General features: G+C 36.9%; 19 protein-coding genes across 33 annotated transcripts in view; 9 read left to right on the top strand and 10 right to left on the bottom strand.

The window, feature by feature from the left end:
* The first annotated feature begins 4,894 nt into the window (after positions 1-4,894).
* Positions 4,895-96,137, top strand: LOC122399562. Its single transcript, XM_043400327.1, has 13 exons — positions 4,895-5,716; positions 6,277-6,502; positions 26,064-26,179; positions 41,819-42,055; positions 52,734-52,885; positions 72,074-72,290; positions 78,622-78,783; positions 80,416-80,613; positions 81,810-81,919; positions 86,380-86,726; positions 87,841-88,089; positions 88,651-88,951; positions 95,923-96,137. The coding sequence occupies exons 1-13, from the start codon at positions 4,895-4,897 to the stop codon at positions 96,098-96,100; spliced, it is 3,315 nt and encodes a 1,104-aa protein (XP_043256262.1). The 3' UTR covers positions 96,101-96,137.
* Positions 96,138-111,556: 15,419 nt separating this feature from the next.
* Positions 111,557-132,688, top strand: LOC122399614 (venom allergen 3 homolog). Its single transcript, XM_043400408.1, has 3 exons — positions 111,557-111,703; positions 127,705-127,875; positions 132,596-132,688. Exons 1-3 carry the CDS (start codon positions 111,557-111,559, stop codon positions 132,686-132,688), a joined length of 411 nt encoding a protein of 136 aa, XP_043256343.1.
* A 3,597-nt stretch (positions 132,689-136,285) lies between these two features.
* On the top strand, positions 136,286-175,317 carry LOC122399662. Its single transcript, XM_043400501.1, has 3 exons — positions 136,286-136,476; positions 147,319-147,617; positions 175,079-175,317. The coding sequence occupies exons 1-3, from the start codon at positions 136,286-136,288 to the stop codon at positions 175,315-175,317; spliced, it is 729 nt and encodes a 242-aa protein (XP_043256436.1).
* Positions 175,318-176,933: 1,616 nt separating this feature from the next.
* On the bottom strand, positions 176,934-203,553 carry LOC122399661 (arginine kinase-like). The gene is made up of 4 exons (XM_043400500.1): positions 203,038-203,553; positions 199,453-199,618; positions 188,411-188,712; positions 176,934-177,098 (listed from the first exon to the last, which is right to left on the bottom strand). Exons 1-4 carry the CDS (start codon positions 203,551-203,553, stop codon positions 176,934-176,936), a joined length of 1,149 nt encoding a protein of 382 aa, XP_043256435.1.
* Positions 203,554-217,529: 13,976 nt separating this feature from the next.
* LOC122399660 lies at positions 217,530-230,034 on the top strand. Its single transcript, XM_043400499.1, has 7 exons — positions 217,530-217,586; positions 217,664-217,786; positions 219,661-219,723; positions 222,466-222,528; positions 222,676-222,717; positions 222,793-222,867; positions 229,966-230,034. The coding sequence occupies exons 1-7, from the start codon at positions 217,530-217,532 to the stop codon at positions 230,032-230,034; spliced, it is 492 nt and encodes a 163-aa protein (XP_043256434.1).
* A 118,698-nt stretch (positions 230,035-348,732) lies between these two features.
* Positions 348,733-350,733, bottom strand: LOC122399591 (leucine-rich repeat-containing protein 24-like). Its single transcript, XM_043400380.1, has one exon. It carries the CDS (start codon positions 350,731-350,733, stop codon positions 348,733-348,735), a length of 2,001 nt encoding a protein of 666 aa, XP_043256315.1.
* A 10,896-nt stretch (positions 350,734-361,629) lies between these two features.
* Positions 361,630-369,482, bottom strand: LOC122399593 (ATP-dependent RNA helicase me31b-like). The gene is made up of 8 exons (XM_043400381.1): positions 369,169-369,482; positions 367,943-368,111; positions 367,613-367,819; positions 367,351-367,522; positions 367,117-367,267; positions 366,836-367,031; positions 366,578-366,748; positions 361,630-366,100 (listed from the first exon to the last, which is right to left on the bottom strand). Exons 2-8 carry the CDS (start codon positions 368,081-368,083, stop codon positions 365,804-365,806), a joined length of 1,335 nt encoding a protein of 444 aa, XP_043256316.1. The 5' UTR covers positions 368,084-368,111; positions 369,169-369,482; the 3' UTR covers positions 361,630-365,803.
* Positions 369,483-370,096: 614 nt separating this feature from the next.
* On the bottom strand, positions 370,097-371,450 carry LOC122399610 (zinc finger protein 28 homolog). Its single transcript, XM_043400406.1, has 3 exons — positions 371,390-371,450; positions 370,383-371,037; positions 370,097-370,262 (listed from the first exon to the last, which is right to left on the bottom strand). Exons 1-3 carry the CDS (start codon positions 371,448-371,450, stop codon positions 370,097-370,099), a joined length of 882 nt encoding a protein of 293 aa, XP_043256341.1.
* A 2,078-nt stretch (positions 371,451-373,528) lies between these two features.
* Positions 373,529-389,777, top strand: LOC122399677 (vitellogenin receptor). Of its 3 annotated transcripts, none has more exons than XM_043400531.1 (32): positions 373,529-373,656; positions 374,092-374,158; positions 374,237-374,367; positions 375,442-375,579; positions 376,147-376,252; positions 376,331-376,480; positions 377,174-377,290; positions 377,431-377,553; positions 378,051-378,266; positions 378,365-378,536; positions 379,172-379,373; positions 379,452-379,643; positions 379,723-379,843; positions 379,920-380,060; positions 380,281-380,536; positions 380,654-380,856; positions 381,023-381,175; positions 382,379-382,506; positions 382,617-382,741; positions 382,831-383,033; positions 383,697-383,872; positions 385,570-385,814; positions 386,162-386,469; positions 386,765-387,004; positions 387,062-387,214; positions 387,778-387,923; positions 388,001-388,092; positions 388,210-388,447; positions 388,630-388,807; positions 389,086-389,377; positions 389,457-389,568; positions 389,642-389,777. In XM_043400531.1, the coding sequence occupies exons 2-32, from the start codon at positions 374,095-374,097 to the stop codon at positions 389,753-389,755; spliced, it is 5,235 nt and encodes a 1,744-aa protein (XP_043256466.1). In that variant the 5' UTR covers positions 373,529-373,656; positions 374,092-374,094; the 3' UTR covers positions 389,756-389,777. The 3 variants fall into 3 exon arrangements, with proteins under 3 accessions (XP_043256466.1, XP_043256465.1, XP_043256464.1); XM_043400530.1 differs by having other exon boundaries at positions 389,639-389,774; XM_043400529.1 differs by having other exon boundaries at positions 389,636-389,774.
* A 3,503-nt stretch (positions 389,778-393,280) lies between these two features.
* Positions 393,281-396,138, bottom strand: LOC122399565 (glutathione synthetase-like). The gene is made up of 11 exons (XM_043400331.1): positions 395,818-396,138; positions 395,557-395,740; positions 395,414-395,489; positions 395,035-395,159; positions 394,928-394,970; positions 394,783-394,856; positions 394,544-394,708; positions 394,239-394,392; positions 394,073-394,177; positions 393,690-393,979; positions 393,281-393,616 (listed from the first exon to the last, which is right to left on the bottom strand). The coding sequence occupies exons 1-11, from the start codon at positions 395,915-395,917 to the stop codon at positions 393,490-393,492; spliced, it is 1,443 nt and encodes a 480-aa protein (XP_043256266.1). The 5' UTR covers positions 395,918-396,138; the 3' UTR covers positions 393,281-393,489.
* A 510-nt stretch (positions 396,139-396,648) lies between these two features.
* Positions 396,649-404,344, top strand: LOC122399585 (far upstream element-binding protein 3). Of its 4 annotated transcripts, none has more exons than XM_043400371.1 (14): positions 396,649-396,933; positions 397,400-397,478; positions 397,685-397,897; positions 398,699-398,828; positions 399,986-400,240; positions 400,350-400,521; positions 400,647-400,853; positions 400,942-401,125; positions 401,197-401,354; positions 401,432-401,546; positions 401,616-401,777; positions 401,862-402,067; positions 402,157-402,430; positions 403,463-404,344. In XM_043400371.1, exons 1-13 carry the CDS (start codon positions 396,850-396,852, stop codon positions 402,403-402,405), a joined length of 2,214 nt encoding a protein of 737 aa, XP_043256306.1. In that variant the 5' UTR covers positions 396,649-396,849; the 3' UTR covers positions 402,406-402,430; positions 403,463-404,344. The 4 variants fall into 4 exon arrangements, with proteins under 4 accessions (XP_043256306.1, XP_043256305.1, XP_043256307.1 ...); XM_043400370.1 differs by having other exon boundaries at positions 397,697-397,897; positions 402,145-402,430; positions 403,463-404,343; XM_043400372.1 differs by having other exon boundaries at positions 397,685-397,849; positions 402,145-402,430; positions 403,463-404,343.
* Positions 404,345-405,922: 1,578 nt separating this feature from the next.
* LOC122399586 (GMP reductase 1-like) lies at positions 405,923-409,326 on the bottom strand. The gene is made up of 7 exons (XM_043400374.1): positions 409,181-409,326; positions 408,666-408,860; positions 408,144-408,263; positions 407,803-408,060; positions 407,545-407,733; positions 407,122-407,324; positions 405,923-407,019 (listed from the first exon to the last, which is right to left on the bottom strand). Exons 2-7 carry the CDS (start codon positions 408,750-408,752, stop codon positions 406,824-406,826), a joined length of 1,053 nt encoding a protein of 350 aa, XP_043256309.1. The 5' UTR covers positions 408,753-408,860; positions 409,181-409,326; the 3' UTR covers positions 405,923-406,823.
* Positions 409,327-426,782: 17,456 nt separating this feature from the next.
* On the bottom strand, positions 426,783-929,001 carry LOC122399634 (CUGBP Elav-like family member 2). 5 transcript variants are annotated; one of them, XM_043400456.1, is made up of 15 exons: positions 928,576-929,001; positions 855,347-855,598; positions 635,802-635,971; positions 553,458-553,540; positions 524,242-524,290; positions 445,213-445,418; positions 443,507-443,635; positions 442,583-442,859; positions 440,904-440,996; positions 440,127-440,168; positions 437,715-437,744; positions 434,955-435,077; positions 432,419-432,649; positions 431,820-431,970; positions 426,783-428,218 (listed from the first exon to the last, which is right to left on the bottom strand). In XM_043400456.1, the coding sequence occupies exons 1-14, from the start codon at positions 928,584-928,586 to the stop codon at positions 431,843-431,845; spliced, it is 1,824 nt and encodes a 607-aa protein (XP_043256391.1). In that variant the 5' UTR covers positions 928,587-929,001; the 3' UTR covers positions 426,783-428,218; positions 431,820-431,842. The 5 variants fall into 5 exon arrangements, with proteins under 5 accessions (XP_043256391.1, XP_043256392.1, XP_043256393.1 ...); XM_043400457.1 differs by having other exon boundaries at positions 442,592-442,859; XM_043400458.1 differs by lacking the exon at positions 437,715-437,744.
* Positions 929,002-1,117,637: 188,636 nt separating this feature from the next.
* On the bottom strand, positions 1,117,638-1,120,987 carry LOC122399659 (radial spoke head 1 homolog). Its single transcript, XM_043400498.1, has 6 exons — positions 1,120,928-1,120,987; positions 1,120,010-1,120,229; positions 1,119,232-1,119,458; positions 1,118,722-1,118,838; positions 1,118,360-1,118,506; positions 1,117,638-1,117,793 (listed from the first exon to the last, which is right to left on the bottom strand). Exons 1-6 carry the CDS (start codon positions 1,120,985-1,120,987, stop codon positions 1,117,638-1,117,640), a joined length of 927 nt encoding a protein of 308 aa, XP_043256433.1.
* A 1,251-nt stretch (positions 1,120,988-1,122,238) lies between these two features.
* On the bottom strand, positions 1,122,239-1,139,547 carry LOC122399551 (RNA-binding protein 42). The gene is made up of 5 exons (XM_043400309.1): positions 1,139,415-1,139,547; positions 1,138,982-1,139,226; positions 1,138,526-1,138,903; positions 1,138,253-1,138,447; positions 1,122,239-1,122,843 (listed from the first exon to the last, which is right to left on the bottom strand). The coding sequence occupies exons 1-5, from the start codon at positions 1,139,453-1,139,455 to the stop codon at positions 1,122,719-1,122,721; spliced, it is 984 nt and encodes a 327-aa protein (XP_043256244.1). The 5' UTR covers positions 1,139,456-1,139,547; the 3' UTR covers positions 1,122,239-1,122,718.
* On the top strand, positions 1,131,547-1,138,220 carry LOC122399552. 2 transcript variants are annotated; one of them, XM_043400311.1, is made up of 4 exons: positions 1,131,547-1,131,735; positions 1,137,057-1,137,390; positions 1,137,458-1,137,690; positions 1,137,750-1,138,220. In XM_043400311.1, exons 2-4 carry the CDS (start codon positions 1,137,164-1,137,166, stop codon positions 1,137,923-1,137,925), a joined length of 636 nt encoding a protein of 211 aa, XP_043256246.1. In that variant the 5' UTR covers positions 1,131,547-1,131,735; positions 1,137,057-1,137,163; the 3' UTR covers positions 1,137,926-1,138,220. The 2 variants fall into 2 exon arrangements, with proteins under 2 accessions (XP_043256246.1, XP_043256245.1); XM_043400310.1 differs by having other exon boundaries at positions 1,131,561-1,131,735; positions 1,137,458-1,137,678.
* Positions 1,139,548-1,139,841: 294 nt separating the features above from the next.
* Positions 1,139,842-1,141,302, top strand: LOC122399588 (ER membrane protein complex subunit 7). The gene is made up of 4 exons (XM_043400377.1): positions 1,139,842-1,140,088; positions 1,140,436-1,140,694; positions 1,140,777-1,140,851; positions 1,140,937-1,141,302. Exons 1-4 carry the CDS (start codon positions 1,139,880-1,139,882, stop codon positions 1,141,063-1,141,065), a joined length of 672 nt encoding a protein of 223 aa, XP_043256312.1. The 5' UTR covers positions 1,139,842-1,139,879; the 3' UTR covers positions 1,141,066-1,141,302.
* Positions 1,141,303-1,143,178: 1,876 nt separating this feature from the next.
* On the top strand, positions 1,143,179-1,149,953 carry LOC122399619 (protein rhomboid-like). Its single transcript, XM_043400419.1, has 5 exons — positions 1,143,179-1,143,465; positions 1,147,241-1,147,319; positions 1,147,396-1,147,584; positions 1,147,668-1,147,987; positions 1,148,078-1,149,953. The coding sequence occupies exons 1-5, from the start codon at positions 1,143,413-1,143,415 to the stop codon at positions 1,148,586-1,148,588; spliced, it is 1,152 nt and encodes a 383-aa protein (XP_043256354.1). The 5' UTR covers positions 1,143,179-1,143,412; the 3' UTR covers positions 1,148,589-1,149,953.
* Positions 1,149,954-1,150,642: 689 nt separating this feature from the next.
* The window catches only part of LOC122399617, a 75,879-nt gene continuing 73,088 nt past the window's right edge, over positions 1,150,643-1,153,433 (bottom strand). For 4 of the 5 annotated variants that reach the window (XM_043400417.1, XM_043400416.1, XM_043400412.1 and 1 more), the window contains one exon: positions 1,150,643-1,151,850. The gene's annotated coding sequence lies outside the window, so the exon portion shown is untranslated. The remainder of the gene's footprint in view (positions 1,151,851-1,153,433) is intronic. The other variant, XM_043400414.1, reaches the window with a different exon arrangement.

Genomic DNA, 1,153,433 nt, shown 5'->3' with positions numbered 1-1,153,433 from the left:
CATATGGCGTCGTAGCAAGACTGATTTGCACTCCAAGAATTTATTTCGATAGAAGCGACTAGGCTCTGTGGATGCACCTTTCTGACGCCATTTTGGGGAATTAAAATTGTCTCTTTTCCCCAGAGAAATTTATTAATTTATGAATGCTTGTGGTTTCAAATTATTTCACTCGTTTCGTTAATTGATGTTGAGTTATATATCAAGTTGTGGTGGATATTACATATGGCGTCGTAGCAAGACTGATTTGCACTCCAAGAATTTATTTCGATAGAAGCGACTAGGCTCTGTGGATGCACTTTTCTGACGCCATTTTGGGGAATTAAAATTGTCTCTTTTCCCGAGAGAAATTTATTAATTTATGAATGCTTGTGGTTTAAAATTATTTCACTCGTTTCGTTAATTGATGTTGAGTTATATATCAAGTTGTGGTGGATATTACATATGGCGTCGTAGCAAGACTGATTTGCACTCCAAGAATTTATTTCGATAGAAGCGACTAGGCTCTGTGGATGCACTTTTCTGACGCCATTTTGGGGAATTAAAATTGTCTCTTTTCCCCATAGAAATTTATTAATTTATAAATGCTTGTGGCTTAAAATTATTTCTTATTTCGTTAATTGAAGTCGAGTTATCGTACGTAAGTTGTGGTGGATATTACAGATGGCGTCGTAGCAGACCGATTTGAGGTTAGTTTGAAATACGATCCCATTTTAGCGCGAAAAAACACTGCAACCGCGCAGAAATTAGGCCTGAGAATTTTATTTAGAGCTCGTAGCATATTTTTGACAACAACATTGCTTAACTCGAGCTCTTATAATACTTCAAAACATGAAGTGTTTAAATAATACTTATTGTTGCACTATGAAATTTAAGGTTAAAGTTTCTTGGAATTTTTCATTTAACTCCTGATAGTTATAAAAGTATTCGATAATATTTAATAATATAATACAAAATTATATAATAATAAAAACCGAATTTCTGTCAACATTCTAAACACGTTCATGATTGATTTATTAAGTCTTTTTTACAATTTTCAAACGTTATATAGAGTCAAATGAAAATTATTACAGACATTAGGAAATCTAAATAATTCAGAGCCAAAAATTAACAAAAATTTTCTAAACACATATAAAGGGTGTTCATCCTAATGGTCGCCACGATAATTGGGGTATTCATGCCAATCTGACAAAAAAATGTATCGAATAAAAGTTATTCAATATTATGATGGGAATAAATTGTAATAACAAACATTTTAAATAAGTTTTTTGTTCAATAAATTGTATTTAAATAGCACTATGCATTTTTGACTTTATGTTGTTATGGCTGATGAAAAAAACGAATTCAGCGGCCTTTGGATGACCTCTAGCTCTGAAATTCACAGTAATTAAAAAAATAACTGAATGTAAACAATAAACACACAACTTAATGTTTCTAGGAAATGGACATGATTCATGGACGTTCATGATTGATTTATTAAGTCAAACAACTCAAACAATTTTCAAACTTTATATAGAGTCAAATGAAAATTATTACAGACATCAGGAAATCCTCTAAAAAATTCAGAGCCAAAAATTAACAAAAATTTTCTAAACACATATAAAGGGTGTTCATCTTAAGGCATTTATGTCAAACTGACAAAAAAATGTTTCCAATAAAAGTTATTCAATATTACGATGGGAATAAAATGTATTAATAAAAATTTTGAAAAAATTCTTTGTTCAATAAAAAACCGAGAGCACCTTGATTTTGTTTAAATAGCCCTATGCATTATTGACTTTATGTTGTTATGGTTGATGAAAAATTCAGCGACCTTTGGATGACCTTTAGCTCAGAAATTCACAGTAATTAAAAAAATAACTGACACTTTCCAACTGAATGTAAACAATAATGCGATCTTTTATTTACAGTACATATTAATTTATTATAATTAGACCGCGGATGTTTACGTAAATACATACGTTTCTAGAAAATGGACATTTTTTTACCACATTGGCGTAAATACCTCAAAACTCGCGACGACCGTTAAGATGAACACCCTATATAGTAAAGTAGCTTTTGTCAGTTTCCCCTAACACGGTTCAAAATATCCGCCAGTAGAGAATAAATTATTAAACGAAAGAACCGAATTGCTTTATAACCTGCGCCAAAGGGGAACCGATCTAAGCTGTTTCAGAAAAAGTTTGCATTCGTGATTATTAAACAAACAAATAGCAGGGTTGCTCCTAGGCATCGGCGTGCAGAAATTTCCCAAGGTACCGGCGGTAATTCGAAATTAAGTTACGCGGTTCGTTTTCCACGCATAACGAGCGGATCTCGTACCCGCGGAATTTTTTCGGCGGGCCAACTTTTTCGACAGATGGTGCGTCGAATTGTTCGAAAAGTTGAAAGTCTGGAAATTCAAACGGCCCCCGGTAATTGCTTTAATTTTATGCGCATACATTACGGTTTTATCTTTACGTAAAACCCGCGCAGCTGGCGGGGGCCACGAGATAAACACGTTCTTTAATAATATTCTAACGTTAAACTAGTGTTTCTTTATCGCGGTACGTGTCGCAGAACTTGGAAGGTACGAAACGTCGAAGGTACCTGGAACTGACGATAATAACGATAACGTGAGTAGCGTCGACTGGCTATCAAGATGGTAACCATATGTTTCTTGGTTGACGCGTTCGTCGTTCTTTTCATTGTCGGTTGTAATCCGCCAATGACGGTTAAATATGTTTTACCGGGACTGGTACCGACTTGATTGTGCGACGCAAACGTTGAGTCATCGCGACTGGAAATCTAGTAATTATCTCACCTATATGCACATACATTTCTTCCCTTGGACGTATACGGCCTACCTCCAAATACTGACGTGTCCACGAGATACGAGCTCGAACTGCGTAATTGGTTCGCGGAAAAAATGAAACAATGTACTGCCACGGTGGTTTTTCATATTTTTTTTTTTGCCACACACCTTTTTTAGAGTCTAATGAAACTGGTGCATGCTTTCATCAAAATGAAGTTTCGAAATATTAATGAAATAAATGTACCGAGAAAAGGTCATGAACGGAATGATGACTGGCCCCTTTTGGTGTATGTGAAATATTACGTGTAAATACCTGTTCCACAGTGAAATTGTATTCTATATGAATGGTGATGTGATTTATAGTACTTTTAGATGTTTCGAAGTTTTCAAAAGAAATTGATGGAAAATTTTTTGAATTTCACCTATATTTTGGTAGAACAGTTTTATTACACTCTAACAGCTATCGTTTTAACCCTTTAACGCACAAACTCGTATGTGACACGATTGAAAGTGTCCTGTTTTCGCTTCCACGCAACTCGAGTGCTCTGTTATACGATATTTGAAGAAAGTTGATCCTTTTCTTATGTTCTAGTAAATTTCACTTTGCACGAAACTGTCAGCGACTCGAGAAAAGAGTCTCTGTGCTGAATGTGTTATTTAAATAGGAGAGACGATAAAGGAAAACGACAACAAAACCCAAAATCTCCAAAAATATAGACGTGGTCAACTTGGATATGAAATTTACATTTTTAAGCTTTTATAATTGCTTAAAATTCCGTTTAACATCCATCATTCAGAAGAAATTTTCAAAAAAGAGTGTTCATAATTTTTTTTATAATTTTCTATTCTATACCACGAAAGAAATAATGCTTAAACTTTGAATTATGTTTTGTCTTGTTACGACGAATCGAACGATCTGTAATAACCACAAGAAAACCCAAAATCTGCAAAAATATAGACGTGGCCAACATCGATATGAAATTGTCATTTTTAAGCTTTTATAATTGTTTAAAATTCCGTTTAACATCCATCATACAGAAGAAATTTTCAAAAAAGAGTGTTCATAATTTTTTTTATAATTTTTTATTCTATACCACGAAAGAAATAATGCTTAAACTTTGAATTATGTTTTGTCTTGTAACTACCCTAATAGTAGGAGCAGCGAGTTAACAATCGACAGAAAAAGTCTTCTATGAAGAGCCTATCCATTAATAATTTCAAAGTTGAATTTGATTGCTATAAAAAATAATGCTTAAACTTTAAATTATGTTTTGTTTAGTAACTACCCTAATAGTAGGAGCAGCGAGCTAACAATCGACAGAATATGTTTTCTATGGAGAGCCTATCCATTAATACTTTCAAAGTTGAATTTGATTGCTATAAAAAATCAAACAAATTTTGTAGCATCGATAGAACATATGGAACGGCCTAATACTACAGGTATGAATATTAAATAAAGCATAAACATGTAATTGCAATGCTATATTGGTCAAATTTCATTGCTACCCTTTCCCATCATCTGTCCACTTGCTTTTGTCCCTGACTCCATAAACAAACCTTGTAAATTTTACTGCAAAAGGTATTATAATTTCCCGAAGAAAGTGAAAAAAGGACGCAGTTTAGAGTAGAATACCCCCTTAAGAACTGGTTCAAGGTATAGCAGCGGCGAAATCAATTTCGACAGTCGAAAGGCAAAGCCGTCACCCAGTGACCCCGCCGTGTCTGCCGGAGCCAGGCACAGTTTATAGATTGCCTGGCGTGCTGCTCTGCGCGGTTGCTATAGTCGTGGGGAACGATTTTCCACCTGTCCGCCACCTTTCGTCCGCCCGGGGGAATCTCGAGGGTTGTATCAACGGAGTCGAGACCACGGTTGGCCAGACGGCGGAGGTGCTCCTGCGTCCACTCGGCTATCGTTGGAAAAATGGGACGGCCCTCGTCGCTCTCGAGGATACCTGAAAACACTCGAGGAAAATCCCACTCGGGCGCCGGTTGATAACCGGTGGACAGTATCAGCACGCGGGAGGAGAGTAGTCGAGAGTCGTGGAAACCGAGAGAGGGAAGACGGCTCGAGGACGCGGAAAGTGGCCAAAGGGGGATGTCTGAATGGGTGGCGCCTGCTCCTGTCGAGGTCGCGATAGCCAGGTCAACGCTGGCTCGATCCTTGACCGTGTGATCAGCCAAGCGAGCGACGAGGACCAATGTCTGCTGTACCGGCTGGCCAATTACAAGAAGGGCGGCGAGCTGATAGAGTCGTACAATCTGGGTGGCCAGGCGGAAGTCGAAAAGTTGATCAGAGAACAGTTCGGCATCCTGATGTACGCCGACGGCAAGGGCCAGGCGATCAACCGTGCCGAGTACCTGCGTTGGAAATTCCGGGATCTTGAGCAGGTTGTGCTCCCTATAGAGGCTTCCTTGTCACGGTTCGACCCTTTGGCTCAATGGAACGATCACGAGGCATGTTGGCAGATGCAATATAGAGGTTCGCTCGGAGAGACTCTCCTACATGTTCTGATTATATGCGATACCAGGGTGCACACACGAGTAGCGCGTATCCTGCTCAAGTGCTTTCCACGATTGGCTATTGATGTTGTCGAGGGCGAGGAATACCTTGGTGCCAGTGCTCTCCACCTAGCGATCGCGTACAACAATAACGAACTCGTGCAAGACCTAGTCGAGGCGGGCGCGATCATTTCTCAGCGTGCCATCGGCAGTTTTTTCCTACCGCGGGACCAGCAGAGAATGAACCCGGCCAGGAACACGGACTACGAAGGATTGGCCTATTTGGGGGAGTATCCGCTCGCTTGGGCCGCGTGCTGCGCCAACGAGAGCGTTTATAACTTATTGCTCGACTCGGGCGCCGATCCGGACGAGCAGGACTCTTTCGGGAACATGATCCTACACATGGTGGTGGTTTGCGACAAATTGGTACGTATTTGCAATTCTTTCTCAAAGAGGACTCGCGTCAGGGTACTGTGCGTCCGCGAGAAGTTGGCTAGTGGGACAGAACAAACTACAAGGGAGTACTGCGCTTGTTGCGCCATCTAGCCGTGAGATAGAGTGGGGATCCAGCCACCAATCAGACCCACGTTCCTTTCACTAGCCAACTTCTCGCGGACGCACAGTAGAACCTCGTTTTTCTGAACGAAATACTACTGAACCTCAGATATACATACTCATAACTGAACCTTTATTATTCGAATGGCGGTCGAGTGAATTCTCATACATTTTTTTATACATTTTTGCTAAACTCTGACTTATACTGTCATTTTAACTCATTGCAGAGATCGCCAATTTACTTATAGTTAATGCATCTTCTTCAAATACGTATATTTGTTAATACACGGGTATCTAGTATCTAATTCCTTGGTGGAATTTAGAGTAATGATTCATAAGCTTAAATTTTGACCCCTGTAGCTAAGGACCACCCTAGTCAACCCCGAAGCGATGTTTTAAGTTGAGATTTGTGTAAAAACGTGGGTTCGTAGGACATGTTCGGCTATGCCCTTCGTCATCCGAAGCTTCCTGCTCGGAATGGGATCGTGAACGCTGCTGGCCTGACCCCGTTGACGCTTGCTTGCCAGCTGGGTCGCGCTGAGGTCTTTCGGGAGATGTTGGAACTGTCTGCACGTGAATTCTGGCGCTACAGTAATATCACCTGCTCGGCGTACCCCCTCAATGCACTCGACACGCTGTTACCCGACGGCAGAACAAGTACGTCGTAATGCTAATCGAATTACACGGTTTTGAGAATCGTCGTCAGGGGTTCGTCGTTCAGGAGCACGCTGAAGTGGCCACTCACTTTGTGCCTTCGTATAATTGTCAAGACTCAAGGCCGAATCGTCTTTAAGTAGCTGCGAAGCGATCTCGCCGATGCAATATAATCCTCCATTTTTTTTTTACTTTTTTTTGCTTCAAATCTAGAACGACGTCGATTCCCCGCGTTCTTGGAAAGTGTTATCCTCTCGACTATTTTTTTTACAGCTTTTACAGCTCGAACAAAAATGCGAGTACCGTTTGTTCGTTAACTATTAAATGTTAAATAATGCTCTTTGAGATTTCTCGCGGTTTCTTTCAGGAATTGCGTTGTTTTATTGCGAAACTTTCGTCCTATTCAAACCTGAGTGTAACGTTCGCGCGTGGAAAACACTTCGGTACAAAATGGCCGCTACCAGAGTGCGCTCTCGGCGTTCTGTAATAAAGTCGCTGGATGTACAAAGCACCGTTAATTAGCCACTTTTGTCGTGAAATAGTCCCGCGTTATTCAGGCGTTAGAGTTTCGAGAGCAAACGCATTTCGTCGTTAACTTGCTGCATGGACAATGTTTTGCCAAATCACAGTATATCTGAAGAAAAGTAAATGTTTCTTTGTAGCCTCTACTTTTTCGTAGGTATTCATAAGCTCTACTTCCATGCTAAATTACATTGAGATATGTTCATTATTGTCGAAGTTATGGACGTTTGAATATTGGGCCATTTTTATGGAGGTTTTCTCATTTTGCGGTGTTAAGGAACAACTTTTCGAATATTTTTGGAACTTCTACGTATTCTTCACTAAAATACAAGTCGTTTGCCTTTTGAAACATTAAAATCCTCCAATCCGTTCAGAAATTATGACGTTTTAAAGATATGCGTGAAATTTTGGACATTTCTGGCTTTTCGGTAAGGAATTTTTTTCTCGAAAATGGTTAGGATTTCGAGGGTATGCCTATTCACCAAAAATGATTGTAATTGACCCCTGAAACTAAAACTAATTTTTTTAGAGTGATTTGAAATTTTTTAATTTCGCCGAAAAATTTCACCACCTACTCGAATTTTTTCCTCGAAAGTGAGTAGGATTTCGGGGGTATGTCTATTCACCAAAAATTACTATAATTGACCCCTGCAATCGAAAATATTTTTTTTAAAACGATTTGAAATTTTTCAATTTTGCCAAAAATTTCAGCAGCTCTCGAATTTTTTTCCTAGCAGTGCGTAGGATTACGGGGGTAAGTCTATTCACCAAAAATGATCGTAATTGACTCCTGCAACCGAAAATATTTTTTTGAAAACGATTTGAGATTTTTTAATTTTGCCAAAAATTTCAGCACCTTCTCGAATTTTTTCCTCGAAAGTGAGTAGGATTTCGGGGATATGTCTATTCACCCAAAATGATTGAAATTGACCTCCGCAAACGAAAATAATTTTTCCATTATGATTTCAAACTTTTTAATTTCGCCCAAAAAATTAAGCACTTCTACTCTGTCGATTTTTCTTAAAACTTCGTTTTTGATTTTTAATAAATTTAATTGGCGTTGTATGGAAAAGTTGTTTAGTACTTTTTTGTAAGTATCCATGAGCTCTACTTCCATACTATATTTCATTGAGATATGTTCACTATTGTAGAAGTTATGGACGTTTGAATATTGTGCCATTTTTAGGGGATTTTTCTCATTTTACGGGGTCAAGGATCAACTTTTCGAATATTTTTACAATTTCTACATATTCTTCGTCAAAATACGCGTAGTTTGCTTTTTTAAAAATTAAAATCGGCCGATCCGTTCAGAAGTTATGACGTTTTAAAAATTTGCTTGAAATTTCAGTGAAACATCTCAACGGTATGGTCAGACCTGAAATTTTCGGTAATGAATTTTTTCCTCGAAACTGCGTAGGAATTCGAGGATATGTCTATTCACCAAAAATGATTGTAATTGACCCCCGCAACCGAAAATAATTTTTTCAAAACGTTTGGAAATTTTTTTTTTCGTCGAAAAATTTCAGTATATACTTGAATTTTTTCCTCGAAAGTGCGTAGGAATTCGAGGGTGCGTGTAATACAGAAAAATGATTGTAATTGACCCCTGAAACTAAAAATAATTTTTTCAGAACGTTTGGAAATTTTTTTTTTTCACTCTTTGTCGATTTTTTTTTTAAATTCGTTTTTCATTTTTGAGATATTTGCCACTTTTGTCGTGAAATAGCCCCGCGTTATTCAGGCGTTATAGTTTCGAGAGCAAACGCATTTCGTCGTTAACTTGCTACATGGACAATGGTTTGCCAAATCACAGTATATCTGAAGAAAAGTAAATCTTTCTTTGCAGCTTCTAGATCTTTGATCTCAAACGTTATTGGTTGGTCTTGCTTTATTGGAAAGGTCGAAAATCCCGTTTCGAAATTTGAAAATGTTGATACTTTTATGCACATCAAATAGATTTTTAACGGTATCATAAACGATCTTTCTCAATTCTTAACTTTGCTCACTAATAATACTATGGATGAATTTTCACCCCCACATTATAATATTTTCAGTTACAATATTGGAAATAAAATGAGACATTCTCTTAAAAATACAAGTTTTTTATACAGAAAAATTAAATACAGTAAAATTTAATGAAACGACACATCAAAATTGAGTTTTTGAGAATGTCAAAATTAAATTTCATCGATGTTCATTCTTTTAATCTTTTTCTAAAATGGAAAATGTCGCTCCAAATGCTTCGAATGCAAGTTTCAGACTGGTCAAAACATAGGGAGAAATTTCTTTCTTTATTTCTTACTTTAATTATTCATATCTCAAGAAGTGTTGAGTATCTACACTTAATACCTCACATACACCAAAAGGGATTCTGTATTTCCTTTATTGGCACCCGTGGAACGTTCCTTTGATGAAGTTTGGGACAAGAAATCTCCATTTTTCAGACGACCAAGTTTCAGGCTGATGAAAGCACAAAGAGAAATTTCTGTAATACGATAAGAAACGGCACAATTTGTGGGATTATATAAAAGACACTGTTAAATGTCTTTGTTTCTTTGCAACGATACTAAATGTGTGCAGAACTTGGTTCCAAACGATTTAAAGCCTGACTTCGACTTGAGTGACGAGCCACGTTGTGGTCTTGGAAAGCGGATGACGAAGATTTGCAGGCACTGCTCGATGAAGATCCGTCGCCGACGCTGAGGCAGCTCGAAGGTTAGTTGGAAGTGCACTTTGTAACCGTGTCGAAACAATCGTATACGACGAGGAAAATACAAAAAGGGAAGTTCCACAGAATTATCGGAATATAATTTTTGTTCCTGGAATATTGTTACCAACGGCAGACGAGTCCTGCGCAGAAATACGAAACTCCAACGTGGCTCTGACCGAACGACTTTAAAACGTTCGCAAAAAATCATGCTCGCCATTTGGTGTTATTTGGTTGGGAAGGTCGTATTGTTTTACGATCCTCCGAGCCAAACCGTTGCAAACTGTTCTACTGCTACGGAACGTGTTACGTCTGTGATACATTGGAAGAAAGGTAACCGTTTATTGAACAAAGAAAATCGAATGACATTCCTCGATCGAAGAAACGACCATAAAGAGTTCTGCTAGCTGGAGTTCTGACTCACCGGCGGCTCAATTATCATATTTGTTCTTTCCTGGATGACAATTGACTGGGTTGATGGGCACGTGTTATGCAAGAATCGTTCGCGATCTCAATTAAAGCATAATAACAGTTTGTCTACCGAATGATGTACTCGATATAAGAAATTGCAATCTATTGTGGTACCTTTTGGCGATACGATGCACCAATTTTGGATGTAACATCGATTAAAAGATATATAATAACAGTAATAATAATTTTTATGTGTAGAAGATATGATAAATACAAGTAGAAAATGTTACTATGTCTTATAATAATTAATATTAATTTTGTTGAAATTTGTGGCCAAACTTCAATCTTTCAACTTTCATATTTATAACTTTTTCCCCCAATTAAGTGGTAAATTTTTAAAATTTCGAAATCCAAAATATTAGATCTTTCAAAGAAGTTTATGATCACTGGTAGATTGAAATTAAATTATATTAATTTTTTTGTTATATGGTATTAAAAGGTGGATTATGTTTGCAGATATATGAGTACCTATATTTCAGTTATTTAATGATTTTATAAGCATTTCTGAAGTCGTATACAAGCAGCATTAAGTGTACGAGTATTTGAACTTTGAGATTTCTAAAAAAAATGTTTAAAAGTGATAGAAATTGGGTTTGTTTCATAAGAAAGTGTAAATATTACTCAAAATAATGTATGAAGTTCAAATCAGGTTACAACACTACGCAGTCCACTCGATATTCAGCTTCTTTGATGTTTCAAAATGAGCCTTTTTTTAGGGGTTATCCAAGCATCGTTCTATTCATTTTTGTTAACAACAAAAGAACCGACAAGCAAACCTATCACTTATCCGGGCGAAAATGACCCACAGTTATCCGAGCATTGCTGTATCAATTTTCTTCAACAACAAAATTACAGACAAGCAAACTTATAAACATTGATACACGGGTGACTATCGTTCACTTATCCGGGCGAAAATGACTCGCAGTTATCCGAGCCTTATTGTCTCAATTTTTCGTAACAACAAAAGTATTGACAGACAACCTATAAACACTGATACACGGATGACTACTGTTCACTTATCCGAGTGAACATGACTCATAGTTATCCGAGCCTTATTGTCTCAATTTTTCGTAACAACAAAAGTATTGACAGACAACCTATAAACACTGATACACGTGTGATTACCGTTCACTTATCCGAGCGAAAATGACTCGCAGTTATCCGAGCCTTATTGTATCAATTTTTCGAAACAACAAAAGTACCGACAGGCAAACCTATGAACACTGATACACGGATGACGACTGTTCACTTATCCGGGCGAAAATGACTCGCAGTTATCCGAGCATCGCTGTATCAATTTTCTTTAACAACAAAAATACCGACAGGTCAACCTATAAACACTGATACACGGGTGACTATCGTTCACTTATCCGGGCAAAACTGACCCACAGTTATCCGAGCATCGCAGTATTAATTTTCTTTAACAACAAAAACAGGCCAACCTATAAACACTGATGCAGGAGCAACTATCGTTCACTTATCCGGGCGAAAATGACTCGCAGTTATCCGAGCCTTATTGTGTCAATTTTTCGTAACAACAAAAATACCGACAGGTCAACCTATAAACACTGATACACGGGTGACTATCGTTCACTTATCCGAGCAAAAATGACCCACAGTTATCCGAGGATCGCTGTATCAATTTTCTTTAACTACAAAAATACCGACAAGCCAACCTGTAAACACTGGAGAAGAAAAATTTTCTCTTATCTCTTATACCATTTCTGACAATTTCAATGAGACGATATTACGATATCTCTAGCATGCGTGGACCGATTTTTTCGGAATTGGTCTTATTCGAAAGCTTATATGCGGTTTACATAAGAAAAATGCCTTTAAATTTAAAAAATATTGCAGGGGTGATGAGATATTACTGAAATAAGTTTCAGAATAGCCTGGCGACGAGTAAAGGATAGCGGTAGCGACAGTCGATACATATATCTTGTATACAGGGTGTCTTTCATGTACTTGGCGTCGAGACGCTACCGCGTCTCTGGATACACGGGTGACTATCGTTCACTTATCCGAGCAAAAATGACTCGCAGTTATCCGAGCACCGCTGTATCAATTTTCTTTAACAACAAAAGTACCGACTGACAAGCTATAAACACTGCCCAACGCGATCATTCGTTTATCCGGGTAGGGGGTCAGTCTCACAGAGGGCCACTTAAGCGGGAGACTGTACACTTCGACATTTCCGCGGTACCTACGCAATACACGAGAAATATTTCACCGTTTCCGTGAACAAAATCATATCTTGCGGGTTATTGAACGCGAATTCAATAATCCGGCCGTCTAATTTCCGTGAAATTCGTTTCCCCGCGGGGACGCTCCGCAGCCCTCCGCGATCTGCATTTAAAGAGCGTGGCAATCGGACTCCTGCCAAATTGTATCGAAGTTTCGCGGCAACCTCGAGAATCCTTGCAACGTGGATGTATGCATGTGCCATCGACGAGTTTTCTAGACGTCGAGTGATTCATAGGGCCGACGTTGGCTGGAAGATTGTGCAGGAGGAGCCGTCGTCGGCGGGGTTTGGGAGTAAGAAGGAAGACAAGGGAAAACGGGTCGTTGCAGGATGCAATTACGGCCATTTAACGAAGTTTCGAGATTAGCCGCGGACGCGGAGTTGGGTGCTCGCGTTTCATTTAGTTTCGGAATCCATTATCCCTTCACCCACCTCTCTACGTGCAATCCTACCCCACTTCTCTTCGTCCGCCCTCTATATAGGCGTCTTTGCCGCGGCGTGAATGTCATCCGATGGGTTCAGCTACGGTTCAGACGAGACGAACGAACCGACGGCGCGGAGCCAAGGGGGGTAACTTCCAGTATATCAGAGGGGGTGAACTTTCGGCTTACTCCTTCCAACGGGTACGCTTAATTACTCTAAGCCAAGGACAGCCACCGAGGGTCCGTCAGTTGGTTAGCCAACCGGTTCGCCGGCGAGTAGACAAGACAGTACGTTCAGACAGGCTGGGGATACAGATTTTTACGACACCGGGTATTTGCGTAGCTCGATCTGGACGAGTAAGAAGGTTCTCGATCGAAACGACTGGGCACACGGGCGCAGGGATAGCAACTAGCGGTTGTTCCGGTATTTTAAGTTGATTTTCACGTTTATCAACCCCTTGGCTCACGATTTAATTCCAAATCATTTTTCAAACGTATACTACTTAATTCTGTTTAAATTTCTTTGCACATTTGTTTTATAAGACTTTATGACGACTGAGTAGCCTTGTGATTGTGAAACTTGATATCAAGAATTTGAATTGAAGAAGTCATTGTATAATAAAGGGTTAAAAAAGTACCTTTGGGAAAACGTTTTGGACCAAACGTGGAGACACTTTAAAATTTTGTAATTTTTTAAACGTAAAATGTTTCTCTTATATGTATACAGATTCGAGTCGATGGAAATGAAATTTTTGGCAAGTGGACTATTTGTAATTTGTAATTATTTGAAAATGAACTTTTTTTATAATAACAATCTTTTTGTGAATTTTTTTACTTTCACTTGCTGAAAAGACTAACTCCTTTGGTTATGTGAGAAACGTATATAAATATTATTTTACGAATTTCATACATTGTTAGATAAAAGCCACAAAGTTCGAATCTAAATTTTAAGAAGAGTTTCAAAAGGGAATGTATAATATTTGATAAATTTCTTTACTTTATGTTATTATCAAATTTGAATTTTAAATGGATTAATAAAGTAATGTAATTTGAATTCTAAATATTTTTAAATTCATGTGAAAAAGACCATTTTGAATTCTCAGAAGCAGCTTCGAATATCATCTTTTGTTTTGCTATATTTTTGCTCGGAAATACGCGCTATAAAGGTGTTATGTTAGATTCCGTGCACTTTTGAGGAATCCATGGCGCCATTTCCTCGACGACCGAGAAAACACTATAGCGGAGTAAAAGCGGGAAAAGAGAGCCAAGGTGGACGATTCGGTTTCGAGGAAAAGGGTAATTCCTTTCTTAAAATGTTTCGACGTTCCACGCGTCCCTTTCTCCGCGTTTTATATTCCGGATCCCGCGACCGAACGAAATTCTGATACTTTTTCCATTTCAAAGCAACATTATCCCTGCCGTGACGAAGGGAAAACGAAATTTCTGAAGGAATCTCGCGGCGAGAAAGATAAAAGGGCCGGCACGAGTTGCTTGGGAAAACAATATTTTACGGTTTAGATATTATTGGTTGCGAAAGGACCAGAGGGGAGTGAAACGAAGTCTGGAACGTAGCGACGGGATTGGTCAATAAAATTTCTGACGCCCCTTTGTACCCGGGGTTTTCCGGATGAAACTTCATCGAGTGTGTGCGTTTATAGGGAATAGAGGTTTCTGATATAATCTGCCGCTCTATTAGATCAACGGCCGATCGACTTTTGATGTTCCCTGATGGAATTAAGCTCGGAAAGATAGCTTAAATCGATTACGGGAACACGGATGGTCGCCTCTGCTAAAACGTTAATAATTATCTGAGCACTGCACTTAGGGATGATTATCAGCGATAACGGGTAACGAACCGGGCAAAGGCAAATCGTTATTCAACTTTGGCACGACGTCCGTTTTTGCGGACTGGCCGCGCGCCGCGTCGATCCAGAATGGCCAGGAGCGGAGCACGAGATCGTCAGGGAAAACTTCTACCGGGGTCTGGTACGGAGTTAGATATAATTACGAGTTGCGGTAACGACCGTGTACCGGTAAGTTCGTCGCATGTGCGAACTTCGGGCTTCCCCGTCGGACCAGCGCGGTAGATTATCGGCGCAAAATTGAAGATCAGACCCTCGAACGCAACCCGTTATTTTTTCTGAGCAATTGGGTGTGTTTGTTACAGTGAAACACCGAAATCTGGAGAATGTCGACTTTCACCGGTGAATGTCAACATTCACATAGTCGCTTCGTGTATGTCCGAAATATTTGCTAAACACCCTTATTTCTGACTTACACCGGTAAATGTTGACATTCACCATGCACTAATGGTGAGTGTTGAACATGTTGGAGATTTATATTTTCTTCCCCGTAATTCAGTCGCTATAAAACGTCACAAGGGTGACGTAACTTTTTCGCCTCTCTTTCTGAAAGGATCTAACCCAGACCTAACCCAGACCTAACCCAGACCTAACCCAGACCTAACCCAGACCTAACTCAGATTTAATCCAGACCTAACCCAGACCTAACTCAGATCTAATCCAGACCTAACCTAGACCTAACCGAGACATAACCCAGACCTAACCCAGACCTAACCCAGATCTAATCCAGACCTAACCCAGACCTAACCGAAATCTAATCCAGACCTAACCCAGACCTAACCGAAATCTAATCCAGACCTAACCCAGACCTGACCCAGACCCTAGATTTGGGTTAGGTCTGGGTTAGGTCTGGATTAGATCTGAGTTAGGTCTGGGTTAAGTCTGGGTTAGGTCTGGATTAGATCTGAGTTAGGTCTGGGTTAGGTCTGGGTTAGGTCTGGATTAGATTTGAGTTAGGTCTGGGTTAGGTCTGGATTAGATCTGAGTTAGGTCTGGGTTAGGTTTGGGTTAGGTCTGGGTTAGGTCTGGGTTAGGTCTGGATTAGATCTGAGTTAGGTCTGGGTTAGGTTTGGGTTAGGTCTAGGTTAGGTCTGGAATAAGTCTGAATTAAGTCTGGGTTAGGTCTGGGTTAGGTCTGGGTTAGGTCTGGGTTAGAAAAAGATCACGATTTACTGCAGTATCCATTTAGTATAAATTGGGGTATCGGAAAAAAAATTAAGAAAACGTTGCTCGCGTTATCAAAGCTTGCATAAGACTGACAAAGCTGATTGACTCCGAGCAGAACAAAGGATTTGGCGGGAGAGAGCCAGTCGCTTGTTTTTTGACTCTTCTGTTTTGGACCTCCACCAGAGCATATCTGTGATTGTCGACACACACCGGAGAGGGTCCGAATGTACAACAATGTAATGAAATATTCGATCTTTCACCGACGTATTTGGTATCTGATGACATTCACCGGTGAAAGTTGACATTCTCCAATTTCGGTCATTCACGGTAACATGTTCACACGACGATGCACGGACATTTTAAGAACGCGTCCTTCCGCCGCCTACTTGTACCCGTATAGGCATTAGCGTTGTAGCGGCCATTGTATAGCCACTACGCCCTTGCCAGAGTATGAATGGGAATGGAATGTAAGGATAGTTTTAAGCTTTCTATTTTTCCATTTTCCCAGGGTCTCGTGCGAGCCTGGTCGTCCTGTTAAACACTTGGCGACCAGAGCCGTGCGAGGCGTCTGTTTTCCTTCAAGGTTTCGCCTGGGCCTCGGACCACCCCGATCCGGGCCCGGCGAGCCTCTTGACTTTTACGACTCTCTTTCGCTAAACTTTTCCTACGCTGAGTATTTTCCAGTTTCGTTTTTCCGTCTTTCTGTCCTGTCTCTTTTTCTCTACCTTTGCTATCAGGGTAAGAAATTGTATATGTATATTCATGGGACGTGAAAAGAAAGACCCCAGTCTATTTTAGACACCCAGTCTGGTAAAGACGTCGTCGCGTTGCGAAACGAGTTTTGGGCAACAACATTAACCTACGTGTGGCTACACCCCCGACATCCGCGAAATAAACAGTTTAATATTTGTTGAGGTAGATCGTGGGTTTGTCATTTGAACCCCCAGCCCCCTCAGCCTCATCTGTTCTTGTTACTGTTGGTAACAACTGTTTTAAGGTATGATTCCACTGAGGCAACACTATGCGACTTGTAACATGCCACATGTCGTTCGGTAACACTATGCGACCTGTAGCATGCTACTTGTCATTAACTGACGACATTACTCGGCATGTTCAATCTTGTCGATTCGACAAAACAATATGAAATAATCCCGCGTTTCTTTATTTCGGAAAGGAAACAAATGAATGTGTAGCAAATACACATGTCAAGTGTCTACATAACGTCGATTTCATGTTGCATGCGTCGTAATCGCATGCGACATGTTGCCTAAATGTTGCCTTAATAAAATAATGTTTCGTCGTATGCGTCATTGCCGCATGCTACATGTTGCCTCAGTGGAATCACGCCTTTATTCAACCGTTTCTGTTACATGTCGCATCTCCGACGAGCTGTTCTGTATTTATGGCGTATATTATATCGAGCTTTTAATAAATATTAACTGCGTTTAATAACCAACATTTTTCTATTCCGCGATCCGGTCCAGCAATCGCGAAAAAAATCGTTTGGGAAAAGTATTTCAGGTGTTTAGAAATATGTAAATCGAAGGTAAAGACTATCTCTATGAGTCATCACGGTACATTGTGAAATCCCGCATACTAGAGATTGGGACAATGGCGGATAGTTGGACTATACCTACATATGGGGTGATAAAAACGAGAAATTGGACCACTTTTATGTTATGAGATTTTTCTCATTTTATGGGAATATTATTTCGTAAAATTTCCAATTATTCCTCGTCAAAATACTCGTTGTTTGTATTCCGAAACATTAAAATCCTCCAATTGGTTCAGAAATTATGACATTTTAAAGATATGCGTGAAATTTTGGACATTTCTGGCTTCTCGGTAAGGAATTTTTTTCTCGAAAATGGTTAGGATTTCGGAGGTGTGTCTATTCACCAAAAATTACTATAATTGACCTCCGGAACCAAATATATTTTTTTTTAAACGATTTGAAATTTTTTAATTTTGCTATTTTCAGCACCTACTCGAATTTTTTTCCCAACAATGCATAGGATTTTGGGGGTATGTCAATTCACCAAAAATTACTATAATTGACCTCCGGAACCAAATATATTTTTTTTAAAACGATTTGAAATTTTTTAATTTTGCCAAAAATTTCAGCACATTCTCGAATTTTTTTCTCGAAAGTGAGTAGGATTTCGAGCGTATACCTATTCACCCAAAATGATTGAAATTGACCCCCGCAAACGAAAATAATTTTTCCATTATGATTTCAAACTTTTTAATTTCGCCCAAAAATTTAGGCACGTACTTCTGTCGATTTTCCTTAAAACTTCGTTTTTGATTTTTAATAAATTTGATTGGCGTTGTATGGAAAAGTTGTTTAGTACTTTTTTGTAGGTATCCATGAACTCTACTCCCATACTAAATTTCATTGAGATATGTTCACTATTGTAGAAGTTATGGACGTTTGAATATTGTGCCATTTTTATGGAGGTTTTCTCATTTTGCGGTGTTAAGGAACAACTTTTCGAATATTTTTGGAAATTCTACGTATTCTTCACTAAAATACGCGTCGTTTGCCTTTTGAAACATTAAAATCCTCCAATCCGTTCAGAAATTATGACGTTTTAAAGATACGCGTGAAATTTTCGAGGGACGTTTCTGGCTTTTCGGAAAGGAATTTTTTTCTCAAAAATTGTTAGGATTTCGAGGGTATGTCTGTTCACCAAAAATGATTGTAGTTGACCCCTGAAACTAAAAATAATTTTTTTAGAATAATTGAAAGTTTTTAATTTCGTCGAGAAATTTATCCACTTACTGAATTTTTTTCTCGAAAGTGTGTAGAATTTCGGGGGTATATGTATTCACCAAAAATAATTTTAATTGACCCCCACAAACGAAAAGAATTTTTTCAGAACGATTTGACATTTTTTTTTCTTTAGGCACCTACCCCCTGTCGATTTTACTTAAAAATTTTTGATAATTTTGTTTCACTCTGTACGGAAATGTTGTCTAATACTTTTTTGTAGGTATTCATGAACTCCACATCCTCCCAAAATTTCATTGAAATATATTCACTATTGTAAAAGTTATGTTCGTTTGAAAATTGGACGATTTTTAGGGGGTTTTTCTCATTTTACGGGGTCAAGGATCAACTTTTCGAATATTTTTACAATTTCTACATATTCTTCGTCAAAATACGCGTAGTTTGCTTTTTTAAAAATTAAAATCGGCCAATCCGTTCAGAAGTTATGACGTTTTAAAAATTTGCTTGAAATTTCAGTGAAACATCTCAACGGTATGGTCAGACATGAAATTTTCGGTAATGAATTTTTTTCTCGAAACCGCGTAGGAATTCGAGGATATGTGGATTCACCAAAAATGATTGTAATTGACCTCCACAACGGAAAATAATTTTTTCAGAACGTTTGCAAATTTTTTTTTCACTCTTTGTCGATTTTTTTTTTAAAATTCGTTTTTCATTTTTGACATATTTGTTTGACGCTGTAGGGAAATGTTGTGTAATACTTTTTTGCAGGTACCCATGAGCTCTAGTTCAGAAAAAAATTTCAATGAAATGTATTCACTATTGTAAGAATTATGGTTGTTTAAAAATTGCACACCTTTTATGTGGGTTATTAAAAATGATTTATATATTTGTCAAATAATTGGATAATCATTTGAGAAATTGGCTTAGCATCAGATTAAGCGCAACAACGTTAATAAAAAATAATAATATAAACATATAACATGTGTTTGATATTTAAAAAATTAGTGATTTTCGTCAAAAACGATTCCAAATAACAAATAATTTATTTTGTGAAATGACAAAATAAATCATTCAATTGCAAAAATTATTTTCCAAATAGCTCTGAAAAATAATCTCCATATATTTTGAGAATTTTTCGAACCACCCAGGTTTGCTCGTCATATACGATTATTTCACAAAGCACAAGTAATTTAATATGCAAGAGCCAGTTATCTGATAATTTTCTGGAGAATGATCTCGGGGGATGAATTAAGTGGTCATGCAGACAATCAACGAGAGTTTTATCCCCATTTTACGGGCATTCGTTCTTAAACACACATACTGTAACTCGACAGCTATCGAAACTGCAGTGGGTATTCCTGTATTCCACAGAGAATTTACTTCAACCACGAAAATGTTTAATATCGTAAAAATAATTGTTGGTACAGAACATTTCTGAAAAGTCTAATAATGGAAAAATGTAACGAGTCTTCAAAACGGGCCAAAATTACTCGAAAGGAAGCTGCAATTCTAAAACAGAAACTGCAGGAGAAACCAAATTAAATAAACAAATAATTCCTTCTAAAACATGGACGCACTTTTCACGAAACCACATTTTTCAAATTGCACTTAAACTATTAAAAATATTTTGATAAAATTTACATAGTTTTCGGTGTATTTTTCACGTAGAATCATGTCCTTTAAGCTTCTTTTACTAGCAACCAACGAAGGTATCAACTTTATTTTTTATTTTAAATTACATGTTCCAGGAAAACTAATTTTATCATTTGCAACAAATTCTTTTAGAACAACTGAAGTCTCTTAATTTTTTTTATCGTGAAAAATGGAATCAATTCTACAAATACATATATTAAATATTCGAAGCTGTATGGATTCCTTTTTATGTACTTTTAGCTTTAAATTTTTACCGTAATTATGCACAATAAAAAACAAACGATTCAAGTAAAAATGTTATTTAGTTTGGTAATAGTTATTTAAATAAGAAATTTCAAGTCACCTCAAATTAGCTTTCTGGACCATTTAATTATTAAAAAAAAATATTGATATTTTCGTTGGTTTCATTGGAAAAAGACTATTGGTAATACTTTTTCTAGATTACATGGTATACTGGGAAGCTAATTTCTTGAAAGATATTGAGTGATTTAACTCGAACGCCCGAGAGTTCTTTGTGCGATTCCATTCACTGTACAATGACACATTTCTCGCGAATCGGTCTGTCAATATCTATTGTGTGCGCATAGGGTACACTTAAACGAATATATCTTGCTTGTTCTGTACTTCTTTTGTTTACACATTATCCGGTATTTGCGGCTCTACCTTCTTTATTGTCAGTTCATTTATCCGACAATGAGTAATCGCGGTGTTTGCACCTGATCTCGTTCCTTCAGATTTTTCCTCTATCGTTGCATGAAAAGGTTCTTTGTAATCATTGAAAGTGGCTGTTAAGTAATACAAAGAACTACGATAGCCTGACCATATAAACATCTCTTTTAAACAGCTACTTTCATAAATTACTACTCAGCCGTTAGAAATGTTGTTCAACTCAAAAAGGATTAGCCTACAGGCCTCTGTTCCTTAGTTTCTTTGTCCCTAGGAGTGCCAATAATGAATTAATTTTATGTTCAAAGTACACTGTCTATAGCTTAAACGCGCTTATGCATATTAACGAAATGCTCGATTTTATAACAACGGTATTATTCTTCACTGACATTTACAGGTTTACACCTTTTAATATATTTAATTGTGGTTATAAATTTCAATTTTAAAATTAATTTTTTTTCTTATTATTCAATCATTTTTTTCTATACCACAAGAAAATTAATTATAATTTCAATTTTTTTTTCTTATTATTCAATAATTTTTTTCTATGCCACAAGAAAATTAATTATAATTTCAATTTTAAGAGTAATGTTTTTTTCTTATTATTCAATAATTTTTTTTTATACTTGTATATGAATGCACGTGATATGATTGATAAAGAATCGATTATTTAGGCGAGGCGTAATCGAGTTAGAGAAAGATCCACAGTTTTAAGTGTAAATGTTAGGCAAAGTACTTTAGCTGTAACAAAGCATTTTCGATTTTCAATTCAATTTCAATTCAATTCAATTCAATTCAATTCAATTCAATTCAATTCAATTTCAATTCAATTCAATTCAATTTCAATTTTTCGATTTCATGCAAAGTATACTCAAGTGTCCAAGTATTAAAGTAATATAAAAATTAGATGTTTTTTCTGTTCAATTTCAATTCAATTCAATTCAATTCAATTTCAATTCAATTTCAATTCAATTCAATTCAATTCAATTCAATTTCAATTCAATTCAATTCAATTTTAATTCAATTCAATTCAATTCAATTCAATTTCAATTCAATTCAATTCAATTCAATTCAATTTCAATTTTTCGATTTCATGCAAAGTATACTCAAGTGTCCAAGTATTAAAGTAATATAAAAATTAGATGTTTTTTCTGTTCAATTTCAATTCAATTCAATTCAATTCAATTTCAATTCAATTCAATTCAATTTCAATTCAATTCAATTCAATTTCAATTTTTCGATTTCATGCAAAGTATACTCAAGTGTCCAAGTATTAAAGTAATATAAAAATTAGATGTTTTTTCTGTTCAATTTCAATTCAATTCAATTCAATTCAATTTCAATTCAATTTCAATTCAATTCAATTCAATTCAATTCAATTCAATTCAATTCAATTCAATTTCAATTCAATTCAATTCAATTTTAATTCAATTCAATTCAATTCAATTTCAATTCAATTTCAATTTTTCGATTTCATGCAAAGTATACTCAAGTGTCCAAGTATTAAAGTAATATAAAAATTAGATGTTTTTTCTGTTTAAGATTTACTTACTAAGAAACATTGTAAATTAAATAAATATTATACTTCGTGTATGATGTAATATACATATACAGTTACTCGTATTCATACACTAATGATGATTCACTATAAATGAAAAAAGACTAGTTTCTTATGAATTGTATTTTTCAAACTGGAATGACTCCATTTTTCCGTACATTGAGGTATTTAAGGGTTTATATACAAATAAATTTTTTTTAAATGAAATAAAATGAAAACAATTTGATAAAAATAAATGACAAGAATTCATAAAAAAACAAATTTCTTTCCATTTATAATGAATCACCATTATACTGTACAAATACAAGGGAAACTGTGTACCTCGATAATTATATAAAGCGACAAAGAATTTTGCAAAGTGAACGTTACTGTACATACACGGTGTGCACATTGTTCACGTCCACGGAGAATCGTACGTGGTGCAAATAATCATAAAATCGAATAAGCGGGGCCACCATTGTCGAATTGATTGGATTCGTAGCTTTTAAGCTTCCGTGGAACATCAAAGTGGTTATCAAATTATACCGCGTATTGCTCGCAGACATTATTCTATTCATTAAACGCGATAATTGGCGATCGACGTCTGGCTAAATGATCGGGAATACCATAGGCGTCGTTGCCTCCGATGAAAACCGGTTCGACGGGGTTTCGAATCGTTCAAGAAAGCTGAGAATCGAATGGAGGTTCGAACGCGCGGATATTCGTTGCAATTTTGCCCGCGCATCTGAAATTCAATTTCCCCGGGCAGAAGCTCTGGCGGGGGATGTTCCCATCGATGCGGTCCGCGAGCCTGGAAAGAGAAGAATGGAGATTGACAACAGACGCACGGACCGTTAAAACGTTTCCTTGAAAATATCCCAATGGAACCGCGAACTTTCGTGACGCTTTAAGCCACCGTGAAAGCAGCTTTGCTTAGGTCGACGAGTGATTAAAGAGTCTGAGGGGTACGATCGAACCGGGTGTGGGGGGGGGGAGACCGCGAGGCCAAGAGAATTTGACGCGACAGAGGCTGCGTCTGCACCGACCGCTGTAAAAATCAATCGACGGGGATGCATAAACTTTACCAAACCCCGAAATGAATCCTTAATATTTCAATGCGATGTCGAGCCGAAGAAACCTCGATAATCAATACGGACGGGCACGGTTAAAAGTTCATTGGCCGTTGTACGATATTTGTCAGCCGTCCAAATTTTCTACCCTGCGCCTTCTATGCCCGCGATTGCTGCTTCTATTCATCCACCAACGAACGTTGTACACCCTGGATACAAGTATACGGTTTTCCAATAAAAGAGTTCCAACTTTGGATTGTCAGCCATCTTGTTCCAGCACCTGACATTTGCATTCGCAACACGTTGCAAATTATTCAAATTTGGAACGATATTTTGGTTCCTACGAACTGTTTCTAACAAATATCGTTTATAATGCGACTTGGAAAACAAGTAGTCAAGGCTACTTTTCTGATAGTTCGCAAATTTTCTTTACCGTAAAGCATCACAAAAGAATAGGTATTTCATTAGGAATTGCATTTGATGAGTTTCCAACAACGACAAAACAAAAATGAACCTAATCTAACCCAGACGTAACCCAGGATACGAGTATACGGCTTTCCCAATAAGAGAGTTTCAACTTTGGATTGTCAACCATCTTGTTCAAGTCACCTGACATTTGCATTCGCAACACATTGCAAATTATTCGAATTTGTAACGATATTTTGTTTCTTACTATTTTTAACAAATATCGTATATAACGTGACTTGGAAAACAAGTAGTCAGGCCTCTTTTTCTAATAGTTCACAAATTTTCGTTACTGTTTCTGTGGATCCTTTCTAAAGCTCGTAAAGCAACACAGAAGAATAGGTATTTCATTAGGAATTGCATTTGATGAGTTTCCAACAACGACAAAACAAAAATGAGCCTAATCTAACCCAGACGTAACCCAGGATACGAGTATACGGCTTTCCCAATAAGAGAGTTTTAACTTTGGATTGTCAGTCATCTTGTTCCAGTCACCTGACATTTGCATTCGCAACACATTGCAAATTATTCGAATTTGTAACGATATTTTGTTTCTTACTATTTTTAACAAATATCGTTTATAACGCGACTGGGGAAAACAAGTAGTCAGGCCTATTTTTCTAATAGTTCACAAATTTTCGTTACTGTTTCTGTGGATCCTTTCTAAAGCTCGTAAAGCAACACAGAAAAATAGGTATTTCATTAGGAATTGCATTTGATGAGTTTCCAACAACGACAAAACAAAAATGAACCTAATCTAACCCAGACCTAACCCAGAGCTAACCCAGACTTAATTCAGACTTATTCCAGACCTAACCCAGACCTAACCCAGACCTAACCCAGACCTAACCCAGACTTAATTCAGACTTATTCCAGACCTAACCCAGACCTAACCCAGACCTAACCCCCATTATCAGCGATGAATTGGTCTGGGTTAGGTCTGGAATAAGTCTGAATTAAGTCTGGGTTAGGTCTGGGTTAGGTCTGAATTAAGTCTGGGTTAGGTCTGGGTTAGGTCTGGGTTAGGTCTGGGTTAGGTCTGGGTTAGGTCTGGGTTAGATCCTTTCAGAAAGAGAGGCGAAAAAGTTACGTCACCCTTGTGACGTTTTATAGCGACTGAATTACGGGGAAGAAAATATAAATCTCCAACAAGTTCAACACTCACCATTAGTGCATGGTGAATGTCAACATTTACCGGTGTAAGTCAGAAATAAGGGTGTTTAGCAAATATTTCGGACATACACTAAGCGACTATGTGAATGTTGACATTCACCGGTAAAAGTCGACATTCTCCAGATTTCGGTGTTTCACTGTAACATATGCATTTAATGCATTTTTTAATGCATCAATCGATGTAATTCCGCATTCCCAACAGAAATATACCGTATCATTTATCACAAAAAGTGATTAGTTTAAAAAATCAATAATTCAAAAGTTTCAATATTCATGTTGAAATATCTTCCAAACTTATTTTTCACCATAATAATAATCAACGCCACCGAATGCAGAAGAACAACTGCGAACAAACGATGCCACGAGTGCATTTTCGCGGAGGACAAACGCGCGGCGGTTTCGGGTCTCTTCAACTCGTGTAAATTGTCGTCACCGATGGGTCGGAAGCCCCGGGGTCCGAAGTTCATACCGTTTTCCATTAATAACACTTTCCAAAAGCCTTTAGAGTACTCGCATTTATGTGTCCGGCGAAATTTAAACGCCGCATCGAACTAGCATTAGAGCTGACTTCCCGGAAGCGCGAGGGCAAGTTTCGCCCAGGCAGATTAACGATTCCGTGGAATTCTTCGAGCGCGGAAGTAGCATAAACTTTTATCTTCACACGCAAGAAAGTTTAGCACCGCACGTGGCCCGGTTACAGAAAAACCAACCCCCTCCCCCTCTTCACACACACGTATGGGGGTTGGAACTCGTGCATCTAATATATATACCGGGCCGCTAATGCAAAACCCATAATTATCGCGACGAGGGAACCCTAAAGTGATGTTCCATTAACCGCAAATGGTCCTCTCCGAATTTCTATTTCAGACTGGAACTCCGCGCTATTTATCATTCTGAACGGCACGAAGGAGGAGCACTTGGACATGCTGGACGGTGGTATTATTCAGCGATTACTTGAGGAAAAATGGAAGACCTTCGCGCGGGTAAGTGCGTCCACGTGACAATATTCACCGCCGGGTTTCCTCGCGGGCATTTTTCACAACTTTAGCCCCCTCCCCCCCCCCGAACCACGCTTTTTTACCGCCTGAAAACATAAGAGCGCCTATTCTCATTAAACATTCAACCCTAGGGGGGGAACTCCCTGGCGACCAGGGGGGTGAGCGTGGAAAGTCGAATTTTCGTTACGTTTTCGCAAAACTGTGTAACCTCGATGGCGAGCTGTTTAAATATTGAATCGAAATGCAAAAGAAACGACGATGGCGCCTTTTCGAAGGGAACGGCGCGGCCCCAGGTCGATACATTATTAAGGGCTCGTTCTTCCGCGACGGCTTCAAAAACACTATTTCTTTTTTTTCAAAACTGTCGACGGTACTGAAAAATATTTCATACGAAAATTAAGTAGCTTCGAGGGAAACATAATAGATTGTTAGTTTTGACAATTAGATTGTTTATAGACATGTGGTGGTCAGTAATATTTTTTTTGATAGAATCATAGATTTTTTCATCCATTATTCGTTATTTTTTGTAGAAAAGTATTTAGTCACTTGAGACGAGAAACCATTAGTTTAGAAGATATTTAAATGTAAATATTTCTACTATATGACATTCAGTATATGCATTTAATGCATTAATCGATGTAATTCCACATTTCCAACAGAAATATACTGTTTTATTTATCACCAAAAAGTGATTAGTTTAAAAAATTAATAATTTGAAAGCTTCAATATTTATGTTTAAATATCTTCGAAACTAAATATTTTTCACCAGAAATGGCTAGTTTCCATTTAATGATTCCATTTAAAAAACATATTAATAATCTACAGATGCCCTCTACATGCTTATTTACGAAAGAAAAAGTTACAGTAGATTATGCATCATTTTCAAACATTTTTCGATATCATCAACGCTTTTGAAGATATTTGAATGCTTTATTTATATTAATTACATTTGGCTTTTGAAATAAATAATTTACTATTCTATTTTCAAAAATATATCATTTAAAGGCCTCAAATTTAATTATTAACACTAGATTGCCCAAGGAAGTCATTTTGACTGCTTTTTAATTTCAATTAGAAAAACAATTATGTATATAATCACACAATTTCTTAGAATTTTGTGACTTTTTGTACAACATATAAATGCGTTTATTAATAATTGTAGTTACCTCTCCCCTCCTTCATTTCCGGTATATACAGGGTTTTCGGCCACCTCTAGCAAAAATTTTAATGAGCGATAGTAGAGGCCAAAATAAGACAAAAATCAAGAATACTAATTTGTTGGTGGAAGCTTCGTTAAAAAGTTATTAACGTTTAAAGTGCCGCCCTTACTGAATTTTTTTCTCGAAAATGCGCAAGATTTCGGGGGTATGTCTATTCACCAAAAATGACTGTAATTGAACCCTACAACCGAAAATAATTTTTCCACAACGATTTGCAATTTTTTTTCTCCGTCGAAAAATTTAGGCACCTAATTGGATTTTCAGTAAGGAATTTTTTTCTCGAAAGTGCGTACGATTTCGGAGGTATGTGTAATGATAAAAAATGATTGTAATTGATCTCCGCAACCGAAAATAATTTTTTTAAAACGATTTGAAAAATTTTTTTTCGCCGAAAAATTTCAGCACCTACTCGATTTTTTTTCTCGAAAGTAGATAGGATTTCGGAGGTATGTGTACTCACCAAAAATGATTGTAGTTGACCCCCGCAACCGAAAATAATTTTTCCAGAACGATTTGAAATTTTTGAATTTAATTGTTAATAACTTTTTAACGAAGCTTCCATCAACAAATTAGTATTCTTGATTTTCGTCTTATTTTGGCCTCTTCTATCGCTCATTAAAATTTTTGCTAGAGGTGGCCGAACACCCTGTATATATGTGTTATACCTATATTGCCCAAAAAAGCAGTAATTTTGACTACTTGGGAAATTTTAAATAATCAAATGACTCTTATTATTGAATTGAGTAAATTTCTTATATGACCAGATCGACTCTGTATTGAAATAACAGTTTTCATTTTTTTTCGATTACCAACACATGATAACATACAAGTACATGATAAATTGTCGATTTGGGCTTACCTAACCCAGACCTAACCCAGACCCTAGATCTGGGTTAGGTCTGGGTTAGGTCTGGATTAGATCTGAGTTAGATCTGAGTTAGGTCTGGGTTAGGTCTGGATTAGATCTGAGTCAGCTCTGGGTTAGGTCTGGATTAGATCTGAATTAGATCTGGGTTAGGTCTGGTTTAAGTCTGTGTTAGGTCTGGAGTAGTTAATAATCCAAATTATCTTAACCCTTTGCACTCCTATGTCGAGTGTGATTCGACATCAATTTTGATCTCAGGAGCACCTTCGTCAAGTCTCACTCGACATTCTTTCAAGTCCAAACCAAACAGATATCATACACTTGGAAATTACAAAATACAACAACAGTGTAAATAAAACACTTATTTTAACAGGTAAATTTCAAATAAAACACTTTAAAAGCATTGTTCGTCAAATCCCATTCGACATTTTTTCGAGTCCAAACCAAATCATACACTTGGAAATTACAAAATACAACAACAATGTAAATGAGACCTAACCCAGACCTAACCCAGACCTAACCCAGATCTAATCCAGACCTAACCCAGATCTAATCCAGATCTAATCCAGACCTAACCCAGATCTAATCCAGATCTAATCCAGACCTAACCCAGATCTAATCCAGATCTAATTCAGACCTAACCCAGACCTAACTCAGATCTAATCCAGACCTAACCCAGACCTAACCCAGACCTAACCCAGACCTAACCCAGACCTAACTCAGATCTAATCCAGACCTAACCCAGACCTAACTCAGATCTAACTCAGATCTAATCCAGACCTAACCCAGACCTAACCCAGACCTAACCCAGACCTATTGATAAATTACAGTTTCTCAATAAGCTAAAGTAGTACTTGTTATTCGAATCTTTATGCAGTGATACTTGTTCTAACAAGTTGTTTATTTTATTTCTGCGCCCTAAATTCATAATATTAAAAATTAATTTTAAACAAATTTCTTTACACATTATTTATTCTTTCACGATGCAGTCATTTTGACTGCTTTTGGGCAATATAGGTATATACTAAGTTTCAGTCTTTCTAGTGTTAAGAAAGTTTATTTTAAATATAAAAAATTTAACGTCGATCAAAAAATTTTTTAATGTAAAAAGAAAAAATTGAAAAAGTGAAATTAATTAATTTAGCCTGTGAACAATACATAAATGAGAAAATGAGAATGACGAACGTGTTCGATACCACGTCAATTATTATTTGAATATTATTTATTATATCGAGAAATAAATAATTTGTTTGATAAGGATTATTTTTTACCCAAAGATCTGATGTGTATAGTCGTGTAATAGACTGTTCCAGGGTTGAGTGGATCGAATAAATTTTAAAACACTTTAAAAAAAAAATTTTTTTAAAGGATTATATGTGTTTGAAAAATTGTAATTAAATCGTACATCGAGGGGTTGAACTTCTTTCGAGTTGTACGAACGTTTGGAAAAATATGAAATATATATTTTGCACTAATTTGAATCGTTAGAATATTTTATTTGCTCATAAAATTCACAAATCACAAATTAAATTTGACTCTATATATTCTATAAAATTAGCGATTGCAACTAACATCATCTTGTTAGAAAGTGTAACGAGTGAAAAAGTTTCGGTTATGTTACCGGAGAACATGGAATCATCGTATAAAAATTTCAAATTATTTTTTACACAAATCGAATGTCCAAACTTGAATTAACTGAGCATGTTGGACAAATTTTTTTCACGATCCAAAAGCACGTTGGAAAAATTGCAATATAAATTGCTGCATTTCATCAAAGCGTTGAAATTTCCTCTATTTTAGAATTCCGTAATTTGTTCAACTTACAACGAAAATTACATTTATGGAGAATAATAATTTCTGGTTTTCGTTTATTAAATGCAATCTGTTACGTATGAATCGCGTGAAAATATTCGTGTGATGTCTTTATATGTGTATCGATAGATATAAAATGTTTCGACTGGATATGTTGCATTCTATTGTTTTTTAAAAATCTTAAAAGTCTGTTTTTTGATTCGAAACAAAAGGAATCGCGAACACACGAACGCATTGTCATGTGTTTGGACAGTGACGCTTCACTGTGTCGCGTGGATCATCGGTAACCCACGAAGGAATTTTCTTTTCTACCTATTAAACAGGATGTTATCACGAAACGCTCTGTAATAATATTATCTCATGCATAATTGTCGCACGCAATACGCTTAGCATATCGTGGATAAAGTCTGGGTTAGCTGATAAATCACGTAGCGTAACCACCCCTTCTCCGTCGTTAGAAAATGGTGTTATTAGGGGTTTTGTTCCACATTCCACGCGATTCATCACTTACAATTACAGAAAGGCAGAAGAACCGTTACGAAATGAAAGAAAGACAAATTATCGATTGCTAGAAAAATGTTGAACAGCTTACGACACCGCAGGAAATTATTACGTCTCGTGAGAATCGATTTAACGCGAAATACTATCGTAAATAAATTAAATTGTACAACAGATTGCTAAAATAGAAATATTAACTGACCAAATGGGAACAAAATACATGAATTTCCGACGAAAGGTTTAATATAGCTTGCATAGAGAATTTCAGACTTTTAATGTAATACTAATACTGTTTGCATATGTGCAAACATTAAATATGCATTCAAAATATTGTTGGTTATTATTAACATAAAATAATAGCAGGATGTTCGGCCAACCATGGGAAAAATTTTAATGAGAGATTCTAGAGGCCAAAATATGACGAAAAACAAGAATACCAATTTGTTGATAGAGGATTTGTTAAAAAGTTATTAACAAAATTATTAATAAAATTTGTCCACCTAGACAAATTTTTTTCTAGAAAGTGAGTAGGATTTCGAGGGTATATATATTGATAAAAAATGATTGTAATTGATCCCTGCAACCAAAAATAATTTTTTTAGTATAATTTGAAATTTTTTAATTTCGTCTAAAAATTTCAGTACCTACTCGAATTTTTATCTCGAAAATGGGTAGGATTTCGAGGGTACATGTATCGACCAAAAATGATTGTAATTGATCCCTGCAACCAAAAATAATTTTTTCAAAACGATTTGAAATTTTTTAATTTCGTCTAAAAATTTCAGTACATACTCGAATTTTTTCCTCGAAAGTGAGTAGGATTTCGGGGGTATGTCTATTCACCAAAAATTACTATAATTGACCCCTGCAATCGAAAATATTTTTTTTAAAACGATTTGAAATTTTTCAATTTTGCCAAAAATTTCAGCAGCTCTCGAATTTTTTTCCTAGCAGTGCGTAGGATTACGGGGGTAAGTCTATTCACCAAAAATGATCGTAATTGACCCCTGCAACCGAAAATATTTTTTTTTAAACGATTTGAGATTTTTTAATTTTGCCAAAAATTTCAGCACCTTCTCGAATTTTTTTCTCGAAAGTGATTAGGATTTCGGGGGTATGTCTATTCACCAAAAATTACTATAATTGACTCCTGCAACCGAAAATATTTTTTTTAAAACGATTTGAAATTTTTCAATTTTGCCAAAAATTTCAGCAGCTCTCGAATTTTTTTCCTAGCAGTGCGTAGGATTACGGGGGTAAGTCTATTCACCAAAAATGATCGTAATTGACCCCTGCAACCGAAAATATTTTTTTTAAAGCGATTTGAGATTTTTTAATTTTGCCAAAAATTTCAGCACCTTCTCGAATTTTTTCCTCGAAAGTGCGTAGGATTTCGGGGATATGTCTATTCACCCAAAATGATTGAAATTGACCTCCGCAAACGAAAATAATTTTTCCATTATGATTTCAAACTTTTTAATTTCGCCCAAAAAATTAAGCACTTCTACTCTGTCGATTTTTCTTAAAACTTCGTTTTTGATTTTTAATAAATTTAATTGGCGTTGTATGGAAAAGTTGTTTAGTACTTTTTTGTAGGTATTCATGAACTCTACATCCTCCCAAAATTTCATTGAAATAGATTCACTATTGTAAAAGTTATGTTCGTTTGAAAATTGGACCATTCTTAGGGGGTTTTTCTCATTTTACGGGGTCAAGGATCAACTTTTCGAATATTTTCATAATTTCTACATATTCTTCGTCAAAATACGCGTAGTTTGCTTTTTTAAAAATTAAAATCGGCCAATCCGTTCAGAAGTTATGACGTTTTAAAAATTTGCTTGAAATTTCAGTGAAACATCTCAACGGTATGGTCAGACATGAAATATTCGGTAAGGAATTTTTTTCTCGAAAATGCGTGGGATTTCGAGGGTATCTGTAATGATGAAAAATGATTATAATTGACCTTTGAAATCAAAAATAATTTTTTCTGAACTATTTGCAATTTTTCAATTTCGCCTAAAAATTTTCCAGTCAATATGTCAATATCAACAAATTGTTATTCTTGATTTTCGTCTTATTTGGTCTCTAGAATCCCAGAGGTTAACATGGACAGATAGATGTGCAAAAAAGTATTTTATATTTATAGAATAATCGAAATTAAATTAATTGGTAATGTATAATTAGCTTGTCGATTTCAGTAATATTCTATCAATTAAGTTAATTATATTTTAAGTATATTTCGTGCATTTTGACGAGTTTTTCAAATTAATTTTCTGAGAAATGAAGCCTCGTTTGGGACAACAGAAATATTCAGGTCGATAACGTTAATTTTTGTTAATCATTTTTCTATTAATTTTTTGGCGCTGTAATTCAATACTAACGTAAAAAAAATCCCTAGAAATTCGTTTGAAGCGTCAAGATTCGTCCGCGGACTATTTTTATTGCGCGTGGAGCGCCGGAGTGGTGACGCGAACGCTTAATCATATTATAATTGGCAGATGTCAGCTGTCCCAATTGTTCAGATAAGCGAGCCGCGAACAAAGGACCGACCAAAATTTTTCGTGACGCTTGTTTGTCAATGCGCGCGTGCATTCCAAATTATCCGCGGGTGATTATTGAGTGACGTCGAGTAGACTTCGAGGGACGTCGAACGATTGTCATCGCGCGCCACGCTTAAGCGCTCGAGTACCGATCACGGGAACATCCAGCGACGCCGAATAAATGCGCGATTTATTTCGGATTTCGGTTTGACTAAGCGTGCTCGACGGTATCGATAATCTCTAAATGATCTCCGCGAACGATATGGTCGTCGATGTCCGTACGCTCGAATCGATCTCTAAATCTTACGTCCATGTCAATTAAATTAAATACACACTGGAATATATCGATATTTTATATAATATTTATTGCACAATTATGGGGTTTTAGTCAGGATAATCAACGACCTCTATTTAACATAGACAATTGTATTTGAAAGAAATATGCAATTGATATAATTATATAAACAAATTTAAAACACAATCAAGCAGTCTTTCTACATAAATTAATAATTAACAACACAAAGTAATATTACTCACATTAATATCATAATATTAATCACATCTGTCCTTCAGAACCACTCGTTTTGTTCTCAAAATCAGTAATATTATAATATTAATCACATCTGTTCTTCACAACCATTCATTTTGTTCTCTGTGTTGTCTCGTTGCACCTGGTTACCCGTTCCTTCACGAACAAAACTATATTCAATCAAAATCTCCTACAAATATATCTGTAAAATCATTCCTTTGATTCTTCGGAGTCTGGTGACCGTACAATGTAGTTGAGAATCTTTGGTTCCAAGTTTCTAAGTTTCTAGTATATTTTTATATCTCTCAATCACACACCTTAACGTTTAATACTGATATGGTGCAACGTGTTAACACAGACGAATATAGTATACGTCACGGTACACTTATTAATTCGATGCTTCGCCTTTTTAATTACCCTTCGAGTCTGGTGACCGTACAATGTAGTTGAGAATCTTTGGTTCCAAGTTTCTGAGTTTCTAGTATATTTTTATATCTCTCAATCACACACCTTAACGTTTAATACTGATATAGTGCAACATGTTAACACAGATAAATATAGTACACGTCACGGTGCACTTACTATTCCGGATTCTTCGCCTTTTTAATTACCTTTCGAATACGGTGACCGTACAATGTTGATCTGAGAAACTTTCGCTCTTGATTTCCAAGTTTTTAGTATATTTTTGTAATATTCGTGAATGAAACTTTAATGTTCGATATTATGGTACCTTTATATCACAATTTTTCTGACATAACTTCTGTGGCGGGCCTGCTATTGATGAATGAAGCGAGCTTGCAGGAGGAAAGGAATGGTAAGAAGAGGGGAGTGCTGGGGATAAGTGGTCGATCGAGTGCTTGTGAGAGAGACAAGAGCGTAGCCCTCTGGTGGCAAACTTTAATGTTCAATATTATGGTACCTTTATATCACAATTTTTTTGACATAACTTCTGTGGTGGGCCTGCTATTGATGAATGAAGCGAGCTTGCAGGAGGAAAGGAATGGTAAGAAGAGGGGAGTGCTGGGGATAAGTGGTCGATCGAGTGCTTGTGAGAGAGACAAGAGCGTAGCCCTCTGGTGGCAAACTTTAATGTTCAATATTATGGTACCTTTATATCACAATTTTTTTGACATAACTTCTGTGGTGGGCTTGCTATTGATGAACGAAGTGAGCTTGCAGGAGGAAAGGAATGGTAAGAAGAGGAGAGTGCTGGGGATAAGTACTTGTAATCGAGTGCTTGTGAGAGAGACAAGAGCGTAGCCCTCTGGTGGCAAGCCTAGAATGCAACAGATCTATCGTCCCATCGAATTTTGTTACATTCCTTGGAGCAATATCTGAGACTTTTGTAAGATTCTTGAACTTTCAAGGGTTACAGCTTCACATAAAAATAGATAAAGAACATTTGAGAAATCATATAAATAAAAACAACAGTTACTAAATAATATTGTAGAAGGAGCCCCCCCGGAGACATATTCTAAATACTTTAATCGAATTTACTCTGTGAGATGGTTGTCTCTATGGATTTTGTGGTGCTTGAGTGTTTTCGGGAATGGTTCTTACGAGGTCCCAAGAGTTTCACGTTTTATCAAAGGGATCTCGTGATTTTTCTGATCGAGTCCAACGCGTCTGAAGTAATTTCCATGAAGTTCTACGTATTCGGTGCACCCTTAATCGTGTCTCACTAGTTTGGGGATTGCCAATATCAGGCTCCGCGACTCTGGTCGTTGTCCCTGTCAGTTCTAACGTATCTGCGGTCCGTACTTATCGGGTCATATATTTTGGGTAATTGTGCTTATCGAGACCCACCGATATTCGAGAAACTGGCATGGGAAAGTGCTGAGTGGAATATATTGTTTGCCACTGAACCGAATTGATACTTTCATATCGGTTTGAAATAAGGACATTTTAATAGTCTCCTGCATCACATTGTGGCTATAAATTGAACAATTTTCCTTAATCGATTCCTAACAGCATCCAAAATTTCGTTCTTTGCCACTCGATTATTTATTCAGTAATTTTAGAAGACTTTCGTTAGCCATTTGAATAGAAATAAACGATTAAACTTGTGACTGCGGCGCGTTCTAGGAAGAATCCATCAACATAGATGGCGCGATCGTCGCATGACGCTCCGACTAGTGACCAAAAAAGTCCCCGGAGATTTGAGAGACCATTCTTACGGTTTAAAAAGATAATAAATGCAAATAAATTGAAATATGCAATTTTTATCCAATTCAATGTCGAATCAATTGGTAAAACAGTAAAAAAAAATGCAGAGGGCGTAAATTTACGCTTTTCGTATATATTGATAGGCTTGTGAAAGCGTATATACACGCCTTTAGCAGTCAAAGGGTTAAGAACAATATTCTAGAGGCAGTTAAAAGTATTTTACCAACATTTGTCTAACTATTCGAGGCTCTAAAGCCTCTAAACTCGTTCGTGTAGTTCGAGAGAATAAAAAAATGTGTCGTTATCGCGAAACTTCGAGTTCCATTTCAATCAGTTTTCCCCTTTCTCGAATTTTTGTCGAAGTTACACTCGCCTCTGAAATTGTTATTACTTTCAATAGTTTCTGCTCGGAACGCGTCAGAAGTTATCAGCGTATCTAGAGCTAATTGACGGAGAAGAGTGACACGACCTGCTGTCAAGCTCTATCCAATCAAAACGAAAAAAAACTATATCTCTTCGCAACGATCGATGCATCTACTATTCGTGACATTTTCCCACGCAAAAAAGCAAAGTTATTAGGATCGAGAAACGCGTGGAAACTATTTTCCAACGGCTCGATCGTTGATTCTTAACCCCTCGCACTATTTTCACGAGTCTGACTCGCGATGAAAATTTTAGAACTTTCACGTCAAACGTGAGTAACACGAGTCTGAATTGTAGTCGATATTTTGTCAAAACATGAATATCGCGAGTCGAACTCGTACATATCGACATATCGCGTTTCAAGTTCCGATATTAGACCTAGTTTTTTCTTTTTTTTTCGAATTTCAGAGCAGTGCAAGGGGTTAATTCGTTCGTTATTTTTATTTGAAGAGTCTACGCTAATTTTTTAGCCATTCTAGCGTAGTTCGAACTGTAACAACGCTGCAAACCGATACGAGAACCACTGTGCACGTAAAAATCGGTAACAGGGTTAATAGAACGTCCCGTTCGTACATAAACACACCGGAACATTATAATAGCATAGAATGCATGACATATTCCGCTTATAGCGCTAATTACGACCGCGTTTAAACCGCATACAAGCGTCAAATAACCAATTACGGTGTGATATTGCACACAGAGATTAGCATGGTTTTAGTATAATTAATCACAAAGACCATATGACGGTACCACATCGTTAGAACAATTCCACGGACAGTTCAGACTTTGAAATACTCGTATTTTTCATAGTTTTTTTTTTTATATTCCTTTTTTGTTTTTGACGAAATAACAATTCACCGGTAAATAGAATAATCGTTTTGGAACATTTATATGCAAAATTATCCCTTCGGCGGGGTGCATGCATTATTTACCATAATTTAAAGTTGATAGCTTTATGCAGTGTGCGAAAAGCATTGATGAATACAGTGGCGTGGCGAAAACGGGGAAAAACTAGGTATGAAAGTTAATTCTGTCCAGGTAAAATGGCGACTTTTTTGTCCCACTAATGCAATTGAATTACTTTCCACTGTTCGTCGTGTGCCGGGCAAAAAAGGATCACCTGATTTATAGACTTTTTCTTGCAAGGATATTGAAAAAGTCTAATGTATTCATGATTTAGCAGACTTACAACAGCAAGCGCATAATACGAACGGAGGAGCTTTCGAAAGAATATGAAACTCGTCCATGCGAGCACGTGAGAGCTACGCTCGCATGGGAAAATACAATACCATGGTCTGAGCAATACGCAGCTATTTTAAATAGAGATTCGATACCGGGCATCTAAGTCATCGATTCTTTCTTTCGTACAACGTGGAAACAATAAAACCAACTGAATCTCGATATCTGGAGAAAAACGACTATATTTTGATTAAAATGTCTGAAACTGTCATTACAGAATATTTTTCATTTGTTGAGAATTGTTAAAGAATTATTAAAATCTTTGTTTTTAATATCCCACAGTATCACACAAATTTGCAATATATTCCATCAGTTTGTGCATCGATTCTAATAGATTTGCAACAATTATATCGTGAAAATTAAACATATCAGAATACTCAGGAATATACTTCCTATAAAATACACAAAAATTATACAAATCGACGAAATAATGCAAATAAATTGTAAATAAGTATCTAGTTTGTTTGGGAATTGTATACAAAAAATAGTGAGAATGTTTTATGATTGATTTTTCACTTGTTTGTATGACAAAGAATTATCAAAATCTTTGTTTTTAATATCTTGCAGTATCACACGAATTTGCAATATATTCCATCAGTTTGTGCATCGATTCTAATAGATTTGCAACAATTATATCATGAAAATTAAACATATCAGAATACTCAGGAATATGCTTCCTATAAAATACACAAAAATTAGACAAATCGACGAAATAATGCAAATAAATTGTAAATAAATGTCTAGTTTATAGATTAGAATATTTTATGATTGAACCTAATAACAATTGAAGAAAATTAATATATCAAAATTGTTCCATGCTTCTTCGATTCATCAAAGCAGAATTCCGCTTTCGACAACATCGTTAATGTTACGTAACTTATTAGAATTTTAAATGAGAAAATAAATTACACACGTTACGGTTGTTCGATTTGTATGCTGTGTAATTTCGTTTCGCTGTATTCGAACGCGAGTTTAGTTTGCAAGTTATCAGTTCGAAAGCAGAAGTTCTATAATATAAAATATTCAGTGTTCCCAACGCTTTCAAACTTTAATTATAACAGAAAAATGGAAAATTAATTTGCACCATATTCGATTATTACGACTGAAAAATTGGTCAAAGTGATTAATAATTTACGATAATCAGTGGACTAGTCCCATACTTATCTTGATAATGTAATTTTATTCTTCTTGATTTTATACGAAGAAACCTAAAAATTTTTGAAAATGAGAATATAAATGAGAGATATTTTTAATTTTAAAGAAAACTAATCAACGAAATTTGTGAAACATTACGTATCAAATTTGTGCAAAGTATTTGTGACCAAATAATTGCTGAAGTTCCCAACATTTTCTATTTGAAATATTAAAAATATTATTACGAAGTCGGTGTCCCTCGAATTTGGAATCACACGTGCCATGCATACGCTGCACACCCTTAGTTACGCTACTGAATGTGTAATTATTATGCCAGGCGTGTAGAGACGGGCAGAATTCTTATCTAAATAACAATTTCAAATAACGAACAAAAAAGAAATAATTTTTGTGCACTAATTCTTAAATAAAATTAGAACTTGAGTTGCAGAACAAGGTTGTATCTCGTGTCAAACAAAGAAAAACTTATGCAAATAATATTTTTTTACACCACCAAGTAACATCCAAGTAACAAGAAAACTTTTATTTTTAATTTCTCAACGAAAAAGATTGAACTATTTGCTAGGAATTTAAAAAAAATTAATTTTGAAGATGATATGTCAATTAAAATGAGTCTGGAAAGACGATGCATGATAGCTAAAAAAATTTTGGTTCAAATTGCCCAAAAATCAATTTTAGTCCCATAAAAATGATAAACATTTTATATCAATAATAGATGAATGATTTCTCAATTTATAGATTAGCTTTCATTTTTCCTTTTTTCCTTTTTAACGTGCAAAATAAATTTTCATTTTTTAGTAGATATATTGTACGGATCTACACTTAAAATATCGTGTACATTTAACCTGATAAACATTTCTTTGACAGCATCCGCCTCCATTTTACTTGCAGATTCTGCACAGTTTACTGAACTTGGTTCTCCTGACTTTCTTTCCATTGTTGATATTCCTCTTCGACATCAGCAACTTTCTCCCCCGCTACACAAGTTTTTCAGTAACTTGATTTTAAAACCAAATCAAACTGTAAATTTATTTTTTTACTAGATAAAATAACTAATTAGGAGTAAAGTTTGGACTGTACTGACAATGAATTTGGCTTTCAATGATCTCTGTTTCTTATGGAATATTTTGAAGGATATTAACAATTATGATTTAATATTCAAAAAGACTCAATCTCATTTTTTAATTTCCTTCCAGAATTTTAGAGCTCTGCTCCAACTGGGCATCGCCTAAATGGACCGTGAAACAAAATTAGCTCGACGTTTAATGCGTCAAAAGAAATAATGCACCCGTTAATCCCTCGCTAGATTACCATTTATATTTTCATTAAGTGTAACAAAAATTCAATTCTTTTTCCCCCCCGAAAGTTACAGTCTTCGACTCTATTGATCGTCTTGTTGTTTTATCTGGTGACATGGGGCCCAGAAAAAAAAATTTTCGGTGTTTAATTCATTGAAAGAAATGAAGGACTCGTTAATCTCTTAGTTGAGTTACCATTTATGTAATTATTAAGTGTAGCAAAAATTGGGACGTTTCACATGAGTATATGAGGCCCAAAATGGAATTAATCTATCATTTAACGCATCAAAAGAAATAATGCATCGGTTTGTTTATTCGCTAGATTATGTCATTGCTAAGTGTAACAAAAATCCTGTCGTTTCACCTGACTATATGAGGCCCAAAACGGAATTAATCTATCATTTAATGCATTAAAAGAAATAATGCATCGGTTAGTCTCTTAGCTAGATTATGTCATTACTAAGTGTAAAAATTATTCTGACGTTTCACCTGGGTAAATGAGGCCCAAAACAGAATTAACCTGACATTTAATGCACCAAAAGTAATAATATATCGGTTGGTCTCTTAGCTAGATTATGTCATAGCTAAGTGTAACAAAAATCCTGACGTTTCACCTGAGTAAATGAGGCCCAAAACAGAATTAACTTGTCATTTAACGCATCAAAAGACATAATATATTGGTTAGTCTCTTAGCTAGATTATATAATTATTAAGTATTGCAAAAATTCTTCCATTTCACTTGAATACATGGGGCCCAAAACAGAATTAACTTGTCATTTATAGCACCAAAAGACATAATGCATTGATAGTCTCTTAGCTAGATTATGTAATTGCTGAGTGTAACAAAAATTCTGACATTTGATCTGAGTATATGGGGCCCAAAAAAATAGAATTAGCCTGTCATTTAATGCACCAAAAGAAATAATACATCGGTTAGTCTCTTAGCTAGATTATGTAATTATTAAGTGCTGCAAAAATTCTTACATTTCACCTAATTATATGAGGCCCAAAATGGAATTGATCTATCATTTAATGCACCAAAAGAAATAATACATCGGTTAGTCTCTTAGCTAGATTATGTAATTATTAAGTGCTGCAAAAATTCTTACATTTCACCTAATTATATGAGGCCCAAAATGGAATTAATCTATCATTTAATGCATCAAAAGAAATGATGCATCGGTTAATTTTTTCGCTTGATTATGTAATTGCTAAGTACGATAAAAATTCTGACCTTTCACCTGGGCAAATGAGGCCCAAAACAGAATTAGGTTGAAATTTAACCTATCGAAGGAAATAATGCACTCGTCAATTTCTTAGCTAGAGTATCATATATGTAATTATGAAGTGTAACAAAAATTCGAATGTTTCACCTGAGTATATGAGGCCCAAAACAGAATTAGCTTAACCCAACAAAGAAAATAATGTCCCCGTTAATTTCTTAGCTAGAATACCATATATGTAATTTTGAAGTGTAACAAAAATTCGAATGTTTCACCTGAGTATATGAGGCCCAAAACAGAATTAGCTTAACCCAACAAAGAAAATAATGTCCCCGTTAATTTCTTAGCTAGAGCACCATATATGTAATTTTGAAGTGTAACAAAAATTCAGATATTTCACTTGAGTCTATGAAGCCCAAAACAGAATTAGCTTAACCCAACAAAGAAAATAATGTCCCCGTTAATTTCTTAGCTAGAATACCATATATGTAATTATGAAGTGTAACAAAAATTCGGACGTTTCACCCGAGTCTATGAGGCCCAAAACAGAATTAGCTTAACCCAACAAAGAAAATAATGTCCCCGTTAATTTCTTAGCTAGAGTAGCATATATGTAATAATGAAGTGTGACAAGAATTAAATCCTTTGTTTTACGAAAGTTACAGTTTTTGAAGCGATTGATAATATTGGCGTTTCACCTGACTTCGTTATCCCTGGCCGTGTACATGAGGCCCGCCAACATGAGCACGTTAGTCCTAAAATGGCCGGAGGAAATAACGGAAGCGGTTCGTACGGTAACGGAGTGCATCACCGTGATAGGCGTGCTGGGCTATATTCTGGTGCAACTAGGCGGCGAAATCATCAACATCGGTCTACTGTCGTTCCTGAAACAGTTGGTACGCGCGGATCTTGTTTCCCTCGGCGTCTCTATTCCATCGACCCGCCCGTGAAAGTTGCGATCACGAAATGCCCCCGTTGTTCCGTGGTTTGCGATGCCGATATCACGTTGCACCGAGAGGAGCAATTTCGAATCTTTCGAATCGCGGCACAACTTACCGGAGGTTCAGCGGGCAGGTAGCTAGTGAACTGTAACGGAGGATCGCGGAGAAACGAGGTCTTTCTGCACGAAAACAGCATACCTTCAGATACGACGGATTTCCTTCTCTTGTACCGTTGCACGAGACTGTGATTACGCTTCCAAAGTAAACAACTCGATAGTTTCAGGTTTGTTGTTTGCCAAAATTTCTCCTTTTAATATCTATTACGCTCATATACCCTGTAGCGAAAGTATGTAAATGTTCATGTTCGCGCTGTAATTTCGAAGCTCTCTTAATTTAAATATTTACCAATATTCAGCTTGTCTAACCACGGAAACGCGGTTAGCGTACAATTTAAATAGGAGCCATTTTTTAAACGATACTTAATTTTGACGATACGTGCTCACGGAAAAGATTTGTTTTAAGAGCAACTAACAAACATGAGTATTATTTTAATACTAGATTTACAAAACACGTATGTATGTATGTATATTTGATAGGTTTCAGACGCCATATTGAAATTACAAAACTCCGGCTAAATATTCTCTGTTAGCAATTTATACTTGATTTGGTCAATGTAACAAATAATGTTTAATCTTGTTGATATGTGCAATGCTCACGAAAAAGATTTCTTTTAAGATTAACTAGCAAACATGAAAATTATTTTAATACTAGATTTACGGAACGCGTCCATTTCTCAGGTTTCGGACGCCATATTGAAATTAGAGAACTCTGATTAAATATTATTCGTTAGGGCATTTTCCTAAAGGTATTTCATCCGCAAAAGCTGAAAAAGCCCTCGAAGAAGGTGCGTTCATTACGTTCGGGGGGCAATATTTTATTGGAAGATAAAATTTTCTATCGAAAGTTTCCCTTCTGAAACAATAACTTGGCCCGATAAGTTAGATAAACTGCAGAATTTAGTTTTCCAGATAGGATAACGATTTTCCCTACTCCGTACGACGAAATGCATCCTCGGGCCATAATACTCTACCGACTTTAACGTCGGTTTGACACACTTATACGACAAATACTTGCCTTCCCTGCAGACGTGCATTCCGGCCGCGACAATACTTTATTGCGAATCAGTGATTTCTCGGACCAAAGAACTTTTCGAATGGAAGAATAGTTTTATCATTCATCGGTTGCAAGAGAAAATATTTATTCCAACGACATTTCAAAATATAAACAATGTAGTGGAGTTGGTAATTTTTAATTATACAGGGTGTTCAGGCACCTGTGGGGGAAATTTTAATGGATGATTCTAGAGGCCAAAATAAGACGAAAATGATGAATACCAATTTGTTGATGGAGGCTTTGTTAAAAAGTTATTAATATTTAAAGTGGAGCCTGTACTGAATTTTTTTTCTCGAAAATGGGTAGGAATTCGGGGGTATGTCTATTCACCAAAAATGATTGTAATTAACCCCTGCAACGGAAAATAATTTTTTTAGAACGATTTGAAATTTCTATTTTCCATCGAAAAATTTCACATCTTCTCGAATTTTTTTCTAGAAAATGCGCAAGATTTCGGGGGTATGTCTATTTACCAAAAATGATTGTAATTGACCCCCGCAACAGAAAATAATTTTTTTAGAACGATTTGAAATTTCTATTTTCCATCGAAAAATTTCACATATTCTCGATTTTTTTTCTCGAAAGTGGATAGGAATTCGGAGGTATGTCTATTGACCAAAAATGATTGTAATTGACCCTCGCAACCGAATATAATTTTTCCAGAACGATTTGAAAAATTTTTTTTCCATCGAAAAATTTCACACCTTCTCGATTTTTTTTCTCGAAAATGGATGGGATTTCGGAGGTATGTGTAATGACCAAAAATGATTGTAATTGACCACCGCAACAGAAAATAATTTTTCCAAAACGATTTGAAATTTCTTTTTTCCATCGAAAAATTTCACATCTTCTCGAATTTTTTTCTAGAAAATGCGCAAGATTTCGGGGGTATGTCTATTTACCAAAAATGATTGTAATTGACCCCCGCAACAGAAAATAATTTTTTTAGGACGATTTGAAATTTCTTTTTTCCATCGAAAAATTTCACACTTTCTCGATTCTTTTTCTCGAAAGTGGATAGGATTTCGGAGGTATGTGTAATGACCAAAAATTATAGCAATTGACCCCCGCAACCGAAAATAATTTTTCCAGAATGATTTGAAATTTTCGAATTTAATTGTTAATAACTTTTTAACGAAGCCTCAATTAAGAAATGAATATTCTTGATTTTCGTCTTATTTTGGCCTCTAGAATCTCCCATTAAAATTTTTCCCTGTATATTACACTCAATGGATCTTCATATAATATAAAGTTACAAAAATAGATAAAATAAAGCCAAAATTCGTAAGCATCGATGAACTGAGAAATCTGAAATCTGAAAAGAATTGAACATTGTGAGTATATTAAAAACTAAACGAATTTTCAAGATAATAGTGATAAATTATTGGACAATTTTATCTGAAGAAAAACATGGAATATAAGTGAGAGTATGATTCCTCGAATAATTTCATAAAATATACAAATACACGATGATAACAGTGGTATGAAATATTACAGAATAATAATAAACGAAACCGACTGTAAACGTCGTGGAAAGTGTAGTGGGTTAAAGGATTTGGCAGCACGTTTAAACGAGGTATGGGTTAGGGAGTTGCGTATATTGGATCAACCCATTTATGCCGAATGATTTACACCAGAGCGTTCATACGTTTGGGTACACGTGTTAACGAGGAAGGAATTCGTAAATTTTAGCTGTCATACGAAGAAATTAACACAATGGAAAGATATAGGTGGCATAAAATTTGTGTGGAAGAGAGTGGTCTTTCGGTGACCATGTTTTCATCTGACTTTTGTCGTCCATCGTAGATCAATCCATGAATGTTTTTTTTTAAATTGAATCGAACTATCAATAATATTAATTCCAAAAAATTTCATGAGCTCTTCAAGTGTTTTGTTAATAACTTCAATAATAATAATATTCATTTTCAGCATTTGTTTCCCTTTTTCCATAAAATTATTATTGAATTTAATATGTTCTGTTCAAGGTCAATTATGTTTGCAGAATTTACTACTTTAAAAAAAAATTAAATAATTGATCTGTACTTTCATAATGAATTTTAGTATTTTCATGAATTGAAATTTATGATTCTTCTCATTATTGTCTTCTTTTCACAATAAGACTATTATTGAATTTGATACATTCTGTTCAAAGTTAATTAACTATGCTGAATTCATAATTTTTTTTTTAAATAACTTGTCTGTACTTTCATGATGAGTTCTCGAATTTTCATTGTTGCAAAGAAGAATAAATAATAGAAACACGAGTCATTTTTTAAGGAGAATACATATCGTCGAATAAAGAAACCGGAATCGATTTATCTCCAACAATTTTTACTTATTTTCAAAAAAATAGTGACTTTCATCGGTTGTAATATTTTTTTAAAAAATAGACTTGTGATTTACTTGAAAATGAATTTATTGGAGTTTACTCTAAGACGATTGTTCGATAGATATTCAAAGTCAATTTATTCCGCCAAATTTTCACACTGTAGGTCTTTTCTGTTTCGATGCCAAAACACACCTGTACACAGAAGGCGAGGTTCAAATTCAGCATACAAGAGCCACGAAGGACCTAGTACCATGCAAATTAATTTATTGCCAGCAACATCATAAACTGGGATACTTAGACAGTTATATACCACATTCGCCTAACTAAGGACCTCATAATCCTCAATTCTTCACCTACAGACTTCCAAAAACGGCTGGATAATTAATTAACTCTGCTTCGAACTCTTTAATATGAAACTAAAAAAATAGAATTCATGAATTCTAACGAAGTTACACAAATAAGTAAAAAAATAAATTCTAAGCTATCTAATTCACAATTGTTCAAACTCACAGTTTGGGTCTAATGAAAACGTGTTAACAGTGTCCAAAATAAATACGAAGTAACAAAAGAAATATCATCAAACAACAAATGACATTAAATCGTGCAAAAAAATATTAGAATTAAAACAAGTACAAAGATAAATTCTAAGTTATCTAATTCACAATTCTTTAAACTCACAGTTTGGGTCCAATGAAAACGTGTTAACAGTGTCCAAAATAAAAACGAAGAAATAAGAGAAATACTATTAAACAACAAATGACGTTGAATAGTGCAACAAAAATATTAGAATTATAAAAATAAGAACTGCGAACCTTAAAATTATATGATCGATCGATTCAATGAATCAATGTAAATCTGATAGAATAAAATAAATAAAAGAAAACAGATTCTACTGTGTTGATCTAGCAGTTAACGCGTTAAAGTAGAAAATTTTTGCTATTATGGAAAACTTGAAAGAGAAATACTATCAAATGACGTTGAATCGTGCAACAAAAATATTAGAATTATAAAAATAAGAACTGTGAACCTTAAAATTATATGATCGATCGATTCAATGAATCAATATAAATCTGATAGAATAAAATAAATAAAAGAAAACAGATTCTACTGTGTTGATCTAGCAGTTAACGCGTTAAAGTAGAAAATTTTTGCTATTATGGAAAACTTGAAAGAGAAATACTATCAAATGACGTTGAATCGTGCAACAAAAATATTAGAATTATAAAAATAAGAACTGCGAACCTTAAAATTATATGATCGATCGATTCAATGATTCAATATAAATCTAATAGAATAAAATAAATAAAATAAAACAGATTCTACTGTGTTGATCTAGCAGTTAACGCGTTAAAGTAGAAAATTTTTGCTACTATGGAAAACTTGAAAGAGAAATACTATCAAATGACGTTGAATCGTGCAACAAAAATATTAGAATTATAAAAATAAGAACTGCGAACCTTAAAATTATATGATCGATCGATTCAATGATTCAATATAAATCTGATAGAATAAAATAAATAAAATACAACAGATTCTACTGCGTTGATCTAGCAGTTAACGCGTTAAAGTAGAAAATTGTTGCTATTATGGAAAACTTGAAAGAGAAATACTATCAAATGACGTTGAATCGTGCAACAAAAATATTAGAATTATAAAAATAAGAACTGTGAACCTTAAAATTATATGATCGATCGATTCAATGAATCAATGTAAATCTGATAGAATAAAATAGATAAAAGAAAACAGATTCTACTGCGTTGATCTAGCAGTTAACGCGTTAAAGTAGAAAATTGTTGCTATTATGGAAAACTTGAAAGAGAAATACTATCAAATGACGTTGAATCGTGCAACAAAAATATTAGAATTATAAAAATAAGAACTGTGAACCTTAAAATTATATGATCGATCGATTCAATGAATCAATGTAAATCTGATAGAATAAAATAGATAAAAGAAAACAGATTCTACTGCGTTGATCTAGCAGTTAACGCGTTAAAGTAGAAAATTGTTGCTATTATGGATGCTATTATATCCAAAATGAAATACCAAAAAGATTCTCTTATTGAGATTAAGGACACGTTCATTCCAGCGACAGTTAAGCAGTCTACAACACTGGGATGCCGCGTTTATAGCATAGGACACGTTCGATCTACAAATCACACGATTCTACTGCATCGCCTGCAATCGTTTTATAGCGCGTTCGTACAACGCATTAAGTTTATCGTTACATCGTGTAACCGTTTCTGCCAGCATTCGCGATATTAATTTAGTACGCGATACGCGACGAAAAATGCTCGACCAACGTCCATCCGTGACTTAACGTACCGATGAGGCTCATTATTAACCATTCGAAGAAAAAACTGGAGTGGATGCCTATTTGCGCCGTTTCACGCTAAATGCAACCTCTCCGGGAAAGTTGCTTGTATGCATGCAACGTCTGACCTGCTTGTAATAAACGGGAAAAACCTTTAATCGCTGAGTTTGGCCTGGTTTATCGAGCACAGCCAATGGGTTATGCTCGGTTACGGCGAAAAAATTCCAAATTCTCTTTTTTTTATGCGTCGGTTCATTGTCGAGAACAATTTTTTATCTCGAAGAACTGACCATATTTTTTTAAAAAAATTAATTGATCTCGATACTAAATGTCATGACAATTTCAACTGTTCATAAATATCCAAATGTCTTGTAAATGATTGAAGTTAGACAAAAATTTGTAAGACTTGATTATTTTCTTTCTATCCAACTTAGTAGATTCAGTTTTAATTTCTTTGTTAATTTATGTACAGAATATTTTTTACATATTTAGTTGATACAAGTAATTTTCGATCAAAGTTATATCTTGTTAAAAATTGCTATTATGATTTAGTAGACAGTATAATATTAGTTTGGGGAAAAAGAAATCCATTATTTTTCACCTAGATGGCTCTAGTGACGTACAGGGAGATTTTAGAAGCTAAAATAAGACGAAAATCAAGAGTACCAATTTGTTGATGGAGGCTTCGTTAAAAAGTTATTAACAATTAAATTCGAAAATTTCAAATCGTTCTGGAAAAATTATTTCCGGTTACAGAGATCAATTACAATCATTTTTGGTCATTACACATACCTCCGAAATCCTATCCACTTTCGAGAAAAAAATTCGACAAGGTGTGAAATTTTTCCATGGAAAAAAGAAATTTCAAATCTCACTAAAAAAAATTATTTTCGGTTGCAGGGGTCAATTACAATCATTTTTGGTGAATAGACATACCCCCGAAATCCTATCCACTTTCGAGAAAAAAATTCGAGAATGTGTGAAATTGTTCGATGGAAGAAAAATTTTTCAAATCGTTCTGGAAAAATTATATTCCGTTGCGAGGGTGAATTACAATCATTTTTGGTGAATAGACATACCCTCGAAATCCTATCCACTTTCGAGAAAAAAATTCGAGATTATGTGAAATTTTTCGATGGAAAAAAGAAATTTCAAATCGTTTTAAAAAAATTATTTTCGGTTGCAGGGGTCAATTACAATCATTTTTGGTGAATACACATATCCCCGAAATCTTGCGCATTTTCGAGAAAAAAAATCGAGAAGATGTGAAATTTTTTGATGGAAAAAAGAAATTTCAAATCGTTCTAAAAAAATCAACAAATTGGTATTCTTGATTTTCGACTTATTAATCGAACGGCAACAAATTATAAATCGAAACGGTACATATTTGAACATGAAAATAATGGATTTCTTTTTCCCCAACCTAATATTAGTAATATATTATCCTGTTCGCTATTTATTTTTTGAACATTTTTAACTACGTTTTTTAGAATAGAAATCTATATTTCTACAGGGGGAATAAACATCCTTTTAAAGTAAACTCTGATAAAAAATTGTTTTGCATAAAAGTCTAAAATGAGAATCTCCAAATAAAATAATATGTTTCTGTAGGAAAAAGGTAATTTTCAAAAACCTTAAACACGTCCAAGAAATAAAAAATATAATTGTACTTCCCCCCCCCTCCCAAAAAAAATTGGAAAAGTTTTGTGCATTAAAAGAGACATTTATTTTGTTTAATGAGTGATTAGTATTATTTTATACAAAGAGCAATATTACTGCATTTCGTTCGTGATATGCTACTATAGTTGAGCTCATCAATAGCGTTTGTACAGCAGATCCTGGCTTAGACGTGACCCTATTAATCTTTTGTTGAACAGTTTCGAACTACTCGATAGTTATACGGTATATAATTAGTTTGAATAGATTAATGTTATGAATCTCTCACGGTAAATTAATGTATGTTTAAACGTTTAATAGCGTCATGTCTAATGCAGGACTCCTTTACTAATGCTCATAAGCCTTATTGGTGTGTCCAACTGGAAAAGATCCACGAGGAAACGAAGCAATTCACAACTTTCAAATTTCCACGTATTCCCATTGAAATTTTTTATACTATTTATCTCATAATTCACTACTATTTTCTACGGATCTAAAAATTATTAATTTTCACTGAAATTGCAAACGAAAAATTCCTTTGCAACACCATTATATTCATCGCGATTAATAAAAACTATAACGATCATTTTTTTTTAAGATAATGAAAAGTACTGAAAAACTTAGTTAAGTATATGATTAGGATTATGATTCAGGTATTATTTTTTCGGAATATTGGGAAAATAACAATTTGAAAATTCCTACGAAAAATAATGGTACGTTAATATTGAATAAAAACAAAAATCACAAATATTAAAACAGTAATAACTAAATATATATTGAGTTATGTGTGTAAGTGGAGTTATTCAAAACTCCAACAAAGGGTTATGTTTCCTTACTTACGCTGCCTGGGCCCATAACCCTTTGTTGGGGTTTCGAATAACTCAACTTACACACATAACTCAATATATTTAGTTATTACACATAATGCAGATACATAATACAGATATATATATATAAGTAATAAGCATAAACAGAACAAACTCAAATAGGCATACGCCTAAGCGCGACTACATGGCGCATACTAAGGTGGCGCTGCGGTGGGACGAGCAAACCTCCTTCAAAAACTGATTATTTTTTTCTAGACAGAGAGATGGGTACAGGTTATAAATCACAACGAAAAATTCATTAATAAGCAACGATATTTCCTGTAAATAAAAAAATTATTTTCTAACCACACTTCTCGACCAATCTAATAAAATTGACCATTTTAAACACATTTTAAATAGCGATCGAAAAATGATTCTAAGTCTATCAGGCAAGGGTTAAATGAATCATAAATACCAGTAACTGGATATATCGTTGTTAGAAATGTAAAAGTTTTTTGCTCTTCTGTCAGCTCGGGGATTTTACGAATTTTCTGCAACGATCCTGTGAGTTCGGTGTGTGTGTGGTAAAAGAAAAAGAATTACACCTGTTTACGAATCGAAATTATGCACACTACGCACACAGCAAATAATATAATACATATAAATTGAGAAAAAAAACACTAGAGAATCTATTCACACACAACACACCGGACATAACCTTCTGTCCACTCATTTTTTAATCTTCTACTCGCGCCTCCAAATGTCGCTCTATCTGTTTTCTCTCTCTCTCTTTCTCACTCATTCTCACTTTGGTGATTATCGAGGTGGGATTGTCGAACGTGATTGGCCGTTGGAATTTCGGGAGAAGGAAGAGCGTACACGGAATATTTTCGCTAACTAAAAGGGGGCCAATTTCGGCGCTGAATCGCCAAGGGTGATGTTTTATACAATAATTCTATTGTCCCGAGAGTCAAAGGGCACTACGGTGCGTCGAAAATGCCGTTCACACTCGAGTGGTACTTTACGAACGCCTTAAACGCGGAACAATACAAAAGGGTTCTCCCAGTAGGAACGACCGTCTGCCGGTTTGGCTCGTCATTTGCTAGGAACAAAGCAATCCTTAATAAAGTTATGAAGTACAATACAGAGATCATGAATCTGTTTTAAAACCGGCCCCAAAATAAGACGAATAACAGACACTGTAATCAAAGTCGTCCATTAATTAGAGTTGACTTTGGCCATTGTACAGTTCCTCGTGAGAATTCTTTCTTTTGTACTTTTAATCATCAGCTACTAAATTGGAAAGAAAAATATACATTCAGGATTATCAAGAAATTAGAATTCTTTCAGTTATACTAACATTTGAGTAATAAAAAAATATCAAAAATATTTCTTATTAATATGTGTATATCTATAATCGAAAATATGGATGACAAAAGCATAGATAGAAAACTTGGAGAAATGTCAATGATTAACACTTTGCTCTGATTTCGACAACCTTGAAATTAAAAATAGAATTTTTCGAATAGGCGTACGATTAGTTTTCGAATGACCAATTGTTCTTTTTCTCTTTTACGAGGCAATATATTTCCAATTTTGAATTTTAAAAACTACCCCTTCATTTAAATTACGATATCATCAACACGAAAAGTCAGATCGACTAAAAACCATTTTACTCGTTGTTAGACTGTTTTAAGTCAGTGGAGGAAAAATATAGACTATACATTCTTCTCAAAAAAACAAACAATAAGAATATAAGTGACTACTGAAAAATGCATTGTATGTACAAGTAAGAAAAACAAGTTTCTTTCCATTTATAGTAAATCACAATTATATTACACGAATACGAGTGTGTATTAATAACTGTATTCTAGAGCAGGGAAAATCTTCCTATCTGAACGGTGTGTGGTGTTTGCAGAAAACCGATTTCTCCCCGTTCCTCCGTCTTTGTCTTTAATAATTTTATTATTCGCGAATTTGCCGGTAAGCAGCGAATTTCTCGTAAATGATGGTACAGGTCTGGTAAGGGAGAGAAAATACATAATTCGTGATAATATTATAGGGATAGCGCAGACATCGGGTGCACGACACACAAGTAATTAGGACACTGGTAATTTACGCGTATCACGGCGTTATTGAGCGCGAGTTCGGATCGTATATACGTGGCGCGAAATCAAAGCAATTAAAAACGATTCCTCCGTTGGAAGATTGCGACGATTCGATCGAATCGTCAACGCGTTTTCCACGGTGTGCCCGAAATTAAACGGCGTTGTATCGATTCCTATGCGGGCGGTCGTAAAACGTGCAAGAATACCACGCTGCCTTTGACGTTTCACCTACACATTTACCTTTCAGAGCCACGAGCCTGCCAAGCTCATATTCTTGATCAGTAACCTGCTCATTCTCGCGTGCATTCCGTGCCGTTTTGCTGGCAACAGACACATGGAGGACGCCATTTTGGTGGTTGCTGTCCCCTGTTCCTGGTTCCTGCTCATGTTCTTCGCCGGGTAAGCGATACCTAATATTATGCACCTTAAATTATTATTACCACGGTACTATTGTTCAGTAAAACAGTATTTGAAAACGTCAGTATATTTATTTATATTTGTTGGCAATTATTTCGATTTTCTTTTCGATATTCTTTTTAACTCTCAGGCTGATCCTTTTATTACACGTTGGCGGTCTTGACAAAAATTATATAAATGTACAAGGTGTTCTACAAGTAAAAATAAGACTAAAGTATTATATAACAAAAGCTTCATAAATGCTTTGTTAAGAAGTTACGACAAAAATATGAAATGTTTTTCTTTTTACTAAAGAAATAAATTTAGTAAAATTTTGTTTAAAGAGAGCAACTGCTAGTTGAGGCACGAAACAATATTTTTAACGTAGAATTATGTGGATAACTTAAACATTTCTTTATCAAGGTTTAGTTGGGTGCTGAAGTATTTCTTCTTCGATGATAATTTTTTGTTATAAAATTTCGAACTATTGTTTAAGTTTATAGAATGCTTGCAAAAGATACAGTTTATTTTATTATAAATTTTTTTTCTTATTTTAATTTCATATTTTTGTTATAATTTCTCGACAAAGCATTTATGGATTTTTTGTTGTATAACATTTTAGGGTTAGTTTAGTTGTAAAACACACTGCTGAAGTGTGTATACACCCTGTATAAATATAACAAATATACTGATATAAATTTCGTTACAGTTTCGTACATAATTACATCAGTTTATAAATAAATATGATGTCATATCACTATCTCAATATACTGGTACATTTATCTATATTTACCAGCAATTTTTCTCGATTGTTTTATTTCACATTATAATTTTCAAAATTGTTTTTTCAAGCAGAGGTAAAGACAAGAATTGTTTTCTTATATTATATAGGATGAGCAAGCAAAAATAAACAATTTATCAGAATTACACGCCTTGACTTAAATAACTTTGGGAATGCCAGCAATGTAGGTCAGTCTTGAGAGGCTATTTAAAATAGACCGTATCACCTCCAAGGTATAATTTAACGGATAATATAATAAATGACATTTTAATACGCAGAAGTGATACACAAATAAACATATAATAAATATATTATAAATAAATTTTTTGTGCATATAAACTGTCTCTGATAATAGAAGAAATTAAATAAATTAAAAACACGTATCATCACTTTTAAGATATAATTTAACAGATAACATAATAAATTACATTTTAACACTCAAAAATAGTAAAAACACAGGCAATGATAGTAACAATAACTGAACCTAAATATATCTATAAAAATATTCTCAAATGTACTTAAACATCGTTAAATATATTTCCATTTCTATGTGATCTCTTTAATTGGAGAGGAAATAAAATAATTTTGAAGGATACATCGAAAAGCAACCCTTTTACTCATATGTAATAAAGTCGTTTAATAATTAACCTTGGAATAGTATAGTTCGACACAGAATTCCTCACTAATTTTCATCATTGATTCATTTCCAATTTCCCCAGAGCGTATCGATTAAATTATTCGTATTATTCCCCCAATTGATTAATAATAATTTCAACTTATCAAAGTGATTTTCTTTCCAACAGTTTATATTTATTTTCGTATGAGTGTAGTACCGCTGGATTAATATTAATATTTATCGAGAAAATTTTGGCCGTAGAAAGGGTACGCATATCGTTTAATTCGATACGAAAAGTAAACAAAGGAAAAGCTAGAATTGTAAGTCAGCGATCGAACGATGCAACAATGTTTTATTTGAGTTCAACGTTTCGTAGAGGACCGCAAATTTCTGGTAATGCTAGGCACATTAACGTTTATCTTAATTAATTATTGCGCGAACATTGTGTGATGGGTACAGAGTTCAATGAGTGTGTGTAATCGTTTCATTAGTCGCGTAGCGTTCGTAAACAGAAATTTATCTATACCTTTGTGCGACGTTTCCATTAATAGAATATGAATTATTAGTAGCATCAGATTCTGCTAATAACACCGGGGTTAACAACAGAATTTAATGGCCGAATGGTAATTAAAATTCCGCGCCTGGCTCGTTAACTCACCACAGAAATATTCATGAAGAATGATAAAAGAATGCATGGTAAGTGTTATGTGACTCAGGCATGCAACATTGATTAAAAATATAATCCAAAACACCTGCTATTTTACTATTTATTTACATTTCAATGAGTGACAAGAAAAATCGTGGTCATTTGTTAACGAATTCTTCCACGCAATAATCTTTTAGAAATCTAGAGAATTGCATTCAGAAAGTGTATTTTTGTAGTGTAGAATAAATTGATGCTATATATTATAAATCGAATATTCCACGAAAATAAAATAATAATACATAATTACATTATGGATGTCTAAGAAAAAAAATATTGCAATTATTAATATTGAGAAGAGTCGCTGTAGGTGCATTATAAATTGAATATTTTAAGGAAACAAAATTTTTAGAGCAAAAAATACTGCAATTATTAATATCAATAAGAGTCACTATATAGAGGTGCACTACAAATCGAATAATTTACTGAAATGAAATTTACATATCTAGTAAGTAGCATACTCGTTTCAATTTGTCATGAATGGAAAATTAACTAAATTATAATAGAACGTGTAAGGAAAAAAAATACTGCAATTATTAATATTAACAAGGGTCACTATAGGTACACTATAAATTGAATATTTTAAGGAAATAAAATTTGCATTTCTATTAAGTAGAATACTCGTTTTAATCTAACATACAACGAAGAATTAACTACATTCTAATCGAAGGTGTCAAGCAAAAAATACTGCAATTATTAATATCAATAAGAGTCATATGTAGGTGCACTATAAATTGAATTTTTAAGGAAACAAAATTGACATATCTATTAAGTAGAATACTCGTTTTAATCTAACATACAACGAAGAATTCACTACATTCAAATGGGGTGTGTAAAGCAAAAAATATTGCAATTATTACTATCAATAAGAGTCACTATATAGAGGTGCACTACAAATCGAATATTTTACTGAAATGAAATTTACATATCTAGTAAGTAGCATACTCGTTTCAATTTGTCATGAATGGAAAATTAACTAAATTATAATAGAACGTGTAAGGAAAAAAAATACTGCAATTATTAATATTAACAAGGGTCACTATAGGTACACTATAAATTGAATATTTTAAGGAAATAAAATTTGCATTTCTATTAAGTAGAATACTCGTTTTAATCTAACATACAACGAAGAATTAACTACATTCCAATCGAAGGTGTCAAGCAAAAAATACTGCAATTATTAATATCAATAAGAGTCATATGTAGGTGCACTATAAATTGAATTTTTAAGGAAACAAAATTGACATATCTATTAAGTAGAATACTCGTTTTAATCTAACATACTACGAAGAATTAACTACATTGAAATTGTGTATATAAAGCAAAAAATACTGCATCAATGAGAGTCACTATAATCGAGATTCGACTCCTGTTCGAAAATAGTAATTTACTATTTAATTATATAATCATAATTTATAATCGCGATTCTCAAAAGCATTGCAGTCACCGAAACAATTCAGATCGTCCCAAAGCGTACGATTGTTTATGTTAACGCAAAACGGCGCAAAAATGTTGGTAAGCCGTAATTTTTACGGGAAGCGTTTCGGGGGCGGTTTGGTGAACGGAACAACCAGAAGAAAGACATTTATAATCGGGGCGGAAGGCAGTGCTTCCAGATTTCAAACCTCTTTTTAGGTGATTTACGGCGAGATAATGCCCGGCTATTTCGCATTACCATATACGCCTCTCTTGGCAATCGTTTTTCTCGTCGCCGCGTCCTTTTCGCGGGGCACTTTCCTGCAGGTATTGCCGCAGAACTTTTCAGCTCCTCTCTTCCGCGTTTCTGTCCCCGGCGACGACTTCTTTTTCCGCCGGTGCCCGCGATTTCATGGTAACGCGACGAACCGCTCTTTGACTCGTACGGCTTTAACGTCCCTTTGACGAACATCTCCGCCTTCGGTCGAGGACGTACTCGGAAAGGACACAGCACGACGCCCGGCTCCTCTGATTTTTTTCGTTCAGCTTACAAGAAACCCAACCTCCCCAATTTCTCTCTTTTTTTTTTCATTTTACGGCCACTCTTCAGCGACCGAAAACTACCATGGTATTTCCTCCAAGACCTCTAAACTCTCTGACGGTCTCGCGCGAATCCATCAGCGCTGGCACAGAATTATACGACACATTATACGGTTTTTCTTATAACGTTTCAAATCGTAAAAATACAGACATCTAATTGCTATCTACTTTAACGAACATTGGAACTGGTTATCAAAGAAAAATTCAAATAATGCTACATGTATATATTTACATTTTATTTATTATATATTTTTATGGTATACAGATTATTTAGAGACGAAGCTGGTTACGAATTTATTTCACGAATTTTTATTTGAGAATTCGAAGAAACTCTAAAAAATAAGTAGAAATAGCGAATAATGGTCAGACGTAAAGACGTGTCAGATGTAAACTATGAAAATAGTGACAAAGTTTAGTGAATAGATACGAGAAATAGTTATCAACTAATTAATGAAAAGAATACTGCCATTGAGAAATCGTAGAAATTCTCGAAAATAAGTAGAAATGACAAATAATGATCGGACTCGTTAGACCTGCAGTAGTAAATCGTATGCATAATCCGACAAAATTACAAATTTAATTATCTCGAGAACGAAGCAATTTATTTCTACGTTTCTAACTTATTCTTTCGCGTAAAATTACCCTCCTTCCGGTTGCACAACAAATTACAAACACAAAACCGCCACATAAATATTGGGCCACCTGATGATACAAAAACAGTTGTCTAAATATTTTGGCGCGTTTAAAATAATTTTTACGAAATTCCGTGGATAAATTAAATCTCAATCTTCTCTTAACAGATTTTCTGTTCGAGAAACACGCTGAAAACGTCGAATAATTCCTCGAAAATACCACTAAAGACTCATTTCATGTTGCATCATTTCATTGCATCTTTCGACGTATTTCATCGTTGTGTATTGTCAGAAGGGGCACGATACCAGAAGTGTAGATTTAATTCAGTGGGATGCAGCTCGAAAGAAGTCGAGACATTATCCTCCCGTGTACCAGGACGAGAACGTACTTCCTTTATTGGATCAATGTAACGCAAATAGCTTTGCACTCCGACGCGTAATTACTGTCCATCAGGACGCCCTTTTGTCTCCCCAGCTTTCCGTTTAAGTACACGTACAGAGGGCCTGATTCCTCAAAGGCTTTCGAACACTCGGTACCAGATTTCTTGTCCTCCATAACTGCTGCCGTTGACTTGGCAATAAGCCACCGTTGCGCCCCGAGATTAATTTCGCACGAAATTTAACTGGGAGAGATCGATGCAGCAGACGCTTTTAATCGTTTTATTCCCCCCCCTCCTATTTCCGTATACGATTCTCTCCTTTTTATTGCCTGCACAAATCCAGATCGTCCCTAGGACATTCTGCGACTACCACACTCGCCGAGTGTTTCAAATAAAACGTAATTAACGTTACGTCTCTTCGAAAGATGTATTTAACTCCGATCCACCGCAATTCCGAACCCATGTACCGATTAATTATGGTTTACAAATGCCATTTTATCCTTCCATCCATGTGTATTAATTAATTATGTCGTTAGGTAACAGTTTTCTCATTCAACACTAGGTTAACGCGTCAAGTTGACGAGTTTCAGATAAATATTATTTGGTAGAGCAATTTATGTCGAATTTTATTTATGTAATTATATGAATTGTGCTTGGCTATTGTAGGAAAGAAACAGGAACACTCCGAACATTAAATGGTCAGTCATATATCTATATACGAATAGGTCGATCGAGCACTTGTGAGAAAGAGGAAAGTTGCGCGTGGCCCTCTGTTGGCGAATGCAAATATGGCCACAATTTATTCCAGTGAAAACTTAACATGGAAAATAATTTTTCCAGACAATTTGAAATTTTTTTTTGCCATTCTTTTTTAAATTCGTTTTTGATTTTTGTTAATTTTATTTGACGCCCTACAGAAAAATTGTCTAATACTTTTTTGTAGGTACCTATAAGCTCTACTTCAGAAAAAAGTTTCATTGAGATATATTCACTATTATAGGAATTATGGCTGTTTGCACTCCAAAAAATATTCTTTTTCGCACAAAAATGTATAAATAAGTATAACTTAAATTTTGCTCGTATATTTCCTAAATTCAGTTTGTGTTATCATAAATGAGACTTGAATCTAGTGCAAAGGATTGAAAGAAAAACTATATTTTGATGTACCAAAAGAATGCATTTTCTCAGCAGCTATCCATCCGAATTAAAAAACCCAAAAGAACTAAAATTGCTGAAATACCTGCGTCTCAAAGTAGTTCATATCCCTATCTCAAAGTAGTCCGATGCATCATCGTTAACTAATGATTGTGGAGACAGGAAGGAGCACACGTACACTCGGATAAATAATAATCCAAAACGGATAATTGTTTCGTTAAATTTCGTAGATAGTTAATGAGCAGACATTCCACATTCATCGGAACGACAGCATCGCGTCTGGAGTTCTAATTATAGGTACATGAAGCGAACATAATTGTGGCTCATCTGCCTTCGAGATGCTAACCCACATAGTTCAGATTCACAATCCTAACGAGGTATAATCCGTAGAGAGCCGAGTCAAGTATGAATCGAATGTCCGCCATCCAAGGGCTTAATTCAGATTTGTAAACTATACCAGGTCTGACGTAAGCTTTGTCCGGCAATTGGTGAAACTAAACTGATTTTCGCGGACCCCGATCCGACTGAGGGCGAATCTTAAATACAATGGCCGCTGAACGATTCGGTCATACGGGCGCGGCGGCTTAATTTGCGGCGATTCGAAATGTAATTGAATACGGAATTAATTGAAATTCAATGTATCTGGTCATCTCGTAACTCCTCGCGAATTTCAGTTCAAGCAAACTCGAGAAAAATATTCGTCGTCCGCGCGGTGGCCATCTTCTTGCACGATTTTGACGCGTTGTGCTCGATTTATTTACGAAAAGTCTCCAAAAATTCGTGTGAATGGTACTCTTTCATTTGAAGCGATAGAAATATCAAAATTCAACGTCCTGTATTGTTTAAACAACTTTCAAACCATACAAATATTCGTCGTTCGCGCGGTGGTCATCTTCTTGCACGATTTCGACGCGTTGCTTAATTTAACAATATCTGCTAGATTTATTCACGAAAAGTATTTTCAAAAATTCGAGTGAACGGTCCTCTTTCATACAAAGCGATAGAATGATCAAAATTCAACGTCCCGGATTGTTTAAACAACTTTCAAACCGTACAAATATTCGTCGTTCGCGCGATGGTCATCTTCTTGCACGATTTCGACGCTTTGCTTAATTTAACAATATCTGCTAGATTTAATAACGAAAAGTCTTTTCAAAAATTCGTGTGAATGGTACTCTTTCATTTGAAGCGATAGAAACATCAAAATTCAACGTCCTGTATTGTTTAAACAACTTTCAAACCATACAAATATTCTTTGTTGACGCGGTGGTCATCTTCTTGCACGATTTTAACGAGTCGCTTGATTTAACAATATGCGTTCAGTTTATTCACGAAAAGTCTTTCTAAAAATTCGTTTGCATGGCCCGTTTTCACCCGAAGCGGTAGAAATAGTAAAATTCAACGTCCTGCATTTTTTAAACAAATTTCGAGCCATAAAACGGTAGCCATCTTCTTGCACGACTTTGACGCGTCGCTTAATTTAACGATACGGCGCCAGGTTAATTTTTTAAACAAATTTCAAACCAGCAAAATGATGAGTTAAAGCCCCTAATTTTACGCAGACTACGTCATATTTCAATTTTAGCAAAATTTCTAACCCAGGCCACAAAAAGTGATGGATTTGGCGTGAAATGACCCGCAGATTAAAAGTGAACCGAGCACGTCTGCAATGTGCCCGGCAGGTTTATGTATAAACTTTTTCACCGTGTTTTGTGGTTAAAAATAAACCGAAACCATTGTGTAAACGTGCTTTGAAAAATACATTATTGAATAATTTTAACAAAAACGCGAGTATAGAATGAAAGGAACGCCCAGCGTTGATACCAATGCCACATTTGAATGGAAATATACATTAATGTTTTAATTAGTCTTTCTATTCTGGGTCGTTGATTTGAAAATTTCTTTTCATATTCGTAACGAACGAATTGCATGCATTATTGTTCGTTCGCTAAAATGGTCGAACACAATTTGTCTAAGGGTGTTAATGTTTCAGAAGAAATTATAAAACGAACAATTTTTAAAAATAATGAAGCTTCTATTGAACTTCTATCGACATTCGTTGTAAAAAAAACAAAAAATACATATATGTACTGTTTTTGAGAGTTGTGTTTCTGCATTATGTTTGATTGTTGTATTTTATTTTACTCTCGAATTTCTACCATATTTTACGCAAGTTTTGAGAAGAAAATGAGTTTCAGCATTTGCCAAAGCGAAAAGGAACGAGTCGCATTGGAAATTGCGATTATCTTTCTCTGTAGTTCGGAAACAAGGTAAACAAAGCATTTCTCTTCGAGGAATTGTTATAATAATTTTGATCAATTTCAGAGTTATTACGTAAATAGCAAAGAATACCGTTAATCACCCAAGGAGCATTGTTTCTTGCACGAAATTACATTTTCCTCGGAAGTATATTCGGTTGGTTGATCCAGGGAGTTTACTTAGCGCAGTAATGTTTTTCAGATTGAAACAAAGTTATTGTCTCGCGTCCGTTTGAGAGTTTCATTCGTGAGAGTGGGTATCGAGAGTAAAAGCTCTTCCACACAAGCACACGAAGAAGCTTTCTTGCTGGAAGTTGCCTCGTTACTCGTGGGGAGCAGTCGAACAGAATTTTAATAAATAAAGACTCTGTATTGCAATTTTTCTTAAGCTTTTTTTCATTCAAAAAATAATTCTATAAAAATTTTTTATAGCAGTACTCCATCTCAGGAATAATTTGAAATTTGCCACGATGATTCATAAGCATAAAACAACGTTCCAACGTTGCCAAGCTTTCTGGATACAGAGCATGCTTGCTAAGTTTGGACAAGTGCCCGGCAGCCACTCTGTGTATAAGAAATTACAAATTCAAATGTTAAAAAACGATCTGGGCCTGGAAGTTTAACGCGTAATTTCGAACCAGCGCGGTATTATTCCTGACGGATCTGCATCGTGTTCCAGAAATAGTAAGCCTATCAAATGCTTTGGAATCAATGGGAATTATCCGATACCTGTAAGTCCTATAACTAAACCAAGCCAGATTTGCGTAAATCCTGTCTTACGTTGCGAAAAGATATTAATTAAGATAAGGTATTAGCTGCAAGCGCTCCAACGACTGAATATTCGATAACGTACGATCGAAACGCGAAATGTAAATAAATCACACAACGTGAGTGTAAAATAAAACCTCCAAAGGAATACGAGTAAATATTTGTCAAATATCTTTCCGTAATTTCCCTGATTTGTGGAATTCCGTTTATCGAACCTTTATTTCTTTCCATAGGTATTTGCAAAAGATTGTAGTTTGGCGACACCTCCTGCGCCCGCCAGCAGAGGGCTACGTTTCTCTCTTTCTCACAAGCACTCGATCCGACCACTTATTTGTATATAAACACTCCTGACCATTGAATGTCTCAGAATTTAAGGCATAAATTCATTTTTCAGGAGAAAAGAATGTTAATTAACACTTTGACTTCCACAACCATATATGGGTAACAGAATTTTTCACTATGGAATTTGGAAAAATTCTCAAGTTGAGAAATATTATAAATATAAATATAAAACAGTTCTCTTTTTAAGAGCTGAATTTTATGAAGACTTAAAATTCTGTGTATCCTTGTTTGTGGCTTCATTAATGATTAATTAATGAAAAAATATTTTTCGTATGTTTATCGAACGAATAAAATGTTTCTGTTACGCGTACGCTTAATTTTACTATATTTTTTCCTGTGTTCCCGGTCTGGATTCGTTTCGTAAAGTATCGAGGCGCAATTAAGTATCCCCCTGATCAGCGATTCGGACAAATTGCGCTCGCCTATCCAACGAATCTTCCCAAGTATTTCCACTTTATTACTTCCCGGCGCGACTGTACCTTCCCTTGAACTTACGGCAGGAAAAACCCGAAGATTTATGACTGTCGGTAACCCTTGACAAGATAAGGTCACCGATCGATTAACGGAAGCTAGGAGGGGCCGAGCTGTCGTTCCGCTTAATGGCAGCTCGATCGATGCTTCTTTCACTATGTCATTTCTCGATTGGTTTTAGACGATTCCCTCTTGCCGTGCCGCTTTTCAATCTCGTTCCCTGGAACTGACAAGCGTGCTGGAAAGAAAACAAAACGTAAGAAACAAAAAAAAAGAACGAAAGGGGGAACAGAGTCGCAGCGACGCGCGCGATTAAAAACGTTCCGCGAGCGAACGAGCAACGTGAATCGATTTTAATCGGCGCGTTCATTGTTCATTCGCGATCGTCCGCGATTTTGGCTCGAATTCAGCGCCGCTTCAATTTCATTGAACGACGAACCTGTCGGTAAATCGAATAATCAACGAGAACTGGTAACGACGACGGGAACGATGGACAATACGATACCGCTGATAATAGGAGTAGCTCTATCTCTCTTCGGGGCGTTTTGTTTCGAACTTGTTTGACCGTCCTGATGACCTGTAAACTGATAACAGAGAAGATACAATGACCTCTTATATTACGTAATACGCGCGCATTACTAGTTCGCGCGACTCGTTTCGTAATTAATCGCCTATTAAATCGTAATTCAATTTTCTCACCGCGGCCACTAGAATCTGGTAAAAATATATCGCGCGGCGTTTCTTAAACTTTACCCTCCCAAGGGCACCCTGATAAAATGAAACTTCTGACGAACCTCCCCCCTCACATGCGAGAAAACTTTCGAGATCCACTTTAGTACAATTTAATTATTATTTTCTTAACGCTGGATTTATTGATGCAGTTTTTATTTTTTAAATTGGGACACATTCATGTCGTTAGATATATCAAATTCAACGTAAATCAGTAACAAATAATATTTATACGTTTTGGAACTTTATATTTGCATTGTATACTTCACATGATCGATAGTCGATCGATATCGTCGGGTCCTACTAGTCCTGAGTACAACACTGTCGGTGTGCGCATGCGCGTGTTCTTGCTCAGTTGAATATGGCCGCATTGCGTGCGGATGTGTTTTTATCCGTGTTGTGCTTTGTTACATGTTTAATATGTATCGTTTGATAGACTTCACTTTACAATTGTGTATCAATAATTAACTCGATCTAACCTCGTTCCTCGCTAAAAACTTGACACTTTATAACGTGCTACGTTGTCTATTTTGAAAGATATCGTCGGGTCCTACTAGTCCTGAGAACAACACTGACGGTGTGCGCATGCGCGTGTTCTTGCTCAGTTGAATATGGCCGCATTGCGTGCGGATGTGTTTTTATCCGTGTTGTGCTTCGTTACATGTTTAATATGTATCGTTTGATAGACTTCACTTTACAATTGTGTATCAATAATTAACTCGATCTAACCTCGTTCCTCGCTAAAAACTTGACACTTTATAACGTGCTACGTTGTCTATTTTGAAAGATATCGTCGGGTCCTACTAGTCCTGAGTACAACATTATCGGTGTGCGCATGCGCGTGTTCTTGCTCAGTTGAATATGGCCGCGTTGCGTGCGGTTGCGTTTTTATCCGTGTTGTGCTTTATTACCTGTTTAATATGTAACGTTTGATAGACTTCACTTTACAATTGTGCATCAATAATTAACTCGATCTAACCTCGTTCCTCGCTAAAAACTTGACACTTTATAACGTGCTACTTTGTCTATTTTGAAAGTTTGTGGTTATGGTTTGAGAAGCACTGGAAAAGGACATCAGAATGTCGCTGCGGGACAAACAACTGTTAAAAGTAATCAGAGGATCATCCGTTCGAATGAGTTTATCGTTTAGTAAGTTGGCCAATATTTGAAAAGCCTGACACGCTATGCATATAAACTAGATACGTATAGACTAGATACAAAAATGTTATTCTCTCCAACAGATATTTCGTCCCTGTTGCGTAGTATATTTTCCGGAATTGATCACAAACTTTTTTAATCACTTTGCGCGGTTAGCCACTAAATAACGTTCTCGTTTTTAAAAGTTACTTATTTTTTTGAATCTCGTGTCTCGTAACACACAGTTATTTTTCTTCTAACATAATTTCGGAACAAAAAAATTCAACGAAAGAGTCTAACAGTAACAGTAACACCGTGTTTAGAAATAAATATACGTTTAGGATTATTATTAACCTAACCTGCGTTCTAACGACGAGACACTGCCTTAAAATTTTCACACGGTAAATGTACGTAAATTTATGAATGTCCTGATTCCATCGCGAAGGGACTCTAGCAAACATAACCTCTATATTCGCACGGCATACTATTATCATTCGATTTCAAAGTGAATTTCCCGAGTCGTGGTGGAATCGCGGATTTAAAAGTATGTATGTACATTTTAAAAAGGGAATATTTAGGTGTAAGTCGTTTCAAAGTCATTGAATTTTCCTTTGCGTCGTCTGTATGGTTATATCGTACAAGGAAAGCTGTATTTTTGCAACGAATGCATTTAATCGACTTTAACCTGTTGGATTAAACATTTAAATTTAGTGTTAATAGAAATAATTCGTCATTGAACAGTGTAAAAAGAAATAGTTTGCTCTAGATAACCTTTTTGTAAGGAAACTGTATTTCGATATACCCTCTCTCTCGCGTGTCACGAGACGTACTAACCAATCAAGGTGGCGCATCAGGCGCATCTGCTTTCCTTACGGTGGCGCCCTCATTTATTTGATTTCTAATTCCATTTTCTTGATACCGTAAACTTTTTAACACTTTCTCGTAAGAATTGACCATTTTATTCGGATAAATTTGCCTCGATATTGGAAGAGTGGAACGCATTTATTGAAAATTACTAAAATTGTTACGAGGTAACAACGTAACTATTCGTGAACAGCTATTTTCAAATTTAGCTGGATATAGATCTATCCAATACAAGGCGTTGAAGGTAAATTCATTATAAATGGATAGCTACGGTCGGGGAAAGATGTGACGCGACAGCCGTCAATATCACTTAGTCGACTTGTTGTTTTCGAACACATTAAATTATTTACCACCCGCGGAAGAAATTTAATCACGGATAATATTTTTACGAGCTAATTGCCAACAACGTAATTCTCGACGAAAAGGACTACTTTCGTTGTCGAACGAAAGTCGTCTATAATAATCGGTTGACAAAAATATTCTTCAATTTAAACAATTTTTAATACGTTTTATTTTTATTTTTATTTTTAATATAAAATTATAGCAAACACATTTCTGGGAATAGATTGCATTTCACGTGTATATCTAGCAGAAATGTAATTTTTACATTCGATACAAACAGTGTTTACATGTTCGCGAAACCTGCTTGGAAGGTTTTTTCCATTTAATAGAATTCTCTTTGAGTCGTAAACATTCGGTGCAAGTATTGAGAATTATATTACTTCCAATGGTTTACAATTGTATATATTTTATTTGGTCGAATGATAAAATATATTCTTGTGTTTGAATTAATTTACCATTTCGTGGAAGACAAACTACATTTGTATCGAACAAAAAACATGGTAACATAGTCGAAGTTGATGTTAAAAGTAAACGGATTTATTGGACAACAGTTTGAGCACAGTTGTGACGCAACTGTCTCCATTTGTGTCAAATTCGACACCTTGTTCGAAATCAACAGACGTCTCTCTAAAATTCGATCAATGTCTTCGTAATCGTCCCGAAAATTCAGAGGCCTGACGCTAAGTCATTAGCTCGCTGTCTGCAAACTGTAGCTAATCGTGTCCATAATATGCCTGCATCCACTGACAGTAAACACGACGGGGTCGATATCTGTTGCTCGATGAGCAGATACCACTGAAAGGAACATGATACTTCATCGACATCACACTGACAGTGACGGTTCCCTATTATTTACACTACCCACCAAAGAGCGGACGTCTTCGTGACATACGATATGCAGAAAGAAAGAACATGCACTTATATCGTGTATCATTCTCCCTTTAATACTAGATCTAACGACGATTTAGTAATTGTTCGAAAAAGGGGCCCTTTTTTAGATGGTCTATTTTTTTTATTATTGTATTTCATGAATTTACATATCGTATTAGAAATTTTATTAGAGATTTTAATAGATAACACTGATAGAGATGGTTTTACTATTGCTTATTATACTTGGTTCATTTTTGCTTTTCAATATTTGTTCTAAATTTTTGTTTCCTTTTTTCATATAATTAATTCGATTTTTGGTCGATTTCCATGAATTCAAAAATAAATTCACAAATATTTATTAGTTAGAAAAAGATATTCGACGCGAAACATAACCAACTCTGAGATATGGATGAAATATAGTCACGTGTCTCTAAAACAATATGGCTGCCCCTTCCAAATGATGGCCATGATGTACTGCTCCATTTGGCATTATCTTTATTAATAAATTAGCGTATATAGTGTCGACTGAGCCCAAATTACTAAAATATTAAATTGACAATATTTGTATTTAGATTCAAGAAAGAAAAATTCTATGATAAACGCAAATTTCTTAGTTTCGATACAAGTGAATTAAAAAGAAGACTATTTCCTTCGAATCAATTAATTTTCCAGTTATGTCGCAACAAAATATCTACATACATAATTTTAAGCTTCCTTCATATTTTGCAAGGAAATATTATCTGCTGTTCATTAATATTTCATTTATCTCATTAGCTCATTATACAGGGTGTTTGGCCACCCCTGGGAGAAATTTGAATGGGAGATTCTGGAGGTCAAAATAAGACGAAAATCAAGAATATCAATTTGTTGATTGAGGCTTCGTTAAAAAGTTATTAACAATTAAATTCGAAAATTTCAAATCGTTCTGGAAAAATTATTCTTAGTTTCAGGGGTCAATTATAATCATTTTTGGTCAATAGATATACCTCCGAAATTCTACTCACTTTCGAGAAAAAAATTCGAGAAGGTGTGATATTCTTCGACGGGAAAAAAAATTTCAAATCTTTGTGGAAAAATTATTTTTAGTTTCAGGGGTCAATTACAATCATTTTTGGTGAATAAACATACCCCCGAAATCGTACTCACTTTCGAGTAAAAAATTCGAGGTGTTGACATTTTTCGGCGAAATTAAAAAATTTCAAGTCGTTCTGAAAAAATTATATTTAGTTTCAGGGGTCGATTTCAATCATTATTGATGAATACACATACCCCCAAAATCCTGACCATTTTCGAGAAAAAAATTCGAGTATGTGCTGAAATTTTTCGGCGAAAAAAAATTATTCAAATCGTTTAAAAAAAATATTTTTAGTTTCAGGGGTCAATTACAATCAATTTAGGTGAATAGACATACCCTCCAAATCCTAACCATTTTCGAGAAAAAAAATTCCTTACTGAAAATATACTGTGTTGCCAGAAATGTTTGTTTAACTTTTTAACGAAGCCCCAATTAACAAATTAGTATCCTTAATTTTCATCTTATTTTGGCCTCCAGAGTCTCTCCCATTAAAATTTTTTCTCAGAAACGGTCGAACACCCTGTATAATGAGCTCCAAGTTACGTAGTATATTTTACAAGCCAAATTGATATTTGCCGAATAATTACTGCGGCCCTATTTGTTCTATAAACCGTAACAGAGTATAGTATGGAGGTTTAGGACATAGTGTTTCGTCGCATAAATTAGAATTCGGTGATGCACGGGTTAGGATGACACGCAGAATTCAGATGACAGGATTTCACGACCCGGAGATGGGTTAATTTGCAGTGAAAACATTTCGTTCGAGGGGTTGGCAGGGCTTGAAAATTGTTATAATATAGGTTTGGGTCTTTGAAACAACTGTGAAGAACCTAAATTCCATACTGTATTTAAGTTAAAGTTCCTCCACCAGCTCTCATAGAGCTTTTGAAACAATTTTGAAGCTACATGTATAATATAAATATGTTTTCAACGACCAAATCAGATATTGGTTGTCTTCTCGAGATATTTACACTTGGGACAGATTTAGGATCTATTTAGAATCTAAAAAATAACAGTCGTAGATACAGCTTAACTTTTAAGTTCTTCAAAAACCCTTTCAAGACTTGGCACATTGTCAGAGTGATCTCCAGCGTGAATTTCGAAAATTAGAGATTGAATCGGGAAGAAGGCACGGATTTTTAGGAGATTCTAGACGGATGGTAGCAGAGTCAATAGACATTGAAATGGAGAACTGTTTATCAAGTAAATGGGGCGAACCGCCGACGAGGAGTTACGAATGAAATGGATTTTAACTTTGATTGATGAGATGCACACTTTTATCTCGAATAATAGGTCGATTCCAAATGGCAACCAATTGACACGAAGTTGCAACAATTAGAAGCAAACATTTTGTTACATTAACGAGTGTACTTGCAGAAATCAATTCAAACCGAGCATACGAAAACAACCGAAGAAAACTCTTTTTTTACGATTTCCCAGAAACCAAACAATTTCATTTAATTATTTTTTAACGAGAAATATTAAATCCTGCGAGAATATACCACGATAAACGAGCTTGGAGATACAGAACCTCAAAGGTTGAATTAATAAGTACAAAAATTAGGTGAAAATGCATCATTTTTAGACACTTTTTAAGTCCAACTTTCAAATTTAGCAAATAGAAAAAGAAACAACACTTATTTGCAACAATTCATTGCAATAATTCATTAACAATTCGAATATTTAAACATAAAACTTGAATTCGTACAGGTTCTTGAAAATCTAAATCTAATCCTTCAAATCCTGAATTCTGAGCTCGTTTTGTTCGGTCGTTGTTTGATACAAAAATTCTATTATGGGAGCTGTTCGACAATAACAATGTTTGGATGTGTAAATAGCTATATTGTCAGTTTTACTTCCATTTTTCCTTTCCAATGTGATGGAATAAAATTATTCTAGTTCCTCTGCAAAATTGAAATTTGTTTTATGTAGTGAAAAAACTGAATAACATTTTTAAATTTTTGTTTCGTTCAAATAAAGTCATTAATAATAAGGTTATCCACTTTTAATTATAGCATTTTTTAAATGGTTGAGTACCGAAAAACTTGGATAATATTGATTATTTCATTTAATATTTGCTGTATCCATAAATAAACTCTATTTAATTATTTCTACATACATTTAACAAAACATTTTTTTCCGTGTTTCTTACAATTATTTAGTTCGTGACACCCAAGTACTGTTTTTCTAATAAAATATTAAAACGAAAACTCTCACAGTGAAGTCCCAAAACTACCTTAAACCAGAGATAGATTAATAAAATTTCTCTTGTAAAAGGTATAATTATGATTTTTAATTACACGCGCCAGTCCTGTCATTAAACAAGTGAAGTCTTAATACACGTTACTGTTCGCGCCATGGTAAATTAATTAAAACGTTGACAATTATTATTTTCTATTTTAATTATTCTACTGCAAGTATGTACTCCGCTCTCGTATTTTATTATAATGACAAATTTTAATTCGAAATATAAACTTAAAATTATTCATTGTTAAAATTTCGTTCGCTTAATTTCGAAAAATTTCTATAAAGAATGGATTTATCATAAAATTGAACTAATAAAAACAGTGAACGGTTACGTTCGAGACCTTCGAGAAACAGATATCCAAGATGGCGTCGACTAGTCGGGACGTCGGTTGGAAAAAATAAAAGCAATTTAAAACTGAATTTAGTGAATTTTTAAACGGTATCTCGACGGATCAACAATTTTCAAGAGAGAAGACAGTCACTGAGGATGGAAGAAGACACGGAGGAAGTAATCAGTTACTCCTGAAACCTTCGAGAAACAGATATCCAAGATGGCGTCGACTAGTCGGAAACGTCGGTTGGAAAAAATAAAAGCAATTTAAAACTGAATTTAGTGAATTTTTAAACGGTATCTCGACGGATCAACAATTTTCAAGAGAGAAGACAGTCACTGAGGATGGAAGAAGACACGGAGGAAGTAATCAGTTACTCCTGAAACCTTCGAGAAACAGATATCCAAGATGGCGTCGACTAGTCGGAAACGTCGGTTGGAAAAATAAAAGCAATTTAAAACTGAATTTAGTGAATTTTTAAACGGTATCTCGACGGATCAACAATTTTCAAGAGAGAAGACAGTCACTGAGGATGGAAGAAGACACGGAGGAAGTAATCAGTTACTCCTGAAACCTTCGAGAAACAGATATCCAAGATGGCGTCGACTAGTCGGAACGTCGGTTGGAAAAAATAAAAGCAATTTAAAACTGAATTTAGTGAATTTTTAAACGGTATCTCGACGGATCAACAAACTTCAAGAGAGAAGATAGTCACCGAGGATGGAAGAAGACACGGAGGAAGTATACAGTTACTTCTGAAACCTTCGAGAAACAGATATCCAAGATGGCGTCGACTAGTCGGAAACGTCGGTTGGAAAAAATAAAAGCAATTTAAAACTGAATTTAGTGAATTTTTAAACGGTATCTCGACGGATCAACAAACTTCAAGAGAGAAGATAGTCACTGACGATGAAAGAAGAGACGGAGGAAGTAAACAGTTACTTCTGAAACCTTCGAGAAACAGATATCCAAGATGGCGTCGACTAGTCGGAAACGTCGGTTGGAAAAAATAAAAGCAATTTAAAACTGAATTTAGTGAATTTTTAAACGGTATCTCGACGGATCAACAAACTTCAAGAGAGAAGATAGTCACCGAGGATGGAAGAAGACACGGAGGAAGTAAGGTCGATGACATGCATGGAGTAAGAGTGGTTCGAAGATGTATTCCAGCGATTAAAAGCGAAAATTAACGTCTTTCAGTCTGGCGAACACCAGACTCGGTATTATTTTAATATCTGCCCGCTTTCCGCGACGATACCGCAGTGAATCGATCGTGGCATTATTTCAAAACGCTGCGAGCAACTCAAGCCCCCCTCCCTCTCCTCTTCATCCTCCACCAACCCTCGTACTGCACGCGTTGTATATAGACGCGATGCAAACGGTGCACACGAACGACGCTGCGGTATCCGATCGTTGACGCGTTTTAATGCATCATTATCGCGCGACCATTGTATCGTTTAATTGTTTTAACAGCGCTATCCGGCTGACCGGTCCATTCGTAACCATGGTCTACAGCATGATAACCGGGGACATGTTGACTTTCGGGATAATCTACATGGTGGTGCTGTTCGGTTTTTGCCAGTCGTTCTACTTTTTGTACAAAGGCTTCCCGGGAGTGAAATCATCCCTCTATAATTCCTATCACTCGACCTGGATGGCACTGTTTCAGATAACCCTCGGCGATTATAACGTAAGCTACGTCGTAAATCACCGTTTTATTGTCGCAACGCAGCCCATTTCTATCACCCACGCTTATACACGCTTCCCCTCTACGCGGGGGTAAACCTTACCTCGGTTTAATTTTTTTTTTTTTTAATATCGTTCGCACTTACACTATTTGGCGGGAATATAATTCCTGTAAAAGGGTTACTAAAACGATTGGTTTACAAAAAAAATACGTAAATAAGATTCGAAAATGAAAACACAGGGTGAGTTTGGTATTTAAGTCTGGGGGGTTGGGTCTGTGTTAGGTCTTGGCTTAATTTTTTTTTTTTAATTTCGTTCGTATCAATTTACACTATTTGACGAGAATATAATTACTGCAAAAGGGCTAATGAAATTAGTGGTTTGTAAAAAAAATACGTAAATAAGATTCGAAAATGAAAATACAGGGTGAGTTTAATATTTATATTGAACTTCTAGATATTATAAATATAATATTATATATTATATCTATATTACATTAAATTATAGATCTATAATTTTTCCCTCATGGAAGATGAAAAGAAAAGATTGTTAAGAGAAATATAAAAGCTGATGTTCGTTTCAATCTGTCAAGTCAAATGCTTTTGTACGTTTATACCCTGGGAAATATTTTATTTTTAATATTACTTCGCTCTTCAGAAATTTTTCAAACTACACTCTCCCACAACATTAAACTATCAACAAATACAAAAAGGACCTTTAATTTTAATTTAATTTTTGATTTTATGTCCCGGTACTTTAACATAGCAAGGATATGCAATTATAGGCAAATTTTAAAATTTGAAGAATTTCTGAAATTGTAAAAGAAAATTGACTATCTTTTAAAGCATTGAATTTTCGATTACCTTATTTAATTTGTATATCTAACGATTATTTCATTAATTTTGATTATACATATTTTATTTACAAATCGTTGCAAATGCAAAATGATTGCAAAATTTAAAAATAAAATTAGAAACATTAAATTATCTTCTTGATATTAGGTGCCAAGTGGTGGTCTTTTTTAATAAAATAATAACTGTTTTGTGATTTAAATATAATTGATAACTAACAAGCAGAATTTACCAAAGTTATATAAAATGATCGATAACAATTTAAAACCATAGAAGATATGAAATATTTGTGCTATATATAAATCCTTGTTAAAATATTTAATAATGGTGGTTCAGGAAATATTAAATTGAATGAAGAGAAATTGTCAATAAATTTTGAGGCTTCCAACGTTATTATTAATAAAACTTTTAGCTCATAGTAGAACCAGCTATAGATTTCACGTTACGTTAACAAAATTAATATAAGTCGTTAATTTAACTCGAAAATCAAAATTAATTTTGAGAATATAATACTATATTTTTGTCGCGGACTGTATGAGCGTGATATCATACATTTTATAGTTGACTCCCTCGACGAGCCTGCCTCCTGGCATAAATTTTACGATGTTGTACAGCTGATATTTTAAATTGGTCTACTTTAGCGATACCTTTTAAATTTCATCGCGATCCCTTCACTCGTTTCCCCCCGCATACAGTAGTAAACAAACAAATACAACTGAGTTTTATCTAAACCTGTTTAATACTTTACCCACTGTGAGTCAATCCGGTCAATCCTGATGCAAACGGAAGAAAGTGGTGTCGATTCGAACGAAATTCCGTAGACTCTAACCTGGAACAAACAAACAAACCGTCAGATGGAGAAAAATTCTTTAGTTTTAACAGGAAAACTAGACCATTTCAATCACTGTCGAGAAAAATGTTTCATAGAATGGGTAGTTAACAAGTAAGTTTTATTCGTAGTAAAAATATTATATATTCGAGAGTAAGGAGATCGGTGAAATATTAAGTATCACGTTGCTAACCTTAAAACTGCTTTGTTTCGAGCTGCGACACGGGAGACGACCTAACTGCGTGTCGCCTGGCGTCCGCTCGCAGCGCCCTCACCTCGATCTACCGAACTTACGCTTCCGCTACTACGCTAGTCATACACTACAGTTCAAGTTTTCTTATTATTAAAGGATAGAGGAAACTTTAATATTTATAATTTTTCGAAGAACTGGGAGCAGAGTCGTATCGGTGGTGAACCTAATTAGGAAATACCTAAAGGCTACTTGAATCGATAGCAGTTTCAAGTATACATATGTATATATAGTATAGTTTTACTCTTCCATCATGTAGCCATTAGGTAGCATAGTATGTTTTCCAAGGAGGGACTGATTCTGTTCAAGACCACTCACTGGCAATATCGAATCGATCACTGTTGTCCACAATATCAGGGATCTTATTCAAAGTGAAGTATGTCTCATTCTATACGAAGCAAAACAGCACAAGTTATCATTTTGCTGTTCTCAAAAATATTAACAAAATATAAACCCCTCAAAGTTGACACTTTCCACTAATTTTCACGAAAAGTACCTCTCCAAAAGTATTTTTTATTCTATAAATAACTAATATAGAAATTTTATTTAACTAATTTTATATTTTATTCGAATAGTCGTAAATGATACCCTTTCAAGTGAAAGTGAGTTTATTAAAATTTCAGATTTTCTTGTCAACCGATTGATTTCGCCTTTCGAATTATTTTCTCATCAAATATAGGGGGTGGCGCGGTTGAATTTGTTTGTCGAAAAATAAGGTTCACCCCGACACGTACAACGCACGGTTTTTTCAATTTTGCTTTATTTATTCACTTTGGCTGTGCACCGCAACAGATTTATCGGTGGCCATCGAAGGAGTGCATCAACCCGATTGCATCAACCGGCGAATTCGTCGTCGCGGACGGGTTGTTTTGGTCGCTCGAGGCACACGGAGAATCACGTTTCTGGAAAACGTGCCACGGATAAAACGAGCAAAGACACTGGCTGCGCCCGGCGAAAGAAGTTGAATGACGAGAAGTTCGGTCAATTTTATAAATTGTGCAGCACGTAAATAGAACTTGAACTCGCCCAACGGGCGTTCCCAGCGCGGTTCTTGCCTCCGAGTAACAGTGGAATAACGAAAGATGTGAAACGCCGCTCGTAAATCAATGGGAAATCAGAATACTTGCCCATTCCCTTCTTTTTGTTTCCGTTTTCTAGCTGAACGCGGTTTCTTGCGATTCGCGGAAACCTGCCGGGACGTTGTTGAAAACGAGAAATCAGTTTGTTATTTATCTTAACCTGAAAAGAGAGCTCGATCTTAAAAATATACGGTTTCTTCAAATTTGTTGTGTTTAAGAAAATGTTATTCTGTGGGTCTGCTTATCTGAATGTTGGTATTATAAATTTGTTAATAGATACTGACTTAGAAATGAGTTTATTTGACATTTCCAACAATTAAATTCCACAAGATACTATTTAAAATCAGAAAACTACCAGACAGAAATCATTTTACATTATGGTGAGACAGTATGACGCCATTTTCTATTTTTAAGTGGAGGAGTCGAGAGCTCAACAACTTTTCTCAAAATGGAATGATATATTCTAAGACTAAATAACTGAATAATATACCATTTTAATTAGAAAAAACAGTAAATAAATATTTTATCTCAGATTCTGTACTTTTGAAAATGAAGTATTATATTTGTTAAAAAGATTCTTCAACACAGTATTTGAAGGTAATTGAAAATATTTGTGCCACACTATAAATTGTATTAATCTCATAAAAGAAAAAGGAAAAATTCTGATATTCATAAATAGTAAACAAATATTTTATCTTAGAAAGTGTACTTTTTAAAATAAGGTATTATAGTTATTGACAAAATTTTTCAACACTAAAAAATTCTTCTTATCAAAATAAAGTATTATATTTCTTGAAAATCTTATTATGCCTTTTGACCAAATTTTTCAGCACAGTAAATAATTCTTCAACAAGATAAAGTATTCTATTTGTTGAAAAGATACTTCAACACAGTATTTGAAGGTAATTGAAAATATTTGTGCCACACTATAAAATGTATTAATCTCATAAAAGAAACAGGAAAAATTCTGACATTCATAAATAGTAAACAAATATTTTATCTTAGAAAGTGTACTTTTTAAAATAAGGTATTATAGTTATTGGCAAAATTTTTGAATACAGTAAAAAATTCTTCAACAAAATAAAGTATTATATTGTTTGAAAATCTTATCATATCTTTTGACAAAATTTTTCAACACAGTAAAAACTTATTCAACAAAATAAAGTATCATATTTGTTGAAAAAACTTTTCAACACACTATTTGAAGTCACCTGAAAATTTTTGTGGTAGAATATAAGATAATCTAAGATCTTCTTCTGATATAAGACGTATTAAAAAATCCTCCAGACAAAGCTTCATAAAAAGTGTCATCAACATAGTAAAAAATTCTTCAACCAAATAAAGTATTATATTTGTTGAAAATCGTATCATCCTTCTTGACAAAATTTTTCAGCACAGTAAATATTTCTTCGACAAAATAAAGTATATTATTTGTTGAAACGACTTTTCAACACAGTATTTGAAGCTATCTGAAAATATTTGTGCTAGGATATAAGTTCTTCTTCTGATAGATGACGTATTAAAAAATCCTCGAGACAATGATTCATAAAAAGTGTCTTAGAATCTTATCATACTTTTTGACAAAATTTTTCAACACAGTAAAAAATTCTTCAACAAAATAAAGTCTTATATTTATTGAAAATCTTATCATGCCTTTTGTCAAAATTTTTCAGCAAAAAAAAATAATTCTACAACAAAATAAAGTATTTCATTTGTTGAAAAGACTTTTCAACACACTATTTGATATTACCTGAAAATATTTGTGCTAGAATATATGCTCTTCTTCTAATAGATGACGTATTAAAAAATTCTCGAAACAAAGCTTCATAAAAAATGTCTTGAACACAGTAAAAAATTCTTCAACAAAATAAAGTATTCTATTTGTTGAAAAAACTTTTCAACACACTATTTGAAGTCACCTAAAAATATTTGTGGTAGAATATAAGATAATCTAAGATCTTCTTCTGATATAAGACGTATTAAAAAATCCTCTAGACAAAGCTTCATAAAAAGTGTCATCAACATAGTAAAAAATTCTTCAAACAAATAAAGTATTATATTTGTTGAAAATCTTATCATCCTATTTGACAAAATTTTTCAGCGCAGTAAAAAATTCTTCAACGAAATAAAGTTGAAAAGATTTTTCAACACACTATTTGATATTACCTGAAAATATTTGTGCTAGAATATAAGATCTTCTTCTAATAGATAACGTATTAAAGAATCCTTGAGACAAAACTTCATAAACAGTGTCTTCAACACAGTAAAAAATTCTTCAACAAAATAAAGTTGAAAAGATTTTTCAACACACTATTTGAAGTTACCTGAAAATATTTGTGCTAGAATATAAGCTCTTCTTCTGATAGATAACGTATTAAAAAATCCTCGAGACAAAGCTTCCTAAAAAGTGTCTTCAACCCAATAAAAAATTCTTCAACAAAATGAAGTATTTCATTTGTTGAAAATATTTTTCAACACACTATTTGAAGTTACCTAAAAATATTTGTGCTAGGATATAAGCTCTTCTTCTAATAGAAGACGTATTAAAAAATCCTCTTGGCAAAGCTTGGTAAAACCGATCAAAAATAAAAGCAACCCGGATCGAGTGACCGTCATAAATAATTAAAGTAATCGAATAACGTGGCTCGTTCTGTACACGCTCCCGTGATCCGCGTTCCGGCGTACAGCCGTGTATCTTCCACGTAATTATCAAATCGATTACGGTCGCGCAAAAGTTTATTCGATTAAAAATAGCGCCGGGGAACGCGACGATCAACGTTTCCATCGCGCCGCGCGTAAATATCATCAGCACGGTAAACTTCCAGCCGCGTTATAATTGTTAAATTCTCGCAACGGCAAGTGTAAATTTTCCCCAGCGAAAACCGCCTATTTTTCTCCAGCCCAGCGTCGATCGAACTGGACGTCCACGCATGGAGTCTTGAATTTCAATCACGGATAATCTATCCCGTTTCGCGCCAACTGCATTACGTTCCCTATTTTTCCTTCCCGTTTACCGGCGATTTATTTCCCCAGCGTCGAAATTAGAGACACGGCTTGCACCTACACCGATATCAGTTTCATAAAACACTCGACGTTCGGTAGAAATCATTGTGCTCGGTTTTTACAGTTTGTATCGCAATTCGCTCCGATGCGTCGAATTAAAAAGTGGAACGCATCGGGAGGAATACGGATCCCGGGTCGAAAATCCGCCCGTTGGTTCCAGCGTTTCGCGCACTTGCTCGTGACATGATTATTTTTACCGATCTGTTGCACCGTGTGCAGTTTATTTTTTTCCCGACTGCTTCTTTTCTCTCGTTTTGTTCCAGTACACGGACCTCAGCTACACGACCTACCCAAACCTGGCCAAGACGGTGTTCGCCATTTTCATGGTGCTGGTCCCCATACTGTTGCTGAACATGCTGATCGCTATGATGGGCAACACTTATGCTCACGTCATCGAGCAGAGCGAAAAGGAATGGGTCAAGCAAGTAAATACAATATTAATTGTTATCCTACAAATTTCATATAAAAAAAAAATCCCATGGAAAATTGTTACTTGACTCGAGAATAATAATCGTGAAATCTGAATCAAATTATATGATAAATTATTGTTTTTTTTTTTGTAATTTTGTAACAGCACCGACTGCATGGTCTTTGGCTGATTATTATGTTTGTGAGCGAAACTTTTCTTCTATTTTTAGTAATAATTATGGAAGATGATGAATGGTTTTTGAATTTCATTACCCCTTTTATGATTGATAAGATAATTACAATCACTTTAAGAAATTTTTCATCTTATAATAGCTGTTAATTAGCAATCGATTAACGAAAGAATAGCACAAGTGTAATAGGACAGAATTGGTGGTAAAATGAAAATGTTTTTTTTTAAATTTTGTTATTTAACGTCGCATCAACCACTTTGTGGATTATTAGCGTCTCAGGTAGACCATAGTCTGTTGTATAGTCTTGTCAGTTTGAGATATTGTAGGAGGTTCTTTTGGTTGTGTTGTTATTTATCAGGTTGTTTTTCAAGATGGGTTTTATGCTACATAATTATTCGAGTGTCATAAGCACATTCATATCTTTTATAAAACATGAATATGTCTATAGTAAATGAATAATTGTCCAAAGCAAAGAAAATGAAAATAGAATACAGTTACTTCCACTCGTATTCGTACACTATAATGGTGATTCACTATAGATGCAAGAAAGTTGTTTCTTATGAATTGAGTCTTCGTTTTTGGAACTGGTATAAATTCATTTTTTCATAAATTGAGATATTTAAAGTTTTGTATTTCAATAAATTACAAACAAAATTTGACAATAGTTATGATTTGTTGGAAACACAGCTTCTTGTCCAATCTTGTCCAAAAAATCTTGTCAAATGACCGGTTGAATGATTTATGTTTGTTTGCAGAATACCTGGCGAAATTTGGTATCAAATTCTGGTTAGCTTCCGATGTAAATAGAAAATAAATAGCAAAGATGAAAGGAGTAAAGTTTAGACGCGTGCAGTTCCGAAACTACTAGTGTTTTGTCCATTATTTAACCACCCGTTAGAAGCGGCAAAGCTTCCTCTTTGCAATGCTTTTTGGTTTTTGTCGATCTGATGTTCCGTTTTGGAGATATCGTAATTTACATGAACTCTACTGTTTACTACTCACGCGCGCGGTCATTGACCTCGCGTCGATGTCAACAATGGAAAGTAAACAAACGTTTTGAACCCTCATATCTCCGGATCTAACCACGCGATCGACTCGAAACAAGTCTCATTTTAAAGGAGTTTTCATCCTCTATCCGATGACAATATCAACTCTTATTATTTATGCTGTCTTCTATGTTTATTTTGAAGTCTGCTTTGACTCTATGCGACCCAAGTTTCAGCAATTTCCATTGATTACACGACTGGTAAAACTGGATATGATAAAACTGGATTACAAATTGTATGTTTAATAGAAAATGAATTTAAATTTGTATACAAGTTTCTTTTCACTTAAAGGGTATCACTATAATAGTGTCCCTCGTGGGAGTAACTGCTTAATCTGAGTTTGGGTTCAGAATAATGAAAAAATATTATTGCAGACTGTATGTTCAGAGTTAAAGGGTTTGATGACTTTCAGTGGGCGAAAATCGTGGTCTCCTTGGAGCGCGCGGTATCGCAAAAAGACGCCCAGAACTATTTGCAAGAATACAGTATTAAATTGGGTCCAGGAGACGACCCGAACAACCCAGCGTCCGAACAACGCGGGGTTCTGGTTATTAAAAGTAAATCGAAAACCAAGGCGAAGCAACGCAAGGGCGCCATGGCGAATTGGAAGGTGACGCACTCGTTCCTACGATTCGTTCATTATTATTTAAAAGCACGCGTCATTGATAAATGCACTTTTATAGAAGAAACACAAACAAAATTTTGTCACCGAAGCATTGCAAAAATCCTTTCCAAAATGTCTCGATAAAACTGGTAGCGTTACGATCGTTATACAGGATGTGACATCGGTGGTACAAGCTGATGATTGCCATCTAGATCATTCTAGATCATCATCAGATGATTCTAGATGACAAAACAAATCGAAAATGAAAGTTAAAGGTTTTTCATTTTGGGTTTCGTTGTCGAAAAAATCAATTGTGAATTGATCTCGATAGAAATAGCACCAATGGCGTTAGTGTCAACATGATATACTGTGTTACCTTTGTTTATGGATTTAAAGTAGATTTAATTGAAAATAAGGCATGTAATTTATTTATTAACCCCTTAGCTTACAATGACGTCTCAGTTGGATACTAAATCGTAAGGTAAGGGGTTAAACTAACTTAAGTCATATGTGGCGACGCTTTCCATGCTCGCCACCAGAGGGGTCGCGCTCTCACAAGCGCTCGACCGAATGCAGCGCCACACATACATAAAATTGTTAAAAATTGCCCATTGTGCTACATATATAACTCTCTAATTTAGATATTTATATGAACTAATCGATTCCAATGTATTCTGTATCTGTAATTGTTCAAATGCCAAATAATTCTCACTTTTAATTGAGGAATTCTTACACTCGTTTGTTCTAACATGACTCCATAGGTACAAATCAAGGAGTGTTAAATGTTGGGGGCCATGATTAGTCAAAATTGAAGATACTAACATACTAAGACACCAAATAAAATTATTATAAGTGTTCAGGAAATCATGTCAACATGAACGGAAGTACAAAAAACAATAAAAGCCTGTATCTAAGCCACTAGTTAAATGCTCACGCGCTCCGTGAATATTCGCAGTGGATTTTCTGGACAACGAAACCCCAAATGAAATAATTTTATTCTTCATTTTCAATTTGTTTTTTCACGTAGAATCACCTCCTCTCTTTTTTTTTGCCAATAGTAAAAACACTTAGAATGTTGTTTCCAGGGCTACGAATTTAATTTGTTTTAATTTCGTTGGAGTAGTAGTGGCAGTAGCTTCGTTTGAATTTTCGATTACGTGGGAGTGATCTACTTTTCTGGACCATGTGATTTATACTTACAGCGCGTCGGGAAGGTCACAATAAATGAATTGAGGAAACGTGGCATGACCGGCGAGGAGCTGCGCCGAATAATGTGGGGACGAGCGTCTTTCTCCACACCGGTTAGAGTAAGGTAATATCGTCCACGTTATGATAAAACGTCGATTATGCGAATTAATAGGAAGACAAGCCCCGATAATCGATCCCTCGATTAATCGGACTTGGAGAACCGAAATTGCAACTATGCAACGGAATAACAGCAAACAAAATAACTCTGAAAAATATAAAAGAATAAATGGTAAAGGGTATAGCCGAATAAGGGGGTCAAATGTGCCCTTGAACCAAATGTGACATAAGATGAATCCATCGATAGAGCATCAAGAAAAAACGTTCTGTGCCAAATCTTAACCCGCTATCTTGTTTGGAAGGGTAGTTATTGAGAAAATTCGGATCAACGAATTTCAACCTATTTTCCCTATTTAATCGAGTACAAAAATTATGAAAAAAATCTGGAGCATTGTGGTTATTGAGATACGTGTTTGAGAATTTTGTCCGATTTTTCGATTCCAAATCCTAGGTGTGAAAAATTGAAAACGCAAAAAAACACAGAAAAATACGGATTGCGTATTGAAGATTTCGAGACACTAGATTTCTATAATTACTGTAAATGCGTATTGTCATTGGTTATCTCCCTGAATTTTTTCAGATTTTTTGGTAGGGTGCGCCGTAGTAGCAAAAATCAAAAACCGATTTTTTCGACGTTTTTCGCGAGAAAAAGCATCTTATACTTTGAATTTTTATATTCTCTTTAATAGATAACTATATTGTATGGTTTTAAACATTTCTATGTTGAGCAGAACAGTGTATACAAGAAGAAAATCAAAAATAAGTCACGAAAAAAAAAGCGCTATGCGCGATATATTTATTTGAATTTTTTTTCGAAACTGTGTAGGATTTCGGGGTTATGTCTATTCACCAAAAATAATTGTAATTGACCCCCTTAGCTAGAAATAATTTTTTCAGAACGATTTGAAATTTTTTTTTCGTCGAAAAATTTAGACACCACCACCTGGTTGATTTTTCTTAAAAAATTGTTTTTCATTTTTAATAAATTTGTTTCACGCTCTACAGAAAAAATGTCTAATACTTTTTTATAGGCACCGATGAGCTCTACTTTAGACAAAATTTTCATTGAAATATGTTCACTATTGTAGGAGTTATGGCCGTTTGAAAATTGGACCATTTTTATGGGGTTTTTCTAACTTTACGGGATTAAGGAACAACTTTTTCACTATTGTTATAATGCCTACATATTCTTCACCAAAATACGCGTTATTTGCCGCTTCAAACATTAAAATCCTTCAATACGTTCAGAAGTTATGACATTTCGAAGATTCGCATGAATTGTAGAAAATGTATTAATAATTCTTGAATTTAATTTTCTTATTCTTTCTATAACGAATATTTGAAAGATTTAAATTCCATAAATTTATTGTAAAAAATGTATTAATAATTCTTGAATTTAATTAAGTTTCTTTTTCTTAAATTCTAATAATTTCGATCACCTTTCCTAATTTTAGCAATAGAGTGAACTTTCCAATATTATAAATATTCCACGAGTAAACTAGAAATTATCTCCAAAATTTATTTCCCAATTTCCCGACATCGCTCCTCTTTTCGTATTATTCGTAGTGCAAATGGAACGAGAAATTTTGACTATGTGTTTGTATCTAATATTTGGGAGGCAAATACAAATTTCAAGGTGCAAACAGCATTGATAATTAATTGGATAGCCAACATTCGGATAATCGACGCACCACTGTATGTAAAACAGAGTGATTACGAAAAACGCCATGTACTTCCGTCGTCATCGCTTAATCGGGGAGTATCGACAATATGGTTACTGTCTAATACCGACGACACCAGCTTGTGAAGTTACTACATAGTCGATCTCGAGCTCATGAAACTAGATATTATCTACAGGGTCATGAGACATAATATCGTCGACCCCGGAATCGTATAACCAGAATCCGGTGGCGTTTGGGGTCGTGTAACATGATATCGAACACGTTAGGGTCGTGATTATGATTAGGGGTGCCAGTTTAAAAACATAGACGTTATTCACACCCCTGAACAAAATTTTGATCGCGTCATTTTGCTATCCTCGCGTTTGGGACAAATTATCTACGAAAAGACAAACTTTGGAAAATCTTTTCAAAAGTAAACAACATTTTTATGGTATTTTTGTATCGAGAATTATATCTTTCGCGAAAATATACACAGTTACAAGAGTGAGAATGGAAGTAGATATCGACAGATGTGTGTTTATAGTTGTTGACATATGGAGAAGTATGGTTTCGCGGGAATTTTTTATTTCATTTATTTCGAATTATTTTAAATTCAACTATTCCCCGCTGTATCCGTGACACGAGATAAAATGAAAACAGCGTTTCACCTTTGTGTCTATCATTCATATTCATACGAGGCGACCTAAATTTCGATCCTCATAATAAATCGCGTATTGTTCGAAAATACTATATTCTACAGATGTTTGCTTTCACTTGTAGTATACGCTCGTTCGAATATTCATTCTTCAATTTTCCAAAAATAAAGCAACCCTCATCCATATTAATATATCCGTGTTCTTCGTTTCAAAACTGTTTGAAGCTTTCAAACAGATATTGTTGCACGCTTCACGGTTATCGTTTATTTAATTTAACCGCGAGGCGTTCGTTAAGTCAGCCCGATACAAATTGAAAAGTAAATTTCAAGAAACTGTATTCACTCTAGCTTGAGACATTGGAAAATAATTGACGAATACTGTTTGTGTGTTGGCCACAATATTGCTTTAAATTACCGTTTTTAAAATTCCGTTCAGAATTTCACACGATATTATTTTAACGGTATCTAACTTCTAAAAAAAATTATTTCTAGGTTCTGGAGTCAAATGCAACCATTTTTGGTGAATAGACATACCCCCGAAATCCTGCGTAATTTCGAGACAAAAATTCAGAAAGGTGGACAAATTTTTCGGCGAAAAAAATATTTCAAACCGTTTTGGAAAAATTATTTTCGATTGCGGGGGTCGATAACGATCATTTTTGGTGAATATATATATCACCGAAATCCTGCGCATTTCCGAGAAAAAAATTCAGGAATGTGGACACATTTTTCGGGGAAATTGAAAAGTTTCGAATCATTCTGGAAAAAATATTTTTTGTTGCGGGGGCCAATTACAATCATTTTTGGTGATTAGACACACCCCCGAAATCCTACCCATTTTCTAGAAAAAAATTCGAGAATGGGTGAAATTTCAAGTTATTAAAAAATAAAATTGAAAAATTTCAAAGCGTTCTGGAAAAATTATTTTCGATTACAGGGGTCTATTAAGATCGTTTTTGGTGAATAGACATACCCCAGAAATCCTGCGCATTTTCGAGAAAAAAATTCAGGAAGGTGGACAAATTTTTCGTGGAAATTGAAAAGTTTCGAATCATTCTGGAAAAAATATTATTAGTTGCGGGGGTCAATTACAATCATTTTTGGTGATTAGACACACCCTCGAAATCTTAACCAGTTTCGAGAAAAAAAATTCCTCACCGAAAATACAATGTCTGACCATATATTGGCACGTTTCACTGAAATTTCATGCGTATGTTTAAAACGTCATAACTCCTGAACGGATTGGACGATTTTAATGTTTAAAACGGCAAACAACGCGTATTTTAGTGGGGAATATGTAGAAATTCCAAAAATATTCGAAAAATTGTTCCTTAATCCCGTAAAATGAGAAAAGCCCCATAAAAATGGTCCAATATTCAAACGTCCATAACTTCTACAATAGTGAACATATCTCAATGAAATTGAGTATGGAAGTAGAGCTCATGGATACCTACGAAAAAGTACTAAACAATTTTTCCGTACGGTGTCAACCAAATTTATTAAAAATCAAAAACGAATTTCTTTTCTAGGAAAAATCGATAGGTTGGATAGGTGCCTAAATTTTTCAGGGAAATTAAAAAGTTTGAAATCATAATGGAAAAATTATTTTCGTTTGCGGAGGTCAATTTCAATCATTTTTGGTGAATAGACATACCCCTGAAATCCTGCGCATTTTCGAGAAAAAAATTCAATAGGGACGGAACTTTAAACATTAATAACTTTTGAACGAAGCCTCCATCAACAAAGTAGTATTCTTGATTTTCGTCTTATTTTGGCCTCTAGAATCTCCCACTACAATAAGTGATTCACAATAAATGAGAAAAACTTATTTTTTATAAATTGTATTATTATTTTGAAACTAGTTTTATGTTTAAATAAATTAACAAGAAAATTCAATGTTTTTAAAGGTTTTGTAATTGAACATTGCTTGCCAGTTAATATTTAAAAAAAAACACTGAAGAAAATAATAAAGTAAATAACACGGTGTAATAAATAAATTTGGGGAAAATAAAAATTCATAAAAAACAAATTTCATTTCATTTATAGCGAATCACCGTTATAGCGTAACTGTATTTAAATGGAACATTACGACTATAATCGAAATCGAGTGAAATTTCGAAGATATAACGATCACTGTTATTGTTTGCATAGTAGGAACGTAGACGAACCGGAAATTTCAGCGGTGACCGCTGGTTTCGGGGATGCACTGACTACAGCTCTGGATATGATGGCTTTTACCCATGATCTGGACTTGACCGCAGCCACGGAAGGGATTCCGACCAATATCGATGCGAAACAACAATCGAAATCGAAGACTCCGAATAACGATCAAACGAAACCGACTCCGAGTAATCAAGAGAAAGTGTCGACGACGGTCGAACCACCGGCGAAACTATCGAACGAGATCGCGAACAAGCTACAGAACGACCGAACCGATCTGAATCTGAAGTCGAACGAGACTGCAAGCGTACAGAAAACAAACCTGAAAATCGCGAGCCGTAAGTAAAAAAGTAACAATGGAAACGCAGAGAAGAACCACAATGGGGGATTTAAACATATTTTTATAGCATCGATATATTTAAGCTTCAAGTCGAGTCTTGTGTCGAGATACCATCGACGTATTTAGGATCCTCAAATGATTTCAAACATGTTCAAACATACATACGTCTACAGTATCAATACCTATCAATTATATCGAGTTTAATACCCGTTTAATTAAACTCACCACTCGTAAGTTACGAGAACTATAAAGGATGGTCGACGAACAGTATGAATGCTAAATATATAATTAACTGACTTTTTAATTTGATTTGGTGAATCGCTTAAACTTTAGAAAAAATAAACAATTTATTTCAACACCCTTTCGATTCTTATCGTTATCGAATTTCAAATTATATGAATCTTATAAATTAATAAATTTAAAATAATTTAAACTCGACTTCTGTCTTAAAATCACCCATATTTTCTTTTTGTCCATTTGTAATTAAAAAAATTCATTTATTTGTAATTCATTAAAAAAAAAAAAAAAACAGCTTGTATTAGACGATGTGTCACCGTCGAGAAACATTGTTTTAAACAATTATTATCGTGAGAATCGAGAACGCGAGTCACCTTCTATTTGGCGTATAATTTTACATGGCTAATTACAAATTATTGGTACAGTTAGGAATAATTAACACGACCGCCGCCACTAAACAATTCGAAATCCGCGCGCCACAGACCACGCTACATTTGTAATTATTTTACTTAACGTGGAGCATGCTTTTAATTATGTACAAATAACATGCATTAAATAGGCCAACTGAATGCTCCGAATCTATTGTCACGCGTAATATAACTTCATTTGTTTACTCGAATATAATATAAACAATCATTGAAACGTTCATTTCAATGTTTCAGCTTTTATTTGATAAAAAAAAAATATTTCTTATCGCGTGATTTTTCATAATTTTATATTTTTATTTCTTTATCCAAGCTTCAGAATCAAACCAAAGTGAAATGCGTTACAAGTTTCACAAAGAGAGCTTTTTTAATTCTACTATTGCATAATGCAATCCTCGTTTAAACAGACCTTATAAAAACAATATTTTCAAATATCCATATTTGTCCTAGATTCGACCACGGCCGAGGATTTCCAGGATCCTCTTTTGAATCTTGTGATTGCCTCCGAAAGTACGACTGATCCCGAAACGTTACTGGAAATAGCGCAACGTGCCGTGGCGAGCGTCGAAGCTCCAGCTAGCTCGAAAATAAACCTGGAAATTTTGGAGCAATTCACTATGACCAAGATAACCGCCGACGAGCAACCAATCGTCGCCAAGAAACAATATTTCGTCGAATCCAGCGACAACGATTTTGGCGGTAAAATTCCTTAATTTCGATAAATTTCATTTTAAATTCTTAAATCGATCGACCAAATCAAATTTACTCAAACAAGAATTTTTAGGGTAATTCAAACGTTACACCTTTTTCTTTATAATAGTAATAATTTTTACAGTCTTATAAATGTCATTAAAAATTCAAAGCACGTGATAAAGATAATAATCTTAGGTATCTTACTTTAAGTATTTCTTATATTTTTGCATATTAAATGCATTCTGTAGTTTTCTGAGGATTAAAATTTCCCATAAATGCATAAACATCCGCAGTCTACTAATAACAAATTAAGTTGAGCCACGTAAATGTTCGCAAGATTTCGTTCTTGATTTTGTATCGTTTTCGCTGTAAAAATTTGTTTTGTGATAGAAAATGTTTGGAACGTTAGAGGAGAGACTACGATGGTATTTTTCAACCAAATTAATGTGTCGTCGCGTGAACGGGAGTCACTGAAATTCGATCCGAATGATAAATAGTAAAGACGACCGTAGTTTTTGACGCATACCCTGGTTATCCCCGTTAAGAAAACTGATCGTCTTACCGTAGGGGACAACTTGCTCGGAACCGAGGCACGTCTCCGCAGAATAAGATCAGCGAACAACAGATTTATCACGACGCGGAGGCGTTCACGGCACGGCGACGACGACCTGTCATCTACGTCTTCCACATCCGCCGACGGAAATCCTCGATACCAGCCGTTGCTCAACGATCCCGAAGGGAATCCGTCGAACCGTCAAATTGAAGATCGTGATGCTACGGACGAAACAATTAAATCGCAAGTAAAGCAGAATGGAACGTCGTCTGGGAGCAAGATCCAAAAGCGTCGTCCGAAAACTGCTAAAAACAGGTACGGGACATGTTCGATTAATCCTATTTCGATCGTTTCCATCGTAGACATTTGAGGACCAAAAATAATTCCACTTCTAAACTAATAGTGGAACGGTGGAACTAAATTTCTCGTCGAGTGTCAGAATTGGACTCGGTTCGTTGTATTGTACAGTAATGATTTCTAAAATGGACCCCAGTGATTCGTAAATTGAACCCCAATGATTCGTAAATTGAACCCCAATGATTCGTAAAATGAACCCCAATGATTCGTAAAATGAACGTCAGTGATTCGTAAATTGAACCCCAATGATTCGTAAATTGAACGTTCCTATGTCTCCTAATAACTTGAGGGAGCCTTCGATCCCCGATTCTGGAATATTTTATTAAAAAGATGATCAACATGATACACTGATACGATAATAAGGTGTCCAATCCTAAAAAATGGATCCAAACATTACTATATATGGTTTAGGGGCGTAAAATTCAAGTGTTTTAAGGACCTTATCATTTCCAATTATCTTGCATTACTGTCTCAAGTAACTCCAGGTCTTCCTTGTCCCTAATACAATAATGATTCTTAAAATGAACCTTCTAATTCGTAAATTGAACATTTCTATCCTTCCCAATTGGGGTCCAGTGAAACATAAAACAGTGGCCATTTGAAAACCACAGATTATTAATTCTACAAAGATGTTCTTTAAAATATCTTATTATAATAATTATTAAATAATTAAATAATTTAATACTGTATGATTAATGTGTACCATCAAATGCATTAAGTTTTCACTGAATTAATGTAAATAATTACAGTAAAGTTGTACCGAAAAATGAACTTACCAATCCTGGTTTGATGTTCATTTTACGAATCATTAGTGTCGTTGCATGGCATAGCTATTTGCACCACAGAGTAATGGGATGTAGCCGCGTTGACAAGTGAATCTCGTTAACCAGGATGAAATTTATTCTTGTCGATAGGATTATTGATGGGCAATAAGGTCGGTACAAATAATTTTACACTAATTTCCGTATTTCGAACGATGCAAATAACGTGTCAACTCGAGCTAAACTAGAAATATTCTCACAAAAAACCCCCAATTATTACAAATTAAAAAAAAAATTTCACCACAGTCGACACAGTTTTTGGCTACTTCGGTACCATTTTCCAATTTCTCGATCATTTCAGATTTATTTCTTAATGATAATATAAGTATTGTCTACACTTCAACACAGACAGCACAATTGTTGATGACAAAATTTTTCCTGGTGATTTTGGAACAAAAATGATTAAATTATATTTAAAATTTAGTTTGTCACCAATGGCCCTGAGATCACTTGGGTATCAATTTCTCCTAATTTTGGTCAGTTTGTTCGGGATTTTAACAATCCTAAAAAAGGTTAACAATTTCAGATTTATTTCTTAATGATAACATAAATATTGTTGTACACTTCAACACAGACAGCACAATTGTTGATAACAAAATTTTTCTTGGTGATTTTAGAGCAAAAATGAGCAGACAATTATATTTAAAATTTAGATTGTCACCAATGGCCCTGAGATCACTTGGGTACCAATTTCTCCTAATTTTGGTCAGTTTGTTCGGGATTTGAACAATCCTAAAAAAGTTTAACGATCCTAAAAAACAATCCTAAAAGTAGAATCCACTAAATTGCCGGGCAACACTAACGGTAATATGGTTGATGATGCGCTGAACCCAAAGGACCGTAGAGCTACCGGTTGGCAATCGACCAAAATTAAAGCGATGGCTCTGTCAGACACATACGCAACTAACGGAGGATTAAATGTACATAAATGACGATTGAAGAGCTGGCCAGTGGGTGGACAATGAAATCAGAACTGTTTGTTGGTTGTCAGTTATACTGTTGGTTTTCAAGAGTAGTTCGGAGTTTGCATGGAGTTGTTTAATGAAATTGTAGAGTTATCTTCTATATCTGTACTATTACAGTAAGTTACACTCGTAACAACTTACACGACCTTTCTTTGTACGACTTTTGTTAATTAATTCTAATTTGATAAAAAAGGTAGTTACAGAGAAAACTCGTTTATCGAGGTTTGAGTACAATTCTATCAATCGACTGAATTGCACGATGAATTCTTAAATCTTCAATTCCTGTCTTTATATACCTAAATCAACTTTAATACTAATTTGATAAAAGAAGTAGTTTAATGAGGTTTGAATGGAATTCTATCAAAACATTAGATATTCTTTCGATCAACAAAGTTGCACGATGAATTTTAAAGTGTTCGATTTCCAGGGAAAAGATCCAATTAGTTATAATGCAATACGTGCCACGCAGTTTCTGGTAAAATTCAGTTCTTCTATAATTTATGGAAAGGGAAGCTATTCCGAGAGTTTTCTCAACTCGTCGGTGACTTCTACTTCATCGATTATACAGAGTGATTCCGCGAATCGAAGAAAGGTATAGTTTTCTTTGAAGCGAAAATGGAATAAATTTGACAGATAAAGGTGTTGTATCGTTTAATGACATCCGGTCCTCCTTTGATCGTATTCTTTTATAAACGCGGCCATCTACCCGCAAAATGGGAATTGTAATGTTTCCAATCAAACCGTATAGGTTTTTAAATATAAACCGATTCATACCGCCACTCCACGTATAAAGGAAATAAAGTAATTACGTCGAACATTGAACACTTTGGTAGACATTTCAAACGTTCTAGCGTTCAATGGAAACTGTCGATATTGTATTTCCGATATACCATCCTGTTTTCGCATATTGTTTACATTTCATGACAATTGAATGTACGTTTCAATTAGTAACTGAACTCGATCTCGAGGGGAGTCTGAGATAATTATCAGGCGTAGTGTCTGTTTCAACTTCGAGGACATCTTGCAATCAATTCATGGTACTAACTTGCTGGTTTCGAGACCCGAAATGCCTTGCCAAACATTTGTCTTTTACGATCTATGAGATTTGGTTATTAAACAAATTTATTCGTTATTCGGATATAAAAACCAAATTTCATGATTATATCGTAAAATACAGGAGACCTTAACCCTAATTATTTCTCAAAAAAAATTAATTCTACGCCACGATGAAGGTATTTTTCAAACAATTTTCACGCGATCTTGTAAACATAAAAGAAACGTGTGAACTTTGTGAAAACTTTTTTCAAATATTCTTCAAACGAAGATATTTAACAAAAAAGACACTTAAGGGTTGATTTCACCCTCTAAAAGTAAATTATGGCACGAACGAGAAAAGGTACGTGTCATGATTTACTGTACTTGTGCACAAAGTTTCGTAATTTTTTCAAATTTACGAGTTCCTTTTCCCATCAACACAAATATTTATTATAAATTTTATTCTACACTCTCGACTCATATTTTCGCGAGGAATCACGGAATAATGGATACACCCTGTATAAAATAAACACGATATTCCTGGAACGAAAACAAATGAAACATTTCATCAGTTTTTCTTGAGTTTGAAAATACTCATTTTATGACAGCAATAAAAATACAAAAATAAATGTTTGTTTCCCCGAAAATAGTGACCTGGTCCAATAGTGTGCAATTGTTTAAATTTCACTGCAATCCTGTTCATCAAAATGAACGTGTTCCTGGATATACATGAAAAATTGTGAAAAGAAAAACCGGAAATCATGTTCAGTTTGTCAGTAACTTTTATTTCGAACAAATATTGATTTGTACACGCGCCATTGAGCATTTATGCAATACGTTATACGCGGAAAATTGATGAAAAATCAACAAATATGAACCGCCATCCACGTACGAATCGATATATGCCGCGTAACTTGACCACTCGCGCCGTTTTTTGTTGTTAATCGGCGAATCAATATTTGTTACCGCGAATAGCAACTTTTAATCAATTCTACAACGCAATAACATTAGGTTTTTGGATGCCTCAAGTTATAAAAATCAATTTCTATTTTTCATTCCTGTTATTTAACATTTAAGCAAATATTCACGAATAACGAATAAAAATTTCAGATCGATTCCCAAAGAAACTTTCTTTGATTTTGCACGAAATGTAAACGAAAGTTTGCGAATTATTCTAAAATTTTTATTCGTTATTCGCGAGTAAAATTTGCCCAACTCATACGTTATATTTATCTTCAGATGATCTATAAGACTCTTAATAAACATTTTGAACTTCACATTCTAGTAACTCAAGGGGAAAATTAAATTATCAACATGTTTGTTTCGAAAAAGTGATAATGTTGAGATACAAATAAAATTTGCCCAACTCATACGTTATATCTATCTTCGAATGATCTATAAGACTCTTAATAAACATTTTGAACTTCACATTCTAGTAACTCAAGGGGAAAATTAAATTATCAACATGTTTGTTTCGAAAAAGTGATAATGTTGAGATACAAATAAAATTTGCCCAACTCATACGTTATATCTATCTTCGAATGATCTATAAGACTCTTAATAAACATTTTGAACTTCACATTCTAGTAACTCAAGGGGAAAATTAAATTATCAACATGTTTGTTTCGAAAAAGTGATAATGTTGAGATACAAATAAAATTTGCCCAACTCATACGTTATATCTGTCTTCGAATGATCTATGAGACTCTTGATAAACATTTTGAGAGTCACATTTTAGTGACTCAAGGGGAAAATTAAATTATCAACATGTTTGTTTCGAAAAAGTGATAATGTTGAGATACAAATAAAATTTGCCCAACTCATACGTTATATCTATCTTCGAATGATCTATAAGACTCTTAATAAACATTTTGAACTTCACATTCTAGTAACTCAAGGGGAAAATTAAATTATCAACATGTTTGTTTCGAAAAAGTGATAATGTTGAGATACAAATAAAATTTGCCCAACTCATACGTTATATCTATCTTCGAATGATCTATGAGACTCTTGATAAACATTTTGAACGTCACATTTTAGTGACTCAAGGGGAAAATTAAATTATCAACATGTTTGTTTCGAAAAAGTGATAATGTTAGGATACAAATAAAATTTGCCCAACTCATACGTTATATCTATCTTCGAATGATCTATGAGACTCTTGATAAACATTTTGAGTGTCACATTTTAGTGACTCAAGGGGGAAATTAAATTATCAACATGTTTGTGATAATGTTAGGATACTGTTATGAACATGACAGAAATTGTTCGATAAAAATCGATGGAATGCTGCCTGAGAACCCGTTTATTGCATAATGCGCCCGATTGATCACCGAATAAAGCAATCTCTGTTAAATGAATCGTGGAAATTCCGCAGAATTTCCACATGACGTTTTCATATGGGGATATCTATTCCACGGAGAATGGAAGTCCTTTCTCGAGGATGTGGCATCTAAGCGTACTTGGCTCGCTAGTTGCGTTTTAGGGGAGTCAAAGCAGATGCATACTGCGTCTCGTGAGCTACGAGACAATACTGCACATAGGCCAATGGCTGATATTATTTAGTATAATAGTGACTGGAACACAGTTTCGCCCACCCAAGGAAGACCTTTCATACTCTGTATATTAATAGCCCTATCGTTGTAGTTAATTATCCTTTAACTCGAGAATTAATTAATACAAAAATATTCAAGAAATGGGGCAACCACTAATCAAACGGTCAAGGAAAAATTACACATGCTCCCACCCATAAATATCAACTAAAAGTAATCTTTTGTATCGTTCAATTTTTTCAAATTTATTTCCTGAAATGGAATTCTATATTATTTAATGCATTATTTGGCGCAACGCGTCGTCTTCTAAATAGTTTGCAAGATATTTTAATTATAATATCGTGGATGGTGGCATTGCAAGTACATTATTAAAATATTAAATAAAAATATCTCCTAAACAAATGATTTTTCACCATGATTCAATACTTTTGTATATAAAATTATGATTCCCTGAAATTATTCAACTCTTAGATGATTTTGGTATTATTAACAGTTTTGTTTATGAAAAAGGGCTGAGGTACAACAATGTCGTTAAAGTCTTTTATTATTATCTTGTGTATTTGTTTGATATTATCTATTAGTGCCTCCCACTCATATTCGTGCACTATAATGGTGATTCACATTCAGCATGAGAAACTCTACTTACCGACGCATCGACAGATTTACAGTTTTGTGAATGAGAACCACTATCATGCGCGCGCAGCTGTCCGCAGATCGCCGTTCTACAGGCGGACCTTTAAACATTAATAACTTTTTAACGAAGCCTCGATCAACAAATTGGTATTCTTCATTTTCGTCTTATTTTGGCTTCTAGAATCTCCCTTTAAATTTTCCCCAGATTTGGTATCAAATTTTATACGAATATTAAACATAGGAACTAGAATTCTATAAAAATGTTCATTTTGCTTACTTTTTACGGTCCAACAGCCTAAAGAAAACATGTGAAATTATCAATAACTATTCAGGGAATCTCAATTTTTTTTAAATCTTCTCTACTCGAAATGTCAGATGTGCACTATACAAAATTATAAAATATTATTAACAAATCGATACATAGTCAAATCTGATGTTCCCTTTTCGCAAAAAATTTGTAATTTCAAGGTCGACGGAACGAAATGTTGAAATCATTGTCAGAAACGAATATTCAGGGTCTCGTTGGGGAGATTTTAATATTCACTTCAGGGAATCTTAATTTTTTTTAAATCTTCCTACTCGAAATGTCAAAATTATAAAATATTATTAACAAATCGATACATAGTCAAATCTAACGTTCCCTTTTCGCAAAAAATTTGTAATTTCAAGGTTGACGGATCGAAAGGTTGAAATCATTGTCAGAAACGAGTGTTGAAGGTCTCGGTGCGAGAGATTTTAATATTCACCGGTTTTCTTGAACGAAGGAAGAGAAAAACGAAATGTCTTCGTTCCAGTGAATCGCCAGATCCGAAAATCCGTTTACTTATTCTCGATTGAAATTTATGTTTATGCCCAGTCCCAAGAGCGTCGTCGGATTGACCGTTCGTTTAATAGTTCTTGTTCTGCACGATGCATGCACACAGGGTATCGCCGAAGGAAATCGAGGAGCCTGCACGGAGGAGAAGAGAATCGATCGAGCGGAATAAGGCGGTTTCGCCACCGACGTCGCCCACGGATCCGCTCGAGCCATGGAGCACACGTGACATTAAGGACATGAACACGATATTGGCTTGGGAGGAAAATGTGTCGGACAGTCCTTAACGAAACTTTACGATATTATACGCAGCTCTGGTTGCCTTCCTGACCGATCGTCCGGCAAAAAGGAAGTCGAACCCGTTCTTGCGGAATCTGGAACCCCGAAACGCATCCGAGTAGCTTTAGAAGGCGTTGTCGAGGAATTTGGCAAGAATTAGCCAGGGAAACTGCACTATTTCAACCCCTCAGGTACGACGAATCTTTCGGTCTCAAACGATACCATAAAGCTTCTCATTTAAATTTTTAACGATTTTTTAAACAGTCAAAAATGTTGGAATTTTATTGAAGAATTACAAATAACTATTGTAAATTGTCAGTGATCTTTAAAGGGCTCAAAGATATTAAAAAGATTTCATTTATGAGTGTCGAATAAGTATTATAAATTTTCAGTGATTTTTTAAAGGGCCAAAGATATTGGAAAGTTTTTATTTGCGAATAATAAATAACTATCATAAATTTTCAATGATTTTTTAAACAGTTCGAAAGAACGTTGGATAGATTTTATTTTTGCGAATAACAAATAGGTAGTGTCAATTTTCAATGATTTTTTAAACAGTCAAAAATGTTGGATTTTTATTCAAGAATTATAAATAATTATTGTAAATTGTCAGTAATTTTTGAAAGGGTCAAAGATATTAAAAAGACTCTATTTGTGAATATCGTATAAGTATTATAAATTTTCAGTGATTTTTTAAACAGTTAAAAATGTTGGATTTTTATTCAAGAATTACAGATATAATTATTGAAAATTGTCTGTGATTTTTGAAATGGTCAAAGATATTATAAAGACTATTTGTGAGTTTTGAATAAGTATTATAAATTTTCAGTGATTTTTGAAACAGTCAAAAATGTTGAACTTTCATTCAAGAATTACAAATAATTATTGTAAATTTTCAGTGATTTTTTAAAGGGTCAAAGATATTAAAATATTTTATTTGTGGGTATCGAATAAGTATTATAAATTTTCAGTGATTTTTTAAAGGGCCAAAGATATTGGAAAGATTTTATTTTCGATAACAAATAACTATTATAAATTTTCAGTGATTTTTCTGGTGATTTTAGAACAAAAATGAGCAGACAATTATATTTAAAATTTAGTTTGTTACCAATGGCCCTCAGATCACTTGGGTATCAATTCAATTTTCACATAAATATAAAGACTCCTAATTTTGGTAAGTATTATAAATTTTTAATGATTTTTTGAAGAGTCAAAGATATGAAAAAGATTATATTTTTGAGTATCAAGTAAGTATTATAAATTATCAGTGATTTTTGAAAGGGTCAAAGATATTAAAAAGACTCTATTTGTGAGTATCGTATAAGTATTATAAATTTTCAGTGATTTTTTAAACAGTTAAAAATGTTGGATTTTTATTCAAGAATTACAAATATAATTATTGAAAATTGTCAGTGATTTTTGAAATGGTCAAAGATATTAAAAAGACTATTTGTGAGTATCGAATAAGTATTATAAATTTTCAGTGATTTTTCTGATGATTTTAGAACAAAAATGAGCAGACAATTATATCTAAAATTTAGTTTGTTACCAATGGCCCTGAAATCACTTGGGTATCAATTTTCACATAAATATAAAGACTCCTAATTTTGGTCAGTATTATAAATTTTCAATAATATTTTAAAGATTCAAAAATGTTGTGAAAATTTTATTTTGCGAATAACAAATAACTATTGTAAATTTTCAGTGATTAAAAGGGTCAAGGATTTTGGAAAAATTTTATTTGCAAATAACGAATGAGTATTTTAGATTCATTCGTAAACCCACTCTTGCCCCCAGCAATCTGTTAATATATTTTAATTCATGAAACATAAACAGAAATTAGTTTAGAAATGAATCTAAAAATTCTGTTCGTTATTTTGAGGTGATAAAATTTGATTCTTAAATAAAAAAGTAAATGGTTGTCGACAACCAACGAAGGTTTTTGGATCGTCGTACTTGAAGGGTTGAATCATAACTCTTTCACACTCGTGAACGAGATAGAAATACGAATTTAGGGGATGATAACTATCCCTCAACGTTAGAAGCCGAAAGAATATTCGAATAATTCGAAAACAAATAGAGATAGGAGATAACATTAAGAACGAAACTTCCTCGATTTTCTACTAGGAGTAAGAAGCGCGAGATCTCTGCGTAATTATAAAATGTTCGACTTGTAGTCAGGGAATTCACATTTTTAATAAATATTTCTTGTACAACCTTACTTTGTTGGATATTATTCGACGCTGTCCATAATCCACTTCTCATGGCACCGCATTCCCGTTTACCCGGTGCACTGTACGCCAAGCAATTCGTCATTTGTCACGAACTGTGGTTTCTGCATACAGGGTGTCCCGAAATCGCACGATAACTCGAAGCAATCGAAATCGTAAAGTTTCTTCGGCATTTTCTCGTTTGGTGATATCTTTAATACCTTCACCGCGAGCTATTGAACTATAAAATTTTGTTACCGTGCAAATTAAACGTGCTCAGCAGTTCTAACATCGCTTTATTGCCAGGGAAACCATAAACTGGGAATCCTTGGCCGACCTTGCATCACATTTGTCTCTGACCAAGCGTTGATCCGTTGAAACGATTCTTAAGGAGAGAAAACTGTTCCTTTCTTACAAATTTTTGAATTATTATCGATATTTAACAAATTTTTATAATCAGAACAGAGTTGAATTTCAACGCAAATAACACTTCAATTCATTTTTGTAGCATCAATCTTAGCAGGCTACTTTCAGCTGTATTATTTCACTAAATTCACGATTTTATAATTTGTAATATATATAATATATTTTCAATGTAAGAAATTAGAAAGGAAAGTGTATTATTTAAAAATATTTTAAAATACACATACTTTAATTTCTCATAGCTTGGATTAAATAAATCCAGCATTATAATTGTCAAACCAGGGTCAAATAATTATTTTTTGCAAATAGAAAATAATAGGAATTATTCTGTTAATTATACTTGTGAAACCAAAACCGAATAATTATTTTTTACAAATAGGAAATAATTCCTACAAAATTCTTATTATTTCCTATTTGCAAAAAATAATTATTTGACCCTGGTTTGACAAGTATAATTAACAAAATAATTCCTATTATTTTCTATTTCTAAAAAGTAATTATTTCTCTCTAGTTTGACAAATATAATGCTAAATTTATTTAATCGTATAAATAAATAAAAAATTAGAAATAAATGGAAAGACAGGTTGATCATAAAGTACACAAACAGCTGTTTAGAATTAGTCGATCAGTGTAATTGGTTGGTTTTGAAAACGAGTAATTGCAGGAACGTTAAAATAATAATTGCATATTTGATGTCCCGCCATCATCTTATTCAGGTACGCAGCTCGTAAGTACGTGTCGAGTGTTAATCATCAGTCTCGTTTGGAACAACTTTCGTCGCCGACGAACGCATCAGCGATTAAAGGAAGGAGCTTTCCTCGGAGGCATCAGCTTGTTACGTAAACTTTATCAGGGACCAAATGATCTTCCCCTAGCGTGTACGTGCCGTTCACGCGGGCAGACACAAGAAGGGAATTAATTCGTTTTACGATCAACAACGACAGTTCCCGCAATTAACGCAGCTCGCGCGAAAGATATTTCAACGCGTTAAAGAAAGTCCGTCAATTAAGCTCTCAGAAACGGTGCAAAGCGGTAACGTTAGCGCGAGCAAAGGGTCGCAATAGCATGCAACAGCAATTAGTCCTCTTATCGGGGGCAATTTCATTAATAAACTGTGTTGCTGCTCCATTTTTACCGTGCTCGAAGCAACGAAGGGCGCGACCGGTTATCCCTAATGCGTTGCTCGGATTTATTGCAAAAATTGAAATAATCTCCTATTGGCTGTGCTCCATTTCTTTCAAGGAAGCCATTTGTAAAAGAACAGAATGGTAACGATAAGAAAAATAAACTATTTTTAAGCCACTGTGCATTATTAAATGTTTGGAAAAACTTACTACTTAAAAGGAAATACTTACTTCAGTCTTAGTATTTTATTATTTTTGTGATTGCAATATTTAGGCATAGGGGAATTTATTGAATTGGTAATTATTCACTTTATAGCGATTCCTCACCAATTTCGATTGACCTTGAAATATGTTTTCAAGGTAAAACGAGATAAAATATTAAACTTCATTCTTTATTATTATTATCATCAAAAAATGCAGGTATTCTTGCATTAAAATCATGACAATTAACGACAAATAATGTATACCACCAGGAATCACCAAGGACCTTCAGTCAAGTGACCCTAATTTCTAAAATAATTAATATTTTTCTACATAAATAATTGTGGATATTCCTTGAACATAGATTTAAATATATCTACTTAAAGTTAATGCAAAAATCTTTTTTCCTCGAAAAAATTCGTGAGAGGCTTTAGAAAATTGCGTTCTGGAATAAAATGCCCCCTTAAGAAATCCCGGGTCCCTGAGAACAATGTTGCTAGCAAACTTCGTTAATAACTGCACCCCCCCTTTCTCCCGTAGGACTTTTCTTCGCGAAAGGTATATATTTACGATCGTTTAGGCGGCCAATTATCCTCCGTTTAATTTTTATTCGGGCGCGGATCGAAGTTTCTTCCCGGCGTATCGCTCCCCCGACGGAAACCCTATAACGCGTAAACGGGACCGACAACTCTGGCAAGTTGGACGATTCTTGGGATGTTCAGCAGCACGTGTTTTCATTTCGTTATCCCGGCCGCTCCTTCCCATATCATTACTGTTTCAATACGCGCGGGAGGCGGAAAGTTTCCGAGGCGGTGAACCACGCTGAGCGTATCTCGTTCCTTTCCTTTTCTCTGTTCTCACGGTTGCGTCGGAATGGAAATCGGGCGAGTACAAAAGAACACTACGGCCGGGAACGAATAACCGAAATTTTACGTTCCGTCCGACACCTCTTGATTCCAATTTTTACGAACGGAATGAAAGGAACGACGACAAGTTACAACCTGTGAAGCCATTAAGCTTTCAAAAATTATCTAATTACCTAAGTTGTGTTTGAAAAATTACCTAAAATACTTTATTAGTGTCATATCTTTAAATGTCTTAAGGTATCAACGCATTAAATTTTGTATTTCAAAAGGGCAATGATTCTCAAAATGGAGCAAAGTTGCAATCAAATATTTTCTAGAAAATAAAATTTCAGGGTCTGGACCTGAATTCTATTAGAAATTGTAGGAAAATTGAAAAGGAATTGTGTTTAGTTAATAGATTAGATGTTTTTAAATATCATAAGGTATCAGCGAATTAAATTTTATATTTCAACAGGGCAATGATTCTCAAAATCTAGCAAAATTACAATGAAATATTTTCAAGAAAGTAAAAGTTCAAAGTCGAGACCTGAATCCTATTGAAAATTTGTAGGAAATTTGAAAAAGAATTGTGTTTAGTTAATAGATTAGATTTTTTTTTAATATCATAAAGTATCAACGCATTAGATTTTATATTTCAAAAGGGCAATGATTCTCAAAATGGAGCAAAGTTGCAATCAAATATTTTCTAGAAAATAAAATTTCAGGGTCTGGACCTGAATTCTATTAGAAATTGTAGGAAAATTGAAAAGGAATTGTGTTTAGTTAATAGATTAGATGTTTTTAAATATCATAAGGTATCAGCGAATTAAATTTTATATTTCAACAGGGCAATGATTCTCAAAATCTAGCAAAATTACAATGAAATATTTTCAAGAAAGTAAAAGTTCAAAGTCGAGACCTGAATCCTATTGAAAATTTGTAGGAAAATTGAAAAAAATTGTGTCTAGTTATTAGATTAAATTTCATTAAATATCATAAGATATGAACTCATTAAATTTTAAATTTCAACAAGGCAATAATTCTCAAAATCTAGCAAAATTACAATGAAATATTTTCAAGAAAGTAAAAGTTCAAAGTCGAGACCTGAATCCTATTGAAAATTTGTAGGAAAACTGAAAAAGAATTGTGTCTAGTTATTAGATTGAATTTCATTAAATATCATAAGATATGAACTCATTAAATTTTAAATTTCAACAGGCCCATAATTCTCAAAATGGAGCAAAATTACAATGAAATATTTCCAAGAAAGTAAAAGTTCAAAGTCGAGACCTGAATCCTATTGAAAATTTGTAGGAAAATTGAAAAAAATTGTGTCTAGTTATTAGATTAAATTTCATTAAATATCATAAGATATTAACTCATTAAATCTTACATTTCAACAGGGCAATAATTCTCAAAATAGAACAAAATTACAATGAAATATTTAAAAAAAAAAATAAAAATTTCCTTGACCCGAATTCTACTCAAAATTAGTAGAAAAATTTAACAATAATTGTGTCTAGAAGTGAAAGAAACAACAAAAATATTTTTCTCAACACACTGAAATCTAAATGGAATAGTACAGGCATAGATATCATAAAAAAAGTAATCTGAAACATGCAAAATCGTTTTTAAAACTAACATGGAAGCAAAAAGATACTTTTCGATGCACTCGAAACGAGGAAAAATGTGCATTTCACGCTTCTAATATCGTACGACTTTAAACAAGTTTATTATGTAATAAATTTCTAATTTTCCAATCATAAAAAATGGTATCCCAAAATGTCATGTTAACTGAGAAATTAATTCTCAATTTGACAAACGAATAAAAATCTAAATGGAGTTACAAAAGTAAACACTAGGAGAAATTTTGCACATTTTCTAATTGAAAACAGAATTTTGTTCTGTCAGTGAACATGTTGATAGACTTGTTCCCACGTATCGGTGAACTGTGATATTTCAACAGAATACGCACGGAATTGTCACGCGTATCCTTGTATTATAGAATTAAATGCACAGACGATAATAATTTATTCGATTTATTTAGCAGGTACTTACCGGATTTTCGCTCGATTAACACAACACTTTGATCCGAATGTAATTTGTTTCACTGAACCGTCGCCCGGCTTTCGATTTAAATTTCGTTGTAACGGCAACAAATTACGGAAATCATCCGGGCACGAGAGTTGTTTTCGTTCCGGCTGTCGAAATAATACTGTTCGTCCTCGAGAACGTTTAATGAATTCGAGCTAGAAATGACAGTACAGTATTCTCTCTGTTAAGAAAAAGGACGAGATTATTTCTCAGGCACTGGATACATGTACTTTCATTGCCCGCTGAGAATGTTTGAGTTACAAATTTTTGTTTTTGTCTCGAATGTTTCGTTGCGACGATACATACGATATTTTCATGACCATCGGAACGTTTGTATACAGCCATAGTTTTTGCTCTTATATAAATTCATATTTTGTTCGTTTGTGTCTAAGTTTGTTATTTTATATCCTGACCTCATCAACACTCTCTATACAAGCTCAGAACTCGTCCACGATATAAGCAAATGTATCCCCACTGCGTATCGTTAGAATACTAAGGCAACACTAGTGCAATAATACAAATTTTCTATTTTTCATTTCCCTATTTTGAAACATTCAACATGCCTGTGACAGTTTTCTTATTTAACTAAGATCAAATACAACATAATTTTTATTATCGTTTTCCATAAATTATAATATACATTTGTCCTTTCTTTAAAGTGTCTGCCTCATCTGAAAAAAGGAATTGTAATTTATTTGCCAAAATCGTGAGACAACTCAGAGTAAAATAAGTTGCTTAAACAGTCCAAATTCGCAAGTTGTATCTTTTCGAGTCATATCACTACTGCAGTAAACATGCGATACATACATACATGTACTGAAGTTATGACACGATTTAACCGTTACATATACAATATTAAATCAACATCGAAATTCATCTTTATTTTTGTTCTTCCTTTTTTCAAACTTCATCGACACATTCGTGACACTTTTCTGATTAAAATTACACCGAATACGATGTACAATTTAGATCGTATTTACTAACGCAATGAGCGATCAAAGGCATGCATTACTCAGGTGATTCCATCTCGCCTGTATCGAAACACAGGCGATGTTTACGAGAGCCTATTCAGAATCAGTATTGTAGGATTAAAATTGTAATTTAATCACTTAATCAGAACTCGCGAATTAACAAAACATGGAACAAGGAACTTTATCAACACCAGAACAAACACCAAACAAATAATATTCACCAAATCGTTATAATCGTAATCACAAAATCGTTATAATCGTAATCACCGTCACGTACAATCGTTTCGTCGTCGAATCGACCGGCAAAAGACCCTGATGCCTCCTCAACGCGTCCTTTTAAACCTTTTTGTATCAAACATCCGCCGATTCCATATCCGGAGAAGTTTCCAGAACATTCCCGTCGTTTCGCAGCAACGTTTCGTTTCCATACTTCATACAGTGGCTCACGAAAGTATTCGAACGCTTACATATGCAAACTTGAATGGCCGAAATAATGTACATTAAAGCAATTTGCTGAAACAAGTAGATGCCAATAGGAAGATGGAAGTCTTAAGATTATGCCAGTAAAATTTGAAAAAGATTCAACAACGTAAGTAGGAGTTATGATACATTTATTAGAAACACGCATGGTAAGCGACTCACAAAAGTATTCGAACGCTGTAACACTGTTGATAGTTTTTCATTTTCCTTTGCACCGAATGTGAACATCAATGCTAAATGAAAATATTGGTACGTTCACTTGATGTTAGGATATCGTTTCAGTAACAGTAACGTAAAAATGTGCACAATAGTATTTAAAATGAGCACCAAAAAGTGTGAAAGAGAAATAATATTACGATTGCACGAGGACGGCAAATTGTATAACGAGATTGCCAGGATTGTGAACAGAAGTAAGTCTATAATACATTATATCATAAAAAAGTCAAAGAATGAGGGAACACTTGTAAACAAAGCTCGATCAGGTGGACTAAAAAAATTGACTGGGAGAGAGGAGAAAGTTATCATTCGCGAATTAAAAAAGAATTCTACTATATCCGCTCCTCAACTCGCAAATATGGTAGCTGATATGTTTCGTAAAGAAGTTCACCCGGAATTATGTCGACGAATCTTACGAAACAATGATTTTCATGGCAGAGTACCGCGAAAGAAGCCATATATTAATGCAGTAAATCGTAACAAAAGATTGACTTTCGCGAAAACCTACATTAATAAAGATAATACTTTCTGGGATAAAGTCATCTTTTCGGACGAGTCAAAGTTTAATATTTTTGGCTCAGATGGTCAAAATTATCTGTGGAGGAAACCAAATACAGAATTGGAAATTCAACGTTTACATCAAACAATGAAACACGGAGGTGGGTCGGTCATAGTATGGGGGTGTATGGCTGCCAATGGCACCGTAAATTTAATATTTATTGACGGAGAATACTTGATAAATATAAGTAGTTAAATATTTTAAAGAATAATTTTACAGAAAGTGCCAGTAAACTAGGATTATTGGAAGATTTTCAACAAGATAATGATCCGAAGCATACTGCTAGAATTGTAAAAGAATGGATCGTATATAACACACCACACATGTTAATTACTCCACCGCAAAGTCCAGACGTAAAATTTATGGGCTAAAATAGAAAAAAGATTAAATAAATTTCAAATAACATCAAAGCAAACACTGAAAAATAAAATTATAGAAATATGGAACTCCATTGAGTGTAGTTTTACAAAATCATTGGTTTATAGTATGGAACGTCGGCTAAGAGACATTATAGCTGCTAAAGGTGGTCCAACAAAATATTAATATTAAATAATTTATTAATACATGTAGCGTTCGAATACTTTTGTGAGTCGCTTACCATGCTTGTTTCTAATAAATGTATCATAACTTCTACTTACGTTGTTGAATCCTTTTCAAATTTTACTGGCATAATCTTAAGACTTCCATCTTCCTATTGACATCTACTTGTTTCAGCAAATTGCTTTAATGTACATTATTTCGGCCATTCAAGTTTGCATATGTAAGCGTTCGAATACTTTCGTGAGCCACTGTACATTCATACATCCAATCATGCGATCGTTCAGGGTCGACACATTCACGCGATTCAATCCTTGCCAGTTCCACATCCGGTAATCTTTCCCGAATGTTCTTAACATTTCCAAACATTCCATCTCTATGGCCAACGCACTCATACATTCAATCATTCAATTAGAGTCGACACATTCGGATCACTCAGCCGTTCTTCACGATCGATGCGAAACGACGGAAAACACTCGTCTACTACAGTATTTCATTCTGCAACCTCTAACAACAGAAGCAGAGGTCGGAATTAGAACACCGATTTCGTAGAGGCTCGCGTAAACATCGCCTGTGTTGCGTTACAGGCGACTCGAAACGAAGGACGCGCAAATTTGACAATACTCGATCGCTCAGTCCATCTTTGTCATATTTTCGCTGTTCTTTTCTACACTCGTCGCCTTCAGTAGATGTCAACAAACTATCAAGAATCGTTTATCGTCCACGCTACAGCCAAACATTGAGCTCCGAGAGCGTCGTTTCTATAGAGACAATACAGTAATAGAATATCATTCGGTCGAACAAGTAACAACAACCAACGCTGTCGGTTCTAGAAACTGGTCCTTTTAAATTAGTGGCATTGCTTCGTGTTGTTCCGAAGGAAACGTCGGTCTTCTTCGTCTAGAAATTTTGGGGACCAATCACATTAGCGAAATCCCCAGATAGTTGCCACCGTGGTTCGTGCGTCGCGGAGCAAAGTAGTGTCGCGTTAGTTGGGAAAGTCTCCCGCGGTAGTAGCTCGTCGCTGCGTCCGCCATTTTGGAACCGGCTTTAAGTTGCAGAAAATTTAAAGAAAAATATTTCAAATAAAATAGTTGTTGCGGCGCGTAATAAATTAGTAATTCCGGATGGAGGATCGAAGAGGTTAAGAGTTATTTGGTTTAATTAGTTTATTATATTATTTATTCCTAGAGAGTGGTGTGAAGTGTTGTAAGCGAGTCGTAGTACGAAGGATTCTAGTTTAGATTGAATTCTAAAGCGATTTCGAGTGAGTTCCAGCACCAAGTGACTTTTTCTCGTCAGCGATGTACTAAGAAAACTCCATGCATGCATGTAATACTTTCTCTCGGTTCGAAATTTTGAGGTTTGCGCTGACACGTAGATGTATAAATCCCTGGCCTTGCCTACTGTTGACGAATTTTTGCCCCACCACAAACCTCGCGTAACAGCGAATCTACGCGGTGTGCTGCTACAGCTTTCAACAATTACAGGTGTCGTACAGTTCAAATAAAATAATATTTTAAATCGCAAATGAAATTTCAGCAAACCCAAATATCTTCAGTTTGATAATCCGAAGTATAACATGAAATATTCTAAGTTTGCATTTCAAATATGTATTTGAAATTTTTATTGACGATGAAAATAAACGGGGACTAGACTCAAGATTGTTAGAATCGCTGGAGCTCTCTTCGTTCGATATAACCCTTGAACTTTTAGAACTTCCAGGACCCTTAGAATTGTTACAACTCTTACAACTCGTAGGATTCTTATCGTGGGTAACCTGTTGTCTCCACCTTCAAAGTACCGACCAAGTGATCCTACTTTCCCCGGAAGTTCTCAACCCACAACCAGGGGCGAATCCAGAGGGTGTGCTTCAGAGGGGGGTGAAAAATATATTTTTCAACTGTCTTTTGTACGATGTAAAATTGATTTAAAATCTATCTATTCGTATTTTAATCATTTAAATGTTCGTACAAGTTTACACTGAAAAATATTTACAAAATTAGTGTAAAATGAATAATAAATATAGTCTTTTAAGTACAGAATAAATACATTTTAAATATATTTTATGTCATTCGAAAGACGATTCAAAGATATAGAATTATAAAAATACAAAATGAATTTAAAATGAATTATGAATATATTTATTATTTAGTTTACAATACTTATATTACAAGATATTAATTATCCATACAAATGCATACTGAAAAGCATTTAGAAAATAAATTTAAAATGAATTATAAATATACATAACAAAGTATATTTATTATACACTTAATAAAGATTCATTTTGTAAATGTTTTTCCGTACAAATTTACACTGAAAAATATTTATAGAATGAGTGTAAAATGAATAATAAATATAGTCTTTTAAGTAGAGAATAAATAAATTTTAAATATATTTTATGTCATTCGAAAGACGATTCAAAGATATAGAATTATAAAAATACAAAATGAATTTAAAATGAATTATGAATATATTTATTATTTAGTTTACATTACTTATATTACAAGATATTAATTATCCATACAAATGCATACTGAAAAGCATTTAGAAAATAAATTTAAAATGAATTATAAATATACATAACAAAGTATATTTATTATACACTTAATAAAGATTCATTTTGTAAATGTTTTTCCGTACAAATTTACACTGAAAAATATTTACAGAATGAGTGTAAAATGAATAATAAATATAGTCTTTTAAGTAGAGAATAAATAAATTTTAAATATATTTTATGTCATTCAAAGATATAGAATTATAAAAATACAAAATGAATTTAAAATGAATTATGAATATATTTATTATTTAGTTTACAATACTTATATTACAAGATATTAATTATCCATACAAATGCATACTGAAAAGCATTTAGAAAATAAATTTAAAATGAATTATAAATATACATAACAAAGTATATTTATTATACACTTAATAAAGATTCATTTTGTAAATGTTTTTCCGTACAAATTTACACTGAAAAATATTTACAGAATGAGTGTAAAATGAATAATAAATATAGTCTTTTAGGTACAAAATAAATACATTTTAAATATATTTTATGTCATTCAAAAGAAGGTTCAAAAATATAGAATGGTAAAAATACAAAATGAATTATAAATATACTTAGTAAAATATATTTATTATTTAGTTCACATTACTTATATTACAAGATATTAATTATCCATACAAATGCATACTGAAAAGCATTTACAAAATAAATTTAAAATGAATTATAAATATACATAAGAAACTATATATTTATCATTAATTTTACATTCTTATAAAAATTTCTTAGTGTTCATTGGCATCGTTGGAACGACCGTTAAAAAATGAATAATAAATATACATAAGAAACTATATATTTATCATTAATTATACATTCTTATAAAAATTCCTTAGTGTTCATTGGCATCGTTGGAACGACCGTTAAAAAATGAATAATAAATATACATAAGAAACTATATATTTATCATTAATTTTACATTCTTATAAAGATTTTTTATTGTCCATTGGCAGATCTAGAAACGCACACACACCCCCCTTTTCTGCCCCTTCTCGCGTCTCTTTTCTAGTTTCACCGTACCATTTCTCAAAATCCATAAATCTGTAAGAATCACAAAACCTCTGGAATATTCGTCTAAGACCCGCCTCTGGAACTTTCGAGCACCTTCAGGACTCTCGGAACTTCTGGCACCCTCGGGACGCTTGAAACTCAGCGTCCTCTGAATTCTCCAAGAGTCTGGGAATTCCCTTTTCGCCGTTTCGGAGTCGCGCGTATTGTGTTTCGCGGATTCGATCTTGCATACGCCGTATCTTACGAATCTGGTGTCATCGTTATTGGCTCGATAGAATTCGAGAACGTTTCTATTACGACCTACCAACTAAAATCGTTAATTTTCTTCAAAATCAGCTCTTTTAGCCAGTTCTTAGATATCCTATACAGAATGTTCGGCCACCCCTGGGAAAAATTATAACGGGTGATTCTAGAGGCCAAAATAAGACGAAAATCAAGAATACCAATTTGTTGATGGAGGCTTTGTTAAACAGTTATTAACGTTTAAAGTTCCGCCCTTACTGAATTTTTTTCTCGAAAGTGAGTAGGATTTCAGGGTTATCTTTATTGACAAAAAATGCTTGTAATTGACCCCTGCAACTAAATATAATTTTTTTAGTATAATTTGACATTTTTTAGTTTCGTCTAAAAATTTCAGTATATTCTCGAATTTTTTTCTCGAAATTGCGTAGGATTTCGGGGGTATGTGTAATGACCAAAAATGATTGTAATTAACCCCCGTAACCGAAAATAATTTTTCCAGAACGATTTGAAATTTTTGAATTTAATTGTTAATAACTTTTTAACGAAGCCTCCATCGACAAATTGGTATTTTTAATTTTCGTCTTATTTTGGCTTCTGGAGTCCCCCATTAAAATTTTTCCCATGGGTGGCCGAACACCCTGTATATAGTCAGAAAATGAGTTCAGGATTTGGAGAACAAAGTTCTGATAAACATGCCTCGAAGAATTAATTAATATTCCAGGAATTACAAACAATTTTTTGCTTATAACAGTTATTTTTTCTTTGTCATTCCTGGAGTACTAATATTCTAACCAATGTTTACCCAGCCTTTTTCTTCCCTTCAGGAAGTCCTGAAACCTCTTTCTCAACATCCCCTACAATTGTTTCCCTAATTCCTCGAAACTTGGCCCACGTTTTCGATACTTTTTACATACAAACTGGACTTCGTTCGAACAATAACAGTTGACAAGAGCCTTTCGAGGCCAAAAGGTCAAGGGGGGGATTGACTGTGAACGCTACACCCACTCGAGAGTCCACGTAGATGATATCGACACCTTGGGCAAAGCTGCGTGTAGCGTTACCTCGTCGTAGAAGACGGATAGAGGCAAAAAGAAGGTCTGGAATCTAGCTATATCGCATACAAAGATTCCAAAGACATCTGTATCGGGTCTCAGGAGTAGAATGTCCGCATCCAATCACTCTTAACGTATCGAGTCTCCAGAGCCTCCAGCTCCTGTCAAGAGTCCGACATTTCCAATATCAGAATTTACGAGCCACGGTATACATATACAGCAAACGAAATTAATATTCGGACACTACAGAATTCACATTTTATTACCCTACAATTTTCTTACTATTTTCTTAAAAGTACAGATATTTTATTACACATTATTTATTTATTTATTATACGAGTAAAATGTACAAGAGAAAATATAATTCTATCTAATTGTAAATTGATAAATCTGATTGTAGATGTGTGATTTTTACAGACAAAGACTGTAATTTTTTCAGAATAATTTGAAATACTTTAATTAAATTTCTTAATAACTTTTTAACGCAGTCTCAATCAAGAAATTTTTTGTCTTATTTTGGAATCTAGAATCTTCCATGAAAATGTTTCCCTGGGTATAGTATCAAATTTTCTCGACAGAAATATTGATTTCGTAGAAAATTCCGACGCGTTGATAGCACATGTAACGAAACGTATGCATATTTTAAACAACAAGAATATAGAGCAGGGGAATCGCGAAATGGTTACAGGAAGAAATGGCCCAAGTTTATTCTCTTCCTTCCTCCGCCTTCTTAACGAACGAGCTCTATTTCTAGTAGAGAAATATTATCCTTGGGCGCGCGAGATTGTCACTGTTTCATTGGAAAATCGATTTCGAAAACATTGCCCCGGGGTGAAGGTAGCGGCGAGATTACCCGACAGCAGTGAAACGCAAAAGATAAAATGTCGCTACAGATTTTCGGTCGTTGAAAGTCCGCGGGAACCGGCGAAATGACAGGTCATATCTCGTTCTGCCTCTTATTGTTCTTAACGGGCCGCTGTGATTGCACGCTACGAGGGACAATATCACCGGCACTCCATCGCGATGCTACTCGTTACTGCCACATTTGCGCCAATCACACGATGTGCCGATTCCCCGTATGTATATCCACGCTGAAATCCAAGAATTATTAACGTAGGGACGTTTCGACGAGCTCTGGATTTTAATATTTCACTTTCCCCCCGCGTCAATGTTACGCGAGATACACGTGGGGAAATTTGTGCACCCTCGTATACACACAGAGTTGATCAATAATCGAATTGTTCGCAATATACCTCGGATTATTTTTCGAATGAGTTCTGTTTTTTAACGAATATATTTTACCTGGCGAATAATTATTCGTTATCCATATCAAATTTTCGCATTCCAATAGCGTATGTTTATTTTTAACGATTTTCTATATTATTAGTTGGCTTAACATATTGAATTTTCACATTCCATAAGATAATCTAATAATTGGACAATCATAAAAATTATAAACATTTATACAACGTTGTTTTTGTTCTAAGTGGTATAAAGTTGGATTAACATATGAAATTATTACATTTTATTATAGAAGTTGACTTAACATAAGAAATTTTCCACATTCCAATCGCGTATATTTGTATTCAACGATTTTCTATGTTATAAGTTGACTTAACATATCAAATTTTCCACATTCCAATCGGGTATGTCTATCATCAACGTTTTTCAATGTTATGATTATGGTTAACATGTAAAATTTTCACGTTTTATATTAGAATTTGTATTATCATATTGAATTTTCACATTTTATATTAGAAGTTGTATTATCATATTGAATTTTCACATTTTATATTAGAAGTTGTATTATCATATTGAATTTTCACACTTTATATTAGAAGTTGTATTATCATACTGAATTTTCACATTCCAATCGAGTATATTTATATTCAACGATTTTCTATATTATAAGTTGACTTAATATATCAAATTTTCCACATTCCAATCGAGTATATTTATATTCAACGATTTTCTATATTATAAATTGACTTAACATATCAAATTTTCCAAATTCCAATCAGGTATGTTTATCATTAACGATTTTCTATGTCATGATTACGGTTAACATGTCAAATTTTCACGTTTTATATTAGAAGTTGTATTATCATATTGAATTTTCACATTCCAATCGAGTATATTTATATTCAACGATTTTCTATATTATAAGATGACTTATCATATCAAATTTTCCACCTTCCAATCGAGTATGATTATCATCAACGTTTTTCTATGTTATGAGTATGGTTAACATGTCAAACTTTTCCATTTTATATTAGAAGTTGTATTATCATATTGAATTTTCACATTTTATATTAGTAGTTGTATTATCATATTGAATTTTCACATTTTATATTAGTAGATGCATTATCATATTGAATTTTCACATTTTTTATTAGAAGTTGTATTATCATATTGAATTTTCCACATTCCAATCGAGTATATTTATATTCAACGATTTTCTATATTACAAGTTGACTTAACATATCAAATTTTCCTCATTCTAATCGGGTATGATTATCACCAACGTTTTTCTATATTATAAGTTTGTTTAACATGTCAAATTTTACGTTTTATATTAGAAGTTGACTTAGCATATCAAATTTTCCACATTCCAATCGAGTATATTTATATTCAACGATTTTCTATATTATAAATTGACTTAACATATCAAATTTTCCAAATTCCAATCAGGTATGTTTATCATTAACGATTTTCTATGTCATGATTACGGTTAACATGTCAAATTTTCACGTTTTATATTAGAAGTTGTATTATCATATTGAATTTTCACATTCCAATCGAGTATATTTATATTCAACGATTTTCTATATTATAAGATGACTTATCATATCAAATTTTCCACCTTCCAATCGAGTATGATTATCATCAACGTTTTTCTATGTTATGAGTATGGTTAACATGTCAAACTTTTCCATTTTATATTAGAAGTTGTATTATCATATTGAATTTTCACATTTTATATTAGTAGTTGTATTATCATATTGAATTTTCACATTTTATATTAGTAGTTGCATTATCATATTGAATTTTCACATTTTTTATTAGAAGTTGTATTATCATATTGAATTTTCCACATTCCAATCGAGTATATTTATATTCAACGATTTTCTATATTACAAGTTGACTTAACGTATCAAATTTTCCTCATTCTAATCGGGTATGATTATCACCAACGTTTTTCTATATTATAAGTTTGTTTAACATGTCAAATTTTACGTTTTATATTAGAAGTTGACTTAGCATATCAAATTTTCCACATTCCAATCGTTTATATTTATATTCAACGATTTTCTATATTATAAGTTGACTTAACATATCAAATTTTCCACATTCCAATCGGGTATGATTATCATCAACGTTTTTCTATGTTATGATTATGGTTAACATGTCTAATTTTCACATTTTATATTAGAAGTTGCATTATCATATTGAATTTTCACATTTTATATTAGAAGTTGTATTATCATATTGAATTTTCACATTTTATATTAGAAGTTGTATTATCATATTGAATTTTCACATTCCAATCCAGTATATTTATATTCAACGATTTTCGATATTATAAGTTGACTTAACATATCGAATTTTCCACATTCCAATCGAGTATGTTTATCATCAACGTTTTTCTATGTTATGATTATGGTTAACATGTCAAATTTTCACGTTTTATATTAGGAGTTGAATTAACATATTGAATTTTCACATTCCATAAGATAATCTAATATTAGACTGTCACAATAATTATAAACATTTATACAACGTTGTTTTTGTTCAAAGTTGTTACACAATTTAAACAAAGTGTGTTTCTTAATTGCTGTCACAAAACATATATTTGTTTTTTTTTTTTTTTACTTAATATTAATTGTAGACTTTATACAAATGTATTCCAAACAAAGTTTATTGTTCACTGATGTATGATACAGATATTTATTTTATTTTTCAACTTATTTGTCAATATTTCAAATAATAAACAGGTTGAATTCTTTTACTCCAGTTTGTATTTAAAACGCATATCAAAAAGTAAATTTTATTAACTATATCAAGTATTTAATGTTGAGGATTTGCAATTCAATATTTATTAACAACAATGTAACTATCGTGTTACATTATATCTGAAATATTTTTCCATATTCCCAAGAATATAATTATTCCATCTGCTACCAGTGGTTATAATGATTTATCATTAATTTCACTGAACAAATGTTTCTATTCGTACAAATAAAATATAATTTAATTTTACAATTAAAATTCTAATGTTTATTAAACGTATAAAGTTAAAATGTTATCCAGAAACTTGAATAATTTAGTCGTGGTTAAATTTACATCCTACTATTAAAATTTTATCAACAAATTGCAACACAAGGAGCCAATAATTTCTTGTTCAAAATTCACTATCGCAATGACGATGAGTATCATCTTCTAATCTCGATCAAAAATTTATTTTTCATTCACTAATGGCTCAAGGCTCGATGTAATCTTCTTAAGCGATGTGAATCAAGTATAGCTAATACTATTAGTGCCAGTTAGTAAGATTAAGCAATCATACCAGCACAGTGTAATTAATCATTATCCTTGATTGATCTATCTCTAACGCAGTTTCCCAAAGTAGCAGGTGTTTTATAGAAACATCCATTTATAACAATACATCGATCGTCAGGGTTTAACAATTGTAAGAATATATTTTTTTTGTATTTTATTCTATTTTTAGATAAATTGAAATTTTCATTGACTTTGGTGTTATGTAATTCAGAAATTTAATTACAAATATCTATTCACAATCATATGGACTATATTTAAAATAATCATCAGCAATATCAGTATCCTTAAATATTACATTCGATTTATCTAATTTAATGAACATTTGAATTTTAATTCAAGAAAATTCTACAAATATTTCGCCAAGATTCTCGTCATTATTTCGCTCTTATTTGCAATATACAGTAAATGTAATTTATTACGTGGTACATGTATTTAATTTTTCTAGAAGCTTTGTTTAAATATTTTATATTCGATGAAGTTGAATTCTAAATCAATTAAATTAAAATTTTCATTGACTTTGGTGTTATGTAATACCAGAAATTTAATTAGAAATATCTATTCACAATCATATGGACTATATTTAAAATAGTCATCAGCAATATCAGTATCCTTAAATATTACATTCCATTTATCTAATTTAATGAACATTTGAATTTTAATTCAAGAAAATTCTAGAAATATTTCGCCAAGATTCTCGTCATTATTTCGCTCTTATTTGCAATATACAGTAAATGTAATTTATTACGTGGTACATGTATTTAATTTTTCTAGAAGCTTTCTTTAAATAATATTTTATATTCAATGAATGTAAAATTTAATTAGATTAAAGGAAAGTAAAATTTTAGAAACGCTTCATGAAACGTTTGGAACCGACTAATCTGAAATAATAAAATTCCAATGGCCACTGTGTTACACATATTTCTAAAAGATATCGAGTATCGTTCATATTTCCAGTACGAATTGATAAAACCGATACGTTCCTTGTACATTTTGCTTAAAGTTATTTCGTTCGAAATATCGACGAATGATATGGAGAGCACCGTGTCGATAATAAATGCGAACGGAAAGGGTCAGTGAATCGAAAATATAAAAATCTATCGCAGGTGTGAATTTGCGCGACGGAAATTCGAAATGACGACACCGCTTGTTATTGTCGTCCCGGTGTCGTGCACACAACGCGTATATTCACGATGTACGAGGTGGCTACGAAGTACTGTCACAAAATTTCTAAACGCACACCGCGTCACGAAATTCATAAAAATATTCTAAACACACGATTTCAAACCATTCATTTCCTTTGGCGTACGAGATCTATTTCAAAGCATTAACGAGCAAAAAAAAAGAAAAAACATCATTTGTTTATTGTTAAAGATTCTTGAAATTTATATCAAAATTTTGTCTTGTTACTTTGTGTGACAAACAATTGAATTTTTTTTATTAATGTTTCGAAAAGTTTAGTTTGTTTATTATTAAAGATTCTAGAAACTTATATCAAAAGCTTGTCTTGTTACTTTGTGTGACAAACAATTGAATTTTTTTTATTAATGTTTCGAAAAGTTTAGTTTGTTTATTATTAAAGATTCTAGAAACTTATATCGAAAGCTTGTCTTGTTACTTTGCGTGACAAACAATTGAATTTTTTTTATTAATGTTTCGAAAAGTTTAGTTTGTTTATTATTAAAGATTCTAGAAACTTATATCAAAAGCTTGTCTTGTTACTTTGTGTGAAAAATAATTGAATTTTTTTTATTAAATAAATAAATTCACGAAACCAAAAATTTGACGTTTGACGTTTACCACCCCCTCTTCACGACTTTTCTAAATTTCGTTTTAATTAGATTGGAAAAATTTCAAATTTCATTCGAAATGAGAGTCAGCGTGATTTTTGAATTATAATAGGTAAAAAGGCCCAATTTAATCGCGATTACATGTATTCTTTGATATAATCGCGTATTTATAGAATGCATATTGGCAGAAGGCGGCAAGAATGTTTTCGTTTATCGAAATTTTAACGAAAATAACGATGTCGGGATGTGTATATTGGATACACATGTATATAGCTGCAAAGGGCGGATACTGCATTAACGATGACTATCGCTGTGTGAGCCACCAGCTACGAAACTCGTGAATATGATGACGCTCGTTAGCGGCATTTGTACCAATCGCGTCAACCATCTATTTTGATACCATTTGTTGAACTTCTTTCCCGCCAATTATGGTCACCAACACCTGATCTATTCGTAACTCTGTTATTTGTCATCCTCTTTCCGCCATTTCTACAAAATAGTATCATAGTTCGAGTTTACTAAATTCTCAATCTCAAGAAACGCGTAAAATTTCGAATTATCAGTAAAGTATTATTTTCAATTATTCTTCTTTCTCTGAACAATTTCAATTACTATTACTTTCTCGTGTCATCGACACAAAAATGTGGAAATATTGAACATTTACTTGCATACAAAATTCTCAATTCTCAATTCTATTCTGTCGATTTACATTTTGACGCTATCAAATGTATATTTTGAATTTATTCAGTACCAATTGAAAGCTGTGTAATGTAAAAGGTCTTCGTAAAATATTATTACGATTTATGTAATTAAAGTCATCGTTCTATTTGGTAACAACCAGTTCCAATTCTTGCACTCGATATTATAATTTATGTACTTTCTGCTCTATATGAACCATTTTAATACCAAATTGCATTAGGCGTTTCCGTTTACTTTAAAGAGTATTCCAAAGTTATTTACCATGCGGTGTATTGACGTTACGATACGTTACACGTAAAATATTATTACGATCCATTTTAAATGATCCTTCGACCGACTCGCGTAAATATCCATTGTTCCTCGATATTTCAATTAGCACGTTCATTGGATCGTGTGCAAGCAACAATATATCTCCATATCGTCGTTATGAAAATTTCGGTATATTGACATTTTAAAATCGAGCTACGGCTCCGCGTGTTTATTTGTTTACGTGAACGTTCTCGAATCGCGTAAACGTTTACAAAATATTACATATTCGCAATACTGTTGTTTCAAAAATATTTCTTTACACGTTTCTGCACAGCAATATTTTTCAGACTCTGATTTTTCCACTTAACCGATAACTGATCGTTGCAACACTGTATTCTGAGGCTAAATAATAGCGAAACAAGGAAAATAATTCAACGTACAATGTTTTTCGTTGATTATTATATGTGTGATATTAATTTTTTTAAGTCAATCAATGTATGGAATAGGTTTGTTTCATCAACTATAAGCGATAATAATATTATGGTCAATGGTTAAATGGTTAAATGGCCAAATGGTCAAATGGACAAATGGTCAAATGGTCAATGTTCAAATGATCAAATGGTCAAATGGTCAAATTTTCAAATGATCAAATGGTCAAATGGCCAATTATCAAATGGTCAATGTTCAAATGATCAAATGGTCAAATATTCAATTGTTCATATGATCAAATGATCAAAAGTTTAAATGAACAAATGGTCAAATGGTCAATTAACAAATGGTCAATGTTTAAATGATCAAATGGTCAATGATCAAATGGTCAATGTTCAAATGATCAATGTTCTAATGCTCAAATTGTCAAATGGTCAATGTTCAAATGATCAAATGATCAAATGGTCAAATTTTCAAATGATCAAATGGTCAAAGGAACAGATGGTCAAATGGTCAATGATCAAATGGTCATTGATCAAATGGCCAATGACCAAATCGTCAATTGGTCAAATGATCAAATGGTGAAATGGTCAAATTTTCAAATGATCAAATGGTCAAATGAACAAATGATCAAATGGTCAAATGATCAAATGGTCAAATGAACAAATGGTTAAATGGTCAAATGGCCAATTATCAAATGGTCAATGTTCAAATGATCAAATGGTCAAATGAACAAATGGTCAAATGGTGAAATGATCAAATGGTCAAATGAACAAATGATCAAATGGTCAAAGGAACAGATGGTCAAATGGTCAATGATCAAATGGTCATTGATCAAATGGCCAATGACCAAATCGTCAATTGGTCAAATGATCAAATGGTGAAATGGTCAAATTTTCAAATGATCAAATGGTCAAATGAACAAATGATCAAATGGTCAAATGATCAAATGGTCAAATGAACAAATGGTTAAATGGTCAAATGGCCAATTATCAAATGGTCAATGTTCAAATGATCAAATGGTCAAATGAACAAATGGTCAAATGGTGAAATGATCAAATGGTCAAATGAACAAATGTCAAATGGCCAATTATCAAATGGTCAATTATCAAATGGTCGATGTTCAAATGATCAAATGGTCAAATATTCAATTGTTCAAATGATCAAATGATCAAATGGTGAAATGGTCAAATGGTCAAATGGTTTCAACGTTATATTTTCCAAATAACAAGAGAGAGTAACCTTCTATTTTGCGCCAATCTACGCATAGAATCGTTTCGTTCAATCAACTATGGACGTTACTATTATTAATTTTTCAGTAACATTATAATAAGTTGATTTTGTCAACTTTATATTTTACAAATAACAAGCGAGAATGACCTTTTATCCCTTCGATTATCTTTCATATTTCTATCGCAGTAACTTGCAACGTAATAACAATGCCGCGAAACATAACATGGAGACAATGTAAACAAGATATGGTAACATGCGTTTTGATAGCAATTCCCGATTCTGTTCGACGGTACGCGTGCATTGCAGTTCATGATTATAGTACGGCTCGTAATTATTGCACGGTTCGTGATAATTGTTTCGTTCTTTAAATATTGGAAAGTACAATTCATCATCAGTTCCGTAAAATTTGTTTAGAATTTATTTTTAGCCCTGCAAACATCAGCAAACTTGTATTTTTAGTATTATTAACAGAAATATACAACAAATGAACGTTACAGATATATTGTACACAATGTAGACTATATCAAACGATTTTTAAAAATTGTCAATAGTCAAATGGTCACTGTTCAAATGATCAAATGGTCAAATGATCAAATGGTGAAATGGTCAATGTTCAAATGATCAAATGATCAAATGGTCAAATGATGAAATGGTCAAATGATCACATGATCAAATGTTCAAATGGTCAATGTTCAAATGTTCAAATGATCAAATGGTCAAATGGCCAAATGGTCAATGTTCAAATGATCAAATGGTCAAATGGTCAATGGTCAAATGATCAATGTTCAAATGATCAAATGGTCAAATTATCAAATGATCAAATGATCAAATGGTCAAATGATCAATGTTCAAATGATCAAATGGTCAAATGGTCAGTGTTCAAATGATCAAATGGTCAAATGGTCAATGTTGAAATGATCAAATGGCCAAATGATCAAATGATCAAATGGTCAATGTTCAACGAAAAGTATTTACCAAATTTTTATCATTATTAATACTTCGTCCATAATCTGAAAGCTTTAAAACTTGTTCGAATTGATGCAATGTGCTCGATAATTCGAACGAATTTATCACCATCGTTCTGTAATATTTTTATGAATAACAATTTCCAGTAAATACCAAGAAATTGATTTTACTAATTTCCCTAACGAAGAAGATAATTTCGAAGTATAAGCAGCTTTGATATAAATGTAAGCACTGTGACTCCTGATTATCGTGATAATCGATTCCTCTGCGTTCGTGGGGCGATAAAATTGATTTATTCGATCGATTCAAAGTTTAATTACCACAATCGAAACTTTAACGCGAAGTGAGAGAGCGATACGGGCTCCGCGTTTGAAATGATTTTAAAGCACAGCAAAATGAAAGAATACTAAATGAATGTTCAGTGCCGGAAGTGAAGCACATCGCGTGATTGGTGCCCGCCGCGCTCTTTTATTTGTATTCGCTCGATCAACGTTAATGTAGGAGGCAAGTGAGAAGAAACCTTTCGATTAAATGCCATTAGGTCAATTGTTCTCCGCTGTTATCGCTAATTTCCCTTTAATCCGAGCTTTCGTATGGGTTTTCCAGCTACTCTGTGATTTTCAGGGGCCAATCATTTCTTTTTTTCAATTCCGCGTACCCGAAACGGTCAACGTATTTTCAGAGATTTATTTTCGATTCTGGATTCAGAAAGGAAACTGTTCACAATATCGAACATGACCCTCGACAGTTCTAAAGAAAATAAAGAAAAATTATTTAAAATTTAATTTTTCAACTGAAATTATAAGTGACCAAAATTTGTTTTTGCAATTAAATTTAATTACACTCATTGATCACTGCATACATTTGTTTGTAAATATGGTCGAACGAATCTAGGAATTTTCCTGTTTTCCTGAAAAGTCGGAATTAAATATTTTGTATTTAAACTTCTATAAGAATTTATGTTTCTAATACCTGTACTTTTGAGCATCATGTTTTCTCAAATATTAAGTTATATCGCGACTATATTAATTCCTCGAATCCCATAGTTATGTAAATTCTGCGAAATAAGGAGAGGCTTTAATTACTTTTGACTCCCACTGATTGAGTAAACTTTAATTACGTCGAATAAATAGTTGTGATCGCGCGGGAAAGGAGATATCTTTTCAAAGATCTCGCCGTTTCATAAAACGAACACGAAGGAACAGTTCACACGTTTAAATAACCTAAAAAATTCTAAATCTGAATGAAATTTTACATTAATAAAACAGGGAAAATTATAAGCAACAAGGTTTTCTATCAAACTTTCTTTATCGAAGAATTCACACGTTTCTACAACTGATCTTGTGGAGCGTAAATTTCTAATACGTTTGGGACGTGGAAAATATAAAGGAACAAATTACTATGCAGCAGTTCTCGTGGCAGTGACCTATAAACAGAAAATTGAAATTTCCAAAGAATGCAATGCTTTACGAGTCTACTAAAATGACACGCTTCTTGGAGCCACTGTGGAAGGAATCTTTAAAAGAATGAAAGACATTCTTTCCATTTCTTTGCGTCGAAACAACGTTTAAAAGGATTTCCGTAGCACGCGTATGGAATGTTGCTGTAACGTAACAATATCAAGCCAGATACCACACGTACCGCCGCAAGAACCATCGCGAAGTTGAATTTCACCCGTCCGCCATTTCGTTCCGATTGGACGTCATGCGACTTTAAATTGAAAGAATGCTTCCACGGGGTGTAAAAAGTATTTCTACAGCGATGAATTTTAGTAACTGCTCCATACATAACGTGTACATAGCTTTTAATGCAAAATTATTAAAATTGTGTTTAGAAAAATAAAACGAAGTATTGGAGCAAGATGTTATCGAGATGGATTAACACTAGATTTTTCTTTTAATCATACCAATGCATCAATCAAATTCGACACAAGTTGTTAAAAAATAATATTTATTCTGCAATTTTAAATATGGAATCAGACACCTGTAAATCTAGTGTTAATATTGCTTATAAATTACTTTTCAATGAAAAGAAAAGAGAAGGATGAGGGATAAGAAAAGACGAAGAAAAAGGAAATAAATTCAAAGAAACGAGAAACTATTTCTGAACGATTATTGTAAAAAGAAAGAATTTAAATTACAAAGTTAGAAAATTGTAGTTTTTCAGGTTATGTCTTGGGATTTATTCTTTGTTATGTGTGTTATATTATATTGAGATACAAAAAGACGAAGAAAAAGGAAATAAATTCAAAGAAACGAGAAACTATTTCTGAACGATTATTGTTAAAAAAACAATGTAAATTACAAAGTTGGAATATTGTAGTTTTTCAGGTTATGTCTTTATTCTTTGTTATGTGTGTCATATTGTATCGAACACTTCAGTTTAACATATAGTAATAAATAGACTGCGGATCTTTATGCAAATTCATATTTTTATTCTCTAAAATTAATGAAATTGGAGTTTTGTAGAGGGTTAGTAGAGGTACCTTACTTTAAGTATTTCTTATATTCTTGCATATTAAGTAAATTCTGTAGTTTTTTGAAAATTAAAATTTCCCATAAATGCATAAACATCTTGCAGTCTAGTAATAAATTACAAATAAAATTAGTCAACGATTGTGTCACGTTGGGTGGACCAGCGTCCAATCACCGAGGTGAAGCTGCGTTCGCCGCGACCAAGTAAGATGGGTGACCGCCTTTTTAAAATAAAATTGAAATACAATAAAATAAATTAAATTAAATAAAAAACAAAACAAAAATACTTCGTAAATAGAGAAGTAACTGCAGTTGTATCGCCTTTTTAAAATAAAATTGAAATAAAATAAATTAAATTAAATAAAAAACAAAACAAAATAAAATACTTCGTAAATAGAGAAGTAACTGCAGTTGTATCGCCTTTTTAAAATAAAATTGAAATAAAATAAATTAAATAAAATAAAAAACAAAACAAAACAAAATACTTCGTAAATAGAGAAGTATAACTGCAGTTGTATCGCCTTTATAAAATAAAATTGAAATACAATAAAATAAATTAAATTAAATAAAAAACAAAACAAAAATACTTCGTAAATAGAGAAGTAACTGCAGTTGTATCGCCTTTATAAAATAAAATTGAAATACAATAAAATAAATTAAATTAAATAAAAAACAAAACAAAAATACTCCGTAAATAGAGAAGTAACTGCAGTTATGGTAAAACAACATTTGGTAAAAATAAATAGACAATGAATCACAATTATATTGTACGAATATGAGTAACTGGTATATTAAATGTTGTAAATGTTGGAATATATCGTCTGAACCCATTTTCCCCTAGCATTCGATTTTAAAGAACGAGGGTCTGACCTCTCCCTTCGACCCAAAATCGCTAGCCTCTCGAAGGGTGTCCCCCATCGAGCCCCATAAAAAACCGTCAAAGTATTTCATCGTTAGCTTTAACAGTATCGGAGAAGGCAGCTTGTTGTAGCGCTTTAGGTAGAAACGCCCTATATAAAACGCGAGAAACACGGTCGAATATAAAGCACTATAGTTCGGGGGTACACAAGAATACCCTACTTTCTGTCCGGGCAAAACAATCGAACAAAGCACGCGGCGGGGACGATTCCTCAAAGTCCGATCGAGAAGAATATTTTCTCGCCGTGGTTCCAAACTATATAGCCCTTGATGGACTTGAAAAAAAAAAAAAAGTGGCCACTTCCTCTGGGCGCACGTCAAAGCGAATTCGATGAAGCAGCATATCAAAGCTACGTCTGAAGAAAGTGCCCGCTTCGAGCACCTTTCCACTAAATCCGAAAGCACTTCGCGCGAAAGGCTTAAAGGCGGTATTTTAATTGGATTTGAAACTCGCAGACCGATGACAGAAGTTTCGAGAACCGCGGATACGGCATTTGGAAGACAAGTATCGATTCTAAACGCTTTGTGGAAAACCTTTCGTCAATGGAACGTTTAGACAATATTTACCGCATTTTCCTTGAACTTTAACTTCTTTTCACTTCGATGAAACTGAGTATCCCGAATCAGAATTCCAGTTTTTATTTTTTTTTGAATTGTGTTTCTCTAGCTACTGTTTTCGATAAATCAATCGTATCGAATATGAAGCTTGGAGAAAATTTTTATTGGAATTAGAGAATCAATGCACAAATATTCTATGTTTTATGCCTGCACAAAGCAAGATTCTAGATTCGTGTAAATGCAAAGACTGAAAAGAAAGAAACGATTTTAAATTTAAGACTAATCCCCGACATGTAAAACAACAATCTCATTTAAACACATAATAGAAGACTGTCCAGCCCACAATAGACTGATGAACAGATTAGAAATGAAAAGGTCACTACACCAATTACTAAACAATGATATAAACAACATAAGAAAAATACTGACATTTTGCAGAATAACGAATAAAGAAAAATAATACAAGGATTATATAATACATGTAAACAACAGCCAAAGACCATGCAGTCTGTTACAAAGTTACAAAAAAAGAAAAAGACTAATGGCGACAGAAATGTCAGTCGTTGTTTGTTTAAAACGAAGCACGTGGGAAATGAAAAGGTAACCGTAAGTGCTCGAATAAAACGTCATCGTGCACTAAACCGAAACGAAACTCGAGCGAGCCAACAATGATCGGCGTTTCGTATTCGTCGCTCATCGAAGGAGTAAATTGTATTCGATAAATTGAACAAACGACGCGGGGCTGGATCGACGAGGGTTCAAATTACCGGGCGTTTTATCAGGCACCCATTTCCATTCCGACGATTTCAAAGCGTCACCGATAAGTCGAATTATCCCGACGCTCGTGGCATTTTCGATTTCTCGATTTTGTAATACGAGCGCCATTCCGTTCCTACGAAATACGCGATATTTCAATATTATGTATTTGTGTACGAAAACCACCATTGTAATTGGTTAAAGATATATTATACGTTATCGTTCGAAGTTTAAAGCGAAATTTCTCGAAACCAAAAGTCCACTTTAACCCTTTGCACTCGGAATTATATTTCAATTTTGTTATTAGCAGCTCTCAACGCTTTTAAGTGTTTTATTTGAGGTTTATGTTAACTAAAAAATAGGACAATTTAAACAAATAGAGGAACAGGCAAATTCAATTAAATATCTGTTTCATTTACACTATTGTTGTATTTTCTAATTTTCAAGTGTATGATATCTCTTTGGTTTGGTCTTGAAAGAATGGGCATAGGAGTGCAAAGGGTTAACGAGTGTTAGCTATATGTATACTAAACCATAATTCCAAATTTTATCCTAAAATCGATTTGGATACTATTTGTAAGTTAAAACTGAAAGGAGATAGTCAAATTTATGAAGTAACAAGAATATGAACAGTGAAAATGTTGAAGAATTAAAGAAAATATTATTGGAAAGTGATACAACAATGTGAAAAATAACATAGAAATAAATATCTTATTCTAAATAGTATATCATCAGAATTCGTAAAATACTATGGAAACAAAAATGGTATACAAATTAAGATTTCATTATGTATCAAAGCAGACATAGCAATTCAGAAAATAATGCAAATGTAGACATAGAGAAAGAAGACATGTAATGGTAATTAAATAACACCAGATAGACAGTTAGATAAAGTTGAACCAGGACAAAACAATCAAGCATAATGAACAAAAATTTTGTGTTAATAATATAGATGAGTAGAGTGGACTACTTGTTGTCAGCAAATTGAAGAGGAAAGAAGAGTTTTAGATAGTTCTCACTGGTCACCATTGGCCCAAGAATGGTCAGTAGTGATCAGCTGTGGTCACCATTTGTCCACAAAGGTCAATATAGTGGCCAACAGTCCACGAATGGCTACAAGCTCTCGAAACTCGATCCCCCTGAAGGTTCCAAAAGTATTGAAGCATTTCTGCATTGGCAGTTCTACTTAGAATCCTTTGTGGGAAGACGTGAGTGTGGGAAGATACAAGTTGGTCAATCAAAGTTGGTCCTATTTCTTGGCCATTCCTGAACCTTCACGCTGACACCTTCCTGTAAATCTAATTATTGACCATTGATGTCCATAAGCTGACAACTTTTGACCATTCAATAATCAATGGCCAATTTATGCCATCACGAATTTAATGATAAAAGCTTCCTTTTTATAACATAAAAATCATCTGAAAGAGGAGTTAATCTTTGACTTTCTGATGGCTTTTATTGGTCACTGGTTATTCAATGGCCAACAATGATCATCAATGGTCAACAATGGCCAGCAATGGCCTGTAATGGTCAACGATAATGGGTAATGGTCAGTAATGATCAATCATAATTGACAATGCTCTGTAATGGTCAATCGTAATTGACAATGGTCTGTAATGGTCAATCATAATTGGCCATAGTCAGTAATGGTAAATCATAATTGACCATAGTCAGTATAATGGTCAGTCATAATTGACAATGGCCAGTAATGGTCAACGATAATGGATAATGGTTAGTAATGGTCAATCATAAATGACAATGGTCAGTAATGGCCAATCATAATTGACCATGGTCAGTATAATGGTCAGTCATAATTGACAATGGCCAGTAATGGTCAACAATGTTGAACAGTGATAACAGTGGTCATTAATGGTCAACATTCGTGTGGCCACTAAAGTGTCAGTTCTCCAGATCCAACTTGTTCAAGATCAAAGAATCACAAAGAATCAATTCTGAAATTTTTGAAAAATGATGTATCGCAGTTAACACCTAACTAATGGTCGTGAATTTAGAAATGTTGTCTAAGATATAAAAGAAAATTGTACTCTGTAAATTGTTGTAAATTTTAAGAATACATAGAACTCTTGTACTTATTACATTTAATTGTAAACTTCGATCGTAAAGATTCTAGAAAAGAAATGGTTTATTTTGATAGTGAGAGCTTCTTTACACAATTTTAATGCAATATAATTCACTGTAAATTTTTCTTCCAAACAATAAAATAATATCTGCTGTTTGGAAATGTGTTTTGCACAATTCCCTGAATGTGTCGCGATTTAAAAAAAGATTGGAGAGCTCTAACGGACTAATTGAAACGAAACTAGAGTTTTACGTCGCGTTGGTGAAACCAATTCGCAAATGCAGCGATGTTCAAGGAAAGGATCGCGATTCATAAAAGTAAGCCGAATTATCTCCTCGAGAGCAATTTTAATTTCTCGTTTTTCGCAGCTCGATGTTCCCGGTATCGGATGCGTCAAACTCGAGCGCGCCGATCTGGGCGAAAAGGACATCGAGACGATCGTCCACTGGCATAATTTCTATCGCAACACCATAGCAAACGGAGACGAGCATCGAGGAAAGCCTGGTCCACAACCACCTGCGAAATACATGATGGAAATGGTACCACCTTCCCAAAATCTCCCAGAATTCTGTTTTGTAATATCCACTTTACCTGTTTCTTTTTATCATTCTTTTCCCCCAAAGAATTATTGAATTTAATTTATTGAAAAGTGGTGACAGGTGTCTTGTACAGTGAATCTTTAAACTGTTGCAATAATTGGTAGCACGAATTAAAAATTCAACAGAAATCACTGTTGGAAAATACCAACTTTATTGAAAACATGCAAAAATTAAAATTTAAGTAGGTTCTATGTTATTAAGCGTGGTTATTTGTATGCACACTGTGAATTACAATATTTTTGCAGCTCGATGAACTTAAAATTGAAAATATGCAAGAAATAAAAATTGTACTAGGTCCTAGGTTATTTGGTATGGTTATTTGTTTATACAGAGTGCATTTCAACACTATTGGACCTCGCTGAGCATAAAATATAGATAATCTAAGTATGACTTAAGAGTTCTACCGAGTTTCACTGGATATTTCGTTCGTCCGCTTTGAAAAATGCAAATTAAAATAGACACAATTTTCTGAAGCGATTTTATTGATAATATACACTGAAATTTTCATCAATGAATGCTTCGTTTTCAAGAAAATTGAGAAAATTAATCACTATCAAGAACTTGGCGATCATGTCTGACCATTATTGGGTATTTCTACTTGAAATATTATTTTTTATTGATTTTCCCGTTTTATAGTTGACAATAAACTATATCGTAGCAACATTGGTGCTTACAAATACCAAAACAATTTTCTGAAGCCATCTTATCGAAAATATACACTGAAATTTTCATCATTGAATGCTTCGTTTTCAAGAAAATTGAGAAAATTGATCACTATCTAGGACTTCGGGACCATGCCTGCCTATTATTGGGTATTTCTACTTAAAATGTTATTTTTTATTGATTTTCTCGTTTTATAGTTGACAATAAACTATATCGTAGCAACATTGGTGCTTACAAATACCAAAACAATTTTCTGAAGCCATCTTATTGAAAATATACAGTGAAATTTTCATCATTGAATGCTTCGTTTTCAAGAAAATTGAGAAAATTGATCACTATCGAGGACTTCGGGACCATGTCTGACCATTATTGGGTATTTCTACTTGAAATATTGTTTTTTTATTGATTTTCTCGTTTTATAGTTGACAATAAACTATATCGTAGCAACATTGGTGCTTACAAATACCAAAACAATTTTCTGAAGCCATCTTATTGAAAATATACAGTGAAATTTTCATCATTGAATGCTTCTTTTTCAAGAAAATTGAGAAAATTGATGACTATTGAGGACTTCGGGACCATGTCTGACTATTATTGAGTATTTCTACTTAAAATATTATTTTTTATTGATTTTCCCGTTTTATAGTTGACAATAAACTATATCGTAGCAACATTGGTGCTTACAAATACCAAAACAATTTTCTGAAGCCATCTTATTGAAAATATACAGTGAAATTTACATCATTGAATGCTTCGTTTTCAAGAAAATTGAGAAAATTGATCACTACCTAGGACTTCGGGACCATTTCTGACTATTATTGGGTATTTCTACTTAAAATATTATTTTTTATTGATTTTCTCGTTTTATAGTTGATATAAACTATATCGTAGCAACATTGGTGCTTACAAATACCAAAACAATTTTCTGAAGCCATCTTATTGAAAATATACAGTGAAATTTTCATCATTGAATGCTTCCTTTTCAAGAAAATTGAGAAAATTGATCACTATCGAGGACTTCGGGACCATGCCTGCCTATTATTGGGTATTTCTACTTAAAATATTATTTTTTATTGATTTTCTCGTTTTATAGTTGACAATAAACTATATCGTAGCAACATTGGTGCTTACAAATACTAAAACAATTTTCTGAAGCCATCTTATCGAAAATATACACTGAAATTTTCATCATTGAATGCTTCGTTTTCAAGAAAATTGAGAAAATTGATTACTATCGAGGACTTCGGGACCATGCCCGACCATTATTGGGTATTTCTACTTAAAATATTATTTTTTATTGATTTTCTCGTTTTATAGTTGACTATAAACTATATCGTAGCAACATTGGTGCTTACAAATACCAAAACAATTTTCTGAAGCCATCTTATTGAAAATATACAGTGAAATTTTCATCATTGAATGCTTCCTTTTCAAAAAAATTTAGAAAATTCATCACTATCTAGGACTTCGGGACCATTTCTGACCAATATTGGGTATTTCTACTTGAAATATTGTTTTTTTATTGATTTTCTCGTTTTATAGTTGATATAAACTATATCGTAGCAACATTGGTGCTTACAAATTCCAAAACAATTTTCTGAAGCCATCTTATTGAAAATATACAGTGAAATTTTCATCATTGAATGCTTCGTTTTCAAGAAAATTGAGAAAATTGATCACTATCGAGGACTTCGGGACCATGCCTGCCTATTATTGGGTATTTCTACTTAAAATATTATTTTTTATTGATTTTCTCGTTTTATAGTTGATATAAACTATATCGTAGCAACATTGGTGCTTACAAATACCAAAACAATTTTCTGAAGCCATCTTATTGAAAATATACAGTGAAATTTTCATCATTGAATGCTTCCTTTTCAAGAAAATTGAGAAAATTGATCACTATCGAGGACTTCGGGACCATGCCTGCCTATTATTGGGTATTTCTACTTAAAATATTATTTTTTATTGATTTTCTCGTTTTATAGTTGACAATAAACTATATCGTAGCAACATTGGTGCTTACAAATACCAAAACAATTTTCTGAAGCCATCTTATTGAAAATATACAGTGAAATTTTCATCATTGAATGCTTTGTTTTCAAGAAAATTGAGAAAATTGATCACTATCGAGGACTTCGGGACCATTTCTGACCAATATTGGGTATTTCTACTTGAAATATTGTTTTTTTATTGATTTTCTCGTTTTATAGTTGAAATAAACTATATCGTAGCAACATTGGTGCTTACAAATACCAAAACAATTTTCTGAAGCCATCTTATTGAAAATATACAGTGAAATTTTCATCATTGAATGCTTCGTTTTCAAGAAAATTGAGAAAATTGATCACTATCGAGGACTTCGGAACCATGCCTGCCTATTATTGGGTATTTCTACTTAAAATATTATTTTTTATTGATTTTCTCGTTTTATAGTTGACAATAAACTATATCGTAGCAACATTGGTGCTTACAAATACCAAAACAATTTTCTGAAGCCATCTTATTGAAAATATACAGTGAAATTTTCATCATTGAATGCTTTGTTTTCAAGAAAATTGAGAAAATTGATCACTATCGAGGACTTCGGGACCATTTCTGACCAATATTGGGTATTTCTACTTGAAATATTGTTTTTTTATTGATTTTCTCGTTTTATAGTTGAAATAAACTATATCGTAGCAACATTGGTGCTTACAAATACCAAAACAATTTTCTGAAGCCATCTTATTGAAAATATACAGTGAAATTTACATCATTGAATGCTTCGTTTTCAAGAAAATTGAGAAAATTGATCACTATCTAGGACTTCGGGACCATGTCTGACCATTATTGGGTATTTCTACTTGAAATATTGTTTTTTTATTGATTTTCTCGTTTTATAGTTGATATAAACTATATCGTAGCAACATTGGTGCTTACAAATACCAAAACAATTTTCTGAAGCCATCTTATTGAAAATATACAGTGAAATTTTCATCATTGAATGCTTCGTTTTCAAGAAAATTGAGAAAATTGATCACTATCGAGGACTTCGGAACCATGCCTGCCTATTATTGGGTATTTCTACTTAAAATATTATTTTTTATTGATTTTCTCGTTTTATAGTCGACAATAAACTATATCGTAGCAACATTGGTGCTCACAAATACCAAAACAATAGTAAACAAGTGTAAAGAGATTGACATGAACTCCAAATACAAACTCCGCTTTGAAAAATGCAAATTTAAATAGACTCAATTTTCTGAAGCGATCTTATCGAAAATATACAGTGAAATTTTCATCATTGAATGCTTAGTTTTCAAGAAAATTGAGAAAATTGATCACTATCGAGGACTTCGGGACCATGTCTGACCAATATTGGGTATTTCTACTTGAAATATTGTTTTTTTATTGATTTTCTCGTTTCATAGTTGAAATAAACTATATCGTAGCAACATTGTTCCTCACAAACACCAAAACAATACCAAACAAGTGAATAAATTGCAATGAACCCCGAATGCAAGTAGAAATAACGAGTATTGGTTCGACGCGATCAATTTTCAACATCGCATAAAAAATTTTTTCAACTTTATTCTATATTTTCGATTTAATTTTCATTCTGAACGATCACATTCCTATTTTCACGTTCATTAAAAACTTTGTAAAAATTTATTTTCACGATATGTCAAAATTCTCACCCAAAGTTCATTCGTCTCCTCGATAAATCGTCGATGATATAAACAATCTACGAACAAGGAATAGAATACGAAGATTAACCCACTTTCGTTCGGATTTAAATTCTGCAAATATTTTTTAGAATAAAAACATATTCTTTCTCGACGGGTGAAGATTATATTGCAACTCTGTTTCCGGATTCGTGCCCGGGACAAGATACTCTACGAGCATCACACCCCGGTGGATATTGCGAAACAGACAAAAGCTTTTTATTTGTTGGACAGCGTATTTAATCATTCGTATCCGGGCCCGAATCTGACAGCGATATTTGTTTCGACAGATCTGGGATGACGAACTCGCTCACATCGCGGACCGATGGGCGTTGCAGTGCAACCTCTTCGAGAAAGATCAGTGCCGAGACGTTGGCAAGTAACTCCCCCGGATATATCCCATTTTTCACTACCCCTTACTCGTCCCTATCATTTTTCAATATCCACTATATACGTTCGAACGTGAGATTGTTCCACCCGGCAACGGTGCACGTCGGAACGGCCCATGTCTGCGCTCTTCTCTTTTTGTTTATCGTTCCGTTATCCTTTTCGGCCACCACGTCTCGTCTCGGTTTGCAATTGCAAACTCCGCGACATCCCCTCCTCTAATTCGCGTTAAATTTAATGCCTCGCGCGCTGCACATTTTCGATTTTCAATTACCGTTTGCACGAGGTGGCGATTCTTTTCGGTCGATGCACCAGTGGACAGTGAATTACTATGAAAGTGGCTTGGGGCCGCGAAACATAAAAATTGAGATTTTCGTTCAGTATTACGTCATTACGTATTAATTGCATTTCATTATTGTGAATTTTTAGGTCTCACGTGAGGGTTGAGATGCCTCGAAATGGGGAATACAGGGTGTTCTACAAGTAAAAATAAGACTAAAGTGATATATGACAAGACGTTCATAAATACTTTGTTAAGAAGTTGTAACAAACATATAAAATGTGATGTGTAGACTGCGGATCTGTATGCAAATTCACATTTTTATTAATAGAATTAATGAAACGGAAGCTTCGCAGAGGGCTGTCTCAACCCCTAAATATAATAATTCGTATCTTATATTTTTGCATATTAAATGCATTCTGTAGTTTTTTGTGGATTAAAATTTTCCATAAATGCATAAACATCCGCAGTCTAGTGATGTGTTTTTCATTATTAAACAAACAAATTTACTAAAATTTTGTTTAAAGAGGGCAACTGCTGATTGAGGCACGAAAAAATATTTTTAACGTAGAATAATGTGGATAACTGAAAGATTCCTTTATCAGAGTTTGTTTTTTCTATCATTTATCTTGGGTGCTGATGTATTCTTCGATGATAACTTTTTGTAGCCAAAATTTTGAACTATTGTACAAGTTTATGCTCAGTTTGCAACGAAACTGACGATATCTAATGCTTGCAAAAGATTGATTTCATTTTATTGTAAATATTTTTGTTATGGCTCCTTAACAAAGCAATTATGGATTTTTTGTTATACAGGGTGTTCGATCACCCCTGGGAAAAATTGTAATGGGAGATCCTAGAGGCCAAAATAGGACGAAAATCAAGAATATCAATTTGTTGACTGAGGCTTCGTTAAAAAGTTATTAACAATTAAATTCAAAAATTTCAAATCGTTCTGGAAAAATTATATTTAGTTACAGGGGTAAATTACAAGCATTTTTGGTGAATACACATATCCCTGAAATCCTATCCACTTTTGAGAAAAAAATTTGAGCAGGTACTGAAATATTTAGAGGAAATTAAAAAATTTCAAACCGTACTAAAAAAATTATATTTAGTTACAGGGGTAAATTACAAGCATTTTTGGTGAATAGACATAAATTTCAAAAGTTTTTCTTTCGCCGAAAAATAAAGCCACCTACCCCCTTGGTGATTTTTCTTAAAAATTCGTTCTTGATTTTTAGTAATTTTGTTTGACACCCTGTAGAAAAGTTGTCTAATACTTTTTTGTAGGTATCTATGAGCTTTACTTTAGAAAAAAGTTTCATCGAAATATATTCACTATTGTAGGAGGTATGACTGTTTGCAAATTGGACTATTGTTATGAGGTTTTTCTCATTTTGCAGGTTCAAGGATCAAGTTTTTGAATATTTTTGGAATTTCTACATATTCTTCATCAAAATACGCGTTGTTTGCATTTTGAAACATTAAAATCGTCCAATCCGTTCAGAAGTTATGACGTTCTAAACATACGCATGAAATTTCAGTGAAACGTGTCAAATATATGGTCAGACATTGTATTTTCGGTGAGGAATTTTTTTCTCGAAACTGAGTAGGATTTCGGGGGTATGTCTATTGACCAAAAATGCTTGTAATTGACCTCTGCAATTAAAAATAATTTTTCCAATACGATTCGAAATTCTTTTTTTTCACCCAAAACTTTCAGCACTTACTCGAATTTTTTTCTCGAAACTGAGTAGAATTTCGGGGGTATGTCTATTCACCACAAATACTTATAGTTGACCCCCACAATCGAAAATAATTTTTTCAGAATGATCTAAACATTTTTTAATTTCGACGAAGAAGTCCACTTACCGAATTTTTTTCCTCAAAACTGGATAGGATTTCGAGGTAATGTCTATTCACCAAAAATGATTATAATTGACCCCTGTATCTAAAAATAATTTTTCCAAAAGGATTTCAAAAGCTTTTCTTTTGCTGAAAAATTTCACCAGCTACCCCTGTCGATTTTAATTAAAAATTCATTTTTCATTTTTAATAATTTGGTTTGACGCCCTATGGTAAAGTTGTTTAATACTTTTTTGTAGGTATCTATAAGCTCTACTTCAGAAAAAAGTTTCATTGAAATATATTCACTATTGTAGGAGTTATGGCTGTTTACAAATTGTACCATTTTTATGGGGGTTTTCTCATTTTGCGGGGTCGAGGATCAAGTTTTTGAATATTTTTGGAATTTCTACATATTCTTCATCAAAATACGCGTTGTTTGCATTTTGAAACATTAAAATCGTCCAATCCGTTCAGGAGTTATGACATTTTAAAGATTCGCATGAAATTACAGGGAAGCCATTTCTGTCCTCACATTAGATTTTCGGTAAGGAATTTTTTTCTCGTAAATGCGTAGGATTTTGGGGGTATGTGTAATGACCAAAAATGATTGTAATCGACTCCTGCAACCTCAGTAATTTTTTCAGAATGATTCGAAATTTTTTAATTTAACTTTTTAATAACATCAGTCAAGAAATTAATATTCTTGATTTTCGTCTTATTTTGGCCTCTAGAATCTCACCCTGTATAACATTTTAGTCTTACTTTGTTAGTTTTACCTGTAGAACACACTGCTGAAATGTGCACACAAAAATATGAAACACCCTATCTATAATTTAACCCACTTTCACCCTAAACGTATTACATAATTAAAAATATACACCAAATTTCACCTTATATTCAATCCTATGTAGCTTGCCCAAGATAGAAATTCTACCACAGGCCAATACAATACCATCAAACCCATCTTCCTTTAAAAATATCATACTCTTGCCCACCTCTCGTATCCGCCACATTCGAAACGTTTCCGTAAACTGTTTCAACAGTTCCTCCCTTTAATTAAAATAAAAGTAATTCCAGTAAGTCAGGGAATAACAAAGTTTCAAAAGCGCGGCGTTTGTAGAAACTATTCGTCGCGTTACGGTTCGTACCCGAGATAATAAAAGTACAGACAACTTGCGGGCAACCTTTCTATTTTTTTCCCCTCCCGACCCCGTTAAACAGCAGACTTTGTCAGTTAACCGGGGTGGGGGGGGGAACGCCGCCGAAATTTAAACGTTCTCGTGCCCTTTGAGCACTCCCGGAAGCGTCCCCGGTAAAATAAGCGTCCTCGTCTTTGGCCCCGCGTTACGCTCACGGGATTCAAAGCGGATCGATAGCCTCGCAGAAAAATCGCGGCCGGAACGTTTCAGCCGCCCGGTCTAGTTTCGCCCACGGTGCATGAAACGAACGATCGATCTCACCGATGAATTTGGCCCGTGTCCGTGCGACTGGCCACCGTAGATACTGTTCATTTGCAGAACGATTCGGCGTATGGCAGAACGTGCACGTGCTCGATGGGAACGGCATGGTGAGCAGCGTGTCCGTCGCGAGGCTTCGCGTTCATATTCAATCGTGGTACGACGAAGTGGAGGTCTTCGATTCCGCGGAATTCGGGTAAGCTCACTGTACACACTTTCGCGCGAGCTTTAAAGCTGCGACGCTTTCCCGGGGGCTCGTTGTTTTTCCGCCGGCCGTGGGGCCGGATTAATTTAATACCGGGATTTGCTAGACCTTTCACAGTCAAAATATAAAGTCCCCTCCCCCAGGGGTGCAAACGGATGACCAGTTTAACTCTCTAAATATTTGTCCATCGAGAAATGAAAATGAATATGTATGCGATGTTTAAGCAAGCAACGAAGGAAACGATTTTCGAGCGATTCTCGCGAGCTTTTCGCTTTTGTTCCATTCGACGATTTTATTGCGACGATGAAGCAGTGTCGATGCTTGTGTGAATTCATTTTTTTGGAGAACAGCGACCGTTTAGACCTCGATTTATATTTAATATTGAAATTCATTAATATTGAAAAATGAAATAACACGAATAGAAACTGTATGAAAGGGAAAAGAAATATTATTTGTCAATTTTTCTTTTTTTTTTATGAAATCAAAGAAATCATTTTAGTCGAACACAATTCAGATAACAGTTCATATAATGGAGGATTTGCTATACTAAATTATGAACTGAATTTCAGCACTGTTTTCAATAGCTTCAATAGAAAAAAGAAACACTGTTTGTCAATCTTTCATTTTTTTTAATGAAATCAAAGAAACCACTTTCGTCGATTACAAATTCAATAGCAGCCATATCACATAATAGAAAATTCAGATAACAATAGTTCATATAATGGAGGTTTTGCTATACTAAATTATGAACTAAATTTCAGCACTGCTTTCAATAGCTTTAATAGAAAAAAGAAACACTGTTTGTCAATCTTTCATTTTTTTTAATGAAATCAAAGAAACCACTTTCGTCGATTACAAATTCTATAGCAGCCGTAGCACATAATAGAAAATTCAGATAACAATAGTTCATATAATGGAGGATTTGCTATACTAAATTATGAACTAAATTTCAGCACTGCTTTCAATAGCTTTAGTAGAAAAAAGAAACACTGTTTGTCAATCTTTCATTTTTTTTAATGAAATCAAAGAAACCACTTTCGTCGATTACAAATTCAATAGCAGCCATATCACATAATAGAAAATTCAGATAACAACAGTTCATATAATGGAGGTTTTGCTGTATTAAATTATGAACTAAATTTCAGCACTGTTTTCAATAGCTTTAATAGAAAAAAGAAACACTGTTTGTCAATCTTTCATTTTTTTTAATGAAATCAAAGAAACCACTTTCGTCGATTACAAATTCAATAGCAGCCATATCACATAATAGAAAATTCAGATAACAATAGTTCATATAATGGAGGATTTGCTGTATTAAATTATGAACTAAATTTCAGCACTGTTTTCAATAACTTTAATAGAAAAAAGAAATACTGTTTGTCAATCTTACATTATTTTTAATGAAATCAAAGAAACCACTTTCGTCGATTACAAATTCAATAGCAGCCATATCACATAATAGAAAATTCAGATAACAATAGTTCATATAATGGAGGATTTGCTATACTAAATTATGAACTAAATTTCAGCACTGTTTTCAATAGCTTTAATAGAAAAAAGAAACACTGTTTGTCAATCTTTCATTTTTTTTAATGAAATCAAAGAAACCACTTTCGTCGATTACAAATTCAATAGCAGCCATTTCACATAATAGAAAATTCAGATAACAATAGTTCATATAATGGAGGATTTGCTATACTAAATTATGAACTAAATTTCAGCACTGTTTTCAATAGCTTCAATAGAAAAAAGAAACACTGTTTGTCAATCTTTCATTTTTTTTAATGAAATCAAAGAAACCACTTTCGTCGATTACAAATTCAATAGCAGCCATATCACATAATAGAAAATTCAGATAACAACAGTTCATATAATGGAGGATTTGCTATACTAAATTATGAACTAAATTTCAGCACTGTTTTCAATAGCTTTAATAGAAAAAAGAAACACTGTTTGTCAATCTTTCATTTTTTTTAATGAAATCAAAGAAACCACTTTCGTCGATTACAAATTCAATAGCAGCCATATCACATAATAGAAAATTCAGATAACAATAGTTCATATAATGGAGGATTTGCTATACTAAATTATGAACTAAATTTCAGCACTGCTTTCAATAGCTTTAATAGAAAAAAGAAACACTGTTTGTCAATCTTTCATTTTTTTTAATGAAATCAAAGAAACCACTTTCGTCGATTACAAATTCAATAGCAGCCATTTCACATAATAGAAAATTCAGATAACAATAGTTCATATAATGGAGGATTTGCTATACTAAATTATGAACTAAATTTCAGCACTGCTTTCAATAGCTTTGATAGAAAAAAGAAACACTGTTTGTCAATCTTTCATTTTTTTTAATGAAATCAAAGAAACCACTTTCGTCGATTACAAATTCAATAGCAGCCATATCACATAATAGAAAATTCAGATAACAATAGTTCATATAATGGAGGATTTGCTATACTAAATTATGAACTAAATTTCAGCACTGTTTTCAATAGCTTCAATAGAAAAAAGAAACACTGTTTGTCAATCTTTCATTTTTTTTAATGAAATCAAAGAAACCACTTTCGTCGATTACAAATTCTATAGCAGCCGTAGCACATAATAGAAAATTCAGATAACAATAGTTCATATAATGGAGGATTTGCTATACTAAATTATGAACTAAATTTCAGCACTGCTTTCAATAGCTTTAGTAGAAAAAAGAAACACTGTTTGTCAATCTTTCATTTTTTTTAATGAAATCAAAGAAACCACTTTCGTCGATTACAAATTCAATAGCAGCCATTTCACATAATAGAAAATTCAGATAACAATAGTTCATATAATGGAGGATTTGCTATACTAAATTATGAACTAAATTTCAGCACTGCTTTCAATAGCTTTAATAGAAAAAAAAAACACTGTTTGTCAATCTTTCATTTTTTTTAATGAAATCAAAGAAACCACTTTCGTCGATTACAAATTCAATAGCAGCCATTTCACATAATAGAAAATTCAGATAACAATAGTTCATATAATGGAGGATTTGCTATACTAAATTATGAACTAAATTTCAGCACTGCTTTCAATAGCTTTAGTAGAAAAAAGAAACACTGTTTGTCAAACTTTCTTTTTTTTTAATGAAATCAATGAAATCATTGCATCAAAACTCAAAATATTAGCTGAAAAAACGAAATTTTCTTTATCGTATGATAGCATGAATATTTTTATTTCCATTTAATAAAACTCGTCTTAAAATATTTAATAACTTAAAACATTTAATCAGAAAAGAATTTTATTCAATTCTCACTCTTTGGTGGGTAAACAATTTATAAATGTTAATATACTCAAGAACAGCATTGAAGAATATTAAAAAAAAAATTTGTAAAGAAATTTTATAATGACAATATGTATAATGGAGAGAAATGGTTATTATTTTTCATAAAATTCTATATTTGCCATGATTGCCTATAACTGAAATTCTGTTCAGTTTCTGAAAAAGAATTTATGAAATAATGCAATGATAATGACATATAAATCGAAAGGTTTGTGCAAATGATCGAATTGCATGCAGACTGGAGTGAATGATCAGAAAAGCGAAATGTGATCTGATTACTTATTTATGAATATGATTTCAAAGTAATCCCATGACAATTACACTGTAACGTTGGGTAATAATCGTAAATCATCGAGTCGTGTAACTGCCACGTAATACAGTGTAATTAGCGTGCAATTACCGTGTAATTACGGGTGGCTACTTCGAAATCATAATCGTAATCAGGTGACATTTTACCCAACTCTGACTGGAACTAATAGCTCTTTAATCTGTGTGATCTATAGCTGTGACCATTTTGACCATTTCGATCGACAGAAACTATTCATTTTATGATAGTTAAAAGTTTTGGTTTTTAACTAAAAATAAACGAAGAAGTTACAAATGGAATAAAAAAATATTAAATTGTTACGAGGAAAAGTACGTTGTTACCATTTGTTGAAACCAATGTTAATTGGTTAAAATCACATCATTTTGTATTCTAACATATTTCTGATATTTTAGAATATTTATTTAGTCTGTTGGCAATTTATCTACTAAAGTAAATGTTGAAAATTTTGAGAATTTTCTGAAGTTGTTAATTGGTTAAAATCACATCATTTTGTATTCTAACATATTTCTGATATTTTAGAATATTCTTTCAGTCTGTTGACAATTTATCTACTAAAATAAATGTTGAAAATTGCAATATTAATAATAAACAGTTGAAGTTACGTTTACTAACTGGTTTAGGGTTTGTTTTGATAATAAAGAAGTATAATAGGAGTGAAATGCAAACTTAAATTTGAATTTATAATTTATTGATTTATTCTGTGTAAAATGGCACAAGAAAGAATAGAATTTTCTTTAACGAAACATCGAAGACCTTAAAATCGTATAAAATTAAATTTTATTATATAATTGTGATTTGCTTTCTGTTCAAAATCGTCTTATACGTGTTATAAATTTGCAAAGAACACGAATAGTATTTGTGTACAGGTAATTTACAGGAATTTAACAGCCAAACGTTGGAGAGGAAATCAATTGTACTTAGATTCGAAGTTGTACGTAGTATAACTTATGCATCAATTTCCAAACTTAGGGATTCTTAGCTTTCCGCGAACTGAATAGTCCCTCGGGGACCATTCTATATCAATAATTCCGTGCCATGTACTATATTGCCGCTTTGATTTCGCGGAGAGGAAGGAACATTCAATAAATTCTATCTTTGGTTCCATCGACTTGTCAGTGCCTTTTGCGTGTACAAAATTCAATAGGCATAAGTAATTTTTTTTTTTTATTTTTCAAATGAAAATTTCTCTTAAAATTACAGTAACTATGAAGGCAACAAAGATATTAGAATTACACATAAAATAAATAAAGATACAAAATGAAACGGTGGAGTTTTAAAAATGTATTTCTAATCAGAACTGCAAAGAAAAATTGAGGCTTTCAAGAATTAGAATATAAAATGATGTGATTTTAACCAATTAACAACTTCAGAAAATTCTAATAAAATTTAAATAGAGATTAAATAGTACAAATGGAAACAACGTGTGATTTAACATAAAAAAAAGTATCAGCCTCAAAATCTTGAAACAAATATCCTCCATTTTTTCCCCCCATCATTTTCACGAACTTGCATATTAATTCTGTAAAAATGATTTCGAAAAACACGTTCGACGCTCTTCCTTCGTTGCAACCTATACAACGTTAACATTCTCTGTCCCGGTATTTACGTTTTCATAAAATTGTAAAATATGCACAAGTGACAAATTAACGAGCACGAATGATACGTCAGGCAAAAAGAGCATGTTTTTCTACAACGAGCCCCGGTGGACGAAACGAAACAGTTAATGAATATAAACAGTTTCATTGTGTCGTAAATCTATGTTTGCAATTAGCAATATTTTACAATAGAGAGGAGCGGATATAAAATACGCGTCGTTTTGCGATATCGTTGTCGTTTGCGCGTGGTATTTAGTTCCGGGATTGTCGAACGCGACGAAGTATTGAAAACCACAAAAGCGCGGGAAATAAAAGCACGCTGAACGAAGACTATAATATTCTGTTCGTTTTTTCTTCGGTAATTTTTAGTATCGTGGTAAATCTCATTACGCTGTATTCTATATAACAAAGAGAAACCGACGTTGTTACTCTCAAACGACTGTGCAAAGTTTCACTCTGGCGACGTCGTGCGCGGAGATTCATTTACTTATGAAAATAATATCGTGGCGTTGCAACTTACGTTTGTCGATGATGGAATGTTAATTTATTTAATAAAATTTAAAACACGAAATTTACTCTTGAACGTGTAAAAAAGAAATTTTTTTAATTTGTAATTTTGTAACAAATTTTATATAATATTTTTTTTCTTTTGGCCTGTAGGAGACAGATATAGGTATTTGACACATATTAATAACAAAAAAATGACTGAAATATTAAGTTTGTAATGATTAGTGAAAAGGGAATTTGGATCATATTTTACGAGTTGAGAGTGGATTTCCCAATTCCATTTGATTATAAAGGACCATCAATAAACAGAAACAGTTCGAAGGTAGTTGAAAGGTACAAGATCTTCAGTCGAACGCGTATTGTAATTCCGTGCAGCATGCAATACCCTAAGTTGAATTGATCGAAACGACTCTTATGTGGGAAGGCTTTCACTTTGTGAATAGGACTGTTCGATCTGTCGTGTGTAGACACTGCTAACTCACCTCAGAATTTAGGGTGAGGTTTGCCACTATCCCTTTCCCTTTCCCTTTCCACCCGCGTCTCTTTTCTTTAACTTTTCTCTCTGTCTCGGGCGATCCATCCGCGCGACAGACACGTGTCAACAAAGCGATCCGACTGCTTCGGGAAATAACAAAAGAGCGATTGTGCCGAAGTTCCGTGACAACGAAAATCCTATATTCTCTTAGTGGATTGAAAATTTCGACTGCCATTGTACGTAAACGCTTTGTAGATTGCTTTGCTCCGGAAGCTCGTCTACTCGCGTAATATAATCCAATAAACCCCCTTTGATTGTCGCGACTCGATCGACGACCGTCCAATTCTTCCTTTTTACAATATTTCAATTAACTCTTTCGTTGTTGATCTTCTCTCTATCAAACGTCAACCATTATATACCAGTCACTCCCACTCTCGTATTCCTACACTACAATGGTGTATTATAAACGAAATGAAACTACTGGGTGCTTCTTATGATACTTTTCCATTCGTTTTTACCAAATATTTTTATCACTGTTGCATACTTCTATTCACAAAGTACTTTATTTCTTTATTTTTGGTATTAACGAGCTTTAATATTAAGTAATTTCCAATTACAAAACCGTTAGAGTTTCTATCAAATATTTTTATTACTGTTATATACTTCTATTTGTAAAGTACTTTATTTCTTTATTTTTGGTATTAACGAGCTTTAATATTAAGTAATTTCCAATTACAAAACCGTTAGAGTTTCTATCAAATATTTTTATTACTGTTATATACTTCTATTTGTAAAGTACTTTATTTCTTTATTTTTGGTATTGACGAGCTTCAATATTAAGTATTATCCAATTACAAAACCGATAATCTTTGGTATTTATATTGTTTTAGAAGTATAGTGCATGACTAGCGTAGTAGCGGAAGCGTAGGTTCGGTAGATCGAGGTGAGGGCGCTGCGAGCGGACGCCATTGGTAAGTTTGGTCGTCTCCCGTGTAGCAGCCCGTAATAAAGCAGTTTTTCAAGGTTTACCACGTGGTACTTGATATTACATAAGAACATACTACATAAGAAACAATTTTGTTTGTTTAATTTGTAGTTCACTACCATTGTAATGTACGAATACCAGTGAAAATAATTGGTATATATTTCTACAGTTTACACGACTCTTTTTGGAAATAGTCTGCTATAAAAATGACACATGTAGTACAGTAACTTTTTATTTAATCAACATGCAATATAAATCTGATATTAAATTGTTTAATTAAAGTGTAATTGGTAATATAAGTCTCTCGAAACCTACGTCATATATATTATTTAATATAATTTTTCGTTAATATTTATAATTTTAATTTTTTTATTTTTCTTTTTCTTTTATGAAGAAACTAATGTATACCAAAAATCAGAAACTCATTTATTTAAATAAATATTCCCCTAATTCTCTGTACACGATTTTTCCTGGTGTCAACAGGAACAGATTTATAGCGTTTTTCCGATTGCTGAGAGCAGATTAGTATTCGTGAAGAATAGATGACGAATATTATTGTGCCAAATATACATTGTTTTGGCCAAGACTCTTTATGTGTCCAAGGATCGCTCTATCAATTGGTCTGCACGACAGATTCTTCTCCTCTAAGCCTAATATTTGAAAATGGCGTCTGTGACAACACGTCCTCGAGAGACGTTAAGTGTGGGAATCGATTCATCAAGCTTTATGCGTATTGCTATCGTAACACTCGAAACGGTTATTGTTTCTGAGCGTCACTTATCGTCCAACGTCCACTGAGACCCTATTTTCTCTGAAAACAGGTAACCAATTGTGTCGAAAAAATATAAGGTCGGTTTAACGTCCCCCATTTAGGCTACAACGTACTATGAATCAATATTCAGGAGTGTTGTTCCAAGCACTGCTTTGAAATCATTTTATTTAAATGTTACGTTTGTAGCCTACTAGAAGAACGGAATAAAAATGATTTAAAACATTTTTGTTAATAGTGGGTAATTTTACTGTTGATGAACGAAAAGAAAAACATTCGAAACATGTTTAAATATTTTTAAATTGTTTAAAATAAAATTTGTGTAAATGAACCAGTGTGTATGCTGATTTGAGGCCCCCCCAAAATAATTGAAATCATTATAAATAAGTAGACTCGAGTCGAAACATTCTCGATATCTCTTTTCAAGATTTTTGAATAGCTCCAAACATTGTACAATATCTCTCTATCTTACAAGAAGACGCAATCTGGACGAAAGCTTTCAGAAGAGAACTGGGCTAAAGTTGTAGGCTCCACTTTCTAACAAATCTATTGATCCTAAAACGATAGCACTCGAAGAGTTTCCGTACGTTTTCTCGTTCAATGCCTATAACGAAAATGTTACTAGTTGTCGATTACAAATAATCAAAAATTAGTTTTTAGGTTAAAATATTTTTCAAATTTTTTCATAAATGTTCATCTTTGGGGAACTATTCTCAACGTTAAAGAATCCCTAGATCAAATATATTAATTCTTATAACTGGCAGTATGCATCAATCATATGAAAATTACAAATAAAAATCATAATTTTAAAATTTATTAATTTTTTATCTGAGAATTCTAATACTTTTGTGAAGAGAATACAAAGATTCATCAATCTTTAAAAATACTATTTTCTTTTCATTAAAAAAATTCAAGTGACCTTGATATTTTATCGAATGAAAAATGTTTTGCTAATTTTTACTGTTGCAGTTTCTTGTCAACTGATTACTGACTGAATTTATTCTTTTTGATTTAGCGTAATAATGAAATATCGTAGTGATAATTTGAGTAGAAAACTTAACATTCCATAATCTACGTAACATTTTTTCTTAAATTTAAAAAATAAAATATAATAATCCAGACCTAACCCAGAATCATCTCTTGAATATATTAAAAAAAACATTCTTCGTTATATCAATTTCTACGTCTTAATAAGCAAATTCGAGTAGCTAAAATTTGCCTTAAATTGAAGGGTAAATATACCCTAAATTAATATTCAGAAAATCACGGAGGTATTTTTATTTAATTTAAGTTATTATTTTAATATAATAACTCAGACCTAACCCAGAACCATCTCTTGAATATATTTATGAAAACATTGTTCGTTATATCAATTTTTACGTCTCAATAAGCAAATTTGAGTAGCTAAAATTTGATTTAAATTGAAGGGTGAATATACCCTAAATTAATATTCAGAAAATCACGGAGGTATTTTTATTTAATTTAAGTTATTATTTTAATATAATAACTCAGACCTAACCCAGACCTAACCCAGACCTAACCTAGATCTAATCTAGACCTAACCCAGACCTAACCCAGACATAGGAACACGCAGACCTAACCCAGACCTAACCTAGACCTAACCCAGACCTAACCCAGACCTAACCTAAACCTAATCTAGACCTAATCCAGACCTAACCTAGACCTAATCTAGACCTAACCCAGACCTAATCCAGACATAGGAACACGCAGACCTAACCCAGACCTAACCCAGACCTAACCTAGACCTAATCCAGACCTAACCTAGACCTAATCTAGACCTAATCTAGACCTAACCTAGACCTACTCTAGACCTAACCCAGACCTAATCCAGACATAGGAACACGCAGACCTAACCCAGACCTAACCCAGACCTAATCCAGACCTAACCCAGACCTAACCCAGACCTAATCCAGACCTAATTCAGACCTAACCTAGATCTAATCTAGACCTAACCCAGACCTAACCCAGACATAGGAACACGCAGATCTAACCCAGACCTAACCTAGACCTAACCCAGACCTAACCCAGACCTAACCCAGAACCATCTCTTGAATATATTAAAAAAAAAACATTGTTCGTTATATCAATTTTTACGTCTTAATAAGCAAATTCGAGTAGCTAAAATTTGCCTTAAATTAAACGGTAAACATTCCCCAAATTAATATTCAGAAAATCACGAAGGTATTTCTATCTAAACTCAATTCAAAACTGATAAACATTTAACATGAAAAAAAAATTGATAGAAATTATAAATATTATAAAAAAATTATTTTGCTCTCTAAAAGATACTATAGTGCTAAACATAACATTACAAAATGAAATATTGAAATGGAAAGTGCACAAAAAAATGCACCGAAAATTGCAATAAATCTCTGGAATTCTGGCAAATTCAGTAAAAATGATCGTTGATAAAATTTATGTTTCTTTTTTATATACAGGGTGGTAACTATTAGTACTTTAGATATCTTCGAAACTATAAGTCTCACAGAAATATTTGCCAAAGTAAATTGCACAGTACGAAGGGCGCTATTCGGTGGCGATAATAATTTTCTTGCAGATGGAGGTACTACAGACATTTGAAGGTCACGTCAATTTTTTTAAATGGATCGGTATGTTTTTAGATGAAGATTTGAGGATCTTAAAACGAGTTCAACGACCTATTACACAAGGTGATTGAATGTCATAGAAAGTAGAGAAAGGCGATAACACACGAGGATTTATAAAACATATACTTCCATTTTTTTTCTTTCAGTCAGTTCCCAAACGCAGTAACGCGAGAAGGGAAAATCTGAAATGGACACTCACGTGTCCACGATTGTCTGTTTCAGATTGGTGAACTTCACAGCTCGGGGCAACCTGTCGTACATAGCGTTCGCCTCGGCGACAATTAGCCAAGTCGGCTGCGGCCGTGCAATTTACACGGCCAGGCTAGACGAACCGACGAATCGGGGCGAGTTCCCGACGATCGTGCATACAATACCCGGCGGGATCGAGGATCGAGTCGAGACCCTCGTGTGCAATTACGGGCCTCTCGATCGGAAGACACCGAGGGAACTCTACGAAGACGGTGTGCCAGCTCTTTGTCCGCCAGGGACCAACCGTAGCTCGCGGTACAGAGCTCTGTGTCGTAAGTGTTTCCACACCCCCCTCACCGCCCTTCCTTTCCTCGTTCATCTGTGTGTCCAGTTGCGCGTGATTGTTGTCACTTCCTCGCCACGGTCGTTACCGCTTCCTTGGCTACGCGGCCGAGTTACGAGCGACGAATTTTCGGTTACGAGCGACGGGAGAATCGTTGCTGCATGAGCATTCGAATTCCTCGTCTCGCGAGAGGCCACACTGTTCTCGTAATACAGTGTCACCCGGATAACTGCCAGTCGCTTTCGATAGGATAGCTCCACTCATCGATTTTAATGATTAGACTGCGGATGTCTATGCATTTATGAGACATTTTAACTCTCAAACAACTACAGAATGCACTTGGTATGCAAAAATATTAGAAATGTTTCAAGTAAGATACGAATTATTATATTTAGGGGTTGAGAAAGCTCTAGAAATTTGCATAAAGATCCGCAGTCTATTAATGATATTTTACTGGCTTGGGGGTCGTTCGATAGGTCCTCGGAAAAAGGGAGAAATACTAATTATTTTGGGTAGATTTCTTTTTTATTTTTTAACATAATCTCCATTTAGCTCTGTAAACTCTTCTAAGCATTTCTCCAACTTTTTTAAGCCATCTGAACAGTAAGATTTCGGTGGTTCTTCAGAATAGGCATCTGTTAGGTAGATGACCTCCTCGTTCGACGTGAATCGTTGTCCACCGAGCCATTTTTTAAAATTTGGAAATAAAAAGAAGTCACTTGGAGGCCAAATCTGGTGAATATGGTGGATGTTGTAATAATTCGAACTTTAATTCCATGATTTTGGCCATCGAAACCATGTGGTGGATATAACTGACACTTTGACAGTTGTCTAGTGAGTCATGATCCTTATTAAAAAGACCATTTTTGATGCTACAAGGATCTTGGTTGGTCTTGGATCTTCCAAGGACTTATTGAACGACTCTTGTATGATAATTTGTATGATAGCTGTTTTTGACCAGTTAATTTCAAGGAAAACTAAGTGTCAAATTTGGAAAAATCACTTAACTATATTTTCATAATAGATCACTCCATTCTAGAATAGTCTTAGTGGCAAATGTAGAAGTTTTGTGACGATTAAAATTCTTTGCATCGAGGCCAAAATAAAACGAAAATCGAGAGTACCAATTTGATGATCGAGGCTTCATTAAAAAGTTGTACACATTCAATGTATTTTTTGTTAATTCATTCAAATTAATTACATTCTTTAAATTTTGAATCATTGAAATCCTACAATCGGTTCAAGAGTTACGATTTTTTCTCGAAAGTCCGTAGGATTTCGGGGTTACGTCATTTGACCAAAAATGCTTGTAATTGACCCCTACAACTGAAAATATTTTTTCCAGAACGATATGAAATTTTTTTTTTTTCGTCGAAAAATTTAGGCACCTTCTTGAATTTTTTTCTCGAAAGTGCGTAAGATTTCGGGGGTATATGTATTCACCAAAAATGATTGTATCTGACCCCAGAACCTAGAAATAATTTTTTTAGAACGATTCGAAATTTTTCTTTTCGCCGAGAAATTTAGGCATTAACTCCTTGTCGATTTTTCTTAAAAATTCGTTTTTCATTTTTAATAAGTTTGTTTGACGCTGTACAGAAAAGTTGTTTAATACTTTTTTGTAGCTATTTATGAGCTCTACTTCAGAAAAAAGTTTCATCGAAATATATTCACTATTGTAGGAGTTATGGCTGTTTGAAAATTAGACCATTTTTATGGGGGTTTTCTCTCTATACGGGATGATGGAACAACTTTTTGAATATTTTTGGAATTTCTACATATTCTCCACTAAAATACGCGTTGTTTGCCGTTTTAAACATTAAAATCGGCCAATCCGTTCAGAAGTTATGACGTTTTAAAGATTCGCATGAAATTTCAGTGAAACGTATCAATATATGGTCAGACATTGTATTTTCGGTGAGGAATTTTTTTCTCGAAACTGGTTAAGATTTCGATGATATGTCTATTCACCAAAAATTATTGTAATTGACCCTCCTAACCGAAAATAATTTTTTTACAATGATTTGAAACTTTTTAATTTCGACGAAAAATTTGTCTATCTATTCGAATTTTTTTCTCGAAAGTGGATAGGATTTCGAGGGAATGTCTATTTATAAAAAATGATTATAATTGACCCCTGAAACTAAAAATAATTTTTTCAGAATGATTAGAAATTCTGTAATTTAATTTTCGATAACTTTCTAACGAAGCCTCAATCAAGAAATTGATATTCTTGATTTTCGACTTATTTTGGCCCCCAGAATCTGTCCAAAACACCGTATATATTATCAACAAAATTCTTGATTTATCATACACGAATGCTACAATTATTGCCTGAAGAAAAATTTAAACCCAAATGCATTTTTATGCACATAATTATTTTAATGTCATTATTTTATTGAAATATAGTGTTTTCCTAAATTGTGAAGCACCATTATGCACAGAAATCACAATTAGTGAAGTTTATTTATTGAAGAATAATCGGAACTCGCGAAGTACAGTAGTGTCTCGCTTAAAGCGTCAATCTGTGACCCGGATACTTGCAACGAAATCATCCCCACCACTGCTTACGTTTAGCTCAATCGTCCATTCGAGTAACCGTGTACAGTAGAACGATTCTTCTTCTTTTTAATCTCAAAATATCTCTCTGCTCACCTATCACTACGATTCTAACAAATAAAATAGCAATCCCTGTAAAATTTTAACTCTTAAAGTTCAATGACTTTCGAAGTATTATAATTCGAAAGCACTGTCCTGGTTTTTATTTTTAAATCAGTGTTTGATGAGATGTATCGTTAATTAATCGTGTAAGAACGATGACGAACGAGGACGACGAAAAATGAATTCTTAAGTTAAGAAGTTGAGAAAAATAAATTTGGATAGAAATTATGAATTTTAAGAAAGTTACAAAAGTTACTACTGAAATAAATTTTAGAAGTTATGAATTTTAAGAAAGTTACAAAAGTTAGTACTGAAATAAATTTTAGAAGTTATGAATTTTAAGAAAGTTACAAAAGTTAGTACTGAAATAAATTTTAGAAGTTATGAATTTTAAGAAAGTTACAAAAGTTAGAAATGAAACAAATTTTAGGTTATGTAGCTAACAATGGTCCAGAATAAAAATGTTACTTTTGCAGAATATTACACGGTTTTAATCTGGCAGTGAACGTGTTAAAGAGGATTTGACATGTTAAATAATTCTCAAATGAAACAATATAAATATTTATTTTTTGAATTTTTTTAAATCTCTCCCATTCTATGTGAGATGTATGTATTCGATTCGTCGAAAGTGTTCAGTTCGATAAGAATAAAGTGGCCCCGTTTGGTGGTTCACCGTGAAGTGCATAACCGATTATGGTGCAGATTACGCTAACTAGGACGAAAGTTTCGTATGTTCGTTTGAAATGATACGGCTGGCTGCGAAGTCACGATACACACGGATCCGAAGAAACGTGCACGTAAGGTTAGAAAATTGGTGTCCAATGCGCCACCTTCATGGCACAGAGCTATAAACGAGAATTCTAATTTCTAAAACATGAACAGCTATATCCGTTCGCTTTATGACTTTACTGTTGCGATGCAACAGGTTAAACCTTAATTGGTAGACCGAGGCCAGAATGAATCATATTACTCCTTTGACGTTCTAACCGATTTCTTGCATTTAACATAGTCTCCATAAAGTAAACAGTACAATAATTTTTTAATTACATTCATACGAATGCCAAAAAGACTTCCTATTCCCACTGCTCTAATAGATCAATTTACAAAAGTATATCTGTGGATTTGTAACTTTCCACTTCAAAATCTACTTTAAGATGAGGATTTGCTCAAGAAGTTCTTGCAAGCTGAATCAACGAAGTTTTAAAAATGAGATAGTTAAAAAAAATTTGGTCTTAACCAACACTGATATTTCTCATGCACACTGAGGTCTTCCATGGCCTCCATTGATCACAAATTTATATTCTTGATCTAGCTTATATCACGTTATTACATTTACTTAAGTTATTTCATATGAGTACCAAGTATTTTTAAAAACAGAATTATAAAATAAACCACTTTTTATTCGTTCATAAAAGAAGAAGAATTAAATTAATTTTTTTACAAAGCTTAAAAGTGTGATGCTACTTTAAAGAACACGAGATGAGTGTTGCTCTTTTTTATGAAATATACTTTTGATACCAATGAATTCTTGACTAAAAATATTGATTTCCAAGCATCAAAATTAGTTGAAATATACTTTTATACTTTATGAAATATACTTTTGATACCAATGAATTCTTGACTAAAAATATTGATTTCTAAGCATCGGAGTTAGCTGAAATATTTTGGGGTGCCCCCCATGTAACCTCAAACATAAACTGACTGGATACTGGTTCAACTCTACCCCTAAAACTTAGCTTTAAATTTTCTCTCCGCGCTCTAAACCCCGCTGAACTCTCGCAACGCACAGACCGCCCTTAAGAACTTATTCAACCCCTCCCACACACCTACGAACACGCACATCCCCTAACATTATTATCCTACTCTAAACCAGCCAGCTATCACGCATACATTTGAATTACATTCGAAGAACTTCCCCGCACTTACAGCTGTAATAACTTTGTTTATTATTTATCGGCGCCACCGTGCGTTGATTTTCCAACGTTGAAAGACAGAAACCGGATGCAAGGGTCAAAATTAATTCTTTCAGGTTCATTGGTTCATTATTATAATTTGTAATTATAAGAAAATTCATCTAATAGTAAAATAGGAAAATTCATCATCGAATATCAAAATTAAATGAAATGAAATGTTAAAAAAATCTTTATCTTTTTTTATTGATTTAAAGATTTCTATTGTATTGATTTTTGTTGTTTTTTTTTTTATTGTTTTGTATTGAAGCTTGCTTGTTAATAACCTCGATAGTTAATTGCAAGTGTCAAAAGCCATGAATTTCTGGGTGACAAACTGTCTGATGAAAATTCTTAAATTTTATAATTTAATTCTTATTAAATTTCTATTATTTTTATTCTATAATTCGTTAAATTAGTAGACTGAAATGAATGTTCGAAAGCCCATATAAGCATTAATTTTGTCAAAAGAAATGCAATAAACATATATGACATAGGTTTTTATGAAAAATATATTTTTAAGGGCCTCCAGTGATGAAACAAACTTTTATTTAGGTTTCACTCTTTTATCTGTTTCCTAGAAACATATGCATTTGCATAAACATCCGCAATTTAATGATCATATATCACTTGAACACGCATTCAATTCAATAGCCTTCATTACTATTTTCTTGGACCAGAAAAGTATCAAAAAAGATTCTAAACTAATTCTAAAGATTCTAAACATCCGCAATTTAATGATCATATATTACTTGAACACGCATTCAATTCAATATCCTTCATTACTATTTTCTTGGACCAGAAAAGTATCAAAAAAGATTCTAAACACATATTTTTCGAATTAAAGATTGATTTAATTTGTTGACTTGTCGAAAGACAGTAAAAAGAGACGTAAAATAGAAAAAGATATTGAATTTGTTTCTTTGGACGACCGCCATTATGATTTCGTCGTTTTACGGAACACTGACGACGGGTTTTCTGATCTGTAATCCTCAAAGTCAAAATGGGAAACGGATATTTCGATCGAATAATCCGACGTTCATCCGATCCCGCGAAACTAACGTTCAAAGTTTAATTAATAACGGGATATATTGATTCATTGGCGTGGAAACGCGAATAGATCTTATCAAATCACCATTTGCGCGGTTAACATAATTCTTTGCCTGTCAAGCGACGCAAACTGTTTTTGAACGGTAAGAAACCAACCGGGGATGACGAATGGATTAATTTTCTGCGCAAGAAACTTAGCAGTCGTTCCGCGGGGGAGTTTCGGTGCTTCTTTTTCAGGAATACGCAATTAACCGGGGAAACGACCGTCTAATTTCGAGAAATAGTCGATCGTTAACGCGTTCGCGATTATTCTGCGAACTTGTCGATATTAATCCTGTTAGATTGTTGGATACATATATATATAACGGTTTAATGATAATGAACAATACAGAAGTGATACATGTTGGTGCACGCAACAACGCGCGACGACCACGCAACAATCTCGGTGGAAAGCGACGCAACACGCATGCGCGCGTTCTCATTCGCGCACACTCCTCTGCGCATACTCACAGCGCACGCTACCGGGATGTGTGACAAACTTCCATCAAATCCGTTATATTATCTCCTTGAATATGAAACTAACTTACTAACTGACAAAGTGACTAACTAACTGCAAACTAACTAACTATCTGCAAACTAACTAACTAACTGACAAACTAACTAACTATCTGCAAACTAACTAATTAACTGCAAACTAACTAACTGCAAACTAACGAATTAACTGCAATCTAACTAACTAAGTGACAAACTAACTAATTTAATGCAAACTAACTAAATAACTGTCAAACTAACTAACCAACTGCAAACAAACTAATTAACTGACAAACTAACTAATTTACTGCAAACTATCTAACTAACTGACAAACTAACAAACTAACTAACTAACTGCAAACTATTTTTTTTATAAAATATTTACACCGTATAGATCGAATCTCGTAATACGATCGTAATAAAAAAAAAAAATGGCGAATATCGAAAAATTGAATATGGTTTTTTTCCCAACATTTCTAAATTCCTATTAAAGCACACTGTTTTGAAGTTCCACAATTTGATAAGGTGCTGTACTATTCTTTAATTTCAAGTAAAATTTTCGTTGTACAGTTTTGTTTTTGCACAAAGTTTAATTTTCGAGTTAGTGTCTCTGTAATCGTGAATTAATCACAGAGTTTTATCGCGTTTTTTTAACTATGCGTTCGTCAGAATTAATATCATTATTTGAAATTAGCAATGGCGTAAAACTGTTGTTGGAAGTTCCCAATTTTTATTCAGATATTCTTCCTGAATGTTCGAAATTCTTGAAGTATTAGATAAACGATTATTTTTTAAACGACAACTACTGCAAATGTACTTAAATAACTCAAAGTTCGCGCCATTTTATCTCTTCGCGGGCGACATCTGTGTACAGCAAGATTCTGTCGCCATTGTACCAAATTAGCCAAAAATCATTTTCCTGGAAACCTGTGCAACGTTTCGTTAAATTAAAACAGAATTTAATCGAAGTAGAATTTAAAATCGAACTTAAAATGGCCGCAGTTACCAAAATGGCTGCAATTATAACACTAATAAGTATTAGGTCCTCCCATAAGTTCGTACCAAATTTTGTACTAGAATTTAAAGCATTGTTTCAAGCATTAAATGAAATTTTACAGAAATTAGTAAATCTTTGCTCCCTAAAACATTCCAAATTTTCAAACTATTTACTATAAGATTCAAAAAAGATAAAATCCAGTTATTAAGCGGTTTTCAGAAAAAAATGAAGAAATCTTTAGATTTCAACGGATTTTGTTCTTCTTATTTAACTTATGGAACGACTTAATAGAAAACAACGAATGAAATATCCGTAATATATCGTCGATGTTTAATACGTTGACTGCCGCTCGTATTTTACGTGGTTTTCCCATGGCGATAATAAAAATTATTTATTACGCGATGCATATTATGTTGAAATATTATTTACAGCAGGCAAAGTGAGTTGTTTAATTATATTTAATGCTTTTTTCGTGGTGGGGGTCACCGGTGACCTCCGCGACGCTGTAGACCGTTTTTTGAGATTATCAACTTTTTCAAACTGTTATTCTCCAGTTAATAAGCAGCTACTCTGATTATTTAGTCTTCTTGAAATGTTCTGACGATGAAGTTTGCATCTCTTCAAGCAATTGTGTATAGAAAAAATCTCGTCACGAATTTTAAAAAATACTGGAAAATGCATGAAATTCAAAGCAGCTAGGAAGAATAAAAGTAAAGAATTGTACTAGAAAATTGGTGACATATTGTGCTGATTGTATTGATTCATTTTTTCTTTGTATTTCAATGTAACTCATCGCAATATGCACAGATAATATATATATTTTTTATTAATAAAATTATTTTTAATACGTTATAGTAACAATGATATCATCGAAGAATTTATCAGTATCAATATTTACTCCAATTATGTATTTTTTACTGTTGATCGCGTCGTCGGTCACCGGTGACCCCCATGGCGCTGAAGTGAAGTCGAGTGCCGGTCACCGGTGACCCCCACGGTAGTCAACGTGTTAAACAAGAAAGAAAATTTCCTGTGCTTCCCTAAAACTCATTGCTTGCAGCTGTTGAAGAGAGCAAATGGTTTCTATATCAACCTAAAGCCATACCTAGAGGAACATGGCTCTGGAAGATTAAACAGACGCTGTCCAATCGACCTCGGATGAGGTTTCGGAGGTTTCTCTCACTGGAGGAAGCCTAATCGAGGACTCTACCAACCCCTTACGCTCGAATATTTTTCAAACTTACGATCCTAAATGTACAAAGTTCTATTTTGCTACCATAACCATGTTGGAAAGCCTCTTTTTGTGATCGAGGTTGTAAAACCATTCTAAAGTGAATTTTGCAATTCGAATGTGAGTGGAAGGTTGTCGAACTTGTCCATAAACCTAACTAAAATGGCTGCCAATTTGAGGACGTGTTGTTTACCCAAATAGTCAGCTCCTCCGGAGGAAATAGTTAGCCTCGAGCAACCTAACATTATTGGCAGTCGATCTAAAGCTAGACGTACGAGCCAGCCAGCTGTTCTCAACTTTTCCAACGCACGAAGAGCTCGCTGGGGCCAAGTAACTGCTAAACAATATTCTAATCTCGATCGTTTGTAGATTGCAAGAGCCAGGTTCCTCGAGGTACAATGTTTAGCAATTTATCTGACGACTAGAGCACTCGCTGCGTGCACTCGCACACGGATCACGCATTCACAGACTTCGTCACACTGTGATACGCGTCTGTGGCTGTGCAGTCGTACTTGCGTTTCGCATTCACGGATTCTATCGCGCCACAAAATGCTCGCGCAGCCGTTGCTCGATCGAAGCTATTTGCCCGGGCGCCTTATAAGCTCCCCAGTTGAAATACACCTACAGATACACGGGTTTTCGATAAGGGCTATGCAACTTTCAATTGTCATAATCGACACGCTTGTTATTCACCTGTCTTTCCTAATCAAATTATTTTAATTATCTAAATTCTAGCTAGATTCTAGATTCGAACCAATGTTTCCTAGGTACAATTGGTAGTCGATGGAATCATCACAAAACAGAACTCATCGTTCATGGCAAATTACTTTGCTGGGATTATGAGAATTATTTTGAATTTTTACTAGTTTAGTCTGAGATGTTCGTGTTTGTTAACTTGGTAACCGGAGGTTATTTACCATCATGATTTAGTATCAGCATGGAAGGCTTCACAGTAATTCAAAAGAATAAACTTACGAACTTGTGGATACTTTGCTAATGGACGAACAGTGGTGGGGATAGGTGTGTTTCAGTTATCCGGGTCAGAGTTGTTTCAGTTATCCGGGTCAGAGTTATTTCAGTTATCCGGGTCAGAGTTCTTTCAGTTATCCGAACAGTACACTAAGAATGACATTTAAAATAATTTTAAGAAAAAATCCTTCACCACTTTGGAACTATAAAAATTAATTCTCAAATTGAAATGTTAGAGGAAATAAATCTCAAAAAGTACTAATTTTAAGTTGTATAGTTTACCATTGTCTAAAATCAGAGTTTTGGTCTGACAAAGTGTTGAAAAAGAATAACGATGGTTAAACGTGTTTCTCAATAGCAACAAAAATTTATTTATTTTATTTTTACTTTTATCAAAATTCCACCGAGGAGCGTTGTGGCGTCGCGATAGTGTTTGGTTGAGCCATCGGAGAAGTCACGAAACCGCGCATGGATCTCTGTTATTTTTCCAATTTATGTCGACGGAGTTCGCGGTCGAGATTTTAACGAGATTAAGCCAGACGCTCTTTAAAGTTTTCCACGAGATAAAAGAAAAAGCAAAAAAAAAATGGCGATTGTATTAGAAAAGTTGGAGGAGTGGTCGTCGAGAAGGGTGCACCGAGGGACTCAACAAACCGGAGAGAAAAACGCCTGGCAGACGATGACCAGCGGCACATTCCCGAGTAAGCGAGCAGTTTATCTTGTTCAGCTGGCGTTATTATTACTGGCACGCTTGTCGACATGATCGCCCGTTATCGTGCATCGCCCGTTAAATGTCGCCTGCTATAGCGCTATCAATAAAACTCGTTTCCCCCCCCCACCTTCCAGGTAAATGCTTTTTATTGTTTCCGCCCGTAGAGGTTCGATATATTAAAAATTTATTTAGTATCGTCGGAACGATTCGTCTCGCGGCGTAAAAAAAAAGATAATTGAATTTAACCGTTAAATTGCCCGACTCTGTTCGGTCGTCTTGTTTCGGTGAATAATTATGCTAGCCAGCACGTGTTATTTTGCGCCTACCTTCGACCGCGATATATTATCTGACGCAATAATCGTTAGCGCCGCGCGATTTGTTAACGAACGCATCGAACGAAACGTTTCCAGAGTTCAGAAACCCACGGACAGATAATATTTTTCGTTACTTCGTAGAAATATTCGCAGTACTTTAAACATGCTTCGCTGAAATATTTATTATTAAACGGTGAGAATTGTTTTGTGGCTTTGAGCGGTTACGCGGAATGTTTTGTTGATACGTCTGAAGAACGTTCTAGGATACAAACGTTTAAACACGGTTTTATGAAAATATAGAATATTACCGTGCATTGAATTAAATATTCTTTTATCTTATACTTTATTGATGATGTTATCGAACTTAATACTCGTTTATCCCATGTCTGCGATTGATATGTAAAATAGAAATTTGTGATTTTTTTATAGCTTTTTATTTTTATCCAATTTGAAGGAAATTTTGTTTAGTTTTTTTTTAAGCTTCGTTGGAAGATACAGACTATGATCTAATATGAAATTGTAATATTTTTTGTATCGGAATAGTTATATCTTATATTTTTTTAGTCATTTTAGCTCTGTAGACCGCCATTTTTTGAACGTCTTTGCATCGATTCAAAATTTGTATTGAGAAATAATGATTTCAGTATTAATAATAGAGAAGAATTTTTATTTATCCTTTTAACCCTCCAAATTTTCATTTTTTAAATGTCTTTGCATCGATTTGAAATTTATATTGAGAAATAATGATACCACTATTACTATCAGAAAAGAATTTTATTTTTCCCACTTTAAACCTCCAAATCTTCATTTTCTAAACATCTTTGCATCGATTTGAAATGTGTATTAAAAATAATAATTACATTTTTACTATTAGAGAAGAGTTTTTTAACCCAGATTACCATTTCTTGAAACGTCTTTGCATCGATTCAAAATTTGTATTGAAAAATAATGATTCCACTATTACTATCAGAAAAGAATTTTTATTTACCCTTTTAATCCTCCAAATTTTCATTTTTAAAACGTCTTTGCATCGATTTGAAATTTATATTGAGAAATAATGATTCCACTATTACTATCAGAAAAGAATTTTATTTTTCCCACTTTAAACCACCAAATCTTCATTTTTTAAACATCTTTGCATCGATTTGAAATTTGTATCATAAATAATATTTACATTTTTACTATTAGAGAAGAGTTTTTTAACCCAGATTACCATTTTTTGAAACGTCTTTGCATCGATTCAAAATTTGTATTGAGAAATAATGATTCCACTATTACTATTAGAAAAGAATTTTATTTTTCCCCCTTTAAACCTCCAAATTATCATTTTTTAAACGTCTTTGCATCGGTTTGAAATTTATATTGAGAAATAATGATTCCACTGTTACTATCAGAAAAGAATTTTATTTTTTACCCTTAAAATTTTCATTTTCTAAACATCTTTGCATGTATCAAAAATAATAATTACACTTTTACTATTAGAAAAGAGTTTTTTTTTAACTCAAATACCATTTTTTTAGAACGTTTTTGCATCGATTTGCGTTCTATTTTGCCTAGTGCAATTAAGTGTTTCGACAAAGGGGTTAAAAATTGATCCGTCAGATCGTTCGATAATCGAAACAATCGAGCCAGAAAAGAGAATCGAACGCGACCATTGATAAATCGATATTCATTGGGGCGAAGATTCGCGAAGAATTACAAGGTGGAAAAGAGGGAGTCGGGGGGTTGGCGGTTGCCGCGAAAGGTGAGAAGCGTGAAGAACGTGTCGCGGTCGTGGTTGTCGCCTTGCCCGAGGAAATCGACGTTTTGTAGAGCAAACAGTCAACCTGACGTTATTTTCTTGTTTGCTCGACGTCAAAACGTTCGTAACGCGTTTCCTCGCGCGTTCCGGAGGCACTGTGTCAATTGGTCGTCGAGCATCAATAGTTCCCAACTTTCTCCGACGAAAATACACGACCGGCGATTTACGCTTGCACGTGAGAGGATTAGCGATGACACTGACACGATGTTGCTCCGAATTTCTATCAAAAGTACTCGAAACATTACGGAATTAAGATAAAACGTTAAGTAAGACGTCCATCGGCCATTTTGTTTTAGCCCCTCGCTGGTAATTTGAGGTTATTTCAATCTCCATTGGAATTATTTTGCATTATAACCTGAATATAAATCAGCTAGTGAAAAATTTAATCAAATATTGTGGTCGAAAATATTTAATTTTGAATAAATTTTCTATCTTAAGTGAATTTAAAGCCAGCTTTTTAGTTTCTTTGACTTTGTTAATATATACAGTCTTTTTAACATGAAAAATTACAGCACAAGATGGGGAAAAAAATAAAAATATATAATATCTTAGAGAAGACCAATAAACAGTTATATTTAAAATATTTAGTAATAATGAAAAATGAAAAGTATCTGAAAATAACGATTTTGTTAAAATATACATTTTAGTTTCTTTAAGTCTGACAATAATATAGTGTTTTTGAGATAAAAAATTACAACACAAAATATGAAATAAATAAAGCTATATAACATCATAAGAAGACCAAATAAATTTTTATATTTGAAATTAGTGACAATAATGAAAAATGAAAAGTATCCGTTAAAATCGTTAATGAAATAGAAATTAAATAAATAAGTAGATAACAAAATGTTTTTGGACAGTATAGCAAATAAGGTTAGTAAACACACATGAAAATGAACAAAAACGAGGAAAACTCAAACGTAATTCAATATTTACAATCAGTAGGCGGGTGACACGATTCTCGTGCGTGTCACGGATGTCCCGCTGATTATGAAATTGGCCTAAGTCAATATTTGTTAACATTTCTTCTCCTATAGTATTATAATGTTGACCGATGTAACACAAAACGAGTGATAAATTCCATTTCCATAGATCTTTCTCCTAGCATACTTTTGTAATTTCTGTCACAAGAACAATGAAAAATAAAAAAAGGGACCATTAATTTTTTTTAAATACAAGTATAATTAAGAAAAATCGATGGAAAAATAATTTTTCTCTCTTTCAAAAAATATTTACATTCACTCGAAATGAGTGAAATGTAATAAACAATTAATAATGTAACCCCATGGAAATTTATGAAAATTACCCAAAAATGAAAATTGTCAAACGTGTAAAAATCTGGAATATTTGTAATATATTTTTAATAGGTACTTTTAATATAAAAATATTGCAAATGTGTCAAAACGTGATAAAAATAATGATCTGTGACGATGAACTGGCTGTTCCAGAAATCGTTTAATCCGTGTAAATTTTGCAATTTGAAAGTTTCCTAATAAATATAAATCCCGGAACCTTCGAAACTGCAATTAATATCGCGATAATATCAATAACACACAATGTCTCTTGTAATTAATACCTATTGTTTCTTTTGTGCGGATATTAAATAGACCCTTGCTTTAATACTCACATAATTAAAACGGTTTTGATATAGAGTGATACTTTATTCACCGGGTATCGTTATTATTAATTCGATATTGTGCAAGAATACACGAGGCATTACGTATAATTATGAAGCTGTTCAAATTGATTTAAAAATAATTGAATGCTTTGTTATTCATTAACGATGTTACGCGCGCGAGTGTTGTTTAAACAAATTTTCTGAAGCAGCTCCACGCTCCTTTTTGTAATTTAATTCGTTTCAATATGAGCACAGGTAAGAGATTTTGTTTATAATATTTTCGAATCATTTTACACTATATGTTCTATAATAAAATTAGAATACGTGAGAAAATAAACATTTATAACCACGACAGTATTTTATTTATTTTGTAACAGACAACTACTTTCATAAATTTAAAAATTAAAATTAAAAATAAATAAAAATTAAAAAAATAAGCGAAAAAATAAAAAAAAATAAATTGCACTAATTCCAGGGACACGAACCCGAGAACCATGACTGTTGAAAACATCATCAAACTACACATTATATATCTATCTAGTTACAAAAAACTCAAATCTTTGAAATTTAATAAAAAAAAAACGAATTCGATCCGATAACTTCGAAATTTTAAACTTTAAAGTCATTTTTTCTCCAAAATGGCTGGCCATAAACGTCTAGTATTTTATAGATTTCATTTGGACATCAGTCCCTCTACAAATCTGCCAAATTTGGTTCAAATCCTAGGTTGACAGGTCATGACGAAATGGTTGATAAATTACTCCTTTTACTTTAGCCTTGTAATTACGAAATTCATTAACCTTTTGACTGTGGCGCGCCCTAGGAAGAATTCATCAACATAGATGGCGCGATCGTCGCATGGCTGACGCTGCGACTGGTGACCAAACCAGTTATAAAAGAATAATAAATTAAAATATTCAATTTTTATCCAATTCCATGTCGAATCGATTGTTAAAACAGTAACAAAAATGCAGAGGGCGTAAATTTAGGCTTTTCGTATATATTGATGGTTACGTGAGGGCGTAAAGGGTATAGCCGAATAAGGGGGTCAAATGTGCCCCCAAACCGAATGGAACGAGCCACTGGTCATTTGATAGCAAAAAAAAAAAAACCCTGTGTGCAAATTTTCAACTTGAAATCTCGACCGTGGGGGTAGTAATGGGGTGAAAACGAAAATCATGTTTTTGTACAATTTCTCTTGACCTATTGAGTAAAAAAATGTAAAAAAATTCAGAGACATTTCGGGTACCGGGGCACATACTTTGGGAGATTTTCAGATTTTTTGATCGAAGAACCAGGTAGTGAAAAATAAAAAACAGCAAAAAATGCCGAAAAATGCCGATTACGTATTGAAGGAGGCCCGGAACTACTTTTATACTTTTACAGTAAACAGGTATTATTATTACTATTATTCTCAATTTTTTTCAGATTTTTCATTTTGGTGCGCCGCAGTGAAAAAAAATAAAAACCGAGTTTTTCCTCATTTGCTGCGTATTAGAGTAACTTACACGTTGAATTTTTATGCATCCTTCAATATATAAGTGTTTTGTAGACTGTTTAATGTTTCTACACTAAGCAGAATAACATAACAATTGAAACAAATAATCTTTCGTATATATTGATGGACTTGTGAAAGCGTATATATACGCCTTTGGCAGTAAAAGGGTTAAAGAAGGTTCGAGGAATTCGGGGACACACGAGAAATCATATTTTCTGCCACCAAATTACGAACAAAGAAATTGTCGAGTAATTCGAGTAATTTGCTTGCCACGACATATCGTGAAGTTACAAATGCAGTTCCAGCAGTTCCCTTATTCTTTGGTCAAACGTTAGGCGACATTGAGATCGGACTTTCGGTGAAAAATGGTCGGAACGAGATGGCCCCAGACAGTATGGCCTCTTTGCTCTCTTAACCCAGATCCTTTGAACTTTTCTTTATGGGGGATGCTTAAAGAGCCCCCGTGTACCTTTCTTTCGCAAATGATTTAGTGAACTTAACCGCGCAGAATAACTGTCGACCGAATGGAGCCAGAAAATGTTGGAAGTGCGCTTAATTCAATGTCGGTATTGCGTGAATGGGGCACGCAGGCGTTGAAGGGATGAAATAACACGTAAAGCATGCTTTGCAGATGCACGGGTTAACGAACATTAACACTTTAATATTACACCACGTCGCAATGCGTATTCTGAGTCGTTTCGAAACCGGGGAGACGAATAATGAAAAGTTTCATAACTTCCAGGTCTTTATTACATTATATATCAGGAATGTAAATCTTATTCTGGGCCAGGTGTCAATTTTTTACGCGCTTCTTGGGATTTTCAACGAGAAAAGGACACTTTTGTATCGAATTTTGACCTGTAAGAATGCTTTTTTCATATAAAAAGATTTTCAGTTGGAGATTCAATTTTTGTTTATTTAAAATTGTACAAAATTATTGAGAAATACAATTTTGACAGCACAAAATGATATATTGTTTGCGTTATAATTATATGATTTTGACCTACATTTAAGAATGCTTTTTTCGTGTAAAAAGATTTTCAGTTGGAGGTACGATTTTTGCTTATTTAAAATTGCAAAATAAAATTGTAGAAAATTATTGAGAAATACAATTTTGACAGCACAAAATGATATATTGTTTGTGTTATAATTATATGATTTTTACCTATATTTGAGAATGCTTTTTTCGTTTAAAAAGATTTTCACTTGGAGATACGATTTTTGCTTATTTAAAATTGCAAACTAAAATTGTAGAAAATTATTGAGAAATACAATTTTGGCAGCACAAAATAATACATCGTTTTTATTGTCAATTTTGTGTGTTTCTTGGAATTTAAAATAAAAAAAAAAAATTGCAACACATTTGACGTATATTTAAGAAGTGTATACATCCTTTTTCATATAAAAACATTTTAAATGAACAAATTGGAAACCAGAATTGTGCAAAAATAGTAGAAAATTATTGAAAAATACAAATTTTGACAGCAAAAAATAATACATCGTTTGTATTGTCAATTTTTTGTGTTTCTTGGAAATTAAAATAAAAAAAAAAAACTGCAACACATTTGACGTATATTTAAGAAGTGTATACATCCTTTTTCATATAAAAACATTTGAAATGAACAAATTGGAGACCAGAATTGTGCAAAAATATTAAAAAATAAAATTTTGACAAAATGTAAAGAAATTTAGAAATTAGAAATGTAAAGAAATACTGGCTGTTTAGAGATTAAAGCAACGAGTCCACGAATTCCACTATATTTATCGTAAATTATAATAATTTGAATACCTTCTGAATTTTCAAAGTTTGTTTAAACTATGTTGAATATATTTTTGGAAGAAAATTAGGGTCGAAAGGTTGGTGTCGTCAGTGGAGAATGATTTAACACGTTGACAATCGGCCACCGTCTTATGGTCGACTTCCAATTTAGCATGAACACAGTGAACTAGAAGGCATCTCATTTTGCGAAAGAATGGCCTCGAGTCTCATTAAATTATTCCACGACATTTCCAGTGATAAGTAATATTAGTCTGATATTCGTTTCTCGTGACATTAAACAATTTTTCGGGTCGATCTTTAGCAACCTCCAAAGTCCAGCAAAATGGCTACCGTTCTTCTTACCTTCCCCTTTTTTTACCTGATTTTCTTTGCTCGTTATATGGGATTTAACAAAACGAAATATTACCTTTCATAACACACATGTGAAAATAGATGAATGTTCTAATTATAACCCCATTTTTGGACAATAGTCTTTCTGAAATTTCCATTACCTTTTTCTATAATACATTATAAGAAGATATATCTTTTAATTTTTTAATAAACGTTCTAGTTAATTCTATATTAAAATTTTTAAGAAACGTGTCACAAATGTCCCAGTATTCGATTATGTCCATTTTAACATTTTTGTAAAATTAAAGAAGAATTAAAATAATAATATCTTTTGTTCACATGTGCACAGAGTTGGGCATATTTTACTCACGAATAACGAATACAAATTTTATATCGACTCATAAATTTCTACGTGCATTACATTAATAAATTTATGGATCTGTCAACGAATTTTTTAGATCATTTAAATGAAGAATAGAATGAAAATAAATATTGTACAATTCAAAGATTCAATTTTGATTTTAATCCATGTTAATTCAACAGAAACCAATATCATATCTTGTAAATTTTTTTTTTTGCCTTTTCTTTGGTAATACCGTATTTATTTCAACTATATTTTACAAATTTTTTCCTTAACACTAAACCTACCACGAACCGGTCAAATGACCGTTTTTAAAATTTCTTTTAGAATTTCTAACGCATAATGTTATTTTAGCGCACATTTAACGTCACGATTTTTCATATAGCATACGTACAATGAATTTTTCAATATTCACTTTTATTCTTATTGTTTGTTTTCTAAGAAAAATATGTAGTCTCTTTTGCCTATAACGATCGGGCGTCTTATTTTGGCCTCTAGAATCTCCCATTAAAATTTGTCCCAGGAGTGGCCGAACACCCTGTACTATAGTCCAGTAATCAGTTTCCATTGTCTTAGAACAGTCTAATAACGCGTATTAAAAATACTAAAACTTTAGACGCGTGCAGTTCCGAAACTACTAGGGATGTATTAATTATTACGGTATTGTTAGAAGCGGCAAGGCCTCCCCTTTAAAACGGTTTTTGGTTTTTGACGATCGGACTTTCCGTTTTCAAGATATCGTAATTTATGTAAAACATGATTTTTTAAATTCCGCTGTCTCTCGCTTCCCCATGTTAGACAAGGCTATTAACGCGTATTAAAAATAGTAATACTTTGGACGCGTGCAGTTCCGAAACTACTAGGGTTTTATTAATTATTGAACCACTGTTGGCAGCGGTGAACCTTCCCCTTTAAAACGATTTTTGGTTTTTGTCGATCGGACTTTCCGTTCTCGAGATATCGTAATTTATGTAAAGGGGTATTTTTCTTAATTTGACTATCTCTGTCTCCGTCTGACGCGTCGCGCCGGACCTCCTTGTCGCACGTGAGTCGTGACTCTCGTGACCTACTTCCGCGTAGTATTTCCAAGAATTTACTACGCACTGTTTACTATTTTCATGCGCGCGAGTTCATTGATAATCAATGAACGTAAACAAAGGCTTCGGACCGTCGTATCTCCGAAACTAGCCACCGCATCGACTTGAAATTAAAATCGCTATATCTCCGGAACTAATAAAGCTATCGACTCGCACAAACGCTCGTTTTAAAGGGCATTTCATCCTCTATCCGATGACTATAAAAACTATTACAATTTATTTTATCTTCTATGTTTATTTTGCAATTTACTTTGACACGATCGACTTGAAACTAAAATTGCTATATCTCCGGAACTAATAAAGCTATCGACTCGTACAAACGCTCGTTTTAAAGGGCATTTCATCCTCTATCCGATGACTATAACAACTATTATAATTTATGCTATCTTCTATGTTTATTTTCACATTTACTTTGACGCTACATACCTAAAGAAGTTCCAACAATTCCTATTGTTCGTACGACTGTATATTATACGATATAATGCAAAAATTAGGCGATTAGAAATCATTTGACCGGTCATGGTAGGAATAGGTATACACGAAGTGTCGGTAGGCTTAGTGTTAATATTAAGAGAACAGGTTGTGCTTGACGTTATCCGTGAACTTTATGGGACAATATAACATTATTAATTTCACACGTGACCACCACTTTCGAGCATTTTCAACGCTGATAGCGTAACTGCCTCGGTGTAAAACGCGTTATCGCAAGTGAGGAATAATTGCTTGCTACGTTTAGCAATAAAGTTAGCAACAACTTTTACAGTTTCGTAGCTTTAATTCAATTTTTATCTAAACGAGTCACCCAAAACCATACGTTCCCTTTACACATGCAGGGGCTGTTCTATGGTATATTATTCGAGACACATTTTGTCCATCGATTCTTAATTCTTTGTTGAAATTAAATGTTATTCGTGATTAAATCTACGTTTCTACTTTTCACATTTCTCTATGTCAATCATAATATAAATTAATTTATAATTAAAAAATTCATATATTTAATTTAATATATTCATCAATAAATAAATATACAGATTTGACAACTCCAAATTAACTATAGACGGTAGAAATCACTTCTGATAGCTGTGACTTAATCTGCAATATTTATTTCCTTAAGAAATTTTCTCGTTCGATTTTTGTAATCGTTACAGAAGAGACACATGGAAACAATTTTCTTGGATTTCGATGATCACTGCTAATTAACTTAACGGATCGTTTAATGTCTCGAAACACGAACGTCAAACGTTCCTTATTCTGCGCGAATAGCTAATGCAGTGTACATTAAACGCTTCCTGGTTACAAAGTACCTGGCGACCACGTGCAATTACGTTGCTTTAATTGGAAGTGTCAAGTGTTTGCGCATCCTTAAGGAATTATCGTTTATCCGATGAATTAGTTCCCCTGTGTTTCTTACGAATCTAGAACAGGCTCGGATGAAATCAAGAGACACACGCGAACGATATCGTTCGATTCGTCCATTCATTTCCTAGTCATGATGATGATCATTATGATTTATTTGTATGAGGTATTTTTCGATGGACTGTCAAATTCATTTACGTTTCTCACGATTTTTCAATCAAATTTGCCATATATAATTGTACTTTTACGATTATTCTAGGACTTGTAGAAAGATCAATAAAATGTTAGGTACTCGAAGTTGCAAATTTTATTTTTTGTGAAGCTCAAAATACTAAGCTTATTGTTATTTCACACTCAAAACAGATTCTATATCATTGATTCATAATATTCTTGGGCAAACGTGATTGTTACACAAACGAACACATACACACATCAAATTCTTCAACATCGATTCATATAATCTCAAGAAATCGTGTGATCGTCACAGTTATTCTCTTGTAAAGTCCAAAAGACGGCTATTGCAATGAAGTACGTTATTATTATTACTCACACACCAGACTCTTCAACATCGATTCATAATATTCTCAAGAAATCGTGTGATTGTCACAGTTGCTCTCTTGTGAAGTTCAAAACATGGTTATTACACAAACAAACACATAAACACACATCAAATTCTTCAACATCGATTCATATAATCTCAAGAAATCGTGTGATCGTCACAGTTGCTCTCTTGTGAAGTCCAAAACACGGCTATTGCAATGAATTATGTTATTATTATTACTCACACACCAGATTCCTCAACATCGATTCATAATATTCTCAAGAAATCGTGTGATTGCCACAGTTATTCTCTTGTGAACTTCAAAACATGGTTATTACACAAACAAACACATATACACACATCAAATTCTTCAACATCGATTCATAATATTCTCAAGAAATCGTGTGATCGTCACAGTTGCTCTCTTGTGAAGTCCAAAACACGGCTATTGCAATGAATTATGTTATTATTATTACTCACACACCAGATTCTTCAACATCGATTCATAATATTCTCAAGAAATCGTGTGATCGCCACAGTTATTCTCTTGTGAACTTCAAAACATGGTTATTACACAAACAAACACATATACACACATCAAATTCTTCAACATCGATTCATAATATTCTCAAGAAATCGTGTGATCGTCACAGTTGCTCTCTTGTGAAGTCCAAAAGACGGCTATTGCAATGAAGTACGTTATTATTATTACTCACACACCAGACTCTTCAACATCGATTCATAATATTCTCAAGAAATCGTGTGATTGTCACAGTTGCTCTCTTGTGAAGTTCAAAACATGGCTATTACACAAACAAACACATATACACACATCAAATTCTTCAACATCGATTCATAATATTCTCAAGAAATCGTGTGATCGTCACAGTTGCTCTCTTGTGAAGTCCAAAACACGGCTATTGCAATGAATTATGTTATTATTATTACTCACACACCAGATTCCTCAACATCGATTCATAATATTCTCAAGAAATCGTGTGATCGTCACAGTTGCTCTCTTGTGAAGTCCAAAACACGGCTATTGCAATGAATTATGTTATTATTATTACTCACACACCAGATTCCTCAACATCGATTCATAATATTCTCAAGAAATCGTGTGATCGTCACAGTTATTCTCTTGTGAAGTTCAAATCATGGTTATTACACAAACAAACACATAAACATACATCAAATTCTTCAACATCGATTCATAATATTCTCAAGAAATCGTGTGATCGTCACAGTTGCTCTCTTGTGAAGTCCAAAACACGGCTATTGCAATGAATTATGTTATTATTATTACTCACACACCAGATTCCTCAACATCGATTCATAATATTCTCAAGAAATCGTGTGATCGTCACAGTTGCTCTCTTGTGAAGTCCAAAATACGGCTATTGCAATGAATTACGTTATTATTATTACTCACACACCAGATTCTTCAACATCGATTCATAATATTCTCAAGAAATGGTGTGATTGTCACAGTTATTCTCTTGTGAAGTTCAAAACATGGTTATTACACAAACAAACACATAAACATACATCAAATTCTTCAACATCGATTCATAATATTCTCAAGAAATCGTGTGATCGTCACAGTTGCTCTCATGTGAAGTCCAAAACACGGCTATTGCAATGAATTATGTTATTATTATTACTCACACACCAGATTCCTCAACATCGATTCATAATATTCTCAAGAAATGGTGTGATTGTCACAGTTATTCTCTTGTGAAGTTCAAAACATGGTTATTACACAAACAAACACATAAACATACATCAAATTCTTCAACATCGATTCATAATATTCTCAAGAAATCGTGTGATCGTCACAGTTGCTCTCTTGTGAAGTCCAAAATACGGCTATTGCAATGAATTACGTTATTATTATTACTCACACACCAGATTCTTCAACATCGATTCATAATATTCTCAAGAAATCGTGTGATCGTCACAGTTGCTCTCTTGTGAAGTCCAAAATACGGCTATTGCAATGAATTACGTTATTATTATTACTCACACACCAGATTCTTCAACATCGATTCATAATATTCTCAAGAAATGGTGTGATTGTCACAGTAATTCTCTTGTGAAGTTCAAAACATGGTTATTACACAAACAAACACATAAACATACATCAAATTCTTCAACATCGATTCATAATATTCTCAAGAAATCGTGTGATCGTCACAGTTGCTCTCTTGTGAAGTCCAAAACACGGCTATTGCAATGAATTATGTTATTATTATTACTCACACACCAGATTCCTCAACATCGATTCATAATATTCTCAAGAAATCGTTTGATCGTCACAGTTATTCTCTTGTGAAGTTCAAAACATGGTTATTACACAAACAAACACATAAACATACATCAAATTCTTCAACATCGATTCATAATATTCTCAAGAAATCGTGTGATCGTCACAGTTGCTCTCTTGTGAAGTTCAAAACATGGTTATTGCAATGAATTATTTTATTATTATTACACACACACCAGATTCTTCAACATCGATTCATAATATTCTCGAGAAATCGTGTGATTGCCACAGTTATTCTCTTGTGAACTTCAAAACATGGTTATTACACAAACAAACACATAAACATACATCAAATTCTTCAACATCGATTCATAATATTCTCAAGAAATCGTGTGATCGTCACAGTTGCTCTCTTGTGAAGTCCAAAACACGGCTATTGCAATGAATTATGTTATTATTATTACTCACACACCAGATTCTTCAACATCGATTCATAATATTCTCAAGAAATCGTGTGATTGTCACAGTTGCTCTCTTGTGAAGTTCAAAACATGGTTATTACACAAACAAACACATAAACATACATCAAATTCTTCAACATCGATTCATAATATTCTCAAGAAATCGTGTGATTGCCACAGTTATTCTCTCGTGAAGTTCAATAATGATGTTCAAAGTAACGAAGTATGATATTGCTATTATAAACACACGTACACACGCGTCTTTAAACAAGTTCTCAGCATTCCTTCGATGTCGGGAGTAACAACTTCTCGGAGTTAAATAACAGGAAAGTTGTCGACCAACTCAAGGTCCGAGGGTGTATCGGGAATAGAAAGAAGTTAAAAGAAAGGGATCGTGGTCTGGGGGGTTTCTTCTCTTTCAAACTGCGGATAAAAGAAAAGAAGAATACACCATGGAGGTTACAGCGGTTAAAGGAAACTTCCGAATGGAACGCAAGCGGCAATCAACCGTTCTATATAATATAACTGGAATTGCTACTCTTACGATCCGTATTCTGCTTCGAATATAACTATGAAGTCGATATTAAAAGAATGATCAGGATTCACATGGTAATTAATATCGTTGAAAAATATTTTGCGGCAGTGAAACGATTGCTTCTGTTTCTTAAAGCAGAAAACGTATTTTGCATTTAGTTTTGTAAGATTCTGCTTTTTTTTAAACAAGGCAAATTATATTTTTCTATTTAATTTTGCAAGATACTGGTTTTTTAAACAGTAAAACTACCACGATCGGTCAAATTACTGTTTCCAAAATTTCGTTTAGAATTTGTAATGTACAATGTTATTTTATTTTAGCGCCATTTAACTTCATGACTTTTCTTGTAATATACGTACAATGAATTTTTCATCATTCACTTTAGAGAAAAATATTTCTGACGACACATTTTAATGAGAAAAATCTGGAGAAAACTACGAAGAATAAAATTTTGTATGTCGTGTAATTATTTTTTTTTACCATAGCGGCACTTTTCAATTCTATAAAAAGTAGGCTACTCTGGACATGTAATTTGCACTATTGGATCTCGAATCTTACCAAAGTTAAACGTGCATTAGTGTAAAATTGTAGTGTTTAATGTTTTGATTCCAAGATAATTGAATTTGGAAATTTTTCATTTTCTGACGCGTCTGACCATTGCTCGATATTTCTACTTGCTGTGTTTGGCTCTATTTCGTTCGTACTACTGCACCTAGCATTCGAAGTCAACTTTTAAACAGACAGCCATTTTCCTACAAGTTCCAAGTGACTCAGAATCAGTCGTTCGAAAATTCATGAGATTTCACGCGTTATTAAGTTGTTAAATATTATACAAAAACTCTCATTAATGGATTTATAATACTTACAAGCTCTACAAAAGCTTCGTTACCCAAAGTTACGACCTGGTTGGATTAGGGTCAAGAACGTCGACAAATATGAAACTCTTTATCATGATCAATGTCAATAAATCTTGTTTCTGGACTATATGCGACATACTACACTGCTGGTCGGATCACTCGTGTAACTTGATACTGAAAATCCCAATTTCATGAGAGTGCTGACTCATCAGGCTCCAATACCGAAAATCGTGGAATAGTCAGATTCGTTACAGTCATCCACAAACTCCGTAGAACATGATATGGAATCGTGAGACTCTTTGGACGCGATATCGATCACCCCTAATTCGCAAAATTGAGCACAGACCGCCTTAGACTAGACGCTGCTATCGATAATATTGAAACATTATCGATAATTCGATACGACGACGAATATAGAAAATGTATATTAAACCTGACTTCGAACGAAGTTAACGTAAACATACATAATAATGACACTAAATCTAAACTATTTGTAATTATTCATATATATTCACGTCTTAAGTAAGACTTAAGGAATAAATAAAAGTAGTTAAATTTTGCGTGGACTTATTGAAACGAAGTATTAGAAGTGTTTCAAGCTACAAAGGGTTAACAATTACGATCGCGAACAGGACTCGATACGGATAATTCTAAACCACTAAATGGCTAGAAATCGAGGTCAGTGCAAGTAAAGATTCCAACTCTAGGACATGACACGACAAGTACCAGGAACAAACGCTACGACACCAAGTGCAATTCTCTAAGTCCCTGAACCTTCTAGGACCCTCTTGGAATGTCTAAATCCGCTGGAAGCTCCCGAGTTTCCTCGTGCACTCGAGTCCATTGAAACCAGCAATGACCCTAAAATCGTCGAAATTATCGAAACCTCTTAATACTCCAGGAACCCCCAAAATCACTAGAATCCTCCAAGATCCGGGATAGTTTCGAACCCATCGAAGGTGTCAAGATCCCCAAAAACGGCTGAAACTCTCTACAATCTTGGGAATTTCTTCTGAACCTCCCAAACTAGGAAAAGACATTTGCATTTTGGGAGCCTTCGAAACCTCTTAATACTCCCGGAACCCCCAAAATCACTAGAATCCCCCAAGATCCGGGAAACTCCCGAACCCATCGAAGGTGTCGAGTTCCCCAAAAACTGATGAAACTCTCTACAATCTTGGGAATTTTCTGAGATACACTGGATCTCCCAAACTAGGAGAAGACACTTGCATTTTGGGAGCCTTCGAAACCTCTGAATACTCCCGGATTCCCCAAAATCACTAGAATCCCCCAAGATCCGGGAAACTCCCGAACCCATCGAAGGTGTCGAGTTCCCCAAAAACTGATGAAACTCTCTACAATCTTGGGAATTTTCTGAGATACACTGGATCTCCCAAACTAGGAAAAGACACTTGCATTTTGGGAGCCTTCGAAACCTCTTAATACTCCCGGAACCCCCAAAATCACTAGAATCCCCCAAGATCCGGGAAACTCCCGAACCCATCGAAGGTGTCGAGTTCCCCAAAAACTGATGAAACTCTCTACAATCTTGGGAATTTTCTGAGATACACTGGATCTCCCAAACTAGGAGAAGACACTTGCATTTTGGGAGCCTTCGAAACCTCTTAATACTCCCGGAACCCCCAAAATCACTAGGATCCCCCAAGATCCGAGAAACTCCCGACCCCATCGAAGATGTCAAGATCCCCAAAAACTGCTGAAACTCTCTACAATCTTGGGAATTTTCTGAGATACACTGGATCTCCCAAACTAGGAGAAGACACTTGCATTTTGGGAGCCAACGAAACCTCTTAATACTCCCGGAACCCCCAAAATTACTAGAATTCCCCAAGATCAGGGTAACTCCCGAACCCATCGAAGGTGTCAAGATCCCCAAAAATGGATGAAACTCTCTACAATCTTGGGAATTTTTCGAGTTACCTGAATCTCCCAAACTAGGAGAAGACATTTGCATTTTGGGAGCCAACGAAACCTCTTAATACTCCTGGAACCCCTCAAAATCACTAGAATCCCCCTAGATCCGGGAAACTCCCGAACCCATCGAAGGTGTTAAGATCCCCTAAAACGGCTGAAACTCTTTACAATCTCGGGAATTTTTTCTGAATCTCCCAAACTACGAAAAGACATTTGCATTTTGGGAGCCTTCGAAACCCATAGAATCATGTCATCCACAATCAAACACAAACGTATCATTCTTCCACGAGAAGAAGGCACAGCGTGTTTACATCCCCACTCCAGTTGCAGTCTGCTGACTCACAGGTATTGGTCGAAAACTGTGACGAAGATCAGTGACAGCCAATCAGCGGACTGCAGCAAAAGTGGGGATGTAAACACGCTGTGCCTTCTTCTCGTGGGCACATAGTACCTGAACACGACTATTGGGCGCTGTTAGTCTCACTCAACCACAGTCAAACGCGACTACCGCCATTTATAATCATGCACAGACTTACGAAAACATCATTATCGCCACGGATAATCACAAACAAACATTTAAACGCGATTATTCTCACTCAGAATTGCATTCAAACGCATGTAATCGTTTACAGACACACACGAGCGCAATTACAGTCGCTTGTAATCCCATACAAACCCAGCCAAACGCGATTATTGCCACTTATAATCATGCACAGCATACGCAAACGTCATTATCGTCGCTGATAAATACGGAACAAACCGCAAATGCGATTGTTGTCATTTACGATCAAACGCAGATGTACATGAACACGATCATTGCCGCTGATAATCGCATTTAAACGCAGACAGGCTTGCACAAGCGCGTAGATAACACGCGTCTCGGATCGTTCGCGTCAAATCAACCTGACACGTATCAAATCTCACTGTTTCGTGTCGTCTATATCGAATTAGTATCAGAATCGGTAATTACCGATATAGACTATCGTTTATTCGAACCTCGCTATATCAAATCACCTGGAACGCTCAACGTCACTTGTTTTTTCTATTTCGGTGCTTCCATTTTGTCGAACGATTTTATTTACCGAATAAAAATGAAAAATGCAGAATGTACATAGAGTATGCGTACCGAACGGGGCCAAAAGGTTCAGGGAAACAAAGTTGTTTTACAACCTAACCCAAGTTATTGGATCCTACCCAGTTTCGAGTACTCTAGTTTAGTATTACTGTCAGATCACGCGAATCCGCTATTATCTGCGTCGCGTATCACAAGTTTGCTGTTGTTTGCATCGCATGTCGTCTCGATTTAGTTCCTGTTGCGCGGAAATAATCCCTCAAGTCGCCTCTAAGAGAACAAGTCCCGCGTATTTGGCGTCATCTGTGCCAGTTGTTACGGTTCCGGTGTCGTCTGACGAGCTCTGGATCGCGTTGTCTCTGCCGTGTCATCCACATCCGATGTACTCTGCATCGAGTTACGCTAGCGACTTACCTGGGCGGAGAAAACATCGCTCATACGCGACCCTACGGGTTTCAAAATCGTCTCTGTCTCATTTGCGGCGTTTCGTTTGAAGCCAAGACTGCGTCCAAGCTCTTTGAAGACGCGAAATTAGACCTTCGTTCGGAGTAAAACACAGAAAGAATGTTTATATAAAAAAATTTAATAATTATAACATTAGACACAGTGTTTGACGATTTTCTACCTAAATATATTTACTTTTTATTTATATCAAAGTGAATAAATGAAAATAGAAAGAAAATATTTTTGAGACATTTACCACCCCTAACTCTCATTCCTATTAAAATGTGACTTTATTATCGAAAAATGTTGGGCAATCACCAGTACTTCGATATTCCTATTTATAATAATTTTTAAAAGTGGAATTTTCGAATATTTTATTCTTTTTATCAGCTCCCCTATACATAAAATAAACAAAATGATATTTCTGTGTAAATTTACCCCACAGTAACTTAAAGAGGGTTATTTGGGTACAAAGAATAACAATAAAGCTTCCGAAAATCAAAATTGCCTGTTTACTTTAATAATTATAACGAGTATATTTATTCGTTGAATAATTTCGTACACGTAACAATGGCCGCGAAATTCATATTACAACAAACATTGAAACACCGTTAAACTCCGTAACAACAATATCCATGGAACGATAACAAATTGATATTTCTTTGGTCCGAGTTCGAGGGAGAAAATGTGGTGGATGTTTCGAGCATCGGAATGAATGAGCATCGGTTTAACTTGTCGATAACTGCGCTTCGAAACAACCCGCGTTCTCTCTGGCCTCGTAACGGCAACATGTTGACGGCGCACAGAAACATTAATCGATAAACTTTCAGACGTTTCGATTCGCAAGAATTACAAGAACAATGGCATTGAATCTGATATAATCGATGAAACGTTTTGCCCCGCGGACGTTACGAACACTTCGCCCCCGACACCCGGGCATTACGACTCGCTTTCTTCCAGTTGTTTCTCCTGTTTGATCAACTCGAGCACGCCGTTTCTCATCTCGAATACCACTTCTCGTTCGGTCAGACCCAGCCGTCGTTTGTTGCTGATATCGTACACCCCTCCTTCGCTCTCGGTGTGCTCGCCCCTGGTGCCTCGAATCTGAATATTTTATGCACGGTGAATTTTACCGCGGTTGTTTTTAACGATCCTACCGCATACACGGTGGATTAATAGTGAAAAGAGTTCACACGCTCGAAATGCAGCGGTCGACAGCAAATACGAACGTCAGAGTTACTGGAATCAGTTTCCTGGCGTGCAGGGGTTAACTACCCTAAATCGTGACAACCCTTCAATTGTTAACACCGATTTAAGGCAGCTAAAATGGAAGAGTACCTACTTGCAGATGTAAAGTTAAAATTGTGATCAATGTTTTTGTAACTCACAAATTTCTATATTGTTTTTGTTCAAACAAACAACCAGAATTATAATGAATGTTTTCTAATTTACAAATTTTTATATTGATTATTATTGATTGTTATTTTTATATTGGACTACCCTAAATCGTGACAACCCTTCAATTCTTCAATTATTAACATCAATTTAAGAATTACTAAAATGTAAGAGTACTTGCAGATATAAAGCTGAAATTGTGATCAATGTTTTTGTAACTTGCTGATTTTTATATTGATTTTGTTGAAACATTCATCACAATTATGATGAATGTTTTCTAATTTGCAAATTTTTATATTGATTATTATTGATTGTTATTTTTATATTGAACTACCCTAAATCGTGACAACTCTTCAATTATTAACACCGATTGAAGAATTAGTAAAATGTAACGGTGCTTCCAGATCTAAAGATGAAATTGTGATCATTGTTTTCGTAACTTACAGACTTGTATATTGTTTTTGTTCAAACAAACAACCAAAATTATGATGAATGTTTTTTTAACTTGCAGATTTGTATATAGATTTTGTTGAAATATTCATCACAATTATGATGCATGTTTTCTAATTTGCACAATTTTTATATTGATTTTGTCATCACAATTATGATGAATATTTTCTAATTTGAAAATTTTATACTGATTTTGTTCAATCTTAACCATACAAGACCAATTGTGATGAGTGTTTTTGTAACTTACTGATTTTTATATTGATTTTGTTCAAACAAACAACCGGAATTATAATGAATGTTTTTTTAACTTGCCGATTTTTATATTGATTATTAATTGTATATTGAACTACCCCAAATTGTGACAACCCTTCAATTATTATCACCGATTTAAGAATTCCAAAAATGTAGGAGTACTTCCAGATCTAAAGCTGCAATTGTGATCAATGTTTTTGTAACTTGCTGATTTTTATATTGATTTTGTTCAAACATTCGTCACAATTATGATGAATGTTTTCTAATTTGCAAATTTTTATATTAATTTTGTTCAATTTTGAACATTCAAGACCAATTGTGATTAATTTTTGTGACTTACAAATTTGTATATTGATTTTGTTGAAACATTCATCACAATTATGATGAAGGTTTTCTAATTTGCACAATTTTTATATTGATTTTGTTCACAATTATGATGAATGTTTTCTAATTCGCAAAATTTTTATATTGATTTTATTCAAGTCACAATTATGATGAATGTTTTCTAATTTGCAAAATTTTTATATTGATTTTGTTCACATCCATCACAATTATGATGAATGTTTTCTAATTTCACAAATATTTATACTAATTTTGTTCAATCTTGAACATTCAAGACCAATTGTGACAAATTTTTGTAACTTGCTGATTTCTATATTGATTTTGTTCAAACATTCATCACAATTATGAAGAATGTTTTCTAATTTGCAAATTTTTATATTAATTTTGTTCAATTTTGAACATACCAGACCAATTGTGATCAATGTTGTCGTAACTTGCTGATTTTTATATTGATTTTCTTCAAACATTCATCACAATTATGATGAGTGTTTTCTAATTTGCAAATTTTTATACTGCTTTGTTCAATCTTGAACATACAAGACCAATTGTGATCAATCTTGTCGTAACTTGCTGATTTTTATATTGATTTTGCTGAAACATTTATCACAATTATGATGAATGTTTTCTAATTTGAAAATTTTTATATTAATTTTGTTCAATCTTGAACATTCAAGACCAATTGTGATCAATTTTTGTAATTTACAAATTTTTATATTGATTCTGATTCAAAGAAACAAGAACAATTATAATGAATGTTTTTTTAACTTGCAGATTTTTTTGATAACTTTGCTCAAACTTGAACAAACAAAAACAATTGTAATGATTGTTTCTATAATTTATAGATTGTTATATTAATTTTGTTCAAACTTGTGTTAAAAATTCTTGTAATTCTTACTGATAAAACTGACGATTGTTAAATAATTCAAATACAAGACATATAAAAATAATTTATGTGACAATAATTGCAACAAAATTAGTAAAATGAATGTCAATAATGAACAATCAGTTGTATTCATAAAAATCAATTTGAAACTACAAAATGACACAATGTTACAATGTTTAATTGTTAGAATTTTAATAGGTGGATAATATAAAATTTAAAAAATTGAAAACTCGATTCTGATCACTTCTTTTATGCAACTTTTAGTTATGATGATACACTAAAGAGTTAGTTAAGTGTTTATTTACAATTGAGAAGCTCATTGAGAAAGTGGTACAATTATATTTTTCCCAAAAACAAGCTAAATACAAAAAATGATATATTTAATGCTATTTTACACTAATTTTATTCTTTGCATTTTATACTTCCTTTAAGTATTTCATTTTTAGTAATATAATCTGCATTATATTATTACTTATTCCTTCAATTTATTAATTAAAATTATTACAAGTATTCCCATTTATCTAGACAAAAAAAAAGTGCAAATGTTTATAATAACAGTGGAATTAACTGAGCCAACTGTATCAATCAGAAAATCCACTATTATTTGAAAATTACACAACATGAGAAAAAATGATTATTTTCTATCTTTTACATTAATTAAAAACAAACAAAATTACCTTCATAATAGAGGTAAATTTTCATAATTTTACTGGCAAAGAAAATCAATTTTAATAAAAAAAATTCACAGTAATGATTCATCCAGATCAAGCAATTTTTTCAATAAAAAATCTATGAAAAATTTTTGTTCCACATTAAAAATAGAGACGTTATATGCATGTATAGAAATTTTAAATGATTTGGCATAATTTTTGTGGAAAGAAAAATGCAACAGTATATTAATCATTAAAGCAAGATGCCGAGAATCGAATTCACCACTTGCGTTCATTAAACAGCAGAGTTTTCGCGGTGATCTGATAATGTTGGTTTAATGTATTTGTTATCGTGACCGTGGCGCGTCGAAAATTTACACAAATTAAATACAGGGAAATTATTATCGAGGGAACGCGAGAAATTCCGCGTTTCGCCGTGCGTTTAACGCACAATTGACTAATTATATATTCCCTTCGGACCTTCGGGACTTTATTCTTCGAAACGAGAATGAAAATTTTGTAATCGACAGCTCGATTATTATTTGAAAATCAGTTAAAAGTCTGGGGAGGAGGAGGGGGGGCGATTTCAATCTAATTACACGTCCGAATACCGGAATATTTCATTCGGAATATGATTTTCGTTACGTTCGTAAACGATGAAAACAATTGAACGGATTTCTATTGGTATTCACGCGTTCGATCGATACTGGCGATTTGGTAAGAAAGTTTTCTTTTAATTCGTTCGAAAAATATTCGTTCCACGAGCAAACCTTCCAACGGGGAATCGAAATACAGTGGCTCACGAAAGTATTCGAACGCTTACATATGCAAACTTCAATGGCCGAAATAATGTACATTAAAGTAATTTACTGAAACAAGTAGATGCCAATAGGAAGATGGAAGTCTTAAGATTATGCCAGTAAAATTTGAAAAGGATTCAACAACGCAAGTAGAAGTTATGATACATTTATTAGAAACACGCATGGTAAGCGACTCACAAAAGTATTCGAACGCTGTAACACTGTTGATAGTTTTTCATTTTCCTTTGCACCGAATGTGAACATCAATGCTAAATGAAAATATTGGTACGTTCACTTGATGTTAGGATATCGTTTCAGTAACAGTAACGTAAAAATGTGCACAATAGTATTTAAAATGAGCACCAAAAAGTGTGAAAGAGAAATAATATTACGATTGCACGAGGACGGCAAATTGTATAACGAGATTGCCGGGATTGTGAACAGAAGTAAGTCTATAATACATTATATCATAAAAAAGTTAAAGAATGAGGGAACACTTGTAAACAAAGCTCGATCAGGTGGACTAAAAAAATTGACTGGGAACGAGGAGAAAGTTATCATTCGCGAATTAAAAAAGAATTCTACTATATCCGCTCCTCAACACGCAAATATGGTAGCTGATATGTTTCGTAAAGAAGTTCACCCGGAATTATGTCGACGAATCTTACGAAACAATGATTTTCATGGCAGAGTACCGTGAAAGAAGCCATATATTAATGCAGTAAATCGTAACAAAAGATTGACTTTCGCGAAAACCTACATTAATAAAGATAATACTTTCTGGGATAAAGTCATCTTTTCGGACGAGTCAAAGTTTAATATTTTTGGCTCAGATGGTCAAAATTATCTGTGGAGGAAACCAAATACAGAATTGGAAATTCAACGTTTACATCAAACAATGAAACACGGAGGTGGGTCGGTCATAGTATGGGGGTGTATGGCTGCCAATGGCACCGTAAATTTAATATTTATTGACGGAGAATACTTGATAAATATAAGTAGTTAAATATTTTAAAGAATAATTTTACAGAAAGTGCCAGTAAACTAGGATTATTGGAAGATTTTCAACAAGATAATGATCCGAAGCATACTGCTAGAATTGTAAAAGAATGGATCGTATATAACACACCACACATGTTAATTACTCCACCGCAAAGTCCAGACGTAAAATTTATGGGCTAAAATAGAAAAAAGATTAAATAAATTTCAAATAACATCAAAGCAAACACTGAAAAATAAAATTACAGAAATATGGAACTCCATTGAGTGTAGTTTTACAAAATCATTGGTTTATAGTATGGAACGTCGGCTAAGAGACATTATAGCTGCTAAAGGTGGTCCAACAAAATTTTAATATTAAATAATTTATTAATACATGTAGCGTTCGAATACTTTTGTGAGTCGCTTACCATGCGTGTTTCTATTAAATGTATCATAACTCCTCTTTGCGTTGTTGAATCCTTTTCAAATTTTACTGGCATAATCTTAAGACTTCCATCTTCCTATTGACATCTACTTGTTTCAGCAAATTGCTTTAATGTACATTATTTCGGCCATTCAAGTTTGCATATGTAAGCGTTCGAATACTTTCGTGAGCCACTCTAGATTCGATGGAAAGTCGGTGCAAAGGTAGATGAGAAACTATCAACAGTGTTACAGAGTTCGAATACTTTTGTGAGTGGCTTACCATTCCTGTTTCTAGTAAATGCATCATAACTCCTCTTTGCGTTGTTGAATCCTTTTCAAATTTTACTGGCATAATCTTAAGACTTCCATCTTCCTATTGGCATCTACTTGTTTCAGCAAATTGCTTTAATGTACATTATTTCGGCCATTCAAATTTGCATATGTAAGCGTTCGAATACTTTCGTGATCCACTGTAGATGCGATCAAGCAAATAATTCTGATCTCGACGCTTTCGAGAGTTCATACTTTATTCAATACTAGCTATTACCTGCGGCTTCGTTCGCGTTCAGATCGTTTCTGCCAACAGTTCAACCCCCCTCTCCACCCCTCCAATTGTGTTTGTCTATCGAAAATTTGTATACAACGAAAAAACTTTTTAAATTTAATTGCCAACAAGTCATGTCGTCAGTGCTTTCGCTACGTAAGCAAATCTAAACAGGATATCGTGCATTTTATAGTTGGTATTTTAAGTTGGTCCACTTTGGGATGTTTCCCCGTAACTTTATAACAAACAGACGCAACTAACTTTTATTTATAATTCAGTATTTATTCGGGGCGAAGCTCTATCAAGAGATATTTAAATTTTGAACTTTTCTTTATTTACGAACCTGGGGATGAAAATCTCATGCAATCGATACTACACATTTTTAATGTAAATATTAAATTACAGAACGGATTTTGGATGTCGAAATAACCTATTCAGCGCTCTGATATATCCAGAATGGGACAGCTAATCAAGATATTGACATAATTGTTTATACAAAATTGGATCTCTTACTCCAAAACATGTATATTTAGGTCTTTTGAACGTATGAAATTACTTTAAAATTGTTAAAAAATATAGAAAAAATAAAAAAAAATTTCCAAAACCTGAATAAATTATTTTTTTTAATAATAAAATCGCAACAAGAATGTTACAATCACAGTATTTTGTTTACCCCAGATTGAAATCACAATTTTAATATTTATTTCTTTCCTTCGACGAGTTAAACAAATTTTAAACGATTCGGCAATTCCGACACGAATGGCGGAACATTTCGAAACGAATTATCTCATCATCATTGATACTTTCTGACGTTAAAAACTTGAATATCCAATTAAATCGAATCAACGTCATCAACCGTGCCCGGGAATAATTTTGATTTTCGAAACTTGATCGATGCGAATCGAATACGATTTTAATTCGAGATCAAAGCGGCGAGACTATGGGAACACGCGTATTTTAAGGGCTGGTTACGCGCATGCGCGCCCGTATCGCGCAGAGAAATTCGTCGAAGCGCGACACTTTTTTCACTTTTTTATTTCACGAGTATTTAGCGTACAGTGTCAACTATATTTTCGTCGCTCGAAATCCCATTATAATTCTGCGCAGAGTGACGATCAAATTCGATAAAAACGCGCCGCGGCCGGCCGTGGAAAACGGTTCACGCACGCGCCGAAAAATAAAATTGTATATTTTAGTTTTATGTGTTTTGTCCACAAGCAACGGAGATCCAGTACAAATATTTCCCTTGCAAGCAAAATATTCATTGTTTGGCGATTCGTAACGATAGTTTATGACGTGTACGCTCGGGATTTGTAAACGCATTAACGACGCGCTCGGGTCAATAATACGAAGATATAGACGTTTAATGCAGCCAGTTAATATTAATTTCGTTTTCGAACTTGTTGCGCCCGATGCGTTAAGTTTTCAGCGGCCGGACAGTGTTTCGACGTCGACGACACCGAAAATAACGATTTATTAATATTTCGATGTTGAAATTAACATTTCGAATCGTTTAAATTTCGTTCGAACTTTTTAATCGTTCCAAATTTCCGTTTCACGATGATTCGGTAAAACGAATTTCGGGGAATTTTTGATTTCTTAAATTGAACGAATTTCGTGATACTAAATGTTACTAATTAACGGGATTCGAACGGATCGATGCGGTATCATTTTACATTCGACATGCACGCTTTAATTTGAGATAATGTGTGTGCATAATCAATTTAGAATTGATGTATGCAGTTTTAAACGGTGTATAATAAATGTTAATTATTGGTAATGTAAACAATAGCCATCGATATGCCTAATTATACGCTCTAACTTTGAATTGCTCTAAATGAACAGAGTATCCTATTTGTTAAAACGAACACACTATGTTGCGAAAAATCTGATTTCGTTGAGCAATAAATTCTACGGATTTAAATAAAATTGAAAATGTAAGAAAAATGTGGAAGCCGTTTCACGTTTTTAATTTAGACATTCATGAGAATTAAATTGTAGAATCCTGAAGAATTTTTTAAATTTATGACGATATATTATTAACCGAAATTGAAAGTATTTTACTTAAAAAAAAAAATTATTTTGTGTAAACAATATCTTCGATTAATACAGTTGTAAAAATGGTTTCGCGAAAAGTATTGCGACGTATTCGGTATTCGTCTCTGTTAATTTTCCTTTGTTCGATGAAATCCACAAACCACAGAATGTTTTCGCTATTATCATACATTCGCTGCACAAGAATGGACGAACAAAGACACGACACACGTTTTAATAGTACCCCAAATGATTGTTTTCGTACAAAAAGGACTAAAACGACGACACGTTAATTGAAAAGACGTATCATATTTCGCTAGTGTGATCCCCAAATTTTACATTAATTCGTGTACCCTTTTCTGAAATTTCATTTCACATTTCTCGTCATTTGTAATTAGCGTGTAGCGAAATATTTGTGAAGTGAACGCTGTTTGCGTGATTCAGCGTAGTCGAACGACGACGGTCGCGGGGGCGATGTGGATTCTAAAGGTTGAAGAGCACCGTGAAAGCACAATTTTATGGACAATAGAGAGCTGAACGACTATGGAGTAGAAAGTTTCAGAAGCAACGTTTAGGGACAAGTAAAATGATCTCGTGGACAGCGTACGTGAACACGAACGTAAGAAAATGGTACCCGTGCACTTTGTCATCGATGCATTATTTCTAATAATGTTATACTAAACTCTTAGAAGTGGAGGGTGTAGTCAGTTTTTATTATTGATGCATCTACCATGCGTGTCCATTTTTATTTTTTTGATATTTAACGCATTGAAACCCCTCGAATCCTCCACGAAAATAAAATTTCGTTTCTAGACAATTGGAGACTAGCATAACCATAATTTGTCATCAAACTTAGTTTCAAAGTCTCGTTAAAATTCAAGAGTCATATTTAGATTTATTTTCTTTAACATTTAATCATAATTTGTCATAAAACTTATTATCAAAGTCTCGTTAAAATTCAAGAGTCATATTTAGATTTATTTTCTTTAACATTTAATCATAATTTGTCATAAAACTTATTATCAAAGTCTCGTTAAAATTCAAGAGTCATATTTAGATTTATTTTCTTTAACATTTAATCATAATTTGTCATAAAACTTATTTTCAAAGTCTCGTTAAAATTCAAGAGTCATATTTAGATTTATTTTCTTTAACATTTAATCATAATTTGTCATAAAACTTATTATCAAAGTCTCGTTAAAATTCAAGAGTCATATTTAGATTTATTTTCTTTAACATTTAATCATAATTTGTCATAAAACTTATTATCAAAGTCTCGTTAAAATTCAAGAGTCATATTTAGATTTATTTTCTTTAACATTTAATCTTGAGAATGAATCTTTTTTAGCTCCTTGGTGAAAAACAATGTCACATATGTGGGTGACGTGGCAGTCAATTTGTTAATGTCTCTGGTGCAGGAGAAAAAATAATAAAGATACACATGTCGCAAACAAATAAATATCTTAACACGTTGACTGCCAGTCTAGAATCCTAAAATTGTTTAAAATTGTTTAAAATCTCAAAATCTTTATTTCTGTTTGTATAATTGTAATAATTTGTATGAAGTTGTAATAAAGTTGTATAATTAAGGAAAAACAGAGTGGAAGATGTTACTGTGTCATCCCTGATCCAATTACCACCATTCGAATAATCAATTATGACTTCATCTGATTGTTTTTGTTACTTTAACACTTTGGCTGCCACGTGACCCATATATGGGTGACAGAACTTTCAACAGTGGAACTAAAACAATGAATTCTCAAGTTGAAATGTTAAAGAAAATCAATTTTAATAGGCTTCGTAAATTTTAATGAGGTTAGAAAAGTAACTGTTACGATAACTTTTGAGTTGTGTAGTTTACAATTGCCTAAAATCAGAGTTTTGGTCTGGTAAACAATTTTAGGATTTTAGACTGGCAGTCAACGTGTTGAGACATTTATTTGTTTGCAACATGTGTGTCTTTTTTATTTTTTTGATATCTAATGTCTCTGGTGCAGAGAAAATAAAATAATAAGACTCTCAAAATCTCCATTTTTGTTTACAAATTGTATAATTAAGGAAAAACAGAGCAAAAGATGTTACTGTCATCCCTAATTCAATTACTGCCTTTCGAGTTATCAATTATGATTTCGTCCCGTTGTTTTTATTATTTTAAGACATTTATTTGTTCGAAACATTTGTATCGTTTTTATTTTGTGGATATTTAATGTCTCTGTTGCAGGAGAAAAAATAATAAGACTCTCAAAATCTTTATTCTTCTTTACAAATTGTATAATTAACCTTTTGACTGTGGCGCGCCCTAGGAAGAGTCCATCAACATAGATGGCGCGATCGTCGCATGCCTGTCGCTGCGACTGGTGACCAAACCAGTTATAAAAACATAATAAATGCAAATAAATTAAAATATCCAATTCCATGTCGAATCAATTGGTAAAACAGTAAAAGGTGTTATAGTAACGAAATGCAGAGGCCGTAAATTTACACTTTTCACGATGGATAAGTGAGGGCGTATATTTACGTCTTTAGCAGTCAAAGAGTTAAGAAGAAACAGAGTGGAAGATGTTACTGTCATCCCTAATCCAATTACTACCATTCGAACAATCAATTACGACTTCATTTCATTGTTTTTATTATTTTAAGACATTTATTTGTTTGCAATATTTGTATTTTTTTTTATTTTGTTGATATTTAATGTCTCTGGTGCAGGAGAAAAAATAATAAGACTCTCAAAATCTTTATTCTTCTTTACAAATTGTATAATTAACCTTTTGACTGTGGCGCGCCCTAGGAAGAGTCCATCAACATAGATGGCGCGATCGTCGCATGCCTGTCGTTGCGACTGGTGACCAAACCAGTTATACAAACATAATAAATGCAAATAAATTAAAATATCCAATTTTTATCCAATTCCATGTCGAATAAATTGGTAAAACAGTAAAAATAATGCAGATGGCGTAAATTTACGCTTTTCGTACATAGTGATGGACACGTGAGGGCGTATATTTACGTCTTTCGTATATATTGATAGACTTGTGAATGCCTTTAGCAGTCAAAGGGTTAAGAAAACACCGAGTGGAAGATGTTATTGATATTTATTGATATTTAATGTCTCTGGTGCAGAGAAAAAAGGGTAACACGACTCTCAAAATCTCCATTTTTGGTTACAAATTGTATTATTAAGAAGAAACGGAGTGGAAGATGTTACTGTCATCCCTAATCCAATTACTGTCATTCGAACAATCAATTAAGACTTCGTCCACATTGTTTCTATTACTTTAAAACAATTGTTTCTATTACTTTATCTTTTTCATTTGTTGATATTTAATATCTCTGTTCCAATATTGTAGCTCACATTTCCATTTATAAATTAAGAAAAAACAGAGTGAGAGACACTATTATAACCCCTAATTCAATCACTGACACCTGTCGTCTGATAAAATACTGTCAGAATAAAATCCCCCTTCGAATTCCAGTATCAACAATATTTGGCGATACTTTCTGCTCACGAAGAATCACAAATAAAAGCAGAGTTGTAAATTATAAATTACATAATAAATATTTACCGCGAGGGGGTTGTTTTGGAGCCACCAGAGTGTACGTCGAATACGTTTATCTCGCGAAGGAATAAAAAAGAAAGATTCGCCAATTTCGTTTCTCACCTGGAGGTTGTACATGGCGGCGATTTCTTCGAATTTCGGATAATCCGCGCTCAATTTCGGCAGACGGGCGTGAACGGAGGCTCTGATGGTCGTTCCCAGGTTGGTCGGGCAGAAGGTGAGGTAGCCGAGCCTTTGGTGCCGCGAGAATTCCAGTTTCTTCCCGACTTCGGTAACCGCTTTAACAAGTCTCGCGTACACGGACGACAGGTCCCCGCCCTTCTCCATCGATATCAGACGCATGTGATCCTCCTCGTTGCACCAGACGAGAAAAGTTTTCGCCTCGTTAAAATATATTCCTCTGCCTGGAAAATCGATACAGTGACGGGGGAAGAGAGAAAAGGGACGGCAGTGCGCGGGAAGTTATTTCTTTTCGTTAAACTTTCAGAAAACGGGACGCAACCCGCCGCTCTGGAACGCGAACGTTCGTTACATATTCAATATGTCGTCGCGTTCAGCGTTTCGAACCGATTCTTGCCCCACCCCTCCCAGACGTCAGAAAATCAGAATTTACTTAATACGCGGCCATGTTTTCCTCGTCGAACTTACATTCCATTCGTGCCCAAAGAAAAATTATTTGTTTGCAAGCATTCGATGAACTATTACTTGGAATTAATAATCGAATTAATGAATATACTGGGAACCTTGGGTTTCGTAAAAGACAACAATACCTTTCTCCTACTTTCTATTCCTAAATCAAACCTCTATTTATCTTTGATTCTAAAATCTCCCTCTAAATATACAGGGGTGTTCAGGCACCCTTGGAAGAAATTTTAATGGGAGATTCTGGGGACCAAAATAAGACGAAAATCAAGAATATCAATTTCTTGACTGAGGCTTCGTTAAAAAGTTATTAACTTTTAAAGTTCTGCATGTAGAACCCATGCGCGGGATAATAGTTCTCACCGCAGACGAGGTACACGAGTACACCACACACCCAATGTATTTTTCCATTGTTTGAATTTTCAATCGTTAAAATACTACAATCCGTCCAGATGTTATGATTTTTTAAACATACGCATGAAATTTCGGGGAAACATTCCTGGCCTCACAGAATATTCTCGGTAAAGAATTTTTTTATCGAAAGTGCGTAGGATTTCGGAGGTATGTGTATTCACCAAAAATGATTGTAATTGATCGCTGCAACTAAAAATAATTTTTTCAGAATGATATGAATTTTTTTAATTTCGCCGAAAAATTTCAGTATATACTTGAATTTTTTTCTTGAAAGTGCGTAGGAATTCGAGGGTATGTGTAATGTCGAAAAATGATTGTAATTGATCCCCTCAACCAAAAATAATTTTTTCAGAATGATATGAATTTTTTTAATTTCGCCGAAAAATTTCAGTATATTCATGAATTTTTTTCTTGAAAGTGCGTAGGAATTCGAGGGTATGTGTAATGTCGAAAAATGATTGTAATTGATCCCCTCAACCAAAAATAATTTTTTCAGAATGATATTAATTTTTTTAATTTCGCCAAATAATTTAAGCACCTACCCTTCTTAAAAATTTGTTTCTGATTTTTAATTATTTTGTTTGACGCTCTACAGAAAAGTTGTCTAATACTCTTTTGTAGGTATCCATGAGCTCTACTTGCAGACTAAATTTCAATGCGATACGCCTACTATTATAGGAGTTATGGTCGTTTGAAAATTGGACCATTTTTATGGGGTTTTTCTCGCTTATAGGGTTAAGGAACAACCCTGTATAAGTGTATGTTACGTTGTTACGGACTTTTTACTCGTTTCGATAAAAAAATCTTGCCAAACTCCGATGCATACGACGGTTCGCGTTAGAGAAAACTTCAAGGTCTCCGTAGTGTTTCTTCATTTCCGGTAAACATGCTCGCGAGTGTCTCGCTGCATCCGTACGTACGTTACAGCCAGAATGGAGCATTAATAATTCAATTTCGCGTTGCTCGAGGCGAACGGAAACGCAGTCGGTGTACCGCCTTTCGATTACGTTTGTATCGGTATGGGATTTACTTATGCAATTTGTTACATAACGTGTATATCAAGAAACCAAAGAGGGGGGAATAACTGTATCGTCGTACGCCTTTGCCACTTGCAATGGCTGAAAAGGAAAATTGAATCCTACGATCTGTGGCGTCGCCTCCCGTGCTCGCCGCCAGAGGGCTACGCTCTAGTCTCTCTCACAAGCGCTCGATCGACCCCTCGATTGCTATATATACATTCCTCGAACGTTTACTGATTATTCTCGTAAACATTTTCTACAGTTTAGTTCTAAATCTATTTCAAGTTAAATTGATACTAGTTCCTGCAGACTGAATTTGAATATACATAAAGGTTATGAATATGTATTGACTGAAACAATTAGCGGACGTTTCCAGGCAGTTCGAACCAATGAACCCAGATATGTAATAAGAATGACAGAGATACGATGGATTTGATATATTAATATTTAACGTCGAAATCAATTAATAATTGAAATCACCGCAACGAACGGGTCTTCTAATTGCATCAAACAGTATGTATAATATAATATGCATACACCAGCTATTTTTGAAATCAGTGGCCAAACAATATAACAAATATATACCAACAAACAAAATTTCATATAAACTTATATTAAAAAACAGATATTTCAATGCCATTTATTGATCGTGTCTTTCGTTAAAAAAGAATCATCAAGATATTAAATTTTTTTGTCAAATGTTATTTAAATATCGTGAGTTAATTTACAATTAAAATGTAATGAATTTATGTTACAAAGGAGCAAATAATTGTTTCTAATAGTGCATTATTTAGCGAGTAATTATCTTATTTTTCTACAAAAATTTTCTCTTCAAATTGCAGATTTGAAAAATATATTTTTTATAAAATACGATGTGGATAACACAGGTTAATTATATATTTAAAAAATGTAGAAACAATTTATCTAACAATAAAAAAATTACGTTATTCTACAACGACGTTAAAATTATTGTTACATTTAAAGACACGGGATTTTTTTATTTCGAGTTGTTGCCGAGGTTACATATCTTTTAAAATCCTCAAGGAATAAAATTATCCTCCGATAACGAAAGCAAAGTAACAGTGGAATCGTTTAAAGAAAACGTCAGCTTCAGAAGTTCTTCGTATCGTTGCGCAAAGAATAAGCAGAAAAGTCGGAAGATTTAAATAGAGAAGATTCAAAGAACGGGGAATACAAAGTTAGTAACCATTGGAAAAAGAATAGAATATTGAACAAAAATGTTCCTCGCTTTTCAATATCGAGAAATATCTAAGGAGAAAAAAGAATCTTAGAAAATGTACAAACAAGGTAAAGTTTCAATTATTCGCATCAACGAAGAGACAAGTTGATTCGATAATAGCATTTTCGATCATTTGAATTGTCAAAACATTCTATTATACGGGGTGTTTTACATTTTTCTATGTACACTTCAGCAGTGTGTTTGTGGCGTTGTCTTTCATGCTCGCCGCCAGAGGGCTAGCGCTCTCACAAGCGCTCGACAGCAGCGCCACATGTTCCATAAGCAACAATAAGATTAAAGTGTTATATATATATCAAAAAATTCATAAATGCTTTGTTAAGAATTACTATGTTTTTTTATTCACTAAACAAACAAATTTACTAAAGTTTTGTTCAAAGAGAGCAACTGCTAGGGCACGAAAAAATATTTTTAACGTAGAATTATGTGGATAATTTAAACATTTCTTTATCAGAGTTTAGTTTCTATCATTTATCTTGGGTACTGAAATATTCTTCCTTCGATGATAACTTTTTATAGTCACAAAATTTTTAACTATTGTTCAAGTTTATGTCCAGTAAATTGCAAAGAAACTCACGATATAGAATGCTCGCAAAAGACTAATTTTATAAATTTCTTCTCTGATTTTAACGTCCTGAATCTCAACCGAGTTTCACAGTTTATATATTTGTTATAATTTCTTAACAAAGCATTCATGGATTTTTTGTTATATAACATTTTAGTCTTAGTTTTAGTCCTGCTTCTAATTGGCGATGATCACATTAAATAGCCTGTTTGAGTGATATATTTATTACAACTATTTTTCGTGTAAATTAGTGTACGTCTTTGAATTTTCAAATTACCAAGCTTAAGTTTCATATTCTCTTAAGTTCACGCTCGTGAACTCAAACAAAGGTCGCAGAAACATTAATTCATGGTTAGCCCAAATTCCAGACGTCAACAGTTTATATTTAAACACAGACAGTTCCGTTTAGATGTGCATATCCCGTAAACGACCTTTCCAAGAATCTTCATTGTTCAATATTTAAGTTAATTACTCCATTTAAACGTTCAACTTTTTAACGAAACCCTACCATCCAAATATTAAGTTCTGTTCTTTTCTGTGAACATTAAATTGAAATAAATACGCCAAGGAGTTAAATTGTCATAATTTAGTTGAAAATGAATTAAAGTGGATTGCTCTCGAAAATAAAATTAAAAAAACTATTCGAGACAGACAACTTTCCCTTCGTTGTTGGTACATTATAGCAACAAAATAAACTAATTTTAAATTAGAAATTAAATAAGAGACCTCGTGCACTCAAATCTGTATTTTCTGAGAAAAAGGAGTCGCCATTTTTGAACAATTAACACAAAGTCTAACAGCTACCATTTTTACCTTTATAACAAAAGTTTGAGTTTCTGGAACTATTGAATCTGTCAAATATATTTTTAAATACTTTGTCTCCATTTGTAAATTTCTGGCAAAAATGTGAGTTTCTGAAACTATTGAATTTTTAAATACTTTGTCTTTGCTATAATAAAGTATCTGAGACGTTTGAAGAAGAAGAGGGAACCAAAGTTATTTCAAGTTAAAAGTTCAAATTAAAATCGTGTTAATGATTTAAAAAAGTGCAATTAAATATACATTAGTACACCTTAGGTAACGTTTGAGGACTCTGCAAAAGATGATAATGTCACAGGTTTATGCGGAACGCCAAAGCTCATTTAGCAGCTCACAAAAGCAGAAATCACTAAAGAATTATCTCATACCGTCTCTTCACAGAATGTTTTCTTTATTAAAAAACTGTTGAGGATTTAATCGATTGGTGACGGTTCTAAGTTGAAGAAAAAGCTCCTTTGTTAAGCGAAAGAAAATATATGAATGCTTCGGTTCGATGTGTACGTTTCGTTAATACGTGGGGAACCCATTTATCTAATTGTTTCACTTTCCTAATGGATTCTAGATGCTGAGAAACTGTTGAAAAATGCACGCCCGGTTTCCCTTGGAATGTCTCATACAATTTCTCGTGTTCCACTCTCAGACGAAGCTTTAATTCATCGTAATATACGACCACTTTCAATGTAACCCTACAAATGTGCCTAAGCCTCTAATAACCACATATGTTCAAACAATAAATCCTAAAACTTCCATTATATAACAGAAATTATTTTTAAATGATTTTCTTTTTAATCTCCAAATTAATCCACGTCCTGGTAAAATTGGGTTGGTCGAGATATTAAAATAATTATTTCTCCTGCTCCAAAACGGTCAAAAAATATAATAAATCTTTTGAAGGTATCAAATCAAAATTGGTCAAAAAATAAAGGTACTAAATCGTAATTTTTAAAAATATTTTATATACAAAAGAATCGTTAAATGAATATTTTGAGCAGTCTGATGTAACAGCAATGGCGGATGGCACAATGTACATATCCCAGTTCCATTACCCGAATAAATTATTCTCTTTAATAATAATAAATAAATGGTACAGCTCCGGTGGAAGGCTCATTCGTCTAACATCTCTAAATCAACGTTCCGTTGTCCGTCCATTTGCTTTCTCCAACTACTACGTGAATGTTAGTATTATAATACAATCTAATACATTAACGTATCCCCGCTGTAATATTTCCAAGTTTAAATTTAAACAAGGAAATTGCTCGAATTGTACACCGGCCCGTTAGTACGTTTTGATACATTTTTGACGAGATTAAACCAATTTCATTAACAAAACAAATGATGACGTAAAAACAATAAACCGCGCGAGTTAATTTAACGCACAACTGGCGACATTTCCTGACGATCTTCGTTTATAAAATCACACGCGGAACACGTCAGTCGGTGAAATTCACCGCTTCGTGTTCAGCAACCTAATATCAAAATTTTGAATATTACATAATTACATGTCGACTGATTTCGGTGAAATGTGAATTTACGTCATAAATTTGTTGGCCATACAGTGTCTTAATGGCGTCTATTAGTCGTTATCATTGAAAAATATAATTTTATAATAATTTAATAGTGGATCCCAAAAATGTAATAAATGGTCTTGAAAATTTTTTTCGAAGAAGAAATATATTTTATCGTTCTCGTTTGCAAATATTCTATAATTCTTAACGAAGTAATTATAGTAATTTTATCAGCGTCTTCTACAGTTTTAATAATAGTAATTTTTTCAGTGTCTTCTACAGTTTTAATAATAGTAATTTTTTCAGTGTCTTCTACAGTTTGCTAAGAATGAAATAAAAACCAAAACTAATTTCTCCAGCAAAATAAAGCTGTTCAAATTGCACATTTTGAAGGCGAAAAATGAATACTTGATTGATTTAGTTTCCAAAAAAAATAAAAACAGATGCATAGAGTTGTTGAGAATATTTCGAAAGTGTCTGAAAATAAAAAAATATAGCACCGCGGTGTTTTTTATTGTTGAAAAAGCCTTCGACGAGGCGCTGCATGAAGGTTTGTCGGGCAAACTAGCAAGAAACTTCCCTTCGAGCCGTTATTTGCTTAAGTCCTGCGTTTACTGATGGAACTTTTGCAGTAAAAATTCCACACGTAATCTCTGACACTTTTGTAATAAAAGCTGAAGCTACAAAAATACCCAATAATTGAATTTTAAATGCTAAATTTTCTGTAACAAAAACTGTGGACTAGTTATAATTCGAACGCGTGAAGAAAACACTAGAAAACGCGTGTTATTGAGTCCCACCGCTAGGCGGCGCCCTCATCGTCTCAGCTTATAATGATAATACTTTAATGTTATTAATATTGATTATTACCAACACATTGTTCCTACCATATGTTTATACTAAATAAACTATCTCTTTTTAATCCTGGTGTGCTTGTTTTTACTCACTGCACCAATAAAAACAAACATTTTCTGACACTGTATAGTATGCTCGTTCAACAGAGATTGTTTTATAGTTTTTATGAGAGCAGAAGAAATTCTGATAATTAAAATGATTATAAGTGGTATAAAACAATTTGTCTAAATTAGGGGAGCGTGCAACCCCTCGCGGAGGATCTTAGCGAGAATTCTGTTGAAACGTTTAATGGAATGAAAAGTTCGATTGAAATCAATCTGGCTAAGTAAAGAAAGATTAACGAGACAAAGCAACAACGAACGAAACGAAGTCTGTGCCTTCGTAATTCGATTATCTGAAAACGGTGAAAAATAATTTCGCCTAAGAGTACCGATCGTACGTAAATATTAGGTTGATTTAACCTTCATTTTAAATCAATTATCAAATTTTATTAAAAATAATTCACTCGTCCTGGAGCTTTAAATTCCAGATCATCTCCAAATTTATTTTCTCAAGATATACCAGTTTAAATTTGGCAGTGACTTATTAGGAGCTGTCATATACGTCATTCGATGGAGGAAACTAATTTTGAACGTGCTATTTAGAAATGGTATGATATTTCCAAATGAATTATCATTCGAAAAGTTCGAAGAAGTGGATTTTTGATATCTGAAAGACGTGTTTCGAAATGGAAAAATATATGGAAGCCACCTAGTGGTTGTTTCGACTAATCAAAATAATTTTGAGCCCCGTGCAGTTCGGTTTCCACTTTTATTTGACAAATACGAAAAACCTTTCGCAGCAACCTAATAACAAGCAACGCCAGCCAGTAACGAAAGCCAACTGTTATTAGAGCAGATCAAAGAAACAAAATGGATAGTTTCCCGTGGATAGCAATCGGAACCAGAGAACAAAATGTTCGATTACGATATATCTGTTTGACACGGTACGGAAAAACCAGCACGTAACTATTGTTCCTACAAAGTTTTTGGGGGATTTGCAAAAGAATTCGAAATACCTCTATTGAAGCCTTAAACAATAAATATAGGTTAAACTTAAACTCTGAGAGTAATTCTGTAACTATTATACTTGAACAACAAAGATATAGTTAAAGAAAAAGACGTATTAAAAATGTTCCATGAGTCTTAAATTTTATCCTTATTAGTAACTCTTTTTTGAAAAGTTTTACTTTAATTATGTCTTTGTTATGTATTGAATGTATCTTTGAATGTATCAAAGAAACGAATCAGAAGGTGCTAATAAATAATATAAATTAAAATCTTGATGAAAGCTTGAAGCACCAAGAAGCGATAGAAGCCACAACTACAACTGATGGCTAATATGGAGAAAATAACAATGGAGTACACCCACGCACCGAAAGCGTGTATTAACATCGTAAACAAAGTCTGGGTAAGAGATTAAAATACTATATTTCGGGACGAGGGACAAGGACAATGAGTTTAGGTTGCTATCGAAAATTCTCTTTGAATCGCTTTCTCTTGGATATGTGTCTTAAGCCGTTTAATATACTTAACCCTTTCGAGCAGTTTCAGCAAAGAGATTTCCCAAGGCCATCGTGATGAAAATCGCTAATGCAAATTCACTTAATCACGTGACCCTTGGCTGGGGGATTTCTGGCATATTACGAAACCACAAGCCAGTCATTGGTCGCGACATTTTCGAGTTTGCATTTCGGTTGGGGTTTGAAGGAACCGTACGCTTTTAGCGCAAGTAAGAAATCCGATCATTCTGAAAATGCTAAACGCGTACACTGTAAACGTGAATTCTTTTTCCATTAATACTATAATAGTGTATAAGTAGACTACAATTCACTATACGTGGAAAGAAACTTTCTTATGAATTCTTCCTATTTATTTTTACCAAATGTTGTTTAACTACAACTATGGTTACTTTAAAACGTGAAAAATTTGAAACAAAATGACTTTATTAACACGTGTTCTTTCATGACGTTTCTCCCATAAAATGGCGTTCCGTGAGAGTGATCGGCTATCGTCGCGCCATTTTGATCAAGATTTAGTTACCGATTTGTCCGCTAGGCTACTACATCAAGGAACCTTAACACTAGTGTTAACCTTTCTTTATTTACAAAGTAGTTTTGTTGTGTTTTTTATTTAATATACAATCTTTACAACGTAACACTACTGTTCATAAGTATTATTTTTATTTTGTACCAATTTAAAAAATAACTCAATTCATTAGGAAACAATTTTCTTTTCTTTTCATTTATAGTGAATCAACATTGTACGAATACGAGTTGGAAGTGTATATTTCTAGCTTTGAAAATGTCCCTTGAACAACTAAATTTTGTAAATTTTATTATTCTCTATATCAGACGTCCAGAACTTCCAAATTTGAAAGTAACTTTAGAAGTAAAAGTGTTATTAGAAACGTACATTATAATAACGACATGGAACTATTTATTTCTGTTTTTCAGGAACATAATTTAAAGATGAATGAATTACTTGATCATTAGCAACGAAAGTAAACTAATTTTTACACTTGGTTGATCTCAAATATTAATCCAACAATGAGAAAGTAATTTAATAAATTAGCTACAGGTCTCAAAATTTATTAAATTATATCCCACTAATAAAAACTATTACAGAAAATGTAAAACACTATAGTTAGTAAAAATACCATTGAAAATCACTTTTTATGATCAAAGTATTGAGTTTGTTCGATAAATGATTTGGAATTTTTGTTGATTTATAGAGATAATTGCATTGTTCTTTAATTTTGAGAACAAAATGGCCACTTTTCTCGTTGACTTCGAAATGCAGTGGCGCAAAAATCGCTGTTAGAATCGCAGCGTTCGTCAACTCGCCATTTCATTAACCTGTCCTCCGCCGAATGTGCCTTAATCCTATAAACTTTCGGCTTAATCTTCGTTTAAACTTGAACCCCCAATTTCGACCGTTTAGCTTACCGGGGATTAATGTTTTCAAACGAGCTGAAGGAACTTCAAGCATTGTAATTGAATGTTTTACGCGAACTCTCGTCGAATAAAACAAGTTTCACCTGTTAGCTGTTGTACGACCAGTGCACGACTACGTATGACGAAAAACCTAATTGACATTTGACATTTAAATCGAAATTGTACCGTAAACAAGGTCACATTTTAGAATATTTTCAGACAAGAACGAAACAAATAAAATCAAAAAGATTACGCTTGACGAATATTCCGAGAATATTTTTGCATATTTCAGGCATTGTTTAAACTCCTTTTTGGAACTTGAAAGTAAAAAAAATGAAGTCTGAAATTCGAGACATTTTATATCTTGACAAAATTTCAATTTTCCATAAATTTTTTAAATCTTTAGATTTTTATAAGGTATATTCATTATTTTAAGATCTTCCAAGCTGCTCGTGAACTTTTTTACAATATTGACAATCTGTCTCACCGATTTGAAACGATTTAAAAATGGCAGGAGGTTTTTTAAAAAATATTCATATATATAACATCTTAGCTGCTAATCAGACCTTAAATAAAAGGTCATCGATTTTGTCGAGAAAAATCATGCGTTAAGGAATTAAGCAAAATGTCCGCCATTGCAAACCCGTCCATTCGTCTCCGTGAAATCCCTAACAAATACTTTTCCCTTATCCCTTACGAACGCGTCGGTTCTGCTGAAAAGAGTGGCAAATAATCCCGTTAAAGTTTCACGGATTTCCTGTTAATAATACATGGTTCGTAAAAGCAGGAGCAAAGAGGTCGAAGAAGATAACTACAGTCGGTTTAAAGTAATTTCAAGTTTAAAGCTGACTTTTAAGTACAGATCAAGGTACCCGTACGAACAGTTTATAGTTATTTCGGTGTCACGGTTGACTATAATCCGCAGTTTATGAAACGCACACCGCGCGGGAACGTTGCGATTGAAATCACTTTCAATTCGCCCCGGGAAAGTCCGTCGAATGATAAATTTCGAATAGTTTTAACGCCGTCGCCGGGCGATCGAACGAAGTTCCCGGGAAAGTCAGCGACGAAAGAGAGGTTGATCATTACTCACCAGCTGGCCAGAACCTATTGGAGTTGGCCGCCTCCAGGAATCGATCGCCCTCTTTGAACAGAAAATGATCGTCTATGAGCTGCTGTTGTGTCTCTTTATCCATCGCCGCTAGCGTGTAATAACTTCCTTTCAGCTCGCCTTCTAACGAATTTAAAGCCTCTCGCACCTAGAAGTACGAATTCAACGGCGTAAACAGATTAGAGACGCCATTTCAGCAGTTTGTCGACGATTTATACACTTCTGTTCGTTGTCACCGGGATAAAACGCGATTTAAAGAAGCAATTATCTTTCCTAACGAAACGGGGACCTCCTGAACTGACAGAAATCAATCAGACACCTACGAACACGCGAATAATTACACTTTCGTCATAATTTGCATTGTTTCTTATGCATTGGACTGTTGGAAATGTGGCGGTCCTTTTTACACAATTCAAATTTCCCGCTCTTAATGTACGTGAAATGATTTACTTCTATTTCTAACAATGCTAGACCTTTTAGTTGATTAATTATTGCCAATGAAGTTAGTACAAGACCAAATATACGAATATTCGAAACACATTTCTAATAAAACCGTATACATGTGGCGTCACTTCCCATACTCGCCACCAGAGGCGTCGCGCTCTCACAAGCGCTCGATCGACCCCTCCATTGCTATATGTATATATAGATATACATTCTTCGACATACTATTTAACATTTTACCGATGAAGGTGGGTCAATTTTGACCCATATTCTATCCTCATAATCATACAATTCATAATTGTTTGTAGTATCGATGATTTACCAAAGTATGAAGTTGTATAAAAATACAATAAATTTGTATGATTCACCAGAGTATGAAGTTGGATAAAAATACAATAAATTTGGATGATTTACCAGAGTATGAAGTTGGATAAAAATACAATAAATTTGAATGATTCACTAGAGTATGAAATTGGATAAAAATACAATAAATTTGGATGATTAACCAGAGTATGAAGTTGGATAAAAATACAATAAATTTGGATGATTTACCAGAGTATGAAGTTGGATAAAAATACAATAAATTTGTATGATTCACCAGAGTATGAAGTTGGATAAAAATACAATAAATTTGGATGATTTACCAGAGTATGAAGTTGGATAAAAATACAATAAATTTGAATGATTCACTAGAGTATGAAATTGGATAAAAATACAATAAATTTGGATGATTAACCAGAGTATGAAGTTGGATAAAAATACAATAAATTTGGATGATTTACCAGAGTATGAAGTTGGATAAAAATACAATAAATTTGTATGATTCACCAGAGTATGAAGTTGGATAAAAATACAATAAATTTGGATGATTTACCAAAGTATGAAGTTGTATAAAAATACAATAAATTTGGATGATTTACCAAAGTATGAAGTTGTATAAAAATACAATAAATTTGGATGATTTACCAGAGTATGAAATTGGATAAAAATACAATAAATTTGGATGATTTACCAGAGTATGAAGTTGGATAAAAATACAATAAATTTGAATGATTCACTAGAGTATGAAATTGGATAAAAATACAATAAATTTGGATGATTAACCAGAGTATGAAGTTGGATAAAAATACAATAAATGTGGATGATTTACCAAACTATGAAGTTGGATAAAAATACAATAAATTTGGATGATTTACCAGAGTATGAAGTTGGATAAAAATACAATAAATTTGGATGATTCACCAGAGTATGAAGTTGGATAAAAATACAATAAATTTGGATGATTTACCAGAGTATGAAGTTGGATAAAAATACCATAAATGTGGATGATTTACCAAACTATGAAGTTGGATAAAAATACAATAAATGTGGATGATTTACCAAACTATGAAATTGGATAAAAATACAATAAATTTGGATGATTTACCAGAGTATGAAGTTGGATAAAAATACAATAAATTTGGATGATTCACCAGAGTATGAAGTTGGATAAAAATACAATAAATTTGGATGAATTTGAAAGTGGCCCAATTTTTATCTGTATTTCGTCTTCATCGTCAAACAATTCATAAATTATTTATATTATTTATACTATTTGCCACAGTATTACATAGAAATTCAGTGAAAATGAATTTCGAAGAATCTAAACCTTTTCCTTTTATATTTAATAATGTAAAATGTGAACCAATAAAAGTTGTGTGTTTTCTCTTCCTTTAACGGAAATAACTTCCCGGCACCACAGGCTTCATTCAATTTACAATCGATCGTTCAATGTCCACCAATTTTCTCCCCCGCAGTAATTTTTCTCTCAATTTCTTCATTAATTTGTTTTATTAGTTTCGCTGTCGACGCTTCCCGTTCGTTCCATTATCGAAGAAATTAAATAAACAAAATGTTAACAAGATTCTTCGACCACTTTTCCTCGACGTTTATCCATCAAATCGACATTCTAATCGAATGAACCAACCATTGCAAATATCAGTGTACGAAATATGATTCTCAGAAAGCATCTCTTTTGGCAGCGGACGATATAACGTGAGAATTCAGTCTTTCACGTTTCGTGCTCATCTACAAATTCCCACCCTTTTTCCCCCACACCTTTTCCACATCTTTTACAATTCTGAAAAGCGCCAAAACTGAAAGGTCATCGTCTAAAGCTTGTAAGTAGAATGCCAATAGGACGTTCAAAAAGCTCTTTCAACGTTGCAACTTCTAAACGAGACCTCGCAACGACGAACTCCGCTGCACAAATATGCATTCAAAACAAATATAATTGGGTCCTCAACGTTGCCATCCAACGTTCTCAAACTTTTTAAACTGTTCGATCAGGTATTACCAGCGTTGCTAATTATATTTAGAAAATGGCGAAAAAAGTGCAGAAGAGTGAAAAATGTTCGTTTGTTGAAAGTGTTTTGTCCTCGAAAATATTAGTAAAATGCAGACATAGTCAAATAAATGAGAGAAATACTGAGTAAGCAAAAAATAATGTTTACTTTTGTATTTTACTTTTAAACGATTTTCTGGAATTTTTGTTAATGGAAAAACATAAAATAAATTATTAAAATTGAATTGAAATAGAAGAAAAAAGTAATTCTGAAGCTGAAATTGTTCATTCAAACAAGTTCAAACAAGTTCAAATGATTTCATTCAAGCTATGAACATAAGGTATAAAATTGATTTACTGATTATTTTTTTTTGTCAATCATTATTTGTATTCATAACTAATTTTTAGTTTTCATTGCTTCGATTTGCTGACTCAACGTATATCTAGCATTCTTTCATTCAATTATAATTATAATAACTATTATTGACCCTTTAACTATGAACAGTCTGGATCAATTGTCAGTGCTCGAGTGAGAGGGTGGACTGGTGATATTTTAGGTATAAATTTCTATCATTAATAATCCTGTGGGATCTCAGACAGCATAATAAATAAACCCCAGAACAGAGGGATTGATGAAACACGGTGTTGAGTTTGGACCAAAAGGAAGGCCCCCCCCCCAGCCAGAAAAGATCGAGCGATCTTTTTTACGACAACCGTACAAGCGTTAAAATCGAATTCTATCCCGGTGGCATCGAATGCCCCCCGTTCATATTACAATCGGCTTTTCAATCTTTATATACCTTTCTCTCCAGTTCTATATAGTGAGCCTTAGTCATGGTGGGATTTAACGGATATCCTTCGACCGACCTGGCGCAACGGATCCTCGTCGAGATCACGTACTTCCCGTCGGGATCAACATCGCCGAGCTCCTCGGGCGTTCCCCAGTCTAGATCAGGATGAACGTCGTCGGACGCGAAGTTAACGTGATACTCCTCGATCACGGGATTAAACAAATCGCCGAAAACGTCGTAGGCCTGTTGATCCGGGGCGTAAATGCCAACGTGGGAGTCCGGGTTCTTCAAACCGGACTGAATCACGTCCATCAGGGTGGATCCGTTGCTGGTCACGCGTGCCTTCAGGTTATCGAAAATCGCCTGGCTCAAGTGTTTCTTCAACAAAGACCCGCTATCGATCTTCGCGTACTCCGAGTAGGCATCCTCGAGGGCCTTCACTCTCTCGTCGTCTAGAGCCATGAAGCCGGGTATCGTCCGCGCCTTCTGCTTCTTTTCACAAGCGCACAGACGCTTGTCGCACATTTTGCTTACCACTCTTCTTTACTGGCGTCTGGCTACAACCCCAGCTACTGGAAAAGCACAAAATAACGATCCTCCGTGAGGAAGTAATTTTCACGCATGGTTGCTTTGCACGAGCATAAAAAATTGGAAATTTATAAGTGCAGCAATACACGGAACTGTAATTTGTCACCTTCTATTCTCGGAGGTGGGCTAAATGATATTAATGAAAGACATTTTTTCTCATCTCCATTTGATGTTTGGGGGCTCAAGAATTGCTTTAAAATATTAAATTAAAATTTGCAAAAATGAAAAAGTTACAGATGTGGTACAAAGGGAAGTCGTAACTCCTGCGCTCGCCACCAGAGGGCCACACTCTTGTCTCTCTCGCAAGTACTCGACCGACCATCCAATGTTCTAGCGTCTAAGGCAGGATCTGCTAGAATCGCCTTACTAATGAGTCCCCTAGTATAAGTTCAGACTTAAAAACCCAGAAATCATTTTCATGCACGGTTGCATTGCAAGAGCATAGAAAATTGGAAATTTATAAATGCAGCAATAAACAGAACTATAATTTGTCACCTTCTATTTTCTGAGGTGAAAATTTAAGAAGAAATAAAGTGACATTTTTTTCTCATCTCCATTTGATGTTTGGGGTTTCAAGAATTGCTTTAGAATATTAAATTAAAATTTGTAAAAATGAGAAAGTTACAGAAGTTGTGGTACAAAGGGAAGTCGTGACTCCTGCGCTCGCCACCAGAGGGTCACACTCTTGTCTCTCTCGCAAGTGCTCGATCGACCATCCAATATTCTAGCATCTAAGGCAGGGCCTGCTAGAATTGCTTTACTAATGAGTAGACTTGCGAATCTTTATGCAAATTCATATTTTTATTAATAGAATTAATAAAATGGGAGCTTTGTAGATGATTGTCTCAACCCTTAAATATAATAATTCGTATCTTACTTTAAGTATTTCTTATATTTTTGAATATTAAGTGCATTCTGTAGTTTCTTGAGAATTAAAATTCCCCATAAATGCATAAACATCCGCAGTCTACTAATGAGTCACCTAGTATAAGCCCAGACTTAAAAACCTGGGAATCATTTTCACGCATGGTTGCATTGCATAAACATAGAAAATTGGAAATTTATAAGTGCAGCAATAAACCTAACTGTAATTTGTCACCTTCTATTCTCTGAGGTGGGCTAAATGGCCCAGGAATCCGGAAATTTAAGAAATAAAGTGACATTTTTTCTGATCTTCATTTGATGTTTGGGGTTTCAAGAATTGCTTTAAAATATTGAATTAAAATTTGCAAAAATGAAAAAGTTACAGAGGTTGTGGTACAAAGGGAAGTCGTAACTCCTGCGCTCGCCACCAGAGGGCTACACTCCTGTCTCTCTCGCAAGTGCTCGATCGACCATCGAATATTCTAGCATCTAAGGCAAAGCCTGCTAGAATTGCCTTACTAATGAGTCTTCTAGTATAAGCCCAGACTTAGAAACCCGGAAATCATTTTCATTTAAATTGGAAATTTATAAATACAGCTTCGATGGAGACTATAGGAAATAAAATAAAGAAAAGAAGCAATGAAATAAAATATGGAACACCTCTGGATGAAATTGAAATTCTGGACGTAATTTAAAAATAATCTTTGCAAATAATAATAATTGATAACTCGTGAATAATGGATTTTCATTGTTGTTCGGTTCTTTGTTTAGTCAACTGAGATTCTGAGATTACAAATAAATTTTATTTTTATTTTGTAACCAAATAGGGAAAGAAAAATGGAGATGCATCGTTTCGTGTGTGAAATGTGAAGTTGCACTTTTATTAAATAAACAAACTTATTACCGCAAGTAAATTTTAAGTCTTGGATAAAATTTGCATTTATCTAAGATGATTTTTGTGATTTTTGTAACAAACATTTCCTCGATATAATACTTAGAGTTTCCAATTTTTCCAAACATTTTATATTGTTGTGACTGTATATTCTAAGAATTATAATCTTTTGGCAATTTGGTACGACGACGTTCCCATTTGCGAAATTTCCCTCAAAACCGCTCGTTTAACTTTAGCAGATAACTTCGATGGCTTAACGGATCGTTTATTCTGTCCATAATTTTCAATTCCTTTCCATGGAAACTTCCTCTCGACATTTTGAGACCTCCTCAAAGAGTCCATAATTTGTCTTTGAGCATTTCCATCGCGTCTTAAATTCGGAATTCGTGTTTCCCTCGATTCGAGAGAGTTTCTATTAATGTTAATAGCCCTTGTGACGAAAAAAACGATAATTAAAAAATTATTACACAGAATATTGTAAACTCATTCTACAGTCAGTCGAGAAAATTTACTTAACTTCATGTTATTCTAATAAAAAACGCAAAAAAATACATTTTTACGGCACTATATTCGATAATATAAAATTTATTATTATTCGATAATATAAAATTTATTATTATTCGATGATATAAAATTTATTATTATCGAATAAATTATTTATGCAAATTAAGAAATATTCTTATGTTAGTAGATTCGATAACAGAAAATTTGTTGCATAAATCCTTCGGAATAATTTTCGAATAAGGACTGCGAATGAAAGGAAGTTATTCGAATAAATCTACGAGTAAGAGTGCCATGTATCAACGTCGTAGACAGCAGTATCGATATATCGACATCGACACTCGATACGAACATACGCGTGGCGAATGTGCTTTTGTAAATACATAATTGATCGATCACTGGATGGTTTTTTTACGAAAAGAAAAGTTATGGAAGACCATCGATTCTATAAAAAACACGATATTTTTGTGTAGTCTTGATTAACAACGTGGAAAGTTGTCTCCGGAAGATGCCAGTGATGGCGTTTCAAGCGTTCGTATGAACTATAGTCGCGTGGAAATACTGGTTTCAACTATAAATGTAATCGAAAATTCGTCGACAATTGGAGAATGAAAATGTAATAATTTGGGTCGGAATCAGGAATCAGGAATCTCTGTAAAATCGAAAATTATTTATCCATGGTAAGATGAATAACAGAAATTAATTAAATTTTGATACAGAAACGAATTAATAAACACGCGGAACGCATCTCCGGAAGTGGATCCATTTTCCATCAAAATAAAGCATCTATTCATGCGAGAATTGTCCAGGCTTACTCCAGAAATGATAATATATTCGTTTCACCGTAACCTGCATGCAATGAAATTGTTGAGAATAATTTGCTCGATCAATATACGAAAACATTAACAAATTAAAACGATCTATCTTAACGAAATGTTAATAACACATTTAAAAAATGCAAATTCAAACGAATACAGTGGTATATTGGGACGACACTTGCCATGCTCGCCGCTAGAGGGCTACGCTCATGGTACCTTTCTCACAAGTACTCGATCGACCACTGAAACTTTTTAAATTCTTTTTAAATAATAATATAACACTACGTATTCTCCAGAAAAAAGGAAGAAGGAAATTTGTCACGTCGAGAATCGCTGATACTATTGTTAAAATTTTGTAAAAAATATGAGAATGGAACGATAGAGAAGGGAAAGGGTTAAGTCTGTGGGCGAGACTGTTTCGAGACTTAACATCGTTATTACCGGAGATCTCGACTGCTGATTATTCCGCCTCTAACCTTTCGCCGGTCCCGTCGTCGTCTGGATGCCTCTATCGCTTCTTAGCCGTCTCGCTTTCGCCCCTTTTCGTTTTCCCTTTCCTCCGCGTTTCCACCGGGAGCATCCCCCGGAGCGTCGAGTTTTAATTACACATATTTTTTGTACGAGCCGCTCTCAAGACTCGCGGTATGCGCCGGAAGGGCTCTCACACGACGGCGACGTGAATATTCTGAATTTTTGACGGACGCTCGACACTTCTGGCATAGCCATCTCGACGCCGCGCGGCCACGAAATCTCGTATCCCCGCTTGTCGCGAGAGAAAAAAAAAAGCATTCGGGGTGCCTAGCTTCAAGTCCCCCGAAGTTTGTTTCGGTAAGCACGGGAGTTTCCGTCGCGATGGCTGCGAACGACGAGTTTCAAGTGCTGCCCCCGGACCAGCGATGGGACCAATAGCAGACTCATTACCACTGTATCCTCGCTTCAAACGTCTTCCTCCGTCTGACTTTCACGATTTAATGTACCCTCCTCCAATTAACGTTTATTAAATCATCGACATTCTCGTTGTCCATATAACCACTACAGTCGATGATTCGCTATAAGCGAAAAGAAACTTATTCCTTATGAATTCTTTCTCCATTTATTTTTATCAAATGTTGTTTAATATAACTATATTACTAGACTAGTGGTTTTCTTTTTAATTTAATTTATTTTGTTTTATTTCTATTTAAATTTATTTAAGAAAAGTGGTGATCACACGAAAACTGGGGTTTCTTAATTTATTCAAATTGAATTTAATAAATTTTTTATTCAAAATCAATTAATTTATTCAAATATAAACCGTTCAATATATCTCAATGTATGAAGAAATGCTTCCATACCACTTTTTCTGATTTATAGTGAATCACTCAATGGTGATTATAGTGTACGAATCCGGATAAAAGTAACTTTGCTTTTTCCTTTTCCCTTTTCACTTTTATTTCCATAAAGAATAAATGTTATTTATTAAATGTTGTTTCTCCAATTAAGGTTTATTAAATCATCGACATTCTCGTTGTCCATATAACCACTACAGTCGATGATTCGCTATAAGCGAAAAGAAACTTGTTTCTTATGAACTACAGTGGATGATTCGCTATAAGCGAAAAGAAACTTCTTTCTTATGAATTCTTTCTCCATTTATTTTTATCAAATGTTGTTTGATATAACTATATTACTAGACTAGTTGTTCTTTTTAAATTTAATTTATTTTATTTCAATTTTATTTTGTTTTATTTCTATTTAATTTTATTTAAGAAAAGAGATGATCACACGAAAACTGAGATTTCCAACGTGTCACGACCATTGACAAGTTATATATTCAATTTATTCAAATATAAACCCTTAAATAACTCAATGTATAAAAAAATGGACCACTTTTTCTAATTTATAGTGAATCACTTAATAGTGATTATAGTGTACGAATCCCAGTAAGAGTAACTTTGTTTTTTCCTGTTCCCTTTTCACTTTTATTTCCATAAAGAATAAATGTTATTTATTAAATGTTGTTTCTCCAATTAAGGTTTATTAAATCATCGACATTCTCGTTGTCCATATAACCTCTACAGTCGATGATTCGCTATAAGCGAAAAGTTGTTTCTTATGAATTCTTTCTCCATTTATTTTTATCAAATGTTGTTTGATATAACTGTATTACTAGACTAGTTGTTTTTTTGTTAATTTAATTTATTTTATTTCAATTTTATTTTGTTTTATTTCTATCCAATTTTAATTAGGAAAAGTGATGTATCACACGAAAACTGGGGTTTCTTAATTTATTCAAATTGAATTTAATAAATTTTGTATTCAAAATCAATTAATTTATTCCCATAAATTTAATAAATTTTTTATTCAAAATCAATTAATTTATTCAAATATAAACTCTTAAATAACTCAATGTATAAAAAAATGGATCTGTGGATTTCTAAACAAAAATTAAACTGTCTGTATGTTATAATATTTGAACCAAAAATAACATAAAATTAAGTTAATTAAACTCTAAAAGTATCAATTGGTAATTCTTTGTCTGTTAAATACAAATAAAATCACAGAAAACGACAAAATGTATTGCTTCACTTTTAAGTCACCCAAAAAAATGATTGCAAAACTTGGAGTTTCTATTTTAAAATGATTTTAAACAATAAACTTGATTTTAAAATTATTTAAAACTTGATTTGCAATAAAGTAAATACAATTTGCAGAAGGGTTAATTTTTAATGCAATGATTTGTAGGATCAATTTACCACAAAATGATTCTCAACCTTGATTTTTTCATTTTAAAATGATTTTGAACAACAAATTTGATTTTAAAATAATTTTGAACAAGAAATTTGATTTTTAAATGATTTTTAACAACAAATTTGATTTAAAAATGATTTTGAACAACAAATTTGATTTTAAAATGATTCTGAACAACAAATTTGATTTTAAAATGATTTTAAAACTTGACTTGCAATAAAGTAAATACAATTTGCAGAAGGGTTAATTTTTAGTGCAATAATTTGTAGGATCAATTTACCACCAAAATGATTCTGAAACTTGACTTTTTCATTTTAAAATGATTTTGAACAACAAATTTGATTTTAAAGTAATTTTAAAACTTGACTTGCAATAAAGCAAATACAATTTGCAGAAGGGTTAATTTTTAATGCAAAAAGGTAAATATGCTTTGTGAAAGGATTAATTTACACTGAATAAATGTCAATATGATCTGTGAAAGGGTTAATTTGCAAAACTTAATAAGAAATTTAATATTGCAAAACCAAAATCTACTCCATTTATGTTTCATTAACTGCGTAATCCGAGTTAATTGGAACACCATACAAGTTTTCGTTGCAATTGAAAGTTTGAACAAAACACGTTCAAAAAAATTGTGAGAATTCCACAAAAAAAAATAGAAAATCCAAAACTCAATGTCTTCGACGTATTTGCAAGGATATAATAATTTAACCTATATTCCTCCATTATCTGAAATGAATTTGATGATATTTCAACACGTGTACGAAACAATGGAGTAATTTAATACATTCTTAAAGGTAACAGCGACAACAATATTCGACATATTTAATTGCACGGGAAATAATTAAAATCAAACAAGTCTATCGAAAGAAACAAATTGAAATTCGCTTCTTCCATAATTAACAGACACACGGATTATTAAATTCAACCACGTCTCGAACATTTTTATAATTGACTCCAGCTATACTATAACAATATCCCCGCGCAGAATTGTCTGTAGAAATAAAATAAAATCGTGTACAACGAAACCTTATCTCGAGTACAATTGTTTACCATTTTACGGGACACCATATTTTACGCAAACCGTATTTCACAAAAAGGACATAGATAGTCTTATTACGTAAGATCCACGATTAACGGTAATCTTCGTGGCTGCAATAATTTTTCAAGAGTGCTACTTAACTTTCGTAATTAAAGTATACACGTAAACTGCGCATGCAATATAAATGAAAAAGTTATCTCCTGCTGTTTATTCGCCGCTCAGGTGGTACACACTGTACGTTACGAGATTACTATCGTAAGTAATGCTGTAAGTCTCTGCACTCCATAGTAATAAAGCAACGTACGGGGGCGTAACGCATTCGTGCATTTCGAAACGCGTTTCACACGCCAAACAATAACGAATAAGTATCAACCTACAACCAAAATGGAACGTCGTGCATTTATTCGAGATTTTACCGCGTATCTCGAAAAGGATTTGCTTCTACGCGCCATTCAAGATAATTCGAGGCTTCGATGTACTTGAATTTAGACTCTACGCCATTGGATACAGCGCTGACGTCTCCAGAATGTGTGTAATTTTGGAAAATCTCGAAAATTTTCTACGTCTGCCACGTTTCAAACGGATCCAATCAAAATTTTATTCCATTATTCATACGGTGACGATAATGGACGTAAGTGGTATTGTAATCTACTTGAGTTTAGTCGAATTTTAGTTGGATTTTGTAACAGTTTCGCTGAAGAAATTAATAAGGATAAAAAGATATGTGCATTTTGTGATAAACCAATTTGTAAAAAAGGTTTTAAACTGTGAAATTTAGACGTGTTCAACCTTGTGACTGTGGCGCGCCCTAGGAAGAATCCATCGACATAGATGGCGCGATCGTCGCGTGCCTGTCGCTACGACTGGTGACCAAAAAAGTACCCAGAGATTTAAGAGACCATTCTTACGCTTTAAAAAAATAATAAATGCAAATATATTAAAATATCCATTATTTATCCAATTCCATGTCGAATCAATTGGTAAAACAGTATTATATAGATATATTGAGCAGTCAAAGGGTTAAAATATTTAATTTAGAAAGAAGTGACCCTTTAAACAAATCTATTTAGTGATATTTGCCTAAATCGAACCAATTCTAAGCTTTGAATAAAAATAGAAAAAATGGGAAACCGATGAATGAAAAATAATTATAATCGAAGTTTGCCAGCGTAAATAATTTGTTGACGAATCCGATAGAATAAATTCTGTGACTGTAACGGTTCGAAAATTTTATACATTTTCGGTAATCCGTCCATGCATTTATAAAATATTTTTCGAAATTAGAAGAGCAACGTGACAGAATTTATGCGACTCGTTCGAACGCATTGTTTAAAATTCGAAATCGGTGGTTATCGGGGAAAAAGCAAAACAATAACTGGGCCAAGTATCCATTCTTCAACGATTTTTGTTATCTATCGCTGGCCCCCGCTGGAGGGGCGCTTTTATTTATGGCGTTTCGAATTTGTTTTAATTTTATCCGACGAACCGGACTTCCGACATCGCCATTCCGACACCGACCGACCATGAAATCCCGTTTCCGGCGCTAACTGTGTGTCGCGAAAATATTTACCTGCTGCCCGTTGGTCAAGATTTTTCGAAAGAGAATAAATGTCACACGGTCGAACAAGTGTACTTCGAAACGTATTTTTTTAACGCCTTTGTTTAACATATCAATCCACGAAAAGCACTTTTGTTTCTGTAAAAAAATAAATGTCATTTAAACGGTCATATACAGGGTGTTCTGTCATACTCAAGAAAAATTTTAATTGAATTTGTTGATGGAGGCTTCGTTGAGAAGTTATTAATTGAAATTAATTTTTTTCTCGAAAATGCGTAGGATTTCGGGGGTACAACATTGGACCAAAAATGCTTGTAATTAACCCCTACAACTGAAAATATTTTTTCCAGAACAATTTGAAATTTTTCAATTTCGCCGAAAAATTTAGGCACCTACCCCCTATCTATCTTAATTAGAAATTTGTTTTTCATTTTTAATAATCTTGTTTAATACCCTACAGAAAAGTTGTTTAATACTTTTTTGTAGCTATCTGTGAGCTCTACTTCAGAAAAAAGTTTCATCGAAATATATTCACTATTGCAGGAATTATGGCTGTTCGAAAATTGGACCATTTTTATGTAGTTCTTCTCATTTTATGGGGTCAAGGAACAACTTTTTCATTATTGTTAGAATTTCTACATATTCTACACCAACATACGCGTTGTTTACCATTTGAAACATTAAAATCCTCCAATCCGTTCAGAAGTTATGCCATTTTAAAGATTCGCATGAAATTTCGGGGAACCATTTTCGGTAAGGAATTTTTTCTAGAAAATGCGTAGGATTTCGGGGGTATGTCTATTCACCAAAAATGCTTGTAATTGACCCCTGTAACTGAAAATATTTTTTCCAGAACGATATGAAATTTTTTTTTTTCGTCGAAAAATTTAGGCACCTTCTTGAATTTTTTTCTCGAAAGTACGTAGGATTTCGGGGGTATATGTATTCACCAAAAATGATTGTATCTGACCCCAGAACCTAGAAATAATTTTTTTAGAACGATTCGAAATTTTTCTTTTCGCCGAGAAATTTAGGCATCTATACCTCCCTGATTTTTCTTAAAAATTCGTTTTTCATTTTTAATAAGTTTGTTTGACGCTGTAGAGAAAAGTTGTTTAATACTTTTTTGTAGCTATCTATAAGCTCTACATCAGAAAAAAGTTTCATCGAAATATATTCACTATTGCAGGAGTTATGGCTGTTTGAAAATTGGACCATTTTTATGGGGTTTTTCTCTCTATACGGGATGATGGAACAACTTTTTGAATATTTTTGGAATTTCTACATATTCTCCACTAAAATACGCGTTGTTTGCCGTTTTAAACATTAAAATCGTCCAATCCGTTCAGAAGTTATGACGTTTTAAAGATTCGCATGAAATTTCAGTGATACATATCAACGCTGTGGTCAGACATGTCATTTTCGGTAATGAATTTTTTTCTCGAAAATGGTTAGGATTTTGAGGGTATGTCTATTCACCAAAAATTAATGTAATTAACCCACGCAACCGAAAATAATTTTTTTAGAACGATTTGAAATTTTTCAATTTCACCAAAAAATTTCAGCACTTACTCGAATTTTTTTCTCGAAACTGGTTAAGAATTCGATGGCATCTCTATTCACCAAAAATGATTGTAATTGACCCCTGCAATTGAAAATAATTTTTCCAGAATGATTTGAAATTGTTTAATTTAATTTTTTAATAACTTCTTAACGAAGCCTCAGTCAAGAAATTAATATTCTTGATTTTCGTCTTATTTCGAGTCACCAAAGAAGAATCAGTATTTTAAATAGTAGTAGACTGGATATTCTTCGTATTATACGAGGACATCTCGAGCTATTTTAACTATCATTCGAAATTGAACGAATAATTATTATAAAATTACTAACAAATTGTACTGATTAAACCTCTAAATTCGACAAACTAATTAAGCTTCTCCAAACCCTTTGATTCATCTAAATTTTAATAATTTTGAAACCGATAGTGATATTCGATGAAACTCGAACCCCAGAGAATTGGCATAAATGATTGCTATTATTAATTGACGTTTAATATTAGTAATTATGAATTCTAGAATAAACAGTAGTAATAATATATTGCTAACAATATATATTCTCAAAGTACTTTCACCACAGCCACCATTCAGAAGTGTAATCAAATAATGAATGCTCACAAGAACACAGATAAGGGTACAAAATTAAAAATAAACAAATACATATATATATATATATATATATATATATAACAGTAAATTATATTATATTCATTCAATTTTTTACCACGAATCGTTCAAAATTATATTCGAGTTCCATAAACAAAAAATTAAAAATGTCGAATAAGCATGGAACCAAAACTATACATTTTATATCCAAACACGGGAACAGGGGATAGCCTGGTTATTAAAGAAGCGTGAAAATTTCAGTTCTGGACAAAAGGATTGTTAGAAAAAAATGAACAGTTTTCCCCTTCTTCTAAAAACTTATCTTTACGTTCACTCCACTAAGCAGAGCCCATTTTCCCTCGTTCTAATATCCAAAACGAAACAGTCATTTAAATTGCTAAGCTATACTCGACCTGTACAATGATCAGAAAATAAAAGACCAAGCGAAACTTCGCAGAAATTCGATGAAACGTTCGCTGAAAAGCAAATACCAGCTTCGTACCCTCAAAACATTTTCAATTTACGCCACAATTTACAGGGACGTCTTTTATACAGCTGCACTGTGTTCCCTTGGAATGTTCAAACGTTGCCAACAAATAGTCATGAAATTCTATTTCCAACGCGAAACGGTAGGACGTTTCAGCGTAGGCGGGATTCGAAAGAACGTGATAAGCATCTGTTTACAGTTGCGTCGATGATCGCGCGCCTCGTCGGTTCGATTTTCTGCCGCTAGAGCGCCACTGTCGAGTCATTAAATATTTTCATCGTCATTGACGGTGCACGGGAGACGTGGCTCCACTGGAAATCCCCGATGTGTCGATTTCTGTTTCCACTTGGACAATCGACCGGTCCATTCACTTTGGCATCGTCAACAATTCCGGGGGAATCTCGAATGAAAAATCATAGTAGCTTGCTGAATCAATGCCAAAAGTGTACAGTAACGGGCAAAAAGTTTGAGACCACCTTCTCGATTGAGAGTCTTTTAGATCCAAGAGGAAATTCCAATTTAGAATCTCATTTTTTTTTGTTAGAAAAAGAGTATTCTTAATTTTGACACTTTGTGTACGTATTTGTTTATGTTTTAGGAACGTTCACAATTTTTTTTCAAGTGAAATAATTAAAATTGAATGTAATTTCAAATTTTTTATAGGTATTTACCTCTTTTTACATTTATTTACTTTCTGTTTATAGTTCTTTTTATATATATTGTTTATTCATGAATATTCTGAAGATGTAATCGAAATTTTATGTTTTTTGTTTTCCGTATATTTTATATTGATTTAATTAATTGTAATTTGTTTTGTCCCTTTTATATTGTTTTTGGAGAATCGTCTCCTAGAAATAAACTGTTTCGTGACAATTTAATCTCGCGATGGACAAACTTTTTCACGAGTGGAGCAATATAATTGATTATAAAAAGCAATAAAATCTTCTTTCTATTCTCTTTTTTTCAAATTTTAAATGTAAAAAGAAATAAGTATATTTTAATAATTTTATGCACGTTTATTATGGCGAGCTCCATTTTTCGCACATGTAAAAGCTTTTAGAATCAACTTCTACATAAATTCTCACTACTATATTTTACATACGTAAAAATGTATTTTCTCTATGGAAATTTTCGGAAATGTAAAAAATGGAAAACGACCTTAAATCGGTTGGATAAAAATTTTAAGCAGACAGCAGTTTGTCCATCATTGACTGAGTCAATTTTAATTACATATTTATGATATTTACTAACTATCGATAAAAATTACGTTTTTTAGTATTATTAAATATTTCAACTACAAATGACTAGATTATTAAAAGAACTATAACATGTTTCAAAAATGCAAATTCAAACGTGTTCAGAAAATAATATATCGTGGCGACACTTCCCACACTCGCCACCAGAGGGCTACGCTCCACTTGTACCTTTCTCACAAGTACTTGATCATCCACTGAAACAATCATTTTCCACGTTGATCTTTTTAAATTCTTTTCTGCAACGTTAATAATAATATAACGTCAACACTTAAGGTAAGCAAACTAGCCCAAGAATCCGAAAATTTAAAGAAAAATAAAATGAATTATTCGTTCATCTCTTTCTAATGTTAGCGATCTTAAGAATGACTCAAATATGACATAGTTATAGAAGTTCTGGTACACAAAAGAATCCTTATATACGTGATGACACCTGCTGATACTCGCCACCAGAGGGCTACACTCCCACCTATGCCTTTCTCACAAGTACTTGATCGACGAAACAATCATTTTCCTCATTGATCTTATTAAATTCTCTTCTGCAACGTTAATTAAACTAAATAAAAACAATAACAATATAACGTCAACACTCAAGGTAGGCAAACTAGTCAAAAAATCCGAAAATTTAAAGAAAAACAAAATGAAATATTCGTTCATCTCATTCTAATGTTTGCGATTTTAAAAATGACTCAAAGATAGCATAGTTACAGAAGATTTGGTACACGAAAGAATCCTTATATACGTGACGACACCTCCTGATGCTCGCCACCAGAGGGCTACGCTCCCACCTGTACCTTTCTCACAAGTACTTGATCGACAAAACAATCATTTTCCTCATTGATCTTTTCAAATTCTCTTCTGCGACATTAATTAAACTAAATAAAACTAATAACAATACAACGTCAACACTCAAGGTAGGCAAACTAGCCCAAGAATCCGAAAATTTAAAGAAAAACAAAATGAAATATTTGTCCATCTCTTTCTAATGTTTGCGATCTTAAGCATGACTCAAAGATGACATAGTTACAGAAATTTTGGCACACATACGCGATGACACCTCCTGATGCTCGCCACCAGAGGGCCACGCACTAATCTCTCTCACAAGTGCTCGACCAACACGATTATAACGAAAGAAAGTGCAAATATCAAAGTGAAAAGGGGCCATAGAACGTTGGGGGAAGATTGATAAAATGGAGCTCGTGGATTCCATCGAGCAAGTGTTGTGTTAGCCACGTGGGATCGTTGGAAAAGATAATGTCGTTACGAGGGTGTCCGTTCTTGGACCCAGTCCCCGGATTATCGTCATCGTCACCGGCGTTGTTTGAATATGCCGCATCAATTTGTACCGTCGATGTTTACTGTTATCGCAGTCCGTGATCGATCACTGCGTGGGTGGTGACCGCCGTCGCAGGGACGACGAGCACCCCCCCTTGCGCGTCGAATTCGCCATTTTCTGTCCAACGGTCCGTCAAAGCTGTCAGTTCTCTTTTTTTTTTGTTCGTTTTTTTTTCTCTTTTCGTCCGGTTCAATTCACGCGGAACGAAATTTACGCGATGCCCCGCGACAATCGCGACAAATTGTCAAGTTTACGACGCTGAGACGCGCCATGGACGCCGCGAAATTCTACAGACACCATCCACCGAGTTTCGGGCCCAGTTGGCTGGTCAATGTTCTATTATTTCTTTTTAATCCTCCAACGACTTTGCTCCGCGACGATTAAAAACAATTCTCTGCTTTCAGATCTATCGATTGTTGCTGGCTGACGCGAAACTGAGACGCGCGATCAATTTGGGCACGCACTGCTGGTTCGTCACGTGTCTCACCTGGGTTATGATCCTGATCGTCCTCGTCTTCTTGCTCGCGGTGAGTCGGAAATTCGCTATTTTCCGCTCTGATCGAACTTTCTCTTCCGGTAATTCTCTAGATCTCTCGTTTCACAGCTATTTCGATCGTTTCGTTAGTTTTTTCGAATTTATTTGTCCCCGGGAACGACGGTGAATGGAGAACCACCGATACCATTTAGGTTAAATGCACATTGAACGCAGGATGATGCGGCGCAACGTGATCTTTGCCGCACGTTGCGACGCAATTTCTATTTCATTCGTCGTTTCATACATATTTCATTGTGTTTATCAGTGCCGTTCAACTTCAATTAAAATAATAAGTCGGGGAAACGAGGTTGCTCTTGCAGCACCTATAAATACACCGGCGTCGAAATTTTTCAATGTTTTTTTTAGACCTTTCAGCGGAAATGTAAAAAATCGAATTTTTGCGTACGAAATGTAGCGTTAATTAAACCGCCGCTACTCTGAATCAAAAACTTCCACAGCAGGGAAATAATAGAAACAATTATATTCTAGTAGAATGCAAGTGAACTTTCATTGATGCAAAGTCAGTAGAAAACGAAAGAAATTGGTGATCTGGATTTACTCCATCGTTGTCCATATAGTTACTTATATGTACAAAATTAAGCTAAATATATGCAATAATGTCTGTATTTTTAGTTAAAGAATATTTTGTTATAGCTTTGTTTCGTTTTCCATTTAATATAAATATAGAAAACGTGTGTATTATCGAAACACAATCAACAGACCCCCTATTTTTGTTTAATATATTCAATAAAATACCAAAAACATATTTTTTGAAAAATATTTAAAAATTTCGATTCTCAGGGACTGTCATCGTGTCATCGAGTAGGTTAATACAGCGTCGAATATCCTTGGGAGACAAAACTTTTTTATTTCTTATTATTTTCTCGTGAAAAACTTTTTAAACAGACTCGTCACATTTTTCTGATTAAAACGAGACCAAACGCGACATAATTTGGATAATATTTACATATTTGTTCAACAACCAGCACCTCAAATTGGTGGGGATAGGTTGTAGTCGTATAAGCGAATAAATTCGTTGTCATATATCGAGACACTTTTTGTCAGGAGTATTTAGAAAGAAATCCAACGAAGAAAAATGATCATTCTTGGTGCAACAAAGCTTTTATTATTTTTTATTATTTTCTCGTTTTTATTTTTTATTATTTTCTCGTAACAAATTTGTTCAACAGATTCGTCACATTTTTCTGATTAAAACGAGACCAAACGCGACATAATTTGGATAATATTTACATATTTATTCAACATCAGCACCTCAAAATGGTGGGGGGTAGGTCGTAATCATATAAGCGAATAAATTCGTTGTCATATATCGAGACACTGTTTGTCAGGAGTATTTAGAAAGAAGTCCAATGGAGAAAACTGATCATTGTTGGTGCAACCCGAAAAGTATGAGCGTCAAGGGGTTAAGTCGCGAGAGAATACGCGGTGTCCAATTATTTCTCGTCGTTAGGAAAATATCGCGTCACCCTTGTGCTCGACGCGCGTCTAGCCTCGAGAGTGTCGGTTTAAAGTGCCCCTGCCAGGATCGTTCGCGCTCGCCGTGCCCTGTGTTTCCCCGGTGTTTCCTGAACTCTGGTCAACGACAGGATCGAAAGTTTCGCCCGACGTCTAACGAGCGTAAAGGTTAATTCGATTGGACGCGAAGTTATCGGCGCGTCGAGTGTTCCGCTTTGCTCTACTCGCGATTGACCGAATTCGTCAAAGTGTCCTTTATTTTTAAACGCGAGGCCAGCCTTGGGCGGGCGCGACCGTGTTAAGGCCGACGGAGGCAAAGAACCGTGTACCCATTCATTCTATTTACGAAACCCGTTTATTAATTCACCTACCGTTCGACATCGATCTCAGGGCACCAGGGCGACCGCCACGATCGAAAAGGATTTTCTGACGCTGAGAAAGGAAACGGAGAAGGTATAAACGGCTCGACTGCCCAAAGATTGCCTCTGAATGGGTTCAAACCGAGCGTTCGCTATTTTTAAAAATAGTTATTCCTCTTAAAGGCTGATCGAAATTAAAATATATGTAAATCGACGATTAATTTTAGAACAGTGTCTTTCAAAGGGGGGTAGTCTCCCTTAGAATTCCAATTGAAGGAACAATGTACAATTTTTAATGCAGAAAAATGTGTTTAAAGACATTTTAAACGCGTAAACAATTCTGTGAAAATTTAATAAAACACTGACGTAAATTAACAAATTAATCCTAGAATAGTGTCATCTAAGAGGGGGTAGTCCCCCCCAGAATTTAAGGAAAAATGTGGATAATGACATTTTGAAGCAATTCTGTGAAAATTTACTAAAACACCAACGTAAATTAGCGATTAATCCAAGAACAGTGTCTTCCAAAGGGGGGCAGTCCCCCTTAGAATTACAATTTAAGGAAAAATGTGGATATTGACATTTTGAACGCGTAAACAATTCTGTGAAGATTTACTAGAACACCAACGTAAATTAGCGATTAATCCTAGAACAGTGTTTTCCAAAGGGTAGTCACCCCTAGGATCATAATTTAAGGAAGAGTAAACAATTTTTAACGTAGAAAAATATAGATGGGGACATGTTGAATGCATAAAAAATTCTGTAGAAATTGACTGAAATACATTTACGTGCATAGTTTAAATTGATAAAAACCGAATATTTAAAATAAGTTTAGGGAATCTTTTTATTTGCAATTATCTTAGACTGGCAAACATCACTAATCTACAGAAAAAATTGTACTTAATGACATACATGACTTATAATAAAAAATGGTTCCACTGATTTATACAGAAAAGTTAAATTTAATATATAAAATTGGTAACAATAAATTAAATCTTTTCATTGTATTAGAAAAGTTTTAATTGAACTAAAATTCTATATGCATATAAAATTTTTATATCAACCATTTTATTTAAATTTAATTTATTTGTATATGACTTGAAATGGCTAAAACTAAAATTATATTGATTTTGACGACCTTGCTAACTAGAACAATGATTATTTTTTTATCAAAGTACTTTTTAACATTGCAGTGTCTACAGCTTGCATTACTGCGTAAAAAATTAAATTTTTCAGCAGTAATATGTATGTCCAATGTACCTTTCTATTTGCACAATAGTTAATGCTGTATAATTGACACTAATTTATTTGACCTCTTATAACTTTGGTTCTCTATTTCGGTATTTTCATTATATCCGCTTCCGACCCACATCATAATGCATCCACCGTATTTGTCCAGCGAGAATTCAATAATTTTTCCAATTATTCTACGTCACGTTGCTAATAATACTAATCTGACCTGTACTTCAATTTTTTTATACAATTTCTTCAACATACATTAAACAATTTGAATACTGATCCTTATATCAAACTTAAACAAATTGCACTCATGACTGGCGAATATATACTGTGGCGTTGCTTTCCATTCTCGCCACCAGAGGGCTCGCGCTCTCACAAGCGCTCAAAAATTCATTCGTAAATTAGAATCCATTAATGGATTCTTAAACTGACATTCTTCCAGTTTTCAAAACTAGTTATAAACTTCATATTCATTAGACATTGATAACATTTACACGATTCTGTCTGATACTATCTGATTCCATAGTTTGCTTCTCTATTGCAATTATTGAAATTGATGTTTTAACTTTTTCGTAATCGTGACAATCAACTATTCGGTTCCCAGTGAATTCGGTTTTGTCGGTAAACAATACAACGAATAAAAAATGTTTATCCACGTCAGACATCCACCGCGACGAAGTACAAAAGTTAACTCTCGGAGGAAAATCATCTTCGTTAAGTGCCTGTACTCCCGGAACGTGGTAAGGATAAAGCAGTTGGTCTCTCAAAACTTTCCACACTGTCACGTGCCCGACATTCTTCATTGCTGCTATTCTTCGTGTAACGACGCCATCATTTCCTCCAACGTGATTCAGGATTCTCTCTTCGAGATTAACAGTTCCGAAACACAACTCAGAGCACATTTTTTCAAACGACTGGGGCCTTCTACCCTATCGACAACTGCACCAAATCGTAAAATGGCGATCTTAATACTAAAAATTAATTTTCATATATAGATACCCAATAAAAGAGTATCTATGAAAATTGATAATTTGCATAGGATTTTAAAGAGACTATTTATTTACATTAACCTGAAATTATGATTTAGCAAATATTTAATAATTGTGACTAAATTTTCTACTTTTATTAATTTTTTTAAATTTATTATTTTTTGATAAGAGTGTCAAATATATGATAAAATAATTTGCATAGGATTTTGATAAGACTATTTATTCACATTAACCTGAAATTATGATTTAGTAAATATTTAATTATTTTGACCAAATTTTCTACTTTTATTAATTTTTTTAAATTTGTTATTTTTTGATAAGAGTGTCAAATATATGATAAAATATGTGCAAGATTGATTAGAACGAAACCAGATTTCCAATTAAAAATGGCTCCCAAACTCGACCTACCTTCGTTGGAAAATTGTTAAAATTCTTAATCTTTCTAGGATTAATCGCACTACTGTAGCAAATATACACATTTTGGACGAAAATACATGTTTCTATCGTTCAGTGAACACCATTCGTGGGCAATCTTTATAGGAACTCGGGCGTAGATTCGGCGAGATCGGGATAAAGCCGCGGTAATAACAATTAACGTTAATTTGCAGAAAATCCCGCGAAAGAAAAGCGTGACGGACATCAGACCAGCTTACAACTGCATTCAAAAGCACGTAAGTTTGTTGCGGACAGGGCCGGGCAAACCTTTCGCGCGAACCGAAAGTGCATTTCGTTGTTTTGCTCTTAGTTTCGCCTCGACTGCCGGAGTCCTTTGCAACAATATGGTTAAAGTAAATGGTAAATTGCTTTCTGATTTCCAGCTGCAGCAGACCGACGTGTTCCAGGAGAAGACGAAGAAAATGGTGAGTCCCGTTCACCGTTCGGAATAAATTTCCCGCCCGGCGACAAACTTAAAGAGAGATTCTTTATTTCGACAGATCCGCAAGGAACGCTTGGAGCTGGAAATCTTGGGCAGCAGAATCAACTGTATCAACAAATTGTTAAAACCAGAGGTACGTAAACAAAACTCGCCATCTTTTAATCTCATTGTCTACTGAATTCTACAGAATTCTCATGTCTACCTTGATTTACGGGAGTTTTAAAGATTTTCTGATCACGAATTTTCAATCGAAAGTGAATAAAAATAAATTACACACAAATATTCGAAATTAACATTCTCAAACTCGAGATAATTCGTTCGAAAACACATTATTCCTCGTTTTAAATACCTTCAGTTACAATTGTATGTGATAAATGTAAGAATCTTGTGATTAACAATTTTCCTAATCTTCTTCGAAAATTTTGGTTTTACTAAAACACATGAGACGTTGTCAATCTTCAAACTGTTGCAATTCCGTAAAAATAAGTTGCATAATAATCTACCTTGATATACTGGGGGTTTTAAAGATTTTCTAATCACGAATTTTCAATCGAAATTGAATAAAAATAAATTACACACGAATATTCAAAATTAATGTTCTCAAACTCGAGATAATTCGTTCGAGAACACATTATTCCTCGTTTTAAATACCTTCAGTTACAATTGTATGTGATAAATGTAAGAATCTTGTGATTAACAATTTTCCTAATCTTCTTCGAAAATTTTGGTTTTACTAAAACACATGAGACGTTGTCAATCTTCGAACTGTTGCAGTTTCGTAAAAATAAGTTGCATAATAATCGTTATGGGATTATTTGAGAGGTCGAACCCTCCATTTTCAAATCTTTAAATTGAATTTCCTCAAAATGAAAACGATTTTAATGTAAAACATTCCTAAAGTTCACTCTTTCCAAGTACTTTTATAAAAATTGATATTATAATTTTTCACGAGGCGTTAAAGTATCGCGAAACAGAGGTTGAGAGCCACTGGCGTCGAGCATGATTCTCTGCTTTGGTGGTAGAGCACTATTGTCGCCTATAAATGGAAGTAATTGTCTACGTATAAGTTCCTATTGTGTGTCTCGTTCTGTTTTGAATTATGTTTCCATATAATTTGATTGTTTAACCGGAGTCCTGGATACTTTGTGTCTATCGAGTGGTTTCGAATAAGAATTTCGTTAATTTTTCTTGACGAAATGTATTCTGATTTACTGTCATTTGTCATTTAATTTGAATTTTTAATTGGGGAAGTTCTCTGGGACTAGTTTGAATGAGTTTGAATGTGTTTAACTGCTCGTTTAATTCCCCGCGAGATGGAGAATAAGGCTGCGACGCCTGTATATAGAGGAAGACGAGAATTAGGACTTCTTGGAATGTCATTAACGTATGTATCGAGAACAGAATTAGGCCAAGTATTGTCACCCGTAACGAGCATTGTTCTAGAAATTGAGGTACTGTTTTTAATGCAAACTTCGAGCTCTCCATGTATTTATTAATCATTTTGCTTATACAACTCGATGTATCGATCTTCTATTAACTCAAATATTAACCAAACTTTGTCAGAAGTCTTCTTTCGTATTTAATTCTTATTATTTTATAAGTTCTAAGACAGTGTAAACTCTGACTTAGAACGATCGTTTCTAATATTCTACATGATATGTTTTTTCATTTTGAAAAATAAAATTTTCCTATTCTTCATGTCATTTCTGTCAGATCATCTATTGCAGTTTCAGGTGACACATTTTTAACACTAAACCTACTATGACGATATTTTTCACTGTCTCAGAATAGTGTAACAACGCATATTAAAAATAGTTAAACTTTAGACGCGTGCAGTTCCGAAACTATCACTGTTTTATTAATTATCAAGGCACTGTTAGAAGCGGGGAAGCTTCCTCTTTGAAATGGTTTTTGGTTTTTGACGATCCAACATTCCGTTTTCGAGATATCGTAATTTATGTGAAAGGTAATTTTCTTAATTCGTCTGACGCGCGGTCAATGACCTCGGGACGTAAACAACGAAACGTAAACAAACGCTTCAAAGCCTCAGATCTCCGGAACTAACCACACTATCGACTTGAAACAAGTTTCATTTTAAAGGGGGTTTCATCCTCGACTCAACAAATATATAAACTATTATTATTTATGTTGTTTTCTATGTTTATTTTGAAATCTGCTTTGACTCTATTCGCTCAAAAAACTTTCGGTAATTCCTATTGATTATACAACATATGTGCGATAAAACTGGATTATAAATTATTTATTTAATTGAAAATTAATTTAAATTTGTATACAGGGTGTTTACCAGCCAACATTTTTTTCGTAAATAATTGTTATCCCTAGAACCAACTACATAAATTCGTATGAAAAATGTGAAATAATAGTTATTATCACTTGTACGATAATTTGACATCTTTTCGTTCGCGTTTATGTTAATATTATTCCACGTGGCGTGTATTAAAGTTCCCACCCATAATAAAGTTTCCTACAAAGTTAGCGATTGTATCTAAATTTTCTGTTGTGGTTCTGTTCCCTGAGACTGGAATAGGCTGCTTCAATTATTAGTTTACGTTCATTGTTAAACCTTGCAAATATTAATCCAATGTTTCACGAGTCGGGTTGCTGAATAATCTCATAATTATAACTTTATGTACGAGGATTGTTATAGTGTTTTTACGACTATTGGATCTATTCCTTTCCATTATACTACAGTTATTGATTCCATGGCAAACGTTAGGCTGCAGCCATTTTCCTGAGATTATTTTTGTATTATGCTATAGTTATTGATTCTGTGGCAGACGTTACATTGTAGTCATGTTTCTAAAACAATATTCACGTGTCTATTTGAAGGGTTTCTAGACAAAGTTGTAATTCTGAGAGTTCAAGTATAATAATTAACGTTCGATTTTCCCGATTAACGTTTCATTCCTGCAATATTTTTATTTGTTAAAATGTAAATATTTTGCGAATTTAACATGAAATAAAATTGTTATTATTGTTCGTTCGAAGAAATATTATTGAAAAAAATTTGTGGAATTCTGGAAACTGGAATCTTTCAAAATTCTTGGAACACTATAGATAATCAATAACAGTAATTTGTGGGATACATGATCCATTTTAATCTGTCTAGATTTTTTTCAGAATTTATTTTTATTATCGTGAAGATGAGTTAGTTTGATACGATAGAAAATAGTATGAAATAAAATATAATCTAATTAGTGGAAATGGTATTAACGTCAAATTGACCTAATAAACGTTCGATACAAAATGCTAGAGAATTTATCACGTTACTGATATATTGTAAAATATCACGACACGTAACATGGCAGTTGATCGATCTGCGCAAGAATAATAAGTCAACTATGATTCTGCATTTTGTCGGGAGATATTAATCGTAGCTGGAGAAGTGGGAGATTATGGTTGTGACATATTACTGACGTAGGACCACCCAGTACATGGGATATAAATCTAAGAAATTTGTACCTAATACGATTAATTAGAACAATGATGATGTCAAAGCAACGACATCGCATAATCGATTTCATAGTGCGAACTAGAGTGTCGTAGAAAAATTCTACTGTGTGTGTGTTTCTAAAGTGACGAGAAACGCGGATAATAAGACCAAAAACTTTAAGAACTTCCCTCATTATATCGTAGTAACGCTCGTTAAATGAGAAAGATGAGGCAAATAATATGCCCTGGCCTCTTATACTATTTACACTGGTTGAGGATACAGAGTACGAAATATAATTATGATGTACGATCTTCTTAATTTGGAAAAGTGTATTATATTATGTTTCAAGAGGCTAAAAGAATATTCCCATTCGAAGCCATCGTTTTTAGAGCGATCTTTGGTTCGAAATATTTTTCATATCCATGGAATAATAATCTCAAAACTTTGCACACGTGTTTGGACATATTTCGAAAAAGTGCTGTTAAATTTTCACGATGTTATCTTTCCCAATTTCTGTAAAACTCAAAACTATACGAAATGAACCCGAAATATAAGTTTTTAGAGCGATCTTTGGTTCGAAATATTTTTCATATCCATGGAATAATAATCTCAAAACTTTGCACACGTGTTTGGACATATTTCGAAAAGGTGCTTTTAAATTTTCAAAATGATATCTTTCCTAATTTCTGTAAAACTCAAAACTATACGAAATGAACCCGAAGTATAAGTTTTTAGAGCGATCTTTGCTTCGAAATATTTTTCATATCCATGGAATAATAATCTCAAAACTTTGCACACGTGTTTGGACATATTTCGAAAAGGTGCTTTTAAATTTTCAAAATGATATCTTTCCTAATTTCTGTAAAACTCAAAACTATACGAAATGAACCCGAAGTATAAGTTTTTAGAGCGATCTTTGGTTCGAAATATTTTTCATATCCATGGAATAATTATCTTAAAACTTTGCATATATATTTGGACATATTTCGAAAAGATGCTGTTAAATTTTTACGATGTTATCTTTCCTAATTTCTGTAAAACTCAAAACTATACGAAATGAACCCGAAATATAAGTTTTTAGAGCGATCTTTGCTTCGAAATATTTTTCATATCCATGGAATAATAATCTCAAAACTTTGCACAATTGTTTGGATGTATTTCGAAAAAGTGCTGTTAAATTTTCACAATCGTATCTTTTCTAATTTCTGTAAAAATCAAAACTATACAAAGTGACCTCAAATTATACAAGGTGGATCGTTAAAATCGTTTAAATATCTCTGTTACTTATGGACACTGGTAAGAACTGTCCAAAGGAGCAAAGTTGAAGATAAAAAAAGAATTGGCATTAAAGTCTACTTTTTCAAGATTTAAAGGTCATCGATGTTTTATAAATGGAACTATATTCTGAAAGGTGTCACTAAATGTCACATAGAATTACTCTACAGACGAATACGTTTTACACGATCGATTGATTCGTTGATATTAATCTTATCATCTCTATCGTGTCATGCGAACTTGTTATGGTGTCCTTCGAATGGCATTTATTATTCATCAACCTGTACATCAAGTGTCCTACTAGTTAACAGAATGTTTCAATATTTTTTCCAATTGTCAGTACAGTGATTCCCATTGGGCCACCTTTATGTGTTGCAAAAATACTGCATCTTTGGAAATTAATTTTTTTCCACCAATAAAAACACATTTTTCGACAAAAGATCTAACTATGTATGTAGAAGGACCTGGTTCCTTTATATTATATACATTATATAAATTATATAACTAAAAAAATTACATTATATAAATTCTCTTGTATTCCTCTTGATCACTATTGTATTTAAAATATATTATATTTTTTTTTGTTCATAATATGATAGCAAATTCAACGACCTACTACATGATATCATTACGTGTCATATTATTAAAACGCTATTATTCAAACTCTATCGTTAATTATTAACAAAAAGATATATGGTTCCATTTAAAAAAATTAGCTTGCTAGCCCACCACTTGCTCCACCTATATAAAAATTATTTATACCACATGAGTTGCCCCTTTAAATAGAACAACTTGTGGCGTTGCTTCCTATGCTCGCCACCAGAGGGCTCGCGCTCTCACAAGCGCTCGATCGACTTCCCAATATCGACGCTGTCTAACATAATGGCGTCCTTCTTAAACTCCAACAAATCAACCTCACACCTGATCAAAATAGTTTACAGCTACCTAACTTGACAGATACATTACAGTCTCACACAACGTATTTGGGCTCCTACTCTTCTCCCAAACTGCTTCATACTGCATGTATTCAAACTTGATACAAAAATATTAAACCTTCCCCGTAAAAAAATTCCCAAAAAATTGGGTTTCCAGAGTAGAACGCCTCAAGTCTCCCTCCGAGACGTTCTGCTGGTACTATGCTCCGTGATCTCAACAATAGATCCCCCCACAATTACAGCAGCGTCCGTGGAGTCGTTCATCATATTTTTAACAAAAGCATGGCGCCGCTAATAGACATAATATATCATATAGATAGGACGTATGATGCTCATTCAGGGCAGAGGTGGCGCCGAAACGTTGCGTGACAACTTAACTCGCTATTCACCCGGGGCGGCCCGTTAAACGGAATTCATTGCGAGAAACGAACCGCCGGAGGAAAAATAGAGATTTTTACAACGCGATAATCACGAAGTCTGAGGCACGGGTACCCGGCCGTGGCCCCGAAATTGGATTAAAACAATTAAAAGTGGTCGCGCCGAACGGGACGCGATTCCCATCTTGTTAATTCGGGGGAACTTGCGGGAATTCGCGGCCCTCGCGGGTGGTGTATATCGCGGGACGAAGTATATCCTGCCGACGGGGTTTAAAACAGTCTGAAAAGTTTTCTGCGCCGACGACGGTGCGCGGGGTCTCGCTGAGATACAATGTTACATCTCTAATTACGTTCTGTCGTGCCCGGGGTTCGCCGTGGCGCTGATGAGAACGTGCAATTTATCAATTTTCTTCGTTCGACCGGCTGCAATAAGGAAAACATCCCCGGCGGAGTATTGAATTTTCAATTACCCGGATGACTGTGTTCGTCGAAATCGTCCCATTAAAATGTAATTGCGACAGCATTGCCGCCGCCGTGCTCGATTACGCTTGCAAATAAGCCACGATAACGGGACCAAACGGCCGAGATCTATAATCCGTGAAACAAAGAGGAAAGGGAAACACGAATGTCGATAAGTGACACGCGATTTTTTCCTCGAAACCTAAAATTCCGTTCAACACTTCGACGAATACTTCTTTCAAAATTACGAGTGAAAACCAAGCTTTGTTTTCTTAAAAAAATTCAAATGGGAAGCAAGCTTTGTTTGACAGTGTTTGAGAGTGTCTGTTGCATGTTTATGATCGATTGCACGCTTTGATAGTTATTCCAGCGACTAACGCTATACATGACTTATTGTCCCTTCATATCTCGATGAATTTGTAAATTTTTTACACTATTATTTAAAAAATTAATAAGAACAGTAGAATACACGGATACTATATTAGTCTGAAAGATAATCTAATATAGATAAATAAAATTTGTATTATTTGTATTATCTTTTAGGTTGTTCTTTCATACAGCAGTAAAAAATAAGAAATTCTCAACATTTTTTTTTCAAAAAACTGTGCTTGCGAGTGCTACTTTATTATTATATGTTGTATGATATAATTTATAAATATTCTGTTCTTATTTTCAGAGACACGTATACGTATGTGTATTTTCATCCCTAATTATGCACGCACATGTTTCAGGCGCAGTCTGAATGGCGACGAAGCAAGTTACCGAAAGTGTATTATCGTTTCATTAACTCATCGAAGTAATGGCCAGCAGCGTAACATCGTGATCAACCAAACGCCGAATGCGTCCGGTAAATAATTGCATCGACTTATAACGCGCAGACGCGTCATCGTTTCGCCAATGTCCGCGCCAACGTTGCTATCGAACCATCGAATGTATTCGTTGGCTACAAAAAAATTTTTAAACAATCGATAACCACAATAAATATTTGCCCTTTATCACATATTTAATTCACGTGTCTATCGACGATCAATTGTTCAATCGGGAATTACAGACCTCGTATTTGGTATCAAATGATCTGACCACAATTTAAAGAGAATATCTTCGATATCAATATTGAAATAATAAATCACTTTTTTGTCAATATTGTTTCGTTATCTGACTCCTTATTAATCAAATAAACACCCTTCCACTTTCTGGCAATTCTCTGTTTTATAAAAAGTCCCCAGTTCTTGGATATTAATTTTTATTTAAGTTTCTATCGTGATCAACTGTATTAACAAATCGAAAACCTGAAGGTAAGGTTGAATTTAATATGTTCAGTGTCGATAATTACTTGTAACTTTTGCAACTGTTAGCCTAATAGTTTTACGATCTGAATGACAGCTATCATGCTTGTTAACCACCGACTTCAACGCCTGTATCGATTATTCCATCCTTGTCTTCCCGTTCATTCAATTAACTTACTTTTCCACAATTTAATTCCAACTCTAATCTCCGACCAATATACTCCAGACGTTCGTTATATTCGTCCAACTATCCTGCAATAACTCCCGCAAATATTGTTTTGATCTTGAACAATACTATCTGATTGTCCTGGTTTCGTCGGTCTCAGATCCAAAGTCCCCCCGATGGAGCATCGGGAACTGATAATTGCGTCGACTCGTTCATTATTTCCACAAATCTTTATCTTCCCTCCTATGATTCACGACCGAAACTGTTCCACGCCCCATTTATCATTTTCCCAAGCAACGTGTAGACAAAAGTAAATTGGAAATGCAAAATCAAATCTCCTCGTACGAACCTTTGTTTTCGGGCAAACGCAATTCTACTTCAAACTTCATAATATTTCTACACAAATTGTTCAGAGCAAATGATGAGGATTGATCAGGAAGGGAGTTGATCGATGCTAACGAGTCATTTAAAATGTTTGTGAGGAATTAAACTACTTCAAACCATTTATAACTCATCCAAAAGACGATTCGACGACTATAAAGTAGAATAGATTGACTGGGAATCGAGTTAATCATTGCAATGGTCATGTTCCAACTGTTTGAGAGGTATCAAACTACTTCAAACCATGTACAACTCGAGACGTGATATTCTCAATGCCTAAACTGACAATAGAAAATTCGACGAGTATAGAATAGATTAACTAGGAATCGAGTTGATTATTGCAATGGTCATGTTCCAACTGTTTGGGAGGTATCAAACTACTCCAAACCATCTACAACTCGAGACGTGATACTCTCAATGCCTAAACTGACAATAAGTCAAATAATCATGAAAGATCCTTCAATAGAAAATTCGACGAGTATGGAATAGATTGACTAGGAATCAAGTTGATCATTGCAATGGTCATGTTCCAACTGTTCGGGAGGAATCAAACTACTTCAAACCATGCATAACTCGAGACGTGATATTCTCAATGCCTAAACTGACAATAAGTCAAATAATCATGAAAGATTATCCAAAAGAAAATTCGACGAGTATAGAATAGATTGACTAGGATACAAGTTGATCATTGCAAAAGTCATGTTCCAGCTGTTGGTGAGGAATCAAACTACTCCAAATCATGTAGAACTCGAGACGTGATATTCTCAATGCCTAAACTGACAATAGAAAATTCGACGAGTATAGAATAGATTGACTAGGAATCGAGTTGATCATTGCAAAGGTCATGTTCCAACTGTTTGGGAGGTATCAAACTACTTCAAACCACGTACAATTCGGGACGTGATATTCTCAATGCCTAAACTTACAATAAGTCAAATAATCATGAAAAATCGTCCAAAAGAAAATTCGACAAGTCCAGAATAAAGAATAATATATTTATCTCCGAAAATTTGACCGTGTTCTGTAATTTTGAGGATGTTCGATCACGTTTGCGTCAGAGTACGAACGTTCACGAAACGCAAACGTTGCGCCCGAATCTTTGATCGGCACTGTATGTCGTTAGCCTCGCGAATCAACTTCTGCGTTTACCGAGTGCGCATAATTCATTCGCGCGTTTGACGTATGTAATAATAGAAACAATGGAACAACAGGCCACGGTAACGCGACAGCAATAACTCATGGTTGTCCCTGCGTGCATAACTCCTCGGGCCAGCTATCTTTTGAGACACCGGGCGCGTTGTGTGTTGATTAATCAAACCGAATAATCTGGTCGAACTGAATTCAAATAATACGATACAAACCGCCGCCGTTCCCCCTCCCGGCAAACGACAATTTCGGTCACCGCATCGTAAACATTAATAACAACTGACAACGGAGACGATGGAACAATTCCGGCGGAACGATCGATTAGAAAAACTCACCCGAGCTGGTTAAAATATAAACGACGCCCGTTCTCCAAATTTATCGCGTAAATTTCCGAAGAATAATTTCAATAAATTTATCGCCACCGTTGTTATCGGCGATAATTATGCATTACAGCAGTCGCGTCAAACACGCGGCCCGGATTCGCGACAGGTTTGTACAAACATTATTCACCACGTATCGCGTTTTCCATCTCCGCTATCACTTGTTTTTCAAGTTACTTTTTTACCTAACGTTTCGGTTAATCTTCACGTTGGTGTCTCATTTTTCTTTTTATGTTAATGGATATTGCACGCATTTTCGAACGAACGAGAATTACAAATATTCGATTCGTTACAAAATTTGTCTGTTTTATTAACAAATATTTCCCTCTTCTATTTAGTTTGCAATTTATACACGTCATTTTTAAATTACTACGAAATTTAATTAATATCTTTTTCCTGTCAATATTGCCAAAATTTAAACAAAAATATAATTGTAAATACTTGCTCGGATAAAGAATTTTTACACCTAATTTTTAAATTATTTGGAATATAATTAATATTGTTTTATTATCAAAAATTATTGCACAAATGTAGGAAGGAATATTATTGTAAATACTTTGGTCCCTCAAAGAACTTTTATCGAGCAATGAACTTATTTCTTGCGTCTAGACTTTGAATTGTCGTAACACTGTTGAAACTTAATTAAGTGTTACCTATTATCGTTAAATTTGCCGTTCGATAAATTATGCATCCCCCATACTGTCGATTTATCATTTAACTCTATGTCTGAATATCCGTTTTCGTTGTCACGGATCTATTTTCGTCAAGTTTCGAGTGTTCCTTATTCAACTTGTCTGCCCAATGACAGCTGTCTATCGATGACGCTTGAATGGAACATGCGATTTCCTACACTTCCATCATTCATCGAAACGCCATCTAATTTAATTCGTCGGGTCTGTAATTTAATTTCATGCTTAAATTTGAATCATTTTACCCGTCTGGGGAAGATATCTCACAAAAAAATGAGTCAAAAAGAAAGAATAAAATGTTATTACAGAAAACCTCATTTTTGAGAAAATCGAGTATGAAAACTTATCATATATGTATCATGTACCAAATTTAGATTTCGAATTATTTCTTTTTAATATTATTTTTAGTATTCTTGATTTTCGTCCTATTTTGGCCTCTAGAATTTTTCTCACGAGTGCTTTCAGCTATCATGATTAAATAAAATTGATAATTATATATTAATTTCATAATAAAATTATGTTCGAGCTAATAATGAAATATTTATAAAATGTTCATTATTAAATTATCGTGAAAATCGCCAAGACAAAAAATATACGGCCATTAAAGTGTCAATAAAAAGAGAAGAAAATAAAATGAAATCGATATCCTCCGTTTTTTTAGAAAATAATTTACAACAGTTTATTTCGATTTCACGGTGCAATACAAACGCATATTACGCGAACAATTTTCTCTCTCGACTACTACTAAAATTGCTCGTCCTTTTCAAAACCAGATTTTATTAAAACGGAACGCTTTTGCAAGAAAATTCTATTTCAGATTTTCTATTAATTTTTATACGCGGATTCGGCCATTGTCCGATTACACTGAGAGCTCAGAAGTATCTTGCATATTCTTTTAGAGAAACGAACGACCGTAGCTATTGGATTCGCCGGCACAAAGGACGATCGCCTCGTCAAAATTAAAAGCCCGATTTACCTTGCCCGACACGAATGTTTGCGACTCTAATAAAAAAATCGCGTTTGCTCAGCCCCGTAGAATTGTTCTTTGAATGTTTATCGGGCATTATTATTTATTATTCCCGACGAAGTTATCGTATCCGCGGATAGTACGAAATTACTTGTTTGCGCGATTCATCTCGCCCGCCGCGCTTTGTTTACCAGACCGGGACGAAAATATTTCACATAAGCCGGGTCGGGGCTTAAAAAAGCATAGCGAAATGTGATTGAATAGAGACGCGAACAATGTGGTAACCGAACGAATATTTCTAGACAGCCTCCAATTTTTGACCATTTTAATGCAATCTTTCTAAACTGTTTGTTTATATCCTTTGTTATATATAAACTTCGCACAAGTAATCGCTAAACGAAAGCAAATCGTCGTGAACACTGCACAACGATGTGTAGGGATTGTTGGAAATTATTATAAATATTCTTTTTTTCAAACAATTTTGAAAACGATATTTTTCAGACTCTGAAAAGTATGCTTTATTAGAGGCTTTATTATTATATGTGGCGCTGCATTGCTGGTGGTTAGGATCTCGTGAGAATCGTAGAAGAATCGAGCGCTTGTGAGAAGCGCGAGCCCCCTGGCGGCGAGCATGGGAAGCAACGCCACAATTATTATCCTCGATTTAACAAACAATTTTCTTTTCAATGATATGTAGCGACCAGGGATTTAACCAATCAGGGTTGTTTAACAATTTTGCCACTGCAAACGAGGGTGACATGAAAACGAAGAAGACAGAACTTACTTAGCTTCCAGACATCACGAGAAATATTAATAAACACCTTTGTCACCTACTCAGTGTCATTCATTAAACACTGCACAACGATGTATACGAATTATTGAAAATTATTATAAATATTCTATTTTCCAACAAAATTTTGAAATGATATTTTTCAGACTCTGAAAAGTATGCTTTATTAGAGGCTTTATTATTATATGTGGCGCTGCATTGCTGGTGGTTAGGATCTCGTGAGAATCGTAGAAGAATCGAGCGCTTGTGAGAAGCGCGAGCCCCCTGGCGGCGAGCATGGGAAGCAACGCCACAATTATTATCCTCGATTTAACAAACAATTTTCTTTTCAATGATATGTAGCGACCAGGGATTTAACCAATCAGGGTTGTTTAACAATTTTGCCAGTGCAAACGAGGATGAAATATTAATAAACACATTTGTCACAGATATTTTCTAGAGTAACCTTTATCTTTGGACTGAAATTGAGTCTTTGTCGTTTATAAATATATTTCCACCATCTCGCCGGTCCATTGGAGGTACAATATCGTATGAACGATACATTTGGCAAAAAGAATTCATAACGAAAAAATGTTGGAACGGACAAGTAATAAAATTTTGTCAGATCAAAGGCGGATTAAAGTTATCTTTCATTTTAATATCAACGATAAATTGCTTTCTCAATGCTTTTAAAAATGGCACATTGTGAATAACACATCTACGGATAGCAAGGTCCGAAAATGATATTAATAAAAAAGGGGGTAAATTTTTTTAAACGAATGATTATACGAATTTTGTATTATTTGGATAGCTCTTATCACACTGAATTTTTCTTATATTACTTAAAAAATTGAAGAATATAACATTCAGATTTGGAACTGTCGTTCTTTCAAATTGTGAATAAATCACAAAAACGAGAATATTTTTCGTTTTGTTAATATATAAGAGCTGTTGGAAAATATTGCATAATGTTTTACCTTTTACCTCTTTTTCTTGGAACAAGTACACGCAGTAGTAAAGAAAAAGTATGGATTTTGTATGGTTATTAGACATTACGAAGCGAAAAATAAAGCGTGAAAATATGCATAAAGTATGAAATAGAAAAATAAGGATAGAGAATAAAAAATGTAAAGAAATTTTAGAACAGTAAAATGTAAGATGAGAATTGAGAAAATGATTTTAATTTAATTTAATTTGTTCGTTTTTGGAAAACGATATATTGGCATCGCAGAGTCTTATTTTTATATACGACCGAAGCATTAAGCTATAATGTATCACTATGTTCTTGGTTACGATACTTTCTTCAACCTAAAGTCATAATTCACGGGATAATAACATTACGTAATATCGGTTTTTCGTGATCCTGCGATTAAATTTGATTAAAGATTATTATTACAGCAAGCAGATATCTCCTTCTACCGCTATAAATAATATTGGCTGTTAAGAAAACTGTGCAACATTTTTCATCTTTCTTCGCAGAACGGAATGTCGGAATAACAGTTTATATTACTGCATAGAAGATAGCATAAATAATAATAGTAAGTATATTCATCGAATAGAGGATGAAAAGCTCTTTAAAATGAAACTTGTTTCAAGACAATGGTATAATTAGTTCCAGAGGCGTAAGGCTTCGAAGAGTTTGTTTACTTTTCACTGTTTACGTCGCGAGGTCATTGACCGTGCGTGTAAATAGTAAACAGTAAATAGTAAATTCTTGGAAATTCTTGGAAAAAAAGAGATAATTGAATTTTAAAAATGACAAACTCTTTTAAACACCCAGTAGATTGTATTTGTTACTATAGTATACTAGAGATTTAGTAACGTCAAAGATCACTATGCAAATTTAAGTTTTCTTGATCCCAGAAATTTTTATAATTTTTTTCAGAAATGTTCACCGTTTCATTAGAAATGCTTAGTCAAAAACTCGTTAAATTTTGTCCAAACTTTCCTTTTCCTAAGTTTCGTTAATAGGAGTACACGAAAACTTTGCTTCTAAACGGCGAAATTTTAATAAAAGTTTAATCGAAGACTATATGGGAACTGGCGAAAGGTAATGAAATTAGCGAGTCGAATAAGTTTGGAAAATTTAGAAATTAACGCAGACACACAATGTACAAAATTTTGTATTTTTTAAATGCAATTATAATCTGCCATCTTTAATACGGAGTTTTTCTATTTTAACAAGTATTCATGTTATTTGGTAATAAGCTTAATTTATTTGTTTTCCCGTACAATGTGAATGGAAATTTGTCTAAAATTACAATTACAAAATTATTATATTGACACTTTACTCTGTTATTTTGATACAAAGAAAAGTGTTTCATCGAGTAATGTTCATTTCATCGAAAGAAATCTCCACTTTTTCCAAGACTTAGTCCCCCGAGCTTTCGAACGAATTTACAAAATGGAGTCCTGCCCGTGCAACTCTTTCATTCTCCATCAACGGTGCATCCAACATTTTTAGTGTTTCCAAGTATGCAAACTACATTCGATAAACATCGTAATTCCGGCAGAATCGAACGATGTTCATAGAAACCAGCCTTTTATGCGTTGTACTTACAGAGTACAATGAAACCTTTATTATTCGAAGTTCTGTTACCCGAATATTATACCGTCCATGCATTATTCGAACATCCATTCAATCTTCTACAACATTCTAAGCTCTCTAAGGACCCAAACTTATCCCAGGCATACAAATATAAGACTCAGGTGTCTGTCATCACCTTTAATAACGAAGATCTATTAAGATTTATTATAATTTTATTATTATTATTGTACAATTTATTATTTAAAGGATCCAGACAATTTTATTGCTTATAACCCAATAATTACAGCTGAATGATATCTTTTAGTTGCTTATTCTATTCTTTGAATAATCCCAAATAAATTGGGGGGTGTATTTAATATTATTTATATATACTTTAATTTTGTATTAAACATACCCCCAACTAATATAAGTTTAGTTGATTATTCTATTCTTTGAATAATCCCAAATAAATTAGGGGGTGTATTAATATTATTTATATATACTTTAATTTTGTATTAAACATGCCCCCAACTAATATAAGTTTAATTCATTATTCTATTCTTTGAATAATCCCAAATAAATTGGGGGGGTGTATTTAATATTATTTATATATACTTTAATTTTGTATTAAACATACCCCCAACTAATATAAGTTTAGTTGATTATTCTATTCTTTGAATAATCCCAAATAAATTAGGGGGTGTATTAATATTATTTATATATACTTTAATTTTGTATTAAACATGCCCCCAACTAATATAAGTTTAATTCATTATTCTATTCTTTGAATAATCCCAAATAAATCAGGGGGTGTATTAACATTATTTATATATATTTTAATTTTGTATTAAACATGCCCAATTAATATAAGTTTCCAGTGTGGAATCATTAATTTTCCTCCCGGAAAGAATGTCACTGTATTATAGCTATCTATTCCTTAAAATTACTCTCTTTTTATTATTACAACAGACTCACATATATGAGAGTCTATCAGTAATTCTGATACACCTGTTAGAGCACTATATATTATAGTTACTCCCACTTGTAGTATTCGTACACTATAATAGATGATTCACTATAAATGAACAGAAACTTTCTTACGAATGCTTCTTTCCATTTATTTATTATACTGTGTGTTACTTCTAGTTACGAAGTTCCTTTTTTTTTGTTTTTTGCTTAATATTAGTGTATTATAGCTATCTATTCCTTAAAATTACTCTCTTTTTATTATTACAACAGGACTCACATGAGTCTATCAGTAATTCTGATACACCTGTTATATTATAGTTACTCCCACTTGTATTCGTACACTATAATGGATGATTCACTATAAATGAAAAGAAACTTTCTTACGAATTGCTTTTTTCCATTTATTTATTATACTACTGTATTATACTTCTAGTTACGAAGTTCCTTTTTTTTTTTGTTTATTGTTTAATATTAAATGGACAAGTGATATGTCCAGTTGCAACAACACGTATAGAGGAATACAATATAAACACTATATAACAGTTGTATAATAGATAATAATATCAACCAATAATATAATGGCGGTGTTCCCACAAGCGGTCACCCATCTTACTAGTGGTCGCAACCAACGCAGCTTAACTTCGCTGATCGAACGAGAATCAACGTTGTTCACTACCCTATGTTGTTACTACTATTTAGAAAGTAGTATTTTTTCCTTTGTTTTTTTTAGTAATACTCAATTTCAAAATCAATAAAGGGTTACAATACAAATAATATATAATAATGTCAACAATACGCGGTGTCACCCATCCCAAGTACCAACCGCACCCAACTTGACTTCGTCGATCAAACGAGAGAACCAGATTTTCGAACGTGTCACGACCCGTTCATAACTTTTGCTCTCAATTCGTTCAAATAATGTACCAAAAAAATGGACTAGTACCTATTTGAAAAACTTCCCTTTCATTTACCGCGAATCACCATTACAGGGGAGCAACCGTGAATTCACAATTTCAGTAAAAATACCGTTTAACCGAACCTCTCGTATAAGGTTTCCGTCGAAATTAATCGGTGTATGGGTTTTTTACATCTTCCGTGGTAGGGGTCCACTCGCGCTGGTAACCCGGGAACGTTCTCGATCACCGAAACGTGCGGTTAACGGTCGGCGAAATATTTCAAGAGCAGCCCCCGCGTTATTGATTAATAAGCCGGCCGCTTTTCATTCGTTGATGCATTAAAGTTACACGCGGTACCGATAGAAGAAGCCCCGTGGGCAGCATCCTTCGGGCGGGAGGTGCAAAACGCTCGAAAGTTTCGCCCGTCTAGGGCGAACACGGAACCGTGATTTCCACGCGCATGCGCGCGACATTCAGGAGTGGGGGGACGCTCCTTTCTTTTTGCACGTTTGCAGCTGGTCGCGGAATGTAGATGTCGCTACTAGTGCCATCGAAATCCTAACCCTCGCCACCGCCCCCTGTCCCCGTGTCGTCGTCTATTTTCATTCAGCCACCCACTCGCCCGCTGCCACCCTCATGCACACCCCACCCCCCCCCCCCCTAGCTACCCCCCGACACACACCGGTCGCTGTGTTCGACCGCCTCTGGCGCAGAAATTGAACCACGGCTACGTGGTGCACGAGAACAGGGTCTTTGCTCCCGTTTAATATTTCAACCAGTACATTGGCTGCCTTGAGCATCGACATGCGCCTTGCCTTCAGCTCGCCTCCGTTCTCGTTACGTCAAAGCCCGATGCTCGAAATCCCAATGATAATCCACTTAGAGGGGCGGCGAGGAGGATGGCACCCGGCGTATCGATACACGGAAATACGAAAAATCGATTGGCCCAACGCCGGTGGTCACCCCCTTGCACGCGTATCCTATGGGGGAGCCGATAGTTGGCCTAGGATGTACGTACAGGGTGCCAAAAAAGGCTAGGTCCGACCTCGTATAGAGCTTTCCAATCGGAACGATTCTACTTTCGATCGTCGTCGCCGCCATGTTTCTTATTCGATTGTTCGAGTCGTAGCGACAGTTTACCATAGAAAAAGTCAAAATTTTCATGCGCTATTCGATTGGTAATCAATTTTTTCTGTTATAAAACCATTTAATAATGATTGTTGCTCGACGAAATTATTGAATATTATCAAAACTGTTGTGTTCGAGGTTCGTGGTCGCCAGAACTCAGAATTCGTGGTATAAATTTGTAGTTAGTTCGGTTGTTGATCGACACGTACCAACATGTTAAGATAATATTGCTACTATGAGAGAAACTGGTATATCTAAAATGATCAAATAAGGAATAATATGAAAATCCTAATCGTTACAGAGGAAATTATTCCACACATGACGGAAAACCACTCTAGAGATAATAGAAACTGTTGAAAAATTTTCGAATTTTATCAAAATTAAATATTCAACAATATTTTATCTGAAGAAATAAATTTTTTTAGGTACAACAAATTTTTTTAATTGTACAATATACAGGGTGTTCAACCATCCCTTTAAATTTGTTGACTGAGGCTTTGTTGAAAAGTTATTACCAAAATTATTGTTAAAAATTATTAATAAAATTTCTTCAATTACAGAATTTTTTTCTCGAAACTCCATAATATTTCGGGGGTACGTCTATTCACCAAAAATGATTGAAATTGACCCCCGCAACTAAAAATAATTTTTCCAAAATGATTTGAAACTTTTGAAATATCAGCACCTACTCGAATTTTTTTCTCGAAAGTGAGTAGGATTTCGAGGGAATGTCTATTCACCAAAAATGATTATAATTGACCCCTGTAGCTAAAAATAATTTTTCCAGAATGATTAGAAATTTTTCAATTTCGCTGAAAAATTGAGGCACCCCCTGTCGATTTTTCTTAAAAATTCGTTTTTCTATTTTTAATCAATTTGTTTGACACTGTACGGAAATGTTGTCTAATACTTTTCTGTAGGTACCCATAAGCACTACTTCAGAAAAAAATTTCATTGAAATATATTCACTATTGTAGGAGTTATGGGCGTTTGAAAATTGGGCCAGTTTTATGGGGTTTTTCTTATTATTGGGGGTCAAGGATCAACTTTTCGAATATTTTTACGATTCCCACATATTCTTCGCTAAAATACGCGTCGTTTGCCGCTTGAAACATTAAAATCGTCCAATCCGTTCAGAAGTTATGACGTTTTAAAGATTCGCATGAAATTTCAGTGAAACATATGAACGCTATGGTCAGACATGTAATTTTCGGTAATGAATTTTTTTCTCGAAAATGGTTAGGATTTTGAGGGTATGTCTATTCACCAATAATGAATGTAATTAACCCACGCAACCGAAAATAATTTTTTTAGAACGATGTAAAATTTTTCTTTTCCGTCGAAAAATTTCACACCTTCTCGAATTTTTTTCTTGAAAATGCGCAGGATTTTTGGAGTATGTCTATTCACCGAAAATGATTGTAATTGACCTCCGCATCCAAAGATAATTTTTCTAGAACGATTTGAAATTTTTCAATTTTGTCATAATTTTGGTTCATTTTCGGTTAATAACTTTTTATCGAAGCCTCAATCAAAAAATTGGTATTTTTGATGTTCTACACTATACTGTGTGTTATAAAGAAGAAATCTTCATAACAATGACCTTGACAACACATTTCAAGGTCATTGAAATTGGTGAAGAATCACTAAAGTAAATAATTACCTTTTCTACTAATTGCATACATTTATATACAATTATATTGTTTCGATAAAGGCAACTATTCGTAAGTAACAATAAATTTTCGTTTTATTCAATCCAGGATAATTTTTAGAAGCAGCAAAATAACAAAAGTATTTATATCTATTCTTTCTCGACTGTTTTATGATCGCTGGGACACCCGGTATACGAAACGTCTCCACAGGTCTCAGTAGTAAATTTGACAAGTGTTCTCGGCGACTTAACATAAAACGAAAGTATCGTAAACATTGGCCAATAAGTGCTTTATTAAAAAGTTATAACAAAGTGTGAAGGAAACGATAACAGTCTTACTGTATGATGCAGTAAAACTGTCCTATTAGGAACCCTTTACCGACACTCTTTTACGGCAGGTCGGCCACTTCTAGCGCGAAAACCATAAACGGAATGCGTGGACCAGTATTCCTCGTTCGAAAATACATTTATAAGATCGTAAACTATAACTTCGCGAATCCGTTAAAAGTAAATTGCTGAAAAATGGAAAAGTATGTCGTCTGTAATCGTACCGAGCCATTTCGAAACAGTAAATTCAGCTGGCGATAATAAATAACGTAAACATTGTTTCTATTCTTATCGCTATACTTATACGAGTAAGATAGGCACAAAATATATGACATGTTTGCACTAAAAATATGCTAAATAGTCTATATTGTCAACATATGTGAGAGACACGTTAAATAAAATTTTTTAAAATTAGAAACATTGACCAATTTCTAATTTTCGTTAAATCTAAGCACACAGGAGAAACACTAAAAAATATGCTAAATAGTTTATAGAATATTGTTAAAATATGTGACAGGCTCGTTAAATAAAATTTTAAAAAATAAGAGACTGACCAATTTCTAATTTTTGTTAAATCTAAACACACAGGGGAAACATTAAAAAATATGCTAAATAGTCTATAGAATATTGTCAACATATGAGACAGACTGGTTAAATAAAATTTGAAAAAATAAGAGACTGACCAGTTTCTAATTTTTGTTAAATCTAAGCACACAGGGGAAACATTAAAAAATATGCTAAATAGTCTATAGAATATTGTCAATATATGTGACAGACCCGTTAAATAAAATTTAAAAAAATAAGAGACATTGACCAATTTCTAATTTTTGTTAAATCTAAGCACACAGGGGAAACATTAAAAAATATGCTAAATAGTCTATAGAATATTGTCAAAATATGTGACAGACTGGTTAAATAAAATTTTTAAATATAAGAGACTTTGACCAATTTCTAATTTTTGTTAAATCTAAGCACACAGGGGAAACATTAAAAAATATGCTAAATAGTCTATAGAATATTGTCAATATATGTGACAAACTGGTTAAATAAAATTTAAAAAAATAAGAGACATTGACCAATTTCTAATTTTTGTTAAATCTAAACACACAGGAAAAACATTAAAAAATATGCTAAATAGTCTATAGAATATTGTCAAAATATGTGACAGACTGGTTAAATAAAATTTTTAAATATAAGAGACTTTGACCAATTTCTAATTTTTGTTAAATCTAAGCACACAGGAGAAACATTAAAAAATATGCTAAATAGTCTTATAGAATATTGTCAATATATGTGACAAACTGGTTAAATAAAATTTAAAAAAATAAGAGACATTGACCAATTTCTAATTTTTGTTAAATCTAAACACACAGGAAAAACATTAAAAAATATGCTAAATAGTCTATAGAATATTGTCAATATATGTGACAAACTGGTTAAATAAAATTTAAAAAAATAAGAGACATTGACCAATTTCTAATTTTTGTTAAATCTAAGAACACAGGAGAAAAATTAAAAAATATTAGACTCGTATTTAATCTGTAGATATTCCTGCCCAAAAGGTATAAACTACCCCGAATTTCGCGGATGAAATTTCTCTATAAATTAAACATTTCGAAACATGGAGCTGGGGAAAGCTGTTGCAATATGCAAAAAGTTTGGTTTTTCACGAGCAATCACAGGATGCGAATCAAAATTTCATCAAATCATAGCTGGCGCCACGCGACCAATCAGATCGCCTTTTTGTAAATATCTGATTGATTACGGCAATGTCAACTACGATTCGGTGCAATTTTTATTCACATATCATTTTTTCAGCCTCTATTATTATTTCACTTGGTCTAATTTTACAGTCTGCTTTAAATTACACTATGAACTGAGTCAATACTTGTTGAAATTAAAAAGGAGTTAATTTGTAAGATAGAAAATGGCGAAAGTGTGACGAAATTGGCAAAAAATATATAACACTGGCAGATCTGGGATTCGAAGATTTAACGAACAGAAATAAACAATGCAAAATCATTTAGATGCTACGACAAGTAAAATTGTAAAACACAACAAAATTGAGATCTGGACTTAGCTATATAAAATACTCATATTTTCACTAAAAGAATAAATCAGCTCTTAATCAGAAACTTTTCTGTTTTTTTATTATGTGATTCCTTTTTCTTCAATTAAAATTCTTTTCCTCGCTCTAATAATTAATATTATATTTCTAAATAACGTAAAAATTATTGATTTCCAACCTTTTCCATTTGAATTACGTCGAGTAAACTGTAACGCGACGTACAGAGACATTTTTATTCTCTCCCACCATTTGACACAACGAATGCAGGCTCTCATTACAATTTCCTTTAACGATACAATGCCGTGGCTTATTTATCTTGATAGTAAACAAGTCATTGCTGCTTATTACGTAGAAAAAAATCGTATAATAGCGGTCTATGACGAGATCAGCAACATCAAGTTGCAGTCAAGTGCACACGTACTCGATTAAGGTTGCAAAACAGCAATTCGTCGAACCTAGCTTTCCACCTCGCTTTCTCCACCGTTGTGTCGTGTTTTTATATACTTGAACTTGTTATGGTGGACAAAATCGACGCAAAAGTTAATTTTCACTGCAACTTTTCAAAGTCTAAATAAATATTTTGTTCGCTTCTGGTAATTTTTTAATTTTGGGGTTGAAATATCAAATTTTCCGGGAGTCAACTTGACGAACGCGTTGGATCAATTGTTTTTCGATCATTTTCCCACACATTGTACTATTTGTTTTATGATAAATAAAGTTAATATTACTTTAAGCATGAAAATAGTATTGCAATCCATCAGGACCATCTAAATCAAAAGAGTATTATATTTTAGCTTCAAAAATCAATTTTTTAAACTAGTGTCTTTTTTTTTGTTTCATTAGGTTTATTTAACGAATGATTTAAAAAAAAAAATCCACTTCTATCTGAACAAAATTATTTTTATTAACAAAATTATGATTGACTCTGTTCAAATATATTATAAATTAGTATTGATATATTAATTGAAATATTTTGTACCAAAAGTCTATAAAATACTTAAACTTTCAGCATAGAGTGATCATATATTACTTTTATTTACATAAATAATAACACTTTTCAGATTTGAATTTTTAAAAATTGTGGAATAAATATTAATTCTTTTCTCTGAAATTACCACATGTCGAGAAATCGATTTCTGGTTTTGAAAATGATTTTTAGTAGAATGTATATTTTATTGCAAGATTTAAAAAAATTCTTCGAATTTTAAAGCTAACAATTATAAGAAGAATTACTGTAAAAAATCATCGATAAAGGAAATCAGGAAATTGCAAGTTTTAAACAAGTAAGGGATGAAATTATTGATAAGTTGACAATGTATTTTGGGTCTGATTATATATTACTTTTATTTACATATGTAATAATTAGACATTTATGCATTTATGGGAAATTTAGATTGTCAAAAAACTATAGAATGCATTTAATATGCAAAAATATAACAAAAACTCAAGTAAGATAAGAATTATTGTATTTGGGGGTTGAAAGAACCCTCTACGAAGCTCTTATTTTATTAATTTTATTAATAAATATATGAATTTGCATAAAAATCCGCAGTCTAGTAATAATAATTTTCAGACTCGAATCTTTTTAAGAATGTGGAATAAATATTAACTCTTTCCTCTGAAATTACCACATGTCAAGAAATTGATTTCTTTTTGCGTTTTGCATTCTCTTAAGACAGATTTGAAAATGTTTTTTAATAAAAAATTCTTCTAATGCTAAAGCTAACAATTATAAGAAGAATTACTGAAAAAAATGATCGATAAAGAAAATCAGGAAATTGCAAGTTTTAACACTAGATTTACGGAAGCCGTCAATTTGACGGATGTCAGATTCCATATTTAAAATTGCAGAACGCGTAAATATTATTTTTTAACAACTTATGTTGAATTTGTTTGATGCAATGGCATGAATACATATTCTAATTAAAAGAAAAATCGTATTTTAAGGTAATTGTCAACGTGAAAGATATCAATAAATATGCGTGCGATCAGTGCCCGTAAATCTAGTGTTAAACAAGTAAGGGATGAAATTATTAATAAGTTGGCAGTGTATTTTGGGTCAGCAAACAGAGAGAGTCGAAGTAAATGCGACGAGCAAGTTCCAGATATCCCGGAAACCAGCTATACCGCGGCTGAAAATGGGCAAGATAATAATACTTGCATGGATTCCATCGCATATGGACATTACCAGGAATGAAATAGCGGACAAAGCTACAAAAGAAGCTTTCACTCCACCACTAAAAGACCAATCGTCAAAAGTATCTTCCAGCAACCTCCAACGATACTGTAAGTACAAACTTCTGAATCTATGGAACGATGAATGGAAAAATTCTGCGCCCTCGTTTGCTTCAGAAGTAAACGAAACATTTCCCAGCGTGAATAAAATCATGGTTTAATTTCACTCGGAACCGTGAAATTCAAACAAACTGACAAAAGAATATTCAAAAAATATTTACGATTCATTCGTGTATTTCGTAAATTCAATTTTCAAACTTGAATCGAGCATTAATTAAAACTTTAGCGATATTTTGTCATACGAATTCCTTTAGAATTCAAAAATACGGTTTGCAGGGGGTGGAGGGGCCCACAGTAACGTGATCAAAGGCAATACGAAATTTTTTCAAAACTGATCATCGAATTTTTATCAGAGCTGATCTTTCTTATCCACACGTTCGAATTCCGTTTTCAAGTCAGATTTCCACCCTCGACTTCTTTGTTTTCCCCCTTTCCTTCGTCGCTCGCGTTATTGTTCCCGACTCGCGCAACGCGTGCGCCATTTTTTCGCCGCGGAAAATATGGAACGATATCGGGGTAAGTAGATTATTTCACTCGGCCGAGAACCGAGTCCGACTTCGGTGGAAATTTCGCCTTGTCGCGGGTCTACCGTAGTCCGTTGGAAGTTCGAAACGCGAGGCTCGCCGGGGGATTACTATATTAACCGACATGAATTTTTCTCGGCGCGCCGTACCCGCGTAAAAAGGAAATCTTTTCTCTCGCCGGGGGACTCCCCCGGAAGTCGCGGACCTTCCTTTAACGCGGAATCCCGGCCGCCATCGTCGATGACAAAATCGACGAGCGTCCCTGCGTTGTCGTCTGTTATTCACTCGACGTTAGGGATTTCTCGCTGCATAAAATCTTTCACTTATTCATATTGCTACACGATACGCTTCGACTTATCGGAACAGCGAACAATCCGTCCCTGAAAATCATTCCCTCCGTGTACCCTCCTTTCCTACATTTCCTCCATCTTGTTTCGTCTCTTTACATCGTTGCAAACAAAATTTAAAAATTTAAAAATCTTATACTAATTGTAAGTATTATTTTGGATAATCTTTGAGAAGGAAAATTAATTCTATTAATATTGTTTCACTGCATCGATTTGAACGTTAATTAACTTTATACCGAACGAACAAATTTCTGAAATAAAATAAAACTTTGTTAGAATTTTCCAAAGAAGACTCAACTGGTAATATTAAATTAGTTTGCAAGAGGCTATTACATAATAAATAAAATAAAATAAATTTTGCTACAATCTTTAACACTATTTTCCAACGAGAACGATAATATTTAATTAACTTGTAAAAAGCTACTAAATTATATATGTATATTCCATCACGTGAAAGTTTAATAAACCATTAAGCTGATTAAAAATAAATATTATTCTGTTGCAATATTTTAGAGCACAGATTAGTGTTGAATAATTTGTTTCATACTTTGGACACATGATTGTTATAAAAAATCCTTCTTTGGTTCCGTCACGATTCCCAACTGCGCCCCCTACAGTTATTTACTCTCAGTTTAGGCTGCGATTCAACCCAAGGGGGACGTAATGCCGCTTTTAACAAAAATCAAGGGCGACCTTTGATGCCCTTTCGACGGGGAAAAAATAAAATTGCGTGATAAAAGAAATTGCGTCGTGCTCGTTTTATAGGCTCGGACGAAATCGTAGCCACATGCGAAACGTTTCACTTTCTGATACAAATGAGAGGAATATTTCAGGCGGAGTTTCGACCCTTGCCACGGGACACCCCCCCCCAAAACGCGTCCCACGAACCCAAAGAAAATTCTTCGTCCCGGGGAGAAATAATATTAATCCAGTTTATTCCGTAATTTATTGCATTCGTTCCAAAACATAATTCTCGAAAATGTAAATCTCGAAAGAAATATTATTTTTTTTATTGGTTAGATACAGCTTAATTTCTGTGCCAAAATATTCCACTAAATGCAATCATGGTAATCGTTATTATTGTCAGATTAAGGAGAAGAAACTTTATGTTTTAAATACGAACTAAATTTGTTTATTAAACTTAAAAAAGGGGCACACACAAACGTATAACAATGTGTATATTTAGTTAAAAGACTCTATTTTAATTTATATCTATTTTAATATATATTTAGCGCCATCTTGTGATACATTGGGCCCATATCTAGCGCCATCTGTTGACGCTCAAAGCGTAGCGACAACATGGCGGCTGTAGACTGGAGAATCGCTATTGCAATTCCAACAATTATTCATTTATCAACGAGAAAGCCCTTTTAACACAATCAGAAGTAATATGTACGACAAAATAAAGATTATACAGAGAAAATTGCAATTCCAACAATTATTATCGTTCATTTATTAACGAGAAAGCCCTTTTAACACAACCAGAAGTAATATGTACGACAAAATAATGATTATACACAGAAAATATTGCCAATATTGTCAAAATAACCAATGCATAATATGCAGTAAGGGTCATTTAAGGCTTCCCAAAGATTCTTCGATTATATCTATTTGCATGTGTTATATTTCACGTATAATTGAACGTACATCGAAATAAAACAACGAATACCGGATTATCTTTCGCAGTTTTTCTACGTAAATTGTTGTTCTTATTAGAAAACAGAAATCAGGCTTGAATTTCGCGTACTTGGAGCCACCCCGTGGATACGGTTTGGGTAAGTGTATTGCTCCGTAACCGCCGTTAGGCTATTACCGACACACACAAACGTATAACAATATGTATATTTAATTTAAAGGCTCTATTTTAATTTATATCTATTTTAATATATATTTAGCGCCATCTTGTGATACATTGGGCCCATATCTAGCGCCATCTGTTGACGCTCAAAGCGTAGCGACAACATGGCGGCTGTAGACTGGAGAATCGCGATTTGCAATTCCAACAATTATTCATTTATCAACGAGAAAGCCCTTTTAACACAATCAGAAGTAATATGTACGACAAAATAAAGATTATACAGAGAAAATTGCAATTCCAACAATTATTATCGTTCATTTATTAACGAGAAAGCCCTTTTAACACAAACAGAAGTAATATGTACGACAAAATAAAGATTATACAGAGAAAATTGCAATTCCAACTGTGATACATTGGGCCCATATCTAGCGCCATCTGTTGACGCTCAAAGCGTAGCGACAACATGGCGGCTGTAGACTGGAGAATCGCTATTGCAATTCCAACAATTATTCATTTATCAACGAGAAAGCCCTTTTAACACAATCAGAAGTAATATGTACGACAAAATAAAGATTATACAGAGAAAATTGCAATTCCAACAATTATTATCGTTCATTTATTAACGAGAAAGCCCTTTTAACACAACCAGAAGTAATATGTACGACAAAATAAAGATTATACAGAGAAAATATTGTCAATATTGTCAAAATAACCAATGCAGAATATGCAGTAAGGGTCATTTAAGGCTTCCCAAAGATTCTTCGATTATATCTATTTGCATGTGTTATATTTCACGTATAATTGAACGTACATCGAAATAAAACAACGAATACCGGATTATCTTTCGCAGTTTTTCTACGTAAATTGTTGTTCTTATTAGAAAACAGAAATCAGGCTTGAATTTCGCGTACTTGGAGCCACCCCGTGGATACGGTTTGGGTAAGTGTATTGCTCCGTAACCGCCGTTAGGCTATTACCGACGAAGTTCATTGCCCGAGAGGAGGAACAGGCGCGAAGGACGTAATATCCATAATTCACTTTGGAATTAAAAGTGAGTAGAAACGGAAGGTTTAGTGGCTCCTTTAAAATTCCATCGCCGTCTCCCGGGGGCTGGAGAAACGTCGATTTATGGTAAATTAAGGGGGCGCGAGGCCGTGTCACGCGTGAGTTTCGGGGTCGATTTCGGGAAACGGATGAACGATACCCCCGGAAACGTAACACGTGATTTCGCCAGTTGGAAACAGAGAGAACCTTACGGTGATTACGATTACGCGCCACCCCCGCGCGGCCTGATAAGCTTCCACCGCCCCCCCCCCCACAATCGATTGTACCTCGGAGGGGGATAGCTTGTTGTTTATGCAAGTGTCGGTTACGTTACCACGCCAATAGCCTGGTTTTCAAACTGTCTCGCGCTACTCCGCCACATGGCAATAACGTATGATTACTTTGTCATGTGACTTAGCCCCGAGGAACGAAGCCAGAAAAGCGGCGTGACGGCGAAATGACGCTCTTTACACGTGGCGAACTTTTCACCGTGCTTTCTCTCTACGACACCTAAATATATCGCGCGTCTCTGGCATGCTTCTATGAAAGCTTCATCCCCCCCCAACCCCTCGTCGCACGACGCGGAATATTCCACGCAACGAAGTCGAGCGCAATCACTATAGGAGGTGTCTGACAATTTTCCCGCCCAAACTTTGGCAGCACGTACCCGTGGCCAAAACCGAGAAACTAATGTTCTACCAAATGTGTTTCGCGAACTGCTTTGTTAGAAAATTACAACGAAAGCACGTCGGGGAAAAACTGGAGAACAGCGCCATTGTTTCGCGTCCTTATTGATGATGTGTATATTAAACGGTATTGGGTGTTATGGTTTCTCTTGTTAAATGAATTGAGATTTTCTATATATTTGCAACGGAGAATACAGGAAAACACGCCATCTGACGGGAGAAAAAGAAAATAGAACGAAAATAAAAAAAACTTTGTGTTCGAAACAAAAAATGTATATATAACATAATATAGAGATAAAATTTGCTTTTTAACAAACGGGATTTGGAACGATGATATACATAGATATAGCACCACAGATATTTTCAAAATTCTTTTAATATTGTTACGACTTTGTTGTGAACGAGATAAGGAAAGAAAAGGAATGGGAAATCGATTTTTCTTGTCCTGTTTGGATATTCCGGATAATCGGAACTCTACTATAATATAGGTGGCAAAATATATTAATTCGATTCTTCGTAACAGATTGCAAATGTACTTCGAATTTAGTATTTAAAAAAGAACACATATAATGGTCGATCGAAGAGTGCATATATAGAAGTAGATCGTCGAGTACTTGTGAGAAAGATAAAAGTTGAGCGTAGCCCTCTATTGGCAAGTGCAAGAAGTATCGATACAAAATAAATGTAAAAATTCAATAGAACGTTTCAATAACTATGCTTTAAAATAACATACACAATATAAAAAGTAAATTGATAACCCTCCAATTGAAATAAAATTCTTATTTTTTGTAAAACTTATTATGAATTTCCCTTTATAAATTTGATAAATTTCTTTAGTTTTTGTATGTTTTTTTTCGAATTTTCAGGGCCAGTTTGCCTTTAAAATGGAATGAAATTTGTTGTGAACGAGATAGCATAAGGAAAGAAAAGGAATGGGAAATCGATTTTTCTTGTCCTGTTTGGATATTCCGGATAATCGGAACTCTACTATAATATAGGTGGCAAAATATATTAATTCGATTCTTCGTAACAGATTGCAAATGTACTTCGAATTTAGTTTTTTAAAAAGAACACATATAATGGTCGATCGAAGAGTGCATATATAGAAGTGGATCGTCGAGTACTTGTGAGAAAGATAAAAGTTGAGCGTAGCCCTCTATTGGCAAGTGCAAGAAGTATCGATACAAAATAAATGTAAAAATTCAATAGAACGTTTCAATAACTATGCTTTAAAATAACATACACAATATAAAAAGTAAATTGATAACCCTCCAATTGAAATAAAATTCTTATTTTTTGTAAAACTTTTTATGAATTTCCCTTTATAAATTTGATAAATTTCTTTAGTTTTTGTATGTTTTTTTTCGAATTTTCGGGGCCAGTTTGCCTTTAAAATGGAATGAAATTTGTTGTGAACGAGATAGCATAAGGAAAGAAAAGGAATGGGAAATCGATTTTTCTTGTCCTGTTTGGATATTCCGGATAATCGGAACTCTACTATAATATAGGTGGCAAAATATATTAATTCGATTCTTCGTAACAGATTGCAAATGTACTTCGAATTTAGTTTTTTAAAAAGAACACATATAATGGTCGATCGAAGAGTGCATATATAGAAGTGGATCGTCGAGTACTTGTGAGAAAGATAAAAGTTGAGCGTAGCCCTCTATTGGCAAGTGCAAGAAGTATCGATACAAAATAAATGTAAAAATTCAATAGAACGTTTCAATAACTATGCTTTAAAATAACATACACAATATAAAAAGTAAATTGATAACCCTCCAATTGAAATAAAATTCTTATTTTTTGTAAAACTTTTTATGAATTTCCCTTTATAAATTTGATAAATTTCTTTAGTTTTTGTATGTTTTTTTTCGAATTTTCGGGGCCAGTTTGCCTTTAAAATGGAATGAAATTTGTTGTGAACGAGATAGCATAAGGAAAGAAAAGGAATGGGAAATCGATTTTTCTTGTCCTGTTTGGATATTCCGGATAATCGGAACTCTACTATAATATAGGTGGCAAAATATATTAATTCGATTCTTCGTAACAGATTGCAAATGTACTTCGAATTTAGTTTTTTAAAAAGAACACATATAATGGTCGATCGAAGAGTGCATATATAGAAGTGGATCGTCGAGTACTTGTGAGAAAGATAAAAGTTGAGCGTAGCCCTCTATTGGCAAGTGCAAGAAGTATCGATACAAAATAAATGTAAAAATTCAATAGAACGTTTCAATAACTATGCTTTAAAATAACATACACAATATAAAAAGTAAATTGATAACCCTCCAATTGAAATAAAATTCTTATTTTTTGTAAAACTTTTTATGAATTTCCCTTTATAAATTTGATAAATTTCTTTAGTTTTTGTATGTTTTTTTTCGAATTTTCGGGGCCAGTTTGCCTTTAAAATGGAATGAAATTTGTTGTGAACGAGATAGCATAAGGAAAGAAAAGGAATGGGAAATCGATTTTTCTTGTCCTGTTTGGATATTCCGGATAATCGGAACTCTACTATAATATAGGTGGCAAAATATATTAATTCGATTCTTCGTAACAGATTGCAAATGTACTTCGAATTTAGTTTTTAAAAAAGAACACATATAATGGTCGGTCGAAGAGTGTGTATATAAAAGTAGATCGTCGAGTACTTGTGAGAAAGATAAAAGTTGAGCGTAGCCCTCTATTGGCAAGCACAAGAAGTATCGATACAAAATAAATGTAAAAATTCAATAGAACGTTTCAATAACTATGCTTTAAAATAACATACACAATATAAAAAGTAAATTGATAACCCTCCAATTGAAATAAAATTCTTATTTTTTGTAAAACTTTTTATGAATTTCCCTTTATAAATTTGATAAATTTCTTTAGTTTTTGTATGTTTTTTTTCGAATTTTCGGGGCCAGTTTGCCTTTAAAATGGAATGAAATTTGTTGTGAACGAGATAGCATAAGGAAAGAAAAGGAATGGGAAATCGATTTTTCTTGTCCTGTTTGGATATTCCGGATAATCGGAACTCTACTATAATATAGGTGGCAAAATATATTAATTCGATTCTTCGTAACAGATTGCAAATGTACTTCGAATTTAGTTTTTAAAAAAGAACACATATAATGGTCGGTCGAAGAGTGTGTATATAAAAGTAGATCGTCGAGTACTTGTGAGAAAGATAAAAGTTGAGCGTAGCCCTCTATTGGCAAGCACAAGAAGTATCGATACAAAATAAATGTAAAAATTCAATAGAACGTTTCAATAACTATGCTTTAAAATAACATACACAATATAAAAAGTAAATTGATAACCCTCCAATTGAAATAAAATTCTTATTTTTTGTAAAACTTATTATGAATTTCTCTTCATAAATTTCTTATTTTTTGAATGAAATTTAAAAAATTAATGATTCAGAACTCTAACCTGATGTGTTTGAAGAGATTGTGCGCTTCAACCACATTATTCAATTAAGGTGAGACAACACCTAAATGAAAGCTTCAGAGAGAAGTGGATAGGACGAGGAAGTCTAGTAGAATGGCCTCTTCGATCACCTGACCCTAATCCTTTAGATTTCTTTTTGCGGGATCGCTTAAAGACTGGTCTGCTTATCGTCGATAAATAATGACTGTAATTAAAACGAACAGAAAATGCACGGAATATTTGAAAACAAACGTCGATCCACGATCCGCGGATGCGAGATTTGCATCGAAACGAAAGAATTATTATCAATATCGGTAATAATGTTTCTTCGACAACCTTTTGTCCCCTTCTTGACTCTCCCCAGGTGTTTATAATCGTGTTTCGTATCGATTCCGATGTTGTTCGAACGACTGGCAGGCGATAAGCAATCGTGACACTTTTCCAATCTGAAATGAAGCCAGTTGAAATCGCAAATTGATTCAATTCGCGGAGAATGACGGTCCTTGTTGCTGGTAATCCACTGAAACCGTTTGATGGTACGGTACACTGTCATTTTCGAAGAAAACGAGTCGATTCGCGATTTTAGTCGGCTTCGTTCCAGATTAGAGAAGCGTCGGAATAGATCCTCGATTCCCAGCCATCCTGACAATAACGAGAGTTAGAATCATTATGGAACATGACTGTACCAATGAACGAAATTCTAAGACACCCTATAAATTACTGAAACAAACAATGTTATATGTAAAACAAGATTTTCAAATAATATCTTCATAAACTAAACGAACTTTCAATTTAAACCAGAATGATACAGTATTTTATCATTCCAAAGCATGAATGTTTCTAATCAATTTTTTATCATTGTGTCTGATTGAAAATTATTTTTATAACAAGTGAGTATTGTAAGTATTTATTCTACACTAATCCTCCCTTATTTTTCCATCGATATTAACTATACTATGCTTTACTCTTTTAATAAATGCATTATTATGTCTCTATATAGGAATACTGAGCTACTTATTACAAAAAATGTGAAAAACATAATCTGTAGATAAAATGCGAAATATTCCGTGTAAAATTATAAAAAAAAATCATTTTATATTTATATAAATATCTTTAAATCTTTAAAATAGAAACACATTCTTGTGATACTTTTCTTCTCATTCTCGACCAATGGAATTCAATGCTGAGGCATTTCCAGGCATCCCGAACAATCCGTCACACTTAGCTTTATCGCCCCCAACATATCTTTTCTGTGCTCAGAATTACAAAAAATTGTTTCCTACGAAAGTTGTATAATTTTCTGCGCGGCGGAATGGCGGACTTGACTTCACGCTGCGAAAAGGATTTTATTTACGATGACTAGACACGGAACGGGAGGAAAGTGGCCGAGAAAAGTAGCTGCAAAGACACATGGAAAAACGTGATAACATTACAGAAATTAACGAGAAATTCACGAAGAGTATTTAGCGATTTGGCGACTGAATTTATGGCAGTAAACGTATATTGCCAAAAAAGTCTTTTAAAGTTTTTTAAAGCATCGTCAAAGTCTTCTTCAACCAATAAAGAATAATTCATATTGCTTCGAATTTTTCTTTGTTCCAAAGAAAATGATTATTCCCCAAAGAGGTTAAATAGGGACTTAATTATGTTCCTAGCTTATAAATAAGGAAATACATTTAATACTAAATTATTGATAGGTTATATTAAACGCGTTGAATTATATTTAACGACTCTGAACATAGGAAAGGTTAAAAATGGAAGGATGGAGATAAATTATCGAAGAAAATGTCGAAGAACGGGACCGCGTCCTCGCGAAAACGTTTCTATAAATATATAAAACCGGTTAATCTCAATAATTCAGCATAGTTCCCTATGGAATATAACCTGGTCAAGGAGAATGGAGAATATTTCAGATTTTACATTCAGATTCGGAAGTGTCGTAGAAGCTCCGTTAACTGAATACCCCACTGTTCGAACATTCTGTTACTTGAATAGAGTATTTCCTAGCAGAATATTCATTCACCTATTGAGACACTCTTCAACAAAGGTCAAAACCAAGTCTCGATATAACGATTTAACCTCTTCATCCCTTCTATGCATTGCAACGATGACTTTGAAATTATTTCTCAATAGAAAACAACTAATTTCTCGAAGCAACAATCGTCAAATACCCTCAAAATCTTCCTTCGAACGTCTTTTCTTAAAAACTGTCGACAAGTGCAAAAAAATTAAAATAATATTTTCATTGCAAAGTGTATCATACTTTCTGTTTACTTTTCATGCAAAATAACTAATTTCTTAACGCAATAAACCACGCAAATATCCACCGATCGAACGTCTTTTTTTCAAAACAATTGACACGTATGAAAAAATTACACAAAAAGTGCAAAGTTTGAAATAATAATAAATAATATTGTTTGCTGCTTACTCTTTACAGAAAAGTTTTGTACATGGAAATTTATTGTGCTAGAAATATATATATAATTATTAAAATTCCTGTGTATGTTCTATTTTCTTAATTTTTAATGAAAAAAATGAAACGAATAGGTGAATACGGAGAAGTGGCGTTTTAACACTAGATTGCCCAAGGAAGTCACTTTGACTGCTTTTTAATTTCAATTAGAAAAACAATTATGTATATAATGACACAATTTCTTAGAATTTTGTGACTTTTTGCACAACATATAAATGCGTTTATTAATAATTGTAGTTACCTCCCCCCTCCTTCATTTCCGGTATATATATATATATATGTGTGTTATACCTATATCGCCCAAAAGCAGTCATTTTGACTGCTTGGGAAATTTTAAATAATCAAATGACTCTTATTATTGAATTGAGTAAATTTCTTTTATAACCAGTTCGACTCTGTATTGAAATAACAGTTTTCATTTTTTTTTCGATTACCAACACATGATAACATACAAGTACATGATAAATTGTCGATTTGGGCGTACCTAACCCAGACCTAACCCAGATCTAATCCAGACCTAACCCAGACCTAACCGAGACATAACCCAGACCTAACTCAGACCTAACCCAGACCCTAGATCTGGGTTAGGTCTGGATTAGATCTGAGTTAGATCTGAGTTAGGTCTGGGTTAGGCCTGGATTAGATCTGGGTTAAGTCTGGGTTAGGTCTGGGTTATGTTTGGGTTAGGTCTGGGTTATGTCTGGGTTATGTCTGGGTTAGGTCTGGGTTAGGTCTGGGTTAGGTCTGGGTTAAGTCTGGATTAGATCTGAGTTAGATCTGAGTTAGGTCTGGCTTAGGTCTGGATTAGATCTGAGTTAGCTCTGGGTTAGGTCTGGATTAGAACTGAATTAGATCTAGGTTAGGTCTGGTTTAGGTCTGGGTTAGGTCTGGATTAGTTAATAATCCAAATTATCTTAACCCTTTGCACTCCTATGTCGAGTGTGATTCGACATCAATTTTGATCTCAGGAGCACCTTCGTCAAGTCTCACTCGACATTCTTTCAAGTCCAAACCAAACAGATATCATACACTTGGAAATTACAAAATACAACAACAGTGTAAATAAAACACTTATTTTAACAGGTAAATTTCAAATAAAACACTTAAAAGCATTGTTCGTCAAGTCCCATTCGACATTTTTTCGAGTCCAAACCAAATCATACACTTGGAAATTACAAAATACAACAACAGTGTAAATGAGACCTAACCCAGACCTAACCCAGACCTAACCCAGATCTAATCCAGACCTAACCCAGATCTAATCCAGATCTAATCCAGACCTAACCCAGATCTAAGCCAGGTCTAATCCAGACCTAACCCAGACCTAACTCAGACCTAACCCAGACCTAACCCAGATCTAATCCTGATCTAATCCAGACCTAACCCAGATCTAATCCAGATCTAATCCAGACCTAACCCAGACCTAACTCAGATCTAATCCAGACCTAACCCAGACCTATTGATAAATTGCAGTTTCTCAATAAGCTAAAGTAGTACTTGTTATTCGAATCTTTATGCAGTGATACTTGTTCTAACAAGTTGTTTATTTTATTTCTGCGCCCTAAATTCATAATATTATAACATAATATTAAAAATTAATTTTAAACAAATTTCTTTACACATTAGTTAATCTTTCACAATGCAGTCATTTTGACTGCTTTTGAGCAATATAGGTATATACTAAGTTTCAGTCTTTCTAGTGTTAATACTGTTTCAACTGCCCTAGAAGACTTATAGATGCTATTGGTCAGAATAGTTGCCTCCCACTCTGTTCTAATTCGCGGAGGTTTGAAAGAGTGACATCTACCGGTCGACGCGACGTTGAGTTTCGACTCCTTTTTGACGTACGATTACCAAGCCAGGCATAAGAAAACGCAATCACAGAGAAACATTCTGCTTAGTTCGTGCCATCCCTCAGGACGGTCCCTTTCAGTTCCCTAACAGCAATTCGTGTTTTATGCGACAAAGGCAAGTTATTCTACCGTGTATTTGGCAGTCGCCTATTGGGAAAACGATCCACGTACAAACAGTTTGCTTCGACTGTGATTCGGGGACCAAACGATAGAATACAACGTTAAAGAACAAAATTATTTACCACAGAATTAATTTACGTATCTTTAGCCACCAAAAATATAAAAAAATTTCGTTTTTAATTTTCCTTTGCCTCGAGAGTAGCTAATTTGGAAGAAATTTATATTTTACTAAATATCAAATACAAAAGTTTCTGCCTTTTGATACGAACGTAGATTTCTGTTGAAAGGAGCAAAGTTGACCTTTGAGTAACCTTGAAAATGCTTTTACAATTTTGTGTTTAATATTTTTCTTAAAATTGTCGAATGTCTTTGATAAATAACGATGATTATTGTTGCTCGAGAAAATTAAAAATAGTATGTTAAAAATAGGCAAAATTCGAGGCTCGAAACGACAAGATAAGAGTACAGTGACCAAAACATCATGGCTGAACATCGATACTGAAACGAATAGGTGAAAATACAGGTGGAATAACGACTTGGAGTTTGAATATCACTTCGATGGGAGTTGGATAGGTTTCCCAAAGGTTTTCGAGAAGAGTAAATCGTGTTCTTGAGCATGAATCAAGTTCGAATGACGCAGAATTTTTGATGATCTGTGGAAAGGTTGAACATTATGCTAGAATGTACCTGGAAGAGTCAGTAGGTTACATAATGTGCTAGTAACTTCGTGGCTCTCGACTATTAGATTTCAGCGGCAGTAGCATCTCATTGTTTAATTTCGGTCTTGTGCAAACCTACATCAGTATTTTCGTAAGTGTAATTATGGTTCTGCTAAGTTTTCACTTTAATAACTGGGAACGAGAATTTCGCGGATGTTATTCCGCGAAGTGACCTCCGATAGATACAGCAAGTAGCATAAATGAAACGATGTTGGGAGTATTTTATGTGAATCATTATTTATTGCTGCAAATATTAGCACTAGAAATACTATAAGTACTATACATTATTAAAAGGTGAAAAAAAACTATTTCTAATTAGATATGAAGATCATAATAGTGAAAGAGAAGACAATTGCACTAAAAAATTCAATTCTCTAGTAACAAAATTGGAGAGTATAAAATAGATCCGTAGGAAATTAAAAAAAAATGCTCTAAAATGTCCAGATAAATTTTCAGCATGAAACATATTAAATTTGAATGCAATGATTTTCATTATAGTAGAGGAAAATGCAAAATTGAAAATGATACTATGAGCTGGGTAATGAATTCAATTGAAAACATAGTTATTACACTTAGTTTTTTTAAACAATATTAATGTATACAGGGTGTTCGGGCAACCCTGGGAAAAATTTTAATGGGGGATTCTAGAGGCCAAAATAAGACAAAAATCAAGAATACCAATTTGTTGATGAAGGCTTCGTTAAAAAGTTATTAACATTTAAAGTTCAGCCAGTACTGAATTTTTTTCTCGAAAATGCGCAGGATTTCGGTGGTGTGTCTATTCACCAAAAATCATTGTAATTGACCCCCGCAACCGAAAATAATTTTTCCAAAACGATTTGAAATTTTTTTTTTCCGTCGAAAAATTTCACATCTTCTCGAATTTTTTTCTAGAAAGTGGGTAGGATTTCGGGGGTGTGTCTGTTCACCAAAAATCATTGTAATTGACCCCCACAACCGAAAATAATTTTTTCAGAATGATCTAAACATTTTTTAATTTCGACGAAACAGTTCACTTACTGAATTTTTTTCTCACAAGTGGATAGGATTTCGAGGTAATGTCTATTCACCAAAAATGATTATAATTGACCCCTGTAACTAAAAATAATTTTCCCAAAAGAATTTCAAAAGTTTTTCTTTTGCTGAAAAATTTCACCAGCTATCCCTATCGATTTTAATTAAAAATTCATTTTTCATTTTTAGTAATTTCGTTTGACGCCCTATGGTAAAGTTGTTTAATACTTTTTTGTAGGTATCCATGAGCTCTACTTCAGGAAAAAGTTTCATTGAAAGATATTCACTATTGTAGGAGTTATGGCCGTTTGAAAATTGGGCCATTTTTATGAGGTTATTCTAACTTTACGAGGTCAAGAAACAAGTTTTTCAATACTGTTAGAATCTCTACATATTCTCCACTAAAATACGCGTTATTTGCCTTTTTAAACATTAAAATCCTTCAATCCGTTCAGAAGTTATGACGTTCTAAAGATACTATTATTTTCGTTGAAAAATTTAGGCACCTGATTTTTCTTAGAAACTAGTTTTTCATTTTTAATAAATTTCGTTGATGTCCTATGGAAATATTGTTTAATACTTTTTTGTAGGTATCCATGAGCTCTACTTCAGGAAAAAGTTTCATTGAAAGATATTCACTATTGTAGGAGTTATGGCCGTTTGAAAATTGGGCCATTTTTATGAGGTTATTCTAACTTTACGAGGTCAAGGAACAACTTTTTCAATATTATTAGAATTTCTGCATATTCTCCACTAAAATACGCGTTATTTGCCTTTTGAAACATTAAAATCCTTCAATCCGTTCAGAAGTTATGACGTTTTATAGATACGCATGAAATTTCAGTGAAACATATCGATATATGGTCAGACGTTGTATTTTCGATGAGGAATTTTTTTCTCGAAAATGGTTAGGATTTTGAGGGTATGTCTATTCACCAATAATGAATGTAATTAACCCACGCATCCGAAAATAATTTTTCCAGAACGATTTGAATTTGTTGAATTTAATTGTTAATAACTTTTTAACTAAGCCCCCATTAACAAATTGTTATTCTTAATTTTCGCCTTATTTTAGTCTCTGGTATCCCCCATTAAAATTTTTCCCAGACTGAACACCCTGTATAACATGATCTAAAATAAGAGTAAGTTATTGTCGTCCATAACTTTAGTTGTTAATAAATTAAATTAATAATACAGAAAATAAATTTTCTATACATATAGGGTGTCCCAGTATCGTTTTTACAACCGAGAGGGGGGTGATTTTACGTGAAAAAGCAAATCGAAAATAAATAAAACATTTTCATTTGAGAACTGGTTTCCCAGGAAAAATTGACTTTCAAAATTTTAACATAAGGCCAAATTGGGTTTCTATGTTTGTTCTGGTATCGTAATTAAATTAACGTAAATACCGACTATATCAAGAAAAAACAAGGAAAAACATAGCTCCTGGGCATCTGGCTTTAATAGATCGATAACAATTAACGAACATCGAGAAAATGTATGAATTGGAAATGTTATATACTCCAAATACAGTGCTCCTCGCGTCAAATTAATTCCATGCTTATTGTTCCGCTAAAGTGCAATTACATTCGTGTCTTTTTTGACACAAAGCTGTCGTGGAAACCTAGAATCGCGTCATGGAACGTTAGAAATGAAACTTTCGAGCACTTAGAATTTAGTCAACATCTTGATTCGCTGGGGACTCCAGTCTTGTTACGGGCGCGCATAAATTTCTCTGCTTAATAGGCAAACAGCAGTCGACTCGTGAAATTGTTATTTGTCTTCGTCGCACATCGTCGAAGAATAACGATGTTTAACTGTAATCGGCACCAACAATCGTGTTTATACTATTCTTAATAAAAATTGTTTCGTTAATTTATATATTTTATGTACCATTTCGATAACAAGTGAAAATTTGTTGGTTTCTCTTTAGTTTTCCATCTACCATTAGTATTAACTATAATGGTATTAATTAATTACAATGGTATACTATATGGTATTAACTATGGATAAGAATATTTTTCTGTTTTAAAACCTGAATGCTTTCAGGAAAACTTCATATTATTTTGTACGATTGGAAACTTATTCTGAGTAAAAATTGCTCTGCAACCGATCGTAATATTGCATATTTATAATAAAATATATTTTAAATATCGCATAAATTGGTAGAACGACGGAGAAGACATTTCAAACAGTGTTCGTAAGTCAATGAAGAAACCAAAATTTTAAAAGTTTGATGTTTGGAATAAATTTCGTCAAAAAGGAAGCCTCGAACGAGAAAGCATCGTACCAAATTATTTGTGTATTTTTCAATTAAGCCTCGTTTTCGGTCATACCGCGAATAAATATCGAATACCGAAGAAATACTTGGGCAAGAGCGATGTCGTAAACACAGACGGAAAATCAATTTCTTCGTACGTGCGGGTGAAACAGCGGGAGAAGTTTGATTCGATAAATATCTCGGCCGGAAGACGAAAGCAAAACAGGGCGCGGGAAGTCGGTTGTATAGCGACGGCGCGTACGAATTCCACAGCGGGGAGAAGTCTTGCGGTTACACAAAAAGGGACAAGGTAAAAGAAACAAAGCAAACAAAAAAAAATGAACAAAAAGAGAGAGAGAAAGAGGAAAGTAGAAATAAAATAAAAAGCTCCTGCAGCGCATGTAAACGCGTTTAAGCGCGCCTGCACGAACTGCGAAATATTTCCCCGGGGGGAATGATATCGGCCAGTCCAGGAATGCAGAACCTGCAACCCAAAGACTGCACGGTGCCTTTCGAGGTGCCTGGTTTTCTAAATTCTGTCGATTATGCGCAGAACCTTCGATTAGAAACACTTTACGTGCGATAAATAGCATATTTTTAAGAATTTCTGGTCCCCCTTTGGTTTTTTTGAGGTTGAAAATTAAAAATAAAAATTGTTATATCACAATGGATTGTTTTTGTAAATTGTGTCAATTGTATAGACACGTTACTCGATTATAATATATTAGACATGGCAAATACCACGTTTTTGAAATTTTCTAACCCCCCCTTGGTATTCTCAGAATTGATAATTAAAAATTAAAAGGTTAAATCTATTACGATGGCTCGTTTTTGTAAATTGTGTCAATTGTATACACACTTTACTCGATTATAATATTTTAGACATGGCAAATACCATATTTTTAAGAATTTCTGACCCCCCTTTGGTTTTATCAAGGTTAAAAATTAAAAATAAAAGAAGTTATATCTATCACAGTGGCTTGTTTTTGTAAATTACACCTTACCAGATTATAATATTTTTCGTGTCACGAATACCACGTTTTTGAAATTTTCTAACCCCCCTTGGTATTCTCAGAATTAATAATTCAAAATTAAAAGAGTAAATCTATTACGATGGTTCATTTTGTAAATTGTGTCAATTATATACACACTTTACTCGATTATAATATTTTACACATGGCAAATACCATATTTTTAAGAATTTCTGACCCCCCTTTGGTTTTATCAAGGTTAAAAATTAAAAATAAAGAAAATTATATGTATTAAAATGGCTTGTTTTTGTAAATTACACTTTACTAGATTGTAATATTTTACGTGTGACGAATACCACATTTTTAAGAATTTCAGACCCCCCTTTGATTTTATCAAGGTTAAAAATTAAAAATAAAAATTGTTATATCACAATGGCTTGTTTTTGTAAATTGTGTCAATTGTATAGACACCTTACTCGATTATAATATTTTAGACATGGCAAATACCATATTTTTAAGAATTTCTGACCCCCCTTTGGTTTTATCAAGGTTAAAAATTAAAAATAAAAGAAGTTATATCTATCACAGTGGCTTGTTTTTGTAAATTACACCTTACCAGATTATAATATTTTTCGTGTCACGAATACCACGTTTTTGAAATTTTCTAACCCCCCTTAGTATTCGCAGAATTGATAATTAAAAATTAAAAGGTTAAATCTATTACGATGGCTCGTTTTTGTAAATTGTGTCAATTGTATACACACTTTACTCGATTATAATATTTTAGACATGGCAAATACCATATTTTTAAGAATTTCTGACCCCCCTTTGGTTTTATCAAGGTTAAAAATTAAAAATAAAGAAACTTTTATCCATCACAATGGCTTGTTTTTGTAAATTACACTTTACTATATTATAATATTTTATGTGTGACAAATACCACGTTTTTGAAATTTTCTAACCCCCCTTAGTATTCGCAGAATTGATAATTAAAAATTAAAAGGTTAAATCTATTACGATGGCTCGTTTTTGTAAATTGTGTCAATTATATACACACTTTACTCGATTATAATATTTTACACATGGCAAATACCATATTTTTAAGAATTTTTGACCCCCCTTTGGTTTTATCAAGGTTAAAAATTAAAAATAAAGAAACTTATATCCATCACAATGGCTTGTTTTTGTAAATTACACTTTACTATATTATAATATTTTACGTGTGACGAATACCACGTTTTTGAAATTTTCTAACCCCCTCTTGGTATTCTCAGAATTAATAATTAAAAATTAAAAGGTTAAATCTATTACGATGGCTCGTTTTTGTAAATTGTGTCAATTGTATACACACTTTACTCGATTATAATATTTTAAACATGGCAAATACCATATTTTTAAGAATTTCTGACCCCCCTTTGGTTTTATCAAGGTTAAAAATTAAAAATAAAGAAATTCAACACACTTCACTGCATTATAATATTTTCCATATGACAGATGCCACATTTTTTAATGTTTAAAAAAATATTATTATTATTAACATGAATTAAAAAAAGAAAGATTAAATCTATTACTATTCTGCGATCCTCCAATATTGTCGAATATTCTAATAATAATTATAAGTATATTTCCTTGCAATGCAAATCTTATTTCACCTCTTTCTTAGCGTCTTTAACAGTAGAAATTTATAAAATATCATTTGGCAATTAAACGTGAATATTTTTCCTAATATTATTCCAATATTTAAATAATTCCCTGAAAAAGGGGGTATATATCCTAAGTTTCACCAAGAAGTAAATAAAAATCCACTACAGAGAATTTACAAGTCGCATCAAAGTGACAATTTCCCAATAAAAATGAAATTCGAACGCCAATTTTCAAATAGGAAAAAATGGCGTCGTTTTGCGTGTGTGTGTGGTGCCGTTGTTTCGCGTTTCTTTGAAGCTGGCGATGGAAATTCATTAAAGGTCGCTGGTGCCCGTTATCGATATACTGTAAAATTTCTTTATCGCGTGAAATGGACGAACTGGTGCCTCGAAAATATGTAGTTTCAATAGAAAGTGTGAAAGACACATTTCCAGGCCGTTCGACACCCAAAAATGGCGTCTCAATCAGCCCCCCCCCTATTCTCTACAATTTTGGGGTTTCTTAAAGAGCAACGTCCACGTTAATAAATCAATGTTCAACGACTTGAACGGAATATTTCCTGCGGAAAGTTTCGGGAACGTGATGCAAAATGCACGCCAAGTAATCCGAAATTGTGTCGCGTGCAGATCTGACTAAATGTCCGATATCGTGTTCCGCGTTCAATACTTAATACGCTCGTGGACCGAGAATCCGCGAGGTAAATTCTACGGTTCGAAGTCGAAACGATAGGGGCAACTTTTTGTCCCTCGAAGTTTCGAGTTTCCAGAATAATAAATTTGAAAATCAATCGAGCACGCGTGCGTCAGAATAATGCCCGGCGTAACAGATTTCGCTCTAAACCGCCACTATGACTGCTTCTGCACACGATACACACGATACACACTGTCAAAGCATGTTTACTATCAGGATTATCTCGAGTATTACTGGTATTAACTATCAGTTATTACCGAACGATACGGCGGAGAAAAAAAGAGTTTCGATAAAGGTACCCTCCACGTATGGGTGGGAATTATTAATGAAAATATGGTGGGTTCTCATTTTTTGTTAAATGATTTACCAGCTGAATCGTGTTTACTCGTTCTACATGGCAAACTAAGCTTTTAGAAAATTATAAAAAACTGTAAATTAAGGAATATTATAGAACAGATACAGTTACTCACGATACTGTTTAATGGATGTTTGTAGTTTTAATAATTCATTGAAGTAAATTCAAAATGTACGTAAACACAATGAATTTTAGTAGGAGAAATACATTTATTGTGCCCTCATGATGCCAACGTAACAAAAATTTTGATTTTACAACGAAAAATTATAATAATCTCATGAAATTTTTTTTTCCATCGAAAAATTTCACACCTTCTCGAATTTTTTTCTCGAAAATGCGCAGAATTTCGAGGGTGTGTCTGTTCACCAAAAATTATTGTAATTGGCCCCCACAACCGAAAATAATTTTTTCAGAATGATCTAAACATTTTTTAATTTCGACGAAAAAGTTCACTCACTGAATTTTTTTCTCAAAAGTGGATAGGATTTCGAGGTAGTGTCTAGTCACCAAAAATGATTATAATTGACCCCTGCAACCAAAAATAATTTTTCCAGAATGATTTGAATTTTTTAATTTTGTCGAAAAATTTCACATGTTCTCGAATTTTTTTCTAGAAAGTGCGTAGGATTTCGGTGGTATGTCTATTGACCAAAAGTTATTGTACTTGACCCATGCAACTAAATATAATTTTTCCAGAATGATTTAAAAAAATTTGTTTTCGACGAAAAATGTCAGTAAACTCGAATTTTTTTCTCAAAAGTGGATAGGATTTCGAGGTAATGTCTATTCACCAAAAATGATTATAATTGACCCCTGTAACTAAAAATAATTTTTTCAAAAGGATTTCAAAAGTTTTTCTTTTGCTGAAAAATTTCACCAGCTACCCCTGTCGATTTTAATTAAAAATTCATTTTTCATTTTTAGTAATTTGGTTTGACGCCCTATGGTAAAGTTGTTTAATACTTTTTTGTAGGTATCTATAAGCTCTACTTCAGAAAAAAATTTCATTGAAATATATTCACTATTGTAGGAGTTATGGCCGTTTGAAAATTGGGAAATTTGTATGGGGTTATTGTAACTTTACGAGGTCAAGGAACAACTTTTTCAATATTATTAGAATTTCTACATATTCTACACTAAAATACGCGTAGTTTGCTTTTTTGAACATTAAAATCGTCCAATCCGTTCAGAAGTTATGACGTTTTAAAGATACGCATGAAATTTCAGTGAAACATATAGATATATGGTCAGCCGTTATATTTTCGGTGAGGAATATTTTTCTCGAAAATGGTTAGGATTTTGAGGGTATGTCTATTCACCAATAATGAATGTAATTAACCCACGCATCCGAAAATAATTTTTCCAGAACGATTTGAAATTTTTGAATTTAATTGTTAATAACTTTTTAACGAAGCCTCCATTAACAAATTGATATTCTTAATTTTCGTCTTATTTTGGTCTCTGGAATCCCCCATTAAAAATTTTGATTTTGCAACGAAAAATTATAATAATCTCATGAAATGTTGGAAGTGATATGAGTCAAGATTTGAATTTCGATCAAACGAGAAAAGAAAAGACATATTATGAAAAAAGAATAAAGTGATGAAACAAATATTTGTAATACCTGCTGTCAAACACGAAAATTTATAATTTATAACACTATAATTTCGTGCCAGCTAATATTCTCAGGAAAGAAAAACAATATTTGTCGGTTCAGGGGACGTCTGGTCGCCCAATATTTTCAAAAAAACCGAAATATCTCGTCCACGCCCGTGACAGTATCCCTTGATAACTTCAGGAATATTGATTGTCCATAAAGTGCACGTCCTTATGAGGAATCCGTCAAGTGATATATTGCCTTTCCAATGTCGAAAGGTTCTCCACCCTTAGGATGGCCTTTACGACGCACGATAACCGCTGGCGATCGGTAAATACAGCCAACGCGAGGATCAAGGGGAGGTTTCCGGTCAAGAACTTCCAATCTTCCCTTTTTTTTTACATTTTTTTCTTCTCCAATATTCTAAAATTCTAAAGATTAACAAAGTCAGGATTCAATAAATTTTCATTGAATTTTTCATCATTCGTTTTCCTCGAAATATAATTTTCCAAATTGCTGGGACAAATATCGTAAAAACTAATAACAGATTACACCTCTAATATCTCGAGCTTTTTCAAATTTTCTAACTTTTGCAGAATGAAAAATTTGAGAAGAAAATTGTAGGAAAATTGTTAACTGCAAAGTGGCAGAAAATACTGAAATAAAATTACTTTTTTACACTTTGAAATTTATATGTATGTTTTAATAATTTGAATTTATTAAAATGAACTTATTTGCTTTTATATCGAAGGATGTCTGGTTTAATTGGAATCGCGTACGAGAGTGGGAGATTGGGAGCGAAACATCAGTTGCGGAGGCATTAAAATGAGGGAGAGATTGGCATTTTTGTTTTCATTAATGTTCGCGGCGTGTTTGCGAACGGCCGGGAAAAATTTTAATGGGAGATTCTAGAGACCAAAAGAAGACGAAAATGAAGAATAGCAATTTGTTGATTGAGGCTTCGTTGAAAAGTTATTAACGTTTAAAGTTCCGCCTGTAGAACGGCAATTTGCGTACAGCTGCGTACACGCAGAAGATTACAGCAGGCCAGTGGTTCTCACGCAGCATGAAAAGTTCTACTTACGAACGCTATTGACAGCCTCAGATCTTTGAGTCCACTCATGAGATTCAAACTGTCTTATAAGAATTCAAAAGAACATAACAAAACTAGCTCGACAAGATTCTCACAAAGAGAGAGTGAATGACACTTCCAATACACAATGTTGTGCACAAAAATCACCTAAACAGGAGCATACACATTCCACAATTGTCCCAGTGTCCGCGAGTATCCACAAATAATCCTTTCAGGCGCTAACCACTATGTAATTGAATAAATATGGCCGCCAAGCGACGAATTGGCGGTCGTAGAATTGTTCATGCTGTGTGAGAACCACTGGCGCTGCATTAACGCACAGCTGTTCTACAGACGGAACTTTAAACGTTAATAACTTTTTAACGAAGCCTAGATCAACAAATTGGTATTCTTGATTTTCGTTTTACTTTGCCATCTAGAATCTCCCATTAAAATTTTTCCCAGAGGTAGACACTCTCTGCATACTAATAGGTGATCGAATGCTTGTGAGAGAAAGAAGAGCGTAGCCCTCTGGCGGCAAGTATCGGAACTGTCGCCATATATTCTCATTTGCAACAGTGGGTCTTCTAGTATGAACTAGGCTTTTTTAGGAAACTTTTTGTGAGTAAACGATGAGACCTTTTGCAATAAAATTTACAAGAATTATTCATACATATTTCAGTGACATTTAAAAAAATTTTGGGCGAAAGAAAATTAAAATTGACGTCACTGCGTACTCTCAAACATAGTCGCTTTTAAGAAAAGGTCATTTCACAGTGTCCATGGTTTCCATCATTCTGTTTGTTTAAAAACCTAAAAGATTCTTAATTGGTATGAGTTTGAGGTATAGTCGGTAGCGAAAGAAGAGAAAAAAAGTCGATAATTGGAACAAATGGCAACACTTTAAAGATGGAGTAACGAATTCGTCGTGTTTTCTTTCAATTTCGAGGGCCTAGAGTTGATTAAACTGAATTCTCACCTAACATTTTCAGCCAATTGGTCGAGTAGAGTTTGTTGTATCAGGGGCACCACTTTTTGGAAAATAGAGTTTCGAGAAAAACGCTTTTGAAATTACCAATGACGTTGGCCATCACGTTCTTTCAACAACCACAACTTCGTCAACTTTAGTAGTTCAAGCATAAGGATTTGCAGACATATTTTCCAAGTTATATTCTTTAAAAAGATGCAAAAAGAAGATTCGCACAAGAAGACCCCTTTAAAGGAAGCAGAATAAGACACCAAACCCACAGATTGTTGTCTTCCATAAAAATAACCATTCTCAAGCCTCCCAGACCGAAATCAGATCTCGAGGAAGGGTGTCTTTTAGCCACAGATCATTTACGAACATCGTTGCTTGGCGGCCTCCCCCTCCCCCTCCCCCTCCCCCCCCCAAAAAAAAATGCAAAAAGAAGATTCACACAAGAAGACCCCTTTAAAGGAAGCAGAATAAGACACCAAACCCACAGATTGTTGTCTTCCATAAAAATAACCATTCTCAAGCCTCCCAGACCGAAATCAGATCTCGAGGAAGGGTGTCTTTTAGCCACAGATCATTTACGAACATCGTTGCTTGGCGGCCTGCCCCCTCCCCCCGATTGATACCGAATAAATTCCTAGGTTCGATCGATCTGGTAACAAATAGCCAGCGCATGATCGCAAAATCTCTCGACAGCGTAAGGTAAAAGTGGACATCGATTTCGCGTCCGGGGGCCCTCGAAGCCCGCGATTGTATCGGGCGCTTTCTGCCAGCGACCGATCTGCCCCCGTGTCCGTGACAAATGTCCCGTTTAAAACAAAGAGCAGAAAAATCCCGGTGTAATATCGACGGATAGGACGCGGAAGCGTCGCAGCGGGGCAAAACGGAGACCCAAAGGAATCTAAAAAATCGATCCGCGTTAGAGGGACTGGGCGTCGCGCGACACTCGCCGTCTAGGCAGCTATCGAGCTTACGGGGAGGTAGACGTCTGGATGGGACGAACGGGGGGGGGGACGAGGAGACGAAAGGGATGCTGGGACACGCTGGTCGACAAGCGGCTCCTGAAAAATGCCCCTAAAGCGTGACTACCCTCCGTGGCAACGTTTCTTTTTTCCTCGTTCCCGGTGCTGGTCCCGTCGGCAGAGGGGGAGCATTCGAAACGAATGGGCCACACGTGTGCCGCGCGTTCTCTTTTTTTCCACCCCCCAAACCCTTCCATTTCTCTCTTTTCTTCCTTCCTTCCTTCCTCGACCAACACCCCCACCCCCCTGGCTTCGTGTTCGCGTACACACCGCCCCATCCCCCTGATCGCAACCCCCCCTCCTGCTCCACTGCCGCTAGCGACCCCTGCGTTCTCCTCGTTCCTGGCGTTCCCTCTATATCGGCGATTTCGGGCTCGCAAGACAGTTCGGAGAACTTGCGAAACTCCCAATGGCGGCGTGATTTACGCGTGTCACGGAGCATCGTACGCCACGTGCGGTGGACGTTCGCTGTTTCACTTTCTCATCGGTCGGAAGAAGTTTCGGAATCGCTACCCCCGTTTCGGAAGAGTAACGCCCGCCGAGCCGCCACCCCTCCGCGAGCCCCGAACCAACCCCCGCCCCTACCGATCGCTCGTAAACTAACAATGATTCCGTGGAAACGAAACCCCAGAGAACGGGGCTCCTACGCGATCGAACAGACGCGATTCCACCGCGGCCACGAAATCCATCGGTACGCTGCCGATACTTTGCGGTTGTTCCGCTCCCGTTATAGGTCGATTTTGATCCATCGTCCCGGCGGAAACCATGGCTCGCGTGGGACAAGTCCATTCAAATCTGGGATCGAAAATAACGGTCACTAAAGGGGGTATTCTGGTATGGAAGGAAACTTTTTTTTATGTTTTTTGGGAGAATTTTTTTGGAAGACTGCTGTAATACTTTGAGCAATCTAATTTATGAAGTTTGTGTACTTATGTTTGAATGACATTGTAAAATTGTTTGGAAAGAAAATAATTAAAATTGATGGTTCTGCATCCTCTCAAACACAGTCCAAAATAAGGGTGTCTTCTAATATGAAAATAATAGGATTTTTCCTATATTTCTTTGGGAAATTTTTTTGGAAAGACTGCTGTAACACCTTTTGCAATCTAATTTATAAGGTTTGTATGAATAACATTCTAAACCTGTTTCTAAAACCTCCCAAACACAGTCCAAAATGGTCATCTAATATGAAATGGATTTTTCCTATGTTTCTTTGGGAAATTTTTAATACCTTTTGCAATCTAATTTATAAGGTTTGTATATTTATGTTTGAATAATATTGTAAAATTGTTTGGACTAAAAATAATTTAAATTTATGGTTCTGGATCCTCTCAAACACAGTCCAAAATGAAGGTGCCTTGTAATATGAAAATATTAGGATTTTTCCTATGTTTCTTTCGGAAATTTTTAATACCTTTTGCAATCTAATTTATGAGGTTTGTGTATCTATGTTTGAATAAGATTGTACAATTGTTTGGAATGAAAATAATTGAAATTGATGGTACTGGATTCTCTCAAACACAGTCCAAAATGGTCTTCTAATATGAAATGGATTTTTCCTATGTTTCTTTGGGAAATTTGTTAAAAAGACTGCTATAATACCTTTTGCAATCTAATTTATAAGTGTATTTATGTTTGAATAACATTCTAAAATTGTTTGGACTAAAAATAATTAAAATTGATGGTTCTGGATACTCTCAAACACAGTCAAAAATGGTCTTCTAATATGAAATGGATTTTTCCTATGTTTCATTGGGAAATTTTTAATACCTTTTGCAATCTAATTTATAAGGTTTGTGTATTTATATTTGAATAACATTGTGAAATTGTTTGGACTAAAAATAATTAAAATTGATGGTTCTGGATACTCTCAAACACAGTCCAAAATGGTCTTCTAATATGAAATGGATTTTTCCTATGTTTCTTTGGGAAATTTTTAATACCTTTTGTAATCTAATTTATAAGGTTTGTGTATTTATATTTGAATAACATTGTGAAATTGTTTGGACTAAAAATAATTAAAATTGATGGTACTGGATAATCTCAAACACAGTCCACAATGGCCTTCTAATATGAAATGGATTTTTCCTATGTTTCATTGGGAAATTTTTAATACCTTTTGCAATCTAATTTATAAAGTTTGTGTATTTATGTTTGAATAACATACTAAAATTGTTTGGACCAAAAATAATTAAAATTGATGGTACTAGATCCTCTCAAACACAGTCCAAAATGGTCTCCTAATATGACATGAATTTTTCCTATGTTTCTTTGGGAAATTTTTAATACCTTTTGCAATCTAATTTATAATGTTTGTGTATTTATGTTTGAAGAACATTGTAAAATTGTTTGGACTAAAAATAATTAAAATTGATGGTTCTGGATCCTCTCAAACACAGTCCAAGATGAGGGTGTCTGCTAATATGAAAATAATAGAATTTTTCCTATGTTTCTTTGGGAAATTTTTTGAAAAGACTGCTGTAATACCTTGAGCAATCTAATTTATAAGGTTTGTTTGAATAACATTCTAAAATTGTTTGTCCTAAAAAAAATTAAAATTGGTCATCCTACCATTTAGGTAATTTGAAATGAGAAAACATACAAAAGATTCTTATTTAATATGAAATTGATTATAACAATTTCCAAAACATAAGGAAAAAGTCAATAATTAGAAAAATGGCGACATTTTGAAGTTTAATTATCAATTTCTCATGTTTATTTCTCAATTATAAGAACCTAAAAAAAAATAAAATATTGAAATATTCTACCTAATAAAATAATAACCTCCTTAATAGTAATAATAATAATAAATGTGCTAATAATCAAATTTTCATATTGTTTACTAATGGAGATGCTATATCTGATGATTCAATAATTGAAGGAACTATAACAAAGATTATAATAAATAAATAAACACTAACCATCGAATTCTAAATATGATCTTAGTTCTCCTGTAATGATTATTCCTAAAGATGATACAAATATTCCTATTCACATTATAAAAAGAAAATATACCAATATTTTCTAATTAATTTCATAAAATAATTTTTTATAAACTAGTGATATATATATATAAACTAATAATATTAAACTTTGGAAGTTAAAAGTTTTGTTAAGTCTGCTTCCTCATGTAATTATTAAATTCTATAATGAGATCCTAGTACCCTCAACAGTGTCGAGATATCAATTTTGACAAATATAAGAATACCAAAAGGGTAATTTAATATGAACGCTAATCCGAATAATCGACGATAAATAGATTATAATCTCGTTGCATTCAATCTTATATTTCCTCGCACGATTAAACGTAATGGACTACTTTACGTAATGAAGTTGAGTGAAATACCTTGTACACGCTCTAGTACAATTATTACTCTCTCGTTAATAGCTCAACTGGAAGAATTATCGGCTCTGACGGGATCATTATTCCCGACTTAGAAGTGTGATTCACGCGAAGAACCGTGTCTCCAGTTTCAAACTTCCTGCGCAAAAATTTAATCGCGAAACTTCTCCCCCGCTTGGCGTGGGGGGGGGGAAAAGAACCTGAAAGACGATTTAAAAAAAAAAATTATTTACTGCACAGCTTCTATGAATTATCGCCAATAGGGAGCTCGTTTAATTTGTTTGTGACAAATTTCTTTCGTACTATACGTAATATTTATTTTTACGTCGCCATGAATTATCAATTGTCAACTAGAAATTAGTTCGTTTATGCATTTTGGGAAGTTGTAGTTAAAAAAATATTATTATAAAATATAGAGTTATTTAACACTCTGTTTATTCCTCTCAATTTTTCTTTTCTATAAAAACTAATCAGTCCGTATTATTTTAATACTCTATTCTGTTTCCTGGAAAATGGAGGTAAGCTTCTCATTCGTCTAACACGAGTACACGAACATAACCTCTTCACCCGACTTAAATATTGCATTTACGATTAACCCATGTAATATTTGTTCGACCTCGTCAAAAAGATGCATTTTTAATCTCACGTTAAGAATTAATTGTTAACTAAATATAATATTGAATTCTACAACCCAGAAGTTTAAAGTTAGGTTATACATGATATTGTCATAAAATGTACTTTATATACTATATCATACATTATATTTATACTAATACCAGTTTAAATTTCAAAAATTTCAAATACTCTGAAGTTTACATAGAAAATCCTAAAAACATACGACGTTACATAATAATGTAACGTTATTTATTCACGTTTCCGTTTAAAACTTTAATACATAGAGTGCACCAAGAAATTAGGTCAGATCGTAACTCTTGTTTCGTTGAAATTAGAGAAAAATGGTGCAGGAAAAAGTAACAATCGTACTTTTTTTTTTCTAGTAGAAGTGTCTGGAGTTTTCACATAGATCGATGTTCCTCTACGAACGAAAGCATTAGAAGAAAGCGTTTGAAAAATGAATCACGAGATGTTTCATATTTCATAATAAAACACGAAATTTTAACATAAATAATATTTTATTTTATTTTATATTGGTCTGGCTCCTTTTTTTATCGCTAGAAAGATATTATAAACATAAAAAATCAACGCGAAATTTTAACATAAGTAATATTTTAGTAAATGTTTGAAAATAGAACGTAAAAACATAGAAAATCGACATCGTTGTAATATTGATTATAAAAGTGAAACAGTAGAACCTTTTACACGAATAAAACAATTGTTCGAACATTTATTAAGCGTTGTTTCTTGCAATATAGACCTATTAAAATTAACGCAGCCATCGCTGAGGCACGATTTGATTATATAAACAATTCGGTGGAACGCAAACACGCTAATTGCAGGGAAGAAAGTCTGGTCGTGTAATAACGGCTAGGTCAGTCGCAGACTTTTCTCTTAAAACGCGGTACAACTCGCGGAAAGAGTTGAAAGTTGTTTTATGCGGAATCTTGCACAAAAACTTGTCTCCCGTTCCCGTCGACAAAATGAAAATGAACCGCGAGTTATTCCTATTGCCAAATTTAATCGCACAGTCGTACTCCCGAGCAACACGATGTACCAGCTTTTAACGGTATTAGTTTCAACGGAAATTGCTTGATTAATGCTCGCAAATTAGGACGAGACACGCGCGCAAGGACGCGTGAAAGAAACTTAAAACCTCCTGTCGCAGAGAAGCTTAGGCGAATTTCCCGTTTCGCCGTTTCCGGTGTTCCCCGTGAAACGGTTCCGAAGATACATAGACCGAAACCCCTTTTTGGAAAGCTTTTTTAACCTTGGAACAAGCTATTTTCTGGTACAATCTTCTGTATAAATAACAGTTTATTTTATGAGGTCGCCATTTTGTAAAAAAAGCTTAATAGTGATTTGAATATTTAAATGGCTCGAAGAGTGATATATTGAGTAGAAAGAAGGTTTATTAGATACATCAGTTCAGAGTTATCGAAGTATTGATTACTAATATCAACGAAACTTGTTTGTCACATTCGATATGTCTTCCCTTCATTTCGACGTAACTTTTCGTATCTATGGACCCCTCTATATCACTTCTGTGGTGTGTTTACTATTAATGAATATTAATAATTGGAATATTGACACTTTTAAGCTAGTATAGATACTTCTAAATTTATTGGAAATGGGGGACACGTGACGACACTTCTCACAGTCGCCACCAGAGGGCTACGCTCTTGTCTTTCTCACAAACGCTCGACATAATTAACATAATTCGCGACTCCTGTATTAGTGATCACAGAAACTTATTATCCTATTCTATATATACGAACTGCCTCAATATAGAGTATATATATATATACAAACATACAATACCTGAATAATAGAATAGTAGTTACAGAATAATATACAGTAGAATAATAAAGTTCTCAAGATCATCAACATACGAATTATTGATAATGTCTGAATATTAACAATATTAACATAAATTAATGGCCGTTCTTAATGTTCATACAAGACTGTCTGTGAGAATAAAACATCGATACATGGACAATGCATATTTACATATATACACATATATAAACACAAATATTACTGATACAATGTGTTACACATATACTATATTTGAACTCTGTTCTAAAATTATTCAATATAGGTTATCTCGATCAGTAAAATAATTAAATTTTTTTAAACAATTTAATACAATAATAATCTAAAACTTCTATAAGAATTTCAATAAGGATTACGGATGAAAGAACCGAAAAAATGCCTGGTATTTTCTATTCCGTAACAAATATGGCTGCCCTTGAATCGTCGCCGTCAGCGTTCCCCCTTTGATAATAAGAAATCCGCAAGAATCGCTACAACGGCGTACGGGGATAAAAAAGAAACAACGAGAACCGGCGGGAAGATAAAGAGAGAGGAAGGGAAACATTCCTCTGAAATTTATTTAATCCAGCGCGGGAGGTGAGACACGTACGAATTACCGGGGCCAGCTAATCCCGCCCAAAGGCTGATAAATATTCGTTCCCCTCCCTGCGATGTGGTTTTTTCGTTTAACAAGATCGCGGCGGAGAGGATCGGAACGTCAAACAACCGATAATTCAGGTTCCCCGGGATTCCCCGAGTCCTTCTGACGCGAATAAATCGTCTTCGACGGCTAAACGGCGAAACAAAAAGAATACACCGCGGGGGCCATCGCGAGGTTACGTAGAGCCGACGAAGGTGGAAACGTCGCGTATGAGGGAGCAAGGTGTTCCCGCGACCCGGGGATTCAGGTATGCATGCACGTTTGAAAGTTTTCCCGTGATAAGTGCCGGATGATTTATTCATCTCACGGCGCTGCAGGCAGCGGTACAAATTACGCATCCCGTTCAGAAAACCTTCCCGCTACGTGACAGTAATTCATACGTCTGCATTAACCTACGCGGCCTCCCTTCTGCTGCCAGAGACACGGAGGGTCGGTCTAAGCGCGACCCTTCGTCGGGTAATTCTAATTCTTTCGCTACACTCCTTTCTTCGACGAGGACTGGCACAGCTGGAAGCAGGAAATCGCGAGCCGGGGGCTCTGAAACCGCTCGAGTAATTTAATATACAGCGGCGAATCGCGTTACTCGAACAGCTTTATTTATTCTGTTACTGGTGGTCGAAGTGTTTTATTGGCTATAGTATGTTATAGGTGGTTTAATAATGTAGTTATGTGTGGTTGCAGTATTTAAGAATGTGCGATTCAGTGGTCGATCGAGTACTTGTGAGAGAGGTGCAGGTTGAGCGTGGCCCTCTGGTGGCGAGTGTGGGAAATGTTGTCGTCATGTATTATTTTTTAAGCGTTTTTTGTACCATTGAATTCGTTTGAGTTTGCATTTTTCAAATATGGTATAGTCAGTTGTAGTTGAAATATTTAAAAATAGGCAAAAATTCTATTTTTACTAGTAATCAGCTACTATAAATATCATGAATATATAGGTAATTAAAATTGGCTAAATCAATGATTTAAAAATAATAAAAATATAAAAATATTGAATTTCAATGCTTTAAAAAAATTCAAATTAAGGACATATTCCAGTTTTTGCATATGCCAATTACAAAAAAAAAAAAGAAAATAGAAAGAAGAATTTTTGTTGCTTTTTACAGTAAGTTTGGTCTAACAAAATTTTGTCTTGTTTTTTTGACTCATTCCTAAAAAAATCCCATCCACTGGTTTGTCGAAAGCTTTAGATGACTACTTACGTATAAGTGTCATTAATATACCACAAAAGACAACAAAATGGTTACTTATTTCTTTGACTTCTGTTGATTCTGTGTTGTAACGAATTCTGGCACGTATGTTATAGGTGGTTTAATAATGTAGTTATGTGTGGTTGCAGTATTTAAGAATGTGCGATTCAGTGGTCGATCGAGTACTTGTGAGAGAGGTGCAGGTTGAGCGTGGCCCTCTGGCGGCGAGTGTGGGAAGTGTCTAAGCGTTTTTTGTATCATTGAATTCGTTTGAGTTTGCATTTTTCAAATATGTTATTGTCAGTTGTAGTTGAAATATTTAAAAATATGCAAAAATTCTATTTTTACTAGTAATCAGCTACTATGAATATCATAAATATATTAAAATTGGCTAAATCAATGATTTAAAACGATAAAATTTAAAAATAATAAAAATAATGAATTTCAATGTTTTAAAAAAATTCAAATTAAGGACATGTTCCAGTTTTTGCATATGCCAAAATTTCCATAGAGATTTTAAATATTTTTTGCATATGTAAAATATAGTTGTGAGAATTTATATAGAAATTGATTTAAAAAATAAAACTCACCCTAATATACACGTATAAAATATTCAAAATATACATATTTGATTTTATATTTAAATTACAAAAAAAAAGAAAATAGAAAGAATTTTTATTTTACAGTAAGTTTGGTCTAACAAAATTTTGTCTTGTTTTTTTGGCTCATTCCTGAAAAAATCCCATCCACTGGTTTGTCGAAAACTTTAGATGAGTACTTACATATAAGTGTCATTAATATACCACAAAAGACAACAAAATGGTTACTAATTTCCTTGACTTCTGTTGATTCTGTGTTGTAACGAATTCTGGCACAATATGCAAAAGAAATTCATGAACAATACGTGAAAAACAATGGGAATCTCTGCCCCTCGCGTTTGCAGTTATTGTCACTAGACTACACAATGCTCGATTTCAGAACAATCTATTTCCAAGTTAGAAACATTTTTGCATACATGTGTTGCAAACTGTTATAACAGTGATTGTCAGAAAATTTAGAAAAAGAAAAAGAGACTTTTTCAAAGATTCACAGTAGGATAATAACTCCTCAAAAATACCTTAAAAAAAATGTTCTTATGGCACTCAATCTGCCCCCCTCTGACTTAAAATTGCTTCTGAAAGATGGTTCTGGATCCCTGTTGCTGTCTGTAAAATATCGAGTGCAATAACTCGACAATTCCAGAGATATAACTAATTAAAATTATATAGCTCGCAATATATACTGGGAATATCAATCACTGTCATCGAAGTGGCTGTGGCGCAGATGGTGTAAGCGAGCAATTCATCTATTCGAGGTCACGGGTCGAATCTTGATCCACAAAATACACTTTTTTACTAAATTTCCATTACAACGGCTTATCAGAATATTTAACATATGCATTGAAAGCATTGTTTTCGAATTTTATATCGAAACCACTATAAACATTTCCTGTTAACGCGAGCAGATACAACTCAAAAATAAAATCACATAGAACCCCCTGTATAACAAAGCACAGAATTGATCAGCTCCCCAAAAAAAGAAGAAAAAAGAAGAAATTGATAATATACATTCCTTCTTAAAATTCCTTTTTATAAATTTTGAGGTTTGAAAATAATTATCAAAAAAATTTGTTTTAAATGTAAGAAATTATGTACCAATACAACTCAAAAATAAAATCACATAGAACCCCCTGTATAACAAAGCACAGAATTGATCAGCTCCCAAAAAAATTAGAAAAAAGAAGAAATTGATAGTATACATTCCTTCTTAAAATTCCTTTTTATAAATTTTGAGGTTTGAAAATAATTATCAAAAAAATTTGTTTTAAATGTAAGAAATTATGTACCAATACAACTCAAAAATAAAATCACATAGAACCCCCTGTATAACAAAGCACAGAATTGATCAGCTCCCAAAAAAATTAGAAAAAAGAAGAAATTGATAATATACATTCCTTCTTAAAATTCCTTTTTATAAATTTTGAGGTTTGAAAATAATTATGAAAAAAATTTATTTTAAATGTAAAAAATTATGTACCAATTGATGTACCAATACAACTCAAAAATAAAATCACATAGAACCCCCTGTATAACAAAACACAGAATTGATCAGCTCCCAAAAAAATTAGAAAAAAGAAGAAATTGATAATATACATTCTTTCTTAAAATTCCTTTTCATAAATTTTGAGGTTTGAAAATAATTATCAAAAAAATTTGTTTTAAATGTAAAAAATGATGTATTAATTGAGTGCTTTCGTGCTGAAATTTTGAAAAGTACAAAATGGAGTTGGTACATATTAGAACGTTTGTATAATGGGTATTTCTGCTACTAAACTAGTATTTGTTTTCTATTCGCTTAATGTACAAGCCACGGAAGCATTAGAATATTTGAGGAGAGAAAAAATTGGACAAGATCCCCGGGTACTACTTTCAGCGACCGACCTGTCGCTCCCGACTGAGCAAAAATAATTGGACGATTCTTATATAAAGTGTGCAAGCTTCGAAAAAGTCGACGGCTTTCGGACGGAAGCGGCTGTTTCGTAATTTATTTTAGGGAGACGGGGCAAATCCTCGCCGATGGAGAAAAATGCCACGCTACTTCGTCCGTGCTTCTTTTCTGTTTGAGAACTGTACTCTTCGAGGCGATTTAGGGAATCGCGTTTCCGGCTAGTTCCGAAGAATCTACCAAAAACTATGACTTTCGGCAGAAGAATCTGTTTAAATATTTAATTTTTGCAACATAATCATCATAAAAACTGATATACAATATATTTTTATACTAATACTACTCTGTAAACGAAAATTGAAAGGTACAAAAATAATATTTCATATTTTTGTGCTCGAACTTAACACTTTACCGACCGATAGCCTATTAATCGACTGTTTTACCGGCTAACGCTTACCGACTGATAGCCTATTAATCAACTTTTTTACCGACCAACACTTACCGACCGATAGCCGATTAATCAACCGCTACCGGTCGGTAAAGTGTTAAAGAATTGAATTTTCTTGATTAAATTTTCTTCGTCGTTCTAAACTCTTTTTTGTCGATTCAAGATCGATTCGAATCTTCGATATTCTTGCTAATGATGAAACAAGTTGATATGGGTCTAATTAGATACAACAAAAAGATGTCACAAAATCAACATTGCAAATGTTGAAAAAGAGATTTCAATTTACAAATTCAACGTAATTTCAGTGAATGAAAAAGGTCCCTTAAAACACAAGAACTACCTTCGAACTCAGAGATATTTAGATTCGTTGCTGTTTGAACGCCAAGAGGAGTAAAAAATTGGAATCTGGTTTTAATGTTTATCGAACAAAGTAAATACGAAAATATTAACAAACCGATGGGAACCAAATACGTATTGAAATTAAAGATACACACTCGATAATAGAATTAATCTGAAGAAGATCAAATAAACGCTTGGAAACACCAAAACGTGAATCTGTATATTTAAATATGAAAAAGTAAAACACTAAAAATATCAATGAAATTATAAGAGGAGAAAGTTTCTGGTTGAAATAATTTTTTAAAGTACAAGTATATTAATTCTGTTTATTTTGGCTAAATTGAAAGTGGAAAATGGACGTTGCAGAAATGAATTTAATAAAATTATTAACAATTCACTTGATTGAGAAAAGGCGAAGAATCTATCATGAAAAACATGTCACTGTTCTCCTTTTTCAATATTAAATAGTAATTTGATCTGGTAGATTAATGATTAATAATTAAATGGATGTTGCAGAAATGAATTTAATAAAATTATTAACAATTCACTTGATTGAGAAAAGGCGAAGAATCTATCATGAAAAACATGTCACTGTTCTCCTTTTTCAATATTAAATAGTAATTTGATCTGGTAGATTAATGATTAATAATTAAATGGATGTTGCAGAAATGAATTTAATAAAATTATTAACAATTCACTTGATTGAGAAAAGGCGAAGAATCTATCATGAAAAACATGTCACTGTTCTCCTTTTTCAATATTAAATAGTAATTTGATGTGGTAGATTAATGATTAATAATTTAATCGTGTCTGGATACTAGATTTACGTGGATTAGTCCTGGCCACCCATTAATTATGGTAACTTAGTAATCAAGTATTAATTGCTAATTGCTTATTCGATATCCATAATATCATCAATCGTTAACTTCGATCGCAATTGACCAAATTCTGTTACTCTTAGCAGTTCTGTGTCCAAAATTTGTGGCAACTAAATAACTATATAATTTCAGCATATAATATCAACTTAATTGTTAATTAAAGTTGTACGAACTTCGTCAGAATATTAAAAGAAAGGGAAAAGAATGTCTTGTTATTAAAAATCAACAGGTGGCCTATTTTGAAGAGCAGACGTTTATCGATCGAATCCACTGCAGTATGTACGTAAACAATCGAGGACTTTTCAATTAGTATTATTACATATTACCCAAGGCTTCTGAAGTGCATCGAACAGTATTCGATATCGAAGTACGTGGCAGATAATGCAAATCAAGTGCCTCGTCCGCAAACGCTTTAAGGGATCTCTCGTTCCAGTGTTTACGAGAAACGTTGCCTCTTTGACAATTTATTCTGACGGGGAAATACGAGGGCCACGTGCATCCAACAATTTTAACAGAAACTTTCGTTGATCGTTTAACGAGGTTCCACCACTTTTTCAACCGAAAAATCTCCCTTTGACGAGCAACGCGATAAGAAATATTTCAGCGGGATGAAATTTTTATTTCTTCATTTTCAACGGCGTGCTTCGCCCCGAGTTACGAGATTTTAGCGTACGCGTTTCTTTCTTCGCCAAGCTTCGAAATACCTTCGTAAAATGGGGCGAAATTCGCAGGGTGAAATTCTGTTTTAAGATGTAGCATTTGGTTTTCACAATATTGAAAATGGTAATCATTGTTTTTTGTATTTTCTGTTTTCATGTAAACTGAATTTCATATTCGATGTGTTTCTAATTTTTTCTAATCGTCTATCTATCGAGAAATAAATTCAGTAAGTGGACTTTTTCGTCGAAATTAAAAAATTTCAAATCGTTATGAAAAAATTATTTTCGGTTGCGGGGGTCAATTACAATCATTTTTGGTAAATAGATATTCTTCTGAAATCCTACGGACTTTCGAGAAAAAAATTCCCATGGACCCAAGGTGACCGTAGTTCGACACTTGAGAATCTCTCTAGAATCTCTCATTAAAATTGTTCCCAGGGGTGGCCGAACACCCTGTATATTAAAATCAACACATTTATACATTCACGAGATATTCCTTGACCCCGTAAAGTTACAAAACCCCCATAAAGATGGCCCAATTTTCAAACAGCCATAACTCCTGCAATAGCGAGTATATTTTAATGAAATTTTTGATAGAAGTAGAGTTCATGGATACCTACAAAAAAGTATTAGACAACTTTTCTGTAGAGCGTCAAACAAAATTACTAAAAATCAAAAACGAAGTTTTAAGAAAAATCGACATGGGATAGCCTAAAGTTTTTCGGCGAAAAAAAATTTTTTCCAATCGTACTAAAAAAATTATTCTCGGTTGCGTGGGTTAATAACATTCATTTTTGATGAATAGATATACCCTCAAAATACAAACCATTTTCGAGAAAAAAATTCCTCACCGAAGATAGAATGTCTGATCATTTATTGACACGTTTCACTGAAATTCCATGCGTATATTTAAAACGTCATAACTTCTGATCGGATTGAAGGATTTCAATGTTTCAAAAGGCAAATAACGCGTATTTTAGTGGAGAATGTGTAAAGATTCTAACAATATTGAAAAAGTTGTTCCTTGACCCCGTAAAGTTAGAAAACCCCCATAAAGATGATCCAATTTTCAAAAGACCATAACTACTACAATAGTGAATCTATTTCAATGAAATTTTGGGAAGATGTAGAGCTCATGGATACCTACAAAACAGACAACCACGATACGCAAACCTACGCGACATCACATTGGTATTCCACCCCTAAACAAAATTATTGGTCGATCTTGATTTATCGAAAAGTTCCAAAAATACCATTTCAAAATGTGGAAGACTTTCGACGGTTCCTGACGTCTCAAAAATATTCTCCCCGCACTTTACAAATATTTTTAACCGTGTCTTTGACTGTATTCCCTTTATATTTTCTTTTTAATAAGAAATATCGCTCTAAATTCGACTACACGTTTCAGACGAATGACCGCGACTAACGTAATATTTGCACCGCCTGGACGATGTTTTTCGCAAATCGTGACGCGTTTTCCTCGACAGAATTTTCCAAAATCGTTGGATATTCGTTTGGTTAATTAATAAGTGACCTGCAGTGTTCGAACCGCGGTTGCTCGTATTCGATCCCGATTTTCGGGGGCGCGATTTCACATATTTCTTCTATTCCCGCCAGACACCCCGACAGAACCGTAGACGGGATTTCAGCCGGCTAATCGAGCATAGCGAAATTCAGTCACTTAGAAATTGACGAGCGAGATTGACTGCAGTGTTCAACGCGGCATGATTCAATTTTGAACGCTAAAGGACTGGCGTGACACGCGCGAGTGACAACGCCCGGGCTATTCAGGGTGCAGAAGGTTCGCCAGAATCGGGCCACAATATGCCGGTTGGAATTATTAATAAAATACGAATGGAACGAGAGGAGCGCGCGGGAAGAATCGCGAAAATAAACGCCACCCGGTAAATCGAGGGGAACGGAATTCTTTTTGTTCAAACTTTTCGGATGATTCGCATTGGTTCCCCGTGTCTTCGGGACCGTGTATATTAAAAGGGAAATATTTTCCGCGGAAGTATGTCCGCGAGGCTGACGTAACCGCTCCGACGCGACCATGCGCTGAAATTAAAACCGCTCTTAAATCCGTGCGCCGCAAACAGCGGAATTTTTTAATACGTTTATATGCTTGAGCAATCCCCCGTAAACGTTACTCGCGTAACACTACGTCCATTTTTTAATCTTAGATTATTTTTAAATCGATTCGAAAGGTACAGACGAATCTAGTAATATTGGGATAGTTATAGGGAAAAACGTAATTTTCAGTTTGAGTCACGTTTCTTTCGTTGTATCGAATCAAAAATTCTGAAAAAGATCGTGAACATTCTACACACGAAAACGTACACACTTCTGAATTTTTTCAGAATTTTTTACCACAAAACGAAATTTCAATTTAATATTGAAGTTATCGGGTGACTATGTTTATATTTTTATAGTTTCTAGGCCTTATTATGGCTATTATGTAATTTTTTCAAATTTTTGAAGTGTTTGAGCATTGTTAAAAAAATAAAAATCCGATACTTGTTTAGATTATTGTCTAGAATATCTGTCAGACCATATTTATATTATTGCAGTTTTAGTGAATTGTTGTGATTGGTAATTCTTTTGTTGTATCGAATAAAAAAATTGTGAAAAAGTCATGGATATTCTGTTCAAAGTGTTCGAGAATTGACTCATTCTCTGGCCACCACGATGCTCACTTTACGAGTAGGATAGCTGGCCCAGCTTTAAAATGTTTTTCTAACTTTACAAGGTCAAGAAACAACTTTTTCAATATTATTAGAATTTCTACATATTCTTCATCAAAATACGCGCTGTTTGCTTTTTTAAACATTAAAATCGTCCAATCCGTTCAGAAGTTATGATGTTTCAGAAATTCACATGGAATTTCAGTGAAACATGTCAATATATGGTCAGACATTGTATTTTCGGTGAGGAATTTTTTTCTCGAAAATGGTTAGGATTTTGAGGGTATGTCTATTCACCAATAATGAATGTAATTAACCCACGCAACCGAAAATAATTTTTTTAGAACGATTTGAAATTTTTTGTTTTCCGTCGAAAAATTTCACACCTTCTCGAATTTTTTTCTCGAAAGTGGGTAGGATTTCAAGTGTATATCTAATGACCAAAAATGATTGCAATTGATCCCTGTAGCTAAATATAATTTTTTTAGTATGATTTGAAATTTTTTAATTTTGTCGAAAAATTTCATACATTCTCGAATTTTTTTCTAGAAAGTGAGTAGGAATTCGGGGGTATGTCTATTGATAAAAAATGATTATAGTTAACCCCTGCAACCGAAAATAATTTTTTTAGAACGATTTGAAATTTTTTGTTTTCCGTCGAAAAATTTCACACATTCTCGAATTTTTTTCTCGAAAGTGGGTAGGATTTCAAGTGTATATCTAATGACCAAAAATGATTGCAATTGATCCCTGTAACTAAATATAATTTTTTTAGTATGATTTGAAATTTTTTAATTTTGTCGAAAAATTTCATACATTCTCGAATTTTTTTCTAGAAAGTGGGTGGGAATTCAAGTGTATGTCTAATGACCAAAAATGATTGCAATTAATCCCTGTAGCTAAATATAATTTTTTTAGTATGTTTTGAAATTTTTTAATTTTGTCAAAAAATTTCATACCTTCTCGAATTTTTTTCTAGAAAGTGGGTAGGAATTCAAGTGTATGTCTAGTGACCAAAAGCCTCGACGCGAAAACAACAGTGTTCCACATTTTCGACTTTGCTAGAAAAATCCCCCTTTCTGGATTATACCGAATTACGCTCCCACGAACTAAGTCGTTTCCGGTCAATTAGAGTCGGAAGAGGCAAGCAAGAGTTAACCCTTATCCCAGAGCTTTCCAACCTTTCTTAGAATAAGTTAATATTTATGCAAGCACGCTTTTCCAAACAACAGATATCGCGTTAACATTAATAAATAAATTTGTATTACATTATAAACAAATTTTTTTTATTAAAATAAACTTCTTCCTTTAGAAGGTTTACAACGTTGTAATATAAAAAAGTATACTTGAATCGGTGAGTTGAGGAGTAGTATAAGTCTGAAAACCACGTTTCAAGGCACTTCAAAAAATAGTTTTAATATTGATGTGTAGTTTTAAAAGATGAAAGATTCAAAATGAAATTATTAAACTTGTTAAATTTTCTAGTATTTAACGTTGTCGGTATTCTTTTCTAAAATTGTTATCAACAAGAACAGAAGTTTTCCCCCAAAAATACCAAGGAATACGTCTCCTCGATCTTTCGTCGCCAGCGTTAATGAATAGTTTTAAAAGATAAAAGATTTAAAATAAAATTATTAAACTTGTTGAATTTTCTAGTATTTAATGTTGTCGGTATTCTTTTCCAAAAATGTTATCACCAATAACAGAAGTTTTTCCCCAAAAATCCCAAGGAAGTCTAAAAATATTGAAACGTTCCCGGCGAATTGTCAGTAATTCGTAAAAATCCCCAGGATTAGCAGCAGATATAAATCAGGAGATGAATCACGCGTTCCCATCTACACCGGATTCTTTTTTTTTCTAACCAGATGAGAATTTAATGCAATCGTATTTCCTTCCGTGGAGATTTAACATCTCGCGAAGTTAATTTTCGTCCGCTAATACGCCATTGTTTCAGCGATGAACGAACGAAGCAGAAGAACCGAATCGAAACCACGGTTCCCGCGCTGTCCTCGTCCCCGTTCGAACGTTCCTGCCGTTTGAAAATCGTCGAATTTCGCGCGTAAACTGCGCCAGTGATAAAACCACGGGACTGAAAGTGGTGTTCGTCGATCTGAAATATTGATAACGCTTCCCGTCCGCGGCAAACGCCCGGCGGAGATTACAAATGCGGGGAATCCGTGACACTTGCAGACGTCATCCTCCCCCTCACCCCCCCTCTCCCTCGTCGCGTAGTCCGGCAAGAGGATGATAAGTGGGCGCGCGGGAGAGAGAGGTTGACTGGCTGGGAAGGATGAAAAATTTCATTTTAAAGTGCGCCAGAACGAAGCCATTCCTGTAAATTAAACTTTAATCAAAAATTCCCTTGAGTGAAGGCTGGCTTGAGCGGGTTACGCTCTTGCGGTGAACCGTGGTTCCTCTGAATTTGCCGCGCCGGAACAAGATATCCTATTTTCGCGGAGCTTTGTTTCGAAACAATGTTATTAAATGAAATTTTAGTTATTCACGAGCGACGTGTGCCACGTGATTGATCCATCCGTGCCCCGGAGTTAATCCAGATTCGCCGTCGTGGTCTGATGTGTGCATGAAGGAGGAGCTTATTAATTTAAACCCTAAGAGATACGCTCCGGGAACGAAAAGATACGTTTTATGCAGCGTGTCTCGCCATTAATACGGAGCGATTCCTTGGAGGTGAAATAAGTTGGAAATGTTGGTGTAAAAGTTTCTCTTATGATGCTTCGTTTTCGAGATATTTCCAAAGAATTTTTATTGTAGTTGGATTTTGGTTGGTTTAGGCTTGGAAATTAAGAATTTTCGCGATCAGAACTGTTTTCGTAAAACTCGACCTTCTGGGCAGTTGTGTATCACGTGCAAATCACCTGGATAACCTCAAAATGTCTAAATAACTGAAGACCATCTCAGATCTACCCTCGTAACACAACTAACCAATTAGAATTCATAGATTTCACCTTTCCACAAAATGGCATCAACCAGCCACAATTTTAACTGAATCAAAATGTCTAAAAAACTGAAGATCATCTCAGATCTACCCTAATAATACAACCAACCAATCAGAGTTCATAGATTTCACCTTTCCACAAAATAACATCATCCACAAATTTAACTGAATCAATAAGAGCCAACACACATCCATCAGACAAAACTAACTCAACCAGCACACGAAAGTCGCTTAATAGCGTACAGTAAAAACCATTAGCGAATCCAACCTTTATAACAAAGTGTTTAAGAACTGTGAAATCGTGTCAAAAACCATCATCCTTCAAGTCACATCCCAAAACACACACGATCCGTTAAGCAACTGATAGATCGCCATCTTGCGTCGCAACAAACTTCCCCGAAAAAGTGAAAAACAAAGTTCAAAGATAATGAAGAAGAAACACAGATACCTGATATAAAACACAGTAAAAGAATGCTATGCAAAAGACTGATATCGCTGGTGAATATGTTTTAAGGCGTAACATCATCAACGAATCAGCTTTCGTTTCAGAGTTGGGGCTACCATATCATGCAATTTGCAGAAGAAACTGCACACGAAAATCACTTAACAACATACAGTAAAAACCATTAGCGAATCCAACCTTTATAACAAAGTGTTTAAGAACTGTGAAATCGTGTCAAAAACCATCATCCTTCAAGTCACATCCCAAAACACACACGATCCGTTAAGCAACTGATAGATCGCCATCTTGCGTCGCAACAAACTTCCCCGAAAAAGTGAAAAACAAAGTTCAAAGATAATGAAGAAGAAACACAGATACCTGATATAAAACACAGTAAAAGAATGCCATGCAAAAGACTGATATCGCTGGTGAATGTGTTTTAAGGCGTAACATCATCAACGAATCAGCTTTCGTTTCAGAGTTGGGGCTACCATATCATGCAATTTGCAGAAGAAACTGCACACGAAAATCACTTAACTACATACAGTAAAAACCATTAGCGAATCCAACCTTTGTACAGTTTGTTATTTTCATTCAAGTTTAAATAGTGTTTAAGAACTGTGAAACCGTGTCAAAAACCATCATCCTTCAAATCACATCCCGAAACACAAACGTCATCTTGCGTTGCAACAAATGTCCATACACAGGACTGATCAAACTTCCTCGAAAAAGTGAAGAACAAAGTTCAAAAATAATGAAGAAGAAACACACATACCTGATATAAAACGCAGTAAAAGACTGATATCGCTGGTGAATGTGTTTTAAGGCGTAACGTCATCAACAAATCAGCTTTCGTTTCAGAGTTGGGGCTACCATATCATGCAATTTGCAGAAGACACTACACATGTACTTTAATTTCTGAACGATTTTAGAATTTGCAGAATATACAAACGTTCAACCCCCTATTTCAAGCACCCTCAGCAACCCTAATAGGGAGAATTCCTGGAATTGTACACCTCCCTCGACAACATTCCTAATACCTAATAACGAGGATGCTTTAAGACTTGGAATTGATACTTTTATGGAATAATAATTTTATTTTTTTAAATAGGACCACTGTTTACTTTAGCTAAATCGTTACTTTCTGTTATTTTTCAGATCAAAATTTCAGGAGAATTAATAATACAAAAGTGTTTCTACGATATTATGCAATCTTATATGTACCCATCTTTCCAGTTAATTTTCTTCTCTCATGCTTCCGATTAGGTTATAATCAATAATAATTTAATTTTTTTAAATAGGCCTACTGTTTACTTTAGCTAAATCCGTTACTTTCTGCTATTTTTCAGATCAAAATTTTAGATATTTTGTTAGAAACCAATATTTGAGGAAAGGCAGAATAACAGGCAGATAATCGAAAGACTGCAATATTAGAATGATATATGAATAATTTATTATATCTACGGTTTGGTGCAAGACGTGACACACAACTCTCTCAGACAGAGCATAACCAAGTGAAGCAAGCAATGATCATCATCGTAAAAACGCACGATACAGTGGTGCTCATTTATGCAACATTCACATGTCTCACACATACATTTACTTTTCTCAACATATTTTTTAGTATTTTATTGTCCCAGAAGTATTTCTACGATATTATGCAATTTTATATGTACCCCATCTTTCCAGTTAATTTTCATCTCTATTTGAACAAACTATTCCAAATAAGCTGTACCCTCTCTGCTCAACGTTTCTCGTTGACGGCGTTAATAATCTCGTGGGTGGTTAATATCGCAATAAATAAAGAAATTGAAAGAGAGGGGGGGGGGGGATGTCACAACGATGGCGAACATCGGTGTCTCGCGAACTCGGTCAGCCCCGGACTTCTTTCCGAAACGTTGAAAGGGCCCCGTGAAATGCCTGAAAGAGCCATTCAACGGACACAACCTTTAACGCTTTAATCACGCCGGCCTGTAATGAATTCTCGAATAACGCGTCAGCAGGCGACCTCGTCGCTCTTAAATTTCTAAAGGTGGAAACTTCGCCCTTCCCTTATCGCGCATGCTTCCGCGGCTCGAATGCCTGGGCCTCCTCCCTACCCTTTATACGACAGTTAGTCGCAATATCCTATTCGTATCTACGGCGAACTTTCCTACGGAACCAATTTAAGACGCGAAATTTATACAGACCCCTCCAAACCGCCCCTCCGACCACCCCCACCTTCTTCCGCCGCCGTTCGGAAACTCGTTCAAGTGCGTCGAGCTCTCCCCCCGTCTTTTCGACGGCGACGCAACCAACGACTGCGCGAAATGGCTTCCTCTCCGCCCGTAGACGGAACGAGTTTTTATAAGTTTCATATGCGCCCGTTACGCGCGATTTCCTTTACGCCCGTTACCATGTTACCTTCGTACATTCTATTTACGGAGTTCCACGGGACGTTTAAAAGTTCCCGCTTCCGGCGAGGGGACAGCGCCATTTCGTTTCGGTGCAATTAAACAATGGATTCTTCACCCAATCTCTATCTGACAAGTTCCATCACAGTTATTTTAATTCCCCTTTTAAGTCGATTTTTCTTTAGACGTTCCATCATATTTTCTTAACAGACCTAACCCAGACCTAACCCAGACCTAACCCAGACCTAACCCAGACCTAACCCCATCTCTATCTGACAAGTTTTATCACATTCATATTAGTTCCCCTTTTAAATTGATTTTTCTTTAGACGTTCCATCATATTTTCTTAACACTTTACCGACCGGTACCGATTGACCCTAGATTATCTACTTTTTTTTGTACTTATAGGAATGTTAAATGAAACTTTGCGACAGTGGTTACTATATTGTTCTCTTTCTGTTATTATAGGGTAGTTAAATCTAGTGATATTTTTTATTTTCATGACAACCGATTAATAAGCTACCGGTCGGTAAAGCGTTGATCGGTAAAAAGTCGATTAATAGGCTACCGGTCGGTAAAGTGTTAACAGACCTAACCCAGACCTAACCCAATCTCTATCTGACAAATTTTATCACAATCATTTTAGTTCCCTTTTTAAATCAATTTTTCTTTAGACATTCCAATCATATTTTCTGGAATTTTTCTTAACAATTTTCTCGCCATCTTGTTAAGGCTAAACTTCCACCAAATTTTTTATTCGTATAATCGATGGAGCACTTTTGGTGCGGTTTTTGATATTTATTGCACTGTATTACTTCTATTTATGAAATAGTTTTTTTTTTGGTTTCCTTTTTGTTTAATATTAACAATAATAAACAGATAGAGAAGTATAATGTAAACAGTATACAATAATAGTAATACCAGCAATATACTGAGTGCTCAGAAGCTATCACCCATTTCAAAGTACTGTACTTGATCATTTTTCAAATTTCGTTTAGTATTTCTGACATACAATGTTATTTTGGCTCCAATTTAACTTCACGATTTTTCTCATAGTATACATAATTACAATGAATTTTCTCGATATTCATTTTTGTTCTTATTGTTTGTTTTTTAAGAAAAGTATATAATCTGTCTTGCCTACCAGGACCAATTTATATTTTTTTTTATAAAAAAACCGGACAAAGGGTATCAAATTCTGTCTAACAACGAACACATGCAATTGAGAAACTAATCGCGTTTTCTCAAAAATTGCGTGACTATTAGAAGTGGCAAGATCTCTCCTTTGAAGTGGTTTATTGTTTATGTGGATTTGGCTTTCCCTTTTTGGAGATATCGTAATTCAAATGAAGGGGTAATTTCCTAATTTTTACTGTCTCTGTCTCTGTCTATCGCGTCGAACCTCTCTCTCAAACGAGAGTGACGTAACATCTACGAGAAGGTCAATGACCTCGCGACGTCAACAATGAAAAGTAAACAAACACTTCGAAGTCTTATAAAGTTCAAGTTTCAAGGGTGTTTTTATTAGTTATAAATAATAAAAATTATTATAAGGCCTTTATTTTCTGTAATAGTTATATTATATAATATAACTTTATATAATATCTCTCCAAATTATCCATTTTAGCTCCTTAATACTAGAACTGCCGACAATTATGGTGTTTTTATTCGTACCAAAGAAAATAAAATTGAAAATAATAGAAAATAATTTTTATATTAAAGAAAATAAAGCTTATAACTTTATATATTATATAAAAATATATATTATATATATTATATATATTATTACTTAAAAATTGAATTTGCTCTATTATTAAATAGGATTTTTGAACCATATAAAATTATTTCATAAGAATTTTATTGTATACCATTTCAAAATATAGCTATAGTCAATTTATAATATCCACTTAAAAATTGAATTTACTCTATTATTAAATAGGATTTTTGTACCATATAAAATTATTTCATAAGAATTTTATTGTAAAATAATATATATTTTTATATAATATATAAAGTTATAAGCTTTATTTTCTTTAATGTAAAAATTATTTTCTATTATTTTCTATTATTTTCTATAAATTTATTTTCTTTGGTACAAATAGAAACACCATAATTGTCGACAGTTCTAATATGAAGGAGCTATAATGGACAATTTTTGAGAGATTGCAATTAAAATAAATTAAATTAGTCTAAGTTAATGGTTGTATCCGAAAGTTACCCTAAAAAACCAAAAAACAATAATAATAATAAATTTTGAGTTCAATGGCCTTGACTATTGTATCTTACAAAAAATTATAAGTTTCCTCAGCTAATGAAGCACAGACTAAACATTCAAAAAACCAATTCTAAAAGGCAGCTTTCGCAAAAAGGAAACAATTTCTAAGAGAACTCATACTTTCACCCAAAATTAAAGCAATCTGGTCGTTAATAACAAAGCCATCGAACCGACTTCAGAATGGAATGAGAAAAAAAAGGGTTGAATTTGATTTGAAGGACGAAGTGAATTTTTCGTCGCGAAGAAATGATTCTTCTACGTGCCGAACGAGTAACGTTCGCTCTTCCGGTCGCGAGAACTTGAATTAATTGAAGTGAACCGTGGCGGACAATGAATTCTTTATAGGCTTTCCACGCCGTGCTTGATCCCGGCTCGATCGCTAGCTCAATTAAATGCTGCTGTTTTAAGGGCGTCCCGTTGGAATTCATCTGCACGCTCGCGAGCACGAATTTTCATTTGCGCCATTTTGAGCGCCGAAAAGACGCGCGCGACGACATCGAAAACAAATATACGCTTCGATCAAATTAAACACGTTGCAATGAAAAATTTGCTCGAAATGACTGACGAAGTCGTCTCGAGTTACTCGAACGTTTAAAATTGATCTAAACCTATCACACTATCAAGAGTTTGCCATAAAATTAAGCTCGAATATAGTTTAAAACTACCTTTTATTTGTAAGTTTCGTTTATTTTTTATATTGAGTGTTTTTATGTTTTAAAGTGATTCATTTAATTAAGAGTATAATTTCTATTAGTTTCTATCAATTTTTGTAAAATTTGTAATTGAACTCTTAATCTGATTATAACATTTGGATCACTTGCTAAAACGAATGTTTGATACTTTGAAAGTTTTACTGTTTTAATAACAAAAAAATCTCCGTTTTATGTCGCGTTTCTTTTACTTTTTTGTGTTACGAGGGGATGTGTTTTCATAATCGTATCGAGGATCGATCGAGAGTTCTACAGTTTATGGTTTCGGATGGGCCGAGAATTCGATATTCAGCGATTAGAATTTCATTAGCGGCCGTTTGTTCCTTGTTTCGTCGTGAAATATTTATTTGCCGACTTTCGATTTTCTCCGTCCGGCGAGCGGGAAGAAAAATTCACCGGAAGTTAGTAGAAAAGTTTGTAATTACCTTGTTCCGTTTATTTCGGTGTATCCGGAAAGGCGGAATCGCTTGAGCGCGCCGTTAACAGCTGCAATAAAATAGAATGGTACAATCTTCTCTCGTGCATAGGAAATATGAAAATGAATTGACCGTGCGCCACGGAAGTGGGGGTGAAAACTCGAACGTGTTAAAGAAAGTACAGTGATTATTGCGTGAGAAACGTTTCCAACAAATTTAACATCATGTTTCTAATAATTATTACGAAAGTAGGAATATTCTAATTCCAACGTCTGTCACGTTTCTATGGATAAAGTAAAAATTAATTATTCAATAATTATTTTCTACAAATGTATTAATTATGGTCTTTGGGGATGTTTATGCATTTATGGGTAATTTTAATTCTCAAAAAAACTACAAAATGCACTTAAGGTGCAGAAATATAAGAAATATTTAAAGTAAGATACGAATTATAATATTTAGGGGTTGAAACGACCATCTACAAAGCTCCCATTTCATTAATTCTAATAATAAATACAGAAAAATTGTAATGAGAGTTTCTAGAGGCCAAAATAAGGCGAAAATCAAGGATACAAATTTGTTGATGGAGGCTTCGTTGAAAAGTTATTAACATTTAAAGTTCCGCAGCTACTGAATTTTTTTCTCGAAAATGCGCAGGTTTTCGAGGGTATGTCTATTGACCAAAAATGATTGTAATTGACCCCCACAAACGAAAATAATTTTTTTATAATAATCTGAATTTTTTAATTTTGTCGAAAAATTCCAAGTGTTCTCGAATTTTTTCCTACATAGTGCGTAGGATTTCGGGGGTATATCTATTGACCAAAAATGATTGTAATTGACCCCCACAACCGAAAATAATTTTTCCAAAATGATTTGAATTTTTTAATTTTGTCGAAAAATTTCACATGTTCTCGAATTTTTTCCTAGATAGTGGGTAAGATTTAGGGGGTATGTTTATTGACCAAAAATAATTATAATTGACCCCCACAACCGAAAATAATTTTTCCAGAAAGATTTGAAATTTTTTTTGTTCGTCAACAAATACCCCCTGTCGATTTTTCTTAGAAACTAGTTTTTCATTTTTAATCAATTTCGTTGATGTCCTACGGAAATATTGTTTAATACTTTTTTGTAGGTATCCATAAACTCCAGTTTCCCCAAAAATTTCAATGAAATATATTCACTATTGCAGGAGTTATTATATATTTGAAAATTGGACCATCTTTATGGGGGTTTTCTAACTTTACGGGGTCAAGGAACAACTTTTTCAATATTGTTAGAATCTCTACATATTCTCCACTAAAATGCGCGTTATTCGCCTTTTGAAACATTAAAATCCTTCAATCGGTTCAGGAGTTATGACGTTTTAAACATAGGCATGAAATTTCAGTGAAACGTATCAATATATAGTCAGACATTGTATTTTCGTTTAGGAATTTTTTTCTCGAAAATGCGTAGGATTTCGAGGGTGTGTCTATTGACCAAAAATAATTATAATTGATCCCTGCAACCAAAAACAATTTTTCCAGAAAGATTTGAATTTTTTTAATTTAATTTTTTAATAACTTTTTAACGAAGCCTCAGTCAAGAATATATGAATTTGCATAAAGATCCGCAGTCTAATTACCATTGTATTAGTTTGTACTGTTATACTATTTTCGAAGAGACGTAGAAAATAATTGTCGAAGAATAATTTCGATGTAGCTCGATAAAAGTAATAAATTTTAAGATGATATTTTGTAGATATCGCCGTTTAATTAATATTTGGCTGTAAGTATTGAGAATGATGGCGTTAGGGTTACTATTGCAGGGCACTAGCATCCACCAGAAATGAGATAAACGGACTATGGAGAAAACCGTCCAGGGGCACCGCCCACCAGTGCAAGAAAACAAATCACAAAAAAGGACTTCTAAATGTCCTCGTGTCTAAGGCAGAGTCTGTTAAGTAAACCTTACTGATGACTCCAACTAATAGACCACGGACGAAACTCAAAAAAACTTTACTTTTTCTTCTTCTGTCCCTAATTACACTGCCCAAAATAGAGGATCTACCGCTTAAATTACGTCATCCTTCAGCTAAGTATCTGATACTTTAAAGTCTCGAATGCGCCACGCAAATGAAACATTGTCAAACTCTCGACAGAGTTTAATAGAAGATTCTTGGATTAATGGAAAAATAAGCCTGACGACGAAAAATAGATTTCAAATAATTACTGTAGCAAGAATTCGGTAATTCCTTTCGAAGCATAAATTTCACGAGGAAAATATTCACTCCAAAACAAGCATTAATTTAAATAGCAATTATTTTTTAATATCAATTTCTATAGAAATTAATTGCTTTCATTTTTTTTTTTTTTGTAAAAAATGTTATATTAATAGTTGAAGTCTCTATCATTAGCGATTATTGTTTGATGATACACACTTTCAACCAATTTTTGGGAATATGTGAAAAATAAAGACATTATTTTCCAGACACGTCGAGCAAGTGTTTCCAGAGTTAAAATACGTTTTCCCCGGAGCTTATGCTTCATAACAGACCACACACTTTCGATTGGGTTTGTATCAAGGGATCGAGATGGCCAGGCACCCTAATATCGTCTCTTGCTTTCCAACTCGGTGAAAAGTTTGACGTTTCGATGTTTCGGATCGTCCTCCCCGAAAACTCCATTGGGAGTTTTCGATATTGTTAAATCAATAATCCATAGATACCCAGAGACCACTTTCGTGCAATTCGATGACTTTCTAGGCGTTCAAATTGTCTAAATAAGAAATTGCTGCTAGATCCATGTTTGCCAAAGATCACATCAAAGAAAATAATCATATAAATAGATCGTCTGTAATAATATTACACTAAGCTTTCAATTTTATAAAATTCTGTTTCCCAAATTTCTATGAATTAAAATGAAATAATTACGATTAAATTTCATGGAATCAATGTAGCGGTTCGTGGAAAAATTGTGGCGTTGCTTACCATGCTCGCCGCGAGAGGGATCCGCGCTCTCACAAGCGCTCGACCAACCCCTCGGTTACTATACACTCCTTGAAGCCTTACTAATGGTGCAAACGAAGAAAATAATTCCCTACAAAATTCTTTTTAAATTGACAAGAATTCCCATACCGAAAATCATCCACAGAAATTTATATTTTTCGTATCAGAAATTGACAAACTATCGAATAAACAGAAGAAGGTTAAAAAAAAACAATAATCTATCGCGTACGATAATTTATAAAAAGAGTCTGCGTCGAATAAAAATGGCCGGTGCAATAAAAATTGTGGGAGTAAATTAATTAGGAACTCGTTTGAGCAGTTCGAGAGAAAGCTTCCGCCGGATTCGATCCTCGCGAAATCTGTCGCGATTTGATTGCCAGCACTATGGATCGAGTTCCCGATGAAAAATTACGTACTTGAGCCTCTTTTCATCCCGACACCTGAAAAAAAACGAGAAACCGCGGTGAATCCCGGCCGGTGTCAGGCATGAAATCGCGAAACGACCGCAGACCGGCGGAGTCACGGCGTCGGGACGACATGCAAAAGTAACGAAGCCGTCCGTCGGGTCCCGCGGAATCGAAAATAATACGGTTCCCGAAGGATTAATTTTTTCGTGGAGCCGACACCGCGCGTCTCACAAAGGCGCTGCCACCCTTTCTCGGCGAACGTCGACGAAATTAAAACGGAAAGGTTGCCACGGCCGAGGGGGGGGGGGCAGCACACCCACGGGTAATTGAGCGAAACAAATTCGACGCAACGCCGTCGAGTTACCGCAGCCGCGGGAAACAGTGTTTGCTTCCTTCTGGAAACAATGATCGCCTGTTACGAGCCTCGAATGAGCTACCTTTGTCCGCAATCCGCGAAGGGGACTGGAGAAATATTCTGTTTTTTTTTTTTTTTGTTTTAACTCCTTCGTTACGGTGAAAAGGAAAACTAGCGGATAAACCAGAAGCAATAAAAATATCCTGGTTTTTATATGGCTAGAAGACTAAAATTTTGGGCTACATTCTTCGTAAATTGTACTGTATCATAGACACTGAATAGTCAATGGTATTTAATGGTGTGAAACACTCTGGAGCTTTTATTTAAACTTTTTCTTGTTATTGCAATGGCTCGACAATTTTATACTGTGCAAATGCGGTGCAAATCGGTGAATTTTTGTCGTTCGTTTGAAATTTGAAATTTTGCTCAAATCGACATTGCTATTTTTCATTTTTACCCAAAAACTGTTCTAGGGGTGTTTTGAACTCTTCAAAGGAATTTTCATGTTGATGTTGAAAAAAGTTAAATATAAAATGTTATATACACAGACTCTAGTGTTCTACATGACTGTGATTAAAGATTCTTTTCCCCCATTTTCCGGAACATTGATGATTTTGGTATTAATATCAGCAAACATGAAAAATCAGAATTTTTTTGAGGGGAGCAAAAACGTCCCCAAAACCGTTTTTGGGCCAAATAAAATAAATTCCAATAATACACATTGTATATTTATAATTTCTTCTTATTCATTTTCATATTGCTTCTAGGTACAGAGTAGGAAATATTGTAATAAATTATAATGACCCATGTTGGCAAAGTTTGTTGAGCATTATGAACGTTAAAGTTTTAATTCTTTGGTGTACAAGTGTCTGTCCAGGCAGCACTGTACTTGGAGTCAAAAAGGTGTAATTTAAGTGGCTTTCCCCGATGATACGAAGCGTTGAGAGTACTTCGGGTCTCAACCCCTTAATAGCGAGGCGGCTAAAGGATGGGTGGCTCCTTCACGATCATCGGATCAATTAATTCCAGACTTGAATAGCCCGAATACACGTGTTGACACATTGAATAAAATATTATTTCCTCCGAGCAGAGCTCTTTTAGGCTTGCTTTATAGCGCATCGAAATCCCGTCACGGATGGTGGCTCGATAATTTCGTCGCGTCGCAACAAAGGCACGGAGAACACTCGACGAGGCACCACTCTAATTACAACGATCAGGACCAATTTCAGGCGTCAATTATTAAATAGCCCGCGCCTAAGGCGATACAAGGTGCAAAAGATAGAGCTAGTTAGTGTTTTGTACTTGAAACAGTATTTCAAATGAATCATTTTATGAAAAACAATAAACCCCTTCTCGTTTGGCAACTCTTTTCCTTGGAGGTTTATAAAAGGTTTGATTTTATTATATAGTAACAAAAATAACATAAATATAACGTTAAAATTTCGATCTTTGACTCAATATTTATTTGTTTCAAATTGTTACTCCTGCAATAGCCACTAGAGGGCTATGCTCAACCTTTGTCTTTCTCGCAAGTGCTCGACGATCTATTCTTATATACAGGGTATTCGTCCACAACTGGTAAAAATTTTAATGAGAGATTCTGGAGGCCAAAATAACACGAAAATCAAGAATATCAATTTGTTGATTGAGGCTTCGTTAAAAAGTTATGAAAAAATTTCAAATCATTCACGGAAAAATTATTCTCGATTGTGGGGGTCAATTACAATCATTTTGGGTGAATAAACATACCCTCGAAATCCTATCCACTTTCAAGAAAAAAATTCGAGTTTACTGACATTTTTCGGCGAAAACAAATTTTTTTAAATCATTCCGAAAAAATTATATTTAGTTGCAGGGGTCAAGTACAATCATTTTTGGTCAACAGACATACCACCGAAATCTTAACCATTTTCGAGAAAAAAATTCCTCACCGAAAATACAATGTCTGACCATATATTGACATGTTTCACTGAAATTTCATGCGTATGTTTAAAACGTTATAACTTCTGAATGGATCGAAGGATTTTAATGTTTCAAATGGCAAATAACGCGTATTTTAGTGGAGAATATGTAGAGATTCTAATAGTATTGAAAAAGTTGTTCCTTGACCCCGTAAAGTTAGAAAATCCCCATAAAGATGGTCCAATTTTCAAATATATAATAACTCCTGCAATAGTGAATAAATTTCAATGAAATTTTGGGGAAAACTGGAGTTCATGGATACCTACAAAAAAGTATTAAACAATATTTCCGTAGGACATCAACGAAATTGATTAAAAATGAAAAACTAGTTTCTAAGAAAAATCAGGTGCCTAAATTTTTCAACGAAAATAAACAGTTTCAAATCGTTCTAAAAAAATTATTTTCGGTTGCAGGGGTCGATTACAATCATTTTTGGTCAATAGGCATACCCTCAAAATCCTACCCACTATCTAGGAAAAAATTCGAGAACATGTGAAATTTGTCGACAAAATTAAAAAATTCAAATCATTCTGGAAAAATTATTTTTAGTTTCAGGGGTCGGTTACAATCATGTTTGGTCAATAGACATACCCCCGAAATCCTAACCATTTTCGAGAAAAAAATTCCTCACCGAAAATACAATGTCTGACCAAATATTGATATGTTTCACTGAAATTTCATGCGTATCTTTAGAACGTCATAACTTCTGAACGGATCGAAGGATTTTAATGTTTAAAAAGGCAAATAACGCGTATTTTAGTGGAGAATATGTACAGATTCTAACAATGTTGAAAAAGTTGTTCCTTGACCCCGTAAAGTGAGAAAACCCCCATAAAGATGGTCCAATATTCAAACAGCCATAACTCCTGCAATAGCGAATATATTTCAATGAAATTTTTTTCTGAAGTAGTGCTTATGGATACCCACAGAAAAGTATTAGACAACTTTTCTGTAGAGCGTGAAACAAAATTACTAAAAATCAAAAACGAATGTCTAAGAAAAATCGACAGGGGGTGGCCTAAAGTTTTCGACGAAAACAAATTTTTTTATACGCTTCCCGTATTCTCCACCAGAGGGCTACGCTTTCGTTTCTCTCACAAGTCCTCAACCGACCACCTATTAGTCTATATATTCCTCGATAAACGTCCCAACATCCGAGGCAGTCGAATGCTCCTATCTAACTTAAAAATTCCCAGGAAACCCCCGAATTGTGACCAAATTACAACCGTTATCCCCGTCAATTACAGAATCGTCGAACTTATGGTTGACGACCAAATAGAAAAAGGAGGATAACGAGAGACGAATGGGGGGGGGAAAACAATGGAGAACGCAAGACACGAGAACGAAGAGGGAGAAACAGGGGAGAGAAATCGAGATAGTTGTCAGCTCGTCGGTGATAGCAGTCCGGATGCATTATGAGGCCTCGATGTGAATTTTCAGGCCGCGGCTGAATTCGCATTTTCCAGCTGAAAAATGATGCGTCGCATTCGCGGATGCAGTCAGCCAAGCCCCCAACCACCCTCCCCTCCCTCCCCCGCCTCTCTATATCTGTTTGTTCTGTTCCCTGTTCGCGCGTGTGTGTGCATCGAGGTATTTACAGGGCTCGAGAATGTGCATCCGTAGGCGCACACAGGTGTGTTTACCAGCATCTCCAGGGCCCCGTGTGTACGCGTGACCGTGCCCAGAAAGGAGAGAAGAGGAGAGGAGAGAGAGAGAGTGCGTGCGCGTGAACGCTGATGACTTCTTGTTCGAGCACGAACACGCTCAAGAGTCCATCGGCGCCATATGAGACAGGAATTACTACGGCCGAGCGTCGATTGCAACCCCTGCGGGAGAAGGGGAGGGGAGGGGGGGGGGTGAGGCGCCCAGCGGGAGGAATGAAGAACGAGAGACGCGATCGAAGCGAGCCCGAGAGAAAATACGAGACGCGCGGCGCTACGGTTAGAACGGGTAAAGAAAGAGCAGCGAACGGACGAAGAGGAACACGGAACGTCGGGACAAGGGGGGCAGGGAGAAGAGAACAAGTAGGAAGTCCATTCGCGCCTGCTTCATTAACGGGGGGAGGCAAGGGCATCGTGGTTGAAAGAGATTGGAAGGTCGGCTGGCGGAGAGAAAAAAAAAGGACAGGCCTTGAGGGTAGGGAAAAAAAAAAAGGGACAACGAAGTCGTGACGGTCAAGTCGTGTTTCAGCTTAGGTAGCTCAGGATTGGATCGGAGATATAACCGCGAGGACGTGGGCGGAGAAGCTGGCCGAGGCTTTGTGGAGGCTTTCAGCGACCCCCATTTTTTCCCTCGAGATTTTTCGAGGGCGGATAGAGCCTCCAGATTTTCTTTACCGAAAAAAAAATAATGGTGGATGAGTGGGGCACGTATTCGTAGGGTGGTGCCATGATCGTTACGATTTCGGGGCCTGTCTTAGGGTATAGGAACGCACGCAAACGCCGTGTTACGTTTTATCGACGTTTCCGCGGGGAACGACTCCGATGTGACACCGGTGAGAAATTTACGCGATAGTTTATCCTGACGCGAGCGATGTGTATAATTTAAGGGAATGGCGTTACGTAGAATGTTGCAAAAACCGAATTACGGCGGGACCTAGATTTTCGGAACCCCTTATTAATGGGCTCGAAATACGATCGTCGATTAGGGGAGTATTCCAAGTTCGACGCTTTTCATTTCTCACTTCCTTGTTGCTTACAATTCTAAAAGTAAGCTGCTGTAATTTTGTAACGTAACTCCCCTTTTTAATACACTAAATTTAGACACGAAAAGAACACGTATTTTCCCTAACCTGTCTGAAATATTCCACCAATAAACTGTAATATAAGAAATCTAATTACTACACTGGAATTGTTATTCCCCTTTTTAATACATTAAATTTAAACACGAAAAGGGCACGTATTTCCCTGAACTGTCTGAAATATTCCACCAATAAACTGTAATATACGAAATCTAATTACTATACTGTAATCGTTATTAACACTAGAAAGACTGAAACTTAGTATATACCTATATTGCCCAAAAGCAGTCAAAATGACTGCATTGTGAAAGACTAACTAATGTGTAAAGAAATTTGTTTAAAATTAATTTTTAATATTATGAATTTAGGGCGCAGAAATAAAATAAACAACTTGTTAGAACAAGTATCACTGCATAAAGATTCGAATAACAAGTACTACTTTAGCTTATTGAGAAACTGCAATTTATCAATAGGTCTGGGTTAGGTCTGGGTTAGGTCTGGATTAGGTCTGGATTAGATCTGGGTTAGGTCTGGGTTAAGTCTGGGTTATGTCTGGGTTAGGTCTGAGTTAGGTCTGGGTTAGGTCTGGATTAGATCTGGATTAGATCTGGGTTAGGTCTGGATTAGATCTGGATTAGATCTGGGTTAGGTCTGGATTAGATCTGGGTTAGGTCTGGGTTAGGTCTGGGTTAGGTCTGGGTTAAGTCTGGGTTAAGTCTGGGTTAGGTCTGGGTTAGGTCTGGATTAGATCTGGATTAGATCTGGGTTAGGTCTGGATTAGATCTGGATTAGATCTGGGTTAGGTCTGGATTAGATCTGGGTTAGGTCTGGGTTAGGTCTCATTTACACTGTTGTATTTTGTAATTTCCAAGTGTATGATTTGGTTTGGACTCGAAAAAATGTCGAATGGGACTTGACGAACAATGCTTTTAAGTGTTTTATTTGAAATTTACCTGTTAAAATAAGTGTTTTATTTACACTGTTGTTGTATTTTGTAATTTCCAAGTGTATGATATCTGTTTGGTTTGGACTAAGAAAGAATGTCGAGTGAGACTTGACGAAGGTGCTCCTGAGATCAAAATTGATGTCGAATCACACTCGACATAGGAGTGCAAAGGGTTAAGATAATTTGGATTATTAACTAACCCAGACCTAACCCAGACCTAAACCAGACCTAACCCAGATCTAATTCAGATCTAATCCAGACCTAACCCAGAGCTAACTCAGATCTAATCCAGACCTAACCCAGTCCTAACTCAGATCTAACTCAGATCTAATCCAGACCTAACCCAGATCTAGGGTCTGGGTTAGGTCTGAGTTAGGTCTGGGTTATGTCTGGGTTAGGTCTGGGTTAGGTACGCCCAAATCGACAATTTATCATGTACTTGTATGTTATCATGTGTTGGTAATCGAAAAAAAATGAAAACTTTTATTTCAATACAGAGTCGAACTGGTCATATAAGAAATTTACTCAATTCAATAATAAGAGTCATTTGATTATTTAAAATTTCCCAAGCAGTCAAAATGACTGCTTTTGGGCGATATAGGTATAACACATATATATATACCGGAAATGAAGGAGGGGGGAGGTACCTACAATTATTAATAAACGCATTTATATGTTGTGCAAAAAGTCACAAAATTCTAAGAAATTGTGTCATTATATACATAATTGTTTTTCTAATTGAAATTAAAAAGCAGTCAAAATGACTTCCTTGGGCAATCTAGTGTTAATTATTCTTTATATATGAACTATTATTCATTAATCTTTCAATGTATAGCCTCGATGGAGGTTCGTTCTGGAGAAATTCGAGAACGTCGACGCTTTGTTCTCCTCCCACCACTATATTGTATTACTTTACTGGTAATAAAAATGTACGAAACGCTAATATTTGCCATGTCCAGTGACTTTTGATTTAACATAGCGCGACTGCCAGACCCATAGCTGACTGTACAAATCCACCGTGGGCCATTCTTTCTCTAAATATTTAATTAAGCCCGGGCGCCTTGAAATTTGAATTTTTCGCGATTTACAGTTCATATATTCCCATAAATGTTCTATTAAAGTAACATCAAGAAAGTGGGGCAACGTTTTCAGGCATTTTCGCGCGTTACTTCCACCGCCCCGACCAACTCGTCTTACATTTTAAATCGCTGTCCCAGGCGGAATATAAAATTATCCTCAAAGTCAAGTTTAAACTGCTGCGTTTGAAATACCATCAAAACAAATACCATATAAATAAATTAATTGCAATCCCTCCTCCAACTTTGCTAGCTCCAGTTCAATTACATTATACTTTAATTGCATTTCAATTGGATTGCATTTCAATTACACTAATCGTTGGTATAATCAGCAATTGAGTAAGCTGAAAAGTTCGAATTACGACCGTAATTGAAACACAATGTAATTAAATTGCGTAATTGAAACGGGATATAATTGTATTAGCACAATCTGTTCGGAATAGCTAATTCTGAAGAGACATTATCTCGAACATAACACGCTTCTGTAGATATGATTTCTATTCTTCGTTGATCTAAATTTGAAATTTGACGAATCAAGATTCTGTTCTCGACGAATCAAAGAATACTAAAATGGCGACAATTTCAAGGTTCGTATTTTTTACAATATTTTATTAAGGTTATCGTTTATGGTGTTTCTGGAGCAGTGGTTTTTACTGAAACGCGATTAAAGTTTTGGAAATTGTCATTTCGATAATAAAATTGGAAATTTATGTTGTACCTTTACTCCGCCATTCCGACACTATAATACTCTTCCTCCTTAGCAGCAAGAAGTTTACTGCTGGCCAAGTTCTTCCGTCGTTTGGCTAGAGTAGCCTCTTTTATAGCACCTCGCTATAAAAGAATTCGGACCTCCACGATAGAAATTCACGTTAGTATCGTTAAAATTTTTTAGCAATATTAGCAAAATTACAAACGATAATTGTACTGTCCATTTTGAGAACTAGACAGAAATCTTTCATATTTTTTTCTTATTCTAGGTGAGATACGTCCAACAAATGGAGCTTAAAATTCCAATTTTCTGGCATTAAATTTTCACAATAAATTGGAAAATTCAATAAAAATTATAAATACCTGGTGTTAAAGTTCCATTATTGGTGTTTTTAGATATGAGAATTTGTAAAACTGAGTCTAATTAATATTTCTTTTTTTATTCCAGGTGAGATGGCATTTGACAAATCACACTAAAAATTACAATAATTTTCAGGCATTAATTTTCACAATAAATTTGGAAAATTCAATTGGAAATTCAAGAATTATAGATACCTTGTATTAAACGTTTCAGTATTGATATTTTGAGATATGAGAATTTGTAAAACTGCCTCTAATTAATATTTTTTTTATTTATTCCAGGTTTGACAAATGACACTTAAATTGCAATAAATTTCTGACTCCAATTTTCACAATAAATTGGAGAATTCAATAAAAATTATAAGATTATTCGATAAGAATTTGTAAAACTGAACCTAATTAATATTCTTTTATTATTCCAGGTGATTTTATTTCAGGCATTTGACAAATGACACTTAAAATTACAATAATTTTCACAATAAATTGGAAAATTCAATAAAAATTATAAGATTATTCAATAAAAATTTGTAAAACTGAGTCTAATTAATATTCTTTTATTATTCCAGGTGATTTTATTCTAGGCTTTTGACAAATGACACTTAAAATTACTATAATTTTCTGGCATTTATTTTCACAATAGATTGAAAAATTCTATTGGAAATTCAAAAATTACAGATACCTGGTATTAAAATCTACGTTTCATTATTGATATTTTGAGATATAAAAATTTGTAAAATTGAGTCTAATTAATATTATGTTTTTTTTTATGCAAGGGAAGATGGCATATGACAAATGACACTCAAAATTACAATAATTTTCTGACTCCAATTTTCACAATAAATTGGAGAATTCAATAAAAATTATAGATTCTTGCCATTAAAATCTACCATTAATTATTAATATTTTGAGATATAAGAATTTTTTAAATTAAGTCGAATTAATATTATTTATTTTTTATTCCAGGGAAGATGGCATTTGACAAATGACACTTAAAATTACAATAATTTTCTGGTATTAAATTTCACAATAAATTGGAGTATTCAATAAAAATTATAGATTCTTGCCATTAAAATCTACCATTAATTATTGATATTTTGAGATATAAAAATTTGTAAAATTGAGTCTAATTAATATTATGTTTTTTTTTATTCAAGGGAAGATGGCATATGACAAATGACACTCAAAATTACAATAATTTTCTGACTCCAATTTTCACAATAAATTGGAGAATTCAATAAAAATTATAGATTCTTGCCATTAAAATCTACGTTTCGTTATTGATATTTTGAGATATAAGAATTTAAAAAAACGTAGTCCAATTATTCTACTTTTGTCGACTGCTGGACATTCTTTATGATGATCGACCGTGTTCGATGACGATTATCGAGGGTTTAGTCGGCCGTGATTGATCCTTGGATTTCCAAGAGGAGGAAGACCAATGTATTCTCAAGGACAAAGCGTATTCGGAACGTAGTCGCTAATTAAAAGGGCTGCTATCTAGAACAAGGGCTGATTGTCAGGGCTGACTCGCCGGGGTGACGTTTTACAATTGTATTGTTCCGCGAACGTCATGACTGCGAAACAATACACGGATTTTTCCTAGCGCCAACGAGTCGGTCTGCTGTTTTGATTCGTCACCTTGCAAGAGACAGACACCCCACCGAATATAATATCTTACGGCGTTGTTTCTCCAACAAATGGTCCACAAATTTTAAATTATTTTTACACGACCTAATACAACAAACAATCTTCTACAAAAACGAGAAATAAATATATCGAAATTTCTTCTGATGTTATTAATATTATCCAATGCAAACATTCTGATTAGTGAGAATAGATACTTAAAACTTTCTTTTCTCCATTTGTTTCAAGCAAAGAGTGTTCGTTTCTTTCCACGAATTCTGTTGAAGATTGAAAATAGTCCAAATAGTCCTTATCACACGAGGAAAGTGTTCACCATTTCGAAAAGTTTTTCGAATTGTTCCAACGCTCGGTTCGAGTCTTTGATGTTGCATTAGCCGTCGCATTTATATAAGAATTTTCTTTTACCACGCGTACAACAGCTTTTTCTTCGCGAGTATGAACAATGAGTACTGCATACGTTCATTTTATTCGTTTTTTTTTCTCCCTAAGTATGTAACCTACAGTTGAACAACCTTTTTCAACGAAACAATAGACTTACCCGTATAGGGTACACATTCCATGCTTCCATTGTTTCATTTGATATTAACATTGCATTCCCTTGATACCATATTCCCTTTACATCCAACCTCCATACTCCATACTCCGGATATTTGTGATACTCCAAAACAGGAATGAACGATAAGAAACTTTAATAAAACGAAATTCTACCTACGATCTCTTCTAACAATTCTTCTCTCAGTTTATGGATGTTCTAGTTACACAAAGAATTTAACAAATACATCACAAATTAGAAGGTTGGACATTATGAACTTAGAAATTAGAGATATTAGAGTCACTTTAACTGACAAATATGCGTAATTTTTTCGATCGAAAGTTTCCGAAATTTGACATTTTTTTATAACGAGTGTAAAATTGCAATAAATCTCAAAATTTTTCGCAACAATTGCGTACCATGAATTTAAAATACGTGGAAATTGTAAATATACTATAATATTGTTGTCTACGATAAAAAAAGAATTTTTAATACACAAGTAACTGCTATGAAACATTATTGATAATCCAGTAGGTATATACACATGTGAAAAATGTAGATTTATCCAAATTTCAAATATTGCACGATTAAATGAAAAATCATTCGTCCAGATTTTAATTTCAATATTGCAATATTTTGCTGACTGCGTTGATATTAATATTAAGGTTATTGCAACAATATTTAACAGAGCATCAACAATATACAGTTTATTTAAAAAAACTGGAAATAATTATTTTCATGACGATGTTAATGAATATATTGAATGTGTTCTTAAAAAGTTACTTTTTGATATTATTAGCGAGATTGTTAACGAAACAAAAGGTCTGCAAAGAGTACAAAGAAAAGGCAAATTCGATGGCAGAGACGCCATTTTCTAGTTCGATGATCTGCTACAGAAACCAGAAATCCAGTAAGAATCAAAGAAAATATAGCAATTTATTTCTTGGAAGAAAAGTTTTTCTCGTAATATTGTTTCGTGGAATTTTTATTAAATTAATATCTACATATCACACAATGTGCCATACTCTTCGGAATTACTGTAGAAGTATAACACAAAAATGAATATCAAACAGTTGCAATCTTGCGGATTTAAAAGACTCGAAAGACTCAAAAGAAAATAATTTACAGATTCAAATTAATGTTTCTAATAAAAAAATTCTCATTAATCCCTTAACGCTCATGCCCGAGTCTGACTGCTTTGAAAGATGATATTTCTTTGATCTAATTGTTTAAGGGATGACAATATTTGTTTTTCTTCAAATTATACGTCGGATACAACATTGCAATTAACAAAAACCGCATTTTTATACAACTTGGAAACAAATCCAATAAAGAGCACTGATCATTCTTGGTTAACCTGACAAATTTGAGCGTTAAGGGGTTAAAGAGACTGGATTAGTGGATTTTTGAAAATTTAGTGTATTAAAATTTTTGTAATTGCTCGATTATTATTATTATTATTATTATGCAGTTTCATGGAATTCAGACGAAATTATGTTCCTTCGTTTCTACACTTGAACTTTATCCTTGTTTTAAATTCAAAACCACCGCGTACGATGGCTTTATCCTCTGCATGGAGTAGGATTTCTTAGTTTTTCTCTTTTATTACGGGGAACTCGATTTAATTTTCTAATTAGTGGACGCAGTGCAAAACTACGGGAAGTAATATATTTTTTTGGCATTAATATATTTGTATTTTTGTAATTCTATTTATATTATATTTTTATATTTGTATTTTTGTAATTCTATTTATATTTTATATTTATATTTATATTTTTGTAATTCTATTTATATTTATATTTTGTAATTCTATTTCTATTTTATATTTATATTTATATTTTTGTAATTCTATTTATATTTGTATTTTGTAATTCTATTTATATTTCATATTTATATTTATATTTTTGTAATTCTATTTATATTTTATATTTTGTAATTCTATTTATATTTTATATTTATATTTATATTTTTGTAATTCTATTTATATTTATATTTTGTAATTCTATTTCTATTTTATATTTATATTTATATTTTTGTAATTCTATTTATATTTGTATTTTGTAATTCTATTTATATTTCATATTTATATTTATATTTTTGTAATTCTATTTATATTTTATATTTTGTAATTCTATTTATATTTTATATTTATATTTATATTTTTGTAATTCTATTTATATTTATATTTTGTAATTCTATTTCTATTTTATATTTATATTTATATTTTTGTAATTCTATTTATATTTATATTTTGTAATTCTATTTCTATTTTATATTTATATTTATATTTTTGTAATTCTATTTCTATTTTATATTTCTATTTATATTTTTGTAATTCTATTTATATTTGTATTTTGTAATTCTATTTCTATTTTATATTTATATTTATATTTTTGTAATTCTATTTATATTTGTATTTTGTAATTCTATTTCTATTTTATATTTATATTTATATTTTCTAATTCTATTTCTATTTTATATTTATATTTATATTTTGTAATTTTATTTATATTTTATATTTATATTTATATTTTGTAATTCTATATTATTCCAAATTTGTCTTTGTTTTCCTTCTCTAAAACTAAGCTGGAAAGTCAAACTATCTGGAAAATTTGTTCACCACACTGCATTCAATTTTTAAATAATAATACTAATTTTTAAATCCAGGTTTGTTTAAATTTTACAACTTTTCAGATAATATGATTATGTTGTTCAACAAAATATTATATACCATCGTAAGCAATACAAAAATATATTTTTATGTTACGAAATACAATAGACAACAATTATGTTATTTTTAAGAATAAATGTAAAAAAATAAAGAAGATTATTTTCTACTATTTTAAAAACAAAAGTTCAAAATTTAATTTTAAATTGAGAATAGTAGAAGAAAAAGATGTTGATATTGGAAAACAAGCTTCAGAGGCAAAATTAAACATTGTAAAACTATTAGAATTCAGAAACAAAATGAGTGATCAACCTTGGAAGAGTGTAGATCTAGTGAAGAATGATCGATTAGGCCAGACAATGGAGAAATATATTGCAGAAGCGTTGGATTAATAGGGTTAGGTCTGGGTTAGGTCTGGGTTAGATCTGGGTTAGGTCTGGGAGGGCAAAAATTAAAAAAAAATATATTATATGGAAAATTATTTTATTATGCAATTGCAACCATAATGATCCTGGATTTATTATTCCACTCTACTACAATATATTTACAAGCCAGTATCAACCACCAATATCAACATTTACAATAAAATGACTATTTTTATTAAATTTTTATTTTAATTAAACATTGCAAATCGACACTATTAAAATTCAGAAAGAAAATGAGTGATCAACCTTGGAAGAGTGTAGAACTAGTGAAGAACGAACGATTAGGCCAGATAATGGGGAAACATATTGCAGAAGTGTTGGATTAATATCCATTATGGAGGACAAAAATTAAAAAAAAATAAATTATATGGAAAATTATTTTATTATGCAATTGCAACTTTAATGGTCCTGGATTGATTATTCTACTCCTCTACAATATATTCACAAGCCACTATCAACCACCAATATTAAGATTTACAATAAAATGATTATTTTTATCAAATTTTTATTTTAATTAAACATTGTAAATCGACACTATTAGAATTCAGAAACAAAATGAGTGATCAACCTTGGAATTAGGCCAGACAATGGGGAATTGTATTGCTGAAACATTGGATTAATATCCACTATGGAGGGCAAAAATTAAAAAAAAAAAATAAATGATATCATGTGCAAAATTATATGGAAAATTAATGTTCCTGGATTATATCAACCACCAACATTAACATTCACAATAAAATGATTATTTTTAGAAAATTTAAATTGTCAATTTTCATATTAATAAGTTTCTTAAGTTTCATTTACTCATTATATGTATTTAGATATATTCAACATGGTTGTATTCAATTTTCAATAGATTTTTCTATTATGGATTCATTTTTAATGAATTTCAATTGCACAAAATTTATTTGTGCAATTTTAAAATACGCTCGAAAATTGTTGCAAGGGGAAGAAGGATATCGAAAAGAAACCGATGCCGTGCAGATTCGAATTCACGTCCCTGATTAATAATGCACAACCGTACAGCTGTTACAGTTTCTTGTATCTGCACGCGTGTATCTAAACGACCCGATGTCATGTCACGAGCGACAGAATACGAGAATCTCGCCAATTTCTTCAATGAAAACAGTCGATATCGTGCGCACACTTTCCAACGACGGTGTACACATTACGAGACACGTGTGTTGCAGTAAATACGACTCTTCGAATCGTGATAGGAAATTCCCTGGAATTGAAAGCAACATTGCCCGGATATAAATTTCTTTTCTTTTTCACCCTCTTCTTTTTTTACCCGAAAATAGAATCACAACAGGGAGTGGACTCGCGACTAGAATGATACCAATCACGGTATTGTTGCGATAACGCGATTGTCCGTTATGAAGTTTTCGAGCTCACCCGTTACCCCCTCACCCCCCCCCACTCCCCCTTCGCGATTTCGATCCCGTAGACTCTACGATCGTTTCTATCCTGTTCGGCACACAACCTCCGGTCGCCTGATGACCTTTCTACCGGAAACGCGAATTTCGCGCCAATTACGGAAATATCGATTCCAACGAGATACTCGAAATCGTTCGCAGACACTCCAAAATAGTATTTTAACGTTCACTTTGTTATTCGTTTGGTGTTTCGTCGTTTGGAAATGTTCGTAATTTATCGCCAGAAAACAATATAATTCATATTAAAAAAAATTTATATTTTTATATTCCAAATATTTAAAATTAATTTTTTATGCATTCTATCAGCCTCGACGATTGATTCTACTCGTCTTTGAATTGATTTTGTAAATTGTTTTGTGGCATTTTGATGAAATGTTGGACCATTCGTTTTGTCAGCCATTTTTATTTTTCTGATTTAAGTAATTCTAAAATATACCACACAGATTCCCTGAACGATGCTGTTTAGACAAGTTCTAAAAACCCCACTATTCTGTTTTTCTTTCAAAGTATGTTTGGAATCATTATATATTCCCTTCGAGATCTAATATTATATATTGAATTTGCTTTCGTTGCTTTTATGCGATAAGTACTATGGTACGAGGAAGCATATTTTGAGGATAAACGCGTTTAAAAGTCAAAGTTCTCGTGGAGAATGTTAGAATAAAATTAATGGAAATATATCAAAGTACAATTTAAAACGAAAAATTAATAAAATTTCGATGAAATCCATTGTATAATACGAGTCACGTTTTCTTTACAGTTTAATCGGTAAATAAGTGCTAATTCGTGTTTATCCGGAAGTACAAGACGCGTGGCACTCAAAGTATCAAACAGTTGGAGAGAAAAGCGACTGTTCAGAGAAATTCTGGCAAAGTGTTTGCAGACAACGCTCGATAATTCCTTGTCCCTCGACGTTGTTGACTTATTCCGTTTCGCGAGCCAGTCTAGACTCTAATTCGTTCTTTTAAGAAGAGCACTCGATCGTTAATTTGTTGCGCCCTGAATGGAATAACGAAGAAGTATTGAGATCAGGAAATGGTAGACATACATTTGGCGCATTGGGCTCGGTGAATGCGATTCAACCGAAGCACCAGTCTGTATGCGAATCGTTTCCCCAATAGACGTCTGCCAAACAAGGGAACGTTTCAGAGAATACGCAAATGCTTTTCAGACGGAGTCTCGTTTAAAAAAGCTGGTCGGAAGACGGGTAAACCAATCAGTGTCGAAACTGGTAATCTCGAAAACGAGAATCCCAAGACCCATAAAAGTGCAAAATTACAAAAAAAAAATAACACATATTTTTAAAAAAATCTTCTAGTTTTCTTTCTTTAATATTAGATTTATCGATGGAGGTGAAAATAACTGGTTTTGTCATTTTTAATTGTGATTATTTAGTGGGTCCCATTTTCTGGGTTAGATCCTTTTTTTCTACTATTTTGAGAATAAAATTCATGTGTAGTGTATCTATATATATCGAGTAGGGTCATTTTGTTGCGTTGCAGAATTATGAACGAGTGTAGTATGAAAAGATGATAGTAATTTTATAGAGTTATTTATATAATAATTGTGACAATTTGAGGGGTGTAAACATTGCATTTAATTACAATCTACCTAATGTTTATGATTTGAAGGGTTTCCTATGTACACAATTTGATTTTTGAAAATTCTTCGATGGTAGAATATGGAGCATGCATTGTCTGACCAAAGAGATACACTTCTACTTAAAAAGAAAAAGATGGATTTTATTTGAAAAAGCAGCAAATTAAATTTACTGAAGCATGAATTTAATTTAGAATAAATTTGAATTTCTTGGATAGTAGAAATTATAATATGCATTGTCTGACCAACAAGATCAATTTCTACTTAAAAACAACAAATTTAATTTGCAAAAGAGTGAACTATATTTGCAAAAGTGTGAATTTGATTGACAAAAAATTGAATTTCTTGAATGGTAAAAATTAAAATATGCATTGTCTGACTAGCAAGGAGCAATTTCTACTTAAAAACAACAAATTTAATTTGCAAAAGAGTGAACTATATATTTCCAAAGGTGTGAATTTGATTTACAAAAAATTAAGTTTATCGTATGCTTCGATGTATCATACGCATTATTATTGGTCGAATGTTACGAACATGAACGTTTGAATAGTTTCGTGTGGGAGTGTAAGTCGAGGGTAGATCCAGAATGAAAAAAAAGGAAAGGTTAAATCGAACGAGTCTGTTTGCTCTCTGTCGTTCAGCAATTTCGATACGCGAAACAGAATAAAGGTGTGTATCCCGCATGTTACTAATACGAGACGCCTCGACAGACACTTGGGAATTGAATTTTTATTCAGCTGTCTGGCGCCAGGCATTTGAGATTCATCGTAATTTCTCACTTAGAACCAATGTGACTGATCGATCTGACGTCGACCAACCCTCCTGGTACTGATAAAACGCCGCTTACAGTAATGACGGATGGGGGGGATTTCCCTTCGCTGGCAGTGTCACGAGTGTGCGTTTGTCCGCCCGTGCCTTTAAAACGCGTCATCTTCCACTGTCTCGCTCGTCAAACGTTCGCCGGTTTCAGCATCCCATCGATTATCACTTTAGCGGGATATTAAATCTCTTCGTCAAACGTTTCCCTCAAACAATTCAATTCCTACGTTACGAAACCATTTCCATAGGATTTAAAGTGTACAGAATCCCAAGTTTTCGCAAAGGTGATCGATAACTCCATGTACATCAAAATTGTCAGCCATCTTGAAATTCTCTTACTAGACGAGCATCCCGGATGTCGTATCAATTTTTAAAAATTTTAATGGGAGATTCTAGACGCCAAAATAAGACGAAAATCAAGAGTATCAATTTTTTGATCGAGGCTTCGTTAAAAAGTTATTAAAAAATTAAATTAACAAATTTCGAATCATTCTGGAAAAATTATTTTTAGTTTCAGGGGTTGGTTATAATCATTTTTGGTCAATAGACATACCCCCGAAATCCTAACCATTTTCGAGAAAAAAATTCCTCACCGAAATGCCTGACCATTTATTGATATGTTTCACTGAAATTCCATGCGTATCTTTGAAACGTCATAACTTCTGAACGAATCGAAGGATTTTAATGTTTCAATAGGCAAATAACGCGTATTTTAGTGGAGAATATGTAGAGATTCTAACAATATTGAAAAAGTTGTTCCTTGACCACCGTAATGTTAGAAAACCCCCATAAAGATGGTCCAATTTTCAAACGGCCATAACTCCTGCAATAGTGAATATATTTCATTGAAACTTTTTCGTGGAGTAGAGCTCATGGATACCTACAAAAAAGTATTAGACCACTTTTCTGTAGAGCGTCAAAGAAAATTACTAAAAATCAAAAAGAAAAGTCGACAGGGGATAGCCTAAAAAGGTTTTCGGCGAAAAAAAAATTTTTTCAAATCGTTCTGAAAAAATTATTTTCGGTTGCGTGGGTTAATTACATTCATTTTTGGTCAATAGACATACCCTCAAAATCCTAACCATTTTCGAGAAAAAAATTCCTCACTGAAAATACAATGTCTGACCATTTTCTGATATGTTTCACTGAAATTCCATGCGTATCTTTAAAACGTCATAACTTCTGAACGGATCGAAGGATTTTAATGTTTCAACAGGCAAATAACGGGTATTTTAGTGGAGAATATGTAGAGATTCTAACAATATAGAAAAAGTTGTTCCTTGACCCCATAAAGTTAGAAAAACCCTATAAAAATGATCCAATTCCTTGTTTTTGTTGATAATTGGAATTTTACTGTAATTGTGCAAATATGGACCATAAATCTAATATAATTCTCCGTAAAGACATAATTATGCACCAATTAGTCGAATTTATTTATTTGTTATTGATTTAATTCGTGTATTGTACTTGTTTTTGTGATTCAATTTTTATCGTTTCTTCTTTCATTTATTATATAATAAATTCCTTTATTTAATCCTGGTTGCAGTAAAAGACCAGTAAAAAAAACTTGTCCAGACCACATCAAGGTTATAATTAATAATAATTTATAATTTTCCCAGCCCTAGATTTTGTATTTCTTTAAATCGTTGAATAATTCATCGAGCGAAATATTAAATCTTTTCTCCTATTTTGTTTTCAATATCAATAAAGGGTTTCTTTATTCCTAATCTCGTTTTGATACATCTAAAGAGTTTCTTGGATTGAACGAATTTAATTCTGGCCTCGGCAAACGTCGATAAGTGGTGTTCGCGGGAACAAAAACCCTTTGGAATTACATAATTACTTTTGGAAATATAAAAGAGTATAAAGAGCTTAAAGTAGAACAATTTACGTGGCCTACTTTATTTAGACCAAAAGCAACGTTGCTCAATGCGTATTTCAGAGGCTTTGCGAAACTCGCGTAAAAGAAATTAATTAAATTTCTTGAAAAATTATTACCAGAAGCTTCAATAAAAAAAACTTACTTCCGATAACTTCGTCAAAGTTTAAAACTTTTTATCCGATAAACACTAACAAACATAACACGATGGAATTAAAATATCTCTCAAAGGTAAGTTTTTCTACCAAAGAGAAGGTTTATAAACGTCCTTTATAATCAGTGAAAAATAAAAAATTTCGATCTTAACTATATTTCCCAAGTTTCTCCAGATTTCGAAAATTATTTTACCCGAAGTTTCTCGTCTTTCGTCTCGAAAATCTGTTTTCCTAAATTATTCTAAACATCAAGGGACGAAATTCGCGCGACTGAAAATCTCTTTGGAAGGCACGCGAGGACCGGAAGGTCGGAACGATTTTTAAACGCAAGTCCTTCCTTACTTGTTAGTCCAAAGTACGCTTAATTTAACGCGCTTTAGTTAATTTCGAGTTAAATTAGAGAATTTATTCCGGCCCCTAGAAAAACCTTGCGCAACTCTAAGCTAAAGCCTTTTTGGCGGAGATACCGTGCACAATGTCTTCAGTTTACTGTACATTCTTAACTACATGCAGTTAAAGTGTCTGTTTAGTTGCATAGGAGAATGCGTGTGCTCAAGTAGGACGAACAAAGAAGATAGTTTTGCCAGGGAAAGGCTCGTCGGTGAGGCCAGTCATTAAATAGAAAACATGAATTTTAATAACACGTTAAACTGCTGATCATGATCGTTATTAACGTTAAAATACAGTTTATAATTGGACGTAAAAATGTTTACTATAACATCCAGTCGTAACAATTATAATAATAACAGTGATGATTTAATATGTTCAATTTGTTAACCCCTTAATCATATTTTTCAGGTTAACCAAGAATGATCAGTTTTCTATATTGGATTCGTTTCCAAGCTGTATAAAAATACGGTTTTTGTTATAATTTGAAGAAAAGCAAATATTGTCATCCCTTAATCAATTGGATCAAAGAAATATCGTTTTTCAAAACAGTCAGACTCGAGAATGAGCGTTAAAGAGTTAATTATGAGTTTGATGGAATCCAGTGTCCATTTTGTTTACATTTTAAAGGACCAAGTTTCATCTTAAAACGAAAAATAAAATTAGCTAGAAAATTTAACAAATTATTAATATTGCAACTTATTCGACTGATATTTTAATTTTTTTGAGAAGATCGAAACCATTTTTGCAAGGTCGAATCATTTCTTCGGGGAGAATAGTAAGTTTTTGACGAAACCAAATTTTTTTATTCCCGTTTATCAGGCATTTTAATGTATAAAAATGAAAAGAACAAAGCATGGACAATTTCTCGTTTTTGACGCGCGAAAGTGGCCATTTTTCACGAGGTACGAAGAAGTCGGGGGTACGTTGAATGAAACACAGACACGTGGAGGATTTGATCGAAAAAAATTTTATTTCGACAACTGTCGTCATAGCACATGATTAAACGTACGTTCCGAGTGTGCGGTAGGTCGAGCCTCCGCCATCATCGCGCTCACTTTTCCTCGCTGGTGGTACGTAATCTGTTCTATATCATGTATACGTTCAAAAAATGTGTAATCATGGAAATATAGGTACGCCTAGGTTCTCTAAAGGTTCACCTGTATGCGCGTTCTTCTCGCTCGTAAAATAAAAGTAAATATTTTTTTTTTTTTTCTGTTTAGTATCTCCACCCGCTGTCGTGTCAACCGCGCCGTAGACGGATTTCTCTCGCGACACTAAATTACACATTTGTACATCGTTAACATCCCTTAAAAGTGGTTTTCCCTTGTATCTTTTTTTTTCTGTTTTTTTTTTACTCTCGTTCACTCTCCGACTCTTTTATTCGGTGCACAATTCTCTTCTCCGAGTTCACCTTAAACATTTACAAACTAGGATACTCCGATTCACTGTTTTTAAAGGTTATCCGCATACACGCACGCACATACTTTTTTCACCCCATATTTATTCACGCTTTTCTCTTTCTCTCTTTCTCTTTCTCTTCGTCGCCAGTTTTATTAATTGGGGCTCTCGCAGTTTTCGTTTTAATCTACCACAAAAACATCGTACTTCGATATGCATCTCACCGTTTGATATGCACAAGTGTATATGTATACTTTGGGAACTTTCAGAAAGGATCGAGGATGAGCCGGATCCTAGAAACGGAATACAAGGTGTCGCTCGATCGTCGGATCTCGCGAACCGTGATTTTTAACGGGGTCAACACGGACGCTTGAAATACAACGCTCTTTTCTCTCTCTTTCTCTCTCTCGTGCCTGACCTCCCCAGGTTTCGACGATATTGTAACAGGAACAACCTCTCACGGCAGCACGACGGATGATTTTTTACAAATCGCGCGTTCAAGATGCTCGCTGAAACGCTCGTTAGGCAGTTAATCGTCACGATTATTAACGGGGTAGCTTTTCGAAGAAAATTGTTTCTAGAAAACGGAAAAGAAAAGAAAGAAGCGTCAACGTTATGCATGTATAGTCTACAGAGTGTTATAGAGCTTATGCAGCGCCATTCATTTCTCCAGAGGGCGCCACGACCGTCACGCAACATGGCGGTCGAATACAGCGCACAGAGTGACATAAAACGCAATAAAAAATGTTATATAAACGTGTTTCGAGAATTATTAGCATTCTGATAGCATCGTTTCGATATAATAGGATATAAAAATGGCGACAGCCCTCTTGTAACACGACTTAATTATTAAACTTTGAAATGAATTTCTTCATTTTAATTTTTATCTGTGGGGAACTCTGAAAATCATTTTTTTATGTTTATATCGCGATACAATATAGAAATATATCAACGAATCGAGACTGAACGGAGATTCGAACCATCCAGCGCCATTCTTTTTCTCCAGAGGGCGCCACGACCGTCACGCAATATGGCGGTCGAATACAACGCACAGGGTGCCATATTCGTTGTATTTAAACTCAATGAAAAATGTTATATAAACGTGTCTCGAGAATTATTAGTATTCTGATAGCATCGTTTCGATATAATAGGATATAAAAATGGCGACAGCCCTCTTGTAACACGACTTAATTGTTAAACTTTGAAATGATATTCTTCATTTTAATTTTTTTCTGTGGGGAACTCTGAAAATCATTTTTTTATGCTGACTATATCGCGATACAATATAGAAATATATCAACAGTTTGGATGATAATAATCGATCCTGAAAAATTGCCAAAAATAACACTTTTGGCAACCTCGGATTATAATTTAGACGAATTTAGACTAAGTGTACATATTGTTGATATATTCTCACATTGTATAGCAAAAGTACTATATCATATTTGTATCATAAAAGCTATAGAAATATATCAACAGTTTGGATGATAATAATCAATCCCGAAAAATTGCCCAAAATAACAATTTTTGCAACCACGAATCATAATTTAGACGAATTTAGACCAAATGTACATATTGTTGATATATTCTCACATTGTATAGCAACCATATCATATTTGTATCATAAAAACTGTAGAATTCAATGAAAGTAAAGTCCCTAAATGTACTGTTAGACCCAAATATATGTGACAAAATTTGGCCCTTAAAATCTTGGCCAAAATCCCTGTAGATATACATACATACATGTAAACTACCGTTCGAAAGTTTGGATATAATAGTTTTTATTGAAACCTCTAAAAAAAACAAAAATTCTGCATTTTTTCGAATCATCTTACCATTTTATCCATATCTCTGTCATTTCATAGTGCATTTCAAAGCATTTAAGATCAACTTCTCCATACATGCAAAATATCTTAATTAATAAATTATTTGGAAGTTTGACCAAAGTCTTCTCTTTGCTTTTAAGCTTCCCAGCTGGTATCAGACGCGTAAATTGCAACGAACAATCCTAAATCCTAGGATTTATCCAAACTTTCAACCCGTAGCGTTCGTCGCGATGCTTCTTTCTCTTCTTTAAAACAACTAACAGGTAAACGTTCGTTTCGCGCTAAAAATAACATCACTTATCCGAATACGCGTATTGCTCGTTTGCACAAAGCTCGACTCTCCTCGGTTTAACAGAGTATCCCTGTTTGACGCTCCATCGCAACGAAACGGAACAACACTGATGCTCGATTATCGTCGATCACACACTCATCTCTTCTAACAACTAAAAATTAAATCCTCTTTCAAATCGTTGCCAACATACGTAAATACATTTCTCCGCGTTTAACATGACCCGGTCAGTAAAAAATTGGCGTAGAACATCGTTCTTTCGTGAACACACTCAGGGAGAACATGACGTGCGAGTGTTTGACGATTCGCATGAAACCAAACAAGAAGACGCAGACCCCCGGCGGGGTTAATTCAACACGCTTTATCGGACGTGTTCAACAAACAGCTTCGAAACGCATTAAGAACACCTATATACAATCGGCGAGTGTGCGTGATAGTGTTTATCGTACGGTTACGGTCATACGTTACTTTCATCGTGACAACGTTCTCAGCGTTCTTTATCGTTCGCGTTCATCTTCGGGTTCCCCCGCCACGGAACCATCCGTTATTCGCATTAATTCGTACAATATAATACACACACGCGTACGCGCACACACATATATATATATTATATGCAAAAGCTACGGAACACCAAAAAATACCATTTGTTATTCGCGTTCACGCTCGTACGACAACAAACACACGCAGACATCCTCGGGTTTTTTTTGCAAACTTTGCTTCCGAACGACGAATACAAATCTAAAATTCGTTCGTAAATTTGATTCTCGAGCATAACCGTCGTCGAACGAAGTTTTGGACGATCGATTCGAAGCTAAAATGCATAAAATGACCTACGAACAAGCTGTTTACGACTATTCTCGTGGTAGCGGAGTATTGAAAGTTTGCTTTCGATTTGTGGGAAGCCCAAAATTAATTTCGAGGGGTACTGATTCACGAACGAATGGAAAATATGTGTTTGTTATTTGGAAAGAAAATTCAGCCAGGTTTCGTGCACGTTCTGCTCCGACGTATTGTTTCGTGACATCCTGAGGGGGGCAGATGTAAGAAATTATTGCTGGCAATCGTTACGAAAGCTGGTCGACGCGTCTCACGGTCGCGTGATGTCGGCGGTGGAACGCCAATAGGAAATACCGCGTACCCTTCTGTATAATTAACACTTTGCCGACCGAACGAGTTACGCCTGATGCCGCGCCGTGCGCCAGCGGAGTTCCGTGATACGTCTATAATTGCACGCTTTAACTTAAACTGTCCTAAGTTCTGTAATATTTGGTTTAATAAACTGGAATTTCTAAATTGCCCGCGTCGACGCTTACGGGAACTCTCCAAGAACAAATTTGCTCGAAATTTTAGATTATGTGTACAGCTTTGGACGAAACTACTTAACAGAACACAGTTTTCAGGGCGCGAATTAAAGAAATCGTTGTTTGAAAAGTTATCATTTTGTACGGGGGTCGTTCAGTGAGCGAGGAGGCAGACGATTGTGTGTTAAAAAATATCTAAATTAAATGTACAGGGTGTTAAGCCACCCCTGGGGAAAATAGGGGGTGATTCTAGAGGCCAAAATAAGACGAAAATCAATAATACCAATTTTTTGACTGAGGCTTCGTTGAAAAGTTATTGAAAAATTGCAAAGCATTCTGAAAAAATTATTTTTGGTTGCAGAGGTCAATTGCAATCATTTTTGGTGAAGACATATACCCCTAAAATCCTACCCTTTTTCGAGAAAAAAATTCGGGTAGGTGTTGAAATTTTTCGACGAAAAAAAATTTTTTCAAATCGCTCTGGAAAAAATATTTTCAGTTGCAGGGGTCAATTGCAATCATTTATGGTGAATAGACATACCCTCGAAATGTTAACCAGTTTCGAGAAAAAAATTCCCCACCGAAAATACAATGTCTGACCATATATTGATATGTTTCACTGAAATTTAAAATGTCATAACTTCTGAACGGATCGAAGTATTTTAATGTTTCAACAGGCAAATAACGCGTATTTTAGTGGAGAATATGTAGAGATTCTAACAATATTGAAAAAGTTGTTCCTTGACACCGTAAAGTTAGAAAACCCCCATAAAGATGGTCCAATTTTCAAACGCCCATAACTCCTGCAATAGGGAATATATTTCAATGAAACTTTTTCCTGGGGTAGAGCTCATGGATACCTACAGAAAAGTATTAGACAACTTTTCTGTAGACCGCCGAACAAAATTACTAAAAATCAAAAACGAATTTTTAAGAAAAATCGACAGGGGATAGCCTAAAGTTTTCGACGAAAAAAAAATTTTGTCAAATCGTTCTAAAAAAATTATTTTCGGTTGCGTGGGTTAATTACATTCATTATTGGTGAATAGACATACCCTCAAAATCCTAACGATTTTCGAGAAAAAAATTCCTCACTGAAAATACAATGTCTGACCATTTATTGATATGTTTCACTGAAATTCCATGCGTATCTTTGAAACGTCATAACTTCTGAACGGATCGAAGGATTTTAATGTTTCAACAGGCAAATAACGCGTATTTTAGTGGAGAATATGTAGAGATTCTAACAATATTAAAAAAGTTATTCCTTGACCCCGTAAAGTGAGAAAAACCCTATAAAAATGGTCCAATTCCTTGTTTTTGTTGATAATTGGAATTTTACTGTATATAATTGTGCAAGTATGGACCATAAATTACCTGCATGAATTTAATTTAGTAAATATAAATGTATACTACTGTATACTACTTTCAGAATATTTATATATATTTGATAATTATTTCATTGCGACAAATTTGCTCAAAATTTTAATTTTAGTTTTGGACGAAACTATTTAACAGAACACAGCTTTTAGAGCACAATCTAAAGAATAGAAATTACTATTTGAAAAGTCGTTTTGTACGAGGGTCGTTCAGTGAGCAAAGAGGCAGACGATTATGGTTTGAAAAGAGTATACTACTTCCAAAATTGTAAGTTGTCAATATGAACCATATATTTGATAATTATTTGAAAATTACCCTGCAATTTTCAGAAACTTTTCAAAAACAGATTTGTTTGAAATTTGAAAAGAGTTGAACCAACCAAAGAATAGGAATCTCTTTTTCAGAAAAATATTCCTAGTTTAAAAATCAATAACATAAACAGGACGATACTAGTCATTTTAACTATTCATATAATTAGGAAAATTTGTTCACAAAAATTGTATAATTTCTTTTTGCTAGAAAAAAAGAGATCCAAAATTAATGCATGTAACTTGCAATTAACCCGTATTAATCGACGACATAATTATTAAATTCACCATCATTGTTACTATAATTATTACTAGTATTATCATTATTATTATTAGTGATATTAGTTACTGTTAAACGTCTTCATAGTGCACATAGGTGTACAAATATTGTCTCACAAGAATAATTAGCACAATGGTGAAAAACACAAACAATTCAGGCCAAAAATACAACTTGAGATATCATATAAAGTGAGATGATAATTACGAAAAAAAAGAGTGAGCAAAACAGACATTAAACGTTTTAATTACATTAGTTAATGAACGAACGAATAAAGAAACATGCAGAAACTTGATTTTCCAATAATGGAGGCATTAAAGTGAACGAATGCTTCGAACAGCGACGTATCAAGATTTTAGAACAGCAGAATACAAGAGAATATATGCTGAAGAAATTGGAAACTCATTAGAACCTACACCATCACAAGTACGTAGATGTTTCAACATTCAAAGATGGAGGAAGACGTAATTTATGAGAAAAAGCCCCGATAATAAAAGCACACTAAAATGTAACAGATGTACAAAATTCAAACAAGGCTATTTTTCTCACTAAGTAATAAAACAAGTTACAAATAAATAATTTAGCATAATATATTATTTTTCTATTAGTTAAACACAATAAAACATAATGAAATTGAAAATACTGATTTCGTAAGGGTGGGTCATTTTTCACCCAAAATGCACGTTAAAGTCAGTTTGAACGTGCTTGGAGCGTTTGTGAGGGGGCACAATGATAAAAAAAAGTTTTCCCTTGGCAATGAGTTAATCGTAATTGAACGCCATATGATCGTCGAGCGTTCCGTGATTCCGGAATGCTCATAAATTTCGAGACACACGAGGCTCGTGACTAGACAACAGGGGGGCGGTTTCCCTGGCGAAGTTCTTTAATTAAAAAAAAAAAAAATGTAGGAAAGTAAGAAAGTGGAACCGAAAAAAGAAACTTAGGAAAACAACGAAACACCCGCTATTCCGTGTAGCGATGTTTGCAGTCCCCCCCTTTGTAATCGTTTTGGCAACGTTTCAAGTATACGTGTACATGTATATACAACGGATATATATCCATGTACGTGTGCACCGTATATATGAAACCCTCGTCACGAAGATATACAGCACGAACGAGGAACCATTGTCTGCTTCTTCCCTTTCTGTACGTCGTAAGACGTTGTTTGTACGTGTACGGAGTACCAGCGTGAGTCTGAGTAAACGCCACAATATGAAAGGTTGCATAGACGTAAAAGGAAAAAAGTTGCTTTTTTTTTCACGGGGAGCGTTCGTAACGAAGATCGAGCCCCCGAGCCAGACTATTACTTATTCTCCCGTTGGGAGAAACAAAAGTACGAGCATCAAGTTCTTTAATAAAACGAAAAAAAGAAGAAAAAAAAACAGCAAAACGGCTGATGAACAAAGAGGAACGCAACCTCGCGGACCGGTTGAATTTCACCGCGAGCTGTTAACTTCTCAATGGCTCCGAAAGCATTAAATCGCGCGAACGTGGTGCTCGTGATTCGACTTCGATATTCCCACGAAGGTTGGGACACTTCGAACATCCACGAAAAATACAACGTTAGATAGAAACGAGACTTTTAACACTTTCACGTTACAGAATTTACTAGTATGGTACTGGAACACTTAATTCTCAAGTTGAGACGTTCAGAAAAGTAAATTTGGAAGAGGAATTTTAGGTTATGTAGGTTCACAATGGTCTGAAATCAAAATTTTAATTTTGTAGAATATTATAGAGTTTTTATCTGGCATTGAACGTGTTAAATTGGATATAGAGGGTGGAGATTTGAAGAGAATTTATGAATTTCAACAAGGTTACAAAAATAAGTAAGAGAAATTGTAGGTTATGTAGCTCACGATGGTCTGAAATCAAAATTTTACTTTTGCAGAGTATCATAGAGCTTTGATCTGGCAGTAAACGTGTTAAATTGGATATAGAGGGTGGAGATTTGAAGAGAATTGATGAATTTCAACAAGGTTACAAAAATAAGTAAGAGAAATTGTAGGTTATGTAGCTCACGATGGTCTGAAATCAAAATTTTAATTTTGCAGAGTATCATAGAGCTTTGATCTGGCAGTAAACGTGTTAAATTGGATATAGAGGGTGGAGATTTGAAGAGAATTGATGAATTTCAACAAGGTTACAAAAATAAGTAAGAGAAATTGTAGGTTATGTAGCTCACGATGGTCTGAAATCAAAATTTTACTTTTGCAGAGTATCATAGAGCTTTGATCTGGCAGTAAACGTGTTAAATTGGATATAGAGGGTGGAGATTTGAAGAGAATTGATGAATTTCAACAAGGTTACAAAAATAAGTAAGAGAAATTGTAGGTTATGTAGCTCACGATGGTCTGAAATCAAAATTTTAATTTTGCAGAGTATCATAGAGCTTTGATCTGGCAGTAAACGTGTTAAATTGGATATAGAGGGTGGAGATTTGAAGAGAATTGATGAATTTCAACAAGGTTACAAAAATAAGTAAGAGAAATTGTAGGTTATGTAGCTCACGATGGTCTGAAATCAAAATTTTACTTTTGCAGAGTATCATAGAGCTTTGATCTGGCAGTAAACGTGTTAAATTGGATATAGAGGGTGGAGATTTGAAGAGAATTGATGAATTTCAACAAGGTTACAAAAATAAGTAAGAGAAATTGTAGGTTATGTAGCTCACGATGGTCTGAAATCAAAATTTTACTTTTGCAGAGTATCATAGAGCTTTGATCTGGCAGTAAACGTGTTAAATTGGATATAGAGTGTGGAGATTTGAAGAGAATTTATGAATTTCAACAAGGTTACAAAAATAAGTAAGAGAAATTTTAGGTTATGTAGCTCACGATGGTCTGAAATCAGAATTTTACTTTTGCTGAGTATCATAGAGCTTTGATTTGTCAGTGATCGTGTTAAATTAAATATACATGGTGAAGATGGGACAAAATTGTAAAATTCTGATGGAAGGTAATTCTATGTGTAAAAATAAGTAAAAAGAAACGAGTGACATTTTTTCGTCAGAGCCTTCGTTGTCGAGATAATTGAAGACCACTGATTCTGTCATGTCTGACTATTAATCTGTTTTTCTACTTGCACTGAAATCCAATATTCCGTTGCATGAATGACCCATATTAGTTTTATATTCTAAATTAACTCTTTTGCAAATTATATTCACGTTCTTATTATAGTTATGAGTTCTAAAATTCCATAAAAATGGATCAATTTTTACTCATATCATTCTATGACAGTATCACGACAGCTATAATACCATTTATGATTGACTACTGTCTAATTCATTTTATCTGTTATTTTGTTTCACGATAAAATTGTTTATATATTCTAATTAATTGAAAACTCTAAATTTCAAGCAGATAACTATGTTATTTTGAAAGCTACTGAAGTTATCGAAATTTACTGTTTCTTTACCGAAGGAATATAGTCAACTTTTGTCCGCCATTGTTGTTTTGTACAAAATAGCTGTTTATATTTTCTATTAAATTAAAAACTCTAAATTTCAGGCAGATAACTCTGTTATTTTGAAAGCTACTGAAGTTATCGAAATTTACTGTTTTTTTACCGAGGGAATGTAGTCAACTTTTGTCCGCCATTGTTGTTTTGTACAAAATAGCTGTTTATATATTCTATTAAATTAAAAACTCTAAATTTCAACCAGATAACTCTGTTATTTTGAAAGCTACTGAAGTTTTCGAAATTTACTGTTCCTTTACCGAGGGAATATAGTCAACTTTTGTCCGCCATTGTTGTTTTGTACAAAATTAATCTTGTGACGCAGAAATGTCGTTGAGATTCGACCGGGGCGAGGAACGTGTGCTAATTAAATTTGTTGCATTTACGACCGAAGCAGTGATCGAAGAATGGCGCAAATAAAGCACGAAAAGGGACGACAAGCAATTGCCGTAGTCGCGATTGCAAACTACTCGATATACACAGGATTTGCTTAATTACTTCGCCTAATTGATTTGTATTGCTGTTTAAAGGCTGCCTCGATCTGTTTGCTCGGAAGTTCACTCGTAAGTACGGAGTGTTGCAGAAATCTGCCTCGATGATTCGCAGACAGTCTCACGTAATTTCAAGAAATTGTTTTCCCCGGTTTGCTTCAATCAACGCATAAATATTTCCAAAGAAATTTAAACAAAATTATATAGGACGCATACACAGTGTTATTTAATTGCAAACTCTATTTTCATCCTCATTAAATGAATTTTCACTGCAACTAATGTCACTTATGTTTCAAGAAGTATTATTCATACATTTTTTCTACGAACGTTCAAAAAATTCGAATGAAAAATCAAATAGTCGATCTGAAGATACGATCCAACCTCCATTCACAGACAGCGAATCAAAAGATGTTAGATTTATTTATCAGTGAGTTCTATATGAAAGAACGAAATTACAAATTTAAGGAATAAATCTAAAATTATTATTCGTTGCATGAAAATGAAATTTGCCTGACTCCGAGCTGCTTTCGCCGTAAACTACTATCTCATATGGGCGTAAATTTGTTCTTTGAAATTAACGAAGTAACTTATACCGCTATAGCAAAGTTGCTTTAGAAAGGTGGATTATGTCTTAATATCTTACCGTCAACAACAAAGATGCTTCTACAAACTTTGTGTTTTTGTCCCGACCACTTTCGCATAAAACATCTGCTCGAAAATTACGTGCATGCAAGCGGCTTAAAAGTAGGTTCCGTTAAAGTGTAGAAGTAACTTGAAAGCAGATAGAAGGCAGTTCTTTGACATAACTCGCTGAATCTTCTTTTGGGGAACACGCGATTTTTTAAAAATTTGTGTACCAAAGGATAAAGAATTCTACATCGTTACGGCTTCTACCATTATTTATATCTCAAATAAGAAACACCTAACAACGTTATAATATTCAAAGTTCTGCAGAATTTTACATAATGGAATTTTGCTTGCCTCGAATAAGAATTTATTCGAATGAGAAATTATTCGAATAACTTGTTCGAAGATAAATTTATATTGCATTTATATAAATTATATCGCGATTGATATAATTAATATTATATTAATTTATACAATTAAATAATTGTTATATATATAAATTAATTTATATTTATAACAATTTTTTAAATAATGGAATGTTATTAAACCATCCAAACATAAAACACAGAAAGAAAGAAAGATCGAAAATAAATTGAAGATGTTACAATTTTCTCGAGTCTTCGATGGGACATTCATAATAATGAATTTTAAACTAAACTGTGCATAATTCTTTGGTTAAAGTATATTAATTGAACTTTGTATTAAAGTGAATTAGAACTAGAAATTGTAACTTTGAAATTTATCAAAAATTTTACGCATTTTATTTGCATATAATGATAATGATGTATGGTCGTTGGACACTTGGAAATTCTTTGTAAAATTAAACTAAAATAAATTGCTGAAGGATTATGAAATTGTTAATAAATATATTTCCCGCGGTTCATGAAACTTTTCCGCTTGATAGTAAATATATTGGCTAATAAGTTCATCGTAATTTACAACTCGAACTTTTTTTTAAATTGGACCGCGTATATGAACCTTGTCGATGAAAAAAACGCTTTATTTATGGGATTAACTTTGGCATTAACGAAGAAAAAATATTCTAAATATTCTAAGTGCACATGAAAATAAAAAATTTCATATAAAATACGCTTGTAAATTATAAAATTATTTGAAAATCGGAAGAACCCCTGAAATTGTTTCGTTGAGAAAAAACACAGGAAATTGTTTCATCGTTAATTAATAGTTTTGAATAAAAGCGTGATAAAGAATTGAAAAACAGTCTGTATTATATTGTCTGGTATTTCCTGACATTTAACCATTCGTGCGCCATTATCTGGGGAAATTCTATATAGTAACGCCCGCCATTATTTAACTGACAGAAAGACATGGCGTTTCATATAAGAGAATAACAGAGCACTAAATATCAATATCAGAAGACGGTACATACATATTTAAACGCTCAGATTTTATTAGGAATTTATTTGGATTTTATAAACCTTTGCAAATTGCAAATTCATTTCGTGTCTCTAAAAAACTGAACGTTTATGGACTGTCCAGAACGTTCGGATAATTCAGCGTTTGAATAATGAAGATTCGATCGGATTAATATTTCTAGGATAATCCTTTCAACGTAATTACTCGATGAAAAACGCGGGCAATACTCGTGATATAACTAAAAACGTGGCCAAATTAATGCGATCACATTCATTATATTGATTTAATTGATACTTTACGTGTCTGCTTTTAGGCTTAATTGAACATTCTATCTTGACTGGCACACTTTTTTCACACGTTTATGTATATTATTAATGCAATATACTAGGCCACTTTACACAAAAAGTTACAAAAAGTAGCACTCGATTTTTGTAGAAATCAAAATAGACAGCTCGACCAATTGGGACAGTTCTAGACCATAACTGAAATTTGACTATCTTTGAGCATATTCTTTACAATGTTTTCTTGGCTTTTTGATTATAATTTACAAATTATGCACCTTCCTCCATAAATTTATCAACACCTTCTGTTACAAGAAAGAAAAATGTCTACTAGCATTCTCAAAGATGGAAATAACTTAATCTTTATGAATAAATAAAGGTAAAATTGACAATCCTTGGAGATTCAGAGACAAAAATTAAAATATGGCAAAAGTTGTGACTTGTCAATGTTTAATCAGTTTTTTTAGCCTTTTGATCATAATTTAAAAATTATGTCCTCCATAAAATTTACAATATTTAATTATCAACACCTTCTGTTGCAAGAAAGGAAAATGTCTGCCACTAGCATTCTCAAAGATGGAAATAAATTAATCTTTATGAATAAATAAAGGTAAAATTTACAATCCTTGGAGATTTAGAGACAAAAGTTATGACTTTTCAATGTTCAATCAGTTTTTTTAGCCTTCTGATTATAATTTAAAAATTATGAATCTTCCTCCATAAATTTATCAACACCTTCTGTTACAAGAAAGAAAAATGTCTACTAGCATTCTCAAAGATGGAAATAACTTAATCTTTATGAATAAATAAAGGTAAAATTGACAATCCTTGGAGATTCAGAGACAAAAATTAAAATATGGCAAAAGTTGTGACTTGTCAATGTTTAATCAGTTTTTTTAGCCTTTTGATCATAATTTAAAAATTATGTCCTCCATAAAATTTACAATATTTAATTATCAACACCTTCTGTTACAAGAAAGGAAAATGTCTGCCACTAGCATTCTCAAAGATGGAAATAAATTAATCTTTATGAATAAATAAAGGTAAAATTTGCAATCCTTGGAGATTTAGAGACAAAAGTTATGACTTTTCAATGTTCAATCAGTTTTTTTAGCCTTCTGATTATAATTTAAAAATTATGAATCTTCCTCCATAAATTTATCAACACCTTCTGTTACAAGAAAGAAAAATGTCTACTAGCATTCTCAAAGATGGAAATAACTTAATCTTTATGAATAAATAAAGGTAAAATTTACAATCCTTGGAGATTTAAAGACAAAAATTAAAATATGACAAAAGTTGTGACTTTTCAATGTTTAATCAGTTTTTTTAGCCTTTTGATCATAATTTAAAAATTATGTCCTCCATAAAATTTACAATATTTAATTATCAACACCTTCTGTTACAAGAAAGGAAAATGTCTGCCACTAGCATTCTCAAAGATGGAAATAACTTAATCTTTATGAATAAATAAAGGTAAAATTTACAATCCTTGGAGATTTAGAGACAAAAGTTATGACTTTTCAATGTTCAATCAGTTTTTTTAGCCTTCTGATTATAATTTAAATATTATGCACCCTCCTCCATGAAATTTACAATATTTAATTATTAACACCTTTTGTTACAAGAAAGGAAAATGTCTGCCACTAGCATTCTCAAAGATGGAAATAACTTGAACAATCTTTATGAATAAATAGAGGTAAAATCCTTGGAGATTTAGAGAGAAATACTAAAATATGACAAAAGTTATAACTTTTCCACGATTGGATACGCATTTTGATGCACTGTGCGGTATCACGCTCTGGAGAAACCGATCGCGAAATCAAAATGGCCGTCGAACTCCTCGGAGGCAATACTTCTCTTGACCTCCGGACTGTGTTAGGATTCCGTGTAATTGTTCGCGATATCTTTCCGGTTACGGCTCATTGTCAGACATGCCAGCTTGTCGGCTTTTGTGCCGTTAAAATGATATGGATCGCAATATTGTAGGCAGTAGCATCGGGGGAGAGTCGTATTGTGGATGTTCATTAGCCACCGCTGTGACCGCGCGCCATTGTGTCTGAGATTCGTAACGATACAAAACTCCCCCTTCCCCTCGACATAAAAAACACAAAAAACAAAGAATTATACCGAACGTATTCTTCCCGACAAAAAGTCTCTTTAAACGTTGAATCTCTTGTCTCTTGGTACCCCATTTTGTTCCTTTCTCCCGTGTTCGACCTTTCAATCGGATCACACGGAGGCATAATTCCGTTCTGAAAAATCTCGTCGAACGGTGAGCGACACGCGGAAAAAAAAATCCTTTTCCCCCCCCTTCACCCTTGCCCCCCCCCCTGTCATCCTGGCATAGAATATACGCGTCGTTTGGTTTCCCCAACTTTGCGAAACGCGACGTCATTCCGGTCGCTGAGAAATTGGCGAACCGCGCAACGTTTGCGCAACCAAATATTGCCCAGCGAACCTTCGCTAATCAGCCTATCCCGGATTAAATCCGATTCGGCCATTCAGTATATTCATTAAGCGACGCGCGCATCGTTATTTTACAATTAATTAGCCTCCGCGGTTTCGTCCGCGCGAATCGTTATCGTCGCTCGCGACGAAAGAAACGTTAACCGACCAACGGGGGTTTAAAAATGGGAATTTCGGTCGGATTTCCGGTCGATCGTCCTTGTAACGAGGGAACCAATGTGTTTGGACATGGCGGAATCTTCTGTAGTCTGAATTTATTCGCGAATAACGAACACAAATTTTAGATTTACGGAAATTCATTTATAAATTAGAATCTTTTAATTTTATAAACCTATTAATTGTATTAGAAGCTAATTTATTAATGAATCTAAAAATTATATTCGATGTACGTGAATAAAATTGATGAGAAGAATGGTACCGGAAACCTCCAATTGAATTGTGTTTTTTAGGATAATTCATCGTTATTAGACAAGAAAGATATGTATTTTTAAACTAAAATGTGTGTTTTTGGTCAAAGTTTCTGACAAGTCCGATAAAAAATTATCGTAAGATCAGGAAAAAGTCGAGAAAATTGAAATACAAACACCGAATAATGGATATTTGCTATAGAAAGTATTGTTGAAAAATATTATTCCATCGTGTCAATATACTTGCAATCTCGATCAAAAATAATTACACTAATTATTTAAAATGAAACTATAAATCGTATTCATGCTAAAACAAGTGAAATACCACAAATACCAATTAATTTGTCGATTGTGTTTTTGGTAAAAGTTTCTGATAAATCCCATAAAAAACTATCATAAAATAATTGGAAACGCTATTATCAGGAAAGAGTCGAGAAAATTGAAATACAAATACTGAATAATGAATAATGGATATTTGCTATAGAAAGTATTGTTGAAAAATGTTATTCCATCGTGTCAAATAAACACTATAAACCTTCATCGTGTATCGTTCTTCTGCAAAAATATACTTGCAATCTCGATAAAAAATAATTACACTAATTATTTAAAATGAAACTATAAATCGTATTCATGCTAAAACAAATGAAATACCACAAATACCAATTAATTTGTCGATCGTTATTTGTCAATGCAATAAATATTTTTCAGTATTCAGATGAGGGAATTTTCGGATCAAACAAATGCTCTTGTGACGCTGAACTGTGTACATTTTCGACAAAGTGAAACAAATTGTAACAGGCGCATGAAAGCCTACGAGTGCCGTATCTCTTTCACGGTAAGGTCGCATGAATTTTTTAATACGTTCACTGTATTTGCATTCCTTTTGTGCATAGGGCCGTCTTGTTCCTTTTTTTAGAACAATGGTTCTTAACCTGTTTAAACTCGCGACACAGTTTAGAACAGAACGATGAGAAGCGAATGGCACGTTGAAAATTTTCGGATAAATTTTTTTCTTAAAAAATTTTCGTTTTCATACCAAAACACTCTCGCGATTGTATTTTCCAGCGAATTGAGGAACGAAGCCGCCATTGTTTCAATATGTAGTGTATTCTTCGCGTGCACCGTATTGAGAAATAAATATAATACTGTTACGTTTAGAATACCAGCTCGTATAAAAGAAATATAATGCTAATCAGTCAAATTTGTAACATTGAGGATTAGAAATAAACGTGAATATTGATTTCTTGCATAGAAAGATTCTTCAATTTCCGAGAAATGAATCTGATATAGTTTTTGATCAAAGACGTCGAATTTTGAAGAATATTTTTATCAAATCAGACAGAAAAGAGAATACTGACGAGATACAAGAGAACAGCAACCCTCCACCTTGCTACAAATATCTATTTTTAACCAATAAAATTGTTGCACGCGTAACAAGGCGGGAATAACCACCGGACAAGAGCAGTAAGATTTTCAATTGAAATTCTGTGTTTCGTTTACGACACGCCTCGTTTACGGGCACGTCCATCTAAATGGAAGATGATACATTTATTTTCTTCCGCGAAAATTACGTCGTTCCATCACTCGTTCCTTTCACAAATAGAATTCCCCGCAAAAAATCGAACGAAATACAGAATTGTGCCCGGGCACTGGAAAACGACTATTATCAATGACATTACGAACAAAAACAAATATTCAAACGTAGTACAAAGTGGTGAAATAATTAAGTTGTAAAATTGAAAAATAAAGCTGATAGGAATTGGAAACTGAAAATATATTATTGCCTATGTTTCGTTTCGAATAAACACTATTCAATTCTGCGACCTATATCCATTGTTTACATATCAATATGTAATTTAATTTTTCTGCGTGACTCATTTTCAGAGAAAATTAGACTTACATTTGGCAAGAAAGCAATTTGAAGCAGAAAATTGTGAGAGATTATAAAGCAGGGTGACGAATTTCTTTTCTACCGGAAGCCACGGGAGCCCCACTACGATACAACCACTTCTCCCACCATCAGGTTTCGCACTACTGAGGCGCCTAGCGAGCTCACGGCTCAACTCTGCAGAGTGGGCATAGTGGGGACAGTTCTGCGCTTGCGCGGTACAGAGAACTAGGGACAAGGCCCACAACGGGCTCGCGAGCCGCCATTTTGTCACCCCTGCTATAGAGAATATACCAATTCAAGGGTGTAACATCTTCCAACGGAATAGGGGCCCCAAATATATGAAAAAACGTGTGCAAAATTAGTTAGTCCCAGTTTAATCATTGTAAAATTACGTAAAAGATCACAGTATACCAAACAAAAATTGCAACGTGGTTGGTAAAAGCTGATAGGCGAAATATTATATTCCAGATTGTACAAAATTGAAACGCAAATAAAATCTTGTAATTAATTAATTGGCATAAAATAAAGTTGTTACGCATTATTTAAAGGAGAATGCGAGTAAAATAATTTATGTAATCCGTTTTTGTAAAATCTTACATGATTATGCATATGCATTGTCATTTTCTAGAAAATTGTTATTTAATTTTGTACTTCACTGTATTTCGACACCTTTGTATTTGGATGCAAATAATAGTAAACGTGAATTATATTACTTTTAACATTATGGTTATCGAGTAGAAACGATTAAACTTAGAAAATAATTTCAAGTTAAAATTTTAAAACGTGTTTGTCGAAATAGCATTAATATTATGTCGACGCCATATTTCACGTAATATTATAAAATAAACGCATCGAAAAGTATTTTGTAATTTTTAATTGTATCCCCGTCACTTTTCTAATAAAACATTCGTGTGACTGAAAGTTCGAATAATGGATGGGGGGGGGGCTGCTATAAATCACGACGAATCACGCGCACAGATATTAATATTTATTAATGTTTCTTGTCACGGATATTACTAATTCGTGTCGTAGAATTTTGGGAAAAATCGGACGCTGAACATATCCGATTAAATTCGTTATAATTGACGGTGTCGGCGATTTCATTGGCGCAAAAGATTCTGCGCCATTTTAGAGTTTAATTTTTTTATCTTATTCTCGATAAAACACGAGCAGACCGTGCCCTCGTACGCCATTTATCTTTGGTATCGCTCGACCTCTTGCTGCTTCGTTGAAATTAACGAAAATGGGATTTTTTAGTCGCACGACCACTCGATACTTCTGGTCGAACCCGATCGAGATCTCGAAATTTTCCTACCGCGCACGATTACCAACGAAACGAAGAAAAACCAACCAAATAGTTCGCTGGTTTGAAAACAAAAAATAAACACTCTGCTTTGGGAAATATATGATGAAAAGTTCTGAATTTATGATAATGTAAAGGGAATGTTAGATTCTCCACATTTCTCCTTGTTTCCATTGCAAATTGAAATTTCGTGTCACGTTTTGTATTACCAAAATTCTCAAAAATAAACACGAGATCATAGAATCTATGCAAATGGATTAAATAATTTGCTCGAAAGCTTTACCACGTATTGCAACGACTGAATGGAAATATCAAAATTAAGATTGTTCTACAAATTTCATTGATAACTCGTCCAATTATTCGCGGTGTTACCAGTTAAATAACGTTAATAGTTTTCCACTGTAAGTAGAAACACTTGATAATGGCCAGACGCGTCAGTCAAATCGTATTAAATCTCTTAAAGAACGAAGCATTATGAGACAAAATCTTGCTCTACGTTCTGAACCTATTTTTCTTCGACAAATAAGTGGATTATCAACAAACGAAGATCGTTAGTAACGCAACGAATGTTTCGAGCCACTATTACCAAGGAACCCGAAGAAGAGGAAGAACGCCAGGTCGAGAAAAGAGGAAAAATGGCAAAAATACGACTTCATGGACCATCGATAGGAACAAAAGACTTGTTAGCAACACCTTTTCCTCCCTCTCTCTACAGACTGCCACGTCAACGCGTAAATTCGAGGAATACGAAAATTTCAACGATAAAACACGCACACGTCGTTCCTCTCGCGCTTTAGAAGATGATGTACGCGGGCATAAATTTCTTCCACGGCCGGCATTAACGGCGCATTTCCAAGGGAAGAAGACGGCAAATCGACCATTCTGTATCTGCACCTCGCGCCAGGTAATCTAGTTTTCGCGATGAAAAGAGCGGGACGAAAAAATCTCTAGTTTCTTCGGATTCGCTCGAGTATAGTTTATAGGTCACACGGAACCGGGCCAGAGGTATCGTCGACGAACAAAGAGTATAATTACCGATGCTCGCGAATCGCGCGAGAGGAAAAGTTCAAGACAACCATGGCGAAGACTTTCGTCGACGACCATAACGGAAAACGAGATTTTATTTAACACGTTCACTGCCGGATGAAAACTGTATCATTTTGATTTTAGACCAATGTAAACTATACAAACTAAAATTTGTTTCGGTACTTATTTTCGTAATCTTGTTAAAATTCACTAATTCCATCCAAATTTATTTTCCTCGGCGTCTTAACTTGGGAATTAATTTTTCTAGTATCATAGTGGCAGTCAAAGTGTTAAAGGAGAATTCTGAATTCTAGAAGTTTCACAAAAATCGATGCTTTCTTTAATTAGGTTTGAAAACCTCACGATTTGTTTGAATTCGTAAAATTGACGACCTTACAAGTATTCGAAATCTCATTCTTTTATGTATTTTTTTTTTTTACGAAATGAAACCCTTTGATACGTAAAATAGCATTAGAAAACGGACAGAAGTGACTTAACTCAGAGTGTAAACAAAGAAAAGAAAACATAATCGATACAAAAAAAGAATAAAGTTAGAAATCACGTTTGCAGATACATTGTACAATCGATGATAATAAATTTTTCTTGAAAATTATATTTAACTGAAAATAGAGATTCGTCATATTACAGAATATATATATTATTTATCATATCAAATCTAATTTGGACCTATAGTCTATTTACCTATCTACTGTTGTATAGTCTATCTATTGTCTTCCTAGCTCTTCCTCATTGGCTAATAACTTTCATTATGTGTTTGCCTAACTGCAATTCAGAGCCAAACATGGATTCAAGGGAAAATTCGACCAATTTACTTTTGAGAATTTGAATTTGGATATTGTGCAGTGGAAGCAACACCGAAACATTAACAAAGTGTTTAATATAAACACAACAATTTGGAACGGAAGAAACAAACTTGTAAAATGAACTCTATAGTCGATCACAAAATAAAGTAAAATTATTCAAAAAAATTAAGAAGCTGATTAAATGCAAAACATGTGAGAAGTATAATTTACGTAAAATTTATGTTTGAATTTCTCTCGTTCAACGAAAAATAGATGATGCATAATAATCTTAAATTTTTGATTAAATTTTTTAAATTTAATTAAAAATTAGAGATTAAATTTTGACAAAGCCCGGAAATATACAGAACAACAAAATCCTCGTAATAAGAAATTATAGCGACAATTTGATGATAGAGATCTCTCTCTAATCTTAAAACAGGCGGAAATTTTATTTCTGAATATTTGTGCACAATTTTGGTACCGACCATAGTCACGTTTTAAATAAGCAGAACGGTAGGAATTGTGGCAACCGTAGAGCCATGTTCAACAAAAGAAGCTCCACTGAAGCAACCGTACCCCTTAACAATTCTAAATATTTTTACGTGAAAAAAAATTGTGTACATTTTCTCGAATATAGGTCAAAACCATGCAACGAGATCAGATACAAAAGTGTCATAGTTTCTTTTTTCTTTTTTTGGAATTCCAAAAAGTACGTAAAAAATTGACCATTGATACGAAGCTTTAAATCCCGAAAGTTTGGAAGCAATCATACTTTTAAATAGAACATGATGTATTTGTTAACAGATTAAAAGCAACCCTCTGTAAAAAGACTTTATTGCATATTTTAACGATGATGTAGATAAAATTTCTTTTATTAAGCTTATTCCTAAAAAGTGATATTATATTCTGTGTTCTTCTTTTTGAAATACTGAATATCATTTTAATTTTTCCATTTTCGAGGAAACTTTTTTTTTTGGAGGAGCTTTGCTTTAATAAAGGATATCACTCACAATTTTAATGAGACTTGATGTATTAATAGAGTATCGACAAATATTAGTTACGTATTTCTCTTCACCCCCAAGTTTGGGGATGAAAAACATGATTCCTTAAATATCTCGAAAACTAATGAAGCTAGAAAAAAATATCAAACGTAAAACATGTATGGTTTTTTATGAATAAGATTGTGTGAATGAAAATGTCGCTAAAACAGATTTTTCTTTGTTGACTTTTTGATTTTGTGTAACAATCACACACATCTATTCCACACCCCCAACTATGGGGGTGAAAAACATGAAATCATGAATATCAATACCAATATTTTTCAATGCTCTACCAGTATATTAAATTTCATCAAAATCGAAGTATGTCACACATAAGGGATGATGTGTCTCTTGTAAGATAACTCCTAAAATATTCGATATTTTCGTACGAAAAATTTTGTGAACATTCTTGAAACATAGACCTAAATATTTGTATTGAGACATGATACAAAAAAATTTCACCATTTCCCCCCAAAAAATTCAGAAAGATCGAAGTATGTCACTCATAAGGGATGATGTGTTGCTTGTAAGATAACTCCTAAAATATTCGATATTTTCGTACGAAAAATTTTGTGAACATTCTTGAAACATAGACCTAAATATTTGTATTGAGACTTGATACAAAAAAATTTCACCATTTCCCCCCCAAAAATTCAGAAAGATCGAAGTATGTCACTCATAAGGGATGATGTGCCCTTTGTAAGATAACTTCTAAAATATTCGATATTTTCGTACGAAAAATTTTGTGAACATTCTTGAAACATAGACCTAAATATTTGTGTTGAAACTTCATATAAAAAAAATTCACCGTTTCCCCCAAAAAAATTCAGAAAGATCGAAGTATGTCACTCATAAGGGATGATGTGTTGCTTGTAAGATAACTCCTAAAATATTCGATATTTTCGTACGAAAAATTTTGTGAACATTCTTGAAACATAGACCTAAATATTTGTATTGAGACTTGATACAAAAAATTTCACCATTTCCCCCCCAAAAATTCAGAAAGATCGAAGTATGTCACTCATAAGGGATGATGTGCCCTTTGTAAGATAACTTCTAAAATATTCGATATTTTCGTACGAAAAATTTTGTGAACATTCTTGAAACATAGACCTAAATATTTGTGTTGAAACTTCATATAAAAAAAATTCACCGTTTCCCCCCAAAAAAATTCAGAAAGATCGAAGTATGTCACTCATAAGGGATGATGTGTTGCTTGTAAGATAACTCCTAAAATATTCGATATTTTCGTACGAAAAATTTTGTGAACATTCTTGAAACATAGACCTAAATATTTGTATTGAGACTTGATACAAAAAAATTTCACCATTTCCCCCCCAAAAATTCAGAAAGATCGAAGTATGTCACTCATAAGGGATGATGTGCCCTTTGTAAGATAACTTCTAAAATATTCGATATTTTCGTACGAAAAATTTTGTGAACATTCTTGAAACATAGACCTAAATATTTGTATTGAGACTTGATACAAAAAAATTTCACCATTTCCCCCCAAAAAATTCAGAAAGATCGAAGTATGTCACTCATAAGGGATGATGTGTCCCTTGTAAGATAACTCCTAAAATATTCGATATTTTCGTACGAAAAAATTTGTGAACATTCTTGAAACATAGACCTAAATATTTGTGTTGAAACTTCATATAAAAAAAATTCACCGTTTCCCCCAAAAAAATTCAGAAAGATCGAAGTATGTCACTCATAAGGGATGATGTGTTGCTTGTAAGATAACTCCTAAAATATTCGATATTTTCGTACGAAAAATTTTGTGAACATTCTTGAAACATAGACCTAAATATTTGTATTTAGACTTGACACAAAAAAATTCGCCGTTTCCCCCCGAAAAAATTCCGAAAGATCGCTGAAAGATTGTAGAGTAGAACGCTCCCTTAAGAGCGTGGAGAGGAACGAAACGGAAAAGAATCTGCGTGAATTTCATCGATCTGCCTCCCGGTGTCCCACTGTCACGTGCTCTCGGGTACGATTACCGTGATTCGTTCAAAATACTGCTCGCGAAACAACCAATAAACCCGTGGGCTCGTTCGCTGGCGAATAAAATGACCGCTAGAAACGTGTCCTGTCGTGTTCACCACCCTATCCCACGTATTATCGACCCGAGTAAAATATATATGATTCGATAGGACTGGTCGGTGTATCTGGCTGTATTTTTTCTTTTGCTTTCTGCCTCATCACGGATACGTCGAACGGGTTCTGGGGATCATTGAGCAGAGAAAAGCAGTCGGCCTGAACGATAGGCGATAAACCAATCGGTAGCAATTGCAAGCACTGCGCTGCATAAGCTATCTCACCCTAAATCTCACCCTCGTGTGCGCGCTCTCCCTCACTTTTTCACGACCGCCCACATACACGAACTGAGACACGTCACACTTTCAATCATACCGCGTACACGTTCATGCACGTAAATACGCGAATATATGTGTACAGGGTGTCCCGTAGCGCGTATAAACTGCCTCAGCGATTGATTCTGCGCATTAAAACGATAAAAAGTGGTCTTGCGAACGCGTGTCCTGGTCGACCCTGTTTTCGAGTCGCAGCTAAGCTTTACGTTTGGAATAATTTGTCCAACGGGACGTCAACGATAGATTTACGGAACATGTCACGACTTAACGAGCATCAAACTCTATAATTAAAGATAGAGATTTTGTAGATATTATTTCTTAGCGATTTATGTTGATTTTTATTGATTTAATGATATTAAAAACTAAACTAAAGATATGTCTAATCGGTGGCCGTAAATCTACTGTTGATAGTCTGCTGCCTCATCCAGTTGGACGAGATTGGACTATTTGAAACTCAAACGACGAATGCAATGGACAAATGCAGAGTCATAATGTAACCCATAATGAAATTTCTAGATTCTAATTCAGATTTTCATGCAGAATTATACACAAATTTTGATGTGTACTTTCGACTGTATATATTATATTTACATGTAACAACGTATGTACGAAGGCTGTCGCTGAATGAAACCTGAGTAGTGGAACACCTAAAGAATCCCACGCGTTTGTCGATAACTGACAAGATTTTACCTGTTTCGAGTAAACACTGAACGAAGAATACGGGAACAGCTTTGCCTGGGTCAAAATGACCCTGCATTCCCAGCTGCTCGAAAACAGAATTCGATAACCGACGAGTCCAAAGTGACGCGTTATTGAGAGGTGTCATGCGTGAAAACGGGGTTCCAATAACTTGGAAATAACATTTGGAAATTACTTTGACTCAGAAACAATGGACACGCGATGGACTTGTTCAGTTTGATCAAACTGAGACGATGATACAACGTTTGCAAGCCTGTCAGATGCTGCTTCGCTATAAGCAAATAGGACATACACGCTTATGTGAACCTTTTTTATTATTGTTCCCACGCGCTATGGGATACCCTGTATATGTATATACTCTCGTCAATAAGTCACCAAACACTTAATAAATGCAGTACAAAGATTGCTATTATAGAATAAAACTGACTCTTATCGATTCTTCATCAATCTACAGTGATTGAAAATTTATTGAACGATCTTAAATATCCTCTCGAACTAATCATGGCATTCTATCGATTTCTATATGTATATTTCAGTCTTCCTGAAACATTCTCTGGTATCTGATATGTTTCTTTTGAAAATTCAGTTACGCGTACAATTTTTATTTGTTGCATGTTTTTCAACATCGTGTTCGTTCTCAAAGAAAAGAAACGGATTATAAAACATTTGTACACGTTTATAAATAATTTCGAATGCCAACTGATTCCCTAAGTGCAATAATACACCTTTCAGTTGCTTAACGTGAAATAAAAATTCTTTTCATTGTAGTAAACTGAAACCACCAAACTGAGCTATTAACTGTAGCACTTAATCATTTGCTCGATAGATGGGTCATTAATTTGAAAACTAACTTAACTTCCACAATTAGAAATATATCATTAAGTGCTTTGGTAATATCTGATTGTTTTTGTGTTGTTTTGTGGTTTCGTGCACCATGTACGTCTAAATGACTGTCACGAACATCGATATCACGAAACAATTTTAAATTGCGCGCGAAAATTACGAAATAGCAATTCTCGAAATATAGATATAATTTATAAAGAAAAGTAAAGAGAAAAACTGTACTAGATTTTACATCTATTTTACCAGAGATGTAACTGCTACATTTCTTTACCTGTGTGCTGTTAAACGAACAAAAATGGCAGTATTTGGCTAGAAAGTCAGTGCATATAGCAATCTTGTTCAATATTGTTTACCAAATGGTATAACAAAATCTGTCACGATTTAAGTTTAATTTATTAAAATTTGATGATGTTTGCAAGTGTTTGACGACGTATGAACCACGTATGACGTATGTATATTTGGACACGCTCGCGAGGCACTCAAAACACGTATGTGTGTACGAACAGCGCACGAATAATCGCACGCACACGCATGCACGCAGAAAATACACACACGCACAGACACGGACAAAGGGTGATAACCGACCGATATTCGCAATTGGCGTTTTGGCTTACCGCTTACCGCCAAGTGTCCAGATCAACACACACAGACTCACTTACGTAAGACACTAACGCGAGGCATGAGCCGGCGAACCAATCGCAAGCTCCTCGTTTTCAGTGTTTGAGCAATAGTTTATATTTGCTTGCAATTGGGTTACAGGCTTCCCGTGCTTACTACACAGTCTTATGTAATTGATTCTATTGGCTTCCGGGTGATACGGAAAAGAAAAAGGTAAACAAAGACGGAGATCACGAGCGACGACGGATACATTCTGGCATCGCGAATCTCTCGTTGAGCATCGTTCCGACTAACGTATTACGGAATTACCGTGGACGAATATTTCTATTAAAACACCACGATTCACTGAAAATCTAACGAACTTGCGTGTTGTCACTTTAAAAACAGAAATATTAAAATGGCGATCGAGGTAAGAGATTCGTATAAGAACAGTATGTTTTCTTTAAAAAAACATTAAGGGGAAGATTTTATAATATACTAAAAAACTTATAATATCAGAATACAAAGAAATAAAAATAAACGGTGCAGGATTCGAGAAATAGCAAAGATTAATAGATCCAGAGCTTCCAAACAATAATTTCTACAATTTTCAAATATTACTGAGATCTTCATACAGAAAGAGCAAGATAAAATTCACGATAATCAGTCACATATATTAAAGAAATAACGAATACGAATAAAACTGCTAGCAAAGTAACGAAAGTCACACAATTGCGTCTATTTACACAGCGTGAACAATAAATATTGTACGAGGGAACGCGGTTAAAATGGATGAAAAATGCAACAAAGCTGCGTCTTGCTCGGGAGCACAAAATTGCAAGAATTCGCGAAAAATCACAGAACCTAAGACGAAGAATGGAAAACTGTAATATTCCCCGACGAGAAAAAAATTTAATCTAGACGGTCTTGACGAATTCAAACACTTCTCGCATGATTTACGCAATGGTGGTACCGCAAACGCGAGTAGAAATTGCGGAAGTTTAACGCGTTCGCGGCCGACAGATAAAATTTCTACGAAACCGAACGAATATATCAATTTTTTCGAAGACATTTTAACTTAAACACAAACAATTTCGCGGTCTAATCTAAATTCAATAGAAAATTTCTCGCGTGCAATATACAAAAATAGAAAACAATATAACGTCATTGAAGACTTAAAAAATTCAGTAAAATATATGTGACAACAAATGGAGGAATCAACAATATAAAAAAAACATAATATTTAAAGTAATTAAACATAACTGTGGCAGTATCAGTTAGACACATTGTAAGTTCAGTTTTTTACGAAATAAAATAAAATTTTCTGTTTTTTGTTATTGTTTAGTTACTTTTTAGCATTTTTTAAATATTATCATCGAAATTCCTACCATTTTTATTCAAAATGGTGGTGTTCTTATAGAAACAAAAACCCTTTGCACTGCACTGGCGCCGCCATGACGGTAAAAACAATACATCGATTCGAGTTTCGTTAATGGTAACATAAATTGAATTCACAAAAATACATGAATGCAATTTGAATTATATACATTTTCGTGAAAAGAGAATGTTGTTTCATTGTTAGAAATCACGTTACAAAATTGCGTTGCTAGTTATTCGTATTAATAAAAATTCTCCGAGTGTAGAGGGTTGAAAGACTTCTTGTACGTTAAATAACAGAAACGGAACAGTTTTCTCAAGATTCTATACACTGGGCATTTTTTTAATTTCATTTTTCTTGAAAACAGTTATAGAAATGTCGTCCACAGTAGATACACCGATGGCGAACCGCGTTTCCGTGTTTTTCCTTGTCTTGGAATTGAAAACAACCAAGACACAGGAACGCCGGTCTTGTTTGTGCTCGTTGTTTTAATTGCAGAACAAAGGAAAGCATGGAAACGTAATGGCGCCGCTCGTGTGACCGTAGCCTAAAGGGCTGAAGTTTTCTCGATGACGTTACGGAATCGATATCGAAAAAGGCAGTGTGTCGTTACGCGGATATATTCTGAACAGTGTCTAATGCACGGCAAAGTAAATCAATTTACCGTCAAGAGAATTGCGACGGCGGAACCAGAGGTGTACCCGACGTCATATTTCACGCTCTATCGTTTCCGTGAATTTTCGTCTGGAACACGAACGTCAATAACTATCCGAGGTGACAATATCGGTTCGTGCGTCGCGCTCGTTCGTTATCGCGTATCCACCGATAGATCGATCCTCGCTCGACCTTACTCCCCCAGCGTCGGATCTGCCGTCAGTGATTTGTAATTAAAATTAATAAAAAAAAAAAGAAAAAAAAAAAACGAAAAACATCGACCACGTTCGGTAGTCGCGTGCATCGAACCGGAATTACATTCTTTGCGCCGATACTGAACGGTATCGCGTGGTCGCACCCGTATCCAATTCTAATCGTCTAATTACATCCTCGAATTGACTAGAAAATCCACGTCTAGTATAATACGGCAGCCAACAACGGCAGTAGAAATTATTCTCCCGCAATCTGTCTATCTACACATCCTTCGGAACATGCACTGCAGTCTTCGTGTTCGTTATCTTAAGAAACATGTGTCTTTATTATTATTATTATTATTCATTATTATTATTTTAACGGTAATCTTTAACATTATCGACGTTCGTTCTCGCGTACGAACAAGTTCACCCGTTCTCGTATATGTGTGTGTATGTGTGAGTGTTTAGTTTTTCATTATTTCTTTTTTTTCTCATTATTCTCTTGGTGTCCGCCCTTAGCCGTTATAGAAAGTATTACCCGTCAATATTGTGCTGCGAGACCACCGAACGACGACCGTAGGCCCCCGTCTACACCATGGCGCGTCGTCGCTTCCGGTCGTTAGAACGTCGGGATCCCTCGTACGTCGTGCACACGGAACAGCCTCGAATAAACGCGTCGAGGCATTATTCCTCGAGCAGGCGGATGGCAATTCGGTTTCATCGATCGGTCCCCGACAGATTCTTCGTTTTATGTGTTCCGTGCATTAGTCACGAGGACACGTCCAACTATTTCATCGACCACTGTACGGTAAATCTCGCGACAAGTGGACGTTCGTTTCCACCGTTTGTCGGCGCCGACGACTTCGTACGTATATATACACACGTACCGTGGAACATCTCGAATCGTTTCATCGATCACACTTCCCCCCCCCCTCCCTCTCTCTCTCTATATATATATGTACGACTGTTATATATATGTATATATATAATTATATGTTTATGTATACGCAATCCACGTGTCAACGCGACGAATTCCTCGCGGTCAAGTATAATCGTAATCGTTTCACTACCGCCCGTCCGGCATACGACAGGACGTCTGTTAACAGTCAGTGTCCTCCTGGTGGCGTCTACGGAGCTCCAGGTAACGGTGCCGGGCGTCGCAGTAATGAAGCAGCGGTACCTAGACGTCGGTCCCTGTCCCTTCCTGGTAGCCCTCGTCGGGGGAACTGCGCGTCGAGCCGAGGACACGCTTCAACGCGGACACCGGTGGCAGGACCGGCAGACCCTTCTGCCAAACTCTTATCTGCTTGGCGCCGGGCGGGAATTGCTCGGCCATCGGCGCCACCACGGCCAACGCCTCCTTCGAGGGGTACGTGCTAACCGACACCGACGTCCTGCACGCGTCCCTCGTCTCCCACATGCAACTCGAGTAAAGGATCTTCGCGTCGTCCACCATCTCCATCCGGCTGTAATCGGCGCCGCCGTACGGCGTGATGTCCTCCGCGGAACCGCGTCTCGTGTCCCTGATCAGATCGGGATTGTCGATCGGCATCAGCGTCGCGGTCGAGGAGAAACAGGCGCCCGGCGCCACCATCACCGACGGCTGTTGCTGGCTCTGATCGTCGAAACGGCCGATCGACGAACCGTACTCGTGCTCCATCTGCAGCGACGCCGGCTGCGGCCTCTGAACGTAACTCAGGCTCAAGGACACCGGCGGTTTCGATTCCGCCCCGAACGACGTCGTCTCGATCTCCTCGTGCTTCTTCCGACCGGTCGACGCCGCGGACGTCGGGTTCTCGTTGTTGGCGGCGTTGTTCCCGTCACCCGATACGCCCTCGGCGGGCACCGTTGATTTCACGTCCTTTAACGGCATCCTTCTCAAACGTATGAACAGCACGAGGATGATCAGGAGTATGAAGAGTATCAGGACGACCAGCGCCGCGGATATCCCCGCGATCTGACCGGAACCGAGCGTCGACATGCCGGCGGTCCTCAGCGACACGTGAAGGGTGAAGTTTGCCTCGACGCTGCCCGCGCGGTTCTCCGCCACGCAATAGAACTCGCTCGAGTCCGCCTCCTGGGCGTTAGTCAGCACCAGGGTGCTCCGTTTACGGAACTGACCCTCCTCGTAGATCAGGATCTTCTGGTAGCTACTGAACGCCGAGTGATTGGTCAGCAAACGTCCGTTCCAATACCACTGCACCTTAGCTGGCGGTATCGCGGTCACTCGACACACGATACTGGCGTTCTCGCCTATCGTCGCCTCGGCGTATCGGCTGGCTATCTGGAGGATCGGACGACAGGCGAAGTCGTCGACAGCCAGGTCGGTGAACGTTCGATTCAGCAACTGCTTCGGCCCGTGACACTGGGGCGCTTGTAGGGTAGGCAGATTGTGCTTCACCAGCCACATCTTCATCTCGCGCAGATGACAGTCGCAGATCCACGGATTCTCGTGCAGCTCTATGTTGGTGAGTTTGTTCAGGGGTTCGAAGGTGCCCGGATGCAGCGTCGACAGCTGATTGTTGTTCAGCTTCAAGCTCTCCAGAAGATCCAAGCCGCGGAAACCTTTCGTCTCGATCTCCACCAGCTGCGTGTACGAGAGATCGAGCTTCACCAGGTTCGGCGTATTCTTGAAGGCGAACGAGTGAATCCTCCTGACCGGATTGTTCGAAAGCACGAGGTCTCTGAGGAACACGGTGTCCGAGAAACTGCCGACCGGGACTATGGTTAATAGGTTGTGACTTAAATCGAGCTCCACCAGGTTCGTAAGGCCCGCCAGTGCCTCGCTATCGATTCGGTCGATACGGCACTCGCGTAGGTAAAGACGTTGTAGATTCGTCAAGCGTACGCGTACGAAGATGTTGCTCGGCAGGGTCCGTATGTCGTTACCACTTGCGTCCAACACTTGCGTCTCGGGATCGACCCACTCCGGTATGCTGGTCAGGGCACGATTTACACACTCGACCGTACGCTTCCCGCTCTTCCACTTGCAGGAACACTTGTCGGCGCACTTGTCGCTGGTTACGATACCGAGCAACGTCGTCGCGTAAAGTAAGAGCACTGAGATATCCATGACGATCCTGTTTATTATTGTCGAACGGCGGTGTCGGTGTCGGTGTCGGTGAACGTTATCCTCCTCGAATCTACGACGGTTCGAGGACGCGGACTCTGTAAGACGCATCAACGAACGATAGAATCTTTCGTAAACAAAACTCGATCCCTGTACCCCTCTCTTCTTTTCCTACCCCCGTTCACTTTCCGAATTTCATCTTCGGTCGCCCTCTTTCGGTCTTTTCTTCCCCGAAACTTCACGCGAACAGTTCTTGCAGCATACCGCGTCTAATTATGCAAACGAGAGGGTCGGGATTAAGCGGTCTCGGCTCGTCCATTCGTGAATCCTGCCTCGACTCCGATGACTGCGCGACTTCTCTCTTCGCTTACCCCCCCACCCACCCACCCCCCCTCGAAACGGCTCGTCGCCGCTGGCCGTGCGACTATTTTCGTAGCGAACTCGCGAATCGACGAAAACTACCACAGTCTTCTTTCCCGTCTGGCTTTTCCGTATTTGTCGGTACTCGTCACACACGCGCGCGCGCACATTGGAATACGTCGTACGTACGAGCAGGTCATACACCACGAGCGTCCGTTCTTACGTAAACGAGTTGATCAACGTGCGCCACTATCCGCGCTGGCTGGGCTCCTTCGGAGATACGCCGTCGAAAGTAACACCCCCGTTATCGTCGTTTAGCGTCGCACCACGAACAACAGACACCGTGTAACACCCGAATTTCACGCGATAAACTCTCTCCGTGTGGTACGTGTGCGTGCGTGTACGTGTGTGTACGTGTGTACGTGAGTGTACGTGTGTGTACGTGTGTAGCGCGCGCGTTCTCACAGCTATTGCCCGAGGCGTTGTCCGTGCTAGGTGATCTCGGCTTTTTTTTCCCCCGATTTTATTTCCGACGAACGTGCGAAACACTCGAACCGATGGCGCGGACGCTCGTCGTGAAATGAGAGACTATGAAAAGCCCGGCACTGAACCGGAGAGATACCCTCTCCCGCCTTCTCTGTCTTTCTTTCGGAACGTCGTTGCACACTGCCAGGAGGGAAAACGCCGACGCGAAGTAGGGCGCACCCTTCTTCCACTCTGGCCAGACTATATACAGGGTGTACACACCACCACCGTGATTCCGTGCGCCCCTTACGGCGCCTTTCCTCTCCTCCAGCGTCATCCGCCAGCATCCTTCACCCCCTTCGCAAGCCTGCTGTTCCCTGCAAACCCTCCCCGCCGCTCCCAGCCAGACAGCTCGTGCGCTTTCCACAGCGACCGGGGTAGGGATCGTTTCCACCCCTACCATCGCGGACAAGCAACCCCACCTACGTCCCTACGCTTTCCAACCCCCTCTAAATGGATACACGACGGGGCGCGCGCACAACATTACCAATGCCCGCTCTCTCTGGCGCTCCTCTTTCTCCAACCTGCGCCACGTTTTCTCTACGAAGCTTCCTGACCTCGCCCCGCGCCCCGCCGCCACCGTCCCCGCGCGCCATCCCTTCCGCCGCGCCACCTTCGACCCTCCAACCTCCCGTTTTTCGACGTATCGAATGCTACGTCACAGCGGCTAGATATACGGCTATTTCACAAAGTGGTTAAATGCACTGCCAGATTACGGATTGAAGGAAAGAGGGGGTGGCAGGCAGGCAAGGCAGACCAGCCAGGGGGCGGGGGAGAGTTGGATGAGAAAGAGAAAAGGCCGTCAACGACGGGGCTAACGGTGCCGGCTACGATATCGTCTATCGGCCACCGTCAACTGCCAGAGGACACTCGTCGTTCCTGGCTCTTACAATCGGACCTGGAGAAGTCATTTTACCCTTATTTTTCCTCCTTCTCTCTCGTTCTTTCTTTTTCAACGGTGGCCCCCCTTTCTTGCACGTCGTCTTCGCTCGAGCGTTTACGCTCTCGAGAAGTCTGCGCCTGCTTCCACGACCCTCTCTGCCCCCTACTCAAGACACGGAGGAAGGGCATCCCTCCCCCTACCCTTTCTGTCTGTCATCTCTCGTGGAAATTATACGGAAAATGAGGGTATTCCTTCGCGGAGGAAAGTTAGATTCGGTCGAAGAAGTTGGCGCCGGGGAAAAGGAACGGGAGGGTTGGCCGGAGCCAGAAGTAAATGTGACACTGACGACGGAAGACGACGGGGAACGCGCAGCCCGGCCAGACTGTGCGCGAAATTTTCCCTAAAGGACCTTTTAGAGGTAATTGATCGTCCGAAACCGATACACGTGTCCCACGCTCGCCACGTGTAATGGCACCGTTAATGGGCGCGGAACCTTTCCCTCGCCGCCCGATCAAAGAAGCCGTTAACCGTTTGAATGCCAAGCAACGCGATCGCGTCTGCTGTCATTTCGTGTTCAGAAGCGACGACGCACCAGAGGACTTCGACCGAACTATACCGAGAAATGTAATATCGAAACACTGATGCCTTTCTAATACCGAACGCCAAAATAAATACAGGTATCGTTTCGATATCCCTATTGTGGAAGTTGCCAAACTCGAGGACCAATCATCGTCTGTTTGTATTCCACATCTTTATTACCTGGTCTGGTATCTAGTATACTGTCGAAAGGTGGCACCAATTGGTGGTAGTTATTTTGGTATATCTGGGATAAGAAAATGGTACTGATATTAGGTCTCTGCTTGAAATAAATCTTGAGAATAATGAAACAGAGAAACAGAGAAAATTGTCGGTAAGTATTAAAACCATCCTTTACCAACGTTGCAAGCCTGGTCATTAAATATTCATACATGAGACTGATCATGCTTCATCGAAAACGTGAAAAACGAAGTTTGAAATTAAGGAAGAAACAATACATGAAAAGCAGATTTTGACCCGATGGATGTGTTAAATGGCGTGACGTTATTAACAAATCCTGCGCTATTTTTAAGTTGAGCTACTAGTTGACCTACTGTACTTTGATTTTGAAACGATTTTAGAATCCGTAGAATAAGCAAACGTTAAACATTGCTCTGTAATTCATTCGCGTTCAATGCCTTTCACTTTTGCCTGCAGTATAATCAAGCTTAAGGGAGATAACCATCGACAATTTCCAAGTACCTCCCACGATAACATCCCCGAGCTAGCGAACATTAACGAGGGCTCACTGTTTTTCGATATTTCGGTTTTTATAAATGTTACGACAGCACAACCGATATTCACCATCGAAGTTATACCAAAACCGATATAACATCGAAATAAATACGGGTATTATTATATTTTATCACGTAAAAACTGTGCACTGGTGTCGTATCCTATGTTTTTAATATCTTTTCTGTGACGTTATTACTTGAAAAATCACTCGAATTTAAATGACAAGCTTTATTGCATTCCTTGACGTTGAATTCAAAACTTTCTCAAATCTAGTGAAATAATTAAATATTTCAACGAAGGTAAGTTGAAAAGTATTACTGTTACATGATTTATTATCAAGTATAATTGTTTTTGTTCAAAAATAATTATTTTTTTAACAGAAGTATTGACACAATGAGTTCGATGCTTAGGAAAAATTTTAATAGGAGATTCTAGAGGCGAAAATAAGGGGAAAATCAAGAATACCAATTTGTTGATGGAGGCTTCGTTAAAAAGTTATTAATATTTCAAGTTCCGCTCAAACTGAATTTTTTTCTCGAAAATGCGTAGGATTTCGGGGGTATGTCTAATCACCAAAAATAATTGCAATTGACCCTCGCAACAGAAAATAATTTTTTCAAAATGATTTGAAAATTTTTAATTTTGTCGAAAAATTTCACATTTCCGAATTTTTTCTTGAAAATGCGCAGGATTTCGGGGGTATGTCTATTCACCAAAAATTATTGTAATTGACCCTCGCAACAGAAAATAATTTTTTCGAAATGATTTGAAATTTTTTAATTTTGTCGAAAAATTTCAGATCTTCCCAAATTTTTTTCTTGAAAATGCGCAGTATTTCGAGGATATGTCTATTCACAAAAAATGACTATAATTGAATTACGCATCCCAAAATAATTTTTCCAGAACGATTTGAAATTTTTTAATTTTGTCGAAAAATTTCACACCTCCGAATTTTTTTCTTGAAAATGCGCTGGATTTCGAGGGTATGTCTAATCACCAAAAATGATTGCAATTGACCCTCGCAACAGAAAATAATTTTTTCAAAATGATTTGAAATTTTTTAATCTTGTCGAAAAATTTCACACTTCCCGAATTTTTTTCTCGAAAATGCGCAGGATTTCGGTGGTACGTCTAACCACCAAAAATGATTATAATTGATCCCCTCAGCCGAAAATAATTTTTCCAGAGCGATTTGAAATTTTTTTTGTTCGTAGAAAAATTTAGGTACCTACCCCCTGTCGATTTCTCTTAAAAATTCGTTTCTGATTTTTAATTAATTTGTTTGATGCCCTATAGAAATTTTGTGTAATACTTTTTTGTAGGTATCCATGAGCTCTACTCCAGGAAAATGTTTCATTGAAATATATTCACTATTACAGGAGTTATGGCTGTTTTTAAATTGAACCATTTTTATGGGGGTTTTCTAACTTTACGGGGTCAAGAAGCAACTTTTTCAATATTGTTAGAATCTCTACATATTCTCCACTAAAATACGCGTTATTTGCCGTTTGAAACATTAAAATCCTTCGATCCGTTCAGAAGTTATGACGTTCTAAAGATACGCATGAAATTTCAGTGAAACATATCAATATATGGTCAGACATTGTATTTTCAGTGAGGAATTTTTTTCTCGAAAATGGTTAAGATTTTGAGGGTATGTCTATTCGCCAAAAATGAATGTAATCAACTCACGCAACCGAAAATAATTTTTTTAGAACGATTGGAAAAAAATTTTTTTCGCCGGAAAACTTTGGGCACTTTATTTTTTTTCTCGAAAGTCCGTAGGATTTCAGAAGAATATCTATTTACAAAAAATGATTGTAATTGACCCCCGCAACCGAAAATAATTTTTTTATAATGATTTGAAGTTTTTTAATTTCGTCGAAAAAGTTCACTTACTGAAAAATTTCACACCTTCTCGAATTTTTTTCTGGAAAATGGGTGGGAATTCGGGGGTATGTCTATTCACCAATAATGAATGTAATTAACCCACGCAACTGAAAATAATTTTTTTAGAACGATTTGAAAAAATTTTTTTTTCGCTCAAAACTTTAGGCTATCCCCTGTCGATTTTTCTTAATAATTCGTAATTTGCCAAGTAAAAATATCTCGAAGACCTAATCCTCAAGAATAGCGATGTCACGTCCGTATCACAAACCCCGCGACGTGAAGGTTCCTCAAGAATCCTCAACACAAGGCATTCAAGACCTTCCATGTTCCCAATCGACTCGAATTTTTCGCCATTGTATATAAATTCGAACCGATTGAAGAGCTACGGTACGCAAGAACGCAAACCCCATAAACCTCGCGCGTTTCCATTTTCCCGCGCTTGCGATCCCGCTTTCGAGCATTTATCGATTTACTATACGGAAGAAATTACGCGACTGGCGGGACGAAGAAGGAAAGGGGGGGGCCTGAGCGCGAGAAAGAGAAATGTCGTAAAGAAAGTTGAAAGGGCAGAGGGCAGGCAAAGTAACGGGAAGACGGGACGTGGTGAGAACCGCGTCGGTTTCTACGGCTTAAAGTTCTCAGCCGCCCCGTCGAGAGTTTCGCGCGTCTCTGTCGGTTGCACTCGATGGCACCGTTGCACAGGCCACTGACGCTATTTAAGCGATTACTTAAAATCAATAGCGGTCGTCCATGCCGCGCCAACAGAGCCACGATAGTATAATTCTTATCCGAAACTCCGCTTCCGCCTATTTTTCCTTTTTTTCCCCCCGACCATCGTCCCCTGTATCTGTTCTCCCGCGGAATACCCCCCGATCAAAGCTTGGAAGGGTGAAAAAAGGGACAACCACGACGGGGGAAGATACACTCCTCAACAAAAGGAACGTTGCTATTAGTTTCTCGGAGATTCAAGCATCGCTGGGGGTCTTTTTAGACCCAAATCTCTCTTGCAATGCTTGTGTACATTTAGATCACCCATAATAACCCATAATAATGTAGAATATTCGTTTTACCCAGTTTTTAGAAGACATAATGATTTTAATTTTGTCCCAAATATTTTATTTTTGAGTTTTATTAAAAGAATGCACATTTTATTAGGCCCTTTTGAAACGAAAATGAAATATAAATTGTCAAAGATAATGATATTCAAGAATGCTATTAACCATGTTGTTAAGTGTTGAAAAAAAGAATATTTATTCAAAAATATTACAAAATGGAGCCACCCTCGCGAGACTTGTGAGTTTCTGTGGCGCACAGTATAACTGACTTTGTATTTGGAAAAAAATAAAGAATTTTCTCTTAATCTACATGAGTATAGCTAGAGAAATACGTAGGGGATTTTTGAAACATTAATTTTTGTATGATTGACGAGCATTTGAAGTGGAAAGTTCGATTTTACACAAAAAAAGGGGCAATAATTTGTCAATAAATAATGTTAAAATTAACTCATATTTAGATCCCCTACGTATTTCTCTAGCTATACTCATGTAGATCAAGAGAAAATTCATTATTTTTTTCCCAGTTTACATCAGTTACACCGCGTGCCTCAGAGCGCCTCAAGTTCAAAGAAGAGAGAATGGCTCCAGCGTCGTAATTTTGCACTATTTTCGAACAAATATTCTTTTTATTAACACTTACCGACATGGTTAATAAACCATCAAAAAAAAAAATCGAAAAAAAACGCTTTATTTGGGGTTTTCACAGTGGTCTTATCTCTTAACCCCTTAACGTTCATGCCTGACTGCTTTGGAAAAGAATATTTGTTTAATCCAACGGTTCAAGGGATTGTAATTAACAGAAACCGTATTTTTAGAAAGAAATCCAATAGAGAAACCTGATCATCGTTGGTTGACCCGAGAAATATGAGCGTTAGGGTGTTAACAGTGTTACGCGATGTCTTTTTGTCCATGAGTGTACATAGTCGCCTCCAGCTGGATTTTTGCCGAGGGGTTTATCGAATCGCCGTGGTCTCTATCAGGATTTGGCTTGGCTTACTACATTTTTCAAGCACGCCCCATCGTACCCGATGTAACGCGGCCCGACACGCGCGCATTACGGCCCCGCTAATGCGATTGTTTTGTAGATTTACGGGTGGCCGGCGTAGACAAGTATGATCGAGGAGCGAGAACTTATCACCGCCAGGACGTTAATTGCCCGTTACACGTGCGACGTGTCGTGATGTTTGTCACGATATAGCAACCCCCTGCTTGATAGTACCCTCCTTAAAAGTAACGGAGTCATCCCACCCCCCCCACGCCACTGTTATTGTTTATTCAGCGCGAACGAGTCGTGGTACCCAATCTCATCCCTTAACGAAAACTTTTATACATTAACACTAGATTTACGGAAGACGTCAATTTGATGGGTGTCTGATTCCATATTTTAAATTGCAGAACGCGTAAATATTATTTTTTAACAACTTATGGTGAATTCGATTGATGCACTAGGGCATTAATATTCTAATTACAAGAAAAATCGTATTGTAAGGTAATCGTCAACATGAAAGGTGTTAATAATTTTATTTATTATTATGAGCGGACCTGTGATATTTTCCCTGATGAAAATGAGTTTAAACGCAACCCCGATGTCGCAACAATGGCGGCCAGAAGGACAGTTCAACCGTTCCGCGATTCGAAACAATTTTGATACTTCGTTTCGTTATGATATAGAAAACGTAACATTTCTCGACGAATATTAATACCGTAGACAATAAATCTATGTTGGCCTTATTGGTTATCTATTATTCGAATAAAAGTCGATTACTTGAAGCATCTGGGCGTTCAGCCGGCAACAGATTGCAAGAATACAAATTGCCTGATCACTTTTTGCCCAATGTAGAATCCAGGCTCGATTCAAACGGAATTTTACAGATCGTTTATGCTAACTATAGAAAATACTGTTATAACAGCAAGGATGTATTGTTAACAACTTTTACAATTTTTGTTATTTTCTATCAAAAAAATTTGTGAGTATTCTCGAAAGATGAGTCTAAAAAGTGGGCAAAATCCCCGTCGAGAAAGTTTTTTGATTTTTGTGGGGAAAAAAAATACAATGGAAGCTTATTTTTTCAGCTGATTTTGTTGGAAACCCCCTTAACACGTTGACTGCCAATCTAAAATCCTGAAACTGTTTACGAGACCAATACTTCGATTTTAGGCAATTAGAACACATTAAAATTCACGAAGCTTATTAAAATTTATTTTCCTTAACATTTCAACTTGAGAATTGTTTTAGTTCCACTGTTAAAAGTTCTGTGACCCATATATGGGTCACGTGGCAGTCAAAGTGTTAAAGACCTTGATAATCCAAACGTCTTTTTACTCCAAATATTTGTAATAATATTTACTACTACCAAGGACATAGCTAGCTAGCTAGCAAGGTGTGAGCTAGGTAGCTAGCAAGGAGTGAGCTAGCTAGCAGGGAGTGAGCTAGCTAGCTAGTAGATAGCAAGGAATGAGCTAGCTAGCAATAAGTGAGCTAGGTAGCTAGATAGCAAGGAGTGAGCTAGGTAGCTAGAGCTAGCAAAGACTGAACAAGTTAGCTACCTAGCAAGGAGTGAGCTAGGTAGTTAGCTAGCAAGGAGTGAGCTAGGTAGCTAGAGCTAGCAAAGACTGAACAAGTTAGCTACCTAGCAAGGAGTGAACTAGCTAGCTAGCAAGGAGTGAGCTAGGTAGCTAAAGCTAGCAAAGACTGAACAAGTTAGCTACCTAGCAAGGAGTGAGCTATGTAGCTAGATAGCAAAGATTGAACAAGTTAGCTACCTAGCAAGGAGTGAACTAGCTAGCTAGCAAGGAATGAACTAGGTAGCTAGAGCTAGCAAAGACTGAACAAGTTAGCTACCTAGCAAGGAGTGAGCTAGGTAGCTAGAGCTAGCAAAGACTGAACAAGTTAACTACCTAGCAAGGAGTGAACTAGCTAGCTAGCAAGGAGTGAACTAGGTAGCTAGAGCTAGCAAAGACTGAACAAGTTAGCTACCTAGCAAGGAGTGAGCTAGGTAGCTAGAGCTAGCAAAGACTGAACAAGTTAGCTACCTAGCAAGGATTGAGCTAGCCAGCTACATCTTTTGCTCCAAATATTTTTAATAATAACAGAGTTTAAGTATTGCTCGTAACACTTCTACTCGCATTCAAGATATGCACGTCGTGATTACGATTCTCTTTGTTGATATTTGCTTCCTTTTTTACTCCGCTTTGCCCGGGGCTTTCTGAAAGATAAAGTACGGCTCGTAAAAGTATGAAGGATAGAATTCAACAAGCTTATGCTGTTATCACGCTACAAACGCCTGCAAAAATATGACGTACCGCTTTCTTATCGCGCGAATAATTATTCAGAAGTTTGGCAGATTAAATAACGCTGCTTCAAATAATACTTCGATTCTCTGTAGCTTTCCACGGTCGTTTTATCATCAAAAATCTTTATCGTTATAAAAATTCTTGAAATATGAAATTTTGTACTCGTCCTCCATCGCCGTATACAGCGGAACAGAATTAATTAGAATTAAAACCAATTTCAATGATGTGCAACTATTCTAATTAATTTCATCTTTGTTGCTCAAACTGTCAGAAATATAATTTCTGCAATATTAAAATTAATATGACATTTTTATATTATAGTAGTTCCTGAAGGTTACCAAAATATTCAGTATATTTCAATGATGTGCAACTATTCTAATTAATTTCATCTATGTTGCTCAAACTGTCAGAAATATAATTCCTGCAATATTAAAGTTAATGTAACATTTTTATATTATAGTAGTTCCTGAAGGTTACCAAAATATTCAGTATATTTCAATGATGTGCAACTATTCTAATTAATTTCATCTATGTTGCTCAAACTGTCAGAAATATAATTCCTGCAATATTAAAATTAATGACATTTTTCTATTATAGTAGTTCCTGAAGATTACCAAAATATTCAGCAATATTTCTCGAAATTAAAAAAAATTTTTCCCTAACAATTTACAAATAATTGTTTTTCTTAAATACAAGTAGAGAACCTTACAAACTATATTTGATAGAAGTACGAAAAGGTCGATTGAAAATTAGGAATATTGATTATTAAATTAGATTTATGTTAACAGAATTTCTTTTCAAATGTTCGATATAACGGGGGTGCCAGGAAGAAAAATACATGCGTCGTATACTGAACCGGAAATTTTATTAAGGACCAAATTTGCTTTGCTATTTTGTTCCTTTTGAAAACAAATCTATTGACATGCGTTTTCAATCAGATCGGGTCTGTGCTCGGAAAAATCAAAAACAAATAAAAAAGGTTCTTTTTCTCGTGATCTGGGCACAAACCTATCTTCACAATTGACAAATAAACATATTTATATTCCTGAAGAAGTAAACAGATATCGTAATTTTCCAATTTTCTTCTCGCACGCGTGAGACTGACAATTTTTTTTCTTTTTTTTTTTGAACATGTAACAAATATATAGGGGTTACACAAATGCTTAAAACTCTGAGGTACAAAAAATGTTTGATCAAGACGCACACGATCCGCGCGGATGGGGGATCGTGCGTTCCTTTTGTTCCTTTTTTCTTGTTTCTTTTTTTTTTCTTCTGTGAATTGTCATGCAAGTCGGTCAGTACCACGTAAGTGTTTCATAATGCAGAATACTTTGTTTTTTTTTATTGCTTTATGAATCACAAGATCTTAAAGTGTACATAATCGTATATAAAACATTAAAAACAAGTGCACAGTAGTGTGCGACTTGCATTTACAAGAATTCATAATACAATTTTGTTTGTCCAGAAAGTGAACCAATTGGTATGAGCGTGTCGTAAAGAATTCCTCGCAACATTCGTAGGGTAGAAAATGGTGTACGATTTTGTAAATACGATTTCCAATTTACCGTCTCTGTGGAGCGTTCGAGTATTGCACGAAAAACAAAATGGAACTTTGAAAATAAATTACAATGATCATTATACATTTGTTGTGACGGTACTTCTTGTACTCGAATTCTAGTTTTTTTGTCGTTTTTTTCTTGCGTCTTTTTTTTTACTTTTTTTTTTTTTGTTGATTTTATTTTTTTTAATAGATTCTTTATAGATCATCGGGGATCGTGTTCCAATAATCTCGATCGAGCTGCTCGAGAGGAGCTTCAAAATGTTTTTAGGATGTTGATTCGAAACCAATATTTTCTTTCATACAGTGTGAAAATTGTAGTATTATTGTATATATATATGCAGCTCGTTGCAAACGGTGTGAACCGGATGCAAAATTACGGTGAAGGATACGAAACCGTTGGACGTGACGTCCTCAATTTCGCTAAGCTGTTCCCTCCATTCACCCTATACGAATTAAATCGTATATATTTCAAGTGTTAATACAACCCTTTTAAGATGACTGTCAAAGGGTTTATCGTAGATACATCCCCAATCCAGATGTTAACACGGCACTTTCCAACATTGCACTTTTATATTATAAAAGGTGCCACTCACAAATTGTTTTCCGCATCATGGTTATTCTCTTCTCCAAGATGAGGTGCAGGAACTTCACTTGGAAATGAACATCTATGCGACAGACATGAGGGAGAACTTACAAAATTTTTCAAGAACAAACTCATCTTGAACATTTCCATAAGCAACCTTCCGACACATGTATGTATGTGTATATGTACCCTAAGATTTTACAAAAAATCAAATTCCATGTACAACATGGAGAATGACGTAATTTTGATGTTAAAATTACTCATCAGTTTCAACTGTAGAACGAAACAAACACATGTATATATATATATACATATATATACATATATACATACATACGAATTATATATATATATATATATATATATATATACACGTATATATATTCCTTCAGTCTATGCGCATAGCATTGCATTCAACAACTTTTTATCACCCAACTTCTACTAGAAATTTATATTTTCATCTCACATGAATACCAATCTTTCAAAAGAGTCAAGATAAATATGATAACCATTTTCTATGATTACAGAAATTTAATAGTCGTAAAACTGATAAATAAACTAATACCTAATCATGTAACACGAAAGAAACGTTGAATCGTCAGCGATTTTATGCAATGCGCGAAAATTTATTCAAATTTTACGAACTTTCCCTCCGTTGGCACGTTCTTGACTCTTTTAAAGACTGATTAAAATATACCTCACAAAATAGATTCCATATCGGATCTAATGGTGTTTCAAATTATAACTCGGTAACACCGACGGTATTACTTTCCTAGTCTGTACAACTTCGCCAAAAGAATCATCAGATAACTTTCACAAACATACAACACAAAAGCGAAATTTTGTGGTGAATATGCAGGAGAGTATTTGTTTGTTTTTTTTTTTTTAGAACTGACACATCCGAAATACTGTTTGACTTATTGAAATTCTATGTCCCTGCATCGAGGAAATAAAATATGAGAGAGAAAAAAAAAGAAGAATGATTATAATATTACATTAGAACTGAATCATATGCGATTTTACTTTATCAAAATAAGCATCCGGTTGTTGGTAAATTTTGGCTGACAAGTAACAACGCATACGAAAAGAACATAATAATCGGTAAGATAGAGCCACGTAAAAAAACACCGGACAGTGTTTTCGTTTCTAAACTGTTATAAATACAACGCTTACGTAATTATTTCGATAAATCACTGCCAATTTCTTTTTTTTTTTTTTGCAACTATTTCGTTTTCTCACAAAATGTTTCACGCACTGTTTCTCTATTATCAATTGGCCTCCTCCTATCGCTAAGCATCATAATGTCTGATTCTCGCAACAACACGATGCATACTTTTTGTTACGATCAATTGGCTCTACATCAACGTATTCTCAGATCACATTCATCTCAAACTGGCAAAAAAGTGTAAATCGATTGATAATGCCTTGCACGCTTGGTAACGCACGTCACAGACACATTTTCCAATACTGAAACATTGTATGTATCAAATTATAATTTGCGTTAGCACAAAAAACGGTTTCGAATGCGTTCGACGCCATAATACTAAATCACAGCATTCGTGCCCGAATGGCGACACACAAGAGAGACATTTCCGTACGTCAGTGATTAATAATTTTACAGCACATCAGTAGTAAAATAGAATCGAACGATGTTTGCGTAAAACGTATTACCCGATTATCAACCAACGCATTCACAATTTCAAGTAACGGGTAATAAAAGGAAAACAATCTCTCGCGTTATCCCTGACACACATGCCAGTACATAGAATACTCGTATCAAATATTTTTTATTTCACCATTACATGGTGCGCGATATCATACCCTTGTGATCGTATTCAATGTCATCAATACCAAATACTAAATCAAAAGTCAAACATTTTTAAACAAACAAGTGAATTTTATACGTGACTTTACGTGGAACTACATATTAATTCGAAAGCTCAATATTTTGCTTCGCGGGTGTGCACGTGTAAAAACGTCCAGTTTTATTCGACATTTAAAATCATCGTTAGTTTTTCGTGCCCACTTTGTAGGAAAATTTCAAATGTTCACGCTTTCTGTTCCAGCAGTCAATCTTTCTCGTCACAAAACATCTCCCCTGTTGACGGCCATCGACAAAGCAAAATATCCCGTCAGAACTGATATTATTAGCCCAAAGGCATTCCAAACCGTTTTTTATCACTTTCATTAATATCTCTTATTGAAATTTTTACTTCAAATATGAAATATTCTATTGCCTATTAATGTATACGCGTTTCGTTCCATAAACCTAGGTCGTCTTGGCTGGTGGTGCACTTTTAGTTCACAAGAATATCAACAGTACAATAGAAATTTTATACGAAATCATTTCTTACGTGCTCTTGTGTTGTTTTGTTATTTATACGGTTAACATGTACACAGATATCAAAGAGAAGAACCAAAAATAAAAAGGGATTCCACGATGATGTTCTATTACATTTTGGCAGTTATTTTTATCTGTCACAGAAAACGGTATATTATGCTATTTTATGTACATTTTTTCTTTATTTTTGTAAATTTACCTAATATGTGTCTTAAAGAGTAATAAAAAATCTTTACTGGATAATTTCATTACTCATACATTAGTCGATGTATCAATTTTGTAGCAGACACATAAATATTTTAATAGAAATCACGCATCGAATCCCTAATGTTGACAGAAATGCCACCAGCCAGTTTATTTATAAAAAATAATTATATAAAACTAGTCAATTTTACAATCTCTGATGCTCAATCACAATTTCGTGGAAAAAAATTCGGATGAAGTTAAAAAAAGTTTCTATTATCGGTTTTACAGAGAGAGAAGAAAAAAAAAAAATAAAACTTGCCTTTGTTTTTTTTTTTTTTTTTGTTGTTGAAAAGTGATTTGAATTTCAGAGTTGTATGACAGCATTGACGGGTAGCAAAATCAAGCCATGATCAAATTTTAAGATCAATATAATTATTTAGAATTTGTGATTGTATATTTAAGAAGAATTTATATGTAAGTATGATGATGCAAAAGTAATGGACACATAGATTAACGTACAATTTTCGAATACTCGTGAACAGCACTTGAAGCATGAATTTTTCATTCTTGCTGTTTTCCTTTAAATCGCGCATGCTATCACGTTTTTTCTTAAACAAAAAAAAAAAAAAGAAAAAAAAACAATCTTGGAAGTATGAAGCCATTGTATAAAAATTTACTATTAAAACGATGGGTACTCTTCATGTAATATTTACAGTTGTGGTAAAATGCAATGATTATTATGTTTACTCATGTACTCGTTTACATATTGTGCTCTTGATAATGGCTTGACTCTGACGCACTTTAGATTATGTACATTTATATGTATTTATGTACAAAGAATGACTCGCACCGGCATTCGCATCACTTCATTGAGTTCATTGTTTCATACTCGGTATGCCTTATTTACAAGTAATTCATGTATCCACTGCTTATTATGATGTTAATTGAAATTTTCAATTTTTTTTTTTTCTATATAGACCACTTTTTTATCTAAATGTTTCATAGCACTGTTTTTTTTTCCTTTATACACCGTTAAATCACACCAGACAATTCATTAGAGACTGAAGCAACATTTCACTCTACGAGTTCAAAGCACAGCAATGTATGCCTTATATGTACGAGTCACAATCACTATATTACACTTTAAACTCTTTGAGCGGATGTAAAACTTCATCTTGACGATGTATCGAAACTACTTGGACACATTAACCTCTTCCATACTATTATTGTCTTCTGGTCTCGCTACATACAAACTTGGATCTATTACTTTTGGAATAGGTTTTATTTCTGTTCCAAGCTCTTGTTCGATACGATGTAAGTTAAAACGATCCTCATATGTGATTAGGTTAATTGCTATACCTAAGTGGCCGAATCGTCCTGATCGACCAATACGATGCAAGTATGTCTCTGCCATTTTTGGAAAGTCAAAGTTGATCACGACATTGACCGCTTGTACGTCTATGCCACGAGTAAATAGATCACTGCTCACCTGTAGATGTAAGCAAGTCATATATTTTGACTTTCGCGTCTAAATTTAGGTTTTCCTTCAAATGCTTAATTACTGCGTAATGTGAGACAATCGTAAGGAACACAAACGGATAATATTAACCCCCTGCACTATTTTCACGAGTCTGACTCCTAATCGACATTTCGTCCAAACATGAATATAAATCAAACTCGTAAATATCGATACTTCGTCGATCGACATATCGTGTTTCGAGTGAATGGGTTAGGCACGGCTTCTTCCGAATTTCAGCGTAATGCAAAGGGTTAAAATTTCTTATACGAAATGTTTAAAAACACAGAACATGTATATTTCCAAACGTGACTATTAATAATGCTTAATAACGTATCAATTATTTCAACGACTGATTTAAGATATAAAAATTTCTTCTTAGCGAAAATTAGAAAACATTCTTATAATGAATATGTGTATACTATGTATAAAATGTTTGTTTTCACTTACCAAGTTCCTACATAACCCTGCTCTGAAATCATGAAACACGCGATTTCGGTGTGCCTGCGCCATTTTCGCGTGTATGTAATAACAGCAGTAACCGAGATCTGTTATCTTCTTTGCCAGTAATTCAACGCGTTGCGTTGAATTGCAGAATATTATACTTTGTGTTATTTGCAACTTAAAAAAAGAAAAAAGAAGAAAATATATTAGACGAATAAACGAAAGTAATATAAAAAAAAGAAGTATGTAAGTATATATTCTCACCTTGGAGAACAGTGTATTAAGACAATGGACTTTTTGTCGTTCTTGTACAAAGGCATAATATTGCGTTACGCCTTTCAATGTGAGTTCTTCCATTAAATTAATCTCATATGGATCTCTTAAATGTTTTTCCATGAATTGCTTCACTGTCAGAGGAAATGTAGCTGAATACAGCAGTATCTGACGTTCATGCGGTAATCTAAATTTAAACGTAACAAATGAAAAAGTAAATTATTTTTTAAATTCAAGATATAATACACGGTAAAGAGATGTGCTCAATATACCTAGAAATTACATGATCCAACATTCCTTTAAAATCTTGCGACAAAAGCTTATCCGCTTCGTCCAAAACTAGAATTTTACAATGCTCCATATTTGCAACATTCTTATCCATGAGATCTAGAATTCTTCCTGGCGTTGCAATTATTACTTGCACTGGAAACAAATATACGATAAATGAGAAAATATTTTCATGCGATCGACCACCGCGATTAGATCTAAACAGATGTGCTTAGTACCTTTCTGATAAATCCTTAGAATGTCATCCCGTAAGTTTGTTCCTCCAGTAGTTACCATAACTTTTATGTCCATATGTTTGGCCAGTTCAATACAAATTTGTGATGTCTGAAGAGCTAACTCCCTAGTGGGTACAATCACCAATGCCTGGATCACATCTTTTCGTGGATCAACCTGTAACAATAAATTAAGACTTGCTGTAATGCAAATAGGATTCAAATTAAAGACGCCTTAAATTTGGAACAATGATCAAAAAATATATACCTGTTCTAGCACTGGAATTGAATAGGCACCAGTTTTTCCAGTCCCATTTTTTGCACGAGCCAAGATATCTTTACCGGACAATGCAATAGGAATACTGGCTTCTTGAATCGGGGAAGGTTTTTCCCAACCTTTTTCAAAGATTCCCATCAATAATTCTCGTTTTAGGCAAAACTCCTCAAATTCATTGCCACGAGTATCGGTAACATCCTACAAGTTAAAGAATTTTCTTTAAACAAACATTCCAAGTTGGAATTATAACAAAGAAGATTAACAATGTAGAACAATACTATGAATACACGATTAGCAATAAGAAAGCATTATAGAACTTACACTAGTTTTAATTCGTTTGTCCTTTGGTGGAATTTTTAATTTGGCTTTCCAACCTACGTCGTCCATTTTGTCTATCTCTGATTTGGTAGTCAAAGCAGAACTTAGGACATGATTGGAATTTATGTGTGTTTCTGTCATCATTTTGGAAATGATAAAATATACCTATTTCCTAAAAGTAAATTTTTGTTCATAAATAAACTGTAACCGTTAAGAAAATTAATTAAATTTAGATATTATAACTTCGCCTGTATATATCAGGATATAAAGAGAATTATTTTATTTAAAATTCTTTTACAGGAACAACGAATTTAAATTAAAAGAAGGGAAAAATTTAGAAATTTAAATTCATGATAATCAGATACAAGTTGAACAGTTATAGCATCAAAGGTAGGCAACTAATATTAATGACCTACTGGAAAGCGTACAGTTGAAGGTAAACATTACACGTACTCTCATTGGAACAATAACTCGTTTTTATACACTTGCCTTACAAGGAATTATAAGAATTCTTGTTATTGGTTACTGACATTGCCCGTAAAAAATTTGAATTCTTCCCCAATACGTATATTAAAGTAAAACACATTGTAAAATATATTATCAAACGAGATATCTGAAATTAATTTTGAAACGAGAAACGAATATTGCAGAAACCGTTATTTGAACAATATATAGTATTTAAATCAATAAAATAATTACTCCATATTGTAACAGTTACAATATATTTCGTAATCTTTACGTAATTTCAAAACGAAATAACCAATCGTGATAATAAATTAATTTTATAACGAACGAAACTTCCAAACGAAAATCAGACGTACCACATTCGTGATAAGAAGATACATAATTTGCTTATTTGGAAAGTTGGCCCGAGATATTGGCAACATTTTCGAATAACTTGTACACGTACAAGCAACCCGTGAAATTTTTCGATTTCAAATCAATATTAATCATACGGAAATTGTAGTGGTGCCATTTTAACGCGCTAATAAGACCCTTTTGGTAAGAGATAAGTTTCAAAACACCGCGATATTACCATCGGACATACTCGGGGCAAGATGAAAAACAGAGCAGCGGAGTAAAACCATCTGCGCAAAGTCGATCTTTCTCCCGTGATAGTGGGATAGAAATTTTTCAAAGTAAATATGCACAAAAGAACGTAAAGCATAAATATCATGGGCGCGTGATCGCTTGTTTACCAAAATGTCCACAGCTACAAAGCCACTTACCTTGAAATGGATGGATATCGATGCTAAGCTGAGCACTCGATTAGGAAACAACACGCCAAAATGGCCGTCCAATGTCAAGTTTTCTTTGTAGTGCTTAACCGCCGCGTTTTTTTTTTTTTTATGAAGCACTAACACGAATTACTTGCTCGAAAAATCTATCGCGTAATACGCGGCACTATATTACGTTCTTTTCCGTTTGTAATATCAGACTAACGCACTGCGTCAAATGCGAGCGATAATTATTCCTCGTTGAACGTACACGACATGCGCCATGAAAGAGTAGAAACACTCAAACCAGAAACCGTTACATCGTCGTGCGCACTCTATGGACAGCGGCGACCAATTGCGTGCGAAACTTTAAGACGCATTTTCAAATCCCCCTTCCGTCATCGCCCGAATCAAGGCTCACTTATTCACCGTTGCATCGAAATTTATAAATCGAAATTATAACAATACAGAAATGCAAACGGATACGAAGAATTAATATTTTTCTGTTTATACGTTTTCTTTGTCATCTAAACGCAGCTTGAAAATAATTTATCTCGTGTAAAAGAAAACGTGCCGACAAAGTTTTATGAAAATCAACTGATCGATATCTCATCTTGGTGCTTCTACTTTCCCCGTGGTTTACACGTTTTGTCTTTCGACGATGAATTGGATTTATTTACTCGCAAGAATAAGAATATCGATTTTATGGTTCTGTTAATTAAAAATTTTATATGGGACGTATTATAATAAAAATAAAAAATTGTACATACAATATTTCATAATACTATATCACGTATGTATGTAATTATATTAAAATTGTAACGTAACGACACTTTGAATTCAAATTTCATAATACTGAGAAACAAAATACATATAATATGCTACAAGCTCGTACAGATGAAAAATTGTATATATGTATTAGAGAAACAAAATTTGTCTTCTAACTACAGTTTTGTTCTCTCCTTTGTGATATTCTGTATTTCCTACAAGCTTCGGGACAGTGTCGTTCTAGATATCGTCTTTGAGAAAACGCTTTGAAACACTCCCCGCACCGCCATTGCCATTGATGATGATTTCGTGTCCTTTGGTGTGCACGTAAATTCGATCTACAAAATACGTACGTTACGCCATAGCATTGAATCTTAAAGTAGAGGTTGGCCAGTAATTAAATATGATCTTTGCAGTTATTAGAAAAATGAAATATGAAACCATAAAAGAATATATACCGATCGGCGAAGGATTTATGGCACACTGGGCACTCGAAAGGTCGTTCGCCAGTGTGAAGGCGTAGATGACCCTTTAGCACCCACGGACGATCGAAACTTTTGCGACAATAAGGGCAGTAATGCATGGTTTTATTTCGTTTCCAATTCTGAGTATTTTCCACCCCAGATGTTTTTATGTTATTGCTGAAATATTGATTCTGAGAATCGATAGGTTTCTTGCTGGGGGGAGTCAAATACAATGCTTGGCTTTCAGCTTCGTCGAACGTTCTGTTCAAATCCACTGCTACTTTGATTTCATTATTCGTTACATTTATCGGGTCGTTTAATTTTTTCGTGTTCAAAGGCACCGATAGTTGCCCTTTCTGCGGTTTCATCTCATCTTTCGTGTTTAGAATTATTTGGTCGGTATTGATCGAAACGTTACCAGACGACGATAATGTGTTTTCGATTTCCGAAAAGTACGTGACGCCTAAGTCTACGCCCCCGGTCAATTCCTTGTTCCATAACATGCAATTCTCTTTGTTGAAGCTGTACCGTGTTACGATCGGTAGCTTCGAGGACGTCCAAATGTTGTTGCATTTCGACGAATTGTCTTTCACCTGGTGCTTTCGTTTGGCGTCGTTCGACGACGGTGGAATCCATGGTGTTTCGGTCTCTACGTATACATTCGCAGTCAAGAACATTATCTGGTTTCATAGATAGTAATTCTATGAAATATGAAATTATAATATGTGAAGTATTTTTTTTTTTCTTGCATTCACCGATTTAATTCAAATTTGTACGCTGGTAGATAAAATATACCATTGTAGGGACAAAAATATGAAAAAAGAAGTTTAGGAATGATTTCTAGAAAGAATATTCAATATTCACTCCAACAATAACGTAATGGAAATGCACATCGTGCGATAGTTTTCCATAACCACGTAAAAATTTCACTGTCGTTAGATTGGCGCACTGTACCTTATATTCGAGTGGAAACAAAGAGAATAAAATGATGGGTGTATTACCTTCGGAGGAATTGTTGGTCTTCCTGTACCTTGTCATCGATTTGATCAGGCAACGCGGCATATTTTCCGGGGAAAATATGAACACAGAACTTTGCAGAAGAAAAACGAAATAGAATTAAGTGTGCTATTCGTTGTAACAGCGACGAAGCAAAACCACTGTCACGCGGTGGGCTAGCATTTGTTTTTTTCAGTGCCCAGTACCGTAATATCGAAGGGCCGGCCATGACGGATGCAACAAAATACAGCGCTGTTAATAATCATAAACTCAATCATATTTTAAACAACATTGAAAACAAAATTTTTTATAACTTCGAAACAAAAGTCGAAGAAACCGTTTGTACATTTCTATATTGCGGTATGAAACAAAAATATGGAAAATAACCATCTTAACTATTCACATTAATGATAATAATATTAAGAATAGAAAATTATTCATTATTCTCACGAAATCGTTTCTTTTCTCAAATAATCTTGTTCTTAAGCGAACTTTGAATGTAGACTCTATAATTCCTCAGCAATTGGTTTAATTCATTTAATTAATACAAATTTTTTAAGGGATGAATTTCTGTTAACATTCAAATTATTTATTGAATCAAATAATACGGAATGTAATCATTTTCCAATTGCTGTATAACAAGTTATGATATTAAATTGAGATATGGTTACATAACATTAATAATACAATTTAAATTATATAAATATATTAAGTTTTAAATTGTATTTATCTGATTCTTGACAGATCTTATAATTTGTTTTATTCATGTATACATATATGTATTAAACGTTCATTTAATTGAATGATCATTGAGATAAGTAGTTTTCTTTGTTCGACGAATAATAAATTCATTTATTAGTTTTCGACTAATTTTGAAAAGGATAAGTAAATTCAAATTTAACGTGCAAGAGAATTTATGGCCGAATATATTTCTATTTATGTTTGTATACATTTCTTATGGCACACTTGTACACGACTTCTTATACTGTGCGGAATTTACGACAATGAATAAATTGTAGCTAAATGGACAACGTATCATTTTTCGCTGTACGCTATAGAAGGAATTTTTCAAAATTTTTAGTCTTTCAAACCGTTGCAAATAAGAAAACAAATATTCGATACTTAAAATTCAAAATTCATGCATTAAACGTATTCTTTCTCAAACTATGTATAGAAGAAACCTAAAAAGAAATCTATTTATCGATCTGCAATTAATATATACTATAAATATTTTTTAAATAGTAATAATAATGTTTAAATATACGTAAATAGAAGATGTAATTTTGATTGCAATTATTAAGTAATCAATGATATATAAATCAATAATTAAATTTAATGGATTTAACGATTCATTAATTATAAAATAAAGGATCATTTGTTTTTAATATTACTTTCGTTGCATAATTAATTTGATTTCGGTCTCTTCACCATCGTTTCGTAAATGGCCGATCGTTCAACGAAAGCTGTAAAAAATAGTTAAAATATTGTTTTAAAGAGATTATTGCAAATACATAATGATATATAAAAAGTAATCTGAAGCAGTTTCCTCAAATGGGCCATTTACGATATTAAATTATCACAAGAATAGCAGACTTATTTTTACAAGAGTTTGCATCTGCAAATATACATATATGTATATATTATTACGTTTTATTGGTTCTAGTAAAAATTAGAGTAATTTATCATTTTATGATTGCAACTTGTTGGTTAAAAAAAATAACAAAGAAACAATCAATTATCAAAGAAAGCTGAATTTGGTAAGAAAGATGAATTCACTTATGCATGATTTTTTATCAAAACAGCCCTCCACATTATTGGAAAATATTGTTAGTCGATTTTGTAAATTGCAATTTGAAGATAAATAAAGCAAATTTTTCAAAATGAATTGAATTTGGGAAATTAATTTTTCACATTTTGCTTTTCCCCGCAAATATCGATATAATTAAAATTGAGATTCCAGAATAATTTTAATAATAATAATAAATCGAAAATAATTTTATTAGTATTTGTAATAATTTATTTTAATATTTCAAAGAATGAGACTTCTTAAATAACGAAACCCAGGCTTCAACCCCCTCCTAGTCGCCCTTAATCGCCCGTATTTGACTACCCAACGTTGCCTGTATCAACTTTTAGTGCCTTGATAACAGTCGTAGTGGTAACAAGGAACTGGCAATTTCAATATCTCATCAATATTTCGTAAATTCAGAACACTTCTATAATAGTACACATATCCATATATCTTTCTTCACACATAGTGCGAAGAACCTCTGTAAGTATATCTAATATTTATTTCTTCGTTACTATATAAAATTCATTAAAAAATTAAATACATTTTACCGATATATTATTACTTTCACACTCCTTGTTAAATTTAATTAAATTTTTATAACATTATTCGACACCAACGATTAAATAAATGAATAGAGTTTTATAAAAATAAGGGTAGAAATCGAGGAAATAATTTGCACGATTAAAGGAGATTTTGTGAGGACCATTGAACAAAATATTATTTGCAATCTGTTCAAATTAACTAAAGTACAATAATCTAATGAAAGATAGATGAACGTAGAAAGCCATTTTATATTTTTCACGTTCCATTTTCTATAAATTATTTCGTAGAATTTTAAATTTAACCAGTGTTTCGTGTGGCTAATATTAACAATTTAGTGTTAGATGGTAATCAATTTAATGAAATTGTTACAGGATTATGTACCATAATTTATTCGCGTTCCTCGTTCTAACCATCTTCTATTCGCACGTCGATTCACGAGGTAAATTTCATTTCCAATTAAACGCAACGTGTTCGATCAAGGTGACATTTTAATTTGTTTTTGTTTTCAAATTTGAAGTTAACCGCTGCGAGCCACCGGACTGGTTCTTGTGCCATGATGAGAAACGATGTATCGCATCCTTTTTCTTATGCGATGGAGACAGCGAATGCAATGATAATTCGGACGAAATAAATTGTCTCGAATTCAACGTATGTATAATAATTTAAAAAAAAAGAAGGAAAAACATCGTACAAGATAATACAACAATCATACTGCAATCTAAAAGAAGCAATTCTTCGTGCAAAAAGAATCGAAAGTACAGAACAAAATTGTTTCGTATGATATTCGAGGGAACCAATTACTCTGATACAATTAATTTTTAATTGCAATTATCTTATTTTTATTTAGTAAACTTTTCTAATAATTATATTATAAGTTTTAATTATATTATTACATATATTATAATTAATAATATATATTATATTATTTTTAATTGCAATTATCTTATTTTTATTTACTAAACTTTTCTAATAATTATATTATAAGTTTTAATTATATTATTATATATATTTTAATTATATTATTATATATATTATAATTAATAATATATAATATACTTATAATATAATTATTAGAAAAGTTTAGTAAATAAAAATAAGATAATTGCAATTAAAAATAATATAATATATATTATTAATTGTAATATAATTAAAAATTACAATTACTCAAATCCAGGTACATTCGACGATTATAATAACGAATTTCAGTATAAACTACGTTTTATAAATAAAGATAAGACAGTTATCGTTTGAAATTAATTTTATCAAGAATAATTATCCAAAATGCTAAATATTCGAGTTAGTTTTGAACGAAGAATCATCCCCTCTCTTGGTTGGCCTGTGTTAATAATTTTCCTTCTATAAGAAAGGAATAATTGTATCGAAATGAAAATACAACTAAGTTCAACGAACTACAATTCAATTAATTGTTACTATTAATAACAAACGACAAAGTTAATTATTAGTTTATGAACAATTTATATGCTACTTTGTTCAAATTTAAATATACAGCGTAAAGATATCTTGAAGATGTGCTCGTTTACAACAAATGAAGTTTAAAAATCATTTTTAAGGCGCCATTGTTCTGTTTTCGTGTTCGTGTTATACCAGAATTCATAGAGCGCAATAAGCAGACTTATAAAATGATTAGTCGAATAATAATACATAATCAGTGATATCTAATGTATACTAAATCAAATTTTACATTTTCTTTGTGTGAATCAGTCTACCAATTCCATGGTTCGATGCGCAACGGACGAATTTCAATGCGCAGATAGATCTTGTATACCGATCGATAGATTTTGTGATGGAAAAATCGATTGCCCAGACAAAAGCGACGAAGAAGACAGTTGCGTGATAAATGTAAGATCATGTTTAAATTTTCTGGAGCACAAAGCAAGAAAGAAATATAATCACATACTTTCTGATAGCATTCATTGATATTACAATATCTCTTGCACTCTGACTGAACCAAAATTTTACATATTCTGCTGTAATCGATTGTTATTTTTTACATCCTCGTAACTAAAAAAATGAAACCAGGGCAACGTGTTCTTTCTTGTTTTATATTACATAAAGTTTTTGCCCTCCAAATTAACCATTTTGCAGATCATGCTCACCCTTTTGTAGAGCAAATTCATCTTATGGATGACTCAGAAGTGAAGTATTGAAATGTAATTTTTTCATATTTTGTGATTTTCTTTACAATTAGTGAGCTAGCATTCAAAGGGAGATTGATACTTTTAAAGTTGAATAAGTATTTTATGTTAAGTAATAATAGCATTATATAGGATTTCATTGTTATTGCAATGATTTAAGGAAACAAATTTCTAGAAAAACATTGATTTGTAAAAGAATTTGGAATGTAAAACCTGTATTCAGCCCATGTAATATTGGTATTTAATATGTTGTTAACAATTTAACGTACAGTTATCATGCGATGGTTTTCGTTGCGCCAATGGTCGTTGCATAAAAAAGGAATGGGTTTGCGATGGCGTTCCTGATTGTCTCGATAGCAGTGACGAACAAAAATGCGGTAATTCCCATAAATTTTCATAAATTTTCGTAATTATTCAATATCGGATCAATTTCACGATCAATCGATTCTTCGTAGATAATAAAACGATACCTGCCAGCGAATGTAACAGCGAAATCGATCGATATTTGTGTAAAAATGAAAGATGTATCCCTCTGAACTTAACTTGTAACGGGAAAAACGATTGTGGCGATGATTCGGACGAAAATGTCGTTGAATGTGAGAAGGGTAAGTGTGAATCGAAGGTAAACATTACTAAAAAATGCGCGTAATTATGATGCAATTTGCATATTAACCCTTTGCACTCCAAATTATATTTCAATCTTGTTACCAGCTGCCCCCCAATGCTTTTAAGTGTTTCATTTGAAATTTACGTTAATTTTTTCTGTAATTTTCAAGTGTAAAAATTAAATGATAAATATAATTTAATCTTTTATTTATAAATATTTCAATAATTAAATCTTGTTACCAGCTGCCCCCCAATGCTTTTAAGTGTTTCATTTGAAATTTACGTTAATTTTTTCTGTAATTTTCAAGTGTAAAAATTAAATGATAAATATAATTTAATCTTTTATTTATAAATATTTCAATAATTAAATCTTGTTACCAGCTGCCCCCCAATGCTTTCAAGTGTTTCATTTGAAATTTACGTTAATTATTTCGTAATTTTCAAGTGTAAAAATCAAATAATAAATATAATTTAATCTTTTATTTATAAATATTTCAATAATTAAATTTTAAAATCGAATACAATAAAATTCTTATGAAATAGTCTTATGGTACAGAAAAAAGTTATCGAATAATAAGAAAAAATCAATTATATTTAATTTTTCATATATCCAGTGAAAATTATTATCTCTTTGGTGTGATAAAGAAATGATTTTAACGTGATAATTATATTTCAACTATTTTAATTTTTAGCTGACGCTGAGTGCAAACAAACATCTCACTGCGAACACTATTGCAGAAAAACACCCCAAGGTGCTCAGTGCTCTTGTCGTTTGGGTTACGAATTATCGAACAATCGTACATGCAGAGGTAAATATGCTCGAAATGATCATTTATCAACTTAACGACGATCGAATGCATAATTTTTAGAAGTTTAAATATTCGATAATCATGCTGATAAGTGTTTAGAATCGTTGCATTTAGAATTCATTGCACGTATTGCTTTGCAGATGTGAACGAATGCGAGAATTATGGTACATGCGATCAACAATGCATAAACACTGTTGGGTCTTATAAATGCGCGTGTCAACCTGGTTACACCTTAAACGACGATAAAATCTGCAAAGCTGAAGGTATTTACAACCGCTTAATTACACGATTACAATCATAAAATTTATTTTATTATATTTTTTTATTTTATTTATTTATTATCATTAAATTATGAATTCTCCTACTCAGGATACTCGTAAAAGAGTACAGAAATATTATAACTAGACAAATTCATATTTTTATTAATAAAATTAATGAAATTGGAGCTTTGTAGAGGGTTGTCTTAACACATTACCGACCGATAGCGTATTAATCAACTTTTTTACCGACCAACGTTTACCGACCGATAGCCGATTAATCAACCGCTACCGGTCGGTAAAGTGTTAACCCCTAGATATAATAATTCGTACCTTACTTTAAGTATTTCTTATATTCTTGCATATTAACTAAATTCTGTAGTTTTTTGAAAATTAAAATTTCCCATAAATGCATAAACATCCGCAGTCTAATTATAACAGATGTGTGCCTTGTGTTTTCAATTTTTAAGTTTATTAAATTATCATGTAATGCTTAACTATAGGTGGTGAAGCTTCGTTGGTGTATTCGATAAAAACAGAGATCCATGGCATATATCTCAACTCTGAAGTATATTTCCCGATCACTAGTAATTTGCAACACGCCGTGGCCGTTTCCTTAGATGCAAATTACGTATATTGGTCCGACATCGAAAACGGAAACGAAGCGATAATTAAGAGTTTAGAGGATGGTTCCAAGAGAGAAGTCATCGTCACAACAGGTATATTACCTACATTACTATTATATCTGGTAATAACACACAATGTCGTTGTTGCGTGATATTATAGTATTAAATTTGTTATATTTTATATTTCGAAGGTCTAGGCAGTCCTGACGATATAGCTGTGGATTGGATAACGGGCAATATATATTTCACCGACAGCGATTTCGCGCATATTGGTGTTTGTAGTAATGATGGTACTTATTGTAGCGTTATAGTTAAGGAACAAAACGATAAACCAAGGGGCCTTGCTTTGTTACCATCAAGGGGGTGAGTATCTTAACACATCGACTGCCAGACTAAAATTATACGTTTTTGTGTGAGTCCAAAACTTTGATTTTAAACAATTGTAGACTACATGAATTAAAAGTCTTAATAATTATTTTCGTGACAGCAACTAACATTCATGAACTCCATTCAAAGTTATTTCGTTTAACATTTCAGCTTGAGAATTAATTGTTTAAAGCGAAAAGTCTTGTCACCCAAATATGGATGACGTGGCAGCCAACGTGTTAACACATTACCGACCGATAGCCTATTAATCGACTTTTTTACCGACCAACGCTTACCGACCGATAGCGTATTAATCAACTTTTTTACCGACCAACGCTTACCGACCGATAGCCGATTAATCAACCGCTACCGGCCGGTAAAGTTTTAAGGAGGCATTCCAGTCTAGATATCAATGTTTTATGTGTTTATTAGAATTAAAAAAAATCTTTAAATATACTTCCAGAAAATGAAACTTAAAATAATCGATTTTTTAGAAGTTTCGAAGTTCTAGACCAGAGTATCTCCTTAGTACTTTTTAATCGTTCTAAAAATTACATATCTATAAAATTGATTCTTCTCAAACGATGATGCTTCTTAATGTATCACTGAATATTAAAATTATACGTTTTTAGTTTAATGTACTGGACTCAATGGGGCTCAAATTCGCGCATATTAATGGCGAGCATGGACGGAAAAAATAGCACCGCGTTAATAACAGAGAAATTGGAATGGCCAAACAGTTTATCTATCGATTACGCGAACAACAGATTGTATTGGATAGATAGTAAAATAAGAGTAATCGAATCGATACGACTAGATGGTTCCGATCGCAGGGTACGAATCTTCCACGACAATATCTAAAGTTACGATCTTCGGAGATTACAAATTATTTTAATTTCATATTTTGTTCAGACTGTATTAAACGGTGTGGCAAAGAAACCGTTCTCGTTGGCTGTATTCGAGAATAAACTGTATTGGAGCGACGCGATATCAAACACCATACAATCGTGTGATAAATTCACTGGTAAAGATTGGAAAGCTTTCGTGCACTCGAATAACTCTATTTATGGGATGCATATATACCATTCTGTTTTAAAACCCAGGGTAAATATCATTCTTTTATGTTCCTAGTGTTCTCTAATTGAAATAAATTATTAACAATTCAAATTGTTACGATCTACAGATTTCGAATCCATGCAATTCAAACCCTTGTTCGCAATTGTGTTTGCTAAATTCAGAGAGTGGGTATTCATGTGCTTGTACGTTGGACAAAGAACTCAATTTAGATCAACACACATGCCGTGGTAGGTACCAATGTTATTGCACCTTAATGTTTCGTTAAAAAATATGTAAAATGTTATAAAATTATAAAAATTTCAGTTACCAAAAAGAGAATGCGTCTTATCATCGCGGCAGGAAGTACATTCATAAAGTACGAGCATGAATTGCTGGGGAAACCAAAAATAACAAATATTAATACATTTAAACACATCACCGCGGCTGTTTATAATCCTCTTACTGGTAAAATTTGTATAATTAATTACTGAATTTATAGACGAACATCATACTTGTTTTATCAAACGGGCAACAGTTTTTATTACAAAAATTATTGCCTCTGTATAAAAGCTTTCGAGAAGCTGAATGTTATCATCGATTTTAGTTTGCCTTAATTTTTCTGTCACAAATTTTCTGCTATACTTTCATATTTTTATAAAATTTCTCTGATATTACTCGACAATAGGTGATTTGATCGCGAACGATCAATTGTCGGACACCATTTTCAAATTCGACCGGGAATTTACCGGAGGCCTAGAAAACGTGATATCTACGAACGATACAATAGTGAGCGGAATGGACATCGATTATGTTGGGAATAATTTGTATTTATCGAATATGAAACTCAAAACTATCGACGTTTATAACTTGAAAACCTACAACAAAACGGTTTTCTATTTCCAAGACGAACCTCATGATATCGTGCTCGTACCGGAAGAAGGGTAATCATTTCCAAAGAAAAATAACTTGAATCTCTTTATAATATACAAAAAAACAAATAAGTTTCAAGCTGAACGTGCAAGCCTCGAATTTAGAATCGTTGTAAACAAATGTTTTAGTGTGATGTTCGTCGTTTTTGGCGCGAATGGAAAGTATCGCATAGATACAATGAAAATGCATGGAATTGGACCCAGAATTACGGTCGAAGGAAATAAAACCCCTTTGTTTGGACCGAAAATATCATTGTATTACGACAAAAATTTAAAACGACTGTTCTGGAGTGATCAACGCACTGGTCGTATTGGCAGCACAACGATCAATGGTTCGTAATAAAGAATCCTGGTCTAGAAGGCCAATTTTTAATCTTTTCTCGAGAATTTTTCCCCCCAAAAATACCATAGGACTAATTTTCTTCATTTTGATTTGATGTTAAATATGAAGAGACTAGAATACCCCCTTAAAGCGATTTAAAACGATCATTTTTTAAGGTTTCGAGACCAACATCTTCCGCACTGGACTGACGGAGCCTGTGAGTCTCGCAATTGTCGGCGATTATGTCTTTTGGACACAGTATAAATCAAATCAATTGTTCTGGACTAGCAAAAGCGAGACGCAACATTACCAGAAACGCATCGCGTTGGGTGAGTCGAACGAACCGAAAAATAATAAATAGACTGATGTTTATGCATTTATGGGAAATTTTAATCCTCAAGAAACTACAGAATGCATTTAATATGCAAAAATATAAGAAATAGTTAAAGTAAGATACGAATTATTATACAGGGTGTTCGGCCACCCCTGGGAAAAATTTTAATGGGGGATTCTAGAGGCCAAAATAAGACGAAAATCAAGAATACCAATTTGTTGATGGAAAGCTTCGTTAAAAAGTTATTAACAATTAAATTCAAATATTTCAAATCGTTCTGGAAAAATTATTTTCGGTTGCGGGGGTCAATTACAATCATTTTTTGTCATTAGACATACCCGCGAATTCCTGCCCACTTTCGAGAAAAAAAATAGAGAAGGTGTGAAATTATTCGACAAAATTAAAAAATTGCAAATCGTTGTGGAAAAAATTATTTTCGGTTGCAGGGGTCAACTACAGTCATTTTTGGTGAATAGACATACCCCCGAAATCCTATCTACTTTTGAGAAAAAAAATCGAGTAGGTGCTGAAATTTTTCGGCGAAAAAAGATTTGTCAAATCGTTCTAAAAAAATTATTTTCGGTTGCGAGGGTCAATTACAATCATTTTTTATCGTTACACATACCCCCGAAATCGTACGCACTTTCGAGAAAAAAATTCCTTACTGAAAATCTAATTAGGTGCCATTCAACGGAGAAAAAAAATTGCAAATCGTTGTGGAAAAATTATTTTCGGTTGCGGGGGTCATTTACAATCAGTTTTTGTCATTAGACATACCCGCGAATTCCTGCCCACTTTCGAGAAAAAAAATAGAGAAGGTGTGAAATTATTCGACAAAATTAAAAAATTGCAAATCGTTGTGGAAAAAATTATTTTCGGTTCCGGGGGTCAACTACAGTCATTTTTGGTGAATAGACATACCCCCGAAATCTTGCGTATTTTCGAGAAAAAAATTCATCAAGGGCGGCACTTTAAACGTTAATAACTTTTTAACGAAGCTTCCATCAACAAATTGGTATTCTTGATTTTTGTCTTATTTTGGCCTCTAGAATCCCCCATTAAAATTTTTCCCAGGGTTGGCTGAACACCCTGTATTTAGGGGTTGAGACAGCCCTCTTTGCATAAAGATCTGCACTCTAATAATAAAGCACGAACGAATATATTTTGAATGATTTGTGAAACAATTATTCTTCTTCAGACATACCGGAAAGTTCGAATATATTGCACTTAGTCGGGTTACGCGAAACGTATGTAAATGATCACAAATGTCGCAGAAACAATGGAAACTGTTCTCACGTGTGCCTGGTGTCTACTCCCCGTTCTGGCGTAAGTCATAAATACTGTAATTAACAGGCAGATTCTAATTTATAAACGAATCTACGAGCGAAGTTAGTTTGCAAATCGATCGAAAATTTGTAATTCTTCGAAATCCCCAGATTTGCGCGTGTCCACCCGACATGATGCTGAGTGCAGACAATCGAACGTGCATTCCTCAAACTGCCTGCAGTCGGGGTGAAATAAAATGCGGGGAACACGATATATGCATAAAATTGCATCAAAGGTACGGTATTAAAATCATTACTGTACGTTTGTAAATAAAATAAAGATATCCTTCGATTTTTTACAACATCGTTTTCGTGACAATTTCAGATGCGATGGCGTTAAAGACTGCCCTAACGGCGAAGACGAATCAGGCGTGTGCGGCGAACTGGAATTGTCGAAGTGTACAAAAGACAATCAATTTCAATGTAAAAGCGGGGAATGTATTAACAAGACGGCACGTTGCGATTCCCATTACGACTGTATAGATCGATCGGACGAGGAGGACTGTGATAAAAAAGAATGCAACTCTAGTAAATCCACTCATTTACTAAATATTATTTACAACATCTTCATTGTTTACAACAATAAGACTGTTTAAATTTAGCGAAACGTTATACTAGATATATACTGTGTATATGAACGAACAATATGATGTAGATCAAAGATAAGAACTATTCGATAGCAGTGTTCGTATATAATTATATTACGAACAGAAAACTCGATTATTACTCAATAAATTAATATTGTTTAAAACCATAGTGTAGTTGTGCTTGTGTGATTATAGCTGAATTGATCAATCGTTACTTAAGCTCAAAGAAATTATTATTGATATACTTCGCCGCGTAATAATTCACTACTTTACGAATTTTAAATCTGAATAGAATATTATTTTTAATTAATATTTAAATAGAATTTTATTCGTACTCTTCCTTATTGATTTCAAATTTTATTTAAATAATATAGAAAGGGTGGGTTTAAGCGATATGAGCACTTCGATAAAGTATTAAGATTAAGTTTGAGATCTCTTCTGTTGGATTTTTATACTGAATCTGTTCCGCGCGATAGGAAACGTTGAGTTTGCATACCTGAACGAATAAATGATATTGTCGCGATTGATATTCGATAGAAAGTTGAATAAAGCTCAGCGATGCTTCGAGAACCAACGATCACTCAACAAATTTTATGTCTTTTAGGTGAGTTTCAATGTCACGAAGGAAAATGCATATCAAAATATCTTTTATGCGACGGGCAACCCGACTGTTCTGATTTTTCCGATGAAATGGATTGCTCCAAACACGTTTGCGACACTGATAGTTTCTCATGCGACATGGGAATGTGTATTCCGAAATCGTGGAACTGTGACGGTGAGGTGAGTCCCATGATCCCTATTAATATCATAGGACGGAGTCACGGCGTGCAATGCATTCTTCTAATGCAAATTCAACTAAACGTCGCCGAACAGGAAGTTGTTTTTCATGATCGTTCCTTACGTAACGTGTTATTTCGATTTCCATCTACTTTTATACAAAGGTGTTCGGCCACCCCTAAAAAAAATTGTAACGGGAGATTCTAGAGGCCAAAATAACACGAAAATCAAGAATTGTAATTTGTTGATTGAGGCTTCGTTAAAAAGTTATTAACGTTTAAAGTTCCGCCCTTACTGAATTTTTTTCTCGAAAACGCTAAGGATTTCAGGGGTATGTCTATTGACCAAAAATTATTGCAATTGACCCCCGCAACTGAAAATAATTTTTCCAGAATGATTTGAAATTCTTCAATTTTGCCGAAAAATTTGTCTACCTATTGAATTTTTTTCTCGAAACTGCGTAGGATTTCGGGGGTATAGCTATTCACCAAAATTGATTGTAATTGATCCCTGCAACCGAAAATAATTTTTTCGGAACGTTTGGAATCTTTTCAATTTTAGGCACCGATATTTCTTAGAAATTCGTTTTTCATTTTTAGTTATTTTATTTGACGCTCTACAGAAAACATGTCTAATACTTTTTTGTAGATACCCACGAACTCTACTTTAGAAAAAAGTTTCAATGAGATACGTTCACTATTGTAGAAGTTATGGATGTTTGAAAATTGGACCATTTTTATAGGGGTTTTTCTCATTTTCCGTGATCAAGGAGCAACTTTTCGAATATTTTTGGAATTTCTACATATTCTATGCCAAAATACGCGTTGTTTGCCGTTTGAAACATTAAAATCCCCCAATTCATTCAGAAGTTATGGCATTTTTATGAAATTTCGGGGAACCATTTTTGGCCTCAAATTAGATTATTGGTAAGGAATTTTTTTTTCGAAAATGCGTAGGATTTCGAGGGTATGTCTATTCAACAAAAATGATTATAATTGTCCTCCACATCCGAAAATAATTTTTCCAGAACGATTTGACATTTTTTTTAACGTCGAAAAATTTCACACCTTCTCGCATTTTTTTCTAGAAAATGGGTGGGAATTCGAGGGTATGTCTATTCACCAAAATTGATTGCAATTGACCCTCGCAACAGAAAATAATTTTTTCAAAATGATTTGAAATTTTTTAATTTTGTCGAAAAATTTCACACTTCTCGAATTTTTTTCTTGAAAATGCGCAGGATTTCGAGGGGATATCTAATCACAAAAATTGATTCTAATTGTCCTCCACATCCGAAAATAATTTTTCCAGAACGATTTGAAACTTTTTTTTCCGTCGAAAAATTTCACACCTTCTCGAATTTTTTTTTAGAAAATGGGTGGGATTTCGGGGATATGTCTATTCACCGAAGATGATTGTAATCGACTCCTGCAACCAAAAATAATTTTTTCAGAATAATTTGAAATTTTTTAATAACTGTTTAAGGAAGCCTCAACCAAGAAATTTATATTCTTAATTTTCGTTTTATTTTGGCCTGTAGAATCTCCCATTAAAATTTTTCCCCAGGTGTAGCCGAGCACTCTGTATGTTTGAATGGACAGAATTAATTGAAACGTGAATTTTTCATTACGAACACATGCATATAGCATGTTTCGCTTAAACTCTCGATCGTAATCTTTTTATTTTGTATTTTGATTCAGGTGGACTGTCCAGACGCTTCTGACGAAAGTGAAACGTGCCATAGACAATCGTGTCCACCTGAAACGTTCACGTGCAGCAATGGCCGTTGCATAGACAAGACGTTAACGTGCGATGGAATCGATGATTGTCAGGATTACAGCGACGAGCAATACTGTACGCAAAAGGCTAAGGAGAAATTCGTCAATTGCACAGCGAACGAGTACAAATGTTATAATACGGAAATGTGTCTTCCAGAACGAGTAAGGTGCGTCATCCAAACTCACTCTCAAATATGGCCGACCACCCACCCCATAGATCGGTCCCTGAAAGGGAAAACCACTGTTGCAACCGAAAATAAGATTTTCAAGATAGTTTTCGAATAAATTTCAAATCTACTTAATAAATCTCTAATGTTTACAAAGATTATCACTAACTGTTATAGACACAATAAGAATTCTAAACTATAAGATGGTAGTTTCGATTGCACGTATGGACTTAAAAAAATATAGCGAAAACTCCAAAAAAAAATCTCGAAATCGCGTGAAAAAGTCGATATTTCTTTTAAAGTCGCGTAGAAATTAATTGATAAATCGAAAATTCTTTATTTTATAGGTGCGATGGAGTCCAGGATTGTCCAAAGAACGACGACGAGCGTAACTGTGCTCGTTGCCAGAAAGGGGAGTACACTTGCGACAATAAAAACTGCATCGACAACTCGTGGGTTTGCGATACGATCAACGACTGCCTCGATGGATCCGACGAAAGAGATTGCGACGGTAGTAAATCGAGAAATATCGTTTCAAGCACGATGTCTAATTGCAAAGAATTCAAGTGTTCTAACGGAGTTTGCCTGCCATTTGAGAAAGTGTGCGACGAGATAGCGGATTGTTCGGATCGAAGCGATGAATTTGGAGAGTGTAGTAAGTATCGTAATAATAAAGAGACCATGACTATCGACGCGTCAAATAATGCAAAATATTAACAGAGCAATTTGAATTTGCAATTTTTTAAACCTTCTTAGATTTCTACTAGAATTGGCTTCCGGGTTGGAGCCGCGTTCAGAAGACGCGAGAGTCTACAGAGAGATACTACAGTATCAGAGATTATTTATCTCTCGTCTTCTGAACGCGGCTCCAACCCGGAAGCCAATTCTAGTAGTAATCACTATGGCCGCGAAAGCCTAAAAAGTACTTCTTAGATTTATTGTTCTTCCAGCGCTCTCGTGCACGAAAAATAATCCCTGCGAAAATATATGCTACAAGACACCCCTTGGCCCAATGTGCGGCTGCCCGACCGGATATCGATTGAGCAGCGATCGAAGATCGTGCGAAGACATCAACGAATGCGAACGTAACATTTGCCCGCAATCTTGTCACAACAAGGACGGATCCTTCACTTGCTCTTGCTACGAGGGATACGTGCTTCGAAGCGACAAAATCTCTTGCAAAGTGGCTGGTAAGGGTCCAAGAACGTAATCGATTTGATCAATTCTGATACGACTTATTACAACAGGACCACCCATGGAAATAATCTCTGTCTCTGGAAAACACATCAGGAAATTGTCGCAGAGTTTAAGCTCGACTACGGTCCTGCACACTGAATTGAATTCCGAAATAAGTGGCATCGACGTAAACGCGAGAATGGAAACCATCTATTGGAGCAACGGTAAGACCGCGATAAGCTAATGCGTATATCGGTACAAAAGAAACGTGTGTCACAGCGTTTGCAAACGAATCGAAGCGTTATCAAGACCAAAGGCTTGTGGATTAAATATTAAGCCTGTTGGGAAGATGAACATCAGTTGTGATGCAAAACCAATTAAAACGTTGGCGCAAAATAATAAAAATAACACGATCATTTAATTTTCGTTGAAAAGAACATTGTACACGTCGCTGTGCATTTAACTTTATTTTTAATTTTATGCAAGCGTTGGATGAAATAACCAATTCCACGAAAAAAGTATATGTTTTGGCCAGAATAATAAAAATAACACGATCGTTTAATTTTGGTTGAAAAGAACATTGTACACGCCACTGTGTATTTAACTTTATTTTTATTTTTATGCAAGCGTTGGATGAAATAACCAATTCCACGAAAAAAGTATATGTTTTGGCCAGAATAATAAAAATAACACGATCGTTTAATTTTTGTTGAAAATTCAAAACATTGTCCAAGTCACTGTGTGTATAATTTTATTTTTATTTTTATGTAATTTTCATTGTCCTCAGATGTGTTAGGTATGATAAATAAATTACACATAAAGAGCAAGGAACGAAAGACTATCACCGGCCTTGGAAGACCGGAAGCGCTCGCCGTTGACTGGATCACAGACAATGTGTATTTTGGCGACAACGATCACGTGAGCAGTATCAAGGTACAATATTGTTGTTAATGAAATATTTACCCAATCTAGTATGTCACGAAAGTAATTGTCTACTGATAATTTTTCAGGTATGCAATCTAGAGGAACGGAAGTGCGCGAACCTGGTTACTATAGGATCACGAATCAAGCTGATGTCTGTTGCTGTCGATCCAAAACAGGGGTATATTTGAGTTTTTAAACTGCTTCGCGTTATCTTTAATTTAATGCAATGTTGAAAAGCGAACGAACTTATTGTTGGACTTATAATGTTTTACAATTATATAAAATTGTGATCCAGATTGCTATTTTGGAGTCAAACAAGTTGGATAGAGTACAACCAGCCCACCAGTGCGATACGTAGGTCCAGTACAACGGGTTCTAGCGTAACAACGATTGTTTCACGGAAAATTGGTATCGTCTACGCGATAACGATCGATCACATGAGATATAGACTATATTGGTCGGATACTCTCTTAAAAACTATCGAGTCTTCAAATTTCGACGGTTCTGATCGCGTGGAATTCTTGAAAACGGATGTGAGTACAGTCGAATCGGTATTAGCTAATTATTCAAGGCTTTCTTATGTATCGATGCATCCAAAACAATACTAACATACTCGTGCTCTAAACCTAATAATTAAAAAATTATTACAATTGAAAGTTTACTAAGTTATTTTTATATATCTGCACACTTGCTATTCTCGTGTCTAATTTCACAGGGTTATCAAGCTCTAAGCATGAACGTGTACGAAGATAATTTGTATTGGCTGATGGGCACCACCAGTACGTTAAACAAATGTAAATTATTTGGTGACCAATCTTGCTCGTCGATTTCCCTTGGTAAATCGAACATCGAAAAATATTTCACGATTTTGCATACATCGAGGCAACCTATCGGCAAGTATAATGATTAATCATGTATCACTGAGTGAAAAGTAAATAATATTAGCAAGGAATATCCAACTTAACACTTTACCGACCGGTAGCGGTTGATTAATAGGCTATCGGTCGGTAAACGTCGACCGATAAAACAGTCGATTAATAGGCTATCGGTCGGTAAAGTGTTAACAAACTTTTGCTGCTATTTTTTGAACTATAATATTTCGAAAGTAAAAGAAAATACATTTTTGTTTATTCTAATATGCTGATTTGCGTTTTGCAACTTTGTTGAATAGGAAGAAACACTTGCGAGGATCATAAATGCGATTACATGTGCGTATTGGATAGGAATAATTCTCTATGTATTTGCCACAATGGACACCCAAATGATTCCAAAGGCACTTGCGCAGAAGACATAAATACAGGAATTAAATTTCATCTGAGTACGGATAATAAAAAAATCAGTCGTCAACAAAATGGAGCGTTGATTGGAATAATCGTCGCGTTATTGGGATGCGTCAGCATTATGACTGTGTATTTGTACTATGACAAAATCAAACCCACTTTTACGAAAAGAAATACTCTGAAGTAAATCATTTTCAAATAATTCAAAATAATTATTCATTTTTTTTAAATTTCTATATGGAAATATCTTTCTCATTTGCAGTATTCATTTCCAAAATCCAAGGTACGAACGACGAAGCGAGATACCGTCACATATATCCAGTTTACCTCCGGGGGAACACGAGTACGTGAATCCAGTGATTAATATATCAAAGGTAACATAATTGCATCGCTTTTCGATCGCAAAATACGTACATTTATCAATTTGAATTTTTTATTCAGAAGCAGCAGAAAGATGAAATAGAAAAAAGTGATATACAGATAATAAATCTACATTCCGATCTGTCGGAAGACGAGACTACAGATTCAGTGTATAAACATAACACTCGATTAATTTATTAAGATACAAATAAAACTGAACGTCAAATTGAAATGGAATATTTATAAATATTTAATAAATATTATTTCAACAAATCGATCATCGGTATAAATTTTTTAAAAGTTCATTTAGCTAAGGCAAATTCTACCTTTCATCTTATCGACTTTCGTGGCTAAATGTGACTGCCATACCGACCTGAAAATTCGCAAATGATCGTCAGTTGAGAAACTATTCACTGAATTAGTATTGATAGGCAAACAGTTCTAGTGTTGCGTAAATACATGTGAGTTGACTATGAAAGAAATTAAAATTCATTCTAAATCTGTCGGTAACGTTGCGAATGACACGAAAATAGTAATGGGGTTTCGAGACGCCATAAAAATAGGCCGCAAAAATACATTGGATGAAGGATCTACTTCTATACCTCATCTGTTACAATACTCTAGAATCTTTGATGAATTAATGAGAATCAAAACTAACCTAATGAAGAAGCCCTATATTTATGATGACCTATGCAAGGCGGATCGCAGCCAATTTGCTAATAATATTTAGTTTTTAATTAATAATTGCATTACCTAGCTAAAAGTGATACGATTATTAATTAAACCCTAAATAATATTACCCAGGTCTCACCACGAGGAGGTTGCTGCGAATGGAGACCCGCCCTAACCGATTCCCAACCACCCTCCATTAGTAAAGATCTTTTATGATCAACGATCGTTGGTCGAAGAAGCAATAAACGAAAGTGCAACCAACGAAGGAAACAACCAACGAAAGAGTTTTTTGAGAAAGAATTTGCCTCTAAATTCTCATCAATAAAACAGAAAAATAGACCAAAATATTGCCTGCCTGATGTAACGATTAATATAGAGAACCAAACTCCTGCCTAACTATAAATCTAAATTCACTTACATCCTACCTATCTAATCATCTAACAAAATACATAGAAAATATATTCTTCCTTGTTGATTCTTCGACGAAAATTTCATGAAACATACTTTTATATTCTACCTAACTATAAATCTAAATTATTAAAACATAAACTAAGCAATCTGAAATAAAATACATGAAATACATTCTTCTTTCTTCTATCTTCTATTTATCCCACGATGATTTCCTGAAACACAAACCAAGCAATATCAAACAAAATTGTAACAATTCTTAATTGTTACCTCTATAGACCTAAAACTTCCATAGGAATATGCTCTGAAACAGAAACTTCTTCAATAGATTAGTAAGAGAACAACACTGAATCTGTAAAACTACAAATACTACAACTACAGGCAAGTGCAGTGAGAAAGTAAAAATAGTACATCATAATATACGAGGTTACTTTGACTCTAAAATGTATTCGTCGCGAAATATCTTCTTGCACGTGAATCTAATGATATACTTTAATAAGTAAAGAAAGACTTTGGGTATCCTCGATATCGAAGATACCCAAAGTCGTCGACTCAATTATGGAAGTGAATTTAATTATTGAAGAATGTAAAGAACAACCGGAAGCTACTAATTTGACACTCTTTCTAAAATTAATATAATTATAAGTATTATAAAAGATATTAAAATCATGACTCTACTTTCAATCGATATTACGGTATTTGTCATATTAAAAATTGCGGCGTATAAAAACATCGCACGCTTAAATAAAACGCGACCGCGACACGTGCTCATAGCGTGCAGTGAGTGTGGGTATCAGATTGATCCCCCCCGGCCTTGATTATCAGAAAAGCAAGTCGCGCCCCTGACCCACGTCTATCGGACCTCTCTACGTACAACCGCCGGGCCCTGGAGGACACACGGTCACAACAGGACCCGCTTAGTACTCGAGAACGGATATGGGTCAAGAACTCTCACCGGAGGTCATTCTCTTTTCCGTATAAAGAGGAGAATATATGCGCTCGGCGAGGCCCCACTTAAGCTGAACCAAGCTGCACCGGGGTTGAAGCGGTAAGAGCTATCACACCTAATACACAGGTGTCACATGTTTCATTCAATCAAACAGAGGTGATCGAGCAAAAAACTCTCCGGTCCTTTCGGTCGAGACATAATCTCGGAAAGCGAGAACCAGAGAACAAGCGAACGAGAGATTACAGATGTATATGTAATAGAGATATATGTACTCATTATATATTCATTTTAAAATGAGTGTCAAATTAAAAATAATTGAATCTACTATGACATTTGTCATCTTAAAAATCGCGGTGTGCAAGAAGATTATAATTTTAAGTAAAAGGTACTAACTACACTTGCCAAAGAAAGCACGTATACAACCAGTCGTTTTACCTCCTTGCTTTACGATTTAATTTCCAAGTGTGCGTCCCAAAAGCGACACCAAGGTTTGGCCCGGTAGACTTCTCACGTCTCTGAGATGTGAAACAATTAAAAATGATCTATCACCTAGCTAAAGGGAATTGAGCAGAGTATATTAGTAAAATGTTACAAAAATTTAAGCTGAAACGTAAAAATAAAAATCTTATATGAATCAGTGTCATCGAAACAAATATGGTATATGCATCGACAGCATATTAAACATATCAAAACGAACATTCGCAATTGTAATGAAAGAAACTTGGATAGAGACACCAAGTTGAATCAACACCAAACAACCAAACAAAATGGAAGAATCAAACAAAGTACCTCCGTAGAATATTACGAGAATTCGAGCAAGAATATAATATTACGTTATTATATCTTGCAATATTATACATATCAAAGCAGTCAGATAGATAAATAAAGTTGAATTCACATCAAACAAACAAATAAAAATAATAAAATATAAATAAGTGGAGTGGACTTACTACTTGTTGTCAGTACATAGGGTAGTTACCACTGGGTCATCTATAAAGTAAGAAAATATTCATATTATAGCAACTTCAGTTAGACAAGCAAGGCAAAATCAGTTCATTGAATCAAAATTAGCATCAAACGGTAGAATAGAAGAGGGGAGAAAATTTTTAAACAGTTCTTACCGTTGGTCATCACCGTCCGGCACTGGTCAGTAGTGGTCAGCAGTGGTCAGTAGTGGTAGGAGCACTAGTCAGAACTGGTCAGTACTGGTCAGTATTGGTCAGCCATGGTCAGCCATTGTCATCGCTGGCCAGTAGTGGTCAGCAGCGGCCCCCGGTACTCTTCTGGCGATTCGTACACTCCCGAATCCGCGACGAGACTGAAGAATTCTTCGCAATGACCCTGCTTATCTATCTAAGGTAAGGAAAGGGTGGGGAGACCAGTCAGAGCCAAAGTTAAAGTTAACAGTTAAGACTGTCTTGTCTACACAGAAACTATTTCGAATGGTCTCACCTCTTGACCATTTCTGGATCTTCACTGGACTACTGACCTTGATGTCAACCTCACTGTTGACCACCAGTGACCATAAGCTCGTCATTGTTGATCATCGACCCATTAAGCGTTTCTTAGTTACGTAGGTAATGTTTTATAACAGAGAGAGTAATAATCATTTCTCGGATATATTAATATAACATTTGTTTAATTTTAATCATTGGTCATATTTCTCTCATATAGTTTCGTTTTATTCGTAAGAATATCATCACTTTTTAGGCGCATACACAAATTTCAAGAACGATAAGAATCGATAGTCGAACGTAAAAGTATATTCTATAAAGTTTTTCATCGCGGGTAACATTGAGCTATTTTACGATCGATAAAATCATAGGGCAATATTAACAATAAGTTATTCAAAATATATTTCTTCATAATATTAAATTACATCACAATTATTTAAATATTTGTTATGTTAACTAACAAGGTAGGGACCATCGATAGCACCAAATCCTGCTGCTATTCCAACTTCATTTTCATTGGACAGTTTGGTTCTCAAAATATGGCCTACTTCTTCGTTATACATGATATTTTCATGATCTCTATAAGAGAGAAAATTCGTTATCATACAATATAATTTGGAATGTTAAAATGAAATAAAAACTGTTCATTTACCCTATAATAACACCGTAAATACCCAGCTCTGATACAACATCGGTAAAACACAAATTATGATTTTCAAACGGCTCCTTTTCGGCACGTACAATGTAATTCTTTTGGACTGGAGGATACAAACGATCCATAAGTATCCAAGCAGTTCTTTCATCCGAAGATTTCATAGATTCTAAACGTTTTTTCACATTTTCGTCATACACATTGTTTCCACCACCTTCTCTTTGCGGTTTGAGAACGTATTTTGTTGGATCTAACATAACTTTCTTAATTATCGTCTCTGCCTCTTCGTTCTGTTTTCCCGAAATAATAATAACCAATTGACACCAATTAAATATTAAATTAATATTTATAATATCGACACTATCGTTGTTTTTTATACTTACAAATTCTAATGAATAAAGCCCAGTAAATATTTCTTCCACTCGTTTGATATCATTTTCTTTTAAAAACGCTTTCAAAGCGTTAGGGTATGCTAAAGATTGTTGTATCTAAAACCAGAGTGTACTTTTTTAAAATATATTTCAACCAATACGTATATTTGAAGAGTACCTTTTTAGTACCAGCTAAATGATATTGTATTGATGGACATTTTATTGCACGGGAACGTTCTATCAACAATCTAACAGACCATTCATGTTCTGTAGGATAAGCTTCGATTTCATAACCAGAACGGAAGTAGACTACAGAAACTATTTGATCTCCACTAACAAAAAATACATTTAAAATGATTACTCAATAATTTTTTATTTAAATATGAACGGTGTATTTAATAATACTATGGGAAACTTCCAATTACTTAATATAACTCATTTATAATTAATATTCAAGTGTATTGTTAAATTACATATACATACATTATTAACTCTTTATTAGATCCCAGTTTTGCTTCCGATACTAAATCTTTCAAGCTCCTTCTAATTACTTTAATATCAGGATTGATTTTACGAATTTCGAATTCATGAAACCTTTGATCACATATATTATAAGTGATATTTTCACAAACAAATAATATTATAGACCTAAAATTGAAATTATTAATTACACAACAGTTAATTATGTACTTACTTTTGACTGTAAAACCAGGACTACATACTGCATATTATCATATAATTTCCATGCATACGTCAATCCCTTGCAAAGACCTGTAATGGGATTATTGTCTGGTATCTAAAAATCAATACATTATTGAGAACACATTCCTTCATAGAATGCAAACACAAAAGGATGAATATACTAACATTTTTTATTTTGTCCCCATGTCCCAATTCTGATAAAATATACCTAACAAATTTTGATACCATGAGAAAAAATTTCAAATACACAATTTTGATAATAAAAAATTTACTTATGATATTTAGTAGTAACTGTTGCTATTCCTCCAAAACTACTCGAAATAGTATTCAATTCGACTTGCTTGATTTGATTCTCATGTAACATATAATCAGATCGAAGCAAACCAACACTTATGGTCTGTGAAAAGAACATATTTCTATTATATAAAACACATCATATAATTTGGATGGTTTGTATCTTGAATTTAATAAAAAATAGAAAAAAACTATAAATGAAACAGTCGAATGGCAGTCTACTTTTTTACAACTTTGCATTAACTCAAATATAAATGCATTTAACATAATGAAAAAATACAACCTTTATTCTTTCTAATTTTTTTTCTGTCTCTCATCAAATTTGATTAAATTTCTATTAAATATATGTTAGTTTACTTGACTATATCCTTCTCTATGTACAGTTTCATAAATATCGAATAATTTTGCTGTAAATGGATCGGCATCGATTGTACTAGAAATAAGAAAATAATTAAAATAGCTGTAATAATGTAAGTAGAATCTTTTCTAATTTCGCATACCTTTTTAAGCTTTTTGTAATAAAACTATTACTATGCGCAACCTTATGAATAAGTTCGTTTAATAACACTTGAATGCATTTTGCTTTCTCAAAATCCTTTCTAGGGAAACTAGATGGCAATAAAGCAAATGGCAAAACTTGTACATGATTTTTGTTAAAGGATTCTTTCGATCTGAAACTAATACCTACGAGAAACATTTTTAATAACGGCTAAAAAATCAATGAATAAGTTGTTGATTTTTTTAAAAACGTTTGTATTTACCATGCATAAGTGCCCAATCTTTAGCCTTATCTACTATATTTTGCAATTCTTCGTTTGAAATTTGTAATTGAATGCAAGGTTGCAATCGTGAAACCTCCATAATTACAGATATTAACACGATAATACGAAATATCAAAGAAGAAATAAGCTATCGCTTGAAATGATGATTTTAGATAATAACGATAAGTTCAGACGAGTCATTACTTTATCTTGCGCTATATCTATATGTAACCATACTAGATCGTAACCCAATTTTTATAGAATTATTCGTATCACTTTTACACAATCATACGGAAATTACGGAGTTTACAACTGTCAACAACTCACTATAGCAAAACGGAGCGGCTCCTATAGTATATGGAAATACTGTCGTCCGCATTCCTGTGGGCGATCCACAACGGTAGCGCTACATGGAAATCCAACACCAGTTCATGGCGCCGCCATCATGGCGACTGATCCCCATAGAGATACCACACCAGTGCCCTGATCTTCGTCAACGCTCCAAAAGGCGATCTAGGGAAATCCTTTTCACCAAACCGACGGAATCCCGCCATATATCACATCGTAGATGGTGGTCCACACATGGAGATCAATGAAAGTCAGGCAAAATGTTCATTTTTAATATTTTTCTCGAGAATAGTCAATAACCGTAACTAAATTATTCATACAATTAATACGAATGAAGTTTTGATGACGATCACTAAATCATCTGTTTCATGCTTTTAATTTTCAATTTCACTGCTCGAGCGCTTTTAAATACGTATATATCGGGTCTTCAAAATCGTATGTTTCATGACCGACGCTTGCGCTGTTCTGTTCCTTCTGTGAAAGCACAGTTCTTTCACTCATAAACCTCTGCTTTGTACTATTGTGTACTTTTAAAGCAGAACACCGAAATATTTATATTTTGTGTGAAATACGTTCGAACCGCTGTATATTTGAGCGAATTTACATAAAAACAATCATCAATTGTAATCTACCCGAAAGAAATATTGTAATAGTCTAAATCGTATTGCTGCTTCATGTTCCATCATGAGTGACTATTCAGCGGTTGCTCCGCCTCAAAATTTTAGTCAAAGCTCCGCGTTTGCGGCGGCTTTGCAACGTGCAAAACAAGTAAGTGAGTACGTCAAACTAATTTAGCATAGGTTATGATTGTCTTAAGATCTCGTAAGTAGGCCATAAAATCTATTATACCATCGTTGATGCCATGGGTAGATTTAGATTATTAATAAACAAATAATTCGTAAGCGCGTTGGTATCATTCGTTCCCGGCAGTGAACGCACATTTTTATCATTTTCTTAATTTCATTAGAACGATTTTGAAAAAGGCAACCTTTACATTGATGTTTATTACTGCATTTATGATGTTAACAAATTTTGATTCATCGTGTTATTTACTTTATCTGTATCAGTTACATTCCCACTAAATCATTTATGTTAGCGTAAATCTATAAATTACTGTTTAATTGATATATTGTTTAATGGATAGTTATATTATTTGGATAATTCGTTACCGGTACAATAATGTTATAGGTAACGGATTATTAATAATTACTAAGTAAATGCGATTAATTTTTAGATAGCTGCTAAGATTAATCCTGCTGGTGCTCAAAATAATCAAGATGCCAAGTTAAAGCGTCCTCTTGAAGACGGCTCAGGTAAGAATATCATATATACGTAAAAGTAATATTTGACTGATTATAACAGGGAATCAATAATGCGATTTATATAAAAATCATGATATTTGAATAGCCTTAGAAATTCTTTTTATCGAAACGAACGAATCTGTTCAATTGAAACTTAACTTAGCATAACATTTCTTACAAGTAAAAGATCCATCTTTATTTATTGGATAACAATCAAGTTATCCTTCCAGAACCTGAAGCAAAGAAAATGGCATCATTAGTGGCAGATCCATTGATTGGACTTCGTGGTCCACCAGGAAGTAATTCATTAGGAGATTCGAGCAATCAAAGTGGGAGGACAGGACCAACGGGATCGTCCTCAGGACCAATTGGGAATGTAGGAGGTATTTGTAATGAAGATATCAGAGTTCCAGATAAAATGGTTGGTCTAAGTAAGTAACAGTGAAATTATAAGTATTTCTTTCTACAAAAAATTGAACGATTAAATATAATTTAATGCGTTGAATATTGTGTTAAATGTTACTAATAATTACATGCTTTCTTTGAGGAAGAATTAGTTATGCTTTCCTTTTTCATTTAGCATTATATAGTGGCATGAAAAAGTTTTCCGTCGAATGGTTTTTCACATTTTTGTTCACAAAAGCAAAACTTAAAGACGTTTGTATTAATATTGAGCATACAAGCATATTATGTTTTTACATAATATATTAGAAAAAAGAATATTAGAATTATTGGAAAGGAAAGGAGGGGGGCGCGTTTCGTTCGGGGCCTGTTTAGTGGGACTTATCGGTAAAGGCTTTCTAGCAGGCCCTACCTTAAACGAAATATTGGGAAGTCGCTTAAAGAATGTATATATAGTAACTGAGGGGTCAGTCGAGCGCTTGTGAGAGCGTGATCCCTCTGGTGGCGAGCATGGGAGGCGACGTCACAAAAACAACTATCTTTTTTGTCATATTTTCTTCAAACAATATGCCCTTGTACTCGATAATAATACAAATTTTTTTAAGTTTTACTTTTAATTGAAAATGTGAAAAAAGACTGTAAACTTGTGCACATCACTGTATATTGTATATGTAAATTACTATGTCCACACATTTTAACAATTAAGTAAATATTATGACGAAACAGTTGAATAGTATTCAAAATTATTATGTTCACTGTAGTTTTTAGAAATTTTAATACGTAATAGTATTTTCTAGTCTATGCGTTATTAATTAATGATATGTTTGCAGTAATTGGCAGAGGCGGGGAACAAATAACAAGATTACAAAGTGAAACAGGATGTAAAATACAGATGGCACCAGAAAGTGGTGGGCTACTTGAACGTGTTTGCACATTAACTGGCTCGCGAGAAGCTGTCAAGTAACTTGTTTTTCCCTTCTTATTTCGTTAATTTTAACTACTTTGTATGCAATGCAATTATCCACTTTACAAACTCTTGCCTAGACGAAAGGATTACTTTGTTGCGCTACGTCGAGTGGCACTTATTAATTACACTACATAATACAAAATATATATTTTATATTTGTATATATACTTGTGTGCAATATATGTATATACGTATACACGTGTTGTATGCATTGTACATGTATAGAGTTATTGTGCATACATATAAATATGTATTTACATATATGTGTGTACATGTTCACATATAAACACATGTACAGAAAAAAAACGAACCTGCTATCCTCCTTGTATTTGATATATAGGAAATTTTTTTAGATTCTAATTTACATAAGTAACAAATTGTCCACCTAGTCTTGCCGTTGAATCTCCTAGAAACACCTGAAAGTATCAACTATTTATTTCAACAAAATGGTTTTTGAAAATTATATTGCAGTGTTGTTATAATCTAATATTACAGTGCTTCGTACACACTAAGTGTACTTGTTAGAAAATGTGTTTCGAGCACGAAATAGTACTGGCGAAATATAGTTTGCGTGTGTCTAGTATACTTCATATGCTATCACTTCATGTTAACATGCATTTCTTAAATGTAGGTTACATGCTTTCGCATACTGAAATTGTCAAATGTTTTACAGAGTCTTTATTTAGCTCCTGGATGTGAATAGCGGGCTCATACTTGACTTTACATATGCTTCAAAATATTATTATATTGAAAATTTGTCGATATGTTGTGGCTTTTAATTTAATAATTTTGTACTTACTAATAGTTTTTTGCTTTCAATAGGATATGGAGAAAGAAGGATGGAAGGAGGATAGGATATGCATGGAGACGTGTTATTCGCAACAGGAAGAAAATTGAATTTTTATTTATTTAAATCTTGCTTATAATTAAGCCTATGACAATTTTAACATGAAATTTGATTTTATTATATACACTTATGAAATAACTCTCTGTCAAACAAAAATTAATGTGACATTCATAACTTATACTTTGGCACACGGTAGACATCACATGTGTTGCAAACAAATTATATTATTGTATATTAATAGATTATATTTCTACTAAAAATTGTTCAAAATTATATCGCACATTTGAATTACGTGTGTTTCAGTCGAGCTAAAGAATTGGTACTATCGATTGTAAATCAAAGAAGTAGAACCGAAGGGATCGGTGATATGAATATGAGTGGGAGTAACAGTGGAATGATGGGGCACCCTGGATTCGTCGAGATAATGATTCCTGGACCGAAAGTCGGCTTGATCATTGGAAAAGGAGGGGAAACGATAAAACAGCTTCAAGAGAAATCTGGAGCTAAGATGGTTGTTATTCAAGAGGGACCTTCTCAGGAACAAGAAAAACCTCTGAGGTGAGAATTTAAATTCGTTTCATTCCGTTGATCCATATACCAAATTAATTTTGAAAATCAGAACGTCTTTCGACGGCAATAAAAGTTACACGTCTCTTTCTTCGTGTAGGATAACTGGTGATCCACAAAAAGTTGAATATGCCAAACAATTAGTATATGAATTAATAGCTGAAAAAGAAATGCAAATGTTTCATAGAGGCACAAGAACTAGCGATAGGAGCGGAAGTTATTCGAATGATAGTAATTTCAATCATGGTTCTGGAACCACTGATGGAGTGGAGGTATAATATACCTTGCGCAGATAATCGACTTGTCAATGTTATCTATATGCAGGAAAATATTTAAAAAGTTAGCTTACTTTTTTTTCTATACATTAGTGTTAATGACTAATGTGTTTACTCGTTAGGTACTTGTCCCAAGAGCAGCGGTGGGTGTTGTTATTGGTAAAGGAGGAGATATGATTAAAAAAATACAGGCAGAAACTGGTGCAAGGGTTCAGTTTCAACAGGGAAGGGAGGACGGTCCCGGAGATAGGAAATGTATATTGTCTGGAAAACATCAGGCTGTAGAACAAGTTCGTCAACGTATTCAAGAACTTATTGATAGTGTAATGGTAAATAATGTACTTAACGTTAGCTTAAGTTAACGCGTTTCATTCGAGTGTAGGATAAGCTATTGTTCCTTGAAATATTTTTTCTTAGAGAAGAGACGATGGTAGAGGTAATATGGGAGCAAGAAGTGGTCCACGAGGTAACGGATTCGGCGGTAACCGCAATCCGAACGAATACGGAGGATGGGATAGACGTCAAGGAGGACCCATGCAAGATAAAATAGAAACAACATTTACCGTTCCGTCGTCAAAGTGTGGTATTATTATTGGAAAAGGTGAAATATTAATTCACAAATATAAAGATAATCTCAAGATTTACAACAGATATATTTCAATTATTTCACAGGCGGCGAAACAATTAAGCAAATAAATCAACAAACTGGAGCACACTGTGAATTAGATAGAAGAAATCAAAGTAATGAGAATGAAAAAATTTTCATAATTCGTGGCAATCCTGAACAAGTCGAACACGCAAAGAGAATATTCAGTGAAAAACTGGGCATGGTAAATATCTGATAATATAAAAATAGAGATAGCTATTAAGTGTTATTAATTTATTACATAATTATTAATTAAAACAGGCGCCAGCTAATCCGTCGTTTACTGGCGCACAAGGAGCGATTGGATATAATCCAACCTGGAATACTGGAACGGCTTATCAGGCATGGCCAAATCAACCTCAAACAACTGATACTAGTATGTTTATTTTTGATTAAAAAGGTAGAAATACTTCAAAATTAAATACACGATTATTTATCGTTACAGATGCACCTAATCAAGCACCTGTTCAAGTGAACCCACAAACTGGACAGCCAGATTATAGCGCGCAATGGGCAGAATATTATAGATCGCTTGGTATGCATCGAGAAGCAGATATGATCGAGCAACAAGCGAAGCAAGGAAAACAAGATCATAATCCACCGACAGGTAAACAATATTAAAATCTCATTAATAAAGATAAAATTTTAATACATTTCTCTTGAAATTTCGGTGGTTAATTCGCTGTTCTAGGAAATCCACCGAATCAAGCTAACCCCTCGTCAACTGGTACTGCTGGGCCAGCTCAACAACAGCAACAACAATCGCAACCACAGCAAACGGGAGCTACACAAAATGGAGGTCAAGCCGACTACAGTGCACAATGGGCAGAGTACTATAGAAGTATTGGTAAAATAAAAGAAGCTGAAGCTATAGAAGCTCAAATGAAAGCAGGAAAGGTACGTTAACGGTTACGAATAGTAAATAATAGCAAACTGAAATGTAAATACGAAGACCAATACGTTCAATATCTTAGTTGGGAATGCAGAACAATCAAATGGCTCAACAACAAATGCAACAAGGCATGCAAGGTCAGTCAGGTCCAGCGGGCGGAGCTCCCAATGTCTTTCCACAAGCTTATGGTAGTTATCCAACGATAAATCCTGGTTCGACTCCGACGGGGTATTACGCGGCTGGGGCTGGATCTACTACGCAACCGCAAGCTGGCCAACAAAATCCATCTTTTCCCACGGGCTATCAGAACTATCCCTATTCGCAAACGAATACAGAAAGTTAAACTTCCATCAAGGAAAACATAAACTGTAAGTATTAATTTTTATCCGTTATAAAAAATGCATATATACCTGATTAAAAAATTGTATGATATGATATTTCATTTAATAATGTAACATGAGCATTGGGCACTCGTGTATAGTTTTATTTCTACTCCGTGATTAATGATATAATATAAAATATTCGTGAACTATATGGTACTAACGGTTGAATATATATTAACTAATTTGTGCTTTTTTATGTCATACAATTTCGCCCAAAACCTTCACTTATATTAAGTCAATGTAAAATTGAGTGCAGCAAAACGTGCAATTTTTAAATGCTTTTAAGTATTAAAAAATTTATTGATCGTTCGAAGATGTTACACTGATGAAAGGATTGTTTTAATTTGTTGCATTATAACACGCATGAAATTCAAATGCACAGTTTCTTGGTATATAAATTAATTGGAATTATTTAAAAATTAAAAACCAATCACTTGATTTGAATGTTTATAATCATCTCTAAAGAGGAAAGTATTTGAAGTTCCTAATGATGTTCATATAAACAAAACAAATACATTTATTCATATTTCATGAATATTATATATATTATCATTATACTTCTTACACGTATGTTTATATAATTATTTCGGTGTAAAGTAAATTACAATTAAACGAAATATACTTTTCTTTACACACGACGCAATTTCTATAATATATCATGGTACACATAAAATAATTTGATATTAATATGATATACTTACATATATATTTTCAATGTTCGTTTGTTAATTATATAATTGACCATATACCATTATGTTCGGTCACTGATATTTATATTGGCTTGATATTTATTATTTATTATGAAAATCAATGGTGTAAGAAGAAGGGGAATGCCATATGCGCAATGGTAACTATTGTTGATACTTTCAGGGAGTGAAATGTCTATAAAAGTTATAAATTCGTAATATTTTAATGTTTTTATCTGGTTTTATGAAATAATATATTTTACACCTTTGAAAGTATATCGATATTTATATATGTTTCATATGTTTTATTATAATTGTTTGTTTATTTCAGATAGTTTTCAGATAGTTTCGCAACGGGATGTGGTTAATGCCTGCTGTAACTTCATACACTGTTTACGATAAATTACGATAGTTGATCGCTTCGCAAAACTCATAAACTTTGAAAAAATGCCACTAGTACCGACTATGGTCTATTTATACTATAATATTTTGTGTTTTATATACAAAGATATATATACATATTGTAGGATATTCATGGTTTTAATTTTAAGTAATGAAAAATGCCCGAAATTTATCATTATAATATAATATCGACATGATGTCTACTTTGTGTTCTACTTATACTATTGTATGTATTTTTGTTCCATAACACCTGATTGTAATATAAATTCAAACTGGCAGGTGAAGCAGCAGGTCAGAAACAGGAACGAGGAATCCACAACAAATACCCATATTATTATGCTTCCCATTTGTCATAAAAGATACTAAAAAATTATCCTTACAAATGTATTGATAAGAGATACATCTAGAACTTATTTCAATATGTCATTATTTATGTTTCACTGTCTCATTCATGAAACATTCGTCTTTAGAAAATTAGAAAAAAAAAAAAACCTTTATAGTGTAAATGGTTGTAAAAGTCAGCCAAAATTCGTTTCTATTGTCTATGAATTGTTTTATCTATTATGTATGCAAGAGAATATGATACACGTATGATGGTCTACGTACACGCATATACTATTATAACAATACTAAATACAATTTTACCTTGGTTCCTTTGCTTTTTCTTGTCAAGTACCACTACTATTTTTAGATTTTTGGAGCTGCCAATTGTAGGGACGTTTACCCGTTCTTCGATAAATTTCAAGCGGATCCACTATTTTAAATCTTTCATTCAGCATTCTGTGTGTTTACATTCAAAGGAATCAGGACCTGCAAAACTGGAGAGTTACGGATGGCATAACAAATCACTGTTTGTTACATATAACTTGTATAATCATATATATTGTTTACTAATTTAACAAATGATTATTTACATGAATGTGTTAATTATAGTAGATAATTGTCAACAGATTTTACTAGTCATATGTTAAACTTCCAAGTTATTTAAGTTTTATTGAAAATTTAATATTTACAATATTTAGTTATGTTTATTACTTTATGACGTCAAAGAACGAAAATTGAAAATAGTCTCTATCGAGTACGAGAATCGAAACTTTTAGTTTATATACAGTTTAAATATCTTTTTATATATTTAAATTGTATTGTTCGAAAGCATGTTTATAAGAGTAACAATTTTTTCTTATAATTTTATTGTTCTTTCTTTACTTATGTATATATACTGTACGCTATAGTCGAGCCAAATTTGATTTTTTATGTAACATAATTTCAAATAAGTATTGAAAGTAAAAAAGAAATGTTCTCTTCATCATTAGTAAAAATTCTTTTTTTTTTTCGATCATAAATTTTTAATATCATACATTGGATATATAGTAGATAACAATAAAAAAAAAAAACTAATTGTAATCTTGTTATCCATACTTAGAAGTATACACACTTATTACAATAAAAAGAAATGAAATTTTATTTAAAGTTAAATAATAACTACCTACATGTATGATAGCTATTATTTACCTTATATACATATGTATATATAATAGAATTATTTGTTTTACTTCAAAAATATATTCATGTACATTCAACAAACATTATTTTGTTCAGGATTGAATAGGTTTAATTTCCAGGATAAACATTTTATTTATATTATGTGATATAATTATTTATTTTCCTTATATTATTAAAATATAATTTTATATTTGAATACCTATATGTATATACATGTATGTTTTAACACAGCATAAGCCAGTATGCTCTCCTTGCAAAATTGTATGCAAGCAGTGTCTTATTAAACTACTATTTAATTTGTACTCAATGTACACGCACGATTAATAATGAAATTACAAAATTACTATTGTCTCGTCACTTTTATAAAATTGCATATAAATGATACAATTGGAAGGTATTCAAATTTTGATTTATCTTTTTTGTTTCAGTCGTGAGTTAAAACGGCAGTGGTTTGGTATAACTTTAAATAACGGGTGATTCGTTACTAGTTTATAACCAATTTTTTTTTTTTTTATTGCCCCCTGGAGTTCTTATGTATCATTTTTTAAGATTTGAATAGGTATAACTAAAAGATTAATGATGTGAATAATACTTTAAACACGACTCTGAATACTTAAATTGAAGAAAAATAGTTCCCTCTTTTTAATGTTACATTACAGCATGTACGTAAGACAATTCATATTTTCATCTATGTGTTTCAAGAGTATGTTTTTCTATGTATCAATTGCAATTTATAATTGAAGTAAGTAGAAATAAATAATATTTTGTTTTCTTTTCAATTATTGTCAAAGGTTGTTTGTAAGTAACCAAAATCATTTTATTTTATATATTGATAACAAAATTCAAATACAATTGTAAAGAACTAAATTTTTGTACAGAATGTTTTTTTAAAAATAACATACACTTTATTTTTTTGATTTATGGCAATCAATAAAGAGTAATGATAATGTTTCAGGAACAACGGTGATTTCCATTGCTTCTAACGAAGAAAGTCAATTAAGTAGTAGGTATAAAAAAGGTTTTTACTGTTGTGTATAAAAGATTATCTTCAGGATTCGTTGAAGGAACAAATGCGGGTTTGTAAAAAAAAGTTGTAAAATTATTACTTTCTGACACGAAGGTATGAATACTTATTGACAAATCATTTGATCAAGTATTTTTATTAGATGTCAAATAATGATCAATTAATTTCAAAGTTCTCGTTTTTCAATTATTTTTGGATATTTTTAACATTTTGCTTGGCATATATATTTTAGGTATGTTTAATTCCGTTTGAAATATTTTATAATACTAAATGCATTATAAATAAATTTGCTTTATACATATGTACATACAACTTACTAAAAGCTAAATATTTTATGTCAGGCTTGTATTATGTATATCGATTAGAAAATTTATTTTTATTTTATAGGATTGTTTCTCGAAGTGCATTTATGAGCATTTTATTATATGCAAGTAATGTTTGTTTGTTAAATACATATAATAATACATATGTACGTATATATGTATGTACAGTGAAGCGTACTATATGTAGAAAGAATGCAAATACAAATTACAGAATATATATTTGTGCCTTAAGCATTTATTGCTTCCTTTTAACTAACTATATATTCGAACGTAATTCAAAATTATTATCAAAATGTATATACACCTATGTTAATTAAAGCCTTGTAAATGTGTGTGTAAATATTATTTGCCAACAAATAACGTATCATTCGTTACTCTACCCAGCAGGTAAAACTTTTCTAAGTTTGTACTACAGTAAATTCAATTATTGGGGGAAAAATTTAAATTTCAGACGGTGGGCCATACATAGGATTTAACTGTTGTGTACAACGTATAAACGTAGCACGGCGCGGCAATTCGCGTAATCTTTCAGCTCCTGTATATGTGCACGCAGAACGTAAACCACCCAGTATGTCTAAAATAGTGTTTTCTACTAGACCTTTATAAGGCACCTCCACGGTTTTACCTTCTGAAGATCTAAGCAAATTAAAAATGTATTAAAATATTTTTTTTTTTTTGAAATATTTTCATACAGTCTAGGATGCGAATTACTTTTGCGTCTATTTAATATTTACAAACCTATATTCAGCAACACCTCCGGCATGCTTCTTCATCGCCGTGCTCGAAGCCATGCCGTAGAATAATTTTAATTTTCTCCCATTCTTTTCTATTATTTCTCCTCCACACTCATCATGCCCAGCAAACATACCACCCGCCATCACAAAATCTGCCCCAGCACCGAAAGCCTTCGCCAAATCGCCTGGACAAGTGCAGCCGCCGTCCTAAAATAAAAATGCGTATCCGATTATTTTGCAGCGAAGATAGTTTTTAAAATAGAAGAAACGTTAATTTTTCGGGCAATAAACAGTTAAACAATAACGACGTTTCGGCCACGAATATTTTAGCTTTCTTCGGGTCAATTTTAACTCTTTGGGGCGCGCTGGGATTAAAAGTGTCCCACCTTTTTGTTATTTCGCAAAATTGTAATATGTAAATATTTACCGAAATTATGTGCCCTTTCAAACCATGAGCGGCGTCCGCACATTCGATTACAGCACTCAATTGTGGATATCCTACACCGGTTTTCATTCTTGTTGTACATACTGATCCAGGACCGATTCCAACTTTTATCACGTCTGCGCCGGATAATATTAGTTCTTCTACCATTTCTCCAGTTACCACATTCCCTGCCTAATAAATTAACAACAATATTTCTTTTTTTTATCTTTTGGGAATAATAAAAATTACAGAATTACTTACAATTATTGTGTGATTGGGATATTCGGATCTAACTTTTCTAACGTATTCGACAAAATGTTGGGAATATCCGTTAGCAACGTCCAAACAAATAAAAGACAATTTGGGTACAGCAGCTAGAATATTCGTCAGCCGTTCAAAGTCTTCTATTCCTGTACCAGAACTGGCAGCTAGATTTTTGAGACATTCAGGGTTTTGGCTAGCAAAATCTGTCCACTCTTCGGTCGTGTAATACTTATGGACAGTTGTGAAAAGTCCATGCTAACATATAATAAAATCAATACGATATAGATTAAAATTTATAAGTAATTTAATGCATAACAAAACAAAGAATTATGATATACCTTTGATAGAGCTTTAGCCATTTCAAACGTTCCTACTGTATCCATGTTCGAAGCCATTACAGGTATTCCCTTGTAAGTTTGTTTTGAATTACGAAATGTAATTTCTCTATACAGATCAACCTAAAATTGTAAAAGGTATTCATTGTTATTTGAATATCTGTGATCAAGTTCTTTAATGATAGTCATTTAAGTAAACATATGCGATTAATCATTCTATAAATTATAAAGAAATATTATAAGTATAATAATACATTATTGAAACGCGATTATGATACGATAATATAAATTTCAAAAATAAGATAATATTTCTGTTATTAATTTTCAATAGCTGGAAAATAATTTCCAAGGACATTTTTTATTCCACTAGATTCCATAGAAAAATATTGGGTGTGTAACTTCATTAGAATTTTAGATTAACATTCACTGAACATTCCGCTTAAGAGTGGGTTTCATAAAAAAAAAAAAGTAAGGCAAAGAATGTTGACATTTGCAAATCCTTATAAATCTTGAGATTATACTTACATCGGATCTACTTTTCAGCGTGCTCCTCTTTGGACGTAATAAAACGTCTTTAAAATCTAGTTTTATATCGTTTATAATATTAGGCATTTTGATGAGCGGCTATTTATTTTTATTTATTCCACTTTTAACAGACAACTACGAGGAAACTTGAACGAAGAATAAAGATCATGAGACTCGTAGTTTCGCGGCGATCCCCTTAAAGGCGTACATACGTCATACATTAATACATACTCAACCGTCGTACAATTATATTAATAAGAACACAATAGAATGTATCATTAGTTTAACTGTGTCGAATAAGATTGCAAACAGCTTTGGTAGTTACCAAGCAATGTGAATAAGTCAATAACGAAAATATCAAGTAAATTAACTGAAACTGAATACGAAAATTATTTAACAAAATGCAGCGTATAATTTTGTACTTTACTTTTAAGGAATTCGTTTAAATAATCACATGGCATTGACAATTTCTAACTTTTCGTAAAATTTTAATTTATATACATTTATTGACTCACGATTTCTAGTTTCGAATTAGAAAATGCACTTCATTATCGAATGCTACCGACAAATCCACGGAATTCTGTTAATGACTACAATAGTTTTACCAACTGTCACGCTAATTACGCTATGCTTTGACTAAGTGCAGCCAGATCAGAGGTGCCACAAAAGCACCGACGGTGCATAACTCACACATGCCAGATCACGCGTCCGTGAGCTCGTGGAGTTTCGGAAAGTCGATAAAGGCAAACTAACGCATGCTCTCTTTCTCGATTCTCCGAAGCTGCCCGAAGTAATTTCGAATCACCTCGTGGGAGTCGAGAGAGAAAGGTTCACATTTGCCTCCTTGTCCTTGAAAATTCGGAGGTGATTTTAGCGACCTCTTCTCATGGATAGCGGTCAGTTGAGAAACTAACTGAATTAGTGTGATAGGCAGCAGCCAGTGCGTGTAAATGCATACCAGTTGAAAAGTACGAATTATTCGCGATTCCTTGACTAGTTAAAGTTGTTAATAATTTGCTAAAAATCAATCTATCCGCGGTTTCTATCCGAGGCATCCCTCGGGTTCGTATTACAAGCTTCGGGAGACATCGGAGCTCCCCCCACCGCGCCGCCTAACTCGCGAGCGTTGCCGAGCGTTGCCGAGCACGGCGGGCGGCCATCATTCGTACTTTGACGTCGAGACGTAGCGGTGCTCCGCGACCGAGGTGCGTATTTCCAACCTGTTGATCTTTCCACTCGTATTACTACTCGCGTTTTAATTACGATCTCTTGCAATACGGCTTCCATTCAATCATTACCTAATTATAATAATGGTTCGTGTACTTTAATGCATCGTTATTTCGTTTCTGTTACAGTCTCTTATTGGAAGTCGAAATCAAGGAATAATAAGACTTGTTGAAACCTGTCAAGACATGTCGGCGTTTCACAACCAACGAAGTATGCATTTCTAACCCTTTGCTATTTCCTCATAATCAATCATTGTTTAATTATGATTTAATTTGTATTTTATTTCTGTTGCAGTCTCTGATTGAAATTCGACGCCATGGGAAGTTTCATTGGCGCCTAAAGTACACCATAACAGATGGCAGGCGAGTCGACAAATTTTGAAGGGTATCTTGGTAACGTTTAAATAATTATAATAAAAATTGACATCCATATTAATATTTATCGCTTTATTAAATTATCCGTTGCAAGCATGATTTTAATTTTATAATCGGTCATTGTTAAGATAAAGTATTAAAATAGTTAACAAACTTTCTATCTACTTCGATACATATCGAAGTACACAAAAATGGCGTCGGTAGATTCAACGATAAATTGCAATAGTTTATATTAGACTGTATTCTGATCGCGATTAAATATTTCCGACTATTATTTATTCAATTGATTGTTTATATCTCTTTATGAATTGTTGTAATTGCAATTTGCATACATATTTCGATGCAAGTTTAAGAAAACGTAGTAACTGCGGAGTTGGAATATGCTATTCGAGCATAAATAACTAGCGAACTTTAATTCTTGCAAATTTCGGAATATTTATAAAACTTACGGGATATTCTAACGTTCGATAAAGTAAACACAATCATGCTTTCAACTCTAACTATGAAACTTGGTGATATAGTATTTATAAGTTGAAATCCTCATTGATTGAGAATATTTTACATGATAAACTATGTATACAGCAGTGCTAAATAAAGCAGTGTTTCCGTTGTTAAAGTCTAGTAAGAAGGAAAAAGAAAATGAATAGGCTAAGCACAGATGTGCTTGTTTTGTTTCTTGTCTCCTGTCCCTTTTCTTTCAGCTCTTTTCTTTCCAGGAAATTTTGTTGGCCGCGCGCAATGCGGCCGGTAGATTCAGTGATTGAGCGTAGCAAACAAGTTTGTTTTTCGGGGCAAAGTGACCCCAAGCACGTTATCGTTCACGGTGTTAGGCAAACGCGAGAGTAGAAGCAGTGTTTTCTACGCAGTATTAAATTACTCACAGAGCATCGTGGCTCTTTCTGTTTTCTGAATCGCGATAATAGAATCATTTGTTCGCCGATTTCAATCTTCGGTCGCGGTATTCTAATTTAATATTTTCCAAGCAAATTAATTATTCTTTCAATTTGAAATTTAAACTCCTCGTTACCGGAATTAGAGTCAGTGAATCACTGAAGAGGATTATTTGGCGATGCTCCACGAGCAAACAATGTAAGTATAAATTTATACTTTGGAATTTTTAATTAAAAATCTCTACAATTTTAACGATAGATTCTAATTGTTTTTTTACAGTTTTTTTACAGTTTCTAAACATGATCCTGGGAACGAGTAGCAGTACTCGGGGAGTATCGGGCGGTGGACCACGAGCGAACAACGTAAGTATAAATTTATACTTTGAAATTTGTTAATTAAAAATTTCTATAATTTTAACAATAGATTCTAATTGTTTTCTTGCATTTTTGTTACAGTCTCTGGACCTGAATCTAACCAGCAGGACTATGCTGACTGATGGATGACTGATGGATGACTTCAGGGGCTTCAAGTCATCATTGATAAGTTGCATGCTATTTTGTTTCCTCTGGTCCCCCAATCATGTTGTAGGATGAAAGATCCGAATCAACACGGGTGACCAGTTGTATACTTGCTATTTTTGACGAGTTAAGTGAATAGTAACATCAACTGTTATATTTTTTAGAGCAGGTTTTAGGGTCTTCTTGCACTCGCGTTTCTTAATATTACAAATGAATAGTACACATGATTATTATAAAATTTTTACAAATATACAATCTTTATAAAATATATGAAATATTTTTATTGACTTTATATGAGTTATATGATTGAATAGAAAATGAATTAATATAATGTGAAAACATTATATTTATGATGAGATCGAGTAGACTGTGAATGATAATTATTATGACATTGTAGAATAATATTTATAAGATTAATATAAATTATTAAATATTGATCGTTTACTTAATTAATACATCGTATGATGTATTTAATGTGCAAGAAGGCATTTCGCGACAGGTCGATTTTGGAGTCAAAGTAACATGCATTTTATACTAGTTTCATCTTTTAAAAAATTTACTTTGACGACAGAATCGACCAAGGATAATTGAATATTTTGATTAACAATTTAATAAATTCATTTCAATTTTTAAAGTAAATTCTTTTATCATGAAATCTCAAGTAGAGTCTTTCATTTTAAATAATTCAATTTCAATTGTAATAGTTTTATTGAATAATAGTATTTTTTGATATTAATGTATTTTATTATTGATATATTACATATTACAAGTCGAGTCATTTTAATTAAAAATTAAATACGAAATACCGTTTAGCTATTAACTAATTTTTTTAGTCAGGATTTTCAGACTAATTTTCCCGTGTTCGTTGCCTAAGCTTATGCACATGCCCAGGTGCTATTTGCATGAGCGAAGGCAACGGGGCACGATGAATTTATTTATAACAATTCAACGACATATTGACGACTGACATTGGCTAGTGAATCGTGCACGACGTACTGTCCACATGTGTGTGTGTGGTTAGGTTGTGGAAGTGCGTCGTTTCAGATATTTTTATGATTGTAATTCACATACAGAATTTTATAACATTAGATTTTTTATCAATAATACTATCAAATTTCAATTTATCATTTATTTGAAAACTGTTGATCTTAATGGATTTCAATCTTAATATTTTTCAATTTTCAATGATACATTTATGCAATAGATTTTATTAAAGACTATATTCCATATATTAAAACATTTTATATAAACGTTTATCTATATAATATAAGAACGCAAAGATCACTAGCCATTGTCAGTCTCAGAAACTAGTAAGTCCACAATTAGAGTGTGAATGTTTGCAATATTCGGGTGTCGGAGGAACCCCGGGGAGTCCTCTCTAGTTTAGGTCGCGCCCGAATATTATGCGTGAGAACCGTGGAGTGTTTGTTTGTTTGATTGAGTTTTGCAATTTTTTAAATATAGGGTTAGGTAGGTAGGTAACTTTTTCTCTGGTGTGTGTGCGCTTAATTTAAGTAGGTAGGGTCAGGGCAGGACTGTCCACATTAGTAATTCGGGTAGGCGCGTTTTCGCGTGGCAGTTCTGTTCCTGTAGTTACGATTTCGAGAGTAGAAATTTTGCTGATTCAAACGGTGTACTTGTGCTGTTTGTTTCTGCTTTATTTTCGACTTCTCGAATCGCGCGACTCTTAAAGTCGCTCTCTCGCGCTCGCGGTCGTGATCAGGTCCCTTTCGAAACGTTCGTCCCCCTCGAGATTCACCACGTATGCTCTTGCAACAATTCGTATATTGTTGGAAGACTACGTATTGCACAAAATCTCGAGCCCTGTCTTAAGTAAGTTTCAGGCATCGGCAGGACCGCCGAAGAAAGAAAAGGCTCTATATGAGCTGAAGAGGCCCTGACAAACTGTCTCAAGAGTGGGCTACAACAAATGGCTTTTCATCTTCATCCTCGGATGAGAATGGAAAGTCATTCCTGTTACTACTTTATCACTTAACTCGTCTGTAGTTGTAGTTAGTTTATTTTTCTGGCTTCACGTATGCATGTACTTCGTACATGATTGCACCATACATGCCATCTCTCCCCATAACTCGCGGTTATGATGTACATAGAGTCGCGAATATGCAATAATCGCGTTTGCTTTTAGAGTTGCGAACTCTCATTTTTCGCGTTGCCTTTTCAGGGTAGTGTTGCGCCTTGACACGATACGCGATTGGTTCTTTGCAAACTTAGGTACCGAATGTTTGCTTAAAAATAGCGTTGCGAATCATTGATAAACGTGATTGCTCGTAGAGTTACGAAATACCATTTTTCGCGTTTGCTTTTCAGGGTAGTGTCGCGAACAATCACGATTCGCGTTGCTTTTTTACTCTTTTATCTAAATAATGAACATCGACCGCGTTTGCAATTTTCATTTCATAAATTAGCGTTGCGATCTCGATCAATCGTGCGATTTTTTATTTAGCGTTGCGATATTTTCAATGCCCAAATTCTACCCCAATTGTAGTACTAGCAGTAGTTAGTTTATTTTGTGGCCAGTACATGTGCATATACATGTACTATTAACCCCTGATTAAAGTTAGAGTTGCGAATAATATACAATGTTCGCGTTTGCTCGTAGAGTTGCGAACAAAAATTTATCGCGTTGATATATCAGTGTTGCGAATAAACACGATTCGCGTTTCTTTTATGCAAACCTAGGAACCGGGAGTTTGCTTTAAAAATAGCGTTGCGAATTTTTGGTAAACGCGATTGCGAATTAGAGTTGCGAATCACTATTTTTCGCGTTTGCTTTTCAGGGTAGTGTCGCGAATAATTACCATTCGCGGTTTGCTTTTATTGTTACAAGTCGCGTTTGGAATTTTTCTATTATAAATTAGCGTTGCGATTGTCGATTTATCGCGTTGTTGCCCCGTAGTGTTGCGATATTTAAAACGACTAACTTCATCCCCACATGTGCCACTCTATTGTAGTTTGAAGTAGCTTGATGTAGTTAGTTTATTTTGTGCATGTATGTATGTTCGTAGCTACAACCGAAGACAGCACCTGATCCAGCATTTTTGGGCAACGCGATTTGCATTAGCGTTGCGAAACATAAATATATTTCCAATTAAAGACAGAGTTGCGAATATACAATAATCGCGTTTGCTCGTAGAGTTGCGAATTCCTATTTTTCGCGTTTCCTTTTCAGGGTAGCGTTGCGAATTCCACACGCGATTGCTTTTATCGTCATTTAAGAATAGCGTTGCGAATGAACTGATCGGTTTGCTCTTAGCGTCGCCAATTACTATTTTTCGCGTTTACTTTTCAGGGTAGCGTTGCGAACAATCACCATTCGCGGTTGCTTTTATCGTTACAAATCGCGTTTGGAATTTTTATATTATAAATTAGCGTTGCGATCTTGACTTGTCGCGTTTTTGATTAATTAGAGTTGCGATTCAATGCCCAAAAGCTGGCCAAAATGCTGGCCACTGCACGAGGATCATCGAAAAGCAAGATGGGGACTCTGCAAAGCCTCGAATGGCTCAACATCGTTATTAAAATTAGTGTTGCGTATTATTTAATATGGGTGCACGCGATTTGATTGATAAAAGAACTCTGTATGCTTCATTTTACGAATAACAAGCACCATTCGCGTATAGTTTTTTATTTTATAAATTAGCGTTGCGAGAGAAAGAATGGTCCACTCGCGGGTTGTTTGAATTTAAGACGAGTGGACGTTTATCTGAAATATATCTTTTCATTATATATTTTTCAAAGGAAATACTGCTTAAAAGTACTGCTGTAAATAGATCAATTGTTTTATTCTTCATAACCTGTTAAAATCTGTATATGAATGTATTTTCCATCACAGATTTTTGATGCATATAAAAATTCTATGTTATGATTAATTTTATTGTAAATTGAATTCATAATTGCAATATATATATCACTAATTATTCATTGTTAGAGTTATTTTTACGGGATATAGTAACCGTTGCAACCCAATTGTTATTTATAAATAGTGAATTTTTTTATAAATATTCCGTATTCTATGCATAAATCAAAGTTTGCTCGCGATCTTTGTTTTAATCGATGGAAAATAGAATGCTTGCATCAAAAGGGTATGCAAATTGCAATTCGATATTTCATATTGAGAGTTCATTTCCGCGTAGAATCGACATTTTCGTTCGTTATCGCTTTTTCTGTAAGAAACCTAATTTAGTTTTCAATACGGTAAAATATAATTATTGCAATCTATACGTCTTGAAAATTTTTTTATTTAAAAAAATAAAATCTACTTATCTTAACACTGATACGAATTTAACTTTTCATTCAATTTTACGTAATATTTATGTTTTTAAACTTTTTGATATCAATTTTTACTCGTGGAAGCTTTAGTTGAAATATTAATTTCATAATATTTTTCTGTGTTCATTAATACACTTTCATTTCAGCTATTAATCCGTTTAACAAGTTCTTGTTACAGAATATATAATCATTGAAGAATGGAATTAGAAATGGCACACGGATTCCATCTTGATTATTCTTAGAAAAATATTTCATACAATTCTATTTATTTTCTGAGTTTATGTTTCAGGGAAACATCGTGGGATTAATCAAGACATCAAGAAGAAATATTTTTTCATGTTTATTTGTTTTATATGAGTTATATTTATTGAATATGAGTTTTTGTTTCAGGACAACGTCGTGGGATTGTCGAAGACACCAAAAAGAAAATATCTCGTCATATCTTCGTTTTATATTGGTTATAATTTATTGTATACGAGTGTATGTTTTAGAAAAACATCGTGGGATCGATGAAGACACCAAGAAGAAAATATTTCCTCGTGTTTCTTGCGTACAGATTGCGTTAGAATATAAGTAAAAATGTATATAGATTATAAGATAAAAAAGCGTTCTCCAGCGTTTGATTAAACACTACTGAAACGAGTGCGTAAATTTAAGGTGGGAATGATTAATATTAAGGTACATATTAGTATTCTAATATGCAAGGCCCATACGTGCAGTTGCACATTTCTGGTTGGATCTTCAGTGTCTTATCAGGCACTGTCATAATAAAATCATCCATTTAAGAAGGAACGATTAATAATAAAGTACATATTGGTACTTTGATAATTAGGATTCGTACGTGCAGTTTTGCACATTCCAATTTTGTTTCCAAAAAAACATGGATTATTTCACATGTATCAACATTTCGTTAGGTTTTTCGATCTCTTCGTCAGAGTTCGTGCGTGCAGTTGCACATTCCAATTTTGTTTCCAAAAAAACATGGATTATTTCACATGTATCAACATTTCGTTAGGTTTTCGATCTCTTCGTCAGAGTTCGTAAGTGCAGTTGCACGTTTTAATTTCGTTTTTAGAAAACGTGTGTATTATCTCACATGTATTGACGTTTTGGTAGGTTCTTCGTCTCTTGATTGGGGCAGTTCTTTCAAGAACTCTCCTTTTGTAGATCATTTTTGACTTTTCGATAGCTTCTCTCTTGGATAGGTATTCGAATTCCTCGCCAAAGGAAGGGTGGTTGGGGCGAGGCTAGGGTGGGTCTCCAATCGCAGCAACCTCCTCGCGGTGAGACCTGGGTCATATTATTTACTATGCAATTAATATTATTATTAATTACATAGCAAATAATATGAGCTAATGGCTGCGTTCTTCTCATAGTTCCACATACCTTCTTCGCCCTGGTATGTTGTCTGATAACATCGATTTCGAGTCTCAAATATATTTTTGCAGAGTTAGTTTCTAATAAATGATATATTACAATTTAAAATAAAAAACAGAGGATTTTCTGTGTACTTATAAACTAGGTACATCTTTACGTATTTTAATAATCTTGATATCTTTAAATAGTCTTAATCGATTAGTTACTCCAATGAAATTAATAGATCGATGCTCAATTCTGGACTGTACAGCTTTCATTTCGTTAAAAAATACTGAAATTTCTGTAATTTCAATTTCTGTCTCGCTTCCTCTTGTGTTCATTTCTAAATCTGTCGGTAACGTCGCGAGTGACACGGAAATGGTAATGGGGTCTCGTGACTCCAGAGAAACGGGGGTTGAACGGTATATCGTGCACGTTATTAATTTTTATGGATCGATACAATTATTTTTTTATGCAAAGTTAAGCCAAATCAAACATATAATAGTTCGTCATAACAAATTGAGACAGTAATCTCAAAACATACCGAGGAAAATCATTGTTAATTATTTTCCACAACTATTAATTCTACTGTTTTGTTTATGTTATAAAAATAGGAACTCTTCTTATTGAAAAATGCCACAGCGTGCACGATACTGACAAAGAGTGGACTCTCATTTTAATTTATTAATTTTCAATCTTAACACTTTACCGACCGGTAGCGGTCGATTAATCGGCTATCGGTCGGTAAGCATTGGTCGGTAAAAAAGTCGATTAATAGGCTATCGGTCGGTAATGTGTTAAAGTATTTCGCTCCTAATTAGAATGCAGTTACATGACTCCTGCACTAGACGGTGAATAATCGGGTTTCAATTAATTCCCATTCTGGCGCCACATAGGTTATCATAAACATAAAACTTCTTTACTAGATTAGTTTTGATTCTCATAGTTGGTAGCGTTGCTGTTTTATTCTATTTCACCCTTGTAATTTCATTTTCTGTCTCACTTCCTCTTGTGTTCACTTTCGTAACCTGTAGAGCCCCATTATCATTTCCAAATCACTCTCAACGTTACCGACAGGCTACAGAAAGAGATCACAGTGCTCTCTATGGTAGGAAATGAAACTACAGAAATTCTTTTGCTTTTCAAATCGTAACTCCGGCTACATTTAGTTTCAATTCTCATCGTTGGTGGCGTTACAAACTAATTTCATTCTGAATCAATAATTGTTAATTAATTTATAAATAAAAGATAAATTTTATCGATTATTCGAAACTTGAATTAAATTTATTACAAAGGGGACTGTAAAATACGAAAGGAAATAGACAGGACGGTTTATTTCGAAAATACGATTTATTAACCTGTCGAACGTAAATTCTGTAACGCGCGCTCGCGCGCACTATCATCTGTTATATTCGTTTCTACATTCTCACGCACGCGGTATACAAAATCTATATTATTACTATACTTAAACATCGTGATGCTTAACCCATAAACGTACACTATCCTAGAGATTGTGTTATTTATTACGTCGACTCCAATAATCCAGATCGTCAAAGAGTTCGGTACCCCCTATGAATCATACACAAGTTTCCAGAGACACATGGTTAGGTACATCGAAGTTATCTCGTTCATCCTTAACTCTCCTCTTGACTTTCTCGCAAACTCCATTCGCTTATTTCAGTTTCCATTCGAAATCCATTTCCCTAGAAAACGTACGTCGATACAATTGCTGTTCGCCGCGTTTTAATAATCGTTTCTGCAAGAAATAACATCTCTGACTTGTGAAAATCCATTCGCGAATTGATAGATCGCTTTCCAACGATGCGATGATTACGAATTTTGTTGATTACAAATATACAGTGGGTATTCGAGTCACGCAAACCCGTAAATACGCGGTTATGTCCCCACTTACGTCGTTGTAAGTATTTTGCATGTGTGATGTAGTCGTATATTGTATAAAATTTGTTTTTCCTGAATTTTTTCCTCCACAAAGAAATTATTTCAAGTTGTTGGGATAGTTGGTTCCGGAAATATAAGGGCTCGAAGCATTTGTTTACTTTTCATTAATTACGTCAGCAAGCTTGTTAAAAATCATACAGCATTTGTAAGATCATCGACGTACGTGCTTGTAGTAAATAGTAAATTCTTGGAAATGTAAAATGAAACCTCGAAACCAGATGACAATTACATTGACTCGTTCTTTACGTCTCAAATGAAGCATCTTTTTAATATTTTCACTGCTTTTCGAGATATCGACTAGTACAGGCATTATAAAAGGTGCTAAATTTTCGAGGTATGTAATACCCATCAGAATAAGCAAAAAAATTAATAGTCAGTTCTAGGGAAAACAATTATTTACGAAAAACTGTTGGCTGTAAATTAATTTTCAATTAAATAATCAATTTATAATCTAGTTTTATCGCACACGAGTCGTTTAGTCAACAGGAATCAGAATAAGCAAAAAAATCCAGTAGTTAATTCCAGGGAAAACAATTATTTACGAAAAAATGTTGGCTGTAAATTAATTTTCAATTAAATAATCAATTTATAATCTAGTTTTATCGCACACGAGTCGTTTAGTCAATAGGAATCGCTGAAACTTTTTTTTGTTCGCATAGTGTCAAAGTAAATGTGAAAATAAACATAGAAGGTAGCAAAAATTATAGTAGGCGATATGGTCGTTGGGTAGAGGATGAAATCCCCTTTAAAACGAGCGTTTGTACGAGTCGATAGCTTTATTAGTTCCGGAGATATTGCGATTTTAGTTTCAAGTCGATTGCGTCAAAGTAAATTGCAAAATAAACATAGAAGATAAAATAAATTGTAATAGTTTTTATAGTCATCGGATAGAGGATGAAATGCCCTTTAAAACGAGCGTTTGTACGAGTCGATAGCTTTATTAGTTCCGGAGATATAGCGATTTTAGTTTCAAGATACGAGGGTCTGTAGCGTTTGTTTACGTTTTATTGAGGTCAATGAACTCCCACGCGCGAAACTAGGTCACTCGGTCGCGAGTCACGTGCGACAAAGAGGCACGACGCGTCAGACGAAGACAGAGATAGTCAAATAAAGAAAAACACCCTTTCACATAAATTACGATATCTCGAAAACGGAAAGTCGAAACGACAAAAACCAAAAACCATTTTAAAGGGGAAGGTTCACCGCTTCTAACGATCGGTCATTTATGCAAAAAGCACGAGTAGTTTCGAAATTACACGCGTGTAAAGTTTAACTATCTTTAATACGCGTTTTAAGACAGTGGAAACAGAAGATTCTCTCCTTTAGTGGTAAAAAACGTATACCACGTACATTTTAGAAGAATTTTGTGCAGAATGGTCTTACTTGCAAAGGTTTAATTAAAAAATAAATATTTAGAGATTGAAAACAAGTAGTTTTCGACTGTCGGTTCGACAATCTTCGATTTTTTTGCATTTAATCTTTCTCTCTAGGATTGCAATGTACACCATCGATCATTGAAGTTGTAGCGAAGTCACGATAGGGTCGAACGAAGGTTTCTGGAATATTCGCCACACCTTTGAGAGTATTTCATAAAAATTTATTATAAATAAAAATAAAAACATGGTGCCGATGTTTCGAGATTCTTATGTCTATTTAAAATAAATACATCCGAACGAAGATTACGTTTCTTCCTTGAAATCTGTTTCTCGAGTAATTTTTAATTAAGTTCTTCTTAATTTATCAAAACTTGTGACCAACAATACTATCATGTATTTAATTATTGCCCATTGTATAAAATTTTTAACGTTTACGCATTAAATTACAATCATTCAGCAAGACGAAAAGCTTCTGAAAACATAAAGTTGTTCCAAATCCGAATGCAGCGAAAAAAGTTTATTTTTTTTCACAGAATGCAACAAAAAAAATTTGCTGAAAATTTACAGACGATTCGATACACATTTCAAAATAGTTATCGACGTGTGTTTTGATTTTTTTTGGAGAGTCACGGTGAGAAGGGTCGTTTTTCATTAATACGTCAATTGATGTCTGAAAACTGCAAGTTGAAGCTTTACAAATTTTTTTATTTGTTCATTTTTCGTAATTAAAAAACATTCATATTAATTTGTACATGGTTGTACTTTCATACACCAATAGCGATACGCAGTAGAACCTCGATCATTCCATATAAGCCGTCCTCGTTGCATGGTGTTTTACAAGTGAAGTGGATGATCGCTAATGCAACAAGTGGTGGACGTGAAGATGTGTGAAGCTACTTATCCCGATTTATCGCAATAATCGAGGTTCTACTGTATCAACACAATCGCATCACGGTCGGCGTTCACGCTATTGATATAAGTCTTCTCTGGCCGTTTGAGGCTCATTGTAAGTGCGGGTTTCGGGAGATTGTCGCAACAGGGTGGGGGGGGGGGTTTGTAATTTCACGCGATTCAAAATGACTTTCAAATTCGTAGGAAAATCACATTTCACTTTTTCCGTCTGGTCGTGGATGACACGTTGAAAATGAAAATTATCAAAAATGATTCGATTCGTCGGGGAAATGATATAACGTTTTGCTTAAGTGTACGTAAAAATGTATATTTGTATTTGAAAAAGTGAGGCCCCTTGAAAGATGAGGCTAGGGGGCTGTAGCCCCCCCCTTCTAATCAATGCTCGATCCATGGGACTCCCAGCGTCGACGCTGACGCCAGTGTCCCCCTGATCTCGCAATAATTTCAATGATCGCCGGTGTACATAAAAACAGGCACCTCGATAAAGGTGGCGCGGAATTATGGTTGTACGCGTTGCACAAAGAATCGCGCTACAGCGGTTAAAAAACAGAGGGAACTGAGAGATGGGACAGAGGAACGATGGACGATGGACGGTGATAAAAAAAGCAAACAAGAAATTAAACGAACAAAATAAATACAATGTATTGTTACTTAAACATACGCCATCCACATGCTGATTGCGGCACACGTCGAAAAGGAAACGGAAAAAAAAAAAAATAAAAGATATTAGAAAATCGATCGTTTTTCTTTCATCTCGTTTCGCTGACCGTCTTTCAAAGACACTAAAAAACAGAGAACAAAGGGGGGGTCGACAAAGTATAGAAGTGAACGAAAAAGTAAAATCTTTGTTTTATGCAGCCGTCTAAACACAACAATAGTGGACGCGGGTAGTTACGTTCAACAACGATAGCGCACGTAAATTATACATTGATTATTTTGTACATGTATCTGTATACACACATACACGAAAACACACGTAATGCCCAGCGCGTGATATACGTGTGTACATATATATTTATATTATAATACACGCATTACATACACGTACACATGATACACGCGTGTGCGAATTTTCTATACGTAGTGCGCACCGGGGGTATTACTTTGCGTTTTGGTGATGGAATTTGGTTCCTCTTTGATTTTAATTCACGATCTTGTCGTACTTCGTCGATCCTTGAAAGGAAATCACTATTGCGATCGAGCCAACGCGTTGAAGACGATCGTTCCATGGCAATGTCGAATTTTCAAATTCACAATTTATTTTTTTTTACTCTGATTTCAATTGTGAAAAAATGTTTTATACAAAGTGAAGATCGAAATTACAGAACTGAGAATTTATCGAATGGTCTCTGGTGTCTGATACTTTTCGTAGAATAATGGCGAAAGAAAGAAATTGGATGAATCATGTGACCATGTGATCATGTATGCAAAATAAGCATATTAATATTTGTGACTGTACAAGTACACTTTTTGACATCGTTTAAATTGTATGTAAAAACGTTTAATAACAATTACAACTTCACCACATATCGCCTAAATGGTTATCAGAATTCATGCAAAAAATAAAGGACTTTCCAACGAAAACGTGTTCGAAAATTATTTCGAAGATACTTAATATTTTTATTTGAAATTGTAGCATTCCATAAAAATAACTGGCTGATAAATAAACTCTAACTCTGCATAATAATATAATTCTCATATCTTTGAAATAATTTCGAACACGCGCAAGCACATATTGAAACTGTTTTGTTCTGCTTTGTGAACTTCGAGCCAACATAATTTTCCATTTACTCGTAGCCAGAAAATCTACAATTTGCACTTGTCTTCCATAAGATTTACAAACATAATTTCTCCATATGCCTAAGCACGAGTAAGCGTAAATTAGTTCGGATCAATTAAAACAGTGAATTAAAGTCAGTCGTGTTATTCATAAATTCCATCATTCCTTTGCAAGCTGATCATGCGATTTTATTTTGTGTCATCGAACGATCGCCTTTCGGTTGATCCGTAACATAAACTAGCGTGTTATATCTCCGAAGATCGTACGCTTAAGAGCACCAAGGAAAACGGAACGCGTTAGACGCAGAAATCTAAAATTAATAAAAGAAAAGAAAGAAAACAAAAAAAAAAAACAAATTCTACGAGAGAAAAAACAGCAAAATAAAGTATTATAATCTGTTAACATTGCGAGGATGACATATATATATATATATATCTATATATATATCCGACGAGCATGGTGGTCATACGGATTATGTACATCTAGCATTTAAAACAAAAAAAATATAATCTAGTGGTAATGATAAATTACAACTGTATCGATAGCAATGGTAGTCACGATGATTACGTGCGAACAAGATCATTTGTTTCACTTTATTCGATCGGGAACATGCAATTTCAATGTTTGTAATTGTTCGATGGACCATCCACACGAGAACATGCGTGTTCTGTTTACACGAACAAAACTTATAATGCAAGCAAGATAAACAATGCTTCTATCGTTTAAAATCTATCTCTCTCGAGGATCGTAATTCGAATATCTTTTAGAGGTAGAACAATCGATTTAAGTACATCGATACGAGTGATCCATATCCGATCCTATTACTTCGAAGGTTTAATAAAAATTAATAAAGTTTCCAACTATCGGAATAGAAATCAATGGCGTAACGTTAGAATTATTGACTGAATCGAATAAAATAGCGTTGATAAAAGTAATTCGGACAATCGTAATCATCATTCCTATAAATTGCAAATAATAATAATAATAGTAGATACAAAAGTAATAATAATAAAATTTTACAATAACAATACCACCAAGAATTATAGCGACAATGATAATTACGTCATAATATAATATTAATAATCTATCAACAGCGATAGCAACTGCAATAATTATAATAAGGGTAACGATAATCATCGGTTAATTGGGATATAACAATAATAATAATAGTAATGGTTGTGATAATAATAGTTAAACATAGCAGCGCTAAACAACGATGTAAACGCACGTGCCAAAAAAAAAAAAAGAATGTGGTGAGAAAACTGACACGAACATAAAAAGTGATACATTAATCGTAACGTTACTTCTGACTAGGCTCCATTTGTATTTACGCGTAAGACTTAAGAACATTTAATGCGTGCTCGATTCTCGTACAATTTAATCGTTAACGGCTGAACGTGTGTGTGTGTGTGTGTGAGAATTAATCGTTAACGGTGTATAAGTACATCGATTTAATTAAAGAGATGTCTTTGGTAATTTGCACGGAGCACGACACAACCACGTCCGATTCATTTACAGGGTGGCGCCACGTAAACAATACATACAATTAACATTTAACAGTTTTGTAGAGCAAGACCATGTTTCAGAAGCGAGATTGGAATTTCTTTTTAACGAAAGTCATGATTCTTAGGATATACAGAGCCATCAATATTTTCTCAAACAAAGAACATGTTCGATCGACATTTGCTTCAAATTGGACGTGTTCACATTTATGGTCCGTTACAATTGCTTATTAAAAATATTTTGTCGCGTTTTAAATGCACAAAGAAATACGTTTCTAGTTGACCACCCTGTATATCTCACTACTAGTCCGCACAACTTGTTCGTAAAAGGTTGTCGTTTGCAGCTCCGTTCATTTGGTTTGACGCGTGTATGTAAAAATTGTGTGTCACTGTATCGAAAAAAATTTAATTCTGACTGAATCTGCGGATTTGGTGAAATTCAATGATTCGAAGCAAATTAAACTATACAACTATTAATTGAAATTTGAACCTTGGTAGTGAAGAGGAAGGGGGGGGAAGGGAAAATGACGAAAGGGACGATTCATGGAAATGGATCAGAAAGAGAGCCAGCTACGAACACTTATACGCACCAGCTGTTTTCGTTTTTAATGTTGATCTCTTTAACTGTATCATTAAGACAAATTTGTCCAGGAAATATGGTCATCTGCCTTTTGCAATCCTACGCTGGACGCCATTTTCTAGTTCCTTCGTAATTCACGTTTAGTTCACGCCGCTACATCCCTTTATGTAGAAGTCACTTGAACAACTTGATATAAAAAATAATTTGATTATATTCTCCAAAGAAATTTGTCTTGCTAATACGGTTAAGCACGATTCGTGATCGCATAAACGTAAAATAAGTGATCGTTTCGGATGCGTGACCCTCGTTCAGCTAATCAGTTATGGCTGGGCGAGGGTTAAAAGTCAATAGATTTAAAATGTAAATACAGTGTTTTTGGATCCAATGATTCGTTTTTTTTAAGTCACGAGTTGTTCGTTCGGAGGTTGCTCCTTCGAACTTGCTTTTCCTTCGTCTTATACTTTAGTCTTTTGTTCGTACTGTATGACTATCTGACACTATTGACTATTATCTTGCAATTAACGGTAAAAATCGCATCAGGTAAACCTTCGACAGACTGGTGATGACAGAAATGTAAGCAAATATGTACATTGGATTAACATTACTTTCAATTTATCAGCTATCATTTCTGGACTCTCGAAAATTCTTCTTTTCTTCTACACATGAATCGTATGTCTTTCAATTTAGGATTAGAATGAAATTAAGTACCTAGAACGACGGCGATGAATTAATCTTGCTTCAGTAACTAGAAATCATAAATCTTCGTGGAACAGTTAAAATGTTTCAGCAATACTGTCGATCCTGGTCGTTTCTATTTCATTTCTAAAAATGTAATACCAGCCGAATGAAACGAAATTAGTTCGATATACTTTCACGCATACTTCGTAGAAAACATTATATTTCTCGGATACCACAAACAAATTTGTTACCGATTCAAGATTAATTCATACAATTAAACACCCGGCGAGTAAATGTTTTCCATCGAATTCTTCCAATTTTCTTTTCTTTCCATCGTGCACTGAAAAAGTACAGGGTATCGTTTTCTCTTTTTTTTTTTATGGGCATACATCCGTCTAGGCTCGAACCTAACAAAGATCATAAAATACGAACGAACGATATGTATCTCCGTGATACCCGAGATGAGAAATAAAGAGAGATCGCGTGCGCGCTACCGAGATGTCGCTGATGAAAAATTTTCTTTTTAATCCTGAATTCTCCGTCGTTAAGTTTCATACGCCCACGCTTATCATACATACTTTAAAAAGCGACCCTAGTCCAATCCTATATACGGTACAACGTTATCACAAAGTCATTAAAAAATGCTACTTATGTATCGTTTCCCCTACTCTCCATTTTGTTTCCTTGTTCCAAGTTTTGTCTTTTTTTTTCTTTTGGTTCTTTTTTTGGTAATCTTTACACCATTTAATTTACACGTTAAATCGAACTGACCGTTCCCTCATCGCTTCGTTTACACGTCTCTGGCAATTCCCCTCCATTGTTCTATTTACTTTCCCTATTATTCGGTTAGCCGGTACGTCAGTGCGTGTATCTACATATGAACAGGCGCCTCGCGTCGCTGATAGCGATCCCAAAACTTAAATCGATACGATCGATTCTTAATCGCTAAATTAACGTATGCGCGAATAGTGTTCTCGTATGATACAAGGGTGTGCCCGGGTTCCGTTTCACGGATCGAAGCACACCTTCATCCCTTTTTCTTTTTTTTAACGGCTACTTAGTGATTGTACGTGAATATCTCTTACGCTAAAGGTCCACAAAGAATTCATTACGATCTAAAATTGATTCTTTCCGTTCTCGTTCGTTTCAATTCCTTCGGTACCGACGACAGATTGCAGCGACAGTCCCGACACACAAAAAAAAAACAAAAAAAAAAAACTATCAGCTCCTCTCTCATCAGCTTTAGATCGTACGGCTGCCGCGTACACGCACATGCTCGTACATACACACGCATAGATATATGGGTATGCATACGGTTCGCGTATGCTACGTAATATATACACACGCCACACATACAGAGAAACAAAGAGATAAGTTAGCGTCACAGTTTAGCCCCGAGGAACATAAACGCACAGTGCTCGTAGGCCGGGTGTATCCGATATCCGCTTCGCTACTTTTCTTTTTCGTCAGGCTCTCTGAACGATGACCGGTCGTTCCTTTGGTCTCCCCGTTATCACGAAACAGATCGGTTCATTATTTTTTTCCCACGACGATTCCTCGTTCCGTTTCGTGCACCTCGATTTTATTTTCGCGCCCACTTGGTCCGCTCAAGCTGGCCGACGTTCATCGGGGGAGGGGGGATTCGACAATCAGCGCCATCTAGCCCGGTAAATTGGAAGAGACCGAGCAATGGCGACCGCATACACGTGAAACAAGACCTAGAGGTAGCTCGAAGGTGGATAAGATACAGTTCGAGGAATTTATTCTGGATGGTCATGGGGGGACATGGAGAGATCCGTGTATGTGCACGTATATATATACATATATATACATACATGCATACGTAAATATGTATATGTATATACATGTAGGAGCAGAGCTAACAGCGTCTACTTCTTGCAAAAGGAGCGAAAGGGTGGGCAGAGTTGTGCATAGGCACCGACAGATACAGAATGACTGATCAAGAGGCTGACCAAGGAGTCGTGACTGATCGAGTGATCGACTGATCGACTGACCGATCGATCGAACGATTGACCGATTCGACTGACTGAGACTGACATGGCACGGCGACTCCGATCGAGAACACGGTCACAACGTCACAGGCCACCTGCTGGCACACAAACAAACACACGGACAGGTTAGTCACCACCACACACCAGATATGTAGGATTCCCCGTGCAAACGTGCGCGGTGACGGTCGTTGGAATTTTGTCTTTTCATCTCCCCCCCCTTTTCCGGAAATTTCCGAATTAGCCTGCGTTTTTCATCGATCTGTAGTGTATTCAAGCACATTGGGCACAAAAATGAACATTCACGGCGGACGAGTTTCTGAATACTTGCAGGATCTTAAACGCAACGTCACCGTACAACGTGTACGCAGGTACTTTGCCGATTCGTCGTTTATTAACGGAAGCAATCAAGGATTTCTCAAATCGATAGAAAAATATAGAGTTCCCCGTTTTTAAAATGATTTTCGTTTCGTAATCCTTGTTGCTTCGTTCCGCGCCATTGCGATTCATCGAGCTACGAAGTGGCGATCGATGAGTCGCTGGTGGCGTTGATCGTGACCCGACGATCGACGATATCCCAGAAAAAAAAAAAAAAAAAAGACACGGCGATATTAGTACTAACATCTAATGAAGCGTCATAGCGTAATTAACCATCAAACTTTTGGATATTACTGTGAACATAGAACGTTCCAAGTTGGTTCCGTCCCTTTGGCAATAAACGAGGGACCGACTCTCGCGCGATCATGATAATAAAATAAGTGGCGTAATCGGTAATTAAATATTGAGGTAGATCGTTGTGGTTTTCATTGCTACCTGCTGGTAGGACAACGTACAATACCGACGTAGTTTAAGTTACATACATGTACATGTATACGTGTGTATAAATATGTTAAACAAGAGACAAGAGAAAAAAAAAAAAGAGTTCGAAGCGAATCTTGGAAAGTTTAGTTTACGTAACGACTTACGTTGCGTGGAAAAAAAACTCAAAGCGAGGCTACTTGTACTTTGTCTGAAGGGCAGCTACGGTAAAAATGTTAGTGAAACTTCACGTACGTAATTCCACTTTTGTGTACAAAAGTTAGCACAGAAAGCTTGTTTGGCAGCCGTTGCAACGAAATGAAGTTTGATTACACCACTGGCGTGAAAGAGCGGAGGGTTCGGTATAGGGCTAAGGGCAGGCTTGCGTCTTCGAGAATCGAAGGACACAGTACTGGCAAGCGAGCGAATATTGCTCTTGCTATCGAGCAGAGACTTATTCTTATTCTGGCGAAGACCTTGGATTCTTTGTACTTGGAAAATAACAAAATGCTCGACCTGAGAGACACTGTACAAGAAAAAAATACATGCGTTTATGGCGAATCGCGTAGGATATCCCATGTAGCTATAGTCGAATTAAACTGGCTGTTCAAGTCCACTAAATGATCCAAAAAATAGAAATTAAAATTATAGTAGATTTGACCGTCGATTTTCATCCGACTATAGGTCAGATTTTATTACAAAAACGATCGAGTTTACCGAACAAGCGATGAATAAAAATTGAATGCTTTCGTATCCTTGTTCCGTGTATGCATTATGCATTTAATGCAGTTGCAAATTTACTCGTAGCTTTCTTCGTTTCTTGTATTTACATTGTTTACTCTTTCCCCATGAACTGTATCTGTTTTATTATTACTCGAATCGTTCTTATGGCACAATGCACCTCAGTTTCATGGAACATCCTACTGTCTCGTTCCAAATATTTAGTCTTTTTTCCCCAACCGTGTGCGCGAAAATCAGAATCTTTCAGATTTCTATTCGTACACGAGCTTGAAAATACTACGCATTGTGTTTCGTGTCTGTACATATTCATAAAATGCATTAAAGATACAAATTTACTATACAGGGTGTTCGGCCAACCTTGGGAAAAATTCTAATGGGAGATTTTGGAGACCAAAATAAGACGAAAATCAAGAATATCAATTTATTGACTGAGGCTTCGTTAGTAAGTTAGTAAGTTATTAAAAAATTAAATTAAACAATATCAAATCATTCTGAAAAAATTATTTTCGATTGCGGGACCAATTACAATCATTTTTGGTCAATAGACATACCCTCGAAATCCTACGCATTTTCAAGAAAAAAATTCAGGCAGTTGGTGAAATTTTTTGGCGAAAAAAAATTTTTCAAATCATTCTAAAAAAAATATTTTCGGTTACAGGGCTCGATTACAATCATTTTTGGGCAATAGACATAACCCCGAAATCCTACGCATTTTCAAGAAAAAAATTCGAGAAGATGCCTAAATTTTTCGACGAAAAAGAAAAATTTCAAATCGTTCTGGAAAAATTATGTTCGGTTGCGGGGGTCAATTACAATCATTTTTGGGCAATAGACATACCCCCGAAATCCTGCGCATTTTCGAGGAAAAAATTCAGTATGGGCGGAACTTGAAATGTTAATAACTTTTTAACGAAGCCTCCGTCAACAAATTGGTATTCTTGATTTTCGTCCTATTTTGACCTCTAGAATCTCCTATTATAATTTTTCCCAGAGGTGGCCGAACACCCTGTATAATAAGCAAAGTGTTGATGAGACTTAAGAAAAAAATTGCAGAATTTTCTTTATCGTTTCAAAGAACTCCAGTAAATTACGAGACATAAAAAAGGTATTATACTCCTTTTTTAAGGGTTTTGGAAAATTTGTAGTCCTTCTTTGTCTATACCACCCTGTATCATGTTGTATAAATAGCAATTCGTACCTGCGGTTTGGTTGAATCTGTAGTTAAAGGATAATTAATAATAATTTTCAATATCGTGCACGTGGAATAGATCGGTGCGTGATTTTTTTCGTGTACAGAATCAGTGGCGACGTTATTCGGAAACACTTGCCCGCAAAGAAAATAAATACACGTTAAAAACTATCCTTAACGATCTACGTATGTTAATTGAACACATATATTGCAAACTGTCCTCTGGTGCTCGGTCAAATTGTAATTCGAGAAGCGTTAGAACAACTCGTCTCCGTCGTGACTTGATGAAAGGGAATTGAAATGCTTTTGAGTCACCACTGCGTTCAGAAAGAGCAGAGCGTTTATTTTGACAGCGAATGATATTATTCCGTTCTCGAAGACCAGACGCGTCGATAACACGTATCACCAGGAGATACAGGCATAACGAGACACGAAGAAGAGATAGTCTCCTTTCTAGGTACAAAAATACCCGAATATATGGACGGACTGACAAGTAGAAGAAACACGTGAGCTCGAAAAAAAAAGAGATACGTATATATTCTCGCAATGCGAAAAAATAGTAACATTGAAAGGACGATGACCTTCAATTATTTGGAAAAAGTCTGACAACGTAAGTCTTCAAGATTATCACAGCCTCGTTTTCGAAGGATAATGTAGCTTTTCGAATGAAACGCGTAACACAAGTAAACCCGTTTGTCTTTGAGAGGAACACGTTTCACGAACTTCCGTTTACTCTCGACCTCCACCGAAAATACTGTTTGACTAGAGATGATTTCGTTTTTTTTTTTTTTCGTTTGGAAGCAACGCTTTCCGAGCACTCCCGTCGAATGGAAAAGATCTATGAACCAAGATCGAGGAACATCTCGACCAACGATCTATGTCGCGACTTAGAGAACGCGTAAACATAGTTTTGATTAAGGACACCAGGGTCGTTGGGTCCGAGCCGTGGTATTCGAGAAGTCCTGGGTATCTACCTACGAACGGTGGGCGACGTCGGCTAATAGGGTTTCGATGCGTCCTTGGATCGTTTCAGTTGGACCTTCAGCCGTTTCATGCCGATCTGGAAACCGTTCATCGCCTGGATCGCCGCTTGCGCGCTCGTTGCGTTGTCGTACGACACGAAGCCTGAAAATAATTCGCGATATTAGCGATATTAGTTACTTTGGTCATTTGTTCAAATCTGCTATTTACAGTTCGAGGAGATGGACGTCTGGTCATATTTTTATTTAACCCTTTGACTGCTAAAGTAAATATACGCCCTCACCTTTTACTGTTTTACCAATTGATATGGAATTGGATAAAAATTTATTTGCATTTATTATCTTTTTAAACCGTTAGAATGGTCTCTTAAATCTAGGGTAAATTTTGGTCACCAGTCGAAGCGACAGGCACGCGACGATCGCGCCATCTATGTGGATGGATTCTTCCTAGGACGCGCCGCAGTCAAAGGGTTAAAAAAGCAAAATTGAAAAGACACACGTCTTCTTGGAGTGTTTATTAAGTGTTCGAGACGTTGGTAGTTGATCAAAGAAAGGTCTAGGGGGCGTGAGTGGTTAAGAATAGATGCACTCACCGAAGCATTTGCTCAGTTGCGATTGTTTATCGATGAAGACCTTGGCAGAGATGACGTTCCCGTATGGGAGGAACGTTGAAACGAGGTCGATATCGTTAAACTCCTGCGGTAGATGGTAAATAAACAGGTTGCAGCCCTCGGGACCTTCTATCTGCTTATCGGTGGTAATGAATTTCGCCTTTTGGGCCGCCGCCGCAGCCGCGGCCGCTGCCGCCGTGAACGCGGGGAATCCTGAAAACACAACGTTCCTCATCACGAGTTCTTTGTCTCTTCCATAGAGGAGCTACTTCGTTCCTTTCTGTTCGCATTTCTCAGGTCAATTACGATCGCTAAAAATTATGGTCAAAGGAGATCTAGCTTAACTATGCAGAGTTCGTTGTTTCTTAGACTATCGAAGATACTTAATATTTATTCTAAATTCGAGTATACAATAATCGGATCCAAATTAACACATTGACTGCTACGTCATCCGTGACAGGATTTTTTACTGTGTAACTAAAACAAGTCTCAGGTTGAAATGTAAAAGGAAGTAAATTTGAACAGGACTCAATTAATTTTAGCTAGGTTAGGGAAATAAACACTGATGTCAATTTTAATTTAGGTTCTTTAAAATTGTCTAGATTCAACGTTTTGGTTTTATAAAAAATTGAACAATTTTGGTTCGGCAGTTGACGTGTTAAATGGCTGCACAAGGCCACTAGGGTGTTATTCTATCATACTACTTGGTTGTACAACCTTCTCTATTTTTCAAGTTGGTAAAAGTAAAACTAGTATCGATTTGGACTCGTCGGTAAGATTCTATTCATTTTCTGGTGGATAAATGTAGAAATTTCGAAAACACTTACTTTTCATTCAACAAAATCACCTGAATTGAATAAGTTTAAGTATTATAGAATAAATTTTCATTTGTATAGAAATATTGATGAAAACTGTGTAGTTGAAACATGTATGTGCACGTGTTTTAATTGATCGAGTTTGATCTGGGAAGCGCTGAAAGATAAATATCATAAAATAATACATGCCTTTATAAAAAGTACGATTTGAAAGTTTGTGCAACTAAATTCGAAAGCATACCAATCTGTGCATCTTCGACAGTCTAAGAAATAGCTGAGCGTATACGTTTGAATCGAATACACACTGTTTGAGAATTTAGGTTTCGTTAAATATATTCAGTTTATTCTCTGCACAATTACACACATTTCTGTTTCTACTTTATCGCAGATCTGCGTATTCGTGACTCGGGATTCGTATATGCGAGGGTTATTTCGTAAATAAAGATGCTATTTTTACTAATATTAGCTTTGAAAAGAGATTTATTTGAAAAATGAAAAAAAGCTACAAAAAGTAAGAATCAGGTCGAGAAAATCAACTTTGAAAACTCATTAAAGCATACGCTAGTAATAGAATACGATTTGGTCATCGTAGCAAGTAGAAATAGCGAGTAATGGACAGACGCGCTTGAAAACGCAAAAACTTTTATCTTTGATTGGTCCTAGTCTCTTTTTCCAGTTTAATTTGCTTTGTATGACATCTCAATGACCTGGACAGTCGGTAATTATGCAAAAACTCAACAAAATAACATGATACATGCTCGAGACACATAGGTAGTCTTCGAGACGTAACAGAATCATGTCTGAGGGACCAGAGTACGCGATCAATAGCCAATGGGTAGATCGATTAATATTAACGAAGCTCCTTTTCCATGTCCTTTGAGGACTCAAACAATCGAAAAGAAAGCAGCCATTGTCAAAGCAAGACTACCTAAAGATTAATCCGTAAAAACGTCTTCCCGGAAGGAACGTAACGCACGATTTTATGGATTTTCCAAGATCCACGAACCTAACATCCTCTCAGTACAACAGGATAGAACCACTAGATAATTAAGTAATATTCTAACAAATTTCGACATCCAGTTCCTCTTGCTTTGCAAATGAGCTTCGTGAATTGTGGCGGTTCGCAGAACATACATTTAATAAATTAACGAAAGCTGGACATTCAGATCCCGTCACACATCGTCGACAAGTCTGGCGACCATGTGTGTAAACGCTCATTTATTTCCAAGGATCTTACGGTTGCTGGCGAGTTTGCACGATGACGGTGAAGCGTGTGTCGCGAGAAAATCAAACGAACGTAACATAATCGAAGCGTGTGCAATCGAGCAGCGACCAGACGATAAGTAATGGCGGTGCAGTTAGAAGCTAGATATTTCTCTGAATCGATAGATCGTCGTTCTTTGCACGTCTTTATTTATCGAACAACCCTCGTACATCTTGATGCATTCGTAACGTGCAAACGGTAGAGCACAGTCCGTCGTTTTCGTATAGAACTAAATTCAGGCATTCCATTTTTTGTTACTCACTATGTAATTCTTTCTTTTCCATGGTCACCGTCGTCTTTCCAATGAGAGCTTTTAGGGCGCACAGTTACTCGTTAGAACAACACTTTTACGAACGATGTGCAAAAATAAAACAATAGACATTGCCATTTAGCAATTCTTCCTGGACGACAATTACCACTGACGTTTAGAGACACTTACCAGCGTATTGTTGCAAACTGGAATAGGCGTTGCTCAAGGAATCGTGCAATCCGTTCAAAGGTGTCCCCGTTAGGGAATTGAGCGCTAGAGACGTCACAGGACTAAGACTACCTCCAGTGGACCCTTCAAAATCGAAATCAAAGCAATCATTAACATTTGTTCGACGATCGGTCACCCATTTCTACAGCCGTGATCATGATTAAACAAGTTGTAGAACCCGGAATCGTGACAAGCGACAGGCGCCTTTGCAATTTAGAAAAATTAAATCAATTGCTCTAATATGATATTTTACCGCCCCTATACAGGGTATTCGACCATCCCTGGAAAAAATTTTAATGGAAGACTCTGGAGGTCAAAATAAGACGAAAATTTATTAACAATTAAAGTCAAAAATTTCAAATCGTTTTGGAAAAATTATTTTCCGTTGAAGGGGTGAATTGCAATCATTTTTTGTGAATAGACATACCCCCGAATTCCTGCGCATTTTCCAGAAAAAAATTCGAGAAGGTATGAAATTTTTCGAGGGGAAAAAAAATTTCAAATCGTTCTGAAAAAATTATTTTCGGTTGCGGGGGTGAATTGTAATCATTTTTGGTGAATTGACATACCCTCGAAATCCTATCCACTTTCGAGAAAAAAATTCGAAAAGGTGTGAAATTTTTCGACGGAAAAAAAAATTTCAAATCGTTCTGGAAAAATTATTTTCGGTTGCGGGGGTGAATTGTAATCATTTTGTATGAATAGACATACCCCCGAAATCCTGCGCATTTTCGAGAAAAAAATTCGAGAAGGTGTGAAATTTTGCGACGGAAAAAAAAATTTCAAATCGTTCTGGAAAAATTATTTTCGGTTGCGGGGGTGAATTGTAATCATTTTGTATGAATAGACATACCCCCGAAATCCTGCGCATTTTCGAGAAAAAAATTCGAGAAGGTGTGAAATTTTACGACGGGAAAAAAAATTTCAAATCGTTGTGGAAAAATTATCTTCGGTTGCGGGGGTCAATTACAATCATTTTTGGTGAATAGACACACCCCCGAAATCCTGCGCATTTTCGAGAAAAAAATTCATTACGAGTGGAACTTTAAATGTTAATAACTTTTTAACAAACCCTTCATCAACAAATTGGTATTCTTGATTTTCGTCTTATTTTGACCTCCAGAATCTCCCACTAAAATTTTTCCCAGGATTGAACACCCTGTATAAAAAAGATTTTTCTTCGGTTTCATTTTTTAAAATTTCTTAGAACAGTTTGATCGTATGTCTGGTATTTATTTTAATAAAAGAACACATTTAAGGCTTCCCACTAATTATACGTTAACTACAAAATGGAAATTTTCTGTTCTATAATGTACGTATCTATGTTTCTCAACATTCAAACAACTAAATGAATTTTTCCAGTAAAATGACACATTAATTCTTTAAAATTCTTATTCGTTTATCAAACGGACTCCAAAAAAAGCCAGGCACGGCCCTGCGTACAACTTAAGAAAAATAATTACCTGCATAGCATTCGTCATGCTACGATGCTTAAAAATAAAGGCAATAAAAATCTCTGTAACCTTTTTATGGCATTATATTTGTTAATAAGGCGAGTACATGCGCGCATGTTTATGTTGCAGCTAAAAGCGTTTTGCGTATTTTACAGAATTAATTATTAAACTAAGGATACGTTTTCTTTTTATAAATGCTCAGTTCTCCTTGCAAATCTTATGCAATAAATTATTCAACGTGTAATTTTGCATATTACAGATTTCAGAAAGCATTTGCAAAACATATTTACAAAACCTAATTATCGAATATATTTTCCTATATTTTTAGGGTTATTTCATGGTGTCGATTTTTTAAATTAAATCCTCTATTATGTATTGACTAATTTTGCTTAAATACAAAAGATTGTTGAAATTCATTTAGTCGTTCAAATATGGCTAACATACATAGATACGTACATTATAGAAAAAATCATTTTTTTTTTTTAATGGTCAACATGTGATCAAGGGTGTTCTTCCAATAAAAATGATTTGAAATTTTCTTCTTTATAAATCGAAAAATAAAAGAGTACTGTTTAAAATTTGTTCTTTTTACTTTTATTTTCAAAGAAAAATATAACAATGCACAGACATTACGAAACCCATTAGAAAATTAGAACTCTGATATCTTGAGACCAAAACGTTTTGCAATTGTATTTAACCAAAAATTAGTAATTATTAATAACGACAAGGCTGCATTTAATCGTGGTTAATAACAAAATTGTTTCACTAAATTTTTCTAAAGAGAAATAGAGATCGTTGATAATCGACTACGCATTGTTAAATCGATTTTCGTTCACCATTAAACAAAGCATTATTTTTCATCGATATAGTTTTCGATAGATATTGACGAAATTATTACTCGTTTATTATTTAAAGCGTAATTCGAAGCTCACCGAAATGAACGTTTTCAATTGCTATCGTAAAGAAGGATTTTCCTATTGCTCGTTATACCATCAATATTATGAAACGTGCGAATTAAAGCTCGATTAAAGCATGGCGGGCAAAGTTTGGGTGAGCTTCGTACTATCAATTAAACGGCCAACAGTAATTACAAATCGAATTAGTGATGAATATGTGCATGTGCGTAGGTGCATACGGTACAGGGATAAACAAGAATGGTAGCCGAATAGCGATGAAAAGAAACGAGAAAAATGAAAAAAAAATAAATGGAAATGTGTCGCAATTAAACGAACTGAATGAGTTTGCGGCTTCAATTGTTTCTTCTCACCTGTGTTTCCGGTCTTTCCAAGAAGGACAGCTACGCACGAAAAACAATGTGCACATTAAAACGCTGATGTGCGTTCGACATGAAAAAAAAAATACGTTTACGATCCCGAATGCGATTTATCAACAAGTGTACCTAAATTTTCTCAGAATCAGTACATCGATCATAATTTCATGAATTTTCGACAATTAAATTTAGCGTGTTGATCGATCATTTTTGGTATCCTTCGATCGAAGTAATTGTCTGTTATATCGTGTGTTATCGGTGTATATGACTTCGACGATATTTAAATAAAAATGTACGAAGTGATAGAGACAGACAAATGATGAAAATGAGAAGGATGTTGAATACAGATTTGCGTGTACGTATACTACTAACCATACGTTTTAAGGGTTGTGGATCCTCAAGGGGGGTGAGAAGTCGTTCTAATTTTTATAATTTTGTTTCTCGAGAAAAAAACAGCAGTTTGTTTTCGTCTGTCTTGTCCGTGTGTTTCTACTTTTCTCTAAATTGTTTGGTGGAACGATTAAAGCAGTGGCTCGTGACGCGAACTCGATGATTGGCAATTAATGAACCGATTGCACGAGCACAGACACCTTAAATAGACACAAACCGCATGACACACATCGATATCAGCGTGTCATTTGATCCCTGACGAAGCTGGCTGCAATGTTGACGAAGCGAAGGAACAATTTCCTCCAAGGACACGGTTTATACTCGGAAGTCTCGACCAGTATCGACTGTCAGAGCTATACAGTTACCTCATGTAACATGGACACCTTCGGGGATCAATTAAAAATACTCTCGACACGTAACCAAGAATGATAAACCTAAATTCCTTGAATTAAAACGAATCGAAGGGGATCCTTCAGAAGAAAATGTATTAAAAGTCCAAATTCAGAACCATTTTTTAAAATCAAGTCGCCAGCGTATCAGCACAGGTAGCACTTAACACATTACCGACCGATAGCCTATTAATCGACTTTTTTACCGGCCAACACTTACCGACCGATAGCGTATTAATCAACTTTTTTACCGACCAACGCTTACCGACCGATAGCCGATTAATCAACCGCTACCGGTCGGTAAAGTGTTAAGAAAGAGAACCATCTTCCTAAAAGCTGTCGGAAATTGGGCCATGCAAGCCATAAATTCAAATTCGGGTCTTCGATGTGCGAAGTGCGCAGGAAATGGTTCTGGAGCGTGCACATCAACACAAAATGCGGACAAAGCCTCGCCAAAGTGTACAAACTGTAACCAACATGTACGTCCAGCATTCTTCGAAGGTTGCACAATTTCAAAGTCTGAGGAAAGCATAAAAAAGCAACAGTTATCTACCCACCGGAACACGACCCAGCATTAAACAGCCAACGTCTCCAGAGTAGTCAACGAAACTAATATACGCCCAAGCAGCCCGAGTGAACACGGTCGATTATTAGTTATTAGGCCTCATCAGTATTATCTGTAACCCCCAATTATGAACGAAAAACACCTCAAGCCAGCAGCAACAGCCATCAAGCGGATCAAATCCCAAGAGCGCCCTAGTCGGGTTGGGAACCTAAAAAAGGAGTTTACAGACCTCGTGACCATTCCAAGAAGCTTTAATTTTAGCACTTGATGAGAACTAACAGCCAAAATTGGAAGAAATAATCCATCCCCTAGATACAATGAAATCCTTGGATTCATTATAATCGAGATTAAATATGTCAGCAGAAATCTACAAGAACGACAACAACAGGAAACTGTCTATTAAAATAAAACTAGATGAAGATAATTCGAGATATGGACAGAGAAATGCTAGGGGTGGTTAGTCGACCAAATATTCAAATTTAAATACTTTTAACCACTGCTATCTAGAAATATCGACGCTCCTATACGATCGCGACTGGTAATTCCTTTTTAAATAGTGGTCAAATAGTATTGACGATGCTAATCACCCACAGTGACGCATCAGATTCAATTATAGAGCAGCTAAATGGAAGTTTTTATAAAGGTTCCGAAAGCGTACAACGTTTGATGCACCCGATGACAGAAATTTATCCACGCAGGAAATAGACAAGCATCTAACAGACGCTAATGAAATTACGAACTCCGCCATCCGGAAAATAATTCCCATTATAAAATGACTTTATAATGGAAAGCTCGTGGCTACCGAGATGAACATTGAATTTATATGTTCGCTCGAGTATCATAGCGAATAAAAAATGGACCTACAACGGGGTAGTCAGCGTGTACAGATAGTAGTATACGTATTGGTACCGATACTCGTCGCCGTGTTCGCTGCATGCGTATTCCTTCTCTGTTTCCCCGCGACGAATCGAGAATACCGAGCCCGTGAATGAGATTAGAAACCGGTTGAACGGTCGGAATTAATTTAGTAATTGTTAATACTATACCAGGCAATGCGACACGTACATAGCGACATACCTGCTGTCGAATTCGCCAGTCCGCTTAACGCTGAAACACAGAACACGTTCACGATATTAACAAGCGGAGTTAGTGACGTGTTTACATATTCAGCACGTAAACTTCGTCGAAATTTGCTTAGCCGTTACTCCGCACGAGATAAGGTATTCGTCGTGCTATATTGGACATTGCTTGAAGATTACTGCGACGCGTCGCTTTAACGTCCAACGACGTCAAATCCCCGCGACCGGATTACACAGAAATATCAACGACAAACGAAATCGTGTTAATCTTCCCGTGCGTTAATGTCTCGACCCTAGAAGGCCTTCCGAAGCCTCGATCTACGTCGATTTTTAGACTGCAATTTATTTGGTCATCTTTAAATATTAACTCTTCAATTTTTCTTTTTTTAAAGAAGAAGTTCGAGATCACTGGGAGTGAAATTCGACAGAAGTCGTCCTAGGGTCGCACCAAACAGATCGATGGTCGTACAATGTACATTGAAAACGTTTCTTGCCACGAGTCACATACACATACACACACGCGTGCACGCGTGTTAAAAATTTGCGCAACGTTTACCGAGTCCCGAGATAAACGTCGATGCATGCTGTTATTTCGATTCAACTGTTTACGTTCAAGCTAGCCTCTCCGAAAGCACACCACTTTTAAGACACTTATCTACAGAATCTAATGGGGATACACCAAATGCATGAAATAATATTTTTATTGTTCTTTACACTACTTTGGCGTTCTACGTAACGCTGACGTAAAAGTTTCGTTACTCACTGTTTGGCGACACCTGAAGGTTCCCGTTTCCGCCGGTCATGGCAGCCAAGGTGACGAGGTTCTGCATACTCATCGGGGACACGCCTGCGTTCGCTGCAACGTTTCCAATTCATATACGATACGTTATAACGTTGTAAAATTTATACATTTGTTCCATATTTGAATCTCGAATATCCAAAAAGTATAAATTAAAAATTGAGGATACTTTCGTAAACATCGTCTCGATGGTTATGAATTGGATTCGTAAAGTGTCTATGAAAGAATTGTAAAAAGAAATGATGAGTTTGCCATTAACTAAGTAACGTGGCAGTTTGAGGAATAATATTTTGCACTGTGGAAAGAACAAAAGTAATTTAACGCGACTGACCTTCGTTTGCAATTGAAATGGAACAAGACTTGTCGGGTGATCTATCAAAAACAATGGGAATGATAGACGTGGGCAGATATATCGGTTTGCAAAGTAGCCCGTCGAAACGGTTGTGTAAGTTCTAGCGTGTCACCGAATAACCATACGTTTCTCGCCAATAGACCGTAAACACACGTTTTAATGTGGACTGTAATGGTAGGCATCCACATCGATCTATCATTACACTGGCGTGTTTCCCGAACCCATTAAACACAGAATTTTATTATCGTGGAGACAACCCGGGGAAAATATGCGGGATGGCTAAACACGATCGCGAACGTTACGAAACGAACGACGACACGATCAACTTAATAATTTACTATCCACGGGAAAATAAACGCGCAACTACGAGACAATGAACGATATATATTTCGTGTTAAGTATCTAGCGGCAAGCGTCAATTACGAGTATAAATTTCCGTGAATTATCGAAAAATAGTGTTTGCATGGAAGGTAGCTACAAGTGTAAAATATAGCCATTATCGAACGTTGTTTGGAACTGCTTATATCGTTGTTAATTTCTTTTGTAAATCTTTGGATCGTTGTAACTCGAAAAAAAGAATTTTCATATTACCAAGTTGAATTTCCTTGAAGATTCTTCTATTTTATTAAGAATTTAAAGATTAATATCACTTTGCATGATCGTGAATAGTAGAACATAGTTATTCTACTGGATGTTCAGTTATTTGTGGTGAAGAGGGTGATTCTTCGTGAAAGAATAAATCCGAACGAAAGTATCAAATTTTTTGACTATTTATTGTACATGAAAATATTCAACTTTCGAATTCTATCTGTCTTGTAACACAAAATACTCGATAAAGCTCTCGTTCAAAGTGGAAAACAAAATGGCGAAGAAGGTCTTGTATCAAGCTTCACAAGCAGTCGTTGTAAGGCGTAAATTTTAATCTCTGAATTCGTGGTAAACTTTTGGGACTCAGAGTTTAACACCCTCTTCTTCTAAATGGAACTTCCGGGAAATTCAATTTGTGAGACACATAGATTGACAAGGATTCAACCAAGAACGGGGTTAGGTCTGGGTTAGATCTGGGTCAGGACTGGGTTAGGTCTGGGTCAGGACTGGGTCAGGACTGGGTTAGGTCTGGGTTAGATCTGGGTCAGGACTGGGTCAGGACTGGGTCAGGACTGGGTTAGATCTGGGTTAGGCTTGAGTTAGGTCTGAGTCAGGTCTGAGTCAGGTCTAGGTCAGGACTGGGTCAGGACTGGGTTAGGTCTGGGTTAGGTCTGAAAAATAGGTGAGAAAAATTGATACGGACCATACTCACCGGCGGTGTTGCTCAACGACGCCAAGGTCGCTAAGCTCTGAAGATTCGCGGGGTTGATTTCGGGCGGACTGGGCACTGCGGGGGCGGCAGCGTGCGCCGGGGTCGTCGCGCCGAGACCGAGATGTTGCTGTAACAATAATTGATGCTGAACATTCGACAGAGCGTTCGCACCAGCGGCACCTGCTGCTACCGGAGTCGCTGCACTCGACGTTGCGTGAAGTTGTTGCAATAACTGCAACGAGGTGGGCGCCAGAGTAGGCGTATCATTCTGCAAATAAACATACAGAGACCTAGATGAGCATGATTCCATCGTTGTTCGAAGATATCGCTGAAAAAATGCAATTAAGCCTGCGTAAAATTGCAACGAAGTCACAGAATATAGACATCCACCCCTTACAGTACAATAACAAATCCAACTCGTTGTAAGTTCTTTCAAGCATGGACTTAGAGCTCTCCAAGTATTTGAAAGTCAAACCACAACAAAATTCGAGAAAATTGAGTCTGAATTGTTTATACAAAATCTGAGAACGACTATGTGATCAACGAGTGAGATTAAGGAAGAGTTCCCGAATCGATTTTACTTTGTTCGAAACATATTTCTAAAACACTAATATCTAGAAAGGGAACGTGTTCCTTATCTTTTATCTATGCAATCCCTCGATTTGGTGGCGCAGAATTCGGCTTTGTTTGCCAGACTCTAGGCGTCTAGAGGGAGAAATTCCCGTGCAGAAAGAACGGATCTTTAAAGGTGGATCCAATCTTTTCTTTTGTGCACGTGAATTTTTACCCCGGCGCGCATGCAATTCTTAAGGTACCGGGGAAATAAATTTGTGGGAAAGTATCTCATTCTCGATGCAAATGTAGCTCTTTGATATCCAGTAAAAAGGTCGGTGGTAAAATATTAAAGGTACAAACGGTCAGGTAATGCGGCGTCATGTTGACTCCCGCTATGTTCCAAAGATTCGTCTGAAGTTGGTGCATCCTCTTTTGGTCTTTTTCCTTCTGTGTATCTGCAAATTTCACAACCAGCGGCGACGAACATCCCTGGGAAAAAAATTGAGGATACGAAAGTGTATTAAATTTGTATATTTTTTAGAGATGCGTGTTACGTATGGCTCCGCGGTTGCCAAAATTTAAAAAAGGGACAGGATTTCGAATTTATCTGCTACGAGTATTACATGCTTTGTGTATTTCCATATTTTGGAAATTATAGTGCGACAAAAAAAAATTTTTTCTTTTTCAACGTGAACTTTGGATGCAATTTTAATTGCCACGTTTGTTTATTTTGCTCAAAGTTCTGTGTTATGGTTCGTAATTTAAACAAATTTTAGTCGCAGCCTAAGTATAGTGCGGAACACGATATAGCAAAATCGTAAAATCGTGTTTTGACAAATATACGACCGGATAAGATCGTTACTTGTCATCGAATTGTTAGTTTACGCTTGGACTGATTTTACGATCTCGTTATATCGTGAACAATGGTTACACTAAAAAATAATTACTTCATAATTTATGTTTGTATCTGAGTATTCAATCTTCGTATCAGTTAATGATAGAATAGCGCCTTGAGTGCTCTCACTTTCCACAGTTTGCTTATTAACGTATTAGGATCAGTTTGAAGGTAACTTTAATATTTTCAATTTCGAGAACATACAAACATATACACAAAAAGTCTAAAAATACGTAATCCAAGTCTGTGTCGAATCTGAATTCGATGTCGAGTGCTCAGAAGAGTTTAAGTCATTATCGAAGTTGAGAATTAATATACTAAGCATTAATTTTAATTATTAAAATACCTCAAGGTACATATCGAACACATTTTCAAAAATGTATAATCAGAGATTGCATTTAAACGAAGGTGACGAAGGCAATGAAGATTTTTAAAGAAAGCCATTACTCCAGTTACACCTTGCTTTACTGGTTCAAGGGGGATCCCCCTAGTGGAGGGGATAAAAATGCATCATTTACAGAACAATTCTCGAGGACATTTATCGAGTTTCCACTGTACATGTAATAATTACGATTCGAGGTGCAGAGGGAAGCCAACGAAGCGAGCGGGATGGATGAAGAAAGGGTAAAGAGTTGGATAAGGAAAAAAAGCCCCGTGGAAAGTCTCGGTGCGCGTTTCGCATGATCAAGGTGTGGGCTTTTCTTTGCACGGTTTCGGTTAGCTTGAGTTAAATTGGTATATTATCGAGTCGGGGTGACTGTATAGCCGTGGTTGTGAATACACGAACGTTTCCTCCGGTGATAGTGGCACCAAGCCAATGTCGGACGACCTCATTGAACCGCTATGAAAAGAAACGAGCCAACGTACACTTAACGAATCTCGTGCTTTTCCCTCTCTTTCGGTTTCTCTCCTTCTTGACCAACGTATCGGTTGCTTTACCTTTCGTTGCTGTACCGAGAGTTTTCTTTATTTATTTCGTCGGCCACAAAACGGGCCACTTTAAGCTTGGCGCCGTTTAAAACGTGTTTGCTGCGACGTTGTTGGATAGTAAACCGATTATTTGGAAAAGACGAATTTCGATGATTGTAAGGCGACTGCACTGTTGCAATAATTGGGAATCGCGGCAAAAAGTAAGCAGAATAAACGGGAGAATGTTTCGAACTCTACTGACCTCCATCGTTTGCGAGTGATGAAGAGCTTTGATGGCGTTGATGGCGTATTGTTTACTAGCGAAGGTAACGAAGGCACAGGCTTTACTTTTTCCCGTGCTGTCCCTTAGCACCGAGCACTCCTCGATAGCCCCATAGACACTGAACATGTTCCTAACATCGTTTTCGGTGAACTTCTTCGATAGCATGCCGACGAATAATTTCCGTTCTGAAACAAAAAGATCACGACAGCAATAGTAACTTCGCCGTGTAATTCTGGTACATTCGTAGCAAACAGAGATCTCCGTTAGGTTAATAGCAGTCAAGATTAAATTAACGATAGCATACAGTTGTGACTCGCCTTTGTACCCAAATCTGCATCTTTGTAATTCTAAAGGTCTGGAAAACATTTTATTGGGAGATTCTAGAGGCCAAAATAAGACGAAAATCAAGAATATCAATTTCTCGTCTGAGGCTTCGTTAAAAAGTTATAGAAATATTTCCGGTCACAGAGTATATTTTCGATAAAGAATATTTTTTTCTCGAAAATACGTAGGATTTCGGGGGTGTGTGTATTGACAAAAAATGATTGTAATTGCCACTTGCAACTAAAAATAATTTTTCCAGAACGATTTGAAATTTTTTAATTTTGTCGAAAAATTTCACTCCTCGAATTTTTTTTTCGAAAATAGGTAGGATTTCGAGGGTATATCTAATGATCAAAATTGATTGCAATTGACCGCTGTAACCGAAAATAATTTTTTCAGAACGATTTGAATCTTTTCAATTTCGCAGAAAAATTATAGCAACTACCACCTGTCGAATTTTCTTAAAAATTCGTTTCTGATTTTTAGTAAATTTGTTTCACGCTGTACGGAAATGTTGTCTAATACTTTTTTGTAGGCACCCATGAGCACTACTCCACAAAAAAATTTCATCGAAATATATTCACTATTGTAGAAGTTATGGTCGTTTGAAAATTGGACCATTTTTATGGGTGTTTTTTTCATTTTCCGGGGTCAAGGGGCACGTTTTCGGATATTTTTAGAATTTCTACATATTCTTCACCAAAATACGCGTCGTTTGCGTTTTGAAACATTAAAATCGGCCAATCCGTTCAGAAGTTATGACGTTTTAAAAATTTGATTGAAATTTCAGTGAAACATATCAACGGTATGGTCAGACATGAAATTTTCGGTAAGGAATTTTTTTCTCGAAAACGCGTAGGAATTCGGGGGTATGTGTAATGATAAAAAATAATTGTAATTAACCCCTGCAACTAAAAATAATTTTTTTAGAAAGATTGGAAATTTTTCAATTTTGTCGAAAAATTTATCCACTTATTGAATTATTTTCTCGAAACTGGTTAGGATTTCAAGGGTATGTTTATTCACCAAAAATGATTGTAATTGACCCACGCAACTGAAAATAATTTTTTTAGAACGATTGGAAATTTTTCAATTTTGTCGAAAAATTCCACATCTACTGGAATTTTTTCCTCGAAACTGGTTAGGATTTCAAGGGTATGTTTATTCACCAAAAATGATTGTAATTGACCCACGCAACTGAAAATAATTTTTTTAGAACGATTGGAAATTTTTCAATTTTGTCGAAAAATTCCACATCTACTGGAATTTTTTCCTCGAAACTGGTTAGGATTTCAAGGGTATGTTTATTCACTAAAAATGATTGTAATTGACCCACGCAACTGAAAATAATTTTTTTAGAACGATTGGAAATTTTTCAATTTTGTCGAAAAATTCCACATCTACTTGAATTTTTTTCTCGAAAGTGAGTAGAATTTCAGGGGTATGTCTGTTCACCAAAAATGCTTGTAATTGACCCCTGCAATTTAATATAATTTTTTCAGGACGATTTGAAATGTTTTAATTTTGTCGAAAAATTTATCCACTTATTGAATTTTTTTCTCGAAACTGGTTAGGATTTCAAGGGTATGTGTATTCACCAAAAATGATTGTAATTGACCCAGGCAACTAAAAATAATTTTTTTAGAACGATTGGAAATGTTTTAATTTTGTCGAAAAATTTATCCACTTATTGAATTTTTCCTCGAAACTGGTTAGGATTTCAAGGGTATGTTTATTCACCAAAAATGATTGTAATTGACCCACGCAACTGAAAATAATTTTTTTAGAACGATTGGAAATTTTTCAATTTTGTCGAAAAATTCCACATCTACTCGAATTTTTTTCTCGAAAGTGGGTAGAATTTCAGGGGTATGTCTGTTCACCAAAAATGCTTGTAATTGACCCCTGTAATTTAATATAATTTTTTCAGGACGATTTGAAATGTTTTAATTTTGTCGAAAAATCTATCCACTTATTGAATTTTTTCCTCGAAACTGGTTAGGATTTCAAGGGTATGTTTATTCACCAAAAATGATTGTAATTGACCCACGCAACTGAAAATTATTTTTTTGGAACGATTTAAAATTTCACACTTTCTCGAATTTTTTTCGAGAAAAACTAGACTTAAAATATATCAAATCGTTGATTTGTAAATGTTTCAGATCGTTCGAGAAATGTAATTAAATCTAAAGATAGTTTTAAAAAGCTTTGTTCTTGATGCAATATAAAATACTCTAAATTTCTTAATTAATTCTAAGCAGGACGGTAGTCTCGAGCATTGCTATTTGCCACGGTGTCTTGCCGGTTTATTGTTCGCATTATAATGTGCCTGGTCAGCTAAAGACCATTTGACGATGACAGGTGGCGAGAAGAGGCGAAGGTAGCCCGGTCAATATTTGTTTAGGACCAAGAGAAAAGCTTCGCCCGGAGAAAAGCCGCTTATGTAAATTCAGCGTCGCATAGGGTCTCTTGCAGCGACGCAAAGTAGCCGGCTGCATCTCTGAATATCTCTATCTACGCTTCTCTTGCTCTTCCAGGGCACTACCGTGCGCCTCCCTCGAAACCACTGTTCGATCTACTCTTCACACACGTTTCCATGCGCGCGCATTTTCCTCCGACGGATGCACATTTGCAACGGAACCCCCGGTTCTGCATTAATACTCTCAAGCCCGTATTCCTTTTTTGCTGGAAAAATACCTTTCGGTTAGCTCCGCGGAGAAAGTTGCCGCAAATGCAAAAAAAAAAAAAAGAAAAAAACGGGGCTGTCGGAGTGAAACTAATGGCGGTCGATGACCTTCCTGTCTCCCGTCTGGCCGCGTTTAATTGATACAATTCGAACGAATAAGAAGCCGGAGGCCTCTTTGCATATTTCTTTATTATTCATGCGTGTGCCTCTCGACGTGGAAAGCTCACGGCGAAAGACGCACGACCGTTGCACAGGATGTTTCCTTCGTTGTTAATCACTTTGCCTTCGAGAATTGTCCGGGAATAAAATCAAATAAAACGCGTATATTTACATGAACATTAGTTTTAGATTTTATTTTTTAAAACTATTCTATTCGAGACGGTGTTCTTTGAAAGTTGCGACATTAATCAACCAATTTTAACGAAATTTGACAATTATTTTATTGTAATTATTTCCTTCGTTGTTAATCACTTTGCGATCGAGAATTGTCCGGGAATAAAATCAAATAAAACGTGTATATTTACACGAACATTAGTTTTAGATATTATCTTTTTAAAACTATTCTATTCGAGATAGTATTTTTGAAAGTTGCGACATTAATCAACCGATTTTATCGAAATTTGACAATTATTTTATTGTAATTATTTATTTAATTTGATAATTTTTTGGATTCTCCAGAGTCGTCTAAATGAGAATTTTTAGACCATAGTGATTCTTCAAAGGGATGCCATTATTAAATATTCATTATGATTAAATATCCCAATTGAAATTATTTATTTAATTTGACAATTTTTTGGATTTTCCAGAGTCGTTTAAATGAGAATTTTTAGACCTTAATTAGTGATTCTTCAAAGGGATGCCATATTAAATATTCATTATGATTGAATATCCCAATTCCATTAGAGAGTTTTGAAATTCATTTTTTTAATATAAATTCCAAATGAAAGAAAAAGATTCTTAACGCGTAAAAATAGTTAATTCTCGTTTAATTTGATATGTCTTTTATACTGTTTTTGTATTCCTTTTCACATATTGCTTCGAATTTAACGAAATGCAATACATTAATTGGGATACACAGCGGGGCGACTAATTCTTTAAATTGTTAATTGGAATCTCTCGCATTAAACGATGCTTGAACTTTAATACTTTCAAAGGGTTCCAACACGAACGCCTTTTTTGGCCTTTTTCGCGTAAGATTCCCCGATACGCACACGCATCGAATTGATCAGTGTTAAATTAAATGGGCAGTGATTGGATACAAAGAATGTAGTAGTAATTGTAGTCAAAGGATTCCGAAACGAAAGAAATAAAATTGAACATCAAAGGCGGAAATCAGAAAACGAGGTGAACAAAGAGAGAGAAAGAGAGAGAGAGAGAAATATACATAGATATACGCAGTGCTCCGAGAGTAATAATATAATACGGAAAAATGTCTGCAAAGACACGAAGAAACAAATAAGACAAGAGTCATGGGATATTAAATTTCATAAATATTTCGAAACATAATTTACTATGTGTAACATGAAAAACGTGTGCAATACTTTCACTAATTCTTGTATCCTAAAGATCAATTTATTAATCATCTCTGTATCAGTATTTTTCCATTTATTCTGTAAAATTTTCCATAGCTCTGTGTTTCTGGAAAACAACCCTGAAAATTGGGGATGAAAAAGACATATTTCCCTCGATATCTCGAAAATCATTCAGTCTAGATAAAAATTATTCAAGTAAAAATTATTTTTCCATTCATCCTGTAAAATTTTCCATAGCTCTGTGTTTCTGGAAAACAACCCTCAAAATTGGGGATGAAAAAGACATATTTTCCTCGATATCTCGAAAACTATTCCAGTCTAGAAAATAATTATTCAACTAAAAATAGTGTATTACTTAATGACAATTTAGCTACCTAAAGAGTTTATTAAAAATTAGTTAAAACAGTTGAAACGTTTGAACAATTAAACAATTGAAACGTTTGAGCAAGTATCCCTCTACTGTGACGCAAACTCCGTCCCCCCGTTGATGATTTAATTAGTTTCGTAACCTAATCGGGACGATCGTCGTCTAGGTCGTATCAGATTTTTCCACGATTCACCGTGAAAATTGAACGAAAGCGTCTTTCTCTTTCTCTTTCTCTCATCCCTTCGCTTACAAATTACATTCGACGAGAAAAATTGCAAGTTATCTGGCTCGGCCCGTGGTACCTCCTCCGATTACTGCTATTTCCTTTGTCCACCGTGGTATCGGATCGCGGCAATACTGCGGGCTTCGTGGAATGTTTATTAAATACCGAAGACGCTGGGGATCGTTCCTTTCGGCGTGGACCGAAATTGTCCGAACGTAGACAGGCGAGAACCAAGTCAGCAGTCTGGGGGGCTTCATCTTCGCTCAAAGGTGAGGAGCCGGAATTTATTCAGCATTTACAGATCGATAGAAGAGGGTGAAACGTAATCACGGACACAGGGCGAAACTTCGCGAGTGAGGGAAGTCAAACGCGCCACGGAATGTATCGAATATCGTTAATTCAATTTAGAAGTGGTATTCGCGTATAACGTTAGAAATATAGTCTTCAGTGCTGAAGATGTGCTCAGAATAGTCTATAATTATGAACTGGATCCAAAGAATTTCAAAAACGTTGGATCAAAACGTTAAATAAAAAATTAAAGGACCAGCAGACTCCAGATCCTTATAGTTCAGCTCTTGGAACTGAAAATGATAGTTATTTCATGTAAAATTGAAGGGAAATTAAAAATTTGAATTGTATAATTTATTGACATCGATTTCGTGAAAATAGAGTGAAAAATATCAAAGTTAAATCTTTCCTTAGTTTTAATCTTGATAGCAATTATTGAAAAAAAATTGCTGCAAGGATATCAAGTATTAATTCACACTTGGATACGAACTATGAAGTCTAATATTTTTTCTTTTTTTAAAGTAGTTTATGACATTTTCCGATTCTATCAGTTGTTTCTCGAGAATATTGTGCTCCCCAGGTATGAATTAGAATTAAATATTTGACGAAAAGCCAACAATGTTGCTCGTCAAGGTACAAAGTAAAGGCCGCGATCGCGAGAGACGAAATATCGAGTGTCACACGTGAAAAGAAAAATGGCTGTTGGCAAGGAATTTGGTATTTAAATTAGAAGCGCTGACGTTACTTTACACACAAAAAAAAGAAAAACAATATTTTATCAGGAACATAATGACCACTGCTCAAAGCCAATCAAACAATTATTCTTCAACAAAAAACATGGAAAAAGTCACAATTAGTGTAAAAATTATGTAAAATAACTAAAAAAATATTTAGTGGCACATAAAATTTTACTAAAAGATACAAAGCATCGATTTATTAGTAAAATTCATTGGCTTCTCACAAGAGAACCAGATATTTGAGGAAACAAAAAATTAAATTACGTTTTACTGCTTCATTTGCATCGTTTAAATTGATTTAAAACGACCACGATGGGTCAGTTTACGTAAATCACTTTGCATGCCATATTACTTACAATTAGAACACTTTGCGAGTTTTAACCTGAAGGAAAATTCTAAATTTGTTTCGCGTACCCGCGTTAATGCTTGTATTCGTATCGTATAAACAACCGGTTCAGTTTTCCCTCGAGCTATTCGACGAATTTTTTAACGCTCGCTTCTCGGTTTATTTATTTTCCAATTAATTTACAATCTGGCGGCGTGGCGTGTTTGTAAACGGGACGCCTCGCCACGCATGATGTTTTCATGTTTTTCATTCGCGCTTTTCTCGCGGCGGCGAGCGTCCGTGCACGAAACCCCGCAAATGTTTGTAAATCAATTTTACGTTCCGCGTGTATACCATATTTGTTTCCCTAATCAAATCGCGATACGTTCATTAAACGGTCGTGTTTCGTTTCGAATAAATTGAAATAGAAGCCTCCCGGACGATCGAATGGACCGAACCAAAACGATTGAACCCGGGCCTCTTTGGTCTTTCTCTTCGACTTAGCTATTCCAGTTCCTTCGTGATTTTTGTGGATTGTTTTCCTCTTTTAACACGTTATTAAGCACAAGGAGGCCACAGTTATTTTCTGTCGTGCAATTAACGTTTAACGGAACGATCGAAACGACCCTTGCGTTTCAACCACCAGTTCTCAGCGAGTTTCGTTGCTCCTTGTTTCGTATTCGCAAAGACGGGAAGCGGCGTAGCGGGAATATTCTTGGTCTCCGGCTTCATGGATCCCGCGATCGTTTGCCAAAAAGAGAATTAACTTTGTTAATTCAATCCCCGGCTTGGCCACGTTCAAACTAACTGAATTTCAGCCGGTGTTAATTTGAACTACCGCCTTGCTCCCGGCTTATGCGTAATATATCTATGTACTCCGTTCCCGCCAGCTAAGCGATTATGTATGTATGCGCGAATATTGCTCTGATTGTTACTTCCACGCCACCGAAATATCAACCGAGCAAGATGGACGACCTAGAACGGGCTAAATATGAAAAATTAATGACTGGTCAGACGCGAAGTTCCAAATTTCACAACGTAATTTTAATTTCTCGATTACCTTCGAACATTTATCGTCTAAAATTTATACGAGGGATAAAATTAAAACAATTCAACGCACACATTCCTCAGAATACAATTTGTCACAAGTTCGTTATGCCAAGTTTCACTTTGAGGGAAGCTCATCATAAATAAGTCTCATACATTAAAATACATTTCCACGTTTCTGTTATTCTCTGTGAGGACTGTACTTACGAGCAAATTTAATCAAAATGAAATAGTACATTTTCGGGAAAATTACTTGCAATTAAATCATACGTCAAGAGTTTCAGGTAGCTAATTGTTAATTGTTCGTAAATTGTTGCTCCATCGTGATTTATTCTTTCGCAAACGGTTCGCTGAAATAGAGGGTGAAACCAGTCATTAATAATTACACAACAATTGAAATAATCTCTTCTTCTTAGGCTCAGTAGATTTACGACCGCTAACCCTTTCCTTCCCTTTCTTTCCTCTATATTTAATTCCAGCTCTTTCTCGTCCCCCTCCATTTTGTTCGCGTTTCTTTGAAGGATTTTTCGTGATGTAATTACGCGAAAGCTATTACCGAATCGATATTAATTCCGCCGTTTAATTATTAAAACGTTACAGCTCTTTCGGCTCGATATCAGTTTACGTGAGAGAATTATTAATTACTTGGTACAGTATTTAAAAGAATTATTCATTGTAGCTGGTGCAACTAGGTTCCAGAGAATTTAATACTTCCAACATTTTTATATTGCGAAGTACAAAAAGCCCGTGGACGAGGCTTTCAGCCATCATAAAGCATAGCTTGGATAATTTTATAATATCAATAGATAAATTAAGACGACATTAATGATGACTTTAGATCGTGGAATAGTCCATTACTGACTATTTCTACTTGCGTTGGTACCAAAGTCGAACTCCATAAATTTTTAACGATTTTCTCGAAAGCCTCGCGCTGAAAAATTTGACTTATTTTTTTCCACGCAGAATCAGTTCCTTTTCGTCTTAGGATCATTCTTGCAGAACTTTGCGTTCGACGATGTCTTGCAGGTCTCGATTTAACCCCTTAACGTTCATGCCCGAGTCTGGCTGCTTTGAAAAACAATATTTGTTTAATCCAACAGTTTAAGGGATGATAATATTTGTTTTCCTTCAAATTATACGTTAGATACAACATTGTAATTAACAAAAACCGTATTTTTAGAAACAAATCCAATAAAAAAACTGATCATTGTTGGTGAACCCAAAAAATATGAGCGTTAAGGGGTTAAAGCTACGTCTTAATTAGAGCTACCAAGGTAGTGTCTCTACCAGTCACTGGGTGTTTCGAAAGATGCTTTGACCAGTTCTCCCACTTCCACCCCCATCATTTGGAGAAGATGACATGTTCGTTGGTCCCTGTCCTCTTTAAACCAAGAACATTGCGTTCGACAATGCCTTGCAGGTCTCGATTTAAAGCTACGTCATAATTAGAGTCACCAAGGTAGTGTCTCTACCAGTCACTGGTGTTCCGAAAGATGCTTTGACCAGTTCTCCCGCTTCCACCCCCGTCATTTGGAGAAGATGACACGTTCGTTGGTCCCTGTCCTCTTTAAACCAAGAACATTGCGTTCGACGATGTCTCGATTTAAAGCTACATCCTAATTAGAGTCACCAAGGTAGTATCTCTAACAGTCATTGGGTGTTTCGAAAGATGCTTTGACCAGTTCTCCCACTTCCACCCCCATCATTTGGAGAAGATGACACGTTCGTTGGTCCCTCTGCTCTTTAAACCAAGAACTTAGCGTTCGACAATGCCTTGCAGGTCTCGATTTAAAGCTACGTCCTAATTAGAGTTACCTAATCAGTTCCTTTTCGTCTTAGGATCACTTTTTGCAGAACTTTGCGTTCAACGATGTCTTACAAGTCTCGATTTAAAGCTACGTCCTAATTAGAGTCACCAAGGTAGTGTCTCTACCAGTCATTGATGTTTCGAAAGATGCCTTGATCAGTTCTCCCACTTCCACCCCCATCATTTGGAGAAGACACGTTCGTTGGTCCCTGTCCTCTTTAAACCAAGAACTTTGCGTTCGACAATGCCTTGCAGGTCTCGATTTAAAGCTACGTCATAATTAGAGCTACCAAGGTAGTATCTCTAACAGTCATTGGGTGTTTCGAAAGATGCTTTGACCAGTTCTCCCACTTCCACCCCCATCATTTGGAGAAGACACGTTCGTTGGTCCCTGTCCTCTTTAAACCAAGAACTTTGCGTTCGACAATGCCTTGCAGGTCTCGATTTAAAGCTACGTCATAATTAGAGTCACCAAGGTAGTATCTCTACCAGTCATTGGTGTTTCGAAAGATGCTTTGACCAGTTCTCCCACCTCCCACCCCCATCATTTGGAGATGACGCGTTCGTTGGTCCCTGTCCTCTTTAAACTAAGGAGTGGTTTCGAAGGACTAGTTTGGTTATTGCAACGGTGATCAGGACTCGGTGAAACGCATCCTAGAAAGGGTGGGTGAGCATCGAGTCCTGATCGACGCGATTGGGAGGGAGTTGTCGAGCATCGTGCATGCCATACTCGGCGGCAAGGAGAAGCGGAGCCAGTGGTGGCCTTCTTCTGCAAGCACGTAACGCGGCAGAAGGAGGCCGCGAAATGGAGTGGGAGAGCAGGCGGTTGAGGAGTCTCGTAGTGGAGATGACCTTGACTTCACCTGACTCCCAGTGTAGCTAAGAGGGCTAGCGCGTGCGCGTTTCGAAACCCTCTCGCGTGGGAGTCGACCGAGGGGGCAGATCCGTCCTATCAAAAGGTCGACATTGGATTGGTGTGGGGGGTCACGTGTCCTTCGTAGTTATCAACAGGGTAAATGCACCAATACATAATCAGTCAGCTTAAGACACCCAGGGCAGTATATTGCAAATGCACCAAATTTCTGAGCTTTTTGTACATCACAAGTAGATTGTATCATTTTCTTTAAAATAACCTTTTGGTAGAGAAACGAAGATTTCAATAATTATATATAACAAAGGTATTTAACACTAGATTGCCCAAGGAAGTCTTTTTGACTGCTTTTTAATTTCAATTAGAAAAACAATTATGTATATAATTTCACTTCATTATGCATATAATTTCATTATGTATATAATTTCATGTATATAATTTCAATAATGACACAATTTCTTAGAATTTTGTGACTTTTTCTACAACATATAAATGCGTTTATTAATAATTGTAGTTACCTCCCCCCTTCTTCATTTTCAGTATATATATATGTGTTATACTTATATTGTCTAAAAGCAGTCATTTTGACTCTCATTATTGACACTCTTATTATTGAATTGAGTAAATTTCTTATATGACCAGTTCGACTCTGTATTGAAATAACAGTTTTCATTTTTTTTCGATCATCAACACATGATAACATACAAGTACATGATAAATTGTCGATTTGGGCGTGTACTTGATAAATTGCAGTTTCTCAATAAGCTAAAGTAGTACTTGATATTCGAATCTTTATGCAGTGATACTTGTTCCAACAAGTTGTTAAATTCATAATATTGAAAATTAATTTTAAACAAATTTCTTTACACATTAGTTGTTCCTTCACAATGCAGTCATTTTGACTGCTTTTGGGCAATATAGGTATATACTAAGTTTCAGTCTTTCTAGTGTTAAGAAGACATCAGAGATTTTGGGAATATGATAACATCTAGAAGTGTTTAAATCTTTAAAAAAATGATACAATCTTAGTGAGGAAGTCAGTGCCACTCGCTTTCGTCGATGTCGTCTCGCATAAATTAATACACAGAAAAGAATTGTCGGTGACACATGCACCTCCTTTGACATTGTCCCTCGAATGGCATACCTTCCCTGACATTGTCCCTCGAATGGGATATCTTGATATTGTCCCTGGAATAGTATACCTTTCTTGACACTGTGCCTCGAATGGCACAGACATTTTGCATGTAACTAAAGATGCGTGCAACGTAACAGAATAGCTATTCGATACGCTGCAATAAATATTTGTCTCGTATCAATCGTAAGCATCATACAAGTACGTTAAAGGAATTTTCAAGGGAAAAGTAACGATAAAAATAACATCGTTGCACAGTATTTGTGGTGTCAAACTGACATAAACATGACACGAGTATACGAATTACGTTTGCACGAATGCATAACGCGGAAAGTGCAGAGTCGAAGGTGAAGTTTGTCCGCGCGTGGCGAATAAAAATTGCACGGTTGTTGCTCAATGAAGAACAACGTAAATAGCGTCGGTTTGGGTACAAGGTATGCGGTTTGTCATTAGTATGTCGCCGACAGAACACGCAGGAAGTGACGTCAAGGAGAGGCAGCGATTTATAGAGAGCCACGAATTCCGATTAGTGAAACGTTTCAGCTGCACGGCGAGCGTGACTGTAAATTTTCGTTTCATAAAGCCGAACGTGAGCGGAATGTGACTTCTCGATGGACCTTGTAGCTTCCCTTTTTACACATTCAACGCGAAGGGAGTTGTATTCCTTTTCGCGATAATCGACAACGAAGATACAGAAATATGCGATTCTTTTGCACCACGGAACCGATTCGTTCATCTGCTCGACGACGACCAGATAGTCTCGAAGGAAATACAAATATTTGCCAATGCAATGTGAAATTGCATCGAATAATCTCAGACGAGGATACAACGAATTGTGTAAAAGCTTTTGTTACATTGAAAACAAGTAGTATGGATCTAGATAGAAAGCATACCCACAGAACCCATCGAAATACGTGTCCATAAAAAACGCGTGTTATTCAATTTCAGTGATTCCTTTTTGTTCCTTTATTACTTTATTCCTTCGTCCTTTCTTCAATGGTTTTGCGCGATTTTTTTATTAATTTTTTCCCGTTCCAGCGTTTCTCACACTCGAGGAACCAAAGGGAACACAGAGTACAGAGTAATCGTTGCAACGAGTTGCACTATTTTCGTAGTGCATGAACGAATCCTCTAAGCTGACGGTTTTTCGCGACAAACCAATTTCGCGTTCCGCGTATAACGATACCCAGCCACACATTTCGCGCGGTAGTTTCGTAAAATCTGTTTCAAAGGCGACACAGGTGAAGAGCGTATTTCCTCAATTCCCTATCTCGGTGGTCCCCGTATATTTCGCGAAAGCCCTTGTCGTCACCGCGATTCACCGACTATCATTCACATGACGATCGCGCTCGCGATCGTTCAAGGAATGGGAGAGACAGAGTAGTAATGGGGAGCTATAAATTTTGGGATCGCAACGGAGTTACAAGAATCGCCCAAGTAGTCTCAAACGTTATGAATGCGCGTCTCGTTTGGGGAATCCGGGCGGATGGGGGACAGCAATGGAGGAAGTGCAGTTTCGACTGTGGACTTTGTGTGCCCGTCCCCGCGGAAACACGAACACCCATAAGCACGTTTAATTGGATATTTGTATGGGATCCGGTACTTCGACTCCCCATCCGGTTGACTTTGCCAACCCGACGCTTTCTTTGTCGCTCTTTTCTTGGTATGTTCCCTTTCCTTCTCTTGTAAGAGGTCTCCCCCCGTCTGTCTCACCTTTTATAGCTTTCTTTGAGGCACGTTGATTGAATTGTTGTGGCGCTGCTTCGCTGCGGTTAGGTACTCGTGATATTCGTAGGAGGACAGAAAAGGAAAGAATTCATCAGTAAGGCTTTCTAGCAGGCCCTTAGACGATTGGGATATTAGGAAGTCAATTAAGTATTGTATATATAGCAATCGAGGTGTCGATCGAGCGCTTGTGAGAACGCGAGCCCTCTGGCGGCGACTCCACAATTGTTACAGGAATCTACGCACGTAGAACACTACATGCTCGGCTATTTGACAAACATCGAACACTTATCCGTGCATTTGTTTACTCGACGAGTGTTACACGGTGTAAATTAATTTAGGTTTCGTTTATCAATTTATTTTTTTAAATCATAATCCACCAGTGTGTTTTCAAAGGGTATTTCACAGTTATTCAAGAATCAATTTTTCCCAACTCGATTAGTATGAAAATGAGTCACGATACCAGATAACTCTTTGAAGCACGATAAAAGAATAAAAATTACAGGTGAAAGTCGATTACAAAACTGTTAAATCGAGCCTTTGGTATCGCTTTTATTTCAAAATTTGCACTTTCCTTTTTATTATCGACAATGATACTCTCGTGATTAAATTAAAAAATAGCATACAATTTTTACGAACCTGCATAAAAGTGTTAATATCAGTGTAAAAGCTATCTAAGATTAACTAATTATGATAAATACCTGTAACGAGAAATTTCTTTGTAAATTAACTGTGGATTGGTCTGTGTTAAGTCGCGACTTACCTGAAACAAAAGGAAAACATAGAAGTTAGCGACAAAAAACCAACAATTTTGGATCTAGTTATGTCAAATTTGAGGGACAAACATTCTGGCTTTGGAAGACCATTAAAAGTCAAGGTTCTGGACTTCGTGAGCAATTATATGTTCCACAATTAGGAACAGAAACTTGGTTGAATATAAAATATGTATTCCAGTAAAAAAATTCCTATTTTCTAATAAGAACAGTAACGAAAAATAGTTCCTTATATATTCATTCGTTTCGATGTACTATTTTAAATAATACTGATAAATAGACTGCGGATGTTTATGCATTTATGGGAAATTTTAATTTTGAAAAAACTACAGAATTTAGTTAATATGCAAGAATATAAGAAATACTTAAAGTAAGGTACGAATTATTATATCTAGGGGTTGAGACAACCCTCCACAAAGCTCCAATTTCATTAATTTTATTAATAAAAATATGAATTTGCATGAAGATCCGCGCAGTCTACTGATAAAATATTTATTAATTTTTCGTGTTGTGTCCAGGACATTCGTACATTTGGTTACTTTAGAGTGCAATTTCAGCGAATGTATTTCTCGAACATCCTGTGCAACGAAGAATTGAAATTAGAATCATCAACTTGCTCCAACAAATTCGTTCCTTCCGTTGCCGTTCGAAATGTTTATATTACACACTTTGTAACATTGCGTGTTCTCGGGATAATACGGATAATCGTGTGCTCGAGTCACGTGGACGGTGAGGGATTCCAATGGCGAAAAATCCGAGAGGGGAAAGCCGAGATCTCGGTTTTCATTCGGGATCTTCGGGGAATAATTCGAGATCTTGATTCGATTCGGGTCTCGTTTCGTTTCGGATCTTCGGGTCTTGTCTCGTCTCGTCTCAAATCACCACGAAAATTCACTTTTCTAATTACAATCTCGCGTTATAAATTGCAAATTGTCTTCTGACGACCGTCTTGATCGATGCTGCAACTAGCAGGGTGGATAATCGCTTTTATGCGCGTTTCGCTTCCTCTCGTGAACCGTAACGACGCGTAATATGTCCAATTATATTTGTCATTAAAGTCAGAGAAAGCTCTGAAAACTTTCAGGATGATCTGATAGAAATAATGATAAAACGCTATCGATACCAGCTTCGATGGCGCGGTGGTTCCAGTTTAGCTCGCGCGCGGCTCGTCGATAGTATAAACGGTCTTTTGCATGCAAATACTTCGGTGTCGGCCGTGAGATTAAAAAAAGAGCAATCGGAATTGTGCAACTTCCGGCAGAACGACTCTCGTGTGAATTCCGTCGACCTTCAAACAATTTTCGAACTTTCGTCGCGTCGATCGCCGTGGAATTCGAACTCGCTGACGAGAGTTGTTCCGAGTTAACCAGGAATAATATCGATAATCGCGTAATTGCTCGACATACTTACAATTAGACGTAATCGTTGCATCGTTAGCGTAATAGGCGCCGCGATATGTTCCCGGGCGCGCACGGAATACCGCAAAACTTTGAAACATGCAAGAAGCCATCGTATATCGCGAAGTTAACCGTTTATATTCGTGCTATCAGATCACGAAGAAGAATTGAAAATCGTAGAACGTTGATTCCATCTAACTTTTAAACGTAATCAGAAAATTGGAGCAAAATTGCAACTGTTTAGTTCGATCGTCTGTTGGGTGCAATACTCCCTCGCTTGTTGACAGAATTTCTGCCCCGTCAATTAGACGAAGAAACTTTCTCTTTCGCGCGAGATACGTGCATCGTGATATTCAATGCGTCGGCTTCAAATATGTAGAAACTATTGAAAAACAAACGTGACTCACGTTCCGACAAAAAACAGACCACCGATGACGCCGTCGAACGGAATTTTTTATCCATTCAAAGCTCCTACGTGCCACGATAACAAGAAAGCGTGACGAGTATGAATACGACGGTTTTAATTAAATTTTTAATTGCCACAGTTCATACTACTCGCATTGTAATTATTTCGTAGCGACTTCTTTTAATTACTATGCTTGTACCGACACCTAAGTGTAACGCTTGTTCGACGACCTTATGGAGGGACCGATAAAAATTATGGTTATTTGTTTCGAATATTTCGAGCTTCATCTATATACGTATATTATTTTTAGGAATTTAAACGTCTCAAGAATTTCACAGCAATTTCGCGTCTACAATCTAGAAGACTAACCTCGCGCATCCGTTTAGGCGAACGATGCTTTGATTGTTGCGGCAAAGTACGCGCGAGAGTACGAGTTATCGTGCGCGTACTTGCCGACAAATTAATGGCAATGAAGGATTGGATAGGAAATGAAATGATGGGGCTTCCTGTTGTCCCTTGTCGCTGGATTTTCAAGAATTCCACAGCCTGCGTGTGATCCCCCCTGATTTGGACGAGACTAGACGTTAATATCGACGTTTGCTTTTGTTTGCACCATCACGCGTTGGGCAAACTATAAGTTCAAACGAGACTTTTTCCAACCTAACGACTGCCCCATCTCGAATTGGGCTTGTCGCTGGATTTTCAAGAATTCCACAGCCTGCGTGTGATCCCCCCTGATTTGGACGAGACTAGACGTTAATATCGATGTTTGCTGTTGTTTGCACCATCACGCGTTGGGCAAACTATAAGTTCAAACGAGACTTTTTCCAACCTAACGACTGCCCCATCTCGAATTGGGCTTGTCGCTGGATTTTCAAGAATTCCACAGCCTGCGTGTGATCCCCCCTGATTTGGACGAGCCTAGACGTTAATATCGACGTTTGCTTTTGTTTGCACCATCACGCGTTGGGCAAACTATAAGTTCAAACGAGACTTTTTCCAGCCTAACGACTGCCCCATCTCGAATTGGGCTTGTCGCTGGATTTTCAAGAATTCCACAGCCTGCGTGTGATCCCCCCTGATTTGGACGAGCCTAGACGTTAATATCGACGTTTGCTTTTGTTTGCACCATCACGCGTTGGGCAATCTATAAGTTCAAACGAGACTTTTTCCAACCTAACGACTGCCCCATCTCGAATTGGGCTTGTCGCTGGATTTTCAAGAATTCCACAGCCTGCGTGTGACTGATTTGGACGAGACTAGACGTTAATATCGACGTTTGCTTTTGTTTGCACCATCACGCGTTGGGCAAACTATAAGTTCAAACGAGACTTTTTCCAACCTAACGACTGCCCCATCTCGAATTGGGCTTGTCGCTGGATTTTCAAGAATTCCACAGCCTGCGTGTGATCCCCCCTGATTTGGACGAGACTAGACGTTAATATCGATGTTTGCTGTTGTTTGCACCATCACGCGTTGGGCAAACTATAAGTTCAAACGAGACTTTTTCCAACCTAACGACTGCCCCATCTCGAATTGGGCTTGTCGCTGGATTTTCAAGAATTCCACAGCCTGCGTGTGATCCCCCCTGATTTGGACGAGCCTAGACGTTAATATCGACGTTTGCTTTTGTTTGCACCATCACGCGTTGGGCAAACTATAAGTTCAAACGAGACTTTTTCCAACCTAACGACTGCCCCATCTCGAATTGGGCTTGTCGCTGGATTTTCAAGAATTCCACAGCCTGCGTGTGATCCCCCCTGATTTGGACGAGCCTAGACGTTAATATCGACGTTTGCTTTTGTTTGCACCATCACGCGTTGGGCAAACTATAAGTTCAAACGAGACTTTTTCCAGCCTAACGACTGCCCCATCTCGAATTGGGCTTGTCGCTGGATTTTCAAGAATTCCACAGCCTGCGTGTGACCCCCCCCCTGATTTGGACGAGACTAGACGTTAATATCGACGTTTGCTTTTGTTTGCACCATCACGCGTTGGGCAAACTATAAGTTCAAACGAGACTTTTTCCAGCCTAACGACTGCCCCATCTCGAATTGGGCTCGTTTGTATTCGACGGTTCCCTGATTTCTCGTCAGGTTCGTCCGTGCATTTCACCAATCTCATGGCAGATTCCCTGATTTAGGCAGGTACATCCGACCTCCTAGCTACCCCGAGTTTGTCTGCGAATTTCATCCTAGCGACTCTCCGATTTCGCATCGGGTTCGTTTACAAAGTTACACCCTCCTGCGGCTCCCTGATTCCGCATCAGGTTCGTCCGCACGTGATTCCATTCCTAGAAGCTACCCTGGGCCTAGCACCAGGTTCGTCCTCGCTTCCAACAATCCTAGCGGTTCCCTGATTTCGTATCGGGTTCGTACGCCACTCTCCGCTAACAAATTGAAACCATATTCCTTTGGGAACACCCTATCTGGCCGACCTACCGCGTTGTTTACAGCCTCCTGGCTTCCGATAATAACAGACAGAAATATTTCGTATCGATGACTTTAACCCTTTGCACTCCTATCTCGAGTGTGATTCGTACAATTTTGATCTCAGGAGCTCCTTCGTCGAGTCCCATTCGACATTTTTTCAAGTCCAAACCAAAGAGATGTACACTTGAAAATTACAAAATACAACAACAGTGTAAATAAAATATTCTAACAGGTAAATTTCAAATAAAACACTTAAAAGCGTTGGGAGCTGCTGGTAACAAAATTGAAATATAATTCGGAGTGTAAAGGGTTAACCTCCAACCCCCTTTCCACCCTGTGGTATGCACAACCGTATCCAAACCACCATGTTTCTTCGAATGTTCGTAAATAGTCTACAATAAAATTGTATTGCTTGAAGACATTTACACTCGAGGACAAAAAGATACCTCATCTCGTAATTTCTCCCGTTTGGTATCATAAAAATGAAGATTTTAATACTTATATGTAGAATCTACTGAATATTATACGCAGTATTTACTTCATTAAAATTCCAGGAATGAAAACTGAAATATTTTGGACAAAATGGTGGCACAAGTAGCAGATTTGCGCTTCTCAGTTGTGTATACGTTATTAAATAGCGAACATTCCTTGTAAAATGTAGTTGATGATATGTGTCCTGCCATTCTTCGTGCTTATTTGATTTAAAAAAAGCCAGTAAAGTGTTAAAAATGGGTCGTGGAAAGAAGCTGAATGAATGTGAAATAGATACGATACTGATGTTAAAGAAAGAAAAATATTCAATTGCACAAACATCGAGAGTCATAAATAGAAGTCGTAATTATGAACTCATAAAAAAATCCCGAATATTATGGAAAAAAAGCGGTAAAGAAATACTTTTCTTCGCAAAACATTCGTACTTTGGATCGACCTCAACATTATTGAAAATTGTCGGGGACATCTTGCCAGAACCGTATACCAAAATGGCGGACAATTTCAAAATATCAACGATTTAAAACTGCATTTATGGTCGAGTGGGAGAATATCAGCCAAAAAAATACTAAACAATTGTATTAATAAATTACTAGATGCAAAGGAGGTTCTACAAAATATTAAACATTCATTTATTAACTGTTTTATGCTTCAAGCTTTTCATTAAGTGTGCTACCATTTTGTCTCTCTATATCTTCTCAATAATAGTATTTCTTTAAATAAAAATAGATAGATTAAGAAAGGTTCGTTTCATTTCATTCATATGCATCAATAAGAGCAGTCTGAAAATATACAGAAATCTGAATTTGTAATGTTTAATAAACAGAAATTACAATAATTTGGAACTATGCTATCTTATTGTCCAGGAGTGTAAATAATTTTTCATTAATTCAATTATTTCTCGCAGTTGAATTCTTCTTTGAAAGACTGGCATGAGCTAATTACGATTGGACGCTTAGATTGAGGTTAGGTTTGCTTCTGGACGGTAAAAAAAATTCTAGGAGGCAATTTTCGTTAGGTTTGGTCGCGAAGATACCTTATATTCGTTTGTACAACGGGATAACCGATATTATACTACTGTTATAAAATAATGAGGCGACAGTAGGTGCAGCTTACCGAGCCGGTAAGTAGGTTGCCATAGCTCACTCGTCTGTGGTATGTGCACCTATCCGCACGATTGTGCCAGACGGCTATAGTATACCAGGCACAGAGAAATATGGAATCGCATAGTACAGATATAGCGAAGTAACGATAATTACAAGCAGATCATTCTGGTTACCAAGATTTTGTGAGATTACAAGCGATTCGTGAATCTTTTTAAATCATTTAATAACCGAAAAAATTATTCTATTCGCGTAAAATCGTGTAATTTATCATTTAATATATAGTACCAGAATATTAGTAAATATTAAGTAAAATATTATATCAGTAAAACAAATATGAATTAAAAATAGTTAATGGAGGCTGATACCCGTCCAAAAATACATAATTGAAAAGCTTCAAACATCATATATATGTTTTTATTTCCATTTATAATAATTTTTTACAAGATACTCCTAAAAGAGCGAATATTCTGAAGTATCGACAAATCCCTTATCGAAAGGGCCTTCAATCTTCTTTGTACTCCTCCAAATGAAATATTAATTAGGGTCTCGTTGCTAAAAGACATACGCGCCTACTGCGACATCGTGTTTGCGATTGCTCAATTTTAAATGTCAATTAGTGTCTCCGCGTTTAAAAGGTGGACGCTGGAATTGCTGCAAGACACTCTGATACAATGTTTGCGTTCAACGTTGCATTTTCGACCATTTCTTGAAACAAAATAGGCCTTGTGTTGGGCAACGAGGTTCGAGCGGTCTAATAATGTAGTTTAAATGGTTTCACAAGTCTTCACGTAATTTTGAAATTAAAACGAGATTTGTGAGCAAGTAAATGGTGGCTATTGTATAATGTAGGGGGGATCGAAAGAAATTCCTAGTGACGTCAAAGATAGGAAGCTAGTCGATGTCGTGCGTACCTCGACAGTGGGATGGTTAACTGCCTTGGTAGTTGTGTGTTTCACGAACGAACCAAAGCAGATGCGTGACTGTGAGACAAGACTGTCATCGGCCAATAGGTCATACTGTTTATAATTGTCGCTTAACTTCGACGTAACAAAGGTGGTGTCAAATATTCAGACGCAAAGGTCGCGAACGATCCGTCCGGTTGAAACTACTGGTATTTTTCTCTGGTCTCTCTGCATTACGAATAGGATTAGCTAAAACACGTCCACGAGAATCACTAAGAATATTTCAGCATTTGTGAAAAGTGTCAGAGTAATCGTCACACTGAAATTACTATCTACCATTACAAAACTTAATTTATATTTTTAAGAAAATAAGCAACAGAGTGTAAACGAAATTTCCATGGTTTATCTTTTCTAAAGTAGTGCTCAGAGTTTCACAAATTCATCGCAGACACGAACAAGCACGAAATTGTTTAGATTCATAAATTTCGAGATTGATTCGACTTTCTATCGTTGAGCGATCAACATTTAATCGTAAATCGTTACAGGTAATTAATTACAATAATTGCCCGACATTAATCATTATGAATTCTGACGAATTTTTGATTGGATCGGGCAGTTGGAGAAAAATTGATCGATTAATGGCGGGGCTCGTGTATCCTGCACGTTTTGCATATAATCTGCACAGATTTCACGCAAACGTCAAACACACATGACGCACAACAAGTAACAAATACAACATACATGTAACACGATTGCTATATAGTAAATAGTCACTTGTTTTTTTGAAAAAAGGGCAAAATCTTAATTTTGCATGCAATAAAAGGTTCCTTTGAAAATATTTACTATTGAAACTGGTTGAGAAAAAAGATTTTTTCGTCAGAATGATAATACGAATTGTCAGTCCAAGTGGCCATTGTTGTAATTTTCTTCTATCGAGCTGTGCATTTGCATGAGCATCCGGCAGTCTGGTCGTAAGGTATCGGTATTTGTGCAACAAGAGTCGACCGAAAACGATATGCTTGTTTAATCTGGAAATAGCAAACACGAGTTGGCTGGCTAATCAAACAGTAAAAACCGCGTCATAGAAACGCGGACCGTGGTATAAAAACTCTTCAAACACCCGTTGGCGTCATCTCCGAATCGAGCATTAAGAGCCGTTAATCGTGGTTCCATTTATAAATCGAGAGTTAAATGTTCGTTTACACTGCGTGTGCATTGCACAGGGTGCCCCCGTTTAAATCGACGATGAACATGTTTCAGACAAAATGTACTATCCAGAGATTACTTGTTGGCACCTACAAACTGAATGGGATAAGGGCAAGGAGAGGTCTACGTGTCGCCTTATCACGCTACATAGTAGTGGGGTCCCCATAACCACGAGAGATACACTTTTGTTCTACACATGGCTAGCATTTTTAGCTTATGGTTACCTCAATGCCTCTCAGTCTTGCTCTATCCTACTCTTAAGCTACGACCAATCGGTGTGCCTTGCCATCAAGTCATCTCTGTATAGTACATGATTCTGAAGAAGTATTCTTCACTATACAATCCTATTTATCATTGTTTCGTCAGTATGGGATCCAGTATATTTCACAGTTTTTTGTGCAGTTTTCCACGACCTTTTGGAGAATTCACTGCAAGTTCGACTCGATATGTGCATAGCACTTTCTACATCTCTCTGTTTCTCTATTGTCTTTCATTATGAGCTTCTCGTAGCTTCTTCTGTCGATTACTCGATCCTCTATTATTCTTCTGCTTGTCATTATGTTTCTATCAAGCGAAGACGTGAATAACGTGAAGAATATTTTCGAGTATCGGGCGAAATCGGGAGAAATGGCGGTCGCCAAGAAACGTCTTCGCGTTCCGTGACTTGACGCGACACACCTGTTTGTCGAAGCATGTTGGGGCCGAGTGAAAAGCCTGCCGTATGACCGGTCTTCCTCGTGCACTCGTCCACCGTTCGTGTTTGTTGCTTTGTCGAACGGCGAACCAACTTTGGAAGAAGGATGAACACGCGTGATGCAACGGAGATTGGCAAGTGTAGCCGAGAACCGGTCGCGGACGCTGTTCCCTCGTGCTTCTCAATTTGTCTGCTTAAAATGTAAAGGCGCGTGGCGAAAATTTTTCACGTTTCCACCGCAAAACAAATTGACACGATACTTGCTACAATTCCCACCGTTTAAATCTCTGATTTCAAATCTCGATAATGCAATTTCCATATTCTCTTTTCTTAGTTACTCATCGATGAGATCCTTAACCCTTTGACAAGGCTAAAGGCGTATATTTACGCTTTCACAAGTCTATCAATATATACGAAAAGCGTAAATTTTTTTACTGTTTTACCAATTGATTCAATATGGAATTGGATATTTTAATTTATCTGCATTTATTATCTTTTTAAACCGTAAGAATTGAGACTTAAATCTCCGGGTTTTTGGTCACCAGTTACAGCGCCATCTATGTCGATGGATTCTTCCTAGGACGCGCCGCAAGTCAAAAGGTTAAAGTACAGTTAAAAAAAGATAATAAAAGTGACAGAGATACTGATACACCCTGTATGCGTGATATACAGGGTGGTCCACGCAATTGTAAGTGTAACAAGTCATAACTCCGTTATTATTGCATTTCCGGAAAAAATGTCGAAGGAAAAAGATAAATGGTTCGAAGAGCACCGCATCTGTAGGCCTTTAAATTTTGTTTAGATACAGCGGTGCATGTGCAATTAACAATTGCATCATTTCTTTAAATAGGAATGCATATTTTTTTTTACACAGATCGATTCTTCTGTTCTACGTAAAAAATGATTAGGGTACCATGGCAAAAAAATTATTAGATCTCGAGATATTTAAAAAGATGTCTTTATCGTGTATAAAATATATTAGTTTATACTGCTCAATATGTATATATACAGACTGCAAATTAATGTTTAGCTCTCTAATAATATTTCATAAATGAGATATTCAGAGAGGATAATAAATTCATACTTTTAATCAGGGCTGACTGCGCAATGCATATAGTAGCTGAATAGCATGAATATTCATTATCGATATCTGTGACATCGATAAAACGGAACACAGTTGCTTCTATTTTCATATCTAGTTATACAGTATGGGAAGAAACGATCATTGGCTATAATTTTCAAGTAAATCGATCGAGCTCACCGGATATAAAGAAGGCTTATCCTAACATTTTGCTTGAAAATATCAATTTATTACGATATATTTCCCCCGAGTTGTAATCAATTATTCCAAATCTGTAATTTCATTACGTATTAACGTCGAAGGTCAGTAAGAACACTCAAAATGGGAAACGGTATGTCCAGTACCACTCTGAAATTATACTTACATAACACGAGCATCATTACGAAGTAATTAAAGCGTGCGCGAATTGGAGGTTTAATAACTGCAATAACTTCTTTATTATCGTTCGAAATTGCTTCTGTATTTCGTGAAAATAACGTGCAACGGGTGTTCGATGCTTTCACGATCGGTGATTCGCGATCTTTAACCGAAAAACGATACTTAAAACGATATTTTTATCCGAATAAAACGTCGATGAAACTTATGAGCGACTGCCGGCTTAAACAAATAGACAATTGTTTTTCGAACCAATATTTTCACATCTGCGACAGTCAAATACGCATTCGAACGTGTAAAATTCGGTATTCACTTGTTGCGTATCATAGTATCGGTGTGAACGCAGTAAACAATGCATTTCAAATTAGATATAAAGATCAACCATTTTCTCGGTTCTTCATTTCTACTGTGCAAACTTTACCAAATTACGAGCGTGCTTCTAAAGGAAAAATTTGTTTTACTGTTCATCTGGATGTAAACGCTGACTATTTCAACGAAAAACACGAACCACGTTTGCCCCCCGTCAGATTCATACAAATTCCGCTTTATTATCATATCCACGAACCGTGAACAGATTTAAAAAACACCATAAACTGTTGGAAATGTTTTTTTTTTCGATTTTGTCCGCTCAGATCGTTTGATTTGGCCATTGTGGCGATGATACGTGAAAAAATCGTATCGATAAATGATTTGCGACGGAGATAGGATACAAAGATATGCAACAAGTGGATACTGGGCTTAATACTCGAGGGGACACGATACGAGAATACGCAACAAGTGGATACCGGTTTTAAGATAATCGATCGTCAGCTGGCCGATCTTGAGGTGTATTTTTCACTGCAACAACGCGATTCTAGTTCCGGAGAACACACGCGAGTTGTTTGTATCAGTCGATTGTTGCGTAACCGTGCACGTAGTGTTCCCTGCACGTTGAAATCGAACACCTCTTACGGATGTTCAAGGATACCTTGTGATTTTACGACCGTCAGACTACGCGAAATGCACACTCGTTAATTTTAAGCACACACCGTGAAGTAACGGTTACATAATATTGGAACAGAATGGAATTCGTACGAGCCAGGCCTGCGCAATACGAGCATATTGTTCTTTCGCGCCACGGGGCAAAATGTTGGCCCTATTTTTGCATAATTAGATATTTACAGAAGAATATTACGGTGAAACTTTCAAGCTTTATTAAAAAATTATAACGAGAATGCCTGAGTTGTTTACGAAATTCGCGATAACTTTCAAATTCAATTTTCTTCGAAGTAAATGCATTCGATGTATTGGACGATAAATATGAGAAAGGCGAATGTTGCAGAATAAACAAAATTTTTGGAGCAGATTGGGAATGGAGCAAAGTTAATTTCGAAAGAGCTTATTATCATATTAATATTGCTCTCATAAATGCACAACGATAAACACAAGCTTGAATTTGCATCAACGTCGAGATCGAATTATTAGCCACCGAACCAGGACTTGCTCCATTTTACTCGCAGTGGGTGCCATTTCGTTCACTGCTTTTGATTAGATCGCAGAACGGTCTCTTTGTTTCGTGAATACGATCGTTAAGAAAGTGTTACTTCGTGCAAAGTACAGTGTTTCATGTGTCACCGTCAGTTTTTCACCCTTTATTTCAGTCGTTCGGGCATCCTTGACACACCTTCGAACTGTTAGCACCCCCAACCATCTGCTTTATCTTCGACGTTCCTCGAAACTCGACACGCGACTCACATTTCGGATCACGAAGTATTCACAAAAATACAAAATTTTGTTATTTCGTGAGAGTGAGAGTGCTTTGGTACCAAACACGATTTTATACGAACGATTTTAAATCGAACTGGCTGCAAGAGTTTGGACTAGATCGGAATGTGCATGAAAATTAAGGGTTGCAAGTAACTTGGTTCAAAAAAAAAAAAAAAAAAAAAATAAGATTTCGTTTCGTTATACAAATCACTTTAAAAAAAATTCTCTATTTAAGAATCGAAGAAACAAAACTTTTTGGACAATCTAATTCATGAAACTTATTTGAATATTTTAAGGTAGAGTTCACGAGTTATAAATTTTTAAAACTGATCGATCGTATTTAACAACTCGAAACAGCCATAGACAAATTTCTTGTCTGGATCCAAATTTAATATACTGAATTTTAATAATGGAATTAAATTTAATTTCTATCGATCGAAAATAGTTTCTTTCTCGTCCGTTATTCCGACAAAATTGTACACGTTTCTGGAAGTGGTGTCATCGAGAAGTCTCGTGCCCGGCGGGAACGCGGGTTTTCTTAACTGAGATTTCGACTTCCGACGATCGACTAGCGAGCCAAGTTCATGAAGTTACATCACGATTGGCCAGGTCGTTATTTTGTCTCGCGAGCGCGCGGGTGACTAATGGTGGATTGTCATCGAGGCGTACACCACGAACAGAGTCGAGGAGCATGTTTCTTACGTCACGGTGCCTCCTCGCGAAGCGTTATTCACGGTTCTCTACAGTGCGTGCTTGTGCTCGTTTTTCCTGCACGGTAGGCGAGAGATATGAAACCGTCGATTGCATTACGTTATTTTTCATTGTTCCGTTTCGAGGTTGACGAGGCGTGAAGACGCGTTTGCGACATCGCCGCGGCAACGGATCACCGGTGGACTGAAGTTACGTTCGCGTAAAACGTCGCCATTCGCGTATGAACGGTCGAGAGTCTAATCCGGAGGCCAACTACCATTCACGATTAGCTGTGGGGGACTGGGTCACATGCAAATCGGGAGCCAAGGCGGTGGGACCTTCCACCTGTTACTGTCATTTCGTTCCTTTTGAAATAAATCGCGTTTCCCACGTGCTCGTAAATATGTACACTTGGCAACGCGTCTTCGTAAATCGTTACTTAGTTATACTTAACTTATCGCCATAAGCAATAATTCCTAGCCATCCGCGCCTCCGTTCCACACATTATTTCCAGAATTAAGAATGCTCCATATCGATAAGTCCACGATTACCAGAATTAAACAAAGAATAGTGCAAATAGACTTTTCAGAGTCCACGATCGCCGAAATTAAGTAAAGAATATTAAATTAGACGGATATTCCAAAAATAAAACCTCAAAATAGTCTGGAAAACATGTATCAATTTTGATTAGCTCTTTTTAAACGAGTTGTGCATAATCGTGGACCAGCCACGAACGAGATCTCTAACAGCGATTCTCTTGTGAAAAGGTATCTCTCTCGGATGCAACAGCTGCCAACGAAAAAAGTTTCGTCGACCCCCCAGGCTTGCAAATGCCATAAATCGTCGTACGACGCTGTTACGCGCCATTTGCTAACGTCTGAATTTCATCAATGGCGATCATTATTAAGAGAAACAACCGTCTAGGAACGATAGAATCGAATGAACCTTGTGGTCTTCACTCGACTTTGCTCCATTCCCAATCTACTCCAAAAATTTTGTTTATTTTTCAACATTCATCTTTTCCATATTTATCGTCCAATACATCGAATGCATTTACTTCGAAGAAAATTGAATTTGAAAGTTATCGCGAATTTCGTAAATAATTCAGGCATTCTCGTTATAATTTTTTAATGAATTTCATCAATGGCGATCATTATTAAGAGAAACAACCGTCTAGGAACGATAGAATCGAATGAACCTTGTGATCTTCACTTAACTTTGCTCCATTCCCAACCTACTCCAAAAATTTTGTTTATTCTTCAACATTCGCCTTTTTCATATTTATCGTCCAATACATCGAATGCATTTACTTCGAAGAAAATTGAATTTGAAAGTTATCGCGAATTTCGTAAATAATTCAGGCATTCTCGTTATAATTTTTTAATGAATTTCATCGATGGCGATCATTATTAAGAGAAACAACCGTCTAGGAACGATAGAATCGAATGAACCTTGTGATCTTCACTTAACTTTGCTCCATTCCCAATCTACTCCAAAAATTTTGTTTATTTTTCAACATTCATCTTTTCCATATTTATCGTCCAATACATCGAATGCATTTACTTCGAAGAAAATTGAATTTGAAAGTTATCGCGAATTTCGTAAATAATTCAGGCATTCTCGTTATAATTTTTTAATGAATTTCATCGATGGCGATCATTATTAAGAGAAACAACCGTCTAGGAACGATAGAATCGAATGAACCTTGTGATCTTCACTTAACTTTGCTCTATTCCCAATCTACTCCAAAAATTTTGTTTATTTTTCAACATTCATCTTTTCCATATTTATCGTCCAATACATCGAATGCATTTACTTCGAAGAAAATTGAATTTGAAAGTTATCGCGAATTTCGTAAATAATTCAGGCATTCTCGTTATAATTTTTTAATGAATTTCACCAATGGCGATCATTATTAAGAGAAACAACCGTCTAGGAACGATAGAATCGAATGAACCTTGTGATCTTCACTTAACTTTGCTCCATTCCCAATCTACTCCAAAAATTTTGTTTATTTTTCAACATTCATCTTTTCCATATTTATCGTCCAATACATCGAATGCATTTACTTCGAAGAAAATTGAATTTGAAAGTTATCGCGAATTTCGTAAATAATTCAGGCATTCTCGTTATAATTTTTTAATGAATTTCATCGATGGCGATCATTATTAAGAGAAACAACCGTCTAGGAACGATAGAATCGAATGAACCTTGTGATCTTCACTTAACTTTGCTCTATTCCCAATCTACTCCAAAAATTTTGTTTATTTTTCAACATTCATCTTTTCCATATTTATCGTCCAATACATCGAATGCATTTACTTCGAAGAAAATTGAATTTGAAAGTTATCGCGAATTTCGTAAATAATTCAGGCATTCTCGTTATAATTTTTTAATGAATTTCATCGATGGCGATCATTATTAAGAGAAACAACCGTCTAGGAACGATAGAACCGAATGAACCTTGTGGTCTTCACTCGATCTTGCTCCATTCCCAATCTGCTCCAAAAATTTTGTTTATTTTTCAACATTCATCTTTTCCATATTTATCGTCCAATACATCGAATGCATTTACTTCGAAGAAAATTGAATTTGAAAGTTATCGCGAATTTCGTAAATAATTCAGGCATTCTCGTTATAATTTTTTAATGAATTTCACCAATGGCGATCATTATTAAGAGAAACAACCGTCTAGGAACGATAGAACCGAATGAACCTCGTGGTCTTCACTTTAATATATTCTGGAAAGCAGATCCTATGTGTAATTCACAGAACGGTGGTCACGTTCGTTGACAACGTTCATCGATTATGTCATACGGGGGGCGCACGATAAGGAGATTTATACTTTTTTTCGATTCTGTTACTGGCTAATGGCCGTTGATCTAATGGGGATTCGATGGTTCTAGCGCCACAGGGACTTCCTTTCCTGGCCAGGGACGGTATCAATTCCCCGCGTCGTTGTTCCGTTTTTTAAACTCCCCCAGCGACGGTCGTATTAATTCATACCTTTATCACGCGCGCGCGAACCGTTCTGCTTTCTCTTCCACCATCGTCCCGCATACAGGTCGTTTCTGAAAAGTCGGGTAACTTGTTACGGTCGATGGACATCTACATGTGCCCTACAAACTGGAATCGCTGAAAAGTCGAACGATACGCTGCACCGAATATCTACACGGTATTTCGCGATAATACTGGCTAATTTCATACATCTAAATATTAATATTATCGAGACAGGCCCAAATCCTATAAATTTATTTCATACATACTGTAAAATGAATAATTTTATGAAAATCGTTTGATTGTTAGCTAAAATAACACTATTCGTTCATATTATACGGACAGTTTTGTATCCCAATTATTCAAGCCGGAAGCTATTATACATTTATCAATTATTAAATATCTTTTGTGTTCTGTGGTAACTTTTGCTATGGTTATTAGAAAAGGTAATATCTAGTTTGTTATACGTTTATTAGTTTGTGTTTATTACATCAGTACATGCTATTAGATATCTTTATCGTGCTAGAAGATTCTGTAAAATTGTTAATTTAATAATTTTCGTTTTATGTACGAATCTGGCCTAAATTTGGTTACCTCGACCTGTTCCTGTAGTTTTTCTATGTATTTTCAAGAAGAGAATTCCGACAAGAACACGAAACTGTATTCATACATTGTAAATTATTTTCATGTCGAAAATGTTGAAGAAAAAATATTGAAAATTGTTAGAAATAATATTAAATTTCTGTTATAAACTTTCTGAAAGATGGACAAGATGTAACTGCACAAAAGAGAGGCTCTTGAATAACAATACAGAATGGTTAAAAAAAGAAATACAATTTCAAAATCCTATATCATCATCATCATCGTCACCATAATAATAATATTTATATGATATTAATTATAATTATATGATACAATATTATATATAATTATAATGATGATGATGATGATGATGACGATATAATAATAATAATAATAAAAATAACAACAACAATAATAGTAATTCTTATTATTAATATCGTCATCATTATTATTATTATATTATTATGCGTTTGTATTATCGTCAAAAACCGTAAATATGTATAAAAAACCAGATAGCAACAAAAAATTCATGATCATCTTCCTTAAAAAATTTGTACATCCAGATCGTTTAAATTGGTAAAAGAAATTACTATCACTCGAATAATGAACTCTGGTAATACTGCTTCCGTTCTATCATTCGTTTGTCAAAAGTACAGAGTTTTCGAAACACTCACTGTCACTGAAATATCAAATGAAAAGCTTCATCGATCATCGGTAACACGACTGCTATTATTTTCTATAATACACTTATTTAATCTAAAAAGATCATACGTTATTAAGTGTACACCTCGACTACTATAATAATAGCCTGTCTTGTTTTCCCTTTCGCTGGTAAAATGGCCGTCGTTTTCACTCTTCCGTCGTTTCCTAGATGATTGATGCGAAGAATTAAGCTCTTTTTACTTGTAAACAAGCGAACTTGATAAGATATGATGTTATAATAAAAGAAATGACTGTTGAATCCCCCTTTCGTCAAGCACTGTGTCTAACTTTCGTTCAGGAATTTCTACGGATAATAATGTAGGATTTAACGAAAGAGAATTGTATTTGGAACAAATGTACAAATAATATAACTTAATGAACGAATTTGAAATACAACAAGCACACAATCTTTTTACACAAATCAAAATCTCGTTAATTATCCACACAAATTCAAATCACGTCTGTTTTTTCCAATCACTCGTTACTCTCTCCCCGTTGTCTCGCTGTCCCTAGCAACCCCTTCTTTTTTAACAAAACACTCTCAACCCTTTCGCACATAAGTTAACATTATTCCAAACTACAGCGTGACACAAATATTCAACACAAATATCCTACAATAATTAATAAAACAAATTAATATATTGATTATTCGTGAGTTACAAAAAGTCAGTATTTCTGAACGTATATCCCCCCAAAAAATGAGCTCTGAAATATTCGAAATAATTGTAAAACAAACGACTGTTGAACCCCCCTTTCGTCAAGCCCTGTGTTTAACTTTCGTTCAGGAATTTGTACGGATAATAATTAATAAAACAAAATTAATATATTGATTAGTCATTAGTTACAAAAGGTCAGTATTTCTGAACGTATATCCCCCAAAAATGAGCTCTAAAATATTCAAAATAATTGTAAAACAAACGACTGTTGAACCCCCCTTTCGTCAAGCACTGTGTCTAACTTTTGTTCAGGAATTTTGTACGGATAATAATTAATAAAACAAATGAATATATTGATTAGTCATTAGTTACAACAGGTCAGTATTTCTGAACGTATATCCCCAAAAAATGAGCTCTAAAATATTCAAAATAATTGTAAAACAAACGACTGTTGAACCCCCCTTTCGTCAAGCCCTGTGTTTAACTTTCGTTCAGGAATTTGTACGGATAATAATTAATAAAACAAAATTAATATATTGATTAGTCATTAGTTACAAAAGGTCAGTATTTCTGAACGTATATCCCCCAAAAATGAGCTCTAAAATATTCAAAATAATTGTAAAACAAACGACTGTTGAACCCCCCTTTCGTCAAGCACTGTGTCTAACTTTTGTTCAGGAATTTTGTACGGATAATAATTAATAAAACAAATGAATATATTGATTAGTCATTAGTTACAACAGGTCAGTATTTTTGAACGTATATCCCCAAAAAATGAGCTCTAAAATATTCGAAATAATTGTAAAACAAACGACTGTTGAACCCCCCTTTCGTCAAGCACTGTGTCTAACTTTTGTTCAGGAATTTGTACGGATAATAATTAATAAAACAAAATTAATATATTGATTAGTCATTAGTTACAAAAGGTCAGTATTTCTGAACGTATATCCCCCAAAAATGAGCTCTAAAATATTCAAAATAATTGTAAAACAAACGACTGTTGAACCCCCCTTTCGTCAAGCACTGTGTCTAACTTTTGTTCAGGAATTTGTACGGATAATAATTAATAAAACAAAATTAATATATTGATTAGTCATTAGTTACAAAAGGACAGTATTTCTGAACATATATCCCCCCAAAAATGAGCTCCAAAATATTCGAAATAATTGTAAAACAAATGACCGTTGAATCCCCCTTTCGTCAAGCACTGTGTCTAACTTTTGTTTAGGAATTTTGTACGGATAATAATTAATAAAACAAAATTAATATATTGATTAGTCATTAGTTACAACAGGTCAGTATTTTTGAACGTATATCCCCCAAAAATGAGCTCGAAAATGTTCGTCTCGCAACAGGGAAACCATAAGACCGACCGGTTGGTTGAGATCGTTTTATGCAGGAACGAACGCGGTTATAAAAATCGTTGCAACGACCCTGGCGACAGCTATTATAACGTATCGTGTCTTTATCGTTCCGTTCGTCCTTCTTTCTTCGTTAATAAAAGGAATGTTAACGACCCTGTGCGTGAGCAGGCCTCCGTCGAAACACCTGCGGACCGTTTAGAGGCCAACGTCCACTTATGATCAGCTGAGACTGGGTCAAATGCAAAGTAGGAAACACGATAGTACGCTCTCCTCGATTCATTCCGCTTCCACTCGATTCACAGGTACTTCGTGGAACGCTTTACAGAGACGAGATAAAAATTTCACGGTGAGGCAATTTTAATAGCCGGGATACCGGCGTACGTAACTCATTACCAACCGCATTTCTGCGTGACATAATTAACCGAAGCGAACGTTTCTCACGTTCGACCATAGACGATATTCAACGCGATTTAAAATCATTACGATCATCGATTGCAAGGAACTTTCAGGGGGAAAATATACACACATAAGCCTCAAATATTCCATAAAACTTTGTCCAAATAGTTAATGATACGACAGGAATGCATAATATTCCTTCGACAAACGCGAAAACTTGGAGAAATCTGTGAAGAAAGAACACCAAAAAAAAAGCAAATTTAATGAGACTTTTGCTACCGTATTCGTAAGGTACAGTGGTTCCCCCGACCAACGATTTAATTCCAAGCATATTTTAGTAATTTTGAAAGTAAATATATGTTTCGATCGTAGGAATTTAACGATCGAAGTAGGTAGGACGCGAAACGTGGCTCCTATCGTGACAACGTTCGACCATTACCGGGTATGTTTCGACGCTCGAGCCAGAACAACAACATTCTATTGTTCCGTTCGTTCTTAAATCGTGCATCGTGAATGGTAATGTCGTTCGAAACGGGTTTGGTGCAGTGAAAGGCCAATGGCCGTTCGCGATCAGCTGAGCGCGGTGTTACGTATAAATCAAGATTCGAGGAGGCGAGCTCGCCTCGACATCGCCAATTTGTTTCTCAGTCGTGTTATATCGCGGCGAGTCTGTAAAAGTCGGTCGTTGAAACCGCCGGTTGCAACATTGACCTCGGTCCTTGACATTCCGAGGCTGCACTCTCGATGTCGACGATTCCCGCGGCACGGGTCATCGTATTCGTCGGCTTTAAACTGCGCTTATTGTGGCCGCCTCTCGTAAGCGCAAACCCTCCTCTTGCAAAATCGTTTCGTAATGGCGTTAAGTCTGGAGGCGTCCGTCGTTCGAAGTCGTTCGTCGACGCGACTGTGCGTTTAGACGTTGTGCAAATCGCTGATACACGCCCGCGCGCGAATTCTTTCGACCAGGTGAAACCCCTATTGGTTTACGCAATACCTGTACTCGATGTTTTGTGCAACGCGTTTTTATTCCACGCGTGCAAGAACCGTCGATCTGTTACGCGACCACGCATTCTCGGAATCAGGTTTTCAGGCTAGGTATACAGGGTGTTTGGCCACCCCTGGGGAAAATAAGACGAAAATTGTAAATATTAATTTGTTAAAAGATATTAATATTTATAGTTGCGACCGTACTGAATTTTTTTCTCGAAAATGTGCGGGATTTCGGGGGTATGTCTATTCACCAAAAATTATTGTAATTGATCCCCGGGACCGAGAATAATTTTTTTAGAACGATTTGAAATTTTCTAATTTTGTCGAATTTCATACCTTCTCGAATTTTTTTCTCGAAAATGGGTAGGATTTCAAGTATATGTCTTATGACCAAAAATGATTCTAATTGACCCCTTCAAATGAGAATACTTTTTCCAAAACAATTTGAAAGTTTCTAATTTTGTCGAATTTCATACCTTCATGAATTTTTTTCTCGAAAATGCGCAGGATTTCGGGGGTATGTCTATTCACCAAAAATTATTGTAATTGATCCCCGTAACCGAGAATAATTTTTCCAGAATGATTTGAAATTTTTTAATTTTGTCGAATTTCATATCTTCTCGAATTTTTTTCTCGAAAGTGGGTAGGATTTCAAGTGTATGTCTAATGACCAAAAATGATTCTAATTGACCCCTTCAACCGAGAATAATTTTTCCAGAACGATTTGAAATTTTTTAATTTTGTCGAATTTCATACCTTCTCAAATTTTTTTCTCGAAAATGGGTAGAAATTCGGGGGTATGCCTATTCACCAAAAATGATTACAATTAACCACTGCAACTGAAAATAATTTTTTCAGGACGATTTGAAATTTTGTAATTTTTTCGAAAAGTGTCATACCTTCTCGAATTTTTTTCTCGAAACTGGGTAGGATTTCAAGTGTATGTCTAATGACCAAAAATGATTCTAATTGACCCCCGCAACCGAGAATAATTTTTTCCAGAATGATTTGAAATTTTTTTTTCAGCACCCTACCCCCCATCGATTTTCCTTTGAAAATTGTTTTTCATTTTTCATGAATCTGTTTGACGCTCTACAGAAAAGTTAATTAATACTTTTTTGTAGGTACCCATGGGCGCTACCTCGGAAAAAAGTTTCATTGAAATATATTCACTATTGTAGGAGTTATGGCTGTTTGAAAATTGGACCAATTTTGGGGGTTTTTTCTCACTTTACGGTGTCAAGGAACAAATTTTTCAATATTGCTAACATTTCTACATATTCTCTACTAAAATACGCATTGTTTACCTCTTGAAACATTAAAATCCCCCAATCCGTTCAAAAGTTATGCCATTTTAAAGATTCGGATGAAATTTCAGGAAAGCATTTCTGGCCTCATATTAGATTTTCGCTGAAGAATTTTTTTTCTGGAAAGTGCGTAGGATTTCGGGGTATGTCTAAGGACCGAAAATGATTGTATTTGACCCCCGCAACAGAAAATAATTTTTTCAAAATGATTTGAAATTTTTTAATTTTCACGAAAAATTTCACATCTTCTCGAATTTTTTTCTCGAAAGTGGGTAGAATTTCGGAGGTATGACTAATCACCAAAAATGATTGTAATTGGCCCTCGCAACCGAAAATAATTTTTCCAGAACGATTTGAAAAATTTTTCTTCCGTCCAAAAATTTCACATCTTCTGGAATTCTTTTCTAGAAAGTGGGTAGGTTTTCAGGGGTATGCCTAATCACCAAAAATGATTGTAATTGACCCCTGTAATTTAATATAATTTTTCCAAAACGATTTGAAAAATTTTTCTTCCGTCGAAAAATTTCACATCTTCTCGAATTTTTTTCTAGAAAGTGGGTAGGATTTCGGGGGTATGCCTAATCACCAAAAAATGATTGTAATTAACTCTCCTAGCTAAAAATAATTTTTTTAGAATGATTAGAAATTTTTTTATTTCGCTGAAAATTTCACATCTTCTCGAATTTTTTTCTAGAAAGTGGGTAGGATTCCGAGGATATGACTAATCACTAAAAAAGATTGTAATTGACCCCCGCAACCGAGAGTAATTTTTCCAGAACGATTTGAAATTTGTTAATTTAATTGTTAATAACTTTTTAACGAAGCCTCAATCGAGAAATTGATATTCTTGATTTTCGTCCTATTTTTGCCCCCAGAATCTCCCATTAAAATTTTCCCCAAGGATGGCCTGTATAAAAATGAAGTCGTTATGGTTGGTACGACCGAAATTATTCCAACGCGAACTAATATTAGTTTCACCTTAAAAGAGAACGTGGCAAGTAACCGTAACGATAAAATTTAGTAATAGTGAAAAGCGAGATACAATCCACGTCTACGGTCCGTGCAAGGAAAATTCTGTGAAAGCGAGACGTCCGCGCGCGAAAAAAATATCCGAACAGAAATCGACCATCTCATTACGCGTATCGAAAGCTTAGCGGGAAGACTCGGTAATTGGGGGCTTGGCAACTCCAACGCGGAAAGGTTTATAGGACTACCAGTGTTCCTCACAGTCCGGAATAAAAAGAAGTCGTTGAAAGGGTAAATCGAACTATAGAGAAGACGAGATGCATGCTCAATGATTCCAGTTTAACGCGTCGGCCGCCATACCAAACCTCTCCAATCGTCCACGAAAACGAAACTCTATTTTCAGACAATTGTAAACTACCCACAGTTTGTCATAGAATTTATTTTTATTTATCTAATCTTGAGAATTCATTTTGTTAGCTCCTCGCTGAAACACTTGCTTCTTTCATTGCAATTAAAAAGACATAAAAAGAAGTCGTTGAAAGGGTAAATCGAACTATAGAGAAGACGAGATGCATGCTCAATGATTCCAGTTTAACGCGTCGACCGCCATACCAAACCTCTCCAATTGTCCACGAAAACGAAACTCTATTTTCAGACAATTGTAAACTACCCACAATTCGTCATAGAATTTATTTTCATTTATCTAATCTTGAGAATTCATTTTGTTAGCTCCTCGCTGAAACACTTGCTTCTTTCATTGCAATTAAAAAGACATAAAAAGAAGTCGTTGAAAGGGTAAATCGAACTATAGAGAAGACGAGATGCATGCTCAATGATTCCAGTTTAACGCGTCGGCCGCCATACCAAACCTCTCCAATCGTCCACGAAAACGAAACTCTATTTTCAGACAATTGTAAACTACCCACAATTCGTCATAGAATTTATTTTTATTTATCTAATCTTGAGAATTCATTTTGTTAGTTCCTCGCTAAAACACTTGCTTCTTTCATTGCAATTAGATATTTCTTTGCAATTAAAAAGGCATCGTGGAAATTGCAGGTCCCCGCGGTCTGTTAACAAAGTCAATTTACAAGTATTCTGGCATCGTTTACAAATTGCGTTAGAAACATGCAATCAGCTCGGTATCAACGTGCAACCGCGGTGTTCCTTGCGCAATCCATTAACACGCGTCACCTGACGTCGCTTTGCTCTTCCTTCGCAGTCCATTGTTGTTTCGCCGGTTCGTGACTCGCGTGAATGCAACGAAGGATTGCGTGCAGCATCGTTGATGCGTCATGCATTTTCCACCATGGAATATTTTCAACGCTCCGAACGGCCACAATAATCCAACGAAAATATTTTACTGTCCGCGATACGCCGTTTCTCTGCGTTTACCACCTTCTGTGGCCCAACAAAACGAACGAAACGAAAGGGAGACGCACGCCTTCGAGTGCAAATATCCCTCGACGAAGGGAACAAACGACAATTTTGTTGTTATGCACATCTCGTGGCGTTTAATTGAAATTAGTTTCCCGAACTTTATTATCCCTTTGTGAAGTTTTAAAAGATGTACAATAGTTTTTCATTTGTATCTCGGAAACTATTAAATGGCCGTATGCTTTTCGAAAAAGTGATCTTCTATTGTTGAAGCTTTTGATTGAGTCACCTTTTATGTACATACGTCATAAAAGGTTAGAGAAGTACAGTAATGCCCCTATGGATGCAGTCCCGACGTGCGTTTGCTAATGGAGGAAGTAGGTATTCTGGGAACCGCTGGTGGTATCTCTTTTTCGCTTCGTTTGCTTTTCAGTGGGAGAAATAATAAGCTTGTTCGACTAATCGTTGACAGTGCCGTGTGACTCGTTGTCAGCGAAGGGTAACAAAAAAGCAAGGAGACTCGCTCGAGCGAAACAATTTTAAGCAGGGCCGTTCCTGGCGTGGGTGCAAAAGGGGTCCCCACAATTAACTGTTTACAACGTAACTATTGGTCTTGGAGCATTTTTTCGTGAATTTGAAAATGTTTCGTATTGTAATTTTCACTATGAATTTTGTCAAGATAAATTTAAAAATTTTTAAAAATCACATCGAAGAATCATTTGAGGTTGTAGGTTCTATTGTCATACTCTCAGAGTTATAGAGCCCGTAAATATTATTTATTAGCAATTTGAAATTGAAATCGAACCGTCCTACGCCAACTTTGGAAAACCATGTTTTTCTATAAATATGCATCGAACTGGCAGTGCGTGAACGGTGATTACGGGTGCTTAGAATTTACCATAAAATTACCGCGCGTTATTCGAGTACGTGTGCACCTGTGGAAGCTAAAACAGCGCTTAGCCAAGCTGTCTTATTATCGACAAGGTAGCAAATTGTCGATGGCTATCTTGAAAAACGTATCAATTTAACCGACGTAATCGGTCGAGTTAATGTCTTTGTATCTATGATGCTCGACGGACGCAATCGTGGGACGGATTAGTATCCCCCCAGTTCGTCGATCATCGTGTACCTGAAGCATTCTTGCTGCGCCGTATTTACCTGTCTGTCTTGCTCAGCCGCGCAGACTCAAAGATTTATTATATAACTTCCCGCGTGCCAGCTTATAAGGAAGTCAAGGATGTTTGAAAGTGTAGTCGTTACAGTATACTCTTCCCTTGGCATTCTTTGCGATTTTATCCCCGTTGTCCACTCTCTTTCATCGCCAATTGTTTTACGCTTATTCTTCTCCAAGGAGTGCCCCAAAAGCATTTTTCTTTCGCGATTTTCTATACCTGGCCGTTTTCAACAGACGACAGTTTTTGCTCGTAAAGCACCTCGAAAATGACATTGCAGATAAGACTTCACTATCGTATATTTATGATAATGGCACTCGAAGAAGAATACTATTAGTGGCGGTCGTAGAACGTGTTACAGACAATTATTAAAATATTAAAATCTACTTTGGTTCTGAAAAGTCATTTGATACATTTAACGAAAATGAGAATTTATAAATGCTGCAACTGCATTCGTTTTTCTAACACAGACCTAACCCAGAACTAAAAAAGTCATTGAAACTACAAATATATATAGTTTTTCTAACCCAGACCTAACCCAGATCTAATCCAGACCTAACAAAGTCATTGAAACTCCAAATATATATAGTTTTTCTAACCCAGACCTAATACAGACCTAACAGTCATTGGAACTACAAATATATATAGTTTTTTCTAACCCAGACCTAACCCAGATCTAATCCAAACCTAATCCCGACCTAACAAAGTCATTGAAACTCCAAATATATATAGTTTCTCTAACCCAGACCTAACCCAGACCTAACAAAGTCATTGAAACTCCAAATATATATAGTTTTTCTAACCCAGACCTAACCCAGATCTAATCCAGACCTAACAAGGTCATTGAAACTCCAAATATATATAGTTTTTCTAACCCAGACCTAACTCAGACCTAATCCAGACCTAATCCAGACCTAACAAAGTCATTGAAACTCCAAAAATATATAGTTTTTCTAACACAGACCTAACCCAGACCTAACAAAGTCATTGAAACTCCAAATATAGTTTTTCTAACCCAGACCTAACTCAGACCGAACCCAGATCTAATCCAGACCTAACAAGGTCATTGAAACTCCAAATATATATAGTTTTTCTAACACAGACCTAACCCAGACCTAACAAAGTCATTTAAACTCCAAATATATATAGTTTTTCTAACCCAGACCTAACAAAGTCATTGAAACTGCAAATATATATAGTTTTTCTAACCCAGACCTAACCCAGACTTAACCCAGACCTAACAAAGTCATTGAAACTCAAAATATATATAGTTTTTCTAACCCAGACCTAACAAAATCATTGAAACTCCAAATATATATAATTTTTCTAACCCAGACCTAACTCAGACCTAACAAAGTCATTGAAACTCCAAATATATATAGTTTTTCTAACTCAGACCTAACCCAGATCTAATCCACACCTAATCCAGACCTAACAAAGTCATTGAAACTGCAAATATATAAAGTTTTTCCAACCCAGACCTAATCCAGACCTAACAAAGTCCTTGAAACTCCAAATATATATAGTTTTTCTAACCCAGACCTAATCCAGACCTAACAAAGTCATTGAAACTGCAAATATATAAAGTTTGTCTAACCCAGACCTAATCCAGACCTAACAAAGTCATTGAAACTCCAAAAATATATAGTTTTTCTAATCCAGACCTAACCCAGACCTAACAAAGTCATTGAAACTCCAAATATATATAGTTTTTCTAACCCAGACCTAACCCAGACCTAATCCAGACCTAACAAAGTCATTGAAACTCCAAAAATATATAGTTTTTCTAACCCAGACCTAACAAAATCATTGAAACTCCAAATATATATAATTTTTCTAACCCAGACCTAACTCAGACCTAACAAAGTCATTGAAACTCCAAATATATATAGTTTTTCTAACTCAGACCTAACCCAGATCTAATCCACACCTAATCCAGACCTAACAAAGTCATTGAAACTGCAAATATATAAAGTTTTTCCAACCCAGACCTAATCCAGACCTAACAAAGTCCTTGAAACTCCAAATATATATAGTTTTTCTAACCCAGACCTAATCCAGACCTAACAAAGTCATTGAAACTGCAAATATATAAAGTTTGTCTAACCCAGACCTAATCCAGACCTAACAAAGTCATTGAAACTCCAAAAATATATAGTTTTTCTAATCCAGACCTAACCCAGACCTAACAAAGTCATTGAAACTCCAAATATATATAGTTTTTCTAACCCAGACCTAACCCAGACCTAATCCAGACCTAACAAAGTCATTGAAACTCCAAAAATATATAGTTTTTCTAACCCAGACCTAACAAAATCATTGAAACTCCAAATATATATAATTTTTCTAACCCAGACCTAACTCAGACCTAACAAAGTCATTGAAACTCCAAATATATATAGTTTTTCTAACTCAGACCTAACCCAGATCTAATCCACACCTAATCCAGACCTAACAAAGTCATTGAAACTGCAAATATATAAAGTTTTTCCAACCCAGACCTAATCCAGACCTAACAAAGTCCTTGAAACTCCAAATATATATAGTTTTTCTAACCCAGACCTAATCCAGACCTAACAAAGTCATTGAAACTGCAAATATATAAAGTTTGTCTAACCCAGACCTAATCCAGACCTAACAAAGTCATTGAAACTCCAAAAATATATAGTTTTTCTAATCCAGACCTAACCCAGACCTAACAAAGTCATTGAAACTCCAAATATATATAGTTTTTCTAACCCAGACCTAACCCAGACCTAATCCAGACCTAACAAAGTCATTGAAACTCCAAAAATATATAGTTTTTCTAACCCAGACCTAACAAAGTCATTGAAACTCCAAATATTTATAGTTTTTCTAACCCAGACCTAATCCAGACCTAACAAAGTCATTCAAACTCCAAATATATATAATTTTTCTAATCCAGACCTAACCCAGACTTAACCCAGACCTAACAAAGTCATTGAAACTCCATATATGATAAAAAATTATTTAGCATGAAATAGGGAAAATAGAATTCAACAATATCGCGTTAGATATATGCAAAACAAAAATTTTAAACGATTTTACAGAAAAAATTTATAGAAAATAGTGACATCCAAGGACATCCAAGAAAATTTTAGTCTAAACATCCTTATTGCACACACTACCACTGTACAATACCATCGTTCCTAAGTTATTATTCCATCGTCCTTAATTTCCCTGGCACATTTAATAATAATAAGCAAAGAATATTTCCACGTCAATTGCCAAGGCTTCTGCTGTTTGTTCAGTGGATTTTCTGAACGAGCCATTGTATGTAATAAGCTATAATCGGCTGTGTCCATGTTCCTAAAGAATTATCTGCGTATCGAGGCTCGTGTACCATCAATATTTCGTTTAATTACTCGCGACTGGTATTTCCTAATGATGACTCACTCGACGCGCCAAGTTCCGAGAGATTAGCTGCGATCTATCATCTCGCGTTGCGCTGAAACTTAACGCTGCTTATCCTGCGTGCACACGTGGAAGCAAGCCGTTCAGCTTTGCTCAGGATACTCGCGAACCTGGCAAAACGGATGCTGCCTGAAAAATGGATAAGTTATCCGCGATATTCGTTTTATCAGCGTCGTTCGGGAACTGCCAGACGGAAAAACAATGGCGCAAAAAAGTCTGTGACGCGAGGGAAGATCTACAAGTGGATTGCTCGTATCAGTATTAAAAGAATCGTGATTCGAGTCGTTTCGTTAACCTTTTCGTGCCACAACACACTGGAATCCTCGTTCATTTTTTGTTATTACATAATCTGTATAGAACAGGTATTCTCGACGTCATCATGGTCTTCCATTCACACTAATTTCTTGGGGGGGCCACGAGCCAAAGATGTAGAAAAATGGAAAGCAAAAACTGCTGCATGAACATGAAATTTAAAATCTAAAAATTGAGAAACACTGGTTCAGAGCGACACTAGAGTGCTTACCATCATCAAGAAAATTGTTTATAGTATGAACATTATGCCAGCCTCGATACGCTCGAGGAATTGAAATAGTGATCTCATGAAATCCTATGTGGGGATTCTTCAGACGTCATAGTGAGTGGTTCGTGTAGATATCATCTACCAGTCATTATTGTCATCATTAATACACTTTTAATGACTACTAAAAGGTCGAGCAATTAGCTGGCACGATTGGTTTCCATTTTGTACGTAATTAGGTTTGCTTTTCTTTCCGTTGAAACTCTTTGGGTAGGATTTAACAGTTCGTTTTAAATGCATCGAGAAAATTTCTATAGAGTTTCTATAAATATAAGAAAATTTAATTCATTGCGTTGCATGTTTTACAACTTTGACGGATAACTGTGTTTGAAATATGTATCTGCTTCTTCGAAGATACGTGACGCTCGCAACAATAATATGTATCTACACGACGTCTCGTTAATTCTTTGGTCGACGAGTGAAACACGTTGCACAGAAGTTTAAACAAACCGCGAAAGAATTCAAGGACTTCGTTTCTTCTGCATATTCTCCCCACGGTTTACGAACGAAACGCTAATATTGATATTAAAGTACGTGTACGAGTTGCTTAACGCGGAATTGTTGTGTGAACATGTCGTTAAGAAGAATACGTTTAAAGCTGACGACACATTTATTAATACAAGTATTACAATCGTGTATTCCGATGACAATTTCAATTTCAATGATGCTTTTATCGTCGATCGCAAAGAAGGCTAAACTTGTCAAAACGCGCTCTTAATCTACGACCGAAATAGAAATATGTAAAATATATAATTATCGCTTTGCAGTGTTACATAAGCCACTCGATTTTACTTTAGCAGCCATTTTTATATCCTCGACGTAGCTAACTCTTGTGTCTCTTCGAGGTAGTTCCATCAAAATGGCCGCCATTAATGTTACAAATGAACACAGCTGCTCGATTTAATGAAACCCAACAGCGGGGTAATGTTTTTGGCAAATATCCGAAAGCAAAACAAAGTTAATAAGCGGGGCATCGCTTTACGTCGATTCTGCTGGCTAATTTTAGTTTATTCTTGAATTTTGCAACATTCTGAACGCAACATACGTGTTTTTGAATTTGAATAATCCTGACCACTAAAAAAATTGCCAACGATGTTTCGTTACTAAAATAGAGGTGCACATAAATCATATAAAGTTTAACTCGATTACTATTAATTTTGTCCCAATACCATTAAAGGTACAATAAACCAGTTTTAGAGAAAAAAAAAATTTTCTTTGCTAAAACTTGACCCTTTGGACCGTTTTTTTTTGTTCATCGAACGCCAATGGCGGTTCGTACGACTACCTATCGAGTGCTAAACTTTTCAGAGCAACGTGTTAAAATGGTCAAGCGATTTAACCTTCGAAACGCTTAGTGGCGTTGACGCAGCGGCTCGGAAAAGTCGTGTCCTCGTTGCGGCGTCTTATTTGAACTATAAAGTTGCCTAGTAGCACATTCAGTTAGGAACTTGTGAAATGCGTTAAACGGCTTCGCCTTGCGAGTCTAAATGGACGTGCGTGAAATGAGAACTGGTTACGCATTAATTAAGTAAACTGTAATTAAAATGGTGCTTACGTGGTCGTTTTTTTTAACATCGAAGTCTGCTCGAAGGCATGTAAGATCGATTCTAGAATAAAGATAGAAAATATTGGGGGGGGAAAAGCAATACTTGACGATTATTTTTTTTTTATGAGATTTAAATGCACATTTGTCGAAGTTGCCTAGTTTTTCAAAAACAGGTTTTACGAATTAATTTTTTTTTTTATTGATTTAAGCCTTTCGAAATAAATGTCCTGTTGGGCATTAGAGTTGTTTGTGCAACGAGAGAATTATTATTTTGCAAATCTTGCTACTGGTTCTGGTTCTGGTTTCTTGAAACTTCCTCTATAACGTTCAGCGTAGACATATCATAATTAACATCTCAATTAGCTGTTAAAGGTCGCGGAATAACCTGTTTCGTGTAACTGACCCGTACGCATCAGCTGTGGTCAGCGGACCGTATCGCGTTCATGTTATGTTTGAATGAAATTTACAATCGAAATCGCCAAATCTCGTATGTTACATTTACACTAGAACTATCGATAATTATAGTGTATTTATTTGTATCAAAAAAATTGAAGCGATAGATACGCGAAGAAATGTATAATGCAATGGAAATAAGTGTTATTATAATTATGGTAAATTTTTAAAAAATTCAGTCGAGTAAATGTTTTGCAAGTCTTATTAGAAATTATAAATGAGTCATTTTGACTGCTTTGGCAGTTCCAGTGTTAATTTAACCACGATTTTCAACAATCTTTTACTACGTGATTCGTAATTTATAGGTTATGTTCGGTATTCTTTGTTTCATTGAGTAAAAAAATTAACAAAATTTTCAAAAATTCAGTCGAGTAAATGTTTTACAAGTCGAAATCGAAATCGCCAAATCTCGTATGTTACATTTACACTAGAACTATCGATAATTATAGTGTATTTATTTGTATCAAAAAAATTGAAGCGATAGATACGCGAAGAAATGTATAATGCAATGGAAATAAGTGTTATTATAATTATGGTAAATTTTTAAAAAATTCAGTCGAGTAAATGGTTTGCAAGTCTTATTAGAAATTATAAATGAGTCATTTTGACTGCTTTGGCAGTTCCAGTGTTAATTTAACCACGATTTTCAACAATCTTTTACTTGAAATGTAATTTCTCTTTTACGTGATTTGTAATTTGTAGGTTATGTTCAGTATTTTTTGTTTCATTGAATAAAAAAATTAACAAAAATTCAGGGATATTCTATCCTTTGGGATGATACGAATCTGTGAATTTTGTCCATTATACTAATCGTAGAAGCTCACCACCTCCACTCGTGATTCGTAATTTATAGGTTATGTTCAGTATTCTTTGTTTCATTGAATAAAAAAATTAACAAAAATTAACAAAAATATTTGATCCTTTGGGATGATACGTATCTGTGAATTTTGTCCATTATACTAATCGCAGAAGCTCACCACCTCCACTCGATCTTACGTCGAATTGCATTCCTTTGAGCAATGGCTAATATTTTCTAAGCGTGACCAATGAAATTATGATTTGTTTCCCACATTTTTGTTCACGGTGCAATTTCCTGCGACAGTCATCGGTAAAGATCGAAAATGATCTCATTGCCAATGACACAATCTGGAAAGCTTTCATTAGCTGGCATTGGATTCTTCCGGTTCTAAGGATTGCTACGTTGGTAACACAGTATCTTGCAAAAGGCATTTACTGTTAACTGAAAGGATTCCTGTTAACATACAGAGTGAATCCAAGACGATTCTAAATAATTCATAAATTATTTGCTATTCGAAACTACGTTTCAAACAAAAGTTGAATGATATCGAATAATTGTTTTATCATTGTTTTTTTTGTCAGGTGAAGTCACGAGAGTCGAGAATGTTAGATGACAAAGGAAACGATAAAATAGATGCAAAATGTACCCGGTGTTAAAGCGTTTTATTATTTTATTATCGTTTCAACGACGATTCCGGGAACGCCCATTGCTTGAATTAATATGGACTGCTGATTTCAATTGTAGATTAAAATAAAATATAACGCGAGCGCGGTTCGCTTTCTAAATCGTAGCGACTAAGCATGGGTCACTTACCTGAAACAACCCGCCCAGTGATCTTTAGTAGCTAATTGAGATGTTAATTATGACATATCCACGCTAGAAACGGCGTGTTTTATAGAGGAACGTTTAAGGAACTAGAACACATTTTTCCAGACATTTACACCACGGTATAAAAACAAATAAACTATAATACAATTGTAAAAAGAGCAAGACTATGTGCTCAATTAACACGTTCACTGCCAGACCAAACCCCTCGAATCCTCCGCGAAAACAAAACATTGTTTCCAGACAATTGGAAACTAGCATAACCATAATTTGGCATAAAACTTATTCTCAAAGTCTCGTTAAAATTCTAGAGTCGTATTTAGATTTATTTTCTTTAACATTTGATATTGAGAATGAATCTTTTTAGTCAAATGTGTTCAGTCAATGTGTTATAAATTTTGTTCTCCAAACAGTTGCAATTTCCATACTCTTTCCTATAAGCACCCAAAAATTCATTTTCACAACTAGTCCTGTGCAGTTACAATTTGGGAAAAAATTGATATCATTCAAATGGTTGAAAAAAACATGTCTCGATATTTTTTTAAATATCGAAGGTACGATGAATCATTATTAAAGGCTACAGTATACTCGAATTTCAGCAAAATTCGAAACATTGCTTCGAAATGTCCCTAGACACGAGTTGGGTGAATTTTATTCATCAACGGTGAATACAAATTTTCGACGCACTCGTTAAGCAGCTTTCGCACGCGACTTCGCCTAAACGTCGGTTTCAAAAATCCGCTAATGGGTTCTAATTCACGAACGAACACGGAAGTTAGTTCCGGCGAGTCTGAAATTTGTATTCGTTGGAGCAAAATGTCCCCAAACCCAAAGTCTTCGAAGCATTCGAAGTGATTCCTAAACGGGGAATCGATTTTAATTAAACACCGAGTCTCTGTGTCTGTTCTGACGATCCTCGATCCGCGGTGTACGTTACGCAATTACGTAAATACCATAAGAAGATCCCGTGTAATGCAACAATCCAGCATGGGCGTTTTTTACCCTGGATCGTTGAACGTAAACATGGTTCACCGATTGGCAGGTAAAGCGACATATAGAATTACCGCGATTGGAACACCTCTGTTATTAATAGTGATGGCTCAGACGGGTACACGCAACACTGTCATGTATATTTATGCAGATATGCATTTATTCATTCTGTTCAACGATGCTCTTCGCGCTACTTGTGGCGTCGCCTTCTATGCTCGCCGCTAGAGGGCTCGCGCTCTCACAAGCGCTCGATCCACACCTTGGTTGGTATATACACGCTGAGATTCTAACCCCTTAGCCAGCAGTGCCATAAACTCTTGCTCGTATGCACACTTTGCTACACTTTGACCAATCAATATATGAATTTCTTTATTAATCGATACGTCTTTGCAATAGTAAGGCAGAAACGAGTCGATATACCTTAAAAACGGAGAAGGAGGAATTACTCTCGACTCCTTTTAGGGTTAGGTATGCAAAATTATTCTTTAAGATTCAGACCATCTAATAAAATTAAATTTTTATGAAACTTTACACGCATGTTCGTTGTTAGATGTACCTAAGAATTTAACCGTAATTGGTTCGTGCCACTTTCTTTTTTTAAAGAAGAAATTTTACATTTAAGTGCCTGCAAATCGTGGACAAAAGATATTAAAAGATAGTCGAATTAAATTTTATTTAGTTTTTAGAGATCTATAGATTTGTTCGTAAATGTATAAATTAAATCCTCCCTTTTTTTTTAGAAATTCAATTTTATTTTGACTATTTCTTGATATTTCTGTTATTTAGACTCAATTTTGAGTAAAAATATCCAATTTTTATGAAACTTTACACTTATGTTCGTTGTTAGATGTACCTAAGAATTTAACCGTAATTGGTTCATTGGTAATTGGTTTATTAAAAGATAGTTGAATTAAATGTTATTTCGTTTTTAGAGATCTTTTATAGATTCGTAATAGATTCGTAAATATAAATTAAATCCTCCCTTTTTTTTTAGAAATTCAATTTTATTTTGACTATTTCTCGATATTTCTGTTATTTACGCTCAATTTTGAGTAAAAATATACTTCAGACGGAAATGCAGTAGAAACTATTTTTCATTTTGAAGTCGACGGCGATCATTTTCATAGTTCCAACGAGAGAAATAAGATCCTCAGGTCGCAGTTTGCATTGTATTACATCCGAGGTTAGAGACTGCAGAATACATTAGAATAACATGTAAAACGATACAACTTCTTCTTCTTACGTAAATATTACAATAAATTATGGACTTAATGGCAGCCCGTAAAATCATTACGCTTCGTTATTCAAGCGATCATAGATGCACGTAACAGATATTCCAAATGACTTGGTAAATTGAAAGTATTACATAATTCGCTACCGACGATAAAACCCGGGAATGCGCAATACCCAAATAGTAGTATAGACGAATAATTTGCATACAAAATAATTACACGTTTGTTTTGAATTTTAATCGCCTGACAGGTGAAAGAATCGATTCGAGAAGGAAAGAAATTCCCAGAAACGTCGTTACTTTCATTCAATACTGTACAAACCAATAACAGGATTTCGAACAATTTTATATATTATTAGATATATTATTTAGATAATTCTATATTGTATTATTAGTTGCTTTATTATATTTTAAAAATTAAAAAATTTCATTTGTTCATCCCAAATATCGGTTTAAAAAATTCCTTATTACATTTGTAATTTATAAATGAATTTACGAATGAACACAGAAATTAGTTTACGATACTCGTACCAATAACAGGATTTTGAATAATTTTATATATCATTCAGATAATTCTATATTGTATTATTAGTTGCTCTATCATATTTCAAAAGTAAAATTTCATTTGTTCGTTCCAAATATCGGTTTAAAAAATTCCTTATTACATTTGTAATTTATAAATGAATTTACGAATGAACACAGAAATTAGTTTACGATACTCGTACCAATAACAGGATTTTGAACAATTTTATATATCATTCAGATAATTCTATATTGTATTATTAGTTGCTCTATCATATTTCAAAAGTAAAATTTCATTTGTTCATCCCAAATATCGGTTTAAAAAATTCTATATTAAATTATAATTAATAAATGAATTTATGAATGAAATATACACAGAAATTAGTTATTTGAGAATAAAATTTGCTTAAACTTGGCTCTTTGTCTATAGTTTGGTAACCCCTGCAAATACGCAAGTTTCACTGTATGTACTTGAATTTGTATATACTCACAGGAACGTCAACCTAAGTGCGTTATGCGAGCGCTTTGAAGATACGCGCAACGTGTTTCGCGGCAGAGCTGGTCGTAAAGAAACGATTATATGCACATGTTACGTGTTCCAACTTTTTTTTTTCCAATTCCTAAAGTGCTATAATTATAACTTTTGCACAATGCACTCAGAATCGATAATAACTAAACGTATAATATTATATACTATTTATAGCACACGACTTACACAACATACGTTTCAAACGAAATAAACTTTGAACAAATTCAAAAATTCCCGAACAAATATATTTAAATAATTTCCATTGCAAACTTTATATTGCGAATATTATATATATCAAATAAACTTTGAACAAGTTGAAAAATTCCCGAACAAATATATTTAAATAATTTCCATTGCAAACTTTATATTGCGAATTTTATATATATCAAATAATCTTTGAACAAGTTGAAAAATTCCCGAACAAATATATTTAAATAATTTCCATTGCAAACTTTATATTGCGAATTTTATATATTCGTGGAGACTTCAACGACGGGGAAACGTTATTTTTCGTTCGATCGACGATGATTTTTTCTTTATTCGCAAAGGGTTATTAAATAAAATTTATGCATTTATCAATCTTCCGCGTTAATCATATTTATCTGGCAATGTTCACAGTTTGAGGTTGGCAGAAGTGAAATAATTGCCAAATTATGTTCATTAAATTTCTTCCCCCCTTGCACGGTCAACACTCTTCTTTTTCGACCAAGTATCTCCTCACTAATGGTTATTTTCAAATTCCTAGAGAAGCATAGTATATATATATATATATATATATATATATATTTAATCTAAATCAGTTGCTAATTTTCTGTAATTTATAATTTGTTATCGATGAGTGTATTCAGATAATCTCAATGTATACATAATAATCCTGTAGAGGGTTGCACAGCATTCAATATAAAAAAAAAAAAAGTCTTCCGCGTTGCGTTGATCCTCGAATTATCCGAAATGCCTTAGGTAACATTTTAATTGCGAGTGTTACGATACCTGGGATGGAATAAGGTACATTTTGCGGCTGCGGTGCCCAGTAAGCCTGACTGATTGCAGGATAATGACTCTTTGATCCGAAGCTGGGCCCGGTGTACTGTTTCCGGCTCTTCATCGCCATCGTCGCTGATACGCTACACGTGCACCCGCGCGCGCGGGAAATTCGAACCGGTTCGCGGGTGGTTCCAGTTACCGAATCGAGCGCCAAGACCCACGCGACAATAAACAACACTCCAAAAGGATCCCGCGACGATTACGAACAATCCGAACGTTTCTTCCGCATACTAATACAATAGAAACCACATAAAATTGTAATCGATCCGTGGACAACGATATTCAAAACGTTTGAAACGCACGTTCCGTGTCCGATTTAACGATTATTCCGGTGCAAAAGAACTCGATCTTACGTAATGACGGTGACGGTGGTTATGCAATGAGCGCGTAGAACAATCGCGGCAACAACAATAGCCCGGTGGCAACTGCGACGGGGTTTGTTTCTGACAGCGGCGACGTATCGACCAGCTCGGTCGTCCCAATCGGCTATGGATACAAGACGGCCTGTCTCTGCGTACCGGAACAATGTTTCTTCCATCGATCCCCGGCGACGAGTCAACGTTACGATCGATCGTGCATCGTCGCGACGTTTCAGCCGTGACTCGATCGCGCTCCGTTCGATTTAGAACGAATACACGCGCGCCGGAGCGATCGTTCGGGAACGGACCGCCGGCGCGAAGATACCGTCGTGACTCGAGCACTCGAAAATAGATGCCGTACCGCTGTTCCAGGAACTTTTGGCCACCGTGCTCGCGAACAATAATGATAAGACGCGGCGAACAACCACCGACGCACTCTTATCACAAATTCACCTCTCCTCGTGAAACTTTTTTTTTATACCACTGAACGGAATTCTATCGATCGATCGATAGATCGATCGACCGGGCGCACCGTTACGACGCACACGTATTTCACCAGCGCGGTCATGGAATACCTGGGCGCGTGCGCGCGCAGCCTCGCGTTACACGTAAACAACCGTGTGTCGTCGATGTACAGTGCGGCGGGACACGCGATCGTTGTCTACCGGTTACCACGAACGAACGGTAGGACTCGGTTCGTCGCTTGACACTCAACAAGTGAGAGAACCGGCGTTCGCCTCAAGCCTCCACCGCCTCTCGGTCACTTCGTGCTTCTTCGTGCAATTACGACTGTCCTCTTTAACGCCCCGCGCTGCCCCCGTCGCGCCCACACCGCCCCCTCTTCTGTTTTCGTTCGAACCTACTCGCTCCGACTTCTTCCTACCTTCGATTCTCCTTCTTTCCCGTTTTTCTCCTTCCATACGTTACTTCTCCACCACCCGGTGCATCAAACGTCGTTCAATTTCCGCTTGTGTGTTTTGCGTGCGCATATAAGTCTCTCGTTTCTTTCTTGGCTTCCTCCCCCGTTCCGACGATCGCTGATAACCGTTCGATACTTGGGTCTCTCGAAACATTCGAAACATTCGAGTCTGCTAATAGTCTTGAATTTTTCTTTTTTTTTTTTATTATTAACGCAATTTGAATCTCGAGAAAGAGATTATTTTGCAGTGCTGTACAAACGTTTCAATACATTAGAACACTTCACCTAATACAATAAAACATAAACGTACAATAAACATCCAATAAACATACAATACAAACATACAAACAAAACAATAAACATACGTATACTTGCTAAACAAATCTTTTCTTAAATCCTTAATCCACGGTAATTCAGAAACGAGTAGGTCAATTTACATATTTTAGACGTAGGTCTGGGGAGTAGAATGTTACATGAAAGCGGAAGATAGTTTGTTCGAGTTTCGAAGCTTTTCAATTTTTCATCCCTTGCCATATGACGACTCCGACATGTCAAATTTCAGAATTATAAAATCAACACATTTTTACAATTTACGAGATACTTAAAACAAATCTATTCTTCGTACGAACAGATTTAAACAAAATTAACCCCTTAACGTTCATTCCCGGGGTCTGTCTGCTTTGAAAAACGATATTTGTTTAATCCAATGGTTTAAGGGATGATGACATTTGTTTCCCTTCAAATTATACGTTAGATACAACATTAAACCGTATTTTAATATAGCTTAGGAACAAATCGAATAAAAAGACCTGATCATTAATTCGAAATATTCGAGTCTGCTAATAGTCTTGAATTTCGTTCGAGTTTCGAAGCTTTTCAATTTTTCATCCCTTGCCATATGACGACTCTGACATGTCAAATTTCAGAATTATAAAATCAACACATTTTTACAATTCACGAGATACTTAAAACAAATCTATTCTTCGTACGAACAAATTTGAATAAAATTAACCTCTTAACGTTCATTCCCAGGGTTTGTCTGCTTTGAAAAACGATATTTGTTTAATCCAATGGTTTAAGGGATGATATTATTTGTTTTCCTTCAAATTATACGTTGGATACAACATTGTAATTAACAAAAACCGTATTTTAATATAATTTAGGAACAAGTCCAATAAAGAGATCATTAATTCGAAAAATATGAGCGTTTAGGGGTTAAGTAGTATGCGTTTGGACAATTATTTGCAATTAAATCGTGTGACAAGGGGTTGAACAAGCTTTGGAACGTTTTGCATAAGTAATTGTTTCGTGAAACCCTCGAAATGTTCGAAACTGTAGTGCCCTATATCTATTTCATTGTATATATGAAAATTATCAATAATTAAATTTTAATTTTATATTAAAAATTGACTATAGCAATATTTTAAAATGATATAGAATAAAATTCTTATGAAATTATTTTATGGTATGAAAAAAAGTAATTTAATAATAGAATAATTTTCATATATCCAAAGAAAATTATCAATAATTAAATATAGTTTTTAATTTTATATTCAAAATTGACTATAGCAATATTTTAAAATGCTATAGAATAAAATTCTTATGAAATGATTTTATGGTGTGGAAAAAAGTTATTTAATAATAGAATAATTTTCATATGTCCAATGAAAATTACCAATAATTAAATATAATTTTTAATTTTATATATCTTGAAATGATATACAATAAAATTCTTATGAAATGATTTTATGGTATGAAAGAAGTTATTTGATAATAGAATAATTTTCATATATTCAATGAAAATTATCAATAATTAAATATAATTTTTAATTTTATATTCAAAATTGACTGTAGCAATATCTTGAAATGATATAGAATAAAATTCTTATGAAATTATTTTATGGTGTGGAAAAAAGTTATTTAATAATAGAATAATTTTCATATATCCAATGAAAATTATCAATAATTAAATATAATTTTTAATTTTATATTCAAAATTGACTGTAGCAATATCTTAAAATTATATACAATAAAATTCTTATGAAATAATTTTCAAATATCTAATGAAAATGATCAATAATTAAATATAATTTTTAATTTTATATTCAAAAGTGACTGTAGCAATATCTTGAAATGATATACAATGAAATTCTTATGAAATGATTTTATGGTATGAAAAAAAGTTATTTAATAATAGATACATGACCAACAATTGGGACCGTGATCATGTATGCTGCGTCATCGAGTAGGTTAATACGATACAGCGTCGAATATCCTTGGGAGACATAACTTTTTTATTTTTTATTATTTTCTCGTAAAAAATTTTTTAAATTCGTCACATTTTTTTGAGTAAAACGAGACCAAACGTGACATAATTTGGGTAATATTTACATATTTGTTCAACACCAGCACCTCAAATTGGTGGGGATAGATCGTAGTCATATAAACGAATAAATTAATTGCCATATATCGAGACACTTTTTGTCAGGATTGTCGAATTGTATAAAAACTGATTTTCTATCTATCTATTCCTATATAATATTTCATTGATAAGATAAAAATGGTAATTGGATATTGTTCTACGAAGTTCATTAAAAATTAGCCTTGTACAATATTTTTTTTTTTTATCTGTAACCATAGAATATACTGACAATGCAACACCTATTAAGTTGCACTAACAATCGACTAAAATGTCTAAATTTAACACTAGATTTACGAAAGTCGTCAATTTGATATAAAAAATCCGTAGCTAGTGATATAAAGAAAGAAATATTCCATTGATGGGATAAAAATGGAAGGTAATTGGATATTGTTCTACGAAGTTAATTAAAAATTAGGCTCGTACAATATTTTTTTTGATTTGTAACCACAGAATATACTGACAATGCAGTCACTTACTAAGTTGCATTAAAACATTTTTACATCATCGAATAAAATGTCTAAATTTAACACTTTTACCAATTTTACGGAAACCGTCAATTTGACGGATGTCTGACTCCATATTTAAATTTGCAGAACGCGTAAATATTATTTTTTAACTTATGTTGAATTTGATCGATGCAATGGGAAGAATACATATTCTGATTAAAAGAAAAATCGTATTTTAAGGCAATTGTCAACATGAAAGGTATCAATAAATATACGTCCAATTAATACCCGTAAATCTAGTGTTAATAGAACTCTGTATTTTGATACATTTTCGAATCGTTTCTACACATGCTTGGGACTACAGCGTGTCGTTGATAATACCAGGAACGATTAGCGTACTCTACCACGATTTTGTTTTTACCATTGGTATGACGTGCTGTCATCAAACCGCATTAAAAAACTGAAAGACTGATAATAAAGGTCGGTGAACTGATTAACTGGTTTCCTTTGCCATTTTTTATTGCGTTTTGCCTATTCTTTCGCACAATACATTCTTTACAGCCAAATGGCATTACAAATCCAAGAATTGTCCCTGATATTTATTTATATTACAATGTGAAAGATAGAAATATTTAACAACTCGAAAGAGTCTCTGTTTCTTTTCATAGCATTCCAAGTCGTAGTAACGTTATTTAAAATTTTGTGAATATCAGTGCACTTTCATTGTAGACAATTTTGAGCCAAATTGCTGTTTGAAGTGACAACCATCAGTTACTGAGAGACGTGAAAATAATTCCAGAAAGATTATTCCTTCCTTGAAATGACAATAATCCATAGACTGATAACGTTTCGACAAAGTGTCCTAATACAGTTTAACAAAATTCTTCCGATAGAGTCTCGAGATATAAAGTGGCTATAAATACACTATACTATGACGATTCATACATGTCTGTACAAAGAATTAAATGCTTAATTAATTTTATCAGATTGTTCGAAACGCGTCATTACAAAGATAGCCCGCGTTATATCAGGCGAAGATGAGTAATAGTATTTTGACAATCGTAGTTGAGTTACAACGATACGCCTCAACGTTGATAAACGATAATAGATACACGCGACGTGCGTGACACTATCTGCGCATGGTAAATATATATGTACACGCGGCTAGAAATATAATTGCACTTGTTTACGAGGAAGGCTCAGTGCCAACAGACTCTCATGAGTCATAAGCACCAATGATTATCAACTGTACACATTTATTTAGGCCACGATTCTCTGAGGTGACAATGAATGCGGCCAACAACGAGCTCAGAAATATTCTCCTTCGCTAAATTTTAGCAAGGATGTTCCAACAATTATGTACAATAAAACGTGAAACTATTCACGTTATCAAATTTCCACTTTTTCTTTTAAAAACCAAACACACATTAACATTTTTCACTTTGTCATATGTTCACTGGTTTAATTTCAGTGAGTCATGGGTATTTTATTTTCTTGAATTGATGGGTTCAGTCAGATTTCTGATGGAATCATCACTATGGAGGGATAGAGGCAAATTTTGTTTTACTTTAGTACATCGAAGACTGATTTTTAGTAAAGGTTTTCGGTGCAAGTGGACAGAGTCTTCAAAATAGACTCGTTGTTCTTTAGCAGTGCCTCTTTTAAACTTTCCCAAACATACGTTCGAACAATTATACAATACACAATAAAACGTGAAACTATTCACGTTATCAAATTTCCACTTTTTCTTTTAAATACCAAACACACATTAACATTTTTCACTTTGTCATATGTTCACTGCTTTAATTTCAGTGAGTCATGGGTATTTTATTTTCTTGAATTGATGGGTTCAGTCAGATTTCTGATGGAATCATCACTATGAAGAGATAGAGGTAAATTTTGTTTTATTTTAGTACATCGAAGACTGATTTTTAGTAAAGGTTTTCGGTGCAAGTGGACAGAGTCTTCAATATAGACTCGTTGTTCTTTAGCAGTGCCTCTTTTAAACTTTCCCAAACATACGTTCGAACAATTATACAATACACAATAAAACGTGAAACTATTCACGTTATCAAATTTCCACTTTTTCTTTTAAATACCAAACACACATTAACATTTTTCACTCTGTCATATGTTCACTGGTTTAATTTCAGTGAATCATGGGTATTTTATTTTCTTGAATTGATGGGTTCGGTTAGATTTCTGATGGAATCATCACTATGGAGGGATAGAGGCAAACTTTGTTTTATTTTAGTACATCGAAGACTGATTTTTAGTAAAGGTTTTCGGTGCAAGTGGACAGAGTCTTCAAAATAGACTCGTTGTTCGTTTAGCCTCTTCTAAACTTTCCCATACATTCTTTCAAACAAACCATCCCTCAACGCCAGATAGAAACGCGACCCCGAGTCAAAAGCCATCCACGAGCGTCTTGGGTTCCATTCATAACATTCTTTCAAGCCACGTGCAGACTGTCGTCCTGTCATAAATCATCCTACGACAAATAGCAAGGGGCTAACTACCTCCAAAACAGTCCCAAAACCCGCCAACGCTAACACATAAATTTACCACGCCAGTATCTCCACGAACCGAAATAATTTATTTCCAATGGACTAATAAAGCAACATCCTCCGACAGAATTATTCACGATCAGTTTATCCTAATATCGGTATAATGCAAGAAATGAAATTCGTCAAATATTAGCATTACATCGACACATGTAACAGTGATTTCACTGTTAATTCATTGTTGCAGTAATCAGCGAGTTCAACATTTGACGCGTTAAATATACACAAACACACTTGGCGGTTCTCCCGTGTGTCTCAGGTTTAATACGAAAACATCGATAAATCGATCACTGTTTCTCTTTTTAGTTCGCCCGGTTACTTTCCAAATGAATTCTCTTCGATGGAATATCCGCCGTTGAAGCACGATAAGCGCAGCTGTTCGGTAAATTGACGTTCATTAACAAATTATTGCGCCGTTGGTAAAAAACGAAACGTGAACATTGAAAATCTGTTTTAGCGCGAAACTGTCGCAATAAAATTAACCTTACGTTTATATCTATTTTTTAAACAAGTGAAAATCGGTTAACGAGAAGTCCAAGACTTCTTGGTCCATTTCTTCCTGGTTATTTGCACTATTTAAATCTCGTTTTCCCGTGAAGCAACGCGAAGATCGCGATTGGAGAACTCGCCACTGTCGTTCGCGTTTATACTCGGTGACCTCGCGATAGATCGTAGAATTTTCAGGAGAGTTCCACCTTTTCCAGGCAACTTTAGCTTATTGTTCCTTAGCGCGGTGTATTTACAGAGCCACCCGTTTTACATTTTAACGTCATGTAACGGGGTTAGAAGAGTCGGATTCAGGTACACGCGATGTTAACGACTACGGTCGATTCACGGAGGGCACGAGGGTCATCGTTGCCATCGGAGTTTCATGGATATTTGTGGCTTGTCCCTCTCGAACGACGCCGTCGATGCATTATTTATACACGAAAACACGTATCGCATACATCGTCATCATCGGAGCGACGGCATTATCGATGAGGTTCTACGCATCGACGCGCCTCTGCGAGTCCGAACCACCGGGTACCATCGATATAGAAATTTTTGCTTGAATTTACCACCCCTTTCTAGTATTTACGAAATCCTGGTGTCTTATAGATCGAATAAATTCGCAATAGTACGTTTCCTTGCTCCTCGGGTCATCCTCCGTCGAAGGTCGTCCATTTTTAAATCAGTCATAACGCGCGTAGGCTATAAAAGCGCGAGTTTTGAGTTACAACCAAAAAAACGGGTATAAACGTCTTCGTTCGTCGTAAAAATTGAAAGTAACGACGCACTTTGAATTACCGATGAATTCAAGTTTGGGAAACTAACGTTTCTAACCCTAAAAATTTCTAACAAAACGAGAGATTTTCTAGCGGAAGGAACATCTTAGGGTCTTATCGGATCATAAATTCGTAGGTTATTTCTTTCGCGATTTATAGATGTTTCTGAATGTTGTCATCAGACCTTGTGTCGCGTCTTACGTGCGACAATGGAGACCCGACAATGGCGGATGGTTTTGAGTGCGAGCCACCGTGCACTCACGGATAGATATTTGCAATTGACAATCGTGCTATCGGCGCATATGAAATGCATATATTCCGATACCGATTATCGACGTTCAGTCGCGGATCACCGATAAGCAACGACTCGAGCATAGATGTGCACCGAAGGGAGACAACGAGCATAGGAGCGTTACATTATTCATGGCGCATTTACTTCTTGAGGAGGATCTTTTCAGACTTCTTTCCATTGAAATAGTACGGTATTCCTCGGGCAGAAGCGGTAATAACCTTTTAGGTAGATTTTATCATAGTTTACGTCCGCCCTAATGGCGCTTAGTCATTCCCCACGCGACTACTGTCGACAAAATTCGAAAATTATAAAGAAAAGAATTTTTAATCCCCGGGTTGGAGTAAATAAAATTAAAATTTCTGAAGTGTAATTTCCAGGTTAAACAGCTACCAAGATGTACGATAGCTCGTATGTTTCGACGACAGATTCGTAACCTTGGAACGGTGTCCAACTCGACGAATTAATTTTCTGCTTTCGTCGTGTCTTTTGACTAATTGCGGTAATTAACAGGCTCGTTCGAGTGATTCGATCTTCGTGCCTGACCATTGTCACCTTAATTTTAAGCTTTGCTCGAGTTACTTGCGATTTTTCATGTTTCTAATGTTGCACGACGAAACTCGGGGATCTCGAGCCATTTTTAGCCATTTCAGAATGTTATTTAAAAGCTTAGTTAATTATCAGATTTTAGTTATATACAATTGTTTTAAATCAATGCATATTTAGAGGAATTTTTCTTTATTCTATTTTCATTCACAAAGTGCCACTGCATAGTCTGCGTTGCTATTTTTCCGATAGTGTCGGATATGAAAATCCAGCGCACGCTGTAACTGACGTTTAAAAACGAAAAATATTTAATTTTATTCCGGGGAAAGCAGAAACATGTAAAATGCCGGTTTGCTTGGCGATTATTGTAACGTGGATACATTCTGCAAATTAAATAAGGGTTACTTTTCTCTCGTGACAACTATGATCCGGGACTTAAATCCTAAAATGGAGTACGTGTGCAAAAATGTAACAATATTACAAAATTAAAGACAGCAACGGAGTTGAATGAAAATATCCATGATAACGTCGAACATGTTTTTTTAAATTCCATTAGTATACATACGTGTTAAATGAAACGTGGAAGTGTGTTGTTCGTTTTAATGAAAATGAAACGTGTGGGCAAGTTTTTAAGATAAATACGAAGAAAAATTACGCAGTTCCTACATTATATAAAATATATTTGCGTTGGTGACGCAGATTCTAAAACATTGTAAATAACTGTTTCGTTATAAAACAGTATAATCGCTAAACGAATTGACGAAGCAGCGCTAAACAGCTCCGAAGACGATGCATAGCGTGAATATTGTGGCAATAGGAGCAAATATTGCTGCAGCTGTGTTTAACGAATGTCGTCAGTGTTACGTTTGTGGATACATAAATATTGGCACAAACACGGCAACGAATCGTAATAAACAGAACGTCGAACGATTGGCCGCGTTGGAAATGAAAAAGCAAAAGCTGAGTATGCGTGGAAGGTATTTGGAAGTAAACGTTTATAAAATTATAATATAGTATAGAGTAATCGAGGGGTTGGTCGAGCGCTTGTGAGAGCGCGAGCCCTCTGGTGGCGAACTTGGGAGGTGACGCTATAATCTTATAAATAGATAATTCAAGACGAATTCTTAGCATTTTGATCGCATTTTGATTGCATTGCGTTCATATATCGCCTTTAATAGCTTCATTACAATATCAGAGTACGTTCTTTGGTAACTATAATTATATGACACTCGAAGTATCTTATGCCACGTCGGAAATAAAAAAGCAAAAGCTGAGTATGCGTGGAAGGTATTTGGAAGTAAACGTTTATAGAATTATAATATAGTATAGAGCAATTGAGAAGTTGGTTGAGTGCTTGTGAGAGCGCGAGCCCTCTGGTGGCGAACTTGGGAGGCGACGCTATAACCTTATAGATAGATAATTCAAGACGAATTCTTAGCATTTTGATCACATTTTGATTGCATTGCGTTCATATATCGCCTTTAATAGCTTCATTATAATATCAGAGTACATTCTTTGGTAACTATAATTATATGACACTCGAAGTATCTTATGCCACGTCGGAAATAAAAAAGCAAAAGCTGAGTATGCGTGGAAGGTATTTGGAAGTAAACGTTTATAAAATTATAATATAGTATAGAGTAATCGAGAGGTTGGTCGAGCGCTTGTGAGAGCGCGAGCCCTCTGGTGGCGAACTTGGGAGGTGACGCTATAATCTTATAAATAGATAATTCAAGACGAATTCTTAGCATTTTGATCGCATTTTGATCGCATTGCGTTTATATATCGCCTTTAATACGTTTATTAGAATATCAGCGTACGTTCTTTGGTAACTATAATCATATGACACTCGAAGTATCATATGCCGCGTTGGAATTAAAAAAGCAAAAGCTGAGTATGCGTGGAAGGTATTTGGAAGTAAACGTTTATAGAATTATAATATAGTATAGAGCAATCGAGAGGTTGGTCGAGTGCTTGTGAGAGCGCGAGCCCTCTGGTGGCGAACTTGGGAGGCGACGCTATAACCTTATAGATAGATAATTCAAGACGAATTCTTAGCATTTTGATCGCATTTTGATTGCATTGCGTTCATATATCGCCTTTAATACGTTTATTACAATATCAGAGTACGTTCTTTGGTAACTATAATCATATGGCACTCGAAGTATCCATATTTATATTTGAAGGGGGCGGATAGGGAGACTATTCTTGTTGCAACGAAGGAGGAAACGCGACTAAGAGCAGAGAGCCAGATCACCTCGTGCATTGAGCTTCTTTCGGGCAAGGTATGTTATAAATATATGTCTGGGTCAAGCACAGAACTGTTCGATATTCTTAGACCGACCCTGTCGTCATAAAGGGTAATAACATTTACGCGAACTATTTATAAATTTGCGTAATAAACGAAATAATTTTACGTAATATCAACGTTACTGATACTCCTAGAATGGTACCGGTGCCATTATTCTTGAAGATTACGTTTCAATTTCAGTCTCGTCTTCCTACCATCGATGCATCGAACATTATTCAGTGTCGGGTTTAAAAATAACTCATTACTGAACTTTACTCTTTTACCTTCATACTGTATGCAATTTCACGTCCTTGTACAATGTCTGTGCCCATGCTCCGAGTAATTAAAATAAGTAGAATCTTTTTTATGTACGTGTACGTGTCAATAAGTAAAAAGACACACGGTCGTGGGTAAAAAGAACATCTAAATAACAGATTATTTTCAGAATCGTAAGTTGACATCTCTGTCATCAATATAAAACACTGTTCGATAATTATTTCAGTATACATACGTGATTTTTATAAATCGTTCAACGATGACAAGTCTTTTCGAGGACTGCACTGACAAGATTTCTGTTATAGTTTCTAGTGTAATCTGAAATTTAATTCCAGGTGTTTACACAATACAGTATACGTTGTTCTAATCAGAAGTGATTGAACAAGTGTTCGACTCTGGTTTCGAAATCTCGCGTGAATTTTGTCAGGATGATCGAACATCGGGACAAACAATTTTTTGCTGTTAAAAAACTAGATCGACGAGACAAGTAATTGCAGCAAGAGATTATTTATTGATACTATAATAGTTTTTCTCTTATAAAATGTGATGCATACGATTCTCACGGAGAGACCAGTGTCACGACAGCAACGATTGTCTATTTTATATCCGGTACAAATATGGACTGTGGTCGCATTATCTGTGTTACCACATTCAAAATACCCAGTTTGCCGAATGATACATTTTATTTATACATAATTGGAAGCTCGCGTTAAATTGAACGATATTACCACAAATGCAGCGTGGTCTCTGATGGATGGTTTCCGGGCGAATGGCGGTACGTGTTAATATTATAACACGAACTTTATACTTAAAATATTGTTACACACTGTCGAAGCAATTCCGGTTAAAAATTCCAACGACGCGTGTTCTTCTTTTATAACTGGGCATTTACAAGATTTTTAAACCCCATTTTGTAACATAACGCAACATCTAGCGATACTCTAGCGAAGATACAAGGAGAAATGTAGCAGTTTTTAGTTTGTATTCTTTTGAGACTTTGTAGAGTCGAATTTGAACGCGAATATCGCGTGTCCACGATTAAATTACACAATATTGTCGAATACTAATTAAATGTAGCTCTTTATCGTAATATCAATTTACCGTATAATGATATAATTTGTTTAAATATAGTGTCAAGCGCAATCCATATTAACGCGGTTGTTGATACACGACGCGGCCGAATTATTGGATCCGTTTGAAACAAGTAAACACAATCGGAATCATTAGTACCTCGCTGCGAATAAAATTGAAACGGATTACTATGAATGAACCTCTTTAGTTCGGCCGTATTTATAATTAGCTGCCCGTCCGACACCGTTAAGCAAAATGAATTTTCCACGCACGACATAATTGATTACGCTTGAAAGGCATTCCCTGTGATCGATCGTAACGGAGAATAATGCATTCGAATTCGCGGTATTCCGTATAAATGACAAATATGCTGACAATAACGTTGCGCATCCACAGAATGGATCCGACTATACGTAACGTTACCGTCCTATATGGGGATGGACATTAATATTCGCATCATAGGGTTTGTAATCATGTTACGCGTTAAAGTGACGGCTGCATTTCCAAATACAGGTGGCCCTCCTACAACACCGCATCCTATAACACGGTTTTACTATAACACGATTCATAAATTCTATAAAAAACGATTCATAATCCTCCTACAACACGGCATCTTATAACACGATAAGAAAATTACGAAAACCATTGTACCACACTGTACTTCTACAGCACTGGATAACATGATTTTTACTTTAAAATAATGACGCAAATCAGAATAGTGAACTATAGTGTCTTCTTTTATGAAAATATACAGGATGTTCGACCAACCCTGGGAAAAATTGTAGTAGGTGATTCTAGAGGCCAAAATAAGACAAAAGTCAAGAATATCAATTTGTTGATGGAGGCTTTGTTAAAAAGTTATTAATATTTAAAGTTTCGATCGTATTGAATTTTTTTCTCGAAAATGCGCAGGATTTCGGGGGTATGTCTATTCATCAAAATTGATGGTAATTGACACCTCCAAGTAAAAATAATTTTTTCAAAACGATTTGAATCTTTTCAATTTTGCCGAAAAATTCGTCTTATTGAATTTTTTTTCTCGAAAATGCGCAGGATTTTGAGGATATGTCTATTCACCAAAAATTATTGTAATTGACCCCCGCAACCGAAAATAATTTTTTCAGAACGATTCGAAATTTTTATTTTCCTTCGAAAAATTTTACACCTTCTCGAATTTTTTTCTCGAAACTACGTAGGATTTCTGGGGTATGTCTATTCATCAAAATTGATTGTAATTGACCCCTCCAAGTAAAAATAATTTTTTCAAAACCATTTGAATCTTTTCAATTTTGCCGAAAAATTTGTCTTATTGAATTTTTTTTCTCGAAACTGCGTAGGATTTCGGAGGTATATCTATTCATTAAAATTGATTGTAATTGACCCCTTCAAATAAAAATAATTTTTTCAAAACGATTTGAATCTTTTCAATTTTGCCGAAAAATTTGTCAAACTATGGAATTTTTTTTCTCGAAACTGCGTAGGATTTCGGGGGTATACCTATTTACCAAAATTGATTGCAATTGACCCCTGTAACCGCAAATAATTTTTTCAGGACGATTTGAATCGTTTCAATTTTGCCGAAAAATTTGTCAAACTATGGAATTTTTTTTCTCGAAACTGCGTAAGATTTCGGGGGTATGTCTATTGACCAAAATTGATTGCAATTGTCCCCTGTAACCGAAAATAATTTTTTTAGAACGATTTGAAATTTTTCAATTATGTCGAGAAGGTGACCCCCTGTCGATTTTTCTTAGAAATTAGTTTTTCATTTTTAGTTATTTTATTTGACGGCCTACAGAAATCTTGTCCAATACTTTTTTATAGATACCCATGAGCTCTACTTTAGAAAAAAGTTTCAATAAGATACGTTTATTATTGTAGGAATTATGGCCGTTTGAAAATTGGACCATTTTTATGGGGTTTTCCTCATTTTCCGGGGCCAAGGAACAACTTTTCGAATATTTTTAGAATTTCTATATATTCTTCACCAAAATACGAGTTGTTTGCCGTTTGAAACATTACAATCCCCCAATCCGTTCAGAAGTTATGACATTTCAAAGATTCGCATGAAATTTCGAGGGTGCATTGCTGGCCTCACATTAGATTTTCGGTCAGGAATTTTTTTCTCAAAATTGCGAAGGATTTCGGGGGTATGTGTAATGACCAAAAATGATTGTAATCGTCCTCTGCAACCAAAAATAATTTTTTTAGAACGATTTGAAAATTTTTTTTTTTCGAAAAATTATAGCAATTACCCAAATTTTTTTCTCGACACTGCGTAGGATTTTGAGGGTCTGTCTATTCACCAAAATTAATTGTAATTGACCCTCAGAACCGAAAATAATTTTTCCAGAACGATTTGAAATTTTTTAATTTAATTTTGTAATAATTTTTTAACGAAGCCTCAGTCAAGAAATCGATATTCTTGATTTTCGTCTTATTTTGGCTTCTACACTCTGTGTTAACACCCTGTATAAACAAATCATAATTTACTAAATTAAGGTTGCTTTAAATTAAAATAATATGCTTACGTAGAATTAAAAAAAAATATTTGTTTTTAATAAGTTTTCGGAACTCCCCTTTTTATACTGGTTCTGGGTCTCATATAACACGGTTTCACACAACATTTTCTAGGAACCTATCTACCGTGTTATAAGGAGGGTTACCTCTAACACGCAATGATCGATCGAGACGAAAGCGGATATCGCAAGAAAGAACGAACTTACGAAATCTCAGCCTTGGTCATTCACACGTTACAAATATACAAAAATATACACATTTCGTAAACAATTGACGAGTCGTTGTGGAAAGAAAAAATCCCACTCCAGACTTTAATCTCATCGCTACCAAGAATTACAGAAATTTCTGTTCGTTGCATCAATAGTACATAAATTCGCGAGAAAAAGTATTCGCATCGATCTGTATCGATTCTTAAAACGAACTCCAGACGTGATTCGTAAAAACTGAACAATTTCTATTCCCCTCGACAGAAGCCCGAACGAAAAAACGAAAAATGACTACCAACCTGTTGAGGATCTATCGTTATGAAAGATTGAACTCAACCGTTTACATTGCAGAAGAAAAAATGGTTTATTGAAAAGTATAATAATGGATATTACAAGACACGGAGGCGAAAAACTAAGTAAAAGACTTTCCCCGCGGTCAGGGTTGTCGCACAACTAACTCCAAACGGAGAAAAAGTCCGGCTTTATAGGCGTCGCCAAATGATCGGCAGACCTATGGGGTTTATGACCCGACCTGGGTCGACGTCGAGCAGAGAAAAATCGCAATGCTAGACATCGAAAATATATCTATTCTCGACACAACCTTAGAGTTCGTTTTTGAGTTAGTAAGAAGACGAGAATCGAGCTTGAATTTAAAAACGATCCAACGCCTCCGTCGTGCGATGATCGAGGCGGATGACGAGCGAATCAAGAATTCAGGATCCACAAATTTTCTCGAATCTCGTTTCGGCTTCGACATAATAGAGTTTGGCAACGCGTTGCTTCTGTTACGGGGCGCGGAGTTTACGAAGAGCGGAGGAGGACGGTTTTTCGCCGACAAGCCGACAACGGACGGCGGTTGGAAATATTTAGTGGTCCGGCGAGCGATGATTTTATTATCCGGGTGGCGTTAAATACCGACTATAATATAATGCAGGTGCGCGACGGAGCAACAGAGTACGTACTATCGTACCGCGTTTGTGTATAAATATTTGGCGGCGTTCCAATCTCTGGCCCCCCGTAGTTGCAATGCCCGTGGATACATCTGCTTCTCCAACGCCAAAGCCACTTGTAAAGACCACGATGACGCGTCTCGTTTTCTGAATGCGACCGCTTCCAACGTACTGGAACAAAACGTCCAGGAAAACCGTAACAGCGAAAGAAGAACGTTTGACACACGCTCATCTCGCGATTTCTCTTGTATACATTCTCTCTACGAATCTATATAATACGCGCCAAGTATCATGAAAGTGGGTCTGGGTTATATCTGGGTCGATAATTCATTATTGTCACCGTTTAAACGACACCCGGATAACTGTTTTCAGGTTTTTAAAACTCGCGCCTTTTGTATCTTATTTCCATTACCGTAGTTTATTAGTGATATGGAGAATAGGTTATGTAAAAGACGAATTGTGGCGCTGCCACCCGGATAACTGTTTTCAGGTTTTTAAAACTCGCGCCTTTTGTATCTTATTTCCATTACCGTAGTTTATTAGTGATATGGAGAATAGGTTATGTAAAAGACGAATTGTGGCGCTGCCACCCGGATAACTGTTTTCAGGTTCTTAAAACTCGCGCCATTTATATCTTATTTCCATTACTGTGGAGCTTATTAGTGATATGGAGAATAGATTATGTAAAAGACGAATTGTGGCGCTGCGGTCGCTGTGGTGTGGGAACTTGTGAGAATCGTAAGAGGCGTAAAAAGGAAAGAACTCAATCAGTAAAAGGCTTTCTAGAAGGTCTTAGCTTGGATGACTGGAATATTGGGAAGTTTTTTTTGTTTTTTTTTTGTTATTTTTCATGATTGGTCGCTATAACCTGCATTTAGAATGAGTGTCAGTGTCAGTGTCTGGGTATATTTATGTTAGTGTAAGATTGCGGTATTTCTTGTGTTTCAAAAACCTCGTCTTCATGCATCATGCATCATGCATCATCATGGTGGTGGGGGTTGTTAGTTTAGGATGAGTCTAGGTGTTTTTATTGAAATAGTGATAGGATCATAGTTCCCTATATTGAGAAGTTAATCGAGGAATATATCCAGCGTGTCCCGTAAATAGTGCAAAAACCGGAAATGGGGGGTAGTTGAGACGATTCTGAACAACAATTTCCTCTGCAAAAATGTCGAACGGGGCTTCGGTTTTGAATTATTAACGAAAATATAGCAACCGAGGTATAACTCGAGCGCTTGTGAGAGCGCGGAGCCCTCTAGTGGCGAGCACAGGAAGCAACGCCACAGAATATTCATAGTAAAGTATAGATCGACTCTAGATTATAATAGACACTTCTTCTTGCAACTATATTTTCCGATAAAATTATTTTTATCAAGTTTTTGTAAATAAGGATGACAGTGTTTACGGAATCGTTATTACGAAGCTATCGCGTGGACGTTTGTCGAGATCAATCGGTAGCCAGCTCTCGTATTCCATCCTGTATAAGTGCCTAACAGCACAGTTTCTTGGTATTCCGTCTCGAACGAATGCCAAACGCATTCGAATAAAATCCGCGGAGCCGTGATCGCCAGATATCGTAGAAATGCGCGGCCACGCTACTGTTAATGCTACCTACAGATGCCATGCAAATCGGAAACGTATGTTACACACTTCCGTTGCACACATGTAGCCATTTATTCGCTGACATTCCCTAAGAAAATTGAATTTAGTTTGATCGAGTCCAAAGTGCTCGAATAATTAGTTGCAAAACACTTTCAGAATATCCTACCAATTTAGGGCTCTTTTAGAACAATTAAAAAATCTCTATTCCGAGGATTTAAAAGCATACTTTAAGAAGATACCGTTTTGTTAATGACAAATATTGTTTGGGAAATTAATTACGATTTTCTGACTCGTCTGAAGCAAAAAGAAAAGGAAAATTCGAATTAGCGACAAAGAACAAGCTTCTTTTTTTGCTCTATATTTTTATCTATGCATAAACGATAGCTATTAATTAATTAAGAAACCGTGGATCGAGTTTTATTTCGCGTTTCAAGGTCCGCGTTTCCTTTTAACGAAGTCATCGTTTTATTTGTCGCCCGGTTAGTCAACAATATTATTGCGGTTAAAAGCTAACAGGATACGATAATCAAGGTGTTCTCGGGCAATTTGCATATCAGGCATCTCTATTGAAATGCGTTTTATGCAAATACAATAATTATAACCGGTAATATAATATCGTTTTGGTACCGTATTCGATCGCGTACACACACACGGTGTCACGAAAATATTTTTTGGCGAACGTGATCCGGTAATATATGCGGAGACACGAATTGTTGATCTGTAACGCATCGGGGTGCTCGATACAAGCATCGACTTTAATCGGTTGGCCCAATTATGCGAATTCGACCAGTCTCTGCCTTATTATCGATCCTTTATAATTTATAGTTCAAATGGAAAATAGTATTTTTAATTTTACAATTTATATTTAATAATTTCCAAAGAAATCGAAATACGATTTTCGATCGAACGTAAAACGGAGAGGGTCGTCGTTTCGTTTAAAACGAAAATTTTAAATCGTTCCCCCCCTGTAATGTATACGAATAGGTAATGCGGATAAACCTAATTTCCAAGTCCTATATTCCGGCAGGTAAACTTTCGGTCGATGGTAACGCTGATTTCTTCATAGGAACAATTTGGAATAACGTCGAGCTTGCGAAAGTTAGTTCTATTTACCCGCTGATCCTTATGATCCACTTTTCCACAATCCGTACTTACTCGATGCATATTCAAGCAGATGGGAACTGGAATAAAGTCTCGTTAACGACAGAAACGCGGTGGTAGGGGACGTGCGTGCTGTTTTAGGTTTAGAAACTCGAATATGATTACGCGAAGCGGTCCCAGAAATTGGAACGATTTAGAAGTTTCTTCCGAATGGAGACGGAGAAAATTGTCGAGCGGTCTAACGAGGATTATCTTCCTATATTTATAGAATGGCTCGATAACTGCTTTAATATCTTTGAAACTGTGGGAAACGAAGGTTCGAGAAAAGTCGCAGCGATACGATTGGAAATGTACTGTTATGTCGTTAGCTGCAGTATCGTCCAAATTAGGGTGATTTTGATTGGGAAAGATATCAGGATATACTCTAATTGAGTCTAATTATTGGAAAACTGAACACTGATGCACTTGTTACAAAGTTAGGCGTGAAAATGAGCCTGGAGGGCCAGGAGAAGTACACTTTTGTAATCTTTGGTTTAGATATGTTACCGTGAATGACCGAAATTGGAGAATGTCAACTTTCACCGGTGAATGTCAACAGATACCAAATACGTCGGTGAAAGATCGAATATTTCATTACATTGTTGTACATTCGGACCCTCTCCGGTGTGTGTCGACAATCACAGATATGCTCTGATGGAGGTCCAAAACAGAAGAGTCAAAAAACAAGCGACTGGCTCTCTCCCGCCAAATCCTTTGTTCTGCTCGGAGTCAATCAGCTTTGTCAGTCTTATGCAAGCTTTGATAACGCGAGCAACGTTTTCTTAATTTTTTTTTCCGATACCCTAATTTATACTAAATGGATACTGCAGTAAATCGTGATCTTTTTCTAACCCAGACCTAACCCAGACCTAACCCAGACCTAACCCAGACCTAACCCAGACTTAATTCAGACTTATTCCAGACCTAACCCAGACCTAACCCAGACCTAACCCAGACCTAACCCAGACCTAACCCAGACTTAATTCAGACCTAACCCAGACCTAACCCAGACTTAATTCAGACCTAACCCAGACCTAACCCAGACTTAATTCAGACTTATTCCAGACCTAACCCAGACCTAACCCAGACCTAACCCAAACCTAACCCAGACCTAACCCAGACTTAATTCAGACTTATTCCAGACCTAACCCAGACCTAACCCAAACCTAACCCAGACCTAACCCCTGTTATCAGCGATGAATTAAGTCTGGGTTAGGTCTGGGTTAGGTCTGAATTAAGTCTGGGTTAGGTCTGGGTTAGGTCTGAATTAAGTCTGGGTTAGGTCTGGGTTAGGTCTGAATTAAGTCTGGGTTAGGTCTGGGTTAGGTCTGAATTAAGTCTGGGTTAGGTCTGGGTTAGGTCTGGGTTAGGTCTGGGTTAGGTCTGGGTTAGGTCTGGGTTAGGTCTGGGTTAGGTCTGGGTTAGGTCTGGGTTAGGTCTGGGTTAGGTCTGGGTTAGATCCTTTCAGAAAGAGAGGCGAAAAAGTTACGTCACCCTTGTGACGTTTTATAGCGACTGAATTACGGAGAAGAAAATATAAATCTCCAACATGTTCAACACTCACCATTAGTGCATGGTGAATGTCAACATTTACCGGTGTAAGTCAGAAATAAGGGTGTTTAGCATGTTGAGTGTTCGTACAATGTGTTGCACGTCCAGAGCTCTTCTTGCACGTCTGTTGATATGCAAGGCGTTGGTTGTCTAGTGGACTGTATTTCTGTTGGACGTGGACCCTCTCTCGTTCGTACGGCGGTGTATGATGTTAGACGTTTTGTAACCTTCCCTCTTTGATGTTACATTTCGCGCCTTATATCCTAATGCAAGAAGTCAGCCGCATCCAATCAGAACCTTTTTCGTTCAGGATTGGTGCGCTGGTACTTCTTGCATTTCGTGACGCGAGGGTGGACCGCGCGTCCCAGGTATTGGGAAATACCCTGGCCCAACGGTCAGGACCAGGTCGCGAGGCCGCTGGAGCGGGCCCTTTATGGCGGTTATTATGTACTTTGGTTTGCATTGACACTAAAGCCATTTAGCTAATGGCTTGTAGCATCAATACAAACGCTGAATTGCCATTATAAATGAAACGACGTGTTTCGCGACGCAACATAGCAAATATTTCGGACATACACTAAGCGACTATGCGAATGTTGACATTCACCGGTGAAAGTCGACATTCTCCAGATTTCGGTGTTTCACTGTAACAGATACACCAACATAAGGTCTTTGTTTTTACCTGTAAAGGAGTTAACAAGTTCCTCATCTACTCAGTGTATCGATTATGACTAACTCTATTGCTATGAGTAATACTTATTTCCATGGGGGCCCACGACATGACAGTATGATGATGAGAGTTACAATATTCCCTCGTTAACTGACCGAGAGGTGGGCTCGTTTCTATGCAATTACGGACGAAAAACGTATTATTGATCGTTCTTATGAACTCTTCTATCATCAGATGATCTGAGGTGTTTAGGGAGACTCTACTTTCGCGGTAAATCAAGTTTCCGAAATACAGGACGCTCGGAGACACGTTTCATCCGATCCCGAGGATCTGTTTCCTGGTCAATGTGGGTGTTGCTGGTTGAATTCGTCCAAACTGGCGGGCTGGTCCAATATAGAGAAGAGGGATTCGTGTGGCCACAACTCAATCTTCCGACACCGGATCTAATTTCGGAAACAAGACGCAAAACTTGTCTGGTAGCGACCACGTGGCTACGTTCGGGTTGGATTGTCGCGTCGCGAGGCTCGAACGAACGATCGTGTATCGTCCCTCATCGAATCGAGATCGTTTAGAGGATCCTCTGGAATGTTTCGTTAAAAAATCACACGATACGTCGACCAGGACGAGATAATGGCATTGTACCAGGTTCAGAGAGTCACAGTGATCTAAAAATGATAGAAGTCGAAGATGAAATGCTCGAATTCGTCAAGAGTCACAACAACCCAACTTTTGGAAGACGCAGACCCACACTGAGAGTCTGAAAAGAAGAAAACCAGAAGATCTGACACTGCATACGCATTACTCATATATCAAAAATATTAAGCACCAAATTTATAGAAATTACGAGTTGCCATTAAGCAGCTGATAGATCTAAAAATGCTGGATGCGTAGGAATGAAAATAAGGTAGCGAAAAATGTAATCAAACGGATGTAATCGAAGGGACATTGACCGAATATTTTCGAAAACTTTCTTCCCCGACCTCTTTCATGCCAACGCGTATCGATTTCTCGATGGTAATTCCTGTCGTTTATAGAACTCTAATTTCGTGCTTGTTGGCTCGTGAAATACCGGTTTCGGTCTTCGGTGAAATAAATTATAAGAATATCGATCCACGTACTGGAATAATATCGGAACGGACACAGTATTATAGAACGTTTCTGCCTTTGCGGATCAGGAAACGTAAAGTCGCGGTCACACTTGTGCTGGCTGTAAGCTAGATAAGCTTTATCTTATCGAAGCTCCGAAGATTTTGATGAATTTCCTTACACGGAAACCGCATGCTCGTGAGAAACAAATACAGACTTATTCGAACTTCTTGGACAGACAATCTCCCATTTAAAAATTTAAATAAGGAATTTACACATTTTTCATACTTTTAAAGCAATTAGTAGGAAATATACATGCATCTGAATTTTTCAATAAGAAGAAAAGAATATTTAAGTTACTTAAAATCATGTATCGTTAATTACGTTTCCACGCTGAATTTTCATTATTTAATATTCTCATAAAGAAACACGAATGAGCTTCTAACACCACATAATACGTTTTTGTATGGTTGAGGTTACGAGGCAGCACAGTGAAGTCATAAAATCTATTATTAAAAAACATTCTTTGAGCCTCTATGAGTCATAATATTTCTGTTTAATACCGACGTTTTAATATGAGCTCTAACAGGCAGATAAACTAGAGTTTACTTCCGTGGCCATTTTCTCGAAAAATAGCACAAGATGGCGTGTAATTCGACTCGTTGCAAATGCACTTTTCTATAAATTCATAAACAGGCGGGAATTTTTGTTAAGTATTTTTGATTTGTTATAAATATTTATGAAGTTGCCATTTTTACATTTCATTTTACATTTCATGTAAATTCACGTGATATCGTTTTGCTTCTCCCCGCGGCGACGTTCTCTAATTAACCACGTTTTCGTCTCGTGTTGTAAGATAGGTTACATTAGGAACATTTCCATAATACTTAATCTCCGCGAACTGTGAGTAATGCAATTCTTGACGTTGCACGAGAATGACGTAATTGTGATTACTTCAGGAGACGACGCAGACTGCAAATTATAGCAGTGTCTCTCTTTGTTCGAACAGTCGAAACGTTTCGCGGATACGTGTTGTGTACGTTACAATTTCAACCGTACGTCGAAAAATCTAAAAGCGAACGAACGGTTGAGAAATTCAAGGCAAATCTTCTATTAAAGCATTATTACTAAAATAAAAAAAAACCTTTGGGAAAAGCTAACGATATTGTTATTTAAATACATAAATAAATATTTAAATTATTCAAGTGAAACTTTGTTACTTGAAATATTTCTAACTGAATTAAAATTCAGATATACTCAGACCTAACCCAGACCTAACCCAGAAATAATTCAGATCTAATCCAGACCTAACTCAGACCTAACCTAGATCTAACTCAGACCTAACCCAGACCTAATCTAGATCTAACTTAGACCTAACTCAGACCTAATCTAGATCTAACTCAGACCTAACTTAGACCTAACTTAGACCTAACCCAGACCTAACTCAGACCTAATCTAGATCTAACTCAGACCTAACCCAGACCTAACTTAGACCTAACCCAGACCTAACTCAGACCTAATCTAGATCTAACCCAGACCTAACCCAGACCTAATCTAGATCTAACTCAGACCTAACTAAGACCTAATCTAGATCTAACTCAGACCTAACCCAGACCTAATCTAGATCTAACTCAGACCTAACCCAGACCTAATCCAGACCTAATCCAGACCTAACCAGTACTTACGGGACACCCAGTATATAAATTATGCAAATTGCAAAAATTAAAATTGCAACACATGATTCGTCCCTGTTATTCGCTCAATTACAAATTAAATAATTATTACTTCTTTCTATAATTGGATATTGCAAATAAGCTGCACTTCCTCCACGCTGACGTGTATTTTCGACGGATGTACGCACGGTTTAAAAGGATTATGTACCGTGCACAGCTGGAAAGACGACGAGCGGTAGAAATGCGGGTATGATTGGCCATAATGGATTAGTCACACTTCTATGAACACCCATTTTCCGTCGTCGTTCATTATTGGCCGCCAGCGGTCTCATCTATTAAACTCAGACCTACTTCTACGTCAGGGCGTTCCACTAAGGACCGAATTATGGTAACTAGAGAAACGTCAAAGCATAGAACGTCCAGAGTACCCCTCATCCTCCTGCCTCGTCTCACTAATCATCTTTCCAGCTGTGCACAGTACCATTGGTACCCAAACACACAATCCATATCATTTTACTGCATTTTTATTCGAAGCAATTTACATATAATTTGTTTCGTTTGATTGATCTTTAAACGGTGAATTTTGACTCAGGTTCGATGAAAGTACATTTTGCTCCACTGTTTTGCACAAATGAAAAAAGAAAAAGGGGAATAACATTGACCACGTTTGCTAGAGTCGTTTATAGTGTTTTCTCAATATTACAATTTTGAAATTGGACAGATTCTTGTGCATTTGCCTACAATTACATTTCTTAATGGCGGTGGCGCGCGTGCTGGCGTACGCTTTTAGCGGCAGTTTCCGACAGGAAGCTCGTCCATCAAGAGAGCTCCGTCACGACTCTGGGTATGTCAATTCGGCGAAAAAAAGAGCGAAGAGAGTCACGAAGAGAGTGAAAGCTTTATTTATATCCGTGACATTCTGTTTATTTTGGCCGACATCGCGGGGATTCGCTCTCCTCGGTTGCAAGTAACGACATACTCGCTTGTTACGCTTCGTCCACGTTCCACCCATTCTCGAGATCGCTAAGAACGGGTTACGTCATCTCAATGAACTCCAGCCTCGATAAACTTGAATTATCGATCATCCTACCTCCCAGCGCGTGATTTCCTACGCCCCTAAATATAGACAGTATCGAAAGAGAGAGCCGATATCGAGCGCTAATTTCAGGGGTTGTTCCACCTCGAACCTTTCAAAACATCCATTCTTCTTTCAGTTCACGAAAATGACAAAAAAAAAAATTTCCATCACATCTCAAACTCCTCTTGAGCTTGCTACAATAAATTGAATATCTTGTTGGATTCCAACACTTTATTGAAGAGATGAAACTCGTACAATGATTACGTCGACTGAAGACTAGACTCTTTCTGTCTGTTTTTCGGTATTGCAGGCATTTATAAGTTGTTGGTAGAGATGGGTAGGGGTAGGGACGATGATCAAGGGATAGTGTCACTCAGGAAGGGTACGAGGTTCAGGATGAGTAAGGATTAGAAATCTGGACTAGGATGTTTTGGACGAGTAATGTTTGCGAGGTGACGGAGTGGTGTTTGTTTGGTTCGTGTTGGTCATCCAACAATCTTGTTTCTGTCATATTTTTTTTTTTTGAGCGTTTTAGGTCACATGCACCTTGTTGGTTATCAGTGACCACAATTGGGTTACCTAACCCAGACCTAACCCAGACCTAGTTTATTATCATTTACTCACATGGACCACACTCAATTAATCTCTGCTCAGTTTTCGGTACCACCCTGTTAATTTGGATGGCGATGATTTTGAAATAGTTATCTATAATACCATGTCAATATAGTCACGATTATGCTACGTGAGAGCTAGAAATAATTTTCAAACCCACTTTTCTCATAAAGGAAAAATGTTATCTCTTTTGTTCGAACGTAGTCACCCTCTGCCCAATAGTACCACCCATCCAGTAACACCCTGTATATACCCCTCTAATAATATTTTTAGAAACCTAACAATTAAATTACTTCACAATGACTGAATTATTAGCTGAGTGGCTTCTAATCACTATAGAGGGGTAAACTCCACTCTCAATGTTTATAACTCAAATACTCTGTCAATAAATTCGTAAATTCAACAGAATTTTGGTAGTCAAAGATTAATTTAAAGATTCAAACTTCAGCTCGGTTATTAAAATAATTTTAAAGAAACCCTAACCCAGACCTAACCCAGATCTAACCCAAACCTAATCCATGGAACTGACCATATTTAGAGCAATTGGTATACTTCAATGTCTTTTAATAAGTTTAGAACTTTTTCGCATGAGTCTATTTCTCGTAGGATCGTTAGTGAATTTTGTAGCTTATGTTGAATCCTCTTCATATTGTATTTAGGGCAAATTGTCAAGATGTGTTCATATTGTTTGTTGGTCCATGCAAATAATCAATAATAAAACTTTTTTCCTTCCGTCACACGCGTATCGATTATACCCTTTATGATTTCTGGTCACCCAGGGGGTAAAAACAAGGGGTGTAACAAAAAAAAAAATGGCGCAGGTTCAGGTCCAGCTGGCTCGCGAGCACGTGACGGGTGTCGTTAATATTTCATTAGCATTCGTTTTTCGTTTTCACCGACGCGTCGCTTTTGTCACTCGGGAAAGTTCTCATGTTTTTCGAGGAATTTTCTTTTTACGAAGAAATGCGATCGAGTACTTTGAAACCTCTATGCTCGGATATTTTTCAGATTTGAATAAGTAAACGCTTTTACACTATAAACGTGGCTTTATTGGAGCTTCTATAGCTTTTATATATAATATGAAATTTTTTAAATAGTTCTTGCTTACAAGGGGAAATAATGGGCAAAATTTCTTGAAACATTCGATTGTAATTAGCTCCTGAGGAATGGAGAATTGGGAACGTGTGGCGCCTCCAATGCTCGCCACCAGAGGGCTCGCGCTCTCACAAGCGCTCGCTCGACCTTTCGGTTGCTATACAATCCTCCAAATGTGTTAATATTCTGAGCTTACGTCTACCTCAATGGGTTCTACTTCACTTTGTCTCGATATATTTCGTCCGTTGGAGATTGTAGAAGTCGGTTATTACGCTAGAGCTAATCAGTCCCGCCTAGTCAACAAGTTATCTCTGCACAGTGCCTGGCGTCTTGGGGGATTCTCCTTTTCTGCCCTTTCCTTACAATCCCTGTCGCGACTTCCGCGCCGTCACTCAGTCGTTGCTCCGCGACTCGATTACGTCTTCTTTGACTACACAATCACGGGAATCCCTCAATTCAGCCAATTAATTAGCACTTAATGAACACGCTTTGAACTGCATTCTCCGCCGTTGTCGCGACGCAGACAGCGAAACGCTTAGGTGGAACGGGGGGTACGACGCGAACGAGACAACCCGGGGGGGTTTGGTCTCGCTGTAACGTCTGAGACAATTTTATACCGATATCGTTGGACGAATGTGCGCAGAATTTAATTTTAAATCGCATCAAAGTCGAACAAAACTCCGCGCAATTTAGCTTGTTAGTACGAGCTAAATCAACTCCATCGTCCACGTTCCTTTGTTGATACGAAACAACGTTTAAAACAAAAAAATAATGAATTAAACGAACACGAAAATGTATGGAAAAACGACGAATGAGTGAACAATTTTTCTGCAGCCAAGTAACAACTTTTCAAGTAAATTGCCTGCACTTTAGGTAAATTGTAGCTTCGAACGACGATACTGGAAAGTACAAACACACTTCATTTCTGTATCTTTGCATGTTCAATAAAATAGTATTCCAAAGTCAAATACTGTGTATTGCTGTCGTATCTATAATGGCGGTATGAATTTATTGTGTTTGTCCATTTTTATCGAATATGTGGTACGTGATTAAAGCAAAGGTTAGTAATGAAAGGTTTCAGTTTAGTAGAATTGATTCACCAAAGCTTTTCCTTTGCATTATACATAAATTAATAATAATAATAATCCTGAGTCTCTTATCTCCACAATGCACAGCAATAAAACTTTTTCATTGCAATTAAATAAATAACTGTTGCACAGAAATATTTCAATGAGCTCTGATTGAAAGTCGCAGTTTAGTCTAAAAAAGATACATCGTTCAAATTTCGAAATTTATTTTCACAGACTCGTAGTTTACCAACGAGTGTATTTATTACTTTCATTTACATAATTATGTATTATACTAGGTGATAGTTATTTCAACTGTGTCCAGTCCCCTGGTATTACACTATATTTCCATTAGACGCGTGAAATTGGGGCGCCATGGAACACGTGAAGCACGCTTACCCAATTTAGATTTGAATGAAACGCTTACGAGGCAAACAGAAAAATGAATACTGTAAAGTTCTTCGAAACGAACCGTTGAATTTTTACTCACCGTTTCTGTTTTCGCTGTCCGCCGGTTTCATTTGAATCGGATGCCGCATCTGTAACGAAAAAAATAGAAATAAAGGGGTCGCTCAATAATTTAAATCGCGCGTTCGTAACAATTTAATTTTAACGCCGGCCCCGGGCCTGGAAATGTTTAATTTCGCGCGGGAAAGACCGGTTTATTATTAAGAGCGTACTGGAACTGCCACATTAGAGCGGTACCGGAACGAGCATGCGAAATTCGTTCGTAGCGCCATCGGGACATCTTGAAATATGCAAGGACCCCGGCTCTATTTTCCGTAGTTACTGCTCGTTTTCGCGTTACCCGTACGGAAACGACCGTGGAGCTGTTCTAGTTTTATTTTACAGATTCCTTCAGGTTCCATTCCAGTCAAAATCGTTTCCACTTCGCGTTAGTAAATTGTCTCGTTCATTATGCAACCGCGGGCTGATTAAAACAAATTTCGTACGACGTTCTGCTACGCAGCGTTTCCAAATGTATTCCATTATTCTTCATATTCATGGCATTGCAAAATACGGAAAAAAAGAAAAGGAATTCTGGCACGAAGGTTATTTGAGTTAGAAGTACAAACGCGGTTGGCTAGATTTTATAAAATATTTCTCATAAGTCTCAGTGTCTTGAAAGCTAGTCCCGTTTGGAGGAACCTCTCTTCGTGAACACAACTGCAAGTTTATCGTGGCGTTAAGATTCGTACGTAAGCGATGGAAGGGAATTCCAAAGCGCACATTCTTGCAGAGACGAACGCGTAATCGCTGTCGGGGAAGGGCGGAGGAGTGTCATTGTTTCGAATCGATTTGCTTGTGTAAAATTCCTGAGCCTCGAACAAGAAATATTCTACAGCGCCCACGAGAGAAAAGGAATGCGCGCGGAAAATTAAATTTCCGTTTGCAACGTAACGCGGTCGGAGTCAGCGTTTCTTTTTATTTCTTTTTTCTTGCAACGTGTGTCTATTTTAATTGTCTTTATCGTGTTTTCATTTCGCACATATCCGCTTTGTGTAATGAAAAGAACAAAGTAGAATTGCTACAAGGCAAAATTGTCGTGTTTTTTTAAAAAGAGACACTGCTTTTTGGTTTCTTTCGAGATTATATAGAATATTTAGCCACCACTGGGAAAAATTTTTTAAAAATTAAATTAAAAAATTTCAAATCATTCTGGAAAAATTATTGTCAGTTGCGGGGGTGAATTACAATCATTTTTGGTGATTACATATAACCGTGAAATACTACCCATTTTCGAGAAAAAAATTCGTATAGGTGCTGAAATTTTTCGTCGAAAAATAAAATTTGGAATTGTAAAAAAAAAATTATCTTTAGCTAGAGGGGTTAATTACAAGCATTTTTTGTGAATAGACATGCCCTCGAAATCCTACCCAATTTCGAGAAAAAAATTCGAATAGGTACTGAAATTTTTCGTCGAAAAACAAAATTTCGAATCGTCCAGAAAAAATTATTTTTAGCTAGGGGGGTCAATTACAATCATGTTTGGTGAATAGACATATCCACGAAATCCTACCCATTTTCGAGAAAAAAAATTCGAATAGGTACTGAAATTTTTCGTCGAAAAATAAAATTTGGAATTGTAAAAAAAAAATTATCTTTAGCTAGAGGGGTTAATTACAAGCATTTTTTGTGAATAGACATGCTCTCGAAATCCTACCCATTTTCGAGAAAAAAAATTCGAATAGGTACTGAAATTTTTCGTCGAAAAATAAAATTTCGAATCGTCAAAAAAAAATTATTTTTAGCTAGGGGGGTTAATTACAATCATTTTTGGTGAATAGACATGCCCCCAAAATCCTACCCATTTTCGAGAAAAAAATTCGAATAGATGCTGAAGTTTTTCGTCAAAAAACAAAATTTCGAATCGTCCAGAAAAAATTATTTTTAGCTAGAGGGGTTAATTACAATCATTTTTGGTGATTACATATACCCCTGAAATCCTACCCATTTTCGTGAAAAAAATTCGAATAGGTAGTGAAATTTTTCGTCGAAAAATAAAATTTCGAATTGCCAAAAAAAAATTATTTTTAGCTAGTGGGGTTAATTACAATTATTTTTGGTGAATACACATACCCCCGTAATCCTACCCATTTTCGTGAAAAAAAATCGAATAGGTACTGAAATTTTTCGTCGAAAAACAAAATTTCGAATCGTCCAAAAATAAATATTTTTAGCTAGGGGGGTTAATTACAATCATTTTTTGTGAATACACATATTCCTGAAATCCTACCCACTTTCGAGAAAAAAATTCAAATATGTATTGAAATTTTTCGTCGAAAAACAAAATTTCGAATCGTCCAAAAAAAATTATTTTTAGCTAGAGGGATTAATTGCAATCATTTTTGGTGAATACACATATTCCCAAAATCCTACTCACATTCGAGAAAAAAATTTACTTCTAGCGGAACTTTAGACGTCAACAGCTTCTTAACGAAGCCTCCATCAACAAATTGGTATTCTTGATTTTCGTCTTATTTTGGCATTAAAATTTTTCCTCGAGATGGTCGAACACCCTGTATAACCGGTTGTAATGACCGAAGTTTAAACAAAGAGCTTGGAAAGATGGTATTCGCATTGAAATAGGAAAACGCAATATCAGTCAGAGTCGATGAGGTTCCCTATTGACATAGGATGTTGTCGATCATTACTCTCGGCTGGAGATATCTTCCGATAGTCTCACGCTAACGAGGAAACGTGCTGATAGCTAAAGCAGAGGTCTCATTTGCCATTCTGGAAAATAGGTTACTCGCGACGTCTCTTCTCTGTGGACTCTTCATCGGGGACAGATATAATACAAAAGGGAGCTGGTGGGAGGGAGAGTGGATCACGCAAAGTCAGGGGTTGTTTACGACCATAGAAAAATTAATTTTTAATTACTGTACATAAAGAATCCATTTTGTAGTATTTTCAAGATGCAAGATCGTCAGATTTGGTTTGTTTTAAAATCATTTGTACCCATATCGAATAGGGGGGGAATTCTCCTTAATTCGAGTCAAATTTCGTGTCCATTGCGTGTTTTATGGATCCACTTTGATGATTAAAGATGGACTCACTGTAAACGACCAGTCGCTTATAACTCAGTCCAATATAAGAACGAAGAAGTATTCCGTCAAGAATTACACGCGGACATAAATTGAACATGAAGACACGTAAAGACTCTTTTTCAAGGTAATAAATAGCACGGCCGACTATGCTGTTTGGATAGTTGCCTAATAGCTTGAATTTGACCCAGTCCCTAAATCACCAACTTGATCCCTTCGTCGAAAATTCCCAGCGCTGTTATCCTAGAGTAAATTAATTGCAAACTATTCTATGTAATCCATAGAACTCGCGGCTCGAGAATTTATTTATTACGATTATTAAAACCCCCCCGGCTGCATCGTTTATATTTGTCCAGGCAAATTGTCGAAATTTAAATCTAACAAATACATATCTCTATTTATAAAAAATTTCATAAATAAAATCAGGTTAAACGCGACCATATTTGGACTACTTTTAATTACACGATCTTCGAATCATTTTTGAAAAATTCTTAACCGTACGTACAAATGGATAGTGTTGAGTTTGAGGTTATTATGCAATAAGAGAAACGAAAATTTTTAATTTGTATTAGCTGTTGTCATACCTAGATTCAGTTTAAAGAAAGACAATTATTCGAAATAGAATGCGCCGACACGATAGACGTCTAATTAAGAATTAATTGTTCACGCTCTCCGCGGCGTTTAAAATGTTAAACAGAAAAGAAATTTCATACGAGCAAGAAAGATGAAATCCGTTATGCGCAGTTTTAAAAATTCACAATGAAATTTTCTTCTTTTTTTTGTTTCTTATTCCCCTACGGTAAAGTAGCTCTTTAGCGTGTCGGGCGTTCGGAGGGTCCAGAGGGTTGGGGGAGGGATAGGAGCAATAGCTCGCTTAAGAGCGTACAATATTCAGGAGCGGAAGTTCAAGATATTCTATTTGCGAATCTTCTCGATCTTCCAGACGAAAAGGAATTTCTCGTATCGTGGCGTGAGCCAGTATGAAATTCATATATATGCTAAACGCGACCCTCGCGTTTGGGTTTAGTGGTTTCTGCATCGTACCTTTATATTGCGCTCGATTCCATGATTTTGTACACACTGATCTCCTCCAAGTCGAACCGCCGCGATATCGGCTCGCCTAAAAAACAAACCGATGTTTCGACACCCCCAACCGCCATTTGCAATAACTTCTCGATGACATTTAGCGTTCCATGGCAGCCATCAAGCATAATACTCGCTTGGGAACGATGATCGATAAGAATCTTGATAAATTTTCTTTTGGAATCTTTTAAAGTAGCCATTTTTATTTGAATGCTTGTAAATTGTAAATTGCAGGTATAAAAAAATATAGTTTATATAAAAATTTGACTGTTCGATTAGGGTGCGTTGAAAAGGAGAAAACATATTTTTTTCGTACGCTTCTGTGCGTTTATTTAATATTTATTTAATATTCATTTTGCGATATAAAGACATTTTTTGAAAATATCTCGAGATCTGATAATTTTTTGGCCATGGTACCCCAATCATTTTTTACGTAGAACGAACAAAAGAATCGATCTGTGTAAAAGAAAATATGCATTCCTATTTAAAGAAATGATGCAATTGTTAATTGCACATGCACTGTTGCATCTAAAAAAAATTTAAAGGCCTACAGATATAGTGCTCTTCGAACCATTTATCTTTCTCCTTTGGCATTTTTTCGAAAATGCAATAATAACGGAGTTATGATTTGTAACAATACCACCCTGTATAGCAATCGAGAGGTCGGTCGAGCGCTTGTGAGAACGCGAGCCCTCTGGTGGCGAGCACGAGAAGCGACACGCCACATACAGTTACTCCCACTCGTATTCCGTGTTATATTTAGGAAGATAGTTTTCTTTTTTTTAATATCAACCCTTAAATACCTCGAAGCGCTGAAGCTCGACACTTTCCCTTTTCTGAGACCCCTCGAACGAGCCTCGAAATTTGAAATCGACTTGGCTTGCGGATAAATATCGCGAAACTTTCCTCGTTGATTTCAATACTCCCGGAAGGTTGCACTTTCGCGCCGGGCCCTTTCTTCGTCCAAGCGGGAATCGCATTCCTTGTTCGCTCAGACGGCGTAGCCTACCCGGGGATCCCGTCGGTGGTGTAACTTTTAACTCCGCGAGCCCCCTTTCCCCAACCTGGCCGCCCTTTATCCGTCCCTTTTATTCGCGCCCTTTCGTCCCCCGAATCCACGGGGCTCGAATATCATAAAAGTGCGCGTATCTCGCGGACGGGAAGGCGAGTCGCGGAGATTAAAAGTCGCCGGAGTCGGAGTCGGAGTCAGCAGACGGTGAAAGTGAGAAGTAGCACTTTTGTAGTTCCACGGACCAGAAGGCAAGCGACAGCAGGTGGATGGGTGGGTTGGGGTTCGGGAATTGAAGAGTCTCGTGGCGAGAACGAAGAGAGAGAGAGAGAGAAGGAAGAATAACGCGGAGGAGGACAGGCAACCGTGAGGGTGGAGGGTGGTTTAAAGTGCGAGCGCGTGGCAGTCGGGGCGACTTTAAAGTCGCTTCCGCGTGACCCTGTAGACCTGGTATTCTTTCTTTTTTCCGCGAGGATTATAAAAATTACCCTCCCACCGACGTTCGAAACGGAGTCGTGATTAAAAGTCACGAGACGAGGAGGAGGCGGCCGAACCGGCGAAAACGGAATTGCTACTTTAGCAGTCCGGACGCGACCTAAGGAGAATAAAGAAGCCCGGTGGCCTTGCCGCGGAAACGACCCGGGAAAACGAGAATACGTAAGCAGCGGCCGCAACTTTAAATCGAGTTCCTCGCGCGAACTTCGGTTGGGGGCCGTTTCGCGCCTTCGAGGTAAACGGAAAGGAGTGGGGTTGCGGTGATTCCATTTCCGGTCAGCCCTGGTTCCCTCTCTGGAGAATTGCAATCTTTCGACCGCGTCCAGTTGGAAATTAGAGCCGCGTGATGAAATTGGACAAACGGGAATGCGTTTCGAGACACCTTCGCGCTGTTAGACTTAAACCAGATTAAGGATTATGTGGCTAAAAGCGTCCCGGCTAACTCGTTCCTCGTTGAAAACTGGGACCTGTTGATCGCGTCTAGGATAACAAACGGGTGCGTCTATTTTCGAAAACGGTGTTTCAACTTGGGGACTTGTTACTTTGAAAAGAGGAAACGCAATTGTTCTGTAACGAATGAAGAATCGTATTGAGTCATAGTCAAACGTGCTCAAACACTTTTAGGTCTGAGTTAAACTATACAGGGTGTTCGGCTACTCTTGGAAACAATTTTAATGGGGGTTTCTAGAGGCCAAAATAAGACGAAAATCAAGAATATCAATTTCTTAACTGAGGCTTTTTTAAAAAGTTATTAACAATTAAATTCAAAAATTTCAAGTTGTTCTAAAAAAATTATTTTCGGTTGCGGAGGTCAATTACAATCATTTTTGGTTATTACACATACCCTCGAAATCTTACGCACTTTCGAGAAAAAAATTCTTTACTGAATATCTAATCAGGTGCCTTTTTTCAACGAAAAAAAGAAATTTCAAATCGTTCTGGAAAAATTATTTTCGATTGCGGGGGTCAATTGCAATCAATTTTGGTGAATAGATATACCCCTGAAATCCTACGCAGTTTCGAGAAAAAAATTCAAAAGGTAGACAAATTTTTCGGCAAAATTGAAAAGATTCAAATCGTTCTGAAAAAATTATTTTTACTTGGAGGAGTCAATTACAATCAATTTTGATGAATAGATATACCCCCGAAATTCTACGCAGTTTCGAGAAAAAAATTCGAGAAGGTGTGAAATTTTTCGACGGTAAAAAAAAATTTCAAATCGATTTGGAAAAATTATTTTTGGTTGCGGGGGTCGATTACAATAATTTTTGGTCAATAGATATACCCCCGAAATTCTACGCAGTTACGAGAAAAAAAATTCAGTAAGACGAATTTTTCGGCAAAATTGAAAAGATTCAAATCGTTCTGAAAAAATTATTTTTACTTGGAGGGGTCAATTACAATCAATTTTGATGAATAGACATACCCCTGAAATCCTACGCAGTTTCGAGAAAAAAATTCGAGAAGGTGTGAAATTTTTCGACGGAAAATAAAAATTTCGAATCGTTTTGGAAAAATTATTTTCGGTTGCAGGGGTCAATTGCAATCATTTTTGGTGATTAGGCACACCCCCGAAATCCTGCGCATTTTCGAGAAAAAAATTCAGTAGTGGCGAAACTTTAAATAATAATAACTGTTTAACGAAGCCTTCATCAACAAATTGGTATTCTTGACTTTCGTCCTATTTTGGCCTCTAGAATCGCCCATTAAAATTTTTCCCAGTCAAAACATCATTCAACGAATAATATTCAAAATCTTTTATATTCTTGATGTTATAATTTCATCAGGAAACCTACAGATATTCTGACCAGTATCTTTGCTATTCAAACATCCTCAAACACCTTTAGGTCCTCAAGTTAAACATCACTTAATGAATAATATTCACTGTCTTTTGTATTCTCAATCTTATAACTTTATTAGGGAACTTGCAGATATTCTGATCCCTAAATAGGTAGATAGATAGGTAGGATAGATCCTTTGCTGTTCAAACATACTCAAACACCTTTAAGTCCTCAAGTTAAACATCATTCAACGAATAATATTCAAAATCTTTTATATTCTTGATGTTATAATTTCATCAGGAAACCTACAGATATTCTGACCAGTATCTTTGCTATTCAAACATCCTCAAACACCTTTAGGTCCTCAAGTTAAACATCACTTAATGAATAATATTCACTGTCTTTTGTATTCACAATCTTATAACTTTATTAGGGAACTTGCAGATATTCTGATCCCTAAATAGGTAGATAGATAGGTAGGATAGATCCTTTGCTGTTCAAACATACTCAAACACCTTTAAGTCCTCAAGTTAAACATCATTCAACGAATAATATCCAGAATCTTTTATATTCTTGATGTTATAACTTCATCAGGGAACCTGCAGATATTCTGACCAGTATCTTTGCTATTCAAACATCCTCAAACACCTTTAGGTCCTCAAGTTAAACATCACTTAATGAATAATATTCACTGTCTTTTGTATTCACAATCTTATAACTTTATTAGGGAACTTGCAGATATTCTGATCCCTAAATAGGTAGATAGATAGGTAGGATAGATCCTTTGCTGTTCAAACATACTCAAACACCTTTAAGTCCTCAAGTTAAACATCATTCAACGAATAATATCCAGAATCTTTTATATTCTTGATGTTATAACTTCATCAGGGAACCTGCAGATATTCTGACCAGTATCTTTGCTATTCAAACATCCTCAAACACCTTCAAGTCCTCAAGTTAAACATCACTCGACGAATAATATCCAGAATCTTTTATATTCTCAATCTTATAACTTCATCAATGAACCTGCAGATATTCTGAGCAATATCTTGACTGATCAAACATCCTCAAACCAATTTGTGGGTGCAACGTGGAACGACTCGAGGGATCCGGATAGATTCTCCACAATAAAAATTGCTCACGCACGAGTCGTAGCCCCCATTCACATAAATTTTTATCGCGTACTGATCACTGTCATCGTTATCGTGACCAGAGTTGCTCGCAAACGTCCTCCGCTTCCGGTGAAATCAGTAAACGCGACGACGTTATTCAATTTCCGCGGGCGCGCGGGCTCCTTCCGAAAAGAAGTTCTTTTTCAGTTATTGATGTAGCAGCGAGTTCTCGAGGGTTTTTGCCGGCTTATCCACCGTACGATCTCGTCTTCATTTCCGCCACGTCGACGGTCTTCCACCCTCGCCCGCGTATCCGAGCCTTCCCCCCTCCCTTTTGGAAACTTTGAACACTCCTACGCTTACGTTGGCGAAATACGTAAGTCCTACGCCCCGTGTACTCTCGACGCGGGTATCAACGAATCGACGTTATTGCGTCTCCGGGTATTGCGGGGCACGATTTTCATCGATGTTCGAACCGCGTACCTAACGAAATTTGCACACCATCGGGCAGGAAAGCGACAACAAAAGAACCTGTACCGCCCTTACACGTAGAATAATGGCGTTCCAGGGTGGAGGAACCCTCGAAATCGGTGGAACACGCACCTTCAAACTATCAAACGTCTAAAAGATGGTAAACTTCAAAAACAAAAGGTAAAAGGCATGTTACCACGTTACAAATTTCCAAGAATATTACAACAATCTTTGATCGTCAGAGAAAAACACAAAATATACCTTATCATACATTCGTGCGAACTTCTTCGTTAAAAACGATTGAAATTCAACGACTAAACTGGAGAAAAACGGAGCGTCGATACCACGAAAAACACCAATATCTATGCGAATAGTTATGAGTTATAATTTCCGCGTAAACGCGAGCGTTGACCGTCGTCGATCGATTAATCGCGTTCCCTCAAATGTATCGACACGCGAGGCGGAAAACCAAAAAAAAAAGAAAATAATTCCGTTGCACCGTTAACGAAATCGTTTGTCGAAGTAGCGATCGTAATATCTATCTATTTCGTGTTTTGTTTTTTAACGCGATTTCTAAAAATGCATCGTTGCTCGTCGAACGGCGGAAAAACTATGGAAAACAACGGACGCGAGGAGAACACCGATCTATGATTTTCCGCGGAAATATCGAACGACGACGCGCTCGGTTATGAGGGATAATTTAACGCGCTACGATTGGCGAATACGATCGGATCGGTTGCAGTCGATTGACTGGATTTTACGGAATACCGACGGGGGACTAAAAGTGATTAAATTACTTGGCAAGCCGGCACTCGGTAAACTACCCGTGTGATTGATACGCGTGTGCGCGCTCATCTGCCCGAATGCACGTTACGATCATTTATGCGTGACTGACATCTGTTTATTTTCTACAGACTTCCTCCTCCATCGTGCTCGATCGAACGGGGCTCGTGAAATGCATTCGCGAGTCTTGACAGTCATTTATGAATTAAACATAATAACGTTGTCTCGACACTAAACCGTTTTAACTTGTTTCGTTTAGAATTTCTAACACAATATTATTTTGGGGCCATTTAATTCATTTCATTTTACCACGATTTTTTGTAAAAAACTGGACAGACTTTGATACCAAATTCTGGTTAGCCCCCGACGTAAATAGGAAATATATGTATAGCAATAAAGAAAGTAGAGAATTTTGTGTTTCCACTGTCTTAAAACAGTCCAAAAACGCGTATTGAAAATAGTCAAACTTTACACGCGTGTAATTTCGAAACTACTCATGCTTTTTGCATAAATGAGCAATCGTTAGAAGGGGTGAACCTTCCCCTTTAGAATGGCTTTTGGTTTTTGTCGTTTCGAATTTCCGTTATCGAGATATCGTAATTTATGTGGAGGGGTGTTTTTCTTAATTTGACTATCTCTGTCTCCGTCTGACGCGTCGCACGTGAGTCGCGACTGAGTGACCTAGTCTCGCGCGTGGGAGTTCATTGACCTCAATGAAACGTAAACAAACACTCCGGACCCTTATATCTCCGCAACTAGCCATCACATCGACTCGAAACTAAAATCGCTATATCTCCGGAACTAATAGAGCTATCGACTCGTACAAACGCTCATTTTAAAGGGGATTTCATCCTCTATCCAATGACCATATCACCTACTATAATTTTTGCTATCTTCTATGTTTATTTTCACATTAACTTTGACACCATGCACACAAAAATGTTTCAGCAATTCCTATTGATTGACTTGTGTCCAGTAAAACTGGATTATAAATTGTTTATCTAATTGAAAATGAATTTAAGTTTGTGTACAGGGTGTTTGCATAATTACTATGTCATTTTTTCGTAAACAATTGTTTTCTAAAAAATTTCTCTTGTAAAAATTTGTTTTCAAGAGCGTTTTATTCAGATTACCAAGAGCTTTAATACCACGTATAAATTAATTATTAGATTTAGGATCTTACGTTACACTTTCGTTATCCTCAGACGGCAGTGTAAAATGGTAGGCAATCTCTTTTGCAATTTAAGATTGAACGAGCCTTGCATCGAGAAGAGACAAGAGCGATCAAATTTCAGTTCCTCTCGTTTATAAGCGTCGCGCGGTTAATCGAATCAATTTTTCCATATTACTTATTGTATCCTCGAAAGAGTACTATCAAAGAATTTGTGAGGTCTCCTTGACGAAGTACATATTTCCTTTTGCACGCAATTGAAAATAATCTGATTGAGATCAACGATCCATCGGTGATATTTTTACGAAAAACTATTTAATTTCTAAATAATGTCAATGACAATTTTAAAAATCGATTTTCTCAACGAAAAGTAACTTTTCCTCGTAGAATTGCCCTTTGCTAGTTTGGAACTAGCGTATTTCACTTAGCCGGGACGGATAAACGAAATTTGATCCAGCAACGAACGAGATACATTAGAATCGAGCGGAACAGCGAGCCGATCTCGAGTTACAAACGCTCGTGTACCGAGTTAGGCTTCTTTTAGAGGAGAGTGTGCGGGACTGAACTATTATTAAGCGTATAAGGAAATTACTATGGTGAAATCTCGCAACGCAACGTTGATTCGAGGTATAATCGACTCGTCGAGCACCAAGCGAGAGTTCAGAGGAAAATAAATATTGTGGATGATATTTAGGGGGTTACAGGCATACTCAAAGATTACTTTTCTTCGGTTTATAATATAAAATACGAAAAAATATAATCTCTTTGTCCAGGATCGTAGTTGCAGCAATTCGTGGTAGCATCGATCAGTCAGCCGCCATTTGGCAGCGTGGAAACGAGCCATGAAATTTCCAGCGGTCGAAATAAAACTAAACGCAAAATCCGTGATTCCTTTCCCCCCCTGTGCCCCCCGGGAAGTACGTAATTCCGTTTCATAAAGGCAATTATGTCCGATTATCCGGCGGTTTATTTTCAGGGGAAATGGTTCCCGGTCGTTTCGCAAGAATGCGTTCCCGCGATCCATTTCCATTTCGCGCTTCTATTCGACAAGGGCGGGTGGTTTCGCCGGCGTGCCACATTTCTCAATGAAATGGGAATCGATTTGAAGAATGCCGTTGCGAAACTGCAGTTGGCAACACGCCCTCTGCCTGTTCCTCTCCCGTGCGCTATCGGGTCATCCCTCTGATGTCCTACTCTCATGGGTCACCCTTATCCTTCTTCCGCTTACCCGTTTCCATCATCCCTGGGGCCCCCCGTACCCCTCTCACTCCCCTTTTTTCCACTTGTCACCGAAATATCCCCGTCAAAGCGAGCCGTGTCGTAATTTCTTTCCTGTCCACGGAAGAATCGAACGCGTCCTTATTTTCGCAGCGACGAACAGATTGGATGCCAATTCGGTACCGATTCGGTGTTTTCCTTCGTCAAATTGATATCGCGTTCAAATATAAACCACCAGCACTCTACTAGGCGATTCTTTTAACGCGTTCAGAGTATCTCAGTTTCAAACAGAACGTCAGAGGGGGAAGATCGTTTCCCTGGGTCTACCAACAGCGATCAGTTGGACGTGGTTACTTTCATATTTCGATAGGAGGGAGAGGAGTATGTTCCTAATAGTGATAATTAGTAATTAAGCAGTGTTATTTTAGTTTCATTGCCTTTTGTAATAGGTTAAGGCTAGCTTTAAGGCGAGGTTAGGGGAGAAGAAGATGATCAGGGGGAGGAGAAGGAGTTAAAAGAGTAGAAAGGAGGGGAATAACTGGAGCAAGGAACAGGAGACATGTGGAAGTAGGAAACAGAGAATTTAAAAATTAAAAAATCGAAGATAAATGGTGTTATTACCAACCTGATAGTGCCAGTATTGCACCCCCCCCCCAAAAAAAAATAGACAATAGAAAATAGTACTTTCATATTTCGTATCAGAGTAATTGATGAACCTCGAATACTGGTCAAAATTGACCCACCTTCGTGGCCAACTGGTATTTGTTTTTAATCAGATATTTAGACCAGGCAATCTAGACACTTTTTACAACCTTGAGCAGCTTTAAAGTCAACTTTTTTAAACGCGACTTTGTTCGATCTCAATCGTTACGATGTTTTTAATTTTTGCTGGACCGTTTCATGTTTTTTGTTTTATTCCCAAGATGCAATCGGGCACCCAGCAGACACACGCGAGCGTTTGCCAGCGGGATTGCGCACCGCCTTACCCATTGTCGCTCTCGTATCTCTGCGTTCGTAGTATTTATTTTTTTCCCCCGGCAAAATTTATCCGAGAAATTCCATCGTTCTTGCGACACTTCAGCGACGAGATTACGCGACGAATAGCGCAGGGCTAATGGCATTTCTCTCTTCTATTTCTGAAAAGAAATCTCCGAGGCAGCGGGCCAACGCATCTCGAGCACGCGGAAATAAAGGATGAATACCGTGTCGGAAAGAAAAGCAAATCTGTGTCGCGATCACATTTCCCGCGAATTTCAACGTTTCGAATGAAAAATGTACAGGCTGGGTCGAAAGCTGGGAAATTTACAGCGCCTTCTACGGTCGATAACCAATAAAATAAACGATGATTTAATTTTCTTGACTGGATAGGGTTGTTCGATAAGTCCCTAGAAAATGGTTTATTTTTAGTAATTTTTACTAGAGTCACTAGACAGCTGTCAAAGTCTCGGTTATATCCATCACATGGTTCATTTTTATTGTCGATTAAAGCAAGGAACTTCCTTTTGCATCAAGAAAATGGACGAGTGTACACCTGTGCAGTTTCGATGGCCAAAATCGTGAAATTTAAGTTCGAATTATCACAATATCCACCGTATTCACCAGATTTGGCCCCTAGTGACTTTTCTTTTATTTCCAAACTTAAAAAAATGGCGGTCACCACTCAAACAGATGCCTATTTTGAGGATCTTTCGAAATCTTGCTTTTTAGATGGTTTAAAACAGTTGGAAAACACCTGGAAAAGTGTTAAAAGGCAATTATGATGAAAAATAAAGGAAAATCTACTTAAAATAGTTTGTTTTTCTATCTTTTCTAAGGACTTATTGAACGACCCTGGTAGCTAGTGATATAAAGAAAGAAATATTTCATTGATGAGATAAAAATGGAAGATAGTTGGATATTGTTCTACAAAATTCATTAAAAATTAGGTTTCTGCAATATTGATTTGTAACTATAGAATATACTGACAATGCAGTCATTTATTAAGTTGCATCAACAAATTTTTGCATCATCGAATAAAATAAGTTCGAATTATCACAATATCCACCGTATTCACCAGATTTGGCCCCTAGTGACTTTTCTTTTATTTCCAAACTTAAAAAAATGGCGGTCACCACCCAAACAGATGCCTATTTTGAGGATCTTTCGAAATCTTACTTTTTAGATGGTTTAAAACAGTTGGAAAACGCCTGGAAAAGTGTTAAAAGGCAATTATGATGAAAAATAAAGGAAAATCTACTTAAAATAGTTTGTTTATCTATCTTTTCTAAGGACTTATTGAACAACCCTAGTAGCTAGTGATATAAAGAAAGAAATATTTCATTGATGAGATAAAAATGGAAGATAATTGGATATTGTTCTACAAAATTAATTAAAAATTAGGTTTGTGCAATATTGATTTGTAACTATAGAATATACTGACAATGCAGTCATTTATTAAGTTGCATCAACAAATTTTTGCATCATCGAATAAAATGTCTAAATTTAACACTTTTACAAATTTTACGAAAATCGTCAATTTCACGAATGTTTGATTCCACATTAAAAATTGCAAAAAACGTAAATATTATTTTTTAACAACTTACGTTAAATTTGATCGATGCAATGGCACGAATACATATTCTAATTTCAAAAAAAATTGTATTCTATCAACATGAAAGGTATCAGTAAATATACGTGCGTTTAATGCCCCGTAAATCTAGTGTTAAATAGACTTATAAATTTAATTTCGAATTAAACTTGAGTGACGTGGGTATTAACGAGCAAACAGGAACATGTCAATGGAAATTGCATATCGTCGCACGAATCGCGGAAAGAAACATATTTGTGTATCGATTCGCGTTGCTTAATACGTGCTTTTCGATTTAAATCCGTGAAACTAACGGTATATTCGTCCGTGGAAATCCATCGTTTATTATCAACGAAAGATGACGGCACGTCGATGTTATTTACGCGATCGAGAAATGAACTCCCGCGCGCGTAGTTTACAGCAATTATTTCGTTAATCAGGAGGAAACTTCGATTCGACGTCGATATTTGTTTAAATTTACGCGCGTCGATATTTCAATAAAACGAACAATATTTAATAAATTGCTCGCTGCAAATGAACGAGTAAACCGTCCCTTGCATTTCTCTTGCACGATATTACGAAATGAAGTCGATTTATTTCCAATTTTCGTTCAAATAAAGCACACGCAAGGAACAATTCTATATCAAAAATATTAAAATACACAATTTTGAATAATTTCAACTGAAAATTCAATAAATAGATTACACTAATTATTTTGAATGTTTGGGACAATCTAAATTTTTTTTGTAAATGAACGAGTAAACCGTCTCTTGCACGATATTACGAAATGAAGTCGATTTATTTCCAATTTTCGTTCAAATAAAGCACACGCAAGGAACAATTCTATATCAATAATATTAAAATACACAATTTTTAATGATATAAACTGGAAATTCAATAAATAGATTACACTAATTATTTTGAATATTTGGGACAATCTAAATTTTTATTTGAAGCTTAATTCTCGGTTTTATCATTCATCAAACATGATACTCGACTATTAACGTTTCCACGCTTCTAGGAGGAGTCTCCAAACAGCTAATTAGTCTTCGTCCCCCCGTCCCCCGTTTCCCAACTCTTAATTCAAGCCTGTGCAACAAAGTTAATCACCCGGGTAAGCTGCAATTCCGTTTTTGTAATCGTTAAATCGATTCTGTCCTTTGTTCTCATAATCGAGCGTCTCGCAGCGTAAAGTCTCCCGAATACCGGGAGCGTATGGTCGGGAACGCCGGCCCGTCACTCGTCGTCCTCGCCAACGGCGGGCAGCAAAAGTCATTTTGACTGGTAATTAGTTGGCCGAGTTGCGACAAATTGAAAAAGTTGGTGAGAAATGGAACGCAATTTAGTCCGCGGCCGTCGTTGCCGGGCCACGGTGCTCCGCGGCCGCAATAATCAAGACTATCGAATCGAATACCTCTTTTGCTTACCGTGTTTTCGTTATTCTCGCGGGCACCGACCAATCAAACTTCGAAACAAAGCCTGTCTTTTGTAATTTCCGCCCGATCGCCGGCAAACAATTCGTAAGAACACGAGCAACGCCACCCCTACGTGAACGCCCGGGGGCCGTGTAATTGGAAAACTTGAGCGTGTCTCTGCGTGCATTCGACTACGTTTCACAAACCGTCGTGTATATTTATGAACCTTTTTAGGGACCGTTCATAATACAAAAGCTCAAACCCAGTTTGTTATATAGAAAATTTACAAAAATACCCTTCGATCTCGGTGGACTGTCCATCCCAACTACAATGTTCGTCGTAACGGGCGTAGAATTAAAAATGGCGGCGAGACCAACGAGATCCACGTTCCACCAGAGTGCATTAGGAACATAAAAATTGTGGACCAAACAGGGTTGTTTAAATTTAACTATTACTTGGGTGACAAGTTTCGTTATTAAAAATTGATTTTCAAGTTGAGAAACAAATTTTAGCGAGGTCGCAAAAATAAGTATCGAGACAAATTTTAGGGGTTATAGTTTACAGCAATTATTTCGTTAATCAGGAGAAAACTTCGATGTCGATGTTTATTTAAATTTGCACACGTCGATTTCAATAAAATTTACAAAAATACCCTTCGATCTCGGTGGACTGTCCATCCCAACTACAATGTTCGTCGTAACGGGCGTAGAATTAAAGATGGCGGCGAGACCAACGAGATCCACGTTCCTCTAGAGTGCATTAGGAAAATAAAAATTGTGGACCAAACAGGGTTGTTTAAATTTAAATATTATTTGGGTGACAAGTTTGGTTACTAAAAATTGATCCTCAAGTTGAGAAACAAATTTTAGCGAGGTTGCAAAAATAAGTACCGAGACAAATTTTAGGGGTTATAGTTTACAGCAATTATTTCGTTAATCAGGAGAAAACTTCGATGACGATGTTTATTTAAATTTACACTCGTCGATTTCAATAAAACGAACAATATTTAATAAATTGTTCGCTGTAAATGAACGAATAAACCGTCTCTTGCAATTGCCTGAGATCAAAATTTTGGTTTCGTAGAAGATTTTTAAAACGGTTCGATTCACCGTACTGACCTAACCCTTCATGTTTCTTTGTCCGTGATCATTATCTGGACGCCGTAATGACGATCATTATTTTTTGTTAGTGCACCGTGTAGCGTAATGACAGGTCAAAGGGCGGAGGGTAAACTTCCTCAGAGTTAGGGAGAATCATTCGATGAGGAAAGAAATAATTTTAAGAATTTTCTTTCCAGTGTCTGTAGTTCATATATTTTCCAATTTTTTTTTTCTATTTTTATGCTTCGTGTTTGCGTCGTTTAATTGTTTTTAATTCTCGATTCTGAGCGAATTACGCGTCGCAAAGTGATTGTAACGATCAATCGTGTTAACTGAAAAGCAAATAGTTCGCCATTTCTAAGTTACAACGTCGCTAAAAATGATGTAGATGTCGAGTAACAACTTGTAGTGTTGCCTCCTGTGCTCGCCACCAGAGGGCTCGCGCTCTCACAAGCGCTCAGTCGACATCTCAGCCAGCAGCGCCACAAATTCGTAAAGAATAAGACAATTCGTGGAAGTGATGTCGCAACAGTGTTCATAGTTTGGACTTTACCCAAAAGAAATAGAATGCAAGTGGAATAGTCCTCAGTGTCTCTAAAAACTCAACATCATAATAACAATAACTTATAGCCAACTTTTTAAGATGGATGTTGGAGGTTAAGTAACTTTACCGTTACCAATATATGAATTCACAACTTTGTTACTGTTTTTAATAAATATAAGCCTGCTATTCTTCACCTATCGTGTCCATCTACTGCTATACCGTGCCCATACTACGAAATAAGAAACATACTATGTATACTTTGTCCAACGAGACGAGACTGCAAACAAAAGCAAACGCCAAAGCGATGAAACGGATCGAATGTCAATATTAACAGTTGATAAATAAAGACAGAACGAAAGAATAAAGAGTATAGTCATCGAGTAAAACGATGAATCTCTTTTTCTTACTGTCTGACATACGAAACTGCCATAATTAAACTTCAGATATTTATACATTCGTGGGAAATTTTAGTTTCCAAAATACTACAGAATGCACTTAATATGCAAAAATATAAGAAATAAAATGAGATATAAATTAGTATATTTAGGGGTTGAGACAGTCCCATTTCACTAATTTCATAAATAAAAAATAAATATAATCCTTTTCACCAACTTTGTAAATCCATTACTTTTAAAGAGTCTCTTAATATTATATAGGTGCGTTCAAAAACCCACCCCTTCGACAGTTTATAACGATAGAACAAACTAATAATGGCGAATTATTAAACAAAATATTACAAAATTTCGATCGGAGTCACCGAGAGGAAAATTGAAATCAGTTCAATCGGCGCCAAAGAGCGATTCTTTCGTCGCGTATCTCGACTATCTCTCTCTCTTTCGGAACAAACGATCGTGGAAAACGTAGGCGAGTATCCCCGAAGAATAAACGCGCTCCTACTCGCGTTATTTAAAACGAAAATGTGGGTCAAACGCCTCGTACCCGCGCATCGTCCCCCGCCGCCATCTCTTTCCGCGTGGCTTGAGGGAAAAACGGAGACAACGGTTCGTCTCTGTTCGCGTGCGCTTAAGAAAAGGAGACTGGCAGAATGATCCACGTCCGCGACGATGAGACGTGATTTATTTTCGGCACCACGGCTGAAAATCCACCCGTACTTAAGATGGTCTTGTAGGTGCTCGAAAGGTGAACGAGTGTCGTTGCTCCTCGGCCAGGCAAAAAGGCTGTACGACACGTGTGGTGCAAATAGTATAACAGAGCAATGATTTAGATAACACTTGTCGTTGCGTTCGCGGTTAAATACGACTCGCAAATGAGCCGTGTTTTACGTGTCGAGGTGTTACGTGGCAAGCACCAGCCGCTCGTCACCAGGGAGCTGTTTCCTACCCTGTCTGGCATCAGGTTTCTCAAATATTTCTCGTTTCTTTCAGCCATACGACAAGAAGGACTCTCGTAACATCAAATGAAAATTAAATCGACCTCAAATTAATAGATTTTATTTTTTTTATTTTAGTTTTGGGCAATTGGAAAAAACAATATTTTAATAACGAATATGCTTCGTCAATACCTCCTATGACCACCGTTTTTGCTGTAAGCAGATATCAGAGATCGTTTTCGGATGAAACACGCAATTAAAATAATTGTTTTGACGCGGTATGGCGTCCGTCGAAAGTTAAGACATTACGAAAACAAGCACTTCAATTTCCACGTAAAACGAGTCGAATAAAACAGACACACGTAAGCCTGATACTTCGACAGATATAAAGCTACTCCCCTAATTAAAAAATGGAACGGCCCCGGCACGGAGTGGCGACTGTACGCGAGTGAATACAGCAACGGGGGGGTTGCCATTGATTTCATCGAAATTCTGTTCAATAGAGAGATATTGAATCCGCTAAAACTCATAAATTTTATCATATACCCTTTCAGTCACTTCTATCGCGGGTCTGATCGAGAGGGAGAATAGGAGCTGAGGATCGTTTCGAATATTGAAACGTCAGTAATAATAAGGGTACGAGTATCGAGATATTCAATCTTCCTTCTGATTTTTGTTTAAATACGCTACCTACCTACCAATCAAATTCATACGTATTGAATCGTAACAAACGAAACGTCCATTTTTTGTTTTTTTTTTTCAATTTTGTAATTTCAAACGTCGAACAACCATTGTACTATCGAAAGTTTCAACCTGGAGGAAACAAACAAAGAAAAAATACAAAAATAATAAAATAATATTTATGATATCGTCGAGGTCATTATACCTCGTATCATAGTATTTTAAGAGCTGTTCATTGTATCCTTTCCTCTATTTTTTTTTCTTACAGAGTCCTCCGCCCCCCTCATCGCTCTGCACGCCAACGTCGTCCTTACCCCTTTTCCTTAACGCCGTAGCTTAGTATAGAAGTCGTATAATATAGGTCGTTTCGTCGAATGCCTCCGGTACGGAAGCTGAGTAATCTTCGTTGTTGCGCCGCGTTTTGTTTCGTTCAATGGCCGTGGCGAGGGGGGAGCGGCTCGAGCCTCGCGCGAATAAAATTAACGAGCCAGCCGTTCTTTTACCCTTACGGTTTATTGTCCTCCTCCGCAACTTCTGCTTCCCTCCGCCTACGGTTTTCTATAGGGCGGAGAGGGGAGACCGGGGAAAATTCTGGACGAGCAAGATCGTCGAGGTTAAGACGCCGGGGAGATGTATGGGAGCAAACGTGCAGCCTGTCGTTGCTAAATGAGAATATTAAAACGGAGGCATTCGCAACGGGGAGACAGCGATGATCTTAAGAATGATCTTTAAGCGTAAAAGGGATTTATATTTCTAAAAAAAATGGAAAATAAAGGACTCGAAGGTCGAGACATTTCTTAGAGTGACGAATGAAAATATTTTCGCTTTTGGTACCACTGGTTCTTGCAAACCTTCGAACTGATAGATTGAATCTAATGCGTGGAATTTAATGTCACATATTATTTCATAGTTCGTGTTCGATTTAGCTTCGATTGCTAGTTAGGTGCGCGTTGATACATATCGATGATCATTCCGTACCATTGGCTATTTTACGCATTCGGTCATCGCTAATCGTTGTTAACACTACACAGGCCAGTGACACCGATGATATCTTTGTTGATGAATCAAGCGTTAACAATCTCACTGACATGGCGTCATATGGTATATCAAAAATTAACAGTTTGTAGATGTCTTTGTTATTGTTCGAGGTCTTTCAAATTCTGCTTATAGTCTGTCGTTAACTGTCCTACAATTTATAAGTTTATGCTGTTGAAATTGTGGAGCTAATTAAACAACAATATTTAGTCTTTATTCTATGGTGTCGCTTCCCATAGTCGCCGCCAGAGGGCTCGCGCTCTCACAAGCGCTCCACCGACCTCTCGGTTGCTATATTTTCGTTAATAATTCAAAAACGAAGCCCCGTTCGACATTTTTGCAAAGGAAATTGTTATTCAGAATCGCCTCAGCTACCCCCCTATTTCCGGTTCTTACACTATTTACGGGACACGCTGGATATATTCCTCGATTGACTTATAAATATAGGGAACTATGATCCCCATCGCTATTTTAATAAAAACGCGAATAAAAACACCTAGACTCGTTGTAAACTAACAACCCCCACCAATATGATGATGCATGATGCATGAAGACGAGGTTTTTGAAACACAAGAAATACCGCAACCTTACACTAACATAAATATACCCAGACACTGACACTGACACTCATTCTAAATCCTAACCACCAAATTGACAAAATTGACTCTTGTTTGACGTATTTCTCATGTTTGACGTACCCATTCCTCAGCCAGCAGCGCCACAAACTCGTAAAGAATAAGACAACGGGTTATTCGTGTAGAGAATGTCGCAACAGTGTTCATAGTTTGGACTTTTTACCCAAAGGGAATAGTCTAGTGTTTCTAAAAAAACGCAGCGCCACAATTCGTATCTTAGAGATCCGTTTGGTCTGAAATCGGTTCTAAACTGTGCTCTGTTCGCCTACAGAAGGAAGGAGAGAGTTGAGGAGCAGAGTTAGCCCTAGCAGCCTAACTCTAATCTTTGTATAATAGACATCATGAGTTCGTGGAACCCATGGCCAAAGCTGAAAAGAAACTTTAGGAGATGACTTTTGTAGCATCATGAGTCGGTTAGCAAATTCAACATCTCCATTGTCTTTATATTGTTGTCGTCGCGGTGGTGGGGTGACCATTTCTGGGATATCCGTGCATTACATGCAGGTCGCGTTTGAAATCAATACCATCGTATTTACAGGTGATCGATAGTAGGAAATGATACCGGGCGAGCACAACGACACTTTATCAATCTCCAAAGCAGTCTTCCATTTCTGCTTCCCTTTGTATCGCGACAACGCATTCAACGGTCGGTCGATCGCGCCGCGTTGTACGTCATAGAACGGTTTCGTTTTCCCATTTGCATATCACTCGCGAATGTTCGAATGCCTCTTGTGTCTCAGGCGTGCTTTAATAACATCGGTGCAATGCTGACCGAACGCATTTATAAATTCGACAACGATTTCCCCACCGATTCCTCTGCACCGTGTTCTCTCTTCTCATTCTGCAAATTATACAATCTGTCTCCGCTTTCGAGATATATAATATTTTGAAACCAAATAAAAGACTTTAAGCAATGGACTTTGAACAGGCAAATTTGACCAGTTTGAGTAGTAGCCAATCTTTCTCTCTCTTCAATTCTAATTTGATCTTGTGGGGACTACAGTCGCTTGAAATTTATCAACGCAAAGTTTGGTGTAGTCTGAGGAGGCTAATTTGAATTTTTTACGAGACCAAAACTTGGATTTTAAGCAACTGTAAACTGCATAACTTAAAATCTGTCCTCGGTACTTATTTTCGTAACCACGTTAAACTTCGTCCTATATAAGTTTATTTAACATTTCAATTTCAATTTCAAAGTTGTCAAAGTGTTAATTCCAGTTTATTTTCATCAGAAAGGCTTTCCAACAGGCCCTGACTCAGACGACTGGGATATTGGGGAAGTCGTTGGAACGCTTGTGAGAGCGCGAGCCCTCTGGTGGCGAGCGCAGAGACTACATATTCACTCGAAATTTATCAACACAAAGTTTGTCGTAGATTGCTACAATACCACAAGTTTGTCCGTATCCTTTGACTCGTATAAACTGTTCAGATACCTGCAGTACCCCACAATTTCATCCCTTAACCGCATCTCGGTATAAACCTGACTTCTATCAATCTTTGTCCGCGAGAAACCGGGGAACATGTATCGATTCAGGATCCTGGACGTTCGCGTTTGCCCGTTTGAACGCAGGACAGTTACTCAGAGTGGTCTAGCTCGTATCAACGCATTCCATTGGCCGCGGTAGCAAGCATACCGAAACGAACAGCCGAATCAAAGGTCCTAGTCGCTTTCCCCGTGAAATAAATCTACTTTCGAGCACCTAGAAAAGAGGCGACGCGGGACGGGCGCCGGGGGGGGAGGGGCTCGTAGAATCACGAGGGTTGGAGGTCGAGTGTGGCAGGGGGTAACAAGGGTTCCCCGGAGTACTCGACTCATTTCTCCGAGCCAACACAGACCTCTCGACTCGACGCTACTCGTGGAAACGAAATCTGATACGAGAAAAGCTAAACTCCTTCAAATGCACAAGCCACCCCTATTTCGCCCCTCCTTGTCTCCTTATTCTCCCCCACTTCAACCTCTCCAGGCTCACTCTGTTTTTCTCGCTCTCCGGGCCGCCCCTCTCGCTCGCGCTTTCTACGTTCTATTCTCGCACTCCTTTCACGTTTCTTCCCTCCTGTTCTCGGCCCCTGCTCCTTTCAGTCAGCCATTTATACTCAGTCAACCCTTTTCATCGCGAAAACGTCGTTCTGCAATTCACTCTTTCCTTTCTTTCCCTTTTTTTTCCCCCTCCTCGAGTGTTTTAACCCTCTCTTTCTCTCTCTCGCTCTCGAACCCTCTCTTGCTCACTTTAATTCTGTCTCTCTCTCACTCTTGATCTCTGGGAAAATTCTTTTCCCGCGAGTCGCTACGCTCCTGATCGGATTCCCCCGGTACCCGACTGATGAGAGCAGGACCTCGACTTCCGACTGTTTAACTCTCTTAATTAACCTCGTGCAGTCACTTGCAGCAAGGATTTCGGCCGCTTTTTTTTTTTCTCTCCACGGCACGCGACCTCCTTCGAACCCGGGAAAGAGGGAAACCGCGGTTACTCGCTACTCCTTACGCGCTCGTGAATAAAATCAATTCCCCCGTAATTCGAGTATATCCCCGCCGATGGGGGAAACATAAATTTACCATCTCGCCATCTGCCTCGTTCCTGCCCCCTCGATCCTTGCGTAAAAAGAAAATATCAAATGGATATCATTTCAAAATGGTCATCAGTAGACTGCGGATCTTAATGCAAATTCATATTTTCATTAATAGAATCAATGAAACGAGAGCTTTATAGAGGGTTGTCTCAGCCCCTAAATATAATAATTTGTATCTTTGAGTATCTATATATATAAAAATAAGTTGTCCTATGTTCGTGATTTTATAACTCGAGAACCACTCAACCGATTTTCAAACGAGTACATGCGTTGGAAAGGTCTACTTTCACTGATGGTTTATAAAAAAAAAACATCGAAAAATTTCTACGAATATGCGTTATACGCGCACTTTTATGATGGTGTTAAATAATGGCTATTATATAAAGAGAGAGCCGATTTTTATGTTCGCGCAAAACTCAAGACCTATTGAACCGATCTTCCTCAAATTTTGACACGTTATTCGTGCATACTCTAGGACGGACATAGGCTATGTAGCGTGTCTCAGAAGCGCGTTATTAACATGTAATTTATATGCAAAGATTTCATGCGTACGACTGTTGGCAGACCACGTGACCCCTGTATACGACAGTCTACTTGCGCGCGCATGCGCGTATTCGGCCCGTGCGATACCTCGCCCGTAGCAGTACTGCGATGTTACCGCCAGGTGGCGAAGCTTCTCGAGCGCTTTCTCGCGAGAGAATTGCATTATCGCGGATATATATGTCAGGACGATCGTCTGGTCATAAATTGCTTTTGCACAAGGTCGGGCGAAGCCGAGATGGGGAATGCTAGTTTTTTATATTATTGCATATTAAGTGTGTTCTGTAGATCTTTGAGAATTCAAATTTCCCATAAATGCATAAACATACGCAGTCTAGTCATCAGACTCAAAATTGTTGCAAGTTGGAGTATCGCTGAACTTCTTCTGTTTTTGTTCCCGAAAACTTTATAAACGTCTCGCGATTCGGTTCAATTACGCTTCGTTGCATGCAATTTCATTTCGACACGGTGCGCAGATGATGTTGCAAAAGCTAGATTTCTCACGACGTCGGAAATAGTTGTTCTTTTTCGTAATTTCGTGTCCGTCCGAAGGGCGTCTCCTTGTACTCGAGTAATCAGGTTCGTTTAAGGGAGAACGAATTTCTTCCTTTTACGTTACCCTATGCAGACTTTGAGCGACTACCAGACGCCGTGTTATAAGTCAAAAGCAATTACTTTTTAAACGCTCGCGAGTCAATTATGAAATTTCTTATTACACATTTTTGTAATAAAAGGTGCACGATCCAAGCTTTCTTATTTACGTTTCAACGCGTTCAATCTAAACGGCATTAAACTTTTATAAATTCAACCGGCAGTTTTTCATAGTGTTTTAATAAAAACTTCAAAAGGTCGAGTAAAGTGTCCTGAATTGAACATTGATGGGTCGTTGATCGATGTTAATTAAGTTTGCAAGAATACAGAAAAGTATTAAATAAAATACAAATTGGTATGATGAATTGAATGCAATTTCTTGAGTAATGCGAAAAGTACATATATGCAGCCATATGCCTACTACAATATTTTCATAAATCGGTGATTTTTGAGGGAGTGAAAAGGTCCTGAATTGAACATTGACATGTCGTTGATCGAAGTTGATTAAGTTTGCAAGAATACAGAAAAGTATTAAATAAAATACAAATTGGTGTGATGAATTGAATGCAATTTCTTGAGTAATGCGAAAAGTACATATGTGCAGCCATATGCCTACTACAATATTTTCATAAATCGGTGATTTTTGAGGAAGGAGTGAAAAGGTCCTGAATTGAACATTGACATGTCGTTGATCGAAGTTGATTAAGTTTGCAAGAATACAGGAAAAGTATTAAATAAAATACAAATTGGTATTATTGCCAATATAATTGATACCTACTAGAATATTTTCATAAATCCATCGAGTGATTTTTGAGGGAAAAGGTTGGTAAGGGTGGTATTTAGTTTGTTTTCTTGGCCGAACGGGGGCGTTTGTAGCTGTCGTTGGTCGTATGTAAATGCGCCTTAACAATAAGTAGAACATGGTTGGTGTTTGCTCGGTGGAAACGGGACGAGCCTAACTATAGCTTTATTCCCACGAAACGTGATATATGTGTGTATCTGTCCTGTGTAGCCAGTCGATTGCGTGGCGTATTCAATTTACGAAGCCTAATTCTGCCAAGTTGCAGATATAGGAAAGGGGCGGATCGACGAGGGAAAACCGCACGTGTCGTTCGTCTCCAATATGGGAGCGACCCACACCATGCCCGTAAAATCCCCCCGGGTGTAATTTGTGCGGCGATAAATATCCGAGGTTTAGGCGAGCACAGTCAGTGCCGCCGCCGTACGATGATCGAGAAAAGCTCGTCGCCTCATCCTCTCTCGTCACTCGACAAATCAGCGCGCGATACGAATCGCGTGAAACTGATATTTATTTAAACATTACTTAACAAACCAATACACATTTAATTCACGAATATTTGTGTCATAAAAAAATTAAACGTGCCAAATTGCCTACTTTGTCTATGTCGCGTCAATTATATGCTTTTTACGTTGCAAACTTTACGGGCAAATAATTGTTAATAACAATGGAAACATAGCTATCATAATAACAGGTAAATATTTACTAAGAATGAGCGGAGTATATACGAATATCTATTATTATTCTGAAACGTAAATATTTGAATATAAATTTATTACATTGGAGGGGAAGATGAGTTGTTGATGAAAAGGTTAGCTCGCTGTTTGAATCGGATTTGTAATAGAATAAATTTAGAAGAATTTGTTTTTGCAGTTTTTGTGATTTTGAATTTTTATCGCGTTTGAATTTATTATATTCGCGCGATGTTTAGTCTTAATTCCAAACGCTGAGAGTGCTGAAATCGTGTTCCGGACTGAACCGATAACGTTGGAAGTGACACTGAAATGATAAAAGGGGTTTCCCCAATATATACGTATAAAATATCTAATTCTAATTTCAGCTCAAATCAGAGGTTCAGGGTTCGTCGAAAGAAAATAATTATGTCAAGAAAATATAACAGAACGCAGACAAAATAGTTACTACATACCACATTATGAAAAGAAATACGTAAAAAAGCATACAGAAATAAATAAGTCCAGCTTCATATTTATAAAATCGAAGTAATTTTAAATAAAATAAAAATCAATTTTTATTCGAAAATTGTTCCCATTTGCTACTTGTGGAAGTGTGTTAGCGTAAGCTTGAGATAAAATTCTTTGCTATGGATGATACTTTGATTTGGGGGGACGAAGCAGAGGCTGAAATTATCATTCATTCGGCGATCTAAAATTCGTTCGCTCTTTGTTTGCTTCTTTACATAAAGCTGGGAGCGGAGTTACTCTGGGTCTCGGTCGATGATAATTATTCTCGTAAATTCAAGCATAAATGCAGGTAGCTAGAGTGGAAACGGGGTGAAGGGAATTGGTAGGTTAAATGCTCGTAATGACGTCTCGTAATTGCATCGAAAGTTCGCGGGGAAACTGTAATTATCGCACGGCTGCAATTTCAACGATACCATCGGTTGCGTCGCGACAATTGACGGAATGACGACCGTGACGGGAAATACTTTAGCGAGGGGGGTTTTTTCAGACTCTATAAATGGGCTGATCTTATTGGGGGAAAGCGACAAAATATCGTACAAAAATAATCGAATTAAACTTAACGAATTATCGAATATAATTTCGAATTCACCACGGAACACTCATCCAAAAGAAAAAGAAATTAAACAAATTTTATAGCCAAAATATACGCCACAAGAGTTTCTTACTTTTATTTTATAGTTAATGATACGTGTTTCAGAGCAGTATAAACTTGTTCCAAATAAACATTTTTCAATGTACAATGTGTTATATTTCTGTTCAAATTAAATCATTAACAAAACTTGAAAATTTATCAAATTTATTAAATTGTCCCAGTCTCTACAATTTTTCTTCGTGGAGAAATGGTTTTCGTGGCGGAAGACCAAACATGCTCATATTCGTAAGAAACGATGAAATATGCTTCTTTACTTGGCGAAATGAAACGTGCTGTTTCCCGCAAGACAAATGAAACATGCTACTTTTCGTAACGCGCGTTTATACGTAAGTTTTATTTATTTTTTCTTACCCCCAACAATATTTATTTAACGTTCTTCGATATCAGTTTCGTATAACATTTACTGTAAACTCTTCTATCGTATCTGAACGAAAAAATATTTTTTCATGGTCGAAACGTAATTGTAGTTCACTCTAAAATGTGAAATAATATTTTTATTCTTGAAATACTTCATTTATAAATAATTGAAGTTTAATATTTATGGATACACGAGCGATTTAATACGTTTTGCCTGCAATGTCTGACCATTGCTTGATTTTTCTACTTGCACTGATATTTAAGTACCCTGCTCCATATGTAATCAATTTTTAATACTTCGAAAATGTGAAATAGTTCTCTAAACACGGTTTCAATAAAATATTTATAGACTTCTAGTCTTTGAGTTTAAAAATTCTTGCATCAAAGTGCAATTAATTCCAATAAAATAAAGAAATCGATTTGAATCGCGGTTTTAATAATGTGCTACGCCAATACATAAGTAATGATGAGCATTCACGTTGTATCAGACACCTCATCTCCGGCAATCGACGATTAGTCGAAGGATTGATCGACTGGTTGTGCTGATTTGAATAATTTATTCGTATGATCGACTATATTAATATTCATTATTCGGTCAATATCTCGATTACGCGAATCATCGGTACTTGGATAATTATCTAGGTAAGCATTCATTATTCGGGCACGCGAATGTAGCCGTTGATTGATTTCAATTCAACGCACGCTGATATTTTCCTGCATTTCGATAATTATAGTTTCCGAATTAACGGACACGACATGATTCTTCGATAATTAATTATTTATTTTTAATTCAAATAAGACGAAAATCTATGCAAATGAAACTGTTACATTCTATGCAATTGTAAATTTTTTTGACAATTTTATCTCAGAAGAATACTAATTTTCTTAAAATTTTATACAATTGTGTACAAAAGTTTAGTTTCCTTTGAGTGTTTATGGCAAAAATAGAGTGTAACAGGGGAGTTATTACTAAAATTACTGGAAAGTTAACTTTACATATTTAAGATTTCTTTCACTTACCCCGGTAAAAGTCTTGACATTATGCAGTGCATTCTGCGCGTCCAGGGCTGCCTTCCTCGTGTAAAATGTTACGAAGCAACATCCTGCAATAAAAGGCATAATGTTTCGTTAAACAACAATTTTATAAAGAGTATAATAGTAATAACAATAAAACACTTCCTATGGTTACAGTGCCCCTTTATTTTTATAGGGATATTACACTCTCTGCAGTTTGCATGTGCACACGCTATTTAAATAAAGTACACATACTACGAGTTACATATTCACCACATAATAGTTTCGTACTTGACCCGCAACTATTTTAATTAATTTTAACAATTCGTTGTGTTATATAATTATATTCGGTGTTAATGAATCTGGAAATGTTTGTCAAAATATAGTAGCGATTGGACGACAATTAGGAGGACGATAATGAGGCCATTAATAAGATGGCGTGGATTCTATGTACAAAAGGTTTTCGCTTCATGGGCTTGACGACCTAATTTTATTATTATTTCCAATGGAAATTTATTATTTGGAATAGAAGATTTGAACAAAATTAATTTTTTTCTATTTGAAACTAGCATAGTCTCTGGAGGACACACATTATATTTCTGGAATTTTAAGGAATTTTTTTCTCGCAAGTGTGTAGGAATTTCGGGGTATGTGTGTTCACTAAAAATGATTGTAATTAACCCCCACGGCTGAAAATAATTTTTTCAGAACGATTTGAAATTTTTTAAAAATTTAGGCACCTACCCCCTGTCGATTTTTCTTGGAAATTAGTTTTTGATTTTTAATAATTTTGTTTGACGTCCTATAGAAAAGTTTTCTAATACTTTTCTGTAGGTACACATGAGCTCTACTACAGAAAAAAGTTTCATTCAAATATATTCACTATTGTAAAAGTTATGGACGATTGAAAATTGGATCACTTTTATGGGGTTTCTCTGGCTTTACGGGGTTAAGGAACAACTTTTTGAATATTATTAAGATTTCTACATATTCCTGGCTTAAATACGCGTTGTTTGCCTTTTGAAACTTTAAAATCCTTCAATCCGTTCGGAAGTTATGACGTTTTGAACATACAGATGAATTTTCAGTAGAACATCTTAATAATGGTCAGACATGACATTTTCGGTAAGGAATTTTTTTCTCGAAAATGCGCAGGATTTCGGGGATATATCCGCCCACCAAAAATGCATGTAACTGACCCCTGCATCGGAAAATAATTTTTTCAGAACGATTTGAAATTTTTTAAAAATTTAGGCACCTACCCCCTGTCGATTTTTCTTGAAAATTCGTTTTTGATTTTTAATAATTTTCTTTGACACGGTATAGAAAAGTTTTCTAATACTTTTCTGTAGGTACACATGAGCTCTAGTTCAGAAAAAAGTTACATTCAAATATATTCATTATTGTAAAAGTTATGGACGATTAAAAATTGGATCACTTTTATAAGGTTTCTTTGAGTTTACAGGGTTAAGGAATAACTTTTTGAATATTCTTACGATTTCTACATATTCCTGGCCTAAATACGCGTTGTTTGACTCTTGAAACTTCAAAATCCTTCAATCCGTTCGGAAGTTATGACGTTTTGAACATACAGATGAATTTTCAGTAGAACGTCTAAATAATGGTCAGACATGAAGTTTTCGGTAAGGAATTTTTTTCTCGAAAATGCGCAGGATTTCGGGGATATGTCTATTCACCAAAAATGCATGTAATTGACTCCCTCAAACGATAATAATTTTTCCAGAATGATTTGAAATTTTTTTTCTTTGTCGCCAAAAAATTTCTATCCCTCGTCGATTTTTCTTAAAAATTCGTTTTTGATTTGTGATTACAAGATAGCTAAGCATCCGTGGAGCACCAGTTTGCTGTCTGATAATACTTATTTGTTATTTTCAATCTTTCAACCGTAGGGGAACCCCCAAATAAGGCTGGTCAGTCGATCGCGGGGGATTCCCGGGCTTGTGTATTACTACAGAATCCCATTACCATTTCCGTGTCACTGGCAACGTTATCAACAGATTTAGAAATGAATTTCGATCCCTAGGACGGGTCTCCATTCGCAGCAACCTCCACGTGGTGAGACCTGGGTAATATTATTTAGCGTTTAATTAATAATCGTATCACCTCTAGCTAGGTAATGCAATTATTAATTAAAAACTAAATAACATTAGCAAATTGGCTGCGATCCGCCTTGCATAGGTCATCATAAATATAGAGCTTCCTCATTAGGTTAGTTTTGATTCTCATTGATTCATCAAAGATTCCAGAGTATTGTAACAGATGAGGTACAGAAGTAGATCCTTCATCCAATGTATTTTTGCGGCCTATTTTTATGGGGTCTCGAAACCCCATTACTATTTTCGCGTCATTCGCAACGTTATATGAGTTTTAATCTCTTCCATAGTCAACTCACATGTATTTTACACACACACTACAGCTGTCTGCCCATCAACACTAATTCAGTGAGTAGTATCCCAACTGATCGCCATCCTTGAGAAGAAGACGCTAATCACCTCCGAATTTTCATGTCGGTATAGTCAAATTGGGCCACCAAAATCCATGAGGTGTGAGGTCTACATGTACACCACGTCTGTGCATACACTTCTAGACAGATTATCAAGTATATCAGCTTAGAAATCCCAGGACCAAACGTTACCCTCTCCTTTCCTTTTCTTTCCTTTTGCCATCTTGCATACGTAGAGAGTGTATAGAGTTCGATAAATGCGCTATAAAAGAATGACGAAAGTTGCTCGATGCGGCAGACAGTGAGAGTTTGTACCGATGGGTGACACGTCTGATACAGAAAAGAGTCGGTCCCGACCGGGGGTCGTTCTTGGGAAGCTCATCAAGGGGTTTCCGGGGGTATCCCTTCGCTGTCGCAGCTGGACACCGCCCAAGCCAGATTGGTCGATAGTTTCGAGTTGCCAAAAGTTCGATACGCCGTTGTATTACTACCGGTTCCCCCGTTCTCTTTGCCGATATACCATCTACAGTCGACTTGGATCGGTGTTACCTCCGCGAGGCGGCCATCCAAGTGGTCGTGAGAGGACGTAGGACGGAGGACGAGGGGGGGTGGACTTAGTCGGCGGGGTTGCTGCAACCAGCCCGCGTTTAGTTTACGGATAAGGCAGCTGGGGGATAGATAGTAGCCTCTTTCGTTCCGTTCACGTAGTCGAAGAAAGTCTACGGTTCCAGGCTGTGTGTACGCTCGCCCCGAGAACTTTCGAATTCCTGCAGGAACTTGCATTACCCCGAATGATCGAAGCCAAATTGCTTCTACTTTGCACAACGGGGGGAAAAGCTAAAGGTTTACGGGCTCTAGTCAGAGGATCGACTTCGATATTTGCAAAACGTTTGATACTCGACGACCCTGGACAAAACACAATTTTTTCGATCTAATTGATACGTGGGTGGTTCTAGAAGTACCTGGCCTGAGGTATAGATGTTGGGTACTTCTAGGACCACCCTTGTATGTTGCTTGTTTGTTACATCATCATATCGTATGTTACAAAACTGTTAATAAGGAAGAACATATTTTACTCTACTTGGATCACTGTGCACAAGTGAGCTCAATTCTGAGCGACAGAATTTTATTTATTTATTGATTTTTTCATGCACAAAATTTGAAATCCAATTCAGAATTTCTCAGCTCGCGATCGCTTATAGCGAATACATATTTCGCATATAGAGAGGCGCAAGGTACAGTGAGAACGAGCAGATGAATTGTTCAAAGTACTTGAACGTTGTTGTCAACAAGTAATGTTGGTGTCGATCTTAATGAGATATTCAAGCTCGAGTTATCCAGCTCTTCGTCCTTAGTTTCGCAACTATCGAATTGTCACGTTACTTTTTTCACGTTATAATAACTATGGTAGGAATAATTTGATTGATCAACTTGTAATCGTTTTGCAACGATGTATCGAGCGTGTAATTAAAAAACACGTAACCTAATACCGCGGTACGATATTGAACTTCTGCTGGTGCTTTCACCTTCGTCTCGTCGATAACGATCGAGAAAAGTAACAGAATTCCCGTAAGCAAGAAAATGAGAAACTTGATATTTTATCCGATAACGTCTAATGGACATACCAGACAGGTGTTTCGATGGAATCGAATTCCACTCGAGAAAGTTACTCTGAAACCGTTCTTTTCACTAACATTAATTGAGTAAAGAAATACCGAGAAATACGAACTCGTTGCGCTCGTGATATTGTCAGAAATACAAGGCACATAACGCGCGACGTATTCGCGGTCTTGGAATCAAATAGAAATATAATTGGAGATTCCAGAGGCCAAAATAAGATGAAAATCAAGAATATCAATTTTGCGACTGAGGCTTAAAAAGTTACTAAAAAATTGAATTAAAATATTTCAAATCATTCTGAAAAAATTATTTTCGGTTGCAGGGGTCCATTGCAATCATTTTTGGTGAATAGACATATCCCCGAATTCCTACGCACTTTCGAGAAAAAAATTCTTTACCGAAAATACAATGTCTGACCAATATCCGAGCATTTCCCCTGAAATTAAAAAAAAAATTTCAAATCGTTTTGAAAAAATTATTTTCCGTTGCTGGGGTTAATTGCAATCATGTTTGGTCAATAGACATACCCACGAAATCCTACCCACTTTCGAGAAAAAAATTCAGATAGGTGCATAATTTTTCGGGGGAAAAAAAAATTTCAAATCGTTCTGGAAAAATTATTTTCAGTTGCAGAGGTCAATTACAACCATTTTTAGTTATTATATATACTCCCGAAATCCTACGCATTTTCGAAAAAAAATTCCTTACCAATAATCTAATCTGAGGCCAGAAATGGTTCCTCGAAATTTCATAAAAATGGCATAACTTCTGAACGAATTGGGGGATTTTAATGTTTCAAACGGCAAACAACGCGCATTTTGGCAAAGAATATGCAGAAATTCTAAAAATATTGGAAAACTTGTTCCTTGACCGCGGAAAATGAGAAAAACTCCATAAAAATGGTTCAATTTTCAAACGGGCATAACTCCTGCAATGCTGCATATATTTCAATGAAATTTTTTTCTAAAGTAGAGCTCATGGGCATCTATAAAAAAGTATTAGACAACTTTTCTGTAGGGTATTAAACAAGATTATTAAAAATGAAAAACAAATTTCTAATAAAAATCGACAGGGCGTAGGGTGCCTAAATTTTTCGGCGGAAAAAAAATTTTAAATCCTTCTAAAAAAATTATTTTCGGCTGAGGGGGTTGATTACAACCATTTTTAGTCATTACACATACTCCCGAAATCCTACGCATTTTCGAAAAAAAAATTCCTTACCAATAATCTAATCTGAGGCCAGAAATGGTTCCCCGAAATTTCATCAAGATGCCATAACTTCTGAACGAATTGGGGGATTTTAATGTTTCAAACGGCAAACAACGCGCATTTTGGCAAAGAATATGCAGAAATTCTAAAAATATTGGAAAACTTGTTCCTTGACCGCGGAAAATGAGAAAACCCCTATAAAAATGGCCCAATTTTCAAACATCCATAACTTCTACAATAGTGACCGTATCTCATTGAAACTTTTTTCTAAAGTAAAGCTCATGGGTATCTACAAAAAAGTATTAGACAAGTTTTCTGGAGGGCGTCAAATAAAATTACTAAAAATGAAAAACGAATTTCTAATAAAAATTGACAGGGGGATGTAGGTGCCTAAATTTTTCGGCGGAAAAAAAATTTCAAATCCTTCTAAAAAAATTATTTTCGGCTAAGGAGCTTGATTATTATCACTTTTGGTGAATAGACATAATCCCGAAATCCTGCGTATTTTTGAGAAAAAAATTCAGTAAGGGCGGAACTTCAAATTTTAATAACTTTTTAACGAAGCCTCCATTAAGAAATTTTTATTCTTAATTTTCGTCCTATTTTGGCCTCTAGAATCTCCCATTAAAATTTTTTTCAGGGGTGACCGAACATTCTGTATTTGGTTTTTGTATATTCGCTTATTAAAACGTGGTTTTTATTTTCGAATAAGTATAATCGAATAAGTATAATATAATATAAATATAAGAAGAGTAATCTTTGAGATGAAATGGTAAAAGAAAGGCTCCTGTTCGACGAGCAAACTAAATATTCCGGATGCGACGCTGAGTTTCAGGACTCAGCGGGAGCTGGGGAAATTATGTTCCGGCGGATAACTAATCTCGAAGCATCATTGCTCGATAGACCTTTAAATCACATCGCGCGTACCACCCACACGCTGCCTTTAGTTGCTCGTTGGGCAGCCTGTAATGCTCCTGTCTACAAATGACCCCATTCGTCGAGGTGCCAACACAAACCCTTTCCTCGTCTTCCTATACCAACTTTCTGCTGATAGGTCATCCTATCAACGATTCCTTTCCTAAACCAACCACAACCATAGACAATCGTATTACACTATACTAAATTTCAAAATCCTTTTTTTCACATTTGCAGTTACCCTTTGATAGCTTCCGAAATATTCTTTGCATCAGGGGTGTTTTTCACCCCTTCAACGCGAACAATTGCTATTGAAGAAGTTACTATGCCTCATTTCATGGAAATCAGTGATCGACGTCCTCTTTTTGTTAGTGCAATTTCAATGTAAACGGAAACGTCGCGAACGTGATCAAAGGGTGAAGTCTTTAAATAAAGTTCAGGTTATACATATATGGTTTATCGACTATACGGTATTAAATTGACGAATGGTAGGCAAGCAGTGCTTGGAGCATTGACGAATCGCGGTGAACTGTCGTGCGAGCAGCCGAGGGTAGTAGCATGGGGTGTTAGGGTGAAAGCCAGGGTAAACCGGAACGTGAAGGGTGGCGGTCAGAGCAACTGTGATTTATTCGCAGGTTTGTCGAGTGGTAGGTCGTTCGCGTTACGTCGTAGACAGGTACAAATTTGTCGGGGAGTTTTCGGCATTTTCTTTCTTTTTTTTTTTTTTTTAAATTCTATGTCACTTATCCGAGAGGGGGGCAATAACGAAGTTTAGGGTGCCGAGAGATCGATACGGACACCGACACGTTTATTCTTCTACGTTAAAAATTCCTATCTGCTTTCCTCTGCCATTTTTATGCTTAAGGTATTCACGATGGTATGCATTTAATTTGTCGCTTCGCAAATGTTCTTACAAAATAGGAAATTCCTAAATCCGACGTCCCGGGGGATTAAGAGAAGCTGCTTGGAATTCTTTGGATACAAGTATTACGTTTCCTAGATTAATATAGAACAGAAAGATTCGAAATGTAAACAAAAGAAAATCGAAAAATAAGCAATGATTTTTCAAATTACAGGTTTTAAATGTTAGCAAAGGATTTTATTGTAAACTCGATTATTTGGAAGTTAATATTTTTTTTGTTAATAAAGATGATGCATTGGACGATCGTATAATTATTACGGTCGTACTATACGCAAATTGAAGTAAATAGCTAATGCGTAATTTATTAATCTCTAGCGTGCTGTATTCATGTATTTCCGCGTGTCGATGGGTTATAATCTATGCGAATAATAAGTAATTCAGACAACTGTGCCAGGCCATAATGACGTAAACACTCGAATTAGAAATTCCGAACCGAACGGACATCGAACGAAGAAAATTACGCGATTATGCGTTAATTTTATACGGAGAACAAACACACTGTATAAATTGGGACCAACTGTTCGCGACACCAAATTATTTTATTAACTCGTTAACGTGATATCAATGTAATTAACAATTTGGTATTGCATGATTGCTTTAATATTGAAGTAATTGTTGCATTTCCAACTTGTTTCAGAGATATTTAAATACGAAGTTTTCCAAAAGGAACTCTCTCTACGTAATAATGTAAAATACGTAAACAAAGGATCTTTTCTCGTAATTGACCATCCACGATTATAATTTTGGTTATGTTTAAATCTCATTAAAATTGACAAATGTCACACTCGAGATTTCCTTTGTGAAAACAGAATCTATAGGTTGTTGCAGTTGGTACGATAGGTCTGAATAGTCGGACTTAAACAGAATCTGGGGAATGTTTAAGCCGTATCCGCGTTATTGAGAAGCGCCAGAACTGGTTCGCGTTTACCCTGGCGCGTCGTTATAACCTAAGGAACGAGATTAATTTGCGCTTCGAATTACTCCGTCTGCAAAAATCATGGCGGGCGAGTAGAACGAACAGGCGCTGCCGGCTGCCTGCAGGGCCACGGCCGCCATTAGGAATTCCCAATTGACGTCGTAATTATCGTTAATTGGACTCCGAATTATACTCACGCAACACGCCGCGCGTGAAACACCCGTCGTTCGAGGCGCGAATTATGTATTGCCCTTTCTGTATACAGAGCCAAGCCATCGGAATGTCATTGAGCCCTGCAGGACGCCGGGGAAGAAAGCGACAGCCACCCTTCGGGGACCATATTTCATTGATGCACCGCTGTTGTTCCGCCAATCCAACATTATACAGGACGTTCAAAAAATTCGTATATAGGATACACTGTACCGAGTAAAAAAGCTTTAGTAAACGTAGGTCGAAAGGTCAAGCAAAAAGGTTTCTGAGATATGAACAGTTTCGTTTGCTAGTATCGTGATTGACTTAGTTGTGTTGATGAGGTCAGGATATAAAATAATAAACTTAGACACAAAAACGAACAAAATATGAATTTATACAAAAGCAAAAATATGGCTGTACACAAACATTCCGTTGGACATGTAACTCGAACATTTATAACTCGAACATTCTCAGCAGGCAATGAAAGTAAATTTATACAGTGCATGAGAAATAAACTCGTCCTTTTTCTTAACAAGTTGCTTATTTTAACTTTTTGGTGAATATGCTCAGTATTTGGATGATGTGGCTTTGAAAGAAAGATTGTCGATGTGGTACATGCATGATGGGGCGCCATCTTATTTTGAGAGGCCATTTAAGCATGGTGTTCGGTTAAAGGTGGACCAGATGCATGGCCTCATCGATCCCCCGATTTGAACCCTTTTTTTTGGACTTCTTATGGGGATATTTAAAAAACCTAGTGTATTCCTCTCAGATAAATGACTTGGGAAGAATTACGTAACCTAATCTACCATTCTTGTCATACAATTCGACAGAAATGTGTTGAGTGAAAATGGAAGGTGGAAAATCTTCTGTGAACATCGAAAATTCAGTAGTAAGTCAATTATGATAATAACAAACAAAAATGTTTATATCTCAGAAACCTTTTTGGTTGACCTTTCGACCTATGTTTAATAAAGCTTCTTTACCCAGTACAGTGTATCCTATATACCATATAAATATTGAATGGTTTTTTTTTAACACCCTGTAAACGCCCTAGCACACTATTTAAATTAGTAAAATTATATATAAGAATTATTCAGTTATGAGGAAAAGGAACTATACCCTTGTCCTGGAATAAAAGTTCTAACTAGCTCTCCCAAAGAGAGATTAATTTTTATAAATAAATTTCTCGTTGGACGTATGGTAAATCCAACAGGTTGGATTTAAATAATTCATTCTCACCATTTGGTGTCTGAAACCTAAATATCTAACCTCAGCGAAAAAGGATAGATATTCAGAGTGTCCCAGAGTGTCAGTAATCATAGTATAATTAGTAGACTGCGGATCTTTATGCAAATTCACATTTTTATTAATAGAATTAATGAAACCGAAGCTTCGCAGAGGGCTGAATCAACCCCTAAATATAATAATTCGTATCATACTTTAAGTATTTCTTATATTTTTGCATATTAAATGCATTCTGTAGTATTTTGAGGATTAAAATTTCCTATAAATGCATAAACATCCACAGTCTAATAATTAGGAAGGAATATATCGAGAATGTGGAACAAATTTTGTTTCACGAGACTTTGTTCCATTTGTGACGTTTACTGACTCACACGAGCCATATTGAATAACGAAAGACCACCTCAATGCGAATCTTGGTCTAACCCAGACCTAACCACGTTTATTAACCTATACAACAAATTAATTTTACTTTGTGACGAGACTATCCAATGTGAATCTATCAATCGAACGACTAGTAGAACCAAAAAATTGCATTTATTGACCGAAACGACGAATTAACCTTTTGACTGCGGCGCATAGGAAGAATCCATCAACATAGATGGCGCGATCGTCGCATGCCTGTCGCTGCGACTGGTGACCAAAAACCCGGAGATTTAAGTCTTAATTCTTACGGTTTAAAAAGATAATAAATGCAAATAAATTGAAATATCCAATTCCATGTCGAATCAATTGGTAAAACAGTAAAAAAAATGCAGAGTAAATTTACGCTTTTCGTATAATATTGATAGACTCGTGAAAGCGTACACTACCGGCCATAAGTGTTTGCCCACCCTCAAAATAACACAAAAACAAAGGAAATATTAATCAAAAATCAATTTTTTTAAATTTATTTTTTAATAGTGCAACTTATATATCTAAAAACAGTTTTTTCCCAATTTTGTTACAAAAATTATCACAATTATATCTATATTTTACTTTCGTCGATATTTCCACCGTGAGCTTTTATTATCGCTTCGCATAATTTCGGCATCCTGTTCAATAGTTTTGTAAGTGTGAGTGGTTCTATTCTGGACCATGCATCTTGTAGTTGTTGCCAGAGGGTTTGTGTAGATGTCGGGGCTGCTTTTCGTACCTGTCGGTCTAGTTCTTCCCATAAAAGCTCAATGGGATTCAGGACGGGGCTTTGAGGAGGCCAGATCATATGTACGATTCTTTTTTCTCGTTGTATACGCCTTTAGCAGTCAAAGGGTTAATTTCACTACACGAGCCATATTGAATAACGAGATATCGATAGACGAATCTTTTAATCGAGCGATTCGAGGTCGATCGACGGAGGCAGCTCGATCAAAAGTCGCCCGATGTACAAATGATTCCCGGATCGACGTGAGTGGGAACGTGGGAGGGGAATTCCTGAAGGCCTTGCGACATTCCCCGCTGGTAAACGATCGCTGATACACTCTATTGTGCCTATACGACAGTCGTAGCCGTCGATCCCAGGTATACACGGTTGCTACTTCGATGCTGATGCGTGATTAGAGTCCGCGGGGAAATCTAGCAGCGACATGCTGCGGAGGTAATGTTCGCATCTCTCGCCTGAGCCCCCGGCGTACCTTTCCGCACTTCCGGTACGCCGCCGCCTGTACAACTCGCGGCCGATACCCGCGCTATTCGTCGCTCCAGTCAGTCGACTAGACATCCCGATAATTCTGGTAACGGGGCGCTTACAACCGCACAAACGATAATGCACGGTCGACAATTCGGATGAATCTAATTAGCGATAATTTCCGATCGTGAGGTCCGCGGATCGGGCTCGAACCATCGCGCGGTTTTACGCAAATATCTCGCCGCTCCGCGATCGGTTCGTATTAATAATCGACGGCTTGATTGCTTCCCCAACGCTCGACTCCCTGGACGAACGACGGGGAGGTTCGAAAATGGGGTTGGAAGTTAGAATTCCCCATTTCTTTCCCTAGATTTGTCAATTTATCACTAGATTCACGGGCACTGATCGCACGTGTATTTATTGATACCTTTCAGGTTTACGATTACCTTAAAATTTTTCTTTTAATTAGAACATGTATTCGTGCCATTGCATCAAACAAATTCAACGTAACTTGTTAAAAAGTAATATTTACGTTTTTTGCAGTTTTAAATGTGGAATCAAACATCCATCAAATTGACGATGTAAAAATTTGTTAATGCAATTTAACAAATGACTGCATTGTCAGTATATTCTGTGGTTCCAAATAAAAAAAAAATATTGTAGAAACCTGTGTCGTTTAATTGAAAACTTGATACGAAATACGATGTATAGATAAGTTTAATTTTTAATGAACTTCGTAGAGCAATATCCAATTACCTTCCCTTTCTTTAAAAATTTATTTCGTTCGATAAGTCCTTAGAAAAAGATGGAAAAACTAACTATTTCAAGTAAATTTTCCTTTGTTTTTCAACATAATTTTCTTTTAGCTCTATAAACTTTTCTCCAACTTTTTCAAATCATCTAAAAAGTAAGATTCTCTTTTAATTTGAATATGTATTCTTGCCATTGCATCAATCAAATTCAACATAAGTTGTTGACAAATAATATTTACGCGTTCTGCGATATTAAATATGGAATCAGACATCCGTCAAATTGATGGCTTCCGTAAATGGTTTATATCGGAGGACGAGTCTTTGACACGCGTCAAGATTATAGTCTGGATCTTCGAAAACACGTTTTGGGAATTTTTGAAGTATTAAAACGCCATTTTTAGGGGGCATTTTTTTTTAGGGAGGATTTCCTTTGTTTTTGAGAATTAATCTCATTTATTCTTGTTTACGTACTGTTCTTCTCTTCGATTGTCGTACTTTCTTTCCCTAGATTTATCAATTTAATGGTTCATATCGAAGGACGAGTGTTGTCGAAGGACTGGATGTTCGAAAACACGTTTTGGGAATTTTTCAAGTACCAAAACGCCATTTTTCTCATCAATCTCATTCACTCTATTTTAAGTACTGTTCTTCTCTTTGATTGTCGTACTTTCTTTCCTTAAATTTATCAATTTAATGGTTCATATCGAAGGACGAGTGTTGTCGAAGGACTGGATGTTCGAAAACACGTTTTGGGAATTTTTCAAGTACCAAAACGCCATTTTTCTCATCAATCTCATTCACTCTATTTTAAGTACTGTTCTTCTCTTTGATTGTCGTACTTTCTTTCCCTAAATTTATCAATTTAACGGTTCATATCGAAGGACGAGTGTTGTCGAAGGACTGGATGTTCGAAAACACGTTTTGGTAATTTTTCAAGTACCAAAACGCCATTTTTCTCATCAATCTCATTCACTCTATTTTAAGTACTGTTCTTCTCTTTGATTGTCCTACTTTCTTTCCCTAGATTTATCAATTTAATGGTTCATATCGAAGGACGAGTGTTGTCGAAGGACTGGATGTTCGAAAACACGTTTTGGGAATTTTTCAAGCATCAAAACGCCATTTTTCTCATCAATCTCATTCACTCTATTTTAAGTACTGTTCTTCTCTTTGATTGTCCTACTTTCTTTCCCTAGATTTATCAATTTAATGGTTCATATCAAGGGACGAGTGTTGTCGAAGGACTGGATGTTCGAAAACACGTTTTGGTAATTTTTCAAGTACCAAAACGCCATTTTTCTCGTCAATCTCATTCACTCTATTTTAAGTACTGTTCTTCTCTTTGATTGTCCTACTTTCTTTCCCTAGATTTATCAATTTAACGGTTCATATCGAAGGACGAGTGTTGTCGAAGGACTGGATGTTCGAAAACACGTTTTGGTAATTTTTCAAGTACCAAAACGCCATTTTTCTCGTCAATCTCATTCACTCTATTTTAAGTACTGTTCTTCTCTTTGATTGTCCTACTTTCTTTCCCTAGATTTATCAATTTAACGGTTCATATCGAAGGACGAGTGTTGTCGAAGGACTGGATGTTCGAAAATACGTTTTGGGAATTTTTCAAGCATCAAAACGCCATTTTTCTCATCAATCTCATTCACTCTATTTTAAGTACTGTTCTTCTCTTTGATTGTCCTACTTTCTTTCCCTAGATTTATCAATTTAATGGTTCATATCAAGGGACGAGTGTTGTCGAAGGACTGGATGTTCGAAAACACGTTTTGGTAATTTTTCAAGTACCAAAACGCCATTTTTCTCGTCAATCTCATTCACTCTATTTTAAGTACTGTTCTTCTCTTTGATTGTCCTACTTTCTTTCCCTAGATTTATCAATTTAACGGTTCATATCGAAGGACGAGTGTTGTCGAAGGACTGGATGTTCGAAAACACGTTTTGGTAATTTTTCAAGTACCAAAACGCCATTTTTCTCATCAATCTCATTCACTCTTGTTTACGTACTGTTCTTCTCTTTGATTGTCGTACTTTCTTTTTTATTTCTTCGACCACTGACTGCCGCCATTGGCGAAATATAAAAGCGACATGGCGGCTCGACGATACCGAATGAATAAACATCGGCTCGAATCAAATTTCGTAATCTAGCACACATTGTACGATCCTGCACAAAGAATTTTTATTCTACGCGGGAAAGCTGTCGGATTGCTAGCAGGTTCGTCGAACGAAAAGCGTATTTGACCCGAATCTCTAATTGTTTTTAACCCCAAAACGAAGCCTCCGTTGCGATTTTCTCTTGTGTTGGCTCCGTAAAGGTAAACAATTTAGAATTTAAACGATTACTAGATTATTTTAACACATTACCGACCGATAGCCTATTAATCGACTTTTTTACCGACCAACGCTTACCGACCGATAGCCGATTAATCAACCGCTACCGGTCGGTAAAGTGTTAAAGTGCTCAAAACTAACCAAAAGTTTCAAAACCAATAAAGAATTTGTGCCCAATCCCTGGAATTAACTGCTTCCAGTTTGGTGGAGGGAAACGAATAATCGTTTCGAGTGCTCCGATGACTGTCAACAAGAGGATCGTAGAAGACGTTATGACCATAATTCACGTACGACCAGCGACTCCAGGAATGGACAGATTTTATAGAGCGAGTGCAACGGACGGAGATTGAGTTCTGTGCACGAATAGTTGGCGTTCGTCTCCGTGAAACGCAAGAATGCGAGTCGAGAAGAGACAACATAAAGTCGGCCCCGGATCGTAAATTGGTGTCGTTCCTCGCATATCTAGACGACCGTGTATATAAGTCCCGCCCGCGCCTTTTTCTCGTCATCTTCTCGCCCTTTCTCTTCCCGCGCGTTCCGTCCGATAAGAAAGCTCGAAAAGGATGAGCCAAAGTCCGCAGAGACATCGATAGAGATATCATCAAAGCGAGCCATCGATCGCGTTCATAAATTCGGTGTCCAACTCGTATGTGCAACCGTCTCTCGAGCGACGTAGATTCTCCGTCGTATATCCTATATTTTTCTCCGTTTTATTTCCACGTTTCTCACCACCTTATCTCTATCCCCATCCAGCCATTTCCATCCTTTATTTCTACTTGCGTTTATTTACGAATCTTTATACGAAATTACATTTTGTTTATTTATAAGATAGCCAAATATTATCTTTCCATGTAGAAAGTGGGTGTAAAATAGAAGGCTATCGTTAAAAAAAGTTATAGAAATGTATTTTAGCTTATCAAGAGTTTGACACTTAAAGTGTTGCTCTCTGAATGTTCATTTGTCGGTTCAGGTTCTGTTGCACGATAGGTGCATACTCGAACGATATTAATAGGCGATAATAAATGGAGATAAGGTCCAACGTCCATCACCGTCAGCTAGATCGGTTTTCAGCGTTTGACCTCTGTTATAGAAGCACCGTTGCTGAAAGGTGCAAACACGAGTGAAATCGGTATTCTATCGAGTTCAGGTGTTTACGTGTTTATATATAGATCCGCATGAGTGCCGTCTAGCCAGGGATACCTTTGACCGATCAAGCAACGTATATTCTCTGATTAGATCCAGAACAAAGCCAAGTCTCTAAGGAACCTGCCCTCAATCATGATCAGCTGCTTTGGAACTAGATCGATATCGGGGATTCGAGTTTCAGAGTGGATCGTCGTTTCAACGGAGCGTTCTACCCGATAACCTTGTACAGAGTTCACAAACATTCTCAAAACTTGCTTTAATCTCTTCGGGGTCGTGTATGGCAGGAAATACTCGCGTACACGATCCTCTCTATAAATCGCTCAACGTTTAATAAACGTGCAACGAATAGACACTATGGAATAACGTACATCTTAAAACGAAATTAACATATACTCCTTGCGTTATGGAAGATACGTGAATGCATCAAAAAAATTAGATTCTCGAATTAATAATAGATACGTTACTTTCGTATCATTGTTAAAGACTGTAGTCAATTTTTATTATCCACTTAAAAATTAACTTTTTCTGTTATTAAATAACTTTTTTTCATAAGGTCTAAGTTAGGTCTGGGTTAGGTCTGGGTCAGGCCTGGGTTAGGTCTGGATTAGGTTTGGGTTAGGTCTGGGTTAGATCTAAGTTAGGTCTGAGTTAGGTCTGGGTTAGATCTGAGTTAGACCTGAGTTAGGTCTGGGTTAGATCTGAGTTAGGTCTGGGTTAGGTCTGGATTAGATCTGGATTAGATCTGGGTTAGGTCTGGGTTAGCTCTCCAGCAGGGATTGTATTATTGTATTCTCTTAGGGGTTGCCATTTTAAAAAAGAATGTGGTCCAAGTCAGTGATTCTTGATCTCGAGTTTTGTCAAAATTAATTACTGCAACGTTTATCGTAAATAAGGACCATGTTCCAGGCTTCTCTAATAAACGTTTCTTACGATTCGAACGTTAGAGCGCCACGAATCGTCGACAATTAATTCGTACCTCGCGCATCTCCCGATAAACAAAGTTTCCGAGGGTCCCCGAAATTCTCAATCAGCCGCATCAGCAAGAATCAGTTTCCTCCTCATTGACCAGCAGGACTGTAAAGTAGTTTGGTCTTCGTTTCTATACCGTTCTCGGAGCTACGGACGAACGTCGCCCGGAGTTTACCGCAATCAGCCGCGGCGGCAACGGGAGGCAGAGCCTCGAGAGATCAAAAAGGTAGACACAGACGGAACAGGAAGTCGATTTGTCGATCGATCCGAACTTTCGATACGATCGTCTCGGCTGCGCCAGCGTCTATATTGACTCCTGGACCGCCCGTCCATGAAAGCTGCGGGCTAAGAAGAACCTCTTCGGGTCAAAGATCGTAGCCAGAAGCAACGCGAACAGACGACACGGACGGAGCACGGAGATTTCCGTGATAAAACCGAGATTGCGATCCCTTGCCAATCCCGGGGATACACCTCCGTGGAAATGAACGAAACTACGGGAGGAGATAGTCTTTGGAGTCGTAGACGGTGTATCGAGTGCTTTCGAAGTGTGTCGCGCTGGTACACGTATGAGCGACGCAAAACCGAACCGATCAGACTATTCCTGGCTCTCGGATCCGTCCCGTAGCTTGCACAGACGATGAAATGGAAAGAAGTGGAGGGACCAAGCCCGTGGACCGCCTTCTTCGAGGATCAGCGAAATGGCCTTACGTAAACAAATCTCGATCGATTTACCTTCAGACACACAACCGAACCTGATCGTTTCATGAACTGTGAAGGCGAATAAAAGCAACGTGAAGAGAGTTGAGACGCCATTTTGGCAAATCATTCAATTAGTCTCCGAAACTAAGCTTTGAACATCTCTACAGAGTTATTACGATGTTATTAACACTTCTATGATACTGCATTTTTGATTAGTTTCTAATTGTTTGGTCGATCGAGTACTTGCGAGAAAGGTGTCGAGGAAGCGTGTCGCTCTAGCGGCGAGCTCGAGAAGCGTCGCCACAAGTTCGATAGCTCGTCGAGATTGCAGAACGAATATGAAGATAAATATCGTTGCAATAGCAAACTTTTTAATTAAAAATTTCTGAAAGCCAGACACTTTCGAAGTATCTTCGCATACTTGTTCCAATGTTCCGTGTATGGAGATACGGCTCGTTGGTCGGAAACCAACAAAGTACACATTTATTCGTTCGAGCGTCATCATTGGTATTCCAAACGCGTAAAAGATGGTTTTCTCTCATGGGATAATATTCCTTAGGAGTTTGGGTCCTTGCATTCGCACGCCACTTCTCCTTGTTTCGCGATTATTTACCATGCTGGTGGGAACGAACCTACGAAAATGACGTTCCTATTTGTTGCCAGTTTCCCAACGACATCCCGGCGCCGCTATTTTCACGTTCGAGCAATAAATTTCACAATCCCCCGTGACGCGCTGTCCAATTAAGTTGTTGATTTTTTGAAAACGCTGTCCGTTGTTTGGAAAAAAACATTTTTAAGTTTATTGTACGGGCCCCTAGGAATGCGTTTGGCGTCTGCAAATTAGATACGTAGAACTCGTGGTAATAAATCAGGTCCGTAATCGAAATTGTAACGGGAATGAAATAAATAAAAACGTTGAACGATATAATTTTTTGAGAACAGAAGGAATTTTAATTCTCGTATTTGAAGAAGGAATGTTATTAAGAAACGTTGGGATGCATATTCGAAAAACTAATAGAAATACATGTGTATTCTTCGTGAAGATCAAAACTAAAATAATTTTTGTTCGAATACGTAATCATAGTGCAAGATTCATTTCGTCGAAACACGGTCCGTAGGAAACGCTGTTACGATAAACGTAATAAAATTAAGGTAAAATCCGGCAAATCTAGAAAATTATACTTGCGTTAAATTGCATTCGCGTGGCGACCGCATATTGCTGTACAAACCTCAAAGCATATCTCGCTGAAATATATTGAAATAATTTGCTTTTATTGCTCCCCAGGGTACGGATTTTCTCCTATATAAATTTCCCATCGTGAAAGAGGGGGGAAGAAAATTTTTCCAAACGAATCAATGTCGATCGAGGAGTCTCGTAATGAACACACACGCTAATCCGGGAGATATTAAACACGCGGTCCCGATCCCCCCTGTCGTTACGGTCGAAATTGCTTCCCAGAATCCCAGAAGATAACTCGCGTAACCACAAAAGCTTCTGGCCCCTTTAATAGCGACCGGGAGTTTCAATTTCTCCCGCTCTTAAGGAGATTAATCGAGAGTCCCTCTCTGCGCAATCCAGTGCTGTCCAGTTCCGGTAGTTCAAATTGCCAACAGGCAGTTAGTTAGTCACTGCTTCCACTAATCTCGCCGATATTAATTTGGATGCATGGAACGCGCGCGCGCATACTACGGAGGCCCGGTCGAGTGGCCGGCTTCCTACGGCTGAACGTGTGCGACTAAGTACACCAAGTAGGCCGCTAAGGCGGCCAGCTGGCTGCTGGGTCGACGATGATCAACTGTGCGGCATAATAAACGGATCTGTCGACGTCAACGCCAGAAGGGACCAGGAAACAGGTGTCCTGTCCGCGAAATCGTAGACAAGCAAACGAGCCGTCCCGTTAAGATGCTTCTGGGCTTGAGTAATCGCGCGTTAATTGTGGATTATTCACCGGAGGACCAAGAACCCATAAACTTCGCCACAGAGTTTTCCAAAGCATCGCCAACCTCTTCGAAACTAACCTTTGCTCTTGTCAATTTCCATATTTCTTAACACTAGAAAGACTGAAACTTAGTATATACCTATATTGCCCAAAAGCGGTCAAAATTACTGCATTGTGAAAGACTAACTAATGTGTAAAGAAATTTGTTTAAAATTAATTTTTAATATTATGTTATAATATTATGAATTTAGGGCGCAGAAATAAAATAAACAACTTGTTAGAACAAGTATCACTGCATAAAGATTCGAATAACAAGTATTACTTTAGCTTATTGAGAAACTGCAATTTATCAATAGGTCTGGGTTAGGACTGGGTTAGGTCTGGGTTAGGTCTGGATTAGATCTGAGTTAGATCTGAGTTAGGTCTGGGTTAGGTCTGGGTTAGGTCTGGGTTAGGTCTGGGTTAGGTCTCATTTACACTGTTGTTGTATTTTGTAATTTCCAAGTGTATGATATCTGTTTGGTTTGGACTTGAAAGAATGTCGAGTGAGACTTGACGAAGGTGCTCCTGAGATCAAAATTGATGTCGAATCACACTCGACATAGGAGTGCAAAGGGTTAAGATAATTTGGATTATTAACTAACCCAGACCTAACCCAGATCTAATTCAGATCTAATCCAGACCTAACCCAGAGCTGACTCAGATCTAACCCAGACCTAACCCAGACCTAACCCAGATCTAATTCAGATCTAATCCAGACCTAACCCAGAGCTAACTCAGATCTAATCCAGACCTAACCCAGACCTAACTCAGACCTAACCCAGACCTAACCCAAACATAACCCAGACCTAACCCAGACTTAACCCAGATCTAATCCAGACCTAACCCAGACCTAACTCAGATCTAACTCAGATCTAATCCAGACCTAACCCAGATCTAGGGTCTGGATTAGGTCTGAGTTAGGTCTGGGTTATGTCTCGATTATGTCTGGGTTAGGTCTGGGTTAGGTAAGCCTAAATCGACAATTTATCATGTACTTGTATGTTATCATGTGTTGGTAATCGAAAAAAAATGAAAACTGTTATTTCAATACAGAGTCGAACTGGTCATATAAGAAATTTACTCAATTCAATAATAAGAGTCATTTGATTATTTCAAATTTCCCAAGCAGTCAAAATGACTGCTTTTGGGCGATATAGGTATAACACATATATATATATATATACCGGAAATGAAGGAGGGGGGAGGTAACTACAATTATTAATAAACGCATTTATATGTTGTGCAAAAAGTCACAAAATTCTAAGAAATTGTGTCATTGTATACATAATTGTTTTTCTAATTGAAATTAAAAAGCAGTCAAAATGACTTCCTTGGGCAATCTAGTGTTAAATACTCATCGATGGAACGAGAATGCGAATGAGATATATTTATGCATTGTCGTGGTCATGTCAGACATCTGAGATTGCGATAACGAATGAATTTTTAGCTATATTGACGTATTAAAGTCCATTTATTCTGAGCATTTTAAAGCCAGAGTTCGAGTCTCCGACCAGCAGTCTTACAATTCTCAAGCAGAAAATGGCGAGTAACTCGTGGTTAGGGTAAGATGAGTGGAGATCCATCGAGTGATGAAACGTGACGCGATATTTCACGACGTATGGCCACCTTACGGGCCCATCTATCATTTCGATTATTGTTTAGTTAACTCATGATTGTCCGTTGCATAATAAACGGATTAATCTCCGTCAACACCAGGAGAGACTGAGAAACGCAGGAACCTATAGACACGTAGCAACGGATGCTTACTAATAACATCTGCGCAAACAGCGCCGTGTGCCCGTATACAACGACACAATTAATTACGTCACTTTCGCGACGATATGGACGCTTTGAAAGCAATAAACGATAAGGATCGTTCCGCGATCGCGGGGGCGGAAGGAAGGTTCAGACGCGCGGCGGATGTCTCCGCGCGGACATCTGTTATTCCGCTTGTCACTTCACTCGTATCGTAGTTTCTACTTGGCCGTTTATCATCAAGATACATATCTCGATTATGCTCCCGGTATATTGCGCGTGTGCGTACATGCGGGCGGGTTTATCAACGGGCGGGGATTTCAGCGCTCGATCGTCGCCCGATGGATCCATTCTGTTCCCGAAACCACACCGCCGGGGAAAAATCCCTATCGAAAAGGCGCATAATTCAAGTGGAAAATCGTTATCTGCCAGGAAATTGCAGTCCCTCCCACCGTGACGATTGAATGACTGGAATTTGCCGTCGGGGTTGAACATGGCCGGCCACGATGGTCCTAGATATATCTCTTTTTTACCCCGTATATACCCCGCAGCTTCGGAACAAAGATAGACAAAACTAGACACACATTTTAATTTTCACTCCGTGTATATTTTCTTAAGAACTACGAAAAGGAAGCTTTGCAAATATAGTTTATTTAGGAACAGCTTTTGGGGTTGTTTTTAACGATAGAAGAGAAAGCATCAAAAGTCGTGAAATTAAATCGTTTTTTATGTCGTTTGAAATTCCCGCGGAATGTTTAATATTACAGGCGCGAAACGAACTTTTCGAACGCAGTGCCGGGTGATTGACAGCGAGTATGAACGACAGGTGTTCGGAATTGTGCGAAAGAGATCGAGTGGATGTTTAGGTTCGAGTGTCAGTTGCGCGAGGAGTGCATAACCGGCGAGATTTTTGGGATGTTTTGGGCGCAAGAAGACACGTGTCATGAATATATTCGGATCATCGGGACGCGACTCGTTAAAAAAATTCACTCCATTGGCAAGAGTCCGGCGAACTCGAGAGAGTTTGGTCGACAATAGGGTTAAAGAGTTAAAGTGTTCCAGACTGACTGAAGGGAGGGAAAGATCGAACGATTTCACAAGAGTATTTTTACGGATCATAGTTTCGAACGCAGCTTCTGTTTGCTATTTTTAAAACTATTTTCTTTGACTAATGAAGAATGAATTTTTGAGGCGTCAGAAAACATCGTGACTCGAAAAGTGCTCGACGTATTAAAAGAATCCGCGTGTAACTGGGCCCATTGTTTTTGCATTCACCACTCCAAGTATCGACGTGCAATTAAGAACCTGTACATCCCTGTACATCCGGGAGGGAAAGATCGAACGATTTCACAAGAGTATTTTTATGGATCAAAGTTTCGAACGCAGCTTCTGTTTGCTATTTTTAAAACTATTTTCTTTGACTAATGAAGAATGAATTTTTGAGGCGTCAGAAAACATCGTGACTCGAAAAGTGCTCGACGTATTAAAAGAATCCGCGTGTAACTGGGCCCATTGTTTTTGCATTCACCACTCCAAGTATCGACGTGCAATTAAGAACCCGTACATCCCTGTACATCCGGGAGGGAAAGATCGAACGATTTCACAAGAGTATTTTTATGGATCATAGTTTCGAACGCAGCTTCTGTTTGCTATTTTTAAAACTATTTTCTTTGACTAATGAAGAATGAATTTTTGAGGCGTCAGAAAACATCGTGACTCGAAAAGTGCTCGACGTATTAAAAGAATCCGCGTGTAACTGGGCCCATTGTTTTGCATTCACCACTCCAAGTATCGACGTGCAATTAAGAACCTGTACATCCCTGTACATCCGGGAGGGAAAGATCGAACGATTTCACAAGAGTATTTTTACGGATCATAGTTTCGAACGCAGCTTCTGTTTGCTATTTTTAAAACTATTTTCTTTGACTAATGAAGAATGAATTTTTGAGGCGTCAGAAAACATCGTGACTCGAAAAGTGCTCGACGTATTAAAAGAATCCGCGTGTAACTGGGCCCATTGTTTTGCATTCACCACTCCAAGTATCGACGTGCAATTAAGAACCTGTACATCCCTGTACATCCGGGAGGGAAAGATCGAACGATTTCACAAGAGTATTTTTACGGATCATAGTTTCGAACGCAGCTTCTGTTTGCTATTTTTAAAACTATTTTCTTTGACTAATGAAGAATGAATTTTTGAGGCGTCAGAAAACATCGTGACTCGAAAAGTGCTCGACGTATTAAAAGAATCCGCGTGTAACTGGGCCCATTGTTTTTGCATTCACCACTCCAAGTATCGACGTGCAATTAAGAACCTGTACATCCCTGTACATCCGGGAGGGAAAGATCGAACGATTTCACAAGAGTATTTTTACGGATCATAGTTTCGAACGCAGCTTCTGTTTGCTATTTTTAAAACTATTTTCTTTGACTAATGAAGAATGAATTTTTGAGGCGTCAGAAAACATCGTGACTCGAAAAGTGCTCGACGTATTAAAAGAATCCGCGTGTAACTGGGCCCATTGTTTTTGCATTCACCACTCCAAGTATCGACGTGCAATTAAGAACCTGTACATCCCTGTACATCCGGGAGGGAAAGATCGAACGATTTCACAAGAGTATTTTTACGGATCATAGTTTCGAACGCAGCTTCTGTTTGCTATTTTTAAAACTATTTTCTTTGACTAATGAAGAATGAATTTTTGAGGCGTCAGAAAACATCGTGACTCGAAAAGTGCTCGACGTATTAAAAGAATCCGCGTGTAACTGGGCCCATTGTTTTTGCATTCACCACTCCAAGTATCGACGTGCAATTAAGAACCTGTACATCCCTGTACATCCGGGAGGGAAAGATCGAACGATTTCACAAGAGTATTTTTACGGATCATAGTTTCGAACGCAGCTTCTGTTTGCTATTTTTAAAACTATTTTCTTTGACTAATGAAGAATGAATTTTTGAGGCGTCAGAAAACATCGTGACTCGAAAAGTGCTCGACGTATTAAAAGAATCCGCGTGTAACTGGGCCCATTGTTTTGCATTCACCACTCCAAGTATCGACGTGCAATTAAGAACCTGTACATCCCTGTACATCCGGGAGGGAAAGATCGAACGATTTCACAAGAGTATTTTTACGGATCATAGTTTCGAACGCAGCTTCTGTTTGCTATTTTTAAAACTATTTTCTTTGACTAATGAAGAATGAATTTTTGAGGCGTCAGAAAACATCGTGACTCGAAAAGTGCTCGACGTATTAAAAGAATCCGCGTGTAACTGGGCCCATTGTTTTTGCATTCACCACTCCAAGTATCGACGTGCAATTAAGAACCTGTACATCCCTGTACATCCGGGAGGGAAAGATCGAACGATTTCACAAGAGTATTTTTACGGATCATAGTTTCGAACGCAGCTTCTGTTTGCTATTTTTAAAACTATTTTCTTTGACTAATGAAGAATGAATTTTTGAGGCGTCAGAAAACATCGTGACTCGAAAAGTGCTCGACGTATTAAAAGAATCCGCGTGTAACTGGGCCCATTGTTTTTGCATTCACCACTCCAAGTATCGACGTGCAATTAAGAACCTGTACATCCCTGTACATCCGGGAGGGAAAGATCGAACGATTTCACAAGAGTATTTTTACGGATCATAGTTTCGAACGCAGCTTCTGTTTGCTATTTTTAAAACTATTTTCTTTGACTAATGAAGAATGAATTTTTGAGGCGTCAGAAAACATCGTGACTCGAAAAGTGCTCGACGTATTAAAAGAATCCGCGTGTAACTGGGCCCATTGTTTTGCATTCACCACTCCAAGTATCGACGTGCAATTAAGAACCTGTACATCCCTGTACATCCGGGAGGGAAAGATCGAACGATTTCACAAGAGTATTTTTACGGATCATAGTTTCGAACGCAGCTTCTGTTTGCTATTTTTAAAACTATTTTCTTTGACTAATGAAGAATGAATTTTTGAGGCGTCAGAAAACATCGTGACTCGAAAAGTGCTCGACGTATTAAAAGAATCCGCGTGTAACTGGGCCCATTGTTTTTGCATTCACCACTCCAAGTATCGACGTGCAATTAAGAACCCGTACATCCCTGTATATCCGTGTTCGTTTCATTTTCGTTGCCAAGCTTGGCATCATCGGCGCGAAAGGAACGGCGATAGGAAATCGATTGGTCGATTGATCGGTCCTCGGGTGGCCGACTAGACGACGGATAAGTACCAATTATTAGAGTTACCGGCACGTGTATCGGTCGTTACTCGATTAAGGTAGCTGAAAAGGAATTCGATAGGAATCCGATGAGTTTCGCCGACCAGAGGAAAAGACGTTACCACTGTGGCGCTGGCAAGTTACGGCTGCACGGTATCAGAACCGCTGCACAAACGTGTGTGTGTGTGCACGGTTGCTCGACTATAATATCGCCTGGCCGCAACTATCGAGCATTCTGGACACAATGTATCTAGCCTACAACCGCGAGCACACGACTTTCGATCGTTGTTCGACGAATTTGGCGCAGAGCGTTTCGAAACTGCCAGGATTCCATCGATTCTATTTTACTTTTGAGCTTTGGGAGTGTGGGATCGGGAAGATAATGACTCCGCTCTGTTCCGTTCCGCACAATTGTATAGTTGCTGTCGTACAACGACGTGACTCGTGGTGCGGGTTACGCTCGACTCTCTGGTACGATCATCGCCACCGTACCAAGAGGCCTTCAAAAACAAAAGACGGTCAGAGACGACGACAACGGCTTTTCGGCTCACGCGGCTCTGGTCGTCTCGTGTGCAACCATCGTCTCGTGTGCAACCATCGTCTCGTGTGCAACCATACATTGTAGCGGCTTCGAACGGCTAAGGCGTATGTGGTGCCTTGGCCGCCACAGGAGTATTTAAAAAAAAAATTAATTTTCCAAAGAATATAATAAAAATTTGTTAAACTTGAAATAATGATAGGCTAAATTTAATATGTTCTAGCATGTTATATCATCATGTTTCAATTTAAACTCGAATGTATTATTCAGAAAGAATTTAGTTTGCTAAATATTTAGATTGCTAATTATATTGATAAACTTAATTATAGGGGTAACTTATTTAATGGCGAGGCAGTTGGCCCTGTGATTTTGTCCAACGACACCGTGAATTACCTCGACTAACCAGCAAACTATTGTAACTTGGTTAGATGCATATGATTCTGTAGCAGTAGCACAGCCAGAGTTCGTGCCTCCAGGGCGTTCTTTGAGTTTCATGGCCCCCACCCTCGAAACACCATACAATACACGTAAAACATTCTTAGAGAAAGAGACATAAGTAAATAAAATTAGAATGTTTCCTTCTGAAAGACTAACTGTAATATCTATCATTGTATCATTATTAGAGTGTGGATCTTCATGCAAATTTATATTTTTATTAATAAAATTGATGAAATTGGAGCCAGACACGGAACTTTATCTTCGAGGACTAACTCTCGCGTACGGTTTTGTTTTTCGTGGACCAGCTTGAATAAATTATTGATAACAACGACAATTGCCTTGAAAATATTACCATTAGATTCATGTTTGATTCGTATTGCGTACTGATTTCGGCTCAGAACTTTGCAGCCGATACTAAAACAGTCAAAACTTACGAAATTGTATGGATAAATATTACTCATTTGTTTCTGACAACTTCTAAATTTTAATTTTGTTTAGTTCGAAGATTTTTTAAAGTGTGTACCAAATTCATGGTTCTGGGTTAGGTCTGGATTAGATCTGGATTAGATCTGGGTTAGCTCTGGATTAGATCTGGATTAGGTCTGGGTTAGGTCTGGATTAGATCTGGATTAGATCTGGGTTAGGTCTGGGTTAGGTCTGGATTAGATCTGGATTAGATCTGGGTTAGGTCTGGATTAGATCTGGGTTAGATCTGGGTTAGGTCTGGATTAGATCTGGGTTAGGTCTGGGTTAGGTCTGGGTTAGATCTAGATTAAATCTGGATTAGATCTGGGTTAGGTCTGGGTTAGGTCTGAGTTAGGGTTTCTCTAAAATTATTTTAATAACCGAGCTGAAGTTTGAATATTTAAATTAATCTTTGAGTATCAAAATTCTGTTGAGTTTACGAATTTATTAACAGAGTATTTGATTCAACGAGGGGTCGATCGAGCGCGAGCCCTCTGGCGGCGAACATGGGAGACAACGCCAGAGATTAAACTCTAAATAAAAATTTGTCACTCATATACCATAGATAGTATCGAAATTGGGACAATCGACGTTTTACTGTATCCTAATTTCCTCCACCGTGATGACTGATGAGTAGACTGCGGATCTTTATGCAAATTCACATTTTTATTAACAGAATTAATGAAACGGAAGCTTCGCAGAGGGCTGTCTCAACCCCTGAATATAATAATTCGTACCTTACTTTATTTCTTATATTCTTGCATATCAACTAAATTCTATAGTTTTTTGAAAATTAAAATTAAAATTAAAATTTATAATGATTCTTTATATTTATCATATCATGTGAGATGTAACTATATATCGTCAACATTAACTACTGTATCATCATTTCATCATACATTCAACTTATTACGTTTGTTGAGGTTATATTTATAATTCCTAGCATCTTCGTGTATCTCACTTTGGTCCACAATATCAGTCATGGCGGCCATTAACACTTTGACTGCCACGCCATCCATATTTGGGTGAGAGAATTTACCACTATGATACTAGAAAAATTAATTCTCAAGTTAAGACGTCCAGGGAAATAAATTTGAACAGAGTACGTGAATTTTAACAAGGTTACGAAAATAAGTACCGAAACAAATGTTAGGTTATGTAGTTCACAATGGTCTAAAATCAAAATTTCACACGGTTGAATTTTGGAACATAGAGAACCGCAGTATCGACGTAAGAAATCCAATATCACACGTATACCCCCGCGGAGGAAATATCTCTTTTCTTGAATATTTTTCCCCCAGCCGTGAAAACCCCCACGAAAACACTCGAGATCCCATTGTTACCCGTTCTATGCAGAAACAGAACACCATTCTACTTTTAAATTAAGAACGAGCCGGGAATAAAAACAACGCCAATAGAATAAACACGAGATGCTCGAGAGGAGCGCCGTAGGCGATTTCAAATTGTATCGCTCGCCACAAAGTCCGCGGATGTAATTTCTTCCGAAACTCGCTGGCATTCGAGCAGTTTCGGTAAAACGACACTCTCCGCAACATTCTTGGGTCGAGGAAATTCCCGTTCGCTGTCCTCGTCCTTTCCCTCCCGGTTTCCCGTCACGCAATACTGTTTTCGCAACTCCCGGGATCCTTATTTCGCCTTTGAGGGCGCGGAAATGCAACGACAAGGACCAGATACATCCGGAGATAGCGATATAATTTGAAAACGCAGTCAAGAGTGATTCTTATTTATTGCGGGGGCGACGTCAGAATTCAAGACAGCGATACTCCCCCGTCGAAATACATCGGAATATTCCCGATTTCAGACGATACCTCGATGGAAACGTTCTGGAATTCACCGATCTTTATGAACTCGAATGGACCACTGTATTTAAAATTACGTCAAAATATTCCATTCGATTACTCGCTGTTCACTGAACATAATTTTTATTTCACTTGACCACCCATTACAGTTATTACTTAAATAGAAATTATTTTATACAACGATTTAAGTGGTAATTTCTCTTCGACTTAGAAACTCGAGATCAAAATTTTGTTACTGTTGTAAAATATTGGGAAGTCGTTCGAGGAATGTATATATAGCAACTGAGGTGTCGTGTCGAGCGCTTGTGAGAGCGCGAGCCCTCTGGCGGCGAGCACGATAAGCAACGCCTTGTATTTCAAAAGAGTCAAAGGAACTTCTGATGTTGAACTTCCAATAATTCCTTAAACTGACGTTATTTACAATATCTTTACATTTCGCGATCAAATACAGGTTAACTAGCGTTTAACTAGCACACAGCCTGAAAAGCACGACTCACGTAGCAATTTACTTAACATCCACTAGCAAAAACTCGTGTACTTATATGCAGGCATGACTGTGTCGAAAGTAAACGACTTTGATGCGTTTTTTGCGAACGATGATGTTACATAAACGTATTAGAATCGCCCCTAACGCACCCAATTTTCATTACATCCAAATTAAATAAAAAATACACGTCCACGTTCGTCTACAGCAGAAATTCAACGCTGCTACGTAAAAATGTATCGTCACAGGCTACGAGCGTATGTCATCGTTACAAAGCAACGAACCGAATGCTCAGCGAATCAGTAGTAAATACGAACGTTCCAACTGCATTTGCCTGCGACGTTATTCCGTAGCATTCTGCGCGTCTCTGTCGCCGGAGTTCCGCGGTATCCGGGATTCGTTTTCGACCAATGTCTTTCCGCGATGTTACGCGAGCGAATTACAGATCACGGTAGAAGGAACTCCGTGGTAGGACCAAACGGAGTAGAATGCTGAACGGAAGCTTGGAGAACGAAGAGGACAAATGCTGGGTTTTATCCCCCCCCCCCGCGAAACGGAGGAAGAGACGACGGAGACCAACGCAAGGAAAAATGGCGCTGAGAGAGACTAAGAGACGGAGAAAGGTTGTTTTATTATTTTTCTTAAACACAGAATCGACCGAGGAAACGGGGGACGGTTATAAATCGCAACTCCGCATGAATACCCGACAAGAGCACCAGTTCTTTGCACCTTTCCGCAGAACGGCTCCTTCGAAGCTTCTCTTCCCGTGGCTCTCTATTTCTCTCGATCATGCAGGGCGTCGATCCATGAATCCGTAAAGGTGTCGAAGCGATATCGCCTAAAGGAGGATCGACCAAGCTTTTTCTCTCGCACCTTTCCGGCTATCACGAATGACCTGGTTTCCGGTTCGTCTTCCCGTGCATCGGGAAAATTTCTAAACCGACCAATATTTACGCTCCGCGGGACTCGAGCCGGGCTACGATAATTTTCCGTATCCCGCGATATGTCGAGTAAGCAGAAGAATTTACCATAATTGAATGGCAAACTCGTACGAAGCTGGATTCGCCACGAATATGAACTCGCTAACGCGCGGGGGGCGTGATAAAACTTTGTTTATATTGATATGGGAAACAAATGCCGGCTAGTAATTACGCGAACATGCAGATTTAAATTCATTTTCGATTGAGTAAACAATCTATTATCGATAGGAATCGTTGAAACTTGTTTGGGCGCATAGCGTCAAAGTAAATGTGAAAATAAACATGGAAGACAGCATAAATAATAATAGTTGATATAGTCATCGAATAGGGGATGAAATGCCCTTTAAAATGAGCGTTTGTACGAGTCGATAGCGCAATTAGTTCGGGAGATATAGGGTTTCGAAATGTTTGTTTACATCGCGAGGTCAATGAACTCGCAAGACGAAGACAGTGAAAATAAACATGGAAGACAGCATAAATAATAATAGTTGATATAGTCATCGAATAGGGGATGAAATGCCCTTTAAAATGAGCGTTTGTACGAGTCGATAGTGCAATTAGTTCGGGAGATATGAGGTTTCGAAATGTTTGTTTACATCGCGAGGTCAATGAACTCGCAAGACGAAAACAGTGAAAAACACACTTCTCTTTACACGACGATATCTCGAAAACGGAAAGTCCGATCGACGTAAACGAAAAGCCATTTTAAAGGGGAAGCTTTGCCGCTTCTAACACTGGTTTAGTTTTAGAAAAAGCGTGAGCAGTTTTTGAACTGCACGCGTGCAAAGTTTCACTATTTTTGATACGCATTGTTAGAGTGCTCTAAGATAGGGAACTTTTAACAATAGATAATTTCACTACAAATAGCAACTGATAAACATACTCGGCACACAATATGTAAGAAAAAGAGGAAACAACGGGATATATTGCAACGCTAAAAAAATCTAAAAACGAAAGCGCAATTTACAGAGGCGCGTAATAAATTTGCGCCATTAAGCGTAGAGGAGAATTATTCAGCGCTATCCCATAATGGCACGGAGCCAGGAAACGAGAATGCAGAGCACCAATGTAAACGACTAACAGTTTTCTTCCATGGTATAGTAAACTACCGAGATATGATAAGCGATATATTAACAGTTATGAAAGAAGATGAGTATTATTGCAAAACCTCGATTAACAACGTAATAAAAACTGATACTATCAACACTACACATCGGACATCCTCGTCACACCATCCCAACAGAACATATATGGCCGGACAAGACTTGTGAGTTTGCAAAATCTCAAATACCAAACGCACGATTACGAAGATCCCATTATTATTATTCTTCGTGGATTTTAAACATGCAGAAAATAATAAATATTTAATAAATTATTTTTGTTGTTTGGACAATACTCCAGTGGATATCAGAAGTGGATTGAAGTTTAAACAAAGAAGCAACAGTGTACATTACAGACCAATAAAACAAATTCTGTTTTATAGCATGACTCGTTAACGTGCAAATAAGGAGATAATTGTTAATAAAATTCAGGCATAAATTACATACGATAGAGATCTCTTCGTTGCGTTCAAGTTTGCAAAAATAGTATTAATACGAGAAGTTTTCGAAAAATGATTCGTAACAGCGTTAATGGAATATCTTGCAGAAAGTTAAGTTCTACAAGTTGCCGTGAGAAACTCCCGTTTCCCGGAAACGTAATTCTGGCTGGCACATGCAAGCATACGCATTCCGGTTGATATATCCCCGGAGTTTGTAATAAGCAGTTAACTAAGGAGCAAGTTGGTCGAATATACGAATTACACGCCTGGAGCGGTTCAGGGGGCGAAAATAAAATAAGAAAGGTGAGAAACTGCAACGAAAGTAAGAGTCGAACAGCTTTTAAAATTTGTCGTAACAATATCCAAATGGCTGTGAAGCCAATAGGGAGCAACAACGGGTCGAACGATCATAAACATCGAATCGTGGACAGTTATTGGACTCTTAAGGGCAGCCATGTTTGCATTTTCATGCCATCGAATTGTTCTATCGCGTAGATATTGCATGTTAAAGGCAAAAGTGCACACAAAAATTACCAACTGAAATTTTGGTGCAAACGACTCGTTTTAAGAGGTGTTCTCTTCGTTGTAATCCTGTATACCAAAACGAAGTACTTTTAAATTATCAAATGAGTTATTTTCAAAGTGAAATTGTAAGCGTATTGAGCAGTTGTATCTCTGCGCGAAACATTGTCCCCCGAGAAATCTGAAATCTTAAATCTTCCCAATTATCCGGGACGTTCAGTTTCCACTCGGTTGACCACAACCCCGTTGTCATCTCCGTCGGGAATACTTAGACATCCGATCGAAATTCTGTTAATGGCCATTCTTCGTTATCGTCGGTTCCCATCTGATCCAAATCGAATTTTACGGGAAACAAGTTAAAAGAATGATGGAACTGATGATCCAGGGGCGATGCACGAATATCTGACGTCGATGTTTCGCTTTCTCTATGAAGCTCGGTCTTAAGAATCTGAAGATTCGTGGAAGAACTCGCGGTTTTCCCGACGTATGGGCAAAATAAACCTGGACGTGAGCTAGGAACTGCCGACACACGGTCCTCCCACGCTTGATCGACTATCAAAGAAACGCATTTCCTGTTCGTAGTAACGAGGCCCCAGAGACGATGCGGGATGGAAGACGCACGGATAATGCCACGGAGGAGGCGGTGATTTCACGGAGAAAAAGGGTAAATGAAACGTAGATTTAAAGGAAAGGGTAGATGAGAACGTCGGAGGTAAGAAAGGAACGGGCAAAAGGAGAAAACTGGGTCGACGTCTCAAAGGAAAGAGAAATCGTTTGCTGCGGTTGACGAACGTGACTTCGCTTCCCTTGCCTCCGCGAAGAAAAGAGGGTGGGATCCGTCTCTAACGAGTCACGAGTCGCAAACCTGCTACAAGGACTCCTTGATGATCCGGAAGGATGATCGTTTATACGGACGAAAAAAGAGCCCGGGCTACGGACTCTTCTCTCTTAATTTAAGTTGTTCCCCGTCCGTGAGAAGTACGCCTCGAACCGCCAGGAAAACCTAATCGAGGAGCTGTCGTCAATTTTATTACCCTCGGTTCTCCTCCCTCCTCCTCGACGTCGACGGTTCTTTCTCGTTTTTGTTACCGTTTGGCGAAATTTGCTGATCCACCGACGCGATCCCCAATCATAATCGCCCTTTCGATTTCTCTGTAATTTCGGTCCTCACCCTTCGTCGATCTAAAATTCGCGACTCATTTTCGCCCCTTTGGTCATTTGGTCGTTGAAGAAAGTAACTCGAAACGTGTTTTCCCGAAGAAAAGATTTTTAAAAATTTGTCTCGATTACACTTCCTTTTCTTAGATGTCGAAATATGATGAAATTCTCTCGAAATGGCTTCGAATGATAACTTACTACAAACTATGTCAATAATTAATCTTAAGATACGCCAAAATGGCTGAAAATTGATTAGAAATTGTCTCGTGACTCCATTAAAGTAACCATCGTTGTTTAAGCTAATAAGCTGGAATCGCTGTTCGAAAGAAGTATTCTCCACCTTATTTTGCACTACTACGAGCTATAATAAGACGACATTTGGACGAAACGCACGATCCTTCAAAATAACGAGTGTTGAATGTGTGTCGTTGCTTCCAATGCTCGCCACCAGAGGGGTCCGCGCTCTCACAAGCGCTCGAAGATCCAACCTGCAGCGAAGCCAGCGCCACGAATGAAACGTCGCGAGGAATGATCGTCTCGCGACGAAAATTAGCGAATTAATCGAGCGTATCGGGGATTGGCCCTTAACCAGGTTTCAGTTTTCTCCGCCAAGCTGACGTTTTATCCGTGTAATTTCGAACGTGGCATGCCAAACAGAAATGTAATTATTCCCGTCGAGACGGTAACTTTCAGAAACGAGCAGGAGGTACCGTCTTAGTCGATTTCGCTTCGAGCTCCGTTCCGCGTAGTTGGTTCAAGCTTTGGAAATAGTCACGGGTTTTATTCCGAAGTAGTTGTTCAATAATGAACCTGGGCTCCTCTTATCCCATTAAACAAAGGGCGTCGATCCATTATAAGAGCCCCGTAACTCGACGGAAGGCAGAAATCGTGTGTAGCTTTCAGTTCTCTCTCACTTTCTCTTTCTCTGTACCCTTCGTTTATTGCCTTTTGCAAACAATACCCATGAATCATTTGAGACTCTTGACAGGCGTTTGCTAGTCAATTTAATTACGCCCTCTCCATCTAAATGCTCTGCAACATTCTCGGGGAAGTTATTCATTTGGTGAAGCGACTAAACCTAACGCTGTACGAGCTTGTACATGATATACAACTAGTTAATTGGCGACCATGACTTGTAACATAACTTAAATTTGATTGTAAGTAAAATATGAGATACTAAAAGGAGCACAGATCTTATGGAAAATGGCCCCCCGGTTAAATTAGCTGAAATTTTGATATGATGTAGTTGATTATGTCTTGGTGAATTGTTCCAATGGGCCAAAGCTCGTAAATTGAACAGTTTTGAGGGATCAAAGGTGAATAATGGTGCATCTTATTCTAGACTATCACTGTTACACACTGTCCATTCATTTGACCCCTTAAAACTCAATTAGCTGAATTTTTGATATAATGCAGTTCATTATATCTTGGTGAATTGTTCCAATGGGTCCAAGCTCGTAAATTGAACAGTTTTGGGGGATCAAAGGTCAATAATGGTGCATCTTATTCTAGACTATCACTGTTACACACTGTCCATTCATTTGACCCCTTAAAACTCAATGATAGTACTGTGGGCCTTAAATATTACCCCTTGACCCCAAATATTTAGCTATTGACAATCCTTGACGATAATTGTTTGTTAATTTATATAGATTAATAGAAAATCTATACATTTACACTGTACACTGTCCATTCATTTGACCCCTTAAAACTCAATTAGCTGAATTTTTGATATGATGCAGTTCATTATATCTTGGTGAATAGTTCCAATGGGCCTAAGCTCGTAAATTGAACAGTTTTGGGGGATCAAAGGTCAATAATGGTGCATCTTAATCTAGACTATCACTGTTACACACTGTCCATTCATTTGACCCCTTAAAACTCAATGATAGTACTATGGGCCCTTAAATATTACCCCTTGACCCCCAATATTTAGCTATTAACATTCCTCGACGATAATTATTTCTTAATTTATATACATTAATAGAAAATCTACACATTTACAAACGTAAATGCGAATAGTTTCTCGTTAAAAGCGAAAATATTTTTTGGCGTTACAGCTTCGAAGATATTCGAGTGATTGGAATGGGTCACCGTGTGTGTGTGTGAATTTGTATTGTTGCACCGATGTATTATAAATGCAAGTGCTGTTATAAAATAATATCAAAATTAATTGGATGCTGAATTACTAAAATTAATTAATTATTATTTCTGGCCCGATATTCATATTTTACGTTAATATTACTTAAAATTAATATGGGAAATTCAGATGCTCGAAATGTTTAATGAAGAAGCTGGTAAATTCATTGTATTTGCTTTAGATATATGCATATAATTACCTTCGTGGAATTGTATTTCATTTTATTTCGCGTTTTCTCCTATTTAAAATGCATTGTTTAACCGGTCTCGATGTAATATATTCCACGTTTATGTTTGCGAACCTTTTATCCATTCTTTGCCCCCGCCATTAATCTGCTTTTTAATAAAAAAAGTTCGATGCAACGTTTTTCGATTCGAACAAGCTGAAGAATAATAAGTGTATTGCGCGATGAAAACTTTTTTAATTAAAAATTCTGGCCCATCGATACGAAAATTCAGTTGTCCTCGAACCCTTTTATATATTCTTCTTCGGCGTGACATTCAGTTTGCATTTCCAACAATATCGGGCACACTAACGACCAATTTAAAAGCAATTTTTCTATTTTAAGTTATCACGCTATTAGAGTTTTTAAAGAGTCGAGCATCGGTTCTAAACCATTGTTTTCTAGCTTAAAAATTGTTCCTTTTATTAGTTTCTGATCAAGCTTTATCATTTCCCCTTTTAAAAAAAAATACATATCTCCGTATGTTTGATGTTTTTTAAAAGTTACACTAGTGTATATACATTAATTATCGTGAATAGTTTTTATTTATACCCAAAAGCTATTTGTTGCATCATAAATTACAGAGATTTAATATTACGCGTAAAACAAAAGTTCGTTTTTTTATTCCAAGTACCGAACTAACATAAAGCTTTCGGTTTGACATTTCGTTTACATACTGACGTACTGTTTGCGGAATATTGAACAAACTAGGATACGAATTTCTCGATCGAAATTTATTTTTTGAAAAAAGAGCTGGAAAAAAAATTTGTTTCCAAATTAATTTTTATATCATTAAATTCAACGTCAACGTATGAAATGTTATCTTAACAGCTACTTGCAGTTTTTAATATTGGATGACTAATATACGAGAGTATGCGCGGTTATCATTACAATTTTTCGATGAAAATGGATATTATCAGAATGCTTTGAAATGGTTGATTTATTGGCTCTTCGTTATTCAACGCGATGGAAACGCGCATTTCTCTTAACATTCGAATATCATATTGGAATAGTCGATGGCTTAAAATGAGGACAAAGTTTTACTGAAACATAATACCACGTTTACTTGAAATCCTCGAATGTAATATATAGTATGGGAATTAATTACGAGAGCTCTCTCAGCGCGGATAAGTTTTGTCTTCGGCCATTTTGAATGTTCTTAATTTAACGCGCCACGGCGTACGGGAATTAAAATTATTATTTAAATATTAAATATTGACATTTCTGTACTATCACTTTATATTATTACATTTCAATATGGATTCTTTGCCATTTAAAAACATATTATCACATTTAAAATTAATTCTACATACATGTTCAGTTTTGGAAAGTAAAACACTTTATTCATTCGAAGAATTTAGGTCGTTTTGGTGACAAAGAAAGTAGAACACATTTTTCGTAATAATAACAGTGATAGATTGACACATAATTTGAGGGTAAAATTTTCGTGGTAACATTTAATTAGTTGGGACGGTTTAGAAATATGAAAACCGTTTTACCACCAGCGATCCCGGATATGAAAAACCACAACTATTGTATGTAGGTCATCCCACGTCAAATCAATCACCTTTTTCCCCGATGTCAGGGATTTTGTTCAAATTGAAATACGTTGCAGTTTGCGTAACGATAGCTACGAGGGGGAGATTTAAGTCATCATTTCGCTGTTTCCGAAATTGGTCTAAAAATAGAGACCCTTACAGCTGGATAGTTTTCACGAAAAATACCACTACGAAAGCATCTTTTATTTCTGCAAACGTTACAAATACCAATTTCGAATCTTCTCGTTTTAATTGTGAAGACATTTCTGCAATGCAAAAAGCGTTGTCGAAGCAAATCTTTTCCTTTCTTTGCCTCCATTTCTGACGAAACCATTTGTCCAAAAGAGTAGGTGTAATCTACTAGAAAGATGGACACTTTTGAAACGTCCATGAGAATTTTCTATAAAAATAAAAAAATTCTTTTGTAAAGGTAGTTTTCGAAAAAATTGATGGAAACTGACAACTGTGAGTGTTTTAATTTTTTTGAAATCTTTGAGACTTTAGTTTGCGACTATGGTGTACTCAGTCCAGTTAAAATGGCCTCACGCGTTCGTACACGAAACATTTCGATTTCGATTTCGATTTCGATTTCTCGGTTTCGAAATGAAGGATTTCTAAAACGCGTCGCTGAGTTCCGGAACGAACAATGATTTCAAAGCTACTCGTACGAGCAAACATCAAATTTAATATATTTTACGGTCGCAATAAGAAATATCTACGCCGTGGCACGGAAACGTTTCACGGCAAATGAGATTTGTCAGGGTATCCCGAATTTCCCGGGGACTCGAATCCCCGCGTATTTTCACAATCGCGGGCCCCTTAAACAGGTACGCAAAGTCGACTCCGTAATCGAGAGGTGTGGCGGCGCTTAATTACGTCAAACTTGCCGTCACGCTCCGCCATTTAATCTTCCGCGTCTGAGTCACCATGCAGTAACGAAAATTTTGTCGACTGCCTGTGTTTGGATAAAAAATTCGTCTCTTTTCTTGTGTCAAAAGCACATTTGAGAGGTGAACTATTAAATTTTAAAAATTTCCAATTTTAAACACGTTTTTCATTTTTCATCAAGAATTGATAAATTAAAATCACTCAAAACAAATTTTTACAGCAATAAAAGTTTATGAGAAAATCTGACATCTTGATTTGAGAATATAAACACGTTTTTCTTGAAATATATTCTTTAAATTGCCGTTCAAGATGGCGCCAGAAGAATTTATAAATTAAAATCACTCAAAATAAATTTTTAAAGCAATAAAAGTTTATAAGTAGACTGCGGATGTTTATGCATTTATGAGAAATTTTAATTTTCAAGAAACTACAGAATTCAGTTAATATGCAAGAATATAAGAAATACTTAAAGTAAGGTACGAATTATTATATTTAGGGGTAGAGACAACCCCCTGCAAAGCTCCAATTTCATTAATTTTATTAATAAAAATATGAATTTGCATGAAGATCCACAGTCTATTTATAAGCAAATTTAACATCTTGATTTGAGAATATAAACACGTTTTTCTTGAAATCACATTCTTTAAATGGCCGTTCAAGATGGCGCGAGAAGAATTTATAAATTAAAATCACTCAAAAGAAATGTTTTATACTAATAAAAGTTTATGAGCAAATTTAAGATCTTGATTTGAGAATATAAACACGATTTTCTTGAAATTCATTCTTTAAATTGCCGTTCAAGATGGCGCGAGAAGAATTTATAGGTTAAAATCACTCAAAACAAATTTTTAAAGCAATAAAAGTTTATAAGCTAATTTAACATCTTGATTTGAGAATATAAACACGATTTTCTTGAAATGCATTCTTTAAATTGTCATTCAAGATGGCGCGAGAAGAATTTATAGGTTAAAATCACTCAAAACAAATTTTTAAAGCAATAAAAGTTTATAAGCTAATTTAACATCTTGATTTTAGAATATAAACACGTTTTTCTCGAAACATGTTGTTTAAATGGCCGTTCAAGATGGCGCGAGAGGAATTTATAAATTAAAATCACCCAAAACAAGTTTCTAAACCAATAAAAGTCTATAAGCAAATCTAACATCTCGATTTGAGAATAAAATTTGACCAACTCTGTCCAATGGACTCCTATTTCAATAATATCAAATTAACAGGTATTACTGTTCAAATTTTTCGAAGATAATTTGAATAATAATTCACCTTTCTGTAAATCCATGTCATTTTTAAAAATTGAATTTTTCTGCACGCTGAAGAAATTGCCGCACAAGATGACGAGAGAAGAATTTATACATTAAAATCACTCGAAAACAAATTTTTAAACTAATAAAAGTTTCTAAGCAAATCTAACATCTTGATTTGAGAGTAAAATTTGACCAACACTATCCAATGAACTCCTATTTCAATAATATCAAATTAACAGGTATTACTATTCAAATTTTTCGAAGATAATTTGAATAATAATTCGCCATTCAATAAATCTGTGTCATTTTTAAAAACTCATGATGTCGAGAGAAGAATTTATAGATTATTAAAATCACTCAAACAAAATTTTTAAACCAATCTTATAGTTTCTAAGCAAATCTTGATTTGAGAATAAAATTTGACCAACTCTGTCCAATGAAATCTTCCTATTTTAATAATATCAACTTAACAGGTACTTCTATTCAAATTTTTCACAGGTAATTTGAATAATAATTCGCCATTCTGTAAATCTGTATCATTTTTAAAAACTCAAGATGTCGAGAGAAGAATTCATAGATTAAAATCACTCAAAACAAATTTTTACAGCAATAAAAGTTTATGAGAAAATCTGACATCTTGATTTGAGAATATAAACACGTTTTTCTTGAAATATATTCTTTAAATTGCCGTTCAAGATGGCGCCAGAAGAATTTATAAATTAAAATCACTCAAAATAAATTTTTAAAGCAATAAAAGTTTATAAGTAGACTGCGGATGTTTATGCATTTATGAGAAATTTTAATTTTCAAGAAACTACAGAATTCAGTTAATATGCAAGAATATAAGAAATACTTAAAGTAAGGTACGAATTATTATATTTAGGGGTAGAGACAACCCCCTGCAAAGCTCCAATTTCATTAATTTTATTAATAAAAATATGAATTTGCATGAAGATCCACAGTCTATTTATAAGCAAATTTAACATCTTGATTTGAGAATATAAACACGTTTTTCTTGAAACCACATTCTTTAAATGGCCGTTCAAGATGGCGCGAGAAGAATTTATAAATTAAAATCACTCAAAAGAAATGTTTTAAACTAATAAAAGTTTATGAGCAAATTTAAGATCTTGATTTGAGAATATAAACACGATTTTCTTGAAATGCATTCTTTAAATTGTCATTCAAGATGGCGCGAGAAGAATTTATAGGTTAAAATCACTCAAAACAAATTTTTAAAGCAATAAAAGTTTATAAGCTAATTTAACATCTTGATTTGAGAATATAAACACGATTTTCTTGAAATGCATTCTTTAAATTGCCGTTCAAGATGGCGCGAGAAGAATTTATAGGTTAAAATCACTCAAAACAAATTTTTAAAGCAATAAAAGTTTATAAGCTAATTTAACATCTTGATTTGAGAATATAAACACGTTTTTTTTGAAACCACATTCTTTAAATGGCCGTTCAAGATGGCGCGAGAAGAATTTATAAATTAAAATCACTCAAAACAAATTTTTAAAGCAATAAAAGTTTATAAGCTAATTTAACATCTTGATTTTAGAATATAAACACGTTTTTCTCGAAACATGTTGTTTAAATGGCCGTTCAAGATGGCGCGAGAGGAATTTATAAATTAAAATCACCCAAAACAAGTTTCTAAACCAATAAAAGTCTATAAGCAAATCTAACATCTCGATTTGAGAATAAAATTTGACCAACTCTGTCCAATGGACTCCTATTTCAATAATATCAAATTAACAGGTATTACTGTTCAAATTTTTCGAAGATAATTTGAATAATAATTCACCTTTCTGTAAATCCATGTCATTTTTAAAAATTGAATTTTTCTGCACGCTGAAGAAATTGCCGCACAAGATGACGAGAGAAGAATTTATACATTAAAATCACTCGAAAACAAATTTTTAAACTAATAAAAGTTTCTAAGCAAATCTAACATCTTGATTTGAGAGTAAAATTTGACCAACACTATCCAATGAACTCCTATTTCAATAATATCAAATTAACAGGTATTACTATTCAAATTTTTCGAAGATAATTTGAATAATAATTCGCCATTCAATAAATCTGTGTCATTTTTAAAAACTCATGATGTCGAGAGAAGAATTTATAGATTATTAAAATCACTCAAACAAAATTTTTAAACCAATCTTATAGTTTCTAAGCAAATCTTGATTTGAGAATAAAATTTGACCAACTCTGTCCAATGAAATCTTCCTATTTTAATAATATCAACTTAACAGGTACTTCTATTCAAATTTTTCACAGGTAATTTGAATAATAATTCGCCATTCTGTAAATCTGTATCATTTTTAAAAACTCAAGATGTCGAGAGAAGAATTCATAGATTAAAATCACTCGAAAACAAATTTTTAAGCCAATCTTATAGTTTCTAAGCAAATCTCGATTTGAGAATAAAATTTGACCAACTCTTGAACTCTTCCTATTTTAATAATATCATATTAACAGGTATAACCGTTCAAATTTTTCACAGGTAATTTGAATAATAATTCGCCCTTCTGTAAATCTGTGCCATTTTAAAAAATTGAATTTTTCTGCACGCTGAGGAAACTACGCAGCAAAATTCCGTTCCCGGATTTTTCCAAATCTTTTAACCCGGTAGAAAGGTATTCGAAGCGATATGGAAGGTATCGAAGAGGCAAAACTGTCCCGAAACTGTTTCGGGCATTATTCGTAAGCTCGCCACGGCCGGGTGTTTCGCCCCGACAGCGTGTTATAGAATGTCTGGTAATCCATTTTGGAATTACAGGAACTCCCTGCCTTTTGGGATTCGGCAACATTAGAGTTCCGGAGTCCCGCGCCAGCCAGGAAGCAACTTTACGGTTCGTCTGCATCGGCAATGCCCCCGTAATCTCGGGAATCGTCTGATCGTGCCTGCTCGATCGGGAATTCGTCGCAGCGCACGGAATTCCGCGCGCACGTGCATATTGGTCGGTCGACGTGAAAATTTCCCGGTCGACGGTCTTCCGCGCGCACACCAATGGCCGCGACTTACGAGGTAATTCCGCGGAACAAGTTCCACAAGTCTACAGCCACTCCACGACGGGGAGTTAAGGAACTTTCCCGCTCGAATTTCCTTCGAGCATACACGACAGAAATGCTCCATCTCCCCCTTCGTCAACTCTTTCTCTCTTAACGAAATTGTACGAATTTCGAAAAATTCTGCGAATACCATCCGACGTTCTTCTTTTCGATTACCCTGAAAACTCTCTTCAACCTTCACCAGAAAAACGAACAAACCACCCCTTACGATCACCGCAAGAATATTCGTCCAAATTCATTTAAAAAGCATTTGTTGAGTAACAAGTTTAACCATAACTATGAACAAAATATAAAAATAGTAGTTACGCCAAGAGGAACCTATAATTCGCTACGGATGGATCGAGCAAAAAAGATCTTGGTTAAATGATTTCCAGACCCAATACTAACGACATTGGCACTTTTTCCTTGGAATTGTTTCAACGTAATCAGTGCAGTTTACATGCCTTTGCGATGCAAACTTTCCCGAGGTTTCACGGTTTGACTCCCGACATTGTTGAAAGTTTGCGCCATCGCTTTCAGGGGGTGCAACTTCTTTCACGAAGTATAACCGGCTCCTCTCCTCCTCGATTCTCCCGTCCCTCTCGATTTTTCAGAGCCGAACGATGTCGTTCGAGAGAGGAGCCCGCGCCATCGCGTTTCTTCATTCCACGACTCAGCAGGACTTTTGTGTAACTTGGTTAGGTCCGTGGGGCAGGGGAACTAGGAAAGTTTAATTACGCGTCTGCGTCTTTTTTCAGGCGAACAGCTACAACTCTTCGGGAACCCGTTATTCTCCTTTTTTTTTTGGCATTCGAGGTTACGACGACAGAGCGATATTCCGTATCGATTCGTCTCCGTATCTGTCGAGAGCTGCTTGCACTATCTATCGAACATTTTATTTCATAATTAACCATCCAGCTGGGAACCAGCATCGTTTATTACGTCCAATTTGTTCCAATCGTTGCGAAAAGATACTTACAGCTTAAAAAAAATGTATCAGACCGATGTTGCTTGGTTTCAAACGAGAAAATATCATCCCTTAAGCTTGGAAATGTTGGTTGCCCGAATATTGGGGCTTGGTCTTCTTATTTTTAAGTTTTTGAACAAATGTTACCTGCGAATTTGATTCAATTTAGTGTGGACTGTGTATTCGTAAATGTGGATATGTATGTATACTGTAATTTGTCTCAAATGCTTAAATAAAAAAAAAATAATATTATCGTCTACATGTTTTTAAAATTTTAAGCAGAAAAGTTGTCATAAACAAACTGGCATTGCAAATATGCCGCACTGCGTGCGTTATTCGAACCCGAAATTGCTAGTTGGCTGACGCGTGATGTGTTGTATCAGCACACATTAATAATTCGTAATATTTCTGGAAAATAATTGGCAGCAAATATGTTACGATTAGATCGATCGAAAGTGGTTATTAATTATTCGTACACATTACCGTCGATCTTGATATCTAATCAATCCACTGAAACGCAATTATCCGCTGTCGAGTAAATAATAACATCGACTTGTAGTTTATAATGAATATACTCATTATTTAAAACGACGGAACTCGAATTATCCCAAGTTTGAGCGAATGAATTCGATTCGAGCTGCTTGGATAATCGAGTATCGAAAGAAGCGAGTTCCGTCTTGGTTTGAATTTCAAATGGCGGGTTTGTTACACGCAGGAAACACAAAACCGTGGGGAGGGGGGGGGCATCGTTCACGGTTACGGGTCCGAGAAATCGGTAGACCGTCGAAAGTTAATTTACGTAGTTATCTGGCCAGCGGAACATAATCTAATTCTAACGAAACCAGTAGCTATTGCGGCAAGATATACAGACCAATACTATCGCGGGTTTTATAGTGTGCCCTTTTGTAGTCGGCGGACAGGCCACGTCCGCGCGTACACGGAAAGGGAGAGTAAGGGACGTAGAAAGGGGTGAGGCGGAAAAGAGCAGGGCTAGGAGAATTTTCAAGCACGACATCGCAATTACATCGGATCAGAGAGGAATATTTCATCCGGCACCCTTCATTCGACGAAAACGAGAGGGAGGACGCACAACCCCCCCCCCCTCCTCCTCATACTCTCCCTCCTATCTTCCCTTCAGCATCCTCCCTGGTACGGATTATTAACGGGCAATTTGCCGCGTCTGCTGCTGACTGTATTGTCTCTCTATTCTCTGGCCCTCCGCTGGTTTGATGGTAAGCTGTCTTTCCTCTCTTTCCTCTCCTCCAGTCTGCCCGTATTCGGGATCGTTTCGTTTCCTTCTCCTTCGCAGTGTTTAACCTCCGCTTCCCTTCCAGTGTCCGCAAGGTCTGTGCGTGTTATTCCTTTTTCTTTTCCCCCCTCCGAATCCTTCGAAGTTCGTTAAGGAAAGCACAAGTGGGCGGATTACGTTACTTAAAACCTCGGGGGGACTGTCCAGAGACCTGCCCCCCCCCTCCTTGTGTCTCGTAAAACTGTCTCGAAGGGAACGCGTCTCCTACACTGACGTTCACGTAAGTCTGCTGGAGAATAAAACAGTTAAATTTACTCGTAGCCTTGGGACATTCAATGATCGAGCGCTTGCGAGAAACACACGTTGAGCGTAGCCCTCTCCCGGCGAGCGCGAGAAACAACGATCGAATTTTAGAAAATTCTCAATCTCTTTAGCCTTGTATTAACTCCATAAACAAAATACAAGAGAAGAATATTTCGTGGCCGGTTTTGCTCGGCGAATAACTCGAAATAACTGTATAAATTCCTGAGGTCCCCTCCGCCATTAATATACTCGAGTACAGCGAAGGGTTGCTTTTATTCCGCGATCGGTGCGTTAATTGTTTCCGGGGAATGGTAAAATTCCTGGAACCCCCCACAGGGTTGACACCGGCCCGCGTATTTACGAGATATTTTCCGGGGTAATATCGGACCTAGAAACCTTCAGTGATACACGTGTGTTTGGTAAGCCTGAGAAAGGCGAAGAGCCCAGCGATGCCAGTGGCACTGGTACTGGCCGTGCTTCTAGCTGCAGCCAGTAAGCCAGTTAGGCAGGGTATTTAGGAGGGAATTTGGTGGTCCTGAAGTTGTACATTATACCGTCTACCCCGAGCACGCGGTTATACAGGTTGGCTCTGGACCCCAAATCCAGCGTCTCCCCAGGGCTGGAATTTGTAGCTCGGTAAATTTAATAAGTCGACAACCACCGCTGTCCTGCAATTCCCACGAGGCCGGTATATCGCTTATAATTTTCTTCGCGAGGGAACAGCGGCCAGAAAAAACGATTTTGACAAATGTTTTTCAAGAGGCGAACATACCGTTACTTTCCAATTATAGTTCTCTCACCTTTCTTGCTCTTTCTTTTCGGTTTCCCTTCCTGGCGGTCGACACTGACCGATTAGCACGCGCCATTTACGTATTCATGAATTCGGAATTGCTTTGCAACTATATAACTATACAATTTAAAAAATACGTAATCGAGCATTGTTATTCAGTTGCTAAAACGTTATTTACAATCACAAAATCAAAAAAAAAAAATAATGATAATTAACAAAAATTGTCATCGACGTAATACAAAGCGCGGGAAAATTCAAATAAAAAGAGTTCGAAACCAGTGTAAATATTCCGCACGATCGCTGAGAAGCGCGTCAATTAAAGAAGGAACGAGTGCTCTTCATTGTACGTAGAGCAGCACCTGTGCTCGTTTCGTTTTTCGCTGGAGAATTCCGTGTTTTCAGCACTTTCCTCGTCCACGGTGACCGTTTTCCAACCTTACACACATTCTTCTACATATTTCATCGCGCCATCTGCAAGGCCAGCGGCGGAATAAAAGCAATGACGGCAGAGACGAGGGGTCAAACGTTTACAGTGTTCGCGGGAGGGTGGCCGCGTAGCCAAATACCAGCGAGCCATTCTACAAAGTAAACAAGATGAGGCCCGCCACGGCTTATCCCCGTCTGAATGCAACAAGCTATTTCCAGTCGTCTAACACTTCTCCTTTCTGTCCTCCCGGACCCGGTGTCACCCTTAGCGTTTCCCTTCTATCAGGGTACATTGCTCCAGACAGCGCAACGATGTCGTTACCTCCGGTTGTTCCCGCTTCTTCCTCGCCGCGACTCCAGAACTGACAGCAGAAAAGCAATTCCGCGAAGAAGACGCGCCCCCGATATCTCCGTCCCTCGATCCTCGGCGTTCCACCCGAATAAACGCGAAGACACCGTGTACCCTACGAATTATTTAACGCGAACCACCGAATATTTATTTATTTCCACCGGTAACGAGACCAATTCATCAAGATCACGAGACCATTCAAGATAGGAGCAACAATGTTTCTCCAAAGTCAGAATTTTATAATAATAAAACGCGATTTTGGTCTTTGGTTAAGCGTAAAACATTACATTAAATAAAGATAATGACATTTAATCAATACCACTACAATAAATATAGAAAACAGTATGAACAAACTCGTCTGTCGGTCATCGAGAATGCCTGGACTTAATAAATATAGAGGGCGCTCCACGCAACTTGTGAATCCCTATAACTTCCAAACTATGCATTGCACGAAACAATTTTCTATACAAAAATTACATGGTTTAGAAGTGTACATTATCTAGTGCATTTATTTTTTTTATACGTAGAGGCGTTTCGGAGATTTGAAAATCAACTTTGTTTTTTTAAATAGAATGTTACAGTTTTTGTGTGATAATATGGAAGAATATCGAATTCTGAGTGAAAAAGTATTGACCTTTGTTAGCCCAAAACCTAATAGTTACCAAGTAATTTCACTTTATTTCTTGACAATTTTCGTTCAGGTAATATCAAATTATTATTACAGATTTCTGTAGAACAGTGAAAATAATCAAGGAATAAAGTGAAATTACATGTTAGCTGTTAGGTTTAGGGCTAAGAAAACTACTTTTTCACTCAGAATTTGATATAAAAAAATATAGCATTCTATTAAAAAAAAATAAAATTGACTACACAATGTACCCCTTTAAACCATACAACTTTTGCATACAAACTTGTTTCGCGCAACGCATATTTTGGAGGTTATAAATCTGCACGAATTACGTGAACCACCCTGTATTACTCGATAAAAAGCTGTACTCGAGACACAAAAAGCTTTGGTAAAACAAATTCCCCGCATAGTTGTACAGAAACCGTGCTTCAAATACGAGTACAGCGAAGAAACGTAAAAACTTAGTTGAGAACTCGATATTACTGGCCTCGTTATTAGAAATATATAAACCGTACAAATTTCGGGAATTAGAGCATTCCGGTTGGAGTTACGAGCAGTAAAGTTGAACAGTTCGATAAATATTTTTCATTATTCTCGTACCGCCGAAACCAAGCAGGTGAAATACCGCGTATGCCCCGCGTTTCGAATCGTTAATATCGAATATTATCGAAAATGGCGCGCGCCTCGACTAATCGTTCGACGGTTGATTTCAATAAACGCACTTAACGCTAATGCAGGTAATATTCTTGGCCGATAGAGCCGATAGAGTACGCAGATATTAAACACAATTTTACACGAACGTGTGCACGCTTCCGTATTATTACGAAGCAGGTTGTTTTCGCGATACTCGCGTATGCATGGAATTTTCCAACGCGTTTCGACTCGTGAAATACTTTCAACCGTGTTCTCCTTGTCCAAAAACGATCTATTTCTTCATTTCCCCCGGTTATATTCGTTTCTCACTTATGCAACAGAATTCTGATTATTTCGACAAACGGGAACGAATTCGATTTCCGAGTTTTAATCAGAATCTGAAATCGTTGTTCGAGTCTCAAAACTATCAAGAAAATGATATTCGTGTGGTTAATTGGCTTTGTTATGGGAACAAATGATTCATATTCGGGTGATCTACGGTTACCATTACGATTCTAGAGGACGGTATGCAACGGGGGTTGAAATCAAAGCGGAGGTTGGTTATGGCTGTTAACGTGAATCGGAACTTCGGGTTAACGTAATACCTCGTAACGATCACTGGCTTCAAATGTACCCAAACGACGGTAAATGAAACACGAAACGATAAATCATATCGCGATACGTTCTACGGTTACGTTTTTCGATCTCCACGCGGATGCAAACGTTCCACTAATCACGACTGTACAGTTCTAACAACGCGTATGCGTTTATACTATATTTACAGAATTGGTTCATTGGTTGCATCGCGTGTAATAATTTCGAAAGCTCTCCTTTTTGCTGTACATGTCGCCATTAAAATTCTCAAACCGTTCCAAATAGATTGCTTCGGAGTTCGCCGTGAAGGTCGATTAATACGGAAGATTGAAGCTGGTTCTTTTTCTTTTTTGCAATCCGGTGTTTAATTGAGTGTGTTACTCGGAGAGAATGGGCTGCCCGCGTCTACCATAAGATCTGTCAACTTCAACCTTCTGCTTTGCGAAAGAAACCAAGGCAGACGGGAGAAGAGCTTGCGAAGAATAGATTCGAGGGTCAGTGAAAATGGGATGGAGGATGTTTGTCTGGTTTTTAAAGTGTACTCTTACCTCCTCCTGTTTGTTCTCGTTCTCAACCCACTACCCCCTTCTCCGAATGCATACATTATTCTTTCAAGAAATGTATATTCGATGTTAACATCGTGGAGGTGCTTTTTTAGTACGTGGAAACACCTTCGAAACCGATTTTCATCCTTTCGATGAGATTCCCTTCGGAACTTACATAAAACGAAACTCGAAATACGTGTAAATTATTCGAGGTTAATAATTATTAAACTCATGACTAAATATACTTGTACTTTGTCTTTGAATTGTAAGTGTATTCTTATTTTTATTCCTATATATTATTTCTTTTTTAATACGTCGTCCTATTGAATCTTTTCTGCGAATAAAATAATCACAAAATCAACAAAAGTGTTACGATTTCGGAATTTATTCTGTAACATATAGCAACGATAATCAAAATTCTTTAAATGATTATTAATCTTTCGAACAAACAGAATTAAATCGAAGAATTTTATATGTAATTCTTATAAAGTTACTTATATACCAGAACATAATAAAAAACGATTTTCTTGTCTCATATATCTTTGTGAGAGTAGCGTCAATGAATTAGATGTATTTTTTTGTTTAAAATGAGCTCAAGGTTTGTGTCTTTAGGGCAACGTTGAGTTACGTTTATTAACATTTGAGTTCTCAACACAATCGACGTCACCTGTTGCAGTGAATAAATTTCGACGATGCATCGATAGGTGGTATTTGCAGCAAACACAAAGGCATCCGTAGTCGACCCCTCGATGCTCCCGGCAAGTTCGCCTACTCTGCAGTATAGTACGCGTATCCGTGTGCCAACCATAAATGCAAAACTCTCGTATTCTTTATTATATCCCTATAAAACTGACACCATTGGATTTGCATTCTTTTTTTCGATGAAAATGGAATTAAACATCTTTTAGGCAAATCGGAGTCACATTTGAGATATCTTAATCCTTGATCATTCCATGCAAACCAGACACTTTTCACTATGTTTAAACGTTCGACTCGTGAACCAAGAATTTTAGTTGTTTTTGCAGAGCAACTTCGTAGCAAGCATCGAGCATAATTTATGTTTTGACGTGCTGCGCCAAAACGAAGAGAAGTCTCTCGAAAGGCCGTAAATTTAAATGCTTTTAAAGTATTTCAAGTCCCTGAAGAAAGATCCCGGTAGTTTTCTGAAGTATTCCGGTAATAGAATCGCGACCGTTTTCCAAGAGCGCGCTTACAAACCGCTGGAATAGTTTGAAACTTTTACAATCGTGCTATTTGCCCGGGACGTTAACGCGAATATTAAAGAGCTTTAAAAGTGTGTCATTAAAAACACTTAACGAATACTAAGATTACGTTTGCATACGTGATAACTACTTTCGGTTAGAATGTGCTGTCAACTTTCCTCCAGGAATCAGGTTATATATTTTCTTTTATTTATCACATAGAAGATAAGTCATCATCCATGCTTAAAAATATACCAGAGTCTCCTGCTTGTTACGACACGAAATAACGAATTAAATTATTAAAAATAATCGTTACATGTCGCCTCTAAACTGATTGGTCAGTATATTGGCAATTTTTGATGATCTAAGATCGATACTGTCTCTCATGCAGAGGTGCCAGGAAACGTGAGCTCGTGGAGTTACGGAAAGTCGACAAAGACAAACTGACTGCCCTCTTTCTCGATTCCCCGAAGCTGCCCGAAGTAATTTCGGGCCGCCTCGTGGGAGTCGAGAGAGAAAGGCTCATTTGCCTTCTCGCTCTTGTACAGCTGAAATTCGACCTCACGTCAATGGCATACGATTCCAAGTCTCGACTGCCCAGGAATTTTTTACTTTCCGAAATATGTATGTAATGTAATATGTATTCCAAAATATGAAATTTTGTGAAATTTTCCTTACGGAAATACACGTTTTAAGACCCCCCGATCATATTTGAATTATTGAAAAGAAATAAATTCTTTCCTATTATTCCTATGTATGAGCGTGCATATGTATGTCGAGTCCTTAGATCGGTTATGAGAGCAAGCGCGATCGAGCAGCGCTATACAGAGTCCATGAGTGGGGCGATTGGAGCACGGGAACCAAGGTGAAGAGTGGTTGGTTCTCGAGCTCAGGGGCCAGTCTCTCTTGGGAACTGTACCGCGCTAAGTTAGACGATAAGCTATACTTTGTACCAATAGTGAATTTGTTTCTGACATTATTACTGTCTCATTTCATTATCTGCCTGTTCCCCAAGCTCCCATCATGTTACATAACGAGAGTTTAACTCCGACATGTATATCATTTCAGATATCACTTCTGATACATCTGGCAACGTGTAACCATTACTGCTGGCTACTGCCAGCCTCTCGCAGCCTCTGCTGGCTCCTGCTGGCCACTGCTGACCACTGCTGACCACACTTGATGCTTCCGACAACGTATTATGATTACTACTAGTTACTGCCAGCCTCCCCCAGCCTCTGTTGGCCTCTTCTGACCTCCACTTATATTTCTGGCGACGTATAACGATTACTACTGACTTCTGCCTGCCTCTGCTGTCCTCTGCTGACCGCTGCTGACCACTCCCGATACTTCTAACAACGTACAACGATTACGACTGGCTACTGCTTGCCCCTGCTGGTCTCTGCTTGCTACTACTTGTCACTGGTGGTCTCCGCTGGACTCTGCTGGTCTCTGCTGACCACTGCTGACCACCACCGATGCTTCCGACAACGTGTGACGATTATTACATGTTACTGCTTGCCCCTGCTGGTCTCTGCTTGCTACTACTTGTCACTGGTGGTCTCCGCTGGACTCTGCTGGTCTCTGCTGACCACTGCTGACCACCACCGATGCTTCCGACAACGTGTGACGATTACTACATGTTACTGCTTGCCCCTGCTGGTCTCTGCTTGCCTCTGCAAGCCTCTGCTGTCCCCTACTGACACCTGCTGACCCCTACTGAACCCCTACTGACCACTGCTGACCAATACTGACCACCTCTGATACTTATTACAACGTATGACGATTACTGTTTGCCCCTGCTGGCTCCTGCTGACCCCTGCTGACCCCTACTGACCCCTTCCTCCATGATATATATGTATCAAAGCCTTGTATAATGTAAATCTATGCCAATAAATGTTATAATTTCAAAGAATTCTATCTGTTCTCGTCATTTTTACCTTTCTTTACCTCTCCAAAGCATTCCCATAGTTATAAGATACGTGCCACTTCTTCCCATATCATGTTCTCCTAATAACAAAGTCTAAAATGAACCTAAAACCGCCACCGCCATACCTACTCAGCTCTCTTACCTGCTGGCAAAATTAAAAATTAACTTTCAAATCTTTTTTCTGTAACCGTCACTCTCGTACCTGCTGGCAAAATCGAGAATTCATTTTTTTCGTCAAAAAATTTTTGCTCGAAAATTCCGCCGATTTCCCAATTCCGATTTAAATTTTTTTTTCTGTAACCGTCACTCTTATACCTTCTGGCAAAATCGAGAATTCATTTTTTTCGTCAAAAAATTTTTGCTCGAAAATTTCGTCGATTTTCCAGTTGTTTCAGGACTTTCCAGCTGTTTCAGGGTTTTCCAGCTGTTTCAGGACTTTCCAGCTGTTTCAGGACTTTCCAGCTGATCCCAAAATTCCAAGGAGTTGCAGGACTTTGCAGTTGTTTCAGGGCTTTCCAATTGTTTCAGGGCTTTCCAGCTGATTCCAAAATTCCAAGGAGTTTCAGGGCTTTGCAGTTGTTTCAGGACTTTCCAATTGTTTCAGGACTTTCCAGCTGTTTCAGGGCTTTTCAGCTGTTTCAGGACTTTCCAATTGTTTCAGGACTTTTTGAAAAGTTAATTTTTGATTTTGGCAGCAAGTACGAGAGCTGGACACTTTGGGAATCCAATTCTAACCGGAAAAACGGTCTCTTAAAACTAAGGCAATGATTTGGAGAGGAAAAGAAAGGTAAAAATGATGAGAACACATAGAATTCTGTTAAATTCACATTTATTGCCATAGATTTACATTGTACAAGGCTTGAATACTTATACATCATGTCAGAAGTTGATAACAAAGGTCAGCGTTGGTCAGCAGTGGTCAGCATGGCCAGCAGAGGTCAGTAAGGGACAGCAGGGGCCAGCAGGAGTCAGTAAGGGACAGCAGGGGTCAGCAGAAGTCAGCAGAGGCTTGCAGAGACAAGCACAGACCAGCAGGGGCAAGCAGTAACATGTAATAATCGTCACACGTTGTCAGAAGCATCAGAGGTCGTCAGCAGTGGTCAGCAGAGACCAGCAGAGTCCAGCGAAGACCACCAGTGACAAGTAGTAGCAAGCAGAGATCAACAGGGGCAAGCAGTAACATGTAGTAATCGTCACACATTGTCGGGAGCATCGGTGGTGGTCAGCAGTGGTCAGCAGAGTCCAGCAAAGGCATGCAGAGGCAATCGGAGACCAGCAGGAGCAAGCAGTAACCTGTAGTAATCGTTATACGTTGCCAAAAGCATCAGAAGTGGTCAGCAGTGGCCAGCAGAAGCCTTCAGAGTCCAGCGGAGACCACCAGTGACATGTAGCAGAAAGAGTCTCCTACTTTTCCAGCATTGTTCAAAATTTCACAGTTGTTTAGTCTTCCACGCATACGAGAAATGTGTTTTAATAATTATAAGCCCAATTTATGTCACGTTCGGATTCATTTTCATCGAGAGAACCTCACCTATCCATCGATACCATTATTACAAAGATACAAAGAGAAATGTAGAAATTCCAAGTGTTTCTTCGGCTCTACGTTGCTCTGCACACTATGCTATTCTATTCTCGCTCGTCTTCGCCGATACAATCAACTTTTGCTCGGTTCATCCACCGAGCAGTAGGGGCAAATTTAGGCAAGACAGCTCTATTGAAACTTAAGCGAGAACTACGGTATACGCATACGAATTGCTTAAAAGAATCTTTATCAGGCTGGTGGCAATCCGGCGCCGGCCCATCCTACGTCGGATAGCATAAATCCACCCTCCCAGCGTGCAGGTGTCGAAGTCGTTCCATGGTCGAGTTCGTTTTTCTTATCACCGGGAGGCGGGATGCAAGCCTTTTCGCTCGAATGCCCGATAAAACGGCACCGGTGATAAAAGTCCTCCGATTTCACGTATCGTTTAACGCGCTTTACTTCCATTAACGGAATATGGCGGAGGAGATCGTGCGCAATTCCCACCTGGATAAGAATGATTCAAAGCTGCCGTGAAATGACAATAGCATCGACAGGGAGGGTGAAAAGCCTCCTTGTCGGTTTAATTACAAATTCGACGTCGACTCCATTTTTCCGAAAAATTTCCCGGAGATTTGTTGTATTTTTTATCACATGTCAATTCCATTGCTATGGTTACACAGTTTAATTTGATATTATCTTGCATTTGAATTGCCACAAAAATCAGAGAAAATGTTATTCTACTCTTTATCGAGCAAACAGAATTCGTGGTCCAAAAATAGTCACGCGAAGCATCCGTTCTACGTTATTCGCCTGATATTTCGAAATGCACACACGATTGTACGCCTTCTTTTCGGTGGAACGACGACGTCAAAGCCTAGGAAGCTACGCAGGGCGTTTCGAAATGTTTTATTTTCGTCGCGACCGGGCGAATGCGACGTCACGAAACCGTACGGGTCGCGCACGATGCACGGAAGGGTAATTTGACGAGGTTTTACTGGCACGTGGGAAGTTAACGAGGGAGCAGTTGACCCGTCTGACGACATAAAGACGCGGGTACCGCGGCAAATTACAGGAAGGTATAAACCACGGAACAAAACTTGCTCGAAACTTGTCGGCATAGCGTACGTGACAAATCTTACGTCACTCTACGCAAGTGTATACACAGGTTTCGCGTCCCGGAGGATGGTAACTCGGAAACATTTCACGCAAACGAGGGAGGTTAATGAGTAGAACGAAGCCATCTTGCGGAGTAACCACTGGTGATATTAGTCCGCTAGGGGATGCGTATCTGGATATACAAGGTGTATCGTGATATCGTGCAATTCCGGTCGAAATGTTGCAAAACAGATTTTGCATCTCAGTTGGAAAAATTCTTCAAGTTCGAAGAATTTATTTAAAGTTTCTAAAGAGCATTCATGGTGTGATATACAGTGAAAAAATAAATCGATACAGAATAACATTTTCTCACTCGAAGACTCGTTAAAAAATTCATTGTGTATGGATGCATAGAATACGACTTGAATTTCAGTATAAGTAGATACAGTAAGTAGTGGGCAGACATACCAGAGCAACTCGTATTCCTAATTTTATTTAAACAGTTGAGATGTTTCAAATATGTATTTTTATCATATGTAAGAGAGGTTGATTCACAATACTATTAAATGTCATGTCAAAGGAATGACAGTATTTCACAAATTCGTAAACGCAAATACATGTGTATCGGTTAAGAATTTTTTTCTCGAAAATCCACAGGATTTCGGGAGTATGTCTATCCACCAAAAATTATTGAAATTGACCTCTTCAAACGAAAATAATTTTCTCAGACCGATTTGAAATTTTTTAATTTCATCGAAAAATTTGTCCATCTTCCTGAATTTTTTTCTCGAAAGTATGAAGGATTTCGAGGGTATGTCTGATAACCAAAAATGACTATAATTGACCCCTTCGACCGAAAGTATTTTTCTCAGATCAATTTGAAATTTTTTAATTTCGTCGAAAAATTAGTCCATCTTCCAGAATTTTTTTCTCGAAAGTGCGTAGGATTTCGAGAGTATGTATAATAACCAAAACTGACTGTAATTGCCCCCTTCAACCGAAAATAATTTTTCCAGAATGATTTGAAACTTTTCATTTACGCCGAAAAATTCAGGCACCTACCCCCTGTCAATTTTTCTTAAAAGTTCGTTTTTCATTTTTAATAACTTTGTTTGACGTCCTACGGAAATTTTGTCTAATACTTTCTTGTAGGTATTTATGATCTATACTTTAGAAAAAAATTTCATTGAAATATATTCAGTATTGTAGGAGTTATGGCCGTTTGAAAATTGGACCATTTTTATGGGGTTTTTCTCATTTTACGGGGCCAAGGAACAACTATTCGAATATTTTTAGAATTTCTACATATTCTTCACTAAAATACGCGTTGTTTGCTTTTTGAAACATTAAAATCGTCCAATCCGTTCAGAAGTTATGACGTTTTAAAGATACGCATGAAATTTCAGTGAAACATGTCAATGTATGGTCAGACATTGTATTTTCGGTGAGGAATTTTTTTCTCGACAATGGTTAGGATTTCGGGGGTATATATATTCACCAAAAATGATTAAAATTGACACCTGCAGTCGAAAATAATTTTTCCAGGACGATTAAAAAATTTTTTTTCGCCGAAAGATTTATGCACCTACTCGAATTTTTTTCTCGAAAGTGCGTAGAAATTCGGGGGTATGTCTATTCGCCAAAAATATTTGTAATTGCACTCTGCAGTCAAAAATAATTTTTCCAGAATGATTTGAAATTTTTCATTTTCGCCGAAAAATTTGTCCACTTACTGAATTTTTATCTCAAAAGTGGATAAGATTTCGAGGATACACGTATTCACCAAAAATGATTGCAATTGACTCCTGCAGCCGAAAATAATTTTTTCAGAACGATTTGAAATTTTTCATTTTCGCCGAAAAATTTAGGCACCTACCCCCTGTCGAAATACTTGAAATATCGTATAATCGTTCAGTTTTGTTCCCCACTGCATATATAGACCTCCATTTTCGATAGAACACTATCCATCGCCAGTGAAACCCTTGAAAACCGTCTCGCGTAAGGGTGGAGCTCGTTCCACGCACGTGTCGCGAGTTTAGGAACAAGGAAGGAACGTGTTTTCGGACATATCCGGCCTTCATTAGGACCGGGGAGAGGCCAACGCCAAACCTAACATCACGCGATCTTCCCAGTCCGGGTATTCGAGACGGTGGAAACGCGAAAGGATAATGCGGTAACATTTCGCGGCGACGCGGGTGGGGGGGGGTTAACGAGTGGCCTTGCGAGGAAACCTGCCGCAAGGGGTTGCAGGCGCCGCGGAAAAGAGGAGAAAGTCGGGGGGGGAACACATTGCCGGTTAGCGGCACTCTGCGCAATGATAACCCGGCGTTAACGACCGTCGAGAGTTACAAGGCTGCAAACTGGATGCAAGAGACGAGAACGAGACGAGGACGGGACTGGACGAAACGAGACCCGTAGGCCGGCCAAGCTTAATTGCTGGCCAGGGATTTACGGGAACTAGGTGCCAAGAATATAAATATTCTTGCAGGACGCTGCTAGGAATTCCTGCCAGCCTCGTCGAGCACCGTTTAGCGCTCCATTCTTTTACCCCGAGCTCTTTAATCCTTCCAGGGATTTTCTAACGTACCATAAAACCTCGCGGCGCGTCCCACAGCACGCGCGAGCCCGAACCGAAATATCAAAAGGATACCGTGCTCGTCGTTCCACCAGCGAGAACACGCCGCTGGGATAGCTGTACGCCGTGAACGAAATTTTTACAACGGCATTCTTACCTACGGACACGAAATATAATACTTCCTGAGCGTCTACGCCTCCTATCATGGCGGACAACCGATAATTTTACTTATTTTCTATTGTTACGAAAATATGTCTCTGCCTCACTGGTTGCAGAGACGGCCATTTCACTTGCCAGATTTTCGATCGAAAATAACTTATTTTTGTATGCAAGTATTACCCCCCTAAAGTACGAACAGATGTTAGATCATATTAAGAAAAATTTTTCATATTGACGATTTTATTTACAGGAATTTAAATAAAAATAACCCTACTTTTATGAAAGTACACTGATTATTAGACTACGGATTAGGGCTGGGTTAGGTCTGGGTTAGGTCTGGATTAGATCTGGGTCAGGTCTGGGTTAGGTCTGGGTTAGGTCTGGGTTAGGTCTGGATTAGATCTGGGTTAGGTCTGGGTTAGGTCTGGGTTAGGTCTGGATTAGATCTGGGTTAGGTCTGGATTAGATATAGATTAGGTCTGGGTTAGGTCTGGATTAGATCTGAATTAGATCTGGGTTAGGTCTGGGTTAGGTCTGGATTAGGTCTGGATTAAATCTGGGTTAGGTCTGGGTTAGGTCTAAGTTAGATCTAGATTAGGTCTGAGTTAGGTCTGGGTTAGATCTAGATTAGGTCTGGGTTAGGTCTGGATTAGGTCTGAGTTAGGTCTGGGTTAGGTCTGGGTTAGAGTTTCTTTAAAATTATTTTAATAACCGAGCTGAAGTTTGAATCTTTAAATTAATCTTTGTCTACCAAATTTCTGTTAAATTTACGAATTTATTGACAGAGTATTTGATTCAACGAGAGGTCTATCGAGCGCTTGTGAGAGCGCGAGCCCTCTGGCGGCGAGCACGGGAGGCACCGCCATAGATTAAACTATAACTAAAAATTTGTCGCTAATATGCCATAGATAGTATCGAAATTGGGATAATCGACGTTTTACTGTATCCTAATTTTCTCCACCGTGATGACTGATGAGTAGACTGCGGATCTCTATGCAAATTCACATTTTTATTAATACAATTAATGAAATCGGAGCTTTCTAGAGGGTTGTCTCAACCCCTAAATATAATATTATTATATTTTTGCATGTTAAATGCGTTCTGTAGTTTTCTGAGGATTAAAATTTCCCATAAATGCATAAACATCCGCAGTCTACTGATCATAAAAAGACTTTATCATTTAACTAACGCACCCAGTGTGGCGATCGGATGATCCATCGTTTCGGAACGGCGAGCTAGACAACAGGCAATTAACGTGGTCATCAAGAAAGAGGAGGCAATAACGGAGAAATGCGTGGAACGGCAGAGATTAGATCGCGTAATCGATGGCCAATAAGAGGAACGGAGTCACGATCGAACAGATATTAACGAGGACGCGGATCACTCGTTCTTCTCCGTGATGGAGACGTTCGGGCGAGTGGACCCTGCCGTCCTTCTTAATGGCTGTCGCGGTAAATCGGCTCTATGGCAAATGAGCGTGCACGAAACGAAAAGCGATACCTGTTACGCGGTGCTCGGCGAGAGAAACGCGGTTAGTTTCGTATAGAGTTCTGCAACGGGCAGGATTGATGGCCCGGTCGTTACGTCATCGATCCCGTTTGCCCGTTCTCTCGAGTAGAATCCTCGTTTTTTTTCTTTTTTTTTTTCGAACGTAACCCGGCTGTTTCGAGTTCCCGCCACATCGACCGGGATCAGCCGTCTCGATTGGATTCCGTCATTTCGAGCGGTGATCCGTTACCACTGGCGGGGGCCTGTTAGCTCAACGTCCGGTCGGAACGGCGATGTTCAACAACAACGAAAAATACACAAATCTGACGTGGAAACGAAAACAATTTTGCGTTTTCGGTACGTTCCTGTTAAACGCCGCTGTTCCAAACGCTGGACCCACGGCAATGATTCTTAAAACGAGCCTCAGGCGCGATTTATCAAGCGTTGATCGATCGTTTCCATCCAGAGGTGCGTGAAACACGATATTCTTAAAAATTTGCCATCTACCACGTTGAATTATCTACTGCGATAATTTTTAAATATTTAAATCGTTACTTTTTAAGTTAATTTTCTAGATCAAGAAAAAATTATAACTCCTCCAAAATGGCGTAGATCATTGGACGCTAACAGACTTCTAAAATTTCGGGAATCAGAGGTATTGCCTCCGTGTTTGTTGCAGTCAATAGCAAAGGTGAAAGGTAAAGTGTTTCAACGCGCATGCGCCGCCTTTTCTGTCAGTGCTAAGCGAAAATCCCTATTAGCCTCACTTGACCATAAAGCGCTTAACTTTGTGCTCGTTTCCGCCCCGACACTTCCACAAACGTTTATTCGAGACTACTTAACTTCGAATAAACATGCGATAAATACGCCAAACTTGCTAGTACATACATTCGAAGACACTCCATTGAATAGGGCTTTGTCTCTAAAAGTAATTCGTGTTGAAACAGAACTGTCCACTAACGGATGAGAATATTGTCAAAATCGATTTTTAAATTACAATCCACTCTGTCAAAATATAAGAAACATGATCACTTTTAATTAATCAGAATTTAAGAATAAAAGAAAACAGTGGCGTCAGTGAAAAGTGCTTCTGCCTGCCTACACGTTGACTCGTATCACTTAGAATAATAAAACTCGAGTTACTATTATTCCATCGAAAAGGAAATTTAATTACGTACGATGACACGACATTAGGGTGAATTTGGACGTAAATATTCGAGTATTACATGCTCCAGCAAGTGTCAGTAACATTAATATCGCACAGGGGTTTAATAAAAGTGGCAAAAGCTAGATAAGTTTTCGTTTCAATATCGATGGAAATATTCAAAAGGGAAGTCCACGTGCCCGCAAAATGGAAGATGAAAATCGAAGCGTAAAATAACGAAATCGTAATTCATTAGTTCGCCCCGATAATTGAAAGAGCTTCGCCCCCCCCGTGCAGGAAATACAAGAATTGTACTTCACCGGGAGAGGATGTATATGAGAAAGCGACGACAGGGGGTTTCTGGTATCTTTTAATTTCATCGGAATAATTTACACGGCGGCGCGGTGGCCGATTCTAATATTCTGGCATCTGAAAAGCCGAACTGCGTTAATTGAAACGTCTATTTCCAGCAGCTCCGTTTCCGCGGAAAGATAACTTTCTTTGGATACTTTATTCGACGGACACCTAACCCCGGCGACAAGATGGAAAAAGATACGAATTAATTATTTCGATGTCTTCCCAGGCCAACTAAAAGTTCAAACTCTCCCGGGACAGTAGTTTATCTTGATTACCTTTAGTCCTTTAGACCCCTAGCGTTAGATTAAGAGGGATGATCGAGTAGTCCGCAAGGGCCGCGTCTGGCTCGGGCTTCTGATATTATATGAAAACATTCTGTCATAGTGATTTGTAACGAAGTGTAGAGCAACGTTTCAGACGGACGATAGAAAAAAAAAACAGAGAAGAAAAAATGAAATCTCTCTTAGCGGTTCGCTAAGTCCTTAGAATTTCAATTTATCTCTCTCCGGCGTCTGTAATATTCGCGGATAATTCGATATTCCTTATTTTTCGTTGGAAATTTCGTTTCGACGGACGCAAAGATAGAAAATACGGTCGCTGAATTCAATCAGAAATTATTAACCCATCCGAGCATTTTATTAAATGTCTCTTTAAAAATTCGTATGAAATTGAATAACTTGAAGTATGAAATTTCATGGCACGAGTGTGAAAGTTGTACTCTGGTCGCTGAAATTAAAGGGCATACAAATTTATAGCTACTTGAATTTTGTATTGACTTATATTGTGGATCAATGATCGATGATGTTTTACGCGTAGTATGATTCCTCTTTAATTACTGATAGTTTATTTTTCGCGCAATGAGCCAGAATCAGGATCTGCCGAGCAAAACTTCGTTCGAAACTAAAACCTCGAGCGTCAGCATCTTGCTGCTTGTTTAAACTTGAGGTCAACTTCCGACCTTCTGCGGTGACAGAATCCTACGAAGTATCCTACAACTTTACGTCTTTTATAACATTATTCGTCGGCCGAACAGACACGACATTTAGCATCTTGTTGCTGTCCAACTATACGAAATATGAAAACCACTTTCCTGGCATAATGGGACAGGATCCTCTAGAATTTGCATAAGAATTGGTACGGAATGGTTTCTTGGGCCTGTCGATTTCAAAGCTGAAGAATTTCAAAATCCAAATCGATGGTCCCGATATGGTAGATTTTGTATGCTAGAAAATTTAGATTTGCATTGAAATTGATGTACAATGGCAGAAAATTTCTATAAATAAAGGCACACATATAATATTTATGACCAGATTTATGATACACATACAGGGTGGGGCATGTGGCGTCGCCTCCCATGCTCGCCACCAGAGGGGTCGCGCTCTCACAAGCGCTCGACCGACCCCTCCGTTGCTATATATACACTCCTCGAACGACTTCCCAATATCCCAGTCGTCTAAGGCAGGGCCTGCTAGAAAGCCTTACTGACGAGTCCACTGGCAGGCCCGGACGAAACGCGCCCCTTCCTTTCCTTTTCTGTCCTCCTACTATTCTCACGAGATCCTACCCGCAACGAAGCAGCGCCACAGGCATTTTAAACAGGTCACCTGAATAACTCGCTTGTTTTTGAAGATAGGAGAAAATGCATTAGACCAAACTTACTTGGTATCGGGAGGCTCGTAATTTGGTATTACAAATATTACCTGTACCTTTAAGGTGCAAAATGACAATTTCATTTGAGAAACGAGTGCAATTGCTCTGCACGATGACGGACCACATTGAACACGACACAATTTTCCTGCACAATTTTTGTTTGTCTTAACCCAGACCTAACCCAGACCTAACTCAGACCTAATCCAGACCTAACTTAGACCTAACTTAGACCTAATCCAGACCTAACCCAGACCTAATCTAGATCTAACTCAGACCTAACCCAGACCTAACCTAGACCTAAGTTAGATCTAACTCAGACCTAACCCAGACCTAATCTAGATCTACCCCAGACCTAACCCAGACCTAACTTTGACCTAATCCAGACCTAACCCAGACCTAACCCAAACCTAATCTAGATCTAACCCAGACCTAACCCAGACCTAACTTTGACCTAATCCAGACCTAACCCAGACCTAACCCAGACCTAATATAGATCTACCCCAGACCTAACCCAGACCTAACTTTGACCTAATCCAGACCTAACCCAGACCTAACCCAGCATAGGAACACGCTAGATTTTACTACAAAGTCTAACTAATTTTGTGTGCATTCAACCTGGATTCATTTCGTTTCTGACGAGTAAGGAAGTTGAATTCCGTCCTATTTTTGGGGTTTCGAGACCTCGGGGGATCGGTGAAATTTCCACCCGATTCGTTCCTTACGACCACACCTCTTTCGATCACGATTTATCACAGTGTCCCTGACGTCGGTTAGAGCTGCCGGGTAAATCCATCGAAAACGAACGATATCCAACGGATGGTAATGAAGACCAAAGGGTGGCCCACGGAAACCCCCGTCAGCCAGAATTCAAAGCCAATTGCAACCGTATAATGAGAATCTCATTGCGAAACTTCGCGACGGCGATGCGAACATTCTCATTCTCGCTTTATGCCGCGCGTACAGAATTCGTAGTTCAATTAAAAACTTTATTTCAGAGCCCCGACGATACTACAACAACCTTCGCCGAGTGAATAGACTAAAAAGAGCATTTTTATATCGTCGAGTTTATTTAACTAGAACCGCAAAGAATCGTCGACATCGCGATCGGTGTTTCCGAATTTTTCGTCGAAAGCAGACTGTTTTAAAGAGAAAACGAGCATCAGGCGAGATTTAAACAAGATCGAGTGGCCAGCAAAAAGTTTTTCAGAGTCCGCGGTGTGGCTTAATACTTGGTATTATGGCGGCTGATGGATGACGGTCGTTAATTTTATAATTTTAGCAACTAGCGTCGGTTACCTGCGAGCCAGTCGATTTTACGGCAATGCAGTCGGAGAAGTGGAAGGAACGAACGGAACCGGGGAAAGAATGGGAAGGCGCAGGTGGATGGAGGACAAGCAAGCAGAGGAAGGTGCGGAAAGTCTGCGGATGATTGGCCGCTGGAGCCACCCCTGGCGTTGGGTACTAATATAAGGCTAGGTGGGATATACTCTTACAAATTGTCTGCTGCTACTGCCGCTTCTTCGCAGGAGGGTGCACGCAGAGGGGGATTTGTCTCCATTAAAGGGATTGAGCTTTTGTCGTACTTTACTTCCGCTCTTTTCTACTATTTCCACGTCTCTTACAACCACTCTCCTTTTGCCCTTTGAAGTTTTTCCCATCGCTTGTTCATTCATTAAATCCGCCGCGGTGTAATGGCCGTCACCATTTTCGGAGGAACATGTTCGAGGACAACGCTCGAAAATCGCCACTCTTTCCCGCGTTTTTCTCGAACTGGTCGAACGTTTCGATACTCGACGCTTCGATCGTTTGGTCAACTCTGTCGTCCCTGGAGTCCGCCATTTTTCTACAGCGAAGCTCTCGTTGAAAAGAAAACGATTGCTTGTTAATTCGTTTTTTATTTGTTTCGTCGGTTGGTCAGTAAAATTATATTTTTCAAGAAGGTTAATACTTTCTATTAATCCTATTAATGCAATTTTGTTTTCGAATAAAGTTTCTGGCAAACTATTCCCTGCGCGTTTAAATTTGATTTCAAGAGCAGCAAAATTAAAATTTGTGAAAGACTCGAGCAGTTACAGTTAATACCGACGATGAAGGAACCGGTTCGAACGAGATAAGTCGAAACAACAATAAAGGTAAAGAAGTACCAGCGCTAAGAATGTCGAACAAACCAGGTTGTAGAGCTTCGATCGGGCGGTGACAAAATAGATGAAAAAGCGTTTGATAAATCGAGGCGATTCTTTACCGGGGCTGCACCGTTTCAAGTATACTTCAATAAATTCAGAAATAAATCTTATTGCCCGGAAGAGCCCGATGCACTTCATAATGAAAGATAATATTGGAACTTGTTACAAGCCTATTGTAACCGACGATTCGTCGTCGCGTATAATTCCATCGGAATATTTATTTGCGTCGTTGTGCCGTCGTTTCCGGTTCATTTTTGTCAGCGCTGGAGAACGGAACAATTCATTTTATCCCGTTGAGAGCACTTCTTTCGAGAGAACTTTACACACTCGTTAACCCCTTTTCCCCTATATTTATTCTACGTTTAGCGAGCACACGTTGTAACCGACTTTTAATTTCCTTGGGACGCAAGAAAATCGGTTATCATCGTTAGATCCTATATTTGATGATAAAACAATCATAGGCTACTTTTTGATTTAGTAACTAGATCACGAAACAAAAGACGATGCAACTTGTGATACTTTCAGCTAGTGGCCAAAGATAAGCCATGCTTTTGATGTTTGAAGCGTTTTTTCTCGGGAATTATCACAAAATTTTTAGAAAACACGAAACTCGCTTCATATGATCCACGTAATTCCAATTCCGATTTCGCTCTGTTTACATTTTTCTTGAGATTTGCTTCTTCGACTACTCCATTATTCTTCGCGTCTTTAACTTCTCCATCTCCAGCGGTGTCTTTACCACAGCTTGGAAACATTTTTCAGCGTATCCTAACACCTAATGTTACTTCCTCGAGTTTTCTTCGCCTTATCCCTGAAAACTTCTTTTCCCTTCCAAGTCCTGGAAAAGCTCTGTACCTAGCAGCTGCAAAGATTTCTTGGTTCCACGCGGGTTAATCCGGTCTTTCGATGCGGGTTTTGTACCAGCTATAGCTCCCTATCAACTTTATTACGTATCACGCGTTCCGTGGATTATTTTCTTAAACTTTGCAAAAATGAAATTACGGAATTTCGACGCTATTTCTCGCAAATAAAAATCCAACTTTGCTGCTACGGTACGGTTATTCAAAGTGTCCCATTTTTACCAGAAACGTGGCTTTAAAATTAAATTCTTCCGAGATTCAAGCATGTTCTAATAATTCTGACAATTACGCGGGAAATTTAAATATAGATGTGCACGTGTCATTTTATTTTTATGCAATTTCAACGAAGTTTTGCACATTTATAGAGCTTCGAATAATAAAGTCAGCGATATACGACTAATTTCAGACGATTAATAATCGATAGTTGTCTTGTTCGCAACTTTTCTCGTTACCCAAACTATTTTCATTGGAATTTTATCAACCTTCTGACTATGGCGCGCCCTATGAAGAATCCATCAACATAGATGGCGCTGCGACTGGTGACCAAAAACCCGGAGATTTAAGTCTTAATTCTTACGGTTTAAAAAAATAATAAATGGAAATAATTCCATGTCGAATCAATTGGTGAAACAGTAAAAGATGTTACAGTAAAAAAAATACAGAGGGCGTAAATTTACGTCTTTCCTATGTATTGATAGACTTGTGAAACAATTGTTAATTGTCGAGTTACTTGTCTTTTGTATTCCAAACGATCGCGGTATATTTTTTTAATAATCGATAGTTGTCTTGCTCGTAACTTTTCTCGTTACCCAAACTATTTTCATTGGAATTTTATCAACCTTCTGACTATGGCGCGCCCTATGAAGAATCCATCAACATAGATGGCGCTGCGACTGGTGACCAAAAACCCGGAGATTTAAGTCTTAATTCTTACGGTTTAAAAAAATAATAAATGGAAATAATTCCATGTCGAATCAATTGGTGAAACAGTAAAAGATGTTACAGTAAAAAAAATACAGAGGGCGTAAATTTACGTCTTTCCTATGTATTGATAGGTTTGTGAAACGATTGTTAATCGTCGAGTTACTTGTCTTTTGTATTCCAAACGATCGCGGTATATTTTTTTAATAATCGATAGTTGTCTTGCTCGTAACTTTTCTCGTTACCCAAACTATTTTCATTGGAATTTTATCAACCTTCTGACTATGGCGCGCCCTATGAAGAATCCATCAACATAGATGGCGCTGCGACTGGTGACCAAAAACCCGGAGATTTAAGTCTTAATTCTTACGGTTTAAAAAAATAATAAATGGAAATAATTCCATGTCGAATCAATTGGTGAAACAGTAAAAGATGTTACAGTAAAAAAAATACAGAGGGCGTAAATTTACGTCTTTCCTATGTATTGATAGGTTTGTGAAACGATTGTTAATCGTCGAGTTACTTGTCTTTTGTATTCCAAACGATCGCGGTATATTTTTTTAATAATCGATAGTTGTCTTGCTCGTAACTTTTCTCGTTACCCAAACTATTTTCATTGGAATTTTATCAACCTTCTGACTATGGCGCGCCCTATGAAGAATCCATCAACATAGATGGCGCTGCGACTGGTGACCAAAAACCCGGAGATTTAAGTCTTAATTCTTACGGTTTAAAAAAATAATAAATGGAAATAATTCCATGTCGAATCAACTGGTGAAACAGTAAAAGGTGTTATCGCGGTACATTTTTTCCAAAGCTTCGACGAAAGTTACGGATACGACTAAGCCCGCGCGTGGTTTCCACCGGCGAGCTCGCCGCTAAATGACGCGGACATTTATCAATGAAATTATGAAACTACTACAAGAAGATGTCTTCAGTTCTACGAGATTACGAGGATCAAGGCCCGTTAGTCGCAACTCCGGGACCCAGACTTTAACTGGTTTTAGTCAAAGTGCCGTAATTCCCTGCGACGAAAACGTAACGAGTTCCCGGGGAAACGGGGACAATCTATCCCTCCGCGAGCGTCTGGCTTGTCCCTCCCCGACGCGGAAACTCCCGGAAAGTAAAAGTACGAAATCCCGTACGCAACTTTAAATTAAGGCAGTTCGTTTTACTCGCGTTCCGCGTTCTTAGTTCCCCTGGCCGCTCGACGTCTTAAGCTATGGTCGAAAGTAAGAGGTTAAAGATGCGTGTGAAAAACTCTCTGCTACCTCGATCCTCTTCCTTTTATCTTCACCCGAATGAAATATACTCTCCTCTGGCCGGCTGTTAAATAAAAGAAACGTTTTCGATCACTCTCGACAAATGACACCATTCTCTTCCAGCATATTCATTCTGTCTCGAGAGATTTCACCGGCCTAAAATAATGGAATCAATTTTTCCTAAATGGTACACAGTAATTTCTATAGTTCTACTGTCTTGTAACTCGAGTGGAGTCGTTTAAAAAGAAACTAGAAATTAAATACTATAAGAAGTGGGATTGTTGGAATCCGGGTGGTCAAGTAATGCTCCTTTTGTATAGTAAGAGTTTATTCATTTACATTGAACTCACGCCGAATTCAACTATTAAGAATGACGGAATTTGCAGCGGAATTTGACTTTTTGGCAAGACGTTAACACCAGCAGACTTCTTGTGCAACTCTGAGCCCCTGGGCCCTGCGGGCCGGGTATATATATGTCTTATCAATAGTAGGGGAGGAGGACCCTTAGACCTAGTGACTAACAGACGATGACGTATCGATCTTTGACCTATTGGTCATCCAACAGGATCGTTGGCGTCCATCATGTTTAGTCTAAGAGTAGGTATCGAGTGAGGTTTACCATACGCCTCTGACCATCCTCGACAACCCTTGCAATACTATATTTTTAACCAAAACTGTGAGAACGTCGAGCGTTTAATTTCAACGTTTATAGCTTATTTTTTTTATTTATTAAACGACGTAAGTAGATTCACTCGGTTGCACGTAGCACGAAACTTGTACCTCGGTAGATATCGTCATCTCGTAACGTCGCAGCAAATTGGTAACAAGTTTCTCTCTGCGGGCCATGCGCAAAACATCTCCGCGAAACGAAGGTTTTTGCATCGACTGCGTCGAATAAGAAGTTGTTACCGATGGTAACAACTCACTCGCTATCGCCAACAACTTATCACTCGAAGTGTATTTACTATTATAACTTCGCGCATGTATCCGAAAGCTTGATTTTACTACGGTCGTCGTAGCAAGAAATATCATTTGAATACGCGCGACGCCTCGTAGCTCGCGTCCAATAAAAACGACAGGATTAACCGTTCCCTTAAGCTAAGGTAACCTGGGATAACGTATACGAGCCGTGAAGTTTTCGTTTGCACGGGAATGCAATTGCAACGACGATACATATGCGCATTTTTATAGCTCGCTGCTTCGTAATAAAACTCGCTGGTAAGAAATATTAATAGCTTCCGGGCACGTGTATCGATTATTACAGAGAGATATTGATTACGAATGGCAGACAGTAAAATCCAGCTACAAATCCACCGGACACGTTACGCGTTAATTAATTTCGATACACGAACAATTACTTTTGCAACTCGGTGCTCATCAGTAAACTGTGGATGTTTATGCATTTATGGGAAATTTTAATCCTCAAAAAACTACAGAATGCATTTAATATGCAAAAATATAAGATACGAATTGTTATATTTAGGGGTTGAGACAGCCCTCTGCGAAGCTTTCGTTTCATTAATTCTATTAATATGTAAGGATTGCCGAGGATGGTCAGAGAGGCGTGTGGACGTATTCAAATACGTGAACAACTAAACGTAACGATATAATTATATTATTTAATATTTACTAACGATTTAACATAAAGAACATAAAAGAAAGACATAAAATGTAAACGTAAAACTGTGACTGCTCTCGACTGCTGTTCGATACAGAGTGACGTTCCTGCAGTCAAAGTCGACCCTTCCTTATTTCTATGTTATAATAATGATCTAAACAAAACGCACGTTCGAGACGCAGCCCCTAAAACGTATTTCAGCTTAAACCTAAACACCTCACACGATACCTACTCTAGCTTAGACTAAACACTCCTATCGACGCCAACGATAACGGTTCTCCGAACCACACACATACACTCCTTACAAATAAAAATCTGAATTTGCATAAAGATCCGCAGTCTACTCATCAGTCATCACGGTGGAGGAAATTAGGATACAGCAAAACGTCGATTGTCCCAATTTCGATACTATCTATGGCACATGAGTGACAAATTTTTAGAGTTTAATCTCTGGTGTTGTCTTCCATGCTCGCCGCCAGAGGGCTCGCGCTCTCACAAACGCTCGACCTACCCCTCTAATAATATTTTTAGAAACCTAACTGTCGCGCAGCGAAATCATTTTTAAGAACGGGATTTTATAACAACGAATATTTGCGTCCAACGCAGGTAGCTTGGAAAAGGGTCGCCGTAAGCAGACCATAGAAGCAAGGCAATTAAGCATTTTAGCGACTAAAACCGTCCCCATAAACATAGACTCCTCGACAGCTGCACCTCACGTGCAAACACCCCCAATAAACCATACCTGCCCCAACGACAAACATTTTCCCAAAATATTTAAACATTTAAGACACGCCTCAAGAGCATTCCTGATACACCCTCCTCCCAAGCACCACCAATAAGAAGCCATCCATCTCGCCCTTTCCACTAATGAAAGCAACCAACCACAACTTCACCGAGTCGAAAAGCGCTAAAAGATACGACTGTTAGACTTCACAATGACTGAATTATTAGCTGAGTGGCTTCTAATCACTATAGAGGGGTAAACTCAACTCTCAATGTTCATAACTCAAGTACTCTGTCAATAAATTCGTAAATTCAACAGAATTTTGGTAGTCAAAGATTAATTTAAAGATTCAAACTTCAGCTCGGTTATTAAAATAATTTTAAAGAAACCCTAACCCAGACCTAACCCAGATCTACTTCAGATCTAACCCAGACCTAACCCAGACCTAACCCAGATCTAATCCAGACCTAACCCAGATCTAATCCAGATCTAATCCAGACCTAACCCAGATCTAATCCAGATCTAATCCAGACCTAACCCAGACCTAACCCAGATCTAATCCAGACCTAACCCAGACCTAACCCAGATCTAATCCAGATCTAATCCAGACCTAACCCAGATCTAATCCAGATCTAATCCAGATCTAATCCAGATCTAATCCAGACCTAACCCAGATCTAATCCAGATCTAATCCAGACCTAACCCAGATCTAACCCAGACCTAACCCAGAACCATGAATTTGGTACACACTTTAAAAAATCTTCGAAATAAACAAAACTAAAATTCAGAAGCTGTCAGAAACAAATGAGTAATATTTATTCGTACAATTTTGCAAGTTTTGACTGTTTTAGTACGCAATACGAATAAAAAATGAATCTCATGGTAATATTTTCAAGGCAATTGTCGTTGTTATCAATAATTTATTCAAGCTGGTCCACGAAAAACAAAACTGTACGCGAGAGTTAGTCCTCGAAGATAAAGTTTCCGTGTCTGGCGGCGCGAATCTATCCCAAACCGAAACTGTCGTGGATCGATAAAGATAGATGCGGCGGATGCATGTGCATCGACACCGAGTTTACGACTTAGTAACCATCAAAGTCGTCGGGGAGAGAAACCGAAAGGCGCATAAAATAAAGAGGTCTGCCAGGAATACGTTACACCGACAAACCATTTTGCTTTAAAGCAAATCGTTCCTTTCCTCTTGGCTTTTGCAAATCAGTTTCCTTTCCCATCCACGATTCGAACAACCGAGTTTCATTTGGAATTTTTCTCTTCGAAACATTAAAAGGACGGTGTACACGACACGAGGGAATTTTCTAAGCTCACAGTTATCGTTCGGGGATCAAAGATTGGAGAAATAATTAACCGGGAAAGGAGCAAATTCGTTTTCAGGGATTATGGTAGATTCGATACAGATGTGCTCAGCCAATAGCATCGCAGGAAAACAGCTTACCAATCGTTTCATGTGGCAGTTTCGTTTAAAGTTTTCCATCTAATCCGTTTGAGTGCATCGTCTGAAAAGGCTCTCGTCTTCTCTACAAATCTGGCGAACTTCGAGCAGCATCGGGCACAAACAAGTTGCAACAGTATTTTGAATAGACGACGGCAAGTTTAGAGAAGCTAACGAGAATGAAAATGTGATAAACATGAGATCGTAATATATCAGACGACGATTCTGTTAAAAAAAGAAAATGTCGACCGATACTTTCTTACATTTCAATCCGTTCCGCCAAGAAATACGAGTCTCGGAATCGACTCGTTAAAAATACACGAACCAACGAAGTAATTCGAGTTACGTACACAGAAAAGATACCCGTTAAATCGAAAGCTGCCTTTTATACAGGGTGTATTACGATTTTATCCGCCCTGTACCGTATCGATCCTTTCACGGCGAAGCGTACAGCGGGTTGCAATCCACGGCGGGCTCGGTATAGCTGGTAGAAAGCATCGATCTTTGAAACCAACTCCTAGACACGTGTCAGGCTGCAGAAGTGACAAATAACCCAAAAGCGATTTCTATGGAGCTCTATGGAAGATTTTGAGACAGCGATCGTCGAAGTTCGGGCGGGCGGAGATTTTCTTCGCGCTGAAAGGAGCAAGACTCCCACCCCCCCCCCACGTTGCACCTGGAAACGTCGTTCTACTTAAAGACGATTAATAGCGACTCGTGATTAATGACGAAGCGTACTTCCGTACAACGAGTGCTATAAGATCGATCAACACGCCGTGGAAGGGCGAACCGAAGGGATCCCGCGAGTAATTTCCATACAAGATACACGATCCAGGAAGAGCTTCGAGCGCTTTACGTACCGGCGGCGCGAGTTTCCACGAAAACCCCGTCGCCATAATGAAGACGTTACCCGTTTGATGTTTAAACAATGGCTAGTTTACCGAAAATTCTCGTCTGTTGATCTTTTCTGCTTCGCAGCCTCCGCCCGGGAGGGTCGCGATAATGTACCATCACACCGTGAAATCGAGTTGAACAACTTCTTTCTGGATCGAGAGGAGCGCGATGGAAAAAAATAATTACGCGATAGGCAGCTTTAATTACTTTGTAACTCCGTAAGCTAATCGCGTGGTTTAAGAACTGTCGAACATTGAGGTTATTCCACTCTGGAATAATCCACTTTTCGATTATTATGTTTAGTTAATGGTCAACTTCTTGAAAATGTGCTCCTCAATTGCGATTCCAGCTATGCAGTTTTTAGAGGTTTGAATGAAAATTGATTACTGAACCCGTAGTTGGTATTTTGGGTTTGTTTAAATCCACGTTGCTTGAGGATTTCTCACCCCTTTCTGGGCCCCTTTTCGAACCACTTTGCACTACGATGTTTTTCGTGTATAGGAAGGACGAAGGGAAGCAAAAGCTAGGATTTTTGAACGACTGGAGCCGAAAATGGCCAACTTCTTGACAATGTGCTCCTCAATTGCGATTACAGCTATGCAATTTTTAGAGGTTTAAATGAAAATTGATTACTGAATCCGTAGTTGGTATTTTGGGTTTGTTTAAATCCACGTTGCTTGAGGATTTCTCACCCCTTTCTGGGCCCCTTTTCGAACCACTTTGCACTACGATGTATTTCGTGTATAGGAAGGACGAAGGGAAGCAAAAGCTAGGATTTTTGAACGACTGGAGCCGAAAATGGCCAACTTCTTGACAATGTGCTCCTCAATTGCGATTACAGCTATGCAATTTTTAGAGGTTTAAATGAAAATTGATTACTGAATCCGTAGTTGGTATTTTGGGTTTGTTTAAATCCACGTTGCTTGAGGATTTCTCACCCCTTTCTGGGCCCCTTTTCGAACCACTTTGCACTACGATGTATTTCGTGTATAGGAAGGACGAAGGGAAGCGGAAGCTGGGATTTTTGAGCGACTGGAGCCGAAAATGAACGCGCGCGATCAACGCAAGAGAATTATAGGGATTTGATTGGTACGTATACAAACTATGGTCGGAGGAAAGTGACACGTCGCGGTTTAATATGATTTAGAATTCCATCGCGGACCCCATTTAAAACTGTCAAGCGTGAAATTCAGAAACGAGGGTCTGGAAAACGTCACAATTTTCGAGCAGCTGAAACGTGAAATGCGATTTAACCCCGCCGAGAGATCGAAACTTTTCGAAGCTATCTCGTGTCCACCGCTTGCATAAATAACGCGACGTGAAACACCGTTTATTTTGGGGAACGCAGGGCACTGGCGGCGGGAAGGGAGAAGGTAAACTTCCGGTCTCTCGGGTAGAGTGCTCCGGGTAGCAATAAAACCTTCGTCCGCCGCGTGCTCGCGTATTTTCCTACTAATGTCTCGTATTTATTGCCATTTTTTCCCCCCTTCGAATCCCACGAAACGTTCACCGTGTGTTTATTAATCTTAGAACGATTTTTTTCAGCCCCCCCCCGTCTCTGACTTCTGGGATCATTTCTCATCTTGGTGGAACGCAAATCAAGTAGATTTCTGATTAATTATTTTTTTTACGGGGTGTTTCAAGCTCTGATAATAATTATAAACCCAACGATGTTTTCGAAAATTTTCTTCTTTGGAGATTCGAGAAAATAAATTCCTTTTAATCCTAACGTGGGACAATGGTCTTGCAATCGACGCAAAATGGTACTTTTAAAAAAGTAAGAAGAGAGAAGCGGAATTGTATTACATGTAGAATGATTTTCTAACGCCATAATAATAAAATTAATAACGTTTATAAGATGAAAGTAATAATAATAACTACTTTGAGGAGGTATGACGGCGCCGAGACGTTTAAAGCAGCTACTCGAAAGGGATTGTAAATTAGGAAATTCTTCGGTGCTCGATCGCATCGCGGAATATTTTACTGCTCGCAAGAATAAACGAATACCAGCCAGGGAATCTGGAAGACAAGAATGTTCCCCGTTTGATCGAGATTCTTCCTCTTGTCGTTGCGTCACAAAGTAACGGAGTATCGAATTCCGGTACTTTGGGAGAACCAATCAGACAAAACAAATCACTTTTCCGGGAACACCGATAAGCCGAATGCGATCCCCGTTACAAAATTCTGTTATATTCTGGACTCCGTTAAAATTCCACCAAATTCGACGCTAGTTTTTGCGGAAACGGGATTCGAGTTAATTTCGCGGTTTCTATGGTTTTTATGGTTTTACGAAGAATCCTTGCCCCGCGACTCTTATGTCTGACCTTTGTCCACGACTACCAGATTTCTTTCTGCAGTGTATCCGCTTCTTCCCGTTTCTTCTGCCGTCGGTTAACTCGAGTACACCGGCGGAAATGCTTTCGACGCAAACAGAAACCTTAGCGTGGCTTATGGACGCGCATCGTGGAACTACAAAGGCAAGAAATTTGCGTGGTCGACGACACCGGGAGGGGGGCTTCAACCGTTGCTTTTCAACTGAAAATCACTTACACTCTGGCACAGTTGACATTCCAGCGGGAATTTTATCATTTAACGTAGGAATTAATCGTTTGTTCGTTTCACAAAAATCTAGGGAATATTTGTGCACAAGGATCGTTGGACAGTGGACGTTATCGCGTTCCAAATTTTATTAATATTCTGGGAATACAGACAGACGAGTTATTTACATAAAGTATATTATGTAAATATTGGGGTAAAACTGTTGTAAAGGGGAGATAAAATCGAAGATTAATCGTGAAATTAAGTTCATTATAATGATAGAATGTTAAGGTAGTTTGTAATACATGGAATCTACTTTAGACGAGGGGGACCATTTTTACCTTTTTGGCGTTTTTTATTTTTACTTCTGAGTCAGAGGGTTAGAGGGTCAATTTAAGGGCCCACAGTACTACTATTGACTTTTAAGGGGTCAAATAAATGGACAGTGTGCAACAGTGCTTGTTACACTCAAATATGGTCAAAATGGTAATCTAAAATAAGACACTATTATTGATTTTTCATCCCCCTTATCTCGAAATTGTTCAATTTACTAGCTTGGGACCATTGGAACTTTTCATCAAGACATAACGAACTACATCGTATCAAAGTGAGGACCATTTTTTACCTTTTGGGCGTTTTTTTATTTTTACTCCTGAATGGGAGTCAATTCAAGGGCCCACAGTACTACTATTGAGTTTTAAGGGGTCAAATAAATGGACAGTGTGCAACAGTGCTTGTTACACTCAAATATGGTCAAAATGGTAATCTAAAATAAGACACTATTATTGATTTTTCATCCCCCTTATCTCGAAATTGTTCAATTTACTAGCTTGGGACCATTGGAACTTTTCATCAAGACATAACGAACTACATCGTATCAAAGTGAGGACCATTTTTTACCTTTTGGGCGTTTTTTTATTTTTACTCCTGAATGGGAGTCAATTCAAGGGCCCACAGTACTACTATTGAGTTTTAAGGGGTCAAATAAATGGACAGTGTGCAACAGTGCTTGTTACACTCAAATATGGTCAAAATGGTAATCTAAAATAAGACACTATTATTGATTTTTCATCCCCCTTATCTCGAAACTGTTCAATTTACTAATTTGAACCCATTGGAACGTTTCCTCAAGACATAACGAACTACATCGTATCAAAGCGAGGACCATTTTTTACCTTTTGGGCGTTTTTTTATTTTTACTCCTGAAGGGGAGTCAATTTAAGGCCCCACAGTACTACTATTGACTTTTAAGGTGCCAAAAAAATGGCCAGTGTGCAACAGTGCTTCTCACACTCAAATATGCTCAAAATAGTAATCGCAAATAAGGCACACTATTATTGATTTTTCATCCCCCCTATCTCCAAACTGTTCAATTTACTAGTTTGAACCCATTGGACCTTTCGTCAAGACATCATATCAAAAGTTCAGCTAATTTAACAGGGGGCCATTTTCCTTAAGATCTGTCCTGGGCCCTTTTTTCGCGTAAATATGCGTTCTATTTGATTTTTTTCCGATTTATAGCAAGCTTTGTGTTACAAGCAAAGCTAAGCAAGCATTAAATACTTTAATCACTCGATCTTATCAAGTCGTAATTAAATAATCTGTCGAGCAAAGTTTCCTGACCGCTGGTACTTCGCAGTCGACGCAGATCTCTGATCGTTTTGTTCCATTGATTTCAATTAGATCAAAGTCAGGCCAATAACGATTAAATCAGTCGATCTAAATCTTCGCTAGTGCCAACGAATTCGACGTTTACAATTGGAATTGAGATTTGTGCTTCGTTCGGTATTAACCATCGACAGTTTAATGAACTTTGGAAACGACGCTGCAATATTGAACGACTCTGATACATTTGTTCTCGCAGAATTACAAATTTAAACGGAAAGTAATGCAAAGTGATTCAAAACGATGGGACCACGTTGTAACACACAAATTCCATAAGCAATCGTTACAGTTTTGTTAAAAAATTGCTCCCGAAATCTGTCTTTTGCTCGAAATGCTCTTCGTCACTCTGATCTGAGTTACCCTAGGTTACCCCAGGCGGCGTGACTTGATTAATTTAGAATTTATGGTGCTTTAGCTGTTTTATTCCCCGTAGGAAGCCAAGTGGGGGGCCCCATGCACTTCATGTATTACAATATTTGCCGTTTCTAACGGGTATTTGGTCAGCGTCAGCCTGCACAGTCGCGTTTCCTGCTATTTCAACGTCATACTTTACAGCTTTCACTGGCAGTAATGGCAGTTAAATGAGATCGATTTTCCATTCTCGTTCAACTCGTATGGCGCGTACGTTGCGTACGAAATGAAGTTTCTAAGTGATTGAGCTACTCACGATACACAAATCGCCCCATTTGGGGACGATCGAACGTTATTGAATATTAGTACGCGATGGGAGACGATAATAAATTCGATGAAAATTGAAACGATCCGAAAACGAGAGCTCGTTTTCTTACGAATGAAACTTGGAAAAGAAATTCGAAACTCTAAAACGAAAATTTACTTTCGAGTGTCCACACGCGACTGAGAATAACACTGTGGAAATTAATTGAAAAATGCAAATAGGTAAAACGTGTTCGCTGAAGGGACATTAATTTACCATTACGTCAAAGGTAATCAAGTTAAATTTTCACAATGGCAAATGAATTTCATCTCGACGATACTCGGGGCCACCATCAATTTTACAGCTGCGCCCGACGTTTACAATTCGTTTAGATTAATCGTTCCGAAAGTTCTCAGAATTTCAACGCGCGAATTGTACAGTTGGGCTTTTGGCGTACGTACGCGTACATCGAAACCTTTTCTATTCCCAACGGAATATATTTCGAACTAGAAGAAAGAAACCTGTCGTAGCAGTCACTATAATTATATGCACGATAGTGAAATATAACTATATCCGGTTGTATTTTCTAACATGTAACTGTTTGTGCCATAAATAACAGATATGAGATAAGATTTTGATAGACGAAAATCAAGAATTATCAATTTAAAAGCTTCATTAAAAAGTTATTAAAAATTGAAATTAAAAAATTTTAAATCCTCCTGGAAAAATTATTGTCAGTTGCAGGGATCGATTACAGTCATTTCTGGTCATTAGACATACTCCCGAAATCCTACGCAGTTTCGAGAAAAAAATTCATTACGAAAATTTCATGTCTGACCATACCGTTGAGATGTTTCACTGAAATTTCAAGCAAATCTTTAAAACGTCATAACTTCTGAACGGAGTGGCGAATTTCAATTTCTAAAAAAGCAAACTACGCGTATTTTGACGAATAATATGTATAAATTCGAAAAATATTCGAAAAGTTGCCCCTTGACCCCGGAAAATGAGAAAACCCCCCATAAAAATGGTCCAATTTTCAAACGCTCGTAACTCCTAAAATAGTGAATATATTCCAATGAAATTTTTTTCCGAAGCAGAGCCTACGGGTAGCTACAAAAAAGTATTAAACAACTTTTCCTTAGAGCGTCAAACAAATTTATTAAAAATCAAAAAGTCTTATCAAATTGAGCCCAGTTCGCTCTGTTTTTATTTTCTTTCCAGGACACTTATTCCTTGTTATCTTCCTGTTTAACAGCGTGGCTAGAGTACTGTATCCCAAAGGAGCATAGGAATGTTTGTCGATCGAGCATTGTATGGATCTCGGAGAGCCGTAGCCGCGATTGGTCGACGAGCGTTGACTTGATCTAACTCCCACGGGAACGTGGCGATCGGATTTAAGCTCATTGCTTGGAGCTGCTGCTCTGCGTATCCGGGATGATCCTTACGGCCCGGATACTAAGAACATGATCCTCTGTCCATGACCTGTGGGAATTCCACCGAACGAATACAGAATAGGTTCGAACGACCCGGGTGCCGCCAGACTCTGCGGGGGCTAATCCCCCCACTGTTCGCGGGTCTGAATCGAAGGCCCTAGCCACAGTAATGGGTGTTTGGTCGCACCTGCTAACGAACTATCTTACATACAGAGACCGTTGAACCCAGAGTTCATCGTACTGAGGCCTGCAAGATAGATTTAAATCTCTTGTTCGAGGCGAAGTCATCAGGTTTGGGTGATACAAGTATTGTGGACTAATGAAAGTTAGGTGACAAAGACGTTCTCCAGACTTCTTCCGCGATTTCTGGGGTCTTCAGGCAAATATGAACAAGATGTCAACCTACTGAGAGAACACACTCATGATATTCTGATGATTTCATGTTAGTTTAGATAGTACATGCCTAAATGTACACATAGTAGTTCCCAAAGATATATGGCTTGTCGAAGAAGGTGGTTTCAAATCAGTTGAACTTAGAAGATATTGCCAATTATGAGGGTGGGACAAGAGGTTTTTCAGAATGAAAATTTCGACCCATTAGCAACGAATATATTTGAAACTGCAAAAATACAAGATGTCAACCTACTGAGAGAACACACTGATCTATGTATCCTGGTGATTTCACCTTACTTTAGCTAGTGCATGCTTAAATGTACACATAGTATCCTCCAAAGGTATATGGCTTATCGAAGAAGGTGGTTTCAAATCAGTTGAACTTAGAAGATATTGCCAATTATGAGGGTGGGACAAGAAGTTTTTCAGAATGAAAATTTCGACCCATTAGCAACGAATATATTTGAAACTGCAAAAATACAAGATGTCAACCTACTAAGAGAACACACTGATCTATGTATCCTGGTGATTTCACCTTACTTTAGCTAGTGCATGCTTAAATGTACACATAGTATCCTCCAAAGGTATATGGCTTATCGAAGAAGGTGGTTTCAAATCAGTTGAACTTAGAAGATATTGTCAGTTAGGAGGGTGGGACAAGAAGTTTTTCAGAATGAAAATTTCGACCCATTAGCAACGAATATAATTGAAACTGCAAAAATAGATGCAAAATGGCCCCCGGTATGAAATTAGAAAAACGTTCGATCATGGTGAGAAATTGAAATGAAATGTTTAGCCTCGAACAAGGAATATTCGTCGAGCCAATAAGAAAATGACAGGCGAGAGAAACGAAACGAAAAGTTGAGTTGTAGAATCCGCGGGTACGAAATTCAATTTTCATTCCGGCGCGCATATGGAAGTTGAACGTGAATAATTAATGAGGCGTTCGGTTAATGCGGACCGGATTGTAAGCAATTTTCTGTGCCCCAAATAGTAACCAATAATTGATTTACGAGCGACCCAGCAGTTGCGTTGCGTTTTCAGAATAACGCTCTGTATCTCTGTATATATGGTCTAGCGCGGCGAGAAATAATTAAAACTATACTCCGCGCGGCGGGGGCAGAATGGTTCATTCGCTCGTTAATATTTTCTTGTTGCCGTTAGTAAATTATTATAGGCGTCGGTATTTAACCGGTTCGGGTTCGAAACTATTTTATAAACAAACATTTAAATTTACGAAATTAAACGAGTCAGAATTCACAAAGATAAATATTTGATTTCTCGCCTTCAAAGATGCAGGTTGTTCGTATGTATATTCTTCGTTTATAAATTTTGGGCAATTGTTTCAGTTATTGTTCCATTAAAAATACATGAAACGTGAGATCTGATCATAGACAATATTTTAACAATATTTAATTTTACTTTAAGGCTGACAAAATTTTAGCAAACTAAAATAATACTATTTTAAATAACCCAAATTTACGAACGAACTGTGATAAGACAAAGTACAGTTAGCTCCATCTTTATGTTTTTGATTATTGTCCAAAGATTCTTTTTAAAAGTTGGTCACTCAAAATTGAGAATAAAATTCTCACGAAATAGTTTTATAAAAAAAAATTATTGAATAATAGGAAAAAATTAATTTTAAAAAGACAGATTTATGGGGTAGATGGATCGATTTCGATTATGAAAGCAGCCCGAGTCGAGCGTGGACCGTAGAAAAGGGCGAGTGAAAGTGAAAGGAGGACTTTCTCGGTTGCGTCAGTGGTGGGGATGAACACCGGGCATTTAGGCGGTGGACCAGTTCGGTCATATATCGAGCGTTTGTCGTATATGGCCGCACAGGTGCGTGGATACGTTCAACGTGGCGGCATAAAAGGCCAAGGGACACGGGTAGTTCTCTCTTCGATCAATAGCTCGAGGAAGGACCGTGGAGGTTCGACAAGCGAACACCAGTGTCTGGGCATCGATCGTCGCGTGTGCCACTTGTACGAATATGTCCTTATTTTCTCCCTATTCCCTCAGACTGACCACTCCTTACTCCGTATTAGCTCTGTTCCCTATAGTCTTTTGTCTGAGCTAGAACCTGCTGCTAACAACCGTCCATCGATAACTTATAGATTGGTTAATTACATCCACGTTACGTAACCAACAAATGTTTCTATCTAATCCAGATTTACGCATCAAGACACATTAATCTCTTTGTTTTCCAAAGAACATATCTGGATACCAAATTAAAGCTATTTCCTTCGATAAATTACTTTCATTCGCGGGTAATGAAACAACCGTTGTTCGAAATCACCACTTTTAAACTACCGTTTGGAATTAACTTCGTCCAAGTTAACCGGGTTACTGTGTGACAACCTGTAAGAATAACCGGGCCGCGTGGATTATTCTTGCACTCTCGCGTTACTATTTCTATTTCCACGCTGTTCAACGATTTTTCAATTACCTTCCCCATCGACTGCATAGACAGTTTGTTAATTTAACGCGTTCCTTCCCTAGTTTCCTCGATCAGTCGACGCGTTCGTCATTTTTGTCATCGAGAATGTTCAAATCGAATATTTCATTTTCCGTCAGTTTTCTTACGGACTAATTCCTTTCGTGGCCCCCAAAAAAGAGTATATGACGCGTATATAGCAGAAGGCGCAAATGAAATATCCTTGTTTGACACCCACGACAACCTTGTCGCGATCCATCATCGGAAATTTCCTGAAATCGTTCAATCTTCTCCTCGAGCGCGAGAATTATTTTATTCTCGAATTATGTCCACGCGGCGCTGCCGAACAGAGCATGGTTTAATCTCGGTCTACGATCGTGTCGCTACGTTTTATCGTCCTTTCTGCCAACGTAAATGGTGTCCATTCCCTCTCTTTCTTCCTTCCTCCACGTCCATTCTCGCTGCTCGTTGCGACGCGCGCCATTTTGCTGTCAACTTCGCCGATCGCATGCAGAGGACTCGTCGCCATCTTCTTTCACTTACGAGCGCGAAAATTTTCATGTCTCGCCTTAACCAATCCACTGTTCGTTGACAATCACGTGTGTTAGAAGTAATTTTTCGTGACATTTCGATGATATTTTTAATATACAAAACAGTAAAAGTGGAATTTGATTTACGTGTCGAAAGGAAAATCTATGAAATTTTTCTTCCACGCAAGATCATCGAATATCGACGACTCGAAAGTACCGAATTAATTTTTTCGTGAATAAAGTTGCGATTAAAAATAAACGTCGCGGGAGAATTCAATTTTGCTCGATTATCGGGAGCGGTGTAGTTGATAGAATTGCCGCAAGATTAAAGTGTTTCTCGTTACGCCGGGAGACTAATGAAAAATCGGTTCGTTATCGAATATTGCGATACCAAGGATTATCAAACGCGAAAAAGATCAAATAATTTAATTAACGCGTCCTCCTCCAAGTGTTCCACGAACAGCTATATTCCTTCACAATGAATGAAGAAATCCATTTCACGAACGCCTTCATTGTATTAGTAATTATTCGTATACCATTAATGAAGAGAAGATGGTCGAAACTTTTATGCAATAACCTATAAACTCCTTGTGTACCACTGTTCTATTCACAGAACATTTAGATAGTGATAAATATTAATTTTGAAAAAAAGGAAGTTCACCAAAAATTCTTCCTAAAGGTACTTTTAGGTACTTACGTGTTATTTACTTCAATTTTGTATTATTTTAAACTTATTTGGGGTTTCCTTTAGTTTTATTTACAGAACATTTAGATAGTGATAAATATTAATCTTGAAAAAAAGAAAGTTCACCAAAAATTCTTCCTAAAGGTACTTTTAGGTACTTAGGTGTTATTTACTTCAATTTTGTATTATTTTAAATTTATTTGGGGTTTCCTTTAGTTTCATTTACAGAACATTTAGATAGTGATAAACATTAATCTTGAAAAAAAGAAAGTTCACCAAAAATTCTTTCTAAAGGTACTTCTAACTGTTGTTTACTTTAATTTTGTATTATTTTAAACTTATTTGGGATTTTGTTTAGCACCCAACTGGACAAGAAGGTGGCCAAAAATATTTGCTGGCCCACCTCAGTTACTATTGTTATTATCCTTTGAAGAATAGCCGAATCATGGATTTATAGAGTGCGGCCATTGCTGATCGAACACTTACCTCTGTGATTCCCGGTGATCTTATCCCGCAGGATGTTTATCTGATGCACTCGACCGAACTCTTCGAACAGCTTTCTCAGCTCATTTTCATCCATGTCGTGTGGCACCTGGCCAACGAACATTTTTATATTGTCGGGGTCCGGCTGCTCTACATTGTTGTTGTTCTTCATTCTGAAACAGACAGCAAACACTCCATGAAATATCTGCAAAATACGTAGAAATAATTGCAATTTTAGGCTTTTCAATTATATGAAAAGAAAGTAAAACTTGGACGAACTGGACGAAGTAAAAATGAATTAATTGGTGTTGCAAATAAATATTTTCTTCTCTGTCTTAGTTAAGAAAAACTACTATATATTAATTTTCTTTAACGATAAAAAGTTCTTGTACCTCGAATTGTGTGCTCGAAATATTGTCTTTGGTTTGGCTCCGGAATGCCAATTTGAAAATATAATCATTGGCTAGTGTAATCACCCGGTTCACGGCTTTTTCATTAAACGGTATTATCGCCATTACGCGCATTACAGCATCCTTTGGAAAGCATAATACTTATGAAATTGTCGGATTAACAAACACTTTCATTTAGCGAAGTGCACTTGAAATCGGTTTGTACGATATTCGTTTTACGATCTCTGTGCCCCCGCATACGGAGCTTATTACAGAAGCGATAAAATTACTTAAACGTTAAGCGTTTCATTCGACCTGGCGAACCTGAAATAAGAAAAACGGACAAAATTATCCGACACCTACAATGTTCGTAATAACGATTTCAAAACTCTTCGAATATTATTAATTACGAAGATTCCTATATGCGTAGCAATAATTATCGAAAACTAAGAAAACAACTACTTGAAAAACATAGACTGTTCCTATTTTCACTTGTCATCAGACAAAGAAACAACTGCACATTTTTCGAGCGATAATTTCATGTTTTTCAGCCAAAATTCTGGAAGAAAGAACGATTGTTCACAATTTTCTGAATATTCGAGATGTTCCTTTTTTTCGGAATTTGCCATGGAAATAACCGTATATTCAGCCTACTCCTGCGATCATAATCGAATTGACCCTATCGATTATGTAACAAGCATTTTACCCTACTAAAACTAAGAAACAACTACTCGAAAACATAGACTGTTCCTATTTTCACTTGTCATCAGACAAAGAAACAACTGCATATTTTTCGAGCGATAATTTCATGTTTTCCAAGCAGAATTCTGGAAGAAAGGACGATTGTACACAATTTTCTGAATATTCGAGATGTTGCCTTTTTTTGGAATTTGCCATGGAAATAACCGTATATTCAGCCTACTCCTGCGATCATAATCGAATTGACCCCACCCTATCGATTATGTAACAAGCATTTTACCCTACCCATCGAGGGTTGCCATTGAATTTTACGCACGTTGTTCCCATTCTCGTGTCGAGGACGCGGGGACACTTCGTGCTTAAATTTGGGCGTCGCCAAAGACTGCTCGCTTAATTACCCCAAGCGAACATATTTGTTCGCTGGTCCCCCCCTCTAACGCAGACACTTTTAAATCTTATGCACTACTTTCGCTGACAGGCAGCAACCTCGTACGGATTACACGCGTTTGAAATCGTCCATGTGGGGAGACGGTTTGCAGGATCCCTCAATCTCATCCAAACGGATTATCTTGTCCCCCCGTCTGTGCACGTTCCTCATAATTTTCTGCCTGGCGTAACATTGCAGTCGCTTCATTCGAGTTTACCACTACCAGCGGAACCGCCGCGTATCATCCAGAAATGAATTTTTCCCGTTTTTCAACATTCATGCATGCTTCAAGGAAAGCGCACGAAATCAAAGGGCTTTTAAAAAATAATTCTTGTAGGTTCTCGAAGAAGATACGAGCAACGTCCATTTATACGTTTAATACGGTCTTGTAAATTGACTCTATCAACACCTGAAACGTTTGTTTTAATTAACGTTCAATCCTCAGCTTTACAAGCGTACGTGAAAAGACGCACTACGCTTCTGATTTGTCAAAATGGATATTTTTTATTTTCTACCCCCCCCCCCTGGGGGCGACAAATTTTATGTAAGACCCTTGCGTCACGCTATTATTTTCTGCTTAGGTTTCGCGAAATAAGTGTAAATCGGTGCACGACCTAGAATTTATTTTTCGAAATATTTCTGCAATTTGGCCCACGTCCGTGGAACAAACTGCATTCCCGAGCGTTTCAATATTCATATATCGTGGCCATTTTGGCATCGTCATAATATCTTCAATAACAGAAATAAATCGTTCGCGAATTATCGTGAACGAGCTCGTACGAAACAATTTTCAGTAGACTTCTCACACAATTCATTTTAAAATCAGTGACTTGTAATAAAAAATTCTTTATCGTTAATTACATTTATTTTAATCGACTGAAATTTTAAAGGATTCACCGTCGTGTTAATACGAAATTCGCCGCAGTCGATTAGTCGGTCGGGTCGAGTTAAACTCTCCGTGGAGTATTATTTGTACGAACCGGAAGGCATTAGCGTTTTACGGTACAAGGATGCAACGTTTTGTTGCCCCGTAAAATCGTGGTTGCATGAAGTTCGTCGTTAAAACAGTGAGGTGGTGCGCCGATTTGACACTTGCAAACTCTTTCGGAGCTTCGTCTTGTCCCCCCCTCTGTCGTTCGGGGTTGGGGCTTTCTTGTCCCGTTACCAGCCCCGACTATAAATCTCCGAACTTTAAAAGTCATCGTCGGTAGCACGGCATGCAACGGCGGAGGCAAAAGTTCTTCGGCAACTGCGGCTGCTGTGCCATTGCGTTGCAACGTTAAGTGCATAATAATTAATGAGATAAAGTTGGGAACGGCGTTGATAATTTTGTTTCATACTTGTGTGTCCATTATCTGCCATCGTCTGGTATAATGGCCGCAATACCGCGACACCCAAGCGTCAATAATTTTATGTTTTTGGTGGTTTATCGTCGGTGTTGGTGATCGCTCCGCCAACCGTTCCGATCGATGCTCGCGTAATTAACAATTTACCCCTTAAACGGTCTGTTTAGCCATTTTAATAGAATCTATTCCACTCCTTGCACCTTTTTCCGAGAAAGAGTGTCTTTATTATTTTTTTGGAACTGCAACTAAACCTACCGCGATTGGTCAAATGATGAATTTTTTAAATTTCGTTTAGAATTTGTAACACACAATATTATTTCATTTTTCAGGGTCTGATAAGCTTCCCGTAGTAAATAGCAAAGATGAAAGGAGAGAATCTTCAGTGTTCACTGCTTTAGAACAGTCCAACAACGAGTATCAAAAATAGTCAAACTTTGCACACGTACAGTTTCGAAACTACTAGTGTTTTATTAATTATTAAGGCATTGTTAGAAGCGGTAAAGCTTCCTCTTTAAAGTGGTTTTTGGTTTTTGTCAATCGGACTTTCCGTTTGGGAGATATCGTAATTTATGTGAAGGGGCCGCAGTGAAAGTTCATTGACCTCGCGTCAAAAACAACGAAAAGTAAACAAACGCTTGGACTTGAAACTAAAATCGCCATATCTCCGAACTAATTACGCTATCGAGTTGTACGAACGCTCATTTTAAAGGGCATTTCACCCTCTAATGACCATATAAACTATTATAATTTAAGCCGTCTTTTATGTGTATTTTCACATTTACTTTGACGCTGCGTACCCAAACAGGTTTCTCACCTATTCCTGTTGATTATATACGACTGCTGTGCGGTAAAACTGGATTATTCATGAAACAGAATTCGTTTTTAAGAGCGTTTTATCTTCTATTCGATGAAAATTACTAATTTACTAACAATATTCAAAGAATAATGCATGTCTAGAGTAAAAGTGTTGAATATTTTTGTGCAGATTCTTAAAATTCAATGTTTTAAGAAAAACTATGTGACATGAAAGAGGATATCTTACGAATAAACTTCAAAACACAAGTTTCTGTACATATAATGGAAAAATTAGAACCACGTTGCCTCGTAAAAGAGAAAAAGAAGAGTTTAGAAAAAGAAAGTTTAATCAGAATTAAGAATTTACTACGTTCTAAAGAAAGCAGAAATGTTTCTCCAAACATATCTAAGAAAATGATCGCGAGTACCCATGAACGTACAGAGAATTTCATCCTACAAAAGCAAAATCTAGTAAAATACTTCCAGCTCGAAGGTGAAGGGCTCTCGATACCAAGATTCAGACCTCATTTTTCTAACATTAATAAATTACAATGCAAATTAATTGCAAAGGTGACTTGGTTCTTCGATTCAACGCTCATCCCTCTTAAAGCCTGAGCCCCCGCGGTGTGTAATTAGAAAATAAGACCGGTAACTTTTTCCCTCCCCCATTAATTGTTCGCTGCTAACAACATGAAAGCGAGAATCCGACGAGCTGCGTTTCCTAATCGAAATTAATTACAGCTAAAAACGAGAGCGCGCCAAGGGGTGGAGCATTTCATTGAAAAAGAAATTTATCAGCAATTAATCCCGGGCCCCGGTAAATCGCGAGAGGAGTATCGTTTGGTACGCGCGAAGGCCTAGCAAGAGAGATAGCTCTTCCTGCACAACCCTCCTGAGTCGATAGGTATGCGAAACGAAAAAGAATCCGGGAATTTCGCGATACGATAAGGGAAAGTTAGTATTAGCCGGGGGAGGTTTAAAGCGATTTTCCAGCTGACCGGCTCCTCTCATCTTGATCTATAGAGCATACCACGGATGATGGAGTCGGGAAGGAAAGAGCAGCCGTTACAATACCCGGATCCCTTGGGAAACTTCCCCATAGCCTTGGTTATGCTCTTTCGAAATCAAAGAGACGGGAGTAGGTTAACTAATCGGAGACTAGGTTAACTCAATGAGAAGGATAATGCAAGTGAATCGAGCAGTCAGTTAGCAATGGACACTACTGTACGATACATACTTATTACTAGACTGCGAATCTTCATGCAAATTGATATAATAATTCGTACCTTACTTTATTTCTTATATTCTTGCATGTTAACTAAATTCCATAGTTTTTTGAAAATTAAAATTTCCCATAAATGCATAAACATCCGCAGTCTACTTATTACTATTATACTCTTCTCTGGTTCACAATATTCACCAGATATAACGAGCAGGTTGGAGTTGGATTATATGAATGATATTTCAATAAAGATTTGAAACTGGAATAAAATTTTATTCCATGTTACCTCTCCAAGATGAAGAACAAATTGGATGATACTCGCAAATGAGTAACAAGTATTTTCGATAAAGATGTGGCGTTGCTTCCCATGCTCGCCGCTAGAGGGCTCGCGCTCTCACAAGCGCTCGATCGACTTCCCAATATCCCAGTCTAAGGCAGGGACTGCTAGAAAGCCTCACTGACGAGCCCACTAGACTCATCGAAATAAACATTTATTCCAATAAAGTTACCAAATAGTTAAGTAAATGTTCCCTTCAGTTGGTGCATCAACTATTTTTTATTTGTATAATCTACTTGCAAGTAGAATCTCCTAATTTTGACAACCTTCTTACACACTTACAAGCATACTATAATTTTATTTAAAACCATCGATTACAAAATAAAGAATGTTCGAAACTCCCCCAGTCTGGAATATAAGAGGGTTACAGCCAGAGATCCCAGCCTATTCGGCCCGAATAGTCGTCGCCGGTGATCGATAAACAATAACTCTGGAGCAACACGTAACGGGAACGCACTAAATCTGAAATCGTATTCAAGACGCATAGCGACAACAAATTACGACCCGCGCCGATACCGTCTCGACAATAATGGCTCGTATACGTTCCCGACGTAGCAAAACGCTCAATTATCAGGCCACAATGGAGATTACAGCCCGAGTGAATGTACATGCATCGTGATCCTTATCTTATCGGTAACAGCGAACGTTGCTGGTTCCACCTACGAGGTCGAAGGTCGAGACGCGAAAGATAGAATCCTCGAGAACACAGCGGAGGTAGGAAATAAAAAGGGAATGGCGGCTTGGTCCAATAGACGAGCCCCGTCAAAGGGGCGCATTTACGTCTCTATCCCCGGCAACTTCCTTTTCTATTTGTCGGTTACTTCTCTCTTTCATCTTTACCTGACAAGCCAGTCTCGCATCGACACTCGTTTTATGTTTGTGGGACAAACCATTCGGCACAAAGGGGAATATCCAAGCAACGAGACACAAAATCGCAATTAGACATTCACACCGAGACCACAACGATCTCCATTGATCTTTTAATACCATAGATCAGACACGTCCTTCTATTTTTTTTGTCTAATTAAATATTTAAGAGAATATTCAGCACGTTTAAATCAATTCTTGATTGAACGTGTAAACGAAGAAATCACGGTTTCTAGACGATCGATTCGGAATGGAAACGGTGGATGGTCGAATCGTGGCTCGAGCAATATGTTTGCCCTCGCTGTGCAGCGATTCCCGTAAACACGTGGCAATTTACGTTCTGCCCCGTCATCTTAAGAGTAATTGCATCAGATTCCCGATAATTAGTATCGACGCGCTGTCATCAATCACCGAAGAAAGTCGGGTCGACGTCCAATTCACCGACACATGCGACCTTTGACGACGCGACGGTCATGTATATGTATAGGTTAGTTAGGAACAAACGGCATGTCGCGTAATCTTGGCACTCGTGCGAGACAATGGTATTTCGGGTCGAGTCAGCACCAGAGAGAGCCTCCTCGGGGACGTAAGAGATAATGCGTAATTTAGGGCGATTCCGATGGGCTGACGCGACTCTAAATAATACGTTCAAAGCCGGACAATAGGGCCACGATAGGCGCAACACGCGTGATCGTTCCGAATTTATCTTCAGGATTCATCTAACGTGAAAGATTGATGCAATTTTGCTGCCAGTGTCGTACAGGACGCGGCCAATGGACGAGCGTAATTGACCATGGACAATACACATTCGGGAACGCGAAAACAACCGACACTTCACATATACCCAAATAAATTAATTTTCAATTAAATAAACAATTTATAGTCCAGTTTTATCGTACATCGATTAATCGATATAATAAGCATAGAAGACGGCATAAATTATAATAGTTTATATGGACATTGGTTAGAGGGTGAAATTCCCTTTAAAATGAGCGTTTGTACAAGTCGATAGCGTGATTAGTTCCGGAGATATGGCGATTTTAGTTTCAAGTCCAAGCGTTTGTTTACTTTTCGTTGTTTATGACGCGAGGTCAATGAACTTTCACTGCGGCGCCTTCACATAAATTGCAATATCTCCCAAACGGAAAGTCCGATTGACAAAAACCAAAAACCACTTTAAAGAGGAAGCTTTACCGCTTCTAACAGTGCCTCAATAATTAGTAAAACACCAGTAGTTTCGGAACTGTACGTGTGTAAAGTTCGACTATTTTTGATACTCGTTGATGGACTGTTCTAAGGCAGTGAACACCGAAGATTCTCTCCTTTCATCTTTGCTATTTACTACGGAAGTTAATTAGGATTCGATACCAAATTTTGCCCGATTTTTTACAAATATAAATCGTTCAAAAGGTCGTTGAAACAGAATACAATTGTTAGAGCAATATAAGCAGCTAAAAGATAGCAGAACGGCGTGAAGTTAAACGTATCCATACCATGCGCTCTGCTACTGTTTCTGGTAATATATGTGGTGATTTCGTGAAGTTACCTGTTCCAACGAACAATAGTCTCCGGGAGTTTCGTTTCATGGGTTTGGAGGTCCGCCACTTTTGAAACTTTACCAATATTTTAAAGGTCGTAGGGTGAATTGTCTCACGAGTTTCCTAGAACGGCTCTCTAATGTCCCTCGCCTGCGAACAATTCACCTGCCCCGAGGATCTAGTATATCAAGGTCTTCTCAAACATTTTACCCATGAGTCTTCTTCCACTATAGCCATTCCTGGAAATTGCTTCCCTGATTTTCACAAATCCGCCAGATATATTTCTTTCAAGCTCCACGTTTCACTTTTCAATTTTTCCAATGATTATAAAAGTGATAAAAATTAATATAATACCTTATCAATGCTTGTCAATTGGAGAACCAAAATGAATAAGCACATGGTCGATAGAAGCTTGCTATTACTCACAATAATTATTTCAGTCTTTATAAATTGCTACGATTTACATCGAAGCTAGGAAAATCTTACATGAAAATTAATTAAACCGTCAAAAATATTTTTGTATAAAAAGAGGTTTAAGGTGAGGACAGCAATAAGGGATTGCGTATTATTCCCCTAAAGTAAAATTTACGTATCTTTTTGGGAACCTCAGCACTCTCCCGCGAGACAGACCGAAGAACTATGAAAGTTTGATTAAGTTTGAGCCAACTTCAGACCAAGCAAGCATATCCGTCGCGTTAAATAAAACCTCCCCTAACCTCGTTCTTGTATCGTTCATTCTGAATTTGTATTATCAAATATAAATTAAATAATTTAAATAGCAAATATATTGCTAGAGAGAACGTAAACACGTACTGCAATAATGTCGATAGATGGCTTCGCTAAAACTGCTTTGCGTTTCCGCTTTTTACAGATCCGCGACATTTTTTGTATTTGTCAATATTACGGGCGTAAACAATTCGCGCACGTTCAATTAGTGCACGAGGCAATATTACTGATCGACGTTTACGCCCCCGGACATTAATTTGCTGATTGTTGTCACGCATACGAGGAGCAGGCTGTTAAGTCGCAGACAAACATTTCGACCAAAGAACGTATAAACGAGACTTTTTATTTCGCCAGTCGCGGCAATTTGATTGTTCGACGTTCGCAAACATATTCGACGCTAATTACGACCGATGCCATTAACGTGCGCGTCGTATTAGCGAAATAAAAGGCGACTTCTCGCTTCGCTCGCCCCTTTTGGGGACACGTGCAGCATCACGAGTTGCGTAAGTACACGGTAGGTCCTCTTGCACGGTTAATTTCCACGTTATCGAGTTGTTCTTCGATCGACGACAGAGACTCTCGACCGTAACAATGATAATATTATCAACGAAGTTTGTAAAAATTCAGCTTAATCGTTGGTTAAAGCAGTCTGCACGCGAAGGATCCGTGCTCGAATCCCGGCGCGGCAATCCAATCAGTTGATTCTCTTTCCCCACAAATTGGCTGCGTGTACGGGAAAAGTGAGAACGAGGAAAGACGGGAAAGTTAGCAACGGGTGGAAACTCGGGGGAAAAAGCGACAAGGACGAAGAAATCGAGGAATTCATCGACTAACCGTTGCAACGGCGACACGCAAAAGCCCTCTGACTCGCCGCCGCGATGTAACCTAATGCAACCGGCGACAAGGATCTTTCGAGGCCCCCCTGTGAAGACACCGACTGCACATGCAAGAATGTTTGTTCGCAAAGAGAGAAGCGTTTCGCATGCATCGTTGGGCATCACGTGGAATGGACACTGCGAGAGGATATGAGGAAAGCGGTCCGAGGAGGGCGGTCGGGAGACACCGTAATCGAGTTTATCGGGCAGACTAATTAGAGAGCGAGGATACGGGAATAGACCCCGGGGGAGACACCGAAGGACAGAGCGCCTACGCTTCAACGTTCACGTCCTTACAGCGTCCTAATTGGCACGACCGTTCTGAGTGTGCGTAATCAGTTCTCCGTCTGTTTCTCTCGCCCTCCGATGCACAATTCGTTATTAACCACCCAGGAAAATCTGTGAACCGATCTCGGACGATTCTCGCGAAATAAGTGCCGTGAATCGTCACCCTTGGATCAGTAACGAGAGGGAGGCAGGTCGAAACAAAAATTTCTGGGCATTTCGTGGTCTCAGTTGAGTTTTATATTTATCTCTATGCTTCTTCATAATTACTAATACGAAATATGCAATTGAATTTAATTTTGAATAGCTATCAAGTCCACACATTCTCTCCAATGCTGATTTTTCTCTCCCCTTCCGGTGTTTTGTATTCCTCCATATTTTTAGATACCTTCTTTATTTTAGATATCCCAGGAATAGTTTGTCGGGAAGTGGAGAAAGCTGGTACAACACTCGGTTATCCGAATAACTATAATAGAAGGTGGACAAATTTTTCGGCGAAAAAAAAATTTCAAATCATTCTGGAAAAATTATTTTCGATTGCAGGGGTCAATTACGATCATTTTTGGTGAATAGACATACCCCCGAATTCCTACGCACTTTCGAGAAAAAAATTCTTTACCGAAAATACAATGACTGACCAAACTCTGAGCAATTCCCCTGAAATTTTTAAAAATATATCAAATCGTTCTGGAAAAATTATTTTCAGTTGCGGGGGTTAATTACAGTCATTTTTGGTGAATAGACATACCCCCGAATTCCTACGCATGTTTGAGAAAAAAATTCTTTACCGAAAGTTTGACCAATGTCTGAGCAGTTCCCCTGAAATTTTTCGGCGACAAAAAAAAAATTTCGAATCGTTCTGGAAAAATTATTTTCAATTGCAGGGATCGATTACAACCATTTTTAGTCATTACACATACTCCCGTAATCCTACCCATTTACGAGAAAAAAATTCCTTACTAAAAATCTAATCCAATCTAATCTAATGGTTCCCCTAAATTTCATCCGAATCTTTAAAATGCAATAACTTCTGAACGGATTGGGCGATTTTCATGTTTCAAACGGCAAACAACGCGTATTTTAGCAAAGAATATATAGAAATTCTAAAAATATACGAAATGTTCCTCCTTGACCCCGGAAAATGAGAAAAACACTATAAAAATGGTCCAGTTTTCAAACGCTGATAATTCCTACAATAGTGAATATATTTTAATGAAATTTTTTTCTGAAGTAGTGCTCATAGGTACCTACAAAAAAGTATTAGACCACATTTCCGTACAGTGCCAAACAGACCTATTAAAAATCAAAAACTCATTTTTAAGAAAAGTAGGTGTCAAAATTTTTCGCCGAAAATGAAAAATTTCAAATCGTTCTAAAAAAATTATTGTCGACTGCAGGGGTCAATTGCAATCATTTTTGGTGAATAGTCATACCCCCGAAATCCCACGCATTTTCGAGAAAAAAATTCAGAATGAGCGGAAGTTTAAACATTAATAATTTTTTAACAAAGCCTCCATCAATAAATTAGTCTTCTTAATTTTCGTCTTATTTTGGCCTCTAGAATCTCCCATTAAAGTTTTTCCCAGGGGTTGTCGAACACTCTATATTTAATATGTTTTAATCGTAAATACAACGATCGAACAAGCGCTGGAAAAAGTTCGCAAATTTACGTTTTTCCACCCCCGTAGACCGAATCGGAAATGCCTCTATTATTTACGGCGTTGCAACGTGTAACAAAAGCGGCGCAAAAAGTTGTTCCACAATATCGAAATACAAATCGATACGCAAAACAAACGAAACTTGAAGTTTTCAGCTTTTTCGCTGGCGCCGTCCGGAGTTTCGCGATTATTTTTCAAAAGGATTAATTACGATAGAAGTTTCCCGATTGGATTAAACGCGCGTCCTAATACCGCATCCTGGAAACAACTTGGTCCAACGAACAGGTTAAGATTTAATCTGGAGAGTACCGGGTAACGCGACTTACTCGATAATTCCCAACAAAGGGATAAAGCTGAACCACCCTCGGGGTAGGTCAAAGAAGCCGTAGTAGGGTTCATAATGTCTCGGGGAGCGATTCGTCTCTTACGACTAGACGCCCTGGCGTTTCATAGTCCCGTAAGAGCCAAAGAGTGACGACCATTGCCAATTTTTCGTCTCTTTTTAATCGGGTAGCAAAACGGCGTCGATGGCCTGTGTGACGCTTTCATCGCGACTTGGAACGAACGAAACAAGTATCGATGGTGCTCGTTGCGTGGTGTCTGTCTCTCTTGGTCCACGCTGATCGATTCTCGAATAAACAAATGGAGGCAAAGAAGGCAAGCGGGCCGCCGGGACTTCAGCTTTGTTGTCTTGCCTCTGACGCGTCTTGTTTCTGACAGTGCTCGACCTACATGCTTCAAATATACGGCGACTGGGGGCTCTCGAACGCTTAAATCATGATTTTTGGCACGTCAAGACGTGTATGATATGTCTACAACAAGGAAGGAGTTCCAAGATTGGATCAGTAATGTTAGATAATAAGCTACAATATATTCTATATTCGACGTATGGAAAGAGAAGAAGATTTAAAGATGATTTAATACAGAATCAACTTGTTTAAGAAAGATATAACATATAGCGGAAATGAATCCAGAATGATTTGAAACTTTTCATTTTCACAGAAAAATTCCTGCATATACTCGAATTTTTTTCTCGAAAATGGTTAGGATTTCGGGGGTATGTCTATTCACTAAAAATGATAGGAATTAACACCAGCAACCGAAAATAATTTTTTCAAAACGATTTGAAATATTGTTTTTTGCGAAAAATTTAGACACCTACCCGAATTTTTTTCTCGAAAGTGGGTCGGATTTCGGGGGTATGTCTATTCACAAAAAATGACTGTAATTGACCTCTTCAACCGGAAATAATTTTTTCAGAACGATTTGAAATTTTTCATTTTCGGCGAAAAATTTAGGCACCTACTTTTCTTAAAAATGAGTTTTTGATTTTTAATACATCTGTTTGGCACTGTACGGAAATGTTGTCTAATACTTTTTTGTAGGTACCAATAAGCACTATATCAGAAAAAAATTTCATTGAAATATATTCACTATCGTAGGAGTTATGGCAGTTGGAAAATTGGACCATTTTTATAGTGTTTTTCTCATTTTCCGGGGTCAAGGAGCAACATTTCGTATATTTTTAGAATTTCTATATATTCTTTGCTAAAATACGCGTTGTTTGCCGTTTGAAACATGAAAATCGCCCAATCCGTTCAGAAGTTATTGCATTTTAAAGATTCGGATGGAATTTAGGGGAACCATTAGATTAGATTAGATTAGATTTTTAGTAAGGAATTTTTTTCTCGGAAATGCGTAAGAATTCGGGAGTATGTGTAATGACTAAAAATGGTTGTAATCGATCCCTGCAACTGAAAATAATTTTTCCAGAACGATTTGAAATTTTTCATTTTCGTCGAAAAATTTAGACACATACCCGAATTTTTTTCTCGAAAGTGGGTAGGATTTGGGGGGTATGTCTATTCACCAAAAATGATTGCAATGGACCCGTGCAAGTAAAAATAATTTTTCCAGAACGATTTGAAATTTTCTAATTTCGTCGAAAAATTTGTAAATTTTCCTGAATTTTTTTCTCAAAAGTGCGTAAGATTTCGAGGGTGTGTCTATTCGCCAAAAATGATTGTAATTGACCCCTCCAAGTAAAAATAATTTTTCCAGAACGATTTGAAATTTTCATTTTAATTTTTTAATAACTTTATAACGAAGCCTCAGCCAAGAAGTTGATATTCTTGATTTACGACTTATTTTGGACTCTAGAATCTCCCACTAAACGAACACCTTGTATATAGAACATTCGATCTACTCGCTTGCTCATTAATTCTACGCTTTCGCGTCAGTTTTGCGATCGTTTCGAGGTTGCAAAGCGTGATATGAAATTTGAGGCTTGTAAAATAGGGAGAAGAGACTACCACAATTAAATTTCAAGTCTCAAGATTGATATTTACGCAATAGTTTTTCAATGTATTTATCTTAAACGGTATTTCGAATATACTCTAATTCGCGGTGGTTCGATGGGCGACATTTATGTTGATTTCGTGGCACGTTTCCAGATCTCCTTATTCTTCTTTAACCCGTAGAATGTCATCGGTAAAACGGGATTGAAAAGAACGGAAGATGGCAGGAGTCAAGGAGGGACAAAATATCGTCGCTTTTGGAATTTAACGAGGGACAAAGGTATCGCTCGACCTCCAACGTCCCGATGGGAAGTACTGGAGGTTGAAGCACCCTCAAACGAGTCCGTCAATTTCCGTGCTCGTTAGGTGGGTATTTATTCTCGCTTCTCCTACCCGTCATGCACCTTATGCCATACCCTTTTTACCTTGCCTCGCCGATGGATTTTAATTATTTTTTCACCCCTGTCGCCTATGGGCTTCCATAACGCTCGCGACGCATCCAACGGCTCGATTAAATTTAAAAGCCAAAACAGCCAGACGAACATTCAAGACTCCGAGCGCTAACGGTCGGCCAGAAATCTCGTTATACCATTGTCGGATGATTGCACGTTTACCATTAGTCTGTTTACCTTTCATTATCGCGGAGGAAAACCCCGATGTTAATGTTAAGAGCCATCGATCAGACGCGATGAAACATCCACCGATCGATCAGCCAACGACTCCTAAGAAGCCAGGGTATGATGGAGGGTGCCGGATGACGCACACTTTCCACGATGGAAGACAACATTCCCTTGGAGTTTTAGCGTTTAGACATTTTTAAAATGTGGGGCCAATACAGTACCAGTCTCTTAACTTGCTTATTTCAATTAATTCTTCAAGCATTTCTCCCAGTATTGGTGCAACCAAACCTGACGAAGTCTACCAATATACCGGAATAAATCAATTTGCAAACGATTATGTAGCACACGTAGAAGTCTCCTATCATCACGATCCTACGAGATCCTGTTTCAAAGCCTCAAGAATCTCAACTGCAAACAGCGTTCTGCTCCAGGATTGTTACCCCTGCACATCGATTGGATAAATAGCAGCTGCGAAAACAAACAGACGAATGATTTTATGATGAAATTTTTCACACACGCGGCTAGACACGCAAACCGTAACACAGACGAAAACACAGGGGCGAATCTATCTATCGAGTGGTTGTTTCCACATGGTTTAGAAACAAACGAATATTTCTCTAGCGGATAGAGCTGTGATCGGTTGCGCGAACGATTCGACAACTGTTCGGCCCGCGATACGGCAGCGTATACACGATCAAGATGAATAAAGATTACCAGATACGCGATAGGGAGGGAGAGTGGATTGGACGGACCGTTTCCTAGAATTTTTTTTAACGAAATCTCTGTGCAAACCGTTTAACTCGAACGGCTATTTTTATTCGGAATATCGTACTATCTAGCATCACGCTTCTCTCGATTAAATTAACAATCAACTTTATTAATATTCATGGGTTCTTTGACATTGACAATGAGAACACGGGAGCAATGAAATTTATTTTAATACGAAAAGAAATTTTGTTATCGTCGTTTTAACGGAAATATAGGCTTTGTAACGCGTTTTAGGTGTTTGGTGAAGATATAATTCTTTTTTTGGAGTTAAAAAAATTTTCTTAGTAGACCCCTAGATAATAGGATTTGAATTGTTAAATAATATTTAATGAAAACTACTTTTTGTGTTCAGGTTCGTGCAATTTTAGGGACGAGGATAAGTTTTTGATAGTTTTTTCTTTAATGTTACGAAAGTCGACATTTTTTTTTCCCTCCCCCAGCCGTCACCAGTGTGTAACAATCGTAGAGTTGCGTCGGTCTATAAACTCGACCCAATTCTATCGCTGGTAAAACAGCAAACTTGCGAGCCCGTCGAGTTTGCCGATGGTAAACCGTTGCCTTTCCTACTTCAATCTGTTCGTTTCCCGCGGTCATCCTTCTTGTTTCTGCAACCTGCTCTGTTTGTTCCTTGTTGGTCCCCTTTCTTCCTCGCTTTACCCTACCCGGGAGTAACCGCCCTCGCTTAAACGATTAACTCGAGTTTTGAGTGTTTGGAATGCCGAATGGGTAAACTGCACGTACGCAAGTGGATGAACGATGCAAGCCTCTTTATATTCGAAAATGATTCGAACGAAAACGCTGTCAGCTTGAGGTTATCAGCCTTTAAAAACCATCAGAATTCTTCGAAAACTTCCTTACAGGGGCCCCGAGCTCAGAGTCACAGAATTCGTTAATATTATGCAGTAATAACACTAGGCTAACAAGGAACCATCGCAAATGGTCCATCTTCGATTTTGATGAAACTTTGTATGCTTATAAAGCAGCCAAAAACAGTCGACACATATTTTTTTTTAGCTATGGTAACTCGAGTTTGAGGGGTGAAACCATCCCTTGAAGTTTTGGTTCGACACGGATTCGGACGAAAACGCTGTCAGCTTGAGTTATCAGCCTCCAATAACCATCAGAATTCTTCGAAAACATTCTTACAGGGGCCCCGAGCTCAAAATCACAGAATTCGTTAATATTATGCACTAATAATACTAGGTTAATAAGGAACCCTCGTGAATGATCCGTCTTCGATTTTGATGAAACTTTGTATGCTTATAAAGCAGTCAAAAACAGTCGACACGTATTTTTTTTTAGCTATGGAAACTCGAGTTTGAGGGGTGAAACCATCCCTTGTAGTTTTGGTTCGACACGGATTCGAGCGAAAACGCTGTCAGCTTGAGTTATCAGTCTTGAAAAACCATCAGAATTCTTCGAAAACATTCTTACAGGGGCTCCGAGCTCAAAATCAGAGAATTCGTTAATATTATGCACTAATAATACTAGGTTAATAAGGAACCCTCGTGAATGATCCGTCTTCGATTTTGATGAAACTTTGTATGCTTATAAAGCAGTCAAAAACAGTGGGCACGTATTTTTTTTTAGTAGTGATAACTCGAGTTTGAGGGGTGAAACCATCCCTTGAAGTTTTTGCTCCAAACGGATTCGGACGAAAACGCTTGTCAGCTTGAGTTATCAGCCACCAATAACCATCAGAATTCTTCGAAAATATTCTTACAGGACCCCGTCGTACTCAGAGTCACAGAACTCGTTAATATTATGTACTAACAACACTAGGCTGACAAGGAACCATCGTGAACGATTCGTCTTCGATTTTGATGAAACTTTGTATGCTTATAAAGCAGCCAAAAACAGTCGACACGTATTTTTTTTTAATAGCGATAACTCGAGTTTAAGGGGTGAAACCACCCCTTGAAGTTTTAGCTCCAAACGGCTATCTCCAAAAGCGGGAAGGCATACGAAAAAATTATTATTATAGGCGAGGTTAATGGTTTTTTATATACAATAACATGGTGTTAACAAATTTAACAAAATACAATTTGTTTATGATAAAAAAAAATTTATTAACTTAATTTTTCGTTTTACTGAAATTTTCGCAATGACAAAAAATGACGAGCATTTTATTCCAAATCGTATTTTGTTAAATTTTTTGACACCATGTTGTTATTCATTATAATTTTTTCGTATGTCTTTCCATGTTCGAGATAGTCGTTTGGAGCCAACACTTCAAGGGGTGGTTTCACCCTTTAAACTCGAGTTATCGCGGCTAAAAAAAAATACGTGTCGACTATTTTTGGCTGCTTTACAAGTGTACGAAGTTTCATTAAAATCGAAGCCGGACCAAAAGTTAATTTTGAAGATCAGATGTTAATATTTCGTCACGCGATATTAATATGACACTTGTTTGTCGTGGAAACTAGACGTTACCGTAAACACGTATTTTCGTTACAAATTGTGATTTATCTAATGTCTTTCGAACGATCGAACCTTTCTTGGTTGCACATGGGTTTTTTCCCCCATTACGTCCGTTCGAATATCTGTTACTAACGAGCGAACCGAGAGACTGCTTCTTTTGAAAAACAACGACCGATAACGACTCAATAAAGAAGTTACGTATCACGACGAGGGGAAAGAAACCGAACGAATTAATGGATCCAGTTTTCAGGTGCTCGCACTCGTTGCCCCGGTTAATTTCTTCGATCCTTGTTACTCGACATCGTGCACTGAGATCTCGAAGATGAGAAAGTTCAAGTCAAAAATTAGAATACTGCAGAAGTTCAGGGGAAAATTACATCTTCGAATATCTGTTTCACTTACTTGCACCTTTCTACTTTGTACAATCGATTTCTTGGCATGAACTTACCTGCAACACAAGAAAACGTATTTATTAGAGAATTAATACAGAAATACTTAAAAATTTTGTAAGACAATATTAATACAGATAAACGAGAGAACTGTGTGTATTTAAAAACGATTTTACAGATATATTTCGAGACAAATACTGCAACTGATTCAAAGTACATGACGCCATCTTGAATCGAAGAATATTTCATCGAAATCCTCAATTAAAAATTTTGTAAGTCAACATTAATACAGATAAACGAGAGAACTGTGTGTATTTAAAAACGATTTTACAAATATATTTCGAGACAAATACTGCAACTGTTTCAAAGTACTTGACGCCATCTTGAATCGAAGAATATTTCATCGCGAGAACATTTCCTCTTGACTGTTTCTTCTGAATGAAGGAGAAATCTTCTTTTTTTATTAATCAAGTGATCCAGGGTCTAGACATTGCATTGTATATTTCCAAAACAAAATGGAAGATCGCCAAGAATAAAATGGAACTCGATGGAGAAAATTCGTAAGATTTATGGACTCAAAATAGTCGTAATGTTATAAGACGAACGTCTCAAATCCTAGAAACGATTGGTTCCCCGGTCCCCGAGTATTAAGACGTTGTTTATAGTGATTAATATCGCGAGTATGCGAAACTTTCGCGAAGAATTCGTGCACGCTTTCGCATGCTCTGCATTCACGCGGACACGTGCGCGCGTCCGCAGGAAATGCAGACGTGCCTGATCGACACAGAGAAATGCACTTGCATGCTGATCGCACTCGGAATAGTTCTAAGGAATTAGGGCAACTCCCTTACGCACATACGGTGTCTGGAATTGACGTGAACGTGTTTCTCGAGGGGGGATGCTCGAGCAGGCTTTGCTACCTATTCCCAGATTAGCGCCTTTTGGTCCTTCTCACAAGGAATTACGGTTCACGGTGAGGCTGGAATTAGTTCGTGACACTAATTCCCAAATTAACACTATCGTTTTGGAATAAAATAGGTAAACAAGGCAAAATATCGCAAGTTTCTGTATTGACAACGATGGAGAATCTGTAACGTTTGAAATTTGTTTCGCCTAAACCGATAAGGCAGCTCGTAGCCTTTCAAGTTTGATAGAACAAAGCTGATATTTCACGTGCACCGCCATAATACTTTCCTCAAGGGAGACTCGAGACAGCTATAACAGGATTTATTTTCAGACCTGCTATTACTATTATGGTACAAATCCGTACGAATACGTAGAGAAGCGCCATTTATCCAACGGAACCGACGTTACTAACGAACCATCAGCGAGCTATTTCCTTTTTTCTTCGACGAAAAATAAACTCGTTCCTCCATTACTTTCGCGATTCTTCCTCGCGATGGTCCTTAAATACAACTTCGTTTACTTTTTAACCGCTCTCCGGATGCTCCGCGCCCCCCCTATTTACGGTCGTTTGTTACACGGTTATGAACATCGGCGCGGGGGAATAAACAATTTCATGGTTAAATAAATTAAATCAACGGGGAACGTTTCCCGCGAATCTGACGTTAAAAACGCGGATCGCGGAATTTCCCTTTCGCTCGAGGCATTCGCATATAGAGGGTGTATTAACGAAATTAAATTCTTGTACCGGAAATTGCGTTATAAACGAAAAAAAAAAGAGAAAAATCTACTCAACTATACGGCGCCGTATTTCACCGTGCGTAGGCATAAACGCAGAGAAAATATTTCATATATTCTACGGGGATACAAAGTCGGGTTAATTAGGGGTGGAATTGCGCAAGTTGGTTTTAATCTTCAGGCAGACGTTTTCGCTAAATATTATATCGATTGTACAATAACGAGCATTTCAGTAACTATTTTAATAAGCACTAACTTTTCAAAATTATTTAATCCACTGGTTGAGACTAATAGTTTACGTCAAACTGGGAACGATAAGGTAAATCAGGGTATAAAAATAAAATTTGATTATACATTGATTGTTGTTCGTGTCTGGGGCTTCTAGGCAGAAAGATAAATCGTTTATTTGGTCTCCGTGACGGTTTACACCGCGAAAGGCAGCGAATTCTTTCGCGTAATAAATATGCAGGACACGCGGGCCAAAGCATGTTTCGGATGTGACATCTGCTTTTGAATCAAGTGTTCTCCGTCGCGCCGTATGGAAACGCTTTTCCCAGTTTCCGTTCCCTTTCCACCGACATTCTTCCCTGCAAGTCCCTCTCACCCTCCCATACATGATACATGAAGCACACAGCGCCGGGCATCCGATGGCATGACACTCTCCCAACCACTGTCCCGTGAAATCATGCCTCATGATCCTGTGATCCCCCTGACTACCATTCTCTTTCCTTCGTCACCCTCCTCTGTCGCCCTCTTGATTTCCGCCCGTGACGCGCGTCTTTTGCCAACCACCCGTCATTCGCGTTATTTACCGACCGCCACCCCTTATTTCGCTTTGTAAATAGACACACGGTTCACGGTATCACATGCACTCCCGTTCCGATTTTATTGCTTCTTTCGCATTCGAATTAAAAGGGAACTGTTTCGATTTTAATGGAACTTCGTTCCTCGCAAAACAGACGAATTTAACACTTTCGCTGCCACGTGACCCACATATGGGTCACAGAACTTTTAAATGTTAAAGAAAATCAATTTTAATAGGCTTCGTAAATTTCAATGAGGTTAGAAAAGTAACTGGTACGACAATTTTTAAGTTGTGCAGTTTACAATTGCCTAAAATCAGAGTTTTGGTCTAATTTTACGATTTTAGACTGGCAGTCAACGTGTTAATAGAGAAATCGATATCCAAAGTTTCACTCTCCAAATTCTGACTAAAGATTGATTGGAACTTCAACGGGAATTGTATTTATCGTAAATTTTTATCGTAGTAATAACAACTGAATTTACAGTGATACAAGTAACAACGAACAAAAATATTCCCCTTACTTTTCCCTCATATTTTTCTTACGAAAACGAGTACGTTGATTGAACCAATGGCGCGATATTTTTGGAATAGTAAATTTTGAAGAATTTCTGACCGGTGGACTCGACAGAACCACCCCCTACACGTTGACTGTGACGGTGGTCACCGGTGACCGGCACTTTACCATTCAGTGAGCCCCAAACTATTATTTTCTCGACAAAAATTTCTAAATAATTTTATTTGAAATACTTTACACGGGATATATAGTAAATTTTGAAGAATTTCTGACCGGTGGACTCGACAGAACCACCTCTAACACGTTGACTGTGATGGTGGTCACCGGTGACCGGCACTTTACCATTCAGTGAGCCCCAAACTATTATTTTCTCGACAAAAACTTCTAAATAATTTTTTTTGAAATACTTTACACGGGATAAATAGTAAATTTTGTAGAATTTCTGACCGGGGGACTCGACAGGACCACCTCTAACACGTTGATTGTGATGGTGGTCACCGGTGACCGGCACTTTACCATTCAGTGAGCCCCAAACTATTATTTTCTCGACAAAAATTTCTAAATAATTTTATTTGAAATACTTTACACGGGATATATAGTAAATTTTGAAGAATTTCTGACCGGTGGACTCGACAGAACCACATCTAACACGTTGTCTGTGATGGTGGTCACCGGTGACCGACACTTTACCATACAGTGAGCCCCAAACTATTTTTTTCTCGACAAAAATTTCTAAATAATTATTTCTGAAATACTTTACACGGGATAAATAGTAAATTTTGAAGAATTTCTGGCCGGTGGACTCGACAGAACCACCCCCAACACGTTGACTGTGATGGTGGTCACCGGTGACCAGCACTTTACCATTCAGTGACCTCCAAACTATTTTTTTGTGACCAGCAGTCAACGTGTTAATAGAGAAACCGCCATCCAAAGTTGCACTCTCCAAATTCTGACTAAAAATTGATTGGAGCTTCAACGGGAATTGTATTTAATTGTATTTTTTTTGTAAAACGGGTACAGTCGTTGATTGAACGAATGGCGCGATATTTTTGGAAAGACCAGACCTCGAAGAACCAGATTAAAAAGGATATCGAAACTATATCGAATAATGTCTGTTTTATTTCGATGAGATCCACCTCGTTGCGCGTTGTCTCGAAAACATAGTTTGCCAGTTCTCGTAGGAGATGGGAGCGCAAAAATTGAAATGCGAGGGGAAAGAGCTGTCAAGGAGATATTGAATCGTTCGTTGAAAACGACTCGAAGTTATATTCATGGCGAGTCGTAACTCGATTTCCTTTGCGGACATTCGCGACTTTTCTACGGTCGTTCGTCGAGTTTCGAAAGTCCGACCGCATAACGAGTACTATTGAATTTCGTCTTCCCTTCTTTTCACCTCTTTTCTCTCTCGTTTGTAACGCTTTGAACGGTTAACTCGCGGAAATAAATAAATCTTGTACCCAGATTCGCCCAGAGTTTAAACCAATTCGTGAACAATGGTTATCGGGTCGGTTCGCGGCAATAATAAGTTCATACGCGCTTGTATTACCGTTTTCATTTTATTTTTATCGTCTTTTGATTCGTCAGATAGTAGAGATTCTTTTAGACAATTTAAATCACAGCACTGCCTTTTGGAAAATCTGAAATATAAGGATCTTGGAGCATTGCAGTCTGTTGTCCGAGGAGAAAGGTAACGAATTCGGGATCGTACCAAAATTGAAGTGTCAGATTTGTTATACGGGAACCGTGATTCGCGAACGTTGTGCGGATAAACGAATCGTGCACTTCCCAACAGCATGGCATCTTGAAAAGTCGTGTGCAATTTTACGGATGAGCACGGAACGATAAAGGAACAGGAGCCTACCAGAGACGGAAACAGCGAAATCTGCCTGCTGACTATGAGATTCCACAGGATTACCTTGCTTGCCTATTCTCGTTGCTTCTTCTCGGTTCCATTGGCATCCGGACAAGATGATGGAAACGCAAAACGTTCGGGTTTTCGCGTTCTACGATTTCCAAAATTATTCTCGATGAATTGTTGAGTTTCTGGAGGCAACAAGGATATTGCAAATATCGTTCGCGTAACTTCAATCTTCGAATTTCATTGGAAAGTTTGAGTCAAATAATAGTGTTCTACTTTATTGCGCCAGTAAAGAAAAGCACACGATTACACGTAATATCGTCTGTGTGTGAAATTGAAAAGTCGAGGAATCTGCGAAGTCGAAGTTCTTCGGTTTAAGTTCAAAACTACTGTTTGGAAAGATTTAATTTCAGTAAATCGTTTAGCAACGAACATAGTTTCCCTGAAGTTTCGATTTTAACAACTTTAACGACTTGGAACTGAAATCCACGCAAACAAATGGCTTTGTAAGCAATATATTTTCTACAATTTGAGTCTTTTTTTTAAATTTAGAATAGTTTTTGCGTATTAAGAAGCAAATATTCTATAAGATTCGAAATATCTATCGTTATTCCATTTTATTTCATCTGTACTCGTTCCAGAAGATTCAACTGACGCGAAAAAAGGGCGATAAAAGTCTAATTTTCATAAATTAATTCCTCCTTACTTTCGCGTCGAGTTGAATATTTATCACAGTATAATTTCGAATTTTAAAAAGAAAGTAATTAACACGGAGAAATGACTTGAAAAGCTGTGCAAGTATTGCAATCATAATCCAACTTGTATTTTCGTCCAACTGATGCAATAATATTTTATAAGAATATTATATGAAAATACAATCTTCAATAGCTTTGATACGAACATTTATTTATTTTTTTATCTATACAGGGTGTTCGGCAACCCCTGGGAAAAATTTTAATGGGGGATTCTAGAGGCCAAAATAAGACGAAAATGAAGAATACCAATTTGTTGATGGAGGCTTTGTTAAAAAGTTATTAACGTTTAAAGTTCCGCCGGTACTGAATTTTTTTCTCGAAAATGCGCAGGATTTTGGAGGTATGTCTATTCACCAAAAATTATTATAATTGACCCCCGCAATCGAAAATAATTTTTCCAAAACGATTTGAAATTTTTTTTTTCCGTCGAAAAATTCACCCTTCTATTTTTCTTTAAAATTTGTTTTTGATTTTTAATAAATTTGTTTGAAGTCCTACGGAAATTTTGTCTAATACTTTCTCGTAGGTATTCATGATCTCTACTTCAGAAAAAAATTTCATTGAAATATATTCAGTATTGTAGGAGTTATGGCTGCTTGAAAATTGGACCATTTTTATGTGGTTTTTCTCATTTTGCGGGGCCAAGGAACAACTTTTCGAATATTTTTAGAATTTCTACATATTCTTCACCAAAATACGCGTCGTTTGCCTTTTGAAACATTAAAATCGTCCAATCCGTTCAGAAGTTATGACGTTTTAAAGATACGCATGAAATTTCAGTGAAAAATGTCAACGGTATGGTCAGACATGAAATTTTCGTAATGAATTTTTTTCTCGAAACTGCGTAGGAATTCGGGGGTATGTCTAATGACCAAAAATGATTGTAATTGACCCTTGTAGCTAAATATAATTTTTTTAGTATGATTTGAAATTTTTTAATTTCGTCTAAAAATTTCAATACCTTCTCGAATTTTTTTCTAGAAAGTGGGTAGGATTTCGAGGGTATGTCTATTCACCAAAAATGATTGCAATTGACCTCTGCAACCAAAAATAATTTTTCCAGAACGATTTGAAATTTTTGAATTTAATTGTTAATAACTTTTTAACGAAGCTTCCATCAAGAAATTGATATTCTTGATTTTTGTCTTATTTTGGCAGTATTGAGCATAATGTCAGTATTGAATTTCATCGCGTCAGATCGTATTTTAAATGGGCTTTGTTCAAGTTTCGATTAAATTAACACTGAACCAGCCAACGAAGTTCAATAACTTCTTGTTTTCATTACTTTCGTAAAGTTTTATTCCCTTTAATTCACTCCCGCATGAAATACGAATCGTTTTCGCTATAATTATTTTACCAGCTTGTTCTCGGATATCTAATTTAATTTATGCTTCTTGGAACACCGTAAACACAGACAAGTTCATAAAATATTCCTGATGATAATACTTTTAAATGAATAAACTTTCGTTATTTTTTCAATTCCACTTATACTTTTATTTCAACAGACCAAAGCAGTCATTATTTATTTGCCACGAGGATCTAGAGCAATCTCGAGTGATTTCACGAACTTCTAAATAAATTTTTTCCCAGCAAAAATAGATGCACTGTTTTGTTAAAGCTATTTTCTTTCGTTCGAAATTTTACCGCTCTCGTGAGCCATAAATACGAAGCTAAAGATTATTCCATCAAGGAAAATCGAAATCCTCCGAGACAGTCTCCTCGGGCAACGAATTCGTGGAAATTCGTCGAAACGGCAAAGAAGAGGATTGCACGCCTAGTCTAGACAGAAGCACGACTGGTCAGCCGTTTCCAGGTCTTTGACGATTTCTAAGGGCTCGATGATTGAGGGAAGACGTCGCGGGAATCGTGGAATACGAGAACGTCTCGAAAGATTGTCTTTGATCGGGTGTTCTTGTTGGCAAACAATGGTCGAGTCTTAATTAAAAAACTTGAAGCACGACGATACGTACGGAAGAATGGGGTCTCTCCGTTGAGTACGCACTTGATTGAAAAGTATGGACAGGGGTTAGGTCTGCTGGATAGTCGTTAACTGGGGTGAATTACGAAAGGCACAGACAGACGCGGGTGACGGTGACGTCGAACTGGCGGAAACGAGGCTGGCGGAAGATGGTAGACGGTGGTCAGCGCTTGGTTGGATAAGCGAGACACATCAAAAGCATCGGATCTCCATTCAGATCTTTGATGGCCGACGGTCCCGTATAGCGTTCCCCCGTTCATAATCAAAGATGTCACCGAGGGAGACGCCAAAGGGCACGGGACCGGAAGAGACGCGAGGAAAGAGAAAAGGAAAGACGGTAAACTTGGACGCGTGCGGAGAGAGAGAAGGGTGGAACGACCGAGGATCGGACCTACTTTAGAAGAGAAAGCGTCGGATAAGCATTCAACTGTCAGCCAAGTGGGAAAGCACGAGCACAAATGCCAGCAACAGAAGGTACCCGGGGCAAAACCTTTCGATTTCTTTACCTTCCAAAGGGAAAACATGGAGAAATTGACCACGGTCCAAGAGGAACGAAATAACGCGTCCAAGGTTTCGTTTATGCTTAAACTCATAGACATTCTGCGATCCATGATGAGCTAGAGTTGAATTTCCATGAGTTTTATGGTTTCGAGATTTTATCAAGAATGACTGCTAAAGATATTTCTAAAGAAAATGTGCTTCCTTTGGATTTCATCTTCTTTCTCGATTTAAAGAATCGATAAACAAACTGATATCAAAAGAAGGGAATTTAATTATTTTTTTCTGATTCTAGTTTAATCGATATGTGATGAATGAATTATGCTTTTAATAGCAATATTGTTCGAGACTTTGTTTGTAAGAGAAAAACGGGTAAAAGTTTGCTGGTTCGTTCTGGTTCGTCGTTAATGGTAGAAACCAGAATAATTTTAACATATTTTAATTGGAAAACAGAGCGGATGTGCGTCGAAATGTTTTGCAGCTTTATTAAAAATTACCTAACGAACATCTCAACAAAATTTGATCATTAGGGAAACGGTATTACATTGCCCTCGTTAGGTATTTTCAGTTGCATAACTTTTTAAGTCCACTTTTTATGTTTTTATATTACAAAAAAATCACTACTTGAGACTGTTCACTTGCAAGCATTTCTATTAGTATTTTTGGAAATAAACATACTTCCAACTAGTAATCCAAATAGCTTGAAACTTTCTAATCGTTGGTATGTTAAGAATTCTATTAATTTTTTGCACTATCTAGCTTCTAGCTTCTTTGTATTTAAAGATTATTGTGACATCCACCGTACAGTAAGTTATGATGCAAATTTTATTCCACCCACCTTTTAATATTATATATTATAATAAAAATATTCTCGAGGATAGCAATAGAAACTTTTGTACCTCATTTTATGAACATTGAGAGTTGGGTTTGCCCCTTTATAGTGATTAGAAGCCACTCAGCTAATAATTCAGTCATTGTGAAGTAATTAAATTGTTAGGTTTCTAAAAATATTATTAGAGGGGTCGATCGAGCGCTTGTGAGAGCGCGAGCCCTCTAGTGGCGAGCATGAGAGGCAACGCCACATTACGAATTCTTCCACGCGTTTCTATACTATTTAAATGATTAAAGATTTATTACTTCTTGATAAGGATGACTAACGACACGAACATCATTCATACAGTAATTTATGGCGTAAATTAACTTTGTATCAAGTTCTATTCCACGCAATATCCTAATATTTCTCAAGCTAACAATATAATAGGAAATTTTGCATTCCTTCTTACGAACCTTAAGGGATGATTTCACCATCTAAATATGAAAACAAAAAATAAAAAAAAATACTAAATATTTTTCGATGCTTCCAGACACATGCAAGGTTTCAAAACAATCTGGGGGTGGATCCTTGTCAGTCGATATCAAACTTATAAAATTATTAACTTTATATCAAGTTCTATTCCACGCAATATTCTAATATTTCTCAAGCTAATAATTTAAAAGGAAATTTTGTAATCCTTCTTACGAACTTTGAGGGGTGATTTCACCCTCTAAATATGAAAACAAAAAGTCAATAGAGAATCAGACTTCTAAAACTGATTATCACTTAACTTTATATGAAGGTGTATTCCACGTAATATTTTAATATTCTTGAAGCTAATAATATGTCGAATATTTTTCGATGCTTCAAAGTAATCTGGGGGTGGATACCTAGTGATCCTTCCTTATTAGTCAATAGAGAATCAGACTTCTAAAACTGACTATCACTTAACTTTATATCAAGGTGTATTCCACGTAACATTTTAATATTCTTCAAGGTAATAATATAAAAGGAAATTTTGCATTACTTCTTACGAACCTTAAGGGATGATTTCACCATCCGAAACATGAAAACAAAAAATAAAAAAAACACTTGCCAAATATTATTCCAAACGCATCTAAGGTTTCAAAGCAACATGGACTTGGATCCTCCCTTATCAGACTGATAAAATTAATCATCCCTAAATAATTAACGGTATGCAAACCGTAAGTGGCGCGATCGGGGGTTGCATTGACTTCAACTTGGAAAGAGAAAGCTTCGAACGGAAAGGTTTCCGATAGTTGGCACAGGTAAAAGCCCAGGGACGACGATAACGCTCGGAGTTGGGCGGAGACAAAGCAGCCGAAAACGTTATCGCCTCGAGAATACAGAGAAGGAGTGGAAGATCGCGGCAGACCGTTGGACGTATGCTGGATTTCCCTATCGGGCCGTACGTTTCGAATCATCCCCTGCTTTTCCCCGAGACTAGCAACCACGTTCGTATGTTCCCTTTTCCGGCTGGCTCCTCTGCCCGGAGCTTGGTCCCCTAAGGGAAACTGCATCCATTAATGTACGGGGGCGGGACGCGCGGCGCGGAATTTGTATGAATGGGTAGAACTTGCGGATTTGAATTGATGAATAGCCACCTGTACCAGGAAGCGTATTGAATATTATAGAAGTGACTACTGCCCGCAGGGACCTTCGATTCTTTCGCCTCTCTTTCTCTCTTTCGTACGCCATTCGATTATGCGCTGACAAAGTTCGGCTATCCTTTACGCGTGCGAACCTTTTACGAAGCCTTCCAAAACTTCCGCTGGAAATCGAACGAGATTCCTTTGACGATCGTTCGTTTCGAGGCCCACGTGATCATCGGGAACGTGAAAAGGAATCGTGTCGAATTTTTCGACGACGGGGGAATTTTTTAAACCATAATTACAATTTTCTCCCATTTTTCGATACGTCTCTTCTGAAACGTTGAATCATTCGCTGAGTGTGTTTCGCGTTTACAGGACGACGCAAGTAGAAACACCGAATAATGGACAGACGCGACATGGCAAATTGTATTCGATCGCGCGGAATATTCAACTTCGATTGCCTCGAAAACGAAGCGTTGTACGAGCAAACTTTATTCTACATTTTTCGCGTGTTCTATTCGATTGTGCAATTTTCAAACGATATCCGCGTTTACTCGTTACTACGCGATCGAATTGATTTTCTAACGTGCAGGTTGAACCATTGTATACTGTTGCTTCCAAAACACAGTATTCTTTACAAAAAAATAGTTTATTCTTAAGAAGTTAGCAACTGACCCAGTCAGCTTGAAGAGAGGAATTCGTTTGGTAACTTTTAATTTTGCAGATACCCAGGACAATTGATACATGCAAGGACAAGAACGCTGGTGGATTGGCGAATCTCGTGGAAGGACATTCTAATTCCGGATTTAAGTTTCCAGCTAGCAATCTCGCGATGGGTTCGACGTCTAAGGCGGAGAAGTGTCTGAGGTAAAAGCAGGACAACGTCGTTATCAACGGCGCTTTCAAATTAAGCGGGCCCCTTCTTAGCTCGCCCTCGTGGCTTTACAGCCACAACGACGCGTAATTGTTCACAGTGGAGCGCCTCGAACATTAAACTGATTGACGTTGCCATCCTAATATTCGAGAGCACGGTACCACGCATCTCGTTAAAATCGTTCGTCACGGTTAGCGTCCTTGTCATCTTCCAAATGGAACGGATTTTCGCGCTGCTGTTTTCACGAGACATCGAACACAAGAACCAAAAAATACTTCTCGAATACTCGAACCGACAAGTAAAATTTTAAAAAATCCTGTACACGGACCCAAAGTTTGGATACTCTCGAACGTTTAATTAAACGTCTTTAACAGCTCGATCGTTCGAAACGTCTATGATGCTAAATAAATGGTACCAAGAAGCGCAGCAAGACAGAAATTAAAGGAAACACTGGTCTCGCCCAACAAGATAAACTTTACTCGGGAAACTTATGTACAAGAATACAAACTTGGCACGTCTTGTTACTTCTAGTTTTACAAAGTTTAATAAGTTTAAATTTCAAGAAGTCAAATCTATATGGTAGCACGGAGAAACATGATCTCTATTTCTGAACTTCGAGCAAAACTAATATTACTCTTTCCACGATTATTCTAAACACTATTATCAAAAAAGAACAAAATTAAAATTGAACGTGCTCGTTCTTGCAAAAGAAGGTTTAAAATTAAAGTACCAATGTGAATAGCTCTCCAGGACTGTTCAATTTCGAAGCACGAAGTGTTGGTCTCGACGTGGAACGAAAATTCGTTAAAAAATTCTCTAATTGAAGGTATCGGCGGATTTCAGCGACAGACGAGGCGCAGAATTTCGTAAAGTTCTCGAGACGAAAATACGAAACGTCAACCAGAGAGTTGAGTAAGAAAATCCACAGTCCTCATCGTTGATGGGCTCGACGTGCGTCGTCGTAACAGGCCATTACAGCTGCCAACGTTATCGGCTGGGTTGCTTCTCTTGCCCCGACGGGGGGGCCCCAGCAATTTGCGATACAATTTAAAGAAGACAGGCTCCGTATCCTTCTGCCATTCCTTTCGACGTCTCCCCGTCCCACCCCGGTTTCGCGTGCTTTACATTTCGTGCTTGTAATGGTAAAACTTTTCCTTAACGATCTCGCGTCTGTTTGAATTATGCACGACGAGTACTAACAATTGTCTCTCCTTTCTGTCTCTCGCATCTACGTGGCCGTGCCTGATTAGCCAACCACTCCCATTCTGTTGTCTTCGTCGAGATAAAAAGGGAAAGCATTGAAATTTCCTCGCATGACGCGAGGGATGAAGCGTTGAAGCGCCATCTTCCCTTGAAATTTTGACGCTCGTGATTAACGAGTTCTTTGTAGGATACGAAAGCTATTTTAACTTTTAATTTGATCGTTGTTAACGACACTGAAGAGGACACTAACTGGCTGACAGGAGGATCTTAGGTCTGGGTTAGGTCTACGTGTTCCTATGTCTGGATTAGGTCTGTGTTAGGTCTGGATTAGGTCTGAATTAGGTCTGGGTTAGGTCTGCGTGTTCCTATGTCTGGGTTAGGTCTGGGTTAGGTCTGGATTAGGTCTGAGTTAGGTCTGGGTTAGGTCTGGATTAGGTCTGGGTTAGGTCTGGGTTAGGTCTGGATTAGATCTGCATTAGGTCTGGGTTAGGTCTGGATTAGGTCTGGGTTAGGTCTGGGTTAGGTCTGGGTTAGGTCTGCGTGTTCCTATGTCTGGGTTAGGTCTGGATTAGGTCTGAGTTAGATCTGGGTTAGGTCTGGATTAGGTCTGCGTGTTCCTATGTCTGGGTTAGGTCTGAGTTAGATCTGAGTTAGGTCTGGATTAGGTCTGGGTTAGTTCTGGATTAGGTCTGGGTTAGGTCTGGATTAGGTCTGCATTAGGTCTGGGTTAGGTCTGGATTAGGTCTGGATTAGGTCTGGGTTAGGTCTGGGTTAGGTCTACGTGTTCCTATGTCTGGGTTAGGTCTGGATTAGGTCTGAGTTAGATCTGGGTTAGGTCTGGATTAGATCTGCGTGTTCCTATGCCTGGGTTAGGTCTGGATTAGGTCTGAGTTAGATCTGGATAAGGTCTGGGTTAGGTCTGGGTTAGAGTTGTTCTTGTTACTCAAGAGAGAGTATGGAATATGGTATCAATTTGTTAGTTAGGTACATGGACGAACCTGATGCAAACTTAGGGAGCTTCTAGGATGGAGTCACGTAAATTACCGCATTCAGTATTCTCCGAATTGCGTTAATTAGTGGGCTGCTGTATCTCGACAAAAGTGACCCCCATTTCAAAGGTTAGGTAATTGGAAAAATTGGGGAACGAAACGTTCGCGTGTTAGATATTTTGTATGAACAACTCTCCTCAGTCCCGGTTCTGGGGTAAGTGCCAAGAGGTAAAGCTTAGTCCTCTTACCAGAAGGCACCCTTGCCTTCCCCACTCGGTGGCCAGATCCTCAAGGAACAGAGTTCCTATTCTTTAAAGCAAGACAACGTCGGGTCGCTTGCCTTTTTCTAACATACCTACATTTCCTTTCAACAAGCAATCCTATGACGTCCGATAGCTGCGTGACTTCGAGTCACCAGCCATCGTCGGGCATCTGGATTGTGTCCTTGCAACCATCCCTCTTGGGACCCACGCAGGCTAAGTCCCTATCATAAATCGTTTGAGAACGAAATATCGTCGAGCTAAATGCCCTCGACGTCCCTTAAAAATAAACCGTCGCTAACACGCGATAGGTAACATTCTAAAAATTTTAATGATCTTTCAAAGGAATCCTCCCAAATGACAATTTTATACGTTAGAAAATAGTCCCCAAAATACTTTTACGCGTCAATAAAAATCCTTACCGAGCCGACAAATTTTAATTAAATGCTGGAAGACACCGGGATCTCCTCCCACCTCGTAATAGCGATTGGCATATCGTAAACCTGCGAGAACGTCAATTTGGGACAAAATTGGATCATTGGATTGTGAACTGGAATTCTCAAATTAAGGTCGTGTGCAATGTCTCCGTCTTGCATACCTCCACGTTCTGTGTAGTAGGTACCAATACTTGTATCTCTACTCATAATCCTCCAAGACGGCTTGATAAGGGGAGGAATTAGAACTTGCGTTTAACAATAGATTAGTTTCTACAACAGAGTTACACGATCTTTCGAATTTTACTTTCGCGAACTGTTGAAATCCCCGACACTTCGACTTTATTGAAAAACTATTATTATCCAAAATTTTGAAACGTATACTCGTTAAAAAGAAACTCACGAGAATACGTTTGAAATAATGCAAGAATATTTTATATTTGCAAGTTACTATTTCGTGCGATACGCGATTAGAAGTTAAAACTGCCGTCTGACGTTTATGTAACGCTTCGGGGATGGTCGCATTATCGTATGAAACGATAAAATAGAATAAAGTCGTAATTGCTCGTTCCACTTAACTTTCCAGCAAATTCAAATGCAAATTAAATACAGCGGAGCAATATTTCGCTCATTTTATGAGAACTTCGTTCCCGTCGTTGCGGCACGGAATAAACTTGATGATTACAACTGAAACGCCGATTAAAAAAATTAATGAATCCGGCCGTTTCAGTTGAAAGTTCCAGAATTAATCAGAACCCGCCCCGTCGCCGTGGAAAGTGGATACTGAAATACGCGACGAGACGCGGCAAAAGACAGACCCGTATTAGAAAATTACAAAATTATTTCCAAGAAAATTAGATGAAAAATTTCAAGACCGAATTATTCTTACGTCGTTCGTAGCCCGAAAATTGCTTAATCCTCTTAGCTTCGTCCCCTTCCTACCTAAGCAACCGTGTCCCCGTGCACTTTGGCGAAAATTGTCCCCATTTTAATTAATTCGTGTTTGACTTCAAGAATTTAATCTAGTAAAAAAAACTTTTTATAATATTTTTTACAAACGCCTCCCAAAGGGATTACTTTTGAATCACGAAATACAATGGAATTAGTTTTAGTTTCCGTTGGCTCTCTTCAGGCGCGCTTCACGAGAAACTCATTTTAATTTCAATAGACCATCTTGCAACAGATATTCCCCGTTGTATTCACGGAATTTTCACCCCTTCGATCTTCCGTTCCGACCGTTCCTTCGAACACTTAACGCGCGAGAAATGAATTGCAAGACCTTTCCTATACGAGCGATAAATATTCTTCGCGTTTAGCAAGCTCGTAAATCCCAACGACATCGAAACGTTCCACCAATATTTACTCGGACGATTCTAGTTGCAAAATGCAGTTAATTTTGTCAAAACGTTCCCATAATTCACTCCGCGAAGTTCGCGTGCTTATCGCCACTAATTCTTGGCGAAACGGGAAAGTAAAACTTATACTTTTTACTCTGTTGTTGCAAAGCTGCTTTAATTGGATCCCGCGGTGATATTTAACCATGGAAAGACAGAAATTTTATTATGAATATAAATATCTCGAATTTCAGTTGTTTTTATCTGTTCGACGAATCCCCGCGAAATTTCAAACTCGGTGTCGGACGATTTGCTTTGTTAGGACAGCCGCGAGGAACATGAATAATTGCCACGTACGAGAAGAATGTTCCAGGCGATATATTGCAAGATTCCATGTACCCAAGATCCCGTACCGAAAATTCGCTAGAAGAAATTCTTCTCCCGTTCGAAGCAAATGCGCGAGACGACTCGCCAAGATTGGCTGCAACCAGCCGATGACAGAAATTTATTCCAGTTCCCGACGAACAGCAGCAGAAATAGAAGGGAGCCTTGTAGTTCGTGGGTCAGCCACCATGAGAAATACTCGCCGCTGACGAATAGTCCCAAAATTATGCACATAGTTTTACTTCGAGCGAGACAGTGAATAATTCACTGTGAACGATCAAAAGTTATGACACTTCCTTCCCCTACGTTACCACCGAATATTCGAACCGCTTTTAACTCTAATTCTCATGGGGTGAAACGCGGTGAGTGATGGCAATTTGAGTGGATAAACAAAATATTATTGGAATTTCAAATAAGTTCGTGGGGCACCCAAATCTTCAGCTTTGACCCCCATTTTGTTTAAGTACCTGTGAATTGTTGTTCTAAGCATTTTTAGAAGATCTGACATCTCCTGAACTGATAAACTTAGTGACTTTTCCACGAGGTCTCGAATTTTATCTTCTAATCGACCGTTCCTAGTCTTTAAAGCAAAAATTCCCAGATCTAAAATGATGAAACCTACAGGCTCGAGATGAAAGTGCATTTTCTTCGTAAACAACGAATTTATATAAAATGAAATGTCGTAAGTAAATGGATACGCATTTTGTACATGATTTGTCACTGCTAGAAGTCACTATGTTCAATATTTCAGGATTTTATACACATGAGAACCTTCTCTAGACTGATCTTTAACAGCTAAGCTCCTGAACTGATAAACTTAGTGATTTTTCCACGAGGTCTCGAATTTTATCTTCTAACTGTTCCTAGTCTTTTAAGCAAAAGTTCCCAGATCTAAAATGATGAAACCACTTCCTACAGGCTCGAGATGAAAGTGCATTTTCTTCGTAAACAACGAATTTATATAAAATGAAATGTCGTAAGTAAATGGATACGCATTTTGTACATGATTTGTCACTGCTAGAAGTCACTATGTTCGCCATTTCACGATTTTATACCCATGGAAACCTTCTCTAAGACTGATCTTCATCAGCTAAGGTTAAGTGCAATGACCTCTCATCACCGGATGTTTATAAATGAATGCGTGAAATTTATACACGAAAGTCGACACGAATTTATGGGATGACCTAATAATATTCGAGAGAATTAAATGCAAGTGATATTTATAGGTTAGTTTTCCATGGAAAGTAGTAAACATATTCAACGGTTTGGCGTAACGTGGAGCAATTACGGTGTAAGCTTTTTCCAATTTGGTGCCGTGTTGGGTCGTTTAATAACGAAGGGAATCGATTCTCTGGCGAACCATCTTGTCCACCCATTTGCCAGGCGATTTGTCTGCCTTTTGGTACGATGCATGGATTCTGTACACTCGCCTAGCAACACGAGGGAATCATATGGCCAGCACTGTATCAAACGTCGGCGGTCTGCTGTATTTCCAGGTGCTAAATGGAGAAACATAGAGTTCCCTTATGTTCGTAGCACTTAGTGGCTTCGAGCGAACGATAATATATTTCCCATCGAAGTAAACTCCTGTTACCTATTCGCAGCGTGAGTCACGCACACCTACCCTTAATTCGGGTCGCACCTAAAACAACATTGTACTATCTAATGGAGAACATGGCACTGCGGTTGTATGCTAACGTGACTCATCGTGTTCGCCGCTTCAATGGCTCGATCTGGGTGATATCCGTTGACAAACACGGAAAGGACCCCGTCCCGATAGCGCTGGATATTTGTCATGAAAATATTCTAGGACGCCGCGACAGGAATAAGCGAATCGTCGCTGTGATTTCGCACAACGGGCCAAGTTTAGACGCGGAAACGGACACGGCCGGTTGACGGATCGCCGTTACTTTTATCGTCTCGCCTACACGGAATCGGAATTAACCGCGTTATGCAAATTTACGCCACCTGGAACCAGACACTGTCGCGTTTTCGATCCTACGATGCGACCTGGTAATCCCTTTTCACCCAACTTATCGCTCGTTTCTTGTAACACTTCACCCCGATGTTCGTGAGACCTAAGAATTCTACTTTTTTACTTTTATTCTAGTCTCTTTTAAGCGTTCCTAAATCGCAGACGACAGTTGAAATGAAAGTGTGACGTTGCTTTCCATGTTCGCCACCAGAGGGCTCGCGGCTCTCACAACCGCTCGAACGACCCCTCAAAAGTTATAATTAGACTGCGAATATTTATGCATTTATGGGAAATTTAGAGTGATAAGAAACTATAGAATGCATTTAATATGCAAAAATATAACAAAAACTCAAGTAAGATATTATTGTATTTAGGGGTTGAAAAATCTTCTACGAAGCTCTTATTTTATTAATTTTATTAATAAATATATGAATAGTTATAATATAAGCTGTTTTTAAAGGTACTACAGTGCGTATCATGAATATACCAACCCATCAATATTTTAATATTTTGACAAATTAGGAACAGATTATGATGATTGGGAATTTTAAAATAATGTATAATACTATTTAAGTAAATAAAACTTTAGTGTTTATAATAGAAATGGTTATATAAAAACCTAAAATAGTAATTCATAGTGGTGGAAAGGTAATAAATTATTAAATTTCTATTTTCCTACATAAAATTTAAAATAAAATGAGTTTGCAGTTGGTATATTTAAAAAACACAAATTAAAGAGTATCTTCGTTATTTAAGTTATTAATTACAATAAACTAACGTAACTGCTTTTGAATATTCATTTTTATGGTACTGTCTAGGAATAGAAAATACTATTATAGCTTAACCCCTTAACGCTCATATTTTTCGAGTTAACCAAGAATGATCAGTTTTCTTTATTGGATTTATTTCTAAAAATGCGGTTTTTGTTAATTACAATGTTGTATCCAACGTATAATTTGAAGAAAAACAAATATTATCATCCCTTAAACCATTAGAATAAACAAATATAAATTCCTTACATTTTAAGGGGTTGGTGCATTTATCAAATTTACAGAATTCCAAAATTGCATCTTCCCTTTCCAGTTTTCGTAAACGAAAATCGTACTCCCCACTTTCGATCCGTTTTTGCGCGAGGAATCGCCTTATACCCGGCATCGCCCTAATTACCGGGACCCTTTGTGCACTTCGAATCGTCGCTAACAACGCACAAAACCATCCAGTAATTAAGAGACTCGCCATTATTTGCGTAACTAGTTTCATCGATACTTCGCCATCACAAAAGCTTGAGCAACGCCAAGGGAGGGGGGAAGGTAATACATATTAAAACTTGCAATATGGAGTAACAGTATCTTCATTACGCTCCTCCGTCTCTCCCCCCTCCACCCCCCGGGTGGTCTTTTCTTACCGCGTTCAAAAGTTGCCCAGTTATATTCTGCAACCAGGTAACACGCTGGCAGCTCTCGTGGCAAGGCCATCGATTAATTAATTTCCTGTATACGTTTATCTCGCGGCACGGTCTGCTAATTTTCCGATACACGGACCCCCCGATAAATATCACCGCGAACAACCGCGCGAGACTGAAATTTCGATTCCGCGGGGGAGGGGGTTTGAAATTTGTTCCCCGTCGAAGCGTCGCGACGACGAAGCCGACGCGTCAAGCCCCCGATGCCCGCATTTTCTACGTAATACTTTTTAAGCCATAAACATCAACATGTGTACCGGGGATGCAAAACTGGAGCTTCCTATTGTTCGTATTTACCTCTATACCGGCCGTTTTCCTAGCTACCGGCTCTCGTTTTATTTCCGTCCCCGTCCATGCGCCCGCTAAACTATCTCTAGCGCAAAAGCAGCCAGCGGATTACCCCACTGTTGTATAGTCGGTTAATTAGCTTTATGCGTTCAATCTCGCAAGAACCTCGCCTCTAGCCAACATAATAACGCGGCGCGCGCTCGCGTTCGCGCAACATACGTCGCATTACCGAATGAATGCACACATCCTTCGTTGAATTTTCCCGACGCCCGTTCACCGTGCAGCGTTTAACAAATGGCTCGGCTGCCCCCGATCGAAATCGAGCAAAGTGCCATTACGGACACAGATTTAAAAAAAAAAAAATTATATTTTTGATCGTACCTCGCGCCGGAGAAATGTATCAACCGGGGGGGACAAAAGGTTGCGTTAGAATTTAATCCGAAGAAGACTTGTTTCAATTTTACTACTCGGGACAAAAGCTCGCGAGAATTTCTGAATTCCATTGTATTCGTCGTTCTTTACCTTGTTCATCGCTGACTGCAAACGTAGTTAAGAGATAACCTGGTTATCGAGAAACGAATTTTTCTTTGAGGCGTGGATAATTTCGATGGATGAAAGGTGTATTGTAACAAACTATCTATTTGGAAACTAACTGATTGACAAACTAACTAACTAACTAACTAAATAACTAACTAACAAACTATATAACTAACTGCAAACTAACTAACTGACTAACTAACTAACTATCTAACAAACTAACTAACTAACTCATATACTAACTAAATAGCAGACAAATTAACTGACGAACTAACTAAATACCTGCAAACTAACTAACTAACAGGCTCGTGTATGTATCGAAGTAGTATATTACAGAATTAAGAGACGAAGCTTATAAATAATTGCTAATAATTTGCATAAAAATGCATGAACACCGATGAATTAATAGCTGTTTAAGAGGATGTCAAGAGGAGTATTTTTTATAAATAAATCTTGAGTTTACAACCTCGCTATACGTGACTGTCGTGACCCAGTTGCGGCGAAGTATGTCCAAGAGTCTACTGCGCACCGTTTACGCGCACGCGGGGTCAATGACCGCGCGATCACAACAACGGAAACGTAAACAAACCCTATCTTCGAAACTACCGCATCGACTTGAAATTGAAATCGCTGTATCTCCGGAACCAATAAAGCTATCGACATGTACAAACGCTCATTTTAAAGGGCATTTCATCCCCTATCCGATGAGTGTATCAACTATTACTATTTATGCTATCTTCTATGTTTATTTTAACATTTACTTTGACTCTACATACCCGAAGCAAGTTTCAGCAGTTCCTATCGACGAACACTGAATTATAGATTGTTTATCTAATCGAAAATGAGTGTAAATTTGTAAATAACGCGTGTCAATTGTAGAGAAGGTGGAGTTGCAATTTTAGGGGAAAGAGTAGGGAACATTGGCGAGTGTTGTAGTTGTTAAGCGTGGCCGGATAATTATATCGTTATATGAACCGCGTAGTAAATTTGGTACCATTATAGCCGATTGTACGTGTCTGGCGGGGTCCATGGAGCTGGTTGCAGGTGCGGGACACCGGTATGCCACGCCTCGATGCACCTTGCTGATGTAATGCGGAACAGCCGAGAACCGGCGAGCACACTCGCTGGAAGCCTTGCAAAACAAGGAAATCGCGGAAACTCGGCGGCGAAACCCTCGTGACCTGCGGGTGGCACGGCATTGTTCGCCGACCGGTTCCCGAACGGCAGTGGAACTACGGCATTGCTGGCATTGCCTCCGCTTTGAATTCAATATGCATTGTTATCGAAGACGCAGGGCTACGACTCCGCATTGTCTCCTGGGATTAGTTACAGTCGCAACATAATTAATTGTCCCCGCGTCCCTGCCTCGTTTAAGCTTCCCCAGAACTCGTTTCAGACGCTTATGTACCCGAAAGATATCGTTGCTACGACGTACGAAAGAATATCTCCGCCGATCGTTGCACGTCGGAGCTCGTCAACGCGTTGCAATCGGCTCGAACTCGAGGAAACTGACGATTTCAGATCGAACTCATATTTTCTTAAAGATTCGAGTCTTAAACACAATTTTTAACGCTTTATGTGTGGTAATATTTGATCATGTCAGAATCGACTAACACTGGGGTCTGATGGACGATGCGTACGAAAGTAGTGATTTTAATTTTAATATTCTATACTCGAGCAGTGAGTATAGGACAATTAGAAATACTTACAACCCTTCGTCTTGTACAGCTGTATCAATGTGTTTGTGTCAACTTACCTGCAACAAAAAGAGACAGATATCAGTGATAATAATATTATTGGAGCTGAAAGACTATTAACCCTTTGCACACCTATGTCGAGTGTGACATCAATTTTTATCTCAGAAGCTCCTTTGTCGAGTCACTTGAAAATTAAAAAATAAAACAGATATTTAATTGAATTTGTTTAAACTTGCCCTACTTTTCAGCTAACCGTAAATTTCAAATAATACACTTAAAAGCGTTGGAAGCTGCTGGCAACAAAATTCAAATATAATTCGGAGTGCAAAGGGTTAAAAATAAATTTTGTTTTCAATAGACAAAACCTTGAATTCTAATGTTAACGTGAATTATGATTCACGAACTTTTCCAGCGATATAGCACCGGAAGCAGCTAATCCATCCAGTTTCCACGGTCATCGTAAACACAGGATGTACGGGAGAGGCTGTCGTAAAGATAGACGAGACGTCGCCGAAAAATGACCGATCGTTGGTCGATATTTCGCGGTGGAAATAATACGCAGGGACTCGCATAAACCCCCGCGACACAAAGTTACGTCCTAATGGATCGTTTGCTGGGGAGAGGGCACCTCCAATTTCCGTCGGCCGGTATGTCAATAATCTCCAGGGAAAGTGGTTTTATAGCCGAGCCGCGAGCGAGAAAGCTCCGCCATTTGCCGGGAAGAATAGAACCGGGGTCTAATGAAAACAGAGGAAAAAGGAGGGGGGAAAAAAATGAACGGGAATCGAGATAGGAATCCTTCGGGAAGAACTTTCTTATTCCTTCGAGAAGCCCGGGTTTCGTAGTTCGTGGCTAGCGGAGCAGTCGCGGGCTTCTGAGCATCGCGAAACGGCCAGAAATAGGGGAAAAGAGAAGAGAGAACCGGGAAAAGGCGGAAGGTGGTTCGCGGAGTGGGCGAAAGAGGATCAAAGGGTAGAGAAAGGGCATCGATATCGGGGGAGAGCCAAGTAAACAGCTACAAATCGAATTAACGATTACACGCGCCACGTGATTGGAATTTATCGACGATGTATATATAGTTTTGCTCGTGGAAGGGGAAAATATATTCTTGATGCATCCGTAATCTTATATTTTAGGTTAGGTTCCATGACAAGTTCAGTATTCCAGAAATCACGTTGCGTTTACGCATGGGGGGGGCGGCCATATTGGATGAGAAGTGTAGACGAAGATACTCTTGCTTCTACAGGTCCTTTTTTAAGTATTCTACAGATGCATTTTGTATTGATCTATAGTAATGACGAAAGTGACGAGCATCTCGATGTCTATTCTGCATATTTTATTATTTATTATTTATTTTATATATTTACTATTTTATTATTGTTTAATCCTAAGCCTCGGAAAACAACAGATTTTTGTATAATATGTAGAAAAATAGGTCGAGAATGTAGAATAAAATTTATTTATTGTCCATGCAGTGCTTTGCTTTCGAGATAATTGAATTCGAGTAATTGTTGGGTACATGTGCGATTGAATACGATTTGTCTGACGCGTCTGACCATTAATCACCATTTCTACTTGTACCAATGACCAAGCCATATTCTATTGCATGCATAATTGGTAAAAAAAAAGTTATTTCTTAGATTTCTTTATGTAAAACTACTTTTTTTCGATTGAACTGGGACACTCTGTGTATCAGCAATGACAAACCCCTGTTATGATAGGAATAGAATTTTCTATACACAATGCCTGATGACTGATGGTACAAACTGGAATAAAAATTGTCTTATACGACACTCTGACTTTGATAAAAATTGATTTCCAAAATTCCTCGAGAATTGAGTACTAGTTAACCATCATGTCTGACCACTACTCGTTCTTTCTACTTATTTTGAAGAAAAATTGATTATAGTGCAGTATACTATGTATTTATCAATGATTGACTACTAGTTGAACATCGTGTCTGACTATTACTCGTTGTTTCTACTTATTTTGAAGAAACAATTATTATAGTATAGTATAGTATTTATTTATCAATGATTGAGTACTAGTTGGCCATTGTGTCTGACTATTACTCGTTGTTTCTACTTATTTTGAAGAAACCATTATTATAGTATACTATAGTATTTATTTATCAATGATTGAGTACTAGTTGGCCATTGTGTCTGACCACTACTCGTTCTTTCTACTTATTTTGAAGAAACATTGATTATAGTGCAATATAGTATTTATTTATCAATGTTTGAGTCTTAGTTGACCATCGTGTCTGACCACTACTCGTTATTTCTACTTATTTTGAAGAAAAATTGATTATAGTGCAGTATACTATGTATTTATCAATGATTGACTACTAGTTGACCATCGTGTCTGACCACTACTTGTCATTTCTACTTATTTTGAAGAAAAATTGATTATAGTACAGTATACTATTTAGTTATCAATGATTGACTACTAGTTGACCATAGTGTCTGCCCACTACTCGTTATTTCTACTTACTTTGAAGAAAAATTGATTATAGTACAGTATACTATTTATCTATCAATGATTGACTACTAGTTGACCATCGTGTCTAACTACTACTCATTATTTCTACTTATTTTGAAGAAACATTCACTATAGTACAGTATACTATTTATTTATCAATGTTTGAGTCCTAGTTGACCATCGTGTCTGACCACTACTCGTTGTTTCTACTTATTTTGAAGAAACATTAATTATAGAGCAGTATATTACTTCTTTTGTGTCCATCTTACCATGTTCTAATCAGTTAGAACCACTTAAAATAAATAAATAGCCTGCCAGCGCCAATACTTGCATTAAAAAACGTTATTACACATTATATTATAGACATATATGTAAAAAAGTATATTGTAGAGAAAATAGACTCATTTAAAATTAATATATTCTCTTTTCACATAAATATACAAGGTGGTGCGCCTAAAACTGACCTAAAAAGAGCACACTAAGGTCACTCGCGTCACAAAATAGATTTTCCTTCGCACGTTTCTCTCTGAAACACTGTATATTTGATTTTACAAAGGAATCCTTCGATTTCAACGCTAAGAAACACGAAACAAATGGAAACTTGTTAAGCAATCGATCCTGGCCGCCGATAGAAAGAAACTCCCGTCGACGCGGTGATTCTTTCGCGTTCATCTGCAATTAAAATCTCTCGATCCCAAGGAGTCCCGGGATACAACCCGGGTGCTTTTCATTTGAATAGCCTGATTACAAGTGTTCCGGGGGTGGCGTAAACTGCTGGACGGGCGGGTGGGGGTGGTGCACGGACACGCGAAACGCGAAACGCGAAAATCAGAAGGCGACGGAGAAGCCTGCGATCGCTAGGCGTCAGGGGGGAGGGTGAAGGGGCAAGCAAATAGGTAGAAATAGAATTAGCGATGGCATACGAGACGCGCTCCATCGAATGCCTGATTTCCCCACGGGGCAAAACTGCCATTTAGACACGAAACGAACGTCCGTTCTTCCACGGAACGAAGTTCAGGAGCCAAAAAGACCCACGCTGAAACACGGGGGCGCGGGGAGGTCGTAGAAAAATTCCCGTTAACCCCGAAAACCAATCACGCGCTGCAGACATCTCGTTGCTAATCCATGACCCCGTAGTCCTCTTTCGTTACAACCCAAAGCCGATTGTGGGACACCGGTTAGATTCAAATCATTCACTCGATTCGTCTGTGTAAGCAGCTTTTCGATCGGATCTTGACAATTAACGCACGCTGCTTGCTCCATGGGAGCCTCAATACGTTCCAAATGGCGTGGGAGCGATTCCTTTGATTACTCGTGGGGGACACACTGTGAGTAATTAGGGAATCGAATGGCTAATTTTTAGGGAACGATGTTTCTTCGATTATTATTTTGACGATGGATCTTATGGATATTTCGATATTTGTGAAAAACATTGGCAATTATTTATTAAAAGGGAAGAAATTCTGGTAATTTTGAATGTATTGTGGTGCTGCTAAGCTGAGGATAGGAACTTGTGATGTTCGTAGGGGGTCAGAAAAGGAAAGAAGGCCCTTTCTAGCAGGCCCTGCCTTAATATTGAGAAGTCGTTCGAGGAATGTATATACAGCAATCGAGGAGTCGATCGAGCGCTTGTGAGAGCGCGAGCCCTCTGGTGGCGATTACAGGAAGCAACGCCACAGTACATTAAAAAATAAACTGTCATTTAAGGAGTAAAAACAGACATTTCAAAAGTACAAATCACACTAAATTCTCAGAAGGAAACCCGTGTATCGTGCAGGGCAACGTTTAAACATCAAGAGTCTCAATAATCAATAGCGAAAGCAGTTCTCTTCCTAACTGAATTATTCCAGGAAATTTACTTTTCCAGCAGTCAGTTTCCAAGAAATCCAGGAACTAGTTCTTTGATCTGAAATTATACGCGATTGTGCACCGTCGCGTGTTTAATAAGAATTCCAAGAACCAGGAAACACGCAACACGGTATTGCGTTGATACAGTGGCGTTTCAACTTCGATCCGTAATTTAGTAAGATATTCCGCGTCACAGAGTTCGACAAACGTTTCGTTCTCGCTGTGTTTCCGGGAACCCCCGGTTTCTATTATCAGCGGGTCGAGGAAAAACGAGTACACGGGAGACTCGATGGTATCCTAATCGATCACGTTGCACGCCACCCGTTTGTAGATTATCGTTACATCGAGCGATTGTGCCCGGGACTGATCAGAGACGCGATAACTTCCTGGGAAATGAATCAGGCTGGAAAAGATCGATCTCAGTCGGTGATTTAGGATTTCCAAGATTCAAACAAAGAGAGAACCCGAGACCCTCGCCAGACGAAACACGTTTAAGTGAATTGCCTTCCGATTATCGGGTCTGATCGATAAAACAATAAAAGTGTCTGCAACTAGGAGGAAGCTTTCCAACAAAATAAATGATCGAGAGGAATCTCTCGCTTGTTGGGCGTGTTCGATTCGTTCAACCGTTTCAGAGCAATTATTTATTTAATTTACTTGCACTCTTTGCTTGGAAACTTTTCGAGATCCCGAGATATTGCGTCAAATACAACAAAGTTTCTTCAAAATTGGACATTATCACTTAGGATAGATGAACGATATGTCTAAGGATACATTTCTCTGAAAGTTATACTTTATACTTCATATTTCATTATAATAATGTATTTTATTCGAGATTATTGATACATGAAACTACCTTAGAAAAATTAATAATATAGTATAATAAAACGTGAATTATCATGAAGTTTCGGGTAATATGACGTTCAGAGAATACTGTCAGTCAGTTCGAAACAAACAAAATCCAGAAAACGTATTTCCTTAATAATTTTAATGTTTATGTTACAATGTCGTTAAATAAATTATATTGCGTTTGCAACCACGTTTTCCTATTTGCTAAATAAATCACCCTTACGTACGTTGTGGTAGCCGACAAACACTATGTGGTCGACGTGAACGAAACCGCCCGTATAAACCGACATAGTGTTATATATCTCATTAATAAATCGCAGAACGGTGCACAAAACGCTAAATTATCAGCCTTCCATTCGGCATTATAGGCAATTCAAATTGTTGAGATTGCACCGCACTCGTAAATCATTGAGACTGTTAAAAATATTACTACCACTGTCAATTCGTTAAATATTATCAGAAATGAGTAAACGAGTGTTTGAATTTGGCGCGTATTCCGATAGTACCAGAAACGACCACCGAGAACTCTCTGGTAACAGGTTGAGCTAATTTGGATTAAAAATTATCCAAAGAAGTGGAAGACTTGGAATAAATTGTGTGATATATGTTTCTTTTTTTAAACCACGTTTGCACGAATATATTTGCAAATAATTATCCATGTGTTAAAAATATTACTACCACTGTCAATTCGTTAAATATTATCAGAAATGAGTAAACGAGTGTTTGAATTTGGCGCGTATTCCGATAGTACCAGAAACGACCACCGAGAACTCTCTGGTAACAGGTTGAGCTAATTTGGATTAAAAATTATCCAAAGAAGTGGAAGACTTGGAATAAATTGTGTGATATATGTTTCTTTTTTTAAACCACGTTTGCACGAATATATTTGCAAATAATTATCCATGTGTTAAAAATATTACTACCACTGTCAATTCGTTAAATATTATCAGAAATGAGTAAACGAGTGTTTGAATTTGGCGCGTATTCCGATAGTACCAGAAACGACCACCGAGAACTCTCTGGTAACAGGTTGAGCTAATTTGGATTAAAAATTATCCAAAGAAGTGGAAGACTTGGAATAAATTGTGTGATATATGTTTCTTTTTTTAAACCACGTATATTTGCAAATAATTATTCATGTGAGTCGAATATTTCTCGATGGAGGGCGTCGTTTCCACGACCAATCAATGTGCCCCGTAACGTGGAAGATACGAGCAGAATTTTTGTATCGTCGGGTGCTCCTTTCGATTTGTCATTCGCAAGGCGAAACGAACAAAAGATACGCGTCACACGTTTCGAATTTATACGCTCGGCTACTCATAGGCCGTTTATTCTCCGGCAACGTCCCTGGATTCCTGTTTCACGACGCTCTTTGCATCCTGCCTCCGCGCGAGGAAAAACCATAAACATGGCACGCCACGACACTGCATAAATATCGGACGCGGAAATTCGTTTTGCCGCGGAAGAGACGACCGCTTTATGCATCCAAATTTTCGGAATATCTCCGCTCCCTTTTCGCTGCACCGATAGCCTTTCCTATGTTTCCGGCATTTCTTTATTTACCTCTGTTACCTAAGGTCTCCGAACGACCACCGAGTCGAGGATCAAATGTTTATTTTATAAAGTTTCTTAGTTTCTTCCATTCCCTGCAAATGGTCTTATATTTTCCTTTTATGTGAAAATTATTTATACTAATAAAATTACTGATGCAAAATTTGCAAATATAACGGAGGAGTTTGAATTATTAGACGCGTCAACGATTCTTCTTAATAGATATTTCAACTTTATGTGGCGTTGCTTCCCGAGCTCACCGCCAGATGGCTCGCGCTCTCACAAGCGCTCTATCGACACCTCCATTGTTATCACTTCCTAATGTCCCAATCGTCTAAGGTAGAGCCTACTAGAAAGCCTTAAATTATCCACAAATCAAAATAAAAAATTCCCTATCTCGTAACAAGATTATGTTCTGATCTATAGGAAGATTTAACCTAGTTTCCGGAGGGTTTGTCAGTGTAATCACGTTATGCATGACAAAATGTGGATTCGTGCAACATCGTTTTCTTCGTAACGAAACCTGCGAGATATTTTGATTCAAAGCAAGGTGTTTGTAACGGAGAACAAAGCGGCGAGTTCGTCCCACCGGATTACTGAATCTTTGTTGAGTACCAGAATCCGATGACACAATGGGGCCCGTTACAAACTGCGGCACGTTCAATTCACCACCTAACAAGGAACAAGAGGTACTTTACACGCTGCTGGGTAATTACCCTGTTAAAGAACTCGAACACGGTTCCGCGTGTCATTTAATCTGGACTAATCTTAAACAAAATAAGGAACATTGAGCATTCATATATTCTCTTCTCGTTTACACGTACCATACCTATTCTCTAAAAGAATTTTATTACACCTTTTTGATCCATAAAGAACCATCCCCTTCAGATTTCTCTTGAAACGGTTAGACTACCCTCCATGGCAATTGATGTAACGCAAACCCTCAGGTGTTGACCACCAGGACTTACGACAGTCACTAGGACAAAAACTTAGAAAAGAATGGGTAATAAATAAACCCATTGTGCAACGTCCTGCAGACCTTGATTTGCAGGATGAAAGAAACCAGGCTATAGACGTTGCACAATCCAAACATCGACGCCTCCAAGAATGCTTCTCGACCAAAATACACACGGAGTTCTCTGAATTCGAGTGCCAGAGTAATTCATAATGAAGGATCAAGTGTCAACGGGCCAGGAATGATGCAAGAATCCCAGTGCATCAGGTCGATTGGTCACCTGAGCGGTAGCCTCGTCATCCTCAGGAAGGAGCAACGGACGCGCGAAGAAGGGAAAAGCTTGTCCCGTGGTCTTCCTGCAACTTTTATAGAGACTGAGAAATCCCTGCTGTCTTGACTTCCTCGCGACGTTTCCGTACTTTTTCCTATCGCTTCCCTACCCCGCCCCCTCGCCCTCTCTTAAGTATAGCCGGCAGCTGTGCAGGATAGTTGAAAAGTTAAACACCGGATTGGAAATTGGCATTCCTTACTTCCTTGCGCGGAAGTTAACGTACAGCGAAAGTTTCACGATTCACCACGGCTGTCCATGGCGACGACAGTTTGCCTAGGACGTTCGTCCCAACAATCCAGTTCTTTTATCCACGCAGACGCGATTCCAGTTCGGTTAAAAGCTATCGAGGCTAATATCGCGCTAGCCATCTTTCTCGAAATTCTTTTCCAACGAGCAGTGGATACAACGAAATAATTTGTAAACGAAGGGGTTAAACATACTTCCAAATTGGCAGTCCGCGAGGATTGTTTAAACAAGACGGCGCACGACCTTCCCGCTGAACTTTAAGCAACTTTTTATCTAAAATGTAATCGCACAGAACCTGGAGCTTTCAGCTACGTATCTGAAAAATCTGTTCAAAGAGTGTAACCGGTTTTCCCCTAAGTGATTCCCCCCCAAGCGTTCATCGTCGGATATCCGATTATAAACGTCGTATCTGAGCTGGATCAGCTGTAATAATCGTTAGCGGCAAGTAATTACCGGTAGATGGAAGTGGTAATGACGGTACAGTCGTGCGATTGTATTAAACGAACTCCCGGCGAAAGCGTTTCCTATAGGGTGTGCGTCGTGATTCTCATGTGGCCATGTGCTATGGATCCCGGACGGCGGCGCAACATTTACATACAAATAAGCTTCGTCCCGCAGATATTCCGGTCGAGGATCTTTATCTATCCGGCTTCCGGCTGCCGCTAAACCGAATGGCAACGTTTAATCGGCTGCCAACGCGTCGCTGAAATCACAGTTTCCGTGCATTACCGATATTTTTCCACCCCTTTGTTATCGTCGCGCCTCTCGACCACAGCGAGACCATAATTCTCGACAGAAGTTTCGCATTTTTGGCACATGGTGTTGCACGTCACGAGTTTAAGGATTTGATGGTTCAAATTTCTGCATTAAGACTCGAAATATGATCTTTGATCGCTATAAATTCAGGCATCAGGATCGTCGAGAGATTCTGTCTCTTTAATCTGTAGATATAGGTCGTTTATCGAACGCTTGTGAGAGAGACAAGAGCGTCGTGGCCCTCTGGCGGCGAGCACAGGAACTTTAAACGAGCATTGAAACAAACGAAAAGAAAAAATGGCTACTATGTTTCTGCATGCATACTATTCGTGAAAATAGTTAAACTTCGATACTGAATAATGAAAATCCTAAAATGACGAACAAATTCCTGGTCTCGTTACTAATCTATATTTCCGTTTACCCGAATAATTGGATTAGTTTTAAAAGAGAGTATGTCGTAACTTTCAGGTAGAGGATCGAAGGTCGAAGGTGGTCAGATTCGGTAACTCAGGGTGCACCAGGGAAGTTAGGCGGTAGCCTTTTTTCATCAGGCTGCACTTCTGTCCTCCCGTCGATATCTTTCGTGGAAACTGAGAGGCGGTAAAAAGGGAACGGCGGGAGACAGAGATAGATAGGAAATTGATATCGAACAGACGCTCGACGGTTTGCAGTGCTCAGCAAGTTTGTCCGTAAATCACGATACATCCACCCGCTTCTTCGCTCGCCTCGAGGAAGATCTACTTCTCCTACTTTGTCCCTCCTTCCCTGGGCTCTTTTCACGTACCGTCTTATCCCCGAACCATCTACGGGAGGGATGGGTGTCGGTTGAAAACGCGGCGGAGTTAAGCCGCCTTGGATTCAGCCAACTTTCGTTTTACCCGTGAATTTTAATGATCGCGGACTACTCGCGCCATCCGTAAAACATGTTATCTCGTTGCCTTTTTGCGAAGTCAAGTGCGATGCTGAGAGATAGGGCGGTCTTAAGACGAGATTATCGCTCCCCTTCTGATAAGGACCCGGTCGACATGCTTGCTTGGTCATCGCGTGCTCCCTGATTGCGGCTAATTTCTCGGCTCAGTTTTTCTGCCCACGCTCGCCTCGGTTAATTGAAAATTTACCCCCTTAAAAATTATTTCCACATTCTTATACAAACTTATGACAGAAAATATTATGTTCAACATTATTTCATCACGCTGAGGGAAAAGAACTCCTTGCGTTTAACCGTTGGATCGATTAAATACATAGTTAGGTTATTGATAAATTAATGGAACTTGTTTAATCAAATGGTTCGATGTACAAATAGTAGAAAGAAAACCGAAATTCAATAGAGTCTCTACGCCATGTTGAATGATAGGTTGGAAAGTGTAAAATGGCGGGAAGCTATGGTGGCGATCGCAGCGCCATTGTGTGCTGATACATTTGGCGCGCCCCGTGGTTAGGTCTGGGTTAGGTCTAGGTTAGGTCTAGGTTAGGTCTGCGTGTTCCTATGTCTGGGTTAGGTCTGGGTTAGGTCTGGGTTAGGTCTGGATTAGGTCTGAGTTAGATCTGGATTAGGTCTGATTAGATCTGGGTTAGGTCTGCATTAGGTCTGGGTTAGGTCTGGGTTAGGTCTGGATTAGGTCTGCATTAGGTCTGGGTTAGGTCTGGATTAGGTCTGGATTAGGTCTGGGTTAGGTCTGGATTAGGTCTGCGTGTTCCTATGTCTGGGTTAGGTCTGGGTTAGGTTTGGATTAGGTCTAGGTTAGGTCTGGATTAGGTCTGGATTAGGTCTGTATTAGGTCTGGGTTAGAGTTGTTCTTGTTACTCAAGAGAGATTATGGAATATGGTATCAATCTGTTTCTTTTGAATTACAACAATTTCAACAAGAGAAAAACGACTTTTTTAATATAATTTAACCAACGAATCTCACGGTTTACTAATTTTTTGGCATATCTTCCTATATTTCCACTTATAAATTCCACCTTGTATGAACAAGTATGTTTACTGGTAGTCGATTACCTAGATACGAAGTACTCGATGGAAACGTTCTGTTTTCTTACTAGGGAGTGAACAATGACGCACTGACATTTCTAGAAACTGGGAGTGGCTGTCTCCCAACAAGGAAACGCCATTATTCAGTACTAAATGCACAGAGCAAATCTAATCAGAAGTAATCATCGTTCTAAAAAGTACAAAATAAATGTCACGAAATAAAAATTCCAAGCCAAAGAAGAAGAAAAACTCCTTTCGAAATTTTTTTCATCGACGTAAGATTACAAAGAGATCGTTCGTTCGCGAATACGTTATCGTAAGCGAGATACGTACGGGGAAAGCCATAACCGGGGTTACGAACGCGCAAAAACGATCGACTGACAAAGTTTACGAACCCCCCATCGTCGAAATAATCCTTGTATCGATTCCCCGACCACCGAGGAACAAGATAGCCATACTAGACGAGTTACTAAACCTCTTGAAAGCTCGATCACGTGGACAAGTTCCAGAGGTAATCACGAAGAGGAGTGACCAAGCAGCGTCTAGAGCAGAGGATAGCGAGCAGCGAGTGGCTCGTAAATCGACGAGAGACGGTCCCTGCTACTTCACTCCTGCGGAGCTCTTACGGATATTATAGGTCACGTACGAGCTTCCGTAGAAAGTTTCGTACATAAAAATATTGTCGATTTATGGCCAAACTTGCCGGATTCTTCTCGTTACCACGGTAATTGTCGGAGATATATCGCCCACCCGACAAGTTCTATCCGCCATTGCGGACCAAAGCATCCCACCGCCTGCTGGCCACCCCGCTATTTCATCCACAGTATCGAAATTCTCACCTCGAGTACCACGAACCATAGACATCATGGATAATGATGGTGTCAGTGTCCAAGAATGTACTGCGTGTCCGCGAGAAGATGGCTAGCGAAAGGAATGCTACTCTGATTGGTTCCTCACATGACAGTGTGAAGTGTGAACTACTCAAGAACACACAGTAGAATGCACAATATAAATGCAGTAATAAAATTAAAATTAAAAGCAAATGACCATGTGTAGTCGCAAATTATCCAGGTCTTTTACATCTCGAACAATTTAAAATTAGATCCAGGATGTAAACACCGCCGTAAGAAGTTAGCCCGAAGGAGGAAACACTCGTTAAACGGGACGGAGATAAGATTTTACAGCGGTGGAAATTCGCTAGAATCCCCACGCGAGTGCTCACGGGTTAAATTAAATTAGATGGAGCCGCGTTAGGACGTAGAAAGACGGGAAACATTTTAATTTTATTTTCGCTCGTACAGCACCGCCGCCGGAACACGAAACGGAAGGAAACGTTTGCCGGAGAATTTACGTTAGGATCGGGGATTTCAAAGATTGCAAAGTTTCGTCCCTCCGCCATGTTTTTTTTTTTCCACGGCGTGTGTAAATTTAAAAGTTTGTATCCATCGTGTCTCTGTATATCGGGCCGCGGTTATCCTCGATTCCCTGTAACAGGAAATTGTTTCGTCGCTAGGCGGCGTACGAGCGCTCGTATCAACGTGCAGCTTTTTATTCCGTACCGATCGGAGCCAGCCTCCCATCTCTGGGGTAACTAACGCTAAACTAAGGCAATTTTGCGATAATCTGAACGCAGGAGAACTTTGCCACGTCGACGAAGTTCAGGCGCCGGGGCCACGTTGCCCCAACACTCGTGATTTTAAATCGGACCGCGCTTATCTCCGTACTCGAAGATAGTGCACGGATAGTGTGGCGTAATGTAAATTGAGCATCGTTGGGGAACAGCTTTTGTTTAAAAGAAGTTGCCCGGGCGCAGTTTCATAGCCTTCGCGAAATTGGCTACGTAAGTTCGCGGAACGAGGAACGGGGGCGGCGAAGCGAGCGCTTAGAGACAGATACACGCGGATGAACGCTGTCAAGGGCAACGATCAGACTTTGTTAATTTTAATTCGTAGATTTGTCACCAGGGGGGAAACTCCAATCCCCAATTAGGAACACGATGGACTCCAACTTCATTCCTGACCCCGGTTGTGGGATTTGGAAGAGCTTCATTGAGGGGGGCAAAATAAAAAATTGGAAATTTGCAAGATCCCAGAATCTTACCCTTGGAAATTATAAATTGAAATAGAAATATATTTAGAAATTGCTTGTGAGCGATTAAAATTCAGATAATACATATTTTTGGTCGATAAATCCAACTCAATAAATAATAATAATATAATTTTATAACATAAAATCCATTGAATCGATTCTGATTAAACCATCACTATTCTATGTCAGGCACCAGTATTCATCATCCATACTCAACGAAATTAAGAATTAAGCTTGAAATATCAGCAACATTGAAAAATAAAACGTACGTTCAGATAATACATATTTGTATCTGCCATTATCTGTCTTCGGTAGTTAAATGAATATGTTTCTTGCAACTTTGTCTATCAAATGTATAGCTAGCAATAAGGTGTCTAAATCGAATTACATAATTTGGTAACACAAAATCTATCGAATCGATTTTGATTAAACCATCACTATTCTATGTCAGGCACCAGGATTCATCATCCATACTCAACGAAATTAAGAATTAAGCTTGAAATATCAGCAACATTGAAAAATAAAACGTACGTTCAGATAATACATATTTGTATCTGCCATTATCTGTCTTCGGTAGTTAAATGAATATGTTTCTTGCAACTTTGTCTATCATATGTATAGCTAGCAATAAGGTGTCTAAATCGAGTTACATAATTTGGTAACACAAAATCTATCGAATCGATTTTGATTAAACCACAACTATTCTATGTCAGGCACCAGGATTCATCATCCACACTCAACGAAATTAAGAATTAACATCGAAAAATAAAACGTGACGTAATTTGTTGAAAGGTAAATTTGAAAACTTTTTTAGTTCCATACTAATTTTCAATGCACATACACAACTAGAAGAAAACGTATAAAAAGGAGCGGAGGCAGAAGCCGCGTTCTAGCCTGGAATAAAAATGAAAAATAATATGAAAACGTTGGGAATAGGTAACCTGATAAATATAATTACAAAATGTAATGTAATTAGTTCGCGCTCCCGTACGAGCAAAATTAACCAAGATAACGGGAAATAATCTAACGGGCGAATTTATTTGCTTTGTTTAAGTATTTTTTCGAAAATAACGCGCGCGGAAAGAACGAAATACACTTAACAAGGAGTTCAAGGACTTTTCTGCATAAAATTGTAATCCCCTTGTAAGCCGTATTAACTGTATTTTCAACGTGTTGGAGAACGTACTTTGTTACAGGGATGCGCAGAACGGAACGAATTAGTGCGAAAGTATTATCCGCTTTTAGCTTTAAATACACGGCGAGAAAACCGCGACGGTTTTAGCTAATGGGAACAGCATTCGGACAAAAACGTTACATGTCATTAGCAGTCACTCGTAAACGCTGTAACGATTCGACCGTTTTTCCCGTTTTGCGTAAAATGGCTAACTTCGATGCAACAATCTTGGATAACAAGACAATTCTGATTTCACTCGTTCGAAGGGAGAAACACCGTTTCTATCTTCAATTTTCGTTTAGTGAAGCATCAGTGGACTCATCAGTAAGCGCTTGTGAGAGCGCGAGCCCTCTGGTGGCGAGCATAGGAAGTGAAAAACGTGTAAACATAGCTGAACTAATTTGAACACATCTCGTTAACAAATCTCCACTCACGTTACATGAGAATCAGTGTTGAGCAATTACGATTAATTGTTAGCTCATAATTATAATATTTTTACACGATTTTTGTAGACTCAGGAAATATATTTATTAAATTTAAAAGTATCAATTTCTGAAAGCCTCTTTGAGCTATGTTGTCTCTATTGAAAATGATACCAGGGTACCAGAGTGTTATTATTTTTTCGAAAAATTTTTATTAGTTTCGACCAAACAAGTGAAATACAACGCGCGAAGGATTAAACGGGCTTTTATTCTAAAAGCAATGGATTGGAGCCTCTTGTGGAATTTCCATCGAAATTTTATACATATAGAATATTTTTATTTCATAGGACAACGGCTGAAAATCTCGACGTGATTTATGAAAACGTTTTAAAAAATATTCGGAATTGCTAAACTTTTCGAAAAGATCGACTGGATCGTTTAAAAATTTATTAACTTGAAGTGTTCGTTGTCAATTTTTGGCTGGTGAAATTGCTAGTATAATAAATAATAACAATTTATATTGTATTCCCAAAGGATAGTTAATATCGAAAATATAATAGCGAAAATGAGTTATAGCGTTAGATGTAACATTTGCTTAAAAAAAATTTTACTTAAAATAAATTTTGCAATGTTTACAGGTGACTGCCCCCCTAATGTGATTTTTGTCTAAGTGAATATGGACGAAAATGAATTATAGCGTTAGATGTAACATTTACTTAAAAAAAATATTACTTAAAATAAATTTTGCAATGTTTACAGGTGACTGCCACCCTAATGTGATTTTTGTGTAAGTGAATATGGGTGAAAGTAAAAAGATAAAAAGGACAAGTAAAAATTCTTGGTAAATAGAGACAGTATATTAAAATTCCGATACGGGCAGTGATTCGCTATGCACACGGCGGGCGATCTATCGAATATTATCGGCGGAAGCCTCGGGTAAGGTCGGCTGGTAACTCCGGGAATGATCGAATTCGTGCACGGTATATCCGGAATTTAAAATCTTTAATAAAATATAGATCACACCAGTAATAAAATACGCAATTGGGTAGGCAGCGCATAGTAGCCGTTCAAGTCTCCTGGGGCCCGTGGAATTTCAGGGTGTTGGTAGCTAACCCTCCAGCAGCTCGGTCAATGTAAATTCCGAACACACGGGGTTTTCGGCTAATGGTAGTGGTGGTAGGTACTGTGGCCATCAATTTAACGGTGTAAGTCCGTAATATAGCACGAGTCCAGAACCGAGCCGGGCTTCCAACCGCCCCTCAATCCCCCCCAACACCCCCACCACCCCCTTTTCTAACTGCCCAACGGGGTAAGAGGATTAACTACGGCTCGCGAGGGTAGGAGAGAAGTTCCGTTTTTATATAACCTTCCAATATTTCAGCCGTTTTTGCCGGCGCTCGCGTTAATCAACTCGAGAAATGAATTTAATAACCGACCACGAGAAGAAACAGGGAGAAATCGTTTCGGCGATCATTCCGTTCGCCGTCTCATTTGTACGTAACCTCTTCCACCCCACGGTACGCGGAAAGATGGAAACAAATTTTCAGATAACCGACCCGACGATGGAGAGAAACCGACTCTCAGCGATCTGTAATTTTTACTTTTCTCGCGATAAATTTAATTTCAATAGAAAAAGCGTCCAAGTTACGAGAAAAGAGAATTTTATGGCAGCTATTTCGCGTTGAGTAACCTTACTTCACTTAGACTTGCATCAGATAAACAGATACACTATTCGATATTTTCTTTTTCGACCAGGTATCTCCTCGCTAATTTTCAAATTCCTAGAGAAGCATTGTATATATATTCAATCTAAATCAGCTGCTGATTTTCTGTAATTTATAATTTTCTATCGATAAGTGTATTCAGATAATCTTAATGTAGGTATATATCCTAATTGTATTACGCATTTATATGCGTTGCTAATAATCCTGTAGAGGGTTACACAGCATTCAATAAAAAAAAAAAAAAACTATTCGATATCACGTTGAAATAAAAAATAAATTCCACTGTTTTCAAAAATGTATTCGATTCTTCAGAAGAGCCCTTCAAATTTTAGTAAATAACAGACCTGAAGTTTTATTATAATGAATTTATATATTCTACAAAAAAAAAGTTTCTTTCGATTTTCGAGATGTTTTTACATTCACAAAGATGACCATGTGGTATTAAAATGGCATAGAAGTTCGACTTAATCAAATGGACAGCCCTGAGGAACGTATAAGATCGATCAATTAGTATGTTTGTTGCTATTAGAAGAGAAACCACTGACAAAGTATATAGAAATCCCAAGTGAATAGTTCCAGTTCGACGTTGCCCACGATTTCTCACGAGAGACAATAGAAGTCGCTCAGCCATCGCCACAAAACAGTCCCATTGATTCTCAATAGCGTCAAACTGACCTATCCAGTTGAGTTTCCGGTATGCGAGCGCCCCAATTGTCCGAAATTGATCACCGTAGCTGCATAGCCGCCTAAAATTTATTTTCGAAACACCGGTGACCTTTGATTTTACATTTCCGTATCCTCGATCGTTCTTAAGATCGTAAAATACTCTAAAAATACTGACACGAAGATCTTAAAAGTCCATTCACACTATCGACGAGCTACAAAATCACAACGAAATATTTCTCTTACAGGGGGCTGTGGTTGTCATAGATATGGAGTGAGTGATATTTTGTACTGAAAATAAGTGTGACACGAGTGAATGATCTAAATACTTTGTATACTTTATGGTTGAAGAGTAAACGAAAGAGCAATGTGTGTGAAACTGGTCACTCGTAAGCGAAAATTGTTAGTGAGAAGACGTGTGAGACAAATCATAGCTATTGTATCGATTTCTTGTTAAATAGTTTTTTACCAACGTTATACAATTATAATAAATATGTTCTAAGCAATATCGAAAAATGGTCGAAAACTTCCATTTGCCATATTTTTTTCCCCCGTTACGAAACAATCTTATCGATATCGCGGCTACAAAAATCCGAACGTTTTTGTATTTTCGCCCCCCTCTCCACCCCCCGTCAAGACGACGATTTGTTTTCAATTTCCCGAACCGTCATATATAGCGAACGGGGGGAAAAAACCGACGGCGCAACAACCACGAGCATTATTTGCGACTGCATCCGTGAACCGGGCACAACTGCATTATTCGTTCGATCACGTATAGGTCGTAACGCGGTATCGAATTTCGATTAATCGATCGGTCGACCATTAAGCGGTTCCGCGGCTAGGGCCATCAATAAGAGAGCTTAATATTGTAGAGAGCGGCGCGGATGACGATCCTGCAGCCGCGTCCCGTCGACACTTTCGAGATGGATGACGCGCGACACGGCGAATAAAGAATGGAGCTTGTGCATTTCTCGAATTTCTTCCCCCGTTTTTTCTCTCTCTCTCTCTCACCTTTCCCTTCTGCGTCGTCTAGTTTTCGCACCTACGTTCCTCGTAGTCCGTGACCTTTTATCCCTATCCCCTCCTCAGGGCTCATTCTTGCTCGTCGAGCCATTTTCGCTTTGATTCGCGGCCGTATTAGACGCCGTAGGAGCACACTCCTGCCCTGTAATTTTTTAGGGGGACCCGGAGCGCGCGCGCGATGCTCGGGCGCCCCCTTTGTCGTCGGTTTTTTCATTTGCGAACAAGTCGGTAGGGCGGCGCGCCTCGCCTTTCGCGTCCCAGGCGTCGCTAAAGAACACGTCGACGCCTCGCGGAGGTACGACGACGCGAGCAGTATTTTTTCAGGCGATTCCGAGTAATTATTTTCCTTCGAAACGTCCTTCAATTAACGCCCACGCGAAATCATTATCGCGCGCGAGCAATTAACCCTTAGCAACCATTGGCCGTTTCTAGGGAAACTAACGAATAAACACAAATTTAATCAACGGGAGGAACTGTGACGTGTTGAAAAAATCGAAATTTTTTTTATCTCTTCGATTTTCCTGGTCGCCCGTTTCTAACAAATTTTTGGAAGCCTCCCACAAGGGTTCCTATTACGGCCATAATAATTAATACTTTTGCACGAAATTTTTACAAGAACTAGTTCAAGAAGTACACTTTCGAATACACTAAACATTTATCAGAGAATATTTCATAGTTACGCCTAAAAAAATTCTTGAAAATTGCCTTCATTCTTGCCTTGAGGCATCAGAGCCAAAGAGGCCATTTTAAAAGAAATTACTTTCGACGAAAAATAACACGATAATAAACATCGAATTTTTCTGAAATATAGAATGAATATATATGAATAAATATTACTGTGCCTTCAAAAACGAAACAGATATCTCTTGAGTACCTCGACTTTTCTTTTGGAATAATCCTTTCTGCACCATTTTATAAAAAAGACACACCAAACGTTACGCCTGGAATTCTATGCTAGATTTTGAGCAATTTAGCCTAGTTCCCAGTAAAGAAACGTGTCTCAATTCCGCCGCTATTCGAATAACCGAGAAAGAAGCAGTTAACGTCTTGGTTCCTCAGTTATCAACGATTAGAAACTGTTCTTCGTGGTTTTAATCAGTTTCGAGGTAACGCGAATGTAATTGCGACCCGGGTCTAAGTACAAGGAATACGAGGTAAAAGTGAAAAGCGAAGTAATTTGCATATTTGGAATGTAATTGGGTCTAAGGACGTTGTCGTTATTGTCAGCCGGGCCATTGGCTCTGACCACTGAGTAGCAGGGAGGCTATGGAGGCCATTCTGGATTCTCGTAGCCTGAGAAACCTAGCTTGGCGGAATCCTCGATCCCTCTGACAACCCATTTACACGCAGTTTAAATGCCCGGGCCGCATGAGTTGGATACGTAATGGACTATTACCCCCGGAGGATTATTAGCCGCCTCAAGAAACTATTGAACATGGTATTTCCCTGTACACGCGCTCTACGATCCTACAATTTTATACATTCCTATCGTACGTGCAATACCGTTACAAGTTTCAACGCTAATACATGTTGAAAAATTGCAAATTTTTTTCAGCTCGAAAACAAGCATTTTCCTCGATGAAATTCGTTTCGCTGAAAAAAATTTTTCTTTTCGCGAAATAAACTCTTGCCTTTCTTTTGAAACGATTTACGTTTGCAAATAAGAATATGTAATAAAAGGTAGCTTGTCGCAATTTTCGTTTCACCATAAATCGAGTCGTTTTAAATTTATTTTAAATAATTTTCTCGTTCACGAAGCTTTAAACGTTTCTTTTTAAGAGAATTACGAGAGAATAGTTAGGTAATTTAATTTTTTAAATTAAGGACGAAAAGTAAATTCTTGATTTACGATGGTATTTATTATAATGAGTAATAGCACCGATCGCCAGAAATACTGTTCTTAATTCTTTAATAGCTCGAGAGATTTTACAAGGAACGTTCGCCATTGGCCAAGAACCAACAGAATGCTTGTCAGGATGCAAAGTGTATAATACACCGCTACTCTATTGTTTGCTTATACACCCGATCGATGCAAAGTTCGGATGACAGTTGGAATGGCTATTACAAAGTTGAAATCAAAGTTTCTGTGTAAACACGTCCAGCAGGACAGGCAACTTCCGAATACGAGCGCTAATCGAATCTTTGATTCTGATAGAAATGGCTGGAACGATCGCGGTGCCGTTTACATCAGTTGCATAATCTACGAAGGAAAAAGCAACAAACTAACTCCTGAAATCTGCGAATCTTCGATACCTTTTTCGAGACTTTTGACCAACTTTTCTATCTTATTTAAATCTGGAGAATTTGGTGCAAGGTTTCATAGAAATCGACGTATCGCAGTCAAGAGATATTCTTTGTTAATAGTAGCTTTATAGCTCTTTGGTTCTAATAATTATCGTTGACACAAGTACTTACAGCCCTTTGGTCTGTACAGCTATATCGATTTTCGCCATGAACTTACCTGCAACAGAAAGAAACGTATTCGTTAGAGATAAAAATATGAATCGATGAACGGGGAAAGAAACTCGCGGACGAGATCGACAACCGTTCGTTTTAATTAAAATGACAAACAAGAAAGAACATCTGATATTGGAGACATTAATTAGCAGCTTTCGATCGATACAGAAATGATTCTGAGAGATCAACCGATTCCAAGTAGTGTTTCAAGCCTTTAATTAAGAGTGCAGGGATCATTTCAAGGATTCTGACAGTAGCATACTATGGGGAGGGCGTGATTAGGAGAAAAGTGCCATTAGGGGGAATTAGAATACTAATACAAGTTGCGAAAGTATCAGAAAAATTTGTAAGATTAACAGAATACGCAGAATATTCAATAAATAATGATAGAAGCGTCTTTGTGCTGTGGAACACGTGATTCTCCGGCTGACCTATCGAGCATCGAGTTCATTAACCCCAACATATTCAACAACAACTGCTACAGAACGAAACGAACAATTTCTTACGCTCGACTATGATCCATCGAGTGTACTTCTGCATGGCGGACGCTTGGAGTACCCGAGGCTCGTATTTATAACCTACCGATCCGTAGATTACGGACATTGTTTCCACCCCTTGGTTCCAGTACAACCAGAGAGGGTTACTGCACTCGGGAATAACAATTCGTTTCTTCGTTATTCGAGACATTTTGAAAATCCTGTTTTCTTTTGGACCTTTCTCACTCAGAGAGCCTATCGATCGAATCGATCGACCCTTCCAGAGACGAGATCCTATCGACTACTAGGCAGACAAGATTAAAATATCATTAAACGTCATCGATCGTTTCGTGGAAATTAAAATTGAAGTCAAAAGTGGAGACTACGACCTAACCCAGACCTAACCCAGACCTATTTATCTTGAAAAAATGGTCGAAAGTTTATTCTTACAAGGGCAATTTTCTGATAAATGTTTCTAGTCTGTGAGATTTACTTGACTAACCCAGACCTAACCCAGACCTAATCCAGACCTAATCCAGACCTAACCCAGATCTAACCCAGACATAGGAACACGCAGACCTAACCCAGACCTAACCTAGACCTAACCCAGACCTAACCCAGATCTAATCCAGACCTAACCCAGACCTAACCCAGACCTAATCCAGACCTAACCCAGACCTAATGCAGACCTAATCCAGACCTAACCCAGACCTAATCCAGACCTAATCCAGACCTAACCCAGACCTAACCCAGGTCTAACTCAGACCTAATCAAGACCCAATCCAGACCTAACCCAGACCTAATGCAGACCTAATCCAGACCTAACCCAGACCTAATCCAGATCTAACCCAGACCTAACCCCAGACCTATTTATCTTGAAAAAATGGTCGAAAGATTATTCTTACAAGGGCAATTTTCTGATAAATGTTTCAAGTCCGTGAGATTTACTTGTGGAATACTTTTGTAACGTGATGGTGTATCGTAAGTATCATGGGATTCAACGAAATCTTATAGGGAATTGAATATTGCCTATTCCTTTTGAGATTTTCGTCATTCGACTATGGTCCGGAGCTTTAGCGTAGATCAAAGGATTCTTTGACCGAGGAGGATCAAAATGCTTGGATTTATGAGGTTATGCTTAGTCTCGTAATATCTTGGAAACAAGGTCAGCCAAAAGAAACCTCAAAACAAATATTCAAAGGGAAACTTGAAATTTTAGATATTCTTTCAAATTCCTATTCTATATATATACCTTCCATATATTCCAATGCATCCACAACTTTGTAATTAAAATTTAGAATTGAAAAATTTATTGTAAAATTAATTTTTCCCAATGCTACGACCCATGATTTTGATCTTCAATTTCTTTTAAACGCCCCAAGTATTTTAACGAAAGCCTGTACGTTAACTAGGGTTTCCCCTACTGTCATAAACTTACTTCCAGCGTTGAAAGAAAGGTTGACAGCGAAAGCAGGAGGGGTTTGCAGGTGCGTGTATCGTCGGGGGACACGTATGGGCTTTCATTAGCCACAGGAAATTAAGCGAGAACCGCCGGAGCCACCTTCGTCACCCCTACAAGCGTTCCCAAAACCATCGAGATAGAGGGTGCCGAATGTCGCGCACCCCTAGGGGTCAAATCCCAAAAATTTACTCGCATCAATGACAGAATGATGCTTCTGACGTGAATATTCTTGCAACTGACGCTTACATTTCTCTCTTGTACCTCCCCCTATTATTTCAGAACCCATTTTTTTCAACTTACTCCCTCAAATTATTCCTTCTGATAGGTCAAAAATCATTTGAGCTTCGTTGAAACACCTTTGACAATTCTCGAGTTAGTATTTCGGAGGTCAAAATTTGAAAATCCCTCAAAATTAATAGAAAGGAAATTAATTCAACGGGCGATAATAATATCATAAAAATTGTAATCATTACCAAAACGTATATTGATAGTTACAGAAAAAGATGAGAAAGTGAATTAAATGAAGAAAATGAAAAAAAAAAATGAAGTTAAAAGATGAAGTAAATTTAAATTTATTTTTAAAAAATTGAACAAATTTTCTATTAAAAATGAGTTGTAATCATTACCAAAACGTATATTGATAGTTACAGAAAAAGATGAGAGAGTGAATTAAATAAAGAAAATGAAAAAAAAATGAAGTTAAAAGATGAAGTAAATTTAAATTTATTTTTAAAAAATTGAACAAATTTTCTATTAAAAATGAATTTAAAAGATTTCCCCCATACATGTCATCAACTTCGAAGAACACAGAAAACTTTGGAGCATCTTTTGCAATTTTGTCGCGCTATATTCACTATTATCAGGAACGCGCAAGGAGCCATTTTCAATGAACGTTCCGCAACGAAAGAATTACAGAAGCTGGACTTAATGTTCGAGTCCCTGATTCGTTACGCGAGTCTCTAAAGCGTCTCTAACAAATCACAGAGGCGATCGGAAGCCCAGGGTTCCCAGGTACACCGGTTCTAATTCATTTTCCCCACGATCGACCCGAACCGGGGGTGATGTTTGCGCGCGAGAGAATTGCCCGCCGTAACGATTCCTCGTCCGAAGGAAATCGCAAGAAAGCGTTGGGTGTGGGCGATTGTGCACGGAGGGGCGATGAGTAATTTCGAGCAGATGCCAACGAGGAGACTAATCTTCGGTGCAAACCAGACGGGGGAGGAACTATCCGGGATTGTCAGGCAGTTCGACGTGCAAAATCGAAAATGTCCATCGATTTTGCGTCCCCGTATAGCTTGCGTACAGCTAACCCGGGGACCAGCCACGTTTTAAACCCTCGGCCGATTACGCTGGTCACGTGTAGTGTCCGGTGATACGAAAGCCGCATACAAAAGTTTTTCACCCCTTTCTCTGCGACTGCCTCTGCTGCGGACGTTTCTCGTTTCTCCGCCTCTGGCTCCCCGGTGCACGTTCCCATCATGTTCCGTGGATACTCTACATCCACCTACACACAACGCTCCTCCACTCGGACGCCACACTTACCGGTCCTCCGCCTCGCTTTCATACAACGTCGTCGTTCGCGGTGCCGTTCGTGACGATGGCAGCTGTCCCGTGTCCCCTCCCGAAAAAAACAAGAAAAACCCTGGCGAGCATTAGGACCGTCACGTATACGCGGTATCGTCTTCGCAAACAATACTTTAAAGAGAAGAAATACTTGACTCGTCCATAGCGACCCTTTCTTCCGCGCTGTCCTACCCTCCCTGTGCACGGTAAAACATCTGCCCTAGAACGTTTTCGGAAGAGACGTATTTCTTGAGCGTCGTCACGAAAATCCGCGTTTCTTTCGTTTTTCGAAAATACTGGATGTGGTACCATCCAGTCTACGATTTTTCAACCCCTTTTCCGTCGAAGTTGGGACAAGAAATTGCACTTAAATTCGAAATAAATTGATTTTCAATAGAAAATTAAACGTCACTGTTATATCTCTAACTTCGTAGTATTGTAGAAGAGTATAGTACTGTAAAATTGCACTTAAATTCGAAAACAAATTGGACTTTTTCAACAAAATTAAAAAATTTCAGATCGTTTTAGAAAAATTATGTTTGGTTGCGGAGGTAAATTACAATCATTTCTGGTTAATACACATACCCCCGAAATCCTAACCATTTTCGAGAAAAAAATTCAGGAAGGAGAACAAATTTTTCGGCGAAATTAAAAAACTTCAAATCGTTCTGGAAAAATTATTTTTGCTTGCAGGGGTTAACTACAATCGTTTTTGGTCGATAGACATACCCCCAAATTCCTACTCACTTGCTAGAAAAAAATTCGAGAAGGTACTGAAATTTTTAGACGAAATTAAAAAATTTCAAATCATACTAAAAAAATTATATTTAGCTACAGGGGTCAATTGTAATCATTTTTGGTCATTAGACATACCCCCGAATTCCTACGCAGTTTCGAGAAAAAAATTCATTACGAAAATTTCATGTCTGACCATACCGTTGACATTTTTCACTGAAATTTCATGCGTATCTTTAAAACGTCATAACTTCTGAACGGATTGGACGATTTTAATGTCTCAAAAGGCAAACGACGCGCATTTTGGCGAAGAGTATGTAGAAATTCTAAAAATATTCGAAAAGTTGTTCCTTGGCCCCGCAAAATGAGAAAAACCACATAAAAATGGTCCAATATTCAAGCAGCCATAACTCCTACAATACTGAATAGATTTCAATGAAATTTTTTTCTGAAGTAGAGATCATGAATACCTACAAGAAAGTATTAGACAAAATTTCCGTAGGACTTCAAACAAATTTATTAAAAATCAAAAACAAATTTTAAAGAAAAATAGAAGGGTGAATATTTCGACGAAAATGAAAAGTTTAAATTCGAAATAAATTGATTTTCAATAGAAAATTAAACGTCACTGTTATATTTCTAACTTCGTAGTATTGCAGAAGAGTATAGTACTGTGAAATTGCACTTAAATTCGAAATAAATTGTTTTTCAATCGAAAATTAACGTCACTGTTATATTTCTTCGTAATATTGTAGAAGAGTATAGTACTGTAAAATTGCCATGAATCGATTGCCACGATATTTGAAATTACAAGGCCTCGAATTTGGAAGTAAACAAATGAACGTAAACACCATGAATTCTTATTTATTAAACTTCAGAACTTATCACACAAAATAAAAGGAAAATTTATGCAAAATTTATTTATTAAAAAATTCTATAATTAAAGCTACTTATAAGGCTTTACTACAAAGAATAAAACTTTGTGTTAGCAGAAGGTGGAATGCAGTTCGAACTGGTCTGGTTTTGTATCAAATTTTATTTTATTTTGTGTGTTAAACCCTGAATTTGAGTAAATATTACGCTATTAATAAAGCATTCCTAACCTCACTGTTATGTATCTCCGAATAATTTAAAATAATTCTTTCAATATCGTCTGTAATAACACTATGAAGTCAAGAATACCTAGTTCCATTTAAAAATGTAACAGTCTGGTTTTGTATCAAATATTCTTTTATTTTGTGTGTTAAACCCTGAATTTGAGTAAATATTACGCTATTAATAAAGCATTCCTAACCTCAGTGTTATGTATCTCCGAATAATTTAAAATAATTCTTTCAATATCGTCTGTAATAACACTATGAAGTCAAGAATACCTAGTTCCATTTAAAAATGTAACAGTCTGGTTTTGTATCAAATTTTATTTTATTTCGTGTGTTAAACCTTGAATTTGAATAAATATTACGCTATTAATAAAGCATTCCTAACCTCAGTGTTATGTATCCCCGAATAATTTAAAATAATTCTCTCAATGTCGCCTGTAATAACACTATGAAGTCAAGAATACCTAGTTCCATTTAAAAATGTAACAGTCTGGTTTTGTATCAAATTCTATTTTATTTTGTGTGTTAAACCCTGAATTTGAGTAAATATTACGCTATTAATAAAGCATTCCTAACCTCAGTGTTATGTATCTCCGAATAATTTAAAATAATTCTCTCAATGTCGCCTGTAATAACACTATGAAGTCAAGAATACCTAGTTCCATTTAAAAATGTAACATTAACCTTAATTTCTTCTGGAAAATCAATTTTAAAATTTAAGCAACTGTAATTACTTGTCAGTTGAATATTTTTTTTTTATTTGGTGCCTCTGCTGTATATCCGGAAGTTGAAATATTTTCAAAACCGTTGATGCGTATCGAAAGAGACTCGTTTCGTGTTTTTGGACCACACAGCGGCTTAAGTCGATCGTCGATCAATTTTAGAGCGCCGCGATCGGGATTCTCTTTCGTGGGAACGATCCACGTGCAGCTTAAATAAAACTGAAAAATTGTATAGGGTGTAATTGGAACTTGATATCACATCCATTACGTGCTTCAGATGTTAAAACCTTTATTCGGGTCGTTCGGGAAATTGATTAACTGCTAAAACGTTCCACGATACCGAGCGTTTAAAATCGACGATCGAGGAAATAGAAATTGTGTATTTTTGTTAAAGAAATCTTCATTCACGAGAGTACTGGCAACGAATCGATGAGGTTCCCTTGATTATATATTAATAATAATCTTATAAAATACTGAAAATGTTAATTTATTAGCGATGTGTCGCTTCGAAGTCACGATCCCGTCTCAAAGTGAATTGTAATTGTAAACAGTAATTGATTTTCCTGAAAAGCAGAAGTGGTCGATACGTACAATTAAATGTAAACATTAATTCGTTTACGCTTGAAATTAATTTATTTAAATGTTCGACCATCGTTAGAAAATAGAAGGCAATTAGCAGTCACGTGTATCCATTTCGCTCGAGTTAACATTTGCCAGGAAAGAGCGATACTCCTCGACACGCGTGTTCGCCAAAAGATCGATTGTTCGTGGATCGAGAACATCCCCGGACGCCGGATGACGTCGTTGCTAGCGACGTCTTCTTAAATCCCCGGAAATATTCGACGGATATAACAGTTTTTTAATAGGCTTTCGGTTTCAAATGGATCGGCGCAGGAGGCAGGAAAAATGTCCCCTAATGGACTCTCGAAAGAAATTATTCGTGATCAGCGGAATACGTTCGTTACGAGGACGTGAAACGAGCGTGAACGAAGATTGGAGGAGACAGACGAAAAAACGACATCGAAAATGAAGAGAGAGTGAGGGAAAGAGGGAGGGGGGAAAAAAAAACGCTTGGAAAGCAGCACGTTCAGCAGCCGATGGTGCTACGAAATTACTGAAAATCCTCGTCGACTTCAAGCAACCTGATTTGTCCGTGTTAGTTCTACTCGTTCGTCAGCTTGCTCGTTTATTCGTGCGTTCCTCTCTCTCTCTCTCTCTCTCTCTCTGTCCCACCCACTCTTCCTTTATTCTTGCGCCCCTCGTAATTCATTATATTTCTCACGGTCCGTTATTCTGTTTCTGTCGATTCCCTCTCTAGGTCTATCAGGCTTTACTTCATTAGAATCGTTCGAAGAACGTTTTCTCCCTTTTTTCAAATAACTTCTCCGACTCCTCCATTAAACGCTGTCCGTTAATAGCTTCGTGAAGCTTACGGATAGTTGGAAACGTTAAAGACCTTCATGGTAAACTCCTGGTGGTCCGTTTGATCTCTCACTCGATGACATTTATCGCTAACCGATGCCTCGACTGACGGTAATTTTAATTAATAGAAGCCTCGATGACTTCTCTCGACCCATATGGACTCGTCGTTGGGCTCGCAAATGCAAAAATTTTGCGATTCATTTGAGGTATTGGTGAACTCGAGAGCTTATTAATTTCTGTACTCTATTATCTGCACACGATATTAAATGGATATTCTTTCTTGAATTCTTGTAACTTGTGCAAGCTATCGACAGAAATAAGAAATAATCAACCAAACTATACTTTGTCCAACAAACAGAAACAAACATCGAACGTCAATATTAACAGTAGACGAATGAAGACAGAACAAGGTATAAAGGTATCCAAGTGCAATCTGAGCTCGAAACACCTGAATATTCCAACTAAAATTAGTAATAAAAACAATGGAAATAGTTTCTCAGTTGCATCTGACTAACCAACAATTTTGTTTCACGTTTCGTTATTACCAACAATGCAAACTTTGGTTCGAATCACTGACAACTTCTAAACGTCGTCTGTAATTAACACTAGAAAGACTGAAACTTAGTACATACCTATATTGCCCAAAAGCAGTCAAAATGACTGCATTGTGAAAGACTAGCTAATGTGTAAAGAAATTTGTTTAAAATTAATTTTTAATATTATGTTATAATATTATGAATTTAGGGCGCAGAAATAAACAACTTGTTAGAACAAGTATCACTGCATAAAGATTCGAATAACAAGTACTACTTTAGCTTATTGAGAAACTGCAATTTATCAATAGGTCTGGGTTAGGTCTGGGTTATGTCTGGGTTAGGTCTGAGTTAGATCTGAGTTAGGTCTGGGTTAGGTCTGGATTAGATCTGAGTTAGGTCTGGGTTAGGTCTGGATTAGATCTCGATTAGATCTGGGTTCGGTCTGGATTAGATCTGGATTAGATCTGGGTTAGGTCTGGATTAGATCTGGATTAGATCTGGGTTAGGTCTGGATTAGATCTGGGTTAGGTCTGGGTTAGGTCTGGGTTAGGTCTCATTTACACTGTTGTTGTATTTTGTAATTTCCAAGTGTACTTGAAAGAATGTCGAGTGAGACTTGACGAAGGTGCTCCTGAGATCAAAATTGATGTCGAATCACACTCGACATAGGAGTGCAAAGGGTTAAGATAATTTGGATTATTAACTAATCCAGACCTAACCCAGACCTAACCCAGACCTAAACCAGACCTAACCCAGATCTAAACCAGACCTAACCCAGATCTAATTCAGATCTAATCCAGACCTAACCCAGAGCTAACTCAGATCTAATCCAGACCTAACCCAGACCTAACTCAGATCTAACTCAGATCTAATCCAGACCTAACCCAGATCTAGGGTCTGGGTTAGGTCTGGGTTAGGTAAGCCTAAATCGACAATTTATCATGTACTTGTATGTTATCATGTGTTGGTAATCGAAAAAAAAATGAAAACTGTTATTTCAATACAGAGTCGAACTGGTCATATAAGAAATTTACTCAATTCAATAATAAGAGTCATTTGATTATTTAAAATTTCCCAAGCAGTCAAAATTACTGCTTTTGGGCGACATAGGTATAACACATACATATATATATACCGGAAATGAAGGAGGGGGGAGGTAACTACAATTATTAATAAACGCATTTATATGTTGTGCAAAAAGTCACAAAATTCTAAGAAATTGTGTCATTATATACATAATTGTTTTTCTAATTGAAATTAAAAAGCAGTCAAAATGACTTCCTTGGGCAATCTAGTGTTAAAAACATTAAATAAAATAACTGTTATTCTATAAATTGTCTTTATTTTGATTGCAACAGAGCTCTGTAATGCAGCTTCCGTGTTCCAAAACTCAAAGGGATTTCTGCCGTTCAACTTGGCTTCCAGAAACTCACAAAATTTACATTGAAATTCGATACTGCGTTCAGAGGGGCACGCACGATTCTCGATCAGGGCACGCAGTTTACAACGCGGTCTCCTTCGATCGTTAACCCCTTAACGCTCATATTTTTCGGGTTAACCAAGAATGATCAGTTATCTTTATTGGATTTGTTTCTAAAACTGCGGTTTTTGTTAATTACAATGTTGTATCCAACGTATAATTTGAAGGAAGACAAATATTATCAACCCTTAAACCATTAGATTAAACAAATATCGTTTTTCAAAGCAGACAGACTCGGGCATGAACGTTAAGGGGTTAAAGAGACACAGGAGATCCAGACGTCCATGGACAGACAAGAACACGTCTTCTCGATGGCCCATTATCGTCAGAACGTATTATTTCTGGTCTCCGCTCATTTTTGACATTCCCGTTCTCTCTCCATCCGCGTCCATTTCTCTACCACCGAGCTACACTTGTCCTTTTTCGTCGCGATTTCTGAAGAGCGATCTTTTTCCGGCGAATCAACCCGGCAAATTGGAGCTTGCAAATGATCTGCCTTAAAGATTCCCCTAATTGTGCGGAGCCAAGGAGCAAACTGGGGAGCGTTTCAGCGAAGAAACCTTATCGCTAAACTAATTGCAACTGCTAAAGAACGGGGATCGAGAGACAGACAAAATGAAAGAGACGAGGAGCCAAGGAAGAGTTGATATTCCACGGTACGTTAGTTCGCGAGACCTTCTTGCTCCTTTTTCATTTAACAGGAACAGGAAACGATCGCTTACAACGTGTGGCTAAAAAATAATGGGGCTGTCTGCGTGTGGGGGAAATGGCGAATGACTGGTCGAAGGTCGTGTCTCTGAAATTTACACGCGTATCACTCGATCACAGAATATTTCTTGCTTAATCGGTGCTTGAACATGTTTGGTTGAATTTAATTAATTAGTTGAGTTTAACTTTGATGAAATAAAGAATAATCGTGACAATTTTTAGGTGGTTGGATGCAAGTTAGTGAAAGATAAGAAATGAAACATTTGAACAGATTGAATTTTCTCAAGTTTGATCGAATCAAGTTTGATCATTCGAACTACTTGAGTAATCGTGTATTTGACTTGATTTGACTGAATTTTGAAACTTACGATGCAAACGATACCAAACATTGTTAGATCCCTATACTTTTGAATTGTATAAGCAATATGTATGTGATTAGCGTAAAACTATGATTGTATTTGATCTATCTTGAATATAATAATTCTTCAAAGAGTACAGAGTTTTCAAATTCCATTAATACATTAATATTTTCCTAGATATTCGAGGAAACAGTTTTTGTTCCAATTGCTCCAGTTGCATCGAGAGTCGATTATCTCTTCGGGAGTGTCCCCTGTGAGATATTACGTAAGCAGTATGTAACTGTGTCCCGTTCTCTGTTTCTCACTTTCAACTACAAGTGTAGGCGGTCGCCTTTAAACCCAGCGACTCGGAAACAATCGCAGTTGGTTCGTGGAACAGAGTCGTTTCCATGTATATCCAGATAGCACTTTTCAGCCCCAAACGTGTGACGGGACTATGAACATTACCGAAATATGTTTTCTCAGCGTGTTGTAGCTACGGTAATTTCGATCTGAAATCTTTGTCCAAACAAAATTCCCTGATACCAGCCTTTTTGGACTCGTCCAACCTTTATTCACGAATAACTGATGTAAACTAGAATTCATTAACAGGTATTTCAAGCTGATATTCACGGAACCTAACTTACGAGCGGATCTACAATTTTTATTCGTCATTCGTTATTCGTTATTCGTTATTGGTGAACAGAATTTGCTGGACTCTGGCGAAAAATGGAACAAATCGCTATAATATAGCAATTAAAATAAGTTATCAAAGCAACTCGTACATACTCGAACACACCTCGCGGCAGATATTAATTTGTCCATAAAACGTAACGTGCACGGCGCAGAGCAGAATTCAAACTTTCAATCCTGCTTGTTCGTGCAAAGTATAATTAAAACCGTTCATCTTGACACGAAAAATGTTTTACAATAGAATTAATACTATTAAATCCATGAAATCCTATAATTTCGAAACTTTTACTTTTGGAAAAAACAAACTGAAATTTAATAAAGTCTGAGAGACTGATGAAACGTTAAAAATGTCCCTGATTTGTACCGCCATTTTACAGAATTCTTGTCCAACGTTTCTCGAAGGAACAGTCCAGTTTGAGTGAAAAACAATGAAATTTTTCGAATTTTATGAAACAGAAACCTGGTCGAAATAGAATTAATACTATTAAATCCATGAAATCCTATAATTTCGAAACTTTTACTTTTGGAAAAAACAAACTGAAATTTAATAAAGTCTGAGAGACTGATGAAACGTTAAAAATGTCCCTGATTTGTACCGCCATTTTACAGAATTCTTGTCCAACGTTTCTCGAAGGAACAGTATAGTTTGAGTGAAAAACAATGAAATTTTTCGAATTTTATAAAACAGAAACCTGGTCGAAATAGAATTAATACTATTAAATCCATGAAATCCTATAATTTCGAAACTTTTACTTTTGGAAAAAACAAACTGAAATTTAATAAAGTCTGAGAGACTGATGAAACGTTAAAAATGTCCCTGATTTGTACCGCCATTTTACAGAATTCTTGTCCAACGTTTCTCGAAGGAACAGTCCAGTTCGAGTGAAAAAACAATGAAATTTTTCGAATTTTATAAAACATAAACCTGGTCGAAACTCGCCACCATTATTCGTACGTATTTTCCTAAGGAATATACATTTTTTCACAGAAAAATATCGAATCGAAAAACCCAAAGAAATAAAAAATTTTATGAAATCGTTTTGAAACAGTAAACATTCGCGAATTTAGCATTTTATATAAAAAAAACATCGCAAGTAAGTAAAAAATTTAATATAAAGAAACGAATGACGACGAATTCTTTGATTTCTACAGATTCCCTTCGAATGAAATTCGCTCGGGAAATCGCTGGCAGGAATTTAGCATTTTACCTAAAAAAACATCGCAAGTAAGTAACAAATTTAATAACGAGACAAGAAATGAATGACAACGAATTCCTTGATTTCTACAGATTCCCTTCGAATGAGATTCGCTCGGGGAATCGCTGGCAGGAATTCGTCAAAATCGCAGCGATTTAAATATTTGTTTACGGACTCGCCGTTTCGCGAGCGATAATATTTACTTAATAGGAATTAATTCGACGTTACTGTTTACGAGGATCGTGTAAAACGATCCAGGGACGTCCAGAGTCGTTGGTCGGCGGTTGGTCGCGCGATAACGACAAATAACGCGCCGGGGGATATTCAATTTGCGGCGCATCGGTCAAGTACAATCTCCTAGGTGGAACCACTCGAAATTCGAGGCGAAAGTCGGTCGCGTCCGTTGTACGAAAACAAAGAGACGATCCGAACGGGCAGGAACGAAAAGGCCCAATGGACATTCGAAACGCGCCGATCGAAGATTCGATAATCGCGGGGAACTCGTTCGTGGGAGCGATACGCCTGGCGGCGTCCAATTACCGATCGGTAATTGGGGCAGAATTTCTGCTGAGCTTAAATTTGCGCGCCGCGGCGCTGTCCGGCCCCTGGGTTGCCTCGGTCACTCGCTAACACTGCCTCGCTGCTCTTCGTTAATTAAACCGATTAAGCTCGCGATTCCGAAGATGAGATCTTCCCCTTTTTACCGAGCGCGACCCTCGACCTTCTTCTCTTCCTTTAGGGACGGGGGGCGAAGTGACGCTGTTACGCTTCGGGTCGCTCCGGCGCTTCTTAATTACCGATCTGCTTACCGGAAACTCGAACGACCTTGCGCACGCAAGAGGAATTCTGATGTAAATGCGATCTAATTTTTCTTCTATCGGCCCCCCGCCCCCCACAACCCCCAGTCTTTGCAGAGGCTGGGACTATTCCGTTCGTTATGGATCGATTTCACCAGACTCTGTTAATAACAATCGACATACAATGACTCACGAAACTGGTTCAGTTACTAGGGATCGAACTATCGTAAAATGGAGTCCAGATAATTTATGTTATGACAGAGTTGGTTCGTTACAGTTGTTGGTCAATTTTTTTTTGGTTGTTGGCACGCTCGTTACGCGTAAATATAGGATATTGTTTGTAAAACTAGTACAGTTCCGATTATCCGGCACCCGGTTATCCGAATAACTATAATAGAAGGTGGATTTTTTCGGGGAAATTAAAAAACTTCAATTCGATCTGGAAAAATTGTTTTCGGTTGTGGCGGTCAATTACAATAATTTCTGGTTAATACACATACCCCCGAAATCCTAACCATATTCGAGAAAAAAATTCAGGAAGATGGACAAATTTTTCGGCGAAATTAAAAAACTTCAAATCGTTCTGGAAAAATTATTTTTGCTTGCAGGGGTTAACTACAATCGTTTTTGGTCAATAGACATACCCCCAAATTCCTACTCACTTGCTAGAAAAAAATTCGAGAAGTTACTGAAATTTTTAGACGAAATTAAAAAATTTCAAATCATACTAAAAAAATTATATTTAGCTACAGGGGCCAATTACAATCATGTTTGGTCATCAGACATACCCCTGAAATCCTACGCAGTTTCGAGAAAAAAATTCATTACGAAAATATCATGTCTGACCATACCGTTGAGATATTTCACTGAAATTTCGTGCGTATCTTTAAAACGTCATAACTTCTAAACGAATTGGTCGATTTTAGTTTTTAAAAATGCAAACGACGCGTATTTCGGTGAAGAATATGTAGAAATTCTAAAAATATTCGAAAAGTTGTTCCTTGGGCCCGCAAAATGAGAAAAGCCCCATAGAAATGGTCCAATTTTCAAACAGCCATAACTCCTACAATACTGAATATACTTCAATGAAATTTTTTCCTGAAGTAGAGATCATGAATACCTACAAGAAAGTATTAGACAAAATTTCCGTACGACGTCAAACAATGTTATTAAAAATGAAAAACGAACTTTTAAGAAAAATTGACAGGGGGTAGATGCCTGAATTTTTCGGCGAAAATGAAAAGTTTCAAATCATTCTGGAAAAATTATTTTCGTTTGAAGGGGGCCATTACAGTCATTTTTGGTTATTAGACATACCCTCGAAATCCTTCATACTTTCGAGAAAAAAATTAAGGAAGGTGGACAAATTTTCGACCGAAATTAAAAAATTTCAAATCGGTTTGGAAAAGTTATTTTCGATTGAAGGGGTCAATTACAGTCATTGTTGGTTATTAGACATACCCACGAATTCCTACGTACTTTCGAGAAAAAAATTCAAGAAGATTGACAAATTTTGCGACGAAATTAAAAAATTTCAAATCGGTTTGGAAAAATTATTTTCGATTGAAGGGGTCAATTACAGTCATTTTTGGTTATTAGACATACCCCCAAAATCCTACTCACTTTCGAGAAAAAAATTCAAAAAGATATGAAATTCTTCAACAAAATTAAAAAATTTCAAATTGTTCGAAAAAAATTATTTTTGATTTTGGGGGTCAATTGCAATCATTTATGGCCATTACACATACCCCCGAAATCCTACTCACTTTCGAGAAATAAATTCTTTACCACAAATATAATATGTAACTAGTGATCTATGATTATATTCCTCATTTTTATCACTTCATACGTAGATATAGTCCAATTATCCGGTCATATAAAATTTTAATCAAAGATTGTAGTTGCCAAAATCGCGTAAATGTGAAATTACAATAATTAACGACACCTGAAACCATCTCTAGCTGTTAGAGCGTAAAGATCGAGCTAAAAAAAAGAGTATATTTCAATTAAAACTTACGTATACCATCTAGTGGTGTAGCACGGTTTGAAATAGTTCAAGATTACTCCCGAATCAGCCGTTTAGTATCCCCCCACGGTTTTGTACAAGCGACTTGGTCGCCTAACGCCAACCATGTATGCTCGAATCGTTTCACCGCGAAATCGCAGTTTTAGGGTCCGCTGCTACGAACTTGCGAAATGTGCCACGCGAAGAATACACCGAGAACGGTTTAACCCCCAAGGTATTATCACTTGAGCTACCGGGGGTTGAAAACTTTATCTTCGAAAGATTATTTTTGCCATTGTGTCGCCCACTGTGCTCTTCCCTAGTACACGTGTGCGCCAGAAAACTAATTGCCTCCCTATTTACGCGTTTCTTACCCTCCTAATTTATTCACGATATACTCAATACCCCAGGAACACGTTCGAATAATTTTATAATCGAAAGATGCAAAATCGAAAGCGTATAATATTTTATTTAACGTTTAAGGATACAAAGAAGAACAGAAGAATTTAAATAATATTAAATTCATCGAAATCAGCTTTGTACCCCATTAGAATACTTCGAGTAATCCGTTGTCACGAAATCAGAAAAACACTATTATTTCTCGACTATATTTATCGACAAAGTTGTACGAAGTAGTTGATTAGTTAATACAGACATTTCCACAAGATCGATAGATGTCACGAAACAATAATGAGATTATTTTGAATAAAATAATTCGTTCCCGAAGAGGCTCAATAATTCAGACTGAAATTGGATCAAACCAAACGGATATTAAATTACCATTATGACAGACAGGTGTAGAGCGTGCAAATTAAGTGATTGACTATTTAAAAAAAGTTATATATTCCGGAGGAGTCAAATTCTCTTCCTCAGCGAAATCACATTACCGACGATTGTTAAATTAAAACGACTGATTCGGAAACCTCTTTCGAAATTTATTTAGAGCGAATTCGTAGCAGATCGATCGAATTGAATTTGAAATGAATTCCATGGATGAGTTCTGCAAAAAATTACATAAAAGTTGTCGATATCTCTAGGAAAATGATCGTCGCTTGACAATGGTTGTAAAACGATCTTTTAATTTTGTACAAACAACTGGAGGACGCGAATTATGATCGACTGTTTGTTATCCCGGATTAAATATGGCTCAGTGATAATAGTTAAAGGTTAAAAGTCGGCAAGCTGTCTGTAAACGAGCTTTCCTTTGTCGGCGGTAATTACTGACGGAAGAGCGCCCGGGATCAAAACAATGAAAGGTCGAGTAGGATTTATGGAATACGGTAGTGGCCTGGCATACACAGAAGGCTGGAATTTAATTTTCATCCTATATCCCGTCGATGCCGGGTGGTAGGGATCGTGCAAACGAACTAATTATTTCGTTAGAGATCGGGATGAAATGAATAAAGAACTATAAGCGAAAGTTATTTTCCGTGAGCGAGATCGCGGAAAGGCAGCCGGTGCGATAAGCGGTTATCAGAGTGTAATTCAATTACTGGATCTTCACAGTGCCCCGGAGCACCATTGTTCAATTTTGTTCCTTCCCTTCCCGGATCGTTGTCGGGATAGGAACTGATTTGTTATCACCCTTCGACCCGACCAAACACAATGGTGTTAAATAAGAGATAACCAAGCAGATATCATACCTCCACTCTTGACTTCATAGTGGCGGACGACAAGTTCGTTAATGTAGTGCGAGCCGTGCCCGCTGGCTCGTTAATTAACCAATTAAACACCGAAGTTTTGCTCCAACCCTGCGTGTCCCCGGCGTGCGATGAGCGGAGAATGTAGTTAATGCCGCTGTCCATGCATTGCGATATAATATTCTATTTTTATGCTGGGACTTAATTATTTCATGGTTAGTTAGAGCCCTGTACAAACCGAGATTTCAAAACTGGCGGTTTTTCCCTGACAATCACGTTGTCTTGTGTATTCGTTGCAGATGCAATTGGAGAGTGACCATAACTTTCTTAATATTGAAGTTACGAAGACCGCTGTCCGCCATTACTGATATTGTGGACCAAAGTGAGACACACGAAGATGCTAGGAATTATAAATATAACCTATAAAGCCCATAGAAACCACCGAGATTTCAAAACAAGCGATTTTTCGACCGTAGTTCGACACTTGAGAATCTCATTAAAATTGTTCCCAGGGGTGGCCTGTTCGAGGAATAAAAAAAATTTTAAATCGTTCTGGAAAAATTATTTTCGGTTGCGAGGGTCAATTACAATCATTTTTGGTGAATAGACATAACCCCGAAATCTTGCGCATTTTCGAGAAAAAAATTCAGTACGGACGAAACTTTGAACGTTAATAACTTTTTAACGAAGCCTCCATCAACAAATTGATATTCTTGATTTTCGTCTTATTTTGGCCTCCAAAATCTCCCATTAAAATGTTCAAGTTACAATTAACACTTTAATGGCCGCACGTATCACGTGAAGACCACTGCCCGCCATTACTGATATTGTAGACCAAAGTGAGACACACGAAGATGCTAGGAATTATAAATATAGCCTCAACAAACGTAATAAGTTGAATGTATGATGAAAATGATGACTGATACCAATAGATAATAGTCTATAAGTCAAAGTCCAATAGTCAAAGTGTTAATTATCTCTTGCACTAGTTTACCGTATCCGAATATCCTAATATCCTAATAAAAACGCCATTTGTAGGGGAATATATATAAAATGATAAAGATTCTTCGATTATCTAAAAACCTAACCCAGACCTAACCCACGAAGCCCAAAGCTTTGATTTTTTATCACCAAAGGAAACGTCTTACGTTTGCTAAATACCGATTCTTCAACTTTCTTTCTCTCCAGACCGTTTCGACATGAATTTCTGACAAAATCGGGTTCTTTGACTCGTCAACGTTTGCTTATCGAATGCAGAGAGCAGCTTCGTCGCAGGTAGCAGCCCGTGGAAAATGCAAAGCAGAAAAATCGTTAATCGCGAGAGAAGACCACTCTACGCAGGGCACTAATTGACTGCAGAGACACTGCTTCGAGAGGCAACCAATTAAAAAGAGCTGAGCACAGAGGAAAAAAAGCTGAGCGGGGAAGACGGTCGTATAATCGATTCTCAAATCGAGTCGCGACGATAAGGAAGTTCAACGGAGTCGCGATCGACGCTAATTATATACATTTTTATTTACTTTGTTTCTCTGGCTCGCTGGCGTTCTATGTTATTTGCAACGAGAAGAATACGAATTTTAAACAGAATCAAAGCGTTTGATAGACTTTGAAGGTAATTTGGCACGTTAAACCTATCTCCTTCTTTTTTACGAAATTAGCACAATCGATTATCAATAATAATAAATTCCTAACTCGTGTGCTACGAAAGAAGACGTGTCAGCCACTTTATAATACTTGAACTTTATGATAAATCAATAAATATTCAATTCGTTGAACAAAATTTCCTTTCGACAACACTGCAATAATATTAGAACGGAAGCTGTTCATCTATGGCGTCCCAGAGACGTTTATGCAACGTTCTCAGAACCAGAAACGTTCTAACGCATTTGCTGTTCATTCGTAACGTCCATTTGCAACGTTCGCGAAACAATTAACAAGCATAAATACGTAAAACGTTGCATTTATGTATAAATTCATCTTTCCATCGTTTATGCTACGATTCTAAGTATTTAGAACACGAATAATAAAAGAAACTTCTGAATATGAATGAACGCTGATGCAAAATTAGCTGTAAACTCTGTAAAAATTAATACTAATTAATAGAACTGTTGTCTGAAATGAATCACAGCAGGGGTTGAATCATCAAAAGGGAATAATCATATTATTGCATGAAAAGTGAAGTGCTCTGCGTGAGCATTTAATTTAATATTTGTTCCAACGAACTGTTTATTCGTTTATTATTCCAGAACCGCTGTAAATAAATCGTGTTTGACGTCGAAATTAATTTAGAAGCTCTTTTCACACTTACCCGATCTCCTCTTGCACACTGTTGTCATACATATCGAACCGCAGTGGCAGCATGTTGGGCAATTTATAGTTAAGTAGGAAATTCGATTTCAGCATTCTCTTCTAACGATTGCTGCAATCGATACGAAACTTCATTGCGCTTAATATTCATCGCCGCGGAACGCTTAAAGCAAAACTTCTGAGTGGCTCCGACAATTTAATAACAGCTGGTCCCGCAAGTAGCATTTGTATTTATTAAAATCAGCAGCACGATTACATATTGTAAGTCACCCGTTATGGTCACTGCTTCTATTATTTTCTTCGAAACAAATTAAAAATATTTTATTTGGTATTTAGTCAAATGTAAATACTGCTTGCAGGATCGATAACTTCGATATTTTTTAAATATTGCCAAGCAAAAATACTCAGTTTTTATTCAATAATATTTTGAAGAATAGTATCATTGGAATCGAGTTAGTTCCATTTGAATAGAGAAGTATTTTTTTCGAGACTATAGAAGAGATCAAGGGTTGTTTTCACAGCTTTACTTTAAATTTTACACTGTGTGTATTTTTCTCGTATTTTATAATTATATTTTCTGATATGTTTCTATTTCTTATAATTTAAATAGTTTGGAAATGTGTAATATATAGTCTGTCACAAGATTAAACAGCTAACAGGTGAAATCGTAAATAAAAAAAATATCATTGATTTATTATTACCTTGTAAAGTACTGAAATGGAGTTTGTTATGATTTCATATTTTTCTCAACTTTTTAACGAACTATTTTAACGTTCTATTCGACTAGATTTACAGGATTTAACCGATTGGCCATTTAATCGTGGCACGCGAAGATAATCTCAGTTTTCCAACATGAAAGAAGTTTCTAGTACGACAATAAAATCCGCCATCTTTATTTTTCATCGTAATTGCGCAATAAGAGAATCGCTTGGGAAATCTCGCGAATCAACTGGAAACCTTAAATTCTAAGAAATAGAAACACAAAGCAGTACTGGAAAGTATAATTTTAGGAGCCCTTTTGTAGCTTTTCGACTCACCGAAAGAAAGTAGATCTATTTTCCAGATTTCGTCGAACGTGAGCTATCACTTAGCGAATATAGTTATGTAAATAAAATACTAGATACGACCACGATACAGTAATGTGCGGTAAAATAGAAATACTTTCGTAGAATGAAGAGAAACGGAGCCGAACGCGAGTGCTCGGATTCGAAACGCGACCGCTTAGTTAGACGTTTACAGTGATACTAACAACGGAGCGCATGTTCCTGCGATAAACAGGTTCGTCCTTGCCGATTCGATATACAGACAGACACGTAAATATCCCTACACTAAATCTCTGTACAAGATTTTATTCTCTGCTGAAAATTTTATACATGAAATTGAAGGATGCGTCTAAAATTTTTAAATAAATCTAAAAGACTATAGATATGCAACATAAGCATCCAGACAAAATTTTAGCAAATATTTTAATTTTTTATCCACGTAATACACAATAACAATTCACAAAAGTTTTCGTACTTGATAGAGTAAATTTTGTTCTGTTGGTACCATCGTGTTATCATAACCTAGAAATTACTTCCACCAATTCCATTTTAATTTGAAACTTTATTATTATTATATTTAATTTTTAAAGTTGCATCAACTCGAACGGGTCATTAGCAACCAAATTTGAAACTTTCTTCGTGTGTTGCTGTTGAACAAGAATGTGTTGAGAAAGTATTATAAAATGGCTATTAATCCTGGAATTGGACACTGTTTTGTCAGAGTATTCGGGGACTTCCAGGTTTGATGTTTGCAGAGACTTTAAACGGATAAAAGATTCTGAGATTTTACTAAAACTTTGTCTGAACGAAGACAAAAACCTTAAACCTATCACTTTATTTCGTCAAATATTTTTCATAAGCATTGGAGTAGAAATACTTATGGGACTGATTGTACCTATCAAATATAAGCAAAACACACAGTAGCCATGAATTTCTTCTGTCGTCCTTGTACGATCCTTCGAAAATACTAGATATAAACAGTGTCTGACGCTTGAGATGGAATTTGTGCAAAAACAGCCTTCTCGACGCTTCTTAGAATCTTAAAACCTTAAACATTTATCGTGAGCTTGTTTCATAATGTTTCGAAATATCTATTTAGCGAAATTACCAAACGCTAAATTGATTAAAAATCAAAAACAAATTTTAAAGAAAAATAGAAGGGTGTATTTTTCGGCGAAAATGAAAAGTTTCAAATCATTCTGGAAAAATTATTTTTACTTGAAGGGGTCAATTGCAATCATTTTTGGTGAATAGACACACCCTTGAAAACCTTCGCACTTTCGAGAAAAAAATTCAGGAAAATGGACAAATTTTTCGACGAAATTAAAAAATTTCAAATCGGTCTGAGAAAAATACTTTCGGTCGAAGGGGTCAATTACAGTCATTTTTGGTTATTAGGCATACCTTCGAAATCCTTCATACTTTCGAGAAAAAAATTCAGGAAAATGGACAAATTTTTCGACGAAATTAAAAAATTTCAAATCGGTCTGAGAAAAATACTTTCGGTCGAAGGGGTCAATTACAGTCATTTTTGGTTATTAGGCATACCTTCGAAATCCTTCATACTTTCGAGAAAAAAATTCAGGAAGATGGACAAATTTTTCGACGAAATTCAAAAATTTCAAATCGGTCTAGAAAAATTATTTTTAGTTGCAGGGGTCAATTATAATCATTTCTGGTTAATACACATACCCCCGAAATCCTACGCACTTTTGAGAAAAAAATTCAGGAATATGGACAAATTTTTCGACGAAATTCAAAAATTTCAAATCGGTCTGAGAAAATTATTTTCGTTTGAAGGGGTCAATTATAGTCATTTTTGGTTATTAGACTTACCCTCGAAATCCTAGCCACTTTCGAGATAAAAATTCAGGAATATAGACAAATTTTTCGACGAAATTAAAAAATTTCAAATCGGTCTGAGAAAAATACTTTCGGTCGAAGGGGTCAATTACAGTTATTTTTGGTTATTAGACATACCTTCGAAATCCTTCATACTTTCGAGAAAAAAATTCAGGAAGATGGACAAATTTTTCGACGAAATTCAAAAATTTCAAATCGGTCTAGAAAAATTATTTTTAGTTGCAGGGGTCAATTATAATCATTTCTGGTTAATACACATACCCCCGAAATCCTATGCACTTTTGAGAAAAAAATTCAGGAAGATGGACAAATTTTTCGACGAAATTAAAAAATTTCGGATCGATTTAGAAAAATTATTCTTGGTTGCAGGGGTCAATTACAATCATTTTTGGTGAAGACACATACCCCCGAAATCCTAACCATTTTCGAGAAAAAAATTCATTACCGCAAATATAGCACGTGGCTAGTGATCTGTGATTATATTTTTCATTTTTATCACTTTATACGTAAATATAGTCCAATTATCCGGCATTTAAGATTTTAATCAGAGATTTTAGAGGCCAAAATACTAGATATAAACAGTGTCTGACGCGATGGAATTGAAGATGGATTTTGTGCACAAACTGCCTTCTCGACGCTTCTTGGAATCTTAAAACCTTAAACATTTATCGTGAGCTAGTTTCATAATGTTTCGAGATATCTATTTAGCGAAATTATCAAACATTAAACGATGTTTTATCGAGAAATTTGTTACTTTACTTTCCACTACTGCAACCTAGTTAACGTAAGAAAAAACGCTATTAAAGACCAGTAAAAATATATTTAAAAACTTTCAAATATCATTTGGGAATACACTTGCCTGCACAGTAAAGGGAATTTTATTTAAAATCAGATAAATATTAATAACGTTGATCATATAAACTTGTGTACGTATTTAAGTTGAGGTAATATTATCCAATCAGATATTAACTGTATAAGTGTATAATTAAACCGTTTTACTTTTCTATTAAATGCACTCTCTGTTGTATTTTACGTAGTAGCCAGAATTTAGTCTCAGCTTACCTATTACCAGTGTTACGCGAGTACTACGGCCGCCTTGTTAGTGTTTTAATTATTTTGACAGAAGAATAAGTACGCGCGAGGGGCGCACGAATCCTCCTTCGTTTCTTCGTTTTTTCTACGGGGGGAAGGAGGGGGGGAGCAAGCAGAAATTTTAATATGCAGCCAGGCAACGGACAGGGAGAATGAATTTAATACTTCATTTATTTTAGAATGACCGTGGCCGCGGTAATATTACAGCGCGTATACCCAGTTTCGTCCGCTCGGCTCTCCGACCTCCGCCAGTTTTAAAAACTGTTAACATTTCCGACCATTTCGGAGACGAAATGGAATTACCTTAACGAATGACACAGTTGTTAACGATCGTTTTACCCTCGCCGCTCCATTTCTGTTGAAACATTGCCGTTTCAGTTAACGCGTCGCGCGCTTTCTTAAAAAATCAAACGAGATGTTCGAAACCAGAAACGATGGAACTCTCGTATCATCGACATTAAATTGAAAAATTTATTTTAATCCAAAGGAAAACGATATTTACGATATCTATCAATGGTCTCTTCGAGATCCATAGATCACAGGTCGATGACCACTGTTCCATAACGTAAATTTACGACCATAGAATGGAAAATAAATTTATTACAAATTTTCTTAATCGTCTTGAGAGTTCGTATATTAAAATACAAATTCATTTGCATAGAATTTTCAAACCACTATTGTATCATGTCACGTGGTGTACAGGGTGTTCGACCACCCCTGGGGAAATTTTTAAGGGAGATTCTAGGGGCCAAAATAAGACGAAAATCAAGAATATTAATTTCTTGACTGAGGCTTCGTTAAAAAGTAATTAAAAAATTAAAATGAAAAATTTCAAATCATTCTGAAAAAATTATTTTCGGTTACAGGAGTAAATTGCAATCATTTTTGGTGAATACACATACCCCCGAAATCCTACCCACTTTCGAGAAAAAAATTCGGGTTTGAATCTAAATTTTTCGGGGGAAAAAAAAAAATTTCACATCGTTCTGGAAAAATTATTTTCAGTTGCAGGGATCGATTATAACCATTTTTAGTCATTACACATACTCCCGAATTCCTACGCATTTTCGAGAAAAAAATTCGTTACCAAAAATCTAATCTGATCTAATCAGAAATGGTTCCCCGAAATTTCATCCCAATCTTTAAAATGCCATAACTTCTGAACGGATCGGGCGATTTGAATGTTTCATACGGCAAACAACGCGTATTTTGGCAGAGAATATGTAGAAATGACAAAAATATTCAAAAAGTTGCTCCTCGACCCCGGAAAATGAGAAAAACCCCTGTAAAACTGGTCCAATTTTAAAACGGCCATAACTCTTACAATAGTAAAGGTATCTTATTGAAATTTTTTTCCGAGGCAGAGCCCATGGGTAGCTACAAAAAAGTATTAGACAAAATTTCCGTAGAACGTCAAACAAAATTACTAAAAATGAAAAACAAACTTTTAAGAAAAATCGACAAGGGGTAGTGCCTAAATTTTTCGCCGAAAATGAAAAATTTCAAATCGATCTGGAAAAATTATTTTCGGTTGGGAGGGTCAATTCCAATCATTTTTGGTCATTACAATTATCCCCGAATTCCTACGCACTTTCGGGAAAAAAATTCCCATGGACCCAAGGTGACCGTAGTTCGACACTTGAGAATTCTTTCTCTATTTCGATCAAAATATTACTCAAGTTTACTAATAAAAATGACACGATTTGTGCATTGAGGAGCTAAAAAAATGAATTCTCAAGACTAGACAGGACTAGTTTCCCCAATTTGAGGGGTTTGGTACGTGCAAAGGTGATCACTGATAAAATAAAATGGATATTGGGGTTAAAAAATGTGGCCCGTTGAAATATCCGCAGTTCCTACCAGGTCGACGTCCAGCGAACGAGCGGAAGAATTTCTGGAAGGTCACATGAGTGGGCACCTATCTTCAGGGACAAAAGAGAAGCTCCTGCCCGAAGAAAGAACGTCAAGGAGGTTTTGCGCGTAAACTGATATTCCATTTGAAGCACTGAGGCGAGGAAAGCACGGCCCGAGTTTAAGAGACGCAAAAAAGACGCCCTCGTCTCTTCCGAGTAAGCAAGTAAGCTTTTTCACCGCCCGAAGAGGGAAAGGTGAACGCGCCCAAGAACGGCGGGGCTGAATTCAAAAGTCGAAAGGCAGGAAGGAAAGCGAGAAACGGAAGACGGAGGACGAAAACGAGTTCCTGACTAGTCGAGAGGAGAAGAATCGGTTTTCCTACGGTCGCGTAACTTCTTCTTTCTTAAATCTACGTTCTTTTACCGCCGTACAGGTTTGTTCGTTTACGGGCTCCGTACACAGATTCTTGTATTCTTGGAATATTTATATTCCATCATCGAGTGAACAGCCCCATGAACGGACACTCGACGAAGATCGAATAAAAACGAAACGTTTATACATTTCGTTATAAAGAAAACTTTTTAAATTACTGTTGAATTTCGATCAATTGTTTTTTAACATCGTCCAGGAGTCTTTCTTCGATTTTGAACGCGTTCATCTCGAAAATTTGCTTCCTCGAACAATTTATTTAGCTTGTTGTATATTCATTTTAATCCCACACGTTATAAAATTTCCATTAAAATTAAAATGATTAATATAAGAATAGATTTTTCGTTCGTGTCAATAAATAACAATATTTCGTTTAAAAAATCCTGCCAGCAGGTCCGCGCCTCGTTATATTCTAAATGCTCGTTATATTTTTCCGCTAATTGCGAACGCTCGTCTCTTTTGGAAATTGATCCGTAAACAATAAACGGAAATACAGTCTCGATTTGTTATTTCCGTTAACGAAAGAGCTGTCAAAAATTTTGTAGCGTAAATCGTTGATTACTAACCAGAAAAGCTTTTATCTTCGTTCGACGGAATAAAAATTTAAGAAAAAAGAGAGAACCGATTAGGCAAACGCGAAAGAAATGGACGGGCGAGTAAGAAATAAAATTCCAGCGATCTCTAATTCCCGCCGCGATGTTTTCTTTCCCCGAACTGTTCCTTCTTTTCCGCCCCCCCCCCCTCCCCCCGTCGACGTCGTCGCATTTTTGCCCCAGCATGCGAACTTATTACAAAAGGAAACACGCCGCCAAAAGGCGAAGATTAAATTGGCTTTCGAGCGCGGCGAAAGTTTCATCCGTACCGTTCCACATTACTCGGCTTACTTCCACGCCGCGAAACGAAAAGCGAGATCCGTTATTACTCGAATGCTTCGCCAGTTTCTACGGCCAGGGTTGCATACGCCGGGAGATTTCTTTGTCTTAAGTTAGTAATAATACCGTTATTTCGCTTATATTGCGTCCATACCGGTGCAATTGCGTCGGATGACATTTCGATACCGAGTAATCGATCACCTTTTGGGTGAACAGCCTGACAACGTTGTGGCGCTGCTGTCTGCGGTTAGGATCTCGAGCGCTTGTGAGAGCGTCAGCCCTCTGGCGGCGAGCGTGAGAAGCGACGTCACAAACGTAAAAAGGTCTCTGTACTTTTTGTAATATCAAGGTAGTACAACTCTCACTTTTTCAAAGGAAACATAGAAATTCCACGAGTCTTGTTTATTGAAATTTTAGATGCTTTTGTTAAAAATCTAACATTTTCTATAAGGAAAGGTCAAGTTATTTTTTGGGGGAAAAAGACGTAAATATCAGTACAGTGAAACTGAAATTTGAAGCATCAGAGTATCGAACTATTGTCAGGAAGACGTATTGGAAATTGCTTCATTATGTAGATTAATATAAATATAGTTCTATGGATGTGTATGAATTTATGAAAGCGCACGAACAGGCTGCAGCACACTTTTACAGGGCATGTTTTTAATTAATAAAGTTGGAGTTCGATACAAGAATGAATCGGTAATGTTTCGACAAATATTGAATCAAATGATTATCTCCACAGCGAATTCATCTGCAAAATACAAATATTAAATCCTGCGACGGATGTTTATTAAATGTTGTACCATTTCATTCGCAAATAGAATTTTATTCAAAATTAGTGGCTTTTCAATAAATGCTCAGCCGAATGATTATTTTTGCGGGTGCATTTCATTAAATTACTACAAATATTGATGTACAAGCTGCGATATGGTTGATATCACGATGAATTTATTAATTTACGTCCCGTATAACAGAACTTTATTCAGCGTCTACAACTCAACAAACGTCAAAAACAATTCGTGTTCCTTCCGTGATCGATTTTCGTAAATGTCGCGGTTAATTTTATTTTTTTAATACAAAATTCGCTCGTATTTGTCATTCATAGTACACGTATTACAATTATTATGTCAGTCCATAAATTCAGTTCAAGAATCATTATTCTATTCAGTTAATTTACCTCGAGCAGCAAGCAATAAGAACGAAAGAAAGACTGATCATCTCCTAAGAGGAAATTTTTCGGTGAAAAAAAAATTTCGAATCGTTCTGAAAAAATTATTTTCGGTTGTAGGGGTCAATTTCAATCATTTTTGGTCATTAGACATACCATCGAAATCCTATCCACTTTCGAGAAAAAAAAATTCGAGGTGTGAAATTTTTCGACAAAATTAAAAAATTTCAAATCGTTCCGAAAAAATTAGTTTCCTTTGCAGGGGTCAATTGCAATAATTTTTGGTGAATAGACATACCCCCGAAATCCTGACCATTTTCGAGAAACAAATTCGAGAAGTTGTGAAATTTTTCAAGAAAATTAAGAAGTTTCAAATCATTCTGGAAAAATTATTTTCGGTTGCGTGGGTAAATTGCAATAACTTTTGGTCAATAGACACATCCCCGAAATCCTACTCACTTCCTAGAAAAAAATTCGAGAAGATGTGAAATTTTTCGGTGAAAAAAAAAATTTTGAATCGTTCTGAAAAAATTATTTTCTGTTGCAGGGGTCAATTACAATCATTTTTGGCGAATAGACACACCCCCGAAATCCTACGCACTTTCGAGAAATTTCAATCTCAATTTAATCTCCTAAATTCAATGCTAATTTTAAAAGTTGGAGTTAATAACATTATTTTAAATTAACCAAATGGTTGAAGTACACTGTTGAAGTTGAACACGATTCGAAAAATGAACGCGCCGACCCCGAACATTCATTTTACGAATCATGGCCGTTCCTTCTATTTGCTCTGGCGCATTACTGACGCCTGTTGGAGCAATCCTGATCCAACCTCGGGTCTTTTCGATAAAGGCGAGGGTTATCACGCGTGCACGCAAAACACGGAGGGAACGAGAACGATAGATTCAAGTAATAATGAACGTAACACGCAGAAATGCGGAGTTCCGCTTGCGTAAATACGAGTATCCAGCGCGCTCGTTGTTTACCAATTAATTTGTCAGGTATGTAAACGCGGTGCACATGAAACTGCTCGTCATCGGTGATCATCGATCAAGTCGCGAACACGAGAGTCCCGGAGAACGGGAAACGTTCGTACTGTTCGCCGCAGGGTGAAGCTCGGAGTCACCATTTGGGAAATTCTCCGCAAAACGAAAGCACCAACCAATAGTTGCGTTTCGATTTACGATCGTCGTTGTTCCCATCGCTCGTATTCTCCCTCTCTGTGCTCAGATTTCATTTAAAATTTTTCAACGTTCTCTGAATTACAGATATTTTAGAAAAAAATTTATTAGAAACTGTTAGAATAAGTGAGGTTTACGAAACGATGCATTTATTGCTTATAATGAGTAACTGTTTTATATAGAATACAACACTGAACATAATGTGGCTTGTATGTTAAGCAATTTAGGCTTGCCACCAGGTGGCGCACAGAACCGTACATATGGATCATTCACCAGATGTCTCCACAAGCTTTTCCTATTTTAAATTTATATTTCAACCGGAAACAATTGAAAATATGACAGTATCAGAGTTGAAGTTGTATTCTAAGATGGCTATTCTTTATATTATTTTAAGATACGCGTGAAATTGACTGCAAATTTAACTATTTCAAATCATGGAATGGTCTGCTCAAAAGCTAGGTTATAAACTCGATTGAAAATCTCTGGGCATACTTAAAAATGAAATTAGAAAATAACAAAGTGACAAAGAGTGCAAAAACAATGGTATTCTATTACACCAGAGTATATATTACTCTTTAGAAAATTTTAGATAATACTAAGTATTTTGTCTTCTTTGTATTCCACATGCAAATATCGAATAAAAAATTAATTTTGTTAAAATGTTTGTGTGTTCAGTTTTGCTACTGTATGATCCTCGTTTTCAAAATATACAATTTACAGAGAAACTATCGAGTACAAGGACCCATACGAAGGAGGCTGCAGTAAAATTTCTGGCTTAAAAGTTTAAAAAGAATTTATTTCAGGACCTTTGCTTAACGGTAAATTATTTGACGCGTCGGTGAAAGATATCTCGACACTTCATTATCGTTCGTGTTACGTTTAGTCGATCCATTTCATCGTGCATTAATCGAACGGGATTTTCCAAGCTCGAACACATCGTAGAACATTGGTGGCAAAAAAAAGGTTCCATTCTCCTCTTTCTTCGCTTTAAGTCGACCCCGTTTCGAATTCCCAAACTGCGTATTTCGTCGTCCCACTCCACCCCCCCTCAGTCTATTTCTTTTTTTCTACCTTGTATCCGTTTTCCCTCGCAGGAACTCGAGTGCCTCCTATCCGCGCGATAGAGACGATGGAAAAAGAAAGACGGGGGGAAAAAGGGGTCTTATTTGCAGAAGCTTAACGATAGATCGCCGTTTCGTGAACAGAGCAAAAGGTAATTTACATTCAATTCCGGAAATCCCAGATGTCTACTGGCTAAAGGGCCGGCTACGCGAAGAATACCCGACTACCCGTCTTTTACACCGGATATCCGACATCTGCATAATTCTGGTTTCATTCTGATTACGTATTCGCTCTATCGTCCCCTCGTTCTTTCTCCTTCGCGCATCGAATTTCATTCTTTTACCCCCCGAATTCGCGTTCGCGTTCGATACGACCGTTTAGAGAAGATCCTCACTACTAAAAAAAACGTGTACAATTACAGTTTTTCGTTGCATCTTTGCAATGTGTTTACTTTGTTCTACAACTTATAAGAAACGTCGAATTTTTCTATTCCACCTTGATACTCACGAAATAATAAATAAATGTACAACTAACGAGTCACGTAAAACGTACTACCACTAAAACGAAAGAAACGTTTTATAATTGCGTCTATAGTGGATCCAGGGTGGACCAATTGCAAGGACCTTTTCCGAGTTGTCGAGCTGCGCGTCTAGCCGATATTTTGCCCCCCCCCATTTTCCTCCTTTGTTTCTTCGATGACCCGTCTGGCGAGTCCATTGATTCGGTCTATCGACTGTGCTAAGTATTCAGTTGATTTGGCTCAGACAGACTACGAGGATAAGCAAGAAAGAAGGACTATGGCGGAGGGGGGACGTTGGAAGCCGGAAGAAACCGAGGGTCGAGGTGCATGCAATTAAACTTTCAATCCCTTCTGTCTTAATTTACTTCGAGACTGCTAGTATCGAAGTGTTCTCCGAGGATGCTAGAAAGAACGACGAAACAAACGGAGGAGACACCTCTATTCAAATATTTTCGTTCGCTCGTCACTCTCTTTCTACTCCTTTGTTTATTATTTCCTCTTTTGTTCCCCCCCCCCATTTCAATTTTATTTCTCATTTCGGTCCTTTTGCCGGGACCCGGAAAATTGATGTTATTATTGCAAATATACAGCGAATATCTTTGTTGCTTTTATGCTTTCATATTTTACATCTTGCACCATCTCCTCCGAAAGTGACCTTGAATGATTATAGTCACTGAATTCCTGATGAAAGTGACTATCTTTGTAGGTGTTTCAAAAAGGGTGATTCCACTTAAAAAGATGAAGGTGATCTTCGTTTCTTTAAAAAAAAAATGAGATAAAAACAAAAATATTTTTGGCAGTGAGCCCAATTGTACTATTTAATTTTGTCCTCAAGACATTTGACGTATCTTTAACAAGGGAAAGGGACTATCATTGCAGGTGTTTCAAAAAGGGTAATCCCATTTAAAAAGATGAAGGTGACTCGTATCATTCAATAATTTTGTCCTCAAGACATTTGACGTATCTTTAACAAGGGAAAGGGACTATCATTGCAGGTGTTTCAAAAAGGGTAATCCCATTTAAAAAGATGAAGGTGACTCGTTGTATCATTCAATTTTGTCCTCAAGACATTCGACGTATCTTTAACAAGGGAAAGGGACTATCATTGCAGGTGTTTCAAAAAGGGTAATCCCATTTAAAAAGATGAAGGTGACTCGTTGTATCATTCAATTTTGTCCTCAAGACATTTGACGTACCTTTAAAAATAACAAAGATACTTTAGGTGCAAATGTTAGGTGACCCATCTTGCATACACCATTTCTGAAGAATGATTCGATACTTTAGGACAAAGAAGCTCCTATCGTAATCGATTTTAAACTCCATTTTGGAAGAATTCCCAGGCGAAAGATTCGGTAATCGACCCACGAGTGATGTCGATGATTTGCTGAAGTATTTCTGCTTTGAAGTTACGTAGGTTCATTGGCCAAAGTTGAGGTTACAAGGAAGGAATTATCCTTTCCTCGCCTCTCTCGCCCGTCTTCCTTCCTGGTCCCTTTTTTTGAGGGGGACAAAAGCATCGCGCAGCACATCTAATTAAAGGAGCCGCTATTATACTGCTGAAGATAGGTAATGAAAGCCAACGTGTAAAATTCCCGCATGCCATTCCTCCTCCTTTGCAGTGTAAATCGTTTCCCAGCCCCCTCTTCTCACTTCGTGCAACTACTCCGCACGCGACCCACTTTCTTAATTGTTCCTCTATTAAAATACACTCTAATTACTATCCATTGTCCTCCATATTTATTGCTCCAGGACTCCGTTTCGCATTGAAACCGGTCGGCGCGCTATATTTTAAGAGCGGGCTATCTTCGCGACCGGGCAGGGCTAAAAGCGTAATGAAAAAGAAGATTTATACCGGCCGTGTGTAAATTGTACTTTCATCAAGCGGAAGATTAATATTTCGAAAGAATTGCTTTTTTTTTTATTTTTTTTTTCTGGCCTATTCTGAAGCGATCTGCGTTCGCAAACAATTATTTTATATTTTAGATGTGGATAATGAATTATCCTGCACGAATTTACGATAAATTTTAATTAAATTAAATTAGTATAATTTTTGGTACCGTCAGATATCAATGGGAGAGGTTTTTAGAAAAAATTCTAAATTTAGAGTAAAGATGGCGAACAAAAGTTGAGTTAAAAATATTTTATATATTTTTATGTATTCTGAATTAATAATAAACGTGCAATAACGGTTCCTAGTTATTCGTTACGTGTTTAGGAGAGAATTATTGCATTATTTGTAAGCCATTCCTAATTAAAGTCTATCTAAATATGATCTCAGACGGATTACTTGTAATTATACATTTGACTCACTCCTGGAAAACTTCCAACTACGTATACCTGAAAATAGTTCGAACGAGGTTATGTTTAGACTAATTTTCATCGGGAAATCCTAACAAACCTATTAATAATATTCTTGCGAGAATAAATATGGCAATTTTTATGCGTAGATAGGACGAATCGATGGACTCGTTACTTGAATCCCATGTAAACGTAGTCTACAGTGAAAACAAGGTCTGAGATCAGGGAATATTTTTACCACTATAAACATATATTTTCCATCCAAAATAAGGCGATTTTCTAACGTTGATTTTTCAAAATTTTCTCATTTTTTGTTGTAATAGATTATCCTAAAACGTAAGCGGATATTAAATTACGAAGTTGTATAAATAGGCTTGAACGCATTTGTAAATCACATTAGTGACCCGGACTTGACCGACTTGGTTACAGAGCGACTAACGATTACCAGTAAATCTTATCCAATGCAATAGTTATCGTTAATTCAAGTTTTATATTTACTATCACTATTCTAGAGATCACTCGTTCCAAAATAAATTCAATTTATTACTTGGAATAATAAAAATTATGAATAATATTGTCACTTGATATCGAGTATTTTCTATGGTACCTTAAAAGTTTAAAAATTTTCAAATACTACAGCCCTTTTTTAGAAAAACGAATACTTTTCTGGAAAGTGACTCCGAATGGGCAATATTTTCCATCGTATTACTGAAAATTACCATCGAAACACCACGTTGAAGGAACCTGTTGAGCATATCGTTTGGCTTAGCCTTTCTTAGAGTACAGTTTGCTGGCCCACCGTGATGGATCGATGAGACCGTTTCGTTTATTTTTCTTTTAAATTTCAACGACGATCCACGTGATCCAAGAAACTTCGGATAGCTAAATTTAATATTCGATTCATAATTTCATCATTTTCATACAGCTTTCTCGCGGTCCCGGTTGAGACCAGAAGAAAAGCTTTAAATCAATTTACAACATAAAATCTACTCAAAATAAAATATTTCCAGGCACAATATTTAATTAGAAATAAATTTCCTTCACTGTTTAGTAACTTTTTCCATACGAGACCACTTAATGATAATGTAAATATTTAAATACAATGGTCTATGTTTATTCAACGAGAAGAAGCGTCGTTTGAGGCGTTTGTTTCTATTTTATAACCGTGGATTCTCGACGCGATTGGAGTTAAATAGGAAGCAAGGTGTCGAGATCGCCGCGTAATAAGGAAGTGCACCGTAGATCGGAGCTTTCGATGGCAGATTACAAGATTTCGCCTAGAACGACTGAAAATCGGTTTGTAGATTCGTTGAGCTTCCACACGCTTCTGCGGCATGTGGCAGGCGGTGGTCTGAAACCTATGCAAACCCGTTCGAAACTATGTAAAGCAATGCTAATCCGTCGATAAAACCCTCACCGACGAGCGAACCACTCTCACGTTCCCGCCGTTGCCTCGTTCCTACACACACGGATCATAGATGCCTCGCGTGTGTTAGGGTGCACCGCAATGCAGCCCCGGCTCTAGCCGGTCTGACGTATTTTCCAGTAATCCTCGGACCTCGACGGTAACTCTATTAGATTCCTGCGAAAGGTTTACCCCCCTCCTAGCATCGTTCGGATCACTGCTTTCGCTAATACGTTAGCGGCTTGTAGACGCGCCAACGTAATCATTGTTTCTCCCTTTACCGAAGAATCGTCATCCTCTACCACCCCCCCTACACCCCTTAAATGAACGTCACGCGATCATTTCTCGAATCTTGGTACTTTGCATCTTGTTACATTTCAAACTTTGAAACAATTTTATCCTGAATTCTGATCTCAAAATTAGCACTGATACGTCACCCTCGTCTTTTGGAAATTAGAAGATGGAGGATCTTCTATGACTTGCCACTACATGTTTACATAATAATCTAATAGTAAATCTACATAGGCTATAATGAGAATTATTTTGGCTCCATTTTAATATATCTCTACTAATATACAGGTCCATGCAATTGTTTCAAGTCATAACTCCGTTATTATTGCATTTCCAGAAAAAATGCCAAAGGAGAAAGATAAATGGTTCGAAGAGCACTACATCTGTAGGCCTTTAAATTTTTTGTAGATGCAGCAGTGCATGTGCAATCAACAATTGCATCATTTCTTTAAACAGAAATGCATATTTTTTTTAGACAGATCGATTCTTTTGTTCATTCTACGTAAAAAATGATTAGGGTACCTAACCCAGTCCTAACCCAGATATAACCCAGACCTAACCCAGACCTAACCCAGACCTAACCCAGTCCTAACGCAGATCTAATCCAGACCTAACCCAGACCTAACCCAGACCTAATCCAGACCTAACCCAGACCTAACCCAGATCTAACCCAGTCCTAACCCAGACCTAACCCAGATCTAACCCAGTCCTAACCCAGACCTAACCCAGACCTAACCCAGTCCTAACGCAGACATAACCCAGACCTAACCCAGCCCATGGCCAAAAAATTATTAGATCTCAAGATATTTTCAAAAAATGTCTTTATCGAAGAAGATCATCTCTGAACAGAAGTGCAATTGCCTATTAATTCCAATCGTCTAAAATAGAATAACCTTAGTCGATCTAGTTTTATTTACGATCCTCCTAGCCGCACCTAGCATCGACAGTACAGGGAACTTTTTCATTTCTCGGACAATCAAAGTTTATTAGAGGCACCGCGAGAATTTCAGTGCGGTCGTCTCTTTTAATTAAACAGTTAAAAAAGTTTTTTTTTCCCCGGGGGAATTCCTCTTGGCGGAACGGCGCCGTTAAGATTTAGGGAGGCGCGTTTAACAGACGAATATTTTTGGCGACCTTATCTCGGGGAAAGGGGGGGGGGGAGGGGGGGCCAGGAATACCGCGGCCGCATAGAGAAAAGTTATGACCGTTTTGGTTGAAACATTAACGAAGCAAGCATTTAAAACTTGGGACCTTCTCTCGAAGTTCTTACGCGCAAACATTAAAGCCACCTCACCCCACCCGGCTAAGTGGCACCGTTACTTCCTCGCCGACGAAGTGGCTATCCGCGACACGAGGACGGGTCCAATTCTTGATTGCAGTATTTCTGCTAGACGTTTCGGGATGGAGGCGTCGTCCAAGAAAAATATCGCCCCGGCTGAGACTATTAACTCCCGTTTCCACCGGTGTGTTTGTTTTGGCGAACACGCGACGACCACCGAAATATTACGAGATCCCGGCCCAAAGCGTCCGCGTGGAAACGTTCCCCCCCGTCGAACGACGAAATTACTTCCCCTTTCGTTCGATACTAAACGCGTCCTGCCAATCCAATCAGAATTAATCATTTTGGGAATTAAAAATAGACGAAACCCGAGCCTCTAACCTCAAATATGTACCGAATAAAATATAATACTTTGTTATGTATTATCGAAAAGCCTTGGACATCGGAAATCTAGTTAATATCATTCTTTAAAAACCAACTAAGTCGTTTCCAAGGGGTAAACATATCTATTTTATTTATTTTGTTTTATTGCTTTATTGTTTGAAGGGTAACCAGATTCTTATTTAAAAAATTATTTTTTATCAAATTTTATCCTAGAAGGATATTCGATATAATAAAATAATTTGTTTACTTATGAAACTTCTTTATCTTTTTTTTTATATGTGAAACGTTTTAAAAGGGAACACGCGAAAACAGTTGTTAAACACGAAGCTCTGTTATGGCTTGGGGGGCGTTAGTAGGTATAGTGTGGGAAACCTGGTTATCATGGCAAATCGACAGCAGTCAAATGTATTGAAATTCTGCAAAACAATTTGTTTGTCTCCGCACAAAAAAAATGGAAGTGGAGGGGGATACGTTTTTCGACGGAACATTGGTCACAAACACAAGGGAAAAATAACAAATTTTTGAAAGACAATTATATAAAAAAGGGGAACTGATAAAATATTTGACGATATCAGGTCGTTATTGAGAAATCAATTGGAATATTAAAGTTGTACTCTGCACTTAAAATGTTTGTTAGAATCTGTAATGTTTATGAGGATGTTTCAAAAAAGTTTCAAAAACCTCGTTTACTAATCTATGAAAATAAAATTAAATAAATAAATAATAAATAATAAATATATTATATTATCTATATAAATTTATTAATTTAATATCTATAGTTATTTATAAATATATATCTAGAGTTTGATAATATATAAATATCTATGATTTCATACAATCAATATATTATTTATTAATATACAATTCATAATTAACTAATAATAAATTTAATATTTATATACTAATAAATATTTATATTAAAGTGGATGATTAGTCTGGGAGTTTGTATTCTTTAATGGTATTTATTTGGGGTCGTAATTCCCTAGTGGCGCTACTAGGGAGTTTGGATGCTGGGAACTAGTAACTTGAGCTACCAGCTTCGTGACAAGCTCGAGGATATACTCGATTTTTGCTTCCTCATGCAACGAAGCGATTGTGTGATATTTGTTTTGTACAATTTGGATTAATAGTGTGATGCTAAGGTGCACCAAACTGGGGGTATATGAGGATGGGGTGGATACAGTCCTATGTCCTAGATTTTATATTCCAAAGCAGGTGGAAACCTTGAGTATCCAATCAAACCTCTGCCTATCCCTCGTGGTCCTCAGATACTCGAAATCCCACCCACTGAGGGTGGTACAGGGGTGTCTGTGGCCCCAATGGTCCCAAACTACGGTGCTCAACATCTTGAGAGTATGGCAATTTGCTTTGCACCCCAAGGTACTATCCAGAGATGACATGTTGGCTAGGCACCAACAAACTAAACGGGGCAAGGGCAAGGAGAGGAGGTCTACGTGCTTCCTCATTCCCACCATAGAGGCCTACGTCATGCTACATAGTACTAGGGTCTCCATAACCACGAGAGATGCACTTTTGTTCTGTTCATGGCTACTATTTTGAGCTTAGAGTTGCACCAATGCCTCCCACTCTTGTTCTATCATACTCTGTTCCTTTGTTACACGATGGAATTGCAGTTGTGATTGACAGGAGTCACTATTAACCCTTTGCACTCCTATGTCGAGTTCCAGTCGACACTTTTTCAAATCCAAACCAAAGAGATATCTTGAAAACTACAAAATGCAACAACAGCGTAAATAAAACAGATATTTCAACAGGTAAATTTCAAATAAAACACTTAACTCGATCGAGCCATTTCATTTTAAAATATAAATATAGTCAATTTTTATTATCCAACTAAAAATTAACTTTTCTTATTATTAAATAACTTTTTTTTATACCATAAGGCTATTTCATAAGAATTTCATTGCGTTTCATTTTAAGATATCACTACAGTCAATTTTTATTATAAAACTAAAAATTATACATTTTTTTTTTGTTGGGAGCTACTGGTAACAAAATTGAAGTATAATTCGGAGTGCAAAGGGTTAAGCTACGACCAATCGGCGTGCCTAGCCACCAAGTATTCACTATATAGTATTTGCCCAATTGTTAATCAAGTAATTTAACTAATATTGACTAAATAAGTGTTGGAATTCCCAACACAGCCTTTATTTCGTTGACACGACGTAGGAACAATGTTAAAGAGGGAAACGAAAGTCCATTTATTATCGTTCGCGAATTACATCACGGAGGACGATTAAGTTGATCGTTCGCGTCAATAGATCGATAATGCGGGCACGTAAATTTTTCACCGTGGCGTTAGTCACGTTTACCAGACTCTCTCGCGGAACGTATAAATTCTTTTACAGTTCGAAGGGCATCCGCGCAGTCCCTTTTATTTTTATGACGCTCGCGGATCAATCATTGGGGATGCGAACGGCACAAAGCTTTTTCTCTCATTCCATGACGAGCCATCGGAATTTAATAAAACTCTCGCCGGGTGTACGTACCGGTGCGGGAGACAGAAACGTCTGTTCTAAACGCGCATCCCAACGCGCATTAAAGCGCACTACGAACGCGATTCGAACGAATGAAAGGATAGTTGAATTTCAATTCCATTAATCAACGAACCGATATACGAAATATCAGAGTAGCCCTTATTAGTTCTACAGTTTTCCATTACTCGACTGCTGTGCAATTACGTTTAATTAATCTACCTACACTTTACATCTGCCGTGCACAAACAACACTATGGATGTCAAAGATTATACAAGAAATCGTTTTATTTCATTTTTACAGCATTCAACCTAGAGATTGATCGTTGAAGACATCTTGCCAGAGTTGTATACCAAAATGGCGAACAATTTCAAAATATTAACGATTCAAAACAGTCCATTTTGGAGAATATTAGCCAAAAAATTGAAATTATTAGATTTAAAGAAGGTTCTACAAAATATTAAGCATTAATTTTCATTCACTAATTGTTTCATGTTTAAAATTTTTCGTCAAGTATGCTATCATTTTGTCAATAATTGTATTTCTTTAAATAAAAATAGATAGATTAAGGAAGGTTCATTTATATATATCAACAAGGACAGTCTGAAACTGTACATACAAAAAGCAGAATTTGTAACGTTTAATAAACAGAAGTTCCAATAATTTATACGGTATATATTTACTCAAAAGGTGTCGAAACGAAACTGTTGGACGGTTAGAATATTAAATATAATTTTTCCTATTTGATCGCGATCGTACAAACAGCATTCAACCTCCAGATCGATCGTTCGAATAATATTTAAAATGGAGTTGTATCCCACATATTTGTTTAAAAGGCGTTGAAACGGAACTGCTGGGCATTTCGAGCAACTCGTTGGCCAAATACTTTCTTACCGGCTACAAGCTAGCTATTTAGTCGAGATAATCTAGGTAGCGAACAGTATCAGAGCGAGGCTTTAAACTGTCCAAGGGCTGGGTTCAAGAAAATGAAAAATGGTCACGACATGACATCGCTGGCGCAATTCCTCACGCGAATCTCCGTTCAGCCGATGATCAGATAGCCGCAACTTTTTCCAACGGCGCTTGCACGGAAATTCGAGGGAAACTGTCCTACTAATCGTTCCTTAACCACGACTTTGGCGCGAGAGATAAGCCGGAAATCTAAACGCGCGTAAAATCGCTCGTTGAGGGAGTTAAAGACGTGCCAGTTTAATGGATGGTTAAAGCGTGTTTCAGTTTACGTCGCAAGGATACGATAACGCCGTTATGTTCACCGTTAACCTTCCAACTATTATAGCCCTCTAGGTTTAGAGCCTCCGTAGTCGTAACGCGTGCGGAAACTAAAGGGCATGTACGCGATACACACGTACCGAATGTTTCAAGAATAATCTTACAAGGTGCGAATCTAGGAACTCGTAAAAACTTTTGGGGAGCTATTAACGACTCGAGGACCAAGAAAGGGTCGATTCTAACGAATTTCTGTTTGGGATACGCGCTGGTAAAAATCGAAATCGTTATTCACGTTTGGTGAAACTTGTTAGACGATTAGATTAATCACTGAAGTATACAGAATGGAACAATCGTGCAATAGAGTGTCTAACTTTTCTGGATACCAGTTTTTTCTAGCTTAATTTTCACGAAATTTAGTACAGTGTTGCTATACTGCTATTAATACTTGATTGGTCCCAAGATATGTGACTTGACATCAATTTTTATCTCAGAGCTGGTTTGTCGAGTCCTACACGACATTTTTAAAAAATCGAAATCGTTATTCACGTTTGGTGGAGCTCGTTAGACTATTAGATTAATCACTGAAGTATACAGAATGGAATAATCGTGCAATTCAGTGTCTAACTTTTCTGGATACCAGTTTTTTCTAGCTTAATTTTCACGAAATTTAGTACAGTGTTGCTATACTGCTATTAATACTTGATTGGTCCCAAGATATGTGGCTTGACATCAATTTTTATCTCAGAGCTGGTTTGTCGAGTCCTACACGACATTTTTTCAAGTCCAAACCATGGAGATATCATGAAAATTAAAAAATAGAACAATAATGTAAATAAAACAGATATTTAATTGAATTTGTTTGTTCCTCTACTTTTTAGCTAACGTAAATTTCAAATAAGACACTTAAAAGCGTTGGAAGCAGCTGGTAACAAAATTGAAATATAATTGAGAATGCAAAGGGTTAAATCTTAGTCAAATGGAGTTTACGCGATCTTTGGATGGACCTGTACGAGTTTGACCGACGCGCAACGATGAAATCCATTTTTCAACACGGACCGAATATAACACGGGGCAAAGTGAAGCCCGTAAAATGGCCGCGCCGCGAGGGTGAACTGCATTGCTAGGTGGAACAATGGGCGTCAAGTAAAAATTCAAAATTAATGCGCCTCTTCTTTTTCAATTGGTCGTGCGTTTCGCGGCTGTCGGTCGTCCGTGAATCACCGTTCCGGCGCGGAAACTGTTCCGCGGCCGCGCGATTACAGTGGCGCCACAAAATGTCGGTCATCCCGCGAGACCAACACGGAGTATCGAGTAACAGTAATGCGAAAAATCGGAACCAGAGACTCGACAGTAACCAAAATACGAGCGTGGAGCGGTGGAAGAAGCTAGAAGCGTCTCTATTGGCCCATTATTTCTCCCACCACCCCTTCTGATTAGAGGTAGCAGTGGACCCTTACAGTAATCCCAAAAATGGGACTTATTATTCCTCAAATGAAAGTGTTTCTTTTCATTGCACATAGTGGAAAGAATCAGAAACATGTAATCGTATTTAGACTCATTTTCAAACAACAAATACAGAGAATTCTTTGTTATATGAAATTTAATATTTGTGCAACTTTCTGTGCACTTTGACGTCAGTCTTACCAATGGCTCCAGTCCAATTTAAAGACACGTTAGGACGATCCTTTCGCGCGTATTCAGGGCGAAATCTCTGCATATAATAGGGCACTACAGTGTTCTCGAGAGTCGATGCGGACAAGCACTGACATTCTACGGAAATTTGGCACTTACGGGGGTAGTTGGACCAAGTTCGAAAGCTCGTGGCTCCGGAGACGGCAAAGGTTACTTACCTGAAACAAAGGAAACCGAATGTAATCAGAATACACGCATCTCGCATTATTCGACATAATTAAAACGCTTTTGGTAATCTCGACGGGCTAATTAGGATCCACGATTGTAACTGAGAATGTACGCAAAGGTAGTAATAGTAACGATACTATAGTGTACGTATCTCTCAGAGTGATGAGATTCGTGTAAACAATACATAAACGTTTATCTACTAAAACTAGAATCTAACGTCTACATTTATTATCTATAACTTATTACATTGTAGTATAATCGCGTGGTAGCGTCTGCGTCTGCGCACGACATGCGTTTGCAGCGCCTCCTGGCGGTGCTTGCTGTAACCAACATTTGCTACGTTGTTAAATCTTAAATATAGTGTATTTGTAGCTCGTTTTTTTTGCTTCTGTTTTCTATTAATAAAACTAGAAATGGAAAAGATGATTTAATTTTAAATTGTCACATGGTTACGCAATAAATTTTCCGAATATTTTAGGGTTAGGTCTCACAGGTTCCAAGCATTCATTTTATCTTTGATGTTAGTCTTGATCCAAGATAATTCCACATCGATTTATCGTTGACACGTTAGGTTGTACTGTTAATGCAACAATCGTGGAAGTTGACATAAGCCTTTCGCGCTGGTAGCATCAGCAACCACGACTGCAACAACAACAAGATCGTCAGGAACCAGCACAAGTACAACGACGTAGTTGATCGTTAGTTGAGTTCGAATTGTACCACCTAAATCGATGTATTTGGTAGCCTCGTGTCGAGCAGAGTTTCCAAAATCACGCTTGTTTACACCAACGAACGCGTGAAAAATTAATTAAATAATTAAGATTTAAGTACGGTCGCCGTTTCTCCAAAGACTTGGACCAAATAATCGACTTTCAAAAGGCAGATATTTTTAGGAAACGCGTTCCATGCGTTGCTCTTCAATCTCGACGCTCTGACAGTGTCCTATGAATAGATTTCGAATCGTTTGAAAAATTCTAGGCGCACACAGTCCTCCCAAAGTTGCTCGTTTTTTCGAGAGGTTCGAACATCGACGTCCATAAAAATGAATAGAAAATTTGACGTTTATATCTTTATTAACTTTTAATAACACAATCCTAGTCGAATTTTACTTTACTTCTTGCACACTTGTATCATATAGATATGCACTAGTCAAGGAAAGATATTGAATATCAGTTAATGAGAGGAATAAATGTCTGAACGCAATGATATTTAGTTAATTAAGACTCCCGTACAGTGAAATAAAATTATTCGAAAGCTGTCTACCGATATGATTGTCGATCTGGCACGGGGCAAAATAGCTAGCACATTGTGCAGTTAATTATGTATATTTCCGATATCTCCGATAGGTTATCGTTTATGGATACAACAGATTGTACAGATGTATCCGTTGGCCGGATACCTTAACGTCTGTTATTGTTCGAAGACACGCAGAGAATCTGTACAGGTCATCCAAAAATGTTGGGACCAAACACTTTCTGACAAGCTTTTAAGAATATTCATGATCTATCGTGTAAGTTATGGGAAATTCTAAATATTCCATCTGTATAGGAAATAATAGTTATACAGGCTATCCAAAAATGTTGGGACCAAACACTTTGTGACAAGGTTTTAAGAATATTCGTGATCTACCGTGTCAGTTATGAGAAATTCTAAATATTCCATCTGTATAGAAAATAATAGTGAATGCACTCTGTCACGATAAATCACAAATATATTTAAAAGTTCATATCTTCTCAATAAAGCATTTTCTTTCAACTATTGTACCTAACGCGTGGAACAAGGTTGGTCCCAACATTTTTGGACGCCCTGTATAATAATCGTTTTCAATTCACAGCTAATTCCTTGACTTTCGCATAGCCAATAGCCACAGAACAAAGGCGAACAGATATTGCCTTGCAGTTTGGCAATTTCCCAACAACTGTTCCTAGAATTTCCACCATTTTGGTTCGAACCCCCCTTCGCGGGAATATAGACTTTATCTCGATGAGAAGAGATAAAAACAAATCAGGCGTTTCGATCGGTACTATCATTACACGGTAAAGCCACTACTGTTATTATTATTATCAATCACTTGCTATAGATATCAAGAGAAAAGAAATATTCGTTTCCCCACGTGGCCCAAAATTGAACTACATTTTTCAGAGATGGTTAGAGTGGAGGAAATGGTGGAAAATTATTAACGTTGCAGCCATTTTACACAGTTTTGGCAACTGGTTCGCAGTGTCGATACGTCTTTCAACGCCGTCAGCAGTCGTTCGCATGATTAAAAAGCAGCGAAGTTAAATGGTTCGATTCTTCGTTCCGGAACGATGAAAAGCGACTGTCAGGGCCAGGTATGAAAGTGTTGTCCGTTTGAATCTTAATTTACCTGTCTGTTCGGGTTTCAATCAATTCAGCGCGAGAGCAGACCTGCACGCATTTCTGCTCCCTTACACACGCGATCCACGCGTCCGCGTGCGAAGGGGTTCGCTTGTCTAGCCCGGGATACTTCGGGAACTCTTTCGTGACAGCTCGTTAATTCACAAATTGCGTCAGCGTTTGACGGCGCGCGATAATTGGAAACGTCAAACTAATCGAACGATACGTATTCAACCGGGAGTCTTACGGGACACGAATCCATTTAGATAATACGTTCGACGCGTCCAAAGAAATAATTTCTTCCATAACACACATGAAGCTCGTCAGAAAAATATTTCGAACAACTGTTAAACGACGTAAGTCATGAAAATTAATTTTATTTTTTTTGGGGTGAAATTATATATTCTTCACCGTTCCCTGCGCCAAAGTACTGTGTGACAAAGTATTAATTCGGAAAATATTTTTATTTGAATATTGAGTGTTCGGTTAATGGGCATCCAAAACAACTAGATCACGGCTTTGTGCTCGAACAGTCGTTTTCTTTTTTTTTTTTAGCTGTTGGAGTTTTTAACGAAAGTTTTTGTTCAATAATAAAAAATTTGCAAACAATGGATATCGTCGTTGGGCAGCAGCGTAAAATATTCGTCGATCATTGTATCACATGGCGGTTGCAGAGGTAAAAAACTGCTAGTTCGAACAGTATAAAAATCTCGATCGGGTCGCGGAGCGAAAAATTCTAGCTTTATTGGAATTTTCCGGGGAAAATGGAATGTTTGCTCGATGGTTTTCTACTAATTAATTGATAAAGAACGACTGTAAGCTCGTGAAAATTGATAATCATATTTACACTTTTCCAATTGACTTGCAAGATTCTTCACGTAACTTAATATTAACTCGATTAACTTGCTCAAATTGATCGACTTATCGCTGAATTGATACAGAACGACTGTAAGTTCGTGAAAATTGATAATCATATTTACACTTTTCCAATTGACTTGCAAGATTCTTCACGTAACTTAATATTAACTCGATTTATTTGCTCAAATTGAACGACTTATCGCTGAATTGATACAGAACGACTGTAAGTTTGTGAAAATTGATAATCATATTTACACTTTTCAAATTGACTTGCAAGATTCTTCACGTAACTTAATATTAACTCGATTTACTTGCTCAAATTGATCGATTTATCGCTGAATTGATACAGAACGACTGTAAGTTTGTGAAAATTGATAATCATATTTACACTTTTCAAATTGACTTGCAAGATTCTTCACGTAACTTAATATTAACTCGATTTACTTGCTCAAATTGATCGACTTATCGCTGAATTGATACAGAACGACTGTAAGTTTGTGAAAATTGATAATCATATTTACACTTTTCCAATTGACTTGCAAGATTCTTCACGTAACTTAATATTAACTCGATTTACTTGCTCAAATTGATCGACTTATCGCTGAATTGATACAGAACGACTGTAAGTTTGTGAAAATTGATAATCATATTTACACTTTTCAAATTGACTTGCAAGATTCTTCACGTAACTTAATATTAACTCGATTTACTTGCTCAAATTGATCGACTTATCGCTGAATTGATACAGAACGACTGTAAGTTTGTGAAAATTGATAATCATATTTACACTTTTCAAATTGACTTGCAAGATTCTTCACGTAACTTAATATTAACTCGATTTACTTGCTCAAATTGATCGAATTATCGCTGAATTGATACAGAACGACTGTAAGTTTGTGAAAATTGATAATCATATTTACACTTTTCCAATTGACTTGCAAGATTCTTCACGTAACTTAATATTAACTCGATTTACTTGCTCAAATTGATCGACTTATCGCTGAATTGATACAGAACGACTGTAAGTTTGTGAAAATTGATAATCATATTTACACTTTTCCAATTGACTTGCAAGATTCTTCACGTAACTTAATAGTAACTCGATTTACTTGCTCAAATTGATCGACTTATCGCTGAATTGATACAGAACGACTGTAAGTTTGTGAAAATTGATAATCATATTTACACTTTTCCAATTGACTTGCAAGATTCTTCACGTAACTTAATATTAACTCGATTTACTTGCTCAATTGATCGACTTATCGCTGAATTGATACAGAACGACTGTAAGTTTGTGAAAATTGATAATCATATTTACACTTTTCAAATTGACTTGCAAGATTCTTCACGTAACTTAATATTAACTCGATTTACTTGCTCAAATTGATCGACTTATCGCTGAATTGATACAGAACGACTGTAAGTTTGTGAAAATTGATAATCATATTTACACTTTTCCAATTGACTTGCAAGATTCTTCACGTAACTTAATATTAACTCGATTTACTTGCTCAAATTGATCGATTTATCGCTGAATTGATACAGAACGACTGTAAGTTTGTGAAAATTGATAATCATATTTACACTTTTCAAATTGACTTGCAAGATTCTTCACGTAACTTAATATTAACTCGATTTACTTGCTCAAATTGATCGACTTATCGCTGAATTGATACAGAACGACTGTAAGTTTGTGAAAATTGATAATCATATTTACACTTTTCCAATTGACTTGCAAGATTCTTCACGTAACTTAATATTAACTCGATTTACTTGCTCAAATTGATCGACTTATCGCTGAATTGACCTCGATATCTTGATATCATCATAACTATCAGTCGATTTTATTCGACTAAAATTACTCTTCGCATCAAAATTTTCCACCCCAATTTTTCGCCCTATTTAAAATTAATTTTCTTTGAGAGACGTTTCAGGATGTCACCGTTGAACAGATCCATTGGAAGAATGAACCAGAACGTATTTCTAAGGTAAGATATCGGCACGATGGCGTATTCCAATTATTTTCGATATTTCATTACACGATGTTACGATAAATCACTGGAAAATTCACGAGTGGACGTGATCGCCTTGTCAAATATCTGACGAGCGCACATGTACACAGTCGTTCGATCATCGGTCAATTTCGCGAACGCTCATTCATCGATGGAATTCGATTGGCCGCATTCGCGTGTACAAAATTTTAATTAACGAACTGCCGTCGCCCTGTGCAAAAACGGCCGAATAAAGTTACGCTTCGTGAAAGGCTATTAGCCGGGCAAAACGTTCCCCGCGGAACGTTTCGCAAAAAGCTACGGACGTGATGTCTGCCCACGTCCGCCTCCAATCCCACCTGTGCCCTTATCCCGTCCTCATCAACACTTGGTCCGTCCTCATCGAGAAATTAACATACAGTAATTATCCGGTCGAATCATATCCCGACGTGCAATAGACCCTGACAGCGTATGCAACGTAAAATTTCCCTTTTATCAGCTCGCCTATCGAACCTGGGCTGACCGAAGTTTCGCATTACAAATATTATTAGTAGAATGCGGATGTGTATGCATTTATGGGGAATTTTAATTCTCAAGAAACTACAGAATGCACTTAATATGCAAAAATATAAGAAATACTTAACACTTTACCGACCGGTAGCGGTTGATTAATCGGCTATCGGTCGGTAAGCGTTGGTCGGTAAGAAAGTTGATTAATACGCTACCGGTCGGTAATGTGTTAAAGTAAGATACAAATTATCATATTTAAGGGTTCAGACAATCATCTACAAAGCTCCCATTTTATTAATTCTATTAATAAAAATATGAATTTGCATAAAGATCCGCAGTCTAATTATTACTTAAGAGAATTAGCAATTCAAGAGAAGAGAACAAGAATTACCTAGTATTCCTAAACTCAGAAACTCAGGTTCAACGATCAGGATTTGTTAAAATTACTGGTCAAGATTCCCGACGACTACATTACAAATTAAATTAGAATTATTTATTTATACCTGGACCTGTGTTGAATTCAGCTTAATTTTGACACAGAATATTTTTCTGTGCCATAAATATACTACGAGTTTATTTAGTTTACGAAAGTTTCTCCATTAAAAGCCCAAAAAACAAAAAATATGTCACATGAAACTCTTGCTCCACGAATGATACACGGCTACACAGCTTGTTATTTATTTTAACGTTGACATGCGACAACAATTTTCTGTTATTGCAGAAATTGTTCGAAGATACGGATCGATCGTAATGCCTTTTTTAATCGCGAACGTTTCAAGATCATTCCCATTCGAGTAAAATGATATCTCGCGACGGTGAATTAGCTTCATCCTCAGACTCAGCTATGCGCGAGTCGATCCGCGAATGACAATGGGGGGAAGCTCCTTTGGCGTTTCGCGGCAACAATTGGCGAGGTCACCGAGAAAATCCGATTTAATGAAACAGAGGAGCACCCCCCACTGGAGTCAAACCTTAATTTCCTCCGTGGAAACCTATTGCCACGCGTCGGAGAAACTGGGAATCGGATGTCCAGGTGTCAAAGGAACAACCGGTCTTTTGTTCGGCTTCAATACGGCGAGGATTGCATGTAGGAATGAAAGAGACGTCTTTTTCCAACATCCATCGCCGGGGGAATTTCGATCGACGCTATTCATTCGGATGAGCCGGTGACTCCGAATGGCCTCGACCCGGCACGCAATCTTCCTGTTTTCGAAATTTTAGGATCGAAGCTCTTTCCGGTGGGAAAATCCGTACACCGAGGAATCTGATACGGCCTGCATAGACGTACACATAACACGGACAATGGAATAGGTTTGTCGGGTTGGTACCCGTTGGCCGATCGCCAGCTACATTGTCCACGGGTACGGTTAGTACAACCGAACTTCTCCAGAGTACACGTACACCCAGAACGTGCGCATATATTACATACGAGGTAATGATAGAGAGACCACTTGGCAACCAAGCGTGCCCCCCCCCACCCCCCCCCCAATGCTCGTAATGGAGAAGCGAAATTGTTTTCGCGACTTTTACCGCGACCGAATTTTCGCGGTCCAATTTCTCAGATCGAACCATTCGCGATCGTTGCAATTCGAACCTAGAGGCACATTTAACGCGCTGTTCGTAGCTTTGTAGCAATGATTCGTAAATTGAACGTTTCTATTCCCATACATTGGCTTTTAAAGACTATATTAATTTTAGAACGATGTTAAAAATATGCTATCTATTACGTTGTACTATTTAAAAACTCAGCTGTACGTAAAATGAACCGGATACGGGGGCGATGTTCATTTTAAGAATCATTACCGTATAATGCAGTCCGGGGGACAAATAACTCGGTCGCGCGAAATAAAGCATCGCTAACCGTCACAGATTTGGGAACGCGACCGACATTTAGCGAGGTAGGTGGGTGTTCGTGGAATTGAGCTATTAATCTCAAGCTCGCTAGCTGGTGGGTACCCCAAGAGCGCAAGAATGAGAACCAATGACGGTCGACAAATGAGAAGCAACGGACGCGACATTTAACGAAGCATTACCAGGTACAATCGTTACCCAATTGTTTCAATTTTATTTTTTTCACGCGAAGTGGTTTATACGACTCTCAAGTTCCATCGAGTTGTCGAGGATTTTGCTTCGTGGATGGTTATAAGTCGAAAGGAAGAAATACAATTTGTTCATTTGAAGCTTCGTTTTCGAGGAAATCGAATTTGAAGCGCTTCTCACAAGCGCTCGACCGACTTCCCAATATCTCAGTCGTCTAAGGCAGGGCCTGCTAGAAAGCCTTACTGACGAGTCCACTAGCAGGCCCCAACGAAACGTGCCCCACCTCCTTTCCTTTTTTATCCTCCTACGATTCTCACTAACCCAGACCTAACCCAGACCTAACCCAGACCTAACCCAGACCTAATCCAGACCTAATCCAGACCTAACTCAGACCTAACTCAGACCTAATCCAGACCTAACCTAGACCTAACTCAGACCTAACCCAGACCTAATCCAGACCTAACCCAGACCTAACCCAGACCTAATCCAGATCTAACCCAGACCTAACGAGTTCATACCCACAGCAGAAGCAGCAGCACCACATGTTGATAATACGTTTATTATCATTTACAGATCTTTTACGACCACCAGATTCATGGTAATAATGAAATGAACCACACTCAATTAATCTCTCCTCAGTTTTAGGTACCACCCTGTTATTTGGATGGTGACGATTTTGAAATAGTCAACCTAGTCACGATCATGCTACGTGAGAGCTAGAAATAATTTTCAAACCCACTTTTCTCATAAAGGAAAAGAGTTATTTCTTTCGTTCGAACGTAGAGTCACCAATAATCTGTCCAATAGTACCACCCATCCATTAACACACTGTATATCCTCCAGTTTCTCAGCCAAGTGGCCATTTCGAAGCACCAAGCATCCGTGAACAACCCCATTAATAAACGTAACCTTCGTGCCCAGCAAAACCAGGGCGAGTCTTTCATAATGGCCGATGCACACCTATCCGCTGTTTAGAATTCGCGTTTCATCCCCCATTTCGGACACGCTGTCTGTTTACAACTAAACAGAGGCTAATTTATGCGGTAATCAAGGACCGGGCGTCGACCCTAGTTTTCGTCCTTTGTACACGCGATGTACTGCCAAGTGTATTTCCTAGTTTATACAGCCCCACTGTTACGTTCTCTATCCCTGGGCGTGCAGCCCGCTTTGTTTTATGCCCTTTCTTGTTTCTCTTTCATTGGTTCGCTGCAACACGTCTGCTCGTCTTTGTCCCGTGGATGCTGTGCCCCTAGCGCCCCTGGTTCTCGCAATGCATTTCTACGAGCCAACACCAACCGTGAGATCGGGGACACCTGCACCTACAGCTCTTTCGCGGCTAAGTACCCCCGTTGGCTCTCTAAGCATACTTATGAATACGATTAACGTCCACGCTTATGCTAGAAATTTCTGACTACGCGGTTACCCCAGTTGTTTCATCTTTATCGACGAAAATGACGCGAGATGAGCTTCTGAACCTCATCATTCCAAGACCTTGGTACCCACGTGAGAATCTGCGTGTGAATTCTACAGAAAGAATGCTTAAAACTTGTAAATTCTATCTGTTAGGGCGTTCATATCGTGAGTTAGAAGCTTCCTTTCAGAAATGTTTGATATAAATAAAGAATCATGAGAGGGGGAAGCAATTTTTCGTGCTGAAGTAAATCGTGGCAAAGCTACGATTGTTTGTCATAATGATTCGTGCATTAATTGTTGAAAACGCTGTTGCGTGCATGACTGTTCTTTCATAGGATTGGTCTGACAGCTGACACGATAGAATGCGGATATCATCACGAAAAAGCAATTCAGTTTACGTACTCAACGATTCCTAAACCAACGCTGTGTCCGAATTTAACTAAATTTGAGACTGCTCATCGGATGATTATCGAATCGTTGCAAAAAACAAGTAAAACATGTGACTCACGATCCAAAGATGGGGTTTGAAATATTGTTTAACCTGATGGAACAGGCAACTATCGTGTTTTTTTTGCCTGATCGACGTATATCATTTTTCAAGAAGACAAGGTGCTCTTTGCAAAGCATCGTCCTGTTTTTTGCATAGTGATAGATCATTCTGAAGATCGTGCAAGCTATCAGCATACCGACGCAACACTTCGAAGACCGTTTGTGCCACCTGATCGCATACCAGTGCTCGTCAGAAGGCTCGGCTGCCGGACATACCGGAAGGTCGGTTCCCGGATCTCCAGACATCCAGACAATGTCTATCTTTCCGGCAGGCAGACCTCCAACAGACGAGCCGAAACTCACTCGATGGAATTCTGTAGCTAGTCAGCGCCCAGCACTAAGCTGCTTGACGTGAACGCGGAGTTCTAATTCGATGTCTACCATTTCTCGCAAATCGTCGTTATTAAAGAATCGAAGGACGAAGAATTATCACCAACAAAGAGACTTATTAATTAAATAACTATGAACAACACTGATCCAACTAGAACATCTGTGATAGAATTGTCCAAGTACTTGAAACAATCGAGAACTTGATATTCAAACGAAGACAAACCTCCCAAATTAACTATTTAAATAATTTACTAAACCAAATATCAGAAAATTCAACTTTCCATTGCAAAATTTTACACCCGTCTTGTGACCTGTTTTTTAAGCCAACACGAGGCATTGATGTCACTTTTTTGCAATTTAGTGTGAAACTAGAGTAATAATATAGGTCAATCGAGTGTCTGAGTAACTAACTACTGTAATTTATATCATTTCCTTTGATGAATTAAATTATTATTATAACCGTTGACTTATTTCACAACACACGTCAGTGTAATACCGTAATGCTGCTAAAGGGGTAGAATTTTGCAACATAGCATCTGTTCACGAACAGAACCAGACTATGTAGAATAATTAATGTTCCATCCAAAATTATTATTCGCAAATAACTATTATAATATACAAAGTTTGAAGCAGCTTTGGGGGAGGGATTAAGAGGGATGGTTCGCTAAGCACTCTCGTAAACCCGGCATGCCTATCGTCAGATACAGATACATTCAAATTTATAGCCTTGACCAACAAACTTTCCTCAATGGATTATATATATTTTTTGCTGGAACGCGAACTAATTACCAGCCTTGGGGAAAAAACATTTCCAGTGCTGTTAGGAACAACATTATTTTTAATTATCGTGTAAAACGAAACACTCGCTTCGAATTATGTGATTCTTTTATGTTTCCAGATACTTTTCACAGAATTTTTGTATTTCCGTTCCACGATCAGGGTTAAAAACAGCTATTTTATTGTTGAACCTTGCAATTTAATTTGTACTATTGTTTCCCTCGTAAAATTTTTGTATTTTTGTATTGTAAATCAGAGTAACAAAGGCACCTAATAAATAGTTTCTTGTATTATGGAAAATTAACATTTTCCATTGGAGGATGTGAATCTCGTCGATTCTAAATAAGATCTCTAATAAAATAATAATTATTTTTCACCCAATAAATAGTTTCTTGTATTATAGAAAATTAACATTCTCCATTGGAGGATGTGAATTTCGTCGATTCTAAATAAGATCTCTAATAAAATAATAAGTATTTTTCACCCAATGTGGTTTAGTTTATTTTAGTAATTTTAGTAATTTTTTTTTCGAAAAAACGATCTCCCAAAAATGGCAAACTAGCGAGAAAATACGAATATAATGCTTTCACAACGCAGCAGGTACGCAAATTAATTAAATTCTGAGAACCAGCGATGGAAGCATAGAATTTTTTCGCTATCACGATGTTATTTGCTTTCCTGAATCGCCGACATATTAGTGTCTTCTTTCTAACACCGACCAGGCTTCGCACCGAAATTGAAAAGCTCAAATCTCTGGATTTCGCGAAACATGGTCGAGCTGTCGCCGAATCCGTTATCAACGAATGGCACGCATTCGACTGAGCTTGACTCGTCAAAAGGGATTCTCTTCCCTGCGTCCAGTATATTCCATGATCCGAGAAAATCTATCTTGAAATATCTTAAAACGGTGTCGGTGAAGCTACTGCGAACGATTTCGAACCAAAAGTTTAATATTTAAAGCAACTAAGTTGTATTAAACATTCATCTTCAGCTACTACCACAGAACACGTAAACGTCAGAATTATTTTGAGCTCGAAGATCGTCCTGAAAAAGTCACTATAGGCATTGCTTTGGTCGAATATTTATACGACCTCATCACCCTTTTTTCAATTTTCTTTCTACTTTAGCTTTTAACAATATTTTATTACGAGAACATTAAAATCCAGTGTTCACATTGACGTGGTGAACGCAGAGTTTGCTTATTTCGGAGACGCCTTGTACGTACACAGCGTAATTTGACTCTCATTTCTATCAGTCTACCAGGTAGCCAGGTTTAATCTTGTCCTTCCTCTCTTCTCGGTTTTCGATAACGTAAGTCGCCCTCCACGTTTTAATCTGCAACGCCAGGATCAGAAATAAGGGGACCCGGAGGCAGAAAAAGGCGGATGAGGGTCGAAACGACGCGATCGTGGATGTTTTAATCTAAGGGCCGATGTATTCGCCGGGTTATTCGACAGGTTATCAACAATGACCGCCGGGGAATGGCGGTGGTTTCCGCTCGACCGAGGATTTTCGAAGTGAAACGCGCCGCTACGAGGCGAGGTTTATCGCGTGTACCGGGGAATCCGCGAAAAATGCCAAGCACATCGTAAATAATCGAGGATGCGAGATGCTTCTGACGCTGACGATCGAACATTTATTGCCAACTCTGGCATTTTCTTTTTACTCGTACCGATTATCGAATTCGTAAACAAACACGGAGGCGTCGAAACTGACGATATTCTTTCTCGTTGAAGTAGAAAGTATCGAATAAATAAAATGAAGTTTAAAAGGCCAATTTTCGTGTACCATAATTTGAATTATATGGCTAGGAATTCTCGAATAGACGAGTGTGTGCGTGGATCAGTCGTTGATCCAACGTCGTATTCGCGGTATCGAGTAAAGACCGAAGGCACGCGGTGGTTTCCGGCGATTCGCAGACCGCCGCGGTTCGGCGACAGCGCAGAAACAGAGGAGGCAAAGAAAAAGGGAAATAGGGAATTTTATCGGGCTAGGTAGATAGAAGCAAGAGCAAAAAAGCACGCGATCCACGCCGTAAATAACCGCGTGCTCCACCGTCGGTGACCCTGTATCGCGACTATCCAGGAGGGGGGGGGCTTGCAATCGAGTTTTCATTGCACGCGCACCTGTACTTTCGCCGGTGCACACATGCATGCAAAAGGCCTCGTTCAAACGCCGTATAATGACAAAATAAACCATCGCACGAAAAGGCTCGCGTACCCGTTTCCCAAGCTGATCCCTTCCAGAAATTCTCGGACGCTAAACGGTTGACGCATTTGCGTATTCGGGAGTCGAATGATAAAACACGTTTCAATTTCGATCAAACGAATTTGTTGACGCGGGAGGAAGGCTGTATTTGAGGTTAGGAATTTTCATTTACGCTTAACATGTAATTAAATCATCAAACCACGTCGCAACGAGAGTAAGCGCGGTTTATAGCTTCCTATAAAGTCATTTCACTCTCGTCCTCGATGGCGCAAGACGCGTCGTAAAGAAGGGGACTTGGATGGTCAGCAACTGCAGGGGAATTTACCAGCGTCGACAACTACCACCACAACCTCGTCAAACACCGTTACACCCCTACACACCTCCTCAACGAACGCTCTGAGAACTAGAGAAGGCGTGTTTAACGCTAACTAAATATTTAGTGAGGATCAATTGATGATTGTTGAGGGCAGAGAAGGAAAGAAGGGGGTTCGTCTCGTCTGGGGCCTTTTAGTGAACTCATCAATATTCTAGCAGGCCCTGCCTTATATGACTGAAATATTGAGAAGTCGTTCAAGTCAGTCGAGCGCTTGTGAGAGCACAGTCCCCCTAGCGGCGAGCATGGGAAGCAACGTCACAAATGTACCAAGGGGTTGATGGTCAATAGAGATGAGATATCAGCCAAGGAGACTAGTCGAAATAGTCCACCATTCAACTACTTGCATATTCAAACGATCGTACATCCTCCATTGCAATCAATACGAGTAACTCGTACATCGTAGCTTAACTATGCGAGTAGTCGAATGTAGGATCTTGCATGGCTTTTGTGAAAGGTTTAATCACAATCCTCTTTATCATAGAGACCGTTCAAACATCCATTAGCAATTTAGTCACTAGATGGCGGATCATTTTCATCATCGAGTCTAATGCAAAGGCTCCTCTGCTAAGAGACCTCGATCTGCTCGTCTAAATTAAATCATTTCGTAAAGCTTCACCGGATAGATCCTCCAGGGTATTCATGACCAAGTGCCAAAAATTGCACTCTCAATTAGGTTAGAACCGAATAAAGAGATAAACTAATTTTTCTGTACCCCGTTAAGTGCCACGCGGGCATCTATCTTACGACATGCTTCGTTATAATTTCAAAACGGGCGGAACTTTCCGGCGGAGCCAATACACTTTCGTCTCTGGTGTGGGTGGAAGGGGGTGTGGAGAACAACGAGAAACTCATTTCCGCGGTGGCAAGACTCGCCCCGCAGTATTTTCGAGAGACGAGCCAGACAGGAACAGCAAGTTATTCTCGCGGAAGCAATAGACACAGCGCGACGTCGGCGTCGCGTGCAGCTATATTAATCGCGATTCCAATTAACCGACGCTCTTGTAATACATGCCCGCGTCTAATGTAGGACGGCCATAAATCAGCGAAGGTGGCCCCCTCTCCGTGGAGCTCCGCGGAGCCGCGTCTGTGACTTGGGGGCTCGTCATCGATGCCCGGCTGGGCGTCCCGACGGAACGACGCGTCGAAGTGTTTGTAATTCGATGTACAACGGTTGAGAAATACGCGTCGAGTTCGCGCGACCTCAATTACTCGGTGAGCTTCGTAACGCGTGCCCGATTGCGAGATAAGTAATGGCGTTGCGAGAGACATAACTCGCATATGCATTCCGAATAGCGCGGCTGCAAATCATCGGCCCCCCGGCGTTGCCCCCGGAATACGCGAGCGGGGCATTTAGACGCGCGCGATATCGCGAACCCGCGGCTTTTATGCCGATCAGGTGCCGCTCCGGATTCCCGTACGCGAAAGGAACGCAAACTTGCGACCCGCGACCGCGTCGACGCCATTTTGAGGGCTACGTGCAATAACGCGCGCCACTGATACCCCAACTGTCGCGGCGCGAAACGTCAAACGACTAAAAACTTGGAATTATATTTCCCAGGCTTGAAATTATTAAAAAATAGCAAAGCGTTGAATTCTTAGTATTTATAAATATTCACTATCAAAATTCGCGTTGTTTGGAACATTAAAATCCTCCAAACGGTTCGAATGTTATGATGTTTTAAAGAAACCCATGAAATTTCAGAGGAATCATCCATTCATGGTCAGACATGAAACTTTTCGATTAGGAATTTTTTTCTCGAAAGTGCGTAGGATTTCGGGGGTATGTCTATTCACCAAAAGTTATTGTAATTAAGCCCTGCAAGCGAAGATAATTTTTCCAGAATGATTTGAAACTTTTTAATTTTGTCGAAAAATTTTATAGATTCTCGAATTTTTTTCTCGAAAGTGGGTAGGAATTCAAGTGTATGTCTAATGACCAAAAATGATTGTAATTGACCCCTGTAGCTAAATATAATTTTTTTAGTATGATTTGAAATTTTTTAATTTTGTCGAAAAATTCCATACTTTCTCCAATTTTTTTCTCGGAAGTAGGTAGGATTTCGAAGGTATGTCTATTCACCAAAAGTTATTGTAATTAAGCCCTGCAAGCGAGAATAATTTTTCCAGAGCGATTTGAAACTTTTTAATTTTGTCGAAAAATTTTATAGATTCTCGAATTTTTCTCTCGAATGTGGCTAGGATTTCAAGTGTATGTCTAATGACCAAAAATGATTGTAATTGACCCCTGTAGCTAAATATAATTTTTTTAGTATGATTTGAAATTTTTTAATTTTGTCGAAAAATTCCATACCTTCTCGAATTTTTTTCTAGAAAGTGAGTAGGAATTTGGGGGTATGCTAATAACCAAAAATGATTGTAATTGTCCCCCGCAACCTTAAATAATTTTTCCAGAATGATTTGAAACTTTTCATTTTCGCTGAAAAATTCGGGCACCTACCCCTTGTCGATTTTTCCTTAAAACTTGTTTTCATTTTTAATAAATTTGTTTGACGCTCTACAGAAAAGTTGTCTAATACTTTTTTGTAGGCACCCATGGTCTCTGGCTCAGAAAACAATTTCAGTGAGATACTCTTACGATTGTAGCAGTTATGGCTATTTGAAATTTCAGCTAGTTTTAATGGGTTTTTCCCATTTTACGGTCTTAAGGGACAAGTTTTCGAATAATTTTAGAATTTCTACATATTCTTCGTCAAAATATGCGTCGTTTGCCTTTTGAAACATTAAAATCGTCCAATCCGTTCAGAAGTTATGACGTTTTAAAGATACGCATGAAATTTCAGTGAAACATGTCAACGGTATGGTCAGACATGAAATTTTCGTAATGAATTTTTTTCTCGAAACTGCGTAGGATTTCGAGGGTATGTCTAATGACCAAAAATGATTGTAATTGACCCCTGTAGCTAAATATAATTTTTTTAGTACGATTTGAAACTTTTTAATTTTGTCGAAAAATTTCAGTACCTTCTCGAATTTTTTTCTGGAAAGTGAATAGAAATTCAAGTCTATGTCTAATGACAAAAAGTTATTGCAATTAAGCCCTGCAAGCAAAAATAATTTTTCCAGACCGATTTGAAACTTTTTAATTTCGTTGAAAAATTCCATACACTCTCGAATTTTTTTCTCGAAAGTGGGTAGGATTTCAAGTGTATGTCTAATGACCAAAAGTTATTGTAATTAACCCCTGCAATCGAATATAATTTTTTCAGAACGATGTGAAAAATTTTTTTTCGTCGAAAAATTTAGGCACCTTACTGTCGATTTTTTTTTTAAATTTGTTTTTCACTTTTAATAAACACACCCATGAGTAATAATTTATTAATAAGAAATAAAATATGTACAATTCCTACGCTTTATTCGTCAACTATTTAGTATAAATGTCACTACTGGATGCTTCTGGCTGTGACTTCTTTGTTTGTTGAGCCATTTCAGATAAATTGGAACTCTACTGTAATATAATACAATTAATAAAAGAAAAAATGAAAAAAGGAACATTCTACGTCTCATGAGATTCGAGCCTGAGACAAAATATTAGAAATCGGTGTACCTATTACTACAATTGTACCTGACTGATCCAGACTTATTACTAGAATTGTACCTGACTGAGCAACTTAACTAAATTTTGTTTTTTCTATAACCAACTGGTCATCTACGACTATAACTTTGGTTACAATTGTGAAGCATGCGAATCTACAAGCTGACATTCTTCTAAAAAACTAAAAATTGTCGTTATCGTGACCAGCGTAGTGTCATTAAGTACTCCATCGATGAATCGAGCGTGTTGGTTGCGACGAAGATACGCGAAAGATAATTTTATCGCTCGCGAAACGAACAAATATTTCTGTATCCGCGTTATTCGAATAAACTTTAATTCCCGGGGAAAGTTGCATCCGGATAAACCTTTGCTCGTTACAGTGAAACTTTGCTACGAACGCGGCCGATGTTAGCGCCAGCAGCCCCGGACAGGCTTTATACCACGATTACGGACACTTTGGTATTTCTGAAGCGGAGGATTTTAGCTCCGCAGTCGGGTGTGCGTTCGGCAGAAGTGCGGAACACCCTTACGAAAGTAATTAGAGTTTATTGTTCGGAAGTTAGAATTTTCGTGACTCCCGTCATCAATAGCAGACAGACGTGTCATAAACCGAGCAATTTCCGAGGAGCAAAACAGTAATTAATTTTAACACGTACGGGGGGTCGCTCGAGGAAATTCCACGTCGCGTTGTCCGAGTTCCAAAACCACTGCCCGAATATACTGAATGTTTCGACCATGGAATATAGTCGAATACTCCGAGCACACTTAATTCTTCTTCATACTCTTGATCAATACACCGTCAATTTCTGGATTTGTTAACGAGGCATATTTCTAATTTTTTCTTTGGTAAATTTACCTTTTCTGATGATCTCAGAAAAAATTCAATCGAAAGAGTGAAAATGATATTTCAGTTAAGTTTATCTCGATGCAATCGAGCATTCCATGGGGTGGGGGGGTTGGTTCTGATTCGTATACGCTTCGTGTGTATTTATGTTTAGAACATTACGACGTTAAACCGAGTTTAGGATACTTTTGGGCCACATCTGCGCCGCCAGCAGCGAACGACTCTTAGATAATAACGTCCGATTTAAAATTCCGAGCAGCACACGGTCTCTAATCCGAAGGAGATTTAACTTGGAGCAATATGCGAGGCAACGCCAGTCACGACACCTGCGATAACGATAATATTCCGGTCGAATCACGGAATTACGTATTTACGAGACAAATGATTGGGGTTCCGGGATAATGTCGATTAACATAAGGTATCCAATAACCTCCAAATACTGATCGGTGCTGTACCCTCCCAGACATTTAGCGGACATTTTTGGAATTTAAAACATAATCGACCCAATTCAACCGATCAATAATTCAACCCCAACGTGCACTTAAGAATTTAACGTTCCTGAGTGTTGGAACTCATCCCCTCAAAAATTAACTTTCATTGGGGGGTTAATGGTAGACTCATCGATTAATAAATCTGGCAACCGTGCATCAGAAGCGATTGCAAAAATTTGTATTAATTTAAATACGTAGGAATCCTCATTTATAATAGAAATCGCCATTTAATGATGTCAACTTGTTAACTTTTACTTCATGGTCTTATATGTTTGAAAAATTGCTATAAATATAGCAATTTAAACAAATTTTCTTTATAATAGCAAAAAAAAAAGGAACAGTTTAAGATAATCGCCATTTAATGATATCAACTTGTTAACTTTTACTCCATTTGTGCCTCGACCAAGAACCATTCGCGATACAACAATACTTCGTTCAGAAGTTACGTCGCGTACGGCTGACGCGTTACGAAACTCGTTTCTGTCATGAAAATTCACGGAAGCTTAGCAAATGCGAAGAACAAGTTTGCATAGAACCATTTTTATTGAAAAATACGAAGTGATAAAAGCACGGTGGCGCGACTCCGAAGCCAGTGACGCAATGTTATGGTTCGTTCAAAACACGAAGAGCGTTACAAGTGCGCGAAAAGCGGAACTACGTCGCGATATCGGCGCCAAATATTATTAAATTGTTTTTATTCCGCCCTTAAAAGCGGTAAATACAATTTCGAACGATTGTATCACATGCAGCGTTCTCTTGCTACCGGGGAACGCGTCGAACAGCCATTTTACTGAAAACGAGTTATACAAAATGGCGCTCGATGCGCACGAAACTTACGAAAGCTTGTAACCGAATTCTGAGTTAAATTATTTATTTACGACGTTCGAAAGAGAAATATTTCATTTCTTATGGTTCACTCCTGTTTAATATGAGTGAAAATAAATTTTTATTTAACAGAGATAATCGAGATCTATGGGAGTCTATGGGGGGGGGCAATGATGAATCCTTCCTTTCTCTAAGAAAAATTGTCCTTTTCAGTTTTCAGTATTCGTTTAGTTTTGTTTAGCAAAATGCTTTTGCGTTAGTTTCATTAAAATTGGTATTACAGTTTTCGAGATAATCAGGTGAAAAATCCAGTTAAAAACCAGCGTATGTTATGTGGACCACATGTTGTCAGTTTGTACCCGGAATCCCTGGAATTCTAACGCAACGTTGGAATTCTTTCTCGCAATTTTAACGTAAGCTTAAATTTTCGTTTCGGTGCGTTTATCATAATTATACATAGTTGTACATTTCTGCCTGGCGATTTATTTGGAATTTTATTTTCCACTCTAACGTTCGGTACGTTTCTCATAATTATGGAATACGTTTTAACTTCGTGCGTTATATTCTTCCGGAAAAAACCTAGAGAAACCAAAAACAAAGACCAAAAACGTAAAAGAGGATTGTATTTGCTCTTTACGATCAATCTCGCTTTGTACGAATCGACTGCTTGGAATTTAAGGCAACTCGAAGAAATATTTAATTTTATTAGAAGGGTACATGAATTATTAATAATATTCTGAATAATATCGTGCTCGAAAGGGGATCATAAACCATAAAAGGGGAAAATTTATTTCGAAGTTCACGATTCTCTTGTTCGGAGAAAAGAAGCAGTAATTAGAAAACAGTGAGACGAAGCTTACAAAATGGAGGCTTTTTTATTGTTGTAAACCGGTGAATGCATAACAAAGAATTCAATTTAAAGACTTGATTGCAACGTAAGTATCGTTACGCTGTTTCTAAACGCGATCGAACGCTAGTTTTCAATTTTTCCCACGGTTCGCGATAAAAGACACACGGCAGTGCGTTTTCGGGGGATGGCGACTATCGGAGAATATCGCGCCACATGTGTATAGCCACAAATCGTCGGTATCTGGGTCAGCTCGAATCAAACGGTTATTGTTATTCGCTCTTTCGGAATAATCCGGAATTTGTAGCAAAATTAATGCCGCCACAGCCACGCGTAACGACGAAGATGCTCAAAATCTCGACGATTATACGCCTGTTTACGGCCAGTCGTCGAACTACATCGTGACGCGCGAATTTCAAACACTGACAATATCGAACACCCGTTAAACGGAATTAGATCGCGTAAAATCAGGTTCTATTCGACGTCGTCGTACATATTAATTAAAAGTGACAGCACTTTGGTTGCAACATGTCATTTAATATTGTTTTTTTTTCTACTATGTTTACTATTTTCAGCAAAGTTTGTCTAGCAAAGAATATATATGTACAAATTGTATCAGAATGATAAATTTCACGATACACGAATCATTTTGTGTTCGTTGCAATGCCCCAATCTTCCGTTAGTGTGCATAGAGAAAAAGGGTGGTAATATGGAATCCTGCTGGGTAAATTGAATCCCCCTCCAACGGAATCAATATTGGACCGGTGACGTAACAGCGAAATATGTAACAGAAATAAATAAATAACACGAGCATAACAGAGGACGGGTTTCTGATTACGTATTTCCCGTAAAATCGACGACTCTATTTTCTTAGTAGCTTTTACTTCACGTTGATGTATACGTTTCATTTTTGTCATATTTTATACCAGAAAGTATACATTTTTATCATATTTTATACCAGAAAGTATACATTGTATTTTTATCATATTTTATACCAGAAAGTATACATTGTATTTTTATCATATTTTATACCAGAAAGTATACATTGTATTTTTATCATATTTTATACCAGAAAGTATACATTGTATTTTTATCATAATTTATACTAGAAAGTATACATTTTTATCATATTTTATACCAGAAAGTATACATTGTATTTTTATCATATTTTATACCAGAAAGTATACATTGTATTTTTATCATATTTTATACCAGAAAGTATACATTGTATTTTTATCATATTTTATACCAGAAAGTATATATTATATTTTTATCATATTTTATACCAGAAAGTATACATTGTATTTTTATCATATTTTATACCAGAAAGTATACATTGTATTTTTATCATATTTTATACCAGAAAGTATATATTATATTTTTATCATATTTTATACCAGAAAGTATACATTGTATTTTTATCATATTTTATATTAGAAAGTATACATTGTATTTTTATCATATTTTATACCAGAAAGTATACATTGTATTTTTATCATATTTTATACCAGAAAGTATACATTGTATTTTTATCATATTTTATACCAGAAAGTGTACATTGTATTTTTATCATATTTTATACCAGAAAGTATACATTGTATTCTTATCATATTTTATACTAGAAAGTATACATTTTTATCATATTTTATACCAGAAAGTATATATTGTATTTTTATCATATTTTATACCAGAAAGTATACATTATAATTTTATCATATTTTATACCAGAAAGTATACATTGTATTTTTATCATATTTTATACCAGAAAGTATACATTGTATTTTTATCATATTTTATATTAGAAAGTATACATTGTATTCTTATCATATTTTATACTAGAAAGTATACATTTTTATCATATTTTATACCAGAAAGTATATATTGTATTTTTATCATATTTTATACCAGAAAGTATACATTTTTATCATATTTTATACTAGAAAGTGTACATTGTATTTTTATCATATTTTATACCAGAAAGTGTACATTGTATTTTTATCATATTTTATACCAGAAAGTGTACATTGTATTTTTATCATATTTAATGAATGGAGAGTATCTACTAATTTCCTTGTACAGATCGACTGGTCGGTTTAATTTTTTGTATGTTTCAAAATAACCTGGTTTCCCCCGAAGAGGTTGAAGGAACGATACATAGTGATAAGAAGGATAAGGAAATTGGTCTTCCCTGAAATATTCAGTTCCGCGAGAGGAGGTCGAGTACAATTTCACGCGCCATCAAGAACCAAGGCAGGTTAAGTTGGCAACGCTTTATAAGCTGAAATTACGACTTAATAAAAGTCACGAAAGCGGCCCTTGCCGGGCGTTGTTTGAGATCGGTAACCGCGACACATGTTCGGCCGTGTAATTTTCCACTTGTCGTGACGAGTTCGGGAAACAACGCTACAGTAATATGCATACACAAGGGGTTAATAAATCTGATAATAAATAACCCCGTGAATTTCAAGATACGCTCTTAAAATTGATTAACTCTTGTGCGTGGTATAATCGATGGAAAAACATTCTTTCTATAAAACTGTAGACGCAGGAATGACGCGTACAATCTTTCGATCGACAGGATGCACATCGACGATCGAAAGAGTATCGTCGAAACACGCTGCAAAGGCGGAATGGTCTGAAACCGAGTGTGTTCGTGGAACGCGATGTCAGCCAGGAACGTTGGACTTCCGCGAAAAAGCTTAATCGCTTCCGCGTAAAAATTACCGATCGATCCGACAGGACGTCGGGCGACTTACGAGTGCGTGACAATAGCGTTTACCCGGTATCCCTAAGTTCGATCGTGTCTGCCTCACACTCACGCTGTCACGAAGTGCAGACAGGTCTAATGTACATTAAGCCATTCACCGAACGGTGAACGAAGGGGGGGCAAAAGGACGAAGGAGAAAGAGCAGAGCCCAGGCGTTGACGTATTAGGCGACCCCTGGAAATTATAATTCAGCGCCCTTGCCTTTCACAATTTTCTACTCTACCTATAATAAAAAAAGGCATCGTAACAGGGGGGGAGAAATTTCGAAAATTTTTAATTATCAAAGAACATATATTTCGATCGTTGCAAGTCCAACGCGTCCAATAATCTCTCTGGGATTGTTTTAAAGATCGAAGTTGTATTTCTCTGACGATTTACAGTGGAAATTTTTAGTCTAAAGCATGTGTTTAACAATTGAAGCTCTTCGAATTAAAAATGCACTGGATAGGTGTGTATATGATTATTAAATATGATTTGGCTGTCGTGTCTGTCCATTACTCACTGTTTCTACTTCTACCGTTTTCCGGGGAACTCTGTTGCTTACGATTTGGCTGACGCGTCTGTCCCATTACTCACTGTTTCTACTTCTCACTGGACGTCTACACCGAACTCTTGATACTCGATACATTTTCAAATTCAATGAGATTATTTCGACAAACGCAGCTGTCAACCAGCGACTCGATGTCATTAGTTATTCTCTCGCGTGTAGAAGTCTCTCGTTTTAACACTTTACCGACCGGTAGCGGTTGATTAATCGGCTATCGGTCGGTAAGCGTTGGTCGGTAAAAAAGTTGATTAATACGCTATCGGTCGGTAATGTGTTAAGATACAGTCAGAATCGTCGAAAATCGTGTTTATCCCCGTTTCTCAGATAATGTATACTTCATCGAACGTACTATGCGTCCACCTGGGTCTGATTGGTTCGTCCCAGTAGTCAACTTTCCAGGAATGCACAGTACATTAGAATAAAACAGTTTTCATTTAATTTCGTGGTTCAAAGTTGTATCGATCTCGAAAACACCGTTGACTTATCAATTTTTTGACCAGAGTCGACAGATTTGTTGAATAAATATTGTTTTGTGGCCGTTTTCGAGTGGGAAGGTTAACAGGAAGAGACGAAGACCAGTTGCATAAACTGAATGCGCGGAAACTAATGTCGCGCGATTAGTTCGGGATTAGTTAACAGTTTGATCTTCCTCGAGGGCGTGGCATGGCCGCCGCTGTACATTTAGGCCGCAAATTACCCGCAAAGAGCTACATCCATCTACCAGGGACCGTATGACGCAGTTCTGCGCCCATTTCCGAAACATATTCGATACGCTGAAAGCGAGAGATATCTGCAAGGAGCACGCAAATTACCGTTGAATTGCATCGTGAAACGGTAATCTCTCGGAGCAAGGATGCTACGTTTCAAGCGGATATATCGCAGTTCCACCAATAACGCAATTATTTCTTCGACATTTTCCTGGATCCTTCGAGGCATCCACGGTGCTCCACGATACTGAGAATTATGCTCATACGATCCAAAAAGAGTTTTCCGTCGTCGATCCCATGCCTAGCTCGCGTCTCTGCTCCTTGCAACGTTAATTTACGGGAGTTGTTTCTTTCTTTGCTTTGCGCGCTGAATTATGCGATCATCCATAAGGTATCTCGGTTTAATCGCGTCAGAACGACGATACGATCGTTGTGCACCGTAGAAATATTTAAGATCGTTGATATTATGGTGTTATAATTGTAATTTTCAGTCTTGAGGCGTTTTTGTTAAGAAAAAGGACGAGTTTATTTCTCAGGCACTGGATACATGTACTTTCATTGCCTGCTGAGAATGTTTGATTTTGTCTCGAATGTTTCGTTGCGACAGTCGCATTACATATTTTCATGTCCAACGGAACGTTTGTGTACAGCCATAGTTTTGCTCTTATATAAATTCATATTTTGTTCGTTTTGTGTCTAAGTTTGTTATTTTATATCCTGACCTCATCAACAGTTTTAATTGTTAAAATTTCAAAGTGTTGCAAAGGAAATACAAAATCAGCGTAAATGTAATAAAATCATCTTTGACACGTTTATTTGGCACGAAAATTTCATCCACTATTGGAGACTGGAAATTCGTATATTTGTTTCTTATATTTTCGCGAGAACATAATCAAATATTAAATACTATCTCGATTGGAGAAATTTTGATCGTCTATTGTATTATTAAAAATGAACTAAATGTGGTCTGTAACAGTCTTACGAAAGTATTATATAAAATATACGAACTTTAATTTTCATTATTAGATATAGCAGAGTCCATGTAAATATTTTTATCTTGACAATTACTTAAATAGAATTCTATTTTATTAACAAAAATTACATCACTTGGATACGAACTTTAATTAAAATTATTAGATATATTGTAAATATTTTTATCTCGACAATTATTTGAATAGAATTCTATTTTATTAATAAAAATTACATCACTTGGATACTAACTTTAATTTAAATTATTAGATATATTGTAAATATTGTAAATATTGTAAATATTTTTATCTCGACAATTATTTGAATAGAATTCTATTTTATTAACAAAAATTACATCACTCGGATACGAACTTTAATTTTCCTAAACCAGGACCTAACCCAGACCTAATCCAGATCTAATCCGTAGTCTAATAATCAGTACACTTTCATAAAAGTAGGGTTATTTTTATTTAAATTCCTGTAAATAAAATCGTCAATACTGGTTGCGTTGTTAAATGACAAAGTCTTTTTATAATCAGTAGACTGCGGATGTTTATGCATTTATGAGAAATTTGAATCCTCAGATAACTACAGAACGCATTTAATATGCAAAAATATAAGAAATATTTAAAGTAAGATACGAATTATTATATTTAGGGGTTGAGACAACCCTCTAGAAAGCTCCGATTTCATTAGTTGTATTAATAAAAATGTGAATTTGCATAAAGATCCGCAGTCTACTCATCAGTCATCACGGTGAAGGAAATTAGGATACAGTAAAACGACGATTATCCCAATTTCGATACTATCTATGGCATATTAGCGACAAATTTTTAGTTATAGTTTAATCTGTGGCGTGGCCTCCCATGCTCGCCGCCAGAGGGCTCGCGCTCTCACAAGCGCTCGACCGACATCTCGTTGAATTAAATACGCTGTCAAAAAATTCGTAAACTCAACAGAATTTTGGTACTCAAAGATTAATTTAAAGATTCAAACTTCAGCTCGGTTATTAAAATAATTTTAAAGAAACTCTAACCCAGACCTAACCCAGACCTAATCCAGACCTAATCCAGACCTAACCCAGACCTAACCCAGACTAATCCAGACCTAACCCAGACCTAACTCAGACCTAATCTAGATCTAACCCAGACCTAACTCAGACCTAATCTAGATCTAACTCAGACCTAACCCAGACCTAATCTAGATCTAACCCAGACCTAACCCATACCTTCATTGATTTTTTGCCCTTTTTTTGTTAATATTCCAATTACTTTTTTTTTTACTTGTTTGTTAGATGGTCATGGTGTACGGAGCATTGTTGTATCAAATGTTTTCCGCGCCAGCGCCGCTAGGATTCGAAGAGCACATTATTACCGTAAAGGGAAACGCACTAACGAGTTTGACTTTCTCTCAGAAAGGAAATTCATCGCCGCGAAAGAAATCTTATTTTCCCTATAAATTGAAAAACTGATGAAAAGAAACCAACGGCGGCGTGACTCGATCCCCCGGCACGGTTACGAAGCCAACGGCGAGGTTTCATTAAAATCCGAGCATAACACTTCCCGGCGGTTTCCTTGCAAGAACGAAGTAACATAAATCATTGCAAGCAATAAAAACAAAATAAGAAAGAAATTGAAGGAAAGGAACAGGATTTATTTACGGTTCGTCTGGTTCTACCAAGACCACTTGACACAAATTCCTACGATATACGGTGACGAGCAATAATCGAAACACATGACGTTAATTTCGTAATGAAATCAATATAAAAATATTAATTTTTTTTTTAATTAAATTTTTCGTGGGAAGAATTCCAGATGATTTTTTTTGGACAGGGATGATTAGATCTACGAGTATGCAAAAGACACGTTCTAATTTAATTTTACTATTCCAAATAATTCAGATTAACATTGAATTCTGTATTGCAAATGCAGAAGAATTTTAATTGTCACTAATCCACACGCCTAGTCACGTATTAAATATCATAAGTAAATGTAATTACATCTTTCAACGATTAGTTCGATATCAAAGAACAGTGGCTTCTTTTTATTTCCCAATTTTTAAAAATGTCTCTTAATTTTTAGTTGGAGAAATGCTTGGAGAAGTGTATAGAGCTAACAGGACACTATCTTCAAAAATAACAAAAAAATCTACCTAAAATAATTTGTTTTTCTATCTTTTTCTGAGGACTAATTGAACGACCCTCGTGATCAGGTGTTGGACTTATCTGTTACCGAATATCACGGCTCCACTAAGCTCGTGGGAGCCTAACAACGCTATTGCTGTATGTCTCGTAGGAGTCTGGGACTAGGAGAACGTACGAAACGTACGAGCAGCCCACGCATCGTCGCTTGCGTGGTGTTTAGAAGGCTCGAAAACATTTAGGGGAAGACGGGCAAGGGTTCGAAGAAGATCGATGTCGCCGGGGCGAAGTAATATCTTCGGGGGGTGGACCAAACAGCCTGGAACGTTGCGGCAACTCGTTAGTTAGCACTTGGATAGCGCATAGCGAATCCTCGATAAGAATGGAAGGGTCGCCAACTGGGGTTATCTCCGGGCAATAAACTTGGATGGAACAACATCGAGAGAGCGAGAGAGGTTACGCTGGGACAAAGAGAGGGCGAACCGTGGAGAGAGAGCTAAGGAAGAGTCATGGAAGATCTTTGGTGGCTCGGCGCTGGGAGCACGATTGTTTGCGGCACTAAAGTCACTGGGCCGTGTTCCTGCCCTCCGAACTGAACATCCCGCAAAATCGATTTACCGAAATCGACGCTATCAATAGTATCCGATAGTAATTTCGACGAAGACGGAAACTTCCACCCTCGTCCTCGGAATCCACCGAGGAAACTCCGCGGGCTCGAATCGTAAGGAAGCGGAGGTTACATTTTCTTATTCCGATCGAACGTACCAAGCGTTACGGGAACATGCAAAGTAATACACTTTTTTATTGTAATAGAATTTCTTATCCAGCAAGCATTCTGCTTGTTTTCAACCTCGTTTTCCCCCCGGAAATTAAGAGAAAAACGGTATTCAACGCAGACCTTCGACTCGTGCTTTTTTGTTCGATTGTTCGTAGAATTTTGGTATCTAATATTGATATTGGTAGAACTAATTCTTTGAGACCATCGTTCTTATATTTATTTTTTTATTTTTGGTAAACAGAATTTTTCTGTGACACTTGTTCTTAGTTAATTACAATGGAATTTTCTTTTTTAGTAATCTATCATCCATCGACGAGCTATTTATCTGTTGATTCAATTTTTTAATTATGACCAAATTTTCATTCACGTTGCTGTCAAGATTTACAGAATTATATTCAATCTGTCGTTGAATATTCATTATTTCCAACGAATCCTCCTGGAAGAGATCGTTTCGAACAGGTTTGCCCTCGATTTTACGATCCTGTTTGCATTTCGGAACCTTGGTCCATAAGTTTTTATCCTCCGCCATCCCTTCGCGTAACAATCACGTCTTCGCTAGTTTCACTGTTAACGAAACTTGCATCATTTTATCGTCCACGTTTGGGATATATCGCGGGGGGAACGTTCTGCCAGTTCCGGTACGAGGGGAACGTGAATTTTACTTATAATTTTATGCAGGACTAACTAAATTCTCCGACCCAATACGATTTGCAATTTCTGTCTGAGCTGAACATCACTTCTAGCCCCTGTTAGGGGGATGAAAGGGTTTCTTTTACAGTAAAAAGGGGGGTCTAACGAACACAGGAATAATAAAGTGTACGCGATTGAATCTTAATAGTTATTAAAATAGTATACCAGTTGCAATTTAAGTCTGAAAGTTTTCTGCATTTTAGTAGAATAGTTTCTTAAATTTTTAAACATAATGGACGATAATGTAGAATCGAAGGATTTGCATTGTGCAAATTAATAGCTGGCTAAGCAGCTAGGAGCTGTTCTAACATTCGATCCTTTAAATCTCGGTAAGAAGCAACCTCTGCTATTTGCATCTATAATTTAGTTAGTCTCTAACTTGGTCGCAACCCTCTGATGCAAAGTGGCATTATCGGCACGAATTTGTGTTACGCTCGGTCCAATGTCGTGTACCCGACGCTTCGAGTTAAATCTGAACCTGCGGGAAGAACCCCGCAGTTAGAACTATCAACATACATGAATATTAATGCATATCTAATAGTCAACGAAAGACCGATATGCTACGCGTATCCGATTAATTCTATAGCCGAAAACAAAACATTTCTCCACCTTTGAACAGTCATTTGATTTGATTGGGCGATTGTGAAATAGATGGAGAATGTTTCCTTTTATTTCCTACTATAGAAGTAAAAAAAAATTGCACAAAATAAATGTGCAGCTTCAAACTCTAAGTATAAAATAGTTTGAATCACTTGATGTTCGAAAGCTTAGTTCCAGGATGACAAAGAGTTAAATCGTGCTGGTCGAAAGTTCAAAACCAGGGGAATAGTTTCAGCAAATTTCGAGTAGTTTTGATATTCAAATACGGAACCGGAAATGGGCCAAATATTATTCGAATAATAGATAGCTGACAATATTAACGCACGATTCGTTCCTCAAAAGTCTCCAAATACCAACAAAGTAAGCGTGAAAAATTTTAGTGAGGGATTTTAGAGACTTCGTTAAATAGTTATTAACAATTAAATTCAAAAATTTCAAATCATTCTGGAAAAATTATTTTCAGTTGCAGGGGTCAATTACAATCATTTTAGGTGAATACGCATACATCTAAATTCCTATCCACTTTCGAGAAAAAAAATCGAGAAGGTGTGAAATTTTTCGACGGAAAAAAAAATTGCAAAGCGTTCTGGAAAAATTATTTTCGGTTGCGGGGGTCAATTACAACCATTTTTGGTCATTACACATACCTCCGAAATCCTGTCCACTTTCGAGAAAAAAAATCGAGAAGGTGTGAAATTTTTCGACAGGAAAAAAAAATTTCAAATCGTTCTGGAAAAATTATTTCCAGCTGCAGGGGTGAATTACAATCATTTTAGGTGAATACGCATACATCAAAATTCCTATCCACTTTCGAGAAAAAAAATCGAGAAGGTGTGAAATTTATCGACGGAAAAAAAAATTGCGAATCGTTCTGGAAAAATTATTTTCGGTTGTGAGGGTCAATTGCAACCATTTTTGGTGAATAGACATAACCTCGAAATCCTATCCATTTTCGAGAAAAAAAATCGAGAAGGTGTGAAATTTTTCGACGGAAAAAAAATTGCGAATCGTTCTGGAAAAATTATTTTCGGTTGCAGGGGTCAATTACAATCATTTTAGGTGAATACGCATACATCAAAATTCCTATCCACTTTCGAGAAAAAAAATCGAGAAGGTGTGAAATTTTTCGACGGGGGGAAAAATTGCAAATCTTCCTAAAAAAATTATTTTCGGTTGTGAGGGTCAATTGCAACCATTTTTGGTCATTACACATACCCCCGAAATCCTACGCAATTTTTAGAAAAAAATTGGAGAAGGTATCAAATTTTTCGAGAAGAAATAAAGTGAAATTACTCGTTAGCTATTAGGTTTAGAGCTAATAAAGGTCAATACTTTTTTACTCAGAATTCGATATTCTTCCACATTTTGATATTAAAAATTTACTATTCTATTTAAAATAACAAGGTTGACCTTCAAATCACCGAAACGTGTTCACCCATAAAAAAAATTAATATACTACATAATATATCCCTTTAAACCATGCAACTTTTGTACACAAAATTCTTTTGTGCAACGCATATTTTGGAAATTACAGAGCTGCACAAGTTTCGTGGACCACCCTGTATATGGTACTATTCACGTTGATAATTTGACGTTAAAATTGAGTGAGAAGCTCGTTAGCGATAAAAAGAAAATGTTGCAAGCGTTACATGCATTTTAAAGTAGGAAGAAAATTTTGTAAAAGTCTTTGGAGAGTTTCAAACTGAAATCGGTAAAAAGCTGGAATACTTGCGATTTAATATGTACAGTTTAGCACGTAACGACTAACTGGAACTGCAAGAAATTGAGTGCAACCTTCTAAAAGGGTGGAAGAAGTATCTGTAGGAAGATTCGTTAAATCCAGACTCGAGCCAGCGTTCTTGAACTCGTATAAAATTCAAGGTTGCTACGCGAAAGAAGACAAAAACAAAATTTCCACCACGATATGAATTTAATTTCTCACAAAAGTTCAGCGAAAAATTCTACCGTTATTTGTTAAAAATTCTAGGGAAAATGTGTCACGAAAATTTCAGTGGATCGAACTGTAATTAAAAAGCGTTAAGAATCTCGTTCCACTTTTCGTGCAGTTGTATTTATCGCTGCACTATTTTCCGCCCTCACAAAAGGCGCGTTCTGGAACGTCTCGTAAAGTTCGCGCAAAGCGGTAGAAAAAATCTTGGTCGCTTTTAAATTTCTTCTGACAGGCATAACGTAGAGCGCAATTCGAAAGAACAAGGGAAGCAACGCGACTCCACCCCTCGTTGTTTCGAACACAACGAGTCACCTGACCGGGCGAAATTCGACCGGGGAGGAGGAAAACTAGCCGGAAATTCGGAGCGCCGTGACCACGCACCAGCGAAAATAAACGTGTCGCGTCTAATCCTACTTATTTATTTACTGGCGGTGAGGTTGACCGGCACAAAACTGCGTCGGGACGCCGATATCGGGCGAACCGAGAGAAAAGGGACGCTACGAGATCGTCGATCGATACGCAAAAATGTACAATAGGGGTGGACGAATGTCTGAAGAAATATCGAGCAATAAAAATGAACAAAAGATATACATATTGAGAAAATTATCTGTTTAATTAGTCAGAGTCACATGTTCAACCCTCTAAAATATCTTGATGACACGAAAGGGGGGGAAAAATGATTGTAATTGGCAAAATCTTTTTACGAAAATTAAATTCTTTCTCCTTTGAGAAACTGTACCTTTTTCTAAGGCTATTGACACTATTAACACTGTTGATTTAACAAGGAACAGAAGAGAAAAGGGACGCTACGAGATCGTCGATCGATACGCAAAAATGTACAATAGGGGTGGACGAATGTCTGAAAAAATATCGAGCAATAAAAATGAACAAAAGATATACATATTGAGAAAATTATCTGTTTAATTAGTCAGAGTCACCTGTTCAACCCTCCAAAATATCTTGATGACACGAAAGGGGGGGAAAAATGATTGTAATTGGCAAAATCTTTTTACGAAAATTAAATTCTTTCTCCTTTGAGAAACTGTAATTTTTTCTAAGGCTATTGATGCTATTAATATTATTGATTTAACAACGAATAGACGTTTTTTTTTTCTTTTGCTTGTTTAATTGAATGTAGGGTGGAGAATATTCTGAAAGTTTCGAAATTTTGAAAAATTGACGAAGTTATAGTAAAAATTGTACCAGCACACATGGCAAACTGTCGACAATAAATTCGTCGCGTAAAACTTTAAACGCATTTTCGTCGAAACTTTGTCAATTTTCAATATTTTTTTCGGCGAATTTTGCGTCTATATAACTGACAAGTTTATCTCCGGTCTGTGAAGCAATTTCTTAGCGTTTCAAATTTTTGTTCGTCGATAAAAGAGCAAATTTTTATTGGAAACGTCAATCTCGATTTTAAAATATACGAATCATAGCAATACGATGGGATTTAATAAAATTCCATCCGTTTTGAAATCGATTTATTGGTCATTTTAACTTAAAAAAAAAATCTACAAAGTAACCCTCTTCTACCAAAAAAAAAGAAGTGAAATCAATGGAACAGTTATTTTTTGATAATTTCCTGAAACTTTTTAAACTAAAAATTCAACGCGAAACAATTATATATAAAATCTAACGATTGTATGTGCAAAGTTTTGGATAACTATGTCACAGATATATTATTTTCTCTTGATTAGGATATCAGTTTTAACCTCAAAATTACAATTCTCGGTTTCCGTGATTCTGTCGCGTGAAATTCGATCAAAAATTTATTATTAAAGCCCCATGTTATTTTCAGTCGGTCAAATCCGAGTCGTGACCCCTGGGGGGGGGGGTGGAACAATTCGATAAAGTACGACCCTTACGAACATTCTGGGGGGCTGATAGAGGGGAAATGTTTAGCGACGTACGATCGAGATCGAGCACGGACGAGGGGCGAAGAAAAAACAGCCCCGCGCGTGCAAAAAACAGAGTGGTGGTTATCGGGAGACAGTCAGATCGTGAATAATTTTTTAAGATGGTTCGCTGACGCGGAAACGCGAAACGACAATTTCGTTCGCTGGCTGCCGGCGGTTATCGAGGGACTAATGATTGCTATTAAAAGGAGTTCACGATGATATTGATAAACTGGCGTATCGCGTGATGGAGGCCGACCAGGGGGTACAGGGGGGCGGTGGCGCGGATATGGAGGCACGAGAAAGAGATTCAACATTGGAATAATGCGGACTGTCGAGGACACTCGAATCGTAAATCATTTCCAAGATCGGTCGACGAGGAGGAAGGAAGAAAATAATTTTAACGAGAACAGATAGCGCGGGGCGACTGCGGATAATTAATACCGGTGGATACCTCCGCGACGGAAACGTGTAAAAGTTATCGATATCGAGTAAATAAGAAGCGTCGCTGGGATTTGCGACACGTGCGTTTACGTGCTCGCGCGTTTTTAACGACCGGTGGAATTCTATGACGGTAATGAGAAGCTGTGTAACGTTTTAATTCGAAGGAGGGTACCGTCTTAATTGAATCGCGCGAAAGAAGTCGCGGAAAAAGTAATCGCGCCGGAAGATAGAAGTCTAATACGGGGGAAGTAGATATTCCGGATGGAGTTAATGAAGAAAGAGAATAACGCAGGTTATCGGGAACAGTTAGGTAACAGAAACTGGAATGTCTGGAGAAGGGGGGGACATGGAAATTGCTTGGGGAAGGGACGATCCAATTATCGAAAGAAATTTTTTATCGAAACTCTGACGAATAACAGAAAGAGCTAAATTAAAAAAATCCATAATGTGCACTATTGCTGACACTAAACGCGGTGTGTGTAAAGTAAGTAATTGAAAGACATGGTTTTCAGCCAGAAACCTAGATCAGTATTCTCAACTGTCATAATTCTTCTTTTAAGGCATGTAAACGGAGTTACAATTTTGTTTAGATAGATTTATGGACTGTACACGTTTTTCTGGGAAAGATCTTTGATAAACGATAAAAATTCCTCGCAGCAAAGCGTGCATTATCGTTTATAAGTTGCCAGGTCATCGCGGGTGGACACAGACAATGAAGGAATTCCTGCTCGCCTTCGATGGAGTTCGAAGGGTCGGGGAAAAGTTGCGCCCGATCGTCAGATTATGGCTCGACGAAGAGAGAATAACGGGGCCGGTTATTGGAGGCAGTTTCGGAAAAGAAGGGTGAATAAACGCTTGAAAAATTGGGGGCTACGGCTGACGAGAATCGAAACGATCTAATAATCAAAATAGATCCCACGACCACCGACACATTTTCTCTTTTATCGTACCCTGGAAACGGGGAGAAATATTTTCAACGATAAAAAGGGTGTAGTTACATCATACGAGGGGGTGGTTTAGTCTGAACACAGAAAAGCGGGAATATTTTTTAATTTTATTGGAAAAAACTACTATTTATAGGCATCTTGCTACAGACTTGCTCAAGCAGCTTCAAAAATGTTTGAAACAAAAATTAAATGATTTTTTCATACAGAACATATAGAGGTTATGTTAATGTTTCTTTTTGGAGTCATGGAATCATATATTTTCTAATTCAACAAATTTTTATGACAAAAGTACATTAATATCGACTTTGTATTCAACAATTTTTAAATAATGTTTGAAATAAAAAAAAATGTGTCTAAAGCAATTTTCACCATTACTAGAACTGAACGAATTATTCAAACAGTTTTGACTTCCAAACCTACAATAATTAAACATATTACAAGCGTTTAAATAGCCTTTCGTGCAGCCAAGAACCCTTTAATTCCGAATAAATTAAAACTACCCCAACAAACATCTTTCACGACGCTGTAACCAGCAGGGCTGTTTTATTTGCAAATGGAGGACACACTAAGCTGCTTCGTAGCCTCGATAAGGATCACCTCGCGAAATATTTAAACGCTACTAGAAGGACACCTGCGATCTTCCCCTCGTTAAGACACCTAGGGGTAAAACCGCAGCGTAAAAGAACAGTGGCGACCGAGGAGCGAGAAGGCAGGAGGAAGGGGGTGGCTGGTCGGAATCGCTCGTAAATATTACCAGCAAGATCTACGACATATCCGGTACGATTATCGGTGGATGACTGCACCCCTGAATTCGCATAGGGTGGGCCAGGAATAACCGGTAATATTTCGTGGCTGAGGCCACCCCCGACAATGCTATCGGGGGCGACCTTTTCTCCTGGGCCATTCCTACGCCCTTCTCTCTTTTCGATCCGATTCACTCTCCATTTCTTCTGCTTCGCCTTGGTCCCGTACGACCGCGATTCTTCAGTTCCTCTTTCACCCCCCTCCCACAGCGTCTCATCCTCGGTTCTTCTCGCGCAGCCTGGTCTTCTTTTCCCGCCCGGGGAAGAATAATGGTTTCTCGTTCGATCGTTCGTTGGGGGAGGCGAAGGCAGATTGAATTGGAAATATGTGATTCGGCAGTGTGTAAAGTCTTCGGGCTTTTCTTTTCTTCCCCAAGTTTTCCGCCTCCGCCTCCATCCCACCCCCGAGCCCCCTTTTCCTTTATTTTCACGGAAAAATCTGTCGTTCATGATACGCCCGTCCATAAGCCACGACTCTCGAGCGGTCTCGATCCCCGATATCAATAACGGGAACGGCTAAATGTACTTCTGTACACGCGTACTCCCAGCATGCCAAACGAGCAGCCATCAATTCTCGTTTATTCGATCCCGAACGCGGCTCGTTTCGAGGTAATCGATCGATTAGCGATCATCAGATAGTCGGTTCTATTTTGTAGCCATTTGTAATCCACATAATCGTTTCTAGAAGAATTTTCTCGGACCAGATTTTATTTAAATTGTTAATTGTAACTATTATTAATATTCCCGCAAATTATAATTACTGGAAATGGAAGGAGACTGAGTTTCTCGATAATTGCAGTACAAATATGAAAATTTTTTGAAAACGTGTTTAAACATAATTTTTTTGAAAGATTTGTAAAAAAAAGTGCCTATTTGTCCTTTTCACTGACTTTTTAAAAGTAGAGAAACGTGTATTTGATGTGTATATTTCTGTCGATATTAAATACATATAACTGTGTTCTCGTTTCTTCCTTAAAATTGTTTAATTTGTCCCCGTTATTAAAAAAATGCTTCCCTCGTTCCCTCTACTCTTATTTTCATTCCACTTTCCAATTCGCCTTTTGACGTCAAAAGAGTGCGTTTATTTGAAACAGTTGCAAAGAAAATGATAAACAGAAATAATTTTTGCTCGCTAGCTGGTTCGATGGTCAATTGCAGGAAAGTTATCAAAAATATTTTAAATCTCGATACGATATCTCTACATACTATTTATCACCCAATTTACCCCGAGTCAATTAAAAAGAGGCTTTTGTTAACCTTTACTGTATTATGCTCAGGCTCTAATGGATACCGTGCAATAAATTATTATTATTAACTAATGTCTACGATAGAAGATTAATAGACCAGGGCGCGAAACAAGGAGGACGGTGAAAGAACTTGTAAAATCGTACAGAGAGCCCGGAATTCGACCGACACCGGAACCGATGATGAGATTGGAGTGGTCCGTGAATATTTATCGAAAGCACTCGGAGCCGTCGGTGGGCGAGGATCGTCCAAGCAAGCTTCGAAGAGAACGGGGCGAGACTTCAGAAGCTGCAGGTGGAATATAATCCGAGGTAGTGGAGCAAAAGTCATCGACCATCAGAATTGAATCGCCGCGAATTCGAACAGCTCCGGGCAACTGTCACGCGCAGTTCGTCGACTTCTCCACGCTGACGCTTACACCGAATCCGCTAACGTGGAAATCTACGCACGGGATCAGGTCCCACCATCCACTCGAACAGACTAAATCGCTCTGGAGAGAGAAATTATCGATAATCAGGAATGTTATTTCGTTCACGCAACAGTGATAGACCTGGTCACCAGGTTGACAAGAGCCATTTTTGCAGAGAAAGTCTCTGGAATCCAAGAAAAGTAAAATGTTCGTTTCCATCATCGATTTTGGTCAACTCTGGTTGCTTTCGGTCATTTATGTTGCCAAGATGAAGGATCGATGATGAAGGTCTTCGAGTTTCCTGCATTTGGCAAATTTCAGAGTATAAGAAAGGAATTTTGTTAAATGAAAGAAACTCTACACTCGAGTTGATCAGCAAAGGACTATATTGTTCCATGGGTGGTATGGTCGTTGAGGCTAAATGTAAGCATCGACGACAACGACCATCGCCTTAACGTGGAACAATATAGCTATAAAACACCTGCAAACCAGATGCAACCTCTTATTGCGTTGATAATTCGGAGTTTCGTTTCTTCCTCAGTAAATTAACACGATCTTTGACTTGGGGAGGAAACCTCGACCACCCTTGTCAAGGTGGCCTGAGTCTTTCCTCCACCATCAATGTAAAAGAGGAGTTTCCTACCAAAATGGGGCAGAAAAATGGGTCCTCCTCTCCCAAATCGATGGCTAATCAATTGAATCATGATTCTACAGAGGAATCTGCAAAACACCCCGAAGTGTACCTCTTTGGAGGGGATCTAAGCTGAGGAAACGGACTCTGGACACGAAAGACACTCTTAATTTATCTTTTGGCAGAAGAACTCTCTTTCAAAAGACAAAAATCACTCAACAAACCATAGGTTGTGAAGAGTCAATTTTTAGGGAACGGAGGAACAGTTCCTCACATAGTATAATCGCGCTAATATCAAAACATTATACAGTCCACCTATCATCATTATACAATAAACCTTTCCAAAAATCACAAACAAATCCACTTCAATCCCAACTAACAAATTCGAGCGCAATTAACACATTGACTGCCAGACCAAACCCCTAAAATTAAATTTTGTTTTTAGACAATTGGAAACTAGCATACCAAGAATTTGTCATGGAATTTATTTTCACAGACTCGTTAAAATTCAAGGCCCCCACCTAGCTTTATTTTCTTTTACATCTAATCTTGGGAATTAATTTTTTTAACTCCTTGGTTAAAAGTCGTGTCACCCATATGTGAATATTGTTGCAATTATGAAATAAAACAGAGTCGACACCCTTAACCGTCTTATTCTTTCTACACTTAGCGAAAAACACGCGTCTTGACTTTTCAGACAACGCTATTAGCATGAAACGAGTGCAACCGACAAATATAAAAATTAAAATGAATTTAACTAGAAAATACCAGAGTGAAAAATCAAAGAAAAAGCTTCGTGATAATTATTTGTATAACGAGCGTACGAGTCGAGAAGAAGAATCGCCTGTTGATTTATCTAACGTCGCCTATATTTAGCGATGTCTAGCGTTATTTTCACGTTCGAATCCTCCAAGGGTTAAAAAGCTCTCCCAGTCGCCGCTGTAGGAGATAAGACGACGCGAAAAATTCTTGCGTAAAAACGTGCTAATAGGTTCTTCTGCAAGACTACGTGGAAGGGTTTAATTACGAGCGTGCACGTTGCCCGATGCGTTATCCGCGGCGCGTTTCAACTCATTTCCGCGCGGAAAGTACACCGCGCTGGTACCGTATTCAACAAATGTCGGCGGTTCTCTCTGTTACATTCCTAACACGAAATCGTCTATTCACGCTGAAAGTAACGTTACGTCGGTTCGCCGTCGGAAAGTTCTGATTTGGTAGACTCCTATATGAATACTGACGAAGGAGACAGCCGATGACGGAACTTTCATACAGATAGCGGGGAACGCGTACGCCCTCGTCGTTTTCCTGGATGCGAGCACGTCGCGTAAATTTTCTCTCCGGCCCCTAACTGAAACTCCTCCTGCTCCTTCCATCTGTGTTCTGACAAATTCACGGATAAAACATTCTCGGATCTCGTGTGTACGTTCCTTTACAACCGCTGCACGTGACATTCCGGACAATTTGATGGAAACGATAAGATTCTTACAGAGCCGCCCAGACTCGTCCTGAATTTCTATTACTGTACCTGAATAATAGTACACTCGAAACGATCGTTTCGTAGATCATTGGCATCGAAAAATTTTGGTGATCGCATTCGAGACTTCTATTACCCCAATTAGCGAGAAGACAATCGCTTCTCCGACCCTGATCGCTCTAGAATTCGCGAAAAAGTGAAATATTTTCATAGACACATAAATCGAAACGATTTTAACTTTCTGATTATTAAAGATTTTTCGTCGAAAAACTTGACTTTTTTTTTTTGTTAAATTAAAGATTAGATACACGATTGTAAAGTAATCTATCTAATCAGTCTCTGGAATTTAATGATATGTTGAATTGAAAATACGAAACTAACCGATAATTGTTTCCTGAAAGCGAGAGTTTTGATAAACCATAGTTTGACGGAGGATCAGAGCCAGGATTCCTGAGTGTCATAACAGAGCGGTACCCCAGCGATCATCTTGATCTTGCACGGATGCGATTTTACACAATAAATTTTCGTTGGCATTGCTCGCAAGCAATACCGTGTAAGACAGAGCTATTTATAACCAGCCACCGTTAAGTTCTAGCAGAGCCGAGTTTACGCGAACTCCACGGCGAAGTTTCATCCATGTCTGAGAGTCGAATGCTTAGAAACTCTCGAGTAGGAACTTTCGAAGCGTTTCGAAGGGATAAAAGAACTTTCCATTCGGGTAAACGCTTTTAATGAGAAAATATGATGCACCGCCCCTCTCGGTATTCCCCACGACGCCAATTAGAGGAGAATGGTTTGCCCCCGGCCTCCCCCACGCGCCAGCCACCACCTATCCACCCCTACTTATTTCTCTCCTCTGTCGTGTCCTCCTCTTTCCTTTCCATTATCGCGCCGAGAAGGAAGTAACCCGACTGAGTATTTTGATGAAAATCGTAATGCAATAGGCATGTAATACAAAAGGGGATGAAAGACGCCCTATCGAAGCCCTCGATAAGACGATCGACCCTTCTTATTCGTGTTCATAACTACGTACTGTGGAACTGATAGGGTACTAGGGGATTTCCAGTCTCGGGCGCCGGCCACGAGGGTCGGTCTGTCTGACGGGGCAAGTTAATCTCCAGATTTGGAAATTGATTTCTTGCCAAAGAGAGTGCCAGTCGATAGAATAAACGGGCCCGTTTCTCAATACGGGGTCGTTAAAAACGATAGCAACGCTCGAGTGGCCCCTAGAATCCCTATAGAAAATAGACCATGGGAATATACAGCTAATGCTATTTACACAATAAGCTGATGCTGATTGCAACAGCAACATGCTCATATTTACTTTGACGTTATATACCCAAAAATCGTACCACTAGTGCTCGATAAAACTGGATCATAAATTGTTCATTCAATTGAAAATTAATTTAAATTTGTGTTAAGGATATTTACGTAATTACTAGCTAGCAATTTTTTCGTAAATAATTTCTCTGGAACCAACTACCGAAACAAAATTCGTTTTCAACTGGGTTTTATTTTCCTGAAATAAAATTACAGATGATTATAGATGGAAATTATCAAATTTAGTACGAGGTTACAGAACTATGCACGTTAATTAAGGTTTGCGTTCGTATTAAGCAGGTATGAAACCGCAGATCACGTGTTCCGCTCACGTGACGACCAGAAAGAGAAGTAAACAGAGACGCGACCATTCGTCACGTAATCTCTTCACAACATGATTCATTCGTTTATTTATTAAAAAATCCAGATACACGCATATTTGCTTCGATGCTGTTTGCAAATTTTTTAATGCACGAAATGAGTGGAAATCCCATCGTTAAATGGAGTCTATTAATCGTCTGGTTAAATTTCTAACGACGCTTTGAATTAATCGAATCTTACGAAGGATATTGAATTTCTATGGAGCAATCGTTGCGAAAAGTAGAGCATATGAAGTGGCAAGAGGCGTTCGCGCGATTCTCGTAACAAATACGGTACCGTGTTGTTGGCAGGTCCCGCGATTTATCTTCATTACCTGGCGATATAAAGTTCGCAAATATTTTTACGGTACGGATGAGAACCGCTGGCCGGCAGGTTGGCAGGAACTACAACGGTATACGAGAGAAGAGGGTTGGCTCGATCGACAGCTATAAATCAGGAAGGACACGCGAAGCTCGCCGCTCTTCCTGCCTCTATCAGGACAAACTCTTTCCAGAAGCACGCTTCTACAAAGTATCGACCGAGGGATAGCGGAGAAACCCGAACTCCCAGCGGCGCATTCTTCCTCTACACGTCGAACGAGGATTCTGCTTCCTTGAACATTGAATTTACGACGAGAATGCTTAATATTTCCTGCGAGCTCCTGTTGTTATCGCGTGAGACTTTACGACGGACACGGCCATCGTAATTGGCGCGACAGGACACCCTGATCGCGCGAGGAAAGAGATCTCCGCCATTTTTTAAGCACTATTTTGAGCATAAATTAGTTCAACGAATCGTCAGAATCGTTTGTCACAAATTCTCGATCTTGTAACCTTGTTAACAGTACCAGATTCCTTATTTGCCTAATAATTCCTCTAATTGATCGAAAACAATAACAAAGATAGAGATTTCCAGGTTTAGTCCAAATGTGATCGTTTCAAAGATTGTCATGCTAATTAAAAAACTTTTCTATTTTAAATTTGAATATAAATTCTTGATCTTGGAAGACAAGCAATAGTACCTTGCTAGCAGTACCAGATTCCTTATTTGCGACCCATTTGCCTAATAATTCCTCTAATTGCTCGAAAACAATAACAAAGATAGAGATTTCCAGGTTTAGTCCAAGTGTGATCGTTTCAAAGATTGGCATGCTAATTAAAAAACTTTTCTATTTTAAATTTGAATATAAATTCTTGATCTTGGAAAACAAGCAATAGTACCTTGCTAGCAGTACCAGATTCCTTATTTGCAACCCCTTTGCCTAATAATTCCTCTAATTGCTCGAAAACAATAACAAAGATAGAGATTTTCAGGTTTAGTCCAAATGTGATCGTTTCAAAGATTGTCATGTTAATTAAAAAGCTTTACCATCTATTTTAAGTTTATCCACATTCTCCTTGAACAGTTCTATTTTCGAGTATCGATTCGTTTGAAAATACCAGCAGAGATCTCGTATATATCTGACAAAATCACAAGGAAGGTAAGATCGTGCATAATTCACGACCGGACGAGAAATCGATACGCGAGAAATGGGGAAACACAGTGCACGTAAAATTCGCTAGTTCTTTCCCCTGGACTAATTGCAGTAATTCGAACATCTCCACAGGATCCGCGAGCCGTGAACATCGTTGCTTAGGTAACAAGCTCAACCGTGCGTATTAATGGGAACGTATAGTAACGAGTTCAACGCGTGTATTTAATTAATCCGTTGAACAAAGCCGCTCGCCGGGACTACAAACAGGCTACGGTACGTCAAGAACTTTTTCACGAGTTCATTTGTATCGATTGACAAGGCCAAAACTGCAGGTATTCGAATTACGCATCGAGCCGGGCGTACCGATGCGCGTGTAATTGCCGAAACGGCGATTCGCCTTTGTTAACGGCCATTTTAGCGCAAACGGGAACGATAGCACCGCTGGAACACCATAGTGGAATCTTGAGAATCGCATCAAGAGTAGCGTAAAGCGAAACTATATGCAAAATAATTCGTTTAACCTAAAATAGACAAATTAAATAGCTAATGTATGTGTCAAAATTATCTTTTTTCTTTTATTTCCTCTAGTTTTCTCATCCACTAAGTGTTTTACCGCATTTATTTTCTTCATACTCTCTCGTTTCTAGTTTCATACTCTCTCGTCCTCGCTTAACCAATATTTGCTCCATTCTTCGAAACTCCCACTTGCTTTAGCTATCAATTTCTGGTCCCAGCAGCACGACCAAACACGAAATCATAATAATCATTCAACACCTATGCATAGGCCTTACCAACAACGTCAAATGCATAACGATTGCCTGGGTCCCACCCCACCAGGGAAATCAAGGGCAACCATGAAGCTGACATTGCAAGTAAAGAAGCAAGATTGCTCCCATCAGGTGGAACCCCAAGACAGATCCCATAACAAGACCTTGCTGTTGCAATAAATCCTCAAAACAAGAATGGAACATGTGTTCATCATGGATCTCGTCCAAAAAAAAAACAAAAATGCACGAAATAATACAAGATTTTTATCGATCATTACTCGTCAATAATGTGAAGAGGAAAGACTGAATAAACATGACAAAAGGCTACGAACAGGACACTGTAAACTCACACACGAGTACCTAATGGGGAAAAAACTGAACCACCAATCTGTAACCTATGCAACAAAATCATAACGACCATCTACATCGTCCAAAGACAAAAATACAAGAAAACATCACCTATAGCCTCGATGTCTCAGTAACGTACCCAAAAAACCCTGAAATATCTAAAAGAAACCAACATCCACCACAAAATGTAACCACACCAAAAGAAGGGAAGCACCAAGTCTCAAGCTAATGACACGAAGGTGGATGCAACATAAAACATGAATTAAAAAAAGAATTTCTGGTCCCACCATTTTGCAAATACTAACGTTTAACCCCAATAAAATGTCTATGTTTCCTGTTTTCTCTAAACCTCGTCGATCAAAATCGTGGAACGGACTTGGAGGATCGTGGTCGAGCATGAATGGAAAGTAGCTGGCGAAGGATGCGTAAATCAGATTCGTAGGATTCGCGTGTCGAGCAGTCTCGAGCAACCTTCTGGTAACAGGGTAGCGATTCAAGTCCGTGATAACCATTCGGATACTGTGGCCCGACGACAGTGACACATTACGCTCGCTTTGGCCCCGCGCAGGCCGGCCACTACGCCAGGGTCGTATACCATCGACGCATAACTGGTAATTACACGAGCTGAGCGTCATTACCGCACCCCTGGCCTTCCTTTATTACTCAACGGCGGGGCTCCGCGGAAACGACGGGCCATAGAAATGCCATTTGTACCTAGGCACCGGCGGAAAATGATCGGTGAACCGGGTGACCCGACGCAGGAACGAGCTGGCCAAACGGGGGATACCCATTCTTTCTGGCCACCTGCGTCCTACGGGACGATCCCATGTAAAACGTTCGACCTTGTATACCGGATGGATACTGCTCCATTCGCGGAAATTCTGCGTTATGGAGGAGAAAGTTGGTAGAAAGTACTCCAGTACTCTGGGAGCTCAACTGTTAGCGAGATGATGTCTTAAAACGAAGTTCAATACATTTCTGCGATTCGATCCGACTTGCTTTGTCTTCCACGAACTGGAAAAAATTCACCACGCGTTCGTTTGCAAGAAGAACACTATACAATTTCGCTGTATGAACCGTTTCATCCCTCGCCAGACGACGGAGCCAAAGCCATACTCTCTACTATCTTTCTACGCCAAATGAAATCGAGTGGTGTACTTTGGTTGCAGAGGATTGTCGTGGAAAATGATGATCAATAAATAATCGCGATCGAATGTAAATTCCGTGGAAAGGAGGATACCGAGGGCAGATAATAATCAAGCGATCAACAGTCCGCTGGGTGGGCGTCGGTGGTAATAAACGGTCGTATGATTTGAATTCTCGTGCGGCGATGGCTTGTGCCTTGCGGTTTCCAATTACAGTATGGCCACCAGGCCGGCGACGTTTCAGTGACCTCTAAGACGGACTACCCCGTAGGTTGCGCGGTGTATAGCAGCGTGAAGGAAGGACAGGAAGGGGGCGGGAAAGCCAGGGATGTAATTAACACGACCAGCTTGCAGCGAGACACTGACGTATCTATCTTCCAGGCCCCGGGTAGGGAGGGTTATCCCTTCACGGTTACGTAATACGCGCCTACGTAAGACGTACTTACGTTGGGGAGTCCTTGGTTCGCGCGCGTACGTTCACCGCGGCCATCCACCATGCTTGTGTTTCGTCGAAACCCGCAATGCAGTGTATCCCCTGCACCCGGGGAGGATCAACTTCGCGGTTCTGTAACCGACCAGCCTTCCTCCCCCCCCCCGTTTGCTCACCGACTTAAATTTCGCGCCTCGTTACGATTCACCAAAGTCCCTCGCGACTCCAACGCCAAGGGGGTGCATTAACACTTTCACCGTGTACGATCGAGGGTTGCAAATCGTCTTCTTTCACGCAAAAAGTAACCACATCAGTTACATCGCACGGTGCTCGAAAATGGCGAGAAAGTTCAATTTTTTTTTGTATTGTAAACTTGTGAACCCTTGAGGATCATTTATCCCTATAAACTTAATTTTTACTGAGAAATTCGACATTTCTAGCCTTCTTGGAAATCTGTTTTTGCAGTTCTAGGAAATGATTTATACTATATGGATCTTGGTGAAGGTACACGCTTTATTTAAAAATAAAAATGATTAAAATTCATTATAATTTTAAATACAGGCTATCAAAAAGAACCAATAATGTATTTCGAATTGTGTGATGCATAATGCCTTATAAAATCAGGGTTATATAATAACGAAAATTGACGGAAAAAATGGAACACACACGTGCACATTCTTGCCACAAATGTGACATACATTGAAGTTAGGTATTGAACAATCGATTTAGAACGGAACACGACCGCGTACTGATCGTATGTCACCGGAAGCTGAAAAGCTCAAAGCGAGACCAACAATTTTATTAAATGGAAAACCTAACAGAAATCAGATCCAATATCTCGAGCGTCTTTCCCATTGCTACTCCGCAGACTTGCCCGCGTCCAGCTCCATCAAAGTTAATTTCATAACGAAACAAATCATTCTCGCAGCCAAGCCTCCTGAATTTCATTTCCCGCCCGTTGCAACGAGCCCGACCTGTGAGATTGATTCGATTTCACCTACACTTCTGCCGCGAATATTTTTCTTCCGGAAATTACCTCGAGCAGTCCACCCTTCCGCGCTGTCGACCAAGCAACGCAGTCGCCACTCTGTGAATTGCAAACTCGAATCGTTATGCGACGCAGAATTGCATTTTTTAATGAATCAGCCAGCGCGGAATCATCGCTCGAAGGGCTTGCTAACAATTTCCTCGTACTTTTCTCTTAAAATGCAAACGTCTTCCTCCACCTAGCGTTTCCTTAACCTTTCTATTTCTTACGCCCGTCAAACGCGTCGATAACCTGCGATAATAACTGTGTGAAACTCGAATCGAAAGAGCAGTTCCCCAGAAATTTTAGTCAGACTCTTAGAAAACGTAGTTTCGAGAACGTTTAAAGTTTTTCGTTGTCGAACTCATGCTGTATGCTTTTTACATTCTCCGTGGTTGTTTCAACTTTTGTTCGAAAAAGCCTGCGAGACTTTTACCAGCCTTTTCCAATGGTTCTTGCAGTTAACTTTACTGTACGATGGCAATTATGGCAATGATGTCTCGTTAGACACGTGTGTTTCGATATAAGCGACAATTTTTGGACTATATCGAATTCACGATTAAACTTGAGATGAAACCGCCTAAATTTTTTATACAATTTTTATTCATTCGTTTAGGAGAATTTCGAGGGTTGATAGAACCTGTGCATTCCCATTTTCACCGATTAATTTATCGACGAGCGTTCCTCGCGACGGTTCGCGCAAACCAATTTCCGAGAGAATGTAAAACGTCGACATCTTTTTTAGACGATCCGTGGCGCGAGCGTGTTTGAAATGTATCCGAGGACACGCGTTCGGATCGTCTCAGATCGTAAATTCCACGTCGGTCCCGGAGTTACAAATTAGGAGAACGGAATTATATTAAGCGGAAGGTTCGTAAACTCGGGAGCAATGAATGTAAGATGTTACCGACGAATAGATAGGAACCGCAGGAACTAAAACCTGCTTCAGTGTCTGACGTAAGTTACAGCTTGCTGCTACGTCTTGGGTGATGCACGTAAGGGTCGCATTACGTCGAGTTACGATTACGAGTCGAGGCGGTCGTAGTTCGTTTGCCATTTCGGAGGCTTTGCGTTCCGCGCTTTCAGAGCTCCCGGGGGCTCGTTCTGCCTCGAATTTTCGTCGAGTTAAAAACATCGGGCCGGTTGATCTCGCCCCCCCGATGGCGGGGGGATCAGTTTCGTAGCGAGCTGGCGACGAACGATAAAGATAATGAAAATACAAATTAAGAGAAAGCGTACGGATCGAATTGGCATTTCGAATTAATTCACTCGTGACTTAATTATTTTAAATTGGGCACAAACTCTTTTCGATGCAACTGTTTAATGTGCTGACGATTAGAAACTCTTTCAAATTAGTCATTTTTAATGTAATTTCAAATGTTTATATTTTTTTAAAATTATAAGACTATAAAGGGTGTTCGGCCATTCTGGGGAAAAATTTTAATGGAGGATTCTAGAGGCCGAAATAAGACGAAAATCAAGAATACTAATTTGTTGATGGAGGCTTCGTTAAAAAGTTATTAACAATTAAATTCGAAAATTTCAAATCGTTCTGGAAAAATTATTGTCGGTTGCAGGGGTCAATTATAATCATTTTTGGTCATTACATATACCCTCGAATTCCTACGCACTTTCTAGAAAAAAATTCGAGAAGGTGTGAAATTTTTCGCCGGGAAAAAAAATTTCAAATCGTTTTGGAAAAATTATTCTCGGTTGCGTGGGTCAATTGCAAGCATTTTTGGTGAATAGACATATCCCCGAAATCCTACCCAGTTTCGAGAAAAAAAATCAAGTATGTACTGTAATTTGTAGACGAAATTAAAAAATTTCAAATCATTCTAAAAAAATTATATTTAGTTACAGGGGTCAATTGCAAGCATTTTTGGTGAATAAACATAACACCGAAATCCTACCCAGTTTCGAGAAAAAAATTCGAGAAGATGTGAAATTTTTCGACGAAATTAAAAAATTTCAAATCACACTAAAAAAATTATATTTAGTTACACGGGTCAATTGCAAGCATTTTTGGTGACTAGACATACCTCTGAAATCCTATCCACTTTCGAGAAAAAAATTCGAGAATGTGTGAAATGTTTCGAAGGGAAAAAACATTTTCAAATCGTTCTAAAAAAATTATTCTCGATTACGGGGGTCAATTACAATTATTTTTGGTGAATAGAGATATCCCCGAAATCCTGCGTATTTTCGAGTAAAAAATTCAGTAAGGGCGGAACTTTAAAAGTTAATAACTTTTTAACGAAACCTCCATTAACAAATTGATATTCTTGATTTTCGTTTTATTTTGAGTTCATCCAGTTAAGAGAACGTCAAAGCAACGTGAAACACGGTCAAACTTGGCACATCGTAATTTAGAAATTATGTTTTTTTTTATATTTGAAGCACCGTGCAAACATTTGTAAAATATTTTTCGATTCCAGGATGGATGTTATTTCCTTTGGAATATTTTATAATCTTTTTGGGGTTACTCGTGTACGAACGAAACGAAATACTTGTACCGGTATTTTTACCTTTTTTATTTCACGTGTATTTCTATGGCGGACAGAAATATCGCAAAATATTTCGAATCAATTGCACGTTTTCTCGAAAGAAACTTCTGCAAATGCAATATATCGCGTAAAGAATTTTAATATACATTAAAACATAAATTTTCCTTTCATTTGAATATATGGACAAAGTTCTGTCAAAATTCTATTAAATAATCGTGTAAATACTCGCTAAAATCAGAATATTTATTTTATTAACCAAATAAAAATATTAAGTATCAACTAAAAAAATTATTTAATAGAGATACTATGTATAAAATTAAAATTGTTATACAATGGCGATGGAATCCAAAAAACGTGACCGGGAAAAAACCGTTCCAAAGAACGTGATTTATTAACCGGATAAAAATATTAAGTATCAACTAAAAAAATTATATAATAAAGATACTACGTATAAAATTAAAATTGTTATACAATGGCGATGGAATCCAAAAAATCGTGACACGTTGGAAATAAACAGAATCAAAAGAATACGATGCATGGGCGTAGTCTGCAGTGAGACGTTGTTAGCCATGCAAATTAAAACACGTCTTTTCCCGTCGAATCGAAAGGAAGAACAGGCATCGTCGCGATTGCCAAGAGAACTCTCGAAATTCGGTGTATCGGCATTCTTGGAAACTCCGGTACCGTTAAAAATAATTCCCCGAATCGTTTTAAACTTTGAAGAAATTCCGGCCCGAGTGGTAGCTCTTCCGTAACCGTGAGAGGTAGGAGGGTCGCGAACGCAGCCAGCGTATGCAAACGTGGTCGAAGGTTTGCGAGCCGTGGCACCTGTCGTAGCCGGCTAATCTTGAACACGTGTTCCCTTGTGTTAGCTGGCCCCGCGCCAATGCACAGAGAATGATCATTGTGCAGTATCGCCGCTCTATGCGAACATTTTTCTCCAATGTCGGATGGCGAAACTATTTAGCGACGTCTATTTCGGTCCATTCCGAGGTTTCGCTACTTTAAACGCTTTGGAACAGCCACTTTTTAGGCCAACAACAGACGTACACCATTAAGAATTCTGCATATGTTATCACAATACTCCATTCGTATCGCCCAGGCATTATATTTTATAATTCACAATATTTATTAAATTTGCAAATAAAATAATTGTTTTCATTATGAAGTCGTTCGTGAATTTTCTGTTTGGTATACAAGGTGTTTCATTAATCCTGTGACAGCGTTTCAGTAATTTTTGAATATCATTGCCTCGAAAGGGGGATGCATCGTAAGAAAAAAATGGCTGCTACGTTTTGGATTCGTTCTGCCACGAGGAATCAATCCCCCCCGGCGGAGTGTTTATTTCGGAATTAATCGAAGAATTCGTCGGATTGGAAGGTGACAAAATTTGAGACCTGAGACAGCCGGAATGGCCTCGAGAATCGAGCTCAGCAGAAGACGAAACAACGAATGGAAACTCGTCAGCCAGCCGGTTTTCTCTTATTCAGAAACTGCAGATGTTTCGGGGGGATGCTGTTATACGTTTCTACGGAATATCGAGCGCGATAATCGTAAAGCTCGAAATGGGTTACCTTCCGCGTTTTACGACGCTCAAATTTCGCAGCTCGTAAAGCTTTCGATTTAAATTCCAAGGGGCGGGAGACTTTTGGAGAACCAGCCATCGGGCGCGATACACGCGCGTTATTGATGTTTTCGTGCTATATGACCGCGTAGTTAGTGTTAAATTTAACTGGCTCCGCCGGGTGTACCGTCGGCTGTTCGAACCCGGAGTGACGTATCGAACGTCGAAGCATCATGCCAGGTTGTAAATATATGGATGCGCTGTCATTCGTCAGAAATTGGTCACTAATGATGCAACCCTTCGAAATTCAACGCGACCCGACACAATTAACTCGTAAGCACGCTTTTAAACGCGCTAATGAATTCGGGGATAATTGTCAAGTTATTGCGAGCGTATTAATCACTCTTATTAAATATTAATGCACTAAAAATAACGAAAACGAAGACAACGAAAGCCTCGCGTCGAGAAACGTCAAAATATAATGGACGCAATAGCAACGATTTTTAAGTTTGATATACACGGTGTTTGATTTTGGAAAAATTTTAATGGGCGATTCTAGAGGCCAGAATAAGACGAAAATCAAGAATATTAATTTCTTGACTTAGGCTCCGTTAAAAAGTTATTAAAAAATTAAATTAAAAAATTTCAAATCATTCTGAAAAAATTATATTCAGTTACAGGGATCAATTGCGAACATTTTTGGTGAACAGACATACCTCTGAAATCCTACCCAGTTTCGAGAAAAAAATTCGAGAAGGTACTGAAATTTTTAGACGAAATTAAAAAATTTCAAATCATTCTGAAAAAATTATATTCAGTTACAGGGGTCAATTGCAAGCATTTTTGGTGAATAGACGTATCCCTGAAATCCTACCCAGTTTCGAGAAAAAAATTCGAGAAGGTACTGAAATGTTTAGACGAAATTGAAAAATTTCAAATCATACTGAAAAAATTATATTTAGTTGCAGGGGTCAATTACAAGCATTTTTTGTGAATAGACATACCCTCGAAATCCTACGCAGTTTCGAGAAAAAAATTCATTACCAAAATTTCATGTCTGACCATACCGTTTAGATGTTTCACTGAAATTTCAAGCAAATTTTTAAAACGTCATAACTTCTGAACGGAGTGGCGGATTTTAATTTTTAAAAAAGCAAACTACGCGTATTTTGACGAAGAATATGTAGAAATTCTAAAATTATTCGGAAAGTTGTCACTTAACACCGTAAAATGGGAGAAACCCCTTAAAACTAGCCCAAATTTCAAATAGCCATAATTCCTACAATAGTAAAAGTATCTCACTGAAATTTTTTTCTGAGCCAGAGCCCATAGGTACCTACAGAAAAGTATTAAACAACTTTTCTGTAGGGTGTCAAACAAATTTATTAAAAATGAAAACATATTTTAAGGAAAAATCGACAGGGTAAGTGCTGATATTTTCCGGCGAAAAAGAAAATTTCAAATCATTCTGGAAAAATTATGTTCGGGTGCGGGAGTCAATTACAATCATTTTTGGTCATTAGACATACACTTGAAATCCTACTCACTTTCGAGAAAAAAATTCGAGAAAGTTTGAAATTTTTCGACGGAAAAATAAATTGCAAATCGTTCTGGAAAAATTATTCTCGGTGGCAGGGCTTAATTACAATCATTTTTGGTGATTAGACATATACTTGTAATCCTACCCACTTTCGAGAAAAAAATTCGAGAAGATGTGAAATTTCTCGACGAAAAAAAAAATTTCAAATCGATTTGGAAAAATTATTTTCGATTGCGGGGGTCAATTACAATCATTTTTGGTCATTAGACATACCCCCGAAATCCTGCGCATTTTCTAGAAAAAAAATTCCGAATGGGCGGAAGTTTAAACGTTAATAACTTTTTAACGAAGCCTCAATCAACAAATTAGTATTCTTGATTTTTGACTTATTTTAGCCTCTAGAATCGCTGTATACCGTTTTTGTTACCAGCAGCTCCCAACGATTTTAAGTGTTTTATTTGAAATTTACATTAACTAAAAAATTGAACAATTTGAACGAATAGAGGAACAAACAAATTCGCTCAAATATCTGGCTCATTCACACCATTTTGTAATTTCGAGTGAAACTCAACAAAGTAATGCAAAGGGCTAATCGTCTCTAATGATCCAGATGAAGATCCAAAAGAAGAAGAAGTAAATTTTCGCGATTGAATCGAGCCCCATAAAATACCGTGAAAATAGTTTTTAAATAATTTGAAACGATACTCGTGGCATCAGGAACCGTAAAGGAGGGAAGTTAGCGTCGCGTTTGCGTCGCGAGGAGGAAATTAATTCCGCGAAACGCGTAACATCTTACGCAACTTGTCCCCCCCCGATTCTTCCCGGCGATGCATCGACCAAGTTCGCGCCACGGCCGCCATTAGAAATTCTGGAAATGTAATTCAACCGGGAACAAGAATACCTCTTTGTGGGCGCACGTTTTGCGCTGCATATGGAGAGTATGCAGAACTTGTCGTTCCTCGCGTTCCCGCCTCGCAAACTGTTCCGCGCGAAATTGGCGATGAATGCGCATTCAGCAGCCGCGAAAGCAACCCCCCCGTACAAAAGATGCAACCTCGCACGTACGTGTCGATACGCTTCCTGCGAGCTAAATCACGGTGAAATTTGCAGGACGTAACGCTGCTAGCTGCCAAAGCGTTAAAAAAAAAATGAATCGTTCAAAGAATATTTCATTTGCTGAAATTTCAAAAGCTGCGCGCTAAAACTGGGATTATTTTAAAGCGATACGCGTTGTACTTTTTCATACGGATATCTGGCTGCTTCCAAACCGATTTGTCCCCGGGTTACTTTCGAAATTACCAAAGGGAGAAGTAGAAACGAGAAAAATATAGACGGTCGTTGGCAATTTTTGTAAATATGCCCGAACGAGGTATACACATAGTTGGATAGTATCACGTCCAATTTCCAGGGAGTAAAATTACTCGGAGCCAGGCCACGAAGCGTAAAGCAGTAATTGCCATTTACTGGTACCGCCCAGTGGTCACCGAATATTCCATTAATGATTTAGGGCAGCACTTTCGTCGGTACAGACCCCACTCGTCGGACAAAATTTCCGGAACGATAATTCATCGAGCATTTAACGATCTTTCAATAAAGAGTGAGTCAGCGGCACCGGCGAACGAAACGTTTAATTTACGTTAATGACATAACTCTGGGAATTAATTAGAAATTGATACCGGTGACACGTGTCAACCTGAAATCTATACCGTGTTCCCTTCAAACCGATTTGCCAAAATATTGTTGCTTCCGTTTTAAACAAATTCTCGCGTCACGGTGTTCGTATTTTTGGCGCTGTCAACTTTTCAATTTACTTCGCGTTTTGAATTTTGCAAAATTACTATTATATTAATCTATAAATGAAGCAGTACAAATGAAGTGGTACAAAGAGAATATTAATTACTGATAGTAATAATAAAATAAAAGAAAAGTTAGGTTAGGTACATAAATAATGTAAAATACGTAATGCTAGAACCTTGGGATTTATGAATAGTATGCGGTAATATCTGTGAAAACGCTGAATCAACGAACTCGAAGTATATAGGGTGTTCGATCAGTAATAAGAATCCTTTTAGGTTATGTTTCTACAGGACAAAATTCATGATACATATCATGTATTAAAAATCTACAAAAGAGAGCCATTGTCATTTATCTTATGAATTCATTTTCGATCAAAGTTTAATCAGATTTTAAGATAACATGATTCTTAAAAATGAAGCTTTATTAAAACACATGATAACAAATACACAGACATTACAATATTCCCGTCCAGCACGTCTGTATCGTACTCAACAAGTCTCATTAATTTAGTTTGTGTAATTTGCACGATCAGCTTATCATTTTGCCCGATCAAATTTATAAACTGGTATAACTTTTTCGTAAATGCACGGATTCGAAATTACGCCATTACGGGTCATTAAACCCGTCGAAACAGTTTAAATCGATAATTAACGCTGTCATCTTGTCTAATTAAACTCATTAATTAGTATAATTTTACTACGAATGTACGGATCCAAGGTTGTATTATCATAGGTTATCGAATACCTCGTTAAAGCTGTTCAATTGCGAATTAACAGTATCATTGAGTCCGATAAAATTTATAAATCCATCGTAAATAACGTCTACGAATATAAAATATATCGAATATTGTTTGCAACGTGTCTCAAAATAAAATGGAACCTCGACAATTCACTGTAAAGCATAAAGAAATTTAACGATAAATTATATACGTAAAATAGGTCGTTTAATTTCTGTTAAAATGAAAAAAAAAATTCTGACTGATAGCGAATTATATTACCGGCGAGAAAACCACAATTCTTTTCTTATGTAAACATAATATTGCGTAACGTTTAGTCGTCTTGCATTGAATAATTCGCGGCTACGTAATTCACGTGTTTTATGACCGAAGAAAATTTATACTTGTCATTTTGATGCCCGCAACGATGATCAACAACACCACACCGCGTCGACTTTTATCGATGTTTGATCACTGATAACTCGAGGCTGGAAAATTCCTCTCGTACGAGTCGCAGCCGGGGCTCCTCGATAAGCAGTATCGTAATATAGCGTAATACGAGCGAGGCGTCGCGACGCCCCAGACGCCCGGGCTTTTCAGGTCACATTGTTACGAAATTGTTCGGGTCGCGGGAGTTCTTTCGCGCGTACAAAGCTGTCCTGATCGTTGATACTGCATTTCCGGCGAATAACGAGAAACCCAACGATTCCCCGTAAACTTCCCCTCCCTGGTTGGCCGTTATTAAAAAACCGGGGAGGGGATTGAAATCGAACAGAATTATATTCCAAAACGAATTTCAATTTTCCGAGAAACGTGCGCTGACAAAACATTCTTTGATCGTGGCGATGATCGCGATACTCTAAACGCGAAAAAGTATGATTAACGAAGGGGAAGTGAGGATTACGAAAACATCGTCGACGACTGATGGATACTGGAAACTACAATTTTCAACTACGATCACTTTTAATGCTAATAACGCGTTTGAGGCTTGGAATTTTATTTATTAAAATTATTTTCTATTCCACGACTTTAATAATAATATGCATTGAATTAAAAATATTATTTTCGATAATTTTACTGCATTCATAATGTTCTAGAAGCTACCCTTAGAAGATTCCCTTATTAATAATGACTAAAACACGATTTTCTTGCTGCAGATGTCTGAGAGATATTATTGTTCAACTAAAAGGGAAGCTTACTGTGTTCTGATCGTCATAACCCAAAGTGAGGATAATTATTGAAGTATAATTATCGTGTAAGATGTCTCTGTTTTATTAAAGTATCAACAGATACATAATTGTTATATATTAAACGAACTCTAGAATGATGATAATCTTGAATAGAAGTCACTATATTCATAATATTTCAGAAACTACCCTTAGAAGATTCCCTTACTAATAATGACTATAAAGTGATTTGCTTACTACAAATGTCTGACTGAAATGAGAGATATTATCATTCGACCAAAAAGGTAGCCTACTGTGTTACTGATCGCCATAACCCAAAGTGAGTTATTATTAAAGTGAGAATTATTAAAGTATAATTTCTGGACACATATTATATTTTCGGTAAAGAATTTTTTTCTTCAAAGCACGTATGATTTCGGGGTATGTTTATTCACCAAAAATGCTTGCAATTGACCCCTGTAACTAAATATAATTTTTTTAATATGATTTGAAAGTTTTTAATTTCGTCCACAAATTACAATATCTACTCGAATTTTTTTCTCCAAACTGGGTAGGAATTCAAAATTATGTTGTTTCACAAAAAATGCTTGTAATTGACCGCTGTAACTAAATATAATTTTTTTAGTATGATTTGAAATTTTTTAATTTCGTCCACAAATTACAATATCTACTCGAATTTTTTTCTCCAAACTGGGTAGGAATTCAGAGGTATATCTATTCACCAAAAATGCTTGCAATTGACTCATGTAATTAAATATAATTTTTTCAGTATGATTTGAAATTTTTTAATTTCGTCTAAAAATTTCATTACCTGCTCGAATTTTTTTCTCGAAACTGGGTAAGATTTCGGAGGTATATCTATTCACCAAAAATGCTTGCAATTGACTCATGTAATTAAATATAATTTTTTCAGTATGATTTGAAATTTTTTAATTTCGTCTAAAAATTTCATTACCTGCTCGAATTTTTTTCTCGAAACTGGGTAAGATTTCGGAGGTATATCTATTCACCAAAAATGCTTGCAATTGACTCATGTAATTAAATATAATTTTTTCAGTATGATTTGAAATTTTTTAATTTCGTCTAAAGATTTCATTACCTGCTCGAATTTTTTTCTCGAAACTGGGTAAGATTTCGGAGGTATGTCTATTCACCAAAAATGCTTACAATTGATCCCTGTAACTGAATGTAATTTTTTCAGAATGATTTGAAATATGGTGCAAACTATCGACCCAGAGAATAGGTTCTCCGATCGGTACATTGTACCTAAGGATTCGAAGGGTTAAAGGACTACGTTCTCCCGGTGAAAATGGCGTCGTCAGAGTTGGGAGTGTAATGTTGTGCGCTAAGACACGGCGGAGAATTGCCGGCGAACTGGGTGAAAATCTAGCACGTATACAAGCGAACCCGTTTACATCGGGAACAAGGGTGTTACGGTGAACTGCTTATTCGATTAAGACCTCACCGCGTTGTCAACTGCGTCGCACCTTCTCGCTCTATTCAGCGACAACAACCAAAAGTAGAAATGAACTGAGAAATTAGGATAGTCTGTTAACTATCGACGACGATTTTTAAAACGAACGCCTCTGGGGCCTCCCAAACCTAGATGTTTATTTTAACCCCTTGTCCCACAATGGCTGAGTCCAACTCGTTACATGTTCTTGTTAGAGAATCGATGATGGCCGTTATCGATACGAACATACTGTTTTGTTTTTCTGTTGTTGTGCAGTCTAAATATGTCTCCCTGAGAGTACGCATCGCCTTTGTATGCACACGTGTTTAATTTACTTCTAAATATACGTTTATATTGAACAGTTATATCGAATGTGTCAGCTCATTACAAAACCCCAACAGTTCTCCATGTCAAGTTTCACAATCATGAGGCTACTCACTCGTCATCTTGTATGTTAAAATCAACAAATTTTTACAGTTACGAGGTATTCATCAAACAAATCTACTCTGATTCGTAGCCATTCCTTGTACGAAGAAATTTAAACAAAATTGAATAGTATATGTACATTCGACAAATTATTTGAAATTAAATCGTACGTCAAATGGGGTTAAGAGACATTACTATAATACGAAATTGTATTTCTAAATCAGTGTTAATACTTTAACCCTTTGCACTCCAATGTCGAATGTGACTCGACGTCAGTTTTTATCTCATTGTCAGCAACTCCATTGTCATCCACTCGACATTTTTTCAACTCCAAACCAAAGAGATATCGTACACTTGAAAATTACAAAATACAACAACAGATATTTCATTGAATTTGTTTAAATTTGCCCCACTTTTTAGTCGAAGTAAATTTCAAAGAAAACACTTAAAAGCGTTGGAAGCTCCTGGTAACAAAATTGGAATACAATTCGGAGTGCAAAGGGTCAAACAACGTTCAATTATGCTCGCCACCCAAATTCTACCAAAACATCGAAGTCAGTGCGTTCTGGAGCGAATTTACGAACGAATCCACAAAATTTGCGTTCGTTGGCGATAACACGGAGGCAGATGAAGAAAGAAAGGGACGATTCGTGAGAACGGGGGGAATGAAAATGTATGCTAAGGAGACGTGCCCTTACAAAGGCATTAAGTATACCGTTCCGCGTTCATAAAAGCATATTTGGCTCGGTATTTCTGCAACGGTTGTATACGTGCGTGTGTATCAGCGCCCGGAACCGCTCGAATTTCTTCGCGCCGCAACATCGTTAAAGTTTCCCCCCCGAGAACCATCGAAGGAACCGGAAGCCGCGGTTCTACCGGGCGCTGTTATAACGTCTAGCTTCGGTTCTTTATTCACCGGTAATGTTATTCCCGTTCGCGACTACTCCGACGAGCCGCGGAACCGCGGGGGGCGGAGATCCCCGCAATCGTGTGAAAAATTCCGCGGCGACAATGTTATCAAGAAATATTTCTGCATCCGCATCGCCTGAAAAGATGTTGAAAGGACCGCGAGACGATTTCCACGGCTCTCGGGGTTATTATTCGGACTATACCTATCAGGTCCCGTCAGAAACGAGCAAACACCGCAAATATTTAGGCGCAATGGCGGTCTGCTTTCTTCAACCCCCGCGAAATTCAAATTTATCGTTAACGCTTTAATGGCCGCTGGTCTGCGTTGTCGGGGGAATTAATTTAGAAAAAAAAACCCCAGACCTAACCCAGATCTTATCAAAATTCACGAAATAATACAAGAAACAATAATTTAACAACAAATTTAATATTTTTCCTTTGTGTGATAGTTATTGAAACGATCACCTATGTGTAACGGTACTTGAGAGGTTTTTTCTAATTTTATTCGAATAGCAAACATGATAATCCCCATGTACACCCTCTTTTATTACTGATATTTGAACTAATTGATGTTTTATTCCTCTAATTCCGCTAATCTTTCTACTGGATCGAGACGAACCACGCGAGATGGTGCAGGATCATCATCATTTGTTTTAATTCATGCACTTTCTAATTTAAGTAAAAAATCGTAGTAATTTAATTTTCGAATCATTGTTCAAATGTTCATATACATACGAAATGAGAGGAATTCATAATTTATCACACAGAGAGTGTGATATTGGCCAATAATCTTCGATAGTAGCATCACAGGTCTGGGTTAGGTCTGGGTTAGGTCTGGATTAGGTCTGCGTGTTCCTATGTCTGGGTTAGGTCTGGGTTATGTCTGGATTAGGTCTGAGTTAGATCTGGGTTATGTCTGGATTAGGTCTGAGTTAGATCTGAGTTAGGTCTGGATTAGGTCTGGGTTAGATCTGGGTTAGGTCTGGATTAGGTCTGAGTTAGATCTGGGTTAGGTCTGGATTAGGTCTGAATTAGATCTGGGTTAGGTCTGGATTAGGTCTGGGTTAGGTCTGGGTTAGGTCTGGATTAGGTCTGAGTTAGATCTGGGTTAGGTCTGCATTAGGTCTGGGTTAGGTCTGGGTTAGGTCTGGGTTAGGTCTGGTTAGGTCTCATATCGTGTGAGCGGCCATTAAAGTGTTAAATGATATCGAAATATCGAAATGGAGGCTGGCGATATCGAAATGTTGGAGGCTGGCAAACTGTGAATATTTTAAATATAAACTGTCCATCTTGTTCTTTTTCTAGAATAAAAATAAATTAACAGTGTGAACTGATGTGAAATGATGAATTATAAAATGAAACACTTATATATTCGTTGCATTATAAAGGAAACGAATGTCACGAATTTACCAAATTGTTGGCGTATATCATTTCACATTTATGAACTAACCTAATAGTAAAAAGAGCTAGCAGAAAGAATTGTTTACTTTCATCTCAAATATCGAAAGAAACCTAATACTTTTTTATGGACTAACCTAATAATAAAAAGAGCTAGCAGAAAGAATTGTTTACTTTCATCTCAAATATCGAAAGAAACCTAATCCTTTTTCGTTGGTTACGAGTAATTATGATAAATACCTGAAACAAGACATGTTTGTTGTGACATTAGCCGTAGATTCGTCTATGATAAGTTTTCGCAACTTACCTGAAACAGAAAAGAAAAAACTGAATTAGTAACGACAAACGACAATCTTGATTCCAGTCGGAACAACGTGGAGTAAATTTATTTATTTTAGAAAGAATTATACTAATTCCACTTATGTTAATCAACGTAGAGTAAGAACGATTGTTTGAAAGTGAAATAAACCTGACACGAGCTGATCGAACAGTGACAATCGTCGAAACTGTGAGATCACGTACGCGTGACAGCGGCTGTCAAAGCGATGATTCTTTGTTGATTGATTTTTGATGATCATGTTAATTCTTTGTTTTAATTCGAGCGCCAAAGCAGCTTCGGAACAACCGGGGTTCGTCGAGCGTTTCGGTTAATCTTTTCCCGTTCAGTTACGGACGAAAATATATGTTAGCCGTTAAAGTCGCGCAGAGAAATGATTAATAGATTCGTGGAAAAGCCAAGATGTTAAATATGAAAATAGTACTGGCGACCGATGCGTCGTGCCAAAAACGTTGACGTTCGATCGATACAGCGTGCAATATTCAGAATTTCAATAAACGACGTAAAAAGATCGCCTGGGACAGAGACTTAATATAGACTTGATTTTTATACTGATATTATTCCAGGAAAAACAGTAGCAATATATTTATCGCTCAACAAATTTACATTTTTATTTACTCCAAGTATTGAGATATTTATTATTTATTATACCAGAAAGGGAGATAATATGTATTATACTGTTTCAAATAATCAATACAATTTGAGTATATTAGCTTTCTGTTTATGTAACAATTTTATAACATTTTATTTCGAATCTGAGATTCTATAATTTTCTCCAGCGTATTTTTAATGTTTAATTTAAAAAGAATTATCGTGATTGCGTCTTTTATTTTTGTGATGTTATAATACCAATATTTTATGTTTTGGTATACGCTCCTGGGCCTCGGGTATTTGCCCGTTGTCTATTTCAGCGTCTCTAAACGGTGCTGGGCCAAATACTTTAATTCGTTTGGCGGACATTGGCGTCCCCGGTCTCTTTCTTTCTCTCTTGCAATGCCTTAATTGCTATAATCATTTCACGGTTGTCGAGAAATTCTTTCTAGATAAAACCCACGTCGACGTAAGTACAATTACTCCTCCTATTCGTACACTATAATGATGATTCGCCACAAATGAAAACACAAACTTTACCTGTGAATGTTTTCCCATTTATTTTTACTAAATGTTACTCCTATTTGCAATAGTAGATGTTTAAAAATATTAACAGGATTTGTTTCCAATTTACTCGAATATAAACCCTTCGATATCTCGATGTACGAAAAAATGGATAACAATGGAGAAATAAAGTTTGTTTTCATATACAGGGAGTTCGACTACCCACGGGAAAAATTTTAACGAGGGATTCTAGAGGCCAAAATAAGACGAAAATCAAGAATACCAATTTGTTGATGGGGGCTTCGTTAAAAAGTTATTAACAATTAAATTTAAAAATTCCAAATCGTTCTGGAAAAATTATATTTAGTTACGGGGGTCAATTGCAAGCATTTTTGGTGAATAGACATACCTCTGAATTCCTACCCAGTTTCGAGAAAAAAATTCGAGAAGGTGTGAAATTTTTAGACGAAATTAAAAAATTTCAAATCGTACTAAAAAAATTATATTTAGTTACAGGGGTCAATTGCAAGCATTTTTGGTGGATAGACATACCCCTGAAATTTTATCCAGTTTCGAGAAAAAAATTCGAGAATGTGTGAAATTTTTCGACAAAATTAAAAAATTTCAAATCATACTAAAAAAATTATATTTAGTTACAGGGGTCAATTGCAAGAATTTTTGGTGAATAGACATACCCCCGAAATCCTATGCACTTTCTAGAAAAAAATTCGAGAAAGTATGTAATTTTTCAACAAAATTAAAAAATTTCAAATCATACTAAAAAAATTATATTTAGCTACAGGGGTCAATTGTAAGCATTTTTGGTAAATAGACATACCTCTGAATTCCTACCCACTTTCTAGAAAAAAATTCGAGAAGGTGTGAAATTTTTCGACAAAATTAAAAAGTTTCAAGTCGTTCTGAAAAAATTATTTTTAGGTGGAAGGGTCAATTACAAGAATTTTTGGTGAATAGACATACCCCCGAAATCCTATGCACTTTCGAGAAAAAAATTCTACAATTCTAAATATAATGTCTGACAATGTCTGTCTGATTCCCCTGAAATTTCAAGCGTATGTTTAAAAAAATCATAACTCCCCAACGGATTGAAGGATTCCAATTTTTCAATGTGCAAACAACGCGTGTTTTAGCGTAGAATATGCGAAAATTCTAAAGATTCTAGAAATTGTTCTTATTATTCGGTATATTTAATTTTCCTTACATTGTCCCAATCTCGAGTATGCCAGATAATCAGAATTTTACTGTTTAAATGCTCGTTTACTTCACTTGGATGTGTACCACCACAAATATAGAATCAAATTTCAAGTTTCTAGGGTCTCGTGGACCCCATTGCGATCGAAAATGCAGAAGATCAGGGCAACTAAACTATTTAAGCGTACATGTGGACCATCTAAATGGAAAGTAACGATCACCAGTTACTCCGACACCGGTTTCTCTGCGCGTTGGTATAGTCCTGGCTGCGTAATCATTCAAGCGTATGTGATCCCACGTCCTGCAAGACTCGAGGCTCCCGGATAGATGATTAAATTTAAATTTGTCTTGGCCGAACAAACCTCGATCTATCATGCTGGCGTATCCAGCGAGGACGAGTCTTGAAAAATGAGTTTGTCATTCGAGATAGGGCGTATTAGATTCTGTCCTGCCGGATTCCCAGTTTACCGCTGCAGCCTGGCGAGCTAACTTCCTGTTACAAGCCGGAGGATGAAGTTCAATCTTCCCCATTAGAATCGAATGAACGATCGGATCCAAGCTCTAATATTTCTCGGGAGAGCTTCATTTTTTCCACCGTAAAATGTTTATTGAGGTTCAAGACCGTCGTGAAGCTATTAAAATTTACCATCGACTCATCCAAAATGGCTGTTGCGACTGTTTGATTATAACTCAACGCGATTTGTAGTATATGTGATCTCGTAGGGAGATGAAAAGAGGCAAGGTTGTACGATAATGGTTGTAATAACCATTGTGAACTGGGGAGAATTATCTATTATAATTAGAGGGCACTGTACTTCTGCAACAAGCGTTCCACGAAATTATATTCTCTACGGAACGAAATTGTTGATTATTTTTTTGTTCAGCTTATTTACTGAACATTGCAACGATCGTAAGGAAATATAACGGGTAAACGTAACATTTAATTTAAAATGTTTACGGTAGAATTAAATATTGTAATTATTAAAATTCACGCGTGTATCGTGATTTGTTTAATTCAGTTTCAATTATCGAGTTCCAATGAACGAAGTTCAGCAACGATGAATGCTTTGTACGTAAACATAATAAGAGCTTAACGAGTTAATTATTTTGTAACGAGCTGAGACCTTTACATTGTTTGGCGAAATCATAAAATTTATTTATTTCATATATTTGCTCGCATAATGAGGAATAACTTTGATTTTCTGGTACCAAAAGCATTTCTTTTAGCATATCTGTTAAATCACCCATTGTTGTCATCTGTAAACGTAATTTTTTTAAAGAATTGTATTGTATTTTGTGTATATGAAATAAACTTTTGTTCTGGGGACGATCTCCAAGAATTTTTACGCAATGCTCACGTAAATATTCATTACAGTCTCCATAAGTTGGACGTATGTCATAATACAAAAATAAAAAAACGAGATAAAATGTTCGTATCAACGATTTTGTACGGTCATATTAATTTCGTCTATGCGACCACGCCGTGATACGTTTTCGGTTCGAGTAGCATATGGTAAACGGTCTCCGAATCGATAAGATAACAGCCGTACAGTCTTATCAGAGTTGATTACATCGAGTCGCGATAAAGAGTGGGTTTTTTCTTCAAATTTTTCTGTCATTTCCGAGTTCTGAATGTTTCCTTTGACGATTGGCTGGGGAAAATTTTACTGGGGGATTCTAGAGGCCAAAATAAGACGAAAATCAAGAACACCAATTTGTTGATGGAGGCATCGTTAAAAAGTTATTAACATTTAAATTTCCGGCCTTGCTGAATTTTTTTCTCGAAAATGCGCAGGATTTCAGGGGTAGGTCTATTCACCAAAAATGCTTGCAATTGATCCCTGTAATTAAATATAATTTTTCCAGAACGATTTGAAATTTTTTAATTTTGTCGAAAAATTCCATACCTTTTCGAATTTTTTTCTCGAGAATGGGTAGGATTTCAAGTGTATGTCCAATGACCAAAAATGATGGTAATTTACCCCCACAACCGAGAATAATTTTTCCATATCGATTTGAAATTTTTTTTTCCATCGATGAATTTCACACCTTCTCAAATTTTTTTCTCGAAAGTGGGTAGGATTTCAAGTGTGTGTCTAATGACCAAAAATGATTGTAATTGACCCCTGTAGCTAAATATAATTTTTTCAGAACGATGTAAAACTTTTTAATTTTGTCGAAAAATTCCATACATTCTCGAATTTTTTTCTCGAAAGTGGGTAGGATTTCAAGTGTATGTCTAATGACCAAAAATGATTGTAATTGACCCCCGCAACCGAAAATAATTTTTCCAGAATGATTGGAAATTTTCTTTTTCGTCGACAAATTTAGGCACCTACCACCTATCGATTTTTCTTAAAAATTTGTTTGTGATCCCATTGAAACGATAGACACTAATGCCTAGAATCAATAGAGTTCTCAATGTATTCATTTTTGTGATTGAATTTAAAAAATAACCATATAATTTGATGCAAATATTTGCAGATTCCTACAATTTTTGTATTACCAATGTTTTCATTAACTATTATAGCATTTTGTATTGCTATTATTTCCCCTTTTCCTTCGTGAGAAGTCGATAGGTGATAAAGATAATTAATATACTTCTTAACGCGCGTTTGGTTAGTTCCAGTATATTTTTAACGTACCGTCGGTTATAACGTTACTTAATCTTATAAAGTTAATCTCAGAAATTAGTAAAGTGTGCCTTTTTTAAATGAAGATAAGTGAAACTGGCGAAAGGAAAGGCCGGACGACTTAACGAGCACTATCTTTCCATTATGTAATTTCTTTTTAAGAGCAACGGCGCGAATGTAACGTGTACCTTCTTCTTTGTTTTACACAGAGTGTTCCGTTATTTGCGCATCAGACGGGATGATTCCTCGTAAAAAAGAATCACTGTTCAAACAGAAAGTAGCCCCAGAGATATAAAAATTCTAAAAATGTACTAAGAGATTTAAAATGCAGCGAGCATTTGAACACTTGTTGCAACAAAGTGGATTTGTGACGTAAAATGTACTATCTGGGTTTCAATGACCTTGTTCTAATGCTATTACGCGCCGGATAAAAAAGATAATCAATTTAGCGGGAATAACACCATTAAGAAAACCAAAGATAACAAGATTCGTTATTGAGAGCCAAACTTTCTTTCTAAGAAGGCAATAAAATTTTCCAGAGTTCTCCAGGTGTGCACTATCTCGTTATTACACTATTCGAGTAAATGTTTCGGTCAATAATTCCACTTTTCTCTGTCATTCAATCGCAATTCCCTTTCATTTTGCAACGATAAACTTTCCCAACAAAGTTTAAGCCGATACTACTGGCAGAGGGGCTGTATCAGAATGGCAGATGAAAGCTTTTAATATACTTTCGCGTGTGTATCGCGAAAGAACGCGGCAGAAACGCTAGAAAATACACGGGAAAGGGGGTGAATTTCGTGATCGTTTGTAATAAAATGTCTCTGGCAGGCGATTGCTATCTAAATGAATGCAAAAACACATGGACTGCAGTATCAGTTGCAACAGGAATGATCACCGGCGTAAAGGAAATATGCTTCAGTCACGAGGAATCGATGACTCCAGCCTGACGAGAACGTACATACGTAAAAACCTAGTGATTGCAATTTAATCGAAGAACCACTGTTCGTAATTAGAAAATCGTACTTTCATTTCATTTCTAGGCGATGCATTTCACTTTTCACGTTAGTTATTTATTTATATAAAAGCATGTAACGTTGAACATATAATAAACACTTTTTTAGAAATTGAATTCGCTACTGAACGTTAGGAAGATTGTTTGATATTTATCCACGGTAACTTAATAGCGGCGATAAAACCGAAACGATCCTTATATTGCTTTCCAACGCCATAAATTTGTCTAAAATGCCATCCTCACACATTTTCTATAATATTTAAGTTACATGAAACCACTCTTCCACTACACGCGCGTTATCGCGCTGAAAAATTCATCTTCGTCGTTTCAAAACACGTCCAATCCTTCCCAACGCATTGTCGAGAAATATTTAAACATTTCCTGGCATATTTTTCTTTTCAGAATTATTAATTAATTTTATTAAAAGTTCTAAATTTTGACATATCTGTGTTTTGTGTTTCGAAATAACGATGGTAAACATGGTGGTGCTTCCTATGCTCGCCACCAGAGGGCTCGCGCTCTCACAAGCGCTCGACTGACCCCTCGATTACTATATATACATTCCTCGAACGATTTCTATCCTCCTACGATTCTCACGAGTTCACACATTAAAAAATAAAATATAATATTTCGTTATTCGATATATTTTTCAAACAAATAGGTATATTTTTAAAACAGTTTGCACAGGTGGATTCGTTGTTGAAACCCATATAATCCTCCAATTCCCAGTTTATCCGCACACCCGATAGATTTCAGATATTAAGTCACAATATTTTTTTTTCTATTTTGGGAACGATTTTCATCCCTTTAATATGGATATGGGCGATAAAAAAATAACGAAATAATCTATAAAGCTTCTCTGTAAAGCTTCGTTGCTTTGTGAAATGCGAAAAACCATAACCCATTTATCCCAACAGTATAAATAGTTGATACGATAATCCCGAGTGTAGAATGTTGTTATATAATAACAGAGAGCACAAAACCTGTCGTTGTTCTTGACAATCGTTACGCAGAATTTGTCGGGACTTTATCGTTCCCATTCATAGTTGATATTCCGTGCCTGTGGCTACGTCAATGTCGCTATGGTTCCATCCTTACTCTGTCTCGATATGTTTTGTTCGCATCCTCACGCGATAGAATTGTAGTAACGATCGAGTCAACCAGTAATGGCAATGCACGTGAGTGGTGGCGTCGTTATTACGGTACGACCAATCAGTCTGCCTTTGCCAGCAAGTTATTTCTGCACAGTACCAACCTATCGCATGACGTCAGCCATGTCGAATCGCGAGCACCGTTCGACAATCGTTGCAACTTGACGCACGACTTATCGCACAGGTGATCGTTACGTCTATAGCTGCTGCTATTAGAATCATCCTGGATAAGGATCACTTTCGACTGGCGACTGCTGAACGTAGAATAATAATACGACTAAGCTCGCTTTACGCTACTGCTCTGTCCTTGTCGAACTACATATATATATATGTGTCTCTCAGTCTTTGCAAAGTCGACCACTCGAAAAAGACATTACTTTCTTTTTTATAAGTAGGAGTTACTCTGTTCCACCCCCAGAGACTAATATTCCATTTCTCGCATTAAAAGGGCTATTTTGAATGCTGTGTCGATCAATATTATTAAGATTTTTATGATTGCTGGGTTCGTCGAGTCTCCCCCTTAAATTATCTAAGGTAATACTCGTCGTGTTGTACGTAGTTTCTGTGCAGTTTAAAATTTCTGTCGCGTGGGTCACTGTCGACGTTCGTACACGTAATTTCGTACTCGTTAGCATTCGATTCGTACAGACACGACTGTCCCGACGTTGGTACTTTTGGCTGGCGCGTACACGTGCATGTCGGGGGTGGTTCGGGGTAGGAGGTACCCCTCGGTGGAAGTTGAACCGAAAGCACTGGGGGAATTGCCCCCTAATTTCAGAACCACCTCGCCAGGTTTCGCTTATACCACGAAGCTCTTCTAACGACTGCACCTCACGCCACGTGATTACTATGGGACTTTTAGGGGTGCACGAGATGTTGCCGGTCTTATCGATTTTCTTCAATCTGTTCAATTGCGTGGATGCGTCGACGTTCCAAGACGTAACGCAACAACACTGGATTCTCGTTGATAAAACCAGAATAACGAACCTAATCCCTTCGTCGATCATTTCTCATTCTTCCAAACATATTATTTGACATTTTTTCTTAATCTCAAGGATTTTAGTTAAGTTAAAGTACACTTTGGATCATGGAAGAAGAATTTAAGTCATCGTTTCTCAGTTTTCAAGTATAATAAAATCGACAGTTTCCAACAATTTTGCATATGTGCACGTATGAAAATATTTTTATACATAGAATGTGATCAAGTATCTATTTCAACCTAGACTTCATTGCAGCTCAATTTTTAGAAGTTTCTTTTGCAACAGCAAAAATTCTTAGTTAATTACTTTAGTTTGTTAGTTTGTTAGTTTGTTAGTTTGTTAGTTTGTTAGTTTGTTAGTTTGTTAGTTTGTTAGTTGTTAGTTTGTAGTTTGTTAGTTTGTTAGTTTGTTAGTTTGTTAGTTTGTTAGTTTGTTAGTTTGTTAGTTTGTTAGTTTGTTCGTTTGTTAGTTTGTTAGTTTGTTAGTTTGTTAGTTTGTTAGTTTGTTAGTTTGTTAGTTTGTTAGTTTGTTAGTTTGTTAGTTTGTTAGTTTGTTAGTTTGTTAGTTTGTTAGTTTGTTAGTTTGTTAGTTTGTTAGTTTGTTAGTTTGTTAGTTTGTTAGTTTGTTAGTTTGTTAGTTTGTTAGTTTGTTAGTTTGTTAGTTTGTTAGTTTGTTAGTTTGTTAGTTTGTTAGTTTGTTAGTTTGTTAGTTTGTTAGTTTGTTAGTTTGTTAGTTTGTAGGTTTGTTAGTTTGTTAGTTTCTTAGTTTGTTAGTTTCTTAATTTCATAGTTTCTAAGATCCTTAGTTTCTTTGTTTCTCAAGTGCTTAGATTTAAATATTGCTACCATCAAACGTTATATCAAACAAAGAGAATAGATTTTGGATATAGATATAACAGACTGAGCTAGTCTAATGTAATAATAAACTGGTTGCATACAATGTTCGGTAGCTCCTTGTTTTTCCTAATGGAAAATATTTTTATACATAGAATGTGACCAAGTATCTATTTCAACCTAGACTTCCTTGCAGCTAAATTTTTAGAAGTTTCTTTTGCAACTGCATTTAAATATTGCTATTATCAAACGTTATATCAAACAAAGAGAATAGATTTTGGATATAGATATAACAGACTGAGCTAGTCTAATGTAATAATAAACTGGTTGCATACAATGTTCGGTAGCTCCTTGTTTTTCCTAATGGAAAACTAACAGATTAATCTCAAGTCAATTTCATGAATAATTAATTGCAAGAATTATTGGCGCAAGTTCTATCAGATGATGTACGTCGCGTGAGATTTATGCGTGACGGCATACCGTTCCATTTCAGCCGGCCAGACAATTCTTGAGCGAACGATTTTCTAACAGATGGGTAGGTTCTGCAGGACTTATTGCCTGGCCAGCTTGTTCCCAAGATTTATATTCGCCGAATGTTTTTTCTCATAGCCACTTTGAAACGTTTGTTTATTTCAATACTGGGCTAAAGTGTCTCCTGTTCGCTGTTATCACGATAGAAAGTCACGGATGCATTTATTAAATATCGCGTGTGGTGTCTGCTGGGTACTATCGGTATACACGGTTCAGCGAGTCGAGTCTCTAAACATCAACACTTGAGTATAATTATATTGATCAGCAACTACGATAGCCATTGCATCTGCCATGCAATTTACACGCTTTCGTCTTGTCTCGATTTTCACGGTTTTCTCGACTCTTGGAAGTAAATCTGGCGTTAGATGCGACCGTCTCAGCCAATAATAAACGACAAAGGCGTGACTAATCCGCCACGACCAATCAAGCTTTCAGCTCCGCGCCCAACACTTGTAAACGTTAATTCGATCAGTGCAGAGTTTGCGTCGAATAATTCATAAATGCGATTTACTTATCCGCCGGAAGTGGTAAAATCTGACCTCAAAGTCGAATATGTAAAGCTGCAAAATGGTGGTTTGATCGACGTCGCGGTGATATATGTATTATCATTAATAAATGAAATACGCGACGTTCGGTGAAACGTGCGTGAAAATTTCCGGCGAAACAAATTACGTCAAAACAGGCGATCTGTTTTGGAAAAACGATCGAACGCGCGGAGATCGCATACCAATCGAATGGCAGAAGCACGTTGCATTCCTCTCCACCCGCCCTCCCCCCGGCCACCCACCTCGTCGCCACCCCCCCCCCAGACCAAATCTGTCGGCGTCTATCGAGCGAGGCTAACTTTAGTCGTCGTTCACGGGGTCATCCGTCACTCGAAATTGGCAGATCGCAGTCGCAGTCGCGTTCTCTACGGCCAATTACGTAACCAGGCCGACGCAGCTCAGTGGCGTCGCGACGGAAATATTTCGGCTGGTAATAACGCGGCGTGCTTTCATGCCGGCCACCGACGTTTTCTGGTCGACCGGTGAGTACAGCGATAACTTTTGCAATTACTCGAATATGCACGAAAAGGAATACCTAGCGCGCCGCGAGATCTTGATATCCATCCAACGTTCTTCATTGAACGGATTGAAAATAAAGGCGCGGAAACTGCGCTCCAGACGCGATTCACGGAATTATTTCGTTCGAATAATAAACGACAGACCATTGCACCATTTCACTTTCTCCTCGAACGAAAAAGCAACGAATATTTGGAAATAACGAAGACTCAAACGATGCAAGGAGAAGCTGTATCGACACTTTAATATTTTCTATTGGGGTTGGTTGTTGTTTTCGAATTCAGAGGTAAACAGAGGCTGTATACACAATATTGGAAACGTGCATGAAAAATAAATCGTAAAATTTCGATTTTCGTCGATGCACATTTTTAAATACTTTTGAGAATTACCTACTCTGTTATATGTTTATTATTCGTGCCAGTCTTACTACCTTTCGTCCTGCCTCCGGTCTCTCGTATCCAACATACACACTCAAAACTTGCCGCGAAACAACCACGTGACCTAATTCCATCTGCACTAATAGGAACGCACATATTGGACAACGTCTTCCCGCATTATCGGTTAACGCTTCTGCCATAACTGCACACCCCCGTTTTCTGCCTCGCCTTTTGCGCTACTTTTTCTACGCCATTTTGGTGTGACTCGCCTTGCGAGCTTTCGAAACTTAATTTCTACACTTTTACAATTTTATACATTTCCCAACGAATGTATTATAATTTATAATAACATAGAGCAAAGATACTGACTCAGACCCACATCCAAGTGATAAAACATTGAAAAAAATATTTCCTGGGACAACGATTCATTTGAATATACCAAACATTAATCGTACGGTAAAAAAAGTAAGCAAAGTTTTAGATTTCTTGATTTAACATTAAATCTAGAAATAATTAATGACGAAATGAATCGAGAGAAAGACTGGAGGATTGTGACGAGTTTTGCCTTAGAATTTAAAGTGCTTGCAGGGAAGAAAATGGTAAAAGAAATTTCATTCGCGTTCAAATAAGAGCAGCAAACAGTGCTGCCCGACCAAAGCTATTTTCACTGGCGTGTAACATCGGTAAACGCACGTACGGCTGACGATCGTTTATGCACTGAGTATATTCGAGGGATGATAATTTCTAGTAGTCTGGCAAACGATCAACATCGTACGCGCATTCGGCGTGTACTGAGCAAACTAGTCTGATTCCCGGTGGGAACGAGCGCGACAGAGACACGATGGTTTAGGTTGATACAGGTCGTCAAATAACAGTTTCATCGTCTGGCGAATTTGCGCGACAGGTCACTTAACGCCCTCGAGCGTAAAATTGCAAAAGAAGCGACACGAGGGACTCTTTTAATTCCATTAGATATATTATGACGCTGTTAACTCGCGACCCTGACGAATCAAGACTGCGTTTAAATCCCAACGTTTCGACCGGTTTAGAAAATTGAAATTAAAAACCAATAAATATTTTTAGCTCATTCAGGTAACAGAATATTAAGTTAGATTCTTGAGAGGAATTTGTAATAATTAGACCATTGTTTCGAGGGTCCAGAAAAGAATTTAGAGGATCTAGTGTGGGCCCTCGCGATCGTCGGGTCTTAATCCGATTTAGAATATGTGGTACATTTTAGATGAGCACATTCCCCTGAGTGCTTGGACTAATGAAGGAAACTTTTAGTAAGCCGTACGAGAAAAGTGGCGCGTTGCTCCGCTAAAGATTTTTAAAAATTTAGTTAGCAAGGCAGCAAAGGGTACGTTTATAACATTTATACTTCGAGTTATGTGTATTTATTTAAAATTTTTATGCTTTTATCTTGAACTCAGTTGAAAAGGTGAAAGATGGAAGATGATCAAAAATAGGAATAATAGAATTTAGTAAAAATAAAAATTCATCGAACTGAGATATAAAAATATGTTACACTTGTTTTCAAAATAACGTAAGAAGCATGTAGGATGTAATTAAACAATTCTGATGAAATTTTAACACTCTATAAATCAATGCAACTCTGAAGTCATACGTCTATTATCTGCATCTTTGAAGTTTGATTTCATGTTATTGTCAATATGTATTCAACTGTTATTTTTAACTCGTTAAAATTTACTTTTCAATTTATATCTCATTATTAGTACCTATCTCATCTTGTAGAATTGTATTCAGAAGCCAAATATAATTTGAACTACAGAGGGTTGATAAATGTATCGACAGCTACACTTTGCATTGCTTATGTACTGTGCATAGCTGGAAAGATGCTTACCAAGACGACATAGGGTAAAGAGAAGAACCATTCGCGTTTCACTCAATCTCCAAGCACTTTTAGCTCCCAATAGAGCTTAAAATTCAAACCAAAACAAAACTCGTTCCTTCAAACCGAGTCAAACATTTGATTATTTTATCAAATTCGAGAAAATTCAACCCGATCAAATGCTTGAATAACTTGGCTAAATGTAAGTTCTAAACTCATTGAAATTTTACATTTTAAATCAATTTTACACACCAGTGAATGAACACTACAGATATCAAATCATCGCAAGTTATTTCTTTTTAATTTCCAGAATTATTTAAGCTTCTCCAAATCTGAACCACTTTATTACTTAAATATAAAACTGTAATTAAATGTTTGATTTGGCCTCTTTGCTCCATCATTCGAGTTCAATGAGCGTGACAACTTCAACCCATAATAAACGATAATAAAAAATAAGCGAGTGTGACTAAATCGCCAACTTTCCAGCTTTGCACAGTACATTTTGCTGTATTTTCTTTTCTATTAAAAGTATAGGTAAGCTTGCGTGACAAAGTCGTCGAATTAAAAGGACAATAAAAATGGCAAATCCTCGTTGTATCGATCAATCATAGCTATAACCAAATGGTTGAAACGGAGAAATCAATGTGGAGGGAACGAGGAAGAGAGGGAGAGCTGTACGAAAGAAGGGAGCGTAAGGTGACTGATACGCGATTCATAAAACACGAATCACCGACGAGATGCATAAAGTTCACACGTGGTAAATGCATCGCGACATTTTCGCAGGCAGGGTGAAGTACGAGCGTGCAACTAATTGTTCTGATTTATGCGCGTCGTGCGTGTCGGCCAGGCGATAGGAGACACTGGAGTAAGCCGAGGGGAACGCGATGCTCAATTATATGGCCAGCTGGCCGCGGTCCAATCATACTTTGGTTGCTTTGATTCCGTTCGGTCGATCATCGCGACTCCTCACTCTCCACGCTGCATCGGAGGGTGACCACCCATGGAACAACTGGGAGTTCCCTCCCACCCACCCCCCCATAGCGCGACGAGCAATCCGTTTATTCTTTCGACGTAACGCGTTAAATCGCGCTCAACCAAAGGAATTTAATGCCAAGGTGAACGCGTGCCCGCGAGACCCGAGAAAATTGTTTCGAAACTGAATTATGCAAGGCGTGGCTCGCCGCTCGAGACAACCTGAGGGATCGTCAGACAATTTTGGAGAACAAATCGAATCTCGAGAATCAAAAGGACACGGCGTATTTAGTACATTAATATTTAATGCTCGAACCCTGGCCGATTCCCTTCCATGGGACTCGGAAACCACCCCAATTCTGTCACGAGATTATAAGTGAAAAAACTATGGAATTGTAATTCTTGGACCAGGATGGTTAATAAAACGACGCGCATCAAATAAAATACCAACACTTTCCTAATATCTTTATTAATCACTTATCGAATATATCCTTCTCTCCACGCGTGCACGCTTCCTTTTCAATCCTTTTTACGTTCTTCCCGAACACACACACACATGCATCCACTATTTCTTACGGAATCCATAACACTGTGATGGCTAGAATGGGAATCTAGGTACACCAAGATTGAGTTGTTCAAGATTTTAGTGTATTCTATAATAACTAAGAGATTATAAGTGAAGAAACTATGGAATCCAATAACACTGTGATGGCTAGAATGGAATCTAGGTACACAAAGATTGGGTTGTTCAAGATTTTAGTGTATTCTATAATAACTAAGAGATTATAAGTGAAGAAACTATGGAATCCAATAACACTGTGATGGCTAGAATGGAATCTAGGTACACAAAGATTGGGTTGTTCAAGATTTTTATTGTATCCTATAATAACTAAGAGATTATAAGTGAAAGAACTATGGAATCCATAACACTGTGATGGCTAGAATGGGAATCTAGGTTCATCAAGATTGGGTTGTTCAAGATTTTTATTGTATTCTATAATAACTAAGAGATTATAAGTGAAAGAACTATGGAATCCATAACACTGTGATGGCTAGAATGGGAATCTAGGTTCATCAAGATTGGGTTGTTCAAGATTTTTATTGTATTCTATAATAACTAAGAGATTATAAGTGAAAAAAATATGGAATCCATAACACTGTGATGGCTAGAATGGGAATCTAGGTACACCAAGATTGGGTTGTTCAAGATTTTTATTGTATTCTATAATAACTGAGAGATTATAAGTGAAAAAACTATGGAATCCATAACACTGTGATGGCTAGAATGGAATCTAGGTACACCAAGATTGGGTTGTTCAAGATTTTTATTGTATTCTATAATAACTAAGGTTAATAAGGAATTGCTTGCATTAATGGCCGAGTAATAACGCGCGTCAGTAATATAAAATGAATACGGTTAATAGAGCCGCTCCAACTAGGGTCGCTTCCCCTGATTTACGCGCGAACGTTATTTTTCCCCTCGTTTCTCGGGTAAATAACGCCGAAGCTCGCGATTTTCATTTGTTTCGAGAAAAGCGCAAACCGCTATCAGTCAACAAGCTTAATTTTTCCCGAGAAAATGCATTAATATCGAGATTAGATCGTCTTCTTCGATTCCCTTTCTCTTTAACACATTGACTGCCAGTCTAAAATCCTAAAATTGTTTACAAGACCAGAACTTTGATTTTAAAAGTTGTCCTACTAGGTACTTTGGTAATCTCGTTAAAATTTATTTTCTTTGACATTTCAACTTGACAATTAATTGTTTTAGTTCCACTGATGAAAGTTCTGTCGTCCACCCAGACCTAACCCAGACCTAACCCTTATGACTGACGTGGCAGTCAAAGTGTTAAAAGGCACCTTAAGGTTTAATAAGACATAATTTTCATATTTCAATTGTTTTCTAAATTTTTTTTTGACCTCCAAATTAGGTATGTTTGCTTCGCGAGGGAAACGATGGGGGTAGAGATCGTGAATAACGAAGGAAAATTGATCATGCACCGAATTTCGCGTACGGTGGCTGTACATAATCGTAAATCGATTCTGCCGGAAAATAGTTTAATGATCGTGCCATATCTTGAGAGCTTATGTCTCTGCCTTGCGGTTCGGGGTGGCAGTTCTATCATTGTCACCTAGAAACCGCTGTGGGTAGGTTTGGGATTAATGTCATTGTCCGTCTATTTATCATAGAAACCGACCCATCTTTCTCCGCGACGTCAAAACTGCGACGACACTCATCGCTGGCGCGTAGGATTCGCCGATTTCGATGAAACAATTAACGATAAATACCACCGTAGCTTTTTATTTCCGCCTGAAACGTAGAATCAACATTAGGGGATGAAAGTTAAATACAACTCCACTTCGTAACTTTAAGGATAATCGGATTAAAAGCTGAATAAAACTGCAAAATGCCTGCTTGATTTACAGGAAATTTTTTATGAATTCTCCACTTTTCGTAATCGCTATTGCACGTAACAGAATTGTTATAAATTTTTTATTCTGACAGGGCATCGACTTTAAGCGTTCGAGAAACGCCTATGCTATTTAATATTCCTTCTTTGGCTTTATTCTTTCGCGATGTAGATGAAAGAAGCGTACCTTCGCAAGAGAATGCGCATATAAATGATGACAAGGCTGATACGATGGGAGGGGAGTCAAGGAACTAATAACGTGAGAGGAGAATTGACAGGGACAAGATTGAAATTCCTCGGGTTAAAAAGTTGCTCGTGGACGATATCCATCAAAGCTGACAGAAGAATAGCTATCGAACGTGCGCGATCAAAATCATGCCCCGATGAAACGTTTCAAATATTTAATCCACGGGTTGCTCACGGAACATCCACAAAGTAGAAAATGGATTGACCGTCGCGAATCATGTTTAGAAATGACGCATAAAACACTGGAATCTTATTTTCCATTTTATCGTTAAAAGAACTGAAGATATTTCAAAATTTAGTTATTCTGTTCATTAAAATGTAGCATCGTACGCTTGTGGCGCTGCTGGCTGACGAAAGGAGAGGTCGTGAGAGCGCTTGTGAGAGCGCGAGCCCTCTGATGGCGAGCACAGGAAGCTACGCCACACGCTTTTTAATAGTTTTTGCAATATTTATGATCAAAGCTTTATTATCACCTGAAATATGGTTCTATTTGAAATGATTGTGATTATCGATTAGAAAAATGTTTCAAGGCGATAAAATTCTTCAGCGATCGTATCGAGGCGTCAACAATTTTGCATCGAAATGATCGATCGATCGAAAGGGGCAAAAATGTTCATCTCGCCGGGACCTTTCGGTGAGATTAAGCTCCAGCGTTGAGCAAACGCACGGAAGTTCGGCAGCCACTGATCCCGAGGAGGAGGGTTCCGTTGGTCGGCGAATTTAAAGGAGAAATCGTGGCCGCGGACGCTCGAGGCAAGCAGAAGAGTCGTAAAGTTCACTATTGAAAAGAAACTTTGACTATGAAGTCCCGCTTTGCGTACGCGGATGGCTACTGCGAAACGTTATCGATCGTCACGTGTCTACGCTCGGATCCTCTCTTAAGCTATTTATAACAGGATCCTCTTGTCGACATAACTGTCACTGCAAATTGACGTTATCTCCAAATGAAATGCAAAAACGAACGAAATTGGCAAATTAAACGTTTATTCCGAACGTGGATTGCATTCTGCGATCCCGAACAGTATGAAATTAATTCTCCGTCGCAATATTTCAAAATACGAATTAAATCGTAATAACGCCTGCTGAGTGGCGATTTTCAGTGGCTTACAGAATAGGCACAAAACTTGGATAACTATCTATTGCAAATGTTGACAATTTAAATAGAAAATTAGAAAATAAATTGATTTCCTAACAGAATTAAAATTAAAATATCACCTGAAGCCTCGATGTCACAAAAACATTTAGAAAATACCCTGGAAAATCTAAAAAAAAACAAAACAATTATCACAAAATATAACCACACCAAAGGAAGGGATGAAACATGAATCAAAAAAAAAAAAATTAAAATATCTCCTAAACTAATGATTCTTCAAGGTAAATAGGTTCAGACTTTTTTGTAAAGAATATCAAGATGAGAAAAAATTCATCAGAATGTGGTGAGACCCAGCTTATGTTTATATCCGTTGTTTTTCTAGTCGAAAACGTTAAGGCAGAGGCGCCAGTGCAATTTAACTAGTTTGGGGATGATCATAGGGGTGGCAAAAATCGAAAGAACACTCGAATTTGCGGGCCAAACGACAGGTGGATCAGAGAATTGCAGCGAGTTCCAGGCCATTACAACCTCTGAATATTTCAATGCTGAGATGGTTGTTGAGGGGTGACTGAGAAACGGACGACCCCGCCTCTATTATTTATTGCGTTACCCTCGCAGCGCTGGCTAAAGTTCTGCGCTCCCCCCCGCCAGCCCGTTGCAGCTCGATCTTCCATTCCCCACCCTTTTCTCGTCTACCTACCACCCAGCGCCTGCATCATTGCACATTATTCATACCACGAAATTTGAATTATACATTCAATAGAACGACGCGACGTCTGGCGCAGAACCTGCGACTGCAACCGCGACGCCGCTAAAGACGTTCACGGTCTGTACCATTTCGGACGAGCGATCATCGGAAAAATGTAAATCCACGGGGTGACGAGGATAAAATCGCGGGAACATCTGACTTGTAAATCGTTCCCGGGTTTCCGTCAACCGGTCGAAAAATACAACCCCCTTTCACCCCCGATGTTTCTCTCGCTAATGATTATTTTCAACGGAGAGTAGCTCTTTCCACCCCCTCTAGGAGGATCGTTAACACTTTGACCGAACAGCCGAGTTATTCGTGTACGGTAATTCTCCTTTTCTCCCTTTTAGGTTGCCACGACCCCCGCAACCTAACGATTTTTATCTCGAGTTAAAACGAGATAAACGGAACAATAGTTATAAGTATCGGGACATTTGAATATAAGCGAAAAGAATCTTCGTGAATTCGAAGTCGGACCGTACTTCTGCATCCCTGAAAAGTGCTTTAAATTCAACCGTTTTCAGACAGAAATTTTTTTTACCCTGAAATCTGCATGACTTTGAAGATTAAAACCTCCTCTGTGCAACAACACCCTTAAAAGTTGAGGCATAATTTTGTTTCGCTGCTTTATCCCACTTTGAACGGGGGCGCGTGTCGTCGACGTTGGAATAAAGCGGGACATTTATCACGGATAGACAATTTTTGCTTGTGTTTTCCGGTTTTAATTAAAATCTTCAAAATTTTAGAGAAGCTACAGTCTTCGTGACGTGTGACAGTTTCCTTTGGAAGTGGTTTGCTAATCGCGTGAGCTCGTGAAACGATGATGGACTCGTTTGAAGGAAATATCGAGCAAAAGTTTCCTATTGTTTAGCAAATAACCGCGCGAGCAATGAGCCCGTAAAAGGGCAATGGGGTAGGGAGAGCGGGTAATAAAGGACAAAGACATTAGCGGAAGTAAAGTCGTGCCGCGGGTACATTAAAAATTGCGCCAAACGTAATTGCTCGCTGGATAAAATAATAGAGACCTCGGAACGCTTCAGCCGCAGCGCGGAAATGTTAATCTGGCAAATATTTAGCGCTCCACGGTGACATAGGAAAGCGGGGTTCGCTTTAATTCGAAGTATTCTCATTTTTGCACACCCTCCCTCTCCCACCCACCCACCCACCCCCATCAGAGCCGTTGCACCGGCGGTCGGGTGGCTCGCGAACGCTTTAGAAAGTCGCGTTCTACCGCGCTCGTGCATTTTGATAAGGAGAGTTAATACGGCGCAATGACTTTTCCGCGTCCTGGCATTCGCGTATTCGAGCTCTTCATATTACCGCGAGTTTAAATTCGTTCCGTCTCCGCTGACAGAAAATAGAGATTTGCGGAGTTAAAGTCAGCGAGCGGTCCTGCGAAAAGGAACTATAATTAAAGTGCCATAGACGACCGCGAAACGCCGCCATTCTCATATCCGTCCGCGAAACGAAGTCCTGTCGAATTACACCCGGACCCCGGGACACCCTCGTCGCGGAAATTAGATTCGTCGATGAATTTTTAAGCATTCGTCGGACAGCAAATACAGAGTCTCGAAGAATTCAAAGATCACGAGACGATGAAAATTTGTATTGCAACCAACTTTATTTTATGTATTTTCATAATTAATAGTTCGAGGATTATTTGTAAACAATTTTGCTTGATTCTGTGTTTCATTACCGAAAAGGTGAGAATGGTGTTAGCCCTATAGAGAAAATATTCTTATCAAGTTGCCCCCAATAAAGCTGTGCTGATGATTTTTTCAGCTCTGCAATGTACTGCGCGTCCGCGAGAAGTTGGCAAGCGGGTCCGATTGGCGGAGGGAGCGTTGCACCGTCCCACTGGCCAACATCTCGCGAGTGCACAGTACGAATGCACTCCCGCGCGTGCCAAACGTCCAACGCTCGACGTTCGTTATCGTAAATATCATCGTGCGTATTTTACGGCGAGAGCGGAGTAGCTATCACAGCGTGTACGACGTCCACCCACCTGCGATCCGGAAATTGGACCAGACCGATAAACAACAGATGTACACAATTCTCGCCCCTCCCCCACCCCCCGTTTGCGTTTATTAGCTTTTCAGAAAGAGCAAACGCAAACCTCGGAAACCGGGAGGGGCCCTCGCTCCTCGGCGCGGGATTATTTATGGAGAAAGAAGCACTTGAAAAATTCATAGGGAGGGGGCGGGTCACGCGTGCACACTCGGTTCTCATATCCGTCGTAAAACGAATCCGCGTATACACGTGGTCGGCGAAAAACGCGATTCGATCGGTCGCGCAAACAACGCCCGACCGTCTACCAGTGATCCGGAAATTGGATCTGCCAATAAACTACCTGTGAAAATAATTTTTTTTTTTTTTTTTTTCCGCCTCCTCTTTTTTGTTCGCGCGAATGTCACTCAGGATTGTTTGCGATGCGCAAGCTCCGCGAGGATTGCGTCCGTGCAACCGGAATATAGTGCTTTGCGCGAAACGGTGTCCGTCCCTCTTTGTTTTGCTCCCTTCGGTTTAATTTTATTTTCCTGCGAATGGCTTCGGAGATTCTGCCCCCGCGTTGCTTCGATGGGAAAAAATCCGCAAAACATTTACGCCGTTTTCCTCCTTTTTCTTTGTAAGAATATTCCTTGATACGTTCACCGTCTTTCGAATCGTTTGAAGATTTTTTATAAAATACGGGTTACTTGTGTATTTGTATCTTTGATGTTTTTGAACTTGTCTTTGAGGCATAGCAAATATAAAAATAAGTTTCTAATCACTGTCTACCGATTTTAACCCTTTGCACTCGGCTGTCTCCTCTGAAGGGTCATCCAGCAAAGAATTTGAATGTACACGATATTATTGTTTTAAAGTGATTATATAAAAAGAAATGTGTTTACTTGGATATTTACTATATATTTCGTAAGAAAGTGAGCGTTGAGTTAGTAGTAGGTGGTCGAAGAAAAATCACCGAGTGCAAAGTCGATTTTATTTTTAAAATCGAGCAATAATTTTTGACGTTAATATATATTTAAACGAAGCTTGTTTTATTTGGATGTAATCGAGAAAATCCTCGTTATTGATCGCCAATGCGTTAATATGAGGTATAATCTTTCTTGTTATGTATTGCGTTATCTTTGATAGATATTGTATCAAGAGATTCAACGTTCGGTCTGTCAAGGACACGTTATCTCTTTTGTTTCGAAGACGAAGCAACAAGTATTGTAATAAATAACGAAAGATATTTCGTTATTGATTTATACCGTACGGCGACTGAAAAATTATCTTTATATTTGCTGTATCGTAATGCAGACATCAACTTCCTCGGTTTCGCGTGTTGTGATTTACAAGTCAATGTTTCTGTTTCGATGTGTGTTTCGCAACCCGGCGGTAAAGTCACATATTATCATTTAACGAACAGACTGAGAAAGAGTTGCGGGTATTCGCGAGGGTGGGCGAGTGGAAACATTTGAAAAGATCGCGAGGGAATTAAGCATTCCGCTTGAAGGTCGAGGGTCGTTGCGGAGGCCAAACCGTGGATCGAGCAGGAATTCAAATTTTTGCCTGCGGTCGGGTTTCACAGAGATTTTATTTCCGAAACTAAATACGGATGAAACATCGTTTAGAGCATCGATACGATACCAAGGAATCGAGTTTATCGTGGCGCCATTGGCCGCTTTCGGGTCCCCACGAAGTCGCTAAAACTCGTCGAAATTGCTCGGAAGCTTTGTCACTAAAGCTCGGAAGTTTAAAGAGATTTCACAACGGTTCGGTGGGACTCGATTATAATTTACGGCGAAACACGCTAAAGGAAATAATTATAGATGCATTAAGCACTTTGAAAGTTGTTTAAAACTCACGTCGTCGCTTGTTGCCGGATCTGGAGCACGACTCTTCGGTTTAGATATCTGATCTCCTTTCGAAACAATGGCGGGATGCTTCGAAAAATTTGGATACAATATGGTAGATGAATTCTAAGCGTACATTTTGTTTTTGATGTTTCGAATTTTTTTCCTCGAAAGTGAGTAGGATTTTGGGGGTATGTCTATTCACCAAAAATGATTGTAATTGACCCCCGCAACCGAAAATAATTTTTCCAGAACGATTTGAAATTTTTTTTCCCCCGTCGAGAAATTTCACACATTCTCGAATTTTTTTCTAGATAGTGGGTAGGATTTCGGGGGTATGTCTATTCACCAAAAATGCTTGTAATTGACCCCTGTAATTAACTATAATTTTTTTAGTGTGATTTAAAATTTTTTAATTTCGTCTAAAAATCTGCCCACTTACTGAATTTTTTTCTCGAAAGTGAGTAAGATTTCGGGGGTATGTGTATTGACCAAAAATGATTGTATTTGACCTTAGAATCTAGAAATAATTTTTTTAAAACGATTCGAAATTTTTTCTTTTCGCCGAGAAATTTAGGCACCTACCCCCTGTCGATTTTCCTTAGAATTCGTTTTTCATTTTTAATAAATTTCTTTGACATCCTACAGAAAAGTTGTTTAATACTTTTTTGTAGGTACCCATGAGCTCTACTTGAGAAAAAAGTTTCATTGAAATATATTCACTATTGTGGGAGTTATGGCTGTTTGAAAATTGAACCAATGTTAGGGGGTTTTCCTCAGTTTACGGGGTTAAGGACCAACTTCTCGAATATTTTTAGAATTTCTACATATTCTTCATCAAAATACGCGTAGTTTGCTTTTTTAAAAATTAAAATCCGCCACTCCGTTCAGAAGTTATGACGTTTTAAAAATTTACTTGAAATTTCAGTGAAACATCTCAACGGTATGGTCAGACATGAAATTTTCGTAATGAATTTTTTTCTCGAAACTGCGTAGGATTTCGGGGGTATGTCTATTCACCAAAAATGCTTGTAATTGACCGCTGTAACTAAATATAATTTTTTTAATATGATTTGAAAATTTCTAATTTCGTCTAAAAATTACAGTATATACTCGAATTGTTTTCTCGAAACTGGATAGGATTTCAAAATTATGTTGTATCACAAAAAATGTTTGTAATTGATCGCTGTAACTAAATATAATTTTTTTAGTTTGATTTGAAATTTTTTAATTTCCTCTAAAAATTTCAGTACCTTCACGATTTTTTTCCTCGAAACTGGGTAGGTTTTCGGGGGTATGTGTAATGACCAAAAATGATTGCAATAAACCCCCATAACCTAGAATAATTTTTTTAGGACGATTTAAAACATTTTTTTTTCGCCGAAAAATTTCACACTTTCTCGATTTTTTTTCTCGAAAGTGGATAAGATTTCGGGGGTATGTCTATTCACCAAAAATGACTGCAATTGATCCCGACAACCGAAAATAATTTTTCCAGAACGATTTGGAATTTTCGAATTTAATTGTTAATAACTTTTTAACGAAGCCTCGATCGACAAATTGGTATTCTTGATTTTCGTCCTATTTTGGCCTCTAGAATCTCCCAAATTTTTTCTAGAACTGTATAATCACATTTTCGTATGCTTCTCGATAAAAATGTTCCCAGAAATTTGTATTTTGACATGTATTCTATATATCTATCGACATCGGCTGCGTTTTATTACGAGAGCCGCGCGTTCGAGTCGACGGATGAATTTTAATAAAAGGAATCGATCTTTCCCGATGTGTGGGACTCGAATGCCGCCTTAATTAAATTTTGTCGCGCACGAGCGAAGGCAACAAGCCTCGGCGGATTGCACCGCGGTCGCGTAATAGCGTTTACGCGACTACAATTGGCACGCGACGTAGGAGTGAAAATAACTTTACGACCGTATGGGCATAAAGGCCGCAAAGCGCGACGAAGCGCGCAAGAGACCAAGATTGCAGCCTCCTTATTGCTTCGTCGGGGGGGGGGGGTTGGATTCGAAGGTTCCCCGAGACACGGCTGCCACGGATTACCCCTTCGTGAAGCAAACACTTCCCCATTTGTCTTTCTTTTACTTCTGGTTATTCATTCCGACGGGGGGGAGCGTTTTACCATGCCGCTTGGGTTTGGTCCTGCCAATAGGAAAGGACTGTCGCGATATAACGCCTGAAATTGCACGTCGACCCAGAAGGGGGACGCGAACAACTACGAGGAAAGGAAAAACAACGTTCCAAGGGGTCTTTTTCTTTAAACGGTCGAGAGTGGAGATTGAGCCTTTAATGTGTCACGCCTGCAACGAATTGCTTCTTATAAAGCGGCGTTATCGCTCGACGACTCGGTCTTCCTTAATTAATCATCTCCGCGGAGGAACCGTGTTCTTCTTGTTGCGCGGATTATCCTTGAGCCGCCGTACAGATTATGGAACCTGCGCAACAGAAGGCGCATGTGCCTCGATCTCACGTGTATTGCACGGTTCCAGATAGAAAAAACCTGGAGGAAACGCGTCGTTAGCGGGACTTGTCGATTTTTTTTTTTGTTCGAAGTATAGAACATTTCCTCACGCGACTGATAATTTGTAGGGGATGATAAATTTAGAGCGATGAAATCGATGTGTGAGAAGGTCCGAAATATTGTAAAAATGCTTCAAAATTCGCTTCATCGAACGTTAATCAATCATAATTGTACTAATATATTTTATCGAGTTGCTATCGATGTGAGAGGTACCATTTTTGGGGTTTTAAGCTGATAAAATCGGAATGAAAACAAAGTAATTTCTCTTGGAATTTTCAATGTTAGAAAGAGTGGTACGAGGTTGCTTAAATTGGCGAACCTTCGATAACTAAATGGATGAAGATGTAGTAATTAAACGATCGCGTGTATGTAAAAAACATCGAAAATCTGCAGGTCCGACAGAAACGTAATGGTTGAAATTTTGCCAAAAAGTACAAGGTCCGAACTACAGATCAATGGAAACGAATAATGTGGTCAGACGAAACGAAGATCAATCGAATATCGCGAAATGGCAGAGTCGGTTATCGGGGAAAAGAGAAAAAAAGTCTTTAAATAAAATGGACGTGATTATTATTAGTAGACTGCGGATGTTTATGCATTTATGGGTAAATTTTAATCCTCAAAAAACTACAGAATGCATACTTAAAGTAAGATACGAATTATTATATTTAGGGGTTGAAACAGCCCTCTGCGAAGCTTCCGTTTCATTCATTTTATTAATAAAAATGTGAATTTGCATAAAGATCCGCAGTCTAATTATTAGTCTTAAATCGATACGAAAGAATGTTTATCCTTCTAGGACCAATAATTCTATTTTTCTATTCGATATCTTAACAGAAAGATCGTCTCTTTTCGAGAGTCTTAAACTCCAACGTGTAAAGCAAACATTGAAACACGGTAAAGGTTTCATTATGATATTATCGCACTAATGGCGACGTGAATCAGTGTACCTCGCCCCCCCACAAGAAAAATGAAAGGCCTAAAAAAAGAAACATGTTAGAACTTTTCGATACCTCGATTGCGTGCTGCTTTAAAAGCTTCATTTTAATTTACAAACGCGCTATTCGGCACAAAATTCTACATTTTCCACACTTTTCCCGTTGATAATCCGACACATCTCCGATAATGGAAAATTTGTAAGTTGCGTTTCGTGGAAATACCGTATTATATGTGAAAAATTCATTTTTCAATTACGCTCGGTAGAAATGGTAGAAAGCGGACCGTGTTCCATGGATAGAGTGATTTTTGAACACAACAAACGGTCTATAAAATCCGTTAAAACCTGATTTAATTTGTGAACATTTCGATTAAGAATGTGCAAAATTCAGTTTGATAAAATTAAGTCCAATTACTGGAGAAATATTAATAACATGCACGAAATCCATACATGCATGGTATGGCTTCCGGCCAAATTATTAAATTTTGGATCAATACTCACACACAATACCGGCGTGAAATTAAGTAGAACTGATCTACAATTCGGTTAAAGATTAGAAGCGTTATTGAAATTTACACGTATGAATTATTTATCAAAAACGTGATATAATTTTGAAACGTATGAGTGGCAATTTAGAAAGTTATTGAGTTTTAACCCTTTGGTCGCATTTGAAGTTATTTCAATATTATGTAGAAGTATATATAACGAAAAATATAAAATTAATTAATTATTGCATATAATCTACTGTTCTTACTTGCCTCCAAAATGAAATATGCTCCAAATGCAAGAAAATTTTCAAACAAATGTGTACCCAAAGGGTTAAGAGAGATTATTTCAATATTATGTAGAAGTATATATAATGAATAATACGAAATAAATTAATTATTGCATAAAATTTACTGTTCTTACTTGCCTCTAAAATGAAATATGCTCCAAATGCAAGAAAATTGTAAAATAAATGTGTACCCAAAGGGTTAAGAGAGATATACCATAATAAAATTGATTTCTTTCGATACGTTTCGATGTAATATTTTTTTAGAATAGAAAGAGGGATTTTAGTATTATTTTTGTAGCTTCTTTGGTATCGTTTTAGTTCGAATAGCCGGAGTATCGTGGATTTGAGTGGAAAACAGCGTGATTAACAGACGATAAAATATCCATCGGCCGTGGAGGCTCGCGAGGTAAAAGCACGCTAATTTGTTTTGGTAGAACGAACTATTAATTCTTAATTAAGCCGGTGCACAACTCCCGCCCTTTTGGCAGCTCGTACTGGCTGGCTTCACCTCATTGAGAGGCCCCGTGATATATCGAAACTTGGCCAGGCTTCAACTACAAATGATTGGGACGAGCGAACAGCGTTATAATAGCAATGGTTGCGTCCTCTCGACCCATTTTGGATCGAAGCGCGGGTGTGCGACGGAGATGACACGCTGGGACCATTTTGCGGACGATAAAAAAGCCCCATGAAATAAAAGGGGAGAAAAAAAAACAGAATATTCTACGCGAGCGGAGGTTGAATCGCGCGCATAGAGACGGACGTACAGAGAATTCGAACGGTTCGCGAAAAAAATCGGGGTCGTCGTCGTTGCCGATTGTGTGTGTACGCCTCTCGAGGAACGTTTGTATTTTCGCGTTTTATAACGGGGGAATTTCATCCCCGAGGACGCGCCATTTTACGCCAAGATTTTTAGATTTTCGCGAAAACCCGTGAATCTATCGAGGCGTGTTAAAGCTACGCTGTTTTCGATATAATTGCATATCCTCTTAAACAACTTGTTTCTCGATTGTGTCAATTTCAGTATAACAGCCACCCACGCCTATGTCGCGACGCTCGAATTAAAAACTAAACGGTCGAGCGCTTGTGAGAGCGCGAGCCCTCTGGTGGCGAGCGTGGAAAGCAACGCCATAATCTCTATTTGTCTAGAAATAAGGTTACATGTACATTTGGTTATGTGTAATTTATAAGAAGTGTATATGTGCATGTTTAGTCGACAATCCTTACAAATTGTTCAATAAATTAAAACAATAATTCTAAAAAAATATATAAGGATAAAAAATGTTTCCAGAATACTGTTTCTAAAAAATCAATATGTATTAAAAGACTGAATATTTATTCATGAAAAAATAAAATAAGTATGGAGTCCAAAAAGCTTTTTGAAATGTTTAACGTTACTATAACCTGCATGGAATAAATTTCTGATGCATCGAGAAGCATGGAAAAGCTATTTTATTACCAAAGATAAAGTAAATTGTGATTTGTATTAAAGGAACAATGGTGTCTATGAAACTGCCATTTTGTTGTTGCTTTGTTCTCGCTAAATCGAATGATCGAACACCATTAAGGTACGAAATAAGGCTACATGTACGTCCGGTTGTGTGTAATTTCTCAGCAAATTGAAACAGTGATTGGAAAAAAGATATTTGCACATCATTTACATATTATTTAGTGCGCGACTGTTCCAGAAACTTCGGTGGCTCGTGTCTATCCTAAAATGTAGGTCGTTGGTTGACGATCGATACCTGATCGATGTTGGTTGGAAATAAAATAGAATCGAACGGAATAATTCATACGCTATTTTGGTAGCAACAATATCGAACATGTTATGTTATTAAGATGCATTAAGATGCTTGTACTGTGCATAAAAGAACGCTGGTTCGAGTAATTGTTATTTACAGATCGAATGGTAAAATTTCTAAAAATCTCGCGTTTGCAAAGGAAATTGATCGAACTGAGAACCCCTGCTCCGTCCCGCGAGACTTCTTGTCAGCCGTGTACGATATTTATTTCACGATGATATATTTTCAGAACCTTTACGACGAAACTTGTAACAGCCAATCAAAGAAAGCTCGTTCTAAAATTAAAGTCTTTAACTTAAGACCATTTTACCGCGGATTTTTTCCTGGAACGAACCATTATTTGATATTTGAAACCACGGTACGCTTTCGAACAAACATTTAAAAATGAAGCGACTAATTTCTGTGAAACAAATTGAAATTTAAAATTGAAGGACTCTAATCGATACAACGCTCTACTTTCAAATCGATTAACAACACAGAAAACATTCTAAAGCTCTGCTTTCTTTGTTCAACCCGAGATCTCATCATTAAATTTGCAATCACAGGTTCGAATGAGTCAGATTTCGACGAACACGATATATCTGACAAACTATCCGATCTGCAGATTAAATATTCCTATTTATACACTCTTAATAGCACACATTCGCATCTGGGATGGCCAACTTGTTAAGATCCTATCTGACGTACAGGGAGAATCACCATAAATTATCAGACACTCTAACTTATCCTAACATCTGTATTTTCTATTTAAAAAAAAATATTCCAGGAAAAATATTTTCTGAAGCATATTTTGTGAACGAAATTAATTGTTGAATATAGGTGCATCTAAATATTAGAATAATAAATATAATGTGATAATAATTTCATTTAGAATATTTAGATTAATTTATATTTATAATTTTTATTAATATAAATATATTTTAAGAAATTTTATTTATTTTAATTAGAAATTAGGATCTGTTTATTGAATGAAATAAATATGGATATAATTTTAGTATCATCTGTATTTTCTATTTAAAAAAAAAAAAGAAAACATTCCAGGAAAAAATATTTTGTGAACGAAATTAATTATTGAATATAGGTTCATATAAATATTAGAATAATAAATATAATGTGAGAATAATTTCATTTAGAATATTTAGATTAATTTATATTTATAATTTTTATGAAATATATTTTAAGAAATTTTATTAATTTGATTTTATTTATTTTAATTAGAAATTATGATCTATTTATTCAATGAAATTTTAGTATTTCAGAGATCGAAAATATCTAAAGGTTATATTTTTATAACCAAAATACGTTTATTAGTTTTTGGGAGGAAAGGGATGTTCGAAGAAGAATTATTGTTTACTGATCGATTCCTTTAAGAATTCGCTCCCCGTTGTCATTTCACGCAAGAAATAATAACGTATTCTAAAGAAATAATTGTATTAGATGTGTTTTTTATTATTGATAGTGGACGTTTTACCGTGCTATGGAGTTATCGTATAATACGAGTGTGCAAGTTGAGTGGAAAACACCTGCGTGGAAAACGCATTGTTGAATTTCAGCGTTAAATCAACGAAGGTCCGGTAATCTGACACTTGTCCAGGGGACAGTGCCACGCTAACTTTCGAGCGTGGGTGGTAGGGATGACACGCAAATTCCGGTATCTAAACATACCCTCCTAGAGAGCTCGACGATGGCGGGTGAGGAGAGAGAGAGAGAGAGAGAGAGAAAGTGAGAAAGTTCTTCAACGCAATAACCGTGTGTCTCGTGTTTCGAGTGACTCACGGATCTCAACTCCGAAAATAGCGTGGTCCTAACGGTTTATGAGTGCATTTTTTGCAGACACCAAAGAATTCCACGATTCCGTTGCCCCGGAGCGGCGTATCGGGCGTCGCGCGTTAAATTAATGCCACGATAATGTGTTTAGCGATCCACCGTGCGATCCCGCGGCAAATATCGCGTTTTATCGCGTGACAAATCCTCGACGGTTCAATTTATCGCGGTAATATTTTATCACTCGTCCGCGAAATATCGTCGATAATTGTTAAACCGTACGCGGAACAAGAATCGGTCTTGTTGTCACGACGGGGCTTCGAAGACAACCGCGGTCGTGTTTCTCCGATTCCAAAATATCGAAGAACGTTCCCTATCGCGACGTTATCGGCACGTAATACCGAACGTGATCCTATTCTAGCCTGGACGTAAGCAAAACGAATAAATGGAAGAATCCCGGTGGCCAGCGTCGAACTAGATTTTGTCGAAGCAATGAAAACAGGGACACGGTGACCCACCGTCCACCGAAATCGATATACGCCTATATCGTTCGATGGGAAACAAGGAAACTGCACCGACAAAAGTTGGGAATTGTTTTCTACAAACCATTTTTTCGCATCAGTTTTTCTTTGAAAGAATCTCAGAACTGTAATGGTGATTTACTCTAAGTGGAGAGAAACTTGATTTTTATGGACTCCATTATTTTTACCAAATGTTTATTAGACTGTGTCATTTCTACTCACAAAGTTTGCTTTGTAATTTTTAGTTCTGTTTACAGAGTTCTGTTTTTTTGGGAATTGTTGGATGATCAATAGGTCAAATATCGATACGTCATCGTTTGTTAATCACAAGGCTCATTAGTCAGGCAAGGTCCAGCGTCTCAGAGTTGCAGGTGAAGTCTACAGGTGTTAACACCTTATCCAAGAGTCAAATTTCATTGCAAATTCAGTTATTCTTCATACTCTTATAATACAAAAGGAGCATTACTTGATCACCTGGATTCCAACAGAATTCTTTCCATTTATTTCCACCAAATGTTGTTTATTGCAACTGTGTTTACTTCTATAAAAAAATGGTTTTCTTTTTTAAATATTTTCCATTCAATTTACTCAAACACACAAAGCTTCGAATATCCCCAATGCACGAAAAGATAGACTTATATAGCTTCGAAAAACTAACGATGCAATTCATAGGAAACAAGCTTCTTTTCACTAATAGTGAATCACCATTACAGTATACGCAGAGAGAAATTAAATTTATGCGTTCGAATCGAACAAAAAGTTCATGATAGCGAGTATAACTTTTCATTATATTAACAACCCCTTCGAGGAGATATAAGATCAACTAGGTTTAATATAGAGAAAGCTTAAAATGAAAAATAAATACGAAGATAGCTGCAAAAGATTGAAGTGCCGCGCAAAGCTTTCAGAGTACCTTTGAAGACGTTAAAAAGTCTCGAATGATAAAAAACAAAATATCGTTCCATTTTTCTGATAACTAAGACGAGTTCAATATGCCTGAAATAATTCCAAGACAACAACGATGGTTTCAAATTTGCCTGAATAATTTTAGGTCTACGCATTACTTGAGTCGTTGTTGAATTGCCTAACTGTCTCATGATGTTACAAAAATCATCTTCAGTGACGAGATATTCTATTAAATTTATTTTGAGAAAAAAAAATCCTGTTTTAGCCATGATATCATTTCAAGATATTGCTATATAGTCAATTCATAATATCCACTTAAAAATTGTGTTTTCTCTGTTATTAAATAGCTTTTGGGTTAGGTTTGGGTTAGGTCTGATCCTGTTTCAGCCATGATATCATTTCAAGATATTGCTATAGTCAATTCATAATATCCACTTAAAAATTGAGTTTTCACTGTTATTAAATAGCTTTTGGGTTAGGTTTGGGTTAGGTCTGATCCTGTTTTAGCCATGATATCATTTCAAGATATTGCTATAGTCAATTTATAATATCCACTTAAAAATTTAGTTTTCTCTATTATTAAATAGCTTTTGGGTTAGGTTTGGGTTAGGTCTGATCCTGTTTCAGCCATGATATCATTTCAAGATATTGCTATAGTCAATTCATAATATCCACTTAAAAATTGAGTTTTCACTGTTATTAAATAGCTTTTGGGTTAGGTTTGGGTTAGGTCTGATCCTGTTTTAGCCATGATATCATTTCAAGATATTGCTATAGTCAATTTATAATATCCACTTAAAAATTTAGTTTTCTCTATTATTAAATAGCTTTTGGGTTAGGTTTGGGTTAGGTCTGATCCTGTTTCAGCCATGATATCATTTCAAGATATTGCTATAGTCAATTCATAATATCCACTTAAAAATTGAGTTTTCACTGTTATTAAATAGCTTTTGGGTTAGGTTTGGGTTAGGTCTGATCCTGTTTTAGCCATGATATCATTTCAAGATATTGCTATAGTCAATTCATAATATCCATTTAAAAATTGAGTTTTCTCTATTGTTAAACAGCTTTTGGGTTAGGTTTGGGTTAGGTCTGATCCTGTTTTAGCCATGATATCATTTCAAGATATTGCTATAGTCAATTTATAATATCCACTTAAAAATTTAGTTTTCTCTATTATTAAATAGCTTTTGGGTTAGGTTTGGGTTAGGTCTGATCCTGTTTCAGCCATGATATCATTTCAAGATATTGCTATAGTCAATTCATAATATCCACTTAAAAATTGAGTTTTCACTGTTATTAAATAGCTTTTGGGTTAGGTTTGGGTTAGGTTTGGGTTAGGTCTGAATTGAAACCAATCTCAGAAAGACTAAACAGCCCAATTCCAACAATTTAAATAGTGAGCAACAATGAAACTAGAATAATTCGAGTATCTCTGTCAACAACTTCACTATTCAGTGAAACCTTAAAAGTGCTAAGTTCAAAGTGTCCCAGAGACGATATATCGCTTATTAGCGAAAATTTGTTGTGCATTTTGATGTTTCCAGTCGACAGTGTGGTGTTCGAAGCCAGGTTCAACCTATTCACGTCCGTCGGTTCTATTAGTCGTTATCAGCAGGATTTCGATTCCGGCCACTTCACCGTCCCCCTTTCCACCCGATCCTGTAACCTATAAAACCCTAGATCCATTCGACACCAGAGCACACCCTGACCCGACCGGATACTTTCTACCCGCTTTCGAGCGTATTTGTATGCACGTAAAAGTGTGTGCATTCGGTTTATACGCCCGCAAGCTGGATCCTCGAGATCCCGGGGTCTACCTGGCTCGGACCACGGTTTCGGTTTATGCGCCGCTTTTCGATTCGCTTAGTCGTTTTCAGCGTTTCAAAGACAACTCCCGCGATCCGGAAACTGGGCCACATTGACGGATCCGCGGATTTTTAATTGTGTACACGAGACCACCCCGTCCCTGCCATCCCCTACTCGCTGCCACGGTGAAACACCATTATTCGAGACCCGTTTTCTCAAACCTGCCGCGAGTTTCGTTCAATCTGCTCCCCTCTCTCTCGTTCGGTCCCGCGTTCCTTCTCTTTCGCCCTCTGTTCTCTTTAAGATACGCCCGCGGTATGAATCGCAAAACGGTTCCAGCCTGAAATTCCGTCGTAACGAGTCTTTCAATAAAGCGAGTGCTTTATCCCTTAAAACTTTTAACGACCCGGCGAACGTAAACTTTGCTTAGATTTAACTTTTACCAAACTCGAGCTACCCCCCTCCTCCGTCCCCCCGCGAGCCTCTCATCGCCCCTTCCGTGCCCGGTTTTACTTCCCTTCGCGGCTCAGATTTGCAAGACAATCACTGTGCGTAGCGGTTCGTTGATTCGACGTTTATTTCTGATTCGCATTTAGCAAGTGCTCCCCAAGTTTACCGATAAACTGCTCCAACGGCGGGGCAACTTCAAATCGCGCCTAATTTATTGATTCGACGATCAAATCCGTCGCGACTGCTCCCTTCTGTTAGTCGTGAACGAGAGTAATGTTTCATCGCGATTCAAATTGGTTAAAAAGGCGTTCGTTTCGTGATTTGCTGTTATACTTTGTACATATTTACTAACTCGCTCTGAAACGGGTGAATTTGGTGTAAAAAATTGTTACGAAAATCATCTCCAGCGACGATTGTATATGTCTGGAGCTTTAGAAATTTATTATAGAAAGATAAGAGTTAGATATACCTTCTAAATATCAAATAATCTAAGACTTATTAAGACACTATCGTATCGATGCTTGTAACTTTCATGATTTGTGAATGAAAATAATGGAAAAAATTCATAGTACGTTCACGGTTTTATTCTATTTTATTTCTAACGTCGCGATAGTTATTTGACAGGATATTTTCTGTGAGAAAAGACAGTGTGCTGTCTCTGAGTGAAGAGAAAGACTCACAATTAAGGATACAGATTGCCCCAGTTTGCTACATTAAAATGACTGTAATGCCAGTTTTGTATTTCTTACGCGTCCAAGGTTCGTTCGATTTGAAATGAAGAAGGAAGTCGAAGGAAGAGGAAACGCAGAAACCCTGTGCAAAGACGACAAAGTTCAAGTACAGTCGAAAACCGCGGTGACTCCAGGTTGTAATTACCGCGACGTCCGCGGCCACGTTCGCCCAAAGTGCTTCCGCTCGAAGCATTTCCGAACCACGAGAAAAGAGGATTTGCCCGGCTGGCCGGATTTTCAACCGCGTTTTAAACAAAGAGTTGCCCTCGACGGGAGCCTCCGGAAAAGAAGTTCACATATACGCGAATTCTCACTGCGAGGTCACGAACTGTCAACCCGGAATTCGAACCAAATTTCGCAGACTTGTACAAACCGATGTCCAAATCTAATCTGTCAAATACTAGACGTTTATAGCCAGCCATCTTTGAAAAAAAATGACTTCAAAGTTTAAAATTTCGAAATTGTCGGATTGAATTCGTTTTTTTTCTAAATTTCAGGTCTCGATGAGGGGAACACAGAAGTCCAATACATTTTTGGTGTATCATCAATAGTTTAGCCAAAGATTTGAATTTTTTGTAACGAGATAGATCCATAACGTGTAGTTTGATGGTGTTTTCAACAGCCATGGTAGCCATGGAGTTAACGTCGAAGAATTTGACCTGGAAGACTCGAGTTTGTGTCCCCAGAATTAGTGCATTTTGTTTGTTTTTCTTTTTTCGCTTATTTTTTTAATTTTAATTTTTAATATTATGAAAATAGTTGGCCATTACATTACGCGTGACTCGAGCCATTTATCGTTCAATCTCGATCCACAAATCGTTTCCTCCACCTTCGAAATTTCACTACAAACGACGAATCTAAAGTGCAGAACCATTGATCGTCTCGTTTTTTGACCGTAGTCCACTCTGAACGCTACAAATAATTCAATTCTTATCCGTTATTGATAGACCATACATTACTGGTAGAAGCGGGGCCATGAATCTTTCCGCGAAATGTAAAATCGCGGATCGCCAGCTTCGCAATTATTGATAGTTCTGAACCGGTTCCAACTAAGAATGAAATCGAAAAAAGGCTCGACCGTATTGTATCCGCGAGGAGAATTCGTTTCAATCTCGAACCCGCTGTTATATTTTACTGTCTGGCGTCTTTTAAAAGGGAACCAGGTCGCTGTGCAGATTTTCGAGTAGATTATGCTTGACCGTACACGTCGATTCGCTACGGTCATCACTTAGGATGCGTCGAGACAAGAAAGGTTGCTCGAAGAGAGCAAACACATTGTTTAAAACATTTTTAAAATCTGTTTTTAGAAGAATAAGAGAAGATTACTGTATGTTCGTTCAAACAAAAGCAAACAATGTGTTGTCATGCAGTAATAAGCATTCGATAGTCTAGAAATTAAGAGAAATAAAATTGAAAAATCATGATTCGATTTTCCACCAAGAATTTTGTTCAGACTTTTCTTGTACTAACAGAAGATCCCAGGATTGTTTCTTAGATCTCTGTATTATTTTAATATTTCAGAAAGCGTTTGCTCGTCGATCGGAAACACGTTGATGCATTATAACACTTTATTCATCTGTTAACGAATTTAGACGATGCGAAACTTCAATTGCCCAGCATTTTCTCGTTAGCTTGATGGACATTTGTGATCGAGTTGGCTATATGTACACTGGGGCTATTGTTACGCCGCTATATTCGGCGGGAGTGCGGCGCATCCGACAAAACTGACCCTACCACCGACTACGACCATTGTTTTATACATTTTTTGTTGGCTTTTTCGACGAACGGCCAGTTATCCCGATAGATAAAGCAGGAGTACGAGCAGGATGAGGCTGATAAAACTAATGATTTACGCACAACAGACTCAACCGACCCACCCTTCTATTTCCACGTTCGAATAAAACTACTGCGTTTTCCGGGGGAAAAGGCGGAGCCGAATAAGGGGGTCAAAAGTACCCCCCGAACGAAATTGAACGCCCGATCGAACGTTCGATAGCTTATCGAAAGAAAACACTTTCCACCAATTTTTAACCCGAAATCTCGACAGGGGGGGTAGTAAACGGGTGATAGAGAAAATTATGTTTCCATTGTCCTATCCAATACGATAAATGTGCAAAAATTCAGAGACATTTCGGAATTTTTTCAGATGTTTAGATCGAGAAACCAAGTTGTAACAAATAAGAAAACCACAAAAAGTATCGATTGTATATTGAAGCAGTTGCAAAACTACGTCATTTTAATTTCGTGCCCTAATCACTGCTGATTATTTAGTGTTTAGAATGGCGTGCCTTGACTTACCACTACAACACAGGTCTGAAGGTTTCGAAAATGTTTAGAGCAAGTCGATTTCGGATGACTTACCTGGAACAGAAAAATTTGATAATTCAGATTAGTATACGTAGGTATTAAACAATACAGGATGTTGCTTGGAACGTTTCGAATAATTTAGATATATTTTCTCTATAATTGGGAATATTTTATTTTACTGGAATTGTTGAACACCGCGATGAGAATCGTTTTGATTAAGAATGATCATAAAAATGTCCTTCGAATATCGTGTTGTTTTCTAGTCCGCATCAGGCGTCGAAAGAAAAGGCGAAAACAATAACGGCGAAAAAATTAAGAGGGGGAGAAGCAAGGATCGCGGCGCTTTCAACAGAATGCAAAAGGATGAACCGGCGCAGTCGTCGCGGGGGCGGCATAGAGCTGGTGACAATGAATATACGTATGTATATTTGCAGAGCGATGTCTCTGAAAGAGGAGCAGCGTCCTCCAGCGACTCGAGCTCTCTTTACGCTCCTCGCTGAGAGGCTTTGTTACGTTATTTATTCGTTTAATTAACTCTCCATCCTTCCAATAAACTTTCAGACGTAGCTGTCCTTTGGCTCTACAGATTTTAACACAAGACACTGCCACCCGGTATTAAAACTGACCACTTCGCTGATCTGCCACTGTGGCGCCAATTGTTCATCCCCCTTCATCGAATTGGGGATTTTTATCAAGACTAGTAATTAAGGAATTATTGGAGAATTTTTTTAATGGGTCGTTTGTGATAAGTATATTTGAAATATCGAAATATCTGAAACGCTACTTGCGTTATTTAATTTTTGCATCTGGGATAACCTGAGATGTTCCTATGTTTGTTGTAGAAGGAAATAATCTTATTATCTGCTTGTTCCTTTAATTTTAAAATAAATTACCGCCACTCTAAGTCACTTGTTTCAGAGTTTTTCAAATCATGTTTATTTCCAACGTTTTATTTCTCTTCGATAAAGCATTCCTTTCGATACGAAACTCATCATTTTATTTTATTAATCTTTATATTCCTTTTCGACTAAAATGCAGTGTTTAATATTATACCTACGACTATAGTCTTCGATTTGTCGTCCTCGTGCAATCGTCTTTCAGACTTTTTGTTGTCCATTTTAAATACTATTGTGCACACTTTCACGTTACTGTTACTGGAACGATGTCCTAACATCGAGTGAACATACCAATATTTTCATTTAGCAATGGTGTTTACATTCAGTGCAAAGGAAGGTGAAGAACTATCAACAGTGTTGTACAGCGTTCGAATTCTTTTGTGAGTCGCTTACTATGCGAGTTTCTAATAAATCCTCAACTTTACGTTGTTCAATCCCTTTCAAATTTTACTGGAATAATCTTAAGACTTCCTATCTTCCTATTGACATCTACTTGTTTCATCAAATTAATCTAATGTACATTATTTCGACCATTTAAGTTTGCAATATGTAATTGTTCGAATACTTTCGTGAGCCACTGTATGTGTAAACGTCTTCTATGTTTCCATAAAATGAAACAATATTAAATTTTACATTTATTAAAAGGGTATAGCCGAATAAGGGGGTCAAATGTGCCCCCAAACCGAATGGAACGAGCCACGTGTCATTCGATAGCAAAAAAAAAAAACCCCCTGTGTGCAAATTTTTAACTTGAAATCTCGACCGTGGGGGTAGTAATGGGGTGAGAACGAAAATCATGTTTTTGTACAATTTCTCTTGACCTATTGAGTAAAAAAATGTAAAAAAATTCAGAGACATTTCGGGTACCGGGGCACATACTTTGGGAGATTTTCAGATTTTTTGATGGAAGAACCAGGTAGTGAAAAATAAAAAACAGCAAAAAAATGCCGAAAAATGCCGATTACGTATTGAAGGAGGCCCGGAACTACTTTTGTACTTTTACAGTAAACAGGTATTACTGTTACTATTATTCTCAATTTTTTTCAGATTTTTTGATTGAAGAACCAGGCAGTGAAAAATAAAAAACAGCAAAAAATGCCGAAAAATGCCGATTACGTATTGAAGGAGGCCCGGAACTACTTTTATACTTTTACAGTAAACAGGTATTACTGTTACTATTATTCTCAATTTTTTTCAGATTTTTCATTTTGGTGCGCCGCGGTGAAAAAAAATAAAAACCGAGTTTTTCCTCGTTTTCTGCGTATTAGAGTAACTTACACGTTGAATTTTTATGCATCCTCTTGTGCTCGATGAGTAAGAGCAGAGTAATTTTTCACGTTGGACCGACCTGTCGGTCGGATACGCGAGAAATCTGGCGGGCAAATCGAGTTGGCAAACCCCTCCCACCGTTCTGTTCCTCGCTTGTCATCAAATCGTTTACGCCGGAGGTGATAATTAACCCGAAGTAAACAACCGCCCAATAACATGCTAATGCGAGCGGGCAGCCTGGTCAGGCGGAGGCGGCTGCGAGAGGAGCCGAACTAAAAGCGGGTGAATCGAAGATGAAATTCGATGCGGATCGCGTAAAGACGACCCCCGCTGCGATCTAATCGCATTATTGATCGAGTAAGAAACTTCTTCCTCGATTTCATCGGAAGGACGGGAAGAAAATAAGACCGAACGAGCCCCGCGATCGAGAATTAAATCGAATTCTTCTCCCTTTTTTATTTTGTTTCCCTCTTCGGTAAAGTTTCCTCTTCGAGATTATTTTATGAATGAAAAACCGTTCGTCGGGGGCGAACCGAGTTAAAATTCGATAAATTATCTAGCACAGCGCGAACCTGTAATCGACTCGGGGTCACTTTGACCCGGATAAATAGTTGCAATCTTAACGATCATGTTACAGCTCTATTAATTCTACTTTACACATTCAAAACTGGATTGTGTGCAAATAATAATTTTCAACGGTTCATCGATACATTCGAGATGATTTTAAAACAAATTTTTATTAGGTATATACTTCCTACGTTATTAATGTTAATAATTACGCCAGTGTAGATAGTTAAAAATTGAAAACTATACGCGAGATTTTATGCACAATTCTTTCTTGAAATCTGAATTAAAATGATTACTGCATTTGTCCCGAACCAACCCCCCTGCTAAGGGTTGAATGCTGATTGAAAGCCACGAAAATAACGGATCGAAATAGCATCGGGCCAACCTAGCAGTCTAATGACCCAATCATTCATGATTACAGTCGCAGAAACCATATATGTATTATTACGAGGCAATATGGCTGTAGCGTAAAACTTTCGGCGCGATACATCATGACGAAATGTGTCGACGTTATCGTTAATCATGATGCATTAGACAGTGCCACTGATGATTTCTCTTGTCATTGGCCTTCATTAAGTTTCGAACGTATCCGTTGCAAGACTATCCGCGTGGATGCCGCGTATAGATCATTTAGTATCAATTGATATTAAAATCTAATAATCATTACCGACTCACTTTGGAAACATTTATGTATAATACATTATTTGGCATTGATTAAATTATTTAATTGCAATCACGCTCCTCTTGTTTGATTATTTCATTATTTACTGTCCCCATTAAAAATTTAAAACAAATTTAGATGCAACTGTAAAATGAAGATTAAAATCTGTGAAATGGGATATTCATAAACGTTATTTTACGATACAAAGTAATAGAATTAAATTGAATATTCTAATTATTCGAAATTTAATAACATATCCTTTTAAAATCCTTTTTTATTTCTAAACAAAAAATTGAAAGATTGGGTCCACTTTGCTTTTTTTAAACAAAGTCATTCGGTTGCTAAAGTATGTACGTTTTTTCATCCCCTGAAAGTTCAAATTTTATTAACGAGGGTTGTTCTATTATAAACTGCTCGATCGTCCCATTGACAGCAAAGAGAAGTATTAAGGTCGCGCGTAAAATAATTTATAAATGGCAAGGCGAACAGATATACATACTATGATTTTAAGCGAGATCGATAAAACGAGTTAGTACGTGTTTGCAGCACGTTTGACCACGTATGTACGTTCTCCCTCTAGGTCGTGCTATATGCGCTTCTTATCATCTGTTTGTACGGTACGTATAGTTTTAATTATCGGTGCCAGCCGGAATGCCCAGCTAGCGTCATTTTTTCTCAGCGAGTCGGGGCGGTTTATAAATTATTTCGCTGAACGTTCCATCAGATTCATTTATAGACACCGCGTAAGTGTGTTGCACTCCCCGGAACGACGTACTTTATCGTTTGTTTTACTATTTATTCGATAAACGCTTCGGAGTCGTAGATTCGGAGAGAAGCCTTCGAACGTGTTGTTTGCCTCGTGAGTTTAAATTTAGATTAAGTATAATGCAAATAGCGTCTGTGTACGCCTGAATAATCGTGCATCGAGAGTAAACAAATAACAATAAAATTTGTTTTACGTTTGCGTCATCTCTTTACATTGCACTGAATCTCGACTATAGTCGTTTCAAGTATTCTAGTCGGTGAAGTACATTTTTCTTGCTATGATCGTGGCAGACCTTGACGTTATTCTGTGACAAACACGTTTAAACTGTCATATTGATGCACACGAAGTGTTGGATTTTAAGCGTTTTTATACAGTAGAAGAATCGTGATCTTTGACGATCTTCGGTTAATGAAATTTATCCGAATCGATAGTTTTTTGTTTCTTTGAGAGGCTAATTTCCTGGTTGACAGAGACGACGTGCTGCTGGCTCGTGTTCTCTCTCTTTAAAACAAACAATGGGCGGATTCAACGCTGTAGGAGTAAATACGGGGCGAGCAGCAGAAAGACCACTGACGGTGGTATATTGGGGCTACTACTCGATAACTTTGCTCAGCCAACGTAGTTGAAAACGACTATAACTTCGGGGGCGGGAATACTTTGGTATTTAGAAATGAACGCGATATTTTCAAGCAATTAATAAATAACTGTGTAAGACAACCTATTTACTGATCTCCATAATTTTTAAAATGAACGAAGAATGGCACGAACAGAAGAATAATTTAGTACAGACTAAAGTAGACGTTGGAAAGTTATACTTCTTGAGGAGTATAGAATTCTATCTATTTCGAGTCCAGGACTCACGAACCGTCCAACGAGGAAAATAAATGAGATTTTTTATATTTTTCAATATACTTTGGGGAAAATATTATCATTGGATTTGGCAAGATTTTCAAAGGCATCTGTACTCGAGGATTTCAGAAAAATCGTACTTCGTTTTACACACGGTGATAAATAATTCGAATCATTTTCCATTGGTTGATCAAATATTCACGAGAAAATAATATCGAAAATACAAATATTTAATTTTCGTCAATTCGAGGTAAATGGAATTGATCCATTCATTGTAACGCATCTTTTGCAACAATCTAACACAGACGTTCGTAATATTTTCATTTTAAATAACGCGTGCAAGCCTAAAGTTCCTTGACTTTTGATAGGATAAATTCCAGTGTTCACGATACAATCGATAAAGTGGTAATTATATAAAAAATACTTTGTATTCGAGATGATTGAATTTAAAAATTTGTGTGTTGATAATTCACTGATTCTAATCGAACTAATCGTACGAAAGAGATTTTGTTTTTTATAGAGAATCGTCCCTTTCTTAACTGCAGCACGATTAGTGAAACCACCCTGTATGGACACGAAATTGTTGCGCAATGTCGCTCTTGCGGATACCATTGTTGCATTAAGTTGGCATGCGACGGGGAAGAAACCTACTTTCTTCCATTGTGTAACCGCGCGGCAATTAAATCGATCGTTTTTCACCGGGACTCGGGCACTAAAGATACATTGCACGGTAACTACCCTCTGCATAGACAAAAGGGTCGAAGGAAAATGAAGCAAAGATAATCGCAGAGATTGACGAAATGCAATCAACGATAACAGTTGGGAATGTCATTACATTTAGCAACGTTTACAACCGTAAACGTCATCGCAACTTAGTTTTATACGATCGTGCAACCAAAATGGCGCGATCAGCCCGAAGCTATTCGAGAATTCGTAATAACTCCATGACGATAATACTTCGATTACCGATTAGGTTCACGAGCTAAGATACGTACCACAACGACCACATAACCGTTCGTGTATTTTTCTATCGTAACACAGGACAAAGATCGTCCCTTAAAACTCATTTTCTGTTTGTTATTACTAGACTGCGGATGTCTATGCATTTATGGGAAATTTTAATCCTCAAAAAACTACAGAATACTTAAAGTAAGATACGAATTATTATATTTAGGGGTTGAGACTCTAGAAAGCTCCGATGTCATTAATTCTATTAATAAAAATATGAATTTGCATAAAGATGCGCAGTCTAGTTATTACTGTCGACCGAGTTGTTTAGAGTTTGCTTGAATTAATCATATTTTCAACCTCTTTTCTGAACCAGTTGCCTCACGAAAAACAAAATACCGTTTATTTACGAAGGTTCTTACTTGTCAATCTACGAACGTGTTTCTTGGAAATATTACAGGAAGATGGCAGGAAAAGTGTTTGAGTTTATAATTATTCGCAGCACTGTGTAGGCCGATCGACGAAGAAAAACTCTGCCGTGTGAGAGAGAGAGCGACACTCGATTATAATCACCCTTTCACAAAGACCTTCCTACCTGTTTGCAAAAGGGCCTTCGCTGTAAACAACGCCCACGAACACGAGACGGGAGTCCGCGACAAAACACGATGGACGCGAGAAGTAGGTCGCCGGGGGAGAGAAACTTTTCCTTTCGTCTTCCGCCCCGCGTCACCCTTTCGTCTTGCGACGAGGGGGGTTGCGGCGTTGGTATTCGTATAACTCCTTGCGACAACGGGGACGTCTTTGAGAATGAATTTCGAAGCTAAAACATCGGCGAACGGGCGCGAACAATACCGAGCAGAGACACGGGGGATCTCTTTTGTCGGCGTAACTTTCCCATCGTTTGATAGTATATATTGTAATGTTAGGTAATTGTAAAAGTTCTGACCGTTTGGTTGGAACGATGCTTTTATTTTACTCCGCGGGGGTGTTGCTGTCATCGACCAAGTATTTCGATAAATGATCATTTATTTATACCGCGATCGGCTGGATAATAGCTCCGAACACAGATTGATCTGGACGACGGAACGGAATTATTTTGTCAAGTATATCATTATCGATCCTCTTAAGTCGTGGATTAAACATTTACGATTCTATTGGTATGGTTTATAACAGTGTTTCTCAACCTTTTTTGTACTGTACCCCCATCTAAGCCTTTCAATAATTGAGATGTTCACTGAAGAAACTTGAATGATTTTTAGGAAGAAATCATTAATTATTGAGCAAACACAGTAAGCAAATTTTCAGAACACATAATGGAGAACTGAAATTCAAGTACAAATTAATTTTATATTATTTTCTATATTATTTTAATTATTAGTAATTATTTATTATTTAAGTTTAGTCAGATCCTTGACGCTTGATTTTAGGTTCCAAATTTAGTAAACTTGAACCACGTGGTTCAAATAAGTTTTACTAAAACCTAAAAATCTATCTATGGACTCAATGTAATAATTTTTTAAAATAGAAGTTATATTTCTGATTTGTGTGAGGTATAAACGCAACGTCGAACATGAGCGGAGCAAATTCAGCAAACTAAGTATTGCAGGCCCACGTCAAATATCGATCCGTGTCTCGTTTCCGTTTAACATCATTCCGCACACACGCAGACGTAAGCATAGAGTTCATGCAGTCTCCCGTCCATTATTCGACTTTACGCTGTCACGATGACAATGGCAATGGGCGATGGCGGTGGCGGTGGAAATGCGTTACGAGTCATATTACCACGTTTCTAAGTTGAGCATCCATCAGTGGCTCTGCCTACTTCGCGGTCGCTTTATAGATCTGACAAATTGCGCCACTATTCCCACACCCCTGCCTCCTCCCCACGCGAATATCGCGCGATGTGACACAGGCGGGCTCAAAGGATTATCTTCGACAGATTACCAGGCGTTAAAAGCATTTTCATCGTTATGCTAAACGCACGCAGACTCGCGAGTTAATAGACTGCTGGCTTGAGGGTAGGAACCCGTGACATTCGTAAGAAAACAGAAAAGAAAAGGAGAGTCTGCTAGTGGACTCGTCAGAAATTCTTTCTAGCAGACAATTGAGATATTGAGAAGTCGTTCGAGGCATGTATATATAGTATAACAACCGAGGGGTCAGTCGAGCGCTTGTGAGAGCGCGAGCCCTCTGGTGGCGAGCGTAGGAAGCAACGCTAAAGTCGCATTAGACGCCCAAGCAGTCACTTTTCCCAACAAAGATTGTTTCGACCCTTGAAAATGGTGCAAAGGTCTCAATAAAAATATCATAAATACGATTAGAGCGATAGTCGAACGTTGAAACTATTTTAGGTTCGACCACCCTTAAGAAAAATTTTAATGGGAGACTCTAGAGGCCAAAACAAGACGAAAATCAACTTTTATTTATACAATTTAGCAGACTTGAAACACTTTATGAAATGACATGGTCGTTTTATAAAAAACATTTTTGAATTTATTTGGCAAGTTACGTAGATCTGTCTGTAAAAATGTTCAGACGACAATATATTTATTCATGCCTTACGTTTGGTCTCGTTACGCTGGCTGGCCATTCGATGAGTGCCGAATGTATGAAGCCGGTTTTATAAACAGATCGATACCCATTTGTACACGTTGCTTATTTATACATGACGATTAATATTGCATACGTGGCGATGCCAGAATACCGTACGCGACTAACTTCTGCGGGATTGGAAACGTTCATAATCGAATTACTTTAACGCAGATAAAAAAAGAATCGATCGAGCGTTCACTAAACTTGGATTTCATGTCGAGACTTCCGCGTAATCGAGCTATTCTCTTTCTAAACTTATTATTCTATACAGCGTGTTTCACCACTGGGAGAAATTTTAATGTGAGATTCTGGAGACCAAAATAAGACGAAAATCAAGGATACCAATTTCTTGATTGACACTTCGTTAAAAAGTTATTAACGTTTAAAGTTACGCCTGTAGAACAGCAATCTACATAGTGGTTCTCATTCATCATGAGAAACTCTACTCACAGTTTTTTTATTGAGAACCACTATCCCCTGTACGCAGCTTAAAATTCGATAACACGGAAACTATATATAAAGGGACAAGAGTGAAATCCATTTTTAAAAATTGGAACAGGAATAGAATCGTCCAGTCGGATCTCTGCGAGTGTTCGCGATTCGAACTTGGACATTTCGTTGCTCGGAATCTTTTATTTCCACTTCGAGATAATAAAATAATGATGTCAAATCGCCCGGTTTTCGCGAAATTGTCGAGAAAAAGCAATTCAAATTCTAAACTCAAGAGTTATCAAGCGGACCATGATAAATTAGAAAACAGTAAAGGCCGTGTGCTGCTTTGCAAACTCATCCATCAAGCTGTCAGCTGTATGATATGGTACACTCGCGGCGAACAGGGGGCTACTTTTCTCATTTCCCAGTAATTTCGGAAAATCGGGGAAAAATTCGTGTTTGCGTATGCCATTCGGTTTTTTATATCGACGAATATTTTAACGGAAATAATTACGACGAACATGGAACTTGATTATTTGCAAAAGCTCACGTTTCATCCAGGATTATATAAGTTAGAATCTTGAGCAATATCTTACAATTATTGTAAACTTTTTAAACACTACCTTTTGCTTGTAAATGTCTCGAATTGGTTTTAATAACAACGAATACAGATATTCCAAAACTGCATGTATCAACAATCATGAGTGGCTCAGGTTACTTAAGATTCCACTAAATCCATGGGACGCAAGTTTCTTGAAAATAATTACGAAATATTTAAAGCAGTGATTTTTCTGCTTTTAATTTCGACTCTTTTCCAATCTCTATCTAACTTTGTTCTAGCTATGAAAACTAAATATTTTTATTATTTTTTCTATATCAAAACTATTTCGTAAGAATTTCATTGCATTCCATTTTAAGTTTTTTACTATAAAACTAAAAATTGAAACGAAAACAACGCAAAAGTAGCCACAGAACAGTTTCTCATAGTTTATTTCGGAGGGCTGGCGTTCTCGAAGCCCAGATTTCAATCCACTCGATGATGATCAACTGTGGTCAGATTTGGAGAACGTGGCTTTGCAAAGTTACTTATAGAAATTTGGGTAGCCTTAAGAACGCCCTGGCAAAAGTAGCTTCTGAAATAACCTTGGAGAACGTACGTGCCGCGATAATCGATTGGCCGCGTCGTTTGCAAGCTTGCATCACTGCGCATGGTGGCCATTTTGAATAATATCATTATTTTATTACATATAGTAGCTTCTTTTAATTACAATAACCTAACATGTTTGCAACTACGCTTGGAGCATGGATTGGTTAAGTGAAGATTGTCAAAATGGACGCCATTTTCTTCAATTCTAATATTTCTAAGAAACAAATCCTTTTAATTTTAACACTGACTTAACGGAGATTTATTCGAACAAAAGTGTAATGTTCTATTAATGTGGTTTAAGTATACAATGAAAAACTTAAATCACACTAAGATTTATTTAAAACAGTTTTCTGAAAGGTTAACCATCATTATCTATGGATAAAAATGGTTGAAAATATTGAATATAAAACGTCAATGTAAACTTTCAACGTGTTAGAAGACCCAGATTTTAAAAACTGTTCTTAAGAGACAAAATGTAATGAGGGTTGTTTAAAAATGAATTCTTTCATAACAAAAAGTTCCAAAAATTTTGTTCTATTACAGTATGTCACCTTGCATCGAACAGAAGGTCTAAATTATATTTCTTATTATGAATTAAGAGACAACAATTTGTCTTTTGGAGCAAATACTCGAATGTGTGACCGTCCGGAGTGAAACAACCCCCAAACGCAATAATCGTCGAATTACCAGCAGCCCACGCGCCCAAATCGCAATAAAGAACCCACCCCCCCTGGAGATCTCCCCTCAATTTATAAATTTCGCCGCAGAATCTTCGATTATGAACTGATACCGCGTTTCTCAAGGACGTGCAGTTCTCGATAGCCAGGGTGGGAAACGGGGGGGGGTGTGTTATAGGGTGTCTGGGGTACGTAGCTGCATGGAAGCTCCGACACGGCGTCAGATGGAAAAGAAAAAGGATCGCTCGAGCGTGTCGGATATTATTGTCGTCGTCGGTATAAGTGTCGGGTCGGGTAAGAAAGTGGCAAAACACGGGGAGGATCGTCGGTGGCACATGCAGCACGCGACGACGATACAATTTGGAGCTTTGCACCAGGGACATGTGACAATATCACGGCTACGTGGTACGTGCCTCGTCCGTGACACTGTCGATGCTTGCACGCCACGAATACGCGGATCACCGACACCGACAAAGACACGGGGGATGAAAGGAACAGACGAAGCAAAGATGGTCCGCCGGCGCGCCGGATAAGCGCGTGTTTCGCTTGGATTTTTCGCATTTGGATTTGTCGGATTTGTCAGATTTCTCAGACGATACCCGCTCCGCGGTCTTTCATTTCCGGATTGTCGAATCTCAGGTTTCCCATTTGTTGTCACGCTAACCCTTTCTCCACGCTCGAACCGTAGTAAACGATACTTTGTTTCCAAACGATTGGAAACTATCCACGATTTGTCAACTGACTTTTACAGGCTCGTTAAAACTCGGTATATAGATTTATTCTCTGGGAAAATCGACAGTCGACGCGTTAAGGACTGATCACAGGTTTTTTGAGAAGCATCGGGGCGAATCGAACGGCGAGAAATCGAGGGAAAACAGTTTTATCTCGAAGGTTAAGAATGAACGGATATATAAAGGATACTAAAAGCGTGAAATCCGACAATGTAACCAAGATCCCCTCTAGGTGTCTCGATTTCACCGGATGGCTTCTCTAAATCTTTCAGAGACTTCCGATGGGATTGCATTGTTGCCGCTTCGCGCGGATTTTAACAACTTTTCGTAGCTGCTTTTGACAGCGACGACAATGGACCACGCGATTCCGTTCGAAAGTTTGGAAAAGGAAGCTCAGCTTGCTTATTCAGTCATTGTCGACGCTTTAATTTTCGTTCCGGCGGTTAAACCGCAAATCGTTTCTTGTATCCGCGATTAAATGCGTTGTAGGAAAAAAAATGTGATCTAATCTCACGTAAAACCGTTTGTTCGCTCTGTAGCTATTGGTATCTGTGTATTAAAACAACCATATCTTGTATCAAATCATACATTGCCTCGTTAACACGTCATCTACGATGTGAAAATTAAAAAAAAAATGTTATATGAAGTTGTATATGAATATCGTTAATAATTTTTATATCGTTTCAAAATGATCACATATGGCTCGATATGGAATAATCAAGAACAATGATATCTTATATTAAATCATGCATTGGCTTGTTAACACGTTTGTCTCCTACGATGTGAAAATTAAAAATAAAAAATGTTATATGAAGTTGTATATGAATATCGTTAATAATTTTTATATCGTTTTAAAATGATCACATATGACTCGATATGAAATAATCAAGAACAATGATATCTTATATTAAATCATGCATTGGCTTGTTAACACGTTTGTCTCCTACGATGTGAAAATTAAAAATAAAAAATGTTATATGAAGTTGTATATGAATATCGTTAATAATTTTTATATCGTTTTAAAATGATCACATATGGCTCGATATGGAATAATCAAGAACAACGATATCTTATATTAAATCATGCATTGTCTTGTCTCCTACGACATGAAACTTAAAAAAAAAAAATGTTACATGAAGTAACATATGAATATCGTTAATAATTTTTATATCGTTTTAAAATGATCACATATGACTCGATATGGAATAATCAAGTACAACGATATTTTATATTAAATCATGAATTGCCTTGTCTCCTACGATATGAAACTTAAAAAAAAAAATTTTATATGAAGTAACATATGAATATCGTTAATAATTTTTATAGCGTTTTAAAATGATCACATATGACTCGATATGGAATAATCAAGAAAAACGATATCTTATATTAAATCATGCATTGCTTTGTCTCCTACGATATGAAACTTAAAAAAAAAAAATTTTATATGAAGTAACATATGAATATCGTTAATAATTTTTATATCATTTCAAAATGATCACATCGATATAACAAGAACGATATCTTATATTAAATCATGAATTGCCTTGTCTCCTACGATATGAAAATTAAAAATAAAAAATGTTATATGAAGTTCTATATGAATATCGTTAATAATTTTTATATCGTTTTAAAATGATCACATATGACTCGATATGGAATAATCAAGAACAATGATATCTTATATTAAATCATGCATTGGCTTGTTAACACGTTTGTCTCCTACGATGTGAAAATTAAAAATAAAAAATGTTATATGAAGTTGTATATGAATATCGTTAATAATTTTTATATCGTTTTAAAATGATCACATATGACTCGATATGGAATAATCAAGAACAACGATATCTTATATTAAATCATGCATTGCTTTGTCTCCTACGATATGAAACTTAAAAAAAAAAAATTTTATATGAAGTAACATATGAATATCGTTAATAATTTTTATATCGTTTTAAAATGATCAAATATGACTCGATATGAAATAATCAAGAACAACGATATCTTATATTAAATCATGCATTGCTTTGTCTCCTACGATATGAAACTTAAAAAAAAAAATTTTATACGAAGTAACATATGAATATCGTTAATAATTTTTATATCGTTTCAAAATGATCATATCGATATGGAATAATCAAGAACAACGATATCTTATATTAAATCATGCATTGCTTTGTCTCCTACGATATGAAACTTAAAAAAAAAAATTTTATACGAAGTAACATATGAATATCGTTAATAATTTTTATATCATTTCAAAATGATCACATCGATATAACAAGAACGATATCTTATATTAAATCATGAATTGCTTTGTCTCCTACGATATGAAAATTAAAAAAAAAAATTTTATATGAAGTAACATATGAATATCGTTTCGAAATGATCGCATCGATTCGACATGGAATAATCAATAAGAATGATATGAAAATTAAAAAATAAAAATACGTGTGTGTAATATCTGCGTACTCTTAGATTGAAAATTGTATTTTAATTCCATTGCACGCGACAACGCGAAATCACTGACTCGCGTGACATTACTGCTGCGTCCGATAACCGGAAAGCGACTGCCGCGGCCACGATGAATCAATGGAAGACAAGAACTATCGTGAAAGTAAACACAGGCAACGTTTCGTATTATGGAACTTGGAATATTATTCGACGCACATGTTCGAACTAAATATTTGCCTATAACTTCGTGTAATAACGCATCCACGAACAAACTTCACACAACACTTTTTGCTTATTCAATAAAAATCAATAAAAATATGTGCAATCAATGTCCATGAATCTAACGTTAATAACATTAGAGTCTCAAGTATTATCGTCACGGTTAAGTTGTTTTTTGGGGAATAATCACACGTTAAGATTAGCACGAAATACAACTTATCTGCGAGGGGGCCACGATAACGATAAAGTTACACTTTTTGTGAGCGATATTTCAAGCACTATCCACTAAACCGTACAAAAATAAATAATACAAACGACATTCATTTCTTTAAATGAAACTTACAATTACATAATAGAACAGTTCGAAAGGGAGATCGATGGAAAAGAAAAATTCTAGAATCCCGCCTCCGGAGACTATAAATCGACTTATCGAAGTTTTTAAAAATGGAGAAATCGCTCGAAACGATTGAATTTTGAAGAAAGACTTATTATCGATCGGTAAGAATTGTTATCAACGGTGGATCTGGATCCGTCACGAAAACGCGACAAACTCGCCGCGTAAGGAACAATTCGTGTACGCGGCAACAAATATTTGCGTAATTCATGACGTAGGAAAGTGCTGGCGCCGTAGAACCGTTCCACGCGACACGGAGATAGAAACTCACCTTGTCGACAAGTAGAAATTAATTTCAATGTAGTTTCCCCGGCGGGTTGAAGCATTCGAATCTAGATAAGAGGACCCTCGTACGACCTTTAAGGGTCCGCTGTGACCCTTTTGTTCAGCGAATTCCTCCCCCCGGGCCGTACATATCACTTAACCCTTACACCTATCGCGCTCCCTACGCGCGTTAAGCGCCTCTTTGTAAACTTATGCGCTCGCTTCGGGAAGCAACTTGCAGACCGCGGTGTAACACTTCCCGTAATTAACTACTCATTGCGGCAGTATCTTATTATTCTATGAGCCGGCTCCACCGGCTCCACGGTATTAGGCATTAAGGAGAATTTACGCGACAACTTAATACGCCACGCTGTCGTTAATCGAACGTAAACGCGAAATTCTCTACGTTTATTAACCTATCGGAGAAGAACGGACAGACATCGCGTTCGCATTAAACGAGAAATCGCTCTATACGGCGAAAAATAACAAATTAAGAGACTAAACTAATTTGATAAATTGCTTCTCGAGTTCCAATATTGTATGATTTAAGAAAAAATCGAAATTTTAATGGAACCAAGTTGTAACATGGATTTTACTTAGAATTTCCTGAGTAGAAATGATTGCAAGAGATCTGAGTTTAATAAAAGAAACATTATCGCAGATATACTTTGAACGAAACAATTCGACACGAGAATTTCCTTTTTCGCTGTGTATATTTGATTATATCTGTAGAAGAGTATTATCTATACTTACGACCATGTTTAAAATAGTATCAATGTCCACGCATGATAAAAAGTGTTCCTAGATGTGGCGTGCTTCCCGTGCTCGCCGCCAGAGGGCTCGCGCTCTCACAAGCGCTCCACCGACCCACATAGTAAAATTGGGGAAATTTGTAATAATTTCACGTAGTTACAACGACATGAAAGAAGTAGGAAGAAGCTCGATCTCGTCTATTTATCTTATCACTCTCGACTGGGGCCGTAATTCGCGCGCGTTGACGGGTCATTTACTCTGAATAAACACAACCAGTGGTGGGGATCGTTGCGTCACTCGAATCTTATGTAAAATCCGAGAATTTGTGTACACATTTTCGCGTTGTAACTTTGTCACGATTTTGGAACTTCGAAGACGAAAAATTTCACTTAGAGACGGGGGAAAAATATTGAATAATGAATTAAAAAGATAATAAATAAAAATTGAAAATCAAATCACAGAATAATATTATATTTTACGTTCAATCGAATTTAGCGAATCAAACAATTTTATATCGTTACAAGTTAACGTTTAATGTTTGAAGAATTCTGAATTTATCTCTAAGAATCTATCAACTAGGGCACATAATCGTAATATTAATAAAACTCGACAAAAATTGTTAACAAATGATATTTACAAGTTCTGTAACCCTAAGTATGAAATCTGAAACCTGGAAAAATTGTTACCCACGAGTCGTAAAGTATTCGATTGTTGAGTAAGTGTGGAAGGAAGGTACAGAGCCACGATATGGCGGCATACCCTTCTTCATTATTTCGTTACGTCGCGTAAACGTGGCCCGTGGTATAGTCATCGGTGGAATGAGAAGGAAGTGAAAGCCTAAAATAACTTGGCGACATTCCTCGATGCGGGAGAGGGCTACATCCCTCTAGTTCTTCCATGCAACATTGCTTCTCAGTTAGATCTCCCTAGCTCTCTCTTCCTTCCTATTCTCACCTTTTCTCGACAATCTCCTTCATCTACCACCCACGGCGCGGATCTCCTCTAAAATATGCACCCGCCTAACGTAAAACGCGATATTCGAAGGGCGGAATTCCTCGCCCGTGGACCAAGAACCGAGAATTCTAGAGGCATAACGGCGTTCCGGCGTATACCTACACCCCCACACACCACTGAAAATATACGAACGCTTCCATTTGCAATTTTTAACAAACGAACTACAGTTACCACTCGTATTCACACGCTACAATAGCGCTTCGCTATAAGCGAAAAGAAACTTTCCTTCGAGCTCTTTCCACTTACTTTCACCAAATGTTGTTTGTCACTAGCCTGCAGATCTCTATCTAAATTCATATTTTTATTTATTTTATATTATCTCAACCCTAAACATAATAAATCGTATCTAACTTTAAATAATTCTTATATTTTTGCATTATTCGCTATAAGCGGAAAGAAACTTTCCTTCGAGCTCTTTCCACTTACTTTCACCAAATGTTGTTTGTCACTAGCATGCAGATCTCTATCTAAATTCATATTTTTATTTATTTGATATTGTTATCTCAACCCCTAAACATAATAAATCGTATCTAAATTTAATTTCTTATATTTTTGCATATTAAGTGCATTCTATAGTCTTTTGAGAATTAAAATTTCCCACAAATGCATAAACATCCAGTCTGTTTATTACACCGTGCTATTTCTATTCATGAAGCAGTTTTGGTGTCACTTTTTTAACAAACGAACTACAGTTACTCCCACTCGTATTCGCTATAAGCGAAAAGAAGCTTTCCTTCGAGCTCTTTCCACTTACTTTCACCAAATGTTGTTTGTCACTAGCCCCTGAGCCTCTATGTAAATTCGTATTGTTATCTCAACCCCTGAATATAATAAATCGTATCTAACTTTGAGTATTTCTCATATTTTTGCATATTAGGTGCATTCGATAGTCTTTTGAGAATTAAAATTTCCCACAAATGCATAAACATCCAGTCTGTTTATTACACCGTGCTATTTCTATTCATGAAGCAGTTTTGGTGTCACTTTTTTAACAAACGAACTACAGTTACTCCCACTCGTATTCGCTATAAGCGAAAAGAAGCTTTCCTTTCGAGTTCTTTCCACTTACTTTCACCAAATGTTGTTTGTCACTAGCCTCTGAGACTCTATGTAAATTCATATTGTTATCTCAACCCCTGAATATAATAAATCGTATCTAACTTTAAGTATTTCTCATATTTTTGCATATTAAGTGCATTCATGAAGTGGTTTCACTTCTATTTAGGTACTTTTGTTTATTATAAATTGCAGTTCTACGTGTTGCACTGTCAAAGGAATATCGAATTTACTTTCGTTGGGGAGTAATAGTTTAAGGGGACGAAATGGTGCCCGATACTTTCCGTATTCTGAAGGACAGAAGCTTGTCGCGTAACTAACGTCCCATTCTCGCGGAGTGCAGTTCTAAAGGCTATTGTCGGAAGAATGGATAACATAAATTTTACTACGAATAGTAAGTGGGATTTACGATACGATTTTTAGCTATTTTCGAGATTAACCCTTTCACCGTTATTGGCGCCCCTACACTTTCAACAAGAATCACTTACCCTATGTCAGTCGTGCTCGAGTATAGAGCAAGCCTCTACGAGATTATGTACCTAATTCTACCATAAATTCTGTTACAAGTATATCGAGCTATTCTAATAAAAACAAGAGAAATATATCATTAAAAATGACCACCTTTCACAGTGATGCAAGCTTATAAACGACATGGCCAATATTAAATTACAAATCACGCAATAAACAAATAAGATTTTTACTTTTTTATGAGCCACACATCATGAATAAATTACTTTACGTTGCTTGTGTTCGAATAAAAAAGGCTGCTTTTTTCAAGGCACTTTTTATACCATCCAAATTACTACCAGGAAGCCAATGATTATCTTTAGTGGCCAAAAAAGGACAACGGCGTTGACAAAAGCGTCAAAAGCGGGCTACAGTCTACCAAAAAGATGTGTTTGAAGGATTAGTACAACCCCGAAATACGATGCTCTTTGAAAGGCAAAGGTGGCTTTTCCAATAAAACTTTGTCCCGGATTACAAAGCAAAAATAACTCGAAAGTAGCCACGAGACCAATGTCTCGCAGATTGGGAAAACCTACATTTCGATTTAAATATAAATTGAAACCGGAGCTAAAGGGCAGTGCAACAACTTCTTATAAAAGTGTTGGTAGCCTTAAGAAATCTTATTCCATAGTCACTTGTGTTTTTTATGGTAAACAACAGTCGTTATTAGAAATAATAGTCGTGTACAGTCAGTATTACCAAAGTCGTAGACTGAAATAATCCGTAACGAATCACATCTATTCCGAGGTTATCTATTAGTTACTGATACGTTGAACTCTCGCGATATCAGTTATTTCACAGCAACTGCAATCGTACAAGAAGCTATCATTTTCCGGGCACGTATTTATTAAGATTACAGGAACGTCTCTGAATAAACTTTATCATCCCTTAAACTTTCCGCGTATAGTTCATTTACACACGGTGAATTAACAAATAATTTTAATAGACGCGAGTCTCTTTCGTAAAACTGTGTCATAAAGGTACATTTGATGATAGTTTTAAAACCATTTCTATTACAATTTACATCCTGTTTTGTTGAAGATGTTTAATTAACTTGTGAAAGGCCGTTTTAACCGGAAGACATTACATAACGCGTCGTCAGAGCTGCTATTATTTACTCGACGTTTTTCCAGAAAAAAAAAACCGCTCACTTCGTATATTCCCGAGGGACAACCTTTCAATTAAGCGAAGTGCCTTACTCTCAGATTTTACAAATAACGAGATAATGGAAAATGTAGCCGATGTAGATGGAAAGTGGTCCGTAACAGGCATTAAATTGACATTTTCATTGTTATCGCGACAGTGCTCAACGTAATTCAACTAGCAATGATGCGTGGAGTTCGGCGTCTCCTTTCTCGTTAACCAAAGAGAGCGAAACGTTCAAACATCCGACTTGCACGACCATTATTATTATCGAACGAGTAAAACTCGTCTCTGTTTTTCATTTTGCCAAGGAAACGAATGCCAATCGTGGTGAAACTTTCGACAAAAGAGAATATCAACCTATCTAATATATTTTATTTATATGCAGTTTAATGCACTATGTAATAAGTGCTGTATACAAATAAGTATAGTAGCACTTTAAATGTTATAATTTCAGTGAAGTTCAGTTAAAGAAAGGAATAGTTGAGAAGTATATTCGTCAACTTATTTTCAATTTTAAATACATTTCTTTTTTCTATATATATATACAGGGTGTTCAATAAAATAAAATACAATAAAATTCAGAAATTTCAAATCGTTCTGGAAAAATTATTTTCGGTTGCGGGGGTCAATTACAATCATTTTTGGTGAATAGACATAGCTTCGAAATTCTATCCACTTTCGAGAAAAAAAATCGAGAAGATGTACAATTTTTCGACAAAATTAAAAAATTTCGAATCGTTCTAAAATAATTATTTTTGGTTGCAGGGGTCAATTACAATCATTTTTTGTCATTACACATACCCCTGAATTCCTATGCACTTTCGAGAAAAAAATTCGAGTAGATGAAATTTTTCGGGGAAATTAAAACATTTCGAATCGTTCTAGAAAAATTATTTTCGGTTACAGGGGTTAATTACAATAATTTTTGGTGAATAGACATACCCCTGAAATTCTCCGCACATTCGAGAAAAAAATTCGAGAAGGTGTACAATTTTTCGACAAAATTTAAATATTTCGAATCGTTCTGAAAAAATTATTTTTACTTGGAGGGATCAATTACAATCATTTCGGGTGAATACACATACCCCCGAAATCCTACCCATTTTCTAGAAAAAAATTCGAGAATGTGTGAAATTTTTCGGCGGGGAAAAAAAAATTTCGAATCGTTCTGGAAAAATTATTTTCGGTTGCGGAGGTCAATTGTAATCATTTTTTGTGAATAGACATACCCCCGAAATCCTGCGCATTTTCGAGAAAAAAATTAATTACTGGCAGAATTTTAAGCGTTAATAACTTTTTAACGAAGCCTCCATCAACAAATTAGTATTCTTGATTTTCGTCTTATTTTGGCCTCTACTATCGCTCATTAAAAGTTTTATTATAGGTAGCCGAACACTCTGTATATATTTCTATACATTTTTTTTTCTATATATATATATGTCATATTTTCTTCAGTTTTTGTTCATCGAATAGAATTTCGTGAAAAAACCTAATAAAATGAACCACACCCTCATGACTTTAGCGTCTAAAAATATTCTAAGCTGAACTTACTCTGACTAGCCTACTCTAAGGCGATCCTTTGTAGGTTATGTCTAAGACCACCTGCACGACCCTGACCAACTTAGCGACACTAGAACATTTTCTTTTCTATCGCCTACAGTTTTATCCTATGGTAATACTACAACGTATGCAAGAGATAGGGAATTGTCTTTGTTATTTTTTTTAATAACGAGGTAGATCGATTGGGCAGTTTAGCGATCCAGGAAACGAATAATCCAAGATCGAATTTTGATTCAACGATCGAATCAGCCGATTCTTCTCCCTTTACAGATACAACAAATTATCGACGACAGCATCGTATATAGTGTTTGCTTAAAAAAATTAGAATTTTGAAAGAGACGAAGCAGAAAATGTGGCGGGTCGTATGATCGACGAAAAATTTAAGAATGCAGTAAATTTTCTGGACCTAATAATTACCAGAATATTAATAAAAAAAACAGTTCTTCTCTACATCCTATAATTTTTATTATATTTTTAAATTTCATAGTGTTTTTCAAATCCAAGATGTTAATACCAAAAATTTCCTCAAAATATAAACCAACGCCGTCAGAAAATATACTGCACCGTTAGATTATTAAATTCGAAACGTTTCCTTCATTTGCTGCCCCGTTTTGTCTTGCTTTACCGTCCCCGGTGGTTTCGTACACAAAGATTCCATTGCTCCGTTGCGTTCATCGCGCTCCACAATATTGCGAGATCCGTTTAAAACAACATGCATGTCGAGCATGCATGTTTAGCCGTAGATAGAAAACAGTATTGGACTTACGTGTTTTCCTTCTGATCACCGTTGCTAGACTGCGAGGATGGCGACGGTTGCTGGTTCTCCTGTTTCGAATACGGATGATGACGATGCACAACATTGTTATTGTTGTTGTGAATGTGCACCTTGTTTGCGTTGCTGTCAGTCGGGGAGCCTGGCGAGATTTTACTCGCCAGAGTGTTCAACGATTGAAGCATTTTCATAGGAATCCTCCTGGCGACCGGTTCGCGGTGCCGCCTTCCCTCAGGCTCGTTTATCCTTGAGGAAGACAGGATTATTCTTCGTTTGCGGTTTGAAGGTTTCGACCCTCAAACTCGTCCGTACGCGTGCGAATAAAATGCAACCCGGGGGATCGAAATAATACAGAATACACTTTCCCTTGCAAACGCTTCTACACTTATTTATTTATCTTTCGCGCGGGTTTTTGGGCTAGAAAATCACTGAACTCGGTCCGAATATTTCCTCGACACGCGACAAGCAAACACTATTTACGATGGCACACGCAATACGCATACATACGAACACTTGTTTTGTTTTCTAACGAGCGTTCACTGCGAAAATCGACTCCGGAGGATATTTCAAAATGGCGACAAACGTTCTCAAGGTTGTCGAATCCCAGTTACCGACGACGCAGTTTCTTGATTTGCTACAAGAAAAAGAAACAAAAGAAACGTAAGAACGTTACTTGGAAATCTTCTACAAGAAATTAGACTAGTGATCACACGTGATTTATCGATCGTATTATTCTCCTCGACTGTTCGACAAAGACATTAGTACGCTTCTAGGTAATTAAACTCCTTGGTTAGCAGAACTGAACAAATACTCGATCGAACGTTTCTACGTTTCCTTGATCTTTGTTCAATTTTGCTTCGAAGACCACAATGAAAGGTAATTATCCTTAAACAATATTACAACACAAAATAAAATAAAAATACATGTATGTAAAATTTAAGTCATTTATATTTAATAAAAATTCAAACGATTCGTGTAAGTTGTGCTCGTAAAGAAAATGGCGTACTGTCAGGGGAGTGGATAAGTTCTTTGTTTAAAAAATAACTATGACATGACATAAAGTCCTATGCTAGATGTTAATTTGTAAAGCAATTTTGAAAGGACAAACAAAAAAAGTAATATCAATTTTGAGAAGTACATTCGCCCTTTTTTTTATTTTCGACAAAATGACGAGGGATCGATCACGCGCACTAATATGTCAAAAAATTTTATCGTGAAAAGTGGTGCTACACAAGGTGACTCGGTAGTCATGGTACGATCGAAAAAATAGCAATTTTTGGAACGAGAACGAATCGAAAATAAAAAATCAAATTGTTCTGTATGGTCTTCCGTTATCGAGACAAACATTAATTGTAATTAATTGTGATTAATTGTAAGTGTTAGGCTTATACACAGTGTTCAATTTAAATCAGTCAAATATCTCGGAAAGTGTTGATACTAAAAAATGAAATAGTTTCAAGGGGCACACAATTCGATATAAGTTCTTCAACTATGTTTTTCTACGTGGTGTTACATATTTTCTAACAATTTAGAAGATATTTTAATTTTAATATTCTTGATAATAACAGTATATATTAAATACTAATTCCCCTATATTGAAATTAAAATATCGTCTAATCTAACGACCTTTTAATATATGTTTCGCGTTTAGAAAAAACAAAGTTGACCTGTACATGTCTCCAGAAATTATTTAACTTCTGTCTGAACATTACTATCGTAAATTTGGTTCTCGAATAATGAATAAATGCGTTAAATTCGTAAACTAGCTTTTCCAAGAACTGGTTAATAGATTCTAACTTAGAAACTGACAAGTTAGTTTAGGAATCGATCGAAAATTTCTATTAGTTATTCGTGAATAAAATTTGCCTAATACTGGCCATAAAGAAGGTTCCGCGGACAGTTTTGGAACGAAATGGGCGTAAGTAGCAGATAGGAAAGGTCAAACCCAGGGAAGACTGAATACTCTCGGAACAAGCGAGATCGGAGAAACGTGGATAACTGAAACGCGTACATGGAGACACACCTCTTGCGCGAAACGGCTTTCCAACGAGTCAATTAAAAGTTTAAGTTTAATTAGAAACTCGTCTCGTATACGCCAACCAGGCGAGTCACTGCTTGATCTTCCTTAATGTTACTCTTCTCGTTCGCCCTTCCTACTACCTTCGTGCATCGTATCTTTCATTCTCTCGCACGGGGGAAGCTTCCTCTTACTTCCGGTTCAGTCTGTACGCGCAGTTTCACCGGCTAGTTCCCTTTGTCCCCTCAGAAGCTCGAAGCGATCAAGCCTCGGTTATTTACCAGACGTGAAAGCACCAGAAAATGGGTCGAGGATAAGGAACGATGACATTTCGTAGCTAGAGAATTTCAACGTTTTTTCGGGTGCTCGAGTGACCATTTACTCGGAACAGCATCGAACGCGAAAGATCCTGTGGGAAGAGAGTGGCCCTGGCTATTTACAAGGACCGCACGAAGAAATTCCAACGAAATGCTTAAACGTAACGAGCAAAAGGGATGGCGAAAAGCACCACGAAACGCGGAAATCTTTTTCTGTAAAGCGTGAACGAGTCTATACCAAATAGATAATTGCCCAAATAGAGTTGTAGGGTCTATTAATTTGAGGTTGTGTTGAGGGTGATATTGAAAAGATACTGTCTTTGTTGCCCTCACGTGAAGGGTTTTTGAGGAAGTCGCAATTTTTCATGGATTACATGTAATTTCTAAAGGACTAGGTCTGGTTAGATACCAGTTTCAGACTTCTTTGAAAACGGTCCCTGATTGGGCCATCCTCGACTGCAATTGATGCAACGCAAACCCCTCACGTGTTGACCACTGAGATTAGGATTGTAAGAAGAAGAATGGGTAATAAATTAAGGAATTATGCAACGTCCTGCAGACCTTGATTTGCAGGATGAAATAGATCGAGCTGTGGGCGTTGCACAATCCAAATTTGGATTAGGCAAGATGAGACCCCGATCCAAACATCGACGCCTCCAAGGAGACACCAAGAGGGAGATTCGAAGGTTTCTTTTTTAGCTACAGAACAGAATTGCTTGGATTCTCGATTTGTTTGGATCCTCAACGAACATTAAACGAACTTGGAACAACTGAACTTGCTAAACTTGAACATCGTAAAGGAGATCACCTCACAAGCGATTAAAATAGCAAATATTGTTATCGTTTTGTTTTAAATAAATTGTGTTTGTATTATATTATTACGTTAATATAAAATTCTCCTCCACTAAATTCTTCCATTAAATGAGAGTTTATGCTGGATAATAAAGGGTTGTTCGTTTTCGAATCTCAACTACTGCTTGATAGCACTTGGATCAACATTTGAAAGTTTTCAGAGTTACAGCTAACAGCTATTGTAATTTTAAAGAATCGAAAGAGTGAGATTAATATTTATAAGTGTAATGTATATGACAAAAATAAATAATTCTGCAGATTTGGAGGAGGAAGTTTGTTATCAAAGATGCAGCTCGCGTCTAGAGGTCTGTTACGACAAGTGCTGATAAAATCAAGGCCATGATTGATAACGAGCGTCATTTAACGATTCGCAAGATTACCAATGCAATGAAGGTTATTATCGATTTACGCGTCGGGCAAAAAATATTTAGTGGAGCGAATTTCTGCGTCCAGTTCGCCATCGAAAACGCAATGAAAACGAGTACCCAGGTCCCTGTGAAACACGGTACTTCTGCAACACGATTTCGCTCTAACACGGTTACAGAATCGCGGAAATTTCCACTATAACGCGACACTCTTACAACACGGATTCGCTTTAACGCGATTAAATAATTTCGGAACTCTCTCTCGGTAGAACAGAAAACGCGTTGATTGTCTTTTGTCGCGGCATAAAGTCCACGTATTGTTTGCATCTGCTACACTTTTTGCAACCTATTTCAATTTTTCACACATAATTACATTCATTAATCGACGGAACGGATATCCTGCTCGTACAGAGGATGTTCCTTGCACGATTCGTCAAAGAAAATGGTTAGATAAGGTAAAGTAGGACGAACTGCACGATCTGTGTGCTTTTCAGGTTTCGATAGACGATTCCTTTTGTTTGAGAATATTTTAAATGACTCATCTACCGACGAACGATTATCAATTTAAAAGATTTCAATACATACATGGTCTATAATGTGCTATATTGATCATTTGAAAGATTAGAAATTACAAAAGTTCTAATTGTAATAAATAGAATATATTCTGGGGTTGTTCGAGACCTTTCAAATGAAATTTTAAATTAATTATTCTATTTGCACAATATTTGCTTCTGATTTGAAAATAAATCGTGCAGGAAATTTATAGAACATTTCTCTGTTCTTTCTACCTCTAGATTAAGTACCCACAGATTGATGGAAATGTTCGTCCTTTTCATATTAGCTAATTTCAAAGTAGCAAAGCCCCTTAACGCGTTGACTGTCAGAACTTTGATTTTCCTTACTTTTGTAACCTCGCTAAAATTCACGGATCCTATTCAAATTTATTCAACATTTCGACTCGAGATTTAATTGCTCCAGTTCTACAGTGAGGAGTCAAAGCGTTAGGAGTGTTTGTTATCATCTTTGAGGCTCCTGTCGCGCAAGTGGACAAAATTTAGGACTAAAAAAACGCTGGACAGGGCTCGAACGTTTTCCCAAGGAAGCTTGCAGCGAAAATATGCGTAACGCGACGGATAGATGTCGAAGACTTGGAGGGCCGAGTTTCGCGAGGACGCGTAAAGTCAAACTCCGTGGGGGGAGGGTCTGGAGCGCGAAGATAGAGGTACAATTACCGGAACTGCCGCCGCTGTCAAGTGTCAAAGGGGTCACGAATAATTTAGCGCGCGAGCCGCCTCCAGGAGCAAGAAGGCGAAAGAAAGCGACGGGCGGAGAACGGAAGGGAAACAGCGACGCCCGCGGGCTGGTAAAAGCGCTCAGGAAAGAGAGGCTCGCTCTCTCAGATTACCCTCTAACGCTTTTGTCCTTCGCGCCGCTTGCTTTCTTCCCTTCCTTCGTCCTTCCCTCCGTGCAACCGGGGTCGCTGGAGGCTCCCAAGGTTTCGCCGCGGCGTTTCACGAGCTCCTTTCCAGCTACTCTCTATCCTCCTCGACTTCTCTTTACCGCTGATCACTTCGCGCGTTAAAACGTCAAATTAAAATCTCGAGACGCTTTGAGAACAAGACGATTAGAGGGTACGGGCGAGGGTAGAGGGACACGAACAGTTCCCCCCCGCGACACCGATCGTTCGTTATCCTTCTTATCCTGACGGTCGTTTCTCCAACCTGTTTTCTCTACGGTGCTCCTTTCCTCCTGGCTCAAACGTGTCCCGCCACCTCCTCGAAATCCTCCGGCAGTGCCCTGGCAGCCTTTAATTCTCGTCCAGCCGGTCGAACTCGGTCAGCAGGATCGGAACGCGATGCTCGTACGTGGAAAAGACGCGAACCCGCAATATCAGCGTAAGTTAAACCGAACGGCGATCTCGTCGACGCCACCTGAACACTACGACTGACGATAAGAGCCGAGTTGGCGGCCATCGTATCTTCGGATAAGCCTTATCGGTGCCCAAAGACCCCACCCTTCGCCCATGGGCCGCATCCCTCACGATCCTACGAGCGCGTTTTCGCGCCGGAACGGCTCGATGCGGCGGCTGCACGCTTCCGTAACCACTCAAACGTATCTCCCGACAATTTACACGCTCGGTTTTCTCCTTTATTCTTTTATTATTATTATTTCTCCTCGACAGACGCTTTCACGCTTTCTGAAACTGTTCACGCGTCGCGTTCACGGAGACCCGTCGAACCGTCACCGCCATTAATTGCAACGTCTCTTGCGTCCATTCGTGGTTGTGCTCATTTTTTCGTGGACGGCTGCGTCGACCTTACGACGGCGGCATGCCGAGTGTCATCTGCAAGGAAGGATCACTCTTAAGTTTCTTGGAAATGTTTTTTTTGGGGGTTCATCGAAAGGCGGGTTGCAGTCGTTCGTGTTCCAAACTTTTCATCGAAACAATTACGAAACGGTGGATTCTTCGTGCAAAACTGAATCGAACTTTTGAAATAGAATCTTTTTATACCAGGAAATTTATTTTGGACATTCGTGTAGTTGACTCGATTCATCAAATGATAGCTAACCCTTTGCACTCCGAATTATATTTGAATTTTGTTACCAGCAGCTTCCAACGCTTTTAAGTGTTTTATTCGAAATTCACGTTAGCTAAAGAATTCAATTAAATATCTGTTTTATTTACATTATTATTGTATTTTTTAATTTTCAAGTGTATGATATCTCCTTGGTTTATCACACTCGATATAGGTGTGCAAATGGTTAAGATAATTGTTCTGTATTATTTTGCAGCTGATAAGAGTCCATAAAATACGAAATACGATCAAAAATATTAGGGAGCTCGAGCAAGTATAGCTTATTTAATTTAATTACAGTTTAAGTGTATTTCGTACAACACGAAGTCATATTTCTCATATTCGAGGAAGCTTTTAAATTGATTTTTTAATAATCGTATAATGTTCACTGTGTACATCTACGATAATGTTCGAAATGAATTAGTTATAAACATTACTGTAATAAAATATTCAGTTAGCAAAACCAAGTATCTTTATGCTCACAGTAATATTTAATAACCGTCAACGAAGGTTGTGTATTAATTTTAGTACCAAACAATTGAAAAGAGAATGCTCGTTAATTTAACATGCAATGCCATGATCGAAAATCATGTTAGTTGAATTATTAATTAAAATGCATATTACATACGTCGGTTAAAAAGCAACGGTGAAACGCGTTGGTACACGCGAACGAATGACTGAATGATAGAAGACTGTTGAGAGCAACATTGGCGGTGTACAAACATCGAATGTGTAACGGTGCTTAATTGAAATTTGTTAAAACGCACGTAAAAGAGAGAATCAATCAAATGCAAATATCAAAGAAAAACATTTTAATTAAACGTAAAGTTATTTATTTTCATGGGTTCGTAAATAAGTTTAACGCGAGTTCAATGGTATTTAGCGAAATTGAAATCTATTAAAAGACGCGTATTGATTTCTTCCTATATTTGCATTGGTAGTATTTCAAAACTGAAGTAACAAATTGCATTTGATTTTTTAGCGACTTGGAACGTAAATTTTTGGTACATTTATACGATAATTAATTATTTATATTTCTTTGCAAAAGAAGAAATAGATTTCCACTGCCTTGGAACAGTCTAACAACGCGTATTAAAAATACTAAAACTTTAGACGCGTGTAATTCCAAAACTACTCGTGCTTTATTCAAAATTCCACCGCTGTTGGAAGTGACAAACCTTCCCCTTTAAAATTGGTTTTTGGTTTTTGTCGATGCGACTTTTCGTTTTCGAGATATCGTAATTTATGTAAAAGGTAATTTTTTTTAATTCGACTACCTCACTGTCCGGCTTGCGTATAATAGCCTATTCATGCGTATTAAAAATACTGAAACTTTAGACGCGTGTAATTCCAAAACTACTCGTGCTTTATTCAAAATTCAACCGCTGTTGGAAGTGGCAAACCTTCCCCTTTAAAATTGGTTTTTGGTTTTTGTCGATCCGACTTTTCGTTTTCGAGATATCGTAATTTATGTAAAGGGGTAATTTTTTCCAATTTGACTATCTCTGTCTTTGTCTGACGCGTCCCGCTGGACCTCTCTCTCTCTCGCACGTGACTCGTGACCGAGTGGTCGCGTGACCTAGTTACTACGAGTCACGTGCGGTCAATGACCTTGGCAAGGCCGTAGTAAGAAAGTTCATTGATCCCGCGGACGTAAACAAACGCTTCGGTCTCATCCGATCGACTCGAAACTAAAATCCTCATATCTCCGGAACCAATTGAGCTATCGACTCTCACGAGCGCTCATTTTAAAGGGCATTTTATCCTCTATTCGATGACTATACCACCCACCAGAATTTATGCTTCCTTCTATGTTTATTTTCTCATTTTCTTTAACAATATACACACAAAAAAGTTTCAGCAATTCCTATCGATTACACGACTGGTATATATGCTGGTAGTGTTAAGATAATTTGAATTATTCATTTGTACACCTGATACTATTTCAGAGAATATTCCTAACATTGATATAATAATTATAACATTTAAAAATTTAATATCGAAACAGCAAACGGTTCGCAATATTGATTTTGTGAATCAAGACAAATTGAAATTAGCGTCTTCGAGAAAATGTGATATCGTAGGCAGTTGGAGATTTAGGCGCGACGAATTTGACCTAAAACCGGATGCACATGGAAGGTATGACGGGTTGCGAGTAAATATTTCTTCACTCCCAACGCCAGTCGACGAGGCAAAGACACGGGGCGACTCTCGGAGATTAGATAACAGTTGGAACGTTTTGTACCGTTGACTTGCACAACGACGTCCTCGAGACGCTGCTAGATCCACGCCGCGACGCGAACGAATCGCTATGAAACGCGTTTGACGTTCACAGCATAAGCAAATACATGCGCACAATGGATGCTAAACCAGTGCAGCAAAGTGTTAAACAGACGCTAAGACCATAAACGGTTGGGCATAAATTACACATCGTGTGTCCTCAACGTGTGCAAATTAATGGAAATCGTTCTTACTTTGTAAATGAAACCGAACTCGTGTTTCCATAACAGCCATTGTGATTCGTCCTGACGCTTCACGGTTATCGATTCAAAATATTTTTGTATATTCTATAACCGCGGGGAAAGGTACAAAAAGTTGTTTCCCGGAATAAAATTGTTACAATCAACGATTATTCGACGATTTCGACGATGTATCGCCTGCGTATTCCTGCCATGTTTTAAACGACGACACAAAATTCCACGAATGAGATTTTTCGCTTAGTTCAATGTTCTTATTCGTGTTCGTTTATATGATTTTATGAGCATCGAAAAAAGTAACAATCTGACGTAATATCCGGTCATTACGGTGGACATTCCGATTAAAATAGTGAAGTTGCAACGTTTCTTTTACACTGACGGAACAGAACTCTCCGTTGGCTAACTAAAGCCAGCTGTTTTGCAGTTCTTTCGCAGATGGCGGTGGATTCCGGGACGAGGCGAATTAAGTTTTTCATTTTCTTCAACAATAACCCCCCCCCCTATAAAATGTCCATGTACAGCTTTATTGATCTTCTGACTGGGTGCCTGGACCGAAATATTTATTTTATTAGAACTACCAATGTGGTCGAAATGACCCATTCGTAATTTCTAATAAAACTTGTAAAAAATTTACTCGACTGAATTGTAATTTTCTATAAGAGTAGTATCTAATCGTTTCAATTTCTTTGGTACAAATAAACACACTATAATTGTGGGTAGATTGTCACTGATATTGTAGACGAAAGTGAGATACATTAAAATACTAGGAATATTATTATAAATGTAACCTCAACTAACGTGATAAGTTGTATGTGTGATGAAATGGTGGCTGATACAGAAAATGGCGCACACGTGATGGATCAACGTCTGCTAGCTCTCTAAAGTCACGTACACGTGACAGCGGCCGTCAAAGTGTTAGTTATCTCTTGCACTGGTTTACAAAATCCAAATATCCTAATAAAACCGCCATTTGTAGGGGAATATATTTAAAATGATAAACGAGTTATTTGGAGAACTGATGTAGCAAGTAAAGTGTAACTTCTGAGCGGTCTATAAGCGTTTTGTTTATTTCCAGAGACCTTGTCGATCGTTCGAAACGTTACGCGTAACTGCTGGATGCTTCTCGAAATTCCAGAGCCATTACCTATGTCCTCTCTGAGCGGAGAGAGAAAGAGAGAAAGAGAGAGAGAGAGAGGGGCTCTGTATACATCACAACGACACACCAGGCACATCAAAACACAGATTTGAAACGACAGTTCAACGCTCACGCATTCTTCAAATAGAAATCTTTCTATAAAATAGAAAAAGAAAATTTGATTTTGTTCCGTTATGGGAATTACGTAACTTTTTAACGAGTAACTGTGATAAAGGTCCCTCGCGAAGCAAAAGCACGTCGGATGTAAGCAAGTGTCAAATGGAAACATTAATTTAATAAGGACGAAGAAACTGGGTTTAGTTTCCCGTAGAAATAACAATGCAGACGGTGAGTGGTATTGTTATTGCATAGCTAAGCACCAACAGTTGTTTGCCGGCACGAAACAGCCGTTTGCAACTCGACAAAGAGGTATTGTACAGACGAGGGATCCATCTAGCTCGGCTGGTGCCTCCTATTTACACGGCCTAACTCAACATTATGTCGCAAACTTCACGCAGCTTCTCCCTACGTCGAATTTCCCTCTCGAAAATTATGCCTGCGCGGTGACTTTCGGTTTTGACACGCTTTATCCTGGCGATTCTTACAGAAAATCACTAAACTCTTCCCTCCTTCTTTATCTGTCTATTAACACTAGATTTATGGAAGTCGTCAATTTTACAGAATGTCTGATTCCATATTTAATACTAGATTTACGGAAATCGTCAATTTGATGGGTGTCTGATTCCATTTTTAAAATTGCAGAACGTTTAAATATTATTTTTTAACAACTTATATTAAACTTAATTGATGCAATGACATAAATACACATTCTAATTAAAAGAAAAAAATTGTATTGTAAGGTAATCGTCAACATGAAAGGTATCAATAAATATACGTGCGATCAATGCTCGTAAATCTAGTGTTAAAATTGCAGAACGCGTAAATATTATTTTTTAACAACTTATATTGAATTCGATTCATGCAATACATATTCTAATTAAACGAAAAATCGTATTGTAAGGAAATCGTCAGCATAAAAGGTATCAATAAATATACGTGCAATCAATCTAGTGTTAAAATTGCAGAACGCGTAAATATTATTTTTTAACAACTTATATTAAATTTAATTGATGCAATGACATAAATACACATTCTAATTAAAAGAAAAAAATTGTATTGTAAGGTAAACGTCAACACGAAAGGTATCAATAAATATACGTAAGATCAATGCCCCTAAATTTAGTGTTAATTGTTCCATTTTATAGTATTTCGATTAACGTTAGCAAAAGGAATATTCTATAAATCAATATTTTATTTTTTTTTCTATAATATTACTAAAATAATTATATTTTATGTAAATATTTAAATTTCTAAATTTAAGAAAATTACTAGGAATTATTGGAATGATATCTAACGGTAGGAACGACCAATGACGTTCACTTATTGCTAGATAAGACTGAGTAAACAAAGTGCAAGTGGTTTTACGCGATATCGCGTTATCAAATACCGCAATTTTAAGGCGTGCGTGTAATTCCAGAGTAAATAATTGAAAGGGATTTATTATCTACTCTATCAACATTCCGCGTGTAAAATAATTTTACACATGACTTAGTCAGGATATAAACGTTTGGAACGTTCTATTTTCTAAACAATATTGATAAAAAAAAATTTGTAATGTGTATACAAATATCGGGGACGTGGAGGAAAATATCGAGTTTGCGTTAGAGGGTTTGTGAGAGGTGAGGATGGGGGAAGATTACAAAGAATTCATAGAATTAATGCTTATTTTTCTTGTTAGTGGAATTCCTATTCGTGGCTTTTCATTCGGAATCCCTGGGGCTTTTCACCACGCTAGATGGATGGCTCAAGCTGTATGCATAACATTTATTTTGAGAGCAATTTGAAACGAGAAAGAAAATGTAGGAATTCGAGACTAGATTAAATCGATAATAAATTCTTATCAAAACGACTGAAACATTATGTTGCCATTACTAACGATTCTAATGATTTTAACAAGCTATTCATTTCTCTTGAAAACCTAGGGTGGTGTAAATATTGCATTAGAAATCTTACAGAAGGATTTTTCTGAGCAATTTGGCATACAAAATATTATAATTCAGTTTTGAAGACCTAACCCAGACCTAACCCAGATCTAACCCAGATCTAACCCAGATCTAACCCAGATCTAACCCAGATCTAACCCAGATCTAACCCAGATCTAACCCAGATCTAACCCAGATCTAACCCACACCTAACCAATTTGGCATACAAAATATTATAATTCAGTTTTAAAGACCTAACCCAGACCTAACCCAGATCTAATCTAGACTTAACCTAGACCTAACCAATTTGGCATACACAATATTATAATTCAGTTTTAAAGACCTAAGTTTTAAAGACCTAATCCAGACCTAACCCAGATCTAATCCAGATCTAATCCAGATCTAACCCAGACCTAACCAATTTGGCATACAAAATATTATAATTCAGTTTTAAAGACCTAAGTTTTAAAGACCTAACCCAGACCTAACCCAGATCTAATCCAGATCTAACCCAGACCTAACCAATTTTAACTAACCAGTTTTAAAGACCTAAGTTTTAAAGACCTAAGTTTTAAAGACCTAACCCAGACCTAACCCAGACCTAACCTAGACCTAACCCAGACCTAACCAATTTGGCATACAAAATATTATAATTCAGTATTAAAGATTTCTCAATGTGGGCCACAGACGCCAATTTACAACATTAGATATCGCAAAGAGTATCAAAGTAGTAAATGATAGAAGTATATCGCTGAACGAGGAGTCGAATTAGTGGAAGATTAGAATGATTGCTTAACAAAAGATTAGAATGAAAAAGTAATTTATTTCAGAAGTTCTAAGCGATTGTCAAAAGCGTTATCCCACTGTTATCTTGCTACAGAGTTTCAAATAAGAAGGTTATATCGTTGTTTCCTAAATTGCACTATTTTAATATTTTTTAAAATAGAAAAACTTGAGAACAAATAAAAATTGACACACAATTAGAATTAACGAAACTTCTGCCATTGCTTTCGGGAGTTTTCTTCGCAATCCATGCAATACATATGTTTTTCAGGTATCATTTCATGGAGTGGTTTTACAGAGTGACGAAACATTTGTCAGGGTTGTTCACATCAGTATAAAATTCCATGAACAACAAAGTCTTATTTTACGGTACATTTTCCAATTAATTTCACACGCATCGATTTCGTGTTTTTATGCAGAATATCAGAATCAATTTGCAGCAGCTTTACACTCTCGTTTCGCTCTTTTAAAATGGCTCTGATCGACACAAACAAAAAATACGTCAATTTTGTTATTAAAAATATCTTCCAAAATTTATTCTTCATCCATTTATTTAAGATTCTCAACAACAACTGAAATTCTTTTTTCATATAAATGTGTTTCAAATGCTCAATTAAACAAAAATAAAACAGAAGCGTTTGAGACAAAGGGGTTGCAAATAAATTAGCGTAAAAAAATCATTTATATTCTTCTTTCAATTTTTCTAAATAAGCAAATGTTTCTTGCTTCAATGGACAATAAAAATGAAATCGCGTGGTGAACATAACTGAGAATTTGGCAGCTGTTTAGTGAGTCATAAAGCTTACTATAAAAAACAGAAGTTCTCGATGCTACGATCACCAGCTTTTGGATTTTTTAAGAACGAGAAAACCTGCATTATGTCACGATAATGAAACATGGAAGGCTATCGAAGTCTAAGAACGCGTTTAATCGCAAACATAAGCGATCGAGACGTTTACCAATCGCTTCACCAATTAAAAAATGGAGAACCGTGGACGCGTCTAGGCAAATAACCAATGATGGACGTTCCGAGTATCGTCGACGTGGCGCAAAACACCGATCAGCCTGATTAGCGTAACCGCGAAAGGCGGTAAGTTTGTCGATACAATACTAATTACGAGCCGTAGCTATAATCGAAGCGCCCACCAGGACCCACACCGTTCCTCGCTGAATGCCCCTTAACGTAGCTGCAGGTGCGCGGTGTCATTCATCAGCTCGATATTCGCGGTCGTTATTAGCAAAATTGCGTGAGCTAATTGGCTAATTAGTGATTAGCGACGGGTCCGCTGCCAATTCGTTCGGATGTGTTGATGAATTACTGTTTTCGGTTTACTAGCGGGGCACAATTATACCAGATCGCGCGTCCGCCCCCCGTTGGCCGTCATCGACCGGAAGATTCCGCATCGATACGTGTCATTTGCGGCTTAGAACGCATACAAATGATCGCCCGCACTGTAGATACAATCGACAGGACGATCCTTGTCCAGCAAAAATAAAAAAATATCGTACAAACCGAACCGTATTACCGAAACGTCGCGATCGTATAATTCCGGCGATAAATTTCATTAGCGTCGCGATTCCGTAAGTGATTACAAAACCAAATAAACGCGGTGCACGCGATCATGCAAACGCACGTTTCACGGTGGGGAGAGGGGCAGCTTTGCTAATGTATTACCACGCGTCCCGATGATACCCGGGCGATCATTGGAACGGCCACCAGAGGGTATAATGCTTGAATACATTCCGCGATATCGCGCGGCGATACACCAGCGAAACCGGCCGTGTGAGCGTTGCTAATTTTACACCGATCGGCGTATTTTTCGACAAAACGGAGAACGCGGGACGGGGGAGGATGCTTACATCGAAAAACGTTTGGCGACGAACGCACCGCCGAGCGGGGATTAATTAATTACTGATTAACGTTGAAAAGCAGGGGGTAATAGATGGATTGCTATTTCCGATCTGTTTCAACCCGGCATTATATCCGCTAGCGTTTCCAGTGGCCACATCCGTCGATTCGTGTTCGATGAAAGTGCTGTGGATACCGACGATACACGCGTTTACCGAAACTGAAAGAATCCTATAAATGCTCTTGTTATTTAATTTATCGAAATATAGAATGATAGGTTTGGGGTTAAATGAGGTGATCTGATTCCTAATTTATATAATTGTACGATCTAAAACTGGGGAAGAAACTTAAAATGTGGATCTGTATGTGTTCTGTTAACTTTTTAGGAGATTAGAAAATTGATGAATCAGAATTGATTATCAGTTTAAAATAAACTATTGATTCTTGTATTTTTAGTCATATTTCAGAGTTTCTATAATTGTACGATATAAAAAACTGGGGAAGAAACTTAAAATGTGGATCTGTATGTGTTCTGTTAGCTTTTTAGGTGATTAGAAAATTGAAGAATCAGAATTGATCGTCAGTTTTAAAAAAAACTATTGATTCCTGTGTTTTGAGTCATATTTCAGAGTTTATATAATTGTACAACCTAAAACTAGTGAAGAAACTCGAAAAAAGAATGGATTTCGTCAACTTTTTATGGGATTAGAAAATTTACGAATCAGAATTGATTATTAGTTTCAAATAAACTACTCTGATTCCTGCATTTTTAGTCATATTTCAGAGTTTCTATAATAGTACAATCTAAAACTGGGGAAGAAACTTAAAATGTGGATCTGTATGTGTTCCATTAGCTTTTTAGGGGATTAGAAAATCGATGAATCAGAATTGATTACCAGTTTCAAATAAACTACTCTGATTCCTGTATTTTGAGTCATATTTCAGAGTTTCTATGATTGTACAATTTAAAACTAGGAAAGACACTTAAAATGTGGATCTGTATGTGTTCTGTTAGCTTTTTAGGTGATTAGAAAATTGAAGAATCAGAATTGATCGTCAGTTTAAAAAAAAACTATTGATTCCTGTGTTTTGAGTCATATTTCAGAGTTTATATAATTGTACAATCTAAAACTAGTGAAGAAACTCGAAAAAAGAATGGATTTCGTCAACTTTTTATGGGATTAGAAAATTTACGAATCAGAATTGATTATTAGTTTCAAATAAACTACTCCGATCCCTGCATTTTGAGACATATTTCAGAGTTTCTATAATAGTACAATCTAAAACTAGGGAAGAAACTTAAAATGTGGATCTGTATGTGTACCATTAGCTTTTTAGGGGATTAGAAAATCGATGAATCAGAATTGATTACCAGTTTCAAATAAACTACTCTGATTCCTGTATTTTGAGTCATATTTCAGAGTTTCTATGATTGTACAATTTAAAACTAGGAAAGAAACTTAAAATGTGGATCTGTATGTGTTCTGTTAGCTTTTTAGGTGATTAGAAAATTGAAGAATCAGAATTGATCGTCAGTTTTAAAAAAACTATTGATTCCTGTGTTTTGAGTCATATTTCAGAGTTTATATAATTGTACAATCTAAAACTAGTGAAGAAACTCGAAAAGAGAATGGATTTCGTTAACTTTTTATGGGATTAGAAAATCGATGAATCAGAATTGATTATTAGTTTCAAATAAACTACTCCGATCCCTGCATTTTGAGACATATTTCAGAGTTTCTATAATAGTACAATCTAAAACTAGGGAAGAAACTTAAAATGTGGATCTGTATGTGTACCATTAGCTTTTTAGGGGATTAGAAAATCGATGAATCAGAATTGATTACCAGTTTCAAATAAACTACTCTGATTCCTGTATTTTGAGTCATATTTCAGAGTTTCTATGATTGTACAATTTAAAACTAGGAAAGAAACTTAAAATGTGGATCTGTATGTGTTCTGTTAGCTTTTTAGGTGATTAGAAAATTGAAGAATCAGAATTGATCGTCAGTTTTAAAAAAAACTATTGATTCCTGTGTTTTGAGTCATATTTCAGAGTTTATATAATTGTACAATCTAAAACTAGTGAAGAAACTCGAAAAAAGAATGGATTTCGTCAACTTTTTATGGGATTAGAAAATTTACGAATCAGAATTGATTATTAGTTTCAAATAAACTACTCTGATTCCTGCATTTTTAGTCATATTTCAGAGTTTCTATAATAGTACAATCTAAAACTGGGGAAGAAACTTAAAATGTGTATCTGTATGTGTTCCATTAGCTTTTTAGGGGATTAGAAAATCGATGAATTAGAATTGATTACCAGTTTCAAATAAACTACTCTGATTCCTGTATTTTGAGTCATATTTCAGAGTTTCTATGATTGTACAATTTAAAACTAGGAAAGACACTTAAAATGTGGATCTGTATGTGTTCTGTTAGCTTTTTAGGTGATTAGAAAATTGAAGAATCAGAATTGATCGTCAGTTTTAAAAAAAACTATTGATTCCTGTGTTTTGAGTCATATTTCAGAGTTTATATAATTGTACAATCTAAAACTAGTGAAGAAACTCGAAAAAAGAATGGATTTCGTCAACTTTTTATGGGATTAGAAAATTTACGAATCAGAATTGATTATTAGTTTCAAATAAACTACTCTGATTCCTGCATTTTTAGTCATATTTCAGAGTTTCTATAATAGTACAATCTAAAACTGGGGAAGAAACTTAAAATGTGTATCTGTATGTGTTCCATTAGCTTTTTAGGGGATTAGAAAATCGATGAATTAGAATTGATTACCAGTTTCAAATAAACTACTCTGATTCCTGTATTTTGAGTCATATTTCAGAGTTTCTATGATTGTACAATTTAAAACTAGGAAAGACACTTAAAATGTGGATCTGTATGTGTTCTGTTAGCTTTTTAGGTGATTAGAAAATTGAAGAATCAGAATTGATCGTCAGTTTTAAAAAAACTATTGATTCCTGTGTTTTGAGTCATATTTCAGAGTTTATATAATTGTACAATCTAAAACTAGTGAAGAAACTCGAAAAAAGAATGGATTTCGTCAACTTTTTATGGGATTAGAAAATTTACGAATCAGAATTGATTATTAGTTTCAAATAAACTACTCCGATCCCTGCATTTTGAGACATATTTCAGAGTTTCTATAATAGTACAATCTAAAACTAGGGAAGAAACTTAAAATGTGGATCTGTATGTGTACCATTAGCTTTTTAGGGGATTAGAAAATCGATGAATCAGAATTGATTACCAGTTTCAAATAAACTACTCTGATTCCTGTATTTTGAGTCATATTTCAGAGTTTCTATGATTGTACAATTTAAAACTAGGAAAGACACTTAAAATGTGGATCTGTATGTGTTCTGTTAGCTTTTTAGGTGATTAGAAAATTGAAGAATCAGAATTGATCGTCAGTTTTAAAAAAAACTATTGATTCCTGTGTTTTGAGTCATATTTCAGAGTTTATATAATTGTGCAATCTATAAATTATTATAGAAATAGGAAAGAATCTAGAAATCCAAGTGAATCTGTACAAATGTTGCACAGAATAATTTTCAGTGATAATTTGTACCATTCATTAACCTATTATTTAGAGAACTTAGAATGAAAAAATTGTTGAATCCATTTGTAACACCTAAAAAACCTCACCCAGAGCGTAAAAATTGTGTTGCAGACTCAAAGTAATTGGACGTCTAATTTGCGTGTATTTATCGCGGTAAAATTAATTCTATAATACTAAGAATTAACGAAGAAAGGTATTTTTAAAGGTAGACCGTAACAATGGACATTGAGGGAGCTCCGCTATGTACGAGTAATGCATTTTCTAGGTTCTTTCATAACGAACAGATTATAGTTGGAATTTCTTACAATAATGCACAACTATGGACGGTGATTTAGTGGAAACACCGAACACACAATATCAAATAGGACATCAAAGCCCTTTCACGATAAAAGTCTAGTGGAATGCCAACAAAGAGAAGTCGGGGGCATTTACGAGAGTAATAAATCTTACTGCACTTTGTTATTATGAATACCGTGGTCCGTATAACAAGATTGTTCTCTCTTTGGTAACGATGACTGGCGACTTTTTATTTGTCTAAAGCGCGAGTAATGGTACCGCGATGGTACCATGGAAAAGAGCCAATGTCGCGAGAGATGCGATCACAAGGGAACTCACTTTAAACCATGCTCGAAACGGGGTCACGGGCTTCAACGTCACGCCATTATTATTCTTTTACCGAACAACTTAACGATCAAGATCGCCAACGCTATTTGGTACACAATTCCAGGAACTACCCTTCGTAAAATCGAACTTTTTGAAATATTGTACGACCCACCGAACGATGAAGTTGTTAGAACGAGGGATTCCCAGGCACTAAGCAGGGCGTTTAAAAATGATTAAAGCGATCGTGGCCGTCCGAAAATGTGTAAAATTGCGATTTAACACGAACAACGCCGGGGCTCGGCAATCGTGAGATTAAAATCCCAGTACATACATAACCGTAAGTAATTACAACTATCAAACTGCAAGCAAAACCGCGTATTATTGAGCTACCGGCAACCGCTGTTCAAACTTTAGATCGAATTCTCCGAAATGTAAGAATTATCGTCAATAATCCGCGGTAAGTTTCGACCGCACATTCCGACCGGGCGGCTACGGTTATTACGAAATTCCACGATAAAGCGTAGTAGAATTGAGATACAGTGGCTTTTAAAGTATTATCGTGGCTACTGAATCTTCCGGACAGATTTAACCCCCGATACAATGTAAAACTGGTCTTGTTAATCAATATTGCGGTAAAGCTTCCGCAGGATCGCGTTTTCGTGGAAACGTTGGAACCGTCTGATCGTTCGCGAAATCAAGGAAGAAGCGGAATAAACAGCAGGAGCGTTGCTCCTCGGAGAATTGGACGGATTTATCTCGCAGGACAGCAACCCTAACAGAGACCTTATGCAGCCCCTCTCACGGAAGGTCTCCAATCATGAGATTGCTCAATTGTAGCTTCGTTTTTATCCCACCCCGTTCCCCAATCCCTGTTGCTTCCTTTTCACAATTCGACTTTTCCATTATCCAGCGGGACCAACGAAAGGAATCGGGATTAAAAAGCGCGACTTCCCGATTTCTAACAACCACCTTCAACCGGAAGTATCGAGTCTTCGGATCGTAAACGCGTGCAGAAATTCTGATTTTTGTAAACGGAGCAACTTAAGTTCACGAGTTTCCATATTTAATTTTTAGAGAATGTGATGTTTAGGATAAAGAAGATTTTTAATTAACTTATCGTGGCTTTTACAACAGACTCGTGAGTTCCCAACAAAATTTATCGAAGGATGAGCCAAATAATAAAGAAATTATTCAACGTTTTGACTCGTTTAAAAATTGAATCGACGCTGGATGAAAACAATCGCGAAAAAGTAACCGTTAATCACGCGCATTAAATCGCCCGATGACAAATAATCTCCCCGGCCTTCTTTACGCTCTTTAAGCTTGCAATTCTCTAGCTAGCCCCTTTAACGCTTAGTATCGAGCGAGCCAAGTGCTCGCTGACACGACAAAAGTCACTTAGCCCGAATAATGAGATAGACTTCGCTGATTTTTATTCGCGTTTCAGCTCGCGTTGCTGTGCAAACAAATACTCCCAGGCAGAGAAATATGAACGGGGCTACAGAGCCATTTAAAACAAAGTATAAGAATGTAAAATTACTTTTCGAGAGAAACAATGGCACGTTTTCTAACAATGCAATCAGTCTGTGTTTACCGTTGTTCGAAAGGAGAGCTGCAACGACGGGGGCTTTAAAATCTTTTTCCCGGCGATATTTAATTAGAAAATTATTAAACAACTCGAGGAGATAAAATAAGCCGGTGAATTATTACTCGACGCACAAAGTCGAATATTCTTCGCGATTCGACTGCGTTTTTTGCACGAATGCAAAGCAAAATTAATTCTACTGTCTTTTCTCGTTATTAACTGTGTAATTAAATGTGTTAAGTAATAATTTCTATATAAATCTTCAATGGCCTAATCAAGACGTATTTATTCTTATTAATCCTTTAAATTATCCTTATAATTATTGATCTTCGACTTCCAAAACTACCACGGTGATCACGTTGCGTATTCTTAAAAAACAATATTCCCCGTTTTGTCGCTTTCTTTTTGTCCCTGGGAAGAGGAACTCCGCAGTGTTTTCTTTTTACGTGAAGCGGACAGAATGACAGAATTAGCCAACGCTGGTTGGAAGTTGAAAGGACTCTTTTGGAAGCATCCTCGTGCCGTCGACACAAGGTGTGTCAATACGACTGCACGTGGAAAAGAAACCTTTCGCAGCCAACTGGCTATTCAACTTGTTTAACCGACCATCCAAGCCGCGTACAATAATTAACTCACGATGGGAAAGCAACTAAGAATGTTATTTGAAAGCTTAAGGGAGGATGTCTGTCCCCGCGGTCCCCACTTTTCAACCATTATACTTTGCAAACATTTTTGTCGCGAACCAGCCACTAGAAACCTTACGCGTCTCAATGTTTCTTCAATTATCTTTCGTTTTAATTTATAAAGAAGTGTTCATATGAATTTTAAAAAAAGTTCCCAAGTTACTACAACACTATTGGAAACAACGAAGCAAATGGTTTTTGGTTCATGGTATCGTTTTGTCCATTTTAAAAGTTTAACAAGAGGTATTGAAAATAGTCAAACTTCACACGCGTATAGTTCAGAAATTACTAGTGTTTTATCGGTGATTGAATGATTGTTAGAAGTGGCAAGGCTTCCCCTTTAAAATGGCGTTTGGTTTTTGTCGATACGACTTCCCGTTTTTGAGATATCGTGATTTATGTGAAGAGCGACCCAGTTTACTATTGTCACGCGCGAGAGGTCATTGACCTCAATGAAACGTAAACAAACGCTTCGAACTCTTATATCTCCGGAACTAATAAAGCTATCGACTCGTACAAACGCTCGTTTTAAAGGGCATTTCATCCTCTATCAAATGACTATACCAGCCACTATAATTTTTGCTGTCTTCTATGTTTATTTTCACATTTACTTTGGACACTATGCAAACAAAAAAAAGTTTCAGCAATTTCTATCGATTAAACGACTCGTGTGCAATAAAACTGGATTTAAATTTGTATACAGGGTGTTTACATAATTACCAGCATTTTTCCGGAACTAACTTATCAGTCCAAAGAGTTTATAACGTCAAGCGATGGTAGGAGCAGGTAGCGGCGTCATCGGTTGCATTTCGCTTGACCCGAATCGCGTCCCAAACTCTAATAAGTGCATATAACGTCGAGGAGAGCACCGGCTGCAGTATGGTGGGTAACACACTCGTGGCGCGTTCCTCGAAACTGATTCGTGCAGCGGAATATATCGAGGAGTCGTGGGAGACGTTTCGAGACGTATTCCTGCGGCGGCGGTCGCGACTCGTAGGGAGGGGGGGATGGGTGCTCTTCAAAAATTGTCTCGGCTGTCTCGGGCACGTTCCGCGTTGGACACATTCGCCGGTCGAATTTGAAAAGTTTCAAACAAATCCAATAACACGCGCTGCACAAGAACGTCGTTGCCCTTCCCCGTCCACGGCCGGGCGCAACGACGTCTCTGCATTGTGAATTCGCCCCGGGGTGCCCGTGTGTACGTACAGACACGCGCGCACTGAACCCACGGGGAAGACTATGAGTGGCACGTGAACGCTTGGACGCGAACGCAGGTGTGTACGGGATACATCCACGTCGAACGCGTATTCCGCCTTGCATCTGGCTGGGAACACGAGGCGCCTACATACTTTTCGATGTTCGAATCTGCCCCCAGCCTCCTCGGGTGTATTTCGGTCCCGCCCGCCTAGACATCCGCGTGTTCTACACCCACTACCACCGTGTAAATATTCGCGCCCCTTACGTCTGTCGTGCACCGCAAACTCGTCGCGATCGTGTTCGACAATCTTGGAACGGGGGGCTGCGATCCTGAGGAACGCAACGGGACGCGGAAGAAAGGAATTACAGGGCTGGAATATGTGCACAGTGCTGAAATTATGTACTGTCGGTCGTGGAAATGTCATCTTGCTTCTGTACTTCGTATTTTAAATAAAATATATTCGAACTTCTGGGTTTCCAATTCCGACAAACTAATGAAAACAATGTAGGTTGGTCAGCGTCGGGTGTGACAAGATTAGGTCTTCAAGACACTTTTACTTGATAAATTAGGATTCCATTAGGAATACTTGGAGCTCTTTCTTGCCTCAATAGCGATTGATGTATCGTAAACACGCGTTAGGGCACAGAGCTGTGGGACCACCAGGGTCTCAGTCGTTGGGCATTTAACAAAAGTTAATAACAATGCAGAGTTCACAAATTGTTAGGAACCGCCCTTGACCAATCCTCCCTCCGGTAGGCAATGTTGACAATGAACGTAAGACACTTCTGTGTAATAAGTTGCCACAGTTGTTAAGGAAAAACCAATGACAAAACGAGATCTATCCAAGGACCACGACAGAGTCCACCGAGGACCCACAAAACGCACACAATGGCCGCTAGATAAATTTGATCGAACAGTAGAATCGTGTCATGGTGCGTGTTTTTGGTCCTGTCGTTTGGAAAAATCGGCCCTGAGAAACGCGGAGTGAGAAAATTTGAAGCCTCGCGCGTGGTCACCTGTGCACCGTATGTGGGAAACGCGTATTCGCCAGAGTTGCTAAATCGGTGGCCGAATCGTTCCTATCTGCGTACACGCGTCGCAGAATCGGCACAATGGGGAGATTACAAGTCCACCCTGTCCGCTACATGAAGCACGAAGACGATCGAACTGCTGCGCGCACGATCGCGACACGATGAAAAACCACCACGTGGATTTTCACTCTTATAATTCCCCGCTGTTGCTCTTTACTCCCCCTCCTCGAAGGAAAACTCCAGGCGCTGTGTAATAAATCGACATTCTCGGGGCAATTTCAACAGCAAATTAAAGAAATAAAATATAGAGTTCGAAGGATTTTGAAGAGATTTTAAATATTGTTGCAAGGAACATTCCATTTCAATGTAATTTCTCGAATTTAGAGAAATTGAGGAACTGTCTGGAAAAGCTATCCACGAGATAGAATAATAAATTGAGTCAATTGCACTAATATAAATCAAAAAATCCTTTTCTTCTCAATCTTTGCTACATCATCCGGATGCAAGCAATTAATTAACGCGTTAGGACGTCACGAGCAGATGTTTCTCTTCCCAAAACCAGCTATAGATGCATTAATTTCGAATCTACGAAGTTTCGAGCAAAGGAGATTAATTCGTTGTTTTGAAAACTCGATGCAAAATAACAATCAAAGTTTGAACGTTGTCGTCCGGTGGTCAGCTTCGAAATGGACGCTGAACCGTGATCTCATTGTTGGAATTACGGCCTGCCTCGCTACTTGCATATTTCATGGTCTTTGCTATTTGTTATGCAAACATTAATCACGAAAATTGGATCAATCGTTGCGGAATACTGGGAGAAAGATCGCTGCATCACCGTGGCAAGATCATTACGAAGACGAGAAACGATTATTATCGAAGAAACTGCATCCATCGTGGAAGAATCGATCCACAAGATACTCTGTTGAAAAAATAATTCGCGTGTAATTAAATTAATAAAGTTTTGAAGAAACTTTGAAAGCAATGGATTGCAATGTATTTGTTTTTCGTTTCGCGCACTTAGCGTACATTTGCTACGCGATGAATTTGTAAATAAGTATCGGAAAATTGCATAGGAAAGTTGATCGAATTTCTATGGACTCGACGAGCATTCGGATAAATATTTTAAAACTGTGCAAAAGCGAGGCATTTAATAATTTCAGTACATTACGTTTAAAATGTATAACGAAATCGATGAACTGAAAAGCAAGGATCAAAATATCATAAATGTTATATTTGAACAAAAAATGTGGAGTACGTATCGAGAGTTGTTTTTTTAGTTAATGAAATATAACGATGAGTAACGATCGGAGCGAATTCGAGTCGCGAGCATAACTAGACGGTCATTCCACGCGAAATCGGACACTTTTCGCAGTAACGTTTCGAATTTTGTTCAAATTAGGACGCTGGGCAGTCTTTCGCGATATTACAACGTATTTCGAGCGATTTTTAACAATTTTAAAAATTAGTAAAATCGATCAAACTGAATTTTTTGGTGCTCAGAGTGAAAGACCGTGTGAAATAAAAATCACGAAAACTGATGTTTGGATTTCATGTTTAAAAGGCAACTTTTACCTACCGGTTAAAAGTCACGAATTATACGAGGAAAATCTACCCCTAGATTTCATTCCACCCCAGCGTTCGATAAGCACAATTACTGAATACCTCAGCATTTAAACCCCAACGCGAAAGGGTTAAACAACTCGCTGGCGAGCAGAAAATATTCACGGTGGCCAAGAAACCGAGGGAAAATGAAAGAACATCAAACGAGGGGGTGTCTGGATATACTTGTTACTCGTAAGTCCGGATATATAGCGACAGAGCGTATTTTACGTTGCATTTTATAGGTAAGGGTTAGGTCCTACCGTTTTTGATCAGAGTGCTCCCAAGACGCTCGTGGCAAAAAAGTTTTAACGAGACAGCCAGAGGTTTTTCGACGGCCGAAAGGGAAGACGAAAGAACCGGACAAAACTGTTTCTTCCTCAGTGCCAGAGGCTTCCACGGATGCCACCCTTCCCGTCTCTGTCTTCTCGATTGTCGACTTCGACGCGATTCTTTCACCGAGTGCATTTCGTGTGGCGCGAGAATCGTGTGGGATGAACTTGAAAGAACAGAAGCGTGGAATTAGATACGATTGTGCAGTTTATTTCGAGTGCCCTGTATCGATTTATCGGCCACAAAATGGGTTAACCTCCTACGGAGCTGCTAAAAACGCCCGAGCAGGAAGATCTGAGGGCTCGTTTGTTGCGAGAAAGAATTTTATCGTACAGTGTGCCCCGAATAACCAAAATATGGAATAAAATTTTATCGTTCAAGGCTCAGTTTTCGAGAAAATCGACTGCTCAGGCAAATGACTATTAGAAGAAGTCTGAGATCATTTTTTGTAAACACGATACGCTTTATTATACAAGATAGAAACTTAACGATTTTCTCGAAAATTAAGCTTCGAATGAAAACATTTTATTCCCTATTTTGTACTTATTTTTGCATAATTTGAACAGAGAACAGAGAATCCAAATTTTTAAATGTTACTTTGCTGCTCGATCAAGTTACAGGGGCAATTTTTTTTTTTTTTTTTTTGCTCGAATAACCCAATTTCCCGACTGATTTCGCGTTGAGGGAGGAACAACAGTTTTGTCGCGAGTGTTCGATATAGCAGGAACAATGGAACGTTCGATGTACATTGCCGTGACTGGCGTCACTCGGTAAAATTATTTGACGCGTTTTACTCGTCGCGTGGTGTATCGCACGGACAGCTGTTCGTTCGATGGACGAGACACGCACAAAGTGATTACGGAACCGACAAGCGATAACAATGAATACCGAGTTTGAGAACACTTACGTAAAACTGAGAATAGAGATTCGAAAACAATGAATGGTATTCATGAGCGAAAGATTCTACGCAGTAGTTACTAATCACGCTAGGACCTGCGCGTTATCCGATTACTCCAAACGAATCGCGTTGAAATTGATTTACGATCTTTGGTGGTATTTATTTTTTCCAGATTTAAAGACTTTAATTTTCTAATTTTTAGAATTTAATATGCTATTTTGACTGTGTAAACGCTCGCTGATCGAGTCTCAGAATTTTCAAACCAATTTGTATCCCGCGAAAATGAATTTCCTGGCCGGGGGAAAAAAATTCCTACATTGTGCACTTTGACAAACGCGAAATTCAATCAGTGTCTGGTTGTGCGCAACGTGAAACGAAACGTATTTTTCCACCGGACGAAATTGGTGTCCAGTTTCGTCAATGGCGTGAAAGCATGATTTTTGCGCGCGACATAATTCCTGCCGGATAAAAAAATTATCTTCGACGGATATTTAACCATTAACTTTGTCGATCGATGGTCCTTTTTTCGTAAAATAAATTCGACGAGTCACGCGTGCGTATACGAATCTGACAACTTTTAAAGAAATCTGCTAAAGTTAAATCCTTAATTGATATACAGGGTGTTATAAGACGAAAATCAAGAATACCAATTTGTTGATCGAGGCTTCGTTAAAAAGTTATTAATATTTAAAGTTCTGCCCATAATGAATTTTTTTCTCGAAAATCCGCAGGATTTCGGGTGTATGTCTATTCACCAAAAATGATTGTAATTTACCTCCACAATCGAAAATAATTTTTCCAAAACGATTAGAAATTTTTTTTTTCCCGTCGAAAAATTTCACACATTCTTGAATTTTTTTCTAGAAAATGGGTAGGAATTCGGGGGTATGTCTATTCACCAAAAATGACTGTAATTGACCCCTGCAATCGAAAATAATTTTTTCAGAACGATTTGAAATGTTTCATTTTCGCCGAAAAATTTCACACCTTCTCGAATTTTTGTCTAGTATATGGATAGAATTTCGGAGGTATGTGTATTCACAAAAAATGATTGTAATCGACCCCTCCAAGTAAAAATAATTTTTCCACAACGATTTGAAATTTTTCATGTTCGCTGAAATTTCCCCTGTCGATTTTTCTTAAAAATTAGTTTTTCATTTTTACTAACTTTGTTTGGCACTGTACGGAAATGTTGTCTAATACTTTTTTATATGTACCCATGAGCACTACTTCAGAAAAAAATTTCATTGAAATATATTCACTATTGTAGGAATTATGGGTGTTTGAAAATCGGACCATTTGTATAGGGTTTTTCTCATTTTCCGAGGTCAAGGAGCAACTTTTCGAATATTTTTGGAATTTCTACATATTCTTTGCCAAAATACGCGTTGTTTGCCGTTTGAAACATTAAAATCCCCCACTCCGTTCAGAAGTTATGGCAATTTAAAGATTCGCATGAAATTTTCGGGCAACATTTCTGGCCATAAATTACATTTTCGTTTAGGAATTTTTTTTCTCGAAAGTGCGTAGGATTTCGGGGGTATCTGTAATCACCAAAAATGATTGTAATTAACCCCCGCAACCGAAAATAATTTTTCCAGAACGATTTGGAACTTTTTAATTTTGTCGAAAAATTTTATACATTCTCGAATTTTTTCCTCGAAAGTGGGTAGGACTTCAGGGGTATCTGTAATCACCAAAAATGATTGTAATTAACCCCCGCAACCGAAAATAATTTTTCCAGAACGATTTGGAACATTTTAATTTTGTCGAAAAATTGTATACTTTCTCGAATTTTTTCCTCGAAAGTGGGTAGGATTTCGAGGGTATGTCTAATGACTAAAAATGATTGTAATAGACCCCACAACCTAAAATAATTTTTCCAGAAATATTTGAAAATTTTTTATTTCGCCGAACAATTTAGGCACCTACCCTCTGTCGATTTTTCTTAAAAGTTCGTTTTTCATTTTTAATAAGTTTGTTTGACGCTGTACAGAAAAGTTGTCTAATACTTTTTTGTAGCTATCCATAAGCTCTACTTCAGAAAAAAGTTTCATCGAAATATATTCACTATTGTAGGAGTTATGGCTGTTTGAAAATTGGATCATTGTTATGGGGTTTTCTCATTTTTTCGGAGTCAAGGAATAAGTTTTCGAATATTTTTAGAATTTCTACATATTCTCCATTAAAATACGCATAGTTTGCTTTTTTAAAAATCAAAATCCACCAATCCGTTCAGAAGTTATGACGTTTTAAAAATTTCCTTGAAATTTCAGTGAAACATTTCAACGGTATGGTCGGACATTAAATTTTCGTAATGAATTTTTTTCTCGAAACTGCGTAGGATTTCGGGGGAATGTCTATTCACCAAAAATGCTGGTAATTGACCCCTGTAACTAAATATAATTTTTTCAGTATGATTTGAAATTTTTTTAATTTCGTCTAAAAATTTCAGTACCTTCTCGAATTTTTTCCTCGAAACTGAGTAGGAATTCAGGGGTATGTCTATTCACTAAAAATGTTCGCAATTGATCCCTGTAACTGAATATAATTTTTTCAGTATAATTTGAAAGTTTTCAATTTTGTCAAAAAATTTGTCCACTTGCTGAATTTTTTTCTCGAAAATGCATAGGATTTCGGGGATATGTTTAACGACCAAAAATGATTGCAATCGACCCCTGCAACGGAAAATAATTTTTTTAGAATGATTTGAAATTTTTTAATTTAATTTTTTAATAACTTTTTAACGAAGCCTCAGTCAAGAAATTAATATTCTTAATTTTCGTCCTATTTTGGCCTCTATGTATTCCTAGCTAGCAGACACTCGCGACTACGAAGGCGTTCCAGCGTCTGAACCCGCTTATTAATCCGAGAGCAATCGTGAATCGCTCGAAGGTTTCCGTTAAACGAGTCGAATCCTTCAAGATGTTGAATTATTAATTGTCTCGGGTGCATCGCACATAGGGAAGGCGGTGGTATACCTCTGGTGTACCTACGAAACCCGAAGAGGGGCCGCGCGCGTGCCGTACCGACGCATTACCTTGATTGCAACGCCAGGAAACGCTAATTCACTAATGCGTCGCTTCCATACTCATATACTACCACTTTGGTTTCGTACGGTGCAAGTATAGCTCATGGCTATTGAAGATAGTTTAGGATTATACGCTAACGATTCTGCACCGGGGTCGTTTTGTGTATCTTCGATCATGCTGTTCCGAGCCAGTTGCCTGCAGAGTTTACGGCGCTCCTCGTTTTTACCCGTCTCTTGCCACCAACTTGCTACAACGAGTTAGAAATTTATACGCACGACGATCAAAATTCAGTTTCTGGTAAACTAAATTAAGGAAAATTATACTTTTAATCAAAAAGTGAAATACACATGGTGGAGCACTATTCGTACTCTGAACATTTAGTTATTTCCAGTACCAAAATACATTCAGAGTATTAAAGTCAGGTGTATCATAGATGTAATTTGTATATAAATGTATTTAATTTAATTTTCTACTTTATTATCACTCTGCTCGACCGTTATCAATTTTAAAAAGAAACATGAAATAGTTTATTATTTGTTTATCGATCGACTGGAAATACTAATTCGTCAATGTTGCAATTCCATTTGTTTACTACCATTTTGGTTGCGAATGGCGCGAGCATGGTTCGCCTATCGAGGATAGTTTAGGATCACGCGCTAACCATTCTGTGCTGCGGTTGGTCTGTGTATCTTCACCATACAACGTGAATCAGTAGCCTAGAAAATTAATCTACCACTCGTTTACATTGTTATTGTGCGTTAATATTAAGGCAACTTGTATCGCGACTCGCCAAATCGATGTTTTGCAACCTCGTGCTGCACACGTGACTTTTCCAAACCGTACAAAATTAATTAAATTGGAAAATGTTAATATTTATGGAAAATTGCTGGAGAATTTAGAATTAGAGTTCAGATTCTATTTTTTTCGTGTAATTTCACGTTTCTTTAAACCTAATGTACAAAAGCAATATTTCATCGAAGAAAATGAATTTTAAAATTCCATCGTGACAAGAAGGGAAAAATTATTTTAGGTTGTGGGGTCAATTACAATCATTATTAGTCATTAGACATACCCTCGAAATCCTACCCACTTTCGAGGAAAAAATTCGAGAAAGTATAAAATTTTTCGACAAAATTAAAAAGTTCCAAATCGTTCTGGAAAAATTATTTTCGGTTGCGGGGGTTAATTACAATCATTTTTGGTGATTACATATACCCCCGAATTCCTACGCACTTTCGAGAAAAAAATTCCTAAACGAAAATGTAATTTCTGGCCAGAAATGTTGCCCGAAAATTTCATGCGAATCTTTAAATTGCCATAACTTCTGAACGGATTGGGGGATTTTAATGTTTCAAGCGGCAAACAACGCGTATTTTGGCAAAGAATATGTAGAAATTCCAAAAATATTCGAAAAGTTGCTCCTTGACCCCGGAAAATGAGAAAAACCCTATAAAAATGGTCCAATTTTCAAACAGCCATAATTTCTACAATAGTGAATATATTTCAAAGAAATTTTTTTCTGAAGTAGTGCTCATGGGTACCTACAATAAAGTATTAGACAACATTTCCATACAGTGCCAAACAAATTCAGTAAAAATCAAAAACTAATTTTTAAGAAAAATCGACAAGCTTTGCTAAAATTTAGAAACAATTTTGAAACAAAGCAAGGGGATCAACATCGTGACAAGAAGCAGCTTTTATAATAAAAGAATTTTTTATGGAATTTTTTTATGCCTCGGCTATTTAATATTCTAAATACGTGAAAATTATGGTAGAAACGATATTGAGATGTAGTTGTATGAATTACACTGTTTCCATTGAGTATTAAAAGCAACTGGCAAATAAATCAATTAGAAACGCTCATTAATATAAAGTGACACGTAAGAACGCAATCAGGGTAGTTAGATTATAGCTGAGCAATACAGTTGCCGACAATTGCTCAGGATTATACTGTACGTCTACGTATAATTGGCTTCGCAGTCGCCTATGTTTGTACCACTATCGAGTTCCGGTAGATTTACTCTGTCTCCTTGTCTACCTCTCACTTTACCCCGTGTGTGCAATTTCAATTATTGTAACGGAGCCAAACACATAAATTAAGAAATTTTTATCAAAAAAACAGAGACGTCTACGTCGTAAGTATTATAATTTCATTTTTCCGATAATTACCCTTCGCTTTCGTAATTATTACGATCTTCCAGATTTTAAATTTAATCCACTCGTTACATATATATTCCTCGAACGTCAATAAGAATGAAATTTTATTCAATATTCATACGAAACTCAAATATCAAGAAGAGTGACTGTCATGGAACTAATTACTTCGTATCCCAAAATCTTGAACGTTGAAATTTAAATTTTTTAAGTTTAAAATTGATTAAATGATTTGGTTCGATCAATAATAATTTTAAGTGTTTCAAGTTTCAGAAATGATTGTTTCCCAGAATAAAATTTATGATCTTAATTCGAGTTTCTGTGCATGCTTCGTCGATATTTCTGAAAATTGTTTCAAAAGCCACGGTTTTCGAATTTCTGCCCGTTCCATTCAGCGAAAGCGCTACGCGTGAGTTGAATTTTTCCAAAAATATTGGATAAATGGCTCAGGTCATATCGGTCTGCAATTTCGACTTCGATTTCGCTACAGTTACATTTTCTCGATTGAACCGGTATTTTTAATACTTTTGAATTAGAATAACACAGAAAGGGTTCGTATCTAGCAAACGGGGGAGCCAGTAAGTCAATTGCAACGCGTTTTGGGTGTATACGTATGGTGTTGCTTCAAATGCTCGCCGCTAGAGGGCTAGCGCTCTCACAAGCGCTCGAACGACTTCCCAATATCTCCTTTCCTTTTCTGTCTTCCTACGAAATTCAGCCAACAGCGCCACATAGTTAAAATGTTCTATTTAATATTGTGATCTAGGTTATTTTTCTTTTAACAGTATTTTTGTTTATAACGAATCATTTCTGTTTCATATCGTGAAATCCACGAGCGAAACACGAGCCAGCAAGGTTGCCTGCCTTGGATCTATATTACCCAGATGATCTTCGCCGCAAAATTATTCCACCGAGTCTAGTCAGGTGCACAATGGTGATTACGTATCTCAGGCACGGTGCTCGCCAATAACTATACCTGCAAACCGTTGCGAGGATGCTCCGTGCAACATTGAAAACACACAGCTGTTCGCAACGTTAATTTTAACACCCACGACAAGCCCGATTTATTTACATACTCCAATTTCGAATTTCAATACAATCCGCGTATTACGTGTGCACGACCGACCCGGTGATTTATAACTTCTGACGCAGATATTGTTGGCGGGCACAATACTCGGAAAACAAAGAGAACGTGTCGTCTCGTTCCTCTAATACCTTCGTTGCTAAACACGACGATTCTTTAAATATTTCGGAATTCGAAAATAAATGGACAGAAACTCGCGATGACAAGGAATAAAATATTCATTATTTGTTTCTAAATAAAACAAACTGCAGTTTTTTTTTCACTATCGAATTGCCTGTTGTCTGCATTCTATGTCACGAAACATGTTTTTTTAAAGACTGGATGTTTGAAATCAAGAATAATTCATTTCTTATTCAAAATACTCAAATTGTCACAATCTGTTATAGAACTTATTTTTACAGCCTCGTCAAAAATTTATTTTCTTTAATATCTAATCTTGGGAATTTTGGTATCTCTTTAGTGAACATTATATAGTAGTAAATGTATTAAAAGTAACAAAGATGTCGTTTTATAACAAAGTTAGCAAGATATTCAAAATGCTCAAATTGTCCACGAAAACGATACTCTGTATCTGGACGCACGATTTGTTATAGAACTTATTTTTACAGCCTCGTCAAAAATTTATTTTCTTTAATATCTAATCTTGGGAATTTTGGTATCTCTTTAGTGAACATTATATAGTAGTAAATGTATTAAAAGTAACAAAGATGTCGTTTTATAACAAAGTTAGCAAGATATTGAAAATGCTCAAATTGTCCACGAAAACGATACTCTGTTTCTGGACGCACGATTTGTTATAGAACTTATTTTTACAGCCTCGTCAAAAATTTATTTTCTTTAATATCTTCTAATCTTGGTAACAAAGATGTCGTTTTATAACACAGTTAGCGAGGTATCCTATTATAATTTTCTTAACCTAACTCATGAAATTCGTAGGTGTTGCAAAGATACTGATAACAGAATTTCGAATTATCAGCGAGAAGAATCGCTGGACAAGTCCAAGTAACGGAACCATGTAGATGGCGCTGTCGAACTCGCAGAAGGGAACCGCAACGATGGCGGCGAGTGCATAAGTTAATCTACGTTATCCGCGTAACAGGATCCTGCAGCGTGTGTCTAACCTTGCACTCGACGAATTTGCATCGCGAAACGTCGAGGTACGAGTTATCCGCGCGCATTAAACTCGCCGCGCCTAAATCCACGCGGATCCTTTATCCCGTACAACTGTTCAGATGGAACATAAATACTGGAATATTTTAATTGACCGTCCAACAATGCATGCAAATCTGTCCGGAAACTCGACGCGGAATAGGTATTACGTTAATACGAAATATACGGATGCCCGACGACGTTAAACCGATTTACATAAATCGACCGATCGTGTCACAAACTAATTCTCTGGTTGACCACTTTATTGCCGCGCATCGCGTTACCAACGATGCGGAAAAATTTCCTCCATTATCGTTCGAATTTCCCGTCCATTGTCCGAAACCGGTGAAATAAAATCTTAATAAACCGGGGAGAATCGCGGATATATCAACTAAATAAATAAATTCTAATAGCTGCTCGATCTTAGGACCACGTTTATGTTTTTCTGTGCTCGATTTGAATTGATGATCGAAAACCTGCATTCGATAATCATGTTTAGTTTAAACGTTTCAACTTTTAATCTCCTGCGCAGCATCGTTGCATAACACTGCCGTTTATCACGAGTTTCATACCTCGGTGCTAAAGAATTCTCGAGAGAATTTTTCAGCGAACGAAATAAGTAAAAATCAGGCAAGGCAAAGTCTGGTGAATACAATTGAATAATTTTTAAAACTCCTTCTCTGAATATGAATGATGACCGTTCCTTTTGTAAAATTGTTTTTAATTTATCGTGAATTCTCTCGCATTTTATGATACAGTATTAAAGTATCGACTTCAATGGACTTATTGCACAACCTGGTATGAAGAAACTGTTCGATAGGGACTGACGTGATTAATAACGTTGATCGATGTCATCGTTATTTCAATTTTCAGAATATAGAAAAGACTTTGGTAATAATTGAAAAAGAAGTTAACGCTGACAAGGATAGCCGTTTAGAACAATATTTGGCGGCGAAACACAGCTCTGTTTGAAAGTTTGCCGACAGCTCGCGAAATATGAGAGGACGTTAAACGCTTTAATCGAAACAAAGAACCGCGCGTCGATGTCCGTAAAGTTTCGGGGTCCGCCTTAGGAAAGTTTGATAGGACATAGACACCGCCAACGCGTCACAATCCATAGTATTTACCGTCACAATGGTTACAGGGGGGAAATCAACCCCGGTGCACGAACGCACTTCATAAGACGTTCCCTTTCTACTTCAATAACGAAGCAAGTTTCGGGAGATGACAACGTTGCGTTTTCACGCCTCAGCCCCTTTAATAGATATATGCATAACGGTGAAACCGCAAATGCTTCAATTATGAAACAATGAAATAGTTAGAACCTCTGGTTCGAGGTCTCACCCCCGTCGGGTCCCCCCCCCCTCCCCCCTGTCCGTGGAGCTCCTCAGCTGCAACGGCGCTGGTGCCAACTGACGCCAACTCCTCGCGCTAACTTGCTACCGTTGTTTCATCGAGTTAACCAGCTAACTTCGTAGCAATCTACTCTGCCCTCCCTTTTCTCTCACCCCTATCCTTCCGTTGTCCTCTTCAGAAACCTCTCCTAGCATCTACATCAACTCTTACGGCCGTGGCTCCTGCGGATGAACGCCGCGGATCCACGCCTACTGTTAGACCATCGACTTTCCTAGCGACTTACAAACCCTCCTACCACGCGTAAAACCATTCACGAGGTATACAAACACCCCTTACATCCGATGTACCCTTTCGATCAATTTTTCTTCGACCATTTTCGTGTCATTCGCAATATTACCAGGTTAAATGAACACAAGGGTTGGAGTTATTATTTATGTAATTTTTTTCTCGAAAATGCGTAGGATTTCGCGAGTATGTCTATTCACAGAAAGTGATTGTAACTGACCCCTGCAACCGAAAATAATTTTTTTAGAACGATTTGAAAGTTTTCAATTTTGATGAAAAATTTCACACCTTCTCGATTTTTTCTCTCGAAAGTGGATAGGATTTTGGAGGTATGCGTATTAAACAATAATAATTGTAATTGACCCTTGCAACCAAAAATAATTTTTTTAGAACGATTTAAAATTTTTTTTTCCCTTCGAAAAATTTCACACCTTCTCGAATTTTTTTCTAGAAAATGGGTAGGATTTCGGGGGTATGTCTATTCGCCAAAAATGCTTGCAATTGATCCCTGTAACTAAATATAATTTTTTTAATATGATTTGAAAATTTTTAATTTCGTCTATAAATTACAGTATATACTCGAATTTTTTTCTCGAAACTGGATAGGAATTCAAAATTATGTTGCTTCACAAAAAATGCTTGTAATTGACCGTTGTAACTAAATATAATTTTTTTAATATGATTTGAAAATTTTTAATTTCGTCCATAAATTACAGTATATACTCGAATTTTTTTCTCGAAACTGGATAGGAATTCAAAATTATGTTGTTTCACAAAAAATGCTTGTAATTGACCGCTGTAACTAAATATAATTTTTTTAATATGATTTGAAAATTTTTAATTTCGTCCATAAATTACAGTACATACTCGAATTTTTTTCTCGAAACTGGGTAGGTTTTCGGGGGTACGTGTAATGACCAAAAATGATTGCAATTGACCCCCATAACCGAGAATAATTTTTTTAGAACGATTTAAAAAATTTTTTTCTCGCCGAAAAATTTCATCTACTCGAATTTTTTTCTCGACAGTGGATAGGATTTTGGAAATATGCGTATTAACCAAAAATGATTGTAACTGACCCCTGCAACCGAAAATAATTTTTTTATAACGATTTGAAAGTTTTCTATTTTGATGAAAAATTTCTGCATTTACCTCCTGTTTTTCTTAAAAATTAATAAATTTGTTTGACACTGTACGAAAATGTTGTTTAATACTTTTTGATAAATAGATTTCAATGAAATACATTCACTATTGTTTCATAACTATATAAAAAACCAGAATTATTATTGTAAATGTTTGGAAGATGTTTTCGAATAACGTTATTCATTGTTACAAGGTACATATAGTACTTGAGTAACTAGAATTTACCTCTCGAACGAGCTTATAATGATTTCCAAAGATTGGAAGTAGTGAAAAGCGAAGTATTTATATCGATCTTATACGTTTAGCTAAAGTGATTGAAACCATTTGGAAGTTGGATGGTTATTGATATGTTGGGTATATCTTGAATAAAAGCACGGTATCGATATCGTTTGATGCAAACCTGGTGCCATTAGCAACGGATTTCATGCGTTATCTGTTGGAAAGGGACGGCAAATAAAAAGAGAGACGACGAGAGTGAGAGAAATGTCACGCTCGAAATATGCAGTGTTGAATAGCGTGGTTCCAATGATAATCTACCAAGCACAATCCGCCCATATACTCCAGATAAGGCTCCCTCATGTGATGCATGGTACGTGGCCTGTAAACGCCCCCCTTTCAACACTAAACACCTTTCACGATTCGCTTACAGTTTATCCTCTTTTTTAACAACTAAGGAATTCGTTCTATCTAATTCTATTCCTCGCGTTTCAAGCCAAAAGTCATTCCTGGATTATGGATCACCACCATATTGTTTCTCATTTTCTCTATGGTCCTTTCGTTCAGAAAATAAAGTAGAAACGTTAGAATCATTCTTTTGCAACCGTGTCTGTTTATTCATAAGAACTAGAATAAAAATTGTTTTTTAAGTTCAAAAATAATAACAAAGATGTTTATATCTCAGAAACGATTGACCTTTCGACCTACTTTTCTTTTTTTGAACATTCCGAATAGCTCGATTGGCCTACCCAATAAATTAGACGCTAAGAATGAGAGGGTTAACAATCGCGTTAAATGTAATAGCGCGAATCCGTTCGACGAAACGTAATTTAACAGTCCTCGCTATTTGATCTGGTCATGGTAATTCGTTTTTACCATTATGAGGTCGTGGCGTGCGTAATTTGTTCGCCCCTCGCGTCGAATGATATATTTCTACAGAGGGCTCTATCCGATACCATCCGGTATATGCCACCCGATACCAGGGATTCGTCTTTCCACAGACGTTCAATTTTATGCCTGATGTAAGTCGTACGCGGCTCCCGGGTTTCCGTTTGCCCCCATCAGATATACGTTTCGTTTCAGCTTCGCCTCGAAACACCTACATAGAATTCGTTCGTGCTTGGAAATCGCAACCGAACAAATTAACGTGAAACAGTACGAAACAAACGGGGGGTAAATAATGCAACGCGACTGCTAGAATATCGCGAGCAGTCGGCATCCAGCAGGGAGGTCGTTACTCTTACAGTTTTACTTATTTTTAATTCAAACATTAATCTCGGTCCAATCGTTTATTAGAATTATTTAATTATTTATTCTCAACGTTGAATGTATTTTATCATTTGTTCTGGTGAGATTGCGATAGGGAATTTTTGACAAATATCCGTGCACTTAATTTTAATACCGTCTGCAAGCACGGCGCCGCGAACGTGCAATTTTCTCGCGAAATAGACACGACGGTTTTCGTTGCGAAAATACACCAGCACTGTACAGGACGATTCATACGACTGTAACAAGCTGTATCTTTATTTTGGTCGAAGTTGGAAAAACGATGCTAGGAAAAAAGACTCGTCCTTTTTTAGAAGCAAATAGCTTACGAGATATTTTGAAAGAATTGTGGCCATCGTGGAGGCACCTTGTTCGAAGAATCATTATTGAGATTATTTTTTAAATATTGTATACTTTAGTATGTTCATCAAATATAAATCTAAAAATTCAAAAATTCAAATGTAAAAATTCCAAAGAAATGCTAAAAAATTTCGTTCTAGTATACCCTTTAATAAAGACAGTCTTTCGAACTATCGCGTGTACTATTAATTTTTTGACTAATATTTTCCTATGTAAAATAACAGAAGGTGTCGACAAGTGTAAGAAATATTTTTCCATCAGTTTTGATTTAAAAAAATTCATGTTATGGTGAATCGAGGAAGAGGAGCATGGCCCAATTAGAGAAGTATGCCTTCCGTTTCGAGCATGCATTACACGTACGGAGCACAGAGCGACTTGCAGCGGGCGTGGAACGCGGACACCATTCATTCCGCCCTTTTCTGTCGCAGTAATAACCTTCGTCGTGTTATCGTGCTATCGGTAGGGGCAATAATTTTTCCATTCTTCCGGCGTCACGAATCGAGGGGAGCCCTCGGCGCGGCTGTACAGCAGCCTCGAATCTTAACGGAAGAACGAAGATATACGAGCGGCGGGAGGCGCGTGGCCGAATCGCGAAAATGTAAATTGAAACGATGATCTGCGTGCAGACAGCTCCGACCATAACTCTCTTTGGACATCTTCATCCGCACCGGGTGTATTCGCGGTAATTATGTCAGTCTGCCGGGGGGGGGGGGCCGGTTCGTAGCTACCGCCGGATCGATATACCAGAATAGAAATGATTTACTCAACGGACCGGTGTTTTCTAATCTTAAATTACCACTTACACGAACTTCGATGCAAACGCGCTCTCGTCGCTTGTAAATCTCCGTAACAAGATTTCGCTGTCTATCATTTAAGTTGCGGCACCGCTCGTTTTATCGCCGGGGCCAATAACCTCTACACTCTAGGATCCCACGCGTTTCTTATACAACGTTATTTCAAAATCTGACGTTGCTCGTCAGTTAGGTAAACTGGAAAATTTCTCAAGTCACATGCCTTCCTACAAATTTTACTCGTGTGTGGTTAAAGCAGATATGCAATAAGTGGTTACACGTTTTCTTTGCAACGAAATGTTTACTTTTATAATTTTACGTTGATCTACAGTGTCAATTTTTATTTTTATTCCACGTTTGGTCGAGCATTCGGTGATTTATGGGATGGTAGTGTATATGTGGCGCCTCCCATGCTCGCCACTAGAGGGCTAGCGCTCTCACAAGCGCTCGAACGACTTCTAGAAAGCCTTACTTTTTTTAAAAATAGTTCTCTCTTAAGTTTGTTTATTTACACAAGTAACAGTTATTGCAAAATATATATAACTGGATAACAAGTTTGCAATAAATTCTCGTATACAGACTTTAGTAGTGCCTACTTACAAGAAGCTTAACCCTACTCAATTACATTTCTTACTCCTACTAATGCTACACTATAACTAGCATCACAATAGAGTGTTTACACATACGTGGTATTAATACATTTTCTCTGTTGAGGTTATCAAAGATATCTGTTTTTGCTTGCAGGAAAAATATGTAATAAAAAACCTACTTTTAAGAAAGCCTCACTGATGAGTCCACTAGTAGGCCCTGCCTTAGACGACTGGTATATTGGGAAGTATTACAATATTAAATAGAACATTTTAAGTATGTGGCGCTGAGGGTTAGGATCTCGAGAGAATTTCGTAGGAAGACAGAAAAGGAAAGGAGATATTTGGAAGTCGTGAGAGCGCTTGTGAGAGCGCGAGCCCTCTAGCGGCGAGCACGAGAGGCAACGCCACGTACGTATCGTGTAACACGAAACCGTGTGTGCGTTTGGCAATGGCCAAAGCTATAAGCTCGTCGTGGACTGGAAATATTTGGCATTCGGTCGTAAAATTAGTCTTTGGATACACCATAAACGGCCGAGCGCGTTTCTTTTGTACGGCTCGTAGATTGCGGGTTTTGGTGCGCGTCGTGGAAGACCGTCGGGAACATGGCAGAGACTCCCGGTTCTGCGGTGCTTTCTCGACGGACCCCTCTCGAGGTTTTTCCAGCGATGGCTAGTAAAACTCTACGGAAATGGATTCCGGAATGGGAACGGGGGATAAATGTAAGACGAGATGCAGGAAGGAAACGAACCGGGCACCGAAATACTGAGGGAACTCTGACCGTTTCAGCATTTGTACTCGGTCCAGCGCACTACTTGTTGAGAGGCCAATTCAACAAACTGCCGCCAATATTACGTACAAGAATTTCCACTGCGAGCTACGTTCGGGGCTACCCGGGGTTCATTGTGATTTTAAGGAATACGATTTCGGTAAGACTATTCCCTTCGTCCATAACTATATTCTGGTCTGTGTTTATATATAATTTAAAGCCAGAGATAGCGTTACGTTATTAAACTGGGAATGATTACGATTGAGATCGAGATTGGGGTATTCTACTGTAAAACGTGTATTTTTCGGTCCACTTTGATCATTTTTTGGCAAAGAAATATCCTACATACGTTTAATGAGATTTGTGAATTATGTACTAATTTTGTAAAAATAAAATAGTAATAACTAACCATACTGCGTGTCATAGAACATAGTATTATAGCCACCATGGTTTTCACGCCATGTTACATGTTTGATTACATTCTTGTTCGATTAGGGGGGTCAATCGTTTTGACACCGTGGATCGTTATCTGACCCGCGGGGGTCATAGGTTGTCGATCACATCTACGGTTAATGCGCTGAGAAATCTTTACACAGCCTGCGTAATAACACGATTAAAACGGAACGTCGATAAACTGTGAATTAACATTTCCGGAACGCGAATAAATCCAGAGCGGGATAAACGGTCGTCGTCGCCGTAACTTTGCATTTTTCCGTTGCTCGATAATTCGCTCCCGCGACGTATTACGAGTTATTCGGTGAATTTAAGGGGTTCGAAACATTCAGCGCAGGCGGACACGATCCAACAAACTACTCGTTCAGACACCAATTCCACAAGCATCGCCGATATTACGTAGTACCAGTTCCCTCCTCCCCACCCGAGCGACGTTCACCATTTGCAATTCATATCGTGTCTCATGCATGCACGATGGAGTGACTACTGTGACCGTGCTATGTCATCGGTCGTGTTCCGTATAAGTGGTCACGGTATATACGCGGTACGGATCCCCTTTCGAAGAAGTATGCCGGCCTACCACCGAATCCTGGTCCGCCCCGCAGATTGAGAGTTTTGGTGCAGCCGCTACTACGGAGTTTGACCCACTTCCCTGCCCGGTGGAAACAACTGACGCGGATGACGATGACGAAAATGAGAATATAGAGGATATAGATTTTCGCGCGGACCGTCACGGATTGTACAGTTCGTTCGCGGGGGAAGCCTGTTTAGCTCTCTGTAATGGATGGAAGTTGAGTGGAACGGCGATTCGGTCGCGAGGATCCGATAATCCCACACTTTATTACGGTGCAATTAACCCTTAAACCGAGGCTTCGATGCAAACCACGCGACGCGAACAACTTATAGCTCCACATTCGATGAAATTTCATCCCCTGTTCGGACTACGACTCCTTAATATTTTATTTAAGTTGTTTTCAATATTATTCTTTAAATATCATGTAAAATACCAGGATAGTATTTCAACGTTCCTATCTCGCTGTGAATTAAAAAAATATCATTGCCATTGATACCAATATTAATTATTATCAAGCATATATCCGTGGACCAAGAATACAATTTCGATTAATTTATATTATTTAATCGTACGGCTTCATTTGATTTAAATTATATCGACGAACACTTTCATTAAAATTCATTTGCTATGTATTACTATATATGCTGAACTTTTCGTTTATTCGACATGTAACAAGTACACAAATAATTTACTAGAAAATTGTTTTAATAAAAATTGATACAATCTATGTATTATATATATAAAAAGCTTAGAATAACGTAAATTTGATGCACTATATTTTTGTATAGAAGAATTTCATTGTCTTTCATTTTGAGATATGACTATAGTTCATTTTTACTATCGAATTGAAAACGAACTATTCCCATTATTAAAAACCTCTTTTTTATACCATTTTTACACGGTTAAATCTGAGTTTCAGTAGTTCGATAAAGTATATTATTATCGTGATCGACGAAAATGGATACTCGAACTTTTGTGGCTAGAGTGACGTTCGTTTTCAGAGTGCATTCTCGGCCTAAGTGCGTCCTGAGTTTGGCCGAAATAGGGAAAGAAGGGTGGCCCAGAAAACCGGTCCCTAGCAACGAGACTTTAGTAGAACAGTCCGTTGAAAGAGTCCGTGGCGTGCGTGCGTCTTAAAATCTTTCGTAGTAAATATAAATTGTTTTTTTATCATCCGTTATTTATACCGTGTCCAACGACCGCCCTCGCACGTAACTTTTATTCTTTTTATGCAAATGCGTTCAACTGTGCTCATCGCTGTAATCGATAAAGCGCCTAAAGACGTCAACAGCGTGCGACGAGCGGTTTTGTCAAGCGCCACCGGAAGTTGAAGACTCGAGGAAGCCTTTGAACACCCTAAAAAATAATTAACTCTCGTGGAAAGAATTCTATACTTCTTGTTACATGCATATGTAAATTTACATTTGATATCTTATTTAATTCTGTGCATACAGGATAAATATTATACTTGCAACAGTGGCTTTAAAGTTCTTGTCAATTTGAACTTGTAAAGTTATTGATATTTTCATGCAAATTTAATATTTATCAAAGTCAAATGCTAAACTTTGACGCCGAGATAATCGTTTGACAATTCTTACGAGTATCCTGGTTTGTATAGAAAGTTATATTTCGATGCACGGCTGAATTAAAACTTTCTGTCGCAATCAACAATCCGAATGTTCCGCGTTAAACACACGGTAAAACAATATACGGGTGAATATATCGTGTTGATCGAGCAAACACATCGACGGTATTTTTTTGCGATGCAAACTGCCCGTACAAATTAGATTTAATTAATGATCGAACCGCTCGAAATTTCACCGTATCCCACGACTTCGTAGTTTCGACGATCGGCGATATCTTGGAACGTATCGCGCGGGAAAGAAATTAACGGAAATTCGACTGGTGTAACTCGATAGAATCGGGACTTCCTGTCGAATTTTATTCCAGCCGATTCGGCTGAGGTTCACGCGTCCCGGGTGTTACGGCTTTCTAACTCGGCTTTGTTCGGCTAGCGAAAAATCGATGGACCGATGTATTAAAAAGTCGTGCCTATCGATGGCTCGTTACAAAAGCGCCCCATTGAAACCGGATACTATGCTACAAAAGAACCTCATCCACTCCGGCATTCAAAATCACGTGAGAAATATCTTTGTGCGCCGATGATAAAGTAAATGTCGAAAAATATCGTCCCCCGGGTGCCATAGATGAAATATCATCGCTCTGGAGAGCGGAGCGCGGCAGAAAACCGGGAGAATTAATTCTGGAAATTCTGCTGGCGCGAAACGGGATCGCTCGCGTTAAATATCTTACGATCCAGTCGATAAATTTCAATCGAAGACTGAGAATTAACGCGCGAGCCCTCGCCCGTTACCATCCGTTGAATACTTCACGCGTGTTAATTCCTGCGGGCAATTTATACGACTTTACTTTACTTTGGATTTGTTATATTACGTACCTTTTATCACAAAAAATTGCGTACCTTATCGAACGCCAACAGGTAATTTTTATTCTCGACGACTTATTCTTTCTTTCGTAATTTATATTTTCCGGGAATATTTCATTATTTCAAGCGTACATTACTTTCAAAATTAGGTGAAATAATAGGAAATATGAATGGAGAGAATGTTCAGTGTTCACTGTCTCAGAACAGCCTAACAACGCCTATTGAAAATAGTTAAACTTCACACGCGTATAGTTTAGAAATTACTAGTGTTTTATCGGTGGTTGAATGATTGTTAGAAGTGGCAAGGCTTCCCCTTTAAAATGGCTTTTGGTTTTTGTCGATCCGACTTTCCGTTTTCGAGATATCGTAATTTATGTAAAAGGTAATTTTTTTTAATTCGACTACCTCACTGCCCGGCGTGTGTATAATAGCCTATTCATGCGTATTAAAAATACTGAAACTTTAGAAGCGCATAATTTCAAAACTACTCGTGCTTTATTCAAAATCCCACCACTGTTGGAAGCGGTAAACTTTCCCCTTTAAAATTGGTTTTTAGTTTTTGTCGATCCGACTTTCCGTTTTCGAGATATCGTAATTTATGTAAAGGGGTAATTTTTCCCAATTTGACTATCTCTGTCTTTGTCTGACGCGTCGCGCTGGACCTCTCTCTCTCTCTCGCACGTGACTCGTGACCGAGTGGTCGCGTGACCTAGTTACTACAAGTCACGTGCGGTCAACGACCTTGGCAAGGCCGTAGTAAGAAAGTTCATTGATCTCGCGACGTAAACAAACGCTTCGGTCTCATCCGATCGACTCGAAACTAAAATCCTCATATCTCCGGAACTAATAAAGCTATCGACTCTCACGAGCGCTCATTTTAAAGGGCATTTCATCCCCTATGCGATGGCCATACCAGCTGCTATAATTTTTGCTGTCTTCTATGTTTATTTTCATAGTTTCTTTAACACTATGCACACAAAAAAGTTTCAGCAATTCCTATCGATTACACGACTCGTGTGCGATAAAACTGGATCATAAATTGTTTATTTAATGAATTTAAATTTCTATACAGGGTGTTCACAAAATTATTAGCCAGCATTTTGTCGTAAATAATAGCTTTCCCCGGAATTAACTACAGTATCGATTTGAAACAAAATTCGTATTCAAGAACCTTTCATCTCCTATCTAGATGAAAATTAAAAAATTTCAACATAGTTTGTAAATTTTCTGTAGTAAATATAAAAGAGAAAAATATCTTACGAGTAAACCTCAAAACACAACACTCCGTACATATAATTGGAAGGTCTGGAGCACGTTGCCTGGAATTTACACACTTTTTTCGATCGTATCAGAATTCCGTACGCAACGTGTACTTTCCATTCTTATCGCGGAAGAAGCAAGCAGGTAATCACGCGACTCCGAGCCCTCGAGTGGACCGCGCCACGATAGTACGGAGTTGTTTAGCAACGGAATCACGGAGTACAAACAATTTCGTTAACGAGTTCTAGCTATTAGGCCCGATTGGAAGTCGATTCTTGGGACGGATGCCCCTTCGCAGGCGGAACCGTTCGTGCATAGGGGCGCGTCGTATATTAGGTTGCGTGTCACGTGCGGGCACCTCTGTTCGTGCGTGTCCACCTCCCACGGCGCACGCTTCGATTGAAATGCGTTTCCCGCCTTTGAATCGTGCGACGCCCGGTGCGTTTGTTTAACGAGCACCTTATTTGACGCGTGTCGGAAGGAAAGAACCTGGGTGGATATTTAAGGGTAACCGGAGCAGACGAAACCCACGTCTTTCGTTCTTTATTTATTCATTTAAAATGATCAGAAATGCTTTGAAAGTCAGACCTTCCTTATATTTCAATTCTGATATGACAACAAGAAGATGTCAATATGCACAGCTCGATGCAATTAGGGGAGGAGGTTGTTAGACAATTGCGGGAATGAATTCGTCTCTGTTTCCCCCCTAAATTCTGCACTAAAGTACAACTGGCAAAGCATTTGGATGCCTCTGCGACGAGACAGTGGTCGGGCAAATTATTTTAATGCGCGTAAACCAGCCGTATAATAATATTTACTCTTCGCGTTAATTCGAGAATCCTGTACCGGAGAAAGATAATGCTTTGGAGACGAACCAAGCTTACCTCGACGAATTCTTGGTCCTAGTTCGAATACCCCGTCGGAACAATTTGACCAAGGTACGATTATAACAGGCCCGCAGTTTGCAGGAACAGGAAGAACCCGGCAAAGAGAAAAGACAATCAATAGAAGGAAAGGGAAAGTGACAGCAGGGAAGAAATGGAGGACAAGAGAAGGTTTGAGAGGGTGCGGGTGCACACGGACGACCCTGGTCGGAGTTGTGTGGGGTCTCTATAGCTTGTTGCGGATTATGTAGACTCGCGCTGGAACATGTGTTCGTTATATCGCTCCGACGGAGTTAGCAACTCTTGGCTAAGGCTTCCCCATGCCCTCTCTTCTCTACCTGAGAGGCTGCTTACGTTCACCTATACGGCCGCGCACTTGTACACGTCCTTTTGTATTAGTAGCGTCGTAAATATTTCATGTTGATGTGACGTGAATTAAGCGGCTTAAGTGGATTAAGGGATAGGTATCCGCTATTGGTGGCTGTATTCTTAACTGGTTGGGTACGCGTGTCTTCCAGCGTCGACAGACCCGACTATTGATATCGAGGACGTATTCTTTTACGCCACGGAAATAGAAAAATATATACTTTGGCTATTCTCGTAGCACACATGCCTATCTATTCGTTTATTATTTTAAGATACTTTTTATCTTTGGAGACTACATTTTATCGGTTCGATCACACTCTTACTAATGACACTCCATTTTATAATCCATTTTTGTGATTTTTTCATTATTTTCCATATTCTTATGCGAATTGTTCCTTTTTACAATTTTCTGTTTGCACGTTTATTTATTCTCTTTTATTTTTAATAAGTGTTACGAGATTTGCTCAGTACGTGTATACGTAACTTTATTTTTATCTAGAAGTATATAAAGGAATGTATCACTTTGCAAGTCACATTTACAAAGGCAATAATTAAAATCATTTGCAGATCGAACAAAGAACTGTACTGATCTTCTAACGAGTGAAGAATCAGAACACATTAGAGCATGTTAGTCAAAAAAGACAATGGAATTGAATATATTACAAAAACTTGTATTATTTTACAAATTTAACAAAAATTGGTTTCACGATTGAATTCTACGATAATTTTAATTTTTTTTCAAACAATATCTGGACGTAAATTCTGAAGACTATAAACTCGATACCATATTCTCTAGCTATTGGCTGAGGAATAATTCTGTTTCGACCGGAAGGAGCTCGAAAATTGAATTTCAGTAATTATCGTAAGTGGATCGGAGCTAATACACTGTTTCCAGGACAGACTCCAATCGAAGTTGGACGATTGGGGCTGCGGCGAGTACGCAGTACGAATTCGTTGGACGTTTCTTTCGCGGAATTGGACCGATCCGATGTTGAACGAGGGAGAAAAGAAACGTCCGTGTATTCATTATATCGAACGTCCTCCATTTCTTCGTCCCGGTCGGAAGAGAACCGATCCCCTTTAACGAACCGCGTTGCATTTTCGTTTGTTTTCTCTGAAAACGGTAACGGGCGAAAGGCTCTCGTCGGTGTCCTAGAAATCAAGCTAGGTAGGATCGACGACCGCTAAGGTAAACTCGCTGGGGCGACGTCGGTGAAGGTTTACGAAAACGAGCCCCGGACATGGACCCTTGTACCAGTTTCCACCGTCTTGTTGGAAATCACGCCAGCTCGAGAGCTCGTCGACGTTTCGAGAAAAAGAAGGAAAAAAAATGCTTCCCGGTTTGCTTCCTTCTCCGGGGTTTGCTTTGTTTCTTCTCGCGGCATTATAAAGCCGCGCGACATTAAAAAATGCAAAGGAAAAATCCCTCGAGGTCGAAGATCGATAAGCCGTCGTCGTTCTAACAATATACTCGTATCAGCTTTTATAGACTTACGATTGGTACGCGTATCGATCGACGACGAATATACACGGTGTCCCGCCAGAAACGATCTATTTTCGACGACACGGTAGAAGATTCTAGAGGACCGCTCTTTACTCGATATTTCTAGTGCATTATTTATACCATTAAATTCGGTGTATCTTCCGGAGTGGTAGATCCCGATATACACAGGTTTCTCGTTTCCAATTCTTTTTCCTTCGAGAAACGTGCATTGATACGCCGACGTATTACCTCGGTAATCCAATGGTAAGCAGGCTTAGTATATATACGTAGCATGTTGGTAAACACGAGCGTGTACATTCACAAATTAATTCGAGGAAATCGAGTTTGATGTTTGATATGAAATTCCGGCGAGATCGATGTAAGATTCGTTCTCTGACTGAAACTAATGTGCTTCTTTAATAAGAATGAGTTGGACTGGGCTAGGCAAACCTAATTTAACTTTCGAAATTAAAATTGATCTCCTCGATATTATAATAACATCAAAACTCAACTTGTTTTGCGGGTTTCTTTTCGTTACATCCGCCTCGAATAAAGCACAGTAGCCCTGTTTTCTTTCTATGCTGAAGGGATAGTTTCATTGATGAAGTTCCATGTGGCTGGTTCTGTCCACGCATGGACAGCGTCTATGGAATGAACAGCAATAAAGGTAGGCTGTAAAGCAACCGAAAGTCAACGCGGCAAAGTCGAAGAGCGATTCGAATCGATCGGGTGTGTCACCTTCGTCGCACACGTATATATTTGTACGTCAGGTGGTACAGGGTTGGATGCAATTAACCATCGTAGCAAGGCAGCTCGGGTAAAGCGTTCGCCGGTGCGTGTGTACGACCGATAGGGCGACAGGCGAGAGTTCGTTTTGCGAAACTGTCGATAATAATTAACGTCCGTACGGAGCCTCGTCTCCTGGCCCGTATGTTGTGTGCACAGGAAGTGCCTACGGGTAGGACATGCCCGCCGTATAACGAACTTTCGCGGACGGACTTCGGCTTCGCAGACCTGTCAATAATTATAGACTGCGCCACGGGCGTCAAAGGCATGTGCTGGTGCACAAGAATCCGTTCTCGATGCATCTACAGAAGCACGTCCCCTTCGTATGCAGACGCGTCTAATCCCATTGGAATTAGAACCGTTAATGCCAAGCAAGGAGAAACCCGGGTTCTGAAATCAATCGACTCCTCAACGCCACCTACCAATCGTTTAAATACCTTGCAAGTCATTCGTTTATGGTGTAATGACTAGCAATTTTAAGGTTAACCACGTGTTTCTCATGATTTCATCGATCTCCTTCATCCCTAGCCACCTACTATTGTTGTAGAAACAAGCTAGGGAGTGTATATATAAAAGTTGAACGAGTACTTGCGAGAAAGGTATAGGTTGAGCGTAGCCCTCTAGCGGCGAGGGCGGGAAGCGACACAGTTTATTCTCAGAGTAATTAATTTTCTTTATAAATTAGAATCTATACAAGGACGAGTTTAAAAACGAATTAAAAATATTTATTCGGCATTCGGTGAATAAAGTTTGCCCCGTTTGCTGCCAAACGCAATTGTCGAATGCGGGACAAGCAGACAAGAGGCGTGTACGACCTGTGACCGGTATAGGCCACCCCTCGGCGGTCTTCAAAGGCAAATTGATTTTGTTCCGATCACGGGTATCGGTTTGCGTTTTCATATGTGCCACGCGAGGCACAGAACGCGCTTGACCGGAGATGTCTCAAGTGTGTTTTCCCATCGCTAGTCGCAAATCTAGGAAACGTAAAGTTTCCCAATTGGAGAATACTACCAAAATCATTCTGATACTTAAAAAATTGATCATCTAGGGTAAATATAGAGAAACAAAGTTTTAAAAGAACTGTTCGCGTAAACGCCTCGTCGGGAATATCCCCGCCGTGCTTGGACCGGGCAGAGTTTTTAAAAGCTCCCTGGGCTTCTCTATTACGTCTGCTCCGAAAAATTATAAACACAAACGGCGCTTCCATATTCATGCTGTCAGACATCAAATAAACAACTCGACTATTTCCGGACCGCAATTAGTTCGCGTTGCGTAAGCAAAATTCAAACAACGGGAAATTTATATATTCGAGCGGCGCTCGCGATCAAAAGAAGTTTCCACTCGCGAAACGCGAGAACGGGGAAAGTCAAAGGCAATATCAATGGATGGGAGGGGAAAAAAACGGTTTTGGAACGGCGCGAGACAAAGCCAAAATAAAAGAAGCGGCTCTCTCGTGTGGGAGTTGAACGAGTTAAGAGAGAGAGAGATATATGCAACGAGGATTACGCGAAGACTCGTGACGCACGGGTGCATACGTGTTTACATCAAATATATCCAAGGCGGGCCAACGGCGGCCCTCCGGAGAGCTGTAACACGGAATTGCACAGGCATATTCGTGTACACGCCGACGCACACGTAACACGAGTACCCGAGTACAAACGGGTTAAGGGTATTTTATTACAGCCGCCAGATAATGCTGAATGTGCTCTACTTCCAACACGCGGCCTGTGTTATTATGCGAGTGCCTACTAGATGACCACTGTGTGCGATACCGATTCTGTGCCGCTCGATATACCGTTACGAAGCCACGGATTTCTACCACGCACAAACAACAACAAACGACGCGTTGCTTTTGTCACTTTTTTCCATTTTTTTATTGACGTGGGGATATCGCGTGACTCAAACACGTGACGATCCTGGAATCTTAACGAAAGAAAATAAACGAAATCGGAGTACCAGGGGCTTGGAAAATGTATTTTACGAAAAAGGAAACGCTTCTTGCAACTTTTTGAAATTGTTGCGTTCTGTGTCTAAAGAAACGAAACAGAACATTCTGACCACAGTTCGTGACTTCCTCTTTTAAGTAAAGAGGGACCAGGGATATGGTTTCGTGTTTTCTCAGTGATGAAGACATTTATCAGGGGACATCCTTGCAAACCCCATAACGAATTACGCCCCGATGGTTCTAACGAAGCAAATTCGTACAGTTTCTATTAAATTATAGAGAAATTAAGGCACTCCAAGCGAAATGTAGATCGATCGAACAGCGGGACGAGCTTTGATTTGAAAACACTTGGCGCAAATGTTGTTTGTGCCAATCATATAGCGTGCGCAAATTTTATATTGGCTGAAACGTTAATGAACCAGGATGCGCGAGTGTCCAGCATTGCGTTGCAAAGAGCTCTCGACTTCTGTTCATTTGCGTAAACAATATGACCATGTAAAAACGAATATATGCTGCAATAAAGCGGGAATTGCGAACGATACATGCCTCGATAACTGTTGCGCGATTTTTTACGCGGAGATTCGATTCGTTGTGTACAGTTAACTACATAGGATACGTAGAACGGGGTGCAATTTACAGCACGGGTGAAAATAATATCACTGTTTGCGACAAAACTAAGTTGCACGTGAAAAATGGTCATTTTTTATACGATTATAATATTCTGTTTCAGCATTCTTCTCTAAAAACCTTTCCTAATTTCTTTGGGTTTGTTTAAAAAATAACTGAACTTTTCTAGTTGTGTGTTTGTGTATCGTCATAGCAACGAACAGTTGACAGCACTGCAATTGTCATAATCTTTCAGGTAACTGATTTTTGTACAAATTGTTTACATCTTGTTTAGTTTTCGAGTTATTGCTATTTGAGTGCAACGTGCTTCACTGTTTCAATCGAGGACATTAACCCCTTAACGCTCATATTTTTCGGGTTAACCAACAGTGATCAGTTTTGTTTCTAAAAATACGGTTTTTTTTAATTACAATGTTGTATCTAACGTATAATTTGAAGGAAAACAAATATTATCATCCCTTAAACCGTTGGATTGAACAAATATTGTTTTTCAAAGCAGTCAGACTCGAGCATGAACGTTAAGGGGTTAAGAAAAATTCGTCATAGGCATTGAAGGATGTTCCAAAAAGAAATATCGCTGGAACAAGTGTGTGAATAGAAGAGGAAAGTACTTTGAATGAGACAAAGAAGAATAAGTTCGTGGCGTCGCCACCAGAGGGCTCGGCGCTCTCACAAGCGCTCACAGACCTGGTATTGCCCCCAATTTTCGACAAACACGTCTTTAATGAGATGACGAATTAACTAAAGACTATATTCACGGAAGAAAATTCGTAGAAATTGACAAATTGTAAAGTTATTACTTGCAAAAGGTCCTCATATTTCCCATTGCATACTTAAATTACATTAATGGCATGCACTATAAAAGTAATTAATGTATTTACGAAGATAGAAAATTGCATGAGTCTGCTGCACGACTTTCGGAACAATTAAATTGAAAGAAGATATCGCACACGTCCGCATTAAAGAAACGTTTTTATTAAAATGCAAATTCGAAGATATGTTTCTAGAACACTTATGTAAGGTGTCTCTCGCATTGTTCTGTTTCGTCACTCTTTCGTTCCATTATTCTATCCCGTCTACCGAAATAACACACGTCTGAATGCATATCTTACCCAGTGGATATTTCATCTATACTGCGCCCACTTTATACAACGAATATTTCTGTTACAATTTTGTTCGTGCATTTGATATAATGGTGCGAACAGGCACTCCGTGACAAAGAAGGAATAGAAATCGAACCCTGTTCTCGAAATTTTACACAAAATTACACGCACGTAGTTTCTATATTTGTTTCGTTAAAAAATATGTTAACGTGTATCGAACAGAACGTTCCGCGTGAAATTCGTGTACAATGTGGATTTAAAAATCCATTCATTCCCTCTTTCTTTTTCTATATCTGCGCGTTACGAATTCAATTATTCATAGAAAGCTACACAAAGGCAGCGTTTTTAACAGACATTGAATGAGGACCGTGGCAAAACTACAGGAAATCCGAGAGTTAAACGAGTAAACTGTGCCAATATATTCTATATATAAAAAAGAATAGAGAAAAAAAATGTTATGCGCAGGATGTCCCATTTGAATCAATAAATATTTCGTACAGTACTTTCCAAAATAGATGCGTTCATCGGAAAAATTCTGTATTGCACGGTTGTAGCAAAAATAACTGATACTTTATACATTTGAAAATTATACACGTGACAAAGTACCTACATACCTAGAATCGAGAGGTTAATAATAAATATTTAAATTTAAATATTATTCTCTTTCGATCGATTCTTACGCAAGGAATGTTCTCTCTCGTTTCTTCTCGCGAACCGACAATTCGATCGTTTAATACCGCGAGAGCTTGTACAGGGAAATGGTCAAGTTAACAAAACATGATAATACTCGGTTACCGGTGTATGAATGAATTTTACTTCTCCACCCGTTGTTAATAGTATGTGTGAAAACGTTTGCTCCTGAAAAAGCACAGCTTGAAACGAAATGTGACCCCGTGTCGTTATCCCTTGTTAGCTATAACGAGCAGGAGTGACGCATGTTCGTTACACGCTTACAAATTAGCTGCGTTGAAGAGAAAACGAGCAAACGCGTGTACATGCACGCGGTCGCGGGTACACACACACAAACGCCAACCTGTATATTTTTGAATAGCAGGAAATTTCGGACGGGGCACCGGTAAAAGCGTAAATGAACATCAAAAGGATCGGAAAATGATGAACGAGTAATTTCTATGCGTGAAATTTGTTTTTACACCAATTTCGTTTCGCATTGTTTCGCGCAATTTTTACAAACCCGCGAACAATACTTTTCACGCGAGTCTCTACGATTTCTTTGACTCGAAACTCGGGGGAAAATCACTCAGCGTTGAAAGACAGAATTTCTGAATTTTTTTTTCATTCAGAATCGTGGAGAAAACTTTAATAAAATTTATATTTCTAGAAGAATGTTCTGAAATTTTGTACAGGCTGTTCGACAAATCACTAGCCCCCGTCAAATTTTGTAATTAAATATATTAATTGAGAATTTTTCCACGTTTATGGTTTTAGACCATCTTGAGAGCTCCAGTGATTTTTAACACTAGAAAGACTGAAACTTAGTATATACCTATATTGCCCAAAAGCAGTCAAAATGACTGCATTGTGAAAGACTAACTAATGTGTAAAGAAATTTGTTTAAAAGTAATTTTTAATATTATGTTATAATATTATGAATTTAGGGCGCAGAAATAAAATAAACAACTTGTTAGAACAAGTATCACTGCATAAAGATTCGAATAAAAAGTACTACTTTAGCTTATTGAGAAACTGCAATTTATCAATAGGTCTGGATTAGATCTGGGTTAGGTCTGGGTTAGGTCTGGATTAGATCTGAGTTAGATCTGAGTTAGATCTGAGTTAGGTCTGGATTAGATCTGAGTTAGATCTGAGTTAGGTCTGGGTTAGGTCTGGATTAGATCTGGATTAGATCTGGGTTAGGTCTGGATTAGATCTGGGTTAGATCTGGGTTAGGTCTGGGTTAGGTCTCATTTACACTGTTGTTGTATTTTGTAATTTCCAAGTGTATGATTTGGTTTGGACTCGAAAAAATGTCGAATGGGACTTGACGAACAATGCTTTTAAGTGTTTTATTTGAAATTTACCTGTTAAAAATGACTTCCTTGGGCAATCTAGTGTTAAAGAACGTAATTAAGTCGTAAATGGACGACTAAAATATAGTTGAATAAACTACGAAAGGAATAAACTGCAATGTTGAACGTAGCTTTTGGTTTAAAAAAAAATTCATGAAAATATCTTTTGCAACCACGGAGGAATGGCCCTTCAAAACCCACTGTATTATGGGATAAATGTTATTTTTATCGTTTTATTGCTTGAGTTTGAAAATATTTTTGAAGGATAGGGTAAGTTGGGATGTGTTTATGCACTCGTCGTTGATTTCTGTGGAGATCACCGCAGAAACGGGACGCAAAGGGAGAACCGATCGCAAGCTGGAGGGCGCATAAGTACATAGGTCGCGCAATACGCAGGTCTGGATAGGTTTACATAGGTCTCTCGCTTCGAATATTCCTACCGAAGTAAAAGAGCACTCGAGACTCGACCCTTCCTCCCTGTCGTCTGTTTTACTCGGTTTTGTACACCGTCTTCCCTCTTCTTTGCGATGACTTCGCTCGGTATTTATCTTATTTGCCTTGTTATAGGAAATTTTCGTTCGATCGGGGACCGAACGCGTATGTACACTCGCGGAACCTTTGATTACCAAGCAAAGAGATGGCATTTCTATTTGTACGCCCTTCCGCATTACGGATCCAAGGCATTTCACGCCAAATCGATCACTTTGCTCTTTTCGTGGCCGTAACTTTCTTCAATACTTCAAAAATAACGATAAAATTCTATGGAAAAATACAATGCAACAGTTACGGTAACTGTAATTTGCAATTTAACCCAATTCATCCAAGCTTTGCAAATTTTTTCTTTAGAACGAGTATAAATAAAATAGAAAGCGGAAGTCATTTCAGAAAGATACATTTCTGAACATTGTTGCATAACTTACTAAGACTTCATTGAAGCCAAATACTAAAAAGCTTGTATGTACAATATAACAGTCTTCGCTACTTCAACCTCGGGAAGCCAATAGAAAGCAGAATACTTTAATAAACCATGGAATATACGTTCCTTTCTCGAACAACATTATTTCGCTCCGTTGCCAGAAATTTCGTTCCCCGCATCGGATTGCAACCAGCCGCGATACGATCTCCCCGTTTTTACAATTATAACGCGCGATGAAAAATGAACCGCGCACGCATATAACAAGAAATCTCATCTTCGGTTATCTGCGGACGACCATTCGCAGGAATCATCCATCACGAGTTTTTAAAAGTGAGAAGAACTATTACTGCTAACATCCACTGCGATCGGTTGGAACGAGTTCAGGAGGGATTACGAGTTAAATAAATTATCGAGGGACGTTCCGTTCGAAAATATGATTTATGCGGAACACCGTTCACGCTCATTTTACACGTTCGGCGACCCAATTTTTAATTGAGCTTTTTTCTAAATATGTGCATGGAGGACCTGAAGTCAATAAAAAGACGTTTAACCTTTCAAATCCGCCAGATAACTATGGTCGTTTGAACAGCCTGTTTTTTAATTATAATTTTTTTTATTCGACGTAAAGTTTTAATTCCGTCCAGCTGTGCTTAAGGTGGGGTATTTCAATCCAAGCTTAAAAGGTTAAAAGTTTTCGCGGCTCAAGACGATCTCTTGGAGTGTCCTTTTGCAGAAAGGGCTTCCGCGAGGACTCTTGGAACGATCGAAGTACAAAAAGTTCTGTAACCTGGGTCACGAGGTCAAATAGAACGTTCTTTTATAGCGGGGACGCGTTAAATATGAATAGTACGCGAATTCGATAATGCTCGGATAACTGCAACGAAATCGAGATCACAGATGTTAGGGTTGTCGACCTTTAGTTTCTATTCTCGTATCACTTGGTCGTCGAAAATAAAAGGAACACACGTGTCGATACGACAGCCACTAAGGCAAACTAAAAAATTCTATCACATTGTTCGTTCTATCCGAGAAATAGTATTAATAATGGAACGGAAACTGCCTTAATCGGGAAGCAAACAAGTGGAATAAATCGAGGTTTTATTATATATTCATATCTGTTTAAATTTTACTTCGTTAAATGCTTCATCGTGCTTCGATATACGCATTAAATATTGACGAGCATAATTCTAAACTGAACCTATTTATGGCTAACAATTTCCTGTGAAATATTTATTTTATTATACTATCCCATTTGATACGATGAATGGGACAGAATGCAAACATAGAAAGGACCCATTAGCTTTTTTGTTATTTCGTCCTATTCATTCTCCCCTACGAAATTCAGTCCACGTGTTTTGATACGCCCTTATAATTCTACTTAATGGAGGATTATAGCAACGCTACCAAACTACGTGCACGATGCAAGATGCAAACAGACAGGAATAATGATATTAAGCAATTGTATGCTCATATTTAGCAACGCGACTGGTTTCTTCCATTTACTAACGTCAAGCGAGTGTTTGTGCCAAGCACATTCGTACACATTGTTCGGACTGCATTATTACCGCTTGCTTTAATTATTCTATGCACTTGTACGTCGTGCATCGTGTTTGGATTAAACATTGTACTAATTCCTCGGGAAGAGACTGCAGAGAAACGGTATCAAAAGGAGAAATTACGACGCGACTCGTAGATGAGTGGATGACTTTGTTAAAAAAAAGAAATCTTTCGTAACGTCGTTAATAATTTTTTACATTCACGGTATATTATTAAAGTTTCAAGCCATAAGCGTGCTCGAATGCCTCCGTAATGTGCAGAGAAAATGCTACTCCGGGTCTCGCTTCAATGCAACGGTTCACGAACTAAAAACGTTAGCTCGACAATTCGAACCATGGACGCGCGTCGCTGTACGAGGCGGATAAAAAATGAAAAACCTTTGAACCAAATATCCAACATCGTATGGCATTTCCAAAGTGGAATCTTGCAAGGAGACGCCTTTGCGCATACTAAATGCAACGCGTCGAATGAAAACGCAATATTCCTTTTCAAATTCGAGCCGCCGCCGCGCTGCAACGAAGAAATTTTTTCTTCTTTTTGTTCCCCCCCTCCCCTTTTTTTTCAGAACGAATGGAAATGTTATTACACTCGCCCGGCGACTTTGAGCATTTCCCGTGCACAGCATGCATTTAGAGCAGAGCCAATGGTCCGTGGAAAATGCGACGCTACACCCTAGCAGTTGCACGTGCGCCGGTGATTAGGTTAACACGAATACGACTCTCTTTCTTCAGCGACTCGGCCCCGTTTCTTGTTCTTCGCGCGCCACTCGGGTGCTTTTTCATCCCCCTTTACCCATCCGATACTTTCGACAGAAATTATAAAATGGCCGCGAATATCGCGTTTCGTCAAATGTGACAACAAGAGGTGAACATCATCCGAAGAGATGTTATTTTTGAGACAAATTAAATCGTGTATGTAATAATGTTATAGACTTGTGGAAGCAAAGTTACGAACATTTATTTATCGTTTTCAAAAATATTCATAAATTAGCTGAACTTTTGATATGATGTCCATTTTTTACCTTTTTGGCGTTTTTTGTTTTGACTCTTGAAGGGGAGTGAGAGGGTCAGGGGGTCGCGGGGTAATATTTAGGGGCCCACAGAGTCACAACAGTGCTTCTTACACTAAAATAAGGCCCACTATTATTGACTTCTGATCCCCTAAATCTCAGAATCTGTTCAATTTACGATCTTAGGCCCATTGGAACTTTTCATCAAGACACAATGAACTTCATCACATCAAAAGTTAAGCTAATTTAACTATGCTTTAGCTAATTTAAATATTTTCCATAAGATCTGTGCGGGGTCCTTTGAAAGTTAACGGGAATAAAATGTTTCAGAATAGATTTTAATAACCGGACTTTATCTTTTACGCACTTACGTGTTTCTTGTTTTATTCACTTTTATATTCGAGCACCCGCACTCGTACGTTCGTGCAATAAAAACGTAAATAAAAAAAATAATAAAAATGTGGATGATCGGGGGCGGCCATTGTTCCACCGAGCGATGTACAGTTTCAAGATTTATCTGCTCGCAACCTCGTTTATAATCCACATCCGTTGCATATTGTAACAATGATATTTTTAGAGACTACTGCTGCCGGTTAGACAGAGCGAATATACGAACGGGAGTTTAGATTCGTTTCGCTCGGCCATGATCGTCTTCCTACACGATTCGTTTTACAACCAACAAGCGGCCTCTAAGAAGCTCTGTATCACATAATACGGTACTAATTCACGACACTAAAGAACAAGATTACACGTTCGTTGCAATCGTCTTGTAAATGGCAAACTGGAATTTTTATTTTCAGAATTCCATCATCGACGTAACCAAAACTTTCCTGGATAGTATACAGAGAGTGTAAAATATTTGTATTGCAAGCTTTCGTTTTTGAGAAAACTAATTTCGAACTACTTTAATTTAGGCACCTATTCGAATTTTTTTCTCCAAAACGCGAAGGATTTTGAGGATATGCCTCTTCAACAAAAATGATTGTAATTAACCCCTGTAACCAAAAATAATTTTTTTAGAACGATTCGAACTATTTTAATTTTGTCGAAAAATTGTACAGCTTCTCGATTTTTTTTCTCGAAAGTGGATAGGATTTTGGAGGTATGTGTAATGACAAAAAATCATTGTAATTGAACCTTGCAATCAAAAATAATTTTTTTAGAACGATTTAAAATTTTTAATTCCGCCGAAAAATTTCACACCTTCTCGAATTTTTTTCTCGAAAGTGCGTAGGATTTCGAGAATATGTCTCTTCACCAAAAATGGTTGTAATTGACCCATACAACCAAAAATAATTTTTTTAGAACGATTTGAAATTTTTTAATTTTGTCGAAAAATTGTACACCTTCTCCAATTTTTTTCTCGAAAATACGTAGGATTTTGTGGGTGTGTCTCTTCACGAAAAACGATTGTAATTGGCCCTTGAAACCGAAAATAATTTTTTTAGAACGATTTAAAATTTTTTAATTTCGCCGAAAAATTTCATCTACTCGAATTTTTTTCTCAAAAACGCGAAGGATTTCGAGAATATGTCTCTTCACCAAAAATGGTTGTAATTGACCCCTACAACCAAAAATAATTTTTTTAGCACGATTTGAAATTGTTAAATTTAATTGTTAATAACTTTTTAACGAAGCCACAATCAAGAAATTTATATTTTTGATTTTCGTCTTATTTTGGCCTTTGGAATCTCCCATTGAAATTTTTTCCAGGTCAAACACCCTGTATATTAGATTATAATACTATGACAATGAAATATAAAGGTACAACTCGTCTATGAATATATATATAAACGATAAAGAGATGTAAGAAGTGATTTTGACAAAACGAAATTGCATCGTATTTCGAAGGGGAAGTAAGGTGTACTACAGTTTTTCTTTTTCTTCGTTTCGATAGACGGGAACCGTAGTCGAAGTTACCGTGAACCCTTTTGTAACAACGGGTTGCACGTGCGCGACACTCTGCGACAGGAAACGCAGAATAGAATTCGCGAGGACAGACGTTGTTTCGCGTGTCGGCGGAAGCTTCGTAAGCAGTTCCGCGTGAGAACCCGAGACGGTCGCATACGTAACGAAGTATCAAGCGCGGCTGCTACCGCGATTCGAGGCATTATTCGGAAATTTCCGCGATAGTATTACGTTTATAATCGCGTAGCGCGCGGTTGACATGCTCCCGTTTCGAAGCGAAACGAATTTCCGAGGCGAACTCCTTGGGCGCCCGGAATCTTACCGTTGCGCCCGGCACGGGCTGTATAATTACTCCCGGCGAAAATTGAAATTGAAAGAGGCGGAACGAAATTAGTAACAATAACGGTTCCGCGGGCGGCAACGGAACGTTATAACGAGCGCTTTCGCGTGGAAAACAAAGGGGCACCGAGTTTCGGTTTCGCTTGCTCGACTCGCGAGTTGAAAGGCCGAAAACCGTGGAAGCAAAAAAAGAACTGCGGAGAAGACTCAAAAACTCCGCTGCTCCCGCGTTGCTCTCCGTTCGCCCCGCCACCGCCCCCCCTCCCGGAACGTTCTCCATCGAAGCAACGTAAGCACTTTTGCGTGGGAAACCAAGTGGTTTGCCCGCGTTTGTAGTCAGACATCGGGCGACAGGATTTGCGCCCAGCCACACCGCAACCCACCCACCCTCCGGGTTTCCCACCCGCGATACACGCCCCTTCATTTTTCAGCACCTTCAGCGATTCGAGCGTGCCCGATGTGCGCTGGAAACTTCCACTTTCCCTTCCCGCGTCTCCATTCTTTTCGCCCCCCTTTCCTCGAAATCCTTTTCGTGTCGCGTTTCACTCGCGCCCAACTTCCTCAAAATACCGGCATAATAAGTTTCTTCCTGTTTGTTCACAGGAATACTAAGTACCAGTGTAACCTTTACACTCGGAAGCTTTCTTATCGCAGGTAACTGGCAACTCGATGTACTGTCCAAGGGGTGAACTTTCTCAAAATACTGGGTTAAACAATAAGTTTGTTCCTGCTTGTTTCCCTGCTAACCCTTTGCACTCGAAAGCCCTTTTATTTTAAGCAACCGGCAACTCGGTATGCTCGAACTTTCTCCAAATACTGGGTTAAATTATTTGTTCGTGTTTGTTTACGAAGAGGTCGTAAATTAAACTCTTGAGGGTTGGGACCGTTTTTAACCAAATCAATGTAAATATAACAATTAAACAAACTTATGTGCTTTGTTCTATACTGGATTTTGTATAATGCCTCAATCTTTCAGTAGAAATATTTTTTTACAGAATTAAATTTGTCGTAAACATATATTTTCAGCGCATTAAATAAATATGCCTGAGTGTACCGCCGGTGGTACACGTGGCTTGAAGGTCAAGTTTAACGTGTACCACCGGTGGTACACTGACACCTTGAGTTACTGCAGAATACTAAACGGCGAATGGGAGTCGCCTTTCGAGTGCAAAGGGTTAAACTTGCGTAATTAGTAATGTACCCCTGAATTTGTAATAAATGATAAAATATATTTTAATCGTGAAAACTTTACTTGATTCGTTTCGACGAGAAATTCGGATAGTTTTATTATATTCTGATCATATTTGCATGTTCGTCCGAAGCGACGTAAAATTTCGCTCAAAACACGGAAACGCCATTGTACCTCATATCGGCACCAGGTCGAACTTTCCGAAATACAATTTACCAGACGAAAGGTCATAAAGGATAACGACGCGCGAATAATATTCGCGTTCGATTTAAACGGTTGCAAAATATTTCATGAACATCGAACAAACGAACATTACATTATTACAGGGGGGGGGGAAACATCCAACGCGGTCCCTGGTATTTGAATATTAAATGAAATCTACGTTCTCCAAATTAATTAATAAGTTTTACATCGATTTATAACTTATAATTTGTAGCTTCGAATAGGATCGCGACGCGACGGAGGGGGCGGACGGGGAAGAGGGGGAAATTACTGTATTAATCAAACGTAATATGAAACACCAGCGGCGATCGATAAATCGTAACGCGTTTGGTACGATAATGAAATCAAGTTTGGACCACAGGATGAAACGTAATTGGTACTATATGGAAATTGTTGAAATGGTATTAATGAAAAATTTGCAAATTTCTTACTCTCTCTAAAAATTAAAATACCTATCAGACTATAAATATCTGCTTTTGACAGTGCCTCATCTTTGCAATATCTCTGTTATCATCTTAATTCACACTTTCCAAAGAATTATCGCAACGTCACGATGCAATTAAATGTTATAATGCACGCGTCTCTAAATGCGTAAAAACGAATAGAGCACGTGTTAATTTGCGACGAATAGTAATATCGTGCAGAGGTGACTTGTTGGCTAAATTGATCTAGACTCTACTCACACGCATTGTCATTATTGGCAGAGACGATCGCAGCTACAATTCTATCGCGTGACGAAGGTCGTGAACGAATCACGTCAAGACAGAATAAGATACAACCATAGTGAGCGACATTGGCATAGATGTAGGCTCGGAATATCAACTATGAATCGAACAAAAAAATTCCTCTACATTTCGCAATACGGTCTTGATTAAGTATACGTAATAAGAATTGTCAAGCACAAGTGCATACAAAATAAAATTTTCAAAAGTTGCAATGCCCTAATTTCGATAATTATACAATTGCTATTCAGAATTCTGTTGTGGAGGCAAGGTAAACGATTTGGGGGTGGTTTTTATAAGATTTCTATTTAAATTCTCAACCGGTCTTGACCTTCCTAATTATCTATTATTTTATTAGCAACTGTTTCACGCATATTCAAGACCATTATACAAGTAATTATAAATATAGAAATATCGATAATCGAACTTGAAGCTGGACAAATATAACAAACAGACTGGACGATGAAACAGTGAAATAACGTGCACGAGTTAAAAATTTATAAACGAGCTAACATTATTTATCAAATATTATCGAATTAATTGTACACCAGAAACGGAGAATTGTAGAATAGTGATCCAACGACTGATAGATTACCTTCTGTTTCCTGAAAATCGAAGCCTCGCAACTACTTTCCTATCGAATTACGTACAACCGAAGAGCCCCGTCGAAGCCATGGAATTGGAGGCGAACGATGTATTGTTCTCATCGAAATTGATGATTACATTTCGACTATATTGCGAGTCCTATTACGCTAGCTTACAACGCCGTAACCCCTGTATGGAAATGACCGCATTAAAATCCATGCCGAGACACGGACCGCCCCCATTCATCGAGCCAGGGAAAACTAATTAACTAATTTTCTGCAGTCTTCTCCCTAACCGTCGTCTCCGGCCCTTCTGGTACGCGTCGGTTCCCGCGTTGCCCTAAACAACGTTTGAACCGTGTTTTTCCCCAGTTAGCGATAACCTACGACGTCAGAAATGTACACAGGACCTCCGCGAGGCACCGTAAAACTTTACGTTATCGCGAGACGCGTGCTACGAGGGTCCAGTTTTCGACTGGTACTCGCTTTGGTAATTATGAAAATGAACCCCGAGAGAACTGCCCGATTGAATCCGTTAAGGTATGATAAACGGGGGGATTTCTTTCTATTACGCAGCGGCGAAGTAACCTTTGCATCGAGCATTTTTTACCGTTTCCTTCCGGGTTGCTGGAAGACTCCGGTCGGTAAGGCGGAATTCAGTGAACTCTGACCTCAGGCGCGACCACATGTTGGGATTAATTCATACAGGGAGGAACGCCTGGCTTATCAGAACTGTCAGAAACGGTTTAAGCGAATCACCATCCAAATGCGTTCATTAGAGGGTATTAACAGACAAATTTTAAGAGAGGATCATTTATGCAAAGATAGAATTTTACTACGATTTAAAAATAATCTGACTAATAATAACGTAATGAATTTATTTCTCTAATGAACAGATAGCTGGACATTGGTAGAACTTTGCTAGTCGCCAGTTTGTTAAGGGGGAAACCTTAAATGAATTTTTGCTCAAATTGATATTAACAATTATTCATGAAAAAAAGTCCTTTTTTCAGAACTTCGCCATTTTTGCAATTTTAATAAAAGAAGACCGTCATGCTGAGCGGTTTTCCATAAACTAAAGAATGCATTTTAATTTTTTCGTTTCAGATCATTTTCAAGTGTTATTAACAATTAAAGTATTAAAAAAATATTCATGTTACATTATAATATTAATAAATGATACCTCTAAGTTAATCTACGCATTATATTTTTTATAAAAAATTGTTGAAAAAGTGGCTATTTACATAAGGTCTCCCCCTCCCAAGGAGAACAGTATTTTTGGATATATCTACGTATCTGGGAGTTAGAAGATGAGTGATAGAGAGAGAGAGAGTATTAGGGGCTAAGAATATCACGCGATTTGCGTGACGCGAGGAAAATCCGTATGACTGATAGGTTAATTGGAGTATGAGACAGAAAGACGTGTGTGTGTACCGCCTTAAATGGAGTGTTTAAACTAGAATATAAAAATTAAAGAAACAATAGTTTCCTACTGTCTGGTTTGCAAAACGTACAACATTTTCGCGAAGTAACATTTAAACGAGACTAAGCACGACACACTTTGGATCATAAAGTATCAAAAATAATCTTTTGTTGTAATTTCATTTTATTCTGTCGGGTACGTTATTCATCTACCGAAACATCCTCGTTACGGTAGCTTGGGGTTGGTGGAACCACTTTACAAAAATTGAAATTAAATTTTTAATTAGTAACCCTTTGAAAATGCCCTGGCATTGTAATTGCCGCAAATGTCGATTGGACCCACAGGTACAATATATTACGAGCGAAAAGTGTTTGGTTAACTTTAAAGGAGGCACGTGGGTCGTCGAAATTATCACAATAAAAATAGTAATAAACGCGAATGTGGAGAAATTCTGACCAGCTGCGCGGGGTGTTTCCAACCGCCAATGTTGCAACAGAAACAATTCTGACTAAATATAGTATACATACTCGCGCTAAAATGCGATCCTAATTTTGTCAAGATATTTAGTTGTCAACAAATATAAAAAAAAAACAGTTTCAAAGAAAAATTCTTTCGTTACTAATCCGATAAAAAAAATACTTCAAATAATTCGTTCATTTATTATTGAATTTGCATGGAACTTGCACCAAACGATGGAGAGTTTTGTGAAAAATATATCACAAGTAAAAAATGGAGTCCCTCTAGAAAGTCTTCAATTCTTCAATATTTCGAATGTTTCGTGTAATCAAAAAAATTGAGTCGTTAATAAAAAACTGACCAAAGTGCAAAATGTCGGCCATTCTGTAGATTCTACTGATTCTCCACGGCGAGAAAGAATACCCAATTACTCTGCCATCGTCGCGAACTCTTCGAAACGTGATCCACGAAAGGTCGTTCCAATAAAACAGCCAATACAAAGCGTTTTCTCAATGCCGATATTTGCGACCAATTTTAGTATCGATGCAATTGCGCTCGCGCACACGCCGCGCCGATACACGTTATTGGCTCGTATTCAGAATTTGCTTTCAGATAGCGCCATTGTTTTTTCAAGTGCGCCTTCGCTGTATAAATAGAGGCCGCGCGAAACTCAAAATAATGTTACCGCGGAGCCGATACGACTTGCGTACGGATCTGCATACCGCGAGCCTAACGACTCGCCTTAACGATCTTTTTTATTCGAACCGCGGTACCGATTGGATATCAGCGTTACGCGTTTGATTATAGACCGGTCAGCGTTTCTTGTAAACCTTCGATTTGATCGCGACCCGCCTTGGAGCCGAGCCAGACGTACCTACGTGCGTTATCGTACTTTACACGCTGTTCTTTCGTCGGCTATGAATCACGGCTACTTCTCTCTACCTTTCTTACACCCGTTAGTTTCCCTCCTCTCTCTATATATCTCTCTCTCTACTGCACACACTCCACGTTTATTGATGATTTCTAGTCCATTCGTTGCGTTACATCACGAATTTGTTTTCCAACGATTGATACATTGACACGCTGTGGAAACACACCGATCCTACGCCCATGCGTTAAATCGCCAGAAAATATTTGATTTCTCGGAGTTCGCCTGTTTTATATCCACTACCATGACAGAGACCATTCACGTTATGATCAAAAAATTATCCATGATTTTCCAAATGATTCTCACGATTCTCCGTAATACTATAATTTAGAGTTAATTTAGACTTTGCGATAGAGATTCCACGATAACTGTATATTATTTGCCATTTAACAGCGAGAACAGCATCGAAATAGGTACGTCCGAGGCGCTAAAACTTTTTCATCGTCTAGTGGCGAACGTATTCATAATTCGAGACGAACGTGGGGCCACGTATGCGAGTAAATGCTCCGATCGGGCGTATGTCGAACGGCTGGCAGGCACGTGCGCGCGGAAAAGCGTTTTCATATGCCTTCGTGGCACGTACGAGAAAAAAAAACGGTGCCACGAGCAGGACGGCCGGTAGGGAAAGGGACTTCAAACGGGGGGAAAGGGACCGGGAAATACACACAGCCGCGAATAGAATCGATGGAGAAAGAGTCGGGGAGGCACATTTTAATTAATATTGACATAAACGGGACGGAGACTCGTCGCGTAACAAGCGAGACTGTTTTTCAACGTTCGAAATAGGCCGTGCCTTCCTAGTTTTCATCCATAGCATTCAAGAAACGTTTCTACGCTCGATTGTTTGCGCACGTGGTTTCAGAATGGGCGTCTATCCGATACCGATACACGCTTCGAACGAGTATTTGCACATTTGGAATTACTTCCGCAAGACGACGCTGTTTCGTTGTTGCGCGACACCGCCGTCTCCCTGCAGTAACAAACAACTCGGAACAGTATTACCGTAACCTAACCCAAAACCGTGGCAATGAATTTTATAGAACGTGCAAGCAGAAACCAATCGCGCGAAAAGATGGCCGTTATAAGCTTTTGCGAATTTGAATTGATCGAAACTATTTTTATTATTCGTAGAATAATTTAATTTAAAATATGGAAAAGGAAAGGTTTTAACATCTATGGTAGTAATGCATATGCTGTAATCTGTTGTATAAGGCTGTGTCACACAATCGAGACGAGTTATATCGTGAAAAGGATTGCAGAGAGAGAAGTTGAATGCACATTTTTCTGTGGCATCGCTTTCTTCATAAATAAAACCGCGATCATGAAAAATGCAAATGCAATTTTTTTTAGACGCAGTCGCATATTTTTGTTCTTTTTCGCCCGGATCGTTTCTTCGCGCATTCATCGAGTGCTGAATTATCGTGGAATATTTCAACGAACCTTGTTTTTTTTAATCCAATGCCACGCTAAAATATTACTAAAATTAACAGAAAATGATAAATTGGGCCGGGTTAAAAATGTGTTAAATATTGCACTAATGAGGAAACGACGCCGGACAGCCTGGCTCTGATTCGAAAGAAATCGGTCGAAAATCGTAGATATTTTACCAGCTGTGGTGGCTCAGGTTTAAAAATCTCGTGATTTACGTATCACTGTGAAAACCTTGAATTAATTATAAATTGAGAAACACGTTTTTCTAGGTGTTATGTATTACTATGACGATGACACTGACATATCATTAGAGTATAATTACATTCTTTGTGTTGCATAATTGTCGAGAGGAAAATCCTTCTCGACGACATAAGGTACGGTCTCGCGTACGAAACAGTTAGTTTGTATAAATCCTGTTTTCTTATGTCAATTATGTCTTGTGGTTCAATGAGAGTGTAATCGTCGTCATAAAAAATGGCACGTATATCACGAGCTATCTACACGTTGCAGAATATTCCTTTCTAAATTCGCCTTGATAAATATGCAGTATGAATGATAAAAACACTGATGGCCGGTGTGTTTGTTAAACACATTGTAAAGTCAAATCTGTCGATACTCCATAACGAGTGATTACGCGCTCTACAAATTATGTAAATTATCTATATATCAATCTGTATCCCCCTCGTTCGTAAATGTTGTTTCCAAACGATTCCGCTAGATTTAAATCGTATCGCCGACAATGTTTATATTTAGTCGTATCGGTGTTGAATGTTATACTTCGGTTCGGGAAATAAACAAATTCTTATTCATGAGATACGTTTCTCATATTCATCGCGGTAATGTATTTCAGATTGCTGCAATCAAATTGCAATTAAGAGCGACGAAATGTAACTTTTTGATAAGAACGACACCATCGTTTCCCGTATTTCTTCCGATCGTGAAGAAATATATTTAACACTAAGAACGTCGTAAATTTTATTGCATAATAAGTACTGCGATTTGGGTTCATGTAGTGTCTCGATACAGCCTGGGATGAGTGCCAAATTTGAACGATTTTGTACATCTCAACCTTGCTACTTTACTGTACGATGATCTTATTATCAGAACCGAAGTGTATTGACGCGAGTATAAATAAATGAAAATTGAATAACATCACGTATATGCATGCATTTGCATTTTCTTCGACGGAATACAATGATTAACGCTGTATTTCATTCGCTATCAAAATACGTTTCGTTTAATATTGTTCGTTCTTAAAATATAAATACAACTTTCCAGTTTTATTTTTAAAGAAAACCAATTGGTTTATATTTTGAATTTGATAAGTGAAAAACTCTAAAGGAGAAAGTTGAAAGGTGTATATTTTTACTGGTATCGATTCCTGAGAAGGTACAATGTTTCGCGAGATATCTCGTACGAACTCGCCGCGGCGATAAAGTGTTAGTAACCGAGCGAATCTTGTTGACAATTAGAGTTTCTGCTCTCGAGAGGTCGGCTGTTGTTGATCGCGAGTACATATTTACAGTCAATACGTAAAATATCTTCCACGGAACGTACAACTTATCTGGAGTACGAGATATCCGACGAAATATTGATTTTTTTTAAACATTGTATCTCGGCACATTTTTACGCGGAGGAAAATAAAATCGTAGAAAGATAGACGTTATCGTTCAGCTCTTTCCTGCTTGCCCCATCTTTTACCAAATACGAGACGTAACCCTTGTACCTTGGAATTTTTTTATTATCTTTTATTAAATAGCAGTTTTATACCGAAAACAAAATTTTGTTTAAAATAGATATCAATGAAAATCAGTTGATTAAGTTTAAGACTATGGTTAAATAAAAGACTTTATTACTATTTAATAGAAGGTAATAAAAAATATTTTCATATAGTTTAAGGGTCTCTTTTCGCGCCCCTAAAAGTCCAGTACAGCAGAATTTAAAATTCTTCGCGAGAAAAATTAAAAAGGTTAGACAAGAGTCTCCCCTTAAACGACGTCGAAGGATTTATATTGTTGATCGAACGTAATCTACAGACAAAGTCCGTGCAGTTTCGCTTCCACGGGTCGATTCTGGATGGAGGACGCAATCGTTATTGGCAACCGAATAACGGACGTCTGATAAGAATTATGAAACGAGACCTTGGTGACGTAGCCTGGTCTAAATAAAGTGCTCGGTCGCTGTGAAATGCTCTAATTAGGGACAAGCCGCGGGAGTGAAGTTCGGCCAGCACGCGTGCAACGAAAACAACGAGACCACGAGACCACGTTTCGGCCATTCGATGACTTAGAAGCGGGTGCTTCGCGATAACGAGCCACGGGGCGAACTCGAAAGGAAAGCTCGCACGCGAAGGGACTGGAAAGAAAGGAGGTATAGGAAATGGGGCTGCAAGAGTCAGCCCGTTCGCTTGTTTCTCGCGCTGTTTCACTAATACAGAAACCTCGTCGAGTTCGTGCCCGGCACTGTAAAGCAGGGAAAAACGGCGTGTCTTCGAGGACCGGTGGCGTCGAGAGCACGTCTTTTCTGGCCTCCCCGGGCCACCCGAACCGTGCTCGGTCAAAAGCTCCCGCGAAAGACAATTCGGTTCCACTTTGCCGTATCGTTTCTCGCCATCGGGAACAACCGGGAACTACGTCGTCCTGGCCGCGCGATAGATTCCACGATGCCGATTTCTTCGGGTCTCTCTCGTTCCCTGATTTTGGCACGAGGCTCACGTGCCCCGTCAACGGACGTGCCGATTGGGACAAAGACGAACGGAGTCGCGTTTACACCGAGTGCCTCTTCATTCAACCACATAGGCGTGATACCGTTCCAGTTTCTTCGTTCCATGCGCATCGCGTACCCCCAATCAACAAATCTTTCCTCTCGATCGTTTGTAATAGTGTTTATATTTCTCTTAAACCCCGACAAATTGTTTCTAGACGATTGCAAACTACCCACGATTTGGCATAGAACTTATTTTTAGAATCCCGTTAAAATTCAACGCCCTTAGATTTATTTTCTTCTACGTGTGATCTTTAGAATTCATTTCTTTTAGATCAGTGAAATGTCGTGTCAATCATATATTATATGTATTGTGAATGGATCTGGACACTACCTTTGTGTTTATTTCGAATCTATGGGTTATGAACTGGATGCTAAGATGTATAGTTCGGGCCACGATATAGCGAGGTCGTAAATTAAACTCTTGAGGGTTAGGATTGACTACTGCTGCCGGCATTTATGTCTTTCTGTGTCCGTCACTGCACTATCTTTTTTCATTTTCCACGTACATATATTATAAGCAGGTAAATTAAGACATTAAAGACCTTTACCTGTTACCTCTAAAAATGGCTTTCTAAAAATGGCTACACTAGATAAAACGTTTCTTCGTACGGCCCTGACTATGGCCTAAGGCCCTTATCTGCTCGAATTTCTGTTAATTCGCTTGTTTCGGGGGCTAGAACGTGTAAACTTTGACACCTACTCGAGTTTACGACCTCGCTATAGCGTGGCCCAGGCTATAACATAACTGCAACGTTATTTGGTACTTTATAGACGTAATATACGAGTATAGTGAGATTAATTAGTCGTTCACACGAAGCACAAAACAGACAGGTGAAAACAAATCGAATTCGAAAATCTGTTTAAATTCTGAAATCTTCTTTAACGTATATGTAATGTGTATTTTTCCCCTAATTTATAGAAAACCTACAGCCAAATTTAGTATGTATAGTATCTAAACTGCGGATGTCTTGTATTTATAGGAAATTCCAATTCTCGAAAAACTACAATATTCATTTAATATGCAAAAATATAGGAAATACATAAAATAAGATAGGAATTATTATATTTAGGGGTCTATGGGATGTTTAATTGCACATATCAGTAAATATCCAGTACAAAATATCTATGTAATTTTTTATAATTCACTGTTTCTGCAATTTCCGATCGAATGCATTAAATCGATTTGAATTAGACCTTCGCGAATATAGAACAATTTCTGGGTCATCTTCTCATGAATATTAAATAGCTCATATAATATTGGAACGGATAGTTGATTTGTGGAAGACAATCGTTTCACAAAGTAGAACTGCATTATTGCATTATAGTTTTATTTAAAAACTCGCTGGAAAATGTAATATTATACACGAGGAAGAGTTTGAATCGAACAAAAGTTTCATACTAAAAATATCGAAAATTGAAAAATAGTCTGTTTTTAAAAATCAAAACGCGTGGTGACGTTTATAATCGTTTAAATTACTATACGTATCGGAGAAAGTGAGAATTTTACATTTCACGACGAATGTATTTATTAATATCTACTGTTTAGCGTTTCGGCCTTGAACCAACGGATTGCAAGCAATAATACACTAATTAATAATAACTGTGGAGATATAACGAAGAAAGAAATCACTTCTCTGGCCAGAAGGAATCACCAACTCGTACGAGTTTCGAAAGTATACAGTGTCAATATTTATGACATTCAAGTTATAATTTATTATCGATCGAATATGTGTGGTCTACAGTATTATAAGCCACGATAACTATTTCTAATTATTAAATAAAATTTTTCATTTTCCTCCTTAAGTTTTTTTAAAAAAAAGTTAAAAATGAAACTCTGTAATCTTCCTACATTCGCAAATATCTCATAATTTCTTTTAAAGATATTTCCCTGTCGTCGAAGATAAGAACAACAAATAGAATTCGAACGTTTCGGTTCTTTCGGGTGACCGTAGAATACAATTTACGTAAAAACTGTTTGCACGCTGTACATTCTCGAAAACGTTCGACCAAGACGACCGAGAAGAGAACTTACAAGTGTACATAACCGTCGTACGGTCTGAACACATGTTGCATGCATACATCAGTTTTATCGTTCAACTTGGAGCTGATATTTCGCACATACCGATGACAAAGATCGCAGTCGTGACGAGGCAATTAAAGAAGAACATGAATGAAAAAATAATTTATTCCAAGGTTTCGAAAAGAAGTTTACGACTGTACGTGTCTCTCGTGTTATTTTTAAATTTATGAATTATTTTTTGTTCCGTTTCGACAGGTCATCCATCGGGGACGTACTTGGATACTATTATTAGACGCGAACACGAAATTCTGACGATCGGAATTAGTTCAAACCGCTAGAAGAACGTCTCGATGGGGTGAGCGTTGTTCCACAAGGACAAGTTATGTTCGTATAATACAACCTTCGAATAGATAATTCGCGTAACTTCGAGCGAAGAACGTACCGTCGTAGTTAAAATATCTCCGGATATTAAGGTGACCCGTTTCCCAACGGGACACCCTGTACGTCCGAAGACGATCGTTTCCTATAAATCTTGCATGAACGATATCGCGCGATCGATATGGCGCAAGAAGAACAAGGCTAACGAGACCGACATGCGTGTATGCGAAATGACACGAAACGGACGAGACAACGAAGTTCGACGCGACAGCAAAACATTGACGAACCTTAACAACGACGTCTCTGTGAGGAACGTTCGGAATCAGCGGTACCAGCGCGATCTAATAATACCGATAACTGGTCCAACATCACGCAATACGTTAAACTGCGTCGCTCGAGTCGTTTACGGACGCGGCTGGTCGATATTAAACGTTGGGGGGGAGATCGATAATTAACGTTGCACGAATTGATATCGAAAAGCTGGAGCAATAAAACTACGGCGCACATGTGACACACGACGCGGCACATTGGCGGGTTAAATTGCGAAAGCCCGTAACAACGTCAAGGTGAGGAGGCCAACGTCGATGTCAATGCAAACAGTTGCTCGGCCGATCATTATGCGTTACAGACCCGTGTCATTAATGCGTATTACACGAATGGATTGTAATATAATGGTCACAGCCATTAGACATCTTCGGGTAGCTACGGGCGCTGAGAACGTTCCCGTTCCCCTATTGTTTATTCAACGACTCGACATCGGTTCGCGTTAATTTCTGCAAACCGAAACCGTTTGTTCGAGGAACGCGTACACGCCGTGGCAAACTCGACACGGCTCTCTGCCCGAAGATATTCCGGATCCGGCTCCGTAATCGTAACGTAAGGAGAACCTTCGAACGTTCGTTGCCCGATGATCAATTTAAATTTCCACGAGATTATCTTCGAGTCGCTTCCACGACCCGGCGAACGAAAACTGTTGAAATATTGATCTCTCGAGGAATCCTTAACCGAAGATCGGTCAACGTAGCTGATCCTCGGATATCCTATCCGGTCCAATGTCAACGAAACCGTTGTTTACCCAAACGTTAATCCAAGTTATTGCTCCAGCTTCGATTTGTCACTTGGTGTATACGTACGAACGTGTTAGAACGTGAGAATCCGACCGTTCTCCTCGAATAAACGATAGTGCGCTAACACTCCGAGGCATCGCGCACTTCACGATCAACAAACCGCTCCAAACACGAACGACTTCAACCTCCCGGACTCTCGGAACGTGTAATATGTTTAGAGGTTCAATACCTACCCAACGGTCATAATCCAAAGATGTATTCGCACTGATAATCACCGAGAGACTTCCTCAGTGGCGTGTTACCACGAGGGTCACAGACTTCCTCACACTCGGATGACTTTCCTCGTAACAGACATACACCGATCGTGCACTGGTTTCAGTTAGCCGATGACGAACATATTCACTGGAACCGCGGTCACGAGGCGTGCTGTTCCCGCGGCGATATTGTCACGCGCGAACCGAATGAAAAATCGCGATCGCGCCCGGGTGGAACGGGAACGATTCACGGGGGGACCGGGGGTACCGATTGTTCGCGGTGCTCCCGGTCAACTTTCTGGAGCGAACAGGTGGCCGAACACGGACGACGAGTCACGCTGCGAGGGACACGCGAGTCTCATGAGGTTCGCGAAACCGGCGAAAGAGAATACGCACGCGTCGCGACGGCTTGACGTCGACTGAGGAGAGACGGGTTCGCCGCGACGCGTCTGTCCGCCCCCTGCTGCCACGATCCCCCACCACCCGTGCTTTGGAGGCGCCACCGACGCTCGCCACCCCCTCTGGCTTCTCGTTCGTTTCGTTTCCTCTGTCTCTTCTGCCTTGCTGAGTCGCGCCGCGACGTACCGCGTCGTTCACTTTCCACTCGCTATCGCAACGTGACACGCCGTTGGGGTTGCGCCCCCGCGCGACAACGCGCCCGTCCGATTACGATTTCTGACCCCGTCCAACACGTCGATCGCAACCGGGGACCTCCAATTCCAACCCCTTCCGATCCGATTTTTGGTAATTGCGCCTAGAAACCGAACGGAGACAACTACAATAACGATGCTCAAAGAATGTAGGAACCCTTAAAAATATTTCAAAAATATAAATTGAACATTTATAATAAACTGTCGACAGATCGATGTAAATTTTATATTTCACAATTAATTATAACCAATTCCCCATAGTATATTTATTTAAATTCAATGTCACCATATTCCTACTTTAATAAACTACCTTTACAATAGCCAGGAGCACATTTTAATTAATAAGTTCTGCGCGCGTACATACGAAGATCACGCAGACTTAAGATGGACGAGAAATTCAGTGTCACAACGTCGACGTGAATAAATCGTGACTTCCGTATATTCAGATTTGTTTTGCATACTAAACTTCCGACACTGACAATGCATGCGTTTATAATGACACGTGAAACAGTTCTTCCTCCATCGCATTAACCATCAAAATCAATATTACAAATTTAAATATACATTCCGAATTAAATATCAGTTCCATTTCATCTTTCTTACTTTCACTATTTTTGAAACTTTTGGGAAATTTCTTTGGAATTGAATATTGAGGAGTTTCAAATATGTTACTAGCGATACGCCCAAATCAATAACAACTGATTCTGAATAATTCAGCGCTGATCTTGTATTCTTTATTGATTCCAAACCACACTAAACTGGCACATCCCCTGCGCGACCGATCATATACAATTTATACAATTTCGTTCCAAATTCTATCATCAGACAGAGTTAAAAAAAAACTTTACATTACCTTTTATTCAATTAAGGAGTCTAGTGATTGTTGGAAACATTAAAAAATTCGAACAGTTTTATTATTGGAGCGTATTTATACGACATAAACTAAACTATCCCACAAATTGGACAGAATAAAAATGTTCAATTTACGAATCATTTTAATAATCATTGCTGTAGTCATAACTCAGTACCGACCGAATATTTGCAAATATCTCGGAAACTAAGGCCGAACGGGGGTTGTATGCATCAGAAAAACTTGATTAGAATATCGAGTTCTATGACACATTTGAAAATCATCGAAATTGGTGCAATGTATTCCGAGTAATTACCAAGTACTCTACCTGGCCAAGAAGGGTGAAGGTCTGCCGCGTTAGAAGGAAATTTAATCAATACGACTACAAAGTAAGCTTCTACGACTTCTGTGCAATTTGTAATAATCCACGTTCGGATTCTCGTAATATAGCCAACATTGTTAACTAGTTCGGTACATGCACGAAACCTTCCTCGTGTTAGATTAAGCGAACAATTGTCTCTCGATCGCTACAACGAGCTAGCGCCAATCCTGCTCTTTGAGTTCGCGCTTTCAAAGCAGTTAGGTTCAGCTTTTGCATGCGATAATTTACCGATGAAATATCGCAATAACTAGAAACAACGCTCCTAACGAATATATATCGGAGTTCGAACTTAAATACTGCAATACTACGAAGACATCGGATATGCGATATGAGATATTCGCGAATGTTTATGTACATGTTCATTTATCTTTTTTGTTTGCATTTTTTCGCGAGGTATTCGACGAAGACGATATTTGTAACGTGGACGGTAATATGATTTTAATAGGTGGCCGCGTACTCGGCGGTACCAACACTTTGGATTCACGATAGACCACTGAAGTATCTATCGTTCAACACGCACTCACCGCAGAAGATTAACTAGTAATGGAACTGAGACGTGATTCGATACCGTCGATACATTTACATTTGAAATTGATATTGCCGTATCAAACCGTTCCATTTAATTATAATTGTCGCGACTAGGATCACTAATTACTCGCAAATACAGTTAACACTTCGATAGTCACACATTTCATACATAGACTGCGCTGTTGGGCGGCTCCGGCGAACGTGTCAATGTAATGTGTCGTGTCTTTTGATCCCAGGTTGTTTCATTTAGTAATTTTATTAATATTGAAATATCCCCCATTGTGTGCTATAATAATTAAATTGAATTAATATCAATTGCATTCATTTACATAACATTCATTTGCATAAATCGTCGACGCCGCGATAAATGGCGCTGGGGAAATCGGCACATACCTGCTCGTTATTTCCAACAATTTTCATCGTAAAATATTTTCACATCGGGGATATGTAGGAACTGAAATTTATCGCGAGCTTATGTGTATTTGTGTCGATGAATTTTGAATTTAAGGCGCGGGATATCGAAGTCGAGCGAATAATGTATCTTTTTGGATTGACGGATTCGTTTCGACCAAAGTCAGACGCACAGCGTGTAGGAATATTGTTATAATAATGTATTATATTAAATAACAATAACTCCAGTCTCTATCAGTGTGGAACTTGACGAAAATTTTAAAAAGAAGCATTAATCATAATGCCTTTGTATTTACAGCAGAATGCACTGCTTTGAATGACATTTTAGATAGTTTCTTTGTCTCTTTAAGCAAAGTCTTCAAATAGACATAAAAATAAACTCTTGCATACTTAAGATGAAACAGAGATGTAATACATTTTTACAGAAAAATACAAATAATAGTACCACTAATTTTTTGAGAAAGAATAGTCCTAGAGCCAATGAATCAAACGCGAAAATAACGTTTAACCCAATTCCTTGGCTGGCGATCTGTTGTATAATAAGACATAATGGTTCGCGTGTCGCGGGGCAAGGTATGTGTTCCTCTGATCTGGAAAAGTGTAAATAAGGTTCGTGTTGACGTTATCAGTCACGTGTGACCTGGTTACATTCGACTATTACTAATTGTGAATTACCGAAACGTTCCGATACATTCCCGCTTCTTCCGCGGCCGAGCTGCTGCGAATCACCGCAAATAGTTCGCGATAGTTTAAGAATGATTGCGCGACGTGATGCTACAAAGAACTCTAATTATGCAGCGCGACGGTTTCGGTAGAATGAGTTTCATTATGATGTTAGTATACTCACGCGAATGGCCTCGAGAGCCATTTGTCACGACTGTCGCAAGTTCGCTAGTTTAATGCATCCGTGCTCCTGGATGCCTGGTTCCTACCGGCATCGCCTTTGGTGCAATTTTCGAGCGACAATGCCGTTACTAGGCGGCGTTGTCCGTCGGACAAAACGGACTTACACGTATCACGCCTCCAACACGTTTCCAATAGTTTTACTCTAATCCATACAGTTCGATGAAGAACGATTCCTAACCGAATGGAAAAACTGCCTCTGTCGAACATGTTCGTCGAATTCCATTTACTTGATAAAAAACGTCAGATACATCGAACTTGGACGACATAAACATTGGGTCGATCCACAAGTTTGTGCCTAACTTTGTACTACAACTCGAAGCAATATTTCAAACTCAATCAAACATCGTTACTGTAAAATTTCTTTAATTTTTTGTTAATTCAGAAAGAATGTTTTCGAAACCAATACCAATCAAAAATCGAAACGTATTAACAAAGTTTGACGATACAAAGGCGAGCGATTCGAGCAATAGTTTTTTAAAAATCACAAAATCACGAGAGCTTGCGATACGCGCTTTTTATTTAAAATTTTCGTGGCATTCGACATTCGTACGATTTTACAAAAATTTCTGGCGACCATTGAAACATGAATTTATCGCATTCACCGTATCGAGCACCGAGACCGGTACGAAGCAACGACAAAAGAAAGAATTCAACGAACGTAACGCGTACTCGCGAGTCAATGCGTTAAATGATAACGATAATTGGCCCTTGATGACTGTAATTGTATCGATCGCTCGGCACATGTCGGAAGATCCGCGTACAAAGGAACTCGCGTGCGTGAAATTCCATACCCCGAGGACGATCGATCGGACTATCCCGAATTTCGAGGTCCGTATCCGCCCAATCTTGATCGTACCAATTATTTTCCGCGTAACGACGTCTACGAAAGTAATTAGCGGACGGGGCGCGGGCGCGGAAAATTTGTTGCGATCGAGCGTCCTGGAATTGGTTGCACTCTAATTACTGGCAGTTGCACTCCATCTATGACTTATTATTACCAATCGTAAATACAATTACGAATAATAATATCGGGAGGGGAGGCAGATCGTGCTCGTAAATAACGACGCGCCGTGCCGATAATCTATTACGCCGCGGCGGGTATCGACGCTAGATTTTCACGGCGCGCTGTCGAATCGTTTCCACTCGGAAGGAAACGCGAAACCCCCGTTTACAAGAGGAACGGCTCAAAATTATTTCACCGCGGACAGGTTCGTTAAAGCGATACGGAGAACCGAGATATAAATGATATACGCGGGGGGTGGGAGGAGGGGGGAGGGGGCTGTGGACGTCGGCAGTCCATGCTCTTTGTATGCATTCACCGGGCAGCGCAACTATTAAACCGCGCCAAATGTAATACACCGACGCTTTAAATAAATGAGCGATCGGTGGTTACTGATTCCTTTACGTTCTGCAGATCCATAACGGTCAAGGAGTGTGTGTGTAGAAATGGGTGGTCGGTCGAGCGCTTGCGAGAGAGCGTAGCCCTCTACTGGCGAACGTGGGAAGTGTTTTCACAGTACTAACATCCAATCACTCAAATGTATTAAAATAAACTTGTAAAACTTAACACAAAATGCTGAAACAATACTATAAAACGAAGAATACTATAAGAACTGTGTTGGAAATTAATTTTTGCCCCGAATAAAAAAACCATATAGTTTGTTTAACCCGCACATAAGTTTATATAGTATATAGTTATTCGAAATTATAATTCAAGAGCACCAGAATGCAGTAGATAAAATCCTGAATTATAAGATGGCCATTTGCATTATTTTATACTCTAATAAATATATGTATGCATCGAATATATGTCGATATCGACGGTAAAACTTCGTACGAAAAGGGGATAATCAATCCTACTTGGACTTATGCAAGAATATTCTGTTACCCGATAAAATATTAATATATTTCCTGCGAATGTATTTAGATGTATACGCAAAATGGCTGTCGCGCGAGCGAAAGTAAAGGTCCTCGACTGACGACGCGAGAGCGATGACGCTGTGAATTATGCGTTCCTGGTACGGCCACAGCAAAATGTGACACATGTAGATACTTATTTCATATGTAAAGAAACATTGTGACACGACAATGGAGCGACTTCTTTGCTTGGAACCCACTGAAAGGAAAGATCCCTCGACACGGGGGCCATTGTAGGCCTTTATAAAAACACGCAGAGTGTCTCAAGATCAACGACACATGAATTAGTGTCCAAACTGTCGATTATGTGAGATAAAGGTGCGAGGAAAATCGTTTACATTAACTCGAGGCCATAGATTAAATACGGAGCGTAAAAAATCATTGGAAAATTGGAAAACTCATCCAAAGGCGAGACACGTAATATATTTATGCAGTCGTTAAGCTTCGATGATTGATGCGGTTAAGATGTTTGAATTATCCACATTTTTCTCATTTTCTTTTGTACCCTCCTTGGATCGTACGACACCACATCATCTCGACTTTGGAAAATACTGCATTGAAAAGTAGATATCTGTTAGTATGTTCGGAGGAGTAGATGATTCTATCAACCTGTCGCCTAAAACAGCCATGCAGGCATTCAGAGAAAATCGATGTTGATGTTCCGATACAATAATAGACATCGAGCTTTCCATTTGTCCATACAAAGGACTAATGAAAGTTCACAATGCCATCTCTGGTAAATCCAGATTTATCAGTAAATTAAATGTCAGCCACAAAGGCCAGATTTTCAGTACATTTTGCATGAACCCATTTTGCATTGACGAAACATCACTATTGTTGGGTAATCAGGAGTGATCAGGGGTTTGTATCCGTTCAAAATTATGCGTGACATCCACGTAATTTAAACCATACAAAATAAAAATGAATTTTTTGCCCGAGCAATATAGACTTAATAAATGCCAAACAATAACTAGATGTTTGTGAAAGATTTTTGGAAAAATAGAAATTTGTAGAATAGAAGCACAGTCATACATAAAATATCAACCATCTCCGTATTAGAATAGCAATTCACCATTTTAGATCACGTTTCAAGCACCATATTCGGTGAATTGATATAATTGGCTATCACATGTTTACCGACTCCTATCAACGAGTGAACCGAATAAATAGAGAAACTATTTACGGATCGAATCGATAGAATAGGATAATAATTTACATTATTGAAAGATAAAGTTGCTGGAGAAGATTGGGGAACGTTTTGATCGCTCTAAAAGATTTCAAACCCTCGAGACATTCGGATATTACCGAACGTATTAAACAATTAAAGGTGACTTCGACGCTAAATCCGATTTCGCGGGACAAGTTTTACTTTTCAAGTTTCTGCCCATAACTTTCTCCGTTCTCGTGCCGCGCAGCGAGAAAAATAATAACCGAGGCGATCGAAAGAGCGATCCTGAGTGCTTCGTCTTGTACATCGTGTCGCCTAAGAAAATACTCGATGCTCGATAGTATAAACTTGGCCCTTCGAATCTTTTAAAGGGAGTACGCTTAAATTAAGGAGTTAGCTGGGAATAAATAGAACGCGAAACGAAGAACCCGGATGAGCACGGAATGTCAATGCACGCCGCGAAGCCGGGTGAAAATAGAAGTAGGAACTTGAAACGGTGCATCGGACAAAGTAATATTTTTCCAAGTATCGATTCTACGACCGCGGCTACAAGTTTCCAGCGGAATTCTGTCGATCGCACGTCATCCCTCGCACGAGTCTTTTTAACCCCCAGGAGCGTGCCGCTGACGGGAAAGTTACCGCTTCGAGTGGAACTTTTTAGAAGTTCGCCTCGAGGAGTGGCGCGGAGATTAGCCCTGGGGAATTAGAGTTTCCGGTGTACAATGAGTAGAATTCAGAAATGTCTTACCGTGGAAAGCATCGAACGCCGTTCCATTTCTTAGATCTGTCGCGAGACCGTGTCATTAACCGATATATGGAAATTTTTGAAGCCAAAACTAACCACGATTCCCATTTCCTCGAATAGAAACAATCGAATAGAATCGAATCACATGCATCAGAAATTTCTGATGAAGGCTCTGCTTTTACGGATCAATCGAGCGCTTGTGAGAGCGCGAGCCCTCTGGTGGCGAGCATGGGAAGCAAAATCTTTTGTTTGAACATTGCAAAGTCTCGATTGACACTGCTAAAGCGAACAATAATTTTTAGTGAAGCGAAATAGCTCGCAGCAACCGTGTTTTCAACTCTAAATTTTCACCGACGTTTACAAATTCACGTTTAACGTTTGCTTTGATACCCAAAGTTGGTTGGCGTTCGTGATTTAATGACAGACATCGCGATGCTAGCCATACTATTCATAAACGAAATTGCATTTCGCTTTACAAAAGATCCTGGAAACCTGGCTGGTTTATTCGCCGTGATTTATGAAAAGTATTATAAAATTCCACACCGACGAACACACGAAGCTTGAATAATTCATCGGTGCTTTGGTGACCGACTCAATTTACGCCTGTATTGTACTACACTCGGTTCAAACGATCCCTGGCCGTATTATCCTAGCAAAAATTTTTAGTTTTGTTCTACCAATTGGAACTCGGCAGTGCACAGTGGATTCCGTGCATCCGTGGTATTTATCATTATTAAATTCGTCTCGATATAGGAATTATTTACGTCTCGTGATCGATTTATTTTAATAAATTTTATAATAATTCATTTATAAATAATTCAGTTTTTTAAAGGAACCAATTCCTAAGAGTCGCAATTAATAATAGTCTAATTTATTTTCACTCATAAATTGAAATATAAAGGGCGTGCACAAATATTGCTTCCTTTAAAACCGTTATTTCCAGAACATGTAATCTTCCTGCCACGACCCGCATGAATTTTTATGCAACATCGATGCTGTGTCAATAATTTCATCGCGTTTAAATTTTCGAAAAGGCGTAGTAACAAATTGGACATAAAGCTTATCGTATATTGGAATATGCAAAGCACGTTAGAATACGTAGATTAAAAGATACAAAATAATATCGAAACGTTGCACATTTTAATACGTTTGCATATTACGGATATTCCGAGGTCTGCCTATATTTTAAGTACAAAGTAATACTGTGCAAAAGTATACATATACCGTGATATAAATGATGCATATTGCGTTTCGTATATTTCATTTTTCGTACTTTAATGCAGTGCTTCTCAACCAGCGAGAATCTGTACCAAAAGAGGATCACGGAACTGTTTAAAAACAATTGAAATTTTGCTAACTTGCATTATGTCTGTTGATGAACCAAAAGGTGAGGCAATAGTGCTAGTATCGCAAAAAAAATATAGGAAAGAAAGAAAGACTGTTGTCTTCGCTGAACGATATCAGCTTCTCGATATCACATACGATCGTCGTTGTTTACGAACACTGCTGTGTGCCTGTGTCTCACGCGACAGTGGACGAAGGCCGTTTAATATTCATAACGTCTTCTCTCGTGGCAAACTTTGAACACATTTTAATAACATTTTTTACGGCGCTATTCCTCTACGCCTCAAAAGCTTCGCGACGGCTTTTAGAAGGCTTTTGGTCAGGTGTAAGGACGAGGGTTGGAAAAGGACAGTCGTGTTTACGAAACGGGAGCGAAAGTGAAACGAAAAAGGTGGCGTAACAAAGGAAGCAGCGAAAGAAAGAGAGAAAGAACAAATGGTAATGAAAGAGGATGGACGTTGGTGAAAAGAAAAAATAACTGCGAGAGCGAACGAAAAAAGAATAGACGAGCGAAGAAAGAGGAGAATGAAGACAACCCCCCCCCCAACCCCCTACCCCCGTACTACTCTGGTCGTCTCTTTACGACGGAATATTTTGCCGGCCTTTTCAACTCCCTCCTCTGGCTTTCAACCATCGACGAATCCTCCCCCACCATCGTCGTTCGCGAAAGTCGACCACGGAGCATCAAAGTTTTCCAAAGTCCCGCCGCGGGAAAAATCGAAAACGCTTGAAAGCTCCCGGGTGTTTTTATGCTGACACATTTTTCGATGACGACAGCGAAGAACAAACGCTCCCCCTCGCCTCTGAAACGATCAACATTAAATTTTCGCCGCCCACTTTTATTACTGTCTTCCCAAACACGCGTACGTTTGCCTCCTTTTCGTCAAACAAAACTAATAATTTCCATCTGTCGATGGGACTTATATGGGAATATTTTTTTGAAATCTTCAGAGTCAAACTCATCCTCACGATATTAATTTTGCATCAAAGTAAAAGTATGGCGACCGTTAAACGCATTCAATGGCGAATTTGTGCTGCGACAGACTTTGTGCTTGGAATCAAAATAATTTTCATTTCGTGCGCGCTCAGGGGAACACCATGTACGCGAAAGAAAAAAATAATAGGCTGCCATTATCCACGCTCGGGCGTTATAAATTTAACTTTTTGATCTTTGAAAGCGCTCATGTAAAAGCTCAATTATTGAACTCAAAGCACGAACTGGTCACAACTAAAGTTCCACGCAGCTAAAGGCAATTTCACGCTACAAACGTGGCATCGACAAGCGTTAATGTCAAGCCTACACCGTCGGGCGAAGTATGCATGAAAATCGATCCGCTATAAATTTTCATCGATCGTTTGGCCACCGAAGTGCGGAATGCGGACGGAACAAAAGCCGAAGTAGAAAAAGGATATCAGAACGTTTCTGTACCGTCGACGCGACTTGCAGATCGGCGAACAAAACCAGAACGAACCGATATCTCTCGACAGAAACGGAGAAGGAAACCTTTTGTTCCCCCGTCGTATGGTCGCGTTTGTGTTAATTAATGTCACGGAACGAAAACTACAAACTTCGTTGTTTGTCGCGACCGACGAGACAAGTCTGCGCTTAGCACGCGTTTCTTTATATTTCTGTGTGAAAGTCGCAACTACGATGTACGATGTAAAAGTAAATCAACTTTACTAATTATAGTTGAGTCGAATAAAGTTATAATTGAAAATTTAATCATTTTTGTACTTGCTATTGAAAATAGAGAACAGATTTTCTCTGGATTTAATGATTTATTGTTATGAAATAACGCAATAACACGTACCTATCGACAGAGATGATCGTTAGGAATTAATAATCAAAAAATAAAGTCCACTTAATTGTAATAGACGTATTAGTAAAAATATCTGTCGAAGTCATCGTTGTTTATTCGTCGATATACGTTGGAATCCGTTAATAGTGTGTTATACACTTTTCAGTGCAAGGTCTAACCAATTAAATCGTCCATTTCGATCGTTAAAGTAAATGAACTACTGACGACCATTGCATACAATATTATGTGTGTTCGCGCCAGACACGCACATACCCAATTTGCCAGGTCAGGATGAAAATTAAATATGGAAATTTAATCTCAAATTAATTTATACTGCACACGTTGTACTCCGATTATACTATTCTCTAGTTGGTAAAAGTGGGTTATGTGGCTCAGATTTCAACGATTGAAACTAGAATTCGGCGCAGTTTTCACAAATAAGTCGGACCGTTATACTTTTGTTTGCAAGGTAATTAAAACAGCTGAACCGATTAGCTTCAAACTTTTTCTAATTGTTAAATAAAAATAAATCGTTCCACATTGTACGATGCTGCCAGTGTCGTTCGAGTTTATATTTTTTATCTTAATCCATTATAAAAGCAAAAAAAAAAAACAAAATTATTTTTAATCGGATTTCTGCTTCTCGTCGAGTAAATAATTCGCTAAAGGTACAAATGAAACTCAAATGTGGAGACACGAGTAAAAGAAATAGAAAATTTTCTCGTGTTAATTAATATCTGTACGAAAGCTGCTATTTTTATATAACGCAAAACTGAGTGTCTATGAATATGGAAAATCCTGAACGTTACGAGGGCCAAGCGATTATTTCAAGCAGAACGATGGAAAAGATATAAACCATGCGTCAGTCTGTACGCGAATTGAGCAGCGACATTTTTGCAGACAATGTATAGAAAGGTCGCCAGGGGAAGCAAATCTGTTCCGCATCTCGACGGAATATTGGGAGAGAATAATGTAACGTCATTGGTGTCGCCACGAAGAGAGATGAGAAATTAAGTGAACCGTGGAGGATCGCATCGTCGAGGAAAACGTATACCGCAGTCGCTTAAGCCTCTCCTTGTGCATCCAACCGAGTGCATCCACGATGGAAAATAATATTTGTCCGCTGGGATACTAACGGAAAGACGTGCTTTATCGTCTTCCTTCGACCTCCCTCAATCACTGGTTCCAACGATTGTCCCTATCGGACCGACTCTGCTTCTACCAAATCATCCCCCCGCGAAACCGTCCTGCCTTTATACGACTTCTCTTTCCTAATAAAAACATCGATTGAATCTCTTTACGATCAATCAACACATCTCTGCCTTCATCTCAATAATAAACTCCTTTTACGATTCGAGAGAACTCGGTAAGAATTTATTTTCCGAGGAGAATAAATGCCAAAACAGTCGAACGAATTCGGTTCTTCTGGGTCAGTTTGTTCTTCCCATAAAATATTCTCAATTTATATTTTCTTTTTTTTCATTCAAAAGTTTCCTTGTTTTAATTACTATTTTTTAGGAGAAATATGCTCTGTAAGCATCTTCGAATGGTATGTACAGTGCATAGATTAGAAGGTGGCTAGTGCAATCTACTGGTATTAAAGTAATAAGAAAACAAGAAATTTACTTTACAATGCAAGTCGTAATTTATAGGCCTCAACATCTGTAAAAAAATTAGCTAATATGTATTAAAGTAAGGTTGATCAGACTCTCGTTGAATTCAAACTTCCTCTATTTCCATCCCTCTGGCCATTTTACATGGCACCGAAACAGTCCATAGCAAAATGCCAGTACCAATATTCGTGGCCTACGAAGAGTATTATTTATTAACTGATATTGAATAAACATAAACAATTACATCGCTAGTGGCTATGCCGATATCTCAATTAAATTATAATGTCATGGAAACGCAGTGTAAGTCGCCGATCCAACCGAACCGAAATATTGGCTCGAACACTATTTAATGCTGAAACTGTTTATTCTCTATACGAACGATTTTCGCGTAGATCCAAATCATTTTCCTACTCAGTAGAGGAGAGATTAACCTTCTATGCAATTAGATTTGCATTTTTTTTTATTCCTCCTTCGCGTTTCTTTTTACTTCGTAACTTTTACACGTTTTAATTTTGGAGTAATCCTACTTACGTAGGATCTTGAACAACAGTAATACTTGGAGGAACTTGTACTTATTTAACCGAACGAATTCTATTAATAAAATATCATGAGCGATTACATAGACGTAAGTAGTCGATTAAAGATAACCGTAGACTGTGTGTATGCTTTGGCGATTGTCGACTTTAATCGATGTTCGGCCGTAGGGGTGCACTTGGCGGCTGTCGACTATAGTCGATGCTCGTACCGAAGAGGTTAGGAAATACAGAGTGTCTCAATAATCGCGGTAGAACCAAGAAAAAGGTAATTACACGTGGAAAAATAAATCGAAAATACGCTATAAAATTCGTTCGAATATAATTTGTCTGATCATCGCTCACCGTTTCTACTCGTGCACCAAGAATTTCCAATTTCGATTTTCTCAAAAACGAAGCTTCTACACCCCATTTTCTCTTTATTTTTTCACGTAGAATTGCTCCCCAGTCGGATGTACGATTTTTCCGATCCATCTGGTACTTCCATATCTTTAAAAATTAGCGAAACTGCGTTGTGAATTTCTGAAAAGCGCGGAATCGTTTGTCAGAGCTGGAAGCCCCGATCGGGGTAGCTCGGTAAATTCGTCGGCGCGTTTCGAGGGCAGGAATTCTCAATTTCCAACCATTTAGTTGTCCCTGGCAATACCTCCTGACCGGACTAATTTTTATTGCAATCGAAATATCGATCCAAGTATACCGTGACCAATTCTCATCAAGGCGTCCGTGCCCCTGGTAAAAGGGTTGCGCCGCGCAACTCGTATTTCCCCAAATAACCCCCTTGTCGCTGCCCCCACTTTTCCTAGTCAAATAATCCCTCTGTCTAGCACACACAGCGCGGGCCGTAGGATCGATATTTATCGGCGTATTGTACGAAACCCCGATACGACGTCGGGTGGACTCTCATTCGCGACAGTCCTGTGTGCGACGAGTCGCTTTGACGGGACGACAGCATATACAGTGTGTTCCCCGTCTTTCGTAATCACGACGTGAATTACTTCGCGAGCCCCTGGGTGTGTCCTCTTTACATGAAGATCCTTTCATCGTTCTCCCCCTCGCGGACGGGTCCGTTTTTAACCATTTTATTGAAACAATTTTGAAAGGGGTCCCACCGTCATGGTCGCCCAAACTACGAGAGGACGGTGTATTTTTCATTAGGGACGTATTAAAACGTCTGCACGCGTATCACTGGCATCGGGGACACCGTTAGATCGCGTTTCGTTCACGACTAAATTAATTGAAAAGTTCTTGGTGCAACTTGCAACTTCATTTGTCCGTTATGTATCGCGTAAACTTTCGAAACTCCGTACGTAGCAGGATCAGAATTGGGTTGTTTATTAAATGGATTGCCAAGTATACTGTCGGTCTGTTAGACGTCAGGACATTTGTTGATTAGTCGAAGAGCGCGTGTATTGAAATGGGTGGTCGGTCGAGCATTTGCGAGAGAGCGTAGCCACCTGCTGGCGAACTACAGTACTAATATCCAATTATGTACTCGAATATAACTGGTAAAAGTTAATAGCAAATTTAAAATACAAAAATACAAGACATTTCGAAATTAATCTAATTTTCGTTTTACGGGGTTTACAGTTACTAAGTAGACTGAAACTTTCAAACAGATAGAAATAAATATCTGATCTCAGTGTTCGTAGAGCGATCGTTGATCCAGGTTGCGACGAAATTAGCCAAGTTACCTATTTGGATCTGTCGTCGGATCGGCAACAACGCGCGTGTAATTACCAATGACTGTACACGTATCTAATATCGATAAGATGCTCGGGGTGTATATAGAGTTAGAAATACGTAGGGCGGAATAGCGAAACCGTGAACGAACTTCCACGTCTTCCATTTTCGAACGGTAACGGAGCAATACCCAAGAGATTGCAAGCCGAATTAGTATTTAATAGTGAAAGTTTCGTTCAGCGTGGAAGCTATCTTTCCTTTCAACTTCACGAAAGGGCCGCAGCCACGGCCGTGGAACCGAGTGTAGACCGACGTTCGGTTCGCGAATATCTCTTGAAACGAATTAACTCGTAAATAAGAACGGACTCTACTTCCCGTTAAATCAGGCTGAAATTTTATCAGAACAATCCGATCTGATCGGGCTAATTAAGAAACTTTGCTTTCGTACACATCGGCTCGCGTCAATGATTTTCATCCCGATTGTAGGGTTCGCGAGAAATTGATTGGATTCCCCGTAATTGATTACGCTGGATCTCAATAATTTATCAAACTGGAATTGTTAATCAATTCGTTACATGACGGACTATGTACTAATATAGCAATCGGTGGAGAAAATAGTTTTTGAATAGTGTCCATCGAGTCATTGAACGCTTTCATCTCTTTTTGGTGTTTATTAGGATTATCAATTAGCCTTACAAGAGCCAGATTCTTCTATCGCGATAAAAAAACAGTTCACGAAAGCTTTTAAAAGTTTACCAGATGTTGGAACGACGAACTTTGCGATTTAAAGTAAACATTTCTACCTTGGAAAATTCCTGCATGTATACAAGGTATCCTAGTAATCAAGGTACAACAGTCAGAAGATTAATAAAACTTGGAATCGACCAGAAACGTTCGAAAAGGTAATCGTCATCGATGAATCATGCGTCTGTGATTATAACTCCCGGTAAAAAGCTAATCTTGGCAATAGAAGGCGCCCAAAGAGTAACGACCCGAGATAGCGCGGCAAATTCGGAGCAAAACTCGGTGTTTTCCTCGATCAGGAATGGTATGCCTGCTATGTGTACGCTCCGAAAAGTCAAGACGGTGAACAAGGAGTATTACCTGGAAGTTCTAAAGCGATTACGTGACGCAGTGAGAAGGAAATGACCCGAGTTGTGGAAAAGTGGCGACTGCGTGCTACGGCACGATAACGCACTCGCGCATTTATCGTAATTTATCCAGCAATTTCTGGCGAAACACTGCCTTCCTAACAGACCTCCTGGCCCAAATCGAAAAATCCTTAAAAAGATTCGAGAACGTGGAGCACACGACTCCGGGCTATTCCGAAAGCTGACTTTAAGGAAGCGGAAAGATCGCTGGAAGAATGTTGTGGCTCCCAAAGGAGAGTAGTTTGAAGCAGACATCATCGCTATTGACCAAGATTAACTCTTTCTCCTGCTGCAAAAATATATCATAAGATATATTAAGAAAATATCATACAAACTGTGTAAAAATTTTTAAATAAGGTGACCTCGATTTTTGGGCAGGAGCCTGAAGACACACTTTCTAATAAATGTTTTTACAGTAAAAATGGAAGTTTCCTTTCTTTGTGTCTGTTTCAATCCAAACGAACAATTATTCCTGCAGCTGAGAACAATGTATTTTCATGCACTGATCTTGAGTACAAAGGGTTACTAAATATTTGACAAAATTTCTGAAAGTTACCCTATTTACGCCAATCGATAAACGAGCTCTTGAAAATTATTTTCTAAAAACAATGCGTGTAATCTTGTAAGAGATTCAGGGAGAGGAATTTCATTGTTACTTCTGTTTCGTTGGGAAGTCCATATATTCCACTTTCCTCGACGCTTACAGGCACTATTTCCCCCCCGAAATCACCCCGGCAGTTCCCCAGGCGTTCGTCAGTTTACGCGTCCCACGGTTGACGAGGAACCGGAGGCGCAACTTTAAGGGACACCCATTTCAAGGGGAAAATAGACCGAAAGACGAAAAAATATGGTCTCATCAGTTCCGGCCGATTTCCCCACGGAGTTACCCATCGGCGAGCTCTGTCCACGATTTCATATTCGTCAGCCGGCCACCTACAGCCGCGAAGCTTGGCGTCGGTTGGGGGGTGGTAGGCTGCGACGAGAAAGGCACGTTGTTGGCGGCAAATTAAACCGACCGCGAGGAGGAGACGCCGGATTCGATCTGACGGAATTGCACAAGGGCAGTGGCTGCGGCCGTAGAGAAACGCGCGACGACGAAAAAGAAAATGAAAAAAAAAAGGGAATGGAAAAGGATGAGAGAGAATCCACAGTTGGCTCGGCCTGCTACGCTACGCACACCTGTTTCGGTCGAGTAATGGATGAAGCGTGGGTGGAGAAAACCGTCGTCGGATGCTGCCAAGATTCACGTCACGCTTATATTTACTCGAGTACACTAACGCCGGGAATTCACATCGGCTTGGCTTCCTGCTTCGCTTTCTCGCCTCCTATCGTTGTTGCCGCTTTTAGGAAAACACTTTTGGTATCGTTTGCTCGCGATCATTACCGAGGAGGATCTGTTGACTCTGAGGCGATAATTACACTGGAAACTTTTGTGAACGACGCTCGGGCTGCGACGAATTTTGAGTCGACATTCGATACCCGGAGCTTGTCGTGTTTTATCCAAGTTCCTCTACGAATTGCTTGTACGCGCTCGCTGTCTCCCGCTCGACCGATTTATTTTTATTTTTATATCGGTTGAAACGATGAATTATTATGTCATTATACGCTGGGAATTGAAAAAATTATTCTCGCGTTTAACAATTGTACTTATTATTAAATTTAATGAAAAATTATTTTTCAGTTCTACGTTATTATTATAATTGTTCTATGTATTTTGTATAATTACATTTATTATATATTTATGCTTTAAAAGAAGACGCTTACCCAGAATTATTGAAAGCAATTAATAATTTTATACTGTCACTTATCTGTGTCTGTTCAATGGAAGCGTATGAACATTAAGCAATTTTTGAAAATTAAAATTATACTTTTTTCTTGTTAATAAATTATATGCTCAACGACACATCACGCAACTAAGTTCAGCGTGCACGATAAAGAAACAACGTTGCAAGAGGTAAATCATGTTGACATTTTGGGGGCAGTGGCAGAAACGATTAGGCTTGTTAAGTGTCATTACGAATTGAATTCATTAGCTGATGAGGGCTTTAACGCCATGCTGACACACAGAGAATGCTGTCCAACTAACCATAACAGCCAATGTACTAATAAATGTTTGAGACGGTGCATATCGTCATTAATTAATGCCAGCTATGAATATTATTGTCCGCTCGTAGTGGCCATCTTATTTGAATCCTTTTAGCGACGCTATTAAATTCCATTACACTTTGAGCGAGGGAACAGGAAATTTAAATTTCAGGCATCTCTCAATATATTATAAAATCCCTCATTAATAAATAACGAAGGTAAATATAATTATCTAAAATAAAAATTCAACTCAACTGCCAGACTCTTCTATTTTTAAACGTTCACGATTTTATCAGTTAACAAGCTTGCAAATTAATCTCACCAACACCATTATGCAATTTTTTATTCGTCTATTTATTTGTCCTAGATCACTACTTGCAACCTTTAACAATAGATTTCAGTTACGAATTCGAAATAATTGTAATTCGGAAATAAATGTAATTCTTATTTCAGATTTCCAAGAAAAAATTGTTCAATTATCTACGAACGATTGAAAGAATAATTTTTTAACTAAATTCCAAAAATATGCAACAATATATTAAACCATCGGTATCAACATGTCATCTAATTCTAACAGATGGTCGACTGACATTATTAATTATTTGTGAGAAGCGACAACACGTAACATGTATCATTTTGTGTGTACAATATGCATAATAAATCTTCCTCGTTGAAAATAGATTAGTTTAATTTATAACATGTCTAGGTACATCAACTCATTGACTACCCGATCATTCACATATGAATGACATCAACGTTTCTTCGTAGGGAACGTCAATCATACTTGAATGACGTGTCTCATTAAAATATGTGTCGTTCAAAATGTAAATGAAATGAAGGATTACTAGTACCAGTGGATGCATTTGTTAAGTTAAATATTTTGTACAAATACGAAGAGATCGATGGGTTAATTGACCCCCGGAAAGACGAAGAAAACAGATTTCTTCCGGAAGAATGCCCGCGGGAAAACGATTCGCGAGATTTCTCAGAAAATTTGCTCGCGACGTTTCGACTTAATCTCGACACAGAAACGGGTCCTCCCATTTGTATACAGAACTCGTTCCGGTCTCCCGTCTCCACCTTCCGTGCCCCTAACAGCGGAAGGGCGACTGTTTGAAAAAGGGTTGGAGGCGATTGCGTTCCCATTGACACGAGTTTATAGAGTAGTCGAAGATGCACGGGTCGGAGAGGGACGGAGAACGGGGGACCGGGTAGAAACGGCTAGGGAGTTAGCACGGGACGACGAAAATACATAGAGCGGAGCAGGTGCTCGCCATTTTCGCCCCTCTCGGCGTACAATCCTTATAGATAACGCGTCGTTTGTAACTGTCACCGAGGTGGAAGAGAGACGGTCTTCTACCTACGTGAATGCATACGTATACGTATAAGCCTGCCGGAAGACAGCGTCTAGAAGGAGCCAGACTCACCGGTGACTTCCTGCACGGGAAAAAGAGGGCTGGCAAAAACTCTCACACGCGTCCGACTCTCCTCGCACACGCGGCCAGAACCATTCTAGCTACCTACGGGTCTCGTCTTCTACCCGGCGTCTAGTATCTACGATATCTAAGATCCGCTACCTCGGAGCGGCGCTCTGTGTCAGTGGAGGCGTCAGTGACTAATGTTACCTGAAGGTGGATTTGTATACCGGGTGAAATCGATAACGTCCTGTTGGAAGTGTAGGAAAGAAGGGAGGCGGGTTCATAGGAAGGAACGATCTCGCGATAGATTCGCAGGACGAAGGGGTTTGGCAAGTTTCATACTTTTCAGACTATTAAAATTTCCAATTAGGTACGACCGTACACAGTCGTGTCTTTACTTTTAACTTCCCTGTTCCGGGGAAACAATTTTTTAACCGGCGAAACTTACGTTTCGTTTACGTATTTATGCACGGATGGGGAGCTTTTATTTTTTTCCACCCCCTCCCCGGAAATGGGAAGAAGTTCCAGTTCGAACGGAAACGGGTATTCTGCTTTGACAAAGTTTACGTTCTTTCGTATAAATTTACCCGTTGAACGTTCGTGGTTGAAGCCTTTGGAATCATCCTGCGCAGATTTCTAACGATGCTCGCGTCTCTGTCGTTTATGCGTGCATTAAAAATATTCCATCGGTAAATTCCGGTAGCGAACGAAATGACTACGGCGAGCATGCGAATATTGCCGGATCGAACGAGCCTCGTCTACCACATGCAGACAGTTCGGCGTTTATTCGGTTTACGTCGCAGCGGCGGTATGTGAATAAAGTTTAAATCGGTTCGATGAAGCGTTTCTAGCGGAGAAAGCACGGGCTAGGGGATATTCGGAACCGGTACAAATGACCGCGAAGTGATAAATAATGTAACGGAGCACGGTTCTCGTGTTACGTGTCGAGGAAACGTATCGTTCCCATTATACGTACGCATGTGCATAGCTATCGCTACGGTCGAGTAAACATCATACGATGCTCGAACGACATACTCTGGACAACACCGAGAGATTCTCAGCGGTACGTACAGCTTTTTCATACCTCAAACTGATTACAACGTGTTCGATGCATCTCTCTTTTTCTCGTCGCCTCTCTCTAAAGAAACGATCTAACAAGAACTTTTTATTTTATCAAAATGTAATCGTTGAATGGAAATGTACATAATTTTAATTGTTATATAAGTCTCGAGGAACCATATCTGTTCGATCTTATCATTTAACACGTTGATTGTCATACCAAACCCCTTAAACTGTCCAGGAAACTAGCACACACATCATTTGTTGTTGAATTTATTTTTACAGACCCGTTAAAATTCAAGACTTCTATCTGGATTTATTTTCTTTAATATCTAATCTTGAGAATTAATTGTTTTAGCTCCACAGTGAGAAATCATGTCACCCATATATGGAGTGTCGCGTCTCTGTTATTCTCTTTGTGTTTCTTTTTTTTAGACAATTAAAATCTATATTTATTATTGTAGAGGGTGTGTTTCGTTACATTTTAGTTGTTCCTTTAAAATGTGATAGGATTTTATTTCGAAGAGGGTCTTCGATCGGGGCTGAAACCACAACTTGAATAAAACATTAGATCAGGGGTAGCGACTGTCGTCTAACAAGGGATATCGATTAAGTGTAACGCGCCGATTTTTATGAAATTTACATACAGAGACAGTTCATGGACAAATATTTGACACGTATAACATATTTTCTGCGATATCTCGAAATCAATTTAGTCTATAAACAAAAATTTCCTGTATCATTTTACCCAGTGATGGATGCAGAAAAACTTTGGTTACGCTTTTCTCACATTTCTCGATATTAAAACTGTAATAATTATAATATTTATTCGGTAATTTTCCGACTGAAAATGTAACATCCTCGGCAACCTTACCCTACTTACTTACCCGCTACCTTATTCCTAACTCATCGTAACTTATTTCGTACGCCGCTTGCTCGCCACGTTGGCAACGCACGCACGCGTTTAGCTCGCTCGCATTTCAACCCCCTTTCCCCTCCCTTTTCCTATATCTTGTCCTACCAAGGGATGCTGACAGAGGCGAGCAGTCTACCCTCTTCCTTCCTGCAACCCCTCTTCTTACATTTACAACCCCCCTTCGCCATTATCCCACTCCCACTTTCACTCCTTTCCCTCTCGCTTACGCTCCAACTACCCCCTCTTAATTCCGTGTTCCTTAACCCACCCCTAGCATCGTATCATTTTTCCCTTAACTCGTACCACCACCTGAACTTTCCCTCCCACCTCACGTCCCTCGAACAACTATAGTTTAAACCTTATTTATAATTATCACACAGGCATACAGGGTAGTTTATTCGAATTTTTGAATTTTGATTAAATTAAGACACTGCTCGAAAACAACCTTCGACCAAGAAGGGAGATTTATTATACGAAATATTTTAATTCCCGATGTAAATCTGTAATCCCCGGGATCGTCGAGTTATGTTGTAGTTTTAAAAGCTCGCCCCGTGTTGCTCAGCGTTGTTTACAATCGGAATAATCGCACGGGAGCCGTTTTTAATCGTCATCGATCATTTTATTGGTTATGCAACACACGATGCTCTTCCCATCGCCGCGAGCAGCATTTTAACGAAGCATCCCGTGTTTTCCTTCCCGGCGCGAACCGACGTATTCGTCATAACATGAAAGAAAATCGCTCCCCGTTTTGCATAATATCTTTTCACGTCAAGATTATGGACGTATTGACAGCTATATATCGAGCGGCAGTTCTTTTGTCGTCCGGTGACTAGTTCTCACGGCTTTAGATCATCGTAAACCTATTTCGTTGCACATGTCACTATTGGAAATCGCTTATGTGAAAAGCGTTATCGTTGTATTTACCGGTTAGAACTTCCGCGGCTATTCGTTTCGTGTCGTTGTACTTCGTTGGACGCGGAAAATAATGTGGCGTGACTACAAGAGCCTTCCTTGATTCGTTGCCAGATACGTAATTTAGGGCCACAACGCGCGTACCGTCGGGAATTTCTTCGCCGTCGTTTCGCGCGAATATTCGCCGCCGAACGACCGACAACTAAATTTTCGTGCAATTTTCAAGAGTCGATCTCCCATTGGACGCGTACCTTCGTTTCACGATCGATCGATCCCGTGCACGGTTTACAATCATAATTACAAATAGTCGATACAAGCTCAAACGGGATCGCGAGTCTTCGGAAGGTCGTCCAAGATATCGTTGATATCGTTTTGGTATAAAGCTGCTCATCTTACGTCCAATACTTCTCCCCGTTCAATTTCTGAGGCTGTATCAACGTTTGGATTTAAAAACGATACGATCGAATTGTACTTTCCGGCCTGCGATGGCACAGGATGCACACTTTGTTCGCGGGAAATTAATTTTCTGTAATGGAGAACGGAAACTCGAGAGCAGTTTCGCTAATCTTTGGCACGCGTATGTTACCTTTTTAGAAAGATAGTAGGATGTACTATTGTACCGAAAAATATATTTTAATTGAATTATCAAATTTTATTACGAATAGTTTTGGATATAATTCATAGTAGGTAAAATCTCAATTTTTAATAGCGTTTAAATCGGCTTTAAAATTTCTGAAAAGTGAAAATTAAAAATAACTTTCTAACGATTATTAACGGTTGATGCACTGGACGTTCGTGTATTTGGTTTGATAGAGACGTAAGAGTTAGGGATTTCAGACAGTCGAACTACTTGTAAGTGGAATAACGCGACGAAGGGAACTTTAGCCAAGTTATGTCTGCTCACGATAAGAAACGACATGCGATTCATTCTGACGAAGCATCCTATCTTATCTATGGTGCAGTAACGATATCATACGAGATTCGAATTACTTTTTGCTAACACCGTACTCTCGTGCGACGAGAGAAGCGTGATGCCAGTACAAACGATAACGCCAAGGCTCGTTTAAGTTGCACTCGTAGAACGAAAACAGTCGATCAATAAACTTATAATTGACACATCTGTCGAAGCTCACTGATACGGGAAAACTTTGCAATTAAAAAAGAAAATAACACTTTGCAAGATATTCACAGTATAGAATATAGAGTGTTCTTTAACGTACAATTTTTAACATATATATACAGGTTATTTTTAGAAACTGGGCCAAACTGTACCCCCTTTCTAAGCGAATGTACAGAATTAAAAATTGACAGTCTTTAAACAATTAAAAACTTTGGACGTTTAAAAAACTTGAAATAACAAACCCCGATGCAACTTCTCTTACGGAACTTAAAATATAATTTAAACTAAAGTTTTGCATTTCATTCGACAAACTCTTCCAAAATTGCTACGCTAATACCGTTTCACTAAATTTTCAACGGTAACTACACCTTGTGATATCGGATATATCGAGAAATACACTTTGACAACTTTGAAACAATATCCCCTAAGCAGGCTTGCTCTACTTGATACTCGCGCGAGCACGATTTTCAGTGGAAAGAGCAGACCCGGTGGAAGAGAAATAATCCACGCTTTTGGAAGGAGTAAAATTTTGTTTCCAAAAAACTATGAAAAATAATCCAACCTGAAATTTACTTTAACGACTAATTTTTGCATACGTGCAGTCAATGATGAGTAAAAGCTGACGAAAGAGGGATTTTATAGTCTGTAATGCGGAAGCACCGAGTCGAGGTGAAATTGTATATCTCGAGAGTCTCTGCTTTCGAATAAAAATGTTTAATTGGCACGGGTACCGGGTCTCGAAAAAGTTGTAGCACAGACGTATGTAGTTTATCGCCGCGCCGAATTCTGGAATCTCGGTGTACAATAAAATATCGCCAGCGACGTCAGTACTGTTTCTTTGGGGGGTTCATCCATGGCGCGGCCAGACGCATAAACCATAAAGACACGTGCTACCTATGAAATTCCCCGGGAAATGTACGACCCTGTAGAATTCACGAGGGAAGAAGGCGAGCCACGTTTTCTTTCGAGGAAACCCAGGGCGCGCGAGATTCTATCGGTTCCTTCCTCCTACCCTGTATGTACATCCGTTGGATCCGGATATGGGAAGGAGACGGTGACACGGTAACGATATCGGAGGGCATATGGTAATGGTGCAATTCGATTGAAAAACGACACGAATTCTCCTGTAACGTTGGTAATTTTTTCTTTTTTCTCCCTCCCTCCCCCCCCGTCGCGGATAATCGACGACGCGATTGCAAACATCAGAGGAAACGGGCGAGGAAAGATTTCTTTGTTTCTTTTCGCGCAATCAGTTGCGAAAGTCGTCTTTTCGAGTACCAATTACTTTTCCGAAGCACCGCCGCGAGCTCAAGATCTGTGATTGTACGCTGAGATCGGTTCGACGCAGTATTTCACAGTATACCCAGACACTCGTTATCAGAATTAATAGGCACGGATAGGAAAATGTTGGAACAAAAGAGACTCGAGTGATTTGATATCTCAGGAAAAATAAAATGTATGATTATATTTACAATACGAATAAACAACATTACCGGAAGTTTCATTTCCGCGAAGGAATAATTTTTTCACGCGGCATCGCGTTTTCCAATATCACTCGTCTTGTTAATTTCATGGAACGTTCACAACTTTTTAATTTATTAGTCGTCTCGTATTTTATCGCCATAGAGACTCTAATTAGAAATTATGGTTAACGCCGTACTTTTACTTTGTTGTCATTATTATAAACGCGAATGCACCGTGCTTCATATTAAATAGTTTCTACCGAAATTAGTTTGCATCGTTATTGAAGAATGTGTCGCGAGACATCGTTTTCTAATAATGGAGACCGGTTCCCCGTGCCAATAACACTCGCTACGCTTACGAGAAATTAATATCAAAAGTAATATTTTTGCAACCTGGATTCGAATAAAAAATTTATAAAATTGTTGTAAAATATTTATATAACGAATGGCAAACAGTTCGATCACTTATTGCGTTCATTTCCTTGCGACAAAACGACTTAAAAGAAGATGAAACGGAAAACTGGAAACGGAATCTCAGGATTTTTCAGTGAAATTGTTCCAATATTGTCCATAAGTACAAATAAGAAAGGAAGGTTATACAAGCAAATGCTTCTTTATCGTTATGACAAAAATATGAAATGCGAAATGTCTATTTTTTAAGAAAGCTTCCAACTTTCTTTAATATCATGAGAAGAGTTTCGAACAAAAATTATATCCATTTTCATTACGAGTACAAGTTTTTGGAGAAGATACAATTTTGCTAGAAATTATAATTCTGAATTTTATAAATCACAGGCAGCCAACATGGAATTTTCATTAAATGTAAGATTTTCTGAACAATTTCAATTCAGCAGCACATTTTGACCAGAGGGGAACAGATATGCATTGCACAATGTAGGTGAATCTGTGGCCATTGTAGCTCCTTACCAAAAAACATAGTGTAATAACCATACTAGGGTACGACCATGTTTCCGCAGCTATTATAGTTGTTTTCGTGTTGAAATTTTCGAGGGAAGAAGCATTATAATCACTGGTCGGCGCTGTGCGAGCGAGTATGCGAACGAGACTGAGCAAAGGACAGAAATTGAACCTCGTTTTGAGCCATTCCTGGGAACTGTTGTATCTCGAAATTACAGAACCGAACAAGAGTCAGAACAGTGAAAAAAGCGAACTTTCAGGAGAAAAATTTTTAAATTTTCTTGAAAGCGATCGAATTAGAATGAAATAGAAGAAATAAAAGTAGAAAAGACGCGGATTGATCAGACTCGTTTTGTTTAAGAATGACTCTACCACTAAAACAAATTAATACAGACGGACAATTTACACAAAACGATACTTTCAGAAGTATAATTAAAACATAGTTCACACGAGATTATTTATAATATAATAAAAGGGAAGGATACTCTGAAAAAATATGGTTGGTAGAGATAACAGATTGTTTGATTAGAAAAGCATTCGGATTATAGATGTTGCACCGTCACTCAGAAATTTTTATTGAATCTATCGAGCGTCCCTTTTGACATTTCGACGCGCGGACCAGTTTTTTTGATATTTCGCTAGAGTCCCTTTCTCGCATACGGGCTCATATACGGGAGATAGACGCGAACAGCACGTCGATATCGTGAAAATATTTTCGAAACAAATGAGCTCCAACAATTGCCGCGTACACGCTCCGAACCATTTCCAACAATTTCGAACTCGTTTTTCAGTACCGCGCTCCCAAAATATGTGCATTTGATGGATACATCGATCACGCGAAACGTACACTCCCGAAGAAAGTGTGAAAAATATAATTCACATGCTATTGTCGCGCGTTCCATTCCCAACACACGATATTCGGGATTCCGACCAAGGAAAAAGTAGTAATTCTCGTATTTAAATCTCGCGAAATGCAATTGCCACGATCGATTCTCGATTCGGGTTAAATACATACGTCCTTTGTTATCGTTGACTGTCGGTTCTCTCGTCGATCTCCCTTTTTCTATCGAATCTTTCCGACGGAACGGTAGGAAATATTTACCTGAAAAGCGGGAAGAATTTTAATAAGTTTATTGAAAAATTACGCGGTTCACGAAGACGATCAATCCGAGCGTGACTTTGGTTTTTAAACGGAGACGAGATTCGTCCACGTTGCAAGTTTACTGATACAGTTTATTTTTAAAGGTCATAATAATAATTACTTTTTTTGTACTGGTAACTTCGTTTATCGATCAGGTATTACAATTAATGCAATTAATGTCAAACAATCCCGGTTTCCGATACACCGTGTCGAAAGAAGTAATTGAATTCGCTGTACAGGTGTATTCAACGCGTCAATCATCGGGTAAAGCTGTAAACGCGACGTACCATCGGGACAATTGTCGAACTATAAGCCGCGACTCGCGCGCTTCGGCGTAACTTCGTCATTTGTGTGGAGAGGTCGCGTTCCCGCAGATTGAACAGTTCGGGAAACGCATTACTGATATTGAAAAAGCACGCATATTCCGTGTACGTAGCCCGCCCCGACTGGGCTCTGTTTGTTGAAATTACCTTCGCGAATTTACCAACTTTCCCAGCTGCTGTTTATTTTTTCGCGAGCTTATAAGAGAAGAACAAACAGAAGCAGGACAGAATCTCGACGGTGCCCGCTACTCTATTTAACGGAAAAGACTGCAACGATCAATCTGTCCACTCCTGTTTACTTTTTATATGTACCAAGTTCAAACGTTTCTGCTTAAGGATATAACAAACTAACAAATAGTAACAGCGTTGGTTAGTGTATCGAAAATTAATTATACTATCGATAATGCAGGTTGAAAATCTGTAATGATTAGCAAACAAAATAAAAAAATTCTTCATTTTAATTATTGAATCGTTTACAAGATCGTGCTATGGAAAGCGTAACGAAATTTGTTTTAACCGAGCAATCAGTTTGTAATTTGCAATGTTTATAATAATTTATTCGCGAGACAAATAGCAAAGGAAGCTTGTCAGAACGAGAAAACGTATTTCCCCCCAACGCCATCGTGCGTTGAGTCTCTTGGCTGCTCCATCGGAGTCAGCAGTAAATTTCTGGGCGTCAAGTGAAAAGCTCCGGGCGAAATCAACGCAAACGATCGTGATAAAAGATGACTTGATTTTTACGAGAAACGTACAAAAAGGTTCTCGACAACAGGGAGGGTACCCTCAAGATACGAACGATTTGCCCCGAAAGTTGCGTGGTCACGCGACCGATCGTCGCGAGGGATGGGAAATGATCGCAATCGTGATAAAAGCTGTCCGATTCTCTTTTCATTTGCTTTCTCTCTTCTCAGATTATATCGACAACGCGGAGAACAAACTTATTTGTAAACTTCGCGCGACAACTTGCGTTCCTTAAAATTGGAGCAACTAGCAGGGATAGATCGAAACCTAATTTTTACGTTCGCCAAACATTGCAAGATCTCGAAATTCGAAACCCATAATTGAATGTAACTATATACAATAAAAATGAAAGTGTTTACAAACAATAAAAATATAAAAGAACTTTGATATTCTCAAATACTCGGCCAAGAGGAATAAAAGCTTTACGATTTCGTTAAAATTTTGTAAATCGACTCTTGCCCGGCTGTTCGCGGCGAATACCCCACAGTGCGCCACTGTTTATATTTCGACGAACGTCTCAGTGTAATTAATACGTCGCGCGACTGCGGCAAAGTGGCGCATCCGACGAAATGAATTGTTGCGGCTCGGCAATAATTATTATAATGGAGTAGCAGGTGGTGCGCTGTTGGGTAATTCTCGCGATACGTTTTAAGCAAATGTGCTTCACATTCAATTTGTCGACTAAGCGTGGCACAATCGGTCATTAAAGATGAGTACCGTTGACGCCGGTGCATCGTGCATGCGCCAGACGCAAAAATGCCACCTACGTCGTCGCGTAGGGCTCGTTAGGTGAGCAACGTTCGCCCCGATCCCCTCGTCGCGCACCGTATCGCCGTAGACGCTCAACAAAATTAATCGACCATCCTCTTTCCATATTACATTGCTATTATGCGCCTCGTAAAAGGACGGAGTGCAGGGTTCCGTGCGCGGTTCGAACAAGAAACGGTTCCTTCAAGAAATATTCGATCGCTCTTAATACACTAATATCGTTATACAGCCTTAGCTTCTTAATTCTTAAAATGAACCGTGATTCGTAAGTTGAAGCGTTACAGATGATATGGTATCTCGACTCAGAACTTTTTCAAAACGTTCATTTTACGAATCATCGCTGTATTCGAACAGTTTTGCAGGGAAATACCCCGCGAAACGAGCGCGAGATTTTGCTGTTTGCAGATAACCGGGTTCGAATGACGCTCGCAACGCATCGTCCTTGGCCGTAACTAATGACGCGTGCATCGCGCGTATATTTCCCGATCCCGATACCCTCGACCCGCGCTCTTGTTAAGTTCGACTCGAAATAATTAGAGGTACCAGACGATACGTACGAATGCATGGGAATAGGATCGTTTCAGCGTACGTCGGTCTACTGGCTCGTGGATTCGCACGGTGAGAGGCGAATCCGTGGCACGGAAAGGGCTAGATGATGGGAGAGAGAGAGAGAGAGTGAGAGAGGAGTGGGGGGTGGAAGCAGTCTGAATTTGGGGTGCGGAGCATAACAAGCGTGGCTAACGAGGTACGGCAGATTTTATGGCCAGATGGAGATGATGCGATATCCGAGATTGATGCCATACACGGGGAGTGCTCCAAGTAGGGTTTCCTCCGCGATGAGATAGATTTGTGCGGCATTCTCATTATGACGGCCGCTCGCTACCCGCAGAGAGCACCGCAACGTGTCGGAAGAGGCTATAAAGACATTACGCTCGAATTATCGCAGCCAGCGGGACAGTAATTATTATTTTCCGAACGGGAAAATGAATCGGGACACGTATCGGGGCGGGCAGAAACGAGGCTGGATTACGATATCGGTGCCGACTAATGATAACAAGGCGGGATGTTATGAGCGCGGTAGGGCGCGATCGATCGATCCGAAAGCATCAATCGTCCGGTATCGTTACGCAGGTATTCTAATAGGTGAGTGGATTCGGAACGGGGTCGTGAGTTTACTGGAATTCCGTGGCAGCTGCTCCGCGTTTAAGTAATTTCGTAAATTATGCTTTCTCCCTGAAATACACCGGTATACAAATTTCGAAACGTCGACAATTTTTTTTTTTTTTTGCTTTAAAAAATAGTTCAAAGTCTTTTAGAATCTATATTAACGAGTGTCGCAAATTAAATAAAATCGTATTAGCAATTTTTCAGAATTAATGTAGAACAAATTTTGATTAAAATCCAAACGAATGCCAGAGCATGTGAATGATGCCAGAATGAAAGAGATACAAAGTTGAATTAACGTTAATTTTTTAAAATAGTATAAAATTACGTTACGCCGCCCTTATTCTCGACAATGCACGTGTTATGAAATTGGGAAACGAACCACGAATAACAACCATAATTCTTTTGCGGAGCCCTTTCTTGCTCGTTATGTTTCTGATTAAATATCGTTCGAACGCACACCGCGGCGCAAAGTGCATAGTCATCCGTAAAACGAAAGTTTTAATTTGCAAAAACATTAGAGTTGTACTGCAGCAAGCAAAAATTTTCAATTATTTTTCCCGAGTTAGACCAGTCTTTGCTGTGTGCATGGATGGCTTTGGGCGCGGTACACGTTCAAAGAAAAAATCGAGTTTTACGTAATTCCACGGTCAAAGAGTTTTTCAATAGCGAAATATTTGTGGAAACGTCAGACACATCTATGGGAATTGATCGAAAGAGTAGCGCAGATTTTCTGATAGTATAAAAATAATTTACATCCTTTTTAACGCGTAGGTATCACGAAGAACTTCAAGAACGTTAACGCAAATGTTAATTCAGTATATTCTTGATTTCCAGAATATATTTCTTTCTTTCATCTCGCCGCTGTGCTTTTATCAATAAAGAATCGTTCACTGTAAACGCAGAAACGTGGAACTTTGGCGCAGACCTTTGTCATATTGATTTTATCATGTAGAATTGGTCGGGAAGTATCTATATCAAAGTTCGCCATTTCTGCTAGCATTCGAATATACACAGCCGTCTACCTTTTTGAACGTTTGTATTGATTTTGTCCATACTCTCGTTAGTCTCTTATATGCCCTGGCGTCCGGTCGTTTCATCATCTTCCACATCCTCTCAACGTTCGCTAACCTTTTGTGCCATTCAAAAACTCGAGCACGCGACATGCAATCTCTCCCATATGCCTCGGTTCACATGCGAAATAATTTAGGGGTCTCTTTTAATTCCGACGAGAAACTGCGGCTCAACGCATCGAACATTGTTCGATTTCAGTGCTCGGAATATTTCAGACGTGTTTGTTACATTTTCTGTCCCAGAATCGATCGAGCAAAAGTTGGAATTCGGGTGGTCAAGTATTGCTCCTTTTGTATTGTAAGAGTTTATTCATTTAACTCAACTATGAAGAATAGCGGAATTTGCAATGGAATTTGACTCTTGTCTCTTGCAAGACTCTTGCGTCTTAGCAATAGTAAGGGAGGAGGACCCTTAGACCTAGTGACTAACGAGTCTTGTAACTAACAAACGATGACATATCGATATTTGGCCTATTGATCATCCAACAAAGGTAATTCACCCAAGGATCAATGTCATCTAAACATAGTTCCGAACTTAAATTCTTGAGACTACAAAAGTTAACTTTTGTGCTACATTTAAGTTTTCACCAGTGTTTTCTGGTCGTTTAATGTAAACAATTTGCAAACAAAACAGTCCCGAACGCATATCTAGCGCACGAAGAACGACGTCTGAGGATGCATCTTATCGATACGATTTTCTCTCGGGTTACGTACATCGATTTAGGTGTGGCGGCTTGAAAATTCGAGGTCCCGATGCGCGAAACTTTTGAGCGGAAAATGCAAGTCGGATTGACATGAAAGAGATGATAGAACGCGAAACGTCGAGCCGCGAGCGCGATCTTGCTCCTTCTTCTTTCCGTCGATGCGCGCCATCGTAACGTTCGACGTTACTGAATTTCACTGACGAGAAACGATACGTACACGACGACGACGACACGCGTGCACGGTTCTTCGACGCTGTTTGGGAAAAGTTAGACGCCTCTTACGTACTTGCAGCAACTTCTGCGCCGAATAACGAGCGATGAGTCGGGGTACTTGATCGCGCGACGGCAAAGGGAACTTGCAAATCAAATTATAGTCGAACCCCCGTACCGGTTGCTACCTGAGAAATGAATTACACGTTTATATCCGCGATACGGACTGTACGTCAGGGAACTACAGGGTCTGTTGTCTAATGCTTTGTGTGCACGTTAGCCCTTTGCAGTCGTACGCGCCGACGTCCCCTTTCGTGTCGGTCGATCATCAGTTGAGCCGAACTCAACGTAGAAATTTATAACAATTTGTAAAGTATGCGATTCTTATCATTGTTTCTCCTAACGGAACGAATTCGTGTACTGGTACACGCCATAGGATTAACAATATAGGCACAATTGTGTTTAGAGCACCGCAAAGATGTGCAATTGTCTTCTATGCTCGTAAGAAATGACGATAAGTCTTGAATGCACAAGACAAATTTGTAAAACTACCCTCGATAACCGATGTGTATTTTCATCTCGTTGTCTGGGCGAAGGTACACGAATTTCGTCGTCGACAGTATACTTACAGACGACGATTTAATTTGCAAAGTTCCATAGAGTCGTTTGGAAGTGCAATCTTGAGCACAAGTGATTCTGCTAATAGCGCGAAAACGAAATTCTTGTCCTGTACTTTCAAGAATGCGTTATACAAAGTGGGGAGACCTACACTCTGAAGATTAAATTTATGAGCCTTAAACTCTCGCTCTAACCGTCCACTCAAAAATTACAGCTTGCAACGAAAGGTTGAGCTAGGGTTCCGCCATGAGTCTCTCCCCGGGGCAGAATTATTACCGCCTAAGCGAACACTGAATAATTAACAGTCTTGTATTTTAATCACGGCGCTCCGCTATTATTTTTCGCTTTTACTCCTGTCAGCGAAAGACGACGAGCACGCGTTAAAGCGAGGCAGGAAACAAGGGATGGTAGATTGCTTTAGAGTAAATCGGTGTATCCTATCGAGAAGGGCGATTCTGCTGGCGTGCGATATGTCCATCAACCTAGCCGAATACGTGAGTCTGATGCTTTGCCGGAACTTACATATTGTTCGAAGGGAGCTCGAAACGAAAGAGATACCAGGGAATTGGGGCTGAAGCGAATGGAAGCGAAAAAAGGAGATAAAGGGGAGGATTGCGTTGTACAGTCTGGGAGGTATTTATTAAAAAACAATAGACCGTACAAGCCTGTAAACTAGCCAGTCCATTTAAATAAAATATCTTATAAATCACCACTCGATCTCCAGATTCATTCTCCCAAATATAAAAATCATTTGGGCTACAGCTGCAGAGTTTCCCTCGTAAGAGCGAGTGCGACCAAAGACACATGGGCTAGAATCGTGGTCTTCTTGTACAGTCACGTACAGACCAAAGAGGCAAACATTCCCCAACGACCATGATCACACGGTCCGGATTTACGACGATGTTATAACATCAATGTACACCAGGGAGTATTAATTCTTGCTCTCTAGAACAGTGTTTCTTCACTATTTTTAGTGCGCGAGCCCCTTCTGGGTTTTATTGTTCTCTGTGAAACTCACAGCTCGTAATTATTGATCATTCGTAAGAATAATAAAAAAAAAATACAATACACTAATAAACGTAATGCAAATTTTTGAATATATGAGTACACCATCAGTAAGATCTCTTAATAACACAATTACGAGTTTTTGGTAGTAGCTGATATTGATCCAAGTAAAAAGTGCGATATTTCTTTTTCCCAAAATTGCAGTACTTTTTCTCAGAATTAGCAATATAACCTGGAATATTTTTCTAGCATTTTCTAACCCAGCTCGAGCTTTAAGATCACTCTGCGATTCGGTCAAACGTTCATTCACCATTTTGGTAATATTTTTCGTGACCCATTCAGAAGTTATGGCTTGCCATATTTTTTATATTTTTTACTCGTGTTCCCCAAGAAATACAGCCGTAGTTTGCTAGGAGAGGGGGAGGCTTGATATATGGCTTCCGTTGAAAATCACTACTTCAACAGAAAGTCATCAGTTCCTGCACCGACCAAGACACTTGTCCGAAGAAAGAGTTCACATATAATAAAAATATTTTCTCCCTAAGTTACAGTCTTTTAATGTTGCTATTTTTAATATCATTCGACGTCCAACTGTAATTGTTTAGATTTCACTAGTCTGTTTGACCAAGACAGAATAATATTTGCATCCTCTACAATTCGATTCGTTTATTTATCTTTTTACCACTATAACGTTGCAATTGGACGTACCTTGTAATAATAGAAAAGATACGTACAATACATTTTGAAAATTCTAGAGACCGAAACAAGGGAGGAAGGGAGGAAGGGAAGAAGAAAGAAGTTACGACTTTTTTGTTCATACGAATCGCTCAATCGTGTTTTTCAAGGGGCAAACTCATTCGTTCCTTTCGTCGTCGCTATTCATTGGACCCTCTTCCCTTTGCTTCTCGAACCCGTCAGCCTCTCGAAAGGAAAAGAGAGCCAACAAGGAATCAGCCACAGGAAGGAGGAATAGCGGTTATCAGATGTACGGAAACAAAGCGCAGAGGAAGCTGGGCTGAATTCCGGGAGTGGACGGTCTCAAAGGGTAGATGGTATCCTTCAGCCCCCGTAGCCATTGCATCGCCGACCGTAGAGCTGGACACTTTTCATTACATTCCCCTTTGTCCTGTGGATATTCTTTTTGCGACTACGCCGTCACTTCGGACCGACATTCAAATCGTGCTCGCAAGGACCAACGATTTACCGCTCTTTTAGTCGTGTCTTTCCCGACTGACGGCATATCGTGTCTTTTATTTTCCAAAAGCACGCTATCGATACGATATCGTAAGTGTCGCTTGCCCGGACGAGAATAATGTGCAACGGGAAGGAAGAAACTCTGCCACGCGTTACGTTTATGGCCGTTTATCGTCGTTTCCAACTCTTTTGTCGAAGCTATCGAGAGGTAACCAATATGCCGTTGGCCTTCCAATTCTTTATCCCGCGTTTGCTCCTTGGTCGCTCAGCGTTTGAAACGGCCATTATTTGTTTTAAACAGAGAAAACGCGATATGTCGTCTCCCTCTACCGGACAGCTAACCTTTGACGAAATCGAAAAAGTATGGACGACTATCGATGCATACGTAGATTGGAAAATATCTTCGAACAAAAGAAACTTAATGAAAGCACCACCGTTAGAGAAATAATGAAATTAGTTTGATCGAACACGGTTGTATTTCTAAAACGACTGAATGCACGATGAAATGGGAAACCCGAGATTTTTCTCGCGTAAGACTTTAAATTAAAAATGTTTTTCGTACAGCCACAATTAAAGGATGTAATTAAGTGGTCTTTTCCGAGCGGTACGCTGTGTGTATCGATCGCGCGGTGAAAATAATAAAATAGAAGGGACGAAGACGAGCACATGAAAGGATTGTTAATATACTTATTTTAAAGTAATTGAAAGAGTTTGTCCGTTAAACACGTTCTACGACAATGAAAAACAAACTGCACGCCTGACGAACCACAAACAGTGACCGCGCCCGCTTTATTTGCTCGTCTCATTGTCCGAGTTTTTTAATGCATCCAATGTGTACTCGCATCCACGGCGTGGAGTGTGTGTTGATCAGTTATGTGCGCTGTACGTTCTACTTCGTTGGGGTTCTCGTTTAATCATCTCTTTTGGGAGACTGCGTTCGTGCTAAGTGAGTATGATACCGGTCGCGTGTCGGCGAAAAGAAACGAGCAATCGTGATGCGTGCAATCTAACCGCAAATCACTCCTTTATACGATTGAAATAGGTACAATAAACATAAACAAGCAATAAAACTCTATTGAGGTTTCTTAAATTAACGATTGTTAGTCTAGTGTCGTTCGTTATACTTTAATAATAAGAGAGCGTTATTAATCGATGTAGGGTGGCGCTGTTTCGTGGATTCATAGAAGGTTCGATAACGAAACTAAGTTAACAATGATTTTAAAACATATCCTTAACCGTGCAAAATTCCCTCTACGAATAAGAATTTGAAGCAAATCTATACAGAGTATGTTTTGAATAAGCTTTTCCAATATACAATCAAGCGAAACTACTCCATTTAAATGATCAAAGATATTTCACCTTCCTATCTCTAATTTCTGATGATCCTGGGTTTGTATTTTTATAATTTATATCAAACTGTTGATCGAGCAATTATTGATCAAAACCCGTTTATTTCGTACGAGTACGAAACAACAAATTTGTCAACTAGAACAATCCTCGTTTGTGGCGAGCCTCGCTGCAAAACCCACCGTAAGTATAGTTAAAGCAGTTATTAATAATTACTCGAGCAATTACACAAAACCGCCGGTAACTTGTGCGTTGCATCGTGTAATGTCCTTATCTTCGTTTTACGCTGGACGATCGTTCCCTTTCGAGCAACTTTCTAAATTGCTCCCTCGATCCGGCCGCCGCGGTGTAACAATAATAATGAATAATTCGATCAGAAGTAGCCAGAGTGTATCGGCAAACTCGATCGAGTGCGGCCACTCGTTGAGCGAACTCGCCGTTGCCGTCCATCTCCGTGAGACCGTACCAGAATGACTATTGATTCAACGAAAGGGTTCGGTCCCTAACTATTCATGGTTTTCGATGTCACGTGTCCTTTCATTCGCGTTCCGCGTGTTCGCCGTGCACGGCCCTGTGTGCGTACGTGTACGAGAGACGCGTTGCTGGGCAAAAGGGATCGCAAGAGTAACCAGTTGGTCTAATCTACACGCGGCACGTTCCGACGTTTCAATTTGTTGTTGGACGAAGGATTACTTCTTCGCGACCCGCCCTTTCGTACGAACGAATCCCACATACCGAAGGGACTCGATAATCTCGAGAAGTGAACGATGAAGCCATGTACGCTTCGTGACTTCGGGAACGTCAAACTAGCGACGGAATTACGAGCACTTACAGGGGAAAAGGAAAGATCAGCAACGGGGCTAACGGAAGCGTGGCATTGCAAGCAAGTAGAATTTAAACAGTGATTTGAACGCTTAATGATTTGACAGATCTCTATCCCTCTGTAAAATGTTACAAATTGCACGAATTTGGCTTAGAAATTGTTATGATGGGAAGATTGCAAATTTGGAAATCGAAGTACACAACATAGCCAAGGAAAATAATTTGAATAAACAATCATAGAATGGAGCTGATGTGAGGATCTTGGATCGATAGGACGTGTTCTACCTCCTCCTTGATGGATGGACACTTCGATGCGGTGAGAGGGCTTACGGGATCCCGTTGATCCCTGGTGACGATGTCGACGGGAAAAGTGATAGCGCTTGCGCTGAATCCCCTGATAGATTCTACCTTGCTTGTGAAGTATCGGGCAGAGGAAGTCAGGACCAAGGAGGAATTGGCAGCACCTTCTTAGGTGACAAGAATTCTACGATTTCTAAACAATTTCAACAACTCCTCATCTCATTACAATAATTACATTGTTATTATTTATTTCAATTTAGTCAGAATTTAACACATCTGATGAATCGATTCCTCAGCCCCGTGTGGAACTTTCTATTTCCGAATTTAAAAACGTCAGTTTAGAAGAAAGAAATTTTCGTGGAATAAGGGTGAAAAAATTGCAAACTCTCTGGTCCTAGAACATAGTTCTCAATGGAGATTGTATTGAAAAATAAAATTGATTTCCTTCAAAAAAAATGTGTTCAACCTACTTTTTCATTGAATTTTTTTGAAAACGAAGTGTATTAATCCAATTTTCTTCAGAAATGACATTTTCCACTCCCTCTGATGGTTGAAATTATTTAGTTCGATCATTAATGAATTGAAAAAATTTTGATAAATGTTTCCCAGTATTATGAATTTGGTAAATAATTTGTTTGCGTGTTCCACTGACAGTTTTTAGCATCTCCTGAAAAATGTACCCCTTTTCAGTCGCTTTTGGAGCCCGCGTGCGACACGTATACTAACACATATAGCGACAGGTGGTGTGACGCGTATAAAAATCAAAAGCCAACGAGATCAAACGTAACCGAAAGAACAATGCGCCCGGCGTCACCCTTATCTCTGGGTCGCAGAAGTGAAGAAGGATTAAATCATTCCTGCAACATGTGTCATCCATTGTGTTTGGTAGTTTGGCTGCAGAACGATAGCATATGGGGACGACGGCGTGGACTTGTGAACGCGAGCAGATCGCCTTGCTCGTTGCCCGACAAACGTTTTGGGATCGTTTTCACCCCGGGGGGTGTCTGTATATCTTCTCACCATAAACACATCGGCGAGGTTCGGGCACGGAGCACATAAATTGGGGACGTCGCTTGGCAGATCAGCCGCGGCGATAACCTCTCGGCAGTCTATCTCACGTTCACGCAGCTATTTACACGAATTTTCGAAAAAATTATGTACCACCGTTCCTACCGTGTCAACAGAATTTTGCTTTCTTTCACGCCATCGTCGTCAAATATGCACCGTGTGGCAATGGAAACACTAACGAGCACAGTAATGATTCTTAAAATGAACATACCAACCCCGTAGCGATGTTCATTTTGAGAATCATTACTCTAGCCAGGAATCTCGTGTATGTGACAACACATTTTTATTTGGGGGTCGACATTTTTTCGAATATGAGTATTCAAAGTGTGACGTTCCGTTTAATGAAACGATGTTGGCCTTCAAAGGACCCTATTTAGAAACGATCGTTCCTTCTTCGATGGATTTGTTTCAAATTTGATATATTTGTAGATTTGTGAGGGATGAAAATGTCACCCAGATAAAATGGAAATGTATTAAAAACTTTTGATTCGTTCGATTATCTAAAAATTACATCATATAGGCAATTCAATATGAATAATGCAACATCGTTGAATTAATAATCAATTTAATTGGCAATTGTTATAACTGATTTACAATTAATTTGATCGTCAACCGTTGTGAGTGATTAACGATTATCTATTTCATTCGTAATCGTGAAACGATACTCTCGATCAAAGTTTGCCTAACACTGGACGAGCGAATTAAAGGACGTCAGTATGAATAATAGATTGAACACTACGCGTTTGCTCACGCTATTTTCAGCATTGGTCATTCCACGCTAAATCCATCGGTTCCACGAATAGTCAATAACTTCGAATTTCAGGTTTGTATACTGATTAGTATACATATGTAGTTTCAAAGGAAAATTTATAGATTTTTATCTATAAAAAAATCTGCGAATGCTGTCAATTTTGAGTCCATTTTTTCTAAATTTATAAAACAGTAAAAAATGCCTTACACCTCCTTTGATTTCGCCATGGACTGTAACGTATATCGAATATAATATGCGACCCGTATATTAAATTTAAACAAATTGTTGACATCGAGTGCAAAGGGATCGATTTGACGTGGAATGCTTTTCGTTTGACGTGGCAGGTAAAAAGGAACGTCAGTCAGATCCAATGCAAATGTTTCGACGAAACATCGTCCTGCTATTGCAATTTCATTTAAACCTGTTACATTATGGCCCAAATATTGACTCGATTTACTCCAAAGTGTGTTGCACAACCAATTTTCAGCCGTATGGGTTGAAACGCGTTTATAACACATAGCTAAAACGATTTGTAGTTTTCAAGAATTTGATGTAATAATAACATGTCACAAGTTACTATTTATATTCCCCACAGAATCAATAAATTGTTATATTTCGAATTCGCAGTAATAACGAAAACCAAAAGGTACTTTACGATGCAGGTAACTCGAAATAGCAGTATTTCAATTTACTTTCATTTCATACAATTTTGAAACAGCAGGAGGATAATAAAATTATATTTGCTTGTAATAGAAAATATTTAATATTTCGTCATTGTAATTCCAAATACGCTGCAGTTGCATTATTTTAATTTTTGTTTAGAATTTATCTGTGATGTTAAAAACGAGATTCAGGGACAGGCTGCTGTAAAATCTAAGCTTGCATGTGATGCATAATCTAAATGTGACCAGACATTAGATGCGTGCTCCATTGCACTCGTCTGTACCGAGTCTAAAGAGTTACGGGTCTTTAAAGCTTTAACACGCACCCTTCCTGCTCGGACTCATGAAATTATAAAGGCTCGAAGCCCGCTCTATAGACATATTGATAAAGCCGTTTAAAGTAGCTTTTGTCAAAGTTCTGGAAGGTAGAAGTACAAAGTGCGGGTTGACGAGTTTCGAAAGCGTAGATTGTAATCCTTCGCGTCCGAGAACTTAGTGCCACGTTAATATTTCGAAGTCATTATTCCTTCACTCGTAGTAACCAACAAGTTAAAAGCATCGTTGGCTTATTAATCAAACGTTTCAACGTAATTCCCCTGCTAGCTAATGCAGCCATTTTACTCGATTCTTTATAAAATTTCTAAAATTATTTAACAAACATTCACAGTACTAAAGTACAGTTGTACAATACTATTGAAAATTATAAGATCACGTTACTTTTTATAGCAAAGATTTAACGTGGTCTTATTATCGGATTAAATGTATTTCAGGAACGAAGGGAAAATACGATTGTCGTAGACGTTAGTCGAATTTTTCAGTTACTCGTCCCCTCGTTTCGCAGATGCGTCTAGTCTGCCAGGTCGAACCAACCCCTCCGTTTTCATTACGACATTAAGAACTTTCTCGACAAACCCTCGAGTTAATCCATCCGGTAAACCGTCCCGGCGATGTGTTAAGCTGCAGTCAACGAGCTGGGTTTATGCCATTTGTGACCAATCGTCCTGTACCAAATTGACAAATGAAACTCGTTTGTATAGGATCCGGCGAAAGTCATTTTATTTTCTTTCAAAGCAGAAACGGTGGCACAAGTTCCGGGAAACTTCTACTTTCGGTCTTGTTATACGTTTATTTTAACGTCGAGAACGAGAACCTTAATTGCCTTAATACGTTGCTAATTATTATTGTATAGAATAGACAATAATATTTAACAAAGTAAATCGCATTCACGAGAAAAAATATTATAACACTCAAACCGTACGAACTAAATCCGAATCAACAATTTTGGCAACTACCTTCGTTATGATTTAAACGAGATGCTCTGGAACTTCAATAACAATTCAAACTGGCTCAGTTTTCGATTTTTAAAGCGGCGAAACTGAGTTCTAAAATTCTGTGGTGTTGTCTCCCGTGTTCGCCTCCAGAGGGGTCGCGTTCTCACAAGCGCTCGTGAAATGTTTCGGGACATGTTCGATAATTTATGAAACAGATATCTCTAGGTTTATTCTAGCACCTGACCTGAGCTTTTTCCAGGATTTCGTGAGTTACGAATACTACAACCGTGATTATCTAACGAGACAATAATTTTATTATCGTTGTTCGATATGCAAACCATCGTTCAGAGTTTAATCGTTTGTTCTTCACGTAACAAGTTGAAATAGTTTGTCGGTGTAAAAAATATTTGTTAAGGAATTTCAAAGACATATACAAACAACGATAATTATCGTAGACGATAATTGCAAAGTTTGTTCGAAAGCTATTGGTTTTATAACTCCGATGAGTTATAATGGATTCCTTCGAATACGTCTCGTTATAACTTATACCATCCCCGGCAACCCAATTATTCCGAACGGACGATAATTAACTGTCCGAGAAGAAACAGCAGTGCTTAATGAAGAATTAAATTTTCTTATCGCGTGCTCCCTGTAATTCCCTGCTTTAATCACGCCTGACGAATCTCCTCGAAGAAAGTTCATTCTTGAATTGAATCGATGTATCTCGTTAGCAAGACGAGCCAGAACTCGAATCGATGGGAACCAGGTGCTGAAAAGGGATAAAGAAGCCCGACGGAGTCAAACTGTTCGAAAAGGGTCCTTCCTTCGGAATAATAAAGTGTCCTTCGCAATGCATTGGAAAACTTCTCCGGATTGGCTAAATAGACGTCTTTCGGTTCGTTCGTTTCCTCAGTCGATTGGGATATCGCGAGAAGAATTGCACTCATGCTCTCTCCAATCTCTCTCATTAAACTGTGCCCGTTAACGTTCTCGTGTTCAAGTGGGATTTAAACTTTGATTCGGTTCTCGTTCGTAGATTTTAATGGCATACTATGATCCTCTATAACAAGCGAATACAGATAACGGGAGATTAAGATCTTTTAAAAGCAGGGCTCGCCGATAAAAATGTCTGGAATATGCAATTTTTTAGTTCCATTTCGAACGGGGATAAAGTTAAATACGATATGAAACATTGAATCGCGATGGAAATCAAATTTCTTGGAATTCACGACCAAACGGATAAGAATTTTACTTTTTGGAATGTCACGAAACTTTGTTCGAAATTAAATTTATTTCACCGGCGAGGAAAAGGGCAAACAACCATTGATAATTAAATTGGTCGAGTGTGTTACGCGTCATATGGATTCGCGCAGAAATCATAAGGGCAATTTATTTTTTTCTTTACTTTAACGTGGACCATCAATAAAATGCGCTTTATTATGATATCGAGGTAATTAAAAGTCGGACCAAAGGAGCTTTTAAGAGAAGTTTGAACAAATTCGTTCCCGTAGGAGGCTGGGGCTAATTCATTTTTAATAAACGAGCCGACGAACGGAACTTTTTAAGTACATTTTCCTCGCGGGAAGTCGACTCGTTCCTTTTGAGGAGGATAGAATGTTATTCCGAGTTTTCAAGAATGGCTGTTATTAAACCTTCATTGCGTACTCACACGTAACTTAATATAGGCTTAATATACTTAATGCTCGGTACAACAGGAAAGCTCTCCGTTAAAGGTTGGCCCAAGTGAAATACGATACAGACTGTACCGAAGTCAAAATTCAATTTTACGTTTCGTCGTTTTAGTTTACAAGCTCGATATATTGAAAACACAAATAAAATAAATTAAATAGAAGTCTTGGAAGAGCTTTACAAAAACGTAAAAAATTCTCAATCTTTTCGATCCGAAGAACGGGTAAGACCTCTTAAACTTAAACATCTCCACGCAATACGGAACAATGATTCTTTACTGGCAACTAAGTTCGTGTTAAGAAGATAAGATGGAAATTAAGTATTTAATGTGTAAACCTCGTTAATGAAGCAGAGTTTGAAATTTCCCGGAGTATAAAGTTCAGGTAACTGCTGAGTTTAAATATTATCTATTATGAACAGTTTTATAATTAATAATAATCTCTGGACTGCGATAGTACTTTGAAAGAGAAATTGGGTACACATTCCAAACGAGTTCTATTTTTATACTTTATCAGTTTCCAACTTCCTAAGAGCAAAACTTCTTCAAGAATAATGCTTATTTCTTTTATTAGTTTCTCGAAACCTTAAGAAACACGAAACCATTGTTACACCCTTAATTACACGAGTATTATAATACTAAATAAATTTGGAATTCTGGGGAACATTTCACAACATAATAAGCTATTTAATTTTCGTTTACTCAATTTTTTTTTTAATTCGTCTAAAATATAAACTGATTAAATCATAAAATAGAACTCAATATTATTAAGTAATGCAACATATTCGACGTATACAACGGGAAATTTAGATTACGAACAATTTACCATTAAACGCGAAACTTTTGGAGACAATTTTAAAGACAATCATCCAATTCGTTCAATTAACCTGACACCCCTAAATTTTCACATAAAGGGGGCTAGAGAAAAGAAGACATTCGTGAGAACTATGGCTCGGCAAACTTCTCGGATTTATTTCTCGAGGAAAAACTTTTTAACTGCTGCCATAACTATACAGTCACTTTAGAAAGTTATTCTCACAGTAAAAATGCCAGGCGTTGGTATTAAAGGTGAGAGAATTGGGTTCGAAAGCATCGTGCGCTGAAAGTAAAATTGATGCTGATATTCGCCGAGAATTCGTGCAACGCACTCCAAGCAACGAAGCAAATGTTTTAAAACATTATTAATGTTTAAAACACTATTTTGAATTATCGATATTGAAACTTCTTTTTATAGATACGTTAGCTAACCGAAGAAATATTCTTTATCTACCTAATATTCTCTTATATTTGTACACCTTTGTCAGTAGATTGCATCTGTTAGTTTCGTTTTAACAATAACAAGCTTCTTGTTTGTTGTCGAAACAACCCCGTGTCAACACGGACATCCTTGCGTTACACGACAGAGATTACCGAAGCTTGTTGAAAAACATTGTCCTGTTTCGTCGACACTTATTTTCTTTCAAATTATTGACTACCAACAAATTTTCCAGTTCTTTTGCAACTTTTAGAGATTCTTAGACATTCGCTTTAAAAGTACAGCTACTAATTGAAAAATGAAAGTGACAAGGTTAACCTTTTTTTTGCAGAGAGTCAAGAGTTATATATTTTGTTAATAATTTATCTAATGCGTTTAGATTCTTCTCCAATCATTTGGTTTGTATTAGCTAGTCAAACTGTATGTGTGATAATTTAAAAATGAAACACTTTATATAATCTGAAAGGAGAACTATCGCCCGACGACGTTCGAAGTTACGGTGCTCTTTACTTTGTTTTGATTGTTTTCGATTCGCGGCGGTCTTTTCGATAATATAGAAATGCGTGCAGCTGCCGGAGGCACAAAAGCGAAGCAGCAACTCGGTCGAATAATCCATTCGATCGAACCAGCACTCTGAAAGCCCCGAAACTTCAACTTCTTTGAGAAGAGGACCACGAGCCGAGGACGTCGACGGATTTGCTCTCGGGGAAAAAGTTTCAACTCGTGAAATCCCGGTGCGGTTATGAGGAGCGCCTTATCTGCCGGCGAAACTACCGTCACTCGGTTAGGAAAACTTATGTTGGAAGTTTGCGACTCTTAGTCTAAAAAGATGTCGTACTTCGGAAAAAAAAAAAACTTGGGGAATTTCGGATATAGAAGATTTCGAGACGAACAACCGGAGCCTCGAACTTGAGTAAAGTCAATCGATTTATAATACACGCGATATAAATTACAACGCATCTAACAGGATCGAAACTGATATTCTCAAACTAGTATTTTCTTAAATTTAACGTTTTAAAAGAAATCACGTTTTGTGTTTTGACACGTACGATCGCTCGTGATTCATTGTATACTTCTTGAACAATTGAGGCAGCATTAAAAGCCCGAGGGACACGGTACGTGACGCAATATATATGGTTATTACCAAAGAATTTCCAATTTCGATCGAGAAACTACGTCGACGATACTTCTTATTTGGTGGGGCGCGAGGGATTCAGAAAATGTAAACACGATCAAGGCAATGCATGCAGAAATACCTAATAATTACTATATTTCGATGTCAACTACAATATATAATGTTTTCCAAGGTAAAATCTACGAAATATACGTCACGTGGTTGTTTTGGGAGATCAAAATTTCCCAGAAATTTAGGTGAAGGTTTGAGGGAGCGTAGCTTTTAGAAACAATTTAATTCGAGCTTCGTTAAGAGGAACGGTACAACAATTCTTAACTCGATGTATGCACTGTACGTTTCGAACTCTCTGCGATATATATCCCTCAGCCATTGTAATATCATGCAATTACAATACGCGGCTCGCGCGCGAGTATAAATTAATTATGTACAGTAAATAGTGAGCGCGTCCCGCGGAGCGAAGCGCTAAGTTTGAAACAATTAACCTGGTCCCGTTATCTTATGAGCGGAGGTGCTGAGAAGCTGGCCGAAGGCGCTAGGCAGGGAAACGCGTCCCAATAAGCCGCCGCCGACAACGGAGTTCGCAATTAAATGATTTACGACCAAATTATCGCACTCGGGCGCGAAACTTTCCGACACACCCGTGACCTCGTTCGATTTCACGTACGCGCTGATTTTAATCGCATTGGAATCCGGATTTACGGTTCTGTTCTCGCTACTCGCATCTTTCGGAACAAGGAAATATGTTTTGCCGTCGACGGACCGTGTTAATTGAATTACTACACCCCCCCCCCCCCCCCCCCGAGCGCGGGGCCACGTTGGATTCGCGTTTTCACGAATTCCACGCGGCTAAACACAACTTTAATTACTGGGTCGAGCTTGACACGCCGGGAGAGTCAATTCCGTCTTCGTCTTACGACATTCTGTTGCTATTCTGCAACCCTTTGATTCCTGTAACCATACGGATGCCTATATTTAACGCTAGAACTACCAACAATTATAGTACATTTATTTGTACCAATGTCAGTAAGGTTTTCTAGCGGGTCCTGCCTTAGACGATTGAGATATTGAGAAGTCGATCGAGCGCTTGTGAGAGCGCGAGCCCTCTGGTGGCGAGCATAGGAGGCAACGTCACAAAATTAATACGATAGAAACTCGAAGAACTGGGATAATGAAAATCTTTCGAGGTTACATCTTGCACACTTTGATCGACAATATACGATGTACACGAAGACTATCGATTTTCGAAGTGGAGAATAAGCATCTTTTTACAGAGAACTCGAGAGGCATGCAGAAAACGTTCGAAAGTATCGAAGTTCCAGTAACCGGAAGCGAGCGTTCCTCGGACGAAGGAAAATGAAAAATATAAAATAATAAGTGGAAAACGGCGGAGTCCCTTACGGGAATGGGCGCGGTGTTTTGCCAGTTATGGGGGTCGAAGTTCGTTACCGGACGCGTCACGGAAATGGCGAAACCTTGTCAGTCAGCACTCGCAGAAATACTCCGTAGACCGAGAAAGTTAGAAAAGGGAATAAGTGAGAGAACGGGAGAGAGAGAGAGGAGACTGTGCCAATATAAACCCCAGGTAGACTGCTCTTCCGTCCGAGCGAATTAATTTAAGTCTAGCGAGGCTCTAGCAATTTCCGCAATTTTTCTAGCTCTCGTCGATGTTGTTTTTTTCGCTCCATTTCTTTCTATCTCTCTCGATTTCTTCGGTAGCTTTCGCGAGGGGTGGGATATCGCCCGATATCTTCGTCCACCATCCACCTTTTGCATTTTTCCTCTCGTCGTTGCCGCGACGTTGATCAGATTAGGCGTTTCAAGTTCGACGAGTCAAGTTCCACGCGGGATCGATACCATCGGCTCGCGCAACAGGCGTGTGTTTTTTCCATTACGATGAAATTTTTTTCTTTGAAATATTCTCTGCGAAACTTGTGTAACAATATCCTGTTAGCTCTTCGTTGCATGATAAAACACCGTGAATACACAACGCAACGTTCCCTTGTCTACAATCCGATCAGGTTTTGGCATTTGGTCCCAAAAATTATCACATAATCTAATACAATATTACACCATTCTATACATTATAAAATAATTCATGTTCACTGTAATAATCGAACTGTGATAAAATTCATTTCTAACAGTAAACATAATTAATTCGTTACTCTGTATTACCACTTGGATATTACATCCATAATTTCACAAATATTGTTATTAAGAATGATGACCAACTGAATTGAGTTTGATAATACCAACCGTGGAAAAAAAATATTTCCACGTGTGGATACGATTACCGTGCGTCGCAGCGCGAATTTAAATTGAAAACTAGATTCGTCGAGCACCGGGCGTACAAACAGTTAGGCAAAATAAATTATTTGCAGAATATATAATAAAATCCCCGTCGAAGTAGCCGCGTTTGTTTGTAAATATTTTAATGCAAATATTTCGGCGGGTGTATTGATTAAAAAGGCGCAATGAAACCGTAGCATTATACAAATATATTATCCGTTATAAATGTAATGGACAAATATTCACGCGGTACATACTCGTTCGCAGTGCGCCTTTTTAAACGTTTCAAATTAAACATTGACACAGCACGTTGACGTTTCGTGCGCGAAAACGCAACGACTCTTATCAAAAAGCGTTGACAAAGTTCTTGAAGTATTACCTTTTACATGCAGAACACGATACCACTTTATGCACACTGTCGTATTATACACGGTGAACTACAATCGTCACGCGAACCAGCCTATCGAGACCGTTTGCTTGTTTTTTCGTTTCTCTCACGTTCCGATCTCGAAATAAAAGAGACATTGGTATAGGTCTTGACAGGCCAGATTGCGTGGGTGATTATTCGAAAATCATGCGACACTTTAATGACTGTATTAAGTCGCGAATGCTTAAGGTAACGTTTTCTTTCCTTCAAATCGTAGACATTATCACGATTAAAATGATTTGCACGTGTTTAAATTGCGCAAAATAATCGAGAAAAGAAACCACGCTCGTGAACATATTTGCAGAGAGGGTGTTATTAGTTTGTAAACATTGCACATTCTAAATGAATCTAAACAAGACTCGGAGATGAACATTTTGTATAGTTTAACGACCGTTGTTGTTACTCAATGTTGGTGAAAAGTTCGATCGAGTAACGAGTAAATTACATTTTTACACCGACAACCAATTTAAGAATTTTTCGTTAACAAGAAACGATAGTGTTACCAAGATAATCGAAGATTCTTCGTGTTCCCGTAAAAAAATACGATTTAAATGTAAATTCCGTCGGTGTTGGTTCTTAAGAGCACTTTTCAACTTTCTTTCTTGACTGCAGCAAGTTTTGATCGAATCTCATAAAGCGCGTAGTATCGCTCCTGGATATTAATCGTGCCCCTTTGAATTAAGCCTCGAGATTCATGCATCTTAAATTTTTTAGCCCTCTTCCCCCACAGTACCCCTTTGTGAAAGAGTTACCAAAATTTAGCAATTAACCTTGGCTTCCTTATACAAATAAAATAAAATGAGAATATCGATAATATTGTTGTCAAAATAGGTTGATTCGATGATATTGATCGTGCACCGGGCCCCTTTAAGCCAGCAAACGAGTAACCCCGCGATTACAAACCAATTTCCGAGAAACCGCGGCGTAAACCGTCGTCTTTTGAAACATGGCGGTCAGTCTAAATTTATTTCACCACCGGTACGCTCGAAATCCACGTCAGCGCATACATCGCACCTATAAAGAAGCGGCGAGGGTATAGGTAGAATGATTGAAGATCGCGAGCAAAGTGCCAGCAATACTAATCGCGTTTCCCGCACAATTTACATTTCATCAAAGGGAAAGCCCATTGGCCACGCTTCATGCTATTTGCTTGCCATTGAAATCTCTCCCTTTCTCTCATCCCCGTTTCTTCAATCCTTCGGTCCTCCATCTCTCTTAACGCCTGTCTCTGCTTTTCCTCCTACTATTCTGCCCGGGTCGTACGTGACTTGGATAGAATACATAAAACGGTGCGTTAGTACATAGGTTCTTTCGATCGAGGGTTGAAACCTCCAACACTGAATCTCCGAGCTACTCCCAAGAATATGCTCCTGAACATATCCGGACGATCTTTCGTAACATCCGTTTAATTCTCGAGTTCTCGGATTTACACACGGAATAATTAATCTTTCCTTGTACCGTATCGTTAATCTACATCCTTCAGAGCACCCGTTTGTTTTGCATTCTGTTTTTCGCCAGATATGGTTAAATTTAGTTGCAAAAATCTTTGCAATTTCATCGTGTTCCTTTCTGTTCTCTCTTGTTTCTTTGGTTCGACGTCGTTGGAGTTAGAAGTGTCGTTTACAATAAAGAACCTCGTGGAAAATGATTTTCCAACAAGAAATAGAGGATGAAGAATGCCTGCATATTGCAAAAAAAAAAACTTGGACGAGTTTTATTGGAAACTTTGTTAGCAAACGTCGAAATAATGGCAAAAAGAAGCATGCAAAACGTTTCGATTTGCTTTCGCCGCGAGGTGAGTGTAAATTGCTTCGTGCAATTTCCAACTTTACAAAGTGTGTAGACGATCAAAAGAGCAAGTGCAATTTAAATGTATTGAAAAGTACTATCGATCAAGGTGTAACGCAGAGCCCTCATAACGTAAGATGTAAAATGAAGTCGACGACGAAATTAAAAGATGTCCATAGAGGAATGAAACTGACGTTTACAAAAGAAAAGAAGAAAACAGAGAATATGAGAAGATTAATTATTTTGGGCAGCTTTGGGCGTGCAAAAAATGAAATACAAATATAAGATCTGAAGAATATGTACTCAAATATTTCCGATAGATTTAATTTCGTGCATTGAGCACAAGAAGCAGAAGAGGAGAACAACAAAGGCAATTGCAGTGAGAAGAATGAAGTATCTATGCGTCTCTAAAAGGATATAAAATCTGTTTTGGGTGTACCGCGTAAAAGTATGGCGACGAGGTTTGGGACGATGGTGGAAGGGGACGCGAGGAGCAAAAGGGTCCGTCGACGCTTTCGGTGGCTCGGATTTTCCGTTCGTTCCATGTCCTTTCACAGGACGTTTCACGTCCTTCAGCCTGGAGCGGTGCGAATCTGTCCGATAAAACAGCGGATGGACCATTAGCTAATCCTCTGGAGGGTAAAACAGTGCCGCAAGGGAGGAAGCGGGGCCATGGAAGAGATAAAGGAAGAGTAGACGGAATGAGAGAACGAAGAGCGGCGGAGGGTGCCACTAGGGATATTTCAGGGTGTGCAATTGATTGGCGCGCTGGCGACGCCACCGCCGCTTGCCGATGCCGGCGTTGGTTGATTAGAATGGAGCAACATGGAATCCCTCTCTAACCAGCTAATGGCGCGCCGCAACCTGTGTTTACCGTGATCTCGGACTTCGCTGTATGCTACTCGCGATTTGTCATCTGCAATGCCAATGAAACAATAGCCGTGAGGAGATAGGTGCCCGCGAACACTTTGATTGCGGTTGCTCCTTCAAGTCTCGCGACGGCTACTTTTCAAGAATCAGCATTGATTGCATTCTATTCCCTTTCAATACAATTCTAGACCTCTCCTACAAACTTTCCTAACTTAACGATTTAACTTAGATGAGAATTTCACGGTGCTTGGAAATCTTAAAAAATTGTTCTACAATCGGAGTAGAGCTGTCCAACTGCTTGAAATTCAAACCAAGTCTCATTTTTTCAAACCGAATCGAGTATTTGATTGTCCAAGTTGAATGTTTGATCAAACTTAAGAAAATTCAATCGTCTCGCGACGGCTACTTTTCAAGAATCAGCATTGATTGCATTCTATTCCCTTTCAATACAATTCTAGACCTCTCCTACAAACTTTCCTAACTTAACGATTTAACTTAGATGAGAATTTCACGGTGCTTGGAAATCTTAAAAAATTGTTCTACAATCGGAGTAGAGCTGTCCAACTGCTTGAAATTCAAACCAAGTCTCATTTTTTCAAACCGAATCGAGTATTTGATTGTCCAAGTTGAATGTTTGATCAAACTTAAGAAAATTCAATCGTCTCGCGACGGCTACTTTTCAAGAATCAGCATTGATTGCATTCTATTCCCTTTCAATACAATTCTAGACCTCTCCTACAAACTTTCCTAACTTAACGATTTAACTTAGATGAGAATTTCACGGTGCTTGGAAATCTTAAAAAATTGTTCTACAATCGGAGTAGAGCTGTCCAACTGCTTGAAATTCAAACCAAGTCTCATTTTTTCAAACCGAATCGAGTATTTGATTGTCCAAGTTGAATGTTTGATCAAACTTAAGAAAATTCAATCGTCTCGCGACGGCTACTTTTCAAGAATCAGCATTGATTGCATTCTATTCCCTTTCAATACAATTCTAGACCTCTCCTACAAACTTTCCTAACTTAACGATTTAACTTAGATGAGAATTTCACGGTGCTTGGAAATTTTAAAAAATTGTTCTACAATCGGAGTAGAGCTGTCCAACTACTTGAAATTCAAACCAAGTCTCATTTATCAAACCGAATCGAGTATTTGCTTGTCCAAGTTGAATGTCTGATCAAACTTAAGAAAATTCAATCTGTTCGAATGTTTGAACACCTCGATTGTGTGTGAGAATGGCTACGATATAATTCAAAGCTCGAATATTTGATCAAACTTGAGTAAATTCAATTTCTCAATCAATAATATATACTATAATTAATTAAGAATATACAATCACGTTTGTTTGAATAATCAAGAATGCTTGGATAACCAAATTCCTTTGTATAATCAAGATTGTTCGAACAATCAAATACTTGATTCGATCTAAACAATCCAAACTTGACTTGGATTTTTGCTTAACATATTTAAACTCCCCTTTTTGTACCGAACACAACACGGTATTTTTTAAGAACCTATCTGCCGTGTTATAAGAGGGTTACCTGTACTTGAACATCCTCTAATGCAGAGATCATTATCCCTTTCATATTTTTCTGGAATTCGTACCAAATACTGTTTCAAACAATCCGGACAAAAGAATTAATTGAAATAATAATATAATTTCACTGTAAATTCAACGGTTTGTGTAATTTTCACGTACGAGTGCTGTTTTTTGGATTTCCGCGAAGATAATTATTTCTGGCCCGGAGATGAATGTAACTAGAGAACGAAACGAAGAACAGAATAATTGGACTTGTATTTTGGGCGTAATTTTTGCTTTAATAATGTGATAGGAGGTATATTATTTGATAGTACGTTATAATAATAAATTATAATTGGTCGTAACGGGCACGATAATATTAATGGACGCTTTAATGTCTAAGAAGAGACGTGACCGCCGTTGACGACAAGAACACAGCAGGCACTAAATGAAATTATCGGGGTCTATGTCTTCCCGCCATTCACCCTTCAACCATTCCTTACTCGGCTATTGGTCTCCGTTCATGGCCGAGTAGAACCGAATATCATCCTCCCAGACTCAATCTCAATAACAATTATTTCCATTATTAGAAATTTAATAAAGGGTTGCGCAAGGAAGATTCAACACTGCCCTTTGAAGACCAAATTGCTTCGATGGATCTGTCACGTTTTCCATAATACCTTGAGGACGTTATAAAGAACGCAGCCAAGGGTTTATTAATAATGGAGATCAATGAAAGGAAACGATGTCTTGAAACTTGAAAGGTGCGAGCGATGGTAGCAGATGGATGTAATAGAAATCGATTGGAACTTTCATATTCGAACGATTCGTTATTTATTATTGATCCGCGATACGCTTTTGAATTTGAAATTTTCAACGATGTGAAAATTGAATCGAATAGCAAAGGGCACGTACATTTTTGGACAATGTTAAACGAAACAATAATCAAAATGGGATATAACGTTTAAACAAAAAGGGGAAAAAATGCAATAGCTTTAAGATATTCAGAAATTCTGTTCCAAGTTGAGAAAAGTAGGAGAAATTGCACGTGAGATAGAAAGTAAGAAAATGCGCTGACAGATTCATCTGTATTCAGCAAGGTGAAAATCTCACGATTATGTGCGCGCTGCGTGCTGAGACGGAAAAACGTGACCTCCGTTCATCAAAGATTTATCTTGAATATTTCGTCGATTTACCTTTGCAAATGGTAGAAAATAAAAACTGTCTCGATCCTCCGTCCCTTTCATCATCTCACACAGTTCCATTGACGCATTCAATATTCCGTTGAAAATCTCTCCGGGTGTAATTGAAATAAATTTACAGCAGGACTGTGCCATGCATATACAGTGGATATCAAAATTACTCGCGCAACGAATGATTTTAACGAAAGTTTCGTATAATTTCCTTTCGTTGATAAATTTTTCTGAACGGAACAATTTCCGGACATTTCTATAAATCTATAGAATAAACTTCGTGCGACCGGAATTAAAGGATTGTCCACCCGTGATAATGGACACGAGAAAAGCGCTTATCAAATTCAGTTTAAAACAAAAAAATATCGTTCATTGAATTTTTCGATATTTAACGAAATTCTCTTTTGACTTTATATATTTCGTGACGCTAAATTTAACAAATTTTTCGTTATACACGGCACCTAAAATTTTATTCCGCGATTCTAAAACTGTTTTTATTAGACTTTTTCCAATGTAATATGATCGGGTCGAATTTTTTGCTTCGGATAGAACGTTTCTGGTCCCATAAATGTTTTATTAGATTTATGTCTGACGATTGTAGGGGTGTTTTTATGTGTTCCGAAACATTATGCAGGATTTACGTTCATGTATTATGAGCAGTCTGCTTCGGGTAAAGCTATCCCTCTATCTCTTTTTTTCTGCGTTAGGTGAACGGTAGTTCTATAAAATATCGATATTAGATATGGAATCAAATATATTACAAGCGGATTCGAATTTCATACTTTCGAGCCCTTAATTCATCCACGAACGAAAGCATTACTTTTAAGTCGTTTTAACCCTACGCTGTAATCGATACTAAAATGGCACAGTATTTAAAGATATTCGATAAACTTGCCTCGAACGGTTCAAAGTTTTTCTAAAAACGTTCGCTGTGGAACGCTTGTACGAAAAAATGGACATATCGGTGCGATCATGTTGCAATTACTTCGCGGTCGGTGAAGCAGTAGGAAAAGAAAACGGAAAACTTCGCGACTACTGCGAACGGCTGACCATGGGATGAATGGTCCTCTTAATTTCTCCAATAATGGTTCTAGCAGTAGCAAGCGTCGGCTGTTTATCAAGACTACGATAGCTATATAGGCCACGAGTCCTTCCACACGAGCTTTTCGCACGAATGCTCGTGCCTTGACTACCGGTCGCTGGAAAGCAGCAGAAAATACAAAAGGGGAAAAGCAACCGAAGCTAGAAAAGAAAAAATACGGAAAAGTAAAAGATTTGATATGCTTTCGGAGTCGTTTACAAGATTTCCAGAGCGTGTATCGCGTGTCAAAATAAATTTAAGGAAAAATAAATGTATAGTTTTAATTCTGTCAAAGAGGGTCGTTTTCATCGTCAAAAAATTAACAAAATTTATATCACGATTAAAGTTTGTTCAATCGACCGGAAAGATTATACGTTTCTACACTTTTTTTCACGAACTAAAAAGACTCGACGCTCTAATATTTCAAATTTTAAATAAATCTTTCTCAATGTTGTACGGGATTTATCAAGTCTAGACTTGGTAGCTTCTTTGCCAACGTGTGATAAACATTTCCACCGAGCGTGCTCTATTTTGTTATTTATTCCGCTCCGCTTCGTTTGCTTAAATCTTTGTACGCATTTATGTGCACCGCGAAACATAATAATCCTCTTACGATGGCGCGACTTCATTAAGTATTCAGTGTTCAACGGAGAATCTAAGCGCAAGATGAGGAGAATGTAAATCACGTCAACAGAATGCTACTGGGATCCATCAACGTGCCTTGTTTGTTATGAAATGTTTATCATTCACCAGTAAGGGTTCAAATGAATAACCACGATGAAATAACAATATGCCTTCGAGGTAACATTTTGCTTCGCAATAATTATTTTATTTGTGACTAATTTTATTCGCGGAAAAACAAAAAAAAAAGTATAGATTTGCCTCAATTAGTTTACGAATGAATCTATTATATAATAAAATATCTTCAACGAGAATGATTATTAACAGATTAATAGCCGTTAACTTTGTTATATTTTCAAAAATATATGGTGACAGTAAGGGTTCAAATGAATAACCACGATGAAATAACAATATGCCTTCGAGGTAACATTTTGCTTCGCAATAATTATTTTATTTGTGACTAATTTTATTCGCGGTAAAACAAAAAAAAAGTATAGATTTGCCTGTATTAGTTTACGAATGAATCTATTATATAATAAAATATCTTCAACGAGAATGATTATTAACAGATTAATAGCCGTTAACTTTGCTATATTTTCAAAAATATATGGTGACAGTAAGGGTTCAAATGAAAAACCACGATGAAATAACAATATACCTTCGAGGTAACATTTTGCTTCGCAATAATTATTTTATTTGTGACTAATTTTATTCGCGGTAAAACAAAAAAGAAAGTATAGATTTGCCTAAATTAGTTTACTAAAATAAAATAAAATATCTTCCACGAGAATGATTATTAACAGATTAATAGCCGTTAACTTTGCTATATTTTCAAAAATATATGGTGACCGTAAAGTTATGTATTTGCAAAGTGTTGTTCTAATAAAGAAGGGTGCCTCGCCGAAATTGTAGTTCCACAAACCAATTCGATTGTATGCTTATACGCGATCGGTCGGCAATCTCAATTCGAGCTATTCAAATTTACATTGACATAACGAGGGTCGCGTTTATGGCGGCGTCCTTTCTACCAGAGAGTCCTTCTCTCCACTCGTCACCTTTGAGTCCCTTTTACGTCCTCAAAAAGCACAAACGAGCTTGCGATAGTTCAAAGAGGGTCGGGACATAAAATAAAGTGACTCGTGCCACGGGTTTGTTATTTCTGCATTACCGGGAAAAGAGGAAATATGTTGCTTGCAGGTTTGTTTGCCGTGCAAGGATAGATTGGCGACTTGTGTAAATCGTGGTACACCCTTCGATCCCATTAGCAGAGAGCGCAACTTTTCTTTGTACGTCTAATATTCCGCTGTTTCTCGGACTCGTATTACGGGAGCAAATAATGACGACTGCTTGGGAAAAAGTAAAGGGAACTTCGATGCGTGGATTGTTAACTGCGAAGTCTTTCGAAACGATCACCTTCGAGATGACAAGGTGTATGAGGACAATTTAACAAAATACACTCCATTTTTTTAATAAATTTCACCTTCGAAGAGCCTATCGATCAAGTTCAAACTATACTCTTTTTCCCCAAACATCTTTATTCAACAGGTTTTTCCTAACAGCGATTGACGTAGCAATGAAAATGTTTCGTTTGCGTTTGTTTAAATATTTAAGCAGATAAGAGCTGTCCCGTGTACGGCGCGTCTCGCGTTTTCAAGCCACTCCATTTATTTGACAGAGTCCACGTCGAAGAGCGTGGTCATTTGCGTAATGCAACGCAATAATCCTGTATCAGCCGAGCTATGTCCGCGATACGTTTCCGGAATAAGCAAACGAGCGAAAACTAGCAGCAGCTTGGCGGTTTCGCTCACTAAGAATTCAATTAAATATTCAATTAAATATTGTATCAGCGGTTTTGGATTACGTTCATGTTTGCCCTGGTAATTTCATTAACGCGGTTTCCTCTCTGGCTTCCGTATAAGCGCGGCTCATTTCTGCGGGCAACCTTTCGCCGGAATGTCTTTCCGCACGGCCGAATCTTTCAACTGTTACGGCTGCCCCGCAAAACGCAGAACGTTAAAATTTTCCTGAACACGAGCTTTCATTTGAAAAATATTTATAACTTTCTGGGAACCCGAGCAGAGCACGCGGAAAAGAAAGGATAATTACAGGAAATGGTCGGTTCTGGAACTCGTCGGAAAGGTTGAATCGCGACGAAACATGTACACCGAGTCGCACAAGTATTCCTAACTACTTCGACTTCAGCGACGTTCTGATTTATTAATTTATTATTTAAGCAAACCCTGAACCGAAATCTGAGAATTATGTACGCGTGAAATTAAAATATTTTAGAACTGTATATGAATGCAATCATTAGTCTTTTACAAGCACGATTTTTTTAATGGAAAAATAATTGATCTCAAAAATTTAAAGAAATTGTGGTATTTTGTTCTTCGATTTTTCCTCGTTCGACCAAGAGTTTTTAATTTGCGGGCATCGAAACCCCGTGGCAGAAACATGGCGGTAAATTCCGCGATGTGGCCCTATTCGCGTATATTGCGTGACAAGAGGTTGAGTATTAAGCTAGACGTATATTGGAGCGCAGATGACGCGGGTTGACGCAGCACAGTATTTTGTGTAAACGATGTAAAACAATAGGCTGGGTGAGTGCACAGTAGATGGCAGTTTATACGTTGCTGCGACGCTACCTGGTAATAGAAAGCTACATGCCAGCGCGCAAAATATTTAAATTTATACGCGGCCTTCGACACATCGGTTATACGCATCAATAAAATAATACAGAAAAATTTTGGAAAAAAGGATTGAAAAGAACACAAAGTAGTTAATTAAAAAGATACTGGTACAAAACGTTTTACTACCATTTTATATGATATGTATTCTTAATTACAATATCGTCTAAAGTTTAATTAAATATTCTGGCCAAAAACCATGTTTTAGTCTTTAATTTGAAATAATGGTTATTTCAACTTAGATGCATCGTCAGTGTCGAAGGAGCCCTGACAGTTTCTATTAAAAATACTAGAAAATTTCACGGCCCGTAATCGATCTGTTTTTTTAAAGTTGCATTAACGCGAAATGTAGAAATAGGGTGACTGTCCGTTTCATTGTTAGACAGGCCAGCGCCCTGGGTACAACAATATTGTTTGCTTCGGTTCCTATGACTCACAAAGTCTTGATGGATTGACTTGTGATCGATCGTCGCTGAAAAGTGTACCTCGTGAAAAAGGCACGTTTGAAGCACTTGATTGATGCGACCATTCAGCTTGGTCCGCGTTGTTACGAGAACTTTTGAGATGCATAACGCTCGTAACAAATGCACGATAAACAGATGTATGAGGTTTCGTGGCTGCGAAACACCTTATACGCGGGACTACTTTTACACGTTTCATAAATTTAACAATTCTTTGTAACAGAAACGGGGGAACGTTCTATTTGGATCTATCGATGTAGAAGAGAGTCGAAGCGCGATTAGTAGTCGTTACTATCGAAAAAATGTAACCGTACCGAGCGGAACATTTTCGAGGGGATTATACATGCCAGTTCGTTTAAATAAAAAAGGTGAAAGCACTCAACATGCAAATCAGACTATCCGTTTTGTTAATGCAAATATGTAAATGCACGGACCGCCGTTGTTTACGGGTCTCGTTGCATTCTGCAGGCGTCCGAGAGAAAAATCGGGAGCGAACGATGATGTACCGTGGAAGGCCGGTAAAGAGATCGTGAGACCGAATAATCGAGTCCTTTCTTCTGCCTCTTACGCCTCCCTTTTGATCGGTAGTATTAACACCCCATAAATTCACCGTCCGGACGTACAGTGGCCGGAGCGTGAAATTCTTTTCGCCGGAATGGAACCTTTTGCGTCCGACTTTAAAAAGGTTTCGCCGAACGCCAGGTAGCCGCTAAAATATTCGACGTTTTGCAAACTTGTGTCTCGTCAATGAATTATCCGTCGATTCCCGTCGCGGTTGCATCGTTGGTAACGCGTTTCGCGGCGCACCGAGCACGATACAGACGTTTCCAATATTTGTCGACTCTCTAACCTGCTTTCAAAAGAAATATACGGCAACGTCGGTACGCTTGGTTGCTCCTTTTGGAAGAATACAGGAGTTATATCTAGCGAGAGTGTATCTGGTGAAATCTATTTTTCTTTCGCCATAGAGCGGAAGTTCTCTCTCCTTGTACCAACACGATGGAAGGGGAACAATAATTTCTCGATTTCCGATGGCTGAAAAGGCACGAGCACATCTTTCGAGAACATCGAAAAACCTGAGGAGTTTGAAATTACCAGTGCCCTTTCGACGAATGGATCATATCAAATTCTACGCACGTCAACATTATTCCACGAGTATACGAAGAAAAGAGGATTGGCAAATGTTTAAAATAATTATTATTTAATTTAATAATTATTTCCTTCTCTAAAAATTTTAATGAAACATTTAAATTGGTTTAACCCAACACGTGGATAAATATTAAGAAGAATCCAACGAAATTGTAAATTGAAATAGAAATGTTAATGTTTCGATAATTTTTAAAATCAGGTGACCTAAATAATAGATATATTTATCGAGAAGAAATAAAAATACCCGTGCCACGTGTACTGTTATATTACGATTCCCCAATTTGTAGAAAAGAGTGTATATTTGAATATAAAATTACATAACATAGGAAATGTATGTTACTACGATTGGAAGCTAAATCGTTTTATATTATAGGAGCGCTGGATGCCGTTCGGGTCGGTTTGGGTCGACTCGAGTAGCTAGATATTTTGCTCGATCTCGAATCGAGATTCCGAATGTATATCGTCATGTATAAATTTCGAGATCCTGAGAGTATCCTGTGTCGTTCGAATTTTCAAGATTCCGAAAATATCCGTACAAGTATATATAGAACTAACAGAATGCTCGAAAAATCTTCCACGTACGAGCTCGCTATATTCCTAATATCAATTATGTGTTATTTAGACCTCGTAGCATAAATTTTTCATTTCTCATAACCACCTTGCATCCACTATTTATGTTAGAATTACAGAATGAATACTTTATAATTTGTATATTAAGTAACTGTTATAACTATTAAATAATGTATGAAATTATTTTGTTCTAGTACGAATTCCTTAGAAAATGAAATTTGTTTACGTAACGCTTGGTTTTCAAGATAATTGACATCGAAAATTTATTGGATACGCGTTCTATACAGAGTGTTCGGCCACCTCTAGCAAAAATTTTAATGAGCGATAGTAGAGGCCAAAATAAGACAAAAATCGAGAATACCAATTTGTTGATGGAAGCTTCGTTAAAAAGTTATTAACGTTTAAAGTGCCGCCGTTACTGAATTTTTTTCTCGAAAATGCGCAAGATTTCGGGGGTATGTCTATTCACCAAAAATGACTGTAATTGAACCCTACAACCGAAAATAATTTTTCCACAACGATTTGCAATTTTTTAATTTTCTCGAATAATTTCACACCTTCTCTATTTTTTTTCTCGAAAGTGGGCAGGATTTCGTGGGTATGTCTAATGACAAAAACTGATTGTAATTGACCCCCGCAACCGAAAATAATTTTTCCACAACGATTTGCAATTTTTTAATTTTCTCGAATAATTTCACACCTTCTCTATTTTTTTTCTCGAAAGTGGGCAGGATTTCGTGGGTATGTCTAATGACAAAAACTGATTGTAATTGACCCCCGCAACCGAAAATAATTTTTCCACAACGATTTGCAATTTTTTTTCTCCGTTGAAAAATTTAGGCACCTAATTGGATTTTCAGTAAGGAATTTTTTTCTCGAAAGTGCGTACGATTTCGGAGGTATGTGTAATGATAAAAAATGATTGTAATTGATCCCCGCAACCGAAAATAATTTTTTTAGAACGATTTGAAATTTTTGAATTTAATTGTTAATAACTTTTTAACCAAGCTTCCATCAACAAATTAGTATTCTTGATTTTCATCTTATTTTGGCCTCTACTATCGCTCATTAAAATTTTTGCTAGAGGTGGCCGAACATCCTGTATAGTACGACTTGGACAACGATGCAAGTAGAAATAGTGAGTAATGGTCAGACGCGACAGCCAAATGGTATTCAATCCCAGTACAATTTTTTATTCAATTACCTCGAAAACCAAGGATTGTACGACAAAATCTGGTCCTACACTTTCAGCTTATCTTGAGATAATAGCCAGTATATCGATTATAAGTTCGAAATTCGAACATGCAATATGCAATACAAAGTGAGAACAATCTAACTTCTCGTCTACTTTATTTGTATTTTAATTAAAATTGAAGTAAATAAATATAATAGAAAGGCTCTCTAGACTTCAGATAACGTTATTTCGCGGACCTCCGCCGTATCAAATAGGTAGAATCCCGGTGTAATGGTCGTGACATGTAATTTCTTTGCATCGCGTGCATTTCAGAGTTGAATTTATGATATTACTAAAAGCCTCGAACATTCTGACCGATAAAAGACCGTTATACGTTTTCATGGAAAACGACAAAGGCGCCGAGGGTCGTGACGTTGAAATATCTTTTGAATATAATTTCGCCGGGTGTTTACAAAGAAACATTTAAATGGAATCCGCCGGCGAAACGAGAAAGACGCGAGGTAACGTCGTAAGGAGCATTTTTCATTTCCGTGGCTCGGTCCTACTCGCTCCTTTCCATCCGTCGGACTGACTTTCATCGATCTCCTCTTTTTCTCCTTATTTCCTAGCGCTCCGCTGGAAAACTAACGCCCCGGTAGTTCGCTCAAGAACCGGAAGGTGCAAGGTAAACCCGCACTTCGCGAGTTAAGCGGCCGTGAGGAGACGCAGTAACGTTTGAAATTTCGAGGACCATGAGCTTCCGCGTTCATCCCATTCCCGCCGCCCCCGTTTCGACACTCTATTCTTCTCGATTTAACCGCAACGCTCTTGTAGTTACCAGTCCCGGTTCACGTCGGGCCGAAGCCACTTCGTTTTTCCTTCGCTGACTCCCATCGGACGAAACTGATTAAGTGGCTACTCGATCGAAGGATCGTTTAGGCCCGCAACGATGATTGAATTTATAACGAAGCCTTTTGCGTTCGAGGGTTCGCGTTCCAACGGTTCGCCGTTTCTTTCTGCCGTCTTCAAAGGGCTAAATTCGATTAAAGGAATCGCCCGCGTACACTTCGATGCATTTTTCCCTGTTTTTTTTCTTTTTAACGGGGGGGACTTTACTCGCGATCTTGAAATTAAATGGGCTCGAACGGTCGAATCCATTTGAAACCAAGTACCGTGGAAACATTGAATCGCGTAATGAGTTCGTTCGGTCCACTCGACGAAATGTTTTAATGTATTATCTTGCAAATAATTTCTGAGCAATGGCGCGTGACAGAGACGACGAACCGGAGCTACGTGGGGCTGTATTTAACCCTTGGTCCCGCTTGCTTAACTCGCGGAGCTATTGAAAACCCCCTACGAAATATGTATATATTCAAATTAAATAATTTTTTAAGACAAGAGTACGATATCATTAATAATGTAATTTTAATCCCTCCAGCTTTCGTTACGATCAACTGTCCGCAAGATATTTTATCGCGTGAACTTAAACGCTGAACAGTGGAACGTATCAACGCGTGGTCAGACGGGAAGGATGAAAGTAATCGTGTTTATACTGCGCTCCGCGAGATCCGAATCGGGAAACAATTATTCTATTTGTTTGACATGATGAAGAGAAAACATGGGAAATGAGTGTAAGGAGAAAACGAGAAGAAGAAAGAAGCAGGAAAGTCCGAGCCACGCGGCGGTAGGAAAACACGAGACCCTCAAAGAAAAGTGCCGCTGGGCGATGCGCATATAGACGAGATTTAGAGATAGTCTCGACGAGGGTTTTCATTCCGAATCCAATAAAAGCTTTCGTCAGATTATGCATGTCCTCTTTCGCGTACAAAAACGCGGCTACGTGTCTCCTTCGGCAGAAGTTAAAGATAAAGTTTCGTTCCATTAACCAGAATCAATATTTTAGAACGATACCTAGTTACTATTTCACAAAGGCGAATAATACAATTTCGCTAAAAGAAATTTTCATAAAAATTCATACACGCTGAGTCCTGGTTCGACAAATTATTTTCTGTATTAGAATCAAGAACAACTAAAAAATTCTATATTAATTGAAGAACCGTAATGTAACTCGTACGATTTGATTGATAATAATTGACTTATCGTTTCCTATGACAGACCGTGTAACTTCCAAGTGGCGACCTTGGTCTTCTATTTAAATAGACAAAACGAAGCCTCCTTCGGCAGAAGTTAAAGATAAAGTTTCGTTCCATTAACCTGAATCAATATTTTAGAACGATACCTAGTTACTATTGCACAAAGGCGAATAATACAATTTCGCTAAAAGAAATTTTCATAAAAATTCATATACGCTGAGTCCTGGTTTGACCAATTATTTTCTGTATTAGAATCAAGAATAACTAAAAAATTCTATATTAATTAGAGAACCGTAATGTAACTCGTACGATTTAATTGATAATAATTGACTTATCGTTTCCTATGACAGACCGTGTAACTTCCAAGTGGCGACCTTGGTCTTCTATTTAAATAGACAAAACGAAGCGAGGGTATCAGCGACGGCAACATCGTTATTAGGATTTAAATAACATTTCGCAGCAGTTAACTGAGCAGCTGACGTTCGAATGGTCGTATATTTCAACGTAATAGGATGGAAGCGCGACCGAGAGCGGAGCCAAACAAGTTACAGCGCGGGTTACGAATTTCGTAGATGTCGGAAACCAACATGGTGTCGGGACGCGCCGCAATCGCAAAGTAGTTTAATTGGATTTTCGACGAGATTAAAGTGCACGCGTTCACGTCTCCGGCTTGATCACGATAATCACAACGCCACCTCCCAACACCGTGAACAAACTTTGCCGATTTTGTGCGCGTTTTATTTCGTTCCCCGGTCGAAAACTTGACGGGTCACCGTCAAAGTTGGAAGACGACGCGTCGAAATCGATTTGCGATACGTTCCACACGGGAAATAATTTTGTACGATCACTTTGGTTAGGAAATTATACGAAGGAATAGTTATTTCAGGTATCGATTATAAACCCTCGCAAAAAATGACCCAAATTGCATGGCAGGTATCATCGAATTTTTTAATACGAATCTACAGTTGTATTTCTGAACTTTAGATAATGGAAAAACGTCAAATTTCATTTCTATACGTGGCAGAAACATCCTTAAAAATAAGTTCCTATTTCCCACCGAGGGAGAATAATGAAATATTAATAGTGTTCGTAGTGCAATTCGCTTGAATGGTATACGACCAATGGGCACCACATTCAATTACCAGTCGATTGCTTCCTCCTCTGGTAAAAGTCATAAATAACCGCGGGAATGATACGAAGTAGGTCATTCGTGTCCTTTGGCCATAGAAAATTATACTTCACCAAATTCGTGTCACTGAATTTCGATAACTCCGTTCAGAAATAGACTTCTCGTTTTTGGTCGAGAACGTTTGTCAGGATATATCAAAGGACAGAAATCCGGGAAACTCGCTGAATTTCAGAGACATCTGCAGAGACCTGTTCGCATGTTTATTGACTAATTACGAAGGGACTAATTCTTAGAAAATTTTATTTTATACCATACATGTGCTTTTAAAAATAAAATATTTTATTCGTTCGAAAGAGTAATTGCTTCCCTTGTAATTTTACAACATTCACCCTAAATGACCGCAAGAATGAATATAAAAGCGACCTGACCTGACATAGATCCATTAAGTTAATTTACTTAATTCGATTGATTCGATGAAAAGAATTTATTCGTCAAGAATCGGTTCGGTTCGATGGCGAGTCATATACGACCCCCCATCTGCTTCCATTTGCTAAGAACGAGAGAAAGATAGAGGATCGCCAATCCACTAAGGACGAGAGAACATTGCCCCAAAAGTCAGAACCACCAGAATTTCCTACGAGCAACATAAGAAGACATAATTTCATTTGGAATTAGATTTTGAAGTTAAAATTCCGTTTCGTTGAACAGTTAGAATTGAAGAAATATAAATGCCAAACACAGATATTTATTAATTATTATCCGAATGTATTTATACGTTAAAGAGATCAATAACGAGTTCATAAACTCCAATTATATTTCTTCTGCAGATTTACTCGTTAAAACAATCGATCGGGGGAACATCGCGAAAGAAAACTATAAAACGGATTTTCAAATTCACTCCGAGCTAAAATGGGATCAATCTTCCTGAAGATGTCGTTTAAAATGCCCTTGAAAGTTATAAGAGTCTTAAGCTACTCCCTTGCTTTCTCCTTACGTCTTGCGTTCGTCCACTTCTCTTCGGGATTTCATTGACATACTCAACCTTGTTTCGAGACTTCAATAGAATTCTCGTCGATACAGACAGTAGCGCAGTCGGTCTCGCAGACGCTAATTGGAGCCAAAGGACTCATTCTGCATGTTAAGAGGCTTACGTCGAAAAACGCGATCGATTAAGTGCCCGGCGATATAAATGCACAAAAACAGGGTTTCTTTTCAGGCTCGAGCACTCCAGACGCCAAGAAGGTCGTGAAAAAATCAGACCCTCGTTTGTTAAGTAAATGCACAGAGTCCTGAACACAAAGACACGATCTAGCCAATTCCAGTTTTCAAACTTTTATGTTGAAGAATACTTGTAATTACCACGCTCTCGTGTTATTTTTTCTCGAGATTTTTTAAACGATATTTATTTATCGTACGAATTGTCAGACAAATTCAACGATCCTCTCAAAATAAAAACGGTGTCAAACAGTGCTGTACAATTTTTTGAAATTAATTCTTAAGATGTGGTATTTGAAATAAAGCAAATTCGACGCGACTTATTTCTGTTAACAAGAGCACTTTTTCTTTTAACTCTTTACTGCATAATACGAATCTAAAAGAACCAGATACGTTTACATTTATTATGCACGAGTAATAAAAATATTAAATTTATGAAATGTGCTATAAATACCAGCAATACACTATCATTGCGTTGACCTTTTCAATCTCATCGTTCGGTAAAATTAATTTTAGTTTACTGACAGATATTCTATTTTCGATTTCCGTTGCCTGAAAACCGTGAGGAATTGTCAATCGTTGATCTAGTTATACCGATCTAAATGCAATCGTTTATTTTCACACGAGTAATTCTACATTTTAACAACGTAAATACTTAATGAATAATGAAAACTGCAAAACTGAATATTTATACGACTCCTCTATTTTTAACCAAATCTTTATATTTTCACGCTGACGCGATATTATACTTTGGCCAGTGTTCAACGACGGTGCAATCATTGTTAGGAATATAGTTGGGGAACAGGCCGCTTTGGGATTGTCTCTTATGGTGGATCGATGTAACTTAAGCCACTTTAGGGTGCTAGGAAAGAGGTCGGGGTAGAATCGGTTTGTGCTACTAGCCACCGAGGTGTCGTTTATAAGGCAACTTAAAGCGACCCAAAATCCATGAAAATCCGTCCCCTATCATTTCACAAACAATAAAGTATCACCCGAGAAACACTTGCTCGAAATCCTGCGTCTACCAGGCATCCCTCGGGGATTGTTATCGACAAATAGGAAGAAACTTTCCACCGGAAGTAGTGACATATTTATACGTCCTGAACGTGGCAACAATTTAAATTAAGCTTCCTCTATCCATTTTCTATGGAATGCTATTTTGTATTTAATGTAAAATTACATCGTGAGCGTTGCAATCTAGTGAGAATTGTATTATCCACAGAAAATCCAAAGAGTTTATTTTCATAAAATATTAAAGCCAATAATTATGACGTTTAGAAAATGATCATTTCTTATTATGGCATATGCAGACCCGGTCGACTGAATTCTATTTTGCGATATGTACGAAATTTTTCTGAGTTTCAAAGCCACAAGAAATTGAAGCGTGCAATGAAACGTGCGCAGAAAACAAATGGGGGAATGTCAAAGGAAAACAATGTAAAAAAGGGGGGTGTTTCAGCCCCATCCGATAGCGTTCGACCGCTGTCACTCACGTCGAATGCCACGCAATATTTATTTTGATCTACATATGAGAAAATACGAAGTTGTGACATTATATTGAAAAATAAATTTTCGTTTCGCGAGCAAATGCTGAAACTCGACGTTCCCCCTTCTTTCCCGTGGACCCTTCAAATATTATTTATTCCCATAGCGAGGATAATAAAGAAGATGGTGGTCGGGATCACCCTATATCTCCTTATAACTGCTGCACAACTTAAGACGGTAATGAAATATGCAAAGCAGCGAGTAATAAAATGTTTAAATATTCACGGTGGAATATTTGAACACCTGCTGGAATATACGAAACGACTTGTAACATTTAGAAGCATGATGATGAGAAGAATCAATTTATGCAAAGAGTTTTAAAAAACGAAAACCACACGATCGATGAAATTTGAACAGGTGAATTGCTTTCACTGAGCGACAATGCCCCGAAAAGTTGGCAAGAAGTTTTCGATTTTATCGCGCGAAGCTTATTCTTATCGTTTCACGGGAGGCAAAACGGTAGTGTACAAATTAATCTTCTAAAAGCATCGAGAACCCTTCTGAGAGTGTACCGGCGCTGGGCGCATCCCGTACTTAAGAAACTTGTTTGGCGGAATATCTTGAAAGGGCCGTTTTCGTCTTCAAGCAGCTGCGAACCAACTTTGACGTCGCGAGATTGCCGCGAGGACGCACGAAAACGGCGGATAGGGTCGAAGAGGATGCCAGAAACGAGAGAGAAAAGACGAGACGGGGGGGGGCAAGGAAGACACGGTGCCTCGAATTATTTGCCGGAGCGTCTACGGATGTCAGCGGAATGATTTGATAACGGGAGTCTGCGGCAGATGCGCACAGTCAACCCTCGCGATTTCGTCCCTTCTGCGCTTTAAGCAACCGTGGAGAACTTCGTTACCGGCTTTCTACTCGCCACCGTCCTGGCCGTATTACGCGAAAAGTGCGTTACTTATCGCATTTGCCCGGCCCGAAATGATGCAATTATCACCGGGGGGGAGGGAGACTAAAATGTCATTGAATTGTCGATCGGTCGGCGCGTCGAGTGTCGCGGACGCGGAACGAATAGGTTTCCCGTGGAAAGAGTATTTGCACAAGAAAAGAGTTTCCCGCGCCGCGCGGCCCGGTAGTTTGAAAATTGGAATTGGGTTTGGCTCTTCTCTAGCGTGCAAGATAATTAATTCCAGACTTAACCCTCCGGGCGACTGTGTACATGCACGAAGTATAATTTACACCGTGGAAACTCATTTTACCCTTGTTACAGCGCAACGGTAAAGTCATAATGCCGGCAGATGCTGGAACTCTTTGAAATTCGAGTTTTTCCTTTGTAACTCGGTCCCGTTAAAGCTGCTATTTGGTCGGTTATTTGTTCGTTTGTTCGGTACGATTTTCAAATTCAGAGGATGCCCGTTAATTAAGGGGCGATTACGTTTCTTTAAATCATTTAGTTTCGTCCAAATAACGTATTTCTCATCGAATGATTTATTAACTGCTTCGTGAAATAAATTATTTGTTATTTTATCTTGCTATGTTTTTCTCACTACTTTTTTAGAACAGATTGAAGAATCTTACTGTTTTCGCCATAAAAAGTACTACCTTTCCTGTGATTGTTCATTACTTCCCTTTCGGAACGCGTTCAATTTAATTTTGAAAAATAATTGGAAGCCTCCGCTCGCAATTAATTGCCAAGCTTCGCCGGTGTATTTCAGTAAATGCTCGAACAGACAACTACCACTGACCGAGCTTCCGGAACGCCAGCAAACTGAATTTAACATCTCCAGAATTATATTTTAATATGTGGGAGAGTAGAGACTAGTTTACGCCGAAGGAAACTACCCGCGTAATAACAAATTCACACCGTTTCAGGGCCATTTTCATATAAAATGGTGCATTGTATACCAACGTAACGACTAATCGCGGACCTGCGTAGCGCGACGTGTAAAACGTTACTGGGAAGGTCAAAGCAACGGAATAATTTACTAACGGGACACACGAGATGTATAGTTGCTCTATAGTTGTCAATATCTAGGGTAATTGTGCCTAAATCATAACTTGACATGTATTCCAAAAATACATGTTCTAAGTTTAAAAAAATGTTTCTAAAGTTTGGAAAAATCAAAAGCTAAGGCACACAGTTTGATTAAAAATTTTGATAGTAGATTTTCAAATACTCTATTTCCAGATTTTTTTTATGCTCTCAATTGTTTCCATTTATTTTAAGATTCATATATTCTTACTACGGACAACAATGTTTCAAAGTTAATAGATTATGTATTTGGCAAAGTTAAACCTAAATGCTGAAGTGATCGCATTCGACCTACAATGTTAACACTTCGTAAATGTGCTCAAACGCGCCCGTAAAGTTTGTTGTCACTTTAACGCTCTCCTGAGAGACACCCCAGGGGGCGTTTCCTCCCGCGTTAGGAAACGCTGCTCTAGATAAACATTTATTTAAAGTTTTTCGAATGATTCGCAATTCTGACAGGAGTCTCGTTCAAGTCCCAATAATACATGTCGTTCGATTTGTGTCGATTTCGCCAGAAACTTTAACAATTTATTTTCGTACCTGTTCCGAATTGTACCAACTATCTGCATCCATTTAACGTATAAAATGAAACACGATGTATCTAACGAGAGAAAGAAATTTAATTTTACGATGCAAGGAAGAGGTATTTCCCAGAACATAAAACTACAATTGAATCGGTTTGAACAAAGTTAAATATCGTTGTATTTATGCTTGCGTTTTTCACCCGCCTCTATTTATTGTACGGTTAAAATGGCCCCCCGTTCAGCGTTGTTTCATGAAACGCACTAAGCTCTAGAACGTGTTCTGAATCCTGAGCGTTAAGCTGCGGTCTTATAGTAATACAGAAAAATTACAATCTTCAACCATCTTTTACAATCGCCGTGCGGTTTTCCCTGCAATATTCGCCTCTTCGTACACCGAGCCCTTGTGTTCATTTTCTAATACTTGTAGCTACATTTACAGTCGGTTAGGAGCAGCAGTAAACTTCGACATAACCCTCGACAAACGGTCGCGTCGATTCTTAAGTTAATATTGTTATTTTTCGTCCAACAAAAAATGATTAACGCCATTAACATTATGAACGCCCGAAAAACGCAAAAACCTGGACCAAACCGGCTACTGGTTGGTTAGGGTTACTAATTGCGCCTGCACGTTGCGGGTTTCTGATACTCCAATCGCTATTGAAGACGAAGTGTGCATCAAGTACGTTAAGACAGGTACAAGTGCATGGTGGCCTATTTAAATACGGAAAGCATGTGCTAATACATCAACCTCTGGAGCCTTGATTGTTCATTAGTTAATCCAACACGATATATTTTTATATATTTAATCACTGTGTTCTTGTCATCTCCAAAATATAAATATTGGTAGAGTAATACGTTGCTGACGTTTCTCAAACTAAATTTTGATCGATTATCGATAAAGCCTGAAATATTCTTCCATCAACGAGTTTGACGATTGCAATAAAATGACTAATTCAATCGGTGAAGCTTAATCTGGAACTCTAAATACTGCGAGAGCCATCGATAAACGGGAGAACGGGAATAGACTAACAGCGAGGCGCAACTATTTCTTCGACCGATTACAGTAAAATCCGTTCTTCCGATCGCTCGGGATCGAATCGTTAAGAACAAGAAATGGTTTGTAACTCGCGAAGGATGTCGAAGAGTCAAGTTTTTATTCTCCTTGGTTCTTTGGTAGCCGACTTGCCTGTTTTCTCACTGCCTTTGCAGATGGCTCGCAAGAATTACGACCCAGTTTCGACAGAACTTTCGCCTCCATTTCGAACGACAAAGTTCTGCTCCTGCCACGGTTCCCTTTTCTTTCTCATTTACACTCTCCCGCGCTGCTATCCGCCTCTTCTGTTCCTCTTCCCCGTTTTGACGGCCAAGGAAAATGGAATTAATCCAAACCAGTTGGTCAGTGCCACTGAAGAGCCTGAAGGATCACAATGTTTGCTGGCTACCGATGGACTTACTAATTACTATCACCGTTTTCTTTCACTCGACATACCGCGCTTCCAAGCCACAATGAGTCCTTAAATTACTTCGAGTGCTTTGAACGAAATTTCTGGGAATAATTCTTATTGTTGATCGTTGGACTTAAAGATCTACAAAACGTAGTACAATCGATCCTTGGCAAAAGCGTCAGTTCCCAATTCTCAATTTAAATCAGTCGACACATTTCTTCATTTTTGATTTGCACAATGTTGATCTATGATTCTTCCTCTTTGATTCTACTCCTTTACACAGAGTGTTAATATTCCTCGATTAGTTCATATTTGCAGGTTTCTTCATCTGATTCTCCATTACTACACCGTTGAACAAAATATCAAGATTGCTATAGCGTTGCAAACATGACTTCTTCGCTACTTCCTGAACAGTTTCCATGAACTAGTATTGTGGAACTCGTACAGTATATCTGTTCTGATAGGGAAACTCCAAATTTTAATTAGGATTTGGAAACCTTATTGCTTCTCAATAGCGTACTGTAATTCCACGGTGCAGTGCTGCGAATGGTTTCCCGAATTATCGTAACTCAGACATCGTTCGTGTATTATTCCTCTATGGAATACCAGCCCGCCATTATGCTATAAAGTGGATAGGTTATGAGTAAACTTGTACTTGTAGATCGTACAATTAAAAAACATGTCATTTTACAAATTTGGATTATGAAAGATAATCTTGGCATAAGGGAACTTGTGTTGGAAGTTCTTGAGCGGATATTTTAAAAATAACGAAGTTATAAATGTTTTATCGGGCAAATATCGTGTGTGATTTATTGTAATTATTCCAATAAATATTTGCTGGAGCACAAACTTTTATTATATGAATATTCATTAATGAATATGTAAGTTTTTATTCATTAGTAAATAACGAACGAATTTTTATTCACTATCAAGAGAAATTAATTGAAATAAAAGTTTGTATTCAAATAAGTAATTATTTGAATAAATGATGTTTAGGCTTGAGAATATAGTTTTATACAATATTCTGTATAATATGAGTTTATCGTCACATTCGAAAGCCACAGATCGAGGCAAGAGCATTTTCGTTCAAAGTAAAAGCACAGTGACGTCAAACGTCCGAGTGTTAAAAAAAAAACACAGAACAGAATAACTCGGAGTACCCTCGGCCGCGGGAAAGAACACTTTCGCCTTCGGTACAGCCATAATCATCAACTTCAAACTTTGGTACGGCTGCAATTAGCAGAAACTTTGAACTGTGACGATTACTATTTTATACACTTCGGCATTCGTGACGGTCTTGAGAGAAACTTTGGAGTTTGTGACCGCATATCACGCTCATTTGACCTTCCCGGCGATCTTATAATTAATTACCGTCCGCTTAATGGTAGACCTTAACTTAAGTTAAGATCAAATGGAAAGTTTTCCCTGTATATAAATAGTTTTCTAACAGTGGGAGTACAGTTTCGATAGAAAATTAAAAAACTCATTGGCAGGACGCCCAGAATATAAGACAAATTTTTTACTATAATTTAAACATTTACTATGAAACAAACACCACTGATTTCACTTTTCTTGCTTCGAAGACCTCACTTGTCTGCCCGACACCGTCTGAGAGTGAATGGGAAGGCACGTTTGGGCCTTAAACGGTGTCAGTGGGAGGAGTGGGGCAAACGAATGAGAAAAGAGAGGGGGCCCGAAGGATTCTAAACAGAAACTCTGGTGGGGGCCCCATATATCCTCGAGTTGGAGGAAAAGCCAGGTATGGGAGGAAACTTTCAGGATCTAACACGCCTCCAGAGCACTGGAGAGTCCATTGAGAATGTTCCCCAATTAAAAACAAGGCACTATTACACGTAAGAACGTTTTCTCTCGAGTCAATAAATTAGCAAAAACGCGACCAGGTTTCCAAACAACGAAGCTTCCGTGAATTAATAGGCTGTTGGACTATCATTACAAAAAAATGAACCGGCATGTAAACCACTATATTACGGGGCACGCCGATACACAGTACGATCTAGCTGGACGTTCCCGGGCGTCAAGGGCGATAAATTTCCAGGGCATTGATAATGCCATCGAGATTCAGTTGTATATATCACGGGGTCGAGTGGAAAAAATTAACTGGTCAAACCGCGAAACTCCGACGCGGTAAAGTATTGAGTGCTCTTTCACTTCCGTTCCCTGCTGGCTGGTTGGTGGCCAGCAACCCGGGCAAGGACGGAACGCGGAACCGTCAACGAGCCGGAGAAGGAGAAGAGGAATGGAGGAAAAGAGGATCGCCATCGGTTGCTGGAGCACAGAGGTGTCGGGCAGAGTTTGGGGTGGGCCCAATGTGTCGGCGGCAGCTGTGAAATGTTTATGAAGGCCCGACTAATTTATCACACTCACACAACACCCGTGGATCCGCGCGCGTGCTGACTTTATCACACTTGCCGGGGCTCTCTCCGCGATGCGGACAGTTCAGCGCGATGCCAATCGATACACCCGCCGAACAGAAACAATGGAGGCCGTGGAAAAACTCGACCACGGTCTGTCCGCGACCCGCGAAAGGAATATTCCCGGATACGGTGATTCCGGGAGCAATATCGTTTGTAATAAAAGATGCCTTTGGCAACCCACTTCTGGCTTATTGCGAAAAGGCTGGCCAATACGGATGAGCTTTATTGAACGCCCGGATAGTCGAGGCGGATCGTAATACGTATTAAATTATGAATCGGATGTCGGTGACCATTGTAAAACGTAACGATTGCCCGGTGATCAATGATAACTTGTATAAGCCAGCCGTAGTCCGCGGATGAAAGTATAAAGCCGGCAGATATTGCTACTTGTGTCTTGGAAATTGAGCTTGTCGTTCGTAAACTCCGGAGATGAGTCAAATTTAAAAAAACGATATCTCAAATATTATTTTAAATACGTACTATTCGCTCGAATAAATTTTTATTTTTATTGCCCAAACCGTAAAATGAAATATTTTAATTTTGTGAAACACTTTTCTATATTTATTGGCAATGAAAACATGAGTCTTTTTTAAAATAGTAACAAAGGAACGTAGATTTTAATACTATCCACTCTAACTCTCAACTCTGATTTTTGTGTAAGTTAATCCGAATAAAAGAAAATATCCATTCTCTAATAAGTTCTTGGAACGTAACATGTTTTCGTGGGTTGGAAAAATGCTAACACGGGAATTTCCGTATTTGGTCCGTCCATATTTAAATAAAGTATATTTGGAAACCACGTAAAACAGAAGTACAATAGAATGGTTCTCGACTCGTTGCGAGATTTTTTAAAAATTATTTCAATTTTCCGCAAAATCGAGAAATCGTTTGATCCAAAAAATACATCCAGCTACCAGTTAAATATAACAGAGTAAGTATCAACATCATAGTGCACCACATCTCATAGGTAATTTGAATACCTATAACTAGCAATTTTTATCTTCCGCGTAGGATCATTTGTTTCCGAGATATAGCAGCTTTTGTTTGAAAAAAGTGGCAATTTGGTCACTTTGTATTATTTATAGTTGTTATCACATTCGAGTGGATTTATGGCATGTATCGGTTTTAAGAATCTTCTTGACACCGTGCGATAAAGTTTGAGTGGGGAATATTTTCCGATTTCGAGTGTCTTCGTGCCCGAATCGATTGGACTGCATAAAAATTAAAAACAAGTCCTCCTTTTGCAGATCTATCCAGGCTGACCGTTTTATAATTCACGCGATAATTGTAGGTCACAGTGCAAACCGGTTCAAGCACGTGCATACTACGCAGAGCTAAAAAGATGTCGAGTGGAGGGAATGTGCGTACAATTGGCTATAGCGGATTAATCATCGTTTCATTGGTCGAAGCGGTTAGATCTGTTAAACCCAGGCCTACTTCTATGTCGGAACGTACCACCAGGGACCGAATGGCGGTGGCTAGAAGAGCGTCAAAGGTTGGGATTGGTTCGAGCGTGCGGAGTATCCCTCTTACCCCCTTGCGCCATTCTACTAATCATCTTTCCAGCTCTGCACAGTAATTGATTCACACGTACAGTTCCTACTATCAACGTATCGCAACACTCTCACGGTAGGTCACGTATCCACTGTCCTCGAATACTAACTGCAACGCATTAACTCTTACTGTTTTCTGCTCGTTCTGCACTCACACAACGTTCGTGGATGTGCTGTCAATGGATACGAGGCTTTACATTTCAACCCCATTAACGCGTTCCAGGCGTTTACGATATCCGTTTTTACTTTAAACTCTCTTTCGCAATGCTAAAATTAGCTCCATTTCTATGTGACGGTTACAGATTTTTTACTATATAATTATAAGCTATGCAGAATTCGAATCCAATGATTTATTCTTGACTAAATTCTTCGTTTGCAGCAGTCTATGAAATATTTTTATTTTACCGCGTTTTTAGGAATCTTTTGCATCGTGCTTGTTGTACTTCCTCAGATAGTTTGGCCAATCAGTCGTAGAGCATAGTTTATTACATCCACTTCGTGTACGAGCAATTTGTGCACAGAGACTAGCATGCAGTACCATCCATATTCCGTTATAAATTTTCTTGCGGTATCTTGAGTATATTGTTCGAATTTTTGATGGAGAAAATTACTCGCGATATAGCGTGAAACCTTTTTTGTTAATGAAACATTAATCCCCGTTATTTCAGCGGAAAGTTCTGTATTTCCGTAAAAGAAATATTGTGATGAAAATTCAAAAGAATATTTCTTACTATGGCAAACAGTTTGGATTGTCTATTTCAATCGGTTTCTCGGTAAATTCAATATCAATGATTCCGTTCAAATGAAAATAATTTTTTTCCTTTATTTCATATTAGTTGAGAATGGAATTCCTATTAATATCGCAGTTGGATATGAGAAATTTCTTTCCAACCATTCGTTATTACAAATCGGAAAAGTGGTTTCCCCGTAACGTGACGTAATTTACTTTTGTTTTAACTTATTAGCAGCAAATATTTTCAATTCCGTTTTTATACGTACAGTATATTTTATATGAAATTCCAAAAGCCTTCGTTTTATGACTAAATAATGCCGGAATAACGAAAAAGGAAAATAAATACTTTAGATTTCGCTCGTTTCTCTCGGATTAAATGAAACCTTCATTCATTGCACTATAAATGCTGTGGTTAATATATTTATGAAAATGTTTTGAGAAATATTGTAACAGCTTTATTAATTTTAATTAGAATTTCATTTCTCTGTTGATTACAATCCTGGCCCAATAAGGATGGATTGTTATTATTATTATTACCGTTATTGTTGCTATTGTTGCCAAATACATCACCCCGTGTATGTTTTCCCATAATAACGTGCAGAATATGGAAACGAATTCCACATTCTGAATTCGTTAGTATTATAGTACATTTGATATTAATACAAAATAGTATCATAAAGGAAAGATTTTATACAAATATCGTCAACGAGACATTTCCCTGTAAGCCAAAGGAAATTTCCCTGTAATAAAGACAGGAAAATTTTTTATTTCAACGAGGGTGATGTTCCTGTAGTATGTTTTGTCTGAATTGAGTTACAACGCGCGAGTTGAAAATGAGCAGTTTTGAGACCGTCCCCGGGAAATATATGGTTCAGGTTATGCCAGCCATTTTTTTCAGGCGACAGAGTGAAAGATCGTTGCGATTTACCGTAAAATGGTCGCAGCCCCCAAGGACGATAGAGTAGCCGGGCAAATATCGAGCAAACGATCGAACCGGACGAAAAACTCTGCCAACTTTCAAAACAATGTCGTTTAGTGCCTGATAATTAACGAACGGTCGATAATTAGCAATCGTAATTTCAACTACGCTCTAGCTACTATAAATTTCATTATAATATCAATTCAGAATGTGTGTTTTCTTAGAGACGAATTTTTCTTTAATAAAAATTTTGGAATAGTTCTAAATTCATTTGAATTACAAAAATTTAAGCCCGATCCACGTATAAAGAAATTGGAGGAAATAACGCTACAAGAAAAGAATGCTGTCGTTTTTATATGTACTATTGTACTTTGAAAAGAAAAACGGCTTAACGCACGGACAGGTATCGATTTTCTTACATCGAGCAACATCTGCAAAGAATCGTAAGTTAACCATAGAATGATTGATAGACATCGTTTATGTCGCCCATACGATTCGTAAAAGAACGAAGTATCCGTCGGTATAGTACATTGAGCCGTTCTTCGAGAACATTTGTTCGTTTCCCACTGGTATCAAGAGATATTCCACAGAATGACAAGGGGTCAGGACAATGGAAGCCGTATCATCCACACGCGACCAACAGTATACATCCTTCTGCCTCGTCCATAGTGCATATAAGGACGATGGTCCAGTCGAGTGGCTGCTTTTAAATCATACAAAGAGATACGATCGACCCTTTGTCAATCGGGACGAACGTGACGGAGAAACGTCTTTTCTTTGCTCGAGGTCAGAGTGTACACGACGATCTAAATCGAATCGAATTAAAGTCGAAAGAGTGCCCATGGTCGGATTTTCGACGCTTCGACGCGTTCAAAAATGTTTTCGTGACTTATTTCACGATTAATCGATGCATACTGTACGGACGATAAGAACGAGATAACGAAGAATTTGATATAAAACGAGTTTACCGCGTTACTCCAATAGTCCTGCCACGCGATTCTCTTAAAACCTGCACTCTGTTAAACGCATTTGGTCTGACACTCAATAATGCAAGTTGATTACCTTAAATAATGCACCATTACCATTCGGTCTGTCCAGTAATCATTCGATTAATCAATTATTAAATGTCGGCCAATGGTAAATGTTGCGGCCGTGTATATTCGCGAGGGATTGTTATCACATCGAACGTCGCGTAAAACGTTTACCTACTTATACAATTCGTCATCCATTATGCCATTTTGATGTATGCAACGGTTTTCGCAAAATGAGCATGATATTCCAACGAACGTTATACGTATAAATACTTCAGTGGTATTAACTCGTTTGCCCCGGAAATATATATAAAATTTTTAAATATTTGCGTGTCAACTTTTCGTTGTGTACAATACGCTCGAACGATAGGATAAATTTATACACGCGTCGATTTATCCAACACTAATTTGCAGGTGTAATATTTATATTTTACGAAACCTTACGAGTCTAAATATTTAAGTACACGTTCAGAGATTGTTCATTTTTATTTTTATTTTTACGTAACCACCGCCTGACGTATTTAGACTAAAACTTTTCCCCCCGAAGGTTGTTTACATTATAACCTGAAAAAGCTTTTCCTTAGTCTTCTGTTTGCGTGGTAATTCTATATTCTTCGCTTATCTTCACCTCAGCCTTTAACAGCCGATCGATCAATACAAATATCTGACGGTGCCACGCACGAGGAAACTGTATTCTTCGTGTAAAATTAATATTAAAGAGCCAGAGATTACCAAAGTTTTTCCGAACACAAAATATTACAAAGCGTTTTACACTCTTTGTGGTCGTGAGTCAAAGACGTTATTCGTATATGATATAGTTGTTTTTGGAATGAAAAATTCTACCTCGATTATTGTACGAACAATCGTGGTATCGTTAATTTTAGGAGGAATATAAATTTACGAATCACGACTGTTCATTTTAAGTATCATTACTATTCATTTTATTGCCTTTGCAAATAAATGAAATAACTGTTTGGTACCGTGAAATATAAAATTGTCTTCCGGTTCTTCTCGATTTTCAACACTGGTGTTTAGAATTCGTGTATTATTATGTATGGGGCTGTCGTCGCTTTTCACGGCCGGCCGTACCCTTTTTCGATATTAAGCCACTTCGTGTTATTTATAAATCGACCCGTCTCCCTTTCTATTCCACGCAATTCCCTTCGTCGGTGTCTCGGTTCCGTGGTGGAAAACAAGCGGCTGGTCCCGTATTAGATATTCGACCGTAAAGAGGCGGCGTAATACCGGTCCGTGAACGTACCGTAGCAGGTTCATGGGAACGGTCACAGGGTTTGGGGCGAAAAAGGAGGGAATAAGGGAGGTGGCAGGAGATTTGCAACGAAAATTAGCATTTTTTCCATGCGACCGGGCCGCGTAGCTAACATCGCGGATGTAAAGAGGCAAGGGAAAAAAGCAGACGGAGTTTGGAGCAAGTGAAAAGGAAATAAAACAAAGAGGCTGTATCCGTTGCGGAAAGATTAACGTGTAACAACCGCAAGCAAGCTGACGTAAACGTTTAGACAAAAACGCGCGCCGTTTTTTTTTATCGAGCTTTTCTCTATGGGTGTTGGCTGTTGAACGACAGCCCAAGACAGCTTTGACGCGCAATTCGAACGGAAAAATAGTTTTAACATCTCGCGAACGATTTATCTATAATTCTCGAGGTTGCAAAATTTTCTGTAGAAAGGCCAATCCTACAAATGTTGTAAGAGAGAGACTCGGAGAAAGGTCAGAGATATAGCGTGCAATATAAATTTTTATCCTCGACTATTGCTTTTCCACTTCGTAAATTTCGTCATAAACCGACGAACGATCTTCAACGTCCCTTTCTATTTTCACGAGAAGTTCCACGTTTTCGTTCATTTCAACAAACGCGAGCATGCCTTCTCGCATTTTACTAAACGCTTCTATCATTTCCTTTAGTGCGAATTGCTTCTTGGGTTGCTTCGTTTCCTCGACGGATTGATTCGGCTTTCTCTTCGCTCTCAACTATTTCCGCTACCATCTGGGGTAGATCTTTCTGTTGTTTGTTTACATCTTGGTTCTCCAGGACTTGGTTCTCCCTAAGTTTTCAATTTCTTTGGTAATCGAAAGCATCTTTGTTGTTCAGCTCGAAAGGTTTTACAAGCTTTCTTCGAACTCCGATAGTTTGATAGTTTGTATTGACAATTGTAGAAAAACTATAGCAAAAAATAATCACGAAGTTTACGTAAATCTTTAATTCAATCTCAGGAACGATATCATCGGGACTTAAAATTGATGAAAATTTTTGCAAAATAATACTGTCTAAATTAAAATAAACTTTCCGAATATTGTAAATATCGCCCTATTTCGTTACGACACCAAGCTATCCGTTTATATAATGGGAGGTATTTCAGACGATTTATATTTTTTCCCCAAGCAGTTTGTATTTTTGACTTTAATGCGTCATTTGCATATTCATCGACAAACTTTCCAACCATTTTTCAATTTCCGCGTCTTAAGGCCATCACGCTTTTTACCCAACGCCATTTTCCTTTCTATCGTTGAATACCTTTCGCTTTGTAGTTATCTTATATTGTCAACTATGTTTACGACATACTTTGTAGATTATTAACAACAAAATTCTAACATAGTCATATTTCTTCTCGTTCCTATTCTTCGACAATAATATTTTTAAAAAAGGGGATAATTTCCGTGAAAATATGCTATCCAGAATTTTTAATATCGCATTCTGATTACTAATTAAAAATATTGTATGAATTACAACTTTTACTCGTTTTTGATCGAGAAGAAGGATATCGAATGCAAGGAATTTGTTGAATATAATCCACAAAATCCTGGATAAAATAAATATACATTTCTGTATAAAAAATGGATGAATACCATCGTTACGCGGACTGGGGTTTATGTTTAAATTAATTAGTCAGCATCGTAAATGTTAATAATAATATTAGTCAAATTACGATCCACATTATGGCTCACTGATTTTGTAGAAAGCGACCATCAAAGGGGTTGCAATTACTTTCATTGAGAATTTCGTCACAAAGCCTTTCAGCATTTATTTCCACGTGCCATTGATATTTACTAAACGAAAGAAAGAAATACTTTTAAAATATTAAAAGCTCTCTGTGTTCAAATGGCGTAAAATTGGCTTTAACGGACACGCAGTCGCGAATTTTAAAATTAGTTGCCCAAGTGCGAGTACAACCAATGCATTTCATCGATTAAATATTAAGTTACAATTATATACTTAATGCGTTTTCTTCGATCTATATAAATGCTTTATTATAAAATTCTATTTGGCTATTGTGGAATGTTTTTTCTTGTAAAATTGAATGGTACGTTTGAGACACTACTTTTAATTTTAATATAAAATTCAGAACGAACTTTCGTGGATTTGAAAAGACTGAGAAGACTAAAATAAAAAGATACTTGTTCCAAAAAATTTGAGAACATCGTTGTAATCAGTTTCAAGGCAAACTCTCGAAGTTGAAAAGCGGTCTGAAGATTGTAATGAAACGCGACACAAAGGCGGGGGCAAAAAGACAGGCAACAGAGGGGACAGGGAATGATGTAACGTTGCATACAGGACTCGACGTAAAAATAAAGGAAGCAATATATAGGAAGGTAAACACATAAGATAAGCTGACAGCTGATCGAATTCGGCACGTGCCGAACGGGGCGTGAGAGAGAAGAAGAGAGACAGGTGTGAGAGAATGCAATTGAACGTAGACACGAACGCGAGATTGTTAAGGATAAGAAACGCCAGGATTTAAAACAAAAATGGGAAATAAAGGCACCGAAAACAAAGATTTAATAGACGAACCAAAGTTTCTATTCGTGTTTTTGTTTACATTCTGGGACGAATAAAACGAAACAAAATTTAGAGCCATAGGAGGAAATAAATGAAACTAAACTCTGTATAGTTATCGATAAATAAATTTTTACGTCGTGTAATTCGAGTGTTCGATAAATTTGGCACAAAATGGCACAATTTGAGAAGAGATCGTTTGAACAAAATGTCCAAAAAATAATTTTTGTTAAAAATAACGAAGATCGATGTTAATTTGTATTTCTTTATATACCTACGTAACGTTAGAGCAAAAAGATTTGTTAATTCTTGTTTCATATATTCGTCCTAGATTACTGGATCGATTAAACTGGACCCTGTGCGTATTGTTTGCGTAATAACTCATTGGTTAAACACAGTTTAGGCATTGAATCACGCAGAACGGGAGCAATATTTTTAGAACAAAGATAAGGCACGTTCTGAACGTATCGTTTGATGCATAATACCTCTTTGCATTCCAGTACTGTTTAAATAAATAGAGAAAATGCGTACATCGAACAGAAACTTCGAAACTGGAAGGTAATAATTGTTACATAATGTAAAGCATTCAAAAAGTCCGAATCGATGTAAATATTATCGTTGGAACAGTTAGAAACAAGCTGAATGGCAGTTTTAAAACCTACGCTTACCTTTGCAGCTGTTTCTCGTGAAAATAATTAGGGTCGTCGCGTGTCCGATGATGCGACCAAAGGTGCTTCACTTTTCTCACGAGCTTTTCGAATTTACGAAACCGAGTCCGAGCAATTTAAAAACAGAAATATTAAATAAACGCACTTTGCAATGATTTTAAACGACAAGTGACTGGAATTTGTTGGGACAAACGGGCAAATGCACGAGGTACGATAGTTACGGGTAAACTGGAACATAAAAGAGAGAGAACAAGCATGAGTTAAGATCGTTCCCAAATTTAGGGAAAAATAAAAATTTCGTTTCGTTCGATTTCAGAAATATTCAAAAATATTTTAATATTTGAAAAGATAAAATACGCGAAACTTCTCTTTCGAGGAACATTGTATAAACAAATAGAAGGGTTGGTGATTTAATGACGAGTGCAATTCGAAAGTAGCGACAATAGATATTGGAAATAAACCGCCGTAAGTCCCGCTTTATTTCGTTAGATCGGTAACATTGATCATCGCGTAAGTCTCGATACGCGCAGTAATTTTCAGCCCCATTTTATCGCAATTATCGAGGTTCTATTGTACTATATGTAATAGAATATGTGGTAGAGACTAATTCTGGGTAATGTGTTTCTGTAGTGATTATCTGACTTTACTCGCTGAATAAAAGTTTCTAACAATGGGCATCACTCCAATCCCCGCGTACAAGCTATACACTAATACTATCTTGGAGTGCAAATTAGCTTTCGGAATGCTTAATGATCGCTGCCATGGTTCAGATCAATCTTCTCTCCGTTGTAAATCCATTCTTTTATCCCCAGTCACTTGTTGCTTGAACGCAGGATTAGCTTCGTGCTGCTTTAATAAAGAATCTCTGGCTAAATATCTACCCGGTGTACTCTTTTCAGTTAATCCCTGTGGCATCAAACCATCTACTCATTTTTTGTTCCAAACATTCAATAAAAAAAAGGAAACAATTCTATCTTGCGTTCGATAAGTTCGAATGTCCAGTCGAAACGTGGAAACTTTCAGTTTTCCGAGCTTCGTTGAATAACAGCGTCATTTATCACGAGTTCAACTTCTGAGTCGCGTATCAAGCAATGGATAAGTGATAAAATTTTGAACGCTGACAAATCTGACACCATCAGACTTTTGGTTCTTCCAAAAGTTGAAGGAAACATCGAAAAGTCACCATTTGCATTTTCACGCGATAAACTGAAAGTTTCTTCGTCGACGGAATAAAAACAGATGAAGCGTTTGATAAAACATACGTGTAACTAATTTACTTTATTTTTACTATCGGTTTCATTATTCTCTCTTTTCTCAAACGTATTTCTACATCTGGCTTTACAATTCCGTAGTGCAACGTTTAAGGTTAACAAACATTCTATTGCGAATGTAACAAGGATGAAACTGACGACAGAATATATTCCCGTTCGCGCAGTCCTTGCGAAAAGAGGACAATTTGACGCTGAGCGTCATGTTTCGCCCGCAAAATGGATGCTGTTTTGACACGAAGGTTTCTCCTTGGTAAAATGATAAGGGAAAATTTAATAAAATCATCCGAAACAAAACGGCATCATGTTTTATGCCCGTGACACAGTTCGCGGAACACAGAATGCTGCAAGGACAACAGTAGAAGCTGTCTATCCACGAGGGTTTCTGCTTGCGGGTAACCAAATTTCGCGAAAATGTTGCGAACGAACGTTGCAATAAGGGATATGCTAACCGATGAATTTTTCATATCTCGGAGAAGGCACAAGCGACGATTCGCCACTGTTTTTGTAGTCGTATATTTTTTTATGACAGTTCTGTTTTTGCTTTCCGTCGACCTTATTTCTGTACCGTTCCTTTCCCGTCCCTTGCTCTTCAGCCCCCCTTCTACCCCCCACTCGTTCTGTTCTTGCTTGTCACCGTCCTTTTTCTGTCGCTCGTGAAAGTTGGACGTCAGGACCGAGGAAAATTTCATTTGGAATGTCTGGAGGAGGAAGAAATGTGGAACGGGGAAATGGTTAAGAAAATGAGAATATAAGGTTGTAGATCGAACCGAGTTCATTTAGTACCGGCAGGCCACGTTGCAAATAAATCTCAGACTCGGGAGCAAACAATCGTTTCGCGGAACCGGCGCTCTGCCTTAGAAATCGCGCAATTAAAACTCCCGGCGTTAATTGAAATACTTTCTTAAGAATTCCTGAAAAAATTTAAAATTTTTAATAGGACAAAGTGTATCAGTCACCGCGCCACTGAAACATTTTAATTCTCTTCGTGGCTGGTTTGTTAGTTTACCCGGCGAAAGACGCGAGCAACGATTCACCGGAAAATATAATTAGAAAATTAATAGAGGTCGAAAGCTTTTAAAAATTGATGGTTATTTACAAACTGAGATCAGTACGTTTTGATCCAAGATGGAACAAAAATAACGAAGAAACTGTAGCTCAATCCTGCGTTCGTATATCGATTTTCAGTAGTATGAACCACGACTGATCAGACAGTGAACCGCGGAGAGAGAATTGAAAGATTTAGTGGGTTCGAGGGGCCCAATTACGCTTCTCTGTGATAAAATTAAATAATATAATAGGTTTAGGTACTTATATAGGTATCTATAAGTTATTCGTTTATACTCATTCTAAAATTCAGTTTATTAGCCAATTTTCGGTAGGAACCACCAGTTTCTGGTAGAAGCCATTTTCGAAACTAGTCGTCATAGTGTTAAGTTACGCAACCGAATATGAGACGATGTGCAGCTAAAATTACTGTTATCAGAACCTAACTTCAATTAATGAAATATAACAGACCAAATTGTATCTCGTGGAAGTCTCGTGGAAGTTCCGCAAGTCTGTTTACATTCAATTGTATTCTGTGTATCGTTAACAAAAGAATGCTATGCATTTTATTCTCCGTCTTAATTTCTGTAAATTCGATCTATTTTTTTGCACTTTTCTAGCTTCTTCCATGCATGTATTTAAAGGTTAAGAATAGTTTACCACCTTGATAAGGGTGAGTGACGGCGAGAGCATTGTTCGTACAGCAACTTATGGCGTAAATTAACTTTGCATCAAGTTCTATTTCCACACTACTTTTCGATGCCCCAGATGCATGCAAAGTTTCAAAATAATAAGTGATGGGGCGCCCAAAAACCCTCCCTTGCAAGATACAAAATTCTTCTCGGTGTAAGAACGAATGGTACCAACTAATGGATAATCTAATATTTTGATACATGTTTACTGGCTAAAATTAGACAACAATTGAACTTTTGACGCATGGAGGATATAGAATAATTCTCGAGCACTTTTGAGACCTCTTCGTTCGCACCCTTACCGAGCAGAATGGTCTGCTTAATATCCAGACGATTTTTCGCAGCTAATTAAATCCCACGTGGAGTTTTCGTCTACACGCTCGAGAGCGGGAAAATCTCTGGGCGAGTTATTTAAAAGGAGACGGGCCGACCGTGTGAGATTGGGGGGTGGGGGGGGGGGGCGTAGGAGCGAAGAACGAACGGAACAGCGAAGGCAAAAGGATAGAATTGAAGCGAGGTGCGGCTCCTGAATATTTCAGGCATGCCAGAAGTGCAGGGATCGGAGGGAAAGGGCTAGAAGGAGGATATTTTTCGAGGCGCCTCAGTAATTGGCGAGGTGAATCATTGATTAGCCGGCAGGCAGACGGCTTATGCTCACCCCTACCATCCCTCTATCGCCCCTGTTCGCGATCCACCCACCCGCCCACCCAAGCTACAGTGGAGGGTAAAACCTAATGTAGCCTAAGATATTACTTCGCCAGATTAAAACTCGGCCGAGTGGCGGAGACGGGCTTGGCTGGTAATAATGCAGAAATTTAATTAGTCCTCAGACAATGTGTTTTCGCGCCTTCGCACCTTTCCTCTATTATTCTTTTCATTACTGTTACGAGAATCGGATCGGGAGAAAACAGTTCTTCGTCGAATGGAGAAATGTGGCGAGACTCGTCAATGAAACTTATCCGTTTGCACTGAGAGTGAACAAGGGTTGAGACTGGTCTGGTAGACGATTTTTAAGAATTCTTGGTACCAAAATAATTGGACCATTCCCCGAAAAAATATGTAAATTCTGTTCTCTGACTTATATAATACCATCTTCGATTTTGCCTCTTGACGCCGCAAAGCCTAAAATATGTATTATCCGCCCCTTCTTTGAGAATGTGTGCCAACCCCTGATGTGTAGTAAATCCGTGGTACAACACACGTACGCGATAGCGTGGGTATGTGTGCAACCCCGAACCTAACTTCCTGTCGCCTGCCTATCGCAGTCTAGCAACTCCTGCGTTCGACAAGGTGAACGGGAGTTGACTTTTTGGAAAGATTGTCCCGCGAAGGAGAACTCGGTCATCGATTTGCCAATCGTGTCAGCACCCAACTTACGATAATTCCCATTTAAAAACATTTAATATTTTCTGCCAAAGTTCTCGGTAAGACGTCTTCAACTCTTGCAGTAGACACGATTTGTATATCGAAACTGACTCTTATATGACGGCGTCATTTACTTAATAAACCTGTGGGTTCAGGTTTAAGCTAATACTGATCCAGCGATGCTACTTAGAGGCTCGAGTATAAATATCAAAGTGAAGCATACTGTTTAAAAGCAAATATCTCCCATTTCGATATACAAATTACGAGTAAGGCGAAGGTTACGAGACGAGACATATCACAGTAATTTTTTAAAAGACTGACTGAGTAATAAAATTACTAAGAAATTAGTAATTTGCTATTTCACGACAAAAAACCAGAAAGAAAGAATCTATTATGAAGAAATTCGTCAGTAACATCATTAATGGAGGAGTTCAACGGTAGAGGTCCCAAAAGAGGTTCTTGAGGAACCCTTGACCGAACAGAGAACCTAGAAGAGCCATTAGCACTTTCTTTAAAAATCGCGAGGTCACCAACTCCAAGAAATAAGTCTTGCCAAATGTTGCGTATAAAAAAAAATTGGTCGATTCGTATCGCTCATTTATAAAAATCTACGTGTTCTTAACAGTCGGTTTTGTCGATCTGAAATTCGGTGAATCTTCTTACAATCGCAAGCACGACATTTCTAATTATTTTTAATGTTACCAACAATGTGTTGAAAACTGTAATCGGGTAATGTCTGACGCGTAAATCTGGATATCTCGCGTTGCAATATTGAAACAGAAAGACACGCGTAACGACGTTACGCGGGATATGTTTTATTTTTTTCCCACCCCCGTGCCCCTACCACGCGCGATCCAGCCACGAAAATATTATGTTACACCTCGGAGGAATCGAGAAAAGTTTCTCACGAGCTGCTGCAGCGAGGAAAAATGAGGGGCAGAAGAAAGTGGAAGGGCTCGGTCGTGGTGTTCAAACGAGTTGTCGAGAACTTTTGCCGAAGAATGGAAACTCTTTCTCTCTTTTCTGTCCCGGGCGTTCTCCGTTCCCTCCCCACCTGCCACCACCCTCCCGGTCGCCCATCATCCAGTGCAACGGTCCGCAACTCCTATCGACTTGAAGTGCCGCGAAATAAAACTTGTTTTCGACGGGGTGGGAATTTCATTTGCGTCCGGCGTGCGTGTCCCCGCAAACGCACCAAGGGCACGTCCGAATTACGATTGGATCGGTTCGATCGTTCGTTTCGGGTCGTGACGGCGAAGAAAACGAAACGGGAAATTGCGCGATTCCGAATGGATTGTTTTACAATGCCGTAATGGCGGTATAGTTTATTTTCGAGACAGCACGATAATCGATTACCGAAGGAATCCGATAGACGACGGTTATTGCGGCCAATAACTGTATCGCGGACATCGCGGCGGACAGTGAAATTGTTCAACTATGTATAAATCGAAAATCGAAATGATAATAAATTTAAACGCGTCGGAAACTTCGATTATCCGAACAACGATTCGACGGTTGATTCTTCGAATATCCAAACATTCCAACTAATTTCAAATAATTTATAAACGAACATCTTATGCAGAGGGTAATTCGAATAGGATAAAATTTGACAAATTATAAGAATATATTAATTATAGCTGTTTGGAATTGAAACTGGAGATCGCTAATTTTCCATATAACTGAAATTTTAACTCGACAGTCGAATATTCTCGTATAAATGATCGTTATCATCGTGACAATTAAATCGTCAATTATCCAAACATCGCGTCCCCCAACTGGTCCGTATAATCAAGATTCTGTTATAGAGGTATTGTACAAAGTTTGGTACAATTGATTTCGACCAATTCTGTACCGGCTTTGTCGAAGCTTTCCTTGTTGGTCTTCAGCTATTTTTCATCAATCCATGTCAATCACAGGTGAGTGGGTATCGGCCACACGTTAATGCCACGATAAGATTTATACTTGAACAGAAGTAACAATTAATCATCCACAGCTATCTGACCGTTACTATTAAAATTGTTATAATATATATTGTGCTCAAAAATGAAATTTCATTAATTTTGCTAGACTCAAACTACCCGCCTTCTAAGAGTCAAAACTAAAACTTAATAATTACCATTTCACTTAGTAAAATGGCAAACGAATTTCCATTTTGTTAACTTTGTTTGCGCGGTATCCGATACAGAAAATTGGTCGAGATTTTGTTGAGATTTGACACCTGTTTAGAACGGACCAACGACGATATACATTGTGCTCAAAAATGAAACAAAAATATTCTATTTAAACGCGAGTCCAAATGAATTTCATTAATTTTGCTAGACTCAAACTACCCGCCTTCTAAGAGTTAAAACTTGAATTTAATAATTACTATATTCACTTAGTAAAATGGCAAACGAATTTCCATTTTGTTAACTTTGTTTGCGCGGTATCCGAAACAGAAAATTGGTCGAGATTTTGTTGAGATTTGACACCTGTTTAGAACGGACCAACGACGATATACATTGTGCTCAAAAATGAAACAAAAATATTCTATTTAAACGCGAGTCCAAATGAATTTCATTAATTTTGCTAGACTCAAACTACCCGCCTTCTAAGAGTTAAAACTTGAATTTAATAATTACTATATTCACTTAGTAAAATGGCAAACGAATTTCCATTTTGTTAACTTTGTTTGCGCGGTATCCGAAACAGAAAATTGGTCGAGATTTTGTTGAGATTTGACACCTGTTTAGAACAGACCAACGACGAACGAGGACGAAACACAGATGACAGAGAATATGAGAGACACATAATAGAGGAGACTAAATATCTCAGTCGTCAAGTGTCAAATTAATGGACCGTTTCTGTCAAATTGTGTAGCGTGATACTGATAGCGTAGCAATATTAGATGAATTATTCAAACGTCTGCTAATTCTCCGATACTAACTGTTCGTTCCAGTAAGTTCTGACTAGCCCTAGAATTTGGAAGGGGTGTGGGGTTGTCTCTCGAGTATCCGTGATTGCTCGTGCCTTCTCTCGAGCTTCGATATACGAGGAAGCTTTTATTGAACCCATTATCATCGACCACATACGCGAATTCTTTTGTACTACGAAAGTAATTTTGCTTTAAACCCGATTAAAGAATCTTGTTAAGTATTTCATTAAATTTGTCTCCCAGAGAAGAAAACACAAGTAAAACAACATAAATATTCTGTTTGGAGAATTTTTAACTCGATAAAATTATAAATTTCAAGCTACCTTTAAATTAAATATTTACTTTTAACCAAAGTGGGATAAATTTGTAATGCACGAGGTGCAGGTATTTGAAAGATAATTTACTTTTATTATAGCATTTCTTCTCATCGTGTCTTTGGTATTACTTGTGCCTTGCTCTAGTACGTTGTTGTCAAGAGGTGATCACGTTTACGAACGATGGCAGATTACTAGAGGTGTGCGAGATGGACATACTCCCAGGAACCTGACGCTCGGGTCGGGTTGAGAAACATCGATCGGGATCAGGTCAGGTCTCGAGAGTTTACGTATTCTCGGGTCCCGAAAGATTTCTGACAACATACGAATCTTCGAGCCCCGAATGTATCTTACTGCATGCATATAATCGGGAATGTACAACCAAAGATAGAAAACGCGTGATCTGGTTAGCCATTGCTTAATATCGCAAATGATAAGATTTTTATAAGACATAGTTTCGCGTCGAACTGAAAAAGACGTGTTTTGCTCGCGTGTCTGGGCTATCCGAATTAATCCTCGCGCCTGTAGGCCATTATGACCTGGATTCTTGAACAACTGTGCATCTTGTACACGGAAACTCTGACCGTAGGACAGTTTAATAATTATCCCGCAGGCTAAGCTCCCAAAACCCCAGAACAATACGTGCTAGTTGTTTGAAGTGAAATACAAATATTCCCTCTGCTGCGAGACACACCATTCGAGCATATCACGCCCACGGACACAAGCATTCCAATCAAACGCAAATACATCCATCGTTGTGGTTAAGCAAATATACATCAAGCGGAAAATGTAATAGTTAACGGAGAATGCAGTGTAACGACAATTTCTCTACACGCCACCAGAGATCACCGTCCGATTCATTCCTTTCCCACAAGTTCCCGATCCACTGTCGGCTCTGTCAACTTACAATGGCGGTCAGTTACTTAGCACGTTGCTTACCAATCGTGTAGATCCACCCTATCACGAACAATCGAACGGGTAAATCAACTTCCACGGATCTTACAAATACAGAGACCATGATATTTACTGATTCTATCGGTTTAACAAAACAGTGTTTCGATCGAAAGATTCATATAGAGTGAAACATTTATTGACACCTTCAAAAGACACCTTTTCCCATATGAAACTTAAGTGAGATATCGAAAATAATAACTTTGATTTTATAAATCCTAATGATGATAATACCTGTCCAAATTTTACCTGTGCATCGGATATTTTAGCGTAAAATTTGTTGCCATCTGACATTAACTGATATTCGAAATCAGTACGAGGCGTTATAGCGTTAAAAGCATGACGCGCGCATTATCGTCTGTCGCCACGAAATTCAACTTAAGCACCCTAATTAGTCCGATAAAACAGTCGAAATGTTAGGAACTAATTAGCACAATCAACGCGATAACGACGAAACATTTAGCCATTCTTAAGAATTCATGCATAAAATACCGATACTCCGATCCGTATAATATTTCTACGATCTCTATGGACCATTTAGTATGCCGTTTCCGTAATAAATTTTCAACCCGCGAAAGTCGTCTATAAATCATAAGCTGATAATTCCGAACTGTTTAATGCAATCAGGAGTGCTTTGATCTACTAACTTACTAATTAATTAAAGAACCTGACTGAAACATTCAAAATTGAAACCAAGATTTAGTAAATTGTACTCGTTTTGTCACTTAATGTCATGTTTGATCAAACATTCGTGCTACTTGGAGAATTAAGTACTTGACTTGCCTCGAGAAAATGAGTTTTGCGTTTGACTTTCAAGTATCTGGACATTTTTAAATAACACGACGCGCTATCCAAATTCACGAATTTGTTGAAGGTGCTGTTGGCTATGCATCGTTTACCGAGAACGGATGGGAAATCCTCGATGCTTGGCAAGTAACCGAGAAACCTTGATCCACATATTTGACAAAATCTATTTACCAAGTACCTTTGATACGGTGTCGTCTACCGACAACGAACTAGCCTATACCGAAATGATACCAAGTGCCGTACATCTCATTCGATATTTGTCGATAAACGATCAGGCATTTGGCAAATAGCCGGTTTTACATAACGGAAGTTATCTTCGCGACGTCTCCTAACACCCGTGATCGACACAAAACGAATTTTAATAAGACTTTGCACAAATGTTTAGCAGTTTTCAAAGAAGGAAAAGTTATTACCTTCTACCGAAATAAATCGAGACAAAATCTATATTTGAAGTTCAGACAAATGAAAATTGTGATTGTGAACTCAAAGTCAACATCTTGGTCTATGAACTATCCTAATTATAAAATTGATATTATCTATCTTAACGATATATTAATATAAACTCAATATTTTGTGTATGTATCGCTAGACCCAAAACTAAAAATGTATTTTACTAACGATGACGTTTCGGTAAATAATCACGCATTTCGATCCTCTTAGAGACCCTTAAAAACGTATCCCATAAAAATAGACTAATTTTAGTAATTTTCTGTTACAGTCCGCCGATAGATAGAAACACGTTAAATCGGGTTAAGCAAGTATTCGATGCCCTAGGTGTAAGAACGACGAGAAACATTTTTCTGGTCGGATATAAAACGTTTAACAGGAACCGTTCCGCGCCGTTGAGAGCTAGGATTCTTTTTCGATTACGAGTGACTCGCTGTTTTCCCAGGACAAAGACGAAGACGAATGATCGCGTCGAGGTTAACCAAGAATTTCAATTGGAATCACGTTTCTCGTTGAACTTACCTTGTCACGAACAGGCAGCCTCCTTTATATTTTCTATAAACGTCGCGGGATCCGGCGCGTGTCACTTCGCGAACCGACCCGGCTTGTCAACTCGTACGGAATTTTGAAATCACAAACCGAAATTAGATCCGCTAATTAAAATTGACTAAAACATACAGAAAAATAACACGAAATGTAGGAATATCACTCGAATCGATTTTGTCACATGGTAGGCCCCATTGATGTTCACGTTATTTAACGCTGTTCCATGGTAACGCGTCTGTATGTGCGAGTGTATCGAACGAAAACACATAGAGTAACCTATCTAGCGCGCGTAGATGTTCGCGAATTCCCACCATTCAGGCGGTTCTTTAATTATTAATAACTTTAAGACGAAGTCTATATTAATATATCGTCGTTCTTTATTTTTGTTTTATTTTGATTTGTAAATAACCCCTAGAATGACTAAAGAACACCCTGTAAATTCACATATGACTTTACGAAACACTGTTAAGTAATATGGTGGTTACGGAAACGGCCCAAAAAGAAACATAAGAAAATGAGAAATTGTATACAAATTGGGTTGAAGTAGAAGTGATAGAAGAAGTTAAGATAGTCTAGATGGTTTTGTTTGACTTATCAACATTGGTACAAGACTTGTTACAAAACCAGATCACTGGAAACACTGACAAATTATTGCAAGAGAAGAAGAACTATGAAAAAATTATATTGCATTTGGTAAATATTTAATTCACGACCTAGAAATACTAAAAATGAATGTTTCGTGGCGACACTTGACTGACTTGTAATTTTCTAGAGACATTTTATTTAGAAAAATTGCAAGGGAAAAATTACTTATCGAACGTTAAAACGATTACGTAAGAATGAAGGAGAAGAATCGGTAAAAAGTTGAAAACCTCGGATTACAAAGCATACTAACAAATAATCTTTAGTATCTTTTCCATTTCTAACACAATTCTCACTGTTAAATAAATACCGAAATAATTCATATTTACTGCGTAACATGTAAGTACTTGTAACGTTGCCAGGTCTCTGCAGAATCGTCTCATATCTAAAGTGCTTTGAAAATTCAGCTAAATAACGAGAAGAACCTACTCAAAATAAGGGAAACAGAATTCCCGGTCAAATTGGATGCGATTGAAAATTTAATCATCGCAAGTAAATCGTGATTACTAGACTGCGGATCTTTATGCAAATTCACATTTTTATTAATAGAATTAATGAAACGGAAGCTTCGCAGAGGGCTGTCTCAACCCCTAAATATAATAATTCGTATCTTATATTTTTGCATATTAAATGCATTCTGTAGTTTGTTGAGGATTAAAATTTCCCATAAATGCATAAACATCCGCAGCCTAGTGATTACTAACCAGGAATTACCGTGTCAGGATGCAGAAAATCGCAGCAGCCGATGCAGCTAATTTAGCTACATCGTGATCCTTGGACTCTACCCTGAAAAGCGAACGCGAAAAAATAATCGCAACGCTAAAAACAATCGCGATCAAATTGTGATTATTTGCAACTTGCAACGCGATTGATGTTCGTATTTCGCTACGCTACTGCAAACCGAGATTAACGTTTACGCGCAACGCTACTCTGAAAAGCAACCGCGAAATATCGTACGCGACTCTAAATGGAGCTGTACGGTTAATGCAAATTATTTGCAATTTTAACTAGACAAAGAAACGCGAATAATCTGTACTTCGCAACGTTAATAGCAAACCGTTGTCTGTTCTTATTCGCGACACTACTCTGAAAGAAAACGCGAAAAGTATTCATGGTTCGCAACTCTAACAGTAATCATGATACATTGATATTTGTCGCAACGCTATCCTAGAAGCAAACGCGGTTATTCGTGTTTCGCGACACTAATACAAACCGCGATTTACTAAAAAATCGTTGTATCTGAAAAACTACAAATGCTACAACTACAGGCGAACATAGTGACATTGTAGGAACATGGAATGACTTCCCATCGTCATCCAAAGATGAAGATGAGGAGCCATTTGTTGCAGCCCACTCTTGAAACAGTTTGTCAGGGCCTCTTCGACTCATCGAGCCTCTTCTTTCTTCGGCGATTTCGCCAAAAACCTGAAACTTATGTCTAGGCTCGAGATTCTGTACAATACGTAGTCTTCCAACAATATACGAATTGTTGGTCGAGCATACGTGGTGAATATCGAGCGGGACGAGCGTTTCGAGGGGGCCTAATCACGATCGCGACCGCGAAGAGCGACTTTAAGAGTCGCGTGATTTGAAGAATCGATAATAAAGCCAAGATCAAACGATTTATTCAATTTTAATTGGCAATATTTCAATTCTCCCGACCCTACCTACTTAAATTTAGCACACATACCAGAAAGGAAGTTACCTGCCTACCTAACCCTGTATTTAAAAAATAGCAAAACTCATTCTCGCAAACAAACACTCCACGGTTCTCATTCATAGTGTTCGGGCGCGGCCTAAACTAGAGGGGACTCCCCGGGGTTCCCCCGACACCCGAACATTGCAACATTCACACTCTAAGGTACGTACCAATCGCTGAAATCGGCTAACAAAAGATAATGATCATTGCGTATTTTTATTATATATATTATGTAATATAATCTTTAATAAAATATATTGTATAAATATAAGATTGAAAAGCTAATTTATTAAGCATTTTATAATACTACTGTTGTGAATGCAATGTCAACAATTATCAAATAAATGTTAAATAGAAATTTGATATTACTATTATAATTAATAAGAATCTAAAGTTGCAAAATTCTGTATGTAAATTATAATTATAATAACTTTTGAAACGACGCTCTTTTCGCAACCTAACCACACACACACACATATGTGAAAAGTGCGTCGTGCACGATACATTAGCATTGTCAGCCGCACACGTATGGATCATTATTATAAATCTAAGTCATCGTGCCCATTGCCTTTGCTCACCCAAGTAGCACCTGGGCACTTGGATGAACTTAGGCAACGAACACGGAAAATTATGCTGGAAATCCTGAGCTAGAAAGATTGATTAGTAAATAATAACAAGATGATATAATAGGTCTTTGTTTTATAGTATTTTATTCTCAATTACAATGAATGGACTTTTTATTTCTAATAAATTAAGAGCAAAAATTTGCTCGTAATAATTTATATTAATATTAAAAAATGTTAATATCAAAGAAAATTTTTATGGTCAAAATTTAATTATTTAGAAGAAAAGATTTTAATGAAAACTTTAAGACAAAATTTAAGGTAATTAACTTTGGAAATTTAAGATAATTAACTTTGGAAATAATAATGACCCAGGTCTCACCACGTGGAGGTTGCTGCGAGTGGAGACCCGAAGGGAGATAGATGGAATCAAAGTTCCATCGATCTCCCTTTTAGCTAAGCTTAGCTACCAAGTAATTATTTCGTTTAAAAAGGGATGAAGCTAAATTATGGGATACGCGACGCGACGCGATGCTGAACCGTGCAGCAGATCTTCGGATCGAATCAACACTGCCCTTGGTAGATTGATTCCTATTTCTAGCAATCGATCTATCATGGGTAGGCGACTAGATCTTTCGGACAAACTGGACGGCCGATCACATGTTTCGATCGATGAAACAGCGGTGATCGAAGCTAGGAACCAGAGAACGAGTCGAGAGAAGCTACTTGTTAAATAATTACTTGGAAATATTGGGAGACGCGTACGATAGGGACTTAAAATTAACGTCGAAGCTCAAGTCTGGTCAAGTTGAAACTAAAATTCGGACGATAGAAGGAAACAAAGTTCCTTGGATGTACCAAGCAATTATTTGGTTAAAAAGAGGGACGAAGTTAATTTGAGGGACACGCGACGCGACACGACGCGACACGACGCGACACGACGCGACGCGAAGCTGAACCGTGCAGCGGATCCGAGGATCGAACCTACTGCCCTTGCTAACTAGATCTCTACAGGATAACGGACGGCTGCGACTCCGAATCTAAGGTCTCCATTGCTCCAACGCAACCCGCCGGGAGCCCGAAGGACCCGACTCAAGTTGTCTGACAAAGAGAGAGTACCTCTGTTTCAGTGTCGACTTCCGCTGGAAGGTATGCGTTTCCGCAGGATACGGAAACTCCACACCTTCCAGCAGAGTACCATTTTCCCTGGATCGAGCTACCAAGGGAAGGCGGTTAGATCTGTCGGGCCAGCTACACGGCCGATCACATGTCTCGATCGATGAAACAGCGGTGACCGAAGCTAGGAACGAGGGAACGAGCGAGAGACACAATCTACTTATTGAATAATTGCTTGGTAGGACACGGAGACACGTATAATAAAGAAGGCTTCGACTTTAATTTTAATACTCGCGACGAAGCTTAAGACTAATCAACTCGGAATTAAAAGTCCCTCGGCGGGCGCGGCGTTCTCCCTCGGTGTCCTTGCGATCGATCCAAATTTAAACTGAAATCAAAACTAATATTTATATTAGTGAGACATGGTAGGAAATTTAATAAACACTTAAAAATAATCTATCACCTAGCTAAAGGGGCTGAACGTAAAAATAGAAATCTTATATTAATCAGTGACATCGAAACAACTATGGCATATCCATCGACACCATGTTTTACGTATCAAACCGAACATTCTTCTAATGATCGGTATCATCGAAACGAATACAGTATATACATCGACACAATGTGATACAACTCAAAACGACCATTCGTAACAACGATAGGAACTTGGATCGAGACACCAAATTGAATCAACACCAAACAATCAAACGAAATGGAAGAATCAAAGGAAGTACCTCCGCAGAATATTACGAGAATTCGAGCAAGAAGGTAAAAATAAAAATTCATGGAATCGTGTAGAAACGAATATAGTATATGATTGAAAACAATACTACATTATTATATCCTGCAATACTATACATATCAAAGCATTCACATAAATTCGACGAACAATGTAAAAGTAGAAACATAGAAAAGGAACATTCATAATAACCAAATAAAATCAGATAGATAAATACAGTTGAATTCACATCAAACAAACAAATAAAAATAATAAAATATAAATAAGTGGAGTGGACTTACTACTTGTTGTCAGTACATAGGGTAGTTACCATAAGGGCCAGCTGTAAAGTAAGAAAATATTCATATTATAGCAACATCAGTTAGATAAACAAGGCAAAATCAGTTCATTGAAGCAAAATTGGCATCAAATGATAGAATAGAAGAGGGGAGAGAATTTTTAAACAGTTCTTACCGTTGGTCATCACCGTCCGGCACTGGTCAGTAGTGGTCAGTAGCGGCAGGAACGCGAATCAGCACTGGTCAGTAGCGGTCAGTATTGGTCAGCCATGGTCAGCTGTGGTCAGCGCTGGCCAGTAGTGGTCAGCAACGGTCCCCGGTTCGCTTTTGGCTATTTGCCCACTCCCGAATTCGCGACGCGACTGAAGAAATCTTCGCAGTGACACTGCTTATATGACTAAGGTGATGAAAGGGTGGGGAGACCAATCAGAGCCAAAGTTGAAGATAACAGGTAAGACTGTCTCGTCTACAAAGAAACTATTTCGATTGGTCCCACCTCTTGACCATTTCTGGCTCTTCACTGGACCGCTGACCTTGATGTCCACCTCACTGTTGACCACCAGTGACCATAAACTAGTCATTGTTGATCATCGACCCATTAAAACCATTACGAAGATTAAAGCCTTCTTACGAGGATCCCCTTACAATTTGATGCATGATCTTTTTAACATTTTGTTCCATTTTGGAAGAGTGTATCTCGTTAATTTTTGTCTTTTTGTACGTCACTTCGAACAATTGTCATACTGAGCGAAAAATTCGGAGGTGATTTCAGCGTCCTCTTCTCATGGATGGCGGTCAGTTGAGAAATTATTCACTGAATTAGTATTGATAGGCAAACAGCTGTAGTTTTGCGTAAATCCATGTGAGTTGGCTATGAAAGGGATTAAAATTCATTTCTAAATCTGTTGATAACGTTGCGAGTGACACGAAAATGGTAATGGGGTCCCGGGACCCCAGAGAAACGGGCCGAAAAAATACATTAGGTGAAAGGTCTACTCGTATACCTCGTCTGTGATATTACGAACCCGAGGGATGCCTCAGGTAAAAACCGCGGTTAGACTGATTTTAGCAAATTATTTACAACTTTAACTAGTCAAGGAATGCCGAATAATTCGTACTTTTCAACTCGTATGCATTTACATGCAACTAGCTGCTGCCTATCACACTAATTCAGTGAGTTTCTCAACTGACCGCCATCCAAGAGAAGAGGCCGCTAAAATCACCTCCGAATTTTCAGGTCGGTATGGCAGTCAGATTAGGCCGCGAAAGTCCATAAGGTGAAAGGTCTATTCATATATCTCGTCTGTGATACAAGTACATGATAAATTGTCGATTTGGGCGTACCTAACCCAGACCTAACCCAGACATAAACCAGACCTAACCCAGACATAACCCAGACCTAACCCAGACCCTAGATCTGGGTTAGGTCTGGGTTAGGTCTGGATTAGATCTGAGTTAGATCTGAGTTAGGTCTGGGTTAGGTCTGGATTAGATCTGAGTCAGCTCTGGGTTAGGTCTGGATTAGATCTGAATTAGATCTGGGTTAGGTCTGGTTTAAGTCTGTGTTAGGTCTGGAGTAGTTAATAATCCAAATTATCTTAACCCTTTGCACTCCTATGTCGAGTGTGATTCGACATCAATTTTGATCTCAGGAGCACCTTCGTCAAGTCTCACTCGACATTCTTTCAAGTCCAAACCAAACAGATATCATACACTTGGAAATTACAAAATACAACAACAGTGTAAATGAGACCTAACCCAGACCTAACCCAGACCTAACCCAGATCTAATCCAGACCTAACCCAGATCTAATCCAGATCTAATCCAGACCTAACCCAGATCTAATCCAGATCTAATCCAGACCTAACCCAGACCTAACTCAGATCTAATCCAGACCTAACCCAGACCTAACTCAGATCTAATCCAGACATAACCCAGACCTAACCCAGACCTAACCCAGACCTATTGATAAATTGCAGTTTCTCAATAAGTTAAAGTAGTACTTGTTATTCGAATCTTTATGCAGTGATACTTGTTCTAACAAGTTGTTTATTTTATTTCTGCGCCCTAAATTCATAATATTATAACATAACATTAAAAATTAATTTTAAACAAATTTCTTTACACATTAGTTAGTCTTTCACAATGCAGTCATTTTGACTGCTTTTGAGCAATATAGGTATATACTAAGTTTCAGTCTTTCTAGTGTTAATGACGACACAGGATGGAGCAAGACAAGACGCGACAAAAATAGATATTTTATCATTCTGCAAAAATAATTACGTACAGAACGATATTGAGAATTTTAGTCGTCTTGGCCACATATGTGGACGTTTAGTTTTTTTTTTTTTATATAATTATAGTTACTGTCAATGATAAATAGACCAAACAAAACACCACATTCATATTATGAATTGACTTTCCTTCGTCGATTACATTCAGTATGCGTGGAACGTGCAATTTCCTTACAACGCGCGACGGTGACGGTTCTTCCGCGGTATTTCGTCCCAATACGAAAACATCACCGCGGGCAATCACTTTTAAAAGTCACGGGACCAGAAAGCGTATCAAATAAAACAGAAATACCCCGCGCGTTTACGGTATGCTGATAAATTTTTTATGAAAGTTATTTCGTACGCTCCACCGCGCGGAAGATGCAACAACAATGGCGCGCGTCCGCCAGTATGCAGCCAATCCCAACTTTATTTCAAAAGTCTCGTTCGACGTGCCGTGTAATGAACCCTCCCCTGGCCACGGGGCCGGAAAGGGAGAAAAAAAAGTTTTTATCCCCCCCCTCGAATTTTATTTACGCGGAGCCAGATAAGCAGGATACCACGAATCCCACTCTAAAAGTTAGACGCCGGTCCCTATGACGGCTCGATCGATGATTCCGAACGACGCGGAATCTTCGAGGTGCGATTTTCGCGTTCGAATGGATCGCGCGGCGAGGAGGCGGGTCGGAGGGTGTTGGGGGAGTTACAGATCGGCGGGTGCGAGCTGTTTCGATCTCTAAGGATTTTTGAATTTCATATTCCAACGGAGTGCGCCGCCCCGGCGTCCTTTTCTCTCGCTCGTATGCAATTCAGGATCACGGGCCGGTGCTATATTATGCGTAGTTCATACCGCGACGTAGCGTATCATTGTTCCGAGAAACAGAGGAATTCCATTACCGGTTGGCAACTGAACTCTCTGTCGAGGCTGCGTTTTAGTTGCGGTCGACGAAGCGAGTCCTCGCGCCCTCGTCCGCTCCGCTCGCGCAACCGTGCACCCTCTTAGCCCCCTTCGCTCCATTTCATCTCCGCTGTCTGTCTGTCAGTGCTGTCCTGAAGGGATGGAGAACCGGCAATCTGTGTCACATGTTTCGCTGTGTTAAATGCGACCGCCGGTGTAGCCCTGAGCGTGACAAACTATGGCCGGTGTTTTGCGCGATTCCGCCGCTGAAAATAATAGGAGCGCCCCGAAAAACTTGCGACGGGGTCGCGAATTTTTTAAAGCGACCGTCGAGAAAGATCGTAAGGGACACCGAGCACCCCGGCGAAACCCCACCGTCAACGAACGACGTTGAAGTTTCGGAAATTTAAAGTTTGCAGGTGTCGGGAACTCGAGAAAACTTGTGCTCGAAGGGTAGTTACGAACGATACTTGAAAATCGCAAGTCGTAACTTTTGAGTGGGTTACGGAAAATATTACTGAAATATTTTAACGATATTATATTGTTCAGGATGGATCCAATTGGCGTTAACATCGCGATGTAAGGGTGCTTGACTAAATCGTTATTTAAGAGCTTTAAAATGGTTGGAAGTTGTACATTTTTCAACTCCGATAATCGATGCAGCGATGCAGATTTTTATAGATTAAACATTTGTCATCCCTCGTTCTGGCAAACAGTGCATTAGATGGTGAAATTCGATCCCGTCTGCGTATTTTATAGCTTTTGTCGGAGACCAGCGACCACTCGAGTCGACGGGTCGCTCGCACTGAATCAGATGAGCAGCGAAGGGGGATAATTCCGTCCCTCGAATACGGTGTAAAAATGTTCGCTCGAAAGCAGAAATTACTGCGGAGACTGATGGCGATTTTAACACTAAACCTACCACGAACCGGTCAAATGACCGTTTTTTAAATTTTGTTTAGAATTTCTAACGCACAATGTTACTTTAGCGCACATTTAACTTCACGATTTTTCATATAGCGTACGTACAATGAATTTTTCAATATTCACTTCTATTCTTATTGTTTGTTTTCGGAAAAAAATATGTAGTCTCTTTTAGTCTATAACGATCGGGCGTTTTATTTTGGCCTCTAGAATCTTCCATTAAAATTTGTCCCAGGAGTGGCCGAACACCCCGTATTATAGTCCAGTATTCAGTTTCCATTGTCTTAGGACAGTCTAATAACGCGTATTAAAAATACTAAAACTTTAGACGCGTGCAGTTCCGAAACTACTAGGGATTTATTAATTATTAAGGTATTGTTAGAAGCGGCAAGGCCTCCCCTTTAAAACAGTTTTTGGTTTTTGTCGATCGGACTTTCCGTTTTCGAGATATCGTAATTTATGTAAAACGTGATTTTTTAAATTCCGCTGTCTCTCGTTTCCCCATGTTAGACAAGGCTATTAACGCGTATTAAAAATAGTAAAACTTTGGACGCATGCAGTTCCGAAACTACTAGGGTTTTCTTAATTATTGAACCACTGTTGGCAGCGGTGAACCTTCTCCTTTAAAACGGTATTTGGTTTTTGTCGATCGGACCTACCGTTTTCGAGATATCGTAATTTATGTAAAGGGGTATTTTTCTTAATTTGACTATCTCTGTCTCCGTCTGACGCGTCGCGCCGGACCTCCTTGTCGCACGTGAGTCGTGACTCTCGTGACCTACTTCCGCGTAGTATTTCCAAGAATTTACTACGCACTGTTTACTATTTTCACGCGCGCTAGTTCATTGATAATCAATGAACGTAAACAAAGGCTTCGGACCGTCGTATCTCCGAAACTAGCCACCGCATCGACTTGAAATTAAAATCGCTATATCTCCGGAACTAATAAAGCTATCGACTCGCACAAACGCTCATTTTAAAGGGCATTTCATCCTCTATCCGATGACTATAACAACTATTATAATTTATTTTTTCTTCCATGTTTATTTTGCAATTTACTTTGACGCGATCGACTTGAAACTAAAATCACTATATTTCCGGAACTAATAAAGCTATCGACTCGCACAGACGCTCGTTTTAAAGGGCATTTCATCTTCTATCCGATAACTATAACAACTATTATAATTTATGCTATCTTCTATGTTTATTTTCACATTTACTTTGACGCTACATACCTAAAGAAGTTTCAACAATTCCTACTGATCGTACGACTGTATATTATACGATATAATGCAAAAATTAGGCGATTAGAAATCATTTGACCGGTCATGGTAGGAATAGGTACACACGAAGTGTCGGTAGGTTTAATGTTAATTTCTTAAAACCATTTTTCGGTACAAATGAATAACTAATCTACCGTAATGTCCTTCTTCGAGCACCGAGTTTAATTCAATTAGAATTTTTTACTTTGAAAAGGATCTTCTTTCGACCGGCTTCTTTTAAAAGACACTGTTATATAATTCAGCGTGTTCTCCAAATCTCTCGATAAAACATTTCTGAGCGTATTTAAAAATGAAATTGGTAAAGGAGTGCAGTGCTTTTGGCAAACACTGACGTTAAAATTCCACGCGTTTGCTTCATCCTGTATCCAGTTATAAGAGGGTATTTTTTATATTTTTCGTTTCTAATTTCCAAACTTGTTGTGTATAAGTTTGTACTCGAGAAACGTGTATCGACGCCCGAAACTCGCGCCCTATAATATATAAATGTCGCCCTTTAGAAGAAGCAGTTCAATAATTAATGTTCCAAGTTTCTTTCTTTTCGTCTCCCCTAAATTCTTCCTCTCGTTTCTCCGCGCTTTCTCCATAATTCATCCCGGGAAAGAATTCCTTTGCCGAGTATAATTCATTTCCCGAACGATTTTTGCTCCGAAACTGCGAGAAATAGCTGGCTTTCTTCCTCGATATTTTTCTTCGTTCCTCTATATCGTCCTTTCTTTTCCCCCCGTCCCCGTGATTCGGTTCTTCCCGCCTCGAATAACATCACTCTTTTCACGTCGTCCTCGATGCGCCCGCGTCCGCCGTAGAATGCAAATGAACCGTTATCCGCGCCCTCTATATTCTACTTGTAACCACCGTAACAGCCAGCAGTCACCGAGCTTTCCCAGCACGACACGGCGAACTGCAACCCGCAACGCCACCGCGAACTTTTACCTAGACCCGGCGCTACGTTAACGTAAAATAATAGAACTTCACCTTCCCGCCAGCCTTATCCACGGTTCTACCTAACTTATGCCCCCATAGCTTACCACGCGTATAAATTTGCAAGGTCATAGTTTTGCATTACCGCGGAATTCTTACCTACTAGACTTTGGAAGACGAACGCGACCTGTTGCTCCCCGAAAGTCACGTATACCGAACCAGGTTGTCTCTGTATGGTCTGTAACTGTGGTTCCTAACCTAGGGGTCATACCTAACTGTCTGGGATCCTCATAGTTTTATCAAATGTATTCAATTTTACGCCCTCTGTACTTTAACCCCTTAGCTTACAATGACGTCTCAGAGACGTGATAGGTCTACCAGACCAAACCTTGGTGTAGCTTTTGGCACTCACTGTTGGAAATTAAATAGTAAGTCAATGACGTCTCAGAGACTTGATAAGTCTATTAGGCCAAACCTTGGTGTAGCTCTTGGCACTCACAGTTATGACGTCTCAGAGATTTGCTAAGTCTACTAGGCCAAACATGAATAAGACGTCTCAGAGACTTGCTAAGTCTACCAGACCAAACCTTGGTGTTGCTTTTGACACGCTCAGTTGGAAATTAAATCGTAAGACAAGGGGTTGAACTAACAATAGCTATCTATGGTGAATCTTTCAATGGTGTGAAGTCATTATCGTGTCATATACCGAGGGATTACACACGCTGTCTTTGAAATACCGCCCAAGATGCAGATTAAAGTCGCTCAATCCTTGAAACAGCCAAGCAAACGTTGATCATCCTCAGTGGTTATCATTAAATAACTCTAACCTGTCGAAATAATTGAAAACGACTGGAGTAATTCCGCGTGACATTTTCAGCGGGGACATATCGCGTTTGTTTCAATTACGAGGTAATTGTATCTCGTAGCGGAGATCCTAGGAGGACAGTTGCGAAACACGCACATTAATTCGTTTAACAAACTCTAACGCATTTGCAAGTTCTGGATGTTCATTCCTCCGATGTTCGTTCTCCATAGTTCTCCATGCATACGAATTTCATGGACTGGATAATAGTTTAACGAGCTCGTGACATTCTTTGAAGGAAGTTCGTGACCTGTTGCGCACAGAGAAGCGCACGTATTTTATGATTTCCGTAGAGAAGATATTTATCTCGCGAAATCTAAACCTGTAAGATGTTTTTTAAGAAAATATCGAAAACTGTATCAATAATATTGGTTTCTAATTAAATTTAAATTATGTTAAATGTAGACTTTTCAGAATCACTCGCATTTATAGAACTACATTGATTAAATTGCTTATTTGATGTGTATTTGAATCCAGAGAAACCAACAACAGAGATTCGTAGCTAGTAATGAGATCGCAATGGTCACAATTCGAATATGAATTTAGTAATTCTGGAAACATATGATAGTTTAACGACCCATCTCAATTCTTAGCACTGAATTCGCGACCTGTTGCGCGGTTAAAAGATTGCATTTATAGAGCCTTAAATTCCCCGTAATGGCAAGAAATCAGTAATTCAGCAGTGCAGATATCTTCTTTCCGCTTCGTCCTTTCTATTCGTTCGAAACGTTCTCTCCAACCAATTGCGGGCGATTAATCTCTCTGATAAAAATTTTTCTATAACGACTTAGAAAATCTAAGAGGATCCTGAGCTCTGGTACCCATAACTCTCGTTCCTGAAAGTGAAGCTAACGAGGTATCAAAGGAACTGAGAAGTTTACGTTGGTGGACCCGAACACTCACCGGAAGCCTTACCGAGTGGTATTTTGAGTTTCGAGTCCGTCAAAGAAATTGGCAATCGTCCTAAGGCGACTGAAAAGGCACTACCCCGGTCCGTGTATAACGGGGTGGAAGTGATATACAGGAAATGTAGGGACCTCCGCAAAAGGGAGGAACCTGCTTCCAGGCGTACCGGAGGCAAGCATTCAGAAACTATGAAACTACCAAAAGAGGTAACTTTCATGCAAATCAACTTGAAATACACTAAGGGAAACCGCGATCGCAATGGTGCTTTGCTCAGGACCTCCATGAACCATTGTTAGGATTTCAGTCGCTATTTTTGAGACCCTAATATTTATATTTATTCAATTTCTCGATGACAGACGAAGAGTAAAGTGTTCCGAAAGCTAAATTAATAGCAATTTTCCTAGAAACACGTGCCCTGCAGGGACTTTACTCCCACGTATGTATCTCAATAGCAATTACCATATTACAAACCAACATTGTGTTCGTCGTTGACAGTTACTCGAACGCTAAGTTTAGCCCACGAATAGTCTCTTGTATTCCATACTGTTCTCAAGTTACTATTCTGGTTTTGAATACATTATTAAGACGTATACGACACTTGCTTCCCACCCCTAATGCAGCTGCGACTATCCTGAACTCTAATTATTTTGGCAATAAAACGATCAACTCTTTTCTTTTTCAACCAAGTATCGCTAATGATTATTTCCAAGTTCTCAAGTTACTATTCTGGTTTTGAATACATTATTAAGACGTATACGACACTTGCTTCCCACCCCTAATGCAGCTGCGACTATCCTGAACTCTAATTATTTTGGCAATAAAACGATCAACTCTTTTCTTTTTCAACCAAGTATCGCTAATGATTATTTCCAAGTTCTCAAGTTACTATTCTGGTTTTGAATACATTATTAAGACGTATACGACACTTGCTTCCCACCCCTAATGCAGATGCGACTATCCTGAACTCTAATTATTTTGGCAATGAAACGATCAACTCTTTTCTTTTTCAACCAAGTATCCCTAATGATTATTTTCAAGTTTTTAAACAAGTTTATACATTTAATCCTTGATTCAATATTCCTACGTTTAAATGAATATTAATGTTCGATTTTAATTGTGTCGCGTCGCTGAACGAAAGAAGCCCCAGCCAAAGGCGTTATTTATCACGAGAATTCCACAACGTCGACTTGTCTGTTATCTTTATCAAATGCAGTAGATGCAACGCGAGCGTTCAGTCTATCGTTACACATACACAGTGGAATATATAACAACAACCACGCTTTCGTAATTGATCACTTTTTGGTATTGTGCCGACGGGTAAACAATACTGTTTCAGTTAAAATAATTACGGTCTTCATTCTGTAGCTGGAAGTTTATTGTTCAAAGTAAATCAATTGACGCGAGTTTGAGCGCGCGGTCATTTTTCGTAGTCGGAAATTCTGTATGGGTAACGAATGAATACATGAAACTAGCATTGTTCATTATACGCTTATACCGGACGCGGAAAAATTTTATCAACGGGAAAATTTGACATGCACGATACGCTTTTCGGTAATTGCCCCCCTCTGAAAAACGCGATCGTGCAAAATATCGAGGAATAATGCACGCCGCGCGGTATAGCGCGCTCATAAAATATTATAAATCGTTGCAAAGGGCCATCGAACGGTGTTCAATCGCGTTCGCGCATTTAACGAAACGCTTTATCGTAACTATCGTGTTTTCGAAAACGCTCGCAGAGTTCGGTAACAGCGTTGGCCATCAAAGAGTCGCGTGCACGCGAATCACTCGATAGAACCGTTGTTTTCGAAATGCGTGCCGCGGCAAATCCATTTTCATTTTCCGAAAGATATTGCGTCCTCGCGCGAATTACTCCAGCTTTATATTTTGTATTTTTTTTTTTTTCGTTTCGACGGGCAACAATTCTCTTAGAAAATTTCGCGCGATCGGCGCTGAAACGCGACGGCGAACGCGACGCATTGTTTAATCGGCCCCCTATTCACGGCCTCGCGAAGGAAAAACTTGCATCAACGGAATTAAAAGATGTCGCTCGACCGAGGAACGTTCGCGTGTAACGAATTTCCGGTGAATCCAGAAATTTAGCGCGACTGAGAATTAATAGAAATCATCGGGGGATGAGTAAAACACACGATAGGTCTCGAGATTTTAAGATTTTATGTGATATTAATATATGAAATATTAAAATTGAAAGAAACCATATTTTCTCTTGTCTTATTATACAGGATGTTCGGCCACCCTTGGAAAAAATGAGGGATTCTGGAGGCCAAAATAAGATGAAAATCAAGAATACCAATTTGTTGATAGAGGCTTCGTTAAAAAGTAATTAACAATTAAATTCAAAAATTTCAAATCGCTCTGGAAAAATTATTTTAGACTGCGGGGGTCAATTGCAATCATTTTTGGTGAATAGAGATACCCTCGAAATCCTACCCACTTTCGAGAAAAAAATTCACTAGATAGACAAATTTTTCGGCGAAATTGAAAACTTTCAAATCATTCTAGAAAAATTATTTTTGGTTGCAAGGGTCAATTACAATCATTTTTGGTCAATAGACATACCCTCGAAATCCTACGCACTTTCGAGAAAAAAATTCCTTACCGAAAATGTAATGTCTGACCATACGTTGATATGTTTCACTTAAATTTCTTGCGTACCTTTAAAACGTCATAACTCCTGAACGGATCGGAGGATTTTAATGTTTAAAAAAGCAATCAACGCGTATTTTAGTGAAGAATATGTAGAAATTTTAAAAATTTTGGAAAAGTTATTCTTTGATTCCACAAAATGAAAAAAAACTCCATAAGAATGGTCCAATTTTCAAACAGCCATAACTCCTACAATAGTGAATACATTTCAATGAAACTTTTTTCTGAAGTAGAGCCCATAGGCACCTACAAAAAAGTATTAGACTACTTTTCTGTATGACGTCAAACAAAATTACTAAAAATCAGAAACGAATGTTTAAGGAAAATCGACAGGGAGTAGGTGCCTAAATATTTCGGCAAAATTAAAAAGTTTCAAATCATTCTGGAAAAATTATTATCCATTGCAGGTGTCAATTGCAATCATTTTTGGTGAATAATCATACCCCCGAAATCCTACCCATTTTCTAGGAAAAAATTCGAGAAGATGTGAAATTTTTCGACGGAAAAAAATAATTTCAAATCGTTTTGGAAAAATTATTTTCGGTAACGGGGATCGATTGCAATCATTTTTGGTGAATAGACATAACCCCGAAATCCTACGCAGATTCGAGAAAAAAAATTCCATAGGTAGACAAATTTTTCGACAAAATTAAAAAGATTCAAATCGTTTTGAAAAAATTATTTTTACTTGGAGGGGTCAATTACAATCAATTTTGGTGAATACATATACCCCCGAATTCCTACGCAGTTTCGAGAAAAAAATTCAATAGGAAGACAAATTTTTCGACAAAATTAAAAAGATTCAAATCGTTTTGAAAAAATTATTTTTACTTGGAGGGGTCAATTACAATCAATTTTGGTGAATAAACATACCCCCGAAATCCTACGCAGTTTCGAGAAAAAAAATTCAGTAGGGACGAAACTTTAAACGTTAATAACTTTTTAACGAAGCCTTCATCAACAAATTGGTATTCTTGATTTTCGTCCTATTTTGGCCTCTAGAATCCCCCATTAAAATTTTCCCCAGGGGTGGCCGAACACCCTGTATATAAAAAATAGCATTGCTTCCTTTGCAATTAAATTGATTTGTTGAAAACCATTTTAACTAAAGATGGAATGATGTATTTAAACAATTAGATTTTGTATGTTTCTATATTCATACAGATGTAATTATTTATTAATTTCGTTATCGAACAGCAGAAATGCCGCGATCATTGTGTTAATTACGTGTATGAGACTGCAATTACCGCAATTACCGCATTGACTGCAATTACCGTTTCTATTATAATACGTACGCACTTTGGAGTGCATTAACCTAACTCGGGTCTAAGCCAGAAACAAAAGCAGTCTCGTTAGGAAATTGATGACGAAAATGGCTCGTTTCAATCAACAGATCATGGATTATCGTTAATATTGTCGACAACATTGTCGGTGCTTTTCGGTCTGCCGATGCTATTCAAACCGTTATTTCACTCTTTGTATATAAATGAATGTGCAGCGAGTTGGCCGGAAAACGCGGCGCGGAACAAAATTCCTGCGAACTAAAATTTTAATGGAGAAATCAGGTATACGGTCGCAGCTGGCCAGCGCTCGAACAACCCGAACAATCCCGAAAAGTATTTCGTACATTTCAATGTGGATACGTTATTGGGGAGGGGGGACGGTCAAAGATCGCACGATACAGGTATATATTCCGCACGACATGCACAAAACCCTATAATTTAGAGAATTTTTATAGCCCCGGCTCTATACCAAATGGGGCCCTATCGATTTCCCGCAAGACCAACGAAATGATTTACCGAATTGCCGTTTCGAACGCGTTCCGCGGGATAACAATGGTTTAATGCACACTGCGACCCCACGAAATCGATCACACTGTGGCATAGTTTCCAGTTTCCTTGAAATATAGTTTTCTTAGAGAGTATTTAGGTTCCTCCGATCCCTTTGAAACGTTGCATGCGTCGTTTTCATATGTAGGGGGTGAAACCACCCCTCGAAGTTGAGAAGAAGATGCACAGAAGCTCCCATTGCTAGCAGAGTCTTCGAAGTTGGTTTAAATAGAATTTTAAAAGAGAAACTAAAACAAAATTCTTTCAAACTAACTAATTTTCTTTTTTTTTGTGATTTCATTTACATACGTGACTCTGTGTTACTCGTTAATAGCGAATCGTTTGCTTTAAACATATGGGGTCGACTCGATTATTGGTCGAGAGATCCATGAGCAGTGGTAGTCTGCAGTGCACGTAGCCTCAAATAGATTATAACGTTTGTCATTCGAAAGTTGGACGCGAAGTGGGATAAAAAGCGCAGATATTGGCAGTCTCTTCGTATATTGGCTCGCGTTGGAAGGCACTCGAAAAGCAGTGGTATCGTTGGCCTGGGTATCCTTCTATTCCCCCGAGACGGCCACAAACTGCGACGTAACTCTTGTTTCGCTGCGGCAAATATTTAATTCTGCAGTCCTGGAAAAACAGGATATTGCCAATGTTGCGTGCGACCTGACTGACCCTTTTCCCGGCCATCCTTCCTCCAGGAACACCGTGGCCACATCGGCCCTCGGGGCGACCTGGATGCTGGTCGTTCCGCCGCTGGGAAATCTTATTTCGACGAAGAGCTAATTTGATGTATTTCATTGATACGCTCCAGGCTACGGAAAAACACGGACATAGCATCCTGTTTCTCTCCTGTCTCTAAATATATTTCCTTTCTCTCCCTTTTCCCCCATTTTCCAAGGTAAATGGCAAATCGATGGGTCCGGCACTCCGGAAAAATTAAGTTCCACCTTAACGAACTCGCGATTCATTATGCGACTGACGTCTCAGAAATTTAACTCTAACAACATTTAACCCTTAACTGCTATCGTGTGGTCACAAGACGCAACCATTATAGTGGTCACAAGACGTAACCATTATCTCATCGGACGTGATTCGTAAATTGAACGTTTCTACACCTCCCAACTTGGAGGATCGATTTGTCGTAGACCTTGATACAAACGTTAACAGTTAAGATTTTAAATCCCTTTTGTTTCGATTGCACCATGAATTTTACCGCGTCTTAAAGAAATGAGATACCATTTTCAGTGGATCTAAGATTGCTGTCCAACCATTCCAAAGAATCCAAGTGTCCACGACATAGATTTTCCTTAAAATGGCGTGTCTACGATAGCAGAAATCAACGATGCAAATATCGAAGCTCGACAAAGAGCCGATGGTTTGCCACATCACACGAAACACTCCCACTCCTGGCGCGTGTAACGTCCGGCCGATATTGCGCGGTTTCGGGTGTTTAGCAATAAAGAGCCACGGTGTGTCTCCTACAATCTCGATCGACGCTGTCGATACAAGTTTGCAACGACTCTAATCGATAGATGTTACACGAGAAAAGCAACCATTAATCGGTTATTCTGCCTGTTGTGCTAAACAAAGCTTCAACTTCGAAATCGACAATTTTTAAATTAATCTTTCCGTATCTGTCGATTGCACGGACGTACATAATATTTTATATCCTTTTATGATTCAATTAACACAGTATTCTCTGCTATCGCGCTGCACGTTATTTGATTTTAAAAGCGATTAACTAATAACTGTTTATTTTATAAAATTCTTGATAGCATTTGAAAATGAAATTTCAAATTTTTTAGAGGTTTTTAAAATATACTTTTCAAACGCGCTTGATTCTCCGTTATTGCTATCCAATCAAATCTGAGGACCTTTCGCTTCGTTTTCTGAATCCTCCGGGTAAGCTACTGCTGCACTCTCATTCCCGTTCCATTCATGTTGTGTACATTGTCTTTCTCGCTTTATTCGTTTACAGTTTTGTAGTACGGCAAGTGTAAAGCGATTCTAAAGCCGTAGCGATGTAGCGAGCTTTAGAGGTACAAGGGATCTCAAAAAAGTTCTACTGCACTTCACAAATGCGGAACAAAACACCGCGCTACAAATATCTGACGCACAGAGAGGATTTCAGGAATGAACCGTAACGCGAAATATAACGCAGGTACAGAAATGAATTTTAATCCCTTTCATAGTCAACTCGCATGGATTTACGCAAAACTACAGCTGTTTGCCTATCGATACTAATTCAGTGAATAGTATCTCAACTGACCGTCATCCATGAGAAGAGAACGCTAAAATCACCTCCGAATTTTTCGTCCACGTATGGCAATTGTTCGAATTGACGTACAAAAAGACAAAAATTAACGAGATACACTCTTCCAAAGTGGAATAAAATGTTAAAAAGATCATGCATCAAATTGTAAGGGGATCCTCGTAAGAAGGCTTTAACCTTCGTAATGGTTTTAATGGGTCGATGATCAACAATGACTAGCTTATGGTCACTGGTGGTCAACAGTGAGATTGACATCAAGGTCAGCGGTCCAGTGAAGATCCAGAAATGGTCAAGAGGTGAGACCATTCGAAATAGTTTCTGTGTAGACAAGACAGTCTTAACTGTTAACTTTAACTTTGGCTCTGACTGGTCTCCCCACCCTTTCCTTATCTTATCTTAGACATATCAGCAAGGTCACTGCGAGGAATTCTTCAGTCGCGTCGCGAATTCGGGAGTGTTCAAACGGCCAGAAGAGAACCGGGGACCGCTGATGACCACTACTGGCCAGCGATGACCAGGGCTGACCAATACTGACCAATACTGACCACTACTGACCAGTTCTGACTAGTGCTCCTGCCACTACTGACCACTACTGACCACTGCTGACCACTACTGACCAGTGCCGGACGGTGATGACCAACGGTAAGAACTGTTTAAAAATTCTCTCCCCTCTTCTATTCTAACGTTTGATGCCAATTTTGCTTCAATAAACTGATTTTGCCTTGCTTGTCTAACTGATTTTGCTATAATTTGAATATTTTCTTACTTTACAGATGACCCAGTGGTAACTACCCTATGTACTGACAACAAGTAGTAAGTCCACTCCACTTATTTATATTTTATTATTTTTATTTGTTTGTTTGATGCGAATTCAACTTTATTTATCTGTCTGACTGCTTTGATATGTATAATATTGCGGGATATAATAACGTAATATTATATTCTTGCTCGAATTCTCGTAATATTCTACGGAGGTACTTTGTTTGATTCTTCCATTTCGTTTGATTGTTTGGTGTTGATTAAACTTGGTGTCTCGATCCAAGTTTCTTTCATTACAATTACGAATGTTCGTTTTGATATGTAGAACATGGTGTCGATGCATATACCATATTTGTTTCGATGACACTGATGAATATAAGATTTTTATCTTTACGTTTCAGCTTAAATTCTTGTAACATTTTACTAATATACTCTGCTCAATTCCCTTTAGCTAGGTGATAGATCATTTTTAATTGTTTCACATCTCAGAGACGTGAGAAGTCTACCGGGCCAAACCTTGGTGTCGCTTTTGGGACGCACAGTTGGAAATTAAATCGTAAGGCAAAGGGGTAAAACGACTAGTTGTATACGTGCTTTCTTTGGCAAGTGTAGTTAGTACCTTCTACTTAAAATTATAATCTTCTTGCACACCGCGATTTTTAAGATGACAAATGTCATAGTAGATTCAATTATTTTTAATTTGACACTCGTTTTAAAATGAATATATAATGAGTACATGTATCTCTATTACATATACATCTGTAATCTCTCGTTCGCTTGTTCTCTGGTTCTCGCTTTCCGAGATTATGTCTCGACCGAAAGGACCGGAGAGTTTTTTGCTCGATCACCTCTGTTTGATTGAATGAAACATGTGACACCTGTGTATTAGGTGTGATAGCTCTTACCGCTTCAACCCCGGTGCAGCTTGGTTCAGCTTAAGTGGGGCCTCACCGAGCGCATATATTCTCCTCTTTATACGGAAAAGAGAATGACCTCCGGTGAGAGTTCTTGACCCATATCCGTTCTCGAGTACTAAGCGGGTCCTGTTGTGACCGTGTGTCCTCCAGGGCCCGGCGGTTGTACGTAGAGAGGTCCGATAGACGTGGGTCAGGGGCGCGACTTGCTTTTCTGATAATCAAGGCCGGGGGGGATCAATCTGATACCCACACTCACTGCACGCTATGAGCACGCGTCGCGTTCGCGTTTTATTTAAGCGTGCGATGGTTTTACACGCCGCAATTTTTAATATGACAAATATCGTAATATCAATCGAAAGTAGAGTCATGATTTTAATATCTTTTATAATACTTATAATTATATTAATTTTAGAATGAGTGTCAAATTAGTAGCTTCCGATTGTCCTTTACATTCTTCAATAATTAAATTCACTTTCATAATTGAGTCGACGACTTTGGGTATCTTCGATATCGAGGATACCCAAAGTCTTTCTTTACTTATTAGAATATATCATTAGATTCACGTGCAAGAAGATATTTCGCGATTAATACATTTTAGAGTCAAAGTAACCTCGTATATTATGATGTACTATTTTTACTTTCTCACTGCACTTGCCTGTAGTTGTAGTATTTGTAGTTTTACAGATTCAGTGTTGTTCTCTTACTAATCTATTGAAGAAGTTTCTGTTTCAGAGCATATTCCTATGGAAGTTTTCGGTTTATAGAGGTAACAATTAAGAATTGTTACAATTTTGTTTGATATTGCTTGGTTTGTGTTTCAGGAAATCATCGTGGGATAAATAGAAGATAGAAGAAAGAAGAATGTGTTTCATGTATTTTATTTCAGATTGCTTAGTTTATGTTTTAATAATTTAGATTTATAGTTAAGTAAAATGTAACAGTATGTTTCAGGAAATCTTCGTCGAAGGATCAACAAGAAAGAATATATTTTCTCTGTATTTCGTTAGATGATTAGATAGGTAGGATGTAAACGAATTTAGATTTATAGTTAGGCAGGAATTTGGTTCTCTATATTAATCATTATATCAGGCAGGCAATATTTTGGTCCATTTCTCTGTTTTGTTGATGAGAATTTAGAGAGAAATTCTTTCTGAAAAAACTCTTTCGTTGGTTGTTTCCTTCGTTGGTTGCACTTTCGTTTATTGCTTCTTCGACCAACGATCGCTGGTCACAAAAGATTTTTACTAATGGAGGGTGGTTGGGAATCGGTTAGGGCGGGTCTCCATTCGCAGCAACCTCCACGTGGTGAGACCTGGGTAATATTATTTAGCGTTTAATTAATAATCGTATCACTTTTAGCTGGGTAATGCAATTATTAATTAAAAACTAAATAATATTAGCAAATTGGCTGCGATCCGCCTTGCATAGGTCATCTCAAATATAGAGCTTCTTCACTCGATTAGTTTTGATTCTCATTGATTCATCAAAGATTCTAGAGTATTGTCACAGTTGAGGTATAGAACATACACTACAGCTGTCTGCCCATCAATGCTAATTCAATGAATAGTTTCTCAACTGACCGCCATCCATGAGAAGAGGCCGCGAAAATCACCTCCGAATGTTCAGGTCGATATGGCAGTCAGATTCGGCCGCGAAAGTCCATAAGGTGAAAGGTCTACTAGTATACCTCGTCTGTGGTAATGCTTAGTATCCACTCCAGAAGCTTAGTCTGGAGAATAAGAGCTCTTTCGTGCGAGCAAACGGAGGAGGCTTCATGCTGAAATTTGTCACGCCTCTCGTAAGATCAGTTCTATGTGTTCGTACGGAAAGACCCTTATTCTCAATGATGCACCCACTAGAGCAGCATTTCTCAATTATTTTTTTGATCGTGACCATCTTGAGTTTTGTTTAATTCTATGGCCCTTCGTACGTTGCTGTTGGTAAAAATCACGGTATACTAAGTGCTTGTTAATATTTCTGGGTTAGATGCCTACACATGATATTTCTTCACACTTCTGTCTTTAAGAAAACATGAATGAATCTATCAGGATCGATCAGCGGCGCAAGAACATTTACTTCCATTTATACAGCGCTTTTCACCTGTCGATCGTGCATTAATGCACGATAATGCGTCGATGCATAAATCTGCAAGCACGAAGTAGTGGCTAATTACGAATAAAATCGATACTGCAGCTTGGTCAGCCAGATCACCCGATGTTCATCCGATTGTAAACTTGCGGAGTTGTGCATGATGTTTATAATGACTGTCGATAATTTGACACTATCGAGCCATTGAAAACTGCAATTCGCGCATTATGAAATAGCGTAATATTGATACAATCGATGGTAAACAGAAATCAATCTTGTTATCAAGTATGGCGAAGAACCTACGAAATAATCTTTCGTAATATCGTAATATATTGAAAGAGTTGGAAACAATATTTAATCGGTGAAAACAAGTTCGAGAAAACATTTTTATACAAAATTGTGACTTGTATAAAGTTATTTGACACAGTGAAATTTTTATTTAGAACATATTTAGAACCAGTTACTTTGAAAAGTGACTTTCTCGACAGGATATTTCCATCTGCAACGAATGCAAAGTTTATGATACGACTTTGGTATAAACGGTAGCAAGGATTTAATCCCATGGTACTGCGTAATGACATTAGTTGGATTACGTGGCATCTCTCTAAGCGTAGACGGGTAAATGTTAACGTTCATCACAACTGTTATCTTCAAACCTTATACATCTAACTAAGATTACATAGTTTCATTGTTTCCATACGAAGTTATTCCTCCCATACTATCCCTTGGTTCGATATCAATTAAGTATAGTGCAAGAGCATATATGCTGAAGAGCCTAAAAATATTCGTTTTTAATCTCTCTGGTTTCAAGTTCCAAATTTAATCATTTCGTAGCTGTAATTACAATTGTAATTGCAATTCTTGATCGTTGATTACGTGGATTTGACCGCCCATCGTGGAACTGTTACATTAAACGTAGTCATCTATTTCTCTGTCCAGCAGATCGTTCAGCTGGAAATCATTAATATTTATGGGGGCGTTAAAATCCAAAGGAGACTTCTCGTTTTTGATACTATTCGTCAGCGTCAAGAAACGCACGAGGCGATACGCAAACTCGTGCCAAAAAGCACAGAATTTATCCGGGGTAAGAGCCATGAGATTAATTACAGACATAAGCTGCCCGACACGAGAATTTAATTTTTTTAAAGAGCAGAATTTGTTAGCCAAAACGTGTCCATCGAGCTATTAATTTCTAGACCCACCGGCGAACTCGGACCTTTAAACAACACGGAAAATATTTACACCGACTGTGTACAAATTTGAGTAATTATCTTTTTACCCCGACTCGTATTACATTAGCACGAACAGTGTCCAATTAACAGAGTATGCAGTTTCATCCTGTAACATTTCACCAGGTTTTGAGTTACTTGTACATTTCATTAACGTAAAAGCCTTACGTTTTCACTGTTGGGGAACTTATACAGTTAATAGACCCTTTACTGACTAACCGGACCAACTAATTTCTTGTTGAATATTCTGCTCGCATTTATTTCAAATTTATTTTTCTCAATATAAATATTCTTATTTTGTTTCATTTGTTCATCTAATTTAATGGGTGAAGATAATTGAAATTGCTAAAATAGTTACTGTTTAATCAAGCTGCACTTGTCGCAGCCAACATGAAACGCGATCAATTATTAATCAGTGTATTTAACATATCCGAGTAGTAAACAAATTATAATAATTTTGCATGTATCTACATGTATATTGAAATGTTAAAATTAGTATAATAGGACGTTATAGATTAATGATGATTAAGTGAATGATATTGTTCACTTTATATTCATAGGAAGCAAATAAGCTGTTAACACATTACCGACCAATAGCCTATTAATCGACTTTTTTACCGGCCAACACTTACCGACCGATAGCGTATTAATCAACTTTTTTACCAATCAACGCTTACCGGTCGGTAAAGTGTTAATAAGCTGTCGTTGGGCTCTAAGAGAGACACCCCAAGTTGGGAGGGATAGAAAAGTTCAATTTACGAATCACGTCTGAGGCTCATTTTAAGAATCATTACCCTACCGACTCAGAAACGACAGAAAGAGACTTGTCTGGGAGACTCGACTCGACGTAAATAAAATTTCAGAGGGTGAGCTGTGTTCACCATCTCCGACAAAATTGCTAATTATTTTAGGACGACAAACGTTAGCAAGAATGGCTCATTTTCTATTCAGAAACCGTTCCGTGTAACGTAATCCACGAATCCAAAGAGACTTCCATCCTTCGTGCGGTGTTCGCGAGTGCACAGAGACGGAGCATGCACGTAAACAGAGCATACTGAGGAGCCAATTAGGGGAATTAACTTCGAATTGTCGGCGTAGAAAGGGAAGGTAACCTAGCTGCGGAGGAGACATATTCACGTATCGCTCAGCGCAATGGAGACGTACTGTCGGCTGGCGGAGGAGCCATGGAGCTGCGAAAGGGGGCGAAACAAAGAGAGGACAAGAGGAGGATGTTACCAGCAGTATATCGTGCCACGGTGCAGTATGTTGCGTGTCTCGGGAAACACGTCGTGAATGTGACACACGGGGCTTTCAAGCCACCTAAGGCAACAAGCTCGCTTGCATACTAATAAGCTTGTGGATGGCTGAATACCCAGCTTTAGTTTGGGCATAATGGCAAGTCCATTTCGGGGGATGCCCCAAACCCTGGGAACCGTACCATGATTCCCTTTCCCGTAAACCTTCCTTTACTCTGGCTACGATCGCTTTCCCGATGTCTTTGCCCGCAAAACGTTTTAACGATACCCTACGCACGACCTATCCTCTTACATTAATTTCCACTTCGGGGGTTCGACCATATTTCGCTCATCGAACGCCAGCTAGTGCTCGATAATTAAATATTCGTGTAGATGTAACCTGCGAGCAAACTTACCTCGAAGAAGACACAGCGTCTCGTCCAGGAAGAGCTCTACTTATTCCTAGGGGGTTGAAAATAGTTGGAATTTTTATTTCGAATAACTTTTATATTCGTTTTATAATTTTTAAATCAATAGTAGAATAATTCAAAACTAAAATGACATTGGTAATTGTTATAAACAACGAGTTAATATTTTCGCTATTTTAAATAAGAACAAGTGTTGCTTGGAAAAGTTACTTGAAAATACAGTGTTTTGGAAGTCCTGAAAAATTCTAATCTTGCTTTACGTATAAAAGACTTTCAATTTGGATCTTTACATATCATTTACATTATTATATATTATTCGAAGTAGTTTATAAATAATTGCATTTCGAATCAGGATTTTACTATGACCATTGTCATTTTTAATTTTACGATACATGAAACTTTTCATTTTAAATTGTATATTCATTTCTGATACTTGGCGTAACGAAGATAATAATGCAGCCTGTTTCTACGGGAACACACTGTATATCGAAGGAGCTGTACATTGTTTCAGCAACAGGTGCCCGATTACGACTACGCAAATATGGTAATGTTTGCTAATTCCTCGCTTAGGTTGATCGAATCGTCTTGGACGTTTAATAATTAGAGCAGACGACGTAATCTTTTCAGTTTGTCCATATTAAAAAATTGATACTATTGATAAAATAGTATCTATCGTTTCGTCATATTCCAACGACATGATAAATTCATATAATATATTAAAAATATTTCGATGTAATTGTTTACACATAGTGTTACTGTAATAGAACTATAATGACTAAAAAATCTCTTTCTTTGAAAAATATTTATTGATGTTATTGTTGTAATAAATGTATAATAGTTATAAGTACAGTAGAGTTACGTAAGACAAATAGAAATCTTTTGTTCCCTCGAGTAGTTATTATTCCACTATTTTCCACCCATATCGTTAGGTCCATTCGCGACAGAATGGTGCAGAGATCAGAAATTTTTCACGCGGAATATCTCCATACGTTTTTCTTCGTTCTTGGCGATCGCAATGCAATCCTCCAACGCTTGAACTCCAAAAATCGCGACAATAAATTCCGCGAAAGCTTACGATCTTTTATTTATCGGTACTTACCAGGCCTCCGTTAACAATACCTTCTCGTTTGACTGCATCGATTCCGCAGTCCCTCGGCTATCGACGGAATTCCCTCTTATAAATTCAACCGTGGATTTTCGATAGTCCGGTATCCGGGTGGATTTTTTAAAGTAGGACGATAAGTTCTTTCGTGTCCAACTGCGAAGAAACGATCGTCCAAATAACGAGATCTATGCCACGGTTTAATAAATCCTAAAAACGATAGCGTCTAGAATCCTCGAGGTATTATAATCGTCCAAAGTATCCCCGTATATCACAATCGCTTAAAATATAATCTTAAATAATTATTAAATCATGAAACTTAGCCACCTGTGTCCTCGGTATAATAAGTAACGATTACAGCAGCTTTACTTGTACAGGAAAATTGAAATTGATATTCCTCAGTGTTTCGACCCTGTTATGGAGGCTTTCAAAATGTTTATTTTATAAGAAAGTACAGAAGAGACGATGCAATTTCAAGAATCTGTATAAACTGTTTCTTGTTAATATAAAGTACGCTTTTTTAACATTGTATCATGTGCAATATGTTCGAATCTTCTTCTCTAAATATGTAATCGTGTTGTCGACAGTTGCAATTATGCTTGCTAATTTTTTTCTATTTAATCGTTCTAAATTGCTTGGCAACGATTCGCGATATAAAGGTAACTACTTCGTTTGTACGTTTGAAGGGTGAAGGAAGGAAATAATGATTGTTGAACAAGAAGTACTTTGTAAAGTGTTGTACTCAACGAAACCGTGGTCCCCATTAACCTCAAAGCCAAAGAAATAAAGCGGAGGGCGGAATAAGCTTTGAGTGGCGCGCAAAAAGAATGGAACAAAATTATCCTGCAACGTAAATAGAAAATATAAGAAACCGTGCAGAGATGAAAAAGAAAATGGGACAAACGTTCGCTAAAAAGTATTAAACAGGACGCGCTAAGTTCCGTAATAATTGAAAAATAATCTCCCAATTTTCTTCCACTTTCAAACTTTTTTTTACTTACTTTTACTTTACGATTATTATTGTGCAAAACTACGCATGTGCAGGTCAGTGTTTTTCGTTAATAATTCAAAAACGAAGCTCCATCCGACATTTTTGCAAAGGAAATTGTTGTTCAGAATCGTCTCAGCTACCCCCCATTTCCGGTTCTTAAACTACTTACGGGACACCCTGTATATATACTCAGAAGCGTGCATTGTAAATTTCTTGAATTAGGAAAACAATACTACAGTCGCAATAACTTTGTTTTATTGGAATTAATACATTAGAATCTGTCTCGATCGCTTTCATTCGACTTATCGATATTACCAATGTTTGTATGGATCTATGCAGTGTTTCTATGGAAAATTTAGGAGGATCCAGAAGGAATACGCAAGGTAGAGTGTTAAGGTCGTTAGTGATTCGTTCTTAAAAATCAGGCCGCCGTACTAAACCTACCGACACTTCGTGTATACCTATTCCTACCATGACCGGTCAAATGATTTCTAATCGCCTAATTTTTGCATTGTATCGTATAATATACAGTCGTACGATCAGTAGGAATTGTTGAAACTTCTTTAGGTATGTAGCGTCAAAGTAAATGTGAAAATAAACATAGAAGATAGCATCAATTATAATAGTTGGTATAGTTATCGGATAGAAGATGAAATGCCCTTTAAAATGAGTGGTCGAACGAGTCGATAGCGTAATTAGTTCCGGAGATATAGTGATTTTAGTTTCAAGTCGATCGCGTCAAAGTAAATTGCAAAATAAACATAGAAGATAAAATAAATTGTAATAGTTTTTATAGTCATCAGAAAGAGGGTGAAATGCTCTTTAAAACGAGCGTTTGTACGAGTCGATAGCTTTATTATTTCCGGAAATATAGTGATTTTAGTTTCAAGTCGATCGCGTCAAAGTAAATTGCAAAATAAACATGGAAGAAAAAATAAATTATAATAGTTGTTATAGTCATCGGATAGAGGATGAAATGCCCTTTAAAACGAGTGTTTGTACGAGTCGATAGCTTTATTAGTTCCGGAGATATAGCGATTTTAATTTCAAGTCGATGCGGTGGCTAGTTTCGGAGATACGACGGTCCGAAGCCTTTGTTTACATTCATTGATTATCAATGAACTCGCGCGCGTGAAAATAGTAAACAGTGCGTAGTAAATTCTTGGAAATACTACGCGGAAGTAGGTCACGAGAGTCACGACTCACGTGCGACAAAGAGGTCCGGCGCGACGCGTCAGACGGAGACAGAGATAGTCAAATTAAGAAAAATACCCCTTTACATAAATTACGATATCTCGAAAACGGTAAGTCCGATCGACAAAAACCAAAAACCGTTTTAAAGGGGAAGGTTCACCGCTGCCAACAGTGGTTCAATAATTAATAAAACCCTAGTAGTTTCGGAACTGCACGCGTCCAAAGTTTTACTATTTTTAATACGCGTTAATAGCCTTGTCTAACATGGGGAAGCGAGAGACAGCGGAATTTAAAAAATCATGTTTTACATAAATTACGATATCTCGAAAACGGTAAGTCCGATCGACAAAAACCAAAAACCGTTTTAAAGGGGAGGCCTTGCCGCTTCCAACAATACCTTAATAATTAATAAATCCCTAGTAGTTTCGGAACTGCACGCGTCTAAAGTTTTAGTATTTTTAATACGCGTTATTAGACTGTCCTAAGACAATGGAAACTGAATACTGGACTATAATACAGGGTGTTCGGCCACTCCTGGGACAAATTTTAATGGGAGATTCTAGAGGCCAAAATAAAACGGCCGATCGTTATAGACAAAAGAGACTACATATTTTTCTCCGAAAACAAACAATAAGAATAGAAGTGAATATTGAAAAATTCATTGTACGTACGCTATATGAAAAATCGTGAAGTTAAATGTGCGCTAAAGTAACATTGTGCGTTAGAAATTCTAAACAAAATTTTAAAAACGGTCATTTGACCGGTTCGTGGTAGGTTTAGGGTTAATAGAGTTTCGAAAACAATCGAGCAGCCCCGGCCACGCGTCGTGTTTCTTTTAAACGTTGGCCTCTAAGCGCCGTTTCGATCGGCGCTCTAATAGTTTTTCGATGGGTCGGATCGTTACGTGCCCAGCGGAATATCGAGTTAGTTTGAAACGCCGGCCAATCGCCGCGTCGATCAAGTCGCGTGCGAAAGCCACCCTCCCGCCATTTTCCTCTGTCGTTTCTCCTCCTGTGTGTAAAGCATTAACGTCGGTAATCGCGGTCACGTGGCCCCGTTCGTTCAGAAGCAATTAAATGGCGCAGAGACCGCGGCCGGCGACGCACGGAGCATCGTTTTGAACGGGCACGCACTGAATACTTTATAGGATGTCGTTAGTGAAATCGAACGATCCGTAACGGACGGTTCCCCGTCCGCGTAATGAATTTGCGGCGGTGCTTGCACGTCTGTTCCTGGAACACGTGTCGGCCACGCGATAGAACGCCGCGAATATCGTCTGACGTTTTACTCCAATAAATCCGGAACACAAATTCGACGATCGCCGTGACGAGATCCATTCGTTAGGATGCAACCCCCCCGTTAACGACGGGACTTAAACGTCGAGATAGACACGCTAGAATCAATTTTAATAGCGTGTCTCTTTTCCGACTGACATCCCCGATCAGCAAAATTGTCGTAACTATCTAGCTGTCCCGCAAAAATAGTGTACGAAACACGTTTCGTCGAAGCCATTCAGTATTTTCACCGTGAAAACTCAAACGTTTCAAGTTCTAACAAAATTTTACGCAAGAAAATATGTCGTAAGGAAAACAAACTTACTGATATATGTAAATTTCATTAGAGATTCATAATCGCATTCGTTTCTAAATAGATAAGGACGTCTTGGGTAGAGAAAGATTCGAAGAGCATCTGAGGGTTAATATATTCGACTTTTTAACAAACAATACCATAAAATTACAAGGGGTAATCTGTCTATGAAGGAAATTTATTTAAAATTTAATCAGATCTTGAGAGAAAAATATAAAATTTATATAGTTTAGATCGGGATATTAAAGGGTTTTATTCGGATCCAATTGTGGTAATAATGCTTCGAATCCAGATGGTTTCAAGCATCTTGACAGGTCTCCATTGGTCTTTGAACGGTTTTAAAATATCCAAGGAATTTTAAATAGCGCGCCTAGTCGATTGGGATCGGTATGTCCGAGAGATCGAAGCTAACAAACAGAAGGTTTATACTCTGTATAGTCGAAGTGAAAATAAACTCCATAAAACGAAAATCACGTACAATTGCGAGTTATCATTTACAGTACACAACAGCTTCGAAGCTTAAATGGTTTGCTATCATTAAAATAGATATTCGATTTGATTTCGCCTGCAACTCGCATGTCACGCTATTCAATTTTTGTATTGAAAGAAAGTATATAACAGTTTATCATTGTTGCAGTACTGTAATAATTAGGAGAATTGCCTTTCTTCTAATTGCTACAGTATTGCAATATCCATGAATTATCCAAAAATACAGAAAAACTTACGAAAGGACTCTTTGTCGTGTTCTCGATTGAAATCTAACAGGTTGAGAGTTGGTTCAGCTTAAACGCACCTTTTTCTGAGTAACGTCTATTTATAAGATTCAAAAATTAGCTAGCTAGGGTCATTTAACCTACTTTGCCCCAGTTTTTGAGCCTCTGTCTCGTTCCCCAGTTCTTAGTCGATCGATTTGCGTAATTAATTGCTTTAATCCTTTCATTCCTACCGGCGCGGCGCAGTGATTATAGTTAGCAACCGTGTAATAAGCCATGAGTATTAACGCCGATTATAGTCGATGCTCGTTCAATGATTAATTGGTACTATACAACCTCTGATCGTCATGGTTGAGTATAAAATACATGAAAAATAAAATTTGAATTTTTATTTCGCTCTTAAAAAATTGTTTTTACAGATGTTGCATTCGTTATTGATAAACAAGTAAGGATTCTTAAAATGAATACAGCACGAAAGCATTGTGTTCCACTGGACTCTAAGGGGGATAGAAATGTTCAATTTTGTCAGGAGTACCAAGATAAAGCCTAATCGTAAGTCTCACTTGAATCGATAAAGCAGAGCAGGTAATCGATCGCCACCTATTGGATCTCGTATTGATCTTCAGATCAGTCTCAAATTGTACTAACTGTAACACGTGTCATACCGCTTTGCCCTTCTCGTTAGTTAATTAAATACTATATATTAGTTAATTAAAATAATATACTGTGCAATAAAGTTTCAACAAATTTACGAATCACGTTTGGGGCTCTTTTAAAGAGTCATTACTGTGGCAAGCAATCACCAGTATCTTTCATGCTACCTTTTTCTAATGTCGCTAAAATCTTTAAAGCTTTGAGGTGGGACGAAATTTAAAGCAGGTTGGGGAAACGCAACTTTGCACGATCGAACGCCGAGAAATGAACATTCCGACCCATTTGGCGTAGGTGAATATTACCCGCCCACTCTGAGTGCTGTAGGTCAATAGCGTGGAGGGTCACAGGTAAATTAAGCCCTAGTGTGGCATCTGGCGCTATCGTTGACTCGAGTCTCATGCTTCGGTTTACAGCGTCTATTGTTCTCGAAAGACAGACTCAGTAAAGTAGCATACGTTCCCCAAAAACGCACGATAATTTGAGACAATGCAAAGCCCTTAATTCTTCCTTATACCCTCTGTGAGCACGTTTAACGTTAAACCCATTTCTCGCTGAATGCATAGAACTCATCCACATTTATTCTGTAACATTGAATTATTTCCATGCATTACAAAATTTTTTAATTTTTTACAACATTACATAGCCTAACAACCGTTTAAAAAATCTGGGAAAACGTTACTTTAAGGTTCGTCTGATCTTTCGGTATACGTGTTTCCGCGCGTTACGTTTCTTAAATAGGACGTCGAACGACCCCGGAATGCAGGATAAAAATTTTCAGCGTGCATATGTACCCACGGGTCACCGTTTCTCTTCTCTGGTTTTTTTCCTTGGCCGCACTCTCCGCAGACTGCACGGTATCTCCTTATAAATTTACAGGCGGGTCACGAACGCCGAGGCGTAATAAGGGGTACGCCGGCTGCGCTGTAATTGACACGTTGGATATATCTAGGCGAGGGTTTAAACGGGAGCGCGTTTAGAGAACGTGCTCGAAGCGTGGAGACATTGATTCTCTTGTTAAAGTGCACCGCGAGACGTCGCCCGGACGGAACGAACAGCTCGCTCTCGAGGCAAGGAAACTTTTTCAGATCGGCTGGTTGAATAAATTCACGAACGTTAAACACGAGAATCCGATGTGCCTTAAAGTCCGGACACCCAAAGAGAATATCGCGTTTCCTACAATCGAGCAAAAATACATTCCTTTTTCGACGTAAACTCCCCTCTTGGACGTGAAAAGTGTAGGAAATAAAATTAAAATGTAAATAAAGAACGTTAAATTTATTTAAACATAGAACAAAACAAAGATAGTAACTACGCACTACGTCTCAACTCTCGTGTCGACTTTTCGACGACCCACTCGACTCTGCCCTTTTCTTAGGGCCAGCCATGTGACCATGTGCGTCTTCCAGACGAACGACGCTACACGCAACACTGTCGCCATTTACATCGACCCCCTTTCATAAACAATCAGTCGATTCCAAGCATTCTTTACTCACTTATACCACTCATGATTCACACACACCACAAAAGTATTAAATTTGTTTCATTCGTTTGCTGTTTTCTTGTACTAACGTGTGAATCAACATCTACTACTGTCAGAATTTAGCTTACTCGAATTCCAACTTCGCCAAATAACATAATTTTCTTTAAAAAATGTTCCGGGAACAGAGACCTAACCCAGACCTAACCCAGACCTAACCCAGACCTAACTCAGACCTAACCCAGATCTAACCCAGATCTAACCCAGACCTAACCCAGACCTAACTCAGATCTAACGCAGACCTAACCCAGACCTAACCCAGACCTAACCCAGATCTAACTCAGACCTAACCCAGATCTAACCCAGATCTAACCCAGATCTAACTCAGACCTAACCTAGATCTAACCCAGACCTAACCCAGACCTAACAGAAACAGAAAAGCGTCAAACTGACCTGAAACAGATGGTTCCTCATCAACATCACCTATGTTAACATTTTCACCTGTTCCTCGTCTCTGTATCATTAAAATGATCTCTATAAATATTACACACATGTCCAGAACGATAAGTAAAGTTTTACAATATAATATTCTTGAATAGGCCCAAGATTGCGAAGTATAATAGACACGGTCGATCATTATAAGAATTGTAAGCGGTGTTGCAGGAACGTTATCTTTGCGCGATAACGTCCGCCAAGATTGACGCGCCGATTTATCACTATGTTTTCACCTAAACTAGAACGGAATAAAGATACACGAACAGGTAGATAGCACGATCCGATGCATAATTGCTAGCTACCTGTACGTCCGAGAGGATTAGCGCGGAATCGCGAGGCCACGCGGTCAATTAGTGTAATTCCTGGTGTGTACGCCGGAAATTTTGCTCTCGAGAGTAAGTCTCCGCGGCGGATACAGCATTGGGGAAAGTTCTTTCACGGTACACGCGGGAGTCGAGCTTGCAAGTAACGAGGCAACTCCCTGCATGAAGAATCTTCCACTTGCTCGCGTGAAAGAGTTCTTTTTCTCGATACCGATTCACCCGGAGATCTTACAGGTTCAATAAAACTGTCGTTACCGCGGTTCGTTACCGCGTCGTCATTACTCCGTAATTATTTTTTCATCTTATACGCTCGTTATTAACGTCGTCAATTTACTTCGATGGCGGTCGATCTTGTTTCTATCCAAGAACGGATTGTTAAATGTTTTTAAATGTTGGTTGAAGGGATAGTAACTATTTTCACTCGATAAGAGATTATTTTGTCCTGTTTTGTGGCGTCGCCGCCAGAGGGATGGCGCTCTCACAAGCGCTCGATCGACCCCTCAGTTGGCCCGCTTTATTTGCTTAAAATTGTGTTAAAATTGCACAAACATCACTTCAATGTATACAGTATCAACATTTCATTGGTCAATCCGCAAACGTAAACAGTTTTTTCGAAAACAGTAATAAAACGGAAATATTGTGTGAAATCTCAAGAAAAAGTACTTTCTACCAACGAAAAGAACGTAGACGCGTTTATAAAGGATATTTCACTCCTAGCTTTACCAAGCAGCGTCTCACAAAGGTGTTCCCTAGGGTATTCTTCTTCAGAATTGACTCTCGACTGTCTTTTCCCCAAAAATGCAAATTCTTATACATTGACACAGTTTCGTTACAGTTACGGTGGATAAAAACTATCTCAAGATACGCGTATCCCTTTTACTCCGAAGTTATATCGACTATCAAACGCAGAATGGCAGGGTACTAACAAAAGGAATAAATTAACAAACGTTATACACTCATGGGGCTTCCATAATAATTAAAACGCAAAAGTTTCATTGGAAAAGTACGCACGCGAGATATAAAATGGGGAAAGCCATAGTGAACGTACCGTTGACACGCGATACGAGGCAGGGAGGAAAAATTAATTTAAAAGGTAATAATAACATCGATGCGAAAGATGAAAAAATTATGGGGGAAAGAAGCCAACGTTGTTGCTACGGTATCGCAAATTTAACAAAGTATATTCAGCGTAATACAATATCGAGGGAAAAATCTGAGGAGCGAAGCGAAAGGAAAGTTCGAGCGAGGAAAGTAGAAAATGTACAAAAGGTATAAAATCTGAAGGGAACGAGCGGGACTTTAATCGGACACAAACTCAAAGAAAGTAACGGGAGAAATACTGAAAACTAAACGGAGAATGTTGAGCGACAAGGTGAAGTAGACAGTACGGTTCTTGTCAAGTACGTCAAGAATGCAATTAAGGTGGAAAATGTATACAAACGGCTATAATGAAAGAAGTAACGATAACGGGAAAGGGAATTCGATGAACGCGATGAAACAGAAGCAGAAGCTAACAGGATAAGGTTGATAAAAGGTTGGTACGGCTGGGAGCAGCTGGCTGTACTCGCTGCTGGAGAGAAATTAAACAGAAAAATAGGAGAATCAATTTCTCGCCATGCTGCTGGAACAATACGCCGAGGGACGAGAAAGCCAAGAGCATCGAAATACGAAAAACTAAAGAAAGGAGAACGCGTCCAAGAAATTCGCGTCAGAGAACGAATGCAAACGATTTATCTTCCAATTTTGGAGTTACGTTATTTGCAACGGGGGGGGAACGAGAGTAACGATAGAGAGTAAACACATCGACGTCATTAAAACGCTCAAAGGGGCGTAAAATAGCGAAGAGGGCGAAATAAAGGTGAGGCTAGGGGGTGGAAAAGTCAGGAAAGAAGTCACGGGCTGCGCTAGGGGGGGTTACTTTGTATTTTATCACCGGCTGCACTATAACTGTAATACCAGCAGGCGAATAGGTATAAAGTGCTTTTAACGTAATCACTTCGTCCTGGACTAAACTGTCGGGAACTTCCGAAAGTGAGAGGTTATAGCGCGTGTCTGAGCGGGCGCAGACCCTTGCAACTAGCGAAAACCGTGTCCGACCATTTCGGCAGCATTCACACTTTTTTCTTATTCTCTTCTCCACCCCTGCGTTTTTTTCCTTTTTCGCTGTCTGTTTGCAGCCGAGCGTGTTTGCTGATGGCGCAACGCCCGGCTGAGACTGACTTATTGTTAGGGAAACCCACGCTTAGACCATTAGCGGTACCGTTTCGAGGACACCATCAGCGTTCGGTTAGCGTTCGAATTCTAACAAGACGTTTTAACCTTAGGAATATACCGAAGGGTGCAGGATTCTACGGAAATTGTACGTTCAGTTCTAATTACCTTTTCCATAAAGTAAATTTGCAAACAGTTACGAAACTGCACCTGTTTTCATATCGTTGTCAATTTATATTAAAAAATACTATTTACTACTTACCTTTAATTTCATTTTATGGGAATTTACTGGAATTATTTTTACTCTATCATTCGCGATGCAATGATATAACATCGACTTTAGTGCATTATTTCAAAACGTGTAATATCGAGTATATTCCGTAGCATTTTTTACAATTAAGTAACAATCGACCTAGTTTCAACGGAATTTGAAATTTTACAATGTCTGGTGGTTCCAATTATGATTCGATGATCTCGCAAAATTGTTGCAATTGTCATACACGTTGAAATTGGGTCATTACCTACGAACATACCTTCATTCTGTGACTCGAAATTTAATGATACTTTTTTGAGTCCATTAAAATAATGTAAACTTTAAACAGTGTATTTATTTGTTAAAATTTTTCCCAGGGGTGGTCGAACACCCTGTATACTTGTGAGAGGTAAAAGGTATGCATTTAGTAGTGGTAAATGTTTAAAAAAATAGTTCTACGAGTCAGAATAAAATAAGTGCTCTCTGCTGATCGATTCTTTCCATCTGAATACAAACGGTGACCGATTAAAATCGTCTAAACGTATGATTAGAAAATTGATTACAGGATTCGGCCAGCAAACGAATGCTATTACCGCGTCACGTAAACTGATTTTACTGTATCCTGTAAAATGTTGGAGGGTAGGAAAGGGGAACGGAGAGGATCCTCGGGAGACCCGTGGCTGACTCGATTCTGTTGCGATGCCACGTGCCGCAAGAGGCGGATAACGATGAATTTTTGACTCCCCATAGAAATCTCGAATCCTCGTCACGGCGGCCTAACAGAAGCCCGTTTCCATGGCCTTTGTCGATCGTTTGTGCTCGCCAGTCGCTGCTCGTGGAACCGAGGAAAAGGAACGCTCGAAGAAAAAGAAAAGGGAGTCGCGTTAGCGAATGGATCAAAAAGGAGAACGAAGGATAAAGGGGCAACGGGACGAGGGGAGGGCGGCACGGTTCGAGGGTGGTTCGAGTACGAATTGGACGAAGAAGGGTGGCTCGGGAGGGTGGTGGGAGTTGGCGGCAAATTGAATCTCGCGCAAGACGTGACTGCCCCGGGGAACACCGACGTGGCTGTATGGTGAAAATCACGACACGACTCCGGCCACAATACGTATTACCCACGCTTCGTGAAAGTCGTGGCATTAGCCAACGACGTATTCCTTGACGCCTCGTAGACGTCGACGTTGTCGTTGCCGTCAGCGCGACGCGGCGTCCTCCTCGACTACTTGAATTTTCATCTTCCACGAAGACCTATGGCATCCGCTGTCGCGCGCAAAATCTGCCCCCCCTTGTGATTCTGGCACGTGGCCGCGTTAGCCGATTTTGGAAACCGAACAATCCATGACTCGGCATGTTACATGCATGTTGGAAGATACGTTCCTCCATCTTGAACTTAGCATGTTCAGCATTGTCTGTCACGTCTGCGTGTCTGTCATTGCAGATTATAACGAAACTAAGTTTCTCATATTTCTTCAGAGTCTCAAAGAATGAACTATTCCCTAAGATGCGTTTCAAATGAATTCTTTGCGCCAAAATAAGCACGTGTTCGAAGCTAATTACTTTTTGATAGGTTCTTGGAAATAATCGTGTTACTGTGAACGTTCGCGCGAAAGAGGAACGCGAGAGTGTAACGTTCATGATTTTCCTCGAATTTTATTAAGCGGTCAGGCTGCCTCATGCGAACGAGTCGTGAGATTTGCACGTCAAACGTCGGCTGGCCCGCGGGGCTCTACTACATCCGCATGAATGGAAAATTAAAAGCGCCAATCAGGTGGCGGAATCCAGCCCAGGGCGCTGCCTCTGGAAATGTTATTCAAAAGGTACGAAAATAAATTTTCCCTCTTTCCGTTCTCGCCGCTTTGACGAGTGACGACAATGACGTAACTGTTACTATTGTCGGCCCGGGCTGGCTAAAGTCGCGAGAAAATTCCGGCTCTCGCGCGAATAAAAAGCCCGGCAATTTATGGGAATTTACGAACGCGGACAACGTTGCGTGTTTTGATTACTGTAAATATTTTCACTGGTTTGCATGGGGGTTTTTAACATTTATAAGTGATGAATAAACAAGTCTAAGTATTGTCTGATAGTTGTATAGCTCTGGTATAGAACATGATTTTCTATGAAACAATTTGTGAGTTCGTTCTGTTCGAGCCTGCGAATGACGCCGCCTCGATCCAAGGGTATCGTTTTAACCCGTTATCCGATGCAAGTGTATTTCGCCCCGGCGAGCCTCCTAGTACCAATTATCGCACCTTTCGTTCGGCCCCGCCCGCTTATCAAAACTTACCTAAATGCTGGGGCCACCCTTCCAATTAAAACGTGCAAGTAGCTCGTCACGCGATCAGAAAGCAACACTTTCCTCTAACCCAATTAGAAAACGGGTCGTACATGCCCCCCGCACCGATATACCCACCACAAATTATTTAATACGAAAAACCCGTCGAGGATGACGAGTTACACGGACGCTAATGAAAACTGAAATGTTTTCGCGTGAGAGTTTATTGAACCCCGGAGTGGAATACAGGTATTCAGGCCACGTGGATAATTATCGTTAGTTTAGTCATAATTAATTTGACGAGGACTGAGATATAATTAAGCCCCGAGTAGCTGGGAAGTCTGACTGATTTGGAGTTCTCTGCAATCTTCTTCTTAGATATTGATCGCTAAATTCAATTTCTTGCAATTTTCGAACATAGTGACGAACATAAGTCTTCCTAATGTTACACGATGTCGTGGCTAATCTTTCATTCTGCTTAAAGATTTGGTGTTCTGACGATATATTCCAATAGAAAACAGTTTAAAAAGGGCAACGTGGTACGTTTTATAATTGTTAAGGGGAGTCGATAAAAAATTTTCGATGGTCGCGCGTCGTAACGCCCAAGAAGCTATTTCCGAATATTGCGATTCAATATGGTTCCCATCGTGTCGGCATCCGCGCAGTAATCGTTATCGTGAATCATGATATCGTCGAGGTGGTGCATCGACCAACATCTCTAGCTTCTCGTAAGCATTGAACGCTATGACGTCGTACAAAGTAACGAGATCGTTAATCGGCTCCTTCTTTATCACGCATTTGGCCGATCGTAGAACCTTATCAGCGAACCGAACGGGCGCCAGGCGATTCGACTCGTTCAAGGGCACATGGTTGCGGAATTATTAAACGTACCCTCGTTACGCCATGATGAAAATCGACAATTGAAATCAAGTTCCATGCAGTCACTCGTGAACGAAGCGAAATGACAATTTCCTACGTTACCAATAATGTTAAGTTGTTACAAATGGACTGGACTTTCTCAGAATTCAAATTTCCCGCCTTTGTGATTTAATTTTCACCGTCAAGATGACGTCGTGTCCGTTCCATTTGAAAAGCACAGCAAAATTCAAACAGTATTTGTGTCGAGCTCGATTGCATCTTTAAAACTGCAGAGGCCAAGTCGAGCGATTGTTCCTTAATTTTTACGGGGAAGAAATAACGGTTTGGCATCAAGCGGCACGAACACATCCATAAGTTACGAGTCTCGACCGATTAGTTCGTCTCTGACAATTAGAAAAGGGGAATGAGATTCCAGACAGAGCCGGAATTCCTTGGCATCCAGTACGTGTACGTGTACGTATTGAACCCTTCTCACGTGTCTTCATGGTTCACAGGGTGTAGTGAACCAGCCACCCCCCCCCCCTCAGAATCGATTCGTATCTAGTGAATTAATTACACGTTCATTTTCTTTCTCGTATTGAAACCTTGGGTACCAACTGCTACGCCATTTCCACGTCCATCGATCCCAGGAATCAAGTGCGCGGAAATAAGGCAGACTGACGTCTTTCCCCAGTTGAAAGATTGCATGGAAACTAGAAGGGCAGGTAGCGCGTGTCGAGGAGGATCCTTGATCCGTAGTCGATATTGTCAATTTACGAAGATATTAGTCTCCCTAATGTTGAACGAAACGATGGAAATATCGGTTGTAACGAAGTGTGCGCGTTTGTATGCGGTCGACTGTCATAAACGAAATATGAAAAGTATCGTTTTAAACGCGATTTAATATCTACTTAATAACTCCTTCGAATATCGAGAAATTCATTTTCGATTCAACGATCTTAATCGCCGAACGGATATGTGGAATTGGTCGATGCCATTTTCCAGGAATAAAGGTGCAAAACAAAAGTGGAAACTAATAATTAGTTCGTTTAAAGTACTTAAAAATGCGATGCTTGATCATTCTGAAGAATGAGTAACGCACCAAAGATTATGAATCAGCTTTTTTTTTGTTTTTTATTTAATTTTTACTGTTGCATCAACCCATTAGGGTCTGGGTTAGGTCTGGGTTAGGTTACAAACGTTTGATATAGCATCAGGCTATATAAAATGAATTAGAGTCCGAGTAGATAATGAATTTGTCATTGTTATTAGCTTTCCTGATGTACTTCAGTCCCTCCAACATAGCGGAATCAGCTTTGTAAAAAATTTCTTTCCAACGAACGAAAGTTAATTTTAATCTGTTTGCTTGATATGCGTCTTTGGGATGAAACGAACAGAATCTCTTCTGCTTTGTCTTGAATACGAATGCAGAGGATCTTGCACGCACCTACATCGTCTTTGACTAGAAACTAGTTTCTATGTAACTAGTAACGCGAGTAACGGAAATAGGATGAAAGGAACTTCGGTGAAAATAACACCCACGCGAACAGGAATCCGGTACGGAGCCAGCAAAACAAGTAAAAGCTTCGTGCGTTTCATAATGCTCCGTAGCGATCCAACACATTGTCAGGAATGCGGAGACTCGAGGTGAACGGAAGAAAATGACACGAGCAATACGATATCACGCTCGAGTCGTAATAAGTTATTTACGATCGGACATAGATCGTATCGTACAGTGCACCCTATATGGGGGTTTCTGTTATTAGTTTCTAATATTCTTTTGGCAAATAATCGTTACGAGAGAAAAATAAAACGCAAAAAGGAGGTACCATTTTATCTAAAACACTTGGCATTAACATTCAGAATGTTTCTACTGTAAGATACATATAAAATGTGTACGAGTTATCAATTTCTTAATAGTTTGACCTCAATTTTTTGTGTACTGTTAAATTTTTATTCGAGTTAGATTTTACTTGGAGTTGAAATAGGATACCATTTCTATATCTTAGCTAACGGTTATGGTGCGTTATGGTCTTTGTATAAGTATGTGTACGTGTCATTAGAAGCTCGGTAATTCTATTCACGGCAGGACAAAGAGCTTAATAATAGAACGCGTGTAAGAACATTAGATGCGTCTCTTGTTCACATTTCTCCACGCCAGGCCTCGTATATATTTGTCAGAAAATTCTAAATTTTCAACGGAACCGTCTGCGTTCGAGCAACCAGGACATACATCATCGAGAAGAAAATGTATAACACCGTAATTTCCTGTTGAAATACGATAACTTGTGTAAGACGTTATTATTATACAGAGTGTTCGCGCTATTATTAACGTTTTAAGGATACAATTTTATAGTCTTCTATGGCCAACAGGATAGTTACGTTCATTTTTACTCTGATAGAATATTATGTAGTAATTATTATACTTACCATTTCCTGATGTAAGTAGATAATACTATTTTAATGTCTGCTACAATTAACTAACTTTAGTATAATATTAAACGACCGTACAATGAAGGAGTCGCTAATCTAAATAGTCTCCTAATAATGGAATCAATTCAATGTAGTGGAACAGCGTGTAATAGTTTAGATAGTACGAAACTGTCTATGAAGTAGTAAATTGTTGAAGTACTTAGAAACCCTGAGAACAGATACAATGGAAAGTACAATAAATTAGTAAATTTTGACCGCGAGATTACAGATTCATAGGCACGTGATCTCGTACAAATTGTACTAACAGCCTTAAAAGCAAATAAAGATTTTTCTTATGTCATTTGTAAACCAATTTTTATCTTTACAAGGTTGTTTCCACCATGGTTAAATGATTGTCTCCTCTTTTAACACTTTGACTGCCCATATATGGATGACAGAACTTTTAACAGTGGAACTAAAACAATTTATTCTCAAGTTGAAATGTTAAAGAAAATAAATTTTAATGAAGTTACGAACGTAACTATTAAGACAACTTTATAAGTTGTGTAGTTTACAATTGACTAAACTCAAAGTTTTGATCTTGTAAACAATTTTAGGATTTTAGACTGGCAGTCAACGTGTTAAGGTTGAAGTTGGATAATAAAACTAAAATTTCCTTCATTTTTACTAACCAAGAACACTCTCGATGGGGCTCAAATCAAGATCCACTGTCAGCAGTGGTAATAACACGATCTCGAACCCTTGGAACTACTTTTTTGCGGAGAAAGTTGTAAGGATAGGAGAATTATCCAACTGGGAAATGGTCTTGTCACCTTCAGTTCCTGTTATAAACGATAATAAATAGTTCTCCAACATCTGTCGATATCCAGTAGCATCCAATCCACCATTGAGGGAAGCTATTTCATATAGAAACATTTCTACAGCAAATCATGGTAGATTCACCTCTCTGAGCTCTTTGCAACATGATCTTTCCTTAAATTCTGCCAGTATTGAATTTCTTTTTAATATATTATAATAATAGATAGATTCTATATATAGCAACGTGGTAATCGAAGTGATTATCCAGAGATTTATGGTTGTAAGAAACGTTTAATACTTCGAAGTCAATTCGTGGTCCAGTGTCAGTACAAAGTTCGAGTCCATCCAATATCATAAAAGAAATTGTTCGCCCGTCGATGGCGAACGGTGTGTCAGAGCTTAAAGCCATTTACAAAAGTTTTCGCTCTTAGATTTAATTACTTTTTCTTATTTTGCTGGCCGTGTAAGTACCGAGGGCGCGCAACAAGTCGTAACCGTGCTGCTTTCTTATAAACTCTCAAAGCCATCGTGTTTTTATCCAGCTACAAAGAAACTTACTCCCGGACGAATAAAATAGGTGTCATTTCCGTCGCCCGCGACTTTACTACCGGCTTTGAAAAGCATCGTAAATGGATGGAACATTCTCACGGATTCATTTGCTTTCACTTTTACGACCGCATGGGAGGACCAGTTTCGTTATTTCATTCCATTCTACCGCGGGAATTAAAATAGTCCGTTAACAGTTATGAATATAATTATTACGCGTCTGTTCTAACCACAGCGACATAGTAAATTGGGCGATGCTATCCTGTTTCGTTCATTGCACCTGCTTGATTATATCGTGATGGATAATTCTTTCGTTATCCTTGTTACTGTTTCAAGTCATGTTTTTTTTAATCATTTATTACTTTTTTATATAGATTATATGGATTATTAGCACAAGTTTACATGGAGAGTGTGGCGTTGCCTCCTGTGTTCGCCACCAGAGGGCTCGCGCTCTCACAAGCGCTCGACCAACCCCTCAATTGCTATATATACATTCTTCTCAACATTTACTTTCATTAACATCTAATCTCGATAATTAATATTTTAGCTCCCTAGTGAAAAATCGTGTCAAAGATGTCAACTTAGTATTTATCAGTAAGGGGTTCCATCGTTGAATAAGTACAAAATTTTAATGTCATTTAGTTTAGTTTTATATGAATATCTGTTAGAAAATTGTACTTATTTTCGGAATCCTGTTCAGATTTATTTCGTATAAAAGTCCTGTCTCGCCCATGTATGGACGATGTGGCAGTTAAAGTTATTAATTGTGGTCGACAGTAATATACCCTCCTGGAATTAAATTTCATTTTCTGTTCTGGCCGAGCTCAATGTCAATATTTATTATCATGAAAGTCGGTGGCTATCGTTGGATTACCACTTAAGATCAGTTCCAATCACATTGCCTCAAAGCTATGCCTCGGGTTATCGATTGTTCGGTTTGCAACGGCGGGCAAGAGAAAAAGAATGGAGACGGCGGGGAAAACAGGCTGATAGAGGGAAAGGAAGTAGTATCATTGATTTCTCGGTACAACCGCGTTGGTTCGCCATGCTTTCAGAAAAGCAATAACACCTGTCACGGGGCTTTGTCGTCAACGACGGCCCTGCGACCAGAAGTATGGCAAATACGAACGAACTATTCCATAGCTCGAAACTTTATCGGATCACCTCTATTGCCATAGTACGTCCGAGGGCACAATAAAGGGGGAAACGGGAGCAAACACGCGAATTCGTACGAGATGACTATTCGCAAAAATGTTTCTTTTGTCGCTGTTCGGTACAATCGCGTTGTACAGGTTATAGTTTTCTGCCTTTGGTTTCTTTTTTCTTTCTTTATGGAGCTGTACCCGTTCGTTGAATACGTTTCTTTCGGGGAAAGTTTCTTTGTTTCGAGAGGAAACTGGATCTCAGTTGTTTTCGACCAGCGGGACGAAAGATCGCGTTTACTTTTCATAAAGCCAGTGTCAGGCTGCGACACATTCGTTAATTGCCAGCAACAGGTGACGCCGACCGTATCCGACATCGACACTTTAGTCGATCACACATGGAATATCGAATTAACGTGCATGCGCGCGCTACGCCGACGCTCGAGTTAACATTGTTAAAAACACCGTGAATCGCGGATTACGCGACACTCTCGAAAACCGACGCTCAGGCACGATTTTTTCACCGACACCTAGGTTACTACACCGTCTATTGCAAATAAATGATTAAGAAAACGAACATTGATTACACGCAAACTCGTTCGTTACGCTAAATCAACGATGACCACGCGTTGCATCGAAACGATGTTGTTTGTGCGGTGACCACGATAAATATTTCACTTTTTGTGTTTGTAGTTCCAAATTCCAAGTTGCAGTGATGATTCTTAGAATAAACGTCATCGCAAAGCACTGTGTTTCATGCTTCGTTAGGCTCCAAAAGGGGATCCCCCCAAGTTAAGAATCACTACTTTGGTTGTGTTCAGTGTGGACAATTACAATCGTAATTACAACGTTGGGTTCGCGTCTTTTCGATGTAAATTAATATTCCTGATGGAGGGTAGTGATTTTCGTGAGATTGAGTTCTCTGATTGTTTATTTGCACACGATTGAAACTAATGATATTGTTGGATTCCAAGAAGACTCGTACAACTATTACGTCGACTGAAGACTAGACTCTTTCTGTCCGTTTTTCGGTATTGCAGGCATTTATGTTATTGGTAGAGATGGGTAGAGGTAGGGACGATGGTCAAGGGATAGTGTGACTCAGGAAGGGTACGAGGTTCAGGATGAGCAAGGATTAGAAATCTGGACTAGCATGTTTTGGATGAGTAATGTTTGCGAGATGACAGAGTGGTGTTTGGTCGTGTTGGTCATCCAACAATGTGTTTGGTTGGCGATAAAAAATGTCTCTTTGGTTCGACTCTTGTATAGTTCGGGCCACGATATAGCGAGGTCCTAAACTAAACTCTGTGAGGGTTGGGACTGACTACTGCTGGGGCACTTAGGGTCGTACATGCCATCTTGCTTGTGCTTTTCTGAATGTCTTTTTGTGTCTACATGCATATATTATAAGTAAATTAAGATATTAAAGATTTGAATGAGACCTTTACCTCTTACCTCTAAAAATGGCGACACAGGATTTTGTAAGTAATTAAGAGAGGTTTATAATCAAACTACCATTAATACAAAATATTGTACATTCTCTAAATGTCAAACGATGAAAAATAGTTGATCTGAAAGTTAAACATGTCGTGTGCACCAAGAATAAATGAAATAAGTATTAGTTAGTAGTATAATAAAAATTCTAAACATTTTAAGATTCTTTTTAATAAATTTCTATTGGGTGAAGCGAAAGATGTTAGGGTTAAACTGGAAATTACCGTCCCAGAAGAGGCACCGGGCTGAAAGGGTTCTATCGATTGATGGACATCAAGTTCAATTTGGTTCGAGGGCACTTTTAGTGGGCTTATTCAGCTATACCCTTTGTATGGTCAGAACAGATTTCGTAATAACTAACTTGAATCACGCAGGTTTGATGAGCGCCACTATATAATTGCGTGCGCCTGTGCGAGGCTTTGTAATTTGTGTGATTCTGCAATTCGAGGGATCCACTCGGCGGGAAAACGACGTGGCTACTTGCGGCGATCGGGTCCCTCGCCATACTCGCGTGAAAGGAGCCCTAAATTTCGTGATAATGCCCCACCGTACGTTTGCAATCGCGGAACACAAAAAATCGAGCCCCAATTTGGCACCCACTGACTACCACCTCTCAGAATAGCCTTAATGGAAAATTGTTTTAATCAAATGAAAGTATTCAGAGACGTGCATTGACATTTTTCAATTGACCAATTGAGCACCGAGGAGCTCGTAGATCGATAGAGAAGCGTTGCATATAATACGGAACACTGTACAGGATGATTCGAAATAATAGGATAAATCGAAAGATCCTTTACCATTTTGCAATCTGAATTAAAGTTCACCAATGTAATTCTCAGATCACAAAATGATAGAGAACTACTTCAGTTTGTCCCATCGTACATTGACATTTTTCAATTGACCAATTGAGCACCGAGGAGCTCGTAGATCGATAGAGAAGTGTTGCATATAATACAGAACAGGATGATTCAAAATAATAGGATAAATCGAAAGATCCTTTACCATTTTGCAATCTGAATTAAAGTTCACCAATGTAATTCTCAGATCACAAAATGATAGAGAACTACTTCAGTTTGTCACATCGTCTTCAGGTAGCCTGTATATTAACAATTTAAAAATCGTGTTTAAATAAACCGAATGAATGTCTAAACAATTACTTAGAAAACGGCTTTATTTATGACCAAGATGCTTTCGCGAGGAGTTTAAGAATCGTTTATTCTTGCATCGTAATGGCTGTAATGAACGAGCCGAACACTATTTGAACTGCAAATGCGCAGGTTTTAGCCCGAGGCAGTGCACTCAGGAAAGTGTCTCAGGACTAAGCTCCCTTTATCCAGAATAAATTAACTTGCCAAATATATAACCTTATCTCACCCCGGTATTGTCAACCCAGCTAGTCCTAATTGGTATTATTCTCTTGTGTTACAGCGCCCCAGGAGCTGTTAACGAGATATTTTTATCTGCCTTCGTCCCCAGACTTAACCGATTATTCCCTGTCTCGTACGAAACTCGTTTTCTCGATTTATTTATTACCTTAAATCCCAGAAAACATTAACGGATCTCCGAATCCGGACGAACTAAAAGTAAAGAAACAAATGAAATGGTTTAAACTTACCATTTTTATCAAAAATGGCGACGTCAAACGCAAAGATACCGTAGTTATTTCGATAATGCTCGGGTATTTAAAGAATTTGTAACTAAAAAAGTTAGTGGGCGTTTTAAGGTTGATCACGGCATCCTTTTTATCAAATTTATATTACCACACCTTGCGGTGGAACTAAATTTAAACACGTGCAGGCTAGTACCGCGCAACTTTTCTCAGAAGGAGTTCGTTAGAGATAAGGAGTTTTCTTGCAAAAAAGTTTTTACCGTTTTGCCGCGGTGAATTTTTCTCGGGATTATGTAGATGTCACGCGAAAGAATAATATTTATGGGAAGAAGTTTCCTCTAATTATGGCGAAAATAATGTACTTGTAATTTTCTTTATAACGCCGCGGTTTCTTCGTAAATAATGCCGGACGCGAGAAGCACAAAGGAACCGGAAAAACAGCGGCAATTATTTAAATACACCAACTATGTGCACCTAGAGCAAAGAATTAAATAACAAAATTATTTCTCTTTTGGAATGCGTCATTTTGTAATACATTTCACGCGATAATTCTTTCGATACTTGTTATATTAAGAAGGGTTGTAGATTCTTCCATTTTGAAGTAATTGAATATTAAAGTTTCTTAGTTATTTAAGTTATTATGTAAACTAAACGATGAGTTACTGAATCTACATATGTATAGTACTACTACGCGTGTCTCCAATGAAAAATTAAAGAAAATTGCGTGGAAACCTAGCCAAAATTAAATGTCCTCTCAACACATTGACAATGATTTTTCACTGAGGAGCCAAACAAATTAATTCTCAAGATTACATATTAAAAAAAATAAATCTGGAATTTTAACAAGCTTGTAAAAATAATTTCTATGACAAAACGTGGGTATGGTAGTTTCCAAGTTACCTAAAAACAAAGTTTCTTTTTCATGGACTATTCGAGAGATTGGATCTGGCAATCGAGGCGTTAAAAAGAGAGTCGAACAAAGCTCCAATAAAGTATTATTCGCAAAACGTGATCTTACTGCTCAATCTTCCTTATCTCGAGTTCATTAATTCGAATACTCTCGTTGGTAAATTTTTTAATTTACCCGCGAATAACAACGAACGTTTCCATTGCATTTCGCTAACAAGGTAGAACGTAATGCGCAAAAAGCGCGCAAACATTGAAGAAGGACAGCCGCTTTAAAAGTATCGCGTTCGTGTATCACGAACGGGCAGCCAATAATAATTGTTAATCCTGTATTTTGTGCCCCCCGGTCCGATCGAGATATCCGTTGGAGCTATTTCACGGCAATAAATTTTCGGGAATGCGATAAAGCACGCCATTTCGACGGTCGGATTCCATTCGCCACCGCGAATGGATCTAATTTTTTCTCTCTTCCTCCCCCTCCCACCCTTGCAGAAATGCCCGGGGCATAACGTAATGTACAAATGCAAAATCGCGACGCGCCCCCGCGGGGGCTACCGCGATACTGTGCCGCCGGCGAATTATGTTACCGCGCTGAACTCCCGTAGAAGAGAATTGTTACACTAGATTCGTGATTTGATTACGCTCGAAATGTGTTTAAACGAGAAAGAAAAAATTATTCTGCATATTTCACGGCGAATCGGGGCGAGCAAACGCGCTGGCCGTCGAATTTTCGAGGCCAATTAATGCGTGCTATACAATTTACGTTACTGTACCCGGTATACACCGCCGGGGAACGCGGAACCTAATTTAAAATATATTTCGGGCGCAAAAATGGTCCTACGGAGGCGACGACTTTATTTCGATGTTTCTGACATCGTCGATGATCTTTTTTTATGGAAACGAGGGTTTCTTTTCTCTTGCATGCTGATGGTTTGATCAACTTAATTATTTTTGTATCCATTGAAGGGATCAAAATTGGTTTTTATCGTGAACGATACGATTGGATGCTTTTTAAATACAGTTACAACAATAGCAATAATAAAATTGGACAAATCTTCAAGTCAAAAACAACGGATAAAAAACACCAAAGGAATTAAACTTGTCCAACTCTGCTTGCAATTTCTGAATAAAATAATTGTACTTCGTTTTGTGATAGTAACATTGATAGATACTTTGAAAGGACTGTTCCTAAGTGAATGGTCTCATCGAGCGAATGTGGTTTCAATCTCTATTAAGTAAAACTGCTCGCATATGACAGGACTGTTTAATTTGAAATTATACGTACTGGTTCCATACTTTGGTAATTAGGTCCGTATTCACTATTCATGCCTTGCTGCATGAATGTCTCCTCTGTTTGCGATCATTTCATATTACCCGTATTAATAGAACGCACTTCTCACAGGAAATGATTTAACAGTAAATGAATCGGAGCTTCTATCTACCCAAATGGATCCCTTGAACCATTCAAACCCACAACTACACACCTTCTGCTGTCTATTATTTTAGATATATCTCCTTTATCTCTATGCATTCTAAATCGGTTGAATCTCCTGGAGGGAAATACTAATTACTGCGTTATGAAAGGTGTCAAGTACAACAAAATAGATAGATAAAAGAGCTCGCAATAGGATAGATCATTTTTAACACGCTTAACCCTTTGCACTCCTATGTCGAGTGTGACTCCACATCAATTTTTATCTCAGGAGCTCCTTCAAGTCCAAACCAAACAGATATCATGCACTTGAAAATTACAAAACACAACAACAGTGTAAATAAAACACTTAAAAGCATTGGGAGCCGCTGGTAACAAAATTGGAATATAATTTGGAGTGCAAAGGGTTAACATTGACTCTAAAACCTCTCAAAACTTTGCACACTCGTGCAGTTCTCGAGATACTTAAGAAAATGTGTTTTACATCCCCCAAAACTTGAAGATGGAAAATATCCCCTAAAAATGAATATCAGAAACTGAAACAAATACGTGTCCAACATTTTTCAATGCTCTATCGGTCCACCAAGTTTCGTTCTAATTGGAGTACAGCGTTTGAAGGATGTTCCTCGTCAATTGGTCCAGAAAGATTGAGAAACATTACGTGGGAGTTAATAAAATGACGATCGCGAGGGAAGCGAGGTATACGGGGTCATATTAGCCAGATTTCGCCGTACAATTTCGCATTTCATCGTTGTTGAACGACGGCGAGAGGGTTGGGGGTAGGTTGAATAATTAAAAACAAAAGGAACGCGTAATCACGGAGGATTAGAGGCGGGCGGTTGGCACGTGTGCTCGCGAATGCTCATAAAATACGACAATATCTTGAGTCGTTTAATTGCTGGAAGAACACATCCTACCGATACGACTGGTATGCCCATTCACATATGAAGACATCCATACAGGATATACGCAGAGTAATCCCTTCATCGGCGCAAAACGGAAGCGTGTACCGGCAGTAATCCGGCAGACTGGTTGCATAATCGACCATGGAATTGAATTCTCTGTCGTTCCCTTTCCCTCGGTTACTCCCGTCCTCCTCCTGCGTCGTCGTTTCTCTCACTTTTCATCGTTCTCTCTCTCCCGGTTCTCTCTTACAGGGAATACGTGTGTCCTCCCTCGCCGCTCCGCCGTACGTCCCATTACGTCAGCTGGATATGAATGCAACGAAATTGCTATTAATGCATCGGGATACACGCATTCTGCGAATTCGTTGCATAAAATTGCGCCACGGGACACCGAACAATATTTCATCGTTAAAAGAGTGATTTGTTATAACTCTTGGAGTGGGACTTTTGTGTCCGTGACTTGCGAGACGTCCCTGAAAGGAACTGAAAAATAACCGGAACCAGAAGCTGTCGATACTGACATTGCATTAGGTCACTCTTACAATAGTTTAATCAGCCTCCTTGAAACTTTTCTGCCAAAGAGTTTGGTAAAAAAGTTTAAAAATTAAAATAAATATTAGAATCTCATCATCGATAGTCACGAATACGAATATACTATATGTGAATTTCTTTTGCAATATAATAAGTTTTAATATCTTTAATTTTCCTTTTCGTTCGTAAATATACACGCACATTGCATATTCATGCTCTCAGAATCGAAATGAATATTCTATGGCTGTAAAGAAAAACACCGCGTGTCACGATTAAAAAACAAACGAGTTTATGCATTAGGCAGATCGTAAGATGTGGGGACTTACATATTTATAAACGTGAAATGAACGAAAGCAAATTTCCAATATTTGTTACGTATATTCTATCTTCCTTTCGTGAAGCTTCTTGTTTTCCATTCTTTTAATCAACTTATTCGATCATTTTTAGAGATTGACATTTTCAATATTATTTACGATTTCCTTCTAATATGATCGTTTGAACGTAATAAATATATCCTTGTTGTTACGATAGGGTGAAATAGTTCCCAAGAATGATTTACTTATTGTATCGCGGGAAACCAGCCGAAATACTTTATCCAGAATCGACCAGGCGTTGCTAACTGAACAATTGGATGCTCTATGGAGAGGAGAGTTAACGGATGTGACATCAGCAAGCACAATTTCCCGCACAAATAGCAGAAACCACTAAACCTGAAATTGTTCCAAATTGCGCGTGACTCGACTTACATGGGCTACAACACTCGCAAATCACCGTAGTTTTCATTTTTGACGAAATTCTGTATGCTGTTTGTTTCTACACAAAACGAAACAATCTTTGAAACATTCGATTTACATAGGTTTATTATATTTTCGAACAACACCACTATAATCTGAGGTTTCATAATCTTTTCTTTATATTTACTATTTACAAATGTAGTGTATATAGAGAAAATCAAATAATTAATGTGAATGAGTGTTTCAACATTCGGAACAAATGCTCCTTATGAGTAATTAGCGAAGGAGACACGCTGTCGATTTCGCAAGCAAAACGAGTAAAAAGATGTGTATCTCCGGACGAACAGGTGACTTCGATGGATAGTGTAATCCAATATTATAAATGGTTATCGCTGGAGAAAACGAGAAGAAGACGAGCAATTTATCATTCTAGTCTTCCTCCCGCGTCTTACGGTGTTAATCCCTTTCCTTATAGTACCGATTTATTTTCGTCCAGGTGATTAATTGTTTTCTAATGCATGTGACACACCTAACTCGGCTCCTTATTAGCATTACTTTATTGACTGCCGGTGAATTTTACGAACACTTTATAGTCTTTATAAATCCCCGATAGTAAGATGTCAGCTGCAACCCCGAAGATCGATATTAGAGACACGAGTCAATTAAACGCCCAATGGCGAACTAAAGCTCTCAGCTTTTCGTTTAGAAATTAATCTTTCAAAATTAACGAAGACAAAACGTTCGAGTTTCGATAAATTAATATTGATTTGTATTAATCTTTGGACCCCGGGAGGGTGTTATGGGAATCAATGGACGCGATAACTTCTTTGTGGTTCTTCCAGGCATCGAAATATGCGAGTCGAACCTAAGCAAGCAATCAATTACGTAACTTTGCACGTATAAACCGTAGAAATTCCAATACAATTAAAGAAAGGGTCCGTCCTGAGATCAAAGGAACGCAAACAATGCAGCCGATATAGTCGTGGCTCTATCGTAGGAGCGCAAGCTTTCAATTTTCGTTAATTAACGATCAACATTTACAGCTACAGCGATTGTTCGCATAAGAGGGGCTTGGATGCCAATCTGAGGTACTTCCACGCCAGTTTACTAAATTACGTAACAAGAAATTCCATTGAAATTTGTTGGCATTCACCGGTAATGAGTTTTCGCAACTAATATGTAGTGCTTTGAACTTGCGCCTTGGGTACCCACGTCATACAGTACACCATTGTTTATTTAGAACGTGCCTCGGAGCAAAGAAACTTCAAGAATCTGAATGAAAAATATGAAACCTCGTCCTGTAATAAACAATTACGCTATTTTTCGGAATTTTCCTCTCCACGGTCAGCGGAGGCTTGCTATATTACACAAAAGGTCTCATTTTCTCAGCAGAGTAATATATATTTTGTTATTTCAGTTTAAATCGAAAGGGTTTATTTCGTTTGTGGAAATGTTTATGGCGTCGCCTCCCATGCTCGCCGCCAGAGGGCTCGCGCTCTCACAAGCGCTCGACCAACCCCTCGATTGCTGTATACGGTTTTTCGTTAATAATTCAAAAACGAAGCCCCATCCGACATTTTTGCAAAGGAAATTGTTGTTCAGAATCGTCTCAGCTACCCCCCCATTTCCGGTTCTTACACTATTTACGGGACACCCTGTATGTATAGGCCTGCTAGAAAGGGCTGGAAAAGGCCTCCTTTCTTTTTTTTTCCTCCCACGAATATCACGAGTTCCTATCTTCAGCGAAGCATCGCCCACATGTTAAATAAACTCAGTGAATTTATAGTAATTATCCTATATTTTAAAAGTTTTGTTTACTATCGAATCAATAATTAAATAAATCAGCCACAGTAGAAATGATTTTTCGTGAAATTTGTAAATGAAGCTGTTCATCAAGACTGACTCAAATGCTTTTTCCATGCTCGTACACGTGTTTATCGAGGACACCAATTCATGGGTTGTCGAATGTTGGAATTCGAACCCAAATTGGTTGTCCAGGGTGATCTTGTTATCGCCGTGGGAAGAGAAAATCCTATTATTTATGATAGCTTCGTAAATTTTGTTGATGTCAAGGGTGAGGCTTATCGGACGATAACTGGCCTATGTCAAGGGTGAGGCTTATCGAACGATAACTAGCTGGTTCCTGATGGAGGCTTGGCTCTCTCAAGGATAGGGAGGACGCAACCTTTCAATGTACGAAAAAATAGCAATTGTCTACGGTGTTATTAAATATTATTCCATTGACGAACCCCTCAAATTCTCCACGAAAACGAAACATCGTTTTTGGACAATTGGAGACTAGCATATCCACAATTTGGTCCTATCTACATTTACTTTCTTCAACTTTTTGAAATGTTCGATTTACGAATCAAGTCTAGAGCTCGTTTCAAGAACCATTACTGTACACAGTAATGCATGTCACGCCATGCACAACAGACATTTACGTCTCCCAGCGGTTCATCGAAAACCAATGCTCGTTCGGACCGATTTGTTCGAAAAAAAACTCATCCGTCGGAACTTTATGAAATCCTTTCGAGGTAGAAATGGCGATCGGTAAGCCAGTAGTTGGAAAACAGGGAAGGACAGTCGATTGGTCAAAGCTGGATTACAACAGAGTCGTTGGTCGCGGCCAGTTTGTTTGAGCGGTGTACGCGTGGTCGTTAAGCCGATTAATGCAATCACGCGTCACGATGCTCACATCTGGATCGATGGTGATAATCGTTCGTTTCATATAATACCAGCATTATCAGTCATTAAGCGGCCGTGGCTGATGACGATTTTCCATTGGCCACGTCGTCCTTGTCCCGTCGTTTTATTCATTTTCGTCGGCGCGATTTTACATCTGGTGGCCAGCGTGCGGCCGAAACCCGGCCTGAAAAGTTCTCTCGTCAATGTTTAATCCATTGAGAGGTAGACCGGCGGTGGAAGCGTATTATAGAGGCGGACAAATGCTACACTTTTATGCGGTTCCAATTTTAACGGGCCGTGCAAATGGCGTGCATGTGATTTCGCTGTGACGTGCGCGCCGCGTCAAAAATAATTTCACTCTGAAAACGTGCCCAGAAACGACTTATCGTTCGTTTGGTACTTCGAACTTACGAACGTGCACCAACAATTTTATCTTAAAATTAACATGAATGCATTCCCTCGTTCCCTAGAAGATTCATAGTCTACCTTTCGTTCTTATTATTAGTATAACACATGGAGGATCTCCTACGATTTACCACTGATTTTTAACGCAGGGTAAATCGACCAATCACCAAATAGTAGAATCGATGCATTATTAATTCGAATATGTTCTATCGAAGTTAAATTTAAAACCAACGCTGTAATATTATTCGTAATGTATATCGTTCGTTTGGTACTTCGTATCTTGTTTCGAACGTGCACCAACAATTTTATCTTAAAATTAACATGAATGCATTCCCTCGTTCCCTTGAAGATTCATAGTCTACCTTTCGTTCTTATTATTAGTATAACACATGGAGGATCTCCTATGATTCACCACTGATTTTTAACACAGGGTAAATCGACCAATCACCAAATCGTTGAATCGATGCATTATTAATTCGAATATGTTCTATCGAAATTAAATTTAAAACCAACGCTGTAATATTATTCGTAATGTATATCGTTCGTTTGGTACTTCGTATCTTGTTTCGAACGTGCACCAACAATTTTATCTTAAAATTAACATGAATGCATTCCCTCGTTCCCTTGAAGATTCATAGTCTACCTTTCGTTCTTATTATTAGTATAACACATGGAGGATCTCCTATGATTTACCACTGATTTTTAACGCAGGGTAAATCGACCAATCACCAAATAGTAGAATCGATGCATTATTAATTCGAATATGTTCTATCGAAATTAAATTTAAAACCAACGCTGTAATATTATTCGTAATGTATATCGTTCGTTTGGTACTTCGTATCTTGTTTCGAACGTGCACCAACAATTTTATCTTAAAATTAACATGAATGCATTCCCTCGTTCCCTTGAAGATTCATAGTCTACCTTTCGTTCTTATTATTAGTATAACACATGGAGGATCTCCTATGATTTACCACTGATTTTTAACGCAGGGTAAATCGACCAATCACCAAATCGTTGAATCGATGCATTATTAATTCGAATATGTTCCATTGAAGTTAAATTTAAAACCAACGCTGTGATATTATTTATTCAACAATAATACTATCTGTATGGACCGCTGGAATTGACAAGCCGGTGTTTCAAGTAAAAATATCAAACTTTTTTTTGGACTCTTCGAGTAAAAATAAAAGATTACTCGAGCAGAGATAATTTATAAGCTAAAAGCAGAATAGAATTGATATAAGTATTTTTTATTTCTACATAAATACACGTGAAAAATAGTATTTTTAAACGTATGTTTCAATGGTGAATTAGTAATGGCAAAATTTTATGCAAAATCCTGCGAATAAAATCTCTCTTTTCTATGTGCCGGGTCTCACTTGAGTTTTATCAAAGAAAGGTTTATCTATCTGGAAATCCGTTGAAAATACGCAGACGGTCTTTGGTCATGCTCGAGATATAGAGGAATATGACTGAAAAGTAATATATAATAAGTCTTCCAGCGTCTAGCAAAGATTTAGGAATCGTTTTGACTCGGAATTTTCGCTGCAGTAAAGTAGCATCGAATTGATAGATTTTAATTTGTCAATTTTGAACAATTTCATATCATTTGCAATTCAAATCTGTTGCATTTAGCTTTTTAAAAACATTAAAAATGCACGATGTAAAGAAAAATGGGTGAGATGTTTAAATGTTTAGCGTTTTCTGTGGAACTCTTAGCCTGCCTCGACTAATTACAAAAAGCTTGAAGCTTACGTGTGCAGTAAATTAACTACTTTAAATTACTTCCAAATTGAACATTCTTACGCGTCAAAGAATATCGTAGCTCAGTCACTTTCTCACTTTCTTCCTTTGAAAGGAAATTCTCTTAAGGAAAATATTGCATGAAAGCAGGGCTTTCGAGATGATTAAAATACTGAATGATATTCTAAACGCTCCGATTTTACAGGGAAATTCTAAATAAAAATTTTTAAGTAAGATAAAGAATTATTTTAAGTAGTATTTCCAATATTAATTATAAACAGAATGGCAAAATTTGTCTGATAAAAATTGATCCAAAATCCAAACTCGTTTAAACTAACTTTTATTAAATATAACACATGGTATTCGCCAGTTTTATTTTTAATTTAGTTCACCACGTTCGGATGTTCATTTTTGCGATGCACGCGTGCATCGAGATTAGTCGTTAAATTTTGAATTTTCGGTATCGATGATCCGTTAAATTATCGGATATCATGAATAAATATTAAAGCATTACATTTATATCAGAACTCTCGATAAAGTGCAGTTTCATAGACAATAAACGTTGCAAGAGTGAAAATACGGTTATTGACATTGACCTATGTGGAAATTCGCCATTGGTCGGGCCACTAGTAAACCAGCATCGAATGTTTTCCGTTACTACCCATCACAAGGCAGTTTGGAACGATAAAGCTCCCGGAGCAGTGTGTTACTGTCACAGAAGTCGAGCCTCTATATCTACATTACGACTGTAGTCCTCCTAACCTGGCGAGCAGTAAAGAATACGCGAAATCATTCCGGAGAAACCATTTTCGCGAACAAAGTCCGGACGCTATTAATATCGATGCAATACTCAGATGGTGCAACGAGTGAATTATAACAGAACGTAATAAAATTCGTTTTTATTTTTTATTTTTACGTATCAACAGTATCCACAGTGTGTCAATTTCTACCGTGAACCTCTAAAAAATCGATACTTCTTTTTAGCTCCTTATTTTTCCAGTTCGAAAAATGCATAATTAAACTTCGAAGTGCTTCCATATTTTAATTATCGGCCATTCCCTTTCAAATGCATTTCAATCAGGAATCTTCTCGTTTGTCATTTCAAATATGTGAAATAGCTGGAAACCATGGAAGTCACTAAATTACTATTTTTTAGAACATGGAGTATGGACAAGTATGATTATTTTGAAAGAATTTCTACGTATTTCGTAAATGATTAATAATACTTAAGGATACTGACACAATACGTGTACGTTTTTATGTTTCTAAAACTCAAAATACATCGCGGGAATGTTGGTCATGCGCACTGGAACTTTCCCTCGTGGGATTCCTTTCTGCGCATGCGTAAACTGACTCACAGCTACCATAGATGTCTCTTCAGTGCAAACAGAAGTGCATGTTGGGAATTCCCATATTTTGTACAAAATTGAACTTCGAAATGCTCGCCAATCACACAAAAATTAACTTATCAAAGATCCCCTACGTATTTCTCTAGCTATACTCATCTAAATTAAGAGGAAATTTTTTATTTTTGTCTCTTTCCCTCTAACTTCCTTAAATTTTGTTCCTCACTGGGATCCAACGATACCCTAAATTCTAGTTAACTGGTTTACGATAGCAAAATTCCCACGAATGTCCATCACTGCTTCGAGGGTGGTTTACAACCTTGCCTCTCGTCGTGCCCTTTGTTCAAGTGGAAAGTGTCGTAATTTCCAACAATCTCGATCCAACTTATTGTCTATTCCGGCCAATATAATTTCTCATCGAAGTTAAAACCAGGAACACCATAAAAGAAAGCCGGCAGCAGGATTCGCCCATTATCGTACTCGTGATCGTCAAGTATCATTATTAGCGGCGAAGATGTTGGCGGGGAAAAGAACGAACAAGAAATAACATCGCGGAGCGCGATTTATTTCAGCTTTTGTCGCTAACCAGCTCTCCAGGGATTGTACGTAGCGATACCGAAGAATGAGAGTATTGTTTGTGCCGTTGGACCAGGGTGGTCGACTTCCATTCGAAACTTATATAGTGTACACGTTGTACATGTTGCATGCACGTAGGTGGAATCAGCGATAGTGTTAGGTCTAACGCGCTGTAGTGTGTGGGGGGTGGTGTATATTTATGTTACTAGCTTCGATACGGATTCTGTTGAAACGTCCGCGCACGTCAGCTCGCAGCACCTCTATCGAGAAAGAAACTCATGCAATGGGATTACTCGAAGCTGGGAAATGTCTTGGGTTAGACGAAAAGTGGTTGGTCGATTGGTACAAAGCATGGCTTATAAAGAAATCTCCCATGTCATTTATTTCCCTCGACATTGTTAAATCTGACGCTCATGCGTGTTGGGGGAACCAGAGTTTCACTCTTGTAAAGCTAATTTCGGCTCGATTAATGGAAGAAAATTTCCTGCGATCTTATCGTAAACTTATTAAATAAAATAATATAATTGTGATTCAATAATGAGACCAACGCATAATAAAATATTCGTTCATTCATTAAGACGTCGTTTTTGGTTTCATTGTTCTGGCTGTAACTATAATATATTAATTCTGATAGAACCGAGTTATTTTCTTCGTTTAAGAGCAATAAAATTTACAAAATGAGGAACACTGACAATACTTTTATTCTGAGATATAATTCTCCAAGATTTTTTCCTTACTCTGTTCTAAACTAGAAGACCTACTTAATGATAAATGAAAAATTTCGACGGTTGTTAGAGAACGAGAGATATTTAATAATCATTATTTTGGGGCTGGTATAGTGTTTCATTAATTTCTCAAGAACTCAGTTACGCCGTGAAGTGCGATATTCTTACCGTTTTAATTTCCCTCGTTATATTGGGTCGAAAGACAAACTGTCCTCGTTAATGATATTTCAACGGTATTTTAATCTATCTTTATCTTCGTCCGTCTGCCTGTCTGACTAGAGTAGATCATCAAACAGTCGACAAGTAATTGTGCAAGCACCGAGGACGTCCCGTCGTTCGGTAATAGATAGCAAACCGTCGTTTCGTAAGTACCTTTCGGACTGCTTCGTATTCGCCTTCTCGAGAGATCGGGTAATATCCCATTTGCATTTTATTCGGACTTTTACCTCCTTCGCGCTCCACGGTATCGCAGGAAATGTACAGTTTTTACGACAGTACAATCGCGCAGAATGACAAGCGATAAAAGTCTTCCCGCGAGCGCGGTATAATAAAAGTATTACAAAGCGAGATTAATTTTCATGCGCATCGAAATTTATCGCGGTCTCCGCTAGACGTCTGTAAACTAAGTTATGTTACCGGATTACTGGTTCACTGTTAAGTGACCAATAAACTACGCAAGAAGAGACCAATTTTACAATCGCGAATCCAAAAAAGTAACTGTTTCTAAGGCGTTCTGCATGGAAATAATCTATGAAATCAATTTTTATCAATTGCAACTACTTGCACTGTGCAAGGAGGCCTAAATAATGTGCGTTAATTTTTCTATTATACTTTATTTAGCATTAAACCTACCGACATCTTCGTATGTACCTATATGCCTAGCATGATCCCTCAAATAACAGCTTCATTTTCATTTAAAGCAACGATTTGTAATCCTGTTGTATAGGATTTGTAATCTAGCCTCTGCTGACCACTGCTGATGCTTCTGACAATGTATGACGATTACTACGAGCTCCTACCAACGTCTCCCTGCCTCTACTAGCTTCTGCTGGCTTCTACTGACCACTGCTGACCACCCCTGATACTTCTGACAACGTATAACGATTACTACGAGCTACTGCCAACGTCTCCCGGCCTCTACTGGCTTCTGCTGACCACTGCTGACCACCACTTATATTTCTGACAACGTACAACGACTACCACTGCATTCTGCCAACCTCTGCTGGCCTCTGCTGACCGCTACTGACCATTCCTCATACTTCTGACAACGTACAACGATTGCAACTTGCTATTGCTTGCCCCTGCTGGTCCCTGCTTGCCTCTGAAGACCTCTACTGTCCCCTGCTGGCCCCTGCTGGCCCCTACTGACCACTGCTGGCCTCTGCTGACCGCTGCCGACCACTTCTGATACTTCTGACAACGTATAACGATTACTACGAGCTACTACCAACGTCTCCCTGCCTCTACTAGCTTCTGCTGGCTTCTACTGACCACTGCTGACCACCCCTGATACTTCTGACAACGTATAACGATTACTACGAGCTACTGCCAACGTCTCCCGGCCTCTACTGGCTTCTGCTGGCCTCTGCTGACCACCACTTATTTTTCTGACAACGTACAACGACTACCACTGCATTCTGCCAACCTCTGCTGGCCTCTGCTGACCGCTACTGACCATTCCTCATACTTCTGACAACGTACAACGATTGCAACTTGCTATTGCTTGCCCCTGCTGGTCCCTGCTTGCCTCTGAAGACCTCTACTGTCCCCTGCTAACCCCTGCTGACCCCTACTGACCACTGCTGACCATTGTCGACAACTTCCCCCATGATATATATGTATCAAAGCCTTGTATAATGTAAATTTATGACAATAAATGATTTATTTCAATGAATTCTAAGTGTTTTATCATTTTTTACCATTCTTTTCCTCTCCAAAGCATTCCCTTAGTTATAAGATACCTGCCACCTCTTCCCATATCATGTCCTCCTAATAACAAAGTCTAAAATGAACCTAAAACCGCCACTTGCTGCCAAAATCAAAAATTAACTTTTAAATTTTTTTCCCCCGTAACCGTCACTCTCGTACCTGCTGGCGAAATCGAGAATTCGTTTTTTTCGTCAAAAAATTTTAGCTCGAAAATTTCGCCGATTTCCCAATTCTGATTTAAATTTTTTTCTCTGTAACCGTCACTCTCACACCTTCTGGCAAAATCGAGATTTCATTTTTTTCGTCAAAAATTCTTGCTCGAAAATTTCGCCGAATTTCCAGTTGTTTCAGGACTTTCCAGCTGTTTCAGGCCTTCCCCGCTGTTTCAGGACTTTCCAGCTGTTTCAGGACTTTCCAGCTGGCTCGAGATTTCCAAAATTCCAAGGAGTTTCAGGACTTTCCAGCTGTTTCAGGACTTCCCAATTGTTTCAGGGCTTCCAAGAATTTTCAGGATTTCTTAGAAATGACGTCAGAAAATTCGAAACAGCCTTCCGAGGGAGTCTTATAACTAAGGGAACGATTTGGAGAGGTAAAGGAAGGTAAAAAAATGATGAGAACACATAGAATTCTTTGAAATTGTATCATTTATTGCCGTAGATTTATATTACACAGACGTTATTACATATATATCATATCAGAAGTATCAGCAGTGGTCAGCAGTGGTCAGCAGAGGCTAGCAGAGGCCAGCAGTAGCAAGTAGTAATCGTTGTACGTTGTCAGAAGTATCAGAAGTGGTCAGCAGCGGTCAGTAGAGGCTGATAGAGGCTGGTAGAGGCTAGCTGTAGCCAGTCGTAATCGTCATACGTTGTCAGAAGTAACAGGAATGGTCAGCAGCGGTCTGCAGAGGCCAGCAGGTGTTGGCAGAAGTCAGTAGTAATCGTTGTACGTTGTCAGAAGTATCAGAAGTGGTCAGCAGCGGTCAGTAGAGGCTGGTAGAGACTGGTAGAGGCTAGCAGTAGCCAGTCGTAATCGTCATACGTTGCCAAAAGTATCAGAAGTGGTCAGCAGCAGTCAGCAGAGGCCAGTGGAGGACTATAACAAAATGCAAAAGTATATTATACTTCAGATAAAAAGGGATGTAACTGGGTGAAACAGTTTTATGACATTGCTAACTCAAGTTACTGTTCTAAAATAAAATGCTATGTTTATACTTGAGAAAATATTCCTCTATATCCTTTTACAATTAATACTCCGACCCATACTTTGTACTAAAATGGCACATAGTATTTAGTTCCGAATTTCCAACCTTAACCACAAGTTTTTAATAAGTTTCATTTGAAAGCTAAAATTGAGCAATCATTTTACGCTTTGAAACATTAACATTGACATTAATCGTCACAACGATTGTGACTAAATTGTATACGTATTCGCAGCTTCCCCGCCAGAGACCAAGAATGGTATCGTAAACTGTGCCATTTGCACCCCAATGGAACGAATTCGTGTCACCCAGTCTGCCCTAATTGTATTTACGAGTGCAGGAACCAACATTTTTTACCTGACGCCTCGCAACACGTGCGTACTCTTCCGTTCTTTCTACTTTTATTTTCTACGCTCGAAGGACCTTGCTCAAAAATTTGCAAGATCCCGTTGAAAGGGAGCTCTCAACAGATCGTTCACGAATTGTTTGCATAATCTGTTTCGTAAGCATCGTTAAATCCTGATCGAGACGTCCAAACAGCGCGGCACAAACGTATTCTGATAATTGCTAGCAGTTTACAGCGTTTCTCCGATCGTGCAACGCAATTATAAGGGATTTTGCGATAAAGCCAAAGTACTCGTGTATCCATGCTTTGCTACCGATGAGTTCGCTGCAAGATAGTCGAATTCAACGTCGTCTCTATTGAAACTTCATAGAATTCTCCTCTTAACCATATCTTGCATATACCTAACAATTTCTCATTTACGGAGACTTGTTTAGAAAGTTACTAAGCGTCGAAAACTTATAAAAATCATTTCCCTGGCAAAGTAATTGCCACGAAGTTCAAGTTCAAGATTCACAGGCGGTCGAGACCAAGAGCAGTTATTGGCACTTATCAATTTCTATATTTCAAAATCGGGCACGGTCCGCGGAAACTGGAAGCAGGTTCGGGAAATCCCTTTGATCAAAAGCTGCGCCACGCAGCATCCCAAGTTTCCCGCAATAACTGGAGTACGATTTAACTTGGTTAAGGAGCAATTAGTCAGCGGTTAACCCGAACTACTCCCCTACCCCTATTTACTGTGTACTCAAGAAATCAGTACGTAAGTTAAACTTCTACGGCTAGAAGCCGTCTACGACAGTTTATATGCACGTTAATTAATTTCCCCCAAGGTGAGAACTTTCCAAGGAACTGGACGTTGCCGAACAAAACGGACTAGGAATGAACACGGTAACGAGGGAACGCCCCGTACATTGTTCCAGCGAAAGAAAATTCTGCAAACTGATACTAGCGCGCGAACCATAGCTAACAAACGCTAACGTTCCAGCGTGAAATTTTGTTTATTGATTCCGTTCGACGACTTATAATTTCATTGTAAACCTTACTCTGTTCTTTCGTTAAACGTTGTTCGAATTCTCACATATCTTTTACCTGCTAAAAAGCGTTCATTTTTAAAGGAAGGACCATCAGGAGAATATGAATGTTGAGATTGTTATGGACACATAGAGGGAATTGTAAAAACAGCCCTATTTAGGGCCACATGGTGTGCAAAATCAGATCGAACAACCTCCTCGTGGTGCACACTGAGGAATGCTAATGTCGATGGTGTTTCATGTTTGTACAATGAAGAAAAGAACCATTTTTTAAGAGGAGTCAGAGGGTCAGGGGGTCAAGTTACACTCAAATATGATCAAAGGTGATAGTCTAGAGTAAGATGCACCAATTATTGACTTTTGATACCCCGAAACTGTTCAATTTACGAGCTTAGGCCCATCGGAACTATTCACCAAGAGACATCATGAACTAGATCATATGAAAAGTTCAGCTGTTTTAACCAGGGGGCCATTTTCTATAAGATCTGTGGGTGGTCCTTTGAAGTGCGAAGAGGGAACAGCAAAGAAACTTGGGTATTTTGGTCGCACTTAAACGATCTCGCAAGTTGGCGCATCCAAAAGTTGGTACGGCGTGCCGGGTGTACAGAATGCGCTCATCTTTATTAATACGAGGGTGCGTTGGAACGAGTTTTAAGTTCGCCTGCCCCGGGAGTACCTCGGCCAATATTTACGTTTCATTCTGTCGAAGGTTCCGTGTTCGCAGCGACTCTCATTCGAGATTTTTAATGAAAATGACCGGGAGAATCGAAAGCTACTGAAAGTTGCACCCGACGTCCGACTTTACGCTTCTCGTCGAAAGCTACGATCCTTCGTTGCACGTAATATTGAGGTTATGATCGCTTTTTTTAGCTAAAAACTATCCAAATTTATCAAGCCATCGTAATCGATCGCGATACGCATAAAATGAAGATAGAAAAGGGAGAGAATCGAGTGTATTTGACTTTGTGCATTAAATGGAATTATCCTTCTCTGGTTTATCCATATTTCTAAAACTCATCGCCTATGTATAGCCAATTCTAACGATTACCACAGCAACACGTGATTTTTTAACGCACGATACGCGTTCTGTATTTGCACAAAAAGTAAAAGTACGAACGAATCCAATTAATGTAACGAACAAAGCAAGCAATATCCGAAGTGCTCGAATATTTGCACAACGGGGGAATTAAATTAAATATCACTGGAATCGTTATTGCACGGAACTTGTATCGAATCGAAAATAGCATAGAGATTTCATACCACGGCAATTAAAACGAATACTTTAATTGAACAGGAAATAATTAATTATACGGTACAACCGTAGGTGCACGCGCAAAAACATTTAAGCATTTTCCTGGTTACAAAATATTATAATTATTCTTCTTATTGTTCCTTTACACGGGTAATATGAATTACGCTTTTTGTCGTTCATTAAAATTGATTTGACTGTGGCTTGTGGAAACGGTGAGATTCAAACAATTTTCGTCTTTTGATTTTTGCTGACAAAGACTTAAATGTTTTCGTTTGAATTGGAAGAAATATATGCAGGGTGTTCGATCACCCTTGGGAAAGACTTTAATGGGAGATTTTAGAGGCCAAAATAAGAATATCAAATTGATGATTGAGGCTACGTTAAGAAGTTATTAAAAAATTTCAAATCATTCTAGAAAAATTATTTTTGGTTGTAGAGGTCAATTACAATCATTTTTGGTGAATAGAGATACTCTCGAAATCCTACCCACTTTCGAGAAAAAAATTCCTGACTGAAAATCTAATATGTCTGACCACACGCTGATATGTTTCACTGAAATTTCTTGCGGATCTTTAAAACGTCATAACTCCTGAACGGATTGGAGGATTTCAATGTTTAAAAAAGCAATCAACTCGTATTTTAGTGAAGAATATGTAGAAATTTTAAAAATTTTGGAAAAGTTATTCTTTGACTTCACGAAATGAAACAAACTCCATAAGAATGGTCCAATTTTCAAACAGCCATAACTCCTACAATAGTGAATACATTTCAACGAAACTTTTTTCTGAAGTAGAGCCCATGGGTATCTACAAAAAAGTATTAGACTACTTTTCTGTGGGGCGTCAAACAAAATTACTAAAAATCGGAAACGAATATTTAAGGAAAATCGACAGAGGGTAGGTGCCTACATTTTTCGGCGAAATTGAAAAGATTCAAATCTCTCTAGAAAAATTATTTTCGATTGCAGGGGTCAATTACAATGATTTTTGGTCAATAGACATACCCCCGAAATCCTACGCAGTTTCGAGAAAAAAATTCGAGAAGATGTGAAATTTTTCGACGGAAAAAAATAATTTCAAATCGTTTTGGAAAAATTATTTTCGGTAATGGGGGTCGATTACAATCATTTTTGGTCAATAGACATACCCCCGAATTCCTACGCAGTTTCGAGACAAAAATTCACTAGATAGACAAATTTTTCGGCAAAATTGAAAAATTTCAAATCACTTTAGAAAAATTATTTTCGATTGCAGGGGTCAATTGCAATCATTTTTGGTCAATAGACAGACCCCCGAATTTCTACGCAGTTTCAAGAAAAAAATTCCTGACTGAAAATCCAATGTGAGGCCTCGATCAACAAAATTCTTGATTCTCGTCTAATTTAGCGTCTAAAATCTCCCATTAGAATTTTCCCCAAGGGTGGTAGAAACACCCTGTATATACCAACGAAGATAATTTGATGCTTAAACTCTAAAAGTACCGCAAAATGGCCAAAAATGAATTTTCAGACGCAACAAATTACCTTGTTCGGTAACCTTTGCTCGAACAAGACGCGTATGCTCTTTCCAGTGTTCTGAACGGGTCGAGAAATCAAAGTAATAAGAATATCTTGGTTTTTGTGTAATTGTCCGGGCGAAATAATCCGCGAAGAGATATTCGGCACGCGCTGTAACACGACTTGCGTTCCAAAGGGAGTTTTCCAATTAGTGCGTTTATATTGAATTATCCGACGAACACGGGGATAATGGGTTGTCCCGTAATGAGATTGTCCCGTCGAATTCGCTCTGGTTATATCACACGACGGATAAGACCACAGTCCCTAATGATGGGACGGTTTGACGGGTTCAAAATCCACGGAGAAGGGCGGATCTCGCACCGACGATTCTACTTCAAAATAATCGCAAGCAGTTCGGAAAGAAATTAAGTAGACCTTGAAAGCAAAAATAAAAGAAAACATCTGTGCCACGAGAACGTAGATCAGGAATTATTTATCCCAACAGAACTTACAAGAAACAAACAACTGTAAATTAAAGTACAATGCAATAAGCTCATTTTGATGGTCACCTTCTGATTACAACTTGCCTGTTTTTTCAATGGAATATCGTACGATATTAGCACACACTAACGAGAAGAAGCACCTGTAGAGTCGTCGATTTTATTCTAACCTTTTCTAGAGTGATTCTCAAGCAAAACTAAGTAATCATTATTTAAAAAGATATTTAACTCTTGGATTTTTATATGTACGTAGCATTTTTGCAGGTTTTAGCAGGTTTTGCAACAGCCAGGTGACAGTAGATTCGTAACACAAGGTTCTGGTTTGGAAGCTCACAATAAAAATATTTGTTTTTCATTTTTCTGTTTCGTTTTGAATTATTTTTATATTTTTATTACTAAATTCGTTCGTTGTTATTTGTTACAATGCCTCGAGTGATCATAGAAACGTATAAAAGCCACAGAGACTCCGATCGATCATTTTTTCATCGGTCCGATCGTGCTGGTACGAATAAGACTCAAAGCCGAATGACGGTCGCGTTAAAGATTCATCGGTGATCGACGGATGCAGAAGGAAAAGCCCAGGAAGCCAGAAATTCCTTGATTTCCTTCCCGATACGTCGATTTCCGTAACACGCCCAGCGTCTCCCACGTGAATCAGAACCATTGTTGCGGAAAGTGTAACTCGTTGTCGAACGTCCATCCGAATGATCGACAGACGCTGGTGGCAGTCTCTTTCTCCTCGTATCTCGTGGCTCAACGCACGACGTAGCGACAAAGTAAAGGAAAATGAGTTTCTCCGGATCGAATCGTACCGAGAGAAAACACATACAACTCCTGAACAACGTGACAACGAATTACAGATCATTTACCTGATCCTCTAACTTCTAAATTTCAATATTACTATACACCTATCACTCATTTATGGGACCAAAACGTTTGGTGACGATCCACCATCAGATGTCACAATTTACAAATAATTTTATAGAAATTATTAACACTTTACCGACCGGTACAGATTTACCCTAGATTATATGTATATCTACTTTTTCTTGTACTTATAGGAATGTTAAATGAAACTTTGCGACAGTGGTTACTATATTGTTCTCTTTCTGTTATTATAGGGTAATTAAATCTAGTGATATTTTTTATTTTCATGACAACCGATTGATAAACTACCGGTCGGTAATGCGTTAGTCGGTAAAAAGTCGATCAATAGGCTACCGGTCGGTAAAGCGTTAGTCGGTAAAAAGTCGATCAATAGGCTACCGGTCGGTAAAGTGTTAAGTGTCACGATTCACCTCTTGTTGCGTTAGCACGTGGTTCAAATAATTTCAGATCCCGGAATTATCTTTTAACATAAATAATACTTTATTTAAATTCAATAAACTTGATTGATACAGAAACAATTTTAAGTAACATTCTCCTTTCTTTTGAATTCTTCTAGTACTCTTTTTAACACTTTTTACGACCACGTTCCTATCTATTTTTTTACGCCTCTTTCAGCTCCTCCCTTCCACACACTTCACCATACATACATACCTCCACATCATTGCCAACTTACAGGAAGATTATTCCCTAACACCTCTGATCTTGCATACTTAGGTACTAAGAATTCTTTTTTATTATCATAGTGAAACGTTTAAATAAATCGATGAAGTAATGTTTTAACATAAATAAGAATTTTTATTTTCCCCTTTCTATTGTTCCTTAACGATTCTTTGATAATACCATCAACATTGTTGCCATTTTCCTACAGAACAGATGTAAATCCGTGGCAAAAATCTGGTTCCCGCTTCGTATTTTTCAACTCTCAAAATATACGCCGCGGTTGTTAAGCTGCATTTATATGGGACGATGATTTGATCCTCCGCCTCGCGTTCCCGGCTCGAGGTCGATTTTACTGTTTTCCCCGAACCGTCCGAAAATCTCCGTGCGAACCACGGCCGAGCCAGTCGAATGGGCGGCCATTAACATCTTTCTCGATGAGGAATCCCCTTCTCACTGTCCTTCGACAGGAAAATGTATTTTCTACCGTCGAATAATTTAGTTTTAATTGCAAATAAACAGAAACAGAAATAGAAAAATAATGAAGATGATTAGTCAGACTGTGGTCGAATTACATTTTTCCTAACGCGGTGTCATTAACAAAACAAACTTGGAAAATTGGAAGCTTAACACATTACCGACCGATAGCCTATTAATCGACTTTTTTACCGGCCAACACTTACCGACCGATAGCGTATTAATCAACTTCTTTACCGACCAACGCTTCCCGACCGGTAGCCGATTAATCAACCGCTACCGGTCGGTAAAGTGTTAAGATAATTAGTCAGACTGTGGTCGAATTACATTTTTCCTAACGATGCATCATTAACAAAAGAAACTTGGAAAATTGGAAGCTTGAAAAGACCATCTGCATCGTATCGTTCGCGAGAACGAATCTTTTATAAAATTTTTCCAACAATTCGAACACTGTTGAACAGTTTGAATCTCAAAGATGGAGTACACAAGTTTGATTCGTCCACCCAAATTTCAGCCGATTATCGTGGAATTTTCACCGCTGGGTGGAGCTAGTTTTAACGTGGGATGCATGAATTTTAAAAATTGTAGAGGGTAGGCATTTCGCGAGGGTGACGTCTAAGGTGTTCAGCTTTAAGTGGACTGCAACTTGAAGAGGGACTAGCTACCAGCATCGCATACTCGACCACGTATCTCTTCTTTTTCCCCTCTGGCCGAAAAGCTACGAGCAGGAAGACGAGAAATAAAGAGAAGAGGAAACGTACGCTCGGCTTTCTCCAGAAATTACTCGATTCCATCGCGGTGACCCCTAGCACCCGGTTCCACTATTTTTACGTTCGCCTCCGCCGTCTTTCGCCTCTTTTTACGCTCCCCCTTTTGCTTTTCTCGGAGTTCCCCGGCGCTGGCTGTCTCCCGCGATGGAACCATCCCTCGGAACATTTCTTAATTTCGCGACAAGCAAGGGCGAACAAAGCGAGCGTGCCTCGGTAGAACTAGGATCTTGGTATTGTCAATATCACTACCGTGAAATCGAAAACTCCGCGCCAGGTAGAACGGTTCTACGTCGAATTCGATATCAACTCCAATTCCTGACATATTCCCGTTCGTGTTTCATGGAAATTAATTTCATCCCCATTCATATATTTAAATCGAATTAACCGAAAGTATTGTATATTTATATTTTATTTCTCGACGATAACGATTGTCGATTATTTGTAATCGCTGCTTGTAATGGGAAACATTTTAATCGAACAAATATTAAAATATTCCCCGAGTTCCTGATTCACGTTGTAATTTTTCCAAGAGTCAAATATCACTAAATTGCATACTGCATGCATACCGGAACAAAACAACGTTGCAATTTATAAATTTTAACAACGTTTTACTCCGTGCACGTAGTATGCTTGTTGTTCGAGGAAAACAGAGGAGTGCAATATTGTTCGAGTTACGATCGACGATCCACGGGGGTCTCGTTCGTTTTTTTTTATAGATTAGCGATATATCGTAGACCATGTTTCGAACGCAAAACGAAGTATTATACATACGGCGATAAAGTGGCCCGAAGAATAGTGTATTTTTTCTACTTAGTTGAATAATTGGTTACCGCGTTTCCTCTACAGAGGAACTCTGTTTTCGCCCCCTCGCTTCCAACCCTCCTTTTGAAAGACTTTTACCTTAATACGGTTATTGTTAATGCAATTCTGTCGGGTTTTCTGTCTGATGGCTGTCTACCTCTTGTTGACAACGCCACGCCATTTACGAGGGGCGCTGCATCACCAATGCGTAGCCACGCGTTCTACCTTGTTTTTTTCGACCTTCCATCGAAAAGGAAATCGAATTTATTATGGACAACTTGGGAAAAAAAAATAATACACGAATAACTGTACTCTTGAAATTCACGTTGCAACTGCATTTTAATCATTTATTTTCGCGATTTCTAGACTAACAAAAAAGAAGAAAGGTTCATCATGTTTATTGTACATTGTTCGAACGATTGGTAATGATTTATCGCGAAGGAATGGCGAAAAAGGAGGGATCGAAGGGTCGAATATTATCGAACGTGCAACTACATTTTAATCATTTATTTTCGCGATTTCTAGACCAACGAAAAAGAAGAAAGGTTCATCATGTTTATTGTACATTGTTCGAACGATTGGTAATGATTTATCGCGAAGGAATGGCGAAAAAGGAGGGATCGAAGGGTCGAATATTATCGAACGTGCAACTACATTTTAATCATTTATTTTCGCGATTTCTAGACTAACAAAAAAGAAGAAAGGTTCATCATGTTTATTGTACATTGTTCGAACGATTGGTAATGATTTATCGCGAAGGAATGGCGAAAAAGGAGGGATCGAAGGGTCGAATATTATCGAAAGTTTCGAATAATATCTCATTCGATGCGGTATATCGCGTTTTAAAGGACGCTTCATTAAATTCAGAGCCCTTCTCGAGAGTTGACGGACAGCAGAAGGGGTTGCCAAAGGGAAGGAAGGGCGGAGTTTTCAAAGGACGCGTCCTCGTTAAGGCGACGCAGCATTATAATGCCGCGCGATTGTCACTAAGGTTGACAGACACGTGGCCACTCATCGGTATATTATATTGCATTTTCGTAATGATACGATGAACGTCATTAACAACATACCCTTTATACCTAATTATTCGCAATTGTGTACGCTCATCTATGGTACACGTACATACGTATTTACAGGCGATACGAATGCGCGACACGATTCATTAGAGGTTATATAAAATGGCTTGCCAGAAGTTTCGAATTAAATTGCACATTTATATATTTCAAACGCTACATTCGGTTGCTAAATTGTAAATGAAGGGATTGAAGCGTGTAAAGAGTTCGCTGTAGAGTACTAAGAGCAACATCAATGGCGTTAGGGAATAGCTCGTGCCCTTCTTTCATACGTATTTTTCATTGAATATGAAGATCAGTCAATGAATTATTTATTCTAAAACACGTAGTCCTTGTAACAGGTCTCAACCCATTCCTTAACACATTACCGACCGATAGCCTATTAATCGACTTTTTTACCGGCCAACACTTACCGACCGATAGCGTATTAATCAACTTTTTTACCGACCAACACTTACCGACCGATAGCCGATTAGTTAACCGCTACCGGTCGGTAAAGTGTTAATTGTTTAATAGAAATAGAAATAGAAATTGCAAAGGGATACGTCCAGAAGAAACAGCAAATAATATAGAAAATAAATTTTAAGCGAAAATTTGAAACAAATACAAACAGAGGAAGAAGAATCTGCGTCGATCGTGACAAAAGTCACTTATCCAGCGCATAAATTTTCTAAGTTTCATTCCATAATTTATGCAAACTGAAATTTGGTGTTCGAGCCATCTACTTAGAAGGAAGTTGAGATTCTTCGAAAGAAAGCTGGAATCCCCAACAAGAAAAGCGCGACGCGGATGTTGAGAAGTTAGAATCCCCGTGTAACGAATGAAGAACCCTGAGGAAACTTGTAATCGGCGAACTTAACCCCGAGAAAACAGGGGGCACGATTTTCCGAAAAAGTTGGACGATCGACAACGACAACGTGCACAATGCTGCTTTGCATGAACATCAAAAGATAATTTCCTTACAATGTAAGAACTCTGTTTGAACATGTTCCATTAAAATTCTTAGGAATCTCGAAATATTGAAATAAAAGAAAGGAACGAGATTGTAAACGGTGTTAGCTGGCGACGGGACGCGTGCAAACGGAAGGTGGTAAGAGGGGGACAAATACGAGAGGAATCGGATTAACAAATTTCTCAATTAAGGTCGGTATAAATCCTCGATGCAGTTTCTACGATATCACTGGCTAAGGACGGCCACGATTTATAGAGCCACGGAGCGTTAGAGGAGCTTAAAGTTCGAAAAGGAAAACCGCGGGCAGAAGAGCGAAGAGAAAAGAGCCGCATACTCAACACCATAAACCGCAACGCGCCCTTAATTCCGCGCTACGAGACGCGGCGCAAAGAATTATCGGCCGCAATAAAACTTACCCCAACTGGCTGGTTAATGACTTCGATAACTGAGCTTCCAGTTTCGCAAACGACCACCGTCCACCGATCCTTCTCTCCACACTGCCGCCAAGAGGCTCCCCTCGACTAAATAACAATGTCAGGCGATGAACCAAAAACTTTTATTGTTCCCTCGGAAACTTTACACTCGTTCTTTTAATTTCTGCCATCTTTCAGTAAATTTCATTGACAACTTTTTAAAAATTACGCACGATTTTTTTTTAAATACATTTAGTAATTTGGAGGATTCATTTATTATAAATGTCTGCGATTCTGTTCCATGCGTTGCACAGTATTTTATTGCAAGAATTGCAGATCGATGGTTCTGATTTTTACTTTGCATCGATCTACGAGTTATTAGCGACGATTAAGACTTGTTTCTTTCTTTTCTGCCTAGTCTTATGCAGTGGTAAATTTTGATGTCCTTCAGGGGTAGTTTAGGGTATTTTCTATGTGTTTCTTTGTCGTCAGAACTTCTGTCTCAGGGTGTTGTATCGTCTGAATTCGAATAGTAGGTGGTTGCAATGATTTTCATTTACAATTTCTTAAAAATTACGTCAATTTTTTAAAAAATACGTTTAGCAATTTGGAGGATTCGTCGTTATTACTTTAAATGTCTGCGATTCTGTTCCATGCGTTGCACAGTGAGTATTTTATTGCAAAAATTGCAGATCGATGGTTTTGATTTTTACTTTGCATTGACCTACGAGTTATTAACAACGATTAAGACTTGTTTCTTTCTTTTCTGCCTAGTCTTATGCAGTGGTAAAATGTTGATGTCCTTTAGGGGTAGTTTAGGGTATTTTCTATGTGTTCCTTTGTCGTCAGAACTTCTGTCTCAGGGTGTTGCATCTTCTGCATTCGAATAGTAGGTGGTTGCAATGATTTTCATTTACAATTTCTTAAAAATTACGTCAATTTTTTAAAAAATACGTTTAGCAATTTGGAGGATTCGTCGTTGTTGCTTTAAATGTCTGCGATTCTGTTCCATGCGTTGCACAGTGAGTATTTTATTGCAAAAATTGCAGATCGATGGTTTTGATTTTTACTTTGCATTGACCTACGAGTTATTAACAACGATTAAGACCTGTTTCTTTCTTTTCTGTCGAGCCATATGCAGTGGTAAATTTTGATGTCCTTTAGGGGTAGTTTAGGGTATTTTCTATGTGTTCCTTTGTCGTCAGAACTTCTGTCTCAGGGTGTTGCATCTTCTGCATTCGAATAGTAGGTGGTTGCAATGATTTTCATTTACAATTTCTTAAAAATTACGTCAATTTTTTAAAAAATACGTTTAGCAATTTGGAGGATTCGTCGTTGTTGCTTTAAATGTCTGTGATTCTGTTCCATGCGTTGCACAGTGAGTATTTTATTGCAAAAATTGCAGATCGATGGTTCTGATTTTTACTTTGCATTGACCTACGAGTTATTAACAACGATTAAGACTTGTTTCTTTCTTTTCTGTCGAGTCATATGCAGTGGTAAATTTTGATGTCCTACAGGGGTAGTTTAGGGTATTTTCTATGTGTTTCTTTGTCGTCAGAACTTCTGTCTCGGGGTGTTGCGTCTTCTGCATTCGAATAGCAGATGATTGCAATGATTTTCATGCAGACAATGCACATGGATGGCTCTATTTCTTAATTAGGTATCCATGTGTGAGTTTGAAGTGATCAGTTCTAAGCCTGGCCATGATTATCCTGTCTTTCCTTCTCATATTGTTGCTATTATTTGGAAGAAGCTTAGGGTAACTTCATGTGTTTTTATTTTCTTAGATGTGGTCCATATTTTATTCCATGATGAGGTCTTGGTGTGGTTTTAGAACTTGTCTGCGGATGTTATCTGGCGGAAGTGCTGTTGCCTCGTTTCCTTTGATGCCTCGGTGAGATGGAAGGCAAGGGTTATTTGTTCACCGTTATTGATGAGGTCCATTTAGATATAATGGATGCTTAGAATGACATTTAACCCTTTGCACTCCTATGTCGAGTGTGATTCGACGTCAATTTTTATCTCAGGAGCTCCTTCGTCGAGTCCCACCCGACACTTTTTCAAATCCAAACCAAAGAGATATCTTGTAAATTACAAAATGCAACAACAGTGTAAATAAAATAGATATTTTAACAGATAAATTTCTTAAAGGCGTTTGGAGCTGCTGGTAACAAAATTGAAATATAATTCGGAGCGCAAAGTGTTAACAAATGCCAGTGACCACAGATATACGATCTTAGACTGTTCAAAGCTCTGTGTTTCGACATCAAAATCCTTTTCGATACCGATCGATACAAAGATAAAATGTTCTTCATCTAGCGTCCTACGGATATTTCTAGGTTTGCGAGTCCGATGGTCCAATCCATTTCAATGACTCGTTGAAGATGTTGTTCCTTCCAAAGTCCATCTCAGAAATTTGATCGTTCATCCATTATTCTGATAAGATTCTACACATCTCTGCCTCGATTCCCTAGTGCTCGTGGCCACAATGGCTTTAGAAGCCTTACATTTTTCATTATTTTGGCAGTTACACAAGTTTCCGTGTATCCCTTTTCTTCTGGCAATTTTATGCAATACGGAGGAGCACAAGTTTCGACCAATAAAAAGCCATCGTTGGAAATAAAACAGAAGTGCGGTTACACGGAAAAGTGAGTAGTTAGTAGTGTCTTTCTTTCGCGATTTCTTTCTTCGGTGACTTTTCGAGTGGATGTAGCGACGCGTTGACCCATGAACTCAGACAGGCGGTTCTTCTATTTCTCTTCGTGTCGTGCTACAGTCGCAAGTGACGGGAACTGGGTCACTATTTATGTCACCTGCAGAAACAGGAGACAACCAGGCAAACTCGGAACCGTCTACGGTGATCTTCCTTTTATTCTTAACGCCTTTGTGCCTCGTGCTACGTTGTTGCACCTTGTTCCTTGCACGCATTGCAACGTTCACCGATCCAACGTAGTCGCAGTCAACGTCCATCTTGCGAATAAAGCCAACGGAATAATTCACTAACTCAAAAGGAAACCGGTCGTAGCAAAATTTCAATCAACTTTCACGCGACGCCAATTTCGAAAGGGTCAAAGTGGAATTAAGTTTTGGAAATAACCATGAATCAAATTTTAAAGGGTGAACCTTGCTGAAAGGCTTCTATTATTGGTTATTCGATAAAAATACTAGTTTTGTTTCACTAATAAGTAGACTGTGGATGTTTATACATTTATGGGAAATTTTAATCCTCAAAAAACTACAGAATGCATTTAATATGCAAGAATATAAGAAATACTTAAAGTAAGATACGAATTATTATATATAGCTTATTAAGCTTCCGTTTCATTAATTCTATTAATAAAAATGTGAATTTGCATAAAGATTTTCAGTCTACTAATAAGAATTTGAGAAATAACGTGAAAATGAACTTTCTCATTATTTTATAAATTAAAAAAACTAAAGTTGCAGACAAATAGACATATCAAATAGACGTATCTCATCCAATATTTTATAGATTCCTCTGTCCCTTGTTAAATTCGAGATAGAACGTGTTCCAACAATGCGACGAATCTTGTATGTTTTTTGCGTTGTTTTTATAAAATAATTGTTTAATTTGTTTTTTATATATCGCGTACGAGCGCGGGGACTCGCTAAGCACCAAACTGACTGCTTTTTCACCGTTTGCGTCTAATTCGGGTCGGCCGTGGTGTCGCCATTTTGACGCGAAATTGGTTTTTCAATGGTACGACAGTTACATTGTTCTATCGATCAATCTACGCGTGTAGCTCGCGTCACTTGGACGTCACACGGTAAACAAAATGAAAAAGTGGCTCGATTTAAAAATATTTACCGATTAAATAAAAGAAAGAGCAAAAAAGTCCATCGATGACTTCAGATGGGGTTGAAATTTCAATCGATATAATGTTAATTTAATGTTAACTGGTAAAGCAACAGTGCTGTTTGGAATTACGTTCCACGAATTTAATACAATAGTAAACAACTTTGATTTACTAAAGTACTACTGCCCCTCTTCGACGATGCTGCGTTAATTTGCTAATTTGGTACTAAATTCGTAATTTCAACTGTTTAATCAGGGATGAGAAAATTCATCTGTCGATTTTGATGGATCAACTGGTATCGATCAAAATGTTTATCGAACGCAAAAGTTTTCAATTTGTATACACTTTACGAAGACCAAAGTAAACATCCCCCCAATCGTGCAAGAAATAGAAAATTCAGTGTATATACGTATTATATTTTTGACCAATGAATTTTGAACAGACACTTGAGTAACCCAAGTGTAATCAGTGTAAAAATGATAAAAAACAACCGAGTTTCGCATGAATTCTTCGCTTGGAGTTACTTTCATAAGCGACTACCTGGTATTATTCAGCCCGTTCCTTGGGCGATCGGCAAAAAATCGGAACTCCGCGGGAGGTAATTTATATTTACGAATGTCGGCCGCCCGAAGGCAAATTACACGCAAAGGGAATCGCGGCGGAAGTGAGACCCAATCGACCAGCAGCAAAATCCCGGAATTGGATCCCCAGAACTCGGCAGAGTCAATTTACCTAGCCGGTTTCACGCGAAACTGAACGCCCCCACCCTCTACAACGTAATCTACGGTACCTAGCATACCTCTGTACGCGTATGTATAGATTATTAAGTATAAGAGGCTTTCCGTTGTTAATTAAATCCGTCATATTCCGCGCCATTGTCACCCTAAAATGACACCACACTATAACATATTTCATATGCCCCTTTGGGGTTGAAAAAAAAAACCACCGAATGCGCTTAGTATGCAAAAATACAAGAAATAAAATGAGATATAAATTAGTATATTTGGGGGTTGAAACTCTACAAAGCTCCCATTTCATTAATTCTATTGAATTGCACGAAGATCCGCGGTCCAATTATAGTTGTGCTAATAATGTCGAAATCTCAGGTCTATTAATTAGAAGTACCTCGATCATCTCATCTCAAAACTACTATTTTGACTGAAATTGACAGGGAAAGAATACAATTAATTAAACCGCGATTTTTTGTAGGACAAACCTCGACAATAAAAAAGGACTGTCTAATAAGAGTATGCGCTTAGTATGCAAAAATACAAGAAATAAAATGAGATATAAATTAGTATATTTGGGGGTTGAAACTCTACAAAGCTCCCGTTTCATTAATTCTATTGAATTGCACGAAGATCCTTAGTCTAATTATAGTTGTGCTAATAATGTCGAAATCTTAGGTCTATTAATTAGAAGCACCTCGATCATCTCATCTCAAAACTGCTATTTTGACTGAAATTGACAGGGAAAGAATACAATTAATTAAACCGCGATTTTTTGTAGGACAAACCTCGACAATAAAAAAGGACTGTCTAATAAGAGTATGCACTTAGTATGCAAAAATACAAGAAATAAAATGAGATATAAATTAGTATATTTGGGGGTTGAAACTCTACAAAGCTCCCGTTTCATTAATTCTATTGAATCGCATGAAAATCCTTAGTCTAATTATAGTTGTGCTAATAATGTCGAAATCTTAGGTGTATTAATTAGAAGCACCTCGATCATCTCATCTCAAAACTGCTATTTTGACTGAAATTGACAGGGAAAGAATACAATTAATTAAACCGCGATTTTTTGTAGGACAAACCTCGACAATAAAAAAGGACTGTCTAATAAGAGTATGCACTTAGTATGCAAAAATACAAGAAATAAAATGAGATATAAATTAGTACATTTAGGGGTTGAAACTCTACAAAGCTCCCGTTTCATTAATTCTATTGAATCGCATGAAAATCCTTAGTCTAATTATAGTTGTGCTAATAATGTCGAAATCTTAGGTGTATTAATTAGAAGCACCTCGATCATCTCATCTCAAAACTGCTATTTTGACTGAAATTGACAGGGAAAGAATACAATTAATTAAACCGCGATTTTTTGTAGGGAAGACCTCGACAATAAAAAGGGACTGTCTAATAAGAGTAATACTCCTACCAACGATGCTACGTATACCAACCGTGAAATTAGAAACGCTTACGACGAGCCAAGACATCGACGTATCACACAATGTCAGAAATACAACCCTTCTTATACGTAATCCATGCTTGGTATAGTAAATATAAACGCGTACTTAACGTTCGTTTAGGGGTGGCTCGAATTAGAAAGAGCTAAGTCAAGTTGCAGGGGAGGATTTCTTCTTGACAAAGAAAAATTCTTGTTAACGATCTTTTACGTGTTTTGTTACTTTTGGAGAATGTTTTTAACATTTTTTTAAAACGATTATAGGGGAATAACCACGTGGATATGAAAAATGAGAAATTAAGGGTGTATATTCGTTCTCGAGGGTGATGTTACAGCTATTTTGAATGTATTATATATTGCATCGTCTTAGTTTCTTTCGTAAACATCCGAGTGTGGTTTTAAGACCAGCGCAAACTCAAATTCCGTGGTGCAAACTTACAGCACGTAGCGGAATATGGCCGCGAAGCGAGTCCATAGTTAAACGCGTGGCTCTATAAAATGGCTGCACGAGAAAAATGGTCAATGGCGTTGAAACCAGAGGCAAACGCATCAGTGGAATTCATCGATGCGGGGATCACGTTGTTCCTGAACAAATTTCACGTGAAAAACCGTAACATCAGTGTCTTTCTTCCTATCGACATTAAAAAAGAAAAAGGAAATACGATGTATACAGTGGTACGATGATACCAATAATCGTGTAAATATGATTTTGGACAGTATAGATTAAAACGCAACAAGATTATTCATGGTTCTTGTTTACGATCAAAATCTACCTAAAATTGTTCATCTTTCAAAATTTACATCGATTGTAATACATTATTTCATCTGAGAACTATGTTCCAAAACACTGGCCATGGCTAAAGCATTGAGCAAATAAAAAATATTACACTTAATAATTAAGTAAATAGCGAATGTGTAACAACTTACTACTGATTTTGCACAGTATCGGTTGTATCATTTATAGAGTATAATTATATTAATGGATTGCTCCAAATCAACTTTAAAACGCAACAAGATTATTCATGGTTCTTGTCTACGATCAAAGTGAACCTAAAATTGTTCATCTTTAAAAATTTACATCAATTATAGTGCATTATTTCATGTGAAAACTATGTTCTCAAACACTGGACATGGCTAAAGCATTGAGCAAATAAAAAATATTGCACTTGATAATTAAATAAATAGCGAATGTGTAATATAAATATGTAACAATTTACTACTGATTTTTGTTACGATTGATCCTGTTTCAATTATGTTAGTGCAGTATTAACACTTTACCGACCGGTAGCGGTTGATTAATCGGCTATCGGTCGGTAAACGTCGACCGATAAAACAGTTGATTAATAGGCTATCGGTCGGTAAGCGTTGGCCGGTAAAACAGTCGATTAATAGGTTATCGGTCGGTAAAGTGTTAATATTTAATACACAGCGTGTATTAGGGGTTGGAGCTCGAAAGAGCCAAGAACGAAGGACACGATGTATCAACCAAGAACACGAATCCCCCGTTTAATGGCCATTCGTATCCGACTTGGGCATTCTTCTCGTTTCCATTTTCCCTTTGACGACGAGCGGGTCTAGGTAACAATATCTGCAATCTGGTCGCGTGAGTTCCAGTTACTTTGTAATCGCTAATGATACACAAACCGGCCGCATTGCATTAAAATGTGCATGTAACCACATTGTAAGCGGCTTACAATCCGTACCGTGGCGCAGTCCATATTTAGTCAGTGCCTAGTACCGAACGACTACGACCCAAGAAAGTCGAAACTGTAAGAGGATCATCGTCCAACCACGAAAGGGGTAACCTAAGCGTTCATAATATCCCACCAGATTTAACAATACGTTATCACCGAAGTGAGTCACAGCCAAAATCGTACACCACGTATATAAACATATTTAGTTCGAAAAAAGAACTTTAGGAATGACTTGGAAACAAAATATGGCAGACATATTATTGTAAATATATCTGTATTTATCGTGCAATAATGACAAAAGAAATGAATATTGCTTAACATAAAAAAAATTATGCAGAATACATCTCACAGATATACTGTGATTGGTCAGACATTTTTGCAAAGGAAATTGTTGTTCAGAATCGTCTCAGCCCCCATTTCCGGTTCTTACACTATTTACGGGACACCCTGTATATTAAGATATGGAAAACCAAATGGAAGACCTTCGTACGATTTGTACGCTAAAAAATATATTTTATTTGTAATTTTATGGTCCAAAATCGTTTTCATTATTTACTAGCGGGGGCGTCAACAATTGAAATGGGAACGTCGAGGAAGGAAATCTTTTTTACGAGCGAGTCGAAAGTGGATAATGTACGTCGTCCTTTAAATACTTGATCGTCTGCGGTAGCACGTGATTTCCCGAACGGCACGCGACGGACGCAATGCACGCGAAGCTCTTTTTACGATTGATGAATGAGAGTATGGCTGGCTGAGGGTTGGGATCCCGAGAAAATTTCGTAGGAGGCGTGAAAAGGTAAAGAGTAAGGCTTTAGGCTGATATAGGAACCGAGGGATCAGTCGAGCGCTTGTGAGAGCGCGAGCCCTCTGGTGGCGAGCATAAGAAGCTACGCCACAAGCGAAACGTAAGGAAAACAGGGCCCCCATGACGCATTATAGGAATATTCTCGCGTAAAAACTCTAAAAGCATCTCATATTTATGAATTTCTGCCCAAAAAATTATCAAAGTTGAACTTTTTTTTAAACTTACAAGGAGACATCTTTAACTTTCTCATTATGGACTTAAAACAATTTATTCTAAAATTGAAATTGAAATTGAAATCTTAAATAAATTTGTATAGGACGAAGTTTAACGTAATTACGAAAATAAGTACCGAAGACAAATTTTAAGTTATGCAGTTTACAATTGTCTAAAATCCAAGTTTTGATGTGGCAGTCAGTTAATACTAAACCCAAATTTCATTTCGAATATGGTAAAATGGAGAAGTTCGGAATGGAGGTCCCAAAGTAGAAAATTAATAAATTCGTTTCTGGAAATTCGAATTGGACACTTTGAAGAGAAATCGGAATTTCCCCGAGTACCACTTCCAAGAATTTTATGACCAGTTTGTTACAAAATTTCGAGAGGTTGTTTAAAAAACCAGGATAAGAAAAGTGCAAACACTTAAACCTAAACTTTAAGCCTGAGTGGTCAAGTTTAACGACGCGATTTATAATCAAAGAAACTACAGAACCTTTTCTTTTTTCCGCGAAGAGCTATCAGAATTAAGAAAGTTATCATCTTGCATAAATTTGCCTATTAAGCTAAATCCTCACGAAGCATCAGCGTTGTTTATTAACACTACATTTGCAAAGAATCTATCGTTGAACCCAGGTTATCGATATTAAAGAATCAAGACCTAGATCCTGCTGTTAAACGTTTCATCGAAGGAAGACAGTTAAGAATTAAGCGAGCCCCGGATAGCAATCAAACTTAATTCCCTTCGGATAGACTTTTGATCGTTTAAACTCTCAACTTGGATGACTGTTTCGTTCCCTGTCGTTTGATACCATCGAAACAGTTAAAGGAGTACAGGGTTGTCCCAATCTCTTCTTCGATAATTGTTTTAGCATCTCAGGGAAATCATAAAGATCGAAAGCTGACTAAACGTGACGAACGATCTTCGCGAGGCACGTGCGGCCATTAAAGTGTTAAGAATCCTCGACAAGTTGGTTTTTAAGAGATTTGTGAATAGAGAGAACATATCTCAGTTGATACGTAACTGTTTCTTGATGGTTATTATCTATTCGACGAGCCACGAATTTCTTTCAATGGCGTACGTACGTTTCCCGCGCATAACGGGGCGCACTTAATCCCACGGAACGACTCAATTTCGTTGTGCCACGAACCGCGGGTAAACCCCTTTCGATATAGCACGAGAAGAGGGGTAAACCCTTCAATTCCATATAGAACGGAAGGATCCTGAAAATATCGAGAAAAGTAGTATCCACGATCTATTGTTTCGACGTAAAAAGGTCGTAGCGCGCGAGCTACAAACCGATCCCTGCCCCGCGGCTTATCTCCCTCGGTTTTCGGGTGTGCTTTTCACCAAGGTAAGCTCCGCCAATAAGCTCGACCAGTCCAATATATCGACGGTAAATTTCACTTTGTTTGTTCAAAAATAATACCATTGTTGCAACGTTTCGTGCCTCGCGGGCACACTGTGAATTTTTTAAACAACGTCGACTAAATTTTTCTATACGAGAATCAGTTTTCACGAAACCTTCTTTCCATAGACACCACTGTGAACTGCTATACATAAATATTTTTCTGTTAAAAACAATTGTTTTTTTTTTTTTTATTAATAGTTTAACGTCGCATCAACTACATGGTTATTAGCGACATCAGCACAATTAATAATACTTATAATAACTTATTGAAATGTCCAGTTTCTCTAAGAAATGAGAGTACGCTCCGCAAAACAATTGTTCCGGAATGTAGAATTGAATAAAACTTGTCTGCAATTGTTTCTTTCGTTGTAACAAAATTTTTCCTTCTTTTCATAGATATCGCTGTGAACTGCTTTACATAAATATTTTTCTGTTGAAAACAATTGTTCCTTAATGTAGAATTGGATAAAACTTGTATGCAATTGTTTCCTTCTTTGTAACTAGAAGAAATTTAGGGGAGAAACACACTTTTCCCTAAAAATACAATATTTTATAAATACGGAATGGGAGTGAAATGTTATTTAATATTTTTCCGCGTATTTATTATGAATATTTCGTGAATGCTATATTCGATATATTGCGAAATTTTAACATTCGTTTTAATACGTCGAGCTTAACAGAAGATTTTTAATAGGGGGTTTTGGTCGTAATTCGCGTGGCAAATAATGTATACGTGTACACAAGTATGTTCTGCCAAACTTGTTCCGCCATGATGCATTGTTTCGTATCCTGATTTAAAGTAATATAATAATTTTTTGTAATGTATTTGTTTAATAACGTATTACTTTGAATAATTAATTCGATTTTACTGTTTGGTGAAATAAATTCAACTATATTGTTTTTAAAAAAATTTATTTGATCAATGACGCAATGTCCATTGAAGGAAAAATGATATTTCTAATATTCGTATTTCTAATATAGAGTTTTGCAAAAACTGATAAACGAATTTAGCTATTGTAAATAATCACTGGATGCACATTTCGTTACCTAATAATTACTATAGTTAATGATGACTGTACGAATGATTTTTAACATCTCGTCCGGTTCTGACAATGGATTATAATTAGACCGCGGATTTTTATGCAAATTCATACATTTATTAATAAAATTAATAAAATAAGAGCTTCTTAGAGGGTTCTTTCAACCCCTAAATACAATAATTCTTATCTTACTCGAGTTTTTGTTATATTATTGCATATTAAATGCATTCTATAGTTTCTTGACAATCTAAATTTCCCATAAATGTCTAATTATAATTATTTGGTACCATTCGATTACCTCAACTGTTATGCAAGCGATTGATGGGTCGCATTGATATTATCTCGTTACAAGAAACGATAATTATACGAGAATAATGAGATTGAAAAGGACATGAAACATTCTGTTTTAAATCATGTTTGTACATTTCGCTGATTTTAATACGTTCCACGTGAAATTGTACGTACAGTATAGTTAAATATGCCATAAACTATACAATTCTACGTTTAGTACAAGTAGTAATTCGTTGATAACTAATATCATGAGAAATCATACGTAAAAGTGATTAAATTGGGATCAGTGACTATCAAAGGGAGTATAACAGCCTTAAAAATGAAAAAAAAGCGTTAAAATTGATCTATATTCTTTTATAATTATCTAATAATGTTAATAGTCTAATCTTGTTCTTTTGTAATTATCATTTCAATGAATTTTTATTCACTTTCTGTATTGCAAACTTGAAAAATATAATTCAGGAGAATCCCTTTATCGAACAGATTCGCGACAATTCAACCTGATTCAATAAAGTAAATTGAAATAATAATAGTAACGAAAGGTGACCCTCGTCCTAAAACGAAATGGAAAAAAATCAGTTTTTTCGCCTACATAACGCTCGAAAAGATATTCAACGAATTTAGCTTATTGTTAATGACATCGTGTCTTCAAAGAAACGAGTCAAAATTGTTCCGTGTTCTTTTATAATTATCGTTTCAAAGAATTTTTATTCACTTTCTGTATTGCAAACTTGAAAAATATAATTCAGGAGAATCCCTTTATCGAACAGATTCGCGACAATTCAACCTGATTCAATAAAGTAAATTGAAATAATAATAGTAACGAAAGGTGACCCTCGTCCTAAAACGAAATGGAAAAAAATCATTTTTTTCGCCTACATAACGCTCGAAAAGATATTCAACGAATTTAGCTTATCGTTAATGACATCGTGCCTTCAATTTTTCGGCGAAACCATGATCCGCATCCTCGGTTCCGGGTGGTCGAGCAATGGGGAACGGACAGAACGGAGTAAAGAGGGAAGAAAAAGAGTTGCACCTGTGTACTGAAAGTTTTACAAGCCCCGGGCACGGGAGAAAACGAAGCAGAAAAATGGTACTCGTTCCGCCTGCAACAGCCTGATAATTCGATTGTTCGCTGCCTAGCTGGTTCTCAGTTTCTTGCGTACCATCGAGCCGATCCGCGTATATGTTTTCCGATTCCCTTTGCTCGTGAACTCGCATTAATTATTCCCGTACTATTTTAACGTACGTAGGGGAAGCTTCGTGCTCGTTAGTATATTATATCGTTCAGAGAAATAAACAGAGTCCACCCCCCCGCTTGCTTCGACGCTCCCTCCCTCTTCCTCTGCTCCTAATTTGACATTAACATTAACATTAACATTAACATTATAACGAGTTCCCCGGTTTGTTCTTCACGATACTCGAAAAATACTATTTTGATTGACTTTTCTTTTCGAAACCCGTCTGGAACAACATTGTTGTACTAATTGCAAAAGACCAACGCCTCAGAAAAATGGCGGAACCCCGTCACTTCGTTTTTGACGTTCAAACAGTTGGGTTTTGGAACCAAACCACTTCTCTTACCATACTTCAACTATCAGATCGATCGCTAGCCTTTTTAACACAGTCTCTGTATATAACTTGATCACGTGTACATTCTTGTCGAGTTTAAATATAATATAAACCACAATTAGTCTCGTTAGTCCCCTGAAAAAGGGGTGGTCCTTCGAATCTTTGTTTAGTCAACACACCACGTGCAATCTATCAATCTAAAACACTAATTGTAAGTTCCTATTTCGCGTGGTATCGATCCATTGATTCTTGTGTCCTCAATGATCGTTTGAGATCGTCGAAAACGATATGCATACATCTTTAAAGAATCGAAAGGAATCGATATCACCACAGCAACTGAAATTTTTAATCATTTATTCTACTAGAAACAAGTCACTCTAATTTCTTTACTAATTTTAGTAGTAGGATTTCGAGAAAAACGTAATAACAGACTTCTTTGCAATAGAAGTCTAGGAGTGAAGATCTGAAAATCGACGCCATTTTGCTAGATGATACCCCTCGATATTTCATTTAATATTGTACAATGGAATACCAGAATTTTATAGCAGTATTTACAGCACAGAAAATTAAAATATTAATAGTGTCAATATTTTAAAAAATAGTGTGATCTGAAAGTTATGCTAGCTTCGATATTTTTTGAAAAATGTGACTCACGATCGACGCGACATCTACTCGCGAATACTCACAACTAAACATCCCTCTCCCTGCAATCTCGTACCCATGCAAGATAGAAAAGAGCTAAACTGCGATAAATCGATCGATTTTTGTCCCCAATATAAAAAATATTCGCTAAATTAAAATATAAAATCATTATCTTCCATATTTGCATCGAGACTTGAATTATTTTCGAATTACAATCGATCGAAACCGTTATTACGAGTCCGTGTTCGCACAAAAGCTTTTACAAGAGGGAAAAGAAATTATTGAACGCAGTGAACAAACGTCCAAGATAATCAGAGAGATTAATTAACCTGTCGTTCGAATGCAAAGAGATTCAAAGACAGATTTACGAGCGTCCGCTTTAATAAAGGTCAGATTCCCCTCTGCATGAAGCCACCTTGTATTTAAAAACAGCGCGACGAGCCTTGAAGCAAACTGCACACTTCGATGCGTTTATAAAACAAATTTTATTTGTAATTTACTTGGCCACGGACTGTGTTACTTTATCAGAAACAATATAGAAACGAAGAATTGATTGCAATTATCCCACATTCGACACAGTTCAAGAAATTAACGAACGTGAAAATATAACCATCATGGCGTGGAAATTGGAACTGGAATTTAACGACACCATGTGTTGCAAATTATATAGTCAACTATCCTTTTCGGTGAGCATCATCGAATTTTGTGTCAATATTCCATAAGATTTACACGAATTTTGTTTCAAACAATTATTTACGAAAAAAAAAACTGACTTAATTGTGCAAATATTCTAAGTAGAAATTTAAATTAATATCTCGTATACAGGATGAAGACAATGACCCTACTGCCCCACCTGCATCACCTGTGGAGGGTTTTAAATATGCTCCTTTAATCAAGTCCCACGAACTTAGAGCTAACGAATCCACATTAGACGTCATGGACAACTTATCTGAGGATTTTCGTAACCAAAAATCGAATTATGAAGGATCAAACTTGATTGATAAACGTTTTATCAATGCAAATGAGATGGTACGTAAAGGTGTGTCTAGTAAGAGGATTTAAAAAATAAAATAGAGGAATTTATCAGTGCAATATCTTCCACAATGCATTTCGAAAGTAGCTGTGCATAGTTGAATTTGACAAAACATTAACTTAAAAGATAAAAAAACATAAAATTATTCACATATGACTAAAAAATCCTATTTAATAATAGAGCAATTTTCACATATCCAGTGAAAATGATCAATAATGATTAAATATTATAAATTGACTATAGCTATATTTTGAAATGGTATACAATAAAATTCTTATGGAATAATTTTATATGACTCAAAAATCCTATTTAATAATAGAGCAATTTTCATACATCCAGTGAAAATTATCAATAATTGAATAGAATTTATGATTAAATATTATAAATTGACTATAGCTATATTTAGAAATGGTATACAATAAAATTCTTATGAAATAATTTTATATGACACAAAAATCCTATTTAATAATAGAGCAATTTTCATACATCCAGTGAAAATGATCAATAATTGAATAGAATTTATGATTAAATATTATAAATTGACTATTTGAAAAACAAATTAAATATTTAATAAATGTTATGTAAATATTTATTTTAATAAATGTTATGTAAATATTTAATTTAATAAATGTTATGTAAATAAATTTGTATAAATGTTGTGTTTATTATTAAATATTTAATACAGAATTTAAATGAATTTTCGAAAAACGAACGCGACTAAGCTTCTTTTCTCAATGTTTATAAAGACATTGAAAAATTTGACTGACGATCGAATATCAAATTTTGAATAGTAAGAACGTTGTCTAAAATGCAGGATGAAGTACCTGGCGCGCGACCATCGTTGCCATTAAAGTATATCAAGCGTTGTAACAAAGAAAAATTGAGATCCATAGAAGACTCTCACGCGAGGAAGTCTTATTCCGGAGGATCCATCTTCCTTAAAAACGGCGTCCACGATGCAAACGAGGTACATTGAAAGAGAAATGAGAATTCTAAAATCAAGAACCGCGGCGTTCGCGAGGGCGATAAATATTATTTCCGTCGGACGTATTTATCGTACAAGTCATAAGTATGATAAACAATGTATCTGAAAAATTTTTAGTCGATTTTTCTACGACCCACCTTCATCCTCATTTCCATTTAACAACCGACTGTGCAAATTTGTTCCTCCTTCGTGGAAGAGAAAAATTGATCCTTCGAAAGCTTAACATTTAATTATTATTGATTTAAAACCATTCTAATAACAAAACTACTTCTAACTTTTGTATGTTTCTGATAGAAAAATAGTGAATGCAAATATTCACATTAAAATTGTTAATTATTCTATTCTCAATCCAAGGTTTATTTTGGAGGAGATTAGTAATAATTTTAATGCATTTCTCTCAGGATAGAGAATTGAAAATGTCAAACAGTACATCTATGGATCGTGGTCCAAAGAAAACGATCAGAAAATCAAGAAAATCTGGAGAATCGAACGATTCGTGCAAATCCTGTGAAGATGACGTACAAAATAAATCTAAAGAATTTTTGCAAAGTAATACAGACGATATAAATGACGACAAAAGCATTGATTTTCAAAGAAAAGTGTGCAGTTCGAACTGCAAGCATTCCAACAAGATTTCCAAGTTCACCTCAACGAAAACTGATAGAGCTGGATCGATTAGCAAGGACACAGTTTCCTTGAACGAGGAAAAGGAAATTTTGTCCAAGCTTTGGGAACATGCACTATTAGCAACTCGTTCGTCGAGCAATAGTTCCCTTACGAATGATTTCACACGCCAAAATAGACAAACGAACTATGCAAGATACGATTCTGGAGAACACACTTTCCTGAACACCTTTTCCAAGAGTAATCGCGTTGCACGTTCGTTTAATTCCAATAAAGTTTTTAATCTCACTACGCGTTTAAGAAACAGCCCCCATTTGTACGAATCTCGACTCTCGATCGTCTCATAAAATAAATAATGATAAAAGAAAATTCGAAATATTATGCAAAGCGTGCAAACAGTTGGGAATAAGCGTTAAAAATCTGGGAAGATCTTTAATTTTTAGGCAAAATTACAAGCAAATCTCTCGTTATTCGAGTGTCTGTAGAAAGAAGTGTTTTAAAACAATGTAAGTATTTTTTTAAAAATGTTACTCCTCTGTTCACACGCTTGTTCCAGCGATGTTTCAATTTTACGGTGAATTCCATGGAAAGCTTCCATTGGAACGTTTAAGAAACAGCCCCCATTTGTACGAATCTCGACTCTCGATCGTCTCATAAAATAAATAATGATAAAAGAAAATTCGAAATATTATGCAAAGCGTGCAAACAGTTGGGAATAAGCGTTAAAAATCTGGGAAGATCGTTAATTTTTAGGCAAAATTACAAGCAAATCTCTCGTTATTCGAGTGTCTGTAGAAAGAAGTGTTTTAAAACAATGTAAGTATTTTTTTAAAAATGTTACTCCTCTGTTCACACGCTTGTTCCAGAGAAGTTTCCATTTTACGGTGAATTCCATGGAAGGTTCCATGGGAACATCCTTCTTAATTTTTCTAAATGTCCTCGATTGAGTCGAAACCTCAAAGGTGTCCTTTCAGCGCCGATTTAAATAATTCCAGCGATGTAAAACTTGCATGGAAAGCATGTTACATAATTACGAAAGTGAAGGGAGGGTTGTTTACCAGGCAGATATTGTGGAAGCGGTGCCCCCGCATAATCCCTCGTCAAACTTTCGCAGAATTGGTTATGGTAAGCGGAGATTTTCACAAAATTCGCTTTAATGAGCAGGCCTGGCTGAAATATAAAATCCGAGGTAGACTTTACGGGGTAGTTCTTGATTGAATAGTAACCTGAGACTCATCAGCTTCTATTAGGGAACGCATAATAATACCCAGATGCAGCTGCCAACGTTTATGTGTATTTTGATCATTATCCTCGTAGCGATATTATGGGCGTCTAGTTACCACGCAGACGTAGGCATCAATTATAACCAGGTTATAATATTCTGCAGAGAACATACAGATGCTTTTGCATCGAACAAATGTTCAGAAATTAAATACTCTCAAGCTGATGCACAACGACACGAATGGTTCTTTGTTTTACGAAAAATACTGCATCGTTGATTTGTATGATTTCACGTAAAAATATTATTAATTTTATCCTACTTCTCGTCAATAATGTTAATTAACACTTTACCGACCGGTAGCGGTTGATTAATCGGCTATCGGTCGGTAAGCGTTGGTCGGTAAAAAAGTTGATTAATACGCTATCGGTCGGTAAGTGTCGGTAAAAAAGTCAATTAATAGGCTATCGGTCGGTAATGTGTTAATATTAATATTACTACCATAACAGTAAGGAGAGTTTCTTCCCAACAGAGTAGACAAAATACCTGACAATGAGTTAACAAGAAATTTGCTCATAATTAAATTTAATATCAAATAAAATTAATAAAATAATAAATTTTTAATTAATAAAATAATAAATTTAAATTTGCAATTTAATAGATTTTTTAACTTATAAAAATGAATTTTATGTCTTAAAGATCTTTCGAAGCCATGTTATATTAAACAAAACTAGCATCGATATGATCTAAGTTGGTCAGGTTCCATGTTCCACCCTATATTTCAATATCTCGTTTAGTGTCTACCAACAAGCGAAAAGGAATGCAACGAAATTGAAAATTTAATTAAGAATGATATGCTCGGATATTGAATATCGAGTACCATGTGCAAATAGAGATACGATTGTCTGGCGATGAAATTTTTCCAAATAGCTTTTTTAATAACTCCGCGAACGTATAGATTGTGTTAATGATTTCCTCCCTTTTATAACCTTTCCCTGCAGAATTACGGAAAGCAATTTTTCACCCTATCTCGAGTCGTATTGGATAATATTAAAAATGTGAGGAATCGGATCTGGAATGTGCTGCAATCAACGCGATATAATAACAATTTGATAACTATTAAACAAATCATAAAGTCGAAGATTGAAAGCCTTCTTATAAGAATCCCCTTACAATTTGATTTCAACATTCTGTTCCTCCAAAAAATTATTTTCTGTTGCGGGGGTCAATTACAATCATTTTTGGTGATTAGACATACCCACTTGCGAGAAAAAATTTCATTTTTTGTCTCACTTCCTCTTGTATTGATTTTTACAATATGAACTGTTGGTAATATCGCGAGTGTCACGAAAATGGTAATGAAAAATGGGCCGAAAGAACACATTGGATGTAAGGTCTATTCGTATACCTCATCCCTGGTACCATAAACGAGGTATAGAATAGAAAACTATGCATCTAATGGAAATCGGTATTACACGCATTTAAATACCCACCTGGTAAAAAACCCAGTGGATTTGAGCGACCTCTTCGTTTAAAGAACGGTGATCTAGAGAACTGTGACCAATTGAATTACTGCCAATCTGACTGCCATACCGACTTGAAAATTCGGAGCTGATTTTAACGTCCTCTTCACATGGATGGTGATCAGTTGAGAAACTATTCACTGAATTAGCATTGATAGGCAACAGCTGCAGTGTTGCGTAAATCATGAGTTGAGTATGAAAGAGATTGAAATTCATTTCTGGATCTGTTGGTAACGTTGCGAATGACACGAAAATGGTAATGGGGTTTCGAGACCCCCTAAAAATAGGCAGCAAAAATACATTGAATGAAGGATCTACTTCTATACCTCATCTGTGACAATACTATAGAATCTTTGATGAATCAATGAGAATCAAAACTAATCGAATGAAGAAGCTCTATATTTGAGATGACCTATGCAAGGCGGATCGCAGCCAATTTGCTAATATCATTTAGTTTTTAATTAATAATTGCATTACCCAGCTAAAAGTGATACGATTATTAATTAAACGCTAAATAATATTACCCAGGTCTCACCACGAGGAGGTTGCTGCGAATGGAGACCCGCCCTAGCCGATTCCCAACCACCCTCCATTAATAAAAATCTTTTGTGACCAACGATCGTTGGTCGAAGAAGCAATAAACGAAAGTGCAACCAACGAAGGAAACAACCAACGAAAGAGTTTTTTCAGAAAGAATTTGTCTTTAAATTCTCATCAACAAAACAGAGAAATGGACCAAAATATTGCCTGCCTCATATAATGATTAATAGAGAAAACCAAACTCCTGCCTAACTATAAATCTAAATTCATTTACATCCTACCTATCTAATCATCTAACAAAATACATAGAAAATATATTCTTCCTTGTTGATCCTTCGACGAAGATTTCCTGAAACATACTGCTACATTTTACCTAACTATAAATCTAAATTATTAAAACATAAACTAAGCAATCTGAAACAAAATACATGAAATACATTCTTCTTTCTTCTATCTTCTATTTATCCCACGATGATTTCCTGAAACACAAACCAAGCAATATCAAACAAAATTGTAACAATTCTTAATTGTTACCTCTATAGACCTAAAACTTCCATGGGAATATGATCTGAAACAGAAACTTCTTCAATAGATTAGTAAGAGAACAACACTGAACCTGTAAAACTACAAATACTACAACTACAGGCAAGTGCAGTGAGAAAGTAAAAATAGTACATCATAATATACGAGATTACTTTGACTCTAAAATGTATTCGTCGCGAAATATATTCTTGCACGTGAATCTAATGATATATTTTAATAAGTAAAGAAAGACTTTGGGTATCCTCGACATCGAAGATAGCCAAAGTCGTCAACTCAATTATGAAAGTGAATTTAATTATTGAAGAATGTAAAGGACAATCGGAAGCTACTAATTTGACACTCATTCTAAAATTAATATAATTATAAGTATTATAAAAGATATTAAAATCATGACTCTACTTTCAATCGATATTGCGGTATTTGTCATATTAAAAATTGCGGCGTGTAAAAAGATCGCACGCTTAAATAAAACGCGACGCGACACGTGCTCATAGCGTGCAGTGAGTGTGGGTATCAGATTGATCCCCCCCGGCCTTGATTATCAGAAAAGCAAGTCGCGCCCCTGACCCACGTCTATCGGACCTCTCTACGTACAACCGCCGGGCCCTGGAGGACACACGGTCACAACAGGACCCGCTTAGTACTCGAGAACGGATATGGGTCAAGAACTCTCACCGGAGGTCATTCTCTTTTCCGTATAAAGAGGAGAATATATGCGCTCGGTGAGGCCCCACTTAAGCTGAACCAAGCTGCACCGGGGTTGAAGCGGTAAGAGCTATCACACCTAATACACAGGTGTCACATGTTTCATTCAATCAAACAGAGGTGATCGAGCAAAAAACTCTCCGGTCCTTTCGGTCGAGACATAATCTCGGAAAGCGAGAACCAGAGAACAAGCGAACGAGAGATTACAGATGTATATGTAATAGAGATATATGTACTCATTATATATTCATTTTAAAATGAGTGTCAAATTAAAAATAATTGAATCTACTATGACATTTGTCATCTTAAAAATCGCGGTGTGCAAGAAGATTATAATTTTAAGTAAAAGGTACTAACTACACTTGCCAAAGAAAGCACGTATACAACTAGTCGTTTTACCCCTTTGCCTTACGATTTAATTTCCAACTGTGCGTCCCAAAAGCGACACCAAGGTTTGGCCCGGTAGACTTCTCACGTCTCTGAGATGTGAAACACTTAAAAATGATCTATCACCTAGCTAAAGGGAATTGAGCAGAGTATATTAGTAAAATGTTACAAGAATTTAAGCTGAAACGTAAAAATAAAAATCTTATATTCATCAGTGTCATCGCAACAAATATGGTATATGCATCGATACCATATTCTACATGTCAAAACGCACATTCGTAATTGTAATGAAAGAAACTTGGATCGAGACACCAAGTTTAATCAACACCAAACAATCAAACGAAATGGAAGAATCGAACAAAGTACCTCCGTAGAATATTACGAGAATTCGAGCAAGAATATAATATTACGTTATTATATCCCGCAATATTATACATATCAAAGCAGTCAGATAGATAAATGAAGTTGAATTCGCATCAAACAAACAAATAAAAATAATAAAATATAAATAAGTGGAGTGGACTTACTACTTGTTGTCAGTACATAGGGTAGTTACCACTGGGTCATCTGTAAAGTAAGAAAATATTCATATTATAGCAACATCAGTTAGACAGGCAAGGCAAAATCAGTTTATTGAAGCAAAATTGGCATCAAACGATAGAATAGAAGAGGGGAGAGAATTTTTGAACAGTTCTTACCGTTGGTCATCACCGTCCGGCACTGGTCAGTAGTGGTCAGCAGTGGTCAGTAGTGGTCAGTAGTGGCAGGAGCACTAGTCAGAACTGGTCAGTAGTGGTCAGTATTGGTCAGTAGTGGTCAGCCTTGGTCATCTCTGGCCAGTAGTGGTCATCAGCGGTCCCCGGTTCTCTTCTAGCCGTTTGAACACTCCCGAATTCGCGACGCGACTGAAGAATTCTTCGCAGTGACCTTGCTGATATGTCTAAGATAAGATAAGGAAAGGGTGGGGAGACCAGTCAGAGCCAAAGTTAAAGTTAACAGTTAAGACTGTCTTGTCTACAAAGGAACTATTTCGATTGGTCCCACCTCTTGACCATTTCTGGATCTTCACTGGACCGCTGACCTTGATATCAATCTCACTGTTGACCACCAGTGACCATAAGCTAGTCATTGATGATCATCGACCCATTAAAACCATTACGAAGATTAAAGCCTTAATAATTTATTAAAAAGTTGATAAGCTGTGGTACATTTATTTCGTCAATTAATTATTCAGTCACGTTTATTAAACTTATAAGTAAATTTTTCAATATTGAATACAATGAACAAAGTATTAATTGTTTTATCGGGCATCATGTCTCAAAAATTGTTTCGATGGACGGTCTAACATGATCGTCCTTTTCGTAATACTCCTCGCCTTCTCCACGATACTCTCCAGGATACTTTAAGTATTGTTCTCTTTCCATCAATTCCTCCGAACATTTTTCTACAAGAGACTCCAGAGAATCCTGAAAATATGAAAAAAATGATAATGAATTCTTTAATGTAATAAAACATTACGCTTATTGATTACTATCGACGAAGATAACTCGTTGGGTTATTCGATTGCACAAGAAAGGACGCGATACATAAAGCAAAAGAGATTCTGATACGGATATCGTAATTTTATTAATGAATACACAGCTCGAGCTCTGTCAAATCGGAATGGAAGCGACCGGAAGTTCTCGTTAGACTGAAAGCAATCAATTTAGATCGCTCAGCTCATCTACTTCCGTTTTCCGTAACATCCTGGACGTCCGAACAAATTTGTCGAACAGCAAAACCGGATATCGTCGGATAGTTTTCCGGTATTTATTTCAGACACTAATATAATGTTAAATGTTTTCACTTCTGGGTAATAATAGGAGCTTCCTGTTTTTGGTAGTTGACAATCAACGAACTTTTTAATATACATTTAAAAAACTATTAACATCACCCATAATAAAAGCGTGTGTATATTTGATGTGTTTTTTACCAACAAACACATACAAGTTTAGCTAGGAAATTGGAAATACTTAAGTATATTATGCATTACCTCTTCTTGGAAAGGAACTGGTTCTGGTGGTAACAGATCAGGATTATATGGCGTGATACAACGCGCGCGCCATATTGGAATAATGCCTTTTTTCAAAGGAAGCGGTTCCAATTCCAATACTTCGCTTTTTGCATCTTTTGTTATTTCCTACAAAGCAATATAATTCGTTTTATATTATAAATAGTCATTGGATCTTTCTATAGAAGATTTACTGGCAATGTGAAGCAGCACGCCATTTTTCAATGCATAAAAAAACATTTTAAAGCGATATAAAATTCAAATATTTAAACAGAAAATACAACGTTATTTTTTATTTGCAATTATTGTGTAGCATGCTAATCAAAATCGATATTTTGCATCACAATTTTTACCTCCGTGGGTTCATCCTGCGTTTCATCGAATTCCACGTCTTCAACGTGTACGTAGTGTCCATGTTGCATGCAAGCATTCTCGAAAGTGAAACAACCCCGACCATAAGGCTGTAATTATACTGTTTGTCAATAATGTATTTCTATATTTTTGATTATTTTTTCAACCTTCGTTGGTTATTCTTTTTAATTATTTTGTATTTTAATTAATTATTTTTGGAGCAACGTGTTGAATTTGATTGAAACTTGGATATGTTATTTTCAAGATTTCGAAAAATGTTTCAATGCATTATGAAAAATTCGCTACCGCTCTTGTTAAAATATATTTTGTGGACAGAGCAGTTTACAATAAGCAGTTGTGAAATTAACGATATAGAAAATGTTTAAAACTGTTTTAAAACATCGCTAAATATTACAACATGTTCAAATTTCAATTGAGCTCGAAACATTGTTTCGAAAAGTGTTCGATTTGGTTTGCAATGGAACCTTTCGTAATTAGTTCACCAAATTTAATTCCCAAAATCCGTGGAATCGATGACGGGGATGGATCAATTGTCCAGGTCCTTGCATACGATCCACGATCCATGTTCCCATAAATTTGGTGTTCGTGTCAGCGTACAAGTATGATCCCATACCGTGTCGAAAGTTCTTCTTCCACGAGCCTTCGTAAACGTCGTTGTTTATGTAATAATATACACCGAAACCGTGTTTCATATCTCTCTTCCACTCCCCTGTGAAAAATTCAGTTGTCTACAAGATATCCACAGGCTTTGATAGCCTAAGTTTGCCAATATTGTATCAAAAATAAGAAAAAAATAAAATAAAACGAAAGAAATACTGTTAAATTTGTTTTAAAAACCGGAAAATTTTATATAACCCCAAGTATAATGTCTTTTTTGTGTTCCATATGCAAATATTGAATTAAAAATTATTTTTGTTAAAATGTCGTATGTGTATTCAGTTATACTTGTTACTTCTTCATTCTTTTACCATATCTCTTCATTTTATATTTAAATTTCGTACATTACGAACGCCATAAATAAAAAATAACATTGTTTTGTTTTATTATGATTTTTACCAGTCCAATTACTAATTAATTTTTGTATTTTCTGACCGAATTAATTTGTTTCGAATAAAATGAATTTAATTCAATAAATTGATTATAAAAATGATTGTTTTAACTCGTTTCGGTGTTATATGTAAATTATTGTGTATCTTTTCGACCGCCTTGCGACGTTTCCGAGTTTGGATCGGATTCTATTTTCGTGCGTTGGTTTCGTACCCTCATATCGTGTTCCATCGGGATACCAAAAAGTTCCTTGACCATATTTCACACCTTGTCTCCATTCACCGTCGTATCTAGCACCGATTTTGAACACGTAAAGTCCTTTGCCGTGCCTCGATCCTTTGCAGTACTGACCCACGTACATGTCGCCATTGGGGAGCAAAGCTTTACCCTGTCCATGCCTGTCTCCTTTATCGTTTCTTTCACCTTCGTACACCTTCAATATTCACTCGATATTAACGATAAAACTTGTTCAATTCAATGTACTGATTACGATTAATATTTCCCACGAATAATCTTTAAAATTGATGAGTCAAATCACGATTGTTAAAATTATGAAAACTCCTCTGTTCTTAAAAAAAACAATCATCTAAGATACTAACAATTACTTGGAAATTCTGTCAGCCATATTGATTATACTCAGCTTCCTTTGCCAAAGAAAAAAACAACGAAAGAAAGGTGACGCAAAAGCTGCCATTTTTTGATAAATTTTCACGAAAGATAGGAAAAAGATTTACACATTTTTAAAATTCTTGCCTTTCATAGCTTCCTTTGCCAAAGAAAAAATAACGAAAGAATGCTAACTTAAAAGCTATTATTTTTTGATAAATTTTCACGAAAGAAAAGAAAAAGATTTACACATTTTTTAAATTCTTGCCTTTCATATCTTCCTTTGCATTCGCATAAAAAAAACGTACGCAAAGAATGTATTTAACGAGTTTTTGCAAAAACAGCGCCCTCAAAGTTAGAAACGCATTGACTTCGCGATAAGATTAAATCTCACTTTTCTAATTAAAATTAGCCCGTTATATGGAAAAGGTCCAGATTCGACAGAAAGGATTACCGAGGTTATTAATTGTAATATCAAAGACGAATTGGGTCAATTATTTCGGAACATGAAAGAGAAACGCTCACCCCGAGCGGATTTACTTCTTCTTCTCCGCGTTCACCTACGATCGGTGGATACTCTGACATTTCTATTTCCAAAAGAAGCTTTTGTTACATTTTACGAATACTCGAAAAGAATGTTCAAACATTGCACAATCGATTATCAAAATCGATACGAATAATTTACTGACTTTGCATAGTTGCGTTAAAAACTAGATTAATTACTCTTCGTTATGGCTGCACGATTTCTTCGAAATTAATCCTTTCAACTCATCAAACTTATGAAGTTTATATTATGTGTCTTGTTTTATTATTGATTTGTATTGGAAAATTACAATTTTGAAGTTACCAATAATTACTATTAAAATATCTTTTAATTAAGGGTGATCATAAATCAATTTCTACCTCTTGATGCATTAAAAACTAGATTAATTACTCTTTGTTATGGCTGCACGATTTCTTCGAAATTAATCCTTTCAACTCATCAAACCTTTAAACTGTTGTTTCAAAATTATGAAGTTTATATGTGTATTGTTTTATTATTAATTTGTATTGGAAAATTACAATTTTGAAGTTACCAATAATTACTATTAAAATATCTTTTAATTAAGGGTGATCATATAAACAATTTCTACCTCTTGATGCATTAAAAACTAGATTAATTACTCTTTGTTATGGCTGCACGATTTCTTCGAAATTAATCCTTTCAACTCATCAAACCTTTAAACTGTTGTTTCAAAATTATGAAGTTGATATGTGTCTTGTTTTATTATTGATTTGTATTGGAAAAATACAATTTTAAAATTACCATAAATAATTACTAAAATATCTTCTATTTAAAATTGATCATAAAAACAATTTCTACCCCTTGTAAAACGTAATAGGACGAATGAATGAAACAATTGCGAATTACTCGGTATTAATTGATTGAATTCAGAGGAACAGACAACACAACACCGATTGGTGTAAAACAAAGCCATATTTTAAATATTTTACTGACTGATATTACCACTGGTTGCTTTGCTATCCAAACAAATATTCTCGTTGTTAAATATATTCGATTAAACCGATTGTTATTAAACACCCCAAGGAATCAAGCTCCAACGATTAAAAATAAATTTTACCTAATCGATCCAACGTGTCTACAACATCACCGTAGAATTATAATGTGCGATTCTTTTCTGGTTTTAACACTTTACCGACCGATAGCCGATTAATCAACCGCTACCGGTCGGTAAGCGTTGGTCGGTAAAAAAGTTGATTAATCGGCTATCGGTCGGTAAGTGTTGGCCGGTAAAAAAGTCGATTAATAGGCTATCGGTCGGTAATGTGTTAAGTTCGATCTGATAGAAAGCTCTTTATTACTCGACGTTTCTCTCTTTCTCTTAGCGAAACAAAAGACTGATGTTATTTATATTTTACACATTTCTGGAGATACATACATATGTGCTCGCTTCATTTCACGCCTTAGCAATAACATACGGTAATACACGGAATTTATTTGCACTTATTCTATATACTTTTACATAGCCAGTCGTGTCTTCGTACCTACATGACAAAACTCGTAGACGCTGAATATATTGATTTTTATTAATTACAACACTCAGCTAGTTGTCAAGCTTTCGTAATGGAAATTGTTCATGTACAAACCGGCGCAAAAAGAGACCTTGCGATTGATAGAATGCAGTTTGTTTTGGCAAACTAGTTTTTAGCGAGGAGAGATTCTCTCGTGCCGGATGTACGAATGCTCTGCAGCAACTGTTTTAACAGAACCAACGATGTTTTCTAGGCGACAACGAGGGAAAGAACGAAACCACGTCACCGACCCGTCAACAAACCGATCAAAGCCTGTTTCTCCTTTTCTTTCTTCCTCACTGTCTCCAAATTCCGCTGCTTCCACGAGCTTTTTCGCAGCTTTATAGGTCGCGAGCCAACGTATCGCCCTGAAACACACAAACATTTTCAATTTAAATTAATTATTCAATTATTCATTTAACGCTCATATTTTTCGGGCTAACCAAGAATGATCAATTTTCTTTATTGGATTTTTGTTAATTGCAATGTTGCATCCGACGTATAATTCGAAGAAAAACAAATATTTTCATCCCTTAAACAATTAGATTAAAGAAATTTCGTCTTTCAAAGCAATCAGACGAAGAGAAGAGAAGGGGTTAATTATTCGAAATTATAATAATTCACTGTGGTTGCTGAAATCATCTAAATTAACACGTTTGCCCTGAATCGTCTTAATTTGTTATTTATTATGAAAAATCAGGATTCTGAATAATGTATCATCATCGATAAAGAGAATATGAACATTGTCGAGTAATATTTGCTTGGACGTAGGCTTTTCGAACGATGAAAACGGTATAATACATGATCGATCAATGTTAAACAGATCCATAGCAACTCTTTTAAAAAAAGGATCATTGTCTGGGCAATTTATCCGTTTTATTAAGTTTTTAATTTGGAAAAGAGAACCACGCAAAGTGTTGTTAATAAGATCTCGAAAAATAAAAGAAAAAATCACGAAAGTGCTGTTTAGAAATGATTAGTTTTTCGAGTGTGAAATTTCTACGGATTCTAGCGTCGACATGGGCAAACTTTCGAAATAAATTCGGGGATCATGCACACGGGGAAACGATATCCCGGGCCACGGAAGAAAGATAAATAAACCCTGCGTGGAGTGGTTTTCACAAAAAACAAATTACGGATCTCAGGCACCCTCGATCGCGCGTAAAAATCTTGACAGAAGGGTAATATTGCCTTCGATAACGGTGGATATTCAAAGTGTACTACTTCGAGGCTCGTTTCATTGGTTTCTTGAATGATAGAACCCACCCACGCGTTGTTGTGAATACCATCCCTCGTTTCGAGCACGTCCACCAAGTTCTGCCACGTTTATTTTGTGTCATAGCGTCAAAGTAACCGAGTTTGTGAAATAGACAAGAATTAACTACATTACTGTCACAAAAATTAATATTCAATAATATTAAATGTACAAATGAACAATCCAACTTATCTTAACCCCTTAACCCTCACATTTTTATTCAATTTTATAATATCATATTTTTTGCATTGATAATTGTAACATATTTTATAAAATAGAGGGCATAAAACGAATAATAGAATGTGACACAAATCATTCTATATCAAACACTATAATTTTTTATTTTATGATATAAATATACATACAATTAAAAATGTAATATGATATATTTTAAAACATGGTACAGCAATTAGCCCTACATTGCATTCACTGCACATGTACAGTGTTTCTTTCTTGCATTTTTTGCAGCGAATTAAATAGAAGAAATCTTGGGGTTTTATCTTTCAGAATTAATAAAAATAGTGATAAGAACGTGTAATAGGAAGATGAGTAAATCGATTGCCAGTGATTTTCGTTTAATTGCGTTAATTAGCTAGGATTTTAGGATTTTAGGATTTTAGGAGCGACGCTTGTTCTAAGAAATTGGCTATCAAAGAACAGTGCAACAGAGGATGTAAAAATACACCGCGAGATGCATCAATAAAAGTGGATATCTCGCAGAGGCACACGACCTCGGAAGAATCATGAATTCCTACCTCTTTCTCAATCGCCCACGCCTCGATCTTTTTTTATCACCTTCCGTCCCTTTTGGAAACACGAAACGCGACGACACAGGCGTAGCTTAATACGATAGAATTCGTAATACTAATTTGTTCAAGACGAATACAAAGGGAGTGGAGACAAATAAAATCTTAGTATTTGTAAACTCACTGTGATTGAACAAATAGATATCTGAAATTAATTTAGAACAGCAGAATTACGAATTAACTTTAATTTCAATTATTAAGATACGCAGTTGGCCATTGAATACGAAGCGTATAGTAAAATTTTTGTAAATTTTTCGAGTCGTGCACATATGTAGAGACCAAATGTGTTATAGCAATTAAAAAGAAGCGACTGGAATGCTCGAGTTTCGTCGGGATAACGCGAGACCGCATGTCTCGTTGGAAAGTCGGAAAAAGAATCCGGGAGCTATTTAAGTCGGGATATTCTTCCTCGTCCGCCGAATTTAACGCCACTGGATCATCGTCAGTTCCGGTCTACAGAGAACCTTCAGGATTAAAATTTTAATACAGCAAAACCGGCCAAAATACTCTTTAAACATTCTCTAAAATGAATCCTTAACTCGAAAACCAAGTATGCAAGAATCCACACGTTCGTACGACACTTTTTACCTTTTTTAGCGCGTTGACTCACCCTCTGAAATACGAGCGCATGTTTCTGACACCCCATGTGGTCCGAATAAAGTGTTGTAAGCTGTTTTCTTAGATACCATACCGAAGATATAGACTTTTTTTACTTTTCTTAAGCTTAATGGGGGAGCTAATTTTGTCATAGGCAACTAATTCTTTTTCTAAGGATGATTATGAGGAAAAAGTGGGGGAAAAGAGTTTCTTTCATATGGGAGATATTATCTTTGTTGTTGGAATAACTCTTTTTTTTAAATGGAACGATATTTATTTTCAAGTAAAATGAAGTTTTAATATAAATAAAGGTAAAGTCACGGATCAGTTGTGTAATTTTGGTCAAAGTAATCGCAAGGTTACACCTGGGACAACGAGAGACGTCGAGACAGATACCTCAAACAATCACTCATATATCCGTTCAAAGACTCATCATTTCCCTGACTTGACCAATATATGTATATACTTTATATAATTTATAAAGATTCTGGAACCACTTAAATTTTTAAAACAATTTTCAAATACATTCAAAACACGATAATTTAATTCTTCTTTAAAGGTAATTAAATTTCGTTTAAAAATGAATTTCTCAAGTTCGAAATGGTAAGGGTATATTTATATGACGAATCGTTTCGGAGCACCGTGTATAAGCCACGAACTGAATGATCCGGACCTGTTGGAAATAAGAGTGACAAAGTATAAAGATTTTAGTAATTCTATTTTTCACCTTTTTCTCTTTCCTTCCCGACGCGTCACCTCCTAACCCACCCACTCTCGAACTCTTCTATAAATTCCAGAGGTTTGTTTTCTCGGAGAAATTTTGGTTCCGTCGTTTCGTTTCCCCCCGACTTGCGACGCGTTCGCGTTTGAATCGATTCTCGAAGATATGATTCACACGTGGCCGTCCGCTCGTACGTACGTTTCGACTACTTGTTGCGTCTGACCAAATTCTCGACGCGCCACTTGTAGCTGACGCTACTCACATACAGGGTGTTCTATCACCCCTGGGAAAAATTTTAATGAAAGATTCTGGGAGGCCAAAATAAGAGGAAAATCAAGAATTTCTTGATTGAGGCTTCGTTGAAAATTTATTAACAATTAAAATCAAAAATTTCAAATCGTTCTGGAAAAATTATTTTCGGTTGTGGGGGTCAATTTCAATCATTTTTGGTGAATACACATACCTTCGATATCCTACCCACTTTGGAGAAAAAAATTCGAAGGTGTGAAATTTTTCGAGAGAATTAAAAAATTTCAAATCATTTTGAAAAAATTATATTCGGTTGCGGGGGTCGATTACAATCATTTTTGGTCATTACAATTACCCTCGAAATCCTACTCACTTTCTAGAAACAAATTCGAGAAGGTGTGAAATTTTTGCGCGGAAAAAATAATTTCAAATCATTTTGAAAAAATTATTTTCGGTTATGGGAGTCAATTAGAATCATTTTTGGTCATTACAATTACCCCCGAAATCCTACTCGCTTTCTAGAGAAAAATTCGAGAAGGTGTGAAGTTTTTGGATGGAAAAAATAATTTCAAATCATTTTGAAAAAATTATTTTCGGTTGTGGGGGTCAATTACAATCATTTTTAGTCATTAGACACATCCTCGAAATCCTACCCACTTTTGAGAAAAAAATTCGAGAAGGTGTGAAATTTTTGCGCGGAAAAAATAATTTCAAATCATTTTGAAAAAATTATTTTCGGTTATGGGAGTCAATTGCAATCATTTTTTGTCATTACAATTACCCCCGAAATCCTGCTCACTTTCTAAAAAAAAATTCGAGAAGGTGTGAAATTTTTCGACGGAAAAAATAATTTCGAATCATTTTGAAAAAATTATTTTCGGTTGTGGGGGTCAATTGCAATCATTTTTTGTCATTACAATTACCCCCGAAATCCTACTCGCTTTCTAGAAAAAAATTCGAGAAGGTGTGAAATTTTTGGACGGAAAAAATAATGTCAAATCATTTTGAAAAAAGTGTTTGATTAATTATATTAAAGAGTATCAAGACCAAGTATAAAGCAAATTCGACAACGAACAAAATATGTCCCATACAAACGTTGCAGAGCCCCCTTCACAGAGTTAGAATTTTTTAAAATGCCAAAATAGGTGTTTAATTATGTCAAAGAGCATTAAGACCAAGTTTCAAGTTAAATCTGATCACAAATAAAATATTCCTCATAATTAAGAGAGCATTGATTACCCCCTTCCACCCCCTTAGGTGTTGAATTTTGGAATATCCTTTCTCATTCCTTGTATACATCATAAAGGAAACCTATGTGCAAAATTTGAGCTTTTTATGTCCAAAAACTTAGCCTGGGGGTTGATGAGTAAGTGACTCAGGCCTTTCATTTTACATATATGTATAAATATATAGATTTAGTAACTCTTTGGAATGGGAAATATCTTATTCAAGATGTCTGCTGGTAAGGACAAAGTCTCTTGACAATACATGAGGACAAAAATAAAAAAACGATGAAAACAGAAACTGACGGTCAATGCGAAAAAAAATATTCAGAAAGAGAGGAAAAATGGACGAACGCAAGATGGAACAGATGGTAGATAAAATTATTCAAATACCAAGGAAAATGAAGCTCTTTAACAGTCTTGGAGGCATCGAATTGTATGGAGCGGAAAGGCAAGGTGGAAAGATTGCAGGACAAAATTTATGAGATGGACGTTAGGGTTGATTTAGAGAACCCAGGGCCACGCGGTGAAAAGAGGGAAAAGGGAATAAGATGAGGACGAAAACTGGGGGGGGAAAATACGAGGAGATGCTGGTAAATTGGTGGAAAACGTGCAGGGGAAAAATTAGTGAAAGAAAGAGAATACAACAGGCTAGGAGCAGGTAAAAAGTGTAACTGTAACTGTAAAACAATGTAAAATATCGATCGGTAGAATAAACAACAAAATTAAGACTCATACTCGACAGTATGTATTTTCTATTTTATGAAAAATATGAGAATCTAGGGGAAAAATTAGTGAAAGAAAGAGAATACAACAGAATTGGAGCAAGTAGAAAGTCTAACTCTAAAATGTAAAATATCGATGGTAGAATAAACAACAAAATTAAGACTCACATTCGACAGTATGTATTTTCTATTTTATGAAAAATATGAGAATCTAGGGGAAAAATTAGTGAAAGAAAGAAAATACAACAGGATGGGAGCACGTAGAAAGTCTAACTCTAAAATGTAAAATATCGATGGTAGAATAAACAAAATATTAAGACTCATACTCGATAGTATGTATTTTCTATTTTCTACAAAAATATGCGAATCTAGGTTTTTGGGATCGTGTTGCGTAAATTGCTTAAATATGATTGTATTCGTAAGCTGTTGAGTATGCTGCTCGACCAAAACAAACGCCTTGGACTGCAACTCGTACACGTTTTGCAATCCAGTGATGTGTGGTGCAACATATACAAAGTGATTCTGAAATAACTGGTTGAATTCTGTAATTTTTTCCAGTGTACAAATCGAATGATCAAAGTACTATTCAATTTCTGGAAACTCGACTGTATTTCTTCGTTTCTGTCGATCTTGCCTGCCATCGTAAAGCAGGAACCTACTCTTCCTAAAGATGTCGACCCAATAACTTGGCTATCCAATCAACATCTCCCTATATAACTGGGATCAATTTCGTTTTTTTATCTTTAAAAAAATGGGGGGGGCGAGCTCGTTTCGTAACTCACGCTGTTGACTAAACTTTCCCCCTCGACACACACGCGTGTGTTACAGTCGGGCAAATTTTATTCACGAATAACGAATAACGAATAAAAATGGTGGATTCTCTCGTAAACTAGTTTTTTTTTTGCCAGGGGGCTTTGCTCATCTGAATATTGGTTCGAAAAGTACCTCGGTAGATTCTAATTTATAAACGAAATTAGTTTAGGAATCGATCCCGGTATCTGTGTTCGTTAAAAAATTTGACCAACTCTGATCTATGGTATCGCATAATTCAACGAACGTTTTTCGTTGCTGCGGAATCGTGGGTTCGAGGAGGTGAGATCAAAGTGCACATTTTTCTTTCTCGTGAAATATTTCTGGAACGGTGAAAAATATCGAGAAAAGTGTTCATAACAGTTGAATCCATTTTTGTTTTTTTATGTACAAAACTACGTAGCAATTATTGAAAAATGAATGCTCTGCACTTTCTACCATTACAGTTGAATTTGTGTAAAAATGTATAGTATGTAATTAATAATCTTGCAGAAGAGAAAATTAATTAAATGATGAAGACTGTTAGAAAATGTTGGAAAAACATTTTTTTATAAATATGACGTGGGAAATAATTAAAGTTTTCCTGATCTGTACTATGGTATCGCACTTTTCCTTTATATTATTTGCTTCAATTTCTCTCGTTTCCCTCGCTTTTCTTCAGCCAATTGTCATCTTTTTTTTCTGCGTTAAATATTCTTTTTTCAATTAGCTTCGACTTCGTGACTTTTCCGGGCCATTTTCCTCTCTTCTTAATTTCAGTTATTTTTCTCCATTAACAGACAAAACAAAGGCTAAACGAATATCTTTTCATCTAATTTTAGACTCCAACAGGGAAAAATTACAGGTAAGAAAAAGTCGTTGTTGATTCGCGGTTGGAAAGTCGATAATGTAAATATTTTAGAAACTACTATGAACGGAAAAAATTTTAGAACTACTAATATTAATTCACGCCTAATAGTGTATCTATACAGGGCTTTTCAAATTTTAGATTCGTTAATTAAAAAAGATTAACACGAAGAACTACTGAATTTTTTTCTCGAAAGTGGGTAGGAATTCGAGAGTATGTCTACTCACCAAAAATGATTGTAATTGACCCTCGAAACAGAAAATAATTTTTTCAAAATGATTTGAAATTTTTTAATTTTGTCGAAAAATTTCATACCTTCTCGAATTTTTTTCTCGAAAGTGAGTAGAATTTCGAGGGTATGTGTATTGACAAAAAGTGATTGTAATTGATCCCCACAATCAAAATTAATTTTTTTAGAACGATTTGAAATTTTTTAATCTTGTCGAAAAAGATCACACCTTCTCGAATTTTTTTCTCGAAAGTGAGTAGGATTTCGGGGGTATGTCTACTCACCAAAAATGATTGCAATTGACCACTGTAACTAAATATAATTTTTTTAGAACGATTTGAAATTTTTTAATTTTGTCGAAAAATTTCATACCTTCTCGAATTTTTTTCTCGAAAGTGAGTAGAATTTCGAGAGTATGTCTAATAACAAAAAATGATTGTAATTGACCCCCGCAACAGAAAATAATTTTTCCAGAACGATTTGAAAAATTTTTTTTTCGCCAAAAAATTTCACACCTTCTCGAATTTTTTTCTCGAAAGTGGGCAGAATATCGAGGGTATGTGTATTCACCAAAAATGATTGAAATTGACCCTCGCAACCAAAAATAATTTTTTTAGAACGATTTGAAATTTTTTAATTTTGGTGAAGAATTTCATATCTTCTTGAATTTTTTTCTCGAAAGTGAGTAGGATTTCGAGGGTATGTGTAATGACCAAACCTGATTGCAATTGACCCCTGAAATCGAAAATAATTTTTCCAGAGTGATTTGAAACTTTTCAATTTTGCCGAAATATTTAGGCACCTACCCCCTGTCGATTTTCCTTAAAAATTCGTTTCTGATTTTTAGTAGTTTTGTTTGACGTCCTACAGAAAAGTAGTCTAATACTTTTTTGTAGGTACCCATGGGCTCTAGTTCAGAAAAAAGTTTCATATAAATATATTCACTATTGTAGAAGATATAGCTGTTTGAAAATTGGACCACTTTTATAGGGTTTTTCTCATTTTATGAGGTTGAGGAGCAACTTTTTCAATATTATAAGTTACGAAAATCAAGTTTAGGTCTCGTAAACAGAATCTCTGAATTTTAGTCTTACAAAGAAGCAGTTAAATTTAAATTTTCATGGCTATTTACACCACGCGATGGGATCGCGAAAAATATGAACAAAATGGAGATTCTGAGATCTCTGACTCTTCCAATGGTGGTTGCTACGTACACGTTCCCTTTTTCACCGTCACCCTGTATAACGTACGAGCACCTTGAGAGACAATATGTTTGTTTTGTAATTGAGCGTGTCCCTCGACGTGCAATAAATATATCGACGGAAATATGCGCGCTATTCAACACCCACCGCGTGGCCAGCGTGGATCGCGCAAAAATTCGTGAGACTCTGATTCATACCGTGTGGGACACAGAACACGGTGACGAAGAAACACCGATCGACGGAAGAATGCGAGGACCAGGGACGAAGACGATGTCGACGATGAACGACGACGATCACGATCACGATGACTACCAACGGCGAGGAAAACGACGCGCGATCGTCCGACGATCGAAGACGTGGTCCACGATTGGCTATCCGCCATCGGGTGGAGGGGTTACGGGAAAGAACGTTTCGGGTAGGGGTTGTTGAATGAGTAGCGGGACGACCGACGTCGCGACGCACTCCGTCACAGCCACCCTGACGGGGAACGGATGTCCGAGTGCTCCGTAGCCAGCGACTCGAACTGAAAACGTGCGCCCGAGTTTCTACGAGGAACCAAAAGGACGACGAAACGAACGGTCGTGTGTGTTTCGACGGTGAGTCTTTTTTTTTCTTTCAAACCATTGATAACAAAAAAAGAAATAATAATCGACGGTGAAAAACGCGAGAGAACTGATATTCTTAGAATTACGATTACTTGTTATAACTGGGGGTAATGATCTGTTATTATAGGTCGATATGGTGAAATTTTCTTTGTAACAGATGTATCGATCGACTCAAAATTCAGTGAAATTTTAGAGATAACGATATCCAAAATATTCCGACTTGCTCTTTGAATTACATCTCTATAATTGATGGTAATAATTTAGGTCGATATGGTGAAATTTTCTTTGTATCGGTAATATATCGGTCGACTCAAAATTCAGTGATATTTTATAGACAATATCCAAAATATACTGATTTGCTTTTTGAATTACATTTCTGAGTTATTTCAAATAATCTATCACTTTGATACGTGCTCCACAGCTCTCTGATAAGTCAACTTAGTAAGAATTGCAAAGTCCATCAAAGAAAAAATTATGAGCAAACGTGATATCGAATTTTACTCCATTGATGAATAAAAAAAAGAATAATCGACGGTGAAAAACGTGAAAGAACTGATTTCTTTCAACGCTAGAGCTACCGAGAATTATAGTGTATTTATTAGATACTCGAAGAAATGTATAATGGAATAGAAATAAATCTTATAGATAGTTACGTTAAATTTTCAAAGATCCAGTCGAGTAAATTTCTTACAATTTTGATCAGAAATTACAAATTAATTAATTTGACCGCTAGAATCCCCCATTAAAATTTTTCCTAGGGGTAGTCGAACACCATTTGTACACCATTTGATTCTGAACTTAGGTGAATCCACGTGAAAAGATCAATCGAAAATTGAAAAGTAATACTTTTTTGTACTAGCATAAAAATATTATTAAATACACGTGCACTTTAGCGTGCTATGAACAATATACTTTTTATTGCTCTTGTAAATATTTGTAATGTTGAAAATCATTTCTAAAAATGTTTATATTACGATACGAGATAATTCTCCCTTTTAGTGATTTTTCTCAATTTCGATTGATTTCTTCTTTTTTTTTTAAGTTTTATTTTATCAGATAAAATAATTGCTGGAATATTTTCGTTTCTGTTCTAAGCAGCTCCCTTTGATCTAAACCAATTTATCGAGAGGCAAGGTGCAATTGAAAAAGAAACAGTAAAAGGCAGGATCCCGGTGATTTTGAAAAAAATAAAATACTATCGAATCGATGGTAGGGTTCACGACAAAGGGAAGTGGATTAATAAAGAAAATTGAAGTGAACTGAATCGGTTAGATTTTAATCCCGACCTCTTCGGTTAGATGGTTTTACATCACAATGAAAATTAAAAATAAAACTGCATCGTTCCACATACAATCCAATCATTTAACTACAAAATAATTACGAAATAATCACATTTTTTAATCTGAAGTCTTTCTTTTAAAAAAGTAACAAAAGATACATTACCTTACCAAGCTCCCTTGATGAATTTTTTATTTTATTAATAATGAGCTTTTGGAATCTTGGAAACCATTTCTTTTTAAAATCAAAACACATTTAATATAGATTCACGCATCGTTAAATTCTAAAAGCACATTGTATGTATAATGTATTACATAATATGTGCATAATTTGTGGAATATCAATATTTATAATTCTAATATAAAATAACTTTTCCAAAACAATTTGAAATTCTCTTTTTTCGTCGAAATATTTAGGCACCTAATTAGATTTTTGGTAAGGAATTTTTTTCTCGAAAGTAGATAGGAATTCGGGGGTATGTGTATCCACCAAAAATGATTGTAATTGACCCCCGCAACAGAAAATAATTTTTCCAGAACGATTTGAAAAATTTTTTTCCGTCAAAAAATTTCACACCTTCTCGAATTTTTTTCTCAAAAGTGGGTAGGATTTCGAAGGTATGTCTATTCACCAAAAATGATTGTAATTGACCCCCGCAGCCGTAAATAATTTTTCTGGAACGATTTGAAAAATTTTTTTTTCGCCAAAAAAATTCGCTTTCTCGAATTTTTCTCTAGAAAATGGGTAGGATTTCGGGGTTATGTATAATGACCAAAAATGATTGTAATTGACCCCCGCAAACGAAAATAATTTTTCCAGAACGATCTGAAATTTTTTTTCCCGTCGAAAAATTTCACACCTTCTCGAATTTTTTTCTCGAAAATGGATAGGATTTCGGAGTTATGTGTAATGACCAAAAATGATTGTAATTGACCCCCACAACCGAAAATAATTTTTCCAGAACGATTTGAAATTTTTTTTTCCGTCGAAAATTTTCATACCTTCTCGAATTTTTTTCTCGAAAGTGGATAGGATTTCGAAGGTATTTGTATTCACAAAAAATGATTGCAATTGACCCCCGCAAACGAAAATAATTTTTCCAGAACGATTTGAAATTTTTTTTCGCGTCGAAAAATTTCACACCTTCTCGAATTTTTTTCTCGAAAATGGATAGGATTTCGGGGTTATGTGTAATGACCAAAAATGATTGAATTTGACCCCCGTAATCGAAAATAATTTTTCCAGAATGATTTGAGATTTTTGAATTTAATTGTTGATAACCTTTTAAGGAAGCCTCCATCAACAAATTGGTATTCTTGATTTTCGTATTATTTTGGCCTCTAGAATCTCCCAAATTTTCCCTAGAGGTGGCTGGACACCCTCTATAATAATATCGTGAACACACTCGAACTAGATCTCCTCGATATTCCTAAATAAGACATTTCAGAGTAGTTGCCTATCGACATAGCGGAAATTACAAAATTGAACGTTCCATATAATAGCAGTAATGATCAATTTCCCTCTGCTATTAACGCAAACCTGGCATTTACCCACAACCTCCATTAACAATGCAAAAGAGTTAAGTATTTTCTTCAGAGATCGAGAATAATTAATAATAAAATAAAAGAAACTTCATAAGACACAATTATTGACTCCCTAAACGACAGAATTAATTTTTCTACTCGTACATTAATTGTTCAACCCTTAATTTGTATCCTAGAACGTCTTGACGCTCCAAGAATTATATTTATCTTATTTACAACTAATATTGTTCTCCATTATTTTATGTAACCAAATACATAAATGAGACTGTTATTATACTCAAGTATAGTTGTCGGTATTATGATACTAGTTTCGCCTTGAAAATACACGGTGCCAATTAAGGGTGGAATTGAACCTATTAACGGATACGCGTCAAACGTTAGCCTTAATTAACGTTCTAAAACGATGATTTTACGAACCCCTTCAATCTTCAAAACGAGATACTTCAAAAAGTAAATTGAATTTTTTAACTAGAATTAATGAACATCTTTTAGGAATTAAACAGTGTGTATAAAATTATTATATCTTCAATATATTTGGTCCATCTTGAAAGTAAAGGGTACAGGGGGTCAAATGTGCCCTTGAACCAAATTTTACATACTATGGATCCATCATAGTATCACAGTATCAGAAAAAACCATTCTGTGCCAAATTTCAACCCTCTATCTTGTTCGTAAGGGTAGTTATAGGTTTTTAATTTTTCACACCCAGAATTTGGAATTAAAAAATCGGAAAAAATTCTCAAACACGTATCTCGATAACCACGATGCACCAGATTTTTTTAATAATTTTCGTACTCGATTAAATAGGGGAAATCGCCCATAAGAAATTAATTAATTATTTCGTAAAAATTCCAATTTCGACAAAGTTTGATGAAACTGAAACTATGTAAAAAAATTTTTACCAGGACGTTTGACGTTACAACAGTCAATTTACATACAACTGTTCAGAAATTACTACTCCAGAAAGCCCACGTAGTTTCTAATTAGAACAATATATTCCACGCGACCAGAAAATAAATAGGCTTTGCCGCGCGCACAGAACTTTTGTCATATGGGACATATCCTGTTCTTTTTTTCTGTCTCCATTGTCGATCCAAATAATACTTGCACGCCCTTGTTAGACATTGTACGTACTGTTGAATTTATTCAAACGGCAATTACCGTAAAAATGCGGAGAACGCGAATCCTACATAACCAGAAATGTATATTTTCTCCCTGGCTTGCGTTGCAATAATAGTCTAAAATGAAATTAAAAGCGTCGACATTAACCATTTCAGTCCATTGTGTGTATTTTAGGTGAAAATATTTTTTAAATATTTTAAATTGATTTTCGTTGTTCAAATTATAGTTGATAATTGAAAAAAAATGTGATTGATAAAATAAAAAAAGGTGTGCTTTAAACGGGGCGCGAACCAGCGTCAAAAAATGCACAGCGTATCCAAAATCAAGCCTCTTATTCACTGCGCCATTGCAACTCTTGGGAATATTACTAAAAAATTTAAATATAACGCGCATAGCACTTTTAATTTGGTGATTTATTTTTCTTTCCTATTCTATACACTGTTCTACTCAACATAGAATTGTTTAAAACCATAGAATATAAAAATTCACGCGAAAATCTCCGAAAATATCGGTTTTTGATTTTTGCTACTACGACGCACCCTGCCAAAAAATCTGAAAAAATTCAGGGACATAACCAATGACAATATGCATTTACAGTAATTATATAAATCCAGAATCTCGAAAGCTTCAATGCGAAATCGGTATTTTTCTGAGTTCTTGATTTTTCACACCCAGGATTTGGAATCGAAAAATCGGAAAAAATTCTCAAACACGTATCTCGATAACCACAATGCACCAGATTTTTTTCATAATTTTCGAACTAGATTAAATAGGGGAAACAGACAAATTCCGAATCTTCCCAATAACAACCCTTCCGAAGAAGATGGAGGGTTGAAATTTGGCACAGAATTTTTTTTTCTGATGCTCTATCAAGGGCACATTTGACCCCCTTATTCGGCTATACCCTTTATAACAATTTTATTTGCAATGCGAGTAATGGTGCAAAAGTATGGAAACACAAAATATAGAAAATAATAAAATCTTGGTTCAGCAACCCGCGATCGATCAGCGTTCTTCAGATTGTTCGCACGCTATTTTCATTGTCAAAGAATGACAATATCTATTTCTATCGCAGCCTGATTCCGCGATCACTAAAATTAGCAAGTATGCGAATATCGTCGTGCTAAATTTAGCACAGAATGTTGTATGAATAGGCGTACCCATTGCAGAAAATTCTCGAGAACGTAAACAATATGTCTGTCGCCAAACAACGAATTTTCAAGCAGTCTAATAATCGTCATCGAGTCAGCAGTCAACAAACGATCAATTATATTTTTATTTCAATTTTTCATCGATTCGATCTCTCTTTATTCTCTGCGAAAAAGAAGAAAAAAGGTATTAGATAAATTAGAATTTTACGCTTTTCAGAATCGAAGGACAGAAAGGGAACACCGCGCCGCTGTATCGAAACTACGAATCGTTTCACGGAAGTGGAAACGTAGAACGAACACGAAATCGAACGAGAAGTTATTCGAATGATAATCGCAGAAAAAATGTTATTTGCAACCGTCGTTTTAGCCGCCATCTTCGCGTCCTGTCAATGTATACCACTGATCGCTTCGAGAAATACATTGGAACAGGACGCGTTGGATGCTGTAATCGCGTCTGGGTGTTCGCCCAATGGAGGCTGTTGGGAATGGCTACCGGTACGAGAAGCTCGTGAAAATATCGCTACTTTGCCAGAAGACATTCCACTACCGAAGTACTTACTGTTTTCAGTCGATTTTGTCCTTCACGACATCGTAAAGTAACACTTTTACGATTTTCAGAATGCAAATGCGACGAGAGGCATTGCACGGGGATCCAAACGCAATAATAGAATCATGGAACGATGACGATCCAACGGTAGATAAGAGAGTTCGGTCATTGTCAACGATTGCCAAAAAAATTGAAAATGGAACGTCGAAGAAGGATGTACTTACGTCTCGTAGCAGGGGAGCTGTTGGAATGCCCTTTTCTGTTTTATATATGAATCAACACAGTCATCGGGGTAATTATAACAGTAAAAAGATATCGAAATCGTTAAAGAGCTACAACAGATAAACGTGCGTACTGTTTAAGGCACTGCACAACAGCAACAACAGGTGGCGAAAACGACGGAGACTTCAGCGCCATCTGCGGGTCACCCTAACTATCGAATCGCGATACGCAATGGTGCACCTTCCCAGCCAAGAAGACAATACTCAATAATACCACAGTTATTTATATCGTATGGATGGGGCCCATTTGGAAAATGAAGAGAACCGACTACTTGGAACATTACAATATAAATATCGATCTCATAATTTCGGTGCACAAAGCACCCGTTGAAATTCCGAGTTTCATACTTTAAAACAGTGACATACTCCGATAAAATCTCTATTCGCATAAAATATACTCGTTAATATAAATTGCACCATAAAACGATTCTTTTTTTCTTCTTTCGAATTGTTCACTGTTCTAACATTTTGTAAATATTATTTAAATCATTTTAGTCTAGTTAATATCGTTAATGAGGAATGACTATGCTTAAATTTAATTTTTTAGAATAAAACAGAATTAATTTATATTATTTTTCGACTCACCGTTCATTTCTTTCATGGCTTTGATGAAGTCCTGAGGATCCTTGAACGATACGAATCCGAATCCTTTCGTTTTATTTGTTCGTTTATCCCTGACTACTTTGGCTCTTTGGAAACTTGGATATTTACCAAACACTCTCACCAACATTTCGTCCGTGACGTCGTTCCCTAAGTCCCCGCAAAATATTCGGAAATCATCTGCACAAAGAAAATTGTACAATATGTTTAAAATGAAATAAAACTTCTAAATAATATAAATATAACTAAATTAATAACCTTCGTCCCACTCCAATAGAGAAGGATCCTCCCATATCTGTCCGCCAGCCATTCGTACGATTTTCTTATTTTTCTTTCCTTTGCCCTTTGGATGAGTTTCTTCTGCACTGGCATTTGCCATTATGGAACTAGCCTTTCCTTGACTAATTGCCAATTCTGCAGCTGTGCTAACACCTTTCACCTTTGGCTTCTTTTTGCTGTCATCCTCGGGGATCTTTGTATTGATAATCTGTTCAATAATTTCTGGATGAATCATCGGTGTAGACGCAGATTCGTATGTTTTCGGAGTAGCGGTTAAACACGTGTCCACCATGTTTGGTAAATACGGATTACTTATCTGAGCGGGCGACGAATATGTTGTAATAGAGGAAACCGTACCTGTAATAGATAATAGTTGTTTGTAACGAATACATCGCAATTAAATATAGCTTTCGCATAATAATTTTTAATAATTACCTTGTCTTGATACTTGCTGTGGTATTAACATTGGTGGTGGAGGAGGTGGTGGTGGTGGTGGTGGGGGCGGTGGAGGTGGAAATCCTATCATCGGAGGAAAAGCTAACGTAGCTGCGGCAGCAGCAACGACAGGCGTTGGAAGCTCATGTTGCTCCAATTGTCTAGCTACCTGATTATACGTATTTGCACCGATTACAGGCCTCACCATTGGCGTGACTAATTGACTGCCAATTTCGGCCTCGAATCTAAAAAATGATTTAATCTTAGAATTAATTAAAATTGCTCACGTTTCACAGACATGTGTTCGATAATACGATTACACGATAAAATGTATTATGTGCTGATAGAAAAACATGCATAAATTTAAAAGTATTAATGAAATAAAAAGTCCGTAGAGGTTAGAATATTTATGTGGTTTGTAACCATGCAATACCTGTTCATTTCATCTTCCATTTGGCGTAGTTTTTCCTCCATTTTGATGTTTTTATTATTTTACTACTTTTTCAATAAGTATACGTTTATTATTTAATAAATTGTCACAGGACGCAACTTTCAGAATGCATTAGCATGAACTACCGGATTAACTATGTGTACCAAACTATATTACTAATTCTTAAGTCTGAAGTTGGTAAAGGATTGTTCAGAGCTACCAACATAGATTACTTAAAAGCAATTTTATATTCAGTTTTGGATTTATTTATTGTAATAATTACAAAATGCGCAACTTAATTTTTATCTTAGGAATGTACGAGTGGCAATATATTAAGCAATTTACGAAATACATTGTAAAATCTTTATGAAAGAGAAATTCTACAGTTTACCATATTGTCAAGGTATGAAACTTGCAACAAACTTCGTACATGTTGAACAGTACAAAGTACAATCCAGTATAGTCAATATGACTATGTACAAAACTGTTATTTTTCTACTTTTGATTATTGTCAACGTCTCAAATAAATATGTAACTGCTGAAAATGACGAGGACATATCAACGGAACTATACGTGATCGAGGGAAAAGTTTTTCCATGGGAAAATGGTCCTTCGAATGGATGGCAGCTTATGACACACGTCATGGCTAACGGTGGAGAACATTATGGTTTCTTAAGGTAAATTTACGTTAAAAATTGCCAATTGTTACAAATGTAACAATTACTTATATGCAACAAGCTATTATCATTATAATCAAATACTGAAATTATGGAAAATAACTTTTGATTAAATTTTATACAGGTTAGAATTCTTATGAATATTTTAATAAGTTGTATAGTTTGGTAGAAGTAACGAAAAACCAGAAAATATTGGGAGTCTCGGTATTTTCGGAAATTCCGTACATTTTCCAGATCCTAACGCCCCACACGCCCCTTTTATAAATAATAATAATTTATAAAATATTATTTTATTTGGATAATTGTTATTTTCAATTAAAATAATATTAAGTCTTTGTCACTTTCAGGGAGGATGGAACATTTGTTATTTCAAATGTGCCATCTGGATCATATGTAATTGAAATTGTAAATCCAAATTCTGTGTATGAACCAGTAAGAGTAGAAATTAACTCAAAAGGGAAATTCAGAGCACGAAAAGTGAATTTAATTCAAACATCGCAAGTAATACAGGTTCCATACCCATTAAAAATGAGACCACTTACACCATTCCGTTATTTCCAAGTTAGAGAACAATGGAAAGTGATGGACTTTTTGTTTACCCCTATGGTATAGAAATTATTTTATTGTTTTATAAAAACTTAACAAAAAATACAATTACTATTGTCACTTTTTTTCTATTTTGTAACAGGTTCTAATGATGATTCTACCAGTATTATTACTTATGATTATTCCAAAAATTATGAATAATCCTGAAACTAGAAAGGTTAGTAAATAACATAAATACCATAATTATTTAAAATTTATTGATTACATTTATTACTTGTATCTATTGTGTTTTATTCTTTTAGGAAATGGAACAATTTAACAATCTAACTAATTACAACTTACCAGAAATGTCAGAAGTTATAGCAACATTTTTATCTGGAGGGGAGAAACAAAAAACCAAAGCAGTGAAGGCTACAAAAAAAAGGCAGTGATCTAAAACACATTTCCACTTTTACTCTAGTCCTTTAATTCTTAACTACACTTTAGAAAAAAGAAACATCAAACTTTTCTCAACAAAATTTAAACAAATTTTCATATAGTTTTATTACATTCGAAAGATTAAAAAAAGTAGCAGTAAATCACTTAAAGTATTATTTAATACATAATTAAATATAATCCACTGAAATCATGTAAACCTAGCTTTCTATTATTTATGTAACAGAAATATTTTACCGGTAGCTGTTATGGAAAAAATAAATTTTATGCAAACATAAAAATAATGTACAATTTGAACGATAATAAACTTTTTATTGAATGAACATTATCCTGTCCGCTCCCTTCGTTTCCCGCTGACAATTTATATTATTGACGTCAGTGTCTTTATTGGCAAAAGTTATTGGCACACCTGACCTTATTAAGAAGACTAACCTTACCACAGGAGTTTCAAAACCTGTATATACGACCTAGCTGATACTGCTAACCTGTCATGGTTACGTCTGTAGCGTCGCGCGGTTCCCTTGACAATGAAGGCGCACGAGGAGCAGCGATGGACATGCGCACTAGAATTTTCCTTTTTACGCATGCGTTAGCTTTCTGTCGTAGATGTATCTTTAGCGCAAAAAGAGGTGCATGTTGGGAATCGAGGATCCTCTGTATTAACAAACACACTACCAACTGCCATACACCATATATGAACACATGCACGCTAACTATTAAGATAAATACACACAAAATTCACAAATACCATATGTCACACATCGCACGTAACCACATGCGCCATGCAAATTTATACATTTGTAAAAATACCAACTTAAATAAGTATAAATTTTTATTAATATAAATTACTTACATATTAATCTATATACATATAATAAATGTTTGAATAAATATATTAGATAATTATTACACACACATATCACAGATTTCTTTATCCATTCAAATAATTCAAATTTCTACTAGTAATCAATTGTTTAAATTTAAATTTCTAACTTGTATCATACGTTCCCTAGCTGCTTTAAACTGTTCAAAAATATTTTCTATGTTAGTCATTAGCTTGTCAGTACTCAATTTCTCAAAATAATCTAACTGATCATAATTCTGAATAGAAGTATGAGTCTGATAAATGATATTCATTTTTAATTTAATGTAACCACTTGTTGTAACTTTTAGTTGAGATTTATTTAGTATTTTACCTTCGTGCCCTGTAGGGATACTACAATAGGTAACATCTTCTAGTTCATAAGTGCCACCTGTAAAAAATCTCCTGAGAGAATTAACAATGCTTCCTGTTGGCCGCCACATGGGGACATTGAATTCATATGATCCAGGTACTGCAGGCAAAGGTAGAGCTGCATAACCTTCTGTACGACATCTAAAATAATTTAGCATATTCTTTCCATTGCATATCATTAATTAATATATAAATTAAATAATGATACCTGTACCAATTATCAAGAGATATAACTGACAGTAATAGTCTAGGCCAGTATGGTGAAATTTTCTTTGTATCAGATACATCAGTTGACTCAAAATTCAATGATATTTCTGCAGCATATCCAAAATATGCTGACTTGTTCTTTAAATTACATCTCTGAGTTCTTCCGAATAATTTATCATTTTGATCTGTGCTCCAGTGCTTTGGTAGGTCAATGTAGTAAGAAATGCAAAGACCATCAAAGAAAAAATTATGAGCAGACATAATATCGAATTTAAAAAAAATTTTATACACATTCAGTGGCGTTAGCTGAAAGCTGTGAAATATTTCTGCCTCCTTGTATACAAGTTGCTCTCCGATTTCCTATATCATAAAATATATTGTTATATTTAATGTACGTTTGTAATAGATTTGATGTTTAATAAATGTGGTATTTTTAAAAATAATTAAAGTTTAAGGATTGTTTAATTGTGGTAACACTTCGAGTGTCACGTAATACGCGGGTATGATGAGTTTAAATGACAGCATTACACTTCTTACTACAGAAACGTGTAACAGTATATGCATGTGTGTGCGTATACGTATATGTATACATATACGCAACCGACGGTACAAGCGAGGAAGACAGTATCAAGCAGTTGTTCTCTGCCATCAGTTGGTCTTGGAAACCACACTGGTCAACTTGATACAATCTTGATGACATTTTTAAATAATCCGCGAAGCTTTTATAATTCTCCTCGTGTGTAACAAAATGATCGACAATAAACTGCTAAATATGGAAATATGCATGTTTCCCAAGTGTATCTTGACAAAGTGCAAAATAAAACAACTAAAATCGATTTAGTGTAAACATCTTCAATGATGAAAAAATTGTCAGTGATACAGTTCTGGTAAATTTAAGAAACATGTTTTACCCGCAACGAGTGATGAGGCAGATCTCTGAAATCTCTTATGTAGGGTACGTATGTAAACTTTTCGCGTCTAAAATAACATAATAAAACTAAACGGTTTTTCCGTAACATTGGTTGAATGTCATTTAAATCCGTAACTAAAATTTATCCGTGGATTTGAATACGTTTAAACGGTTGACGAAAATGCGCGAATTCTTGAATTTAAACGTATTCGAAATATACTTAATGATTTCCATTTGACCGCAAGAAACGTATATAAATGAACTTAACGATTAACGCAAATAAGTATTTCGTGTATAACTCACGCGTTGCAGTTCGTTTTGTTGTTGTTGCAATTCCAATGACGACCGTTTCTCGGAAACATGCTCGATCCAATAATTAAATTCAACACCACTGGAATTCGCTATAGTATAACAGTAGTTGTTCGTAAAGTCGGGATTGACAGACAAAATTTTGTGCAGCTCGTCGTACGTAACAACACATAACACTGTTTCGGAATCCTTGTCGGCACTAGTTAAGGTTTTATCTCGTCGAGATAAATCAACCATGACACACATCGTGGAACGTTCCGTGTAAAGGTAATGGTTCGTTCGAATCCTAATTTCGCTTGGTTTATCATCCACGACTGTTTTGTTGTACCTTTCCGGGAACGGTTTGCGATTTTGCAAGGTCGGTAATGCAGTTTCGTTTCTCAACGCCAATTCCGTTTTATAGGGTTTCGTCAATAGATCGTTATCCGAATAATAGGAGTCCGTTTCCGTGTAACTGTACAGCCGACAGCCTTGAATATTTTCCTCGTTAATTCGCCGGCAATATATTTTCCGATGCTCGGTCAAGCAGTTCTTCTCGTCTCTGTAAAAATTTGCTTCGAACGTGCCGAATACTTTTTCCTGCCAGCCAAAAATACGATCCTCTTCTTCGAGAAAATTCGCGTCTCTGGTATCACCTTCGGTCTCGAGGAGTTCCGCGAGCAAAGGTCTTTGCTGTACGATTCTGACTCTGAAACAATAAACAAACGTAAGGTAAATACAATTTAGAAGGTGGAAACAATTTCTGCCAGATGGCCGGGATCTAATTTCGATCGACACGTTCGCCGGCGAACTGCGGGGCAGAAAAAAAACACAGCGGCCCGTTGTTTTGCTGCCACGTTTGTTTCGGCGACTAAACTTAGTCGTGTACGAGTGATACGCGGGAGCAATAACACAAGGGCAACAACTTTCTCGAAATAAGTAAATTTTTGTTACAATCTTGCGAGAAAAAACATGCATCACCTCAATTTAAAGTTACTTATAGGTTCTTGAACTCTATAATTTACAGCTATCTTTTTGTTGCGTATTCTGTTTGACATTTCTTTTCCCATCGAACAAAGAAATTACGAATCGAAACTAAATGCATGTGTACACCGACTTTGACGACCAACTGATCCGAACGTATCGTCTGCAATCCTAAAATAATGCATTGTTTATCGATTTTCTTGTTGCTTGGTAACCGGCGGCGCACATCACGTACACGTACTATACAGAGACGAGTTGTTAGCTAGGCACGCTGATTGGTCGTAGCGTAATAGCGACACCTATCCTCACGCGCATTATCGTTATTGGCTGAGACACTCACAACTACAATTCCATCGCGTGTCGAAGAACGACATTGGCGTAACCGCGTATTCAGGATACTAAATAGAATAAAAATCTTTCCTTATACTTTTTACAGTATCATTATAATTCTTCGTAATAACAAGCTCGAAAGTCACGATATTATAATGAAATGAACATTGAAATTTCAGGTTGTAAACTGCAAATATTTACAGAAAAATTATACGGAATTATATTAAATTGGTACGAAAAGCTTTATGAATCTATAAATTCATTTTTTTCTAAACGCATGTGGATCTCGTAGATCATCTTTATTCGAAATTTTTATTTGAATCAAAAGGCAGTCGACATTGTGTTTTTATTTGTTAAATTGCACGCTGACATCCGCGAAAACTTATTCGCCCAAGTGATATCATAATTATCTCAGATGTCAGAGAACCGAAGAATTTGTGTTTCAGCATGATAACGCGCCTAGTCATACCGCTGACATAGGCAGTCGTTTGAAGAGAAACAAATCAAAATATTGAACCGAGCAGTACATTGACCAGATATCAACGTAATCGAAAATTTATGGAGGCTTCTTGAGAGAAGTGTTTACAAAAGCAATAGACGATTCTCAACAGTTAATAAACTCAAAACTACGGTCGAGGAATCTCAGAAAGAGGCTGATCATTAAAAACGCTGTGCCATAAGATTTCAAACCATACTTTTTAAATTATTTTTTATTGCACTAAAAGGGATTCATATTTTTGTAAAATTACCGCCAATTATCGCTATCCATAAGAACTTGAAAATATGTTGTTCCTGTTAAACAACTTTCTGATTACGTCCTTGAAATTAACTACGGAAATAGAAGTACAAGAGTACGTGGTGTTTTGAATGAAGTATACCTTTTTAAATGTCATCGTTTCTCGAAAGTTTAAACATATAAATAAATTATATTACTATTAATAATACTATATCTTGATGAATTATTTACGTCTTGTCATCATGGGAAAAATTTTGATGCAAGATTCTGGAAGCCAAAATAAGACGAAAATCAAGACTACCAATTTGTCGATTGAAGCTCCATTAAAAAGTTATTAATGTGTAAAGTTCCATCCGTACTGAATTTTTTTCTAAAAAATGGGTAGGATTTCGGGGGTATTTCTATTCACCAAAAATAATTGCAATTGACAAATAAGAAGGCTCGACGAGGTAGAATTTTTGGCCCTACTAGGATCCATATCATTTACTATCAGATTTCGATTGTCGCGTCTTGACCGATAACACTAATCAATTCATGTATCACGTTCTAATTATTGCGTTAATTTGCAATTAGAGATAAACGAATTTATTTTATCGGTGAATTGTACAATGTAACTGGACCTGTTTCAAATATAAATGATTAACGAATATAAACAAATACAACGATAGAACCGGAATACTTTGTCAACAATCGTCAAAGAACGATTGCAACATTCTTCTGCCACACATCCGCAACAGTTTGCGGCACTTTCTATTCGTGCAATGGTTGGTCGTCGAGTTCACCTGTTGCGACGCTGGGCAACCAAGGCGTACAACAGTCTTTTCAAACGTATCCCGTTATACCAGATGATTCAAGCTTTCCGTTGTAATCCAATATTTGTATAGTATGTAATGGGAAATTCTATGCGAGGCTAATCTGAGTCACTGTACCAGCTAGGATTTACGTTCAGTCTGCAGGTATCAAGGACAGTAATACTTCCAAAAGCGCATAAAACATTCCGGTACACAATTCACAACAAACGGATTCAAAAATTTCGATGCATTTTTAATCGAGCATCTCGTTGCTGCGACGGTTTTCTTTATCGATTTCCTGAATAATATATCGGTTTAGATAAGATAATATAGACAGTGTGTGTCATAGAAGAAAAACGTTAAATGATAACTGATCTATTTGCAAGTTAGTCAGAGTAATGATAAATTAGACGTGTTACGTGCATTCACCGAACGTCTCGGAAACAGTTCCCTGATCGATATCCGATTTGCCAATTTATCGAATAACGGTATATTATATTCAAGTTTTTTTAAATTGTTATGTGTATTGTACTTGTTAATTTCGATAAATGCAAATTCTTTTCTAACATTTCTAAGCTTGGATCAGAACAAGTATAGAAAGTACAATAATTTATAAATTGCTTTATGTAATTTTGAAAATTAGTAGCATTAACATATTTAATAAGTTTAACTCATTGTTATGTTTTTACAGAGGTTTCAAACTAATCAGAATGTCGAATAATCAAGACGGAGAGCCTGGGATAACAATACCCTTGCAATATAATAATGCCGTAAGAATCAGTTTCTCATAACCTTTCTGTTTTCCATATACTTCTTTCCATGCTACGTTGACTTTACTATTTTCAGCATTGGAAAGCTATATTCGAAAAGTATGATCTTGACGGCGATGGAAAAATCTCGTATCAAGAGTTGAAAGCTATGATCCACTGTTCTGGTTATTCAAATGATATACCAACAAGAGTTGTCCATATAGTCATGCGTAAAGCGGATTTAGATGATTCTGGATATTTAGATTATCCAGAATTCATAGCCATGGTATGTAAATCCATTTCAGTTATTTACAATATTATTTCTATTATTTTTACAATAGTATTATAAATGACCGGTTTTTTTTTCAGATTCACAGAAAGGATATGCAGGGTGTTTTTGGCCATCTTGTACAGCGATACGTACATACTATGGTACCACAAAGGCCATCCGTTTTGCAATTACGTTCTAGCGATTATACTGATGGACAGTACGAGGAGGAATACTCTTGTAAACCTCCACCTCTAGCAATGATAATAATATCAATATTAGAGATTACCTTATTTTTGTACGATGTGATTACACACAAGGCCCTGTCCGTAGAAGGACCAGCAGCCACATTATTTATTTATAATCCACACAAAAGATACCAAGCATGGAGGTATTTAACGTACATGTTTGTACACGTGGGGTATGTATTTCATTTTACATAATATACTAAATTCAATTAGAATCAATTAAAATCATACAATAAACGAATCAAAAACCTTGTTTTAAACAGTTTCCTCCATCTGGTGGTAAATCTGCTTGTACAGATAATGTTGGGCATTCCACTAGAAATGGTGCACAAATGGTGGAGAGTATTAACCATATACATAGCAGGAGTTGTAGCAGGATCTCTTGGTACGTCTGTGTCGGATCCTAATGTATTTTTGGCAGGTGCATCAGGTGGTGTATATGCGCTAATTACTGCTCATGTAGCTACTATTCTAATGAACTGGTCACAAATGGAGTTTGCCGTTTTGCAACTATTAGTATTTCTTGTCGTGACTTCCGTTGACATTGGTCAGGCAATATGCAACCGTTATGTATTAGGAACAAACGATCAAGTCGGGTATGTTGCTCATTTTGCGGGCGCCATAGCAGGCCTACTTGTGGGTATAAACGTTCTTCGTAATCTCGAAGTGAAAACATGGGAAAAGGTTATATGGTGGACCAGTATTATTACTTATACTGGGCTCATGACAGCTGCCATTTTGTGGAATATTTTATACACATCTTATTACGAATAATCACGTCGTGCTGAATTATCATGCATTTACTTATCGGGATCGTCCTTTCTACTTGAAATAGAATTTAAAGTCCTGCCGCGTTAAACACGCACAATTATGAATTTTACATTCAATAATTAAAGAAATTAAACACGTCCATTTTAATATAGTCCGCATTTGAAATTACATATCCGTCGCTGAATGTATATACATAACTTTTATCCTATAAACGCATTTATTTGAAACGAATATTAATATATTACATACTGTGATACACATTGCCTGTATGTAACATGGAAGAACTGCCTGTTAAAAGGAAGAGTGAGCGAAGGCCTTTCTTTCGTATGCCCTACAAATAAAAATATTATTACTGACTTGCCGTATTACGATAATAATAAAATAAAAAATAGTTTGAGAAGAGTTATATTGTTAGACGAGCGAAAGTTTGAAAAATCGATGCGCGTATTGTACCGGTTTGAACATCTTGACGCACGTTTCAATAATGTTTTATTACTCCTAGCATTTAAGTTGACGATGATAATTTTCACCGTTAAACCATAAAGTACCGTTGGCATAGAAATATTGTTATCGCACGTTTCGATAATTTTTTATGTTATAAGTTACTGCAATTCATTATATCATGTATTTATGTTTCATCATGTCATGTACCTGATTTGCAAATTATTGACGCGTTACTAAACTATTTCGAACGTTATACGTAAGACGCATACAAAACTCGCTATATTCAAACTGAACAAATTTATAACAAAAAAAAGAAACATTTTTAGTTTAGTCGCTGTCGATCGTTTATTTCGATATGTAAACAGAATTAATTCATAAAAAGATATAACCGTTTCGAGAATATATATATTTTTATATATGTATACAAATTAAAGAGTCGAATATTTCTGAAACAGCTAGTGTGTGGACACGTGTTTGTTAAAATTTTGTTTCCTTTTTATAAGCCCTGGTAGCTAGTTATTTGTACCTATAATTCATAAAAATATGTAATTACTTCGAATTTTCACGATTATTCTTTAAAAATTTCTTGGAGCAATTCAAAAAATATTTTAAACGATATACAACTAACTAGGTTTAAAAAGAAATCGTTGTTAAACGAGTAATTTGTAGTAGTTTCAATCCTAGTTTTAATAAAGACAAACGCAATTACAAATTTCGATGTTATCGAGTAATAGAAAATTTCCTGAGAAACTTACTCATACGATCCTTCGCGTACAAGTGTTGCTTATGTATTATTTTGTGTAATGTATATAGGTTTTATTGTAGTAGTGTTAAATAAAACCGTGAAAATGTATAGCGTAGTATTTTGAAGGTCTAAACAGCGATTAAAGTTCACCTACCTACTCTCCAAAGTTGTCACAGTTCTGCAATTACACCGTCTCTCAGATTGACACAGAATTATTTTCACTTTATTATAAATATTTAGAAGATAGGTTGTGGCACTTGACGTGACCGTATTTCATTCACGTCCCTAACATATACGAAGTTTGACAAGTTGATGAGAACGATCAAATTTCACCGACCTGTCTTTAAAGTTGTCACGTTGAGCAGTCCTTCACTCCATTTTATACTTCAAGTTGTCAGCTGGCAGATCACCTGTATGACAGAAGTGATATTAGAACATGCTCTCCACTCGAATAATTACGAGAGCAGTACCGTTGATACTTAACTTAAAATAATTGTTAACTCGATACAGCAACGAAAACGTTTGCTCGTATTATCTGTATATTTTGCACGCGTCTTTAAATATAAAACAGAATTAAAGTAAATTGTAAATGACTCTCGCTTTAAATAGATACATTGTCCACGACAGAATACAGATAGTTGAAATATTCGTCAGTGTACGAGGGGGGGGAAGAGTATGTGCGCGCGCATATGTAGTAATTTCGTCCAACAAATAGTTTCGATCTTAACAACAAGCATTAGTATGACAGGTATGACTATTCGTAAATCACGTTATTTATACTATGTATATTTTCTCAGTCCTGTGTTTTTTTATATTTATCAGTAACAAAAGTGACATCGTTGGGTTGCACTCCAACGATCGACTGTACAATAAAACCACCGTCTCGTTACTTCGTCAAAGCATCGTGTACGCTCTGCACATCCGCGCTGAAGGCGTGAATCAGAGTTAATAAGCAAGAAGAGGAGGAGGGGGTAGGAGCGGGGTTATCGTTATTATAACGGAGGTGATTTTTATTTCAACAAAAATAACAATTTACATTGAACTGTTTTGATAATAATATTATCGTGTATGCTACACCTGTAGTTTAATGTAGGCGTGGTATGCTCTCGCTCGCTATTAATTGTAGTTAATTTATCTGAATTAAATCGCATTAATAGCGGGTTCGTAGGTAATATCGCTTCTTAGCATTTTTTATTATTTTTACTTTTTTTCCCATTTTCATTGTTTCCTCTTAAACTTCTTCGCGTTCAGCGACCTCATCGTTAATGCATTATTATGGTACAGTATTTTAGGAGGGAGCTGAGTACCTCGGCGTTTATTATTTTATCTATGTACAGACTTCTTGCATTAGAGGGATCGAACGACAGACATCGATCTTCCTTTAGGTTACAAACGAGTAGGTAGGTACATGCGACGTTTTACGATACGTTACGCCGTCTAGTCTATAGTCTAGATGATTTACCTGTCGTATCAACGATGTATTCGTTTCTTTTTTCTCTCTCTCTCTCTCTCTCTTTTTGTGTGTGTCGTGTGTGTATGTATTACGTGTGTGTGTGTGTTTCTTTTTTCGTTACCTCTTACGACGCTACGAAGTACCTCAAAAGGGTCGCCGTCAACGCACTCCGCTTTCTAATCGCCATCTTTATAACAGAGTTCTCCCTCGAACCAAGACTCGTGGGGCATTACCGCCCTCGATCTGAGCAAAAATTTTATCCTGAAAATATTTATACGCGATCATTGTGCCGTGCTTGTATATACAAAGGTCAATGTACAGAGCAAGAGCGTTCACAATTTCTCACATGCATATCGAATTCGATACGATTCGTTCGAGAACCTCCCCCCCCTTACGGAACGCGGAACCGTGGAGTTTTCATGTCCCATCAGTGGTTCACTAACAGTACGGTGAAACGAAAAGTATTATCGTAGGTGTTTCGCAACAGGAAGAAAGCAGAGAAACGCCAAGGGCACTCTTCGAAGAGTACACAGTCATATACACGGTGATCGCATTAAAATTGTTGTCTCGTTGCTACACCCCCGTCCTCTTCAATGTGTGCACGTCCACCTCCACGTTTTATTCTGGAAGCATTTAAACACGGTATCTCCTCGGGACTCCGATTTTGTACAATTCGAAACTGCTTTTTTTCTTTTTTTCTTTCTTTCTTTTCGAATCGGTGTAGTAAGACTTCGTAACAGTACGATTGATTGTGAATCGCCCTTACAATCGGCTAAAATAAATGCTTTTATATATCTTTACGCGAGGCTGCGATATTCCCATTATATCTTTGCGCGAAACTGAACCTAAAGTACACACGTTTAACACAGTTATACGTTCGGAACGTGTGCCCTGTTTTTTTTCCCCCCCCGAACTGCTTGCCAAATAGGACGAAACAGATTATCCCAAATAATACTGGGGAGATGCCCTCCGATGTGAACCTCGAAAACATTTCGGTTATTTTAGTTCTTACACTTTTATAGAACAGCGCGAACTACTATGAAACGCTGAGATATTCGGTATAATACCATTCATCCTTTCATTATTAGCGACTTCGTGATCGAATTAATTAATAACAGCTGTCACGATGAGATATTGTGATGACGATAATGAGAACGACAATGATGGTGACTACAGTCTGGTACGATGCTTAGGTTAACGTAATACAAATGACAGACACGATTTATGCTGATCACGATAGTGTAAAAAAGGGACAATGTCGGTATGGATCAAAATGAGATCTTTAAACGCTCCTTGTACGTTGGTCGTTTAAAACAGAAATATAAGAATCCCGGGTTATCGTTGAAAAAGTACGAGTTTTTAGCGTGACACGACTGCGAAACGAAGGTTAAGAGTTTATTTACAGGAAAACGCTTATCGAACGACGACTTGTTGCACTCTGTAGTCTAGAGACGAGTGACAACAGTGTGTATAAGCATAAAAGAAAGAAAACGTTGAATTCGCAATCATGAAGTGTCCCGACATAACGCTGGCTGTATTATAAACTATAGAGTATTTTACGAACGTTTAGAAAAATCCTAACCTCTTTTACTTTGCAAATCATATTGTCGGACTCGTGATCGTTAAGGAGGTTTTTGTAAGATGTTTCTGTAAACATCGGTTTCGAGACATTTGGACATTGTCCGTACAGTACACTGAGAACGATCGCGCGGATGCGTAGATGCAAACGAATTCTATATTACTGACGCTATGCTTGAGATATTTCTAACGGGACACGTATTCGCGCGTGTGCAGTTTGTACGTAAGTGGACACTCCTCCAATATGAACCCCTCGAAAGGAATAGTGATATAAACGAAACAGAAATTACGTTACCGTGACCCACGTTATAAGACGGAACAGACTTACGTTCCTTTGACATTCCGGAAAATGTATAGAGGCACTCGCGTTATCCAACCATATAAAAGTGCATAATGAAACGAAGTACAAGAAGCATATACACACATATACAGGGCGTACGGCCACCTTTGAGACAAACTTTAATGGGGGATTCTGGAGGCCAAAATAAGACGAAAATCAAGAATACTAATTTGTCGATTCAGGCTTCGTTGAAAAGTTATTAACGTTTAAAGTTTGCGTACAGCTGGGTGCGCGCGACGATGGTTCCCGCTCAGCGTGAGAAACTCTACTGAGCGACGTATCGAGTCT

The sequence above is a fragment of the Colletes gigas genome, unplaced genomic scaffold, assembly GCF_013123115.1.
Source record: "Colletes gigas isolate AHSC1104 unplaced genomic scaffold, ASM1312311v1 Colletes_gigas_Sc00014, whole genome shotgun sequence".
Classification (NCBI taxonomy): Eukaryota; Metazoa; Arthropoda; class Insecta; order Hymenoptera; family Colletidae; genus Colletes; species Colletes gigas.
This window is presented reverse-complemented; position numbering and strand designations above follow the sequence as displayed.

Excerpts from the sequence above, each read along its gene's own strand:
- LOC122399660 (XM_043400499.1), top strand. The coding sequence starts at position 217,530 with ATGGACGCCGCGAAATTCTACAGACACCATCCACCGAGTTTCGGGCCC. Across the intron at positions 222,529-222,675 it reads ACAACTGCATTCAAAAGCAC|CTGCAGCAGACCGACGTGTT; the intron begins GTAAGTTTGTTG and ends TCTGATTTCCAG. Across the intron at positions 222,868-229,965 it reads ACAAATTGTTAAAACCAGAG|GCGCAGTCTGAATGGCGACG; the intron begins GTACGTAAACAA and ends CACATGTTTCAG.
- LOC122399586 (XM_043400374.1), bottom strand. The coding sequence starts at position 408,752 with ATGCCTAATATTATAAACGATATAAAACTAGATTTTAAAGACGTTTTA. Across the intron at positions 408,061-408,143 it reads TGGCTAAAGCTCTATCAAAG|CATGGACTTTTCACAACTGT; the intron begins GTATATCATAAT and ends ATTATATGTTAG. Across the intron at positions 407,734-407,802 it reads ATCCCAATCACACAATAATT|GCAGGGAATGTGGTAACTGG; the intron begins GTAAGTAATTCT and ends TTAATTTATTAG.
- LOC122399552 (XM_043400311.1), top strand. The coding sequence starts at position 1,137,164 with ATGATAATCGCAGAAAAAATGTTATTTGCAACCGTCGTTTTAGCCGCC. Across the intron at positions 1,137,391-1,137,457 it reads GAAGACATTCCACTACCGAA|AATGCAAATGCGACGAGAGG; the intron begins GTACTTACTGTT and ends TACGATTTTCAG. Across the intron at positions 1,137,691-1,137,749 it reads TCATCGGGGTAATTATAACA|GCACTGCACAACAGCAACAA; the intron begins GTAAAAAGATAT and ends GTACTGTTTAAG.
- LOC122399562 (XM_043400327.1), top strand. The coding sequence starts at position 4,895 with ATGGGTGGCGCCTGCTCCTGTCGAGGTCGCGATAGCCAGGTCAACGCT. Across the intron at positions 42,056-52,733 it reads TGTCGTTCCTGAAACAGTTG|AGCCACGAGCCTGCCAAGCT; the intron begins GTACGCGCGGAT and ends TTTACCTTTCAG. Across the intron at positions 78,784-80,415 it reads AAAAGGAATGGGTCAAGCAA|TGGGCGAAAATCGTGGTCTC; the intron begins GTAAATACAATA and ends GATGACTTTCAG.
- LOC122399588 (XM_043400377.1), top strand. The coding sequence starts at position 1,139,880 with ATGACTATGTACAAAACTGTTATTTTTCTACTTTTGATTATTGTCAAC. Across the intron at positions 1,140,695-1,140,776 it reads ACTTTTTGTTTACCCCTATG|GTTCTAATGATGATTCTACC; the intron begins GTATAGAAATTA and ends ATTTTGTAACAG. Across the intron at positions 1,140,852-1,140,936 it reads ATAATCCTGAAACTAGAAAG|GAAATGGAACAATTTAACAA; the intron begins GTTAGTAAATAA and ends TTATTCTTTTAG.
- LOC122399551 (XM_043400309.1), bottom strand. The coding sequence starts at position 1,139,455 with ATGGAGGAAAAACTACGCCAAATGGAAGATGAAATGAACAG. Across the intron at positions 1,139,227-1,139,414 it reads ATGGAAGATGAAATGAACAG|ATTCGAGGCCGAAATTGGCA; the intron begins GTATTGCATGGT and ends ATCATTTTTTAG. Across the intron at positions 1,138,904-1,138,981 it reads ACAGCAAGTATCAAGACAAG|GTACGGTTTCCTCTATTACA; the intron begins GTAATTATTAAA and ends TATCTATTACAG.
- LOC122399585 (XM_043400369.1), top strand. The coding sequence starts at position 396,850 with ATGAGTGACTATTCAGCGGTTGCTCCGCCTCAAAATTTTAGTCAAAGC. Across the intron at positions 400,854-400,941 it reads AACTTATTGATAGTGTAATG|AGAAGAGACGATGGTAGAGG; the intron begins GTAAATAATGTA and ends ATTTTTTCTTAG. Across the intron at positions 401,778-401,861 it reads AGATCATAATCCACCGACAG|GAAATCCACCGAATCAAGCT; the intron begins GTAAACAATATT and ends TCGCTGTTCTAG.
- LOC122399659 (XM_043400498.1), bottom strand. The coding sequence starts at position 1,120,987 with ATGTCAGAGTATCCACCGATCGTAGGTGAACGCGGAGAAGAAGAAGTA. Across the intron at positions 1,118,839-1,119,231 it reads GATTTTGGGAATTAAATTTG|CCTTATGGTCGGGGTTGTTT; the intron begins GTGAACTAATTA and ends GTATAATTACAG. Across the intron at positions 1,117,794-1,118,359 it reads CAGTTCCTTTCCAAGAAGAG|GATTCTCTGGAGTCTCTTGT; the intron begins GTAATGCATAAT and ends TCATATTTTCAG.
- LOC122399565 (XM_043400331.1), bottom strand. The coding sequence starts at position 395,917 with ATGGAGGTTTCACGATTGCAACCTTGCATTCAATTACAAATTTCAAAC. Across the intron at positions 394,857-394,927 it reads ATGGGGACAAAATAAAAAAT|ATACCAGACAATAATCCCAT; the intron begins GTTAGTATATTC and ends ATTGATTTTTAG. Across the intron at positions 393,617-393,689 it reads ATTTACGGTGTTATTATAGG|AGATCATGAAAATATCATGT; the intron begins GTAAATGAACAG and ends TCTCTCTTATAG.
- LOC122399610 (XM_043400406.1), bottom strand. The coding sequence starts at position 371,450 with ATGCCGCGTTGCCTGATCAAATCGATGACAAGGTACAGGAAGACCAAC. Across the intron at positions 371,038-371,389 it reads GACCAACAATTCCTCCGAAG|AGACCGAAACACCATGGATT; the intron begins GTAATACACCCA and ends ATGTATACGTAG. Across the intron at positions 370,263-370,382 it reads CATAAATCCTTCGCCGATCG|ATCGAATTTACGTGCACACC; the intron begins GTATATATTCTT and ends CGTATTTTGTAG.
- LOC122399677 (XM_043400529.1), top strand. The coding sequence starts at position 374,095 with ATGTACCATAATTTATTCGCGTTCCTCGTTCTAACCATCTTCTATTCG. Across the intron at positions 387,215-387,777 it reads AACCATCTATTGGAGCAACG|ATGTGTTAGGTATGATAAAT; the intron begins GTAAGACCGCGA and ends CATTGTCCTCAG. Across the intron at positions 389,569-389,635 it reads CAGTGATTAATATATCAAAG|AAGCAGCAGAAAGATGAAAT; the intron begins GTAACATAATTG and ends TTTTTTATTCAG.
- LOC122399661 (XM_043400500.1), bottom strand. The coding sequence starts at position 203,553 with ATGTGCGACAAGCGTCTGTGCGCTTGTGAAAAGAAGCAGAAGGCGCGG. Across the intron at positions 188,713-199,452 it reads CAATAGGTTCTGGCCAGCTG|GCAGAGGAATATATTTTAAC; the intron begins GTGAGTAATGAT and ends TCGATTTTCCAG. Across the intron at positions 177,099-188,410 it reads CCGCCATGTACAACCTCCAG|ATTCGAGGCACCAGGGGCGA; the intron begins GTGAGAAACGAA and ends TAAAATATTCAG.
- LOC122399662 (XM_043400501.1), top strand. The coding sequence starts at position 136,286 with ATGAATTTGGCCCGTGTCCGTGCGACTGGCCACCGTAGATACTGTTCA. Across the intron at positions 136,477-147,318 it reads TTCGATTCCGCGGAATTCGG|ATTGGTGAACTTCACAGCTC; the intron begins GTAAGCTCACTG and ends TGTCTGTTTCAG. Across the intron at positions 147,618-175,078 it reads GCGGTACAGAGCTCTGTGTC|AATTGCATTCAAACGCATGT; the intron begins GTAAGTGTTTCC and ends ATTCTCACTCAG.
- LOC122399614 (XM_043400408.1), top strand. The coding sequence starts at position 111,557 with ATGACAGGTCATATCTCGTTCTGCCTCTTATTGTTCTTAACGGGCCGC. Across the intron at positions 111,704-127,704 it reads ACACGATGTGCCGATTCCCC|CTCGATGTTCCCGGTATCGG; the intron begins GTATGTATATCC and ends CGTTTTTCGCAG. Across the intron at positions 127,876-132,595 it reads CGAAATACATGATGGAAATG|ATCTGGGATGACGAACTCGC; the intron begins GTACCACCTTCC and ends TTGTTTCGACAG.
- LOC122399591 (XM_043400380.1), bottom strand. The coding sequence starts at position 350,733 with ATGCGTCTTACAGAGTCCGCGTCCTCGAACCGTCGTAGATTCGAGGAG.
- LOC122399619 (XM_043400419.1), top strand. The coding sequence starts at position 1,143,413 with ATGTTTTACCCGCAACGAGTGATGAGGCAGATCTCTGAAATCTCTTAT. Across the intron at positions 1,147,585-1,147,667 it reads ATCCAGAATTCATAGCCATG|ATTCACAGAAAGGATATGCA; the intron begins GTATGTAAATCC and ends TTTTTTTTTCAG. Across the intron at positions 1,147,988-1,148,077 it reads TACATGTTTGTACACGTGGG|TTTCCTCCATCTGGTGGTAA; the intron begins GTATGTATTTCA and ends TGTTTTAAACAG.
- LOC122399634 (XM_043400456.1), bottom strand. Across the intron at positions 440,997-442,582 it reads CAACACCGCCGGTGAGTATG|CGAACGCAGGCGTGTCCCCG; the intron begins GTCCGTATCAAT and ends GAAACGTTGCAG. Across the intron at positions 437,745-440,126 it reads GACAGCAGGTATGTCGCTAT|CTGTCCTTCTTGGAAAGACC; the intron begins GTACGTGTCGCA and ends TTTCGTGCGTAG.
- LOC122399593 (XM_043400381.1), bottom strand. The coding sequence starts at position 368,083 with ATGATGACAGAAACACACATAAATTCCAATCATGTCCTAAGTTCTGCT. Across the intron at positions 367,820-367,942 it reads ACAAACGAATTAAAACTAGT|GATGTTACCGATACTCGTGG; the intron begins GTAAGTTCTATA and ends TTTAACTTGTAG. Across the intron at positions 366,749-366,835 it reads TTAATACACTGTTCTCCAAG|TTGCAAATAACACAAAGTAT; the intron begins GTGAGAATATAT and ends TCTTTTTTTAAG.